The 1,153,433-nt window shown below is 47.6% G+C and overlaps 2 protein-coding genes and 1 pseudogene across 5 annotated transcripts in view; all 3 read left to right on the forward strand.

The window, feature by feature from the left end:
• The first annotated feature begins 26,901 nt into the window (after positions 1-26,901).
• On the forward strand, positions 26,902-535,614 carry PNISR (PNN interacting serine and arginine rich protein). Of its 4 annotated transcripts, none has more exons than XM_069606402.1 (13): positions 26,902-27,018; positions 306,916-307,017; positions 327,199-327,237; positions 336,924-337,106; positions 358,849-359,069; positions 382,637-382,829; positions 422,506-422,696; positions 423,395-423,532; positions 477,760-477,859; positions 478,496-478,549; positions 501,662-501,829; positions 533,967-535,083; positions 535,298-535,448. In XM_069606402.1, the coding sequence occupies exons 2-13, from the start codon at positions 306,930-306,932 to the stop codon at positions 535,326-535,328; spliced, it is 2,523 nt and encodes an 840-aa protein (XP_069462503.1). In that variant the 5' UTR covers positions 26,902-27,018; positions 306,916-306,929; the 3' UTR covers positions 535,329-535,448. The 4 variants fall into 4 exon arrangements, with proteins under 4 accessions (XP_069462503.1, XP_069462505.1, XP_069462502.1 ...); XM_069606401.1 differs by lacking the exon at positions 26,902-27,018 and adding an exon at positions 274,169-274,322 and having other exon boundaries at positions 535,298-535,614; XM_069606404.1 differs by lacking the exon at positions 327,199-327,237 and having other exon boundaries at positions 26,903-27,018; positions 535,298-535,614.
• Positions 535,615-916,367: 380,753 nt separating this feature from the next.
• On the forward strand, positions 916,368-917,603 carry LOC138453496 (Y-box-binding protein 1 pseudogene; annotated as a pseudogene).
• Positions 917,604-948,299: 30,696 nt separating this feature from the next.
• COQ3 (coenzyme Q3, methyltransferase) overlaps positions 948,300-1,153,433 on the forward strand; it is a 307,137-nt gene continuing 102,003 nt past the window's right edge. The window contains exons 1-3 of the mRNA XM_069606406.1: positions 948,300-948,616; positions 1,009,899-1,010,022; positions 1,080,243-1,080,395. Of these exons, the coding sequence (XP_069462507.1) occupies positions 948,445-948,616; positions 1,009,899-1,010,022; positions 1,080,243-1,080,395 (449 nt within the window). The 5' untranslated portion in view covers positions 948,300-948,444. The remainder of the gene's footprint in view (positions 948,617-1,009,898; positions 1,010,023-1,080,242; positions 1,080,396-1,153,433) is intronic.

Raw genomic sequence — 1,153,433 nt, forward strand, 5'->3', positions numbered from 1 at the left:
GCATAAAAGTAAGGTAATAAGTGAGAGAGATGAGACAGAAGTGAGCAGGCCACGACACTGAAAACTAGGGAGATTTTTAACTTGGTGAGGAGTCACACTCATGGGAGTCTCTGGCCCCCTGCCAAAGGGTAAAGGCTAAGAGCCAGAGGGTTCGCCATAATCCTGAAAAGGATCTCTGAGTCTGACACCTGGGCCCAGCACAAATTACCCCAAACAGCAGGTGATATGCTGACAGCATTGTCTACACACAACGTGCAATATCCTGACATCTGCAAAAGTAAAGCCATCTAAAGCTACTGCCAGGAAAGAATTACAGGCCACTTAGAACCCCAGAGTGTCAAGGTGAATCTGTTTCCAGCCAAGGAGCCTGCACCAAAGAGAAAGTGGGGAGGTCTGTGCTCCTAGGGAGGACTTTACTTTGTACTGTTGTGTTTAATCCTTGTTTGATCACCTTAGGAAGCCTAAACCCTTAGCTTGCAATTCTTATAATAAAGAGTCTTGAACATTACTTTCTGGTCTCAAATTGTCTGTTGATACCTCAAATGTGACAGGGCCCAATCTCTAAATGAGGCGAGTCCCAACTTTGGGAGACCCTGATATTGTATTGCTACTTTACATATTTGTTCAGTGTAGGAATATAATATTCTGTGTTGTACTGTTTTCTTTTGTTGTACCTCCAATTGACAAATCCTTCTGATGTTTCTGATGTATACAGAGGGATCGTCATGCATTTGTTTTATCTCACCCCCACCGTTTAGTATCAGCAATAGGTAAACAAAATTTTACTAACATTTTACTGATGAAGAGAGCAGATACTGGACGCTATCATTTTTTCCTAGAAAACAAGTTAATAAAACCAAATGGTACTGTGTAACAATGTGATGATTTGTGAAGGCTTAGAACGAGAAGCTCCCATTTAATAACAACATGGCTGTGACAAAGTCCCCTGCTTGTTGATCATGGCAGGGGGCAGTACCGGTCACCCAAGCAAGACACTGGGCCAGGGAATGTGATTGAGCACAAAGTGCAAATATCTTCTCCAGCACCAAATAACCATTGGAAGATAACACACACAGGCCGGGGTGTCTTGAGAGATAAGGAGAATCTGTAGGTTTTTTTATCCACTACCAGCTAAAACTAGTGCTGTCCCTTGATGGAATACTGTCCTTACAACTAAACCCGCAATAACCTGTTGTTGTAACCCTGGTGCACTCTATCCGGGAAACCCCCTTACTCTATATTTCAAAGCAATTGAAATGATCAGCTCAATACACTCACACAAAAACTTTGGAATTCTGATTTTGTTTTTTACTGCACAAAATACACCTTTAAGTTAAAAAAACAAGATTAAAAAAATAACATTCATTGTACATCAATTTCTAACACACAAAGGATTTCTCAATTTAGAATACAACTCTCTGTCACCACTATCTTACACAGTGTTTTTTTATATAAATACAATGGAACGTATTGGATTTTTGTGACCCATGTATATATATCCACCACTCTATAGCAGGACACTGTGGTCATTGTTCTTTGACACAATTTCAGTGCCTGCCGCCTTTCTGATACCAAAGTATCCTTCAGAGGCTAAATCACTGTCTGTTTCAATGTCGTGTTACTAATGACAATGTTACAATGTCCTACATAACAATCCTTACATTTCCTCATTCACATTAGAAAATACAATTAATCATTTGATTCCTAATTCTGTGCATCTCACTAACCTCTAATTCATGTCCACATCACTTAATTTCCTTTTTTACCTAAAAACAAATAGATAATGGAATCATTCCATGTAATTCCTTTGTGTCTACAGCAGCGTGCAACTATGTAGCCTAAAACGCATTTTACCAGACTATCACGTCCGTCAGGAACTGTTCTATGTGTTCTAGTGCCCACGAGACAGCGCCCTGCAACCACGGCGACCTGTATAAACAAAGCTGAGCCGTCAGTGCAGTCCCGACCGTGCGTAGCCTGGTGTTAAAGTAATGAGCCGAAAGTTGCTGGTATAGGTATAATCACTGCTCTGTGATGTGTAATGCACACGGACAACGGGGCATCAGACCAGTAAACCGGTCGGTTGCCCCACATCCGCAATAAGACGCGGATGCTGACCTGGTAACAGCCCATAAGGAAAGGGGCAGCTGCACCTCGCGCGTGGTGGCCATCTTAGTCTACTTTGGATGAATACTCGTTCCAGTAATGGACACTCCATCCTTCTCTCTCAAGTGCCTCCGTTGACCATAAAACTTTACTCCACACATAGCCAGGTCACAATCATGGCCCATATCTCGCTCTGTTAAATAATTCCAGCCTCGGGATTATTGCATACCAAAACCCCAGGTTTTACTCTAAGTGCCTCTCACCATGAAATACAGACATTACAATTACTCAGGTATTGTATCTTGCAATGTTTGTTGTTGTAGCCCACACGGGCTAAGGGGCATCGAGTTCTCAGACTGATATAACCTTTTCACGCGTCAACCGAATTACGCGCCTGCTACCACAGCAACATTCCGTTGCTAGTGGTGCTGCTGCTCTTCGCGCCAAGCAGCCGTTTCGGCAATGCTTTCATCATTCATCTGTGCATCCAGAACACAAATGGGTTCTGTCTCCAGTGTCTCACTGTGCCCCATTGCCTACTGCTTCGGTAAGGGAGTCTCTAACTGGACAAATATGTCAATCAATCAGTTGTAGCCACATGAGACATAATTCCCCAGAATCCAGCATTCTGCCTATTGTTGTAACCATCCTATTCCTTCTTACAGTTACCGTATGAAAGATACATGTGTCCACACATTCTAGATCGCATATGAAATCAAAGGAAACAAAGCGAGTACCCAATTCTTCAGACCTCCTAGCATACAGAGCTGTTCACAATATATCTGGCTTGTGTAACAAATGGGCAAAGTAATTATTTCTTATTCATCACATCCTTGTACATCTAATGACATATCATCCTCCTGCCAGAGTCTGTTCACAATCTAAAATCAGTAATGTATAACCAGTTGACATCAAGTTTACACTATAGATCCCTGGTTCACTGGTCTCCTAGCTAATACATTTTAGACAGAATTACAAGAAAAATGAACAGAGTTGATCCCCTTGGGAGCTAGAGATTCTAACCTCTCAATCCATGCTATTTCTCTTTGTAGAAGTAATCTCTGTAAATGTTCCCCTCTCTTGGGGACAATCACCCTTTCCAAAATCACACATTTCAGTTGTGCAATGTTATGTTTAGCCTCTAGTAAATGAAGAGCCACAGGAGACTTCTGATTTTGTAGCTTAATGTTAGACTTGTGCTCAGTCCAACGGGTCTTGGCTTTACGTGTTGTAATCCCTATGTAATAAAGGCTGCCTCTGTCATGAACTTCAGATCACGCCCCTTTTGGACCTCCTGGTCCTTGTCTCAACGGGGCTTACATTCCGTACTACTTCCAACATGGCTGTCCAGAGCTGAAGCCCTTGCTCGCTCCATGCGCTGAACGCGGCTTGATCTATTTATAGACCACGCCTTCCGCGACTCCGCGCGTCTCAATGCTATTGCAGAGTAGCCCCAGACGTGTGTTCGTAGCTCGCAGTATTGTTTCCTTTGTCCCAGTGCTATTACCCTCTCCTGACCCTTTCCCCCTTCCTGGTTCCGAGCATTTCTAGCCTTTCCAGACTCCCGGATTCCTGGACTCCGCGCTCCCGGAACTAAACGCAACCTGGAACCTGACGAGACTCGAGCAGCACTGTTCAAGACCAGGAGCGTTCGCAAGAAGGCAGCGATCGAAGACTCCGGCAAACTCCGGACCCAGGTGAGAAGGGGGGAACTCCTTGACAGTTTGAGACGCCACCCGATCGAACCTAAAAACGAGATGGAAGCCGCCGTGCAAGACTTAATGCGAGGCATGCAAGAATTATCAACCCAGGTTCAAAATCTTAAGGCGGAAAACGCTGCGCTCAAACAATTGGTTTTATTCCGGGATTCTGCTACAAAGGAGGGTGCCCTGTTGGGCGGTATTGTTGACAAGTATGATGGTTCGGCAAAAACACTTCGCGGATTCCTGGATTCATGCCTGGTCCACTTTACCTTTAAACCCTATTATTTCTCGACTCCTAGGGCTAAGGTGGGTTTCATCATATCCCACCTTTCTGGCAACGCCTTAACTTGGGCAACACCCCTTGTTAACTCCGGCGATGCCCTCCTTGACGACTATGATGGGTTCATACAGGCCCTTAAAGGCATGTTTGACCGTCCAGAGCAGGTCTATACTGCCCAAGAACGCTTGCTGGACTTTCAACAGGGCTCCCAAGATATGCTCACTTATGTGACCAGATTTAAACAATTGGCTAAGGAAGCAGACTGGTCCTCTGAGGCTAGTTTTACCCTGTTCAGGAGAGGCCTGAACGATGAGATCAAGGATGAACTGGCCAGGGTGGCCAGACCAAATTCATTCCAAGCACTAATGGACCTGGCCTTGCAAATAGACTTTCGCATACAGGAAAGGAAGGCTGAAAGGAAGAAATCCAAGGGAAACCCACCCAAGACGTCCTTTGAGAGCACAGCCAGAACGGACGCAAACTCAAGTCCAGCCCCAGAACCTGAACCCATGCAAATTGGAGCCTTTCGTGGACGAAAATCACCTCAAGAAAGATTGAGAAGGATCCATACGGGTTTGTGTATGTATTGTGCTTCTGTCAAACATTTGGTATGGGAATGTCCTCTGGCACCTGTCAGGGTACAGGCATTGGGGTTGTGTAGTAAGGACCCAGGAGTGGGTTACAGACATGTCTCACAAATAAATACCCACAAGAAACACATACGAGAACAAATTCAGCCTTACAGAAGGCTTTTGTGCCCCCTCTGCAGGAAAAAGAACCTGCAAACTACACTACCCAGAAGGCCCTGGGCCAGGAACTACAAATCCCCACCCACGTTGGGTGGAGCACGCTCGCGCATGCGCACGCGCGCGCAACAGCACGGGGCTTGTGCTTACACACCCGAGCGAAGAGGACGTGTATTCCGGAGCTCCGAGGAAGGGGACACATGCGAGGGGCCACACCCCAGCCAACCTTCACCCGGGCCCCTCACACACCTGAGATAAGTACCGCAGGCGCAGGGGAGCTTAGGCACATGCTGGGAAAGACGCGCCTTCTACAGCAAAGCCGCGTTCAGAAGGCGATCATCAAGGAACCTCCCACGCGAACCGGGGCATATGCAAGGGGGTGCCGCCCGTACTTTTGAGTCCCCCTGCTCTACAAAGATAAGTGCAGCACGCAGTAGCGTTCCAATTCATACCTAGAGACCCCGCAAAGGGGCATCCAGAGGCGCAGTGACCTCGCGAGCAGTGCATATCATTACCATGTATAATTAGCCATGTGCGCCATCTAGGAAAACTGCAACTTGGAAAGCGGCGTGACTTGTACTGAAGTCGCACTGCGCCACGTGCGGCTAGCAGCATGTTTCAAATTCAGTCTACGTGTGTTTGTTAACACGTGGAGTAGTACTTACTGCGGAGCCACGTGCGGCTTTAATCCGCATAACAGGGCTAAACCCATTACAAGGGGCATGCAAATTAATACGTTACAAGCCAGAGACGAGTGGGTTTGCATGGGGAAATGTCATTAACCCACTGGTTGCACCATGTTGTGTGTGTGAAGAAACACCCACAAGGTAATAACGCAAAAACTCTCTTTGCAGCATTTAACTGCTCCGGATACCGGACCTGAGAGTGCGCAGGCAGGAGGCCAGCACTCGAACCCAGAGATAAGTCTCTTTTTGCTCTCTTTGCCTCATTGATGACAGACTGTAATATGGGCATGTAATTCGTATGCTGGTTTGGTGTGCATGTTTATTTGTTAGTATTGTATTTATCCATATTACCCTTCCTGTCCACCTTCCCTCTCCTCATCCTCTTCCCGGTTACCCTGAAAACCAGTTCCTGTCCAACCAATGATTCCCTAACCCTCTTTCCCCGCCGGGGTCTTGGAGGTCTGTGTAAGCTGTGACTTGCAGGCGCCCAGACCGCGGAGGGGGTGGTTGGTTCGTACCACTCCTGCGTTTGAAGGCTGGAGCCGTGACAGCACCTCCTCGGTGTTTGGGAAACGCCAGCTCCCGATCTTAAATGGAGCAGAGATTCGGGAGAAAGATGTTTGCTCCACATCAATTCCATCCTTGAACTCTCCTGGACAAAACAGTTTGGTGATACTACAGGCCTTCCTGTCGCCCTCCAAAGACAAGACCTATCCCATTCTGGCCTTGGTGGACTGCGGAGCTATGGGAATTTTCATTGATCAAGACTGGGTTGTTAGTCATCATGTTCCGTACGAGACACGAAACACCATGCAGCCGGTGGAAGCAATTGACGGAAGACCCCTCTCTTCAGGGCCCATAAGCCTGCAGACTAAAGAGATCCACCTTTCCATAAACCATCATCAAGAGCGGATTACATTCGACATCATTAAGTCAGCCCATTACCCCATGGTTTTGGGAATGCCCTGGTTACAGAAGCACAATCCGTATATCAATTGGACAGCAGGATCATTATTCCTGGGCTCAGAGTTCTGTATGTCCCACTGCCTATCCCAGGACCCCTCCTCGGTAACTTCTAAAGAACCACCAAGAAACACCACTCATGGTTTCCAATATCATATTCCAGAGGCATATCAGGGATATGCTGATGTATTTTCTACTGCCATAGTCCAAGCCTTACCCCCTCGCAGGCCCGAAGACTGTGCCATAGATACGGATCCCTCAGCTGTAATTCCCTTCGGCAGAATGTTCATTCTTTCCGATCCTGAGAAAAAGGCCCTTCGGGAATACCTAGACACTAATCTTGAAAACGGCACCATAAGTCCCTCGAAATCTCCAGCGGGTGCTTCGTTGTTCTTCGTTCCCAAGAAGGATACCAAGGAACTCAGACCTTGCCTCGACTATAGAGGCTTAAATCAATGCACCCTCAAGGATCGGTACCCACTACCCCTGTTCTCGGATATCCTGGAAGCTGTGAGAGGAGCCGTAATATTCACCAAATTGGATCTCAGGGGTGCCTACCATTTGATCCGTATCCGGGAACGAGACGAGTGGAAGACCGCCTTTAGAACACCCTTTGGCCACTACGAGTACCTGGTCATGCTCTTTGGATTAGCCAATGCCCCAGCAGTATTCCAACATTTTATGGATAGGGTGTTCTCTGATATGTTGTTTCTCTTCGTCATTGTCTATCTGGACAACATATTGATTTTTTCCAAAGACCCTCTGAAGCATGAAGGACATGCTAAGGCAGTTCTACAAAGACACCGGGAACATCACCTCTTAGCCGAGCCTGAGAAATGTTTGTTTCACGTTACCTCTGTGCACTATCTGGGATTTATCCTTAGTCCAGAGGGGATTGGCATGGACCCTTCAAAAGTAAAGGCCAGTTTCGCCTGGCCTACTCCCACGTCCGTGAAACAAATCCAGTCCTTCCTAGGACTATCCAATTTCTACCGAAAGTTCATAGCCACCTTTTCCGAGATTGTACAACCCATAGTGGCTCTGCTAAAGAAGGACACCCCATTTGTCTGGTCAACATTACAAGAAACTGCATTCCAGCGTTTGAAGACCGAGTTCACACAAGCTCCCATTTTGGCTCAGCCCGATACAAGTCAACCTTTTTTAGTGGAAACGGATGCCTCTAATTACGCTATAGGAGCAGTGTTGAAGCAGAAGATGGAGGACGATTTGGAACACCCCGTTGCTTATCTTTCAAGAACCTTAACTCCTAGTGAAACACACTACTCCGTCCTGGAAAAGGAACTCTTAGCCATTCGCCAAGTCTTCACTGAATGGCGACACCTACTTCTGGGAGCCAGACATCCTGTCCAAGTCCGTACTGATCATCGAAACCTTCAGATTCTACAGTCTCTGGAGTGCAGGAACAGTCGTCAGGCACGTTGGGCCTACCTTTTTGCCCAGTATCAGTTCCACATTACCCATGTCCCTGGATCACAGAACCTGATTGCTGACGCCTTGTCTCGCCGTCCTGACTACGAGACCACTGAAGATAAGCATTTCCTAAAATGTTCTCTCCCACGATCTTCATAGCTCAAGCAGTTGATCTCCTGGAAGAAGACCGATCGCAAACTCAATCCTCGGAAATATGGAAGGACATCGCAACACGAAATTACTGGAAATTAAGAGCCAAGGAAGGCTACTTATTCAAGGACAATGCACTACTCATTCCTACACGGAAGTTACAGCAAAAAATAATAAACCTTTGTCATGACACACTCCATTCCGGGCACCGAGGTATCACCAACACCCTCCGTCTTATACAGAGACAGTTCTGGTGGCCTAAAATGAAGTCTGACATACAGCAATACATCCAGGCTTGTATAACCTGTGCCCAAAATAAACATGATAACAAAAGACCGGTGGGTCTTCTTCTGCAGCCCACTCGACCCTCTAAACCATGGGAAATCATCGCTACAGACTTCATAGTGGAGTTACCACCTTCCCGAGGATATGCTACCATCATGGTCACCATAGATTTGTTTACCCATATGGCCCATTTTACGCCACTGATGAAACTACCCTCCTCTTCAGAGCTAGCTGGAATATTTCTGGAACACATATTCCGACTACATGGGCTTCCTTCCAAGATCATATCTGACCGGGGTCCCCAATACATTTCACAATTCTGGAAACACCTCTGTCGGGTACTAGGAATCCAATGTGCCCTCTCTTCAGGATATCACCCCCAAACCAACGGAGCCACAGAACGTGCAAATCAGACCCTGGAACAATATCTCCGATGTTTTGCCACCAAGGTCCAGGATGACTGGTCTCTCCTGATACCCGTTGCGGAATTCGCTTACAACAACTCCGAACACTCAGCGCTACAAACCAGCCCCTTATATTGTAGCCAGGGGTTCCATCCATCGGTCTTACCCTCGGTTCTTCCTTACCCTACACCAGTACCTACTGTTGACTCCTGGATCGAAACACTTATCAACATCCAACGGGAGGCTAAAGAACACTTAGAGAAAGCCAGATTACAGACCAAAAGGTATGCGGATTCCAAGAGAAGACCAGGTCCTTTCTATACGGTCGGTGACCGAGTGTGGTTGTCATCAAAACTACTCCCCCGATACTTGCGACCAAACAAGCTGGCTCCCCGCTACTATGGTCCATTTCCCATCAAGGAGATTATCAATCCTGTCTCATATCGAATCAAGCTACCTGACTCCTGGAAAATAATTCATCCAGTTTTTCACACATCCCTATTGAAGCCCTACATCCAATCCTCTCGAAAATCCAGTAGACCTCCTCCTCTACTGGTTGACAACCAACTGGCATATGAGGTGTCCCAGATTTGTGACTCCAGGTATAAGCGGGGCCATCTTCAATACCTAGTGGAGTGGAAAGGATATCCTCCTAGAGAAAGGACCTGGGAACCTGTTTCAAATATCAAGGCTCCTCGGTTGCTCAGAAGATTTGGCCTAATACACCCGGGCAAACCTGGAGGGAAAGGCCTTCGGAGGAGGCATGCTGTCATGAACTTCAGATCATGCCCCTTTTGGACCTCCTGGTCCTTGTCTCAACGGGGCTTACATTCCGTACTACTTCCAACATGGCCGTCCAGAGCTGAAGCCCTTGCTCGCTCCATGCGCTGAACGCGGCGTGATCTATTTATAGACCACGCCTTCCGCGGCTCCACGCGTCTCAATGCTATTGCAAAGTAGCCCCAGACGTGTGTTCATAGCTCGCGGTATTGTTTCCTTTGTCCCAGTGCTATTACCCGCTCCTGACCCTTTCCCCCTTCCTGGTTCTGAGCATTTCTAGCCTTTCCAGACTCCCGGATTCCTGGACTCCGCGCTCCCGGAACTAAACGCATCCTGGAAGCAGACGAGACTCGAGCAGCGCTGTTCAAGACCAGGAGCGTTCGCAAGAAGGCAGCAATCGAAGACACCAGCAAACTCCGGACCCAGGTGAGAAGGGGGGAACTCCTTGACAGCCTCTGCATTTTAAGCCAGAGACCACGTTGGACGAGTCACGAGTACTTGAGGGCCACAGGTAGATTTCCTTACCTGAATAGGGGTGCAGGATGGAGTTGATATTGACACAATACTGACAATTGTGGCACAGTTGTATTCCCGTATGGTTAATATTTGTTAAGTCTGATTGTTTGTATTCTGCCTGAACCAGCAAACACCTCAATGCTGAGCTTTTTTTGTAGGCAAAAATTGGTGGAGCCGAAAATAGCTTTTCCAAAGTGGAATCTAACTTCAGAATGTTCCTGTTTTTTAGTACAATCTACTTAATCTTGCGACTGCGCAGAGTAAATTGTGCCGTAAACCAGTGAGGGATTAGCCTTGGTAGAATTAGATGTCCCGTGCTTTTTTAAAAGTATCTTTTACAATTTTCTTAGGGTAGCCCTTTTGTAGCAGTTGTGTTTTTAAGGATCCTGCCTGAGTTTTATAGTCGCCCAGCTGTGAGCACATCCGCCTGTATCTCAGGAATTGGCCGAACTGCCAATTGTTCCACAGGGCTCTAGGGTGGTAGCTTGTGTATGCAAGCAGCGAGTTTGATTCTGTAGGTTTTTATGTAGAATTTGGATTTCAGACCCTCATCCAACACCATGATATTTAAATCCAGGAAGTGTATCTTTCTTCTACTGGCTTCCAAACTGAAATTTGGATGGGGGTTGCGTTCATTCAGCCAGTTGTTGAAATTGCCCAACTCTTGCTCTATGCCCTCAAATATCATAATGATATAGTCTATGTAATGTCTCCAGATGATGATCTGTCGATGAAAAGGATTCATCTCAGGATATATATGTGTGTGTTCGACTTGATACACATATATATAGGCCAAGCTAGGAGCGAAAGTGGCACCCATGGCGGGCCCTGAGATTTGCTCAAATGTATTTTTGTTGTAAAGTAAGAAGTTCTTGGTGAGTGCTATTTCTGACAGTTGAACTATGGGCACTAGGTGGTGTACTGTGCACATAACATTTTATATAATTGGATTTGTAGATGCACCTAGCCTATACTTTTAACACATTACAGTGTTGGTTATTAAAGTATTTTATACAATTCCTCTCTGAAATGTTCTGACCATGTCATTACGGACCACATCAGCACAGACTGTGGGGAAATAAGGTGCTTTTTAAACAGCATATACTAGTTATAGTTTAGTTGAGGGACAGCACTCTCTCCTTTCCTTTTAGAAAGGTGGCACACCACCATTGGCCTAAGGACAGTATTCCCTCCATAGGGACAGTTGTGTGCTTCCATCAAGAGACAGCACTAGTTTTAGCTGATAGTGGATTAAAACCTAAAGATTCTCCTTTTCTCTCCAGGCACCCCATGTGTGTTGTCTTCCCTCATCGACCATAGGGATCATTCTAACCTTCCCCTGTGCCCCATGAAGTAAAACCAATGGAAAAAGTAGGCGGGCACCTTCAAGGGAACCGACTAACGCTAGTTCAGTGGTACCCGGAAGCGCTGGTATGCTCTGCCCCCCTCATGTGGGTGCATAAACCACTCTTAAATATGCAAAGGGAGGGCGATGACCTAGGCCGAGGCACCCTGGAGGCAGTCAACCAGACCGAGGGCCCACTTCTGAACTGGAAGCCACCAACAGAGGAGGGACCTTCCAGCAACCAGTTAAAAAGGAAGAGGGAGTTAGGAACTCCAAGATGGCATGCGCTGGTCTAGAGTCTGCAGTCCAGCAGACACTGGAGACCCACCTTGGCCCACAGAACTATAACTCCCAAGTTCCTTCACCCCAAAGAGAGCTTGCTCGCAGGGACTACGGCCCTATATATATCCTAGGGCTCAGTTTGTGTGTGAGTTACGAAGGAGGAGGTCAGTGTTTAGATCTGATGACTGGAGTTTGGAGCAGAGTGGATAGCAAGGAGAGAGATGTTTGAAGCAAGACCAAGGAGTGGAGCAGCATAGAGTGGGAGACAGCTCTGGAGAAGTTCGGAGAATTTAAGAAGCCAGCTTGCACTACTGTGGAGGGAGTGGGGGTAAAATCAAGACAGGTGATTCTGGGCCATACTTTGACTTATGACAGCAGGATAGATCTTTGCGCGAAACAAGCAGTGATTCCCCACGCTCCGCCGACCATTGCCTGACAAGCATGGCGCCAATCAAGCACGACGCCAATCAAGCATAAGCACTTTAAAACTTTGGTTGATTATCATAATACCCTTGGTGAAGAAATGCTGTGGGCCAATTTGATGACAGGGAACAACATTACACAATTAGTCTTGTACTGAATGTTACTGGAGATATTTAAGGTAGTGAAAGTCCAGATTTAACTCTATTTTGTGCTAACATGAACTATAATGAATTTTACAATATTTTCTAAATTACAAATTTGATGAGTTTTTAGGATTAATGTAATGCTGTATACAATTGTATTAGATTTTTATTATGGATTTAGTGTGTGAAATGTCATGGAATATGTGAAATGGTTTAACCTTGCAAACCAAATGGTAGGGGGTGCTGTTGTGCAGCCAACGGATGTAGACGTGAGCCTCTGGTGCTCTGCTGGGGCTGCCATTATCCTGCTGGTAAAATCCTGACAAAACAGAGGAATCCTGCACTTCTCCGCAGAAAGTGGTGGTAGAGGGTTCACGCTACATCCTGCTCTTTCTTTTAGCACAATCGGTGCCGGGAAGACCCAACCAGACACAGCTCAAGGGAAAGTGAGGTACGGGCGCCATATTGCCAAAGGGTCAGCCGGCCGGGAAGCTCATCAGGCCCTAGGACGGAGGTGAGGCAGTGTGGCGAGACGAGTGAGGAGGGGCTATGACCGTGCAGGGGGCCAAGATGGTGAGAAGGATCGCCTGTGAGCCCCTGATGAGAAAAAGGGTGAACGGGTTGGTAGCGGTGCTGTGACGAGAAGTGCAGCAGTGATGGGCTCTGTAGGAAGCCAGCTGGTGCGGAGAGACAGACCTGCCAGCCCTGCGCAAGCTGTGGGGATATCTTGAAACACCCCCCGAGTGTCGGTGAGGGCAGCAAACTGGGAGAGGTGGCTGTGAGGTCTGCTGTACCGGAGAGGCAGGCAGTCCGGTGTGACAGACGTGGGAAGCTGGGGAGATGGTGAAGGATCAGAGTGGCAAGTGGAGCAGAGGAGGCGGGAATGGAGGCCTGTGTATGCTGGGAAATAGGGGGAGAGCATTGTGCAGTAACTGTGACTTTAACCTTATAGTGGAAGGCGCACTATATGATTGCACTGACCCTGCGTCTCATGTGATATGGAGATGTGGGTGCTTGGTTTGCCTGAAACCACCAGTGCCTTCCAGTACGGAGTGGGTGTCTTCCTTGGGTGGCGCAGGCACTGACCTTCCTGGTGGAAGAGCGGGGGAGGGGCGGCAAGACTGCTCAGCAGCTAATCAAGACCACCAGGAAGAGGTGGCCAGGCACAATCCAGCAGACAGGCGCACCTTCCAAAGGGGATAGAGGCCAGGACAGAGGCTTACAATCCTGTGCGGTGCTTGGGGGAGAAGATTCACAGAAGCTTTTCCTGGATACTAGCAAAAAACACGCAGCACTACCAGCAGACCTGCGGACGAGACTACCGGCAACAACAGATTTTCAGAGGTGATTTCTATACACACGCTATGGCAATAGACAAACCCCAGAAGGCAGGCCTCCAGAACAAAATGGACCGGTACACAGTAAGTTGCCCCCCACCAGCTACAACGCAGGTCCCGGTGGCATCCAATTCGAGGACAGCAGAGTGTGCCTCCCAGATCTCACTCACCGACATAATCAGCGCCATCAGAGAATCCAGATCCTCCGTAGCAGCAGAAATTGACGGCCCCTCGCCTAGGGTGTCCTTCATGCGGCAGGACTTCTGAAAACTGTCTTCGTGAATGGGAGAGGCGGAGTAGCGCATTTCGGATTCAGAGGACGCACTCAAGCGCAAGGAGAAGCAACTAGTGTCCATCTCCCAAAAGCTTATCGTCCTGGAGAGCAGAGCAAAGGATAGTGAAGGGCGATCACTGCGTAATAACCTCTGTATTCTTGGGCTCTGTAACTCATGGTGGCAACAGTAAAGACATACACAAGCGGTCACAGTTCAAGGGTGTTTATTAAACTGTATAATGGGTGAGAAGAATGCCTAATCTAACCTAAATCTAAGATGGGAGCAAGCTACGACCATCAAATAATAATAAGGCCGTCCTAGTAAAATGGGAATGTGCAATCTCCAGCACAACCTTTCAGTGGCTATTGGGTATTACCAACTGTGTTTTTACTAAGCCTTCCGTAGATGTCTCTCTTCTATAAAGTAATCCTTGTTTTAGGAAGAAAAAGGGGCTTCCGCTTTCTAAGCCTTCTCCTTCTGGAATAGCATGTAGAAAAGCTTCAGCGAGAGCTGGAACATTTTGCTGGGCGAAGGCTAGGTCGCGATAGATGGTAGGCTCTTCTCCCTTCCTTTCTTCGATCTTAAAAGGTTTATCAGCTTCTCCAAAGCCTAAGGTATCTCTGCCTTAACTGTTTCACTTCTTTCTTTAAACTGAGAAAATAGAGCCCTTTCCAAAATTCCTTAAGCAATTTGATCTCCACAACGTACTTCAAAAGGGATCCCACCATAATTCTGTAAGAGAACTTTTACATCTCCCTGGAAGTCAGGATCGAAGATGCCTGCTAATACGTCTATCCCAAACTTCCACTCTAGGCCAGATTTTGGATCCAATCTTATATAGTACCCCGGAGGGGGTATCAAGACCAAATCTATAGGAATCATTCCTCATTTCTGAGGGGGAATAATAGCTTCCCTACTGCTACAGATGTCAAAACCTATTGATTCCTTGATGGCAATGGAAGGGTTACAAGCGCTCTAGGTTTTTTAAAATCGTAGGCTTTCCCCAATTAGTTTCAATTGAGTCACATCCCACTTCTTACACCATATGTAAGGAACTCATGGTGGTAACAGTAAAGACAGACACAAGTGATCACAGTTCAAGGGTGTTTATTAAACTGTATAATGTGTGAGAAAAACGCCTAATTTAACCTAAATCTAAGATGGGAGCAAGCTACGACCATCAAATATTAATAAGGCAGTCTGTCATGTCCAATCACTCACCTACTACTGTTCCTTGTTCTCCCACACATTCACCTGCTACTGTCCCCTGTTCCCACATGCACTCCCAACGGCAGCGGCAGCAGCACAGTCGGAGGGGTTTCCCGGCTGGTGGACCAGTGTCTTTGCACCCCTTTCCACAGTGGCGGTTGCCATGGCGACTCCTTCACGCTCCGCGGCGAAACAAGGCCGTATGGAAACCCATGCCCGGAAGACGCCTGCAACACCAATACCGGTCTGCGTTGCGTTCCACGTGACACGCAGCTGCGGTCACGTGACTGCGTCACATGACCACGCTCGTATTTGAAAAAGGGCGAGCAAATGCGGAAACATTGCTTCACAGCTTCTTCACGGAGAACTGCTTGGCGTTTTGGTTACTCTTGTTATTCTCATACTACCTCGATCACTGAACGTTTGCTTGGACTGTCTTTTGGATTTTCCCTACTTGGATTTTGGCGCGCTCTCTGATTACCTGGATTTTTGACCACTGGCTTGGATACTGGACTTGGTACTTGGATTTCCCTGTCTCCAGTTCTGACTTTTTGGCTCCTGACCTCAGATTGTGTTTTGGTTTCATCACGGATTACTTTCTTGTTCCCTACCGAACTCAGGTGTCTCCCGGAGTGCCTTCAGAACACCTCAACCTGCTGCTGCTGTCAGCGATACTACCTGCCAGGCCTACAGCTTCCCATCTGCCCACTATAAGTAAGCTGCTGCTGCATTGTCACTACTGTCCCTACCATTGTTGCCAATTATCACTGCTTAACATAACCCTTCATTGCCTTACAGTGGTCAGGGGGTTCTTCTGGCGTTCCCGGTTCCATGCTGACGACACTCTACACCTGTGGCCTCAAAGATTGCGAGTAGTGTTTTTGCTCTTACTCGTGTGGTACTTGGGGACGGAGGTATTATTTATCTACACGACCATCAAGTCAAGACACAGTCCTAGTGGCGTCTTGTCAAATAAAAAGGGCCTATACTAAAAAACCTATTGCCAATCCTTACAACTAAGTTACAAAATGGTGTGGGATAATGTTCTCAAGAAAAGAAAGAAGTGTTCACCAAATGATAGGTCAGGGTGATATGTCTGGGTTCTCCCTTCCCCACGTTTTTAGCATGGGACAAGGTGGGACTTTTGAGCACAGCACACACCTGGGCATCGCCAGCACAAGGTTATAGTTCCTTGCAATGATACTAGGATCTTCTGGGGCCAAGTCTCTTTTCATGCTAAAAGTCTCTTGCCTTAGAAGGCCTGGTGGACCATGAACAATAAACAAAAAAGTATCTACAATAAATCTTCACGTTGAGCGATTTCTCTTCACCCTTGGTTCTCTTTCAACCGTGCTCCAATCCTCCTTGCAAGGTGGGCCTCCCTCGGTCAGTTTCACTACGGCCTTTTGCTCAGAATATTTCACTTGTTGTAGTCACGAGTCTCAATGTCTTTTTAAACAGTCTTTCACTGTGGACATCCCTTCACCCCGTTTTGCAGGCATCCCTCATCCAGGTTCCCATTTGCCAGCTACACAGTTCACTTTACTTTACACAATGTGGGATTTACTTTGCTTTTCTTTCCTCTTGGTTACGGGTCAAAGACTTTCGATTGTACAAGGGGTTTTACTCGACCCTTGCATGACCACTTTGATCTCTTGCATCAGCTCTCCTAGGGCCTCTTGGGATCTGTAGTTTTGACCAGCGGGCACCGGTCAGAGGCATTCGAATGAGCGCCCATGTGGTGCTGGACCACTCTGCAGCTGGTCTCTCCCTGGATGGTTTCATATTTGCAACCTTCATTCAACACAGTTCCGTTTACTATCAGTTATCCCTCCGACTCACCGGCTGTGATGAACCACTTGGTATTTCTTGTCTCTGGAGTCGAGGGCGTTACCACGGTAGCAAGCATCTCTCCCTGACTTGGTTATCAGCATAGGAGGGTGCTGTACACCACTGGCATCTATTACACCACACGCTAGCTGTTGTTCCCGGCCTTAAAATCAACTTTCACCGAGGCTTCGCAGGTCTGGGTCGAAAAGGGAATAGGAATGGAATAGCTGTTTCGTCGTGCGGTCTGCTTTGCTCAGAGTGTGCTCTCCTGCTCCACCTATTATCCCTGTAGGGAATGGAAAGGGCCGTCCGGTGTGTGTGGTTATTGTCAATTGCCTGACTCTTAGAAAGTGTGTCGGAAAAGGGGGGTAGAATTTCTAAGTATTTTATGGGGTAGGATGGGGAAAAGGTGTTATAAGGAAGGGGGTACCGAGTCTTACCTGTCGGTGTCCCAATTCCACTCCCAGAGGACCCCCCATCCAGGTGATCCTCCCGCACTGGTCCACCCCCAGGAACTGGATCCAATATGGTCCTGGCCACCTGATTGACAGATCCCCAGGCACATGCGGGCGAGACACCTTCAGATTTCTCACAGCTCCCAGAGAAGGAAGAGTGGCCCTGCATGGAACATATATTTTTTTTTTTGGCAATCCTGATGGCACCAAAAAACTCTCTAATTTCTTCTCCATAGAAAGAGCCTACCGAATCCCGACGGGTCGCCCTGTTCCCAGAGCACCTCTGGGCACAATAATCTCACGACTCATAAATTATAAAGACAGGACAACCTATTACACATGGCAAGGGCGACAGGCCCGATCACTTACAACGGCAACCAGATAGGGTTTTTTCCAGACTATACACAGGAAGTACAAAAATACTGACAATTCTTTGACTTTATTAAAAGGAAACAGATCTCTCTGGGCATTAAATACGCCCTCTTCTTTCCCGCGCTGCTCAAAGTGTACCATGGTGGGGCCGTCCAACTTTTTCATACTCCTAAAGAAGGATGGGATTGGCTGGAAATGCAAGTTGAGTCCTTACTGGTGCCTAAAACACCCAGGGGGATTGGCCACCAGGGGGCGCAGAAGATGTGAAGCCTCTACGTCTTACTCCCCACTTACGGGATTAAAAGCTGGTGGAGCCCCCCCAGAAAGGCAGCGTGTGAGGACATAACCCCCGCAGCCCCATGGGGTGCCTGAAGCTGTGAAGCATCCCCAGTCCATCCTGTGTCTCCCCAGACCCCAGGAAATGGGAGAAACCCCCGTCTGCAGTGGCAGCAGCACTTAGTGAATCCATGAGCTGTCCCAGAGCTCCAGAATTACAAGGCAGGATACTGCAAGCCAGAGGCCCGTGGGCCTTGGGGACCTCTGGGTCACTGGAAGGCCCTGGGGGTGAGAGCACGCTCCCATTGTGGCCTGCACACGTAATAGTGGAACATCTGCGCCAGAAGTGGGAAGTGCCGTTGACCCCCACCAGCGAGGGCAGAAGGGAGACCGAGCGCCACGCTGCTTTGGAGACCATCTGCGATTGGTGGCTGGACCGCCATTCTCCGCCCGGACACGGAGGTTCACAGAGGCGTCCACCGTGGACTGTGCCCCCCAGGCCTCAGCGTGATTGATACAGCGGCCGGGTCGCAGGACTCCGCCTGGGGCCGTGCCCCCCCATGTGACCAGCAGTAAGGACTCCAACATCAAGTGCAGCTGCAGACCCTGGACGGATGGAGCGTAACCGAGGCCTGTCCTGGGGACCCTGGGGCCACAGCGAGAGGCAGCGGGAACAGCCACCAACCTGGGGTCAGGAGGGCGGAGACTTCAATACTTCTACTCAGTGCCACAAGCATCCCACTGAGGACCTTCCTTCTTCGTTTCTGGAATACTGTATATATTGGTAGCATTTCCTAGTGTACAATAGTTAAGTGCCAACCGACACCCCTCACCTGCTACCGAAACAGCAAATCTTCTCTTTATTACTCACGTAATCTCCTGCTAGACTAGATCTGAATTCAGGAGTGCCAGCCTTTAATGAATCCAAATACGAACCTGCTGGTTGGCGCAATGCCCTGAGAGCATTGGACTCAGCTGGAACCCCATGGTCCCTCAGCATGCTTTCTTGCTGATGTTCTCAGACAGCTAGGGTGGCAGTCGGAGACCCCAAGGCTTTTAGTGACCCATTGTCGACCTGTAGCAGCCCCCTGTGGGGTCAGTAGGGAGAACCCCCGACACCCTAGCTGCAACCCAATTGCCAACAATAACTTGCATACTGAATGACCCCCTTGGATTAACCTCTACCTGGGGCACGGCCACTGCTCTGTGACTCCGCCCCCCCAAGCGAAGGCCCCCCGCACTCCCGGAAAGTGGTGAGGAGCACGAAGGGAAGGCCCCAACGGTGTGCTACTGCAGTGATAAATGCAGGATGGGGCCTGTGGACCCTCGACCCCCCCAACCTCCCCGAGTTCTATTAACCCGGCGCTCCATTTTGAACACCAAGTTCTTGACCCTCCCGGCAACTACCCATGAGCTGGGCAACCGCCCTCCAAAAATACCAGCATGACCAGAGCCCCTCCCCGTCTTAACCAACCATGCCGTCCACATACGCAGCAGACTCAGAGGAGGCCCAGTCCATGAGCAAAGGCATGGCGGCGCTTCTTGAAGAAATTAGGGGCTTTAGGGTCGACATTGGCAAGAGACTGGACGGGCTGGACAAAAAAGTGGACGGTATGGATGAAAATATTCAAGATCTAGAAGCCAACCGAACCTCTGTTGACCTTTTGGAAACCCAAATTGACATGAGGCTTTCAGAGTTGTAGAGGAGGGAGGAGAAATGTGCATTAAAGATGGACGATTTCGAAAATTGCGAACGCTGCAAAAACCTAAGGTTTTTTGGCTTTACGGAGCGTGAAGGGGAGACCCAGGATGGACGATTTCGAAAATTGCGAACGCTGCAAAAACCTAGGGTTTTTTGGCTTTACGGAGCCTGAAGGGGAGACCCAGAGTGACATCATCAAAGCCATAAAGGCGGTGGTCAGAAAGCTATTCAATGAAGGATACACCAACTAATCTACCATAGACAGACAGTACCCACAGAGCTGGGGGGGGTGGGCAAGATCAATTCTGGCGAGATTCCATTACTTCACTGAGAAGTCGAAGATTCTGAAAATGACAAGGAAAAGGGACGTGATAGAGTGGTAGAACTCACGAAGAGCTGTGTACCAGAATCTCTCGGCCTTCACCCTGTCGAGGAGGAGGTTCTGCGGCCCCTTAACAAAGTGGCTTGGTGCTAAGGGAGTGCGTTACAGATGGGGATTCCCTTTTCCCCTCGCCTTTGAATATGAGGGATACAAATATAACCTCATTACAAAAGATGATATACAGAGAGTGACCCAGGAACTGCTGGGCGATGCCGCCCCCTCCACATCATCAGAGCTTCGAGGGAAAGAGTTATGTTATGTTATGTTATTTTGCATTTATATAGCGCCTTATATACCATTGGTATGGTCTGAAGGCGCTGGTAGGTTGAACGCCCTTGGGAACCGAAGTTCAGGTTAGTAGAGAGAGTAAGGAGAGTCAACGGCACGTGTGCGCACCGGGTATGTGTGCAGCTGGTGCGGTATTCGTGAAATAGCTGCTTCTTATCGGTAGGTGTGGTAGTTGAGATCAGGGGTATGTGTTCGTTCTGGCAGGATTTATCCAGACCGACTGTGGCTGCGTTAGGCCTGAGGAGAATGCCTGGCTGGGGGGTGTGTAACCAGCAGTGTTTACTTAGAATAATGGGGAGTGAGCGGGAGATGTTAGTATGAGAACAGTTATACCGAATGGTGTCATAGTATCTCTGTGTTCTAGTTGAGTGGTGGTGTAGAGAAGAGAGGTGTGATATGATGGGTTACATGCTCTTTCAAACGTTCCCTGCATTCCAGACCATACTATGTACGTTGCGCAGTTCTATGCGCTCCAGTCCGTTCTATGTACTTTTATTCATTCCATGCTTCCCCGTCTGTGCTACACACTCCGGTCTGCTCGATGCACTCATGCATTCCAGACCGCCCTGCTCGCTCAAGTCCGCCCTGCGCGCTCCAGTCTGCCCCACGCATACAGTCCTGTCTGCCCCTGTATTTCGTATTCACCCACCCTACGCAGTCGCCCGCTCCCCGCATTCACCCGCTCCCGGCACTCATCCGTTCCCGGCACTCATCCGCTCCCCGCACTCACCAGCTCCCGGCACTCACCAGCTCCCCGCACCCATCCGCTCCCCTGCACTAATCTGTTCCCTCACTCATCAGCTCTCCTCACTTCTCCGCTCTATGCACTCATCCGCTCTATGTACTCATCTGCTCAATGCACTCATGCTTTCCACGCATTAAACTCATGGATTATTTCCAGACACTTTTTAGTAGGACTCAGAGGGCACCTATTTCGGGACCCTTGTGGTAGTTTACGGTGGGTGTGCTTCCTGGTTTATCGCATCAGGCAAGCCGAGCATAGTCAATTCTGTGCCTCCGGAGGGCAGTGTTTGGTTCTTATTTCTAGGTCAGCCGATTGACTTGGAAGACCTTGATTGATGATCAATTGCTTGATTGATGGCAGGGCAAAATTAGATCAAGTGTTTAAGAAAATGGCCCCAGAGATCAACAGTGGCATTAGCGCGGCCCACATTCACAGGGTTACACTTCAACATCACAAGCCATGATGAACGTTGAAAAATAAAAAGCGACTGAGCATTTATAGGCTGGATTGTGAAAAGTTGAGTGAATCCCAGAAGGCGAACATATTTGTGGATAGATGCAGTGTTCGGGGCCATAGGAAGTTCAAGAAATTAAGTCTGGCATTGCCGCTGCACCCTGAGGGGTGAGGCTGAAAGCTTGACGATCCACTGAGGGGGACAACTCACCTACACATCCTGGGAGGTTTCAGAGCCCCCATTTGGAGATAATTGTACTTGCTGGGATGCAGCGGATCACACATCCGCTAAAGGAGCTAAGGGATACTCCAGGCCCTTGCCTGCGACTCGGGTGGGGGAGTGCCAACATGGTGTGTTGTCTGGTTATTGTTGGTGGGATCTTCTGTGGGTGAGTGACCCCTTGGGGGGTGGGGAACAATTGAATGCTTCATCCAAAACCGGGCCGATTGGAGGGGAGCTCAGAAAAGTTACTGTGCTTCATACAGGCCCTAGGGGGTGGGGAATGGTGGCCTGGCCTAGCGACGCAGTTAATGTCGTAAGTTGTCCAGGTGCCGGGGGAGGGGGTAAGTCGAAGGGGTTGTTGTTCATTAGGGGGGAATTCAACTTTAGCAAGCTACCTAGAACCAGGTCCACACACAGGGCGGTTGTACTGCAAACAGAAAGCCGCACCCCCCCGATACATTAAGAACACTGGCATTGGGCTCCATAAATGTCAGAGGCTTAAACTCCCCGCTCAAGAGGTCCCCGACGATTCGGGAATTCAACCAACTACAACTTGACTTCATGTTCCTGCAGGAGACGCACTGGCAAAGGGGGAGGGAACCGTCATTGAAGGCCAGGTCAATTGGGGAGGCATACTATGGATCCGGGCCAAAGAAAAAAAAAGGAGTTGCCCTACTAGCCTATAGTAAGTTACACTTCACACTGAAGGCGCAGTTAAAGGACCCAGGGGGCCGCTTTGTGATGGTAAAGGGAGATATTAGAGGCTACTTGCTCACAGGGGTTTCCATTTACTGCCCTAACGAAGTCCTGGACCAGTACTGGGAGTCAATTAGAACCAAGATTCAAATTTTTGCTGAGGGCTCACTAATAGGAGGTGATTTCAACATGGCCCTCCACCCTAACCAAGCACAATGGAGGACCTGTGCCCGGTTCCAGAAGGTGAATGAGGAGTTGGGAGTTGCAGATAGCCACTGCAGGACCCAGGGCTGCAACCCTTTATTTACATATTACTCAAAGGTGCATGACACCTCAAGAATAGATTATTTCCTTGTAGAACCCCCTTGCTAGGACGTATTAGCAAGATAGCTGTGGAGGTAATCCTGTGGTCACATCATGATTTGGTGAGGGTCCGAATGGAAATGCCCCACTGGGAACAGCATAACCAGTGGACCCATATGCAGGCAGAGCGGTAACATGACCTGGGTGACAATGCGTCCCATGCTTTTCCCCACCAGGTAGTACACAGAGTACTCTTTTGGTTTGGGTCCCCATGCAGGGACCACAAACTGTTTCTGTTTTCTGCTGCAAAGATATATAGGACCCATGGGCTGTCCCCTGGGTGGTCCTTCTGTGTGGTGGGGGCTGTGGGCCAGCCCCTGGCCGGCTGATGCCGACAGCGAACTGCACCGTGTGGTGCCTCAGCTTCCTCCCCTGCCTAATTCCTGTCATGGGGGCCCTTGTGTGTGTGTCTTGCCTTCCTGGTGGGAGGAGGGCAAGGGTTGATTAAACCCTCGCCCTTCCCCCTGTGTTTCCAGGTTCAGCGACTGTGCGTCGCCTTTGTAGTTTGGTGGGGGAGAGGAGGAGCCCTCTCCCCCGCCCAGCTGCCATGGGGCAAAGGTTACCAGGCCTCGCCTGGTGTCTGCGGCGTTGCCCATAACTCTAGGTGGTCAAGCAATTATCAGCTCTTGCTGGATAAAGAGTTGGCCCTAGCGCTCCGGAAAGCAATTAGAGAATTCTTTGAAATTAATGACAAGGGTGAAGTGGGGACCGCGGGGTATGGGAAGCATTTAAGGCCACGGCGAGGGAAATATTGATAGGAATGGGGTCAAGGAGGAAAAACGGGGGCGAGAGGAGAACCACCTTCGGGGAAAAATTGAGTCCATTCAGCCAGGGTGAAAGTTAAAAACCCAAACGTTCCCAGGAAAATGTGCGAAATTGCAGGCATATAGAGTGAAGCTAAAAGCCCTATTAGTTGGCCAAACTGAGAGAAAACTGTCATTTTTTAAACAAAAATATACGGAAAAAGGGGACAAGGCAGACAGACTATTGGCATGGAGGTTGAGAGAGCAGAGAAAGAGCAGGAGGGTGGACGTGATCCGCTCAGGAGGAGGTGACAAACTCATTGAAAACCCAGAAATAGCTGAGGAGTTTCCAGCAATTTATCAAATGCTTTACACTTCAGAATATAACGGTGATCGGTCAGACGTGGACCGGTTCTTAGACTCCCTCCCGGTCCTGTGTCTTCCAGTGGATAAGGCAGAGCTCTTGGAGGCCACCATAACTGCCCAGGAAGTGATAGATACGATTTCGGACAGGAAGGATGGTTTTACGGTATCGTTATTCAAACTTTGCTGGTTCACGGAGACCAGGTGGGATTTATCCAGGGTTGCCAGGGAGCAGACAATATTAGAAAATCCATAAACTTAATGCACAAGGTAAATCGTAGGGGACTAGAAGCACATCTGGTGTCCATCGACCCAGAGAAGACCTTTTACTGTGTCGAGTGGCCCTACATGGGTAAAGTCTTGCAGAAGATGGGGCTCAGTACTAATTTCAGGCAGTGAATATCAGCACTGTACAATGGCTCCACAGCAAAAGTGGCTGTTAGTGGGATGGTTTCCTCCCCCCTCCAGCTCTCCAAAAGGACAGAGCAGGGCTGCCCCATCGCCCCCTGCTATACGCCCTGGCCATGGAGCCCCTGGCAATCGCTATTAAGGAAAACCAGGGAATAACGGGAATTCATTGTGGAGAGGTGAACTATGAGCTCTCCCTATTTGCCGACGATGTTCTCTGTTACTTGACATGCCTATCAGCTTCTCTCCCCGAACTCATAAGTCAGATACAGCATTTTGGTAGGCTCTCATGCCTTAAAAATCTCCCTAAATCAAGTGTAATGTCTATGGGAGCAGACGACTCAGCAACCAGGGGCAGAAAGACAATATGCGGAATGAGAGTGAAGGGCTCGTCCCCATACCTGGGCATGCACCACCCTAGAGATCTTACAAGACTGGTAGGAGTTCACTATACCCCCATCCTAGAGGCTATGAGCTCAGATCTCCAGCGCTGTGCCCCCCTCACTCTCTCTTTGTTCAGGCAAATGGTGTCAGTGAAGATGAATATTCTTCCCGCAACTGCACGGAGCTTGAACAATATAAAGCCCATGCATCAGTATTACAGCTGAAACTACGGAATAGAGGGTATCCAAAAAAGCTGGTCAATAACACAAGAAAAAGAGTCCAGTACATACCACGCGAAACCCTCCTGACACCCAGAGTACTGAACTCGGACATAGAACAACAGATGACCTGTGTGACTACTTTTTGTCCCAATACTACCCGTCTATAAGCAACCATCAAAAAATTCTGTCCTCTGATACAGTTGAGCCTGTCTGATGAACCGTTTCCACGGATGGCACTGAAACGGGGTAAATACCTTAAAGACATACTCACCCATGCCAGACTTAATAAAAAGTCACAAAGATCGGAACTCTGGAGTATGCGAGAAATCGTGGGACACCACCCATGTGGGCATGTAACGTATGTAAATTAACTAAGAAAACCACGTCCTTCAAGATTGGGGAGCAAGAATGGAAAATAAAACACTTTTCCAACTGTAAAACCGCTAACATGATCTACGTAATTGAATGCCCATGCGAGATGCGATATGTAGGTCAGACAAAAAGACAAGTGAACAAACGGATAGGCGAACATAGGTCACGCATCCGTTGCAGGGTCCATACAGCACCCCTAGTCACACACTACTTAGAACATCAGCATGGAGTGGATGATATGAAGTGGTGGGTTGTGGACACCGTCCTCAACAACACCAACACTACCAATGCCCTCAACCACAAGGAATCTTGGTGGATTTTGAAATTGAAATCTACCACCCAGGGCCTCAATGAAGCTATGCCCATCACCTTCAGCTGAGCCCCTTTAGACCACTATCTTTGGATCCCATCCTTGGAGCCCTCTCTCGCTTCACCCCAGTGCTCCACCAGTTGACTCAGTATGACACATACCCCTCCAGCAGCAACAGCACTCGCTAGGGGTCTACCCAGGCTTAAGCAACAGGCATTGCACTATGTCCGTCCTCGGACTGTTCCATGTATTATTTTTCCAATAGCTAACCAACCAACTGTACAAAACCATTGAGAGTTTTCCCACTATGGAATTTACATGGAATGAATAACTTTGTCTCACAACCATTAATTGCTTGAAATTATGTATGTGTATATGCCTCTCTCTCCCTCTCCCTCCCTCCCCCTTTTTTTGCTACGCATACAGCTTCATGATGATTGCAATCTGCACAAACATATGTATCCTCCAACTTAGTCCACAATCTATGTGTAAACAAGGCAACCAGATCTACTGGGTATAAAACATATTTGCTGTTGCTCTCTAGCGTTCTCTAATAAGTGACAAATTGTGGTCTGTTGGGCAAAACTCCATGATATATGGTATCTTGTGGAATGATTTTTGCAACATCCTTTCGCAGTGTGGAAATTGCACTTCATTACCTTTCCATGGTGTGCTTTAGTTCCATACATAGCACACCAGGCTCCCAGAATTATGTGCACCGATATTCCGACGGGCATATCATCCCCACAGCACATACCATATACCATTCCACTCCTTGATAGGATTCTACCCATGTTTACTTTAATGTTTGACCGGCGTGCAATGCTGCAACTTTTCTTCCATTTCGGCACGTACTTTCGGCCGACATTTTACGCGTCCGAGCACATCCCATGACAACCAACTAAACGCGCATCTATGCGCATGCGCCTACACGCCAACACTTTCCCCTTGCAAATGTGCTCCTGAATATAATACACAGCTTCCCATCGAACTCCGCGTCGGCTGCACAGTAGCAGCGGCCGGATACATGGAATGCTGTCAGCATCGCCCTCGCAGTGCTGATTAAATCGACACCGGCACTCTCTTCACACAGGTAAATTGATGGCTCCCCTTCTCTTTCCCTATCGGCGTGAGTCACGCTTTCTACTATGTACAGTATCAGCCCTGAGGGCCCCTTGATTTCGCCCCCAACAGACTCTTTTATATATCTTTTTGTACAGCTGGATGACCTGCTTCCACACTCTAATGTGCCAACTGCTATGCCGCTCCTTCCAACTTAACACAGTGGAGCTCTTACATTTTTCCGAGTTCACTGCAGCCGATCCCACAAGCTACGCATTTTTGTCCTGAACCTACTCACAAGATCAGGTATTTCTTCACGTCTTTGTTTTTGCACATGTTGACATCATAAGCCCTCCATTCAGCTTCTCCTTGAATTCTTCTTTTCGACAGAATATATCCAATTTACAAGCACTGTTCAATACATGTATCGGTTTCCTATCAGACATATGTACTAAGCACAGCCTCGTCTACCAGACTCCTGCCGCCAGGCTGCCTTACCTCTGCGCCATTGGAAGACAGCCATTTCCACTTACTTCCTTATGTCCAGGTCAGTTACTGGCCAGCACAAGCATCAAGTCAGTGTATGTTTTCTACACTTTCCACCCCAAGGGGGGTTTTAATTTGTTTTTAATACATGCTAGCATCACAGTTTTTTGCCACAACACCATAGTGTTTTTTTACACTGTTTACGTCCTCACTTGATTCCTCCATTTAGGGAGACCCGGTCAAGGCCCTTGAAGAAGGCTGTTTACGCCGAAACGTCACGGGACACCACACCACCTGGGCAAGCCATCCCTGTCCCCACACACCATCTGATCTACATCTAGACGTAGACAAAAGACTTGGTTACCTCCCAAATATCCAGCACACCTTGGAAACAACTACTAGGATGTATTTGTGAAGCCTAGCTTCAGTCACTATTTACTTTTTCACTCTCTAAGTGTTATGTGATCACAATTGTTGGATAATTGCCTTGTACTTATGTATATACATTGGCAAACCTATGATCATGTGTGAATAATTCAAATTGGATCCTTTGTCTGCTTTTCTGTTCTCTTGTTTTTCAATATGTCTGCTAAATATTAGGCAGGTGTTGTTAAAAAAAAACATTAAATATCATGGAAACTAAACCCATGTCGTTTTGACATCAGCTAAATAAACAAGCTAATAGTCACTATTGACACTCTCTGTAGTTCGTATTTTTGTTAAACATAAATATACAGTTTCTTTGATACTTGGCATGTTAAAAGAAAAAATCTTTGCAGTAAATGTAAACGCAGAGGAGTATTTATTTGTATTTATGTGGCAGGACGCCACCTCCATGTTCGAATATTCTTCCCCGGCTCCTTTATTTACCTCCCTTCCCACGCCCCTCCCTGAAACCTTTTTTGAAAAACTCCACTCCTTGGTGACTCAGTTCATATGGAAAGGCAAGAGGTCTAGAATCAAACACGCCACATTGATGCTCCCCAGAGATTTTGGGGAAATCATTCCCTCTGATTTCAGACTATATTATAAAGCAGTCCAGCTCTGAGTCATGTTGGCGCATTTGCAGGATGACATGGGCACCTATTGGATTTACATCGAGGACATCCACACTCCCCCCAAAAAAATCAGGGACTTCTTGTGGACCTGTGCCAATATCACCTCACATCAGAATCCATCCCACTCTATTAGTACAAGGCAAACTTGCACATCTCTACCTGGCCTTCGCCCCTGAGTTCGTTGTGGGGTCCACCGCTCGACCTGGTGAACAAGGACTTCTGAAACACGCAGCAGTGGTCGGACAGGGGACTGGAAAGGGTAGCCCAATCGTTCACGGGTAACTGCTTCATCGACTATGAGGTCCTATCTGAAGCCCTGGGAACGGATAACTTGAATGTCCTTGAATATCTACGCCTGAAGGGTATCCTTACAGACCCCAAATGGTATGCTAACACCTCCCGCGATCTCACACCCCTGGAGAAAATCCTGTGCGACTCCACAAGGAAGGGGACCCTCTCTAGAATTTATAAGGTTTTGGTCACAGCTGACCTGGAAGGGAGACAGAACTTCAGGCAAGTGTGAGAGGCCAGGGTAGGGGAGGAGATAACAGATGATAGCTGGGGGAAAATCTATAAATTAATGTTCGCTGGTGGCCTATATACGTCACCGATGGAGCACAATTTTAAAATCCTTCATTCCTGGTACCTCCCCCCGGTAAGATTGTCCAAAATGTTTGTGGGATCCTCCCCCATTCTGCCCAAGGGAGTTTGGGCAGAGGGGAACGTGGTTCCACAAGTGTTGGGAATGTCCGTGTTCAGGTATACTGGACGGAAGTGCTAAGTTGGATCAAACACATGGCTGACGTGGCCCCGGCCTTGAGCACTCTCCAGATATTGCTAGGCGTCCCGCCCACTGATTCTGAATCCTCCAGGTGCCCAAAAATTGTTGAATCCATGTTGAGAGCTGGTAAATTGGCCCTAGCCCAGAAGTGCAAGACAGGGTTGCCCCATCTAAGAATGATTTGCATACTAAACTGTGGGATGTATTCACATATGAGAAGTTGTCTGCTATGGTAAATGACAATGGAAAGTTTCTTGTTTGAATGGAGCCCCTTTTTGTTGACTGTGGGAGGTGAACATTTTAACCTCTAAGCCTGACGCCACTATTGGTTTGGACTCTCCATTGGCCTCCCTGATTGAATAGGTCAGCCGAACTGTACAAGTGTAACATGCAGAACCTGTAATGCCAGAAAAATAACTAAACGTTTGGTCTCATTCGCTAGTTTTAACATCCCAAGGGATGGACAGTCACGTTAGCTCATGTTAGGGGCGAGGGTTTTAATCAAGGAGGTAGGGAGAACATTCTTTGTTAATGTTGTCACTATTTGGTTGAAGCTGATGATCTTGTCTATCGGAAAACTCAATAAAAATCAAAGTAAAAAAAAACTTTAAAAAACAGGGAACGGTCGGCCCGTGAAATTATCGAGAATCTTCACCAGCCTTGTTCGACTAGCAGGGCTCTGAGCGGGTTGCAGGCAATGACAATACCCAATATGTGGCAGGCAATGAATGAGAGGTAAAAGGAGGCAGACTCCTCCCTGTCGGCGCACCGGACCTCAATGTACTGACTGTTTCCACATTGAAAGCTCCAGTAGATATATAAACTGGGGATGGCGAGCTCCGGACTGGGGCTTGAGGCTCACACTGTTTGCCACAATGGTAGTCCCAATCATAGTTGAATTGGTTGTCTCATGTATGGTTGAGAGGGGTTTCGGGTGACAGGTGCTTCATGTTGGGGGGGAAGTACAGGTAGGTGGGAGGCTGGAAGTTCTCTTGGTTGGGTTGTTTGTTTCACCTGTGATGCTATAGATGTCTACGGTGGGTTATCGTAGGGCCAGTTATCTTCTCCCACGGGGGTATGTGGATAGCAAAGGGTCCGCTAAGTTTACTCCTTGCACGACTACTGATGCATGTTCTCAGGGGTGATGGTGCATGAAGGGGCGGTCTCTTTCTTAACATGGAACGTGAATGGTCTGTGTTCTGGTATCAAACGGAGGCTGGTACTGCAGCTTCTTAATAGGCATTCACCAGACTCTTCTCTTCTAATGGAAATGTACCTGGCGGGTACAGAGTGCAACTTCTTTAGATGAACCAACTATAAGGTGACCTTTCATTCTGGGTTCTCCAAGGGAGCACGGGGTACCTTGCTTTTCATTCACAAGAGCATCCCCATCGCAGTTAGGGAAATTCAGCCATATCTGCATGGACAGTTTGTTTTAGTGAGGCGGGAGATATGGGGGACACTTTGGGGTATTGTAACTGTTTATGCACCCCCAACACTTGAGCGTCTGAATGACCTATAGGCGCTGATGGTACATGTCCAAGCGGATACTTGGGTTGTTGGGGTTGGGGGGGGGGTATTTCAATGAGGCTATGGATGTGGCCTGGATCACACTCACATTGGTAATAGGAATCCGGCTGTGCCCACTAAGCTGCACTCTTTCACTATGGGGGATGGCTTGCTAGACAGATGGAGATCACTCCACACCTCTGAACAGGGATACTCGTTTTACTCTGTGGCGAATGCCTCTATGTCAAGGATAGATTACCTTTTCATTCGGGGTGATGCAAGTCATAGGCTCCTCTCAGCGACATTTCCAGCTAGGGGGATCTCGGACCACTCACCGCTCCTTGTAGAGCTCAAGAATGGCACCAGAGAGCTGCAGCGATACAGCGTTTAAATACATACTATCTGGGCTTCCCCAAATAATAGGTCTATTGCAAGCAACAACAGAGTACTTTGCTATCAATGAAATGCCAGTGGATAGCCCCGTCACCCTGTGGGAGGGGCTACAAAACTGTCCTCCGGGGAGAGGCGCTCTCATTTGTATCAGCGAAAAGGAAACAACAGACATTAGTGGTAAAGGAGGCCAAACAGGCATCTATTGCTTCTGTAGAAGACTTCCTTGCATCAGGGTCCCAGGTTTCTAAGGAGAGGTTAACCACCCAAGAAACACTTCGGAATGTAGCTCTAGACAACGCTAGGCAGGCACATTGGGCAGTGCGCAGTTAGATCCATGAATTTAGGGATAAAGGAGGTAAGATTATAGTGTGGTTGGAGAGGAGAGATAAGGCCAATGGGTATGTGTGTTCCCTACAGGCTGTTAATGGAGAGGTTCTGACGGAGGACAAGGACATAGCAGGTGCTTTTGATGGGTACCATGAATCCTTATACTCCGCCCCACAGGGACCACCCTTGGAAGAGGAGATGTAGGCGTTCAAATCAATAACCCTTCCATGACTCACAGAGCAGCAGAAACTGGGGCTGGAAACAGAGATTACTGAAGAGGAGATTGCTGCAGTGGTGTCTCAACTCCAGTCAGGGAAAGCCACGGGACCCAATGTGTTTCCCATAGAGGTTTGGAAGCGGCTAGGGGACTTGGTTATTGGGCCGCTTCACTGCCTATATACATAAAGTAAGGAGGAGGGATGCCTCCGCCCAGATCCTCTGAAAGTGAGCATTGTAGTTCTTCCTAAGCCATGGTAAACCACTGGATCAGTTTGCCTGTTATAGGTCAATCTCTCCTATAAATGGGGAGACCAAGATCTTGGCAATGAGGTTGGCCAATCGGGTAATTGACGCTCTAATACATCCAGACCAGTGCGGCTTCATGCCTGCCAGATCCACACGCATAAATCTCGGGAGGGTACATTTTGCTATAAATCAAACCAGTATAACACTGAGTCCACTTGCACTACTTGCAGTGGATTTTGCGAAGTCCTTTGATTCCGTTTGGTGGGATACCCTATGGGCTATCATGGAGTGCATGGGGTTTGGGGACACATACCCAAGCTGGGTACACCTTTATAATTCCCTGGTAGCTGAAGTGAGGGCCAATGGGAAGTCCTTCCAAATGTTTCCACTGAGACGGGGGACGAGTCAGAGCTGCCGCCTCTCTCTGTTATTGTTTAGACTGCCCATAGAACCACTGGTGATAAAACTTAGAGAGGAACCTGACTGGCTGGGCTTTACGTGGCCCCGGGGTGGAGAGGACAGGGTGTCATTATACGCAGTTGACTTACTGATCTACATGGGCAATTCTTCAGACTCCTGTCTTGTGGTAACCTGTATATTATATGAGTACCCGAGGTTTAGTGGGCTCAAAATCAACTGGTAGAAGTCAGTCTTCTTCCCATTACAGGGGGTCGATGAGGCGATACCCCGAGACTGCCCTTAATCAATTTCTGATGAAGGCTTTGTATATCTGGGCGTACAAGTGGGTCTTTCCCCCGCGGATTTCCTTCAGACAAATCTAAACCGGTCTTAGATTAGTTTGTGCAACATGTGGTGCACTGGTGATCGCTCCCGCTATCTTTATTAGGCAAGGCGGCACTCTTCAAGATGCTAACGCTCCCTAAATTTCTATATATGATGCAAAATGCCCCACTCCCTATTCCCAAAATGGTGTTTGGAAGGATCAATGCAGCTCTCCGGGAGCTGTTGTGGGGGAGGGGTTAGGGGAACAACCACAAATAGCTCTGGCAATGCTGCAGTGGTCAGTGTGGGAGGTAGGGCTAGGACTACTGTGAGAAACCCGAGGGTGTACTCACATATACTCCCCTTGGATCCTCTGCTCAAGTGGCCAGGGAAAAGCCATCTCTCTTGGATCCTGACCCTGGGGGTGGAGAAGTGAGGGAGGATCACCTGGGGGGAGGGTCCTTGGGGATTGAGACTGAGACATCGTCAGGTGAGACTCAGTGTTACGCATTTCCTCCCTTTCATGAAGAATCCTCTATCCCAACGGCAGTTATGGGGTATTGTTACCCAGGCCCCATTAATAAAAAAAATGACAGGAGGTATCACCAGTCCAGAAGCATCAGAAAGAGGGTGAAAAGTAAAAGGATTAAGGGTAACACAGGCGAGACATCGTTTCCCCCTTTCCCTACAGAAGACCAACCTAACCCTCCCCCAGGCTTTATGGGTTATTATAAAACCTCTCCCCTCATTTCCCCACATTCAACTTTTGATAGTACTGGGACGAGGAAGAGTTGTGAGAAACCAGAAGGTGTCTCACCCACTAGTTCCCGGGGATCTGTCATCCAGGTAGCCAGGACACGGCCATCGCTTTTTGATCCAGTTCCTGGGGTGGACCGGTGCGGGAGGATCACCTGGGTGAGGGGTCTTCTGGGAGTGGGACACCCGATGGTGAGATGCGGTATCCCCCTCCCTGTAACACCTTTACTCCACCCTACCCGGTAGGATATTTAGGAACTCTAACCCCCCACCCCTTTTATAACACACACACTTTCTCACGAACAGCCCACTATAAGGAAAAACAAACAAACACCCGCGCCGTGTACCTGAAATGTCCCATTACTATGGTCAGGCGAGGTCAGGCAATTATCGACAATCACTCACACCTGACTTCCATTACACTTCCCCACACGGAGAAAAGGCGAAGCACGGGAGCACACTCTAAGTGAGGCAAAGCACACGAGGAAACAGCAGTTTCGAGACGGCAGCTGAACAAGAGGAAAAAGACAGCAAACCCGAAGGGGATCGCAAGGAGGGAAATTCCCTTGACCATTACTTTCCAGAGACCTCGAGAATATAAAGCATAAGACCAGTAAACCAGGCTGAAGAATCCTGCATTGTGTGTCAGAGATACCCAGGGCCCTCCCGCTTCAGTAATCAAGGCAGGGAGAATCAGCAGCCGCTGTGGTACTGTCCTTGGCTCCAAGAACAAAGCAGCCCCAGTGAGGTCAACACAGCCAGTGAGTTGGGGAGACGGATACAAGACCGGTCTGTGTTGAAACCAAGGTTGCAAGAAGCAACATTGCATTGCGACTGTTGGAACGAACATTGTTAAAACGCGTGTGATAAGAGACGCGAGTGTTGTTAAACTGCTGATGAGGGATTGAACTTTAAAGCAAGCTACAATACCTTTGACAGAGGTGTCCGGCACCGCGTGGGTGCTCAGTTGAAGGTCTCTGTAAAGTATCCAGTTGAGAAGAAATAATCATAGATAAATTTGATCCGAGCCCGGCAGAGGGAGACCAATTGAAAGAGAACCAGTAAAAATTAATCAAAATGGCCCTGTGACGGGTCAAGCAGAATCCCACGCACAGTTGAAAGTCTTCGATTTTTATGAAATAGAGAACGTTTGGAAAAGTATGTGAATTTGGTCCGAGCCTGGCAGAGGGAATACAATCTAAGGTTCTGTGTTTAAGTGGGTCTGAGCCCGGCGGAGGGGGGTCCGGGGTGAACAAAAAATCACCCTAGAATGTATACATCTGAAATTCCTTTGGAAAAGGAAGTTTGAAGTTTGTCGTGTTGCATCAGGCCTTCTGAAATAAGAAACTTTAAATGGCAAAGAGACTTTGGCTTGGAAGTCCCTGATGTTATAGTTTTGAACTGCATCCTCGTGCTAGAGAAAACAGAGATTGTGCTAAGCCCTAGGGTGCTGCCTTGTCCTGTGCTGAAAACGTGGGGAAGGGAAGGCACTAATCCTTCTGTAAGTATTGGCAATAGGTTTATTAGTATGGGCCCTTTTATTTTGACAAGACACCACTAGGACTGCGTTATTATTATTTGATGGTCGTAGCTTGCTCCCATCTTTAGATTTAGGATTAGATAGGTGTTTTTCAAACCCAATTGAAGTTCAATAAACACGTTTGAACTGTGATCACTTGTGTCTGTCTTACTGTTTGATACTTTGTCTGCCTTACATATGGTGTCAGGGTGGGATGCGACTCAATTGAGACAAATGGGGGGACCCTAAAATTCCAGAAACGTAGCCATAGATCCTGAGATCCCTCTATCGCCTGAAATAATCCATAGGCTTTGATATCTGTAGCAGCAGAGAAGCTTCTATCCCTCCAGGGGAGAGGAATGAGTCACACAGGCTTAGTCTTGATACCCCCTCCTTGGTGTTATATAAGATTGGCTCCAAAAATCGACCTGGCCTGGAGGTTTGGTCTGAATGGCCTAGCGGGTGTCATAGATCCCGACTTCCGGGGAGACATAAAGGTTCTCCTACAGAAACATGGCAAAATTCCATTTGAAGTATATTGTGGGGACAAAAGACATGTGAAATATGTCAGAAAACCAGTATGCACATTCCCTTGTCTGCCCCTCTGAACCTTTTACCAATAATAGAAGTCCCTTTCTCCCGGATTGGGATGGATATCATTGGGCTGTTGGAAACCTCTAGACTGAGTTACAAATATGTTCTCGTAATCATTGATTACACTATCCGATACCCAGATGCATTGCCCATGTGGAACAACATAACACAACAGATTTTAAAACATCTGTTGCCATATTTTTCCAGGTTTGGTTTTCCCAAGGAAATTCTAACAGATCATGGATCCAATCTTATGGGCAAACTCATGGGTGAAGTCAAAGAATTGCTCCATATTGCCACCTTAAGAGTCTCAGTTTACCATCCTCAAATGGACGGATGACCAGAAAGATTTAACAAAACACTTAAGTTGATCCTAAGAAAGTTGGTAGACAAGGACGGGAAGGACTGGGATCGCATGATTCCCTGGGCCCTATTTGCAGTAATCAAGACCCCTCAGGCGTCCACTGGATTCTCTACCTTCGAACTATAATATGGTAGAGAACCAAGAGATGACCTAGACATGCTCTGGGAGACCTAGGAAGAATGAGAAGAGGCACCTATTCCCTTCTCACAAACAGCTACCAGATTGCAAGAGCATGTGAAACTTGTTTGAAATCTAGTCTATACTCGCATGGAAAAAGCCCAGGCACAACAAAAGTCCACCTACGACAAAAAGGTAAACTTAAGATCTTTTTCAATAAGACAGCAGGTATTAGTCCTCTTACCTACCTCTGAAAATAAACTTGTCTCAAAGTGACATGGGCCATATGAAATATTACAGCAAACAGGGACCTGTACCTATAAACTAGCCCAACCTGACCGGAAACAAAAGATCCACCTCTACCATGTAAATCTCTTAAAAGAGTGGAGAGAAAATCCATTAGCAGCCACTGCCACGATACTGTCTTGTTTGGTACCAGAGGAAATAGATCATTTTTAATTAATTCCCCAAGAGTTATCTAGTCAACAACAAGAAGACTTTAAAGATTTAGTCACAATATTCCCCGATGTATTCTGTGAGAAACCAGGGTGAGTGCAAGGCACTTATTATATCAGAACTCCAAAGGGAAAAGTGGTCCATTTGAAACCATATAGACTCCCTGAAGCCTGTAGACAGATAGTGGTTGAGGAAGTGAACAAAATGCTAAGGGCAAATATTATCGAACCTTCTTCAAGCCCATGGTCCTCCCCTATAGTCTTGGTCACAAAGCCTGATGATTCCTGGAGGTTTCGCATAGACTTCCGTCAGGTCAAAGCCATCTCTGACTTTGATGCCTATCCCATGCCACGCATTGACAAATTGATTGAAAAACTCGGAAATTCCACCTTCCTATCAACCCTAGATTTAACCAAGGGGCACTGGGAGGTCCCAGTACATGGACCTGAAAAGGAAAAGACAGCTTTCTCGACGTCCCTGGGACTATTCCAGTTCAAAGTCCTCCCTTTTGGTTTACACAGGGTCCCCGCCACTTTCCAACAGCTTATGGACAGAATATCAATGGCCTACTCTGATTTCTGTGGGGCTTATATTGATGACATAGTCATTTATACTAAGACTTGGGAAGACCATCTTTTCCATCTCTTTGCTATTATGAGAGCCCTCAGAGAAGCCGGCTTAACTGCCAATCCATCCAAATGTAAGCTGGCTCAATCAGCCGTGAAATAACTCAGCTTCTTTGTAGGCAATAGCAGTGTCCAGCCTCAACGAGAAAAAGTGAAAGCCGGCCTAGATACCCCACGCCTAAAACCAAGAGAGACCTCAGAGCATTCTTAGGGTTAATTGGTTATTAGGGTAGGTTTATCCCTAATTTCTCAAACAGAACAGCTACGTTGACAGACAAATTAAAGAACGCCAAACCTCAGAAGATTCTTTAGACTGACGAGGACAATGTATGTTACAACAGCTTAAAACAAACCCGTGCCAGAACCCGATCCTAAAGGTAGTAGATTTTTCGAGGGAGTTCGTGTTGCAAACTGATGCCTCTCTTACAGGGTTAGGAGCCGTTTTGTCTCAAGTTTGTGATGGATTAGAACACCTTTTCCTATTCACCAGTCGAAAACTCTTCCCACATGAAAATAAATACTCTGTGATAGAATTAGAGGGCCTTGCCATCAAATGGGACATCACCCATCTAAGATAATATCTCCTAGGAAGTAGGTTCACACTCGTCACTGATCATTCTCCACTAGTGTGGATAAGCCAACGAAAGGACTCTAACCCTCGCGTCATCCAATGGTTCCTAGACCTGCAACCCTACTGTTTCTCTGTGGAGAACAGCAAAAAGGTAAAGCCAGGGGAACGTCGATTTCCTTTCCCGGTTTCCCTGTGAAACAGATGCAGCTACATCGCATAGTGGAAGGGCATGTGTGCAGACAATGCATGTGTATGCAGCAGGCGCCGGGCCGGGCAGCATATTTGTCAAGGCTCAGGCCCGGCAGTGAAACACTGCGTTCCAAGCAGCATTCCGTTCGTTGCTGGAACGGAGCAGCAGCACGGCAGGAGTCCGTTCAACGCTGGAACATCTTTCTGTTGAGGAGCCGGCAAGCCCTCCCAGGCCTCAGTTAAGTGCTTCGTGAACGCATATGATGCAATAGTGTTTTCTCTTTTGTTGGGTGCGGTACGCACCGTTTGGAAATCATTTATGAACTATCTCTCGCAACAGTGTATCCACGTGCAGTTCAAAACGCACGTTGTTTTTGCAACAAGCCTCATAAACTAATGTTAGAGATACTGCTGTTAGCGCAGAACGCTAACACTCAGAGTGTGAGGGCAGCAATCAGATTCCATAACGTGATGTAGTGCTGTATTTGTTTGTGGCTACTCGCTTAGGGCATTTCATGTTTTGTACTAAGTCATTTATGTTCAGAACCAACTTCTAATTCAAACCATGTTGGGTGACACAGTAGGAGAAGTTGAGTTACCTTTGGGGCATTCATAATTGTGGAGTATGTTATTTGTTCGTATTCTCGTCCTCATGTGTATGTTTGTCATAGTGATCCATGGCTTTCATTCATGCTTCCTGTGCTTATGTGTGTGGCTTACTCAGAGAATGTATATATGAATAAATGAAGTCTGTATTCCAATTAAGAAGGGTACTGACTACTTAGAATTCTAGGTTTTGAAACAAGTTCATGCTGTATGGCCAGGTTAGGTTGTTTTCCCAGTGTTCCCCAGTCCTATCAAAAATCTAGTCTCCTAATCCTTTTCCCGGTTACCCTAAACACCCCCTACCTATCTACAACCTCTCCCCCCTTTTGGCTGCCTCGAGGTGCCTGTGTATATCTAAATCAGGAGCCCGTGCCAACCAAGGTGGGCGGGGTCAACTGCATTTGGCTTCTGTGGCTAGGAAGAAGTTGTGTGATACTCCAGGAGTGTGACATAATCATCAACCCCCAAATTGGGATAATTAGGCCATCCAAGCAAGATAGAGTCCCCTCCTCCTTTAACAGAGGTGTTAAAAGCCTTACAGGATATTCAGGCAGAATTGATTCAGTCTCGACAGGAGAGTAATACGTTTAAGATGCAAGTTAGTGGGTAAATTGCTCAAGGAACGCCACTGCATGGGGAGGCGGCGATTAAATCATGTGCAGGGCCATCTAGTCGGTCTAGTACTCTGGTGGTGCAACAACCTTTGGGTGTTCAATTGGCAGCCCCTGAGTGGTTTGCAGGGAATCTGAGGAAGTTTTCTATTTTTTTGACACAATGCTAGTTACATTTTCTATGCAAACCTAACACTTTTGAATTCGCCCAGGCCTGGACAGCCTTTATTACTTCTTATTTGACTGGGGATGCTGCAGCATGGGCAATTGGGAATGGTTTTCAGTAGAATTTGCACGATTGTATGACAGGCGAAATGTGTCCTTGGCTCAGGATAAGGAGTTACTAGCATTGAGACAGGGTACTAAGAATTTAGTAACTTATGTGATGCAATTTAACCATTTGGTGGTGGAAACGGTGTGGCCAGAACCCAAGCAAAACTGTTTTATTTTATCAAGGATTAAAGGATGAGCTTAAAGATGCGATAGCTCATGTGGAACCCCAGCCAGAGTCATGTAGTGCCTTAATGGATTTAGCCCTGAGATTGGACCATAGATTGGGGGAGCGTAGGGGTGAGAAAAGGAGAAAAGATGGAATACCTTTTGTACGCTTAGATAGGAGCAGGGAAGGTGGAGGTTGTTCAGGTGGGGAGCAGGGAGAACCCATGCAGATACCGGGGACCTTTGATAGTGGAGGAAAAGGAGAAAAGGAAGTCCAATAACCTGTGCTTGTATTGTGGACACGCAGGGTATTACATCAGGAACTGTCCCAATCTTCCCGCTCAAAATGGGGGATAGAGAAAGGTGGAGGCGGGAAAAGAAGTGGCTTGGTAAGTAGGGGAACGATTATACTGAGCCAGCAGGACAAAGAGTTCCCTTCAGTAGTGGTTAATACCATGCAGATTAAGGCCTCCCACATATATCTATTGGTGTCCTTGATTTTTGCAAATAGTAAGGAATTGGTATCCTCAATGGTGGATTCTGGGGCCACAGGAGGAGGTAATCGCATTTGATTTGATTGTGGCTCCTTAATTTGGTGTGATTTTCAGAATGCCCTGGTTAGTAGCCCATAATCCTCGCATAGACTGGCGCGGAAGAACTTTGACTATTGAGAATGAGCAGTGTGCCTCTCATTTGACGGATACAGGGGGGCCCAACTGCCTTTTTGGTTGAAAAAGTTAATCAACAGATTCAGATTGGGGCAGTAGGTACCCCCTTGCCTGTAATGTATCAAGAATTTGCAGGTGTCTTTGACAAAGGGAGGGCACGTTAAGCACTTGAATCGACTATAGAGCACTAAATAGGGTAACCATTAAGAACCTGTTTCGATTATCTTTAATTTCTGTATTGCTAGACCAGGTCAAGATGGCCAAGATATATACAAAGTTGGATTTGAGGGGCGCGTACCGTCTCATCAGGGGGAAGGAGGGTGATGAGTGGAAGACTGCTTTCAGGACAAAGTTTGGCTTATTTTAATATTTGGTGATGCCTTTTGGTTTATGCAACGCTTTTGCCGCCTTTCATTATTTTATGCAGGAGGTGTTGTGGGAATATTTGGATTTGTTTTTGACTGTGTACATAGATGATATTTTGATTTTTTTCTGAATATATGGAACAGCATGTACAGCATGTCAGAGCAGTCTTGACTAGATTACAGGAGTATCATTTATTTGCTAAATTGGAGAAATGTGAATTTCATGTCACCAGAGTGGAATTTCTTTTTCTTTTTTTTTTTTTTACACCAGCAGGACGAATTATAGATGATACGAAAGTGCAGGTGGTGACCAAGTGGCCAGCACCCCAGTGTGTGAAGGACATTCAATCATTTCTGGGCTTTGCCAATTTTTATCGAAGGTTTATCCACAATTTGTCTGCAATTATCACACCCATTACTCGATTGATAAAGAAAGCTAACAAGTTTCAGTGGGATCAGGAGGCAGAGGATGCCTTTGAGAGATTAAAGGCTGCATTCACGGAAGCCCCAATCCTTTGTCACCCCAATTTGGAGAAACAGTTCCAGGTGGAGATGGATGCCTCTAATCTGGCCGTAGGGGCAATTCTGTTACAGGCAGATGGGGAAGGTATTCTATATCCAATGGCCTATTTGTCTCGCAAAATTGACAACATATGAACAGAATTATGCTATCGTGGATAAAGAGCTGCTGGCCATTAGGGAGGCTTTTCGGGAATGGCGTCATTACATCATGGGGGCATGACATCCAGTTTTGGTCATCACTGATCATAAGAATTTCCAATATTTAAGATCAGCCTGCACCTTGAGTTCTCAGCAATTGAGACCGGCCCAATTCTTTGAAGAGTTTGTTTTGTGGTAACATACAGGCTGGGTCGGAGCAATGGCAAGGCTGGTGCACTGTCCAGACAAGAGAATCAGGGAGGGCAGTGTCAGGTGGAAATAAGTATAATTCCGGTGGAGAAGCTTGTGGGTGCAGTAACGCAGGTGGTGCTTGAGGAAGTATGTCAGAATTGTCCTAAGGATGAGTGGACTGAGTGGGTACAGAAAGGAAAAGCCAGAGTCATACAAAAGGGTCTGCCTTATCATGAGGGGAAGTTGTTCCTCCCTAATGAGTCAGTGAGGAAAAAGGCTCTGTTCTGGTGCCATATTTCTCCCATGGCGGGGTATGGTGGTGTTAGAAAGACACAAGACATAGTGCAACGATACGTTTGGTGGGAGGGGTGTTCCTCCCAGGTACAGGAATATGGGACATGGTGTGAAGTTGTTTACAATCCAAGGCAGATCATTTAAAGAAGGCAGGATTGTTGCAGCCATTAGCTACCCCTACGGAACCTTGGGCATGTGTGTCCATGGACTTTGTAACAGAGTTGTCCCGAGATGAAAATTGTGACACAGTCTTGGTGGTAGTGGACTACCTAACTAAACAGGCCCATTTCATACCATGTGAGGGAATTATAAGCGCCGGTATACTGCCGGATTTAGTTTTGCAGCACATACTGAGACTGCATGGTTTACCAAGAACAATAGTGTCTGATCGAGGGTCCCAATTCACCTCTCAGTTTTGGCATGCTTTCTGTAAATTGCTCGGAATCTCTTGTGCACTATCCACTAGTTACCATCTGAAAACAGGCGGTCAAACTGAAAGAGTAAATCAGACCATGGAGCAATACTTGAGATTTTTTCTGGCCGAAGGGAAGTGCCCGTGGGTTCAGTCTCTTTGGTTGGCAGAGTTTTGTTACAATAATGCCAAACATGACTCATTGGGAATGTCTCCTCATTTCAGTTTGCATGGTTAGGATTGTCAAATGCTACCCGAGGAGGTGCCTAGGTTCAATAAAATACCGGCAGTGACTGAACGCACGCAAGAGATTCTCGAGATACAAGAGCAGGCACGCCAGGAAGATAGCTCAGGGGCAACGTGCTCACCTTGGAAGCAAGACGACACGAAGCAACACAGGTTCGATCCCCTGGTCCGCGCTTATAAACCTCTGGGTATTAAGCACGTTATAAATAACCTATCATATAAATCATATTAAAATCTGAATAAGGCCAAGGGGCATTATAAGAAACAAGCAGATCGAAAGAGACTATGTCATCCTAAACATGTGGTGGGTGATTGAGTTTGGTTGTCCACGCAGCATATTAAGTTGTTTGGGTCTCGCAAATTCTTGCCCCGCCTCATAGGGCCTTATTGTTTGGTAAAATGTGTTCCTGATACGGCAGTACGATTACGATTGCCTTTTCATATGAGGATTCATCCAGTGTTCCACGTTTCTTTGGTTAAACCCAAAGCTCCTGGTGTGGTGACAAGAAAGGCTCCGGGAGTGATGAAGGACGGGCAAGAGAATTTGAAGTGCAGCAGATTTTGGACTCCAGGTGTCGAGGTGTAAGACTGTGGTATCTCATCTCACGGGTGGGGTGTGGTCCTGAGGATGACTCTTGGGAGACAGCTGAGGAAGTACATGCAGACCGTTTGGTAAGACTATTTCATCTGTCCCATCCGGGAAGGGCTGTTGGGCTTGAAATGCAGCTCTAAGAAGATGTTTGGTGCGAAATCAGGCCAAAAACTACGATCCTTTGGGTGGCAGTTGGTCCGGAGCAAGGCAGGTGTGTCAAGTTGGCTATTTAAGATCTCCCTCAGACCGTGCTACCTGTTGGTGATTGTTGATATGGCAGGCACGGGCCGGAAGGGAGCAGATGCGCAGACAATGCGTGTGTATGCAGCAGGACCCGGGCCAGGCAGTGAATTTGTCAAGACTCTGGCCTGGCGGTGAAAGGCTGCGTTCCAAGCAGCATTCCGTTCCCCACTGGAACGGAGCAGCAGCACGGCAGGAGTCAGTTCAATGCTGGAACATCTTTGCCTAGGGAGGTGCCGGCGAGCCCCCACCCCCCCCGGCCTCAGTTAAGTGCTTTGTGAACGCATATGATACAATAGTGTGTTCTCTTTTGTTGGGTGCGGTACGCACCGTTTGGAAATCATTTATGAACTATCTCTCGCAACAGTGTATCCACATGCAGTTCAAAACGGGCATTGTTTTTGCAACAAGAATCACAAACTAATCTTAGAGATACCGCTGTTACCGCGGAACGCTAACACTCAGAGTGTGAGGGCAGTAATCAGATTCCATAACTTGATGTAATGCTGTGTTTGTTTGTGGCTACTCGCTTAGCGCATTTCATGTTTTTTACTAAGTCATTTATGTTCAGAACCAACTTATAATTCAAACCATGTTGGGTGACACAGTAAGAGAAGTTGAGTCACCTTTGGGGCATTCATAATTGTGGAGTATTTTGTTTGTTCGTATCCTCGTCCTCATGTGTATGTTTGTCATAGTGATCCATGGCTTTCATTCATGCTTCCTGTGCTTATTTTTGTTGCTTACTCATAGAATATATATGAATACATGAAGGAGTCTGTATTCCAATTAAGAAGGGTACTGACTACTTAGAATTCTAGGTTTTGAAACAAGTTCATGCTGTATGGTCAGGTTAGGTTGTTTTCCCTGTGTTGCCCAGTCCTATTCAAAATCAAGTCTCCTAAACTGTTTCCTGGTTACGCTAAACACCCTCTACCTATCTGCAACCCCTCCCTAATCCTCTTCCCCCCCTTTGGCTGCCTCGAGGTGCCTGTGTATATCTAAATCAGGAGCCTGTGCCAACCAAGGTGGGAGGAGTCAATTGCATTTGGCTTCCACGGCTAGAAAGGAGTTGTATGATACTCCAGGGGTGTGACAGCTTTCCCCTTCTCTGTAACACCTTTACCCCATCCTACCCCGTAGGATATTTAGGAACTCTAACTCTCCCCCCCTCCCCTTTTACAACACAAACACTTTCTCACGGACAGCTCGCTATAAGGGAAAACAGACTAACATCAGAGCCGTGTACCTGACATGTCCCAATACTATGGTCAGGCGAGGTCAAGCAATTATCGACAATCACTCACACCTGACTCACATTACACTTCCCCACATGGATAAAAGGAAAAGCACAAGAGCACACTCTGAGCGAGGCAAAGCACACAAGGAAACAGCAGTTTCGAGACGGCAGCTGAACAAGTGGGAAAAGACTGCAAACCCGAAGGGAATGACAAGGAGGGATTCTCTTTACCTTTTCGACAAGGAACCATTACTTTCCAGAGACCTCGAGAATAGAAAGCGTAAGACCAGGAAACCAGGCTAAAGAATACTGAATTATGTGTCGGAGATACCCAGGGCCCTCCCACGTCAGTAATCAAGGCGGGGAGAATCACCAGCCTCTGTGGTACCGTCCTTGGCTCCAAGAACAAAGCAGCATCAGGGAAGTCAACACAGCCGGTGAGTTGGGGAGACTGATACCAGACCGGTCTGTGTTGAAACCAAAGTTGCAAGAAGCAACATTGTCATTGTACGGCGAGCACTGGAATGAACATTGTTAAATGTGTGGGATAAGAGACGTGAGCGAAGTTAACTGCTGATGAGTGATTGAACTTTAAAGCAAGCTACAATACCTTTGATGGAGTGGTCCGGCACCGCGTTGGTGCTCAATCGAAGGTCTCTGTAAGGTATCCAGCTGAGAAGTAATAACTGTAGATACATTTGGTCCAAGCCTGACGGAGGGAGACTAATTGAAAGAGAACAAATAAATATGAATCGAAGTGGTCCTGCGACGGGTCAAGCAGAATCCTGCACACAGTCGAAATCTTCAATTTTGATGAAATAGAGAAAGTTTGAAAAGGTATGTGAATTTGGTACGAGCCGGGCAGAAGGAGACCATTCTAAGATTTTGTGTTAAAGTGGGTCTGAGTCTGGCGGGTGGGGACCCGGGGTGAACAGAAAATCACCTGAGAATTTGTACACGTGAAATCCCTTTGGAAAAGGAACTTTGATGTTCGTCGTGTTGCATCATGCCCTCTGAAATAAGAGACTTTAAATGGCTAAGAGACTTTGGCACAGAAGGCGCTGATGTTGACGTTTTGAACTGCATCCTCGTACTAGAGGAACCAGAGACTGTGCTAAGCCAGAGTGTGCCGCCTTGTCCCGTGCTGAAAACGTGGGGAAGGGAAGACAACGGCTTGAATATCCCGACATATCATTTCTTGAACACTTTTCTTTTGCATAAACATTGTTTCCCATACTATTTGTATTTAGAAGTAAAGATTGGCAATATGTTTATTAGTATAGGCCCTTTTATTTTTACAAGACACCAATAGGACTGCATTATTATTATTTGATGGTCGTAGCTTGCTCCCATCTTTAGATTTAGGATTAGATTGGTGTTTTTCAAACCCAATTGAAGTTCAATAAACACCCTTGAACTGTGATCCCTTGGGTCTGTCTTACTGTTTGATACCATGCCTTCCTTACAGAGGCGACTAAGAGTAATGAACACTGAACCTTCCTTTCACCACTTTAGTACTGGGACGAAGCAGATGCCTGCAGTTACTTGCAAGGTCATGGATGTACCCTTAATCACAGTCAGGCAGATCTAATTGGGAATCCACACCTGCAACCTATCAAGTCGGTGCAGGTGTATACAGGGAGACCAGTGCAACAAGCAGAGAGAGCAACAGCGAAACCAACAGAGCACCTGTGTCATGAGAAGGTAGCTGTGGTGGAATCTGTGAAGGAGCCAGGATGCTGGCCGATATACCAGAGAGCTTGTGGAGCCCAAGGAAAGTGGCCCGTACAATTGCCACAGGTGTGGGAGCCTCCAGAGTGGAATGTGAGCAGCCGGAGATACGAGCGAGAAAGGAGAGTGAGGACGCCACTCATGTCCTTTCAGGAACACTGGAAATGCTGGCATGCAGAAGATATCACCCGGCATGGAGCGGGGCTTGCGGAGAAGCAGAAAGCAGCGTTAGCCGTGGGAAAGGAACACCAAGGACCGGCGTGTCTCAAAGGAAGACACCCATAAGCTTTAGTGCTCCTAGCGGACTGCATGGAGGTAAATTGAATACAAAACAATACTTTGCATATTGAATACCGAACTGAATACAAACTTGAATTTACGCGGAACTATGCATAGTGAATGCCGAACCAAATACAAACTTGAATTTCTGCAGAACTATGCAAATTGAACACCGACCCAAACACAAACTTGAAATTAAGTTGAATTATACATATTGCGTACCAAACTGAATAAAAATCATTAACTAAGTGGGATTACGCATATTGAATATAAAATTGAACAAAATCTTGAAATTAAGAATTCTGAACAATAAAATGGAATAAAACTTTATGGGCAAAGCAAGTAACTGATGAAAGCTAAACCAGGAAAGTGCCCAAGTGAAAGTAACCTACGGAAAAAAGCGCAAGTGTGAAAGAGTGTAACCAAGGTGAGGCATGAATTGGACCACCTGAAAATGAACTTTATGAACAAATGCAGTGCAGCAAGGCCAAAGACTGGCAAGAGATGTGTGACATGTGGTGGCTAACTCGGAGAAGCCATAGGAGTATAAGCCTGGACATAAGACCAAGAGGTCAGCAAAGAGGAGCTAAGTGAGTGTGACTCTAAACACAGGGGCAAGTATAGAAGAACCTGTGTGGGCTATGGAGCCTAGGGATCCTGATTGCGTGACCTGTGATGGGTGTACTGTGTGGTCTGACAACTGCGCATAGACCAGTGAGCCTTAAATTGTGAAAACTAAAGACATTGGGACACAAACCAAGAGTGGTGTTGAACCTTTTTGAAAAGACTATAACAAATACCCGTTGCTACATTAAAGTCTTTGGGAAGGGAACCCTGAGACTTGAGGAGCTGCAAGTGCTGTCTTGAGGGCGGTGCCTCAAGACCTATTTCTTTGATGCTGTGTTGCTTGGAACTTGGGGAAGGGAACTCAGAGGACTGTGCAGAACTGTGTTGCCATGAACTGGAGAAAGGTAATCTTGCAACTTTAGTGGAACTGTTTTGAACTTGGGTAAGGGGAGCTGAAGAAGAGGCTAGAGCTGAAAGAAGAAGTTAAGCTAGAAGAAGCAGCTAGAGCTGGAAGACGCTCAGAACTTTGTGTTGATCACTATTTATTTAGTTATTAACATCCCTACAAGTTGATTAGTTTTGAGGGCAAAAATAGATTTTGGACACACAGACTTTTAAATTGAACTTTTTAACTCAAACTTTCCTTAGTTTTGTTCAGGTAGGGAAATCCCACCTGGGCACGTTTAGGCCTTCTACCATCCTGACATTTACTTTAATAAATGAGATTGTTTTGAACTTTGAATCCGTTGTCTGTGTCTTGCTTTATGATGCATTCACACTACCCAATCTCCAGCTGTATTATTGGACCGCACAGTTCGGTGTGGTAAATGATTGGCTGCATGGATACCCTAGACTACCCCATATAAACATTGAGCAGGAAGGGATGGTGGGGACGTCGCCAATTCAAGGGCTCTATGGGGGGAGGAAGGGGCAGGTAACTCTCCCGGAAGTTATACAGCATACCCAGCAGGTGTGGTTTGAAGCACATAAACACATGGGATGGGGGGGTAGGCCGACCCTGGTCCAGCCTCGCTGGAATAACGTGAACCTGCCGGAGATACTAAAGGTGTGAGGCGCGTCAGGGTTTGGGATGACCGTGGGATCCTCACCCTGGCAGACGTGCTGCAGGATGGGCAACTCCTCCCCTTCGAGAATCTGCAAGAGGTATTCAATCTACCAGGTAGCGAGAGGTTTTTGCCTTGGAGGAAATTCAAAGTAGTTCCCCCCTGGAGGCTAATATCCCCTGTGAGCGCATTGTCACCAAAGTAACCTCAACCCTGTACCAAGTATTAAAGACATTTGGGACCAAATAACTGATTGGGTTGAAGGAAAGATGGGAAAGCGATGTGGGCCCAATGGAGCCAGAAGAATGGGTGGAGGCGCTAATGTTCCCACGAGAGATAGAGATAGGAATATCAGCCAGGCTCCTGCTTATACAATACAAAATATTACACTGTGTTTATTATTCACAAACAGCCATGGCAAAATGGGGAATAATAGCGAATGATGACTGTTTACGGTGTGGACGGACAGATGTACCTTTTTCCATTTGCTCTGGGAGTGTAAGGTGATACAGGTCTTGGAAAAAATGCATTGATAAAGTAACAGCGGTACTGGGTTCTGAGGTGCCCAAGGATCCACAATTGACACTATTTGGCATATGGGGGTATATTGGGGACGCTGGATTCAACAAATATGAGAAAGTGTTTATTGGACTCGCAAAGCAGATTATTGCTGCGCTGTGGGGGTCAGCTGACCATCCCTGCATCAGTCGCTGGACTGCCAAAATAGACAGGTGTATCTCCATGGAGAAACAGACCCACAATGCACAGGGTTGCCCTGAGAAATTCCAAAAAGTATGGGGGAGGTGGGTGGGAGAGGGTTGAACAGGTCATTTACTCCCTGTATTTTACACTTTGTTTATATGGGCCACCCTATGTCATCCTGGTTGATGCACTATACAGAATGTATGTCATGGGACAATGTCCAACTGAGCCCTGGTATTTGTCGGTGTTATTGGTGTTTTTTCCGCTCCAAAATAAAAAAGGTTTTCCTGAAAAAACCAAATTGCAAATAAAATTTTATTTTATAAAACATCGGTCTGTCGGGGCATGGCCAAGATGACGGAGAGGTAGGGCGCGTGCCTCTGACCCTCTCAGTCCACCAGCCTATATCTGGATAACTCCTTACTGCTTAGACATCGGCAAAAACCATCTGTAGTCACAGTTATGATCATGGAGCGGGTAGAGCGCTATGAGAACTGGCAGTGAGGGGCATGACCGAAGCACGGGGCTGTGTGCCGTTGCCCGCCAGAGCTGGCCTCAGGCGGCTTTAATCCGATGGTGGCAGCACTCACACACAGGTGCTGGGAGAGGCGCGTGGAGCAGGTGTGGGGAGGCCAGCGAGGTAGGGATAGCCCCCCCGGCTGCTTTGGATACCGGAGGGGAGGCAGGGACCCGGTTCCACAGGTGGTGACACAGGGCTGAGCCTGCAATGGCCCACAGCACAGCCGAGCAGCAGACAGGAGACTGGGGAAGGGAAATGGAGCCCCGTCCACTGCAGCAGCCAAGCACAGACTCGCCTCCTGGAGAAGGGGCGACCCAGGGAGGTTCACACTGGTCTCCCTGGACCCACTGCATCGTTGACAGCACCGATGGCAGTCATGGAGAGGCTGGAGGCCCTTTGAGGCCATATAATACTAAGTAGGTGGAGGCTGGTCGCTGGGCCAGGGTCTCGGTTGTCCCCCTGCTGGGGATAGCTGCTCACTTTGTTCTGCTGACCCAAACTTTCCAGAAGAATCCCACACACGGTGGCAGCAGTCTGGAGTGACTTGACGGCCCCCTAAGGCAGGTGGGGGCCCCCTAAGGCCCTCTGAAGCCACAGATTAAGCAGGAAACAGATAATAAGTTCTGGGCTGGACTCTCTTCTGTCCTCCTCTATGGGGGAGCCCAGCATGGTACCCTACTGACCAGTCCACCATTGAAGGGATCCCAGCCAAGGCAACAGCAGCACCCCCGGCATTGGGTGATGCTGAGATGACCTACCCCTAGTGGTGGTGGTTAGAGAATGAGGGTCCTTGTATGAGCCGGAGGGGGCCACAGATTGTGGGCAGGTACTGTGGGGCAAACGGCAGGCTGACCAACCCTGCTCAATGGTGACGCGCTAGTGGTAGACCTTGGCCCAGAGAAGATTTCCATGGAATTGACACCAGGGATGCCTAAAGAGGTCAGAAAGAAACCTGTCAGAAATGCCTAGCAGTGAGAAAATGTATCCATGAGCTAACCCTCATCCCCTGCAAACTGCGCACCCCCCTTCCAGGGGCAGAGGTGATTCCTCACCTATCATCAGAGCCTGCATTGGAAGTGGGGGGGGATGCGCATGTCAGCCAAGAAGAATACGCCGCAAGATATCCAGCAATAATTGATGAAGAAACCAACGCAGAGGGAAACATGGAGGGTGGACCATCAGACCCGAAAGCACAGCAGCTCATGCCAGACTTCTAAACCCATGCACTAGATGTCCTTAAGAAGGATATAAGGACATAAAGGACATTCCGAGATAACAGACCTCCGTAAAGAGATGGTGCCTCCACTAAGGAACTAAGGAAAGAGATTGGGGTGCTTGGACGAGAGTGAATCAAAGAGAGCGGTTGACTGCGGACCTGGCATCCGAGCTCAAAGAGGTGCGGGGCTCCCTATCTGCGCTCAAGGAGGCATTGTAAGTGCGAGGACTTGGAAAATATGGCGAGGAGGGAGAAACTACGCATCAAATATCTCAAGGAAGGGGTTGAAGGCAACGATATCGAGAGATGTGTCTGGCAACTCGCCAGCAGCTCCATCCTGAAATCGCCCAGGCTGCATTTAAGATAGACAGAGCCACAGGATCGGCCCAAAGAGAGACTCCCTGGATCGCTCCCCAGGGATGCAGTGGTAAAGTTTCATGATTACAAAGCTAAGGAAGCAATCTTGGGGGAGGGGAGGCGAGAAGGGTTAATAAAATTCATTTTAGAGACTATACTATTCTGATATTCCAGGATGTGTCCCAGAACACCCTCTAGTGACAGCAGAGGCTGAAACCTTTTACAGAGGAACTCTGGCAATGGGAAACATGGTACAGGTGGACATATATGATATATATAATATATGATATGGCATTTATAACGCGCCTATACACAAGTGTTTCAAGGCGTGACGAGGCATGGGGGGGACAAATGGAGGACAGACAACGATCCTACTAGGCCAGGTGTCATTCAGATTGCGCAAGTGCATGGGAAGGGGGGAAAGGAAAAGTGCGCAGGGGGAAGGGAGAGGGGAAAGTGCAATACATGGGAAAGTAGAATAAATAAGATAAATAAAACGGCCAGCTAATGGCAAGTGCAAGGAAGTGCAGACATAAGTGCTGGTAGGGGGACTGTAGGGACACAGAAAAACAGGTCACCAGGTGCAGGGGTAGCCAAGGAGGCAGTGCAGGTGAGCAATTGACGGGGCCTGGGCCAGAGATCAGAAAAGGTGGCCAGGTAACCAGTACAGTTTCAGCCAGGAGGTCAGCAGAGGAGAGGAGGAGAGAAAGCAGAAGCAAAGAGGAACGTTTTGAGGTGGTTCCGGAACCGGAGAATGTTCTCCTCGAGTTTCAAGGAGGCAGGAAGGCTATCCCAGAGAGAGGCCCCTGCTGAAGAGAGTGATCTGCCACCAACTCGTTGCTTGGAGAAGCGACTGACCCTAAGGGAGTTGGAGGCGGATGAGCGAAGAGCTCGAGAGGGAAGATATTTAGGAAGAGAGAGTTGAAGGTATTTCGGCCCCAGACCCCAGAAGGCCTTGTGTACAATGCAGAGGGTTTTGAACTTAATCCTCGCAGCCACTGGGAGCCAGTGCAGAGATTTCAGTCCTGGAGAGATACGATCCCTGGGCTTGAGGCCAAGGACAAGTCTCGCAGTCCTATTCTGGATAAGTTGCAGAGGGCGAAGAGTGGAGGCAGGCAGATTTAGATAGAGGCTGTTACAATAGTCCAGCTTAGAGAGGACCAGGGCTCTGGAGACAGTGAGCTTCTGTGGGAAGGAGAGGAAAGGAAGAATACCTCTAAGGAGATGCAGCTGGTAGTGTGACTTCTTAGAGACGTCAGTGATGTGAGGGGAGAAGGAGAGTGCAGAGTCGCAGATGACCCTGAGGTTTTTTGCCTTGCAGGTGGTAGTAGGAGGAGGGCCAAGAGAGGCCGGCCAGAGAGCTGCACGGAAGGAGGGAGTGGGTGTGCCGATGAGTAGAATTTCGGTCTTACTGGCATTAAGGCAGAGGTTGTTGGCGGCACACCAGACAATCAGAGATGACGGAAGGAGAGGAGGAGGAGGAGGCCGAGGGTAGCCTGAAAATGAGCTGGGTATCATCCGCATAGCACTGGAAGTTGGGACAGAGAGCGACGATGCGGTGTGCAAGCAGTGCCAGGTATTGGTTGAACAGCCAGGGAGATAGGTTAGATCCCTGGGGGACACCACAGGTAGAGAAAAAGATGTCGGAGAAGAAGGATCCAAGTTGGACCTGGAAGGGTCGGTTGGAGAGGAAAGAAGTCAGCCACGCCAGAGCCTGACCAGTGATACCCAGGTTATCGCGGAGACGGTTGAGCAGGATGGCATGGTTGACAGTGTCAAAGGCAGAAGAGAGATCAAGCAAGATAAGAACGCACAGGGTGTTAGAGTCAAGGTTGGTGAGCAGGTCTTCACGGATGTTCAGGAGAGCAGTTTCCGTGCTTCTGGCAGCTCTGAAGCCAGACTGATGGTCATGAAGACAACCAACAGATTCAGTGTGGAGATTGATCTGGGAAATGGCCAGTTTCTCCAGGAGCTTGCCCAGGAAGGGAGTGATGGAGATTGGGCGATAGCCGGACAGGAGGGGTCGGCAGAGGGTTTCTTAAGAAGAGGGTGCACAAGGAAGTGCTTCAGGGGGGAGGGGAAGACTCCAGTGGTGATGGAGTGATTGCAGAAATCAGCCGGGGCAGGAGCCAGGGAGTCGATGTGGTCCTTGATAGTTTTGGAGGAATAGGGGTGGACCTGTTTCGACAAGACTTTCATAGATCGGACTTGTCTAGAAACCTCGTCTGCAGAGAAAAGGGGAAAGGCAAAAACGGAGGGAGGAGGGGTGGCTGCAGAAGGGCCAAAGGAAGAGCAGGGAATAGCAGAAAGGAGGCGAGAGGGGGAGAGTGAGGACAGGATGTCCCGAGTTTTAGAAATGAAGTGAGAAGCCAGTGCCGTGCAGAGGGCCTGGGAAGGGACAGGGGAGGTAGAGACTACGGCAGGATTGGCCAGTTCCTTGCAGATTTCAAAGAGTTCGGCCGAGTTGTTAGATGCCGCAGAGCCGAGGGCTTGGATGTGAGCTCTCTTCTTGGTGAGGACACATACCCTTTCGGCTGCAATTTAAACTAGAGGACAGAGTTCACACAGTGTTCTAAGCCGATTACGGAGCAAAGCTGTTAAACCTTCAATTAACCGAGCAGGGCCGGCCGGCGTGAGGGCCGCCCGGGCGTAGGAGCCCAATCCCGGGAGAATGGAACACAGTCCAGCAGGGAAGGAAAATATCTGACAAGGGTCAGCTACGCTGATACTCTACCACTTTACCTTGAGGGATTAGAGGATCAACTGGTTAACCTGCGGGGGGTCAGCTGGAGAGACATCCTGCCTGGTGGGCCCCGTGCTTACCTGGGGTATCTATTGAAATGTTAAAATGTGTTTTGCTAATATGGGCCCTTGTGATTGGGTTAAACAATTTTCCAGGGCACTGCTGATGCAATGGACAATCAAAATGTTGTCTACTAGTGTTACAAGGGTCGGGGGAAGGGGGCAGGGAAGGAACTATACCTTCCCCTCTGAGATTTTGCCTGAGTGGAAGCACACAGAGGGACATACGGCGGGTAGGGTGTGTACTTTTGGGGGTGCTCTTAGGGAAGTTGACTGACAAGACTGGGGGGGGTTGATCGCGTTTGGGGAGTCTACCTGGGAGGTAGACATGCAGCAGGGTAACATACCGGCAGACACAAAAGGGGGGGGCTGATAATGGAGTGGACTGAGCCACAAGGACATGCACCATGATGATAAACGTGGGCACCTTGAATGTTTGGGGCCTTAATGCCCCGATTAAACGGGCACAACTCTTCAGAGCTCTAGCACCTCCAGATGCGCATAGTTGCACTTCAGGAAACGCACCTATTGGCTAGGGACCAATTCAGAACCTGCAACAGGCTCTAGCCCCACCAGTTCCATCCTTCAGCAGAAAAGGAGTGAGCCAGGGTTACAACAATGATATACAAAGATCTGGAGTTCGGTCGCATTAAGACTAAGAGAGGGACGGATGCGAGGACGGTTATGGTAGTGGGCAAAATCTATGGGAAACTGGTGGCTATAGCGGCCTTCTATGCCCCAAATACCACTCAGGAGTCATTTATGCTGCAAGTTATGGACTTACTGGAGGAGTTTGGTCAGGGTGAAATGTTACTGCAGGGAGATATGAACATGGCCATGGACAGGGGCCTTGATAGGTCTACGCAAGCGATGTAACCGTCGACAGGCATGGCCTTGCGCAAACTGAAGGAGCGCCTTCAGGAACTGAACATGATAGATGTATGCTGCAATAGGAACCCAGCATTAAGGGCATTGTGAGAAACCAGAAGGTGTCTCACATGCTGATCCCTGGGGATTTGTCATCCAGGTGGCCAGGACACGGCCACCGCTGTTGGATCCAGTTCCTGTGAGTCAACTAGTGCAGGAGGATCACCTGGGTGAGGGATCCTCAGGGAGTATGATGGGGGCACCCGATGGTGAAACGCAGTTTCCCCTTTCCTTTATGACCTTCACCCCATCCTACTATACAGGATTTACTGACTCCCCCCCCCCCCCACGCCGCCGCCGCCCTCCCTTTTCCCCTCAAACACTGGGACAAGGAGGAGAGGGATTGGGAGGATAAAGATTACTGATGAACAACATGCTCAGATAGAAGAAAAACTCCTTATTGACAACAGACTGTCCAAGTAATGAGGCCAGGCAAAGTCAGACCTCCCTTTACAACTATGCACACCTGAACATAATTGCCTCTCCCAGGAAGTATAAAAGGTGGAAACCAAAAGGCACTTTTTGAGAGAGTCGCAGATGCTGGAAGGTGCCAGGAAGCAGGAGAAAGACCAATAAAGACCAAGCAAGCTGCAAGACCCTGGGAGATCTGGAGGGGGAGAAAATTGCCCAACCACTGGCCCTGTTACCTGAGAGGAGACTACAGTGTGGAGAGGGAAATCTATACCTCAAGAAGGCAAGACCAGGGGCAGATTGGGTTGCCTGGCGGTACCCACAGCAGAACTCCTCCCCTGTGCCAGGCAGGCAAACCCAGGTCTCAGAGGGGCAGGAGTTGAGACCCTGACCTTATTTGAACATCCCCTTTTGGCTCCTTAAGCTCCCAAGATCATGGAATGCTGTTTTGGGGAGCTGTGAAGTGGGAGCAAAATTAACACACTGCATTCTGGGATTGGGAGTCCAAAAAACATATTTTAAAAAAAACTGTGTATTTGAGAGGAGGCTCGAGCCCGGCAGAGAGAAGTCTTCTATGTGAAGTATAAATCTCGAGGAGAGGGGTCCGAACCCGATGGAGGGAGACCCTAAGAGCAAGACAAAATGAACGAGGAAGCAGCAATTCCAAGATGGCAGTTTAAACCGAGGAGAAAGGCGCGAGATCGGAGAGGACGACAAGGAGGAAATTGCCCTTGCCCTTTTCAACTCAAAACCGCGACTTTCAAGAAGCCTCACGGAAAAGAAACATAAGACCGGTGATTGCAGCTGATGAACAGTGTAGCGTGTGTCAAAGGTACACAGGGCAGTCCCACTTTGATAGCCAAGGCGGGGAGAAGAGATTGCTATTGTGGTACTGTCCTTGACTCCGACAGCAAAGTAACACCAACGAGTTCAGCACAGACGGAGAGTTGGAGAATCTGATACCAGACCGGACTGTGTTATGCTTAAGGTTGCAAGTGGCAACATTGTATGAAGAAAGAGAACTTGAATACAATTGAACCTTGTGAAACCAAGGTAGGTGTCAGATACAGAGTGGTCCGGCGCTGCGTGGGTGCTCACTTGAAGGTCTCCGTTTGATGCGACCCCCTGCCCCCTTCTGAGCGGGGAAGAATTGTTGACCTGTGAAATCGAAGTGGTACTGCAGCAGGTTACGTTGAATACTGTGCACACTTGTAAGTCTTCAATTGTCTGTAAATTGGTCTGAACCCGTCTGAGGGGGACTAATTGTAGAAAAGGGGTCTGAGTCCGCAAGAGGGGGATCCTGGGTGAACAGTAACGCACCCGAGAAGATTGTTGTGGCAAATGTGAACCCGACTGAGGGATGCCTAAAAATTGAAGTTGGTCTGAACCCGACTGAGGGAGGCTAATGGTGAAAGTAGGAACATAGGCCAGCTGAGGGGGATCCAGGTTGAAGAGTAAATCGCCCAACGTGAATATTGAGAAAGGAATGTTTTCTTTGTTGTTTGTGGTACATCAGGTCCTCTGAGGCCAAAGACGTTGCACAAAAGAGACTTAGGCACAGAAGGCCCCGATGTTGGTGAAAGAAACTCTGACCTTGTGCCAGAGTAGCCCAGGAGTGTGCTGTGCATGAGTGACATGCCTTGTCCCGTGCTCAAAACGTGGGGAAGGGAGGCCCACGGCATAACATCCTGATTTATCATTTTATGAACACTTCTTTCTTTTTGTGAACATTATCCCACACTATTTTGTAACATAGCGGTAAGGATTGGCAATAGATTTCTTTAGTATAGGCCCTTTTTATTTGACTAGACTCCACTAGGACTGTATTATTATTATTTGATGATAGTAGCTCGCTCCCATCTTAGATTCAGGTTTAGATAGGCGTTTTTCACACCCCTGATAAAGTTCAATAAACACCCTTGAACTGTGATCGCTTGTGTCTGTCTTACTTTGATACCATGTCTTCCTTACAGCATATACACACACTTCGCACGTTCACCTCTCAGCGGCAAAAATAAACTACATCTTCCTGTCAGCTGAGCTAGCCAGCTGACTCTCTCGGCCGAGATCGAAAGAATGACAATGGCAGATCATAGCGCTGTAGTAGTGGGGATTAGAGACTGGATGGAGAGACGTCCAAGATCTCAGTGGAGGCTACCTCCGGAGTTCATGAGGGACCCAGTGTGCCTCCAGAGGCTGAAGGATACAATAAGGAGCTATCTTAGTACTAACGCTCAAGCTGACCCCTCCTACGGAACCCGCTGGGATGCTCTTAAAGCAGTGGCCAGGGGGAATATAATCTCTAGTACAGCAGCACTGAAATGGCTATGTTGGCAAGTAGAAAGGCGGCTACTGCAGGAGGTGAGAGAAAAAGAAAAGGAATACAGTAAGTTCCCCACAAGGAAGGCCCTTAGAGAGACCACAACAATAAATAATCCGCTAAAACTGCTTAGAACTAGGAGGGCAGAACGTGCCCTGCAGTGTCTCTGGCAGTGCTACTTTGAGCAGGGGAATGTCCCAGGGAGGCTCCTGGCCCAGCTCCTTAGGCAGCAGAGTGGCTCCTCCTTTATCGCAACCCTTGGGGACGCCCAGAATAGAGAGTGGGGGGGAAGAGTCAAGCAAAAAGGGATCTCTTTTACATATTTTACAGCTCGCTCTACTCCTCTGACGAGCCAGACACTCAGGAGCCGAGGACATACCTGGAAGGGGTGCAGTTGCTGCAGCAATCCCCTGCAGATAGGGACAACCTGGAGGCGCCCATTGGCCCACGAGAAGTTCTCAAAACAATCCAATCCCTAAAGGCTAACAAGTCCCAGGGCCCAATGGGTTTACCGCCCAATTCTACAAAGGCGTGGTGTAAATTCTGGCAAAACCCCTGGCCGATGTCTTTAACGCTATAAGGGAAGGGGGAGCCATACCATTATCCAAGACAGAGGTGAAGGTAGTACTTATACCTAAGCCGGGGAAAGACCATAAATAGTGCTCGTCATATAGACTGATAGCCCTTCTGAATCTAGAATAGGAACATCTTGCGAAAATTATAACAGGGCGGTTGCAGAAACTAATGCCATCCTTAATACATCCGGACCATTCAGGTTTTATTTGGGGAAGGAGTACTACAGCCAACATAAGGAGATTACTTCACCTGGTTGACAAGTCTAGCAGAAATCAAGCTCACTGTCAGGAATCTAGCTGGGGAACACAGGGCAAAGGCTATATCTCACAGTATGCTCTGTAGATTAGGGGAGATTCCCGAGGCAATGCTAGCATATAACAGAAACCGGGTGCTTACCAAGCTGAGCTGAGTTGAAACAGGTATTCACTGGAACTGCAGAGGCATAAACTGGCTGTAAGCAAAGAGACAGAGAGAAAGCAAAGACAAGCAAATATACTGGGCAACACGGATTGATCAGAATAAAGTGGGTACTGGAATATGATAAGGGGTCTCTAGGGATTAGGGAAAGCCCTTGGGATCTGTACCAGCAGATTACTCTTAACAGTGGTCATACAGCAGCGTCATGAGTTAGGCATGCCGAAGAGACTGTTGCACTCAGTATAAGGGTAAAACTGGAGACCATATACTGAGGCTACTAAGACTTCAACGGACTAGGCGAAGGCAACAGAAGTCTTTACCTTATCTGATCTAAACGAAGACCAACTCAGGGATCACATTGTAAATGGATTCAAAGCGGAGCCACAACAGTGGACCAAGATGTAATACAGGTAGAAAGCAGCATTGAAATAAATAACCAGGTGCTGGACAGGATAGAGACTCAGGTAAGATAGGTTGCTGCCAACACAGCGAATATGAGGGATTCGGGAAACTCAGAGTACATAAGAACAGGCACTAGAACTTTGGACTGTAGTTGGGTAATTTTGCAGGCAAGGAACAAACAGGAAAACGTCAAAAGGCTGGGATTGCAGAGAGAAATAAAGGCAAGCTAGGCAAAAACCAGACAAGTCTGTGAAGCAGAAATGCTTACAGAAAACGGTGTTTACAGAAAGGCAGAAAAGATATCAGAAAGAACTGAGTGTTTTTTAACAGCAAAACAAGTCAAGGTTTCAGAAGTCAAAGGCTGGAAATAAAGGAAAGGTTCAAAAACAGGCAGACTGGAAAGGGTGCTGCAAAGCAGCAACAGCAAGCCGATTCAAAAGCCAAAATCGGGAAATTCAGAAAAGGTTTGAATATTGGTCACAGGAGTACACACTCTCAGTGGAAGCAGTTCAAAGTGAGCTTATAAAGGCCCACCCAGCCAACAGCCTAACAGGGTGGAGCTGATTGCAGTCTCAGGCAGCTGCGTCAATTAAACCCAGCCCAGGCCTCAGTAGCCTGCAGCAGTGGTTTGTAGTTAAGGGTTCTCCAGCTCTCTGCAGCATAGCTTGCACTAGCTTGGAGCAGGTGAATGCAATCAGGGCCTCTCCAGCTCTTAGTATGATATGATATGATCTGGCATTTATAACGCGCCTATACACAAGTGTTTCAAGGCGCGACGAGGCAAGGGAGGGGGAACAAAGGGAAGACAGACGATGATCCTACTAGGCCAGGTGACATTCAGATCGTGCATGTGAATGGGAAGGGGAAGGGGAAAAGTGCGGGGGGCAAGGGAGAAGGGGGGGGAAGTGCAGTACAAGGGATAGTACAATAAATAAGATAAATAAAAATGGCCCGCAGGTGGCAGTGTATGGTAAGTGCAGAACATAAGTGCTGGTAGGGGGGCTGTAAGGATACAGAAAAACAGACCCCAAGTGCAGGGGTTGCCATGGAGGCAGTGCAGGTGGGCAACTGGCGTGCCTGGGCCCAAGATTAGAAGGGGGCCAGGTATCCAGTGCAGTAACTGTCAGGGGAATCGGCAGGGGAGAGGGGGAGTGAAAGCAGAAGAAAAGAGGAAGGTTTTGAGGTGCTTCCGGAACCGTAGATGGTTCTCCTTAAATTTCAGGGAGGAAGGAAGGCTGTTCCAGAGGGAGGCCCCTGCCGAAGAGAGAGATCTACCACCAACTCGTTGCTTGGAGAAGCGACTGACCCTGAGGGAGTTAGAGCAGGAAGAGCGGAGAGGTTGAGAAGATAGATATTTAGGAAAAGAGAGTTGAAGGTATTTCGGCCCCAGGCCCCAGAAGGCCTTGTGGACAATGCAGAGGGTTTTGAACTTAATCCTCGCAGCCACTGGGAGCCAGTGCAGAGATTTCAGTCCTGGAGAGATACGATCCCTGGGCTTGAGGCCGAGGACAAGTCTAGCAGTCCTGTTCTGGATAAGTTGCAGAGGGCGGAGAGTAGAGGCAGGCAGATTTAGATAGAGGCTGTTACAATAGTCCAGCTTGGAGAGAACCAGGGCTCTGGAGACAGTGAGCTTCTGGGGGAAGGAGAGGAAGGGAAGAATACCTCTGAGGAGGTGCAGCTGGTAACGTGACTTTTTAGAGACATCAGAGATGTGAGGAGAGAAGGAGAGTGCGGAATCGAAGATGACCCTGAGGTTTTTAGCCATTCAGGTGGGAGCGGGAAGAGGGCCAAGAGAGGCCGGCCAGAGAGCTGCAGGGAGTGGGTGTGCCGATGAGCAGAATCTCAGTCTTACTGGCATTAAGGCAGAGGTCATTGGCGGCACACCACTCCTGGATGGCAGACAGACAGTCAGAGATGAGGGAAGGAGAGGCGGAGGCCGAGGGTAGCCTGAAAATGAGCTGAGTATCATCCGCATAGCACTGAAAGTTGGGGCAGAGAGCGGCAATGCGGTGGGCAAGGAGTGCCAGGTATTGGTTGAACAACCAGGGAGAGAGGTTAGATCCCTGGGGGACACACAGGTAGAGACAAAGATATCGGAGAGGAAAGACCCAAGTTGGACCTGGGAGGGTCAGTCAAAGAGGAAGGAAGTCAGCCACGCCAGAGCCGGACCAGTAATACCGAGGTTATCACGTAGACGGTTGAGCAGGATGACATGGTTAACAGTGTCAAAGGCAGTGGAGAGATCAAGTAATATGAGAACACAAGGGGTGTTAGAGTCAAGGTTGGAGAGCAGGTCTTCACGGATGTTCAGGAGAGCAGTTTCCGTGCTTCTGGCAGCTCTGAAGCCAGACTGATGGTCATGAAGACAACCAACAGATTCAGTGTGGAGATTGATCTGGGAAATGGCCAGTTTCTCCAGGAGCTTGCCCAGGAACGGGGTGATGGAGATTGGGCGATAGTTAGCCGGGCAGGAGGGGTCAGCAGAGGGTTTCTTAAGAAGAGGGTGCACAAGGGAGTAGCTTGCTGCAAACAAATGTACTTAGTATGCCTCCTCCAGCCCTCTACCTTTTGGATAGCATACATGTACCAGAATGCATCTGCTGGTTTAACCCAAAACCCGGAATGGAACGTGAAATTAGATTGGTCCAAAACTGCAGCGTTAAAACAAGTAAATGAATGCAGAGCCAGTTTGCAGGTTTAACTTCGCAAGTATACCATAAACAGAGCCTCTGAATGTACGCATGTAGCGGTACTGGGTGTCAGTTGGTTCGGATCATTACACTCACTCCCTCTTGTTGGAACTAAATGCTGAGAAAGCATTTGACAGGGTGGAGTGGGGCTTTTTGGGACAAGTGCTTGATAGGTTTAACATAGGCCCCAGAATGCACCACATGAAACTTGCCAATTATGTCAACCCTATACCTTAGGACTCTATGGGAATGGGGATCAACATTTTACCGGCGCCTGACTTACCGGACCACCAGGGTTGTGATGCCCCAGTGTTTCCGGCAAGTCAGGCGGCGGTAAATTACGGGTCCGGCGGATACCTGCCGGTTTTACCAACTCGTTGCTTTTTCAAAGGAGGCCCTCCAGTTTGTTCCAATTTGCGTGCCATAGAAAGGGCTTAGCTTCCAGTCCATAAAGTAGGACTGGGATTGTTTTTGCTGTATAGAATCTAATTAAAGGTAGTATGGAAAACCTACAATACTTAGAACTAAGTTTTTTGATTTGGGGTACTATTTGAGCAACGTTCTCCATGCCTTCCAAGTCAACTTTATACTTAGCAGGAGAGGCATAAATCTTGTAACCCAAATACACTAATTTGTCTACTTGTGGGATGATTTTCCCATCCAAGGCCAAGTTTACAAAGCCAATTTTCTTAAGAGGATGTTTAAAGACGAGGACTTTGGATTTCAGAGGATTAATTGAGAGGCCGTTTAGTCTTGCATAGTCTCCCAACTTGGTTAGTAGATGTTGCAATCCTATCGCCGACCTATCCAAGAGCACTATATCGTCTGCGTAGGCCAGCCAGTGAATCCTCCTTCCACTTAGCACTGATATGATATGGCATTTATAACACGCCTATAGACAAGTGTTTCAAGGCGCGATGAGTCCAGGGAGGGGAACAAAGGGAGGACAGACAGCGATCCTACTAGGCCAGGTGTCATTCAGATCGCGCAAGTGCATGGCAAGGGGAGGGAGGAGAAGTTCAGGGGGTGGGGGAGAGGACAGTGCAGTACATGGGGTAGGAGGAAAACAAAATAAACAACAAGTAAAGTACAGCCAGCAGGTGGCAAGTGCAGGGGTAAGTGCAGAGATCAGGTGTCAAGTGCTGGTAAAGGGACTGTAGGGATACAGGAAACAGTCCCCAGGTGCGGGGGTTGCCGCGAAGGCAGTGCAGGAGTGCGACTGGCGGGGGAGGGGACCTAGGCCCGAGATCAGAGGGTGACCAGGAACCAGTGAGATTTCAGTGTCAGCAAGGGAGAGGAGGAGAAAAAGCAGAAGCAAAGAGAAAGGTTTTGAGGTGCTTCCGGAACGGCAGATGATTCTCCTCAAGTCTCAGGGAGGCTGGGAGGCTGTTCCAGAAGGAGGCCCCAGCTAAAGAAAGAGGACTGGCCAACGCTGACAATTTCAGAAAATCGCCCAGATCTGACATGAACAGATTAAAGAACAATGGGCCGCCCAAACAGCCGTACTCTTTTGGTTGTGTTCTTATGCAGATCAATGAGCATAGCCAATAGTGATTTGGAAATCCCCCAACTGCATAGTTTCCGCCAGAGTAGGGATCTGTGTACTTGATTGAAAGCTTTAGATAGGTCTACCCATGCCCCATAAAGGGTGATTTCACTTTTCTCCTTAGAATTTTTCGCTTACTAGATTTAGTATTAATCCATTAAGGCTGGTAGAGAGTCCCCGTCTAAAACCTGTTTGGTGACAGGATCAAATCTGCCTTGCTTCCACCCGCTGTGATAGTTCTCTCAGAAGTATTTTCATAAAAACGTTACTGTCAATATCGAGGAGGGCGATCGGACGGTAGTTTGCCGAACTTAGCCGATCGCCCCCCTTGAAAAATGGGTTAACCAGTGCAGTTTTCCAGGATGGTGGAAACAAGCGATTGTCCAAATTTTCTCGAAATAGGCAGTTTAGTATCATGGCCCAGAGTTTTGGATCATTTCTCAGGACCTGGTAGGTGAGGCCCTTTATACCTGCAGTTTTAGATGTTGATGATTTTAATATTATTTCAAATATATCTTGCTCACGGGGTATCCTCAACCAAACTGTCGTCTGAAGCTCCGGGACCCTTAAAGTTCTTTGAGAGATATTCTACCCATTTTGCTTCTGGGACCAGGCTACAGAGAGAGCTGTTTGTGCCCGATTCTAGTTGACCAACCACTGCTCAGAAGTTCCTAGAGTTATTCTCTTAATAGATGTAACATGTGTTCACCATCTTGCTGTAATCGACTATGCCTTTGGTTTTTACACCAATTCCTATAGTACAACTTTGCTTTTTTTACTTTATGGTAAGGCATCATTGGGTCGCTATGCGTCTTTTTTAGTGTACACAATCTATATCTAAGCTTCCTTTTTTTTCTCTTGGTCTCTTCATGTTAATTATGAAGATGTTGTTGCTTAGGGTTAGCACCTAGAATGCTCGGAGGGTGTATTGACCATATACATTTTCCAAACTTTTCTGGGTGACATTTAGCCTCCCAAGTCACATTCTGTAGTTCTCCTGGTTTCTTATTTAAAATGTTCCCACCTTGTTTATACTTGGTCACTCGTAGCTTCCCTTTGTTCCCCTCTAGTTCTTGATCACTTATAACTAATGGGAGACCACGCATATCTGGGAAAGACAGCTCCAATCTCGAGTGGTCACTCCCCCCCTCATGCCTTATGTCTAGGGTGGAGCGGCACCACGAGAGACCTGTCGACACAAAGATATAATCCAAAACGGAGAGTGAGTTCCCCCGATGCCCGGATGCTGGGGTTTTGTCACCCTTTTGTCCTCCCCCTTCAACATCTCCAGATCCCACGAGGCCAGAAACTCTAACCAGATTTGCCCTTTTTTAGAGATTTTTCTCACCAATAGGGGAGGCTTACGGCTGCCATGACTAACGCATTCTGCATTTCGGTCACTCGCAAGGAGAAGATTTGTTTCCCCATGCTCTATCTTAACCCTTGTTAGCAAAGATCCCAGTTTGGTTAGAAATTGCTGGAGTTCTGAACTGGTAGGGTTCCAATAAAGATTGACCATTATCATTTCAGGGCGTAGCATATCTAAATTTAGTTCTGTTTTACAGGCTTGAATGCCTAAAGCGTTATTACAGATTTGATTGACAGATTTTACAATACTTTTTTTAATGGCCATCAATAGGCCTCCAGAGGGTCTGCCTTTTGCTTTATGTAGTGCCCGAAGACTTAAGATGGTAAAGCCCTCCATTTCAATGGGATTTACTAGCCACGTCTCCTGAAATAGCAATACATCATTATAATCAAATAATTCTTCTTTCAGTTTTTCTTTTTTAAATAAACCTGGGCCCTGCGTGTTCCAGCTCAACAGCTTAAAGCCATTCTGCCTAAAGATGATTCACTCCCACTCAAAGTGTTTCAAAAACTTGGGAGATGATTTCCGGGATCTTAAGCAATAAACTTTCATTTGAGTTTGCACCCAAATATAATCTTGAGTCAGACTTATGGGTCTCTTCGGAATTATCCTCTCTTGCTTTTCTCTCTCTCCACCATATTCGTGTCCTTGCGGGTACCCTTTGTCACATCCTGTTCCATTGTACGAAGTACTTTCAGGTCGGGCCGGCCTAATTCTTTTGTGTTGTTAAATATTGCTAGCTGGGCCTTTCTTGATTTTAAACCAATTTCCACGAAATAAGGATCTTTTTTTGCCGGGAATTTAACATACTCTGTCTTCTGAGGAAAGTAAATATAGGTTTGGGGACTTTCTGAGGTACGACAATATCACTGGTCTAAAACTGCCACACTCCTAACAGAGGCTGTACGCTCCGGCGCTCTTCCCTGCTCGCACTAGCCCCCCCGCCTCACTTCACTCAAACACTCGCTTTTTTGTGCCGGCTTGCCGCATAAGTTATGCGTAAGCAGTTACATTTCTCGGCAGTTCTTGTTACCTTGTAATGCGGCCAGACAGATGTCCTCCCGGATGGTTGAAGAGTCATTGCGGGGTACGCTGATCTCAAAGAGCACAAAGAACACGAAGACAGGAAGACTCTGCACCCGACTCCGCAATTTAGAAACATTTACAAACTCTTTACTCCTTTTTTTACAAAAATCTGTTTTTCAATTAAATAGACCTACCCTAGCCATGGCCATTGAGACTGCGCAAAACCATGCGGATGCAGCTAAATACTTCCAACCAACTCATAGATGGGAAGATCATAGACCCATCCATCGCTCTCCACCCCAAGATATAGATAAACAAGGAGGGGCATATAGAGCCAAGGATTGGATGCTTTGAGAAAGAGTAGAGATCAAGAAACCTGATCCAAGATATAAAGATGAAAGCAGAAGGGAGGAAGTAAAAGGAAGCAAACCACCCCCATTGGTCTGTTTTTCCTGTAGATAAACCGGACATCTAGCTACACACTGTCCAAAGAATGTAAAAGACGAATATATGGAAATAGGCTGCTTGAAGGGTTAAGAGTGGGAAGAAGACAATGAAGAGCTAGAGACCTTTAGCATCTACTTATGTCAAACCCCTACCGAGTTCACCTATGAAAAGGCTTGTGTGAATGGGAAACATGTCCAGGCTTTAATCGACTCAGGGAGTAAGCAGACCGCTACACGGGCTGATTTAGTTACTCAACAAGACTTAAACCATGCAGCCCTCATCCGAGTAACTTGTGTACATGGAGACAACAAAATCTATCCTAAGATACCAGTACACACAGAAATCCGTGGCAAGACTTGTGAAATACCATATGCCATCATTCCAGAACTCCCTGAGGAAATTATTCGGTGCAAGACTTCCCCATCTTCTCTACTCTGTTACAGGAAATTGCACCCCCCCTTCGGAGACTTTTTGCCCCAAAGAGCTTGGCAGGAAAGTCACGATTCACAAAATTCTCCAGTATGGGATTGGGAAAACTCAGAACCCATGAAACCCAAGACAGCCTTCAAAACCCAATTTGTAGGTTATTGTAGAGAGGCCGATAAGAATCCCTTCACCTCCACCCAATAAAATCGATCAGTGAAATATTCAAGAGTGCCTGGACATCTCGCAACCCTGTTCTTTGGCCAGCTTTAACAGGAAATCTAACCAAAAACTAGGTATATCCACCAGGCACAGGGGAAGGATGTGTGAGAAACCTGAAGGTGTCTCCCTGGATAGTCCCCAGTGATCTGTCATCCAGGTGGCCAGGACACGGCCGTTGCTATTGGATCCAGTTCTTGGGGTGGACTAGTGAGGGAGGATCACCTGGATGAGGGGTCCTTCGGGAGTGGGAGTGGCACAGGCACACTGACAGGTGAGACGCGGTATCCCCCTTCTTTAAACACCTTTTCCCCATCCAACCACATAGGATATTCCAAAACATGCCCCCCCCGCCCTTCCCCGACACAAACACTTTTGCACAACACAGAAGACAACGGACTAACACCAGAGCTGTTTACCCAACATGGCCCAATACAAGGGTCAGGCAAAGTCAGGCAATTGACCGGAATCACACACACCTGAAGGCCCTTTCCCTTCCCCACAGGTATAAAAGGTGGAGCAAGAGAGCAGAGTATGAGCAAGGCAGACCGCACGAGGAAACAGCTATCCAGACCCAGCAGTTTAAGAGAAGGAGAAAGGCGGCGGGAACCGAGAAAGTGACAAGGAGTGGATCGACCTTGCCCTTTCCGTCCCAGACCCACGAAGCCTTTGCGAGAGGAAACATAAAACTGCAAACAATATCCGGAGTGTGTTGCCACAGATGTCAGCAGTATCCGGAGCGTGCCTACGCCGTTAAGCCAGAGCAAGAGCGACTTCTGCTTCCATGGTACTGGCCTTGACTCCAGACAGACTTTTAAGTTGAGCTCTTATTTTTTTTTATAAATTTGATTTTATTAAGTTTTACAAATGTGAGTCATGCAACAACAAAAGAGTAAACCAATACACATCTTAGAATAATAGCACAAACCCATGAAACTCCTTGTATTGCGTGTCTGTCGAGCAGACCCGATCTTCATACATAGGGTTCGAGTGTAAACATGACTTCCCCTCTGCCCCTGTGGCCCACCCCCCTCCCTCTCCGTGGTCAAGCAGCACTTAGGTCAGTTCTTGCAGCATTCATCGTGTGATGATCAGTGTTAGTATGTATTGTCGGGATCTCCTTAATCATGAAAGTACATATTGGTGGGGGCGGACTCTGTTTTATTTAGGTCTCGTCTCGCTTTTCCGTTCCTGGAGTAGTAAGTTTATTGCAAAGGGGTCCATTGGGTAGGTATATGCTCTTGTATTCCATCCACAGGGCTTCGATCTGAGACGACCTTTCGTGGAGTGACGCTGTAATGTGTTCCATTATGCAAATATTAGTGGAAACGTTGATCCATTCGCCTTTCGTAGGAATTATGGGGGCTTTCCATCTCATTACCAACGTTGCTCTTGCCGCTAATAGCAGTTGTGGGGCTATATGCTTTATTTTGACCCAGTCATCCTCATCCTTCTCAAGGCCAAACAGTATGAGGTAGGGGTTAGCTGTTCTGGTAATACCGTCGACCTCCTTAATCCAGCCCAAGACTTCGGACCAGAAGACTTTTATTCAGGGGCATCCCCACCACATGTGCCAGTAGTCTGCTTTCTCCCCACATCCCCGCCAACATTCTGGCCTGGCTGTTTGGAACAATTTGGACAGCCTTACTGGGTCGTATTGCCATCTATGCAGTAATTTGATTGCATGGAGCTTGTATTGGTTTGAGATAGATATGTGTGGCTGCTTGGCATATGGTGTCCCATAGATCCGGTGTGATCTGTTCAGCGAAATCTTTTTCCCATCTAACTTTCAGTGCGTCTGTGTTCACTCCCTCTCCTCCTATCAGTGCTCTATACATATCAGATATTAGGCCCTTCATTTCAGTTCTTGAGTCCAATATTTTCTCAAAGGGGGGTGAGGTCTCATTAATTTGGGCTTCCACACAGGTCTCGTCAAAACTCCTTTAATTTGTATGTATTGAAAGGTGGATATTGGTCATATTCCGAGGGCTTCCGTTAATTCTGGGAGTGGGATAAAGGAGTCTTTTCTTTGTAGTTGCCCAACTCTTTCCAATCCAGCCTTGTACCATGCCTGGAATCGACCTACGTTTGGGATGTGATCGTTGATTCCGGGGGACCATAAATGGCTTAAGGGAGCTGGCCAGGTGGTAATGTTTTGCATGTTCTTACCATGTGTCCAGATGTCCCAGATGGAGTTTAATATGGGATGATCTTTGAGTTTTCTACAAATTCTTTTCTTGGGAGCCCATAGCCCTTCAGAAACTGTAGCTGGTGCGAAATAATGATTGGCCATATTAACCCAATGAATGTTTGTATGATCATGTAGATGTGGGATTAGTACTCTGAGTTGGGATGCTTCGTAGTATTTTTGTAGGTTAGGGAGTCCGACCCCCCCCCTCTTGTCTTTTGGGAGTGTTAAGATCTTATATGGGATCCTCGCTTTCTTCCTTTGCCATAGAAATTGGAGCATGGCCCTTTTGGTCTCAATAAAGAAACTGTTCGGGATCTTGATGGGTAACACATTTGGAAGGGGTATAGGAACCGAGGAAGGGATACCATCTTTATTGCATTAAGTCGACCCAGCCAGGATATTGTAAGCTTATCCCATCTTGTCAGATCTGACCGGAACTGATTTAGTAGGGAGGGAAAGTTAGCTTTGTATAGGTCGCTCAGATTTTTCGTGATTTGTATCCCCAGGTACTGTAGTTTTGCGTGTTCAATTTTAAGACCCAGTGGGGAGAATTTAGTGGCGTTTTCGTCTTCTGGGCCCTGAAGGGGAAAGAGTGTCGACTTGGTTTTGTTTATTTTAAACCCTGATAGTCTACCATATTCTTCCAACAGACAGAGAGCTCGAGGGATGGAAGAAAGGGGGTTGGTAATGTGGAGGAGGATATCATCTGCATAGAGGGCAATTTTGTATTCCGTCGACCCTAATCGGATACCCTCTAGCATAGGGTCGGCTCTCATCGTTATCGCCAGGGGCTCTAGTGAGAGTGCAAAGAGAATTGCCGAAAGGGGACACCCCTGTCTGGTCCCACCCTGTAAATTGAACCACCTAGAATATTCACCATTCACAAATATTGAGGCTTTAGGGTCCGAGTATACTGCATGTATTGCCTTCCTAAACCTAGTGCCCATTCCCACTTTACATAATACTGCTTTTAGGAATCCCCATTCCACCCTGTCAAAGGCTTTTTCTGTGTCAATGGAGAGTAGGACCGGGTCATTATCCAGGGTCTGGGACGTATGGATAAGGTGTAAGGTTTTGCGCATTGTGTCGGCCCCCTGTCTCCCGAGTATGAACCCAACTTGATCAGGGTGTATGAGTTGCGGGATTAGTGATTCCAACCTTGCAGCCAGGACTCTGGTATAGATTTTTGCATCACGGTTGAGCAGGGAGATGGGGCGGTACGAGGCACATTTTGTGGGATCCCTCCCTGCCTTGGGGATCACTGTAATCAATGCTCTGGTAAAGGAGTCTGGGGGTTTCCCCGTGTCCATTATTTCATTGAAAAGGGTTGTTAAGAAGGGAGACAGTGTTGCAATGAAGGTTTTAGAAAATCCGGCTGTATAGCTGTCTTCTCCTGGTGATTTGCCTACAGTTAGTCTCTACATAGCAGCTTGGACTTCCGATTCTGTAATAGGGGATTCCAACAGTTCGGCATCTAGGTGTGGTATGCGGGGGACATTTATTGAGGACAGGTTGGCTTCCGTATCTGTTTGTTCGGTGTTCACTTCAGAGGAGTATAGTGCCTCGTAAAAGTTGGCAAAGCATTCTGGGATAGTGGTGTGAGCGTGCGATGTTGGGGAGGTATCCTCAGAGATTTCTAATACGCTTCGTTCAGCTCTCTGCTCTCGAAGCCTGGCAGCAAGAAGCGCATCTGCCTTATCCCCCTTTTCATAAAATTTTTGTTTGAAAAATGTTCATTTGCGCACAACCTGTTCGTGTTCTTATAGTTTCAGTTTGTTTCTTTTCTCTCTAGCCCTACTCATTTTTGTGGGGTCTAATTCTGCATCTGGCTTGGTATCGCTATCCAATTGGTGGATTTCAGTTTGTAGCCTCTGTTCAATAAGCTAACGCTCCCTCTTCTTTAATGAGCCTTCTCTTATTAGAATCCCCCTCCAGGTGGCCTTTCCCGCCTCCCAAATGGTCTGTTTGGACACCTCACCATTGTCATTTGTTTCGAAGAATTGGGAGATTTCCGTCTCCATTTCGGCTCTAAAAACAGCGTCTTTCCAGAGGCTCTCATTACAGCGCCATTTCCCACCCTTGGTCGGCAGATTCGCCCACTGAATGTCCGGGAGGACCATGTCGTGGTCAGACCATGTGATCAGGGTTATGTCTGCTACTGATACGACCTCGGCGAGCTCTCTGGATAGATATATGTAATCGATTCGGGTATACGTATTGTGTGGGGCTGAATAGAAGGTGTAGCCTTGTCCTTCGGGATGATGAGCCCTCCATGCGTCTATCATGTTATACATTTCCATCATTCGTGCCAGCTCAGTTAGCTCAGGTCTGTTCTGGTGACTCGTGTTGGGATTCCCAGGTTTTCGGTCTTTGGCCCGGTTCGCCCATTGATTAAAGTCTCTGCCTAAAATAATGTGCCTGGTGGCTTCTAATAATAGCTTAGGGATCGTTCTGGAGAGGAATCTCGATTGACCCTTGTTCGGCGAATACAGGGTCGCAATTGTTACATTCACCTTACCTATTTGCACATTTACTAGCAGAGCTCATCCTTCTACATCGTACCATGTTTTGGTAGGAGTAAATTCTATGCCTTTTCTGATAAGGACTCCCACCCCTCCTTTTCCAAGTGGGCCAGAGCCCCAGAATTCGGTCCCAACTCGTTTTCCAAGGATCCGTCGCTCTTCTCCTTTTATATATTTCGTTTCCTGCAGAAAGAGGATATCTATTTAGCTCTATGGAATTCTCTGGCCACAAGGGACCGTTTCATTGGCGAATTGAGTCCTTTTACATTGAGTGTCCCAACTCTCAAGGAGACAGTTTTCCTTGTGTTAATGTTTGTTGTCATTGCTCTTTCTCATGGGAAATAGTCTCTTCGTGTCTAAACGATAATGCTTTTTACTCATCAGTTGCTCGCTGCTTTGACTGTTTTGGTGCACTATGTTTGCTGCCTTGACCTTACTCAGCCCGTTGGCCTTCCCCTCGCCCTACCCCCACCCCCTCCCCAATCCTAATTGAAGGCATCCGATCGAACCCGGTATGTTGCTCCAGGTCGGCATCGGACCACTTTCGGGGGCCGTTACTTCACGCCCCTTGACCAAATAAGTCATTTTTGTCCAGAGTGAGCCCCTCCGTGATTCCCCCCATAATTTTCTTCATTAGAGTCAGGGAAATGTGCATGTGCTCGTATCTCCTCATTACACCATTTACATATTTAATTGGAACTGTCTTACCAGTATCGCTTGGATTCAGTTATCCGCCTCTAGAGAGAAATTGCCTCTCTGGAATTTTCGTGACCCCTTTACTTTCTTTCTCCGGGGGCCTTGGATTCGCCATTCTCCTCCTTCTGTGTGTCTCTTCGCAGCCAGCCTCTTCTCCCTGAGTTCCTAGGAGGTCGGATATGCATGTCTGTATTTCTTTTTCAGATCTCAGCCTGAATCTGGTTCCCTCATATTCAAATGAGAGCGAGAAGGGGTAGCTCCATCTGTATCGAACATTCTTTTCTTTAAGTTTCTTTGTGAGCGGACCACACATTTTCCTGAGAGCGAGGGTCAGGGAGGAAAGGTCTTGGTAAATTGAGATTTGTGCTCCCCCTAGCGTAATCGTGCCACTCCTCCTGGCTTTTTCAAGAATTCTAGCTTTGTCCCTGATGCAGTGAAATCGGGCAAGAACCGATCGTGGTCCACCCGCGGAACCACCCGCCCTGTGTATTCGTTCCGTTATTGTTTCATCCACTTCATCGTCCGCTGTGAGAAGTTTAATAATGTTGTGGAGTGTTTCCTTGAGGTCAACCTCCGTTTCCCCCTCTTTCTCAGGAATTCCAAAGATACGTATATTGTTCCTCCTTTCTCTATTTTCCAAATCATCCAATTTGAGTCTGAACTCATCTTCTCTTCGTTCCAGGTCCGTCATTCTCTGATCGAGTTGCGTCTCTAGCGTGTCGATTGAGGCCTTTGAGGCCTCCAGGCTGTCGATTCTTTGGGTGATTCTATCTATTTTGCCGCCTATATTGGTTCCCAGATTCTTGATCTCCCCCAATAAGGCTGCTATATCTCCTTTCGTGGCTGCAGCAAGGTCATTTCCCGTGGTACTGCTGTTAGCCATTGTGGATTCAGGGGTCGTTAGTGAGATGGGGGTGTAGGTGAAAGAAGCTAGCTTGTGTTTAATATTCATACAGTTCTCCGTTGGAGGTGTCAGATAGGCACTGTGTGAGTCGTGGCACCCGGTACCGTGTACACTTCACTCTCGCATAGCGGTGCAGGCCGGACCTGAGTGTTGCTATGACCGTGAAGGGTACGGTCCGTATATAGGACTGGACACTCCTGCTAAACCGTGTCCTTTATATAGGAGTATGTGCTTTGTCCTTTCCTCATTTGAGAGGCTTTTGGGTGCTGGCATGCACAAGCGTGTTGTGACAGCGTATTAGGAAGGCTTCACGCGTGCACTATTGGGGAAGTCCAGGGTGTCGTGTTACCATGGTGGTCCGGTTGCCTGTGGCTACTATTGACTTCCCATTGCGAACGAGGCCAACTGTGGCTGACTAGGGTTATTGTGCGGGTCCTCGCTTTCCCTGGTGGCGCCTCTTTACAGTTGGAAGGGAGCGGGTGTATGTCCACCGTAGTGTTATTAAGATCGCTGCGTATACTTTGGCGAGAGGATACTCAGATTAGTTTGAGGAAGGGAGGGCATATAATGCTGCTGGGTGGTGTTACCCGGTGGTTACGGGGTTAAGGCTCTCAGCCCCCTCTGTTGGGGAGGCGGAGTCTGATGAGGGAGGAATGGGAGAAAGGGGTTCTGGGGAATGCGTGCGAGGCGCGACAGTTACTACGTTGTAGAAAAGGAATAAAGACGTTCCTATGCTCCCTCCGTGTGTGCATCCTTCATTAGGCCTATATCCATAGGTAACATTTGGCAACGAGGATTTCTCCCACACACCGGAGTCCTCCTCCAGTGGCAATCCGCCACATCCACGCTCGTGCTGTGGGAGACACAGCGAGCCGCCACCTCCTCCTACTCCTCCTCCTCCTCCTCCAGCGCGTAACACGGCAATCTGCCGGATTCGCTCAGGCGGTCGCTGACCCGCTGAGCCTCCTCACCTCGCACAGGCACGCCTGCTCCTGCTCCGGCCGACGCTAATTTGCTGCGACGACAACGCGGGGAGTGTGCAGCAGTCCCCATAAAGCCGCCGGGCTCCATTGAAGACACGCGTGCCGGCGATCCCGCCCAGGCCCTCCCTCCTGGACCACAGGCCTTCGCCACGGAAGCCCACCTCACTGGAGCAGAGGCCCTACAGGTTCATCCCTGCCATCGGACACCCAGGTGAGCGTGTGGGTGCACGTGGACACGCTTGAAGCCCAGTGCCCTCGCCCCACTTGCTGCAGACCCCCACCCTTCAGGCACCATGAGCAACCCGCACTCCAACCCTGGTTCCAACCCAGGATCTCCTCAACCGCCGCGGGCGGCAAAATCAATACAGTTACGGTTGCCCCCGCCATTCATCATGACGCCTCAAGCCACCAAAGGCCCCAGGTGGACCGACTGGATGGATGACTTTCAACACTTCGTGAGGGGATCCGGTGACGGTGACTCCCCCAACATAAGAGACATCTTCCTTAACCTCGTAGGGGGGGGGAAATAAAGACTGTAGTGAAAACGATTCCGGCAGCTGACCAAAACACCTTCCCCAACCTGATTGCTGCCTTAGACAAACTGCTAATCATCAAGGTCAATCGTGACTACGAAAGATATTTATTCAACCAATGCACCCAGTTGCCACAGGAGACTGTTGACGAGTTCATAACGCGTCTAAGGGTGAAGGGAGCAAACTGCCAGTTTGACGCGTTCTCGCTAGAGGAAGCCATAAGGCTGAGGGTGATCGAGGATTGCCTCTCCCCCGCACTCAAGAAGCAGCTATTAAAAAAGCCACTCACCATCCCCGAAGTGAGTGAACTTGCTCGTATTCATGAGAGGGTGGATGCGCAAGCATCATCCATGGGACACTCCGGCAATCCTGAACAAGACACAAGTGAACTCATAGCTACCATACAACCGTCTCGCCAAGGCGACAGGGGACCACAGCCGTACAGAGCACCAGCGACTCCCGGCCCACGCCAACAAAGACAGTGCTACCGCCGCGGCATGTCGTTCCCCCACTCGGGGTCATGCCCGGCCCTATCCCAACGATGCACAAATTGTGGGAGAGAGGGACACTTTCACTCCGTTTGCAGAGAGGGCGTACCATTTCCCCCGCGACCCCAAGCGGCCGCCAGGATGCCTTTCCGGCCACTGCCTCAGCAGTACAATCAACCAAGACCTTACCAACAAGGGCAGGGGTAGAGGCGCTACTTCAGGGCAATCGATGAATACCAATCATCAGGATATCTACCACAGTACGACCAGGCAGAACAGACCAGGTATTTCACCAATGAATATGATAACCCTCCAATGGACTACAGGCCTGAGACACTTTACCAGGATGATCAGGCGACGGCCTACTATGCACCGTATGATCAATATGACCAGGACGAGTTCGTCAACCTCATACTTGACAACAAAGAAGCTAGGGAGGCCCCGAAAATCCCGATCAAAATGGGGAATTGCCAATTTCAGTTCATGGTCGACTCAGGCGCTACTGTGAACATTATGGGTGAGCAGGACTATGACAGGATACCACACCCGCCGCAGCTTGACCCATCCCACTCGAGAATTTTTCAATGGGGGGGGGCTGCCACCCCGTTACAGACAGTGGGACAGTTTGCTCAATGCTTCCTCCTAAATGGGCGGCAAGTGAACACAACCATTCACGTCATCCGGTCGCTCGCCAGGAGCAGATGTCTGCTCAGCTACCACACGGCATCGCGCCTAGGATTGATTGAGATTCACGTGAAGGCTGGTGACACGATCACCGCAACCTCGACCAACCTGGACCCGAGGAACACCACCGGGACAATAGCATTCCACCAGCCTCAGACTCTCTTCTCACAGGACGACATTGCAAGAAGATTCCCCAAGCTGTGCACGGGACTAGGGAAACTCAACGGCCCCCCCATCAAACTGCACATCGACCCTCAGGTGCGACCAGTGCCACAACACCCCAGAAGAGTCGGGTTCCACCTTCAGGAGGCAGTATCAGAGGCGCTCCAACAACTGCTCTCCGATGGCATCATAGAACCGGCGACGGGGCCGACTCCATGGGTTTCCCCCCTCGTGGTGGTACCCAAAGAAGGGGGAAAGATTCGGTTGTGTGTGGACATGAGGGTGGCAAACACAGCGATACAACGGGAGAGACACCCGGGACCATGTATTGAGGACATGATTGTGCAGTTAAACAGCGCCCAGATGTTCTCCAAGCTAGACCTGATCCAAGGCTACCATCAGCTGGAGCTCCATCCCGACTCCAGAGCCATCACGACATTTGCAATGCACAATGGACTCTTCAGGTACGGGAGACTAAATTTTGGAATTTCGTCCGCCGCGGAGATCTTCCAGGAAGCGATACGTCAAATAATCAGACCTATAAAGGGAGCTCTGAATTATAGCGACAATATACTCGTCTTTGGATCATCCAAGGAGGCCCACGACACAGCACTGCACGACACCTGTGAAGCCCTTCAAAAGGCAGGTCTCACACTCAATATCACCAAATGCCCTTTCAGTAAAACGAAGCTCAAATTTTTCGGACATATCTTCTCCAGGGAAGGCATGATGCCTGATCCTGATAAGGTTGACACGATTACCAACCTCAGCAAACCCCTACAGGTCGCGGACGTCCGCTCTTTTCTCGGCATGGCGGGTTACTGTGCGAGGTACATACCCCACTACGCCTCCCTTACGGACCCTTTGAGAAAGTTGCTGCAGAAGGAGTCATCCTTCGAATGGACCCCGGCATGTCAACAAGCCTTCACCAACATCAAGCAGGCCCTCACGGAAGCCCACCGCCTAGCATACTTCAACACATCGTGGCACACCGAGGTGGTGGTGGATGCCAGCCCGGTCGGCCTCGGAGCCATCTTGGCACAAACCAGTGGTGCGGACGTCAACCCCAGACATGTGGTCGCCTATGCAAGCAGGGCGCTGTCAACGCCCGAGCTAGCCTATTCCCAGCCGAGAAGGAGAGCTTGGCGGCTGTCTGGCCGTGTGAACATTTTCACAACTTCATCGGGAAGAGGTTCACTCTGATCACCGATCACCAGGCACTTCTATCCCTATTTGGCAACCCGCATACCAAGATGCCACCGAGGATCGAACGGTGGGGCATCCGCCTCCAAGAATACGACTGACATTGTACACCGCCGTGGAGGTGACCTCAATCCCTCTGACTATTTGTCACGACACCCTGTTGGAGCCCCGCTCGCCCGGAAGGGCGATGTTGCCTATGTACAATATGTGGCATCCCACTCATTGCCACCAGCGTTATCCCTTGAAAGGGTCGCCGCCGCCCCAACGACAGCCCTGGCTATCAGCCTAACTACAACCAGCAAATGGAAGGATCATCAAAGAGCAATGTTAGCCCATCCAGGAGTGAACAAACAGGAGATTGAGCGGCTAGCTAGGGTGCAGAGTGAACTTGCCGTGAAAGACAACAACATTCTACTAAGGGGATGCAGGATTGTCATTCCCGCCACGCTTAGAAGCGAGGTGGTCAGCACCGCCCATGAAGGCCACAGAGGGGCTGAAAATACGTAGAAGCAGCTGAGGTGCCATGTGTGGTTCTCCTTCCTGGATGCCGCCGTCGATGAGTGGGTAAGGAACTGCCATGCCTGTCAGTGTACAGCCCCTGCCGAATGTCCGCCCCCACTACAACACACTCAGATACCTGACCGCCCCTGGGAACGAATAGCCAAGGATTTCTATGGGCCTACAGAAGCAGGTGATTACCTCCTACTTTTTATAGATGAATATTCGAGATTTCCTATAGTCAAAGTAGTTACCAACACAGCGTTTCCCAAGGTAGCAGCGGCGATAGAGGAAGTATTCAGCGAGTGGGGGATCCCCAAATGTGTCAAGTCTGATAATGAACCACCGTTCTGTGGGCACGAGTTTGGAACACTGGCGGAGCACCTGGGTTTCAGACACATGAAGATATCTCCTCGCCACCCACAAGCGAACGGAATGGCAGAGCGCTTCATGGCGTCGATTAAGAAGACAATACAGAGAGCCCGGCTTGAAGCAGTCAACACACATCAAGCATTATGTCGCCTCTTAAGAGACTACAGGAACACTCCCCATGAGGCTACAAACAAGACACCTGCCGAGCTCATGTTCCGCTACGAGGTGCGGACCCGCATTCTGCGCAACTCGTCAAGTGCAGAGCCGGTTGACGGGGACCTGCTCCAAAGGGATGCCGAGGCAAAAGAGAACGCGAGGCGCCGTACTGATGCGCGGCGCAGAGCGGTGACACAAGAATTCCACATAGGAGATTAAGTCCTAGTCCAACAGCCAATAACCAGGAAGACAGATCCGCGGTTTGCCCCAAGTCCCATGAGGGTAATCGCAGTGAAAGGCACGATGGTGACAGCTGAAGATCAGAACAGAGCTGTCACACGGAACTGTCAACAATTCAGACATTATGTTAAGAGAGAAGGCACAGAAATACCACAGAGATCTGTTTCCCCAGAACCACGATTGCAGCGGGACGACCTGTGGACCCCCACGCAGGGAGATCCTGGAGGGACGAGTCAGAGAGTGGAAACTCAAGATGTTCCAGAGCCCGTTGCTCAAGGTGAGAGGCCACGACGAATCATCAGGAAACCGATGAGACTTGTTGAAGAGTGTTAAGTTGATGTTTGGACATATTGTTCGGGGGTAGTGTTACCCGGTGGTTACAGGGTTAAGGCTCTCAGCCCCCTCCGTTGGGGAGGCGGAGTCTGATGAGGGAGGAATGGGAGAAAGGGGTTCTGGGGAATGCGCGCGAGGCGCGACAGTTACTACGTTGTAGAAAAGGAATAAAGACGTTCCTATGCTCCCTCCGTGTGTGCGTCCTTCATTAGGCCTATATCCATAGGTAACAGGTGGCGTGAATGGTACTCAGGGGTACAAGGAGGTATGCCCAGGAGAGGTGCTAGTATTTCGTAATTATCTCACCTCTATGTGCTACTGATGCCGGAGCTTCCGAATTGCAATGCGGCCTTTAGGTAGGTTGGGTGTCTCTCCGTGAGTTACACGTGCGTTCTTCTAACTCCGCCATTGTACCGCGTCCCCGCCCGGGGGAGCGGTGAACATGGATGCGTGGGTCGGAGGGGCCGCGTTCACCTCCGATTGCTTGCCTTCGGGTGACTCAGGGGTTTTCTGTTGACTTTTCTTGCGGGCTCAGGAGTCTGCACTGAGGTGGGCGCCGGGCGGGGAGTGCTGATTATGTGCTTATTATGCTTCGCTGCCCTCGGCGTGGGTGGGCCTCCGGAGGGGCGGTGGAGGGTCCGTCGGGAGTGCAGGAGACCCAGGTGAGTGGATGGCGAGCTGTGCAGGGAAGCCGTCCCTCGGATGGTTCTGGTGCCGTCGCACGTCGGGTCACGTTTTGAAATGCACTTTCAGAGGGGCTTGCGCGTATGAGGTAGGCCGTGCGGGTCAGGCGGCGGGCCTGCCTGGCGGGCCGCCCGTCCGGGGGAACTCCGCTCGGAGTATCCTCTGATTCCGCTCTGTCGGAAGTTTTACTTCCTGCGATCTGCGGCCCAAACTCAGGGCTATACCTCTTTACAGTCCTGCGATCGGGTGGTGTGTCCTTTCCCCCAGCGTGGGAGATTGTTGCGCTTCGGGATCTGCGCGAAGGCCTGGACGCCTTCCTCGGCACGGGTGATGACGTGCTAGTACTTTAGGTTTTGCCGAGGCTCGAGGGGCTTCACTTCCCTCTTCGTTTTTCAGGGTTGTGGAAGGCCGATTTCCTCTGGAATTCTCCCCAGGGGTTGGGGCGATGTTCCCACAGCAGGGTTCCGTCTTAGTTTCATGGGGGGGTACCAAAAAATGGGGGCTCATTCCATCTTTTGGGGTGCTGGGTACGGAGCTCCCAGAGAGAGCATGCTAGTCTCTGCGCCCCCTGGTGGCGGTCCCTCTAAGTTGAGCTCTTTGACTCAAACTTTCCTTTGTTTCGTTCAGTTAGGGAAAACCCACCTTAGTATAGGGCAAGTTAGACATTTAAGTTAATAAATATCTTTTGTTTGAACTTTGAATCTGCTGTCTGTGTCTTGCTTCATGAACCCTTCACAAACCATACCCCTTGACACATGTGTGGGCGCTCACTACCCATTTGCTGTGCCTGCCATGTGTCAAACCATTTCCCATGTCCATTCTGTGCAGCTATGCTGGTGGATGCATGCAATTGGGGAGGTAACATGCACATGTATATGCAGTTGTACTTACTGCCATCACCTTAGGTCCCTGCTCCGGCCTTAGTGCTTCCTGTGCCCTCGATGCCCTCCATGGTTATATGTGATTTTTTTTCGCTCCCAAAACCTCTAAACTCTCCTCTGAGGGCTTAAGGCGAAAGAGGTACTCCGGGCCTCCTCAGGTGGCTGCGCACTCCCTCCTGTGCTTGGTTATGAGGCCACGGACCTTTGCCTTAAGGTCATCCCACTTCTTCCTGCAGTCCCTGTTGGTGTGAGGGACAGTACCGACAGCCGAGACCCTTGCCACAACTTCAGCCCATATGGCACTCTTGTGCTGGGCACTAGTCCTCCTCTTCCTGCTCCCGAAAAGTTCTTCAGCATGTTCGACTACTGTATCCACAAATGCTGTTAGCTCCACATCAGAGAACTTGGGCTTTTTGAGCTGGGGATCTGGGGCCTTGGAACATTTCTCCTGTGACATGGTTCTGATGCACTTCTGGGCCTGGATAGCAGCAGGAATAGTGGGATTCAGGATGGATTGTGTTTTTAAAATGGCCGCTGCAGGCCTTCCTGTTCCAGCGGCAATGCTATTTCCAGCACCAGTAATATCGGCAACCCCCTCAATGTGCTGGTATTACCGGCAGGCCTGGTGCCAGTATCAGTATTACCAGGACTTATCTGCCGGTGATTCCAGCACTTTGTTGTTGTCGCCGGTAATACTGGCACGGCGGCATTTTCGCTGTTTTACCGGCCTATTCGGAATGAGCTCCACTGTCCTCTGAATCTCTTATCTCCCCCTCATCGGCACAGGAAAAGGATCCTGAGATAAATTAGACTTTGGAGGATAGCTCAGGGGCAACCTGTGCTCGCCTTGGAAGCAAGACGACATGGAGCAACACAGGTTCGATCCCTGGGTCCGCGCTTAGAAACCTCTGGGTATTAAGCGCGTTATAAATAACCTATCATATCATAGCAACAGAAAAAAACAAGGGTTTTTAACATCTATTTTATATCCCGAAAATACAAAAGTTCCAACTTTGAGAGAAAAAAAACAATCTGTATTCCTGTCTAAGCTGGTGGGACCACAAAAACAAGTTGAGACGCCATATTTATATGCAGGAAGCTAAAAAAACGAAACCACTTATAAGGTCCCCGCCAAGTTACAGCAAAAAAGGTTTGGGTTCTGCTAGATACTGGGAGTATGGGATGTGCTGTTCACACAAGACTATTATCCTTGGCCTGGGAAAAGACCAATACATTGTATTCATGGTGATGTTCAGGATAACTCCTTTACTCCGATCGTGATGACCATTTTGGGAGAAACCTTACATATAGAGCTGTTAATTACAACCCCCTTGAAGATATAATTCTGGGTAGCAATGTCCAACAAGTCCATCAGTGATTGCGATTACCCACATGGAGGCTAAAACTAACCTCCTATCTTTGAATAAAGAAATAAAGACACAACCTACAACAATAAGGTCAAAAGTAGAAACAGCTTTCCCTGTGGAAGTGATAGCAGATGCCGACTCTTCAACCTGTGGTGAACATCTAAACCAGGATATCATCTCAAGAGCTCCCTATTCTCCCATATCTTCGGGGAAGCATCTATCAGTTATTCAGAAGGGGTGTGAGAAACCTTACAATATTCTCCCACTTACTCCTTTTGGATCCTGACCTTCAGGGTGGACAAGCAAGGGAGGATCACCTGAGTGGAGGGTCACAGGGGATTGGGAGGAGAGTACCCAAGTGCGAGAAATGGTATTCCCCTTTTTCCCATTACACACCAACCCACTCTCCCTCAGCCCTAATGGGATATGTTCAATCACACCCCATCTCCCCCTCCCCATTTCTTACAAGTACTGGGACGAGGAAGAGGCGAAAATAATGAAGATTACCCATAGCAACAACATAGGGATACAAAGTGAGGCCTACCATCTAAAACCTTTGAATTGACCCACTAATAGTTCAGGCAGGGTCAGGCACGTTTCCCCAACTGTGCACACCTGACTCCCATTAACTGTCACCTGCAGTATATAAAGGGTGATTATGTCAGGATCATTGAGCGAGCTGGGGTTGCTTGATGGAACAAGGAGGCCAAGGAGCAGAAGGCATCAAGGAGAGGATACCGGATGAACCAGTGTAGCGTGGGACGCCGAGACGCTAGTCCGATGTGTGTGAAGGGCTGCAGCATGGCGAAGGAGCCGTGTGTCGAGGGCCCAGAGCCGGACCGAAGGCAGCCTATCAGCCTTGGTTAGGTCAGTGCTCATTCCCGTAGGACGTGTGCAGATCCCACAGGTGTCTGAGGGGCAGGTGGTGAGACCCTGACTCGACCCAAACCTATTTGAACTTACTTGACCTGTTCGCCGGCGCCACGCTACTGTGAATGTGTTAAGCGAAGCAGAGAGTGAAACTCAGTAGCGTGCGGCTGGCCGGAGCAGGAGCGCTGTGGAAAAAAGAGCCTGATGAAGCAAAAGTGGGAAGAAAGCAAAGTGAAAAAAGGTAACGGCAAAGTGAAGCAAGCGGAAAGAGAAAGAAAGCGGAATGTTAGAAATGGTGCGCTAGAGGCACGGATGGAAAAAAAGACAGAGCAAGTGCTCTGGTTGCACAAAACCAGCTAAGGGGGGGTGTGCGAGTGACCCGAAAAGGAGGAGAGGGGCCAAGCGACCCAAACAGAGAGAGGCAGTTACAAGACAGTCAAAAGGAAAATCGATCGTTATGAGAGGGTGAAGGCAAGCCGAAACTGAGAAAGGGGTGCAACACGACCCAAAGGAAACATAGAGGATGAAAGAGAGCACGGCGAGGAAAAAAAAGTACAAGAGAGCACGGTGAAAAGCAAAGAGAAGTGTGCAAGAGGCACTGAAAGGTGAAAAGAAGGTACAATGGTGCACAGCAGGAAAATAAGGTGTGGAGGGCACACAACAAAGAAGAAAACAAAAGAGTGAAAGAGGCACCAAAGAGGAGAAGGTGCCAGAGAATAAGGAGAGGGATTAGAGGTCAGAGTGGTCGCTTCTGGGAGGAGCAAAAAACCTGACGTTCTCAAAAGTCTCTGATACTACCCCATGAAAGAACTGTACAGTGAAAGGTACATCCTGACAAGAGGAACATTTTGTTTGTTGGAAACCAGATGGCCCTAGGGCTTGGGGAAGGGAACCCTAAGAGGCCCACTAAAGAAATTGCTGAACTTTATGAAAAGTGACCTAGAATTGTGGATGGGAACCCTGAGAGCCCTAACAGGAACTGTGTCTTTTTGTTTGGAACTGGAAAGATCGGAGCTTGGGGAAGGGAACCCCAAGAGACCCAGAGATCTTGTGAACTTTATAGGTTTGTTGCAAGAGCCTTACGTGGAAGGTTCCAAGGGCAACCCTTTTCAGTTGAGCTATTTTGAACTGGCAGAATCACACCTATTGGTAAGACTACTTGAAACCAGCCGTGGTTTACATTTTCTTTTGAATCACCATTTTTCCTTTATGAAGATCCCCTATCACATTTGGTTTAAGAGTGAGGGCAGGCATAGGTTTGGACACGGACGAACTTTGGTTTTGGGCCTACGGACATTGACGGCCCTTAGAAACATCAGTTTAGGGAACAACCCCCTTAGAGTTAGGGCCAGAAAGGCATTACACCAACCCAAAAAGTTTGATAGTAAAGGTTTTCAAACTGTTACTTTTGAGTCTGTGTCTCTCTTGTTACCATGCCTGTCTCACAGGGCCCATTTGGAATTGGGGCATAAGTAGTGACTCAAACAAAGAAGGGAAAGCCAATCCTGCAAGGGAAAGGGTATGTGATGAATCGCAGCATTTCGTCACTTCTCCCAAGGGAGGAGCCTTTTCCTGTGAGGCTAGGAAGGAGAGCCTGTTACGCGATACCCTCCATAGGGGGAGAGGCAAGAAGGACCTCACTGTGAGAAACTCCCTTCTTGGGGACAAGGCTCACGTTTCAATGAGGAACTCCTTGCCCAATTCACTCAACAACCAAAGTTAGTGAACCCTTCTGGAAAAGAACAGAAACTAATTGCTATGCATTTGTTACTGCAGTATCCAATCTGAGAAGAAATACCTGCCCCAGGTACTGTGGCAAAGAAAACCAGTGGAACAATAACGAATAATAGTCCAATACAAAAAGACTACAAAGTTACACAGGGGAGGCCCCAGCACTGCGTCATAAGGGTTGGAGGAAGAGACTCCAACGAGAGAGAAACCCGGGAAGTTCAAAGCTGCTCTGGCAGCAAGGTGAGAGGAGAGGAAGAGACGGTGCGGTTTCCTAAACAGGTAGGAAAACTGGATACTGAGGTGCCCGAAACACACCAGGAAACAGCAAAGCTCTGGAGTGCAGAGCCAACGTGTGCAGGTCTCTGGGAAGAGACATCCAGACCTGATGACTGAGGAGAGAGTACTGGGAAACGCTTCCCAGACAGCAAAACCACACACAAAGTGGAGGATGTCAGGGGAAGAGACAGCTGAAGTTGAATCACTCGCCTGAGGGCATTGCTAATGGGACCATAGTAGTAGCATATTTTTGTCTGTCAGTTTGTTGGAGAGGCACAGCAGAAGTCCTAATGATGTTTAAAAACTGGGCTCAATTTATGTGATCCACATTTGACATTCACTATGACCTATGACCCACATTCGGTTGTGTTCCAAGATTTAACTCTTTAAAAATGAGATGGGCCAGATTGACACTAGTCTGTAACGAAATTCGACAGACAAAAATATGCTACTACATTATAGTAGCTTTCATCCCCTGTCCCTTAAGGATAATCTTCCTTATGGGCAATTCTTCAGATTAAAAGAAATTGTTCCAACAATGAAGACTTTGAAACACACTGTGATGATTTGGCTTGTAGATTAAAATTGCACAGCTACCCTAAAAAAGTGAGAAAAAGATGCCGGGAAACAAACGAAAAATACGAACAGGGAAACTCGCCTTAGCAAATGTAACAGGGAAGCACAAGACAAAATTACATGCATCATGACGTATAGTCCGAATAGCAATGCTCTCAGGAGAGTGATTCTCAAAAAGTGCCATATTTTGAAAACAAAGGACTTTAATCCGAATAAACAGAGATTTGCGTTTAAGAAATATAAAAGCCTCAAACAATCACTTATGCACACCTACAAGCATTTACCTGCAAGCACTACGTCCATCACCGAGATGTGGGCGATGGCACCTGTCATTGGACATCATCAATGTGGAAACTGCTCAGTCTGCTCTTTAACACACAATATGAAGAGCATTGAATTGTATGACTTACATTGGGAATTCAAAGAATTTACTAAGTGCAAAACTTCATGGGCCATATATGGCATTACATGTCCATGAGACTTGATCTATACTGGAAACACAAAAAGAGAAGTCATGCAAAGGATATGTGAACACAGGTCCTGCATTAAGAACTGCGTGGCAGACAAATATCTAGTTGAACACTTTACATGTAAAAATCATAAGCACACTGATCTACTGTGGTTTATCATCCAAACAGTAAAATCCCACCCAAGAGGTAGTCATCGAGATAAACATCTTTGACAAACAGAACAAAAATGGATACATAGGTTAGACAGCGTGCGCCGTGGCCTTAATACAAGTATTGAGTGGGCATTATTTCTTTAATCCACCACTTCAGCAGTGAGAGAAATAATACATCATGCAGGTAATGGTGCTTAACCTGTTTGTAAACATCTAGTGAGGTCGGTTTTTCGCTCCTAAGCACCTGCCCGCCAAAATGTACTGCATCTTCACCAACAATATCACTTTGCCATGATGATCTAGATGTATTGTAACTCTCCAATATTCCTGAGCATAGGCACAGCAGATTTTAGCCCTACACTGTTTTTAAATTGACACAAAATAATGGTTGTGTTTCATGATAAGTGAGTTTTTACTATATTGAGTCACCAGATGTCTTGCGTGTTAGATCAGCTAATTTATCTTAAACATTTATGGCATAGTCAAAAATATTAGAAAATGTTTTAAGTTCACCGATTTACCATTGGAAGGTAACATGGTTGGTACCACCAATACTTAAGACAGAGGAGTGCTGCACAGGGATGACTCCTTTCGTAGATGGCTTACTGTGGACATATCCAAATCCAGTATTTATCTGGATCAACATGCGCAGTACGTAATATAGCCGCATCTGTCAGCATCAATGAAACCAGTGCCTCTAACTGTGCCGGCGAGGCAAGTAGTCTTGCACCGCCGGCTTTTTGAAGTTGATGAACTAAGATGACCTGGTGAGTAGAGCTGCCCCGCCGTGTGCACTGAGATAATGTTGTGCATGATTAGCTTGCGCAACCATTGTGGGTTTGAATTGTATTATGCAAACCAGTTATTGTTGTATGGTGGTCCCGTGGTCGGAAACTCCCCATGTGACGTGAGCCCCCCGGCATACAGATGACTCTGGAGACAATGTATCTCGTCCGGGCTCCACGCATGCTCCCTCCCGAGCGCATGTGAGCAGCCCCTTTTATTCACAGCCGCACGCAACAGAGTTACATCACTCTGCCACGTGCGCAACTTAAAGGGACACCACACTCCTCCTTTTTCATAACAAACAATAACAGTTTAACAGCACCCACCACCCACCACCCACTCACAACATGTGGCAATCAACTTAACACACCCCTCAATAGCATGCACGTATCATAGTTTAGTTCATACGTAATTGACACCTTTCCTTGGGGATGTCGATTCCTTACAATCACCTCATCCCGTGGGGCCAACTGGTGCTGCCAAAACCCCTTCTCATGCTCTCACCCTCATTCCAGCACCGCCCCTCTTCTTCCACCTGAGCATCGTCAATTACAGCAGCTCCCGGTCACTTGCATCGGGCAGCAGCAACCCAGAGTTGGTGAATCTTAACTCATCCCAGACCCTCCACAGTTGCTTCAATGTCATCCGAGCTTCCTGGGTCCTTTTGCCCAGACTTTCCAGCACTGATTTCCACTCCCCCTTCGATCACGAAGCATTCAGCACTCTCAGACGCCCTTTCGAGCTCCTCGATGGTCATCAAGTTCAGGGGAAGGAAACTCCATGACAAGCTGCACATCCTCTTCGGCCTCTTCAGTGCTACATCACCCTCTTCTCCACGGGTCTTGGGATGACGCGACAAATAGTCTGACCCTGCCACGATCAGCAGTAGAGGCTTGTGATCTGTTACGACTGTCACTGGCCCCCCAGCACATAGAGTCGAAAATGCTGGCACACCCACAGTACCGCCAGGGCCTTGCTCTCAATCTGGCAATACCTCTGCTCGCTGTCCGACAGAGCGCGACTGACATATGTAATGGGCTGTCCATCTGCATAAGGACTGCTCCCAGACCAAATGGGCTGGCGTCCACCACCACTTCCAATGAGAGAGCATGGTCAAAAAACGCCATGATGTCTTCCGCGGTGAAGGCCCCTTTCACATCCTCGAAAGGCTGCTTGCTCGAGAGGGCCCCATTGCCAGGTTGAGTTCTTCCTCCTCAGGCTCCTCAGTAGCTCCAACCTTGTGGCGAGGTTCTTGATGAAACGGCCACAGTAGGTGACCATCCCTAGGAAGCTATGAACCTCTGTTATGTTCTCTGGGGGCCTGGCTTCCATGATGTCTTTGACCTTGCAGGGATCCGGGGACACCCCCCCACTTCTTTGAACACTGATCCGAAGAACTCAGTGCTCGTCCGAAGGAACACCCACTTTTCTCGATGTAGCATCAAACCCAGAGCCTGGATGCATTCTAGAGTTCTCACCAGCTGTGTCTTGTGCTCCACTTCAGATTTGGTGAATACCAGGGTATTATCACTGATGTTCAGGATGCCGCTCAGGTCTGCCAGGGCCCCTCGTATCAGGTTCTGAAAAACTTCAGTGGCCGACGACACACAGAAGCTGAGGAGCTTGTATCAATACAGCCCCTGGTGTGTTGTGAACGTCGTGATATATCGAGATTCTGGATGTAACATGACCTGGTGGTACCCCGCCCGCAGGTCCAGCTTCGAGAAGAATCTTGCACCATGTAGCCCGCCGTGATGTCGTGAATAATCGGGGTAAGGTGCTCTCACGCTTGATGGCCTTGTTGGGGAGTCGCATGTCGACGCAAATCCTAACAGAGTCTGGTTGTTTGGGCTTGCGACCAATCACAATGAGAGAGACCCATGGCGTCTGGCCTTCCACATTTTTGATGATGTCCAGGTTTACGAGGTTCTCCAACTCCTTGTCCACTAGGTCCTGTAGATGAAAAGGGACCCTTTGGTGCTTGAGGGCCACCGGCTGAATGGACTCATCGATATGTAGCTTTATGGGCTCGACCACTATCTGCCCAATCCCTGTGAACAGCTCTCCAAACCTCTAAAGGACTGCCTGCACATCCTCCACATACACGCTGTAGGCAAAATTGACGATGCCTAGCGCTACAGCCGCGGCACAGCTCAGAAGGGTGTTGGTGCTCATGTCCGTCATGAAGAAACGTGCCTTGATAGACGTGTTTCCATGCTCGACCTACGATACAAATACCCCTACCAGTGGGATGGGCCTGTCGCTCCCGAATGAAAATATCAGCACCTTCGGACGTTGAAGGGTTGGGGGTTCTCTCAGTGACTTGTAGTGTATCCTTGCCATGACATTGACAGAGGCACTTGTGTCTACCAACACTGGAATTGGCGACCCATCCACCTGTACGATGCACTTCGGCTGCCTCCTGGCCCTTGCCTTCTGGACACTCACACTTGAGATGAAGAAAATGTTTTCATCATCCTCCTCTTCCTTCAGGTCCAGGGCGTTCCCGTCCTCCTCCTGATCCACCAGTGTCACGAAAGGGAAACACAAACTGAGCTCACTTTAGGTGTCTTGAGTGCCTTGATAATAAGACATGTCAACATAAATTGTGGCGTTATATGTTGAAAGTATGCAATATATCCACATGTATTTGTGGTGAATTGTTCTATTATCCATTCCTTACAGAATAGAGCTACTCACAATTTCGAGCATCTTTTCCCATCTGCTTCGAACCTACACCAAGTGAAGCGGAGGTCAGTAGGTTGTTGAGCTTTATGAATTGTAATTATTCAACAAAGTTACAACTAGCAGTTGCAATATATCGCATTTATTGTTTATTTGCAGGATCTTAAAAAAAATGAAGCAATTCTTATTTTGAGAAGCAAAATCGGTTATGACATTAATCAAAATGGTTATTTGCCCGGATACCTTTAATTACAGATTAGTATGGATGTGTTATGAGGCTAGCGTTAGACCTAAATTCACTCAAGGTTCCCGAAGCCTGAATATAGTGTTTGTAGTGTTAACCTTTTAGGTGTCTGTGAACTGGTGAGGGGTAGTGATTGTAGTAAACCCTGTGTTTAAATGTATTCTGTCCTGATGAAGGCCCGCTAAAAACTCTCAGAGGAACGTTGTCGGATGGCCGTATCCTTGTGGAGGACCAAAACACATTAGGCCTCATAACGAGGTTGGCGGTAACCCGCCGGTACCACCGGTGGGTTGCCGCCACCCCCGTAACACTGAATCCGGTGCCTGACATCCCTATAGTCCTATAGGACTCCATGGGAGCAGGGAGACGGAAGCACCGGCACTGTTGCTAACGGTGCCGGTGCTTCTGTGACAAATCTGCCGACTGGGGCCGCTGCACCGGCTTTCGGGCGCAGCGGCCCGGCATGCAGACTCGTAGTGTTGTGGTCCGGAGACAAGGGTGCCGGTGGTGCCCATTGTGCCGACCTGTAATGGCCTGCATTGTCTGGTCTACATCCCTTTTTTCTGAAATAATCTGGTAGCCCATTTTTGTATAACTGTTGTTGATTTGTTAACCTGTTATAATTGGAAAAATCCAACATTTAGCATTCTGTGCTTGACTTGAGATGAAATTTGAGGCCTGCTGTGTCTCTGAAATGATAAACTAAGTAGTAGTTAGCTTTATAGAATAGTAGGTTTTTGCACTTTATTAGCACTTTATACTAACCCCATGTTTACACGATTTGCACATTTTGCAATGTGTTGCACTGCTGCTATATTTGCACTTTGTGATTTATATCAGTATGTATATGGGTTGATTTTATCCATTGTCAAACATTTTAGATAATCAGGCTTAGGTGTGATGCAGTTATAATTGTGTATGCATCAGTCCACATGTCCCTGAATATATGGTGTAAGAAGGTAGGGGTTGCTTGCACCACGTGTGCTTTTCTTATGTATGTCCTCCCCCTTTAAGTGCTGGAGGCACCCTGTGAACAAAAACAAAAAATGTGGGGACGATCCGATTTGTAAGAACACTGCAATTATTGCAAATACATCAGTTTACAGGTAAAAAATACATGACATCACATTTTTAAAAGATACAAAAAAGTTTAAAACAGATAAATATAATTCATTGCCATCATTACATTTCTAATTAATTCAACAATGAGCTACCATTCAATAAAACCCAAACATTTAAAACACCATAATACTCTTATGTTCAATTTGACCTGTCTACCAGAATAACATTTTTGCTAGTGTAAATTGTCTTCTATTTCATAATTACCTAGGTATTCCCCCAAAACAAAACTCTGAACCTCTGAGAGTCTAACACACTCTACCAATAGGTGTCTCAATGTCTCTTTCATTGTATCATATATACAAAAATGACAGCATGGGTCGGGATGGTCAGTTACCTTATTGATGTTCCAAGTGTCACCCGTCAAAATAAGGTGGAAGCGAAATCTCATTAATCTTGCATTTGGAAATGTTTCCAAATATCTCAGTAACTGACCCCGTTTCTTATGTTCCCTTGCCAGGACATGATGTAGGATATATTATTTGCTTTGTGCTTTTTCCCCTGTACGTGTTCCCCCTGAGCCACTACATCTTGGCCATTTGCCTTCTGTGTGGGGGTCAGTAATGCGAGGCAGACAACTACCTGTCTGCCTCGCATTACTGACCCCCACACAGAAGGCAAATGGCCAAGATGTAGTGGCTCAGGGGGAACACGTACAGGGGAAAAAGCACAAAGCAAATGCCACTTTCCCAGTGTTGGACAGTATATTGATGACAGAAAAAAGCAAAGAAAACCTAACTAAACCTACTTAGTCTACGTTCTAAGGGGAAAGACTCCTAGTATACACAAATCTAGCCCTCACACTAAACAACAAAACATTCAAAGTAAATCATAAACAACATAAATAAATGATTACCAAATAACCAGTGACTTGAATAACCTTCACCTGTCCTGGGTAGATCCCTTTCCCAGGAATGTCCAAAGTCAATCCCTCCAAGTGTTCACAAAGAAAAGTAAAGTCTTGAAGAAAATCTTGTAAGTTCCAAAGAAACAAATGTTCACCCAAATAAAAATCCACTGGTAACAGTTATTTATACGTTTGTTAAAAAGTTCCCCTTTCAATTCCAGCAACAACAAAAAAACCGCACCAGTGGTAATCCTAGATGACTTCCTTCCAGGATGGACTTGATACAGTTCAAAGACAAAAGTATCACTTCCACTTCAACAACTGTCTGTACGTTTGTAACTTCTTCAGCGTCTTTATTATAACTTGTCAGGATGCTTCTTCTTAGAGTGTTGCTTTCCTCTCGACAACCCCTTTCTACTACTGTCACTGTGGAGGCAGACTCCTTTGTCCCACAGTGTACTACTGCTTCAACCACCTTCAATACAACGTTCTCTGATAATAATATAGACAAACACAGTTCTGTTAGCTCTGCTTCAACTTTGTACTTTATTACTGTTAGGCAACTTAAAGACAATACTCTTCGACCTCAAGAGGTAGGAAAGACACTCTTCTTTCCTATGTTTTAAGAAAAGGGCAGCCTCTTTGCCTCTTCTGTCTCTTACTGCTACCAATATAATCTGCCTTTGCTTCCAATCTGCTTCTCTCTCAGCTTCAACAGTCTCAGCATTACAGATTGTTGATTGGATCTTTCTACAATAACCTATCTCCTTTCCTCAGCTTTATGCACATCTTCTTGGTTCCAGTAGCTACCCCAGAGCTGTAATGCCACTGTTCCAGCTTTGGATAACCTTGTCACCCTTCTATCAGAGCACACTGGACATTTAACAACGTTAACTTCAAAATGTAGGTGGTTAGATTTTGAATAGGGCTGGTTTCACAGTAGAACGGATTTCCCTGCTGGCTTGGGTAATGCTTGTTCTTCTGTTTACTTCAGCAATTTCTACAATGACAAAATACTTGTTCTGGATGTTACAAGATTCAGGTTTCACAAGAGAAACAGATTTAGGTACACACGAACACTCTTTGTTGGCGATTATTTACTTGAAAGTACTGCAAGGACTTGCGTTCCCTTTCATTCATATGGAGTGATACTTTGACTCAGGTCAGGAATCACAATTATCCATATGCAACCTCTCTTTGATGTAATCGTTCTTGTAACAGTACGTGAAAGCCAGATTCAGCCTTCCGAGTGATTGAGAACAGCATTCTCCCTCTTAATTGGAGGCACACAACCACACTTGTAAAGTTATGTAGTCCAACAATGGAAAATAGAAAGCTTTTCGTTTACATAAGTAGTCTAACTTGCATTCAATGTGCGTGTGATACATTTCCTTTGTTGTTAAGACTTTTCAAGGGGACCTTTACCAGCAATGACTTTTCAATGAATTGGAAAACAGAGCTTCACTCACCGGCTCCAGAAACACTGCGGTTGCGGGCGGCTTCCACTTCCTGACTTTTATTTCTGCTACAACTACTTCAGGCACTATTGGGACCCACAGCCCTCTGCAGCATGAGTGTCCTTGGTCCGGCCTCGACCACAGGGAGTCTCCTTCACTCCTCTGTCCCTCTGCTTGCTTCTACACACCGGCCTCGGGTTGCAACAAGATTTCCGCTCTGCGGTCACAGCTACTAGGCGCTCCTGGGAAGACCTTTAACTTCAGCACGTCTCTGTCAGTGCACTCAAGGCCAGACAGGTTTTGTGAACACAGCACCAACTCAGAACCTGCAGGTGAAATCTGCAATTCCGGGCATCCCTTAAGTGATCACAATTCCTCATGAACTGCCAGCCTCGTGCTCTTCTCCTTCCTTCAGCAGCCTTTTATGCCTCTCTGGTGGGGTAATTGACTTAATGGTAATTGGCTGACCCTGGCAAAGGCTATTAGACCTACTTGCCTGTCCTCGTCCTTTACTTCTACATGCCTGCTCAGCCCTCTTCTTCGTCTCAGTCCCTGTGGGATTCTGGGACATGTAGTTCATTTTAAGGAAATTAGATTTGTCCACTTATTTTACACTTTAAGGGTGGTTTTAACTCCCTTAGTATTATTAGAAGAGGATTGTGGGGTTTAATCTTATTAGGGACAGATGGTATAGAAAAGGCTATATTTCCGTCTCTCCTTTTGGTGTAGCTTTGGCATTGAGAAAGATGTTTATTTTTAGGGATACAAAAGACCTTTTCTTCTGATATAATAGGTTGCAGTGTTACAACCTTGGAGTTTACCATGTCAGTATTACGAGGAGGTTGAGATATTTTAAAGTGACAATAAGTCAGAACCTCCTCTGACATGGTGGTGAGAGTATCCCTCTGCGAGGAAAAATACTGTGTCCCATCCCACGGGATCTCCCCACTATCCTGGACCTTGTCTCCACCCAGGTGAGCCTTCCGCAGTACACCACCCCCAGGATTGGGATCAGGAAGCATCTGCCCTCTCTTGGCCACCTGGGAGGAGACTTTAAGAGGGTTTTGGTGAAGGATCTGCACGATTCCTCACACTTAACTTCTCTTTATTTCTTTGCTCTGTGCTTATTATCTTCACTTTTTCCCCCCTGAGCCCCTCCGTCTTGGACAGCTGCCTTCCTTCTCTTTATTTATTTGCTCCATGCTTATTCTCTGCACTTTTTCCCCTCTCCTCCGCTCCCCGTACCTGGGATTCCCTCCCCAGAACCTCCCCTGTGCTTTTTCCACCCTCCTTCCGCCACCCCTGACCCCGATTGGTGGCTTTCCATCAGGAAGTTGTTTGCTTCTGAGAGGCCCCCAGGGCAGCCTTGCCCGGGCAGCCAGTAAGCTAAGGGCCAGAGGCAAAGAGCATCTCCCTACTGAGCAGCTCCACTCTGTTTTTGTTCGTGTTCGCCTGGGACGCCTGACGCAAACAACCTACAGCAACTGATAAGGTAAGTGTGGTGTGGGTCGGGAGTACAGCCATTACTGCACTCCAGTAAAACCCCACCACTCATATTAACTAATTATCTTATACCTACTTGCGCCTAGCCTAATTAGTAACTGGTTTTTCATTGCACTGCCAAAATTGAACCTAAGTGGTCTTTCGTTATACTGTTGAAGTTAACTGAGCTTTGAATCCAGCCCACTGCTGTGAATTTGAATCTGGGTGAACTTCCCACTGCTGTGAATTCTAAATCTAGGTGCATTTTCCCACTACTCTATGTTTTGGTTCTTGGTGCATTTTCCCACTGCTGTATACTTAAATGTGGATGTTTTGGTTCTTGGTGCATTTTCCCACTGCTGTATACTTAAATGTGGGTGCATTTCTCATTGCTGTGAGTTTTGGGTCTGGGTAAATTCTTCCACTGCTGTATGTTTAACTTTTGGGTGTATTTCGCACTGCTGTTAATTTTGAATGTGGGTGCATTTTCCCACTGCTGTGTGTTTGGGTCTGGGTGCATTTTCCCACTACTATGAATTGTTGTGGTGATTAGCTGTTTGGAGCTGCTTTCTCTGCACCTCGTTCTTTCCCCACTCCAGCTGTACCTGTTACGCTCACCTGGTTCCCACAGGGGTGTCGATCGGACCCGGACAGCTGCGGTCTCCACCAACGTGATGCGTAGTGAAGAATTGACAGTCTGGACTGGCCAGCCTAATCTTGTCTGCTGGACTCGTAGAAGTATTCTCCTGCAAGTGGAGAAAGGGATTTAGCCACCCGTGGACTTTAGTGATGCCCCCCCCCCTCCCCAACGGTTCTCGTTCTTCCCACTAATCACCTCCGATATCCCCTTTTGGTAACCTCACCTTATGTTTTTAAATGAGGATCTCTCCATCCTGCATGGCATGCAGGGGCGCGTAGATACCAGTTACTTCACTGGGTTGAAGGTACTGGAGGAGTTCCGGAGGAATATTGACTCCAGTGTCTATAAAGTTCAAAGAGTTCGATATGTCCGATGTTCACTCTTGTTCCATTCCCTCGTTAGGTTGCAGAATATTGCCTGGAGGCAGCTGATGGCGTTCAGGTAAGAGTCTGTATTACCAAACACTGTCCGGTAAAATGTTGCATGAGTTTAACTTGCTGTTTTCTCTCCCTTTATAGGTGCGGCATAGGAAGATGTGGCGAATTAAAGAATAATACCTCTGGTGGTAAAGCAGGTAAGCCTATGGTGGCAAAGAGATTGTCTTTGTCGGTGTTTTCTCGGCTCACCTTGTTATTCCTTTTGTTTTCCCCCCATGTGCTGGATTTCGACGAAGAAAATGATGGAGGCAGCGCCGAGTCGAAAGATGCGGTGGACTGGTGAGTATAACGCGGCGCTGCTGCTGGCGAAGCGACGCGTGCTGAAATAATGTCCTTTCCAGGCTCGGAGATGTGCTGGGTCCGGAATCAGGTAAGGAATCAAATAATGTCCGTGATCTAACCTCTTCTCCTTTCTTTTCCTTTTGTCTAGGAGCTCCGGATTCGAGGCAGGCGTGGCAGAAGACTGGATGCTGACTTGCAGACACAGTGAGCGTCACACTGCTGGATGCAGAATAACGCGAAGCATGGGCTGCTGTTCGGGGATGGTTTAAATAGCCTGCAAAGTAGTCCCAGGTAAGAAGTTCCCCAGAACCACACCCGAGTGAAAAATAGTCCCTGTAATAAAATAGTCCCATCCAGGCCTCACGTTGGCTTGGACTCATTTGCAGCATGGTTTGCATAAGGTAAGTAAAGTCTATGGGGGTCATTCCGAGGTTGGAGGTAAGGAATTACCGGCACCGGTAAGGGTTCCGATGCCGGTAATCCCTTACCTCTGTATTTCGAGGTCCCTTTGCGGGTCCTTCCTTATCTCCTGCTTTTAGCAGGAGTAAAGTACGGGACCCGCAAAGGTACTTCGGTGGTAATTACGGTACCGTAATTTACGGTGCCGTAATTACCTCCTTCCCCATTCCCATTGAGCCCTATGGGGCAGAAATGGGAATGGGGAAGGGCAAAAGGTGAATGGGGAATTACCGGTCCCTCCAACCCTGGAATGGACCGGTAATTACTCCATTCACCATGCCGGATTTGGGACGGTTTCAGAGGCAATCATGGAGCTAATTACTCCATGGTTAGCTCCAAACCCGGAATGAGGCCCTATGAGCCTGGCGCCTAAGGCGCCTGGACTGAATCCAAACAGAGTATCTGGATGCCTGCTCCCAGGGCTGATGGACTCGATCCGGATGCCCGGGGGTAGGCATCATGACAGCACCCGCCTCTTTCTTTCCTCCAGCCTCCCACCCTTCACCCGCTGATTGGCCTGTGAAGGCCCCCCTCATGTCCTGCAACACCTTTTCTACAACACTCCTACGGCAGCCTTGCCCTGGGCAGCCGGCGGAGGGCCTAAGGCAGAGGGCAGATCCCTGGGTCAGATCCCAACGACAATTTGCCCTGTTTCACCCGGGATGCCAGACACATACCTCCTACAGTGACAGACAACCTCCTACAGTGACAGACAAGGTAAGTGTGGTGTGGACGGGGAGTACAGCCATTACTGTACTCCATTAAAGTCCCACTATTCTTATTACGAGATATTATACATCTACTCACATTTAGCATGATTGTATTAGCCTAATATTGCTTTAGCCTGATCGCGTAAGTTAGCCTAATATTGCTTTTAGGGAGCAAAGAGGGAGGGTGATGAACTAGGTAATCACCTGCGCTGGGACTGTGGTAGTAGGATAGGATTTGAGTCGTGATGTCTGCTGTAGGTGCCATGCTACGGACCTCACCCAAAGGACCCCAAAAGGGTAAACTGCGTAAAGAAAAAAACAGAGGCAACTCTGCACACGTGGCAGACTTTGTGGATTGTGACAGTGATTTATTGGCCAGTTGATGCTGGAGTATTCTACAGTTTCAAGAGAGAGAATGTGTTCTTCCGGGGACCAGTAGGGTGGTCAGTTTTCGTGGCAGATTATAGGAATGAAGAAGGCATGGTATCGAGCAGTAGACACAGACAGAATGAATACAAGTTTCAAAAACTTTTATTTATGAATTTGATTGGGATGGTAGAATTCCTAACTGGCACTAACTCTAAAATGGGAGTAATCTCGACCTTTAAACAATAACAAATATGTCCAAATCAGTCTGGTCAAAACAAAAAGGCCTATACTAAGAAAGCCTAACCCTGCCCTCCTTCTCAAGATAACAAATATGTTGAAGGAATACAAAAAGTTAAATAGTGTGGCAAAAAGAAATGTCAGAATGGCTCCAGTACCAACTCCCTTCACCAGGTTCAACCCCATGGGGTTTAGAGAGTCTCTTAACAAACAAAGGATAGGTGGATGGCACAGTTCTATCAGTCTTGCACACTTTGGCTTACTGGTACAGTTCAACAGTTCAATCTTTGTCTTTCAACATCTGGTAGTTCAATCACTTGTTTAGGCTTCACCACCTTGCCATCAATACTCAGTTCATATGCTTTCAATTTCTCACAGTTCTGCATGGGCTTCCCTCTGCCGGGCTCGAGCCTGTCTTGTTTCACTTTATCACACAATTTCTTACAGTTCTGTACAGGCTTCCCTATGATGGGCTCTAGCCTGTCATGCTCTTTGTGGGGATTCCCTTCCCCACGTTTTATCCAATATATATTTCACTGTTGAAGGCTTATGAAACTGCAAGGAATTTTCATAGACCTCTGCATGACCACTTTGACCTCTCTTTCAATGTTCCTTCATTTCACAATCTTCACTTGCAGTACCAATGCCTCTTGGTACTGCAAGAGACATTGGTAACCGATTGTGAACGTTAGCCTGCGCCGGACCCACACAGAATTGTGAATATTAGCAAGTGCCACACTTAGAACTTTGAATATTAGCACTTGCCACATTTAGATAGCATTGTGAACATGGGTCCGCGTCGGACCCAAATAGAATTGCGAATGATAGCAAGTACTACACTTAGATAGAATTGTGAACATTACCCTGCGTCGCATCTAGATAGGATTGTAAATTGTTAGCAAGTACCACACTTAGATAGAATTACAAATGTTAGCAACTACAACACTTGGATAGAATTGTGTATGTTAGCAAATGCTACACTTAGATAGAATTGTGAACATTGTGAATACTGGCCTGCGTCGCATCTAGACAGGATTGTGAATGTTGGCCAGTGCCACATCTACATATAATTGCATATGCTAGCCATGCCACATCTAGATTGCATTGGGACTATTACCAACCCCACATTTAGATAGAATTGTAAATGCTGAATTACTTTGCATCTAGATGGGATTTGAAGGTGGGCCAGTCCCACATTTGGATATAATTGTGAATATTGGCGTGCGTTATATATGGACATGCTTGTGCATGTTGGCCAGTGCCGGATCTAGATAGAAACACTGGGATATTCAAGCACCTCATCTAGAAATAACCTGGATCTTTAGCACATATCATTCGTAGATAGCGAGGCCAATAACCAACCAACTAACAATTGCACCCCTCTGCATAAACCTCTCAAATTCTAACCAAACACAACCACAAGCCTAAAGCACAACAAACAGAATAAACTTCACTACACTGCAACAACAAAACAAACCACACATAGCTTTGCACAATAGCACACAACGGCTACCGACCGGAAAGCACCCCCAAGCTCAGCGAACAGTGTTAACCGAACTGAAGCTGCCAAAAACACATCACTGCTGTCTTGCACTTTTCCCGCTTGTCCCCACTAACTCACCGCCCCTCAACCCCCTTTCCTTTTCAGATCCGCCAGAGCGCCAGGGGACCACTCCGTTGGTGACAGTGCGCGGTACAAATATCCTTTTGACATTAACATTAACATTGTAGTTCCTTTTCTTTTTTTTACTTTATAACATAGTGCAGAATACATTCCATGGATTCGCGCATCTTAGTGTTCCGATTATCACATCTTCCAAAGGTTATATTTTTTATATTCACCAGCATATCTCAATCAACATATTTTCATACATTTACATTCTTCATGTTCGTCATTGATCTGGTCTTTGTTTACTTAAATATTCACGGAAAGGCTTACAAATGTCCTTGGGTCTACAACTTGATGGAATCAATGCAACATAGGCCTCCTCACAATCATTGACATACGTAATTTTCCTTACCCAGATACCGACGTCTGGAGCAGTTCCAGACTTCCATCTCTGCAATATACATTTCTTGGCTACAAGGCAAACAAGGTTGAAAAGGCGTCTCAGTTTAGTAGTAATTTTCTCAATATCGCTAAAAAGGTATTTTGGAAGGGACAGAATAGGGGGAATCCGCATGCATTTCTGCAGAATGTTAGCAACCTCTTGCTAGAATCGGCCGTCTTGAGGGCAGAACCAGTACATGTGAAGTGCGTCAGCGGCTACTGCGCTACACTTGGTACAGCCGCTGTTCGCCGTAGGTGCGAACCTAGCAATTTTTGCAGGGGTGTAGTGTAATCTATTGAGTATTTTGAATTGGATAAGCCTGTGTCGGACGTTAAGGGATACCTCTTTAGTCAGGCGACACCAGCGGGACCAGTGCATGTCATCGACCGGAGTGCCCTATCAGTTTCCCATCTCTCGCTAACCCTCTGGGGCTGATTCATTACTTCCTGAAATTTTTTATATAATCTAGAGATCAGCCCTCTGGGACTCTCGCCTGTTGCCACCATGCCGAGTACCCTACACTCTTCAGGTTCTTTTGGAAATGACGGCCACCGCCCCCTGAATGTCGCTCCTATTCTATAGTATTGTAGTGCTTTAATGGAACCAGTGCCCAATTTTGCAGCGAAATCCGCATATGTGACAAAGGAGCCCTCGGGGAATAGGTCATGCAGTGTTAATGTGTCCTCAGGGTCCCACCCCCTCTGTATTGCTTTATCGTATGTAGGGGAGAGTTCCACAATGGGATCGCCCCCACGTAAGGCTCGGTAACGTTCAATCTTTTAAATATTCTGGTCCAGGCATTTACGGTCGTGCGGGGTGGGTCGAACGTGCAGGTGTCGGCATGGTGATTTGTTATGACAATTGTGCGTATGCTAGCCGGGGAGGCACTGTATTCTTCCAAGCCTGTATGTAGCGGGCGATCCTGCGGGGAGTACCAATGCCCGGCGTATTGTGCCTGAGCGAGTTTGTAGTATAATTCAAAATCTGGGACCTGTAGTCCCCATTGTTCGTATGGTCTGGCCATGGCCTCCCAGTTCATCCGTGGCGTACCAGTACCCCATGCGAACCGCACTGACAATAAACACAGTTTATCAAAGAATGTGCGTTCCGGCCAAGCAAGTATTTTAGAGAAGTAATATAATAGCTTAAGTACCACTATCATTTTTAACAGGGATAGTCTACCGTATAATGAAATAGGAAGCCTTGTCCATAGGTTTAGTTTATCATTCAGTGTTAGCATATATTTTTTGTGGTTTTCATTCAATAGAGAACGATGTTGACGTGTGACTACCACGGCCAAATATTTTATTTTCTCCTGGACCCAACGGAGTCCCGCCACATCTGGAGGGGGAGAGTTAGCCTCGTTCAAAGGAAGCATTTCAGATTTCGACTCGTTAACATGGTATGCCAAGTAATGAGCGAATTTACGGACCTCAGCAAGGATTGGGATGAGGTTTGTGGCAGGGTTTCTAATATATATCAACGAGTCGTCGGCATATAATGATATGATGTGGGTTGGACCCGTCATACGTATGTATATGCCTGAGGCGCATGATACACGCAAATGGTTCTATGGAAAGTGCGAACAGCAACAAGGATAGTGGGCACCCCGTCTAGTGACGCGACCGAGCAGAAACATAGTGGAAAGTGAGCTCCTGGTTCGGACTCTAGCAGCTGGGGAAGCATAAAGTAAACAAACGCATTGTATGTAGAATTCTCCCAACCCCATAATACTGCCATGACACTGAATCAAAAGCCTTCTCTGCATCTAGTGAGGCTGCCATCGCCTGAGCTTTTGGGTTGAGTTGGGAGATGATGCCGAACAGTCGACGTAAGTTAAATGCTGTCGACCGCCCAGGGAGAAACCCTGATTGGTCAGAATGTACTAGCTTAGACATGCGTGGAAGGAGTCTAGATGCCAGGAGCTTAGCGAAAATCTTTGTGTCCGAGTTTATTAGGGGTAGTGACCTATATGAGCCCATCTCGGCAGCAGGTCTGTTGGGTTTCCACAGTACTGTAATCACTGCCCCCGAGAGGTAAGGGATTCCTGCCAGTGTGGAGCGCATCTTCCCATATGCGCAGTAATTTCAGGGCAAGAGTGGCACCCTTTTCTTTATATAGCTTGCACCCAGGCCGTTGGGAACCGGGGCTTTGCCAGACGGAAGCGATTTTATGGCTTTGAGAATCTTGTCAGTGGTTAGTGGCTGGTTGATGACCAGACGGGTCTCCTCTGAGAGCTTTGTAAGTGGTATCTCATCTAGGTATGATTCAAGCTCAGTAGGCGTGCAGTTGTCAGAATTGGAGTATAGGGCTTCGTAGAATATGTGAAGTTCGTTGTTCACTGCGACAGGGGTATTCAGAGTAGCGCCAGTAGGACTAAGGATTCCTGAGACGTGTTGCCCCTCCGTTTTCACTCCTGACCCTGTTCGCCAATTGGCGCCCCGGTCTATCTACCTCGCCATATTTCCTTGCTCATACAGGGTAATAGAGCAGCTGGACCTCCTTGTTGGCGAGCTCTCTGAATCTTAACAGATTCCCTTTAATGCAACCTAGCAGAGCACGATCCTGTGTGATGCCGTAGTCTATTTCCAGCTTTCTACGGTCATCTTCTACTCTGTTCAATTCAAGTCTGGTCTCCCTCAGTGCCCCGGATGTCATGGAGATGACCTCCCCCCTGACCCATACCTTAAATTCCTCCCAGACTGTACTGTGCTGCTGCACTGACCCATCATTTCTCTGATAAAACTCCTCGGCCCCTCTGTGCAGCGTCTCAAGAAAGACTGGGTCAGCCAGGCAAGTGGAGGGCATACACCAGAGCGGGCGTGTACTAGCATATTCCCCCCATTTATGTGTGATAGTAATGGGGGAATGATCTGAGATCAATCGGGGAAGTATTTTTCACTCCTCTACTCGTGGCATGAATATGGTTGGTATTAACCAGCAGTCTATTCTTGAGTGTGCATCGAGAACTGTAAAGTAGAATGTGTATTTGAGTGATGTGGCGTTGCGGGCACGCCATGCGTGCGTCTATCAGGCCTAGATGTTTGGTCACATTTAGTAGCATCCGGCCCGCATTACTCAAGTCCTGTTGTATGGTTTTGGACCTATCCATATCACAATCTAATATTAGGCTGAAGTCTCCCCCCAGATGACTTGCGAGTGGGGGTTCCTGAGTAGGATATCTAATATTTGGCCGTAGAACTGAGGGTCATCTATGTTAGGGCTGTAAGTGTTTACCAATGCCGTATTTACACCAGCCAAATCTCCCCACAGAATTATGTAACTGCCCTGTGGGTTGATGCTGTGCTTGGTCTCTTGAAATAATATGGAATTGTGTATTAATGTCATACACCCCCCCGTGCCTGTGACGAGTATGCAGTGTAGCAGCGCTGTGGGCCCCACGCCTTGGCGAATGAGTCATTTATGGACCCCATGGCGTGCGTCTCTTGTAGCACCACCACTGTAGAGGCCTGTCTATTCAAGTATGCAGCGACTTTACGTGCCTTGATGGGGTGATTGAGGCCACAGATGTTCCATGACATAAACGTAATATCTGTGCCTAACATGTTGGAAGTATGAACAATTGCGGCCCGGTCGCTGTCGGGGGGAGTCCCGGCAGGTGACCATGTTATGAACTCCAGGAGCAGTCTGCACGGTTTTTTCAACATAAACTCTCTAACTTTGAACAGGGAACCCACAGGGTCCAACCATTTGCAGTTGTTATTACCCTCGCCCCTGCACCCCTCCCACATCATCACCCCCAACTTGACGATGAAACCCAAATTACATTGTAACATTTCGAACTCTCTTGGGGTGCGCTGTGTGCAGTTTGTGGAACTGTTCAGATGGCCGCCTCCCTGCCACCAGCCTCCAGATGCGATTTACCTGTGCCCATACTCATTTCACCATGTGGGCTCGCTCAGTAAGGAGGTGTCAATCATTGTCCATGATGTTTGGGTCCCCGCTGCCCACGGGGGAGTTGGCCCTGCCCCCCGCTCCACGGTTTCTTCTTGGCAGTGGAATAGAGATCCTAGCTTCGATGTACGCTGTTGCTTCCTCAGGATCCTTGAAAAAGTGGGAGCTTCTGCCATGCTGTAAGCGCAGCTTTGCTGGGTAAAGTAGGGCATATTGAACTTGCCGGATTCGAAGCAGCTTCTTGACTGTGTCAAAAGATTTACGTTTGGACAGTACATTTGCGGCAAAGTCAGGATATATGTGTATGTCTGCAGATTCATATCCTAGTGCCCCTTTTTCTCTCGCCATACAGAGAAGTAGGTCCCGGTCTCGGTAGTTCAGTAGTTTAGCTAGGGTGGTACGAGGGGGCCCCGGCTTTGGGGAAAGGGGCCAAGACCCGGTGCGCTCTTTCAACTAAGAAATGTTGTGAGACTCTGGAGGAGTCGAATAAAGTTTTCAACAGGTTCTCAACAAACTGTTCCATCGAGCCCTTGCAGGCTGCCTCCGGGATCCCAACTATCCGGATATTGTTCTGGTGAGAACGAGATTCTAGGTCGTCCCATTTGTTCACTCTGCTGAATTTCTGCTGTAAATGTGCAATGTCTCAATCGTGCTTTGCAATTTTATCTTCCGATTCACTCACTCTTGTTTTGACTTCCGTTATTCAAGCCCCCTCCTTCTTGAGCTTACACTTCAATGAACCAATGGTGGAGACAATGTCATCTAATTTTACGTTCACGGCCATGAAGCCGCTTTGCATCGCGGCGAGCAAGTGATCATCTCTGGTGGTGTTAGAGTCGGTGGGCTACTCTTCCACAGTCGGGGACGCAGGAGGGCTTGGGCACCTGCACGATGCGCTAGTGAATGTATCCATAGGGCCTTTCTTTTTAGGTCCGGACCCCTTTGTCGTGCTTGCTCTCTGTGGGTATTCACTCCGTAGCCAGCTGGGGAGAAGTGGTAGATGGCCTCCCCGAGTGCGACTATGTGTCACCCTTGTGAAGTTTCGTATTGAAGGAGCTTTACAATATAACATCAGTGGAAGGGAAACCTAGATGTAGCCAAGGCCGCCCAGTGGCTCAAGGATTCGGACTGTTCAGTTAATGTGCCCGGGGCGTGATGTCTGCTGCAATATTGGATGTTCACACTGCACAATGCTGCCCACCAGCGATCGGTCGCCCAAATGTGCAAAAGGCGTCTTGGTGGGAAGCCTAGATTCAGAGGACTCTAATGTTCACTTTAAGTTTGTTCGGAGCATGTAGCTTGTAGTGATATTAAACAGACTTTTAATGTTGCCCAGCAGGATTGCTGATCTTCTCGCTCCAGTTCAAAGGTCCAATAGGTGAGCGCTGCTCCAAGGGAGGCTATTAAGGTGTTTTGCGCTCTGCGGACTGAGCAGCAGGCCGGGCGGGGGGGACAAAACGCATGCATGCCCCCTCTCTCGGGCGCAGCATCTGCGGTCTCGGTGTCGACCCCATACCGTGCCAGCTCGGTGCCCCATGCCCCTATTGTCCGGGGTGCGGGTGCTGGTAGGTGCACCTCTGACCAGAGGCTCTAGTCCAGTGCAGTATCAGTGTGTGTCTTAATACAGTATTGCGGTCGCATGCTCCCTGTGCAGGTTCCCGGAGCAGTCCGCACGGCCAATGCTGCCCTCGGCCCTGTCAGAAGGTACCTTTGTTACTGGCTTGTGCACACTTATGCTGTTGATTGCCCGTGCCGCACACCCTTGTCACTGTCCAGTGTTCGCATGCAGGATACTTCCTGGTGTATGTTTAGCACAGTACGATTGCCAGGGTAGATTTGGTAAATGGTCAGGGGGTCGATCTGTGAGCCTTGACCCAGCAAGCCACGGCAGCACTGGGGACCCTGGAATGTCTACTTTATGGTATATGGGAAAGCTGAGCAGTCCCCCTAGTCCGAAGGGTGTTTTGCACTAAAGCAGAGATCCACAAGATCAGTTCGGAGTATGTGTTCTGTGTGTGTCACAGATCGAGCTCCACACCGATCACCAGTCAAGTGTTACTCCCACTCACTGCACCAAGAAGCCTGATCAGGGGCCACCCACCTAGGCAGATAAGACGGTACCTCAGGGGTTTACTTGGTTATGGATCGGCTGTGATAGGCTGCAGGAGTTCAGATGTGTCGTTCAGGCAGGGTGTATTTGTTTCGTCATCTCTAGACTGAGGCTCTCCCACAGGCCGCAGGCCTCTGTATGCGTCTCGCCACCACCCAGCCGCGGCCACCACTCTTCGGGGAGCACTGGGGTGGAGTGGCGAAAGTCTCAAGCCTGGTTGAGGAGGGAATACTACGCCGGACGGTCCGCCCATCCCACCAGCAGCAACCTAACCGCACAGCAGGGCAGCGAGCATCAAGTTCCCGCACCCCACAGCCAGGCGCCCCAGACACTGCAGCACTCCCTCAAGGTCGGACATCAAGATAGCGCCGCCTGTCCGGGGGCACGGAAGCCCTGGTGCCCGATGAGGGCCGCTGGTGCCGCGTTGTGGAGGGCAGTGGCTGGGGTAGGGTCACCAATGATGTTGTTCCAGAGTTTTGGCTGAAGGTCGGCCGCCGCCGGTCCAGTTACTTCCCCAGCTCTGATGGGTTCAGTAATGTGCACCGGGGAGCAGACCTTCCCTCCAGGATATATGGAGCTCGGCCAGCCACGTCAACTCCGCCGCCGTTGCGGATCGCAAAGTTTAGACAGGCGCGTGTTTCGGCAGGATCCACAGCCGTGCCCAGACGCCAGGCAGGTCGCCGCGCTGTGCGCAATGCCTACTTCCCCCGCTCCATGCCACAGACTGGCCACGGGCCCAGCTGAAGTCTCTGAGGGTCGCCGCTCTGCAACCTTGGTCTGGTTTAGCATGTGATTTGGACCACCGATACTTTAGTTCCTCCCCAGCGCTCTGGTGTAAGCAGTGCAATCAGGCAATAACGGATTATTACTACTTTCAGATTTTGCAAGGCTGTAGCTCCTCGTGTAAGCGGCCATCTTGTTTAGCTGCTCGACAGCGCCCCCTCATTAACATAGTAGTTCTTATTATCTTTCACTTGCCTTCTTGGCCTTTTCCAAAGTTCTCATATGTTACTTTTGCCCTCTTGACATATTTCACAATTTATAGATTTCATAATGTTCCTCTTATTCAACTTTCTTTCCTTTGATCTCTCCTTGTAATATCTTTCCACAAAGTTCATAACATTTCACAGAGACTTTTGAATGTGTGACTTCCTCTTGCCAGACCACTCTGCTACTTTGTATCCTTTTCTTGTTACAATTGTTCTCTTCATTCACATTTTATCGGCACAAGCGCAACCTTCAACTTTCAAATCACAGTCACTTTCCCTTTAACAACAGCCAGACTTTTGTGTTAAATTAATTTCTTTCATCTTTCTTTCGCAGCTCAAGGCCGTTATTAACGCCTCCTCTGCTCCTCCCCAACTCCGCCGTTGACCCATGAGAGTCGCAGGCCATTTCCTGTCAACTGGAAGGTTTCTTTCCTCTGCTCGCTCGGCTATGCTTTTTGAACACTCACGGCTTCCCGAAAGCTTGGAAATCTTGCCTGGCTTTCTCTCGATCGTCTGCACTGTTGATCAGCCCGTTGGCCTTCCAACTCCCACAGCCTGGTTCGCCTCAGCCTCGGAAGATCTGTTCCTTCTCATACCCAGCCTTGCTCAAAGTGTGCCTGTGTGCGCCGCCTTTTATTTTCACAGGGAGTCTTTGTAAGTGGCAGGTGTACATTATTAGAGCTACGTGCCTGACTCTTCCTGGCCTCATTACAGGGAAGGGCCAAAGCAAGTCAGGGGAGGTAATCCGTCTGACCTCATTCCTCATCTTTTGTCAAAACAAAGTGGGGAGGAATTATGAGAGTTGTAGTTTCCCATAAAATAACCAGGGACAGGGGTTAGATGGGTTGTGGAAAAAGTGTTTCTCCCCCACTCCACGAGGACCCCCGTCGGAATCCAAAAGCGATGGCCCTTCCCTGGCCAATGGAGTACTGGATCCCTGGGGACTAGGCTGTGCAACACCCTCTGGTTTTTCACATAGGTCATGCTGTCTTGGGTAGTTTAGTACAATTTCTCTGGGGTGCTGCATGTGCAGTGGTTGAGGACAGTGTAGCACGTCAGTTCCTAGATTATCCAGGCAATTTGAGAGCCGTACATTTGGTGTGTGGACGTGTCGGATCAGATGTGCTGCACTGTCCTCCAACGGAAGAACAAAGTCTCTCGGTGGACGCCCCAGGCCACCTCATTTCCCTTGAAAAAGAACCTTCATTTAGTTGAAACATGCCATGGCTGTTTTTTCCTAAAATGCGGCCAATGCGTTTCAATAGTTGCAAAACTGCACCACTTCAAACTTGCAGGCTTATTTAGGTTTTGTACGATCAGACCGTACAAAACGACCGAAAAATGTATAGTGAGCGGGGGTTACGGGGGAAACCCCTGCAGCCCCCCTAGTCTGTGTGTGTTCGCATGAGAAAGGTGCAAACATTTGGTAGTTTGCACCTTTCTCATGCGAACATTCCGGCTGCAGCAAAATCAGCCGCGGCTGGATCACTTAGAATCCTTATTTAGCCTATTTGTAGAACAAAATTGAAACTGTGGCATACTCCAGCATCAACTGGCCAATAAATAACTGTCACAATCCACCAAGTCCGCCATGTGTGCAGAGTTGCCTCTGGTTATTTCTTTACTTAATATTGCTTTTAGCCTGATTGCATAAGTTAGCCTAATACTGCTTTTTACCTGATTGTTTACGTTAGCCTAATATTGCTTTTATCCTCATTATGTATATGTTAGCCTAATATTGCTCTTAGCCTAATTGGGTGAGCTAGCTTAATATTGTTCTTAGTCTGACCATAGCCAGAACCCTCATCCTGTCGAAACTCGACTATTGCAATGTTCTGCTAGCTGGCACCTTGACCACTAGCATTACAAAACTCCAAGTTACACAAAACAATGCCCTCCGAGCTACCTTAAACATCCCCAGAAGAGAGCATATCTATGAAACAAGACGTAACTCATGTTGGATGCCGGTCCAGGACAGAATTTGATTCAAAACACTGGCAATCACCCATAAATGTCTAATCAACACTGCACCCAAATATCTGACCAATCTGCTTACCCCTACACAAACCACTAAGCCTACTCGTGCTACATCAGCTCACCTTCTCACTGTGCCCAAATTTAAAAGAACTAAACAAGGGGGTCGCAGCTTCCCAGTAGTTGCTGCAAAAAGCTGGAACGCTCTCCCTCTAGCCATCAGATCTGATCCTTCTCACTCCTCATCCTGCAGAAAACTCAAAACATTTCTCTTCTCATCGAATATGTAGTACTCGCACCTCTCCTGCTACCACCTCTTTGGTAAATGTATACCTAGCCTTTCTAACTGTACCGAGCATCGAACTCTGAGAACCTCCATATTGTAAATTGTAAATTGCATACTCAACCTGTATATATTGTAAACTCTGTAAAGACGCACCTGTTATTGAATGCTTGTACTGCATGTTTCCTGTGGTAACACCTGCAAATATTTCTTACCCTGTATTTCCAGTGCCCAGATACCTACGGGTTAGGAGCATTTTATGAATGCCAAATAAATAAATAAATAAAATTGTGCAAGCTAGCCTAATTATTTTATTTAGTCAGAATGAGTAGGTTCATTTCGCTCACATTATATGTTTTGAATCCAGGTACATTTCACCCGCAGTCTCTGTTTTAATCTAGGGTTTTTTTTCGCTCACAGTGTATGTCTAGATCTAGATGCGATAAGGGGGGTAGGGAAGGACATTGCATTTAAAAGACTGCACATATAGGCTAACACGCATGTTGCACCCGTAACAAACGGTCTAAGTTACAAAATGCACTGCACTTGAATATCTAAGATTAGCACTTGTTTGGCACTTAGAAGAGACTGGTAGGACATGTAATGTTAGCCCACCTTTACACTCAAGATCTACACTGGTAACTGTGATGAATCTGATGGACTCATCATGGATTCCTCGCCAGTGGCCTCTTCCCATGTGGCCAGGGTAAAGCAGCCTTACCTGATACTGATCCTGGGGGCAGCTTTATGAGAGAGGATCATATGGTAGGAGACAACTACCAAGGAGATGTCATGACTTAATTGTACGAGATGTGGTATCTCCCCCTTTCCCATGAGGAAGACCCTCTAATAGCCAAGAAGTTTTTCCATGAAGAAGACCATCTAATACCCAAGACTTTAATGGCATTGTCAGCTGCTTGCTCCCCCTTATAGAGGAAGTAATGAAACCTCTTCTTCATATTTTTCTGGTCAAACACCCACCTATGACATGGACAAAGCACCATGTGTCCAATGCCACCTGAGGACTTCAACTCTCAGAATCACCAAAGTACTGAAACAAGGAGGATGAAGGTGTTTGTACAAGGTAACAAGAGCTTGAAGCGCAACATGCAGTCTAGTTGATTTTCCAAATCACCTGTGTGCGGGACATTTAATGATGGAAACCGCATTTCTGAGTGTGGCAGGGCAGGAGAAGATGTTGGCTCCTATACAGAGGCTCAGGAACGCGAGGAACACATACCGGTGTGGCGGAGCACAGAAGGCTGCCGAGACAGAAGGGGAAACACTGTGTGAGAGAACAAATTGCCATGGAGATGCTGGGAGCCACGAGAGAGGTCCTGGGCGCTCAGCAGCTCGAAAGAGGCAGCATTCTCCATTCTGGGTCTTGAAGGGAAGCAGGTGTGTGGCCGCGGAGCCACTGAAAAAGCCGGAAGGACGTCTACACACTCACGGGTGAAAGAGTGACGCCACAAAAGCGTGAACAGGACCAGAGATGCTGGAGAGAACCGGAGAGTGTACCCGAAGACAGTGGTGGGCCCAGGTGTACCGGCCAACTGTGCCAACAACACTTTTAATTGTATACCCTTATTAAAACTACGAGATCATTTTCCGAATGCAGAAAAGGCAAAGTACAATCCGCAATGAGCTATGGATACATGAGATGCAAGTGTGGGGCAAAGCTTGAACAAATCTTACCGCAAACATATATTTATTTGCATTTTTAAAGTGCCCACACAGCCCTGGGGCATTGAGGCGCTGTTACAGGAATATGGGCCTCATTATAACCCTGGCGGTAGCCGTGCCTGTAAAACAGGCACGCTGCCGCCGGAGTTGATTTTTTCTGGAACCCGACAATGAGGAATTACTGGGCAATTCCGACATTTCCGGACCCGGTAATTCCTGAATTGACGGGTGCCGGTGCCTGTCAGTCCCCATTGGAGCCCCACAGGGCTCAATGGGAATGGGGACATTAGATGCACCGACACCATCACGGTGCCGGTGCATCCGACATGCTGCGGGTGCCGCTCTGCCCGCCAGGCCAGACCTGGCGAGCTGGCAGGCGCCTGCGAGCACAGCTCGTAGTATAGCGGTCCGGGAACTACGGTACCGGCACCGTAGTTCCCGGACCGCCATGCTTATAATGAGGCCCTATGTCTTAGTTGCGTATTTATAACATGCTTAATACCCAGAGGTTTCTAAGCGCGGACCCGGGGATCGAACCTGTGTTGCTTCATGATGTCTTGTTTCCCAAGGCAAGCACGTTGCAGCTGAGCTATCCTCCTGGGACATATATGTCAAGCCAAGAGCAATATATACAGTGGTGGTGATTCGGAAGGATCTGTGAATCACATGAGAAGTCCTGGCAAGGAAAAGACACAAGGCTAATAGAAATGCATGAGAAGTCTTGGCAAGGGAAGGAAAACAGGCAATTGAATCACATAAGAAGTCTTGGTGATGGGCGTAGCCGGCTAAGATGTGAGCAAGACGTGTGTAGCTCCAGGCTCCCATATGGATCCGACAATCCGATAAAGATAAGCATCTTTGGCATCTGAAGAGATTAAATTGTTGTTGCAACCAGATCTCGATATTACGGAGAGCCTGAGAAAGCATTCCAAGTTTGTTCGGAAGCTGAGTGAAGGCTGGTGGTTGAGGAAAGAAGACACAGAGACGGAACTCGAAAATCCAAAATGGCGGGTGCAATGCAGGGGGAGCGAAGAGAGGCTGTGGGACCTACGGAGGAAGAGTGGTGAAAAGAGCTAGCCTGCTGCGGACCCCGGATGAAGTGGTGAAGCAGCGGAATGGCAGGCGATAAGTGCGACTCAAGCAACTGGAGCCTGAGTCGGGAGGGGAAGAGGAGGAAGGAGACACAGGGGCTGACACTGAGGCGCCATCTAATTGGAAAGCTGGGACGTGCAGTTACATTGAGCAGCGATTGCGAGGCCCTGTGCTTTGTGCAGATCATCAGCCGGAACAGTTGCTTGGGGTGGATGGTAGGCTCCTCAACTTGGAATACGGGCATCAGAGGTCTCTCCCTGGCTCCCCCAGACACTGCGAACACCGGGGGGAACTCAGTGGATATCTGGGCCCCCCCTCCTTTTTCCCATCAGAACGGTTTTGGATACAGGTGACTAAAAGGGAGCCTGCAGCACGACGACTCCCTGGTTTCCCAAGACTGCAACAGCCGGTGAGGGTAGCCAGGGCATTGACAGTACGGCGATCTGGGCCTGAACAAGATAGTGGACGCCAAGGGACAGGAACGGGCAGGAGAGGTACGAACTGGGAAAACCTGCAAAAAAGGATGCTAAAATGTACATCCCAGGGAAGGACAAATAGCAAACAAGAGAGACTGCTATAAATCAGTGGTAGGGTGTAGTGCAACAGAAGCACCACAAAGAGGCCGGAACAGATAATACAGAAGACACGAGCCTGGTGAGTGCATTAGTGAACTTCTGCCAGAAGTGGGTAAGAAGAAAACCACAGCAAAGCCCAGGCAAATAACAATTGAGACGTTTGCCAAAAAACAAGATCCAGGAGAAGACTGAGATCAGAATGCCAGGAACCTCAGACAGAGGGGCAGATGACAGAATTCTTGAGGCAATTATGGCCCTAAGGACATCAATGGAGTCTTGTATAGAAGAAGTAAAATGCAATGTGGGTCTGTTGAGGCAAGATCTGCAGAACCTGGCAAGCAGAGTGGGGGAGACAGAGGGGAGAGTGGAGGAAAAATTGATCACCACGAAGGAATTGCAAGTTACGGTTCGAGAACAGACAACAAAGGTGCAGATGCTGCCAGGTTGGGCAGAGGATGCAGGAGGGAGAGCGAGAAGAAGCAATATTCAAATTCTAGGTCTACCCGAGACAGAGGAAGGCAGGGACCCCACGACCTTCACTGAGAATACGCTGCTCCAGGAAATCGCCCCGGAACACTGTCACAGGGGTTCACGGTGGAGAGAGCTCACATCGAACTGACGAAAAGACCCCGCCCCATGGAGCACCACCCCGCCTGATGATAATAGCTAAGATACTGAATTTCAGAGATAGAGAGAGGATACTTGCCTTCTCCACAGAAGGGTGTGTGATCCGAAGAGGATCGGCGGCACTGGCTATCCACCCAGACTATAATCTGCATGACCTAATGAGGAGAGGCCTGTTTGTTCCGACGAAAGACAGGTTGTGACAGCAAGGCATCAAATATATGCTCCTGTATGCAGCAAAATTGAAAGTAATACACAACGGGAAGACTCTCTTCTTTGATGCGCCCAAAGAGGTAAATGCGTGGATGAACGCTAACCACATGAAACCTATGGGAGAGAAGAAAAATAACACTTGACACCATGCCAGAAGGAGGAAGGTTGTAGTGTGATTAACACCCTGGATGCAGTGTTACTAGAGAATGCATTGGTTATGGGACTGGAGTGAACAGACTGCTTACGAAACTGGGTGTTCGGTTGAGCCCAGATCATTGAGAAGCAAAGGGACAGAATAACTGACCCGCAAGTACTGTTTTTCTTTTTTGACGGTTTATTCCCTCTTCCTGTTTTTCGGGAATCAGTAGATACTGCAAAGTATCGAGCCGTCTAGTTTGAAAGCCGGATTAAACTAAATGATGGTCACACCTCTATAGAAGGGTTCTGATGGGTGGTAAATTAAAGTTCAAAGTTGTATGTTAAAGTTGAAGCGCAGCTTGGGAACATTTCATAACAACAGACTGGAGTTCACATTGATAAAGATAAGATTGGGCAGGGGAGCCTCAGGGCACATACAAAGGACTGAGGGAGGAGAGGTGGATAAAGGACAGCCTAGATGGCAGAAGTGTCGAAAATTATGTCGTGGAATATCCGGGGGCTGAATGGATATGTGAAGAGGATTAGGGTGGCGTCCTACTAGACGTAAGGGTATTCAGATTGTGTTCTTGCAAGAAACGCATCTCACTGCGAGTAAGCAGGGTCAGATCCTATGTAAGTGGGGAGGGAAGGGGTTTGGATCAGCATACTCTAGCTATGTGAGGGGAGTGCTCGTATGGGTAGTCCCGACAGTACCCTTCTGGATGGTGGAAAAGCACACGGAAACAGAAGGGAGGATGGTTCTAGTACATGGTCTTTTAGATAAGAGAGAGAGGTTTGCTTGATAAACACATATGCCCCTAACCATGATGCATCTACCTTCTTTCACATCCTGTATTCAAGATTAGTCCCCTACCGAGGAATGACACGGTTATGGGGAGGTGATTTTAATTGTCCTCTAAATCCAAAGCTAGATAGGTCAGACTGTAGGCTGGTAGCTTCATCCCATCCGGCGAAAGTCCTGTAGACCATGTTGGAGGAGTTGCAGCTGCAGTAGATATGGCGATGGCTGATGGGACTTAGACGAGAGAACTCATGTTATACACATGTTCATAAGGCTTATACACGCATTGATTATTTCTTTACAGGGGAGGACCAGATAAGGGATTTTGTGGGCACCTCGTATGAGGGTAGGTCACTATCGGACCATTCTCATATGACCATAGAATGGGCAATGAGCAACAGGCCAGCCCTGATACCCAAGTGGTGACTGCGGGTAGAGACCCTGCGAGATGGCCCTTTGCAAGAAGGAATAGCAGAATTAATAAAAGAATATTTCAATATTATTGAAGGAAGTGTGGAGATGAAAAAGGGACATTATTGGAGGCCTTCAAAGGGGGGATCCAGAGGGAGTTGGAAAGGAACCTGGCAGATGCTAAGGGGGAAATTAAGGTAAAGGAAGGGACGCAACTAAGGGAAGGGGATAAGGAGGGCATGCTGATTATACTTTCACAGAAATGTTTAGAACACTGGGAGAGACTGGGAAGGTACAACTTTGCACGATATTCCGAAAAAAGCTGCATGGGCAAGGGGACAAGACAGGTAGACTGGTTGTGTAGGATCTAAAATAGCAGAGAGGGGATCACTGAAATAGAGGACGAGTGCAGAGAATTATGGAGATCATAGAGAGAAATTAATGAGACCTTTAAGAGATTCTATCAGGAACTCTACAGTGAAGTGGAAGAGATTAGCTTGCCAACCTTGAGTGCAGAAAAGGTGGAGGAACTGGATGCACTACTCATAATAGATGAGATAAGGGCAGTGATAGCCACATTGCCCACAGGCAAGACACCAGGAGGGCACGGCCTATAAAGAATGCTTAGACGATGTGGCCTGAGACTACTCCAGACTTTCGAAGAGGCATATGAGAGGGGTAGATTACCTGTTAGCATGGAGGAATCCATCATTATTCCAATCCTGAACCCGGGGAAAGAGGGGAAACACTGCAAATCATATTGCCCAATATCGTTGATTAATCAAAATAGTAAAATACATCAATTTTGGCAGGGAGATTGAAGATGGTGATTGGAGCGTTGATACATACTGATCAGACGGGATATGTTCCAGGGAGGGCGACATCTGAGAATGTATGTAGGCTGCATGCAGTAATAGACGCAACGCAGGAGTGGTCAAAGAGATGCACAATAGTGGCCCTGGATGCAATAAAGGCATTTGATTTGGTTAGATGCAAGTGCCTGTTTGCCTCTTTGGAAAAATTTGGAATAGGTGTATGTTTCATGAGGTGGCTTAGGGTGCTTTACTCCAGCCCGCTGGCAAGAGTCAAGATGGGTAGAGACATGTCAGAACAATTCCCAATATACATGGGCACTAAACAAGAGTGTCAGCTGTCCCCCATGTTATATGTATTGGCCCTAGAACCACTGGCAGAGTTTCTGAGTGTGGATTTTAAGGAAGCGGGACTCTTGGTGGATGGAGTACATCATGTGGTCTCAATATATACAGATGAAATGTTGTTATATACGCGCAATCCAGAAAACAACCTGGGCCCCTATCTGGAGGTGTTTGACCATTTTGCAAAGCTGTCGGGGATTGCAATCAGTGGGACGAAATCTTGTATATTTCCGTTGCCAGGAGAGAGGAGGGTATATTAATCATGTCTTCCTATCCTAGGGCAGTGAAAAGAATTTGGTGGCCCCTATTTTTTGTTGTCGGGGACGGCCTTCCTTAGGGGAGGAAACATGTTTAGTTTAGTTTATTATTTGTAGTCCGCTCCAGACCCGAGGGTATTCAGGCGCATGGCAGAAGGATATTCAAAGCTTGGTTACAACATGAAAAAAAACATTTGTGTGCAAGTGCCGATTGGTTACATGTTGGCATGATCAGGTTGCGATATAGGCAGGTACATTGTGGCATGCATACATTTACAAGGTGGTTAGTAGGTGCGGTTGGTGCCTGCAGTGTGGATGGGTTGTTGTTGCGGGCAGAGTCAGCGGGTATGTGCCAAGATGTCGGCATCTTTGAGCCAACTAGTGATGCTCTGGCAGGAACTTGTGATAAGTTTGATCGATTCTTAGAGGGGATGGTAGCGAGTTCCATAGGAGTGCTGCCTTGACCTGGAAGCTGCTGCCTCCGATTTTGGCACGTTTGTATCTGGGGACCCAGAGGTAGTTGGTGTTGGCGAGTCTGGTGATTCTTGTAGTAGGCTTCAAGGTGAATCTGTCGCAAAGGTAGCGGGGTGCTGCGTTGTTCCAGCATTTGTGGGTGAGGGATGCAGTTTTTAATTTAATTTTATCGTGGGTGGAGAGCCAGTTGTTGGCTCTTCTTGTATTGAAAATAAGTTCCCTCTTAGGGATACCTAAGGCTGCTCTCAATGCGTTATTTTGTAGGAGTTGGATTTTTTTGATGGTTTGTTTATTGGCTCCTATGTATAGAGCGTTACAGTAGTCCAGCCTGGATAAGATGAGGGCTCTGGCGAGGGTGATGCAGCTGTCCTGTGACAGGAAAGCCTTGCCAGCTCTAATCAACTTGCATGTATATGCCGTGGCCGAGGCCAAGTCATTGACCTGCTTGTTGAAGGAAAGAGTAGAGTCCAGGTAGAAACCCAGAGTTTTAACCTCTTTGGCGACAGTAATAATGTTATTGTCTATGTTAAATGCTGAGTATTCGGGACTGAGTTTTTTGTGGGTCGAGGGAGTGCCCAGGATGATGATCTCTGTTTTGTCATCATTCAGGCATAGACCGTGGGTGGCCATCCATGCCTGGATGATGAGGTATATCCTGTTCACCAAGGCCAAATCCTTGTCGTAATCACCGGTAAGCGGTAGGAGAATCTGTGTGTCATCTGCATAGTTAGTGTAGGTGACACCCAGAAGGTCCAGATTATCGAAAAGGGGCTTGGTAAAGATATTGTAGAGGGTGGGTGAGACGCAAGATCCCATGGGCACTCCGCAAGTTATGGGGATAGGGTTGGCTGCTGCCGTAGGAGAGAAGACTCTCATAGTCCTGTTGGCTAGGAAGGATTGTATCCATGCTATGGCTTCTTTGGAGAAGTGAGCTGCCGAGTTCAGGTGGCTGCATAGGACTCTGTGGTAGACCAGGTCGAAGGCAGCTGATAAATCTAGGAGTAGAAGGAGGGCTGATTTCCCGTCATCCCGGAGTTCATCAATCTGTGACTTAAGGTCTAGGAGGGCTGTTTCTGCCCCGTGTTGGGGTCGGAAGCCAGATTGCCAGGTTCCTAGTAAAGAGTTGGTTTCTAAGTATTTTTGTATCTGGGAGTATGCCATTTTATCTAAGATCTTTAGGAGAAAAGGCACTGTGGTAATCGGGCGGTAATTGGTGGGTATTAGTGGGTCTAGGGTCTGCTTTTTAAGTAGAGGAAGCACCCATGATTCTTTGAGGTTGGATAGGATGGTATTGGTGGAGAAGGATAAATTGATGAGTTCCGTGATAAAGGTGGCTAGATCTCTGGCTGCATCCTTTAGAAGTTGAGCGGGGCATAGGTCGCCTTGGCAGTTGGTGGGCTTGAGAGATAGTATAGTATTTTCTGTTTCTTGTATGGTGACTTTGGAGAACTTAAATCGGGGGTGATTGATGAGGTTACTTGGTTGCTCTGAATTGATGCTAGTGGGTTTGTTGCCAGAGTAACTTTTTTCTTGGCAATTTTTGTTTGAAGGGTAGTGACTTTATTGGCTAGAGCCTGCTGAATGTTGGAACACCAGAGTTGGTCTTTAATACAGTTGTCTAGCACAGGGATGGGTGCTTCTAGCTCTTTGAGGATGACGAAGAGTTCTTTCGTGCTAGAGTTGGCTTGGGCAATTCTGGAGTTGTAGGTTTCGCGTTTAGCTAGGATGATTTCTTTTTTGTATAGGGCTGTGATGGAGCTCAGGTTGGCTTTGTTTTCGTCAGAGGGTTGTGCTCGCCAGGATGTCTCGCAGTGCCTTTTTTGTTTGCGCAATGATTTTAGGTATGGGGTATACCATGAATTGAGATGGGCTTTGGGTTTGCTTTGTCTAAGTTTGAGTGGTGCGATGGAGTCTAGCGATGTGGTCATGATGTGGTTGAATTCCTTAACCATAGCTTCGGGGTCCAGGTTTTCCGGAATGTCATTGAGTGTGGGGAGGATGAGGGGTAGCAGTTTGTCAAAGGTGATTTTTTTTTGTTCTGGGTAGGGATGGACGGCGCTAGAGGTGCGGAAGCCGAGGTGGGTTTGGTGGTGGTTAGGGTAAATGTTATGAGGTGGTGATCTGTCCAAATCTGAGGGATTATGGAGGCTATCGTGGTGTTGCAGTTGTGGTCTGCTACCCAGTGCAGGGTTCTGCCTTTGTTGTGTGAGGGGAAGAGCACTCTTTGGGTGAATCCTTGTGCCGCTAGGATACTAGCCACATGCGTGTATGTCTTTGGTGTCGTTGTAACCTAAATTCAGGTCGCCTAGTAGTAGGGCTTGAGAGGAGTTTTTTAGGTTATAAAATGTATAAAGAGAACATGAAAGACAGTGACCCCATTCTCAAAAATGACTTATTTTCAGTTAGTGCACCATCTAAGACGTATACTCTTCAACAGAGAGATATCAGAAGAAGGCTAGTCATTAGGAATGACTCAATACCAAATCAAATAGCATGTAAATAATAGAAATTGTATTCCAAAAACAATTCTAAAAAACATAATGGAATTACTAAATTTCAGATGTTGTATTATAAAAAGTACCCGATTTTATTCAGTTCTAAAAGAGTGGGGTTAGTACGTGAACATATGTTTCTCAAATTTTAACAGGAGCTACATTAAAAAAAATGTATCTGTTATCAGTTTGTTGTACATATTAAAGTTCCGTAATCACAGGGCCTCATTACACGGATGACGGTAAGGATTTACCGGTACCGGTAAATCCTTGCCGCCTTACTACGAGGTCCCTTTGCGGGTTGGGGGATTTAACGCCTGCTTTTTGCAGGCGTTAAAAACCAACCCGCAAAGGGACCCAGGGAGCTAATTACGGTACCGCAATTTGCGGTACCGTAATTAGCGCCTTCCCCATTCCCATTGAGCCCTATCGGGCAAAAATGGGGAAGGGCAATGGTGGAAGGGGGAATTACCGCCCCGCCAACCTTGGAATGGGGCGGTAATTCCCCTTTCCGCCAAGGCGGTGCCGGTATTTTACCAGCATGAACCATGGCACTAATAGCGCCATGGTTCTCCGCCATCCGTGTAATGAAGCCCACAGTTTGGGTGGTTGCAGAGATGCACAGTTTTAGTCTCTGTCATATAAGCTAGAATGCCTGTAGCATATCTGATGGTCGACATATGTTTTGGCTTAATGCATTCAATAGGGCACCATCTCTAGTGCTTTTTTCTGCAGTTGTAGACGTCTTCAGGACGATAGCACTGATTCTCTGGTGTTATATTCCATAACAATACCCCTTCTTTGTGCAATTTTTATTAAAGCCCACTGAAAAACAAAACAAAAAGCATTTCAGAACAATGCCACAAAAGAAAAAAGTGGTTTGGTAGAGAGTCATATTAATGCACTGGAAATGATGGGCACTAACCTTTTGTGTTTTTTAGCTAGTCGAGTCGGAATAGATTTCCTTGAGAGTTTCAAGGTTTTAGCAATTTTTTTTTGTGGATTGGAGGCATTTTGTTTTGCCTGTAATATTAAATGGGTGCCGGTCAGTTGTACCCCAACAATGTCATGTTCAGAGGATGACAAAAATAGCTTTTTTAATTTTAGTTTTAAAAGTCGCCATAATGACCTGTCTACTTGATAGGGTGATTTCGTTTGCTCTTCATAAGTAATAATCTAATCAAAAGACTGCTAATTAGTGTCTTTTAACAACGCCGATATGTGCGTGTATCTGCAGCGAAATTGGGAGCAAAGAAAGACAGACCAAACCCACATGTTACTCACAGGTAGTGTTTCTCATTGTTCAAGTAGTTTTGCAATTTGTTCAGTCTAGCAATGTTTGAAAGGATATGGATTTACATACTTGTTTTCTTCTAGTTGTCACTTCGGTTGTGTTTGGTCATAAAGCTTTGCAGTGTAATTATCTGCTTAATTTCTTAATTGACATGCGCGCGGTTTCACCAACTTTTTGCAAAGCGATGCACTGCAGGATTAGTTGTATTTGCTGTTCCCAAGCGCGGCACAAAAATGGTTCTACAAAGTAAGAGAGTGCTTTTCTACCGGTTCGGCAATTGTATTTAGGATCAAAGCTGGTCTTATCGTCATGTCAAGATCAATAAAGTACTTACTGTTTCAGATGTTGTACAATTCGCGGCGTCTACGGAAAGTTAGGAACGCTCTTGCCTGTTTGTTTCACTTCGATGTGAGGTCAGCGTCATGTGCTGATATAAAGCATGTGATGTGTCCTGGTGTTTCGACGTAAAAAACTCACTCCTTTTCACTAATGTGGAACCGCAGGCTTTCCAAAAGAGCAACCATCGTCTATAGTATATTGAAGTATTTTAACTGGCATGATGAGCTCATGCATATGATGCCTCAGTTTCGGAAATGAGGCATCTACATATGCCCTTCAGAGGGGAGGGATAGCTAAATATAAATGGACCCCAGAAGCATGCTTGCTGGGTATGTCTACACGCCCTGAAAAAACTAAACCTGAGAGCAGACTGATAGATCTTGCATGGGTACTTGAAAAAAGGAGGATTGCCATGGTCGGGTATAGAAGGGTGTTGGAGTGGCTTCAGACGTTGGTCCATGGCTGAAGCCATGGTGTGGTTTAATGATGTTCACAGTGGGAGGGGTGAGAACCTCAAGAATGTGGCGGCCTGGATGATAAACCCCCCTAGCTTCCCACTGTCAAGAGGAAGATGGTAGAAGAGAGAGATTGGGAGCTACAAACAACCATGATGCTGAGAAGTTAGACTGTGATATGAAGAAAATGAAGCATTAGTGAACCTTTGCAAAGTACAAGCTGTGTTTGCCGTTGTTAATTTGTTGGGTTGGTTATGGGAGGGCAGCGGGTGGGGGGTGGAGAGATTCATCTGAATGTACGATATGACACAAAGACTAATATTGTAATGTGTAATGTAATGCAATATGTGAGATGATAAAAATATAATTACAAGAAATAGTAGTAGTCTTGGCAGGTACCAGGCAAGTGAAAACCACAAGTGAAGTCCTGACAGGAGAGTACACCAGGCAGTTGGAATTGCATTAAGAGACCTGGCAGAAGAGTACACCAGGCAGTTGGAATTGCATTAAGAGTCGTGGCAGTGGCATATACCAGGCAATTTGCAAAGTTTCCAGAAATACTAAAGAAAGACAGTGGGCCTCATTCCGAGTTTGCCGGTATCCTGGCATATACCATGAGGGGATTTGCCGTCATTACCACCACCGGATATGCCGGTGGCGGTAATGACAGCTTTTATTGTGGGTAGGGCACCTGGCTAATCTCCAGCTTTTAGCTGGAGGTAACCTAGGTGTCCCAATGGCAAACCCGTAATGGGCGGTCCGGTAAAGTGCCGGTATCCACAAATACCAGCACTTTTTTACCTGACTTGGAATAAGGCCCATTGTTTCCTAAACAAAGGAGACATTTGTGTTAAAGATAAAGTGTTACAGAATGTGTTGCCTAAACAGGGAACCTTGTGAATCAAGGAGAGACACAAAGGAACTGCTAGTAAAAGAGACAGTTGTCATCCTAATTAAAGGAATGGTTCGTTCAAAATTTTTTATTGCCCCTACGGGTCGGCCATGTGTTTTTAAGCCTAAGTCGCTCGATTTTAGAAAAACTTCCTATGGACCTTACCCGAGTTTTCGTCCATTAAACGCACGCGAAAACAGGCACCAGGGAGCTGCCATTTTGTGATAATCCTATCATTTCCCCCATCGCCCTGGCTGACCTGCTTTTGCGGCACTAAATCATATCCCCCGCCCTGAGACTCATCAGCAGACGCGTACCGCCCATTTCACAACGCCAAAGCACGTCTCGTGTCAACATTCGCTGCGCTTCAGCTAATGACGTGTTGCCATGGAAATGGCAGGACGCCTCTTTCCTCAATAAGTATAAACAGACTGTTGCACAACACACAGCAGCAGATTTTCGATTCCATTCCTCTCTCTGTGTTACTTTGAATATTCTGTGACTCGTTTCTGTGCTCTGGTCAGCTACCTTCGTTGCTTGTAGCCCGTGTGAACAGATACCAGTACCACCGCTATCAATTATTTTAGTTTGTGCAACACACAATGGATACATTAATGCCCTACATGTACGAGCCCGAGTATACCGAGGAGGAACTACTGGAAAGGGAAACATGTGAAAACGATGGGGCTTCAGACAGCAGTTGGCAGGACAAATCAACGGATGAAGACACTGGACCTAGTCGCATGGACAGTGTTTCCACCTGGTGCACATGCAATCGGTGCGAGCTAATGCCGACCAAGGAGGAGAACTGCTGCTGCTGTGAAAACTCGGGATGCGTGGCCTACATTTCGGAAGGCGAGCCACTACCGCGATGCATCACTGAGCTGCCAGACTTCAGGGCAGCCTGCCTCACACGGTCCGTGTTGAGGATAATGATGGTGCTTATGCACGAACTTCGCGCAACTGTTCGTCCTCGTAATCCGAGTAACGAGTAAGTATACTCTGCTTGTCACGCCACTCCTATTTCATGGTCTTCTACTATATCCAAAATTACATCTACATATCATTTTAATGCATGCAAGTCGTTCAATAGTGTGCAGTGTCTAGATAGCATTTGTCCGAGCAGAATGCCATTAGTTACAAAAATTGTCATTGACAACAAACGTTTATTAAACTTATCTTGGTCATTTAGAAACAGTTTGTTTCATTCCTTTTCACAGGTGGTACAGGCTGGTGGCCTATTGTTCCTTTACATGATGGCTTCACAGGAGGCTTGGACACCGCGTTCGAAGAGTGATACCCGCCTGTGCCGTTCGTGCCATAAGAGAAACGTTCCCGAGTGACAGCGGTCAGTACAGGGGATTTTCTCTTGCTGTGCTGCAACCTGAACTGTACAATGTGTAAAGTTTTGTATTTTTGTGCCATCAAAAAAAGAAACAAAATAAAACACCACATATATTTTAACAACGGTTGTTTCGATTTTTTAAATCAATCAAGTGTGTCTCCATTCAAGGATGGACGTCAGACACCTGTGCTCGGAATGGGTGAAGTTCAGGTCGCTGTGAAGCGGGGTGGTCACTATCTAAGCTAACATAATATATTATCAATAATGCATGCACTAAATAACACTTGTTCAAAATCTTTCAGTCGGTTATGTCTCTATAAAAGTCACACATATATCAATACTATCAATTAACATTGGATTATACAGGCCTTAGGTCAAGGGTCTTGACCACTATAATACACTGTTTGAAGTGTGGGTCTGTGCTCACAAGAATCTCCGATATGTGGCATTTGTTATTGATAGGCAACAATATACTGCAGTAGGGGTCTAATGTTAGTTGAGGATCTGCTAGGTGGCCATCATGGCGGTCTGGCACAAGAAGAGAATACCTTGCAGGGACACAGGGTCAGAATGGCAGTAACTTTCCACTGGCGAGGGTGCGTGGGCAAGGACACGTTTGTGGAGATGAACGAGCCATGTGCTTGGTTCAGGCCAGTTCACATGCAGGACCGTGATCTCAGAGAGTGATGTGTTACATTTATTAGCTGTTGCAAATACCTCTGGAGTTTTCCAGTCAGAGTGGGAACGAGACTGTGGGCCATGTGCTCTGCGCGCTGTACTATCGCAGTGAAGCCTGGTCACCAAAATGGAGCGGAAAGGGGCACAAAAATGGATGCCCCGTGTCCTGCTCAGTGTTCCCATGTACGCGAATGTCATGCAAAGTTAACATCACATAAGGGCAAGGGACGGGCGCAAACGGCCAAGGTGCCAAACAGCATGTACACTTCAAAAGGTATCCTACACCCAGGGGCCATTGCTCACATGGCCTCCTCAGACCCCATGTCTCCAGGCAGGCCTCCCCTGAGGCAGTCCTCCCCCTGCAATCCACATAAGTGTGTCTCCATTCAGCAGTCTTCCTGTGCCTTATCTGCACGCCCCAGGCCCATCCATCCCACCCCCTCTATCAAAGGCGGTTCGCACCCGGGGATGAGCGCTGGCATGGGGGGCTGTGACGGGCGCAAACGGCCAAGGTGCCAAACAGCATGTACACTTCAAAAGGTATCCCACGCCCAGGGGCCATCGCTCACATGGCCTCAGACCCTGTGTCTCCAGGCAGGCCTCCCCTGAAGCAGGCCGCCCCCCTGCAATAAACATAATACCACGACATACACACGTCATTCATTCACAAACACACCCCTGTTTCTAATACTTTATAAACCACTTGATATGTCTCATGAGAACATCTTTGTGCTTTGCAAGTCAACTCCTGAACCTTCTACCTGAGAAGCACTGAGATCTGTGCTAATCTGCTCGTCGCCGTGCTATCTGTGACCGCTTCGAGCAAACTCATCAGTGTGCGACCTGTGGCCATCTATCTGTTCTCCTGCAACATACTGCTCGGCCTGCTGAATCCAACTGTTTGTTGGTCAAGGTAAGGCCATGTATCCTAGTCATATTTCGGTCATTTTTACATTTCAATCTATTTGCTATTACAGTACCCAATAGAGCTATGGTCATTGGTCTCATTGCTATTGACTTGAGTTTCAATTGTTATGCTATCAATAGATCTATTTATTTTCATCTGTGTCAATTGTCATCGAATTGCATCCTTCGGTGCTCCAGTCTATAATGTAAGCATGGTTCCTTTTCGTGCAAGACAAAACAGAAATGTCTGTAACTTATGCAAATACTAAGCCGCACATGATGAACTAGTATAGTTCCGGCGACCAAAACAAACCTTGCATTGAGCATGGTATGGTTCATTTACTTTTTTATGACATTTTTATTCATCAAAGTTTTATAATAATCTTGATATTTACTTTTCAGAATTTTCAACAATGCCTGCCTGTTCGATTAGCGGTTGCCCTTCGAAGACCCATGCTAAATCTGAAGGCACTACAATGCATGTATTCCCGAAAACTGTTGATCGAATAAGAGAATGGGTCAGACATTGCGGATATCCACTGGATGAGCTGGAAAGTAGAGTCCAACAAGTCTTTGAGGACAAGAGGGGTGATCGATACCGCATCTGCAGCCGGCACTTTCCCTCGAACATGTACATCACATCTTGGGTAACAAAGAAGAACAAACGGCGGTCGACACGAAAATTGCTCGCAAACGCTATTCCCACTCTATTCATCCACAATCCGCCACTGGTGAGTCAAGTGTCCGTTTTTAGCTTTAGGCCTTGCGGTAGTGTGTAGGTAGCCGAATGGATTCATTGATATTTTAGGTGTAGTTTCCAAATTGTAATACTTTCGACATTGATATGAGTGTATAGCTTTTTGAATAATGACATTTATCAATATATTATTTTTAGATTTCATAACCCACAAACAAAATCTATATATGGGTACAGGGAACTGTGCTATATTGCGCATTACTCAAGTATTCTGTCTCCTTACATGGCAATTTTAAATATTGGCATTTCATTATCAAACAATAATTTACCTTTACAACTTCTTGACTATCCCTTGAATCTGAAGCAAGAACATTCTACTTCCGTCACGTGCTCGCAGTTATCAACCACTTCTAGCGCGTATCAGGTAATCATAATTGGCTATTCCGCTACAGACTTGTTTTATGCATGTCAAGTAATAGTTTGTATGTATCGTGTGATTATTTTACCAATTGTTTGGTTAGTGCTTTCCAATTGATATACACCTTAGTTGTCGTCCCCTGGTGTTTGTTTTCAGTTATAATTAGTGTTATCCATACTAATGCAAGTACTGTCTTTCAGGGAGATGCTGAAGCGTCCACCACATTGACAACAGCCCTAGATGTTCTTCAGCTGCCCGAGGTATGGATACTGACAGCTCAACTGACCGTGATCATCAGGACTGGAACACTTGTCGTTTGATTGTTCTACACCATGTTTCATTTGTGGTTAGCCGTTGATATGTACCTGTGCGGTCGAACCCAAGCGTGTGTTGTGTTTTCAATATTGTAATCCTTACTAATGCAAATACTATGTTTTAGGCAGTTGTTGAATCGTCAACCCACGCGCTTGATGCGGAGCCTGACATTCAAGGAATACGAATACGGATACGAATCGGCGAAACAGCTTTCGGAAGTGCGTACCACATTGATAACAGCCCTAGATATTCTTCAGCAGCATGAGGTATGGATACTGACAGCTCCATCGAGCGTGATCATATAACGTGATTCCATTTGCTATACTTTCTTCCCTATTAACGCAAGTACTGTGTTTCAGGGAGACGACGGAGCTTCCACTACAATCACAAGATCCCATTTAGATGATGCAGATGTAAAGAAATCGGAGAAATAAGTCAATTAAATCTGATCATTTTTAAATATTCCTTGATTCTTTTAGACAATGCAACATTTGTGGTTATCTCTTTATATGTACCTGTGCCGTCGACCCCAAGTGTGTGTTATGTTTACGATATTGAAAACCATACTAACACAAGAACTGTGTTTCAGGGAGTTGCTGATGCCTCCTCTTCAATACAATCATTCGTGGCAGTCCATGTAGAGCCAGAGGTACGGATACTGACATCTCCATCGAACTAGGTCATCAGAGCTTGAATACTTGTCGTTTGATTGTTCCACACAATGTTTAGATCGTGTTTGGCTATTGAGATGTACATGTGTGTTCGTCCTCACGTGCGTTTTACGCTAACAATATTTTGATACACAGTAATGAAAATACTATGTTTCAGGGAAGTCGATGGAGCCTCATTCCGTGCTGTCTATGCGGATACAGAAAATATAGTCGTTGCAGCGCAAGAGGAAGGGGAGACATGCGGATACGTATCGGAGCAACAGCGTGCAGATGTTGAAGGTCGAGTCAAAAAAGTTGCAAAGAAAAGAAACAAAAATAAGGTTAGTTACAAACAGTTCATAACTTTAGACATTTTTTTGTTCTGGGGACTATTTTATGTTTTTTTCCAGTCAATTGTACTATACTTTATCTTGTGTTTAAACTGAACATCCCTTTTCCAATCTGTACTCTAGTTACCCGTGGGTCTACGAACTATACATACACAGACAGTGAAGCGAATGAGAGATGTTGCTTGGCAGACCATTTACACTATGGAGGAACTATTAATTCAGACGCGGCATGTTGAGACTCGGGATGCCCATGTCCAATGGCCAGAACGTGAAATGAATGTGTCCGGAGAATCCAGCAAAGTTGTCTTGGACCATTGCTACAGTACGACCGCACCGCCGCAACAACATGATACTGGATGTATTGAAGATAGCTCTGAAGTAGTCGCAGATCAATTCACACAATCTACACCGGCCAAAAAATTGCCACCAAAAAAGCTGTCGACATTGTTGTGTTCTCCCATCAATGTTGAGGTAGCAGATGTTGAAATGACAGAGAATGAACCAGCAGCAGCATTCACCGACGCATCAGAACTTCATAGCAGCGATATTTCTTTCAAATGTGGTGATATGTCCTCAACGTCACAGGCCGAAACAACTTTGACGCCGGATGACAGTCTAATGAAAGACGGCAAATACATAGTATTCGACAGTTGTTTGATGGATATTATAAGTATGCTGAACTGTGGGCATTCCGTCAGAGGGAAAGTATGTGGGAAGCCATTGATTCATGTGACTCGTCAAAAACAAGGCAGTTACGTCACAATACATGCCGCCTGTAGATTACATCATACGTTCTCATGGTCTGCACAACCGATGCTGGGGAAACTGCCAGCAGGCAATCTACTGTGTGCAGCTGCATCACTTTTTAGTGGCTCCAGTTTTAGAAAGTTAGAGTCTTTCTTTCAGTTTGTGGGACTCCATTTCATTTCAAAATGCAGTACTACAAATACCAACATGATTATCTGTTTCCGGCCATTAGTGATGCTTGGAAAATTGAACAATTGTCTCTAGCAAGTACATTTGAAGGCAAACGATTCAGGCTAGCTGGCGATGGACAGTGCGACAGCCCTAGATTTTCTGCCAAGTACTGCACCTACCACTTTCAGGACATGGATAGTAAGAAAATTGTGAGTTCGGTGGTCGTGCAGGTAACACAATGTACATCCTCGGTGGCCATGGAGAAACTAGGATTTATAAAATCAGTGGAATATCTACAATCGAGGGGAATGCACATCGACCTCATAGCCACGGACGGACACGTTGCAATTGCCAAGACAATGAGGGAGCAGTTTGCACATATTAAACATCAATTTGACGTATGGCATCTTGCTAAATCAATCAATAAGAAAATCTCGGCTGCAGGTTAAAAAAAAGGTTTGGAAAGTATTTCAGAGTGGTCCCAGTCTATCAGCAACCATCTTTGGTGGAGCTCCAAAACTTGTGAAGGGTCAGTGGAAATACTACTTGAAAAATGGCGGTCACTGATGCACCACTGTACCAACGTGCACCGCTGGTCAGAAAACCTACATTTCCACCAATGTGAACATGGCCCTTTATCCCCAGTGGAGGCACGGAAGAAGAAGTGGTTGAATCCATCTTCACCGACACACAAAGCCATTGAGAAGATTGTTTTCGATAAAACTCTATCAAGAGATTTGAGGGGACTGACAGAATTCTGTCACACAGGAGGTTTGGAGGTGTTCCACAATATGTGCCTAAAGTACAGGCCAAAGCGCTTGCATTTCAGCATACAGTGCATGAGACATAGGACTCTACTTGCCGTCTTGGCCCATAACGAGAATCTCGGCCGTGAACAATCTAGGACTAAGGGTAATGTAAGGATGCCTCGCTACACTAAGGCCTTTTCAAAAAGAAGTAAGCAATGGGTGATCAAACCAGTCTATGAGGAAATGGAGTTCGACTTTGTCAAAAGCCTTATTGTTGCTGGATTAGAGAAGCACAGATATGGAATTTTGAACGTTTCTGTGCAGGGCACTGATCCATTGCCACCCAACATTGCCACTATGCCATGTCCACTCAAAGGAGAGCTGGTTGTGAAGTACAAATCCCGGTTTAAATAATTGTAATATGATTGTCTTTTTGTAAATACATCTTATTGTACAGTGTGCATACAAAGTACGCTAACCCTAACCCCTACCTTCACCATCCTGGGTGCCGAACTACCTGGGTGTCATCTTTGAATTCTCTCTCTATTCACCTCATATTGCTGACCATGTCTATATGTGTATGAATATATTTTTGTTGATGTAACTAATTTTCGCAATCTCTTATAAATGCTGGGCACTGTTAACCGAAGGGAGGCTTGCGTATTGCAAATAATAAAACAAACAAACAATAAATCTCACTTTCAACTCAACTCCTCGGGTACTTTATACTTTCCCTGACCTTCCCGAAAAAATTAAAAGTCCCAATAGTTATGGTTCTTTGGGGCTTCAAAGCTCGCAGACAACGAGGACAAAATTGGGGCCTTAGAATGCGCCAAGCGAGCCGTTGCAGATGGGAGAGAAGCCAGTTCGCATTTGCACATTGAGGCGCACTACATAGATGGATTTGAAACTTCAAGTTCTCACAGATGGCTTTACTACGGGATGTTGCAAAGAAAGAATGTATGCTCATTTCTAGTGAAGGTCAGCGGCTTTGATTTTCAGCTTGCGCCCTGAAGAGGCCCACAACTCGCACTGGCAGTATAAGGTTCTATTGTTTTTTGACCTTGAGAGACAGGGACCATGCAGAAAGAACTTCATTTGAAGGGGGGGTAAGGGGATGCAATAACATAAGAGACGATAAGGCAGAAAATTCTTAAACTAGACCGAGTTTCATGTTAGTTCAGTATACGAAAAATCGTTGTCAAGAGCACATTGGGATTTATGGACTGCATTACGCAGAGACACAATGGAAATTGCAAATATAATGTAAGTAACTCTTTAGACGCTTTTATACCGGAATTAATGAATGGATGCATGAATAAATGAATGAATGAAGAGCTTTGAAAAGGTTTGTGGGATTGTCCTTGTAGCTGGCACATGGGCATGCAGGTCCACATTCCACACGCATGTAGACAAAAAATCGTTTCTCATTGTGTACTAACCTCGATTTATTTAGTTCGTTTTTGCATTGATTTTAGAGCCGAACATACTCCATTGCACTATCCTTGAAAGCAAATAGTTTCAGCTCAGCCGTAATAAATAAAATGAATAATATTAATAAAGATCGGCTGGCGAGACTAATTATAAATTTTATGTTTTCAAAATTTCCTTCCCTTTTGCCCCTGCCACCAGTTTCATACACCGGCAGATGGTTTCTTCAGCCACCAGCTGCAGCTTAATGTAAACCACTGCACCATTCTGATGATGTTATGGGACGATCGCCAAGGGCCCATATGCCCTTACGCGGTACTAGCGGCTAGAAGCAACATATCAACCTTTACGCTGGCCTAGTGCCTACTTGATGGAACAGCCTTGCGGTTCAACGTGCGACAAAAGTGCTTCTTTGAGCGAAAACCAACACCCTGTGTACCCTAAAGGAACAGCGCGTGACTCACGATAAAATTTTACTGATTTGCGGATAGAGATAAAAGAAAATAAATGACTTTCGGAGTTCATATGGCAATTGCAGAATATTCTATAGACATTTAATGTCAAATAAATGTACTTTACCAAATTTACTGTGTTGCTGTTTGATTTTAAAGTACAGTTTCATATTCCGAATTGTGGCGCGCTGTGTTGTGAGTTGATCTGTGTTGGTTTCCAGGTTCTGTGTGAAGTCGCGTAGAAGACGACTGGGTGCGTTTGCAGCACAGTAACGTCACGGAGAGAGGCGGGGAATATTAATGTTTTGATAATGTCAGGCTCAGGGGCGGGGGATATGATTTAGTGCCGCAAAAGCAGGTCAGCCAGGGCGATGGGGGAAATGATAGGATTATCACAAAATGGCAGCTCCCTGGTGCCTGTTTTCGCGTGCGTTTAATGGACGAAAACTCGGGTAAGGTCCATAGGAAATTTTTCTAAAATCGAGCGACTTAGGCTTAGAAACACATGGCCGACCCGTAGGGGCAATACAAAATTTTGACCGAATCATTCCTTTAAGAATCCAGGGAGAGGGGGGGTCCACCCTCTGGATCCACGGATTTCCACTTTGGAGAACATTTTCAGTAGAGCTATTGTTATTTCCAGTTGTGAACACTTTTTATGCGGATATCAAGTTGAAGACATTTCCTTACACATTTCATTGTTTTGTTTGTAGGGTGAGGGTCACGATAGGACATTTTGGACACAGGACGGCTTTTCAGTTAAACAGATCCTTAGTTTCTGGTTTAGGTAGGGACATTCCTCTTTAGAATAGGGTGAGAGAGGCATTTTCCCCTCCCATTATCATTTAATAAATGCCTTTGCATTAAAATATGACACCCTTGTGTCCGGCTTTCATTTCTGACCCCTCACATACACTTCATCGCACCTGTTGTTCCTAATTCAGCATTTGTATCCTGATCCTACATTTAGTCGAAGACGGCTAGCCGCGCTTATAAAAACTGTTTCAGTAAGACCTTTACGGTAGCCTGTTTGACGCTTTCAGAATCCTATAACCTTGATCCCATGGTATCCTGCTTGCACTTAGAAGACTTTAGGGCAGCCTACCAATAGTGCCACGAAGAGTCTACGAATGGTAGCTGGCTTTTTGTCCCCACAAATTATCTAATGATACAGCAACATCAAAGATAAACTCCATCGGAGCTCCAGGTACGTATAAATGCACTACTTTTGTGGGCATCTGCCAGAGGCACGGCTATCCGTCCACACACATTAGAATTGGGAAGGCATCAGGAAGTAGACAGAGACAATAGAGTAAAGTTTGGGCTATAAACCTTTCTTAAAATCACGATGAGGTGAGGATAACGCCTACCTTACCCTATGCTAAGGTGGGATTTCCCTACCTAAATAGAACTAAGGATATTCTGTGTGAGGAAGTCCAAAGTAAATGTCTATCTGTGTCCAAAACCTATACTTGCCCTCTTATCTATTTGTTCAAACTGTGTAGGGATATCAGCTTCAAATGAATAAGTGTTCAAACAAAAGTTAAGAGCTTCTTCCAGCTCTTGGTCAGAAAGGGGCTCTCCCTTCCCCAGGATTCCAAATAGGTCAATATCAATCAAAAGAGGATCCCTTCCCCAAGCTTTCAAGTCTTTCACTGTTTTCACAACAACACAATTCTTCAGGATTCTTCACAGATTTCAGGCTCTTGGCTCTTTCATCAAAGTCATAAAGTTCAACTCTTTAAGTTCACAATGCACAGGCTTTTCTGCATATTCAACCATACACTTATAGTTGATTCAAATGGCTTCTCCTGAGTAGTGTATTTGTTCTAGGCGCAATTTTCAGACCACGCGGTCCACCCATTGTAGATCACGCAAACGACACACCTGATTGGCTTCCTTTTCACAGTTGCACCACCACTGCTTCAGCTCAACAGTGGTATCAGACTTATATTCTGCCAGTCTTTTCCAACATTTGTCTTGCCAGTATTCACTTGTTGAAGTATCACAACCTTTTCACAGCCAATGCTTGCTTTTTCTCAACTTCAACACTTCACAATTCATCATATTCATTACAATGGTTGCTTTCTTCAGTTTATCTTATTCACAGTTCCTTTGTATCAGGGAATGTTTTCCTCTGCTTTCCACGCATGTGGAATGCACTCATTATCACTTTCCTTTTGTTCTGTATTCCAAATGCTTTTCATTTGTCTCCAAAACAAAGTAATGGCAAATTCCCAGCTCACTCTCCTGCTGGGAATTTGCACCCTGCTCACAGGTTTCTCATTCACTTTCAACTGTACTGCTTTTCTGGCACTTCAGCTGCCTTTTCAATTACTTTACAGTTCACTATTCTTAAACTGCTCTTTCATAAAGTTCATAAACCTTCACAACATTATATGCATCCAGCGTGTGTGTTTTTCCTTTCTGAAGCGGCAATCACATTGCATCTGCTTCTGCTCGCTCACTCACAAGCGTGCCAACCTTTCTTCTGTACGCGGCACGTACCACACAGGAGTCACACAGCCTCACTCTGGATGCTGTCTTCGGGTACCCTTCTCCACTCTGGTCAGTTCTTTGTGGCTGCTGCTCCCAGTTCGGCAGGCCCCTCTTCTTGGGTCTCCGACACCTCAGGCTGTTGGAGAGGGAGTCTCCATGACTCCTAGAGGTTGGCAGCCTGTCCTGCTACCGGAGACCTTCCGACAATGTCAGCCGCAGTCTGCTTCTGCTGCAACGACTCTGATGCACCACAGTGCTTCGGATATGCGTCTCCCTGCTTCTTCCTCCAGCCTCTTCATCTGCAAGAATTCCACAGGAGTTCCCGTTTTCTCTATTGGCCTCACCTGAGCGGGCCATTTATACCGCCCCTTTGGCTTCAGGTGCAGGCCATTAATGTTGATTACACAACAGTCTAGATACTCGTCATCCCTCTTCCTCGTCCCAGTACCAGAGTGGTGTTTGTGTGTGTTCCTGTGTGGTCTCTTCCTGTGTGGTTTCGTCCTCGTCTCAGTACTATAATGGTGTATATTGGGAGATGGTTTTCTAACACAATAGGGAAGGGATTGGAAATAGCCCATAAAAGCCTGGGGGACATCTGATTCCTGATGAAAGGGAAATGGGACCCTGTGTCTCGCCCAAGGGCGCTTCATTCCAAATCCCCAGGTGATCCTCCCTAGCATATCCACCCCCATGTCCAGAATCGAAAAGCAATGGCCCTACCCTAGCCACCTGGGGGGAGGATAGTTTGGGGGAAGAGGCGAGGACACCCTCAGATTCCTCACAGAATGCAGCTACGACCTACAATGAAATTCATTCTAGCTGGTGTGAGGGGTCAGAAATGCTAGACGGACACAAAGTGGTAGCTTTCTGTTATCCGCCGACATGCTTGGCGATTACTTCCGCGTTGGCGGCTCCACTGCGGAAGACGGAACAGATAGTTCCATTACGTTTCTTCCAACATCTGTTACGGGTCTAGTGGTTTCCAAAATGGCGACCGCTGGGAGGTACTTAGCCATCACACTCCCAGCGGTCGTCGCGTTGCAACCCCTTGCTTGGTTTCTGAGCTCTCTTTGGGTATAGACGCTAGTGCTCTTACTTCGCGGCCTTCCTCAGCCGTATCTTTCTCTTCGGTTCGCTGCGCGAGCGTTTCCGATTCTTTCTCTCTCAGTTCTGCTGCCGGCCCCGGTGTGCAGTCAAAATGTCGAATCAATAATTTCGAATGCATTAAATTCGCAAAATAAAATGTTGCAAAAAAAAATGTTGAATATTTCTTTTTTTATTTGATATTTCTTTTGGGGGGTTTAGATAGTAAAATAAGGGTTATTTAAAAAAACAGGGGGTTGGGGGGTTGAACCCCCCCCTTAAAAAAAAAAAAGAATAATATATTCGACATTTTTTTTTCGACATTATTGATTCGACAATAATGCATTCGAAATTATTGATTTCGAAAATATGACTATAAACCGGATACCACAATAGTCTTCCGATGGAATACCTTTGTGAGCACAGCAAATGTCTTTTGTTATACAACAGTTTGTCAGGATGATACAGTTAACAGTTTCATTCAACAACACCTTTTTGCCCCAACCACACTTCTTCAAAACAACTCTTACTTTCCTTGTATACTTGCCTGCCAGGACTAACTACAACTAATCCCTTTCTGGTTTACTCACCTGCCAGGAAGAAAAACTCCTACAACTACAATTTGTCTTTGTTAGTAGCAATGCGGGTTACAGGTTTCCCCAAGTTAACATCTTATAAAATGAAAATGTCGCCCTTGTTGCCTCTTTTCGGTATTCAAAATGATCTATTACTGCAAAATGTTCTGCTCTGAGCGCCCCAGGTTACCTTTTCTTTCAGGCCAACTCACTGGCCTCATTCGGCGTCTCCTCGTCACTGCTTGCTGATGCGGTGGACCTCCTGCGGTCTGACCATACCTCTGACAGCTCCCGCGTAGCTTCAGCTGTCTGCATGGCTCTTCTCTTGAGCTCCTCCGGCTTCATTGGGTCACCGCGTCCTCCCGCACATCAGACCAACTCACGTCGGGTCGGAAGCACTTCTCCCACATGGCTCTGCTTCTCTCCCCATTGCTGTCCTTAACTCTGCTGTGGGTACTCTACAAAACCACATGCCTTCTCTTCCTGCATCAGCTTCTGCTGGTGCTCTTCCTTCTGCTTCAACCACTTTTCAGCCATAGGCGACCTTCCCAACTTCATCGGCCACTTTCCTGACTGCTTCTGCCTCTGCCACTCCTTGTCTCAGCTGTGTCTCATTTCCAAATTTAAATGTCCTGCTCAGGTGCCCTGACATACAACAACTAAACTGCACATTCTTTTCAATAGCACCTCTGATCCTTATTCATTCCTTTTCCCTCTTCCTTGTGCCAGTACCACAGGCATTTTGGATCCTGAAGTCCATAGTGGTTTTTATTCTTTCACATTCATTTAGTTCTGATTGCTTTGTAAACTGAGCGTTATCAGAGTTAGGAGATGTTATTTAAATTGTTTGTGATTTAACATTGGGTAAAGGACATCTAAGACAGGATCATGATAATTGGCGGATGTAACATTTAATTCATGAACTTTCAAGATACAAACCTTATTCCGTCTGGATGACTTTTCATAGAATGTTTTCTGGATTGTTTCATGGGAGGGACTTGTGCAGTGATAGCATGCCATTAGGTATTTGGGAATTATATGGTCCTTATGCTCATAAGAAGAAGAATACTGCGTCCGTCCCAAAGGAGTCACCACTTCCCCTTGACAGCCATCCCCTTCCATGTGATCCTCCCTCATAATGCCACCCCCCGTGTTAGGATCAGGTAGCGGCTGCCTTCTTTTTTTTTTTTTTTATTATTATTTGTTTATGGTTTGTTTAACCTTTACAAAAATCACATTCTAATATGAGTTACAATTTAAAATATCTACAAATCCTTTGCAATCCCGTTAAATCTAACCTAAAATCGAAAATATCATACATACATTTAACATTTCAGCAGGATAATAAAGCAGCCGGATATTACCACAGTATCAAAAATCCAAAGTAGTGACAGTACCAGACAATACATACATTACACCAACAGATCATTTTTCCCGGCTAATTCCCGTTCAATGATAACAAGGAAGTTTGTTAAACAGATAATAAGTGTTATACTTCTTCCCCCCATGCATCGTTGCCAAAGCGATTCCCTACTCATGCTCGTCTCAGTATAGAGGTGGGTGGTAAAGCATCGTTTTCGCTCCAGTTCGAAGCACCTGCAATATACAGTAAGGTGCTTCAATGATTCAACTATATCCGGTAATTGGCAGAATCTACATAATCCTCTCAATGCATTATTTTTGTACTTTTGCCAGAACATAATCTTTTCATTAGTAAGCATCTGATTCAGGCGAAATCTTAAGTAGATCCTTCTTACAATATTGCATGGAAACGCGATCTGATACCTTGGGCGAGATCCCCATTGTCTTATAAATTTCGCATATTCAGTGTAAGTTTGGTACTCCTGAATCTTTTCTGTCAACAGACACCAGTGGTATCTGCAGTATTTAGTCTTACATGATGGTAACCCCAATACCAATTCCTCATGTGAAATCATAGCATCTGAAAGGAATTGTTCCATCCTATTCTTAAATATCAAGATCGACCGAGGATGCCCCTTCTCAGTCATTATTGCAAGCTCTTCATACAATGAATTCTTAGGAGGAGCCAGCATTTTCCCATAGTTGGTCAGCATTCGCCAATGCCATTTAACTGATAGTGGTAGAATTCCCAACTCATAGCAAACAATAGCATTTGGTATGGACATTGCAAGACCCAGAACCTTTTTTAACATTTTCCCCTGGATAGTATCCACAATATCATCCATCTTGTAAAAACAAGGATCCAAAGCATATAACAAGATTGGTTCGATCTTTTGTTGGTAAAAGGTAAGCATTGGTATCATTGAAAATTTCCCAAGGCGATTGTACACCAATTTAAGCTGTGCAGTCAACGATTGGGCTTTTTTGGTTAAAACTAACTTCCAGTTCTCACAGGAATTACTGCATGCCAGATGATAACCCAAATAACGCATGGATGGAGCCCTCGGAATCGCAGAGCAGTCAATCGACCATGTAAAATTTTTAATTTTTTGACGTCCTTCATTAAATGTAATAATAAAGGATTTCTCCGTATTAATCGTTAAATTATGTTTACATGCAAAGGTATGAAAAAGGTTCAATTTAGTCTGTAATCCATAGGGGGTCCTATCGAAAAACAGTAAATCATCCGCAAAACTTAGCCAATTCAATGCAATAATACCCAATTTTGCAGGAAAAATCACTGCCTCTTGCCATTGATCGTCTAAATCCAATAAGTAGAGGTTAAACAGGACTGCTGCAAGATTGCAGCCTTGTTTCAGTCCTATCTCAGTCCGAATGGGTTCGGTGAGCACACCAGCCTTGGTGAGTCGAATGCGATATGTTGTATGGTGGTGCAGAGCCGCTATGATTGAAACTAACTGTGATGAGAAACCAAATTTAATCAATTTATTTCAAAGTAGCTCTCTGATTACTGAATCAAACGCAGCAGTAAGATCCAGGCCCGCAATGTAAACACAACCCGCCTTGTCCATTTTGGTTTGCTGGTACAAATGGGCAATAATAGTTGCGTTGAGCTGGCAGCCCATGAATCGTCGAAAGCCAGTTTGGAATTTGGATAGTAAGTTCGACTGATTAATATATTGGTTAATGGCTTGTAGTAGGAGATTAGTAAAGATCTTAGCTGAGGCATCCATAAGAGCAATCGGCCTGAAGTTCCCAGGGTCGGTCATAGGCCCCTTTTTATAAATTGGCACAATGATCGCAGAGCACCAGGAGGCGGGGATGTGCCCAAGATAATAAATAGCGTCAAATTTGATTTTTAATAATGCCGCCCACATTTCCGGATTAAGCTTGATAAGACATGGCGGAATGCCATCTGGTCCTGGAGCTCGCGACCCCTTAGATTTTGTAATGGCCAGGTGTATTTGCTCATTAGACCATGGACAACCCTGGAAAATGGGATGAAATGACGATCTCTCCTCTAATATAAATTGACTAGGCATAGCAAATTTTACTCTGATATGATTTACCCAGGAAACAGCGGAGATAGCTGATTCCTCAATCTGCTCGGCTGTGCCAAACAGGGTGCGCATAGTCACCCATAGATTCCTAGCGTTTTTAGAAATTAAGACAGCCATGAGATTCTGATTCTTAATATTGAACAGCTCATATTTCAGCCGTTTGATTTGGGATTTATAGTATTTGTTAATCTCCGCCTTAGTCTCCGCGTAATCACAGTCAAACTGTTTGCACAAACCTAATTTTCTGATTCGATACCGTTTTTCTTTCCTTAGATCAACAATTCTTTGACTATATTGGTATAGGTGTTTGGGTGGATTCCTGCACTCAGACGCTGCCTTCAAGTTAGATATATGCACCGCTATTCTAATGGAATTCTGGACCTCTTGCCACACACACATAACACCTTTACTCTCAACACTCACTTTAATCAACGGGTCCTCTAGAATTGCAGCACTAAAAGATTGACATTTTCTAGAGGTCCACTTGATTGATAACCCGGCCCGATCATGGGCAATGGCCCTTAAGTTGGGCTCCACATCAAGACATAATGTTTCCAACTTCAAATTAGTTTTCAGGGCTAAATGATCCCCTTTAAAAAGATTAACAATCAAAATTGGATCAACTAGATGTAACCATCCTGTGGAAACAAAGAAATAGTCAATCATTGAAGTATAAAGACCTCGTGCCCATGTATGATGATGAGGTCCTGCCTTGAACGGAATCAACTGGATGTCCCAAAGCATAACAAACTCCACCCACCTTACACCATTCACATATGATTTCTTTCTAGAGTCCGATTTACAATGAGTATCTGCCGTATGATCATCTATACAAGTGGCATTAAAGTCACCCCCTATAATCACGTTCAAGTTTGCTTTGGTCCTAATGATCTCTTCAAAAAGTGAATTTATGCGATCTGTTAGGGTTTCAAAGGAAGTCACCATCTGATTCCAATACAAATTAATAACAATAAAATCTTGAAATTGGGATTCCGTGCTTGACATTTCCACAACCAGTAAAGCCTCATCAGCCCACAGCAGGTGGGAAATGACTTTCAGCTTTTTATCAATCAGGATCGCCAGACCCCCAGATGGACGTCCTAGTTGCCCCCTTGATGCCGGTTGATAATGAGAGTCAAACCCTTCCAGAGCTACCTCACCCATAATCATAGTTTCTTGGACCAAACAGATCCCTGGACGAGAATCACAATCAAGTGCACTATTCCACGCCCTTAGATTAGAGCTCCCACACGAGTTCCATGACAACAGGGACAAACCACACTCATCCTCCTATTTTTTACCCATCTCTATTGACGGTTTAGGAGAAGTTGATGGCCCCTTCCCCATCATCCCCGATATTGAGGCGGCAAGATTCATAAATTGCTTCAATACCTCTTCACTAATCTGCGGTATCGATCCATCCACACTCAAGGTCTTTGGTTGCTCTGGGATAGTTGCAATGTAAATTTCTGCAGATTCCTCAGAATTAAATAGACATGGAAATAGCCCAAGTAATTGTAGGTCCTCCCTTTGTGCCCAAATTAATCGTGCAATGATGTGAGAGTGATAACCACAAATCATCCTCGTGGGGTTATTATGGGACAGTCGAACCCATTCAATATCATTGCTTCTGATAGTGCGTAAAGCTGGGATCGCTTGAAAAGCCTTCAGCATAGCTGATCTATTCAGACTTATTCTGGCAGAGGGTGGTTGCTTAGTTTCCCAACCCATAATGGGTGGCATATCTGCGGTTAGGGAAATAATCTTATCAGACAGAGCCTGTTCATATACATCGGGGAAAGTTGTATTCTCTATCAATTCTCTTTCTGAGGGCAATCTGTCTCTAGCCCTGCATTTATTGCTGTTACCTGATGAAGAATCACAGCTACCATTCTCATCATTCCCAGTAATTGCTTTCAGCACAGCTCCTTTTTCCTGTGCGTTTGCTAGCAACTCCTGATGTTGATCATGAGTAGATAATTTACCCTCCTGCTTTGTTTCTCCACTTAACAGTGACTCAGTGGGTTTAGTTGGTATTTTAGTCAACTCCCTTGATTTTTTCAGGGGTTTCTTAGAGACTGCTTCCTTAATTTTCTTCGATGCCTTTTTCATGTAAAGCGCAGGGAAGAAACTAAGGAGCTCAGTTTGCTTATGGTTAGAGAAAGACACCTCCTCTATCCGATCAGGGGGATCTAGGTCATTGGGCATTATTCGTTTCTCCTTCCCATTACAGTTCTCAGCCATACTCTGGTTGTTTTCAATATTCAATAACGCCCTAGACTCAGAATCAAGTTGCAATAGATCTATCTTTTCCTCGTCCATAGATGTTTCTTTTATCTTAATCTTAAACGAGTCAAGAACAGAGTTTGTAGCAAGGAGATTGGTAGACTTCTTTAGGTTTTTTGCTTGTTTCATTTTACGTTTTGAAGCTCTCAATAACAATCTCTTCTGCTTTCTTGTAAGTACCGGTTCATGGCATAAGACTTCAGCCTTCTCTCCCTCTAAGACATGATGGGCATTCTGTTCATCGTCTTCGAGATCAATTAAATTGGTCAAGGCTGACGGACTATCCAAAGACTCTACTCTTAAGGAGTTGGACCGCGGTCCTATGGAATCATCCATCATTACCGTCGGACCATAAAGACCATTTACTGGTTGCTGAGTAGAATTTATCTTTTGGATCGTGGTCAGAATCTGTTTGATGGCCCCGGCATTGGCCGTTCCTAACTCTAACAGCTGATTCAGGGCAGGATTAACAGCCTCATTACTCTTTCTTACATCAGAGGCCATAACTTCAGCAAAGGTGGGAACTGGTTGAAGCCCTATTCTTATATCAGGCAATGTTTGTGAGGCTTTAGTACATACCGTCAGCGCATTACCCACTTTTAATGCACTATTTGAGTCGCCTATGGTTTGTGACTCTTTTGAACTCATTTTAGGGACATCCCCTTGTTTGCCCTTAGTCAGGGCCGCCACCGCCTCACAGGCAAACAAGAGCCCCTCAATTCTATTGATTTTGGCCGATAAGTCAAAAATAACATCATGCGTATGCATCAATTGCGCATGAGTGTATTCATGTCCTTTATCAAGCAAGTTAAGAATTCTGGATAGCACTGGGAACTCTACCCCTATATCTGATATCTCCATTAGGTTGCGTTCCGCTTCCACTTCTAGTTGAGATAAGCTCGTTTTAGGGTCGTCATGATGTAACGACCCTGCTATGTCACCTACTAATACATTGGTAATTGAATGTCTACCAGGAGAACTAGTATCTTGATTAAGGACCTCCTTATCATTTTCTAAATTTGCTGAGAAATCATCGAAGCAGGCATGTACCAAGGCTTGCGTCCCAGGAACATAGCCTGGATCCGCGTGAACATGTACATCTTCCATGCAGTAATTGTGGGCTTTGACCGGGGTTGATGGGCCTCTTGAAAAGCGCATTCGTTTATCCAAAAGTGCCTCGATAGCGGGGGCAATGATAGACACGTCAGTGAATCTCGGTTTAGTTGGTTTTATCCCCATTGTGGCTAACAAGATCTTTTTGGGCGGAAGCCCCAGGCCCTCACTCAGCCCCTCATTCTCATTATCATGATTCATTTCAGTTAGCTTATAAGTATCTGATAGACGGGGGACATTCGGCGCAGGAATTAAAGGCAAAATGACCCCCTCTTTCATTAAAAGCAATGTTTTTTCTCCGCCATCCTGGGGTACATGCTCACCCACATATCTCAACACTTCTTCACATTTAGATGTTCCTACCTCATTTGAGCAATTTAATTCCTCATCATCTACAATGGGGGTCCCAGACATGTTTGAGTGGTTACCCACTGATTGATTTAGATCCTTGCTCTTCTCACCACGTAACTTCCTCCCACTACGCAGCCCATTCACCATTGTCACAGCGTCTAATTATGGTAAACCAATCCCGCCCAGCCGCCACCCGCGAGCAGTGAACAGTAAACAGTACTTTGAGTACTTTACACGGTGCGCGCGCGAGTGCGCGAGCACAAGGCTTTAAGTAGGAAGTGAGGCGGGCGTGAGTCACACTCGAGGGAGGGGCCCGGGGAGGAGACCTAAGTGAAAGAAAAAGAAAAGCAAGAAACAACTTTCAGTAATCCCAGAAACTCTTTGTTACGCTGCACCAATGGCGCACTTTGCCTACGTAGCGCTAGACGCTACACACGCAACGCTAGACGCCCACGCTAGACACTTGTCACAATAGGCAGTCCAGCTCATTAGACACTTGTCACAATAGGCAGTCCAGCTCGTTAGAGCATTACAGTCACCTTGATTTCGCAGGAAGCCAGGCAACCTTAGGGTTGCAGTTTAAGACGTCCTCCAGGCGTTACTTGTGCAGCCACACTCCCAGCAGCTCCAAGAAAAGGAAAGAAAAAAAAAAGAAAATAAAAAGTTCCGTTTGAAATCGAAATGGTAGCAGGGGCAGCAGGCAGCAGACCAGCACGGCAAGCCAGTAAACAGTACTTTGAGTACTTTACACGGTGAAGCTTAAGGCTTCACTGCACTGCAAAAAGTACAGGTCAGATTGAAAAATAAAAGCAAAAAGTTTGGGGGGTTCCATAAAGATGGAAGGAAAGATGCAGTAAAGAGAAATCTTTCCTAGCACACGCCCCCCCACCCCCCAGACTAAGGGCAGTGGGAACTAATCCACCCCTGGATGGGTCCTCTGTTCCAGTCGGTTATCCCTGTTGGCCATCCCATCAAAATTGCTACATTTGGGATCTGGCCTATGCTCAACTGTGAAGTTCAAGGCCTACAGACTCATGAACCACCTGTCTAAGTGTAATCTCTGATTCCCATTGTGTGACCTCATTGTGGAACCCTTACAAGCTCACCCCCTCTGAAGAACTTGGCCTATGCATCCTGTCACTGCTACATAAACTGGTTTGGCTACTGGTCGGCCTTCTCTCATTGCCCTGAGACTGTAGTGATAACGTAGAGTGTCTGTGGGAAATGTGACTCCCCTAGGTCGAAATATAATTGGAGCACAGGGATCAAGTGGAAGCCATTCACTTTTTCATGAACTAGAAAGAGTCCCTCCAGAGATTTTAATTTGCCACGTTTTCACCGACCAACCAAGGGGTGCCTTCCATTCCAACCCCAGCAATTGAGGAAGATAAATGTCCACAAGGAAGGGTATAGCAGCACTGCTGGAAAAAATCAGGAGCATTTGCTCAGATATCAGCCAAAGACTGGACGGCCTTGACAAAAAAATAGAAAACATAGATGATAGACTTAAGGGCTGTCAGCTAACCAAACATCCCTCGATATTCTGGAAAACGCAAATGGACATGAGACTTTTGGAACTGGAAAGAAGGGAAGAGGTAATCGGCTTTAAAAATGATGACTTTGAGAATCATGAACATCGTAACAACTAGATTCTTTGGATTCCCGGAAAAAGAGGGGGAACCTAAGGCAGACATTATCAGAGCAATCAACTAAGTCATCAAGAAGATTTTTAACAAAGGCAACACCACCTAGCCAACTATTAATAGAGACCACTGAGCTGGAGGCGGAGCGCAGGGTCCATGCTCATTACTGGACAGATTTAATAATTACTCTGAAAAAGTAAAAATTCTTGACAAGGCCAGGAGAGTGGGCCCAGGGGAGTGGGGCACTGCCCAGCGTGCCGTCTTTGAATACCTCTCCTTGTTTATGTTGTCACAATGTAGACTATGTGGCCTCCTGACCAAATGGCTCAATACCAAGGGGGTGAGATATAGATGGAGGTTCCCCATTTCGTTGGCATTTGAACATGAAGGGTGTAAATATAAACCTATCACGGAGGAAGACACTCAAAATGTTTCTGGTGAACTACTAGGAGAAGATGGCTCAAGACACCAAGGCTTGCCTACAGGCGCAGTGGATAAGGAGATACCGAGGAACAAGGGACCAAAAGATAGACGCCGAGTCCCAGGCTACCGTAAATTTAAGAAGTTGAACACCCCGCAGCCAGTGAACTTGTGACTTGGTGATCCTGCACGACCAGTGTTCTAAATACTTGAAACTTGAATATCGAAATGATTGGCATGGTGTAATATCTTACAGGATATAGTACGTTTGATAGCAGAACAATACCCCAGCAGGGTGTATGAAGTAGTGGGAGAAGAAGAAGAATTCACATGCTGCTCTCTTGAGTTGCCGCTGATAGGGGGCCCTGCTACAGTTATTGTGTGGTTTTCAGCAGTATTTTTGCTGGGGGGCTGGTGGACTTTGCGGTTCCTTAGGGGGGGGCATGGGTCTCAGGGTGGAGATTTAGTTCGAGCGAGAGCCCGCTTGACCGGTAGTAACTTGTGGTCCAGTTCTAAAGTGATTCTGATATCATCACGGGGCTGGATGCTGATGATGGGGGGTGGTGTTCAAAACAACCTTAGGGTGGGTTGGAAGTAGTTAAACAGTTATTAAGCACAATGTGGTCATTTGACAATGGGAGAACAAGATGAAGAAAGGCAAATTGATGGGCTCTAATGTGAATCTGAAGAGGGTTCAAAATTGAGGGGAGCTGGGAGCTATTTAGCTCCTGCTTGTAACCTAGAAGAGCCTGGTTACCTTGACAACAACAGCTACCGGGAGCTACTTTTGGCTCCCCGGGCCAACAGATGCCAAACAAATATGCCTATGTTAATTTACCTCTGTGCATTTTGGACTAGAAATAAACATTAGGAAACATCTATACCATCTAAACATCTATACCCCATTTAAAGCATAAAGCATAAGGGGACGTAAATAATGGAGAAAAAAATTCCATCTTTTGTGGAAGTTAGATTTGAGGAACGCTATGTACTAGCTCCTTGTTCCCCAGTTGTAGATCCTAGTCACTGGTTAATGCTGGATACCGAGGAGCTGCTTTTATCTCCTGCTTATCCAATCTTAATTCTGAACCCTGCTGAATAATGGAGGAGTGATATTGATGCTCAGGAGTAGCCCAGGTTATTGACTCAGGCTCTTTCCTGAAGGTAGGCTCCCTGAGTGTGCAAGTATTAAACTCCCCATATAAAAGATCTTTAACGTTATAAGAGTTTAATCGATTGAAATTGGCCTTGCTGTCCCTACAAGTGACTCGTTGGATTAAAGGCATAGATCCATCCTTGAAAGTGAGAAACGTAGACGCAGTTTACCAAGCATCAGACTCATCCAAGAAAAAGGTGGTAGCAATTGTGGTTGTGTGAGAAACCAGAAGGTGTCTCACCCGCTAGTCCCCAGGGATATGTCATCCAGGTGGCCAGGACACGGCCATCGCTTTTGGATCCAGTTCCTGGGGGTGGACCAGTGTGGGAGGATCACCTGGATGAGGGGTCTTCGGGGAGTGGGACACTGGGTGGTGAGATGCTGTATCTCCTTCCCTGTAACACCGTTTCCCCATCCTACCAGGTAGGATACTTAGGAACTCCGCCTCCCCCCCACCCCACTTTCCTGACACAAACACTTTCTCACAGACAGTTCACTGTGAGAGAAAACAGACTAACACCTGAGCCGTATACCTGACATGTCCCAACGCAAGGGTCAGGCAGACTCAGGCAATTACTAATAATTACAAACACCTGACTTCCATCACACTTCCCCACATGGATAAAAGGTGGAGCATGAAAGCACATTCTGAAAAAGGCAAAACACATGTGGAAGCAGCAGTTCCGAGATGGCAGTTTAATACGAGGAGAAAGACGGCAAGACCAGAAAAGGTTGCAAGGAGGGAATTGCCCATAGCCTTTTCAGAGGAAACCACTACTTTCACAAGCCCTCGAGAATAAGAAACATAAGACCCAGAATTAAAGCTGAAGAAAGGTGCGTTGCGTATCGGAGGTACCCGGGACTCTCCCACGTCAATAGCCAAGGCAGAGAGGAGTGATTGCCGCTGTGGTACTGCCCTTGGCTCCTACAACAAAGCAGCACCAGTAAAGTCAGCACAGCCGTTGAGTCGGGGAGACTGATAGCAAGCCGGTCTGTGTTAGAACCAACATTGCAAGCAGCAACTTTGTATGAAGCAATCTGAAGAAACAGTGTGTGAAGCCTATGTGATGAGCGATGCAAATATAATTGAACATCCAAGGAGTGACAGAACTTTTGAAGCTAAGATAGATACCATATACAGAGTGATCCGGTACCACGTGGTACCCATTCGAAGGTCTCTGTTAGGTTTCCAACTGTGAGATGAAATGAGAACTGTGAAATCGAAGTGGTACTGCAACAGATCAAGCTAAATCCTGTGCACATTTGAAAGTCTTTGTTAGCTGATACGAACTGCAATTGGTCCGAGCCCGGCTGAGGGAGACTGGTTGTGTAAGAGGTAGGATCTGAGCTCGGCTGAGGGGGATCTGGGGTGAACCATGAGTCACTCGAGAAAGTATATTCTTTGAATATTGGAGCAGGGGATCTGAACCTGGAAGAGGGGGATCCAAAGTAACAATTGTGGTATAAAAGGGATCTGAGCCCATCTGAGGGGGATCCAGGATGAAGAGTGAATCGCCTAACTTGACTGCTTGTAAGAGAAAGGAACTTTTCATTTGATTTGGTACATCAGGCCCTCTGCATCAAGAGACTTTGATAACTTAAGAGACTTGGGCACAGGAGACCCTGATGCTGGTAATGGAACTGTGTCCTCGTGCCAAAGAAGCCCGAGAGTGTGCTATGCTCGAGTGTACCGCCTTGTCCCGTGCTGAAAAGTGGGGAAGGGAGGCCAACGGCCTGAACATCCTGACATATAATTTTTATGAACACTTTTTTCTTTTTCATGAACATTATACTACACTATTTGTATTTAGCGGTAAGAATTGGCCATAGGTATTTTTAGTATAGGGCCTTTTATTTTGACGAGACTCCACTAGGAATGCATTATTATTATCTGGTGGTCTTAGCTTGCTCCCATGTGTAGATTTAGGATTAGATAGGCATTTATCACACTCATAAACACACTTGAACTATGGTCACTTGTGTCTGTCTTACTATTTATGTCATACCTTCCTTACAGGTTGCTAGCAAGCTGGGCTTGGTGGTAGAAAGTGAATTTAAGGACCCAGAGGGATGCTTCATCTTTCTGAAAGGGGCGGTGAAAGGGAATAAACTCAGGGTGGGATCAGTCTGTTGTTCTATTGAAGGCCAAATTCCATTTTGATAATCAGTAAAGGGGAAGCTCCAACTCTTTTCTGATGGCCCCCTTCTTTTGGCGGGAGACTTCAACATGGTCCTCAACCGATGAAAGAGAGAAAGAAATTGACTGACTTGACTGCATCATAGATGAGGGTGTCGCAAATTCCGGCGGTTTAAAGAAATAAAATAAGAATTGGGGGTAGAGCACTCCTAGTCCAGGTGGGGGAGGGTGACCTACCCTTCACGTACTACTCACAGGTTCATGGCTCCTATTCGAGGATAAATCATATTTTTATAGATGCCAGTTTGAAAAGATATGTTACTGAATCAACCACGGCATCGATACCATGGAAGGACCATGACCTATTTAGAATCCATATAAGATTGGGTGAGGGAGGTCTGCAAGGGAAGATGGAAGTGTAACGACTTCCTATTGAAGGATAAAGAGATTGCCCTCGGATTGCTGTCTAGTATGAAAGAATATTTCCATATTAATGACAATGGGGAGGTGGGGGGTCCCAGGTGTGTGGGAGGGGTTCAAAGCCACGATTAGAGGTGGACTTATAAGCATAGGCTCCCAGAAAAAGGGAGAACGTGATAAACGGGAAGCAGACCTGAGGGAGAGAATTGAGGCCCTGTGACCAGGGGGGGAAGGCTAATAAATATTTATTTATTTTTTATTTATTTGCATTTATAAAGCGCACTGGCACCCATGGGCATCGAGGCGCTGTTACAAGAGAGTAACTTAGTTACAGGTTACGACATTGCTACTGGTTACATGAGACGTAGCAGGTTTGGAGCAGGTTACATGGGTGGCATAGTATATACATGACAAAGTTACTTGGATAGGACGCAGTGTTACATGCAGGACAATTCAACACATTTAGAGCACTATGGGTAGATACTGGGAGATTTTGGATGAACAGTTGTGTTTCGATTTCTTTATGGAAGGCTAGGTGGGATGAGATCCTTCTGAGGTTGGTGGAAGGGAGTTTCATTGGGTTGAAGCGATGAAGGGGAAGATGGAGCCTCCCGCCCGTGCTTTTGTGACCTTAGGCACTGAGATTAGGTTGGTGTATGGGGTTCTAATTGGTATTTCTGTGAGTGGTCTGGTGAATCTCTGAGACAGGTATTGGGGTGCTGCGTGGTGGATGCATTTATGGGTGAGGGACAGTGTTTTCAACATGCCGCGTTCTTTGACGCGTAGCCAATGGGCTTGTTTCCTGGCAGCTGAGATGTGTTGCCTTCTTGGGATACCAATGGCAGCCCGGAGTGCATTATTTTGGACAATTTGTAACTTTTCAATGTTCTTTGTGGAGGTTTCGACCAGGAGGGCTTTGCAGTCATCGAGTGGGCCCCCAATTATAGCTCTGACTATAGTCAGGCAGTTTTGCTTTGTAAGGAAAGGTCTAGCTGCGGTGAGGAGTTTGGAGTGGTAGGTCGCTGACAAAGCAATGGCGATATTTGCCTTCTTATAGAGAGGGTGGAGTCTAGGTAGACTCCCAGGGAGACTGGCTGTAAAAACTCTATATATATGTTGTCTATGGTAAAGACATTGTATTGGTTGTCAAGTTTTTTTTAGCGTTTCTGCTGACCCGATTAGAAGTAGTTCCATCTTGTCTCCATTTAGACAGACTCAGTTCTGTGCCATCAACGTTTGGAATGTGGAGTAGACAGCGTTTAGGGTTTTGGAGTCGGTCTCGTAGTCACCCGAAAGTGCTAGAAGGACCTGAGTATTATCAGCATAGTTTGTATATGTGATGCCTAGCGAGTCGAGGATGCTGAACAGTGGTCTGGCAAAAATGTTATACAAGGTCGGCGAGATGCACGAGCCCTGGGGGACACCACATAGGATGGTGCTAGGGTGTGCGCTGGCTAGGTCTGAGAAGACTCTCATGGCTCTACCTTGGGGGAATGAGGTGATCCATGCTGTAGCGTTGGGCGAGAAGTGTGCGGACTTTGAGAGGTGGTGGCAAAGGGTTTTGTGGTCGACGAGATCAAAGGCCACCGAGAGGTCAAGGAGGAGTAGTAGGGCTGGTTTGCCAGAGTCTCTAATATTGGCCATTTGGTTCTTGACATCTAGTAAGGCTGTTTCGGTTCTGTGACCTGGGCGAAAGCCAGACTGGCGGAGACTGGGGAGGTTGTTGGCTTCAAGGAACTGTTGAACTTGCAGGTAGGCTTCTTTGTCTAGAATCTTTAGGCGAAAGGGAACAGTGTTGATGGGCCTGTAGTTGCGCAGTGGGGTCTAGTGTGGGTTTCTTTAAGAGAGGGCGGATCCAGGCTTCCTTCGGGGAGGCTGGGACAAGCGCAGTTGAAAAGGAGGCGTTAATAAAGGCAGTGAGGAAGGATGCAAGGGTGGAGGCGCATTCTTTAATGAGAGTAGCTGGGAAAATGTCACCTTTGCAGTTTGATGGAATTCATGAGTACCATGACTTCCTGTTTGGTGACTTCTTCAAAGGAGAAAAGGGGTGAGTTTTCAGAAATGTCAATAGGGATGTGAGGCGCTTGGTGGTTGAGTGACTGTTGGTTAGCTTGGATTTTGCTGTGTAACATGCCAAGTTTGCTGAGCATGGCATCTTGGATGCTGTTGCACCAGGTTTCATCTTTTGTGATGGGTTGTTGTGGGGGGGGGGTAGGTGTTTTTAGCTCCCTGAAAATGGAGAAGATCTCCTTTGTGTTGGAGTTAGCTGAGTCTATCCTGTTATTGAATGATGTGGCTTTGGCTTTGATGATGGCTAGTTTGTAATATGTAAATATGTCTCTGGCAGTGTCTGAAAACTCTATTGATTCAACAGACGGAGAAGAAACTGATGTTTCTTAAACAGAAATATCACGAAAAATGGGATAGGGCTAACAAGATATTGGCCTGGAATTGAGGGAGGGACAGAGGCATAAAATCATGGCAGCTATACATCCTGAGTGTGAAGTGACAGATCACATGGATGTTAAAATAGGGGAAGAATTTACAAAGTATTATGAATACTTGTATACAGTGGAATATGAGGGGGACGGTTCTCATATTCAACATTTCCTAGACCGTTTACCCATCCTGGCCATTTCATAAGAGACTGCAGCCACCCTAAAGACCCCAGTGTCTGTTGAGATAATCCAAACTATACAACATATGAAAGGGGGAACCTCCCTCAGTGATGATGGCTTCACATTCTAGTTTTATGAATCATACCGTTCCACCGTGATACCATTTTTGCCAAAAATGATTATTGCCGTTCTTTTGGGAGGGGTACTCCTGGACTCCATGCTAGGTGCCATAATTGTGGTTCCCAAGGAGGGTAAAGACCCTACCGAATGCACCTCATACAGACCAATCTCCTTGCGCAACACAGATGTGAAAATCTTGGTGAAACTGATGGGGAACAGACATGACCGAGTATTGCAGACCCTTATTCACGGGGATCAGGTTGGTTTTATCAGAGGTCGCCAAGAGTCCCATAATGTATGAAAGACAATTGATCTAATCCATCAGACTGAGGAACAAGAATTAGATGCATGTCTGGTTTCTATTGACTCTGAAAAGGCATTTGACCGGGTGGAATGGGCATACATGGGAAAGGTATTACAGAAAATGGGTTTTGGGCATAACTTGCGGCAGTGGATCACATCCCTTTACAGAGCCCCAACAGCCAGGGTACTGGTGAATGAGATATTATCAGCCCCCTTTCCTCTTACAAGAGGGATGAGGCAGGGATGTCCCTTCTCCCCACTATTGTACGCACTGACTATGGAGCCACTGGCGATCTCCATACTATAAAACCCAGGGATCAGAGGTATCCAATGTGGGGAGGTGAGCTTTAAATTATCCTTGTTTGCGGATCGGATGACATACTGAGTTACCTGGAAGGTGTCCACCATTCCCTCGCTAAGCTTCTGACACAGATAGACTCCTTTGGCTTCTTTTCTGGCCTTAAGATTAATGTAGCAAATTCCAGTCATGCCACTTTGTCTTACTGGATCTAGCATATAGAACCGAAAGACAATCAGGGGTATGAGGTTGAAAAGTAAGCGATCACCTACCTGTGAATTCGACTTCAAAAACAATTGCAGACTCTGGCAGACACCAATTTTGTCCCTATTTTAGAAGCAATAAGATCGGATCTCAAATGTTGGGAACTCCTAATACTCTTGTGGAATGGTAGAATGACTTTGGTGAAGATCATTGTTCTGGTGCGTCTGTTGTACCTGTTTTCAGCTTTCCCGACAAAGCTTCCAGAGTCCTTCTTTACAAATCGAAATGCTATGGTTGCTAAATTCATCTGGCAGGGTAAGAGACTAGGGTTAAGTGGACAACCTTGACACTGCCGAGAGACCATGGGAGATTTGGCTTCTGTGAGGGGTCAGAAATGAGAGCCGGACACACAGGTATGGTATTCTCACAGACCTTTTATTAAAAAGATGTGGGTTGGAAAACACTTCGGTAGCCCTATTCTAAAGAGGACTTTCCCTACCTAGAAAACTAAAACTAAGGATCTTTATGTGTCAAATAGTGTGATGAATCCTGCTGAGTCATCACTGTTTACCTAGTGATGATCTCCTCTCACATAGCCAGAGGAAGGCAGCCGCTACCTGACCATGGGGGTGTTATTATGAGGGAGGATCCTGTGGGAGGGGATGACTATCGGGAGGAAGTGATGACTCCACTAAAATAAACACAGTATTCCTCCCCCCGAAACTATAACCTGTAAAATACTGATGGCTTATTGTAAATCTGCACGAATTACCTTTACATATAATGCTCTCTCCTCATTTCTGACAATCTTAATTTGAACAAAGATCCAAAGTAATACAGCTTTACAAATTCTAAAACCCCTGTGGACAGCAACTCCCATAAAACCTATAGTACAGGAATTGATGTGGAGCAGAAAACACACCAAGCTAAATGTACAGACTAGTTGTTGTAATACCAATCAGCTGTGCGTGACATTTAAAAATGGTGTGCCTTATTCGAATGGGAAGGAGAAGAAGAGAGATGCAGGGGGGGCGTGGCCAGGCAGCCATGGAATAGGCTGTGTTTCCTAGGAGCTCCGTGATCCGGCATACTGATCCTAAATGAAGCGTGCATCAAACAGCTCATTGATGCCTGGAAACAACACGGATTGCGTGTGAATACATTGGGCAGAGGAGGAGCAAGACAGAGCCCTGTCAGCGGTGTGAACGTGGCGCTCTAGACACTTTGTATCCTGCGCCCGGCCAAGAAACGAATTCCCAGGATGGCGGCTTGAGGACAAAGGACAGCCAGCCCCTGCGAACGGCAGTGACAACTGTGCGAGATGAACAGCAGTCCTTGAAAGGACCGCGCAATACGAAGTGGAGCCTTGATGTCCCCGGGTGCTCAAAGCCGCGGATACATTTGTTGCACTCTTAAGTGCAACTGAAAACACGAGCGCAGCGGTGGGCGTGCCTGGTGGAGGCATCGAGCACTGAATGCGAGCCGATACATTGTGTCCGCGGGTAGCGCTGATGCTGTGAGCGGCTGGGAGCCCTTAGCCGCCACACAGCATAAGGCAGCGCTGAACACGGGCCCGCGAGCTCTAAGCCCTCCGAATAACTGTTGGAAAGACCTGCTATTGCAGTGGCCATATGGAGAGGAGCAGGACGCTTCGAACGCCGGAGACCTACAGAGAACTTGACTGGGGACTGCTACAGGGTCATTTGGAAGTGCGCCAGCAGTCTGCAAACAAACTTAAGGAAATGGATTTGTGGGTCCCCCTCCCCGAGGGAAGGTGACCCAATATAACTACCAACACTGAACACATGCAGACAAGATGGTAGGCGGGAAACTGTCACAGCTGATATCTGCATAGCCTTGAGGACCGGGTGAGGTAACCAGGCGCAACAGAGCAGTGCCACCGGCTTATGAGCATACTGACAAGGACACACGAAGTGGGTCACAACAAAAGGAAGATGGCGGCCAGGCTGGAGTAGTATACCTGAAGGTACAGGACCGCGGGAGGGCGCAGCGCAGTGGAAGCCCTGGATAGAGCTAAATTGGAATCCCCACTACCTGGGTGAGAGAGTGGGCACACAGAGGAAGACGTCGCCTGCCCATATGAGACTGCTCAAACATCATTGCTTGTCACTTCTCCCGCAAGACGACCCATGAGGCACGAAATGGCGGCTGGCCCCAAAGAGTATCGCTAAACACTGAGGCTGGAAGAACCCACACATGGACCCCGGTAGTGCGTGGGGTCCTGGAAAGTTGCATTGCAGGAGCATTAGAAGGCGACTGCAATATGGCGCAAAAGGGACTCAAGAGTAGAGTGAAGCAGTCGACCCTGGATATATTTACCAAAGCGCAGCAACCCACCACCCCCCCAGCGCAGTCTGGGATGAAAGTGCAAGAGACTGAGGGTGCGGCAGGAGACCGCCAACAGATACTGGAGGCTATCACAGAACTGAAATCCTGTTGGGGAGTGGCGATGGCCGAGCTCAGAGAAGCGCTGGAAAGGAAGATAGACGCAGTGGGAATAGATGTTAACCTACTGTGGCAAGATATGAGAGCGCTGTCAGACCGTACTAGTAGACAGGAAAGTGGCGTCAAAAAAAATGAGGACCTTTGTTCCACGAATGCAAAAGAGGTCCACATGCTGAAACAACAAGTGGCCAATTTGGAGAATCGGGCGGAAGAAGCTGAAGGGCGGGCTCGGCGAAGCAACATACGGGTGGTGGGCCTTCCGGAAGGGGAAGAAGGTGCAGACCCCACGGACTGTGTCGAGAACATGCTGCTTCAGGCAGTGGGAGCTGGTAAACTTTCCCAGGGATTTGCGGTAGAGCGAGCACATCTGGCCCAGACGAGGAGACCACAGCCAGGGGCGCCGCCTAGAGCTATCATTGCGAACATCTTGAACTATAGAGACCGCGAAAAGATCTTGGAATATTTCCGAAAAAGGTGGTACTGTAACAAGAGCATCAGCAACGATCGCGGCCTACCCGGACTACACAATGCTGGTGCAAAGGCAGCGTTACAGCTACGTGGCAGTCAAAAGAAGATTGCGCACTGCAGGGATGAAGTACATGTTACTCTACCCGGCCAAGCTTAAAGTCTTGCACAAAGGTAAAGCCCACTTTTTTGAGACCCCGGAAGAAGCGGTGTGCTGGCTAGATTCGCAGGGATGTCCAGAGCCGGAAAGGGACCAGGACCGAAGCAGAGAAGATAAGTGAGCCGGTGACACGGGGGCAGAGGGAAGAGGGAGCGACACTGCATAAGGGTAAGGGGGCGGAGGTGTCAGCATAAACTGAATGGTAACCGAGCAGAAGCCCCCTGCCATATATGCTCGCCAACGGACACTGGACTGGATTATAGTGTGGTTTCCTTAAGATTGTGATGCATAGCGCCGCGGTATATAGACATATCGGAGCCATAGGATACTTGTGCTTTACCCCCATTAGCAGAAGTAGTAGGTGCGCCGATAGGGCAACATCTCCCCATAGGGTCCTAAGTACGGGCAGTGCCAGAAAAGGGCTAGATGTGGGGGAGCCTGAGATACAGGGATGGAGCTGGGCAACAGTTGGGAGGGGAGCGCAGTGGTTTGAAGTTGGGGAGGGTGTTGTTGGGGAAGGGTTGGGAGGAGGGAGGGGAGGGAGGCGGGGAGTTGGGTGTGTATATAGTTATGGGGAGTTTAAGTCCAAATGTGAGCCTACATAGAAGAGCTAGATGGATGTATCTGTATTGCGCGGGTGGGAGGGATCGGCTGGAGGTAAAGGAGAGGAGCATTAACGAGCCATGGGAGACCTTAAGATAATTACGTGGAATGTCAGGGGACTTAACAGCTATTTGAAAAGGAATAAGGTCATGCTGTATCTGAGAAGGCAAAAGATAGATATTGCACTGTTGCAGGAGACGCATCTGACGTGGGAGTAGATGGAGTTGGTAGGGAAGAAATGGAAAGGGATTGTAGTGGGCTCGTCATACTCTGCTTATGCTAGAGGGGTACTTGTCTGGGTGGCGCCGCACGTCCCGTTCCAGCCATTGCAAGAAGTGGTGGAGGCGGATGGGAGAATGGTCATATTGAAGGGGCTGGTGCAGGGGCGTTGCTAGGGGGGGGCTAAGGGGGCTATAGCCCCTGATCTTTTGGTTGTAGCCCCGGATAGAATCTCAGGAGCTACAGCCAAAAGACTAGCTAGCCCCCAGTCCCAACAGTTCCGACATCAGCTTAGCCCCGGGTCTTTAACAGACCTAGCAACTCCCCTGGGCTGGTGGAAAATAAAGAGGTATGCATTGTAAATCTGTATGCCCCCAATCAAAACACGGCGGTATACTTCAAAACTCTGTGTACCAACCTTAGTATGTGTGTGGGTAGTGCGATGATCTGGGGTGGGGATTTCAATTGTGTAATGAACCCCAAGATAGACAGATCTGATGGTAGGATTGATAGGCCCGCCCCAGCGGCTAAAGCATTGCAGACGCTGCTAGATGATTTTGGCTTAGTAGATGTGTGGAGAACAAAATATCATCAGGGGAAGCAATATTCGCACTACTCAGCCCCGCAGCAGCTGCATACAAGACTTGATTATGTCTTTGCCACGCCAGATGTAATGACAGAGATTATTCAGATAGAATATAAGGCGACGGTCCTCTCGGATCACGCGCTCCTGGTCCTCGGGTGGCAATATTGCCCCCCGAGGGCACGAATCCCCACGTGGCGCCTCCGAGCAGAAGCGCTCAAAGATCCAGTCTTTAGAGAAGATATAAGAGATGAGATTACTAATTACTTCGAGGTGAATACTGGTAGCGTTGACTTAGGCGGGTACATTGTGGGAAGCCTTTAAAGTAGTGATGCGGGGGGTTGCCGCAGCTAAGTCAAAGGGCCTACAGGGCGGGGTCCTGGCTGACCTACAAAAAGCAGAGGAAGAACTAGAGAGAGCTTTAAAAAGTGGAAGCGTGGACATGGAGCTAGTACTTAAGCTACAGCAGCAGTGCGCGGAACACTGGGAAAGGCTCTGCAACCTTAATTATAAAAAGTATATAGAGTGACAGCATGTAGGAGGGGATCAAACGGGACGGCTCTTAGCGTGGCTTTATAAGAGCGAGACCCCCAGGCCCCGGATTAGAACGATAACTAGAGAAGATGGTGGGGTAGCAGACACCCGAGAAGGAGTTAACAAGGAGTTTGCGGATTACCACAGGGTGCTATATGGGGACAAGGAGGGAGGCAGCCAAGAGGAGATAACCGAAACACTAGAAGATATAGGACTGCCCAAGATAAGTAAAGAAGAAAGAGAGGAGCTTTATGCACCAATTACTTTGGAGGAATTGGAAGAAGTGGTGAGGCAGTTGCCTACCAGTAAGACTCCAGGGGCAGATGGGTTCCCTAGTGAATTCTATAAAGTATATAGAGAGGAAGTGCTCCCCCCAATGCTGGAAATGCTTAATGAAGCATTTGAGGTGGGGCGGTTGCCGGAGTCGCTCAGAGAAGCGATCATAATACCGCTCCCCAAGCCCAACAAGCCGGGACATAGCTGTGGTTCTTATAGACCTTTGTCGATGCTGAACCAGGACAGCAAAATATTGACGGCTGTCCTGGCAAACAGATTGCGAAGAGTAATTAGCAAGTTAATACACCCAGACCAAACGAGCTATGTCCCGAATAGGAACATAACTCACAACCATAGGCGACTCCACCGGGTGGTCGAATGGAGCGATAGGACGGAAGGCAAAATGGCGATTGTGTCGTTAGACGCAGTAAAAGCTTTCGACTCGGTCAAGTGGCCATGGTTGTTGGCGGCCCTGGGAGGGTACGGAATGGGGCCTGGTTACATCAGATGGGCGAAGATGCTATACAGTGAGCCACTAGCCAGAGTTCGAACAGGATCAGTGATATCTGAGAGATGGCAACTTAGCAGAGGCACCCGGCAGGGGTTCTCTTGGTCCCCGATGCTTTATATTCTAGCCCTGGAGCCCCTAGCGATATACCTCAGGCAACAATATGACACGATGGGTATTGAGGTAGGAGGGGAACGACACCTAATATCCTTATATGCGGACGATTTGTTACTATACCTGAAATATCCGGAAGAAAATCTCCAGTATATCCTGGAAGTGATGGAGAGGTATGCGAGGCTGTCTGGGCTAGCGGTGAATCCTCAGAAATCCAGCATATTCCCGCTAGGTTGCTATAAGGGAACCCCTGTGGAAAGGTTACCGGTGCTGCAAATACCATGGGCGGTTGGTTCTTTCTGTTACCTTGGAATAGACGTGTACCACACGGCAGAAGAGGAACATAGGCACAACACCGAGATTGAGAAAATCGGGAAATGCATGAAGTTTTGGGAGCGTAAAGCAGAACCAAAGGCAGACACACACGAGCGGGCAATGCTGAAGGAGGAAGGTGCTTCTTACCGGAAAGGAGAGAGACCGAGAGCAACATAATGGATGCAGACGAGAGACCGCTGAGGAGCCAGCAGCAATGGAGAGGCGTGTACCACACGGCAGAAGAGGAGCTTAGGCACAACACCGAGATAGCCATTGAGGAAATCGGGAAATGCATGAAGTTTTGGGAGAAGTTGCCCCTAGCAATGATGGGACGAGGGGCAATGCTTAAGATGGTGGTCTTACCTAGGCTTCTACATTATTTTAGCAATATTCCACATACCCAAGAAATCTTTTGCTAAACTGAACAGTATGTGTAGGGACTTCCTCTGGCACGGTACCCGGAACAGAGTGGCGCTATGGAAGTTGCAGAATTGCTATGAGAAGGGGGGATCAAACTGCCTAATTTTGAGGTTTATTATGTGGCGAGTCAACTACAATATGTGGCTAAGGTGAACTAAGGTTGTTCGGACAGGATAGTGCCCTGTTTTACTTAAGAGAAATTATCTGGCTGCCCGAGTCAGAAATGAATGAACGCCCTGGAATGATGAGGCTTGGGTGGAAAATGTGGCGTTGAGCATGCCGGATGATGGAGGAGCCATTCCCATGCTCCCCGCAGGTACCCCTGGTTGCATTGGCAGGGGGAGATAAACAGCTGAGGATGATTATCAGGACCTACTGGCAATCAGTGGGGCTGGTAACGTTAGGGGACATTTGGCAAGAGGGGACCATTAGGGATTTTGAAGGACTTGGAGAAGAGGCGGGGTTACATACAGGCCAATATGTTACGTATCATAGGATGGTGCAGAAAATTCGGAAAACGTGGCCTGAAACAGTATTGGCAGAAGAACCAGATGCTATCATGGGGGCAATATGACATATCGGAAGGGGGACAGTGATGTATGAGATGGTGATGACTAAGGTCGGAAAAGAGTTGACACAATTGAGAATAGACTGGGAAGCGGAGGTAGGAGCCCCGATAGAGGATGGGATGTGGGAACGCGCCTTGGGATACCACAAGGTGGTGTCAAGAAATGCTAGACTAAAACAAATACAGCTATATAAAACGCATAGAGCATATATGACTCCTCTGAGGATATCTAAGTTTGAAAACGCTGGGCGACAGGCGTGTCCCAAATGCAATAAGGAAAATGCTGACATGACACACATGTTCTGGTCATGCCCAGTAATTGAACGTTTCTGGGGTGAAGTGGCACAAAAACTAGCGGAGAAAGGGGTCACGCTCATTATAGACACGGCTTTGGCCTGCTTGCTGGGAGGGTTCCCCAGATCACGGAAACTTAAACATGTTGGGAAACTTAAAGATTTGGCATATGTGCTCGCAAAGCGAAGGATTGCTATGGGATGGAAGATGTGTCACAAGCCACGGGTGGAGGTATGGTGGAAGGAGTTGCAGAAATGGGCGGAGGCTGAAACGATGGTATGGCAAGAGGCGAGTAGCATGAGGGGGGAGGAAGAAGTGGGTACCCTGATGGCGTGGAAATCACTAATAGCAGAACTGTTTGGAGCAATATTGCATCCAACAGAATCCGAGGGAAGCGAGATCCTGCCACATGCAGCAGATACGGAATGTGAAGAACAAGTGGGCTCATAAAGGGGGGTGGGTTTGGGCAAGCAGTGTTCAAGACTAATTGGTGAACAATGGAACTGTTGTAAATTTCACTGCGCGTTTGGTTTGTATTGTTGTTTGGTTTGAATAAAAATTAATAAAATATATTTTTTTTTAAAAAGAAGAGAGATGCAGAGAGAGCACAGCGTAAAGCAGAACCAAAGGCAGACACACACGAGCGGGCAATGCTGAAGGAGGAAGGTGCTTCCTACCGGAAAGGAGAGAGACCGGGAGCAACATAATGGATGCCGACAAGAGACCGCTGAGGAGCCAGCAGCAATGGAGAGGCTGTCAGGGATGCGGTCAAGTTGAGGAGCAGCAATTCACTGGCGAGTGAAGAAGCTGGCGCGAGAACCACAGATCTTCAGAGCGGGGAGCTTTTTCTCACAGCATGGACTGCGCCACAGCTAGAAGCCATGGGTCAGAAACGCCAGAAAACACTGGTGAGTCTGCCCAAGAGTACCGGGAATCCCGGGGCGTACCGACAAAGACTGCATTTACCCAAGTCTCCATACATGAGATGTGGATATGGGGAAAGCTGGAGTAAATGTTGGCATGAGCAAATTAACTTTAATGACGCAAATTAATCTTCACATATGAGAAGTCGATATGAAGAAGGTTGGAACAAGTATTACCAGAAGCCAATGACCATTAATAATGAAGTTAACAAACAAAGCTTGAACAAATCTCCATGTATGAGATGCCCATATGGGGAGGTTGGAACACGTAATACCTGGAGCCAATCGAGTATAAACAGTGAAGAAGTACATCTGTTTTATACTTAAAGAGAAATAGACTGAAAAAAATAAAGTTGTAAGAAGACCTGGTGAAAGAGGTACATCAGGAAGTGATTAACACAAAAGAGGACTAACACAACTGAGCAACTCTATCTTGCAACATCTCTCACATGTACTCACAAAGTAGAAGAGGACTTGATGGCCTGGGCAATTTTGAAAGAGCCACAAGGAAAGTGAGATTGTCTAAGTAATACTGCCTAGTTGTACTAATACTAGGCTTTGCTTGTGTGCCGCTTATCTAATAGTAGATGGAAAATGAAATGGAAAAATGATCAAACAATTCTTATACCATTCGAGATACTTCTGGGGAGCCTCTTCTTTTCGTCACTCCCTCTGTCATACAATATTAAAACTGGGAGAAAAGGGGCAATTATAACCTTGTTCTGTTGTCTATTTATGGTATCATATAACTTTAATAACCTATAGACAGCATAAACAACTCTCTGTACCCTATAGGAAAATCTAATAAGATATTCTAAAAGCATATTTTATTGACTAGGACACCTATGTTGTGTGTTCTGTGAAGACGAAAGAGCATCTACTCTCAGGTAAATACCAGGATCAGAACACACTCGGCTGCATCTAGAGTAGAGCAAAACTGTCTAATCAGGTAGCTGATTTACCCTGGTCACAGTTTTTTCATCTACCGGTTTCAGTGGTGTATAGTAATTGGATCCACGCTCTTCAGGAGTGGTATACTCACTGCCATCCGGAGTGTTCTGGAAAAGTCTAAATACGTTTTGTTGCACCTTCCTCAACTGCCGTATGTGAATAGAAGTGCCGTGACCCTGTAACAGACCAAGAAAAAGGGGGGTGCAGGGTCACATATACGTTGCAAGACTAAATATATTAGGTGTATCTTTATCTAACAGTTCCTTTGTGTTTTCACTGGACTTACACAGTTCTTGTAAATTCCATAACAGTTTCACTTTACATCTTCTTGTAACTTAGGCGGATTGCCTAATGTACTCCACTGGCAGGAATCCTTCTATGGTATTTTCAGGTCCCCTGGTATACAGGTTTGCACATCAGAGCCAGAAACAAAATACCACTAAAACAAACGAATTGCGAGGGTCTACCACCCCTGGTTCAACAACCACAACCAAAGGACCCCCAAGATAAATAACAAAACCACATAGGAGTCAGAAAGGAAAGAGCAATAAACAAACCGAACCACAAACATCTTTCAACCGAGGTCTCAACTATCCACAACCTCACCAACTATAAGCACCAAATAACCACAAACAGCCAAGACTAAACCCAAAGGACCAGGAAACACACAAATCTAAAGAGGACGCCCACTAAAAGGAATACAACCCACAACCCAAACACCATGACTCGCCACAAGAAAGACAAAGAAGCCAGAACATACTAGAAATAATAAGAAAACCCAAACCACTCGGTAAGGTGCCGACCAGCATGATCCAACAACTCCGGAAACAGGGATAGAAAACAGCCCAGACGGCCGGAGGAGACATACAAAGAACAGAGCAAAGAAAGACTACATCACTCGCTACCTCTCCACATATGACTGCGTGTTAAGCAAAAATGGACCAGCAACAACGCACCGATAGGCAATAATAGGCCTTACATACTAAAACTACGATGCAAGTCCGTCTGAGCCAGCAAGGCCACCTGTCAAATATAATCCATACGGAACGTGGGGTAAAGCAAGACTGCCCCCTGGCCCCAGCACTATTTATTGCTTTCATCGGTGACTTCCAAGAGACTGAAAAAAAAAATCGCTCATTCCCCCCAAGTGTGGGTCTGTCAAAGGTGTCTAGATTATGGTACGCAGATGACTTGATCCTGATGGATCAGACCAAAGTAGGTTGCCAAAGTCAACTAGCAAATCTATCTGCTTACATGAAAGATAACAACTTGGAAATTAACATGCAGAAAACTAAAATCCTTCTATTCACAAAATCGACAGTCGAACGCAAAAAAATCTCGCCAACTCGGTTTCTGGAAAAAATCAAACTGGAAGTGGTGAAAGAATACAAATATCTGGGGGTGTGGATTGATAATTCCTTGAAAGAAAACACCATAAAGAAGGCACTGTGGGATAAAACACGAAATCTGACAGCGCAATTGAAAGCTGTGGATAAAAAATTTGGAAACTTTTCATGGACGCCAGCACTTCAATTTTACAAATCCAAAATAGTCCCTGCGTTGGTATATGGAATGAGTGCGAACCTCACCGTTCCACAAGATCTGTGGCTAAAGCTGGAAGGCTTTGTGTGGAAGGCGGTGCTGGGCCTGCCAAAGTCAGCACCTATGGCGGCGATTCGACGGGACCTAGGTCTTATGTCTCTTGCATCAATAGTCGAGCAAGGTACGCTACAACTCTTCAGAAAAATTATTTTGCCAGACTCTCTCCCGATTTTCCAGGCTGTAGGAGAAGAAATTGAAAGAGGGAAGTGTAAACCTCTAAATGACTGGGTTAAGAAATTCAAAAATAAACTGGGAGACATAGCCTGTACGGAAGAACTCCTCATTTCAAACCCAGGCAGAGTGAAGGAAAAAATAGAGCAGCAAGATTGGATCTCGACTAATGAAAAAATTATGTCATACAAACTTCTCAAGGATCTCACGCCGGGACACAACAAACTAAAAACACCATTGAGATATGTTGAAAAATTCCATGAGAAAGAATTAAGAAGAACATTCATGAGAGCTTGCTTAAATACCTTACATACAAGAGAAATCCTGGCTCTGAGATCACAATCTACCATAGATTCATGTCAGCTATGTGAAAATGCGGACTAGCCTGAAACTGTGAGACACCTACTGACGTCCTGTCCTGAAATGTCTAAAGAAAGAGAGGCGTACTTGGCACCGCTATTATCTTATCCATCAGCAGTAAGTGAAGAAACGGGTTGGCGTCGGCTAATTGCTGGTGCCTCAGCCAGATGGTCGAGGGCTGCAGCTAAACTTTTGGATATTGCTTTGAAACGAGCCAACCTCTAATGTCAAATGTTTATTCTCGAATATTTGCCGTAAAACGGATATGGATCAATCTGACGATAAGATTGTGCAAATGACTTGTGAAAGAAAAATTCAGCCGTTAGTGGTGCCTAGAGTACTCTCGCATGAATTTGTTATTGAAATGACAAAAGTCTTTTGTAAAAATCTTTTATTGATTAAATACAAAATAAAAAAAATAAAGATAGGCAATAATTATTACAAATACAGACACCAGCAGGGCACCAAACGCAACATGACCACCAATAAACTATTCCAACCCCGTCTACACCGTGGACAATACTCCAACCGTAATCAGGGACAAGCTGGAATCCATGACCCTCTGCACGCCCTACGTCACTAAAGACTGGAACAACGGATGGATAGCTACACAATTCACCACCCGGAACGAACCAAAACCAACCAACCCCGCCATAAACCTCATCACTCTACTCGACGAAGAGACTGATCACCGAAGAACCACACCGCCCAATATGTTCAACCAGGAAAAATCCAGCAGCAACGGAAACCCAACTGACAACACACCGGATCAAACAAACAATACAAACAACAACCAGAAAGGAAAATCAAACAAACTTCACTGCAGCCTTCTCAACATTAGATCCATGGCAAAACACTCAATAGAAATACATGACATTCTAAGGGAAGGAGTCACAGACGTGCTCTTTCTTACAGAAACCTGGTTATCAGACAACTATAAAGCCATTGCGAACAAATCGATACCGGCAATTATAAATTAATACACGCCAACAGAGAAAACCGAAGAGGATGCGGAATCGCAATCATATACAAAGGGTATTACCCAAATTGTTTGTTTACAATTGTTCGAATGAACAATTGACCGAATTTAAAAGGTCACAATTGACCTTTTCACAATTGACCGTATATATATATATATATATATAATTTCTGAGGCTTGTGGAATCTGCTTAGATCACATGCTGTGCATAGGCCGACATCTAGTGGAAGCTGCGGAGTATTACAGTTTGTTTTTCGAAACTCGAAAATGGGCGTCGACACAGGGCGTGCCAGTAATACTATCCCTAGTGTGACGTCCACTGTACCCAAGATCCCTCACGCGTCTAGGATCCTCAGATTGTTTTTTACCGCCATACTGGTCGGAAGCATCTTGCGGAGTCCCCTGGCCTTAGCCATACTTTTGCTAAAATTTAAAAATATTAATCTATTGACATCCTTCCCCACCCCAACGTCGAACTTCGACACTCGACGCCGGCTGGAGAAGAAATCGACCGTCGGCTGCTGCACGACGGATTTGGGCCTCGGAAGGCCGCTGGCCTCGGCCCGGGCCTGGTAGGCCGCTGGCCTCGGCCCTGCAATTAGGGAGAGTGGGGGGTGGTTCATACTCTACACTCTTGGTATATAGGTACACCTTATACATTTCCTACACTTAACAGCCCGCTGCCTCAAGGTGCGTATGGAGGGTACCCCTTTTCAATTCTGCCCCAAGTGCAACCGCAAATACCCTTGGGTCGACAGGCACGCCACGTGCAATCTCTGCTTGCCGAGGGACCACCCCGAAGCGAACTGCAGAGCGTGTAGTAGGTTTAAACCTAAGACACTTAAGGACCGTTCGACGAAGCGTTGGGCCCACCACGCCAGGCAGGCAGCCATGGCAGCGGAGGGCGCCTTCAGCGATGGCAGCGACGCCGTACTTTCGGACGGCGAGGGCATTACGGCGTCGAAAGACAGCCGAGCGCAGGTCCCCGACCTCGGAAGGTCGTCCGGCAGGGCGGCTATGGGGAAGACCCCCGGCGACGCAAGCGCTTCACATACTACACACACTAAACACACTAAGTCCAACCGAGACTCGACGACGTCGAGTTCTCAGAAAGAGGCACAGACAGAACGGTCCGATTCGGTGTCCTCTGGGCACTCTCGATCAAGATCGCCGCATGACTCCAGGCAATCATCTACTCTTGCCAAGAGTGCCTCGCTCCCTAGGCTAACAGAAGTTCGATCGTCGGAAGACGAAGACGACTTCCACCCCCAGGCCGCGCACCAGGAGGCAGAGCCCGCAATTAAAGACGGCGGGGCCCCACGCTCGAAGGACAGGGACACCTCTCCCGATCCTCGACGCCAGGCGTCGAAAAACTCCGGAGCCACTAAGGGACAGGGAAAACATTTTTCTACGCACGGGGAGGGGGGAAAACAGCAGAAGAAACTACCTGGACATTCTTCTACACCTGTGAAACACTCCACCCCCCCTAAACAGACAGACAAGCCCAGGTCTGCTGATAGGTCCACAAACAGCAAAGCTACTCAAGATAAATCCCATAGACTTGCTGAGAGAGTCATTCCCAGTTCCAAAAAATGGTCCAGTGAAGACATAGATAGGGTCATGTCAAGAATGTCTTCTTTGGCTGATTTTTATGATAAAAATCCAGAACATTTCCTCTCGTATGATCCACAAGGGGCCACTCCCTCAGGCTCTACTGATCCTATCCCCCTGAGTAAGAAAGCCCGGTTTGAAACCCCGATGAGGTCTGAACCCTTCGAGGTACAACCTTACGCAACACCATACTCACAGTACCAAGGAGAGGCTTCCTTTTTTGGAGACCAAGAATTTGGTATGATAGAAGAGCAAACCGGGACGGGCTACTATGGGGATGATGAGGACCAGGAAGAAGAGGAGGATGACCCGGAAACATACAGAGTAGATTCCCCGGTAGAGAACGAAGCCCCGGTTACCGACTCCCCGGTCGATAACCAGCCCCTCCTAAATGAGGTTCTCGCTCGCACAGCAGAACATTTCCACATTGACACCCACGGTGTACAGGAGGAAAGGGACTTCGCAGAAGAGTTAGTGGGCGAAAGGAGGCCAGTTGCCCAGACCATCCCTATCCTTAAATCCATTCAGCGGAGAATAGATCCGTCCCTGGTGAACCCAAACCTCACCAGAGCAGTCAATCCCAGGGTTGAAAAACTTTTCAGGGCAGCTCAGTCTGACCCTCTCTATATAAGAGGACATCTGAAGCCAGACTCCCTAGTTGTTACCAACACTCGTAAGAGGGCTGGAACACCCTTGTCTTCGTCAGAAGCTCCTCCCGACAAGGAGAGCAAAAAACTATACGGTTTCGGCAGGAAGGTAGCCTCAACGTCCGCCTATCAAGCAAGGATTGCTAACTCCACCACCCTGTTGGCCAGCTACAACTGCCATCAGTGGGAAGAAGTCGCGGCTCTCATAGCCTCTGCTCCTGAACCGTTAAAGGGCCAATTAGCTCGGATTTCCGCAGAGGGTAGAGCCGTGTCTGGTTGCATTTTGAAAGCAACCTTCGACGCCGCGGATAACGCAGGCAGATTGATAGAAGAAGGTACTGTTATCAAGAGACATGCGTGGTTACGGCAGTCTGGTTTTAAGGCAGAAACTCAGGCATCATTGTTAGACAAACCGGTGGAAGCCGATCTGTTGTTCGGTAAGGCGGTCAAAGACGCACTGAAAAATGCCAAGGACGAATACGAGACACTCAAATCCCTTGGCCAGTTAACCAATAAACCCCCTAACCAGAGAGGGAATAGTAATTTTTGTCGCCAACGCAGCCAAAATTCCCAGAGGGGATCTAACTATTCCCAGGGGCAGGGTACACAGTGGAACAACAACCAACAGTCTACCCAGGGTTACAGCAGAGGTAATAGGAGAGGTCGTGGTAAAGGCAGAGGCAGCCCCAGCAAGGGAGGCGGCACGCCTCCACCAAAGCAGTGACGCTCAGTTCAGGGTCCCTTCTCACGCAACCCCAGAAGGGGGACGCATTTCAAACTTCACCCAGGCTTGGGAAGGGATCACATCAGACAGATGGGTGCTGTCAACAGTATCCACGGGAAATTGTATAGAGCTACTGCAGCGTCCCCGGAACCATCCTCCACGACAAAGAGTACACTCCTTAGAACATCAGAAGATTCTCCTCGAGGAGATCGCCATTCTTTTACAAAAGGACGCGATAGAACTCGTCCCGGGACACCAGGTAAACAAGGGTATTTATTCAACTTACTTCCTTGTGCCAAAGAAAGACTTGACAATGCGCCCAGTATTGGATTTACGGCCTGCCAACAAGTATGTCACGCCCCAAAAATTTCGTATGACCACACTACAAGAGGTAATCCCCCTACTAAAAAAGGGGGATTACATGTCAACCTTGGATATGAAAGATGCTTATTTTCATATTTCCATGTTCCCAGCGCACAGAAAGTACTTGCGCTTCAAGGTGGACAGTCGGCACTACCAATTCAAGGTACTGCCGTTCGGGATAGCTTCAGCAGCAAGGGTATTCACCAAGGTACTGGCGGTAGCGGCTGCACACCTACGCAGGGAGGCAATCCCAGTGTACCCTTATCTGGACGACTGGCTCATAACGGGGGAAACCCCAGGAATTTGCAGGACAAACATTCAAAGGACTACCGACCTCCTCCACGAGTTAGGCTTCTCAATCAACGAGAAAAAGTCAAGCCTGGTGCCAAGCACCTCAAAACAATTCCTAGGAGCAATCCTGGATACCCAGGAGGGGTTGACCTTTCCTTCAGAAGAAAGAATTCGGAATATACTACTGCAAATTCCGCATTATCAGTCCCGTCAACAAATAACGGTACGCAAAGCAATGCGTTTACTGGGCATGATGGCGTCATGCATTTATCTGGTCCCCCACGCGCGCCTGCGCATGCGTCCCATGCAGGAATGGTTGGCGAAACAGTGGTCTCAGGCAAGTGGTCAGTGGGACGATCTAGTGGTCGTTTCGCCAACACTGGTACAAAGCCTTCACTGGTGGACAAGAGAAAATCTCGCACAGGGGAAACCCTTTTACGATCCCGAAGTACAGGCAGTAGTCACTACAGATGCATGTCTGACGGGGTGGGGAGCTCACCATCTCCACCACACAGCTCAGGGTCTCTGGTCTCACTCAGTGGCCAAGAACCACATCAACCTGCTAGAGCTTCTGGCAGTATTCAGAGCACTTCAGGCGTTCGAGCCCCACCTACTAAACCTGTCAGTGCAAATCTGGACGGACAGCACTACAGCCATGTTCTACCTGAACAAGCAAGGAGGGACTCGCTCGCCAAATCTGTCCAAGCTTGCCCAGAAAATCTGGATATGGGCACTCAGACGGAACATCTTCCTGTCATCACAACATGTTCCAGGGGAGCTCAATTCCCTAGCGGATGCTCTGAGCAGAGACTCCCTCCCAGAGGAACACGAATGGGTTCTTCACAGAGAGGTCGTAGAAGATCTCTTCTCTCAGTGGGGTTTCCCCACTATAGACTTATTCGCCACAAGCGAAAACAGACAATGCCCAGGATTTGCATCCAGGTTCCCCCAACCAGACTCCCAGGGGAACGCCCTGTGGATGAACTGGTCAGGGATGTTTGCGTACGCTTTTCCACCAATTCCTCTCATCAGGAAAGTGGTGAACAAGATGAACAGGGAATCGATGACGCTCGTCCTAGTTGCTCCCATGTGGGCAAGACAACCATGGTTCCCACACCTACGCAGGATGGCGGTGTGCGAGCCCATCAAACTTCCAGCCTGGTACAACCTACTGTCCCAGCACCAAGGTCAAACAGTGCACCAGCAACCCAACTCAATGAACCTGGCAGCATGGCTCCTGAGGTCATAGAGTTTGGACACCTCAATTTGCCACAGAGGTGTATGGACATCCTAAAGGAATCTAGGAAACCAAACACAAGGCACTGTTACTTTGACAAGTGGAAGAGGTTCGTTATCTGGTGCCAGAGTAGACAAATCAACCCAGTTGATTGCACTCCTTCCACTATTGTTACATACATGCTCCACCTGCTAGATGCAGGATTGCTTTTTAACTCACTGAAAGTACACCTGGCAGCCCTCTCGGCTTACACCACTTCCCATAGCAAGGTGTCGTGGTGGAAAGTACCAGTAGTTAAAGCCTTCATGGAAGGAGTAAAGAGACTTCACCATCCTATTTCAAACCCACCGTCAGGGTGGGACCTTAATGTGGTGCTAGCCAAGCTCACGGGGCCCCCTTTCGAACCCATGCATAAAAGCAGTCTCAAACACCTGACTTATAAAACGGCCTTCTTAGTAGCTATTACTTCTATAAGAAGGGTCAGTGAAATTCAGGCTCTGTCACTGCAGGATCCCTTCTTTACTATCCATAAAGACAAACTGGTTTTACGCACACACCCTAGGTTCTCACCTAAATTTATATCAAAATTCCATGTAAACCAGTCCATCGAGCTTCCGGCTTTCTTCCAGAACCCGCAAAGCTCGGCTGAGGTGAAACTACACACCCTAGATGTGCTTAGGGCGGTCCTCTACTATGTAAATAAAACAAGACCGCTAAGGAAAACAGATCAACTGTTTGTCTCCGTAGCTACAGGCAGAGAGGGGAATCGCGTCTCTAAAGGTGCCATCTCGAAGTGGATTATTAACTGTATCCAGATGTGTTACTCACTCTCTGAAAAGACTCTGCCTTTTACGCCAAGGGCCCACTCTACTAGAGGCATTGGGGCCACTCTGGCTTTCATTGCAAATGTTCCCCTTGACACCATTTGCAAAGCAGCTACTTGGAGCTCTATTCACACTTTTACTCAGCATTACTGCATTGACACCCATTCCAAGGCAGATACACAAGTGGGACAAGCGGTTCTAAGACACTTATTTGCTCATGACCCTTCTCACATCCCACCTCCTTCTTCTGGTACTGCTCGCTAATCTATGCACAGCATGTGATCTAAGCAGATTCCACAAGCCTCAGAAGGGATACATTACTCACCCTAATCGTATTTCTGATGCTTGTATCTGCTTAGATTCACATGCGACCCACCCTTCCTCCCCTCCGAGAGAAGGCGCATGATTGCTTGTAGTCTTACCTTTCTGTCTATCTGCTTGGATTATCTGTACTCACGCTACTCCTCATGCTACCTCATGTCAGAAAAAATACAATCTGAGGATCCTAGACGCGTGAGGGATCTTGGGTACAGTGGACGTCACACTAGGGATAGTATTACTGGCACGCCCTGTGTCGACGCCCATTTTCGAGTTTCGAAAAACAAACTGTAATACTCCGCAGCTTCCACTAGATGTCGGCCTATGCACAGCATGTGAATCTAAGCAGATACAAGCATCAGAAATACGATTACGGTGAGTAATGTATCCTATATTTATATATATATATATATATATATATATATATATATATATATATATATGGGTTTTGGGGGTTTGGCGTTGGGTGGGGGGTTGTGGGGTTTTCCCCCCACATATGTTACAATTGACCTTCACAATTCCGTCAATTGTGAAAAGGTCAATTGTAGTTCGAACAGTTGTAAAACGAACAATTCGTATACAACCTATACAAAGAACACATCCACGCATCTCAACCAATGCAGAAGACTGTGAATCCCTCCGCATCAAGAGAGAACTCAACAACCAAACCAACAGAGTATTCTTCCTGATGTACAGATCACCTTCTTAGAACTCCAACTTTGCAATGAAACTAGCTGACACGGCTGCCATTTTATCAACCCACCCCGACAACCTAGTCATACTGGGAGACTTCAACATCTGGTTCGAAAAAGAAAACGAGCCTACAGTAAACTCACTCTGCAGAACTCCTGGAAACTTTGCATTTCAAGCAAATAGTAAATGGATCGACCCACGATGTCGGACACACCATGGATGCAATTTTCTGCAGGGAAGGACTATGCACATCCATGCGACCTACACCAATGTTATGGAGCGACCACGACTTAATACCATTCTAGATCACATCCCAAACCCGTCTACCGGCCGGAAAGAGCATACTCCATACCAGCAAGAAATGTAATTGGAAGAACCTATAGTTAAAGGCCTTAATAAACATTCTAGCCTCAACCCTCCTAAGCAAAAAAAAAACCTCCAAAACAACCATAGACAGAGCCGAATACACACTCAACAATTGGATCACTAAGGCCCTTGAGAAACTGGCACCAGCTAAAACATTCAAAGCAACATCAAAAAAAGTGCCAGCAAAATGGTTCACACAAGAACTGAAAGAACTAAAAAAAAAAAACAACTGCAAAATGGAAAAGAAATGGAGAGAACAACAAACCCGATGAGACAAAATAAAATACCAGACAATTTAAACTATACTAATCAACAGTCCTCAAAGCGAAAAAGTCTTATTATGCCACAAGAATAGAATCGGCAAACAATCCACAGAAAGAACTTTTCAAATTCATCAGAGATAAAAAAACTGTCTTCCTGCAAGAATGCCTTCATCCCGACACAAGCACTTTGTGACATCACCAACCACCTGAGATCAAAAATAGACACAAAACCAGAGACCATCAACCTAGCCCGAGCAAATACAACCATGACGGCCGGACCACAGACATCGGGCAAAATACAGATTACAGCAAAACCCACCTGCCTAGAACCAATCACAGAAGAAACCTTCGCCACACTGATCAAGTACATCAACCTTGCAGGATCCCCAAGGAACCCCTGTCCCCCTGACATCTTCAAAGGAATCCTCAACCACAGAACCCCGGTGACACATTTCCGGAACATAATGAATCTATCACTCAAAAGAGGAATAGTACCATCCTCCTTCAAATCAGCATACATTAAACCACTGATAAAAAGGGAATAATAAAGCGTAGAAGACAAGAGGTACTACAGATCGATATCCAACCTGCCCTACTTAGCAAAGATCCTTGAGAACCAGGTGTACAAAATCCTTCTTAAATACGTTGAAACAAACAAAATACTCGACCGGACGATGCCTAATCAGCCCTCATGCTATTGGACATATCAGTGGCATTTCACACAATCAGCCACGCAACACTAATACAGGAATCCACACTAAAACGGCTTACCTGATTCCTAACAAACTGACCCGAAAGAACCTACCTACCACCATTCACGCAAACACCAGAGTCCTGCAGAGTCCCACTGGAATCCCAATCAGCTATGGATGCTGAGATGCAAGAGTGGGGCAAAGCTTGAACAAATCTTACTGCAGACATTTATAACACGCCAAAAGCAATATATACAGTGGTGGTGATTCGGAAGAAATGTGATTCACATGAGAAGTCCTGGCAAGAAAAAGACACCAGGCAAATTGAAACACATGAGAAGCCATGGCAATGGAAGGAAACCAGGCAATTGAATCACATAAGAAGTCTTGGCAGGGGAGTATAACAGGCAAGTGAAAACCACAAGTGAAGTCCTGACAGGAGACTATATGAGGCAGTTGGCATTGCATAAAGGCTCCTGGCAGGAAAGTACACCAGGGAGTTGGAATTGAATAAAGAGTCCTGGCAGGGGAGCATTTCAGGCAGTTTACAAAGTTTCCCGAAATACTAAAGAAAGACAGTATTTTCTAAACAAAGGAAAAATGTGTGTTAAAGAAAGTGTGTTACAGAATGTGTTGCCTAAACAGGAACCTTGTGAATCAAGAAGAGACACAAAGGAACTGTTAGTAAAAGAGACAATTGTCATCCTACTTAAGAATCCAGGGGAAGGTGTCCACCCTCTGGATCCAAGGGCTTCCACCTTGGAGAACATTTTCGGTGGAGCTATTGTTATTTTCAGTTGTGAACACTTTTTATGTCATTATCAAGTTGAAGATATTTCCTCACACATTGTATTGTTTTGTTTGTAGTGTGAGGGTCAGGATAGGACGTTTTGGACACAGTGTGTGGTTTTAGGTATGAAACTTTCTCTTTGGAATAGGGTCAAAGAGGCATTTTCCCATCCCATTATCATTTAATAAATGCCTTTGAATGTAAATATGACAATCGCGCGTCCGGCTTTCATTTCTGACCCCTCACATAACCTTCATCGCACTTATAGATCCCAATTCAGCATTGGTATCTTGATCCTGCAGTTAGTAGATGACTGATAGCAGCGCTTATAAGAACTTATAAGAACTGGGAAGATAGTTTCAGTAAGACTTTTAAGGTAGCCTGTCTGACGCTTTCAGAATCCTATATCCTTGATCCCATGGTAGCCTGCTTGCACTTAGAAGACTTAAGGGCAGCCTATCAATAGTGCCACAAAGAGTCTAGGAATGGTAGCTGGCTTTTTGTCCCAACAACTGATCTAATGACACAGCAACTTCAAAGATAAGCTCCATCAGAGCTCCAGATACGTATAAATGCACCACTTCGGTGGACATCAGCCACAGATACGGCTATCCATCCACGCACATTAGAATTGTGAAGGCATCAGGAAGTAGAAACAGACAGCAGAGTAAAGTTTGGGATTTCAACTTGTATTAAAATCACAAGGAGGTGGGGCTAAGGCCTACCTTGCCCTATGCTAAGGAAAGTCTGTGTAAGGAAGTCCAAAGTAAAAGTCCGTCTGTCTCCAAAATCTATACTTGCCCTCTTATCTATTTGTTCAAACTGTGTAGGGATGTCAGCTTCAAATGAATAAGTGTTCAAACAAATGTTCAGAGCTTCTTCCACCTCTTGGTTGGAAAGGGGCTCTCCATTGACCAGGATTCCAAATACTTCAATATCAATCAAAAGTGGTTCCCTTCCCCAAGTTTTGAAGTCTTTCACTGTTTTCACAACAACACAATTCCTCTGGATTCTTCCCAGCAGCTTTCAGGCTCTTGGCTCTTTCTTCAAAATCATAAAGTTAAACTTTTAAGTTTACAATGCACAGGCGTTTCTGTGCATTCAACCATAGACGTATAGATGATTCAAGTGGCTTCTCCTGAGTGGGGTGTATTTGGTCTAGGTGCAATTGTCCGACCACACGGTCCACCCATTACAAGTCATGCAACCAAGACACCTGATTGGCTTCCTTTTCACAGTTGTACCACCACTGCTTCAGCTCAACAGTGGTATCAGACTTTTATTCAGGCAGTCTTTTCCAACAATTGTCTTGCCACTATTCACTTGTTGAAGTGTTGCAACCTTTTCAGTTTTGCCCCAATGTGTACAATTCCTCTTTTTCTTATAGCTTTAGCCAATGCTTGCTTTTTCTCAACTTCAACACTTCAGAGTTCATCATATTCATTGCAAATGCTTGCTTTCTTCAGTTTATCTGATTCACGGTTCCTATGAATCAGGAAATGTTTTCCTGTGCTTTCCACGCATGTAGCATGCACTCATTATCACTTCCCTTTGGTTCGGTATTCAAAATGCTTTTCATTCGTCTCCAAAACAACGTAATGGCAAATTCCCAGTTCACTCTCCTGCTGGGAATGTGCACTCTGCTTACAGGTTTCTCATTCACTTTCAACTGTATTGCTTTTGTGGCCCTTCCGCAGCCTTTTCAATTTCTTTGCAGTTCAGTATTCTTAAACCGCTCTTTTCATAAAGTTCACCAACCTTCACAACATCGTCTCAATCCAGCATCTGTGTTTTACCTTTCCGAAGCGGCAATCACATTGCATCTGCTTCCTCTCTCTCACTCGCTAGCGTTCTGAACTTTCGCACGCGGTTTGCGCCACTGCGTCCCGGAGTCACAGCCTCACTTGACTCACTGGGTACGCTGTCTTCGGGTGCCCTTCTCTGCTCTGGTCGGTTCTTCGTGGCTGCTGCTCCTAGTTCGGCAGGCCCCTCTTCTCGGGTCTCCGACACCTCAGGCTGTTGGAGAGGGAGTCCCCGTAATTCCTGGTGGTCGGCAACCTGCCCCTGCCAGCAGAGACTTTCCAACAATGCCAGCCGCAGTCTGCTTCTGCTGCAACAACTCTGCAGCACCACAGCGCTTCGGACACTCGACTCCCTGCTTCTTCCTCAGGGCGCTTCGTTGGCAAGGATTCCACTGGAATTTCCATTCTCTCTATTAGCCTCACCTTAGTGGGCCATTTATACCGCCCCTTTGGCTTCAGGTGGAGGCCATTCATGTTGATTACACAACAGTCTTGGTACTCGGCAACCCTCTTCCTCGTCCCAGACCAAAGTGGTGTTTGCGTGTGTTCCTGTGTGGACTCTTCCTCGTCTCAGTACTATATTGGTGTTTATTGAGAGATGATTTTCTAACACAATAGGGAAGGGATTGGAAGTACCCCATAAAAGCCTGGGGGACATCTGATTCTTGATGAAATGGAAATGGGGGACCCCCGTGTCTCACTCAAGGGTGCCTCACCCCCAGTCCCCAGGTGATCCTCCCTCGCATATACACCCCCAGGGTCAGGATCCAAAAGCAATGGCCTTTCTCTAGCCACCTCAGGGGAGGTTATTTTGGGGAAAGAAGTGAGGGCGCCTTTAGATTGCTCACAGAATGCAGCTATGACCTGTGATGAAATTCGGTCTAGTTGGTGGTTAGAAATGCTAGACGGACACTAAGTGGTAGCTTTCTCAATATTTGCCATTTTGCTAAAATAACAAGGGGTGAGAAAAACGTATCTGTCCCTTTTCCTACCTAGTAAAATAAAACTAAAGAAAGATAACCTAGTATCCAAATGTATCAGACCCTCACACTAATACACACAACTAAATTGTACAAGGAAGATATATCTGATTTCAGTTCAACAAAACAGTGCAAACGTTCAAACTTATTCCCTCAATGTACCCCTTGTCCCCAGGGTTTGGTTCCCTTCCCCTGGATCAATTCAGGAAGTCATTTGCAAAGAGTTTGATTCAACACATTTCTATTCATTTCAACACAAAATTACTGTTAAAAATGTCCTTCCACTTGGCAAACTAAATTTCTCTTTCACAAAACACTTGTTCAAAATCAAAGTAGCTGTTTCCTCCACGCAGTGTTCTTCCCAGAATGTAAAACAGATATAAGGATACCACAATATTTTCCCAATGGAATACCTTTGTCAGCACAGCAAATGTATTTTGTTATACAACAGTTTGTCAGGATGATAAAGCTAACAGTTTCTTTCAACAACACCTTTTTGCCAAAACCCCACTTCTTCAAAACAACTGTTTCTTGCCTGGTATACTCACCTGCCTGGACTAACTACAACTGATCGTTTTCCTGGTTTGGGGAGCAGTGCTGCTGGAAATAAATGCAGAGGTGGTGGTGTGCCCTTATGCTCCATTGTGTATGGTGACAGCAGTGTTCCTGGGCACAAATACATTATGTAGAGTCCCTGATTGGCTGTTCCCTTCTTCCTAGCCTGGTGTAACGTCGTGCACAACACTGTGCTTGTTTCTTTCTTGCTGAATTTCAGGTGACTGCAATTTGCAGGGAGACCCTCCTGAGCCTCCATTTTCTTTACTAAAATTGGTCCTGTTTGAGCTCCCAGCCCCCAGTGTACCGCATCCCTCGAGCCCCACTACCCGGCATCCATTTCCTTGTAATGCTTCCCTCCCGCCTCATAGCCCGCCCACCATCCACGATTGGATATTCCCTTCTCCTCAGCCTGGTGTAACATTGTGCTCAGCACCATGCTCGTTTCTTTGTCGCTGAATTTCAGGTGAGCGCAATTTACAGGGAGACCTTCCTGAGTCTCAATTTTTTAACTAAAAGTGGTCCGGTTTGAGTCCCTAGCCCCCAGTGTACCGCATCCCTCGAGCTCTCCTCCATGGCATCCATTTCCTCGTAACGCTTCCCTCCCGCCTCCCAGATCGCCCACCATCCCTGATTGGCTATTCGCTTCTCCCCAGCCTGGTGTAACGTTGTGCACAACACTATTGTCACGATGCCTGCCCCCAGACATCCGGAACAGGTCCATCTGTCCAGGGAACAGGCACCCAAGAAGACGCAGGGATTCCCAAAACCCTGCCTATGGGCAATATGGGTTCAGTCCTGGCGCCGTAGACGCCAGGCTCATATTGGCAACTTTAAACTATGCAGGTCATCTTGCAAATAACTCATGTAGAGGCCATCATGAGGCCATGAAGGGACTACTTTCCTTTAGGAACTATTTTGCTGCTTGAGTGTGGTACTGGAACTTCTTACCTGGGAACTACTTTTTTGATGCTATTTAAACCACGCCCGAAGAGCAGCACACGCTTCGCGTTATTCTTCATTTTAGCAGCGTAACGCTCACCGTGTATGCAGTCCAGCTTCCAGTCTACAGCCACACCCGTCTTGTGTCCGGAGCCGATCCTAGAAAAAAGGAAAGAAGAAGAGAAGGTTAGAACAAGGAGATTTCCATTTGGTCATCATCTTTTCCTGGAGCAGCCGCACCTGTGGATAAAGGAAAAAGACATTAAAATAAACCGCGTTGCATAGTGTTAGGAAAGATTTCGTAATTGTAGGGAATTTTCCTTCCATGTGGCAACCCCTAAACTTTTTGCTATTGTTTTTAACCTTGTTCTTGACTTTGCCAGAGAAGTACAGCCTTCTGCCGCACTTCTCTGGGCTTTCGCTCCTTTTCTTACGGGGAAACTGATATGCCCTTAAGACAGTCAGTACCGGGGAACGTGGTTTCCCGTAGTTTCTTTAATCGTGTCGCCATTTTAGTGCAACACGACACAAGAGGGCACTGTAAGCTAAGTTACAGCTCTCTTGGGTCTCTAGCCTTCTACAGGCCCTAGATACTCTTTTAGGATGGTATTTGATCGGTGCAAGTCATTCAGGGACTCGAATGGTGGCAGCGATCGTTTTGTTTATTTTGAGCTCCTTTTGGCGTTCTGAGCACGTTTTTGCCCTGAACCCAAAATGGTGGCCTGGCTCTCCAAAATGGCCAGACCACAAGGCTCCTTTGTCTTGTCCACTGACCGTCTTGCTCCCTTCACCTTCCCCAGGTCAGACGACCCGGGGCCTTCCTTATTTGGGCATGTACTTTCCCGCGAAACGTGGTTGCTTTCGCGGGCTTCTACATGTCGTTTGTGTGCCTCCAGGGTGTGGGCTGGGATGTCTGGTCCCAATACACATCCTGGGTGCCAGAGAGTCTGGGGTGGTGTGAATGCCTGGGACCACCGTGGTCCGTGATTGGTCCACGTATGGTATGTGTTTTGATGAGCGGATCTCCCATTGGCTCCCCTCCGTTTTGGCGCGAAGGGAACCGTGGATAAGAGGGAGCTGGAAACACCACTGCCATGTCGATCTCCTGAGTTCTCACGAACGAAGGAATACAGGAGCCAAGTATCCTGCAACCAAGAGGCTGGACCGAGGAATCGCTGGTGACCCGCTGAAGGGATCCTCCTTTGCACTGCTGTCGTCCTGTGAAACCCTTTCCTCCTTGGATCGAACCAGAAGGCCTGTACTGGTGCTTCGACCTTTGGAATAGCAGGAACAGCTATTCCCGGCGACTTCATCCTCTCCTGCCAAGTAAGCCTTCGGAAGTGTCTCTGGGCCATCCAGTTGACTGACCAGCTTACAAGGGAGTCCTGCTCTGTAACTGCCGCCAGGTTGTGTTGTATTTCGAGTCCTTGTCACTCTCCCACGCTTCGTACGCTTGGCGTCCCCAGGTCTGAAGGGAGGAGTGTACATTTGGCTTGAATACACACGGCCGCTCCGTTGTCCTGCTGCGGCAACAAAACTGTGCTGGTTTCGTCGATTGGGACGTCTTTTTGCTCTACACGACTACGAGGCGTTCCCTGCTCTTCTGAACCTGCCAGCTGCTGAAACAAACGTGGAGAAGCCTGGGTCTGCTTGCTTCGGGGACCGGTGAGTAGTTTAGCTAGGATCTGGTCGCCCTCCTGCAGTATCCCATTGCTTTTCCCTGCTGTGTAAAAACAGCACCCTTTTGGCCGTACTCGCGCTCTGCTTCTGCCCGCTGTGGAGGCTGCGCTTGAGTTGCGGAACCTGTTCTCCTTCTGCTGTGCACTAACCCGAACTGCCTGACTTCCTCCGAAGAGCTTCCCCTTTTGCCCGTTGGCACCGGCGTGGCAGGTACTTTGAGCACAAGGCTCCACTCTTCGCAGGGCTCGGACTTCCATCTAGTTAGGTGCCTCTAAAGGCGAACTGAGTCTAAAGCGTTATCGCACTGCCTGTTTTCCTTCCCTGGCAGGTGGACTACATATTTCGTGCTTTAAACGCTTGCGACTGTGTATTTGTATATATATTGTGTTGATTTGGTATGTGTTGGCTTAATACTGTGTTATTGTGATTTTCTCGCTACGGTCGTTGTTTTAAAGGCCTTAAAATAAATGTGTTTATATTTTTGATATAACAACTGTTTGGAGTAGTTTGTCAGCGCTCTTGCTTTGTGTGCTCACTGCGGGCTTTCAGTCACCCTCACCCCTCTTGAGACCTAGTCTTGACCGCCGCGATCGCTACCTTGATTGGTCTGGCTTGTCCAGAGGTTACCCTGTTCCAAGTAATTAGGTTGGCCTTCTGAACTTCTGCGCCACCAGGACAGAGTTCAGAAATCCGTCTTAACAAATTGGTGTACAGCGGTGGGATACGACTGAAGGTATCCAGTGTTGCGCTCGAACTAAGGCATTTCAGGTTATTCCAAACAGTGCACGTAGTGAATTGTTGTAATATAACTTTAAAAAGGCCATAGTCCTATCAAACAGTATGGAAGCAAATACGTTGTTAACTTTAAATGCTTCCAAATCAGAAACGCTGAAAAAGATGTGTGCGGAGAGAGGTGTTTCCTCTCAAGGCACAAAATTGGAAATGATCCAGAGAATCGTGGCGTGGCAAGAAGCGCAGCTTGATGCTATAACTTCCGAGGACAGTGCAGAAGGTGGTGGGGCTGCTCTCACTGGCAGAACCGACGGTTCTGCCGCTGCACTGATCCATCGCGACCACGAGGACAGGGAGGATGCAATGTCTAATGTTTCCTCTGCCAGTGCTGATGGGGAGGCTATGCTTGAATTCAAGAAGCAAGAGCTGCGGTTTAGGCAGCAGGAGCTTGAATTCAGCATAGCCAAACTAAAAATCGAACAGGCAGAAAAACAGAAAGACAGGGATCACCAGTTGGAACTGGCCAAGCTTCAGGTTGCAAATGGATCCAAGGGTCCTAGACATGGGTCTGGGGCTTCCTCTCATCCACGGTTTCCAAAAGATCTGCTCAGTGTGTATGAAGAGAGGAATGACATTATGGACTGGCTGAATGCGTTTGAGTATGCATGCGAGGTCCAGGAAGTTGACAATGCTGATAAGATTGCGTGGTTGCTCAGTAGACTGCCCCATTCTGGCTGTAGTGCCATTATGGAAATGCCGAAGGCTGAGCGAGCTGATTTCGCAATGTTAAAGCAGACTCTCATTTTAAAGTTTGGGAAGACTCCGGCCCAATATTTAAAGCGTTTTCGAGAGTATAAGAAAAAGGAAGGTGGTACTTGGGTATCTTATGTCGCTGAATCTTTGAAAAACTTAACTGGCTGGGTTGAAGGTTATAAGGTTTCTACCTTCGAAGGCATGATAAATCTTGTCATGCTGGAACATATTTTTGCTTCTTCTTCCCCGGAGCTTAAGCAGCATTTGGCCGATTCGAAGGAGATAGATCCTAAGAAGCTGGCCATTGCAGCAGACTTATGGGTGTCACATCGAGTGTCCCATAAGGACAAAACTCATCCTGGTAAGCAGGAGGAAGGGAAAAAGTCCAAAGATATGGAGGGTGGGGAATCTGCTAAATCTTCTTCCCATAAGGGCCACAAAAAGAAAAACAAGGGTAAGACACAAGAGAACTCACAGGGTAGTGGAGATCAGCCTCCGAAACAGAACTTTGGTTACAATAAGCCTCCCTACGTAAACAGACCCACTGGGGCTTGTTTTTCTTGTGGAGCAACTGACCATGTGAAGGGGGATCCCCGTTGTAAGGTTAGACCTTTGGGGGTCCACTCCGCTAATCTGGCCTTCTCCTCCTACGAGGAAGAAGAGATTACAGGAGCATCCTTCTCCTCAGACTCGTTTCCCAGCGGGATAGAGGCTGAGGTAGTTTTAGTGTCCCTGGGTTCCTGGGAGCCTAAAGTCGCTGTGGCTTATGCTAGGATTCCGGATAATACCAAGCACTACTTTAAAGACAGTGTGCTGATCAATGGAGTGGATACTCCAGCTCTTAGGGATAGTGGGTGCAGTCGAACTGTAGTGGATTCTACCTTGGTAGACTCAGAGGAAGTTGCCAGAGCTACTCTGATGCCCACTAAGTTGGCTGACGGCCCCCTCCGTATGTTTCCCGTGATCCCTGTTAATCTAACTTTAAATGGTACAGCAGTCAGGATTCCAGTGAGCATTCAGAGAAACGTCCCGGGAAAGGTCTTATTAGGTAATGATCTCAGAGCTTTAGGGCTCGTAGGGGACACTGCCGAAAGACCCTACACACGGTCTCAAGCACGGGCAGCATTGGCCAAGTCCAATACGCCGCCCCAGCCGAAGGGGCAACCCAAGGCGAAAGGAGTCTACAAGTCAAGACGGGGGAAAGAGAATATTCCCCCGAGCTCGCCTACCACTGCGGTGGAGGAAGTTGGTCAATCGCCCGAGCCTGACGAGGAGGTGGCGATGCCTGAAGTATTCGACCCCAACGATCATCCTGAACTAAAAGACTTGTTAGTTGAAGGAGGTCCTGATAGGGACGAATTCAGTAAAGGCCAACGTGAGTGCCCATCTCTGGAAGGCCTAAGGAGACAGGCCTGCTCCCAGCTTGAGGGTGAACCTCCTGGGATGCATAGGATTTACCAGGAAGGTGGACTCCTGTATAGTGAGCCCACAGAGTCTACAGAAGGAGACCATAGGAGGTTGGTGGTTCCCCTTGCTGTTAGGCCCTTCCTCCTGCAGTTGGCGCATGAAGTTCGCCTTGCTGGTCACCTTGGTATGAAGAGGACCAAGCAAAGGTTATCCATGCACTTCTACTGGCCCAAGATGGGGGTGCAAGTAGAAAGTCACTGCAGGAGTTGTGCCGCCTGCCAGTTGTCTGGTAAGGTTGGCGCGACAATCCAAGCTCCGTTGGTACCGCTCCCAGTTGTGGGGGTACCATTTGAAAGGGTAGGGATCGACATGGTTGGTCCCCTTGACCCGCAAACATCCTCAGGCAATAGGTTTATCCTGGTGCTGGTCGACCATGCAACCCGGTATCCTGAGGCCGTCCCATTTACAACTGTAACTGCCAAGCCAGTTGCAGAAGCTTTACTCGGCATGTTTACTAGGGTTGGCTTCCCTAAAGAAGTTGTGTCGGATCATGGCAGCAACTTTATGTCGAAGTATAGGCAGTCTATGTGGAAAGAATGTGGGGTCACCTACAGGTTCTCTTCTGCATACCGCCCCCAGACCGATGGTCTGGGGGGGCGTTTCAACAGGACGTTAAAGAGCATGATTGGGGCTCTGGAGGAGCCTCAGAGAAGAAAATGGGATCTTCTTGCTTCATGCTTACTGTTTGCCTACAGAGAGGTACCACAGGAGGGTGTTGGCTTCAGCCCCTTCGAACTTCTGTTCGGTCATCCCGTACGGGGACCCTTAGCCATCGTCAAAGAGGGATGGGAGATGCCCACTACCCCTGTTACTACCAATGTAGTTGATTATGTGCTAGGGCTCAGAAAACGGATGGTACTTCTGATGGGCTTGGCCAGTGATAAATTGAAGGCAGGGCAAGCGCTGGTGAAACATTGGTACGACCAGAAAGCTTCCCTCATCAACTTTACACTTGGTCAGCAAGTCCTGATCATGAATCTCATAAGGCCTCGAGCTTTACAGGACAAATGGTCAGGCCCTTACCCAGTGGTGGAGCCCCTGGGTGAGGTTAACTATTCAGTGGACCTTGGAAGGCCTGGACAGGCTCCAAAAGTGCTTCCCGTGAATAGGCTGAAGGCTTTCGGCCCAAGCGTCGAAATCGCAGCACTGCTACTGGCTTCAGATGTTGGGGAAGAGGAGTCTGAACCTCTCCCCGACCTGTTCCCAAGCAGTCCTTCAGTTAGCTCTTTTGAGGGTGTCCGAGTGGCCCCTCACCAAAATGGACAAGGCTCAGTGGTTTACCTTGGACATGAAGTAGTTGGAGGGAGGAGACAGCCTCTACTCAGTCAGGTACAAGCAGTACAAGACTGGCCTACCCCCACTACGCAAACCCAAGTGAGAGCCTTCTTAGGACTCACGGGTTATTACCGCAATTTTGTAGCAGACTATGGCACCATAGCTGCTCCTCTGACTGCCCTCACAACTCCGAAGAAACCCAAGAAGGTAACTTGGACCGACGAGTGTGAGAAGGCCTTCAATGGCTTAAAAGACTCCTTGTGCCAGGCCCCTGTGCTCAGGGCCCCTGATTATCAAAGACCTTTTATCGTGCAGACGGATGCCTCTGACACTGGGATAGGAGCTGTACTATCACAAGTAGATGAGAAGGGTAAGGAACACCCTATCGGTTTCATTAGTCGCCAGCTTAAGGACAGAGAGCTCAGATGGTCCACGGTAGAGAAAGAATGTTTCTCTGTTGTGTGGGCCCTAAGGAAGCTGAGGCCCTACCTCTATGGGACCCACTTCACTGTGCAGACTGACCATAAGCCGTTAAAGTGGCTAATGAACATGAAGGGGGAGAATCCAAAGTTGCTTAGGTGGTCCATAAGTCTTCAAGGCTTCGACTTCACTATTGAGCATAGACCAGGTGTCCAACATAGCAATGCTGATGGGTTGTCCAGAATGTTTAACCGACCTGAACAAGAGACTCATCCAGGGGTGGATTAGTTCCCCCTGTCCATAGTCTGGGAGGGGCGAGTGTTAGGAAAGATTTCGTAATTGTAGGGAATTTTCCTTCCATGTGGCAACCCCTAAACTTTTTGCTATTGTTTTTAACCTTGTTCTTGACTTTGCCAGAGAAGTACAGCCTTCTGCCGCACTTCTCTGGGCTTTCGCTCCTTTTCTTACGGGGAAACTGATATGCCCTTAAGACAGTCAGTACCGGGGAACGTGGTTTCCCGTAGTTTCTTTAATCGTGTCGCCATTTTAGTGCAACACGACACAAGAGGGCACTGTAAGCTAAGTTACAGCTCTCTTGGGTCTCTAGCCTTCTACAGGCCCTAGATACTCTTTTAGGATGGTATTTGATCGGTGCAAGTCATTCAGGGACTCGAATGGTGGCAGCGATCGTTTTGTTTATTTTGAGCTCCTTTTGGCGTTCTGAGCACGTTTTTGCCCTGAACCCAAAATGGTGGCCTGGCTCTCCAAAATGGCCAGACCACGAGGCTCCTTTGTCTTGTCCACTGACCGTCTTGCTCCCTTCACCTTCCCCAGGTCAGACGACCCGGGGCCTTCCTTATTTGGGCATGTACTTTCCCGCGAAACGTGGTTGCTTTCGCGGGCTTCTACATGTCGTTTGTGTGCCTCCAGGGTGTGGGCTGGGATGTCTGGTCCCAATACACATCCTGGGTGCCAGAGAGTCTGGGGTGGTGTGAATGCCTGGGACCACCGTGGTCCGTGATTGGTCCACGTATGGTATGTGTTTTGATGAGCGGATCTCCCATTGGCTCCCCTCCGTTTTGGCGCGAAGGGAACCGTGGATAAGAGGGAGCTGGAAACACCACTGCCATGTCGATCTCCTGAGTTCTCACGAACGAAGGAATACAGGAGCCAAGTATCCTGCAACCAAGAGGCTGGACCGAGGAATCGCTGGTGACCCGCTGAAGGAATCCTCCTTTGCACTGCTGTCGTCCTGTGAAACCCTTTCCTCCTTGGATCGAACCAGAAGGCCTGTACTGGTGCTTCGACCTTTGGAATAGCAGGAACAGCTATTCCCGGCGACTTCATCCTCTCCTGCCAAGTAAGCCTTCGGAAGTGTCTCTGGGCCATCCAGTTGACTGACCAGCTTACAAGGGAGTCCTGCTCTGTAACTGCCGCCAGGTTGTGTTGTATTTCGAGTCCTTGTCACTCTCCCACGCTTCGTACGCTTGGCGTCCCCAGGTCTGAAGGGAGGAGTGTACATTTGGCTTGAATACACACGGCCGCTCCGTTGTCCTGCTGCGGCAACAAAACTGTGCTGGTTTCGTCGATTGGGACGTCTTTTTGCTCTACACGACTACGAGGCGTTCCCTGCTCTTCTGAACCTGCCAGCTGCTGAAACAAACGTGGAGAAGCCTGGGTCTGCTTGCTTCGGGGACCGGTGAGTAGTTTAGCTAGGATCTGGTCGCCCTCCTGCAGTATCCCATTGCTTTTCCCTGCTGTGTAAAAACAGCACCCTTTTGGCCGTACTCGCGCTCTGCTTCTGCCCGCTGTGGAGGCTGCGCTTGAGTTGCGGAACCTGTTCTCCTTCTGCTGTGCACTAACCCGAACTGCCTGACTTCCTCCGAAGAGCTTCCCCTTTTGCCCGTTGGCACCGGCGTGGCAGGTACTTTGAGCACAAGGCTCCACTCTTCGCAGGGCTCGGACTTCCATCTAGTTAGGTGCCTCTAAAGGCGAACTGAGTCTAAAGCGTTATCGCACTGCCTGTTTTCCTTCCCTGGCAGGTGGACTACATATTTCGTGCTTTAAACGCTTGCGACTGTGTATTTGTATATATATTGTGTTGATTTGGTATGTGTTGGCTTAATACTGTGTTATTGTGATTTTCTCGCTACGGTCGTTGTTTTAAAGGCCTTAAAATAAATGTGTTTATATTTTTGATATAACAACTGTTTGGAGTAGTTTGTCAGCGCTCTTGCTTTGTGTGCTCACTGCGGGCTTTCAGTCACCCTCACCCCTCTTGAGACCTAGTCTTGACCGCCGCGATCGCTACCTTGATTGGTCTGGCTTGTCCAGAGGTTACCCTGTTCCAAGTAATTAGGTTGGCCTTCTGAACTTCTGCGCCACCAGGACAGAGTTCAGAAATCCGTCTTAACACATTGCCAGCTGCAGCGCCGCGCCATACTCGCCTGTCTTCGGAGCATCTCCACGACCCGGCGCAGCACCCGTTGAATTGCCGCCCGAAACATCAGCATCTGAAAAGACAAGAACAAACAAAAGGTGAGCGGGGTTCCGCCAAAGACATTCTTTTACTTACCGCAAGATACTTACTCGGAATTTTACCGCTCGAGGCAGCGCTGGTCACCATCCTACGTGAGACATTTTTGACAAGGCGCCGCCCCTGCAAAGAAGATAGAGAACTATTGATTAATTACATTTGGAACAATATTACTAGCAACACTGCTTGGTACAAACTGACTCTTACCTAAGCGCTACCTTCATCCATCGAGGCGAACTCACTCCTTCGATCACGCTGCAAGGGAAAAGGTATGAAAGGAGCAAGAGTGAATTAACAGACATTTGAACTCTAAAAGAACTATACATTCAGTTTACACAATACTTATCTCGGAGTCATTGTTGTCTGGAACTCTGCCAAATACCTTCGGATCATTGAAGTAACTGAACTTCTACGCGCCCCTGCACTCCACGCAGGATGGAGAGTTCATCCTTCCAAACAATAAGGTGAGACTTTATGAAGGGGAATACTGGAGGTTTTCAGGGAAAATAGTGTTAGTGTAACCTCTCTACCACGGTAGGCTAATCCCCTTTACTGGAAAATATTCCTGCGGGTCAGGCAGATGAAACTGAGTGGGCAAGTGCAGTCGATCATCACTTCGCTACGAGTCACACTGGTGGAGACCGCAGCAGTCCAGCTTCGTTCCACGCCCCTGTGGAATCCAGGTGAGCGTAACAGAACGCGAATCCTTACTACAAATCTCCACCCGGGTATTATGGACACCTCAGAGACTGACCAATTAGCCCAACTACTGGGAGAACTAAGGGCTGAAGTGCATTCCGCCCGTCAAGAGACTAATGCTCTCAGGAGAGAACTGATTGTGGCAAAATAACGTACGGATGATCTCGCCAGGCAATTACTTCAAGCTCAAGCTGGGCACACACCTTTACCTGAACTCGGGGGAGCTTCTGCCCAAGCTCAATCAAGTATCCAGTGCAAGTAATTTTACCAGGGACAGTTCCTTTAGCACCGCCAGAACGCTTTGCGGGGGACCCAAAAAGGTTCGCCGTGTTTATGAATCAGTGCGCCTGCATTTTTTATGTAGACCTGGAGCCTTTCCGAATGATCAAGCAAAGGTAGTCTTTGTACTATCGTATCTCAGCGGCAGTGCAGCCGATTGATATATTCCACTAGTCAACCAGGATGACCCTCTTCTTCCGGATTTTCAGGGTTTTCAACTAAGCATGGAAAGACTATTTGCCCGACATTCCCAAGGCCAAGCTTTGGATAACAAACTTTTGTCCTTGCGTCAGGGTAACCAGGATCTGCTGACCTACATCGCAACCTTCAATAGGTTGGTGGTAGAAACCGGATGGCCAGAGGTCAAGCGGATTACGCTATTTCATCGTGGGCTACGAGGTGAACTAAAAGACGTTTTGGCACAAGTAGTGAACCCACCTCAAGATTGTGCTGAATACATAGAGCTGGTTGTCCAGTTGTGTCACAGACTTCAGAATCGGAAGGCTGATCGGGCTAGATTCGAGAATCGAGTATTGGTAAGACCTAAGGACAACGTCACCCCCAAAGGAACTGATGTATCTGAACCCATGCAAATTGGGGGGGTTAAAGGACCTTTGACTCAAAAAGAAAGGGACAAGAGGCGGCAGTTATAATTTTATTTATTTATTTATTTATTTGGATTTGTAGAGCGCACATCTGCCCGAGGGCATCGTGGCGCTAAGAATTCTTACTTGTTACAGGCATACAAGGTGAGTATACAGATATACAGATTAGCATAGACGCGTTTTTTTTATACATTTGCTGTTATTTCCATAATTACAGTGGTGAGAATACAGGTGAGGCGGGGTTAGTGGAACAGCGTGGTTTTGAGTAGTCTACGGAAGGCATGGTATGATTTTTCGCTTCTTAAGGCGGTGGGGAGTGCGTTCCAATTTTTGGGTGCTAGGTGTTGGAAGCTGGACCCTCCGGCTTTGCTTCTTTTGAAAGTGGGTACATATGTTTGGTTGGTCAGGTGTGACCTGGTAGGTCTAGAGGAGGTATGGAGGGTGATCCTTTCAGAAAGATAGGGTGGGGCATTAGCAGAGAGGCATCTGTGTGTGATGGCCATGGATTTAAATAGTATGCGTTCTTTTATAGGTAGCCAATGTGCTTCTTTTCTGGCTTGGGAGATGTGCTCCCTTTTTGGAATGCTTAGGGCTGCTCTTAGAGCATTGTTTTGTGTGACTTGCATTTTTCTAATGTTTTGTGCAGATGTGCCCAGGAAGAGGGCGTTGCAGTAGTCCAATTTGGTACCTACTGTGGCTCTGGCTACATTCAGGCAGTTTTTAGGGGATAGGAAGGGTTTAACGGCGTTGATTATCTTAGTGGTTAATGCAGCAGAGGAGGCTACGGCATTGACTTGCCGTGTCATGGAGAGAGTGGAGTCGAGGTATACTCCTAGCGTTTTTACCGCAGTGGAGACTGTGATGGTGCAGTTATCGACGTTAAAGGATTTGTATAGAGGCGGGAGTTTATTTAGTGTTTCTTTGGTGCCAACTAGTAGGATCTCTGTTTTGTCCCCGTTAAGGCAGAGTCCGTTGGCTGCCATCCAGGTTTGAATGGCTGTGTATATTTTAGTTAGTGCTGCGGCGTCTTGTTCATATAAGCCAGTAAGGGGGAGCAGGACTTGGGTGTCGTCAGCATAGTTGGTGTAAGCTATGTGGTGATGGTCGAGGTCATTGAACAGAGGGAGGGTGAAAATGTTGTATAGGGTGGGTGCAGTGCAGGATCCTTGTGGGACGCCACAGTGGATGGTGGTTGGGGTAGCGTTTGCAGATTCAGAAAAGACTTTCATAAGTCGACCCTCTAGGAAGGATTTGACCCAGGAGACGGCTTCCGGCGAGAAGTGAGCTTCATTTTTAAGTTGTGTGCCTAGAATGTCATGATTGACCAAGTCGAAGGCAGCAGATAGGTCTAATAGTAGGAGGAGAGCCGGTTTGCCTTTGTCCATGATGTCATTAAGTTGAATTTTAAGGTCTAGAAGGGCAGATTCGGTCCCATGCCCCGGGCGGAAGCCCGATTGCCTTTTGCCTAAGATGTGGTTTTCTTCAAGGTAGTGCTGTATTTGTGAGTAGGCGACTTTGTCGAGGATCTTGAGCAGGAAGGGAACTGTTGTAATGGGTCTATAGTTGTTGGCGTTTTCTGGATCTAGAGTGGGTTTCTTGAGAAGGGGGCGCACCCAGGCTTCTTTTAGGCTGGTTGGGACTGAGTTAGAGTTGAAGGATGCATTAATGAAGGATTTGAGGAATGGTGCTAGTGTCTCAACACAGTCTTTGACTAGTTTGGCGGGGCAAGCGTCGCCTTTGCAGTTGGAGGGTTTGATTCTGTTAACGATATCGATTACCTCTTTTTCTGAGACTTCTCTAAATTTAAAGGGTGTGATGTGACTTATCTTTTTGTTCTCAATCACTGTTTCCTTAGGGGATGCAGCTAAGATTTGCTGAGTGAGATTTTTGTGATGGTTTAGGATTTTGGCTTGGAGGAGTTCGATTTTTTTTAGAAGGGCGGTTTGTATGGTGTTACACCAGGCTTGGTCCTTGACAATCTCTTGTGACTAAGTGGCCGGTGTGGAGAGTTCCTTGAAGATGGCGAAGAGCTCTTTGGATTCTGAGGTGGCGTTGGAGATTCTTTCATTATATGATGCAGATTTGGCTGCTATGATGCTTTTTTTGTATTGGGTGGCCAGTGATTTGTAGGACGATAGTGAGGAGGCATTGGGTGCTTTTTGCCATACGTTGAGGGCTTTGCGTTTTTTAGTTCGTAGTTCTTTTAGTTCTGTTGAGAACCACGTATTGGAGTGTTTGGAGTTTTTGGATTTTTTCTTTTGTAGGGGGGCGATGATGTCAATGGCAGTGCTAATGGTGGTTTTGTAGATATCTGCCAGTGCAGCTGGGTCAGATGAGGCAGGGAGGTTGTTCGTGAGAGGAGCTAGGTAGGGTGTGATGCTTTCTTTGGTGAGGTTCTTGGCGCTCCTGGCCATGGCTGGGGGTGCAGGTGAGAGTTTTGTTACCAAGTTGATAGGTAGGGGGATGAAGAAGTGAATGAGAAAGTGGTCTGACCATGGCGTGGGCGTGGTGGAGCTGATGTCGATGCCGCAGTTGTGGTCAACTACCCAGTCAAGAGTGCGCCCTTTACTGTGGGTAGGTTGGAGAACTCTTTGTACAAAGCCCATTTCTTGGAGAGCTTGTGCTAGCTTAGTGGATGGTTTATCTTTCTGGTCGTGGAGCCCCAAGTTGAGGTCTCCTAGGAGAATGGTTTTTGTAGTGGTTTTAAGGTTTTCACCTAGCAGGTGTGTGAGGTTGTCTTGGAAATCCAGTAAAGGGCCTGGTGGGCGATATACTAGATTGAGAGTGATGGTGGTGTTGTGCGATCTTGGCAGATAGAGAGTCAATGTTATCCCCTAGTTTGGAGGGAGTTTGTCTTAATTCAAGGTGGTCTTTGACTATGAGTGCCACTCCTCCACCTGTAGATAATGTTCTGTCCTGTCTGAGGATGGAGTATCCTGGTGGAATGGCTAGTGAGATGGCTGGGCCGGCGGCGTTGTGTAGCCAGGTTTCGGTGATGGCAAGAATGTCGAGGTCAAGGTTGGTGAGAAGGTCATAGATTTCGGTGGCGTGGGCGGGGAGGGATCTGGCATTAATTAATGCACACTGTAGGTCTGGGCGAGGTGTGGGAGTGGTATTAGGCTTTTTGGCTACCTTCTTGGGAGTGGACAGTTTCTTGTGTTCAGGGGATATTTTGTTTTTAGTTTTGCTTAGAGAGGTTTGCTGTGAGTGTCTGGAGCGGAGACCTAACTTTTGATTTCTAGAGTTTGTGGTTCTGGGGTGCGTTGAGGGTTGGTTGGGTTTGTGTACTGTAGGTTTGGTGAAAAAAGATGGGAGGAAGGGCGTAGGGGCGATGAGTGCGGATGGTGGGGGTGTGGTATTGGCCATGATGGGTGAGCATAGGGTAGTAGTCATCTGTAGGTGCAGTTAGTTAAGGCACAGTGTGGAGGTCAGGTAGCAGAGGTTTGGGCCCTGTTTACTAACAGTGTGGGGCACAAGCACAATGCAGCAATTCCCTAACAGTGTGGGGCACAGGAGTTAGGCACATAGCAGCAATTCACTAGCAGTGTGGGGCACAGGCACAATGCGACAATTCACTAGCAGTGTGGGGCACAGGCACAATGCGACAATTCACTAGCAGTGTGGGGCACAGGCACAATGCGACAATTCACTAGCAGTGTGGGGCACAGGCACAATGCGACAATTCACTAGCAGTGTGGGGCACAGGAGTTAGGCATAATGCAGCAATTCACTAATATTCCTGGGCAGCGGCTAGGAGTGGGACCTGAACGAGACTCACGCTAAGGAGCTGCGTACATTTTAATGCGCATATGTAAGCTCTATAGAGCAGCTTAGAATGGCATAGTGTTACTTACAGCTGCTTTTGTCCATAATTGTGTTTGTATTGTGGAACCTCGGGGCATTTTTTACTGGACTGCCCAGTGAAACCACCCAAGTATGTGGTAGGAGTCGCCGACAAAATCAATATGGAATCAGAGCCGGGAAACGACCATGCCTGACAAGCGTAGAGGTCCGCTTGCCGAGCATGAAGAAGGACACTCAGACCTCGCACCTAATTATACCAATGGTCCTTATAGATCAAAGGCAACCATCTTGTATGCATGCAGTGAGAGCATACATAGATAGCGGAGCCATAGGAAACTACATGGATCGAGAATTGGCTACAAGGATGAACCTGCCTCTTTGCAGAAAACCCACAACTGATGTAATCACCACAGTCGATAGGACCGAAATAGCTTCCGGTCCAGTAACTCATTCAACTATGGCGATGACACTGTTGGGTCAAGATGGGCATCGAGAGAGCATTGTGTTTCACTTGTTTCACTTAATCAAAGCGCCACAGTTCCAAATAATTCTGGGAATGCTATGGTTGGAAACTCATAATCCTTGTATTGACTGGCGAGAAAAGAGAGTGACCTTCTCGAATTGTGCACACACTTGTTACCCTGAAAGAACTTTGATCAAAAGACTGGCTATGGTCACAAATCCGTTAACTCAGTTACCCCAGGAATACCAGGAATTTCAGGATGTTTTCCAGAAAGACCAAGCAAACACGTTACCACCCCACAGATCATATGATTGCCAGATCGACCTCCTACCCGGCGCTCAAATTCCATGCAGCAGAATCTACGCCCTCACTGAACCCGAAAATCTTCATTTACGGCAATATTTGGATCAATATCTCGCTAATGGCTTCATTCGCCCGTCCAAGTCTCCGGCAGCATCGTCTTTATTCTTCGTCCCTAAAAAGGAAGGTGACCTTAGGACTTCTATTGACTATTGCGCATTAAACCAAATAACGGTAAAAAACCGATACCCGTTGCCCCTGATCCCAGAACTACTGGACCAAGTAAAGGATGCTCGTATCTACACTAAGTTGGACCTCCGAGGGGCATATCATCTGGTACGAGTGAAAAAAGGCGACGAATGGAAGACTGCCTTCCGTACCAAATATGGTTTGTTCGAATACCAGGTGATGCCTTTCGGGCTTTGCAACGCACCGGCAGCCTTCCAGTATTTTATGAACAATGTCCTTCGCGAACTCATAGAATTCTGTGTTTTTGTATACATAGACAACATCTTAGTATACTCTTCATCTGAATCAGACCATGTGAAGCACGTTCGTGCTGTACTAGAAAAACTACGCCAGCATAAATTATATGCGAAATTGGAAAAGTGCGTTTTTCATACTTCGGAAGTTGAATTCTTTGGATTTATCCTGACACCAAATGGAGTTCGAATGGATTCACGAAAGGTGGATGCAATCCTCAAGTGGCCCTCACCTACCTCGATTAAAGGGGTACAGAGTATGCTTGGATTTGCGAACTTTTACCGCAGATTCATTCCTGATTTTTCACATCTTGTACACCCCATCACGGCTCTTTTGCGGAAAAATAAACTCTTCCAGTGGACAGAAGAAGCTGAAAAGGCCTTCCAAGACCTAAAACAGAAATTTTCTTCAGCTCCTATTTTAAAGCACCCACGTCCAGAACTTCCGTACGTGGTTGAAACTGATGCATCCAGCTTAGCCCTGGGAGCTGTCCTTTCCCAAAAGGATCCTGAAACTGGTCAACTTCACCCGGTGGCGTTCTGGTCACGGAAATTTTCAGCACCAGAGTTAAACTATGCAGTTACCGACAAGGAACCACTGGCCATCAAGTCGGCGTTCAGATCCTGGCGGCATTATCTTCTCGGAGCTCGACACACCATCACCATAATCACGGATAACAGGAACTTACAATATTTAAAGACACCCAAGGCTGAATCGTCATGCCAACTTAGATGGGCCTTATTCTTTGCGGAATATGATTTCGTGATTACTTACCGACGAGGTTGTCAAAATGGCAAAGCAGATGCCTTATCTCGTATTGGAATGGGAGAAGCATATTCAAATCCAGAACCAGTACCCATAATTTCGGAGACAATTATTCTTGGTATAACCACTCTACAGACTCTGGACGACATCCATAAAAAGATTCAACAGCTTTTCGACCCTGCAGCCTTACAAAGCTGGTTGAACAAAGGCAAAGATTATTCAGTCACCGATCACCTACCATACTATCAAGGACGTCTTTACCTACCAAATAAAGAATTACAAGAACATGTTATCTCTAATTACCATGAGTCTTTGATAGAAGTGCATCCTGGGATCGCTAAAACCGAGGCCAAGATCAAAAGACAATTCTGGTGGCCTACTTGGCGGAAAGACATTAAGTCATTTGTACTGTCTTGCAGTATTTGCGCCCAAAATAAGACCCAGAAAAGGAAACCAACAGGCCTATTACAACCTTTGGACATTCCGCCTACACCTTGGCATACCTTATTCCTTGACTTTATTACTGACCTTCCCCCATGTAATGGGTATAACGCCATCCTAGTTATAGTGGATCTTTTTTCCAAAATGGCTCATTTCATTCCATTAAAGGGTCTACCTTCAGCCTCAACCTTGGCCAAGGAATTTCTAGAACATATCGTCCGAATACATGGATTCCCCTCCGTATTGGTTTCCGACCGGGGAAGTCAGTTCATTTCTCAGTTTTGGAGGAAATGCTGTCAATTGGCCCAAATCAACGTTAGACTATCAACCAGCCACCATCCTCAAACTGATGGTCAAACTGAGAGGACCAATCAGACACTAGAGCAATACCTACGGTGCATGTTACACCAAACCGAAGGCAATTGGAAAGACATTTTGTGGATATCCGAATATGCATACAACAACTCATTGCACTCAGGAACAGGACAAAGCCCATTTTATACTATATATGGGAGACATCCTCGAACCTCTGAACTCGATTCGCCCCAACACTTAGAGATGCCCGCCGTGAACCATCTACACGCCACTTTTACACAAGCTTTTAAAAAGGCAACTGAACATCTGAAACAGGCTAAAGATACAAGAAAACCGCAGATCAACATAGAAGCGAAGCTCCGAAATATCAGATAGGAGACCAAGGGCCTCATTACACGGACGGCGGTGGACTAAGGTGCTATTAGCACCTTGGTCCATGCCGGTAAAATACCGGCACCGCCTTGGTGGAAAGGGGAATTACCGCCCTATTCCAAGGTTGGTGGGGCGGTAATTCCCCCTTCCCCCATTCCCATTTTTGCCCCATAGGGCATAATGGGAATGGGGAAGGTGCTAATTACGGCACCGCAAATTGCGGTACCGTAATTAGCTCCCTGGTCCCTTTCGGGTTGGTTTTTAACGCCTGCAAAAAGCAGGCGTTAAATTCTCCAACCCGCAAAGGGACCTCGTAGTAAGGCGGTAAGGGTTTACCGGTACCAGTAAAATACCAGTACCGGTAAACCCTTACCGCCTACCATGTAATGAGGCCCCAAGTTTGGCTAGCTTCAAGACACATACCTTTAAAGGGGACTCAAACCTTTAACACCAAGTATTTGGGACCTTACACTATTAAAGCCATTATTAATCCTGTGGCCGTCAAATTGGAGTTACCATCAAATATGTGAATTCACCCAGTCTTTCATGTTTCACTTCTAAAGCCAGTACAACCAGGGACAAGGCTAAGTAAACCACCTAACCCTATCCTAATAGACGGGGAACCAGAATTTGAAGTAAAGAATATTTTGGACTCAAAAATAGTCAAATCAAGACTTTTTTATCTGGTTGACTGGAAAGGTTATGTTCCACAATAAAGGTCATGGGAACCAAGTGACAATATTCATGCACCTCGATTGGTGAAAAGGTTCCACCAGAATTTCCCAGACAAACCGGGACCAGTGAGGAGAACAGCCTTAGGAGGGGCCTTGGGGGGGGAGTGCTGTCACAATGCCTGCCCCCAGACATCCGGAACAGGTCCATCTGTCCAGGGAACAGGCACCCAAGAAGACACAGGAATTCCAAAAACGTCACCTAGGGGCTATATGGGTTCAGTCCTGGCGCCGAAGATGCCAGGCTCATATTGCCAACTTTAAACTATGCAGGTCATCCTGCAAAGAACTCATGTACTCACCTGTCTTCGCAGCACCCGTTGAATCGCCGCCCGAAACATCAGCATCTGAAAAGACAAGAACAAACAAAAGGTGAGTGGGGTTCCACCAAAGACATTCTTTTACTTACCGCAAGATACTTAATCGGAATTTCACCGCTTGAGGCAGCGCTGGTCACCATCCTACGTGAGACATTTTCGGCAAGGCGCCGCACCTGCAAAGAAGATAGAGAACTATTGGTTAATTACATTTGGAACAATATTACTAGCAACAGTGCTTGGTACAAACTGATTCTTACCTAAGCGCTACCTTCATCCATTGGGGCAAACTCACTCCTTCGATCACACTGCAAGGGAAAAGGTATGAAAGGAGCAAGAGTGAATTAACAGACATTTGAACTCTAAAAGAACTATACATTCGGTTTACACAATACTTACCTCGGAGTCATTGTTGTCTGGAACTCTGTCAAATACCTTCGGATCAGTGAAGTAACTGAACTTCTACGCGCCCCTGCACTCCACGCAGGATGGAGAGTTCATCCTTCCAAACAATAAGGTGAGACTTTATGAAGGGGAATACTGGAAGTTTTCAGGGAAAATAGTGTTAGTGTAACCTCTCTACCACGGGTGGCTAATCCCCTTTACTGCTTTTAGGAAAATATTCCTGCGGGCCAGGCAGACGAAACTGAGTGGGCAAGTGCAGTCGATCATCACTTCGCTACGAGTCACACTGGTGGAGACCGCAGCAGTCCAGCTTCGTTCGACGCCCCTGTGGAATCCAGGTGAGCGTAACAGCTGTGCTCGTTTCTTTCTCGCTGAATTACAGGTGAGCTCAATTTGCAAGGAAACCCTCCTGAGCCTCCATTTATTAAACTAAAATGTGTCCTGTGTGAGCCCCCAGTGCACTGCATCCCTCAAGCCCCCTCCCCGGCATCCATTTCCTTGTAACTGTTAGCGATTTTGTCAGAGGGCTATTCCATAATTTAGTGGTATTTTAGTACAGTGGTAAAATGTGGTTATGGTGATGCCCTATATGATGTGACAAAACCCCCCCTCTAATACCTGTATTCTACTTAGGGTCAACTCCAAACGCAAGATAGCAGGCTTTGTACATTCAGGAACCTGAGGTGCTAACTGTCTCTCCAGTCACTTATCTACGAGACTGGACTACTGTCTTGGACAGATTTGTTTAAAGGACACTTTCCATCATGAAAGATTCACTATCACACATGCATAATACGCTTATAAACTTACTTGCTAAAATTGCCAAACTTTACCTCCTGTTATACCACCCGTGGTAAATTGAGTTACCTCTTTTAACACACTGGGGCTCTTTCCTGTGTTTTCATGACCCCTTTGTCATTGAGTGCACTTAGAGACAGAAAACGCAACCCCACTGATTCAGTTTTAAAATGCTTTTCTTTTATATGCACAATTGTTTGAAAACATGTTATGCAGTAGAAATGTTAATACAAAATATCACCTCTACATTAGATTACATGACCAGCCTGTGTTCATAACAAAACATTCACATTTCATAATTTACCCAGACCTTGGGTCTCAAAGCAATTGGCAGAATACCCAGTCTAAGAGAAGAAACAAAAACAAAACAGCACGACAGCCTGCCAACTTTCTTTTTTTTTAATGTTTGGGATTTCAGCGTTTATCAATTTCAACTGCTAAAAATAAAATCACTTATTCGTACATACTCACTTTGACAGATACTCACTTCCCTAGCCGTTATCAAGGGAGACCCCTCTCTGAAGTGGATTATCAGCATACAGAGTGTCAGGAATTCCTCAGAGCTCTGCCACCCATGCAGGACAGCTCAAGGCCCCAGTTTCATGGAAAGACTTGCACTGCAAGATTCTGCTCTCTGCCTGCCCCTCTGTCAGCTGCACTCCCGTTTGTTACACTCACCTGGTCTCTGCGGGGATGTCTGATGCTGCTGGTCCTTTTCGGGTGGTGGGTGATCTTCCCCTGGTCCACTGGTTGGAAAAGCCCGGAAGATGCTTTGTGAGGGTTACTCCTATGGTAGACTGGGAGATGGTGATGAGTTGAGAGCTGCCCTGGGTTGTACTACACTGTCAACTTCTTTGACCTGAATCCTCGGAACGTCCCTTTTCCCCTCCTCCTCTTGTGTCTCCTCCTCACCTGAGGTATCGGTGTCTTCTTCCTCCAGCGGGCTGAGGGAACGGCGGGCTCTGTAGTCCTTCTCTTTTTTTGTTTGCAGCTTGGTCTCGCACGGGAAGAAGCCACAGTAAAGGCTGTTGTAAAGCACTACCTTGTGACCCCTTTCCCGGGACGGACCAAAAGCGGGGAAAAAGTCAGCTGCGGCAGAAAAAACCCTGTGGGTAGAAGGACCCGGAAGGACCTCCAGTGGAACTTGGGCTCGAGGTGGATCTTAACCAATGAGTAGGTAACAACTCACTCTGGGAAGGGAAGGTGGTAAGAATTGGAGCAAGTAAATGAGTAACTGGAACAGGTAAGAGACAGGAAAACTAGCGTCGAGGTAAGAGAAAGGCGGAGGAGACTGGAGAGAGGTAGGGAGGAAGAAACGAAGGGCACCGAACGGACCGAAGTACGAACGATGAAGGCAGAAAGAAGAGGAAGAATGAGACAGAGCGCGGAAAGCAGCCAAGCACACGGGCTAAGCGAAAAGTTAGAGCGAAGCGCAACAGCGGCAGCACGGGAAACAGCTGACCGTAGTGGTTGCAACGCAAAGAGTCTTATGGGGGCGTGGCTTAAATAGCGCTAAATGCTTCCATGCAGTGAAAGACTAGACCGCTGGATGCACGTAAATCCTGGACATGATGGGAATCAGGAAGAGTGTAAACAAGCACGGGGCTACAGGTGCCAACTCTGAAGACGGCGTATGACAGTATGCCCCCTTCCTAGACCCAAACCCCCCAACTTGCCTGGATTTGCTCTATGGAACTTCCTAAGAAGGACAGGGGCATGTAAGTGCGTGACTGGCTCTCACGAATCCTCTGCATGGGAAAACCCCTTCCAATGGACCAGGTACTCTAATTGACCCTTGTGGTATCGGGAAGCCCTTAATTGCAAAACTTCATATTCAGGCTTGCGGTCTTGAAGGGTTGGTAGGGAAAAAGTACGAGTATTCCGAGACTGATCTGCACTTCTTAAAAGAGAGGCAAGAAAAACAGGATGCACTCGTTTAAGAGCAGATGGTAGTTTTAGACTGATTAACCTTGCCAGTGATAGCATAACGCCCAATGGACCGCGGTGAGAGTTTAGATGGGTGAGACCACTGTGGAAGATATTACAACACCTTTGAGCCCACTTTCCAATCCGGAACATCCTGCCGGTGCTTATCAGCCTGTCGCTTATAGGATCTGAGGCTTTCCATTAAGTTGGTTTTTGCCTTTTCTTGGGTGTCTTTGAGATGAGATAACACCTCTTCCACCTTGGAAATGGAAGGCGGCATAGGAACAAGAGGAATGATGAACCGGGGATGATACCCGTAGGTGCAGTAGAACGGGGACATACCGCTGGCTGAATGGCTAGCGTTGTTATATGCAAACTCCGCTGTGGGTAATAAGTCTACCCAATTGTCCTGTTCCAAATTGGGGTAGCTCCGTAGATACTGTTCTAGAGTGGCATTCAGTCGTTCAGTCTGCCCATTGGTTTGGGGGTGGTAGCCAGATGACAAAGCCTGTTCGATTCCCAGAGCTGTGCAAAGAGACTTCCAAAACTTGGTAACGTATTGGCTACCACGATCTGAGACAATCTTGTCTGGGAGCCCATGTAGTCTAAAGATGTCCTTGATGAACACTAGTGCCCTGCCATCTGCAGTGGGGAAACCTGGAAGTGAGGAAAAATTAGCCATTTTTGTAAGAGAGTCCATGGATACCATAATACAGGAACACCCATTGGATAAAGGTAGATCGACAATGAAATCCGTAGTGATATGGCTCCAGGGACGGTCTGGTATGGCATCTTGTTGCATTCTGAGGAGGTGATAGGCACTACGTAAATCCAGCTTGGTAAATATAGAGGCATTCTGGACGGCTTCTAGGATGTCAGGGATGAGTGCCATGGGATACCGGTCCTTCTCAGTTACCTTATTGAGCCCTCTATAGTCAATGCATGGTCGAAGGTCGGTTGGGTCTCGTTTCGGTATAAAGAACAGAGGAGCCCCTGCAGGGGATTTTGAGGGCCTAATGAGGCCATTGTGTAGGTTCTCATCGAGGTATTTACGTAGCGCCTCCTTTTCCATCTTAGACAATGCAAACATTCTAGCAAAGGGTACCAAGGCGTCTGGTACCAGATCTATGCCGCAATCTTCTGGTCTATGAGGAGGTAGTTCCAAAGGAGAATCTTCAGCAAAAACTGCACTGTATTCTTCTAACACCTGGGTAATGGAATGGACACCAATAGTTGTGACAAGAGCACTGGGGATGGTTCTTGCAATTTGGTAGGACGATCCCTGGAAACAGTTGGTATGACAATAGCTCGAATTGAAACTCAAACAGTTGGTCTTCCAGTCAACACTAGGATTGTGTTGACGTAACCAGGTGATTCCTAATATCAGAGGAAAGTGTGCAGCACGGATGGTGTCAAAGGTGATGACCTCTGAATGTTGATGTATGGTGAGTGGTAATGGTTCGGTGGTTTGAAGAATAGGCCCAGAACTCAAAGGCTTTCTGTCCACGCCCTCTACCTTTTGGCCATACGTGCGGTCAATACGCGTGGCTCCAACCTTGTCCACCCAGAGAGTGTCTGAAAAATTTCCTGCGGCTCCGCAGTCAAGCAAAGCCAGAGTCTCCACTTGATTGCCGTTCACAGTGACCTTGACTGTCAGAACCATGAGGCGTGAATCCTCTGAAGTGTTCGAGGAATCAATGGACATCGACACATAGGGACTACCAGATGGCCCTCGATATCCCGTCCCTTCTAGGATTGAGGGTTGTCATTTTCCGACGGCTTGTTGAGCAACTCAGTGCAAGTACGTACAGAATGTTTATCAATAGGCGCATAGTCCTTGTTCTCTTCTTCTCTTCCTTTCCTCAGGAGTCAGGGAACGGCGAGTGGCTTCGATCTGCATGGGTTCCTCAAACCGCTTGACCGTTGGTGAGGGAGGAGAAGGGGTCTGTGAAAAAGGGGAACATGTCTTACGTTTCTCGTGGCGTCTCTCCTGCATTCTAAACTCCATTTGGAGTGCGGCAGTCATCAGTTCTGGTAAGGAAGCAGGTCGTGGGAAGTGTGCCAACTCATCTATTAGTTCTTCTCGGAGCCCCCGGCGGAACAAAATGTATTGAGATTGTTCGGACCATCCGGTCTCCGTGGCTAATCTCTTGAATGAAGAGATGTATGTCAGCACGTCAGACTGCCCTTGTCTGATATCCAGCAAATCCTCTCCTGCTGCCATAGTTAGTTCGGGTCTCTCAAAAGTGCGCTTCAAAAGATCTACAAATGCGCCGTAGTTATGGAATACAGGATCTGGCTGTGTAACCAAAGGGGTGGCCCAAGCGAGGGCACTGCCAGACATGTTTGAGATAAGAAACCCCACTTTTGCGTGATCCGAGGCATATGTGCGGGCTCTGAACGTAAAACATACCCTGCAGGCATCTAAGAATTCTTTAAGCTTCTTGGGTGACCCGTCATATTTGCCTGAGGACAGTGTCATTGGGGGTAGATCAGTAGAAGGTGGTTCACAAGCTGATAACATCTGTTTCAGTAGGTTGTTCTCAGCTTTCATGTTTTGCATTTCCAGTGAGAGGTTCTGAACTGCAGCTACTAACTCCTGTACTTGTTCCGGAGTAGCCATTGTTGGGGGGTGGCGTTGCAAACTGTCAACTTCCTTGACCTGAATCCTCGGAACGTCCCTTTTCCCCTCCTCCTCTTGTGTCTCCTCCTCACCTGAGGTATCGGTCTCTTCTTCCTCCAGCGGGCTGAGGGAACGGCGGGCTCTGTAGTCCTTCTCTTTTTTTGTTTGCAGCTTGGGTCTCGCACGGGAAGAAGCCACAGTGAAGGCTGTTGTAAAGCACTACCTTGTGACCTCTTTCCCGGGAGGGACCAAAAGCGGGGAAAAAGCCAGCCGTGGCAGAAAAAACCCCGTGGATGGAAGGACCCGGCAGGACCTCCAGTGGAACTTGGGCTCGAGGCGGATCCAAACCAATGAGTAGGTAACAACTCACTCCGGGAAGGCAAGGTGGTAAGAATTGGAGCAAGTAAATGAGTAACTGGAACAGGTAAGAGACAGGAAAACTAGCGTGGAGAAAAGGGAAGGAGACTGGAGAGAGGTAGGGAGGAAGAAACGAAGGGCACTGAACGGACCGAAGTATGAACGATGAAGGCAGAAAGAGGAGGAAGAATGAGAGAGAGCGCGGAAAGCGGCCAAGCACACGGGCTAAGCGAAATGTTAGTGCGAAGCGCAACAGCGGCAGCACGGGAAACAGCTGACCGTAGTGGTTGCAACACAGAGTGTTATGGGGGCGTGGCTTAAATAGCGCTACATGCATCCACGCAGTGAAAGACTAGACCGCTGGATGCACGTAAATCCTGGACGTGATGGGAATCAGGAAGAGTGTAAACAAGCACGGGGCCACAGGCGCCAACTCTGAAGACAGCGCATGACATACACCCCCTCCCGTCCCTTCCATTTCGTACCCCTTGTGAGTGCCTGTGTCGGGTGGCTCACCTGGTAGTTTGGAATGCTGGACTCTCCGTCCTGCTGTTCGTGCAGGGGCGCAGTTCTTCTTTGGGCCAGTTACTTCACTGATCCCTGATGGGGACTAACCCAGACCTGCTGTGGTGTAGTCCTGCCAGTTGCTGCTCTCTCCCCTTTCCGCTTGTTAATTGTCTCTGCCCTTTCGATGCTCTCCTTATCTTTCTGCTTATTGTTTGTTCTGTAGAATCCGTGTTTATTCCGTGTTGTTCATTCCCATATTCATGGTCCTTGTCTAACATTTTTTCTTTCTCTCCTCAGGTGTTGATGTGGCACGGATTCGAGGGAAGGCAAGCAGGAGCAGCCCGCGGTAGCAGAGGCGGAGCCGCGAGTTCCAGAAGTGAAGCCGCGGTGCACAGGAGGGAGCCGCGGTATGCAGAGTGGATCAAGACACAGGTATGTAGAGTTTGAAATGTGACCACGAGAAACTGAGCTGCAGCGCCTGATTTAAAGTTGCTAACCTTTCTCCCTTCTTCTCTTACAGCAATCGCAGTGAGGCTTTGGACTCAAGAGGGTGAGTTCCTGCTTTCGCCGCTGCTGCTGCAGGTGGAGTCAGCTGTAGGTCCGTGAAGGTGAGTGTTACTGGAGACAGGATCGCAGTGAGCGTCACATTGCCGAAGCAAAGTAACGCAAAGCACGGATCAGTATGAGGGTGGGGTTTATATAGCCCGGGACTGTTTAGCCACGCCCCCAAGCAGTCTGGCTGGGCACGCCCTGGCACACCTAGTGCCAGATGCACGTGCAGAGTGGGCCTGGAACGTTCTCCATGGTTTAGTCTTTCTCATGAGGCTGGCGCCCTAAAGGCGCCAGGACAACACCCACCTGGCTCCATGTTATGTCCCACAAGGGATTTGAGAGGGCCCCAAGGAGCCCCCCATACGGGGGCGGATGGGCAATTGTGCCCCTGACTGAGCGGCCATGACAGCACTCCCCCTCAAGGCCCCTCTCAAGGGTGCTCCTTCTGGTCCAGATTTGGTTGGATGGTCGCAGTGGAACCGCTTGATCATCCGTGGAGCATGGATGTGGTTGCTAGGTTCCCAGGTTCTGTCTTGAGGCCCGTATCCTTTCCAGTCCACAAGGTAAAATAATTTGGTCCAGACATGTTTGGAACCCAGGATGTTTTTGACCTCGAATTCTGGTTCATCATTTACGACCACTGGACTTGGTGGTATATTGATCCGTGTGCCGGGTTGTACGGGTTTCAGAAGGGAAACATGAAACACGGGTGGATCCGCATGTTGGATGGCAGGTCCAATTTCATGGCTACAGGGTTGACCACAGTTTTTATGGTGTATGGGCCTAGATACCTTGGGTAGAGTGTTCAGGATCCTTTCATAGGGACATATTTGGATGCCAACCATACCGCGTCCCCACCTTATATGTAGGTGCCTCCTTTCGGTGTTGGTCAACAAATTTCTTTTGCCTGTCTTTGGCTTTCCCAAGGTGCTCCGTGGCTTCTTTGAGAATCCGAGTGATGGTAGTGTGAAGAGTAGCTACCGCTGGCATCTCTAATGCCTCTAGTGGATCAAAGACTGATGTGCGAGGGTGTCGTCCATACACCACGTAGAAGGGACTCTGTCTGGTGCTGGTATGGATGGAGTTATTTGCATATTCAGCTAACCATAAGACATCTTTCCAGGTGTCTTCGGTTTGGTGCAGCATGCATCTCAAGTATTGCTCTAGTGTTTGATTTGTTTGTTCCGTTTGCCTGTCAGTTTGGGGAGGGTGGCTTGTGGATAGTCGTAGGTCGATTTTTGCGAGTTCGCAACTCCTTCTCCAAAATATGGAGATAAACTGGCTCCCTCGATCCGATACCAGGGCTGATGGGAATCTGTGTAGTCGGATGATTTGTTCCAGAAATACCTTAGCCAGGGTGGAGGCAGTCGGAAGCCCCTTCAGTGGGATAAAATGAGCCATCTTTGAGAACAGGTCTACTACCAATAGAATGGTATTGTATCCTCTACAAGGGGGAAGATCTGTAATAAAGTCCAATGATAGTGTGTGCCAAGGTGTAGGTGGCACCGCTAAAGGATGTAAGAGACCCTCTGGTTTTTGTTTTTGGGATTTGTTCTTTGCACAAACCCCACAGGTTGCGATAAACCGGATGACGTCTTTTCGCCAAGTTGGCCACCAATATCCCTTTTTAATCTTTGCTTGGGTCTTAGATATGCCTGGATGTCCTTCCACAAGGGAGTTGTGGTAACTGGTGATTACCTGGATCTGCAGATCCTTGTTTGGGATGTAGAGGTGCTGTTGGTAATAGGGTAGTCCATCAGCAAAGGTATAAAGCTTTCCTTTTGCTATCCATTCCTGCTGTGCCTTCTTGCTCATACAACCTCAAAGTTTGGTTTTTAGGTCGTCCAAGGTTGCGAGTACTGTAAGAGTACCGAAAATCTTTTCCTCTGGGATGATAGCCAATGGATCCTGTGTAGCATATGCCGCGTCTTCCTCTCCTATGCGAGACAAGGCATCGGCCTTGCCATTGCGCACTCCCGGTCTGTACGTGATCACGTAATCGTATTCGGCGAAGAAGAGCACCCACCTGAGTTGACGGGTGGATTGCGCTTTGGCTGTTTTCAAGTACTGTAGGTTGCGATGATCCGTTATCACGGTGACCGTATGTCAGGCTCCTAGGAGGTAGTGCCTCCAGGCTTTGACTGCTGCCTTGATCGCCAACAGTTCTTTATCCGTGATCGCGTAGTTCATTTCAGGTGGGGTGAACTTGTGCGACCAGGACGCTACTGTGTGTAATTGCCCTGTGTCGGGGTTCCGTTGAGAAAGGACTGCTCCCATTGCAACGTTGGAAGCATCGGTTTCGACCACATATGGGAGGTATGGCTGAGGGTGTTGCAGAATTGGTGCCATGGTGAATTCCTTTTTTAGTTTCTGAAAGGCTTCCTCCGCTTCTGCGGACCAGCTGAATGGCTTGTTTTTTCATAATAATGAGGTGATTGGATGGACGATTTGGGAGAACCGTGGGATGAAACGGCAGTAGAAGTTAGCGAATCTAAGCACGCTCTGGACCCCTTTTATGGATGTTGGTGAGGGCTAGTTGAGGATGGCGTCTATCTTGCGTGTGTCGAACTCCATGTGGGGTGAGGATAAAGCCTAAGAACTCAACCTCTGTTACATGGAGAAAAAGAAAATTCCAGTTTGGCATACAACCTGTGCTGCCGAAGTTTTTCCAAAACGGCACGAACATGGGTAACATAATCCTTTTCATTGGCCGAGTATATCAAGATATCGTCAATATATACCAGGGTGCAGACATCCAGTAATTCCCGAAGCACATCATTCATAAAGAACTGAAACACCACTGGGGCGTTAAAAAGCCCAAAGGCATGACCTGGTATTCGAAGAGGCCATACTTCGTACAAAAGGCGGTCTTCCATTCGTCCCCTTTTTTAACCCTTACTAGTGGTAAGCCCCCCTCAGGTCCAGTTTTGTGTAAATCTTTGCATCCTTAACCTGGTCTAGGAGTTCCGGGATGAGTGGTAAAGGGTATCAATTTTTTACAGTTATCTGGTTGAGTGAGCAATAGTCGATGCAAGTCCTCAGATCCCCCTCCTTCTTGGGTACGAAGAAGAGGGGTGAGGCCGCGGGTGACTTGGATGGACGAATAAAGCCATTTGCCAGGTACTGGTCAAGGTATGTCCGCAAATGGAGGTTCTCTTGCTCAGTCAGGGCATAAATCCGACTGCAGGGGATCTGGGCTCTGGATATGAGATCTATTTGGCAGGCATAGGGGCTATGTGGGGGCAGAGTATTAGCCTGTTCCTTCTGGAAGACGTCTAGGTAGTCCATGTATTCCGGCAGCAGTGAAACTGTTAGACCCAACATGGTCCCTTCCTTCAGTGCTGATCTTCTCTGTTCTCCAGCAAAGGATACCATGTTGTAGCAGGTTTCAGCACAGTCCTTGAGAAGGTCAGAACTCTAGTACGCCAGTCAATTCGAGGATTGTGGGCTTCTAGCCAGGGCATCCCCAAGATCATTTGGAACTGTGGGGCCCCGATGAGATCAAAGGTAATGTCTTTCCGGTGGCCATCCTGACACAGAAGCAGGACCTTATCGGTGTAATGTGTTACTGGACCTGAAGATAGCTGTGAGCCATCAGCTGTCATGATGTTTTCCGATGCCAGCTTCTGACCGAAGGGAAGGCCAATACTGCTTGCCAGGTCATGATCGATGTAATTACCAACAGCTCCACTATCTATGTATGCTTTCAGGGAATGCAGTTTAGACAGTTGTTTGTAATTGCTCAAGATCACCGGAATGACCAGGTGTGAGGTCTGTAGTGGTTCCTTCTCTTGGCTCGACAAGCGGACCCCTACGTTTTCCGACTCAGGTCCTGTTTCTTCCCTGTCTGTGGCCCAAACGGTCTTCCTAGGTGGTTTCACTGGAAATTCACAGAGGTAATGGCCCGCCTTGCCACAATACAAGCAGAGTTGCTGCTGTCTTCTTTTCTCCCTCTCTGCCTTGGTGAGTGGGTTTCACAAACCCCTTATCTGCATGGGTTCAGAGTAGTCGGGCTGCTTGGTTGGTGCCTCCCGGGGCCAAACATAGACTGGTTATCCTTCGGACTGTGCTCGGTCAATCTTCCTATCTTGCAGTCTGTGATGCAACTGCACGGCCAAATCGATGTACTCTGCACATCCTTCTGGTGGGTTTACAATCTGGGCTAACATGTCTTTTAATTCCCCTCGCAAGCCCCGATAAAACAGTGTTGTCCTTTTCTCCTCGGGCCAATTGGTCTCGGCCACCAATCTGTTGAAGACAGCTAAATATGTTAGGAGATCCTGGTTGCCCTGCCGGAGGGAGAACAGTTCGTTGTCTAGGGCCTGCCCTCGGGTGTGACGGGCAAATAACTTCTCCAGTTCATGCTGAAATCCCCCAAAGTCCCGAAGCAGTGGGTCGTCCCGATTCACTAACAGTATAGAGCAATCAGCAGCACTACCACCCAGGTAAGAGAGCACGAACGCCACCCTTAATTGGTTGTTAGGGAATGCCCCTGGTCTACACAGAAAGTGCAAGCGGCATTAGTTCATGAATACAGCTCATTTGTTGGGATCACCAGTGTAGCGTTCGGGTGGTGCTAGCGGGACGGCCCCTGGCAGGACCCCCTGTACTGGTGTAGGTTGTGAGGCCGAAGTGGGCAGAGCCGTTCCGGGTAGTGGGGGCTGGCCGGCATGGGTCTGGAGTACTTGTCTAGCTAGATCGTTGGTGCGCTCCCTGTTCACGATCAACTCTCTCCTCAGGGCATTGGTTTCTTGTCAGGCGGCGTGCACCTCGGTCTGTAACTCCCCCAGCAATTGGGCTAACTGATCCGTGTCTGAGGTTTCCATAACGTCCAGGCAGAGGTTCATAGGAGGCTTCGCGTTCTATTATGCTCACCTGGTCTCTGCGGGGACGTCTGACGCTGCTGGTACTTTTCGGGTGGTGGGCGATCTTCCCCTGGTCCACTGGTTGGAATAGCTCAGAACAGGCTTTGTGAGGGTTACTCCTATGTAGACCGGGAGATGGTGAGGAGTTGAGAGCTGCCCTGGGTTGTACGACACCCCCTCCCGTCCCTTCCAGTTCGTTCCCCTTGTGAGTGCATATACTGGGTGGCTCACCTGGTAGTTTGGAATGCTGGACTCTCCGTCCTGCTGTTCTTGCAGGGGCGGAGTTCTTCTTTGGGCCAGTTAATTCACTGATCCTTGATGGGGACTAACCCAGACCTGCTGTGGTGTAGTCCTGGCAGTTTCTGCTCTTTCCCCTTTCCGCTTGTTAATTGTCTCTGCCCTTTCAATGCTCTCCTTATCTTTCTGCTTATTGTTCGTTCTGTATGTTCCGTGTTGTTTGTCTTATTCCGTGTTGTTCGTTCTGTGTGATCCGTGTTGTTCATTCTGTGTGTTCCGTATTGTTTTGTCTTATTCCGTGTTGTTCGTTCTGTGTGATCCATGTTGTTAGTTCTGTAGGATCCGTGTTTATTCCGTGTTGTTCGTTTCCATATTCATGGTCCTTGTCTAACGTTGTTTCTTTCTCTCCTCAGGTGTTGATGGAGCTCGGATTCGAGGGAAGGCAAGCAGGAGCGGCCCGCGATAGCAGAGGTGGATCTGCAAGTTCCAGAAGTGAAGCCGTGGTGCACAGGATGGTGCCGCGGTATGCAGAGTGGATCAAGACGCAGGCATTTAGAGTTTGAAACGCACCCGCGAGCAACTGAGCTGCAATGCGTGACATCAAGTTGCTAACCTTTCTCCCTTCTTCTCTTACAGCGATCACAGTGAGGCATTGGACTCGAGGGGTTAAGTTCTGTGAGGTTCCTAGTTTTGCCACTTCTGCAGGTGGAGTCAGCTGCAGGTCCATGAAGGTGAGTGTTACTGGAGACAAGATCGCAGTGAGCGTCACTTTGCCGCAGCAAAGTAACGCAAAGCATGGATCAGTATGAGGGCAGGGTTTATATAGCCCTGGGCTGTTTAGCCACGCCCCCAAGCAGTCTGGCTGGGCACGCCTTGCCACACCTAGTGCCAGATGCACATGCAGAGTGGGCCTGGAAAGTTCCCCATGGTCTTTCCCATGAGCCTGGTGTTAGAAAACGGTCCCAGATTCGCGTCCCTCCCGTTACCCTATCCTCTCGCAGGCAGCAGCAGGTACGCTTACCCGGTAGAATACAGAGGGGAGCAGTGTTTTGTCCACGAGCCAACTTGGGCAGACGCGCTCGTCTGAAACCACCTTGCCCACGCTTTGTTTGGAAGTTGCCATGGCGATTACGGCAATGGGCGCATCATGTCCCACGTGATTCCTTACGTAGCGAATCACGTGATCGGGGTATTGCCGGAAGTCCGGTATTTAACTCCTCCTCGCCCTCCAGTCAGCGCTTCTGATTGTGTTTTGACAGCAGCGTTTGTTTTTTCTCTTGGATTTACCGGTACCTTGAACTCGGATTGTTTCTCTTGGATTTTGCGCCTGGATAGCCCTTGTATTGTTGTTTTCTTGGATATTTTTGACCTTGGATCGTTCTTGGATTGCCTTGCTTTGTGATTTTGTGAGTTTTTTCTTGATTCTGGACTTTGGTGGGTTCAAGACCGCTCACTACCTGATACTTCTGCCTGTTTCTCCATCATTCCTGGGGCTCTACTCTACTGTTGTCCTAGTCCTCTTCTATACTGTTTTTCTGCTCCTCATCTACTAACCTCTGTTTGGCTCAACTTAGGTCTTAGGCGTCCTCGTCGGGCACAGGTTTGGGTGCTGGACTAGAGACTGCCTTGCCACCTTAGGCGTCCTGTGCCGGCGTGCACAGGGTTTAGGTGCTGGACTAGAGACTGCCTTGGCACCTTAGGCGTCCTTGTGCCGTCGGGGTAGGTGTATGGTTCATTGGAGCCACTTATCACCAAACTGAACTAACCAGTAACAAGAAACCGTTTGTTTGGAACGATAACGCTCAACAAGCATTTGAGGCTTTGAAATCAACCTTCACCTCTGCTCCTGTTTTGTTACATCCTAACATCCAACATCCTTTTTATGTTGAAGCAGATGCCTCTGACTTAGCTGTAGGAGCGGTTCTCTCCCAGCCTTGTCCCGATTCAGGCGATCTTCATCCAGTCGCCTATCATTCACGAAAGTTAACACCTTATGAACAAAATGATACTATCACAGAACGAGAATTGCTGGCGATTCGAGAAGCATTTACGGTGTGGTGGCATCACCTCTTGGGCACTGACATTCCAGTTCAAGTATATACGGACCACAGAAACCTGTTGGCCTTACAATCACTGACTTGTACCACTGCCAGGCACACCCGTTGGCATGAGTTCTTTTCTATGTATAACTTTACTTTGACTTACCGCCCCGGGGCTTTGCATTCTAAAGCTGACGCCTTATCCAGAATCCATGGAGGTTCTATTTCTCGTATACAGGATGGGTCTCTGATGCTGCCTACACAAGTGGTTTGTGGTTGCGTATTACAGCCCACTTTGAAGACGACTCTCCAAGCCTGGGTAGCAAGGGAACCAGCGGAAATAGCAGAAATCAACATGGACATTGGGCACGGCCTGCCTTACGTCCAAGGTCGTGTTTATATGCCCGATCACGACTCTCGTTATGCAGCTATTGCCTTATGTCATGACGCTCCCATCGCAGCTCACCCTGGTTCGCAGAAAACTCTAGAGCTCCTCAAACGTTGGTGCTGGTGGCCATCAATGCAGCGAGACGTCTCGCAATACATATCGACCTGCGCAATTTGTGCCCAGTGCAAATCCTCCTCGGCTAAACCAATGGGACTACTACAACCATTACCGGTGCCAGTTAGACCATGGGCAATGATTTCGATGGATTTCGTAGTAGAGCTACCATTGGTCGAAGGATTTGATGCTGTCTGGGTGGTGGTGGACAGTTTTTCCAAAATGTCCTTGTTTGTTTCTTGCCAGGGTCTGCCCTCTGTTTCTAAGCTTGCCGAAATGTTCTTGCAACACGTATTTCGTTTTTTGGGCTACCTGAAATTGTGATTTCTGACAGAGGCTCCCAATTTACGTCACGTTTCTGGAGGCACCTCATGTCCTCGTTGGGGGTGGATGATCGATGTTCCTAGACCTTCCATCCACAAACGGGTGGCCAAACTGAGCGTGTTAACGCTACTATGGAACAATACCTCAGATGCCTCCTTCCCCAGCATCAAGAGTCTTGGTTAACAGTTCTCCCTATGGCGGAATTTGCATATAACAATTCTAGCCACTCTTCTACAGGAACGTCCCCTTTTTTGCTTTATATGGTCAACACCCTCGCACTCTGCCTTTGGACTTGGTGCTTCCCGCAGATTGCCCGGCTGTGCATTCATGTATCAAGGAGCTGTCTGCGGTTCATGCAAGCGTTTTGGAACATCTAGTACAGGCTCAGAAGCAAGCCAAATTATACGCAGATCGTAACCGTCGACTCTCACCTGATTACGTTCCGGGCATGCGGGTCTGGCTCTCTATGAAGAATCTACGCATCCCGGGACGTCGGTGTCTGCTGCCACGTTTTGTTGGCCCTTATGTTATCAAAGAAGTCTTGAATCCTTTGGTGGTCAAGTTGGAGTTACCCCGCTCTTGGAGGATACATCCTGTGTTCCACGTATCCATGGTTAAACCTTGTGTCGACCAGATTAGAATTACTGCTCCACCTTCCCCGGTGCTTGTCCAGGGTGTGGAGGAGTACGAAGTCAACCAATACTTGATTCTAAAGTCTCTCGTGGGGTGAGATATTTTTTGGTGGATTGGAAGGGTTACGGGCCCAAGGAACGTACTTGGGAACCTGAGCGTAATATACATGCCCCCTTGTTGGTTTCACAGTTTTTGGCCTCTCGGAGCTTAGGGGGACCTTTGGGGGAGGATATTGTTAGAAAACGGTCCCAGATTCGCGTCCCTCCCGTTACCCTATCCTCTCGCAGGCAGCAGCAGGTACGCTTACCCGGTAGAATACGGAGGGGAGCAGTGTTTTGTCTACGAGCCAACTTGGGCAGGCGCGTTCGTCTGAAACCACCTTGCCGACGCTTTGTTTGGAAGTTGCCATGGCGATTACGGCAATGGGCGCATCATGTCCCACGTGATTCCTTACGTAGCGAATCACGTGATCGGGGTATTGCCGGAAGTCCGGTATTTAACTCCTCCTCGCCCTCCAGTCAGCGATTCTGATCGTGTTTTGACAGCAGCGTTTGTTTTTTCTCTTGGATTTATCGGTACCTTGATCTCGGATTGTTTCTTTTGGGTTTTGCGCCTGGATAGCCCTTGTATTGTTGTTTTCTTGGATATTTTTGACCTCGGATCGTTCTTGGATTGCCTTGCTTTGTGATTTTGTGAGTTTTTTTCTTGATTCTGGACTTGGGTGGGGTTCAAGACCGCTCACTACCTGATACTTCTGCCTGTTTCTCCATCATTCCTGGGGCTCTACTCTACTGTTGTCCTATTCCTCTCCTATACTGTTTTTCTGCTCCTCATCTACTAACCTCTGTCTGGCTCAACTTAGGTCTTAGGCGTCCTCGTGCCGGCGCGCACAGGTTTGGGTGCTGGACTAGAGGCTGCCTTGGCACCTTAGGCGTCCTCGTGCCGGCGGGCACAGGGTTTAGGTGCTGGACTAGAGACTGCCCTGGCACCTTAGGCGTCCTCGTGCCGTCGGGGTAGGTGCATGGTGCATTGGAGCCACTTATCACCAAACTGGACTCCGTTTACAAGAGGCGACAAGGACAAGTACTCACCTGGGGGTCTATCATTTACCGGACACACTGGTAAGAACTCTTCCCTTCCTTTGCCATTTTTTCTCTGTACCTTTTGTTATCTGCTATGCTAAATACCTTTTTTGTGGTCTACAGAACCCATCATTCCTGAGGATCAAATTGTACGGAACTTCTGTTGTTAATGTTACGTTCTTCTGCAGGTTAGTGTTCTGGATTATGTGAGGTATCACTAGAGGTTCCTATAATAGTTGGTAATTAGTGGTATTTCTTCTACAGTCATCAGGAGTTGCCCAGATCTCCTCGTTTTCGTGCAGCTGTCGCGGTTCCAGCGAGGTCACAACATCTTTCGACCAATTGGTTTCTCAGTCTGTCCTTTCATACCCTTGAGAATCACATTGGTAGAAAGAATTCTTTACTTCACGACGCGTTCAACAAGAGGCAATCTATTAAAGGATTCTGACACCTGGCGCCCCAGAGGCGCCAGGACAACACCCAGCTGGCTCCATGTTGTGTCCCACAAGGGATTTGGGAGTGCCCCAAAGAGCCCCCCATATGGGGGCGGATGGGCAATTGTGCCCCTGACTGAGTCGCCATGACACATTCTCCTCAGAGCCACATTTACCCCCACCTCTTCTCTGACTCCTGAATTTATCTGCTAGCCCTGTTACTCTAACTGAAACCTGCCTTTTTTTCTGACGTATACACATCATCCGAGCTGGTTTCTCAGGAAGCATACTTTAGGAAATGATTTGTAACAAACACTTCCTCTGTTACAATGGGTTTTTTCACTAGAGCACATATTTCCTCCACAGTTTGTGCAACGAAATCACAGCCAGCAAACTGCCTGCACATTATAATTCTACTGTAAAACAGCACATTACTTTATGACATTTCATCTGAAGCATTTTGCACTGCTTTGTTAAGGGTAAATCGTTTGTTGATGGGAAAGTGTTAGTTGGGCAAATATATGCATACAGTGCAAACTGGACAGATGGCCTATTCACCATAAAATAGATCATTTTAAAACGTGCTTAATGTGCATTTCCATTTGCTGTCTGTATTTTGCATTCAGTTTACTGCCTCCTCTGAATATAATGTTATGTCCCACTTACTGCCTTCATATATATCTCTAAACATCTCCATTATGTCTTCCTACTTCTCCCTCCTTTTACTCATGCTGGAAATCGCCTGAGATAACACTGCAGGAGAAACAAATCAGCCTATAAAAAATACCAGTTAAAAAAAAAATATATGCATACTCCCACTTGAAGTGTCCATATTAGCATATATATTAAACTACAGGTGTCACTAATTATGTACATACTCCAGCTTCATGGAACAATCCACATTTCTACCCATATATCCATTAAGGATGTTTCAACACACCAATAAATAGTACGTATAGGGAAAAGATGTTTTTTAAATCTCATCTTTTATCAACAGTCTGATTTCCATTTTGGTGGAGCACAGCACTGCAATATGCTCCATAAGCAAAACAAGGAAAATAAAGTGAAGATTAATAAAAACAAAGTGAAGATTATGGGCCTCATTATGACCCTGCCGGTCCGGAAACAACAGCGGTGGTAAATCCGCTGCCACCGTTGTTTCCGGTCCGGGTGATTTTGACTTCTGCAGGCGGGAGGTTGTCACTCCCGCCAGGTCTGACCTGGTGGGAGTAACGCCACCCACCTGCAGGTCGGAAATGGAAACACCGGCTCCGTCATAGAAGGAACCAGTGTTTCCATTGTCCCCATCCCCATGGAGTCCTATGGAACTCCATGGGAATGGGGATTTACGGAATTCTGCCTCCAGAATTACCGGGTCACCGGGGTTGTAATACCCCAGTGATTCCGGCAATCACAGAGGCGGAATGGTCCAGCGGCAGCCTGCCAGATTTTCTGGCACGGCTACCGCCGGACTCGTAATGAGGCCCTATGTCTATTAGTCTTTGCACTACCAATGCACATCATATCGTCATTGGCAAAAATGCTATAGTCTGGCACTCCATGGAATCTCCACCAAAAACGTCATCTTTATGGCATCTCAGGGTCCTTATCTTCACCCCCTTCTCTCGGTCCGGGGGCCTCTGATCGTGTGGCATCCTCCAAGGGTCCAGCGATCCAAGGATCCAGCCCTGCCGGGGCAAGGAATTAGTCATCTAAAGTAAAAAGAAACAAAACAAATTACGTACCTAGCCCAACACATTTTTTATCCCTCTTCTGCTGCAATGTCTGACAATAAAATTGGATTATTGTTATTATTCTGGTGAATGTCTGGATACTGGTCTGTCACACCGGAACACTGGAAAATAAATCCATCATTATACAAAACTAACATCCCACATCATGCAACCAAAATAATTTCAAAAATACATGCCCACCCATTATATTTCTTCATCTCAAAACCCTTTATTTCCCATTATATTCATTGAAAAGCAGGTGTGTTTACCTTGATTCCCCTGTTAGCTCAATTTTTACTGCATTTATTATTTTCATTCAACTAGTCTCAATCTGTTCCAGCCTTCTCACCTCATGTTTTGGGTGGAAAGGCTTGATCTGCTTTACATGGACAAACTGTTCCATTGTCACTTCACCCTCCTTTTTAACTATTCTGTACACTACAGGGGACACCTTGTCTGATTCTTTATGGACCTTGCCACGCCTCAAGAAACGTAGAGTTTTTATGCTTATTTTTTCCAAAATGGAACTTATATACCTACCTGGTATTCCCTAATAGATGTCTTCCTATCATAATATGTTTTTGCACTACCAGAAGCCCTCTCTAGATTCTGCTGCACAAATGAAAATGCGCGTTGTAAATGCTTCCTCAACTCTTCCACATATTCGTGAATTGTGGAGGCATTTACAAGTGTTTGCTCATGAGTTCTATACAATAAGTGTTGTGGCAACACCATCTTTCTCCCTGTCAGTATTTCATGAGGACTAAGGTTTGTTGATTTAGCGGGGGTCAATCTAATGGCCATCAATGCTAAAGGCAACCGAAGATCCCAACTAGAACCTGCCTAAGCAACACATTTCTTTAATATGTATATTATAGACCTATTGTTCCTTTCCATCTCTGAAGAAGACTGATATGAGATGTGCAGTTTCCTTTTCACACCCAATATTTGCCAAACTTTAGTCATCAAGGCACTAGTGAAATGACTTCCCCGGTCCGATTCTATCCTTTGGGGTAACCCAAATCTTGAAAAGATATGATTTCCCTGTAATGTGGCTGCTGTTTGCGCACTGCAATCTGGTGCGGGAATGCATTCCACCCACTTGCACATTAGACAAACCACCGTTAATAAATATTTATTTCCCCATGCTGATCTTTTTATAGGCCCGACATAGTCGATTTGCAAATCAGACCATTGAAGGGTCACACCTTTTTTAGTTAATGGAGCTCTATGCATAGGTGAAGCAGGCTGAAATTGTGTACATACTAGACATCCTCTGGTGTATAGTTCAACATCTTGGGAAATATGTGGCCAATAGGCGTAATCTTTTAAAATGTCCAAAATGTTTTGGGAACCCCTGTGTCCTACAGTTATTGCATCATGTGCATGATGTAACATCAGTCCCCGAAATGACAGAGGTACCACCCACTGGATTTGACCTGTTACAGATTCTCTAATCATTAAACCGTCTTGTAACCTAATTCTCTTTCTGTTCTTCAGTGGTACTCTCAATTCTTCCTTTCTTTTACAATCATTTTCAGACAAAGGATTGTGTTCTGCATCTACCATGTGATTATAAAATAGGCCTAAAATTGGGTCGTCTTTTTGCGATTTGATCCGGTCCTCATCTGGGGTATCATAACTCCATTGCACTACCGGCTGTTGGAGATTTGGAGCGTGTGATCGCATCTACCTATATTTAGCCAAGCAGGTGTACAATGGGAAACAAATCTCCCATTACAGCTCCAATTTGGGCTAATTGATCTGCTTTATCATTCCCCTCCTTGTCCTCTCCTGGCGTCTTTAAATGGCCTCTGATTTTTCTCCAGTGTATTATTGGATCATTTTCTGACACTAGTTTGTCTATGGCCTGGATAATTTTCCCCATGTTTAAGAGGCTTTTGTTATATGTGAGCATACCTTTTGCCTTCCAACCAGGTAAATATTCCACAAAACTATTTCGCGCATAATCAGAGTCAGCCACTAAAACTATCTCTGAGTTTATTTTCAACTGCGTGTAACGCTCACCTGGTATCCACGGGGACGTCACTCAGCCTGTTCTGACCTCTTACAACCTCGAACCCTTCCCTGGAGTCTACTCGACTGGAGACTGGGCCTGAAACACAGGATTGGCAGAGTTTAACTCCCTATTGTCTCTGTGTGCTTGAACCCCTTCTTCCCCGGGGTCCAACCCCTCCCTTTGATCCACAGCTCACCTTGTTTTCTTGGAAAGTGTGCTCTCCGTCCTGCTTTCAGTGCAGGGGCACATTGATTGATGCGGGCTCGTTGCTGCCTAGTTACTTCACTGGCAAGAGTCTGACAGGTAAGTATAATGAGTCTTTTGAACAGTTCTCTAACTTCGTTCCTTTCCTTCCTTAGATGATGGCCGGCGTCCGGGGATGGCGACGTGCTGCTGAGATGAGTAGCGCTGAAGGTGAGTGAGAGCGCGATGCGCTATGTGACCCTTTCGTATTTGTATTGAACTGAGTTCTTTTCTGTGTCTTTTAGGTGCAGCAACGTTTTCAGCGGGGATGCCGGTTATGAAGAAGAAATGCAGTGAGTAAGCACGGTATGCAGCGCCTCTAGATGTTTCCACGCTAACCTGGAGTGTCTTTTCCCCCTTGCAGATGGATGAGAAGTTCCAGAGACAGAGTTCCCCCAGAGCGGCTGGGATTCAGGTAAGCGTTTGAAGCTCGTACAGTCTTTAAAAAATAAGCGAAGATTTGCTCTGAATGCTTACTAATGGCTTTTTTCTGTTCTTTTCCCTTTTCCTTAGGAAGCGGCGTTCCGGGATGGGAATGACACCGCCGAAGATGCCCGCACAACAGAAGGAGCGATGAATGATGGGCAAAAGCGCCGCAAGGTAAGGCTGTGCCTAACGGTGTTCTTGTTCTTGCAGGAGCTGAGCGCAGAAGAAAGATGCAGGCCTACTGGAGACCGATCCGAGCATGGTGAGTGTCACGCTGCAGGTGCAGAAAACACAAAGCATGTTTTTCAGCCTGGGCGTGGCTTAAATAGTCTCTGGGTATCCCAGGTGTCTCTGGACTGAACCACACCCAAAAGACTAGACTGCACATGCAGTTCTGGGAACCGAACTATGTGGGGGCATCCATCTTGTCCCCATCAATGCACTACAAGTCCAATCCCCAATGTTATCCTATGGGAGTGAGTGAGTCTGGTGCCACAAGCACCAAGTCTGACTCCAAGTGGGTCTTTGGAGGGATGGAGAGGCCCTTGAGGGCCATGTAGGTGATCGTGGCCTGGCTCCAGCCTGACATCTTGGAGGGCTGGGGACATGAGGGGCAGGAATCATGACAGCACTCCCCCTCCAAAGCCCCTCTCAAGGTGCTTCTTCTGTCTGGTCCTGATTTGTTTGGATGTTTTTGATGAAAACGTCTAAGCAAGCGAGGTGCATGGATGTACTCACAAGGCTCCCATGTCCTGTCTTGTGGACCATACCCCTTCCACTCTACTAGGTAGTATAATTTGGATCTGACGTACTTTGAATCCAGGATGTCCTTCACTTCAAATTCTGGCTCCCCGGCGACTACTACTGGCTGCGGTGGCGTTGCTAACCGGGTCCCAGGTTGAACAGGTTTAAGGAGAGACACGTGGAACACAGGATTAATCTGCATGTTTGATGGCAAAGCTAGTCTGACCGCCACAGGATTTATCACGGAGGTGACGGTGAATGGACCCAGGTATTTTGGACGGAAAGTTTGGGTTCCTTTAATGGACACGTGTTTAGATGCCAGCCAGACTTTGTCTCCCACTTGGTAGTTGGGGGCCTTTGCTCGGTGTTGATCAGCAAACTTCTTTTGGCGATTCTTAGCTTGAAGTAGGTGTTCAGCTGCCCTTTTAAAGGTTTGAGAAATGGTCATGTGCAAGGTTTTGACTGCTGCCATTTTCAGGGTTGTAGGAACGTCCAACTCAGAAGTATGCGGCTGCCTGCCATACATGGTATAAAAGGGTGTCTGCCCAGTGCTGGTGTGTAGGGAATTATTATAAGCATATTCAGCTATCCATAATAGGTTGAACCAGCTTCCTTCAGCTTGGTGTAACATGCAACGCAGATACTGCTCGAGCGTCTGATTTGTCCTCTCAGTTTGACCATCCGTTTGGGGATGGTGACTGTTGGATAGCCGGATGTCGATCTGGGCCATAGAGCAGCATTTTCTCCAGAAGTTAGATACGAATTGAGTACCTCGGTCTGAGACCAAAACTGAAGGAAACCCATGGAGCCGTATGATGCCTTCAAGAAATACCTTCACCACAGTGGAAGCATTTGGCAGCCCCTTAAGAGGAATGAAATGTGCCATTTTTGAAAATAGGTCCACGACCACAAGAATAGTGTTAAACCCTTGACTGGGTGGTAAGTCAGTAATAAAATCGAGGGACAACGTGTGCCAGGGTGCTGGTGGGATTTCCAATGGTTGTAATAGCCCAGCCGGTTTCTGCTTGGATGACTTGTTTTGAGCACACACTCCACAAGATAGGATGAATTGGATAATGTCTTTACGCCACGTGGGCCACCAATAATTTCGTTTTACCTTGGCTAGGGTTTTAGCAATTCCTGGGTGGCCCTCGATCAAGGAATCATGATAACCGTACATGACTTGTTCTCGTAGTTCTTGGTTTGGTAAGAATAAACGATTCCTGAAGTCGGGCAACTGATCTTTTATCATGTAATGTTCTCCTTGTGCACTCCATGCTTGTAATTGCTCTGGACTCATCGGGTTTTGGATTTCTTCATGTAATTCTTTCTGAGTTATGGTTGCTGTGATTCCTAGGAGCTTGTCACTCGGGATGATTGCTATTCGGTCAGGGGTCTGATACCCTTGCTCTTCCACCCCCATACGGGAAAGGGCATCGGCCTTCCCATTTTTCACCCCTGGTCGAAATGTAATCATGTAGTCATATTCAGCAAAATAAAGAGCCCAACGTAGTTGTCGTGAGGATTGGGCCTTTGCCGTTTTTAGGTACTGGAGGTTCCGGTGGTCAGTTATTACGGTGATTGTGTGTCTGGCGCCGAAGAGGTAGTGCCACCATGCCTTAAAGGCTGACTTAATGGCCAGGAGTTCTTTGTCTGTGATAGTGTAATTGAGTTCAGGGGGTGTGAATTTACACGACCAGAAGGCAACAGGGTGTAACTGGCCCGTTTCGGGGTCCTTTTGTGAGAGGATGGCTCCCATAGCCATGCTTGAGGCGTCCGTTTCCACCAGGTATGGGAGATCAGGGCGAGGGTGCCGTAAGATTGGGGCAGATGTGAATCTTGCTTTGAGTTCTTGGAAAGCTTCCTCAGCTTCTGTTGTCCAGTGGAACTTTTTGTTGTTTTTCCTTAGCAATGACGTGATGGGATGCATGATTTGTGAAAATCCTGGGATGAACCGGCGGTAGAAGTCTGCAAAACCCAGCATACTTTGAACCCCCTTGAATGAATTTGGGGATGGCCTTTTCAGGATAGCATCTACCTTGTGTACATCCATTCGGATTCCAATCGGGATGAGAATAAACCCCAGGAATTCCACCTCGGAGATGTGGAATGAGCACTTTTCGAGCCTGGCGTAGAGCTGGTGTTGACGGAGTTTCTCCAATATGGATCGGACGTGTTTAACGTGGTCCTGCTTTGATGCGGAATATACTAGAATATCGTCGATGTACACTAGAGCACAGACATCAATCAATTCCCGTAGGACATCGTTCATGAAGTATTGAAATGCTGCAGGCGCGTTGCAAAGGCCAAAGGGCATTACTTGATATTTGTACAAGCCGTATTTGGTGCAAAAAGCGGTTTTCCATTCGTCCCCCTGTTTTACGCGAACAAGGTGATATGCCCCCCTCAGGTCTAGTTTTGTGTAGATTTGGGCATCTTTGACTTGATCAAGCAATTCAGGGATCAGTGACAGGGGGTAGCGGTTTTTTACAGTAATCTGGTTCAGTGCGCGATAGTCGATGCACGTTCTCAAGTCCCCCTCCTTTTTCGGTACAAAGAATAGAGGACTGGTTGCTGGAGACGTCGAGGGACGGATGAACCCGTTGGCCAGATATTGGTCAAGATAGGCCTTCAGGTGCCGGTTTTCTGGTTCCGTGAGTGCGTAAATTCGCCCACAAGGGATTTGTGCACTGGGTATCAGGTCGATTTGGCAATCGTATGGTCTATGCGGTGGCAGGGTATTAGCCTGTTCTTTCTGAAAGACATCTTGAAAGTCCTGGTATTCACTTGGTAGGGTGCCGATTGCCACAGTCGCAAGCGCGGAGGTTCTGGTGTCTATTGGTTGTTTCTCTTGGTGATAACGTGTGGGCGCAAGTCTCGGGAAAGGCCAATTCTTTCGCTCGCCAATCGATTCGAGGATTGTGAGCTACCAACCATGGCATTCCCAAAATCAACCGGAACTGTGGTGCCTTAATGAGGTCGAAAACGATAGATTCTTGGTGTCCATCCTGGCACAGAAGGGTTGAATCTGCAGTGTATTGGGATACTGGACCAGAAGCTATTTCCGTGCCGTCGACAGTGGTAACGGTGTCGGTGGTTGATTTAGGGCGTAATGGAAGCCCCATCTTTGCCGCAAGATCCTGGTCGATGTAATTCCCAACGGCTCCACTGTCAATGTACGCTCTTACTGCGTGCATCCGAGATGGTTGTTGGTGATTGATCAAGACCACAGATAGTGCAAAATGGGAGGTCTGTAGTTCACTTTCTTCGCTCGACAAGTGGACCCCTACACTTGCTGGGCTCGGGAGGTTTCCGATTCCTTGATGGTATCTTCCTTGTCCGTGGCCCCTACCGTCCTCCTCGGTGGCTTCACAGGGCACTCTTTAAGGAAATGACCTGACCTTCCACAGTACAGACATAACTGCTGCTGTCTCCTTTTATCCCTTTCCGCTTTAGTCAAGGGGGATCTGACCCCCCCGATTTGCATTGGTTCTCCTGAACCTTCCGTTGCGCAGGCAATATTGTCCTTTGAACGCACATACATAGGGCGAGGGTCCGGTCTGGTTCGATCTGCTCTTCGGTCCTGCGACCTATGATCCAGTTGAACAACAATGTCAATGAATTCTGGGCAGTCTTTCGGGGGTTCACCACTTGTGCGAGAACATCCTTGAGCTCCCCCCGCAACCTCCAATGAAATAACGTGGTTCTCTTCTCCACTGGCCATTCAGCTTCAACTACGAGTATATTGAACGTGGCTGTGTATGTTAATAGGTCTTGATTCCCTTGGCGTAGGGACAGAAATTCGTTGTCTAATGCCTGTCCATGAGTACAACGGGCGAACAGCTTTTCCATCTCCTGCTGAAAGCCCCTGAAGTCCTGCAGCAAAGGATCGTCTTGGGCCACAAAGGGTACAGGCCAGTCCGCGGCGCTACCACTCAGGTAGGATAGAACCAAAGCGACCCGTGATTGGTCATTCGGAAAGGCCCCTGGTCTACAAAGGAAGTGCAGGCGGCACTGGTTCATGAACGTTGCAAACCTCTTGGTATCCCCCGTAAATTGCTCGGGCGGGGCCAAGGGAACTGCCCCAGGAAGGATTATCTGAACGGGATTGGCTGATAGTGCTGGCATCAAGGGCATGCTTCCCGGCAATGGTGCATGCCCTGCTTGTGACTGGAGAAGTTGCCTGCTTAAATCATCAGTGCATTCTTTGGCTACTATCAGCTCTCTCCTCAGGGTGTTGGTCTCCTGCCTGGCTGCATGTACTTTAGAACGTAGCTGCCCCAACATGTGGGCTAACTGGTCGGTTTCTGACGTTTCCATAACGCCCAGGTGGATTTTGATGTGAGTCTTTGTGTTCTGTAACGCTCACCTGGTATCCACGGGGACATCACTCAGCCTGTTCTGACCTCTTACAACCTCAAACCCTTCCCTGCAGTCTACTCGACTGGAGACTGGGCCTGAAACACAGGATTGGCAGAGTTTAACTCCCTATTGTCTCTGTGTGCTTGAACCCCTTCTGTCCCTGGGTCCAACCCCTCCCTTTGATCCACAGCTCACCTTGTTTTCTTGGAAAGTGTGCTCTCCGTCCTGCTTTCAGCGCAGGGGCCTGTTGATTGATGCGGGCTCGTTGCTGCCTAGTTACTTCACTGGCAAGAGTCCGACAGGTAAGTATAATGAGTCTTTTGAACAGTTCTTTAACTTCGTTCCTTTCCTTCCTTAGATGATGGACGGCGTCCAGGGATGGCGACGTGCTGCTGAGATGAGTAGCGCTGAAGGTGAGTGAGAGCGCGATGCAATCCTTTCGTATTTGTATTGAACTGAGTTCTTTTTCTGTGTCTTTTAGGTGCAGCAACGTTTTCAGCGGGGATGCCGGTTATGAAGAAGAAATGCGGTGAGTAAGCGCGGTATGCAGCGCCTCTAGATGTTTCCACGCTAAACTGGAGTGTCTTTTCCCTCTTGCAGATGGATGAGAAGTTCCGGAGACAGAGTTCCCCCAGAGCGGCTGGGATTCAGGTAAGCGTTTGAAGCTCGTACAGTCTTTAAAAAATAAGCAAAGATTTGCTGAATGCTTACTAATGCCTTTTTTCTGTTCTTTTCCCTTTTCCTTAGGAAGCGGCGTGTTGGGATGGGAATGACACCGCCAAAGATGCCCGCAGAACAGAAGGAGCGATGAATGATGGGCAGAAGCTCCGCAAGGTAAGGCTGTTCCTAACGGTGTTCTTGTTCTTGTAGGAGCTGGGCGCAGAAGAAAGATGCAGGCCTACTGGAGACCGATCCGAACACAGTGAGTGTCACGCTACAGGTGCAGAAAACACAAAGCATGTTTCTCAGCCTGGGCGTGGCTTAAATAGTCTCTGGGTATCCCAGGTGTCTCTGGGCTGAACCACACCCAAAAGACTAGACTGCACATGCAGTTCTGGGAACCGAAATATGTGGGGGCATCCATCTTGTCCCCATCAATGCACTACAAGTCCAATCCCCAATGTTATCCTATGGGAGTGAGTGAGCCTGGTGCCGCAAGCGCCAAGTCTGACTCCAAGTGGGTCTTTGGAGGGATGGAGAGGCCCTAGAAGGCCATGTAGGTGATCGTGGCTTGGCTCCAGACTGACATCTTGGAGGGCTGGGGACATGAGGGGCAGGAATTATGACACTGCGGTAGCAACTGCCTTGTAAATGGTGACTAACTCTGCTACTTGACTACTCCTAGATCTAATTCTCATGCTCACTCTTGGGAGGGGGATGTCACATTTAAACCAGATATTTCCTATTCCTGCCACAAGCTGTTTTTCTGCATTATTTTCCACATGATATGCACACCCATCTACATACACTGTTGTTAAACCCCTACACCCATCTTCATTGACTGCTTTGTGGGGAGATTGTTCAAATTCATTCAAATTGGACTCTCTGCTTCATCAGGTGTACATTCAGCTGCACAATCATGCAGGTCTGCCAGCTCTTGGGCAATTGGCTCCTCTTATTTTGTCCATATTTTTCTTCCACAGGGAACCCCTGTAATGCCAACGTCCAGGACGTAATTCTGGACTGTGTCAAATTACCCAACCTAATTGTTTTACTTTGCAGAAACTGTAGGGGTTGGTGATTTGTTTCAATAATTACTTTTTCCCCTTGAATGATGGGACGGAAATGCTGCAATGCCCAAACAATGGTTAGGAGCGCTTTCTCACATTCACTGAAATTAGTCTCAATCTGAGATAATGCCGTGCTCGCATAAGCAATAGTTTTGTGATTTAAATCATGCCTCTGAGATAATACAGCTGAGTGTCATGAACTCACCTGTGAGGCATGGTAGTAACAAGAATCCTTACGCCTTTAGAACGGCAGCCAAACCTTTCTATACTAAATGGAGACTGTTCTCCAAGCTTCCTGCCAAACGATATTGAAATCTGAGTTGGTTCACATGATCAGTCACGTGTCTAGGGCACGTATTTAGGTCCTTTCCTCAGAACACTCTGTGCTTCTGATTGAAGTTTTTCCTCACGGACCGTTCGGTTACTCCCGAACTGCTTTCCTTCATCTTCCCGGAGTATTTTGCTACAGCCATTTCGGACGCTTCATTCCGGCGGCTTTCATCAGCCTTTTCGGATGCTTCATTCCGGCGGCTTTCATCTGCTACTCCACCATTTCCATACAGCTTCGTTCCTGCCGTCCACGTCAGTTTACATCTGAATTCCTCGTGTTCGCTTTTCACACGCGAAGGATTCTACCGGCGGCGTGCATTTACAGAGCACATTCATTGATGAGGCGGCTTCCCCGCCGGCCACATCTTTTTCCCTGTCAGCGGCTTTCTACGCGGGACGATTCCAGCTTCCCTCCTTGAACTACCAGCTGCAGAGCATTCTACGCGGCGGTCTTGCCAGAGGCTGTTCCAACCGCGGAGGCTGTTTATGTTTATTAAAGGTATGAGACTTTGTCATCACTAATTTCCTTAGAGAACCCTCCAACTTACTTCCGGAAGTACGGAAGTGCTATTTTTTGCTCCATTGGGTGAAACTGCCTTACAACCCAGTGGGATTATTTGAGGTCCTATTTTAAAGTGTTTTCATCATTGCAGAAATATTAGTTTGGACTCATTAAGTCATCAAGGATGATTAATGTACTGCACTTAAGTGAGAACCTACCAGCATACCATATTGGAGAATTAAGGATTATGTTTGTGCATTGAACAATGAATGCTATCCAGACTGCACCACCCCGACTCTAGTTCCACCCTCGTTCCGTTCAGGATTAGCTGCCTTCTAACCTTCCCTTCCTTGTCGTTGTTTTCTTTAATTTGGAATTATCTGGAGCATCATGGTTCTTCATCCTCAAGTCATCTTAATCAATTAAGGTTGGTGCAGAACTTAGTGGCAAATTAGGATATCCCAGTGGAAGTGCTGTTATTTACCGATTGTTTTCTTGTAACAGATTGGAGGCTATGCATAATTATTCGGCCAAGTTCATTTCCGGATTTAAACACCAAGGCGGCATTTGTGTTGTCCTAGTTGGGTGGCACAGCGGCAGCATGGGCCAACCGTTTGCTAGAAAATAACAGTCCATTGTTATATGACTGTGATGCTTTGTTAGAAGCAATGAGTAAGGTATTCGACATGCGATATGCCCCTCAATCTAATGATTTGGAGTTATTGAACCTTCAACAGGGGACTCAATCTTTATTGTCCTATCTGGCCAGATTCAATCAGTTAACTGCCAAAAAAAGTTGGCCTGAGGAGAAGAAGGCAGCTGTTTTTTTACAAAGGGCTGTCGGAGGATCTTAAAGACGCCCTATCCGCTGTACCGGTGGTACCTGCGGGGTTTTACGGAATTTCTTGATCTCATTCTACAAAAAGACGCTCACAGAAATGCTCGTAAGGGAGAAAAAAAGCAATTTTTGCCCTCAATGCCACGGTCTGATCCTCCAGTTGTGGCTCCCAGTGACCCAGAGCCCATGCAGATAGGGGCCATATGGGGGCGTTTCAAATGCTGAAAGTGAGAACAGATGAAAGAACAATCTCTGCATGTATTGTGGTTCTTGTTAAGACGGATTTCTGAACTCTGTCCTGGCGGCGCAGAAGTTCAGAAGGCCAACCTAATTACTTGGAACAGGGTAACCTCTGGACAAGCCAGACCAATCAGGGTAGCGATCGCGGCGGTCAAGACTAGGTCTCAAGAGGGGTGCGGGTGACTGCAAGCCCGCAATGAGCACACAAAGCAAGGACACTTACAAACTACTCCAAACAGGTGTTATATTAAAAATATATACACATTTATTCCAAGGCCTTTAAAACAATGACCGTAGCGAGAAATCACAATACAACTCTAGTAAACCAACACATACCAAACCAATACAATATATATACAAATACAAACAAGTCTCAAGCGTTAGATGCATGAAATGTGTAGTCCACCTAGAAGGGAAGGAAAACAGGCAGTGCGAAATAATGCTTAGACCCAGTCCGCCTTCAGAGGCACCTAACTAAAAGGAAGTCCGAGCCCTACGAAGAGTGGAGCCTTGTGCTCAAAAGTACCTGCACACGCTGGTGCCAACGGGCAAAAAGGGAAGTCTCTTTGAGGGAATCAGGCAGTTCAGGTTAATGCACAAATGAAGAAGAACAGAGTTCCGCGACTCAAGCGCAGCCTCCACTGTGGGCAGAAGCAGAGCGCGAGTACGGAAAGGCGTGCTGTTTTGACACAGCGGGAAAAAGCTATGGGCTCCTGCAGGAGGGTGACCAGTTCCTAGCTATGCTACTCACCGGTCCCCGATGCAAGCAGACCCAGGCTTCTACGCGTCAGTTTCAGTCGCTGGCAGGTTCAGGAGAGCAGGGGACGTCTCGTCGTCGTGTAGATTCTGCAGCAGCAGAGTTGAGTAAAAGATGTCCCAAACGAAGTGAACCCGCACAGTTTGTTACCACAGCAGGGCAACGGAGCGGCCGTGTGTATCTCAGCCAAATGTACAATACTCACTTCAGACCTGGGAACGCCAAGTGTACGAATCGTGTGAGAGTGACAAGGACTAGAAATACTACACAACCTGGCGGCGGTTACAGAGCAAGTCTCCTGGGTAGGCTGGTCAGTCTGCTGGATGGCCCAGAGACACTTCCGAAGGCTTACGTGCAGGAGATGGTGAAGATGCCGAGAATAGCTGTTCCCGCTATTCCAAGGGTCGAAGTACCAGTACAGGCCTTCTGGTTCGATCAGAGGTAAAAAGGGTTTCACAAGGCGACAGCAGTGCAGAGGAGCAGTCCTTCAGCGGGTCACCAGCGATTCCTCGGTTCAGCCTTGTGGTTGCAGGATACTTGGCTACTGTATTCCTTCGTTCGTGAGAACTCAGGAGATCGACCTGGTAGTGGCGTTTCCAGCCCCCTCTTATCCACGGTTCCCTTCGCGCCAAAACGGAGGGGACCCAATGGGAGATCCGCTCATCAACACTCACACCGTACGTGGACCTATCACGGACCACGGTGGTCCCAGGCATTCACACCACCCTAGACTCTCTGGCACCCAGGATGTGTATTGGGACCAGACATCCCAGCCCACATCCTGGAGGCACACACAAGGCCTGTAGAAGCCTGCGAAAGCAACTGTGTTTCGCGGGAAAGTACATGCCCAAATAAGGAAGGCCCTGGGTCGGCTCGACCTGGGGAAGGTGAAGGGAGCAAGACGGTCAGCGGACAGGACAAAGGAGCCTCGTGGTCTGGCCATTTTGGGAGCCAGGCCACCATTTTGGGCTAAGGACCAGAAATGTGCTTAAAACGCCAAAAGGAGCTCAAAACGCAAGAATCGATCGCTGCCACCATTCCCGTCCGTGATTCACTTGCACCGATCAGTTACAATCCAAAAAGAGTATCTAGGGCCTGTAGAAGGCTAGAGACCCAAGAGAGCAGTAACTTAGCTTACAGTGCCCTCTTGTGTCATGTTGCACGAAAGCCGCAACATGATAAAGAAACAACGGAAAACAGCGTTTCCCGGTACTGACTTTCTTAAGGGCATGTCAGTTTCCCCGTAAGAATGGAGCGAAAGCCCAGAGCAGTGCGGCAGACTGGCAAAGTCTAGATCATGGTGAAAACAACAGCAAAAAGTTTAGGGGTTGCCACATGGAAGGAAAATTACCCACAATTACGAAATCTTTCCTAACACTCGCCCTTCCCAGACTATGGACAGGGGGAATAATCCACCCCTGGATGAGTCTCTTGTTCAGGTCGGTTAAACATTCTGGACAACCCATCAGCATTGCTATGTTGGACACCTGGCCTATGCTCAATAGTGAAGTCGAAGCCTTGTAGACTTATGGACCACCTAAGCAACTTTGGATTCTCCCCCTTCATGTTCATTAGCCACTTTAAGGGCTTATGGTCAGTTTGCACAGTGAAGTGGGTCCCATAGAGGTAGGGCCTCAGCTTCCGTAGGGCCCACACAACAGAGAAACATTCTTTCTCCACTGTGGACCATCTGAGCTCTCTGTCCTTAAGCTGGCGACTAATAAAACCAATAGGGTGTTCCTTAGCCTTCTCATCTACTTGCGATAGTTCAGCTCCTATCCCAGTGTCAGAGGCGTCCATCTGCACAATAAAAGGTCTTTGATAGTTAGGGGCCCTGAGGACAGGGGCCTGGCACAAGGAGTCTTTTAAGCCGTTGAAGGCCTTCTCACACTTGTCGGTCCAAGTTACCTTCTTGGGTTTCTTCGGAGTGGTGAGGGCAGTCAGAGGGGCAGCTATGGTGTCATAGTCTGCCACAAAGTTTCGGTAATACCCTGTGAGTCCTAAGAAGGCTCTCACTTGGGTCTGTGTAGTGGGGGTAGGCCAGTCTTGTACTGCTTGTACTTTACTGGGAAGAGGCTGTATCCTCCCTCCACCTACTTCATGTCCAAGGTAAACCACGGAGCCTTGTCCAATCTGGCATTTACTAGCCTTTATGGTCAAGTGTGCTTTCTGAAGAGCCTGGAGCACATTTCACATGGTCTTCCCAGGTGGCACTGAAAACTGCTATATCGTCCAGATATGCAAGACAGAATTCGTCCAACCCATTCAAAACATGATTCACAAGCCTCTGGAAAGTGGCAGGTGCATTTTTCTACCCGAACGGCATTACCCTGAATTGGTAAAGGCCGTCTGGAGTAGAAAACGCTGTCTTCTCCTTGGCATGTTCTGCTAAAGCTATTTGCCAATAGCCAGCAGTGAGGTCAAACATGCTGAGGTACTTGGAGGCACCCAAAGTATCCACCAGCTCATCTGTTTGAGGCAAGGGGTGTGCATCTGTCTTGGTGACAGCATTCAGAGCCCTGTAATCCACGCAGAACCTCAATTCAGAAGTGCCTGCCTTTGGAACCAAAACCACAGGGCTGGACCAAGGACTACTAGAGGGTTCAATCACCCCAAGGTCTAACATCTTGTTGACCTCAGTCTTAATATAAAACCGTACTTTGTCTGACATCCTGTATCCCCTACTTTTGGTAGGTACACTGTCTCCTGTGTCTATGTTATGTTTGCACCAAGGTGTCAAACCAGGCGACTGTGAAAACAGGGGGGAAAACTGCCTAAGCAAACTTTTCACCTCAGTCTGCTGATCAGAAGTCAGGTGAGGGGCCACTCGGACACCCTCAAAGGAGCTATCTGAAGGACCGCTTTGGAACAGGTCGGGGAGAGGTTCAGACTCCTCTTCCTCAACATCTGAAGCCAGTAGCAGTGCTGCGATTTCGACTCTTGGGACAAAAGCCTTCAGCCTATTTACGTGAAACACTTTTGGAGCCTGTCCAGGCCTTCCAAGGTCCACTAAATAGTTAACCTCACCCAGGGGCTCCACCACTGTGTAAGGGCCTGACCATTTGTCCTGTAAAGCTCGAGGCCGTATAGGATTCATGATCAGGACTTGCTGACCAGGTGTAAAGTTGATGAGGGAAGCTTTCTGGTCGTACCAATGTTTCACCAGCGCTTGTCCTGCCTTCAATTTATCACTAGCCAAGCCCATCCGATGTACCATCCGTTTTCTGAGCCCCAGCACATAATCTACTACGTTGGTAGTAACAGGGGGAGTGGGCATCTCCCATCCCTCTTTGACTATGGCTAAGGGTCCCCGTACAGGATGACCGAACAGAAGTTCGAAGGGGCTGAAGTCAACACCCTCCTGTGGTACCTCTCGGTAGGCAAACAGTAAGCATGGTAAAAGAAGATCCCATTTTCTTCTCTGAGGTTCTTCCAGAGCCCCAATCATGCTCTTAAACGTTCTGTTGAAACGTTCCACCAGACCATTGGTCTGGGGGTGGTATACGGAAGAGAACTTGTAGTTGACCCCACATTCTTTCCACATAGCCTGCATATACTTCGACATAAAGTTGCTGCCACGATCCGACACAACTTCTTTAGGGAAGCCAACCCTAGTAAATATGCCAAGTAACGCTTTTGCAACTGACTTGGCAGTTACAGTTTTCAATGGGATGGCCTCAGGATATCTGGTTGCATGGTCGACCAGCACCAGGATAAACCTATTGCCTGAGGATGTTTGCGGGTCAAGGGGACCAACAATGTCGATTCCTACCCTTTCGAATGGTATTCCCACAACTGGGAGTGGTACCAATGGAGCTTGGATTGTCGAGCCAACCTTACCAGATAACTGGCAGGAGGCACAACTCCTGCAGTGACTTTCTACTTGCACCCCCATCTTGGGCCAGTAGAAGCGCATGGATAACCTTTGCTTGGTCCTCTTAATACCAAGGTGACCAGCAAGGGGCACTTCATGCACCAACTGCAGGAGGAAGGGCCTAACAGCAAGGGGAACCACCAACCTCCTATGGTCTCCTTCTGTAGACTCTATGGGCTCACTATACAGGAGTCCACCTTCCCAATAAATCCTATGCGTCCCAGGAGGTTCACCCTCAAGCTGGGAGCAGGCCTGTCTCCTTAGGCCTTCCAGAGATGGGCACTCACGTTGGCCTTTACTGAATTCGTCCCTATCAGGACCACCTTCTACTAACAAGTCTTTTAGTTCAGGATGGTCGTTGGGGTCAAATACTTCAGGCATCGCCACCTCCTCGTCAGGCCCGGGCGATTGACTAACTTCCTCCACCGCAGTGGTAGGCGAGCTCGGGGGAATATTTTCTTTCCCTCGACTTGACTTGTTTACTCCTTTCGCCTTGGGTTTCCCCTTCGGCTGGTCTTGGCCAATGCTGCCCGTGCTTGAGACCATGTGTAGGGTCTTTCGGCAGTGTCTCCTACGAGCCCTAAAGCTCTGAGATCATTACCTAACAAGACCTTTCCTGGGACGTTTCTCTGAATGCTCACTGGAATCCTGACTGCTGTACCCTTTAAAGTAAGATTTACAGGTATTACTGGGAACATACGGAGTGGGCCGTCAGTCAACTTAGTGGGCATCAGAGTAGCTCTGGCAACTTCCTCTGAGTCTACCAAGGTAGAATCCACTACAGTTCGACTGCACCCACTATCCCTAAGAGCTGGAGTATCTACTCCATTGATCAGCACACTGTCTTTAAAGTATTGCTTGGTATTATCTGGAATCCTAGCATAAGCCTCTGCGACTTTAGGCTCCCAGGAACCCAGGGAAACTAAAACTACCTCAGCTTTTATCCCGCTGGGAAATGAGTCTGAGGAGAAGGATGCTCCTGTAATCTCTTCTTCCTCGTAGGAGGAGAAGGCCAGATTAGCGGAGTGGACCCCCAAAGGTTTAACCTTACACCGGGGATCCCCTTCACGTGGTCAGTTGCTCCACAAGCAAAACAAGATCCATTGGGTCTGTTTACATAGGGAGGCTTATTGTAACCAGAGTTCTGTTTCGGAGGCTGACCTCCACTACCCTGTGAGTTCTCTTGTGTCTTACCCTTATTTTTCTTTTTGTGGCCCTTTTGAGAAGAAGATTTATCAGATTCTCCACCCTCCTTATCTTTGGACTTTTTCCCTTCCTCCTGCTTACCAGGATGAGTTTTGTCCTTATGGGACACTCGATGTGACACCCATAAGTCTGCTGCAATGGCCAGCTTCTTAGGATCGATCTCCTTCGAATCGGCCGAATGCTGCTTAAGCTCCGGGGAAGAAGATGCAAAAATGTGTTCCAGCATGACAAGATTTATCATGCCTTCAAAGGTAGAAACCTTATAACCTTTGACCCAGCCAGTTAAGTTTTTTAAGGATTCGGTTACATAAGATACCCAAGTACCACCTTCTTTTTTCTTGTACTCTCCGAATCGTTTTAATTATTGGGCCGGAGTCTTTCCAAACTTTAAAATGAGAGTTTGCTTTAACATTGCAAAATCAGCTCGCTCAGCCTTCGACATTTCCATAATGGCACTACAGCCAGAATGGGGCAGTCTGCTGAGTAACCAGGCAATCTTATCAGCATTGTCAACTTCTTGAACTTCACATGCATACTCAAACGTATTCAGCCAGTCCAAAATGTCATTCCTTTCCTCATACACACTGAGCAGATCTTTCGGAAACCGTGGATGAGAGGAGGCCCCAGACCCATGTCCAGGACCCTTGGACCCATTTGCAACCTGAAGCTCGGCCAGTTCCAACTGGTGATCCCTGTCTTTCTGTTTTTCTGCCTGTTCGATTTTTAGTTTGGCTATGCTGAATTCAAGCTCCTTCTGCCTAAACCGCAGCTCTTGCTTCTTGAATTCAAGCATAGCCTCCCCATCAGCACTGGCAGAGGAAACATTAGACATCTCATCCTCCCTGTCCTCGTGGTCGCGGTGGATCAGTGCAGCGGCAGAACCGTTGGTTCTACCAGTGAGAGCAGCCCCACCTCCTTCCGCAGTGTCCTCAGAAGTTATAGCGTCAAGCTGTGCTTCTTGCCACGCCACGATTCTTTGGATCATATCCAATTTCGTGCCTTGAGAGGAAACACCCCTCTCCGCACACATCTTTTTCAATGTTTCTGATTTGGAAGCATTTAAAGTTAACAAGGTATTTGTTTCCATACTGTTAGATAGGACTATGGCCTTTTTAAAGTTATACTATAACAATTCACTACGTGTCCTGGTAGGAATAACTTGAAATGCCTTAGTTCGTGTGCAACACTGGATACCTTCAGTCGTATCCCACCGCTGTACACCAATTTGTTAAGACGGATTTCTGAACTCTGTCCTGGCGGTGCAGAAGTTCAGAAGGCCAACCTAATTACTTGGAACAGGGTAACCTCTGGACAAGCCAGACCAATCGGGGTAGCGATCGCGGCGGTCAAGACTAGGTCTCAAGAGGGGTGAGGGTGACTGAAAGCTTGCAATGAGCACACAAAGCAAGGACACTTACAAACTACTCCAAACAGGTGTTATATTAAAAATATATACACATTTATTCCAAGGCCTTTAAAACAATGACCGTAGCGAGAAATCACAATACAACTCTAGTAAACCAACACATACCAAACCAATACAATATATATAAAAATACAAACAAGTCTCAAGCGTTAGATGCACGAAATGTGTAGTCCACCTAGAAGGGAAGGAAAACAGGCAGTGCGAAATAATGCTTAGACCCAGTCCGCCTTCAGAGGCACCTAACTAAAAGGAAGTCCGAGCCCTACGAAGAGTGGAGCCTTGTGCTCAAAAGTACCTGCACACGCTGGTGCCAACGGGCAGAAAGGGAAGTCTCTTCGATGGAATCAGGCAGTTCAGGTTAGTGCACAAATGAAGAAGAACAGAGTTCCGCGACTCAAGCGCAGCCTCCACTGTGGGCAGAAGCAGAGCGCGAGTACGGAAAGGCGTGCTGTTTTGACACAGCGGGAAAAAGCTATGGGCTCCTGCAGGAGGGCGACCAGTTCCTAGCTATGCTACTCACCGGTCCCCGATGCAAGCAGACCCAGGCTTCTACGCGTCAGTTTCAGTCGCTGGCAGGTTCAGGAGAGCAGGGGACGTCTCGTCGTCGTGTAGATTCTGCAGCAGCAGAGTTGAGTAAAAGATGTCCCAAACGAAGTGAACCCGCACAGTTTGTTACCACAGCAGGGCAACGGAGCGGCCGTGTGTATCTCAGCCAAATGTACACTACTCACTTCAGACCTGGGAACGCCAAGTGTACGAATCGTGTGAGAGTGACAAGGACTAGAAATACTACACAACCTGGCGGCGGTTACAGAGCAAGACTCCTGGGTAGGCTGGTCAGTCTGCTGGATGGCCCAGAGACACTTCCGAAGGCTTACGTGCAGGAGATGGTGAAGATGCCGAGAATAGCTGTTCCCGCTATTCCAAGGGTCGAAGTACCAGTACAGGCCTTCTGGTTCGATTAGAGGTAAAAAGGGTTTCACAAGGCAACAGCAGTGCAGAGGAGCAGTCCTTCAGCGGGTCACCAGCGATTCCTCGGTTCAGCCTCGTGGTTGCAGGGTACTTGGCTCCTGTATTCCTTTGTTCGTGAGGACTCAGGAGATCGACCTGGTAGTGGCGTTTCCAGCCCCCTCTTATCCACGGTTCCCTTCGCGCCAAAACGGAGGGGACCCAATGGGAGATCCGCTCATCAACACTCACACCATACGTGGACCTATCACGGACCACGGTGGTCCCAGGCATTTACACCACCCTAGACTCTCTGGCACCCAGGATGTGTATTGGGACCAGACATCCCAGCCCACATCCTGGAGGCACACACAAGGCCTGTAGAGGCCCGCGAAAGCATCTGTGTTTCGCGGGAAAGTACATGCCTAAATAAGGAAGGCCCCGGGTCGGCTCGACCTGGGGAAGGTGAAGGGAGCAAGACGGACAGGACAAAGGAGCCTCGTGGTCTGGCCATTTTGGGAGCCAGGCCACCATTTTGGGCTAAGCGCCAGAAACGCGCTTAAAACGCCAAAAGGAGCTCAAAACACAAGAAACGTTCGCTGCCACCATTCCCGTCCGTGATTCATTTGCACCGATCAGTTAGAATCCAAAAAGAGTATCTAGGGCCTGTAGAAGGCTAGAGACCCAAGAGAGCAGTAACTTAGCTTACAGTGCCCTCTTGTGTCATGTTGCACGAAAGCCGCAACATGATAAAGAAACTACGGAAAACAGCGTTTCCCGGTACTGACTGTCTTAAGGGCATGTCAGTTTCCCCGTAAGAATGGAGCGAAAGCCCAGAGGAGTGCGGCAGAAGGCTGCACTTCTCTGGCAAAGTCTAGATCATGGTGAAAACAACAGCAAAAAGTTTAGGGGTTGCCACATGGAAGGAGAATTACCCACAATTACGAAATCTTTCCTAACAGTTCTGCAGATTATTTATTGGTCGCATGCCCAAAGAAACCAAATCGGCGTCCGGGAAACGCCAAGACTCGGCCTCAGTAGGGGTCCCTGTACCGAATTTTAAAATGGACTCCAGTAAGACTGCTCCCATTGCAATCACAGTGGTAAGATACAAACTCAGGCAATGATTGATTCGGGGGCTACTAACAATTATATTGATCAGTCTTTTCTGAAACATGCTGCCATACCTACAGTGACTAAGATGGTACCTGAAACCGTTAACACCTTTGACGGGTCTATTCTTATTTCTGGGTAGGTTACTAAAGAAACCATTCCCATTGAGGTGATTCAATGCAATGGACACACTGAGGAAGTAGTATTCGATGTCATTGCAGCACCTCAGTATAAACTAATTCTTGGTATCACTTGGTTGAGCCTCCATAATCCCTACATTGATTGGAAGACAGGTCAAATACAGTACCCTTCCTCATATTGCAATGAGCATTGCTTCAAAGACAAGGAATTGGTCAGAGATTCGTCTGTTGCTTCCCTATTAGACACAGCGTTCACTGTCGGAGCAGTGTCTTCACCTGATATTCAAGTTCCACAAGAGTACCACACCTTTTGTGATGTCTTTGACAAGGGCAGGGCTGAACATCTACCACCCCATCGTCCTTACGACTGTCCAATAGAATTGCTTCCAGGTTCTAAGGTTCCAACAGGAAGAGTTTATTCTTTAACTCAGAAGGAAGATGCAGTTCTCAAGGAATACAGCGACAAGGCACTCAAGATGGGTTTCATTCGTCCATCACAGTCACCTGCAGCCTCTCCATTGTTTTTTGTCCCGAAAAAAGAGGGAGATCTTAGACCTTGTATTGACTACAGAGCCATCAACGAGATAACTGTAAAAAATCAATATCCATTACCATTAATCAATGTCTTGTTAGACCAATTGGGCTAATCGGTCATTTTCACAAAGCTAGATCTCCGAGCGGCATACAATCTGGTACGCATTCGTGAGGGTGACGAATGGAAAACTGCTTTCAAAACTCGATATGGACTCTATGAGTATCTTGTTATGCCATTCGGACTATGCAATGCCCCCGCTACTTTTCAGTTTTTTATGAATGATATTTTTAGAGATATTCTAGATCAGTTTGTGGTCATCTATTTAGATGATATCCTCATTTACTCTTCATCACTCCAAGAACATATATGTCATGTCACTCAAGTGTTAAGCAGGCTGTCATGACCCGGCGAAATTGCCCCTTCTGGACCTCATGGTCATTGTCACGAAGGGCTTGTACTCCTTGTTCCTCCCAATATGGCCGTACCAAGCTCCGTGCTACGCAGTAGCTTTCACGTCGTAACACGTATTATAAATTGGTCACGCCCTTGCGGGTCCGCGCGTCTCAACGCTATCTTCGATAGTGACCCGACATGTGTTTGCACTCTACATTTGCTTCCTTGATCCTCATCTTCCTTCCTTGCCTTTTTTCCTGTTCCTGGACTTCCCCCCTACATTGCTTGTTTATCGCTAATCCTGGACACCCTGGAACCACGAACTTCCCGGAACTCTGAACGCGCTCTGCAACCTGACGAGGCTCGGGCGAGCCTTTTCAAGACCTGAACCACCCACAGGAAGAGTCCTGCGGCCGAACAAGGGAAATCCCAATCACAGGTGAGACGGGGGGAGATTTACGACAGTTTGAGACGCCAAACGATCAATACGGATTCTACCATGGAGAATGCTATTCAGGACCTGATGCGCGGAATGCAAGAACTTTCCACAGAGATGCAGAACATAAAAGCCGAGAATGCGGCGCTAAGACAGCTCGTCTTGTCACGCGACTCCGCGAACAAGGACAGCGTATTATTGGGAGGAGTGGTTGATAAATACGACGGTTCAACAAAGACCTTACGTGGATTCCTGGATTCTTGTTTGGTACATTTTACCTTCAAGCCCTACTATTTCACAACTCCTAGGGCTATGGTTGGCTTCATAATATCGCATCTTTCCAGTAATGCCCTTACATGGGCCACTCCATTACTCAATTCAGGGGATGCTCTCCTGGATGATTATGAAGGGTTCATCGCGGAATTCAAGACCATGTTCGAATGACCAGAGCTGGTTCACAGTGCTCAAGAACAGCTCCTTGACTTCCAACAAGGATCCCAAGACATGTTCACCTATGTTACCAGATTCAAACAGCTAGCCAAAGAGGCGGACTGGCCCCTGGAAGCCAGTTTTACTTTGTTTCGCAGAGGTCTAAATGAAGAGATTAAGGACGAGCTAGCCAGGGTGGCACGTCCTAGTTCATTCCAGGCCCTCCTGGACTTGTCTATGCAAATAGACTTTAGAATCCAAGAAAGAAAGGCCGAAAAGAAAAAGAATAAAGTATCAATTCAAAGATACTCCCTAGAGAATACTACAAGGACAGAATCTGCCAAGAGTCCGAGCACTGATTCTGAACCCATGCAACTTGGAGCCTTTCGTGGACCAATTTCCCCGCAGGAAAGGTTAAGAAGAATACACACAGGCTTATGCATGTATTGTGCCTCGGATAAACATCTAGTTAAGGTATGTCCTCTGGCTTCTCCCCGACGCTCGGGAAATGCCAGCTCCTGATCCTAAATGGAGCAAGGTTTCGGGAGAGCGATGTTTGCTCCACATCAATTTCATCCTTGAACTCTCCTGGACAAAACAAATTGGTGATATTACAGGCCTTTTTATCGCCATCCAAAGACAAGGTCTACCCCATACTGGCCTTGGTGGATTGCGGAGCAATGGGAGTCTTCATTGATCAAGATTGGGTCAGAAGTCATAACATTCCGTATGAAGCAAGAAGTTTTTCACAGCCAGTGGAAGTGATTGATGGAAGACCTCTTTCCTCAGGACCCATAAGTCTGCAAACAAGGGAGATCCATCTTTCCATAAATCATCATCAAGAAAGAATTGTGTTTGACATTATAAAATCAGCCCATTACCCTTTGGTTTTGGGCATGCCCTGGTTACAAAGGCACAATCCATATATCAACTGGACGGCCGGATCCTTATTCCTGGGCTCGGAGTTCTGTATGAACCATTGTTTAAACCTGGATACCTCATTCACAGCCCCTAAAAGTCCACCGAGGTGTCCAGAGACACCACTCATGGTTTGCAATATTGTACAAGTTCCAGAGATCTATCAGGGGTATGCTGATGTATTCTCTACTGCCATCGTTCAAGCCTTACCTCCACATAGACCCGAAGACTGTGCCATAGATACTGAACCCTCAGCAGTGATTCCCTTTGGCAGGATGTTTATCCTTTCAGAACCAGAAAAAAGAGCCTTCCGGGAATACCTAGACACTAATCTTGAGAATGGCACCATAAGACCTTCAAAATCACCAGCTGGTGCTTCATTGTTCTTCGTTCCAAAAAAGGATACCAAAGAGCTCAGACCTTGCCTGCACTATCGGGGCCTAAATCAACACACCCTGAAAGACAGATACCCACTACCCCTGATCTCGGATATCCTTGAAGCTGTGAGAGGTGCAGTGATATTCACGAAACTGGATCTCCGAGGTGCTTACCATTTGATCCGTATCCGGGAAGGAGACGAATGGAAAACAGCCTTTAGAACACCCTTTGGTCACTTTGAATACCTAGTCATGCCCTTTGGTCTGACTAATGCTCCCGCAGTCTTCCAGCATTTAATGGATAGGGTGTTCTCTGACATGTTATTTCTCAATGTTATCGTCTACCTGGATGACATATTGATCTTCTCAAAGGATTCCTTGAAACATGAAGAACATGTAAAGGCAGTACTTCAACGTCTCTGTGAAAATCAACGCTTAGCCAAACCAGAAAAATGTTTGTTTCATGCTACATCAGTTCACTATCTGGGGTTTGTCCTTAGTTCAGAAGGAATTAGTATGGATCCTTCAAAGGTGAAGGCCATACTGGCTTGGCCCGCCCCAACATCTGTAAACCAAATACAGTCCTTCCTGGGGCTTGCCAATTTCTACCGGAAATTCATTCCCAACTTTTCCGAGATTGTTCAACCCATTGTTAATCTCCTGAAGAAAGACGTTCCATTCAACTGGTCTATACCACAAGACAAGGCATTCCAACGCTTGAAAAAAGAATTCACTCAGGTCCTTATCCTGGCCCAACCTGACATAAATCGTCCTTTTCTAGTGGAAACAGATGCCTCCAATTACGCCATAGGAGCAGTTTTAAAACAAGAATCCGATGATAAGTTGGAACATCCCATTGCTTACCTTTCACGGACCCTGACTACCAGTGAGACTCACTACTCAGTACTGGAGAAGGAGTTATTGGCCATTCGTCATGCCTTCACTGAATGGAGACATCTACTCCTGGGTGCTAAATATCCAGTTCAAGTCCGTACTGATCATCGAAATCTTTAGGTCCTACAATCCATGGAGTGCAGGAACAGTAGACAAGCTCGATGGGCCTACTTCTTTGCTCAATATCAATTTCAAATCTCACATGTTCCTGGACCGCAAAACATGATTGCCGATGCCCTTTCTCGGCGTCCCGACTACGTTCCCTTGGAGGATAAGATCTATCCTAAAATGTTTCCACCTACAATCTTTGTAGCTCAAGCGATCAATCTCCTGGAAGAAATCAGAGTACAGACTCAATCATCTGAACTCTGGAAGGATGTATCCGAGAAAAATCCCTGGCGTTTGACAATCAAGGAAAGATATTTATTCAAGAACAATTCAGTGGTCATTCCGACAAAAGAACTTCAACACAAGGTAATGAATCTATGCCATGATACTCTTCACTCCGGCCATCGAGGGGTAACCAACACCTTCTGTCTTATACAAAGACAGTTCTGGTGGCCAGGGATGAAGTCCAGTCTAGTTCAATACATCAAGACCTGTGCAATTTGTAGTCAGAACAAATACGATAATCAGAGGCTGGCGGGTCTGCTTCTACAACCTACGTTGCCAACCAGACCCTGGGAAGTTATTGCCACTGACTTCATTGTTGAATTACCACCTTCCCGAGGATATACAACCATCATGGTAACCATTTACTTGTTCACTCATCTAGCTCATTTTACACCATTGTATAAACTACCAACTTCCTCAGAACTTGCTGGAATTTTCCTGGAACATATTTTTCGTCTTCATGGCCTCCCTTCCAAGATTATTTCGGATCGGGGACCTCCATATATTTCACAATTCTGGAAACATCTCTGTCGTGTTCTAGGAATCCAACGTGCCCTTTCTTCAGGCTATCATCTACAAACCAATGGGGCAACGGAACGAGTAAATCAAACCCTGGAACAATATCTTCGTTGTTTTGCCACCAAGGGTCAAGACGATTGGTCTCTCCTTATACCTTTAGCCGAATTCTCCTACAATAACTCAGATCATTCAGCTCTCAAGATCAGCCCTTTCTATTGCAGACAAGGTTATCATCCGTCTGTTTTACCATCAGTTCTTCCAGAATCTACTCCAGTACCTACCCTTGACTCTTGGATTCAGACGCTGATCGACTTACAAAGAGAGGCTAAGGATCAGTTAGAACAGGTCCAGACTCGAACCAAAAGATATGCTGACTCTAAGAGAAGACCATCACCTTCCTATTCAGTTGGCGTTGAAGTCTGGCTAGCCTCGAAACTGTTACCTCGACATCTACGACCAAACAAATTGGCCCCTCGCTATTATGGTCCATTTTCTATAAAGGAGATCATCAATCCTGTCTCCTTCCGACTTAAGCTCCCAGATTCCTGGAAGAAGATACATCCAGTCTTCCATGCTTCCCTGTTGAAACCCTACGTTAGTTCTACTCGAAAACCCTTCAAACCCACACCTGTCGTCGTGGACGACCAGTTGGAATATGAGGTGTCCAGGATATGTGATTCCAGGTATAGAAGGGGTCGATTACAATATCTGGTCGAGTGGAAAGGCTACCCCCCTAGCGGGAGAACATGGGAACCAGTTTCTAATTTAAAGACCCCTCGTTTGCTCAGAAGATTCCATCTTATTCACCCAGGCAAGCCTGGAGGAACCAGTCTTCGGAGGGGGCATGCTGTCATGACCCGGCGAAATTGCCCCTTCTGGACCTCATGGTCATTGTCACAAAGGGCTTGTACTCCTTGTTCCTCCCAACATGGCCGTACCAAGCTCCATGCTACGCACTAGCTTTCACGTCGTAGCACGTACTATAAATTGGTCACGCCCTTGCGGGTCCGCGCGTCTCAACGCTATCTTCGATAGTGACCCGACGTGTGTTTTCTCTCTACATTTGCTTCCTTGATCCTCATCTTCCTTCCTTGCCTTTTTTCCTGTTCCTGGACTTCCCCCCCCTACATTGCTTGTTTATTGCTAATCCTGGACACCCTGGAACCACGAACTTCCCGGAACTCTGAACGCGCTCTGCAACCTGACGAGGCTCGGGCGAGCCTATTCAAGACCCGAACCACCCACAGGAAGAGTCCTGCGGCCGAACAAGGGAGATCCCGATCACAGGTGAGACGGGGGGAGATTTACGACACAGACTACAAGAGCACAAATTGTTTGTGAAGGCTGAAAAGTGCGTATTTTATACTCATGAGGTAGAATTCTTAGGTTATGATATTACCAGTACAGGAGTACGTATGAGTAATTCTAAGGTTAAGGCCATTTTGAACTGGCCGACACCCAACAATACGAAAGCTTTGCAGTCCTTTTTAGGATTCGCCAATTTTTACCGGCGCTTTATCAAGTCCTTCTCACAGACAGTGGCGCCGTTAACAGTCCTTACCAGTTCAAAAATGTCTTTTGTCTGGAACAAAGAAGCACAGAGGTCATTTGAAACTTTGAAGGAGGCCTTTACCACTGCGCCTGTTTTACAACATCCTGATATCGATCTACCATTTTTTGTAGTGGCGGACGCTTCTAATATTGCAGTAGGGGCCATCCTTTCTCAAATCTGTCCAGACAGTAATGAAGAGAACCCTGTGGCTTTTTTCTCACGCAACCTTAATCCATATGAACGCAATTATACAGTGACCGAACGAGAACTCCTAGCGATCAAAGACTCATTACAAGAATGGCGCCATCATCTTTTAGGAGCCAAACATCCAGTGACGATATATTCGGATCATCAGAACCTTCAAGCCTTCAAGACAATGAAATGTCTAACTGCACGTCAAGCCAGATGGCATGCGTTCTTTTCTCAGTTTGATTTCCAGATTACCTACCATCCTTCACGTGAAGTAATCAAAGCGGATGCATTGTCACATTTGGGAACTGACAAAGTCAGAACAGAACCCCATCCAAATCATGTTGTTTGTACCTGTTCTGCCCAGTCTTCATTAAAACATGATTTACAGGAGTGGGTATTGCATCACCCGCAGGAAGTACAAGCACAGAATTTGGATGTCCAAAAGGGTCTCCCGTTTATGCAAGGGCTCTTGTATCTTCCTACTGAAGACATTTGTTCCAGAGCCATACGTTGGGGACATGATTCAGTTATGGCGGCTCATCCCGGGCAAAAGAAGACTGTTGGCCTACTGAAAAGATGGTGTTGGTGGCCTACCATGTCCAGAGACGTGATCGACTATGTCAATTCATGTTCCGTATGGGTTCAGTGTAAGAATCGGCCTGGCAAACCCGTGGGGTTGATGCAAAAACTACCCGTACCTCATAAACCATGGTATATGATTTCTATGGATTTCGTGGTTGAGTTACCACTAGAACATGGTTTTAACACCATATGGGTTGTAGTGGATTACTTTACCAAACGTGCCCTGTTCATACCATGTAAGGGCCTACCAACTGCTGCGGTACTTGCAGATCTATTTTTACGATATGTTTTTAGCTTTTTCGGACTACCATCTATCATCATTACTGACAGAGGCTCTCAGTTTTCTTCACATTTATGGAAAGCGCTTACTTCTGCTCTGCTAATTGATGACAGAATGTCTAGCTCTTTCCATCCTCAAACGGATGGACAAACCGAAAGAATTAATAATACCATGGAACAGTATTTACGATGTCTGTGTTTACAGCATCAGTCCGATTGGTTGTCTATGTTACCAGCAGTGGAGTTTGCATACAACAATTCACTTCATTCGTCTATTGGTACCACTCTGTTTTTTACTCTTTATGGACACATCCCAGGACCATTCCATTGGATCTTGACCTGACGTCGAATAATCCAGCATCAAAATGCACTCTGAGAGATTTAAAATCCTTGCATACAAGAGTCCAACAACAATTGGTCCGTTCTCAACGTACTACCAAATGTTACGCTGATGCTAAGAGATCATCTGCACCCGTACATCAGGTTGGGATGAAAGTATGGTTATCTGCAAAAAATTTGAAGATACCTGGAAAGAAGAAACTCCTTCCACTGTTCATTGGTCCGTTTGTCATTAACAGAATTTTCAATACTGTAGCAGTTGGTCTGGAGCTACCTACTCGATGGAGAGTATATATCATATTTCATGTTTCTTTGATCAAACCATGTGATACTAAAACTAGCTTGCCTGTTAGACCTTTAGCTGTAAAGGTTAGAGGTTCCGATGAATACGAGGTGAAATCGATCATGGACATGAGAATGCGTCAGGGCAAACCTTACTATTTGATTGACTGGAAGGGTTATGGCCCTGAAGACCGGACATGGGAACCGCTGGACAACATTCATGCTCCATGGTTACTCCGTAGGTTCCATGCAAAAAGGGGTGTGGAGATGCCTTTGGGGGATGGTACTGTCATGCACTCACCTGTGAGGCATGGTAGTAGCAAGAATCCTTACGCCTTTAGAACGGCAGCCAAACCTTTCTATACTAAATGGAGACTGTTCTCCAAGCTTCCTGCCAAATGATATTGAAATCTGAGTTGGTTCACATGATCAGTCGCGTGTCTAGGGCACGTATTTAGGTCCTTTCCTCAGAACGCTCTGTGCTTCTGATTGAAGTTTTTCCTCGCGGACCGTTCGGTTACTCCCGAACTGCTTTCCTTCATCTTCCCGGAGTATTTTGCTACAACCATTTTGGATGCTTCATTCCGGCGGCTTTCATCAGCCATTTTGGATGCTTCATTCCGGCGGCTTTCATCTGCTACTCCACCATTTCCATACGTCGGCTTTCCTGCCGGCCACGTCAGTTTACATCTGAATTCCTCGTGTTCGCTTTTTACACGCGAAGGATTCTACCGGCGGCGTGCATTTACAGAGCACGTTCATTGATGAGGCGGCTTCCCTGCCGGCCACATCGTTTTTCCCTGTCGGCGGCTTTCTATGCAGGATGATTCCAGCTTCCCTCCTTCAACTACCAGCTACAGAGCATTCTACGCGGCGGTCTTGCCAGAGGCTGTTCCAAACGCGGAGGCTGTTTATGTTTATTAAAGGTATGAGACTTTGTCATCACTAATTTCCTTATAGAACCCTCCAACTTACTTCCGGAAGTACGGAAGTGCTATTTTTTGCCCCATTGGATGAAACTGCCTTACAACCCAGTGCAATTTTTTGAGTTCCAATTTTATACTGTTTTCATCATTGGAGAAATATTAGTTTGGACTCATTCAGTCTTCTAGGGTGATTAATGTACTGCACTTAAGTGAGAACCTACCAGCATACCATATTGGAGAATTAAGGATTATGTTTGTGCATTGAACAATGAACGCTATCCAGACTGCACCATCCCGACTCTAGTTCGGCCCTCGTTCCGTTCGAGATTAGCTGCCTACTAACCTTCCCTTCCTTGTCGTTGTTTTCTTTAATTTGGAATTATCTGGAGCATCACGGTTCTTCATCCTCAAGTTATCTAATCAATTAAGGTTAGTTGAGAACTTAGTGGCAAATTAGAATATCCCAGTGAAAGTGCTGTTATTTACCGATTGTTTTCTTGTAACAGATTGGAGGCTGTGCATAATTATTCATCCTTTCAATTTGTTCTTCACTCTGGCTGTATATTACTTCAGGCAGTGAGGGGAATCAGTGGAAAGGATTCTTTCTTGAGGATTCTTCACTGAAGGTTGAGAAGAAAGATCCTTAACATACACGTATCCTTTTGTGGTTGTAGTTACCAGTGAAATATTGGGTGGCATGTCACTGAGATGCACTGATCAGTAAATCCTATTTCTACAATGAAATCCTGGTTCTTTATGGGATATGCCTTCATGAGGCATTCTTTCAACCTGGCCACCGCTTCACCCTGCTCCTTTTCCCACTTCAGGGGTACACTCTGCTTCAATAATTTGGTTAAAGGTTGAGTAATCTCTGCATAATTCTCAATACATTTTCTGTTATATCCAGTCATCCCTAATAAACTCTTTAATCCGTTCAGATTATTAGGATCTTTCAGCTTCTGTATTGCCTCCACCTTTTTCTTTTGTGGATTCAACCCATTCTCAGTCACCTCATGACCCAAGAAATTCACTTTCTTTTTACACCATTGTGCTTTCTGCAAAGATACTTTGGTTCCTGCCTTCTGTAACTGGCCAAGCACATGTCTAATCTCATTAAAATTACTTTTCAGATTCTCATTTTTAATTAGCACATCATCTACATAACTATTGTCCCCCTCTCTACAGCATATGGGAGCGCCTTCCTCAAAAATATTTCCGAAATCACTCCCACTATTGATGTACCCGAAAGGTGTTCAGGACCATGCATATTGGGATTTATCAAATGAAAATGCAAACAAATGTTGTATATCTTCAACCAGTAGCACACGCCAGTATCCAGCTTTAAAATCCAATGTTGTAAATACCTTTGACCCGTGTACCACAATGTTGTAAATACCTTTGACCCGTGTACCTGTGCGAGGCCTTGATCAATAAAGGGAAGTGGCCACCTGGAAACGGGCACTCTCTTGTTTAGCTCTCGTAGATCTGCACACAAACGCCATTGGCCATTAGGTTTTAGCTCGCCCAAAATGGGAGTATTTGATGTGCTCTTAATGGCCTAATAATCCCCCTAGGCTCTAGATTCTTAATTATCTCAGCTAATGATTCCAAACATGCCATGGGCAACCGATATTGACGCACAAATTCTGGTTCCCTACCATGTCCCTCCAGTAATGTGGCGACATGCAGATCGGTAAGGCCGCAATCATATGCGTCTTTGGCAAAAAACCTCCTTATACTCCATAAATATTTTTCTCCACTGTTCTCTGTCCTCTTCATTTTTGTACATGCATCTGTTCCTCTACCATTTTTGAAAATTCAGGGAAATCCTCCAATGGAGGAACCTCTGTGCTCTCCTCTAACCATTTGGCTGTATCTCTTTGGAGAGTAGACACATTTAAATATTTTGGAATCTTGATTTCCATTTCAACATGCTGCTTTTCTGTCTTATTTTCATTTAAATCAAATAATATACAATTATCTTGGCGACAGCACACTGTCTCACTTGATTCATGAGGATAGGCAGACTAAATTTTAAATATTCCTTTAGGTTGGGAATCCAAAGACTCTGGCAACTCACCCTGCACATTCACATATCTCTCAGGTATATTCCCAATCACTGCATTATTGAAATCTGTAGTATAGTGAGATTTTTGTATTGCCATTCCTAACGATGAATTCTCTTCTAAATGAATATCCTGGCACCCCTTGTTGTCCACCAGGATCTTAATGGGTCCATCCCCAATCTCTACAAGTGATGTATAGTCACATTGTAGCCCTTGCTGCCTCATGGATTCATTTAGGCACACAAATGCATCAGAATCCCTAATCTGCTGTCACTTTCTGTGTTTTAGCGTTAGGGTAACGTGCCTGGTGAATGCAGGAATGGTAACATCCTTCCTCACCTGTAATTCAATCGCATATGGTACCATCTGTGCACAATGTTAAGACTGTCTCCTGTCTTCAAATTCAGGTGCAGGTCCCCCCAATCTGGACCACACTTTGTGATTAAGGAAGTCCAGCATCATACACATTCTGTGCATAATGTCATTTCGCCAAATAAAATGTATTCTGTGCCCCACTTACTATCCACATGTTGTGACAGATAGTTTTGGGACCAATGGTGATTTTTAACATGCATCTTCCTATAACTCTATTCCCTGAGTTTGGATCATCCAACCCAAAAATGTGTTGGTTTTTTATTCTGAATTTTGGGATCTCCTCCCTGTCAGTTATTCGCTGGAGTATTTTCTTATTAATGAAACTTCTTTCCTGTTCCAGTGCTAAAGTGGTTTCTATCATTTCAGAATGACCATTTACATGGATAGGGATCCATGGCTGCCCATCTCCCATTTGTGTTTCAGAAAGAGTTGAAATGTGTTTCTCTGTGTTCATCTGTGGAGTGACAGGTGGCTTGCATTTTTCTCCTTTTAAGAAAAATTTTAATGTGTTTTCATCTATTTCTGTTTGCCATTTTTTCTTGGGGTCCAAATAAATCTCTAGAGACTGCTTCTCTTCTTCATCTTACATTTCACCCTGACACATTAGTATGACAGTGACACTAGGTACACAGCCATTCTGAAGATACACTTCCACTGCATCATCTGATTTAGCCACTGAGTGGCATTTTTTTACGCCGCTGTTTTGTGACCTCACCTTCTTAGGCCTCAATGGCTTTTTGGCCAGGGACCATAAAACCCCACTTACCCCATCAATGAGGGGCGACAACCTCTTCAGGTAATCTGTTCCCATCAGAAACAGGATTTCACTGAGAGATGTGATCAACACTTCTGTCTCATCCTGGGTTTCCCTATCTTTATGTCAACCTCAATGACACCTTCGATAGGTATCTTCTCACAATTAAAATTGTGCATGGGGCCTTAATTTTGTCTTTGTGGGGATCTCTCTTCATTGATACTTTTCACCAATTCTTTGGACATGATCGTGGCCTGTGCACCTGTATCAATCATTGCAAATGCATTGTATTTCTCTTCCACAGTGATAGGAGCATAATACCTGTCCTCAACTCCTTCCAAAACAAACAAAAAGTGAGAATTTTTGCTGATTTCAGGACTCGCATTCTTCATTCCCTTTTCACTTTTTGACAAACACCTGGGCAAGTGAAATGATATTTTTCCCTCCATTTTGTCCCTTTTAATTTGGGAATATGTCTATTTTTCCATCTTCAGAACCCATTTGGAGTGTAGCCACCGTCCGCCTCTCTGATCTCCAACCATCAGTGTTTACACTGCAGTTTTTTTACTGAACATTTTCACAGAAATCACGTGGTAGTCTGTCATTTTCTAGCTCAGAACACCTATTTACATTTTGCATGCTATCTGTCTTTTAGGTCTCTTGAAATATGGGTGGCTCAAAATACTCCTCAGCTGACTGGCCTACACCCTCCTTTTGAGCACCCATCTTTTCTGTCTGGATTTCACCAGTATTCTAACTATAAAGGGAAGATATTTTAACAACTAATCCTACTTCGCCATCTTATGTTTTATTGTCACATAAGATATCCTTTTAAAATGTGTCTCTTTGTTCTTTAGGTTTTAATTCATTTTCTCCTTTTTGTCTTTCATCTGCAACTCTAAATTAAACCACACTCCCTTTTTATGTTTGTGAGTACCACTTGCTTCACTTTCATTGGTGGTATTTTCATTTTTGAGTCAGCAAGCAATTCAGGACTGTTACACAAAACTGGTTCATGGGATTCTGCACTTTTGTCATCACAGGGGCTATTACATAGTCACTTGTCAGAACACACAAGATCACTCCTCTGACATTCTGCACCTTCACTTGGCTGCTGTTTTTGGACTGCACACAGTGTTCCTATTTGCTCAGACAACATTTTGACCTCACCTCAAGGCATTGAAATCTGTACATTTCCCTGGATTCCTCCCTTTGCGACCTATGCCGGTATCGGTTAAATTCACCCGGATTAGGTCTATTTTGCTATCTCTCAGGAGATTGATTTCTATTTGAGTTATTTCTGAATTCTTGGTTCATAGAAGGTGGAGAACGTAGTGTGACCATCCTTTGGCTGTGGTCGACTGGTGGTGGTGACTGATTATAATGGCGCGGGACATAATTAATGTTTTGTCTTTCATTTGGTGGGAACTGTCCCCTATGCAGATTTCCATTTTCAGTGAACCTATCCACATACCGTGGCCTTTCTTGATGGCCATATACCATGGTATAAGGGTCAAACCTTCTCTGTGTCCCCAGTGTCTGGTAGGGGCCATTGTTCCTTTGATTTTGACTTTGATTGGTATTCATGCCTGACATATCGGGCTGGTATCCTACTGTAGGTCTGTCACCCAAATATCTAAGCCTAATGTAGTTTTCCCTATTGCTTTGGTCATGTGATTGGAACATAGGTGTTTGGGGTGGGGTCGTCTGTGGTGGCGCGTCCTTCTGGTCAGGTGTCATATTGTTCTCTGCCTGATTTTGGGCTGATTCAAGTGGTATCTTTGCAGATTTTATCTCCATTACCGTTGGTGTGGAATCTTTAGATTTTGATTTTGTCTCTCTATTACTATTGATTACCTCATATAATTTAGTCCCCTGTTCAACAATCCACTCTAAGGATTTTTCTCTGTCAAATTCGCGAATTAACTGTGATATAATGTCTTTTTTGAAGACCATAAAATTATGCAGTCTTAAATTCTACAGAATTAGGATTAAAAGACACATCAAAACAGGAAAATGTTCTTTTTAAATCTTGGCGAAATCGGCAAGGTGACATATCTGCCTTGCTGTCATTGTATACGCTGCTTTCTTGGCGTCTTGCATCGATTGGTAAGTTGAGAAATTATTTGTTTTTCGTATTTATACATTTTTATATGGTGCTTTATAACAAAGCGCTTTACATTACAACAACAAAATTACAATCGAAGCATGAATATCAAACTAGAATCAAACAATCAATAACATTATGCACAACAATTAGCTGAGGACAAGGAATGAGAGAAATGGAGGAAAGTAAGAATGGAGTGAAATGAGGGTCAGGAAGGAGGAGATAGAACGGATATGGAGAGGTAGGGCGTTCCAATGTAGGGGGGGCGAGGAGCTGAAAGGAACGGAAGAGGGTATGGGCACAGGGTGGTGGAGGAATAGGTCATCAGAATGGAGAGGACGAGAGGGAGTATAGAAAGAGAGGAGGGTGGAGAGGTAGGGAGGGGCAAGGTTGTGAAGAGATTTAAAAACAAGGCAGAGAAAGTTGAACTTAAGTTGGGAATGAAATGGAAGCCAGCCAAGAGAAGAGAGCGAAGAGGAGATGGAATCAAGAGGGGAGAGAAAGCAAAGAGTATGGATAGCAGAGTGATAGAGGGATTTGAGGGGAGCAAGATAAGAGACAGGGAGGCCGAAGAGGAGAGCAGAACAGTAGAATAGACGGGAAAAGATGAGGGATAAGATTAAGAGTTTGGTAGCGTGGAAGGTGAGGGAAGATCGGATTTTACGAATATGAAGAGTTGATAGCGGCAGGCTCGTGAGGTTAGAGAAATGTGGAGAGTAAATGAGAGGTTAGAGTCGAAGTAGAGGCCAACGTTACGAGCAAAGGATGAGAAGGAAAGATTTGTCATGACCCCTATCCCTGACCCCCTCAGTTGCAACAGCCCCCTGGCAGCAGTGAGGCTACAGCCCCACAGAGCGACTCCAAGGGTCTGTCCGCGCTCGGTGGCCTCACCATCTCTTGAGTGCTCCACAACCTGCAAAGTAAAGGACAGCATTAACAGCGGGTTCTAACATGGTGCTACGCTAATCTGCAAGGGTGACGGAGAAACAAGCAAAACACCATTAATCACTTACCTGCATACCCAGTCACCGAACTAACTGCATTCCGGATCATCAGCGCGTTGCCTCCTGTGTGAAGGAGAGAAAGGAGTACAAGTTAGCATCTGGCTCAGGTTGTGCAGTGCTGCGCTTAGCACTAAGCTACTTTCCTTAACCATCCGGCGCTGCGGCTCCGCAACAGCAACAATCCCAAAGAGAAAGAGACATTAAGAGCAAAAGGAACACCGAAAAGCACAGGGAATGAAAGAAGACAGGAGAGGGAACAAAGACTGTAAGCACATTGAACAAGTCGTTGTCACAGCCGGACTGGACCCGACACAAGGGCACAGGATCAGTGAAGCAACTAGGCCCTCAGAACGCCCACAACTAACTTGCGCCCCTGCACTGAGACGCAGGACGGAGAGCTTAACGCACAAGAAAATAAGGTGAGGCATAACCCAAGGGGAGGGGACTTGGTAAGTGGGAGGTGGGAACCCCCATCACAGGCTCAGTAACTAAACCCCCATTCTCCTGTCATAGGACCTGTCCACCAGCCAGCATACAAACAAGCAGAAAGGGATCCAGGACAGCGCACAGCCTCCCATCCAGTATCGTGTGGCGTCCCTGTGGATATCAGGTGAGCGTAACGGAACACGAAGCCTACTTAAAACATCCACCTGGGTGTCATGGAAACATCTGAGACTGATCAACTAGCCCAGTTATTGGGGGAATTTACGAGCTGAAGTACACTCCGCCCGGCAAGAAACCAACGCTCTTAGAAGGGAGTTGATAGTCGCCAAGGAACGTACCAATGATTTAGCTAGGCAACTACTCCAAGCACAGGCCGGTCAAGCTCCATTGCCAGGAACTGTTCTGTCGGTTTCTGCCACATCTGACAATCCTGTGCAAGTGGTCCTCCCCGGGGCGGTTCCTTTGGCCTCACCAGAGCGTTTCACTGGGCACCCAAAGAGATATGCAATGTTCATGAACCAGTGCCGCCTCCATTTCTTCTGCAGACCCGGAGCCTTTCCGAATGATCAGTCACGGGTTGCCTTTGTTTTGTCATATCTGAGTGGCAGTGCCGCAGATTGGTCTGTACCGCTGGTGAAACAGGATGATCCACTCTTGCAAGATTTTGGAGGGTTCCAACGGGAAATGGAAAAGCTGTTTGCCCGACACAAGCTCTGGATAACGAACTTCTGTCACTTCGCCAGGGCAGCCAAGATTTATTGACGTATATCACCACCTTTAACAGACTCATAGTTGAAACTGAGTGGCCGGAGGAGAAAAGATCCACGTTATTCCATCGAGGGTTACGGGGGGAATTGAAAGACATCCTAGCCCAGGTGGTAAACCCACCAAGAGACTGTGCTGAATTCATCCACCTCGTTGTGCAGCTCGACTACAGGCTGCAAGATCGAAAGACAGATCGGGCCAGAACAGATAATCATACTGTGTATGTACGTCCCAAGGAGTATATTCCACGGGCTTCAGTAAACACTTCAGAACCCATGCAAATCGGGGGGGGTACGCAGTCCATTGACTAAGGCCAAAAGAGACAAAAGAAGGCAACAACAATTATGCCTGTACTGTGGGGAAGTCTGGTCATTTCCTTAGGGAATGCCCAGTAAAGCCTCCTAGAAGAATGGTCGGTGCTACTCAAAAGGAAGGCGGAGAACATGAGTCAGAAAACTTCCAGGCCCAGTAAGCATAGAGGCCAGTTTGTCGAGCGAAACGGAAGAGCCACAGACCTCGCACGTTGCCCTGCCTGTGATTTTGATCCATCTCGGATGCATGCCGTGGAGGCTTATATAGCCAGCGGAACCATTGGTAACTACATAGACCAAGGCCTGGCTACAAGAATAGGCCTCTGTCAGAAAACGACAACTGAGAAGGTTACCACAGTCGACGGCACAGAGATAGCTTTGGGTCCAGTAACTCAACGCAAAGCGGAATTAATCCTTCTGTGCGAGGATGGACATCGGGAACCCATAGCCTTTAACCTTATCAAGGCCCCTCAGTTCCGGGTGATTTTGGGGATGCCGTGGTTGGTGGCTCACAATCCTAGCACCGACAGGCGTGCAAAGAAATTGACTTTCTCCAATGACTGTACTCATGCCTGCTACCAAGTAGAAGTGCCAATATCTGATCCATTAACGCCAGCTCAAGGTAAAGAGGCAGTGGTTCTAGGTGTAACGAGTATGCTACCAAGTGAATACCAAGACTTCCAAGATGTTTTCCAGAAGGAGCAGGCTAATACCTTACCCCCTCACTGGCCATATGACTGTCAGATCGACCTTGTACCCGAAGCGCAAATTCCGTGTAGTCGCATTTCCACACTCACAGAACCTGAAAACATCCATCTGAAATCATACCTGGACCAATATCTGGCAAACGGGTTGATCCGCCCGTCTACATCCCCGGCCGCGTCACCCTTATTCTTCGTAGCCAAGAAGGAGCGGGACTTGAGAACGTGCATCTAATACCGCACACTAAATCAAGTAACAGTAAAAAACCGCTATCCTCTATCCCTGATCTCGGAACTGCTGGACCAAGTCAAAGATGCCCAAATTTACATCAAATTGGACCTCAGGGGAGCATACCATCTCATACGGGTAAAGAAAGGAGACAAATGGAAGACCGCCTTTCGTGCCAAATATGGGCTGTACGAATATCAGGTGATGCCCTTCGGGCTTTGCAACACTCCCGCCGCATTCCAGTACTTCATGAACGATGTACTGTGAGAGTTGATCGATGTATGTGCCTTAGTGTACATTGACGACATCTTGGTGTATTCCTCTTCCAAACAAGATCATGTTGGGCACGTACTCTCCGTCCTTGCAAAACTCTGTCAGCACCAGCTATACGCCAGACTTGAGAAATGCTCCTTCCATGTCACTGAAGTCGATTTCTTGGGTTTCATCCTCACTCCCAGAGGCGTCCGGATGGCAAGGTAGATGCCATTCTTAATTGGCTGTCCCCGTCTTCAGTGAAAAGTGTCCAGAGTATGCTCCGCTTTGCAAACTTTTACCGCCGTTTCATTCCGGGCTTCTCACAGATTGTACACCCGATCACTTCTTTGTTACGAAAGAAAAACAAGCATTTCCAATGGACTGAAGAGGCAGAAAAGGCCTTTCAAGAACTTAAGAGGAGGTTTACCTCAGCCACAGTTTTACAACACCCTCGCCCAGACTTCCCATATAAAGTAGAAACAGACGCCTCCAGCATGGCAATGGGGGCAGTTCTTTCCCAAAGAGATCCCGGAACTGGCCAATTACATCCTGTGGCCTTTTGGTTGCGTAAGTTTTCCACACCTGGACTTAATTACGCAATAACGGACAAAGAACTCCTAGCGATTAAGGCAGCCTTTAAGGCTTGGCGACATTACCTCTTGGGCGCCAGACATACCATTACTGTAATCACCGATCATCGGAACCTTCAATACCTTAAGTCGGCAAAAGCTCAATCATCTCGCCAACTCAGGTGGGCTTTATTTTTTGCGGAGTATGATTACATAATCACCTATCGACCCGAAGTTCAGAATGGTAAGGCAGACGCCTTATCTCGCATGGGAGTTGATGAAAATGTTTACTCCAGACCCTGTGGCCGTCATTCCGGGTGACATACTACTTGGTCTCACCGCCACATTGTCTCTGGACGAACTTCATGAGGAAATTCAGCTTCTAATGAACATTGAGGCATTACAGGATTGGGCCGCTCAAGGTGAACATTGCACAATCAAGGATCAACTCCCGTATTCCTGGGGACGTTTATATCTACCAAATAAGGCATTACAAGAACAAGTCATCTCAGGTTATCACGACACTGAGATGGAAGGACACCCTGGGATTGCCAAAACTTTAGCCAAGGTGAAGAGATATTATTGGTGGCCAACCTGGCGAAAGGACATCATACAGTTTATTCTATCATGTGGCATTTGTGCACAGAATAAATCCCTAAAGCAAAGACCTCCGGGCCTTCTTCAGCTCTTGGAGGTTCCACCTGCACCTTGACGCACACTCTCCCTCGATTTCATCACAGACCTACCTCCCTGCCAAGGATTCAACACTATTTTAGTGGTAGTGGACCTCTTTTGAAAAATGGCTCATTTCATACCACTTAAGGTTCTACCAAATGCATCCAGCCTGGCGAAGGTATTCTTGGAACAAATCATGCGACTACACAGATTTCCCTCCGTCCTGATTTCAGACCGAGGCAGTCCGGTTATGTCTAATTTCTGGAAGAAGAGTTGTGCAATGGCCCAAATTGATATCCGTCAATCCACCAGTCACCATCCACAAACTGATGGTCAAACAGAGCGGACGAACCAGACATTAGAGCAATACCTAAGGTGCATGTTACATCAGGTTGAAGAAGGTTGGAAGGATGTGCTATGGATAGCCGAATATGCCTACGACAATTTGTTACACTCCAGTACAGGACAGAGTCCGTTCTATACCATGTATGGAAGAAATCCACGTACTTCGGAGTTGGACGTCCCTACAACTTTGGAAATGCCAGCAGTAAAAACTTTACATACAACTATCACTCAGACTTTCAAGATGGTGGCAGAACACTTAATTCAAGCCAAAGAAAGACAGAAAAGGTTTGCTGACCAACGCCGACGAAGAGCCCCAACCTCCAAGTTGGAGATGAAGTCTGGTTAGCGTCTCGACACGTGCCCATAAGAGGATCTCGAATATTTTATCCCAGGTACCTAGGACCTTATACCATCAAGGCTATCATAAGCCCTGTGGCGGTAAAACTAGCTTTACCATCAAACATGCTGATCAATCCTGTGTTCCACGTCTCACTTCTAAAGCCTGTTCAACTGGGAACCCGGATTAAGGCACCACCAAAGCCGGTATTGGTTAATGGAGAGCCTGAATTCGAAGTTAAAGACATCCTAGACTCAAAACAAGTACAAGTTATATTATTTAGTGGACTGGAAAGGGTACGGCCCTCAGGACATGACATGGGAGCCCAGCGAGCATCTCCATGCACCACGCCTGGTTAAATGTTTTCATCGAATCATCCAACCAAACCTGGGCCAGTCGGAAGGGATACCGTGAGCGGGGCCTGGGGGGGGAGTGCTGTCATGACCCCTATCCCTGACCCCCTCAGTTGCAACAGCCCCCTGGCAGCAATGAGGCTACAGCCCCACAGAGCGACTCCAAGGGTCTTAAAAAAAAACAGCAACAGCAGACATGGAGATAGTCCTGACGCCTTTGGCGCCAAGCTCATATCAAGAATAAGGCAAGTCCAATTTGGGCCTTAATCCAACATGGAGGTCCTTCCTGCAGCTCAGTTCCATGAACTGAAGCATGCAGACTAGTGTTTTGGGTGTGGTCGAATCTTCAGGTGTGGCTGGCTATATAAGCCACACCCGAACTGGAATTCACACTTCGCGTTATTCTGCACTCCTGCAGCTTAACACTCACCATGTCCAGCTGCAGCTCCTCTCCTTCTCCCGGCAGCTTGCATCTGCAGCATCAACCTGGATTCCACCGGCAACCTGCAAGAACAAGAACAGCATTACTAAGAAACACTTACCTGTGAGTAGCAGCTCCAACATCCATCCGTGCATCTGTCCACGCTCGGTGGCTCACCCATCTCCGGAACGCTCCACAACCTGCAAGAACAAGAACAGCATTTCAAAGGGACAATTACCTGTGAGTAACAGCTCCTGCATCCCTCTGCGCTCGGTGGCTTTGCCATCTCCGGAGTGCTCTGCAACCTGCAAAGTAAAGGACAGCATTAACAGCGGGTTCTAACATCGCGCTACACTAATCTGCAAGGATGACAGAGAAACAAGCAAAACACTAATCACTTACCTGCATACCCGGTCATCGAACTAACTGCATTCCGGATCATCAGCGCGCTGCGTCCTGTGTGAAGGAGAGAAAGAAATAGAGTTTAGCATCTGGCTCATGTTGGGCAGCGCTGCGCTTAGCGCTAAGCTACTTACCTTAACCATCCAGCGCTGCGGCTCCGCAACAGCAACAATCCATGTGGAAGACAGAAAGAGACATTAAGAGCAAAAGGAACACCGAAAAGCACAGGGAACAAAACAAGACAGGAGAGGAAATTAAGACTGTAAGACTCACCTGAGCACATTGAACAAGTCGGTGTCACAGCCGGACTGGACCCGACACAAGGGCACAGAACCAGTGAAGCACCTAGGCCCTCAGAACGCCCACAACTAACTCAGGCACAACAAAATAAGGTGAGGTATAACCCAAGGGGAAGTGACTTGGTCAGTGGGAGGTGGAAACCCCCATCACAGGGTCAGTATCTAAACCCTCATTCTCCTGTCATAGGACCTGTCCACCAGCCAACATACAAACAAGCAAAAAGGGGTCCAGGACAGCACACAGCTTCCCATCCAGTATCATGTGGCATTCCCGTGGATATCAGGTGAGCGTAACAAGATTGGAGGGTGGAAAGAGGATAGAAGGGGGGAGAGGGAGGAGGAAGTGTGTTGGCAGGGAAGAATAAGACTTCGGTCTTATCAGTGTTGAGGGAGAGAAAGTGGGAAGACATCCAGTTTTTGATAGCTGTGAGACAAGAGGAGAGTTTGAGGTGGATGTCAGGAGTGAAGGAAGAGACGGAGAGGTAAAGTTGAGTATCATCAGCATAGAAGTGGTGAGAGATATCGAAGGAAGAGATAATAGGGGCAAAAAAGGGAGGTGTAGTGTGAGAAGAGGAAAGGGCCCAGCACAGAACCTTGGGGAACTCTGAAGCCAAGGGAGTAAGTAGGGGAGAAACAGCCGCCCCAAGAGACAGTAAAAGAGTGATTAGAAAGGTAAGAGGAGAGCCAATTGAGAACAGAGCCTCTAAGACCGAAAGAGGAGAGAGTATTCGGGAGTAAGGGGTGATCGACAGTGTCAAAGGCAGCAGAAAGGTCAAGAAGAATAAGAATGGAGGATTGCTTAGAGTAGCGTGCAGTGAGAAGGGAGTTGAGAACAGAGGTAAGAGCAGATGCGGTGGAATGTTTAGGACGGAAACCGGATTGAGTAGAGGGGAGCAGAGAGAGGTTGGAAACAAAGGCCAAGAGTTGAGAGTAAGCAAGGCGTTCAAGAAGCTTAGAAAGGCGTGGTAGAAGAGAGATGGGACGAAAGTTGGTTGCAAGGAGGGGGTTAGCAGTGGGCTTTTTCAGTATAGGGATGATAGTAACATGTTTAAAGGTACATGATGTCTAACCTCTTTTTCAAAGTCTGCCCATGACAGGTTTTCTTGTTCATTAAGGCCTCTAATGATACTAGCAGTTGCAGAATCAAGTGTTAGGGAACAGTACTGAAAATACTTTCACCTAGGTATTTGAAGAGCTTTAAATATATCATGCGCTGTTTCTAAGTGGTCTTCTTTACAACAATCGCCTCCATTTTTGAACGGTTTAATCAAAGTTTTGATGGATTTCATTATTTTGATGGGGCGCAATATTCGGGAGTGCATTATTCTGTCGCTCATTCATTTTCTCAGGGGAACAGGTTTGATGGTAACCACCAGCGAATGAGTCAAACCCCCGAAATGTGCTAAAATCAGGCCCAGCCACAGATATAGCCATTGGTACATTGTTCCCTTGTGCAGAGTTGGGACTAATCTCAACTCCGTTAAATGGGATATCTTGTTGTTTTCCAAATCCTTGCACCTTTTATGAAGTCGGTCTGCCTCTTGGCAAACTTTAGAGTTCTCCACACTAATCGTATTAATCATGGTTTGCATTTCATTTATTTGCATTTGGCACTGATTAAACTCTCTATCCTTCTTTTCATTTTCCTCTAGCTTTTTGACCATTTCTTGTTCAATGGCATGAAATTCGTTTTCTCTCTCCATGTTGTCCTTTTGAAGCATTTGCATATATAATATGGTGTCATCCTTGTCTTGGCTAGTTGCATCTACGACCCCTTTTAATTGTATAAGTTCATGTTCACTCTCCTCAAACTGCCTCTTCTTCTGAGACAGCCGTTTGTCCAACTCACTATATTTAGACTGCATCTTTGTGTTAGACAGCTCTAATTGCAATTTTAGACACTTTACCTGCTCATTTGCCTCATCCAAATTGATATGTAGTTTAATAATTACTTCAGAATCATTCTCCTGCAGTCGTAAAGACCGATTTAAAAGAAACCAAAGCTTCGCACATAACCTTATTATGCAATCTCTCTCTGCATTATTGTCTGAAGCTCTGAAAAGTCTTAATAGGCAGACCTGTACGATACTGCCCTCTTCAAAAATGTTGTGTTATGACTCCTTTTGCACCTCCCCACATATGCGATCTCGCCATAAAATGGCATTTTCAGATGACCACACCTCATGGGCAAATAGCTTTGCCTCTAGGTAGTTCACCAGCTCAGAAAAATGTGCTTCATTTTGGGACGTAATGACACTGCGCGCAGCGCCACACTATCACCTCACAGAATGGGTTCACTTTTAAGTGCACCAAATGGCTGTGCTGGACACACTTGCCACGCCCAGTAACTGCTTTGAATGTTGTTCCCACAGGCCAATGCACCAAATTATGTTAGAGATTTTGTCAGAGGGCCATTCCATAATTGAGTGGTATTTTAGTACAGTGGTAAAATGTGGTTGTGGGGATGCCCTATATGATGTGACAACGCCCCCCTCTAATACCTGTATTCTACTTAAGGGTAACTCTAAATGCAAGATAGCGGGCTTTGTACATTCAGGAACCCAAGGTACTGTATTGCTCGCCCAGAGTGCACGGACAGTCATTAATCACCAATGCAATTGCAGAGCCAATACTTTAAACGCAGGTAGACGACGCAATGACTTACAACCATACGCACGCTTAGAAAATAATGAGCACTTATACGGCTATTTATTCAAAGCTTGGAAGCAACAAGTGTTAACACAGAAATAAATCACAGAAAAGACAGAGAATTCAAAAGAAAATACATCACCGTGGGTGTAACTGAATCCCTCATCTCGCCGGAAGCGGCTGGAAGACTCCGATAACAGCCAGGCAGAGAGCACAACAGATCACAGGTATGCCGGACGGAAGCGTCCCTCCGACTGAGGTCTTTGTACTTGTCCCGTCTAACCGTTGAGGAGTTCTGCATATATGCACTCCTCAAAAAGGGGTGGTAATTTCTCGAACCTTCTGGCAAATGCACTTGCGCATTGATGGGCAACCGTTGGTTGCCAGCTGGGTCAACCGACAGTAACCTCGAGGAGCAAAGCGCTTCCCTCCTCTAAGAACAAGCACCACGGAAAACAGTCCCATAACTTATAACAAGACATAACAAAGCCAGCTTCCCCAGCAGAATGTCCTTGACTGCATACCAGGTTTGGAAAGCATGTTTTCTTCAGCAAAGTAAATTCAGCTCTCAGCAAAATGAGTACAGCTTTTCACTGCGGCATGAAGTAAATATCCATTATGGCTCTAAGTGCTCCCAGAATACACTGCGCACCAGCGTCATGTTTTAGCTCAAGCATAACAGGTGCTAACTGTCTCTCCAGTCACTTATCTACAAGACTGGACTACTGTCTTGGACAGATTTGTTTAAAGGTACTTTTCATTATGAAAGATTCACCATCACACATGCATCATACGCTTATAAACGTACTTGCGAAAATTCTCAAACTTTACCTCCTGTTATACCACCCGTGGTAAATTGAGTTACCTCTTTTAACACTCTGGGGCTCTTCCCTTTGTTTTCACGCCCTCTTTGTCATTGAGTGCACTTAGACACAGAAAACGCAACTCCACTGATTCAGTTTTAAAATGCTTTTCTTTTATAAGCACAATTGTTTGAAACATGTTATGCGGTAGAAACGTTAATACAAAATATCACCTCTACATTAGATTACATGATCAGCCTGTGTTCATAAGAAAACATCCGCATTTCATAAATAACTCAGTTATTCGTACATACTCCTCACTTTGACAGATACTCACTTCCTGCGCTGTCATCATGGGAGACCCCTCTCTGAAGTGGAAGTGGATTATCAGCATACAGGGTGTCGTGAATTCCGCAGAGCTCCTCCACCAACGCAGGGCAGCTCAAGGCCCCAGCTTCATGGAAAGTCTTGCACTGCACGATTCTGCTCTCTGCCTGCCCTTCTGTCAGCTGCATTCCTGTTCTCCTCAGAGCCACATCTGCCCCCACCTCTTCTCTGACACCTGAATTTATCCGCTAGCCCTGTCACTCTAACTGAAACCTGCCAGGTTTTTTTGATGTATACACATCATCCGAGCCGGTTTCTCTGGAAGTATACTTTAGGAAACACTTCCTCTGTTACAACGGGGTTTTTCACCAGAGCACATATTTCCTCCACAGTTTGTGCAGCGAACTCACAGGCAGCCAACTGCCTGCACGCTACTGTAAAACAGCACATTACTTTTTGCCATTTCATCTGAAGCATTTTGCACTGCTTTGTTAAGCGTATATCATTAATTAATGGGAAAGCGTTTGTTGGGTTAATATATGCATACAGTGTAAACTGGACAGATGGCCTATTCACCATAAAAAAGATCATTTTAAAATGTGCCTAATGTGCATTTCCATTTGCTGTCTGTATTTTGCATTCAGTTTACTGCCTCCTCTGAATATAATGTCATGCCCCACTTACTGCCTTCATATATATCCCTGCACAACTCAATTATCTCTTCCTAAATAACACTTCCCTCCTGCCTCCCAGCCCGCCCACCATCCCAGATTGCCTGCATAGGTGCTTTAACCCACCTTGCCAGGGCAGCCCTCTGCCTGTGCAGCCCCTGCAGCCAAGGGCCGCTCCTACAGAGGCAGCTCGAAACTCTGTCAGCAGGGGAAGCCAGTAGCCAGCCATTTACCAGCAGCGACAAACAAGATAAGAGTGGCCAGGGTGGGGAGTAGAGCAATCACTCTTCTCTGGAAGCCCTGCCACACAACAAACCTACATACATTTGCTAGTACTATGATTCTTATCTTGTGTGTCTCTAGGAAAGTACTGTGATTATTAGCTTGTGCCTTCCAGGATAGTACTGTGATTATTAGCTTGTGCCTTCCAGGATAGTACTATGATTATTAGCTTGTGCCTTCTAGGATATTACTGTGATTATTAGCGTGTGCCTTCTAGGATAGTACTGTGATTATTAGACATAGGGATTAACTATGGACAGTACATATGCTAGTGACACTGTTCTATCTATGTATACTCACTAGATATGTTTCAAACGGAACAGTCAGGGATTCTGGTCAGGTCAGACTGCTGGGCACATCGGATTTGGCAGCGTCAAGGCTATCTGGACACTGCACGGCACAACTGGACTGGATCTGAACTGCAATGGCTCTGGTCACAGCTCGGCACAACTGGATTAGATCTTTTGGTTCTGATGATAATTCCTTTAGCAGGCAAGCAGTACTGCACTGCCCGGCTGTATATATTTTGATGCTCCCCTTTGGTGGTGGGATTCTGGTTCTGGAATTTAAGGTCTAGCTGAGAATGGTTCAGCTATATAATGAGCCTTTCTGCTTTACCAAGTTTCTGGAGTCTGGAGCAAGGAAGATGGATGGTTCTGCTCCAGGGTGCTCTGCCAGCAATCGGTTAGTGGGTGAATCTGTGTGTTTTTGGAGTGCTCAGCTGTCTTGATTTATGCTTATGATCAAGTGTGTGTGCTGGTTTATCCTAAATTCACCCCTTTGCCAGGGATTGGTCAGGGCCTCCTCTCTTCCTTGATAGGAGGAGAAGAACATGGTGTCACCATGATGATGTGGGTTTATGAGTCCTAGAGTACACCCCTAGCCTCTTGAACACAAATCTACTTTTGGTACAATACATATTTCCACATGTGCAAGCTCTATAACAACCATATATACAGATTACATATTTTGTGTAGCAGATACTCCTTAAATCCCTGTCGCTGTAAGATCTTGTGTCTGCTTTTACAGAATTTTGCCCTTTTTATCCAGAACACAATGTCCAATTTAGGAGCAAATTTTTACACGTGCGCATTGAACATGGGCATGATTGTATGAAGTTTCATGCTTCTATCAAAAATACATTTTGTGTAATATCACATTTTCTGCTGTTTCTTCCTAGAACATGTCACAGAGGTCTGGCGCCTTTTAAAATGTGCAGCCAATATTTACATTAACAATGCTGTTATTTTTGTGTTTTTTACAATTTTACACAGTAAGTTATCAGTCTTTTTAAAATGTGTCTTTGGTCCTTGTTAATCAACAAATGGTTGTTTGTCCCCGCCTCCTCATGTCTCCCTGCAGTTCAGAAGCAATCTCCTCCCAGTTCCTCCTGGGTCCAGGCCATTTTACGACCCTTCAAACTTGGCAGTTCCGGTAGCTGGAGGATGTCCATTGTCTCCTTCCCCTTGCAGCCCAAATTCTCCTCCCACCCTGTAATCATCACTTAGGTGTGATTTCGTGGTGGAGTGAAGCAGAAGGGAGAGGCCTGGCCTTTGTGGGGGAAGCTGTTATACTGGTTTGGTTACTTTTAGTCAGGTTTAAATTCAATGTCATTCTGTTGCATTTTTTTTTCTTTGCTTAAAACAAACTTGGTATTTCAAAACAAGCAGCTAGAACACTTATTCCAGATTCTAAATGCAGGCTTCTGACAGCAGTCATTCAGGCGGGCAAGGGTACTGCACCCAGATTTTGACAGATTCCACAGACTGGCAACTTTTGCTGTGGATGTTTTTATGACAAATTCAGCTTTCCAGGACATTGTAATTTCACAATGATTTCTTGAACTAAGTGAATTGTAGCACCCAGCAAGAATATTGGATGTTTGAGGGGGTTTTATACCGGCATTCTGCAACAAAGAAAAAGGATTTAAAAGCAAGATTTTGGATTTATTTCAGCAAAACACTGCTTTGCCCTCTGTGCTCCATTTTCACTAGTTATAAAGCCCAGTGACATGTTTCAGGAGTGAGATCTCTGTTCCACCACTGACAACATGCATGGTAGATTTGGCAGCCATCTTTTCGTGTTGCAAAGCGCGATTTTCAAAGGTTTGGGCGAGCACAAGGGTTTGCGGTCATTTTGATATTCTGGCAACATCAGAACACAGGGATGCCGCATGGCAGAGCAAAAGTGGGTCAAGACATCCCACAGATAGCACTGTGTTAATTAGATTGTGCCGTCTAGGATAGTACTATGATTATTTGCTTGTGCCTTCTAGGATAGTACTGTGACTATTAGCTTGTGCCTTCTAGGATAGTACTGTGAATATTAAACTTGTCCACACCCATGAAGATTACCACATACTAACCTGAATCACTTCTAGAAAGCACCACATCAGAATAGCACTGTGATTATTAACTTGTGCCTTTCTAGGATAGTACTGTGATTCTTAGCCTGTGTCTCTCTAGGAAAGTACCATGATTATTTGCTTGTGCCTTCTGAGATAGTACTGTGATTATTAGCTTGTGCTTTCTAGGATAGTACTATGATTACTAGTTTGTGCCTCTCTGGGGTAGTACTGTGATTATTGGCCTACGCAGCAGCCGTACAGATTTCTGGATATTAATTTGAATCACATCTAGAAAACACCACAATAAGAATAGTACTGGAATGACTACCCTGTGTCTCTCGAGGATAGCACAGTGATTAGCACCAGATTAGGGACAGCCATTGAAATACTCTAGCAATATAACCCTAATAGACATCCCCAACCGGACAGCCTCAAACTCGAGACAGCAAATGAATCACCCTAGCGATATAACCCGACTAGACCACCCCCAACAGACAGAGCCCAAGCTTGTATCGGACAACCCCCCACACCCAATCCAACACCACAAGCCAGCTGGACCAAAAGCACAAAGACGACTCTGCAACAACAAACCGAACAAAACCAACCAGAAAATCACATGACACTGTACGATCATAACAAAACGATCCAAAAATAAAGCACTGCACGAGGGCTACCGCCCCAGCAACCGTAACCTCAACCCCAAGGAAACACAAACCAAACACTTTAGCAAGAGCACAAATGCCAAATAACTCAAAATGCCCCGAAAATTAATTGGACCAAAGGAAAGAAAAAACCCAACTGAACACCACCGAAGACTCACAACTGCAGAACACACTCTCACAGACAGGACCGATAACAGAACCAGCGCCGAGAAAAGAGAGAAATCTCTATACCTAACACCATACCTCGCACACAACCACTTACCAGAACAAGCCGACCCAACGTACAAATCAAGACTGACCAACAACCAAACACAACCACGCAGAAGAACGGACAAACCTAGTGGTAACGAGAACATAATTGATGCCCTAACCCCTTACATCACCAAAACAAGAGGACCCTCCCCCAACAGCTAAATAATTAGAAGAAGAACCTGATGAAAACAAAAACTCAAGACTGAACTTAGAAGAGCTTTTCGATGACACAGACACAACTGTACCAACACCTCAACTAGAGATCGACTTGGAAGGAAACCTAAACACCAGCCTGAAGACAAAACCGACAATAAAGCACAAACCAAACTGTACCTTAAAACTCCACTGCAACTTAATAAACGCAAGATCCATGTCAAAACACTCAACAGAGAACTTCGACCTTCTCTGCAAAAATGGTATCGACATACTATTCATCACAGAAACAGGGCTGGATGACAACTGCAAAATCACACTCCAAAGCTGCCTCCCCTCCAACTTCAAATGCCTTCAGTAAAACAGAAAAAAAATTTACAAGGAAGAGGCCTTGGAATAGCCTTAAAAGATCACCTGAAAGTAAAAACAGCCAAACCTCTAAACATCGTGAACTGCAAATCCATGATCATACACCTATTGGCAAATCCAAAAACAAACATTAAATTCCTACTGGTTTACAGACCACCAACATACGATGCAACCTTTGTTGACAACTTCATAGAAGCAACCACCAACATAGCCATTCAACACGAGCATCTGATAATCCTGGGGGACTTCAACATTTGGTTCGAAGAAAAACAAACCAACACTCAAAACTCACTAATCTGGCAGCTAACAACCATGAAACTACAACAGCTGGTCAAAGGGTCAACACACTCGGCAGGACACACACTTGACGCAATCTTCACCAAGAAAAAACGTATCACCACTAAACCACTGATATAGATACTTTGGAGCGACCATCTCATCATTCCATTCGTGATCACACTACCAACCAAAGTCAGCATCCAGCCCCTCAAACTTCCAACCACCACAAAAAGAAACTGGCAAACCGTCAAAGCAAGCAACCTAATAGAACAACTGGAGATGACCAAACCTTCAACAGCAGAACTGGAGAAGGCAGACCTAGACGGGAAAGTAGTGCTACTCCACAAATGGATTGCTGATGCAATCGAAAACACATTTACCCCCTCAAGAAAAAGAGTGATGGCAAACTGGTTCACCCCACTACTAAGCACCATGAAAAAGAACAAGAAGAAGCTGGAATTAGAATGGAGGAAAGAATACGACCAAGATAAGAAAACCCAGTTCCAGAGTCAAATCCGATCATATAGGAAAAAAATTCTAAAAGGCATTATGATGACAGAATCACCAATGCCACCAACACACAAAAAGAAATGTTCAACATCACAAACGAAATGAGAAACCCGCCAGGTTGCAACAACACTCCAATACCCTCACAGAAACTATGCAACAACTTGGCAGACCATTTTAAAAACAAAATCTATGACATCCGACAAATCAAACAAAACAGACCCACCAACCCCAACACTCAACCAACCCGACCTGAAGAGGAGCCACAGCATAAACTCCAAAACTTCCCAGAAATATCAGTAGAGACATTCATCAAGGTGCTAAAACACAACAAGAAAGCAGGATCACCCATGGATCCTTGCACCCCTGACATCTACAAATCAATCATCGCACAAGAAACGCCATCAGAATATTACAGAAACGCCTTGAATCTGTCGCTATCAACAGGGACTGGAACACGATCCTTCAAATCAGCATACATTAAACCACTTCTACAAAACACAAGTAGCAATGTGGAAGACCTCTCCAACTACAGACCGATTTCAAACATTCCCTACCCGACAAAACTCCTAGCAACATATGTATACAAACTAACCCAAGAACACATATAAAAACACCAGTTGCTAGACCAAGCACAAATCGACTTCAGACCCGCAAGAGGAACAGAATCGGCACTACTATCCAACTGGGACGACCTAAAAACAAACACAGGCTCCAACACAACCTCTGCTCTGATTCTGCTCGACCTCTCGGCAGCTTTCGACACAGTAAGCCATGGCACACTAATCAAAAGATTAGAAGATATAGGTATAACGGACATGGCATTTCTCTAGATTAAATCATTCCTAGCAGACAGAACAGAAACCGTATGGATAAAACCCTTCAAATCTACCACACGAGTTAACAACTGTGGAGTACCACAAGGATCCTCACTATCACCATTATACTTCAACATCTACCAGACTCAGTTAATCAGGATTTTCAAAAAATACACTACGTGCTACAACTACGCAGACGACACTCAAATCATCCACAAAATCAAGATACACAAGCCGACCACTCAACCCTAGTAGAATGTCTAAAAGAAATCTAGGACTGGATGAACACCAACAACTTAAATATCAACCCAGGAAAGACAGAAATCATGATTATATCCAAAAGCCAAGAGACCAACACCTACATTTCCTGGCCGACTGAACGGGGAACTGCGCCCACACAATCTAATGTAGTAAAAAACCTGAGAGTCCTAATGGACAACGCTCTAAAATTAGAACCACAAGTAAACGCGATAATTAAGAAATGCGTCTTCCTGCTTCACTCAACAAGAAGAATCCTACCTTTCCTGTCCTTCACCCACAAAACACTGACAATGGTCGCCCTCATCATGCCAAGAATCGACTACGCAAACAACCTCTACCTCGGGTTGCCGGAACACCTCCTGAAGAAATTACAACACATACAAAATGCAGCAGCTAGGATCCTCCTCAAATTATCCAGAAGAGACCACATCATTCCAGCGCTAGAAATGCTACATTGGCTTCCAATCAAACATTGTATCACGTTCAAACCAACGTGCATAACACACAGGGCAATAAGCGGACAGGGAGTAGAATTCCTACAAAAGAAAATAACAATTTAAAAGCCAACGAGACTCCTCAGATCAAGCAATAAAATCTGCCTGCAACCAAAACCATACGCCAGGAAAAAACTACGGGGCTCCTCTTTCTCCCCCCCAGCAGCAAAAAACTGGAACAAACTCCTGAAAGAAATAAGATACACCAAAGGCCACCTAAAATTTTGAAAACTTCTAAAAACCTGGCTCTTCAACACATCAGAACCAAACTGATACAACTGAAACAATCGAACAGACTGACAGAATATATGATGGCACAGACAACACCTAGGACCGACTAAGGGGAACTCCTACAAGAACAAGAGAGACGATGGTAGGTGAAACAGAACGCGAGCGACAACCCTATGAGGACAGAACCATAGCAAACATGCCTAACACTACCAACAACCTTACCCACTCAGAAAGGGCGTAGGGTACGGGCGTAGTTCGCAAGTAAATAGATCCGAAAGGACTAGGCTGCAGCAACTACAAACTGGTATAAAAAGGGGTGGCCAAATACAAAGATGGAAACACAAATAGAAGCTGACTTAGAATAATGACAGAGAGATGAGACAGCCTTATTACGCTGAAACTTTATCACCAAAAGAAAGACAACCTTCTCTAAATCATGAAGGAGACACAATAGGAGTGTGCATTTCTCCTAACAACAATGCTACTAACCAACCCCAAAAACTACTAAAAACCTCAACACTCCTCACACACCCTTACCAAACACAACCACACCTCTTAAAACTGCATCAACCTGCATGCACTTCACCATACCGCAACAACACACCACCCAGACCCCCACACAACAGCACATGACGGACTCAGAACTGAATACTACACCAATATGCTTGGCGAACAGTGTTAACCAAACTGAAGCTGCCAACAGTACTTCACAGCTCTGTTGCTCTTCTCCAAACTGTGTCCTTAACACGCCTAACCTACCCCCTTCTGTTTCAGATCCGCCAGGGGCACACTTCGGTGGTGATTGTGCGCGGTACAAATATCCTTTTAACATTAACATAGAGTGATCCCATCCAGTACCGCATAGTGCACTCAGAAGAAATTTCACCAGCGTTTTTAATGAAGAGTCACGTGGGTGTAGGTGTGCTCATGTGGTGCACAGAGAAAGCTTTGCTTCTGGCTATTCAAAGACATGAACATAATGGTATGCTTGTTTTGTGTGTGTGCATAAACGGGGTGGCTGGCCCCTGTGTTGAATTTGGAATGTGCTGGGCTACCAACGGCACAAAGATAAGATATTGTCCCTGGACACTCCTGCTTTCCAAGGTGTAATGTTTGTGTTCCTCAGAGTAGGGGGTGTTGGGATGGGGGAAGTTTGGTTTTGCTGATCTGACATTTTGGGTTTCTACTCTTGATCCCAGATTGCTCTCTAGTGCACGTTTTGTTTGACAGTTCTCATCCTGCTGGCAGTCCAGGGTTGGGTGCTGGTGAGCTTCCCATGTTGTCTACTCTTCTTAATTATAAATGCCACATTTAATCCCGAACTGCTGTTCGCCCTTAGATGGTGTATTGCTTTTTTTGTGCTTTTTCCATAAAGTGCAGATGCTGCTACTTTCTTGCTGGGAGTGTCAGCTGGATTATGCGCTGTAGCCATTAAACCGATGTTTAACACTTCCATCACACCCAAGTTGTGGAATGTTGTTAAACATGACAGTATTGCACACAGGAACGGGCGACCGACATATCTGTTTGTACTGGCCTCGCACACATCCTAGGTTAAATACATGATGATCCCTAGCTCTTAATATTATTGTAAAAAAGATTATGCAACTGGCCTTCATGTGTGCATATAATTCACACTTTTTGTCAATTCGGTGCCCTTTGTGCTGCACTCCCTCATCGACCCACTCACTACCTCCACTCTCGTTACCTCACCAAACCCACCCCTGTTAGGAAAGATTTCATATGTGTATGTAATTTGCCCTCCATGTGTCAACCCCCAAACTTTTTGCTGCTGTTTGAACATACCTGACTGTTTTTGCCAGAGAAGCACAGCCTTCAGCTGCACTCCTCTGGGCTTTTGCTCACTCCTTATCTTACTATACAGTACACTTGGGTCTCTAGCCATTTCCCAAGGCCCTAGATACTCTCGCTGGACTTTTTATGAACTGTGCAGATGGGTCATGGACAGGACTGGTGGCAGCTATCGTTTCGCATTATTTTTAACCCTTTCCTGCCATGTTAACCGCGTTTGGCATGAATAGGTGGCCTAGCTCCAAAATGACCATGCCACAAGGTTCTTTGTCCTGTCCTTTGGCCACCTTGCCCCTTCAACTTCCCCAGGTCAAGTCGACCCGAGCCAGTCCTTATTTGATCATGCATTTTCCCAAAATCCCAAATGCTTTTGCAGGCTTCTGCATGCCTTGTGTGTGTGCCTCCAGGATGTGGGCTGGGATGTCTGGCCCCAATACACATCCTGGGTGCAGAGAGTCTGGAGTATCCTGAATGCCTGAGACCACCGTGGTCTGTGATTGGTCCACGTATGGAGTGAGTGTTTGTGAGCAGATCTTCCATTCGGTCCTCTCTGTTTTAGCGCAAAGGCATCTTTGGATAAGAGGAGGCTGGAAACACCACTACCATGTCTATCTCCTGAGTTCTCACTGAACAAAGGATAGGATCCAAGTATCCTGCAACTACGAAGCTGAGTCGAGGAACCGCTGGTGACCTGCTGGAAGGTTTGGCACCCTGCACCCGCTGTCGTCCCGTAGGACCCCTCTGCATCTGGTCGTCCAAGAAGGTCTGTGAAGACGCTTCGACCCATTGGAATAGTGGGACCAACTATTCTCGGATCCTTCACCAAAGCCTGCAAGTAAGCCTTCTCGGAAGTGTCCCTGGGCCAACCAGTGGGCTGACCAGCTTACGCAGGACCTTTGCTCTGTCTCCTTTGTCGTTTCGAGGAGGCCCTCATAACTTGGTATACTGCTAGCTCTGTGTCCACGGCACCTCACACCGAATTTCATACACTTGGCATTCCCAGGTCTGAAGTGAGATGAGTGCGCCCGGATTGCAGGAAATGTGGTTACCGTGTTGCCCTGCTGCGGCAACGTCCTTTGCAAGTCTGCTGCATTTGTGACCCTCATGCCATTGAGGCCGGCTGCAGTGAAACTGGGGCGATTCATCGACCCGGAGCAGAGAAATCATCTCTGTCCCGTTTGGGAATCCTTGCTGGAACTCAGGAACTAAACGGTGCCGGGAAGTCCCTTTTTGCCGCCATCGTACCTGCAACCGAATTGGACTAATCTGCCGAAGTTTGGGTCTCCTTGCCTCAGGGACCAGTGAGTAATCATTACCCCAACCGGTGGCCCCTAGCACGAGAGCTCAACTATACACACGAGTGGCCCCAGGGGGCCGCTCCCCTGTCCACTGCTATTGCGAAATAGCGACTCCATCCCGTACTCTTGAACTGCCTGTGCCTTCAAGTGGAGGTCCTTCTTGAATGGTGGGAACTTATTCTTCATTGCCTTATCCACCTTCCTGAGCTGTTAGAGACCCCTAAAGAGACCCTGTTTTGTTCATTGGAACAACTGCGTGCATTGGCACACATGTACTATTGAGCACAAGGCTCCACTCTTCTTAGGGCTTGGACTGCCTCTTAGTTAGGTGAATAACTGATGTGGAACTGGGTCTAAAGATTAACTGCACCGCCTGTTTTCGTCCCCTCTAGGCTGTCAACATATTTCGTGCAGTCCTCTCTTTTGACCCTCCTGGTCTTGTATATATATTGTATTGAGTGTGATGTATTGGTTTACTTAGTGTTACTGTGATCCTTTGCTATAGTCTGTGTTAAAAAGGCCTTGTAATAAATGTGCCTATATTTTTAATATAACACCTGTCTGGAGTAATTTGTATGTGTCCTTGCTCTGTGTGCTCATTGAGGTCCTTCAGTCACCCTCACCCCTCCTGAGACTTAGTCTTGACCGCCTGACATAGCTACCCTGATTGGTCTGGCTTGTCCAGAGGTTACCCTGTTCCAAGAAACTAGGTTGGCCTTCTGAACCTCTGCCCTTCCTGAACAGAGTTCAGAAATCCTTCTTAACAACCCCACCCAATTTCCTCCACTCTTTACCCCACCCAACTCTCTACAACCCACTCACCCACCTCACTGCCACTCTCTATCCCCTCATCCTTCCTCTCACACACTTGCTTTATTTCTTACCCTCCCAATCTTAAATCTTTCTCACTCATATTTCCTCTTCATCAATAGCACTCATAATCATTTCCTCACTTGCACTATTCTCATTCTCTTGTACACATGCATCCCTTATCCCATCCTCCTTTGAAACAGCACCGTCTACTTTCACCCTGGTGCCTATACATGCAAATAACATCAGTAAAGGCCAAAACTATTGGATTTGCCAATGCTTGTCGATGATGTAATTGGTTCAACTTTTTTATGTTATGTGATGTTATGTTATTTTGCATTTATATAGCGCCTTATATACCATTGGTAAGGTCTGAAGGCGCTGGTAGGTTGAACGCCCTTGGGAACCGAAGTTCAGATCAGTAGAGAGAGTAGAGGGAGTCAGAAGGTCTGTGTGAGCACCGGGTATGTGTGCAGCTTGTGCGGTATTCGTGTAATAGCTGCTTCTTAGCGGTAGGTGTGATGGTTGAGAGATCAGGAGTATTTATTCGTTCTGGCAGGATTTATCCAGACCGGATGTGTCTGCATTAGGCCTGAGGAGAACGCCTGGCTGGGGGGGGGAGTGGGGTGTAACCAGCAGTGTTTACTTAGAGTGATGTGGAGTGAGCGGCGGATGTTGGTATGAGAACAGTTATACCGAATGGTGTCATAGTATCTCTGTGTTCTAGTTGAGTGGTGATGTAAAGGAGAGAGTAAGCGTGGTGGTGTGATATGATGGGTTATTTGCTCTTTCAAACGTTCTCTGCATTCCAAACCATACTATATACATCACGCAATTCTATGCGCTCCAGTCCGTTCCATGCACTCCTATCCACTCCATGCACCCAGTCTGCTCCATACACTCCGGTCCACTCCACGCACTCATGCATTCCAGCCTGCCCCACGTGCTCCAGTCCGCCCTGCGTACTCCAGTCTGCCCTACGCATGCATTCTTGTCTGCTCCACGCATGTACTCTTGTCTGTCCCACGCATGCACTCCTGTCTGCCCCACGCATGCACTCCTGTTTGTCCCACGCATGCACTCCTGTTTGTCCCATGCTCTACGCATTCAGCACTTCTACGTACTCATCTATTCTACGCACTCATCAGTACTGGGTGCAATCTGTGCTCGTTCGTTCTATGTACTCGTCCGCTCTACGCAACACGTCTGTTCGCTCCAGGCACTCATCCGCTTTATGCCCTCACACGTACTATGCATTCACCCCCTCTACGCACTCACCCCCTCTACGCACTCACCCCCTCTACGCACTCACCCCCTCTACGCACTCACCCCCTCTACGCACTCACCCCCTCTACGCACTCACCCCGTCTACGCAGTCGTCTCCTCTACGCACTCGTCCGCTCTACACACTCATCCGCTCTATACACTCATCCGCTCTATACATTCGCCCGGTCAGTACATTCATCTGCTCTGGCGATCTACACACTCTCTGCACTTCCGTATTCATCCGCTACCCACACTCATGCGCTCTACTTGCTTCTCCTGCGGATACCTGCAGATACGACCTGGAGCTGTCACATGCTGTACATACTCATCCGCTCCACATATTCATCTGTTCTACACACTCATCCGGTTTATGCTCATCCGTTCTGCACATTCACTGCTGTGTTCTACTCGCTTCTCTGTATTTACACACTCATACGCGCTACTGGCTCGTCCGCTCTACACACCCAGCCGCTCTACACACTCATCCGCTCAACATGTTCATCCATTCTATATACTCATCCGATCTACTTATTCATTCGCTTTCCACACTCATTCGAACTATATAGTTATCTGTTCTTCCACTCATGCATTCTTCCACTCAGCACATTCATCTGTTCCATCTGCTTCATCCATTCTAACTATTTTATCCACACCATTCACTTCGTTCACTCCTCATGCATTCTGTCCATTTCAACAGTTTAACTCTTTACTGTTTCCGTATGATTTACTCTTATTAACCATTTCACTGCTTTGATCTACTTTATTCGTTTAATTCTGTTTGTCCTACTAGTTTATATTAGGGGTTATTAGCTGTCAATTTCTCGCATCAGGTAGTTTGTTGGATTGGTGTCATTGAGTTGCTGTTAGTCTGTTTGGGTTAGTTTGGTACTGGTTGGTTTTAGGGGAAGAGACAGGTTTTCAGCAGTTTGCGGAAAGATGTTAAATCCTCAGTTAGGCGGATGTGGGGTGGGAGTGAGTTCCATAGCGTGGGGGCCAGGGCTGAGAATGATGATCTGCCTAACCTGACTGAGTTTGTCTTCGGTATGACTAGGAGCCCGACTGAGCTTGATCTTAGGGTACGTGGGGGGTGATAGGGTTTTAACTTGTCTTGAAGATATTGAGGTCCGGTTTTATGCAGTGCTCGATGGGAGATGCATAAGGTTTTGAAAGTCACCCTTTGGTGACATTTTGTAATGTCATCATAACCCTATTTTGAAAACTTAATCCTACCTCTTGTTGGGTGGAACAAGATGGAGCTGCGCTCTGGCAATACTTCTCTCGCCAGAATGCTGTTCCGTGGAGGCCCACCACATTCCCCAGCACTGCATTGAAGTGACAGAACATGTGGGTAGATCGTGTGTGTGTGGCTAGTGTTCCAACTATGATGACTGTAAATCCACGTGATACCTGGTGCTGCACATCTCATCTGAAAGCTTATCCGTTATGGGCAGCAATAAAAAAAAGGTTCAGTGCTCCGCTTTTGACTTGTCTAATATATTGTGAAAGTTGGGAAAACAGTGATCAGGTCACCGTTACCCTACACCCTTTCGGGGGTAGATGAATAGCCACGTATGACAAGTCTTAGAACAGTTTAAATGTTAGCTCCACAGTTTAAACGTTAGTTCATATGGGCCCGAGACGGCACCAGCAAAAAATCCAAAACACTGTGCCACTAAGCTCCTCATAACCACTAGTCCTGCAGCTCGCGCTGCTCTCGTCTCCGGAAACGAATCACTGGCACTGTGACGTCGCTTGTCCTTTGCTTCCACTTCCGGTAGAGGCCGCGGAGCGCTCACTGGCGCCATATTGCCTACTTGGAGTAGAACAGACGAAGCGGTGTGGACTTTGGGCGGCTCAACGGGAGCGGTGAGTGTCTTCACCCCTCTACGAAAGTGCGCCGTATAGCGGGAGCTCAACGTGGGTGGCGGGATGAGTAGGCAGATGCCGGTCAAATCCTGTGCTCGTGATCCGCTCAAGAGAGAAGTGCGGAGTCCCGGTCATGGTACTGGTAACCGCCATCGCGAGCCCCCGTTACAGAACTCATAACTAGTGGGGGGAGGGGGTTAGCAGCGTCCCAGAAACGATCCACCTCTGGACAAATGTAAACACGGCGCCGCTGGGGGCAGCCCCTGGTTCACGAATCAAGTGCCCTGCCCACTTCCCGCGCCAGCACGCGCCTTGATAGAGTGCCTTTGATTGGGGCGGAGGAAACTATAGTACCTTGAATAGGGACGGCGAGTATTGGGTTGGAGAGCCAATAATTCTGTGCTTCCTTGCAGGGGGTACTTATGGTTGCGGTGATACTTGTAGAAAATTGTAGCGTGACCTGATTCCAATCGACGAGCAACACCTGACTTTCAATAGTGCTGTTGGAGGACCCTGTGCTGTCATAGCTGGGGGTACTCAGTACTGTGATCCACTTGGAATGTGGGCGGTGATTAGAATGTAGCGGTTACATTTCCGTCTAAATGTTGACAAACAATTGCTTTTATCCAAATCATTATTTTGCCATCCTGCACGTAAGGCAGGCTTATTATTATTGTTGCAAGCACTTCTGTGCATCATACTTTGCCAAGGTGTTCTCTTGGCGCAGCCAAGGTGGCGGAAGCCCATGTTGGAAAGTTGTTGGGAGAAGATGTTTGAGAGCTGTACCGAGGCAAGACGCAGCATTGTGTTCTTTGATTCTGTAACTCATTTAATGTTTTGTAATTTCCGGTGTTTTCGTGTCCTTGCCTAAGCGGATTTTGTGAGTCTCATACATACAGGGGCAGCCTGTACTTTTGGTATCACCCTCCTGGATACGTGTTAAGTCTTTATAGGCTTCACTTTCACAAAAGGAGGTTTGCAACATTTGATCCTGAGTTCAGGGGAGAATAGTACGTGGCTTCCACAGCTACCTCTTTGTTACAGAGGAGGCCTTTGACTGTATAGAGTTGTTCCTACCTGACAGAGACCATGGAGAAAATGTACGTTGAGGGAAAATTCCTGGGCTGCAGACTTTTTTCTTTTCATAACACCAGTGGCGTCATTCTTTACAAACTGTCTGGGCTTGCAACCTTTTGATCAGCAAAACGTGTGCATGAAAAGTGCCCTTTGTCATCGTTGTTCGTCCTGGCAATCAAGCCGTGTGGATTCGACAAGATACTGATATGCGATTTATGTAGATTTTGTAAAGCAGAAAATGTAAAGGAAACTTTGAAGCATTTAATTACACCTTGCCTTGTATTGATGCCAAAAAGACTATTTATTTCCATAGATATATGTGGATGTATTTTCGTTAAGTGATAATGAGTCAATGTGGCAACTGTTTATCTGGGAGAACTGCGATTGCCATTGTAGTAACAAACTTCCTAGACAAATTCCCCCCCCCCCCCCCCCCCCCCCATGTGTAGGATTTTTTTTAAGATTGCACTTTTAGCTCTTTTGTTTAGGGAGTAATGGGGACATCACAGTGTTGACTAGATTTAATTGTTTTGTATTGAAATGGAAGGCTGTCATTTTTTTAAAGAAGTTTTTATCTTAATTCTTTTTACTAGTATGTTCTTAAAGTTTTATGCTGTGATTTTGTTAATGTTTTAATGAACACTCATTATTTTTTCTATGTAATAATGGATTAAAATGTCAACGGTTATTTATATCCAAATGACACAATACAAAAAAATTATTTATGGCAAAGCGGAGCAGAAACTTTGTATGTGTACAATCCTACTTTTCATCCGTCCTCTGATTGAATAAAGCAGGAACTTTGGTGTGCTCAGCAGTATACTAAAAGTGAGTCTTTTAGTTACACAATGCATGTAACTAAGGCTGATAGCAGAGTCAGTAAAATGCGACCACAAGATCTATGTCTTAGCCATGAGGGTTACTGTTGGACTTTTCCTCTGTTACTGGCTGGTTGGTTTCCATAGGAATGCCTAGAATTAGAATCTTGTAGTCTGCATGCGTTGGTTCTGTTTGGGATTCCTTGGCTTTTGAAGGTTTAGCTTGAATTGGCGGCATAAGATAACCAACCATCCTTTAGGGATTGTAATGTGCTGTGTGGTTTATTTATTTTTTTCTTTGCTTTTTTTTGTTGTTGCAGTGGCTGTGTATGTCTGTGTAGCGAGTTTCTCTTTTGGGCTTGGTTCTCTTAGATATAAAAAGTTTGTTGTGGCCCCAACACCACAAGATTCATTTTAACATTTTAAAAGTTAAGAAAGCAAAAAAAAAACAGTTTTCGGCCTACTCCCATTCATTTCCCCATAGAGCAAAAGTCCAGATTTCTGTGCAGCGCACAGCAAAGCCACTGGCTGGAATTGGACCAGGTTATGAAATGACTTGGGCACGAAGCATTGACTCGATTTCCATGACAGGTCTGGTGTTATTCTGTCCAGTAGTTGGTCAAATATTTGATGGAGAAAGGGGTGCCCCTTCTCCCATAATTATAGCTATATCCCCCATGGTGCTTTGCAGCAGAGGGGCTTTTCAGAAAAGAAAAATTCATGTTTTATTTTCTTTTTCTCAATGTGAGGGATAACCAGGGTTATGACGGCTATAGCTGAAAACTGGAAAAAATGCCATTTTGAGGAGGAAATGACATCGGGCTGGAGGTGGGGAAGGGGGGAAGAAGACAGCATGAGAAATTCGGGCAGAAAGGGGACGGGGATCAAGTTCAGAGCTCGAATGTTTTCGATTAACTAGGGGTTATACTGGGGGGGGGGATAACCGCGATTATAGTAGATGGCGGTATTGGGAATGAAAGTGTATTGCACAAAAATAACGGATATCCAGGGTAAATTGGTTCCATGTGATAATGTCGCCAGGTATGTAACCTTTTTTTTCCTCACCCCTAAAATTATTTCCCATATATCCTAGAAGGGGTATACTTTTTATATTATAACTCCCATTGGAGAATATTTGTGGAAAGTGTTTTTAATCGGGGTGAATTTTTATTGCCACCTAGCAGCCATTTCCCAGGCGACTTTATCACTGGACGCCGGTTATTTGTAGTACATTACTAATATAACTACGGTTATGGGAAAGACATTTAAAAAAAAATGGTAAATTCTTCAAAAAGTGGATTTTTACAGCTACAGTGAGGTGGGAGGTAATGGGTGTGGCTGAAGGATATGGGTACTGAGTTACTTTTAAGGGTTCGGATGGTGCAATATGTAAAGTGGACACGGCCGAACATGGCTAGTGGGCCCCTACGAAAACTATTAGGGCAACATGTCGATAGGATGGGTGCAATATGGAAAGTGGTCATGGGTGAAGGCCATGGCTAGTGAGTAAGAAAGATAGGTAGTGCTTTAAAATATACAATGGGTACAGGCCCTGGCTAGCCGGCCCAAAAGACATGTATAGTGGCCACCTAGTCGGTCCGAAAGAAGCACATTGGTAGAACGTGTACTGGATGTGGCCAAAGGGCGTGGCTAGTGACCCACAAAAAAAACAATGGTATAACAAAGTTCTTGAAATTTACTTAAAAAACCCTTATTTAAGGTGCATGTAAGCGCAGAATTAATGCAAAAAAAACCTTGGAATTCAGCAGACGTGGGAAGTCATGACCAGCTAAATTCCGCACATTCCTTTTGCAAAGCCCATGAGCACATACATATAAGAGAAGGAATTCACAATGACATACAAAATGGCATCGTTGAGGACATCAACAGGAGCACGCTGATTACATTAGCTGAATTTCAAGGGGTTTGTTGCATCAAATTTACTTAACAATTTTTTTTTTACTGTGTGTGTGTATGTATATGTATATATGTGTGTGTGTATATATATATATTTTCCTGATGGTTGGGCTACAGTTTGTGCCAAATGGTAGATCCTATTGTGTGTTTTGGTAAAGTGGTATGTGGTGGTATTTTTGACGTTTGGTTGCATGAGTGCCAGTGCAATGACAAATTTGTGCTTTTTATGGTTCTACTTGTGTCATTTGTGTTGTGCAGGAAGAGAACATTAATCTGGTGGTTGATGTGTACTGACTTTCCTACCTACTTCACTTACCTTTTTATAGTGTAACTCATAATGACTCGCCTGCCTGTCGTCATTCTCCTGAAGATTGGATAGAACATTTTGGTGATACTTTGCCCATCATAGGGAATTTCAGTGTAAGCACAATTGCTGCCTCCCCATGTACAGAAAAATACTTGTTGTGTTGGGGTGTAAGGCACTGTCCATTTGGATAGCGGGTGGGATAAAACTACATTTGGCCCATTAAGTCACCTCAAAATAGCATCTTTTCGGGAGGAAGGATAGCTCATGGGCAACGCGTTTGTCTTGGAAGCAAGACAACGCAGCGCAGCACAGGTTTGAATCCCGATTCCCGCTCTTGGAAACCACTTGCTGCTATCAAGCGTGTTACAAATGAATACCAAAAAAAACAAGGTCTTGTCCGATGGGGTCCTCCTTAGCTTTATATGCAGACTTGAATACACAGAACAAGGAGGAATCTGTGAAATAAGATCCCCCCCCCCCCCCAAAACGCAGGAGGCTGATGCTAATGGTATGTTTAAATTTACCCAACCCCCAATAAATGAAGACAGTGTGCATGAGGAAGCACAAAGTGTGCCTGCAAAATTGGAGTCGAAGATTTGTTGCTGTTTCAGTGTTTTGCATCCATTTTTGTATATAATTATTTGTAATTGTCAGGTTTTTATATATAGTTGGTTTGAATATGTTAAAGCTGCTTTTTTATTTTGGGTTTATTCTATGTGGCAGATAAAAGGTTAATGTAGAAATATGATTAAATATTGATTAATACTGACATCATAAACTTTACAGATCACTTCACTTGAGCTTTGAAGGTAACCACCTAAGAATTCCTTTGGCATGTAGTGGCAAATAGTGCATTTTAAAGCGCATGGGGCCAGTTACATTAGTGAAAATGTGTTTGGGTATGTCCCTGAGGGATGTGGAGCCTCTTCTTTTTTTTTTTCTCTGCCCAAAAGGGATTTAACACAAAACTTAGTGGCAACATTGGTCAAAACCTTGAGCATTTGACGACCACTTCATACAGGGGTGTGGTGGTGTGAACTAGATATTTGTATTAATTAATTGTTTAAACATATTAACAGTAACTTAATTGGATTTGAATATAGGGCAATATAATTATGAAAAATGTGGCAGGCATTTCTCATCTGCCCATTATCCGGGTGCCAGATGAACAGAGTATCAAACGGTGACAATTTTTCCAGTATGACACTAAGCAATAATATAGGTGACACTTAAAGTAATATTTCCGTTCAATATAATGCATGGTGGCTTCAAACACAAACCGAACCTGTACACAACACAGTGCACGCAAATTTAATAAAGGAAGGTTGGGTATGCATGCCACTTACTAGTCCATAATGCTCCAGCTCACTGTACAAAGGACCAGAATATGACAGTGTTTTCCAGGACACAAACATGGGAACATGGTTCATCAATTGTGAGTTGTGCAAAATACCGGACGATGACAGGGTTTAAACAATTATACAGCTATAATATGTAAGGACATTTACAGAAAAATTATTTACATGGTGTCAACAAACTCAAATCTTGCATCCACAAAAATAAGCCAACGTTCTTGTACTCTCCAGGACTCTCTCCTGGCTATAATGTTGCTGAGGTCTCATCCCTTCAGCGCCTCCTTCTATGCCTCCACAACATGGCCCAGAGCAACTGGCGAGCAACAGTTTAGGGTGATATGAGCAACATGTTGCTCCCGAGCTACACTTTGGGGATCGCTGCTCCTCATCCTCCATGGTGGCGTCCCAAGTCCTTACCAATGAGGACAAGCTTCTTGACGCCATTGGGGAAGACATATTTTCCAATTCGGCCCTTCAGCTGTGACAGGCTAATACCGAGGTCATCCTGGCGGCTGCACTCCTGAAACTCGGCTGGAAGGAGCTTGCCGAGTTTCAGGAGTATATTCCTCCTGACAGGTTCAAAGTTTAAGGGCGGCTTATCCAATGCAAAGTTCTGGCTTAGGACCTGCGAGAGGCTGCAGCCCATCATGTTGACACTTTCGCTCGGGGCCTTATGGTTGGAGTAGACATCTCCCGCCAAGCGTGGCTGTATGCTTCAAATTTCTTAAAGGATGTTAAGAACAAAGTACTTTATCTTCCCATTGTAGGTTAGGAACTATTCCACTCCTCCACTGATGAGGAACTCGCCAAAACTAAGGCGAGCACGCAAACTGCTAAGACATTGTCGGTCCTTGCCAAAAACTCTGCTAAGACAACTTATACTCGGAGGTCGGGGTCTCAAACGAGGTCCTTCCCTGGTTTCAGAGGGTTCCAGGACCGCCAGGCATAGGCCCCCATGTTGGTGGGCCTCACCGCAAGCAGTAAAGGCAAGGTGGCTGGTTTTTCTCTGTCAACAGCCTCCTCTTCAGGAGACCGACCATACCTATGGTAATAGGGCACAGTATAAGACAATATAACATAACTCTTCTCCAACTTGCAGAAATCCTGGGGTCTACTATTCCTTCCTCTGCATTCCTCCCCACCCCACTTTAGTATTGTGAAACACTCTTGTGAAGCATGTGTGAAATAATGCTGTTAGGAGAGCACCTGCAAGGTCATGTCCTGATTTCCGTAAGGGCATTTCCTTCACAGCCCACTCTGGGAGGGTGGGGGGCGTAGGGGACGCTTGGTGTGTAAAGCATTTTACTATCACTAATTCCTTGTGCATCATTATTGATTTGAGTAGGGCATTAACATACTGTACTTTTTTTTGTATTACTTATTTTTTTATAGTGTACGGCTATCTAACCTTTTTCCACTGCATCCCATAATTATACCTCTTTGATATTCTGCTTCAAGGAAACCCGTTCAGCCATCTGTGCCAAAAACAGAACTGGGAGGTGCAGGCTTTCACTTACTACATGTGCCATACACCCTGCATGTCCTCATTTTAGTTCCTGGCTGTTTTCTCAAGCAAATTTCTTTCCACGCAATATTCCGAATCGGAATTTGGTAATGGGCTTCTGATAAATATTGACATAGTCCATTAAGTGCTGCTGTAGTTAAAAGGCAGTCAAGGGGGGAGGGGGGTAGGGGTGTCAGGCTCACCTGGTCTCCACGGGGGTGTGCTCGTGTGCGAAGGATGATGTCTGCACTGGTGTTCTGCTTAATGAGGGCCTGCTTGCGTCTTCCCTTCTGTCTTGCCTCGGGAGATGTTCGTCTGCAAGTTGAAACAAGATATTAGCCAACTGTGTGGAGCTGGTTTTGGTTTTCACCTCCTTCCGTGTTATCCTTCTCTTTCCCTGGCTCACCTTGTCTATTATATGGGTGAGCTCTCCGTCCTGCACACACTCTGGCAGGGGCGCGGTTACTCTGTAGTTCCAGGATCGAGTTACTTCACTGATCCGATGGAGGTTGCTGAAGTGGATGGACTGGAGTAAGCAGGTAAGTCTCTATTCCAATAACTCCTTGAAATAGCTGCCTTAAGTCCTTGCATGCAAGATATCTAATGTTCGTTTTTTTTGTCTTTCAGTTGCGGCACAAAAAGCGGTTTTCGGATGATGGATGACTCCTGACAATGATGTGCAGGATTCTTGCCGGTAAGTAGAGCGCTGTGCGAGATGCGCTAATAGTTCGCTTTATTTTAGCCTTCTTGTTGTGTGCGACTAACCTGCTTTTCTTTTCAGTTCGGCAGGTGCAGCGCTTTTCCAGGAAGAAGATGGAAGGTCCGATTGACGGTGTCGAGATGCAGCGCGATGCAGAATGATGGCGAACTGCTCGCTGAGGTTCCTGGAGGAGGCAGAGTCAGGTGCGTCGCTACCCGAGAGGGTACCTTCTGTTCTGATCTTCTACAGATGCGGCGGCCCTTGGATAAGCGTAAAGGCGAGGTCCGGATGTTCTTCAATGCGTGAATAACTCTTGTTCTTCGATTTTCACAGTTGCCGATGGATAGACTCTGGACGGGCGTGGCAGAAAGAAAGCAAGAACTGACACGGTGAGTGTTACGCTGCAGGAGTGCAGATTAACGCGAAGCGTGTTCAGTTTGCAAGGTGCGGTTTAAATAGCCTTGCACGTAGTTCCAGGAAAATAGTCCCCTTCAGCGTATCCTGTCTCTCTGGTAAAGTAGTCCCAAGCCACCCCCTGTACCGAATTGCTCAGCATCTCAGAGACAAATAAATGGACCATGTTTTTAACACTTAGCATGAGCCTGGCGCCAGGACTGAGCCCAGGTGAGCCTAGCTGGGGCCTGGGAAGTCCCAAAGGAAGCCAGAATCTGGGCTGGGCTTGCGGGTTTCAGGGTTTTGGGGGCATGCACCATGACGGGGGGGGTGTTTCCCCATTGATCTGTCAATAGTGAGGCTGGGTCCAACACTGCACATGTAGTGACGGTCAGATAAGAATCATTTTTATTAAATTCAACTAATTTAGTGAGTCTGGTTGTTAACAAATGTCTTTGCTTTGAGCAGCAGTGCATTCACGGCATACTATATCGCACTACTACAGTGAAACATGGTCCCAGCACTGTTCTCAAAACCTTGCATGGCCATTGCCACTACTGTTCACAGGCAGAGTGGCAATCATGCTGAAACGGGATCTAATGCAAACATGTATTTGTTTTGTATTTGGTTATTAATATAGCACTCTTTCCCCATTTGTATGGCCTCAATGTGCTTTTTCCACGTTGTTACAGCCTTGCTGCCCGTACTCGATATGTCAAGGAAAGTTCTAGAGGTTTAGGTTAGGAGATGCATGTGCATTTTTGCCGGTCTAGGACTTTGGTAGCTTGCTAGGCTTAACTAAGCAGCCCGACTGGTCCAAGCACGAGGGAGCTGTTGGAGGTTGCGATAGAGAGCTATTGTTGAGAGATTCGATGTATGGCCGGTTATACCAAATTTATTTTCGTTGGTAGTCGCTGTATGCTAGTGGCAGAGGTGTTGAGGTACGTCTGGTGTTTCAGTGTGGACCGTTATTTGCCGCTAGACCGGAAAGCATAGCCTTGGCTGCATTCTATGGTGCATGGCCATGCCTGCTGCCTGTGTCCACAGATGTGGTGTAGGTATACGTACCAATGGTCTTCAGGGTTTATACGTACCGTGGTCTTCGGAGTTGTTCGGCTGATGCAATTCCCCGTTCAGAGCAGACAATGTGGTCTCGTCATTCATGGTCTCTCTAGTGAAAAGGGTCATAGAATGCGCAGAGCGTGGGTGGGATGTGCCTTAGTGAGGGGTGTGGCTACCCTGGACTATGTCTCATTATTCATTGTCTCTCTTGTGGAAGGATCTAATGAGCAGTGGGCGTGGTGACATGGTTGCAGGTGTGCCACAGCAAAGGCGGCTGGCATACCTGGTGTACTTGTCCGGTGGGAGAGTTTTTGTGCATGGCGAGATAGTGTCAGGTGTGCCACTGCGAAAGCTGCCGGCCCCTGTGTTGTAATTGGTGCAGGAGTGTTGTTTCAGTGGTGTAGTCTCAGGGTACCATGTATCGGGGGAGTATTGGGAAGAGCCAGGATTTAAGGGGTTTCCTGTATTTCAGGTGGTTTTCAGTGTTGCTAATGTTTAGCAGTAGGAAGTTCAAGATGATTGGCGCTTGGATGAGGAGGAGCTGCCCAGCCTTGCAGAGCTGTGGGGTGGGTCATTGGGCAAAATGCTGTGCGAGATCTGAAGTTCCAGGGGGTGGGGGGATTTGGATTTTGTCTCGGAGGGATTCCGGTCTGGTGTTGTGGACTGCGCGGTGGGTGATGCTAGTTTGTTTAAATGGTTTTGGGAGCTATCAATAGTATCTCCATTTTGTCGCCATTCAAGCAAAGGCCATGAACGGCCATCCATGCCTATATAACTTGGTAAATTTCGCTCAAAAGTTTAGAGTCGGTATCATAAGAGCCTGAGAGGGGTATGAGTATTTGGGTGTCATCTGCATAGTTAGTGTAGGTGACACCCAAACTGTCAAGGTGGTCAATCATTGCTCCTGGAAAGACTTTAAGATTGGATGTTGAGCTCTGGATTTTTGAACCGTTTCAATCTGGTTTTGTGAAAGAAGTGGGCACAATCCTAAAGTTATTCTTACTAAATGTTTTGAAGACTCAAGCCATTGTGAATAGAGGGAAGATGTACCTTGTGGTTATTGATCTGCCGCAGGCTTTTGACTCAGTCGAAAGCGTCCTATGTGGGGAAAAAGCATCAATGGGGTTGTCCACTGGATCTGGTGCAAGCAATTCAAGGCTTGTTCTCGGATACATCCTTGAGGATCAGGTTGGATTGGGCAGGACTTTTATTGCTATCTATAGAGACCACGTTGGATTTGACTGGGATGTCCATTGGCTCCTGCCCTATTCAACCTGTTTATTTTGGATGTTGACGACACTGAGTGGGGCAGATGACATCGTCCTCCTTGACCAAACACCAATAGGGCTGCAACGGAAAACTAAATGCTCTCTGTACATATGTGGATGTCAACAAGCTGAGAATAATCGTGGCGAAAACGCAAGTTTTTATATTACACTCTGTAGTAGGGAGGCGTGCAAAGACCAGAACCTGTTACCTAGATGGGGAGCCACTGTTAAGTGGAGACGTTTCTATATCTAGGCATGCTGTTTAACTCTAACATAAATGAAACATCTAGGGTGGCACAATTGAGGGCTAAAGTTAAAAGCCTGGCAGCGCAGGGTGTCAAAGTTCAGATGATTTACACTGTCTGCATACTGGCAAATGGAGCAGAACATCTATTTGCCACATCTCGCTCCTGGTGGCCAATTTTGGAGGCTCACTTCCGGAGGAAAGTTCAGGTAATAAGACGTGAACTAGGCCTCATTTCTGTAGCGGCTCTCGTAATATGGAAAACACTCTCACTCTGTCGGAAATGCAGAACAGAGAGCGCTGTAAGAGGCTTCCAGCAAAAAGAGCCGTGTTCATTCATAGCGAATCCACCTTAGAAGAGTGGAGAGTAGCATGTGGTCAAATCATAGTTGACCTGGACACAACTGAGGAGCTGTTATTCTTAAACCCAGTGGCAAACCAGATAAAATTGTGGAGGGGAAGAATTACGGGGGAACAAAAATTGCAGTTCAGGTTATATCATACACCCTTACTTGAATGTCGACCTTACAACGTTCTACCTAGAATTCTCCTGTAGCTTTTACTGATTTCAATTCCTGTGGTTCTGCTTTAATATATATCCCACTAAAGAAATCGTAATATCTAGGAAGCAGTAGAAAGGCGAGGACTTATGCAGATTTTGTAAAATAAAATCATTGGTATTAAAGAAACATTGCAGCACCTGGTTCTGGATTGCAAGGGCTTGAACAATAAAAAAGAATGTCACATGAAGATTTTTTGAGGAACTGGTCACTATTATAACCAATGAATGGCAGACGATCCTTGTGTGGCGAGAAGTTGTCAATGATCCTCTGCTTGATTAGGTTCCTTGAAAATGTTTTCTCAGCCGTAGAACCCGATAACGTTTTACTAAAATCGGAAGCATTGATGGCGAAAGGGATCGGGCACATCTTCCATTTTAGAATTGGCATCTCGGTCATGAATTCACGTGTTGTTAGGAACATGGAAAAATGTGTTATATGATTTCAAACGTCCATTGTGCGGAAACATTCTTATTTAGTTTTAAGTGGTAATTATGATGTTTAGGTTCTGAAATGATTTTTCTCATGATTCCTTTCAATTTCAACTCTTCATTACGTGGGGGCAGGCAGGAATCTCGCTTTACACAGGCATTTAAGTCACTGTAATGTCAATAGAGTTTGCCACATGCAGCCAGGTTAGCCAATGTCACAATCGTGAGTAAGTTGATAGTAAATGTGCACCATCGACCAAATAACCTGTACTCGACAATGATTTCACCAGTGCATGTCCCCTGCCCACAGAGCAAAAAGTCAGTGCCTCTTATATAGAAAAAAGAGGTGTCAGTGTGTTAATCGAGACCCCATGCCCATGTATTGAATATCGATTCAGAGGATAAAAAAAGCTAGGTAAAAGACCCCATTGGTGAAGGCGCGGCCCTGTAGCCTCATGCCAGAAAAAATACAACCCGCTAGGGGTAAAAGGCCAAGAGATTTCTTGGAAGGATAACCAGTTTTAATTGCACAAAAATAATGATGCAAGCAAAGAACTCAGCTGCTCGAAGAACATCCTGCCAAAAATGTGTACAAGCAGAAGCTTATAAGGCAGCACATTGTCATCACATTATAGTAGAAACCAGTGTGGCTGGTTGGTGATACCCTATACATGGGCCTTCTCCATAGAGGATGTCAGGCTGCGATTGGTCCCAGCCAAGGTCATGCTCCTCGTAGGTTGCTATTGCAGCGTTACTATTGCAAGATAATGCTACTCTATCATTATGGCATGCACCTAGGGAAACTCTGAGACTGGCACAGGGGGAGGAACACTATCAGGTTGACCCACACATTCTTTGCTCGGTTCATATTGCACTCTCCACACCAAATGCTCCGCCCTCGCTTTGGACTATAATGGATTCCTCTCTGTACCTCGTATTACAAAGTGTGTCGTCATGGGATAAGCTTAAATGGTCATGTTTGTTCAGATCTTTTATGACCACTGGTTTTATGGTTGGTGATCTGAAGTCGCTTACTATCGCAGAATTCAGGGGTCTTGGACTGGGTCAGCTGTGAGTGTCATTACTACTGGTGGGCTGGTGGGGGTTGGAGGTCTGCTGGTGGCCTGGCTGTGAAGAATGTGCAAAGCGAGGAGCCTGGTGCGGTCTCGTGGCCTTGCAGAGTGCATTTCTTTTCGGGATAACAAGTTTTTGAACTATTAAGGAACAAAGGGAAGCTTCTATGGGAATTAGCAGTGCAGGTACTTCTACCATCAGCGCTTGGGCCGGTTCAGGTTTCTCCATCGAGCCTACATTTACCGCGTGGCCATGCAGGACTGAGTGTCTACCATAACTACGAAATGGCATCTCTTTCAATGCGTGCACTAAGTCTATACATCTGGAATTCATGCAATATTGTGTTCGTGCAGGGTTTCTTAGCGCGGCCCTCTTCTCCCCCCCCCCTCCTCCCACTTGGAACATCACACGTCTGTCTATGGGACTTGCCTCACTCTAAAACACATGGGGGGGAAAGGTGGGACTCGCCTCACTTTAAAGCACCTAGGGTGGTGAGAAAGGTAATTTCTTAACCACCATTGGTTGCAAGAAAGTAATGTACCTCAAAAGTGAAAACAAAATATTTCCACTTAACGTGCCTGTCAAAATAAAATGAAACCATAGTCCAGTAAACCTCATATGTGATCCAGAGACCTTGTCTGTGGAAAACACTTCAACAGAATATGCCTTCACGGTATCCGTTAGTCAGGTACTCTACCCCCTTATTGAAGTAACAGGTCTCCAAATAGCCCAACAACTGTAGTAAATCAAAGTAAAGCACACAATGTATTGGAGACTAGAAGGTCACCTATACCGAATTAGGCAAATATTTTCTAGGAATGCTTACCCTAAAGTATTCCCACTGGATAGCTGTGCTATTAATTCAGGATCTGTACGTACAAACGAAAATTCAGAAATCACTGGTCCAAAAGCCTCAGGTGCTTCACTGCCAATGCGCAAACACCACAACAAACACTAAATGATAAGAAAAACTTAAGTGCCTTAAACCACATTCTCAATGCTCACACAGAGCAAAAGCATATTGATGCTTCCTCTCTCTATAGCGCTCATCAAGAACATCCTTTCACCTTATTATGAAAGTTGGCACGCTGCTTCTGGCTGTTGTACACTACAATAACTCGGGGAGTGGATCCCACAGCGCATCCCGTGTGGGTAAACCTATAAGAGGGACAATCAAACCACATAACTATCAATGAAAGCTGAAACCTTGTGGCCGTGTTAACCTAACCGGATATATCATTAAGACTGATGTACGTGACTACTGTTTCTTAGAGTCTAAACCGGTTTTGCGAACTATATCCATGGGAGCTCTTGGATATTTGGGGTATAATTCAGGCCCATACTGCCCCGGGTCAACTCCCAAAAATCACAAGTACGAGTGTAGGGGGGGGGGGGTGAATAATGTAGTGTTTTGTCTCAAAAGAAGTGGAACCTCGGTAGACAATAACTTAATAAATAATGGGCTGCAGGGTTGCAATATTATAATAGTGTTAATCTGTATGTAAAGCCACAAGTGTGCCACATGTAACGAAAACGAGCTGAGTGAGACAATTCAAGTTGATGTAAACATTAGTATAGAGAAAAATAATTAAAAAAAGTAATTGAAGCAAAATGAAATAATGAGTACAGATTGTGACATTAGTGAATCAACCAAATAAACATGGTGTAATCTATATTATAACTTCAACTCGACCACAGCTACTCGACAAATAGCTATATATTGATGCTTGCTTATTTACATAAAGACAAAATGTATACATTCTAAATGACAATCGAGACTCATTCAGAGTCGTCCATATGATATAAATGCTGATATAAATAGATGGTTCACAAATATCATACAGAATTCATCTTCACCAATGCCTTACATGGAATTGGACAATAATCTGACTTGCAAGAGTCATGTACCCAATAGCTATACAAAATTCACAGATAACATACAGTAATACTTTTTTACTGAAGTGTCATATCACAGATCTGTACCTCGTATATGCATAGCTGGCACTGTGAAGTCCTGTTAAACACAGAACAATTTCTACATCAAAACGTGTCAACACTGGATAACTAGGGTCACGTACAGTCACATCCCAACTGATATCTGAAAAGTGAATTGATGTTATGGAATGTCAAACATACGAATCCATATTTATTACCCCTTATGACCCAGAATTAAAAAAAAAAAAAATGGTGGAGGCTAAAGTCCTCATTCAAACCTTTAGGATGTAGTGTATCTAACAGATGTATCCAATACATATCTCGTTTAAGTAGACAAGAGGACCTATACCTCCTCCACCCCCAATTAGAAATGTTGTCTACTTTGAGGATCATGAATCTGATTTGGGAAATGTTGTGGTGTTTCTCCTGGAAATGTCTTCCAACAGGTGATCTTATGTTATTGGTACCGATGTTGTGACTTATTTTCAAGACCACATTCTTGGCAGTGCTTGATGTTTGGCCAACATGGAGTAGGCCACAGGGACATTTAATACCGTAAATTACCCCAGTAGAGGAGCAAGTATCAACATCTGAGGGCACTTTCTTGGCCAGTGTAAGGATGTGAAATCACCCTGCCTTTAATGATATTGTTGCAATTGCTGCATGATAGGCATGGACATGTGCCTTTGCTACATGCATATAGTCCTCTCGGTGTCCATGTGCGACTCTTCGCTTACAAGCCTGTCCCTCAAATCCCTGCCACATTTGAGCCTATCATCGGTGGCTTAGGGACCAATCTCATTAATTGAGGGTCAAAATGTAAACATTGCCAATGCCTCTAAATAATGTGGGAGATATGTGCACTATGTCTTGAGTTTGGAAATGTAAAGTAACAGGATTTCCTCACTTTTTGTTGTATTTCAATAGGGAGTCCCTTTCCACCAAGCAAGTAAGCTCTCTGTATCGCCTCTTGACAGGACCTCTTCTGGATAACCTCTAACTCTAAATCTCTCTTCAAGGGTTACACATTCTTTATGGAATGTTTCAGGGTCAGAGATGATGCTCTCTCCAACCTTAGAGTTGGCTGTATGGGAGACTATTTGGGTGAGAACTTGTGAAGTGTAACACAATATTCACATCATCGGGTTTATGGTACATGTTGGTGATCCCTTGTCCTTCTGTTATTTGGAGTTGAACATCCAAAAAGTGGGTTTATCCAGGGTAAATGTAACACTAGGGATACATCATGACAAACGCGCTTCCCCTGAGCTATCCTCCCAGCCCTACTCTGTATGTGCTTACATTCCTAGCTCACAGACTGACTTAACAAACTCGGAAGGGAAGCATAATTTTTCTAATGCTGTCCACAAAGCACCAGTTGCCTGGGTCACATCACTTTCTGGAATCCAATAGCAAATCCGGCATGGGTATACCCACATTTTCTGCATATGTAGACTCTATTAGAAAAGGAGTGCCTACTGACATTGTATTATGATCAGACCGACTTTAGGTCGGCAACTAAGTATTTTGGCACATTTTAGTTGGCGATAAGAACTAAAAAAACCTTTTATCACTGCCAGCTTGTGGGAAGAAAAGAATGAGAGTTAACAAGTTTCCCCAGGGGTATTGCCAGTTAGTGGAATATTGAAAGTTATATAAAGAGTACTGCTCCCTTTTTTTTTAAAAAAAATATATATTTTTGCCTATCTGTTTGCAAAGACTTCTGTATTTCCCTGCAACCACTGCCCTTTTTAGAATGTCCAAGATCGGATATGAAATTTTTCGCCTACTGACCCATCCATTTCAAATCGGAGAATCAAAAGCACCACTGGACCTAATATCCAAAAGTCACTAAGAATCAACTTTTTGTAGTTTTCTGTCTAGAGCAGTGGCCTTCAAACCTCTTTCCCCCCCACCCCCATACCTCAGCAAGCAAATTTTCAGCAGGCTGGGCTTCCCCTCCCCCCGAAGTGCCAACAACTCTATGGACCCTCCCACCCTCTACAAAAACAACCCCAGGGACCCCTCCACCCACTCCCAAAACTGTTCTAAGGCCTTCTCCTTACCTTGTGCAATCGCGGCCCTGTTTCGTACCGTTCCACAGACTGAAATCACTGGGATGAAACCCCCTGGAAGCTCGCTTTCTGGAAAGTGACAGTGCATGCTTCCAGGGTAAAGTCCTGAGTTGGCCACGCCTAGTGACCATACGACTTCTTTGATAACAATGAAGATTGCCCATGCTAACTGCACTTGTCAGTCTTGATTCTATTAAAGACAAGGAGGCGAGCATTATGCTTATCTTTCGTTATTGCCACCAATCCAGCATTTCAAATTTAAAACATTTAAACAACAATTTTTCTGTTTGAGGTAGCAAAAAAAAAGACATTTTCAGTTTTAAAGGTTTACTATCCGTCTCTAAGGCTCTATCTTGCCTAAAACTGCAGAGCCCATGAGCCTCTACACTCTTGGTAGTCATGGCTATTTACTCTCCACCTATCCGGTGCCTGCTTCCCCTATAAGAGTCACCAGTCCCAGGTCCATTCCTCTTTCTTGACTGCTGAACGACCAAAATCCAATTCTTTAACAACCAATGTCCAACATCCACTGGAAGGTAACGCTCCTTCTCGGCATCAAAGTGCTTCGGTCCAACAGGACAACTTGCTCTGCTCCGGCATGCCGCTTCTGCTGCATTCAAGCTGGCTTCTGCTCATCTCCTATGAGAGAGAAAATAACGTGAGCGGGCGGGAATGCGACTCCTCGTCACAAGGCAAATATACTCATTAAATACAGCAAGCCTATTAGTTCTATCGCATTCAGTTGGGTGGGATATAATGCTCGCCTCCTTGTCTTTAATAGAATCAAGACTGACCAGTGCAGTTAGCATGGGCAATATTCGTTTTATGACAAGACGGAGGCGAGCATTATGCTTCTTCAAAGCTCGCCACCACTCTGTTGGTCGGCTCTGACATCGGTTTAAAGTAGAACATTTTAAACGTGGATTCAGAGGACCAGTCGGCTGCTTTCATTATATCTTGCAGAGACACCCCAGCCGAGAAAGCTCTAGCCACTGCGCCCTGTACAGAGTGCGCTCCAAACAAGGTCAAGTCTATGCCTGCCTATTGCATCCCTTCTCTCACCCATCTGGCTATTGTCGCTGAAGCTATTGCGTGATAGGGTTTTCTACGCGCAATTAGCAGCTGAGTAACGGCTGGCAGCCTCACAAGTGCTGTCGCTGCTTCGTAATCCTCAATGCACTGCGCCACACAGTTTACTGTTGTTCGGGAAGTACAGGTATGAAATTACTCTCGAATCGGTCTTAGTCCTTTGTACTATTGTGAAACCTACTCCATCTGGGTACAATATTTTCCTATCTAGCTCCAGGGCTTTTACATCTGAAACCCTCCAGAGCAGCATTTCGAGCTTGCCCGAGAGCTGTGAACGTGAGAGGTCTACGTTCTCCGGCTGTCTTAAAAATAACGGAAGGACGTCGCAGACGTCCCATAAACTGGTGTACTTGGGTTCGGGAGGCCTCCTCAACTTGATCCCTCTAAGCAGCCTGTGAACTGCTGGGTGCTCCCCTACTGGATGACTCTCTACCTTGTCATGGCCTGCGGACCTATATACTCCTAGTGTTCTGTACGCGCATCCCTCTTGGAACTTGGCCGCTAGGAAGTTAAGAACATGTATTACAGGTGCCAGAACATGATCCAACTGCTGGTCCGCGCACCAATACGCCCAGGACTCCCATGCTGAACTATAGCTCCTGATTGTGGAAGGTGCCCAGGAGTCCTTGATGCAGTCTGCAGCGATCTGCGAAATTCCCGGCAGTTCCCATCTCTTCCCGGAATCCTGCAAGCCAGCAGTCGCAGTGTGCCTGCCTCCACTACGGGGTGAGCTTGCCCGGAAAGGTTGCTGAGGAGGCCCGGGTGATGCGGGAGTACTCTTGGAAAATCTGAGGAAAGTTCCATCGCTACTGGAAACCAGAGCTGGGATTTCCAGAGCGGGACCACTAACACCAATTCTGCCAGGTCCCTGCGGGCCTTCGCTAAAACTCTCATGATCATGAAAAATGGCGGGAATGCGTAGTGAACCGCTCCCGCCCAGGGCTGGAGAAACGCGTCTGTGCCCGCTGCACCCGGGTCTATCCTCAAGCTGAAATATTTGGGCGTCTGTGCGTTCAGCCTGGATGCAGAAAAGATCTGTATCTATGGGACCCCACATTTCTTGCAGCCTGAGAAACCTCTGAGGAAGCAGCTTCCAATCGCTGGAATCTATTAGATACTGTGAGTTCTAGTCTGCAACGTTGTTCTGTGTTCCTGGAAGATACTCCGCTGCTACTGCTATCGCTATCTGATATAGAAGGCAATAGTGCCAGAAATCCTTCGCAAGCTCCGCTAGCATCTTTTGACTTGGTCCCGCCGAGCTTGTTGATACAACGAACTGCTGAGATGTTGCGTATCTTCAGCAATATGCAGCACCTGACTCTGCCCTTGGTGAAAGCTTTTTCTGCAAAGGACCCTGCTAGCAACTGGAGACAGTTTATGTGAAGACGTAACTCGTCTTCGGACCATTTGCCACCTGTTTCTGCCTGTTTGCACCTGGCTCCCCAGACTGACCTGCTTGCGTCGGACTCTCTGGAGCGTCTCCGAAAATGACTCGGCCGATCCAGGCCTCCATATTTTGCAGCCACCAAAGTAGTTTCAACGTCGCTTTGTCGTCTAGCTCGATCAGCTGGTGGTATCTTAGCCCCCCTTGCAAATGTCTTATTTTTAGCCTTTGAAGAGCTCTGTAATGGAGGGGGCCTTGGAATATGGCTTGAATGGAGGCTGCTAGAAGCCCCACTATCCTGCCTAGATTCCGAAGAGAGATAACTTTCTTCGCTAGCACAGCCCTGAGCTCCTTCTTGATTGCCCCCACTTTGAGTGGGGAGCTCCAAAGTCACCTTCACTGTGTCTTTTATGTACCCCAGGAATTCGAGACTCTGCACTGGTTGCGGTTGCGATTTGTCTAGGTTCACCAAGAATCCTAGCGAGGACAACAGGGAAAAGATCCAGCGAACTTCTCTGGCTAAGGATGCCTTGTCCACTTGTAAGACTAGGATGTCGTCTAGGTATATTAAGGTCCGTATTCCCCTCTCTCATGACTGCGGCTGATGGAGGCTTGAACTTGGTGAAGGCCCAGAGCGCTGAGGCGAGCCCGAAAGGTAGGCTCTTGAAGTGCCACACCTCTCCGTTCCAGCGGAAGCGCAAGAATCTGTGATGAGCTTCCGCTATCGGAATTGTCATAGGCGTCCTTGAGGTCTAGACGAGCTAGCCAGTCTCCTAAGCGTAGCAGGTCTCTGAGGAGGTGGATACCCTCCATCTTGAAGTGATAGTACCTTAGCCACTCATTCAGGCCTTTCAGGTTGATGAGGCGCCAAACTTTCTCTTTTCTGTGTACAAGAAACATATTGCTGATACATCCCGGGCCTGATTGAGTCTTGCGCTCTATTGCAGCCTTTTGTAGCTTTCCTAATTCGCTCTGGAGCAGCGCCGCTTCTAGCGTCGCCATCTGAATCACTTGCGGCTCTTGGATAGGGTCGCCTAGGAAATCTATGCGCAGCCCTTCTACTGCGTGGTGCACCCATGCGTCGCTGAATAAGGTATACCATGCGCTCAGAAATGGAAGGGTTCTGCCTCCTACTTGACAGACTGATGTACTCGGCACCGGGGTGCCGGTATGCTCCTCTGTCTGCGGCCTCTCGGGAATCTCTCCCTGGAAGGGAAGAAGGCATCTTGCTGCCTCCCTTCCCAGTATTGTGCACGATGGTGCTGGGGTCTGCAATGTGAGGCGAAGCGACCGGACGACCGACCCCTCTGGCGCCCGGTCCCTGAAAAAACACAACCTGGGAAGATCCTCCGTATAGAACTCTGCTTTCTCAAGGGCAGAGTAGGTACATTTATTTGGCGAATGCTTCTCCGAAAAGCAAACCTTTTAGCACCTTGCCCGGCCTCATATGACGCCAAATAGATTAATTACAAGTCGATCTTCAAGAGAACTCCTCTCCGATGCGAGGGCGCAGTTGGCATTACCCAACAAGCAAACCGTGTGCTGTGCCCAGTTGGCCAGGGTGGTGGGGTCTAATGGGGGCCCAGTATCTTTGGCCATCTCTGCAAGGTCCATGATTTTAGCTAAAGGACCGGCTAAGTCGAGAACTTTGTCTTGGCATCCCCTCCATGCTCTGTCTACCCCTTTTCGAATGTCTCTGGAGGATTTGGTCACAAAGGTGACCATCTTAGGGTCCAAGTCTGGGGTATCCGTCAATTTTCAGGTAGTTCTGGGCAGGGGCATTCTGCTCTCATGCGCGAACGCACTTCCTTATCCAAGTGCTTCCTCAAGTGCTGCGTCATGTAGAGCGCCACTCTGGGCGACGGCACCCATTCTGTTGACTTGGGATGCCGAATGGCATCGGGATCAAACATATCGTTCGTACCTTCATCTTCCTCAAGGGTCGGAGTGTGAGACGTTGGGTGCTCGGGGAGGTCCTCCTCTTCCCCTCTCTCATCATCGGGCGAGTAGCCCTCATCAATGTCCCCCGAATTGTTCACCCCTGGGGTAGGGGGGTCTGATCTGGTGTTCAGATGAATTCTCCAGAAAGGCCTTTTTTAGATGAGTGACAGGGTCGTCTGTCTCTTGGCTGTCGGAGTCGACCTTCCTCTCCTTGCTTGGGGCGGGGGGGGGAGCAAAGAGTCTCTGCTCTTCCGAGCTGTACGCCCCTTTTCAACCACCTCCTGGGGGTGTCCTGCCGACGTACCTTCTCCTGGGCTCAGAGCCCTCTTTTTTTTTTTTTTTTTTTCTTTTTTTTCTGGAGGATCTTGGATCTTTATCTAGCATCCATGCTTCCAACATGTCTAACCTGCTCGCAAGTGCTGAACGCCTTAAATCCCCCAAAACCTTCTTAAAACTGAGCGAGAGCTCTGTTTCCTGCTGGGAGGGTTCCAACTCCCATTCTTCTTCACTGTACTCTGGTGTGGTGGAGTGATCCTCCCTATATAGAGCCATTTTCCCTTGGGTTAGCAAAGCTAACAATTGTCAGCTGACTGGCCCTCTAATATAAAGCAGCTGTGCTCTGTGGCTGCAGGCCTTCAATAAGTAGCAATTCTGGTGATGAATGAATGTCTATAAGCAGCCGTTGAAATGCGCTGCGTGTTCGGTATGACCAGCTGTTAAGATTAGCTGCAGCTGAGCTCGTGATCTGCTCAATCCGGCAAGCTTGTGTTATTATTTATTTTTTTTTTTTTTACAATCTCTTGCACTGCCCGAGCAACGCACTACTCGTCTCTCTTACTGAGACTGGCGCGTAGCACGGAAGGGCCTGGGGTACGCCGGGGAAGGCTGGTCATGCTCCGGCTCCCTTGGGTCCTAAAGCGCGTTGCCTGTGCGACACGCTGTGGCGCGGGGCCGGGTGCCTACTGCCAGCGTGTGCGCTCGCAGCTCTGGCCCCGCCTCCAGAGAACTGAACGGACACTTGAGGAATGAGGGCGGCGTCGCTGCCTCACGGTAAGAAAATACACATGTTGCTGTTAATATTAAAATATATTATGTAAAGATGTCAATATCCATATTGTAACGCTGCCTTATTACTAATACTCAATCAAAATACATGCGCTGCGCGACGCATAATAAATTACAATCCGAAAGCAATGAAGAGAAACACTTAACTGACTGGCAACAAAAAGAAAGAGGAATGGACCTGGGACTGGTGACTCTTATAGGGGAAGCAGGCACCGGATAGGTGTAGAGTAAATAGCCATGGACTACCAAGAGTGTAGAGGCTCATGGGATCTGCAGTTTTAGGCAGGATAGAGCCTTGGAGACTATTAGTAAACCTTTAAAACTGAAAGTCTTCTTTTTTTGCTACCTCAAACAGAAATTGTTGTTTAAATGTTTGAAATGCTTGATTGGGGTCAATAAAGAAAGATCAGCATAATGCTCGCCTCCGTCTTGTCATAGAATATTACTATCAGATGCAAGTGTCTTAAGAGCCTGTCTTTCATTCCAACTGAAATTGGCTTTGTGGTTGTTAACTGTGTGTTGTGCTTGTATTATCAAGCAATGTATGAATGTCATTGGTTACTGCTTGGTGAAAGGTGTCAATAATGCTATCACTGGATGTCTGAGGCATGAATTTGGATTTAGGTTTGAGTTCAACTAATGACAAGTTACTCTGCGGAATCTGTAACTCGGAGTATATTGCCTCTCGTCTATTGGTACACTGTCGTCCAGAGATGCAAGTAGTTTGGTATCTTCCATGTCAGAAATGGAGAATAAACTGGTGGGTGGTGGTTGACCTTTGATTGAATATATTGTAATTTGTGTAGTGAAGAATGTTTTGAGTAGGTTTACGAACAAACTTGATGGAAATCGATATAATCTGTGCTGTTAGTGCCCTATTCGAAAAGTTGACACCTACATTCGGTGTAGTTATGTCTGTACAAGTCTCCTTGCACTTGAGCTGGTCAGTCTGTCGGTGGTCCCTTGGCCTCCGCTTGTGCCGGCCCTCCTCTCCCTGACATGGGACTTTGTGTTATAGTATTTTGTACTAGAGGATCTTGGAATCTGACGTGTCTGGTATTGTTTCTTTGGGTGGCCGTTTTGTATCGCCAGATTTGTTGTAAAAAAAAAACTTCTTTTATTTTATTGGTGCCACTGTCAGTTGATTCGAGTGGGGCATTGGGATTGGTTTCATCTTCTGATCTGCATCAGAACTCCCTGGTGTAGGATCCAAGATTGCACTTTCACAACACTGACAGAGCACTCAACTGTTGTACAAAACAGCTATCAAGTTCATAGAATTACGGAAAGCAACCACCAATAAACGTGGGGGTAATCAACTCTTATCCTGCGGGAGATGGAATCTAGACTAATATGCTTTCCCTGAGTAACCCTCAAGAGTAAATTACAATCTATCCATGGATTAACGCGAGACCTAACATGGAGCTGTAGTGAGTAATATACTGTGCACTGTTTTTCCATACATTCCCATTTACTTCTCTGCAGGGATTTATATCAAACACAGCCACAGTGCAATGACTATATGACTGCCTATGCTCTTCCACGGCTAAATTGTAAGTCTTCGGCGATCGTATACATGTACTAATAACTTGCAATACTAAATAAATATTTTCCTATTCCTAACCCACATGCATATTGCTATTGCAGTCGAATGACCTGATTGGCTGTATCTGATTTGACCACGACCTAGTGCAATACAGGACTTGGCAGCCGCAATAATTAGGTTACTGCTCGGAGACTACCTATCTTTTACTTCTCACCCATATCTAGTAAGATTTCTACAGTCTAATCTACTTTGCTCCAATTTTAATGTTCTTAGGCTGCTACCAAGATCCTACCTTGGTGAGTACATTTGTTGTTCTCCTGCATAACTGGCTAGCAAATACCCAACACACATTTTTTTTGCTCACACATTCATGACTTTTCAGTCACAGAATGGAGGGGATTATTCGTAACTCCCCTCTGACTTCTCACCCTTTGGTGTATTTATTAATTATGGGATTTCTTTGGTCGCTTCTCCCTCCACACCTTTTATATATACATTTATATGCAATTATTTTGCTTTGACAATAACCTATGTTCCATATGGGCGGTAATCGGGTACTTTTCCATGCACTTTTCACCCTAGCATGAAATCAGCAGATAATGCCCTTGCTAGCATTAAGTTTGATCATGATTATTCCGACTAATTATTTTTTACTTGTCCTCTTGTGATCGCTCTCCCCGCTCCCCTTACTCCGCATAGGATATGTACTTTTGATTTGCTTTCCTTTCGAACCAACAACTATTATTTGATATTTTTTACTGTTCTTCTGTGCATTGTGATCAGCCTTAAGAAAGACACCGTTTGTCGAAACACGTGTAGGCTGAAATGGAAGATTTCTGTGACATAGACAAATTAAATTAAAGTTTATCAAGCTCATTTGAATATTTGTGTTGATTACAATTGACTAACAATTTTAAGTGTGCCGTAGCACTCACTAATTTTCAGGCTAGCGCAATTAACTGGAGCAAAACCTTTTTGTACATGTTTTGTGCTTTAGTTTTTATAAGCTCATTAGCGCACTGTCACAGTGTCTATTAAAGTTAATAGGCACTCTAGCTTAGCAAGAGCCCAAGGGCTACAACTTCGGTTCCTCCGGGACACATGCGATTTGAAACTCCAGAATGGCACTATCAAAGGCGATAAGCCACCAAATTACACATGGTCAAATGGCCTTAATAGAACCACTATGGACTATATTCTGCTCTCATGCCTTATTCTCTGGCTTTGGCTTCTTTGAGGTTGTAGATAATGTGTGTAGTGAGCACTCTCAATTGATCTTCTGTTTAAAAGGGGCCATATATCCTTCCCAGTGATACATCTAGCAGCCCCAAAAGTCAGACCTAGAGCTTATGCTATTCTATGGTGCCTGAATATAGCTTTGCACTTCAACACCAAGGTCTCCCAGGAATTGTTAGGTGGTGCCTCCTCCCTAATGTCTCCCCAGTCCTTTGGTACTAACATACAGGTTCTTCTCCGAGGGCTAACCTCTGCAAAAAGTCTAAATGGGTCCTCGAAGTATTGTCCTGGGTCATAAACATTGCTCCTCCCCCAACCAATCCCGTGACCCAAACCACTAGGACAAACACTGGCACCCTCTAACGTGGTCATAAACCTTGGATGCGAGTTGGACTCAGATTTATCCCTCACCCAACACACCACCGGCGTATCCAAAACCTGCTTCTTTTACCTACGGATCCGTTTTACCCAACCTCGCCTATCCCCACCGTTTCTCAGACATCAACGGCATCATCCTGTCCTGCCTAGACTACGCAAACTGCCTCTACCTAGGAGCCCGGCATCTCAACTAAGTAAACTCCCAAGAAAAACGAGGCTGCACGTCTGCTTATTAATCTGCCCGCCAGAGAACACATCAACCCTTTCCTGAGAGTCCTCCACTGGCTCCCTATTGCTCGACACACCACCTTTTTAAAGACATGTGTATCACCCACCGCTCAGTCCACACCGGCCCGGAATTCCTCTGAGACCGAATTGTCCCCCACCGACCTTCCAGGAACCTCCATATCTCTTTTTATTTTATTGTGCACATAGTTTGTTTAAACTTTTTACCACATTTGAAAACGTACAAAAAGGAAAAGAAAAAAAGAATAAAAGAAAAGACAAGCAAATAGAGCGCAAGCAGCATGAACAGTATTAAAAAAATGTACAATCCATTGATAAAACAATGAGATAGTTAGTGCTTATCATACTCAAATAAAATACTGGATCGGGCAACACCAGACTGAAGAAAAAATGGGAGATCAGATAGCAGGGATAGGAGGGCAACTCCACTTTTCTCATTGTCGCTTATTGGTCACGTTCATTAAACTCATCTAGACCTTCACTGTCATTCAAACAGTAGTAGGTGCTATTTCTTCACTGTTTGTTCTCAACTTAGATCTCAGTCTGTCTTTCAGATGTTCGCTTTCAGATGTTCCAAGAAGAAAACTAGGGCAAATGAGTTTATCATTGCCCTCATGCATTCTTAGCCACCAATCTTCAGCGGTCCTTGTAGGGTATTTACCAATTGCAGCCCCCATATATCGTGTTCGTTCATCTCAGATTGGGGCAAAATAGCAGCAAATGTTTTAGAGACTCTGCCGTTTCTTTACAAAATCTACATATTTCATTGTTATCTTGTCGGTCTTTCTTTCTGTATTCATTATCTTTTGTTTTAAATGCATTTAATCTAAACTTTGTAAAGATATTATCTCTTACATGGAAACCTAATCATATATTTCGGTAAAGCATTTAGTTTTCTTGCTTCAGTAGGGGAGTTCTTCATACGTTCCTGCAGTTTTCTTAGCTGTTGCGTCTCGATCCAATCGTTCTCAAAGTTTCCTTTTAACTGCATACTGGTTTTGCATTAAAGTTTCTTGATCTGTATTCAAGCTTGTTAGTAGATCCTTGCAGTTTCGTTTCCATTTTTCGAGGAGATCGTTTCCATTTTTCGAGGAGATCATCTTTGTCAGTTTTAGAACGATACTTTAAGCTCCTAAATTGAGGACGGGAGTATTTATCTTCTATCTTTCTGTATAGATTCAAGGTATTCCATATCACTATTGCGTTCTTGGAGGTTAAGCTCATCTCAAACCTCATACATCCTGTGGGGAAACCTTTAGGTAATTGGAGAATTCTTCTCCATATGGTGTTTGCATTTCAGCCACAGCTTAAAGGAGCAGCCAAATAAGGTTTTGGCACCATACGTAAGGGCTGGAACAACTTTATTCCTATAAAATTGTACAACCAGTCTTAGGGAATACTTTGCATATTTAATATAGATCCTGACCGCCTGGGATGTTAGCTGTTTACATTTCGACACCATCCTTCGAGCTATTGGTTCATCATTGATGTTTGAATTCATTGTAATTCCCAGATATCTTCAGATCTTGCACAGCATTTCGCCTAGTGATCACACCGCACCGCTCCACAAGGCTTGGCGCTTCCTCCTTCTCTGTCCAAACGCCAATCATCTGGAATTCCCTTTGCTTACACATCTGCAACACTGAAAACTACCTGAAATGCAGGAAGGCCCTTAAAACCAGGCTTTCCCCCCAATATTCTCCTAATCCATTGCACCCCGAGAATACACAACTAATAATCTCCCCTGCACCAATCCCAACACAGGGGCCGGCAGCTCTCGCAGCGGTTTCACCCGATACACCACCACCAATTGCTCAACGACACTGCCAGCCGACAAGTTCTCTAGGTAAGCCAGCAGCTTTCGCTGTGGCACACCTGCTACATTCTCTCTGTGACAGCCATCCACATGAGACCACAAACAATGCAATAAGTAGCCCAGGGTAGCACACGCCCATCACTAAAGAATCACTGCGATTGTTAACCTGCATCGCTCACTCCTCAGGGAATTCTCAATACTAGCCATCTCCCACTACAAATGTAGTCCCAAATGTAGAAATAACAAACCTTTGATGACCGTTAATTACGGCAACCGACTGTACTATATGCTGAAACCTACGGCCTTGTTCAGCCTGGGCCCCTATCCCACCATAAATGATTCCGAATCTAGGTGCAGCCTCCTTCTTTATTATGTGATTAACTGCATTTGAAACCTTGGCCTCGCTCCCACTATACAGGATTCTCAAATGTAGATGTAGCCCCCATCCTTTTACTTATGCTGAAACCCGCTACATTGTGAAACCTTGGCGTATTGGCATAGGACTCCCAATTCTACACCTGGACAAATATTGCAGCAGCCGAACAATTCCGCAGCTTACGATACGTATATCTCACACCACTAGTGTGGACACCGGCTGCAGGCACGGCCAACCATCCATGCACGATAGTATATGGCTATGCACATCCGGTCTAGCATCACACATAGCCGTCCAGACTGAAACGCATGACGTATCTAAACACTACTGCCACTAGCATACAGCGACTACCACCCGAAAGGAACCCTGGTATAGTTGGCCTCACATAGATTGCTATTGTTGAGAGAGTCTATCTCAAACCCTCAACCGCACCACCCACGTGTCTGAACTCTCTTGAGGCTGCTTAGTTCGAACCTTGCCAGCCACCCAAGTCTTAGAATAGCAACATGCGCACATGGATCTCCTAAGCTACGGTCACCAAGGGCGTTCCGATCGAGGGGAAAAAAGCGCGTTCGGCCACACAAGTGGGGAAAGGGTGCTATATAAATAACCAACTACAGTACAACACAATACAATAAAATAATGGTGAGTGGGTAGAAGGAACAACTAAGAAGAGGGATTAGGAAAGCAAGGCTGTTGGGCGATATTGGAAATTCAATCACAAGGCGACCTAAAGCAAGTTTATAGAAATTAGTTTGATTGTTTATTTGTATAGCGCCTAATGCACAGTGCGCTTCAAAGCGCTTCAAGGAGGGAGGGAACATGGGAAAATACAGTTACATTCTTAATGGTCCTTGAAACAATACAGAATGGGAAAATAACTATCAAATCATAACAGATGGTACAAGTGCATGGAAACATCAAGGGGGAGGCAAGGAAGGAAAAAGGAGAACAATACTAGCAGTAGCATTACTATGCCTGACGACACTTGTTGTAGTGCAAGAGTGACAGGAGGGGGAGGAGGCGGTAGGGAAGAAGGGAGGAGGAGAGGTACAAAACAATTGACTATCTTAATGGGTCAGCGACTGATCAAGGTAGTGCTGGGGAGGGAGAGGGAGAAGGAGACAAGGAGAAAAGGTGGGGACAGACAAGCTCTTAACAGAGGACAGTGAAAAGAGTAAATGCTAAGTTAAGGAAACAGTGAGAGAGGGCAAGGGAGGGCACGATGGCTATAGAAGGCAGGCTCTATAATTAAAATGGCTAAAGGCAATTTGTGTAGTGCCTAACTTGCACAAGACAAGGGAGGGAGAGGAAGAAGGGGAGGGGAAGAGGCTGCAAAAGGAAGGCGACTACAAATACTATGCCTGACGGCAATTGGGGTAGTGCCAGAGATTTACAGAAAGGAGGGCAGGGAGGAGATTTACAGAAGGGGGGGGCACGGATGCAAAGCAGTAGAGGGGAGAGGGAATCTTGAGGAGGGCAGGGGGGAAAGGTGGGAGGTGGACATTGAGAACAAAAGGGGGGCATGTGGTGAGGAGTGGTCAGTGAAGACGGGGGGGTGGAGAGGAGGGCGCCCCGGGGGATTTAGTCAGAAAGGGGAGGGGTAAAACAGGGATTCGGGGGCAGGAGGGGGTACACAGGCACACTCGGGGGGGGGGGGGGGGGGGCAGAGGTCACACAGGCAACTCGGGGGGCAAGAGGGGGCACACAGGCAACTCGGGGGCAAGAGGGGGCACTCTCGGGGACAAGGGGGGTACACCAGCACACTTGGGGGGGTAAGGGGGCTACGCCAGCACACTTGGGGGGTAAAGGGGGTACACAGGCACACTCGGTAAGGGCGGTACACAGGCACACTCAGGGGCACAGGCACTCGGGGGCAAGGGGAGGTACACGGGCACACTCGGGGGCAAGGGGGGTACACATGCACACTCGGGGGCAAGAGGGGGGGTGGCATACTCACGGAGCGGCACTGCGGTGTACCGTGGTAGACCGGGCCTTCGTTGTGGGCCTTAGGTGGTGAGGCCAACTCCCGCCTCCCGGTTGTTGCCATTGGTTTAAGGGCCGAAGGCAACCAGTGGGAGAGGGGGGCGGGAGCTGGCACAGAAGAAACGGGAAGCAATGGCCAAACAATAGCACACAGAGCAAGGAACAGCCATCTTGGAAGGCCTTGCCACATGTTGAAATTAGGCAGTACAAAGCAAGAATTAAATGAAATGCTAGGTTAAAAACGCACGAAGCGCAGCATGATGGTAACGGCAGTCAAGGAAAAACAAGCACGATCGTATCGTGTTAATTGCAGCCAAGATTGCAGTCGCTCGCCTCAGTGAGCACAAGTCTGAAAACAATGTCCCATTTTCCTTACCCCACAGCGGTGCGCATCTTGTAGTTTGTCCGGCGCAAGGTAGAGGTTGCTGAGGGGCAGAGGGGAAGGCTCCATCACAGAGGGAGGTGAGAGCAGGAAAGGCTAGATACATGTATTGATGGGCTAGACGCATGTATTGTTCCAAAGAGATGCAGAGCACATGTTTGCACTTGTTAATAGAGATTCCTTACACTCACACTTTGAACATGGTCCCCTCTTATTAATTAACAAACTACCTTGCACTTGCAGCCCATTTCAGGCTGTCGTTGGGAGACCTATTTTAGCAATCTGAATGCTGCTCAGCCTTTAGCGGCTACCAGCTCAGTGGAGGGCAGTGCGACGCTTAACATGACACAATCTTGAGAGATGCTGGAAATAGATACTGAGGGCATTTTGGTAACCATCTTCTAACACACCGGGGCCGGATGGCCTCTAAGTCTGCTCCTCAATTGTGGACAGCGGTTCTTTTATTGCTATTTCAAAAAATCCTGGCTACTCGGTGTTTCCCTAGACCTGGAAGGAGGCGGTAGTTGTGATCTTCAAGAAGGGAGATAGGTCGGAACCTGCGAAGTGCCGCTCTATCTCCCTCCTTGATGCCTCCTACAGAATCTCATGTTTTATATTGTGTGCCTTTGAATGTTGGGTTGAGGATTCTGGTAGATTTTATTCTAAACCAGTTGGGCTTCCGCAAGGGCATAGGCACTTCTCTGAATTGCTTGTTGATAAAGCTTTTGTCAAACCAGGCAGTACAGACCAAATTTACTTTATACTGACATTCCTAGACTAGACATTATAAAAGCTTTTGATTGTGTAGATCGTTCTAGGCTGTGGCAGATGAGGGAATGGCACTGTCTGGATAACATTTTAGAAAACCTACATGCAGACAATAGACGTAAAGTTCAGGGGGATGCTTTTCGGGCTGGATCCTTGTCGAGCGGGGATTACGGCAGGGATGTGCATTAGTCCCTTTTTAATTTAATCTTTATATTCTTGGTATAGGGGCAGCGCTAGAACGTATGGTGGTTAATCCCCCCCTCCCTGACCCCCTGCAGACTGGGCACCTTGAAGCTGCAATATTTTTTATATGCGGACAACCTCGTCGTTATGGATTGTACCGCAATGGTCCTCCAAAGGTTGCTAAATACTGTGGTTGATTACTTCGGGGATTTGGGCTTCGACACACATGTGCCCAAGTCAAAGATCCTCGTTTTGAATCGACGTAGGATTCTTTCGGGTAGGTCCGATTTTGTGTCGTACATAAATAGAACCAGATTGTAGGAGGTTTCTGAATTTCAGTGTATTGGGGTTCTGTTAAAAGCAAAAAGGTCTTTCGGACTGGCGAATCGGGCTCTTAAGCTCGAAGCAATTGCGGCAGTGACCCAATTAAGAGTATTGGATCGGAAATTTGGGTGCTTCTCCCTGCTAACTGTTGTGAAAATGTATAACCAAATTTTAGTTCCAAAGCTGATTTATTGGGCAGAGATACAAGAATAGGGTTTGTCCTGGCCAAGGCTTGAGTCGTTCATCTGAAAGCGAGTGCCGGCACTCCGCATGGGTACTCCAATTGCAGCCCCGTGACACATTTTGGGACTTGATCCGCTGGAATTACTTGTTAATTGGTAAGAAGTATCTTGTTCCCTCCAGCTTTTTCCCTTTTTGGGCAGCTTAATGCTCTTTAAACGGGGCGATTGCACCCCCTGAATGTTTGTATCAAAGGTGTTATATATCCTGGAGGTAAATGGGATACTGTTGGAGGATTTGGAGTATAGATCATCCAGGATTAAGAAGAAATTACTTAAATGCTTGGATTGCAAATAGACGATGCCTTGAGGCTTACAAAATCTGTGCTCTTTTCTCTTTGGGTATCTAACCATATTATCGAATACTGAAATGTATGGGAAGATATCCATCTAAACAATCAAGGGAATTTTGGCTACGTGTAAAATTAAACTTGTTAACTAATGATGTCCTAGGTGCAAGGAACAGACTGCTGAAGGAACAACGGGCGTGTCGTCTATGTAGGAAATGTAAAGAAACCATAAAGCATACAACTATTGAATGTCCAGCATTTGTTAAACAGCGGAGTGAAATGTTTGACTTGTATTTTAAAACCAGACCACTGTTTACATGGGTAATGTTGTGGTGGTATTTTCTTCTAGTGCCAAATGATCAATTGGTTAGAACTATGATGAATTTTGAAAAGTATAGTAATTGACTCAGAGCTTTTTTTAATGTGATGAAGTTACTAGGAATTGGTATGTGATTTTTAAAAAATATATATTTTTTTTAGATCTTTTATTCCCTCTCATTTATGTATAAATTGACTTGTTTCTTTTTAATTCTGTTTTATGTGTGTAAAGTTTCACTTCTTGAAGCTAGATAACACAATAACAAATTGAATGAAAGTTAATTATAGTCCTCTTTTTGAGACTAGGCTTTGGACCGATCATGTGGGATCAAAGTGGGCAGCCTTGGCAGCAATGGCCTTTAAACCAGCAACAGTGGATGCAGACCTTCCAGCACCAACAGGACCCGAGTAAGTATACGACAAGCCTTGTTGGTGACAATGGAACTGTTTTTGGATTTGGAGAACTTGGCATTGCTGTCCTAAGCGTCCATGTTGAAGCAAATGTACTATGTATAATTCCGATACTGAATGTTTTCTGTTTATATTGCTTTAAAGCTTGCCTTTTGCCCAGGATCTTGAGAATGTACAGCAAATAGGATGGGGTAAATGGGAAGGATGGATCTAGATTAAAGTCTGTTCTCTTGTCTCAAAGTACAACTCTTCTCTCTGGTAAGGGCTAACGCTCCATGTGGTTTTCTATCAAAAGGTCTGCTTACTCTGGTAATTTTTGTCCACCTAAGTAAAACCTTTGATGCAAGTGCACATTAAGTTTAAAGCTGGAATTCTTCTTGCCACTTAATGGTGAAGTTTAAATCCCAAATCTATAATCAGAACGCTGGCAAACATGCCTTGGAAACGACAGGGAATGTAGTCTATTAGCCTTTTGGGCCCAAAGCATTGATGGAGCCCTAACGGGCAGACTTTGTTCAATTGCTTGTGGATGGGACACAACTGTGTAATTTGGGCTTCGTTGATCCTTTGAAGGCTGGGTTGGGCTGATTATTATATGTTTGGTTCAAAACTAATTTATCAAAAAATATTAACAAACTGCACCTCACATGCAATGATTGTCCACACAGCCACCACCCTTCTATCTGGAAATGTGCAAATCATGTGAAGGTAAGGAAGATGAAGGAAAAGGTTAATTCTAACTTAAATTTTGCATCACTACACCAGTCTTGGATTCAAATACTATGAATTGTTTATGGGTAGCATCTGTTTGGAACGGCGTTCAACAAAAAACACTTACAGTATCATCCTGCTATCTGTTGGTTGTACTTTGAATAGTCAGGTAAGATATTTATATTAAACATGGTGAACATCGACCCAAAATCTGTCTATAATTGTAACCAGTCATGACCTGGAGTAGAACTGAATATTGGGGGGGGGGGGGGGTGGGTGGGTGTGTGTGTGTGTGTGTGTGTGTGTGTGTGTGTGTTGTCTTAAAACAGCAATGCCTTTTATAAGTGCCTATGGTACACTGGGAGGGATTGCATCCTTTGATGTGAAATGATGTTCCACTGGGAACCCTAGGATTCTAAAAGCGCATTTCTTTTTTCCTCATTTAGAGGTCACCGCACACTTTGAGCCAATCATTTATTGACACCAAGAATACCAAAGTACACCCAAGGGGTTAGGACTTGTTTTAAGAGGGTTTTTCAGAATCACTGTGCTTGAGGATTCTGAGAGTTGAATCTAAAGGTGTAACCAGTTTCACAGTAAAGTCTTTGACCAAACCCTCAATGGTGAAGTGGCTGAGCAGTGTAGCTTGTATTAGGAGGAAGGCTTCTGTGAAGTGCAGTTAACAAGAACAGTCTGCTAATGGACAGAGGTCCACATAGAAAAGTACCTAAATATATATATTGCACATAAGCAAGCATTCAGTTCAACGCACTACTAAGTGTGAGGTTATTGTGAGTAAGACTCTCACACAGAGGTATACCTTTTGCTATACACCTTTATTAAAAGAAATGGGTTGGAGAAAAGCCCATCTTTCCCTAACTCTAGGTGTTCCCCTGCCTCAACAAAAGGAACTCAGTTCCCTGTCAAGATGTTCACAATGAGTCTTCCGTCCTATGTCCGAAACTGTTAGGAAATATTTCTTTACAGCACCTTTCCCTCCATTTTTATGTACCCCAAACTGTTTGCTTTTATTTTTGAATCTGATCTATTTTTCCTGTTTAGTTTCAGCTTTCACTCTGCTGGCTTTTGCTAATTTGGCATGGGGAAACTGACATTTACTCCAGGCTGTCCATTGGGAAACATTGTTGCATTGTCATCCCTTTTCGTAACTTTTTAGCATTGTGCAATGCATCTTACAATGCAGTACAATGGGATACACTTTTTGTTTTACCGTAGAGTAACACTCAGGATTGTGGGTTACTGTAGGTGTTCGTAAGGTACAAGCTGGTGGCAGCAGTTGCTTTTTTGCTATTTTTTGGTGCATTCTTACTTTAGCCTTTACCGCCTTTGGCTACCTACTGTGTCTAGTGTCCAGACATGGGCCTGCCACAGGGTTTTTCGTTTGTACCCTGGCCATCTTGTATTTAACCCTTCTTGTTGACTTATGGGGACTTCAGTGCTGAGAAAGCACAGGCATTTCGTGTGCTACTGCAGGGCAATGTGTGTTTGATGCCAGGAAGTGGGTTGGAAATGTCTGCATCCAATCCACTTACTGGTTGCAGTGTGTCTAAATGGTATGCATGAGTTATGCCACCGGTGGTCCTGATGGATGGACCACTGCTGGGGTGTGTGTGTGACAGATTTTTGATTGGCTAGTGGGAATTTCGTCTCTTACCTTACAAAACTGGCTTAGAGATCTACCTGGCCTCAGACAAACTCCTTGAGTGGGCAGTGCAATGAACCTGGGTGTGTTTGAGGGTGGCCGGTCCTTTGGGTGAACCTAAGGTCCCTTGTGCGCATCCTTACCAGCCGGTTTATGATTGAACGACCGGATGCCTCTTCCGCACAATGTTTTGTTGCCCGCGGGGGCGGCTCCCTTGATTTATGTGGATACGTCGGTGGAGGGGCTGGTGTGGCACCCTTCTCCGTTACATCCCTGGAAATGTCCACCTCATGAGGCTTCCTCAGGTTCCGAAACAATCTCCTGAAGACGCCTTTTTCGGTAAATTTCAACCGCTTAGTCGCACCGACCCCCATGAGGGAATATTTCAAAGGGCTTTTCAAGGAGATATGTCCACCTGCGCCTCCGGCTCCACCTGTTCCTCCGGTGGTTCCGCCGGCGCCTCCTTTGCCCGTGGTGCCTCCCCCTGCTCTTCCGCCTTTGCCACCGTTGTCCCCAGTGGACAAGGCAGTGCCTGACACGGCTCAGCAGGATCCTGACCTGTCAGATGACCCTCAAGGCGATCAGGACAACGAGGACCTTCCCCGCTCTATCAGAGCTTTCCATGACTGGGTGCTGGACATGATGAGTTTTAGATGTTCCGGTGCCCGAGGCACCCGCTCCGCAGGAGGGCGTGCTTTCTGGGGCGTTCACCTTGTCTCCCTTGGAGCGTACCGGCCTGTTCCTGCAGAAGGACGTTCTGGCCGAGGTCCGAAGAGTTTGGGAAAAGCCACACTCGGGACTTTTTGTCAATAAAAAGATTGACGCAAGGTACAGGCTGCATTCTTCAGAAGAAGTGGTCTTGTCTGCCTCCCTCCTCCACAGTAGTGGCTGCGGCTACGTTGCAATCCAGACCTGCAGCATCCTCTTCTGCGACGGCTACTCTGGTCTTGGGAAAGGAGGACAAGCTCCTGGACTACCTAGGGAGGAACATCTTTGCCAATTCAGCCTTGCAGCTCAGGCCGGCCAATGCAGAATTGATTTTGGCGGGAGATAACATGCGGATGTGGAAAGGTCTGTCGGAGTTTGAGGAGCACATTCCGGTCGAGAAGTTGGAAGATTTCCGAGGTGGCCTTTCCGATGCCAGGGTCTTGGCCCAGGATCTCCCGGAGGCTGCGGCTCATCGCGTAGACACCTCGGCTCGGGGCCTGATGCTTGGGGTTGATACCTCGCGGCAAGCGTGGCTGCATGCCACTAAGTTTTCGAAGGAAGTGCAAGACAAGGTACTGGACCTTCCATTCGATGGTAAGGAGCTTTTTCACTTTTCTACTGATGCAGAGCTCACCAAAACCAAGGATAGCACTCAGACGGCTAAATCATTGTCTGTTCTGGTTAAAGCTCCTTTCAAATCCCAGAGACCGTTGTCGCAAAGTCGACCTTCCTCTGGTTTTAGGTGCTTCCTCGACCGCAAATCTCGGAGAGTGGATACTCCTGCAGGGAATAACCGCCGTAGACAACAGCGTACGCGGTTTTTCTCCCGCTCCTCAGCCTCCTCGTCAGGTTCAGGTGGCACCGCCACCGATCAGCCTGCCAAATGAGGGTTTTCCGCGCTCGCACGAGACCCCGGTGGGAGGACGCATTGCGTCTCATTGGGAGGCTTGGCAGACCATCACAGAAGACAGATGGGTCTTGTCAGTCGCTAAAGCGGGCTTCCGCTTGCCTTTACCCCATACCCCACCCCTCAACCCTCCTATTCAGCTGTCGGGCTCACCCTCCCTCAAGGCCGAGGTTCAGAAACTTCTGCACCTCAGAGCTGTGGAACCCGTTCCCCTTGGGGAGCGAGGGGAGGGCTTTTACTCCCGGCTGTTTACGGTGCCCAAACCCAACCAGGCTGGCCTGCGCACCATCCTAGACCTTTCCCAGTTCAATCTTTTCCTACCCCAGGAGAAGTTCAAGATGATCACGCCCGGCCAGATTCGCTCCTCTTTCAGATGGGCGATTGGCTCAGCGTGGTGGATCTTCAGGATGCGTACATGCATATCCTGATTTGGAATCCACACAGGAGATGCCTCTGCTTCTCTTTGTGAGAGGAGCACTTCCAGTTTCGGGTGCTTCCTTTTGGCCTCAGCTCGGCGCCGCGTGTCTTCACGAAGATGATGCCGGTGATTGCGGCCTATCTTCGTCTCCAGGGTATCTATGTGTATCCCTATTTGGACGACTGGCTCTTACGCAGCCCTTGTCCGTTAGCAGCAGCGGGCAACCTCCAGTCTCTCCTTCAGCTCCTGTTCTTGGGCTGTCGGTGTACTGGCGGAAATCCTCCATGACGGTCTCACAGGACCCGACTTTCCTGGGTTTTCGTTGGAACACGATCGACTGCCGAGTGTATCTGACCGGGGACAGAATGGCGGATCAGTTGGCCACGTGTCAGATGTTTGCGCAGTCGGAGAGCATGTCGGTCTGGTGGTTCCAGAGGCTTCTGGGCATCATGGCTTCGTGTGTACTGGCTCTTCGGAGTTCTTGGCGGCAGGCTGTGGACCCGGATTCCAAGCGGATAATGATTCCGGATTCCATGAGAGTGGACCTGGACTGGTGGTCATTTCTCAGCAACCTGTCAGTGGGTGCAGGGTTTCAGGACCCAGCCCCCATGGTGACGATCACAACTGACTCCTCCCTTTTGGGGTGGGGTGCGACGTTAGATCTTCAGGTCTTGGACCTCTGGTCGCCTCAGGACAAGCTCCTGCACATAAATCATTTGGAGCTTCTGGCGATCTTTCTGGTGCTCAAGGCGTTCAGACCGCTCATTGTCAACAAGGTGGTCCGCATAAGAACGGACAATGTATTACATAAACAAGCAAGGGGGAACAAAGTCTCCCCCTCTCGTGGACCTGTCCATCCAGATTTGGGAGTGAGCCGTGCTTCATGGGGTCTGGCTGCTTGCAGTGCTCAACCCGGGCCAGCTGAATGTCACAGCGGATGCCCTCAGCCGGCGGACAGTGGTCAGCTACGAGTGGGAGTTGAAGGCGGAGATCCTCTAATGGATTCTTCTTGCGTTGGGACACACCGGAGATGGACCTCTTCGCCACGCCGATTAAACAAGAAGCTTCCTCAGTACGCCTCCAGAGGGGGGCTGGGAGCCTCCTCTCTGGGGGATGCTCTCGAGATTCCATGGCACAACACGAGAGCTTAAGCCTTCCCGCCTCTGCCCCTAGTTCATCTAGCAATTTGGAAGTTGAACTCTGTGAACTGTTCTCTTCTACTGATAGCCCCGTGGTGGCTGGCCAGGTTTTGGTTCTCAGAACTTCCAACACCTGTCGGTGTGTCCGCCGCTCAGGTTACCAGTAACTCCCGATCTTCTTCACCAAGGGGAACAACCGATGTGGCACCCCTCCCCACAATCGCTCAACTTGGCAGCATGGTGCCTGAGTTCAAGTCTTTAGAGCATTTGAGTTTGTCTGCGGATAACATGCGCATTATCCAGCCAGCCAGGAAACCCTCGACCAGATCTCAATACAAGAGTAAATGGCTCAGGTTCCGTCATTGGTGTTTGGAGAAAGAGTTGGATCCGAGGGTGGCAACTATTGACACAGTGCTGTCCTTCGTATCCTCCCTAGCAAAGTCGGGGGTTCATGTTCTGTCTTGCAGGACTTATCTCTCATCGGTTTCCGCTTACCTTTCTACAGACCTGTGTTCTTATTCTCTAACCCGGTGGTGAAGAGACATTTTGCTGGCTTGACACGCCTCTACCCTCCGGTTCGTACTCCGCACCCGCCTTGGGACCTAAATGTAGTCCTGACGGCGCTGTGCCATAAACCCTTTGAGCCAATGGCTATGGTTGACCTCAAGTACGTGTCCTGGAAAGTGTCCTTTCTGGTCGCCGTAATGTCGGCGAGGAGAGTGAGTGAACTCCAGGCATTGTCGGTGGAGCATCCTTTCTTGGTCTTTCACAAGGACAAGGTAGTCCTTCGGACAAACCCGGCTTTCCTACCGAAGGTAGTGACCGAATTCCATCTGAATCAGTCAATCTCCCTTCTGGTCTTTTTTCCGAACCCTGCCTCGGAGGCTGAAAGGTTTCTACACTGTCTGGACATCCGAAGAGCTCTTAAGTTCTACCTGGACAGGACTTCCGAGCTTCGGAGTTCTTCTCAACTTTTTGTGACCTTCGGTAACCCTCAGGGCAGGCTGGCGTCTAAGGCATCTATTTCCAGATGGATTGCCGCCTGTATCACAGTCTTTCACCGTCCAAAAGCTGAAACCTCCTAAAGGTATCCATGCACACCTGGTGCGGGGCAAGGCAGCTGCGGTTGCTTTTCAGAAATATGTTCCCTGGGAGTCCATCGCTAAAGCAGCTACTTGGGCCTCCCCATCTGCTTTCTGTAAGCATTACTGCCTCGATATGAGCTCTAGAGCTGACGCTCAGTTTGATCAGGCTGTGCAAAAGCACCTGTTTCAGTAAGGGGTATTTCCATCCAACCATAGTTCCTGTAAGGAGTGCTTGGGAATCTCCCACAAGTATGGAGGAAAGGGGACGGGACATAGGAGTATTACCAGGTTACTCACCGAAGTGACCACCTTACTCCTAGTCCATAGTCCTTTCCTCCATACGCCCGCCCGCCGTCCCCTCTAATAAGGTTCCTCTGTTATTGCTCATGGGTCTTGGACCCTGCGATAGAAAAGGACTGATGGGTGATGCGCGGGGCGGAGCCAAGGTGGACGGGGTTACGGCCGCGTGCCGGGCCCCGTGCAGGAAAGGGAGGAGGGACACATTTTTGAAAAAAAATGTGGATGCTTTTTACAAAGTGCTCCGGTCCCGTCCCACAGGACGGAGAGATGTCCCACAAGTATGGAGGAAAGGGGACTATGGACTAGGAGTAGGGTGGTCACTATGGTGAGTAACCTGGTAAATTTTTAAACCAGATTACAGCAAGGCTCTACCAACAGTGAGGGGGTAGCTCTCGCCATTCCTTTTGGGGGCAATCCTTCCCATGTCCCCCCACCCATAATCGGTACGGAACAGGGAATGCGCCATGGTCCTCCGTACAAGGGGCATCTGCCACAGGTCAATATCCGTAAAGAGGCCAGCGCTGTGGCAAAAGGAAGGGGTAGAAATTCCACCCCAAGTGACCCCCTGGCCTCGGCTCAAAAATGACTCGCCAGTCCGGGTACCTTGGTCGGGGGACGAATAACATAATTCCTTCATGCATGGGAGGGAATCGCCACAGACCAGTGGGTGCTCAAGACAGTCGCCCACGGTTACTTCATTGAGTTCAGCCGGCCACCTCGATATCGACCACCAACATCCAGACGCCTATCGCCAGAACACCTGAAGATCCTGCTACAAGAGGTGGAGATCCTTCAAGAAAAGGGTGCAATAGAAATCGTCCCCATTCTACAGGTAAACAAGGGTATTTATTCAGTGTACTTCCTTGTACTGAAAAAGGATCTCGCCATGCTTACTGTTAGACTTGCGCCCAGCAAACATGTTTGCCATGCCTCAAAAGTTCTGAATGACCATATTACAGGAGGCAATCCCTCTGCTAACACAGGTGGATTACATGGCAACATTGGACATGGAAGATGCATACTTTGTATTTCAGTGCTGCCAGCGCACAGAAAGTGCCTAAGGTTAATGATGTAAGACAAGCACTATAAATTCAGGGTCCTTCCCTTCGGCATCGCCTCAGCCCCAAGGGTTTTCACGAAGGTACTTCCATTAGTAGTGGCACACCTGCGCAGGCAGTCCATTCCAGTATATCCTTACCTCGACACTTGGCTAATAACTGGGAATTCGTACGGAGCATGCCTATCAAACACCTAGAAGACAGTAGAGCTCCTATTCACTCTGGGATTCTCGATCAACGAGAAAGTCCATCCTAGACTCCAACCAAGTCGAGCAATTTCTGGGGGCTCCAATTCGGACCAAAGACTGGCTCGTCTTTCCCTCCAACGAGAGGCTTCAGAATGTTGTTCCAGATCCCACACTATGTAGCCAATCGCAAGGTGACTGTGTGCAGAGCCATGCGACTGTTAGGAATGATAGCCTGCTGCATGCATCTAGTCCCACACGCGCATCTACTCATGTGACCCATGCAAGAGTGGCTCTCTAGCCAATGGTGTCAGGTCAGCAGGCAGCGGGACGATCTAGTGGTTGTCTCGGCAGCCCTCGTTCAGTCCCTGCAGTGGTGGTCAAGGGAGACCCTCTTGCAGGGGAATAACATTCCCCATCCTCACATTAGAAGCCACTCTCACCACGTCACATCTCTGACTGGGGGGGGGCGCCTCACCTCCTTCACCAGACAGCGCAAGACGTGTGGTCCCCAGCGTTGGCAAGCAACTACATAAACCTGTTGGAACTGCTAGCAGTATTAAAGGCCCTGAAGGCATTCCAAACAGACCTCCAGGGGAAGACGGTCCTAGTCTTCACGGACACTACCTCGGCCATGTACTACCTGAACAAACGGGGGCACGCACTCTCCCATGCTATCCAAACTGTCCCAGAACATTTGGAAGTGGGCTCTCAAACACAAGATGTTCCTCCTGTCGCAACACTTACCAGGGGTACTCGATCTACTGGCAGACGTGCTCAGCAGAGACTTCCCACTATCCATAGAGTATGAATGGCAGCTGCACGAAGACATTCTATTCAACGTCTTCGCAGACTGGGGCCTCCCAGAGATTGACTTGTTCGCAACTCTGAAGAATGCGCAATGCCCAGATTATACCTCCAGGTACACGAAGAACCGCTCCGAGAGGGAATGGTCTCTGGATAACATGGTCGGGGAAATTTGTCTACGCTTTACCCGCCCACCCCCCGCCCCCACCCCGACTTCTTTACTCAACAAGATAGTGCACCAGGAACCAGTCGTGATGATTCTGGTGGCCCTGATGTGGCCCGACAACCCTGGTTCTCTCACTTCATGGCAATGCCAGTCGCTCCGGTGAAGAAACTGCCATGCCTGTACAACATGCTGTCGTAAGATTGGGGAGAGACACTGCATCCATGCCCACAAACTCTCAATCTAGCAGTCTGGCTCCTGAGGTCATAGTGTTCGGACACCTCCACCTCCCTCAGAGATGCATGGACATACTTAGGGAAGCACAAAAACCCAACACAAGACATTGCTACTCCAATAAATGGAAACGCTTCGTCATCTGATGCAATACCAAGATCATCAACCTGACTGATTCATCTTCCACAGATGATTGTCCTGTACCTGACTCATCTACTAGACTCGGGGTTAGTTTTCTACTCTCTAAAAGTACACTTAGCTGCACTTTCAGCCTACACCACATAGAAGAAGGTTTCATGGTGGAAAATACCAGCAATCGAGGCCTTTATGGAGGGGGTTAAAAGACTTCACCCCCCTATTTCCAAACCAGCTCCTGGATGGCACCTGAATGTTGTATTAACTAGACTAATGGGACCTCCTTTCTTAACCTATGCTTAATGCTAGCCTTAAAGCACTCACTTACAAAACCGCCCTTCCTGGTCGCAGTTACATCAATGATATGATGTTTTATTTATATCGCGCTCATACACAAGTGTTTCATAGTGCGACCAAGCAAAGGGAGCGGAACAGGGGAGAACAGACACGTGGCAAGTGCATGATTAATCAGAGTATATCTGATAAGTGTAGAGGAAGGGGGGGGCTGTATGGGTACGGAAACAGATCCCAGTGCCAGGTGTAGCCCGGAGGCAGTTCAGAAGGGAGACTGGGTGCGCAGGTACCTGGGCCCGAAGGACAGAGGGTGGCCAGGTGCACGATGCCGAGCGAGAGAAACAGATTAGCAGGGGAGAAGAGGGGCAAAGAAGAAGCGAAGAGTAAGGTCTTGAGGTGCTTTCGGAACCGGAGATGGTTCTCCTAAAGTTTCAGGGTGGTCGGGTGGCTGTTCCAAAGGGAGGCCCCAGCCGAAGACTGAGATCTGCCCCCAGCAACACCCGACCCTGAGGGAATTTGACGTAGAGGAGTGAAGGGCTTGAGAAGGTAGGTATTTACGGAGGGATAGTTGAAGGTATTTCTGTCCCAGGCCCCAGAAAGCATTGTGGACAATGCAGAGGGTTTTACATTTTAATCCTTGCATCCACAGGGAGCCAATGAAGGGATTTCAGAGCTGGAGAGATACGATCCGAGGGCTTGAGGCTGAGGACAAGTCTCGCAGTCCTGTTCTGGATTAGTTGTAAAGGGCGGAAGGTGGAGACAGGTAGATTTAGAAAGAGGTTGTTCCAATAGTCCAACCTGGAGAGAACCAGAGCTTGGCAGACTGAGCTTCTGGGGGAAGGAGAGGAAAGGCAGAGTACCTCTAAGGAGGTGCAATAAGAAGTTTGACATGTTAGAGATGCCAGGTATGTGTGGAGTCAAAGATGACCCCGAGATTCTTAGCCTCACAAGTATGGGTAGGCGGAGGGCCAAGGGAGGGTGGCCAGAGAGTGAGGGGAAAGGATGATGGTGTCCCAATGAGGAGGAAATCAGTTTTATTGGCATGAAGACAAAGATCGTTGGCAGCACACCAATTTTGAATGGCGGATAGGCAATCCGAGATGAGGGAAGGCGAGGAGGTGGCTGAAGGAAGCCTGAAAATTAGTTGTCATCAGCATAGTACTGAAAATTTGAGCAGAAAATGGAAGTGCAGTAGGCGAGAGTTGCCAGGTATTGGTTGAAAAGCTAGGGTGAGAGGTTAGACCCCTGGGGAACACCACAGGTAGAGAAGGAGATGGTGGATAGGAAGGACTCGAGTGTTACCTGGGAGGGTCGATCAGAAAGGAAAGGGGTCAGCCAGGCCAGAGCCTGATCAGTGATACCCAGGTTGTCATTGAGATTGAGCAGGATGGTATGGTTGACCGTGTCGAAAGCAGAGGAGCGATCAAGAAGGATGAGGATAGAGCGAATGTTAGAGTCAAGGTTAGAGAGCAGGTCTTCACGTATGTTCAGGAGAGCAGTTTTCGTGCTTCTGGCAGCTCTGAATCCAGATTGGTGGTCATGGAGAGAGCCAACAGAGTCAGAAAGAAGGTTAAGCTGGGACATGGCCAATTTTTCCAGCAGCTTCCCCAAAAAGGGAGTCATGGAAATTGGGCGGTGGTTAGCCGGACAAGAGGGGAGCAGCTGTGGGTTTCTTGGGGAGGGGATGTACAAGGGAGTGCTTGAAGGGGGGGGGGGGGAGGGAAAGATCCAGAGGCAAAGGAATAGTTGCAGAAATCGGCCAGGGCCGGAGCGAGGGTATCGATGTGGTCCTTGATGGTTTTAGAGGAACTTGGGTTGACCTGTTTTGATGAGTCTTTCATAGATCAAACTTGTCTAGCAATCTCATCCGGGGAGAAAAGAGGAAATGAGGAGAAAAAGGAGGATGGGGGGGTGGCTGAATGAGGGTCAGCAAGCCGGGAGGGTGAGGAGGCGAGGTGGAGGAGAGGGTGGATAAGATGTCTTTGGAATGAAAGTGAGAGGCTTGGGCATTGCAAAGAGGGGGGCGTGGAGACTGCAGCAGGGTTGGCCAGCTCCTTGCAGATTTTAGAGTTCGGCCAAGTTGTTAGATGCCTCAGAGACGCGGGCTTGAATGTGAGCTCTCTTCTTGGAGTGGACAGAGAGACGGTATTGGCTTTGGAGCAGGCGGCAAGCCAGTTTGTCAGAGGATGAGCAGGAAGCCCTCCATTTCCTCTCAGCCGCCCTACACTTTCATTTGAGTGTAGATGGGTCCGTCGTACCAGGAATTACACTTGGCTTTGGACTTCAAACGGATCCTCATGACAGGGGCAAGAACATCAAGAGTAGAAGAGATAGAGTAGTAGAGCAGGGACAGGGCTGTGTCCGGGTCTGGAGGGGGGAGGAGATAGACAGATGGGAGGAGAGGAGGCAATGATCACTCCAGGATAGAGGGGTGGAGAGGGGGAGGCCAGAGGAGATAAAGACATCAAGTGTGTGACCAGCAGAGTGAGTCGGGCCAGAGGGGAGGATAGAGAGGGAAAGTGAGTTGCAGAGGTCTCGAAAGAGCGCAGATGAAGAACAGGGAGAATCCAGATGGATGTTGAGATCACCAAGGAGGAGGAGTTTGGTGGTTGAGGCCAGGAGGGAGGAGGCAAGGTCTGCCCATTCGGAGAGAAAAGAAGTAATTTGCCGACGGTGCCGGTTGAGAGTTGTAACGGTGAGAGAGCCTGCAGACAAGGCATTCAAAATACGAGTGTCTGAATGGGGATGATAGAGGCAGGAATCCACTCGGGGAAGATCAGGACTACTCCCCCTCCAGGCCAGTTGGATCTGGGGGCGGAGAGGATCTTGTAGCGGTCAGGGATGAGTGTGTCAAAACTCATGACGGAGCTAGCCGTGAACCACGTCTCGGTAAGACCGAGGACGTTAAGGACAAGTTCTTCTAGGAGGTGACAGATGTCAGAAGAGTGTTTGACAGCAGAACGAGAGTTGAGAGTGGCAAGATGTAGAAGGTTGCCAGCCTTAAAAACCTTCCAGGGAGGGGTACAAATTAGGGGTACGCCCTGCGGAGGTGAGGAGGGAGCTTGGGATGAGGTAGAGGGAGAGGAGGCCAAGGTAGCTAAGTTAGGAGACTAAGGGACAGCTGCAGAAGTGAGGAAGTTGATGAGGCGGGGAAACCGTCTATCAAAGAGGAGATTTGCCTGAGGGCCTTGCACCACGACTGTGCCATTCAGGTAGACATTAATGTTGACTCTGGAGGAGTCAAAGAAATCCATGAGGACTGCCCAGCGGGTGCCACCATTAATGGGAGAGGAGGAGGAGGAGGTAGGGCAAAGCACTGAGGTCATATGCAGGGTCCAAAGATCAGGCGAAGGAACAAAAAAGAGAATGTCAGTGAGGGTTTGTCTGGCAGAGGCACTGGAATAAGTATCAGCGATGGGGAGGCCAGGGTTGGAAGCCAAGATCTCCTTTTTGAATTTTTTTCTTACCAGACTTGGTGAGAAGGGAAGGATAGTTAATAGAGAAGCAGTTGGAGTAATTAGGAGACGCAGATACCGCCATGAGCAAGTAGAGAGGATGGCAGTGTGAAGAATATGCAAGAAAAGCGGTAAGGAAAAGTCACTGGGCTAGCAGGTTACAGTTGAGGTCACAAAAGTAATGTGAAAAATCACTCCCAAATTGCAGTTACAAAAACACACCCAGATTTGACTATCATAGGCTATGCTGAGGCAACATCGGTGAAGGAAACGAGGCATGAGTTGGAGGCAGATGCTAGGACGTTGGCAATTAGAGAGCAAACAGGTAGACAAGTTAGAGCAAGCAGAGAGAGGAGTGAAGATCGAGAGAAAAAGAAGAGGTAGGCAGAGGAGGGCAACTATACCATGGAGAGGGAAGAGCAAGAGACTAGGTAGTCCAGGTTCACGGCTGAGTGATCTGACAGCATCCCGGAGGGTCAGGTTGTGGTAGTAACTTCATGGTAGCAGACAGGGGCCTTAGAAGTGGGCATTGGAAGAACAGGCTGGCTTGCGCCTCCCGGTCAGCCCTGATTGGAAGTTTAAATGCAGGGGAAGCCTGTGCCAGGAGGTAGGGGCAGCAAGGCTTACCTAGAATGAGGGCGTCCATGCAGGAAACTCTGGACACAGCTGTTCAAATTGTCTTTCAGCCATTTCTCCGTGGATTGTAAACTGCATCACACTGTGCTACGCACTTGCCAAGAGATCTGCCCTTGAAGCCTAGCGCGCACTCTACTCTGGACACTGGGGCTTCCATAGCATTCATTGCAAATGTTCCTCTTGAGTCCATTTATAAAGCAGCAACCTGGAGTTTTGTTTTTTTGTACACACCTTTACACAACATTACTGCCTAGATACACACTCTAGGGCTGATTCTCAGGTGGGACAAGTGGTGCGAAAACATCTTTGCTACTGTTCCTTCACACATTCCACCACAATCTCTGGGTACAACTCGCTAGTCTATGCACAGCATGTGATTCTAAGCAGATTAACGAGCATCAGAAGACCTGTATTACTTACCGTAATTGCATTTCTGATGATTGTATCTGCTTGGATTTGCATGTGGAAACACACTCGGGGAAACCGATTGGTTATTCTTTATAGTTTATTCTGAAGTGTTATGTTAATATGTTTTTAACACACACGAACACTTCGTGGGGTCCACTTTTTAGCGTGGGAACTTTTAGTTATTCATGTGCCATTTAATGGGTGGACTCAGATTATCCTTTCTTCTAGAGTAGCCCTCATAACATGCGGACTGCTATCCTTCGGAGTGGGGTGCGCAGATCTTCTGCCCATAAAGAAGTGAGGGCGGAGATTAGTGTCTGGGTAGGACTTGGGGCCACATTTCAAAGAGGAACTATTTCGTAGGTCATGGGACCTTTTTTCTTTTATTGACCTTCGTGCGAAGTGTGTGGACCCCAAGTGATGGATCACTCTTGTGATTGCTGAATAAAAAAGGGGTTATTTCGGCCCAACCGTTATCACCTCCTTTCAGGTGGTCTTGTTTTGTTATATTTTTGTTTTTTCTGGCTTTTCTTGAGGTTGTTGTTCAGGGTTGCCTTTATAATATATTCTACTTCGTCCTTTGCCACTTGGATCGGTTTTTTAGTACAGGAGTCCGTGGTATAACGTTTTTTCTTGGGGAGAAACTTCTTAAATAACACAATATGTTGCTTGGTCTTTTTCTTCAGAGGGGTATCCCGATTGGTTTCCTGGGATATCCTTGGTTTTAAAAAGAGGTCAACCGGTTTCGATGATTATTATTTCTCATCTTCAGGACCGTGGATTTTGGCCTGTCTTGGTAAGATCAGGAAAAGGATGAGGTCAGAGGAGCCGTCATCCCATCTACCTGAGGAAAGAAAAGAAAAACAGAATAGTTTGAGCACTCCCACGTCATTGGGCCCCTTTGTCCTGGGACCTTTTTTAAGACGTCTAGCGTGTAACTTGCCTGTTTTTTGACAAGTTCATCTGCGGTTTCAGCCCTTCCATCACTATCGGGTATGAGATGTGTAGTTAAAACAACACTCTGTTCTCCTCCTCTTCCCCATCTGCATAGAGATCTACGTCAGCCAGGTCAGTCAATGTTAATGCGTGGTCGCTACAGAGTACTGTACGCCATTCCATGTCCTACACCTCTTTCCTGCATGAGATCACCATGTCTTTTTGTGTGCACCTCCTCTAGATACAGCAGTGCCCGTGTGCCTGGGGTATTGTACTTGTGCCATGAGGGCCTGAACAGAAATTCTGGAGGTAGTCTAAATGTCTTTCACTTTATCCCTGGCAGCCAACCGAATAGTATCTGGACCCCGTGTAGGAACACCTATGGGTGCAGGGATTGTCCTCGTAATGTATAGTGGGCATGTAAGATGGATGCCACTGTTGCCGGATACATACCAGGAGTGGAACACACCATAGCCTTTTCTGCCCTCCCCTTCCTGCCTGGAAGCTTCCATTGGTTACCCAAGTCGGATGCTTCCCAGGGCCAATCTGTCCTAGGCAATATTTTGCTGTGTGGTTACCATGGTCATTGTTCTCTGGGTCTTTCATTCGGTAAGTCAGATGTCCTACTGCGTTTTTAGGAGTGTTCCTAGATGTCACCCATCTTTGGGCAGTCTTTTAATCGTCTCTCTTCCATTACAGTTGCACCATTATCCCCCTACTTCTCCCCTCCCCTAACCCCCTGTAATCTGACTGTGGTTTGTGGGATAGTCTGTTCTTCCATTTGGCACCTGCAAATGAAAAACTTTTCTGTTCTCATTTGGGTAGCCAGTACCTTCCTCCTATTCCAGGCATTGTGCAATGAGCTACTGGTTTTTCTTGAACCTTCACAGAGAGAGTAGAGAAAGAGACCTGGTCAGAACAGAGGTCAATGGGTATTTGTGCCAGAGAAGGTGCCCCCGATATGTATATACTTCATGCATGCCGAACACAGGGATCTACCGCAGCAACCCCATTTTTACATGCATGTTTGGGACTAATATGTTATTTTTATACATCTGTGAAAACTAATTGCTTCACCATCTGTCTGAACTGTCCCTGCACACTGATCTCCTAGGTCCAAGCCTTGTTACTCGTCATATGCAATACAGAGCTTGAGTATACCAAATGTGAAAAAGCCTGCTCATGTGCTATCGAAACCCCTGCATCAGTATTGGTTCTGAAAATCCCTCCTAACGAGGAGCAGCCACTTTGAGTATATGGCACTCAAAAAGCCATTAAGGGGGAGGGGAGGTGAAAGGGGAGAGAGGTGGATGAGTCCACTGGGGAATAAAGGTAAAGAAAAAGGTCACAGCTACCAATCTGTTCAATAGACATCAGAATTGTAACTGGGATGTTACTTAAAGAAAAGCTAAACGGCACAGTGTCCATATAGCACTCCACTTAAGGTGACTTGTGCTACACTGTAAAAATGAAGATGAAAAACAAAAGGTGACATTCTCTGCACTGGTAGTCATAGGGACTTCACAATGCACCCCAATCAAAATGAGTGAAGTATGCGAGTGATGCAAAAGGGCCTCGCTCACCCCAAAGGTCAGCTAGTACCCACTTCTGAGGCTACTGCTTGGATTCAATCCTTCTTGGACAAACTATAAGGGTCTTCTCTAATGCATGAGCCGATCCTGAACCTATGACATGTGGAGTTCCATAGGTGTCGTGCGTCTCGCCCACGATGTATAATATTTTTACCAAGCCCCTTTTCGACAACCTTGATAATCTGGGTGTCACCTTCACGAACTATGCAGATGACACCCAGATTCTCATACCCATCACTGGTAATCGTACCGAGACCACCCTACTCAACAAGATCTACCATATTATCCAAGCTTGGATGGCCCCTGTCTTAACGATAAGACAGATCTCCTGCTTATTGGTTCCACTTCCAAACTAAACAATCTGAGTAATAAATTCAAATCATTTAATATTGATGGCAACTACATCATAGTATCTAATGAGTTAAAGACCTTGGGCTTCTACCTTGGCTCAGTGCTAAACCTAAAACAAGTCAATTCATGTAAACAATTTCGCTCAACGTCCAGCTGTACCACCTTGCCTAGAACACTAATTCTGTCCAAACCAGACTATTGTAATGCCTTATACTTATGGTCTAGTAAACACAATAGGAACAAACTGTACATTTTGCAAAATAACGCACTAAACACTGCGTTAAACATCCTGAAAACACAGCACTTCTCAGCTGCCAGACGGAACGCAAAATTGCTTTCAATCAATGACAGAATTAATTTCAATTTGAAGGCATTAACCCTTACTCACAAATGTCTCCACAATTCGGCCCGCAAATATGTTGCTGACATTTTTGCTAAAAAATACCTCCAAACGCCCTACCAGAACAATACACTCTCACTGCCTTAAGGTTCCTAGATTTAGACTTCAAAAATCAGGAGGCAGTAGTTTTCCTGTATTCGCCGCCAAACTATGGAACTCCATACCAGTATCCTTAAGATCGGAACCAAAGTTTCATAAAATGCACCAAATCATGGCTCTTTTCACATGTTGTATACTCTCATCCTTCCAGAACTTGTCTAGACGTTCCCATTATGTGGTAAATATATGTAAATATATGTGCTGTGCGTTTTATCGCAATCATTTACCATGCTCATTGGCAATTGTTACTTCACATCACAACTAAAACATTGATGAACGAAGAAACAGTCCCTGATCCACACCAAGCAATCTACAGAAAAACCGTAAGGAAAAATCCCAGGACTAACCGAGAGACAGCTGTAATAGGACCAAAGACAGAACACATAGCAAGACGAAGACAAACACCAGGACAACATATCAGTAGGACCCTAAACTATAGCCATTCCCAGCAGACCTAATCACAGCAGACAGCTAGGGAATAGGAAACCCCGTACCATTGGATCCAGTCCAGAGGGTGAGAAACAGACTAAGCACCCACTTTACACAATGCTTATCAAGATACAGCTGGAAGCACAATGCGCCATCACACACAAACTAGAACTAAACAATAGCCCTAAGGAAGTCACCTAATGGAAACCAAAGAATTAACTGAAAGATAGTCATGATAGGAGGAAACTGACGACGGAATACACAGGCTGACCAAGATGGATGCACTAGGATGCCTCATCCAACATCATTCTGACCATGAACTATTCAAAGTTTGAACTGACCAGTGTCACATTAGATAACGAGAGAATAGATAGCACCAACCTAGTTTAGCACCCGAAGAAATAGTTCAGACACACCTACCACCCCATACATGACTCAATATGATACAGCTGGATGCGCGCAGCCCCACCACAGTGAGACGGCCCAAAAGGAACCAGCAACAACCCCACCCACAGGGATACAGCTCAAACTGAACCAGAAGTACCTAAACCAGGATACAGATCCCACTAACCCAACCCTCAATTTTCTGCATACCCAACCCACACAAAACTCACACAACCGTTTCTCTCCCAGCAATCCGCACGCACTTTACCATACTGCATCAACAACACATAGACAGCACCTACAGCACACAAGGCCTCACCCGATCCGATAATTGCCTCAAAGCCCAGCACTCGGTGTATAACGAGCTGAAGCTTCCAACAGTACACCGGTATTACCCAAATTGATAGTTTACAATTGTTCGAATGAACAATTGACCGAATTTAAAGGGTCACAATTGACCTTTTCACAATTGAATATATATATATATGGGTTGCGGGGGGTTTCCCCCCGCATATGTTACAATTGACCTTCACAATTCGGTCAATTGTGAAAAGGTAAATTGTCATTCGAACAGTTGTAATACGAACAATTCGTATACAACCAGTACACCACCTCTCCCCTCCTCCCGACTAACCCTACCCGCCCTCCTCCTGTTTACAGATCTGCCAGAGAGCCTGGGGACTAATTCCGTTGGTGATGGTGCACTATATAAGTACCTTTAACATAACATATTAATCTATTGTGCTACCACTACTTGCGTATATCACTGTATTATTGTGTATTTTTAGTTGACTGTTTTAATTTGTATTGTGCTACCTTTTTATATTTGTAACCATCTAACTGCGCCCAGATACCTCGGGGTTCGGCACACCATATAAATAAACAAGCGGGCTGGGGTACTCCATTGATATATGTTCTGCAGTCTACTGGAAGGTCTCCAATACAGAACCTCTGTTTTTTGGCAAACTAAACATTTTTCCACCCTTAGTCAAACTACCATAATACTGGGTTGGGAATGGAGGAGTTTGGTGAGGGTCTTTTCCATGGTTTCAGCTTCATTTTGTGGCAACAAATGTTTTAGGATTTGCTCTTTGCCTTCACCAATTGGCCAATATGAAATAAGTTAAGTCATGAAAAAGCGAAAAGCCAGGACTATTTCAAGGTGTCACACGTGACATGGGACCCTTTGGAAGCCATACATTTTCTCCAGAAATGTTTACTGTTCTTGAAATGCCAGCGGAAAGAAAATCTCAAGGTGGCAACGAGCCATGTAGTTTTGTGCAGTTTCATATGTCAAATGGAGTTGTTCGATTCCAGGTGTGCTCATGTCCACTAGGCCTACATTTGCTTACAAAATGTTTAAAAAATCTTACAAAATGACTCTGGATTTCAGCCACTGGATGACAGGATTTTAAAATCATGTTACTTGGAACACATTCACTCTGTAAAAACACATTTACTCGGAGGGGACTTGATGAACGTGCTTTCACTGTTTTAACTAATCGGCCGTCCCTCGCTGGCAGCGGGCCATTTAAAAAAAATTAGTTGTTTTAACCGTTGCCTAAAATTCAATTCAAACAACCAATACATTGTTATGACTGCAACCCAGGTGAATAGTGCATACATTTCTGTCATGTGGTGATTATTTTGGTATCCTGACGCTGTGGTTTTCTATTGACAGGTGAGCTTGCAGTATTGGAGTATGCCGAGGAGATGGGAAGTATGTGTGTTAGTTTTTGGATTGTCATTGGTTGGAAGCTCTATTTTCCTTGTTTGATTCTCATGGCTGCTGGTTTTGTGTTCACCAGGTATTTTGCGTACATGGGATTTTCAAGTGCGGACCAAATAATTTCTTCATGGTCCTATTGTAATCAAGGTCTATACCTAGTTTGGCTATCCATAATTGTCTTGCTTATACCAAACTTACCTTTTTGAGCAGTAATGAGTGCAGAATTGTAGTGATTGTAGTGATTGTTGGAGTCTTGATGGCTAAGGTGTTTCTGCCATTAAAATTCAAGCTAACCTCTGCCGTTTGACTTTGAATTTATGAGTTCCTGTCGTTAACTCAAGCTGTACCTTTTTTGTTAACCTTTTATTTATTGGCAAAAACATAGCAGAGTACATGAAATACATGCTGTACACTTTGCATCGTTACAGAATTATGAACAGGATTATGAATGTAACCTCTTGGGTACATCTGTTGGTCATAGTAAAGGCACATTTATACAGATGCAGAGGCAACAATAGATGGATGGTAAAGTGTACCTTCAATTTTACGCCCCCCACTTGATTGGCCGCCAGGTATGACAAATTCGGACCAGATGTTCTTAGGGCGGGATGGTGGAGGCACTAGGTTTAAGAATTCCTCCACACGTGTTTGAGTCCAGGTGAGTGCTGTGAGCCACATTTTAGTGTTAGGTGGGGACGTTTGTTTCTCACACTAGAGTATGCATCTCTTGGCAACAATACAGCTTATATTTACAAATGGCAAAAAATGTTTGCTCATAGTTTTATCCCATATTCCAAAAAGTACACCAAGTGGGGCACATTCAACAGGTCCCAATTATTATGTCAGTAAGCATTTGCAAGACCCTGTCCCAAAGGTCCGGAAGGCGGGTGCATGACCAAAACGTGTAGATGATCAGCCTCAGTGGAGTGGCATCTGGGGCATTTATGGAGCATGTTCTGGGCAAAATGATTAATCCTCTGGGGAGTATAATACAATCTATTCAGCAGTTTGTATTGTATACAACGGAACCTGAAATTGAGAGAAACCGTACGTGTGCAAACACATAGATCTCCACTGTGCAGCCGACGAGTCTATGCCTGGATCAGCCTCTCATTTAGCACACACCTGTGCCGTCACGTCCGGACATTTCTGCAGCAGCAACTTATACAGAGATGACCTAATCCATGTGCGTCCTACTCGTTGGCAATGTACTGTAACTCTGAATTTCCAAGGGTTCGATGGGGAAACATGGCCATCAGCATCGAATGGATGCACAGAGTCTATAGTATTGCAGCATTTCAAGGCCAGAATCCGAGTGAACCCCCTGCCATGTTTGTGGTGTTATGCACCTCCCTTCAGGGAACATGCCCGCCAGTGTTTTATAGTCTAGCCCCTTCCAATGGATTAGTATTGCCGGGTCATGTGTGGCTTCTAGGCCCGGGAATCTCCACATGGGAAAAGAGCTTGAGTTAGGATCCGGTACAGTGTCTGCTGGCAACAGCCTGTGCCAGACGTGTAACGTGGTGGCAATCGGGTCAAATGGGCAATCACCTCTGTAGGTGCGGTTCAGTATGAGAGATCGGATTCCCCGACTGCCAGTTGCTCAAGTTTAACATGTGGTGGTCGATGGACATCACCATACCAAAACGAAGCATACTGGACCTGTGCTGCTGTCCAGTATAGCTCAAGGTCAGGGGCTGTAAAGCCTCCTCTCTCATACGGAAGAGACATATCTGCCTATTCTTTCCGCACGGCTCCCGCATGCCACAGGAATTGTGCACAATGACTATGTAATGACGCAAAATAATCCTTCCCGGGCCAGATAGGAACATTTGCGAATATATACAGTAGTTTTGGAACGAACACCATCTTTATCCAGGATAGTCTACCCGCCATGGTGATTGGTAATGATTGCCATCTAGTTAACTTGTTTACAACATGGGTTTCCATAGCTACATAATCATCTGCTAATAACGATGCCTTCGTCCCAGAAACCTACATCCCTAAATATCTGAATCCCTCTGGGGACCAACGAAGCAGAAATTCACTCGTCTGCCTTCTGGTATTTTCTGTGAGCAGGAATATTTCGGATTTGCTATAATTGTAAACCCGCAGAAGCCCCACATTTGAATTCTCTCAGTATAGGACCAAGGTTCACCTGAGGCTCTCTGACGTACAGCAGAACTTCGTCTGCTTTTAATATCATCTCTGGCTGGTCTTTCAGTCGGATGCCTCGATGGATGTGGTGAGCTCTAATCATATCAGCCATAGGTTCAATAACCAATGCAAAGCGGAGTGGGGAAAACGGGAACCCCTGTCGCGTGCCACTACCCAAGGCAAATGATGATCTGTGAGTTGCCAATTCACTGGCTGTATGGCAAGTGTGTAGCAACTTAATATAATCTGTTCATTTCGGGATTGAATCCCATCCTTCCCAAGACCTCCCACATGTATTGCCACAAAACCATGTCAGCGGCCTTCTGGGGGTCCAATGTGAGTGCCACCGGTTTAGAATCGATCCTGGCCATTAAAGAGTCTCTTGATATTCAAGGATGTCGATCTACTGGGAACAAAGCCCCCTTGATCGTCATGTGTTATATAGGGCATAAGCGGTATAAGCCTATTTGCCGGAACCTTTGCGAAGATTTTAGTGTCTATAGTCATAGGGGACAATGGTCTGTAGGATCCACAGTCATTGCTCGGTTTCCCGGGCTTCAGGAGGACTGTTATAGTGACATCTGTCAGAGTGGCAGTAAGGGTGGAGTTATGGAGTGATTTCATTCATTTTTCGTCCAGTGGGTGAGTTTTTATCGGAAGGTTCTCTGCCCCCTTCTAAACTGGCTGTTATAAAGGCCCCCTCTTTGCCTAAGGATATTCGACAAAGAAAAGGAACTATGGCTAGGATTTTGGACCCAGACTTGGAGTTTTGTTTTGGATTCCAGAAACGTGATTATTACCAATGTTGCCAAGCTGAGTCATCCGGAATCCAGGGAATCTTTGAAGAATAACATTTTAGCCTGGCTCAATAAAAAAAATGGCGTCCGATTGTGTTAGAACCAAGGACTAAAAAGTCTTGCGCAAAATTACGCTTGACAATTGGTGCTCCATTGATAACAGAGTGTATCATTATAGGCTGTGGGTTTAGCAATCTCCCTACGTTCCTGAACAGAGTTGTAAAATTACAGGACTTATCCTCACCTACTAAATTAAGAATTGGGGAGGGGGGATGAAGGGATGGGGCGGGGTGAAGCCCGTCGGGTCCTGGAGCTTTACCTTTCGGGATTTCTGATATTACCTTCGCTATTTCTTCCAGTGAGATCGGATTCTCAAGCTCCTCCCTAGTCTGCGAGCTCCGGCATGAAATGGGAATCCCCTCTAAAAGGGATTGTACAGCGTTTACATAATGCGGTTGCTCCGCCGCATATAGGGTGCCATATAAGCTAGAGAATACATTTAGGATGATCTGGTCAGGCCACTGGGGGGGAATCCCTTCCCGTGTAGGATGCAGTCTACTTGCACATGTCCACACTCCGATTTGACTAACCTAGCTAGCGTTCTACCCACCCTTTCGCCCTCGCTGTTTCTTTTAGCTGCCTGGGCATGTGAAGCATTGTATTTCCTTAAGTGCGTGTGCTTCAAAGAGCTCCAACTCGGTTTGGATATTTTTCAGTATTTTGGGGCTAGGTGAGGTTAAGTATTCCTGTTGTAGGTGCTTGAGCTTATCTTCAGAGCAGTGAAGGTCTCACCTTATTGCTTTTAGTATACCTGCTTCCCTGGATATGGACATGCCCCGTATGTATACCTTGAAGGCTTCCCATGTTACCCCCGCAGAGGTGGCACCCAGTTTATTGCAATCAAAGTATGTGTCAATATCTGAGTGATCTCAGCTTTGTACACAATATCCAGGCGTGCCTGAGACTTAACTCGCCAGGGGTTTCTGGGTGCAGGAGATGATCGCAGAGCCAATGTTAATATCAGAAGCTGTAACTTTTAAAATAGTTTGTGGAAATATTATTTTCTGTCATGTTGGCTTTGATTTGCCCCGTCTCTTCTCTTGCCAAATCTGTACCCTCTATCCCAAGGGGCAAACAATGTAGGTAGCAAGCTACTTGCCAGCCATAAATAAAGTGACTTGCCACCTCAATTCTATTCATACACACAGGACATTTCTTTCTCACCAATAGTCCAATATCCATAGCCAAGGGGTAGTGTTGAGTGCAAATGCACCCTGCTCTATCCAATTCCCTTTTTAAGCTATTCCAGGCATGTCTGTGCTTTGACACTACTGCGGCAAGCTTTATATTTTAGTGTTTAAAACAACGGACCTAGCTCGAGCGCTGTACAGAGTGTTGGTAGCCGGCATTTGTGCTGGCATCTTTTAACAGTAGCGCACTACTGTGATGTCTGTGCGTCGGTATGTGTGTCCATTGGAATTAGACCTTGGTCAGGTGTTGCTGAAAGAACCAGTTGAGTGAAATTGGAGAATTGTGGGGCTATTCCGAGTTGACACCGGGATCGAATTTGTGAGGGTGGGTTCATGACGAGAGAAGGATTTGTTTGTGGGTCCTCTTTGTGGACAAGTTGTGATTTAAGCTGGTTGGTCGATTGTACTGCGTGAGGAGCGTGTGCCACCAAATATGTGGAGCTTAGCTGCCAGATATGCTGGTGTGGCACTCGTGACTGCTTTGTAGATGGCACATGCAGTCTTGAACAGTATCCTGGCTTGGAGTGGAAGCCAATGTATTTCATGTAGGATGTGGGTAATTTGGTCAAATTTCAGTGCTCCCATAATAAGACGTGCTGCAGCCTGGTGGCCTGCTTTTAGAGGAGCCAAAGGAGCAGCTGCGAGCCCTGTGAGGAGAGAATTTCCCCATCGATGTGCAAGACCACAAAGGCCATTACTATGGTCCGGAGGTCCTGCAGCGGGATGAAAGGTTAGATTTTTGAAAGACAAGAGATTTTGAACCAGGCTATTTGAGCCTTCTTGGCTGTGTGTTTCTGAAAGGACAAATTGCCGTCACTGTTGAAGCCTAAGGATTCAGAGTTGTGGGTCAAATCCTGCTAGGCGCATATCCTTGAGCCATTGTTGGGCAAGTTGTTTTTTAGCGGGCGGACTGATTAGGACAAATTCAGACTTAAACTGGTTTATTTTGAGGTAGGCCATCGACATTCAGGACTGGGTGATGGCTAGGCAATCACAGAGATGAAATATGTCCTGCACACTGTTTTCTCTCGTGTACAACCGAGTATCGTCTGCGTATTGGTGGATGGCTATATTTGAATCTTTGAGGAGAGTGCCCAGAGGCTCCATTTTAAAGGTTTAAAGAATTGGTGAGAGGATGAAGCCTTTGGGGACTGTGCAGGAGACCTGGAGTCGGTTGGAATGTAACGGGTTAATATGGACAGCCTGGTGTCTGCCTGAGGGGTAGGAGATAAACCAATTCAGGACATTGCCAGAGAATCCCATCCTTTCAACAAGGAGGGAGAGAAGTATGCAGTGGTATAGTGTCTAATGCAGCCGCGAGGTCAAGGACGACGACGAGGCGGCAAGAGTCGCCCTTCTTGTCTTTGATTTGGAGAACATCATCCACCACATGGATGGGGGCTGTCTGGATGCTACACTTTGGGCTGAACCCTGTCTGATGGTCATTTAGGCGGTGCAGTTGTTCGATTCTGGTGAGTAGTTGTGTAGCAACTTTTTCAAAGATTTTGCCAATAAACGGGAGGTTCGTAATGGGCCTGTAGTTGGCCAGGTCGTCTGGATCTTGGGTTGGTTTTTTCAAAAGACACAAGACCAGTCTTGAGGGTGTCCCGAAATGATCCTTCTGTGGGGGACACATTGATTACGTTGAGGAGCGCACTGAGTATCGTCTGCCTTTTGGTAGATGGCTATTTTAGGATCTTTGAGGAGAGTTCCCAGAGGCTCCATGTAAAGGTTAAAAGGATTGGTGAGAGGATCACCGGAGACCTAGAGTCAATTGTTTAATGATGGAGGCCGGAATTATATTGTCGGAATAAGAAGTAGGTTTGAGGGAGTCCATCATTTATAGATCTGGGGGAAAAGGGGAGGATTCGAGTTATAAAAGGACAGCGAGCGTCCAGGGGATGCTAATGCTGTGAGAGGTTGATTCGATAGCCTCTCGATTTAGTGTTTTGTTTTCTTTTCTTTTTTTTTTTCAATAAAAGTGTTCATTCTCTTGCATTTTTCCTCCTGAGTTGCTGAGTCGGGTGAGGGTTTGGTACAATGCTTTACTACTTCAAAGAGGGCTTTGCTGCTGTTGGAGGCTGCTGCAGTGGTGGTGGAGTAATAGTAGGCAGATTTGGCCTCTGTAATCCAAATGCTTCAGTTTCCGGGCAGAGATTTGAGGTTGGTGAGGTCTCCAGAGTTATCGTTTTTGCACCACTGTTTCTTTAGGGCTTTGAGCGTTTGGAGGCTAGCTTGGGGATGTACCATGCGATGGATGGTTTGGTTTCAACCCGGCTAGATTTTAGGGAGGCATGAGTTTCCAGCATTTTCTTAGCAGAGTTGCTGAATAATTCCAGGAGGCCCTAAGCATTCCCTGTGCCATACAACCCAATATACACTGAGTCGGCTGCTAATGTGATTCTGCTCATGCATAAAGGGAGGTGTTTAACTACAAGAAAGCATAATGCCTGGATTGATAAGGCTATGGTGGTAGCGATTAAGTCTGGAAGACTAGGAAGAAACCCAGTGTGGACGATTGGCTAGTAGAATTACAGATCTTGTCTAAATATGAAAAAATTCCTTTGAAAGACAAAGGTGGAAAAGATCACTATGGGGTCCGTTTAATGCATTTATTTTTTATTTTATTGGTTCGAAAATAAATCATTAGAACCTTTACAATTCTTGATCAAACACAATTAATCATTCACAGAAATTGAGAAAATGAACCAAAATAAAAAAAGTTTAATAGCCTTTTACACATAATAGCTTCAATAAAATGAATCCATTCTCCCCACTTCTCAAAATCGCAGTGGAGCAATTACTCCCATTTTCATATGTCCAAGGGTGATGGACCGACCATATAGCACCCCCCCCCCCTTGCTGTGCTGATAAACACTTCCCTTCAGATCTAATTTAGCATGTTCAGTTTTTCCAATATTTCTACCACCGTGTCAGTTAGCTGTACTTCGTGGCCTGCAATCATTCCTTGCCTTTATGAGTAAGGGAGAAGAGAGGGGGAAAGGTTTATTTTTTGTTGTTGTGTGTTTTGTTTAATGTGATGTATGTGTGAAGTATTGTATTTTGTCTCTTCTCTTTTTCACATGGGATTTGTAATGAGTTGTTATTTTAAGTTGTAAGATTTGGTATGGTTAAGGACTTAAATGGTATTGTAGTTATAATGGTATAGGCTATTCCTGTTTTTGAGACTGTTACTGAAACCTGTGTGATGGAAATGTATTTTGATGAAAAACCTAATCCATATATTAAAAAAGAAAAACATTGTGGTGTGATTGGAGGGCTGGTCAGGCCAGCCGGTGAGTGAATGTGAATACATCGAAGTCCCTGAGTGTTCCTCAATTCTTCTGGTTTTATGACATAAATTGCTGGATTTGTCATGAAGATAGGATGCTGAATCTGTAGGACCAAGTCATATCGGCTGGGCTTCGTCTTGTCAACTTCAGTTGCTTCCTTTGGATGCTGGATGATGTTCTTGGGCTGATGTTACTCTATTTGTATTTATTTGTACCGTGCCCATGGGCAAAGAGGTGCACACAACACAAACGGGCATTAAATCAAAGGCAACAAAGGGAACACGCCACAGGAACAACATATAAAAGACTGAATTAGACCAGAGGAAAAAAAGATTCCAGGCATTCCAGATGTCGGTCCAAATAATGTAATGGGATCATCGGCAAGGGGGTCATTGTCCTCCTGGTCGTCCTTACTGGATGGGCTGGGTGACCCATGCTGGGATGGTTTGAGATGTTTTTCCACAATCTTTGTTATCCTCCTGGTACTAGCGCATCAAGTAGGAAGCTTCCGTTTGTCCAGAGGGGTGGTGGGACACCTGTATCTAGCCTCTCCTCCGTTTGCTCCTGCCTGAGCTGTCTTTGGTCGTCTCCACTCTTGGCTTTATGCTGGCTGCCCAGTTTTACTCTTTGATCTGTCCCAATCTATGCCTTCATGGTGCCTTCTGTCGTTGCTTCAGCTTGCGTTTGTAAAGCTGATAGACGGCAGTCCACAATGCAAGTCTTAATTATCGGAATATCATTCATTGGTCAGCAAGCCATTTGCAAGCTTCCTTTAGTTCAGAAGACACAAAGCGCCTAATCACTTGCCGTGATGATTCCCATTCCGAAAAGAAAGCTGACCTTGTATGAGGATCCACATTGCTTTGAAAAGACAGCCTGTGGTGTGTGAATGGAGAAATTGGAATGTTGGTATTTTGTGGGCACAAATGCTTAATCTGGCTAATGAGCAGCCTGCAACGGAAGCCCACCAGATACTTGCCTCCAGAACGCACCCTCCAATGATGCCCATACCGGAGCATTGAACAGAGGGACCACAAAACTGAGCCCAAACGGCCACCCACCTTCCTAAAAGCCTCCACCTCGTTTTATTGAGTGCAGATTGCATGAAATTACTTATCGATTGCTGCTGTCTGCCCCTTCATGCGGCTCGGAGCTGCCTCCAACTAAATACTTCCCCTTGATCCATTTTAACTTCAGTCAACCTGTCTGACCTTCGCTCCATCGCCAGATCTACAAGGATGCTTGCCTTTTTGGGATTCAACCCCCCCCCCCCCACAACCCGCCTGTTTCCTTGGGTCAGTGATCGAAGTGAGTGGGAACGGTCGGGAGCGGTGTTCCACTACTTTGATTTTTTTTTCTGTTTACCATTCCTCTTTTTACGACCATATTCGCGATTCTATATAGAGGATTTATCCATTCATGTCCCTGTGCAAGTAAAAGTTGTATTGGGACCCTTAGTTACTAGTCACTTGGACGATTGCAATGCCCCAGCCGCAACACCTTGCCACATGTTGCACTATGCTGGCGCCTGCCCTCTCCCCTTCTGTGACCACGGTTCCACTACTTTGTTTGGTGCACTTCTACCACTGGCGTGCTTGGGATTCAACGTGCCTTCCCTTGACTATGCCCACTTCTGTGCAAGGAAGAACCCTATGCTGTGTGCACATGTTTATCCAACTGTGCTATCCTGATGCCTCTTCCCATCTCCCTTCTTTCTCTCATGATGGCCCTAGTCCTTAGTTCACCTGTCCTGGAACCTCCTTACTTTTGTTGGAGCTTTTCCTTGGTTGGATTGCTGTTCACACACCACACACGCAGCAGAGGTCTGGGTAAAGTTCCAACAATGTAATGTTGCAAGCCCTGGAAAACTTTACCTGCATTGCACTACCAGTACCATGGCCAGTCTCAGCAGCTGCAGGCGCCTAAATCTTGCGCTTGTCTTATACCGGCATCTTTCAGAGACCTACTTGTCCAGCAGACAAAATAATTAACTAAAAACCTGATGTATAGCAATATGGCAGAGCGATAGGATTTCCTCAGACTTGCGACAAGTAATGTATTTTAAAGTTTCCACTTAGCTTTGCTTTTCTTGATCATATGTAAAGACTCCTCTGTGGTTGATAGAATCTTAGTTACATGCTTCTATTTTTTATCTACTGCTTCTATTTTTATTAATATAGGTCAAATTGATTGGGCTGCTTTAGCCCAGGCATGGATTGCCCAGCGGGAAGCAACTGGCACTGATACAGTGGGCCAGCAATCTGTGGTCCCGAATGGACAAGATGTTTCATCAATAGAAGTTAACCCAAATAACCATGGCAACTTCCAGTCTGACCCACATTTCAACAGAATGTGGCAACCAGGTTTGTTATTGCATTTTACCTACTTGAGCATTTTTTTTTCTTGTTTTCCGTCAGTGCTTCTGTGGTGATCCAAATGTATGCAAGTACCAGTAGACTGAACTCAGATTGACGAATATTAGGGTAGACGTGTACCCGAAAGTCTGCAAGTTGCATCTGATGAGTTTCGAGCAATGTGTTTTATGTCCAGTGCATAATGTCATGGCAGTAGAAATGAGGAATCCATATTCTCCTCTTGGCACTATCGACATATAAGGCCTCATTACGAGTATTTCGGTGTGGGGAAAAAGTGCCAGTAATGCAATTACTGCCAATTTTCCTGGTCCGCCATACGAGTTTGGCCCTGAAGTGTGGATAAATCCTCCCACTTTCAGCCGAAAAATCTGCGGAATTATGGTGGCAGTAATTCCACAGAAATCCCAAATGGAGTCCCATGGACTCCAAATTAATGGGGACTAACACCGTCACCACCACTTGTAATCCGGTGTTAAATCTGCCGATTAAGTGGCGGTAACAGTAATTCTGTTGGGCTGTATTGCGGCAGATTACTGCCCAACCTGTAATGATGCCCATAGTCTTTAAGTGCTGCTCCTCTTTTGGCAAAGCTAAATCCAGGAAGGCAATACAATAAATAGCAAGCCAATGTGGTCATTAGCAGGAGCCTTCCTTTTCATTATTTCTGCCTGTCAAGGACTTCCAGACTCACTCTACTCATCAGATGTCAACTGTGTCCTCCTCACCTGGGACTCTTGTTGTGTCACACTTTAAACGTGAGATATTAGGGGTTGGTTAAGTGAGTATGGGTAGGTGGAAGTGGTACTCTGGAGCCCATGCTATTAAGAGTACTAGGACGAGAGCTGTGAGATTCCTGGACGTTGTACTTGGGGATGTGGGGGTTGGAGAGAATCTTGGTGATAGCCCACACTGGGAGCATTCCCTGATGAGTGACTCCATGTCTACAGGGGACGAACAAGTAACTCCCTGTATTTGTTAGCAATCCGCCTAATGCCTTTATGCACATATCAATGAGGAGAGAACGAAGGACTGAGGTTAAATGGACACAGATGCAGATGGAACAACCCTTTCATATTGGGCAGAGTGTAAGAATATCTGCCTTTTTAAAGCGGAAAAGGTTGGGAGATTGTTAGGAAAGATTTCTCTTTAGAACACCTTTACCTCTATTTCTATGGACCCTCAAACCTTTTGCTTTTATTTTTTAATTTGACCTGAACATTTTACTGTACAGTGAAGCCTTCAGCTTCACTACACTGGCTTTTGCTCATTTGTCGTGGGGAAACTGACCTGTCCTTCAGGCTTTAAGTACTCTGAAACATTGTTTCCCTTAGTCTTGTTACATTGTTGCCACTTGTGTTAACTTTCTATCATTTTACAATGCATCTTAAAACTGGGTATACTTGTTGTTTTGCCCTAGACTAACGCTCAGAGGCTTTCTGGTTACTTTGTTGCCTGAGGGGACATACTGGTGACTTTGCTATTTAATGTTATTTAGCCGTACCGCATTTACCGCGTTTGGCTACATACTGTGGCTAGTGTCCAAACATGGCCATGCCGCCCCGTTTTTCATTTTGTTCCTAGGCCACCTCGTCACCAACCCTTGACCTGTGAGGACAGGAAAATCATTATATGGACTTTCAGTGCTTGTGTAAACAGAGGCTTTTTGCGGGCTATTGCAGGGCCATGTGCGTTTGCTGCCAGGAAGTGGGTTGGGAACATCTGGTCCCAATCCACAAACTGGTTTCAGTGTCTGAATGGTGTGCATGAGCTGTGCCATCAGTGGTCCTGATTGGACCACCACCACCACTGCTGTGGTGTGTGTGGGCCAAATCTTTGGTTGGCTAGTGGGAGTTTCGGCTCTTAACTGGCTTTTGGATAAGCGGACTCCTGCACCCTTTTCAGAGAGATCCTGGAAGAAACCTGAAGGAGACAAGTATCCTGTCCAGCTGCAAGATATGTGAGCAGACCATGGATCCGTTGGAAGAGCCATGTCTTGTAGGTGATCTTCAGAAGTCCTGCGAAGGAGCTTTGACCCTTGGAGTGGAGGAAACATCCATTCTCAACATCCGCTCGGAGTCCTGCGAAGAAGAGCCCTCAGAAGTGCCCTTCAATCAACCAGTGGCTGCCCAGCTCAGAGTTTCTGCTACCGTGCTGTAGACCTCGCTGTTCGCATTGAGGCCTGGAACTTTGAGGATCGACAGCTTGTGCTACAGGGCTCATCTCTGCCAAATGTCGTGGTTCCAGCATCAAGGGGACATGAGATGGAAGTCTTGCCGCAACAGGTGTCCCCCTGCTTCACTGTGCATTGATGTCAGTCGTCCAAAAACCACTTTCCTGCATCCACTCCAGTGCTGGGAGGGGCACTGCATCTAGTTCTTGTGCATTCTCCATCTTGAAAACCTTGCACCAGCATTTGTCGCTGACTGGGGTAGTGCTCGAACCTGCAACCCATGGGTATCGAGGACCGGAGCTGAAGGTGGGAAACGCAACCTTGGACCCTCTTCAGAAGACATGCTAAGTCCTAAGAAGAATTTGAGTACAGGGGGTGAGTTGTAACAGTACTTAACTGAACCCCTATCTCCCAATTAAGTTTGGTAACTTTTAGAAACTTTACAGTTTGGCTTTGCCATTTCTTGTAGGCGCAAGCATTCCGAAAATGGGGGGACACTTTTATTCACTAGAACAACTTGTCCTCTACCCCTTGGATCTTCACTGGACCCAAGAAGCCCTCCACTAACTTTTTCCTGTCTCTCAAAACTGTGTGGAACTTGGTGAACATTTGGGCACAAGGCCCTATACATCGTTAATGTTGTACCTCTGTGGACCTCTAGTGCTGCATACTAATACTTGCCTTCCTTTGTAGGTGCTTGTTATGTATTTTGCCCTATGCCAGTGATTGTATATATGTATATTTTATTTATTCGTGTGATATTACGTTAGTACTCATTTTTCATAGTGGTATATGGCCATAAATAAATGAGCAGCAGTGCAGAAATGCAGTTTGCATGTCGAAAGGGGAGAGCTTTGGCAGTCCAATGGGCGCCTTGTGGGCTATACTCTCACTATGACTCATGGAACTTAACCTGTGAGCCAATGGAGACTGGGGTTCCCCCTGCATCCTGAGAGATGTAGCAGAGCAGCACTATGGAGAGGTATGCATGGTGCCTTTGAACAAGTTGGAGTTGTGAATGATTTCAAGATCGCTTTCAGCCCTTTAGTGTTCACGGCAATATGCACAGCAAGAAGAAGAATCCCATAGGATATAAACAATATTGAAACATTTTTCATATACGGAGTTGAGGTGGCAAGAAAGGTAGAACCATGCAGACTGGGCCAAGAAAAGTGAGAATGATAGTAAGGGTAAAGCAAGAGAGACTGAAGAGGCTGAGCTGCATGCAAGGTGTCTAGAGAGAGTAGCAAGCATCCTCCAGGAGGACTGTTGGAGAAGGGCTGGAACAGGCCTAGTTTGTAGACCCTGGTCTCCTTTTGCCTCCTAAATGTTGCACCTATCCAGTGTGAAGGACACTATAAGCCTTATGAGAATAGAGGATGATAATATTTGACTGTGGAAAGGGCAATTTCTCCAGCATGGGGTCTGGCATGGATTCACATGCTCATGAATATTCCCCGTCGTCAGGCTGGGAATCCTCGGTAAAGAAAAATCAGTATCAGTTTCGTTTCTGATCTGTCTTTCGTAGTAGTAACCAATCGCTGATCTCTGCGTCATACTGACCACAGCCAATGACTGCCATCTCCCTAAGACCCGCCTCTGGCAGCCATCTTCAGATTTTTACCGCACGTTCAAGTGTTGGGATCCTCGTGCTATTGCTCTCAAGCTGTAGTGCTTTTTTCACACTTTTTCTTAGGAAAGTTTTCTCTTTTTCGTTTAAAAGAGCCTCAAGCTCCACCGTTTCTTTATCCGATCAACAGGGACCCGTGTCGGATTCTTCTACGCCCCTCAAGGGTGAAGATTTCGTCGAGCCACGCTTTTGGAGGACTCCAGAAGTTTCTCAGGCCCATCTCGATCATGGCCCAGGAGAAGGGAAGCTCGACACCCGGAAAGCTGTTCAGGGTCTGCCCTGGATGCCAGCTTCAGAATGTCTTTGAGGACGAACACTCCCTTTGCCTCTACTGCCTGCATGAGGACAAGACGCACGTGGAGAAGGACTGTGCGTTTTGCGGCAATATGTCGGAGCGGACCATGAAGGACTGCCATCTGCGTCTCGCCAACTGGCTGGAAGGGAAGAGCCCGTCAGGCGAGAAGAAAAAGAAGTACGAGCGGTCTTCTAAGACCTTTTGAGGGCGCCCCGGCGACAGGTCCAACAGAAGGCCAAGCACCGCGAGTCCGCTGGCACCGGGAGCGCCGAACGGTCGGACTCTACGGGCGCCAGGCAGGGCGCATCCTCCTCGGCGACATCAACCACGAGCCAACGCTCTGGCTCGGGTAAGAGGCAGTCCGAGCACCCGGTGAAGCTCCTGGAAAGACCCCGGTCGAGCTCGAAGGCCCCATCGGAGGGGGAGCGAGGCAGTGACCCTCCCCCCAAGGAGAAGGTGGTGAAAGCCTTGATCCACCCGGCCAAGGCCTCTATCGAGACAGTCACGGCAGCCCTGGCTCAGCCTGTGGAGGCTACACCAGTGGTGGCGACCTCGGGGCCCAGAGTCTCCCTGCCACCGTGGAGGGAGTCCTCTTTCATGCCCATCGACAGGACCCCCTTGAAACCTCCGACGGAGAAGAAAAAGGGGGGGGCAGGAGGTCGTCGTGGATTCGGCCTCAACCTCTGAGGAGGAGCTGATCGAAGTCTTAGGCCACGCGTTGGCGTGGAAGAAGACCAGCCCGTCGGGACGGATCCTGACGTAGGGGACGACGGAAATGTCGAGGGTGCCGACGGGGCTCCTGACCGCCCGTCGGAATCCCCTCAACCAGTGCCGCAAGACAACTCGGCGGCCATTTTGTTGGCTATACAGTCCTTATGCTCGGAGATAAGGATGAGATTGCCGTTACCACCAACGGAGGAACCGCTCCCTTCTGGGAGCCCTCCTCTTAAGAGAAGAAGGATTCATCATCCACCTCCTTTTCAGCCATCGCGCCCTGCTCAACCCTCCTCCCCGGCCACGACCCGTGGGGATGATACGGGGACTGACATGGCCGCGACGGGTACATATGACGAGGTTTACGACGAGAATCTCCCATCGTCACCTCCTCCCCAGGCTTCCCCGCCCGCGAGATTGGATCGTTTCACGCCATGATCGCCAGGGCATCCGAGCTTTTCCAGCTCTGCCCGGAAGAGAAGAAAAAGGAAGGTTTCCTTTATCAACGGCGCGAGACCAAGAGGAAGACGGTCCTCGCTGTACCTCTACTGGACGATATCTGGGATGAGGGCCTCGCCCTCCTCAAGAACCCATCCACGACGCCTGCGAGAAGGGATCGGTACGAGAAGAAGTACCGGGTCCCGGACGCGGCCCCCTTGTGCCTTCGGGCACAGCCGATCCCGGACTCGGTCGTCTCCGCGGCGGCCAGGAAGAAAGCGGGGGGGGCCTCGGCCTCTACGTCAACCTCCCCGCCGAATGGCGAGGGAAAGAAATTGGACGCAATGGGACGCAGAGTCATCTCATCGGCGACGATGAAGGCTGCCAACGCCTTGGCTATCGTAGCCCGCTACGACAGGGAGTTGTGGTACAAAATCGCCCCCCTGCTGGACTTCTTACCAGACAAGAGGGCGGAGGCCCTAGAGATCCTGCAGGAAGGAGAAGTGGCGTCAGATCACGCCATCACGATAGCGACGGACATCGCTGACACTGGATTTCGCCAGTTGGGCAACGGTGTGTGCCTTAGGCGGCGTGGATGGCTCAAGGCAACTAACTTCCGTCAGGACGTGCAGACCAGAGTCTTGGACATGCCGTTCGACGGTAGCAACCTGTTTGGGAAAACAGTGGACGATTCCCTACAAGCCATCAAGACGGAGACGGCCCGGGCTCTTGGTGTTCTCCAGCAACGACGGCCGCCCTTTCGGAGCTGCGGAGGCAAGCAGGGTGCCTCCAAAGGTCCCGGCGGCGGATTTTCCACCTATCGTCAAGCGGCCCGTTCGTCGTCGCAGGAAGCCTACAGGGGACGAGGCAAGTCGGGTGGACCCCGCCGGCGTCGCCAGGGAGGACAAGGCGGCAAAGCCTCGTTGAAGCAGGACTGAACCGGCCGTGGGGTCGGGCCCCCACCGAAGCACCCCGGTGGAAGGCCGGCTGGCGAGCTTCGTCAGTGTGTGGGAGTCCATCTCCACCGACCGTTGGGTGCTGGACGCCCTGGCCCAGGGTCACGTGCTCGAGTTTGTAAAGAAGTGCCCGCGCGTCCCCCCCCCCCCCCAGCCAGGAAGGAATATCATGTCCCTCAACTTCTCTTGGAGGTAAAGGCGATGCTCAAAAAAGGCGCCATCGAGCTCGTCCCAAAGAGGCTTCGGGGCTCCGGAGTTTACTCAAGATACTTCCTCGTGAAGAATATGGCGTCCCATCCTGGACCTACGACGACTGAAAAAATTCATCAATGCACAGAAGTTCCGGATGGTCACCCTCCAGCACGTCCTGGGTCAACTGGAGGGGGGCGATTTCCTGTCGTCGTTGGATTTGGAGGATGCCTACTTCCATATCCCCCTCCTAAAGGGACACAAAGTTTCTCAGATTCGTGGTACAAGGGCCGGATTGAGGTCAGCACCCAGGGTGTTCACCAAGTGCCTTGCACCGGTGGCGGCGCGGCTGCGCCTGGAGGGGATCCACGTCTACCCCTACCTGGACGACTGGCTCATCCGTGCAAAGACAAAGGAGCTCGCCGCGGAGCACACGGCAAGGACCGTCCAACTACTCACAGACCTGGGATTCTCCATAAACTATGCCAAGTCCCACCTGGTGCCCGCGCAAGACGCACTGTTTCTGGGAGCGAAGCTCGACACAGTGTCGCTTCTGGCCTCTCCGTCGGAGGAAAGGATGAGGGCCATCTTGGGCAAGGTGCAGCGGATGCTGGTTGCGGACGCGGCCAGGGTGAGGTCCATCAAGTCCCTCCTTGGAATGATGTCTTCTTGCATTTATCTCATCCGTTTGTGCAGGCTTCGGATGCGCCCGTTACAGGAGTTCCTGGACGCTCGCTGGATCCAGACGACGGGCAGCTTCGAGGACAGGATCAAACTCGACGAGAGCTTCCGACGAGCGATCCGGTGGTGGGGCACCCGCGCGCATCTGACGGCGGGCATGGACTTCCAGACCCCGGGCCACCAGAAGACAGTGACCACGGATGCCTCCCTGGAAGGGTGGGGAGCGCACACCAAAAACCTGCACGTGAGGGGTCTTTGGCTGCCGGCGGAGAAGTCCCTCCATATCAATGTCCTTGAACTCCGTGCAGTGTTTTGGGCCCTCAAGTCCTTTCTTCCGTCCCTCAAGGGCAAGGTGGCGAGGGTCTTCACCGACACCACCACCATGTTCTAAATCAGGAAGCAGGCGGTACCAGATCCCCAGCCCTGTCCAAGGAGGCGCAGGATCTGTGGCATTGGGCCGTCGCCCAAGGGATGTTTCTGGTGCCGTTTCATCTGGCAGGAATAAAAAACACCATCACCGACTCGCTCAGCAGAGAGCTGCGCTCGTGCCACGAGTGGGAACTACGACAGGATCTAGTGGACCGCCTCTTCCGACAGTGGGGCACACCCCAGATCGATCTGTTCGCGACGGCGACGAACTCCAGTGCCAGAGGTTCGCCAGCAGGTTTCCCCAGCCGAGGAGCATGGGCGATGCTTTCTCGTTCCCCTGGGAGGGCCTGTTCCTATATGCGTTCCCTCCATTGCCGCTGCTGATCCAGCTCAAGAGGTCACGGTGCAGGATGATCCTCGTCGCACCTTCGTGGCCGAGGCAGATATGGTTCCCGGACCTTCTGGACTTGTCAGCGTCCCAGTCAGTCAAACTACCAGTGGACGCGGATCTTCTCTCCAGGGAAGGAGGTGCCATCCTCATCACGACCCGGCCTGGCTCCTGCAGCGTTAGAGTTTGGAGGTTACGACCTACCGGCCGACTGCAGAGAGGTTCTTGCAAAGGCCAGGGCGTCCTCCACTCTTAAATGCTACGGACACAAATGGAAGAGGTTCTCTGTCTGGTGCCACGCACAGAAGATTAACCCTCTACGGATTACAGCTCCTCGTACTGCTGTACCTACTGACGCTGGCCAAGGCTGGACTGGCGCACGCTTCCATCAAGATTCATCTTGCTGCTATCTCCCGATACACCAGAACCACGGGACGGACGTCTTTGTGGTCTCGTCTGGTGAAAGAATTCATGAAGGGACTGTTCAGATCGTTCCCGCCGGTGAAGGCCCCAGCCCCGGCGTGGGAGCTCAACTTGGTGCTGACCAAGCTCATGGGACCTCCGTTCGAGCCTCTGCACTCAGCTCCGTTGAAGTTCTTATCGTGGAAAACAGCGTTTCTTGTGGCCATCACCTCTGCACGACGGGTGGGAGAGATCCAGGCCCTTTCCTGCAAGCCCCCGTACTTGACTCTTCGCGACACGAGGGTAGTGCTCAGGACGCACCCCTCATTCATGCCCAAGGTGCCGTCGGACTTCCACCTCAACGAACCCTTGGTGTTGCCGGTTTTCTTCCCGTCGCCTTTGTCACCGGCTGAAAGGACTTTGCACCCGTGGATGTGGCTAGAGCGCTGAAGTTCTACGTGGAGCGCACAAAGAGTTTTCGGAAGACTGTGCAACTTTTTGTGAACTTTGGACCTGTCAATCAGGGGAAGGCTCTCTCGAAGGCTTCCATTTCCAGATGGCTCCCCGGCTGTATCGTGTACTGTCATCGGTTGGCAAACCGACCGCTGCCTGGCCGTCCGAGAGCCCATTCCACCAGAGCAATCGCAGCTACCACGGCGTTCCTATCTGGTGTGCCCTTGCTAGACATCTGCAGGGCTGCTACGTGGAGGTCGACGCACACCTTCACTAAATTCTACTGCGTCGATCGGGATTCCAGGGAGGAGTCCAGGCTCGGCCAAGTAGTGCTGCGCAACCTGTTCGCCTAAGGTGAGCCTGGTGAGGAGGTAAGAATTGCTTAATGTTGAGTTTTGGATGTAATGCTTAATGTTGAGCCTTTGCCACCTCCCGTGGTTGTGCATGTGTGTACTGCTATGTATTCTTTTATTCATGAACATGTGAATCCATGCCAGACCCCATGCTGGAGAAGGAACAAGTTACTTACCTGTAACTGTTGTTCTCCAGCATGGGTCTGGCATGGATTCACATGCGAACCCTCCCGCCTACCCCTCTGCGGCTCTTCACTCGGTCATACTGCCACTTCACGTGCTACCAAATCTGAAGATGGCTGCCAGAGGCGGGGCTTAGGTAGAGGGCAGTCATTGGCTGTGGTCAGTATGACGCAGAGATCAGTGATTGGTTACTACTACGAAAGACAGATCAGAAACAAAACTGATACTGATTTTTCTTTACCGAGGATTCCCAGCCTGACGACGGGGAATATTCATGAGCATGTGAATCCATGCCAGACCCATGCTGGAGAACAACAGTTACAGGTAAGTAACTTGTTCCATATTCCTTAATTGAGAGAGAAGTTGGAGTGGGAGGTCGGGGGGGGGGGGTAAAGAATCCTATACAGCGGGAGAACGTGAGTGGACCTACTGGTGAAGAGACTATAACCAGTATGAGGAAGCAGTGTGCAAGACTATCGGTCTTACTATCGGAGAACCTGTAGCCAACAGTGGTTGGACACCTAGATTGCTGGGATTCTGATTTATCTTACAGCCTTGAGAGAGGGGGTGCTCTAGTATCTAGATTCCTATTGTGATACTGTTTAATTAACCAAGTCCCAAGAGTGTCGTCCTTGTTTTTTCATGTAAAACTCTCACCCCGCTAGTGTTGATCTAAGCCCTTCCTGTATGTAGACAAGAAGTGTGGTGCATACTAATCAGTGAGATTGCAAGAGACTAAAGAACTTTAGGGAGATGGTTATTGCTACTTTATTAAAGAACCCAATGGAGACTAATATCCCTCCTAAATTAGGATCCATGACAAAGCAGTTTGTCCCATTATGTCCCTCTCTTAGAACATTATCCTCAGTGTAACATAGGTTGTGGTAAACCCCTTCACCTTGATTGAAATTGAACCTCAACTAGTTCTTAAAGTCAGTTTGTACTTTTATCTGACCTGCCACTTGGTCTGTTAATCCACCACGCAACCTTTTTTCTGTTGTACATACATTTTATATACAGTTGGTTTGAACCCTCAATTTCTATTGGCTGCCTTACTTTTACATGGTTGTCAAGGTTTGGATATAGCTACACAAACAGATTGTATAGGGAAAATATCTTCCTTTGGAGAAGGGAATTTGACACTGTCAGACGTGCATGGTATCAAGGGATGAGACAGACACAATATAGTTCAAAAACCTTTATTTTACTGGGCAGGATGGTGTAACGCCTAATTTGTCCTAACTCTAAGAAGGTAATGTTCCCTTCCTAAAAAACAAAGGAAAGTCTGAGTCTGTCAATCCCAAAACAAAATACTGTCTGTCATAACCTATGCGTGCCCTCACTTCTATAAACTAACAGTGTGTAGGAAACGTCAAAATTAAGCAAGTGTTCAAAAAAGCAAAATAACTTTTCACTGGAGCTTCTTCTACAGCTCCCTTCTCCAAGTTCAAGACACTCGGGATCACGATGTTCCACAGGTTTCTCACAATTCACTTGTTATAAAGTCACAGTACCTTAATTCACAAACGTTCCTTGGGCTATTCCAAGTTTCCTTCTCCTAACTGAAGAGCCTTTTGAATCCCAGGCTGCTCATGCTTCCTTTGCCCATGTTCAGTGTCCCTTTTTGGGGACAACCTTTTTAACAAAAAGTTAAACTGATTATTTTAGGGGTTCCTTCCCCATTTTCCATATTCTTCCAATTTGCCACAAAGTTCAACAATTCTTGTATATAGTTTCAAAGTTTAATATTCTGTTAGGGCTCTGCTGATCTGGGTGCAGTTGTCAGACCGCACAGTCCACCCATTACAGGCCGCGCAATCAGGTGCATGAGCTTGTCATTGCTCTTCATTTGCAAGTTCATATTAATGTAACGCTGCTTTCTTCTATTTCCCTCTACTTTACTTTTAAATATTTCCTTTTTTGGGTTTTGCTCGCACTTCTTCTAGTGAAGCTCCCCTCTTTTCCAGCACGCCTTTGCTCTCGCGTCGCCTCTTCACACAGCTCCCCTTTTTTACTTCTCTTCTTACATACTGAGGCAGACATTCGAGAACGTATCTCTTTTGATGCACGATCACTTGGTAAAATTGTAACTTGCAGGATTCCATTATCTCATTGTTTGCTATCTTTACATTTACTGTAGACATTCAGAAATGGGTATTTCTTTACCCGTGTTTGATCCGTAACAAAGTATTTCATAAACCAGGTTCCCTTTGATGAAACTCACCGGCTGTGATTTCCAGGCGTTCTGCAAGCTTACCGATCAACAGTTTCTTCTGAGGTCAGGTTCTCACCGCCTGCCCCTCAGACACTTCTGGGCTCTCCTTTCTGCCCAGGGGAACGAGCACTTTAGAATAAAAGGGATCAGCACTTCTTTTGGGCTCCATTCTTTGGACTTCTCCGACTTCATGGTGACATGGCTCCCTCGCCATGTTTCCTCTTACTGCATCTGGCTGACAACAGGCTGCAGGTGAGTGTGTTCAACTTCTAGTGCCTGACGCTTCCTTTTCTCATTGGTGGGACTTAATCACTGAGTGTATTGTTGTGCCTCTTTAGTACTCTTGTTCGTCCCAGTATAGAGTAGTGTTTCACATTGGCAGTGTGTATTACTCTTGGCTCCCTCTTCCTTGTCTCAGTCTTTGGACTTAAAATACCCCACGTTCTCCCCTGCTCATCCAGAACTAGCAAGGACCACATAGACACCCTTGCTGCAGCTTTGGCTGCTTTCTGCAATCGCTCCTTTGTCACTGGAACTTCCCCTCCCTCCTTAAGCACTCTCTTGTGCACCCCCTTCTAAAGAAGCCCTCTGCCAATCCTTCATCTCTAGCTAACGAGCGCCGATCTTCATCACTCGTTTCCTGGGTAAACACTTGGAAAAGCTGGCTATCTCCCAGCTTAATCTACATTCCAAATCTGTTGGTTGCCTCCATGACCACCAGTGTGGCTTTAGAGCTGCCAGAAGCACGGAAACTGCTCTCCTGAACACCCTTGAAGACTTGCTCTCCAATCCTGACACTAATCTCCCTTCGGTCCTCATTCTACTTGATCGATAATCTGCTTTTGACAGTCAACCATGCCATCCTGCTCATTCGTCTCGTCTCTGGGACAACCTTGGCATTACTGATTAGGCCCTGGCTGACCTCCTTTCTCACCGACCGGCCCTCTCGGGTCCAACTGTGGTCTTTCCTTTGGTCTAGCTCTCTACTTGTGGTGTTTCCCCAGGGGTCTAACCTCTCTCCCTGGCTCTTCAACCACTACCTGGCACCTCTTGCCCACTGCATCGCTACGTACTCTTACGCTTCGTCCCCTTTCCTCCATACTGTATGGGCGCCCCTTCCTAGGGACGGGAGACGGAACCCTTTTCACCAGAAAAACCTTCTTCCCCTTTAAATTTAGAGGCGTGCGGGGGTGCAGCCCTGGGAGCATGTGCTACCCTGACTCTGGCCCACCCGCCCGCCCGCGCCACTCTTCCATCTCCTTTTCCATGTTTACGGGAGCAGGCTGATTTTACCAGCGCTCCTAAATTTGGCCCTGCCATGTAGTTCCACATGCTCTTCCGCAGATTCTTCCCTTATCTTTTTGTCTGTCATCTAGGTTCTTGGTCCTCTGGCGTCACGCTCCTCCCTGGCACATGTTGACTTCAGCGGGTTTCAGCAGGTGCCCAGCTTGCGAGGGACTCTTTCCCAAGTCTGACCCCCACGCTCTTTGTCTCCGCTGCCTTGGCCAAGACCACGGCTGGGAAGGTGCGCCGCGTGCGACTCCCTCACTCCACGCACACTGAAGAACAGGCTAGCTAGGTGGAAGGAGCTCTTAGAAGCGTTGCTTCCGGAGGACTTTAAGTTTGTCAAGCAAGGCCCAAGGGAGGGCTGTTATTTTCCATCGCACCCCGTAAGGGCGACTCCTTCCTGAGGAACCTCTCGGGTTCTGTTACCAGTACACGCACTGGGGCTGACGTAGCTACCAGCTTTACAGCCGAGGGGTCTTCGGATCCTACCGGTATCAGTGCTGAGGGGCCGCAAGGTTCTTCTACCGGGCCTACACCCGGGGGGCTATGCCCTAGTACCGGCTCCATGGCCGAGGGGGCGCCTTCACGCAGCACTGCTGGCAACAATGCCGAGGGCAGTTCGCCTTCCAGGCCTGGACCTAAGGTGCGTGATAGGCCTCCTTTTCCAACAGCAAGAGTCTTGGGCGAGGCTGTGCCCAGAGTACCAGGCACCACGACTTTGGCACAAAGCCCGACAATATGGCCACACGTCCGATGCCGCTCCGAGGAACAGAGCAGGCGGGTGAACGAGTTACAAGGTGGGACTGGTGTCAACCAGGTATGTGGCCTACAGTATATCCATCAGTGGCGCAGGGCAGGTTCCCCCTGCAACCCAGACAGTGTGCGCTCCGGCCCCAGCAGCCCCCAGCCACTGCGTCCATATCTCCTTCTGCCTCCGAAGACAGGTTCTACGAAAAGTTCTTAGGGCCAATGCATACCCCTCCCCCTGCCCTGAGGGATGCAGTCAGGGGCTTGAAGAACCTGCCATGCTGGCAGCCGCTAACTGGAGTGTGTGGCGGGAAATAGCAGAATTCCTTCCGGAACTTCCAGTGCAGAGCCAGGCACGCTTCAAGGCGGGTCTCAGAGAGAATCCAGGCTGGTAGTGCAGGACATCATGGAGTCCAGGGTGGCCACATCTATACCTGCCATCTGCCGGGCCATCTGCATCGCCACGGATATGAGATGGACGACCTGGCTTCGGGCTACGAAGTCCAGGATCGCGTATTGGACCTTCCTTTCGAGGGTAGTGACCTCTTCCACCGACGAGGAATTGGTTAAGAAGAACAGCTCGCAAACCGTGAAGTCTTTATCCTTACGAAGGCCACGCCCAAGGCGTACACCCAGTCGCATCAACGCTCCGCTAAGGGGCGGGTGTTGGGAGGGTTCCGGGTCATTCTGCCCCCAGCCAATGACTTCCCTCTCCCTAAGACCCTCCTCTCGCAGCCATCTTCAGATTTTTATTGCATGCTCAAGTGTTGGCAGTCCTCGTGTTTTGCTCTGTGAGCTTTTATACATTTTCGTGCTATTTTCAAAGTTCTATTTTTGGTATATTGAGCATGTGTGCTCTTTCGCTCCTTTGACCGGCAAGCAGAGATCTTTGTCAGCGTCTTTCAACGCCCCTCAATGGCAAGTATCGTCGAAGATTCCAGATGCCCTTGGGGCCTACACCGCATGCAGGACCATGTCTGAGAAGGAGGGCGGCGCCCTCAAGCTCTGCTCCAGCTGCGGATTGTGAAACGTGTTTGTAATGGACAAAAACCTCCAGTGCCTCTTTCTCCATCCGCACTACAGGGAAGCGGATTGTGAAATCTGCCTTGGTTTTTCCAAGTGAACCGTCAAGGATCGTCACAGAAGGTTGGCAGCGTGGATCAACACCAATGCCTCTACCCTGTGCGGCAAGCAAGGGCATGCCTCACCCAGGATTGGCCGGTCCGAGGAGTGGGCTTCTTAGTCCTTTGAGGGTGCTCTATCCATGGGGGGCCCAAGAAAAGATCAAGCACTGCGAGTCCATTCTCGTCGGGGTCGCCACGCAAGCGGGTCTTGCGACGGATAGGGTGCCCTCATGTTCACTGTCTGTCTCCATCTCCAGTCATCGCTCCATCTCCTCCTCTAAGAGGAAATCTGCTAACCCAGGGACGCTACAGGAGAAGCCGGAGAAGAACAAGATGCAAGGAAAGGTGTCCGACCTGCCCCTGAAGGGCCAGGCAAAGTCATCCTCGACAATAGAGCTGGTGGCGGCCGCCCTCTTGAAGGCGAAAGGGGCTGACCCGGTCCAGGAGGCCCCGGCGGTGCCCAGAGTATAGCTGCCCCCGAGTTGGGCAGCCTCGGCCAAGCCGGTGGAGAAAACGCCGGAGAAGAGCATGCCATCTCTAAGCCAGAGACCGAACCCTCAGGATGCGAAAAAGAGGGGGGTGGGATTCGGGGGAGAGGATAGGAGATCTCAATATTTCTTCCTTGGATGAGGAGGACATGGTGTCCGTTCACATGGTTCTTGAGGACCTGGGGAATGCCAACGGCGGATGGCGGAAATGCTGATGAGGGCCCTGGGCCCAGCAAGCCTACTCCCCCAACACCTCAGAGGGATGTATTGCTGGACATCATTTCGACCCTCCACAACCTGGCGACACTGGGCCAGCCCTTGGCGAAGAAGAGAAGGCACCCTACACCGCTGCTTCAACCTCCGCACATGCCCCCCCCATTCCCCACCCTCTAGGATTACGGGGACGGCACAGTGAGTATGGACACAGAGGACGGCTGCGTTTCTCCGCCGCCAAGGGTCTCCCCTCCGGACAAAATGGTGTTGTTCCATGCCATGGTGGATAGAGCATCTGAGCTCTTCAGCTGACATCAGAGGAGACCAAGAAGGAAGATTTCCTTCACAAACTGCGAGAGGCCAACAGCAAGGCCATTCTGGTGGTGCCTGTCCTGCACAACATTTGGGACGAATGCCTGGCGTTGATGAGAAATCCAGCCTCAGCCCCGGCAAAGTGGGATAGGCTGGAGAAAAAGTACCGGATGCCGGAATCCGCACCCAAGTGCCTACGTTCGCAGCATTCTCCGGACTCTGTGGTCTCGGCGGCCGCAAGAAAGAAGTAATATAATCCCTCGTCTTCAGGGACTGGGGGTGAGGTGGCATCGGACCATGCCATCACTCTGGCCCTGGACATCGCAGACACTGGGTTCCGACAGATGGGTAACGGTGTCTGTCTCTGTTGTTGTGGCTGGCTGAAAGCCACCACCTTCCGTCAGGAGGTCCAGACAAGTGTGCTGGACATGCCTTTTGACGTAGATAACCTGTTTGGGAAGGCTGTCGACTATGGCCTGCAACGATTCAAGACCGACACGGAGACGGCCCGTGCCCACGCTGCAGCAACATGTCAGGCTGAGAGGTCCTGTATCCGCGGAAGCTGCTGAACCCCCGACAATCCCCCTGAGATGTATTTCCCAGAACTAGTTTTCAATACAGCTCTGTAAACTACACCCCAAAGGGAAAGGGGGAATGGGACAACAAAACAACACCAGGCAGACTGCGTCAAGGCTAATCAGTGCTGAACCTGCAGAGGATAGAGAATAACATATACACTTCCTTAATTCACTTACTTAACCTTATGAATGGGAAGTCATTAATCCTTAACTAATAATTGAGAATCCTACCTGGTTCTTCTCTTGGAATTTCTTAGAGAAGCGGATAAGAAGCTGAAAATCTCTCTTACTTGCGATACTAGAAATTCCCAGCAACTTCTTACATTAGGCAAAACTGGAAGTCTTAGTTCTTTGTCTTTTTTCCAACATGCACTGGTAGTTCAATTAGATTGTCTTTAAAATGTTCTTTCTTGTCATTTCAAAACTTTTCAAACTATTTATAATTATCTTGAGTCTTTGAATCCTTGAAGAAAGAGGAAACACATGCTAACTGCACACGCAGGTTAGTTCCATTAAAATTATCGATGAACTTCACGTAGAAATCTTCCTGGTTGAAGAACACGCGCAAACGGATGAAGACGCGCGATCAAAATAATCCACACGCGCAAAAAATCCACACGCGCAATAATTCCCACGCGCAATAGTCCACACGCGCAATAATGTTCTCCTGCGAGACACGCGAAATAAGAGCACCCGCGCTATTGAGTTCAAACGCAACGAAGTGATTCTCACGCGCACAATCACTCGCGATGGAAAAAACACACGCGCACTCTCATGGCACGCGACGAACAGATTCTCGCGCTTTGTACCCCCGCGCTAAAAATCACACGCGCTTTGTGTTTCACACGCGCTTTGTACACCCGCGCTAAAAATCACACGCGCTTTGTATTTCACACGCGCTTTGTATTTCACACGCGCTTTGTACACTCACGCTAAAAATCACACGCGCTTTGTATTTCACACGCGCTTTGAATTTCACACGCGCTTTGTAGTTCTCACGCAGCGTATAGCTTTTCGCGCAAGGATCACCCGCGCAATAAAACACACGCGCGTTTAAAATGGCACGAGACCAACCTCTACTCGCGCTCGGAATACACACGCTAGAAAGCACGCGCTCACTTGAATACGCACGCGACAGTCAAAATCTCGCGCTAAGGAACACCACACTGGAAACACAAGCGCACTCCGATAGTTCAATAGTTTTAGTAGACACACTACTTTTAACGAATTTTCAAGGAGACTGTTATTGAGATGAACAGATTTACAGTAGAAATAAAGTCACTTATCTCCTGAGCGAATTCACAAAGATTTCCTGCTTTTCCTATCTTCAAAACGAATTCCTGCCAGCTGAAGACTTCTCCTGAACCCCCAAGAAAGTAGCCGCTCAACTGCTGAGATCTGAAGGATAAAATCCACCAGGCCTAATACTAAAGCAGGAGCAGCCACTGAACACGTCCTCTCAGATGGGGTTTTGATGATGAAAGGCACAGAGTGACAGTTTAGAATGTTCATTGTTGTTCAGCATTGTCTTCCAGCCAATCAGAGCTGTCACTGTGAGGCTCCATCTTGCCTTGGGTCAGAACCAGGATTCTGAATCAACAAGTTAAGGCCTAACCAACTATAATGGAAAACTTCCCACCCACACAAAGCTAATCTGAAAAGGATAATAATAAAAAGGAAACTTGAATAAGAGAAGGAAACCTGACACAACATCATCCTTCCTTTCATGCCTCAGGAGGGAAATACGGCAGATCTTCGAAGGGCTTCGGCAGGGAATCCTCTTTGTACCGCCAGCCCTCTCGTTCCACGACCCAGGTGGTGTACAGGGGCCGTTCCAAAGCTTTCAGTGGAGGTGGCCAACGTTGTCGTCGCTCCCAAGGCGGTACCCAAGCCCCAAAGCAATATTGAACCGGCCAGGATGTCGGGGGCCCCACCCATGCACCCTGGTTGGAGGCCGGCCGGCGGGCTTTGTCAGCGAGTGGGAAAAGATCTCCACCGACCGATCAGTGCTGGACGCTCTTGCCCACGGGCACACTCTGCACATCCCTCAGCTCCTGCAGGAAGTACGGGCCATGATAGAAAGCGGCTCCGGTGCTCCGGAGTATACTCCAGCTACTTCTTGGTAAAGACGATCAGTGGCTGGAGTCCCATTCTAGACCTGCAGCACTTCAACAAATGCCTCAAGTCCCAGAAAATCAGGATGGTCGCGTTACAGCACGTGCTCAGCCAACTGGAGGAAGGGGACTTCTGACGTCGCTGGATCTGTAGGACTCTTACTTCCATGTCCCCGTTCATGGAAAACATTGGAAATCCCTGTGCTTTGTAGTGCAGGGAAAGCACCATCAATTCAAGGCCCTCCCCTTTGGGCTGAAGTTGGAACCCAGGGTGTTTTACAAAGTGCCTGGGACCGGTGGTGGGCCATCTGCGTCTACAGGGGAGACACGTGTACCCGTACCTCTACGACTGGCTCATCCGGGCCAGGTCAAGGGAGCGGGCTGTCGAACACACGGAGAGGACCGTCCGGCTGCTGATGGATCTGGGGTTCTCCTTCAACTATCCAAAGTCCTGCTTGATACCACCGTATAATGCACTGTTCCTGGGGACCAGACTCAAAACGGTCTCCTGCCTGGTGGCTCCCTCGGATGAGCGGATGGCAGTCCCGCTAGGCAAGGTGTAACGGCTGTTGACACTGAAGACCACCAAGTTGCTGCTCTGCATGTCGTTGTGAATTTACCTCATCCGACTCAGCAGGTTGGGGATGCGACCTCTTCAGGAATTCCTGGACGCTCTGTGGATTCAGGTGTCTCGAAGCTATGCAGACCAAGATTTCTCTCGATGTGGAGTTCCCTCAAGGAATAAGATGGTGGGGCGTGTGCTTCAACATCTCGGGGTGGGGGGGGGGCACGGTTTTCCAGGAGACGGTCACCACAGACGTTTCCCTGGAGGGCTGGGGAGTCCACACCGGACGTCTCCACGCCAGAGGCATGTGGCTGCTGGAGGAGAGGGATCTCCACATCAATGTCCTGGAGCTGCGGGCAGTGTTCCTTCCGTCCCTCAAGGACAAGGTGGTGAGGGTCTTCACGGACAATACCACCACAATGTTCTACATCATGAAGCAGGGGGGAACCAGATCCCCAGCACTCTCCAGAGGCGCAGGATTTGTGGCACTGGGCCATCGCCCAGGAAACGTTCCTCATTCCTTTCTCCCTGTCGGGAGGGGTGGGGGGTGTCAAGAGCACCATTGCCGACTCCCTCAGCAGGGAGCTGCGCTCTTGCCACGAGTGGGAGCTTCGACAGGATCAAGTGGACTGCCTCTTCCTCAAATGGGGCAGACCCCAGATCGATCTGTTTGTGACGGCGACAAATTCCAAATGCCAGAAAATGGCCAGCAGGTTCCACCAGCCGAGGAGCATTGGGGATGCGTTTTCCTTCTCGTGGGAAGGCATGTTCCTGTACGTGTTCCCTCGGTTCCCACTCCTGCTGCGGGTCATCAATCAATCAATCAACTCAAAACTGTGGCGGTGCAGGATGATCCTCGCCACCACAGCGTGGCCGCGGCAGATTGGGTATCCAGATCAACGTCACCTCAAGTCAAGCTCCCAGTGGTTGCGGATCAACTTCACCAGAGAAAGAGGCTGAATGTGAAGGCTTGGCTACTGCAGCTTAGTTCAGAGGGTACAAGTTGCCAGGGGACTGCGTGGAGGTCCTTGCCAGGGCCAGAGCGCCGTCAACTCTTCAGTGCTACGGGCACAAGTGGAAGCGTTTCGCTACATGGTGCCGGTCGCAGAAGATCAACCCTTTGAGATTCACGGCTCGCAGATTCTTCCGTACGTGTTGTCATTGGCCAAGGCGGGGCTGGTGCACGCCTCGATCAAGGTGCATCTGGCGGCTGTCTCCCACTACACCAGGTTTCCAGGACGGTCTTCTCTTTGGTCCCACCGTCTCGTCAAGGAGTTCCTCGAAGGACTTTATCGATAGGTCCTCACGGTGAAGGCGTCTGCCCCGGCATGGGAACTCAACGTGGTACTGACGAGGCTCCTGGGGGGCCCCCTTCGAGCCTATGCATCAGGCCCCTCTCGTTTCTCTTGTGGAAAACTGCTTTCCTCGTGGCCATCACCTCTGCCAGGAGGGTAGGAGAGATCCAGGCGCTATCCTGCAAATAGCCTGATCTTACTTTTAACGACAAAAGGGTGGTGCTGTGGACGCACCCCTTCTCCATGGCAAAGCTTCCATCGGGATTCCACCTCAACGAGCCTATGGTGTTGCCTGTGTTCTTTCAGAAACCTTTGTCGCCGGCTGAAATGGCTTTGTACTTGCTGGATGTGGCTCGTGCTCTGAAGATATGTGGCACGCACAAAGAGTTTCTAGAAGACGTCTCAACTATTTGTTAACTTTGGTCCTGTGAACCATGGGAAGGCCTTGTCCAAAGCTTCCATCTCCAGGTGGTTCTCCCGGCTGTATCACACATTGTCATCGGTTGGTAAACCGACCGCTGCCCGGCAGTCCGAGAGCCCAGTCCACCAGAGCGATTGCTATGACGGTGTTCCTGTCTAATATGCCCCTGCTGGACATCTGCTGGGCTGCTGCGTGGAGGTCCACGCACTCCTTGACAAGATTCTACCCTGTCGACAGGGATTCCAGGGAGGAGTCCAGGGTCGGTCAAGCAGTGCTACGCAACCTGTTCGCTTGAAGGGGAACCTGTAAGAGTAATTGCTTCTGTTGAGTCTTGCCACCTTCTGTGGCTGTGTAATGTTGTACCGCTATGTATTCTTTATTCATGAGCATGTGAATCCATACCGAACCGTATGCTGGAGAAGGAACAAGTTACTTACCTGTAACTATTGTTCTCCAGCATGGGTCTGGCATAGATTTACATGCAAACCCTCCCTCCTGCCCCTCTGTGGATCTTCTTGGTCATACTGCCACTTTACATGCTACCAAATCTCAAGATGGCTGCCAGAGGAGGGGCTTAGGGAGATGGCAGTCATTGGCTGGGGGCAGTATGACCCAGAGCTCAGTGATTGGTTTAGAGGAAAAAGACAGTTTGTAAGTGAAACTTTTTTTTTCTTTTACCAAGGATTCCCGGCCTGACATCTGGAAATATTCATGAGCATGTGAATCCATGCTAGACCCATGCTGGAGAACAATAGTTACAGGTAATTAACTTGTTAATTATTTTTTACAATACATAGTGTTTCAGTGTTTCCTTGGACCATTTGTATTACAATTTCATTTGTACTGATTCTACAGCCCTCTCTGCCTCCTAAAATGAGCCTGGCTGCTCGGTCTACGCAACCCTGAACTAAAGTGGTACAGCCTTATACTAAGACTGGAGTCTTGTACTGCCTCAGTTGAATGGTTTTACTAAGCCCTTAGTTGGACTTCAGAAAAACTTTCCCAGATTTATGCTTTGATTTTGTCAGGTGTGCTGTTACTGTTCACTGCTGACTTGATTCATGTCTTATATGTTACAAGACTGTCATTTGACAGTGCAAAGTGGTAGTGCATTCGTTGTCATTTTCATTTATGTCTTTACTTTGAGCAGAATGGGAAATGCATCACCAACCACCTCATCCTCCTGAACAGCAATGGATACCTCCTGTCCCTGGGCCAATGGACCTTGTACCGCCATCTGAAGACAGTAACAGCCAGGACAGTGGTGAATTTACTTCTGACAATAGGCACATGTTTAATCAGAACAACCATAGCTTTGGAGGACCCCCTGATAACTTTGGAATGCCTCCGGTGAACCAGTTTGATTACCAGGTGAAGCCCATTTCTTCTTTGAGTTTTATTCTGCGTACGCACGCACGCACACCTTCCTTTTGATTAATTGTGCATGCCTTTCACATTGCATTGAGTGTAAATCTAATTTCTTTTTTGCATACAAGTATTCAGTCATTAAGTCAAGTGGGCCCAAACATTTTATTTATTGTGCATTTGTTAGGCGCCTTTAAAACAGAATTGTGTTTCAATGCACCACAAGGCTAAATGGGGAGACTCCACCCTCTCCTTCTCTCCTCACATCTCTGATGTCTCATAAGAAGTCAAACTATCAGCTGCACCTCCTCAGGTTTTCTTCCTTTTCTCACTTTTCCCCTGAAGCTCACTGTCTCCAGAGCTCTGGTCCTTTCTAGGGTGGGCTATTGCAACAGACAATTTCTAAATCTTTCTGCCCCTACTCTCCGATGTTTACAACTTATCCAGAACAGGACTGCAAGACTGGTCCTTGGCCTCAAACCCAGGGATCATATCTCAACAGCTCTGAAATCTCTTCACTGGCTCACCGTGGCTGTAAGGATCAAGTTCAAGACACTCTGCTTCGTCCACAATGCTTTCTGGGGCCTGGGAACGCTCTAGCTCCAACTTTCTCTTCCAAAACAACATCTTCCTTCTCGAGCTCTCCGCTCATCCTCCTCCAACTCTGAGGGTCAGACGCTTCTCCAAGCAGAGAGTTGAGGGCAGATCCATCTCCTCGGCTCGGTCTTCCTTGTGGAACAGCCTCCCTGCCTCTCTCAAACTTGAGCGGAAGCAACTCAAGGCCTTCCTTTTCGCTTCTGCTGTCTCTTCCTCTCCCCTGCTGATGCACCTGACTGCTCAGCGCACTGGTCACCCTCTGAACTCTGGCCTAGGCTCATGCATGTCCATTTGCCCTCGCACTGCCTCCGGGCTCCCCAGCACTTAAGGGTCTGTATCTGCAACCCTACAGTCCCTTCTCTCTGCACTTAAGAAGTTTCAGGAACTTGCAGAGGTTGAGGCAAAATTGTATGCATTACCCTTGGGGTGCACTACAATAACCTGGACCTCCTGGCAATAGTGACCCAACCTTTGGTAGAAGTCTGAACTACACAGGATGGTAATGTGGTCGAGCAGCCAGGCTTATCTCAAGAGGGCTCAGTGTGAGCACTAAGGTTGTGACACAGAGTTTCACAATATAGTTACCCAAATAAACACTTGCACTCAAGGTTTCTTGATAAAACAATTATTAATTTATTTCACAGTCATTTGTATAAGCCTTCCTCAGAAAGGGAGCAAAACACGTAATACTTAAATATACTTCAAAACACTCTAAATTTTTCTAAATCAGCTGACACCCATTGGGGATGGCACACGCACTTCCTACACACTCAGGTGACAAATAGCTAGGACACTGTTGACATTGATTTATCACTGGTACATTTAGAGCAATACTGTGTTAAGTGAAATAGATGGAATAGAGGAATAAAACAAAGGTTAACAAATAACTCATGAACGGGCAAGTACTTTTAAACACCTTCCAAAGCACACAGTCAGAGGTAAAGAGGAGTCTCTCAGGGAGTCGATGTTAATTGCACAATGTCCAGGGGTGCTGAATATTTTCTTTGCAGGTAGGTAAAAGGTCTTGCACAATGTTTGTAGAAGTGTTTGTAGAAAATGGAACACTTGAAGGGCCACGCGCTGAGAAGCTTGTGAAGGGCAAAGCTTTAGCAACTCTGCAAGGTAACAAAGACAGGTCTCAACTGAGATCAAGTAAGGCTACACAACAAGAGGTAATCTCTCTTAGACTTTACAGTACCTCTGGTTAGAAGAAATGGTTCCAGCTGGCTTCTGTTCATGTTCAGCCCTGCAGATCTGGCTGTTCCTGCACCTCAGTTGTGGGGACAAGAGGGGGGACGTCTGGGGACTCCTGCTCTGCAATGGGGCCATCAGCAGCAGCAATGGGCAAACTTCAATTCAGCGGTTCTTCTGTGTTTCAGCTCCTCGCGTCTGACAGCACATAGCAACACTGGGGTTCTCGGATACCACTTGAGACTTTCCTTACTTCTGGGGTCCAGCACTCTTGAGGTGGCTCAGGCTTAGTCCGTCCAGCAACAGGGAAGTCAGGAGTATGTTCCTGGTGATCGGGTCTGACTTAGCAACGCACACAATCTGGTGTTCCTCTCCCTGGCTCTTCGGTTTCAGCAGCAATTGCAGTGGAAATGCAACCAGCTTTTAGAGGATCTCCAAGTGGCTTAATTTGGAGTTGATTGGTCCCACCAACTCGAGGGGAGAAGTCGTCCTTGCAGGGCTTCTCCAGTCGAGGTGAATTCGGAGCTTCAGCACAGCTTCCACGGGCAAACCAACGGTCCAGGAGTTGCAGCAGGCGTCTCTTCCAAGTTCTTCTTCAGATGTCTTAGTCCAGTGGTCGACTCTGCCTTCCATGCCAAAAAGCCTCGCCTCTTATGTAGGTTTCTCCCATTCATTCCAGCCTAGCTGTCAATCACACCGCAGGGTGGCTGTCCTTGCCAGAAAAGCCAGCCGGCCAATCACCTTTTGGGTGCATTCCTGTAACCAAGGGGCTTAAGCACAGTGTCATGATCTCTGCTTCCAAAAGGTCATGGTTTTCCCAACTCCCTTGGAAGCAGATCCATAACCCAGGTTCCGAGTGCCAACCAGTCCCAATTGGGACCTTTTGGACCCGATCCTGGCGCCAGTGGCACCAGGCTCATAAATATGCCCAGTCCCAGCGCTGGAAGCGCCGGGCTCATAATGCTTGGGTGGACTTACCTGCAGCAGACCATGCTGCTTACTTGCCTGCCAGTTGAGCCTCTGATCCTCTTCTGTTTGGAACTACTTTTCCTGTTGGGTGGGGCAGGAGCCACTCCCTAGATTCACAACACTGGAACTCTTCTGGAAAGCAGGAACTCTTTTCTTACCTAGGCGTGGCTGTGGAAGGAGACACCTAAGCACTACAGGAGGCTATTTAAACCACACCCGATGGATGAATCTTGCTTTGCGTTATTCTGCATCCTCTGCAGCAGAACGCTCATCGTGTCTTCTGCATCTGATCCTGGGCCTAAGGAAAAAGGCTTACCATCCTGAATCCAGTCTTCAGCAACACCTATAAAGACAAGAAAGAACAGGTTAGCATTACGGTCTTCAGTGACAGCTCTTCACTTACCTGGTCCATCGGCTGTCACCAACGCCTCGCGCTGCATTCCGGCATCTGAAAGACAAAGGCTTACCTACTCTTCGCACGCTCCGGAGGCCTTCGGCGCTGCATCCCGCATCTGAAAGACAAAACAAGGTGCGTTTAAAGACATTGGGGAACTTTAATACTCACGTGCCATTACTCCTTTCCACATCTAACCCAGTGGGTATTCCGGCACCCTGCAGCCGCTCCGAACTTGTACCTGCAAAATAAAAAGACAGTTAGAGCGCATCGTGAAGCAGGCAACAAGCGCTTACTTACGTGCTTCCAGGCGCTTCTATTCATCACACGGGCTCCATCTTCAACTCACTTCAGCCCGTCATCCGCCATCGCCGGAACCCTGCAAAACAAGAGACATCATTACTAAAGACTTTAAAGACATTAGAATTACTCGAAACTTACCGTTCGTGCAGTAAACGACGGACAGCAGTCCTCTGAAGTCAAGAGGCCTGCTCCCCTTATCCAGTGAAGAAACTGGTTACAGCACCCTGCCCCGAGGCAGATGGAGAGCACAGCGTTTACTTACCTAAGGTGAGAGCGTTAACCTTTGGGGTTCTACAGGAGAAGAGAAAGGGAAGAAGAGAGAGACATTCAATAACCCAGTTCCTTAATCCCATATTTTCTATCTGCAGACATCTTACCCTTCGAGTCAGACATACAGTGCACAGAGGTCCAGCCCAAAGAGCCAGCCGTGTGTTACACATCACCTTTGAAGATACGGTATACGCCCAGTCAAGACCGGCGCCTCTACGGGAATCAGGTGAGCGTTACAGACGGGGAGTTTCGGGCACCTCCCTCACTTCCTGCCCCTGCCAGACATACTGGTGCCAGAGGCGGGCTTCACTCGTGAATCCCGCCAAAGACGAAACAAAGATACCAAACCTGGTTTGGCGTGCAGAGTAAATCTCAAGAAGAACCGTTCCAACAGAAAATTGCGAAAAAAGACTGGGGCCATTTTGACGAAATGCGCACCCCTGGGTGTCTTACCGTGGCGGCGAACGCAGCCCACGGTAAAAACACAAAATGGTAGTAAAAGCAAACCACTGCCACCAACCATTAATTGTAGAAAGGGTAACCTACAAATGTTACATTAGAAACTAGACAAAGTGGATGCGTAGTAACCCCTGCAGCACCCTATTGTAAGATATTGTGTGCTGGGTCTAGAAAGTTACAAATTGTAAGCGAAGTCAATTTCACTTCACTGCTCTTGGAAACAGTAGTTTCACCAAGAAAAGGTATTGAAACCTTTGGGAAATCCAAGGGACTTCCCTCTGCCACTGCACTGAAGGTGCTGTGTGACACAATGTAAAGATGATGCCTATGGAGTTTGTCAGACTACAAAGTTAAAGAAGACAGAAATTCAATTTTAAAATTCCTAAAGTCCATCAAAAGAGCTGGGGGTCTCTAAGGTAGAAGGTAATGACACATTTCTGAGAATTCTCCCTAACAGATGTCCCTCTCAAATCTGAGAGGCGCAGTGAGGCTGTACCAAAGGGAGGCACCAGCCAAGGAGAGGGACCTGCCCCACCACTCTCTGCTTGGAGATGCGTTTGACAATCAAAGAGCTGGAATTGGGGTAGCATAGGGCTCTAGCTGGGGAGTATTTAGGGAGGGAGAGTTGGAGATAGCATAGTCCTAGGCCCCAGAAAGCCTTGTGTGTGATGCAGTGTCTTGAATTTGATCCTTGCACCAGTGGACCTATTTTTTGAGCTGCAAATCTATGGTTGTGCAGTTACACCTTGGAGCATATCTCAATCGCCGAATGGAATTACCTTAATAAATTACCTCAGACCCAAATAACCGGACAGACCCAAAGAACCGGACAGACTCAAAGAAAATGGCAAAGTACTACTTTGTCAGCTCAAATAAAGTAGGGAAATCTGATGACCATATGAAGTGTAGCTCACTCGCTCTCTAAGTTTTGATTACACAAAGGCTTTATACTTCAGTGTACGTCAGCTATGATGTCACCCTACGTGGCAAACAGTAAAACCTATTGAGGGGAGGGATTGGTTAGGGGGAACATATATACCTATAGTATGTATAAGTGTTAGTACATCATTGGCTACCCCATATCTGGTATGCGCGCCTCAAACTACCTCCAAATATGTGTAATACTATTTATAGAAAAATAAGTGGATGGGTTTCTGCAGCATTATTTCTGAGGCTTGGTAATCTTCTTAGATTCACATGCTATGCATATAGTCCAACATCTAGTAGTAATTGCAGAGTATTGCATCTTTCTTTTGAAGATGATCGAAAGGGGACTTCGACATGGACGTGACTGTAACACTATTCCTAACGTGACCTGTAGTGGATCCAAAATCCCCTCATGCGTCGAGGTCCCTCATATTGGGTTTTTTCCGCCCAACTAGTTGGCTGCCTTATGCGGAGCTTGCAAGAGTTGATATTGCTCACTACTTACTTCTTTGTCCCACAAACAATGGTCATCTAGTCTACGCTACTTCTTTTTGACGACTACTTCGTGGACCCCTACACCGAAGACATCCACCACCGCTCAGCGACTAGTGCATTGATCTCCTGTCGACCGCGTGGCCTCGACACTCCGGCCAGGCCCTTACAGTAGGGAGAGTGGGGCCCAAGGTTAATTCTTTTTGAGAATGCTTCTCCTTTTCCCTTCTGTTTCCCTCTTTGGTCTGCCTGCCTTCTTCCTCTGCAATGGAGAGGACGCCATTTAAATTTTATCTGTCGTGTAACAAGGATGCCCATCGCAAATGCAATGGGTGTTTACTTCGTGATCACGAAAAGCGATCTTGTAAGTCCTGCAAACTCTTTTGTTCCAAGACGTTGAAGGATAGGCGGACAAAGCAGTGGCCGTCTTACGCAATGCAGGCTGAAAGTTATCAGCCCCCCCCACCCCCCTGTCCGTTGGCGCAGTTGCTTCGAGTGACGAGGAGTCCAGTGGCAGCCATGGCTCCGACTTGGAAGCCAGACATTTCAGCGGAACCCTCTGGTTCCCTGGTGCCCGTCTCTGGGCCCGGCAGACAGGCCACTGGTACTGTTATGGGGAGTTCACACCCCAGCGACAAGGGCACAGACGCACCACCCAAAGGTAAACACACAACCCATAAGGCCTCCTCGATGGAAACGTTGAAGCGCCAAACGCCAACAGGCCCGCTGAAAACTTTGCTGGTGTCTGCCGAACCTCGCGGCCCTGTGCCATCCCTGCAACCGTCTTCTCTGCATGCGACTGGGCATTCTACTCATAAGGGCATTCCCACAAAAAAAGCAGTGCTGACACGCCGTCCAATGGCGCTTCAGCACCTAAGGTTTCGGCGGAGTCTGCAACCACAATAGCACCTACAGGCACATCGAAAACCAGCATTCAGCTGCCAAAATTACACGAGATTCTTGCAACTATTATTTCGGCAGCAGAACAGCCCAGAAGCACCCCCTCATCGGGAGGAGTACTCTAAAGGCCTCCAGCCTCTTTCTATGGCTTTATCTGGTAAATCACCCCCCTGCTGAACAGCTTTTCTCTCTTCCAGACCCTTCTGCGTCATCCCTGTAGACTAGACAGAGGTTTGAAAACAATATGGCCAAGATGTCACAATTCACAGACTTCTCAGAGAAATACATTACTCCGAAGAGACCCAAGGAGGACCCCTGCCCCATTCACCCAAAGCTGCAGAAGCTTCCAACTCAGTTACAAACTCGTCAGGAGGAGGCATTTGAGTATTCTGAACCACATGAAACATATGGGATGTTCCTTTTGGTCATGACACAGCGGACTAGTGCCCAGACTGTGGGAACAAGATCAACCGTCAGATCAAGGGCCTTGGCTCTCTTCCACTCCTAACCCAGACATTATTTGTCTAGACCCGCCTTCTTCACCTCAACAGTGGCAGTCATTGTCAATAGATGACCAGATGGTTTTTAATGCCATCCTAAAGAGAGCCACAGATCACTTTCAGATAGCCACACAGGAGGCTGTCCAGGACTCTGACTTCGTTGAGGAAGTTTTCAAAGAAAGACCTCCCACCAGTCAGGCTATTCCTCTGCTGAACTCCATAAAGAAACGCCTTCCTTATTGTCTCCTTCACTCACAAGGGCGGTCAACCCTCGGGTAGAGAAACTGTTTCGCCCCTCTCCATTTGACCCAATGTGTATTACAGGTCATTTCTCTGGTTGTTAAAACCACAAGAAAAAGGGCAGGGATGCCACTCTCCACGGTTGATTCTTCCCCGGATAAGGACTACAAAAAAAACTCTATGCCCTTGGCAAACGTATCACCACATCTGCGGCCTATTCCACCAGGATCGCGAATAATACGACACTTCTCGCTAGTTACAGCGACGTTCAATGGGGCCCTGATCCCACTTGATCACGCCTGCTGGTGGTAGTCACTGTTGCCCCATAATATCTTAAACATACTAGACGCTGCTGAAACTGCATGACGCACAAGGGACTCTCCTCAAGAGACACGCCTGACTAAAAAAATTCAGGCTTCAAGCCGGAGACTTGAGTCTCCCTGATAAATAAACCCATAGAAGAGGCAAACTTATTTGGTAAGGCTGTCTATGACGCCTTGGAGACAGCTAAAAAAGAACACGAGATGCTGAAATCGCTTAACCAGATTACAGCCAAGCCTTTCCAGCAGGTTCAAACTCTTGTTGTTCCTTTCGAGGTCAGTCCTTCTCCCTATCTGCCCATGGGCAATATGGTGCTGGAGGCACACCATGGTCCTCCGACAAGGCTCCTCTGGCAACAGCCAGTATCCGCAAGGGTACATGCAGAAACTCCACCCCTAGCGGCTCCCCGGCCACCACATCAAAATGACTTTGCCAGTCCTGGCCCCCTCCCAATCCTCCTCGGCCGGGGGACGGTTGTCGTCATTCATTCACACATGGGAGGGGATTACGTCAGACTAGTGGGTGCTCAAGGCGGTCACCCACGGTTATGGCATAGAGTTCCACCAGCCACCTCGATATCGCCCACCAAAGAACAGACTCAGATCACCATCACACCTGCAAATCCTGCTGGAAGAGGTGCAGATGCTTCTGGAAAAAGGCGCCGTAGAAGTATTGTATTTTGTTATTTACATAGCTTTCTTTCCCCACTTGTGTGGCCTCAATGCGCTTTTTGCTTGGTTGAATGCCCTTGGTGTGACCGTAGTCAATGTGGTTAGAGATTCTAGGGGAATAGCTTTGATGCGTGTGTGCATGTTTTCCATTCTAAGATTTGGGTGGGTGGCTGGCAAGGCTCGACTAAGGAGCCCAGTAGAGGTCAGACATGTGGGTGGGTGCTCTTGAGGTTAGAGATGGATTGCTGTTGTTGAGAGTGTCTATTTGAGGCCTGCAATACCGGGTGGTGGTCGCTGTATGCTAGTGGCAGAGATGTTGTGGTACGTCGGGAGTTTCAGTCTGGACGGCTGTGTGTGAAACTAGGCCGAATCTGCCATAGACTTGTTCTATCGTGCATGGATGTTTGGTCGTGCCTGCGGCCTGTGTCCACGCTAGTGGGGTGAGCAATACGTACTGTACGCTGCGAGAACTGCTCATTTGTCCGGGTCTTGAATTGAGTCCTGTTGCGATGGGCCTAGGTTGCCTATTGAAGCTGGTATCGTATGATAAGCAGACTAAACACAGCTAACTAACAATGCAATTTGTGTACAAGACTGAACACAACTAGAATTGAGTCTTGTGTAGTGGGAGAGAGGCCTACACCTGACAAAGCAAATTGAGTACAATACAAGTCCCCATTCACTAGGTAAACTAGGGTATTTATTCAGTGTACTTCCTTGTATCCAAAAAGGATCTCACCATGCGCCCTCTGTTAGACCTGCAGCCAGTGAATAGATATGTCAAAGCACAAAAATGTTGAATTACATTTCAGGAAGTAATCCCACTGCTAGTGCAGGGGGATTGCATAGCCACATTGGATATGAAAGATGCATACTTTCATATTTCAATGTTGCCAGTGCACAGAAAGTACCTAAGGTTTATGATGGAGGACACGCACTATCAGTTCAAGGTTCTTCCCTTCGGCATCGCCTCAGCTCCACGGGTGTTCACAAAGGTACTGGCGGTAGTAGCTGTTCACCTGTGCACGAAGTCCATCCCAGTCTACCCTTACCTCGACGACTGGCTAATAACAGGGGATTTGTACGGAACATGCCTAACAAATACCCAGAAGACGGTAGATCTCCTTCAACCTGCAGTTCTCGATCAACTAGAAAAAGTCCAGCCTACACACCAGCCAAGTCAAATAATTTCTTGGGGCTCTAATTTGGACCAAAGACGACCTAGTCTTTCCCTCCAACGAGAGTGTTCAAAACATGATGTTCCAGATCCCTCAATATGTAGCCAGCCAGTCACGAGGTGACCATATGCAAAGCCATGAGACTGTTAGGGATGATGGCCTCCTGAATCTACCTAGTTCCACATGCACGTCTGCGCATGCGCCCTATGCAAGAGTGGCTCTCGAGCCAATGGTGTCAGGCCAGCGGACAATGGGACGATATAGTGGTTGTCTTGGCAGCCCTCGTTCAGTCTCTGCAGTGGTGCCGCCCCCACCACCCCCCCACCACCCAACCGACCCCCCCACCCCCCCCCCCCCCCGTAGAAGCCACTGTCACCACGGACTCATCTCTGACAGGGTGGGGGGGGGGGCTCACCTTTTATCAGGCCGAGCAGAGTGTGTGGTCCCAGCGGAATCAGCCTCCACACGCGCACGTACTCAGAAGAGACTTCCCACTACCCGTAGAGTACGAGTGGCGATCACACGAGGACATTGTTCTCAATGTCTTCGCAGACTGGGGCTTCCCAGAGATGGACTTGTTCGCAACTCTGGAGAACGCACAATGCCCAGATTACGGCTCCAGGTACCCTCAGAACACAGCTCCAAGGGCAATGGGCTCTGGATTACATGGTCGGGGAAATGCGTCTACGCTCCCCCCCCCCACCCTCCCGCTCAACAGGATAGTGCACGAGATGCGCCAGTTAGGATGATTCCGGTCGCCCCGATGTGGGTCCACCAGCCTTGGCTCTCCCATATTATGGCAATGTCAGTCTCCCCTTCAAGGAAGCTGCCATGCCCTTAAAACATGCTGTCGCAAGACAAGGGGGGAGACCCTACATCAAACTCTCAATTTAGCAGCCTGGCTCTTGAGGTCATAGAGTTCGGGCACCTCCCTCAGAGATGTATGGACATACTTCGGTTAGCACGGAAACCTAACACCAGACATTGCTAGTCCAGCAAATGGAAATGCTTTGTCATCTGTTGTAATGGCAAAAGCATCAATCCTTTTGAATGCACACCAACACACATTGTCCTGTACGTAACTCACCTGCTAGATTCAGGCGTTCTAAGCAGATTAACAAGCAGAAGACCTTCATTACTCACTGTAATAGCATTTCTGATGATTGTATCTGCTTAGATTCACATGCACCCACCCTTCCTCCCCTCATGGAGTAGATGGAACATGGACATCTTGCACCTTCTCTCTTCTGTACTCACGCAGACTATAAGGCTCCCTCACGGCAGAAAAAACACAATCGGAGATGATTTTGGGTACATTGCACGTCACTTTAGAGATAGTGTTAGTCACGCCCATGTCGACATCCCCTTTCAATCTTCGAAAGAAAGATGCAATACTCCACGATTACCACTAGATGTCAGACTATATGCATAGCATGTGAATCTAAGCAGATACAATCATCATAAATGCTTTTATGGTGAGTAATGCATGTCATAAATGCCGCTTCATGGCCACTCATGATTGGTTGGCATGCTCTCCCAACCTTGGAACTTCGACTCACTAGCAGGATGTGAACCGAATGAAACCCAGGTGCAGAGAACGTTGGACCACTGCTCACTTTGGTCAATTAGCCTACCATCTCGCATCAGTTGGACCATGAGCCAAAGCTTTTCCTTTATAGTTGAACTTGCTAACTATTTACTTCTCTGGGATTTTTAAGCAAGTCCGGGTACACCACTATCGTCGCCTGAAGCTTAATGAATAGACCTTGTTTTCAAGTCTTGTACCACATGTCCGTAGACCATACATTTGTCAATTTCAACCTGTTATTTACTTCTATTTGTTTTGATTATGGTGGGTGCTATTGCTCCTCTTGGCCTCTCTAGACTGGTTTTCTTCGTCTTACATGTGCTTTCTTCACCCTTGATTGTCCAATACTTGGCACTTGCAAATGTTTTCGCTTCTGCTTAATCTAAGAGAAATGTGCTCTTTGTTCATAGCTTATCCTGTTTAACTCTGTTTGTGCTTTACAATTATGTCTTGCTGTATCATCCGTGTTCTCAGCAAAACAGGTATTCTTTGTTTCTTGCATGAAGCTGTTTTCTGCAGCTTTTCTGGTCTGCGCCCCTCATTTGTGTCTGCGGTAGTTTTAACACTCTGACGTCCATCTTTACATCATGGCCGCTTTTCTCACATTCTAGTTTCTACTGCAGCAAGCTTCTGTTTATCTCCTCTACCTTTCCTTTCTGCTTATGTACGTTCACTACCTGTCTGGTTACTTTTCTTTGTGTATATGTTTTTTGTCTGCATACATGTTTTTCCTATCACTCCAGTTACATTATCATTCTTTAAGTAGTCGCATATCGTTTCAGTACGTCATAATACCTTCTCTCCATGACGTCACTTTGCTCTGGTTTGACTTTCATTTACAGCTCTTCTATGCCCAATGGTGTATGCCGACATCCTTCCACCAAATCAGTGCAATGGTACATTTTGATACGGTTTTCTGAGTGCATAACCGCTCTCATACCTTCGGTGCGGTATTGGGATGATATCTGGTGTCATGCACAGAGTCTTCCTACTTTGCTTCCAGTATGACGGAGGTGAGGGGACGGGCACTAGAGAGGACCTCATCTGCTCCTCTACAGGGTCCCTGGGCTTGAGGCCAAGGAAGTCTTGCAACCCTATTCTGTATTAGCTGAAGGGGCGTAGTGAGGATAGGGGGAGGTTGAGGAAGAGGCTGTTATAGTAGTCCAGCTTAGAGAGGACCAGAGACATTTAAGGAAAGAAAGGTTCCGAGGAGGTAAAGCTGGAAGAGGGCCTTCTCTTTGTTTTTTTATGAATTTGTTTATTAAAAAAGATTCACGTCTCACTCAAACCAACTGTACAGCAGTTGGTACAAATATACAATACATATTACTGCCTCAGTCATATTACAAGGCATTAAACTGGGTACAAAGCCTTAACATTGTTCATGTTCCCCTAGTCCTCTGTAGCTGGTTCTGGACACTGTGCCAGGAGGTAAGACACATTAAGCCGGATGGATCAATGTGGATTAGTTCCGAAACAAACTGGAGCAACCTATCTGCCAAGATTTTAGCATAGATTTTAGTATCTAAATTAAGAAGAAAAATCGGGCGGTATGAAGCACAGTGTAGGGGGGTGGGTCCTTACCATCCTTAGCAATAGAATTTCCACAGCCTCTCGCATTGAGGGGGGGGCAACTCCCCAACGACACTTCCTCCTCCCACATGCTCGCTATATATTTGGCAACCTCCAGTCCCAGCCCTTATAAAACTGTGCAGCTATACCGTCAGACCATGGCACCCTAGCCGCGGGGAGTGCACGTGATGCTGCCAGGATATCTTCCACCGTAATCGGCTTAGCTAGCACCTGATCAGCATCCGGGCCCAACTTTGGCAATGCCGCCTGTTGGGTAAGAATTGATGTAGCAAAACTGTGTGAGACTACACACGCATTATCTGCTTGGTATAAGCAACCCACCTTTTGGTATAGGCCTGTACTACACAAGTTTGTAGTGTGACTGAGCAGCCAGGCTCATCTCAAGAGGGGTAAATGTGAGCTGTAGCAATGAAATTTGCAAATATAAGTAACCAAGTAACACTTACACTCAAGGTTTTAGTTATAAATATTTATTTAACATCAGTTTTTAAGTAAGCATTCTTTAAAAAGGGGTAATATATGTAACAAATATACTTTAAAATACTTTTTCAGAATCAACACAAAGCTAGTAGATACTCTTTAGAGATGCTGTTTATACACTTCCTACACCCTTAGGTGACTTCACTAACTAGGACAGTAATGGCATTTATATATCACTAGCACACTTTGTAGATTCTGAGGTTTGCAGAAAGGAAAGGTTAAGGGAAGGAAAAAGGTTAAACAGGTTCTCGGAGCATGTGACTACTTACATCGTCCAGTGAAGTCTCGATAAAAACCTTTCCCAGCAATAATAGTTGGAAACCAAGTTCTCACTTATGAGGGACAGAAAGTATGAAAGTCAAATGGGACTAGAAGAGTCTGCAGGGAGCCAGGACAGCCAAAGTCAATTGGAGCAGTCTATGGAGCTGAGGCACTTCTTAGATAGCAAAGTCTTCACCAAAGTTAGAGTTTGTTGAAGAAAAATCGCTGTAGGGTCACAAGCTGTTACACTTATGAAGGGCAGAGCTGAAATCCACTCTAGCAAGGTAGTTACTACAAGTCTCAACTGAGAAGAGCAAAGCTAAAGACACTGAGGTAACTACCCCAAGTCGGAACGGTACCTTTGGCTAGAAGAAGAGTGGTCCAGCTGGCTTCCGTCTGGTTGCAGCAATGCAGATTCTGGGTTCCTGGGCTTCGGTCGTGGGGACAGGAGGGAGGACGTCTGGGGGGTGCTACATGCTTTTTTCAGATCAGCAGCACTTTGCGGTTTCAGTGCTCGGTAAACAGCACCACTGCAGATCTTGGATACAGGTTGGGCTTCCTTCTCTCCTTGAGTCCTGCACTCTGATGATGGTACTCGAGCTTTGGTCGTCCTGCTTCTGGAGGGTCCTGGGAAGACTCCTGGAGCTTCTGGCCGGGTCACAGACGTTGCACTCGACTACAGATTTCTCGACCCCTGGCACTCTGTTCCTGCAGCAGCAAAGCTGTCCAGTCAGTCGGGGAATATGGTCCAGTGGAGTTCGTCTCAGGGTTAGTTAGTCCCTGTTAGGGAGAATTCTCAGAAATGTGCTAATTCCCACCACTGTAGAGACCCAGAGCAACTTTTCTGGATTTTGAGGACTTGATTTTTTACCTGGAGAGAGTGAGACGCTTTTTCTTCCCACCCTCATGTATCTTAATGTGATTTCTGAACTTTGTTTTTCTTTTGGTTATGGAGTCTGACAAACTCCATAGGCATCTTTTACATTGTCACACAGCACTTTCAGTGTAGTGGCACAGAGAAGTCTTTCAGATTTCCCAAGGTTTAAATACTCTCTCTGGCATAAACTACTTTTTCTCAGAGCAGTAAAGTGAAATTGACTTTACTTACATTAGTAACTTTCTAGACCCATCACACACTCTTAAAATGGGGTGCTGGAGGGGTTACCTAGTATCCCCTTTGTCTAGCTTCTCATGTAACATTTGTATGTTGCCCTTTCCTCGATGAATGGCTGGTGGCAGTGGTTTACTTTTAAATACCGTGGTGTGCATTTACCGCGGGCTGCGTTCGCAGCTGCAGTAAAGCACCCAAGGGTGCCTTTTTTTATCAAGATGGCATTGGCCACACTTGGACGGAATTATGACTGGTAGCATAGCCCTCACTTAGATGGAATTGTGAATGATAGCATGGGCCACACTTGGATGGAATTGTGAATGATAGCATGGGCCACACTTGGATGGAATTGTGAATGATAGCATGGGCCACACGCAGACGAAATTGTGAATGATGGCACATGCCTCATCCTAGATTAGAATTATAAACTACGGCATGTGCAAAACCTAGATGGAATTGTGAAAGATAACCTGTCCCACACTTGGATGGAATTGTAAATGGTAGCATGTGCCACACTTAGATTGACCTACGATTGGTAGCATACCCCTCACTTGGATAGAATTATAAAGGATATGTGCAACACGTAGATGGAATTGTGAATGATAAAATGTCCTACTCCTAGGTGGAATTGCGAATGATGGCATATCCCTCACTTGGATAGAATTCTAAATGATAACATGTGCAACACTTAGATGGACTTAGAAATGATAATATGTGCCTCACCTAGAGTGAACTATGATTGGTATCATACCCCTTAGTTGGTATTATAAATGATAGCATGTGCCCCATCTAGATTTATGATTGGTAGCATCCCTCTCACTTAGCTAGAATTGTGAATGACAACATATCCCGTGCTGGAATTGGTAGAATGAATAAAGTGAATAGGTGGAATAGATGACATAGATAACATAAATGGAATGGATTGAGTAGACGAAGCAGAAAAATGGACAGAGTGGACTTAAAGAATGGGGCAGAGTGGAACCTGCTGAAATTCACCCCACGTGTTATATCACTGTGCACCTCCTCCCTTGTTGCCATATATCTGTATCCCCTTATATATGTGTATCCGCATATATACCTATACTGACCCTTTCACTTTAGATCTACATGTTGCTATGTAAGTCCCCACACTCCTGTTCACGTGCCTGGTCTCAGTCTCTTTACAGATTACCACCATATCATACCACTACTCGCCATCATTCAACCAGAACACAGCCATTCCCCTGAAAATTCGGCCTAGCTGTCCACATACGAACATGACCCCATGAACACCTCATCACCCTAATAAAACGCAGCTAGCTGAGCACATTCCGGCCAGCTGCTCACATAGGCGTTCATCAGGCCTAACGCAGCCAGAACCCAGTCTGGTTGTCCACCCATCAGACTGCACACATCCAACTGATATCTTCAGCACCACACCTATCGCTAGGAAGCAGCTATCATCCGACAACCACACCAGCTGCACACACATCCGGTGCACCCACGCACCTTACGAAACCATAGCTCTACTGACCTGAACTACGGTTCCCGAGAGCGTTCAACCTACCAGTGCTTTGAGGTCATACCAATGATATGTAAGGCATTATATAAATGCCAGGTAACATAACATAACAAAATGGCCCTGGTCTTTTTTCGCCATTTCTTTGTGGAAAGTTCCTTCTTGAGATTTACTCTGCGCATCAAACTCGGTTTGGTCCCTTTGTTCGCTTTGCCTTTGGTGGGTTTCACGAGTGAAGCCGCCTCTGGCTCCAGGGTGCCTGGGGTGGGCAGAAAGTGAGGGAGGTGCCCGAAAATCCCTGTGCTTAGTCTCCTAAGAGGCCTAGATGCACTCGGTAGTGATTGGCCGGCTGACTGCCCGGCAAGAACAGCCACCCTGCTGGGTGACTGACAGCTGGGCTGGAATGAATGGGAGAGAACTGAATAAAAGACTGGGCTTTTGGCTTGGAAGGCAGAGTCGACCGCTGGACGAAGGAACAGAAGAAGAACTTGAAGACGACGCCTGCTGCAACTCCAGGACCGTTGGTTCGCCCGGTGAAGCCCTGCTGCTGTGCTGAAACTCCAAATTCCTATCAACGGAGAAGCCCCTGCAAGGATGACTTCTCACTTTGAGTTGGTGGGACCAATCGACTCCAAAGTAAGCCACCTGGACATTCTCTCAGAGCTGGTTGACTTTACACAGAGTTGCTGGTGGAAACCGAAACGCCAGGGAGAGGAACACCAGATTGTGTGTTGCTTTTAAGCTGGCCAAGAGCTCCAGGAAGATCCTATGGACTCCCAGGAAGCAGGACTGACCGAGCCTGAGCCCCCTGAACAGAGTGCGGGACCCCAGAAGCAAGGAAAGCCCATCTCGACAGCCAGGAACCACTGTGTTGCTATTTGCGGTAGACGCGAGGAGCTGAAACACCGAACAGTCACTTGTTGAAGATTGCCGGTTGCGAGCGGTGACCGTCCCATTGCAGTGCTTGTCCCCACGACTGAGGCCCAGGAACAGTGAAATTTGCAGAGCTGTTCAGAAACAGAAGTCATCTGCTGCGCTTTTTCTTCAATACAAAGGTACTGCCTCTTGCTGTAGAGTTGCTTGCATCATCTTCTACTCACAAGTCTAACCGCTTGATTAATTCTTCTTTTTCTTCAAAGACTTCTAAAACATTGGGCAAAGACTTTTCTTAACTGCAAAGAAGGACTTTAGCTCAGATAGACTTTTGCCCATTGACTTTGGCTTAGCCTGTTCTATTGAATGACTCTTATTTGGGGGATCTGGAAGTATTTGCCTGCTTAAGAATATGTGTGGTCTCTTGTATGTTCTAATAACCTTTTCCTTTGACTTGCTCTTAAATGACTGTAAATGCAACAGTGATATATTAATGTCCCCAGCACCCTAGTTATTGAAGTCACCCAAGGGTGTAGGTTGTGTCTGCGCCATCCCAAAAGGGTACTTAATGATTTAGACGTATTAAGAGTGTGTATTTTGTGAAGTATATTTGAGTGTTACTGTTAATTGCTCCCTTCTGAAGAAGGCTTATTGTAACTGACTGATAAATAAATTAATACTTGTTTATTCAAGAAACTGTGTAAGAGTTTTTGAATACTTGTCACTGTGAATATCTGTGTAACTCCTCTACAGCTCACATTGACCCCTCTTGAGATGAGCCTGGCTGCTCAACACGCTACCAACACTGTAGTACAAGCTTATACCAAAGGTTGGGTTTCCCATTACCTGGAGCCGGGGTTGTTGTAGTGTTCCCAAAGGGTACTGCATACAATGGTGCCTAACAGTCCTTCTAACCCAAGGGAAGAAGTCGTCCTTCCGGGGCTTCTCTTGTCGATCAGAAAAAGGTGTTTCTGCACAGCAACAGGGCTTCATCGGGCAATTTTAAGGTCCAGAAGGATGCAGCAAGCTTCGTTCGCGGTTTCTTCTTCGTCTGTTGTTCCCAGTGGTTGACTCTGCCTTCAGTCCCAAAACCCCCACCTTTTAAGCATGTTTCTCCCATTCATGCACAGCCTAGCTGTCACTCAAACAGAAGGATGGCTGTCATGAAAGGACAGCCAGCCAGCCAATCAGGACTGTGTGCATTCAGGCATTCCTAAAGACAAAGGACAGGGGAGTTTCGGGAACCTCCCTCACTTCCTGCCCTTCCAGACACATTGGAACAAGAGGTGGGTTTCAGTACTGATGCCCGCCAAAGGCAAGAAGAACAAAAGGCTCAAACCTGGCTTGGCGCGCAGACTAAAACCCAAGAAAGACCTCACAAACTGAAAATGGTGAAAAAAGACCAGGTCATTTGACAAAATGGTCATCCATGGGTGCTATACTGCAGCTGAGGATTCAGTCTGCAGTAGAAAAGCACAATGGTAGGAAAATTAAACCACTCCCATCAACCATTTAAAGTTGTGAGGGTAACATAAAAAATGTTACATGAGTAGGTAGGATAAAGGGCTACTGGGTAAGATGGTGTGTGCTGGACTTATAAAGAGAAAAGGTAAGTAAAGTCAATTTCACTTTACTATACTTGGGAACAGTTGTTCACACAAGAAAAGGTACTTAAACTTTAAGAGAAATCTAAAGGATTTTTCTGTGACACTGCACTGAAGGTGCTGTGTGTCACCATACAAAAAGTAGATGCATATGGAGTTTGTCAGACTCCAAAAACAAAGGAAACACATAATCCAAATCTGGTCAAAACACATGAGAGGTTGAGAAAAAAAGCTCACTCACGGGTTCAAATTTAAAAAGTCTAGATCTAGCAAAAGAGCTCGGGTTCTCTAAGGTTGAAGGGAATTAGCACATAAACGAGAATTCTCCCTAACGCCCCCCAAGTTTGAATGTTACAAGGCTGTTTGTTTGGCGGCTTTCTGCATAAGTCTGACCCTGGAAGCTGAATAGGTAGTCCACCACTGAAACCGAAGAGGAAGATGAATTTGCAGCTGTAACGATTTCCAGCGACCGGAGAGCCTGCTGTTACCTGAGCCTGCTGTGGCCCTTCCTTCCAATCGACCTGGGGACTCCAAAAATGATTACCCCGAACCAGAGAGCCTGGTGAGACCCACTAGACTCGAGGACCTGCATTTTGAGCCCTCTCACGCCGTGCTGCGACCTTGCGGGGCTGCAATACCTTAATACCCCGGGACCTCGAGCCATTGTGCGATGCGCAGTCTACCGAATCTCTAAAACTTAGTGGGCATCCTGCTGGATCTCCAGAGGCACGATTGCAGTACAAAAAGTGCAAGGTCCAGCACTCTGGTGGGGGCAAACAACGAGAATCCGACCAGTGATATTCTGTGGTCTGTGCTCCTGAAAAAGGCGCCAAATCCACAGAGCCGCATCCAGCCGCAAGGAAAACTTGCCTAGAGCCTTCCCCGTGATCCTTGCTGCAAAAGTCCTTCCAGTGTCCGGTCTTCTAAATTAAGGAAGTCAACGACCCAAGTTTTTGGCTACAGACCCTGAAGTTCTCCTGCTGCATAATCGTCTTCTGTGCTGAGGTACTGTTTACTTACCTTAAGTCGCTTGTGTTTCCTATGTAGTTTTGGGGTGTTTTCTGTGATTGGGAGGCTTCTTGTCTAGTTCACCCAGTCCCTCTGCTGGCATCCTCCTAGGGTGTCTTCCGTGAAGCCGCTAGACCAGGGGTGCACAACTGATTTTGACAGAGGGCCGAAAGGACCTTACATGATGGCTATAGTGGGCCGAAAAGTAAATGTGGGTGGGGCGGTAGGCACGGCATGGCGTGACAGGAGGCTTTTTAAACCCCCAATTTTTATTACACATGGAAAAAGAATATGTACACTATGCCCCAACCCTCAACCAAACACTATGGCCCATGGCCCCCACCCCTCAACCAAACACTATGCCCCATGGCCCCCACTCCTCAACCAAGCACTATGCCCCATGGCCCCCACTCCTCAACCAAGCACTATGCCCCATGGCTCCCACTCCTCAACCAAGCACTATACCCAATGGCCCCCGCACCAAACACTATGCCCCATAACCCACCCCTCCAACCAAACACTATGCCCCATGGCTCCCACCCCTCAACACTGTGTCCCATGACACCCACCCCTCAACACTGTGTCCCATGACACCCACCCCTCAACCAAACACTATGCCCCATGGCTTCCACCCCTCAACCAAACACTATGCCCCATGGCATCCACCCTTCAACACTATGCCCCATGACACCCACCCTTCAACACTATGCCCCATGACACCCACCCTTCAACACTATGCCCCATGACACCCACCCCTCAACACTATGCCCCACGGCACCCACTCCTCAACCAAACACTATGACCTATGGCCCCTACCCCCAACCAAACACTGTCCCATGGCTCCTACCCCCAACCAAACACTGTCCCATGGCCCGCACCCCTCAACCAAACACTGCCCCATGGCTCCCACACCTCAACACTATGCCCATGGCCCCTACCCCCAACCAAGCACTATGCCCCATGGCCCCCACCCCTCAACCAAACGCTATGCCCCATGGCCCCCAACCAAATACTATGCCTCATGCAACCAAGCATGCACTTTGCATACATATCCATACAAACCCCCACTCCAACCCCTGCATACAGACTAACGAGCATACACCATGCACCCATACAAACCTGAGCCCCCCAACTCGGCATAAAAACTCACAAGCATACACCAATACACCATGCACCCATACAAACTCGAGCCCCCCAACTCGGCATACAAACTCACAAGCATATACCATACCATGCACCCATACAAACCCGAGCCCCCCAACTCGGCATACAAACTCACAAGCATACACCAATACACTATGCACCCATACAAACCCGAGCCCCCCAACTAGCATACAAACTCACAAGCATACACCAATATACCATGCACCCATACAAACCCGAACACCCACCCCGCATCTCAACATACACACAAACCTGCAGGCGGGACAGACCCGACACACAAACAAGCAAACCGTGCACCCCCCAACCCCTCCTGTACTTACCGGACATGCTGGAAGGCAGGCTAGCTGGAATGCTGGCAAGGTCTCTGGCACTACGGCAGGCGTGGGCGTGGCAAGGCTGAAATGCCTTCTGGCATCAAGCCTTACTGGCCACGCCAGCCGTAGAGCTGGCCCTCCATTGGTGCAACACACACGCACTACGTGGCTTGTAGGAGCCACGTGGTGCGTGTGCCCTGAGCCAATGAGGGCCAGTGTTTTGTCCGGCCCGGAAGAGTTACAAAGACTTTCCTAATGGAGGGCGGCCGATGCTGCTTGCGGGCTGGCTTCCATTAGGAAAGTCTTTGTTCCTCGCGGGCCAGCCAAAACTGCATGGCGGGCCGCAACTGGCCTGCGGGCCCCAAGTTGTGCACCCGTGCCCTAGACCCTCAACTAACTCTTAAGTAAAGTACTTACTTGTTGCAACAGTCTTCCTTAGGAACTCTGACTTTTGCTACTTAAGAACCTATCCTTACCTGCCTGTTGGGCACTAGACCCTTTCTACCACTGAGAATACTTATGCTCCAAGAATAAGGGAAAGACTTCAAAGGATTGGGCATTTTGTCTAGAAAAGAGAATACGTGTTTAAAAATAACTTACTTGCAAAAGAAGTTTATTGGTAACTGTGAGCGTGAACAGTTACAAAAGTTATTACTTACCTTAGAAATGTTCTGCCATTCTGAAAAGTATATGTAACATCTTTCTTTCCTTAGAACCTGTTTCGCCATTCTAATAGAACGTAGATGTAGGTTTATTTTACTCACCTGCAATGGCTGAGCTGGTTGGCTTGGCTGGTTCCAGGCCTCAACTTGGAATGCTGACGTCGGCAGCATGGTCGCCCAAACTCAGAACTGGTCAGCCACAGGGGGGGGGGGGGGGGGGGGGGGGGGGGGGCGGTCCCGGGCACTTCCGAAGGCTCTTCTTTGCAGGTTACCGAGCAGACATCCGGAATGGATGTTCCCTCCACTCCACGGGTAGCAGCGCCCTCGCAGGACTGCTGAAGATGGACAGCAAGACTGGGCTCTTCCAGGACAGCAGCAGAAGTTTGTCAGCCTCCTTCAGACTGGTCTCTGGTTTCCTCACAGGTCTCACAGCTGAATAGGAGTCTTGGCTCCTTAAGGTTTCTTCAGTATCTCCCTAGATTGGGTGCAGGGGTCCTCCTCTTGTCCCAAAAGCCAGGTAAGAGCAGAAACTCCCACTAGCCAATAGTAGAACTAGCCCCAAACACATCCCAGCAGTGGTCCAATCAGGACCATTGGCGGGAACACTCATGCATAACACTCAGACACACTGAAACCTGTGTGTGGATTGCGACCAGACAGTCCCAGCCCACATCCTGCTAGTAAATGCACATAGCCCTCAAGTAGCCTGCTAAAAGCCTCTGCTTTCCAGGGCACAGGAACTCCCTATAAGGATTTTCCTGGCCTCACTGGCCAGGAAGAAGGCTAAAAGACAAGATGGCCAAAGGACAAGCGAAAAACCTTGTGGCTTGACCAAGTGTGGTCACTAGCCACAGATAACCAAACGCGGTAAGGCTAAAACGAAAAACGCCAACAAATGGTAAAGAGTCACTGCTGCCAGCAGTTTGTCCATTTAGCACACCTAGAGTAACCAAAAATCCTCTGAGTGTAAGTCTATGGTAAAAACAAAAGTGTACCCTTTTGTACTGTATTGTAAGATGCATTGTACAATGATTTAAAAGTTACCACAAGTGATAACCAGTTACTAAAAGTAGTAACTAAGTAACAAGACTAAGGGAAACCATTTTGTCCAGCCTGACGGACATGTCAGTTTCCCCATAACAGATGGGCAAAAGACAGTGTTGGTGATGCTTAAGGCTTCACTGTGCAAAGTACAGGTCCGGATCAAAAATAAAAGCAAAACGTTTGGGGGGGGGTCCATAGAAATGGAAGGAAAGGCACAGTAAAGAGAAATCTTTCCTAAGAGTGCCTCATTCTAATCTCCTGTTTTGTTTTCTTTTTTATTGGACCCTCAGTCTTTCAAGGCTCTAACGGGCTCCTTTCGCCCTCTCTGCCCCCATCTGGTCCCACTTTATCTCTTGCTTGCTCTCATTTTCCATTCTCAATGGTCAGTGTGGTGCCAGTCTGGTTGAAACTGATAATAAAAAGCAGTAAACTGCAAAAGCCAAAACTATTGGTTTTGCCTATGCTTGTTTTTTAATTTTTTTGTTGGATGGTTCGCTATAGAAGCATTAGTAAATAAGCAAAGAGCTTTTGAAGTGCAGTATGTTGATGAAATGGCCCTAACCATTAAAACAGTCTGCGCAACAAGTAGCCTCTTAACTTTTTGCCAAGGCTAAAGGAGAGGACTGTACTATGAGCTCTGGATGACGTGTGTTCAAGTTGCCGCCATGCATGTAAACGTAACACATTTTTGGCACTAAAAACATAATCTGTTACTTTTGCTGCCATCAGAGACCAATATTACTGTAGGCTTCTTTTCCTTGATTTTTTAACATTGTGTTACAGAGCACTAGTAAGTATGACTTATGAAGGTGTATGAAATATTGCAGTGTGTGTGTTGTATCCAATAAAAAATTTGTGAAATTGTAGTAAACCAATTGTTGTAGTAAAGAGCACAGACATTCTGCTTTGCTGTTCCAGGTGTGTTTGCATAAAGTTAATGTAATTCCTTCTTTACTTTTAGCATGGAGCTTCATTTGGTCCTCCCCATGGTGGCTTTCATCCTCCCTACTGGCAACCAGGACCTCCAGTACCACCAGCACCTCCAGTCACTCCAGCACCTCCACAGAACCGAAGGGAACGGACCTCCTTCAGAGATCGCCAACGATCACCTGTTCCAGTACCTGTAAAGCCATCAGAGCCTCCTCCACAAATTGGTAAAACTTTTTAAAATGGCGTTTTCTGCTGTTTTTTGCATGGCATCGATAAAATTAGTTGGGTAGAAATTCCCCTTTTTGCCACTTTGGTGAGTGCTGTAATCTTTTGGCTGTTTTTTTTTCTGTTAAACCTTAATATTTTTCCCAGTTAATCCCATCCAGCTCTCACTTGGGACGCAACCCTTTAATGTTCTTGCGTGAATCAGTGTGGCCCCTGAGCTGGAGGCTACTGCAAAAGATGTCCCTTTGTCTCACCAGGCAAGTAACCTCGCCCCACAATGTGCCCAGTTTGTGGTGGATGGTAGTTAAACTTTGTGGCTGTACTTTGTGTGGCTATTTTACCACACATAGAACCTATTGTTCTCCCACTGAGTCTAAAAATGGAGGATCCAGTGTTTTTACATCAAATGTACCTGGTTGCTATTAGAAATGTTTTTTTTCTTTTTGAATCTTGCTTCGATGGAGCCCACATTGCGTCTGCCTTTTGTCTCAATCCTAGCTTTGGAGTGAGGGCCCTTTTGCAGCACTCATTTGGTCCAATGATTTTGTTTGGGGGTGTATTGGTCAGTGTCTATAGTCATTGGTGCATGGAATGTCTCATTTTATTTTTCACAAGAGCAGAAAGAAGCAGGAAAACTCTATACCCTGGCCCAGAGTATTATTGTACCATACAACTCCGGAAAAAATGTCCAGAGAGCAAAACTGAGTTGCTTACAAAAATGTATACATTTGTATTTACTGTGATACAAAAAATATACAAGATAATCAATTAATGACACAATATTTTGAAGAACATTACATTACATGACACGGCAGCATAGGTAAACATCACACATGGCTAAAAATAGTCCATTTATCAAAACCACTCAAAGTGCAGCATTCAAACCATTCATCATTCATAGTGACATTCATCCAAACAACCGGTTTCGACGTAGAATGTATACTGCACAACGTCTTCATCAGGAGATATGGGGCGAAAAACTCATGTGCAGAGCCAATCGAATGCACGTTGGAAGAGAAGGGTCCCTAAGCTGGAAAATGCCCTTGAATGAGGCAGCTATTGCATAGTCACTGTGACTGTTTTGTTCCGTGCGAGTGGGCTGCCCAATTTATTACAGCGGCACCTTTCGCTCATGCACTGATTACCAAATTACTTGGCAATTTTCGGCCCTTATGACTGCCTCTGCTGCATCTACTATCTATGAGGCAATTCTATCAAACACACCATTGTAGGGTGTTACTGCGAGCAGCTCTTCTCCATTTGCAGCTATGCAATAGCTGCTGGCTCATTCAAGGGCATTTTCCAGCTCAGTGACCCTTCTCTTCCAACGTGCATTCGATTGGCTCTGCACATGAGTTTTTCGCCCCATATCTCCTGATGAAGACATTGTGCAATATACATTCTACGTCGAAACCGGTTGAGGTTTTTCCCCAGGGATATGATCTATACAATACTTTTCCCCTAATAAAAGACCTCCGACAAGAGTGCGAGTTGTTTCCTTTAGACAATCTTTAATCTTCCATATCCTAAGTCATCCACTTTTGGGACTCTGGATACGACCCCTTCTGACGTCCCTATGACGCAGGATTCTGGGCTTAAACTGTGATGCTCCTCGTCTCACAGTCCTTAATTGCTTGACGTTCCTTATCGCCAGTCAATTACTTAATAACTTGACGCTCATCGTCTCAAGTTTATTACCCCAACCCCTGTTACTCTTCTAAACTACTATATTACACTTTAAACCATTGATTATCCAAAATAACATTTTCTAATGACCCCCAAAATAATTAATGGAACATTTTCTCTAAAGACCCCCCAATCCATAGGTTCCAAAATGCCCTGTGCCCTTTTGTGAGTTCTGGATGCCCCCTCCTAGCAGTGATGTGTGGGTACACTGCAGATTCCCCCCCCCCACCCCCCCAAATCCTTACCCGGGGGTTCCTCTCCCATCCCTTCCAGCACATATCTAATGTCTGGGTCCGTGACCCTGGAGAGAAGGTGTCCAGTCAGTCTTCATCTCAGAGTCCCATCTGAAAGTGCCTTGTGTAGAGATGGGCTCAGTTCCCTTTCTCTGGGCCTCATGCTCTTCTGGATCAGGGAAGGCATGCTGGAAACCAAGCACAGACTCAGGCAAGATTTAGAAAAAACTTCTGTTTATTCTTCACAGCAAACCAGGATACAGCAGACAGCATACATCAAGAACTCCCAACAGTTATCAAATTAGCTCTGGATTCGGCCCCCTTATATACTGTTTCATAGCCGGTATAATTGAATAAATAATACACAAACGATTGTTATTTGTCTTTATAATTAAAGACAAACCCTCTACCCTTGCAGGGTTGGCTGAATTGCATTCACCAGGTACCCATGTCATAACAAAACAAAACCATTCTAGATACAACTGCCTCCAGTGAACTTTCCATGAACTGTTTATGAAAAAATTATTCAATTACATCATCATGACTTTGTGAAATTCAACCATTTTTATTTCTAGAAACCATCTTAGGATCTGCCTGACTGTCTTATTCTGAATGCCTTGGTATTACAAAATGGTTGCCCGATCTATTTTTGATCAGGGCTTAGCTCCTGTTCAGTTTCAAGCCTAGAATATTGGTAATTATGATAAATGTATGCTACTTAACATGCCCTTCGCAGCACAAGGCATTCTGACCCTAAAAATGTATATTGCCCTATAATGTGCTTGTTTTGGCCTTCCAGGCACTACAATTCTGGTTTTCGCAATTCCAGAGTCATTGATCAACCTGACAAGTTATGTTGTGTGAGAGGGGTGGAGTCTACCTGCTATACATTCAGTTTGAGGGGGGTGGAGGTCTACCCACCGTACAGCGTTATTTTGGATGACCTGGAGTCTTGTCAGTTCCCCTTTGCCAACGCCCTGAAGAAGGCTGGAGCAGTAATCGATACAAGGCCCAATAATCGCCCTCGCGATCGCTGCACAGTTGGGTCTACTGAGGAATGGCCTAGTTTGGGTCAACAATTTCAAGTAGTAGCCTATACTAGATACCAGGTCACTGATATGTGCTTTCATAGAAAGTTCCTGATCCAGTACCCACCCGCAGGGTCTTCACTTTGTCATCGCAGGCTGCAAAATTAACAGTCAACAAAGGCCTGATATTCACCTCCCAGTTTCCTTGTCTGGCCAGCAGTCCCTGTAGTCATCAACTCGGTGGTCTTGGCGTTTAGTGCTAGCCCATTCTCCTTTATCCAGGATTCAATGAGACCAAACACATGGTTAACAGATGGTATTTTTGGCTTCGTCGCCCGTAAGACGGCTCAGACAGTGTCATCAGCGTAGTTAGCGTACAGGGTGTCCTCCCTATCTAGCATGTTTAAAAGGGGGAGTAGTAAAGATGTTAAGCAGAGTGGGGGTGATACACGCCCCCTGTGGCACACTGCGTGTCACAAGAACTCTCAGCTTGGCCTTGTTACAAAATACTTTAACCCTCCGACCCGAAAGGAAGATTTGACCCATTTTGCCGCGTTGGGTCAGAAAAACGCGGTGTCCCGGAGTCACTATCAATATGTCGTGGTCCACTACTTTAAAGGCGGATGACCGGTCTAATAACATGAGCATAACTGTGCTACCTTCCTCAAATGACTGTAGGATATTAGATTTGAGATCCAGGAGGGTGTTTTCGGTGCCATGTGATTTTTCAGAAGCCTGACTGTTTATGGCCACGAAGGTTATGCGCTTCCAGAAAGCCCTCAATCTGAATATGCCACCTTATCCAGAATTTTGATCAGAAAAGGGATGTTTGTAATCGGGCGATCATTCTCTGGTAAAGCCGGGTCAAGCGATGGCTTCTTCAGAAGCAGGGAGATCCATGCCTGTTTGATAACCCTAGGTACATCACCCTTTTGAAAGGAGCATTTGACAAACGTGGTTATTATAGGCAGTAAATGAGGTGCACAGGCTTTAACCGTCACAGCTGGGCAGATATCCCCCCCCCCCCTACAGATAGTAGGCTTGAGACATGTTAGAATGGCTGCCATTTCAGTTTGTTAATCCCTTAAAGGAGAAGGGATTGTACAATATGTGGGCGGAGATCACCTGGCATAAGGTCTTGCACAGAGTCTAAGACAGTGTAGTTGATGGAGGTATTTGCTCTGATCTTGTCAGTTTTCCCCTCATTGCCTCCTGAATACTGGTACACCAGCTAGTATCTTTTACAACGTCTGTTGTGATGGGCCATGGCGTCTCAAGTTCCTTAAGGAGCCTAAAACATTCCTTGGTATTAGATGGTGCTTTGGAGATTCTATTGTCATATAGATGCCTTTTTGGCTTGTGCATAGCAATTTAGTACTGTTTAGCAGCGTTAGAATAGTCTAATTTATTGACAGTAGATGACTCATGCTTCCAATGTTGGTAGGCTTTTTTCTTGAAGCAACTCAGTTTGTGGATCTCCTTGGATATTGGTTTTAGAGAGGCACCTTTTTTCAGGTGCCAGCTCGTTTGTTGCCTTGGTCAGCATATTGCCATAGGTTTCGGCCAGTTCATTGGCTCTAGTGAGGTCTGGTAGTTAAAGTATAGGGGAGATGAATGGTTCTAGGGCAGTAGATGTGAGCCTACGGATGTTCCTACATTTAACCCAGATCCCGAGCTCCTTGTTGCTTCTACACTTAAGTGTGGGCAGGACAAAATGGGCAAAAAAGTGATTGGACCAAGGGCAGGGGGCTGTGTTGACATTGCGTGTCGCCACCCAGTCAAGTGTCCTGCCCTTATTATGAGTAACTGATTGACTGCATTGGGTTTTACCCATTGGATAGAATGTGGTGCTGGTGTGTTGGGCCATTTTATCCATGGGGTCCCCAAATCCTAGGTTCAAATCTCCCAGTAAGATTAGTTTAGTCACTGGTTTAAAAAGGGGAGAAGGGCATCGCTCAAATGCGTCAAGAAGTCTGGCATCTTATTGGGTGGCGATAGATAAGAGCAATATTAATGGTAGTGTTAGCATCTGTCGTGAGTTATGCCTGGAGAATCTCACACTCTGGTAAAGTAACATTAGAGATTTGCGTAAGCTGGACAGATAATATATAGATTATGGGCGCGCTACCTCCTACTCCCTGTAGGCGATCATCCTGCATGATCTTATAGCTGGGGGTATAGCCAGGCTAATGGCAGGACCGGAGGCTGGGTGGAACCATGTCTCAGTGATTGCACAGAGATCAATGTTGAAATCTGTAATTGAATAGGCCACTTTAGTGTTAAGTTTTGCTAGGGATCGAGTATTAAGAAGCAGACATGTTAGCGGCTTATCTCTCGGCTGGATGTCTTGTGCCTCACTATCTCCAGGGTGCAGGACTGGGGTAGTATTGTCGGCAGGGCTGGTTACACATGCCTTTGCTCCCGGTATACCCACTGCAATAGTATCACAAGGGTTTAGTTGATATGACTCCTTAGGCATTATAATGTTGCAATCCTGGTCAGTGGGGTACATTCAGGAGGCAAAAAAGGTGTGGCACGCGCAAACGCAGGCAGAGCCTAGTAGGTTAAGAGTCTGATGAACACACCTACCGTGGGTAGCCACAGAGGGGGGTGGGCAGGTTTGATCCAGGACAGACGAATGCGTAGCAGGACGGCAGGTAAGCTGTTATCTCCTGACACTCTCGGGACACAAAATGGCACTAACCGGCCTCTGCATACGCGCCAGCGCTGATCCGCCGGCGGTATGAAAAGGACCGTGCTTGATGGGATTTGTAGTTTGATTGAACTACAATAAGAGGGAAAGCAGCCAGGTAGATTAACTTCCCTGCCAAAATAAGCGCCTCTGAAAATGCTTGTACTGAGGTACAGGTTACAAAGAACACACACGCTAGCCTAATAGCAGTCTTTACTGCTTGGAAAGAGCTGACAGATCTAAGCAATGCTAAAAATCAAAGCATGCACGTTTGGTCCATTCAGTCAGCAGCACCAAACGTAAAGCACTCACACGCATGCAAGATGCATGGGCATTGGAAACAGTTGCACAGGGTTACTGCCTTCCCTTTGTAAAAAAGCCTGTCATCCACCGGGGAACAGCTCTTTCAATATTCCAGATCTGCTCCTTATGCAGGAAATATTAACCCTGGTAGAGAAAGGTGCTATAGAGCCAGCACCTGTAGCGGAGAGTAACAAGGGTTGGTACTCCCGTACTTTCTAATTCCAAAAAAGGACAAAGGATTGACTCATCTTGGACTTGGACTTGTATCATTGGACCTCCCGGATGCTTACTTTCATTTGCCAATCCATCACAAGCATGGACAGTACCTGAGGTTCGCCTTTGGCGGTTCTCGTTATCAGTTTCGAGTTCTGCCATTTAGGCTGACCTCCACCCCAAGGGTTTTCACCAAGTTAATGGCGATGGTGACAGCGAGTCTCGGGAGAGGTGGGGATTCTAGTCTACCCCCTACCTGGACAATTGGCTGATCAGGGCCAGTTTTCCTGAGCAGGCCCTGAAACATCTCCGTTCCACCTGTCGCTCCCTTCACAGAATGAGCTTCTCCCTCAACTTCAAGAGATCTCACATGATTCCGTCTCATTGCAGCAGCCCTGGATGCATCCCTGGGAAAAGCCTTGCCACCAGAGTTGAGTGCTCCAGGCATTCTGCAGATGGTCATCAAATTCCAGAGAGCTCAACATCTCCCAACCTTCGACTTTCTAAGGTTGTTCGTCCTCGTGGCATCCTGGATTTCTCTTGTGCCAGAGGCTCACCTGAGAATGAGATCTCTCCAATGGGCTCTCAGGACTCAGTGGTCCCAATTCTCAGAAAGGATGTCGGAACTCCTACAGATTCTGAGCAGTCTCTCACAGGACCTTCGGTGGTGGGGCTGCCAGGAGAACATTCTAAAAGGAGAACCTTTTTGGCACCCATGGCCAGAGATGTGAGTAGTGACGGACGCATCACTCAAGTGGTGGCGAGCCCACACCAACGATCTGACGATCTTCGCTCGTTGGTCTCCATCAGAGTCCAAACTACACATCAACCTTTTAGAGCTGAGGGCAATTAGACTAGCGCTGAAGGCCTTTCTACCCTCTGTATGGGGAAAGAATGTCCTGTTAATGATGAACACCACAGTGACCATGTACTACTTCAACAAAAGAGGTGGTGTAGGGTCACTACCACTATGCAGAGAGGCAATGCAGCTCTGGTACTGGGCAATCTGAGAAAGAATTTCCCTCCTAGCCAGAGTGGAGAATACGGCAGCGGACGCTCTGAGCAGGCAGAGCAGTCTCATACGGTGGGAACGTGCTCGGGAAGTCCTTCAAGAGATCTTCACCCTTTGGGGAACCCATCAAGTGGATTTGTTTGCGATGAGTGTCAACTGGAAGTGCAAACTGTTCTGCTCCAGGGAATTTCCCCCAAGAGGAGCTCTAGGAGACTGGTTCGTGGTGGACTGGGAATTTCCACTACTGCACGCATTTCTTCCAGTCCCAGTCATTCCTCACGTCATCGGGAGCTTGAGAAAGTTTGCGAAATCCATGATTCTAATTTCTCCGGTTTGGGCCAGGAGGACATGGTACCCGGACCTTCTGGACATGTCCATCTGCCCTCTGATACGCCTTCCACAAAGAGAGGACCTTCTCTTGCGAGAGGAGGGTCTGGTTCTCCATCCAGATATCAAGGCACTTTGCCTTCACGCATGGTGTCTGAGAGGCTGAGTTACAAGGATTGGGACCTCCCGGTTGACATGGAGATTTTGTTTTCGGCCACGCCAGCAACTAAGTCTCTGTACCGGGGGCCGTTGGAAAAAGTTCTGCAGCTGGTGTAGAGATAAGAATGTTGATCCATGTAATACATGTAATACACCTATGGTGTTAACCTTTTTGTTACACCTAGCTAATCTGGGGCTCCAGACTGGTACTTTTTAAAGCTTTTTCAGCATGGGGTCTGGCATGGATTCACGTGCTCATGAATATTCCCCCTTTCTCCTATAAACCAATCACTGAGCTCTGGGTCATACTGCCCCCAGCCTATCACTGCCCTCTCCCTAAGCCCCTCCTCTGGCAGCCATCTTCAGATTTTTATCGCACGTTCAAGTGTTGGGAGTCCTCGTGTTTTGCTCTTGGAGCTTTCTGCGTTTTTCACTTTTATTTTGTTAGCAAAACCCTATTTTTGTTCATTCGAGCCTGTGTGCTCCATCTATTCATCCGATTTTAACAGGGTTCTGTTTTTCGGCATCTTTCATCGCCACTCAAGGGTAAAATCGTTGCGTGCTTTCTTGGAAGTTTCCAGAAGACCATCGGGCCTACACATCGTCTGATGGTGTCTGAGGAGAAGGACAGGGCTTCCCTCTTCATGCTCTGCACCAGCTGCGGTTTGCGGAATGTTTTCACAGATGACAAACATTCCCAGTGCCTGTATTGTCTACACCCGACGCACAAGGAAGAAGATTGCGAGATCTGCTGTGGCTTCTCCAAGCGCACGATGAAGGATCGACACGTTTGGCTGGCGACCTGGCTCAAAGCCAGGCCTCTACCCTGCGGGGTCCACAGGGGCATGCTTGATCCGGATCAAGCCACCCAGAGTGTGCTTCAAGTCCTTTGAGGGCGCTCCATTCGTGGGGGCCCAAGACGAAGCCAAGCACTGCAAGTCTGCTTCTGTCGGGGTCGCGTGCAAGTGGGTCCCGCGACAGTCAGAGGGGCATTCATCGTCTCCATCAGCCTCAATCTCCAGCCACTACTCCAGCTCTTCGATAAAGAGAAAATTAGCTATCCTGGGGAAGTTGTGGGAGAAACCGGAAAAGGCCAAGCAGGACATGTTGCCTGATGTGCCCGTGAAGACCCAGCTGAGGCTGGCCCGGCCCAGGGTACCCCTACAGCGGCCAGGTTGGTTCTTCCTCCCAGGTGGGAGGCTTCAGCCAAGCCTGTGGAAAAGACTCTGGAGAAGAGGATGCCAGACCTTGTCCCGAGACCAACTCCCCCACCCCTCCAGGAGCCAAAGAAAGGAGGGGGTGGGGGCGGCGGAGAGGAACTCCAGGGCACTGACATTTCGTCCTACGAGGAGATGAGTTTACGTCCCAGAGGATGGTGGTGACTACGACCATGAGAACGTTGAGGAGATGCCCGCCGGAGGCGGCGACTACGAGGACGATGACATGGGCGCTGGGCCCAGCGGCCCTATTCCCCAGATACCTCCTAGAGACCTGTTGCAGGATAGTTTCTCGACCCTCCACATGCTGGTGTCAGAGATTCAGAAGAGGATGCCGACGGCGACCCTGTTGACCCTGTTGACACTGGTGCAACCACAGTCGAAGAAAAGGAGGAGACACCCTATGCTTCCATTCCAACTGTCGCTGCCCTCAACCTCTAGGGGTATGGTGACGGACACGGCGACGACGAACACTGATGACTACGGCGGAATGTCCCCGCCACAAAGGGCTTCTCTGCTGGACTAAGTGGGATCCTTCCACTCCATCATCGCCTGTGCATCAGAACTCTTCCAGTTAATCCCAGAAGAGGAGGGGGGCTTTCTGTACCAGCACCAGGAAGCGAAAAGGAAGACCATTCTGTCAGTACCGCTCCTGGATGACGTCTCGGATGAGGGGCTGATGCTGTTGAGGAACCCTGCTACAGCCCCAGCGAAGAGGGACCGACTTGAAAAGAAATACTGGGTGCCTGAGTCAGCGCCCAAGTGTCTGAGGTCTCAGCCGTCGCCAGACTCTGTGATCTCGGCGGCTGCTCGGAAAAAGTTGTCAAACTGGTCTTCATCTGCACCCACCGACTCAGCTGCAACAACGGTCAAGGCGGCCAACGCTTTAGCAATTGTGGCCAGATATATGACCGGGAGCTTTGGTACAAGATGGCTCCACTCCTGGATTTCCTCCCCGATGACAAACGGGTGGAGGCAATGGAGATCCTTCAGGAAGGCGAGGTGGCGCAGGACCACGCCATCACCGTGGCCCTGAACATCAGACACAGGGTTCCGCCAGATGGGAAACAGGGTTTACATTTGTCTTCGTTGCTGGCTCAAGGCCACAAACTTTAGGCAAGAGGTCAGTTTGGAGACAATCTTGTCGGCAAGGCCGTCGATGACTCTCTCCAGACCATCAAGGCCGACACGCAGACGGCCCATGCCCTGGACACTACAACAGCACCGTCCGTCCTTTTGTTCCTCAGGAGGGAAGACGAGCACGTCTTCAAGGAGTTTTGGCAGGGGCTTGTCCTCTTGCCACCAACCCTCCTGTTACACGACCCAGGAAGCCAACAGGGGTCACGCCAAGACCTTCGGAGGTGGCAGTCATCGTCAAGGTTCCCAGGGCGGCGCGCCAGCCTCCAAGCAGGAGTGAACCGGCGAAGACGTTTGGTCCCCACCCCTGCACCCTGGTGGGAGGCTGGCTGGTGAACTTCGTCAGCGTATGGGAGACCATCTCCACCGACCGATGGGTGCTGGACGCTCTCGCCCACGGACACACATTGGAGTTTTTAACGGAAGTGTCCGCAAATACCACCTGTGGCCCTACAGGAACAACGCATTCCTCAGCTGCTGCTGGAGGTTCGGGCCATGTTAAATAAGGGGCGAATAGAGCTGGTTTCCGAAGCGACTCCGGGGCTCTGGAGTTTAATCGAGATACTTTCTCGTAAGAATGAAGACCGGCGGCTGGAGGCCCATTCTTGATCTTCGATGACTCAACAAGTACGTAACGTCCCAGAAGTTCATTATGGTCACGCTTCAGGAGGGGCGTCTTTTTCGTCGTTGGATCCAGAGGATGCGTACTTCCATGTCCCCATCCACGAAAAGCATTGCAAGTTCCTGCGCTTTGTCGTACAAGGGACGCATTACCAGTTCAAGGCTCTCCCCTTCGGATTTAAGTCGGCACCCAAAGTCTTCACAAAGTGCCCGGCTCCGGTGGCGGCCCATTTGTGACTACAGGGGATTCATGTGTACCCTTACCTTGACGACTGGCTCATCCTGGCCAAGTCAAGGAACATCGCCGCTGATCTCACGGCGAGAACAGTTGGGTTCTCAGTGAACTGCTTGATTCCGTCACAGGACACTCTGTTCCGGTGTCCTGCTTGGCGGCGCCATCGGAGGAGAGGATAGTGGCCATCTTGGGCAATGTGTAACGGCTGTTAGCACTGAAGATCGCCACGGTGAGGACCATGAAGTTGCTGCTCGGCATGATGTCCTGTATATCTGTGATTCAGCTCTGCAGGTTGCGGATGCAACCGCTCCAGGAATTCCTGGATGCCCACTGTGTCCGGAAGCTTCCAGGACAGAATAGTGCTAAACGAGGGGTTCCGTCAAGAGTTAAGGTGGTGGGGCGTGCGCTCCAACATAGCCGGAGGCACAGACTTCCAGAGTCCCGCCCCCTCACCCCCCGTACCAGGAGACTGCCACCACGGACGCTTCCCTGGAGGGCTGGGGAGCCCACACTGGACGTTTCTATGCCAGAGGCCTCTGGCTGCCGGAGGAGAAAGGGCTCCACATCAACGTCCTGGAGCTGTGGTCTGTGTTTTGGGCACTCGGGTCATTTCTTCCGTCCCTCAAGGGCAAAGTGGTGAGGGTCTTCACAGACAATACCACCATCATGTTTTACATCTGGAAGCAGGTCTGCACCAGATCCCCAGCGCTCTCAAGATAGGCGCAGGACTTGTGGCACTGGGCCGTCGCCCATGGGATGTTTCTCATTCTCCAACATGGGGTCTGGTATGGATTCACATGCTCATGAATATTCCCCGTCAGGCTGGGAATCCTTGGTAAAGAAAAAATCAGTTTGGTTGTTAGGAGAAAGACGGTTCACAAATTAATCACTGGTTTCATGCTGACCCCTGCCAATGACTGCCCTCTACCTAAGCCCCTCCTCTGGCAGCCATCTTCAGATTTTTACCGCACGTTCAAGTGTTGGGAGCCCCGGTGCTATAGTTCTTGAGCTTTTACTGCGTTTTTTGCGATTTTTCTAAGAGTTCTATTTTTCCGGTCAATCGAGTCTCAAGCTACCATCGTCTGATTAACTGGGACTGGTTTTCGGATTCTTCAGCGCCCCTCAAGGGCGATTTCTCGTCGGGTTTCTTCTTGGAGGATTCCAGAAGCCTCTTCAAGGCCTACCCCACGTGGACATGGCAGAGGAGAAGGAAGACTCAGCGCTTCGGTTCAGGATTTTTCCAGGATGTAGCCTGCGGAACATCTACTTGGACGATGGACATTCAGTGTGCCTCTACTGCCTGCATTCGACCATTTGCACGTCGAGGATGACTGTATGTTTTGCCAGGGGATGGTCCCCCGCACCATGAAGGATCGGCCCAGGCGTCTCACTGAGTGGCTGCAGGCCAAGGCCCCTGCTATGGCAGCATGCTTCCCCCAGCCACAAGAAGAAATCTGAGCGGTCTTCTAAGGCATTTGAGAGGCACCCCAGCGACAGGGGCCCAAAAGAAAGCCAAGCACCGGGAGCGCTATTGCGGCGGGCTCCCCGGCAGCCAGGGCGGGCATAGCATCCCCGGCACCTTCGACCACGAGCCAACGCTCCGGTTCGGCAAAGAGGAAGTTGGTCCCCCGGTAAGCTTCTGGAGAAGCCCCGGATGGGCTTGTTGGACAAGGCTAAAGGGGAGTGGGGCATTGACCCTCCTCCCAAGGTGAAGGACCCTAGCTCGACCAAGATCGTGCAGGCCCTGATTCACCCGGCAAAGCTGTCCATTGAAGGCGTAGTGGTGGCGTCCCTAGCGAAGGCCGCAGATGCGGTTTTGCACGGTACGGCCCCCCCGACGAGAGTTTCCCTGCCTGCCAGGAGGGAATCGTTGTTCCAACCAATAGAGAAGGCACCGGCGAAGGGGATGCCCGTCATCTCCCCAAAACAGTCTCCCCTCGTCGAACAGAAGGGGGTAGGGGGGGGGGCGGTTGTCCTGCAGGGCATGGACAACTACTCTGAGGAGAAGCTTTCTACTTTCCAGACCATTTTGGAGAAGAGATTCTTCGAGGCCAAGGTCTATGGGAGGGACCCCGACGAGGGAGACTAGAGTGGTGACGAGACCGACGAGGAGGAGCAGGCTGTGGAGGAGTTGGAGAACCCTACACCGCTGCCACCGTCGCTCCCGCCTCCGTCACCTCAGCAACCACCACAACCCCCAGCGGACATTTCGGTGGACATTCTCCAGGCACTCCACACCTTGTGTTTGGAGATTCGTATGAGGATGCCCCTTCTGCCTATGGAGGATCCCGCGGCGCCAGAAGATCCCGCAGCACCGGGGCCATCAGGTGTGCCCCCTACCAAGAAGAGTAGTGTACCCTCCACCGCCTTTTCACCTTTCACCCCCCCCCCCCCATCCACCGAGGTAGAATACGGACACAGCGATGACTGGCACGGACGACGGCGGCGGGTTAGGAGACCTCCCCGCCCGAAGAGATAGTCTCGTTCCATGCCATGATCTCTAGGGCCTCGGACCCGTTTCAGTTGACGCCTGAGGAAACGGAGGGGTTCCTGTACCAACGCCGCGAGGCAAAGAGTAAGACCATGCTGTTGATTGCTCTGTTGGCGACATTTGGGACGAGGGGCTGTCCCTTATGAAGAACCCGTCATCGGCCCCGGTGAAGAGGGACCGGTACGAAAAGAAATACAGGGTGCCGGACTCTGCACCCAAGTGTTTAAGGTCCCAGCCTTTCCCGGATTCGGTAGTCTTGGCGGCGGGAAGGAAGAAATCCTCTGGGTGGCTTTCGTCAACGACCTCCTCTCTCCCGGACAGCGAGGCTAAGAAGTTGGACGCCATGGGATGACAAGTCATCACTCCGACAGCGACGACCATCAAAGCGGTCAACAGGGGCCACAGCAAGTCCGGAGGAGGTCTCCGTCGTTGTCAAGGTCACTAAGGCGGCGGCGCCTCCACGGCGAAGCAAAATTGAACCGGCTGTGATGTCGGGGGCCCCCACCCGCGCACCCCAGTGAGGGGCCGGCTGGCGATCTTCGTCAGCATGTGGAAGTTCATCTCAACCGACCGTTGGGTGCTGGACGCTCTGGCCCACGGACACACTCTGGAATTCCAACAAAAGTGTCCTTGCATACCACCCGTGGCGAGGCAGGAAAACCATGTCCCTCAGATTTTGCTGGCGGTGCGGGCCATGCTGAAGAAGGGTGCGATAGAGCTCGTCCCAAAGAGGCTCCCGGGCTGCGTAGTGTACTCTCGGTACTTCATCGTCAAGAAGAAGACGGGCTGTTGGCTGCCCATCCTGGATCTCTGCCGTCTGAACAAGTACATCAGATCCCAGAAGTTTCGGATGGTCACCCTTCAGCACGTGCTGGGACAGCTGGAAGAAGGGGATTTCCTGTCATTGCTGGACTGGGAGGATGCCTACTTTCACATCCCCATTTACAAGGGATAGCGCAAGCTTCTGCGCTTCATGGTTCCAGGGCAACACTATTGGTCCAAGGACCTTCCCTTCGGATTGAATTTGGTGCCAAGGGTTTTCACCAAGTGCCTGGCACCAGTGGTGGCGCAGCTGCGTCTACGAGGGATCCACGTTTACCCCTACCTGGACGACTGACTCATCCGAGGGAGATCGCTGTCGCGCACACGTTGGAAACCGTCCAGCTGCTGTCGGAGCTGCGGTTCTCGGTGAACTATGCGAAGTCTTGCTTGGTGCCATCGGAAGACGCACTGTTTCTGGGGTCTCGGCTCGACAGTGTCATGCCTGGCGTTCCCTTTGGAGGAGAGGATAGCAGCCATCCTAGACAATGTGCAATGGCTGACGCTGAAGATCGCAAGGGTGAGGTTCATCAAGTCCCTTCTCGGTATGATGTTGTCATGCATATACCTCGTTTGACTGTGCAGGCTGCGGATGCGGCAAGAGTTCCTCGACGCATGCTGGATCCAGGTATCGAGAAGCTTCGAGGACAAGATCTCTCTGAGAATTTCTGTCTAGCAATGAGGTGGTGGGGTGTCCGTGCGCATCTGTTGGTGGGCTCGGACTTCCAGACCCCACCTCCATGCAAGAGGCCTGTGGCTACCGGAGAATTAGTTGCATATCAACATACTGGAGCCGGAGCAGTGTTTTGGGGCCTCAAGTCTTTTCTTCCGTGCCTCAAGGGCAAGGTGATACGGGTCTTCACGGACAACACCACAATGTTCTACAACTGGAAGCAGGGGGCACCAGATCCTCGGCACTCTACAGAGAGGCGCAGGACCTATGGCACTGGGCCATTGCCCAGGGGATGTTCCTCGTCCCGTTTCATCTGGCAGGAGTGAAGAACATCGCCGATTCCCTCAGCAGGGAGATGCGCTCGTGCCACGAGTGGGAGCTTTGGCAGGACCCAGTGGATCTTCTGTTCCAACGATGGGGCAATCCCCACATCTATCTGTTTGTGACGGCGACGAACACCAAGTGCCGGAGGTTCGCCAGCAGGTTTCCCCAGCCTGGGAGCATGGGGGACGCAATCTTTCTCCTGGGATGGCCTGTTTCTCTATGCGTACCCCCGTTGCTTCTGCAACTCATCAATCAACTCAGATGGCCCGGTGCAGGATGATCCTCATCGCACCTGCGTGGCCGAGACGGATATGGTACCCGGACCTTCTGGACTTGTCAGCGTCCCCTCCAGTCAAGCTTCCGGTGGCCGCTGATCTTCTCGCCAGAGAAGGAGGTGCGATCCTGTATCACAACTCAGGGTCGCTGGACTGGCTCCTGCAGCACTAGAGTTTGGAGGATATGAGATCCCGGCGGACTGCAAGGAGGTACTTGCCAAGGCCAGGGCTTCGTCTACACTGAAATGCTATGGACATAAGTGGAAGAGGTTCACTGTCTTGTGCCGTGCACAGAAGATAGACCCTCTGCGCATTACGGCTCCTCAGGTGCTGCCGTATTTGCTATCGCTGGCCAAAGCAGGACTGGTGCATACTTCCATCAAGATTCATCTGGCAGCTATCTCCCGCTAGACCAGAACTCCGGGACGGTCGTCGCTGTGGTCACACCGCCTGGTCCAGGAGTTCATCAAAGGGCTTTGCCGTTGGTTCCCGCCGGTGAAGGCTCCGGCCCTGGCGTGGGAACTCAATGTGGTACTGACTAGGCTCATGGGTCCACCGTTCGAGCCTATGCATTCAGCACCACTGAAATTCTTATCGTGGAAGACAGCGTTTCTTGTGGCCATCACCTCTGCACGACGAGTGGGAGAGATCCAGGCCCTTGCTTGTAAACCTCCGTACTTAGCATTTCACGAGACAAGGGTAGTGCTACGGACGCATCCATCCTTCATTCCCTAGGTGCCGGCGGACTTCCATCTCAACAAGCCCTTGGTGTTACCTGTTTTCTTCCTCTTGCCTTCGCCACCGGCTCAGAGGACTTTGCACTTGCTGGATGTGGCTAGAGCGCTGAAGTTCTACGTGGACCGCACGAAGTGTATTTGGAAGACATCACAGCTGTTTGTGACCATTGGCCCTGTGAACCAAGGGAAGGCCCTCTCCAAGGCTTCCATTTCCAGGTGGCTCTCCGGCTGCATCACGCATTGTCACCGGTTGGCAAACCGACTGTTGCTTGGCCATCCGAGAGCCCACTCGACCAGAGCGATCGCTGCAACTACGGTGTTCCTGTCTGGTGTGGCCCTGCTGGACGTCAGCAGGGCTGCTATGTGGAGGTCGACGCACACCTTCACGAGATTCTACTGCGTCGACCGGGATTCCAGGGAGCAGTCCAGAGCCGGCCAAGCAATGCTGCGCAACCTCGCTTGAAGGTGAGCCTAGTGAGGAGGTAAGAGATGCTTAATGTTGAGATGTTGAAATGCTTAATGTTGAGCCTTGCCACCTCCCGTGGTTGTGCATGTGTGTACTGCTATGTATTCTTTATTCATGAGCATGGGAATCCATGCCAGACCCCATGCTGGAGAAGGAACAAATTACTTACCTGTAACTGTTCTCCAGCATGGGTCTGGCATGGATTCTCATGCAAACCCTCCCGCCTTCCCCTCTGCGGCTCATTGGTCCTGCTCCCACTTAACGTGCTACCAAATCTGAAGATGGCTACCAGAGGACAGTCATTGGCTGGAGCAGTATGACCCAGAGACCAGTGAGTGGTTGTTAGGGGAAAGACCGTTCAGAAATTAAACTGATTTTTTTCTTTACTGAGGATTCCCAGCCTGCCAGGGAATATTCATGAGCATGTGAATCCATGCTGAAGAACAACAGTTACAGGTAAGTTACTTGTTCTTTCCTTTTCACCTGGCGGGAGTAAAGAACACAGTCGCCAACATTCTCAGCAGCGTGCTGCGTCCTTGCCACGAGTGGGAGCTTCGGCAGGATCAAGTGGACAACCTCTTCCTCAGGTGGAGCAGACCCCAGATCGATCTGTTTGCAACGGCGACGAACATCGAGTGCCAGAGGTTCGCCAGCAGGTTTCACCCAGCCGGGGAGCATTGGGGATGTATTTGCCTTCCCGTGGGAAGGTATGTTCCTGTACGTGTTCCCTCCGCTGCCTCTACTACCAAGAGTCATCCGTGAACTCAGCCGGTGCAAGATGATCCTTGTCACGCCAGCGTGGCCGAGGCAAATTTGCTACCCGGACCTTCTCAGCATGTCGTTGTCACCTCCAGTCAAGCTACTTCTGGTTGTGGATCTGCTCGCCAGGGAAAGAGGCGCTATCCTGCACGACGACCCAGGATCTCTGAACCTGAAGGCCTGGCTTCTGCAGCATTAGAATTGGTGGGTACGAGCTGCCAGCAGACTGTAGGGAGGTCCTTGCCAGGGGGTCGTTGACACTTAAGTGCTACGGGCACAAATGGAAGCGTTTTGTGACTTGGTGCCGGTCGCAGAAGATTAACCCTCTGAGGGTCACGGCGCCCCAAGTCCCCCCGTACTTGTCTGTTAGGGAGAATTCTCAGAAATGTGATAATTTCTTTCTACCTTAAAGACCCCCCAGCACTTTTTCACCACTCGCTCATGTATTTATTTTCTTTAATTTGAACCCTGTTTCTTTTGATTTTGGAGTCTGACAAACTCCATAGGCATCATCTTTTTACATTGTCACGCAGCACGTTCAGTGCAGTGGCACAAGGAAGTCTTTCAGATTTCCCAAAGGTTTAAATACCTTCTCTTGGATTACTACTGTTTCCAAGAGCAGTGAAGTGAAATTGACTTTACTTACATTGTAACTTTCTAGACCCAGCACACACTATCCTACAATAGGGTGCTAGAGGGGTTACTTAGTACCCTTGGTCTAGTTTCTCATGTAACATATTTGTTACCGTTTCTACAATTAATGGCTGGTGGCAGTAGTTTACTTTTTCCTACCATTGTGTGTTTTTACCGCGGCTGCAATTGCAGCCCCAGTAAAGCACCCGTTGGGGCTCATTTAGTCAAAATGGCCCCGGCATTTTTTTTTCTCGCCATTTCTTGTTGGAAACTTCCTTCTTGAGATTTACTATGTGCACCAAACCAGGTTTGGTCCCTTTGTTTATTTTGTCTTTGGCAGGATTCACTGCTGAAGCCCGCCTCTGGCTCCAGCGTGTCTGGCAGGGCAGAAAGTAAGGGAGGTGCCCGAAACTCTGTGCTTAATCTCCTAGGTGACGGGAATGCACCCTAAGGTGATTGGCTGACTGGCTGTCCTTCGAGGACAGCCACCCTGCTGTGTGATTGAAACCTAGGCTGCGAATGAATGGGAGAAACCTGCATAAAAGGCTAAGTCTTTTGCTTTGAAGGCAGAGTCGACCACTGGACAAAAGAATCCGAAGAAGAACTTTGAAGAGATGCATGCCTGCTACAACTCCTGGACCGTTGGTTTGCTCCGTGAAGCCATGCTGCAGTGCTGAAGCTCTGAATTTGCCTCGACTAGAGAAGTCCTGCAAGGACGACTTCTCCCCTTAGGTTGGTGGGCTTAATCCAACCCCAAAGCTAACTTGTGTAGACCTCCTCTTTGGAGCTGGCTGTACTTCCATTGCTGCAGGAACTGATTGCCTGGGAGAGGAACACCAGATTAGAGTTTCTCATGTTTAAGTCGAATCCGAGCTCCAGGAAGATCCTCCAGACTCCCATGAAGCAGGACTGACCGAGCCTGAGCCACCTCAAGAGTGCTGGACCCCAGATGTGAGGAAAGTCCTTAAGGTATCAGCGAACCGCGGTGGTGCTATTCGCGAGAAGCTGAAACCGCAAAGTGCTGCTGATCTGAAGTTTGCCCATTGCTGCCGCCGATCTTCAAACCATAGTGCAGGAGTCCCCAGACGTCCTTCCTCTTGTCCCCACGACTGAGTCCCAAGAACAGGATCTGCCATACTACAACTGGAAAAGAAGCCAGCTGGAACCAATTTCTTCAGACCTAAGGTACTATAACTTAAGGGGTACTTGCCTCTTGTTGTGTGGGCTTACTAGCTCTTATTTTAGACTTGTGGCCCAACAGTCATTTCATTTTCTACAAAGATTTTCAAAACATTGTGCAAGACTTTTTACTTACCTTCAGTGTTTCAGCTCCCCTAGACTTTGTTCAAGTGACATTAACTGTCTTGGCTCCCCGAAAGACACTTCTAACCTCTGACTTTGTGTTTTAATCCATGCATCCAAAAAATCACACATTCCATAACTTGTTTTGCTGGGAAAGGGTCAATTTACTTTGCATTGGGGAGCGGGGAGGGGGAGGTTCAAAAGTACTTAGCTGCTTAAGAATATTTGTTAACCATTGTTTTCTCCCTCTAACCTTTCCCTTTGACACCCAGCTCAGTATTGTTCTAAATGTACCAGTGATTTATCAATGTCCACAGTGTCCTATTTATTTTAGTCACCCCAGGGTGTAGGAAATGTCTGTGTGCCATCCCAAATGGGTATCTGCTGATTTAGTGAAACTGGGAGTGTGTATTAATTGAAGTATATTTGTAGTGTTACATATTTGCTCCCTTCTAAAGAAGACTTATTCAACTGACTGTTAAATAAATTAATAATTGTTTAATCAAGACTCCTTGAGTGTAAGTGTTTATTTGGATACTTGTCACTGTGAATCTGTTATAACCCTATAGCTCACATTGACCCCTCTTGAGATGAGCCTGGCTGCTCAGTCACTCTACCAACTTGTGTGGTACATGCTTATACCATAGGTTGGGTTAACTGTTAATCGAACAGACACATTTTTGCCCAACTTTCGGAGTACTTGTGTGAACACGCAATGGCAAAGCCATACTTTAAAACTTCTAAGATGGAGATAGGGGTGCAGGTAAGTATTGCTAAGCCCCACCCCCTCCCCATATACTCCGATTCCTCGTAGGACTTGGCAGGTTTGCTGCAGAGGGTCCAAGGTCACTTTTCCTGCCACCAGCTTCAGCCCTAGATCCCCAGGGGCTGCAGGTTCGAGCACTCCTATGAGTGGCGACTAATGCTGGTGCAAGGTCTTCCATTTGAGAAATGCAAAAGAACTCTATGCAGGTCCACTCTTGGGACAGGACTGTGGATGCAGGTAACCAGTTTTGGACGACAGCCACCGATGCACGGAGACGCAAAGGGATTCACTTGCTGCAGTTATCCTTAGCCTCCTATCTCGGGTCCCCTTGATGCTAGGACCACAACATTTTGCTGGGAAGAGACCCCAAGTTCCACGCCACTCGGAAAGGCGATGTCTGCAGCACGGTAGCCCAAACTAGGAGCTGGTCAGCCACTGGGTGGTCCAGGGGCACTTGCAAAGACTTTGTAAGACTCCGAGCTGATGTCGAGAATGGGTGTTCCCTCCACTCCAAGGGTTGCAGCTCCTTTGCAGGACTGCTGGAGATCTTCCACTAGATGCAGCTCTACCAGGACAGGAGCAGTGGTCCAGTAAGGACCACTGGCGGCAAAACTCATGCATACCACTGACACAATGAAACCAGTTTGTGGATTGGGACCAGACAATCCCAACCCACATCCTGGCAGCCAACTACCATAGCCCTCCAGTTGCCTGGCAACAGCCTATGCTTTCCCGGGCACTGGACGTCTATTTAAGGATTTTCCTGGCGTCATACGCTAGGATGAAGGGTTAACGACAAGATGGCCAATGGATAAGCGAAAAATCATGTGGCCCGGCCATGCTTGACACTAGCCACAGTTAGTAGCCAAACGCATTAAGGCTAAAACGAAATACACCAAAAATTAACTGCTTTTACCAGCTTGTCCCTTGAGCACACCTAGAGTAACCAATAATCCTCAGTGTTAGTCGAGGGCAAATCAAAAAAGTGTACCCCATTTTACTGCCTTGTGCAATGATACTTTACAGATGATATTCACCCGCCAAACAATGCTACCATCAGAACAAACACAGTAAGAGAAAAATCATTATATCTTACACCTTCCCTCGCATTAACCAGAGTCGCGATACCTCAACGGCACCAATACCTTGAGACCGCTTCAATGAAGAAGCAGCCTTTGGTGATCTTCATCCAATCAACGTCAATACAGAAACACCCTTACTGAACAATTATAAACCAAAACAAGGAACAACTAATAAACAAAACTGCACCCAAAAGATCCACTGCAATTTAATCAACGCTAGGTTGAGGTCCAAACATGCCACCGAAATATACGACCTACTATGTGACGGGGTATCAACGTCCTAGTTATAACTGAAACATGGCTAGACTACAATTATAAGATCACCCTCAACAACTGCCTGCCTGATGACTTCAAATGCGTCTAAGCTAACAGAAAAACCAAAAGAGGGGTTGGGGGACTGGCAATCATCCACAAGGAACACCTGGCTGTCAAACTGGAAGACCCATTAAACATCGATACATGTAAATACTTAATCCTACGCCTATCAGTAAACCCCAAAAACAAACCTGAAATTCATAATGATATACAGATCGCCAACATACGATGAACCTTCGTGGATGCCTTCACGGAAGCTATCCCAACCCTAGCCATCGAGCACAATCATCTGATCGTTCATGGCGATTTTAATATCTGGTTCGATGAAGAAACCACAACCACACAAAAATCTCAAACCAGCCAACTAGCAGCAGTGAATCTACAACTAGTCAAAGGAGCAACCCTCTAGGATGGGAACACACTTGATGCAATTTTCGCCAATAAAAAACTCATTACCACAGTACCCGCAATCCAAATACTCGGGAGCTACCACCTCATCATCCCCTTCGTAATCACACTAGCTGTCCCAACAAACAAGCGACGAGACAAACTACCGATCACCATGAAAAGGAATTGGAGAATCATAAAAAACTCCAGTCTAACTGAACTCCTGGAACTCGGCAAACCACAAGCCATAATCATGGAAGAAGCCTACCTAGACAAAAAACGTAGCTCTACTCCACAACTGGATCACATCGATTGACAAAATCGCCAAAGAAAACCCTTTCACCCCTTCACGTAAAAGAGCAACGGCAAAATGGTGCACCCCACTACTCGGTGCCATGAAAAAAAAGAAACCAACCTAGAACTAGAATGGAGAACCCCAAATGACAAGGGAACTAAATTTAAACTTCAACATATCCGTGCCTACAAAAAGGAAATGCAAAAAGGAAAAATTACGACAACTGAATCCTCACAGCACCAAACACCCAAAAAGGACTTTTCAAAAACATAAATGAAATAAAAAATCCACCAGGCTGCAACAACATGCCAATACCATTGATGAAACTGTGCAGTGACCTAGCGGACCACTTCAAAAACAAAATCACAACCATCCTACAAGCCATACAAAATGGACCGTGTGATCGGACTAGGGATCCCGCCGACACTTACGAGGAACGCCTGAACAAACTAGGAAACTTCCCTGAAATATCAGTGGAGACTTTCGTCAAACTGGTAAATCAAAGCAACAAAACAGGTTCACTGAGGATCCTTGCCCACCGGACTTGTACAAATCAATCCTCACACAAGGAACCCCCATGGAATACCACGAGATTGAAAGGTTCAGGACATTCCTAACAGGGAAAGTACCACAATCCTTCAAATCCGCATACATCAGACCGCTACTCAAAGACACAGCTGGAAATATAGAGGACCTCTCAAACTACAAACCCATCGCCAACATCCTGTACACAGCTAAATTGCTCAAAGTACATTTACAAAACAACTCAAGAATTCATAGAAGCGCACTGCCTACTAGACCAGGCACAAGTTGGTTTCAGATCAATGAGAGGAACAGAATCAGCTCTCCTCTCAATATGGGATGACCTAAAAGCAAACGCAGACTCTAGACAACAGTACAGCCTTGATACTTCTAGACCTCTCTGCGGCATTCGACACAGTTAATCACAACATCTTTATCACGGCATCCTCATCATGAGACTTAAAAGGATTGGGAATAACAGACACCACCCTACTGTAGATCAAATCCTTCCTAACAAACTATCCAACTATACAAACTAGACAAATTACACCTACATCACCCAACAAGAATGCTCAGGTCAAGCAACGGCATTCGCCTGGAACCAAAACCCTACAACAAGAGAAAATTCAGAGAATCCTCTTTCTCACCTCGCACCAAAAATGTGGAACGACTTACCGAAGTAAATGCGCAACTCATGGAACCACCTACTATTCAGGAAACTGCTCACATTGTGGTTATTCACTGCATAACTAGAAGAACGTCCACATGGGCACACACATACCTGGCAACCACGATGAGTGATGACACTGATCCCGGACCCCAACAATAACCTACAAACAATCTAAGGAAGACCTTCTACGACGTATCAAACTACAAACTGAGAGTAATCCATTACAGGACAACATTAATGAGCAAAAACATAGTTGGACAAAGACCGAAGGTCAAGGACGATCCATCAATAGTACCCTGGCCCAAATCACGCCCAAGCCCAGCAGACCACTGTCAATATAGACGGCAAGGGAACAGAGGGCGGCCAATCCACAGCACCACACCAGAGGGGGTAGACTACACATAACCGGCCCCACCAACCTAAGATCCATACAACACAACCAGGAATGCGCCGTGTCATCTAACCTAATGGTTAGATGGCCAAGAAATGTAACCAGCTACTAAGCGTACCCACAGGAATGCTATTTAATTAGAATAAGATTGGCTAGAACCAGGAAATACAACCCATTAACCCAACTTCAAATCTCTGCATACCTAATTCACCCGAAAACCCACACAACCATTTCTTGCCAGCAAATCGCACACACTTCACCACACCGCAACAACAACAAACACATAAACCGCATCAACAGCACACAAGGTCTCTCTCCGATACTTGCACTAAAGCTCAGCGCACGGTGGAAACTGAACTGAAGCCGTCAACGGCGCACCACTTCTCTCTCTCCTACTCCCTCTTCACCCGACTAACCTAACCCCCCCCACCCCCCCACCCTCTCGTTACAGATCAGCCCGAGCGCCTGGGGACCAACTCTCGTGGCTGTCTGATCCCTAATGCTGCAAAAACCTAGGTTATCTTTCCTGCCTCTAATATTTAATCTTCTGTCTCACCTTCTTTTATATCTTTTCCTCCAGCTCAGTAACCCATTTCATTAGTGGCTTGTAACTTGGGTCTTTTCTTTGACTCCGATCTCTCTTTTGGCCATCATATCATTATCTGTTCGTTCATGTCAATTCCTTCTATATAACATTCGCAAATCTTGTTCTTTTATGACATTTAATGCCATTTAATGCCACAGAGTTATTGGTGTCTGCCCTAATTTTTTCACAGCTTTTTAATTGTTCTGCACTTTTTGGACTTCCTTAAAATCCATCTTCAATGCTTCTATCCGTACTCTGTCTGCATGCGCCTTGTGACTCTATTTCTGTTTATCTTGCTAAATTTGGGTGGCTTTCTTTATATCACCATCTAAAATGTAACTTTTTATGCTTAGTTTTTAAAGCTCTTCATGGTCTTGCTTCTTGTTGGGGAGAATTCTCAGAAATGTGCTAAATCCTCTCTACCTTAGAGACCCCCAGCAACTTTGCTGGATTTTGAGGACTTTGATTTTGAACCTGCAGAGGGTGAGACCCTTTTTCCCATTCTCTCGTATTGTAATGTGATTTTGGTTGTGGAGTCTGATCAACTCCATAGGCATCATCTTTTACATTGTCACACAGCACCTTCAGTGCAGTGGCACAGGGAAGGCTTTCAGATTTCCCCAAGGTTTAGATACCTTCTCTTCGATAAACTGTTCCCAAGAGCAGTAAAGTGAAATTGACTTTACTTACATTTGTAAGTCTAGACCTATCTTACAATAGAGTGCTGGAGGGGTTACTTAGTATCCCCTTTGTCTAGCTTCTCATGTACCATTTTTGTTAACCTTTCCTCAATGAATGGCTGGTGGCAGTGGTTTACTTTTAACTACCGTGGTGTGCTTTTACCGCGGGCTGCGTTCGCAGCTGCAGTAAAGCACCCAAGGGTGCCATTTTTGTCAAGATGGCACCTGTTGTCTTTTTTCACTATTTCTTTGTGGAAAGGTCCTTCTTGAGATTACTCTGCACGCCAAACCAGGGTTGGTCCCATTGTTCATTTTGCTTTGGCAGGATTCACGAGTGAAGCCCGCCTCTGGCTCCAGGGTGTCTGGCGAGGGCAGGAAGCGAGGGAGGTGCCCGAAACTCCCTGTGCTTATTCTCCTAGAAGACAGGAATGCCCTCTTAGCTGGCTGGATGGCTTGGTGACTGACATCTAGACTGGAATGAATGGGAGAAACCTGCATAAAAGGCTAGGCTTTTTGGCTTGGAAGGCAGAGTCGACCACTGGATGAAGGAATCCGATGAAGAACATGGAAGAGACGCCTGCTGTAACTCCTCGACTATTGGTTTGCCTGTTGAAGCCCTGCTGCTGTGCTGAAGCTCCGAATTCGTCTCGACTAGAGAAGCCATGCAAGGATGACTTCTCCCCTTGAGTTGGTGGGACCACTCCACTCCAAACTAAGCCACCTGGACATCCTCCCGAAGCTGGTTGAATTTCCACTGCAGTCGCTGCTGGAACCAAATAGCCAGGGAGAGGAACACCAGATTTTAAGCTGGCCAAGAGCTCCAGGAAGATCCTCCGGACTCCCAGGAAGCAGGACTGACGAAGCCTGAGCCACCTGAACAGAGTGCTGGACCCCCAGATGCAAGGAAAGCCCATCTCGAAATAGCCAGGAACCACACTGTTGCTATTTGTGGTAGACACAAGGAGCGGAAACACTGAAGTGCTGGTTGCCGTGGTGACCGTCCCATTGCAGTGCAGGAGTCCCCAGAAGTCCTCCCTCTTGTCCCCATGACTGAGGCCCAGGAACACCAGTATCTGCAGAGCTGCACAGGAACAAAAGCCACCTGCTGCACCTTTCTTCAACCTAAAGGTACTGTAAAGTCTTGTTGTATAACCTTGCTTGTCCTCGTTGGAGACTTGTCTTGGTTGCGCTTGTAGAGTTGCTAACAGCTTCTTTACCTCACAAGCCTAATCAGCTTGTGGCCCTACTTTGATTTCTTCTTATTCTACAAAGACCTCTAAAACATTCTGCAAGACTTTTACTTAACTGCAAGAAGTGCTTCAGTTCACCTTGACTTTTGCTAACTTAACATTGGCTGGCCTGGCTCCCTGAATGACTCTTCTCTCCTCTGCTTATGTGTTTTGCCTTCCTTCTAGGAAAGAGTTAACTGACTTTGCATTGTTCTTTTTTGTTTTAAAGTACTTACCTGATTTAAGAATAATTGTGTGAACACTTCGTCTTATTCTGAAACCTCTTTTCTTTGACACTCCTCTCAATAATATTCTAAATGCAACACTGATCTATTAATGTCCCCAGCACCTTAACTATTGAAGTCACCTAAGGGTGTAGGTAGGGTCTGTGGGCCATCCCAAATGGGTATTTGCTGATTTAGAAAACTAATGTCTATTTTGAAGTAGATTTTTGTGTTGCTTTATATTGATCCCTTCTGAAGAAGGCTTACTCTGACTGTTATATTAATGATTTTTTAATCAAGAAACCTTGTGCGGAAGAGTTTATTTGAATACTTGTCACTGTGAATCTCTGTGTAACCCCCTACAGCTCACATTGACCCCTCTTCAGATACGCCTGGCTGCTCAACACGCTACCAACCTGTGTAGTACAGACTTATACTAAAGGTTGGGTTCCTATTGCCAGGAGGTCAGAGATGTTGTATTGCACCCAAAGGGTACTGCATACAATCTTGCCTAACACTCCTCCTTTTTCTTTGCTTGTTTCTTATCTTCCTTCTCGTTCACTTCCTTCAGCGTCTCATTTCCTTCTTATAGTTCCATGTCCTCCTTGTGCTCAATCTCGTTTCTGTTCCTTTTCTCTTTTAGCACCTCTAAATTGGAATTTGCTCCCACTTTCTCTTTGCTCTATCTCTGTCTATTCATCTTTTCGGGTCGCTCTAAGAGCCTCTCTTCTATCTGATTAACAAAGGTATTTGCAATTGTTGTACTACTTTTTGTTTTAAGCATTCTTTGTACCGTTTTTACTCCTATGTTCAGTGCTTTGGCTTAAAGCGCTATAAAAAACTATGATCTGTTATTTATAACGCACTTAATACCCAAAGGTTTCTAAGCGCGGACCCGGGAATCGAACTGTGTTGCTCCGTGTTGTCTTGCTTCAAGGCGAGCACAAATGCCAATAAATAAAATACAAAAAAAGTTCCCAAAAGTAATAAAGTAACAAGACTAATGGTAACAATGTTTCCCAGTACTGACAGCCCCGAAGGACCGGTTAGTTTACCCATGACAAATGAGCAGAAGCCAGTGTAGTAACGTTTAAGGCTTCAGTGCCCTGCAAAAAGAGCAGATCAGATACAAAAATAAAAACAAAAAGGTTGTCAGTCCATAGAAATGGAAGGAAAGGTGCTGTAAACAGGAGAAATCTTCCTAATGCACACAAAAAGAATGCAGAAATTACAAAAATGTTTGATATCTATCCAGTGTCAGCTGCTTTGGAAATGTTTTCTCAGTAGAGGGCGCTGTGCTTTGTCGACTGTACCCCGCGACGGTCTATGTCTGCGAGAATGACGCCACTGACTATGTATAGCACGCACTGCGCCTATTACTACAGTTCTGTTTTTCCGCTGCGCATTTCACTTCGGATCGGTTGTTTGACTTTGTTTCAACAATTAATTTTTAGATGTGGAGTCGAAAAGGTCTATTACAGACCCACACCGCATTTGTCTCTGGTGCCTGGGAATCGAGCACAAGATGGAAGACTGCAGTTCCTGTCAGTACATGGCAGGAAAGGCGCTGAAGTAGAGTAAGGGGAAACTTGCTGTAGATAGGCCCCCTTCCAAGTCTCTGTCGAGGAGGTCCTCTGATTAAAAAAAATTATTTACAAAAAAACTTGAGTGGTGAATTGCCACCTCCTGAAGCGCTCTAGGTCCAGAATTCAATCGCACCACGCTTGGTCTTTTCCCTCTCAGAAGAAGCCAAGAAGAGTCATCATAGATCGAGCTCTATGTCCTCCGACGTCTCGCCCGAACGCAGTGTCATCTGTTCAGGTAAGTTGGCTACTAAATTTGAGTGGGAGGATTTATCCTTCTGAATGTTAAAAGTATCTGATAAGGCAGCTTTAACTGCCCCTTTGAGAGAGATGAAGAATAGCTCTGATGCCGTTGAGACTCTTAAGGCAGAGAAGGTGTCTCTGAAGCTTTCTGGTTGTGTGCCCTCGAGCCCGGGAACAAAACAGTAGACCCCTCGAAGACTCAAAGCCTAGAGATAATGAGAGGCCTAAACATCCTTCAACTTCCTCAGGTTGAGTCTCAGGTTTTTCGAATGTCCAACTAAGGGCTTCATAAAACCATATCTGAGGCAATACAGGCACTTCACTCTTAGTATAAGGCTGTACCACCTGAGAACATTTGGTAGCGTAGACAGAGCAGCCTGACTTATTTTAGGAGAGGAGAGAGGGCTGTAGGAAGGTACAAATGGTCCAAAAAAACAAACACTATGCATTGTAAAATTAATTAGATTAATTATACAATTAATATAAATAAATGTAGGCAAAGAAATCTTTGGCAAGATAAGTAGTGTTGCATATTATATAAAAACAATCATCAAAAACCAATTCAATACTTAAGGTATGCAAACCAAAATATAACCTTAATTAGAATAGCATTCAGCAAGTCAAGTGTTAGGTCAGTGTTCCTAAAGTCCAATTGGTATTGGACTCTACAAAAAGGCCCCGACTTCTAATATAGACCTGTACTACCCAATGTTGGTAGAGTGGCAGAGCAGTCAGGCTTATCTTAGGAGGAGGAATGTGAGCTGGAAATCACTATGAAATCAGAACATGCATAGACCCAAAAAATTGTGATTTATTTTATATATACACAAGGCAGTTATAAACTAAAGGAATAGTTTATAAACTAGCAACACCAAAAGTACATTTAGAATAATGAGGAAGAATAAAGCAGGCGAGTGCATTGTTATATACTTTTCTTATCCACACAGAGTGACTTCAGTTCAAGTCAGTAAAAGTACTTATTTTAAATTAACTCTCCATTATTCAAGTTTAGGCAAGTTCAAGATGGTAAAAAGCAACCAACTCAGGTATTTTTAGAGGGAAACCAGCAATGCCCAATTTAATAGGAATGTGACAGTTCTGATAAATCATTCTAAGCACAAGTAACAAGTTAGTTGGCCTTTGTAAAGGGGCTTAGGCGAAGCCTTCCTGGAGGGGCACAGGATGTTTGGCCTGGGCGACTGAAAATGGATGAACACCGAAACAGTAGAAACAGTGCTCTAAAAGCAAAGTAGTGACACAAATGGCGTCAGTTAAGATTACCAACAGCCCCACAATATATTGAGAGTGAAGAAGCTGATGCAGCTGGACGCCTTCTGGATGCATCGCCTCAAACTCTGTCTCCTAGTACATGGTCGTTGTTGGGGTGAATTTTCATTTCTATGCTATTTTCCTCTGACTTTAGAGACCCCCAGCTCTTTTGCTGGATTTATGACTTTTTAATTTTAGCTCATGAGTGAGTGGGTCCTTTTTTCTTACTCTCTCATGTTTTTCCCTGATTAGGATTTCATGTTTTCACTGTTTTCGCAGTCTGACTAACTCCATAGGCATCTGTTTTTTGTATAGTGACACACAGCACCTTCAGTGCACTGTCACTGATAAGTCCTTTTGTTTTCTCTTAAGGTTTCAATACCTTTTCTTGGGTGAACTGCCATTCCTAAGAATAGTAAGGTGAAATTGATATTACTTAGCTTTTTCCAGGTCCAGCACACACACCACCTTATGTGGAGTGATGGGCGGGGATTACTTAGTAGCCCCTTATCCTACTTTCTCTAACATTTTTTGTTACCCTCACTACTTTAAACGGCATGGTGGGAGTGGTTTAATATTTACTACCAGTGTGCTAATATACCGCAGTCTGAACCCTCCGCTGCAGTACAGCACGCATGGGTGTGCATTTTGTCAAAATGGTCTGTCTTCTTTTTTTGCCCTTTTTTTTTTTTGTGAGGTCGGTCTTGGCTTTTACTCTGTATGTTGACAGAGTTGAGCCCTTTGTGTGTTTTGCCTTTGGCGGGCTTCAGCCTTGAAGGCCGCCCCTGGCTCCAGTGCGTTTGGAAGGGCAGGAAGTGGGAGAGGTTCCCGACTCCCCTGTCCTTTGACTCTAGGAGTGCCTGAACAAAACCAGTCCTGATTGGTCGGCCGGCTGTCCTGGAAGGACAGCCACTCTTCTGTGTGATTGACAGCCTAGGCTGTGAATGAATGGGAAACTTGCTTAAAAGGCAAGGGTTTTGGGACTAGAGGCAGAGTCGACCACTGGAAGAAACATCCGATGAAGAAACCGCGAAGAGAAGCCTGCTGCAACCTCCTGGACCTTGAATTGCCCGTTGAAGCCCTGCTGCTTTGATGAGCACCTTTTTCACCTAGACATGGAAACTCCGGACGGAATGACTTCTCTCCTTGGGTTAGTGGGACCAACTAACCCCGAGACTAACTCCACTTTGGTGCAATCCCCGACTTGCTGTGCCTCTCCTTGCTGCAGAAGCCCAATGCCAGGGGTCAAGTGCCCATAACCGAGTGCAACGTCTGCCGCGGAACAAATCCGGCCAAAAGCTACAGGAGCCTCCTAAGGACACTCCAGAAGCAGGAAATCCCGATCCATAGTCCCCTCACCACAGTCCAGGACAGAGGGAGAAAGGAAAGCACAAATGGAAAAATTTGATCTGCTTCAGTGCTGTTTGTGAGGCGCTGAAACAGCGAAGTGCCACTGAATCGAAGAGAGCCCGTAACTGCTGACTTTCTTCCTGCGTACTACTGCAGGAACCCTCCAGATGTCCTCCCTCTTGTCACCACGACTGAGGCTCAGGAACCAGGGCCTGCTTGACATCTAGATGGACCACTTTTCTTCAAACCAGAGGTACTTTTTTTCGGGCTTGGGGTACTTACCTTATCGCCTTAAGTCGTGCAGTCTCACTTGAGAATTGCACGTGCTTAACCTTCTGATTTGATTTCAACTCCCCTTTGCACAGGCTTAACAGCTTGTGTGCCTTCAGTGATTTTCTTTGAACTATCTAACTTTGTGAAAGACTTTATCCAAGAAGTGCATCAGAACTATAGACTTTGTCCAATTGACTTTGGCTCTCCTGGCCCCCTAAAGGCACCTTTTTGAATCAATTGACTTTGGCATTGCTTGTCCCTCATAGGTTGTAATTTGTTGAACTAACATTCACTGCTGGGAAAGGTTTACCTAGACTGCATTGCATAATTCCAACTGTCTTATACGAAAGTATGTTCTAACCTTTCTATTTTCCTTTAACCCTTCCTTCCTGAAACGAGTCTAAAAAGTAGATTGGTGTTGTATATAAATGCAATAGTATCCTAGTTATTGAAGTCACTTGAGGGTGTAGAAGAAATGTATTCGCATATCCAAAGAGTATTCACCAACTTGGACTGTAAAGTTATTCTAAAGTTTGCTTGACTGTTAAAACAATTGCCTTTTTAAAGCATGCTTAATTAAAACTTGATGTATAAATAAAGGCTCGCAAGAGGTTTATATTGCTTACTTTGTCCCGTGACCTACCGTCGTCTAGTCTCCCGATTACTCTTGCAACAACTGCCTCGTGGGCTTCCTGCCACCAAAGTCATCCACAACTGCTCGATTACACTTGACCACGTGGCCTCGGCCCGCCTGCAAGCTCTTTCGACCCAAAATGTTGAAGGACAGGCGGACTAAACGATGGGCTGCCTACGCATTCCCCGTTGTCGCCGTCACTTTGGACGGCGAGGAATCCATTGGCAGTCATGGCTCCGAATCGGAAGCCATAGACCTTCCAGTGGAACCTTCAGGTTGCCAGATAACCGGGCCGACAGACAGGCCACCAGTTCTGTTATGGGGAATTTACACCCGGCGACAGGGGCACACACGCATCAGACTCCTAAACGCACAACCCCTAAGGCCTCCTCGATTGATACGTCGAAGAAGCACGAAATGCCAACAGGGCCGTTGAAGACTTCTACTGCAACCGCCTTCGCGGCTTTTGACTGGGCTTTTCTCTAGTAAGGGCGTTCATCACAAAAAAAGTTCTGGTCGGTGACACACCTTTCAAAGGCGCGCAAGCACCTAAGGCTTCGGTGGAATCGTCGACCTCGACGGGGCCTACAGGCACGTCGTGGCCTTCCATTCATCCGCCAAAAATACACGAAAGACTTGCAGCTATTATTTCAGCAGCTACAGAATATAAGGGTGCCCCCTCTCGTCAAGGAGTACTCTGAAGCCCCCCAGGCCTCTCTCAAAGGCCTTATCCAGACCCTTCTGCATCTTCCCTATGTACTAGGGAGCGATGTAAAATTATATGGAGACAATGGCCCAATTTATTGACTTCTCAGATAAATATATCACTCCCAAAAGACCTTCGTAAGAGGACTCCTGCACCATTCCACAAAAATTGCAAACATTTCCCGTCTCTACACAAAGCCACCTAGAGGATATCTTGGATGTCTCAGAGCAGGAGGTTTCTATGAGGACACTAATTTGTTTGCTGACGACACAGCTGACCAAGACGAAGACTGGGATCAGGATCAGTCTGGGATCAGGGCCCTTGGCTGTCGCCATCACACACCCCTGACCCAGACATCATTTGTCTAGATCCTCCATCTTCGCCTCCACAAAGGGAGTAGTCACCTGTGGATGATCAGATGGCGTTCAACGCCATTTTAAAGAGTGTCCTATCTATTTGCTTTCGCAACACATGCGGCAGAGCCCCTGACTCTATTGAGGATATCCTTAAGGAAAAACCTCCAACTAGTCGGGCCATACCCTTACTTAATTCCATAAAGAAGCGCCTAGCTCCTTCTTTATCAGCATCCCTCAAACAGGCGGTCAAACTCTGGTTGCAAAATGATTCCGCCAGTCTCCTGCTGACCTACTGTACATACAGGGACATGCCACACCAGACTTGCTTGTGGTTACAACCACGGTGAAGAGGGCGGGGGTTCCACTGTGCACGGCGGAAGCCCCTCCAGATAAGGACTGTAAAAAAACATTATGCCCTCTGGAAACTAATAACTGCCTCCACAGCCTTTTCAACTAGGATCGATAACGCAACTCTCCTAGCAAGCTATAATGACGTCCAATAGGACCTAGTCCAGGATGGCCTTCAAGAGGTCCCAGAGCTCACCCTATCACGCCTGCTGCCGGTCTGAGGCCAGACAGGTGACCCACAATATACAAAAAATACTCTGGACACTGCTGAGACTGCTGGACGCACTCTAGCCTAGGGGACTTTACTCAAGAGACACGCCTGGCTGAAGAATTCAGGTTTTTAACCAGAAACCTAGCCCTCTCTGATTAATACACTGGTCGAAGAATCCAACCTTTTCGGGAAAGCTGTTGACACCCTGGAAACTGCCAAGAAGGAACACAACGCTGAAATCGCTCAGCCAGATCACAGCCAAGCCCTTCTACCAACGTGAAGGCTCTAACTCCCGCAGTTCCTTTCATGGACAGTCCTGTTCTCGGTCTCCCCATGCACAATATGGCTCAGGAAGTACCCCCTGGTCCTCCGGCCAAGGTTTTTCCTGGTAAGTCAGTACCAACAAAGAAGTCCTCGGAGGCAAGGGTAGAGGCATGAACTCTACTCCTAGAGGCTTCCCGGCCTCCACCTCAAAGTGGCTCTTCGGTTCCCAAGCAATCCTCCCCGGTCGCTGGTAATTTGTCATTCATTCACGCCTGGGAGGGGCTCACATCAGACCAGTGGGTGTTAAAGACTGTCACCCATGGCTACTGCATAGTTTCATCGGCTACCTTGATACCACCCACCGAAGACCAGACGCCTATCACCAGAACCGTCATGCATCCTGCTGCAAGAGGTTCAGATCCGTCTGAAAAAGGGCGACATAGAAGTCGTCCCCATTCAGAAATAAAACAAACCAGGTAAACAAGGGTATTCAGTGTTCTTCCTTGTACCCAAAAAGGATCTCAATTATGCGCCCTGTTAGACCTGTTCCCAGCGAACAAGGAATGGCAACGCTGCAGGAAATAATCCCACTGCTGCTGCAAGGGGATTACATGGCCACATTTCATATGAAAGATGCATGCTTTCATATTTCAATGGTGCCAGCGCACAGAAAGTACATCAGGTTCATGATAGAGCACACACACTATCCTTTCAGGGTTCTCCCCTTCAGCATTGCCTTCCCTCCATTGGTGTTCACAAAAGTACTGGCGGTAGTAGCTGCTCACCTGCGCAGACTGTCCATCCCAGTCTATCCTAACCTCGACGACTGGCTCATAACGGGATTCGTACGGAACATGCCAAACAAATAACCAGAAGATGTTAGAGCTCCTCTTCAGGCTAGGGTTCTCGATCAACAAGAAAAAGTCCAGTCTAAATCCCAGGCAAGTCAAACTATTTCTGGGGGCTCTAATTCGGAACAAAGATGGCCTCGTCTTTCCCTCCAACGAAAGGCTTCAAAACATGCTGTTTCAGATCCCTCACTATGTAGCCAGTCACAAGGTAACGTACGCAAAGCCATGCTATTGTTGGGGATTATGGCCTCCTGCATTACCTAGTTCCACACGCTCCCCTGCGCATGCGCCCCATGCAAGAGTGGCTCTCGAAACAATGGTGTTAGGCCAGCGGGCAGTGGGACGATCTAGTGGTTGTCTCAGTACACCCTCTGCCGTGGTGGTCAAGGGAAAACCTTCTGCAGGTGAAAACCTTCACCACCCCTGCAGTAGAAGCCACTCTTGCCACAACGCATCTGACTGGTTGGGGTGGGGGCTCACCTCCTTCATCAGACGGTGCACAGCGTGTGGTCCCAAGCAGTAGCATCCAATCACAAATTTATTGGAACTGCTAGCAGTGTTGAAGGCCCTGCAGGCCTTCCCAACACACCTTCAGGGGAAGACCATGCCAGTCCTCACGGACAGTACTACGGCCATGTATTACGTAAACAAGTGGCCACTCACTCTCTAGGGCTGTCCAAACTGTCCCAGAACATATGGAAGTGGGCTCTAAAACACAAGGTGTTTCTAATCTCACAAAATGTTCCTGGAGAACTGGCGAATGTGCTCAGCAGAGACTTCCCTCTACCCGTAGAGCACGCGTGGCACAAGAGGACATTGTACTCAATGTCTTCACAGAATGGGGATTACCAGAGATCGACTTGTTCGCCACTCTGGAGAACGCCCAATGCCCAGATTACGCCTCCAGATAGCCTCATAACCGCTTCAAGGGACACGGTCTCTGGATAACATGGTCAGAGAAATTTGTCTACTCCCCAATCCGTGCCCATACAACATGCTGTGTGAAGACCAGGGGGAAACCCTACATCCATGCCCTCAAACTCTCAATTTAGCCGCCTGGCTCCTGAGGTCATAGAGTTCGGCCACCTCCAACTCCCTCAAAGATGTATGGTCATACTCAGAGAAGCACGGAAACCTAACACCAGGCATTGCTACTCCAGTAAATGTAAGTGCTTCGTCATCTGGTGTAATGTCAAAGACATCAATCCTATTGAATGCTAAACATATTGTCCTGTACCTAACCCACCTGTTAGATTCAGGCCTGGTTTTCAATTCTCTAAAGGTTCACTTAGCTGTGCTTTTGGCATACACCACATCCCAGAGCAAGGTTTAGTGGTGGAAAATTCCAGTAATTAAAGCATTTATGGAACGGGTAAAGAGGCTTCATCCCCCTATTTCCAACCCAGCTCCCGGGTGGAACCTGAATGTTCTTACCAGACTAATGGGGCCTCCCTTTGAATGAATCCACAAAGCTAGCCTTAAAGCACACACCTGTCCTGGGATGATAGCTAAGCGGCAACGTGCTCGCCTTGGAAACAAGACACGAAGCAACACAGGTTCGATCCCCGGGTCTGTGCTTAGAAACCTCCAGATATTAAGCGCATTATAAATACGCAACTAAGAGACCTATTCCTGTAACAGTGGCTCGATGCCGCTGGGCTGTGTGAGCGCTTTAAAAATGCAAATAAATAAAATAAATACAAGACCACCTTCCTAGTGGCGATCACCTCTACAAGGAGAGTTGGTGAACTGCAGGCCTTTTCAGTTCTGGACCCATTCGTTACGATTCACGAAGAAAGAAAAGGTGGTTTTGCGCAGACACACGCACGCTTTGTGCCTACATTTATCTCAGTTCTATGTAAACCAATCCATAGAACTACCCACCTTTTTCTAAAACTCCACTAATGTGGTGGAAAGAAGCCTCCGCACAGCAGAGAGCAGTTATGTATTATCTGGAAAAGACAAAGCCACTAAAGAAAACAAACCAGTTCTTCGTTTCAGTGGCAGCTGGTAGAGAAGGGGACCCAGTCTCTAAATCTGCAATCTCAAAGTGGATCGTAAACTGCATCACACTGTGTTACACTCTTGGCAAGACAGATTTACTTTTCACGCCTACAGCACGCTCTACACGGGGCACAGGGGCAACCATAGCATTCATTGCAAATGTTCCTCTTGAGTCCATTTTGCAAAGCAGCAACCTGGAGTTCTGTACACATCTTTACACAACACTAATGCCTAGATACACACACTAGGTCTGATTCACAGGTGGGACAAGCAGTGCTAAGACATCTTTGCTACTGTTTTTCACACTTCCCACCACCATCTCTGGGTACTGCTAACTAGTCTATGCACAGCATGTGATTCTAAGCAGATTCACAAGCATCAGAAGACATGCATTACTCACTGTAATAGCATTTCTGATGATTGGATCTGCTTACATTCACATCCGCCCATCCTTTCTCCCCTCGTGGAGTAGAAGAAACATAGACCTCTTACACCTTTCTCTTTTGTACTCGCTCACGCTGACTATAGGGCTCCCTCACGGCAGAAAAAACACAACCAGAAGGACCTCCACGTGTGAGGGATTTTGGGTACACTACCCGTCACGTTGGGGATAGTGTTAGTCACGCCCATGTTGAAGTCCCCTTTCGATGTTCGAAAGAAAGATGCAATACTCTGCGATTACCACTAGATGTCGGACTATATGCACATCATGTGAATCTAAGCAGATACAATCATCAGAAATGCTATTACGGTGAGTAATGCAGGTCATTTATAACTGAAACTTTGAGAGTGTAAGTGTTAGCTGGTTACTTGTATTGACTGATTTCATCTGTACATCTCTTGCGATTGGCTTGGCTGCTCAGTCACACTACCAACTTGTGTAATACAGACCTATAACAAAAGGTGGGCTACTTAATACCAAGCGGATAAGTCTTGTGTAGCCTCGCACAGTGTGACTACACCACTTCTTACCGAACACCTTCCCATGGCCAGATGAGAGGAGACTTTAGGCTGTGTATCAGTGATGACTCTGCAGGACTCCTCACGTTGCTCAAAGGTCTTTGTACTCTACTTACAGCCCTTCTCTCTTAAAAGATAAGCCTGGCTGCTCAGCCAAAGCTATCAAACATTTTGGGTAGTTCAAGCCTACACTAGGAGTTGGAGCCCTGTACACTAAAAGGAGAGTCTTCTATAGTCCTACCATAGGTGGACTTTAGAGTAAAACTCCCTAACAATGGGACTTTCTGAAGTTGGCTCAAGTTGTTGCAGGCTTAAAAGGATGCCCACAAAGTTTGAGGCAAAGCCGCGTGCCAGAGTCTCCAGTCTTGCAGGACCACACACCAAGTATTGGGAGTTTGCAGACTCTGGTGGGGGTCATAGCTCATCAGGGGATGGCACAAATTGTAGTATGTCTCGAGACTGGTTAGGCACACCTGTCTATAGGTGTAGGTCGTTTTCTTCCAATCTTCCCTGTTGATTGGAGTGAAGAGGTCAAGACGGCAGCAACGACTCAACAGGCTCCAGAGGTCGTTGGAAGTGCTGGCTATGTCCTTCTTGGTGGTCCTCTTCGGGTACTTCTGTTCCAGGGGTCGACTAAGACCTCAGAATTTATCCAGGAACACTGGCTGAGTCCAATCATGTCCCATGCACCATTCAGACTTGGAGATGGCTGTCCACGGGGACAGCCGGCCTCTGTCTGAACTGGTTTCAGCCAGGCACACTGCAGAGAAGAGGCTGGGGAGTTTCGGTTGACCTCCCCACACTTGTCCTGCCATGCACTCATAGACCCTTTCCAGGCTTTCCAAGTGAAGCCAGGTGAAGATAAAGGGACAGGAGGACCCTCTCCCACCTAGCATGGTAGGAGGAGGATTGGAAAGGACAAGTCCTCTTGTTCAGGGCGTACAAAAGTAAGGCCTCTATTTTGAGTATGGGGTACCAAATGTACCTTAATTGGAGCTGTGATTAGAGCCTCCAGGGAAAAGAACAAGTTGTGCAAAAGGTACACTGCCACCACCCTGAACAGATGGACTTGTCACAGTAACAAAAAGGTACCGGAGAGGTGAGAAAAGGGACACTGTATCCTTTCAGCATCCCACATGAGGTGGTGTGTGCTGATCACGCAAAAATAAAACCTTGGGAGGATGAAAAGTATTGCCCTGCCCTGGAAAAAACTGCAAGCATTAAGTCAGAGGAAAAAAAAGAAACCATGAAAGAAGCTTTAGGGGTTTCTCGCAACACTGTACAGATGGTGCAGTTTTGGTAAAAAGCAGATGCATACAAGTTGGAGGAACGCATGACTCCAAAAAGAAACCCCAAGAAGGGGCAAAAACGGTTCCCAATATCAGAGTAAAAGACGAGGTGAGTGGTGGGGAAAAGGTTCCAACTCGCCCAGAAGAATTGGCAAAACAATCCTAGTGTCCAGCAACAAGTGCTGGGGGACTTGGCAAGGAGTGGGGATTTCACACCGAGAAATGTACCCTAACAATCAGTATTTTCTCAATACCATCCTGTGCTTTTGGGACTTCACTTTTGTCAAGACCTGAGACTTGTGCACACATTTGTAGATCCTGCAGGACAGGAACCTAATGGCATTAAAGTCCTCTAGCCACTTTGCACTAAATCTGCCCTATAGCCTTTCTGTAACCCGAATGTTTAAAGAATAACAAATAGATTTGTTGCATTCGAGTTAGCCATTCATACTAGTAATAGGCTTATTTGCTTGGTTAGCGCTCGTATTTGCATTAGAGTCCTCCACACCCATCCCCTCCACTCCCGTGGCTAAATACAGAGTAACACACAATTGCTATTCACTGCAGTTCCAAGAATTCGTTTTAAAGCAATTTTTTTTAAATCATCAAAGATTACAAAAAAGCATTTCTCTGCTTATACTTGCACTGTTATCTGCTTTTTTCTTTTTTTTTTTAAGACCAGCTGTGCGACGAATTTACCCAATATTATTGGTACATGGTTTTGTGTCAAAGTGGTTGGGGTTTTTAAGATGCGGTTAAAGTCACAATGGGGTTAATAGGACAAACTCTGAAAAATGCCCTGTGTATGTTAGCAATTCTGTAAGTTTATTGTTGTGGTGCTGTAGATGCCTTGAAACGCAGGACCCTGCCTGCCTGGATTCGGGAGGGTTTGGAAAAGATGGAACGGGAAAAACAGAAAAAGTTAGAGAAACAAAGACTCGAACTGCAACGCTTTCAGATGTCAAAAAAGCAAAAGAGTCCTTCGGAAGACACTGAAGTGGGGGATGGCTCACTTGTACCTCAGAAAAGCAAATTTGTAAGTAAAAACGCAAATTCCTATTATAGGATTTTATGTAAGTTCATTTTTTTTGTGGCAATGTTCTATATCAGACCTTGACGTTTAGTTTTCTCAAAGATCAGCGTTTATGCACACCTGCATCCAAGTTAAAATAGCTGTGGCAATACATTAAAGATTTTTACAGATTATGCTTGCATCTGTTTATGGCACACATGAATAGTGCAGTTTTTGTTAATCGCTCTGCACCGTTTAGCTTATATATTCAACACCTGCCCATTATATGGCGGTGCTTAGGAAGCTATACATTTGCTGTGAATTTGTAGAAGCGTAACATTCTGACAAGAACTCTGAATTTTTACTGAACTTATACATTCACACCTTAAAATGTTTTTTTACCTACATGCCTGAAGCACACATCAAATACTATTAAATTTGGTTTTTATCGGGTTTTCATTCACATGGTCCATAAACAGTTAATTTTCAATGGGTTTTGTGGTACCCATGGATTAGTATTTTAATTTCTATAACTTTTCTTTGCAACAATGTGTGGAGTTGTGCATAAAGTCCGGAAAGGGACTATTTGCGATGGACTGATTTTCATTCAGTCAAAATGGCATAATGCAATTGCGTGCATTCATATCGCAAAAGCATAGCCTGTTTTCCTGAGCACACCTTCACAGCGGAGTGTTGTTTATGCACTGTTATGATTTTTTTAGGATAGTGATGAGGAAGATGAGGAGGAAAATCCAGAGCAGCCTGTAAGTAGTGGCAAAGTAAGCAGAAGTCCTTCTCCACCCCCTCCGGAGGAGCCAAGTGAACCAGAAGTAACAGAAGAGGAAAAGGAATATCAGCTGGTATGGTAGTTCTTTTTATTGTTGAGCTAGTAAGTGTGTGTGTGTACGTACGTACAATGCCTAGAAGCTGATCTTTGCTGCTGCCACATTCCTCAGACGTTTGGAACGTTTGGCTATAGTGGCAGTTTGTTTCATCAGAACATGGTGCATGTAGCCATAGCCATGGTCTCACAAATTTCCCAGGAAAGATTTAATGGCAGAATCGTACTGTTGTCAGGCTTGTATATACTTGGTCAAACTAAGCCAAGTTCCTTATTGGAAAAAGAGAACTTTATTTTATGTTGGTTAACAATAATTCTAAATTGTTTATCCAGTGTAGCGAGAGTGTTAAAATGATTTTGCGTGAACACAGGCTATGTTTAGAAATGTTTTAAAGTTGAGATAAATTAGCCAGAGTGGCCAATAAGAGCATTTCTAGCTTTCAGTATCTTCAAAATAGCATTTGAGTTCTTACCTCCAGAGGTCTGTCCAGCATATATTCAAGAAGCAGAACACCTACAAACGACTTCAAATACCAATGTAACAGATGGGGAGTCTTATTGGCGCCCAAGGGCTTAGTATCCGCTAGATCATTGGGCACGCAATGTGTTTTTGAAGTACATGTCCGACGTTTGAGAGTTGCGGGTGCGACATTTTGGGAAGGCTCCAGAGATGTATCTCAAGTTGATCTCTTGTTGTTTCCCATGTTAATCCTCTGTACCCTTGGCTCTTGCTAGATTCCAGTTTAAGATGCCTTTTCAGAATTGTTAGGACTAATTTTCTATACTCTGGCCTGGTGGACATTTGGATAGAAGGCCAACCTAGTACTGTGACAGGGACAACTCTGGGAGCTGTAGCCAAACCAGTCTCAGTAGCAAGGCGAGTGGTCTAGACTGTGTATCAAGAGGTGCTGAGTTTGTAAGTGGTCCACAATGAGCATAAACAGTGAAACAATCAAGGAACACACTTCGATAAACGGGTATAAAAATACTTCGAGGGGATTGGGTCCTCCGACGTATTCCATATCTATGACATGTAATCACCACAGCTGTGCTGCTTCGGAAACTTTTTCGGCGTCCTGCGTCGATGACGTCGATGCGCCGCCGTCGAGGACCTCCTCCGACGTCCGACGTCATCCGATGTGATAAGTAGGACGCACGACGCCAGTAGCCTCAGTTCCGTTTTTTCCGCGAACGTGTTGCTTCGTGTTTCTCGCTTCTAGCCTCGACTCATTGGAGTTCTGTTCTTTCTGGTTCTTCGAACCTGTTCGTTTGTGAATATTCCTTCGACGATGTCTTCCACTTCGTCTTCAACCCCGCGTCCGGGCTTCAAGAAGTGTGGGGAGTGTGGGTCCAAGATGTCGGTGACTGACTCGCACGATGCCTGCCTCTGGTGCCTCGGGGAGGCCCACGACACGGATGACTGTGTCGACTGCCTGTCGCTCACGTCCAAGGCCTTACGCGAACGTAAGAAGAAATTGTCGGTAGGTCGGGTGTCCAAGCCCCGGAAGTCGAAGTCGGCGGGGCTTTCGACGGATGATTCGAGGGGTGACTCTCCGCGTCATCGTCGGAAGTCTCGTCGGTCTTCTTCTAGGAGTCGGTCTCGCCACTCCTCAGCCTCTTCGAGGCATTCTCGGAAGCGCCGACACCGGTCGCCTTCCAGGTCCTCTTCAGAGGACTCTGCCCGGCACGTCGGTTACCCCGCCAGCCGTGCGACGCCGGAGGAATGGGCTTCCTTCGGGAAGAAGATGTTGGCGATTCTTGAGTCGCAGGGTACTCTACCGTCCGCGCCCCCGAGTGGGGTCGGCCGTGTGAGGTCGAGAGCCACCGCTCGCAAGAGTGGTCGGCGCGAGTCACGGGAGAGGTCCCGTTCGGACAAGGAGGCTCGTTCTCGCCGTACCCGTTCCAGGTCCCGGTCCTCGACGCGATCGAGACCGTGTGCACCTGTGATGTCTTCGAGGAAGACATCGACGTCTGAGGCGTTGAGGGCGTCGACAGGCTTTCTCGAGGCTCCGGCTCCGAGGAAGTCGACGAAGCCGTCGACGGTCAGGTCGTCGAGGGACACGCTCGGGGCTCCGGCTTCGAGGGCTGTGTCGACGCCGCCGATACTGGAGGCGCTGCATCTGACGTCGACGCCGATTTCCTCAACGTCGACGCCGATTTCCTCGACGTCGACGCCGATCCTCTCGGCGCAGTTGCCGGTTTTCTCGGCGTCGACGCCGATTCGCTCGACGCCATCGACGCCTTTCGTGTCGGAGGTGCCCCGTGTCTCGGGTGTTCCCCCTAGGAAGGCTCTGGCTAAGAGCAGGCACTCTCGGGTGCCTTTCCACCACTTGGATTGTATTTCAGAGGCGGATGAGGATTCGGATGGCCTGGTTCCTAGTCAGGTGCCAGATGACATTGTCTCGGGCCATAGTCAATTTGACGATTTGAGGCAGTCGCTGCATGATGCCAGTGGACTGGACACCTCTCCGGAGGTGGAATTTGGTCGGCCTGAGCCTGGCTCCCATGCCGATTCCTCATACCGGCGCCTTATGGCTAGGGTGTCTGAGTATTTGGGATGGTCTGCTCCCCCAGGGGAGTTTGTGCAGGATGATCTGACGGACATCCTTGATGTTGGTCCCCCATCTGACCCGGTACTGCCGTTCCATATGGCTTTACAGCGTAGGGTGGCGGCGGCTTGGACTGCTCCGGAGAGTCTCCCGGCTGTGGGCAGATCCTTGTCGCGAAAATTCCGTCCAGCCAGTGGCGACCCCTGCTACTTGACCAGGCACCCCACTCCGGAAAGTTTGGTGGTGCAGGCGGCCACGGCCCCGGCGAAGCAGGCGTCGTACCCTACCATCCCTCCTGATAGGGACGACAAACGTTTTGATGGCTGGGCGAAGAAGGTGTTTTCTTCTGGTGGTATGGCGCTTCAGGCGGCCAACTCCATTTGTGCCTTGTCGCGTTTCACGCACACTCTGTGGAACTGTGTTGCGTTAGCGGCTGAACATATTCCCGAAGGGGTCGAACGGGATGGTTTCCTTGCTATGATCCAGGATGGTAAGGATGCCATGTGTGAGTCCGTTCAGTCGGGTTTGGACTTAGCTGAATGCGTCAGTAGGTCCATGGCGGCGAGCACCGTGATACGCAGGTTTGCGTGGTTGCGGAAGTCGGGGTTTGCTCCTGATGTGCAGTCCCGGCTCCTCAACATGCCCTTTGATGGTGAACATCTTTTTGGCAGCAAGGCTGACGAGAGCCTTGAGAGGTTGCAGTCCTCAAAAGCTGCAGCGAAGTCGTTGGGCGCTGCAGTTCGCCAACCTCCGCCTTTTCGTCCTAGGGGACAGCAGTGGAGGGGTGGCTCCTTTCGCTATTACTCGTCCTTTGGTAAAGCAAGAGGAGCTGGCAGTCAAAGGGGCCAACGCAGGGGTACCAGAGGTGGACGACAGGGTACCCGTGGTGCCAAGGCCGCTCGGGCAGTTGCCTCTTTGCCCTCAGGTAACGCCGCAGCCGCTCCTACTCAGTCATGAGGCCATGTCCCATGGTTCGCCGGTTGGGGGAAGGCTGGCGCAGCATCTTGTAGAGTGGCGTGCCATTACTTCGGATGTGTGGGTTCTGGAGATCATAACCCACGGCTACTGTCTTCCCTTTCGGCACAGGCCTCGCGACAATCCACCGGGGAACCTCTCTTTGAAGTGTCCGGATCCGCTCCTTGCGCAGGAAATTCAAGCCCTGCTGGAGAAAGGCGCCATAGAACTGGTGCCTGTAGCGGAGAGGAACAAGGGATGGTATTCCCCTTATCTTTTGGTTTCGAAGAAAGACGGGGGATTGAGACCCATCATGGACTTGCGCGGTTTGAACAAACTCCTCAGGAAGGACAAGTTCAAGATGGTTACTCTCTCTCAAGTCCTCCAGGCCCTTCAGCTTCAGGACTGGTTGGTGTCACTCGTCCTCAAGGATGCTTACTTCCATGTGCCGATCCATCCCAAGCACAAGAAGTACCTGAGGTTCGCGGTTGGCGACTCGCACTTTCAGTTTCGGGTCCTGCCGTTCGGTTTGACCTCCGCCCCGAGGGTTTTCACCAAGCTCATGGTGGTGGTGGCAGCGCATCTCAGGCAAGGGGGGATTCACGTCTACCCCTACCTGGACGATTGGTTGATCAGGGGGAGCTCTCCCGAGCAAGTCCTGGATCATCTGTCCGTCGCCTGCCGCTCCCTTCACAGGCTGGGCTTCTCCCTCAATTTAAAGAAGTCCCATTTGACGCCAACACAGAGGCTCCAGTACATCGGAGCAGTGCTCGACACTTCCCTGGGGCAGTGTTTTCCTCCCCAGGTGAGGGCTCATCACATTCAGCAGATGGTGCACAAGTTTCAGCATGCCCAGACGCTCCCGGCATTCGAGTTCTTGAGGTTGCTCGGCCTCATGGCATCCTGCATTCTTCTGGTGCCAGAGGCTCGCCTGCGGATGAGATCTTTGCAGTGGGCACTCAAGACGCAATGGTCGCAGTCCTCCGGCAGGATGTCGGACCCGGTTCAGGTGCCGCCCTCGGTCGCCCGGGACCTTCTGTGGTGGGCCGTCGAAGGCAACTTGATGAAGGGGGCTCCATTTTGGCTACCCTGGCCGGAGGTGACGATCGTGTCGGATGCATCCCTCACGGGATGGGGAGCTCATGCCAACGGGCTGACAGTCAGCGGTCGTTGGTCTCCGTCGGAGTCCAGTCTCCATATCAATCTGTTGGAGCTGAGGGCCGTCAGGCTAGCCCTGAAGGCTTTTCTGCCGACTGTGCGAGGAAAGACTGTCCTGATCATGACGGACAACACTGTGGCCATGCACTACCTCAACAAAAAGGGGGGGGCAGGGTCACTTCCTCTGTGCAGGGAGGCGATGCAGCTCGAGTTCTGGGCCATCCGGCAGGAAGTTTCGATCTCGGCAGTTCATCTGGCCGGAGACGAAAACGTGACGGCGGACGCTCTGAGCAGGCAGAGCGCGATCTCTCACGAGTGGGAGTTGGCTCAGGGGATTCTCCTGGAGATCTTCGCCCTTTGGGGGACCCCTCAAGTGGATCTCTTCGCCTCCAGTGTCAACCGGAAGTGCGGGAGGTTCTGCTCGCGGGAATTTCCTCCAAGAGGAGCCTTAGGAGACGCGTTCGTGGTGGATTGGTCGTTCCCGCTGCTGTACGCGTTTCCTCCGGTCCCCGTCATCCCGCAAGTGCTGCGGAGGTTACGGAAGTTCGGTTCCCGGATGATCCTCATTGCTCCGGCGTGGGCTCGGAGGACGTGGTACCCGGACCTTCTCGACTTGTCCATCTGCCCTCCACGTCGTCTTCCCTACCGAGACGATCTGCTCTCACGGGAGGGGGGTCAGGTTCTCCATCCAGAGGTCGGATCCCTCAACCTTCACGCTTGGCTTCTGAAAGGTTGAGGTATAAGGATTGGGACCTCCCTGAGGACGTGATGGAGGTGTTGCTTTCGGCCCGAAGGCCCGCAGCTAAGTCTCTGTACCGTTGCCGTTGGCGTAAGTTCTGCGACTGGTGCAGAGTTCAGAATGTGGATCCTTTTGCATGTGACATCCCCATGGTTCTGTCCTTTTTGCTTTCTTTGGCCCACAGGGGCTTGCAAGTGGGTACCATTAAAGGTTACCTGGCGGCGCTGTCCATCTTTAAGCGCTCATCTGAAGAATGTTCTTACTTTAAAATCCCTTTGATTTCACAGTTTCTAAAAGGGCTCACTAATGTGTTCCCTCCGTCGCCTTTCCTGGTGCCCGGTTGGGATTTAAACCTTGTTCTTAGGTTTCTTATGGGTGCTCCGTTTGAGCCTTTACATTCTTGCCCTTTGAGGCTGTTGTCTTTGAAAACTGTGTTTTTAGTTGCGGTTACTTCCGCTCGCAGAGAGTGAGTTACAGGCACTTTCTGTTAAGCCACCCTTCACTGTATTTCACAAGGACAGGGTTGTCCTTCGAGTTCGTCCTTCTTTTCTTCCAAAGGTAGTGACGGAATTTCATTTGGCCCAGAAGATTGTTCTTCCGGCATTCTATCCTCCTCCGCATCCTGGTAAGGAAGAGGAGAGGCTCCATAGGCTTGATCCTAGGAGAGCTTTGAGCTTTTATGTTTCTCGCATGTCCCGGGTCAGAGTGGACGATCAACTCTTTATTGGTTACGCTGGTAAGCGCTTGGGGCAAGCTGTGACGAAACAGACTTTGTCGCGCTGGATTATTTTGGCCATCTCGGAGTGTTACCGCTTGGCGGGTAAGGACCCACCGGCTGGCTTGCGGGCCCATTCTACCAGGGGCGTGGCTGCATCTACTGCCCTGCAGAGGGGTGTTCCTATTCGCAACATCTGTGATGCTGCCACCTGGGCTTCAGTACATACATTTGTACGGCATTATTCCCTCGATTCCATCAGAGGGCAGGATCTGGCCTTTGGCAAGGCGGTCCTTTGCTCTGCTATTTGATTGGCTATTCTAAATTTTGTTTCTAAATTCTTTCCCTCCTCCTTGATTTGGTACTGCTTTGGGAGTCTGTCATAGATATGGAATACGTCGGAGGACCCAATCCCCTCGAAGAACAAGTTACTTTCTTACCTGGTAACGTTCTTTCGATGGGAGGGTCCGACGACGTATTCCATATCGCTCCCACCCTGCCTTCCCCGCTGCAGAATTTCTGTTGCGATTGCAGCTTACGTTCCGCAAGGCTTTGTGTCGGACTGGCAGTTGACTAATGTCACACGTTCTGGGGGAAAAAACTACAACTGAGGCTACTGGCGTTGTGCGTCCTACTTATCACATCGGATGACGTCGGACGTCGGAGGAGGTCCTCGACGGCGGCGCATCGACGTCATCGACGCAGGACGCAGACGCCGAAAAAGTTTCCGAAGCAGCACAGCTGTGGTGATTACATGTCATAGATATGGAATACGTCGTCGGACCCTCCCATCGAAAGAACGTTACCAGGTAAGAAAGTAACTTGTTCTTCTTTACTTATCGGTCAAATAACACAGTAAAAAGATTACTGCTAACAGGTAATAATATCACAGAACCCTTATAATGGATACATATACATGATGATGCCCACAAAGTTTCAGCGAGATTCGCAGTTCACAATGGTTCAAGGTCTCAGGGTATTGAGGTATTGCAGCCCCACAAGGTCAAAGCACGACGTGGGATTACTCAAAATACAGGTCCTCTTGAGTCTAGTGGGTTTAACCAGGCTCTGGGTCAGTGTCGTTTTCGGAGTCACCAAGTCGATTGGGAGGAAGGGCTACAGCAGGCTCCGGTCACAGGATTCCTGTCGAAGATAAAAATCACACAAAGGAATTTCCCATCCTGGGGGTCAGGAGAAGGAACAAGAAAGGACAAGGAACGCTAAAATTGAGGAAAAAGAAGATGGGCCATTTTGGTAAAATGAGCACCCATGGGTGCCATTACCGGACATGTGGAAACAGCCCACTTTAAAGGTGCACTGAATTAATAAAAAGGTTCATTGCCACCAGCCATTAAGAGCAAGTTTGTCCTTGTAACAAATGTTATATTTAAAATGAGAAGGGGGATACTCAGTATCTCCTCAGCACTCCACATAAGGTGGGGGGTGCTGGTCTCTCCTAATAAAACGTAAAAGGGATCAAAAGAGTCAAACATCCTGTGAGTGGAAAAAGGGTCTCACTCAGTGGTGCAAGGAAAAATCCACCATTAAAAGCAAGAAGTTCTGGGGTTTACACAGGTGTTAGGCAAGATGGTGTGAAGTAGCTTTTGGGTGCACTACAGCAACCTTGACCCCCTGGCACTAGGAACCCAACCTTTGTTATAAGTCTGTACTACACAGGTTGGTAGTGTGGCTTGGCAGCCATGCTCATCTCAAGAGGGGTCAATGTGAGCAGTAATGTTTTTACACAGAGGGTTACAGTGACAAGTATTCAAATACACTCTTATATACTCAAGGTTTCTTGATTAAACCAGTATTAATTTAACAGTCTGATGAGCCTTCTTCAGAAGGGAGCAATAGAACAGTAACACAGAAATTCACTCCAAAATACACACTTAGTTTCTCTAAATCAGCAAGTACCCATTTGAGATGGCACACAGATTATTCCTACACTCTGAGATGACTTAAATAACTAGGACACTGGGCATTAATATATCAATAGTACATTTAGAGCAATACTGAGTGTGGTGTCAAAGAAAAGGCTTTAAGAATAAAACAAAGGTTACACAAATATTCTGAAGCAGGTAAGTACTTTTTAACCCTCCAATGCAAAGTAAATTGGCCCTTTCCCAGAGGAAAGGTAAAGCACAAAGTCAGACGGAAGAAGAGTCTTTCAGGAAGCCAGGCCAGCCAATGTTAAGTTGGCAAAAAGTCTAGGTGAGCTGATACACTTCTTGTAGGTAAGTAAAAGTTTTGCACAGTGTTTTAGAAGTCTTTGTTACAAAAGTCGAATCAATGTAGGGTCACAAGCTGGGAGGCTTGCGAGGGGCAAAGCTGTAAGCAACTCTGCAAAGGCAACCAAGACAAGTCTCAACTGAGAACAAGTAAGGCTACACAACAAGAGGAAAGTCCCCTTAGTTTTACAGTACGTTTGGTTAGAGGAAATGGTTACTGCTGGCTTCTGTTCCTGTGCAGCTTTGCAGATCCTGTTGTTCCTGTACATCAGTCGTGGGGACAAGAGGCAGGACTTCTGGGGACTCCTGCACTGCAATGGTACGGTCAGCAGCAGCAAAGGGCAAACTTATATTCAGCTGTACTTTGCGGTTTCAGCTCTGCACGTCTCAGCAAATGGCACCACCAGACTCTTGGCTGTTGAGGTGGGCTTTCCTTGCATCTGGGGTCCAGCACTCTGTTGAGGTGGCTCAGGCTCCGTCAGTCCTGCTTCCTGGGAGTCCGGAGGATCTTCCTGGAGCTCTTGGCCAACTTAATAGTGATGAACTTGGTTTAGTGTTCCTCTCCCTGGCACTTAGGTTCCAGCAGCAGTAGCAGCAGCAGTGGAAGTACAGCCAGCTCCGAGAGGATGTCCAAACAAGTTCACTTTGGGATTGATTGGTCCCACCAACCCAAGGCGAGAAGTCGTTCTTGCAGGGCTTCTCTAGTCAAGGCGAATCCGGAGCTTCAGCACAGCAGCAGGGCTTCACCGGGCAAACCAACGGTCCAGGAGTTGCAGCAGGAATCTCTTCTAAGTTCTTCTTCGGATTCCTTCGTCCAGTGGTTGACTCTGCTTTCCAAGCCAAAAGCCTAGCCTTTTATGCAGGTTTCTCCCATTCATTCCAGCCTAGCTGTCAATCGCACAGCAGGGTGGCTGTCCTTCAAGGACAGTCAGCCGGCCAATCACCTCAGAGTGCATTCCTGTCTCCTAGGAGATTAAGCACAGGGAGTTTCGGGCACCTCCCTCACGTCCTGCCCCTGCCAGACACACTGGCGTCAGAGGCGGGCTTCAGCAGTGAAACCCTCCAAAGACAAAACAAAGGGACCAAACCTGGTCTGGCGCGTAGAGTAATTCTCGAGGGACCTTTCCAGCAAATGGCGAAAAGACAAAATGGGCACCCATGGGTGCTTTACCAAGGCTGCAATTGCAGCCCGTGGTAAAAACACACAATGGTAGTAAAAAGTAAACCACTGCCACCAGCCATTAATTGTAAAAAGGGTAACATATAAAAATGTTACATGAGAAAGTAGATAATGGGAATACTAAGTAACCCCTCCCAACACCCTATGTTAAGATGGTGTGTGCTGGGTCTAGAAAGTTACAAAACGGAAGTAAAGTCAATTACGAAGGGATTGTGTCCTCCGACGTATTCCTTATCTATGATATTTGTATCTGCAGCTTGCTGGCCTCGGAAAAAATGTTTTCCCAGTAGAGGGCGCTGTGCGTCGACGTCCGTCGAGTAGGTGTTCCTCGACAGCCACCGTATCGACGCCGACGTCGTCATGCCTATAACTGGGCACGCGCAGCGTCCGTTGCTCAGTTCCGTTTTTTCGCGCTTCGTGTGCCTCGGAATACCGTTGCTCAGTTTGTCAGTCGAAATATATTCATAGTTCCTCGAGAAAACCGGCTCGTACTCGATGGCTTCCTCCTCCGACCCGACGACTCCTCAGTCTGGTTTCAAAAAATGCCGAGACTGTGGGAAGAAAATGTCGTTGACGGATCCTCACAGGATCTGTTTGTGTTGTCTGGGAATCGAACACCAGTGTTCGGAGTGTGAGGAATGCCTATCCATGACGGCGAAAGCCTTGAAGGAGCGTAAGGGGAAGCTCGAGAGAGGTAAGTCAGTTTTAACTTCCTCGAAAGTTTCCGCGGTAGAGTCGAGACATTAGTCTCCTCACCGTCGAAAGCATTCTCGGTCTAGGTCTCGAAGTGGCTCCCACCACTCGTCGAGGTCTAGACACTCGAAAAAGAGACGTAGAAGATCTCCGTCGTCGTCTTCTAGTACCCCTGAAAGAGTACATTGCCCCACAAAACACAGCTCTCAGGCTGAGTGGGAGGAATTCAGAAAAAAGATGCTAAGCGTCTTCGAGAAGGCGGCCTCGACCCCCTCGAAGTCAGCTGAGGGTGAGACCCCGGGTGAAAAGCCCAAAAAATCTAAACGCTGCGAGTCGAAGCACCCGGCGAAAGAGTCGACCCGAAAGCGCCATGAGCCATCGGGAAGTAAAGCATCTTCGACGCCATCGTCGAAAGCCCCTTCGAAGCATAGATCGGCGCCATCGACGCCGTTATCGAAGAGTTCTTCGACGCATCCATCGATTGAGTCGACACCGGCGTCGACGCGGATAAAAGAAAAAACCATGGCTACTCCAGAGCCAACGGTTAGGCCAAGAGCCTCCGACACGACGCCGAGAGCGTCGTCGACATCCTCGAGCAGGGTTCCAATCCTTTAGAGTTCTACGGGGACTCTTCCAGTTTTCTCGACGCCTTTGACGGCGCCTTCGAGGATTTTTACATCGGTGTCGACGACATCGACCTTTTCAAGGCCAGTGATGATGGCTCCTTCTGCTTTAGAAATGAGTTTTGTCCCTTTTCACTCAGAACACCCCCCTTTAACCTCAATTTATGAGGAAAGGGAAGACTCAGATCAAGAAAGGCCTTTTGACCTGCAGAGGACCACATCACCTGAACCAGAGACTTTTGACCCTGAGGAAAGAAGGTTGAAAGACCTTCAGGATGTATTAAAGGAAGCAAGTGGTTTAGACACTTCCCCTGAAGTGGAATCTGTCAAATTAGACCCAGGGGAACATGCTGAAACCCCTTATAGAACCCTAATGTCAAGAACAATAGAATTCATGGGTTGGTCTGCACCTTCACCTGTTTTTCAGCAGGATGACCTCACTGACATTTTGGATAAAGGTCCACAGGAGGATCCTGTGGTTCCATTTCACTCTGCCTTACAGAGAAAGATTTTAACTAACTGGGAAACTCCTGAAGTTATCCCTGCGGTTAACAAGAAGTTGTCAGCGAAATATAGGGTATCTGCTTCTGACCCTGAATACCTATCTAAACACCCTACTCCAGAGAATCTGGTGGTCCAGGCTGCAACTTCATCAGGCAGTACATCTGCATACCCCACTGCTCCACAGGATAGGGATGATAAAAAATATGATGCCATGGCTAAGAAAGTCTTCTCGGCCTGTAGCATGGCTTTAAAATCTATTAATGCGACTTGTACGCTCGCTAGGTTCAGCCACAGTCTTCGGGAGTGTGCTTCATCAGCGGCTGACTGCCTCCAGGAAGAAGAAAGGGACGCATTTTTAAATAACATCAGAGATGGTAAAGATGCAATGTGTGAGTCCCTTCAAACTGGCATTGATTCTGCTGACAGTATCAGCAGGGCCATGGCGGCAAGTACCACAATCCGCAGGCATGCGTGGTTGAGAAAGTCCGGCTTTGCTTCTGACGTACAGGCCAGACTTTTAAATATGCCCTTTGACGGCTCTTCCCTGTTTGGTAAAAAGGCGGATGACAGTTTGGAAAAACTGCAAACATCTAAAGCAGCAGCCAAGTCACTAGGAGCTGCAATCTGCCAAACTAAATTTCGATCCTCTTGGAGAGGAAGGTCCTTTTGCTATTATTCCTCATATGGAAGAGGCAGAGGACAGCCGGCTCAAAGAGGCCAAGGAAAATGTACCCGTGGTGGACGGGGTAGAGGAAAGAAAGCCGCATCAGCAGGAGCCGCTTTACCTTCAGCAACTGCGTCAGCCGCTCCCAAACCACTCTGAGGTCTCCCATCACAAGACACCTGTAGGGGGTAGGTTAACTCACCATCTGACGGAATGGCAGGCTATTACGTCAGATGCTTGGGCATTGGAGACAGTTGCCCAAGGTTACTGCCTGCCTTTTCTACGCATCCCTCAGAGCCATCCACCGGGGAACAGCTCTCTGAAAGTGCCGGATCTGCTCCTCTTGCAGGAAATTGTAGACCTGCTAGAGAAAGGTGCCATAGAACCGGTACCTGTAGCGGACAGGAACAAGGGCTGGTACTCCCCCTTACTTTCTCATACCAAAGAAAGACGGAGGACTGAGACCCATCCTGGACTTACGAGAATTGAACAAGTTCCTCAGGAAGGACAAGTTCAAGATGGTAACTCTCTCTCAGATCCTTCAGGCCCTCCAGCTTCAGGTCTGGTTGGTATCTCTGGACCTTCAGGATGCTTATTTCCATGTGCCAATCCATCCCAAGCACAGGAAGTACCTGAGGTTCGCAATTGGCAACTCTCATTATCAATTTCGAGTTCTGCCATTTGGGCTGACCTCCGCCCCGAGGGTCTTCACCAAGCTAATGTCGGTAGTGGCTGCAAGTCTAAGGAGGGAAGGTATTCACGTCTACCCCTACCTGGACGATTGGTTGATCAGAGCAGTTTCTTCGGAACAAGCTTGGATCCAACTAGATTATGTCTGCCACTTCCTTCACAAGCTGGGCTTCTCCCTCAATTTAAAGAAGTCACAGATGATACCATCACAGAGACTCCAGTTCATTGGAGCAGTCCTGGACACGTCCCTGGGAAAAGCCTCGCCACCAGAGGTGAGGGCTCAAGATATTCTGCAGATGGTCACCAGGTTTCAAAATGCCCAACGTCTCCCAGCCTACGACTTTTTGAGGTTGCTAGGGATCATGGCATCCTGCATATCCCTTGTGCCAGAGGCTCGCCTGAGAATGAGATCCCTTCAGTGGGCACTGAGGACTCAGTGGTCACAATTCTCAGGGAGGATCACAGATTTCCTTCGGATTCCGGACAAGGTAGCCCACGACCTTCAATGGTGGGCCTATCCAGAGAACATCTTGAAAGGAGAACTGTTTTGGCAACCATGGCCGGAGAGAACAGTAGTCACAGGCGCCTCACTCACGGGGTGGGGAGCCCATGCCAACGACTTGACCATCAGCGGTCGTTGGTCTCCATCGGAGTCCAGACTACACATCAACCTGTTGGAGCTGAGAGCCATCAGACTGGCACCGAAGGCTTTTCTGCCGTCTGTACGGGGGAGAAACGTCCTGATAATGACGGACAATACAGTGGCCATGCACTACCTCAACAAAAGAGGAGGCGTAGGGTCACTGCCACTGTGCAGAGGCGCGATGCAGCTCTGGTTTTGGAAAATTCAGGAAGGAATCCCTCTATCTGCAGTTCGCCTAGCCGGCGAGAAGAACTTGACAGCGGACGCTCTGAGCAGGCAGAGCACAGTCTCCCACGAGTGGGAGATGGCTCAGGAAGTCCTTCAAGAGATCTTCGCCCTTTGGGGAACCCCTCAAGTGGATCTGTTCGCCACCAGTATCAACAGGAAGTGCGACAGATTTTGCTCAAGGGAATTTCCCCTAAGAGGAGCTCTAGGAGACGCGTTCGTAGTGGACTGGGAGTTCCCACTTCTGTAAGAGTTTCCTCCGGTCCCTGTCATTCCTCAAATGATCAGGAGGTTGAGAAGGTTTCGGAAGACCATGATCCTAATTGCCCCGGATTGGGCCAGGAGAACGTGGTACCCGGACCTTCTGGACATGTCCATCCACCCTCCAATTCGTCTACCGTACAGAGAGGATCTTCTCTCGCAGAAGGGAGTTCAGGTTCTCCATCCAGCCATCAAGACCCTCAACCTTCACGCTTGGTATCTGAAAGGTTGAGGTACAAGGATTGGGACCTTCCAGATGACGTCATGGAGGTGTTGCTTTCGGCCAGAAGGCCAGCAACTAAAACTCTATACCGCTGCCGTTGGAATAAATTTTGCAGCTGGTGCAGAGAAAAGAATATCGAACCCTTTTCATGTGTTACACCTGCAGTGTTATCCTTCTTACTTTATTTGGCAAATTCAGGCCTTCAAGTTGGCACTATTAAGGGCTATCTCGCAGCGCTATCGATCTTTAAGCGCACTGCAGAGGAGCCTTCATTTTTCAAAATTCCATTGGTAATACAATACCTGAAAGGTCTAACTAATGTTTACCCTCCAAGACCATTCCAAGTTCCCTTATGGGACTTAAATCTAGTTTTAAACTTCCTAAAGGGTGCTCCATTTGAACCACGCCACTCTTGTTCATTGAAGTTTCTCACCCTCAAAACTGTTTTATTGGTAGCATTAACATCTGCTAGAAGGGTTAGCGAGATACAAGCCCTATCTTGTAAACCTCCTCATACAATTTTTCACAAGGACAAAGTCGTTCTACAGGTGAAGCCTAACTTCCTCCCAAAGGTAGTTTCTGAATTTCACATTACTCAGAAGATTACTTTACCTTCATTCTATCCTCCTCCCCATCCGGGGAAAGAAGAAGAGAGACAACACAGGCTGGACCCTAAGCGAGCCTTGAGTTTTTATATCAGTAGACTTGCTAAAATTAGACAAGCAGATCAACTCTTTGTAGGTTACGCAGGACATAAGTTGGGATTACCAATAACCAAACAAACCATCTCCAGATGGATTATTTTAGCCATTCCGGAATGCTACAAACTGGCAGGGAAAGAGCCCCCTCAAAATCTAAGGGCTCATTCGACCAGGGGTATCGCAGCCTCCTCAGCTCTTCAAAGAGGGGTACCAATTCGAGACATATGTGCGGCTGCCACATGGTCGTCCGCACATACCTTTACCAAATTTTATAGCCTGGATTCCTCCTCTAGTCAAGAGACTAGATTTGGCAAAGCTGTGTTACACTCTGTTCATTCTTAAAGAGTAATATGGCATCTCTTACTCCCGCCTCCAATCACATACCACTGCTATGGGAGTCTATCATAGATAAGGAATACGTCGGAGGACACAATCCCTTCGAAGAACAAGTTACTCCTTACCTGGTAACATTCTTTCGATGGGATGTTCCTCCGACGTATTCCTTATCGCCTCTCCCATCCATCCCCGCAGTAACATTTCCCTTGTGGTTGAAGCTTACGCTCCTTCAAGGTTAATAACCATTCATGCAATAACTACCTTACTCTACAAAACGGAATTGAGCAACGGACGCTGCGCGTGGCCATTTATAGGCATGACGACGTCGGCGTCGATACGGTGGCTGTCGAGGAACACCTACGCGCCGGACGTCGACGCACAGCGCACTCTACTGGGAAAAAAAATTTCCGAGGCCAGCAAGCTGGAGATACAAATATCGTAGATAAGGAATATGTCGGAGGACCATCCCATCGAAAGAACGTTACCAGGTAAGGAGTAACTTGTTCTTCAATTTACTGCTCTCAGAAACAGTATTTTATCCAAGAGAAGGTATTTAAACCTTTTGGAAATTTGGAAGACTTCCCGGGCACTGCACTGAAGGTGCTCTGTACCACAATGTAAAGATGATGCATATGGAGTTTGTCAGACTCCACAACCAAAAAAACTGAGTTCAAATCACAGAAAATGACATGAGTGGGGGAAAAAAGGGTCTCACTCTCTCCAGTTAAAAGGTCCTTAAATCTAGCAATAATCTGGGTGTCTCTAAGGTAGAAAAGAAATCGGCACATTTCTGAGAATTCTCCCTCAGGTCAGGAAAATGTATCATGACTAAGAAAATCAAACCTAACGGGGGACCCCAAGGCGATTGGAAGGAAGGGTAACGGGCTCCGGTTACACAGCAGGCTCTCCAGTCACTGGAAATAGCTATGGCCGTCGTTTCTTCATCTTGCGCTTCGGTTTCAGCTGTAGTGGTCGACTTGTCAGCAACTTCCGGGTTCGAAGTGTTAATCACGAACTACAGCACATCTTATGCAATCACTCCCTGCAGTTTAAAGAAAGGTGCGGTCTGGCTGTCCGTTGAAGACAGCCAGGCCCCACTGGGAGTTTGTTCCTTTCAGGCAAGGTGAAAGACGAAGGAGTGCAGAGTTTTGGAGTCCTCCCTCGCTTCCTGCCTTTCCAGACACACTGGCACCTGGGTCGGAGACCTGCTGAAGACAAAACCACCACCGAGGTCTCATTTCCACTGTGAATGGCAGTGTAAGACCTCAGAAATAGCAAGCACACAAGAAATGGTGAAAAAAGGAACCCACCATTTTAGAAATATGGTGGCCCTTCTGTGTACTAAAGAGGTTGAATTAACAGCCTGGGAGTAATAAAGACTACAAGTCATAAAGGTAAAACCACTGCCACCAGCCATTCATGTAAAACTCCCAATTGCAACAAACGATTACCAGGTAAGTAAGGGGATACATTGTTTTGCCTCAGCAGTCTACATAAGGTGCGGTGTGGGCTGACTCACTATATAGAATTTAAAGGGGGGATGACAATCCCTCTTTACTACTTGGAAACTGTAGTACATGAAAGAGAAATTAACAGGGGAGTCCATAGGGGCCACCCAACCTAAGCCCAAAGGTTGTAGGAAACTATAACTTCAACTAACACTATGGAGGGACATAAAAAGTCACAAAAGATTAGGTGAGAGGTTGAAAAAGATTCCCCTTCACCTAGGGACAAGGTAACATAGTTATCTAGTCAAAGCAAAATGTTGTGGCCTTGACGCAGGTCAGGAAGATCTATCATTGATATGAAAATATTACCCAACACTGGGGAGCCCCCTGGGCTTCCCTTTTTATTTTCGCATATTTTCCTTGTGAGAACTAGTTCCGAAGCGTAGAGGGATACTTTTTACTCCTACATCTATTATTGTGAGACCAGCACACCCCACCTTATGTGGATTGCTGAGGGGCTACTCTCTCCCCTTTCTCGCTTCTCCTGTAACATTTCCGTTATAGTGACATGCATACCTTGATTGGCTAGTGGCAGTAGATGTGTACTACCGCTTTTGTGTAGTTTTTACTCGCAGACTGTGTTCACAGCCGCGGTTATGCGCAGAAGGGTCACCATTGACCCAAAATCGTGACTGTGTATTCTTTTTTTTCGCTATTTCTTGTGTTTGTTGTTAGGCAAGATTGTATGTAGTAACACTGTGGGAGACCACACCAGCCTTGTCTTCTTGGTAATAGGTAACCCACCTATTGGTATAGGTGTGTACTACACAAGTTGGTAGTCTGTGCAGCCAGACTTACCTCAAGAGGGGTAAATGTGAGCTGTAGAGATGGAACACCGAGATTCACAATTACAAGTATTCAAATAACACTGATACTCAAGGTTTTCTAGTAAAATAATTGTTTATTTAAAGGTCTGTTTTAAATAGCCTTCTTTAGAAAGGGCAATATGAAACAATAAAAATACACTTCGCGACACTTCTCAGACTTCAGATAAACATGTCGATACACTTTGGATGATGCATGCACGCACACACCTTTTTAGTCTTAATGGAATACTGAGGTTGTGGAAAAAGAAAAAGTCTCATACCATGTGAATACTTTCCTATCTTTTCCAATGAAGTCTAGGTTAGACCTTTCCCAGCAGTTCAGGTTAAACTTATGCACCACTTATGAGGGACAGTTAAAACCAAAGTCATTGGCTCGAAAGAGTCTTCAGGGAGCCAGGACAGCCAAAGTCAATTTGAACAATGTCTGTGGAGCTGAGGCACTTCTTAAGATAGCACAAAAGTCTTGCACAATGTTATTAGAGAGTTTGTAGAAAAAAGAATCACTGTAGGGCCACACGCTGTTAGGTTTGTGAAGAGCAAAGCTGCAAGCAACTCTGCAGAAAAAGCATCTATTGTAAGTCTCCAGTGAGAACAAGCTACAGACCAAAAAGTTAAGTACCCCTTTGCTCAAGACAGTACCTTCTGTTCCTGTTACAGTCCAGTAGATCCTGTGTTCCTGGGCCTCAGTCGTGGGGACAAGAGGGAAGACGTCTGGGGATTCCTGCGCTGCGTTTTGAAGGTTGGCGGCAGCTACGGGCTCTTTACAATTCAGTGGTACTTCGCGGTTTCAGCTGCAGGTTAATACCACCGCCGCGTATCTGGGACACTTGATGGTCTCTGCTTGCTTCAGGAGGGTCCTCTGGATCTTCCTGCAGCTCTGGTCCGGCTTAAAGACGTTGCACTAGATTCTGGTTTTCCTGAACCCTGGCACTCTGTTCCAGCAACTGCGAAGAAGTACAGCCAGCAGGGAGCGGTTTTTCAGCCAAGTTCGTCTTGTGGTCAGTTGGTCCCACCAACACAAGGGAAGAAGTCGTCCGTTCCGGGCTATGCGAAATTGGAGCTTTCAGCACTGCAGCAGGGCTTCATCGGCACTTCAAGGGTCCAGGAGGTTACAGCAAGCTTCTCTTCCAGTTTTTGTCGAATGTTTCTTCCAGTGGTCGACTCTGCTTTCTTTTCAAGAGACTTCACCCTTTATGCAGGTTTCTCCCATTCAAACACAGCCTAGCTGTCACTCACACAGCGGGGTAGCTGTCCTGAAAGGCCAGCCCTCCAGCCAATCAGCATTGGATGCATTCAGGTAACCAAGAAGTCTAAGGACGCAGTTTCGGGCACCTAACTCACTTCCTGCCCTGCCAGACACACTGGAGCCAGGGGCAGGTTTCGGCACTGAAGCCCGCCAAAGGCAAAATGAACAAAAGGGTTAAACCTGGTTGGGCGCGCAAAGTAAAACCCAAGAAAGACCTCAGAATCAAAAAATGGCGAAAAATGACGCTCGTGCCCTTTTTGACAAAATGGGCACAGATGCGGGCAATATTGCTGCTGAGGATTCAGCCTGCGGTAAAAACGCACAATGGTAGGAAAATTAAACCACGGCCACCAGCCATGAAAAGTCATGAGGGTAACATAAAAAATGTTACTTGAGTAAGTAGACAAAGTCACAAACACGCAACACCCACTCCAACTTAATAGTCTAATCTATCGAGACCGCAATACATCCCCTAGACAACACCTAAATACCCAGGCACCACCCTTGGAGTCCACACGGACTAACATAAAAGGAGCGCTAATCAATGCCCGCTCCTTGGTGGCCCAAACAACTGAAATAGCCAACCTCCTCTTCGTGGAAAACCTAGATTTCCTTGCCATCACCGAATCTTGGCTGCAGCCAGCAGCCGGCCTAGCGATCATGCTAGCCATCCCTAAGGACTACTCTTCTTAGAAAAGACTGCGCTACCTCCGGAGGCGGAGGCCTGGCCATAATTGCTAAAGCAAGTTTAGTTCGGAGAATCACTCCCCCACTAACTGTAAACTCCTGTGAATCCCTCGCTGCCAAGCTGTCCATCTCCGATAGCCAGACCATATCTATTTGCCTCATATACAGACCCCCAGGCCCTCTAGGCTCCTTTGAAGATCTCACAAATATCCTCTCGGACAACCTTAAAAACTCGTCCCGTTGCCTTCTCTTAGGAGGCATTAACCTTGGCTTCAAAGACCCTTCAGATCTCAACGCTACACAGATCAACGACTCCCTTGAGGAATTAGGTTTCGCCCAAAAGGTTTTGGGTGCCACCCATACCAAAGGTAGAACCCTTGACTGTATAGCAGAGTATAACTGCTAGACCTCCATTACCTCCTTAACACCACTGCCCCGACATCATCTGATCTCCTCCTCCCTAGAGGTGACAGCCCCTACACAAACTGACTGTATGGCTCCCGCCATTCCCACTAGAAACAAAAAGAAATTACCGCTGACAAACTCATACCCCTGATTATACCCGCCCTCAACTCTCTTCCCGCCTTCACTGACCTTTCCATCTTAGTAGAAGAGTACAATAAAGTAATGCTTTCTGCCCTAGATACTATAGCACAATTGAAAGTCAGAAAGAGCAAACAGCAAAAACATGTGAACGCATGGCTCTCTCCCCATCTGAAAGCAATCAAACTGGAGAAACGCAAATGTGGAAAATCTGGCGATTGGAGCCCTCTGACACAAATAAAAACAACCTTAGCAAACTGGCCTCACTCTACAAAAAAGAGATCATCTTGGCCAAACAAGAATCCTATAACCAGCGCATCACTCAAGCCAATTCCAATACCAAGGAATTGTTCACTATCCTCAAAGAAACGCATATCCAAGCCCCTGATACCTGCCTCAAAGATAAAAATTGGTGTACTAGTATTCAGAATGCCCTATCCAGCAAAATATCGACTCTCCAAGCCAAGATAGATCAATAATAAAAAAGAAACCATCCTTCACACACCCAACCCTAACACTATCTCCACACCAGCACCCTCGACCACCCTGCCCACCTCCTCCCACACTATACCCAAACACCAATTCCACTTCAAGAAAGTTTCCATCCTTGAAGTTGAAAGTCATCCTTACCCTCAAACCATCCAACTGCCAAGGTGACCCGTACCCAGCACAAATCATAAAAGATGCTGCACGTGACCTCTCCCCATTTATCACCAAACTCATAAATGCTTCATTCACAACATCTATGCCACTATCTAAGCTTGGATGGCAATCAATGGCCTCTGTCTTAACAGGGAGAAGACTGAAATTCTCATCCTGGGCCAGACAAACACATTATTGAAACTAAGCCCCCAATACAACAACTTCAACATGGATAGCTCAACCATCTCCGTATCATCCTCTGTCAAGACTCTAGGTGTTCATATTGATGCAAATCTATCGATGAACAAACAAGTCAGCACCATAGCCTCTGCATCAGCATACAGCACCAAACTCATCAATGTCATTAAACCCTACTTATCCACCCCCAACCGCTTGGCCATAGCTAGAGAACTATAGGAGCCAAACTATTATTGCAACGCCCTCCTAGCTGGCACCTCTGCCAAAAACATTCACAGACTGCAAACCACACAAAACAATGCCCTCAGAGCTGCCATGAGCATCCCTAGAAGAGATCATATATCCCACGCCAGACGTGAAGCCCGGTGGCTCCAGGTCAAAGACCGTATTACTCTGAAAATCCTCACCATCACTCACAGATGCATCAACAAAACCACTCCAGCATACCTAACTGAAGTAATATCAAGGACCACATCCACTCGCCCCACCAGAGCTCAGTACACCAACCAGCTACACATACCACGCATAAAGAGAGCCACAGCGGGAGGTCTATGCTTCTCCTATATTGCACCAAAACTCTGGAACTCACTCCCTGCCACCCTTAGAGCTGAAACTTCCATCTGTCTTCTGCAACAACCTCAAGGCCACTCTCCTCAACTAGCAAGTGGAGGACTGCCTCCTCCACTTCTGCCATGTATATTGTAATATAACACAAATGTAATATAACTATTGTAACCTGTATTTCTGATGTTTGTTAATCTGCTTAGAATCACATGCTGTGCATAGGTCCGACATCCAGTGGTCACTGCGGAGTATTGCATTTTGTTTTTCGTAGTCGAAAAGGGGACGTCGACAAGGCGTGTCTGTAACACTATCCCTATAGTGACGTGCATTGTACCCACAATCCCTCACGCGTCGAGGTCCCTCTGTTTGTATTTTTCTGCCCTGAGGGAGCCTTCTAGACGTGAGTGAGTACAGAAAAGAGAGAATATATAAAAAAGGTGTCTATGTTCCTTCCATCCGAGCGGGGAGGAAGGGTGGGCGCATGTGAATCTAAGCAGATACAACCATCAGAAATGCTTTTACGGTAAGTAATGCATTGTCTTCTGATGTTTGTTAATCTGCTTAGAATCACATGCTGTGCATAGACTAGCGAGCAGTACCCGGAGTTGGCGGTGGGTTATGAGAAGGAACAGTAGAGAAAAGATGTCTTAATACTGCCTGTCCCACCTGGGAGTCAGATCTAGAGTGTGTATCTAGACAGTAGTGTTTTGTAAAGGTGTGCACAGAACTCCAGGTAGCCGCTTTGCAGATGGACTCAAGGGGAACATTTGCAATGAATGCTATGGAAGCCCCAGTGCCTCGAGTGGAATGTGCTCTTGGCTTGAAGGGTAGTTCTCTCTTAGCAAGAGTGTAACGGAGTGATGCATAGAACAATCCATCTAGATATAGTGGACTTTGAAACTGCATCTCCTTCTCTTCCTGCTGCCACAGAGACAAAGAACTGATTAGTCTTTCTCAGTGGTCTGGTTCTTTCCATGTAGAACATGACTGCTCTGCGTACATCTAGTGTATGCAGACTTTTTTCTCCCAAGCTGGAAGGGTTTTGAAAGAACGTTGGTAGTTCTATAGACTGGTTTACATGAAATTTTGAGATGAATTTTGGTGCAAACCTTGGGTGTGTGCGTAGAACCACTTTATCTTTGTGAACTGTTACGAAGGGGTCTAGTACAGAAAGAGCCTGTAGTTCACTTACTCTCCTAATGGAGGTGATAGCTATTAGGAAAGCAGTCTTAAGAGTGAGGTCTTTAAGAGTTGCTTTGTGCATGGGTTCGAAAGGGGGGCCCATGAGTCTAGAAAGTACCACATTTAAGTCCCATCCGGGAGCTGGGTTAGCTATTGGAGGGTGTATTCTTTTTACCCCTTCCATGAAGGCTTTGATAACTGGTATCTTCCACCACGACACTTTAGGTTGGGAAGTGGTGTATGCAGAAAGTGCCATTAGGTGGACTTTAATAGAATTGAACACTAGACCTGAATCCAGTAAATGGGTCAAGTATAGGACAATGTCAGTAGGAGAGCAGTCAATTGGGTTGATGCTCCTATTTGTACACCAGATGACAAATCTTTTCCATTTGCTAGCATAGCAGTGGCGAGTATTTGGTTTTCTGGCTTCCCTGAGGATGTCCATACATCTCTGAGGGAGTTGTAAATGGCCAAATTCTACGATCTCAGGAGCCAGGCTGCTAAGTTCATGGTCTGAGGGCATGGGTGCAGTGTCTTGCCCTTGTCTTGTGACAGCATGTCGTATGGGCAGGGAAGTTTCACTGGGGGAGATAGGGACATCTCCATCAAGTGAGCGAACCAAGGTTGCCGGGCCCACATTGGGGCCACTAGTATCATGGTAACCTGCTCCTGGTGCATCTTGTGCACCACTTTGTTGAGAAGGGGAGTCGGGGGAAAGGCGTAAACAAATTTCCCTGACCATTGAATCGACAGACCGTTCCCCTTGGATTGGTTCTGGGGGTACCTGGAGGCGTAACTTTGGCATTGTGAGTTTTCCATAGTTGCGAACAGGTCTATTTCCGGAAAACCCCATTGCGTGAAGACGTCTAAGACGATGTTTTCGTGCAATTGCCATTCGTACTCTTCGGGCAGTGGGAAGTCTCTGCTGAGCTTGTCTGCTAGCAGATTGAGTTCCCCTGGTACATGTTGCGATAGTAGAAACATGTTGTGTCTGAGAGCCCACTTCCATATATTGTGGGACAGTTTGGACAGTCCTGGAGAGTGAGTGCCCCCTTGTTTGTTGAGGTAGTACATGGCTGTGGTGCTGTCTGTGAGGACCATCACTGTCTTTCCTTGCAGGTGTTTCTGAAAGGCTTTCAGTGCCTTGAACACTGCTAGAAGTTCCAGCAGGTTTATATGTTTGGATGCTAAGCTCGGAGTCCACGCTCCGTGAGCAGTCTGATGGGATAGGTGAGCCCCCCATCCTGTGAGGGATGCGTCTGTGGTTAGAGTGGCTTCTACTGCGGGTGTGGCAAAAGTCTTCCCTATTAGCAGGTTTTCTTTTGTCCACCACCTCAGCGAAAGTACTAAGGCCTGCGAGACCACCACTAGATCGTCCCATTGTCCGCTGGCCTGACACCACTGGCTGTTGAGCCACTCCTGCATTGGGCGCATGCGCAGACGCGCGTGAGGTACCAAATAAATACATGACGCCATCATCCCTAGCAAGCGCATAGCTTTGCGTACCGTCACCTCCCGACCTGTTACATAATGGGGGATCTGAAACAGCATGTTTTGGACCCTCTCGTTGGAGGGGAAGACGAGGCCGTCCTTTGTTTGAATTAGAGCCCCTAAAAATTGTTTGGTTTGGCTGGGTTCTAAGCTGGACTTCTTTTCGTTGATAGCCCAGTTGGTACAAAAGGTTTACGGTCTTTTGGGTATTGGAGAAGCATGTTTCCTAAGAATCCCCGGTTATGAGCCAGTCGTCGAGGTAAGGGTATATTGGGATGGATAGCCTTCGCAGGTGGGCCGCTGCTACTGCCAGTACTTTTGTGAATACTCTTGGAGCAGAAGCTATCCCGAAGGGTAGTACTCTGAATTGGTAGTGTTTGTTCTCTATCTTGAACCTGAGGTATTTTCTGTGTGCTGGCAACATTAAAATATGAAAGTATGCATCTTTCATGTGATAACAGTGGGATTACTTCCTGCAAGGTCACCATACGGAACTTCTGTGGTTTGACAAAGTTGTTTGCTGGGCGCAGATCTAATACAGGGCGCATGGTTAAGTCCTTTTTGGGTACAAGGAAGTACACTGAATAAATACCTTCTGTTACCTGAGATAGGGGGACAGGTTCTATTGCTTCTTTTTTCAGCAGTTCTTTTACTTCTTGTAAAAGAATGGTGAGGTGCTCCGGTGATCTGCGTTGGTTTCGTGGGGGTTTGTACTTCGGGTAACCGTTGAATTCTATGCAGTATCCGTGGGTTATGGTTGATAATACCCATCGGTCTGACGATATTCCCTCCCATGCTGATGGGAACGATGTTAGGTGGCCCCCGACCGGTGATGCATGGGAGGGGACCCGAATCTTCGGGTCATTTGCTGGTATTGGGCGTGGAACCTCGGGCTGGAGCCACGACCTCTTCCTCTGCCACGCCGTTGGCCTCTTTGACTGAACTGGGTGTTACCCTGGTTAGAGGGCCAGTTGGTAGCAGAGTAACATTGTTGTTGGTTTTGCTGCTGTCTTTGGCCACGAAAGGAGCGTCTATTACCATGGCCTCGCCTGTTAGGGGGTCTAGATATTTGATCAAGAGTCTTGATGGTATCAAACTCTTTCTTAGCATGTTCTAGTGCCTCATCAACTGCCTTCCCAAACAGATGCGTCTGTTCTATGGGTTTATTTATGAGGGAGGCTTGGGTTTCGGGTTTAAAACCTGAATTGCGTAGCCAAACGTGTCGTTTGAGAAGTATTCCCTGAACCAGGGATCGGCCAGCAGTTTCAGCGGCATCTAGGGAGTTCTTAACGATGCCCTGGTTTACAAGTGTTCCCTCTGATATTACAGTTAGCAGACGTGACCGCAGGGGTTCAGGTGCGTCCTCTGCCTCGCTGCGCAGCTTGCTCCACTGTGCATCTGCGTAGCTAGCTAATAGGGAGTTATTAGCAATTCTAGTAGAGAAGGCGGCGGAGGTCGTGATTCTCTTCCCAAGTGCGTACAGCTTCTTGCCTTCTTTGTCAGGTGGTGCTTCACTAGTGGATAGTGGTACCCCTGCTCTTTTCCTTGTGTTGGTAACTACAAGGGAGTCCGGAATAGAGTGTCCTCTGATGTATAAAGTGTCAGAGGATGAAGGGCTGAAGAGCTTTTCTATTCTAGGGTTGACCCCTCTTACTAAAGCTGGATTAGAAAGAGAAGGAGAAATTCTTCTCTTAATAGAAGCCAGGAGTGGAATAGACTGGCTAACAGGGGCTTTTTCTTTAATAACTCTTTCTACAAAGTCTATGTCTGGAAGAGCTTCCCCTGTGTCAAGCTCAAAATGCGCTGCTGCCTTGCGCAATAGTGCATTGAGGGAAGGTTGGTCATCTATGGGAGAGGAGTTCCCAATATGTGAATCCTTGAGAGGAGAAGGGTGAAAGGCATCAGGGTCTGAGTGCACTGATGGGGATTGCCACGGCTGCACTGACGGGGATTGCCAGGGCTGCGATGTAGCTGTATCCTCTTCGAAATTAGTGTAAGGATCTTCTTCGAACCCCTCTTCCTCAAGTTCTTCTTCTTGCCCACCCAAACACTCCTCATCTTCCTGAAGGTATTGCTCCTCCTCAGTGAGGTCATATACATCTGTGGAAGGGGGAACCAGCCTAGGAATCTTGACTCTAGGGTCATCCTGGGGCCATTCTCTTTGTCTTTTGTGAGTGGGTGGGTCTTGGTTTCGTAGAAACCTTTCCATTTTCTCCATGCAAGAATGGAGTCTTTCAAGGGTCTCATGGGGTACCCCTGAATAGTCTAGAGGGGGGAAATCTGTGTTTTCACCTTCGAACCGCTTCGAACGCTCCCACAACGTCGACGAGAGGTTACCGTCTCCTTCTGAAAAGCCTTCCGGTAGTTCAGAAGCGTCCTTAGATGAAAGGGGCAGTTCTTGGCTACCTTTGTGCTTTTTCGTCGCGGTATTCGACGTTTGTTTCGTCGTCCGCGCACTTTTGTCTTCGGAGACAATTCTCGCTAGGCTCTCGACAACGAGTTTGTCAGTCGAGGGCTCTGGTGTCGACGTTGTGTGCGTTGCGCGTTGTACCTCGACGGCCGCTCTATGGAGCGTTACGTCGGATGTTTTTAGGGTAGCGCCCGTGTTAGATGAAAGCCCAATCGCTGGTCGCGGCTGCGTTTGCGGGTGGGGCTTGAGACCTTTACGGTCTGCGGTAGACGCCGGAGTGCCCTGCGTCCCCTTCGGCGCTGATGGATCCTTCGTTCTCGACGAAGAAGAGCCGTGGGTTGTATGTTTAGCCTTATGGGGTTTATGTGCGTCCTTGTCGCCGGGGTGTTCATCCCCATAAGCAGGGCGTGAGCCAAGCCCGTCGGGGCCGGGGACGGACGTCGAGGAGCGGGAACGCTCCTTCTGGGGGTTCATGACTTCCGTAACGGACGTCGAGTTATCGCCCTCCTCGTCACTTTCAGTAACAGCGGCAGCGGTGAGGAAACTGACTTCGACATCGCGTAGTCCGCCCACCTTTTAACTTTTCGTTCCTTAAGGGTTCTAGGTTTCAAGAGCTTGCAGGCTGCGCAGCTGTCCTCTTTGTGATCGAGGGGCAAGCAACGATTACAGAGCTTGTGCTTATCCTTCCAAGTAGATTTGCCCCTGCAGCGTGGGCAGAACTTAAAAGGTGTCCTCTCCATAGCTGAGGCAATAATAGCTGGCGATAACAACCCCAAGGGAAAGAAAGGGGAGAAAGAAAGACATTCTCAAAGAGAAGATAAAAGTTCGAACCCCCACTCTCCCTACTGTATGTTGGCCGTCGAGGCCAGGCCACGTGTTCGGCAGCGCCGAAGGATCTCCTCCGCTCTTCCTCTCCGTCGAAAATCTGTTCGGCGGAGAAACAGCTTCACAGCTAACGTCGAGGGGAGGGATCGTTAATAATATATTAAGTATGACAAAGGACCGAGGTCCGTGGCAAGTATTAGCAATGTCTCTCTAGGAGCTCCGCGAAAGGCGACCAGAAACTGGGCGGAAAAAAACAATCTGAGGGACCTCGACGCGTGAGGGATTGTGGGTACATACAACCATCAGAAATGCTTTTACGGTAAGTAATGCATTGTCATATATTTCTGATGTTTGTTAATCTGCTTAGAATCACATGCTGTGCATAGGTCCGACATCCAGTGGTCACTGCGGAGTATTGCATTTTGTACATTCTCCACGGTCACTATTCCCCAAAACCTGAAACAGTCATGGGTCCTCCCCGTCCTCACTTGACCCCTCCATACCTACCAATTATCGCCCCACACCACTGTTCCATTCGTGCTCAAAATTTTAGACGAGGTGGCGTACCTCCAGATCCAACATTATCTTGAATGTAACCACCTCCTAGGAGCGCGCCAGTCGGGTTTTAGACCACAACATGGAACGGAAACTGCGCTTATTGACCTGAAAGCACAAATAGATGCCTTGAGAGATAATGGTAAAACAGCATTACTATTGCTACTCGATCTCTGCGGCTTTCGACTTGGTCGACCATAAGACTCTTTGTAACCACCTAGACTCTGCTGTCCACTTTTCACAAGAAGCTATAGGATGGATTCAATCCTTCCTTGATAATGGAACAATGCAGGTCTTTTCACCATTAGCAGTTGTTGACCCCATACCCATCACTTGCGGTGTGCCCCAGGCCTCATGCGTTTCTCCTACTCTGTACAACATCTTCACTAAGCCCCTTTTTGATGATCTAGATGGCCTGGGTATCACCTACACTAACTATGCGGATGATATACAGATCCTCATCCCGTTGACGGGAAATTACAAGGATTTGGCCTTTGTGAATAGAGTGTACCTCATCATCCAGGCATGGATGGCCTCCCATGGTCTATGCCTGAATGATGACAAAACGGAACTCCTCATTCTCGGCACCCCAGTCAACCTCCTCAAACTAGGCCAGATCTACTCGAACTTCAAAATTGACAATAACATCATCACAGTAGCCAAGGAAGTCAAAACCCTTGGATTTTATCTAGACTGTACTTTAAATTAAAAAAAAAACAAGTCAACTCTATGGCCTCAGCCACAGCTTACACCTGCAAGCTAATTGGAGCAGCTAAGCCTTTTCTCTAACCCAAAAATTGCATCAGCATAGCAAGGGCCATTGTCTTATCCAAACTGGATTATTGTAATGCTTTATATGTGGGGAGTAATAACTACATCACCAATAAGATCCAGATTCTTCAAAATAATGCCCTGAGAGCAGCTTTAAGCATCCCTAAGAAATCCCACATATCCGATACTAGAAGAGCTAACAAATGGCTTTCAACGAAAGATAAAATTCTTCTGAAAACAGCTTCCCTGACGCACAAATGCCTACACCTTGCTACCCCACAATACCTCATTGCCAGATTCTCCAGACAATCATCCAATCGTCCCTCCAGAACAGCTAATGCCAACCTCCTACTAGTGCCTAGATTTAACTGGAACAAACTGGCGGTAAAAGTTTTCCGGTCAAAGCTGCCCAATACTGGAACGCTCTTCCCCCTACTCTTAGAGAAGACCAACCTTATCTTCGCTTCAGATCCAACCTTATTAACTGGATTAAGGAAAATGACATTTAACCCCTCATTAATCTTAGATTGATCGATGCGCCCCGCCAGCATACACTGTATATATTTGCTAATTTTGTTGTAATTTGCCTTACTTGTACTTATTTTATGCTACTTTTTTCAGCAATGTAACCTAAGCTGAACAGCCCTCTTTTGCCTTCTGCGCCCTAATACCCTCTTGTCTGGCGCGCATTATAAATATTAAAACAAACAAACAAAGGGGCTACTAAGTAGCCCCCCAACACTCCACATAAGATGGTGTGTGCTGGCTCTACAGAGAAACGCTAAGTAAAGTCAATTTCAACTTACTAGTCTTAGAAACAGTTTATCCAAGAGAAGGTATTTAAACCTTATGAGAAATCCAAAGTACTTCTCTGTGACACCGCACTGAAGGTGCTGTGTCACCATACAAAAGTGGATGCCTATGGAGTTTGTCCGACTCCAAAAACAAAGGGGATCCAGAATCCAAATCAGATCAAAAATACATGAGCGACTGAGAAAAAGGTCTCACTCGCTCCAGGATAAAAAATAAGTCTTACAAAGTCCAGCAAAAGAGCTTGGGTTCTCTAAGGTTGAAGGGAATTAGTACAGAAATGAGAATTTTCCATAACACTTGTTCTTTCTTGGCCCTTCTTTTGACATGCTGGATGGGGGAGTTCCTGGTTTGACTTTTCTCTTTGGGGGGGGGGGGGTGTTTTGTGAAGTTTGCTGAGGCTCCTGAGTGTATATGAAGACAGGAAACGAGGGAGGAACCAAACTCTGTCTGAAGTCCTTTGTCTTCAGGCATGCCTGCCTGGAACCAGGTCCAACTGGAAGGCTGACTGTCCTGAAAGGACTGCAACCTCTCAAAGTTTGAATGTAGCCATGAGTGCTGATTGGCTGGGTTCCTGGATAAATGGCTTGGATTCTGAGGCTGAAAACAAGTCAACCACTGGAGCCGAGTCCGATGAGGAAATCGGACTCCTGTAGCTACTTCCAGTGACTGGCGATGCTCGCTGAGAGACCGTTGCTGTGCTGACCCTTTCTTCCATATGACGAAAGTGCCCTGAAGAGTGTGGCTCCGCACCTTGGACTAGTGCGACCAATCGGTCTTAAGAAGACCTGCATTTTGAGCCATCCCATGACAAGCTGTGACCTTCACGGGGTACAAACTGCCAATACCCTGGGACTTTCCGAAGATCGAATCCTCCTGAAACTTTGATCGACTCCTTCCAGACCTCCAGAGGCAAGATTCCACTGCTGAAGTGCTAATTTGTGTGTTTAAGAGTTCACCTATACACGTTTGTCCAATTAGAATGCCTGTGAGCCTACAGGGAGACTTATCTGAAGTCCCTAGCCCTTTTCCAACCAAATGTTACTTGCTACAGAACTTTTGAACTTTATACAGTTTGTGCTTCACCTGTTTGCCCTCCAGTCCGACTATGAGAAACTCATAACTAGATGGGTTTGGACTTCCAAAGAGTTAGGCCTCTGCAAAATAATTACAGGTATTTACCTGCTTTATGTTGGTTTTGTTTCATCTAATTTTAACTGAAACATATATTCTGAAAGTTATTACAAAAGTGTTACTTACCTTCGAATTGCATACTGCCATTCTAAAAGTATTGCAAAGTGGTTTACTTAATGTGAACAATGAATTAGTTTTTTTAACTTGTGTATTTTGTGCTATAGTGGCTATCTTTCTGAAGAATGAATTACCTTTTGTGTATATATAAAATAAATATTTGTTTTTATATAACTTAGTGTGTCAGTATCTCTTGGCTTGTGTGTATACTCTTAAGCTTTTTATACTGCCTTGTTAGGACAGATTTTCTGAAGTCCACCTTTTAAGGACTTTAGAAAAACTTAGCTAACAGGATAGTCTTATAAAGTCCAATTGGGATTGGACTCGATAAGACTTATCCCTTGCTTTCAGGGCCCTGACTTCTAATCTGGGCCTGTACTTTCCAAGGTTGGCAGAGCAGCCAGGCTTTGCTTAGGAGGAGGAATGTGACCTGTAAATCGGTACACAAAAAAATCGGAGCATACATTGACCCAAAGAAAAGCACACCGTTATACCAAAAATATTTATTTCATATATAAACAAGGCAGTTGGAAACGAAATACTCTTTCCGCTAGCAACATCAAACATACATCAGGGTAACAAGTAGAAATAAAGCAGGCAAGTAAATTATGTAGCTTTCCTACTTGGATCTCGTTCGAGGCAGGCACACCAGAAATCAAAGAACAGCAGAGTTGCGGAGTCCTCCCCAGTTTCATGTCCTCAGACACACTAAAGTCTTGGTGGGCTTTTGTTAGGCAAGATTGTATGCAGTACCCTTTGGGTGCACTACAACAACCCTGACGACCTGGCAATAGGGTCCCAACCCTTGGTGGAAGTCTGAACTACACAGGTTGGTAATGTGGTAGAGCAGCCAGGCTTATCTCGAAAGGGGTCAATGTGAGCAGTAACTTTGTGACAGAGTTTCACAGTACAGTTATCCAAATAAACACTGATACTTGAGGTTTCTTGATAAAACAATTATTAATGTATTTCACAGTCAGTTATATAAGCCTTCCTTAGAAAGGGAGCAAAACATGTAACACTTAAATATACTTCAAAACACACTCTTAGTTTCTCTAAATCAGATGATACCCATTGGGGATGGCACACGGACACTTCCAAAACCCTCAGGTGAGTTAAATAGCTAGGACACTGTGGACATTGATTTATCACTGATACATTTAGAGCAATACTGAGTTTGGTTTAAAAGATAAGAATAGAGGAATAAAACAAAGGTTCCAATAATTCAGAAACAGTTAAACCTTCCAATGCAGAGTAAATTAACCCTTTCTTGTGGAAAGAGAAAGCACAGAGTCCGAGGTAATAAGAGTCACTCAGGGAGCCAGGACCGTCCATGTTAATTGCACAATGTCAAGGGGAGCTGAAGATCTTCTTTGCAGGTAGGTAACAAAAGTCTTGCACAATTTTTGTAAAAATGGTTGCAGAAAATAGAACACTTAAAGGGCCACAAGCTGGGAGACTTGTGAGGGGCAAAGCTTTAGCAACTCTGCAAGGTAACCAAGACAGGTCTCAACTGAGAGCAAGCAAGGCTACACAACAAGAGGTAAGTTCTTAGACTTTACAGTACATCTGGTTAGAAGAAATGGTTCCAGCTGGCTTCTGTTCCTGTACAGCTCTGCAGATCCTGTTGTTCCTGAGCCTCAGTCGCGGGGACAAGAGGGAGGACGTCTGGGGACTGATCAGCGGCGGCAATGGGCATTTATAAAAACACACCACTATGCTTGAAGGTACACAGACCAAAGCATAAGACCTTATTTAGAATACCTAACTGTAGTTGAAGTGAAACCAATGGTTATTTTTAGATTACTTTCCGTGATGCAAGGGTAGTATGGGTTATTCTAGGGGAGTTGGACATTGGGGTGTGATAAACCATTACTTACTTTTGAGCTCAGTGGAACAGTCTAAGATCAGTAAGAACATTTTACACTAATTGAGGATTGCACCATGCATACCAAGGTCAGCTACACCTAAAGAATACTTTTCAAGAATGACACACAGCTATTCCAGGCAGGTAAAACCTATATATACTTTTCAGAATGACAGAACATCGCCAAGGTAGGTGATAACTCTACCTATACATTTACAAGTGGCAGAACACTTTCAATTTAAGTAAGAACTTTTGTAACTGTTCACTCTCGGAGCTACAGTTACCAACTTTTTTTTTTTACAAGTAAACTTTTCAACACTTATTTTACTTTTCAAGGCAGACCCCTTATACGGTATCCAGCCCTTCCCAGTGCTATGACATGAGTTCTCTGAGGCAGAAGAGGGACCCTAGTTGCAAGTATAACCACGGTAGGCAGGGCGAGATAGGGCTCAGGTGCAGGCAAAGTCGGAGTTCCTGAGGAAGACTGCTCAAACAAGTATTCCACTTTCATATTTAGTTGAGGGTCAAGGGACTTTTGAGAAGACGCCCTAAGAGGATTCCAGCAGTGGGCCTGGGTGAACTGGACCAGAGGGCTCCCAATCACGAGAAACACCCCAAAGCTACACAGGAATCGCAAGAGACTTAAGGTAAGTAATACCCAAGCCAACACAGTACCTCAGCACAGAATATTTTGCAGCAGGGGGACTTCAAGATCTGCAACCAAACACCCAGGTACTGAATTCCTTATCGTGAAGACAGAAGACAGGACCCTGCATGGGCTTTTTCAGCAGAGATCAACAGGGAAGGCTCCAGGCAAGAGTTTCTTCGCAGCTGGATGTAGCTCTGTGGAGTTTGGTGTCCTTTTCAGGAGCCAGGAGAAGACGTAATATCGCTGGTCAGATTCTCGTCGTTTGCAAGGTCCAGCACACCTCTGGAGGTCCAGCAGGATGCCCACAAAGTTTCAGCAAGATTCAGAATTTGGAAGACTGCACCGTACAATGACTCGAGGTCCCAGTATTGGGTATTGCAGCCCTGCAAGGTCGCAGCACGACGTGGGATGGCTCAAAATGCACGTCTTCGAGTTTAGTGGGTCTCATCAGGCTCTGGGTCATCATTTTTTGGAGTCCCCAGGTTGATTGGAAGGAAGGGTAATACTCAGGTTACACAGCAGGCTCTCTGGTTGCTGGAAATAGTGTCAGCCGCGATTTCTTCATCATACTCTTTGGATTTGGTTCCAGTGGTCGACTATCTATCCAGCTTCTAGAATTGGATTTTTATGCAGGAACCCAGCCTATCAAACAGCCATGTGACATTTTCAAACTTGAGAGGGGGTGTAGGAGGGGCGGTTGGCAGTCCTTTCAGGACATCCAGCCTGCCAGGCTGGAAGACAAAGGGGTGCCAAGTTTTGGACTTCTCCCTCGCTTCCTGACTTCACAGACCATCTGGAGCCTGGGCGGGCTTGACCGATGTCTCCCACCGAAGATCAAGTTAACACACAAAATTCCCCCGCCCTGGAGGTCGGGGGGAATGAACAAGAAAGGATAAGGAACACTAAAATGGCGAATAAAGACAGCAGGGGGGCCATTTAAGTAAAATGAGCACCCATGGGTGCCTTAACCGGGGCTGTGGAAACAGCCTGCGGTAAAGGTGCACCAAATTAATAAAAATGTTCACTGCCACCAGATATTAAAAGTACGTTTCTCCTTGTAACATAAATGTTACATTTAGAACGAGAAATTGGACACCCAGTACCTCCCCACCACTCGACATAAGGTTGGGGGTGCTCGTCTCACCTAATAAAATCTAAAAGGGATCCAAAGATCCTTTCTACCCTTGGGAACTGTAGTTCGAAGGGATTGTGTCCTCCGACGTATTCCTTATCTTAGATCATTCGTCTCCAGCTTGCTGGCCTCGGAAATTTTTTCTCTGAGGGCGCTGCGCGTCGACGTCCCCCGAGTTGGTGTCCCTCGACAGCCACTGTATCAGCGCCGACGTCACCATGCCCATAAATAGCCACGCGCGGCGTCCGTTACTCAGTTCAGTTTCTCTGCGCTTTGTGGGGCCTCGGAATATCGTTGCTCAGTTCAGTCAGATAATCCTCTTATATTCCCTCGATAAAACCAACTCATACTCGATGGCTTCCTCATCCGAACCGACGACTCTGCGGTCCGGCTTCAAAAAATGTCGAGACTGCGGAAAGAAAACTTCGATAACGGATCCTCACAGGCTCTGTTTGTGGTGCTTGGGAGTCGAGCACCATTGTTCGGAGTGAGAGGACTGCATGTCCATGACGGCGAAAGCCTTGAAGGAGCGCAAGGGGAAGCTCGAGAGAGGTAAGTCAGTCAAAACCTCCTCGAAGGTTTCTTCGGTCGAGGCATTCGTCTCCTCGCTGTCGAAAGCATTCCCATTCTAGGTCTCGAAGTAGCTCCCACCACTCGTCGAGATCTAGACACTCAAACAAGAGACGTCGGAGATCCCCTTCCTCGTCATCTTCTGTTTCCCCAGAAAGGGTCTCCTGCCCCACAAAACACAGGTCTCAGGCTGAGTAGGAGGAATTCAGGAAAAAGATGCTAAGCGTCTTCGAGAAAGTGGCCTTGACCCCCTCGAAGACAGATTGAGGGTGATACCCTGGGTGAAAAACCCCAAAAATCGTAACGCAGCGAGTCGTTGCACCCGGCGAAAGAGTCCACCCGAGAGCGCCACGGGCCATCGGGTAGGAAGGCACCATCTTCGCCGTCGTCGAAGATCCCTTCGACTCATGGATCGGCGCCATCGACGCCGTTGTCGAAGGGTTCTTCGACGCATCGGTCGATCGAATCGACGCCATTGTCGACGCCGATAAAAGAAAAAACCATGGCTACTTCACAGCCAACGGTTATACCCAGAGCCTCCAGCACGACGCTGAGAACGTCGTCGACCTCCTCAAGTAGGATCCCGATCCTCTCTAGTTCCTCGAGGCCTCTTCCAGTTTTCTCGACGCCTTTCTCCGCGTCTTCGAAGCCTTTTACATCGACGTCGACGACATCGACGTTTTCTCGACCAATAATGACACATTTGGCTCCTTCTGCTTTAAAAATGGGTTTTACAAGATTTCCGAGGTCAGAGTACCCCAGATTATCTTCAATCTATGAAGAAGGGGAGTATTCTGACCAAGAAAGACCCTTCGGGCTGCAGAGGACCACACCACCTGTTTCAGAGGATTTTACCTCTGGGGAAAGAAGGTTGAAAGACCTACAGGAATCCCTACATGAGCCAAGTGGATTGGACTCTTCCCCAGAAGTGGAATTTGTCAAACCAGACCCTGGGGAACATGCCGAAACCCCCTATGGCAAGAATTATTGAATTAATGAGTTGGTCTGCGCCTTCACCTGTTTTTCAACAGGATGACCTTACAGACCTACTAGATAAAGGTCCACAGAGGATCCTGTGGTCCCTTTCCATACAGCTTTACAAAGGAAAATTTCATCAAATTGGGAAACTCCTGAGGTTATCCCTGCAGTCAATAAAAAATTCAGCCAATTATAGGGTTGCTGCGGCTGACCCTGAATATTTATCAAAACGCCCGACTCCAGAGAGCCTGGTGGTTCAAGCGGCAACTTCATCAAGAAGAAGATCCGCTTATCCTACTGTTCCACAGGACAAGGATGACAAAAGGTACGATTCTATGGCAAAAAAAGTATTTTCTGCTTGTAGTATGGCGTTGAAATCTATCAACGCCACTTGTACATTCGCCAGTTTCAGTCACACACTCTGGGAGTGTGCTTCATCAGAGGCTGACTGCATACCGTAAGGAGATGAAAGGGAAGCCTTCCTTAACATCATTAAAGATGGCAAAGATGCCATGTGCGAATCTCTTCAAACTGGCTTCGATTCCGCTGACAGTATCAGCAGGGCATGGCGGCAAGTACTACAATCTGCAGGCATGCGTGGTTACGAAAGTCTGGCTTTGCTCCAGATGTACAGGCCAGACTTTTCAATATGCCCTTTGACGGCTCTTCTTTATTCAGTAAAAAGGCTGATGACCGTCTGGAAAAGTTGCAAACATCTAAAGCAGCAGCAAAATCTTTAGGAGCTGCAATCCGCCAAACTCCTTTTCGCCCTTCAGGAACCTCTGGGAGAGGAAAGTCCTTTCGCTATTATTCCGCATTCGGGAAAGGCAGAGGACAGCTGGCTCAAAGAGGCCAAAGGAGATCCACCTGAGGTGGACGGGTCAAAAGTACTAAGGCCGCAGCAGCAGCAGGAGGTGCCTCTTTACCCTCGACATCTGGATCAGCCGCCCCCAAACCACTCTGAGGTCTTTCCACACAAAACACCTGTAGGGGGCAGGTTAACTCACCATCTGACGGAATGGCAGGCTATTACGTCAGATGCTTGGGCATTGGAGACAGTTGCCCAAGGTTACTGCCTACCCTTTCTACGCATCCCTCAGAGCCATCCACCGGGCACAGCTCTCTAAAAGTCCCAGATCCGCTCTAACAGGAAATTGTAGACCTGCTAGAGAAAGGTGCCATAGAACCGGTACCTGTAGCGGACAGGAACAAGGGCCCCTACTTTCTCATACCGAAGAAGGACGGAGGACTGAGACCTATCTTGTTCAATTCTCATAAGTCCAAGTTCCTCAGGAAGGACAAGTTCAAGATGGTGTCGGGGTCTGGCTTGACTGAATTCCACAGCAGCTGATGCTGGCCCCACAGACCCTCACCAGGAGTTCACCTCTGAACCCTAAAGTAAAAGCTGAGCTGAAAACCCCAAGAAAGGGAAAGGGGAATTTGGATAAAATAACAACGGAGACACTGCAGCCCTGCAACCTTCTGGTAGGCTCTGGTATCTGTAGTAAACAAATACACTTGGTTACTTATACATTAGTGTAAACCTTTTTCTCTAAATTATTTACCTCTTATACCTCTGTTTAAGACTTGGAGGCTAATTATCTTTATGGAATATCTTGTAAGCTGTTGTAATGTTTTAGTGCATATTGTCACTAGCCATTCCAGTCTCTTTAATATCCTTAAGAAAAATGACTCTTGAAAATACCTTACAACCTTAGATATTCTTCTTTAACTTTAAAGTTCATTTAACTCCAGTAAGTTCGAATTTTCAAATACTCTTGAGAAATGCAGTCTTTCTTGAAGTATTAAATTCTCTTTGTGTGAAAATTGCATTAAGTAGAAACTCATAAACTTTCTTGAATGCTTCTGCGTGTGAATCTTTTCTTTGTTAAACATATGAATATATAGTTACTTTCTTGAATAACTTATTCACACTCAGCAACCATGCGATTAACATGCAAAATCACAAGACGTGAGAAATTGTCTTTGCGCTAAAAAATGACACACGCACCTTATAAATACACTCGCACGTGAAACACGCGCACCTTAACAAATACATGCACGCGTTAACAAATTCACGTGTACGTGAAACACACGCTCGCACTGAAAAACTATGCGCGCTAGTTCCAATGGACCCGCGCTCTATCGGCAACTGAACTTGCGCTATTACTTGCAACGTCTCTCACGTGAAAATAGTTCACACACCAAAAACAACTCGCGCTCAATGAAAATGGACTCTTGCTCTATCGCAATCCAAAACGCGCTCTCATATGTAACGTCACTCACGTGAAAAATGTACACGCGCTAAAAATTACCCGCGCTCAGTTAATATGGACTCGCGTTCTATCGCAATCCAACACGCGCTCTCATACGCACGCGCTCCCAACGACGTTGCTGAAGACACGAAGACTCGCGCGCACGTAAACCGTCTTGAAACAGTTTTCACGCTATTAACAACTTTAAAACTTGCGCGCACAGTCTTTTCAATTATTTTCCATATTTTATATAAACTGTCAACGGTTTCTCTTCTTATAGTAAACTTTAAACTTCTAAACTCTTAGTTTCTGATATAAAATAGAAGTTCACTTAGAATCTTTAAGCTTTTAAAAGGAACAATCCCACCTGATGTCTTCTTGATCATTCTGCCTCAGCAACGATTTTCTCACTTCTTTGGTAAATCTTCTGAACTCTGAAAAGCCTTGCTTTAGAATCTTGCTCACCTCCCAAGAATCCAACCCATTATCCTATCCACCAATCAGACAACCCACATACTATTGTTCCTTAAACCAATCAGGTTAAGTTTCTTTCTCTCCATCTTGACTTGGGCAACCACAATGTTAATTCTATGTACATACTCTTCCTGATTAATACTCAGCCAGCCCTGACAGATGGTAACTCTCTCTTAGATCCTTCAGGCCCTCCAGATCCAGGATCTCTGGACCTCCAGGATGCTTATTTCCATGTGCCAATCCATCTCAAACACAGGAAATACCTGAGGTTCGCAATTGGCGGCTCTCATTATCAATTTCGAGTTCTGCCTTTTGGGCTGACAACCGCCCCGAAGGTCTTCCCCAAGCTAATGTTGGTAGTGGCTGCAAGTCTAAGGAGGGAAGGGATCCACGTCTACCCCTACCTGGACGATTGGCTGATCAGAGCTGTATCTTTGGAACAGCTCAGATCCAGCTAGATTGTCTGCCACTTCCTTCACAAACTGGGCTTCTCCCTCAATTTAAAGAAGTCACATATGATACCATCACAGAGACTCCAGTTCATCGGAGCGGTCCTGGAAAAAGCCTTGCCACCAGAGGTGAGGGCTCAAGATATTTTGCAGATGGCCAACAAGTTTCAAAATGCCCATCATCTCCCAGCCTTGGACTTTTTGAGATTGCTAGGCCTCATGGCATCCTGCATCTTCCTTGTGCCAGAGGCTCGCCTGAGAATGAGATCTCTCCAGTGGGTTCTGTCAAGATTCTGAAGTAATAGGATCCTGCAGGAGTGAAGCTGGCCCACCTAGCCCCCAAAGCCTGCCTGCTCAACAATCCTCATATAATAAAACTATTGGCCAGGCAAACCCAAGGGGAAAGGGGAATGGATAACAAAACAAAGACAAGAACTCCCACTGCAGGTACTTCAGACTGTCTTCCCTGGAAGGGTTTTTTGGATCAGTGGTGTTCCTAAAAGAAAACACAGCCTTAAGTAAAATAGTTTTAAAATTATGTATTGACTATTCTATATTACTATAATATGTCTCTAGTTACCTGTTGCCTAAGCTTGCATAGCCCTTAGGCTGCTTCAGTAAGAAATGTTGCTGCTTTTGATGCGGTATATGAAGTTTCTCTTTCTTTTCTCTCTACATACAGCTTATCACTCTCTTGGATAACTTCCTGATGAAGTTCTAATATTCCGCTGCCAGTACTGGATTTTCGAAAATGTATTCTCTTAAAAATTCTCCTTCAACAAAAGGCTTTAGTACAAAAAACTCTTGTTCATAACATTACTGACTAGCCTTGAATCCAAAAGCAATTTGTCCAAACGAAAGTCTTTTCTTAGAGTCCGTTACGAAGTGCGACACAGAGGAAAAGAAAATAATTCATCTCAAAATGGCCGCGACGTACACGCAACGTCGTAGGGTCCTTTTCTCTAACCGCGCGCATAGAATTAAATATACGCTCCGGCTCTGAACGATAGCGTGAAACAATTACAAAGGTTAAAATAAGGTTAATCAAGATTAGACACGCAGCGAAAAACGATCCGCACGCCTAGTTACTATTAGTTGGTCTTTAAAAATCTAATTAAAAATAAAATGTAATGTCTTGAATCTTCAACTACTCCGGTTTGACCAAATATAATAAAATTACTTGACTTAAAAAATACCATGAATGAACTTGTAAAGTCTTAAGTTTAAATGTCTTTTGAGCAACATCCAATAACTTTCTACATTTAACAACAGAATTGCACTTAGCTTAGTTCTTGTTCTTCAATTGGTTCCTCTGTTCAACAAACTGGTTCAACTGGAAGACTCTGATGGTTGATTTCAGCAACTTCTTTCTTGACTGAGATTACTAAGGTAGAAATTGAACTAAAATAAAAATTCTACACCTAGTGAAAGTATACTATAGTTTTATTTTAACTGGAGCTAAAAAATGTACGACCTACTCTAATGAATACTTTAATGAAAGGCAGTTTAGATTTGTAAGGAACATTCTAAGTGACATCACAATACTGCCTGCTGCAAACTAAACCAATCACTATTGGGATAGTGTTCCTCCATCTTGGCTTGGGGACATGTCATCTTTCTAATGAAAGTTAGTTAAGGAACCCGAAAAAAAAAAATGAACTTAACTAAAACAGAAAATGTTCTAGTTTCAAAACAGAATGTATTTAATATTTTAGCCACCTGAAATAGTGTTTGCAATATCCTATTCTCCTAGGAACCTTGCTAATGTGAGGTACAGAATGTGAAAACCTGACAGGCACTAAGAACCCAGTGGTCACAATACTCAGGAAGAATGACAGATTTCCTCTGATTCCGGACAAGGTAGCCCACGACCTTCAATGGTGGGCCTATCCAGAGAACATCTTGAAAGGAGAACTGTTTTGGCAACCATGGCCGGAGATAACAGTAGTCACAGACGCCTCACTCACGGGGTGGGGAGCCCATGCCAACGACTTGACCATCAGCGGTCGTTGGTCTCCATCGGAGTCCAGACTACACATCAACCTGTTAGAGCTGAGAGCGATCAGACTAGAGCGGAAAGCTTTCCTGCCATCAGTACAGGGGAGAAATGTCCTGATAATGACGGACAACACGGTGGCCATGCACTACCTCAACAAAAGAGGAGGCGTAGGGTCACTGCCACTGTGCAGAGAGGCAATGCAGCTCTGGTTTTGGGCAATTCAGGAAGGAATCTCTCTATCGGCAGTTCACCTAGCCGGAGAGAAGAACTTGACAGCGGACGCTCTGAGCAGGCAGAGCACAGTCTCCCACGAGTGGGAGCTAGCTCAGGAAGTCCTTCAAGAGATCTTCGCCCTTTGGGGAACCCCTCGGGTGGATCTGTTCGCCACCAGTACCAACAGGAAGTGCGCTCTGTTCTGTTCAAGGGAATTTCCCCCCGAGAGGAGCTCTAGGGGACGCGTTCGTAGTGGACTGGGAGTTTCCACTCCTTTACGCGTTTCCACCAGTCCCTGTTATTCCTCAAATGATCAGGAGGTTGGGAAGATTCCGGAAAACCATGATCCTAATTGCCCCAGACTGGGCCAGGAGAATGTGGTACCCGGACCTTCTGGATATGTCCATCTGCCCTCCAATCCGTCTTCCACTCAAAGAGAATCTTCTCTCGCAGAAGGGAGGTCAGGTTCTCCATCCAGACATAAGAACCCTCAACCTTCACGCTTGGCTTCTGAAAGGTTGAGGTACAAGGATTGGGACCTCCCTGATGTCATGGAGGTGTTGCTTTTGGCCAGAAGGCCAGCAACAAAGTCTTTATACCGCTGCCGTTGGAACAAATTTTGCAGCTGGTGTAGAGAGAACAATATCAACCCTTTTTCATGCGGTACACCAACGGTGTTATCGTTTCTTCTCTACTTGGCAAACTCAGGCCTTCAAGTTGGCACTGTAAAAGGCTATCTCGCGGCTCTATCAATCTTCAAGCGCACTGCGGAGGAACCATTGTATTTCAAACTACCCTTAGTAATTCAATTTCTCAAGGGATTAACTAATGTCTGTACTCCAAGACCATTCCAAGTTCCCTTATGGGACTTAAATTTAGTCTTAAATTTCTTAATGGGTACTCCCTTGGAACCACTCCACTCTTGTTCGCTGAAATTTCTCACTCTTAAAACTGTCCTATTAGTAGCACTAACATCTGCTAGGAGGGTGAGCGAATTACAAGCTCTATCTTGTAAACCCCTCTCCCCCCAATACTATTTTCCATAAGGACAAAGTTGTCCTACAGGTGAAGCCTAATTTCCTCCCAAAGGTGGTTTCTGAATTTCACATCACTCAGAAAATTACCGTACCTTCGTTCTACCCTCCTCCCCATCCGGGGAAAGAGGAAGAAAGGCTACATAGGCTGGACCCAAGGCGAGCTCGAAGCTTTTACATCAGCAGACTGGCTAGGATTAGGCAAGCAGACCAACTGTTTGTAGGCTACTCGGGTCACAAGTTGGGACTACCCATAACAAAACAGACTATTTCCAGGTGGATTATTTTGGCCATTCTGGAATGTTACAAACTGGCAGGGAAAGAGCCCCCTCTGAATCTTAGGGCTCATTCAACCAGGGGTATCGCAGCCTCTTCGGCCCTCCAAAGAGGGGTACCAGTCCGAGACATATGTGCGGCTGCCACATGGCCGTCCGCACATACATTCACAAGATTTTACCACCTGGATTCCTCCACTAGTCAAGAGACCAGATTTGGCAAAGCCGTATTACATTTGGTCCATTCCTAAAAGGGATGCATGACATTCTTACTCCCACCTCCAATTACATGACACTGCTATGGGAGTCTATCTAAGTTGAGGAATACGTTGGAGGACACAATCCCTTCGAAGAACAAGTTACTTCTTACCTGGTAACGTTCTTTCGATGGGATGTTCCTCAGATGTATTCCTTATCGCCCCCTCAATCCATCCCCTCAGTAATACTTCCCTTGTGGTTGCAGCTCACGCTCCTTCAAGGTCAATAGCCAATTCATGCAAGACTTATCTTATGCTACAAAACGGAACTGAGCAACGGACGCCGCACGTGGCTATTTCTCCAGCATGGGGTCTGGCATGGATTCACATGCTCATGAATATTCCCCGTCGTCAGGCTGGGAATCCTAAGTAACTTGTTCCTTATGGGCATGGTGACGTCGGCGCTGATACGGTGACTGTCGAGGGACCCCAACTCGGCAGATGTCGACGCGCAGCGCCCTCTACAGAGAAAAAATTTCCGAGGCCAGCAAGCTGGAGACAAATTATCTAAGATAAGGAATACGTCGGAGGAGCATCCCATCGAAAGAACGTTACCAGGTAAGAAGTAACTTGTTCTTTTCCGGGATGGGGTCTGGCATGGATTTGCATGCTCATGAATATTCCCCATAGTCGGGCCGGGAATCCTCTGTAAAAGGACAAAGTTTCACTTTCTCCTATAAACCAATCACTGAGCTCTGGGTCATACTGATAAGGAAAATTCTAATTTCTGTGTTGATTCCCTTCAACCTTAGAGACCTCCAGCTCTTCTGCTGGACTCCAGGACTAATTTTTAATCCTGGAGAGAGAGAGCCCTTTTTCTCACTCATGTATTTTGTTTGATTTGAACTCTGTGCTTCTATGATTTGCGAGTCTGACAAACTCCATAGGCATCACCTTTTGTATTGTGACACACAGCACCTTCAGTGCAGTGTCAGATGAGCCCTTTGGATCTCTCAAGGTTTAAATACCTTCTCTTGGATAAACTACTGTTTCCAAGAGTACTAAAGTCAAATTGACTTTACTTACCTTTTTTCTCGTTGAAGACCCAACACACACCATGTTATGTGGAGTGCTGGGGGGGTTACTTAGTAGCCGCTTTGTCTACTTTCTCATGTAACATTTTTATGTTGCCTTCACTAAAATTAATGGCTGGTGGCAGTGGTTTAATTGTCCTACCCTTGTGCATTTTTTACCGCAGGCTGAATCCTCAGCTGCAGTAATGCACCCATGGGTGCCCATTTTGTCACAAAATGTCTCTGGTCTTCTTTTGTCGCCATTTCTTGCTTGTGAGGTCCTTATTGTGTTTTACTGTGCGTGCCAAACCAGCTTTGGTCCCTTTGTTCGTTTTGTCTTTGGCGGGGTTCATTGGTGAAGCCCGCCTCTGGCTCCAGCGTGTCTGGCAGGTTCCCGAAACTCCCTGTGCTTAGTCTCCTTGGTTACAGGAATGCATCCAAAGGTGATTGGCTGGCTGGCTGTCCTTGGAGGACAGCCACCCCGCTTTGTGAGTGACAACTAGGCTGCGAATGAATGGGAGAAACCTGCATAAAAGGCAAGGTCTCGTGGACAGAAGGCAGAGTGGACCACTGGACGAAGGAACCGAAGAAAAAAACTGAAAGAGATGCTTGATGCACCCTCCTGGACTGTTGGTTTGCCCAGTGAAGTCCTGCTGCAGTGCTGAAGCTCCAAATTAATTGACTAGAGAAGCCCGGAAAGGACGTCTTCTCCCCTTGGGTTGGTGGGATCAATCAACCGCAAGACGAACTTGCCTGGAACCCCTCTCTGCTGGCTGTACTTCCTTGCTGCTGCTGGAACGGAGTGCCAGGGGTCAGAAATACAGACACCAGAAACGAGTGCATCGTCTTTAAGCCACACTCGAGCTCCTAGAAGATCTTACGGACTCCCTCGAAGCAGGACACCCCAAGCCTGAACCACCTCAACAGAGTGCTGGACCCCAGAAGCAAGAGGAGCTGACAAGGTGTCCAAGAACCATACAGAGGTTACTTGTATTGCTGGGAAAGGTGTAACCTTTATTTCATTCTACTCTTGTGTTCTTTGATTATGGAGTTTTAAGACGACTCCATAGGCATCTTTTCATGTGTTATGCAGCACCTTCAGTGCAGTAACACAAGGATGTCTTTTTAGACTTCCTAAAGGTTTAAATACCTTCTCTGTGATAAACTACTGTTTCCCAGAGAATGTATGGTTAAATTGACTTTACTAGTCTAAATTCCTAGAACCAGCAGACATTATCTTCCTGTAGAGTGCTGGGGGGTTACCTAGTATCCCCTATGTCTAGAAACTCATGTAGCAGTTGAAGGCATGCGTCCCCAGCCAGCACGATCCTCCCTGCAATGAGAGACAATGAAGGACTCTCCCAAATCGGGAATAAAGCCAGGACAGAGTGCGGGTGAGCTTAAATGGGAGTTTATCGATTAGAATAGGGCATGCAAAGAACTCTGCAAAACTCCGAGAGCGCTCTGTCTGACAATAGCAAAGACAGGCGTATATATTTACAAAAAACGTCATAAGAACCTACACACTATAGGGGGCACAAGTTCAATGGGATTGGGTGGCGACGACTAGCTATAGGTGCTGCTGCGATGTGGTTGGCTTTGGCTGGAAGACGTCACTGGTCAGCCTCGCGGGTTGGGCTGGGCCTGGCAGGTTGGCTGGGTTCATCCGGGCGGTGTTGTTGTGCCATCGTGGCCAGTGTCAGAGATGAATGTCCTTTCCTGACTTGTTTGCCCTGGGCCATGCACACCGCAGTCATTCAGTCATTGCAATATTATCTTCTTTAGTAAATCTTCCAATAGGTTATTCTACAGGTTAACGCAACACAGGAGGAATGCACCTTGTGGGGGTCTGGAGGTAATATGTCAGGACATGGTTACCAGTGTCCTGTTGACCGGGGCTATAGGTCGAGGGGCTAAGCTTCAGGGCCTGGGACGGGCGGTACAAGTCTTTCTGCCTTGTTAGAAGTTGTTATGGATGTTCCGCCGTGTGTTGTCAAAGTGTTGGGTGTCCTGATTGCACAGGGCCATAAGTCTAAGATGATCCGGTGGGCTATGGGGTTTACGAGGGGGCGCCTTTAGAAGTGTGTGTTCAGGCAGAGGTTTACTGCTGTGCTGTAAATAATGCAGGTGGCGGGCCATGGCCTTGGGTGCTGCAGAGGGGGCTCCAAATCTTTGAAGCGGCTCCAGTCTGGTTGGGGGAGGCGGAGTAGCGCAGCGCGGGCCTCTGCTCTCATGTCTTGGCAGCCTTCGCATGGTGGGAGGGGGAACGGCCTTGCATGCATTTCACAAAGGTATCTCCCTCGTGTGTTGCCGATTTTAGGTAAAAACATCACAAACATTTGAACACTATAATACTTATTCAAATCATTCTGAAACATGCATTTAAAATTTGCTGGATGTGTTTCGATTATACCCAGTCTGAGCACCTTATCCATACACTATGTTTTAACTACAGTATTTAGTTATAAGCATATACATTTGCAGTGAGTGAGGTAGTTTTAGGGTTGGTGGAGTACATAGAAAGTAACCCACCACAGTACGTGGCGGAGGGGGCACATGAGGGGCCTAGACATACACGTGTGACGAGTGCATTCTCGCACACTCTTCACATGTGTCATGGGTATGGTTACATTCGTTTTCTTGTGTACTCTAGCAGCATCAGTTCAGTTGTGGTGCGAGACCGCGGGGCGTGGGGCTTTCAGTGATACTTATGAAGAATAATCCCCCGGGAATGCTTCTAACATTTGCACACCCCTCCAGTGGTGTGGGTCCTTCACGGCTGGTGTCATGTACGATAATTACACAATTTCACAGATTTCTTTAGTAAGAATGGTTGTATGGAGAGGATACATATGTTAAAAGTGGTTTCTTACATTCATATTTGGGTACCTGTCTGCTTTCAGCAGATGACCATTCTACAGATCTTCCCATCGCCCAGGCCTTGCTGACCGGGTCATTGTGGGAGCATTGATACACTGCGGAAGGTGAACTGTTACAATGTTAATGTATTACGCTAGATCATGCCCGTCTTGTTCGTGGGAACGGGCTTGCAGCGGATCTACCATGGTGCTGCGGAGACAGGGAGGACTGAAACTATCTGAAGGAGGGAGCCGCGCTGCAGCGCGCTGAGCTCACACCATCTTTAGCAGACAGAAAATGGTTTCTGAGGCCTAGCTAAATTTAATACGTGCGGGCAATGTCTTCAGCAGGTGAGCCATCCACCACCTGGGCCCTGGTGGTAGGAGGGAACGCCCGATGAGCCATGGCCCTCACCTGGGGTGGAGCTGTAGGCAAAGGGGGGGGGTCTTTTGGACCACTCCTCCCCTACACAGTCAAATGCTACCCTTTCCTATCAAAATGGCTGGTGGCGGTGGTTTTACAACAAACTACTATGTTTATTCCCGACTGCGAACACAGCTAGCTAAAAATCAAAGCCCCTTTGTTTAAACGGGTCCCGGTCTTTTTTTTCGCCATTTCTTTTTGGAAAGGTCCTTCTAGAGTTTGTCTCTGCACCCCAAACCAGGATTGGTCCCTTTGTTTCTATGCTTTTGGCGGGCTTCAGGACTGAAGACCACCTCTGGCGCCGGAGTGTCTGAGGTGGGCAGGAATTGAGGCAGGTGCCCGAAACTCCCTGTGCTTGGTCTCCTAGGAGACTCAAATGCACTCTGGCGTGATAGGCTGACTGTCCGGCAATGACAGCCACCCTGCTGGGTCAGTGGAGGCTAGGCTGGAATGAAAGGGAGAAAACGGTTAGGCGAGTCTCTTGGACTGGAAAGCAGAGTTGACCACTGGAACGAACTGAAGACTAGCTGTAATAGGATGGCTGCTGCAACTCCTGGACCGTTGGTTTGCCCAGAGAAGCCCTGCTGTAGGTCCGAATTGCTAAGTTCATCTCGACAGAGAAGCTCCTTCAAGGACGACTTCTTCCTTTGAGTTGGTGGGACCAATCAACTCGGAAGCCACTTGGATACCATTCTCGGAGCTGGTTAGAATTTACCAAGGGGAAGGACACCAGCTTTTGTGCTTGACGACAGCTACTCGAACCGAAGATCTTCCATTTTGCCAGCTTGATTGACCAGTCACCATGCAATGCAGGATTCCCCCGAAGTCCTCCCTCTTGTCCCACAACTGAGGCTCAGGAACAGTGAGATCTGCAAGAGCTGCCAGGAACCAACGTCTTCAGCTGCATCTTTTTTTTTTCATACTAAGGTACTGTGCCAACCTGATTGAGAGAACTTGCCTCTCGCTGTGAAAGTTCATGAAACTTTCCCAACTTGCAGGCCTAATCCGCTTGTGACCCAACATTTAATTTTTTTCGTAAAAACTACTTCTGAGAACATTGGCAAAGACTTTACCGTTTACTACAAGAACTGCTTTTTCCTATCCAAAACACTAGTCCATTGACTTTGGCCTAGGCCTGTTGAACTGAATCGAGTCCTCTAGTGAACTGAAACTATTTTCACTGCCTAAGAACGTTTTTGTGATCTATTCTATTAACATGTGCCTTTTTATTCGCATTCAAAGTAACTGAAATACCCTTTTGCTCCTATTTCAGGGGAGCCTAATTTACTCAGACGTATTGGTTTGGTATTGAAGTGCATTTGTGTGTAATAATAAGTTGACTCCTCGTTTGTTTTCTGAATGACTGTGTAATAAATTAATACCTGTTTTACCAAGAAACCTTGAGTGTAAGTGTCTGCTTGAACCATTGTGATTGTAAAACCTCTGTGTAACCTCTTGTGCTGCTCACATACCCTCTTGAGATAAGCCTGGCTGCTCAGTTCGCTAGCACAAACTGTGTAGTGCAGACTTAAACAAAGGTTGGTTTTGCTTACACCTGTAGTCCTAATTGTATGTGGTGGTCCTAGAGGGTACTGCATGCAATGCTGCCTAACACCCCGGCGTGGCCGAGGCAGATTGGTATCTGTATCTTATGTCGGCGTTCCCCCCCCCCCCACCCCCTCCCCCCAAAATAAGCTGCCAGTGGTTGCGGATCTGCTCGCCAGAAAAGGAGGCACAATACTACATCACGATCCAGGATCGCTGAACCTGATGGCTTGGCTCCTGCAGCCTCAGAGTTCAGAGGGTACAAGCTGCTGGAGGACTGCAGGGAGGTCCTTGCCAGGGCCAGAGTGTCGACTCTTCAGTGCTACGGACTGTTTCGATCGTTCCCATCCGTGAAGGTCCCTGTCCCGACGTCGGAACTCAACGTGGTGCTGACGAGGCTCAGGGAGGCTCCCTTTGAGCCTATGCATCAGGACCCTCTCAAGTTCCTTTCGTGGAAGACTTTTTTTTTTTTTTTGTGGCCATCACCTCTGCTGGGAGGGTAGGTGAGATCCAGACCATTGCCTGCAAACAGCCTTATTTGACTTATCTGACTTTGCACAACACGAGGTTGGTGCTGCGGACGCACCCTTCTTTCATGCCAAAGGTTCTGTCGGAATTCCACCTCAAAGCCTTTGGTGTTGCCTGTGTTTTTTCCAAAACCTTTGTCGCCGGCTGAAAGGACTTTGCACTCGCTGGATGTGGCTTGTGCACTCAAGTTCTATGTGGCGCGCACAAAGAGTTTCCGCAAGACATCTCAACTATTAGTGAACTTTGGTTCTGTGAACCAGGGGAAGGCCTTGTCCAAGGCTTCCATCTCCAGGTGGCTCCCCGGCTGTATCACGCACTGTCACCGGTTGGCAAACTGGCCGCTGCCCGGCCGTCTAAGAGCCCATTCCACCAGAGCGATCGCTGTGACGACAGCGTTTGTCTGGTGTGCACCTGCTGGACATCTGCACGGCTGCTATGTCCACACACACACCTTCACAAGATTCTACTGCGTCGACGGGGATTTCACAGAGGAGTTCAGGGTCGGCCAAGCAGTGCTACGCAACCTGTTCGCTTGAAGGTGAGCCTGTTCCGGAGGTAAGGGTGATTGCTTCTGTTGAGCCTTGCCACCTCCAGTGGTTGTGTAATGTTGTACTGCTATGAATTCTTTATTCATGAGCATGTGAATCCATGCCAGACCCCGTTCTGGAGAATGAACAAGTTACTTACCTGTAACCATTGTTCTCCAGCATGGGTCTGGCATGGATTCACATGCAAACCCTCCCATCTGCCCCTCTGTGGCTCTTCTTGGTCATACTGCTATTTTACATGCTACCAAATCTGAAGATGGCTGCCAGAGGAGCGGCTTGGGGAGAAGTCAGTCATTGGCTGGGGGCAGTATGACCCAGAGTTTAGTGAATGTTTAATAGCAGAAAGACAGTTTGTAAGTGAAAATGAAACTGTTTTTTCTTTTACCGAGGATTCCCGACCCGACGACAGGGAATATTCATGAGCATGTGAATCCATGCCAGACCCATGCTGGAGAACAATAGTTACAGGCAAGTAACTTGTTCTTTCTCCTACACCCTGAACTGACTTCAATAACCAGGATAGTATTGCATTTATATATAATACCAATATACGATTTAGACTTTGGGTTTCAGAAAGGAAGGGTTAAAGGAAAAATAGAAGGTTAGAACATACTTTCTTATAAGAGTAAGACCGTTTGAATCCTCCAATGAAATCTAGGTAATCCTTTCCCAGCACGTGTTCAACAAATTACCACCTATGAGTGACAAGCAATGCCAAAGTCCATGGATTCAGAAAGGTGCCTTTTGTGAGCCAGGACAGCAAGTCAATTGGACAAAGTCTATAGTTTTGATGCACTTCTTAGATAGTCTTTCACAAAAACAGGTTGTTCAAAGAAAATCACTGAAGGCACACAAGCTGTTAAACCTGTGCAAAGGGGAGTTGAAATAAACTCAGTTAAGCAACTGCATTTCTCAAGTGAGAAAGCATGATTTAAGGCAAGAAGGTAAGTAACCAAGCCCAAAAAGTTCCTCTAGTTTGAAGAAAGTGGTCCAGCTGGATTCAGTCTTGCTACAGTCAAGCAGACCTTGGTTCCTAAGCCTCAGTCGTGGGGACAAGAGGGAGGACGTCTGGATGGCTCTTGCAGCAGTACTCGGGGAAACTACTTGGTCGCTACAGGTTTCCTTCGATCCGGAGGTTCTTCGGTGTGTCAGCGCCTCGCAAACGTCACGGATACACAACGAATATCTCCGGTTGGACTTTGCTTGCTCCCTCGGTCCTGGACTCTGGTGAAGGGAATCTGGATCCGGATTTCCTGCTTCTGGAGTGTCCTTAGGAGGCTCCTGGAGCTTTTGGCTGATTTGTTCCGCAGACGACGTTGCACTCTGTTATGGACACTCAACCACAGCAAGTCGGGGGTTGCGCCAAAGTGCAGTTCGTCAGACTAGTTGGTCCCACCAGCCCAAGGGGAGAAGAAGTTGTTCCATCCAGAGCTTCTCTGTTGAGGTGATAAACGAGGTCAGCAGAGCAGTAGGGCTTCACTGGGAAATTCAAGGTCAAAGAGGTTACAGCAGGCTTCTCTTCACAATTTCATCTTCAGATGTTTCAGTGGTCGACTTTGCCTCTAGTCCCAGAACCCTTGCCTTTTAAGCAAGTTTCCCATTCATGCACAGCCTAGGCTGTCAATCGCACAGTAGCGTGGCTGTCCTTTTAGGACAAATATACTTGAAAAATACACACTCTTAGTTATCTAAATCAGTAAATACCCATATTGCATCACACAGGCACTGCCTACACCCTCAGGTGACTTCAATAGCTAGGGTGCTGTTGGCATTAATATATCATTGTTGCATTTAGAATATTCTTAGGCGTAGTGTCTAGAGAGAAGAGAGTTCAGAATAAAACAAGTATTCACACAGTTATTCTGAAGCAGATAAGTACTTTCAATACACCCCCCATCCCCCAATGCAAAGTCAGTTAACACTTTCCTGAAAGGAAGGCAAAACAGATAAGCAAAAGGGAGAAGTCTTTCAGGGAGCCTAGGACAGCCAGTGTTAAGTTAGCAAAAGTCAAGGTGAACTGAAGCACTTCCTGTAGGTAAGTAGAAAGTCTTTTCCAATGTCAAAAAAAAGTCTTTGTAGACTAGAAGCAATCAAAGTAGGGCCACACCCTGATTAGGCTTGTGAGGTAAAGAAGCTGGCAGCAACTCTACACATGCAACCAAGCAAGTCTCCAACGAGGACAAGTGGCTACACAACAAGAGGTAAAGTTCTCTTAGACTTTACAGTACCTTTAGGTTGAAGAAAAAGTGCAGCAGATGACTTCTGTTCCTGTGCAGCTCTGCAGATCTCGCTGTTCCTGGGCCTCAGTCATGGGGACAAGAGGGAGTACTTCTGGGACTCCTGCACTGCAATGGGACGGTCACCACTCGCAACCGGCAAACTTCAAGCAAGTGGCTGTTCATTGTTTCAGCTCCTCGCGTCTACCGCAAATAGCAACACTATGGTTCCTGGCTGTCGAGTTGGGCTTTCCTTGCTTCTGGTGTCCCGCACTCTGTTGAGGGGGCTCAGGCTTGGTCAGTCCTGCTACCTGGGAGTCCGGAGGATCTTCCTGGAGCTCTTGGCCAGCTTAAAAGCAACACACATGAACTGGTGTTCCTGTCCCTGGCTATCCGGTTCCAGCAGCGACTGCAGTGGATACTCGACCAGCGTTGAGAGGATTTCCAGGTGGCTTACTTTGGAGTTGATTGGTCCCACCAACTCAAAGGGAGAAGTCCTTGCAGGAGCTTCTCTGATAGGAATTTGGAGTTTCAGAACAGCAGCAGGGCTTCACCGGGCAAACCAACGGTCCAGGAGTTGCAGCAGGCCCCCTCTCCAAGTTCTTCTTCGGATTCCTTCGTCCAGTGGTTGACTCTGCCTTCCAAGCCAAAAAGCCTCGTCTTTTATGCAGCTTGCTCCATTCATTCCAGCCTAGCTGTTGCCGGACAGCCAGCCGGCCAATCACCTTAGTGTATTCCTGTCTCCTAGGAGACTAAGCAAAGGGAGTTTTGGGCTCCTTCCTCGCTTCCTGCTGGAGCCAGAGGCGGGTTTCACTCCCGCCAAAGACAAAACGAACAAAGGGACCAAACCTGGTTTGGCGCGCAGAGTAAATCTCAGGCAGGACCTTTCCACAAAGAAATGGCGAAAAAAGACCGGGGCCATTCTGACAAAAATGGCACCCATGGGAAATCCCATAATGGTAGTAAAACGTAAACCACTGCCACCAGCCATTCGGTGAGGAAAGGGTAAAACATTTTATTACATGAGAAGCTAGACAAAGGAGATACTAAGTAACCCCTCCAGCCCCCTATTGTAAGATAGCGTGTGCTGTGTCCATAAAGTTACAAATGTAAGTGAAGTCAAGTTTCACTTTACTGCTCTGGGAAACAGTATTTTATCCCAGAGAAGTTATTTAAACCTTCGGGAAATCTGAAAGACTTCCCTGTGTCACTGCACTGAAGGTGCAGAGTCCCCAACCAAAAGAAAAAAACACAGAAAACACATAGAATTTAAAAGTTCAAAGTGCCAAAATTCAGCAAAAGAAGTGGGGGGGTCTCTAAGGTGGGAGGAATTTTAGCACTAAGCTGAAAATACTCCCTAACATGGACAAAATGGACACCCATGGGTGCTGTACTACAGCTGAGGGTCCAGCCTGCGGTAAAAAAGCACACTGGTAGTAAAAATTAAACCACTTACACCAGTCATTTAAAGTAGTGAGGGTAACAAAAAATGTTAAATGAGAAAATAGGATAAGGCTACTAGGTAGCCCCCCAGCACTCCACTTTAAGATGGTGTGTGCTGGACCTACAAAGTAAAATCAATTTCACCTTACGATTCTTGGGAACAGTAGTTCACCCAAGAAAAGGTATTTAAACCTTAAGAGAAATCAAAGGGACTTCTCAGTGACACTCACCCAGGGTGCTGTCGCTATGCGAAAAGCAGATGCCCATGGAGTTTGTCAGACTCCAAAAACAGTGAAAACATAAAATCCTAGTCGGGGTTGCAGACCTCTGACGTAGATTAATCCAGTGTACTACATCCAGTGCTCAGCCACTTTCTGGTTTTGGCAGTCTTTCTGTACTTCAAATATGCAGAACTTCAAAAACCAGTTCTGCATGCATGTTTAGAAGCAGTGTACTGCAATTAATTTATATACCAATTTACAGGTTATCTTTCCGGAAAGACACCACAGTTTACTATCTTGCTTGGTTTCAATAGCTTAACTGAAGATCTTGAATATTGTTTGGAAACATTGTAAAGACTGGATTTAGCTCTGCCCTGTTTTTTACTCATGTTTTTTATCAGTGATACAAGACTTTGTCATGAATTAACTGTATTCTATGCTGCACTCTAGTGTTCCTTGTCTATAAGTGGGGTGAGTTTTTGCCCTTCCTTGTCTTCCTTTTGGCAAGGCTTGGCTTATCACCCTCCTGCTACCTTCCTTGCAAAAATTAAGCTGTCACCAACTTTTGGCAGTTGGTGTAGCTCTGTTCATGCTAAATCTCTTAAACTGTGGCTAATTTGTACTGTCTGGAAACAAAGTTACCATGAAAATTGAATTTGTGTTCTAAAAACACATTGTATTTGAACTTCTTTTCTTTAGATGTTGTTCACAAAAATGGTGCTAACAGAAATTCTTTTAGATGTCACAAATGAGGAGATTTATACTGTAGCTAAAGAGGCCCACCGTAAAGCAACAAAAGGTATGCTTTTCTTCACTTTTGTCCAAGCTATTTAGCTATGCATGACATTTCTTTACACGCACTAACATATCGCATCCACAAAAGAATATATTGTTTCCAACATAATAATTTATTGTCGATTGGTCTACAATGTATTTTAGTCTGCATAATACGTTCACTAAAATGCCATGTGGTGTTTTCTGCTCATTTCCCTTGATTGTTCTAATTTATGGAATCTCTCGAGAGAGATGCTGGGTACATTTTATTTATGAAATGGTTCAAAGGAACTATAGCTTGCTTTTAGAAGTGTTGCTATGTTGTTGGCTTAATGGGGTTACTATTTTTAAAGTACTTTCCTATTTTAAAAAGAAAATAGCTTTGTTTTCCACTTGCAAAACCTAAATATTTTTTTATATTAAAATGAAATGTATTGAAGTAGATATGTTTTCAATAGCAAAATATCAACCAACATTTAATTGGTCACTAACATTTTGTCAAGTAACTGTTTTTCTTGAATGTTATGTTTTCTAATATTTCTTCTCTCCCCCAAAGATAGCAGCGGTAGTACTAGATTTAAACATGCCATAGTGTCTCATGCCTGTGAAATCGTGGCTATTTGTGTTAACATGTTGTTCCTGTTGTTGATGTGATACAAAGCTCCTGCAAGGCAGCTGGCACAGTCCAGTGCACTGGCTTCCCTAACTGGACTCGGTAAGTAGATTCTATGTATTGACATGGGTCTAGAGGGTTAAATTAATCATTTCTCGTGGTTAAGCCACACATTTTGTGCATTCACAATTTGTTTTGTCGAAGTGTCCGTGATCCAAGTCTGGAAAAAAATACTATTGTAACTGCACAAATCTTTTTTCCTGAATTTCAACTTTTAATCTTCATGACCTCTGTGATCTAGCAGTTGCAAAAGTCAGAAAGCAATGCTTTTTGACCACTTTAGTATATATAAAATTACCTATTCTGTCTGGGGCAGAAGTGCCTACAAATACACATTTCCCACCATTGGACTTGCATGGAAATAGTTTGAAATGTGCTCTAATGGGCCACAACTGGTCCCCTGTTTTTTTTAATGTACATTCATCCTTCATACTTATTCAGACAAGAAAGTTCACTCACCTACTTGGAGTAATTCTCAGATGCTGCGCTTTTTATTTGGATCGGATGTCACTCTGCCATGCATTTTCCTCTGATGCGTGTTTGAGTTAAATCTGCTCTGCAAATTAACATGCCGGATTAGCATTTATGTAATGGAGAAATCTATTTTTCTAGAGCTGCCTAAGTGGAACCAAACTGGGTTGGATTTCATTACAAAATGCTGACCTATGTTTGAAAAGACTTTAGTTTTAGAAATAAATTGTTGATTTAGTCTTGGTGTGCCGTTTTCTCCCAAGGAAAGAAAACATCTTGTGTGATGTGCTTGGTATACTTAGCAAATTTAGTCATTAGTTAATGTCCCAAACATTTGATAGGTGAAGCTGTTCCCTGAAGCTCATATCTTAACAAGTTGCAAAGCAGTTTTACCAGTGATTAGCCAAAGAAAGCAAAACAAAGTCTTTTTGAACCATAGCTAATTTATTTTTGAAGAAAAGCATACAAGTCCCACAAATCGCAAAATCAAAGCAATGCCTTAACCAGCACTTTCTAATAAGTTCTAGCACAGCAAAGGAGCAACACAAGACCATTTTTCTTTCAACTGTGATATTCCCAAAAACACACTTTGCCTCTTGATTATGGCATTTACCTTCTTCCAATCATAATTATAACCCAGGTGTTTTCTGCAACCGAAAACGTGTTTGCCTAATCTCCAACATAAATTGTAGTCAACCTGTGCAGAGTTGATTAAGTTGTTAACCTCTTAGATTGTGAGTACAATGTACCAATCTTGTCAGAGCACTCTAGTTTTCCTTTTGCTTGGAATTCTTGATCTTGTAGTTTGCCTAAATTGCAAATGAAGAAGAAGCCACAAACTCTCAAAATCCAAAGGGGGAAATGAATGAATGACTGGCTGGTCTTTTCACGCATGGGTACAGGAAGCTTGAGCCGTGGTGGGATGTGTGTGTATGTGGCTACACACACCAGACACACTCACCTTGTGATGATTTGCGGTTAGTGGTTCCAAGTGGGCAGCTCATTAGTGAGTTAAAGTCACTAAGTAGTCAAATGGTAGTCTCGACCTTTTAACCCGCCCAATCGTTCATCACTAACAATAATGGGAAAACCTTCTCTTGTTTGTCTGTTTGGGGTTCAAGAACTATCTTGCCATCTAGATAAACATTTTATGATGGCATATTTGAAATGTTTACTTGGCTGAATGTGTAGAAATGATTTTAGCAGAAATCCTGCGTTGCTTGAAGGGAATCTCCTTTCTACTTTACATTTCTAAGGTCTGGAGTACAGGAAGGGGTGCCCCCTACAATGGTAGGAACTGGGGAGCATAACTGATGGAGGTGTTCCTACCAGTGGTTGATTCAAAAATGTTGTAGTTTCTTTATACAAATTCAATTTGTTAATATTGGCATCTTGTTCAAAGAACTTGAGATTATTAGGTGAAATGTTATTTGTCTTGATTCAATCAAGTATTTTAATTAGTTTCAGCATTAGTCTCAATTCTATAAGCATAGTTTCTGCACAATATTGTAACATGATTCAACACATGCTTGCATACCAACAGTGCTACAAACATGCTAGAGCAGAAGGCTGGTGTGATTTTTAACATAGCGCATACATTATTTCAAAGAACAACGTAAACGGAGTGACAGAACGGATCTATAAAATCACAGAATTTAGTTAGAGACTAGTCAAGGTTCGACGCAGAGTGGCTGTGTTTCAGTGTAGATTAACTGCCTTTGTCGGGACAAGACTCCCTGGTGGACAGAAAGAATACAAATATCTAAGTTTGAGGCTTGTGGAATCTGCTTAGATCACATGCTGTGCATAGGCCGACATCTAGTGGAAGCTGCAGAGTAGTCGTTTTTTTCAAAACTCGAAAAGGGGCATCGAACTAGGGCGTGCCAGTAATACTATCCCTAGTGTGACGTCCACTGTACCCATGATCCCTCACGCGTGTAGGACCCTCAGATTGTTTTTTTCCGCCATACTATTATAAACAAATGCATCCACAATTCGGCCACTATTCTAAAACTCACCAAATTTTACCCACATTCAAAGGAATGTTCTACAGTAGGTATAGTCCTCAGCATGGGATCTTTACACAATGTCTCTTACTAGGCCATTTTCTGCAAAATATAACCCAACTATAAGGCATGTAAGGCCAGTAGTCAGTCCCTGCATTCTAAGGCAGGAGAATGGATCAAAACAAGAGGAAAAAGAAAAATCAAAGGAACCAGCAATGTGATATTTATTTATAGATTTGGTCACCATCTGAACATTCCTGACTGTCTTGCCCACATACTCTATCTTCCATGCAGCATTCCCCATTACCAGAGGTATGTCACATCCCTGTTTCCTCTTGCTGTTTCTTTTTCCTCTCGTTTTGATCTATTCTCCTGCCTCCTAGATTGTGTCACTTAGAATGCCAGGACTGACTCCTGGCCCGACTTGCTTTGTATTAGGGTTATATTTTGCAGAAAATGGCCTAGTAAGCGACAATTGTGTACAGATCCCATGCGGAGGACTATACCTACTGTAGACCGTTCCTTTGGATGTGAGAAAGATTTGGTGAGTTTTGGAACAGTGGCCGAATTACGTTTTTGTTTATTTACTTCTAATGCGCACCAAACCCATAGGTAACAGGGCGCAGCAGTAAGATAATGCAAGGTTTAGAGTTACGAATTTGTGCAGGTTACAATATAGTGCACAGAAACATAAAATAACAGAATAAATTACACATAGCATTGCAGACAATGTAGCATTGTTCAACTAGAAATCTAGGATTACTGGTAGTGTACCGTAGAGGTAGAAGGGGCAAGAGGGCAGAGGCAGGGAGGATGATGGGGAGGCTAGGGGTCATTAGAGATTATGTGTTAAAGTTCTTTCTAAGGTGTAGGTAGGGTTTGTCTACTCTCAAATTTTGTGGCAGTGATTTCCAGAGTTTAGCAACCTTCACGGGAAAGCTGTTGCCACCAATCGTTATGAGCCTGTATCTAGGTACTACAAGGCAATTGGCGTTGCCACCTTTGGTTGGTCTAGTCGATGTTCTTCTATGTATTTTATCCGAGAGGTAGCTAGGGGCAACGTTGTTTAAGGCTTTATGGGTCAATGAGAATATTTTTAGCTGTATTTTGTTTTCAGTGGAGAGCCATTTATGTTGGCGTCTAATGGAAGAGAAATGTACTCTTTTATTTATGCCAAGCACCGCTCTTAAGGCATTATTTTGTAAGGTTTGTAGCCTCTGGATGGTAATTTTGTTAGCGCCGCTGTAAAGGGCATTACAGTAATCAATTCTGGAGAGTATTAAGGCTCAAACCAGGATCATGCAACTGTCCTTACAGAAGCATGGCTTACCAGCTCTTATCAGCTTACAAGTGTAGGCAGTGGTTGAAGCCAGAGATTTTACTTGTTTGTCAAAGGACATAGTGGAGTCCAGGCAGAAGCCAAGGGTTTTACTCCCTTGGATACATTGATGTTTCCATCGATACTGAATGAGAAATATTCCTGGCCTAGTTTGTTAATGTTGGCATGCGTGCCCCAGATTATCAACTCTCTTATCATTCAGGCATAGGCGATGGGTGGCCATCCATGCCTGGATGATAAGATGTACCCTATTGACCAACTCCATGTCCTTGCTATGATCCCCAGAAAGCGGGAGGAGGCTCTGTGTATCTGCTTAGTTGGTAAAGGCGATACCCAGAAGGTCCAGATCATCAAACAAAGGCTTCGTGAAAATGTTGTATATAGTTGTGGAGACACATGAGCCCTGAGGAACACCTCGCAGGATAGGGGTGGAGGTCTGCTGCTGCCGACGGGGAGAATACTCTCATGGTTCTCTCACTCTGGAATTATTCTATCCATCTGATAGCCTCGGTGGAAAAGTGAGCTGCAGAGTCCAGGTATCTGCAAAGGACCTTATGATCCACAAGATCAAATGCAGCTGAGAGATCAAGTAGGAGCAGAAGTGCTGTCTTCCCTTTCTCTCGGCTCATCATTTTGGGTTTTTAAATCAATTAAGGCAGTTTCCGTCCCGTGGACAGAAGCCAGATTGTCTAGCTCCTAGGAGCTTATGCAGTTCAAGGTATTTTTGAATCTGGATGTATGCAGCTTTATCCAGTATTTTCAGTAGGAATGGTACCGTGGTAATGGGGCGGTAATTAGTGGGGATGAGAGGATCTAGTGTCTGCTTCTTAAGGAGTGGGAGCAACCAGGAATGTTTTAAATTGGCAGGAATAGTACCTGATGCAAAGGAAGCATTGATCAATTTGGAGATGAATGATGATAGGTCTCTGGCAGCGTCTTTTATTAACTGTGCAGGGTAGGTATCGCCTTTGCAGTTGGAGGGTTTAAGCGAAAGGATGATTTTTTCTACCTCTAAAGTAGAAGTTTTGGTAAAGTGAAATTTGTTAATTTGGGCCGTAGGTGAGTCACTAGGCGGCAGGGTATTGGACAGGTACTGTAGGTTCAGCATGCCTTTCTTTTGCTGTATTTTATTTTGGAGCGTATTTATTTTATTTGCTAATGCATATTGGATATCTGCACACCAGGACTTACCTTGGTACATGTATCAGGTGTGGCTATTGGTGACTCTAGTTCTTTCAGTATGGAGAAAAGTTCCTTCATGGTAGAGTTAAATTGGGCAATGCGTTCATCATAGGAATTCCGTTTTGCCAGGCAGACTTCATTTTTGTAGTGCAGGGAGTTGGCGGTTAATTTTACTTTGTTTTTGTCAGATGCGCATAGTCTCCAAGTAGTTTCACATTTTCCTTTCAAGAGGCGGAAGTCTTTTAATTGTGGCGTGAACCATTTATTCAGATGGGCTTTGTTCTGAGTTTAAGAGGGGCGATTTTATCCATTGTGGTAAGCATGTTTTTATTGTATTCATGGACTAGAGTGCTAGGGTCTAGATTTTCTGGCAGTGCATTTAGAATTTGGAGGATAGCAGGGATTACTTTATCCGCTGTGATGCTCTTTTTGTTTCTAGTTAAGCATGGTGGCGCTATTAGCGGGGCCGTAGGAGGGGGGTCTGGTGGTTAATAGGTTGAAGGACACAAGTGAGTGGTCTGTCCAAGGTTGAGGTGAAATGGAGCTGTACAGTTATAATCAGCTATCCAATCTAATGTTATCCCCTTCATATGGGTAGGTTTGACTTTTTGAGACAAACCTAGCGCATTAATGGTATTAGCTATATCCGTGGTGTGTTTGTCCGCTGGATCATTAAAGCCTATATTAAAATCCCCTAGTAGGAGTAATTGTGAAGTCGGTTTGAGGTTGTTGGTAAGTATACTATGCAGGTCCTCCTCAAAGGTCCCAAGAGGACAATGTATATTAGATGAATAGTAAGTGATTGTGAGTTGTATATCTGGAGTTTAGCAGAAGGGATTTCACAGGATTGCAAGGTTTGAGTAGGGGCTAGTCTAAGGGAAAGGCTCATTTTGGATATAATGGCGATTCCACCGCCTTGGGAGCCATCTCGGTCTTGTCTAGATATTGGTTATCCGTCTGGCATAGCTAGCATAAGCGATGGTCCTGCAGCATTATGAAGCCAAGTGTCAGTTATTGCAAGGAAATCCAGATTACCTTCTGTGATTAGGTCGGCTATGTCAAGGGCATGGGCAACAAGTGATCTCGCATTGAGAAGTGCTCCTTTAAGGGAGAGTACCTCAATTTCAACTTTAACCTGGACAGGAATGGATATGTCTGTATAAGTGGGCTTGGACATATGTCTTTTAGTTTGGAAGGCGTTTGTATTAGAGACAGATGGTGAAGGTGGCAGGTTGGTGTGCTTAGGTTTTATGCAATGCTGGCTGGTTGTTTTCAAATGTGTTGGTGGTAGGGATCTGTGGTATGATATGGAGGAAGCAATGCAAGAGGCCGGTGTTTCCAGGCCATAGAGAAAAGTAGTTTCTGATGTTTGTTAATCTGCTTAGAATCACATGCTGTGCATAGTCCGACATCCAGTGGTCACTGCGGAGTATTGCATTTTGTTTTTCGTAGTCGAAAAGGGGACGTCGACAAGGCGTGTCTGTAACACTATCCCTATAGTGACGTGCGGTGTCCCCACAATCCCGCACGCGTCGAGGTCTCTCAGATTGTTTTTTTCCGCCCAGATATTGGTCGCCTTTACGCGGAGCTCCTCGAGAGACATTGCATTCATTTACTCGACCTTTGGTCATTATTTATTAATATAGATTTACATAAGATCCCTCCCTCGACGTAGCTGCGAAGCCTTTTCCCCGCCGAGTAAGAACTTCGACGGCGGGGACGAGACAGAGGAGATCCTTTGGCACTGCCAAACACGTGGCCTGGCCTCAGCAGCCATAAGACAGTAGGGAGAGTGGGGTCGTGGGACATTTCTTGTTTCTCTCTGAGAATGCCTTTCCTTTTCCCCTCCCTTTCCCCTCAGGGTTGTTATCACAGTGAAAGATTTCCTCAGCTATGGAGAGGACACACTTTAGGTTTTGCCCGCGTTGCAAGGGCACGTTTACCTGGGAAGACAAGCATAAACGGTGTAACCGTTGCTTGCCCCTCGACCACAAGGAAGACGGCTGCGCGGCTTGTCAGCTTCTTAAGCCTAAGACTTGAAAGGACCGCAAGGTTAAAAGGTGGGCGGCCTACGCCATGTCGAGGTCCGATTCCTCACCCGCCGCTGCCGATAGTGACGAGGAATGTGATAACCCGACATCCGTTACGGAAGTCGTAGACCTCTCTAAGGAGTGCTCGCGCTCCTCGTCGTCTGACCCCGACAAGTTCGGCTCACGCCCTGCTTATGGGTATGAACACCCCGGCGACACTGACGCACACAAAAAACACTCCCATAAACACATAACCCACGGCTCTTCTTCGTCGAAGACACCAGTCGCGCCAACGGAGACGCAGGTTCCACCGGCGTCCTCCTCAGACCGTAAGTCTTAAGCCCCCCTCGCAAACGCAGACGTGACCAGCGACTGGGCTTCCCCCAGATAAGGGCGCTACCCCCAAACCGCCAGACGAAGCGCTCCGTCAGAGAGCACCTGTCGCCATAGAACGCGCGACGCCCGTAACGTCAATACCAGAGCCCTCCACAGACATATTAGTCGTCGAGAGCCTGGTGAGGATCGTTTCCGCCGATAGCCAGAAGCGGACGGCGAAAGATGCGCCGAATACCGCTCAGAAGGCTAGAGAAACGCAGAAAAGGCCTGAAGGAAGGCAGGAACTGCCCCCTTCATCTAAAGGGACTCCTAGCCTACCAGAAGGCTTTTCAGACGGCAACCTTTCTTCGACGTTATGGGAGAGGTCAAAGCGTTTTCAGGCCAAAGACCCTCCTCCAGTTCTGTATGGAGAAGATGGAGAGGTTTATGGAGACCCAAAACCTACCACCACCCAAGGGGGCAAGAGAGGGACCTCAGATGGACCCCAGGGCTAAATTCCCTAGGCTGTTTAATCCCCTCCCAAGTGGATATGAATTTATATGACCTCACTGAAGAGGACCCCCACTTTCAGGAGGAAGACGAATTTTTAGGCAACGAAGAGGAACAAAACCTAGAGGAAGAAGGTTTTGAAGAAAATCCAGATATAGGTGGGCGAGGGGCCTTGGAGAAGACCCAGAGGAAGGTGCTTCACAGCCCTGTCAGTCCCCATCAGCTTTTTTTCGGACCCTGATGTACTAAACCTGTCCCCTCCCGAGGTCTCACCTAATAGGAACACGTCACCTATTGACGATCAACCTACATTTAATGCACTACTACGCAAGGCAGCAGCGCATTTCGAAATAGACACTGGGGAGATTTCTCCTGACATTGACTTTGTGGAGAAGGTAATCAAGGAGAAACCCCCTGTCAGCCAAACCATTCCCTTCCTCGCCTCAGTAAGGAGACGAATTATTCCTTCACTATCTACACCCGCGTTGGTCAGAGGGGTCAACCCGAGGATAGAAAAATTATTCAGTCCCTCCCCTTCAGACCAGTTGTACGTCAGGGGCCACTCTGTACCAGACTCCCTAGTGGTGACAAATATAAGGAAAAGAGCAGGGGTCCCGCTGTCTACCAGCGAAGCACCACCAGATAAGGAGGGCAAAACATTATATGCCCAGGGGAAGAGGATCATAACCTCCGCTGCTTTTTCCGCAAGGATTGCAAACCACAATTCCTTGCTAGCAAGTTACGCAGACGCACAATGGAGCAAGCTACGTAAGGACGCCGAGGAGGTACCAGAACCCCTACGTACACGCCTTCTGTCCACGATTACTGAAGGGACCCTAGTCAACCAAAGCATCGTGAAAAACACTCTGGATACTGCAGAAACGGCTGGCCGTTCCCTTGTCCAAGGAATACTCCTCAAACGCCATGTCTGGCTGCGTAATTCAGGGTTTAAACCTGAAACACAAGCATCTCTAATTAACAAGCCTATAGAAGATGCCAACCTCTTAGGAAAGGCGGTTGATGAGGCACTAGAAACGGCAAAGAAAGAGTTTGACACCATCAAAACCCTAGACCAGATTTCTAGGCCTCCTAACAAACGTGGCTATGGCAATAGGCGCTTTATTCGAGGCCAACGCCAGCAATAAAATCAGCAGCAGCAATACTCTGCAAACAACAACTGGTCCTCTAACCAAGGCACCAGTGGACAATGCAACCAGAGAGGACAACGCCGTGTCAAAGGGAGAGGTCGGGGTTCTACCCCTAGAGGTTCCCAAGCCACCAACACCAAATGACTCGAAGATCCGGGTCCCCTCCCATGCTTCGCCGGTCGGGGGCCGGTTAACATCCTTTCTTCCAGCATGGGAGGGAATAACTTCAGACCACTGGGTACTATCAACCATAGCACGCGGCTACTGTATAGAATTCAACAGTTCCCCAACGTACAGACCCCCAAGTGGAGGACGCATGACACCAGAACACCTCGCCATCCTTCTACAAGAAGTGGACCAGCTACTGGAAAAAGGAGCTATGGAGGTCGTGCCTCTATCGCAGGTAACGGAAGGTATTTATTCAGTGTACTTCCTTGTACCCAAAAAGGACTTAACCATGCGCCCTGTATTAGATCTGCGCCCAGCGAACAAATTTGTCAAACCTCAAAAGTTTCGTATGGTGACCTTACAGGAAGTGATCCCCCCCCCCTGCTATCACAAGGAGATCACATGACAACACTGGACATGAAAGATGCATACTTTCATATTTTAATGTTGCCAGCGCACAGAAAATCCCGCCGGTTAATGATAGAGGGCAAACGCTACCAGTTCAAAGTGCTACCCTTCGGGATAGCATCAGCACCGAGGGTATTCACGAAAGTACTGGCAGTGGCAGCGGCCCACCTGCGCAGGTTGTCCATCCCAGTATACCCTTACCTCGACGATTGGCTCATAACAGGGGATTCTTACGAAACATGCTTCTCAAATACCCAAAAGACTGTAGACCTTTTGTTCCAACTGGGCTTCTCCATCAACGAGAAGAAGTCCAGCCAATTCCTAGGGGCTCTAATTCGAACAAAGGACGGCCTCGTCTTCCCCTCCAATGAGAGGGTCCAAAACATGCGGTTTCAGATCCCTTAATATGAAGCAGATTGAGAGGTGACGGTACGCAAAGCAATGCGATTGCTAGGAATGATGGCGTCATGTATTTATTTGGTACCCCATGCGCGCCTGCGCCCAATGCAAGAGTGGCTCAACAGCCAATGATGTCAGGCCAGCGGACAATGGGACGATCTAGTGGTGGTCTCGCAGGCCTTGGTTCTCTCGCTACGGTGGTGGTCGAAGGGAAACCATTCACCACCCCCGCAGTGGAAGCCACTCTAACCACAGACGCATCCCTCACAGGATGGGGGGCTCACCTATCCCATCAGACTGCTCACGGAGTTTGGACTCAGAGCGTAGCTTCCAAGCACATAAACTTACTGGAGCTACTTGCTGTGTTCAAGGCACTAAAAGCCTTCCAGGCACACCTACAAGTGAAGACGGTGATGGTCCTCACGGACAGCACCACAGCCATGTACTACCTCAACAAACAAGGGGGCACTCGCTCTCCGGGACTGCCCAAGCTGTCCCAGAACATCTGGAAGTGGGCTCTCAAACACATGATGATCCTACTGTCACAACATGTACCAGGGGAACTCAATCTGCTAGTAGACGAACTAAGCAGAGACTTCCCTCTGCCCTCAGTAAGAATGGCGTTTACACGAAGACATTGTCTTCGACGTTTTCACCCAATGGGGATTCCCAGAAATAGACCTGTTCGCAACCCTGGAGAACTCGCAATGCCTAGATTACGCCTCCAGGTACCCCCAGAACCAATCCAAGGGGAACAGTCTATCGATTCCATGGTCAGGGAAATTTGTTTACGCTTCCCCCCCCCCCCCCCCCCGACTCCTCAAGAAGATTGTGCACAAGATGCACCAGGAACAAGTTACCATGATACTAGTGGCCCCTATGTGGGCCCGGCAGCCATGGTTCGCTCACCTGATGGAGATGTCTCTATCTCCTCCAGTGAAACTTCCCTGCCCATACAACATGCTGTCACAGGACAAGGGCAGGACGCTGCATCCATGCCCTCAGACCATGAACTTAGCAGCCTGGCTCCTGAGATAATAGAATTTGGACATTTACAACTCCCGCAGAGATGTTTGGACATCCTCAGGGAGGCTAGAAAGCCTAACACTCGTCACTGTTATTCTAGCAAATGGAAGAGATTTGTCATCTGGTGTAGAGGAAGAAACATCAACCCTGTTGACTGCTCTCCCACACATTGTTCTGTACCTGACCCATTTACTGGACTCAGGTCTAGTATTCAATTCGATTAAAGTCCACCTAGCGGCACTTTCTGCATACACCACTTCCCAACATAAAGTGTCATGGTGGAAAGTCAAAGTTATTAAAGCCTTTATGGAGGGGGTAAAGAGAATACACCCTCCGATAGCAAACCCAGCTCCCGGCTGGGACCTAAATGTAGTACTTACCAGGCTCATGGGCTCACCATTTGAACCCATGCACAAGGCAACTCTTAAAGACCTCACTCTTCAGACCGCCTTCCTAATAGCTATCACCTCCATTAGGAGAGTAAGTGAACTACAGGCTCTTTCTGTTCTAGACCCCTTTGTAATGGTTCACAAAGATAAGGTGGTTCTACGCACACACCCAAGGTTTGCACCGAAATTCATCTCGAAATTCCATGTCAACCAGTCTATAGAACTACCAACGTTCTTTCAAAACCCTTCAAATTTGGGAGAAAAAAGCCTGCATACACTTGATGTGCGCAGAGCTGTCATGTTTTATATGGAAAGAACTAGACCACTGAGAAAAACTAATCAGTTCTTTGTCTCGGTGGCAGCAGGAAGAGAAGGCGATGCAGTCTCAAAGTCCACTATATCTAGATGGATTGTTCAATGCATCACTCTTACACTCTTGCTAAGAGAGAACTACCCTTCAAGCCAAGAGCACACTCTACTCGAGGCACTGGGGCATCCATAGCATTCATTGCAAATGTTCCCCTTGAGTCCATTTGCAAAGCGGCAACCTGGAGTTCTGTACACACCTTTACAAAACACTACTGTCTAGATGCCCACTCTAGATCTGATTCCCAGGTGGGACAAGCAGTATTAAGACATCTTTTCTCTACTGTTCCTTCTCACAACCCACCTCCAACTCCGGGTACTGCTTGCTAGTCTATGGACAGCATGTGATTCTAAGCAGATTAACAAACATCAGAAGACAATGCATTACTTACCGTAAAAGCATTTCTGATGGTTGTATCTGCTTAGATTCACATGCGCCCTCCCTTCCTCCCCGCTCGGATGGAAGGAACATAGACATCTTTTTATATCTCTCTCTTCTGTACTCACTCACGTCTAGAAGGCTCCCTCAGGGCAGAAAAAATACAAACAGAGGGACCTCGATGCGTGAGGGATTGTGGGTACAATGCACGTCACTATAGGGATAGTGTTACAGACACGCCTTGTCGACGTCCCCTTTTCGACTACGAAAAACAAAATGCAATACTCTGCAGTGACCACTGGATGTCGGACTATGCACAGCATGTGAATCTAAGCAGATACAACTATCAGAAATGCTTTTATGGTAATATTGCATTGTCATAGCCAATATACAGTGCGGGTAGGGCACATAGACACGAATCAAAGCTAGGAACACTAGTTAACCAGTATGCAATACAGGTAGGGCACATGGGACCAAGTCAGATCTAGGAACCATAGTTTGGCAAGTATGCAATGCAGGTAGGGCACATGGGGCCAAATCAAAGTTGGGATCAATGGATTGGTCTAACATATCAGTTGGACATTGAAGCATACAAGAGACAGGCGTAAAATCAGCACACATACAGGCAGTGAACATATGATCTTTACACAGGCATGGGTACATGAGCATAGTGTATGTTCAGTTATAGTACGTTGCTCAATTGTGATGATTCGCAATAAGGGGGGGCTGACTGATTAATAGACTGGTATATATAGGCAGTCAGCTGATCATAACAGTTAATGTACAGAGTGCATGTAACCACAGTACAATAGAACAACCAGGTAAAATGGTGCAGTACCAGTGTGGGTAAATTCTACTCATTTGGTTAATGAGCTGGTAAGTGTACACAGCAAGTGTACATACAGCAAAATACATATAAGTGCGCGCAATCAGGGCATATTAGATTGAAGCAGTGTAGAGATAGCAATGCAGTTTGGTACTTAGATGGGTAGTTAACAAGTCAAGTTGTTGCTGGGCTGCAGACAAATGGTAGGTTTGAGCAGTGCACGGAGCACAAGTTATACAGGTGGGGTGATCACAGTTGAGTATATAAAGACAGTTCAGAGTAGGATAATATGGCTAGAGCGGGCTCTCGGTTAGCGCGGATCATGTATAACACGTGAGCGGGACACAGTAGCAGACTCGCAATAGTAATGCAGTGGCTGACGAGTGCACAATCAGAATAGTCAGTTTGTGCGGTGTGGATTACCAGTAAAGGCAAGAGTGAACGGCTGGACTTGTGTCTGTAGGGAGTTACCTTGGTGTTGTGGCACAAATGCTGGTCCAATTTATGCAGTGGTTTTGGCTAACGGCGTAGACATCTGATGACAGGCTGCGGACGGGTGATGGTCTTGTCTCCCCGGATCTTGCTGACGTGGGCTTATGGATGCATATGTTTATTTTGGGTGCTACTCTTGTACACTAGATACTAGTCTAGTATACTTAAATGTTTGTTTTCTTGATCTGTCCACCAGGGAGTCCTGTCCTGACGAAGGCGGTTAATCTATTTACTCTGAAACACAGCCACTCTGCGTCGACCCTGGACTACTCGCGAACTTAATTCTGCAATTTCTTAAGATGCGTTGTCACCTTGTATGTGGTGGTGGTGTTCTTTGATATTGGGGAGAATTTTCATTTTAGTGTCTAATTCCTCTCTCCTTAGAAGCCCCCAGCACTTTTGCTGGACTTTGGGACTTTTAACCTTTGAGAGTGTGAGCCCTTTTTCTGGCTCACCCAGGTGTTTTGGTTTGATTTGAACACTGTTTCTTTTGGTTTTGGAGTCCAACAAACTGCATAGGCATCCACCTTTTTACATTTTGACACTTCAGTGCAGTGGCACAGGGAAATTCCCCAAAGGTTTAAATACCTTCTCTTGGATGAACTACTGTTTCCAAGAGCAGTTAAGTGAAATTGACATTACTTACAATTGTAACTTTCTAGACCTAGCACACACTATCATTGGTATCCCCTTTGTCTAGTTTCTCATGTAACATTTTTTATATTACCCTTTCACAATTAATGGCTGGTGGCAATGGTTTACTTTTTCCTACCATTGTGTTTCTACCGTGGGCTTCAATTGCAGCTGCGGTAAAGCATCAATGGGTGCCCATTTTGTCAAAATGGCCCGTTCTTCTTTTTTCACCATTTCTTGTTGGAAAGGTCCTTTTTGAGATTTACTCTGTGCGCCAAACCAGGTTTTGTGCCATTGTACATTTTGCCTTTGGCGGGGTTCACTATTGAAGTCCGCCTCTGGCTCCAGCGTGTTTGGCAGGGCAGGAAGTGAGGGAGGTGCCCGAAACGCCATGTGCTTAATCCCCGTTGGTTACAGGAATGCACCCACAGGTTATTGGCTGGCTGTCCTTTGAGGACAGCCACCTTGCTGTGAGTGGCAGCTAGGCTGCGAATGAATGGGAGAAACCTGCATAAAAGGCGAGGTCTTTTGCTTGGAAGGCAGAGTCGACCACTGGACGAAGGAATCCGAAGAACTTGGAAGAGACGCTTGCTGCAACTCCTGAACCATTGGTTTGCCTGGTGAAGCCCTGCGACAGTGCTGAAGCTCCGAATTCGCCTCGATTAGAGAAGCCCTGCCAAGGACAACTTCTCCCTTTGGGTTGGTTGGACCATTCAATCCCAAAACAAACTCATCTGGACATCCTCTCGGAGCTAGCTGTAGTTGCATTGCTGCTGCAGGAACCGAATGCCAGGGAGAGGAACACCAGAATCGAGAGCATCGTTTTTAAGTCGGACCCGAGCTCCAGGAAGATCTCCGTATTCCCTCAAAGCAGGACTAACCAAGCCTGAGCCACCTCAACACAGTGCTGAACCCTAGAAGCTAGGAAAGCCCATAAGAGATCAGAGAACTGCGTTGGTTCTATTCGCGAGAAGCTGAAACCGCCAAGTGCTGCTGATCTGAAGTTGCCCTTTGCTGCCACCGACCTTTTGAATCATAGTGCAGGAGTCCCCAGACGTCCTCCCTCTTTTCCCCACGACGAGAATCTGCCATACTACAACAGGAACCAAAGCCAGCTGGAACCTATTTCTTCAGACCTAAGATACTGTAAACTATGGGGTACTTGACTCTTGTTGCGTAGCATTGCTAGCTTTCAGTTGAGGCTTGTCTTTGTTGCCTCTGCAGAGTTGCTTGCAGCTTTGCCCCTCACAAGCCTTCCAGCTTGTGGTCCAATAGTGATTTCATTTTCAACAAAAACTCTATAACATTGTGCAAGACGTTTTTCTTACCTTCAAGAAGACCTTCAGCTCCTCTAGACTGAACTCAATTGACATTGGCTGTCCTGGCTCCCTGATGGACTCTATCCTCTGACTTTGTGCTTTGATCTGTCCCTCCAAAAAGTCACACATTCCTTGTGTAGCTGGGAATGGGTTAATCAACATTGCATTGGGTGGTTTAAAAGTGTTTACCTGTTTGAGAAACTTGTTAACGATTGTTTTCACCCTTAACCTTTGCCACTAAGCTCAGTATTGCTCTAAATGTGCCTGTGTTCTTGTCCAGTGGCCTACCTCAGAGTGTAGGCAGTGTCTGTGTGCCGTCCCAAATGGGGATCTACTGATGTAGTGAAACTGAGTGTGTATGTATTGAAGTATATTTTTGTTGGGGTGTGGCTAAACGGCCATGGATTGAGGCGTGCTTTTGGAGGGCTCCTGCTGATCCGACAACGATCCTTAAGTAAAACGGTGTTTTAAGCTGGCTGTGCGTCGCACATTTGAATCCACTGCTGCATGAAAGTGAGCGGAAGGCAGCGGTGAGGAATCTGCCGTGATAGACGTGCATGCGTCTTACGACCAGGAGAAGTTGACGAGATAATGAAAACAAGATGGTGCCCATGTGAGAACAAAGGAGACGGCTCATCACCGGGGCACAGCGGGTCCCGAGTGATAAGATACCACCTATTGCAGTCGGGACCTAAGTGCCGGAATATGAATTGAATCACGTTTGAAACAATGTTGCAAAAGTTGGCGGTCTGCCGAGGGAGAGCAGCTGCGCAGGCAAGTGCCGGTTCAGGAAGATACATAGTAGCCCGATAGTGTGGGTGGGTCATGGGTCCCGAGATCGTAAGAACTGAAGCAATGACATTTTGCCGCATAGGAGTGAAGCAGATCACTGCACACTGACGGCGGACCCTGAGCGAAACAAACACCACTGGGACGCGGCCTCTGTGGTGCCGCCCCGTCATTCGTAAAGGAAAGGAAGCTCGCGAAACCTTGCGGTTAAATCAAAGGGCCGTTGGAGGACACACGTTCGGCTATAATGCACAGTCTATGATGACAATGGGCTCATGAGAAACTGATTGTAAGGATATAAATAAGCTGCTGGGACAGGGCTCTGCGCTCGGGAGCCCAGAGCAGCCTGTATTGCCACATGGGACAACAGAGCTCGCCCCAAGGACTGATCGGGGGGGCTCACTGGCACCTACGACACGGGTGGCCTATAAAACGTGCATAACAGTTGGCAGGAAGCTGGGGCACCTTCGAGGTCCCAGGAGGACACATGCAGGACTTGCAAAACACTGAATGTGCTCTGTAGGCCCTGGATGGTAGCCCAGGGGCCCGGATCTACTGGAGCAGGAGCTTTAGGCTCGAGAGGTCCAACGCATACTAATACGGGGGAGGTCATAGTCCACCCCTGCAGTAAACAAGCAGCTTCAAGACCTCCCCTGCGTGACCTGCCCAGATCCGGAGGCCAGTGGCAGTCTAAACCCACTAGAGCTGGTAGACACGAGTGGTGGGGCCCGTCCACACGTTTCTGTCACGACGCAATATCAAGTGTACCTCCTGAGAGCGAAGAGTAAGCAACCCACGCTGTATGTATACGCCAGAACATCACCGGCCCCGGAGGGAGCCAGAAGTAAGGACAAAACCCCTGTTGGGAGCGCAGTCGCCATAGGAACGAACCAGGAGATCCTTGCTGCCATAGCCGACCTAAAAGTGGCCTGGGAGACCAACCTGGGACTGGCTATGACCGAATTGAAGGCAGCACTAGAGCTCAAAGTTGGGGCAGTAAAGGAGGAAGTGAATCTCCTCCGGCAAGACGTCGGGTCACTGGCAGAATGCACAGAGAACCTAGAGAAAGAGGTGGCCCCAAACACAGCGGAAAGCAACGCATAAATTGGACCTCCACACCCTAGTGCAACGCGTGGGCAACCTAGAAAGTAGAGCGGAGGAGGCAGAGGGACGTGCCCGGAGGAACAACATCCGCATTGTTGGTCTGCCGGAGGGATCTGAGGGACCCAACCCTATGGAGTTTATTGAATCGATGCTGCTGCAGGAGATTACTGGAGGAGTATTGTCCCAGGGGTTTGCGGTGGAAAGGGCCCTAAAGAGGAAACTGCCGCCAGGAACCCCCCCCTAGGCCGGTGATCGCCAAGATCCTGAACTATCGCGATCAAGAAAGGATCCTTGAACATTTCCGGAAGGGTGGAACAATACAGAAGGGAACAGCAAACATAACGGCATACCCAGATTACACCCTGTTGGTACAACATAGTCGTATGAACTTTGGGACCGTGAAGAGGAGATTGCGTGAAACAGGCTACAAGGACATGCTGCTCTACCCAGGCAGGCTGAAGGTGTTTCCCAAAAATAGAACCTTGTTTTTCGAGTCTCCAGAAGAAGCCATGGGATGGCTCGACACGCAAAGCTGCCCCCCAGGAGTCGGGAGTCCCGACGGGAGATGAAGGAGGAGGAGATAAGTAACTGGGTCTGCAGTACCGAGGGGCACCACTGTATAAGACAATGGGACTTGATTATAGCGTAAAATGTAGCTCATGGGCGCACATGGTCAGCGAAATAAGTGGATATGATCCGTGAGCACTGAGACTTTTAACATGAGCACGGGAGCCTCGCAGAGCTAGCGCTCATAACCCCACAAAAAGAAACTTGGTTAGCTCACCGTTAGCCCGGTGACACCCTGTCGGGTACCTGCCCTCGGCATTCCAAGGCGGGAACAAACGCGGGGGTGCCTGAGATCCAGGGATGGAGCTGGGCATTTGTTGGAGCTGGGAGGGATGGGGAGAGGTAAGGGGCGGTGTGTGGGGGTTTGTTGTTGGGAAAGGGGTGGGGGGATTTGTTGAGGAATGGGAGGGGGGTGAGCCAAACGTAATATCAGGGGCGGAAGCAGGATCTAGAAGAGGTGGAGGGATGCCAAATGAATGGCGTCGGATAGTCTCAAAATGGTGACCTGGAATGTGAGGGGCCTCAATAGTTATGTAAAGCGCAATAAAGTAATGATGTATTTGAAAAGAATGAGGATTGATATAGCACTGCTACCGGAAACCCACCTCACTAAGGAAAAACTGGAGGTAGTCAAGAAGAAATGGAGAGGGAGCACCACGGGAGCCACATTCAGCTTATGCAAGGGGAGTCATTATATGGGTAGCGCTGCACGTATCCTTTCAGTTGACTCGGTCCACGGTAGACCCGGAAGGTAGAATGGTTGTAGTGCAAGAGATGCTGGAAAACCGAGAAGTGAACATTATAAATGTATATGCCCCTAACCAAGAAACAGCGGCTTACTTTTGGACCCTGTACAGTAAAATCAGCCCCCTGATGGGTGACACAATCCTATGGGGAGGGGATTTCAATTGCACTTTGAACCCAAAAATGTACAGATCAGACGGTAAGCTAGACAAACCCACCCGGCTGCTAAGGCATTACAAGCCCTGCTGACAGATTTTAAGCTTGAAGATGTCTGGAGGCGGTTGCACCCGGCAGACAGGCAGTTCTCGCATTATGCCGCGCCGCATGGCTTGCACACGAGGCTTGATTATGTGTTCGCTCCCACAGAGATAGTAGGAGAAATGGTGGGTGCGGAATACAAGGCTAGGGTGCTTTCGGACCATTCCCCCTTGGTCCTAGAGTGGCAACACCAACCCCATAGGGTGCGGATTCCGACGTGGAGACTCAGAGCTGAGTCCCTGCAGGATTCCGGGAGGACCTGAGGGAGGCGATCACAGAGTACTTTGACATTAACGCAGGCAGCGTGAAATCAGTAGGAACAGTGTGGGAGTCTTTTAAGGTGGTAGTGCGGGGTGTAGCCATATCAAAATCCAGAGGGCTCCAAGAAGGCATATTACAGGAATTGCAGGAAACCGAACGGGAGTTGGAGGACATGATGCGTAAGGGTGGCGCCTCTTGAGAAGATGGGGAAAGGATGAGGTTGCTGCAACAAACCAGCAGTGAGCTCTTGGATAGATTGTGTAAGCTGAATTACAAGAAATATGTGGAAAGGCAGCATGCGGGAAGAGACAAGCCGGGTAGATTGCTGGCCTGGCTATATAAAAATGAAACGCCACGACCCGTGATTAGAGAAGTGAGGGATGAGGAGGGCCAGATTTGGGATACTCGAGAAGCGATAAATGATGAGTTCCACAGATACTATAAATGTCTATATGAGGACACGGGGGGGAAAGTAGGGATCGGGAGATCCAGGAAACACTAGAAGACATAGGACTGCCCTCTTTAGATGACTTGGAATGGGCGGACCTGGATGCCCCAATTACCCTAGATGAACTAGAGACAGTGGTCCAGCACCTACCCACATGCAAAGCTCCGGGGTCTGATGGGCTCCCCTGTGAATTTTATAAAACGTATAGACAAAAGTTGCTTCCACCGCTACTGGCCATGTTCAACGAGGTTTACGAACGTGGGGGGCTGCCAGAGTCCCTACGAGAAGCGGTGATCATCCCACTCTTGAAGCTGGGTAAGCCAAGCACAGAATGTGGGTCCTACAGGCCCCCATCAATGCTTAATCAGGACAGTAAAATCCTTACAGCTGTGCTGGCTAACAGGCTTAAACGAGTCATAGGTAAGCTGATACACCCTGAACAAACTGGCTAGTTACCTGGTAGAAACATAACGGACAACCTCAGAAGATTGCACCATATTATTGACCAATCAGAGAGGACCCTGGCGAGCTGGCAATTGTTTCATTAGATGCGGTCAAAGCTTTTGATTCAGTGAGGTTGCTGGCGACCCTGAAAGAATATGGGATGGGGCCAGGGTAACTGAGATGGGTCAAGATGCTATATAGCTCCCCAATCGCAAGGGTCAAGACGGGTGCCATCATCTCAGAAAGGTGGCAACTTAGCAGGGGTACCAGACAGGGATGCCCCTGGTTGCCCATGTTGTATATTTTAGCGCTAGAGCCCCTAGCAGTGTGCCTTAGACAACAATACGGGGAGGTAGGGATCTGCACCGCAGGAGGTGCACACCTTATATCACTGTATGCCGATGATATGCTTTTGTATCTGCGCTTCCCGGGGGAGAACCTGCAGTATGTCTTGGAGGTGATGGAACGTTATGCCACCCTCTCGGGCATAGCACTGAATCCTAGGAAGTCCAGTGTGTTCCCCCTGGGGAGGTAAAGGGGTACCCCATTGGAAAAACTGCCTGTTTTGCCGATACCTTGGCGAACTGAGACGTTCCGATACCTAGGCATTGATATCTACCACACCTCAGAGGCATATCACAAACATAATACGGAGAAGGCAGTTGAGGGTGTTGGAGCTAGCATGGGGTTTTGGTCCAGATTGCCCCTGGCCATGATGGGGAGGGCGGCTTTGCTTAAAATGGTGGTCCTGCCCAGATTGTTACATTTTTTTTTGTAAACATCCCGTATATGATCCCCAAACGCTTCTTCACCAGTCTTCATAGCCTGTGCAGAGGTTTCATTTGGCACAGTTCCAGAAACAGGGTGGCTCTCTGGAAATTACAAAACTCGTGTGATGGGGGTGGTATAAACCTGACTGAACTTTGAGCTATAACTTTGAGCTATATTACATGGCAGGACAGCTCCAATACGTGGCTAGATGGCTGTCCGATGAGGAAACGGCTGAAGCTAGGTTGCTGCGAAAGAACCCTGCCCCATATTGCCTTAGAGGGATAGTGTGGTTGCCTAAATCGAAGGTGCAGGGAATGGCGAGGCTGTTGGTGCTTGGCTGGGAGGTGTGGCGAAGGGCATGGCAGACGAGGGGAGACCCAGCCCCGTTCTCCCTGCAGGTGTCGCTAGTGGCCTTATGTGGGGAAGATTCCCAGCTGATCAAGGGGATTCGCAGATACTGGGAACTGGTTTGCCTGGCTACCCTGGGAGACATATGGCAGGAGGGGAGGGCACTGGATTTCAGAGATTGATGGAGGACACCGGGGTGCATAAAGGCCAGCACTTTACTTATATTAGAATCACCAAACGAGTGAGAGAAAGATGGCCTGAGGCGGTGCTTGTGGAACAGCCTGATGCTACCATAGAGACGATATATGACGTCTCGGAAGGTGGACACGAAGTATCTCGTATATATGAGTTATTGGGAACTAGGACGCGGAGAGAGTTGCTCCAGCTGAGGCGAGATTGGGAGGAGGAGGTGGGTGAACCCATGACGGATGGACAATGGGAGAGGGCCCAAAGGTATCATAAGAAGGTGTCCCGAAACGCGAGACTTAAGCAGATCCAACTGTATGTCACTCATAGAGCATATTTTACCCCCGGCAAAATAGCCAGGTTTGGGGGCCTGGAGACTCAAAAATGCCGGAGGAGGGGGAGGGGGAAGGGGAGGGGGAAGGGGAAGGGGAAGGGGAGGGGGAGGAGGAGGAGGAGGAGGAGGAGGAGGAGGAGGAGGAGGAGGAGGAGGCTGGGCTGTTGCACATGTTATGGGCTTGCCCGGAGGTGGGTAGGTTCTGGACAGAACTGAAAACACGATTGGCAGACAGAGGGGTCAAGCTGGATGTGGAGTCGGCTTGGGCATGCATGCTTGGGGGCTTTACCAGACTGCGCAACCTGAGGCACGTTAGCAAGATGAAAGACCTGGCTTACATCCTGGCCAAACAGAGAATTGCAATGTGATGGAAAGCGGGCCACCGACCCAGAATCGAACTGTGGTGGGCAGACCTTTTAAAGTGGGCAGAAGCAGAAACGGCTGCCTGGTATCAAGCAGTCACTGGGGGGCGGGGGAGGCGGTGGGTCCCCCTAATAGCATGGAGGCAGCTGGTGGCCTCAATGGGGGGTCCCTCCCAGGCTGACCACAGTGACGATGACATGGAAGTAATGATAGCAGCAGACACGCCCGAGGATGTACTGTTGGATGACATGAATATTAAGGCTCAAGTTAATGGGGAGGGAGGGGGGAGGACAGAAGAGTGCATTCTGCAATGTAATGTTTGAAGTTTAACTATAAACGTCCTGTTTGTTTGTAATGTTTGGAGTGTTTATAAAATAATAAAATTGTTTTTAAAAAAAAGTATATTTTTGTTAGATCTTTTCTCCCTTCTAACAAAAGCTTATTCAAACTGACTGTTAAATTAAAAAAACAAATGTTTAATCAATAAACCTTGACTGTAAGTGTTTATTTGGATACTTGTCACTGTGTATCTGTTATAACCCTACAGCTCACATTGACCCCTCTTGAGATAATCCTGGCTGCTCAGTCACTCTACCAACTTGTGTAGTACATGCTTATACCAAAGGTTGGGTTAACTATTGCCAAGAGGACAAGGCTGGTGCAGTCTCCCACAGGGTCCTGCATACAATCTTGCCTAATATTTGAAATAATGTATGCACTGTTACTTGCACCAGTCTTCTGCTATAGCACATTTGTAATACTGTTGGTATGCAACAAGCATGTGTTGAATCATGTTAAATATTGTGCAGAAACTATGCACAATAAGAATTGAGGATAATGCTCAAACTAATTAAAATGCTCGATTGAATCAAGACAAATAACATTTCACCTAATAATCTCGTTCTTTGAACAAGATGCTAATATTAACTAATTGAATTTGTATAAAGAAATTACAAAATGTTTTTGAATTAACCACTTGTAGGGAACTGTATCATCTTTCCATTTCTACGACTGCTTTTGAATGAGTTTAATGGTTTGTAAATGTAAACAAATAATATTTCTTGAGCTCCTTAAGTGTGTTCGACTAGGGCTTATTGTTACCTTGTGATAGACTGGGCTTTATGCACGCAGGTGGACTGGGTGATTATGACTCAGCTGAGAGTGAAGAGGAAAGAAGCGAAAGAGCCTCTGAATCATCTGATACGGATGATGAGCAACTGCGATACAGAATCCGGCAGAAACAGGAAGCTTTCAGGAGAAAAGAGAGGGATCAGTATTTACTGGAAAAACAGATGGAAGGTAAATATGCTGAACAATTGCTTGAATTTCTTTACATAGCGTTCCTGGGGCTTCAATCACTTTTATTTGATTATTCCAATAAAAATAACCAAACCATTCTCAAAAACAAATGATACCATTCCGGAAGTTACAAACAACTCTTAATCCATACTATATTACATGTAATGTTTACTATTAACTCGTATCCCCATAAGACTTTTGTTCCACTCGTACACTGTCTTTGAACTCTTGTATAGTTGGTTAGGGATTGATATGCCAAAGCATTAGAAGCCTTGAAAAGTGTTACTAGAAAGTGAATTACTGCTATAGTATTGAATAACCCTCCTTTCCTTCCTACATAATGTATCTGAGTGACTTTAGTAAATTAATGAAACTGTAATTTCTCTGTAACAAATGTGGGCGCGCAGCACTACAAGTAATACGGTAGAACTGTCATTACTGTAATTTTTTATAACGATTGTAAGCGCGAGCAACTAATATTGAAGCAGTTGCCTTTAAAACGTATTGTCGATTTCTGATGGTTGTGAATCTGCTTAGAATTGCATGCTGTGCATAAAGTCTGACATCTAGTGGTCGCAGGGTATTGCATTTTTTTCGAAGATTGAAATGGGACGTCAACATTGGCGTGACTAACACTTTCCCTAGCGTGACGTGTAGTGTACGTGTTATGATTTTAACGTTGGCGCTAAATCTACCTCACTTGTGAGAATCCCCAACTTTTTGCTGGACTGGTAGATTATTTTTCCCTATACACTCAGTGAGTGGGAACCTTTTTCCACATTCACAGATCATTTTACTCTTTTTATGGGTGTTTTTAAGACTACCCATAGTGTCCTTTTTAATTGTATTCCTTTTGACAACTTTTGGTATATACCTTTTTTATTGTTACAGGGTTGTCCCTTGGGCTTCCCTTTTTACTTTCTCTGGCTAAACTTGAGAAGTACAGTTCCCAAGGGTAGACGGGATATTTGTATCCCTTCTACATAGGCAAAAGCCAGCTCACCCCACCTTTTGTGACGTAACTGGGGAATACAATGTAATCCCCTTTATTATTTGCTTGGTAACATTTTGTTGCAATTGTGAGTTTTCCATGAATGGCTGGAAGTGGTTTTACTGTAGTCACTTTTTAGTCTTACCTCTAGCAGGCTGTTAAATCAGCCTCAGTAATGCACAGACGGGACACAATTTTTCTAAAATGGTGGGCTCCTTTTTTTTGCCATTTCTTGTTTGCTTGTAATTTCTGAGGTCTTCCCCTATGATTCTAGGTGGGAACGACCTCGGTGGGAGTTTGGTCTTTGGCGGGAATCCTTTGTATTCCCTGCCAGGGCTCCATAGTGTCTGAGAAGGCAGGAACCCCTGGGAGGAGTCCAGAATTTATCAGCTGTTTCGGCTCCTTTCAGGCAAGGTGATATTCTGAATGGGGGTATGGGTGGGGGGGGGGTAGCTGCACTGATTGGATAGCCAGACCGCCCCTTTCTGTAAAATGCGGGGACAGATTGCAGAAGTTGTGCTGTAGTTCCTGTTAAATACTGCAAATCTGGAAGCTTCTGACAAGTCGATGTTAGGAAAGATTTCTCTTACAGCACCTTGCCTTCCATTTTAATGGACCCCCAAACATTTTTCTTTTTGTTCCTGGCCTGTAATTTTTGAAAGTGCGCTGAAGCTTTAGGCTTCACTACACTGTCTTTTGCTCATCTGTTATGGGGAAACTGACATGTCCTTCAGGCTGTCAGTACTGGGAAACCTTGTTCCCTTAGTCTTGTTACTTAGTTACTCCTTTTAGTAACTTATCACTTGTGGTAACGTTTTATAATTGTACAATGTGGTACAATGCGGTACACTTTTTTTTGTGTGCTAAATGGACAAGCTGGTGAAAGCAGTGACTTTTTACCATTTATTGGTGCTTTTTGTTTTAGCCTTACTGCGTTTAACGCATTTGGATACTAACTGTGGCTAGTGACCAAACCTGGCTGTGCCACAAGGTTTATCGCTGTCCTTTGGCCATCTTGTCTTTTAGCCTTTTACCTGGCCTGTGTGGCCACGGAAATACTTATGTGGACTTCGAGTGTCAGGGAAAGCATAGGCTTTTGGCGGCTACTGGAGGGCTATGTGTGTTTGTTGGCAGAATGTGGGCTGGGACTGTCTGGTCCCAATCCACAAACTGGTTTCAGTGTGTCAGAGTGTTGGGCAGGAGCGTTGCCGCCAGTGGTCCTGATGGACCACTGCTGGGGTGTATGTGTGGGACTAGTTCTGCTATTGGGTAGTTGGAGTTTCTGCTCTTGCCTGGCTTTTGGGATAAGAAGAGGACCCCTGTACCCACTCTAGAGAGATCCTGGAGAAACCTGAAGGAGTTAAGACTCATGTCCAGCTGTGAGACCCATGAGGCGACGGGAGACCCGTCTGGAGGAGGCCTGGTGACCAACTTCTGCTGCTGTCCTGGAAGAGCTTGTTGGGTAAGAATTGGTGCAGTCCAACTGGTGAGGACTACACAAGACTTATCTGCTTGGTATTGGGTAACCCCCCCCCCCCTTTTAAGATTGGCCTGTGCTACACAAGTTGGTGGTGTGACTGAGCAGCAAGGCTTACCTTAAAAGGGTTAATGTGAGCTGTAGATCTAAAATCAGTAGGTACAAGTAGCCAAGCAACACTTAAAGTTATATATAAATATTTATTTAATATATACACAACGTTTAAATAAGCATTCTTTAAAAAGCTTCATCTACTAGCAACATTCCGTCAAATTTTGGATTCAGTTTGTAAAAGACTTCTTCTCCAGCATGGGGTCTGCATGGATTCACATGCTCATGAATATTTCCTGTTGTCAGGCTGGACCCCTGGGTAAAAGAAAAGTTTCACTTTCAAACTGTCTTTCTCCTATAAACCAGTCACTGAGCTCGGGGTCATACTGCCCCCAGCCAATGACTGCCCTCTCCCTAAGCCCCTCCTCTGGCAGCCATCTTAAGATTTTTACTGCACGTTCAAGTGCTGGGAGTCCTCGTGTTTTGCTCCGAGAGTTTTTCTGAGTTGTTTGTGCTTTTTCCTTAAATGCAAATTTTTATCAAATGGAGCCCGTCCGCTCTTTAGTTTCTTCGACGGCAAGCATGGATCCGTTTGTCAGCGTCTTTCATCGCCCCTCAAGGCCAAGAATTGTCAATTTCATCGAATATTCCAGAAGGCCATCGGGCCTACACCGCACGCGGGACAATGTCAGAGGAGGATGACGGAGGTTCTCTTGAAGCTCTGCTCCAGCTGCGGATTAAGGAATGTTTGTGTGAAGGACAAACACTCGCAGTGCCTCTGTCTCCATCCGGATCACAAAGAAGCAGAAATATGGCTGGGATTCATCAAACGCACAGTCAAGGATTGGCACAATAGATTGGCGGCGTGGCTCAACGCCAAGGCCCCTGCCCTGTATGGCAAGCAGGGGCATGCCTCACCCAGGACTGGCCGGTCTGAGGAGTGGCTTCTTAGACCTTTGAGGGCGCCCCATCCGTGGGGGGTCTGTTAGGCAGAATTGCATGCAGTACCCTCTGGGACCACTGCACACAATTGGGACTACAGGTGTAAGCCAAACCAACCTTTGGTTTAAGTCTGTACCACACATTTTTTGGTAGCGAGCTGAGCTGCCAGGCTTATCTCAAGAGTGAATGTGAGCAGTAAAAGTTATTACCCAGAGGTCTTTCAATCACAGTGGTTCAAGTAGACACTTATACTCAAGGCTTCTTGGTAAAACTCTTATTAATTTATTACACAGTCATTTAGAAAACATTTCACTAGAAGGAGGCAACTTAATATTATATACCAATACACTTCAATACAAAACTCAAAGATTATGAGACAGTTTGAGCTCCCCTGAAATAAAGTGAGCAAAAAGGCATAATGCACGTAGAATAGATCACATATACTTGTTAGACAGTGCAAATAGTTTCAGTTCACCAGAAGAATTCAATTCATGTCAATAGGCCAGGCCAAAGTCAATGGGCTAGTGCTCTGGATAGGAAAGAGCAGTCCTGGTATCAAACGGTAAAGTCTTTGCAAAAGTTCTCAGTAGTGGTTTAGGCAAAAAAAAAAAAATCATTTGTTGGGTCACAAGCTGATTAGGCCAGCAAGTTGGGAAGGTTTCACAAACTTTCACCACGAGAGTGGCGTTCTCTCAATCGGGTTGGCACAGTACTACCTTAGTATGAAGAAACAAATGCAGCTGAAGTCGTTGGTTACTGGCAGTTCCTGCAGATCTTGCTGTTCCTGAGCCTCAGTCGTGGGGACAAGAGTGAGGACGTCAGGGGACTCTTGAACTGCACGGGATTGTCGGAAAAAGCAAACAAAATGGAGTCACTTGAGTTCGAGTTGCTGTAGATTAAAGCACACAAGCTGGTGTGCCTCTCCCTGGTTAATCCTAACCAGCCTTGAGAATGGTATCCAGGTGGCTTACGAGTTGATTGGTCCCACCAACTCAAAGGGAGAAGTCATACTTGAAGGGGCTTCTCTGTCGAGATTAATTTGGCAATATGGACCTGGAGCAGTGCTTCACTGGGCAAACCAACGGTCTAGGAGTTGCAGCAGCCGTCCTCTTCCAGCTCGTCTTCAATTCTTTCGTTCCAGTAGTTGACTCTGCTTTCCAGTCCAAGAGACTCACCTAACAGTTTTCTCCTTTTCATTCCAGCCTAGCCTCCACTGACCCAGCAGGTTGGCTGTCCTTGCCGGACAGTCAGCCAGCCAGTCACGCCAGAGTGCATTTGGGTCTCCTAGGAGGCGAAGCACATGCCGTTTCGGGCACCTCCCTCACTTCCTGCCCAAGAGGCGGTCTTCAGTCCTGAAGCCCGCCAAAGGCATAGAAACAAAGGGACCAAACCTAGTTTGGCGCGCAGAGACAAACACCAGAAGGACCTTTCCAAAAAAGAGATGGCGAAAAAAGAAGACCGGGACATGTTTAAACAAAGGGGCTTAATGCGCCATCTTGAAAAACATGGCTCCCGCGATTTTTAGCTACTGGTGTTCGCGGTCGGGAAAAATCATGGTAGTTCGTTGTAAAACCACTGCCACCAGCCCTTTCGATAGAAAAGGGTATTGTGTGACTGCTACATGAGTTTCTAGACACAGGGGATACTAGGTCACCCCTCCAGCATAGGAAGATAGTGTGTTCTGGGTCTAGGAATTTAAAAAGAAGTCAATTTAACTTGACATTCTCTGGAAAACAGTAGTTTATCCCAGAGAAGGTATTTAAACCTTGGGGCAGCCTAAAGACTTCTCTGTGTCACTGCACTGAGGGTGCTGTATGACACAAATAAAAATGATGCCTATGGAGTTGGTTAAAACTCCATAACTAAAGAAAATAAATACAGAAAACGAACCAAATTTAAGTACAGAGTCCCAAAGTTTAGCAAAAGAGCTGTGGGTCTGTAAGGTAGAGAGGAATTAGTACATTTTGAGAATTCTCCCTAACAAAGACTTTATTTGAATACCTGTAACTGTGAATCTTTGTAACTCCACTACAGCTCACATTTCCCCTCTTGAGATGAGCCTGGCTGCTCAACACGCTACCAACCTGTGTAGTTCAGATTTATACCAAAGGTTTGATCCCTATTGCCAGGAAGTCGAGGTTATTCTAGTGCACCCAAAGGGTACTGCATACAATCTTGCCTAATACCAAGCAGATACGTCTTGTGTAGTCTCACGCAGTGTGACTGCATCAATTCTTACCTAACGGCATCAAACACGGTGACAGAGGCAGACATTAATCCCTCTACTATGCCAATCTTTAATCTTGCCGACTTGGAGCTCTCTTAAGGCCAAATTTCCAAATTATAGAAAGGCCTCTTATTTGTACCATCGCAACAAACCGATTGGTTCACATTGCAAATGCAGATTCCTAACAGTCCGACTAAAGGTTTCTTTTTTTTTTTAATGAAGACTTTCCCGATATTGAAAAAGAACTAGATCCGGGCCTACATGTGCCCTCTACCTTTTCACCTCAGGAAAACCAAATTCCACAGGACATTACATTTGAGAAATGTGAGCTAAAAGACCTACATGCTTTGGAATATTTTATTTTTCAAAAACATAACCTCTCTAAAGAGGAAAACACAGTTCTCAGAGGTTTATCCAAGAACTCTGATATAAGTGTTGGGGAGAATTCTCATTTCTGTGCTAATTCACTTCACCTTAGAGACCCCCAGCTCTTTTGCTGGACTTAAGGTCTTTTAATTTTTATCCTGGAGTGAGTGATACATATTTTCCTCAATCCCTAATGTATTATTGATTTGTATTCTGTGCTTTCTTTGTATTTGGAGTCTGACAAACTCCATAGGCATCTACTTTTTATATGGGTACACACAGCACCTTCAGTGCAGTGTCACAGAGAAATCCTTTAGATTTCGCTTAAGGTTTAAATACCTTTTCTTGTGAGAACTGTTCACAGGAATAGTAAAGTGAAATTGACTTTACTTACCTTTTCTCTTTGTAGATCCAGCACACACCATCTTGTGTGTAGTACTGCAGGGTTACTGAGTAGCCCCTTTTTCTACTTACTCATGTAAAAATGTTTGTAACCCTCACTACTTTAAATGGCTGAGTGGCAGTGGTTTAATTTTCCTACAATTGTGCTTTTCTACCGCAGGCCTACAGTGTAGCACCCATGGGTGACCATTTTATCAAAATGGCCACATGTTTTTTTTTCACCATTTCTTGCTTATGCAGTCTTTCTTGTGTTTTACCCTGCGCGCCAAACCAGGTTTGTTAGGGAGAATTCTCAGAAATGTGCTAATTTCCTTCTACCTTAGAGACCACAAACTATTTTGCTGGACTTTATATGACTTTTAATCTTTATCCTGGTGAGAGCGAGACCTTTTTCCCACTCATGTATTTTTCTTTGATTTGAACCCTGTGTTTCTTTTGCTTTTGGAGTCTGACAAACCCATAGGCATCATCTTTTTACATTGTGACACAAAGCACCATAAATGCAGTGTCACAGAGAAGTCCTTTAGATTTCTCAAAGGTTTCCAAGAGTAGTAAAGTAAAATGGACTTTGTAGATCCAGAACACACTATCTTACATAGAGTGCTGGAAGGGTTATTTAGTAGCCCCTTTGTCTACTTACTCATATAACATTTTTTAATGTTACCCTTTCTACAATTAATGCCTGGTGGCAGTGGTTTACCTTTTCCTACCATTGTGTTTACTGCGGGCTGCAATTGCAGCTGAGGTAAGGCATCCATGGGTGCCCATTTTGTCAAACTGGCCCGGTCTTCTTTTTTCACCATTTCTTGTTGGAAAGGTCCTTCTTGAGATTTATTCTGTGCGCCAAACCAGGTTTTGTCCCTTTGTTCATTTTGCATTTGCCGGGGTTCACTATTGAAGCCCGCCTCTGGCTCCAGCAACGGGCAGGAAGCGAGGGAGGTTCCCGAAACTCCCTGTGCTCAGTCTCCTTGGTTACTAGAATGCACCCAAAGTTGATTGGCCGGCTGGTGGTGCTTGGGGTACAGCCACCCTGCTGTGTGAGTGACGGCTAGGCTGCAAATGAATGGGAGAAACTTGTATAAAAGGTGAGGCCTTTTGCAAGGAAGGCAGTCAACCACTCGACGAAGGAACTGAAGAAAAAAACTGAAGAAGCTTGCTGTAACCTCCTGGGCCGTTGGTTTGCCAGGTGAAGCCCTGCAAGGACAACTTCTCCCCTTGGGTTGGTGGGACCAGTCAGCCCCAAGACTAACTCGACTGCAATCTCTCTGCTGGCTGTACTTGTTTGCTGCTGCAGGAACCGAGTGCCAGGGGACAGGAAAGCCAGAATCAAGTGCATCGTTTTTAAGCTGGACCGAAGCTCCAGGAAGATCCTCCAGACTCCCTTGATGCAGGAATAACCAACCAAACCTGAGCCACCTCAAGAGTACTGGACCCAGGAAGCAAGGAAAGTCCACAAGGTGTTCCCAAAAACTGCAGAGGTGCTATTTGCGAGTAGGTGAAACCGCAAAGTGCCACTGATCAGAACTGTGCCCATTGCTGCCACTGACCTTCAAACCATAGTGCAGGAGTCCCCAGATGTCCTCCCTCTTGTCCCCATGACTGAGGCCCAGGAACAACAGAGGCCAGCAGGAACCTGTTGTTCAGACTCTAGGTACTGTGAACTAAGGGGTACTTACCTCTTGTTGGTTGTGTATCTTGCTAGCTCTCAGTTGAGACCTGCATTTGCTGCTTATTGCAGAGTTGCTTGCAGCTTTGCCCTTCACAGGCCTCCCAGCTTGTGGCCCAACAGTAATTTCTTTTTCAACAAACACTCTTTAACATTGTGCAAAACATTTGTGATAATTGTCAAGAAGTGCCTGAGCTCTTCTAGACTTTGCTCAATTGACATTGGCTGTCCTGGATCCCTGAAGACTCTTCTTACCCTCTGATTTTGTGTTGATCTGTCCCTCCAAAAAGTCACACATATCTTACTTGTATAGCTGGGAAAGGGTTAATCATATTGCAGTGGGGAATTGAAAAGTGCTTACCTGTTTGAGAAACTTGTTAACCTTTTATTTTCCTTCCCTAACTTTTTCCTTTTGCCACAAAACCTCAGTATTGCTTTAAATGTACAAGCGATACATTAATGTCTGCAGTGTCCTAACTATTGAAGTCACCTCAGGGTGTTGGAAGTGTCAGTGTGCCATCCCAAAAGGGTATCTACCTATTTACTGAAACTAAGTGCATTTGTGAAGTAAGTGTTACATATTTGTCCCTTCTAAAGAAGTCTTATTTTAAAACTGACTTTTAAATTAATAAATAATTATTTTATCAAGAAACCTTGAGTATAAGTGTTATTTGAATACATGTCACTGTGAAACTGTTACAACCCTACAGCTCACATTGACCCCTCTTGAGAATAAGCCTTGCTGCTCTACCAACCTGTGTAGTACAGGCCTATACCAAAGGTTGGGTTAACTATTGCCAAGAGGACAAGGCTGTTGTAGTCTCCCACAGTTACTACATCCAATCTTGCCTAACAAAGTTTAACACTTTTTGTTTGTTTTTCCTTTGGTGAACTTCAGTGCTGAAACCCGCCTCTGGCTCCAGTATGTCTGGCAGGGCAGGAAGTGAGACTCCCTGTCCTAAGTCTCCTTGGTAACCTGAATGCACCCAGCCTTCATTGGCTGGCTGTCCTTGCAGGACCGCCTCCCTCCTGTGTGAGTGACAGCTAAGCTGTGCATGAATGGGAGACACCTGCATAACAGGCGAGGCTTCTTGAGCTGAAGATAAATCACTGGACGAAACATCTGACGAAGGAATCGTGGAGCGAAGCTTGCTGCATCCTCCTGGACTGTTGAACTGCCCGGGGAAGCCCTGCTGCTGTGTTGAAACTGCTTTTCCGAATCGACTAGAGAAGCTCAAGAGAGGACTTCCCTTGTTTTAGTGGGACCAACTAACCCCAATGTTCTACACTACATGCTTTACCTACTAGACTCCGGCCTAGTATTTAATTCCATAAAGGTGCATCTGACGACCCTGTCTGCTAACAGCACTTCACAGAACAAGGTGCCCTGGTGGAAAGTCCCTGTCATTAAGGCATTCATGGAAGTAGTAAAGAGGCTATACCTCCCAATTTCCAACCTTCCACCAGGTTGTGATCTCAATGTTGTGCTCTCCAAGCTCGTGGGTCCACCCTTTGCGCTTGTCCCTATAGCCCCCCCCCCCCCCCCCCCCCCCCCACCAGCACTTATGTCTGCACTCACCCTGCACTTGCCACCTGCTGGCCGGTCTTTTATTTATCTTGTTGTTCTATTATCCCATGCACTGCACTTTTCTTCCCCCCCCCCCCCCCTTCCTTTGCACTTGCGCGATCTGATTGACACTTGGCCTGGTAAGATCGTTGTCTGTCTTCACTCTGTTCCCCCTCCCATGCCTCGCTACGCCTTGAAACACTTGTGTATAGGCGCGTTCTAAATGCCACATCCTATCATATGCACAAGGCCAGCCTAAAACATCTTACTTACAAGACTGCTTTCCTAGTAGCTATCACTTCCATAAGACGAGTCCGTAAGCTACCTGCTTTGTCCTTACAAGACCCCTTTTTCATAATACAGAAGGACAAGGTTGTCCTCCGAATGCATCCTAGGTTCTCACCTAAGGTAATTTCAAACTTCCATGTAAACTAATCCATAGAACTTCATACCTTCTTTCAAAATCCATCAAACTCAGTAGAAAGAAGCCTCCATACACTTGGTGTATGGCGGGCAGTCTTGTATGAGGAAAACAAAAGCACTAAGGAATACAGACCAACTCTTTGTTTCCATGGCGCGTGGTAGAGATGGTGATCACATATGAAAGAACGCCATCTCCAGATGGATAGTCAAGTGCATACAACCCTAACCAAGAAAGCCTTACCTTTCACTCCAAGTGCATATTCTACCAGAGGTACAGGAGCTACCTTAGCTTTCGTTGCCAAAGTCCCTCTAGACGCCATCTGCAAAGCTGCTACATGGAGTTCCATCCATATATGTGTGTGTACACACACACACACACACCACCCCCGTTCCTAAAACATCTTTGCCGCTGTACCTTCTAACTTCCCTCTTCCTTCTCCAGATGCTACTCACTAATCTATGCAGAGAATGTGATCTAAGCAGATCCACAAGCTCCATAAGGGATGCATTACTCACCGTAATCTTATTTCTGGTGCTTGTATCCGCTTAGATTCACATGCGCCCACCCTTCCTCCCCAACTGGAGTAGAAGACGCATGGATGTTTTCTGGGTTATCACAGTTTCTGCTTTCACATCTGTATTCATGCTACACTTCATGTAACCTCATGTCAGAAACAATCTGAGGGACCTTGACACGTGAAGGACCATGGGTACAGTACACGTCACACTAGGCATAGTATTGTTAAACACCCCCTGTCGACGTTCGTTTTCGAGTTTTGAAAACAAATCTTGTACTATGCGACTTCCACTAGATGTCGGACTATGCAGCCATGTGAATCTAAGCAGGTAGAAGCACCAGAAATCTGGCTACGGTGAGTAATGTATCCCATCTACTTTATGTTAGACTGGCAAAACAGTTTCTGAGGAAAGAAAGAGGTTACATGATACTTTTCTGAATGGCAGCACATTTCTAAGGTAAGTAATAACTTTTGTAACTTTTCACTCTGAGTTAGTTACCAACCAACTTCTTCTGCAAATAACTTTTAAACACCTATTCTCTTTTCTAGGCAAAAGGCCCAAACCTTAGAATTCTTTACCTTGTTATTGGAGCATAAGTATTCTCAGTGGCAGAAGGGGGGGGGGGGTCACTAGGGCCCAGTGTCCGAACAGGCGGGTCAGGATAGGTTCTTAAGTAGCAAAAGTCAGAGTTACTAAGGAAGACTGTTAGAACAAGTAAGTACTTTACTTAAGAGTTAGAGGTCCAGGGGCTTCACAGAAAACTCCAGCAGTGGGCCTGGGTGAACTGGACGAGAGGCCTCCCAATCACAGAAAACACCTCAAAACTACACAGGAATCACAAGAGACTTGAGGTATGTAAATACCTTAAATAAGTCAGCACAGTACCTCAGCACAGAAGAAGAGTTTGAAGCAGATGGACTTCAGGATCTGCAGCCAAAAACCCAGGTGCTGAATTCCTTATCGTGAAGACAGAAAACAGGACCCTGGAAAGGCTTTTTCAGCAGGCATCAAGAGGGGATGCTCCAGGCAGAGTAACTTCATGACCGGCTGCGGCTCTGTGGATTTTTGCACCCTTTTCGAGGGCCAGGATAAGACTGAAAATCGCTAGTCTGATTCTCTTCATTTGCAAGACCCAGCACTCTCAGGGGAATTTCAGACTCAATTCATGTCTCTGGAGGTCCACAGGATGCCCATAAAGTTTCAGCAACATTCAGAATTCGGAAGACCGTGCATCGCACAATGGCTCGAGGTATTTGGGTATTGCAGCCCCGCAAGGTTGCAGCATGACGTGGGATGGCTCAAAATGCAGATCTTTGTGGTTGAATCTAGTGAGTCTCACCAGACTCTGGGTCGGGGTCGTCGTTTTCAGAGTCCCCAGGTCACTTGGAAGGAAGGGTAACAGCAGGCTCTGGTTACACTGCAGGCTCTCTGGTCTCTGGAAATCGTCTCAGCCTAGAAAACCACAAAGAGCCGCTAAATCGAGGGAAATCCATTGCTGCAAAGTCCCCCTCTCGAGTGATTCCCCACGAGCCCTCCAGACGTCCTCCCTTTCGTCACCACCACCAAGGACTAGGAACAAGAGTCTGCAGGAAGGTCGGAGCACGATGTGGGTGTGTTGGGGAGAATTCTCAGAAATGTGCCAATTCCCTCCATCTTAGAGACCCCAAGCAACTTTGCTGGATTTTGAGGACTTGATTTCTTTTACCTGGAGAGAGTGAGACCCTTTTTCCCCACACACTCATGTCCTGTTATTTTGTACTCTTTCTTGTGGTTGTGGAGTCTGATAAACTCCATAGGCATCATCTTTTACATTGTGTCACACAGCAACTTCAGTGCAGTGACCCAGGGGAGTCTTTCTGATTTCCCAAAGGTTTAAATACCTTCTCTGGGATAAACTGTTTCCCAGGCAGTAAAGTGAAATTGACTTTTTACTTACGTTTGTAACTTTCTAGACCCAGCACACACTGTCTTACAATAGGGTGCTGGAGGGGTTACTTTGTATCCCCTTTGTCTAGCTTCTCTTGTAACATTTTTATGTTCCGCTTTCATCACTGAATGGCTGGTGGCAGTGGTTTACGTTTTTACTACCATTGTGGGATTTCAGTGCGGGCTGCGTTCGCAGGCACGGTAAAGCACCCATGGGTGCCATTTTTTTTTTTTTTGGTCAAAATGGCCCCGGTCTTTTTCGTCCTTTCCTTGTGGAAAGGTCCTCCTTGAGATTTACTCTGCGCGCCAAATCAGGTTTGGTCCCTTTGTTCATTTAGTCTTTGGCGGGCTTCACGAGTGAAACCCACCGCTGGCTCTAGGGTGTCTGGCGGGGGCAGGAAGTGAGGGAGGTACCCGAAACTCCCTGTGCCTAGTCTTTTCTTGGAGACCCAAATGCACTCTGGCGTGATTGATTGACTGTCTGGCAAGGACAGCCACCCTGCCGTGTGAGTCACAGCTAGGCTGCAATGAAAGGGAGAAAACTGTTTAAAAGGCGAGTCTTGTGGACTGGAAGGCAGAGTCGACCAGTGGAACGAAAGAACCGAAGACCAGCTGAAAGAGGACGGCTGCTGCAACCACTGGCCCGGTGAAGCCCTGCTGCAGGCCCGAATTTCCAAACTCGACAGAGAAGCTCCTTCATGAACGGCTTCTTCCTTTGAGTTGATGGGATCAATCAACTCATAAGACACCTGGATACCATTCTCAAGGCTGGTTAGGTTTAACCAGGGATGGGGACACCAGTTTGTGTTCTTGAATCTACAGATACTGGAACTGAAGGGACTCAATTTTATTTGCTTTCTTCAACGATCCCGTGCAGTGCAGGAGTCCCCCCGACATCCTCCCTCTTGTCCCCAAGACTGAGGTTTAGGAACAGCGAGATCTGCAGGAACTGCCAGGAACCCCGACTTCAGCAACATTTGTTTTCTTCATACAAAGGTACTGTGCCAACCCGATTGAGAGAACGCCACGCTCACAGAGAAAGTCCATGAAACTTTCCCAACTTGCAGGCCTAATCAGCTTGTGACCCCACAAATTATTCTTTTTCACCTAAACTACTTCTGAGAACTTTTGCAAAGACTTTACCGTTTGATACCAGAACTGCTCTTTCCTATTCAGAACACTAGCCCATTGACTTTGGCTTGGCCTATTGACTTGAATTGAACTATTCTGGTGAACTGAAACTATTTGCATTGCCTAGAAAGTATATGATATGATATGATCGTTTATTTATGTAGCGCCTATACACAATGTGTTTCAAAGCGCTTCAAGGCAAGGGAGGGAACAAGGGAAAATACAACCACATTCTTACAGGCCATGAACAGTAAGGATGTGAAATTAACTATCGTACTCGGCCTAATGACATTTCAGATAGTGCAAGAGCTAAGACATAGATAAGGAAGGGAGGGGGAGAATGGGAAGGAAATGGAAACACAGGCGACTACCGTACTAGGCCTGATGACATTTCTGGTAGAGCCGGAGAAAAACAAAAGGTGAGGGAGAGGGGTGAAGAAAGGGAGGGGAGGAACAAAACAAGCGACCATCATACTAGGCCTGACGACATTTCAGATAGTGCTGGTGGGGAGGAAAAAAACAGTAATGGGAGGATGGAGGAAACAGACGAGGTTGCTATCATATTAGGTCCAGGGACAATTCTGATAAAGTGCATAGAAGAAAGTAAGGGGAGGAGATAGGAAAAGGGAGATATATAATCTATTCTACTTACTTTTGTCCTTTTGCTCACTGCTAAGTTACTGAACTGCCATTTGGCTCCTTTTTCAAGGGAGCTCAAACTGTCTCAAAAATTTGAGTTTTGTATTGAAGTGCATTGGTTTATAATATTAAGTTGTCTTCTCTAGTGAAATGTTTTATAAATGATTGTGTAAATAAATTAAGAAGTGTTATACCAAAAAACCTTGAGTATAAGTGTCTACTTGAACCACCGTGATTGAAAGTCCTTTGTGTAACTACTTATACTGCTCACATTCAGTCTTGAGATACGCCTGGCTGCTCAGCTCGCTACCAACAAACTGTGGTACAGACTTATATACCAAAGGTTGGTCTTGCTTACACCTGTAGTCCTAATTGTGTGTGGTGGTCGCAGAGGGTACTGCATGCAATTCAGCCTAACAGTCAATGTGAGCTGTAAGATTTTAACACAAGCTTCCAAAGTGACAGTTATTCAAATAAACACTTGGACTCCATGTTTCTTGATTAAACAATTATTAATTTAACAGTCAGTTGTATAAGCCTTCTTTAGAAGGGGCAAACCATGTAACACTTAAAATATACTTCAAAACAGACTCTTAGTTTCTCTAAATCAGATGATACCCATTGGGGAAGGAACACAGATATTCCCTACACCTCCGGGTGACTTTAATAGTTAGGACACTGTGGACATTAATTCATCAGTGTTACATTTAGAGCAATACTGAGTTTGGTGCAAAAGATTAAATATGGGAATAAAACAAAAGTTAACATTTCATAAACTGGTAAGTACTTTTGAACCCTCCCAATGCAAAGTAAAGTAACGCTTTACTGGGGGAAAGGCAGAGGTCCGAGGTAAGAAGAGTCTCTGTGGGAGCCAGGACAGTCCATGTTTGTTGAGCAAAGTCTAGTGGAGCTGAAGATCTTCTTGCAGGTAAGTAAAAGTCTTGCACAATGTTTTATAAAGGTTTGTAGAAATGAAATCACTGAAGGGCCACAAACTGTTTAGGCTTGTGAGGGGCAAAGCTGCAAGCAACTCTGCAAAAGGGCAACCAAGACAAGGCTCAACTGAGAACTAGCAAGGTGTCATCGGGGCCAAGAACCCAAACATTGAAGGGCCACATACACAGGGGGCCTGGATGGACACAGTCCTGGAGCCAGGCTCATGAATAACAGGAAGCAAGAACATTATTTGGGACAAGAGTGCTTTTATTATGGACATAGCACCTCATTTCGGGTGCAAAGTGCATTTAACATGGGAACTTCCATTCACTAAAGCAGCCCCTCGTGTACTCTTGGGTGTGACTGCTGCTATTGGGTTGCCTTGCACGTGCTGACTCTCTAGGAGTGGCAGGCAAGCCAGGCCTAGTGGGTGTGCCCACGATAGCGGCTATATAAGCTGCTCTGATCCCCGAGGCAGATTCTTGGCGTTATTCTGCACTTCCATGCAGCGTAACGCTCACCGCCGCTTGGGATCAGACTTACCTTTGGAAATCCCGCTTTCTGCCATCATACTTACCTGGGGAAACCTGCTCTCACAGAGCGAGTCTTCGTTGATCCTGGCATTCATCTTCCAATCTTCCGGAACGCTAAAATCTTCATCTTGGCACCGCAGCACAACACGCAGCGTCCGCGACATCACCTGCAACGAAAAACAAAAGACAAGGTTAGACACTTAAAAGACATTCAGTTTAATTTCACGCTACCACGGAACCTCGTGCTTTTCCTTCCTTAAACCATCACTTACCTGCTGTCGAACATTGCACATTTAGCCATCTTCCACCCGCCGCGCCCCACGGCTACTTTTGGGCCGCATTTCCACCTATTGGAAGCAAAACAGAAGAGAAACACTATTCAGGAATAAACAATATTGGGAGCAATAATCCAAAGACATTAAAATGAGAAGAGACAAAGAGAAAACAGAAACAGAAAGGGAAAGAGATGAGACACTACCAACCAGGAAAAGCATAGTCTCAGCTGGACTGGACTATTACTTACCGGGGATTAGTGAAGTAACTAGGACCCATCGACAAGCGCCCCTTTCAGAAGTAGCAGGACGACGGAGAGCTGATCAATAATTAATAGGTGAGCTTTATGGGCTGGTAACAGACACCGCACCTTGAGGAGAAGAGTTTGAGGGGTACAATAGTCGCAGATCAGCTCACTCACGTTCTCTCATATCTACGCAGGGGCAGTGTCACCAATTGCTGCTGTTCACAGCTTATCTGCAGAGGAAGAGGTCTGACAGGGGTGATCTAATTCCTGGGAGGGCTGCAACTGTGTCCCAACACCTCCGCAGAGAGCGTAACACAAGGCTACACAACAAGAAGTAAGTCCCCTTCATTTTACAGTGCCTTTGGTTTGAAGAAAACTGGATCCAGCTGGCTTCTGTTCCTGTGTTGGTCTGCAGATCCTGTGTTCCTGTGTTCCTGGGCCTCAGTCGTGGGGACAAGAAGAGGGATATCTTGGGACTCCTGCACTACGAATGGAAAGTCAGCGGCAGCAATGGGCAAACTTTAGATTTAGATCAGCGGCACTTCGTGGTTTCAGCTCCCTGCATCTCTTGCAAATGGCACCACCGCGGTTCTAGGATGCCTTGTTGGACTTTCCTCGCATCTGGGGTCCAGCACTCTATTGTGGTGGCTCAGACTCGGTAAGTCCTTCATGGGACCACACACCCCCACCGACCCACCCAAGGAGAGAATTCTTCCTTGCAGGGCTTCTCTAGTCGAGGCAAATTTGGAGCTTCAGCACCACAGCAGAGCTTCACCGGGCAAACCAAAGGTCCAGGAGTTGCAGCAGCACACACTATTTTACAATAGGGTGCTGGAGAGGTTACTTAATATCCCCTGTTTAGTTTCTCATGTAACATTTTTATTTTACCCTTTCTACAATTAATGGCTGGTGGCAATTGCTGCCCCAGTAAAGCACCCATGGCTGCCCATTTTATCAAAATGGCCCGGTCTTATTTTTTCACCATTTCTTGCTGGAAACATTTACTCTGCGATCCAACCCAGGTTTGGTCCCTTTGTTCGTTTCGTCTTTGGCGGGATTCACGAGTGAAGCCCGCCTCTGGCTCCAGTGTATCTGACAGGGGCAGGAAGTGACGGTGGTGCCTGAAACTCCTTATGCGTAATCTCCTAGGTGATAGGAATGCACTCTTAGATGATTGATCGGCTGGCTGTCTTTGGAGGACAGCCACCCTGCTGTGTGAGTGACGGCTAGGCTGCGAATGAATGGGAGAAACCTGCATGAAGGCAAGGTCTTTTGCTTGGAGGGCAGTCGACCACTGGAATGAAGGCATCCGAAGAAGAACAATGTAAGTGAAGTCAATTTCACTTCACTGCTCTTGGAAACCGTACATTTTGGGAAATCTGAAAGACTTCCCTGTGTCACTGCAATGAAGGTGCTGTGTGACACAATGTAAAAAGATGATGCCTATGGAGTTTGTCAGTCTCCAAAATCAATAGAAACACAGTAAGCAAAAGGGCTCTCTCACTCCAAGGTAAAATCAAAAAAAGTCCAGCAAAAGAACTGGGGGTCTCTAAGGAGGGAGGAATTGAACACTAAAATTAGATTACCCCTAACAGTAACACTTAAATATGCCTCATTCAAAATACACACTCGGTTGCAATAGTAATAATCAGTAGATGCCCCTTTGGGATGGCACGCAGACACTTCTTACACCCTGAGGTGACTTCAATAGTTAGGACTCTGTGGACATTGATATATCACTGGTACATTTAGAGCAATACTGAGTTTGGTGTCACAAAGGAAAAAGTTAGGGAAGGAAACAATGGTTAACAAGTTTCTCAAACAGGTAAGCACTTTTGAACCCCCATCCGCCCCCACCCCCCCACCCAATGCAATGTAGATTAAACCTTTCCCAGCTATAGAATTAAAGAATGCATGACTTTTTGGACGGATAGATTAAACGCAAAGTCGGAGGTTAGAAGAGTCTTCAGGGAGCCAGGACCGCCAATGTCAATTGAGCAAAGTCCAGGGGAGCTGAGGCACTTCTGGGAGATGAGTTAAAAAGTCTTAAGCAATGTTAGAATTTTTGTAGAAAAAGAAATCGCTGTTTTGGGCCACAAGCTGGGAGGCTTTTGAAAGGCAAAGCTGCAAGCAACTCTGCAAAAGGCAGCAAATGTCAACTGGGAGCAAGCAAGGTACACAACAAGAGGGAAGTACCCCTTAGTTCACAATACCTTAGGTCTGAAGATATTTATTCCAGCTGGCTTCTGTTCCTGTTGTAGTATGGCAGATCCTGTTGTTCCTGGGCCTCTTGTCATGGGGACAAGATGGAGGACGTCTGGGGACTCCTGCACTACGATTCGAAGGTCTGCGGCAGCAATGCACAAAGTTCAGGTCAGCTGCACTTCGCGGTTTCAGCTACTTGCAAATAGCACCACCACGGTTCTCGGATACCTTTTGGACTTTCTTCGCTTCTGGGGTCCAGCACTCTGTTGAGGTGGCACAGACTTGCTTAGTCCTGCTTCGAGGGAGTCTAGAGGATCTTCCTGGAGCTCTGGTCCGGCTTAAAAACGATGCACTCTATTCTGGTGTTCCTGTCCCCTGGCACTCAATTCCTGCAGCAGCAATGGAAGTACAGCCAGCAGAGAGGATTTCCATTTGAGTTCGTCTTGGCGGCGATTTATCCCACCAGCCCAAGGGGAGAAGTCTTTTGCCGAGCTTCTCTAGTTGAGGCGAATTTCGGAGCTTCAGCACTGCAGCAGGGCCTCACCGGGCAAACCAACGGTCCAGGAGTTGCAGCAAGCTTCTCTTCCAAGGTCTTCTTTGGATTTCTTCATCCAGTGGTCGACTCTGCATTCCAAGCAAAAGAACTTGCATTTTATGCAAGTTTCTCCCATTCATTCTAGTAACCAAGGAGACCAAGCACAGTGAGTTTTGGGAACCTCCCTCGCTTCCTGCCCTGTCAGACAAGTTGGAGCCAGATACAGGTTCAGCAGTTAACCCTGCCAAAGACAAAATGAACAAAGGGATAATACCTGGTGTGGCACGTAGAGTAAATCTCAAGGGGGACCTTTCCAACAAGAAATGGCGAAAAAAGACTAGGGCCATTTTGACAAAATGGGCACCCATGGGTGCTTTACTGTAGCTGCAATTGCAGCCCGCGATAAAAACACATAATGGTAGGAAAAAGTAAACCACTGCCACCAGCCATTATTTGTAGAAAGGGAAGCATAAAAATGTTACCTGAGAAAGTAGACAAAGGGGATACTAAGTAACCCCTCCAGTGCCCTATGTAAGATAGTGTGTGCTGGTAGTTAAAAAAGGTAAGTAAAGTCAATTTCACTTTGCTGCTCTTGGAAACAGTAGTTTATCCAAACGAAGGTATTTAAACCTTTGAGAAATCCAAAGGACTTCTCTGTGACACTGCACTGAAGGTGCTGCGTGTAAGCATGTATGTAAAAAGATGCCTATGGAGTTTGTCAGACTCCAAAACCAAAGGAAACACAGAATCCAAACCAGATCAAAACACCTGTGTGAGGGAGAAAAGGGGCTCACTCACTAAAAGGTTAATATTAAAATTTCCCAAAGTCCAGCAAAAGAGCTGGGTGTCTCTAAGGAGGGAGGAATTAAACACTAAAATGAAAATTCTCCCTAACAATACCCAAACCAGCACAGTACCTCAGCATAGAAGATGATTTTGCAGCAGGATGACTCCAGGATCTGCAGCCAAAAACCTGGCTTTTGCATTCCTTCATTAAGAAGACAGAAGACAGGACACTGGAAGGACTTTTGCAGCAAGGATCACGAGGAAGGGTCTAGGCCATGGGGTTCTGTGGATTTGGTGCCTTTTTCTGCAGCAGAGAAGTCTGAATATTGCTGGTCGGATTCTCGTCATTGGCAAGGTACAGCACTCTGGTGAGGGGACTTTTCGGACTGGAATGGTGCCTCTGGATATCCAGCAGGATACCCACAAAGTTTCAACGAGATTCGGAAGAGACTGCACCGCGCAATAGCTCGCGGTACCAGGGTATTGGGGTATTACAGCCACGCAAGGTCGCAGCACGGCGTGGGGATGGCTCAAAATGCAGGTCTTCTTGAGTCTGGTGGGTCTCACAAGGCTCTGGGTTGTCGTTTTCAGAGTCCTCAGGTCAATTGGAAGGAAAGGCTACATCAGGCTCTCCGGTCGCTGGAAATGGTTTCAGCTGCAAAATCTTAATCTTCGGTTTTGGTTCCAGGAGTAGACTACCTCTTCAGCTTCCAGGTTGGGACCTTTATGCAGGAACCCAGCCACTCTCAACAGCCTTGCAGCATTCCAACTTGGGGGGGGTTGAGGGGATTGCCTATCCTTTCCAGACAGCCAGCCTCCCAGTTTGTACTGGAATCTCGGACTGGAAGACAAAGGGCTACAGAGTTGTGGATGCTTCCCTTGCTTCCTGCCTTCACAGGCACTCTGGAGCCTGGGCGGGGAGTCCACAGGACTCCCGCCAAAGATAAAAACCACACAGCGGAATTTCCCGCCCTGGATGTCGGGGGATGTGTTGGGGAGAATTCTCAATTCTGTGCTACTTCCCTTCAACCTTAGAGTCCCCCAGCTCTTGCAGGACTTTAGGACTTTTCATTTTTATCTTGGAGTGAGACCTTTTTCTCACTCTCATGTATTTTTGATCTGATTTGGATTGTGTATTCTTTGTTTTTGCGGTCTGACAAACTCCATAGGCATCTACCTTTGTTTGGTGACACACAGCACCTTCAGTGCAGTTTCACAGAGAAGTCCTTTGGATTTCTCTTAATGTTTAAATAGCTTCTCTTGGATGAACTCCTGTTCCCAAGAGTAGTAAAGTGAAAATTAATTTACTTACCTTTTCTCTCTGTAGACCATCACACACCTTTTCTCTCTGTAGACCCATCACACACCATCTTATGTGGAATGCTGGTGGTTACTTAGTAGCCCCTTTGTCTACTTACTCATGTAACATTTTTTATGTTACCCTTACAACTTTTAATGGCTGATGGCAGTGGTTTAATTTTCCGTTGGGTAAGATTGTGTGCAGTACCCTTTGGGAGACTACAGCAACTTTGTCCTCGTGGCAATAGGTAACCCAACCTTTTGGAATAAGTCTGTACTACACGGGTTGGTAGTGTGGCTGAGCAGCCGGGCTTATCTCAAGAGGGGTCAATGTGAGCAGTTGAGTTTTTACACAGTGATTCACTTTGACAAGTATTCAAATAAACTCTTACACTCAAGGTTTCTTGATTAAACAATTATTAATGTATTTAACTGTCTGTTATATAAGCCTTCTTCAGAAGGGAGCAAAACATGTAACACCTCAAAATACACTTCAAAACACACTCTTAGTTTAATCAGATGATATCCATTGGGGATGGCACGCAGACACTTCCTACACCCTCAGATGACTTAAATAGCTAGGACACTGTGGACATTGATTTATCACTGGTACATTTAGAGCAATACTGAGTTTGGTGCAAAGGTTAGATATGGGAATAAAACATAGGTTAACAATTCATAAACTGGTAAGTACTTTTTAAAACCTTTCAATGCAACGTAAATGAACCCTTTCCTGCGGGGGGATGGGGGGAGGCAAAAGCACATGGTCCGAGGTAAGAAGAGTCTCTCGGGGAGCCAAGACAGCCAATGTTAATTGAGCAAAGTTTAGGGGAGCTGAAGATCTAATTTGCAGGTAAGTAAAAGTCTTGCACAATGTGTTTAGAAAAGTTTGTAGAAATAAGATTACTTGAAGGGCCACAAGATGGGAGGCTTGTGAGGGGCAAAGCTGCAAGCAACTCTGCAATGGCACCAAGACGAGGCTCAACTGAGAACAAGTAAGGCTACATAACGAGATAAGTCCTCTTAACTTTACTGTACCTTTGGTTAGAAGAAATGGTTCCAGCTGGCTTCTGTTCCTGTCTAGCTCTGCAGATACCGTTGTTCCTGGGCCTCAGTCGTGGGGACAAGAGGGAGGACGTCTGGGGACTCCTGCACTACAACTTGAAGGTCAGCGGCAGCAATGGGCAAACTTCAATTCAGCGGCACTTCGCGGTGTCAGCTCCCTGTGTCTTAGCAAATGGCACCACTGCAGACTCTTAGCTTTTGAGGTGGGCTTTCCTTGCATCTGGGATCCAGCACTCTGTTGCGGTGGCTCAGGCTCAGTCAGTCCCGCTTCCTGGGAGTCGGAGGATCTTCCTGGAGCTCTTGGCCAACTTAAAAGCAACACACAATATCCGGTGTTCTCCAGCACGGGGTCTGGCATGGATTCACATGCTCATGAATATTCCCCGTCGTCAGGCTGCGAATCCTCGGTAAAGAAAAATCAGTATCAGTTTCGTTTCTGATCTGTCTTTCGTAGTAGTAACCAATCACTGATCTCTGCGTCATACTGACCACAGCCAATGACTGCCATCTCCCTAAGACCCGCCTCTGGCAGCCATCTTCAGATTTTTACCGTACGTTCAAGTGTTGGGATCCTCGTGCTATTGCTCTCAAGCTTTAGTGCTTTTTTCGCGCTTTTTCTGAGGAACATTTTCTCTTTTTCGGTCAAAAGAGCCTCAAGCTCCGTTTCTTTATCCGATCAACAGGGACCCGTATCGGATTCTTCTACACCCCTCAAGGGTGAAGATTTCGTCGGGCCACGCTTTTGGAGGACTCCAGAAGTTTCTCAGGCCCATCTCGATCATGGCCCAGGAGAAGGGAAGCTCGACACCCGGAAAGCTGTTCAGGGTCTGCCCTGGATGCCAGCTTCAGAATGTCTTTAAGGAGGACGAACACTAGCTCTGCCTCTACTGCCAGCATGAGGACAAGACGCACGTGGAGAAGGACTGTGCGTTTTGCGGCAATATGTCGGAGCGGACCCTGAAGGACCGTCATCTGCGTCTCGCCAACTGGCTGGAAGGGAAGAGCCCGTCAGGCGAGACGAAGAAGAAGTCGGAGCGGTCTTCTAAGACCTTTTGAGGGTGCCCCGGCGACGGGGGTCCAACAGAAGGCCAAGCACCGCGAGTCCGCTGGCACCGGGAGCGCCGAACGGTTGGGCTCTACGGGCGCAAGGCAGGGCGCATCCTCCCCCGCGCCATCAACCACGAGCCAACGCTCTGGCTCGGGTTAGAGGAAGGCCGAGCACCCGGCGAAGCTCCTGGAGAGACCCCGGTCGAGCTCGAAGGCCCCATCGGAGGGGGAGCAAGGCAGTGACCCTCCCCCCAAGGAGAAGGCGGTGAGCGCACCTAAGGTGGTGAAAGCCTTAATCCATCCGGCCAAGGCCTCTATCGAGACAGTCGCGGCGGCCCTGGCTCAGCCTGTGGAGGCTACACCAGTGGTGGTGACCTCGGGGGCCCAGAGTCTCCCTGCCACCGCGGAGGGAGTCCTCTTTCATGCCCATCGGCAGGACCCCCCGTGAAACCTCTGACGGAGAAGAAAAAGGGGGAGCAGGAGGTCGTCGTGGATTCGGCCTCAACCTCTGAGGAGGAGCTGATCGAAGTCTTAAGCCACGGCGTTGGCGTGGAAGACCAGCCCGTCGGGAGGGACCCCGACGTAGGAGACGATGAGAACGTCGAGGGTGCCGACGGGGCTCCGGACCGCCCGTCGGACTCCCCTCGACCAGTGCCGCAAGACAACTCGGCGGCCATTTTGTTGGCTATACAGTCCATATGCTCGGAGATAAGGACGAGATTGCCGTTACCACCAACGGAGGAACCTCTCCTGACGGGGGACCCGGAGCCAGGCCCTTCTGGGAGCCCTCCTCCTAAGAGAAGAAGGATTCATCCTCCACCTCCTTTTCAACCATCGCGCCCTGCTCAGCCCTCCTCCCCGTCCACGACCCGTGGCGATGATACGGGGACTGACACGGCCGCGACGGGCACAGACGACGAGGTTTACGACGAAGATCTCCCGTCGTCACCTCCTCCCCGGGCTTCTCCGCCCGACGAGATTGGATCGTTTCATGCCATGATCGCCAGGGCATCCGAGCTTTTCCAGCTCTGCCCGGAAGAGAAGAAAAAGGAAGGTTTCCTTTATCAACGGCGCGAGACCAAGAGGAAGACGGTCCTCGCTGTATCTCTACTGGACGATATCTGGGATGAGGGTCTCGCCCTCCTCAAGAACCCATCCACAACGCCTGCGAGAAGGGACCGGTACGAGAAGAGGTACCGGGTCCCGGACGCGGCCCCCTTGTGCCTTCGGGCACAGCCGACCCCTGACTCGGTCGTCTCCGCGGCAGCCAGGAAGAAAGCAGGGGGGGGCCTCGGCCTCTACGTCAACCTCCCCGCCGGACGGCGAGGGAAAGAAATTGGACACGATGGGACGCAGAGTCATCTCATCGGCAGCGACGACGATTAAGGCTGCCAACGCCTTGGCTATCGTAGCCCGCTACGACAGGGAGTTGTGGTACAAAATCGCCCCCCTGCTGGACTTCTTACCAGACGACAAGAGGGCGGAGGCCCTAGAGATCTTGCAGGAAGGAGAAGTGGCGTCGGACCACGCCATTACCATAGCGACGGACATCGCTGACACTGGATTTCGCCAGTTGGGCAACGGCGTGTGCCTTAGACGGCGTGGATGGCTCAAGGCAACTGACTTCCGTCAGGACGTGCAGACCAGAGTCTTGGACATGCCGTTCGACGGGAACAACCGGTTTGGGAAAACAGTGGAGGATTCCCTACAAGCCATCAAGACGGACACAGAGACGGCCCGGGCTCTTGGTGTTCTCCAGCAACGACGGCCGCCCTTTCGGAGCGGCGGAGGCAAGCAGGGTGCCTCCAAAGGTTCCGGCGGGGGATTTTCCACCTATCGTCAAGCGGCCCGTTCGTCGTCGCAAGAAGCCTACAGGGGACGAGGCAAGTCAGGCGGACCCCGCCGTCGTCGCCAAGGAGGGCAAGGCGGCAAAGCCTCGTCGAAGCAGGACTGAACCGGCCGTGGGGTCGGGGCCCCACCAAAGCACCCCGGTGGGAGGCCGGCTGGCGAACTTCGCTGGCCCAGGGTCACGCGCTCGAGCTTCTAAAGAAGTGCCCGCGCGTCTCCCCCCTTCTCCCCCCCCCGTGGCCTTGAAGGAACATCCCGTCCCTCAACTTCTCTTGGAGGTAAAGGCGATGCTCAAGAAAGGCGCCATCGAGCTCGTCCCAAAGAGGCTTCGGGGCTCTGGAGTTTACTCAAGATACTTCCTCGTGAAGAAGACGGGAGGATGGCGTCCCATCCTGGACCTACGACTGAACAAATTCATCAAGGCACAGAAGTTCCGGATGGTCACCCTCCAGCACGTTCTGGGTCAACTGGAGGAGGTCGATTTCCTGTCGTCATTGGATTTGGAGGATGCTTACTTCCATATCCCCATCCTAAAGGGACACCGAAAGTTTCTCAGATTCGTGGTCCAAGGGCGTCACTACCCGTTCAGAGCCCTTCCCTTCGGATTGAGGTCGGCACCCAGGGTGTTCACCAAGTGCCTTGCACCGTGGCGGCGCGGCTGCGCCTGGAGGGGATCCACGTCTACCCCTACCTGGACGACTGGCTCATCGCGGAGCACACGGCGAGGACCGTCCAACTACTCACAGACCTGGGATTCTCCATAAACTACGCCAAGTCCCACATGGTGCCCGCGCAAGACCCACTGTTTCTGGGAGCGAAACTCGACACAGTGGCGCTTCTGGCCTCTCCGTCGGAGGAAAGGACGAGGGCCATCTTGGGCAAGGTGCAGCGGATGCTGGTTGCAGACGCGGCCAGGGTGAGGTCCATCAAATCCCTCCTCGGAATGATGTCTTCTTGCATTTATCTCATCCGCATGTGCAGGCTTCGGATGCGCCCGTTGCAGGAGTTCCTGGACGCTCGCTGGATCCAGACGACGGGCAGCTTCGAGGACAGGATCACACTCGACGAGAGCTTCTGACGAGCGATCCGGTGGTGGGGCACCCGCGCGCATCTGACGGCGGGCATGGACTTCCAGACCCCGGGCCACCAGAAGACAGTGACCACAGATGCCTCCCTGGAAGGGTGGGGAACGCACACCGAAAATCTGCACGCGAGAGCCCTTTGGCTGCCGACGGAGAAGTCCCTCCATATCAATGTCCTGGAAATCCGGGCAGTGTTTTGGGCCCTCAGGTCCTTTCTTCCGTCCCTCAAGGGCAAGGTGGTGAGGATCTTCACCGACAACACCACCACCATGTTCTACATCAGGAAGCAGGGCGGTACCAGATCCCCAGCCCTGTCCAAGGAGGCTCAGGATCTGTGGCATTGGGCCGTCGCCCAAGGGATGTTTCTGGTGCCGTTTAATCTGGCAGGGATAAAAAAAACACCATTGCCGACTTGCTCAGCAGAGAGCTGCGCTCATGCCACGAGTGGGAACTACGACCGGATCTAGTGGACCGCCTCTTCCGACGGTGGGGCACATCCCAGATCGATCGGTTCGCGATGGCGACGAACTCCAAGTGCCGGAGGTTCGCCAGCAGGTTTCCCCAGCCGAGGAGCATGGGCGATGCTTTCTCGTTCCCCTGGGAGGGCCTGTTCCTATATGCGTTCCCTCCATTGCCGCTGCTGATCCGGCTCATCAACCAGCTCAAGAGGTCACGGTGCAGGATGATCCTCGTCGCACCTGCATGGCCGAGGCAGATATGGTTCCCGTACCTTCTGGACTTGTCAGCGTCCCCGTCAATCAAGCTTCCAGTGGACGCGGATCTTCTCTCCAGGGAAGGAGGCGCCATCCTCCATCACGACCCGAAGTCGCTGAACTTGCAGGCCTGGCTCCTGCAGCGTTAGAGTTTGGAGGATACGACATACCGGCCGACTGCAGAGAGGTTCTTGCAAAGGCCAGGGCGTCCTCAACTCTTAAATGCTACGGACACAAATGGAAGAGGTTCTCTGTCTGGTGCCACGCACAGAAGATTAACCCTCTACGGATTACGGCTCCTCAAGTACTGCCGTACCTGCTGACGCTGGCCAAGGCTGGACTGGCGCACGCTTCCATCAAGATTCATCTTGCTGCGATCTCCCGATACACCAGAACCACGGGACGGACGTCTTTGTGGTCTCATCGTCTGGTGAAAGAATTCATGAAGGGACTGTTTAGATCGTTCCCGCCGGTGAAGGCCCCGGCCCCGGCGTGGGAGCTCAACGTGGTGCTGACCAAGCTCATGGGACCTCCGTTCGAGCCTCTGCACTCGGCTCAGTTGAAGTTCTTGTCGTGGAAAACTGTGTTTCTTGTGGCCATCACCTCCGCACGACGGGTGGGAGAGATCCAGGCCCTTTCCTGCAAGCCCCCGTACTTGACTTTTCACGACACGAGGGTAGTGCTCAGGACGCACCCCTCCTTCATGCCCAAGGTGCCGTCGGACTTCCACCTCAACGAACCCTTGGTGTTGCCTGTTTTCTTCCCGTCACCTTCGTCGCCGGCTGAAAGGACTTTGCACTCGCTGGATGTGGCTAGAGCGCTGAAGTTCTACGTGGACCGCACAAAGAGTTTTCGGAAGACGTCACAACTTTTTGTGAACTTTGGACCTGTCAATCAGGGGAAGGCTCTCTCGAAGGCTTCCATTTCCAGATGGCTCTCCGGCTGTATCATGTACTGTCATCGGTTGGCAAACCGACCGCTGCCTGGCCGTCAGAGAGCCCATTCCACCAGAGCGATCGCAGCTACCACGGCGTTCCTATCTGGTGTGCCCTTGCTGGACATCTGCAGGGCTGCTAGGTGGAGGTCGACGCACACCTTCACTAAATTCTACTGCGTTGATCGGGATTCCAGGGAGGAGTCCAGGCTCGGCCAAGCAGTGCTGCGCAACCTGTTCGCCTAAGGTGAGCCTGGTGAGGAGGTAAGAATTGCTTAATGTTGAGTTTTGGATGTAATGCTTAATGTTGAGCCTTTGCCACCTCCCGTGGTTGTGCATGTGTGTACTGCTATGTATTCTTTTATTCATGAGCATGTGAATCCATGCCAGACCCCATGCTGGACAAGGAACAACCTACCAGCGCCTTCAGACCATACCAATGGTATATAAGGCGCTATATAAGTGCAAAATAACAATAACAATAACTTACCTGTAACTGTTGTTCTCCAGCATGGGTCTGGCATGGATTCACATGCGAACCCTCCCGCCTACCCCTCTGCGGCTCTTCACTTGGTCCTACTGCCACTTCACGTGCTACCAAATCTGAAGATGGCTGCCAGAGGCGGGGCTTAGGGAGATGGCAGTCATTGGCTGTGGTCAGTATGACGCAGAAATCAGTGATTGGTTACTACTACGAAAGACAGATCAGAAACGAAACTGATACTGATTTTTCTTTACTGAGGATTCCCAGCCTGACGACGGGGAATATTCATGAGCATGTGAATCCATGCCAGACCCATGCTGGAGAACAACAGTTACAGATAAGTAACTTGTTCCTTCCTCTCCCTGGCTCTTCGGTTCTAGCAGCAACTGCAGTGGAAATACAACCAGCTTTGAGAGGATCTCCAGGTGGCTTGCTTTGGAGTTGATTGGTCCTACCAACTCAAGGGGAGAAGTCGTCCTTGCAGGGTTTCTCTAATCGAGACGAATTTGGAGCTTCAACAGAAGGGCTTCACCAATGGTCCGGGAGTTGCAGCAGACGTCTTTTCCAAGTTCTTCTTCGAATACCTTCGTCGAGCGATCGACTCTGCCCACCAAACCAAAAATTCTTGCCTTTTATGCATGTTTCTCCCCTAGCTGTCAGTCACCCAGCAGGGTGGATGTCCTTGCTGGACAGCCAACCAGCCAATCATTCCAGCCAGGAGTGCATTTCTGTCTCCAAGGAGACTAAGCATAGGGAGTTTCGGGCACATCCCTCGCTTCCTGCCCCCGCCAGACACCCTGGAGCCAGAGTCGGGCTTCACTCGCAAATCCCACCAAAGACAAAACGAACAAAGGCACCAAACCTGGTTTGGCGTGCAGAGTAAATCTCAAGAAGGACCTTTCTGCACAGAAACAGCGAAAAAAGACCGGGCCATTTTGACAGAAATGACCCCCTTGGGTGCTTTACTGAAGCTGCGAACGCAGCCCACGGTAAACGCACACCACAGTAGTTAAAAGTAAACCACTGCCACCAGCCATTCATCGAGGAAAGGGTAGCATAATAATGTTACATGAGAAGCTAGACAAAGAGGATACTAAGTAACCCCTCCAGCACCCTATTGTAAAATAGTGTGTGCTGGGTCTAGAAAGTTACAAATGTAAGTAAAGTCAATTTCACTTGACTGCTCTTGGAAACAGTAGTTTATCCAATAGAAGGTATCTAAACCTTGGGGAAATCTGAAAGACTTTGTGTCACACAGCACCTTCAGTGCAGTGGCACAGGAATGTAAAAGATGCCTATGGAGTTTCAGACTCCACAACCAAAAGAAAGAGTTCAAATCACATTAAAATACATGAGAGAGTGGGAAAAGGGGTCTCCCTTAGGTTAAAAATTCAAGTCCTCAAAATCCAGCCAAGTTGCTGGGGGTATCTAAGGTAGAGAGGAATTAGCACATTTCTGAGAATCCTCCCTAACAGGGTACTTGCCTCTTTTGTCTGTAGCTTGCATTATTTCACTGGAGACTTGCAGTAGCTGCTTTTTGCAGATTTGATCTCAGCTGTCTTTCACAAGCCTAAACGCTTGTGGCCCAACAGTGATTTAATTACAAACTCTCTAAAATCAAGACTCTGTGCTATCTAAAGAAGTGACCCAGATCTGTAGACTTTGTCCAAATTGACTTTGGCTGTCCTGGCTCCCTGCAGACTCTTCTGACCCATTAACTTTGATTCTATCTATCCCTCTAGGTGGTAAATAAGTAAACTTGTGTTGCTCGGAAAGATCTAATCTAGACTTTGTTGGGATGTTGAAAAGTATTCACATGCTCGGAGAACCTGTTAACCCTTTTTCTTCCCTAACCTTTCCCACCACCTCAGAATTTTATCAAGTACAGAAAGTGATATATAAATGCCTTAACTGCCTAGCAATTGAAGTCGCCCAAGGGTGTAGGAAGTGTATGGCCAGCATCTCTAAAGAGTATCTACTTGCTTGTCTTAAATCTGAGGAAGTGTTTTGAAGTGTATTTTCCCAAGAAGTGCACATTGGCTGTTCTAAAGAAGGCTTATTTAAAACTGACTGTTACACTAAAGGTTTTCTAGTAAAATAATTATTTAAGTGTTATTTGGATACTTGCAACTGTGAATCTGTGTTGCATCGCTACAGCTCACATTTACCCCTCTTGAGATAAGTCTGGCTGCTCAGTTACTCTACTAACATTTGTAGTACAGACCTATACCAATAGGTGGGTTACCTATTACCAAGTGGATAAGGCTGTTGTACTCTCCCACAGGGTTACTGCATCCAATCTTGCCTAACAGGAAGGAACAAGAAAGGACACAAAAATAAAATGGTGAAAAAACAAGACCGGGGCGATTTTGGTAGAATGAGCACCCATGGGTGCCATTACCGGGGCTGTGCAAAGAGCCCGCGCTAAAGGTGCACCAAATTCATAAAAAAGGTTCACCGCCGCCAGCCATTAAAGGTAACTTTGTCCTTGTACCATAAATGTTGCATTTAAAATGAGAAAGGGGATACTCTGTATCTCACACAGCATTCAACATAAGGTGGGGTGCTGGTCTCACCTAATAAAATGTTGAACGGATCTAAAGATCCTTTCTACCTTTGGGAACTGTAGTTATCACAAGGTTTATTCATTTGTTTTTCCATTTGTATAGCACGTCTAACCCATAGGGTTAGCCAGAGAGGGTTAAAAGGGGGATCCCCTAGGGCAACCCCGCAACAATAGGCACTTATTGCCAAAAGGTTGTCAAAGAAGATAACTTTTAAAAGACACTATGGAGAGTCTTAAAAATGAGACCCATAAAAAGAGTAAACGATTCTGTGAGTGTGGGAAAAGGTTTCCACACAGCCATAAGGACAAATAATCCACCAGTAAAAGTAAAAGGTTCTGGGGTTGACACAGGTCAGGCAGATGCATCATTGCTATGAAAATCTTACCTTACAAGTGCACTATAGAAAGCTAGTTTTATAAGTCTGCCATGCATGTTTCACCACATTCAGTGGTGGGCTAAAACTAAGCATTATCTGGTGATGTTTTTCCCCACAGATATCAAATGTGTAGTATAGGTATGTTTTGTTTGGAATTTGGGGTTCATTAGGTTTTGGTCTCCTCACAAGCTTATTTTTTTTAATGTATTTATTGTGCATTTGTATGGCACTTTTACATCAAGTAAATTGTGTTTCTAAGCGCCAACAGGGCAACGTGGAGGGAACATGGGAATTAAAGGCAAATATAACAACGAAATAGAAAGCCGGTCCTACTAGGCCTTGTGCGCATTCAAAGCATGCAAGTGCAGAGAGAGAAGGGATGTTGTTGACGGTTTCCTTTTAATGCTTGTTTGCATTAAACTATTTATACCTAATCACACAAGTATGAGACTTGTATTATTTTTTTTTTTTATGATAGCTACTGGGTCTCGTATGTAGCTCCCTATAATAGCAAAATTCTGAAACGCTCAACAAGTACTTAATGTGCCTTCTCCACTAATCCCATTTTAAACTTGCTTGTTCAGCTGAGCAATTCTCTTGCTGTAAACCCAGAACCTTCACATTAGTTTAATGTACCTTTGCTTGTCATTTTAAGACTTCTTAAAATAGACTTGATTTCTTGCTGTACATGATTTTCCTGTAAACTATCTTGCTGAAAAGTCATTTGTCATTCAATGCCTTCAAGACAGTAATAAACCATTGTAAGCACTGCTGCACATAATTTTGAGCTTTGAGTTTCTCTAAATGTTTTCTAGCGTAGCCTTAGAACTCACGCTTAGAGTTGGTGACCTGATGTTTTTTTTTCTTCTTTTTTTTTCAGAGGAAAGGAAACAAAAAGAAAAATTTGAAAGGGAGATGAATGAGCCCATTACTGAGCATGATAGCACTGCAGAGCTACAGGAAGGGGGAGAGGGAGAGGGAGAGGGAGTGGAAGAGGAGATAGAAATGGATAATGAAATTGAAGGATCTGAGGGGGGATTAATGCAGTTTTCTGATGGTAAAAAAGACATAAGAGAGGATATGGTATTTAGAAGCAAGTCGAGAAGCTCTAGCAGCAGCAGTAGCAAGAGTGTTTCCAGCAGCAGCAGCAGTAGTAGTAGTAGTAGCGTATCCAGTTCTTCCTATGCGTCTCTTTCAGTAAGCAGCCGCAGTTCTTCTCGCTCTTCATCTCCTAAGCGGAAGAAGAGACATAGTCGTGCAAGATCCCCACAACGGAAACGTAGGCGTAGCAGGAGCTGGAGCTATTCTAGTAGGTCTAGAAAGGGGAGGAGCAAAAGCAAGGAAAAGTTAACTGAGAGAAGGAGATCTAGCACAAATAGGAGCTTGGAGGGGGAGAAACGTAGACCACAAAGTCCTCCTCGTGAAAGAAAAAGTAAAGAAAAACGTAGAAGTCGTTCCAGAGATAGACAAACTAGCCGCAGTAGGAGCAAGGATAGACGTAGGAGTGATGACCTTTATAGGGGCGAAGACTTTTATGGAAGTTCAAGCAGGCACAAACATAAGGGTGGGAGTATAGACCAAGAAAGTAAATCTGAAAGAAACTGGAGCTTAGAGAAAGATAGGAAAAGAAAGGACAAAGAGAGAGAGCAGGATAAAAAAAGAGAAAAGCACTCCAGAGAGGAAAAAGATAGAAAGAGTGGCTTTCATGATGAGAGGTTAAAGAGAAAAAGAGAGATGGAAAGATATTACACTCGCAGCGAGTCTTCTTCCTCTAAAGTGTCACGTCAGGACTCTAGACGTGAGAGTAAGAAAGGTATAAGCAAAGATCAGAGAAAACCTTCAGGATCTGAATTTAGTGGAAGTAGTAGTTCTGAGTCACCTGAAATTAGCAGAGAACGAAAGACAAAGAAATCCAAACACCGGTCTCAGTCTGTGGAAAAATCTCAAAGGTCTGGTAAGAAGGCAAGCCGCAAACGCAAGTCTAAGTCGAGATCAAGGTAGTACACTTTTTAAGTATTTTATTAGAATATTCTAATTTGTGTCAAATTGTAGTGTTAAATTGTAGAAACAGTTTCCATTTGACTGTGTTGTCTGAAAATGTTCTGTAATCTCTGTAAAATGTTTGTATTTAATTGCTTTTGTAAAAAGTATATTTTTATTTGTAGCTCTCGCGCCATTGATATTGATCGTTCTTTTCTTTTAATTTTTCAGATCAACAACCCCTCCCCGCCGTAAACGTTGAATGATGAAGGATCTTTGCCATCATATTATTTAAAAAAATTCCATGAGTTTTAAAGGCTGGCCTCATTATAGAGGCACGTTACTGCTATGTAGGTGAACTAAGATACTTTTTTTATTTGTAAATAGGTGTTTCCGCAAATGCTGCTCCAAATTAATTAAATGCAAAATAAGACCTTGTATAACACCTTTCAAAAATCGTAGTGCTTAAAATTGGAAGTCTATTCTCTTTAAGCTGTACTGTTGAATGTCCTTTGGTGTTAATAAAACTTACGTTCATTCTATGTTAACCCTGTACATTTAATTTTAAAAGGAGCAGCATTTTTATTAAAATAAATATTGCAATTGTTCAAATTGTTCAAATTAGTTCCTGTGGACTTTATATATTTGTTTCCACTTTTATGTATAGAACAATATCTGATATTGTATGTTATGTTCTCTAACAAGTTTAGTCGTTGCTGGAAGAATTTGATAAATACTTATGATATACATGGACTTTTAGGTTTATCTGAAGTCCTATTGCAAAGGGTTCAAGTAGACTAGGTTTACTGTGCGCACAGGGTTTCCATCAAGTTTCTCCAAACGCTAAATGCCAGAGCAGTCTGTCTTTACTCCTGGGAGGGTACTGGACTATGTCTGTCTCCTACAAGCACACACCAAAAGGACTGACACCCTATATACTGAAAGTTTTTTTTTTTTACTTGCACCCGCGGGAGAGTGCCTGACCAATCAGGTGGATGGAAACACTGGCAAAATCAACCGGCCTGGGTGCCCCCCGCCCAAAATTCCAATTCCTCCAGTTCTCCAGCATGGGGTCTGGCATGGATTCACATCCTCATGAATATTTCCTGTCATCCGGCACGATTCCTGGCCTGACGGGGAATATCCCTAAGCATTTGCATCCATGCCAGACCCATGCTGGAGAACAATAGTTACAAGTAAGTAACTTGTTCTTTCATTTCCCCACACCATCTCTTCCTGGACCCCACTGCATCCTACAACCCACCCACCTTGTGTTTTGAGGATTTAGGTTGAGCTCAACGTGTTCGCTCCATTAAAGGGGCGGGGATGTGTGCAAATAGTGATTGATTACCCCTGCATTCAGTTGTGGACAGTGCCAGTAATGGTCCGGAACCATTCCTAAGTCCTGACCAAGGCTGGCGGTTACCAGGTCTGTCGTCCCACCACCTCGCCCAAATGCGTCTAACATAACCATAGTACTGTAATAAGAAACGCACGTTTATGTGAAGTACTTTAGAGGGTACTGTTTAAATAGTCAATTGTGAATTTGATACAGAAGTGCATGTAAAATGGGGGGTGTTTACTACTTGCCAGTTTAGTGCTTTTAGAAACTACAGAATCACAAGAGGAACGCAGTCCTTGAACTGGAGCAGAGTAATTGCTCCAGAAAACCCCAGCCACTCTACCATACCTCTCCATAAAGTACACTGCCATAAACCTACACTATGCACACTTACAAAGACTAATGACCCCCGACCTGAATCTACTCATGGCTGGACTGTAAATGTTGTTTTGCATTGCTTACGAACATACTTCCCAATGTTAGCATGTGCCACATTTAGATGGAATTCTTAACTCTAGCCTACTTTGCATCTAGATATAAATTGAATGTTAGCATGTGCCACACTAGCATGTAATAGTGATCATTAGCCTGCCTCACATCTAGATAGGATATTGAAGATTAGCAAGTGCCAAACCCAGATGGAATAATGAATGATAGCAAGCATCACACCTAGACTTAACTGCAAGGACAGCAATGTCAATTAACCGATCCACTAACAATTTCACCCCTCTTCATATACCTCTCAAACTCTAACCAAACACAACCACAAGCCTACAACACAACAATGCGCACAAACGTCACTACACTGCAACAACAAAACAAACCACACATAGCCTCGCACAACAGCATACGATGACTACCGACCGTAAAACACCCCAAGCCCAGTCAACGGACCCACCAGGCTGAGGCTGCCAACAGCACATCACTGCTCTCTTGCACTTTTCCAGCTTATTCCCACTAACTCCCCCCCCCCCCTTCTCCCCCACCCCTTCCCTTTTTCAGAGCCGCCATGGGACCACTCCGGTGGTGATAGTGCACGGTACAAATATTCTTTAACATTAACAATAGTGAAACGCATATTCAAGGAACAGTATTGCCCTATAACTACATTCAGGATAACATTAAAGTTATACCAGGTGAGTAAGACCTTTTGGTGTAATATACAATTACATTTGCTTTAAAGATCAGTGGAGCACAAACGAAGGCAAGCATTAACTCTCACTTAATTTAGGATGGCATACAGCTATTCAAGATAAGTAAAACCCTAATCAGACTTATTCTAGACGTGCTATATAGCAGGTCAGGGGCAGCAAGACCCAGTTGGTAAACATATACACTAATATTCTGAAAGAAATAGTTAAATGATGCCAACAGCATTACTTTTGGGAAAGAGGCATAACCAATTCACAAGCGAGTAAAATAACCTTGCATATACTTTTCAGAATAGCAGATCACATTCAAGGTAAGCAAGAAGTTTGGAACTGCTCACTCTGAGGGGGAGTTACTGTTAGGACAGTTTCTCTAAAGTCCAACTAAGGGCTTGGTAAAACCATTCAACTGAGACAGTACAAGACTCCACTTTTAGTATAAGGCTGTACCACCTGAGTATATTGTAGCATAGGCACAGTAGCCAGGCTTACAGGGGGCTGTAGAATCAGTACATAGACGTTTCAATACCAATGGTCCAAAGAAACGCAAACACTATGTATTGTAAAAAATAAATAATTTATTTAAATACAAATAGGCCCAGATAAATCTTTGGGGAAATAAGTACAATCACATTATATATAACCACAATTATAAAAACACAACACTGTGTTTGAAGGCGCAGAGACCAACGCATATAACTTTATTTGGAACACTTAACAGTAGTTCTAGGAAAGTCAAAACCAATAGTTACTTTTGGATGATAGGTAGTAGACCGTAACAGTTGTACCGTGACACTCAGTTAGAATTCACATAGTAAGTCAACTGGACCATATACTTTTCAGAATAGTGGAACACTTATTCCAGGAACAGTATAAACCTAGAATGCTGATTAGGGATAACACTGTTATTCTAGGGGGGAGGTGGACCTTGGGGTGTAATCTTCAATTATGTTGCTGTTCAGTTAAAAAACTAAGGGAAGCAATAAGTTAACTTATTTTTGGATGGCACACAGCTATGCAATTTAAGTACAACCTCAATATAGTTTTGTAAGGAGCCACCAGCAACCTAAAAGGGAAGTATGACCTAGGCAGAGTGTTGGGGAGAATTCTATGAATGTGCTAATTCCCTCTACCTTAGAGACCCCCAGCAACTTTGCTAGATTTTGAGGACTTGATTGTTTTAACCTGGAGAGATTGAGACCCTTTTTCCCACTCTCGTGTTTTAATGTGATTTTGTACACTGTTTTTTTTGGTTGTGGAGTCTGACCAACTCCATAGGCATCATCTTTTACATTGTGTCACACAGCACCTTCAGTGCAGTGACACAGGTATGTTTTTCAGATTTCCCAAAGGTTTGAATACATTCTCTGGGATAAACTACTGTAGGCAGCCACAGTAAAGCACCCATGGGTGACATTTTTGTCAAAATGGCCCGGTCTTCTTTTTGCCATTTCTTTGTCGAAAGGTCTTCTTGAGATTTACTCTGCGTGCCAAACCAGGTTTGGTCCCTTTGTTCATTTTGCCTTTGGTGGGATTCACGAGTGAAGTCAGCCTCTGGCTTCAGGTTGTCTGGCGGGGGCAGGAAGTGAGGGAGGTGCCCAAAACTCCCTGTGTCTAGTCTCCTAGGAAACAGAAATGGACTCTTAGGTGATTGGCCGGCTGGCTGTCCGGCAAGGACAGCCACCCTGCTGGTTGAGTGGCAGCTAGGCTGGAATGAATGGGAGAGGACTGTATAAAAGGAGAGTCTCTTGGCTTGGAAGGCAGAGTCGACCACTGGAACGAAAGAACCGAAGACTAGCTTGAAGAGGATGGCTGCTGCAACTCCTGGACCGTTGGTTTGCCCTGTGAAGCCCTGCTGCAGGTCCTAATCGCCAAGTTCATCTTGACAGAGAAGCCCTGCAAGGACGACTTCTCCCTTTGAGTTGGTGGGACCAATCAACTCGACCCGTAAGCCACCTGGATACCATTCTCGGAGCTGGTTGTATTTTCCCAGGAGTGCTGCAGGAAACCGAATAACCAGGGAGAGGGACACCAGTTTGTGTGCTTTACTACAGCTACCAGAATCGAAGATTTGCCAGTTGTCAGCTTTGCTACCAGTCCCAGTGCAGTGCAGGAGTCCCCCAACGTCCTCCCTCTTGTCCCCACGACTGAGGTTGAGGAATGGCGAGATCTGCAGGAACTGCCAGGAACAGGAGTCTTCAGCTGCATCTTTTTCTTCATTGTAAGGTACTGTGAAAACCCGACCGAGAGAACTTGCCTCTCAATGCGAAAGTGTTTGAATTTTTGGCAACTTGCAGGCATAGTCAGCTTGTGACCCAACATATGAATCTTTCTTTTACAAACTACTTCTGAGAACTTTGGCAAAGAGTTTTCCGTTTCACTACCAGAACTGCTTTGTCCTATACAAGACATTAGCCCTTTGACTTTGGCCTAACCTATTGCATTGAATTGGCACCTCTGGTGACATCGAACTATTTGCACTGTCTAAGAGTAACTGTAATATTCGTTTTATTAACCTATGCCTTTTTGCTCCTATTTCAAAGTACACTCAATGCCATTTTGCTCCTCCTTCAAAGTAGTTTAAATGCCTCAGACCCGTATCGTGTAAAGTACTGAAGTATATTTTTATGTGATATAGATTGCCTCCTTCTAGTGAATGTTTTCTAACGGACTTTGAAATAAATTAAGTGTTTTACCAAAAAACCTTGAGTATAAATCTATTTGAATACTTGTGATTGTAGACCTCTGTATAGCATCATTACAGCTCACAACCCCCTCTTGAGATAAGATAAGCCTGGCTGCTCAGCAACGCTACCAAAACTGGGTAGTACAGACTTATACCAAAGGTTGGTTTTGTAGTTTTGTAGTCCTGTAGTCCTAGTTGTGTGTAGTGGTCTCAACGGGTACTGCATACAAACTTTGCTTAACAGGTGGGACCAATCGACTCCAAAGTAAGCCACCTGGACATCCTCTCCAAGCTGGTTGTGTATCCACTGCTGTCACTGCTGGAACCGGATAGCCAGGGAGAGGAACCCCAGTTTGTGTGCTTTGCTTTTACGCTGGCCAAGAGCTCCAGGAAGATCCTCCAGACTCCCAGGTAGCAGGACTGACCGAGCCTGAGCCCCCTCAACAGTGCGGTACCTCAGATGCAAGGAAAGCCCATCTCAACAGCCAGGAACCGCAGTGTTGCTATTTGCGATAGACGGGAGGAGCTGAAACACCAAAGTGCCACTTGGTTGAAGATTGCTGGTTGTGAGCGGTGACTGTCTCATTGCAGGAGTCCCCGTACGTTCTCCCTCGACTGAGGCCCAGGAACATCGAGATCTGCAGAGCTGCACGGGAACAGAAGTCATCTGCTGCACTTTTTCTTCAACCCAAAAGTACTGTAAAGTCTAAGAGAACTTGCCTCTTGCTGTGCAGCCACTTGTCCTCTTTGGAGACTTGCTTGGTTGAATGTGTAGAGTTGCTTGCAGCTTCTTTACTTCACAGGCCTAATCAGCTTGTGGCCCTACTTTGATTTTCTTCTATTCTACCAAGACTTTTTAAGCATTCAAAAAGATTTCCTACTTACCGGCAAGAAGTGCTTCAGGTCACCTTGACTTTGGCTAACTTAACATTAGCTGGCCTGGCTCCCTGAATGACTTCTCTCTTCTGCTTATGTGTTTTGCCTTCCTTCCAGGAAAGTGTTAACTGACTTTGCATTGGGGGGTTGTTTTGAAAGTACGTACCTACTTAAGAAGAACTGTGTGAATACTTGTTTTACTCTGAACTCTCTTCTCTTTAACACTACTGCCAAGAATATTCTAAATGCAACAATGATATATTGATGCCAACAGCACCCTAGCAATTGAAGTCAACTGAAGGTGTAGGTAGTTCAGGCCTGTGTTTCATCCCAAATGGGTATCTGCTAATTTAGATAACTGAGTGTGTATTCTTGGAGTGTATTTGAGTGTTGCTTTAAATTGGTCCTTCTGAAGAAGACTTATTCTAACTGACTGATACATACATTGTTTAATCAAGAAATCTTCTGTGTAAGAGTTTATTTGAATACTTGTCACTGTGAATCTCTGTAACTCCCCTAGAGCTCACATTGACCCATCTTGAGATTAGCCTGGCTGCTCCACATGCTACCAACCTGTGTAGTGCAGACTTATACCAAAGGTTGGGTTTCTATTGCCATGCGATCAGGGTTGTTGTAGTGCATCCAAAGGGTAATGCATACAATCTTGCCTAAAAGACTTATTGGCAAGTCAGGGGAAGCAAGACCCAATTGGGGCCACTCATACAATTATTCTAATGGGAATAATAAAGTGAAACCAGCAGCATTACTTTTGGGAAGACAAGAACCTAAGTCACAGGTGAGTAAGTTAATTTATCATCTTTCCCCTAGAAGGGCGATGCAATTTCTAAGGAAAGTGTTGGGTAAGAATTAGTGCAACAATAAAATATGCTTCAAAAATACACTTTCAGTTAAGGAAGTAGATACCCTTTTGGGTTGACACATAGGCACCTCGTACACCCTCAGGTGACTTCAATAGCTAGAACATTGATACATCACTTTGATTCTTGATGCAAGGAGTTATGGCAAAAAGGAAAGGGGTTGGGGAAGGAAACACCGGTTGACAAGTTCTCCTGATCAGGTAAGCACTTGCACCTTCCCCCAATGAAACATAAGTTAACCCTTTCCCAGCAATACAAGTAACTGATGTATGACTTTTTGAGGGACAGATAAACGCAAAGTTAAAAGGTCAGAGCAGTCTGCAGGGAGCCAGGACAGCCTATATCAATTGAGCAAAGTCTAGGGGAGCTGAGGCACTTCTGAAAGATAGCACAAAACTCTTGCACAATGTTTAAAAGAGTTTGTTGCTAAGTATCACTGTACCCCTGGCACTCGATTCCAGCAGCAGCGTGGAAATGAAGCCAGCAAAGAGAGGGGTTCCAGGCAAGTTCGTTTTGAGGTTGATTACTCCCACCAACCCAAGGGGAGAAGTCGTTCTTTCTGGGCTTATCTAGTAGATTACCGGGCAAACCAACAGTCCAGGAGCGTAGAGCAAGCTTCTCTTCCAGTTACTTCTTCCGTTCCTTCGTCCAGTGGTCAACTCTGCCTTCCTTGCAAAAGACCTTGCCTTTTATACAAGTTTCTCCCATTCATTTGCAGCCTAGCTGCCACTCACGCAGCAGGGTGGCTGTCCTCCAAGGACAGCCAGCCAGCCAATAACCTCTGGGTGCATTCCTGTAGCCAAGGAGATTAAGCACAGGGAGTTTCGGGAACCTCCCTCGATTCCTGCCCTGCCAGAAACGCTGGAGCCCGAGGCGGGCTTCAGCAGTGAACCCTAACAAAGACTAAACGAACAAGGGGACCAAACCTGGTCTGGCGCGCAGAGTAAAACTCAAAGGACCTCACAAGCATGAAATGGCGAAAAAAGAAGACTGGGCCATTTTGACAAAATGGGCACCCATGGGTGCAAACTGCAGCTCAGGATTCAGCCTGCGGTAAATACATGCATTGGTAGTAAAAAGTAAACCGCTGCCACCAGCCATTAATTGTAGTGAGGGTAACATTAAAATATTACATGAGAAAGTAGACAAAGGGGATACTAAGGAACGCCTCCAGCACACCACATAAGATGGTGTGTGCTGGGTTTGCAAAGAGAAAAAGGTAAGTAAAGTCAATTTCACTTTACTACTCTTGGAAACAGTAGTTTATCCCAGAGAAAGTATTTAAACCTTAAGATAAATCCAAAGGACTTCTCTGTGACACTACACTGAAGGTGCTGTGTGTCACAATACAAAGGTGAGGCCTATGGAGTTTTTCAGACTCAAGTCATAGAGAAACAGAGTTCAAATCAAAAGTACATGAGCGAGTGAGAAAAAGGGCTCACTCTTAAGTCCTAGAGTCCATCGAAAGAGCTGGTGGTCTCTAAGGTTGAAGGGAATTAACACTGAAATAAGATTTCTCCGCAACACCCACCTTTTAATATAGGCCTGTACTACACAAGTTGGTAGTGTGACTGAGCAGCTAGTCTCATCTTAAGAGGGTTTATGTGAGCTGTACAATGAAATCAGTAAATACAGGTATCCAAGTAAACTCTTACACACTTAGTTATTTAATACATTATGTACTCGTATGTCCCGCCCCCTTTCCTCCATACTGAATGGGTGTCCCTTCCAAGTGACGGCAGACAACCTTTTTCACCAGAAAAAAAACCTTCCCCTTTAACTTTAGAGGCGCGCGGGGGTGCGGCCCAGGGAGCATGCGCTGCCCTGACTCTGCCTTCTGGTGTCACACCTCAGTCCCCTTTTCCACGTAGACGGGAACGGGCCGAATTCACCAGCACTCCTGAGTTTGGCTTCTGCCATGTGATGCCACGCGCTGATAATTCTACTGTCTTTTTTGTCTTGTTTATTATTCAGGTACTCGGTCCTCAGGCGTCACGCTCCTCCCCAGGGCATGCCGACTTCTACAGGTGTCCATCCTGCAACAGGCTCTTCTCAGACGCCCTCTGCCTATGCTGCCTTGGTCCTGACCACGGTTGGCAATCTTGTTCGGCGTGTGACTCGCTGTCCTCGAAGGTGCTGAAGAACAGACTAGCCAGGTGGAGGGAGCTCTTCCAGGGGTCGCCTCCAGAGGATCTCAAGAACTTTGTGAAACATTGAACCAGGCCCAAGGTAGGGCCGATATTCTCCATCGCACCCCGCAAGGGAGACGCCTTCCCATGGACTCTCCCGCGCGTGAGAGACCGGTCAGGTCCTTCTACCAGCACGTGCACCGAAGCTGCTTCAGCTACCGGCCTTCGGGTCGAGGGATCCTCGGATACTCCAGGTCGCAGTGTTGAGGGACCAGAAGGTTCTTTTACCGGGTCCCCACCCGAGGGGCTCTGCCCTTTTACTAGCACCATGGCCGAGGGGTAACACCCTAATACCGGCAATACGTCTGAGGGGGTGCCGAAACGCAGCTCTATCGACCCCTTGGTCAAGGGTGTCACACCTACCTGGCCTAGGCCCGAGGAGCAGGGTAGGCCTCGTGATCCTCACGCCAAGAGTCTTGGAGGAGGCTGGGCCCAGCGGGCCGAGCAACACGTCGCAGGCACGTGGCAGGCAGCTCGATAAAATGGCCGCCGCACCAGAAAGAGGCACCCGTCCGACACCATTCCAGGAATTCGACGAAGAATGAGTGTCAAGGTGGGACTGGCCTCAACCAGGTACGTGGCCTACAGTCTACCCCTCATTTGCACAGGGCAGCTTTCCTTTGCGTCCATCTGGACAGGGTCCGCAGCGGCTCCAGAAGCTCCCTGCTACCCCGTCGGCACCCCTTGCCACCTCTTTGGCCAGTGAGAAGGTGCTCTTCGAGAAGTTCCTCCGCCTCATTAAGTCACCTCCGATGGGGGTTATCATCAAAGAGGCCATCAGGGAAGTCCTTCCCGCAATGCTAATGGCACCACAGATGCCTCTGCCAACACCCCAGGCCCTGGCGCAGCCACATCCTCCGGCTCCCCAGCCGAATTAACCAGCCTCCGGCCTACGGGCCTGGTACTCCAGCCTCCGGTGCCAACTACTACTCCTCCTCCAGATCCGCAGGATACGGATGAGGAGGATCCAGACGTGCCATCCTCAGCCAGGGCCTTCAACGAACATCTTGCTGGTCTGGCGGAGTACCTGGGCCTCCCCCAACCTGAGGTCGAGCAGCCGGCAGAGGGGGTTCTGGCTGAAGTCCTCACGCAATGCCCCTCTGCCAAATCGGGGATTCCTATGCAGACCGATGTAGTCTCCCTGGCCAAGAAGGGCTAGCTCAAACCCCACTTGGCCCAGCCGGTCAATCGACGCCTGGACGCCAAGTACAGGCAGGTGGAGGGGGATACACTCTTGCTTTCGGCCCATCCGCCGCCACACTCTTCGTGATCACTGCAGCATCTGTATACTCCAATCCCCAGTCGTCCTCGGCCTCTTCCTCTGCGGCGCTGCTAGGCAAGGAGAAGATGACCTCGGGGGCGTATGGCAAGAAACTCTATTCCAACGCCTCTTTACATCTACGTCAAGCCAACGCTGATGCCATGCTGGCAGCCGCCGAACCAAAGGTTATGGCAGGAAATTGCGGACTTCCTCCCGGAACCCCCCACCCAGAGCCAATCGCGCTTTAAGGCGGGCCTAGCTGAAGCCAAGCTGGTGGCGCATGAACTCATGGAATATACAGTGGCTCATATTTATACCTTGGCCCGTGCCATCTTTATTGCCACGGACATGAGAACAGCCTGGCTCCGGGCAAAAAAATTCAACCCAGCTGTCCAGGAACGCATACTAGATCTACTGTTCGAGGAGGGAGGGGGGAACTCTTCCACTCCTCTACAGACTAAGAGCTGGACAAGAAGATAAACGGCTCACAAACAGCTAAGTCTTTATTCATCCTTACAAAGACCACGCCCAAATCGTACACCCAATTTCAGCAGCGCTCAGAGGGTCGTACATATGGAGGGTTCTGTGGCTACCAGGAGCGCACATCCAGGCAGCTGGACCACTTGCCATCTCAAAGCCAGCGCAGGCAACAAAAAGGGGGGGGGGGGCTTTTTCCAGTCACACCTCCTCAGCGACGGCCTCAGAGGGAAAGAAAGCATGACATGCCCCTTCAGGTCCACGTGTCTCCGGTGGGGGTGGGGGCAGGCTTACTCTCCATGCACATTTCTGGTGCCAGGATTTCACGGACCCCTGGATCATATCTGTATTATCCACGGGCTACCACCTTCCTATCCCAACCTCTCCTCCCCTCCCGCAGGTTGGGACAGCAACTCTTTTGGCAGAGATCTGGTCGCTCGTAGAGAGCCAGGCAGTGGAGGAAGTCCCAGCCTCCCAGCAAGGCTTTGACTTTTACTCCAGGATTTTCGCCATTCAGAAGAACCAGGCGGACCTGAGAGTTGTGTTGAACCTTTCCACCCTCAACCTCTCCTTACCCCTGCAAAAATTCAAGATGGTTACACCAGCTTTTATAGCGGAGACATTGGACATGGGAGACTGGATGTGCTCCCTGGATCTGAAGGACGTGTACCTACACACCCCAATTTGGCAGCCCCATCGTTCTTTCCTAGGGTTCAGGATCAGGGGCTACCATTTTCAATACAAGGTCATTCCTTTTGGCCTGCCCTCGGCCCCCAGGGTCTTTACCAGACTCATGAATGCGGTGGTGGTGGTCCTCAGAGCGCAGGGTCTCCACATCTACCCACACCTCGATGACTGGCTCATCAGGGCTACATCTCCGGAAGCGGTTCACCACTCTTTCCATGCCCTTATGAACACACTGCACGATCTGGGCTTCTCGCTCAATCTCAAGAAGTCACAGCTGCAGCCTATGCAGACTGACATTCCTTGGCCTCATCTGGGACACGTGCTCCGAGAACGTCTTCTCGTTGGAGGACAAAATCTCGGCCATCAACAGGGCCTCCGCTCGCTTCCTCAGCAGACAGGTGACCTTGGCGTGGTGGTACCAACACCTCCTGGGTCTACTGGCAGTGGTCCCATTAGCCATGTCGCACACAAGACTAAGGATGAGGAGGATTCAGCTGCACTTCGCAGCCTCATGGAACCAGGATTGGGGCTCTAAATCCGAGATGATTATTCCTCCATCTCTCCACCCGGACCTGACTTGGTGGTCCAGAGACTGCAACCTGAGGATGGGCAAGTCCTTTCGGCCGCCCACTCCGCAGGCCAGCATCACCACGGATTCCTTGCTCGAGGGCTGGGGAGCCACCCTCTCGGTCCACGGCACCTGGAATAGACAGGAGCAGGAATACCAAATCAATTGGCTAGAGCTGAACGCCATCTGTCTGGTGCTCAGGGCATTCCTACTACTTCTCAAGGGCAAGGTTGTCCTCATCCAGATGGACAACTCGACCAGCATGTACTATGTCAACAAGCAGGGAGGCACCAGATCCCCTCCTCTGTGCAGACTGGGGATCAGCATGTGGGAGTGGGCCCTGGAAAACAATATTTACCTCAGGGCAGTCCACCTCCCGGGGGGAATCCAACCTGGAAGCGGACAGTCTCAGCAGGTTGGGAGTGGACAATAACGAGTGGCAGCTAAACAACCTCGTTATTCAAGAGATCTTCAACAGGTGGGGTCACCCCCACGTGGATTTCTTTGTCACCTGGCACAAGAAGTGTCCCCAGTTCGCATCCTGGCAAGGTCGGGGACCTGGCCCTCTGGGCGACACATTTCACCTCCAGGGGACCGGCATGAAAGCCTACGCCTTTCCGCCCACTCCCCTGTTCCACAGGGTAATTTGCATGGAGTCTCGCAGACTCCTCATAGTAATGGCTCCATGGTGGCCGGCCAGGCCATGGTTTTCAGAGCTACTCAGCCTCCCAGAGGTGCCCCTGATTCACCTCCCGACAGGCCCAGCAAATCTTCTGTCACAGCAGGGGGGCAGAGTCATCCACCCTGCGCCAGGCAAACTAGCTCTCGCAGCGTGGTACTTGAGCAGGTAGTGCTTCGGCACCTTAGCCTCTCACAGGCCAATCTGGAGATCATAGAAGGCACCAGGAGCAAAGCTACCAGGGCCCAGTACAAAAGCAAATGGACCAGATTCTGCCACTGGCCAGACTCCAAGGGAATCGACCCATTGGCGTGCACTTTGGACGACGTGTTCTCCCTTTCGGCACATCTCGCTTCATCAGGCGTGCAGGTGGACACCTGCTGCACATACCTTGCAGCCATTGGGGCTTACAAGAATTCGGAGGAGGGCATTTTCTCCTCCTCCAACCCTATTGTCAAGAAACATCTGACTGGTCTTGCTAGGCTCTACCCGCCCGTCAAGAGACTGCACCCGGTGTCTTGGGCGCACCTGTGCACAAATCTTTCGAGCCAATGGCGTCCGTGGTCATCAGGCTGGTCACCATCAAGACGGCCTTACTAGTCGGCCTTACCTCGGCTCGTAGAGTCCGCGAGATCCAGGCGCTGGTCGCCTCTGAGCCATATACCACCTTTCATACAACAAGGTTGTCCTGCGGGCGCACCCAGCATTTCTGCCCAAGGTTCCGTCTGCTTTCCACTTGAACAAGGAAATAGTCCTTCCTAAGTTTTTTCACAATCCCATGGACGAAGCACAGAGAGTGCTGCACTGCCTGGATGTCAGGCGTGCCCTGAAATTCTACTTGGATAGGACCAAGGGCTTCCGCAAATCCGAAGCCCAGTTTGTCACTTTCGGAGGCTCAAGACCAGGGTATCAGACCTCTAAGGCTCTAAGAAGCGTACGAGGGGCAACACAAGCCGCTCCCGGCCAACATGCATGCCCACGCAGTCGGGGCCAAGGCAACGGGCATCGCATTCCAGAGCCATGTCCCTTGGCAAGTCATAAGCAGGGCGGCCACTTGGGCCTCTCCCTCGGCTTTCTGCAAACATTACTGTTTGGATGCAAGATCTAGATCTGATGCGGCTTTCGGGCAGGCGTTTCTCAGGAACTCATTTGCTTAAGGGGGGTCTCCTCTCCACCCTGGGGCTACAATCGTTTGTAATCGCCCATACAGTATGGAGGAAAGGGGACGGGACGTAAGAGTTATTAGAGGTTACTCACCGTAGTGACTAACATACTCTTAGTCCATAGTCCCCTTTCCTCCATACGTCCCACCAACCTTCCCCCTAATAATACTGGTGTCATTAGGCAATGTTAAATCTATTGTCGACGCATCAATGGGGACTGAGGTGTGGCGGCGGAGTCGGCAGCACAGGCTCCCTGGGCCGCACCACTGTGCACCTCTAAATTTAGAGAGAAAGGTTTTTTTTCTGGTGAAAAAGGTTCCATCTCCCATCCCTTGTAAAGGACGCCCATACACTATGGAGGAAAGGGTACTATGGACTAAGTGTACGTTAGTCACTACGGTGAGTAACTTTATTTATACACAGATATTTAAAGAATTCTCTAAAAAGCAATAATTAGTTATAACATTAATGCCAAGTTAGGATTCAATTAAAAAAGTGAACAATAGAGCAGGTGAGTAATTCATCCATATGTTACACATGTTCCAGCACCCAGAGGTGACTTCATTTGAGGTCAGTAGAACAATTATTTTGTATCACCTTTGTAATATTGAGTTAAGGAGGGAAAGCTTAGGGTTAGATCACAACAGACTGATATTATATTAAAATAAAAAAAAAACAATTAGACTGCCTGTATCCCTTTGGGAGAATCTATTATCCCAGCATTAAACGTGTTCAACATTTTAAAACCTGTAAGAAAACACACTGCCAAAGCCAATAGGTTCATAATGAGGCCTTCAGGGAGCCAGGACAGCCAAAGTCATTGGGCAAAGTCAAAGTTCTGATGCTCTTCTTAGAAAAACTTTCTTAAACAGTTGCTGTTCAAAAAGAAATCCCAGCAACTCAAGAGGAGTCTCCTTTAGACAGCACAAGCTGAAAGGCCAGTGCAAGTCAGTTGAGGTCAACTCAGAGTAGGGTTAAATAGCACTCCCAAAGGCTCGTTTGCACCCCAAATGGCAAAATGATATTCTGCCCCTAGCCCCACAGTACCTTTTGAACTGAAGGTGTTCCAGCTGGATGCCTTCTGGGAACAATGCAGCAGCTCCTGGTCCTTGGTCGTGGTGATGAAAGGGAGGACATGACATCTTTGTGGTTTTGGCAACTTTTTCTCAGCGCCAAAGAAGAATGAAAAGCTCTGGTTAGAAATTCCTTGATCCCTCCGCCCTGGACTCTGGTCAGGGGACTCTAGACGGAAGCAGATTTCTTGCTTCTGTAGGGTCCTCTGCATTGTTAGTTAAGAATTTGTGCAGTTAGGCAAGATTGTACGCTGTACCCTGTGGGAGACTGCACAAGCCTTGTCCTCTTGGCAGTAGTTAACACAACCTTTGGTATAAGTCTGTACTACACAAGTTGGTATAGTGACTGAGCAGCCAGGGTCAATTTCAGCTGTAGGGTTGCAACATAGTTTCACAGTGACAAGTATTCAAATAAACACTTCCACTCAAGGTTTCTTGATTAAACAATTATTAATGTAACAGTTCAATAAGCCTTCTTCAGAAGGAGCAAAAACATCTAACACTTAAATATACTTCAAAATACACACTGTTTCAATAAATCAGTAGATACCCTTTTGGGATGGCACACACTCTTCGTACACTCTCAGGCGACTTTGTCACTTGAGCAAAAGTCTTGAGGAGCTGAAGCACTTCTTGAAGGTAAGTAAAAAGTCTTGCACAATGTTATAGAGAGTTTGTAGAAAATGAAATCTTGTTGGGCCACACACTGGGACGCTTGTGAGAGGCAGAGCTACAAGCAACTTTACAAAAGGCAGTACATGCAAGCCTCAACTGAGAGCAAGCAAACTACACAGCAAGAGGTTTACTTTATTTTGAAGTATTTTTATTGGCATTTATATAAATGCAGATCTGTATGCATTTCGTCAATGTTGTTCTTATGCAAATAATGTCTTTTAGTTAACAATATTATAACAACAAACAAAACAAAAGGAACAAAACGAACTCCTTTACTTGTGAGGCATCGTGTAATTGTAGACATCATTTATCTTACACAGGTGTGTGGGTTTCAACGTGTGACAAGTATTTCCCATCCTAGGGGTGGTCATCGGAGGAGCACCAAGCAGGTGCAGTGGTCATCAATGATGAATTGCATTAAGTCAAGTGTGAGTTCATGAGGGTTTATCATCAGACAAGTGGAACATGTCCCAGACCAGTGTTTTCCAGGACTCCCAAGTATCACTCGTATTCATCTCAGACATGGCAACCCTGCACCCCAAGCCCCAGTTTCTGCCTCCGCCCAGCGCTCAAACTCTTTGTGCCAACGTACGTATTGCGGGCCTCCAGCTGACTTTCAAGCCATTGCAATGGTTCTTTTAGCCAATATGCAGGCCATGTCCATAAACTTGACCACATGTTTAAATGTACAGTTTCTTGGGTATGCATCTAATAAGCATTCTTTCGGGGTCCAATCATATCTTACTATTCCCACTTTCCTGCAGGCCTGTTCTATCCGTGTCCAGAGCCGCCTTACCTGCACACATCCCCAAAACATGTCTGAGCCCAACCTCCCCCATTCCACACCAGGGGCATAGTGGGCACGTGTTATTGAATTTGGCCATCCTATGTGGTTGTCATGTAGGTACGATATAGGACATTCAACTGAATCACCCGGAACCGGGGGTTCCTTGACACTTCTTGCGGGGGGGGGTACACCAGTATTCTCTCCCACTCTTTCGCTTCTATCTATTTCTCTTTCAGCATTGTGCTATTGGGGTTAGGTCTGTCCACCAGCAGTTCCTTCAGAGTGAACAGTAGTGTCAGCTGAGGGTTCGCTGCTGGCTCTTCAGGCCACTTTTCCCATTTCCCTTTAGCCACCCTCCGAGCTCTCTGGTACCACAGAAATTGTCCCTTAGGCAGTCCTTCCTTTTCCTGCAGAGAGTCGTCAAATTCCCTGAAGGTACCCTCCTCATACACAGCCCCCCCCAAGTGTAGATACCTCACCTTTCCCAGTGCCTCACCACAGCTACGTCCGTTTTGTCTTTACAGACATCCGCAGCTATTGGAGTCTCGGGTGAATAGGGGGGCCCAGGTTTTAGCAAAGACCTAGCTCTGAACCATACTCTTTCCCAGTGTTACAACCATGGGGATGTTTCCCAGGCAGCCCAACGGTACCCACAATGTTTCTTTCAGGCGTGCAGGGACTACCAACTGCTGCAGCAATTCTGATTCCGATGTGGCATTATCTGAGAGCCATTTGGTTACAAAGCAAGTTGTGCTGCAAGATATTTTTTTTCAAAATCCGGCAGTTGCATTCACCCCCACCCCCCCTTCCCCCCTGTAGGGTAGGCATAGCGTGGTGAGTGACAATTTATGTCGAGCCACACCCCACAGAAACTCTCAGTATCACTTCTAGCATGCCGAAGAAGGAGGCTTTAATATAGTGGTGGATGTTATGGATATTATACAGGAATCTTGGCAAAACTATCATTTTGGTGATGGCCAACCTACCCATCAGTGACAAGTTATCTGGACCAGAAAACCATAGATTTCCTTAAGCCCTTCACCACAGCTACAGTGTTGCTCTTATGCATTTGCTCCGGTGTGTGCAGTATGTTTACCCCTTGATACCTGAATGTTTCCAGCTGACACTGGAGACACATTTTCGGCAGTTCTTCTACACTCCTTCCCCGCAGGCCCGCCAGCGGAAATATGCAAGATTTCTTCATGCTGAAACAGATCCCAGACACCCTGGCATAGTTATCTAGCATGTCTATTACTGAGACATTGTGGTGTGGGTTATTTAAGTACAGTAATGCATCGTCTGCGTATAGCGATACTATATGGTGGACCGCACCCCCAAATGCCCGCCGCCAGAAACTGCTTACGCAGATAAATTGCTATCTGCTCTAGCCCCAGTACTTGCAGCATGGGTGACAGTGGGCACCCCTGCCTAGTGCCCCTTTGTATGTCCCAGACCGATGACGCTACTCTCCCAGATTTGACCCTAGCGACTGGTGCGGTGTAAAGAGTATATTTACCCACTTAATAAATTGTTCACCAAGCCCAAATTCACCCAGTACTGCGAACAGCCACTCCCAGTAAACTGAATCGTACACCTTTATTGCATCCAGTGATACTATTGATTATTGCTCCTGTGTGTCTGTCGTTTGTGCTAGGACATGCTGTAAGCGGCGCAGATTTATGGCACTGTTACGGGCTGGAATAAAGCCATTTTGGTCCCTGTGTACCAGGTCCCTGGTGACCCTGGAAAGCCTCTTGGCTAGTATGGTCATCAGTATTTTGACATCCTAATTTGACATCGCTAGTGGTCGGTATGAGTCGCATTCGTTAGTTGCTTTCCCTGTTTTGCGTATCGTGTTTCTCTCATGCTCTTTGGCAGCACGCCTTTGTTATATGCCTCCTTAAACACTTCAAGCAGGACTGGGGTTAGCACTGGCTCCTAAGTTTTATGGAACTCTGGGGGGAGCCCATCACTCCCGGGGGTCTTACTAGTAGCCAGTGATCTGAGAGCCTCGCCTATATCCTCGGCTGCTATATCTTGCTCTAGCACCTCAAATTGAGATTTACCCATTCTAGGCAGTCCTATTTCTTCTAGTGTGCCCTGAATGTCCTCTTGGGGGACAAGTTTATCATGGCTATACAGATGGGAATAGAATTCCGCAATAGATTGATTGTTGTGACTTGTGCAATGTTCCTGTCACATCTTTAAGTTCCGTCGTTGTGTCGTGGGTGTTCGCTCTTGCATAACCATGACAAGTCTGCTTGGCCTGTCCCCCTCTGTGAGCGCTCTGGCAGTTTTCACAGTAAAATAAAAATTTGATAATCTCCCCCATGCCTCTTGGCTGTTGCGTCTGGCCGCCATTGGGATTGCTTCCTCTCCTGGACTACCCAGTGTGCCCATTTGCATTTGCTTAATGTCCTCCTCCCACTTCTCGCGGTCCATCCTCAGCGTTTTCCTGATAACACCTGCACTGGCAATAACCACCCCCCCTCACCACTACCTTCATTGCCTCCTACACTGTGCTCCAGTCCTGTACACTACCCATGTTTGTGTTCATTTTTTCCTCTAGTTTGCACTTGAGGTCAGTTCTGAAGGCTTGGTCCGTCGGGGCATCTGTAGGCATACGCCACAACAGTATAGGGGGGGTCTAGGGCCCAGCATCTTCCATTCAAGCAGTAGCCGTGAATGGTCCGAGACCGATCTGCCCAGGTATTGCACCGATTACACCTGTGCCGTGTGAGTCCTACCCATAAATAAGTAGTCAATTCTGGTATACAAGCCGTGGGGAGAAGAGAAATAGGAGTAACCTCTAGCATCAGGATGTAGTTCCCGCCACATGTCCTCCAAGTCTTGGCACCTTATCAGTGCATTCAGTGCTGCAGTAGCGCCTGGTGCACTGCGGGACTGGACCTGTCTAAATCCAAGTCCCTCGCACAGTTAAAATCACAACCCCTCTCCCCACCCCCACCCCTACCCCTAGATGAAAAAGCATTCCTGGTACGGGGTTATCTTATCTCATAACATGTGGAGGTGTGCAGGGATTAAATGTTTGGGAAAATAAGAGTTAACTATACACACTTCGATTTGATCTATAAATCCCCTGAGTATCAGGTACCTCCTTTCTGTGTCAGCCTCCATCTGCAGTAGTCGGAAGGGCACATTAGCATTTATCCAAGTGAAGACGCCGCGAGCATACTTGGAATACGCCACGCCATACCCCTGCCAACACACCCCCCCCCCCCAGTGTTCCTTCACTCTGTGCATAGCACCCGTTGTGAAGTGAGTTTCCTGTAGTAGTGAGATGGACACTTTTTTTTCCTAGTAAGAAATTATTTCACACAATTTCTGCATAAGTTTTGCCCATTCCGCATATATGTTCCACGTTAATACTTTAATATGAGCTGCAATGGTAGTTCAATGTTGACAACCTGGCCCACCTCTTCATCCCGCCTCCCCCACAGTACGGACCAAACTCCCACAACCCTCCTTCTAGATGCCGTTGGCTACACCTTACATTCCTTGTCAGATGACCAGTCTACACCCCTCTCTCGCCTGTACAAGTGAAGAGCACATAACATTCCAAACCACCAGAACTAAACAACTGCGCCCAGCTGCTGCACCTCCCTTGCAGCACTCAGGCACCCCCACACCGCTTTTTCCCGTCTGGGCCTTCGTGTGCCGGTTGCAAACGGTGACCGTCCCATTGCAGTGCAGGAGTCCCCAGAAGTCCTCCCTCTTGTCCCCACGAATGAGACCCTGGAGCAGTGAGATCTGCAGAGCTGCACAGAAACAGAAGTAATCTGTTGCACTTTTTATTCAACCTAAAGGCACTGTAAAGTCTAAGAACTTACCTCTTGTTGTGTAGTCACTTGTCCTCTTTGGAGACTTGCTTGGTTGCATGTGTAGAGTTGCAGCCAGCTTCTTTACTTCACAAGCCTAACCGGCTTGTGGCCCTACTTTGATTTTCTTCTATTCTACCAAGACTTTTTAGACATTGGAAAATTCTTTCTACTTACCAGCAAGAATTAATTAATTGCAAGATTATTGAATCATCAGTCTGGGTAGTAGGCCTGTCACACCTACTAACCTGGGAAATGTGGAAAATGGTATTGGGGATGATAATTCAGAGTCTAACTCTAATGTCTTAGAGGAGTCAGAGGTGGGAGAGGGGTCTCGGGGAGAGAGTCCCTCTTTGCCTCAACCGGCCCTTTTTCCTTAACCTTTAGCCACTGGGACCCCCTAAGGCTCATCACTGAGTCCAGAATGTGTCTCTCTTGAGAAAATGAGACTTGAATTCAAAAGAATAAAAATCTAAGCTGAAACCAAACATCCAGACATCAAACTCATGGAAATGCAAAATGCTCTTGAAATTAAGAAATTGTCTCTTGAAAATGTTTCTATACCAGAGTATTCTAGTTCTTCCAGTCCAAAGAGACCTTGCATGCCTAAAGAAGCAGTGCGTATCTATGATGTGAAACTTGATATTTTGGATTGGCTGGGTGCTTTTGAGTACAACTATGGGATACAGGGTTTCACAGGGAATACGTTGATTCCTTGGCTTTTGTCTAGGCTCCCCCAGGTTGCAACTGATGCTGTAATGGAGATTAGGGGAGCTTGAAAGATTGGAATATGAAAATGTGAAGCTTGCTTTGATAGCTAGATTTGGGAAAACTCCTTCCCAGTACCTTAAGAGGTTGAGGACCCTCAAAAAGACTGATGCTACCCCTTGGGCTACCTGGGTGTGTGAAGGTTTGAAAAACTAATATGGTTGGGTTAAGGGTTACAGAGTGAACTCCTTTGAAGGAATGAGAAATCTATTTGTATTTAAGTCTATTTTTGATGCCTGCTCTCCTGAGCTGAAACAGCACTTGGCTGACTCAAGAGATTGATCGCAAGAAGCTAGCAAAAGCTGCTGACTTGTGGGTTGCCAACAAGGCCACTCAAGGCTTCGGGGGCCATTCACAAAAAGAATGAGGGAAAGCAATACAAGAAATATGACAAAGAGAATTCTAAAACCTCCCATCCAAAAGAGGGCCACAAACATAAGAAGGGTAAATACCATGGGAAACCAGGTCAGTCTAGTGAAACCTCTGGTGCCAAACCAGACGGATGTCAGCAGAAACCCCCATTCCAGAAAACATTTGGTAAATGTTATGCTTGTGCGTATACTGACCATGTAAAAGGGGATCCCAGATGCAAGGGTAAACCTTCAGGGGTCCACATTGCCTCCTTAGCCTTCCTCCCTGAGAGAGAAGTTCATATGGCAAGTGGAAACGTTCATCTATTGGCTGAAAACCCCATTGGAGTCTCAGCCAGGGTTTCTTTAGTGCCCCTGGGTCTGTGGGAACAACAGAATTTAGATGTGTATAATTCTATACCAGATAACACAAACAAATACTACAAGGACAGTGTACTTGTGAATGGTCAGGAAACCCCTGCCATTAGAGACACTGGGGCCAGCATTACAGTAGTGGATGAAACCTTTTTCAAATCCGAGGATGTTGCTAAGGCACCCAAAGGCCCCACTGAACGTGCTGGAGGCCCTATCCAGATGGTTCCAATACTACCAACTCTCATCTAGTGCAACAATATGACTGTAAGAATACCGATTGTGTACAAAGTGAGATGCCTGGGAGAGTCCTGCTGGGGAATGACTTCAAAACTCTTGGAATTGTATATCAAGCACCCCCAGGCCTCCCAGTAAAAGGAAGCAGGAACAAACTAGGAAGGCCAGAGAGCTCACCTTAAATGGCTCTCAGTGGGTTGTTACAGAGGAACCTTTAACACCCAGTCCACAGGAAGAGCAAACTTCTGATTCCAAGAAGAAAGAGACAAAGGGGAAACTCAAGGTCTCAGGAAACCAGAACGGTAGCACTCTTGTGCACCAAACCAGGACATCCCTGAGAGGACTGTCAATCAGAAGATGGTGAGTCGGCTACTGATGACGTAGCCAGAAGACCTACCCCCTGTTCCATCATGAGCTGCAGACTTTGCTTGCAGAAGGTGGCCCCTGTAGGGCAGACTTCAGCAGAGGTCAGAGTGTCCTACTCTTGAAGGTCTTCACCAACAGGCAGCTTCCCAGCTGGACGGGCAAGGGCCAGGGAAGCATAGGTTGTACTGGGAAGCTGGCCTCTTCTATAGTGAACCTATTGAGTCTACCCCAGGGGACTACAGAAGACTTGTAGTGCCTCAGGTGGTGAGACCCCAGTTTCTACAGTTAGCCCACGAGATTCCTATAACTGGTCACTTAAGTTTTAAGAAAACCAAGGAGAGGAATGGCCCAAGATGGAGTCTGAAGTAGATAGGTTCTGTAGAAGCTGTCAAACTTGTCAGACTTCTGGCAAGAGTGGAGTCAAGAACGTGGCACCTTTTGGTGCCTCTCCCAGTGGTGGGAGTCCCTTTTGAGAGGTAGGAATCGACATTGTTGGTCCCTTAGACCCTCCCACGTCTTCAGGCAACTGATTTATATTGGTTGTGGTAGACCATGCTACCAGGTATCCTGAGCCTGAAGCAATACCTATGAGGATTGTTACTGCTCAGGCAGTGGCTAAGGCCCTACTTGGTATTGTTTACCAGAGTAGGTTTTCCTACGGAGGTTATCTCAGGCAGGGGGACCAATTTCGTGTCCCACTACATACAGGCCATGTGGAAAAACTGTGGAGTGACCTACAAGTTCTCAACAGCCTACCATCCCCAAACCAATGGGTTGGTGGAGAGGTTTAATCGAACTAGCTAGTTCTAGTTATGGTACCTGTTAGGCAAGATTGTATGCAGTACCATTTGGGTGCACTACAACAACAGTAACCACCTGGCAATAGAAACCCAACCTTTTGTATAAGTCTGCACTACACAGGTTGGTAGCGTGTGGAGCAGCCAGGCTGATCTCAAGAGGGGTCAATGTGAGCTGTAGGGGAGTTAGAGATTCACAGTGACGAGTATTCAAATAAACACTTACATACAAGGTTTCTTGAGTAAAGAATTAATGTATTTATCAGTCATTTTAGATTAAACCTTCAGAAGGGAGCAATATAAAACACCACACACATATACTTAAAAAATACACTCTTAGTTATCTAAATCAGCAAATACCCATTTGGGATGACACACAGGCACTACCTACACCATCAGGTGACTTCAATAGCTAGGGTGCAGTTGGCATTAATATATTACTGTTGCATTTAGAATATTCTTGGGAGTAGTGTTTAAAGAGAAGAGAGTTCAGAATAAAACAAGTATTCACACAGTTATTCTCAAGCAGTTAAGTACTTTCAATACAACCTGCCAATGCAAAGTCAGTTAACCCTTTACTGGAAGGAAGGCAAAACGCATGAGTCATTCAGGTAGCCAGGCCAGCCAATGTTAAGTTAGCAAAAGTCAAGGTGAACTGAATCACTTCTTGCAGGTAAGTAGGAAGTCTTTTCCAATGTTTAAAAAGTCTTGGTAGAATGGAGGAAATCAAAGTAGGGCCACAAGCTGATTAGGCTTGTGAAGTAAAGAAGCTGCGAGCAAGCAAGATCCCCACGAGGACAATTGGCTATACAAAAAGAGGTAAATTCTCTTAGACTTTACAGTACCTTTAGGTTGAAGAAAAAGTGCATCAGATTTCTGTTCCTGTGCAGCTCTGCAGATCTCGCTGTTCCTGGGCCTCAGTCGTGGGGACAAGAGGGAGGACTTCAGGGGACTCTTGCACTGCAATGGGACAGTCACAGCTCGCAACTGGCAAACTTCAAACAAGTGGCTGTTTGGTGTTTCAGCTCCTCGCATCTACCGCAAATAGCAACACTGCAGTTCCTGGCTGTTAAGATGGTCTTTCCTTGCATCTGGGTTCCCACACTCTGTTGAGGGTCAGTCCTGCTTCCTGGGAGTCTGGAGGATCTTTGTGGGGCTCTTGGCCAGCTGAAAAGCAATGCACACAAACTGGTGTTCCTCTCCCTTGCTATCCGTTTTCAGCAGCGACTGCAGTGGCAACTCAATCAGCTTTGAGAGGATGTCCAGGTGGCTTACTTTGGAGTTGATTTGGTCCCACCAACTCAAAGGGAGAAGTCGTCCTTGCAGGGGCTTCTTTGTCTATACGAATTTGGAGTTTCAGCACAGCAGCAGGGCTTCACCCGGCAAACCAATGGTCCAGGAGTTGCAGCAGAAGTCCTCTTCAAGTTCCTCTTCGGATTCCTTCGTCCAGTGGTCGACTCTGCCTTCCAAGCCAAAAAGCTTTGCCTTTTATGCTGCTTGCTCCTATTCATTTCAGCCCAGCTGTCAATCACCCAGCAGGGTGGCTGTCCTTGCTGGACAGCCAGCCGGCCAATCACCTAAGAGTGCATTCCTGTTTCCTAGGAGACTAAGCAGAGGAGCCAGACACCCTGGAGCCAGAGGCGGGATTCACTCGTGAATCCCGCCAAAGGCAAAATGAACAAAGGGACCAAACCTGGCTTGGCACGCAGAATAAAGGACCTTTCCACAAAGAAATGGTGAAAAAAGACGACCGGGCCATTTTGACAAAAATGGCACCCATGGGTGCTTTACCATGGCTGTGAACGCAGCCCGCTGTAAAATCCCATAATGGTAGTAAAAAGTACCATTGCCACCGGCCATTCAGTGAGGAAAGGGTCACACAAAAATGTTAAATAAGCTAGATAAAGGGGATACTAAGTAACCCCTCCAGCACCCTATTTTAAGATGGCGTGTGCTGGATCTAGAAGTACGCAATGTCACTTTACTGCTGTCGGAAACAGTAGTTTATCCAGACATGGTATTTAAACCTTTTAGGAAATCTGAAAGACTTCCCTGTGTCACTGCACTGAAGGTGCTGTGACACAAAATGTAAAAGATGATGCATATGGAGTTTGTCAGACTCCACAACCACAAGAAACAGAGTATAGAATCACATAAAAATACATGAGTGGGAAAAAGCGTCTCACTCTCTCCAGGTTAATAAATTAAAGTCCTCAAAATCCAGCAAAGTTGCTGGGGGTCTCTAAGGTAGAGGGAATTGGCATATTTCTGAGAATTTACCTAACAAGTGATCTTCGACTTGACGCCTAATCTCCGTATCGTAGCTCTCGAAGCCTTTTAGGAGGATGTCCTCCTGGTGGCAGTGCACTATATTTTTAATTCGTTTAGATGTATGGAACACTGCACACTTGCCTAAGCAAGCTCGGTCGTATAGATGAACAAATTTCAAGTCCACGGATGCTATGGTGTTTAGAGCGGGCACGGAGAGAGTAGGTTCAAGATTTTGGCCCTGTTAAGGGGGTATTTCTCTCCTGATCAAAGATTGACTTGCAAATTATAGGGTTCTGTGGTCACCTCTCAACTATATTTGGTCTGCACTCCCGCTCTTTTGACCTTCTCTTCTAACTTGATGATGGGATGGAGTCTGCTTGTACATCCTCATCCCTGTTGGACCTTGGGGCGTGGGCCTGCTTATTAGGTCGCTTTGCTGTCCTGTGTGTTTCCTTCCAAATTATATAGAGGTAGAGTGGTTGTAGGCTCTCATCATGCTCTGATCGTGAGACCCTTGTTTGGGCATATTCCTCCCTATTTAGTTTTTCACTTATTGACTGGTCTCCTTCTCAAAATGCAAGTTTCCCAGGGGTATCCCTTGAAATAGTCCATGATTGAACTGCTATTTGATCAGTCTGCGCCCTTGGGTGAGATTTCTTCCTGTTTTTCGGTCCCCTCTGCCCATTTTTTTGTTAGATTCAAGCCTTTGGCTGGCTAGTTTTCTGTGCTTGTAGAAGTTTGTGCAAGAATGTTCTTGATACTTTGTTAGTTTGTCTAGATGGACCCTTTTGATTTTTAGACCGCCCCCCCCCATTTGTCATTTGTATTTGTGCCCTTCTTAACTACTAGGCCGCCTGTGAGTAAGTGCCACAACTGTGCAGTGCAGCTGCCCTCCTTTTCTTTGTCCCTCTCATCTATCCTCTGCCAATGAGATGGCACTCGCTATCTCTCCAATCTTTTGTAACTGCTACACTATTACATATCCTCACTCTCATGAAATCCTGATGGAAAAAAGCACAAAAAAGACATCCTGGGTGCAAATCCTGGCCTTCCCATCGCAGATACCTATGTAAGTGCATCCTCCAGAGAGATCTTCACCGATATATATTTTATTCGTATTGCGTTCATACACAAGTGTTTCAGAGCTTGGCAGGGCAAGGGAGGGGAAACGAGGGAGAACAAAACAACGATCTTACTAGGCCCAGTGACATTGAGAACGCGCAAGTGCAGGGGAGAGGGAAGTGGGAAAGTGCAAGAGGGAGGGGAAAAATGGCAAGTGCTAAGCAAGGGATTAAAACAGTAACTGGTAGTGCAGCCGGCAGGGTGGCAAGTGCAGGGTTTAACAAGCAGACAAGGGGTGTCTGATAAATGTAGATAAGGGAACTGTAGGGTTACAGATGCAGACCCAAGTGCAGGGGTTGCCAGGAGGCAGTGCGGGTGAGTGGATGGGTCGGCAGGGATCTGGGCCCGAAGTTGGAGGGAAACCAGGTGTAGGGTATCAAAGCAGACAGATCAGCAAGGGAGAGGAAGAGCGAAGGTAAAGGCAAAGAGGAAGGTCTTGATGTGCTTCTGGAACCGGAGATGGTTCTCCAAGTTTTAGAGTGGCAGGGAGGCTGTTGCAGTTGGAGGCCCCATCCGAGGAAAGAGATCTACCCCCAACTCTTTGCTTGGAGAAGCAACTGACCCTGAGGGAGCTTGAGGTGGAGGAGTGAAGAGCTCGCGTGGGAAGGAATTTACGGAGGGTGAGTTGAAGGTATTTTGGACCTAGGCCCCAGACAGCCTAGTGGTCAATGCAAAGGGTCTTGCAATTAATCCTTGCAGCCACTAGGAGCCAATGAAGAGATGTCAGGGCTGGAGAGATACAATCCCAGGGCTTGAGGCCAACGACAAGTCTCGCAGTCCTGTTCTGGATGAGTTCCGGAGAGTAGAAAGAGGCTGTTGCAATAGTCAACCTGGAGAGAACCATAGCTCAAGAGACGGTAAGCTTCTGGGGGAAGGAGAGGAAAGGAAGAATACCTCTGAGGAGGTGCAGTTGGTAGTTTGACTTCTTGGAAACATCAAAGATGTGCAGAGAAAAGGAGAGTGCAGTCGAAGATGATCCCGAGGTTCTTAGACTCGCAGGTGGGAGCAGGAAGAGGGCCAAGGGAGGCCGGCCAGAGAGTGATATCCTCTTCTCTGTCCCCTCTCCAGACCTATGGACTTACCATTTCCTCTCTACCCATTAATAATGGCACCAAGTGTGAAGTCCTCTTGGTGTGCTTCTTCTCATTACGCTTGTTAGGCAAGATTGAATGTAGTAACCATGTGGGAGACTACACCAGCCTTGTCCTCTTGTCAATAGGAAACCCAACCTTTGGTATAGGCCTGTACTACACAAGTTGGTAGAGTGAGGCTTATCTCCAGAGGGGTTAATGTGAGCTGTAGGGATGCAACATCGAGATTCATAGTGATAAGTATACAAATAATACTTTTCTGATGCTTTTTAATCTGCTTAGAATCACATGCTGTGCATATGGTCCGACATCCAGTGGTAACCGCAGATTATTGCATCTTGTCTTAAGGGGGCGTCGGCATAGGTGTGTCTGTATCCCTATCGTGACCGAGGTTCCTTAGATTGTTTTTTTTTCTGCCCAGATAACTGGTCACCCTATTGCGGAGCTCTTCATAAGAGACATTGTTAATCCTTGTTTACTGCCATTGTCGGTTATTCCCCCTAAAGTCACTTTGATGGTGTTCAGATACTACGACTAAGACTGCGGGAACTTTCGGCGGCGATGGACATCAAAGCCTAAGATCCGGCGGCAGAGCCATCCACGTGGCCGGGCCCTCTGGCTGGCCTACACAGTCGGGAGAGTGGGGTTGGGGTGGTCATATCTTCCACTATGTCTCTCCTCATTCCCCCTCTTTACCCTCTAGGTCTGGTCATCACCTTCATTACATTTTGCTATGGAAAGGACACCATTTAAGTTTTGCCCCTCTTGCAGGGTCAGATACCCGTGGAAGGACGAGCACGATAAGTGCAATAACTGCCTTCCCTCTTGACCACGATGAAGCGCGGTGCGCGGCCTGTAGACTCCTTCAATCTAAAACACTTAAGGAGCGCTGTATTAAGCAGTGGGCCACCTACGGCATGTCGCAGGCTGGATCTTCTTCCCCCACCGTCGCACCCGCCGAAAGTGATGGGGGCACTAGTGATGGCCAAGCATCTGTATCGGATGCCATCAACCTTACGACGGACACCTCTAGGTCCGCCATGCCCGTCCCCGACCCCACTAGACCTGATGCGAGTCTCGCTAAGGGGACAACACCCGGCGACGGGGTACAGAAAAGCCACACTAAACACACAACCCCAGCCCCGGTTTCTATTCTGCTGAAACGGGTGAAAGCGCCAACAGGACCGCTGAAAATGTTAGCGTGATCCGCTGATTTTGAAGATCAAAAGCCTTCCTCGCAGCAGCGTCTTGCGACTGGGCCTTCAAAAATTATGGGCGCTACCTCAAAAACACATTTGGCCGTCGAAGCACGGTGCCGTAATTATCGCCTTTCCCCATTCCCATTATGCCCTATGGGGCAAGAATGGGGAAGGGACCATTGGTGAATGGGGAATTACCACCCCACTCACCTTGGAATGGGGCGGTAATTCCGCCATCCACCATGGCGGAATTGCAACCTTAGCGGCATGGACCATGGTGCTAATAGCACCAAGGTCCTCCGCCAAGGTTGTAATGAGGCCCATTGACTAGTAAAGTCAATCGGGACTTTACATGCCTTACATGACAGTAGTCAGTCCCAGGGTATGGAGTCTATGTTTGGGGGTCGCTACGACACCCCTGTGGTACAGCACGAGGGTGCTGTGTACCACACATGTTAAAAAGATGATTCCTATGAGGGTGAGAAAAAATCCCATAGACCATAAGCACACAAGATAGCCTAAAACATACACTAGCAATCTGTCTAAGATGGGGGGAAAAGGGTCTCACTCTTAGCAGGAGGAAAAAAATAAACCCTTCAAATCCAGCAAAGCTGCTGGGGGACTCCACAGGTAAGGGAAATTAGCCTTAGAAGAGAATTCTCCCTAACACCAAGTCGAGCCGTTTCTGGGCGCTCTTATTCAGACAGAAGACTATCTCGTCTTCCCCTCCAACAAGAGGGTTCAAAACATGCTGTTTCAAATCTCTCCGTATGTAGCCGGTCGCGAGGTGACGTATGCAAGGCCATGCGACTGTTGGGTATGATGGCGGCCAGCATTTACTTGGATCCTCATTTGCGTTTGCGCCCCATGCAAGAGTGGCTAAACAGCCAATGGTGTCAGTCCAGTGGAATATGGGATAATGTAGTGGTCGTCTCGGTAGCCCTCATTTTCACTCTGCGGTGGTGGTTGAGGGAAAACCTCTTGAAGGGGAAAACCTTCACCACCCCCGCAGTAGAAGCCACTCTCACGACGGACGCATCCCTCACGAGGAGGAGGGCTCACCACCTTCAACAGACGGCGCACAGGGTTTGGCCCCCAGCGATAGCTTTCAACCACATAAACCTGTTGGAGCTGCTAGCGGTGTTCAAAGCACTGAAGGCCTTTCAGACGCAGTTACAGGGAAAGACAGTACTGGTCCTCACGGACAGCACTACAGCAATGTACTACCTGAACAAGCAAGGGGGCACTCATTCTCCAGGGCTGTCCAGACTATCTCAGAACATTTAGAAGTGGGCTCTCAAGCACAAGATGTTTCTATTGTCTCAAAATGTTCCAGGGGAACTCAATCTTCTGGCAGACATGCTCATCCGAGACTTCCCACTGCCTTTAGAGTACAAATGGCAACTACACAAAGAGTTCGTCTCCCAATGTTTTCGTAGAATTGGGATTCCCAGAGATCAACTTGTTGTCAACTCTGGAAAACTCGCAATGATTACGCCTCTAGGTACCCTCAGAACCAATCCAAGGGGAACGGTCTAGGGATAACGTGGTCAGGGAGATTTTGTTTACGCTTGTCCCCAACTCCCCTACTCAAGAAGATTGTGCACAAGATGCACCAGGAACCAGTTAGCATGATTTTGGTGGCCCCATTATGGGCACGCCAGCCCTGGTTCTCCCATCTGATGGAAATGTCTTTCCTTAAATGAAACTGCCTTGCCCATATAACATGTTGTCTCAGGACAGGGGGGAAACCTCAACTTAGTGGCCTGGCTCCTGAAATCGGACATCTCCAGCTTCCTCAGAGATGCATGGATATACTTGGAGAAGCAAGGAAACCTAACACCAGACTTTGCTACTCCAATAAATGGAAACGCTTTGTCACATGGTGTAACCCCAAGGGCACCAGTCCCATTGAATGTTCTCCTACACATATTGTGTTATACCTGACTCACCTGCTGGGCTCCGGTCTAGTATTCAATTCCATGAAGGTCCACTTAGCTGCACTTTCAGCCTACGCTCCATCCCAGCAGAAAGTGTCATGGTGGAAGATCCCAGTAATTAAAGCTTTTATGGAAGGGGTTAAGAGAACGTATCCTCCCATTTCCAAACCGGCTCCTGGATGGGACCTAAATGTGGTATTAACCAGACTTATGAGGTCTCCCTTTGAACCTACTATGCACAAAGCAAGCCTTAAAGCACTCACTTACACGACTGCCTTCCTAGTTGCAGTCACTTCTATTTGAAGAGTGGTGAACTACAGGCCCTCTCTATTCTAGACCCTTTTGTCACAAGTCAGAGATAGGGTGGTTCTGCGCACTCACCCGAGGTTTGCACCTAAATTAATTTCAAAGTTCCATGTGAACCAGTCTAAAGAACTGCCTACATTCTTCCAGAACGTTACCAACATGGCAGAAAGAAGCCTACACACACACACTGGATTTGCGCAGGCCAGTTATGTACTATCTGTAAAGAATTAAACCACTAAGGAAAACGAACCAGTTTTTCGTTTCAGTGGCAGATGGTAGAGAAGGGGACCCTGTCTCTGAATCAGCCATCTCTAAATGGATTGTCAACTGCATCACACTGCACCACTCTTGCCAAGAGAGAACTGCCCTTCAAGGCTAGAGCCCACTCTACTCGGGGCACGGGGGCTTCCATAGCATTCATTGTAAATGTTCCCCTTGAGTCCATTTGCAAAGCGGCAACCTGGAGTTCTGTACACACCTTTAGAAAACAATATTGCCTAGATACTCATTCTAGATATGATTCCCAGGTGGGACAAGCTAAGACATCTTTTCACTACTGTTCCTTCTCACATCCCACCTCCAACTCCGGGTACTGCTCGCTAGTCTGTGCACAGCATGTGATTCTAAGTAGATTCACAAGCATCAGAAGACATGCATTACTCACCATAATAGCATTTCTGATGATTGTATCTGCTTAGATTCATATGCGCCCACCCTTCCTGCCCGCTCGGGTGGAAGGAACATAGACGTCTTACTACTTCTCTTTCTGTACTCGCTCACGATAGTCATGAGGCTGCCGCACGGCAGAAAACATTCAATCGGAGGGACCTTGATGCGTGAGGCTTTCTGGGTACACTACACGGCACGTTAGGGATGGTGTTACAGACACGCCTATGCCGATGTCCCCTTTCGATCCTTCAAAGACGAGATGCAATACTCTGCGGTTATCACTAGATGTCGGACTATATGCACAGCATGTGAATCTAAGCAGATACAATCATCAGAAAGGCTATTACGGTGAGTAATGCATGTCATATATTGCTCCCTTCTGAAGAAGGCTTATAAAACTGACTGTGAAATAAATTAATCCTTGTTTTATCAAGAAACCTTGTGTGTTTATTTGAATAACTTCTACTGTGAAACTCTTTGACAACATTACTGCTCACATTGACCCCTCTTGAGATAAGCCTGGCTGCTCAGCAACACTTCCAACCTGTCGTTCAGACTTATACCAAAGGTTGGATCCCTATTGCCAGGAGGTCAAGGTTATTGTAGTGCACCCAAAGGGTACTGCATACAATCTTGCCTAACAGGCAGGGTCCTTGGGATCTTCCTGGAGCTCTGGTCCGCTTAAAGACGATGCACTCGACTCTGGAGTTTCTGACACCTGGCACTCGGTTCCAGCAGTAACAAGGAAGTACAGCCAGCAGGGAGAGGGGTTCCAGGCAAGTTCGTCTTGAGGTTGATACCCAAGGGGAGAAGTCGTCCTTTCCAGGCTTCTCTAGTCGCTTTAAAAATGTGGAGCTGCAGCACGGTTTCATCAGCAAACCAACGGTCCAGGAGAGGGTGCAGCAAGCAGAAGCTACTTCAGTTTCTTCTTCGCTTCCTTCATCCAGTGGTCGATTCTGCCTTTGTCCCAAAAGACCTCACCTTTTATGCAAGTTTCTCCCATTCATGCGCAGTCTAGCTGTCACTCACACTGTAGGGAGGCTGTCCTCCAGGGACAGCCAGCTAATCACCTTTGGGTGCATTCCTGTAACCAAGGAGACTTGGCACAGCGGGTTTCTGGAACCTCCCTCGCTTCCTGCCCTGCCAGACACACGAGCCAGAGGCAGGCTTCAGCAGTGAACCCCCCCAAGACAAAACGCACAAAGGGACCAAACCTGGTTAGGCGCGCAGAGAGAATCTCAAAAAGGACCTCACAGGCTAGAAATGGCAAAAAAAGACCAGGGCCAGTTTGACCAAATTAGCACCCTTGGGTGCAATACTGGGACTGCAATTGCAGCCCGCGGTAAAAACATGCATTGGTAGTAAGAAGTAAACCACTACCACCAGCCATTAATTGTTGAAATGGTAACATAAAAATGTTACATGAGAAACTAGACAAAATGGATATTAAGTAACCCATCCAGTACCCTATGGTAAGATAGTGTGTGCTGGGTCTAGAAAGTTACAAAATGTATGTTAAGTCAATTTCACTTCGCTGCTCTTGGAAACAGTAGTTTTACCAAGAGAAGGTATTTAAACCTCTGGGAAATCTGAGACTTCCCTGTGGCACTGCACTGAAGGTTCTGTGTCACAATGTAAAGATGACGACTATAGAGTTTATCAGACTCCAAAGTCAAAAGAAACAGTGTTCAGATCAAAGAAAGATACATGAGAGAGTGGGAAAAAGGTCTCGCTCTCTCCAGGTAAGAAATTTAAAAGTCCTAAAGTCCAGCAAAAGTGCTGTGGGTCTCTAAGGTTGAAGGGAATTAGCACATTTTTGAGAATCCTCCCTAATAGTCTACAAAGAGAAAAAGGTAAATAAAGTCAATTTCACTTTGCTACTCTTGGAAACAGTAGTTTATCCAAGAGACGGTATATAAACCTTAAGAGAAATCCAAAAGATTTCTCTGCGACACTGCACTAAAGCTGCTGTCACAATACAAAAAGGTGATGCCTATGGAGTTTGCCAGACTCCAAGATCATAGAAACACAGAATTCAAATCAAACTAAAGTACATGAGAGAGTAAGAAAAAGGGCTCGCTCTTAAATCCTATAGTCCAGCAAAAGAGCTGGGTGTCTCTAAGGTTGAATGGAATTAACACAGAAATGAGAATTCTCCCTAACAACGCGGCATCATCAATGTGTACCACACTGGCACTATCCTGGTGCAGGGTCCTCGGGCCAACGTCCTTCTCTTTGACTGGGTCCTGCTATCCCAGATTAACTTTCTTCATTCTCCTCCCTCTCCCCCTACTTCCCCTTCTGTCCCCACCCTCTGACTGAAATACCACGCTCCTGTACTCCACCTCAGAAAACTTTCAAAGGCAGGGACCGTCTTCACCTGACGACTCTTAATGCCCACTTGGCCAACAAACACTCTGCCGACATCTGCCTCCTTGACGTTTTTGCCCTTACTGAGACATGGCTCAATGCCAGCTCAGTCACCGCTTTTGACTCCTTCCTACCTGATGGCTTTAAGATCATTTCCAAGCCACAACCTCACCATGCTGGCGGTGGGGTTGCCTTAATCTGCCCTGAGTGGGTTCCTTCTTCCATCTTACCCACTCAGCTGTACTCTTCCTTTGAGAGCCTGGTATGCAAGTTGGTCATCTCTCCCTCCTCCACCCTGCCCATTGCTACCATTTACCGGCCTCCTGGCACTACCTCCCGTTCCTCTCTGAATGGGCTGATTTCTGTTCCTCCTTACTTTCAACCTCCTCCAACCTGCTCCTCCTGGGCGACTTTCAATTGTACTCCCCTGGCACAGCATCCACTCTTCATTGACCTCTGCACCTCTCTATCCCTCTCTATTCTCCCTTCTGGTCCAACCCACTATGCTGGACACACTTTGGACGCCCTCATCCACTCCAACCTCCCTCTCTCATCTTCCCTCGTCACCGGTCTCTTGGTCAGACCAATCTCTTTGCTCCTCCCACCTGGGTCCATATGGTCTTATGCCCCCCCCCCCTCCAAAACCCCTGCCAACCTATTTCACAAACATCTGCCTGATGAAAGGAGTGTCGGCTGCTGCCTTCACTTCCACTTTTACCCCGCCCTTGCCCCTCAACTCGCTCTACCACCGACACTGCTTTCAGCAACTTCCACTTGTCCATCACCAACACCCTTGACATTCTTGCCCCAGTCATGAGGATCTGCTTGAAACCTATCTAAGTGCAACACCTGGTACAACTCCAGACTTGCAGCCCTGAAACGAAAGTGCAGAGCTGCGGAATGGAAGTGGCAAACCTCAGGCTCACCCCCTGACAAACGGGCCTGCTCCAAAGGCAATACAGACTCTATCTGTGCCAAGAAAAGAGCCCACTTTCAAGCCCGGGTTTGGGGCATTCAACAACATGGATGAACTTTTCAAAATCTGCAGGGAACTAGCCAACCCTTCCGCAGTATTCTCCTCCACTATTCCTTCTCAGGTCCTCTACAACGCACTCGCCACTCACTTGACCACCAAAACTCAGGACATCCTGAACACCCTTTTTACTCTCTCCCAACCCATTCCTCACCCCCTTGCCTCCCTTGGCCACCCCTCCTTCTCTTCCTTCACCCCTTGTCTCACCTGGTGAAGTCACCAGAGTTGTCCGCTCCACGAAGGTCTCTTCCAAACAGGTTTGCCCTTGCTCATCCAGAACCCTCAATGACAACATTGGCTCTCTTGCCCCTGCACTCGCTGATCTCTGTAACCACTCCTTTGCTACTGGTTCTTTCCCCTCCTCCCTCAAGCACTCCCTTATGCGCCCCCCTCCTTAAACCATCAACAGACCCTACCTGTCCAGCTAACTACTGCCCTATCTCCATTACCCCCTTCCTGGGGAACCTGCTGGAGAAGTAGGCCCTGTTTCAACTCAACTCTCAAACTGAACTTGTTGGCTGTCTCCACAACCATCAATCTGGATTCTGAGCATCCAGAGGCATGGAAACTGCTGTTCTGAACACCATGAAGAACTGCTTGCATCACCGGATTGCAACTCCCTAGCAGTCCTCCTCCTCCTCCTTCTTGACCTCTCGTCTGCATTTGACACTGTCAACCACTCCATCCTCATACAAAGGCTCCACGACACCCTTGGTATCTCGGAGTGCGCACTGAACTGGTGTCTGGCCAGTTTTTCTGAAGTCCAACTAAGGGCTTAGTAAAACCATTCAACTGAGGCAGTACAAGACTCCACTCTTAGTATAAGGCTGTACCACCTGAGTTCAGGGTATCATAGACAGATCAGCCAGGCTAATTTTAGGAGGGAGAGAGGGCTGTAGAATCGGTACAAATGAAATTGTAATGCAAATGGTCCAAAGAAACACTGAAACACTATGTATTGTAAAAAATAAATGGTTTATTTAAATACATGTCGGTCCAGATAAATATTGGGGGAAATAAATACTATCACATTATATATAACCACAATTATAAAAACACAAAACTATGCTGGAAGGTACACAGACCAAAGCATATAACCTAATTTGGAACATCTAACGGGAGTTCTAGGGATGTCAAACCAATGGTTACCTTTTAGATTACTTTCAGTAATATAGGGGTAGTAGACCCTAGCCGTTGTACTGTGACTCTCAGCAAGAAAGCACTTAGTAAACCAACTGGACAATATATTCTTTGTGAATAGTGGAACACTTATTGTAGGAACAGTAAAACACCTAGAACTCTATTTCAGGATAGCAGTTATTCCAGGGGAGTTGGGCCTTTGGGTGTAATATTCAATTAGTTGCTTTTCAGTTCAGACTAAGGGAAGCAATAACTCCAACTTATTTTCGGACAACAGTTATACTCCAGGTAAGTAAAACCTATACACTTTTTACTTTTTCTGAGTGCGTGCAAGATTGTACCATAAGACCAGTTGCCGCCATAACCTGCTAATACTGCATCCACTGTTAGATGCCACAATCCGCGTTATATTACGGTATTTTATGCAAGCTGCTTTGCTAAACCCTTCTGTTGCCACAACTTTAAATACTACACTCCACGCCTGCTTATCATATGCAAGCCTGTAACTACGAGGCTGTTACCGCTGTATCCCAGCTACCTTCGTACCCAGCTGGACTGTATTTTATGAGGCAAGGTGCCACTGCTAGATCTAAATCACAGCAGCATATGTGAGACTGCTTCCATTGTCGCCACAACCATGATATTGCTTTCTATGCCCGCCCAAAATATGTGAGTTTGCACTTATAGAGGCCATTACATCCATATCTTGATTGTCATTGTATCCCCGCCAAACTGTATTTTATGAGGCCTATTGCCACTGTCTGCCCTATTTTACGGTAGTATTGGCTAGACTGCATCTCTTGTCGCCGCGATCTTAAATGCTACACCTTATGCCAGACTGCATCTACGAGGCCAATTACCTCTGCAACCCTAAATATCACATATGGTGAACTGCACTCTGAAAGCCTACTACTGGCACCTTCCATACTAATACGGTATCCTGTGATTGACTGCATACCGATGCAATTCACTGTTATCACTCTTTAGAACTGAATCTTGTATTAGCATCCCACTATCTATAGTACCTATAAACTTGCATACTGTGAAATGTGCCAGAACAAAGCATAGACCTAATCCTATCACCTAATTGGAGCCCTTTTCTGTCGACCTAGAACTGTCGTTAACATTGCTACGCCTCAAGCTTTAATGCTTTCCCTTGCTAACTGCTTGTCATAGTTTTATTCCTACCATTGTCTCTAATCTGGTTGCCTTAGGCACCTTACTAATACTAGGCCTCTTAGTTAGATTGATGACAACCACCCTTAAGCCTGACTTGATGGGTATCACCAACTCTGCCATGACCCTCAATGTATCGCCTACCTATTTAACCTACAGTCTAGCACCAAGTAACTTGAACTTCTCCCAGATCTCAATTTACCTTATCAGGCCCAGCGACGCAGCCTTCAGAAACGCAAAGCTCCGGTCTATATTAGCCAAATTATTTGAACCCCTCACCAGATCCTCCATAAACCGTGAACCTGAGAGAAATAAATCACCACACTCCCAAATTACTATCAAAAACAAATTTACCCCTAACCCGGTACATCCTTGAACTATGCTTAGCCCACCTAAGAAATCGCCCAAACAGACCAAACCCTCCTGTGCCTCCACACCGCCTTCAGATGTGTTGACAAGCCTTGCACCCTCACTACTTAGACAATCCCACTCCAGATCTTACAGGAGCACTAATAAATGCCAGATCTTTAGTTGCGCATCCTACAGCGATATCTGACCTGATTCTGGCTGAAAATTACGATTTCCTAGCCATCACCGAATCCTGGCTGCATGATGCAGCAGGCCCTGCCATTATGTTAGCAGTTCCGACGGATATACCCTCCTGAGAGCTGACAGATGTAAGGTGCGAGGAGGAGGCATTGCCCTCATCGCTAAAACCAGCCTGTCCATGAGAGTAGCCCCGCCCCGTCTCCACATGTTATATCCTGTGAGGCCCTCACAGCTAAATTGCCCATCGCTAATTCACAAACTCTCACCATCCTTCTAATATATAGGTCATTCGAGGAAGACCTCTCTTCTATTCTCTCGGACAACCTAAAAAATACATCACAAGTCCTACTCAAGATAAACATGCCAAAAGTATTGCCTATATTTTGTCAGAATCCGGACTGACCCAGAGAGTTAACCTACCCACGCATGACAAAGGAAGAATTCTGGACTGGGTGGCGGGTCATAACTGTAATGTCACCATTACCACCATCACCCCCACAAGCCTGGACAGACTACCACCTACTGTCATTCAAACTTGTCGCCACAAAGTCGATGCTTAAAAACGTGATCACTGCTCCTCCAACCCTAACCAGGAATAAAAAGAATATCACAGCGGATACACTTATTCCTCTAATTCTTCCAACACTCTACTCTCTACCGGACAGCATGGATCCCAATATGCTAGTCGCGGAGTACAATAAAATTATGACAGCCTCACTTGACTCCATTGCCCCCCTTAAAATAAGACATAGCAAACCTAAACCCATCTTAACTTCCGGTTTACCCTACACCTGAAAACCTTACGCCTGGAGAAAAGATGATGTGAAACTACGTGGAGACTACTCCTGGAAAATAGAACCAACCTTAACATATCTCTTAACAAAAAAGAAATATGTCTGCCGAAACGCGAATCATACAATAACTGCATCTCACAAGCCAAATCCAATATGAAGGAACTATTCGTACTTCTCAAAGAATTAAAAACACTCATCCCGGTTCAAGACTCATGTACGAAAGATCAAACATGGTGCACCAATATTCAGTCTACTCTAGCCAACAAAGTTACTACCCTACAAGACACAATTACTACCAAAAAAAGCCTCTCTACCTACATTGACCCTACCTGTACACACCCCAGCATCCCCACACATACCCTTAACCCGCTTCAGCTTCTCCAAAGTCTCCATTATTGAGACTGAAAAATGTATGCTGTCACTTAAACCCTTGAACCATCAGGGCGACCAATGTCCAGCCCAACTCACTAAGGACGCAGCAAGGGACCTGGCACCCTTCATATCAAAGCTTATCAACGCCTCATTCACTTCTGGCTCTATTTCAAGTAATCTCAAAGAATCCTGGGTACTCCCCCTCTTGAACAGACAGACACTAGACCCATCCATCCCAACCAAATACCGACCCATCACTAAAGTGCCCTTTCTCCTTAAAATAATAGATAAGGTCACATATTTACAAATCCAGAAATACCTAGAACACAACCACTTATTAGGATTCGCCAATCATGGTTTCGGTCCACAATACGGAACAGAAACTGCTCTAATTGACCTCAAGGCTCAAATAGATGAACTTAGAGATAAAGGGAAATCACCCCTACTTCTCCTCCTAGATCTCTTAGCTACATTTGACTTTGTGGATCACAAGGTCTTATGAAGCCACTTGAACTCAGCTTCGCATTTCTCCAAGGAAGGCATAATCTGGATTGAATCATTTCTAAGCAACAGGACCATGAGTCTTCTTACCTTCAGCTGCTGCAGACCCTATACCCATTACTTGTGGAGTGCCCCAGGGATCCTGTGTTTCACCTACCCTTTATAATATATTCACCAAGCCCCTTTTCGATGATCTGGGCCATCTTGGTATCGCCTACACGAACTATGCAAGTGATACCCTGATTTTCTTACCACTTTCCGGGGATTACGATAAGGATTTGGCCTTGGTGAACAGGGTCTACCTCATCAGAGCAGGAAAAGCATTTTTATCTAAAGACAGCTGCATTATCCTTGCCAGAGCCCTCATCCTGTCAAATTGGACTACTATAACTCTTTGCATTGGCTCCAATAAGTACATCACCAAGAGAATTCAAACTCTCAAAAATAATGCCCTCAGAGCTGCCAGGGTATTACAAGGAGCGATCACATCTCTGAGATCAGGCAAGAAAATAATTGGCTTTCCAAACTGCCTCACTCAATTACAAATGTCTGAACAATGCTGCCCTCTTTACCTCAGTGAGAGATTTTGCAGAAAATCCTCCATTAGACCCCCAAGAACAGCTAACTCTAACTGCCTCACTGTCCCAAGAGCTAAGCTAGCCAAGGTTGGGGATGTAGCTTTCTCGTAAAAGCTGCTTAGCTTTGGAACTCTTTGCCACCACCTTTCCGAACTGATCAACCATATACGCATTTCAGACAGACTTAACTGGTTGAAAGCCTATGACGAGTAAGGCCTGATTCCTGCTTGTAATATAGTAACCTCTGACTGCTTAGTTTTCTCTTCAGTTATTATGTAATTGTATTCTTTCATGAGATGATATAACTGTATGACTTTATTTCCCTGTACTGATTCTGTGTAACTCTGCCTTTGTAACTCAAGCTGCGAATCATATCATAACCTCTGCACCCCGATACCTTTGGTTCCGGTGCACAATATAAATGAATAAACAAACAGGAACTTTCTGCAACTTAACGGCAGGTATAACCCTAAAACGGTTTTTGTGTATGTCTACAATAGACGAGGGAAAGCAAAACCCAGTGTTGCACATTATGAATGACTCAGTTATTCTAGGTAGGTAAAACCTAATGCAGACTTATTCTGGGCAGGCTATCAGCAAGTCAGGGGAAGCAGGACTCAGTTGGGGGGCACGCCTACATTTATCCTAACAGGAATAGTGAAGTGAAACCAACAGCATTACTTTTGGGAAGAGGCACAACCAAATCACAGGTAAGTAATATAACTTTACTTTGAATGATTGTGACCTCCCACGTATTCCTCATCTTAGATATATCCTTACCTTCAGCTTTGCTGCTTTGGAAATTTTTTCTCTCTCCACCAGAGGGCGCTCCACTCGAGGCTGCAGCGTCGATGTCCTTTGGCGGCATCTGTCCAGCGCTGTCGTCATCCGGTGTATAAATGCCTCGAGTGCACCCGTTGGCCTCAGTCCCGTTTTTCCGTTAGCTTCACTTCAGATCGTTATAAAACGGCGCTTTAGTTTGTGCAATAATGTCGTCTTCATCGAACCCTTCCATACCGAAAACTGGATTCAAGAAATGCCAGAAATGTGGGAGAAAGATGTCACTGACTGATCCCATCGGAATTGCCTCTGGTGCCTCGGTTCCTACCACCGTATAGATGACTGCGGTTCTCGTCAGTCGATGACCCATAAGGTCTTAAAAGAACGAAGAGGTAAACTGGCGGTGGGGGAGGAATCCTCGAAGTTTTCTTCAGAAGGGAGAAAAGACTCAGCTGAGTCTTTAGTAAAACAGCATACACAATCTAGGTCGAGGAGCAGATCCAGGAAGACCTCTTCGTCCTCTAAAAAGGCGAAGAAAAGACGACACCGGTCTCCCTCTTCCTCGACGTCATCTGAGGAAGTCATATCATGTCCATTGAGACATGACTCCCCTAGAAAATGGGAAGCTTTCAGAGCATCTATGTTAAAGATGTTTGAGAACGCGGCCCAGACCCCCTCAAAGTCTAACGAAGAACATGCCCCTGCTCACAAAAAAAGTGACCGGGGAAGATCTAAAACAAGAAAATTCGACAAATTGTTGGCGTCGTCCGGGGACTCTTCCCAGACACCTCAAAGAAAAAGCCTACCGGTGCATAAATCGGAGGTAGAAGTCAAGAAAATGGCATCAGACTCTCATGCGTCATCAAAGTCCTCATCGAAAACGTCCTCGAAGCCTCTATCGAAGGCGGTCAAGCAAAAGGCATCGATGACTCAACCTAAAAAGGTTACGTCGAGTGTACAACCAACAGTATCGAAGGCTCCTTTGATGGTCTCGACAAGTCCTTTGACAGGATCGACGATTTCCTTCGAAGGCATCGAAAACTACCTCGACAATATTGAAGGTTGTAGCTACAACATTGACGCTTTTGTCAATGCCAATGTTAAAACCTATACCACCTGAAAAGATATTTCACCCAGAGAGGAGACATGATTTTTTTTAGGACCATGTCATCCATATATGAAGGAGAGTCATCAGCAGAGGAAGAGGTTTCACCTGCTGGTGTTGGTACAAGACAAGTCCCTGAGGAGTTAGTTGACCCTCAATCTAAGATACAAGACCTATGAGTGCTTGCAGTCAGCAAGTGGTTTGGATACTTCTCTAGAATATGAATTTAAAAAAACTGACCCAGCAGAACATGCTGATTCAGGGTATAGGAAATTGATGAGTAGAGTTACTGAATTCATGGGATGGGGGTAGAAATTCACCTGTCTATCAAGATGATGACATGACTGACATCCTTTCGGGAGGACCTCAGCAAGACCCCATACTTCCCTTTCATGTAGCGTTACAAAGGAGGGTTAATAACTGCACAGGAAAATTCCGAAACTATTCCAGCACTAAATAAAAAAAGTGTCAAAATATAGACCCTGTAATTCGGTACCCAGAATACTTAAGTAAGCACCCATCTCCAGAAAGTCTGGTAGTTCAAGCAGCTAGCTCTACTAGAAAGGCTGCATACCCTACAATGCCCCCTGATAGGGATGATAAAAAGGTTGATGCATGGTCCAGAAAGATTTTTAAGTCGGTGAGCATGGCTTTAAAATCCACAAATGTAACTTGTACCCTTGCAAGATCTACATATACCCTGTGGGACTGCATGTCAGCGGCAGCTGAACACATCCCAGAAGGTGAGGAACATGATGGGTTCCTACCCATAGTAAGGGATGGAAAGGAGGCTTCGGGGGAATGCCTTCAATCAGGTTTGGACACAGCTGACTGTATCAGTAGGTCCATGGCATCTAGCACGGTGCTACGCAGATTTGCGTGGCTAAGAAAGACAGGTTTTGCACCTGGATGTGCAATCCATGCTTCTTAATATGCCACTTTACGGCTCAAGGTTGTTTGGCAGCAAGGCGGATGAAAGTTTGGAGAAGCTGCAGATCTCCAAAGCGGTGTCAAAATCACTAAGTGCCGCTATAAGACAACCTCAACAACGCACCTACACAGGCTCATCTTCCTGGAGGGGTTGTCCCTTTCTATTTTATTCCTCATTTGGAAAGGGAAGGGGACAGGCCAGTCAGAGAGGTCAAAGAAAATGTTGTCAGGGGTGAGGGAAAGGTGCTAGATCTGCCCCAGCAGCAGCATCTGTCCGTTCAGCCACTGCGACAGCTGCCACAAACCACTCTGAGGTTTTGACGAACGAGACCCCAGTGGGAGGCAGGATCTCACAGCATCTGAAAGAATGGCAGGGCATTACTTCAGATGCTTGGGCACTGGAAACAGTATACCAAGGTTACTGCCTTCCTTTTCAAAAGAAACCTCTGAATCACCCACCAGGATACAACTGTCAAACATCCAGATCTGCTCCTGTTGCAGGAAGTTTTAACCCTGCTACAGAAAGGTGCAATAGAACATGTACCTGTAGCGGAGAGGAACAAGGGTTGGTATTCCCCCCATATTTCCTTTTTCCAAAGAAAGACGGAGGATTGAGACCCATCTTGGACTTGAGCAGCTTGAACAAGTTCCTCAGGAAGGACAAGTTCAAGTTGGTCACACTTTCTCAGATCCTTCAGGCTCTCTAACTCCAGGACTGGTTGGTATCATTGGACCTTCAGGATGCTTACTTTCATGTGCCAATCCATCTCAAGCACAGAAAGTACCTGAGGTTTGCGATTGGCAATTCTCACTATCAGTTTCGAGTTCTACCATTCGGGTTGACCTCCGCCCCAAGAGTTTTCACCAAGTTGATGGCGCTAGTGGCAGCGAGCCTCGGGAGAGGGGGGGGGATTCATGTCTACCCCTTTCTGGACGATTGGATGATCAGGTCACGTTCTCCAGAACAAGCCCAGGATCATCTGTCCAAGACTTGCCACTTTCCTCACAACCTAGGGTTTTCCCTGAATTTAAAAAAGTCAAACATGATAACATCACAGAAGCTCCAGTTTATCGGAGCAGTCCTGGATACTTCTTCGGGCAAAGCCTCGCCTCCCGAGGAGAGAACTCGCCACATTCTGCAGATGGTAATCAAATTCCAGAATGCCAAGTATCTACCGACCTTTGATTTTCTCAGGTTGCTCCGTCTCATGGCATCCCGCATTTTTCTGGTGCCAGAAACCAGATTGAGGATGAGATCCCTTCAATGGGCTCTCAGGACTCAATGGTCTCAATTTTCAATTTTCAGGGGAAAGTCAGATCTATTGCAAGTTCCAGCCAAAGTAGCACAGGATCTGCAATGATGGGCTTGCAGAGAACATCTCCTCAGGGGAGAATCATTTTGGCAACCATGGGCGGAGATAACAGTAGTAATGGACGCCTCACTCACGGGGTGGGGAGCTCGCACCAACGAGTTGACAATCAGCGGTCGTTGGTCTCCATCGGAGTCCAAACTACATATCAACCTATTAGAGCTGAGGGCAATCAGACTAGCACTGAAAGCCTTCCTGCCCTCTGTATGGGAAAAGAATGTCCTGATAATGACAGACAACACGGTGGCCATGTACTAACTCATCAAGAGAGGAGTAGGGTCACTGCCACTGTGCATAGAAACAATGCAGCTCTGGTTCTGGGCAATACAAGAAGGGATCTCTGTCTGCAGTTTATCTAGCCGCAGAGCAAAACACAGCCTTGGACGCTCTGAGCAGGCAGAGGAGTCTCCCACGAGTGGGCGCTAGCTCAGGAAGTCCTTCAACAGATATTCGCTCTTTGGGGAACACCTCCAGTGGATCTGTTGGCGACCGGTGCCAACCGGAAGTGCAAACTGTTCTGCTCAAAGGAATTTCCCTCGAGAGGAGCTCTAGGGGACGCGTTCATGGTGGAATGGGTGTTTCCAATTCTGTATGCGTTCCCTCCAGTCCCTGTGATCGCTCAAGTAATCAGGAGGTTGAGAAAGTTCAGGAAAACCATGATTCTAATTGCCCCGGATTGGGCCAGGAGAACGTGGTACCCGGACCTTTTGGACATGTCCATCTGCCCTCCAATACGTCTTCCAAAAAGAGAGGATCTTCTCTCGCAAGAGGAAGATCACGTTCTCCATCTAGAGGTCAACGCACTCCACCTTCACGCACAGCTTCTGAGAGGTTGAGATACAAGGGTTGGGACCTTTCGGATGACGTAATGGAGATTTTGCTTTCGGCTAGAAGGCCAGCAACCAAATCTCTGTATCGGTGTCATTGGAACAAGTTCAGTAACTGGTGCAGAGAAAAGAATGTGGACCTGTTTCAATGTAATAATCCCACAATATTTTCTCTTCGAAGGGTTTGTGTTCTCTGGCGTATTCCTTATCTTAGATATCGCTTTCCAGCTTTGCTGGCCTCGGAAATTTTTTCTCTCTAGAGGGCGCTGCGCGTCGACGTCCGCCGAGTCGATGTCCCTCGACAGCCGCCGTATCGATGTCGACGTCATCCTGCCTATAAAGGCCGCGTGCACCGTCCGTTGCTCAGTTCCGTTTTTCTGCGCTTACTCAGTGCCTCGGAATATCGTTGCTCAGTTTCGTAGAGATATTATTCCATTTTCCTCGAGATATTCGAGCCATACTCGATGGCTTCCTCGTCTGAACCGACGACCCCTCTGTCCGGCTTTAAAAAATGCCGAGACTGTGGAAAAAAGATGTCGCTGACGGACCCTCACAGGGTCTGTCTGTGGTGTTTGGGAGCTGAACACCATTGTTCGGAGTGCGAGGACTGTATGTCCATGACAGCTAAGGCCCTGAAGGAGCGTAGGGGGAAGCTGGAAAAAGGTAAGACTTCTAAAGCTGCTTCTTCCTCGACGAAGTCGAGACATTAGTCTCCTCGTCACCATTCGCGCTCCAGGTCTCGAAGCGGGTCCCATCACTCCTTGAGATCGAAGCACTCGAAAAGGAGACTCCGAAGATCCCCTTCTTCGTTCTCTTCCTCTGTTTCACCTAAGAGAATCCCTTGCCCCACGAAACATAGTTCCCGGGCTGAATGGGAGTAATTCCGAAAAAATATGATGAGTGTCTTCGAGAAAGCGGCCTCGACCCCCTCGAAGACTGCCGAGAGCGATGCTCTGGTCGAAAGACCCGAAGGTCCAAAACGCCGCGAGTCGCAGCACCCGGCGAAGGAAGCTTCTCGAGCGCGTCACGAACCCTCGAGTAAAGCAAAGACCTCGAATCCTTCTTCGAAGGTTCCGTCGATGCCGTCGACGAAGGTTCCGTCAACGCCGAGGTCGGTGTCTTCGACACCGTTGTCGAAGGGACCTTCGACACACGGGTCTGTCGACTCGACGCCATCCTCAACACCGGCGTCGACGCCAAGGAAAGTCACGGTTGCGCCGCACCCAGTGGCTATTCCCAGGTCTTCGATGACAATGTCGTCGAGATTGTCGATATCCTCAAGCAGAATTCCGATTCTATCGAGGACCTCGAGGCCTCCACCTTTGTTTTCGACGCCACGTTCGAAGCCTTCGGCGTCGACGACATCGACGTTTTCGAGGCAGATTACGACAAGTTTGGCACCCTCTGCCTTGGAGATGGGTTTCACACCCTTTGTGAGTTCAGACCACTTGAGAACAATGTCCTCAATTATGGAAGAGGGAGAACTGTCTGACCAAGAAGAGACATTTGAGTTGCAGGGATCTGCAACCCCAGTTCAAGAGGAGTTATCCTCAGAGGAACGCAGATTAAAGGAACTCCATGATTCCTTACATGAGGCAAGTGGTTTAGACACTTCCCCAGAGGTGGAGTTCGCTAGGCCAGACCCGGGGGAGCATGCTGAAACCCCTTATAGAGCCTTAATGGCCAGGATTACAGAATTTATGGGGTGGTCAACACCTTCACAGGCTTTCCAACAGGATGACCTCACGGATATTCTTGATAAAGGTCCACAGGAGGATCCTGTAGTACCTTTTTATAAAGCTCTTCAAAGAAAAATGACGACGAACTGGGAAACCCCAGATGTCGTCCCGGCAGTAAATAAAAAAACTGTCTGCCAAATACAGGGTATCTTCTGCAGACAAGGAGTTTTTGTCCAAAGACCCATCCCCAGAAAATCTGGTGGTACAGGCAGCATCTTCTACTGACATCAAGACTGCTTACCCTACCGTCCCACAGGACAGGGACGATAAAAAAATACGATGCTATGGCTAAGAAAGTCTTTTCGGCATGTAGCATGGCGTTAAAATCTATTAATGCTACTTGTACCTTTGCTAGATTTAGCCATACACTTTGGGAGTGTGCTTCTACAGCGGCTGACTGCATCCCGGAGGGAGAAGAAAGGGAGATGTTCCTAAATATCATAAAGGACGGTAAAGACGCTATGTGCGAATCCCTCCAGACGGGCATTGATTCGGCTGACAGTACCAGCAGAGCAATGGCGGCAAGTACAACAACCAGGAGATTTGCTTGGTTGAGAAAGTCTGGTTTTGCCCCAGATGTGCAAGCCAGGCTCTTGAACATGCCATTTGATGGCTCTTCTTTGTTTGGGAAAAAGGCGGATGACAGTTTAGAAAAACTGCAAACATCAAAGGCAGCATCAAAATCCCTAGGCGCTGCAATCCGTCAGACATCTCTTCGTACCATAGGAACCCCTGCTAGAGGCAAGTCCTTTCGCTTCTACTCCGCATTCGGAAGAGGTAGTGGACGAACGGCTCAAAGGGGACAAAGAACTACCCGAGGTGGACGGGGTAGATATTCAAAAGCCGCAGCAACAGCAGGTGCCTCTTTACCATCTGCATCTGCATCAGCCGCCCCAAAACCACTCTGAGGACTTCCCTCACAAGACACCTGTAGGAGGCAGGTTAACTCAACATGTGGCGGAATGGCAGGCTATCACGTCAGATGCTTGGGCATTGGAGACAGTTGCACAAGGTTACTGCCTGCCTCTCCTACGCATACCTCAGAGTCATCCACCGGGGATCAGCTCTCAAAAAGCTCCAGATCCGCTCCTCTTGCAGGAAATTTTAGACCTGCTAGAGAAAGGTGCCATAGAAACGGTACCTGTAGCGGAGAGGAACAAGGGCTGGTACTCCCCTTACTTTCTCATACCAAAGAAAGACGGAGGACTGAGACCCATCTTGAACAAATTCCTCAGGAAAGACAAATTCAAGATGGTAACTCTCTCTCAGATCCTTCAGGCCCTTCAGTTCCAGGACTAGTTGGTATCACTGGACCTTCAGGACGCTTATTTCCATGTGCCAATCCATCTCAAACACAGGAAATACCTGAGGTTCGCAATTGGCAACTCTCATTATCAATTTCGAGTGCTGCCATTTGGGCTGACCTCCGCCCCGAGGGTCTTCACAAAGTTAATGTCGGTAGTGGCTGCAAGTCTAAGGAGGGAAGGGATTCACGTCTACCCCTACCTGGACGATTGGTTGATCAGAGCTGTATCTTCGGAACAAGCTCAGATCCAGCTAGATCATGTTTGCCACTCCCTTCACAGACTGGGCTTCTCCCTCAATTTAAAGAAGTCACAAATGATACCATCACAGAGACTCCAGGTCATCGGAGCGATCTTGGACACTTCCCTGGGAAAAGCCTCGCCACCAGAGGTGAGGGCTCAAGATATTCTACAGATGGTCACCAAGTTTCAAAATGCCCAACGTCTCCCAGCCTTCGACTTTTTGAGGTTGCTAGGCCTCATGTTATCCTGCATTTTCCTAGTGCCAGAGGCTCGCCTGAGAATGAGATCTCTCCAGTGGGCACTGAGAACTCGGTGGTCACAATTCTCAGGGAGAATGACAGATCTTCTTCAGGTCCCGACAGGGTGGCTCGAGACCTTGAGTGGTGGGCCTGTCAGGAGAACATTCTGAAAGGAGAGCAGTTTTGGCAACCTTGGCCGGAGATAACAGTAGTCACGGATGCCTCACTCACGGGGTGGGGAGCCCACGCCAACGACTTGACCATCAGCGGTCGTTAGTCTCCATCGGAGTCCAGACTACATATCAACCTGTTAGAGCTGAGGGCCATCAGACTTGCGCTGAAGGCTTTTCTGCCATCTGTACAAGGAAAGAATGTCCTGATTATGACGGACAACACAGTGGACATGCATTACCTCAACAAAAGAGTAGGCGTAGGATCACTACCACTGTGCAGAGAGGCGATGCAGCTCTGGTTTTGGGCAATCCAAGAAGGAATCTCTCTATCGGCAGTTCACCTAGCCGGAGAGAAGAACTTGACAGCGGACGCTCTGAGCAGGCAGAGCACAGTCTCCCACGAGTGGGAACTAGCTCAGGAAGTCCTTCAAGAGATCTTCGCCCTTTGGGGAACCCCTCAGGTGGATCTGTTCGCCACCAGTGTCAACAGGAAGTGCAATCTGTTCTGTTCAAGGGAATTTCCCCCGAGACGAGCTCTGGGAGACGCGTTCATAGTGGACTGGGAGTTTCCACTCCTGTACGCGTTTCCACCGGTCCCTGTCATTCCTCAAATGATCAGGAGGTTGAGAAGATTCCGGAAAACCATGATCCTAATTGCCCGGGATTGGGCCAGGAGAACGTGGTACCCGGACCTTCTAGACTTGTCCATCTGCCCTCCAATTCGACTTCCACTCAGAGAGAATCTGCTCTCACAGAAGGGAGGTCAGGTTCTCCATCCAGACATCAAAACCCTCAACCTTCACGCTTGGCTTCTGAAAGGCTGAGGTACAAGGATTGGGACCTCCCTGATGACGTTATGGAGGTGTTGCTTTCGGCAAGAAGGCCAGCAACAAAATCTTTATACCGCTGCCGTTGGAACATATTTTGCAGCTGGTGTAGGGAAAAGAATATCGATCCCTTTTCATGTGGTACACCAATGGTTTTGTCCTTCCTACTTTATTTAGCGAACTTAGGCCTTCAAGTTGGCACCATCAAGGGCTATCTCGCAGCGCTATCCATCTTTAAGCGCACTGCGGAAGAACCATCCTATTTCAAGTTACCCTTGGTAATACAGTTTCTAAAGGGGTTAACTAACGTTTATCCCCCAAGACCATTCCAGGTTCCCCTATGGGATTTAAATTTAGTCCTAACTTTCCTGATGGGCACACCTTTCGAACCACTCCACTCTTGTTCGTTAAGATTTCTTACCCTTAAGACTGTTTTATTAGTAGCACTTACATCTGCTAGAAGGGTGAGCGAGTTACAAGCTCTTTCTTGTAAACCCCCTCATACAATCTTTCACAAAGACAAAGTTGTTCTGCAAGTGAAGCCTAATTTCCTCCCAAAGGTGGTTTCTGAATTTCATATCACACAGAAGATTACCCTTCCATCTTTCTATCCTCCTCCCCATCCGGGGAAAGAGGAAGAGAGGTTACACAGGCTGGACCCAAGAAGGGCTTTAAGTTTTTACATTAGTAGACTGGCTAGGATAAGACAAGTAGACCAGCTGTTTGTAGGCTACGCAGGTCACAAGCTGGGGCTACCGATAACTAAGCAGACCATTTCCAGATGGATTATTTTAGCCATTTTGGAATGTTATAAACTGGCAGGAAAAGAACCCCCTCAAAATCTTAGGGCTCATTTGACCAGAGGTATCGCAGCTTCATCGGCCCTCAAAAGAGGAGTGCCGGTTCGAGACATTTGTGCGGCTGCCACATGGTCGTCCGTCCATACCTTTACACGGTTTTACAACTTGGATTCCTCTGGAAGGGCAGTATTGCACTCTATTCATCAATAAGAGGAAGCATGAAGTCAGTACTCCCACCTCCAATAACAGAATACTGCTATGGGAGCCTATCTAAGATAAGGAATACGTCGGAGGACACAATCCCTTCAAAGAACAAGTTACTTCTTACCTTGTAACGTTCTTTCGATGGGATGTTCCTCCGACGTATTCCTTATCAACCCTCCCATCCATCCCCGCAGTACTACTTCCCTTGTTGTTGCAGCTTACGCTCCTTCAGGGTGATTAGTTGAGTCCAGAAAGAATTGTGGGCTACAAAACGGAACTGAGCAACGGACGGTGCACGCGGCCTTTATAGGCAGGATGACGTCGACATCGATACGGCGGCTGTCGAGGGACATCGACTCGGCGGACGTCGACGCGCAACGCCCTCTAGAGAGAAAGAATTTCCGAGGCCAGCAAAGCTGGAAAGAGATATCTAAGATAAGGAATACGTCGGAGGAACATCCCATCGAAAGAACGTTACAAGGTAAGAAGTAACTTGTTCTTCTGTTACACTTGGCTAATCTGGGGCTCCAGGTTGGTACAATAAAAGGATATTTATCAGCGTTATCCATTTTTAAGCGCTCCTCAGAGGAAGAATCTTACTTTAAGATACCCTTTTAATAACTCAATTCTTAAAAGGGCTAAATAATGTGTTTCCTCCAATACCTTTTCAAGTTCCTTTGTGGGATTTAAACTTGGTACTTAAGTTAATCACATGCATTCCATTTGAGCCTTTACATTCTTGTCCATTAAGGCTCCTTACTTTAAAAACAATACGTCTTGTGGCAATGACATCAGCCCGCAGAGTAAGTGAGTTGCAGGTGCTTTCTAGCGGTCCTCCTCACACCATCTTTTATAAAGATGAAGTAGTCCTTAGAGTAAAACCCTCTTTCTTGCCAAAAATGGTTGCAGATTTTCACCTGTCACAAAAAATAACACTGCCTACTTTCTACCCTCCTCACGCAAGTAAGGAAGAGGAACGGCTACATAGATTAGATCCTAGAAGAGCTCTTAGCTTTAGTTCAAGATTGGCAAAACTACGTCGGTGTGATCAACTTTTTGTGGGATACACTGGCCGCAAATTAGGACTAGCTGTAACTAAGCAAACATTATCTAGATGTATAATTTGAACCTCCAGATGGGCTGAGGGCTCATTCAACAAGGGGCATGGCGACTTCAACAGCACTTCATAGGGGAGTCCCTGTGCAAGATATTTGAGCAGCAGCCACATGGTCATCCATGCATACTTTTATAAAACATTATGCTCTAGATTCGAATCCTTCTCAAGGAGGTCTGTTCGCTAAATCTGTACTTCATTCTGTACATGACTAGAACATTTCTGTACTCCCACCTCCAATACAAAACTGCTTTGGGAGTCTAAGATGAGGAATACGTGGGAGGACACAATCCATTCGAAGAACAAGTTACTTACCAACTGTAACGTTCTTTCGATTGGATGTTCCTCCCACGTATTCCTCATCTACCCTCCCAGCCGACCCCACAATACAGTTTGTGATTTACACTCTAAATTCTTTTAAGGCTTGGGTCAAAAGAGGCACGCCTTTAACTACAATCCATTGGCTATAATATACGAAAAAAGAGAACTGAGGCCAACGGGCGCGCTCGAGGCATTTATACAGCGGATGATGACTGCACTCAAAGGATGCCGCCGAGGGACATCGACGCCACAGCCTCAAGTGGAGCGCCCTCTGGTGGAGAGAGAAAACATATCCGAAGCAGCAAAGCTGAAGGTAAGGATATATCTAAGATGAGGAATACGTGGGAGGAACACCCAATCGAAAGAACGTTACAGTTGGTAAGTAACTTGTTCATCTACTTTCTGTTAGGATGATGAAACTGTTTCCAAGGAAAAAAAGATGTTCCATATACTTTTCAGAATGGCAGAACATTTCTAACGTAAGTAATAACTTTACATACATGTTGGGGAGAATTTTTATTTAGAATGGATTGTGTCCTCCCACGTTTTCCTCATCTTAGATATATTCGTAGCTTCAGCTTTGCTGCTTCGGAATATTTTTTCCACCAGGCTGCGCGGTGCTTGAGGTCGAGGGCTGCCGTTGAGCGTCAATGTCATCCGCAGTATAAAGGGCTCAAGCCGCGCCCGTTGGCTTCAGTTCTGTTTTTCCAACAAAGCTTTCGCTTTATGTGTACGAAAACTGCGCTTCAGTCTTTTGACAATGTCTTCTTCATCCCCCAAAACTGGCTTTAAAAAGTGGCAGAAATGTGGGAAGAAAATGTCTATTAATGACCCCCCCCCCCCCCCCCATCGAGTTTGCCTCTGGTGCTTGGGTCCGGACCATCGAGTTGACGAATGTGGTTCCTGTCACGCCATGACCAACAAAGCTCTCAAGGAATGAAGAGGTAAATTGGCGGTGGGGGAGGAATCCTCGAAGTCCTCTTCGAGGAAAAAGAACGACTCCGTTGAGCCTAGTGGAAAATCCTGACGTAAATCGAAGAAATCTAGGTCGAGGAGTCAGTCTCAAATCTTCGTCTTCTGCTTCGAAGATGAGGCATCACCGATCTCCCTCTTCTCCAGCATGGGGTCTGGCATGGATTCACATGCTCATGAATATTCCCCGTCGTCAGGCTGGGAATCCTCGGTAAAGAAAAAATCAGTATCAGTTTTGTTTCTGATCTGTCTTTTGTAGAAGTAACCAATCACTGATCTCTGCGTCATACTGACCACAGCCAATGACTGCCCTCTACCTAAGCCCCGCCTCTGGCAGCCATCTTCAGATTTGGTAGCACGTGAAGAGGCAGTATGACCAATTGAAGAGCCGCAGAGGGGTAGGCGGGAGGGTTCGCATGTGAATCCATGCCAGACCCATGCTGGAGAACAACAGTTACAGGTAAGTAACTTGTTCCTTCTCCAGCATGGGGTCTGGCATGGATTCACATGCTCATGAATATAAGAATAAATAGCAGTACACACATGCACAACCACGGGGGGTGGCAAAAGGCTCAACATTAAGCAATACAAAAAACTCAACATTAAGCATCTCTTACCTCCTCACCAGGCTCACCTTAAGCGAACAGGTTGCGCAGCACTGCTTGGCCGACCCTGGACTCCTCCCTGGAATCCCGATCGACGCAGTAGAATCTCGTGAAGGTGTGCGTCGACCTCCACGTAGCAGCCCTGCAGATGTCCACACAGGGGCACACCAGATAAGAACGCCGTAGTAGCAGCGATCTCTCTGGTCGAATGGGCTCTCGGACGGCCTGGCAGCGGTCGGTTAGCCAACCGGTGGCAGTGCATGATGCAGCCGGAGAGCCATCTGGAAATAGAAGACTTCGAGAGAGCCTTCCCTTGATTCACAGGTCCGAAGTTCACGAACAGCTGTGATGTCCTCCGGAAACTCTTCGTGCGGTCCACGTAGAACTTCAGCGCTCTAGCCACATCCAGCGAGTGCAAAGTCCTCTCGGCCGGCGACGAAGGAGACAGGAAGAAAACAGGTAACACCAAGGGCTCGTTAAGATGGAAGTCCGACGGCACCTTGGGCATAAAGGAGGGGTGCGTCCTAAGCACCACCCTCGAGGCATGGAAAGTCAAGTACGGTGCTTTGCAGGATAGGGCTTGGATCTCTCCCACTCGTCGTGCGGAGGTAATGGCCACCAGGAATGCAGTCTTCCACGACACAAACTTCATCGGTGCGGAGTGCATCGGCTCGAATGGGGGCCCCATGAGCCTGGTCAGCACCACGTTAAGTTCCCACGCCGGGGCCTTCACCGGCGGGAACGACCGGAACAGTCCTTTCATAAACTTTTACCAGTCGATGGGACCACAGAGACGTCCGTCCTGTGGTTCTGGTATATCTGCAGATCGCCGCCAGATGAATCTTAATGGAGACATGGGCTAGCCCAGCCTTTGCCAGCGATAGCAGGTACGGCAGCACTTGAGGGGCCGTAATCCGTAGGGGGTTGATCTTCTGTGCTCGGCACCAGATAGAGAACCCCTTCCACTTATGACCGTAGCATTTGAGAGTCGAGGACGCCATGGCCTTTGCAAGAACCTCTCTGCAATCGGCCGGTATATCGTAGCCTCCAAACTCTAGTGCTGCAGGAGCCAAGCCTGCAGGTTCAGCGACGCCAGGTCGTGGTGAAAGATGGCGCCTCCTTCTCTGGAGAGAAGGTCCGCGTCCGCCGACAGCTTGATGGGAGGGGACGTTGACAAGTCCAGAAGGTCCGGGAACCAGATCTGCTTCGGCCACGCCGGTGCGACGAGGATCATCCTGCACCGGGACCTCTTGAGCTGGCTGATGAGTCGAAGCAGCAACGGAGGGAACGCATACAGGTATAGGCTGTCCCAGAGGAACGAGAACGCATCGCCCATGCTTCTCGGCTGGGGAAACCTGGTGGCGAACCTCTTGCACTTCGAGTTTGTCGCTGTTGCGAACAGGTCGATTTGGGGTTTGCCCCATCGTCGGAAGAGTTGATCCACCTGATCCTGGCGCAGTTCCCACTCGTGACACGCGCGCAGCTCCCTGCTGAGCGAGTCGGCGATGGTGTTGCTTTCTCCTGCCAGGTGGAAGGGAACCAGGAACATCCCCTGGGCGACCGCCCAGTGCCACAGATCCTGTGCCTCCTTGGATAGGGCTGGGGATCTGGTGCCTCCCTGCTTCCGTATGTAAAACATTGTTGTGGTGTTGTCCGTGAAGATCCGCACCATCTTGCCCTTGAGCGACGGGAGGAACGATTTGAGAGCCCAGAACACGGCTCGGAGTTCCAGGACATTGATGTGCAGGAGCCTCTCCTCCGGGAGCCAGAGGCCTCTTGCGTGGAGATCTCCGGTGTGGGCGCCCCAACCTTCCAGGGAGGCGTCCGTCATCACCGTCTCCTGGTACGCTGGCGTCTGAAAGTCCTTGCCCGCCGTGAGGTGCGCTCGAACGCCCCACCACTGAATCGCCCGCCGGAACACCTCGTTGAGGGGGACCCTGTCTTCGAAGGTGCCCGTCGCCTGCATCCAACGGGCGTCGAGAAATTCTTGAAGAGGGCGCATCCGTAGTCTGCAGAGGCGCACCAGGTAGATGCAAGAGGACATCATCCCCAGGAGGGACTTGATGGACCTCACCCTGGCCACGTCCGTGGCTAGCAGACTGCACTTTGACTAGAATGGTCTTCGTCCGTTCTTCCGACGGGGCCGCCAGGCGCCTCACTGTATCGAGCTTCGCTCCCAGAAACGGGGCCACCTGCGATGGTACAAGGTGGGACTTTGGGTAGTTTATGGCGAATCCCAGGTCTGTGAGTAGCTGGACGGTCCTCGCTGTGTGTTCGACGGCGAGTTCCCTCGTCCTTGAGCGGATGAGCCAGTCGTCCAGGTAGGGGTAGACGTGAATCCCCTGCAGGCGCAGCCACGCCGCCACTGGTGCTAGGCACTTGGTAAAGACCCTGGGGGCCGACTTCAATCCGAACGGCAGTGCTCTGAACTGGTAGTGGCGTCCCTGGACAACGAACCTGAGGAACTTTCGGTGACTTGAGGATGGGAACGTGGAAGTATGCATCCTCCAGGTCCAACGACGATAGAAAGTCACCTTCCTCCAGCTGTACCAGTACGTGCTGGAGGGTGACCATCCTGAACTTTTGTGATCTGATGTATTTGTTCAAACGACAAAGGTCCAGGATGGGGCGCTAGCCGCCCGTCTTCTTCCTGACGAAGTACCTTGAGTACGCCCCGGAGCCTCTTCGGGACAAGCTCAATGGCGCCTTTCCTGAGCATCGCCCGTACTTCCAACAGCAGTTGCGGGACGTGATTTTCCTTCCTGGCCACAGGCGGAACGTGAGGGCACTTCTTCAGGAATTCGATAGTGTCCTCTTGCCAAGGTATCCAGCACCCAACCGTCGGTGGAGATGGACTTTCACACGCCAATGAAATTCGTCAGCCGGCCTCCCACCGGTGTGCTTCAGTGGGGGCCCGAAACCACGGCCGGTTCAGTCCTGCTTGGAGGTGGTGGCCTTGCCGCCCTGGCCACCTTGCCGACGGCGGCGAGGCGCTCCCTGCTTGCCGCGACCCCTGTAGCCCTCCTGAGACGAGGAGCGTGCCGCCTGGCGGTAGGACGACGAGCCACCGCTGGATCCCTTGGAGGCACCCTGTCTGCCTCCGGAGCTCCGAAAGGGCCGTCGTTGCTGAAGGGCTCCTAGGGGCGCGGGCCGTCTCGGTGTCCGTTTTTATGGCTTGGAGGGATTCGTCCACCGCCTTCCCGAACAAGTTGCTGCCGTCGAACGGCATGTCCAACACCCTGGTCTGGACCTCCTGACGGAAGTCGGTCGCCCGGAGCCAACCCTGTCGTCGTAGGCAAACACCGTTGCCCAGCTGGCGGAACCCGGTATCGGCAATATCGGTTGCCACCGTTATGGCGTGGTCCGACGCCACCTCTCCCTCTTGCAGTATTTCCAGGGCCTCGGACCTCTTGTCGTCCGGCAGGAAGTCCAATATGGGGGCCAGCTTAAACCAGAGCTCCCTGTCGTAACGGGCCACGATTGCCAGGGCGTTGGCCGCTTTGATCGTCGCCGCCGACGAAATGACCCGCCGCCCCATGGCGTCCAACTTCTTTCCTTCGACGTCGAGGCTCCTGACCCCGCCGCTTTCTTCTTCGCCGCCGCTGAGACGACCGAGTCTGGCGTTGGCTGGGCCCTGAGGCACGGGGGAGCGGTTTCGGGGACCCGGTACTTCTCGTACCGGTCCGTTTGGCTGGTGCCATGGAGGGGTTTTTGAGAACAGACAGGCCCTCCTCCCAGATGTCATCGATTAGATTACCGCGATGACAGTCTTCCTCTTGGCCTCCCGGCGCTGATAGAGGAAACCTTCCTTTTTCTGCTCCTCCGGGCCGAGCTGGAACAATTCGGACGCCCTGGCGATCATGGCGTGGAATGAGCCAATCTCGTCGGGCGGCGAGGCCCGTGCAACGGGAGACCCGTTCCGTCGTCGCCGTCGCCCTTAGAACCCGTCGTCTAGCCCAACGCACCGTCATCTCCCGACTCGTGGGAGGATGAGGAGGGAACTGTAGGCCTTGCGGGGGCGAGCGGAGTAGAGGGTTGGGTCCTCCGTTGTTTGTTCTGAGGACTTCCCGACGGGCCAGGTTGCGGGTCCTCCGGCCTGGGCCGTGGGAATCTCGTCCTTATCTCAGAGCATAAGGACTGGATCGCAGACAAAATGGCCGCCGAGCCATCCTGGGGCCTATGTTCCAGCTGGGGCCTATGTTCCGGCTGCGCCGGAAGGGAAGGCTGCTCTTCCTCACCATCGGCGTCTTCCTCGGTTATCTCCCGAGGATCTTCCTTACGGATCGAACCTTCTCGAATTGGACTTCGAGGTTCCTCACGGCCTCGATCAGTTCCTCCTCCGAGGCTGACTCCGAGCTCGAGGAGGCTACCGTGCCCCCCCTCGCTTCTTCCATCATGTCAACCATGCCATCCTGCTCAACTGTCTCCGTGATAACCTGGGTATCACTGGTCAGGCTCTGGCATGGCTGACTTCTTTCCTTTCCGGTCGACCCTCCCAGGTCCAAATGGGCTCCTTCCTCTCTGACATCTTTTTCTCCACTTGTGGTGTCCCCCAGGGTTCCAACCTCTCTCCCTGGCTTTTCAACCAGTATCTGGCACTCCTTGCCCACCGCATCGCCGCTCTCTGCCCCTACTTCCAGTGCTATGCAGACGATACCCAGCTCATTTTCAGGCTACCCTCGGCCTCCTCCTCTCCTTCCCTCATCTCCGACTGTCTGTCTGCTATCCAGGAATGGTGTGCCGCCAATGACCTCTGCCTCAACGCCAGTAAGACTGAGATTCTACTCATCGGCACACCCACTCCCTCCTTCCCTGCAGCTCTCTGGCCGGCCTCCCTTGGCCCCCTTCCTGCCCCTACCTGTATGGCTAAAAACCTCGGGGTCATCTTCGACTCCACACTCTCCTTCTCTCCTCATATATCTGACGTCTCTAAGAAGTCACACTACCAGCTGCACCTCCTCAGAGGTATTCTTCCCTTCCTCTCCTTCCCCCAGAAGCTCACTGTCTCCCGAGCCCTGGTTCTCTCAAGGCTGGACTACTGTAACAGCCTCTATCTTAATCTGCCTGCCTCCACTCTCCGCCCTCTGCAACTTATCCAGAACAGAACTGCGAGACTTGTCCTTGGCCTCAAGCCCAGGGACCGTATCTCTCCAGGACTGAAATCTCTTCACTGGCTCCCAGTGGCTGCGAGGATTAAGTTCAAAACCCTCTGCATTGTCCACAAGGCCTTCTGGGGCCTGCGACCTAAATACCTTCAACTCTCTCTTCCTAAATATCTTCCTTCACGAGCCCTTCGCTCATCCGTCTCCAACTCCCTCATGGTCAGCCGCTTCTCGAAGCAACGAGCTGGGGTAGATCTCTCTCCGCAGCAGGGGCCTCCCTCTGGAACAGCCTTCCTGCCTCCCTGAAACTTGAGGAGAACCATCTCCGGTTCCGGAAGCACCTCAAAACCTTCCTCTTCGCTTCTGCCTTCTCTCTCCCTCTCCCCTGCTAAACCTGCTTAACTCCCCACTGAATTCAGCACTAAACCTGCATCTGGGCCACTCTCAGCAACCTCGGTCCAGGGCCCAGCCACTCTCCACTTGCACTGCCTCCCTGGCTCCCCCTGCACTGTGGGACTGTCACTGTATCCCTACAGCCCCCTTCCCAGCACTTACCTCACACTTGCCACCAGCGGGCCCTATATATTTATTATTTATTATTTTTTACGCTATTTACCTTGTACTGCACTTCCCCCCCCCACCTCCTCCCCCTGCACTTCCTCCTTTTCCCCCTTACCTCCGCACCTGCGCGATCTGAATGACACCTGGCCTATTAGGATCGTTTCTGTCTTCCCCTTGTTTCCCTCCCTCCCTGCCTCGTCGCGCCTTGAAACACTTGTGTATAGGCGCGTTACAAATACCATATCATATCATATCATATCGGCCACGAAGATGGGCTGAAAAGAGGATTCCCTCCTTGGCGGCAGGGAAACTCTAGTCCCGGAGGCAGTCTCCGCTGGAGGGGTCTCTGCCGGCTTGGCCAGAGTCGCCGCGATCGCCTCGATAGAGGCTTTTGCCTGCTGGGTAGGGGCCTTCACCACCTTAGGTGCGTCCCGGGCCTTCTCCTTCGGGGGAGGGGCGACGCCTCGCTCCCCCTCTTCCGAGATCGGACGGGGCTTCTCCCGAAGCTTACCCGGGGTCTCGGACTTCCTCTTCCCCGAACCGGAGCGCTGGCTCGTGGTTGACGGTGCCGGGGAAGGTGCGCCCTGCCTGGTGACCGAAGAGCCCGACCTTTCGGCGCTCCCGGAGCCAGCGGACTCGTGGCGCTTGGCCTGGTGTTGGGCCCCCATCGCCGGGGCGCCCGCACAGGACTTAGAAGCCCGCTCGGACCCTTTCTTCTTCTTCTCACCCGTTGAGCCCTTCTCCAACCAGCTGGCGAGACGGGATCGACGGTCCCTCATGGTCCGCTCCGACAAGTTCTTGCAGAACTGGCAGTCCTTCTCTACATGAGTCTTGTCCCCATGAAGACAGTAGAGGCATCGGGAATGTTCGTCTTCCTTAAACACATTCTGCAGCCCGCATCCAGGGCAGCTGCGAAACAGCTTGGCGACGAACTTGCATCCTGGGCCATCTCGAAGTAGGCCGCAAATCTTCTGAAATCCTCCAAGAAGTTGATTCGACGAAATCTTCACCCTTTAGGGGCGTAGGAAAATCCCGCAACGGGTAGCCGTTAACGGGAGTAGAAACGGTGGAGCTTGAGGCTCGATTAACCGAAAAAATGTGAAAATTCACCTGAAAAAGCGCGAAACACGCAGTAAAAGCTCGAGAGCTAAGCACGAGGACTCCCAACACTTGAACGTGCGGTAAAAATCTGAAGATGGCTGCCAGAGGCGGGGCTTAGGTAGAGGGCAGTCATTGGCTGTGGTCAGTATGACGCAGAGATCAGTGATCGGTTACTACTACGAAAGACAGATCAGAAACTGATACTGATTTTTTCTTTACCGAGGATTCCCAGCCTGACGACGGGGAATATTCATGAGCATGTGAATCCATGCCAGACCCATGCTGGAGAACAACAGTTACAGGTAAGTAACTTGTTCCTTCGTCGTCGCCCCGATATAGGGGTTATCAAATGTCCATCTAAACACTATTCCCCTAGGAAATGGGAGGCCTTCAGAGCCTCGATGATGCAAACCTTTGAGAACGCGGCCCAGACCCCCTCGAAGAGATTGCGCAAAGACCATGCCCCGGCTCATTAGAAGAATCCAGCGAACTAATAGATCCTCACTCCAAAATGGCTGACCTCTATGAATGTCTGCAAACAGCTAGTGGCCTAGACCTGTCTCCTGAATTGGAATTTGATAAACCCAACCTTGCTGACCATGCAGACTCTGGATATAGATGTTCTATGAATAGGCTGGTAAAATTCATGGGGTGAAATAGAAATTCCCCCGTTTAAGAGCAAGACATGAGACATTTTCAGTGGAGGTCCTCAAAAGGATCCTTTCCTTCCTTTTCACACTGCCCTTCTGAAGAAGGTTATGGCCACACAGGAAACCCCAGATTCTGGGTCAGCGGTAAATACAAAAATTTGCAGGAAAATATAGGCCCTCTCTGACCCTGAATACTTAACTAAACATCCTATGCCTGAGAGCTTAGTAGTCCAGATAGCCACATCCACTAGACAATCGGCATACCCTTCAATTCCCCCAGACCGGGATGATAAGAGAATTGATGCCTGGTCCTGCAAGATTTTCTCTTTGGTCAGCATGGCCTTAAAATTAGCAAATGTGACTTGTACCCTTGCAAGATTCACATACACCCTGTGGGATTGTATTACTGCAGCGGCTGAACACATTCCTGAGGGTGGAGAGGGAGGGTTTCCTTGCGATTGTAAAAGATGGAAAGGAGGCTATGGGGGAAATGCCTTCAATCAGGACTAGACACTGCTGATAGCAGGTCCATGGCATCTAGCACAGTGTTACGCAGGTTTGCGTGGCTGAGTAAGTCTGGCTTCGCACCGGATGTGCAGGTCAGACTACTCTGTCTTTTGACGGCTTGAGGTTGTTCGGCGGCAAGGCGGATGAAAGTTTGGAGAAGCTGCAGACCTCTAAGGCAGCGGTTAAGACTCTTAGCGCCTCCATACAACAACCTCACCAACACTCCTACTCAAGCTCATCTTCCTGGGGAGCTCGTCCTTTTCGATTCTACTCCTCATTTGGAAGAGGAAGAGGGCAGGCTTGTCAGAGGACAGCAAAGAAGATTTCCTCGTGGTGGAAGAGGAAAGAGTGCTAGAACAGCCCCAGCAGCTGCAACTGTCCCCTGAGGTGCTGCTGCAGCTGCCGCAAAGCCACTCTGAGGCCTTGACCCGCAAGGCACTGGTGGGAGGCAGGATCTCTCAGCATCTGAACGAATAGCGGGGCATTACTTCAGATGCTTTGGCACTGGAGACAATAGCCCAGGGTTACTGACTTCCCTTTCACCAAAGGCCTCGGCACCATCCACCGGGAGCCAACTCTGCCAAAATTCCAGACCCGCTCCGTGTGCAGGAGTATTTTAATCCTGCTAGAGAAAGGTGCCATAGAACCGGTACCTGTAGCGGAGAGGAACAAGGGTTGGTACTCTCCTTACTTTCTCATCCCAAAGAAGGACGGAGGATTGAGACCCATCTTGGACTGAAGACACTTGAACAAGTTCCTAAGGAAGGACAAGTTCAAGATGGTAACCCTTTCTCAGATCCTTCAGGCTTTCCAACTCCAAGACTGGTTGGTATCATTGGACCTTCAGGATGCTTACTTTCATGTGCCGATCCATCTCAAGCACAGGAAGTACCTGAGGTTTACGGTTGGCAGTTCTCACTATCAGTTTTGAGTTCTGCCATGTGGGCTGACCTCCGCCCGGGGGTTTTCACCAAGCTGATGGCTCTAGTGGCAGCCAGTCTGAGGAGAGGGGGGGGGTTCACGTCTACCCTTACCTGGACGACTGGTTAATCAGGGCGAGTTCACCCGAACGGGCCCAGGAACATTTGACCATGAACTGCCATTTCTTACACAGGCTGCACTTCTCCCTCAATTACAAGAAGTCCAATATGATACCATTTCAAAGACTCCAATTCATCTGAGCAGTCCTGGGTTCTTCCTTGGGCAAAGCCCCTCCTCCCCAGGTGTGAGCTCATCACATTCTGCAGATGGTAACAAAGTTCCAGAATGCCCAGCATCTGCTGGCCTTCAATTTTCTGAGGTTGCTCGGCCTCATGGCATCCTGCATTTTTCTGGTGCCAGAGGCCAGATTGAGAATGAGATCCCTTCAGTGGGCCCTCGGGACTCAATGGTCCCAATTTTCCGGGAATATGTCAGATCTTATGCAAGTCCCGGCCAGAGTGGCTCAAGATCTCCTATGGTGGGTTTGCAAGGACAATATTCTCAAGGGAGAATCTTTTTGGCAACCGTTGCCGGAGATAACAGTGGTGACGGATGCTTCACTCACAGGCTCATACCAACGATCTGACAATCAGCGGTCGTTGGTCTCCATCAGAGTCAAAACTACACATCAACCTTTTGGAGCTCAGGGCAATCAGACTAGCGCTGAAGGCCTTTCTGCCCTCTGTACGGGGAAAGAATGTCTCTTTCGGCAATTCAGCTAGCTGGAGAGAAAAACATGTCGGCAGACGCTCTGAGCAGGCAGATCAAAATCTCCCACGAGTGGGAACTAGCTCATGAAGTCCTTCAAGAGATCTTCACCCTTTGGGGAACCCCTCAAGTTTGTTTGTTTGTGACCGAGAACAATCGGAAGTGCCATCAGTACTGCTTAATGGAATCTCCTCCAAGAAGAGCACTAGGGGACACGTTCGTAGTGGACTGGGAATTTCCACTTCTGTACGCGTTTCCTCCAGTCCCTGGGATTCCTCGCGTAATCGGGAGGTTGATAAAGTTCAGGGAAACCATGATCCTAATTGTCCCGGACTGGGCCAGGAGGACGTGGTACCCCGACCTTCTGGATATGTCCATCTGCTCTCCAATACGTCTTCCACAAAAAGAGGATCTCCTCTCGCAAGAGGAGTGTTGGGTTCTCCATCCAGAGGTCAAGACACTCAGCCTTCACACATGGTTTCTGAGAGGCTGAGATATAAGAATTGGGATCCCGGATGACGTTATGGAGGCCAGCAACAAAATCCTTGTACCGGTGTCGTTGGAAAAAGTTCAGTAACTGGTACAAGGACAAGAATGTGGACCCATTCTCATGTAATACACCTATGGTACTTTCTTTCCTTTTACACTTGGCCAATCTGGGGCTTCAGGTTGGCATAATAAAAAGATACCTAGCAGCGCTGTCTATTTTTAAGCGCTCAGAAGAAGTGTCTTACTTCAAGATGCCTTTGCTTGTACAGTTCCTGAAAGGTCTCACTAATGTGTACCCTCCTGTCCCTTTTCAGTTACCCGCGAGGGATTTAAATGTTGTTTTAAAGTTCCTTACATGCATTCCTTTTGAGCCCTTGCACTCTTGTCCACTAAGGCTCCTTACTTTAAATACAGTTCTTCTATTGACAATTACATCAGCCCGCAGGGTGAGTGAGTTGCAGGCTCACTTGTAAGCCTCTTCACACCATCTTTCATAAGGACAAGGTTATTCTTAGTCAAACCCTAGTTTTTGCCTGAAATAGTTTGACTTTCACCTGTCGCAAAATATCACTCTGCCTTCTTTTTATTCTCCTCCTCATGCAAGTAAGGAGGAAGGAGGACTATACAGACGGGACCCCAAATGGGCTCTGTTTTTATATCGCTAGACTTTTAGTTGGCTATACTGGTCATAAATTGGGCCTAGCAGTAACGAAACCAACATTATCCAGTTGGATAATTGCCAAATGCTATAGATTAGCTGGAAAAGAGCCTCCAGATGGACTAGGGGCATGGCAACTTCGACGGCTCTCCAGAGGGGTGTCCCGGTGCAAGATATTTGTGCAGCAGCCACTTGGTCGTCTATACACACTTTTGTGAAACACTATGCTCTAGATTTCACCTCATCAAAAGGAGGCCTATTTGCTAAGGCCGTCCTTCATACAGTCCATGATTAGTATTAACTAGTACTCCCTCCTCCAAATGTATACTACTTTGGGAGTCTATCTAAGATGAGGAATACATGGGAGGACACAATCCATTTGAAGAAAAAGTTGCTTACCAACTGTAACGTTCTTTCGATTGGATGGTCCTCCCAAGTATTCCTCATCGACCCTCCCAGCCTACCCCGCCGTACAGTTTACGTCAATTGCACTCCGAATTCCTTGAGAGCTTGAGGTCTAGAAACGCTTGGTCAACTACTCAGCTGTGTATATCGAAAAAACAGAATTGAAGCCAACGGGCACGGCTCGAACCCTTTGTACTGCAGATGATGTCGACGCTCAAGGAATACGTGGAAGAAACATCTAATAGAAAGAACGTTCGCAAGTAACTTGTTAGTAAGCAAGTAAGTAACTTGTTATGTGCTAATTTCCCCCCACCTTAGAGCCCCCCAGCACTTTTTGCTGGATTTAGGACTTTTTAATTTTAACTCCTGAGTGAGTGGGACCTTTTTCTCACCCTCATGTTTTTCCCTGATTTGGATTTTGAGTTTCACAGTTTTTGGACTCTGACAAACTCCATAGGCATCTGCTTTTTGTATGACACACATCACCTTCAGTTCAGTGTCACTGAGAAGTCCTTTGGATTTCTCTTAAGGTTTGAATACGTTTTTCTTGGGTGAACTACTGTTCCCAAGAATAGTAAGGTGAAATTGATCTTACCTTCCTCGTTGTAGGTCCAGCACACTCCATTTTATGTGGAGTGCTGGGGCGTGGGAGGGTTACTTAGTAACCCCTTATCCTCCTTTCTCATGTAACATTTCCTGTTACCCTCACTACTTAAAATGGCTGGTGGCAGTGGTTTAATTTTTACTACCATTGTGCTTTTCTACCTCAAACTGAACCCTCAGTTGCAGTACAGCACCCATTGTTGTTCATTTCGTGAAAATGGCCCCTGTCGTCTTTTTTCGCCATTTCCTATTTGTGATGTCTTTCTTGTCTTTTACTCTGTGTTGAGACAAATGTGAGCCCTTTGTGTGTTTGGTCTTTGGCGGGCTTCAGCCCTGAAACCCGCTCCTGGCTCCAGTGTGTCTGGAAGGGCAGGGACTGAGGGTGGTTCCCGAACCTCCCCTGTCCTTTGTCTCTAGAAGTGCCTAAACAAAACCTGTCCTGATTGTCCAGCTGGTTGTCCTAAAAGGACAGCCACCCTGCTGTGTGATTGACAGCCTAGGCTCTGCATGAATGGGGAAAACGTTCTTAAAGAGTGGGGGATTTGGTAGTCGGTCAACCACTGGAAGAAACATCTGAAGCAGAAATTGTGAAGAGAAGCCCACTGCAACCTCCTGGACCTCAGAAGTACCGGTTCTGCTGTGCTGACCTCCTTTTTCAAATCGACAGAGAAGCTCCGAAAGGGACGACTTATTCCCTTGGGTTAGTTGGACCAACTAACCCAGAGACAAAATCCACTTTGACGCAATCCCTGACTTGCTGTGCCTCTCTGTTGCTGCAGAAGCCGAATTCCAGGGGTCGAGTGTCCATAACCGAGTGCAACGTCTCCAGCAGAACAAATCCGGCCAAAAGCTCCAGGAGCCTTCTAAGGACACTCCAGAAGCAGGAAATCCCGATCCAGAGTCCAGAAGCGAGCGTACAAGCAAAGTCCAACCGAAGATTTGTTCTGCATCGGTGCTTTTTGCAAAGCGCTGAAACCGCAAAGTGCCGCTGAATCGTAGAGTGCCCGTAGCTGCCGAGTACTGCCGCAGGAGCCCTCCAGTCATCCTCCCTCTTGTCCCTGTGACTGAAGCTCAGGAACCAGGGTATGCATAGCTGTAGCAAGAAATCCAGCTGAACCACTTTTCTTCTAACCAGAGGTACTATTTGTGATTGGGAGTACTTACCTTCTCGCCTTAAATCATGCTGTCTGACCTGAGATTTGCACTTGCTTAACTTACATAGGCCTGTGCAAAGGTAGTTGGAATCAACTAACACAGCTTGTGTGTCTTCAGTGACTTTGTGAAAGAATTTATCCGAGAAGAGCATCAGATCTATACACTTAATCCAAATGACTCTAGCTGCCCTGGTTCCATAAAGGCACTCTTCTGAAGCCATTGACTTTTGCATTGCTTGTACCTCCATAGGTTTTAACTTGTTTAATACTGTTACTGCTGGGAAAGGCTTACCTAGATTTCATTGGAGGTTTCAGTTGTCCTCACATTTTAAAAAAAACGGGTCTAACCTTCCTATTTTTCCTTTTAACCCTTCCTTCCTGAAACTCAGAATCTGAAAAGTACATAGTTGTGGTATATTAATGCATCCTTGTTATTGAAGTCCTTTCAGGGTGTAGGAGAAATGTATTGGCATATCCAAAGACTATTCACCAACTTTGACTGTTGAAAAGTAATCCAAAAGTTTGCTTGACATTTACCAAAAATTGCCTTTTTAAGCATGCTTTATTAAAACCGATGGTAAATAAATGAATAACTATTTTATAACTGAAACCTTGAAGTGTTACTTGTATTGACGGATTTCATTCATGCAGCTCTACAGTTCACATTCACCCCTCTTGAGATAGGTCGGGCTGCTCAGTCACAATACCAACCTGTGTAGTACAGACCTATACCAACAGGTGGGTTACCAAGCAGATCAGTCTTATGTAGTCTCACACAGTGTGACTGCACCAATTCTTACCGAACATACACTTTTCAGAATGGCAGAACATTTCTAAGGTAAGTAATAACATTTCTAACTGTTCACTCTCAGAGTTGGTTACCAACCAACTTCTTTTGCAAGTAAGTAACTTTCAAACACTTATTCTGTTTTCTAGGCAAAAGGCACAATCCTTGGAAGTCTTTCCCTCTCAGTGGCAGAAGGGGGGTCACTAGGGTCTAGTCTCCAACAGGCAGGTCAGGATAGGTTCTTAAGTAACACATGTCATGGCTCCTAAGGAAGACTGTTGGAAAAAGTAAGTACTTTACGCTAGAGTTATTTGAGGGTCAAGGGGCTTCACCGAAGACACACTAAGAGGATTTATGCACTGGACTAGAGGACTCCCAATCACAGAAAACACTGCAAAACTACACGGGAATCACAAGAGACTTAAGGTTAGATTTTGCTGCAGGAGGACTCCAGGATCTGCAGTCAAAAACCTGGTTGTTGAATTCCTTCATCCAGAAGACAGGACCTTTGAAGGACTTTTGCAGCAAGGATCATGGGGAATGCTCGGCGCATTTTTTGTTCTCAAGGCTGGATGCTGCTCTGTGGATTTGGTGCATTTTTCAGGAGCACAGAAGAAGTCAAAATATCACTGGTCCGATTTTCGTTGTTTGCGCGGTCCAGCACTCTGGTCAGGTGACTTTTCAAACCCAGATCGTGCCTCTAGAGATCCAGCAGGATGCCCATGAATTTCCAGCGAGATTCTGAGTTCGGAAGACGGTGCACCGCACAATGGCCCAAAGTCACATGGTGTTTGGGTATTGCAGCCCCGCAACGTCGCAGCACAGCATGTGATTGCTCAAAATGCAGGTCTTCTTGATTCTAGTGGGTCTCACCTGGCTCTGGGTCGGGCCGTTGTTTCCAGAGGCCCCAGGTCCATTGGAAGGAAGGACTACAGCAGGCCATGGTTACATAGCAGCCTCTCCGGTCGCTGGAAATTGTCTCAGCCGCAAATTCTTCATCTTCCATTGTTTTTTGTTCCAGTGGTCAACTACCTCTTCCGATTATAGGACCAGACTTTTTATGAAGGAACCCATCCAATCAAACAGCTTTGCAACATACAAACTTGGGGGGGGGGGGGGGTTGGCAATCCTTTCATGACACCCAGTCTCCTTGTTTGAACTGGAATCTCGCAGTCCAGCTGGAAGACAAAGGGCTGCAGAGTTTTGGACTCCTCCCTCGCTTCCTTCCTTAACAGACACACTGGAGCCTGGACGGGGAGTCCACAGGGCTTAGGCCGAAGATAAAAATCACACAAAGGAATTTCCCACCCTGGATGTCAGGAGAAGGAACAAGAAAGGACAAATGCTAAAATGGTGAAAAAAGCAGCACAGGGGCATTTTGGTAAAATGAGCACACATGGGGTGCCTTTACCGGGGCTGTGCAAATAGCCCACGGTAAAGGTGCACCAAATTAATACAAAGGTTCACTGTCACCAGCCATTAAAGGTAGGTTTGTCCTTCTAACATAACTTTTACATTTAAAATGAGTAAGGGGATACTGTGTATCCCCCCCAGCACTCCACCTAAGGTGGGGGGGGTGCTGGTCTCACCTAATACGATTCACAGATCCTTTCTACCCTTGGGAACTGTAGTTCTCGCAAGGTTAGCACGAGAAAATTAAAGGGGGGGGGGGCCCTAAAGGAAACCCAGCCACAATAGGCACTTATTGCCAAAAAGTTGGCAGAGGATAACTTTTAAAAGACATTATGGAGAGTCTTTAAATTTACACCCATAAAACGAGTACATGATTCTGTGAGTGTGGTAAAAGGTTCCCATTCACAGAGGTATAAGAATCCACCATTAAAAGCAACATTTTCTGGGGTTGACACAGGTAAGACTTTCATAGTAATGATAAATCTTCCTGACCTAACTGGCTGGCCTCCTCACCGCTCCTCCCAGTTCATCCTGGGCCCCTTCTCCTCTACTACTTCCTTCTCCACCTGTGGTGTCCCCCAGGACTCTATCCTCTCGCCTTGGTTCTTTAACATTTACCTTACTCAGCTGGCACTCCTCATCTCATCCTTCTCCAACTTCCAATGTTATGCTGACAACTCTCACCTTTTCTTCAAACTCGCCCCTTGGATCATTCCCGACTGCCTTTGTGCCATCTAGGCCTGGTGCACTTCCAATGATCTTTGCCTCAATTCCAGCAAAACAGATATTTTTCCCATTGGGACCTCTACTCCCGAATTCTTCACTCTGTCCTTCCTCCATGGGCTCTCCCCCTGATCACACTTCTGAAGCTAGAAACCTTGGAGTCATCTTTGACTCCTCTCTCCCCTTCCTCCCTCACACTCAGGACATTGTCAAGAGGTCACACTTTCAGCTCTTCCTTCTCACCTTCCCCCAGAATCTCAATGTTACCTGAGCCCTTGTTCTCTAGGCTTGACTATTGCAATACCCTCCTCCTAAATCTACCTTCTTCCAATCTGCGACCCCTCCAGCTAATCCAGAATAGGGCAGCAAGACTAATCCTTGGCCTCAAGCCCAGGGACTGCATCTCTCCTGCCCTAAAAGTCTTCAGTGGCTCCTGGTTGCTTTACGGATTAAATTCAAATCCCTCTATCATCCACAAGGCTATCTGGGGCTGGGACCACACTATCTGCAACTCTCTTACTAAATATTCCCCCTCTAGAACTCTGCGCTCCCCTGGCACCAACTCTGTTTGTAAAAACTTTCACTAAACAGAGGGCAGGAGGTAGATCGCTTTCCTCAGCTGGCTCCCTTCTTTGGAACCGCCTCCCTCTTCGTCTTGAGACAGACTTTCTTAAATTCCTGAAACTCCGCAAGACTTTCCTCTTCCCCCCCCCCCCCCCCCCCCCAAATCTTCTATGCTAATCTCACAGTTGCTTGATTGGTGTTCAGGGCCCTTATGCATCCTCGGGCCCTGACCTCCCACACCGAATCGCCCCCAGCTTCTGGCTATCCTCAACACCATGGAGGCTTGCACTTAACTTTCATTGCACTTCACCTGTTGTTCACCCAACCCATTTCCCCTCCCTTCTGCACTTGCGCGTTCTGAACACTCACAAGGCATAGTAGCTTTGTCCTCTCTCCCCCCACTATGCATTTAATATTTTGTATGTATTTTAATTTTCATGTCCCCTCCCTGTTGCCCTCTAGGCACTTTGAAACAGTATTTACTTCCTGTATGTGCGCCTAACAAGCAAACAAATAAAAGCACGGGCTACCGAAGGACTGATCATGTAAGAACTTAAAGGAAGAGGTCAGCAAAATGCTTGATCTTGTATTTTTTTTTTTTTACCATAGTCCAGTTGTACTAGTTCCAAAGGCAGGAACCTGATGACCTGAAACAATGGTCATGCCCATTTTAAAAAAAAAAAAAAAAAAGTAGGACTAGCTAAAGATAACCCACTTAACTATCGGCCGATCTGGAACACACCTTGTCTGCTAACATTTTTAGATAAGGTTGATTACGGCCAAATCTCTGGGCATTTAAATCTACACCGATCCTGAATTACCATCAACCGGGGTTCAGACGAGGTGTTGGAACCGAAACTTCAGTTCTGGAACTTAAATCCAATCTGCTGGTGCGCATTAATAAAGGATCACTTTCCCTGCTTGTATCGCTCAATCAATCTGCAGCGTTCAACCTTGTCGACCACTCAATATTGATGTCCAGACTTTCCGAGGTTGCAAACTTTTCCGCTCTATTTCTATCATGGATCGCATAATTTCTTAAGAACAGGGTCAGTAGAGTTTGTTCTGAAATAGAGGCCTTACCTATTCTAGTCCTTTTTGGAGTACCGCAGGGTGCCAGTACCTCACCATGTCTCTATAATATTTTTATGACCTTTTTTTTCTCGAAGCTAGAGGTAGAGAGCATAATGTTCAGTAACTAAGCAGACGACACACAATGCATCGTCCCACACTCTGGCGTCTACTCACAGGATGAACTGGAACTGAACAGATTATTTGATATAATCAAAATTGGATGCTTAATAATAATCTAGCGCTCAACAAAGTAAAACTGAGCTAATGATCGTGGGCAGCTCTGCTGCCATAGAAAAGTTGGAGAGAAGTTACTGCTCATTTAGGCTAGGAGCTGACCTCGTTGCCCCAGTTCCAAAGCTAAAGATTCTGAGTGTTCCATGGGTCCTCATGTCCGTAGCATTGTTATAGCCGCAGCATATAATCTCAAATTGCTCCATCTCAGCCACAGGCTAGTGCTGAGACCATTGCTAGAGCTATCATCGGTGCAAAAATGTATTACTGTGGAAGCTTATTGGCTGGCATTAGCACTTATGACATGCGTAGACTCCAGATTATGCCGAACGGAGCAGTGAGAGCAGTTCTGGGCCTTGCAAATAGAGATCATGTAACAAGCGCAAGGCGTTTGCTGCATTGGTTGCCAATAGAAGCATGTGTTACAGAATTTTCGCAATTACCTTCAAGTGCAGATTGGAGAGAATGCCGGCATACTTCCATTACAGACAAAGCTAACGGTGGACAGCTAAGATCCAGTGGGCAGAATTTACTCTCCCTCCTAAGAAGTAGAACCCCAAAAGCCCAGAAGGGAGCATTCCATCTTGTAGCCCCCAAATTCTGGAACAGTCTGCCAAAAGATCGAAAATTCCAGAATTCCTTAACGGTTTTCAAGAAAGAGCTGAAAGCCCACCTCTTTGTTTAATTGCCTTTCCTACTTCCTAACCCTTACTGGCACCTCTTTTCACACTCATGTGATCATTGTTATTTGTTAATGTGTCTAACTGTCCAGCGCCTTCATGCCTCAGGGTCCACAGCGCGCTATATAAATGCAGTAAAGATGTAACACAAAACACACAATACTTCTACAACTGTAAAACCTAACCCCTAAGCAACTACTACACATATATATTTCAATACCCTAACCTAATCTCACCCATACAGATCATTAAAAGGCCCCCATCGTTCCAAATACTCTCCCTCACAGTTTTGTTTTACTGATTGCATTTTTTCAAAGCCTAACAGTGTTTGCATATCCAATAACCAATTCTCTGAGGCTTTTTTCTTGTCTTCCATACTTAGCTTAGTTGCCATCAGTAAAGCTTTATAAATCCAACTTGAAGAATTGCATGCCTTCTCATATCTCACCTCAGTGGATAGAAGAATCACTGCCGTCGAGGTTCGTGGAAAAGAGATATTCTCAGTTGCATCAATTCTGTCTAGTACATGCCTCCAGAAATCTGTCACTCTTAGATTCCCAAAGCATGTGCAGTGATGTTCCCCTCAGCTGCTGACTGCCCCAACACAGATCATTATCTATGAAACCCGTCACACTTATCCACTCTGGAGTCCAATATAAATGGCCTAAAACCTGTTCATGAATATAACGCAATTTCAGATCCAGCTTAGCTTTCACCGCCACCTTCTAGATACCCTCCCATACTTTCACCGAAACATCCCTTCCCAAATCTGTAGCCTAGGCCAGTCGTAATTTCTCCCATGACTCTTTCATGTGATTATCTATTAGCATTAACTTGACACCATACGGGGCACATTATCGAACAGTTCACAAATTTCAGGCTTTTCTATCATTGGCACATTTAGCATCTGCTGCCTTTCAACCATCAATTTTTCTAAAGCCCTATATACCCTATTACCCAATCCATATTGCCCCACTAGCTCTGCAAAGGAGATCATGTTCTCATTCCTCCAAACATCTTCACTTTTTAGAATACCTTTGTTGGCCCAACTTCTCCAATTTAGCATTTTGTTATCTAATTGTAACCCTGGATTCTGAGGCTTGTTTATCTGCTTAGAATCACATGCCGTGCATATAGTCCGACATCCAGTGGTAACGGCAAAGTATTGCATCTTTCGTGGATCGAAAGGGGATGTCGATTTGGGCGTATCTGTAACACTATCCCTAACGTGACGTGTAGTGTACCCGAGACCTCGCACGTGTCGAGGTCCCTAAGATTTTCTACCGACCAGCCAACTGGTTGCCTTAATGCGAGCACTTCATAAAACATTGCGTTATATTCTCGACCTTCAGTCGTTTTTTCTTATTGTCGCTCCTCTCGACGGCTGATTCCTGTGCCACCACCAAAGACTGCTGACTATGGCTGTTGAACCGGTCGGCGCTGCTGACCACGTGGCCGGGCCTTCTGGCCGGCCTTTACATTAGGGAGAGTGGGGTCAGGGTGATCATATTCTTTTAAAGAATGCCTTTTCCCATCTTTATTCCCTTGGGTTTGTCGTTGCTATCACAATACTGCACTATGGACAGGACTCATTTAGATTTTGTCCTTCTTGTAAGGCAAAATATCAGTGGAAAAACAAGCACCGTCGGTGCAATAATTGTCTTCCCCCTCGATCACAACGCGGCGTCCTGTGCGGCATTTAAGCTCCTCCGTCCCAAAACTGTTAAGGAGTGGCGTTTGAAGCTGTGTGCGGCCTACGGTATGTCGCAGGCCGAGAGTAATTCCCCGCCACCACAGACGCTGAGTGACTAAGAGGTTAGTGATAACCAAGCTTCCACTTCGGAAGCCATTGACCCAACGGCGGAGCGTTCAGCGTCCGGCCCCAATAGGCACGACGTGAGTCCTGCTATGGGGACTGGACATGCCGGTGACAGGGACTCACCCGATCCCCACACAAAGCACACAACCCACGGTTCTGCTTCGGCGGTCCAGACGAAGCGCTCCAAAGCGCCAACGGGCACGTCAAATATTTCGGCGTTGTCTGCTGATCTTGATGATCGCAGCCCTCCCGGCGACAGCGGCATGCGTTTGGGCAATCCAAGAGTAAGGGCGCAAGCACCAAAGACACGCAGCCGTCGAGACGCATCAGAAGAAGGCACTGAAGCTGCTTAAGGCCCCAGTTGCGCCGAAAACCACAGCACAACCACCGGCTCGATCTACACACCTCCCTGTAACACATGTAACCCTGAGCATCAGCGATAGTATCGCGAGGATCGCTTCGGCGGTGAAACTTAAAGTCAAAAGATATGTCGAAATAGATGGGGCGGCCTGAAGACACTTCACAACGCCTGGAGCCTCGAAAAAGAGTACTCCGAGAGCCCTTTATATTTATCCAAGACTTTAGGACAAAAATCTCAATGTTCTAGAGAGGAACATTTCCATATTTACACACAAAAGGCTGCCGGATTTGGATTTTGTAGAAGACCTACTAAAGGAAAAGCCTCCTGCCAGTCAGGCTGTTCCATTACTGAACTCTATCGAGACATCTGGCTCCTTTATTGTTAACACCAGCTCAGACCAGAGTGGTTAACCCCAGAGTAGAGAAGTTGTTTCGCCCTTCGCCTACCGACCCCCTTTACGTTAGGGGGCATGCCACTATGGATTCCCTGGTAGTTATGACAAGGAGAAAGAGGGCGGGTGTCCCCCCGTCTACAGGTGAGGCACCACCTGATAAAGATGCAAAAAGGTATATGCACTAGGAAAAAGGGGTTAGGATTGCTGCTGCATTCTTCACCCGAATAGCCAACATCACCACTCTGTTGGCCAACTATTCAGATGTACAGTGCAACCTGCTGCAAGGGGGGCCTTCATGAGGTCCCTGAACCAGTGCAGACTCAGCTGCTCGCGATTGTATCGGAAGGCAAGCAAGTGAACCACAACATTGTTAAAAACACTTTGGATGCTGCTGAAACAGCTGGAAGGACCTTGGCCCAGGTTCCCCACTAAAACGGTACGCCTGGTTGAGGAACTCCGGTTTTAAGCCTGAAACCCAAGCAGCCTTAATAAACACGCCTGCCTGTTGAGGAGACCAACTTGTTCGGCAAGGCCGTGGATGAAGCACTTGAAGCAGCCAAAAATGAACATGAGACTCAAGACCGTAAACCAGATTACCCAAAGGCCTTCACAACAGAGAGGGAGCGGCTCTCGTTCCATTCTGGGCCAATCTCGTTCCCCTCAAAACCAGTATGGTTCAGGAAACAACTGGTCAGGACAAGGATCTAACACCACCATCATTTATCCACCTAGAGGACAACGCAATGGAAAGGGCAGGGGCCGGATTTCCACCCCAGAGACTCCCCGGGATCAGGTAAGAAATGACCCTCGGATCCGGGTCCCCTCCCATGCCTCCCTGGTCAGGGGATGTCTAACATCATTCCTTCATGCATGCGAGGGGATAACAGACGAGTGGGTGCTCAAGACCGTCACCCACGGATACTGCATAGAGTTTTGCCGACCACCTCAAGACGCCTGACGCCGTAACACCTACGCATCCTGCTTCAAGAGGTTGAGATCCTGCCGGAAAAGGGTGCCATAAGTCGTCCATCTTCTACAGGTAAACTGCAGTATTTATTCAATATACTTCCTTTTACCCAAAAAGGATCCCACCATGCGTCCTGTGCCAGACTTGCGAACACATTTGTCAAACCTCAAAAGTTTTGTATGGTCATGTTGCAAGAGATCATTTCTCTGCTGACGCAGGGGGATTACATGGCAACATTGGATATGAAGATGTATACTTTCATATTTTAATGTTGCCGGCGCACAGAAAATACCTAAGGTTCATGATGGAGGACATGCACTGTCAGTTCAAAGTACTCCCCTTTGGCATTGCCTCAGCACCAAGGATGTTTACAAAGGTACTGGCAGTGGCAGTGACGCACCTGTGCAGGGACTCTGCCTCAGTTTACCCTTACCTTAATGACTGGCTTATAACAGGGGGTTCCTACAGAACATGCCTGTCCAACACTCAGAGACGATAGACCTCTTATTCAACCTAGGATTCTCCATCAACAAGAAGAAATCCAGCCTATACCCTGTCAAGTCGAGCAGTTTGTAGGGGCTCTAATTCGGACAGAAGACGGCCTAGTCTTCCCCTCCAACGAGCGGGTTCAAAACAAGCGGTTTCAGATCCCTCAGTATGTAGTCGGTTGAGACGTGACGGTACGCAAAGCCATGCGACTGTTATGAATGATTGCGTCCTGCGTTTACTTACTTCCTCACGCACATCTACGCATGCATCCCATGCAAGAGTGGCTCAACAGCCAGTGGTGTCACACCAGCGGACAATGGGACAATCTAGTGGTTGTCTCGCCAGCCCTCGTTCTCTCGCTGCAGTGGTGGTCGAGGGAAAACCTCTTAAAGGGAAAAGCCTTCACCAACCCTGCAGTAGAAGCCACTCTCACGATGGACGCATCTCTCACGGGGTGGGGGGCTCACCTGCTTCAGCAGACGGTGCACAACGTGTGATCCCCAGAAGTAGCATCCAACCACATAAGTCTGTTGGAGCCGTATTCAAAGCACTGAAAGCCTTTCAGACACCGCTGCAAGGGAAGACAGTCCTGATCCTCACAGACAGCACCACAGCCATGTACTACCTGAACAAGCAAGGGGGCACACACTCTGCAGGGCTATTCGAGCTGTCCCAGAACATTTGGAAATGGGATCTCAAATACAGGATGTTCCTGTTGTCCCAACACATTTCAGGGGAACTCGATCTTCTGGCAGGTGTGCTCAGCAGAAATTTCCCACTGCCCGATTGGTGACTACACGAAGACATCGTCTCCAACTTTTGCGCACAATGGGGCTTCCCCCGAGATCGACTTGTTCACAACTCTGAAGAACGCTCAATGCCAAGATTATACCTCCAGGTACCCTCAGAACCGATCTAAGGGGAACGGTCACTGGATAACATGGTCAGGGAAATTTGTTTATGCCCCCCCTTCCCCCCCAACCCCCCGAATCACCTAATCAACAAGATGGTGCACAAGATGCACCAGGAACCAGTCACCATGATATCAGCTGCTGATTGGCTGATCTCAAGCATAAGATTCAATCAGAATTCGCCGCTAGGTGAAGCCAGCCTTGGCAACAAAGGCCTGCAACTAAGGCTGCACCCCTGTCCGAGCCGGGAGAGCCACCCTAAGCCTATGCATTATCACTCAACCTACTCGCATCGTGCTAATCTACAATCCTGTGTCCCATCATGCATGCCCGCATCGCTCGGAACTTGCGGTAAGACATCGCCTACTCGCCTGGGTAACTATCGCGCCAGATTTTCAAATAACCATTTTAGTGACTGCCCAGCCCTCAGCGGTTACCCTAAGCACCTCCCCCAGCTAGTACCACGCGTTCTTATCTCTCTGCACCTCACGCAAATAATGCTTTTCCCACCTAGCATGACACTTCACCTCTGCTAACTTTATGCCACAATGATCTGTTATAGTCGCATTGCCTATGTTGTTGTCTAACTACTAGCGTAACACCCACTGTTCCTCTCAACCTTGTCTATCCCGCATGGTATAATTGTTACCTATTATGTGCTGCAACTGCGGTCACCTTACGCACCTGCTTATGTACTCTAATTGTCTACAAACTGTATATTCTGCCTAATGAGTACCTGATTGCTCTGTGTATTCTGTTCAGTCTGCCCATATGGGAGCACTGTGTCCCTCTGCCTCTAATTATTCCGCTCATACTTAGCAGACCTCATATGACGGCCAGAGTAGAATATCCAATCCACTGGCTTGCCCCTTTAGAACTCAAGTCTACTTATTAACTGTTTGCACCTGTGTTTCCTATCATTATAACTACTTAGTCGCTTATGTGCCCCACTGTGCTGCCCCCAATCTACTGAGTATCATTAGCGTGTGAAGGATTCCAATCGACGTCCCACACCGGACAAGGACCTTCACCCTCAGCCTTGGATGTAGCGCGCAACTAGAATGCTTTTTTTTTTTAATTTCAACGAATTCAAATTGAGCCGATACCCGACCTGTCTCACGTCCCCTTTTACAAATACCCCAGGTCACAATGGACCATGAACCAGGCCGGTGGGTGGTAACACAATATTTATTTTAATTTCAAAGAAAATCACACAGTTTTTATATATGGGGCAGCAATCACCAATGGGGTGATAATCACAATGAAAACCACTGAAATACACTTGGTGTAACCTTCTACAAGAACATGTCCAAAGCACAAATGAATAGGAGCACTTTTTGAATTAGAATAGATAGTACCCAAGTTAAGGTTTTCCCCCTGCAGTATTCCCTCAACCCACAATGGCTCGAATTCAGAGTGGATAGAAAGAAGCAGCAGGAAGTCGGGGATATGAGGCAATGGCCTAAAATGACATTCGGATTTTAACAAATAATTAATTATGTGTGTAATTAGTGATGTACATATGTTTTAGCACAGTCTCAGGGATGTCATATCACTAGCAACTATAGGGTAAAATATCACACAAGGCATACAGTTCACAAAGCAGGTTGAATTGAAAACAGTGCAGTCAAATCACACATGGAAAAGTTGAATTGTTTTCTAGTTTACAGTTTTAAATGTCAAAAACAGCTTTTCAGAAAAACGGGTGAAATACACTGAATTGGAATGCAGTTTCTTTGGCTCGGGGATAGATGCACATCATAGGGACAATATGGAAGTGAAAGGAGGGCTATAGCTAAAGAACTGGATGAGATTTACAAGATAAAAGGAGGGTTGGTTTTGGTAAAATAAAGCTGTTCAAGATAGGAAATTGGTTTGGAAAGAAAAAGGATGTTTTATTTAAAGTAGATTATTCAGACTAAATTGTTAAAGAAAGATACAGTACTATCCCGGGTTAATTTGCAATTTAACCCTTTCACCCCACGTTCAGATCTATGTGGGGATTAATTTAGATTATTCCAAATATTGCTAAGGAGTTACAAGATGAGGTTAATTAAAGAATTGCGCTAACACTAGAAAAACAAGGACAGGGTGCACAGAGAATTGGAACAGTTTAGACAAGTTATCAGGGTATGGATAGGATTACTTAGACTATAGGGCAAAGACAAAGGGGTCAAGATGGGGTATGCTATGTGTTATTATGAGATGGGAAATACTCACAATCAGCCCTTGAGTTTGGAATTTGGGACAGCCAACCGGGTTCTGGGCTCAAAAGGTTCTGCTCACCGGATAGCGGTCTCCTGGCAAAAAAGACAGCTGAGCAAAGGTCTGGTCACGGCACAGCAACACCTCAGATGGATGGAGTGGGTAAGCAGGGCAGGCAGGCGGCACTGGAGAATCCCAAAGCGGGCTCAGCCACCTTTCTCCCTGAAGTTAGTGGGATTTTGTTATTGGGTTTTAGTGCTGAAGGGTGCTTCTGCCTGGGTAGGAAGGCCTGGGTCAACTATCGCTTTTCTGGCAGTAGGGTCTGGAATCTTGCAGATTGACTGTGGAATATCTGGATACGCAGGCACTGGAAAATTCAGAAGTGTGTGTCCTGGAGTTCTGTCAGGCTCCTTATGTATAAGGCATGGTGACATCCTAGAATTATATGGTGGGGCCATCTTAGGCCGGCCATGCCTCTAACAACTGGATTGGCCAGGGGTGATTGTTACTGCCTTGCTGTCAGTTGGTCGGATTTTTTAGAGACATGACATCAGCTTTATGATGTGGCTTTACAATACCTAGGATCATCTCAGTTACGTTAGCTAATATCCAGTTTTGACATAAATGGCAAATTTTTACAGTTGTGGCATCTTAACAAATTACATAGGCAGATTACATATTTTATGCAGAGCATGGCAGTCCCACCCTCATGTTTGTAGGACTTTTTCGAAGGGATTGTGTCCTCCGACGTATTCCACATCTTTGACAGTAATGACCACAGCTGTGCTGCTTCGGAAAACTTTAGGCGTCCTGCGTCGATGACGTTGATACGCTGTCCCTCGAGGGATTCTGTCGATGGTTGACGTCACCGGATGTTATATCTAGGATGCACAATGCCCATAGCCTCAGTTCCCTTTTTGTCCGCGAACATGTTTGCTTCGGAATCTCGGCGCGCCTCGGTTCTTCTAACTTGATTCATGATGTCTTCGTCTTCTTCTACCCCGAAGTCAGGCTTCAAAAAGTGTTGGGACTGCGGTTCCAAAATGTCCATTACGGACCCGCACAACGTTTGCCTCTGGTGCCTCGGTGAAAGCCACGCCACCGACGATTACAATGACTGCCAGTCCCGGACTTCGAAGGCCTTGCGGGAGCGGAAGGAGAAGTTTTCGGTAAGTAGGGTTTTTAAAACCCGTAAATCGAAATCTACTGGTCTTACGACCGACGATTCGAGGGGCGACTCTCCGCGTCGCCGCAAGTCCAGGGAGTCTCGCCATTCCTCTGCCTCTTTGAGGCATTCACGGAAGCGCCGTCACCGGTCGCCTTCCTCGTCGGAGGACTCCGCCAGACGGCAGGTAACTTGTCCCACTAAACACTCGTCTCCAGCCGAATGGGATGCATTCATTCAGCCAGCAGATGATGGCGATTTTCTAATCGCAAGGCACCGTTTCGTCTGCGCCTTCGAGAGAAGCTGGCAAAGAACGAGCTAGAGCCAGCACTCGTACGCCTTCAGGCTCGGGTTGTCATCGCGATCATCGGGAGCCATCGAGGTCCCTTATCGGACAAGGGTGATCGCCATAGCCATGCCAGGTCCCCAATGCCGTCGGAGCCTGAGAGGCCTACTAAGAAGGCATCGTCGGCGCCATGTCCGTCGAGGGAATCTTGAGGCTCTGGCTTTGAAGGAGTCATTGGCGCCGCGGCCGTCGAAGGACACGCTCTGGACGCCCTCGACGCCTTTTGAGGAGAATTTACCAGAGATACCTAAGGGCTGTGGAAGCTCAGAGAAAGGCTTTCAGCAAGTCTGTGGCCTGTTTTTGAGCGCTACTGTGTTCCTCCTCCCAGCGTGGATTTGTTCCAACCCTTGGAGTATTTCAGAGGTGGAGGAAGGGTCTGATGAGGAGGGGATTGTGCCTCCTGAGGTTCCTGATGACGTGTTGTATAGTCATAGCCAACTGAATACCTTATCAAGACCACTGGCATCATGTAAGGCTTGACTAACTCTCCGAAGGTTGTGTTTGGCAGACCTGAGCCTGGTACATATGCAGACTCCTTGTATAGGCGCCTCATGTTGAGGGTGACTGAGTATTTGGGGTGGTCCGCTCCATCTGCTGAATTTCTTCAGGATGATCTGACAGACATACTGGATCAAGGTCCACCCACTGACCCGGTGTTGCCATTTCATATGGCGTTGCAAAGAAGGGTGGTGGCGGCTTGGACTGCTCCGGAGAGTCTCCCGACAGTGAATAAGTAGCTTCCGAAAAAATATCGCCTAGCCAGTGGTGACCCCTGCTACTTGTCAACACACCTTACTCTGGAGAGTTAGGTGGTGCAGGCAGTTACAGCTCCAGCAAAGCAGGCTGCGTACCCTACTATCCCTCCGGATAGGGACAACAAGTGCTTTGATGGTTGGGCGAAGAAGGTATTTTCTTCTGGGGGTATGGCTTTAAAGGCAGCCAACTGCGTTTGTGCCCTGGCGAGATTCACTCACACTCTGTGGAATTGTGTATCATTAGCGGCTGAGCATATTCCCAGAGGGGAGGAACAGGATGGTTTTCTAGCCCTTGTGCAAGACCGCAAGGATGCCATGTGTGAATCTGTTTGGTCGGGTCTGGACATGGCAGACTGTGTCAGCCGGTCCATGGCCGCGAGCACCGTGATACGCAGGTTTGCGTGGTTGCGGAAGTCTGGGTTTGCTCCGGATGTGCAATCCCGGCTTCTCAACATGCCCTTTGATGGTGTCCATCTTTTTGGCAGCAAGGCTGACGAGAGCCTTGAGGGGTTGCAGACCTCCAAAGCTGCAGCGAAGTGTTTGAGCGCTGCAGTACTACAACCTCCGCCTTTTCGTCCTAGCAGCAGTGATGGAGGGGCGGTTCCTTTCAGTACTACTCTTCCTTTGGTAGATCGAGAGGAGCTGCCAGTGGAAAGGGCCACTGTAGGAGTACCAGAGGTGGAAAGCAATGTACTCGAGGTGCCAAAGCCGCTCAGGCAGTTGCCTCTTTGCCGTCAGGCACTGCTGCGTCCGCTCAGTCATGAGGCTATGTCCCATGGTTCGCTGGTTGGGGACAGACTGGCACAGCATCTTGGAGAATGGCGCGCCATTACTTCAGATGTGTGGGTTCTGGAGATCATAACCCATGGCTACTGTCTCCCCTTTCGTCAGAGGCCTCCCGACAATCCACCGGGAAGCTCTCTTTGAAGCACCCAGATCCACTCCTTGCGCAGGAAATCTTATCCCTGCTGGAGAAAGGTGCCATAGAACTGGTGCCTGTAGCGGAGAGGAACAAGGGATGGTATTCCCCTTATTTTTTAATTCGAAAAAAGACGGGTGGATTGAGACCCATCATGGACTTGCGTGGGCTGAACAAGCTCTTCAGGAAGGACAAGTTCAAGATGGTACCTTTTTCTCAAGTCCTCCAGGCCCTTCAAATACAAGATGGGTTGGTGTCTCTAGACCTCAAGACCTCAAGGATGCTTACTTTCATGTGCCGATTCATCCAAAGCACAGGAAGTACCTGAGGTTCGCGGTTGGCAACTCACATTTTCAGTTTCGGGTCCTGCCGTTTGGATTGACCTCCGCCCCTAGGGTCTTCACCAAGCTAATGGTGGTGGTGGTGGCAGCGTATCTCAGGAAAGGCGAGGATTCACGTCTACCCCTACCTGGATGATTGGTTGATCAGGGCGCGATCTCCCGTGCAAGCCCTAGATCATCTATCCGTCACCTGCCGCTCCCCTCACAAGCTGGGCTTCTCCCTCCAATTTAAAGAAGCCCCATTTGACGCCTACCCAACGGCTCCAGTACATTGGAGCAGTGCTCGACACATCCCTGGGGCAATGTTCGCCTCCCGAGGTGAGGGCTCATCACATTCTGCAGATGGTGGACAAATTTCAACGTGCCCAGAGTCTCCCAGCGTTCGAGTTCTTGAGGTTGCTCGGCCTCAGGGCATCCTGCATTTTCCTGTTGCCAGAGGCCAGGCTGCGGATGAGATCTCTGCAGTGGGCTCTCAAGATGCAGTGGTCACAGTTCTCCAGCAGGATGTCAGATCCCGTTCAGATTCCACCCTCGGTCGCACAGCATCTTCTGTGGTGGGCCGTCGAAGGCAATCTGATGAAGGGTGCTCCATTTTGGCAACCGTGGCTGGAGGTGACTATCGTGACGGATGCATCCCTCACGGGTTGGATAGCTCATGCCAACAAGTTGACGGCCAGCGGCCGTTGGTCTCTGTCGGAGTCCAGACTCCAGATCAATCTCAGAGCTGCGGGCTGTCAGGCTAGCCCTGAAGGCTTTTCTGCCATCTGTGCGGGGGAAGAATGTCCTGATTCTGACGGACAATACAGTGGCCATGCACTACCTCAACAAAAAGGGCAGGGAAGGGTCACTCCCGTTGTGCAGGGAGGCGATGCAGCTCTGGTTCTGGGGCATTCAGCAGGACATTTCGATCTCGGCAGTTCATCTGGCCGGAGACAAACGTGGCGGCGCACGCTCTGAGCATGCAGAACACGGTCTCTCACGAGTGGGAGCCGGCTCAGGAAGTTCTGTTGGAGATCTTCGCCCTCTGGGGAACCCCGCAAGTGGATCTCTTTGCCACCAGTGTCACCGGAAGTGCGAAAGATTCTGCTTGCGGGAATTTCCTCCAAGAGGAGCCTTAGGGGACGCGTTCATAGTGGAGTGGTCCTTCCCACTGCTGTACGCGTTTCCTCCAGTCCCTGTCATTCCGCAGGTGTTGCAGAGGTTACGGAGGTTCGGGTTCCCAGATGATCCTCATTGCTCCGGCATGGGCCAGGAGAGCGTGGTAGCCGGACCTTCTCGACATGTCCATCTGCCCTCCACGTCGTCTTCCCTACCGAGAAGATCTGCTCTCACTGGAGCGAGGTCGGGTTCTCCATCCAGAGGTCAAGTCCCTCAGCCTTCACGCTTGGTATCTGAAAGGTTAAGGTACAAGGATTGGGACCTCCCCGAGGACTCTGTACCTTTGCCGTTGGAGAAAGTTATGCGACTGGTGCATAGTACAGAATGTGGATCCTTTCCAATGTTCCATTCCTTTCGTTTTGTCTTTTTTGCTTTCTTTAGCCCACAAAGGCCTGCAAGTGAGTACCATTAAGGTTTACCTGGCGGCGCTGTCCATAATTAAGCGCTCGTCTGAGGAATGTTCTTATTTTAAAATCCCTTTTGATATCTCAGTTTCTAAAAGGGCTAACTAATTTGTTTTCACTGTTGCCTTTCCAGGTGCCGGGTTGGGATTTGAATTTGGTTTTAAAGTTCCTAATGGGAGCTATGTTTGAGCCCTTACATTCTTGTCTATTGCGACTGTTGTCCTTTAAAACTGTATATTTAGTTGCAGTTACTTCCGCATGCATAGTGAGTGAGTTGCAGGCACTTTCTGCCAAACCACCCTTCACTGTGTTCCATAAGGACAGGGTTGTCCTTGGGGTGCGGCCTTCCTTTCTTCCGAAGGTTTTGTTGGAATTCCATCTAAGCCAGAAGGTAATTCTTCCGGCAGCCTATCCTCCACCACATCCTGGTAAGGAAGAGGAGAGGCTCCATAGGTTGGACCATAGGAGAGCTTTGAGTTTCTCTCTCTCACGGATGTACCGGGTCAGAGTGGACGATCAGCTCTTTATTGGTTATGCTGGAAGGCGTTTAGGTCAGGCTGTTTCCAAGCAGACCTTATCTAGATGGATCATTCTGACGATCTGAGTGTTACCGTTTGGTGGGAAAGGACCCTCCAGTAGGCTTACGGGCTCATTCTACTAGGGGTATGGCTGCCTCCACTGCCCTACAGAGGGGTGTTCCGATTTGCAATATTTGCGAAGCAGCCACATGGGCCTCTGTCCATAATTTTGTGAAACATTATTCCTTGGACTCTATCCATGGGCAGGATTTGGCCTTTGGTAAGGCAGTCCTCTATTCTGCAATTTGATTGGGCATTCTAAATTGTTGCAATTGTAAATTCTTTTCCCACCTCCATACGTTGGTACTGCCTTCGGAGTCTGTCAAAGATGTGGAATACATCGGAGGACACAATCCCTTCGAAGAACAAGTTACTTATCTTACCTGGTAATGTTCTTTCGATGGGATGTTCCTCCGACGTATTCCACATCGTACCCTCCCTATCTGCCCCTCTACAGAATTTCTTATGCGATTGCAGTTTACGTTTCTGCAAGGCTTTCTGTAGTCATACTGGCAGGAGATTGGTGCCACACGTTCTGGGGGAAAAAACTACAACTGAGGCTACGTGCATCCTAGATATAACATCCGGTGACTTCTACCATAGACTGAGGCCCTCGAGGGACAGCGTATCGACGTCATCGACGGACGCCTACGCCGAAAAGGTTTTCCGAAGCAGCACAGCTATGGTCATTACTGTCAAAGATGTGGAATACGTCAGAGGAACATCCCTTCGAAAGAACGTTACCAGGTAAGATAAGCAACTTGTTCTTCTGTTTCGCCCGTCTAATAGTTTTTCGCGATTTATAGTGAGAAATATTTGACCTAAAATTCAATAAATTTATACATGGGTATAGATTATCATAAGGCATGCAAGTATTGAATTTCACAGTGGCATCATGTACACTTTCCTCAAACTGTCCAATTCTCTCCCTTGTCTATTCCCAATATGGCAGTGAAGGCTACCACGTATTAAATTAAAAACCACAAAATTACGTTTAAACTGTCAACTTTTTACATTCCTGCGAAGTCCTGTTGCAAAGATAAGTCTTAAAAGTTTATTAATAAAATAGTCTTTACAGCCAAAATGATCAGCATTGTTCACCATATATGGGCATGGTTCCAACACTGCTCTTGAGTTGGCTTTGAAGCTCCCAGTAGAAGTTGTGGGGACGTGTGATTTCCTGTTTCACATGTCCGTGTCCCAGAATCTCTATTGTAAGAGGTCTCCGCCCAGACAAAAGTCTGATGAGCCTGTGATATGCGGCATTCTGGCCCATTCAAAGTTTTCCAAGGTAGCAATTGACATGCATTTGTCCTAGAATCTATTGTGGCTCCTTCTTTCGGGGGTTAGGCCACTCCAGAGGTCAGCCAAATGTCCCTTGAGCCATGTCAGAAACCTGTTTGGCTAGTTTTCAGAAGGCAGCCCATGTCTTTATTTCTTATTATATTTTGTTTTAAATCAAAAGCAAGCCTGTTGAATAAAACATCCCATATGTTTCCCAGCTAAAAAAAAACCTTTACAGTGCTTAAGCCAAAACTGGTCCTTCTTCCAACATTACACTTTTAAAACCGGCATTTTTCCTTATTTGCAAAAGCGCATTTTAACACATGGCGAAGTCTACTGGGCTGACCATTTCAAAAGTCTTTCTCTCTGAATTTCCCACATTGTTTTGCAGCCCTAGTCAGTTTCATTTATACAACAATGACACAGGTTCATTGAAAATGACATAGGTTATAGGTTAATGTGGCATGTGCCACACTTAGAATTGAGAACATTAGCCTGCCTCATATCTAGATAATTATTAAGGTTAGCGAGTGCCAAACTTAGACGGAATTATGTAGATCAGCAAGTACTACACTTGGACAGAACTGTGAATTTTAGCATGTTAAATGTCATATAACCCACTAACCAATGGAAGCTCAAACTCTCTGCATACTTATCTTACTAAAAAAAAACTCGCGCAACCATCTCTTGCACAACAAGCTGCACGCACTTCACCACAGTGCAACACATAAGCCGCATCAACAGCACATGCGGACTGACACCGATCCAATACTCGCACCAAAGCTCAGCACCCTGTGTCTACAGAGTTGAAGTTGCCAACAGTACACTACTCCTCTCACTATCCTACTCCCTCTTCACCTTTCTAACCCATCCCACCATCTCGTTTACAGATCCGCCACAGCGCCTGGGGACCAATTCCGTTGGGGACGGTGCACTACATAAGTACCTTTAACATAACATTGGCACAGAGAGCCAGAGTCTCTTTTGCAGCATTGATATTTGACATTTTGTAACTCAAAAGTCAAACGTTTTCCTGTGCGACTAAAAATAAAGCTTCTTTTGATTTCTCAGATTTGGCTGACACAGCCTGTCATACAGGGATATGTTCTATTTTGCTTGAGCACAATCTGGATATGGGTGTGCATGGGAGGGCCTCATTGATGAAAGCAGTGTGATGTTGAACAGATGGAAATAGCATCAGGGCGCCATCATTATAAAGGCCAAATATTTCCTTTTTCAAGGGGAATGTGGATCAAGCAGCAAAGCAGTGCTGCTTCTCAATTTTCTTCTGGGTGCATATAAGAATCATACTGGCAGGCGTTCTCAGTGTGCCCCCTTGTTCCAATCTGCCCAATAGGTGCTTGGCAAGATGGTGCAGCCATCATTTTGGTAGCTGTAAAACGCAGTTTTGATGCGTGCTAATGGTGCTCCAAGGAGCCAGTGCAGCCATTTTGCTGTTAACTGCTGAAGTGCAGCTGGATGATGTGAGGAAGTACTGCTGAGTGGGTAAGTATATCCCACAAGTGCCATCCACTGTGTTGAACTGCTTTTCTCACGCTGTGCTAAAAATTGTGTCTATTCGCACTGTGCCCCATTGTGTTGCGCCCAACTACACAATATGAATAGCACCATCCACTGGGTTGAACTGCTTCTCTCTCTGTGCAAAAAACAGCTTTATTCGCACTGTGCCCCACCCACACCTACTAATGTATCCTCTCCCGACATACAGACCAGCCTACTCGCGCGCAGACAAAGCAGCTTACACCTTACACCACTTTCCTACGGCATCTTCTCCTCTCACTATCACTTTTCACAGCCACTCTCCTGACATAATCGTGCCCACCAACACACACACACACACACCTCTCCCCTCTATCTCGCCGTCATCCGATGAGTCCAGCCAAGGCTGCCCTCCCTAGTTTTCCCCACTGCCCACCTAGGTGCTCAAACCCTCCTACTCGCCAGGCTTTCCGTGCTCGGGGCACACACACCAAGCCCCATCTGCACCACAGCCTTCCCCAACCCCACCGACAGAAGAAATCTGACTATGCTCCCAGACTCATTCCACATCTCCTTGCATCCTCACTCCCAAGTACCTGCAAATCCAACAGGCACCAGCTCTCCAGCCATTCCCTCAGGTTCTCCTCTCCCAGCGCTCATGCACTCGCACACCACCCAGCACCAAACTCACTCTCCCCAGTTCCTCCGCAGCTACCCCCCGTTGCTGCCTGATGAGCTCCCCCCACCCCAGTTCCTCCCACAAAAAGATCAGTCCCGACCTGGCCCTCAAATGTGCCCTCTTCAATGCTTGCTCTCTCACCGCCCTCAAGATCAACAACCTCATCACCACCCTAGATCTTGACCTTCTCGTCATCCCTAAAACCTGGCTCCACAAAGCATCAGACCCAGCCATCTTTCTAGCCCTCCCCCAGGGATACTCCATCCTCCGACAGGACCGCAAGCTATCCAAAGGCGGAGGTGTTACTCTAATTTCCAAAGAGGCTCTCTCCATTAAACTATGCAATCAACCCTTGGAAAGTAACGCTTTGCCAAACTGTTCATATCCCCCCCCAGTCCTCCATTAACAAACTTGTCACTTAAAGACCGCCTGGTTTCCATAACCCCAAGGACAAAGCAGCCTCAGCCCTAAGCCTCAGCCCTAGCTAGGGAACTCTCTGACCTAGTGTTCTCCCAGACCCTACGCATTGTAAAGGCTGCACCCTTGACTGGATTGCAGACCACAACTGTTCATCCACCATCACCACCATCTCAACTTACCCGTGGACGGATCATAATTGTATCCAATTCACTGTTCCCACTAAACCCACACCCAAAATACTCTTATGCTCCTCTAGCCATGGTCAGAAGTTCCAAAAATATAACTGAACACAAACTCCTCCCGTTCTTGGACGTCCCGGAACTCCAACCGCCTTTCGTAAACAACCTCGCTGACATCTACTCCTACTCTCTCACCGAAGCCATTGATGCTATAGCCCCTTTGGAAGACAAAAAAGAAAAATAATCCATGCATACCAACTCTTGGTCCACGGAAGAGCGATTAGCCCTCCACTCCAGCAAACGCCTTGCACTAGCCAAGTGGCAGTCCAAGCTTAATTAATCCACTCTAGAAGAATTTAAAGGACTCATTGCTATACAAAAAAGCTATATTCAATGCTTAATCTGGATCCTACAATCTACAGATCACCATTGCCAACTCTAAATCCAAGGAAATGTTCTCCATTTTCAAAGATCTCATCACCCCTTCCACCACTCCTAATGACATCATTAAAGACGAAGCTTGGTGCTCCAGCATACAGGCAACCCTCCTAAACAAAATCAAACTCCTCCAAGATAAAATTTAATCGCAACGCAAAGCACTACCCAAGCCAGTCCAGCAGCTTGTGCACATCACCCCCGCTCATAATCCTTTCGCCCCTCTCTTCTCCTTCAGAGACATAACAGAATCAGAAGAATCCGAAGTCTCAGATCTCCAGCACCTCAAACCCTCCACATGTAAAGGAGACATTTGCCCTCCATCCATCATCAAAGACTGCGCTGAGCCCGATCATCATGGCTTTCATCAATGCCTCCTTCGCCACAGGAACTGTAGCACACAGCGTAAAAGAAGTGTGGGTCCGCCCCCTCATTAAAAAAAAAAAACACCCAGGCCTTTGGGATTCCAAGATGGCCACCGGGGTGAGGAGTCGCATTTGAGCTGCGTTCCGCCCGGGCCGCCAGATAATTTAGCACTATAAAGAAGCAGAAGTGGCGTTAAAAGGTGATCGCCCACGCCGCCACCACGGACCCTCCCCAGGGACGTTGGCACCCACCCGGACCGCCGCTAGCGGATAAACGGGAGCAGACAAAAACTGCGGGCGGCCCCTCCCCCACAACAGAAAAATGAAGGCGCGAGGAAGAGAAGTGGAGTGGCCGAGGAGAAGTTGAGGCCGTGGTTGGCGCAGGGTCCCGCACGTTCCTTTGATGAGTTAAATCACATGAGGACTCTCAAAGAGAGGGCGACGCGCCCACCCACCACCAACAGCCACTCACGAGGGAAGATATGCAGACTTGGTTCCAGGACCTGCAAGAAAAATTCATGTCCACAGTGCAGGAACAATTTGCTACATTGAAAAACGACATGAAGCAGGCGGTGCAGGACTTGAAAATAGACATGGCCAAACTAGAGGAGAGAACGGATATAATTGAGAAATCAATCCAGCAGGTTGAGGAAGATGCGCTACAGGTTAGTGAAACTCAAGAACACCTCGTGAGACTTACCCACAACCTGGAAATACAATGTGAAGATATAGAAAACCGTTCCAGACGGTCCAACATACGCATCAAAAACATGGTGGAGTCCGTTCTTGATAAAGACCTGAAATTGGCAGTGAAGGAAGTCTTTAGAGATGTCCTGGGTGCGCAGGAGGCAGAGGAAATGGGGATTGACAGAGTCCATAGGGTAGGATCAAAAAGGACAGGAGCACCTGGAGAAAGACCAAGGGATGTCCTGGCGGCTCTCTTCGTACCCACAGAAAGAGCAGATTTTGAGGAGGACACGAGAAATGGAGCATATCAGAATGAATGGACAAGATATAGTTATATCAGGACCTAGCTCTGGTGACCCTGCAAAAAAGAAGAGCTATGGCCCCTTTGGTCAAGGCGTTGGTGGCAAAACAAATCCGCTACAAGTGGACCTTCCCTTTTGGGCCGACATTCACCTGGGAAGGGAAGCAGAGAAGGGTTACCACATGGGGAAAAATGCCTCAGCATGATGGGACTACAGGAAGAGGAAGTGGAGTCGGAGGAAACTAACTCAAGGGGAGATCAATTGAGAAAGCAGAGAGGCTGGGAAACGGTCAAATGGAGAAGGATGAATGTAGGAAGGGAGGACCGCAGGAAACAGCAATGATGGAATCGACATGTAAAGAACTGTAATGGTCAGTATAGTACACAATGCCAACACACGGCTCCCGAATAGGGGGAGCGGAGAGATAAGATTAGCCACTTACTACATGGACATGGCGGGCTGGGTGGAACCCACCGGCTTGGAATCTGGTAAGAGAACGGAAATGTGGGGTTTAGGATTCCCTACAAAATCTACCCCCAAGGGTAAGATGGGCAGGGTGCGATGGGCGCCACACCCTAGCGACAATAGGTACCCTTGCCCAACTCGGGGGCAAGTTGTTTGGTTAAAAGTTTTTGTTGGGGGGGGGGGGGGACTGTTAATGGGGAGGGGAGGGAGCGTGAGGGGCTGGAAGCATCCATACCGGGCAATCAAGGGGACTCAAAGTTATGCTTGAACATGTAAAAAAATGGGGAAGATTTGTATTTTAAGCTATAACATCAGGGGCATGAACCATCCAGTGAAACTGGAGAAGCAGCTTAAAAGAGAGAGGGCAGATATTTTACTACTCGAAGAAACCCATATCAGGTCGAGGGATAAACAGAAAACACGCAGTAGAGGGTATAAAATCTGGGCTCAAGCAACCTCAACAGACAAAAAAGCGGGAGTGCTGATAGCAAGGAGGGGAGGCCAACCTGGTGGATTCTTATGCGGATAAAGAGGGGATATTTGCGTTTGCTAATGCAGAGTTTAATGGTTACCGCATTACCCTTGCCTCGATGTATGCACCAAATCAGGGACAAGATGGCTTCCTTAGAGATGCATTGGGGGAAACTAGAAGACTTTGCGAGGGGGGTGGTGATGATACTGGGAGGCGATCTCAACTTGGCATCCAGTACTTGACAGAAGCGCAGGTAACGCTCAGGGGCAGAGGGCCCCATCAAACCGCCTCAGACAACAGCTGGACCACATGGCCCTTAATGACGTGTGGAGGGAACTGAAGGGGGAACAAAAGGGGTATACATACTTTTCGCACGTTCACAAGACTGTCAAGAATAGACTATTTCTGGGCACCTGTGGGCCTGGTGGGAAAGATACAAGGGATAGAACTGGGAGCGATAGCGCTCTCAGACCATGCACCGCTATGGCTCGACCTAAACCTACCGGGGAAAACAAACTGTCTGTGGAGGTGGAGATTACCACTGGACGTAATCTAAGACCTGATAACAGGTGTAGCCATAAAAGAAATTATAGAAGAATATTTTGCACAAAATGATACCGGGGTGGTCTCCTTGGGTACAATCTGGGATGCTTTCAAAGCAGTCATGCAAGGGAAGATCATAGCACTGAAGATTACGAAGGAAAAACGGAACTGGAAAAGTCTATAGCAGAGTTGCACTAGAAAATCCTGACTCACTCCACTAAGGCTTTAAAGAAAGCGCTGAAACACACACACAGAGCAAACTAGAGCTGCTGCGCACAAAAGAAGCAGAAAGGAACTTACTCTACCTGAGGCAGAGATTTTACATAAAAGCAAACAAAGCCGACAGACTCCTAGCGAGACAACTCCGCTCAAAGCAGAAAGAAACAACGATTAAGGCCATACGAAACACTAAAGGGGAATTGCAGACGCGCACACAAGAGATGGGAGAGTCCTTTAGAGAACACTATCAAAAACTCTACACCTCGGACCTCCCAGACGTAGAAGCACAGGACACACATTTAAAAGCCCTCCCCATCCCACGTATATCAGAAGAAGATAGACAAGCCCTCGAAAATCCAATCAGGGAAGAGAAAGTTAGAAAAGCAATAATAGATCTCCCGGTAAACAAAGCACCTGGCCCAGATGGCTTCTCAGCCCCCTTTTATAAAAAGTATGCAAATCAGATAACCCCAGTTCTCACTAGGCTCCTAAACTCATTCAAAGATAGCGCCAATGTGACTCCCACAATGAATGAGGCGAAGGTGTTGGTCTTCCATAAGGCAGGGAAAGATCCGACACTCCCCGAGCATATAGGCCAATTTCCCTGATCAATTTGGACGCAAAAATATATACAAAGATCCTGGTAGCAAGGCTGTCCCCGCTCCTCCCGAAGCTAATTAACTTAGATCAATCGGGCTTTATCCCGGGAAGACAAACCCACGACAATCTTAGAAGGCTCATCCACTTAGTGGAAAAAATAGGCATAACACACACCCCAGCGCTATTACTCTCAGTGGACGCCGAGAAGGCGTTTGACCGGGTAGAATGGTCAATGCTATTTAGAGTCCTAACCTGCATGGGATTTGGGGAACAATTTATTGCTAGGATCAGGGCGAACTATAACTCAACATCCAGCAGGGTGGCCATCAATGGGGAGGTCACAGACAGGATACTGGTATCTACGGGTACGAAACAGGGCTATCTGCTCTCTCCACTGTTGTACGCTATCTTTTTGGAACCCTTTCTAATAAAAATAAGGGAGGCTACTCACATTAAGGGGATTGAAATGGCAGGGTCTCAGCATAAAATAATAGCGTACGCAGACGATATGCTGATAACGTTGGAAGATCCGGAGTCATCTCTGCCGGCAGTGGTAAGGGAATTAGGTGAGTTTGGGACCCTTTCAGGACTAAAAATTAATAGGAAAAAGTCAGAAATCCTAATCCTGGCAGGGGATAGGGGAAAGATATAAAGGGAAGCTAGCTCACTGACTCTTAAAATTGGAGGGAAAGGCATAACATACCTGGGAATAAGAATAACCCAAAAGATAGAGCAACTATATGGGGATAATTACCCGCAACTCCTAACAGTCATATGTGGAGATCTAGAAAGATGGAGTCCACTGCTAATCTCCTGGTGAGGCAGAATACAATCGGTCAAGATGACCATTCTCCCAAAGATTCTATACTACGTTCAGGCTCTCCCGGTGGGCGTCCCCCACTTCTTCTTTAAAACGCTATCGAAGGCTATTTCCTCTTTTATTTGGAGGGGGAAGACCCCGAGAATTGCTACGGCTACCCTTACAGCACCAATCAGGGAGGGGGCGGTTGGCGCTCCCCCACTTCAAGAAGTATTATCAGGTGGTGCAACTAAGGGTTCTGCGGGAATGGCTGGGGGTTGACCCACAGCCGATCTGGGCGAGGCAAGGACGCCATTGGTGGAGCTACTCTGGAAACAGAAACAACATAGACACCCTAATCTAGGCATAAGCGAAATAATGAGGACCACATTGGAGGCATGGGACTCCCAAACACGGACAGGCATAATGACCACGGCGCTAGGCCCCTTCACACCCATTTGCCGAAAACCCCAATTCCCACCAGGTATGGAACATGGGGCGTATGAAAAGTGGGAAGAGGAGGGAATAACGAAAATAGAGGAAATGTTTATAGACCATGAAATCAGGTCACTCGACGCATGCTACTGGAGTGCATCACGCTCCCGACAAGATGAATACAGATATGAGCAACTCAAACACTGGTTGAAACTCCCGGATATTACCAAAGCGGCAACGAGGAACCTCACTCCATTTGAGACCTATATCATCTCCCACACGGGGGCGAAAAAGTGGGTATCGACACTTTATTCTTTCATAAAGTGATTGTATATGATTAGGTGGGGCAGAACGTTGGGGGAGGAACCTACTAATACCCAATGGGAGGACCTATGGAAACTAATCCTCAAGATGACACGCTCCGCACACGCAAGAGAAATGTGGATCAAAATAGTTGTTTAATGGCACTACACTCCAGAAAGACTGCAAACTATGTTCCCCAAAACGTCAAACAAATGCTGGAGAGGTTGTGAGGAGGTGGGATCATGGAGGCACATATGGTGGGATTGTAAAGGGATAAAACCATTCTGGGAAGAAGTTAAGGGAGAGATGGGAAAGATGTTTCCGGATGTGTCGTTGATGGGAGAAGGGGTTTGGTTGTGCGGCATAAGAGACCAAACAGCAAAAAAATTCAAAAAGCCACAGTGGCTAGGCTTCATGGGACTCTTCATAGCAGCTTGGTCTACCATAGCCCAGAACTGGTAAAATAAAGACACCCCACTGACTTTCACATGGTTACAAAAGGTGTGGGCCCTACTAACGATGGAAAAAGTCACCCACACAATTCAGGGCACGAGAGACAAGTTTGCAAAGGAATGGGAGGGGATCCTTGAATATCTTCAGTCGGACTTTATGGAACAATGGTGTCCACATAACATTAAAATTTCAGAAATCTTCAATGCATAAAAGCTCCCCGGAAGTTGGACTTAAGTGCCCGGAGGGGGCGGGGGGTTGTTTGTTTTTGTGGTTGTATCAGCATGAAAAATCAATAAACACATGTTTAAATAAATAAATAAAAAAAACACCCTTGATCCCTCGTGCCCCAACAATTACCGCCCCATCACCATTGTCCCTTTCCTCCTTAAGATCTTCTAAGATCAGAGATAAACCAGCCCACTGCCAGATCCAACACTACCTCGAATCCAACGCCATCATAGATAAAAAAGCAATCGGCTTTCTGCAAAGGCCATGGTACAGAAACCGCCCTCCTGGACCTTAAAAACCAAATCACTTATATAATGGACAATGGCAAACCAGCCCTCCTATAACTCTTGGATCTCTCGGCTTCGTTTGATCTTGTTGATCATAACATCCTTACCTCCCACCTCTCCAATTCGGCTCACTTCTTCCTCTTCTTGGATAACATCCTTTCTAGAAGGCCGAGCCATGAAGGTATACTCTGACAAGGCTAACGTGGCTCCAACCACCACCCATTGGAGTCCCCCAGGGATCCTGCAGTGCGCCTACCCGTTACAACTTGTTTACAAAGCCACTCCACGAACTATGCCAACAATACGAAAGTACTCCTCCCTCTCACTGGATCCTACGACCTAGATGCAGCAGCTCTCCTGCAAATTTACGCAACCATCCAAACCTGGATGGCAGCCTATGGACTGTTCCTAAATGGCGATAAAACAGAGATCATCCTCCTAGGCCCTAAAGAATTACTGCGTAAGCTCGACCAAAAATATAGCAACTTTACCATCGACAACACCATCATCCCTGTCTCCTCCTCTGTAAAGACCCTTGGCGTCTACCTAGACTCCACCCTCTCGATGACTCGTCAGGTTAGTGCCATTGCCTCCGCCCATACCACCAAACTAATAAATGCCATAAAACCTTTCCTAACGAGTCAAAACCGCCTATCCATCGCCGGAGCCACTATTGGAGCTAAATTGGATTATTGCAATGCTCTCCTTGCAGGCACCTCGGCCAAAAATCTAAACGGGCTCCAAATAGTCCATAACAACGCGTTTAGAGCGGTCCTCAGCATCCCCAAAAGAGACCACGTCACACAGGCTAGACGGGCTGCCCACTGGCTCCCAGTGAAGGAGAGGATCAATTTTAAAACCCTCACCTTAACCCACAAATGCCTCAGCCTCACAGCCCCACCCTATCTATCTAAAACTATCACCAGGGATACCTCCTCTCGTCCTAGAAGAAGTCAATACGCCAACGAATTGTGCATACCTCCAATCAAAAGAGCAAATGCAGATGGTATTGGTTTTCCACACTTAGCTCCCAAACTTTGGAATGCCCTACCCAATGCGCTCAGAGCCGAAACCTCCCTCACAGCCTTCCGCAAAACATTCAAAACTACACTGTTCAACTAACTTCCCCCTCTTCCCTGCCTTCCCTTATTCTTCCTAGGTCTCTGTCCTTCTGCCATTATTTGTCATGTGTTAGGGAAGGTTTGGATGCAGTACCCTTTAGGAACACTACAAACAATTATGACTACAGGTATAGGCAACCCAACCTTTGGTATAAGCTTGTACTACAGTTTTGGTAGCATGTTGAGCAGCCAGGCTTATCTCAAGAGGGGAAATTTGAGATGTAGTGGAGTTACTCAAAGATTCAGAGTTTCAGGTTTTCAAATAAACTCTTACACTCAAGGTTTCTTGCATAAACAATAATGTATTTATCTGTCAGTTATAAAGCCACCTTCAGAAGGGAGCAATAGAATAGTAACACACAAATATACTTAAATACTGTAAACTTTGAGTTTCTGAATCAGACAAGGCCCTTTTGGGATGGCCCACAGACAAAACATACACCCACAGGTGACTTCAGGAAAAGGGTGCTGGGGACATTAATACCTTACTGTTGGTATTCAGAATACCCTTTAAAAGTTGGTAAAACGACAAGGTTATTAGAACACAAGAGACCACAAATCTTCTTAAGCAGTGCAGATACTTGTTGAGTTCACTAGAAGAGCCATTCAATTCAATAGGCTAAGCCAAAGTCAATAGGCAAAGGTCTTCAATAGGATAAAGCACTTTTTGCACAAGTTCTTAGGAGTCTTTGAAGAAAAGAAGAATCGATTGTAGGGCCACAAGCTGATTATACTTGTGAGTTGTGGAAGTTACAAGCACTTCATGGTAAAAAAGAGAAGATGCAGCTGATGCCTTCTGTTCCTGTGCAGCTCTGCAGATCTCACTGTTCCTGGGCCTCAGTCGTGGGGACAAGAGGGAGGACGTCAGGGGACTCATGCACTACACCAGTACTGTCAAAACTGGCAAACTTTACTTTCTGTGGCTGTTTTGTGTTTCAGCTCCTTGCGGTACATCAAATAGCAATAAGCGTGGTTCCTTGCTGTCAAGGTGGACTTTCCTCACATCGGAGGTCCTGCACTCGACTGAGGGGGACAGGCTTGGTCAGTCCTGCTTCGTGGGAGACCGGAGGATCATCCAAAAGCTTTACGCCAGTTTACAAGCAACGCACACAATCTGGTGTCCCTCTCCCTGGCTCTACTGTTTCCTGCAGCAACTCTGAGGAAATTCAACTAGCTCTGAGATGCGTATCCAGGTGGCTTACTTGGGAGTTGATTGGTCCCACCAACTCAAAGGGAGAACTCGTCCTTGCAGGGCTTCTCTGTCGATGCGAACTTGGCAAGTAGTCACTGCAGCAGGGTTTCACCAGGCAAACCAACGGTCCAGGAGTTGCAGCAGGCGACCTCTTCAAGCTCTTTTTCGGTTTCTTCGTCCAGTGGTTGACTCTGCCTTCCAAGCCAAAAGACTCTCCTTTTATTCAGTTCTCTCCAATTCATTCCAGCCTAGCTGTCACTCACCCAGCAGGGTGGCTGTCCTTGCTGGACAGTCAGCCAGCCAATCGCCACAGAGTGCATTTGGGTCTCCTAGGGGACTAAGCAGAGGGAGTTTGTGGAGGATATCCTCAAAGAAAAGCCCCCCTCCAGCCAAGCCATACCTCTTCTGAATTCAATTAAGATGAGATTGGCTCCTTCCTTGATCACACCAGCCCAGACTAGGGCTGTAAATCCAAGGGTGGAAAAATTATTTTGCTCATCGCCTACTGACCATACATACATAAGGGCCATGCCACACCTGATTCACTAGTGGTTACCACCACCTGAAAACGGGTGGGGGTACCCCTTGCTACGGGAGAGGCACCTACCCGATAAGGAGTCGAAAAAGACTGTGTACGCCTTGGGAAAACGAATCACAACAGCAGCTGCCTTTTCCACGTGCATAGCAAACACTACGTTGCTTGGCAGTTATGCTGATGTGCAGTGTAATCTACTGTAGGAAGGTCTCCAGGAGGTGCTTGAGCCTGCTAGAACCAAATTACTTGCTATTGTGACCGAGGGCAGGCAGGTCAACCAGGACGTACTGAAAAACACTCTGGATGCTGTAGACGGCAGGAAGATCAATAGCTCAAGGCACCCTGCTCAAATGGCATGCTTGGCTCAGGAACTCTGGTTTCAAGCCGGAAACCCAAGTAGCTCTTATTAATAGGCCTGTTGAGGAGACAGATGCCCTCGAGACTGCCAAAAAGGAGCATGAGACTCTTAAGTCCCTTCAGCAAATCACCCAAAATCACCCCCCCCCCCCCTCCTCCCAAGAGGGGAAGCGGTTCCCGCAGGTCCTTTCGGGGCCAATCCCGTTGCACACAAAACCTGTATAATATGGGAAATACCTTGAACTCCGGACAGGCATCCAGCACCCGGCCTACTATCCACCCAGGGAACAGTGGCGCAGGAAAGGCAAAGACCCCAACTCCAGGGGAGCCACAGCCTCTGGTCAGAAATGACCTACGGATCCAGGTGGTCTCCCATATCACCCCGATCAGGGGGCGCTTAACATCTTTTCTTTCGGCACGGGAGGGGATAACGTCAGACCATTGGGTTGTCAAGATGGTCGCCCACAGGTACTGTATGAAATTCGCCTGACCACCACAATTCAGACCGCCCAAAGCATGACGCCGGACCATCTGCGAATCCTGATACAAGAGGTGGAAGCATTTCTGGAAAAGGACGCCATAGAAGCCGTGTCTATTCTTCAGGTAAACAAGGGTATTTATTCAGTGTACTTCCTTGTACCCCAAAAAGGTCCTCACCATGCGCCCTGTGCTAGACTTGTGCCCAGCAAACAAATTTGTCAAACCTCAAAAGTTTCGTAGGGTAACTCTGCAGGAAGTAATCCCACTGTTGAAACAGGACTATTACATGGTGACACTGGACATGAAAGATGCATACTTTCATATTTCAATGTTGCCCAGTGCACAGAAAATATCTAAGGTTCATGATAGAGGACAGGCACTATCGATTCAAAGTACTCCCCAGCGCCAAGGGTGTTTAGAAAGTTTCTAGCAGTAGCGGCAGCACACCTGAGCATACTATCCTTCCCGGTTTACCCTTACCTCGACGACTGACTCCTAACAGAGGACTCTTACGAAACATGCCTATTGAACACTCAGAAGACAATAGACCTCTTGTTCAGTCTGGAATTCTCCATCAACGAGAAGGAATCCAGCTTAGACCCCAGTCAAGTCAAACAGTTTCTGGGGCTCTAATTCAGACCAAAGACTGCCTTGTCTTCCTCCTCCAACGAGAGGGTTCAGAACATGCTGTTTCAGATCCCTCAATATGTAGCCAGTCGGGAAGTGATGGTACGCAAGGCCATGCGACTGCTAGGAATGATGGCGTCATGCATTTATTTAGTTCCTCACGTGCGGCTGCCCATGCGTCCCATGCAATAGTGACTCAACAGCCAGTGGTGTCAGGCCAACGCACAATGGGAAGATGTAATAGTTGTCTCACCACCCCTCGTTCTCTCCCTGCAGTGGTGGTCGAGGGAAAACCTCTTGAAGGGGAAGACCTTCACCACCCCTGCAGTAGAAGCCACTCTCACGACAGACACATCTCTCACGGGGTGGGGGCTCATCTGCTACAACAGACAGCGCATAGAATGTGGTCCCCACAAGTAGCGTCCATCCACATAAACCTGTTAGAGCTATTGGCAGTATTCAAAGCACTGAAGGCCTTTCAGACACAGCTACATGGGAAGACAGTTCTGATCTTGACAGACGGCACCACAGCCATGGATTACCCGAACAAACAGGGAGGCACACACTCTCCATGGCTATCCAAGCTGTCCCAGAACATTTGGATGTGGGCTCTCAGACACAAGATGTTCCTGCTGTCCCAACACGTTCCCTGGGAACTCAGCCTTCTGGCGGACGTGCTCAGCAGAGATCTCCCACTACCCATAGAGTACGAATGGTGTCTACACGAAGACATTGTCTCCAACGTCTTCGCAGAATGGGGCTTCCCAGAGATAGACTTGTTCACAACTCAGGAGAACGCCCAATGCCAAGACTACGCCCACAGGCATCCCCAGAACCGCTCTATGGGGAACAGGCTCTGGATAACATAGTCAGGGAAATTTGTTTACGCTTCCCCCCCGTCGTCGTCCTTACTCGACAAGATAGTGCACAAGATGCACCAGGAACCAGTCACAATGATATTGGTGGCTCCCGTATGGGCCCGCCAACCCTGGTTCTCTCATCTGATGGAGATGTCCCTCTCCCCTCCTATGAAGTTGCCCTGCTCATACAACATGTTGTCTCAGTACAGAGGGGAAACACTACACCCATGCCCACAAACTCTGAACTTGGCGGCCTGGCTCCTGAGGTCCTAGAGTTCGGACACCTTCAAATCCCTCAGAGATGCATGGACATACTTGGAGAAGCTAGGAAACCTAACACCCGGTATTACTATTCCAGTAAGTGGAAACGCTTTGTCATCTGGTGCAATACCAAGGGCATCAACCCTATTGACTGCTCTCCTACCCACATTGTGTTGTACCTGACCCACTTGTTAAGACTCAGGACTGGTTTTTAATTCCTTAAAAGTTCATCTAGCTGCTCTCTCAGCCTACACTACGTCACAACAGAAGGTGTCGTGGTGGACAATACCCGTTATTAAGGCCTTTATGAAAGGGGTTAAGAGAATGAATCCCCCTGTTTCTAACCCAGCTCGCGGATGGGATCTAAATGTGGTATTGACCAGACTCATGGGGTCTCCCTTTGAACCAATGCATAAAGCAAGTCTAAAAGACCTTACTTGTAAGATGGCCTTCCAAGTGGCTATCACTTCTATTAGAAGAGTTAGCGAACTACAGGCCCTTTCAGTTCTAGACCCTTTTGTTACAGTCCATAGGGATAAGGTGGTTCTGCGCACTCATCCTCGGTTTGCACCTAAATTCATTTCGAAGTTCCATGTGAACCAATCAATTGAACTACCCACTTTCTTCCAGAATCCCACTAGCATGGCCGAAAAAAGCCTACACACACACACACACTAGATGTGCCAGAGCAGTCATGTTTTAACTGGAAAGAACGAAACCACTGAGGAAGACCAACCAGTTTTTTGTTTCAGTGGCAGCTGGTAGAGAGGGGGATCCTGTCTCGAGGTGGATTGTCAAATGCATCACTTTGTTATACTCTTGCTAAGAGAGAACTGCCCTTCAAGCCTAGAGCACGCTCTACTCGGAGCACTGGGGCTTCCATAGCATTCATTGTAAATGTTCACCTCGAGTCCATTTGCAAAGCGGCAACCTGGAGTTCTGTACACACCTTTACAAAACACTATTGCCTAGACATTCATTCTAGATCTGATTCTCAGGTGGGAAAAGCAGTATTAAGACACCTTTTCATTACTGTTCCTTCTCACAACCCACCTCCAACTCCGGGTCCTGCTCGCTAATCTATGCACAGCATGTGATTCTAAGCAGATTAACAAGCATCAGAAGACATGCATTACTCACCGTAATAGCATTTCTGATGATTGTATCTGCTTAGATTCACATGCGCCCACCCTGCCTCCCCGCTCGGATGGAAGAAACATAGACGTCTTACTACTTTCTCTCTTTTATGTACTCACTTACAATAGCCTGGGCTCCCTTATGGCAGAACAAATACAATCGGAGGGACCTCGGCGCATGAGGGATTTTGGGTAAACTACACGTCACAATAGGGATAGTGTTACAGACACGCCTTTGCTGACGTCCCCTTTTGGTCCCGAAAAATCAGATGCAATACTCTGCGGTTATCACTGGATGTCGGACCATATGCACAGCATGTGAATCTAAGCAGATACAACCATCAGAAATGCTATTACGGTGAGCAATACATGTCCTCCCATTTAATCCGGACCGAGCCAGCATGCCACATGAAGCTGTCAATCGCTGCCTTCCAAAGAATATTGCTCCCGGTCACAGCGGTATGTTAAAAAATGGTATATAGTTTTGGGAGGCTGATCATCTTCAGGAGTAACACTCGTCCCACTATTGTGAGTGCAAGTTTCTCCCAAGCATGCTGTTTGGCTGTTAATTGGGTAGATCTGTGCCATTATTGCAGGTGTATAGCGAGGTCTTGTGTCATGTTACAATTACCCCTAAGTATTTCCAGTGGAGACCATACGATCTGCTGGGGCGTTGGTTGCATCAGTAAGTGGGAATATCTCAGATTTGGCATAGTTTACGTGTAGTCCAGATAGGGCTCCGAAAGTTAGAACCTCTTGCATAATCTACGGCGTGTGCCAAAGCAGAGTGCTTTACGAAGTAAGCGATTTTATGTCCACCACATGTTCTTTAACTTTAACCATACCATCAAAGATGGCCGACCGATCGCCCATCTAAGAAATCGACACCCACAGGGGCCTAACGCCACAGTGATTGGCTCCAGCATCCCTTAAAAACAGCCAATGATAAAGCCGGCAGGCGAAAAGCCAGCCCCCTCGCAAAGGCCCCATCGCTAATGTCTTGTCGGAGCGCCACACGACCATTTGATTCCTCACCGCCCACACTGTACTACAACACCCATCTGATACAACGAGAACATACGTCGGATGGGACCACACCACAAGTGAAACTAGGTCCATGGTGTAGGGCCTTACTGTTGCACCACCTCCTCTTTTGCCTTACCACCCCCAGTCGCCTACTGTCGCCAGAGCCCTCCCCAGCTCCGCCTCACCTACGTTGAAATCAAACTCAGGCGACCTTGGCGCCAGTTTGTTAGTCAATCGACCATTCGGAGGCATGGCTGCACCTCACCATCTTCTGGTCCACCTTACCTGAACAGTGCACACTCCCCACCACACACACGCACACACTACTGGTCACCAAAAACCTTGTACAAAAAACCAACCCCTGCAGGCAAGCAGCAGTACACTACATAAATGCTTTACCCACACTACATATCTGGACAATTTAGCTAAGATGCTACATCTGTGAATCAGGTACCAGTTGCTCCAAACCCCTAGGACACAAACCAAACCCAGCCCCGCTGATATGCTGTTCATGCCTACTAAGTGCAATTGAAATCCAGGTGTGCGTTTGGCTCTCCATGCCCATCTCATTGTGTAACAAATCTAGATGTGCTCTTGTACTCATCAATTGCAATCTAACTTGGATGTGTTCATATGTTGTTTCATGCCTACCGTTTGCATATCAAAGTTAAAGTTGCCCCTATTGTCCTATCACTGTAAATCAAAGTCTAATGAGGTCTTATGGCCCTCATGGCCATTGACATCAAATCAAGGCAGGCTCCACCTGCAGTGGACCTCACAGGCATAGCCAAGTATAATCACTACTCGGCAGATGGACTTTAGCAGGCAACACCAATTTTGGTAAACCTAGACCATGATGCAATTAGGGGGGGCTCTACAACTGCCTTCCTGACCAAACACACCTGACGAAAATACCACGCCGCATGCAAATGGCGCCTGTGCTTCGCAGCTCACGTGACATCCCACCATTACACCTCCTTCCTAAGACGCGACCCTCCCCCCCCCCTGCATATGGACCCGCAAACCACACCCATGACCATTACTGAACTGAAAATACTGGACCTCAGAGTCCAGAAATGAACCCCTAGCTCCCAGCTATGCTGCTCACAAGGCACCATGCTCCTTCGAACACAGAAACAAATGCCTAGCCTCCCGCCATATCCGAACCACAAAAGCCACAACGGAAAAGAAAAAGATAACAAAACCAATAACCAACCCCTTGGACAACAGGCAAACAGCTACTGTAACTAACATTAAGGGTGCCCTTATCAACGCCAGACCCCAACTGGCACATGCTCTGGACATTGCTGACCTCATCACCACCAACGACCTTCACATCCTGGCAATCACAGAAACATGGATCTGCTCAGCAGCAGGACCCAACGTCACCCTGGGCATCCCTGAAGGATACACTATCCTTAGGAAAGATGGAACAGTGTCCAAAGGAGGTGGAGTGGTGCTTATTGCCAAAAACAATCTCCAGCTGAGAGCAACCACCAATCAAACCTTTCCATCAGGAGAACTGATCTCGTTCAAACTCTCACTCTCTGCCACATCTATCCTCACTATTCACCTTATCTACAGCCCTGTGGCATCCTTTGAGGAAGACCTAGCAACTCTCCCCAGGCCCTGGCGCAGCCGGCTCCCCAGCCATTTCCACAGGGGGCTCCATTGCAGCCTCTGCCGCCTCCTCAGCCTCCGGCCGCGGGCTCTATACCCCAGCCTCCAGCGCCATCTACTCCTCCACAGGATCCTCCAGACCAGAGGAGGATCCAGACACGCCATCCTCAGCCAGGGCCTTCCACAAACATCTTGCTGGTCGGGCAGAGTACCTAGGTCTCCCCGAGGCCGAGCAGCTGGCAGAGGGCGTTCTGGCTGAAGTCCTCACGCGACGCCCCTCTGCCAAATCGGGGATTCCTATGCAGACCGATGTAGTCTCCCTGGCCAAGAAGGGCTGGCTCAAACTCCACTCGGCCCAACCAGTCAATCGGCACCTGGCTGCCAAGTACAGGCAGGTGGAGGGAGGATACTCTTGCTTTTCGGCCCATCCTCTGCCACACTCTTCGGTGATCGCTGCGCCATCACTATACTCCAAGCCCCAGTCCTCGGCCTCTTCCTCTGCGGCGCTGTTAGGCAAGGAGATCTTCTTGGAGGCATATGGCAAGGAACTCTATTCCAACGCCTCTTTGCATCTACGTCAAGCCAATGCCGGTGCCATGATGGCTGCCGCCAAACAGTGATTATTGTGGGAAATTGCGGACTTCCTCCTGGAACTCCCCACCCAGAGCCAATCACGGTTTAAGGCGGGGCTAGCTGAAGCCAAGCTGGTGGCGCATGACCTCATGGAATCCGCAGTGGCTCATATTGATACCTCAGGCCGTGCCATCTGTCTTGCCATGGACATGAGAAGAACAGCCTAGCTCCAGGGACCAAAATTAAACCCAGATGGCCAGGAGCGCATACTAGATCTACCGTTCGAGGGAGGGACCTCTTCCACTCCTGTACGGACGAGGAGCTGGACAAGAAGAAAAACTTCTAACAAATGGAAGTCTTTATCCATCCTTACAAAGAACCCAGCAAGGCTTTGGCTTTAACTCCAGTATTTTCACCATTCAGAAGAAAAACCAGGTGGGCCTGAGAGTTGTGCTGGACCTCTCCACCCTCAACCTCTCCTTAGCCCTGCAAAAATTAAAGATGGTTATGCCAGCTTTCATAGCGGAGACATTGGACAAGGGAGACTGGATGTGCTCCCTGGATCTGAAGGACGCATACCTACACGTCCTGATTTGGCAGCCCCATCGTTCTTTCCACGGTTCAGGATCATGGGCTACCATTTTCGATACAAGGTCCTTACTTTTGGCCTCAACTCGGCCCCCCGGGTCTTTACCAGACTCATGAATGCCGTGGCGGCTCTCCTCAGAGCGCAGGGCTTCAACATCTACCCATACCTCGACCACTGGCTCGTCGGGTCTACATCTCAGGAAGCGGCACCACTCTTCCCATGCCCTTATGAACACACTGCATGATTTGGGCTTCTCTCTCAATCTCAAGAAGTCACAGCTCTAGCCTACGCAGACTGACATACTGGGCCTCATCTGGGACACGTGCTCCGAGAAGGTCTTCCCATCGGAGGACAAAATCTTGATGGCTGAGACAAAATCTCAACCATCAAGAGGACCAATGCCCACTTTCTCAGCAGAGAAGTGACATCGGCATGGTGGTACCAACATCTCCTGAGTCTACTGGCAGCAGTCCTATTAGCTGTGCCACAGACTAAGGATGCGGAGGATTTAGCTGCACTTTGCGGCCTCATGGAATCGGGGGCGGGCTTCTCAGTCCGAGATCATCAACGTTCCTCCATCTCTCTACCCGGACCTAACATGGTGGTCCAGGGACTAAAACCTAGGGACGGGGCAACCTCTTTCGGCTGCCCTCCCTGTAGACCACCACCACGCGTGAGGGCTGGGGCGCCACCCTGCACTATCTCTTCGTCCACGGCACCTGGACTCGACAGGAGCAGGAATACCACATCAATTGATTGGAGCTGAACGCCATCGGTCTAGCCCTCAGAGCATTCCTACCACTTCTCAGGGGCAAGGTTGTCCTCATCCAGACAGACAACTCGACCAGCATGTACTACGTCTACAAGCAGGGAGGCACCGGATCCCCTCCCCTGTGCAGACTGGCGATCAGCATGTGGGAGTGGGCCCTGGAAAATGACATTTACCTCACGGCAGTCAATCTCCCGGGGTAATCCAAACTGGAAGTGGACAGGCTCAGCAGGCTGGGAGCAGACAATTACGAATGGCAGCTAAACAACCTCTTTATTCTGGAGATCTTGAACAGGTGGGGGTCACCCCCACGTGGATCTCTATGCCACCTGGCACAACCAGAAGTTTCCCCAGTTCACATCCTGGCAAGGCCAGGGCCCGGCTCTCTGGGCGACTCATTTCACCTCCAGTGGACCGGCATGAAAGCCTACGCCTTTCCGCCCACTCCCCTGATCCACAGAGTAATTTGCAAAATCAAAGAGTCTCGCCGACTCCTTCATTCTAATAGCTCCATGGTGGCCGGCCAGTCCATGGTTTTCGGAGCTACTCAGCCTCTCTGAGGTGCCCGCGATTCACCTCCCAACGGGCCCAGCCCATCATCTGGCACAGCAAGGGGGCAGAGTCATCCACCCTGTGCCAGAAACGAACCCTCACAGCGTGGTACCAGAGCAGGTAACGCTTCGGCACCTTAGCCTCTGACAGGCCAATCTGGAGATCATACCAGGCGCCAGGAGCAAAGCTAGCAAGGCCCAAGACAAAAGCAAATGGACCAGATTCTTTCACTGGGCAGACTCCAAGGGAATCGACCCCTTGGCATACACTTTGGACGACGTGCTCTCCTTTTCGGTGCACCGCGCTCATTCAGGCGTGCAGGTGGACACCTGCCGCACATACCTTGCAGCCATTGGGGCTTACAAGAACTCGTAGGAGGGCATTTTCTTCTCCTCCAGCCCTATCGTCAAGAAACATCTGACGGGTCTCGCTAGGCTCTACCCGCCCGTCAAGAGACTACACCCCGTGTGGGACCTTAACATAGTCTTGGGCGCACTGGCGCACAAACCATTCGATCCAATGGCGTCCATGGACATCAGGCTGGTCACCATCAAGACGGCCTTACTAGTCGGCCTTACCTCGGCTCGTAGAGTCCGCGAGATCCAGGCGCTGGTCGCCTCTGAGCCATATACCACCGTTCACAAGGACAAGGTAGTCCTGCGTACGCACACGGCATTTCTGCCCAAGGTTCTGTCTGTTTTCCACTTGAACGAGAAAATAGTCCTTCCTATGTTTTTACAACCAGGCTATCAGGCCTCTAAGGCTTCCATATGTCTGCCATCAAAGAAGCGCTTCCGGCCAACATGCATGCCCACGCAGTCAGGGCCAAGGCAACGGCCATCTCATTCCAGCACCATGTCCCTTGGCAAGTCATAAGCGGGGAGGCCACTTGGGCCTCTCCCTCGGCTTTCTGCAAGCATTACTGTTTGGATGCTGGCTCTAGATCTGATGCGGCCTTCGGACAGGCGGTTCTCAGGAACCTATTTGCTTAAGGAGGGTCTCCTCTCCACCCTGGGGCTACAATCTGTTATAATCGCCCATACAGTATGGAGGAAAGAGGACTATGGACTAAGAGTACGTTAGTCACTATGCTGAGTAACTTTTAATTTCTTGACCAGTGCCATAAAATGGATTAAATACTTCCTGACAGACTACAGCATGATTTTTCTCCTTCACTGCCGCATCCTTCCCTGTCCCAGTTACATGTGGAGTCCCCAAGGATCCTGTGTCTCTCCAACACTATACAATGTGTTCTCCACGCCTCTCTTCAACAAACTGGGCGTCACATACACCAACTATGCTGATGACACCCAAATACTCCTACCCATCACAGGAAACTTCGACACTGACTCCATATTACTGAACAAAATGTACCTGACCATCCAAACTTAGATGGCACAACATGAGCTCTGTCTGAATGATGAAAAAACCAAACTACTCATCATTGGAAGCCACTCTCGGCTAAACACACTACCTTTATCCTTCAACATTGACGGTAACATCATCACAGTGGCTTAGGAGGAAAAACCCTTGGAGTCTATCTGGACTCATCACTGTCACTTACAAGACAAGTCCACACTACTGCTTCAGCAGCAGCAGCCAACACCTCCAAACTGATCATTGCTAGTAGACCCTTCCTAACGACAGACAATTGCATCACCCTGACCAGAGCACTCCTATCAAGAATCGACCACTGGAACTCCCTTGTTGCAGGCTCAAACAGCCGAAACATCAGTAAGTTACAAATAATTCAAAACAATGCAATCAGAGCCACCCTCAACATCCCCAAAAAGGACCATTTCGAATGGATTGTCCTCCAATGTATTCCACATCTCTGACATGTAATGTCCACAGCTGTGCTACTTCGGAATTTTTTCGGCACAGGGCGTCCTGCTTCGATGGCGTTGTCGATGTCCCTCGAACCTCCGTTGAGGGCGACGTCACCGGATGTTATAAATAGGACGCACGATGCCCGTGGCCTCAGTTCTGTTTTTTTCCGCAAACGTGTTTGTTTCGAGAACTCGGTGCACCTCGTGTATTCTTCGTGAATGTCTTCATCTACCCCTCTGACTCCGCGGTCTGGCTTTAAGACTTGCTGGCACTGTAAGTCTAAGATGTCGATTACGGACCTGCACCGCATTTGTTTGTGGTGTCAGGGCAAGAGTCATGACACCGACGACCGTTTGAAATGCTAGTTGCTGACTGCTAAGGCCTTGCGGGAGCGTTGCGGGAAGTTACAGGTAGGTCAGGGTACTAAACCCAGTAAGTCCTGAAAATCTGTGAAAGGGATGTCCACCAACGATTCGAGCGGTGACTATACTCGTCGGAAGTAGTCCTGCTGCGCCACTCGTCTTCCTCGTCTAGGCACTCCCAGAAGCGGCGTCACCGGTCGCCTTCACCGTCCGATGATGGCGCCGCAAGGAAAGTGGCTTGTCCCACTAAGTCCTCGACTCCGGAGCAATGGGAGGCCTTCAGGGAGCCAGATGCTGGCAATTTTCCAATCCCAGGGCACAGTCCGGTCCACGCTTTTGGAAGAAGCTGTCACGGAACGGTCTAAGTCCGATGCTTGCGCCCTCGGGCCCGCGTCTTCGGTGCGATACTCATCAGGAACCGTCGCGGTTCAAGGTTCAGGTTGATCACCAGAGACGTGCTAGATCCAGGTCTCGGTCTTCGTCCCTGGCAAAACCGCAGAAATCTGATAAGGGCTTGAGATCTGCGTCATCTCTGTCGGCGCCGTGTCCGTTGGATACGGAGGTTGATGCTTTGCCTTCACACAAGCCCTCGGCGCCGTTGTCGGTGCCGAAGCAGTCAGCGCCCTCGACGCCTTTGGGCCGGAATTTGCCAATGGAGACTACTGTGGATCCTCCAAGGAAGGCTAAATCCAAGTCTATGAAGCCTGTTAAGGAATCCAGACCAACTTCTGTCCCTAGACAGGAGTTCTTTCTTCCTCTAGATATCATCTATGAGGAGAGGTCAGGTTTGGAATTTGACCCCCTGTTGAGCCTGATGTGCCTCCTGTCTTTTCTAGGGACAGTCAGTTGGAAGAGTTTGTCAATCACTCTATGATGCCAGTGGCTTAGACACATCTCCTGAGGTGGAGTTTGGCAGGCCTGAACCTGGGGCTCATGCTGAGTCCTTGTATAGGAGACTGATGGCTAGGGTTACTGAGTATCTTGGTTGGTCTAGTCCTCCGGATGCATTTGTTCCGGATGTCTTGATGGTTATTTTGGATCAAGGTCCGTCCACTGATCCGGTGTTGCCTTTTCATTTGACTTTGCAAAAAACGGTGGCGGCTGCTTGGCAGACCCTGGAGTCTCTTCCGGTGGTTAACAAGTCATTAACTAAAAAATACTGCCCTTCCAATAGCGACCCCAGCTACCTATCTACTCACCCCTGTCCCGAGAGTTTGGTGGTTCAGGCGACTACGGCCACCTCGAGGCAGGCGGCGTACCCTACCATCCCTCCCGATAGGGACGACAAGTGCTTGGTTGGGCACGCAAGTTGTTTTCTGCGGGGAGTATGGTGCTAAAGTCAGCGAACTCCACACTCTGTGGAATTGCTTCTCTCTAGCGGCTGAGCATATTCCCCAGGGGAAGAAAGGGATGGGTTACTTGATCTCGTGCAGGATGGCAAGGATGCCATGTGTGAATCCCTTCAGTCTTGGTTGGACACAGCTGACAGTGTTAGCCGGTCCAGGGCTGCGAGCACAGTTATACGCAGGTTTGCGTGGTTGCGGACGTCAGATTTTGCTCCAGATATACAGGCTCGTCTACTGAACATGCCCTTTGATGGCTCATTTGTTTGGCAGCAATGCTTACGAGAGCCTTGAGAGGTTGCAGACCTCCAAAGCTGCTGCTAAATCTTTGAGTGCCGCAGTACGTCGACCTCCGCCTTTTCCTCCTATGGGACAACAGTGGAGGGGAGGTTCCTTTCGTTACTACTACTCTTTTGATAGGATGAGAGGAGCTGGCAATCAAAGTGGTCAACGAAGAAGTACCCGTGGTGGTCGGGGGAAATGGAGGTGCCAAAGCCGCTTAAGCAGCAGGCTCTGCCTTCAGGTGCTGCAACAGACACTCCAAAACAACAGAGTCCATGTTCCATTGTTTGCCGGTTGGGTGCAGACTGTCTCAGTATCTCGAAGAATGGCGTGCTATTACTTCAGATGCATGAGTTCGGGAGACAATAGCCCACGGCTACTGCCTGCCCTTCCTAAAGTGGCACCCGCTCCTTGTGCAGGAAATCTTAACCCTGCTGGAGAAAGGCGCTATAGAACTAGTACCTGTAGCGGAGGTTTTTTTATTCAGTCCCCCGTCTTTCTTTGGAGACCCATCTTGGACTTGTGTTGGTTGAACAAGTTCCTCCGAAAGGACAAGTTAAAGAGGGTTACTCTTTCTCAGGTCCTTCAGGCCCTTCGACTTCAAGATTGGTTGGGGTCTCTGGACCTGCAGGATGCTTACTTTCATGTGCCCATTCATCCAAAGTACCTGAGGTTTGCGGCTGGCCGCTCACACTTTGTTTCGGGCCCTGCCATTCGGATTGACCTCTCCCCTGAGGGTCTTCACCAAGCTAATGGTGGCACTGTATCTCAGGCAGGGGGGGGGGATTCATGTCTACCCCTACCTGGACGACTGGCTTATCCGAGCACGTTCTCCCGAGCAAGCTCTGGATCATCAGTCTCACCTGCCGCTCCCTCCACAAGCTGGGCTTCTCCCTGAATTTCAAAGTCGCATCTGACTCAACAGCTCTAGTACATCGGGCTATGTTAGACACGTCCTTGGGGAAACTGTTCGCCTCCCAAGGTGAGGGCTCATCACATTGTACATATAGTGGACAAATTTCAACATAGGGAAGGGAAGGGAATTGGCGACCTTGGCCGGAGGTGGCGGTGGTGACGAATGCTTCCCTCACAGGATGGGGAGCTCATGCTGATGATCTGACCGCCAGCGGTTGTTGGTTTCCATCAGAGTCCAAACTCCACATCAGCCTGTTGGAGCTGAGAGCCATCAGGCTGGCCCTGAAGGCTTTTCTGCCATCTGTGCAGGGGAAGAGTGTCCTGATCATGATGGACAACACAGTGGCCATGCTTTACCTCAAAAAAAAAAAGGGGGGGGGGGGGCCGGTTAGGGTCACTCCCGTTGTGCAGAGAGGCAATGCAGCTCTGGTTCTGGGCAATCCAGCAAGGAATTTCACTCACAGCAGTTCATCTGACCGGAGAGGAGAATCTGGTGGCGGACGCTCTGAGCAGGCAGAGCACGATCTCTCACGAGTGGGAGTTGGCTCAGGAAGTCCTTCAGGAGATCTTCGCCCTTTGGGGAACCTCACAGGTGGATCTGTTCGCGACCAGTGCCAACCAGAAGTGCAAGAGATTCTGCTCAAGGGAATTTCCTCTGAGAGGAGCATTGGGGGGCGTATTCATCGTGGATTGTGGCAATTCCCACTTCTGTACGCGTTTCCTCCGGTCCCCGTCATTCCTCATGTACTAAGGAAGTTCTCCAGCATGGGGTCTGGCATGGATTCACATGCTCATGAATATTCCCCGTCGTCAGGCCGGGAATCCTCGGTATAGAAAAAATCAGTATCAGTTTCGTTTCTGATCTGTCTTTCTCAGTAGTAACCAATCACTGGTCTCTGGGTCATACTGCCCCCAGCCAATGACTGCCCTCTCCCTAAGCCCCGCCCCTGGCAACCGTCCTCAGATTTTTACTGCACGTTCAAGTGTTGGGAGTCCTCCTGCTTAGCTCTCGAGCTTTTGCTGCATTTTCACGCTTTTTTCAGGAGATTTTCTCATTTTCTTCAGTTAAAAGAGCCTCAAGCTCCACCGTTTCTACTTCTGATCAACGGGGATCCGTTTCTGAGTTTTCTACGCCCCTGAAGGGTGAAGATTTCATCGAGTTACGCTTTTGGAGGATTCCAGAAGTTGCGAGGCCTACACTGGACATGGCCCAGGAGAAAGGGAGCTCGACGCCCAGGAAGCTTTTCAGGACGTGCCCTGGATGCCAGCTTTAGAACGTTTTCAAGGAGGACGAGCATTCGTTATGCCTCTACTGTCTCCATGAGGACAAGACGCACAAGGAAAAGGACTGCACGTTTTGTGGAAACATGTCGGAGCGGACCATGAAGGATCGCCACCTCTGTCTCGCCAACTGGCTGCAAGGTAAGAGCCCGCCAGGCGAGAAGAAGAAGAAGTCCGAGCGGTCTTCTAAGTCCTGTGAGGGTGCCCCGGCGACGGGGGCCCAGCAAAAGGCTAAGTACCGCGAGTCCACGGGCACCGGGAGCGCCGAACGGTCAGGCTCCTCGGCTGCCAGGCAGGGCGCACCCTCCCCGGCGCCATCGACCACGAGCCAACGCTCTGGCTCGCGTAAGAGGAAGTCCGAGAACCCTCGAAGACTCTGGCAGAGGGGGAGCGAGGCTCGGACCCTCCCAAGAAGGTGAAGGCCCCAGGCGTACAGAAGGTAACGTTGGCCGTGATTCACCCTGCTAGGACCTCGATTGAGGATGTCGCCGCGGCCCTGGCTCAGCCTGTGGAGGCTACACCAGTGGAGGCGCCTCAGGTACCCGAGTCTCCCTGCCACCACAGAGGGAGTCGTCTTTCAGGCCCATCGAGAAGACCCCCACGAAGTCCTCATTGGAAAAAGGGGGGGGGAGGGTGGTGGTGGCAGTCGTGGATACGGACACGACCTCTGAAGAAGAGCTCATCCAAGTCGTGGAGGAGACCCAGCCCATCGGGAGGGATCCCGACGAGGGCGACGATGAGGGCGAAGGTGATGCAGACGAGGCTCCTCGAGCCCTCACGCCTGTCGTTTCCGGCGCCGCAGGACACCTCGGCAGCCATTTTGTCAGCCATCCGGTCCACTACCCACGGGGATGATACAGGCATGGACACGACTACGACGGGTACGGATGAAGACTGAGGCGATGACGGGACGTGCCCCCCGTCTCCCCCTGCCCGGGCGCCCCCGCCCGATGAGATTGGATCCTTCCATGCAATGATCTCCAGGGCATCCGAGCTCTTCCAGCTCTGCCCCGAGGAAAAGGAGGGGTTCCTCTACCAGCGGCGCAAGGCTAAAAGGAAGACGGTCCTCGCCGTACCGCTTCTAGATGATATCTGGGATGAGGGGCTCGCCCTCCTCAAGAACCCTGCCACGGCTCCTGCGAAGAGGGGCTGGTACGAGAAGTAGTACCGGGTCCCCGACGCTGCCCCCTTGTGCCTTAGGGCGCAACCAACCCGGACTCTATTGTTTCGGCAGCGGCCAAGAAGAAAGCGGAGGGGGCATCGGCCTCGGCTTCATCCTCCCCTCCGGACGGTGAGGGTAGGAAACTGGATGCGATGGGACGACAGGTCATCTCATCTGCAGCGACGACCATCAAGACGGCCAACGCCCTGGCCATCGTAGCCCGCTACGACAGGGAGTTGTGGTTCAAGATCGCCCCACTGTTGGACTTCCTTCCGGATGCCAAGAGAGCCGAGGCCCTGGAAATCTTGCAGGAAGGTGAGATTGCCTCAGACCACGCCATTACGGTGGCCACGGACATCGCCGACACCGGTTTCCGTCAATTGGGCAAAGGCGTTTGCCTGAGATGACAAGGATGGCTCAGGGCGACGGATTTCCGCCAAGACGTTCAGACCAAGGTTTTGGACAAGCCCTTCAATGGGAACAACCTTTTTGGCAAGTCGGTTGATGAATCCCTTCAGGCGATCAAGACGGACACGGAGACGGCCCGTGCACTGGGGGTCCTCCAACAACGACGGCCGTCCTTTCGGAGTTCCGGAGGTAGACAGGGTGCCTCCAAGGGAGCCGGCAGCAGCGCCTCTACTTACCGTCAAGCAGCAAGGTCTTCGTCGCAGGAGGCCTATAGGGGACGCGGCAAGTCAGGTGGATCCCGCCGTCGTCGCCAAGGTGGTCAAGGAGGCAAAGCGGCCTCCAAGCAGGATTGAACCGTCCGTCGGGTCGGGCCCCCGCCGAAGCACCCCGGTGGGAGGCCGGCTGACGAAGTTTGTCGGCGTGTGGGAGTCCATCTCCACCGACCGTTGGGTGCTGGACGCCCTGGCCCTGGGGCACGCCCTCGAGTTCCAGAAGAGGTGCCCCCGCATTCCTCCCGTGGCCAGGAAGGAAAATCACGTCCCTCAACTGCTGTTGGAAGTACGGGCGATGCTCAGGAAAGGTGCCATCGAGCTCGTCCCCAAGAGGCTTGGGGCTCCGGAGTTTACTCAAGATACTTCCTTCTAAGGAAAAAGACAGGAGGATGGCGTCCCATCCTGGGCCTGCGATGACTAAACAAATGCATCAAGGCACAGAAGTTCCGGATGGTCACCCTCCAGCACGTGCTGGGACAACTGGAGGAGGGCGACTTCCTGTCGTCGTCGGACTTGGAGGATGTGTACTTCCACATCCCCATTCTAAAGAGACACCGAAAGTTCCTCAGGTTCGTGGTCCAAGGGCGCCACTACCAGTTCAAGGCCCTCCCGTTCGGATTAAAATCGGTGCCCAGGGTGTTCACCAAGTGCCTAGCACTGGTGGCGGCGCGGCTTTGCCTGCAGGGGATCCACGTCTACCCCGACCTGGACGACTGGCTCATACGGGCAAGGACAAGGGAGCTCGCCGTGGAACACACTGCGAAGACCGTCCAGCTGCTCACGGACCTGGGGTTCTCCATCAACTTTCCAAAATCCCACCTGGTCCCGTCGCAAGTCGCCCTGTTTCTGGTAGCACAGCTCGACACAGTGGTGCGGTGGGCCTCACCGTCGGAGGAAAGGATAAGGACCATCCTAGGAAAGGTGCAACGTCTACTGGCCACGGATGTGGCCAGAGTGAGGTCTATCAAGTCCCTCCTCGGAATGATGTCCTCCTGCATTTATCTGGTGCCCCATTGCAGACTTCGGATGCAGCCCTTACAAGAATTCCTCGACGCCCGCTGGATCCAGACGACCGGCAGCTTCGAGGACAGGATCTCGCTCGACGAACCGTTCCGCCAGGCGATACGATGGTGGGGTGTCCGCGCTCATCTGAGGGCGGGAACAGGCCTCCTAGCCCCGGCCCGCCAGGTGACGGTGACGACGGATGCCTCCCTGGAAGGTTGGGGAGCTCACACCGGGAGCCACCGCGCGAGAGAGGCCTTTGGTGCTCGGAGGAGAAGACTCTCCACATCAACATCTTGGAGCTCCGCGCAGTGTTCTGGGCCTTCAGGTCCTTCCTTCCGTCCCTCAAGGGCAAGGTGGTGAGGATCTTCACCGACAACACCACCACGATGTTTTACATTCGGAAGCAGGGCGGAACCAGATCCCCTGCCCTGTCCAAGGAAGCCCAGGATCTATGGCATTGGACCATCGCACAAGGGATGTTTCTGGTACCCTTTCATCTGGCAGGGATAAAAAACACCATCGCCGACTCACTCAGCAGGGAGCTGCGCTCGTGCCACGAGTGGGAACTGCGCCAGGATCAAGTGGACCGACTCTTCCGACGATGGGGCGAACCCCAGATAGATCTTTTCGCGACGGCGGCGAACTCAAAGTGCCAGAGGTTCGCCAGCAGGTTTCCCCAACCGAGAAGCATGGGCGATGCTTTCTCGTTCCCCTGGGACGGCCTGTTCCTTTATGCATTCCCGCCGTTGCCGTTGCTACTCCGGCTCGTCAACCAGCTCAAGAGGTCCCGGTGCAGGATGATCCTCGTCGCACCGGCGTGGCCGAGGCAGATCTGGTTCCCGGACCTTCTGGACTTGTTAGCGTCCACACCAGTCAAGCTACCAAGGGACGCGGATCTTCTCTCCAGAGAAGGAGGCGCCATTCTCCACCACGAACCAGAGTCGCTGAACTTGCAGGCCTGGCTCCTGCAGCGCTAGAGTTTGGAGGATACGACATCCCGGCCGATTGCAGAGAGGTTCTTGCAAAGGCCAGGGATTCCTCAACTCTCAAGTGCTACGGACACAAATGGAAGAGGTTCTCTATCTGGTGCCGGGCACAGAAGATTAACCCTCTGCGGATTACGGCCCCTCAAGTATTGCCGTACCTACTGTCCTTGGCCAAGGCGGGCCTATCTCACGCTTCCATCAAGGTACATCTGGCTGCCGTCTCACGTTCCACCAGAACTACAGGTCGGGCGTCCTTGTGGTCTCATCGTCTGGTGAAGGAATTTATTAAAGGACTGTTCCGATCATTCCCGCCGGTGAAGGCCCATGCCCCGGCGTGGGAGCTCAACGTGGTACTAACTAGGCTCATGGGGGGTCCCATTCGAACCTATGCATTCAGTGCCGTTGAAGTTTGTCGTGGAGGACAGCATTCCTCGTGGCCATCACCTCTGCACGACGAGTGGGAGAGATCCAGGCCCTGTCTTGCAAGTCTCCATACTTGACTTTCCACAACACGAGGGTGGTGCTAAGGACGCACCCCTCCTTCATGCCCAAGGTGCCGTCGGACTTCCACCTCAACGAGCCCTTGGTATTGCCAGTTTTCTTCCCGTCGCCTTCGTTGCCGGCTGAGAGGACTCTGCACTCGCTAGACGTAGCTAGAGCGCTGAAGTTCTACGTGGACCGCACGAAGAGTTTCCGGAAGACATCACAGCTGTTTGTGAACTTTGGACCTGTGAATCAAGGGAAGGCTCTCTCGGTCTTCCATTTCCAGATGGCTCTCTGGCTGCATCATGCACTGTCACCGGTTGGCAAACCGACCGCTGCCCGGCCGTCCTAGAGCCCATTCGACCAGAGCAATGCTGCTACTACGGCGTTCCTGTCTGGTGTGCCCCTGCTCAACATCTGCAGGGCTGCTACGTGGAGGTCGACGCACACCTTCACGAGATTCTTCTGCGTCGACCGGGATTCCAGGGAGGAGTCCAGAGTCGGCCAGGCAGTGCTGGGCAACCTGTTCGCTTAAGGTGAGCCTGGTGAGGAAGTAAGAGTTGCTTAATGTTGAGTTGTTGTATTGCTTGATATTGAGCCTTGTGCCACCTCCCGTGGTTGTGCATGTGTATACTGCTATGTATTCTTATATTCATGAGCATGTGAATCCATGCCAGACCCCATGCTGGAGAAGGAGCAAGTTACTTACCTGTAACTGTTGTTCTCCAGCATGGGTCTGGCATGGATTCACATGCAAACCCTCCCGCCTACCCCTCTGTGGCTCTTCACTTGGTCATACTGCCACTTCACGTGCTACCAAATCTGAGGATGGCTGCCAGGGGCGGGGCTTAGGGAGAGGGCAGTCATTGGCTGGGGGCAGTATGACCCAGAGACCAGTGATTGGTTACTACTGAGAAAGACAGATCAGAAATGAAACTGATACTGATTTTTTCTATACCGAGGATTCCCGGCCTGACGACGGGGAATATTCATGAGCATGTGAATCCATGTCAGACCCATGCTGGAGAACAACAGTTACAGGTAAGTAACTTTGTTCCTTGCAGAGGTTTGCATCCCACATGATCCTCATTGGGCCAGGAGAGTATGGTTGCCGGACCTTCTAGAGATGTCCATCTGTCCTGCATGCAATCTTCCCTGCGCGAGAGGGGGGGGGGGGGGTGTTGGGGGTTCTCTCTCCAGAGGGCAAGACCCTCAACCTTCACGCTTGGTTGTTAAAAGGTTGAGATATAAGGATTGGGACCTCCCGGATGACGTGTTGGAGGTGTTGCTTTCGGCCAGGCTGCTGGCAACCAAATCCCTGTACCGTTGGCGTAAGTTATGCGACTGAAAAGGATCGACATTTTGTCCACTGCACCAGTGTTCCATTCCCATGGTTCTGTCTTTCTTGCTTTTTTTGGCCCACAGGGGTCTTCAAGTAGGTACCATTAAAGGTTACCTGGCGGCGCTGTCAATCTTCAAGCGCTCGTCTGAGGAATGTTCTTATTTTAAGATTCCTTTTGATTTCCCAATTTCTTAAAGCGTTCACTAATGTGTTCCCACTGTCCCCGTTTCAGGTGCCCGTTTGGGATTTGAATTTGGTCTTGAAATTCCTGATGGGTGCCCCGTTTGATCCTTTGCACGCTTGTCCTTTGAGACTGTTGTCTTTCAAGATGTTTTGCTTGGTTGTGGTTACCTCCGCTCGCAGAGTGAGTGAATTGCAGGCACTTTCATCTAAGCCACCTTTTACTGTGTTCCACAAGGATAGGGTTGTACTGAGGGTATGTTCGTCCTTTCTACCTAAGGTAGTGTGTGAATTTCATTTAAGCCAGAAAGTGGTGCTTCTTGCTTTCTATCCTCCTCATCCTGGTAAGGAAGAAGAGTGACTTAATAGGTTGGACCCTAGGAGAGCTCTGACCTGAATTATCCTCACCATTACTGAATGTTACCGATTGGTGGGCAAGGACCCTCCTGAGGGTTTGCGGGCTCACTCCACTGGGGGCGGGGCAACTTCCACTGCCCTGCAGCGGGGAGTTCCTATTAGGAATATTTGTGATGCAGCTAGATGGGCTCCTATACACACCTTTGTCAAACATTACTCCCTGGATACGCTCCATGGTCAAGATATGGCCTTTGGTAAAGCGGCCCTTTGTCCTGCCATCTGATTGGGTATTCTAAATTCTTCTCCCTCCTCCATTTTCTGGTACTGCTTTGGGAGTCTTTCAAAGATGTGGAATACGTTGGAGGACATAATCCATTCGAAGAACAAGTTAGTTACCAACTGGTAACCTTCTTTCGACTGGATGTTCCTCCAATGTATTCCACATCGCCCTCCCGGCCTGCCCCTCTGTTAGAATTTCCTATGCTATTGCAGCTTGCGCTCCCTCAAGTCTATGTGCTGTCAAGCAGGCATTGTATACGAGCAGGTCTCACGTTATGGAGGAAAAAACCTAAACTGAGGCTACAGGCGCTGTGCGTCCTATTTATAACATCCGGTGACGGCACTCTCGACGGAGGCCTTCGAGGGACATGGACCCGACGCCATCGATGCAGGACGCCCTCTGCCGACGAAATTTCCAAAGTAGCACAGCTGTGGACATTACATGTCGGAGATGTGGAATACGTTGGAGGAACATCCAGTCGAAAGAACGTTAACAGTTGGTAAGTAACTTGTTCATCTCCTCAGCCAGCGTAACAGCCACTGGTTATCACTACGTGATCGTATCAAATTCAAAGTTCTCTCACTAACACACACATGCCTCTCCAACAGTACCCCCGATCTAGCTTGGTAACCAAATCGCTAGACCCACCGATCAGCCTACTCACACCTCATCACCATCCCCAGATTTAACCTGCAAAAGGCTGGAGGCTGCAGTTTACCAGGTATCGTGGCCAAACATTGGAATTACATGCTGGTAGCTCTTAGAGCAGACTTATCTCTCTGGTCCTTCCTCAAAGGCCTTAAAACCTGGCTCTTTGCTCAAGATGGCTAAAGCTTTTCCAACCTGCACCCGCTTAACCTTGCATCCACCACCACATAAGTAATTGCTGTAATATATGTAAGTAATGTAACTGCCTATGGTAACCTGTAGCACCTGCTTACCTGACATCCACTGCAACTTACATAATTGCTGTTATATGCAAGTAATGCAATTGTCTATGGTAACCTGTAAGTAACTGAACTTTTGATACGTTTGTAATCTATCACCACAGCAAACAACCATTGTAACGAACCGCTTAAACCAGCGCCTAGATGCCCCCGGACTTGGTACGCTATACAAATGACTAAATAATAGGTGCCAGGTGTCTCACTGGATCACGTATAAATAATAGGGTGTAATTCACGTACAGTGATTTCTGGATTTTCTGTCAGCCGGATCCCCCTCTGCGTGCCTACAGCAGATTGCGTCCGCAAGTGGCTCCATCACCATGGCGAATAATAGGGGTGATAGGGGGCAGCCTTGCCGAGTACCGCGGCTTATGTCAATGGGGCTGAGAGAGACCGGTTTACTTTAACTCTGGCAGTGGGCATTGTGTATAGCAGTTTCGCCCCTGGGCCCAAAGTTGCATTTTTCTAGTACCGCCCACATGAACTGCGAGGATACTGAGTCGAATGCCTTTTGTACATCCTGGGCAGCGGCAACTGCCTGTGCTTCTGGATCGATCAGTGACAAAACGTTAAAAAGGTGTCTCGGGTTGAGTGCCGTGGAACGGCCAGGGACAAAGCCAGATTGATCTGGGTGAATAATATATCCCATGTAGGGGGCCAGTTGTAGTGGTACTTTAGCAGAATTTAACAGAGTTTATAAGTGAGGGAAGACAGCAGGAGCCACATTGCTCGGGGAGGTTTATTTGGTTTTTTTTAAGCAAAAACAAACGCAGACCAAATAAAGCAGAAATGATCTGTCTAGTCCCAAGCAGAAAACAAATACACAGATAAATGTATGTTAGTTCCAAAATACAATGCACATAGTGAAAATATAATTCTGAAACTCTTTATCTGACCAAGACTTGTTAAATGTCATCTAGTTTATTGAAAGATGAATCTATAGTCAAAACATTGGCTGAGAACATCTAAAAACCTTTTTGCAAATGCTGAAATTGCAGAATGTGCAGGTACGCTTATAACAACTTAGAATGTTTCAAAGATGAACAAGACGGGGGGGGGAGCTCGGGAGGCTGAGCAAGATGGCCATGGGTTGATGAGGCTCCGGCAGAGACGGAATTAACCGTTGAAGTAAATCACTTCACAACTCGCCTATGTCCTGAACTACAAAATACTGCAACCAGGAGAAGATCACTCAGGTGAAGTATGGAGATTCTGCATAAACGGAGACCAGCGATTGTCCCGAGTCATGGCCTGATTCTGAAATATCCCCTGACCTCTATCACACTGACACTGCTTGCCATCTGAGGTGACACGTGCCGGTACTCTGAAGAACCACCCCTCTCACCTGGAAACTAAAGGTGTCACACAGATGTGGTGTGCCGCTGCCTGGCCTCGTAGAGTTCCCCACCAGCTGCTAGACCAACACCACTCTGCGACTGTGGGGAGCGGTAGCCTGCCTCCAGAAAGTCTCTTGCCTGACATCAAACAGATGCTGCCTCCACATTATCAGAGGTATACGGCAGATTGTGGCCAAACCCAATGCTGACACCCTGGGGGGTGGCTCCTGGAAACGACACCAGGTCCTGTGAGATCTGGGAGAGTGCAGATCAACTGACAGCTGGTGTGCAGGAAATGCAAGCTCCAGACACGAAGGAGACGACACAGCAGACTGGCTTGTCTACACGCATGCTGCCGTGGACCCTGATAAGCTGACTACCATGACCCCCGGGCGCTATTCGGATCGCAGATAGGTCTTGAATGAGGAAATAAGGATTATCCAGATCTGTCCAGATTCCGAAAATGTAAGCGGTGAGTGTTAATGGACTTAACTGAAGGGGGGGCATATAGATTGCACTAGGAGCTCATACTGCCATCAAAATGGAATCTGGGGTGCTCTCCCTCCCCCGCAGACATAACCCGCAGATCAAGCTCCCTGGTGACATATCTTCCTAGGTGTGCCACCCTATTAAGATATGGAGAAACGACAAGCCCTCCTGATCACCTACTACCCTCCCGGGGATAAGGGTTAACCGCTTACACGACACAGCGAGGGCTGGATGGGTCATTCTCGACGCACATATGTACTAAACAGCAAACCCCCAACCCCCACTGTGAACATGGGGGACAAATAGCAATCCAAAAATAACTGTGGGGACATGTTAGTTTGACCCAGCCCAATGCCTGGAGCACACTCCTGGCGACAATCCAGTACTCTACCACGACGATCCAACAGGAATAGACCAGATCTGGATGCCCAAACACAACTCAAAACCATTTTGGCCGAGATGAGGATAATCGGTCAATGAACCCAGAAAATTAATGTGACTGTCCAAGATATTAAGCGTGACCTCCAAGATGTCTAGACCTGCTTAATTGCACAAGCAGAGCGAACGACTGATAATGAACAACGCATCAGTGCATACAAGACCATCGTGTCACAACAGCAATGGTTTTGGATGGGTCAAGTGCAAAAATTAGGTGAGAGAATTGAGGACCAGGAAAACGGATCTCGCCAGAATAATCTCCACCTGGTCGGTCTCCCGGAAAACGTTGAAGGATCGGACCTGGAATTCCCAATGCACATAGACATGCACATGACTATGTAATCGATTGAGTACATCGAGCCCCTATTGAAACACTTGTGTATAGGAGCATTACAAATGCCATATCATATCATATTCCCAAACTGGCAGCAAGAGATTGCCTGCGCATAATTCGGCGAGGACACAGACACAATTGTACCACCACCACCACAACCTACATGGAAGAAAACCAAAACACCAGTTGGAAGACAACACCCATAATAAAGCACACACCAAATTATACCATAAAAATCCACTGCAAACTAATCAACACAAGATCAATGTCAAAACCCTCAACGGAGATCTTCGACCTTCTGTGCGGTATCGACATCCTATTCATCACAGAAACATGGCTGGACGAGAGCTACAAAATCACACGCCAAAGCCGCCTCCCCATCAACTTCAAATGCCTACAGTTAAACAGAAAAGGAAAAAAAAGGAGGCAGCCTTGTAATAGTATTCAAAGAACACCTAAACATTGAGGACCTGCAAATCCATGGTCATATACTTATCAGCGAACCCAAAAACAAACATTACTTTTATACTGGTCTACAGACAACCTACATACGATGAAACCTTTGTTGATGACTTCATAGAAGCCATCACCAACATAGCCATCAAACATGAACATCTGATAATCCTGGGGGACTTGAACTTATGGTTTGAAGAAAAACACAGCAGCTAACAAAGTTCACAAATCCCACAACTAGCAACCATGAAACTCCAACAACTGGTCAAAGGAGCAACACACACGGCAGAGCACACACTTGACGCAATTTTCGCCAACAAACAACTTATCACCACTGCATCGCTGATACAGATACTTTGGAGTAACCATCTCATCCCATTTGTGATCACACTACCAACCAGCCCCTCAAACTCTCACCCACCACAAAAAGAAACTGGAAAGCCATCAGTGAGCAACCTAATAGAACAACTGGAGCTGACAAAACTATCCGCAACCGAACTGGAGCAGGCAGACCTAGACAGAAAAACAGACCTAATACATAAATGGATTGCTGATACAATCGAAAGCATCTCCCTGGAAAAACTGTTTGCCGGTGCTCTTTTTCTTGAGGGGGTAAAGTGGTTTACCCCACTACTAAGCACCATGAAAAAGAACAAGAAGAATTTGGAACTAAAATGGAGGAAAGAATATGACCATGGTAAGAAAACTCAGTTCCAGAGACAAATCCGACCGCACAAGAAATTCAAAAGGCAAAGAAAAGGCACTATGACAACAGAATCACCAAGGCCACCAACACACAAAAAGAAATGTTAAACATCATAAACTAAATGGGAAACCCCCCAGGTTGTGTCAACACTCTACCTTCACAGAAACTATGCAACAACCTAGCAGACCATTTAAAAAATAAAGCATCCGACAAATCATACAAAACAGACTGACCAATCCTAACACACAACCAACCGGATCTGACCAATCCTAACCCACAACCAACCGGATCCAACGAGGAGCCAGACACAAATGCCAAAACAGTGTGCAAATATCAGTGGAGACATTTGTCAAGCTGGTAAAACGCAGCAAGAAAGCAGGCTCGTCCATGGATCCCTTCCCCCTGCCCCCCCGCCCACCACGACGACATCTACAAATCAGTCCTCACACAAGGAACGGCATCAGAATATTACAGAAACATTGATTCTATCACTTGTGACAGGGACCGTGTCACAGTCCTTCAAATCATTGTATATTAAACCACTGCTTAAGAACACAAGTGATGATGTGGAAGACCTCCAACTACAGACTTATTTTAAACATCCCCTACCCAGCTAAACTCCAAGAAACCTACGTATACAAACTAACCCAAGAGCACGTATAAAAACACCAGTTGGACAAGCACAAGTCTCTGCTTCAGACCAGCGAGAGGAACAGAATCAGCACTCCTATCCATCTGGGATGACCTAAAGACAAATACCGACTCAAACGCAACCTGCGCCCTGATTCTGCTTGACCTCTCTGCCGCATTTGACACAGTAAGCCATGACACCCTCATCAAGAGATTAGAAGATATAGGTATAACGGACTTGGCACTACTCTGGATAAAGTCATTCCTAGCAAACAGAACCGAGACTGTCTGGATAAAGCCCTTCAAGTACGATCCATGAGTTAAGGACTGCGGAGTACCACAAGGATCCTCACTATCACCCCTAGACTTCAACATCTACCAGACTCCGCTAATCAAGATCTTCAAGAAATACAATCTTATGTGCTGCAACTACGCAGACGACAGTCAACATCATCTATAAAATCGAAGATGCACAAGAAGAACACTCTAGGAGAATGTCTCAAAGAAATCTGCGACTGGATCAACGCGAACAGCCTAAAAATCAACCCCGGAAAGACAGAAATAATGATTATATCCAAAAACCAAGAGAGCAACACCTACATACTGTGGCCGATAGAATTGGGAACGGTGCCCACACCATCAAACGTAGTCAAAAACCTGGAAGTTCTAATGGACAAGGCAACAACATTAGGACCACAAGTAAACGCAATAATTAAGAAATGCTTCTTCCTCCTTTTCTCAACAAAAAGAATGCTACCATTCCTGTCCTTCACCCACAAAACACTGACAATCGTCGCCCTCGTCATGTCAAGAATAGACTATGCCAACAGCCTCTACCTCAGAATGCCGGAACAACTGCTGAAGAAACTACAACACATCCAAACCACGGCAGCAAGACTCCTCCTCAAACTATCTAGAAGAGACCACATCACACCAGCGCTAAAAATGGCACAGGGAAATCAGCGGCCAGTGAGCAGAATTCCTACAAAAGAAAATGGCCATCTACAAGCCGACGAGACTCCTTAGCAATAAAATCCGCCTGGAACCAAAGCCAAACCCCAGGAAAAAACTTGGGGGCTGCTCTTTCTCCCACCTGGCGGCAAACACCTGGAACATCCTCCTGAAAGAATTAAGAAACAACATTATAGACCAACTAAAATTCTGAAAACCTCTAAAAACCTGGCTTTACAAGACATCGGTAAAAGATGCAAACAACTGAAACAATAAAACTGAACATGCAAAGAGAACCAGTTGACAGAACCCATGACGGTACAGATAACGCCTAGAACAGACAGAGAGGGGCACCACCCGCGAGAACTAAAGAGACAATGCAAGGTGGAACCGAATGCGAGCAACAATCCAATCAGGACACAACAGTAGCTAACAAGGCTGACGCAAACAACAGGCACAACTATCAACCTTACCCACTATCAAGCATCCCCCTGACAGACATGACTACACGAACCATGTGTAAACCCCAACCCAATGCAATTGTGCTTCCACACTATACAACTACTACCTCACTCTCAAAAGACTCTTCAAACCAACCACCCCACATAAGCTAACCTGCCAGCCGAAATGAGACCACTAGCACCACACTAAGAAACCCACACTCAAGCTCGTAAGTAGAAGACGGGATGCAGTAGACTGACATACACAAAACCCTAGCAGTATTCCTGGAGATGTACGGACTTCCTAAACGACTAACCCAATACACACAGCAAATCATCTGAGAAATAGCTATGGTGATTCACTTGCGTCATTCCAGACATGCTAGTAAGGACTGAACTGTACTGCGTCTCACACAGGGCTACGGGTATGGGCATAGATCACAACTAGATATATCCACAGGGACTAGTTTGCATCGGGCACAAACTGGGATGTAGGGGTGGGCCTGAGTATCAACCAAGATAGAGTTATAAAGATTAGCGCAACATATGGACAGAGAGATGAGACCGCCTTGTCATGCTGAAACTAGATCACTGTAAGGAAGAAATCTGTCTAAATCTCGAAAGACACACAAAATGCGTGCGTTTCTCCAGACAAGAATGCTAATAACCAACCCTATTACCTCACCGCTTCATACACCTCTCAAACCCTAGTTAAACACGACGATACCTCTTAAACCACAGCAACCCGCACGCACTTCACTACTCCAACAACAAACCCACCACACAGAGCCTTACACAACAGCACACAACGGACTCCGACCGGATACCACACCCAAAAGCTCAGCGAACAGTGTTAACTGAATTGAAGCTGCCAACAGCACATCACAGCTCCCTTGCTCTTTCTCCAAAACTTTGTCCTACTAATGCACCCTAACTTACCACCTTTCTTTCAGATAGGGTGGTGAATTACCTTAAATTCCTGGTAATATGGACAAACAATGGCACTCATTTGATGACCCCGAAACAGCATGATGTTTCTTGCAACAACAAGACTTGGTGACAACAGACTTTGAACGGACTGCTACAGGGACCAGGTGAATGGAAACCCCCTGTTGTGCCCCCCCCCCCCCGAATACTATGACAGACCTGGCTTCAGATCTGCCTGTACACATAGTCCATATCACCATGGAAAACCTCTATCTCAACGGAACCTCTTTACATTTGTAAGGGACATCTTGGTAGAATCTAGGTCCCACCCCACAGATGGGAGACTGAAAACTGAATATTCAACGCTGGATATTGAATATTACAAATATTTATATACCTCATATGCTCCTTATAGTGATAAGTGAAGGGTATCATACCATTGCAATTCTCGTGACCTGCGTCTGGCAGTTGCCCTGGCAGGTAAATCTTTTCATGGATGAATCCATGGAACCACCACAATATGTGGGGAAGGGCACAGCCTTTTGGTCCGCACCTGCAAACCCCTTATATGGGCTCATTGGCCAAGTGTTGGGAAAGTGCTGTATTGTTGGCCTTCCCAATGTTTATGTTTATGGTTATATTTGCGTGGATTCTGATTTGAATGTTCGATGTGGGGGGGGGGGGGATTATAGTTAATGATGTGCCCAACCACCACAAACCCAACAAAGCAACTGCCCTGTGTGGACCTCCTATGGCCCTTTGGCAGGACTTACTGCATTAGCGTAAAATGACTCAGATCACGTTGATAGCTCTTAAAATCCAGGGGCTGGGACACCCAATAAAGCATAGACGAATGTTGAACTATGTGAGGGATCTTCAAGGGGACATATTCTTGCAGGAAGCTCGCCTAAACAAAACTGAATCAAAAAAATTAGAACGTGGGTGGGAATTGCAGCCCATTCCCCATGCCAAGGAAAAAGATGGGCAGGGTCTCAATTTTGATACATAAACGAGTCATGTTCCAAATCCAAAACATCATTAGCGATGGAGAGGGAAGATATGTTCTTATCCAAGGTCAGGTCTATCAACACCCTATCACATCACTGAATATCTATGCCCCTACGACCAACACCCCATCGTTTTTTACACATACATTTACAGCATGTGCACACTATATGGGGAACCTGACCATCGTGGGCGGGGATGTGAATGTAGCTCTTGACTCCACTAAGGCTCGCCAGAGCACCATGCTTGCCTCTCCCACCAACCTGAGAAAATGTGTGGCTCTTCAGACGCTAATGAATGACCTACGCGTGAAGGACACATGGCAGCACATACATGGAAACTACCAGGACTATACATTCTACTCTCACCGATACCATAGTTACTCTCGAATAGACTATATGATGATCCCCGCGAACATGCTACACATGGCCAGGGACTGTGTGATCCTCCCCACTGCCCTCGCAAACCATGTCCCTGTACTCCTGCATCTAGCGCTTCCAGATACAGTACGCAGAACCCCGACCTGGCGCCTCCACCTACGCACGCTCAAATACCTGGATCTTATCGCACATCTACAGGAGGATATTTACATCTTCTGGGAGTCAAATCTCACTAAGGGATATTCTCCTTACAAGTGCTGGGATGCTTTCAAGGTCTTTCTTAGAGGCCAATGCATATCACGCTGGTCTTATCAACTTAAGACCTGGGGAAAGAAAGAAGCTCAACTGAAGGCTGAAAGACAACCTAAACCGAGCCAAGATGGACAACTCCAATCCCAGCTTCATAGACCGATAGTGGAGATTAAACAACTCTCCACCACAGAAATCCTTCACAAGCTGGTCACAGGCATACTGCTTGAAGAGTTATTGACCTTTGCATATGATGGTGTTGGCATTCAAGCAGAGGCTGGCTACGCAAATGATTACCTCCATTAGGGATGCCTGTGGACATCTATTGGTCGGAGACGATCATATCAACGCTCGATTTGCAGAATACTATCAAGATCTGTATACAGCTTCCGGCTCTTATTCAACCCAGAACATGACGGAATTTCTTGACTCTGTGACTCTACCCCAGATACCCATTGCTCAGATGGACGATCTCAGTGCCCCCATTGCAGCCTTAGAAATATTGCACACAATCTTCTTGCTTTCTTTAGGGAAGGTGTCGGGACTGAGCGGGATCCCCATCGATTTTTATAAAAGGATGGGCAACACAATAGCACCCAAACTGGAGTCAGTGTTTGAGGAAGCAAAAGACCAAGGGCATTTACTGCAGTCAATGCTATCAGCGAATTTAGATGTTTTCCATAAAGTAGGCTGTGATCCAGAAGACTGTAGCTCGTACCGACCGATATCGCTGATCATTTCTGACGGCAGGATATTAGCGAAATGCCTGGCGCAGCGAATAGAAGAGCTCCTTCCATATCTGATCCATAAAGACCAAATGGTTGTATTCACAATAGGCATTCCAGCGATAATGTACGTAGACTACTACATGTCTTGGCGGGTGATAGAGACCCGGAAGATGTGATTCTCACGGTTGACGCAGAGAAATCGTTTGATAAAGTACAATGGGAGTGCCTGTATCTTGCCCTGTCCAGATATGGCTTCCCCCCGCATCTCGTACGGCTGAAGAAGTTGCTGTATACCGGCCCTAAGGCCTCAGTTGTCACTAATGGTGTTGGCCTTCCCCCCCCGCTCCCCATTTAATCTCCAGTTTGGAATGCGTCAGTGGTGTCCATTATCGCCTCTTTTGTATGTGCTCTCCAAGGAACCAACCGCTATCAAACTACGCACCAACCCTGGGTGGACGGGCATCCACCAGGGTATGGAAGAACATCGTGTTTCCCTATACGTGGATGACCTGCTCTTATATATAAGCAATGGTCCTAAATCCCTCCCATACATGCAAACCTTATTGCAGGAATTTGGCCCAATGGCGGGCTATAGAGTAAATTGGGGGTAAATCCGAGGTCCTACCTCTAAGGCAAGATATCCTTTGGGATCCGGGAGGGATAGCCCCTTTCACACTCCAAACGCATCACATCAAATATCTGGTGATTATTTTTAGTGCTTCCCTCAGCGAACTTTGAGATTTCAAATACCCACAGGTTTTAGATAAGATTCGCTCAGATCTGGGAAGATGGGGTAGCTTATCTCTCTCTTTGACTGGTATGATCAACGCCCTGAAGATGAACTTAGTACCAAAACTGGTGTACTTCGCTATGATGCTGCCTGTCAGTCCGTCGCCTAAAATGCTCAAGGAACTGGATAAGGCTATCGCCAAATGTATATGGAGAGGGAAAAAAGCGTGCCTCTTTCTCTGTACTACAAGCAGCTAGGGCGAATGGGCAGTACCATCATTAAAAGCCTAGTACCAGGCAGCGCCGGTCTGCTGAGTGAAACGCTGACTGGATACACGTGATACCACCAACTGGAGGACCATGGAACTGGCCCTGATGATCCCATGGTCCCCTGTAGAAATTATGGCCACCCCTCTGACCACAACTCAAACTACACCCAATTTTAGGACTGACAATTAGGCAATGGCACTGGATGCGGTTCACACAGGGAGTGTCGATATAGAAGGTGCCATCGTGGTCCAGCATTCAGGTGGTGTTGTCGTCATATGGGCTTAAACAGAAAGTACACCCTAGTCAAGATATAGAATGGGCAAATAAACGGATTATGGACATCAGTGAGGTGGAGATCTTGCTACAGTTCCAAGCAGCATGCCACATACTGGGTCTGGAGCAGGATGACTGGCTCTGTTATCACACAACACAGGCCACAATCCTCAAACCTACATCAGAGGGAAATCTCAAAGCTCACCCCACCCCATGTGAGCTAGAAATTGAACAACCTTACTACCTTCCCATATATTGGCGAGAGAATGGGCAGAAGACCTCGGGATTTCGATTGACATCGCAGATATATATCATTATTTTACTGCTATCCCAACAGTTTCCCTGAATCTTAAAAATAGGGAAATTCAATTTAAAATAATACAACACATGTACTATACCCCAGCACAGCTCTTTAGAATGGGTTTGTCCCCATGGTGTCCTGTTGAATAGGCTGTGATAGAATAGGCACTATGGGACATATGTTGTGGTTGTGCCTGGCTCTCGCCATTTTGGCACATAGTACACCAGCAGTTCTCAGACATAGACAGGGTTGACATTACACGTACCTCCGACACTATGCTATTTGGTGTGGATAGAAATGAATGGCATGGAGACGCACTGATGCTCAGACTCATAGGACTGATGCTCTTTACAGAATGCAAACTGTTGGTTATACGCTGGAAGACAAGCGCCCCTCCCACCACTGAAGTATGGGGTGCACGTCGCTCTAAAACATGCCTATTAGAACGTGCCCCTTTCAAACAGCAACCATCGGTAGAAGCTGCAAAGGGGGAGCAGTATTGGGAACTATTAGAACCATATATATATATATGAGTGATCTTTTTTTTGTTTTGTTTTTCTTTCCTTTTTTTTTGTTGATGACCTTGTATTAGTTGGCGGGAGGGAGCAACATGGATGGAAGGTGGGATCAGAGAGAGATGTTTCACTATCAGTGGGACCCTAGTGTATGAAACTAAATAAGGGTGGGAACACTGGACCTTAATGTCTTGACGTGTGAGCAGCTTGGTGTGTCTTGCAATATACATGTCTCGTAGTATGCACGCATATGACTATTGTGAAAGGCCCCGGAAACCTGTAGACCCCTGCCAAAAAGGGGAGTACCACCGTTTGGATCCGATCCCGAGAGATAATGTGAAGAAATGTGTTCATTGTAACATGTTGAGTGATTTGTGATATAATGCTTACTGATATCAGTGGGGCCCGAGCATATCTTGGGAGGGCGTGGGGGGGGGGCAGGTTTAAAGTTTAGCCACAGTTCTGATTGTGGAGGCTTTGAAATTTGTTAAAACTTGTGAAGTCTGGAAAACTTAGTTTGCCCTGTTATTGCAAAATTCTACAAGATTCATGTATGTCTGTATGCAGCTTTAAAATAAAACATTTTACAAAAAAAGATGAACAGGACAAAGCAGTTCACATTGATTGTTTCATAATTGTAACACGTATGCAGTATATGTAGTGAAGTATACATGTATATATGCTGGAGAGCACATTCGGACTGCTGAGAATAAGAAAATATCTGAGAGCAACTTAAATTACAGGGTGAGTGACACCTTTTGGTACCACATTGGAAACAAGAACATGCAAATAACATCATGAAAAATATTAGATTTGGTGGTATTGGCAAGGTGCAGCCTCATCCACAAAGACGATATAATGAAAATATCATGTGCCGACAAGAAGAATATTGTTTTTGATCAATCATACATGGACTCAGCAAAGACTAACTGAATTCATTTTTATCATAAATATGTATAAAATGTTAAAACAAATATTTAACTGGTTAACAACTGTTCAAAGCGATAACAAAATTACAGGGTATTTCGATGTGCCTATATGACAAGAACATACTAACAAGAGATTGTGAGCTAATTGACACTGAAACATATGCATTGGGATGTCCATTAATGTACATCAGACAAGGGGACAAGGAAATGTACTGTAACAAGAAACTAGAGTGAAAACAATGAAAATATTTGTTCACTTGATTCGTGGTAACAAAAAAAGTTAAAAAGGAGAATTCAGGTTGGTGGTGTAGCATAACGGAAGGCTTGAAATACTGCATCATTAACATTTGAAAATGTGAGGGTTGGGTATTGATTTCCGGCATGAAATATGGTGAATACATGTTTTCTCAAGAATTCTTTTGTTTTATTAAACGTTGACAAGAACCCACTGAAATTTGAGCTGGAGCACTTTGGGTGCACTTCATTGAGTACAACGATGTTGCTCATAAAGTTAGTAGATCTTGTAATTAATGTTTGATATTTAGGAAGATGCATTGATCACATTGGAATCAATGGCCCAATCAAAGAATAGAGGAGGTCGCTGGTCACGTGATCAGACCCTGCTACTTAATTGCTCTACCCACTATCACGTTTTGCACCTTACAGGCAGCTACTTAAGGATTCCAGGCAGACTGCATTGAGGAGGCTGCTGGCCACGTGAGAAGGCCCTGTTGGCTGCTCCATCTATCACCTATGTAACCAGTCATCCTTGGGCATCCTCAGCAAGGAGCGGACGAAGATCAGGACTTCACCTGTTTGTGCTTGTTTGGGCCTACTACTTGCCAAAAGACACCATGTGTTTCTGCCCCCCCAAAGCCTATCCCCACGCTTTCTATTGTTCAAAAGGCCAAGCATCCATGGCAGACTCAGCAGGCTACCCTAGCGATCGCCATCAATGTCGCCTTTGTCCCCATCCTCATCAGTGCTCATTCAGCAATCAAACATGCCTGAGATCGCTGGAGCGATTGGCTGTGCGCCATCATCCCCTCTCCCAGAAAAGGCGTGTTTGAATCACTTACCTGCTGGTTCCCTTTATCTCACAAAGAATCCATCACCTTCATACCACCTCACAGGAGTGACTTCTATTGATGACATCTCCAACTTACTCTCCTGTGCCAAAGTAGCGCACACAGTCTTTTTCTGAGATTTTAGCGTTCCTGAGTCTCACTGACAACCACACTCTAAACATGCTTTTTGCGCTGGGTGGATTCATGTACCGTAAGCCAATTGTTCTTTCCCCATCCACAACAAAGTCAATGCTCTAGACTTAGGGCCTCATCACGACTTCGGCGGTAACCCTTAAATCTGGCGGTAGCGCTATTACCGCTGGATTTAAGGGTCTGCCGAATCAGGGCTTCGGCGGATTTCAACCCAGCTCTGAGCTGGTGTGAAATCGGTGAAAATTCGCGCTCATACCGCCAGCGGGAAATCCGCCGGCGGTATGAGTGTGAAAATTCCCCATTGAGCCCAATGGGGAATGAGGCATTCCCGAATGGGCTCAATGGGGAATGGGGACTTCCAAGTCCGACGAACTCGATCCCGCGCTATTAGCGCCGGGGTCTATGGCGGTCGCGCTAATAGCCCCCACGCTAATAGCGCCGACCATACCGCCGAAGTCGTGATGAGGCCCCTAGTCTTTACATCATCCTTCTCATCACCTGTGCAGACCCTATCCCATTCAAGACTGGTCTGACCATGCTGTCATCCCACTGTCCATCACCCACTCTTCTCGCACCCCAGAAAGGTTGCGTTAACCACAACCCCCCCACCCCCACTCAGAGCCGATGATTCAAAAACCTTCCTGGTCAATGAGCTAGAAGCACACTGCAGATTTCTCCAACAAAGGGAATGCCTTGGTCCTCTACCCCTCTAAAAACCACTGGATTAAGACCAAACAATCTGCCCCTTGGTACAGTCCAGAGCTTGCTTCTAACGAATGCTCAATCAGAGACCTATAGAAATGATGGTCTGAAAACCGTAACCTTGGAAATTTCACCAACCTCAAAATCTCTGCACCAACCATAGTATCATGATTACTGTGGCCAAAGCTGCTTACTACTCCACCACCATCTATCTCAGTAGCCTCTAACAGGAGCAAAGCCCTCTTTGAAGTGGTAAAGCATTGTTGCAAACCCTCACCTGACCCCAAGGTGCCAGCAACTCAGGAAATATGTGATGGAATTAGGTTTTATGGGATTTTACCGTTCCACAAATATCAATAATAAAATAATAGTGGTGAAATAACAGAGGGATATTTTCCCAAGTGTCCCTATAAATACAATGGAGAAGGAAATGACAAAGCAAAATAAAGAAATACTGCTGTCAGTAGCACGTAAGAAACCAGAATCATGTTTTACAATGCTAATATTCTTCAGAAGACATCCGTTTGCAAAAGGAATCCAAATTAGAAATTCATAAGAACTAAGCAGAATTAAAAGCTCTGTCACAAGGGGAATACGCAAATGGAACTGTATTTAAACTAATATGCAAAAAAATGCATTTCACATTGCAGAATATTGTGTTTCACTTAAAATATAAAAACGTGTCCATTAATAGTCATAACAAATTCAGCAAACACAATTGATAAGGAATAAAATATTAAACGCAAACTTCAAGTTGTAAATTTTGGTCCATGTGTTGCACTGTTTTTAAAAGTTAGGTTTTTTCCTGATTTCCAAGTAGAAATCCACCAATCCAAGACCCATATCCTTAAAAATGGATCCAAAATCCCAAATAAATGGGCATCCAGATTCCCAAAAGTAATCCATCAATCCAAACAAAGTATCCAATGAAAGCATTCCAAAATACAATAAAATAACATCCTTAAATATGATAAAATCCAAGTTCCAACATGTAATCCAATGATCCAAATGCAGTGTGGTGAAAAAACATTTCCAAAACCAGAGAATCTGAGGAAAAAACCTCTGATAACGTGAAATAATCCAAGTTTCCAAAAGTTATCCTGGGAACAAAACAAAGTATCCAGAGAAGCATTTCTTAAGTCTAAGGAATCCAAGGAAGAAACAATCAAAAATTGTGTAAAGTTTCAAGATGTGATCCAGCTATCCAAAAACAGTGTCCTGAAAAAGCATTCCAAAGGATCCAAGAAAAAAAAATCAAAGATAAAAATTCCAAAACATCCCTTAAAAGAATATTCTTGGGAACCAAAGAATCCCTGAAAAAAGCCATCCGAAATAGTGTCAAAAATCAAGTTCCACCAAAAAATCCAAGGCCTTGAGGAACTCATCTGGAACATTCTCTGGAAACACTGACAATTGAAAATGGGAGGTGCAGGAAACTGGAATGAAAACAAGAGTGAAAGCCTCCAGTGGATGAAAAGGGAACTACACTAAGTAAAACTTGCGAAACGGCCTGTAGTGGTTGAAAATGGGAACTATAGTAATCACATAATTGTAAGAACTTTAAAATATAGGACATTTAAATTACCAATACCCATATCCATATCCGATTAGATTGTCCATGAAATTATTTTGAGAAATACTATTTTGTTGAATATTCACCACTGATTATTCATCTTTATTTTTTCTGGCAATATTATCGCTGGTTACCATGGAATAAACTATTTTATTGAAAAAATAGACAAAATCCGACATCATCAAATCAATCTCCCATAGCATTAGTCCCCTCCTTACTCGAGCACACGCTGCCCTGCTAGACTGAATTCTATACTCTCTCCCCTAGACCTCCTAAAAATGTTTTCTTTTATTGGGTATTAATAATGAGCCTATAATGCAAAAAGTGTTTCAAGGCGCAACAAAAAAAGGGTGGGGGGTCAGGGATGGATGGAGGAAAAACCGAAACAGTCCTAGGCCTTGTGTCATTCAGTTTGTGCAAGTGCAGTAACACGAAGTGTGGGGGAGAGGGGAGAGAGAAGTGCCTGTCAGGGTGGAAAAGGGCCCATGAGTTAGGCGAGTGCCTAGGGGAGGCCAGGTGGACATGTGCCAGGCGAATGCAGAGGGAAAGAAGGTCCACATGCTAGGTTCAAGGGACCGGTCTGGAAGGGTTCAATGGGGGTGCAGGCTAGTGCAGGGGGACAGACCCTATAAGGGAAAATGCATGTTAGGGGAGCGATGAGGGGGCCAAGTCCAGTGGTAGACTGGTTGAGGAAGGCCTGGTGCCCTGTAAGAATCAGAAGGAACCAGGCAACCAGTCAAAAAGAGGCAGAGGAGGGGACATTAATGGGGGCGTGGAAGTGGGAAGGAGGGTCTTGAGAAGCTTCCAGAACTTAAGGAGATATGGCTCAAGTCTGAGAGGGGCATGGAGGCCATTCCACCAGTGGAGGAGAGAGTTCACAAATGGATCGCTGATGCAATTGAAAAGGTCACCCCAGACAAACCATTCACCCCATCAAAAAAAAGGGCAATGGCAAAATTGTTCACCAAACTACTAAGCACCGTGAAAAAGGACAACAAGAAGATGGAGCTGAAATGGAGGAAAGAATACAACCCAGACAAAAAATACTGTTCCAGAAACAAATCCGAGCATACAAGGAAATACAAAAGGCGAAGAGAAGGCATTATGATGACAGAATCACCAATGCGACAAACACACACAAAAAGAAATGTTCAACATCATTTAAAAAAATGAAAAACCCACCAGGCTGTGGCAATACCCCAGCCCCCTCAGAGAAACTTTTGCAACGACCTGGCAGACCACTTCAAGAACAAAATCAACGACATCCGACAAATCATACAAAACAGACCAACCAACCATAACATTCAACCAACCGGAATTAACGCAGAACCACAGCACAAACTGCAAAACCTTCCAGTAATATCAGCAGAGGCTTTTGTGTTGCTGGTGAAACACCGCAAGAAAGCAGGGTCACCCATGGATACCTGCCCACCAGACATCTGCAAATCGATCCTCGCACATGGAACGCCATCAGAATATTACAGAAATCTCCTAAATCTCTCAATAGCAATAGGAACTGTACCAAGAACCTTCAAATTAGCATATATCAAATCACTTTTTAAAAAACACAAGTGGCGACGTAGAAGACCTCTCCAACTACAGGACGATCTCAAACATTCCCTACCCAGCAAAACTCCTGGAAACCTACGTATACAAATTAACCCAAGAACAAGTAGGAAAAACACCATCTGCTAGACCAAGCACAAGTCGGTTTCAGACCCGCAAGAGAAACAGAAACAGCACTACTATCCATCTGGGACGACCTAAAAACAAACGCGGACTCCGACACAACCTCAGCCCTGATTCTGCTCGACCTCTCCGCAGCCTTCGACACAGTTAGGCATGACACCCTAACCAAAAGACTAGAAGACATAGGCATAACGGACATGGCACTACTCTGGATTAAATCATTCCTAGCAGACAGAAAAGAAATCCTATGGATAAAGCCCTTCAAATCCACCCCACAAGTTAACAAGTGTGGAGTACCACAAGGGTCCTCACTATCACCACTGTACTTCAACATCTACCCAAACTCCAGTAACCAGAATCTTCAAAAAAAATAAAAATGACGTGCTACAACTACGCAGATGACACTCAAATCATCTACAAAATCGAAGACACTCAAGCCGATCACTCAACCCTAATCAAGTGTCTAAAAGATGTCTTTAACTGGATGAACGCCAGCAACTTGAAAATCAATCCAGGAAAGATAGAAATCATGATGACATCCAGAAACCAAGAGACCACCACCTATATTCCCTGGCCAACGGAAATGGGAACCGCACCAACACCATCTAAGGTAGTAAAAAATCTGGGAGTCCTGATGGACAACACCCTAATTTTAGAACCACAAATAAATGCAATAATCAAGAAATGCTACTTCCTCCTCACACGGCAAGAAGAATCTTACACATCCAGAACCGAATAAAGAAACATACTACAACAAGAGAGACGACGCTAAGTCGAATAAGACACAAGCGACACCCATGAGGACAGAAATCGGCATCCCTAGCCAATTTTCAGCGAACAACCTCACCCGCTCCATAATTGCTACTAGATATCATACTTGTATAGAGTTGTGTGAACGTTAGCACTTGCCACACTCAAACTAAGTTGTGGATATTGGCATGGGCATTGACCGAAGGGAGTTGTGCATGAAGGCAGATGCAGCCCCTGGACATAATTGCAAACATTGGCATTTTGACACGTTCCAAAGGGGCTGGGAGCGGTAGCGTGTATGAGCAACTGAATAAGATGATGAATGCTGACCAGCCGCCACATATGGAGGGAAAAACCCTCGCTGACCAATGGCGCACACCAACTAGATTGGGAATGATCTCTGGGCCAGATTTGAAGGGAAGCATAAACGCCTGCCGGCTCCGCATACAAACAGGTGTCGCGTAGGCGGCCGGTGCCCAATTTGGGCAAGGTTATGAATGTGAGTGAATGCCATGTGGGAAAGGGACTGTGAATGTCGCCCCAGATCTGGACGGAGACGTGGAGATTCTCACGCATCCTACCTCAAGAGCATACGGAAGTTTAGCGCCCCGCTTCCAGACACCAATGCCAATTAACCAATCCACTAACAATTTCACCCCTCTGCATACACCGCTCAAACTCTAACCAAACACAACCACAAGCCTACAACAACAATCCGCACAAATTTCACTACACTGCAACAACAAAACGAACCACGCATAGACCCGCACAACAGCACACGACGGCTTCTGACCGTAAAACACCCCAAGCCCAGCCAACGGACTTCCAGGCTGAGGCCGCCAACAGCACATCACTGCTCTCTTGCACTTTTCCAGCTTATTCCCACTAACTTAACCCTCCACCCCTCCCTTTTTTCAGAGCGCCAGGTGACTACTCCGGTGGTGATAGTGTGCGGTGCAAATATCCTTTAACATTAACACTCTGCTTGGAAAAGCATCTGATCTGCAGAGAGATGGAGCTAGAAGACCGAAGGGCTCTTATTTATTTATTGCATTTATAGCAGCGCACTAAAACCTCAGGTATCTAGGCGCTAGTTATAGAAAGTGTGAAGTGACAGTTGATAAAGTGCTAGACCATTCATAATGGTTACAATACACAGGTGGAACTTGAAATCATACTTTGGCAGAGCCATGCCTCATGTTACAGGGGCTACATCAGGTGTACGGGTAAGTAAAGCATCAAGAACAGGTAGGTGCACAATCTGGCAAAGCCATTCCTCATTGTATTGGGGGGGCAACTTCAGGAGTACAGGTACATATGTAACACAAGGATGGAGTGGGCACACGATCAGGCAAAGTCATGACCCATCCAATACATAGATTAAGAAGTAACAGAAGTAGCCGTATGAATAGTGAGCAGGCATAGTAAAGAAGGTCAAGCACATTAGGTGGGAGTTGTGAAGGAAGGGTGTAATTAACCATGCAAGCTGCAACCGAGAAGTGAGGGGATGCACCAGCCATACACGTTTTGAATGAGGTGAGGTAGTAAATAACACAGGGAGTTGGAAGTATAGATTCAGGTAGCAAATTTGAGAAAGCAGCAGATTTATGGAGATCAATCTATAAATGGCTTGCATGCAGGTGAGGTCGCACCAGCAGGGCTGGGCTGCGTTAGCTGAGGCTGCCTTGGGCAAGAAGAGTCTGTTAATGATATATGATGTGGCATTTATAATGCACCTGTACACAAGTGTTTCTAGGCACGACAAGACAATGAGGGAGAAACAATAACGATCTTACTAGGCCTTGTCATTCAGATTGTGCAAGTGCGGGGAAGGGGAAAGGTTCCAGGGGCTAGGGGAACAAGGAGGTGCAGTCAACTCAAGTGCAGCCAGCGGGTGGCTCATAAGTGCAGAGAGAAGGGACTGTAGGGCTGCAGATACAGGCCCTTAAGTGCTGGAGAGCCCGGAGGCAGTGCAATGCCAAATGCACATGCAGGAGCCTGGGCTAAAGGTCAGAGGGTGACCAGTGCGCGGAGCAGATGGATGCATCAGCAGGGTAGAGAAAGCAGAAGCGAAAAGGAAGGTCTTGAGTTGCTTCCGGAACCAGAGGTGGTTCTGCTCAAGTTTGCTAGCGAGAGGGAGGCCCCTAAATAGGAGATAGATCTGACCCCAACTCTCTGCTTGGAGAAGCGTCTGACCCTCAGAGGGTTGGAGGTGGATGAGCAGAGAGCTCGACAAAGAAGATGTTTTGGAAGAGAAAGTTGAAGGTAGATCGGCCCCTTAAAGCATTGTGGACGAGGCAGAGTTCCTTGCAGCGACGGGGAGCCAGTGAAGAGATTTCAGAGCTGGAGAGATATGATCCCTGGGCTTGAGGCCAAGGACCAGTCTTGCAGTCCTGTTCTGGATAAGTTGTAAAGGTTGAAGAGTAGAGGCAGGAAGATGTAGAAAGAGGCTGTTGCAATAGTCCAGCCTAGAGATGACCAGAGCTCTGGAGACAATGAGCTTCTGTTGGAAAGTGAGAAAATGAAGAATACCTCTGAGGAGATGCAGCTGATAGTTTGGCTTCTTAGAGACGTCCAAGATGTGAGGAGATGGTGGAGTCTAAGATGACCACTCTGAAAACCGCAGGAAAACCCCACACCCTGGACTAGGGTATTAATGTAACACAGTATACTGAACAAATTTATCCAGAGGTTGTTTCTTAGTTTCAAAGGTATCAAAAATGTATTTATTAAGATACATCATTTACAAAAAAGAATTAATCATTAATTAATGCACACATATGAAATTACATTACCATTGCAGGAGAGCATAAGACACCAGATAATAAAATCCTAACATCACCATCATTCATCAACAATCACACCATCATTTGCAACACAAATCAATCAGCCTCATTCACTCACAGTAAAAACTTTTGAACTAAAACATTTAGTACAATTCATAAGTGGTAGCATTTCATAAATTAGCCCCACAGAGTCTTTAATATTTCATTTTATCCACATGTAATGTGTAGCAGCACAATCATTAACCAGAGAATGTGCTCTATTCCACGGAGTGGGTATGTTCAACAATAAATGATAAATTCCATCCCCGGATGTTCTTCTCTACCGGTTTCGACATTTTATGAAGTGATTGAAATAACGTCTTCATCAGGAGAAATAATTGATAATATACCACTGTAAAAAACCAAGACAAACCAATTATATAAAGGAATCTACTACCTATACTGGATGGCTTAAGCTACCAATATGCAATTGTTTATATCACCAGTTAAAGTTTAAAATACACAACAAACACCATGTAGTGGCAACTCCCAAAGTGTCCCTGTTGTTCCAAAGTGTCTGAAACAAAAGTATGTGAAGCCTTAAACCAATTCAAACCACTGTGTCTCAGATGGAATTACACCACCACCACGTGAGGAATCAAAAACACCAAAGGCCCAATACAGAAGTCTAGGGACCAGACTGACCTGGCTCCCAATGTCATATGCTCCAAAGGATCAAGGACCACAAAATGTGGCTCAGAGACAATCCACCAAATTCCAAAAATCTGAAATGACATGTTAATATCTTGAATTGAGGAGTCATGGTTTAAGGGATATCTAAGAGCAATAAAGGAACCCAATATGCTCGGGCATAAGTGACCCGCCACTCACCTTGAAGATGAGCTTGAATTATTCCAGTATTTGGACAACTGTGGCCGGTATCAATGTTAACTCGGCACGGGTGGTTAAGGTTTCAATCAAGTCTGTCCAGAAAAGGGGAACAAGAAACCAGGACGGGAGGTTGGTGAACTCAATGTGATGGAAACAGATCATTTTTAGTTTCACTCGAAAAATTCCAGAAATTCTAAACAGCTCTTGAGTCGTTATGTTCACTTTAGAATAGGCTAAATTTAACAAATATAATTATTGATTCCTAAAACGGACAAGCCTCACGTTGTGCCATTATATTATGCAGAGGCCCACTCCGAATAAGCCCACAATAAAGAGCGAGCGCCGCCAGGATCGTCCAATTGAAGTCAGAAAAAAGGGCTCGCATTCCCAAAGAAACAACATGGTGCGTGAATACAAATACACGCATTACCGCTTAGTTGAAATAAAAAAAACAGCTTGCGTTCCCAAAACAAACAACATTCACGGTGCGTTAATTGCAAAAGCACGCATTACCACTTAGACCGTGCAAGTAAGTGAGGTCCTAAGAGCTCATGCTGTTCATTATGGGGTTGGGTTATATCAGCGAATGTACTTACAATCGAAGCCTACTGGAGGCAGCCGTCCATGCTGGCAAAGAACCTGTTCGGATCCTAGTCTGCCGTTAAATCGGCATTCACCCGCTGGGTCGACACCACAAAGTTTTCCGGGTTCTATTGCGGTGGGCCAGGTATATTTAAACATTAAATGCGTGAAGTGAAGTGAGGTTCCCTCGGTGATCATGTGATCGCCGGGGAAGCCCATCACATGATTCCGAACCATGCACTTCTTAAAGGGGCCAAAAGGAGTGTACCCCCGTAATTCAAAAGAGCTTTAAGAGTAGGATACACAACTGAAAAGGAGTAGGATACACAATTGAAAAGGAGGATCCACTTATTCACCAAAACTAATGCTGTGTATTTTTAAAACACATACAAAAAAGTTTTAGATAATTGTTAATCAATTGGTGCAGAGCCACTAAAGAATTGCAATTATAACTCAACAACCATAGAGTTTTTTTCTTCTCGCCTCTCATAATGTGTTCAATAAACAGATGTTATAACATAGAGAAACATAATATGGTATCAACGTGAATTAAACTCCCAAGGTTCCACTGTATTAAGTCCTTTATCCAGTGTTTTAAGATTAAAAATCCACAGTTGTTCTTTGTATGACAACTTGTTCTTAGTCTGAATCAGTCCACTCGTGACAATTTTCTCGATACAGAACCATGTGAGATCTTCTACATTATGGCCTGCCTCTACAAAATGAAGAACCATGGGGGCATTGAGGTTGCGGGTTCGAATTTTTGAACTATGTTCGTTGATACGAACATGTACCTCTCTTGAGGTTTTTCCTATATAAAATTTATTGCAAGGGCACTGGACCGCATATACCACATTTATGCTTTTACACGTGGTAAAGGTCCTTAAGTCCCATGTCTTTCCTTCTCCCACAAATGTGGTCATTTTTCTTGAATATTTACAAGCTGTACATGAAGTACAAGGATAGTGACCCACCACTGGGTTCAAGTTAATGTCTCGAATGGAGTGACATTTTGTTGGAAGTCGGTTAGCGCGGGTTAGTTTTTGTCTTAAGTTTTTCCCTTTCTTAAAGGCAAAGAGTGGTTTCGGTAATTTCATACCAGTTGAGTTGAGGATTCTCCAGTTTTTTAAAATAATGCCTTTAATCGCCTGACTATGCTGGCCAAAAGTGGAGACACACACCAGTTGTTCTTGGTCTGACTTCTTAGTTTTAGGACTTAGAAGTGCCTCACGATTTGTATATCGTACTCGCTTTCTGGATTGTCTAACCTATTTCCTGGGGTATCCTCGTTCAATGAGCCTAGTTTCCAAAACCTCTGCATGTTTGTTGAAATTGGCTATATTTGAACAGTTACGTCGAAGTCGTAAGAACATGCCATGTGGAAGATTCTGTAGTAGACCTTTGGGATGTTGGCTAGTAAATTGTAGTGTGGTATTTCTTTCCGTTGGTTTTCTAAATAACTCCAGTTGTATATGGCCCGATTAATTGTAAATAGAGAGATCTAAAAACGAGATCCTCGTAGTGGAGAATTCAAAAGTGAAGTGTAAGTCATCATCCATTTGATTTAGCCAATTCACAAATTGGAGAAGTGTGTCCGCATTACCTTCCCAAATTAATAAGATATCATCAATATCTCTTCGATATAGCTTAATTTTTTGGAAAAATGAATTGCTAGCATGTAACACTTTCTTTTCTTCAATTAGGGCCATAAAAATGATAGCCAAGTTGGAAGCAAATGTACAGCCCATTGCAGTTCCCTTGCTCTGCACAAAAAAGGCTTCTTTAAATTTAAAGAAGCTATTTGCCAGGACCAATTCTGCAGCCTGACACAAGAATTGAGTTGGCACATTATGTGGTAGTGGGCGCCTGTTCAACATAATTCGTAGGCTGTTGACTGCTTTATCCTGTGAGATGTTAGTGTAGAGTGCTTCAATATCAAGGGTGACAAGAATTTGTTTGGTGGAATCAAATATCGACCCTTCAAATAAATTGATAACGTCCCTAGAATCCAATAGGAATGTTGGTGTTGCCATGGCCAGGGGCTTAATGAAAAAATCAATGTATTTTGACAAGGGCTTTAAAATCGAGCCACAGCCGGACACAATAGGGCGTCCCGGGGGTTGAGTGATATTTTTATGACTTCTAGGGATTATATAGAACAGAGGAATCCGTTCATCAGAATGGTTAATATATTCAAACTCTTTTGTGGAAAGCTAGCCATCCCATTGGGCTTTTTCACTGAGAGCCAATATTTTTTCTTTTATTGCCAATGCAGGGTCTCCATTGATTCTCAAATAGTGGCCTGGAATAGCCAACAACCTTTGTACTTCTTGGTCATATACATTGGCATCCCAAATCACGATGCCACCACCTTTATCAGCCGCTTTAATCAATATAGATGGATCATTGGACAAAGTATCTATGGCCTGAAACTCGGCTAAGGTTAGGGTCACCATTGTTCCTTGCAAATTGAATGGATTTTTCAAGTTCTTTAAGAACAATTTTTTCAAATGACACCACTTCTACTGGGACCTCTGATGCGTGGGAGTAAAAGAAGATGGTTTAGCCAATCCTGATAGGTTTTGCTCCATTGGACCATCTTTATCTACAAAGTAAGCCTTCAGTCTGATTTTCCTCAAAAAATCTTTAACCTCACTTGTAAGGGTCATTGCACTTGAGTCTAAGAGGACACCAAGGTTCTTAGCCTCACAGGAAGAGGACCAGGTAGGAGAGGAAAGGAGGCAGCGGGTGTCCCAATGAGGAGGATCTCTGTGTTAATGGCATTAAGGTAGAGATCATTGGCGTCACACCATTCCTGAATTGCAGCCAGACAATCTGTTATAAGAGAAGAAGCAAGGGTGGCTGAGGGGATCCTGAAAAAGAACGGAGTGTCATTTGCATAACATTGAAAAATAGAGCAGAAAGTAGCAATGCGGAGGGCAAGAGGTGCCAGGTAGTGGTTGAAGAGCCAGGGAGAGATCACACTGGCAGTGCAAAATGTCTTTTGCAAAATAGTTGTGGGAGCAGCTGCAGTGTAGCAAACAGTGGATGGGTATGACGAACATCTGATCGGAGCATTATAGTCATGACAGAATTTGAATAGAATTTGAATGTTAGATGGAGGGGGGCATCGACCAGATAGCAAATGCATAAGTGAGAAGCAGAGTCACGCAGATTGTTAGATTCCAGGAGGCGAAGAGGTTTCACTCTTCTAACCTTCAGAGGCAGGTGTGATGACAGGCTCATCACGGGTGTAGAAGTAATGAATGAGTATTCCAGCAGGATCATGGTTGGACTGTTCTTTGTTTGGCATGGGGACTTCGCAGGTGGTTGCAGTGTAGTGGGGCATGCCGGCCACGCATAGACTGGCAAAGACGAGACCATGAAGCCTTATAGCCGTGCCTTTGGGCAGGGCCGGCTCCGGGGAGACATTTCATTAGTGCAAGGCAATGGCCAATCAGGTCGCAGGTCTTGGGCAGGCCCTCCTGTGATGCGAAGGAGGCTGTTTTCGGATGCAGGCTCCACAGCAGCCATCTTATCAGAGGTTCTCGTGTTCTCCAGGGCTGCAGCCATCATGAATCCACATGCTGGGACATCGATGGCAGGGGTCCCAGCAGTGCTCGCAGATGAATAACAGGCAAAGACAGGAACATGAAGCTCTAGCAGACTTGAAGCCCTAGCAGGGAGGTATTTAGGGAGACTTGGATGTAGCGGGGGCCCAAAAAGTCTGTGGATGATGCAGAGGGTCTTGAACTTGATCCTGGCAGCAACTGGGAGCCAGTGGAGGGATTCTAGGGCTGGAGAGATGCGGTCATTGGGCTTGATGTTAAGGATAAGTCTTGCAGCCCTATTCTGGATTAGTTGAAGGGGGCGAAGGGAGGAATTGGGCAGATTGAGGAAGAAGCTGTTGCAGTAGTCTGTATTGACTCGCTGTCATGCAGCGGATTAGATTTAAGGCCTTGTGCATTGTGCACAGAGCTCTACATGGGCAGGGGGCTGAGTACCTGCAATCTAAATTCACCCACTATTTCCGTGCCCGCTACCTTTGCTCTGCTGATGCAGGCTTTTTGGGCATCCCGAGGTTTCGCAGATCTCGTATTGGAGGCCGTGCTTTTTCGGTCGTTGCCGCTCAAATGTGGAACGACCTACCTAGGACAGTCAAGAATGTGTCAAATCATCTACAGTTTAGGAGAATACTCAAAACCACTCTAGTTTAGTTCCTTGGCTGTCCCCGTTGACTAAATCTCCAGTCTCTGCCCTCTCTAGCACCAAGATGCCTTTGGGTGAACGTGCGCTGTATAAGTTACCTTAACATAACTAAAGTAGTCCAGGTTGGAGAGGACCAGCGCTCTGGAAACACTGAGGTTCTGGGGCAAGGTGAGGAAAGGGAGAATGCATCTGACGAGGTGTAGCTGAAAGTGGGCCTTCTTGGCAAGGTACGTGATGAGAGGATTGGAAGATGACACCAAGGATTTTTGCCTCACAGCAGGGTGAGCGAAGGGGCCCATGGAGGGCAGCCAGAGGGAAGGAGGAGTGGAGGGAAGCTCGAAGGATAGCTGTGTGCCATCCACATAATACTGGAAGTTAGGAGAGAAGGCAGAGATCAAATGAGCTAGAGAGGCAAGGTAGATGTTGAAGAGCCACGGCAAGAGGATAGAGCCCTGAGGGACACCACAGGTGGAGAGTGTGATGGATGAGAGAAAAGGGCCCAGTTTAACCTGGGATGGTCGGTCAGAGAGGAGTGCAGTTTCCGTGCCTCTGGCTGCTCTGAAGCCAGACTGGTTGTTGTGGAGACAACCAACAGATTCAGTGTGGTGGATAAGCTGGGAGAGGGACAGCTTCTCCCAGAAAGAGGGTAATGGAAATAGGGCGGTAGTTAGCCGGAAAGGAGAGATCAGCAGAAGGCTTTTTGAAGAGTAGCTGCAAGGCGCCAGTGGCAAAGGAGTGATTGCAGAAATCAGTCATGGCTGGAGCAAGGGAGGCAATGTTGTCCTTAATAGTTCTGGAGGAGCAGGGGAGCGCCTGTTTGTATTCGACTTTCATAGAGCAGACTTGTCTAAAGGCCTCATCAGGTGATATGGGTGAGAAAGAGGAGAGTAGGAGGGAAGGGTGGCCTGGGAGTGAGGAAGAAGGGAGTGGTGTAGAGGGGAGAGAGGACAGGATGTCTTGCGTTTTAGTAATGAACTGAGAGGCTAGTGCAATGCAGAGGGTCAGGAAAGGCAGAGGAGAAATGGAGACTGCAGTAGGATTGGTGAATTCCTTGCAGATTCTGAACAGTTCAGTCATATTGTTAGTGACCCCAGAGATGCTGGCTTGCATATAGGCCTTCTTCGATCGGATGGATAGTCTGTATTGCCTTTGGAGCAGGCAGCAGGCCATTCTTTTAGAGGATGTATTCGAAGCCTGCCACTTCTGCTCAGCAGCTCTGCACTTGCCTTTCAGAGAGGAGTCATACCAGGTGCTGCGCTTGGAGGCAGGCTTCATGCGGCTCCTCATGACTGGGGCAAGGAAGTCCAGAGAGTTGAAGGTTGGTAAGGCCTGTCAGTGGGAGGGGGAATGAAGGTGGCAGCAACTGACACTTGTTTCTTTGTTTGACGCAGAAGGAGATGCAGCGCGGGTGTGGCCTTAGCCGGGAGACCCAGGAGGTCCAGGTGAGAGGACAGGAGAGCATGGTCACATCAGGAGAGAGGTGTGTAGTAAGAGGGTTGGAGATGGGGATATTTGCTGAGATGAGAGCATCCAAGGTGCGTCCGGCTAAGTGCATCAGACCGGAGAGAAGAATGGAGAGTGACATAGGTTGCGGAAGAGTCCAGAGGCCGCATCAGGGGTGTCGAGCTAATATTGAAGTCTCAGAGGAGGAGAAGCTTGGAGGTCAAGGCCAGGAGAGAAGAGGTAAGGTCAGACCACACAGAGGAATAGGGGGATCGACTGGAGCAGGAGGCCTATAAGTGGTGGCAAGAGTCAGCAAGCGGATAGGAGAGACACCAAGCTTGCAGACGAGACATTCGAAGGGCAGGGACCCATTCTGGAAAGATGAGGGCCACTCCACCCCCTGAACAATTAGGCCTGGGCTTAGAGAGAATCTTGTAGCCCTGCGGGAGGAGCATGTCAAAAGTTGTGACAGAGCTGGCCTTGAACCACGTCTCGGTAAGAGCGAGGACGTCGAGGTCTTCAAGGAGGTGGCAGATGTCAGAGGAGTGTTTAACTGCAGAGCGAGAGTTGAAGGTAGCTGAGCTGGTTGTCCCTTTTGAAGGTCTTCTGAGGAGAGGTACAGGGATGTGGTACACCATTTGGTGGTGGCAGAATGAGGCATGGCAGGAGAAGGGAGGAAGTTGATGAGGGACAGAAGACTCCTATCAAGATGGAGGAGGATGGGCTGAGAGCCCTGGACCATGACAGTGCCATTCGGGTAGACATTAATGACGGCCCTAAAGAATGGGAAATATGTCAAGAGTACTTCCCAACGGGTGCCACCATTAATTGGTGAGGGAGAGAAAAAGGAGAGAACTGAGACCATATGGGGAATCCAAAGGTCCAAAGAGGGAACGACAAAGAGAATGTCAGTGACAGTCTGCCAGGAAGAAGTGATGACATAGGTGTCAGTGATGGGCAGACCTGGATTGGAGACCAGATCCTTCTTGAACTTTTTCCTTCCAAACTTCGAAAGAAGGATAGGATAGGTGATAGAGTAGCAGTTAGAGAAGATAGGAGGAATTGAAAGCACCATGGAGGGAAGGAGAGGGAACAAGTGCAGTGCACAACACCAAACTTCGACACAACAGTAATGGAACCAACTAGATTCCGGATAAGGGGAAACATACTATGTTTTAGCATACAGCAGAAAAAGCAAAAAAACTCAGATTCGACTTTCCTAGATAGAGGGAAAAAAGCCTAAATTTTGAACACACAACAAATGTAAAATACCCAGATTCGACTTTACTAGATAGAGGGAAAAATGCCTTAATTTGGAACACACAGCAAATGCAAAACGCCCAGATTCAACCCCTAATTTTCAAACAAACAGCACATACAAAACACCCAGATTCGACGCCTAAATTTCAACCGCACAGCAAATGCACAACACTCAGATTTGACTTTACTAAATAGAGCGGAGAACCCCAATACGGCTACGACAATTCACCTAAATGCCAGATAGAGATAACATAGAACTGGGCGATGTGCAGCAGACTGCAAGCTTTGCTAATCGGAGTAATAAGAGAGGAGGGACAGTTAAATAGGGAGCAGCAATGGCTGTTACCCCTGCCTGCATCTTTCTTACCTTGTCAGTAGCTGCTGGTTGACGGCTGAGCTGCATGCTCCACCGGTGAACACTGGCCAACACAATCTGGAGGTGCTACTGCAGGAGATGCCCTTTGCCTCGGGTCCCTTAGCCAAGGGTGCTGCATGCGTAGTGGGGCTGCCTTGGGTGGAGGACCTAAAAGGAGATCCTCAGGCCCAATCAGAGCGCAGATGGAAGGACCCAGGGGCGGGCACGGGGAACAGGAAGTAAATCTGGTCCTGGAATGGGCTTGAGGCGAAGGCGCCAAGGTGTGCAGAATGTAAAATCACCAACAAGGCAAAAGCAAGTTCCCAAATTACATATACTCATACGTCCCATCCCCTTTCCCCCATCCTTGTGGGGCAACCCTCAAAATGGAGACGGCACCGGAACCTTTGGCAGCAGAAAATTCAGCTTCCCCTTTGAATTTGGTATAGTGCGCGGCCTCGGGCGTGGGAACGCCCTGTCGTCCGACGCCTCACCTCAGTCCCTTTTTCCACATGGACGGTGAAGAGACTTTTTAGCTTTCCGATTGCTCCTCATTTATTTTTTTCAATTCTTATTTGACTTCCCTTTTGGTCCCTGTCCAGCCCTGGCACATGTCGACCACAGGAGGTTCACGAGGTGTGCCTCATGCGACAGTTCATTCCCGGCCTCGGCCCCCCATGCACTCTGTCTTGAGTGTTTGGGGCCCGACCACTGCTGGGACTCATGTTCGGCCTGCAGCGGTCACAGGGCATTGAAGAATCGATTGTCGCGGTGGAGGGAGATCTTCCACACTTCTTCGCCCCACCTTAAGGACTTAGTCTCCAGGATCTCTCGTCAAGACAATTTAGGCCCTCTGTTCAGCACGGCTCCACAGTGTGGGGCTCCTCGGATTCAGGTTATGGCAGGCCCAAGGCGTCTAACGGCACCGGCTCCCAAGCCAAGAGGTCCGGGGGCACTTCCAGGCTGTCCGGAGATAGACCTGAGGCCTTCCAGGCTACCGGCTCCCAAGCCGAGGGACTCAGAGGCTCTACAACGCTGTCCTAAGAAGGACAATCAGGCCCGTCCTCTTCTACCCAAGGGGGTAAGGGAATGTTGAGTGCCACCTCAAAGAGTCTATCCTCAGCTAGATCCAGCACGGCTACCGACACAGTTGCAGAGGGCTCCCAGCCTACCGGAGCTTGCTCCGATGTCGTGAATCGGGCAATTTCGACTGCTAGGTGGCTGAGGGGTCAGCACCTACCAGAGGAATCTCTGAGGTCAACACTTCTGCTTCGGGTGCAAGACCCAAGCTGTATCCTCTCATGTCTGAGGACTCGCTTGGTCTTTGCGCCATCCCGCCCAGGGCTTGGTGCAGGGCTTCAAAATGGCAGAGCATCACGTGGCTGAGTCTGCCAGGCAGGTGGCCATCTTGAATCTAGCTCAAGGCCCACCAGTGCTTTCGCCCATCGAATGGGCTTTGCAGGATGATCCCAGCCCCCTTCCCTCTGGAAGAGGCAGCGGATCCTATGGTGCAGGTTTTTGGTCCCCTCAGGGCTACATCTACCCATCACAGCCGTACAGCTACAAGCACCATGTGCCTCAGCTTTTGACCAGCTTCGGAGGCCCAGTTCCTCAGAGGGCTGGGCCCCTAGGGATCAGACGGCTTGTGGGTACTGCTTTTTCACCCGCTTCCTCCTCCTTATGCGTTCCCTTTAGATGAAGGGGTTCATGAAGGACATTGCGAAGGAGATCATCCCGCAGGTGGCACCGCCTCGTCCCCCTCTGGGTACTCCACTCATTCCTCCTGCACTCCTGGTGCCGGCCCCTCCACCGGTTCAGGCCCCACTGGTTGTTCTGACCCCCCCCCACCACCTCCTGTACCACCAACACCTTGCCCTTTACTGCGGTTGGGCCTGTCTGCGGCTCCGGACCTGGGGGGTTGGGGAGGACTCCGCCTGCATCTGTGTCCTAGGGCCCGAATTTCCCTTGGTCTGTGAAAAGCGGGGGGCGATGAGTCCTCGGTATCCATCAAGGACATTCATGACTGCCTGCAGGGCCTGGAGGAGTTCTAGTGGGTCCTTCTGCCTGAGCAAGCCCCCCAGGAGTCACGAGTGCTAGCAAAGGTCTTGGGCAAACACACCACGTTCCGGTCTGGCATTCCCCTACAGAAGGATGTCCTGCACGTGGCGAGGAGGGTCTGGGAGAAACCCAGGGCCAAAGCCCAGATGAACAAGAAATTGGACAGCAGGTTTAGGCTGATGGACGGGGAGCCAATCTTCCTGGCCTCCAACCCGCAACCCTATTCCTCTGTGGTGGCTGTGGCCTTGTTGCATTATAAACCAGCGTCTTTGTCGTCTTCCTCCACGGGAGCCGCCTCCAGTTGCCTCTCCGTCCTTGGGAAATCGCTATTGCCCCATCTCGGGGCTGCATCTGCGGCAGGCCAACGCGGATGCCCTCTTGGCTGTGGCGGAAGGAGCTTGGGAATTTCTGCCTGACCTCCCTTTGGACAAGCATCCGGTCTGGCGGATGCCCGGGCCATTGTGCAAGCCCTCATGGAATCTTCGGTCACCCACATCAATACATCAAGCAGAGGGATGTGCCTTGGGGTTGAGATGAGGACGGCGTGGATGCACGCCACAAAGTTTTCATTTGATGTTCATGAGCGAATCCTTGATCTGCCCTTTTAGGGCGTTGACCTTTTTCATTCGTCCACTGATGACGAGTTAACAAAGAAGAAAACCTCCACTCAAACTGCCAAGTCTTTGGCCATCCTGACAAAATCAAGTCAGACATCCTTCCCTCAATACCAGGGTAGGACCGAGTTCAAACCCTGCGCTTTCTCTGGCTTCAAGGGGGTTCAGAGACTCCGGTACACTGAGGCCTGACAGGTCACCCAGCAACAACAGAAGGAAGCAGCATAGGACTTTGCACTGGTTTTCCCGCTCCCCCCTCCTCTGCTGCCAAGAAGCAGTGACATCAAGGTTGGGGAACACAGCTCACCTGGGAGGGGGGCGGGGTGATGTTTGGCTCTGTTCTACGACACCTGGAAGCGTCTTTTCAGCAACCTGCGGATCCTATTTGTAGTCTCCACAGTCTTCAGTCTTCCTTTGCCTCTACCATCCTCTCTTCGTCTTCATCAGATCCGGTCCTGGCTCTTTTACAAGAGGTCCTTTCGCTCTTGAAGATTCAGGGGATAGAACCGGTTCCTCTTGTAGGCAGGGGCTTCGGTTACTATTCCAGGATTTTGGCAGTAGCCAAGAACAACCAGGCCGGCATGAGGGTGGTCCTGGACCTGTCATTTCTAAACCAGTCTTTACTGCTGGAACGCTTCAAGATGATTTCTCCCGCGCACATAGCCGAGTCTCTATGTGCGGGGGACTGGGTGTGTTCCCTGGACCTAAAGGATATGTACCTTCATGCACCCATATATCAACCGCATCAGAGGTTTCTGCAGTTCACGGTTATGTCGTACCACTTCCATAAAGTGATGCCCTTCGGCCTGAATTCAGCCCCTCGTGTCCTCACGAAATTTATGAATGCAGTGGCGGGCCTTCTCTGCTTGGAGGGCCATCATCTATACCCTTATCTGGACAGCTGGTTGGTGAGGACAGTCACCCGAAGTGGTGGTGCTCTCCTGCCAGAGATTGCCGGATACCCTTCATTAGCTGGAGTTTTCCCTCAACCAGAGGAAATCACAGTTATGCCCGTCTCATGAACTGGTCTTCCTAGGGGCACATTGGAACACTACAGTTCAGCAGGTGTTCCCCACACCCAAGAGGCTTATGTCCCTCCGCAGGACAGTTGGACACTTTCTGGCCAACTCCACCACCTCGGCATGGTGGTTCCAGCACATGCTGGGCCTGATGGCCTCCTCCGTGATGACTGTACAGCACGCCCGTCTCAAGATGTGGCGCCTCCAGCTCCACCTGGCAGCCAGTTGGGATCAGGAGACGGGGTCTCGGTCATACAGGATCCCAATACCACCACTCCTGCCCCATCTTCAGCGGTGGCTGATGGATGGCAGTGTTTCAGTGGCATCCCCCTTTACCCGACTAGAGCCTACCCTGGTGGTGATGACAGACTCCTCTCTTTCGGGCTGGTGGGCTACTCTGGAGGGCTTTGTAATTAATGGAGCATCGTCCAGGTCGAAAGCCCTCCTACATATCAATCTACTCGGGCTCAGGGCACTGGGCCTGGCCCTCAAGGTGTTTTTTCCCCTATCAGGAACAAGTCGGTTCTGGTCAGGACAGAATATTCTACTACAATGTTTTACCTGAACAAGCAGGGTAGCACCTGTTTCCCCCTCCTTTCCTTTCGATCTGGAAATGGGCCAATACAGAGAGGATTTGTATTTCGGCAGCCCACCTACCGGGGGACAGCAATGCCGAAGCGGATCAGCTGAGTCGCTTGGGGTTCAACACCTACTAATTGGAGTTGCATAACAACTCCTTGTTGCCCCTGTTCCTGCCTTGGATTTGTTCTCATCTCCCCCTGAATGCCAAGTGCCCCTGGTTTGCCTCATGGGCAAGTCAGGGGTCACTGGGAGACGCATTCCCGATCTGTTGGCACAGCCTCAGCTGTTATGCGTTTCCTCCCACCCCTCTGCTCCAACAGACCCTCGGCAAGTTCCCAGCCTCCGTGGGCTGCAGCCTCATTCTGGTTGCCCCCCTAGTGGCCTTTGAGACTCTGGTTTTCGGATCTGCTGCAGTTGGGCTCCCAGGGTCCCGTCCATCTTCCGATCAACAGCAGGAGTCTCCTGACACAGCAGGGCTGGGCAGTGGAACATCCTGACCCGGACAAACTGGCCCTGGCGGCCTGGTTCCTGATCAGCTGAGGCTTCAGCATGCTCAATTTTCAAATGACAACTGGTACATAATTCAGGAGGCCCTCGACTTGGTCCCAGTAAAATACTAAATGGACTAGGTGCATGTGTTTTCAGCAGCCAACCCGGTGGTTAAGGCCTACCTTAAGGGGTTGTCTAGTGTTTTTCTTCTGGTGCATAGGCCACATCCGGACTGGGACCTCAATGTGGTTCTTGCAGCTTTGTAATGCAAGTCTTCTCCAGCATGGGGTCTGGCATGGATTCACATGCTCATGAATATTCCCCGTCGTCAGGCTGGGAATCCTCGGTAAAGAAAAAATCAGTTTCGTTTCTGATCTGTCTTTCTTAGTAGTAACCAATCACTGGTCTCTGGGTCATACTGCCCCCAGCCAATGACTGCCCTCTCCCTAAGCCCCTCCCCCGGCAGCCATCCTCAGATTTTACTGCACGTTCAAGTGTTGGGAGTCCTCGTGCTACAGCTCTCGAGCTTTTATTGCGTTTTCATGCTTTTTTCAAAGAGATTTTGGGCCTCATTACGAGTCTGGCGGTAACCGCGGGGGTAAAACCGCCTGGTTACCGCCGGACTCGTATTACCATTCCGCCTCCGTGATTCCCGGAATTACCGGGGCATTACAACCCCGGTTTTCCGGGAATCACGGAGGCGGAATGGTGTTAATCCCCATTCCCATTGAGTCCTTTGGGACTCAATGGGAATGGGGATCATGGAAAGACCGGCAGCATCTCGTAATGCTGCCGGTGTTTCCTCGTCCGCCTGCAGGCGGACGGTGTTAAACCCGCCAGGTCAGACCTGGGGGAACATCACCTCCCGACTGCAGGAGTTGTGATCGCCCGGCATGGAAACAACGGTGGCAGCGGGTTTACCACCACCGTTGTTTCCATACCGGGCGATTTGTAATGACGCCCTTTGTCATTTTTCGGTTAAATCGAGCCTCAAGCTCCACCGTTCTACTTCCGATCAATGGGGACCCGTTTCGGAATTTTCTACGCCCCAGAATTTCCAGAAGATCTGAGGCCTACCATGGACATGGCCGAGGACAAGGGAAGCTCGACGCCCGGATCCAAGCTGTTCAGGAACTGCCCTGGATGCGGGTTACAGAATGTTTTCAAGGAGGACGAGCATTCGAGATGTCTCTACTGCCTTCATAAGGACAAGACGCACGTGGAGAAGGACTGTGCGTTCTGCAAGAACCTATCGGAACGGACCATGAGGGATCGTTGTTCCCGCCTCGCCAGCTGGCTGGAGAAGGGCCCAGCAGGTGAGAAGAAGAAAAGGTCTGAGCGGTCTTCTAAGTCCTGTGAGGGCGCCCAACAGAAGGCTAAGCACTGCGAGTCCACGGGCACCGGAAGCGCCGAACGGTCGGGCTCTTCGGCTGCCAGGCAGGGCGTGCCTTCCCCGGCACCATCAACCACGAGTCAACGCTCTGGTTCGGGGAAGTGGAAATCCGAGAACCCGGGTAAGCTTCTGGCGAGGCCCCAGTCGATCTCGAAGGATTCGGCCGAGGGGGAGCGAGGCAGTGACCCTCCCCCCAAGGTGATGGACTCAAGCGCGCCAAAGGTGGTGAAGGCCTTGATTCACCCAGCCAAGGCCTCTATCGAGGGAGTCGCGGTAGACCTGGCAAAATCTAGGGAGGCTACACCAGTGGAGGCGATCTCGGGCCCAGAGTTTCCCTGCCACCGCGGAGGGAATCCTCTTTCCAGCCCATCGACAAGACCCCCGTGAAGACCCCGGTGGAAAAAGACGGGGGGCGGTGGCCCTTACAGACACGGATTCAGCCTCTGAGGAGGAGCTGGTGGAAACCGTGAAGAACCACAATGAGAGGTTCGAGAAGGTACGATCCCACGGGAGGGGCAGCCATCCCTCCCGTCGCAGCCATTGCCCGAGCCTCAGGACAACTCGGCGGCCATTTTGATGGCAGTCCAAACCTTATGCACGGAGATAAGGACGAGATTACCATGAACCCCGGCGAACGATCCAGAACCGGGCCCGTCGGGAAGCCCTCCGGACAAGCGGAGGAGAGTTCATCCCTCCCCGCCCTTCATGCCCCCACGACCCGTAGAGCCCTCATCCCCCTCACCGGACCCCAGGGATGACACGGCGATGGATACGACGACGGGGACGGATGACGACGGTGGTGACGACGGGACGGACCTTCCATCACGACTCCCTCAGGCTTCCCCGCCCGACGAAATTGGCTCCTTTCACGCCATGATCGCCAGGGCATCCGAGCTCTTCCAGCTCTGCCCCGAGGAACAGAAGGAGGTTTTCCTCTAGCAACGGTGAGAGGTCAAGAGAAAGAGGGTCCTCGCGGTACCGTTACTCGACGATATCTGGGACGAGGGACTTGCGATCCTGAAGATCCCGTCCACGACGCCTGGCAAGAGGGACAGGTACGAGAAGAAGTACCGGGTCCACGACGCCGCCCTTTGTGCCTCAGGGCTCAACCTACGCTGGATTCGGTCATCTCAGCGGCGGGCAAGAAGAAGGCGGCAGGGGCGACAGCCTCAGGCTCTACTTACCCACCTGACGGCGAGGGTAAGAAATTGGATGCCATGGGGCGACGGGTCATCTCATCCGCCGCAATGACAATTAAGGCGGCCAACGCCTTAGCGATTGTGGCCCGTTACGACAGGGAGCTATGGTACAAGATAGCCCCCCTACTGGACTTCCTACCAGAGGACAAGAGGGCGGAGGCCCTGGAGATTCTGCAGGAAGGTGAGGTGGTGTCGGACCACGCCATAACGGTGGCAACGGACATTGCTGACACCGGATTTCACCAGTTAGGCAACAGTGTTTGCCTTCGACGACAAGGCTGGCTCAAGGCGACAGACTTCCGTCAGGACGTGCAGACCAGGGTTCTGGACATGCCGTTCGACGGCAACAACCTGTTTGGGAAAACAGTGGATGAGTCGCTGCAAGCCATCAAGGCCGACACAGAGACCGCCCGAGCCCTCGGAGTCCTTCAGCAACGACGGCCCTTTCGGAGCGCCAGAGGCAGACAGGGGGCCTTCAAGGGATCAGGCGGTGGCTACTCTATGTACCGCCAGGCGGCCCGCTCCTCATCCCAGGAGGCTTACAGAGGTCGCAGCAAGCAAGGAGGATTGTGGCATCGTCGCCAAGGAGGCCAAGGCGGCAAGACTGCCTCCAAGCAAGATTGAACCGGCCGTAGCGTCGGGCTCCCACCGAAGCACCCCGGTGGGAGGCCGGCTGGCGAAGTTCGTCAGCATGTGGGAGTCCATCTCCACCGACCGTTGGGTGCTGGATGCCCTGGCCCACGGACACACTCTCGAATTCCAAAAGAAGTGTCCCTGCATTCCTCCCGTGGCCAGGAAGGAAAATCACGTCCCTCATCTGATGTTGGAGGTAAAGGCGATGCTCAAGAAAGGTACCATCGAGCTCATCCCCAAGAGGCTCCGGGGCTCCGGAGTATACTCAAGATACTTCCTCGTCAGAAAGAAGACAGGCGGTTGGCGCCCCATCATGGACCTACGTTGGTTGAACAAATACATCAAGGCACACAAGTTCAGGATGGTCACTCTCCAGCACGTGCTGGGACAGCTGGAGGAGGGCAACTTCCTATCGTCGTTGGACTTGGAGGATGCTTACTTCCACATCCCCATCCTAAAAGGACACCAAAAGATCCTCAGATTCGTAGTCCAAGGACGCCACTACCAATTCAGAGCTCTGCCATTCGGATTGAAGGCGGCACCCAGGGTGTTCACCAAGTGCCTAGCACCAGTGGCGGCGTGGCTGCGCCTGCAGGGGATCCACATCTACCCCTACCTGGACGACTGGCTCATCCGTGCAAGGACAAGAGAACTCGCCGTCGAGCACACGGCGAAGACCGTCCGCTTACTCACGGAGCTGGGTTTCTCCATCAACTACCCGAAATCCCATTTGGTTCCATCGCAGGGGCACTGTTTCCTGGAGCGAAGCTCGATAGAGTGGAACGATTGGTGTCTCCTTTGGAGGAAAGGACGAAGGCCATCTTAGGCAGGGTGCAGCGCCTGCTAGCCACGGACGTGGCCAGGGTGAGATCCATCAAGTCCCTTCTCGGAATGATGTTCTCATGCATCTATCTAGTGCGCCTGTGCAGGCTACGGATGCGTCCTCTACAGGAGTTCCTCGACGCACGCTGGATGCAAGCGGCGGGCAGCTTCGAAGACAAGATCCCGCTCAACAATGTTTTCCGTCAGGCGATTCAGTGGTGGGCCCACCCGTGCACACCTCACGGCAGGCACGTACTTCCAGACCCCGGCACATCAGGAGACGGTGACGACGGACGCCTCCCTGGAGGGATTGGGTGGACACTCCAGAGATCTCCACGCAAGAGGCCTTTGGCTCCCGGAGGAGAGGTCTCTCCACATCAACATCTTGGAGCTCTGTGCCGTGTTCTGGGCACTCAAATCGTTCCCCCGTCCCTCAAGATATGGTTGTGAGGCTCTTCACTGACAACACCACCACGATGTTCTACATCCGGAAACAGGGAGGCACCAGATCCCCAGCCCTATCCAAGGAGGCCTAGGATCTGTGGCACTGGGCCATCGCCGAGGGGATGTTTCTGGTTCCCTTCCATCTGGCAGGAATAAAAAACACCATCGCCGACTCACTCAGCAGGGAGCTGCGCTCATGCCACGAGTGGGAACTATGCCAGGATCAAGTGGATCGGCTCTTCCAACGATGGGGCAAACCCCAGATCGACCTGTTCACGATGGTGACGAACTCCAAGTGCCAGCGGTTCACCAGCAGGTTTCCCCAGCCGAGCATGGGCAATGCTTTATTGTTCCCCTGGGACGACCTGTTCCTGTATGTGTTTCCTCCGTTGCCGCTGCTGCTTCGACTCATCGGCCAGCTCAAGAGGTCCCAGTGCAGGATGATCCTCGTTGCACCGGCGTGGCTGAGACAGATCTGGTTCCCGGACCTTCTGGACCTCTCAGCGTCCCCACCAGTCAAGCTGTCGATGGACACAGATCTTCTCTCCAGAGAGGGAGGCGCCATTCTTCATCACGACCCAGAGTCGCTGAACTTGCAGGCCTGGCTCCTGCAGCACTAGAGTTTGGAGGGTACGATATCCCGGCTGACTGCAGAGAGGTTCTTGCAAAGGCCAGGGCGTCCTCAACTCTCAAGTGCTACGGACATAAGTGGAAGAGGTTCTCTGTCTGGTGCCGTGCACAGAAGATCAACCGTCAACGGATTACGGCGCCTCAAGTGCTACCATACCTACTGTCGCTGGCCAAAGCTGGACTAGCTCACGCTTCCATCAAGATACATCTGGCAGCGATCCCCGATACACCAGAACTGCAGGACGGCCGTCCTTGTGGTCTCATCGGCTGGTGAAAGAATTTATGAAGGGACTGTTCTGATCGTTCCCGCCGGTGAAGGCTCCAGCCCCGGCGTGGGAGCTCAACGTGGTGCTGACCAGGCTCATGGGGCCACCATTCGAGCCTTTGCATTCGGCTCCGTTGAAGTTCCTGTCGTGGAAGACAGCGTTCCTTGTGGCCATCACCTCCGCACGACGTGTGGAAGAGATTCAGGCCCTATCCTGCAAGCCTCCATACTTGACTTTTCACGATACGAGGGTCGTGCTGAGGATGCACCCCTCTTTCATGCCCAATGTGCCGTCGGACTTCCATCTTAATGAGCCCTTGGTGTTGCCAGTTTTCTTTCCATCGCCTTTGTCGCCGGCCGAGAGGACTTTGCACTCACTGGATGTAGCTAGAGCGCTTAATTTCTACGTGGACCGAACGAAGAGTTTTCGGAAGACATCACAGCTGTTTGTGAACTTTGGACCTGTGAACCAAGGGAAGCCTCTCTCGAAGGCTTCCATTTCCAGATGGCTGTCCGGCTGCATCATGCACTGTCATCGGTTGGCCAACCGATCGTTGCCCGGCCGTCCGAGAGTCCATCGACCAGAGCGATCGCTGCTACTATGGCGTTCTTGTCTGGTGTGCCCCTGCTGGACATCTGCAGCGCTGCTACGTGGAGGTCGACGCACACCGTCACGAGATTCTACTGCGTCGACCGGGATTCCAGGGAGGAGTCCAGAGTCGGCCAAGCAGTGCTGCGCAACCTGTTCACCTTAAGGTGGGCCTGGTGAGGAGGTAAGAGTTGCTTAATGTTGAGTTTATGTAATGCTTAATGTTGAGCCTTTTGCCACCTCCCATGGTTGCGCATGTGTGTACTGCTATGTATTCTTATATTCATGAGCATGTGAATCCATGCCAGACCCCATGCTGGAGAAGGAACAAGTTACTTACCTGTAATTGTTGTTCTCCAGCATGGGACTGGCATGGATTCACATGCGAACACTCCCTCCTTCCCCTCTGCGGATCTTCACTTGGTCATACTGCCACTTTACGTGCTACCAAATCTGAGGATGGCTGCCGGGGAGGGGTTTAGGGGGAGGGATGTCATTGGCTGGGGGCAGTATGACCCAGAGACCAGTGATTGGTTACTACTAAGAAAGACAGATCAGAAACGAAACTGATACTGATTTTTTCTTTACTGAGGATTCCCAGCCTGACGACAGGGAATATTCATGAGCATGTGAATCCATGCCAGACCCAAGCTGGAGAACAACAGTTACAGGTAAGTAACTTGTTCCTTTCGAGCCGATGGCCTCTGTGGACATCCGCTTGGTGACGCTAAAAACTGTTTTATTGGTGGCTCTCACATTTGCGCGCAGGGTTAGTGAGCTGCAGGCATTGTCGTCGTGCGAGCCCTTCACCACATTTCACAACAACAAGGGCATTTTGCTTACTCGCCCAAAGTGGTCTCTCCATTCCATCTGAATCAAGAGATCTGTCTGCCGGTGTTCTTCCCGAACCCGCAGTCTGAGGCAGAAAGGGTCCTACATTCCCTGGACCTCAAGAGGGTTCTCAAGTTGTATCGCACTCGGATGAAATCCTTGAGAAAGTCTAAGGCATTGTTTGTGAGTTTTGGGGCTCCTCTCCCGGCTCTGAGGCTTCCATCGCCCGTTGGATGGTTCAGGCCATTTCGGTGGCATATACGGCAGTGGCGTTTCAGAAACCTGCTTCTTCGGATTTCATCATCAAGGCGGCTACTTGGGCCACTCCGTCAGCCTTCTGTAGGCACTATTCACTGGACACTAGCTCCAGGCGCGATGCAGAGTTTCGTCAGGCGGTTCTGAAGAACCTTCGCGCTTTATCCTATATATGAGGCCGGTTGTCACAGCTCAATGTTGGAATCCCCCACAAGGATGGAGGAAAGGAACGGGACGTATGAGTAATTAAAGTCACTCACCGTAGTGACTAGAGTACTCATAGTCCATTGTTCCCTTTCCTCCATACGTCCCACCCACCTTCCCCCGCCTGTATTCCAAGGGCTAATATGTACTAGGAGTAGTCAGGTATCTAAGTGTCAAATGTGTTCAAAGGGGACTGGGTTGAGGCGCCGGAGAGCGGGGCCTCGGCGGGGCATTCCCACGCCCAAAGGCGCGCCCCTGCACGTTATACTAAATTTAAAGGGGAAGCTCAATTTTTCACTGCCAAAGGTTCTGGTACTGTCCCCATTTTGGGGGACGCCCCACAAGGATGGAGGAAACGGGACTATGGACTATGAGTACTCTAGTCACTAAGGTGAGTAACTTCAATTTAAGGCCCAGGGACCCCCCAGGATGCAAGCAGCAAATTGGCTGCAGCAAAGAATACCGAGGGCTAGACCCTCTGAAAGGAAATAAGGCCTGGGCCCAATCAGAGTGCAGATGGGAGGAACCCGGTGCAGCCACGGGAGAAAAGGAAGTAAACCAGGCCCTGGAATGGGCTTGAGGCAGAGGTGCGCAGAATGTAACGACAACAGCAAAGCAAAAAACAAGTTCCCAAATTACATTTTAAGGCCCATGGAAATCTTACCCCCAGAATGCAAGCAGCAAAGTGGCTCCAGCGAAAATATGCGGGCATGGGGTACAGGAAGTAAAGCAGGCACTGGAACGGGCTCGAGGCGCAGGTGCTGTGGTGCACAGAATGTATACAGCATGTTCCCAAATTACATATTAAGGCCTCCCTCAAACCTACTTCCGACTCTGACGATAACATCCCAGCCTCCATCATTATACAATTGATGGTCCGGCGTTCAACATGCTCCTCAGCATCATAGGGTCATTCTCATCGGCCTATTACAAACTTCCCGTTTATTGGCAAAATCTTGGAAAAGGTAGTAGCTAAACAACTACTCGACACAATCGTACAACTACACCTCCTAATTGACTATCAGCCTGGGTTCCATCCCAAATGTAGCATAGAGACAGCCATTATCCAAGTGGTGGATGATGCCTTCCAAATCATGGATAAGGGCAACTCGTGCCTCTGGGTCGTCCTTGACTTCTCGGCTGCATTTGACACAGTCGACCAACACATCCTCCTCGCCGACAGGATGGGATTCTCTGGAACTGACCTGAATCCCAGTCCCCCAAGGCTCCATCCTCTCACCGATTCTTGTTAACCTTTACATAGAGACTTAGGGTACACTCCTTAAAGATCCTGATACAGCCATCCACCAACACACAGATGATTTTTGTTCATGAGGGTGAAAAGTCTGCAGGACATCAGTCGTCTCTGTGATTACTTAGCCATCATCCAGTCCTAGATGTCGATGCGCTACTTTAAACCTAACCCATCCAAGACCAAATTCATCCTTATTGCCCCCCCCCAAACAACTTATCCAAAAATGGCTCTATGATATGCATTTAGAAGTATTTGACTCACAACTTTTCAGCAAAATCCTTAGGCTTCACCATTGACAGAAGTCTTTCCTTCCAGAAACACATAGCCAGGAAAGCCCAAACGACTTGACTCCAAATGTCGATCCTTCACAAAATCAAACTCTTCATCCCTCCGCAGTGATTCTGGACCATGGTGCAGGCCCTTGTGGTCTTGCACATCGATGGGGAAAATGTGCTTCTGATAGGGTTCCCAGCCGCACATTTGCCTGCCCAAAAAGCAATCCACCACACTGCAGCATGTCTTATCACAGGTATGCAGAAATGTGACCAAATCACACCCATCCTACGTGAACTACACTGGCTTCTTCTCAAGGCCATCATACTGTTCAAGATTGCATGTATCATCTGCAAAGTAGTCACGACTAGCAGAACAGCATACCTGGTGGCTAAGCTTCACATATGTGGTGGCACATGCTCCTCTGGCAGCAAATTAACCAACCGGCTTAAATCACAACTAGTTTGCAAATCAAGCACCCGCAAACAATCCTTCTTTTGTCATGCCCACACCCCCCCCCCCCCTCTGGACGATCCCGGTATCGGCTCGGAATGCCACCCAAATTCTCCAATTATGCAAATCTCTCAAAACACAGCTTTCAGCTTTTTCAACAACACCTTACCAATGATTAATCCCAGTGGACACACAGACTGACACATAGACCCACAACTCAAAGTACTGCTCTCCTGTTAAAAGAGGCCAGCGCAAACTTTGGCTACCCAGAACCTGTACAGTGCTCTGCTGCACTCGTGCTAGGTCTGCACTTTAAACAATCAAATCAAATAGTGACACAGAAGATTATCAAGTCACTAGTGTTGTGGAATTTACAGAACATTTTGAGAAGTTACTCATTTGCGTGGCCCTCGACCAAAGAGAGCATAGCAATAGATGCCTCTGTTACAGTGTGGGGAGCACACTTTGGGTCAGTCAAGGTCGAGGGCAAGTGAACTGCTCGAGGAGTGCAGTCATTCACAATGCACTGGAACTCAAGAGGTTTAAAAACAGATACAAGGGAAAAGTGTACTCACCCCACCACTGCAATGTTTGACATTAACAAGCTGGATGTCACACATTCTCGAGCATTATTCCAAACGGCATAACTGATTTGGCTCTGGTGCATACAGCACAACCTATGTATTCAAACACAGCATATTCTATGGGTAGACATCTGCCTGGCATACATACTCATCAGACAGATTCTGCTAGAATTTGAGTGGGAACTGGACACATATTAACTCAATCAAATGTTCAAACCATGGGATACTCCAAACAGTACAAACGGAAAATGCCATAAGCTTGAATCCTTGTCCTCAGTACCAGAATTGTTGGGAAATGCACTGTCGGTGACATGGTCAGGGATATCTGTTTAAGCTTTTCCCCTGGCACCACTAATGCACAAGGTAGTGCAAAAGTTGCAGCACAAAATCATGACTCTGATTTTGATAGGACCGACATGGGTGAGACAGGTGTGGTATCTGAGTGCGAAAAAACAGACTAAAATGATGTAATAAGACACCACGACGGTCCATCTTCATAATTTAGATTTGTGAGGACAAGGAAGACGTACTCCTGAAAAGATTGTGGGGTTCTTGGTAAGCATGTACAGATTGTTTAAACAGAGAATCTGTTCTTATTAGAATATACAGAATAATTATAATGATATTATAAACCCTAGTAACAATAATGGAGCTGAACATAAAAAAACATTGTTTTATGTGTCATACACAGAATGCATAGACCACACCAAAAAAGAAACAAAAGTAAAAGGGGAAAGAAAAATATCTGCAAAGAGAAGGTAATAATTGAATATTAACATATTAGTATTCAGAATACTGTAATAATTTGGGATCTGTATTTCCTTCAAATTATGAATAAAATTCTATTGTTTGGGGGTTATTTGCAGAGTAGACTTAGCAGTGGCGATGAAGAGATATGTCACTTATTCTTGACAGCTCAAGACATTACCTTTTGTACATTTTTCTTAAACCGGAAAAGGAGAGTTCTCCTGATGAATGTTCCATACTATGTTGTTGAAGAACAGAAACATGTCATGTAGATCTGAAATTCTGCCCATTACAGAGTGATATGTAATGGTTAATAAAATCATATAACAGATCATGTTAAATGATAGGGAAGTGTTGAATGACAATTTGCTGTAAAATCTAGGATAAAAGGAAAAAAGACAGGGTTTTGCACCAGTCTAGAATAAAGTTTCATGTGTGTATTGAGCATCACAATATGTGTAGAGAGAAGTAATGTCTAGTGTTGGTAGATGTAGAAATATGTATTGACAAAGTATTTTTATATGAAATGTATTGAATTGGTATTGATTATATGTATGAGTTGGTGTAAAAACAGTAAATGTAAAAATATATTGTTGTACTTCATTGATATTGAATAGATTCATGAAAAGGTTTTATGCTTCAGTTGCTCATTTAGAAGTCGGGTCAGCAGATTCCTAATGTTGAGGCTTAACCCCTGATATAATTTAAATATAAGTGGTATCTGTATCTGCATCGTGTGGTGGTAGTGTCACCAATGAAACTAGAGCTAGTTTACAATCTGCTCAACTGGCAGAGCACACACCCAAATCCAGGCACTGAATTTAGCAGCCTGGCTCCTGAAGTTATAGAGTGTAGTCCTCTGTAGCTGCTGCAAAGGTGCATGGACATCCTTAAGAATGCACGCAAACCCAATACAAGAAAATACTACTGTAACCTGTGTAAGAGGTTTGTCACCTGGTGTAATAAACACACAATCAATTCCATTCAATGTACAGCATCAGACGTAGTCAGCTGCCTGCTCACCATAGGAGGCTTGGTGGATGCATGTCATTCTAAACAAATACTATCTCCAATGTTCAGATGCTGAAGAAACACTGCTGGGGATATCAGCATCTGTCATGGTCATGAAGTCAGGGGCACAGGCATGCAGGGGTCGCATGCACAGGAGACTTGGGTGGACACTGTCTTGGCGCCTTTGGCTCCAGTCTCATAAACAAAAGTAAACAAGAACATCCATTTAACACCAAAAAGCTTTTATTATGGACATAGCACTTCAGATGCATTAACCTTGAACATTCCATCCATTAAGCAGGATGCATTAGCCTTGAGCATTCCATTCATTAAGCAGCCCCAAGTGTATTCTTGGGTGTGGCTGCTAATGGATTGCCTTCGCACGTGCTCACTCTCTAGGAGTGGCAGGGTGTGGCTGGTAAGCCGGCCCTAATGGGCGTGCCCACGATCTCGGCTATATAAGCTGCCCCGATCCTCAAGACAGACGCTTTGCGTTATTCTGCACTTGCAAGCAGCGCAACGCTCACCGTCGCCTGAGGTTAGACTTACCTTTGAAGACCCTGCTTCCTGGACATCCTGCTTCCTGCCAGCATACTTACCAACTGGGGGAAGCTGTTCTTACCTGCACATCTCTTCGGCGAACCAACTATTCATCTTTACACTTTCCGGAACGCCGAAATCTTCATCTTGGCACCGCAGCACGACACGCTCCATCGTCAACAGCAGCTCCTGCAAGGAAAAACAGATGACAAGGTTAAACATCGAAAAAACTGTCCGTTCAAGGTTGCACTTCACCATACTTTGCGCTTTTCCTTAAACCATCACTTACCTGTTGTCAAACATTGCGGTAGCATCCATCTTCCATCCGGCCGCGTCTCGCGTCTCACAACTGCATTGAGGCTGCATTTCCATCTACAGGAAGAAAACAGAAGAGAGACATTATTGCGGGCATAAATAGGAGCAACATATAAAGACATGAAACAGAACTAACAGCATCACAAGAGCTCAAGAAAGACTTACCAATCATAAGGAGAAGCATAGTCGCAGCTGCACTGGGCTAATCCTTATCAGGGATCATTGAAGGAACTAGATCCCATTCGACGCGCCCCTGCCACAAGTAGCAGGACGGAGAGCTTATCTTCCATAATTCACAGGTGAGCTTTATGGCCCGGCATATGCTCAAAGAAACCGTACTTTGGGGTGAAGGGTTCGAGAGGTACAACTATCACAGATTGGCGCACTCAGACACTCTTATCTCCACGCAGGAGCAGTATCATCACGTACCACCGCTCACAGCTTTTCTACTGAGGGAGAGCCCTGAAGGGAGTGATTCAAGTTCAGGGAGGGCTGCAACCGTGCCCCAACGCCTCCGCAGAGACCAGGTGAGCGTAACAGCATCAAAGCAACGCCACATAAACCAGTGCAAATGTTGACACCCAGCTATGGCATGGAAAAATCTAGCACATTAGGCACATGCCAATCCCAGAGATAAGAAGATCTGCCTTCCAGGGGGGCGTGGCTAACCGCCATGTAAAGAAGACGTGTCTCTGGTGTGCTCCGTATGATGTGTCAACTATAAGCTGTTCTTTAAGGCTCTAAGGAACCTCCAAACCCTGCGAACCACAATACCTACTACGGACGCCAACTAGAAGCTCCACAATCCTTTTTTCACGTCAGAGAGTGCCTGCAAGTCCCTTAACACCGCCCGCTAAGAATTGTCAGAACGGAGGCCAAAATGGCGGCTCCCGCGCACTGATCCCCTCAGAGGGGCTGGAGCACTTGGACGTCGCCGGGGCTCTCGCCCAGTGATTGCGGAGCAGACCGGAGATTGGCAGATCCACATAGGTGCCTGAGAGATCGAGAGGATCTGCCTTGTCCGGTGGCAGGAGTGGTGTGCCCCGAGGTCCTGTTCCGCGTGGGACCCGTCGGGCCGGGCGCGCTGCTGTGAGGAGGAGCGGCGGCGGCACTGCGCCCTGCCTGCTGCGGGCGGGCCGCTGGGGCACAGGCGCGCCTGGAGGCTGAGGGTGGCGAGTGTCGGCCCCGCCCAGAGGCGTGAAGAAGATCGTGGGGAGGACCTGAGGCGAGCCAGCGCCGAAGAGGTGAGCGGGGGGGGGACTAGATAAGAAGCCTGCACACTAGACCGGGCACAGGCGACCCGAGGCCGGGTACCGCCCAACCCCCCCCTGCGCCACATTCAACCACTGGATCTGGGGGAAGCGGATCGCCCGGCTGAAGCAGGAGAAAGAAGCGCTACTCGCGCAACTTTATTAACCCCACGGCCCTTGGAGGGGAGGCTGGCGTGAGGGGTCATGAGCACCGGCACGAAGCGCCAAGACCCAAATAGGCCCCAGCGGTGTCGCGGGTCACCCCTCCGAGGAGGCCCCCGGATCCTCCACCGGCCAGATGAGCAGAGGGAGGTGATGGGCGACACGGAAAAGTGAAGACAGCGGGCAGCTGAGTGCAGAGGGCCCACTGGACTTGACACTGCATACCTAAGCCTCTCCATACCTGTGAAAAGGCCATAAACAGCAACCTCCCTCATATCCTACTCCTCGAAACCGACAAAAAGACTTGCACTCTTCTCTTCCTCATCGCATTGGATAACACTGGTGCAGGGAGATGTCGTTTGTAAACAGCATAGGAATTGCATCCCGGCCTGCACGATATACCCTTAGTACGCAACACAATTTGCACACGAAACAGTGAGTGGTAGAAGCAAGCTCTCCAGTTACGATTGTTGGTAAACAATACGAATAAGCTGCCCCAGACCAACCCACCTAGCTACCCAGGTCCTAAGCAGGCAATTGAGTGTGAGGTGCTTGAGACCCTTGTGTCCTCAATGCAAGCACCCTGCAGCGTCTTGCTGGGTTCGGAACACCATCTCACCCCAACATATTGAAACTACAACCAGAACTGTAACGGTGGGCACGTGATACTGTGCCGGCCCGCACGCTCTCAGCCTCCAAACACGCTATTTGCACCTGTGTCGATGGGGTGCCAACATCTTTCAAGATGTCAGTGAAGGGAGCAAGGTCCAAGCAGCGCCAAACCACCATAGACACCTTCACGGCCGGTGGGCCCACAGGCCTTGCATGCTCAAATGCAAAAACTACAGAGGCTGTCATGATGCCTACTCCCGGGAAGCCAGTTCAGGGCCAGCGTCCCGAAAAGCAGACATCATGTCCCCAGGGAGGGACCCAGCAACCCCTTATAGGGGCTCTTTGGACATTGTCCTAGCGCCTTTGGCGCCAGGCTCATAGAAGGCATCAGTCCTGGCACCATAGGCGCCAGGCTCATTATGGGAGTGCTTGGATGGACTTACCTGATGCAGACCATGCTGCCGGATCTAGACCTCCTTGAGGTCTGAAAGGGACTATTTTACCTATGGGATTATTTTACCACTCGGGCGTGGCTGAGGAAGAATACTTACCTGGAACTACTTTGGGGGGCTATTTAAACCACGCCCAGACAGCAGCTCACGCTTCGCGTTGTTCTGCATCTAGCAGCTGGACGCTCACCGTGTCTGCTCCTGCATCCTGGCTCCAGCCACGCCCACCTGCAACCTGGAACACCTGAAAAGGAAGGAAAGGAGAGAAAGGTGAATAATTGAACTTTACCTACCTCCATCCGGAGTCCGGAACCATCACTCCGACGATCCTGAGAAAAGACATTATTTTTAGAAGCGCATCGCATCGCTCGCTGCAGCGCCGCGTTCCACTCACCTTCACGAGGCGCCCTCGGGCTCTTCAGCCAGCATTGGCACCATCCGTCGTCTTTCAGCGCCTAAGGAGAAAAAGAGACAAAACAAAGGTGAGCGAAGGAACAGATTGAGGAAGGCCTGATTCTTCCACCTTAAGACTTACCTGATTTTTGTTGGGACAATCTTTCCACACCTCGGGTCGGCGCTGCTTCTTTGGCACTGCCGAACCCCGGCCCCTAAGGGGAAAAAGAGACAAAACAAAGGTGAGCGAAGGAACAGATCGAGGAAGGCCTAATTCTTCCACCTTAAGACTTACCTGATTATTGTTGGGACAATCTTTCCTCAAATAACCCCGTGCAAATTAATCTACCTGGAAATATGCCACTGGCCCGACCGGAACGTTTTGCCGGGGACCCCAAAAGGTTCGCTGTATTCATGAATCAATGCCGATTGCACTTCCTCTGCAGACCTGGGGCCTTCCCTAACGACCAAACCAAGGTCGCTTTTGTACTATCATATCTCAGCGGCTGTGCTGCGGATTGGTCAGTTCCACTGGTTACTCAAGATGACCCAATTCTTCTGAACTTTCAAGCCTTCCAGACAAGCATGGAAAGACTTTTTGCGCGGCATTCTCAGGGAGAGGCCCTGGACAACGAGCTTCTATCCCTACAACAGGGTAACCAGGACCTCTTAGCCTATATCGCGACCTTCAATAGGTTAATTGTGGAGACTGGATGGCCGGAGGATAAAAGAATCACTTTATTCCATCGAGGTCTACGTGGAGAACTTAAGGATGTCCTGGCCCAGGTCGTAAATCCACCCCAAGACTGCTCTGAATATATAGACTTGGTGGTCCAATTAGATCACAGGTTTCAAAACAGAAAGGCAGATCGGTCCAAGTTTGAGACCCGGGTTTTGGTCAAAACCCATGTTAACCCCAAGGGTGCCGATGTTACTGAACCTATGCAAATTGGAGGGGTTAAAGGACCTTTAACTCAAAAAGAGCGTGAACGAAGACGGCAAATGCAATTATGCCTTTATTGTGGGGCTTCTGGACACTTTTTACGAGATTGCCCTATAAAACCGTCTAAGAAGGCTGTAGGAGTCGCTGATAAGAACCTGATGGAATCTGAGTCGGGAAACGACCACACCCGACAAGCGTAGGGGTCCGCTTGCCGAGCTTAAAAACGAACTCTCTGACCTCGCATTTCATCATGCCAATGGTCCTCGTAAATCCGAAGCAGCCTGGGCGGTTACATGCCATTAAGGCATACATCGATAGTGGGGCTATAGGAAACCATGTGGATCGTGAATTGGCTTCCAGGATCAACCTCCCTCTTTGCCCTAAAACCAGTAAGGATGTCATCACCACAGTGGATGGAACCGAAATTGCCTCTGGGCCGGTAACTCACTCCACTACTGAAGTGACGTTGTTGGGTCAAGACGGACATCGGGAGGCAATTGTGTTTGATGTAATCAAGGCTCTGCAATTTCAAGTAATTCTAGGAATCCCTTGGTTGGAAACACATAATCCTCGAATTGACTGGCGAGCAAAGAGGATAACCTTTCCAGATTGTGCACAAACCTGTTATCCAAGAAATCCAAATATTGGCCTAGCTACAGTAACCCCTGTCATTTTGCAAATACCACCAGAATACCAAGAATTTCAAGACATCTTCCAAAAGGAACAGGCCAACACTCTACCGCCTCACAGGTCGTACGATTGCCAGATCAATCTATTGCCCGGTGCACAACCCCCTTGCAGCAGGATCTATGCCCTTACCGAACCCGAGAATCTTCATTTACGACAATATCTAGATCAGTACCTAGCCAATGGTTTTATTCGCCCGTCTAAGTCTCCTGCATCCTCGGCTTTATTCTTTGTGCCTAAAAAAGAAGGCGACCTCAGAACTTGTATTGACTACCGCGCATTGAACCAGATAACTGTTAAAAACCGATACCCTTTGCCTCTGATCCCTGAACTCCTTCACCAGGTGAAGGATGCCTGCATATACACCAAGTTAGTTCTCCGGGGGGCCTACCATCTGGTGCGAATAAAGGAAGGCGATGAATGGAAAACTGCCTTCCGCACCAAATATGGGCTATTCGAGTACCAGGTGATGCCTTTCGGATTGTGCAATGCACCAGCTGCCTTCCAATACTTCATGAAAGATGTCTTTCGGGAACTCATCGACGTTTGTGTTGTCGTATATATCGATGACATTCTTGTGTACTCCTCTTCGGAATCTGATCATAGAAAACATGTCAGGGCAGTTCTCGAGAAATTGCGCCCACACAAACTATTTGCTAAACTTGAAAAATGTGTTTTCCATGCCACGGAAGTCGAGTTTCTTGGTTTCATCCTGACACCTAAAGGAGTCCGCATGGACTCACGAAAAGTGAATGCTATCCTCAAATGGCCATCGCCTAGCTCCGTGAAAGGTGTTCAAAGCATGCTTGGCTTTGCCAATTTTTATCGCAGGTTTATCCCAGAATTTTCTCGTGTTGTTCAACCCATCACTGCGCTCTTAAGGAAAAATAAACGTTTCGAATGGTCTGAAGAAGCCGAGCAGGCCTTTCAGGAACTAAAAGCTAAATTTACCTCTGCACCTGTATTGAAGCACCCGTGCCCAGATCTCCCTTATGTCGTCGAAACTGACGCATCCAGCCCAGCCATGGGAGCTGTCCTGTCTCAAAGAGATCCCGAAACTAACCAACTGCATCCCGTTGCATTTTGGTCCAGAAAATTCTCGGCACCCGAGGTTAACTACACAATCACTGACAAAGAACTGTTAGCCATTAAATCCGCCTTTAAAGCCTGGCGGCATTATCTACTTGGCGCTAGACATACCATCACGGTGATCACCGACCACCGGAACTTACAGTATTTAAAGACCGCCAAGGCTCAGTCATCTCGACAGCTCTGTTGGGCTTTGTTTTTTGCGGAATTCGATTTTGTAATCACCTACCGTCCTGGCTGTAAGAATGGCAAAGCGGACGCTCTATCCCGAATAGGAATGGGAGAAACTGATACTAACTCAGAACCTGTACCGATAATTCCCGAACAGAGAATTTTGGGCATGACTTCTCTACAAACGCTTGAAGACATTCAAGCTAGAGTTAAACAACTCCTGGATCCTACAGACTTACAGGATTGGGTACAAAAGGGATCTGACTTTACTATAAATAATGATTTACCTTATTTCAAGGGCGCTTATTTCTGCCACACAAGGAATTACAAGAGCTCGTTATTTCTCGTTATCATGATACACTAATAGAGGGGCACCCCGGTATTGCCAAGACGGAAGAAAAGGTGAAACGACAATTCTGGTGGCCTTCTTGGCGAAAAGATGTTAAATCATTTGTGATGTCCTGTGGTGTTTGCGCCCAAAATAAAGGCCAAAAGAAAAGACCAGCCGGTCTCCTTCAACCTTTAGACATTCCGCCAGCACCTTGGCACACCCTGTCATTGGATTTTATTACAGACTTACCTCCTTGTTCAGGATATAACACTATTCTTGTTATTGTGGATTTATTTTCCAAAATGGCCCACTTCATTCCATTGAAAGGTTTACCTTCAGCTTCAGTTCTAGCCAAAGAATTCCTTGAAAATATTGTTTGTTTACATGGATTACCGTCTGTACTAATCTCAGACCGGGGAAGCCAATTCATTTCCCACTTTTGGCGTAGATGTTGTCAATTGGCACAAATCGATGTAAGATTATCGACTAGTCACCACCCTCAGACCGATGGTCAAACAGAGAGCCTTACTCCATTAGCCTTACTCCATTACGGCCATAATCAATCCAACGGCCGTTAAACTTGATTTACCAGCTAACATGCAAATTCACCCTGTTTTTCATGTGTCACTTTTGAAACCAGTGCAACCTGGAACCAGACTAATCAAGCCTCCAGAACCCATTCAAATAGATGGAGAACCTGAATTCGAGGTGAAGAACATTTTAGATTCAAAGATGTTAAGGTCAAAACTTTTCTATCTAATCGATTGGAAGGGATACGGGCCTCAGGAGAGGTCGAGGGAACCCAGTGACCATGTACATGCACCTCGATTAATTAAGAAATTCCACCGGATCTTCCCAAACAAACCAAAACCCCCGGAGCGAACAATCTTGGGAGGGGCCTTGGGAGAGAGTGTTGTCATGATGCCTACTCCCTGGAAGCCAGTTCAGGACCAGCGTCCCCGAAAGCAGACATCATGTCCCCAGGGAGGGACCCAGCAACCCCTTATAGGGGCTCTTTGGACATTGTCCTGGCGCCTTTGGCGCCAGGCTCATAGAAGGCATCAGTCCTGGCACCATAGGCACCAGGCTCTTTATGGGAGTGCTTGGATGGACTTACCTGATGCAGACCATGCTGCCGGATCCAGACCTCCTTGAGGTCTGAAAGGGACTATTTTACCTATGGGACTATTTTACCACTCGGGCATGGCTGAGGAAGAATACTTACCTGGAACTACTTTGGGGGGCTATTTAAACCACGCCCAGACAGCCGCTCACGCTTCGCGTTGTTCTGCATCTAGCAGCTGGATGCTCACCGTGTCTGCTCCTGCATCCTGGCTCCAGCCACGCCCGCCTGCAACCTGGAACACCTGAAAAGGAAGGAAAGGAGAGAAAGGTGAATAATTGAACTTTACCTACCTCCATCCGGAGTCCGGAACCATCACTCCGACGATCCTGAGAAAAGACATTATTTTTAGAAGCGCATCGCATCGCTCGCTGCAGCGCCGCGTTCCACTCACCTTCACGAGGCGCCCTCGGGCTCTTTAGCCAGCATTGGCATCATCCGTCGTCTTTCAGCGCCTAAGGAGAAAAAGAGACAAAACAAAGGTGAGCGAAGGAACAGATTGAGGAAGGCCTGATTCTTCCACCTTAAGACTTACCTGATTTTTGTTGGGACATTCTTTCCACACCTCGGGTCGGCGCCGCTTCTTTGCACTGCCGAACCCCGGCCCCTAAGGGGAAAAAGAGACAAAACAAAGGTGAGCGAAGGAACAGATCGAGGAAGGCCTGATTCTTCCACCTTAAGACTTACCTGATTATTGTTGGGACAATCTTTCCTCACCTCGGGTCGGCGCCGCTTCTTTGGCACTTCCGTACCCCGGCCCCTAAGGGGAAAAAGACACACGCATTAGTGGGTGAAAGCAAGAACCATCCATCAAAAAGACTCACCAGTGTTACCTTCGGCGAATCCATTCCTCTAGGCGGATTCTTCATCCTACATCTGAAATAGAGAAAAGGACAACGGACAATTAAGGCTTGAACTTTTGCAACTGAATACTTACGGCCTCATATCGGAAAAGTCAAGCGGAGTTGAATACTCACCAAACCCGAGATCCAGTGAAGTAACTGGAAATCAACGCGCCCCTGCATTGGAAGCAGGATGGTGAGCTCATCCTTTCAAACTCTAAGGTGAGACTCTACGGGGAATCGCGGAGGGGGTTCGAGGAGTGTGAGAGGGGGAAGGGGTGGAATCCGACACATTATCCAGCAGACAGTTAATCCCCTTTTCCATCTACAGAAGGATTCTTCTACGGGCCAGACAGGCGAGGTTTGGGGGTCCGGTCCAGTCCGTCTTCCGAGTCCTGCGCATCACCTTAGAAGAGGTCATAGCATTCCAGAACAGATCGGCGCCTCCGTGGGAATCAGGTGAGCGTTACAGAAGCACAACTTGACCCCACTGAAACGGTAGCTGAACCCAGCAATACCCAGATCCTCGAGGCCATTAAGTTGTTCCAAGCAACAATGGAAAACAAAATTGATGCCGTGGCCACAGACCTGGGCCTCCTGCGTCAGGACATCCGCTCCTTAGCCAGCAGAACTGAAGCACTGGAAACCCAGGTCAGAGAAAATACAGAAGCCAAAACCCAACTCCTACAAGATGTGGATGTACTTCAACAAAGAGTCAAGAATTTGGAGGATAGAGCCGAGGAGGCAGAGGGGCGGGCTCGCCGGAAGAATATTCGACTCCTGGGTCTGCCGGAGGGTATTGAGGGAACTGACCCCACGAATTATGTTGACAACCTCCTGCTGCATGAAATAGGTGCGGAAAAGCTTTCGCAAGGCTTCACTATCGAGAGAGCCCATAGGTCTCCTGCAAAGAAACCGCCGCCGGGCACCCCGCACAGGCAAATGATAGCGAAGGTACTCAATAACAGGGATCGAGAGGTCATTTTGGCCTTTTCGCGATCAGGTGGTCAGATTCAAAGAAACTCTGCAAAAATTGCCATCTATCCAGATTACACCTTCCAGGTCCAAATGAAAAGGGCACAGTTCATACACACAAAAGCCTGACTGAAAGCAGCAGGATTGCGCTACATGCTTCTGTACCCTTCGAGATTGAAGGTAATACATAACAACAAGGCCCACCTGTTCGACACACCGGCACAGGCCCGGGACTGGATGGATGGGCAGCAGATCCCAGACATCGAGGATAAGAAGTGGAGGCCACGCTGAGCCCATCTCCACGGGGCACAGGAGAGTCCTTCCATTTGCAATAGCCCATCAGCAGAATGACTGCACCTAGGCACAGCTGGAATTATCTTCTACAGCGAGACACCGGAGGCAAATGTCCTTCTACCCCCAGAAGTTTCTTTCAGGGTATATATACCCACCCGTAGGGCACCTGAAGACCAATGTGTGGTCAAACGGAGCGGAAACGGGACTGTCATAATGAGGGAAACCTCGCTGGACCTGTTCTAAGTTTGGGGAGTTTACAGTTATTGGGGGGAGGTAAATGGGGTGTTGGCACCAAAGTTGGGATCCAGAACTGTGAAATACCAAGACCACAGGGAAATTTCACATATAACACTTCACCAGCAAGACCTCAATTTTATGCCAGAAATGATCGTCAGACCGCTAGATACCCATGGCTGATAGGATAAAGGTTATGGCGTGGAACGTCAGAGGCATGAATCATTCACGCATATCTGAAAAGGTACAAGGCTGGGATTGCCATGCTCCAAGAAACGCATCTAACTGCGAAAAAACTGGAAGCATTAGCCAAGACATGGCAGGGCACCCTGATAGGATCCTCTTACTCCTCCTATGCCAGAGGGGTTTTGATTTGGATTGATCCGACCATCCCCTTCAGGCTAATAAGCACCAAAACAGATGATGAGGGTAGGATGGCGCTTGTGCATGGCACTATTGAGGGTAGAGAGTTATGTCTAATCAGCACCTATGCACCCAATCATGACGCAACAGTCTTTTTCCACTCCCTATATTCACGACTCAGCCCTTACAGAGACAACACTATGATTTGGGGGGGGGCGACCACAACTGCACCCTTGACCCCCTAAAGGATAGATCAGATAACAAACATACTCGCCCATCCCCCCCTGCCAAAATATTATCTAAACTAACACATCAGCTGCTACTCCGGGATTTGTGGAGGGAACAATACCCAGAACAATGTGAATATTCCTTTTACTCCCCACCTCACGCTGTTCACACTAGGCTGGACTACATTTTTGCAAGTCAAGAGCAACAAGCCATGTTTGGCGACGCACATTACCTGCAGCTATCAGTGGTGCCCAAAGATCCGTCATAGCTTCATTAGAAAGCTCTGAGAGAGAGCTGGGGGAACTGGAGAGCAGGGCTGACTCAACCCCAGAACACCTGCAAAAAATAACTGAACTAAGACAAACCTGTTTAACACACTGGGAATCCCTGGGGAAATTGAGTTATGCGAGGCACACCGAAAGAGCCCATGCCCTGTGAGACAAACCAGGGAAACTCTTAGCCTGGCTTTATAAGAGGGAGACTCCCCGGACGCCCATTTGCCACATACTCAAATCAGATGGCACCACCGCACATATCCAAAAAGAAATCAACTCAGTCTTCTCTGAGTTTCATCGCAACCTCTATTCCAAGACCCCGCCCCCTACTGACACCGAGATCGAGGATGTCCTGGATATCATTGAGCTGCCCAAATTAGACTCACAGATGGCGGAGGCCCTAGACGAGCCTATCACTTCCAACGAAGTAATGGTAATCATTAGATCCCTACCATCCGGAAAATCTCCAGGCACGTATGGCCTCCCCGGAGAGTTTTATAAGTCATATGAGGAGACCCTGGCCCCACTACTGGCCCAAGTGTTTAACGAAGCCTATGAACGCGGCACCCTCCCTGACTCCATGAGGGAAGCCGTAATCATCCCCCTACTCAAGCCTGGAAAGGACGGAACAGACTGCAGCTCATACAGGCCTCTCTCTATGTTAAACATAGATAGCAAGAGTCTAACTGCCCTGCTAGCGAATAGACTGCGTAGAGTAATCCCGTCATATATAGCACGGAACAAAGGCCTCAGAAATACGCAGTCGCATCACTAGACGCTACCAAGGCCTTTGATTCGGTGCGGTGGGAGTGGCTATACGCCACCATGGTTAAAATGGGGATAGGACCAGCTTTTTTGAAATGGACCCAATTGGTTTACACCAATCCAACCGCCATGGTGCGCACGAATAAGACATATTCCAACAAGTGGTCCCTCCATAGAGGCACCCGTCAGGATGCCCAATGTTCCCCATGTTATATATCATTGCCACTGAAGCCGTGGCTGCTTACCTTAGACAGGATTACGGAGATGGGGGCATTGAGATAGACGGGGTGACCCACCTCGCCTCCATGTATGCCGACGACACACAATACAAGTACCTACACAATCCTGAACATCTCCTGCCCTACATCCTAGAGACCCTAGACGGATTCCACAGATATATGGGTATCCAGATCAACAAGGACAAGTCTTGTCTCTACCCTCTTGCTGCACTATATAACAATGAATTCAGATCCCTGCCCTCCTTAGATCTCCAATGGCAGGTGACTTCCTTTAGATACCTGGGAATCACTATACATCGAAATCCACATACAGAACACATCCTCAATACGGTTAGAGCTCAAGACACCCTCGAGATATCTATCGAATTTTGGGGTAAACTCCCGCTCTCGGTGGCCGCAAGGGCGGGTCTCCTCAAGATGGTGGCCCTCCCCCGCCTACTACACAATTTCACCAATGTCCCTTTCAATATCCCCTCTCATTCTTTATAGACATAAATAAACTCTGTAGGAGATTCCTGTGGCAGGGGGGCAGGCACAGGGTGGCGTTGGAGACACTTCAAAGACCCTACGAGAGGGGAGGAATGAAAGTTCCCAACTTCGAACTATACTACCTTGCAAGTCAACTGAGGCATGTGATGCGATGGATGGCCGACGAGATTACAACAGACACCCGACTCCTCCACCAGCTCTACCTCGACTGTTACTCAGGGACCTACTTTGGGTCAACGAGGGTGTTCTACGAAACTGTCCATACCTGGCCAGGTTTGGGACCCAGCTTTGGAAACGGGCCTGCAGAACAGTGGGATCAGCAGATCCGTATTCCCCACAAATCCCCATAGCAGCAATCATGGCGAAAAGCTCATGGGGACAATTGGAAATGCGTACCCAGTGGGAACCCTATAGTGTGGCTATGCTAGGAGACCTGGTTCAGGAACAGGAGATTTTAACATTCACCGAACTCAGCGAGGCCACAGGGCTACCTGCTGGACAGTTTTTGCTCCACAGGGCAGTGGTACAGGCTATGCTGAACAGATGGCCCGGGGCTGCTAACCTGGCAACGGAGCATGAGATCATAGAAACAATGTTAGACACTGCTGAAGGAGGCCACAAAACCTCACGACTCTATGAAGCCTTGATGCAAGGTATGACCAGAAACTAACTCAAATGCAGAGGGGAGTGGGAAAATGAACTGGGCCTTGAATTCGAAGATAAAGAATGGGAGGAGATAACCCACTATCACAAAAAAATCTCCAGAAATGCCCGCTTACAACTTATCCAACTGCACATCACCAATAGAGCTTACCTCACACCAGAAGCCATATCGAGGTTCAAGGGTGCAGAAACCCAGGAATGCCCCAAATGCAACAAGCCCAGGGCGGGAATGCCCCATGTGTTCTGGGGCTGTCCAGTGATACAGGATTTCTGGGCACAAGTAAAGGAAAGAGTGGCAAACGCGGATATTGAAGTGGAAGTGCATTAGCCGGTGGCCTGTATTTTGAGCAGATACAAGCGCAGCAGAAAAAACAAGCCTCTAAACAGACTCAAGGACCTAATATATATAACAGCGAAAAGACCCATAGCTATTGGATGGAAAAGCCCCAGAAGCTTGAGTGAGGCACAATGGTGGGGGGACCCTAGGAGGTGGAAAACCGCCGAGACTGGAGCATGGGAAACCGCAATTCATGAACAGAGGCTAGACACCAGCGAAGAACTACACCGTTGGGTAGCGCTAACAGTACCATTGCTCCATCCCAAAGCGTCAGATGGTACCTCAGATGGAACTGATAGCCCTGGCTCGAAAGCTGGCACGAAAAGGACTGATGGATTGACTGTGGTCTTGGGGGAGGGAGGGGAGAGAGGGAAGGGAAGGAGATTAGATGTGTGATTATGAACGTTGCATTGATAATGACAGTGGTTTGTTTAAATGGTTAAAATCCAATAAAGAACATTTTTTTTTAAAAAGTTAAAAAAAAGAAGATCTGCCTTCCAAAAACACAAGCCCAGGATCTTCCAAAAACACAATTTCTGGGCATTATTAGTACATTTTCTAGCACCCACAGAGCCAACCAGTAACAGACTCTTTATAGGAGAGGTAGGAAGAAGAAAAAAAAGATGAGTACTTTGAAGATATTGAGCATAGAGGCATTTATGAATGACTTGGCAGGGGGACAATGTCAACCGACTTTTGATGGAAAGGGAGCAAAGGGAGACTAAGTAAAAACAATGTCCCCAAGATAGAAGCGGACAGCCACCTGAAACAACGAGATGTATAGATGTAGCCACAGCAGATGAGGCTCAGTCAGACATCTATGACACTGCGGGGCAAGACCCAGATGATGATGACCCTCCAGACTTCACAGTGGAAACACCTGTAAAAATAGAACCACTTGTCTATGATTCTCCCACAGAAGCAATGTATGTATGTTGCATTTCTCCAAAGAACTGTGTTGACTTTAAATACAAATATCCAGCAGACCCATGAGGAAAGGGATTTTATTGAAGACAGTGTGATGAATCCTGTGGAGTCGTCACTGATTCCCCGCCAAGGATCTCCTCCCATGTGGCCAGGGGACGGCAACCGCTATCTGATCCTGACCCAGGGGGGCGGTACTATGAGGGAGGTTCATGTGGGCGGAGACCCCATCAGTAGAGACATAGTATTCTTCCCTTCATAGAGAAGACCTCATAATTTCTAAGTTCTTGATGGCTTTTTGTCACTGCACAAATCCCTCCCGCTATGAAACACAGAAACCCCTTCCTGAAAATCACTCTAGGCAAAATATCATTCATACCTCATACACACATCTACCATCTCTTGTCTAATGTTCACTTTGGGAATCCTAGAAATTCTATGGACTGCAACTCCCATAAAGCTTCAAATACTGAGATGAGGAGAAAGGAGTTAATGCAGAGTGAAAGAAACACAAAGTTTAACGTGCAGACTAGTCATTTTGATGAAGCACGAGTGCGCTGGACATTTAAAAATTGTGTCCGCACTGTGAGACAGGCATCGTATCAAGAGAGACACATACTCAAAGGTGTTGGTTTCAAAACCTTTATTTACTGAGGTTCCTGGGTTGGTGTAATGCTTAACTGGCCCTAACTCTAAAGGAATGCTTTCCTTAACTGATGTTTCTAAAGGCCGTCAATGTCTAATAGTCCAAAATAAAGATATGTCTGTGTCTAAGCCTATGCTTGCCCTCACTCTTTACAAAAATGTGATAGGAAGTCTTAAAAAATGAAAAAACAGTGGTTCAACAGAAAATAGTAAACCAAGGTTGGTTTCAGGTGGTCTTCTCAGCAGGTGTAGTTTGGTCAATGTCACAAAAAAGAGTTCAATCAAAAAGGGATGTTCGCAAGAATTTCTCCAAAGAGCCCTTGCAATATTCTCATATACTTTCAGTGTATTTTGGTTCTTGGGGTTCCCTTCCCCAAGCTTCAATCCTTTCAACACTGCAAAACAATAAGCCTCCAACTTGGCTAGGCCTCTCAGGGTTCCCTTCCCAAGCTCAGGCCCCTTTCAACTTGTCCAACACAAATTCAGTTTTCTCAGGATGTACTTTGCTTTTCCTTCAATATCATTAAAAAAATAGGTATTCCAATGTGTTAGGCCTCTCAGGGTTCCCTTCCCCAAGCTTAGGCCCCTTTTTGGTTTCAAACACAAGTTCAGCTTGTCAGGATGTACCTTTCCTTTTTCATACAGTTCTTTTACACACACTTCACTTGTGGGGTCAACCAGAGACTTTCAAAACCGCTTTGTTCTTTGCTCCTCCTAGGCGTAACCACTCTCTGTAACCCCTCTCTTTATTCCTTGCTCTGCTTCTTAAACCTTTCACCTTCCGGTGCTTCCTGCACCCCTTCTTGTTCTCCCTTTCTTCTCCTTTGTGCACACTTGCACATTCCCTTTTCTGTTCCTTGCATTTCACTGTGCACTCTTGCAACTTCCTTTGCTTTCTTTTTTTTTTTAACTATTTATTATTTTTAAAAACAACAACCAACAACAATAACCATAGACAAACAAAACATAAACATCACTCTGGCACTTTCAGCATGAGCCCACTTCCTCCTTGTCCTCATAGAGCGGTTTGCAGTTATTTTGTCCTGGTCCGCTTCCATCCTTTGCTCAGGTCTTCCAACCGGCGTGTGCCTGTCTACTTCTTAGTGTTCGTCTCCACTCCGGGGGTTATCTCTATTGTTCTCTGCCCCTCGTCCAAATAGGTCTTGCATCAGGGAGTTACATGCCAATATCTTTTGCCCACTTTCCCCTTCTCCACTTTGTGCCGCCCTTGTCCATACCACCGTTTCTGCCAGAGCCCATCTCTGAAGGTCCGACCACCATGAGCCTATAGTTGGGCCCTCCCTCGAGTTCCACACCATCGCTATCTGCCGCTTGGCCAGTATGCACACCAAGGCCTTCATTTTTGCCAGATGCGTCCTTTGTCTGCGCCCTCTTGGAAAGAGGCCCAGTAGGTACCATTCGGGGTTCCCTGCTTGCATTTGGATGCTGCCTCCTGCCACTCTTTCCTTGATTCCCTCCCAAAAGGTCCGTATCACTGGACAGGACCAAAACATATGCAACATGTGGGCCTCTTCATTGGAATAGCGGGGGCAATTTCGAGGCAGATTCCTCATAGTCATCCTTTTGGGCGTCTGGTATGCCCTGTGTGTAAGGTACAGTTGCACTTGTCTAATCCTTGCGTTCCTGGACTCTTTCTTCGGATATCTCAGTACTCTGGCCCACTCCTGCTCGCTAAAGGGCCTTTGAAGCTCCCTTTCCCAATGTTCTCTCACCTGTAGTACTTGCACATTGCTGGGTTGTAGCAGCTGTTCGTATATCCTGGAGGTCGTGTGCCCACCTTCCGAGATGTCGTACCATCTGTCCAACCCTCCCTCCTTATTCTCTTCCTCTGGCCATTCCGCCCATCTCTTTTTGAGCTTTGTTATCATTCTGTTATGTAGGAGAAATTGTCCTCCCTGGATGTCATGGTCCTCCACAATGTTACGGAATTCCGCCCATCTTCCCTCTTTCCTCAGGTCGCCTCCCTGTGCTACACCCTTGGCCTCCCACTGGGATCGATAAGTTGCTAGGTTCCCCGTGTCTGGGCCTGCAAATCCCGCCAGGGCGATTTGCGTTGAGCTGGGATCTTTCGTCCCTTGGAGTTTCCACGCTCTGCCCCAAAGGGTGATTGCAAGTCTGACCATGTTTGGTAGCGTCCTAACCAATGATTTTTCAATCCACAGCAGCTCCCTCAGGTAGTACTGTTTCAACGCCGGCTGGAAAAGTATTGTGTCTATCGTTGTTTCTTCCCCCAGCCATTTGACCACAAATTGTAGCAGCCCTGCCAGGTAGTATTTTTCAAAGCCCAGCAGCCAAATGCCTCCCACCTCGTAGTCCCTCTGCAGAGTCGTCATAGCTATCTTGCACCCCCCTCCCACAGGAACTTCTGTGCCAATGTGTTCAATTTTGTGAAGAAGAGCCTGGGTATGTCATATGGGATGTTTGTGAAATAATATAATATAACATATGTGGCAATACCACCATCTTCAAGAGTGCCGCCCTTCCCATCATCCCCAGCGAAAGTATCCCCCAAAACTCCATAGCCCTCTGTGTCTTGTCCAGGGCTGTCTGCGTGTTGAATTTGTGTGTGTCGGCCATGTTATGATGAATGTCTACCCCCAGATATCGGAAGGAGTATGGTGCACACTGAAGGCCCAGGTCTGAAAGTTGGTCCGCTGGGACCTGTCTCAACCCCGCCAGGTGAAACAATGAGGACTTTTCTTTGTTAATAGCTATTCCCGAGAACCTAGTGTACGCGCAAACTGCTTCTAGCAGGCAGGGCAGATTTTCCCGCGGGTTATCGACAAACAGGAGCATGTCGTCCGCATACAACGAAATTTGCACCACCCCATCCATGTCTATTCCCGTATCCCCATATTCAGCACTAAGGTACGCCGCTAGTGGTTCTAAAGCCAGTATATACAACATGGGCGAGAGTGGGCAGCTCTGCTTGGTACCTCTGAATATCCTCCTGAAACGTGCCTTCCAGTTTTAACTCAGGCTCTAGGATCCTTATACAAAAGCCTAATCCATTTAAGGAACCCCTCTCCTATCCCAATGTGGGCGAGGACACTCAGCAGCCATCCCCAGTTCACAGAGTCGAAGGCTTTAACGCTATGGCGCATTCGTCCTGTCTAGAATTAGTCTGGGTTAGTACGTGGTGGAGCCTTCGAAGTGTTCCTCCGAGTGGATCAGCGTGGGTATCACCCGTTTTAGCCTGTTAGCAAGGACTGCCGTGAGGATTTTTATGTCTAGATTGATGAGGGAGATCGGCCTATAGGAGGCGCACTCCAGCTGCGATTTTGTAACGCTCACCTGATTCTCGCAGAGGCGCCGGTCTTGACTGGGCGACTACCGTATCTTCAAAGGTGATGTGTAGCACCCGGTTGGCTCTTTGGGCTGGACCTCTGTGCACTGTATGCCTGACTTCAAGAGTAAGATGTCTGCAGACGGAAAATATGGGATTAATGAACTGGGGTTATTGGGGTGTCCCTATCTTTTCCCTTTTTTGCTCTCCTGTAGACCCCCAAAGGTTAACGCTCTCACCTTAGGTAAGTGAATGCCGAGCTCTCCATCTGCCTCGGGGCAGGGTGCTGTAACCAGTTTCTTCACTGGATCGGTAGCGCAGGCCTCTTGACTTCAGAGGACTGCTGTCCGTCGTTTACTGCACGAACGGTAAGTTTCGAGTAATTCTATTGTCTTTAAAGTCTTTAGCAATGATGTCTCTTGTTTTGCAGGTTCCGGCGATGGCGGATGACGGGCTGAAGTGAGTTGAAGATGGAGTCCGTATGATGAATAGAAGCGCTTGGAAGCACGTAAGTAAGCGCTTGTTGCCTGCTTCAAGATGCGCTCTAACTGTCTTTTATTTTGCAGGTACGAGTTCGGAGCGGCTGCAGGGTGCCGGAATACCCACTGGGGTTGATGTGGAAAGGAGTAATGGCACGTGAGTATCAAAGTTCCCCAATGTCTTTAAACGCACCTTGTTTTGTCTTTCAGATGCAGGATGCAGCGCCGAAGGCCTCCGGAGCGTGCGAAGAGTCGGTAAGCTTTTGTCTTTCAGATGCCGGAATGCAGTGTGAAGACCTCCGGAGCGCACGAAGAGTAGGTAAGCCTTTGTCTTTCAGATGCCGGAATGCTAACCTGTTCTTTCTTGTCTTTATAGGTGTTGCTGAAGACTGGATTCAGGATGGTAAGCCTTTTTCCTTAGGCCCAGGATCCGATGCAGAAGACACGATGAGCGTTCTGCTGCAGAGGATGCAGAATAACGCAAAGCAAGATTCATCCACCGGGTGTGGTTTAAATAGCCTCCTGTAGTGCTTAGTAGTCTTCTTCCATAGCCACGCCTAGGTAAGAAAAGAGTTCCTGCTTTCCAGAAGAGTTCCAGTGTTCTGAATCTAGGGAGTGGCTCCTGCCCCACCCAACAGGAAAAGTAGTTCCAAACAGAAGAGGATCAGAGGCTCAGCTGGCAGGCAAGTAAGCAGCATGGTCTGCTGCAGGTAAGTCCACCCAAGCATCATGAGCCCGGCGCTTCCAGCGCTGGGACTGGGCACATTTATGAGCCTGGTGCCACTGGCGCCAGGACTGGGTCCAAAAGGTCCCAATTGGGACTGGTTGGCCCTCGGAACCTGGGTTATGGATCTGCTTCCAAGGGAGTTGGGAAAACCCTGACCTTTTGGAAGCAGAGATCATGACAGTACCTCCCCTCAAGGCCCCTCCCAAACCGGGCTTCTCCGGGGGTTTTGGCTTGTCAGGAAATGTTCGGTGAAATCTTTTGATTAGGCGAGGAGCGTGGATATATTCAGCAGGTTCCCAGGATCTCTCTTGGGGGCCGTAGCCTTTCCAGTCAATTAGGTAAAATAGTTTAGATTTGGAGATCTTGGAGTCCAGAATGCTTTTGACTTCAAACTCGAGTTCTCCATCCACTAGGATGGGTTTTGGAGATTTAGTTAGTCGGGTTTGAGGTTGCACGGGTTTTAATAGAGAGACGTGGAAGACCGGATGTATCTTCATGTGAGGGGGCAAGTCCAACTTGACCGCTACTGGGTTTATTATGGTAGTGATGGAATAGGGACCAAGGTATCTTGGGTTGAATGTGCGTGGCCCTTTTAGAGGTAGATATTTGGTGGATAACCAGACTTGGTCCCCTACTTGATATTGAGGGGCTTCCTTCCGATGTTGATCTGCTCCTTTCTTGTATTGTTCTTTAGCCCTTTGAAGGTGAGAAACAGCTTCCTTAAAGGCTTGGGTGATTGTAGAATGCAGGTAGTCTACTGCTGGTGTTTCAAGATCTTGGAGGGGATCCAACTCCGAGGTTCGAGGGTGACTGCCGTACAAAAGAAAAAACGGTGTTTTCCCAGTTCCCGAATGGACAGAGTTATTGTAGGCATATTCGGCTATCCAAAGGATGTCTTTCCAAGTTTTTTCAGTTTGTTGCAGCATGCAGCGTAAATACTGTTCCAGAGTTTGATTGGTGCTCTCGGTTTGTCCGTCGGTCTGAGGGTGGTGACTGGTTGATAGTCTCACATCAATTTGAGCCGACCGACAGCAACTTCGCCAAAAATGAGAAATAAATTGACTACCTCGATCCGAAATTAGAACCGAAGGAAAACCGTGTAGTCGGACGATGTTTTCGAGAAATTCTCGGGCCAGAGTTGCTGCTGTTGGCAAGCCTTTGAGCGGAATGAAATGCGCCATCTTGGAGAATAAGTCCACGATTACTAGAATCGTATTGTATCCGGAGCATGGAGGTAGATCGGTGATGAAGTCCATGGAAAGCGTATGCCAAGGGCGAGGTGGGATGTCAATAGGGCGTAAGAGGCCTGCTGGTCTTTCCTTTTGACTCTTGTTTTGGGCGCATACTCCACAAGACATTATAAAGTCTCTAATATCTTTTTTCCAAGACGGCCACCAGAAGTAGCGCTTGATCTTTTCTGAGGTCTTGGCCATACCGGGATGACCTTCCATTAAAGAATCGTGATAACAGGAGATTACTTTTTTCTGTAAATCTGTGCTGGGTAGGTATAATCGTTCTTGGAAATACAATAAGTTGTCCTTTACTGCAAAGTCCTTTCCCTGCAGATGCCAATTCTGTATGTCTGCTGGAGTTACAAGTTGCCTGGCTTTATCCTTAACTTCCTCTATGGATTCTGTGGCGATTACACCCAGAATTCTTTGTTCGGGAATGATTGGTACAGGTTTAGGGTTGATCAAGTGTTCTTCCACTCCCATCCGAGAAAGGGCATCAGCTTTACCGTTCTTTGTACCAGGTCGATAGGTAATTATGAAGTCAAACTCGGCAAAGAATAATGCCCAACGGAGTTGTCTAGAGGATTGGGCTTTTGCGGTTTTCAAATATTGCAGGTTTCGGTGATCCGTAATCACAGTAACGGTGTGTCGGGCCCCCAGCAGATAATGCCGCCAAGCCTTAAAGGCAGACTTGATAGCCAGAAGTTCCTTGTCAGTAATCGTGTAATTGATTTCAGGAGGCGAGAATTTGCGGGACCAAAATGCCACGGGATGCAACTGATTGGTTACCGGGTCCTTTTGTGATAGAACTGCCCCCATGGCAAGGCTTGAAGCATCAGTTTCCACGATGTAGGGGAGTTCGGGGCGAGGGTGTTTTAAGATTGGTGCAGAGATAAATTTAGTCTTCAAATCCTGGAAGGCTTGTTCCGCCTCGGTAGACCATTCAAAACGTTTGTTTTTCTTTAACAAGGCAGTGATGGGCTGGACTATTCGAGAGAATTCGGGGATAAACCTGCGGTAAAAGTTAGCGAAGCCTAACATGCTTTGCACACCTTTTACGGAGGATGGTGATGGCCATTTGAGAACTGCATCGACCTTCTTTGAATCCATACGTACTCCGCCAGGTGATAATATGAATCCCAAGAATTCAACTTCAGTCACGTTGAAAACACATTTTTCCAATTTAGCGAAAAGTTTGTGTTGACGCAATCTTTCGAGGACCATTTTCACGTGTTTCCGATGTTCAGATTCCGATGAAGAATAAACGAGGATGTCGTCAATGTAAACAACAACACACACATCTATGAGCTCTCTGAGGACATCGTTCATAAAATATTGAAAGGCGGCCGGGGCATTGCAAAGTCCGAAGGGCATGACCTGATATTCAAATAGCCCATACTTGGTGCGGAAGGCAGTCTTCCATTCATCGCCCTCTTTTACTCGTACCAAGTGGTAAGCTCCTCTAAGATCCAGCTTTGTATATATGCATGCTTTTCTGACTTGGTCCAGGAGTTCAGGGATCAAAGGTAACGGATATCTATTCTTAACAGTGATCTGGTTCAGGGAGCGATAATCGATACAAGTTCTAAGGTCTCCTTCCTTTTTTGGAACGAAGAACAAAGCTGAAGAAGCAGGGGACTTGGAAGGACGAATTAACCCATTCGCCAGGTATTGATCCAGGTATTGTCGAAGGTGAAGGTTCTCAGGCTCGGTGAGGGCATAAATTCTACTACAAGGAGGAGTAGATCCAGGTATCAGGTCTATCTGGCAGTCATAAGACCTATGAGGAGGTAGAGTGTTAGCCTGATCCTTCCGGAAAACATCTTGGTATTCAAGGTATTCGGGAGGTAACTGGGGAGTCTCTGAAGAAATTGCTGCCAGTGCAACACCAGGTGGAGGGTGACAAGTAGAGACACATTCTGGAAACTGGACCGTTCTTGCTCGCCAATCGATCAGAGGATTGTGTTTCTCTAACCAAGGTATTCCTAGAATAATCTGAAACTGAGGGGCCTTGATCACATCGAACACGATCTTCTCATGGTGTCCATCTTGACTTACTAGCGTCACCTCTTGAGTGGTATGCGTTACTGGCCCGGAGGCTATCTCCGTACCATCCACTGTAGTAATGACGTCCTTTACAGCCTTGGGACAAAGAGTTAGATTCATCCTCAAAACCATTTCATGATCCACATAATTGCCGATGGCACCGCTGTCGACGTAAGCTTCAATTGCATGTAATCGATCCGGATTATCAGGGCTAATGAGGACCATAGGTATCACGAAATGCGAGGTCACGGAACTGGTTTTCACGCTCGGCAAGAGGACCTCTATTCTTGTCGGGCGAGGTCGTTTCCCTGCTCAGAGTTTGTAACTTTGGTAACTGCAGCTCCTACTGCCTCCTTGGCAGGTTTCACCGGACAGTCTCGAAGAAAGTGCCCTGAGTTTCCGCAATATAGGCATAATTGCAACTGTTTTCTCCTTTCCCGCTCCTTTTGTGTTAGAGGACCTTTCAGACCCCCGATTTGCATGGGTTCCCCGGAGTCTACTCCTTTGGAAGGAGTTGGCGGTTTGGAAAATACTCGAGCATCAAACTTGGAACGGTCGGCCTTCCTGTTCTGCAGTCTATGATCTATTTGAACGACCAAGTCTATATAATCCGAACAGTCTTGTGGGGGATTCACTACTTGGGCTAAAACGTCTTTGAGCTCTCCACGTAGACCTCTGTAAAACAGCGTAATCCTTTTGTCCTCAGGCCATTGAGTTTCCACTATTAGTCTATTGAAAGATGCAATATAAGCCAAAAGGTCTTGATTACCCTGTCGCAACGAAAGAAGCTCATTGTCCAAGGCAGGCCCCTGTGAATGTCTTGCGAACAGTTTTTCCATACTAAGCTGAAAGGCTTGAAAATCATGGAGAACCGGATCATCTTGATTAACTAGAGGGATCGACCAGTCTGCCGCATTGCCACTAAGGTACGAAAGTACAAAAGCTACTTTAGCTTGATCAGTTGGAAAGGCTGCTGGCCGGCATAAGAAGTGCAACCGGCACTGATTGATAAATACTGCAAACCTCTTTGGGTCACCAGAAAATCGTTCGGGCGGAGCCAGAGGTACATTCCCAGGTATGGTTGATATGCACTTGATTCATAAAGAATTTTGACGGAAGATTTGCCCCTGATGCGGGTAACGGGGTTTGTCCGGCTTGTGACTGTAGCAATTGTCTAGCAAGACCGTCTGTTCTCTCCTTGGAAATAATTAGTTCCCTTCTTAGAGCATTCGTTTCCTGACGAGCTGCATGCACTTCTGCCCTTAGTTCCCCAAGTAACCGGGCTAGATGGTCAGTATCCGAGGTTTCCATAGCGCCTGGGCGAGAGTTTTGCGGTAGTCTTTGCGTTCTGTAACGCTCACCTGATTCTCGCAGAGGCGCCGGTCTTGACTGGGCGACTACCGTATCTTCAAAGGTGATGTGTAGCACCCGGTTGGCTCTTTGGGCTGGACCTCTGTGCACTGTATGCCTGACTTCAAGAGTAAGATGTCTGCAGACAGAAAATATGGGATTAATGAACTGGGGTTATTGGGGTGTCCCTATCTTTTCCCTTTTTTGCTCTCCTGTAGACCCCCAAAGGTTAACGCTCTCACCTTAGGTAAGTGAATGCCGAGCTCTCCATCTGCCTCGGGGCAGGGTGCTGTAACCAGTTTCTTCACTGGATCGGTAGCGCAGGCCTCTTGACTTCAGAGGACTGCTGTCCGTCGTTTACTGCACGAACGGTAAGTTTCGAGTAATTCTATTGTCTTTAAAGTCTTTAGCAATGATGTCTCTTGTTTTGCAGGTTCCGGCGATGGCGGATGACGGGCTGAAGTGAGTTGAAGATGGAGTCCGTATGATGAATAGAAGCGCTTGGAAGCACGTAAGTAAGCGCTTGTTGCCTGCTTCACGATGCGCTCTAACTGTCTTTTATTTTGCAGGTACGAGTTCGGAGCGGCTGCAGGGTGCCGGAATACCCACTGGGGTTGATGTGGAAAGGAGTAATGGCACGTGAGTATCAAAGTTCCCCAATGTCTTTAAACGCACCTTGTTTTGTCTTTCAGATGCAGGATGCAGCGCCGAAGGCCTCCGGAGCGTGCGAAGAGTCGGTAAGCTTTTGTCTTTCAGATGCCGGAATGCAGTGTGAAGACCTCCGGAGCGCACGAAGAGTAGGTAAGCCTTTGTCTTTCAGATGCCGGAATGCTAACCTGTTCTTTCTTGTCTTTATAGGTGTTGCTGAAGACTGGATTCAGGATGGTAAGCCTTTTTCCTTAGGCCCAGGATCCGATGCAGAAGACACGATGAGCGTTCTGCTGCAGAGGATGCAGAATAACGCAAAGCAAGATTCATCCACCGGGTGTGGTTTAAATAGCCTCCTGTAGTGCTTAGGTGTCTCCTTCCACAGCCACGCCTAGGTAAGAAAAGAGTTCCTGCTTTCCAGAAGAGTTCCAGTGTTCTGAATCTAGGGAGTGGCTCCTGCCCCACCCAACAGGAAAAGTAGTTCCAAACAGAAGAGGATCAGAGGCTCAGCTGGCAGGCAAGTAAGCAGCATGGTCTGCTGCAGGTAAGTCCACCCAAGCATCATGAGCCCCGCGCTTCCAGCGCTGGGACTGGGCACATTTATGAGCCTGGTGCCACTGGCGCCAGGACTGGGTCCAAAAGGTCCCAATTGGGACTGGTTGGCCCTCGGAACCTGGGTTATGGATCTGCTTCCAAGGGAGTTGGGAAAACCCTGACCTTTTGGAAGCAGAGATCATGACAGATTTCCCAGGTTTTAGGATCGATATAATCACTGATTCCGACATGCTGCCTGATAGCCGTCCCTCCTCATATGCCTCCCGATACGTATCAAGCAATCTCGATGCTATAATGTCCTTAGACGTCTTATAAAATTCACCCGGGAGCCCATCGGGTCATGGGGATTTGCCTGAATGGAGTTTTGTGATTATCGACTCTATTTCCTCTACTGTAAGGGGTTCGTCTAGTGACTGGGCCTGCTCTCCTGTTAGTTTCGGCAATCTTATCTCTGCCAAAGCATCTGCTATATCTCCCGGGTCCACCTCAGGGTTAGGGGGCATACAGACGCTCATAAAAGCTTGAAAATATGTAATTAATGCCCTGCTGGTCTCCGACCTCTCTGCCAGTACCATTGTGTATTGCATTGATTGGATCTTTTTTACTTTCCTGTCTAGTAAGCCAGGCCAAATGCCTGCCCGGTTTATCCCCTTCTGCATGCAGCCTCTGTGTATATTTCCCATGATGCAGTCTTCCCAGTTTCTCCCAAACTTCCACATATCTCAGTCTTAACGCTGTTAGTTCTCTAGGTTCCTCCCCCTCAATCCCTGCCTGGTGTTCCCCTTCTATTTTTTTTCCAGCTTGCCAAGCTCCGCCAGGACCTCCCCTCTCAGTCCCTGTGTCTTCCCTATTGCCGCCCCTCCTTACTGCCCCTTTGAATGCGTCCCACAGCGTGCCATTACCCTCCACACTTTCCTCATTGTGGTCAAAATACTCCTCTTTCACATCATGCAGGTGTTCCTCGAATTCGCCCTCCTTCAATGCTTCCACCCTCAGCCTCCATGTTGGTATCGGAGCCTTTCTATGGGTGTGCGCCCATGCTGCTAATATTGGTGTGTGGTCAGAGAGTGTACGTGGTTTGATATGTATCTCTGTAAACTCTTTCAGAGATTCCATGCCCGTAAATATATAATCTATGCATGTGAATATCCCATGGGGTGCACTGTAATGTGTGTACCCCCTCCCCTCGCAGTGTACCTTCCTCCAGACGTCCACCAGTTGTAATCGGGTCAGGATAGATTGTAGCACCTTGGCTGGGGGTGCTGGCCTCCTGTGTTTGTTGTCTGACCTATCCAGGAGTGGGTTTAATGTGCAGATGAAATTGCCCGCCCAGATAAATGTTGTGTCTCTGTACTGGGCCAGTCTAGGCGCATGTTTCTTAAAGCATTCCTTTGCATCGTGGTTCGGTGCATACATATTTATGAAGCATACTTATTTATTCTTCAGTATTCCATGCACCAGTACCAGTCTTCCTTCGGTGTCGCATTGTTTTATTAGCTGGAATGGTACCCCTGAGGGCACCCATATCAGTACCCCCCCCGCATAGTTTGAGTATGTGGAGCTATAAATCTGGCCTCCCCATTTCTTGTCCACTTTGGTCTGCTTCTCCCTTGTTAAGTGAGTTTCTTGCAACATTGCTACCTTAACCTTCATTCTATTCAACCAGGCATATACTCTGAGTTTCTTTACATAGGCATTGAGCCCCCTAAAATTCCAAGTTGCGATTGTTATCTCATCCGAGCTCATAGTCACTGTGCTTCTTCCGGCTTCTTCGTCCCATAGCCTTCTGTGCACCCACTGCTCCTATTCCCCTTTTCGTTACCCCGACGTGGGGTGCCCCACCCACATGCCGACCAGTCTTCATCCCCTTTGCTCTGATGTGCTCCTGTTCCACAGATGTGTCTGCTACCTGGGGTGTCTCTTCGAGCCTTGGCCCGTCGTTCCTCATTATTTCCGCCACCTTCCACTCTTCTTACATAGTTCGTATTTATGCTGCTTCCCCTACTGTCGGTGCCATCTACCAGCCAACCACTCTACTAACTATAACTATCAAACCAAAGCCCAGCCTCCCACCTCCTGCTCCGCTGCTTCTCTTGCTCCTCCTGCCGAAGCAGGACCGGCCCGCTGCAGTGTGATGCCCTGAAACTGACATCTCAAAGTTGTGATAACACTTTGGGGTTGTGTGTCCTGTCGACCTCTGCAGCAGCAGGTCCCATCGCTCCTCTTTAATTCCTTTTGGCTTGCTTAGTTTCATTCTGCCGAACTATCTCTGCTTATGCTGGGTCCCCCTCTTCACTGCCGGGGTGGATTCCCTTAACTGTTGGCATTCCTGGATCTCTGCTGAGGGATGCCTTGTTGGTCCATCCATGTGTGTGCCTCCTCTGTTGTCTCAATGAAGCACGTCCTTTCCTGGTGTATCACTTTAAGTTTAGCTGGATAGAGCAGCATAGAGCGGACGCCTGCTGTCCTGAGGCGTTCCTTGGTAGGGCAGAACCACGCTCTCTGCTTCTGGACCATGACTGTATAATCTGGTTATATGGTAACTCTGCAAGCGTGCTTGGTGATCACCCCTGCCCCCTCTTGAGAATGTCAATATTTTCTCCCTGTCTTTAAAGCTCATGATCCTGGCGATCATTGATCTCGGGGGGCTCCAGGTGGGGGCTTCCTAGTCTGGGCTCTGTGTGCTCTCTCCACCACAAAACCTTGGGACAGCGCCCCCCCGCCCCAATCTCCTAAAGCAGCAGATTCTCCACATACCCCATGAGGTCCCTACCTTCTTTGCCCTCCGGTAGTGCTACTATGCAGATGTTATTCCTTCGTGCCCTTCCTTCCGCATCTTCTGCCTTGCATACTAGGATCTTGACTCTCTGCATCACCTCCAACATTTGCGTCTGTGTGTCTGCGACATTGGTGGTGTTTTGCTGCACCTGCTGTTCTGTTGTCACCCGATCCGTCAGGTTTCGTGCATCCTGTCGAAAGAAGCCCACATCCACCATAACTGTGTCAAGCTTATTCTCCAAGCACACCTTCATGGCACCTATTGTGTCCAGGGATGCCTTCAAAGTGGCAATTGCATCCAGTGTTGGACCCTCGCCAGTGCTTCCGTCAGTGCTGCATTGGTTGTGCAGCGCTCGTTGTAGCCGTCTCTGAGCTTGACTGGGGCCGTTGCCTATTGTTCGGCCTCCTGGTGAAGGAGTCTATACTGGTCTGGTCTGTTTACCCTTTACGTTGTTTGCTCTGTTTGGCATTATCCTCTGTGAGGGCTCTTCGGTCCCCTGTAATCTATTGTGCTTCTCCCATACTCTCCCCACCCCCTTGTAGGGGGTACGCTGGTACCCCGGTGCCGCTGGACTGGACTTCTGCTTTGCGCCTTATTCCAGGTGTGTATCCATCTCCATGTCTGATCCGGTCTCAGTCTGTTCTCTTGTGGCCCCTGGGTGAGTGTTCTTGGGCCTGCGGACTGTGGTCTTCGTAAAACCACTTGCCTTGCTGTAAGGGACCAATGCTCTCCTGCAGCTGCTAGTTGGCTGTCTGTTCGGTTATGTGAACTACCGGGCTCCTCACTCTTTTCTGGGCTGCCGTGTGTCTTTCTAGACCATATTATGCTAGTAGCTGGTGTCATGGCCGTTTTATGCTAGTAGCTGGTGTCATGGTACTTCGGTTACACAGCCTGGGCTTCCCCTCAGGCCCTCCTTCAAGTGTTTACGATAATGCTATGACCAGATCACCTTGTTAGCCTTCCCCTCTGGCCCAGAGACCCCTTCACCTCCTCCGCACTCTCTCTCTCTCTGGAAAGCTATTTAATATGCATGGACTGCTGAATGTCCTTTTATTTATTTATTTGCCTTTATTTATTTATTTTTTTGTTATTTTGTTTTTGTTTTCCCAGAGCGTTCAGCTGCTAACTTTGGGGTTTAGTGTTCCGTGAACCCTCAGTTATGTCCATTGCAGGGTAGCCCTCACCGTCCCCATCGATGCCATCGAACATTTTCCAAGGCCTCACAGCTGCCAGCCGGTTCCCTGGGCGAATGGAGTGTGCGGTCCCACGTGCGAGGCGTGCGCGCCTTGATAGGATGTATTTAAATGTTCTTTATTCCCCACACCATGCACTGTAGACCTGCAGTAAAGGGGGTCTTCATCTGCCCCGGCTTGTATGGCTGCACCTCAGTTGCTATCTGCGGGTATGAGTGCACATAGTGGTTGCCTCAGTCCGTCTAGGTCCCGCTGGTGCTCACAGATCTTTGTTCATTCTGGTGCCATATGCATGTGTGCCCCATCAGTGTTTCCTTCAGCCTCCTCCCACCCTGCAATGACTGTGTCTTCTTCCTTCTCCGGTGCAATATTAATCTTTGTAATCTGCCGCTGCGTCCTGCTGCCCTGGGCTTCTAGGCCCTTTTAGTCTCTGTTTAAATGTGTTGGCACTAGTCCCACTACCACGCCGGGAAATCACGGTGCCGTAGGGGGAGCCGCCCTGGTGACCCCCCAGTGCAGGCTGCCAGTTTCTACCTTGTACGGGCCTTTCGATCTTGTGTCCGCAGGGCACCCCCCAGGCTCCCGCACTGCTCTCTAGGGCTCTCCACGTTCTTCCGGACCACGCCTCCAGGCCTCCACTTCCCAGCAATGCTGTGTTCCCAGGGGGTCTGGGCGTCCGACACCCCGGATCTCGTCGCTGCACCTGGTGATTGCTGGACTTCTTCTTTGTTCCGGTAGTGCGCTGCTCCCAGCTGCTCCCAGCTGTCGGACTCGCTTTTCTGCCCTGGATCTGCCATGCTTGGTGCCACCTTGTTGTAGGAGAGGCTGTCTGTCCGTGTTGCGACCGAAAGTCTGTGGCCGCGTCCCCTCTGGTCTTCACGGGCAGTCGAGTTGCCTGTGCTGGTGCGGGCTCTGCTCCAGGCGGACCTCCGGTTGTCACTATGGCCTCTGCATCTCATCCGTGGCACACCCCAGGGTTACGGCACCGGTCCTCATGCTCCGATGGAGTGCTCTTGGCCTGGGCCGCCTCGGTGTTCCAGGGCTCCTGACGCCCTTCTCCTCCGCTCCTTCGTCTCCACCCCTTCTCGCTGCCTCGGTCCCCAAGGACTCCCAGCGCCACCAGTATTCCGGACTGCCTTCTCTCTCTGGGGTGGCTCCACGCTCCTCTGGTGCTGCCCTCTTCAGCTAGCTTGGCCGGGTGTGTCCGCCATCTTGCGAAGTGCCTCGCCGTCTCGCATCATGGGGATAAGTTCAGTTGCGCACTGCGGTTTCTCTTAAAAGTTTGTCCAGGTGCTCCGCAGACCTTCCGACGTCTCCCCTTGTCGTTGCTGCTGCTTTAGACTGTGTTTGTAGCCATTTTCGCCATTTCTTATGCAGGATCTCTACTGAGATCTTGGAATCAGCGTCCTACTGCATGGCTAACAAGCCACGCCCCGGTCCTTCCTTTGCTTTCTTATTGTGCCTCTTGCACACCTCACATACTTTCTTTTCCTTTAACGTGCACCCTTGAACCTGTTTGTTTCTTTCTCATGCTTCCTGCACACTCGACACACTGTCTTCTCTTTACCATGCATGCTTTGCGGTCTTTTAAAGTCTTTATTCCACTTTCCTTCTTTGCACTCTTCAAATGCATTTATTTTACTTTTCTTCTGTACCGCTAGCACAACTTCCTTCTTTCTCTTCCGTGCCACTAGCGCAACTTCCTTTCCTTCGTACACTTTATCTCACTTCACTTTTTAAAACTGTGTTTTTCTCCCGCTCTGCTTCAGTCAAACGCACGCTCCCGAGTTTCTGTCACTCACCAGCGGTCCCTCTGGATACACAGGGTTGAGGTCAGAGTCTCACCACCTGCCTTCAGACCCGCTTGGGAACGGCACACGTCCCAAGGGAACAAGCATTTTACTGAACGCCACCAGCAGGATACAGGCTGCCATACTCCAGCTCCTTGGAGGCACAGCTCCCTAGCCATGCTGCAGCCACTCAGAAATACTGGGCCAGCATCTCAGCACATCGTTCTCCTCCAGGCTTCAACTCCTGCTGCTCTCTGCTCCTTGGCTTCTCTGGTTCGGAGAGAATCCCCAACTCCCTCTCTTCCTTGTGAAAAACCACACCCTTTTGTAATTGAAAAAACAGTCAAGTGGAGTCCGGTGTGAGTGGTCATTATTATATGCCGGACTCTATTAGTGGGACAACTTCAGTTGTTTCTATAGTAGGTTCCCCTACTTACCCATGTTCTTACTATGGTAATCTTCACTTTGCTTAGTTGCCTCCTCCTCATCTCATTATTTGTTGGAAATGGGGAGGGAGAGATGGTGGGAGATTGAAAACACCCCATGAAGGCTGAGGGTGAGTGGATTGGGTTATTGTTGGGAATGGGGTAATACCATGTCTCACCTTTGGGTATCCTCCTCCCAATCCCTCGTGACCCTCTACTCAGGTGATCCTCCATCGCTTGTCCACCCCCAGGGTCAGGATCCAAAAGGGATGGCCCTTCCCTTGCTACCTGAATGGAAGATCCCGAGGCAGTTGGTGGGAGAATACCATCAGGTTTCTCACAGCACTCAAAAGGGGAGCAGAGGCAGAGAGGAAGACAGAAATGGAGAAGGAAATAGTACGAGAGAGGACCGTGCTGGAGAAGGCAGACATTTCCAGACAGCAGCTCGCAATTACATACCAGCGTGGCGCGAAGCCAGGAGAGACGCAGCAGGCACTGTGGGAGGACCGGTGGAGTACCGGCAGCAAAGCTACCAGAGACACTGTCGTACTGAGAAGCAGCAGTCTTGCCCGCAGGTGCACACAGAGCTTCCTGAAGTGCTGGAGGAAGGTCTGCAGTGCGAGGAAGGCCATCCCACAGAGGATGCTTCATCGCAGCAACGTGCCCTGGATCTGGAAGCCTACAAGACACTGGTGAGTCTGCCCAGAACCCTTGGTACCCCAGGGCGTACCGACAGGCATGTATCAAATACAAATATTTGAATTCCGACCAAGAAAAGTGCAAAGACAGAACTTGAACAAGTCCCCATGTATGAGATGTCAATGTGGGAAAAGTTGGAGCAAGTAGTACCTCACGCCAATGAAGAGGAAGCACAGTGAAATAATACAACTGTGCTATATTGAAGGGCAGTGAAACCGAGGAGAAGTCGTGGTGATAGGAGCACATCAGGCAGTCAGCATTTGGGAAGAAATACCTGGCAGGGAAGCATAATAGAGGATCTGCAAGACCCAAGAGAGGGATTCCTGGCACGGGAGTATACCAGGCAATCCACTCAAAGTATAGGGAAGTATAAGACATTGTGACAAGATACCTGACAGGGGAGTATACCAGGGGATCTAAAAAGTTGATGAAAGGCAGCCCTGGCAATCGGAACACCAGGCACTTTGAAGATAATTAAGGACTTTACAATTGTAGGAAGATACCTGGCAGGAGAGTATACCAGGTGGATCTAAGAATCTACTAAAGTATTCCTGTCAGAGGAGTATACCAGCAGGTCCACTAAAGTCACAGAAAGAAACTTGCTTACTTTTGCAAAACACATGGTAGAAAAGTATACCAGAGACTCTAGGAAAGCAGGCATTTGAAGATGTGAAGTTGAACAAAGACCTTGTTTTCATGTTGGGACCAACATACCTGGCAGAGGGGTATATCCAGAGGCCTGAAGAGCTCACAGGAGGATTCCTGATGGACAAGTGCATCAGGTGATTCACCAAGATACCTAAAGAGAATCTTATATGGAACATCTTATTTGAACACGATCCTTTTTGTGAACTCAATGCAAAGAAAATATAAAAAGAGCTAAATGGTATGGGACATATTGTTTGCACAGGAACTTGCTAATCCTGGTATAAAGCACCAAAGGAACTGTTATTTGAAAGAGGCACTTTTGCCATCCTTGAGAAACATTTGTTTGAAGGAGCCACGTTTTCTACCCTTAAGAAACTTGTTTGAAAGAGACACTTTTGCCATCCTTGAGAAACTGTTGTTTGGCAGAGATACCTGAAATATCCACGGGAAGGGAACCTCCCTTTGGATCCAAGGGTTTTCACCTTGGAAAAAACTGTTTCTGTTGGATTTATCTGCTTGCTTTAATTGTGAACACATCTTGTCAAACATAAGTCAGAGACATTTCCTTGCACCTTTAGTTGTTCATTTTTAGGGTGAGGGTCAGATTAGTATGTTTTGGACACAAGGACAGTTTATATGTTTTGACGGCCTGACACAGACTGATCCTTAGTTTTATTTTAACAAAACATGTCTGATAATGAAAATATTACAACTTTGTGTCCGCCTCTCATTTCTGACCCCTCACGACACATTAGAGGAGAAATGCCCCCTTGCCCACCAAGTATCTCCTATGCTATCAGTGCAATGAAGGTTATAGCCATCCATGAAGGCACAATTCTCATGCATGTCGGTAAATATGATAGAGAAAAAATGCAAGCCATCGCCTAAAACGTTACTGCTAGTGAAAGGCTTGCTTATCGCAGACTCACTTGTCATAACCACAGCTCTGAGGAATTGATAGACACCTAGTTCTACCAGTATGCTCCTCCAGGCAAGTAAAATAATATTTCATAAAGCTACAAGGATGGTGACTTCACCTCCTATAATGTTTGCATCTCTAATGCCACTGCACTTATGGCCAAGTATAAACAATCTTTGCGGAACGCTGTGCAACTTCTTTAAGATATTCCCAAAACCACCCATGCAAAGGCACAAACAATAATTAAAGCAGAACAATTTGCCTCCAATGCAGTCATAAAGAGTGCTTTAGACGGGAAAGAGACTGCTGCCATGCTTAAGCAATTTTCCTGGATCCGTTTAACAGGCTCAGATGTGATACACAGGCTACCCTCATCAACAAGCCTCTTGATCTGAGCACCTTTTTGACAAAGAGGTGTAGAAAACACTTAAGAGGGCTGACAAGGGACACTTGTTAGAATGTGTCTATCCATGGAGAAGACTAAGCACCTCAAGAAGGGATTATAGACATATCCAATCCATTCCTATAATTTCGGGGGCTTGCAATCCTTATTTGTAAAAAAGCACCTGTGAAAGTTCTGAAAGAGATAAAGATGGAAGGATAGCTGCATTATTGGTGGAATTTCAAGGGGAAATTATGATTCTGTGCAATATGTTAAAAGGTAATGTTAAAGGTATTTGTACCGCGCACCGTCACCAACAGAGTTGGTCCCCAGGCGCTCTGGCGGATCTGCAAATGAGAAGGTTGGATGGGTTAGTAGGTGAAGCGGGAGTAGGATAGTGAGAGGAGTGGTGTTCTGTTGGCACCTTGAACTCGGTATACACCAGGTGCTGAGCTTCGGTGGGAGTATTGGATCGATGTCAGTCCTCATGTGCTGTTGGTGTTGCTTATCTATGTTCCATCTGTTGATGATGGCTCCTTTTTCAGACCAGATTCTCAAGTGATTCAGGTTTTAAATTCTCCAAACATTCTACTGGGGGGCGACTTTAATACAGTCTTGGACCCCATTTTAGATAGGAGTATGTATAGACAGGATGGGGAAATTGATAATCATCGCTTATCTCTCCAGGCTCTCATTGAGGAACACAATTTGAAAGATAATTGGAGAATGGAACACCCAGGTGTGAGGGAATACAGCTTCTTTTCAGGTGCACATGAAACTTATGCTAGACTGGATATACTGCTCACTGGTGGGAAAATAACTGAGAACTATCTACCGTATAGTAATGGAAATATTTTGATAGCTGATCATGCACCGGTCACCATGCATCTGAAACCGAAATTTGCTTTGTCTAAGTCATTTACATGGAAAATGAACACATCCATTTTGTATGATGAAGAAATTCTTGAAAAATCTTTCTGAAGCAAATCACTTCATAGAAGAGAACTGCTTGGGTGAAATGAGTTCAAACACCATTTGGGAGGCAATTAAATGCACCATGCGAGGGGTTTTACTTGGCTTATCCAGCGGGAAATTGAAAAAGAATGAGAAAACTAGACTGGAATTAAATTTAAAAATCCAAGATATCTCGAGAGACTTCATGCTGAACCAAACAAATATTGTAAAATTAAAAGAATTACAAATACTGAAAAAGGAAATTAGTAGTATCCTCTTTGAGAGGGCAGAGTGTACTTTATATCACTCACGGTGCACTTACTTTGAAAGGGGTGAGAAATGTGACAGGTGACTAGCGTATAGGCTGAGGAAAAGGAACTCTGACAGGGCAATGACTTCAATTTTGGATTCTAACGGCTTGATCACATTTGATCCTTAACAGATTAACGGCATTTTTAAACAGTATTATATGGATTCATACTGCAATGAATCAGGCATATCTGGTATTGGGAAAGACTTTTTTATAGAACCTGAATATTCCCAGGATTTCTGATACGGGATCATTTATTCCTTGAAAAGGAACTGACGGTCGATGATCTGAGGAACGCGATTCACAAACTGAACATAGGTAGGTCTCCGGGTCCAGATGGTCTTCCGGTCGAATTTCATAGAATTCTTCCGGAACCTGCCCTTGAGTTATTAAAAGATATGTTTGGTTCTTCACGGAGGGACGATCTACTACCTAAAACTACTAGCCACACAACAATCTCTGTGTTTCTTAAAAAAGGCAAAGATGGCAACCTACCTTCAAGCTATGGCCCCATTGGCCTAATTAACACTAATTAACACTGATAACAATGTTAGGTCCTGGCCATGAGACTTGAAAAATTACTTCCATCGCTCATCCATGATAATCAGTCTGGATTATAAAGAACAGACGGACCTCGAGCAATATTTGCAGGTTGATTCAAACAGTATATCAGACCCGGAATTCTGATGAAGATATTGCGGTTCTTTCTCGTGACGCCGAAAAGCCTTTCGACCGCGTAAACTGGGAATACTTCTACTCTGTTTTGCGCAAGATGAATATGAGCGAGAATTATATCTCTTGGGTCACATTGTTGTATGCAAACCCGATGGCGGATGTCAAAACAAACGGTTTAAGATCAGAATTCTTCCAATTAGAGAGGGGTACCAGACAGGGTTGCCCTCTTTCGCCTCTCTTATTCGTTATCAGGATTGAGCCATTGGCTATTGCGCTCAGGTGTGAACCTGGACTGAGTGGGGTGAGTTGTTGGGGAATTGAGCAAAAGGTATGGTACTACACAGATGAACTGCTGCTAGTCCTGAAGGACTTGGGAAAATCTTTGCCCACTTTGAGGCAACTTCTAACCAAATTTAACGAAGTTTCTGAGTATAAAATAAACTGGATAAAATCTGAAATTATGCCTTTGACTTATATGTGTAATAAATCTTTGGTCATATCCCTGGGTTTCAGATGGTGTGATAAAAGAATACACTATTTGGGCATCTGCTTGACCCCTTTGGCTGATTTCATGGTGAATGGGAACTTAAAGGAAGTTTGTAAGGACTTCAAAATGGACTTGGAGAGATGGACATTATTAAACCTATCACTATGGGGAAACGTTAATGCCCTTAAGATGACCTCGGCTCCAAAGGTGAATTACGTTCTTGGCATGTTGCCTCTGAAGATCAGCCTGCACTATTGGAAGGATGTGGACAGATTAATGCAGGACTTTATTTGGGATCGCAAGCCTCCCAAACTGAAACTTTGGAAACTCCAATTACCTGTAGATAGGGGTGGGCTTGGGGTCGCTAATTTTCGTGCATATCACTTGGCGTTCTCTGTCCAGTCATTTGTTGTATTCTTTTTATCGAATGCGGATTATAGGCGTTTGAAAAGGGCTGTTGGGGAGGCTGATTGGGCTAATGACTTGGACCTTTTTGTGGCTAAACCTAAATAGGGAGAAGGGGGACTGGCTAGCAGAATCTACAAGTGGATAGTTGCAAATTACAAGTGAAACGACAATTTGCGGGAGGAATGGGGTAGAAGATTAGACTGCAATATTTCCTCTGAGGACTGGCAGAGTATGTTAAAGAATGTAATGCTTTTCTCACTTAATCATGGGGAGAGATCCAGGCAGATTAAGATTCTAAATAGAGTTTACTGGAGCCCTGAACGTTTGAAGACGCAAGGTCTTTCAGCTTCTGATGAGTGTTGGAGCTGTGTGCATCAGGTTGGTACCCTAGAACATATGCTATTGAACTGTAATAGAGTTTGTGATTTCTCGATGGATGTGTGTGCGATTTGTGTGAGCGTGCTCGGTGACACCATTGATTTTGATTTTAAAACAATGATCCTAGGTGGGGATGAGTTGTTGGATGCACTGACTATTTCACAAAAAAATTGCTTTTTAGAGGTGCTATGGTTGGCAAAAGATTGATCCTACGTGGGTGGAAATCCAAAGTTGCTCCGTCGATTGATGAATGGGTTGACGAAATGAATAAACTTGCAGATATAGAAAAGACAATTTTTAGGATGGGCAGGAGAATGAACCTTTATGATAAAATCTGGGGTAAGTCTTCGGATTTGTACTAGACTCATTACGTGTTTTGTTTTTACTTTTCTTTTTGTGGGTGGGGGGGTCGGGGTTCCCAAAATTGTATATGTTTTACTGTGCTTGTATATAGTTTTGTATATAGTTTTGATGCCGTACTTTTTTTATATTTATTTGCTTCATTGTTGTTGATCTTATATTTGAAATGTACATTTCTTGTGCAAAATGTAAATAAAAGATTTAAAAAAATAAAATAAAATAAAAAAGAAGGGATTATAGACCGCCACAGTTTCAGGGGTCATAATAGCTCTACGAGGGCATTCATTTCATCCCACGATGATGGGGACAGACCAATGTTCCAAAAGGGGCTAACATATCAAGGCCGATATGGGCAAATTCACAAAATCTGAGGTTAGCTTTATAGACACCTATTGCATAGGTGTAGCAGCACCTAGACCATGACTTTTTAAAACAGGCTCCCTCCCATGTTTTCCCAGTGGAGGGGGGGGGGCAATATCACTGTATGCCCACGCATGGGAGGGTAGAACCCACAACAAGTGGGTCTTAGAGACCAACAGAAGAGAATATTGTGTAGATTTTTGCATGCAACCACACAGCATCCTGCACAGAAAAATAAAAGCCTCATTAGAACATCATCAGCTATTGGAAGAAGAGGTGGGAGCGCTGTTTCCAAAAGAGGCATCATGCTGGTCCTTCCACATGAATGGAACATAGGGGTCCACTCAGTCTACTTCCTCGTTCCCAAAAAAGATCTCACAATGTTATCAGTGCTTGACCTCAGGCCAAGCAACCAGTTTGTCAAAGTACAGAAATTTCAGTCGAGAACACTACAAGAGGTAATTGCATTACTATTCTAGGGTTATTGCATGGGTGCTGTGGACATGAAAGATACATACTTTCCTATTCCCATCTTCCACAAAAACCACAAATGTTTAAAACTCAAGGTCGACAACAGCCATTATTAGCTCACTGTTCTACCTTTTGAGATAACATTAACGGCACATTTATTCACAAAGGTACTAACTATGATGTCCAAAAATGTAAGCTGAAAGGGCATACACATCTACTTCTACCTGGACAACCAGCTCATAACAGTGCTACCAGCAGACACAGGAGACCAAAACTGTACTCCATCAGTTGGGATTCTCAATAAACATCCCAAAATCACGTCTTGTGCCATCCCAAGTGAAAATGTTTCTAGGAGCGGAAAACAACATCTTGGGCCTCATTACGAGTATGGAGGTAGCCATGGTGCTATTAGCGCCATGGCTGCCTCCATTCCGGGCTCCAAAACCGGGCTCCTTCAATGGGGAATTACCGGGCCATTCCAACATTGGAGGACCCGGTAATTCCTCCTTGAAGGAACCATTCCCCATTTCCATTTGAGCCCCCATAGGGCTCAATGGGAATGGGGAGGGAGGTAATAATGGGCACATTACAAATGGCCCGTTACTAGCTCCCTCGTCCCCTCGCGGGATCCGGAAAGGACGTCTGGTTTTACCAGACGTCAGTTCCGGGTCCCCCAAAGGGAACCTCGTAATAGGCGCTCCCGTAATGAAGGGTGCCGGTCCCGTACCGGCACCCTTCATTATGGAAGCGCCAGGGTCGTAATGAGGCCCCTTGTTTGCGATGGCCTACCCATTCAATGAAAGGGTTCATGCTTTCCGGGCAACTGTTTCTCTTTATCAGCTAAGCTTCAAATGCACTGTGAGGAAAATGAAGACATGGTTGAGTATGGTGGCTATGTCTGTCTCCTTAATGCTACATGCATGACTACACAGGTAACCACTACAACAGCGGCTCAGCACAAGTTGGTCACAAGCCACCGGTAGCTACAAGCATCTAGTGGTAGTTGCAAAAGAACCTATTAATACGACATAACAGCCTTGTTATCGAAATAACCTTTCTGAAACTCCTGGTTCAAATGACTAATATGACGGATTTCTCCCTAACAAATTGGGAGCACAGCTCTGCACACTGCAGTCATAAGGGAATTGGACCCCAGAGAACGCTCTATTACACAGCAACATACTAGAACGCATAAAAGTCCACAGAGCACTTCTAAACTCTGATCCGGAGCAAAAGTGTTCTCATCAAAACAGACAACATCAAAGAAATGTTTTTGTCATAAACAGAGGTCCCAGGTGAACTGAGTCCTTTTCCCCATGGGCCATCCAGAGAGACTCAAAGCACTCCCTGGCCAGCAAATGAGGCAAAAGGTGAGACAATAACAGCTGCACAGCGCACTCTGCAACTGCAAACAAATGGTACAAGGATCAGTTACCAAAATAACAGAACCAACAACCTGAGCCCACCTGTGATGCAAAATGACATACCCGATGTGGGAGTAGGTTGGTGAAGATGGGAAGGGTGAGTCCTAAATCGGAGCCTCGGCAAGTCCACCAAGTTCCATATGGAACAAGGAAAGCCAATGTTCAGAAACACCAAACGAGCAGGGCAATCCAAAAGAAGTCCAGAGTCCCACATCCAGGGAAATCCAAACAAACCAGAGATCAAGCGTTCCGAGCAGTTCAACACAATCCAGGGGTATATGCAAAAGCAATCGTAACCCAATCAAGGTCTCAAAATCCAGAAAGCAGGAGGAAACCGGAAACACAGAAAGCAGACACCAGAAGAAGCTGAGAAGCATGAAAAGCCTGTTGCGGGTCCCTTATGCAGCTAAGACTGATACAGGAACACCTGACTCTGATTAATTGTACCAACATGGGCACAACAGCTGTACTATCCCCGCCTACTACAAATAGTGGTGGAACCTCTTCAGTCTACACTGTTCTGGTGTATACTTTTCTTATTCTCATTTAAAATGGTCATTTATACATCATATATAGTTTTGACAAAACAGAGTAATTGTGATGTCATGAAATTCTAAAGAGAATGTTTTGCTTCACTGTATGTTCTATTGGGGTCAGTTGGAGCCTGCCTCGAAAGGGGGTGCCTGCTGTCTGCGTGTATTGACTTATTAAAGAACCTATGAACTTGTTTCCTGTCTGGACTTCAAACTTAACATTGGCGACGAGGATTGCTGATAACTCACCGTGGAATTCTGTGTCTCCCGTGTGGTGGCGCCGCCCGCACCCCGGCTCTCCATCCCTAGAAGACGGCAGGCAGGAGGCAGACGTAGGGAGGTGAGCACCAATCGCTGTTGCTTGGTCTAGCGCCGCCGCTAGTCGCTGTTCGCTTAACTTTGGCGCCGCTGTGAATATAAATCTCTGGAAAGGGGCTCAGAGCCGCCGGAGAGCCTGCGCGAGCCATTCCCTTCGCGAGCCCCCAGCGCGGACGCCAGCGCGAGGTTCCTTGCAGCGTTGTGCTGCATTTGAGCTCCGGCGGAGACCGTGGCATTAAGGAGGCCAGCGCGAGCCACAGCGCGAGCTCCCGAGCGAGCTTCCCCTTCCAGCGCGCACCTCTAGACACGCGCTGTAGAGGGCGCGTGGACCTCCAGGAACCCCGGTCCTCCCATTGTGACGTCGGTTGCTCAGCAACAGATCTTCCACGCCTCGGAGTGTAGGAAAGAACGCAGAACTTGATCTGCCAGTCTGACCAAGCCCCGGATCTTCCATTGTGACACAGATACTGCCTAGCAACAGTATCTTCCCACCCTGGGAGCACTTGATATTCATGCAGTAAGACAGGAGCCCATTATGACAAGACAAGGTGGCACAATATGTTAATAGAAGCGTGTAACATTTAAAAGAAAAACATTTTTTTTTCGCTTCTCTGTTGCTCATTGGCATACTAGGAAAATTATCAACAGTTCCATTTTGGTGTGCCCTGCTGCAGCTGCAAAATATGGCTACTTCCATTCCACCGCCTGTCCCCTTCCTGAGTGAACCGGGACGACCTCCAATTGCTTGGGATAGGTGGAGAGACATGTTTGAGAACTACCTGGTGGCCATGGGCGGGGAGAGATTTCCCTCTGCACGTAAGAGAGCCTTACTCCTTCACAACCTTGGCATAGAAGGACGCAGGATTTATGATGGACTCTCTAGGCATCGTGCTCCAGATGCTGATGACATGGATGAGTACATGTTTGCTCTTAACCAACTTCGTGATCACTTTGAACCAAAGAAGAATGTTAGTTTTGAGAGACACAAATTCTTCCAGAGGGTCCAAGAGAAGTCGGAATCTGTGGAATCATACATTGCTTGCCTCAGATCCCTGAGTTATACTTGCGAGTTTGAACATTTAACTGATTCTCTAATCAGAGATGAGCTTGTTAGATGCACTAACAATGTGAGAGTCCAGGAGAAACTTCTTGCAAAAGATATGAAATTGGATGAGGCTGTGGAATTAGCCAGAAGCATCGAGCAAACATCTGAGTATGTTAAAGAACTTAGGATTGACAAACCAAATCTTCCATCGGCCTCTGTATGTGTTGTTAATCAAAAGAAAAAAATGGGTTTTTCCACAGTGAAGAGAGGAAGTGGCAATACGAAGAATATGTGTTCTCGTTGCGGCAGTTCAAGACATGGTGTGAATTATCCTTCATGCCCCGCCAAATATGCAGAATGCTTCAAGTGCAAGAATAAAGGGCATTTTGCTAACGTCTGCAAGGGTAATGCTATCAATAGTATAGAGTTCAAGCCAATGGACAATGGTGAAGATGGCATTGGAAAGGGGTACAACATTCATGCAGTATCGTGTACACAAGAATTCACACCAAGGCACATTTTTGAAATTTCAGAGATGTCTGGGATGACCAAAGGTCCTGTGGATAAGTTTCAAGTTGATGGTATTGAGCTTGTAATGAAAGTAGATACTTGTTCCCCTTGGACCATCATATCTCAAGACACGTTGATAAACAGTTTGGGGAAGAGCAATGCTGTTGTTCGCCCTACCAATGTCAGGGTGTGTGGATATGCAGATTCTGATATAAAAATCCTGGGTGAATTTCTTGCTAAAATAACTTATAAGGAAAGGGACTGCCAGGCCATTCTCCTTGGGCGCAAAAAGGGACATCTCTGTTAGGCTGGGAGGAGCAGAAGAAGTTGGGTTTAAGGGTACAGGCTAGTGCACCAGATCCTGTCACCATTGCCGAGGTGGGAGATTCCTGGACCAGGGAATTTCCACAAGTGTTTTCTGAGAGTCTAGGAAGGTTGAAAGAGTTTGAGCATCACATTAAGCTTAAGATCAATGCCCAACCTGTGGTACACAAGGTACGTCAAGTACCACTGAAAATGAGGGCACAACTGAAGGAGGAGCTTAATAGTTTGGTTGACAAAGGGGTGATTGAGCCAGTTGTAGCTACTGAATGGTTGTCTCCAATTGTTCTGGTTACCAAGGCTAATGGTAATATAAGGTTGTGGGTCGACCTACGCAGTCTCAATAAGAACATAGTGGTGGAGAGGCACCTGTTACCAAATATTTCAGAAGTTTTGTCCACACTAGGAGAACCTAGGTTATTTTCCATCATTGATCTCTCTGCTGCCTATCATCAGGTTCCGCTGTCTAAAGAGTGCCAACATCTGACTGCATTAATTACTCCTGAAGGTGTTTTCATGCATAACCGAATGCCCTTTGGTTTGGCATCTGCGGCATCGGTATTTCAGAGAGTAATGGAGACAGTACTCAAAGGTCTTGAAAAGGTAACGGTGTTCCAAGATGACATTCTCATTTTTGCCACGGATGGTCCTGAACATGATAGGATACTTAGATCAGTGTTGGTCAGGCTCAGGGATGCGGGTCTGACGGTACAAAGGGAGAAATGCAAGATTGCTGTCACGGAAGTGGACTACTTGGGGCATAAGATCTCCTGCAATGGTATTTCTCCCAGGAAGTCACTAGTTGATAGCATTGTGGGTGCTCCCCAACCCCTGGATAAAGAACAGTTACGCTCGTTCATGGGGTTGGCGGAGTACTATCACAAGTTTGTCGATGGGTTTTCTACCATGTCGTCTCCTTTGAGAGATCTATTGAAAAAGGACACCAAATATGTGTGGTCGGAAGAATGTCAAACTGCCTTCAGTAAGATTAAAGATAGTATTGTGAAAGCACCTTCATTAGGAGGGTTTGTTTCTGGTAGGCGAACTGTGCTGGCTGTAGACGCAAGCACATTAGGGCTTGGTGCCGCTCTTTTTCAGTATGATGGTAACATTGAACACATTATAGCTTTTGCCTCCCGACCACTGAGGGGTGCAGAAAGCAATTATTCCGTGGTGGAGAGAGAGGCCCTAGCTGTGTCATGGGCAGTGTCTCATTTCAAATTTTTTCTATGGGGCCAGTCGTTTGTTGTAAAAACAGATCATAAACCGCTGGTCCAGTTATTGGGCAGTGCAGAGTGGGCTAAAGGTTCACCCAGAATATCTCGGTGGATGATTGACTTGCTGGCATATGATTTTAGAATGGTGTACATACCTGGAGGAGAAAATGTGGTAGCTGATTGTCTTTCTAGACTGCCTGCACAGAATGAGAGCCTTAAGGATGTGAGTGATGAGTGTACTGTGGGCATTTGCAAACTTGTACACAATGCTATAAGCAAAGAGGAATGGGAATCCGCCGATGCTAATGATGAGGTCCTGGGGCAAGTCAAGTTGTGGACCAAAACAGGTTGGCCCAGGAAAGACCTCATTGAGAAGAAATGTGATTATTTTTATTGCATTAAAGAGGAGTTGAGCATATCAGAGAATGGATCTCAACTCAGAAAAGGTATGAAGATTGTACCTCCCTGTGATATCAGGCCCAGATTAGTGGACATAGCTCACCAAGGCCATTTAGGTATGGGGGTACCAAAAGACATATCAGACAATCCTTTTGGTGGCCAGGGATTGATGGTCAGGTAGAGAGGTGTGTAAGGAGTTGTAAAGAATGTGAGAGAAGTGACAAAAGCAAGATGGTTAAAGAAGCCCCCTTAAGACCTGTCAGTGTTCCGGGAGAGCCATGGAGAAAATTAGCAGTGGATTTAATAGGGCCTATACAGGAACTGGGAGAGGATTTTAAATATTTTATTGTCCTGGTGGATTATCACTCTAAATGATAATCTAAAAGAGTGGAAAGCCATTAGAGACGCAACCACTTCACAATTGATTCATTTTTTTGAGGAGGTGTTCTACAGGGAGGGATTCCCCTCAGAGCTTGTTTCGGATAATGGAATACAATTCTGTTCGGATAGAATGGTGGAGTCCCTCAATAGGTTTGGTATTAAACACTACAGGACAGCACTTTACCAGCCTAGAGCGAATGGTCTTGTTGAGAGAGCCAACAGATTCCTAAAGGGAGGATTACAATTAGCCATGGCTTCTGGTCTAAGGTGGCAGACAGTTCTCAGGGAGATGGTATGGAACTACTGCGTGACTCCACACTCTGTCACCGGCATTTCACCCTTCATATCTCTCAAGGGAAGACAACCCGGTACAAAGTTATGTCCGGGCTGGTTGGACTTAGCAAAGAGTGTACATGTAAACAGGGAAAAGATCATGGATCTCATCAGAGAGGCCCAAGATGAGTACAAAGGGAGGTTTGATACAAAAAGGGGTGTCAAGGTGATACCATGGTCAGTGGGGGACTGGGTTTATGTAAAAAATCCCAGGGTTTCTCCCAAGTGTATTGAGAGTAAATTCATTGGACCCAAGAAGATTGCTGTGATCAGGGGGAATGTTGTTATCATGGAGGGCGGAGAATGTTGGTCAATGGCCAAACTGGTTAAGTGCAATAAGCTTGACGATGATGTCGGTGAGGGAGAGAGAGAAGAGCAGGTTTCGGGTGAGCATGGAAAGGATGAACATAGGTTTGAACCAATTGAACCGAATGTGAGGACAGCGTTCAGTCACAACAGCAGTTTGAATGCAAACAGAGTAAAAAAAAAAACTGTCAGGTTGAATGATTATTACCTAGGTTAAATTGCCACAAATTGAAGGGAAGAGATGTGTTCTGGTGTATACTTTTCTTATTCTCATTTAAAATGGTCATTTATACATCATATGTAGTTTTGACAAAACAGAGTAATTGTGATGTCATGAAATTCTAATGAGAATGTTTTGCTTCATTGTATGTTCTATTGCGATCAGTTGGAGCCTGCCTCGAAAGGGGGTGCCTGCTGTCTGCGTGTATTGACTTATTAACGAACTTATGAACTTGTTTCCTGTCTGGACTTCAAACTTAACATACACCCAATCTGCTCACATAGAAACAGCAGATAAAACATTCAAATCCACAAACTATGAACTTGGCAGCTTGGCTCCTACAGTCATAGAGCTTGCTCATTCAATGCTATTACCTAGATGCATTGACATACTTACGGAGGCACGAAAGCCAAACACATGCACATGTTACTTTGACAAGTGAAAACATTTAATGACGTAGTGTACTAACAAATCCTTTAGCCCAGTAGAGGCCACAGATGTAGTTAACTATTTACTATATCTTTTGATCACGGCCTGCTGTGTAACTCACTAAATGTACACATGGCAGCTTTAGCTGCCTGCACTGAAATATTTAATGCGTGGTGTAAAACATATTCTCCCTCCATTTGCTAACCCTGCTCCTAAATTTGATCTCAACACAGTCCTACACAGAGGAATGCTTTCACCATTTGAACCTAACCATGAATGTTCACTTCAACACCAAACATACACAGTTACATCAATAGAAACAGAGTGCAAACTGCAAGCTTTGTCAATAGACAATCATACGCAAGAACAAGGCACCTTTCTATCCTAAATAAATACCCACATTCTAATCAATTTAACTCACAGCTTTCTTCCAAAGGCCCCAGTCAAGGGCAGAAAAGGTTGTAAATACATTAGCTGTATGACATGCTGTAATGTTCTATATGGACAGAACAAAGGCAATACAGAAACCAGGCTTGTTTTTTCATTCTTAGGGCAGGATGGAGTCATGCTACTAAAGCTAGCATTGTGAGATGGATTGCGATGAATCTGATGATGTCATCACTCAATTCCCTGAGTTAACCTCTCCCCATTTGACGAGGGAGCAGCAGCCGCTAACTGATCCTAACCCTGGGGCGGTTATATGAGGGAGAACCACCTGGGGGAGGTGACTCTCGGGGGGATAGGATGACATCATTGGAGGAAACCACATACCCCCCTTCCCTTTTAGGGATGTTTCCTCTATTTCCCACACTTTAATGGCATATCACCATACTCCTCTCCAACTCCCTAATAGATCTACTTTGATTTACTCTCAAAATCCCACTAGGGACTACTGAGACGAGGAAGAGGTCAGGAGCAGTAAGGATTACTCCTATTGAAGCTGAGTATCCATTTCCTCAATGCGATTCAAGAGGAAGAACCACAACCACTGACACAAGAAAGAACAACAGAGTAATGATGATTACTAGGACTGGCATCTAATGCAACGGTCCAGTTGTTGGAAAAGGAATAACTGAACCGGGAACTTTAAAAACAAGTCTGCCAAGCTGAGATGGAGAGGAGAGAGCTGGAGATGCCAGTCTGACAGACAGCCCATAGCAAAGCCGAGTGCCACGCTGAAAGAAGGTACGCTGCAGCAGATGGCGGGGAACCCGACATCAGGAAGGTGAGAAACAGGTGCCAGCAGTTCACCCCGAGAAAGTAGAGAACGGAGGGAATTGTGCACCGAAGAAGGAAGCACGGTAGTAGGACTACACCTATTGGGACGCACACTGAGCCAAATACAAGAAGCCGACGTTAACGAAGCAACGCCAAAGGCAACCGGTAAGTCTAGGGAAAGTAAAAGGTTTACTGGGTTGCCGGCATACAGAAGCCATCTGAAAACGCTACAGAGAGAAACTTATGAGGCACGCCAGAGACTGTCGTAGAAACAGAATCACATAAGGGGTATACCGGATGGTCTAACAAGCTATGCCGCTTCATACAAACACAGCAAGAAAGCAAGTTGGAAGCCATTAAACAAATAAAAGCATTTGCCAATCAAGTTATGAATGGGCTATTAGAATCCTAACTGAGAAAGTCAAGTTAATGTTTTGTGTAAACAAATTCCTGGTGGAAAGGTATACCAGGTGAAGTCAAGTTAATATGTTGTGTAACAACGTCCTGCAAGAGAGTATACCAGGTGAAGTCAAGTTCATATTTTTATGTTGTCTAACACAGTCCTGGCAGAAAGGTATGCCAGGTGAAGTAAATATGTTGTCTAAATAAGTCCTGGCCGGAGAGTATACCAGGTGAAGGCAAGTTAATGTGTTGTGTAACTAAGTCCTGGTAAAAGATTATACTAGGCCAAGTCAAGTTAATGTGTTGTGTAATAAAGTCGTGGTAGGAGAGAATACCAGGTGAAGTTAAAGTATTATGTAACAAAGTCCTGGCAGGAGAGTATACTAGGTGGAGATAAGTGTGTATGCAAATTTAGGTGTATCTCAAGGAAGTTTCATGACCTTGAGGATTATGAACTGTAAAAGAAGGATCTCAAGAAAGACACTATCATTATTTTTTTTATTTATTTTTTTTTAAAATTTTATTTGATTTATATTTCAGGTGAACCTGTAATTTTATCAAAGGAAGTCTTGAGAATTTGAGAAAGACACTATCATTATAATTGTGAACTGTGATCTAAGAACAGGAAGGAAAGCAAATGTCCTTAATAAGAAGTATTCTTTAAGGGTTGGATGTGAAGAGAAGATTAGGGGAAGAAAGTGAGTACCCTGAAGAAAGTGAATATTCTGTCCATGTGAAAACCTTTGCTGGATTTGAACTTTTTTGTTGAACTTTGGTTTTTTTAACACTTTACGAAAAACAAGAGACAGTGGGCCTCATTACGAGAATGGAGGTAATGAAAATAGGAAGGCGAAATGGTATTACCGGCATCGTTAACGGGTCCGGGCCATTACGACCCAACAACCCGCCAATACCACCACCGCCCGTACCGTGCCCCCTCAAACCGGCTTGCGCGCGTACATGCGCCCCTTCGCGGAGGAAATACCGGGATGCCGGTAATAGGAGGACATCACAAGTTACGCAGGCATGCACTTACCGGCATCCCGAAGGCAGTTAATAGGGCCTGCACGACGGCGGCCATACAGGCATCGCGGACCACCCATAAATAGCAACCTGAAGTGAAGGCAACTGCCACAGGTGCACACAATCACCACAGGTGGAGTCAGTGGAGCCTGTCCCAGTATAAAAGGAGTACACCCACACACCACATCCCTTCCCACACCAAAATGATACCACTAGCTGTTGCAATCATGGGGCTGGAGGAAATGTCTGTACTGCTACAACTACAGCAACAACAGCAACTACAGCCACAACAACAGGCAGCACAGAGGAGACGCAGGAGGAGAAGGAGGGTGAGACAGGCCCAGCAATTACCACCAGTGCAGCCAGTAGTACCTCGTAGGCAGCCACCAATCCCTTGCATCAGACCCAGTCCATTCAATCTAACCCCTGAGCAAATCCACACCCTGTACCGGTTGGAACGGGACACCATCACCATCATTGTGGACATGATACATGACAACATCGTCAGCCTCATTGAAATACGCACTGCCATTCGCCCCCGCTACTAAATGTGGTATATGTGCTCCACTTCCTGGCCACAGGCACCTACAAGCACACAGTGGGCCAGCTGCATGGTATATCACAACCACTCTTTTCACGCATGCTGACCCAAGTGCTGGATGCCCTCCTGAAGCACGCTAGCACCCACATATCCCTACCATGGACTGCTGCCCAGGAGATTGCCGACACCAAAGTAGGCTTCCATGCACTGGCAGGCATGCCCAATCACGTCGGTGCCCTCGACTGCACCCATGTCGGATTGGTAGTCCCTCATGCCATAGAGGCGGTGTACCGCAATCACAAGCAATACCACTCCAACAATGTGCAGATTGTATGTGACTCCAGCAAGATCATCACAAATTGTTGTGCCCGATATCCCAGATCGACACATGATGCCAGGGTGCTGCGTAACTCCACGCTACCCTGTCACATGGAGCGACATGCAGGACGACGTGCCTGGCTGCTTGGCGAGTTGCCTGACTGGCCCATGGCAGTACATCGGGGTTGGGATGTGGGGGGATGCATACTCCACCTGGGTGGGAATGGGCGGTGAGTGGACAATGCACTCGGAGCTAAACACTTCTGACCTGAACCTCCCAACCCGAACATGAAACATCACTGCCACACATTGGACCAATGTTGTACATCAATGACAACATGTAAGATGCACAACCAGGCCACCATGGGTATGTCAAGCGATGCATCTCTAAACATTATTACAACTGTGCCAATGTCGCTAGTGTGATTAGGCACAGAGTAGCTTACACTGCAATTATGGGAGGCAAGACATCGTTCCGCATCCACAGTACATCCGCATCAGCATGCAAGTTAACACCCTGCATCATCTGTACAACGCCATCCAGACTAGCAGACCATATTGCAGTAAACAATGCATCCAAATAATCTTTGTGCATACATCCTGGGACATGTTCATGTCAACAGCAAATAGCTGCGACCATGGCTGTGAATCCTGAAGGTGGCAGCTCAGAATGACTCACACAGACCTCTTTGTACTCCCATGCAGGTGATGGAAGATATCCCCTGAAGCCGTGGCTACTTACCCCTGTGCGGAACCCGCGTAACAGGCATGAAGAGGAGTATAATCAGGTTCATACTCGTACCCGTGTCGTGATTGAGCAGAACTTTGGCCTGTTGAAGGCGCGGTTCCGTTGCCTAAGCAGGTCTGGTGGAGCACTCCTTTATAGGCCTGAGAAGGTGGCAAAGATCACCATGACCTGTGTCATGCTGCACAATATGTGCATCCAGAGAAATGTACCACTGCCACCTGACATTGATATGCATGCACCGGGTGAGGATGATGAGGATGAAGATGGAGGAGAAGCAGCACCCCTGCCAGTACGTGATGCACAAGATGGCCGTGCTGTATGCCAATCACTGATTGACGAATACTTCTGAACCACATGGATGTTGATGGATATGTGCCAGTGCTACACTGAGCACTGGGTCCATGTGGACATGCACATAGGGTATGTGGGGAGTTGGGCACTGTGCACTGTCATGAATAAAATTAATACACACAAAATGAACAATGTCCAGGCATTAAATGATTTTTTACACAACGGGTGTATTAATGAAAACTACAGAAAAGTGCCTCACCCCTCCACCACTCACATGCCCTCCCCCTACCCCCAAAACACCAAAACTCCCCATTCCCCCAATGAACTCCCCATTCCCCCAATGAACTCCTCATTCCCCCAATATACTCCCCATTCCCCCAATGAACTCCCCATTCCCCCAATGAACACCCCCTTATTCCCCTATACACCACCGACACCACCTCCCCCACTCCCATTGTTGTCTCACACTATTTGCGTGACTTCTTTGTGTCCGGGGGCATCATTTCGGACTGCCTCGCACTCCACCTTGTCAGTAGCACAGGGCTGGAGGGTGCAGAGGATGTGGGTGTGGAGGATGTGGTGGATGCCGTAGGGATTGGAACAGCTGGCGCAGGTTGTTGTTGCTGCATGTGTTGCAGTATGCTGGTCAGGACCTGCATGACTTCCCCCCAACTGTCATGGATCATTGCAGCACAGGCATTGATTGCAGCAGTGTTCCCTGCAATGGCCTGACGGATCTCCTGCCTTGTCTCCTCCCCGTCAGCCACATAATGGTGCACTATGTCAATCATGCTCTCCTACCTTGCCTCCACCCTGGACAGCCGTGCCTCCAAGTCAGTGAGAGCTGACTTGGAGGCACGGCTGGTTGATGGTGCTGCGGCAGGGCGTGGCATTGGAGGGCTGGCCTCTAGGGTGGTACTGAGTTCGGGGCTGTGCAGCAGAACTGCAGACGGGGGGCTTGGGGTGTGCCACATGGATTGCGCCTTCCTGGTCCACGTACTCTTTCGCTCCGATGTCAAAGTCACTCAGTGGGGCTGTGGCTGCTGCCTCACCCACTGAACTAGTTGCAGCAGAATGGGTGCCACTGGCCTTCCCTTCCACTGTTGTTGGCAGCCCTGTGCTTGCAGTCTGATCCGCAGCTGTGTGACCCTCATGTGCCGGTATGGCCTGTGCACTCGCCCTTGATTGTACTGTGGGCTGCGATGCTGGCCCGGAGGTGGTTTTGCCAGTGCCAGGTGGTTTGGCCCGGGACGTGGATGGCCTTGTGGCTGGGTCTTCACTGCCATCTTCTCCATCGGTACCTGGGGGGGAAGAAGAGATGCAGGGCATCAGTGATGGTGTTACATGCAAGATGCATGAGATGGTGCTGTGGAGTTTTTCATTTCTCATGCATTTATATCTTACAGGTGTGTCACACAGGGTAGTTTGAAGGGGGGGCATTTTGGCATTAGCCGTGACGTCTCGATTCGGCAATGCTGCATGCCAGGTGGCATGCCGTTGTATTGGGATTTGTGTGATGTATGACATGGGAATGGTCCCTGTGGGTTGGCTGTATGTTGGTAATGGGATTGGCACTCAGCATGCGTTTCAGTGTGGCAGGGTTTGGGCCTCCATTTGGACATGGATATGTTAATGTGTGTGGAATGGGACATGCATTGCGTTGCCTAGGCTCTATTCCACATCACTTGTGCTACGTCATGGTTTGCCCTACTGGGGTTTGCATGGTCACTCACCTCCATCACCAGATGTTGCGGCACCTGTCTCCATCTCCCCGAAGCCCTCGAACGACTCCATCTGGATGGTGGCGCTGCATGTCTCCTCCCAGTGCATGAGTTTGACCGGGGAGTGGGCACCCCCGCCAGTGGCCATGGCCTCCCAACGATTGCTGGCCAGGATGTTGCAGACCCTGAGGCGGAGGCCATTCCACCTTTTCTTGCAGTCTTTGACTGTCCGTGTGGTGGTGCCGACTGCAGACACCTTGCGGGCTACCTCCTCCCATATCTCCTTCTTCCTCTGCTGTGCCTCCCTTTTGAGGTTATGGGTGTTGATCTCATCAGCATGGGCAGCAAGTGTGTCTGCCAACATGTTCAATTCCTCATCTGAGAAACGCTTCTTGTGCAGGCGGGGGTTGGTTTTTCAGGTTGTCTTAGGCATGTTCTTTTCAATGGCCCTGGTCTCTCCTATGCAACACTGCTGGTTTGGGAGGATTGCAATGGATTGTGTTTTTAAAGGTGGCCGCCGGCATTTTTCCCGTTCCGATGCAATGACTTTACTTGCAGGTCCAGTATTACGAGCACAGTATTTACATGGTGTTATTACCGGGTCGATATTAAGAGGTGCCTCCTGGGCGGAGGCGGTATCGGCGGGTCCCGTAATGCCGCTATCGGGGGGTTGGAGGGCCTTTAGCGGCATGGCGGTATGGCCATTAACGGCATGGGGGTTCGCGCGTGCTCGCGCACTCGTAATCAGCCTCTATTAGCGCGCCAAACGAGCACGGACCCGCTACTTCCTCCATGCCGGTAATGACCCCGTTTTTAGCGCACTTCTCGTAATGAGGCCCAGTATATTTTCACCTTATAGTTGCTTTAGAGTGTGAGGACCAGGGTAGGATTACGAACCGTGAAGGCATCATAACGTAAGACACAGAAAACAGACTTAAAGTTCAGAATAAAAGACTTTATTAAATTAAATGTCAGGATGGTAGAAGACCTAACTTGTTCCATGCTGAGGTAGGATTTCCCTACCTGCATGAAAATAAGGAATTTCTGATTCAAAGAGTTCAACATAAAAGTCTGTCTATCCAAAACCTATACTTGCCCTCACAATTAAAGCTAACAATGTGCAGGAATGTCAATAATAAAAGAAATAGCTTTTAAATCAAGTTCTGATCATCTTCCATCTCCTAGCTTTCTTTCAACTCCCCCTTCCCAAGTGTAAGAAAGTTCCACAAAAAGTCTCAAAATTACCTTTCTCCAGTTCAAGGCAATGCCGCTCCAAACAATCCTCGGCGTTCACTTCCCCAAGTTCCAAGCAACACAGTTCAAAATCAAAAGATCTTGAGGCTCTGTTCTCAAGACAACACGTTTGGTTTCTCAAGTCTCAGGGTTCCCTTTTCGAAGACTTTATCTTCACCACTGATACTTGCTTTAGTCTTTTCAAAAGGATTCAGATAACTCAAGGTCCACTTGACCCTCCTTCTGGTTTGCTTCACCAGTTCACTTACACTGCCTTTATTGGTTTGTTTCATAATGTCTTTGGTTTTGAGCATTCAGAGCTCACTGGTCTAGGCACAGTTGTCAGACCACACGGTCCACCCGTCACAGGTCACCCAACCAGGATCCATGGGCTCTTCAGCCCCCACAGGTTCTTTGGCACTTGCTCCTGTGCACCAAATCACCTTCCTGTAACGCTCACCTGATTCCCGTAGAGGCGCCGGTCTTGACTGGGCGTATACCGTATCTTCAAAGGTGATGTGTAACACACGGCTGGCTCTTTGGGCTGGACCTCTGTGCACTGTATGTCTGACTTGAAGGGTAAGATGTCTGCAGATAGAAAATATGGGATTAAGGAACTGGGTTATTGAATGTCTCTCTCTTCTTCCCTTTCTCTTCTCCTGTAGAACCCCAAAGGTTAACGCTCTCACCTTAGGTAAGTGAACGCTGTGCTCTCCATCTGCCTCGGGGCAGGGTGCTGTAACCAGTTTCTTCACTGGATAAGGGGAGCAGGCCTCTTGACTTCAGAGGACTGCTGTCCGTCGTTTACTGCACGAACGGTAAGTTTCGAGTAATTCTAATGTCTTTAAAGTCTTTAGTAATGATGTCTCTTGTTTTGCAGGGTTCCGGCGATGGCGGATGACGGGCTGAAGTGAGTTGAAGATGGAGCCCGTGTGATGAATAGAAGCGCCTGGAAGCATGTAAGTAAGCGCTTGTTGCCTGCTTCACGATGCGCTCTAACTGTCTTTTTATTTTGCAGGTAAAAGTTCGGAGCGGCTGCAGGGTGCCGGAATACCCACTGGGTTAGATGTGGAAAGGAGTAATGGCACGTGAGTATTAAAGTTCCCCAATGTCTTTAAACGCACCTTGTTTTGTCTTTCAGATGCGGGATGCAGCGCCGAAGGCCTCCGGAGCGTGCAAAGAGTTGGTAAGCTTTTGTCTTTCAGATGCCGGAATGCAGTGTGAAGACCTCCGGAGCGCACGAAGAGTAGGTAAGCCTTTGTCTTTCAGATGCCGGAATGCAGCGCCAGGCGTTGGTGACAGCCGATGGACCAGGTAAGTGAAGAGCTGTCACTGAAGACCGTAATGCTAACCTGTTCTTTCTTGTCTTTATAGGTGTTGCTAAAGAATGGATTCAGGATGGTAAGCCTTTTTCCTTAGGCCCAGGATCAGATGCAGAAGACACGATGAGCGTTCTGCTGCAGAGGATGCAGAATAACGCAAAGCAAGATTCATCCATCGGGTGTGGTTTAAATAGCCTCCTGTAGTGCTTAGGTCTCTCCTTCCACAGCCACGCCTAAGAAAAGAGTTCCTGCTTTCCAGAAGAGTTCCAGTGTTCTGAATCTAGGGAGTGGCTCCTGCCCCACCCAACAGGAAAAGTAGTTCCAAACAGAAGAGGATCAGAGGCTCAACTGGCAGGCAAGTAAGCAGCATGGTCTGCTGCAGGTAAGTCCACCCAAGCATTATGAGCCCGGCGCTTCCAGCGCTGGGACTGGGCATATTTATGAGCCTGGTGCCACTGGCGCCAGGACTGGGTCCAAAAGGTCCCAATTGGGACTGGTTGGCACTCGGAACCTGGGTTATGGATCTGCTTCCAAGGGAGTTGGGAAAACCCTGACCTTTTGGAAGCAGAGATCATGACACTTCCCTTAGTTTCACTTTATTGGCCTCTTGGCTTTATGTGTTGTATTACACTCCTCTGGCTTCCCTTTATCAGCCTCATGGATCTGCCATCATGCGCCACATACCTCTTGCCAGTCTTTGGCCTTGCCATACTGCAGTTACTCATAAAAGTTCCCTTTGAGGTTATTCTGTTCTTCTCCCACCTTTTATGCTGTTCTCTCACACTGGCACCATTTTCTGTCATTCACTTTCACATGGGCACTTGGGCGGTTCTCAGTTATCTGCTTTGCCCATACGTTTTTATTCCATTTAATATTCAAAGTGTTTAATTTCAAGGTGTCAATCAATTTGTTGTTCAGTATATTCAGTAGTCAATATGCATTCATGTTGCTTAATTTTTAAGTTTCCATTCAGTTCGGGATTCAATGTGCATTTTGTTTTGCTTAATTTAAAATCTCCATTCAGCTCGGCATTCACATGGGCACTTGGGCGGTTCTCAGTTATCTGCTTTGCCCATACGTTTTTATTCCATTTAATATTCAAAGTGTTTAATTTCAAGGTGTCAATCAATTTGTTGTTCAGTATATTCAGTAGTCAGTATGCATTCATGTTGCTTAATTTTTAAGTTTCCATTCAGTTCGGGATTCAATGTGCATTTTGTTTTGCTTAATTTAAAATCTCCATTCAGCTCGGCATTCGATATGTGTTTGTATTACTTCATTTAAAGTTTCCATTCAGTTCGGCATTTAATATGTTTATTTTGGTTAACTTTCCATTTAGTTTCGGTATTCAATATGCATCTGTGTTACTTAACGTCATGGACCTTTACTTTATGTGAGTCTAATAGAAGTGCCACGGTCTTCAGGTGTCTCCTCTCTGTGGCTGCCGCTGCTTCCTCTGCACTTCTGAAGCCGGGAAGTCCACCGCTATAAGCCCTGCTCGTCTGCCAGGTGCTTCCCTCTGCACACCGGCAATCTGAATGGTGCTTCACAGACGTGGACGGCGTCCTTTCTTCTCCTGGCTTTCCTGCAGCTCCAGCTGCTCATTTAGTATCAGAGCGGCTCCCAGACTTGCAGAAATGACATGGCCTGCTCTTTCTGGGTCCCGCAAGCTCTCTGGGATATATGCAGATGGCCTGGCTCCTTCTACAGTCCCACCGCAGCTGCCTCCTTTTTCTAAGGTTCCCCTGCTGGTCTCTCCCCCACATGCCTCCCTATTGCTCCCCTTGGTATTCTCGGTCTCAGGTTGCAGGTGTGCTCTCTCAATTGGGGCTGCCTGCCTTTGATTAAGGGGACATGCCTGACTCTTGCAAGACTTTGCAGGCATCTTCTTCTTCCCAGTACTATGGGGATGAAATGAGGTATGATATGATATTTTATTTATATTGCGCTCGTACACAAGTGTTTCAGCCCCCACAGTAGTGTTCACTACTCATAGTCGCCTCTTCCTCATCCCAGTACTGTCAAGTGTCATTTGTGGGGCATTGGGGGGAACAGTTTTATAGTAACCCATAAAGGTTGGGGGAGGGTTAGGTTGGTCCTCAACAGGAAAAAGGGATACCATGTCTCACCCGTGTGCACCCCAATCCCCAAGGTACTTCCACCCAGGTGATCCTCCCTCACTTCTCCACCCGAGGGTCAGGCTCCAAGAGCGATGACCTTTCCCTGGCCACTTGAACAGAGGATCCTAGGGGAGTAGGAGTGAGAATACCCTCAGGTTTCTCACATACCCTTCCCCAATGCGGGTTGGACCAGGTTGCTTCATAGGGGAACCAGGAGAGGAAGTCTACATTACCTTGCTCTCTGCCCTTGCAGTGTTCAACTGCAAAGCAATACAGCTAAAGGTCCAAGAACCACTGCATTACCCAGCGGTTGGATTCTTTCCTCTTACTGATCCAAAATAGAGGAGAGTGGTCTGTTATTAGACAAAATCTGCGACCCAGAAGATAATACTTTAGATTAATAACTGACCATTAGATTACCAAGGACTCTAATTCAATGACTGAATAGTTTTTCTCCCTGGGAAAGAGCTTTCTGCTGATGTATAGAATTGGGTGGTCAAAACCATCATAGTTTTGTGACAGAACGGCTCTTAGTCCCATCAAGGAAGCATCCGTCTGGAAGATGAATTCTTTGGAGAAATCTGCCACTCTTAAAATGGGGCTTTGGCATAGGGCTTGTTTCAAGGTTGTATAACAGATTTCATCCTCTTCTTACCATCTGATATTTAGGTGCTCTGCATTTTTCAATTTGTCGGTCAGTCTGGATGTTTTTCTAGAGAAATTTTGAATAAATCTGCGGTAATATCTGATTAGTCCCAAAAAGGCTCTTAGATCTTTCTTAGTTTTTGATGGGGATGTATCAAGGACAGCTCTCACTTTCTCTTGTTGTCATTGGACAGTACCGTTGCCTACAAAGAACCCTAAATATTTTACCGCAGATAGGGTTAGCATGCATATTTTGGGATAGTGGTTAGCCCTGCTTTTCTTAAGACTCTCATGTTTGTGTAGAGGTGGTGTAAATGATCTTTCCATGTCTTGCTATGTATCACAATGTCATCTATATAGGCTCTGCAAAATTCCAAGTATGGTTGTAAGATCCTATCCATAAGTCTCTGGAACGTTGCAGGAGCACCATGTAGCCCAAAAGGTAGTACTTTAAAATAAAACAGTCCTATGGGAGTAGCAACAGCATTTTTTTCTTGATCAGGTCCATGCAAAGGAACATACCAATACCCTTTTGTGCGATTGAGCGGCGTTGAAAGATAGACAGCATTGGCCATCTTGGCGCTTGACAGCAGCACCAAGCTGGCCGCTCTTATGTGAGCTCCCTCGGACCTGCCGTAGATCTGTTTAAAATCCTGTCCTTCTGAGGCTGATTAGCCCAGAAAATCCTTGGGTCTATTGCTGGAGGTGCCTGGCAGCAGTTACCGGACTGCCTTGGGAGCGAGCAGGCCTGGTTGGCGGTGATTGTTGTGGGACGCTGCTGGGGCCTGCAGGAGCAGAGGCAATGGAGCCCGAGTAGTGTGCTGCGTAGGATTGGCGCATCATCGCTCCCGCCGAGGCTGGGGGCTGGGAAGTCGGAGCCCATGGCTCTGAGTGGTAGAAGGCGGATACAGAAGCTTCCTCCTTCCAAAATGCCCCCAAAAGCAGGCATAACATGGGTGGGTGTGGCGCTGCTCGAGTGATACAGTGGGGAGCCCGGCAGGAAGCATGCCGTGTCTCCAGCTGCAGCAAGCAGAGAAACTGGTCAGCGGGTTCCTGTGCCCTGGTGCAGACCAAGGTGGAGCAGAACAGCATGTGCTAGCACTGCAGAGCTCACTTTCCGTGGTCTTGGCACTTGCGCTTCTGTGTGCTGCAGCCCGTGCTATGCTGCGGTCACTGGTATCATGACCACTGTGAGGGGGCACAAGTTGTGCCACAAGCAGGCTCCCACCAGAACCCTGAGGGCCCTAAAACCACTGCAAAAGGGCTCCCAGAGCCAGTCCTGCAAAAGGGCTGTTCAAACTAGGTCCCATATATGTACATGGGCCTTTAAATCCAACATGGAAGCACCCACACAGTCTAGTTCTAAGAACCAAGCCATGCGGTCGATGTGGCAGGCCTGGAACTACTTTCCCTGGTACTACTTTACCTGGGCTATATAAACCACACCCTGACTGCAGAACCCTGACTGCAGAACACGCTTCGAGTTATTCTGCAACCCGCAGCATGACGCTCACCGTGTCCAGCTCCTAGTCTTCCTGTAATCCTGCAAGAACAACAATAATATTATTCTGTCTTACCTGAGAAAACACCATCCAGCACTCAACATCTCAACTGGCCTGAAATCTGTGGAAACCGAGAGAAAAAGAAACATCACTCACCTGTGAGTACTAACTTAAGGACTTCCAGGGAACCGCTACCACAGCTGCTGTTCGAACATTGCGACCTGCAATAACGAGAAAGGGAAAAACAATATTAGAACGTGCGCTTTCAAAACATCGAATTCCATCAGTCTTACCTGAATTCCATTGTGCTATGACACGCTTCCATCCGGAGCACCACAGCAACATCTGCAAAGGAAAAGAGACATATTCAGGTTCGCTTTCAATATTAAACAACCGCGCAGTGATGTACTTACCTTAACGGATTCCGGGGACCTCTTTTTCATCGCGCTCTCATCCCCTCGCAGCACCACAGCGGCCTGTGAGGAGAAGAAGAAGAAAACACAGGTTAGCTTTAAAAGACAATAAAGGCACTGCGCTTCGCGCTTTCTCTTACCTAGAAAACGTGCCTCTCCATCCGGCATGCCAGCATCAAGACCTTCGCACCTGAAAAGAAGGAGATAAAGACATTAACAAATTCCCACCATAAACAGAACCAAGACTTACAATTAACAAACCTACCTGCCTACCAGCAGATTCGGGGTCACAGCAGACCTGGGCCCAAGGAAGGCGAACTGCACCAGTGAAGCAACTCGTGCAGCTCGCCAACAAACGTCAAGCGCCCCTGCATAAGAAACGCAGGACGGATAGCTCACCCTACAAATAACTAAGGTGAGAAAAGAACCCAGTGGGAAGAGAATCGGTCAGAGGGAGGTGGGAGATTCACCCATTAGAGACAGTTATCACAAATCCTCCCTTCTGTAATTGCAGATTCATTATTCAGCACTGGGCAACTACGCATCCAGGGTTCCAGATCTCAGAGCCTTCCAGACGCCCCCCGGGATATCAGGTGAGCGTAACAACTGGTGAGTTGTTGCAGTGGGACGCATAGTAGGAGGAGAGCACACCTGGCATATGAGACCGGGAAGAGCCGCTGTCGTTATCCTGCAGAGTGGGGAGCTGCAGGACAGCTGGTTGGAGACACCAGAGCTTGTCCCTGGTGCAGCAGAGTGAACCTGGGAGAGGCAGCAAGTGCCCACACACAACTAATGCAGCACTGAATCCTGGCGCTGTACAAGTGTGTTCCCACCTTCAGCTAAGTGACTACTTGTGTCAGGCAGTGTGGAGGGGGTCTGATAGAGCAATTGCAGAGTGTTGGAAGCCTCACACTGCTTCCTACATCAATCTGGTATCCTCCTGATGTGGTGAGGGCATGCAGCTTGGAAAGGAATGGTGTTCAGCTGCATAATATCAAAAGGCACATATACAGTAGGGGGAAATTGAGCCTGAGTGACTCTGCACTGGCCGATCTGTGCAAAGTGCCACCCAATTATTGGATCCTGTGCCAATGCATTGTGCTGTGCAACCCTGAGCGGATCTGGAAGTACAGAAAGACCACTACTACAGAGGAATTAGGCCTTGGATTGGGAGTCTGCAGGCAATCTCAGAGTGCAGGAGATTGCTCCCACAATGAGTACTAAACACTGCAGGGAGTCTGCTGAGTGATATACGTTCCCGGCACTGTCCTGGTGTGATCCGAGATTGCAAAGTTACTGGGCCAAAATGGGGAAGCATGAGAAAATGCAGTCCAAGCTCCCATATGATACCCCATCACATTCAAAGGCTGCAACCCGGGGAGCACATGAGGCAGAGGATGCGGCTGAACTAAGGGTGGAGCCCTCGCCAGACAGAAATTAAATGCATCCTGATCCAGCTGCAGAGTAGCATCTCCTCCCTGGACAACAAGATGGATATGATCACCTGTAAGGTTGACCATATGCAGGTACGGCTTAAAAGGCATGGTGAGAGGTTGGATGAGGCAGAGCAGCATCTATCAATGGCAGAGGACGAGTCCTCTGCAACATCTAGGGAGGTGGTCCAGCTGTGGAAGGTGGTCAAGGAGCTACAGGAAAAGCAGGATGATCTGGATTCCAAGTCCCGCCAAAATAATCTTTGGAGAATTGGGGTCCCTGAGGTGGCGGATAGAGCACCCATGGAACAATGATGGAGGCACTGCTGAGGGAAGCGCTTGGAGTGTCTGGATTCTCTTCAGCCTTCGTGGTCGAGAGAGCCCATCAATTCAGGGAGGATGCCCCTCGGTGCTGGGCGCACCGCCCAGGCCCGTCATCGACAGGCTCCTTAATTACCATGACAGGGACGACGCATTACGATGATCAAGAGAACTGGGCTCCCTCAACTACCACAGTGACCAGATCCGGCTTTTCCCTAGTTTCTCAAATAAGGTACAGGTGTCACAGAAGAATTTTCTGGCAGTAAAGAAAAGACTCAGAGATAAAGGATTTAAATGCGCTATGTTGTTCCCAGCGCGCCTGCGGGTTGAACACATTGGTAAAGTCGTTCTTTCAGACCCCAGAGGAGGTGAGTGACTTCCTTGATGTCAACGAAAATGGAGCTGGTTCCGTAGGGGGCAGGAATGGTTGGGGGGGGGCATCACCAAGAGCCCTGAAGTAACACTATGGTTCCACAGTGGCTTCTCAGCCCTATTGTTCTGTACTATGGTTTCGAGGTATAATCAGCTATTAGAGTCTTTACCTGAACCAGAAGCTATGGCAGGTTGGGGTGGCTAAGCCTCGATAGGCTCCCATGTTTTGGCTAAGGGTTGTACAATGGGAGGGGCAGGGTCAATACTGGCAAGTTGGAGATGTCGGTGGGGTGGGGGAGGTTGGGGTTGGGGAGGTTCTGTTGGTATGTTGGGTGGGGTTGGGTTGGTTTTGTCAGCACACACACATATGGCCCCTTGCTACCTCACTGGGTTAAGTAGTATGAAGGCCTTTGTTGCTAAAGGTAAGGGCGGAGGGAGTTGCAGTGGGCTTGGAATGGAGGACATTGTTCATTACTACAGGTTGAGTATGCGATGGCTCGATCAACGCACCAGCGGAGGCACATTCAGTTCTTGCCCCATCAGGGTTTGCAATCTTTCCAAGAGGGGGGATGGTTGATAAGGTAGTACCCAAACTGATAGTTTCCAATTGATCGTATGGTAAATCAGGCCGGATTCGGACAGTACCATTTGATCGTTTGGAAACGATCTGATTGGGTAATCACTACCAAACATGAGGAGCCGGGCTTGCGGGCGTGGCCCCTGCTCCCCATGTTTGGTAGTGATGGCCTTTGGGAGCAGCAGGGGTGTCCCCCGCTTCCGGAGGTTTGGAGGCGAGGGGATGGGAAAAAAGAAAAAAGAAAAGCGCACCCTGTGGCGTCGGGTCCACGGTCAATTCGGCCACGAACAATTGTGCCATGGCCAAATCATATACATCCATTGATAAGGGGATTACTTGCATGACATGGAACGTCAGAGGGCTGAACTGCCCTTCAAAGGCAAGAAGGGTCCTGCTGTACATGCAGAGGCACCGGGTGGATATCGCTCTCCTTCAGGAGACGCATCTCTTCCCCACTAGTGAGCCTGTCTTCGCCAAATCCTGGGGCTGCCACAGGTTCTTTTCATCGTATTCTAGGTACTCTTGTGCGGTGTGCACACTCATCAGGGGTACGGTGGGGTTTCGCCGCACGGAGGTGGGGAGAGGCACTGAAGGGAGGGCCCTGGTTCTCACTTGACTAATACAAGGGAGGGTTTTCACCTTTGTGAACTACTACGGGCCAAATACGTAGCCAACCAAGACCTGTAGTTCTTTGAAGAACACCTGAGGAAGCACCCAGAAAATATGGTATGCTGGGGGGGAGACTTTAACAATGTTATGTGCAACTCTCTGGATAGGTTGGGGGTACACAACAGTGGGGAATCTAAGGCTACAGGCAAGCTGCAGGAGATTTGCGCCAATGATAACCTGGTGGATATATGGAGGGCTCGACATGGCACAGAATTGGGATACACATTCAGGTCCTCCGTACATGGCTCGGCCTCAAGGCTTGACTTCTTTCTTGCCTCCGCCAATGGGTAGGGTGGTTCTCGGAATGTAATATCCTAGCACATACACTTTCTGACCATGCCCCAGTAGTGGCAGATTTCCTCATCCCGGGAAGGTGGCAAGGGGTTAGGAGATGGCACTTTAAGAATGATAGCCTTCGAGACACAGTGTTCCGCGAGGAGGTGTAGGAGGGCGTGCTCTGGTTCTTTCAAGAGAATGAAGGATCAGTGTCTTCTTCCACGCTGTGGGAGGCCTTCACATGCATGCTAAGAGGTTTGTGCATTGCTAAGGAAGAAGGAATTCTTAGACCTTTTAGAGCAGAGTTCACTGCTAGTGAGACTCGTCTGTGGGACTTAGAATCAGAAGCTGGGTTCCTTACTGATGACTAGATTTTGGTCATAATTGGGTGTGTTTAGAGAGACAGCTGAATGTGAAGTGAAAGTTCTTCATAGATCCATGTAGGTGAAGAGATTTGGGGAGGGGCAGAGGCCTGGGGCTTCACTGGTTAGTTTAATTAAAGCTGTAAATTCTAGGTCACACATCGCCAGGGTCGCTGATCAAGCTGGGAGGCATTAGCAGACAGACGATGGGATCATGGCAGCGTTTGTTGACTTTTATAGAGCTTTGTACTCCTCTGGGACTACCACACCCCAGGGCATCCTTAATGAGTATTTGGATCAGGTTGGTTTATATTGGTTGAAGCATGAAGAGAGGGAATGGTCGGGAGGCCGTTAGCGGAACAGGAGATCCGTGCGGCAATCAAGTCGCTAGCCACTGGGAAGGCTGCTGGTCCGGATGGACTTACAGCGGACTTTTACGAATCCTGTGCAGACATATTGACCCCCTCATATGCTCTGTATGGATCAGCAGACAATGCAGGATGGCGAGCTGCCAAATTCAATACGCGAGCCAGTGGTTGCCCTTCTCTTAAAGCCGGGGAAGGCTGCAGAACACTGTCGTCCTACCACCCGATCTCACTAATACATTTGGACAATACTGGCTAGGGTGTTGGCCAATACACTTACCCCGATAATGCCTGGATGCATACTGGCCGATCAGGCGGGCCTTATTCCTAGGCAGTCTCCATCCTATGTGCTCTGTAGACTCATTGGTCTTCTTTCCGTTCTGGACCACCAGGCCTCAGTAGTCGCTGTCCTTCTCGACGCCGAGAAGGCACTTTACTCGATTGAGTGGCCTTCCTCCTCTCTGTGCTGAGGCGTATGGAGATGGGAGAGGATTTTATACAGATGATTTCCTTGCTGTATAAGGGCCCAGTCGCGCACCTCAGGGTGAACGGTAGGCTGTCTGCTGCTGTTGAGATGGAAAGAGGTACTCTGCAGGGGTGCCCATTGACCCCCTTGCTCTTTGCGCTCGCGGTGGAGCCACTAGCGGAAATGGTTCAGACTAAGCACTTAGACAAGGGTGTTCAACTGTTTACATATAGATTGGTGATTTTGCTTTATGCCAACGATTTATTAGTCTTCATTAAAGACCCTACTACGAACCTTGCACCCGTCATGAGGGATGTTCTGCTCTTTGGTCACTTCTCAGGCCTTAATATCAATCCCATGAATACAAAAAAGGTAGCAGGCACCCCTCCCTAGAAAGAACATGGCATGATAACCTGTTCTGTGATTTTGAGAGTCTGCAGCCATCGCTTTTTGATCACTGTACTTTTCACAAAGGAGGAATATCCATTTGCATATCAGTCTTTGTCCCGCCCACCAGGGCAGTCCAGCACCAAAATGCCAGGCAAACCTCCTTTGAACAAGAGTACCAACAGCAATCCCAGACACGTGTTTCAGCCTTGTTGGGCCTCACTAGTGAGGTGGAACTGTGCCTCTATGAGCACAGTGAGCAAGGGGTCCATGTCTGGGTTCCCCCAGGTAACATAGGGTGACCAACCCCAAGTTCCTTGCAAAAATACAAAAAAGGTAGCAGGCACTCCTCTCTAGGTCACCCTAAGTTACCTGGGGGAACCCAAATGTGGATCCCTTGCTCACTGTGCTCAGAGAGGCCCAGCCCCATGTCATTGATGAGGCCCAACAAAACTGAAAGGAACTTGGGGTTGGTTACCCTAAATTACCTGGGCCTGGGGGAACTGTGAGAAACCTGAAGGTGTCTACCTAGCTAGTCACCAGGGATCTGCCATCCAGGTGGCCAGGACACGGCCATCGCTATTGGATCCAGTTCCTGGGGGTGGACCAGTGAGGGAGGATAACCTGAATGGGGGGTCCTTGGGGAGTGGGAGTGGGACACCTATGGGCGAGATGCGGTATCCCCCTCCTTTCAACACCTTTTCCACATCCTACCACTCAGGCTATTCCAAAACACTGCCTCCCCTTTACCGACACAAACAATTTCACACAACACAGAAGACATTGGACTAACACCAGAGCCGTTTACCTGACATGTCCCAATACAAGGGCAGGCAAAGTCAGGCAATTGACCAGAATCACACACACCTGACGGCCCTTTCCCTTGCCCACAGGGATAAAAGGTGGAGTACCAGAGTACAAGACCAGCAAGGCAGACCGCACGATGTGAGAGCTAACTCAGCACGGCAGTTCAAGAGGAGGCGAAAGACGGCGAATACCGAGAGGGTGTCAAGGAGAGAAGTCACCTTGCCCTTTACGATCACGGCCTGTGAAACCTCCGCAGATGGAAACATAAGACCGCGAATAATAGCCAGCGTGTGTTGCAGCAAATGTCTACAGTACGCGAGACCCTCCTCCATTGATAATCAAGCCGGGGAAGGACGCTGGTCTCAGTGGTACTAACCTTGACTCCAAGGATAAAGAAAGGCAAGCAGTTCATCACAGCCGGTGAGTCGAGGGGAGAATCAATAAGAAACTGAACTGTGTTGATCGAAAAGTAGCCAATGGCTAATTTGAACTTGGAAACACTTACAGATATGATTGGGGAAAGAGGGGGAAAACCAGCAACAGAGAAGTCCGGCACCACGTGGGTGCTCAGGCAGGAAATTCTGGGCGATTACCCGATGGTAGAAACTACCGGAACCAGAAGCCCTTGGGAAGAGGCGAAGAGAGGTTAAAGTGGTCATACAGGGGTCTTGTAAAATCCTCTGTACCGATGAAAGTCTTTGACCTACAGATGATTGAGAAGCAAAGGGAAATTAATCCCACTTGGTGAAATGAGCGCATGAACAGTGTGTTCTAAAGGTTGGTGAGAGTGAACCCGGAAGAGGGAAGCCGACAATCAGGAACGAAGACTGAAGTACTGTTTAAAAAGACATTAAGACTCGTGAATTTAACAAGTATCGGAAGACCAGGGGAAGTGAATTGTCCCCCTTGTCAAGTGGGTCATAGCCCGAACGAGGGAGATCCTGGGGTGAAAAGCTATCACCCAAATTTCATTAAGAAAGGAACTGTTCAATTGATTGGTTGAGTGCAATACGTGAAGGGTTGGCACCCGGAGGCGGGGGACCGAGGGGTGAAGTCATCACCCAACGTGAACTGGCGAAAATAACTTTTTGGTTGTAATTGTTTGTTGGATACATCAGGCCTCGAAGGTAAGAGACTTTTGAATGCAAGAGAATTTACCATCAAAGAACCTGATAACTGGGATGAAAGTGTTGGCCCGTGCTGAGAAAGCTCAAGGGTGGCTGTGCTCCAAGGTCACACCTTGTCCCGTGCTGAAAAATTGGGGAAGGGAGACCCCTGGCAATCACATCCTGAATTATTATTTGGAACACTTATTTTCTTTATTGAAACCTTATCCCACACTCTTTCTATAATTAGTTGTAAGGAATTAGCAATAGGTTTTTCTTAGTGTAGGCCCTTTTATTTTGATACGATGTTAGGAAGAATTCTCATAAATGTGCTAATTCCCTTCACCTAAGAGACCCCCAGCAACTTTGCTGGATTTTGAGGACTTGATGTTTTTTACCTGGAGAGAGTGTGAGCCTTTTTTCCCACTCTCTCATGTATTTTGAATGTGTTTTACTCTTGTGTTCCTTTGGTTATGGAGTTTTTAGACAAACTACATAGGCATCATCTTTTCATGTGTGTCACACAGCACCTTCAGTGCAGTGACACAAGGAAGCTTTTTAGGCTGTCCCAAGGTTTAAATACCTTCTCTGGGATAAACTACTGTTTCCCAGAGAAAGTAAAGTGAAATTGACTTTACATGTCTTTTCAAATTATTCCTAGACCCAGCACACCCTATCTTACAATAGAGTGCTGGAGGGGTTGACTATTATCCCCTCGGTCTAGAAACTCATGTAGCAGTCAAATGCTACCCTTTCCTCTCAAAATGTCTGGTGGCAGTGGTTTTACAACAAACTACCATGATTTTTCCCGACCGCGAAAACCGGTAGCGTTAAATCGCGGGAGCCATGTTTTTCAAGATGGCATCCGAGCCCCCTTTGTTTAAACAGGGCCCGGTCTTCTTTTTTCGCCATTTCTTTTTGGAAAGGTCCTTCTAGAGTTTGTTTCTGCGCGCCAAACCAGGTTTGGTCCCTTTGTTCCTACGCCTTTGGCTGGCTTCAGGATTGAAGACCGCCTCTGGCGCCCTAGTATCTGGGGTGGGTAGGAAGTGAGAGAGGTGCCCGAAACTCCCTGTGCTTAGTCTCCTAGGAGACCCAAATGCACTCTGGTGTGATTGGCTGGCTGACTGTCCTGCATGGACAGCCACCCTGCTGGGTGAGTGCCAGCTAGGCTGGAATGAATGGGAGAGAACTGTATAAAAGGCAAGTCTTTTGTATTAGAAGGCAGAGTCGACCAGTGGAACGAAAGAACCGAAGACGAGCTCGAAGAGGACGGCTGCTGCAACTCCTGGACCGTTGGTTTTCCCGGTGAAGCCCTGCTGCAGGTCTGAATTGCCAAGTTCATCTCGACAGAGAAGCCCTGCAAGGACGACTTCTCCCTTTGAGTTGGTGGGACCAATTAACTCGACCCGTAAGCCACCTGGATACCATTCTCAGAGCTGGTTGTATTTTCCTCAGAGTGCTGCAGGAAACCGAATAACCAGGGAGAGGGACACCAGTTTGTGTACTTTACTACAGCTACCAGAATTGAAGATTTGCAAGTTGCCAGCTTTGCGACCAGTCCCACTGCAGTGCAGGAGTCCCCCAATGCCCTCCCTCCTGTCACCACGACTGAGGATCAGGAACAGCGAGATCTGCAGGAACTGCCAGGAACAGAGTTCAACTGCATCTTTTTCTTCATTGTAAAGTACTGCGAAAACCCGACCGAGAGAATTTACCTCTCACTCTGAAAATGCTTGTAACTTCTGCTACTTGCAGGCCTAGTCAGCTTGTGACTCTTTACGAACTACTTCTGAGAACTTTGGCAAAGACTTTTCCGTTTAACTACCAGAACTGCTTTATCCTTTACAAGACTTTAGCCCATTGATTTTGGCCTACTCTATTGCATTGAATTGGTTCTTCTGGTGAACTCAAACTATTTGCACTGTCAAAGAGTAACTGTACTATTCGTTTTATTGACCAATGCCTTTTTGCTCCTACTTCAAAGTACTCTGAATGCCATTTTGCTCCTCCTTCAAAGTAGTTTAAATGCCTCAGACCCATACCGTGTAAAGTATTGAAGTATATTTTTGTGTAATATAGATTGCCTCCTTCTAGTGAAGGTTTTATAACTGACTGTGAAATAAATGAATAAGTGTTTTACCAAGAAACCTCGAGTATAAGTGTCTATTTGAATACTTGTGATTGTAGACCTCTGTGTAACATCATTACAGCTCACATTCCCCTCATGAGATAAGCCTGGCTACTCAGCAACTCTACCAAAGCTGTGTAGTACAGACTTATACCAAAGGTTGGTTTTGCTTACACCTGTAGTCCTAGTTGTGTGTAGTGGTCCCAAGGGGTACTGCATACAAACATTGCCTAACACACAACGCCACTAGGACTGCCTTATTTTTTATTTGATGGTCGAAGCTTGCTCCCATCTTAGATTTAGGATTAGGTTATGCGTTTTTCCATGTGTCTGTCTTTACTGTTGCCACCATGAGTTCCTTACATATGGTGTCAGAAGTGGGATGCGACTCAATTGAAACTAATTGGGGAACCCTACAATTTCAAAAACTTAAAGAGCCTCTAAGCCTTCCATCGCCACCAGGGAATCAATAGGGTTTGATGTATTTAGCAGTAGGGAAGCTACTAGGACCCCTGGGGAAAGGAATGATTCCTACAGACTTGGTTTTGATACCCCCTCCGGGTTGTTACATTCGATTAGCTCCAAAATCTGGCCTAGCGTGGAAGTTCGCAATAGACGACTTAGCAGGTGTTATTGATTCCGACTTTAGGGGTGATGTGAAGGTTCTCTTACAAAATCATGACGAAATCCCTTTTGAGGGACGTCAGTGAGATCAAATTGCTCTGGGGACTTTGGAAAGAGCTCTTTATTTATTATTATTTATTTGCATTTATAAAGCGCACAAACAGCCAGGAGGCATTGTGGCACTGTTACATGGAATTGGCTTAGTTACAGGTGGGTTTACATACTTTTGTACATAGTGGATAGCGATATGCTACACAGGGTTACATAGTGTATTGTATCTCGTGACATTGCCTATTACATATAGCTATTTTGGCATGAGTGCACATTTTGACTTAGCATGGAGACGCTGCAGGCTTTGCTGGGGGTGTTTAAGCAAATAGCTAAGTTTTGATGGCTTTGTAAAAGGTCATGTATGAGGGTTCAGATTTGAGGGAGAGCGGCAGGGAGTTCCATTGCCTAGCATCAATGAAGGGGAGGCTTACACCGCCCCCTCTGGCCTGCTTCACTTTAGGTACTAACGGCTGGTTGGTGTAGGGTGTTCTTGTATGTCTGGAGGAGAGGGGTATGTTTACTCTCTGCGAATGGTAGTGTGGGGCTGTGTGGTAGATGCACTTGTGGATTAGGGCAAGTGTTTTAAAGAGGACACGTTCACAGACGGGTAGCCTGCAGGCTTGTCGTCTGGCTGAGATGTGTTCCCATTTAGGGATGCCTAAGGCAGTGGGCAGGGCGTTGTTTTGATGAATTGAAGTTTGTCAAGGTTTTTTGCCGATGTGCCCGCGAAGAGGACATTGCAGTAGTCCAATCTGGACCCGATTAAGGCTCTTGCAATAGTTAGGCAATTTCCAGAGCTGAGGAATGGCCTGGCTGCATTAAGAAGTGTTGTGTAGTAGGCTGCAGAGGATGCAATGGCGCTGACTTGCCTGGACATGGATAGGTTGGCATCTACGTGGACCCCAAGTGTTTTTACAGCTTTGGATAGTGGTGTTGTCAATATTAAAGGATGCGTATCGGTTGTCAAGTTTTTTCAGAGTGTCGGTGGGACCAAGCCTAGTAGTTCTGTCTTTTCCCTGTTGAGGCATTGCCACTTTTCCGATATCCAGGTGTGGATGGTGGAGTAGGTGGCGTTCAGGGTCTTGGCATCAGCCTCATAGTCGCCAGACAGAGGGAGGAGAACTTGTGTATCGTCTGCGTAGTTGGTGTACATAATGCCGAGAGAATCAAGTATGTTGAATAGTGGTCTGGTGAATATGTTATAGAGCGTAGGGGATATGCAGGAGCCCTGTGGTACTCCACATTGGATGATGGCTAGTTTTGCAGACGCTTGGACAGAGAATGCTCTCATGGCTCTGCCTTGGAGGAAGGAGGAGATCCAGGCGATAGCGTTGGGGGAGAAGTGTGCTGAGAAGGAGAGGTGCTGACAGAGTAGCTTGTGGTCAATCAGATCAAATCCGGCCGAGAGGTCTAGGAGGAGGAGTAGGGTGGGTTTGCCTGTGTCTCTAATGTTATCCATCTGTTTTTTTAGGTCGAGCCGAGCCGTTTCAGTCCCGTGGCCGGGGCGGAATCCAGATTGTCGGGTGCCAAGAATGTTGTTTGATTCAAGGAAGTGTTGAACTTGTAGGTAGGCTGCTTTGGCCAGGATTGTTAGTAGGAAGGGGACTGTGGTTATGGGTCTGTAATTGTTTGGGGTTGAAAGGTCGAGTGAAGTTTTTTTAGGAGGGGGCGTACCCAAGCTTCCTTGAGGCTGGATGGCACGGATCCTGAAGTAAAGGAGGCATTTATGAATGCAGTGAGGAATGGTGCAAGCGTGTCTGCACTCTTTGATGAGTGTGGCAGGGCAAATATCACCTTTGCACTTGAAAGGTTTGATGTTCTTCATGAGGGTGATGACTTCCATTTCGTTGACTTCTTCAAAAGAGAAGAGTGGTATGCCATGGGCCCTGTGTTTAGAGATGGGCGTGTGAGAATGTTTAGGTGGTTTTTGGTTGGTCTGTATTTTGTTGTGGAGGTGGTCTAGGTCTAGCTTGTTAAGCATGCTGATTGTATGTCAGAGCACCAGGCTTCATCTTTGGTCATGGCCTGGTGGAGGGGAGAGCAGCAGTTTCCAGCTCCCTGAAGATGGTGAACATTTCATTAGAGTCAGATTTGGCATTAGCAATTCTTGTGTTAAATGAAGTGGGTTTGGCGTGGATGATTGCTTTTTTATAATCCTTCGAGAGTTTATTAAACTCAAGTTTGGCTGAATCCAGGTGATTGGATTGCCAGGTGGACAGAGCTGCCCATTTCTTAGAGTGGAGGTCTAGAAGCTCCAGGGAGAACCATGCATTAGAGTGTTTTGTAGGCTTTACTTTCCGGGCGACCAGCGGGGCGATGGCCTCCACTGTGTGTTTTAGAGTAGTGTTGAAGGTCTGAACCAATGTGTTCGGGTCGTTTGAGAAAGGGGGCCTAAGAGCTTAAGAGCTGGGACTAATAGATGTGGTACGAGTCTCTCTTTGGTGAGTAGACGTGAGCTTCTGACAAGGGATGAAGGGAGAGGCACAGCAGGAAATTTCTGATACTTGGAGGGGGCTGGGGGGAAATGGTCAACTGGATAAAATGGTGGTCGGTCCATGGGAGGGGTGTGTTAGCACTCACGACTGGTGGGCAGTTGTGGTGTGCTAGCCAGTCTAGGGTACGGCCTTTGATGTGTGTGGGGTCAGCGATGGCGTGTTTGAAACCTAGGGTTTCCAGAGCCTTTGAGAGGGATTTAGCAGAAGTGTCTTTAGGATTGTTGAGCCCTAAATTAAGGTCACCTGCCAGGATGACCATGGTGGAGGTCTTCAGGTTGTTAGAGAGGAGGTGAGTGAGGTCGCTCTTTTTCCTCTGTTTAAAGAAAGTGAACCAGATAAAACAGAAAAAGGTAACTCAGGCTTTGGGGAAGCTGATGAATCAATTAACATCAAAGAAAGGAAGGGAGAGGAACACACCATCTATACCGACCTAGTCTTTGCTCAACAAAATGATCCAGTTCTCGCTAAAGTGTTTCTACAAGCAATTCTGGCTTAGAGAAGGGTAGTCCCTTTTTCTGTCTAAAACAAGGATTGCTTTACAGAACAGCAACCTCCCCAGAAGGTAAAAAAGAATTGCTTATACCCAAAAGCCATCAAAAGGTTGTGCTAGAAATCGCACATTCCCATCGTACCGGGGGGCTTTTAGGACAATCTAAAACCCAGGCACATATTGGGGGATGTTTTACTGCCCAGGTATCCAGGCCAATGTAAAAACTTTCATCCAGACATGCGAAATATGTCAAAAGACCAGTACGCACATCCTATCACCTGCCCCTCTGAACCAATTGCTGATTATAGAAATCCCCTTTTCAAGAATTGGTATGGACATTATTGGACCACATGAAATCTCCAGATTAGGCAATAAATATGTCCTTATGATCTTGGATTATGCAACCCGATATCCCAAGGCATTCCCAATGTGAAATAATACCACCCAGCAGATCCTTTAACATCTTCTACCGTATTTCTCCAGGGTCGGCTTTCCCAAGGAAATACTAATGGACCAGGGTTCGACTTTTATGAGTAAGCAAATGGCCGAAGATCCAGAAGCTTGTAAGCAGATAGTGGTCGAGGGAGTCAACAAAATATTGAAAGCTAACATTATTGAGCCCTCCTTAAGTCCATGGTCCTCTCCTATTGTGCTGGTCACTAAACCTGACCGTTCCTGGAGATTCTGTATTGACTTGCATCAATTTAATGCCATATTGGATTTCAATGCTTATCCCATGCCACGCATCGACGGCCTAATTGATAAACTCGGAGCACCCACCTTTCTATCAACTCTAGATTTAACCAAGGGGTACTGTCAAGTTCCCATATATGGAACAGATAAGGATAAGACCGCGTTTTCAACGCCACTTGGATTATTCAAATTTAAAGTCCTACCTTATGGTCTACACGGTGCGCCAGCCACTTTGCAACGCCTCATGGATCAAATCCTACAACCCTATTCTGATTTCTGTCTGGCTTATATTGACAATATCATCATTTATAGTAAGACTTGGGAGGATCATCTCTTCCATCTTTATACCATCATGAAAGTCCTCAGGAATGCTGGCCTAACTGCTAATCCAGCTAAGTGCAGATTGACCCAATAAGCCGTAAAATATCTTGGCTTCTTCGCAGGGAATAGGAATCTACAACCACAACATGAAAAGGTAAAAGCCGTCTTAGATAAACCAACTCCCAAGACCAAAAGATATCTTAGAGCTTTTCTCGAGTTAATAGGATACTAATGAAGGTTTGTCCCCAACCTTTTGGACAAAACAGCCCGACTGACAGATAAACCTAAGAATGCGAAACACCTTGAAGCAGACGCTGTGTCAGAACCCAATCTTAAAGGTAGTCAACCTATCTAAGGAGTTTGTCTAAGGAGTTTGTCTTATTGACAGATGCCTCCCTTACAGGGTTAGGAGCCGTCCTGTCCCAGGTTTACGATGGATTGGAACATCCCATATTATTCAACAGTCACAAACTGTACCCACGTTAAAAAATTACTCTGTGTTGGAACTGGAGGCCCTGGTCATCAAGTGGGCCATTATACATCTGAGGTATTACCTATTGGGAAGAAAGTTCACACTTGTTACAGACCACTCACCCCTAGTTTGGATAAGCCAATGCAAAGACTCCAACCCTAGGGTAATGCAATCGGTTCTAGACCTACAACCCTATTGTTTCACTGTGGAACACAGAAAAGGAAAAGACCAGGGAAATGTAGACATTCTTTCTTGGTTCCCCTGCGAAACAAATGTGGCTACATCGCAGGTGGAAGGGTATGTGAGAAACCTGAAAGTGTCTCCCTGCCTAGTCCCCGGGGATCTGCCATCCAGGTGGCTAGGACATGGCTATCACTATTGGATCCAGTTCCATGGGGTGGACCAGTGAGGGACGATCACCTGGATGGAGGGTTCTTGGGGAATGGGAGTGGGACAGGGACACCGACGGGTGAGATACAGTATCCCCCTCCTTTCAACACCATTTCCCCATCCTACCATGTAGGATATTCACAAAACAATGTCCCGCCCCCTTTCCGACACAAACACTTTCACACAACATGGAAGACAATGGACTAATACCAGAGCCGTTTACCTGACATGTCCCAATACAAGGGTCAGGCAAAGTCAGGCAATTGACCAGAATCACACACACCTGATGGCCCTTTCCCTTCCCCACCGGGATAATAGGTGGAGCACCCGAGCACAAGACGAGCGAGGTAGACTGCACGATGTGAGAGCTAACTCAGCATGGCAGTTAAAGCGGAGGCAAAAGACAGTGAATACCGAGCGGATGACAAGGAGAGAAGTAACCTTGCCCGTTGCGATCAAGGCATGTGAAACCTCTGCAGATGGAAACATAAGACCACGAACAAAAGCCAGAGTGTGTTGCAGCAGATGTCTACGGTACGCAAGACCCTCCTCCACTGATAACCAAGCCTGGAAAGGATGCTGGTATCGGTGGTACCAACCTTGACTCCAAGGATAAAGAAAGGCAAGCAGTTCATCACAGCCAGTGAGTCGAGGGGAGACTCGATAAGAAACAGAACAGTGTTGATAAAAAGTAGCCAACGGCTAATTTGAACTTTGTAAGACTTACAGATATGATTGAGGAAAGGGGGAAAACCAGCAACAGAGAAATCCGGCACCACGTGGGTGCTCAGGCAGGAAACTCTTGGCGATTACCCGATGGCAGAAACTACCTGAACCAGAAGCCCTTGAAAAGAGACTAAGAGGTTAAAGTGGTCATACAGGGTTCCTCTGTACCATTGAAAGTCTTTGACCTACAGATGATTGAAAAGCACAGGGAAATGAATCCCGCCTGGTGAAATGAGCGCATGAATAGTGTGTTGAAAAAGTTGGCGAGAGTAAACGCGGACGAGGGAAGACGACAATCAGGAACAAAGCCTGAAGTACTGTTTAAAAAGACATTAAGACTCTTGAATGTAACAGGTATTGGAAGACCAGGGGAAGTGAATTGTCCGCCTTTTCAAGTGGGTCCGAGCCCGGTCAAGAGAGATCCAGCCAAGCTATCACCCAAAGTTCATTAAGAAAGGAATTGTTCAATTGATTGGTTGAGTGCGATACGTGAAGGGTGGGTGCCCGGAAGAGGGGGACCCAGGGGTAAAGCCATCACCCAACATGAACTGGGAAGAGGAACTTTTTGGTTTTAATTGTTTGTTGGATACATCAGGCCTCGAAGGCAAGAGACTTTTTAATGCAAAGAGACTTTACCATCGAAGAACCTGATAACTGGGACGGAACTGTCAGCTCGTGCTGAGAAAGCTCGAGAGTGTGCTGTGCTCCAAGGTCGTCCTTGTCCTGTGCTGAAAACGTGGGGAAGGGAGACCCCTGGCAATCACATCCTGACTTATTATTTGGAATACTTCTTTTCTTTATTGAAACCCTATCCCACACTCTTTGTATAATTAGTTGTAAGGGATTGGCAATAGGTTTTTCTTAGGATAGGCCGTTTTATTCTGGCACAACACCACCAGGACTGCATTATTTTTCATTTGATGGTCGACGCTTGCTGCCATCTTAGATTTAGGTTTAGGTTGGATGTTTTTCCACCCTGCATTTATGGTTTAATAAACACCCTTGAACTGTGATCACTTATTTCTATCTTTACTGTTGCCACCATGAGTTCCTCACAGTACCCAGACATGGACCCCTTGCTCACTGTGCTCAGAGAGGCAAAGCTCCACCTCACTGATGAGGTCCAACAAGGCTGAAACATGTGTCTGGGGTTGCTGTTGGTTCTCTTGTTCAAATGAGGTTTGCCTGGCATTTCGGTGCTGGGCGGCCCTTGTGGGAGGGGCAAAGACTGATATGCAAATGGCTATTCCTCCTTTGTGAAAATTACAGTAAGCAAAAAGTGATGGCTGCGGAGTTTCCAAGTGGGAAAAAAAACAGAACAGGTTATCATGCCATGTTCTTTCTAGAAAGGGGTTCCTGCTTCCTTTTTTGTATCAATCCCACGAAGTTGGCGCTATTCCCCATGACCAATGGGACTGTGAGGTTCCAGGATGATTTCGATTTTCAGTGGCATCCCGATCATACTCGATATCCTGGGGTAACAGTGGCCAAATCGTTTGATCTACTTTACCAGGAGAACTACAGGGCGAAGCTGACGCACACAGAGTCACTTCTGGGGAGATGGATGAATCTGCCTCTGTTCCTTTTCAGCCGCATCTCGCAAATCAAAATGGTAATATTACCCAGATGCCTGTATACATTTCTTAATGTGCCCATACTGGTCCTCGCACAAATGTTTTAAATTACTGAAATCTGTTTTAACGACTTTCATATGGCAGGGGAAGCAGGCTCTAGTCATTGGGACAAATTGACTGCCCCCTTGGAGAGTGGGGGACTATCTCTTCCTGATCTGGAAGCCTATTGGACCGCAGCGCAGGCATCCTCCTTGCCTCGCTGGTTTGATCTGAAACCCAACTGGGCTCATGAGCAAATCGAGAGGGCAATTGTTAGTCCATCCCTCTTGAGGGGTGTGGTTCTCACCACCCCCCAGCAGATCCCCAAGGCGCGTAACATGGTTGAACTGACATGCAGTGCCTGAAAGCGTATAGCGGGCAAGTCAAGGGAGGAGTTACTTCAATCCTCAATCCTTCCTATTAAGTATGTGCCGGGGATAGCTTTCACAGGGGAGAAAGTCTTCGTACAAAGCATGGACAGGTTGGGGTTTGTGTGTTGGCGGGATCTCTTTCCAAATGGGAAGTTTCTGATGCTGGAAGAATTTAAATCCAAGGGGGCGGTATCAGCGCTAGACATCTTTATCTATTTCAGGCTGCAAGTCGGATTGAAGGATGAATTTCCTGACTTCCCTCAGGAGCCCCATGTAGCTCTGGTACTGCACGGGTTGATTAGCACTGGGACGCAGTCTTAGCTGATCTCTAGGCTACACTCCACCATAATTGATAAGTCTGCCGGGTGGGCTGTAGACTTCCGGTCTAAATGGGAGGAAAAACTGGGGGCTTCCCTTTCACAAGAGGTCTGGAGTTACAGCTGTATGCAGACGCGAAAGGTGGCAATCAATAGCAATTTTAAGTTAATACATTTTAAATTCTTGCACCAGTTTTACTTGACCCTGGTTGATATCCATAAGTTCTTCCCGGAGTCATGTAGGCGTTGTGGGGCCTCTCCCGCTGACTTCTTACATCTGGCCTGGAGTTGCCCCTGACTATATTCCTTAGGGTACGAGTCTTTGAACTGGTCGAGGGGATTGCTGGGGTGAGGCTTTCCCCGTCTCCTGCTGTAGCATTGTTGGGTCATACGCAAGAGCTCCCTAAACCTATCAGAAAGCTGTTGGGTCTGTTGTTACTGCTGGCCAAATAGAGGGTGGCTATGGTGTAGGGGTGGGCCGCCCACCTGTCTATGACCAGTGGAAGGCGGATATCGTGCGCTGTCATGAACTGGAGACGACTATGACATGATGGTGCACCCGGCCTCGACGCCTAAGGACATCTGGGGACCATATGTTGCATATTTACTGTCAAACAGCAACAACATGTCGGGGGGAGAGGGGTCTAATTGTTAATTAGTTTTCTTTTTTTATATTACTTCTGGAAATGGCTTGCTTAGCCTCTTTTTGGTTGTATTATTTCGGCTCGTTTGGTGGGTTGAGGAGTTTTGGTGGGTTGTGGGGCAGGTGAGTTCTCAATTGCTTTTTTTGTTATGTGCTATAAAAAGGAAAACAATAAAAACAGTTAAAAAAAAAAAGAAAGGTGGACAGCACTACCCAGCTGATCTATCAGGTTGTTGATACGGGTCATTGGGTAAGCGTCAAAGGGAGAGATGGCATTTAGTTCATGAAAATCTATACACAGTCTCCAACTTCCATCAGGTTTTGCCACCAACACAATGGGGAGGACCAAGGGCTGTTAGAAGGTTTGATGATGTTAGCCTCTAGCATGGTTTTACCTTCCTGAATGATGTTCTCTTTTCTAGTCTCAGGTAACCAATATGGTTTACCTACGGGAGTGCTGATTTGATGATAAATACCCTTTACTCTCCCAGGCTCCACTCGAAAAACATCCGTAAACTGCCTTATGAGCTCCTATAAATCTTGTTTCTGATTGTTGTCAAGGTCAGGTGAAATAAAAACTTAATTTACTGTGTCTTCTCGCAAAAGACACGATAAGATGATTGCCTGGGATTCAGAAGGATTTGCTTTCCATTCCTTCAATAAGTTTATGTGATAGACCTGTGTTTTAAGACAGGGGTCTGGTTGAGAGATCTTATAATTACATGTACCCATTTGCTCTATTACTTCATATGGTCCATGCTCATATGAGCTCATATAAATCTTGTTTCTGATTGTTGTCAAGGTCAGGTGAAATTAAAACTTTAATTACTGTGTCTTCTGGCAAAAGACAAGATAAGATGATTGCCTGGGATTCTGAAGGATTTGCTTTCCATTCCTTCAATAAGTTTATCTGATAGACCTGTGTTTTAAGACAGGGGTCTGGTTGAGAGATCTTATAATTACATGTACCAATTTGCTCTATTACTTCATATGGTCCATGCCACTTGGACACTAGTTTATTCTCTGAAATAGGCAATAAGACATGTACCTTTTGACCTATAGAAAAGGATCTGAGAGAATGTTTTTATCATAGGAAGTCTTTTGTGGTTCTTGTACCTTAATCATGTGAGTCTGTACCAAAGATCTTACAGCTGTCATATGTTCCTTCTATTAGAAGTTTGGTAGAGTAGAATTGGGGCCTATTCTCTATCCTCCCAGGTTTCTCTTAACATATCAGGACATCCTTTGCTTTTTTCCCATAAAGGAGCTCAAATGGGGAGAATCCTGTTGAGGCCTGAGGGATTTTCGGGACTACAAACGAGGCCCAGGGTATCATTTGATCCCAGTTTTTACCATCCTGTTCAACTAACTTGCGGAGTATGGCTTTAAGGGTTTTATTAAATCTTTCCACCAAGCCATCTGTCTGAGGATGGTACACCAATGTTCTAAGAGTGTTGATGTGTAACAGTTCTTTGACTTCCCCCATAAACTTGCTCATGAAAGTAGAGCCCTGGTCAGTCAAGATCTCCCTTGGAAACCCCACTCAGGAGAAGAAAGTGGGTTGGCTCTTAAGTGGGAAGCCTCTGGATAATAATAATCTACAATAACTAGAATGTATTTGTTCCCTAGTATAGATGTTTCCAGGGGTTTGACAATATCTATACCAATCCAGGAAAATGGGACCTCAATTATCGGTAATGGATTTAGTGGGGCTGCCGGTGGTATGTGTTTGCTAGTTTTCCTTGCAAACCATGCATGCTTGAACAACGGTTTTAATGTCAGCGTGAATTCCGAGTCAATAGAACTTGTTTGTTATATGTACTTGAGTTTCGGTTTGCCCAAAATGGCCTCCCGTCAGATGTGAATAGGCTACCTCTAGGACTATTTGCTTGTGACTTTTAGGGACCACCAACTGGGTTTTTACCATGCCCTCTTAAGTGGAATTTCCGCTGTAAAGAAGCCCATGTTTCAGAAAGAAAAAAGGTCCTCCTTTCTCACGACCCTCTGGCTCTGATACAACTTGCAAAAATGCTTCAGCTAACAAGGCATCTTTTCTTTGGGCAAAGGCTAAGTCAGGAAGTGTCTCTGGCTCTTCCTCTTTGGCTTTTCTCAGTTCAGGGTTGGTTTTGAGGATCATCCGGTGTCTCATCAACCTCCCCAAAGCCTCGAGTTCCCCTATCTGTGCTTTCCTTCCCGGACTCTTCCTTAAGTCTAGGGAACAATGCTTTCTCAAGCAGCCGTGCACAATTTCATCCACTTAATGAATTTGGAATGGGTCCTTCCTGTGATTTTGTAGCAATACCGTGACATCACCTCTAACTTCTGGGTCTATTACTCCTGCTAATGCATCAATTCCAAATCGCCATCCCAGCCCCGATTTGGGTGATAGTCTCATGTATGTTTCAGGGGGTGGTATTGGTATCAACTTAGTGGATATCAGTCTTCTTTAACCTGGAGGGATTGTCTCATCCCTACTACTACAGATATCAAACCTGATAGAGCCCTTAGTGACTACTGAGGGGTCTGATGCCCTGACACTTAGCTTTTCAAATGTTAAGGTCCCCCAACTTGTTTCAGTTGAGCTGCATCCCACCCCTGACACCATTTGTGAAGGCATTATGAAGTAAGACACAGACAACAGACTTAAAGTTCAAAATACAATTCTTTATTAAATTAAATGTCAGGATGGTAGAAGGCCTAACTTGCCCTATGCTAAGGTGGGATTTCCCTACCTGAATGAAACTGAGGAAAGTCTGAGTCAAAGAGTTCAACTCTGTCTGTATCTAAAACCTCACAACTAAAGCTAAACAATGTGCAGGGATGTCAATAGTAAAAAAAATAGTGTTTAACTTAAGTTCTGAGCTTCTTCCAGCTTTCCTTCAGCTCCCCTTCCCCAAGTGTGAGAAAGCTCCACAAAGTCTCAAGATTACCTTTCTCCAGTTCAAGGCAACACAGTTTCAAACAATCCTCAGGTTCCCTTATCGAAGTTCCAAGCAACAGAGTTCAAAGTCAAAAGATCTTGAGGCTTTGTTCTCAAGACAACACATGTGGTTTCTCAAGTCTAGGGGTTCCCTCCCCCAAGACTTTATCTTCACCACTGATACTTGCTTCTGTCTTTTCAAAAAGTTCACCTGAACCTCCTTCTGGTTTACTTCACCAGTTCACTTATAGTGCTTTTAATGGTTTGTTTCACAATGTCTTTGGTTTTCAGCATTCAGGGCTTACTAGTGTAGGTGCAGTTGTCAGAGCACACAGTCCACCCATCACAGGTCATGCAACCAGGATCCCTGGGCTCTTTAGCCCCCACAGGTTCTTTGGCGCTGGCTCCTGTGCACCAAATGACCTTCACTTAGTTTCACTTTATTGGCCTCTTGGCTGTATGTGCTGTATTGCACTCCTCTGGCTTCCGTCTTTCACCCTCATGGCTCTGCCATCACGTATCACACACCTCTTGCCAGTCTTTGGTCTTGCCACACTGCAGTTACTCATAAAAGTTCACTTTGGGGGATATTCTGTTCTTCTCCCACCTTTTATGGTGTTGTCTCACACTGGCGCCCTTTTCTGTCATTCACTTTCACATGGGTGGTTCTCAGTTATCTCCTTTGCCCATAAGGTTTTATTCCATTTAATATTTAAAGTGTTTAATTTCAAGGTTTCAATCAATTTGTTGTAGAATATATTCAGCTCTCATGTTGCATAATTTTTAAGTTTCCATTGAGTTTGGGATTCAATATGCATTCTGGTTTGCTTAATTTAAAGTCTCCATTCAGTTCGGCATCCAATACGTGTTTGTTTTACTTCATTTAAAGGGTCCATTCAGTTTGGCATTTAATATGTGTTTATTTTGTTTAACTTGAATTTTCCATTTGGTTCAGTATTCAATATGCATCTGCTACTTATATCACAGAGCGTTACTTAATTCCGGTCAAATAGGAATGCCTTGGTGTTCAAGCGCCCTCCCGACATTCACCAGCTTCAAGCGTCTCCTCTCGGCGGGTTTCACTGCTTCCTCTGCACTTCTGAAGCCAGGAAGTCCACCACTACGAACCCAGCTCATCTGCCTGTTGCTTCCCTCTGCACACTGGCAATCTGAATGCTGCTTCAGAGACGTGGACGGCGTCCATTCTTCTCCTGGCTTTCCTGCAGTTCCTGCTGCTCGTTCAGTATCACAGAGGCGCCCAGTCTTGCTGCAATGACACAGCTTGCTTTTTCTGGGTCCTGCAAGCCCTCTAGAATATTTGCCGGCGTCCTGGCTCCTTCTACAGTCCCACCATGGCTGCCTCCTTTTTCTTGACACTGACAGACTCAATCATTTTTGGTTGAGGTAGGAAAATCCTTCCTAGATTAGCAAAAGTGAGGCATTTTCCACCCCCCATTTGTTTTAATAAAAGTCTGTAGCCACAAACATGTCTCCTCTGTGTCTGTGTCTCATTCCTGGCTCCTCACAGGTATGCATTAAAAAATGCTGTTCGTTAGCACAAACAACGAACTGCAACTCCCACGGCTAATTCGACCAGAGGAAAATGAGCTACTCTAGCTTTTCTGGGCAACATACCCCTAGATGGCATTTGCAAGGCCACAGCAAATTTACAAAATACTACAGTCAAGTTACTCTCTAGTGGGTTGGGTAGTGCAGAACCTGTTTTCAGTGGTACCACCTTCATACCCACCACAGGTAAAAGGTACTGCTCGTTTATTCATGAATAGCATTTGAATCTAACCAGATTCACAAGCCCTACAAGACAAACATTACTTACCCAGTAATAGCCTTTCTGGTGCTTTTATCTGTTTGGAGTCACATGTGCCCGCTGAACCTCCATACTGTTAGGAACATAGAAATCTGGTGCTTTATTTGACTATATTTCTATTTGCTGAATTTATAGGGCATTTTTGCCAACATGCTTTACTTAATTAGACATCGGTACTATATGAGTCATGGTACAATTTACAAAAGGCAATACAATTGCAATAAATAAGATACGTTTTTAGGCGTGAGCTATATAGACAAAGGCAACATATTCCAGTGCTTGAGGGCAAAGAGAGCAAATGAGCGAAAGTGAGAGTGGGCACAGGGAGTTTTAGGAACAGTGAGAAGAAATTGAGATTGAGACTACACTGAACAAGAGGGACTGTAAAATTAAGTATATGAAGGAGCAAGACCATGGCTACCTTTGAAGATAATACAGAGAAAGTGAAAAAGAAGACTAGAATCAAAGGAAAGCCACGAAGTAGAAAGTCCAGAAGCAGAAATTGAGGTACAAGAAAAAGACTAAAATAGAACACATACAGCAGAATTAAAGGTGGAGTGAAGAGGAGTGAGTTGGCAAGCTGGAAATATAACTAGAAGGCAGAGTTGGCAAAAGATCAGAGAATAGATGAGGATCTTTGCAGCATGAAAAGAAAGATAGTGTTAAAAGGTCAGTACCCTGACCTTGGCAAGAGGGGATGGGAACCCCTTTCAGCTTGGGGTGGGAGGCCTACCAGGAAGGAATGCAGAGCCAGTTCTACCCCAGATGAGGACAGTAGTAGTGGAAAGTGTCCCAATTCCTTACCCCCTGAAGTGCCTGTTTATTTCTGAGCAGTAACCACTCCCATCACTGCATACCCCTTGAACAAAATGCTCGTCAGGCTTTTTCTTTTTTTAGACCGAGCGTTAATCACCCACCAAACTGGGAGAACCAACAGAGTGACAGCAGCCTACCAACACCCTGTACTAACCACACCACAATGCTGGAGTTCTGAAGCAACATTCGGGGAGAGAGACAGCAGAGGGAGAGCCCCAGAGCTCACGTGGTCGGGTACTATGCCCCACAATGCATCACAGTGCTGGTGCATGGTGCAATGGATTTCTGTAAGACCCCTAGACCACTGGGGACACCAACAAGAGACACAGACACAAACCGCAAAGGGGTCTTCACTTACTTTGGGGGGAGCCATTCACAGGCCCCCTATCATGAACTAGATGATACTCAGGCCACCATTACTATTTTGCAGCAGACCGTGTGTAGATAAGGGGCAGGGCTTAGCCGGGTATTTAACCTATTTACTGTTTGTAACACCTCCCGGGCAGGGGAAGACAGGACCAAATTGGCCAGGGAATGTGATCCAATGAAGGTGGAGGGGGAGCATAAAGAGGGTAACAGGAAGTTGTGGATTGTTTGGGTGAGGTAAGAGGAGGAGAAGGTGGTATCAGTTCAAGAGATCAGCCGGAGGCAGTACAGTGTAATGGAGCACGGATGCTGTTTTTGGAAAAGGTGAGGTATTGGGTGGTGAGAGCAAGTAGTACTGTTTGGTGAGTGTGCATGCATGAGTAGCGAGTGTGATTGTTAACAGGAATACAGGGGTGAGTGGGAAGTGATTGTGAGAGTGGAAGAGGGTGTCTGAGAAGTAGGTGGTGAGAAGGAGTAAAAGTGTGGAGGAGGGAGTAGTTGTATGGAAGAGGGAATAGTAGTATGGAGGAGAGAGTAGTAGCATTGAGGAGGGGGTAGTAGGGTGGAGAAGAAAGCAATAGAATGGAGCAAGGAGTAGTAGTTTGGAGAAGGGAGTAAAAACACATAAGGCTGGAGGTGGGAAATAGTTGGAGTGGAAGGCATTGGAGAGACATATGATGTAGAATAGCAAAGGGTGGCATTTATGAGAGGTGAGTAGTATAATTGTAATCATACTTTTATAATGCGATTAATACCGAAGATCGGTTTCTAATCGTGAGACAGGGATTCAAACCTATGTTGCTATGCGTTGTCTTGCTTCCAAGACAAACACGTTGCCCCTGAGCTATCCCCCCGGCCTCCCCAGTAGACAGTATGATAAGCAGAGCATTACGTGGTTGTGACAGGAAGAAGATTGTGTCGGGCAGAGTGTCTGAAAGGCACAATCCCATCTCCCTGTAGACAATTAACCACTGGATAGTATAGGGTCAGGCTAGGAAGTCCCTGAGGGAAGTTAGTTAGATAAGGTATTTGGCCTTTAGGTGTTCACCCTTAGCACAAGTCAGATCTTAAATAGATGGGGTCAATATTTGGTATCTGCTAACCTGGGGTTAGGGATCCCTAGGTTAGGGACGAGGTGTTTTTATGGATGAGCGAGAGACTGAGATGGCACTAGGGCCCTGGAAAAGGTTAATAAAACCCTTGAACAGTCTCTGAGCCTCAGAGTATTAATTGCACCATCTATCAAAGTAGCGACAAGCTTTCAGCTACTATAAAGATAGAAAGGACAACAAAAAGCAGTGTTGGCAATGTGAGCGCCAAAAACGCACAGAAGCGAAAATAAAACCAAGATTATAATGCATTAAAAATAAACACATAACTTACATTTCCAGAGTCACAATGTTAAGCTCTCAATTTTCACGAAAAACAAACAATCAAAAGGACGCTGCCACCGAGGGGCACTATGGGTGCCTGCATACACAGGGTAGGCATACCATGATAGGAACACCCAGGTTGACGCCTACTTTTACTTTGTCAATAAACAACTTGTAATAATATGGAACTACCACTAGATGGCAGAACATGCTTACCATTTGAAGCACCAGAGAGAGCGCTTTTGAATCTGTTTTGATTCACATTTTACCCATAGTTTGCCATCTGGTGATTGGTCCAGAGTATTACAATTTGTTTACTGAAAAGTAAAAGATGGGCATCCACAGGGGCGTTCCTGTCACACTATCCCTATACTACATGAACAGGTACTCACAAAGTTGACCCCCCTCAGATGACTGAATTAGGTTTTGCCACAAACAACACAAGCTTGTCCCGAAAATCAGCATAGGTGCAGCTCATATGAGCATGACACATATTCTTTTTTAGATTTATGGTCTCAACCTCTGGTGTCAAGGGCACACCTGGAAAACAATCAATTTAAATGTTGCCGAATGTGCAAAAGAAAGTTCAGATGGTTTGACAACCATAAAGTGCCCATGTTGAGGAAACAATGCAAGACGTATAAGCAATTGAAGCCAAAATCTCCAAAGAGTCTGTGGTGAACTAGAAGAAGCACTCGGGCTAAGATGTGGCATGCTTAAGGGTGTTTATTTAAATCATTTTAAAAAAACACATGTCTCGCTCTACTGCTATGAGGGAAATTCCCTATCTAACAAACTAAAACTAATGGTGCTCGTCAAATTTCCAAAAGAAATAGTCCTTAGTCCAAACCCTACTTAAAGGGGAAGTGCACTCAAAAATGTTATTGTCCCAAAAGATGGGCCATAATCAAAAATATATATAAAACATATTTTTAAAGAAAGTTCCTATTTATAATTTTGAGAAAATGAGGCTCAAAGTTTTGACATGGGGGTATCCATTTGGTGATATGAAGCAGCCTCCTCTGTTTATCTTAAGCTCTGCTCTGGTGGCAATAATAAAGCAGCAAAAGCCCCCTATTGGGAGATTTTGCCTACTGCTGCCAGATAGCAGGGCTTAACACGAAGGAAGAAAGGAGGCTGCCACAGTATTCGCCTTCACTTTTATTTTACGTTTTCTGTGCTCTCCAAACCCAGAGATGCACAGAAAACGTAAAATGAAAGGCAGAGCAACTATAAATATTCCGCGGGCTGCCGGCAGAGTTTTCTTAATTGCTGCAACTTTCTTTTCTAGTTTCCCAAGCATGGGAAACTGAAAACTGAAGTCGCAGCAATTATGAATACTCTGCCGGATGCCGGCGAAGTATTCATAATTGCTTTGACTTTCGCTAGAAAAAGGAGCGACAATTATAAATACAACATAGTTGTATTTATGATTGCCTTGGTTTTCTTTTTAAATTTCCCGGGCTCCCCACTAGAAAGGGGCATTTGCCCCCAGGGAGGACTACAATGGATGCCCCCCCATCCATTTGGGGTGGGGGGAGAGGACCACTAGAAACGTGTGGGCAGGCCCCCCAAAGGATGGGGCCTGCAGGTGAGGGCCCCCCTGGGGGCAGATGGGTGCCCATCTGCCTATAGGGAAGGGCAACAAAAGAAATACAAACATAGAAAAATGGTTTGTTTTGGTGGAGTGCCCTCCCCCCCACTAGATCACCAGGTGAATTGTATATCAAAAGGTGGGTGGCCCTGTCCCCCCACCCCAAGTGGATGGGGGGCACCTCATGTAGCCCTCCCTGGGGGCCGATTTCTGGCCCTAGGAAGGGGCATCTGACCCCAGGGAGGGCTGCATGAGATGCCCCCCATCCATTTGGGGTGGGGGGGAGAGGACCACCACAAAAGGTGGGACAGCCCCCCCAAAGGCTGGGGCAGTAGGTTTAGGGCACCCTGGGGGCAGATGGGGACACTAATATGACCATCTGCCCCAAGGAAAGTTGGGTAAACAAAAATAAATTAGAAAATGTTTGGGCGCAGTTGAGGGGGGCTGAGGGGCACCCTAAACCACCAGGGAAAATTGTAAAGGAAAGTGGGGTGGACCTCTCCCCTCCCAACCAAAATGGAGGGGGGTATCTCATGCAGCCCCCTCTGGTTGCAGATATCTGCTCCAAGGAAGGGGCATCTGACCCGAGGGAGGGCTTCATGAGATGCCCCCCCATCCATTTGGGGTGGGGAGGAGAGGGCCACCACAAAATGTGGGACAGGCGCCCAATGGATGGGGCAGTAGGTTTAAGGCACCCTGGGGGCAGATGGGAACACGAATGTGCCCATCTGCCCCGAGGAAAGTTGGGTAAACAAAACAAAACATTCAAAATATTTGGGTGCAGTTGAAGGGGGTTGAGGGGCACTCTAAACCACCAGGGAAAATGGTAAAGGAAAGGGGGTGGCTCTCTCCCCCCCACCGAAAATAGAAGGGGAGCATCTCATGCAGCCCTCCCTGGGGGCAGATATCTGCTCCTAGGAAGGGGCATCCGACCCCAGGGAGGGCTGCATGAGATCCCCCATCCATTTGGGGTGGGGGGGAGAGGGCCTCCAGAAAACATGGGACAGGCCCCCCAATGGATGGGGCAGTAGGTTGTGGTTGAGGGGTTGGGGGCGCACTAGACCACCAGATGAATTTCCAAAGAAATGGAGGTGGCCCTCCCCCCCACTCCGAGTGGATGGGGGTCACCTCATGTAGCCCTCCCTGGGGAAGATTTCTGGCCCTTGGAAGGGGCATCTGACCCCAGGGAGGGTGGCATGAGTTGCCTCTCCATCCATTTGGGGTGGGGGAGAGGGCCACCACAAAACGTGGAACAGGCCCCCCAATGGATGGGGCAGTAGGGTTAGGGCACCCTGGGGGCAGACGAGCACACAGATGTGTCCATCTGCCCCAAGGGAAGTTGGTTAAACAAAAACAAATTGAAAACATTTGGGTGCATTTTAGGGGGTGGGGGCTGAGGGGCACCCGAAACCACCAGGGAAAATTGTAAAGGAAAGGGGTGTGGCTCTCACCACCCCACCCTAAGTGGATGGGGGAGCACCTCATTTGGGGGCAAATGGGTTTTTACTGGGGGGGGTGAGGTTCAGTAGACCACCAGTGATGGCTTGAAAGGGGGGCCATGATCGGAGAATAGTAGTAATGATGTCATTTTGCTGGGGTGACTGTAGGTAACAAATGTTTTTTGTTTCGTTTACAGCTTTTTCTATGCGAGCAGCTGCAACATTATGTGAGTACTGTTTTTTATTATTCTACGGTTAGGGCCTACTGTCAGTGGGGTGGGTGAGACTGGGGCTGGATTGTTGGTGGTGTGGGCGGGAGTGGGCTGTCTGGGGAGATAGTTTGGTGGGCTGGGACACAATTGCAGGGGTAGGCCACAAATTGCCCCCCATGGCAGCAGAACATTGGTGTTTCCCTGGGAGTGGATGTCTCCCATGTGGGTTGACGGCCCGCAAGCTCAGGCTGCACCTCTGGCTGTGCTATGTTACAGATGTCACCTCCGGGTAGGAATGGGGATCCTGCCGGGGCTCCCTGGGACTGCCGCTGCACTTGGGGATGGCCAACCCACATGGGAGACTGGTGCCCAAGGCCAGGTACGTGATCCCAAACCATCCTGGTATTCTGACTGGCCCACGTTACAGATTCTCTCTCCGGGAAAGAACGGGGAATGTCCCGTGCCTCCCGGGACCCACCGCTGGACTTGTGGACATCCAACCCACACTGGGAGTCAGCCACCCAAGGCCAGGGATATGACCCGCTACTGCCCTGGAGTTCTGGCTGGGTTGCATTACAGCTTCTCCGCTCTGGGAAAGGACGGGGACCCTGCTGAGGCTCCCTGGGACTGCCGCTGCATTGGGGATGGTCAACCCACATGGGGGACAGCCACCCAAGGCCAGGGACATTACCCCCAACTTTCCTGGAGCTCTGGCTGGCCTGCGATACAGAATTTCCCTTGGGGGAGGGAAGGGGGCCCTGCCGGGGCTCCCTGAAGCTGCCACTGTGCTTGGGGACGGTGCACCCAGATGGTAAATGGATGTCTAAGGATGGGGACATCACTTCCAACCGTCCTGGAGTTCTGGCTGTGCTGCGTTACTGCTTTTCCCTTCGGGGAGGTATTGGCACACTGCCGGGACTCCCTGGTGGGGAAAAGCTGTAACACAGGCCAGCAACATCTCCAGGACGGTTGGAGGTGATGTCCCTGGCCTTGCACATCCATTTACCATGTGGGTGTACCGTCCCCAAGCACAGCAGTAGTCCCAGGGAGCCTCGGCAGGGTTCCCGTCCTTTCCCAGAGTGGAGAAGCTGTAACGCAACCCAGCCAGAGCTCCAGGGTGGTAGGGGATCATATATCTGGCCTTGGGCGGCTGACTGCCATGTGGGTTGAACATCCTCCAGTCCAGCAGCGTGTTTCGGTGGGTGAGCAGAGGGCAATGTGAGAAAATAGTGTTTTTTTGGTCACATTTCTGACTTTGCCAGGGGTTCTGGGTAATACATTCTGGCCCGATTTGCGCAAGTCAGACCTCTGTGGATTCCCACGGGTGTCTTCTTTTCATAAATGCATGGGGTTCCCTGTTTTCCTTGGTGGCTTCCACACCCTAGGCCCAAATATGTAGGTTGTCCGCATGAGCAAAATTCCTGAAAATCTGCTCTGCTGAAAGGCTTGGGGTTACTCCGTGTTTTAGCCCTTTCCCTTTGCACCCAGGTAGGTAGACCCACACATGTGAGGTACTGTTTCTGTCGGGACACCTGTGGGAACGCGGGAAGGTAGGCCATGCGGTGTTGGCGGCATGTTTCAGTGGGTGAGCTGCTTATCTCAATCTGTGTTTCACTGATCTCAAAAGCACATGTAATTGCTCCCCTGGCTCCCCGGCTCGAATGAAACGAAAGCCACTGCAATCATAAATACAGCGCAGCGCGGAGCTCAGGAGACATAAAAAGAAAACCACAGCAATCATAAATACAACAACGTTGTATTTATAATTGCCTGGAATTAAAAAAAACACAAATAAGCACTTACTAGCAGTACACGGCAGGAGGGATCCTGACTGCATTCTCTGCTCTCCGGTTGTAATAAGCAAAAGCTACCAGTAGGTGGCTTTTGCTTCATTATTGCCGCGAGAGCAGACCTTAACACAAGCACAGGAGGCTCATTAATTTTACAAAATGGATGGTTCCTAGTGCTTAACATTTTTGACTTTGAGCCCCATTTGCTCAAAATGTTACATAGGAACTTTCTTTAAAAATATGTTTTGTACATATTTTTGATTATGGCCCATCTTTTGGGACAATGACATTTTTGAGTGCACTTCCCCTTTAATATCTGGCCCTATCACTTAGGAAAACGTAACAAAAATATGAGCCAGAGCAATAGCCTCTATCCTTGGGTTTTGCTCTGCCCAACCACTGGGATCTCTTTCCAAAGAGATGGTTTTAAAAGTTCTTCAATTTATCACAATGCAGTCTTTTAGCCTTTCTGCAGGCTTTATATACTTCTGCCTTAATACAATGCCACCACTTCTGACTTGGTATTTGAAAATGTTCCTTTGATCATGTGAACCCTCCAGGTCCTCTCTGTTCCAAGTCTTTCTTGTACGTTTTTTTTATTTCCAGGCCTCCTCAAAGCCCTTTTGTCCTCATATAGGTCTTCTTCAGCTTTCGTTGGGCGTCTGTCCGTTCGGCTTTTCCTGGCGCCCATAACCCATTTTGCTTCCCCAATTTGGGATACAGCTGTTCGGCCTTCTCAGCATCGTTATCTTTTTGGGAGCATTTGCATCCATTACTATGCCCTGCTTGGCAGCTGATGCACTTCTCATGCAGAGATAACATAACAGGTCCCAGGCACACCACGGGTTCCATGTTTTTGCACCACCAGACAAAAAACGGTCTCTTCACCGTTTCCTCCTCTTGACTTTGGCTTTATTGCTGTCCAGGACTCCAGCCTTCCTGTGTCTTGCTAGCGATCAGCTTGCTCCCGACGCTACCTTCGGCTGTGCGGTTTAGAGTGGCTCTGCTCCTCCAGGATGTCTTTCCGTCAGAGGATCGCCTCTGCATAGGATTCCCTCCTCCGCATTCAAAGTTACTTGAGATTTTATGCACATCATGACAACCAAAAGGGGTTCATCTTTCTTCTTTGACTGTGGTGTTCGGACGAGATTCAGCATTACCTGCAGCCAAAGAGATTGAAAAAATGTCACTATTTCATGGATTGAAAACAGAAGTAGCAACAGTCTTTCCAATTCCCATATAAGCAGACAATGTATTTCAGACCAGGAGTTCCTTACTGGAATGGGAGTCCTTGTCTCTGAGAGGGGAGTCATTCCCAGTGCAGTCCCACTTGCCCAAACCCCTAGAGAGGATCTTGCTTAGCGGGCTCACCTCTGTAGCCTCAAAGGGGGTGGCTCCACACTCCTCACTGAAACCTCCATCCAAGGAGCGAGGAACGCAATATTGGAAAAAAAGACATCACTGAAAATGTATCCATTGGACTACAAAAATAGGATTGTTCTCTAGGGAACAGCTTCCGACTTGCATACAAGACAGGGTGCTCCATTCCATCATGCTCTTGTGACAACACAGCTCCCAACCCAACCTTAGAGGCATCGGTCTGAAGATAAATTCCTGATTGTAGTCAGGCATCTTCAAAATAGGTTCTTGGCATAGGATTTGTTTTAAACCTTTGTACATTATTTCATCGTCTTTGCCCCAGACAAGCTTTTGTATATGAGAGTTCTTGAATTTGTCTGTAAGATTGGTGGCCAAGGTGGAATAATTGGGTATAAAATGCTTATAATAGCCTGTCAATCCTAAAAAAAAGCTTGATGGGCTCTCTTAGTTTTAGGCACAGGTGTTTGTTGTACCACTTTGACTTTTTCAGCCTGGGCTAGATGGCATTTCACCAGGTTTGCTGTTAAACCTGCTCTTCAGAGGGCTTGTGCGATCACATAGATGTGGTGCATGTGTACGGGTCAGGTCTTACTATAATTATAATTGTTCTTTTATAGCACGCTTGATACCAGCGAGTGGTTTCTAAGAACGGGATCGGAATTCAAACCTGTATTGCGCTGCGTTGTCTTGCTTCCAAGACAAACACGTTTCCGCTGAGCTATTCTTCCTCCCCACTATGTATAAGACTGGCATCCAAATAGGCCCCAGAGAATCTAGAGTAAGGGCTTAAGACCATATCCATTAACCTCTGGAATGTTCCAGGAGCCTCATGCAACCCAAAGGAAAGTACTTTAAACTAAAAATGACCCTGTGGGGGTTGGGGGGAATGCAGGCTTCTCCCTATCAGTGGCGTTTGGGGGTATCTGCCAGTATCTTTTTGTTAAATCCAGAGTGGATATATATTTAGATGACCCTAACTTCTCAATGAACTTTTTGATGCGTGGCATGGGTTTTTTTTATAGAACGTGGATATGTTGTTTAATTTCTTGAAATCTATACAAAACCTCCACATCTTGTCAGGTTTTGCTACCAAAACATTGGGGAACGACCACAGGTTCTCCGAGGGCTCAATGATATTGGCCTTGAACATTTTGTGGAGTTTCATTTTTATAATTTTTGTCCTTGATTCTGGTATTCAGTAAGGTTTTAAGTTTACCGTTGGCACGGCTGGTGTTCGTATGGAGTAGAAGAAATTCTGCACTCTGCATGGTTGATGTGAGAAAATCACTGGAAGTGGTGTAAGAAATCATGAAGATCTTCTTGTTGGGAGAGTGGTATATGTATGATATATTTGAGTTTTCCATCAACTATCTGGTTGGGCCACTACTTAATTCAAGGACCTTTTCTCTCAAGAATTTTATAGGGGCCGTACCATTTTTAGATCATTTTGTTCTCTTATGAGGGAAGGAGAACTAGGACAGGGTAGTCCCCCAAAGGAGAAAGATCGGGCTACCGCTTGTCTATCATGTAGGGACTTTTGATGTCCCTATGCCCTACCTAACTGATGTTTTACAATTTTCATAACAGTGGCCATATGGAAGTTTAGCTTCTCGCTGTCTGGGTAATGGGTAGAGTGGCCTCTTCTCTATCTTCCCAGGTATCCTTTAGCATATCCAGTATGTCTTGAGGTTCTTGCCCATATAAAAACTCAAATGGGGAATACCCTTAGGACGCCTGAGGTGTTTCTTTAACTGCAAAGAGGGCCAATGAAATCATGTCATCCCAATTTTTACCATCGGCCTCTACCAGCTTGTGTAGTATTCTTTTTAAAGTTTGATTAAACCTCTCCACGAGTCCATCTATCTGTGGATGGGTTCCATGTCATTTCATCACGGGATGTTTTTGTGTGGGCTTTTTTACTGCTGATTTTTTTATGAAAAACTCATCAAATGTTTTTATTTGTTATTTTTGGGGGGCTCCCACCATCCCCCTTAATTTTTTATATATTCCTGGAAACCCACACCCAATATATATATTTTTATAACCCCCTCAAAAAAATCCAATGAGTTTTTTTACCAAAAAAATCAAGGTAAAAAAATCCACGAAAAAACATCCTGCGATGAAAGGACGTTGTACCCTGTGGATGATACATAGCGCTACGTAGGGTTTTAATATGCAGTATTTCTTTTACATCTTGCATGAGTTTGGACATAAAAGTGGTACCTTAATCCGTCAGGATTTCTTTTGGGAATCTGACTTGTGAAAGAAAGGGAAGTAGGTGTTTAAGGAATTGTTGACTAGTATTATTCCTAAGAATCATAGTCAAGTAGCATAGTCAACAATCATGAGTATGAATTTATATCCCAACTTAGATGTTTCTAGTGGGCCCACTATGTCCATCGCTATTTGGGAAAAGGGCACTTTGATGGTGGGAAGTGGTCGTAATGGAGTCTGGGGAACTGGAGTGGGTTGCAATCTTTTGGCAAATCTCGCAGGTAGATACATAGTTCTTCACATCTACAAACACTCCGGGACAGTATAAACAAGGTATTATGTGGCTTTGAGTTGTCCCTATCCCCTGATTGGTTGGCTGTTAAATGGAAATGGGCCAGCTCGAACACTCTCCTCTAATAACTATGGGGATCACCAGTTGTGTTCGGTGAAGGCCATCTTTCCCCACATCTCCTTGATAAAATAACCCTTTCTGTATAAAGAAGAAGAGACCAGCTTGTCTATACCCTTGTTCTTCAAAGGCTACCCTCCAACGGCCTCGATTAGATTAGAGCTGGGTTGTTCATTTGGACGAAGGCAAGATTGGGTAATGGGGCGATGTCCTCAACCTCTCTTACACCTTGTGCTTCTCTAACAAGATCGGTTTCTCCAAGTCTTATCAACCCTCGCTCTGTTTCTAGTACGGGGTCTACCTCTTGCCCTAACCCCTAGGGAGGGTCTAGTGGAGCGGGCTCACCTTCCTAGCCTCACAGTGGGGAGAAGGGATAAATACCTGTGATTCATCACAAAACCCAAATTTGATTCCCTGGTGGTAACAATCGCAAGGAAAACATCCAGCACACTCGCATCCACAACTAAGGCATCCACAGAGCAGGAGAGCAAGATGATTTATACCATGTACAAAACAATAGTTTCCAATGCAGAATACAATATCTGCATAGCAAACAACTGCACTTATTTAGTAGAAATGACCGTACAAAGTGGGACACAATGCAATTTCTCATTAAGTTTATTTCTTATTAGTTCTGTGGTAAGGCGATTGTCCTAGAGGTGTAACTAACCTCTTATACATCAATAAATGTTGCCTGGGTGCAATAGAAACTGAAGGTAGACAAACTTCAAGCATAGGAGCCATAAAAAGATATTATTTTTTTTTATTGTATATGGTTTACAAAAAGAAACCTTTAAAAATACATTAAGTAACAAACATGTCAATATATTAAAAAGATACTTAGAGACCCAATTATCCCTTTTTAAAAATGAGAAACAAAACAAATCATTTAAATAAAAGAATTCAGTGCAAGTTAAAATATGAAATGATTTTTCAGTTTCCCTTTACATAACATCAGTCTTAAAGAAATAGCAGAGATTACAACAGTTTCATAAAACAGATTATCAGGCAGTTAAATCAAAGGGCAGGCGCATACAAATCTAAAAATTTGATAAATCCAGCCACAGCAAGACCATCTTCAATATTAGAAATGGCAAGACAACGAGACCATATGAGATTTTCTGCCCCTAAAATACCCAGGGTATTGAATCTTCCTAGATAAAGATCCCTTGGACCTTTCAAAGCAGTACAATCTAGAAAAAGATGTCGAGTAGATTCAATTACCCCAGGAGTATGACAAAACCGACATAGAAGATCTGAATCACTAATCTCCTTCCTTCTATGAAGAACTTCCCTGGTGGGGAGGAGATTCCATCTAAGCTTAAGTAGAAGTGAGCGATAATGACGGTTAGGGAATTGAGCCAATATAAAAGACAGGCAACCTCTCTCCTTATGGTCAAATTGTAAATCATTAAGAGAAGGATAGACATGCAATTTTTCAAGCGTGTGACTCCAATCAGCACTGAAAAGGGATTCCTTGACTTTATTGGGATTTGTTAACAGGGTATCCCTCTCTGTGGAGAGGTCTGATAGCGTCCTATCACAGAGGTCACGGAAACTAGAAAGATATGGATTACGGTCTGAAGATCCGTTTACAAAGAGAGTTTTACCCACATCAACATATAGGGTGTCCTGTTTGGGAGAGAGCCAGGCAGAGAAAAGGGTTAAGACTCTCCAGAGAATTCTAACTCGCAGAGAGACCAAGCCCAATTCGTATCTTATAGCTACTATTGGGACACTATTAGGTCATTTCAAAATTTTCCTCCAATAAATACCCTCAAGTGTATCCCAAAAGGTCAAAAGGGCTAGATAGTGCAGTTCCACTCCATAGATTAGTTTTGGGGTCACCTTACCCTTAAAGAAATTGACAAAAGGCTTAAATGAGAACATACCATACATATTATCAAGCTTAATCGATTGGGAAATAAGCGGGAGCATTTTATGTCTGAGTGAACGTCTTAATTCAATGGCTGATGGCTGAGCCAGAATAAGGAATCCCAAGTAGACAATTTTATGTGCTCTGATTATTTTTTCCCCGCCAATTTTCCAGATTTTTTTGTTCCCCTCTCTCCCCCTTGAGAAGACCATAGTACGAGTTTTACACGGGTTGATTTTTAAACCATTAAGGGTGGCATTTTCTTCAAATTTGCATATGAGCCTCTGAAGGCCGACTTTAGTATGGTCAAAAAGAAGAAAATCGTCGGCATATGCCAACCATGAGAGCCTAAGATCCCCCAATTTAGCATTGATCATGCCTGAATTTCCAAGAAATTCCTCAACATCAGCAAGATAGAGGATAAAAAGGCATGGGACTAAAGAACAGCCCTGTCTAACCCCGATACGAGTCCTAATCCTTCTGGAAAGAGTTCCTTCAAGATCTATCCTAATATGGACCTCTGAATTCTCATACATTGCCATTATTAGGGATAAGAGCAATGTTCCCTCTAATTATTTTTCTCTATGTGCGAAAGCAGTTGGCTGTTGTGCGCACACTATTTTCCATGTGCGCAACGCACTAATGAGATAAGCCACTTTGTGAGCTACCATCGCAGGAGAGTTTGGAAAGAAATTTCCTCTTCTCAGCCACTGCAATTCTTTGAAAAATCTAACACTTTTACCAAACACATAGTCTAAAATTAAATGTCATATGTGATTATACAGAAAACTCAACCAGTCCTAGACTTCAATATCTGCCACAGCACCTTGCAAACGTACTACTGTGCAGAGAAAATGTCGGCCTCATTACGAGTTTGGCGGTAAGTGGTAAAGTTGCAGTGGAGTTACCACCAAATTAAGATTTCGGGCCTGGAGTGGAAGATTTGCCTCCAGGAAAATCCTGGAGGTAAATCCTCCAACTCAATGCCGAAATCGTCGGAATTTCCACTGTGGTAATATGGCAAAAAAACTAATTGGGTCCAATGGACTCAATATGAATGGAGAATTACATCGCCACCACCAGTTGTAATCTGGCGGAAATTCCTCCGGACCAAGTGGCGGTAACAGTAACTTGTTTGGGCGGTATTCTGGTGGATTTACGCCAGGATAACGCCCCAAGTCGTAATGAGGCCCTATATGTTTTATTCCACTGGAAAATCACTCAATTTTATTACAAAACACAAATGTCTTAGTTGTGTTCCCAGAGATCTTGCGCAAACAATATCTATTCTTAAAGACTTTTTTCTTTGTATTTTGATTTTTCAAAAAAATTAAATTTTATTCTTGATGCGATGAACTCATGGTCAGCCGACACGCGTTTCGACGCAATGGGTCTTTATCAAGGGTGGTGTGTTATTGTTCATTGACTGTTAGGTAGGTTGGCTCTTGGTGGTGGGTTGTGGTAGGTGGGTTCCACTCCTTGAATATGCTGGCTTGTTAGCCTGTTACTACTGAAAACTAAGTCCCTGGCATTTGTGGCCCTCAAATATCCCTTGTCATAATTGATGTGGCTGTCAAGAACGTCAGACAGAATACATTTGACAATGGATTAATGGCAATTAAAAGCAATGTGTCAAAAACATGCTGAAAAGAGTTCAAGTGCCACTTTAATGAAGTAATTCAAGGGCCAGGAAAACATGCTTCTAATAATTTTTGTAAGGATAATTGCATCAGAATAACTGCACCTTAGAGTATGATGATACAAAATTCCTGTGCCTCTGCTTACTATACACATTACGTTCTCCAGTGGGTAGTGATAACACCAGCCTTAGAGCTAAGAGACACATGCACCATGCATGTTTACTCCCTAAAAATAGGAAAATGTGCCTAACAAAAATGAGAAACAATGAACATATGATTGCTTCATCCCACAAAGCTCCACTGCTATTCTTTTCGAATTAGTGACCAGCAGAGCAGTGGGATAGGAAGGAACAAACTTTAATATTAATGCCCAATCTCAAAACAAATTTATGGGGAAGGAACATCTTTTAATATGCAGAAAGTATCCCTATTGGCAAAGCTAATAACATTTTACTCCCTGACAAATCATTTGACTCCAAGCAGGGAGCAAAATCTGACTAGAGCCCTGCTGGTATCCCAAACATAGGCAGTGAAATGACAGGGCACATAATAAACTGTATAGTTTTTCCCACCCTTCTGCACCACAGCCTAGATAAAAATTAAAACAAGAGCCTTACTGAGGGTTATTATATAGCCTTGTTGAAGAAAATCACATATATGCCTATGCCGTTTAATTTAATAGCCTCAATTCATCAGAGATTCAACTGATTGAGTGCCTTCTTCTGTAACCATGGATCCCTTTTCTGTAATTCTTTGTTATCAGTTAAATAAGATCCAGGGGGATGTTAGAGACCATACACACAGAACACATGGTTATATTGAAAAGCCCTCAGCAGCTGAGCATAGAAAGAAAAAGAAGGTGCTGTTGTCTAGATGGGTACTAGAAGTTCTTATCCTTTAGCAGACACGCAACACATTTCCTTCAGTGTACTGCCGAAATGTCTGCCTTGGTTTTTTAAATGTGCTGCTTTGTTAATCACCAGCAAGGAGTGATGCTGCCACCCATACCCTTCCCAGGCCCCTGTGCTTACCTCCCATATTAGTTGATAGAGCACTGTAAAAAGTGAGGGATTGTAGCAGTAAACACTCACTGGGATATTTGCAGACCAACAATACTTTGCAAGCAAGGCATATTTAAATGCCTCAACATATGATGTGCATTTTAAGAATTTCATGACTCTGCATGTGCACAATTCTTTTGCAGTGCATACAAGATTGTTTGCAATATACTCCACGCTTATATCATCATTGTGTAGGATTACACAAGTTCTCAGTGAAGCTGTTTTCATATAGAAGCGAGTACCATATAACGTGTGAAGGTCTATGGCCAAAGGAACTCTGAACACTTGGAAACAATGCATATAGTGTGAAAAGCAATCTCCTGTCTGGATACCCGGTGTCATGATACTACGGACAAATAATCACAGGCATAGTCCATACCCATTATCCCTTGTAGGCTAAGTAAATGATATTGCAATGTTGCTCTCTACTTATAGGGTAATGTTAGTAATGCTAAAGTAGATTCCTCTGTTCATGGAGCCATTTTCTCATATTAGTTTTAAACTCTTGCATTGTATTTTGCGGTTAGGGATTTTAGGTGCATAGTAGTGTAATGCAAATTAGCAGAGTAGCAAAACTAGTTGCTTATTTTAAGAAAAAGAACATTTCAGGTAATTGCTGTGGCTTGTGCCTTATTAAATCTTTTTGAATAGGTGAGAATTATCTGTGTGCACTGCCAAAAGTCTTCTGAGCGGCACCCAGAAGGAAGCTGGGCAAGCGCACATGCGCACAGCTTAGAGGGAACATTGGATAAGAGACCTGGGGGAATCCCCCACTTTGACAACTTTCCCCAGAGTCTTGACCTAATTACCAGGTTAAAAGCATTTGACAAATCAATTGAGGCAACATACAGAGAAGCAGCATATTTTCCCCAGGTTGAGGTTTGGAGGGGAGATAGGATAAAACCATTGAGATTGGTAGAATGGCCAGCGCTGAACCCTGTTTGTTGCTTCGGGAGAATATGGTTTTCCTTAATCCAGACAGTCAGATGGGAGAGAAGCATAGAGGCAAAGAGTTTACAGTCCGCATCAATAAGAGAGATTGGTCTGTAATTTTTGACCAAAGTTCGTTGGCCTCTCTTAAAGATGGGGACAATATGTGCCGTCTGTCAACTGGTTGGAACATTGCCAGAGACAACAATATCTTGGAATTACAAACATAAAAGTTTTGCCCAAATTTCCGGTTCCGCTTTAAAGGTATTACTTGTTAAACCATTGGGCCCAGGGGCCCTTGAAGTGTTAGCTCTGGCATTGAGACCAAGTATTATCTCATAATCAATGAGAGGGACCCAAGGAACAGTTAAATCATTCTACCCTGTTGTATAAGGTTCTAGCCCCTCTCTCCCTGTGCCATAGAGTTCAGTATAGTGCTCTACCCACTGATCCTCAGGAATGGCATTCAACTGGTCAGCCACCATCACATCATCTTGGCTAGAGAAAATGGCCCAGAAAGCCCTAAGATCTCTCTTAACAAGTACTCTAAGCATAGACTCCGCATCATTTTGTAGCAGGCTAGATTTCCTAGATTTGCAATAATTTTTATATTTTTGGCGGATTGTTTTAATTTTGGCTTTTTTATAATCCCAGTCAATGTTGAGTACTTGGACCTCTCTAATAAGTTTCCTAGTAAGCGCCTTTTCATAGGCCAACTCCTGATCAAACCTATGAGAGTGGGATTTTTTAGGGAAACCTTTCCTAAGAGAACCCGAGATACTACCATGGAGAGCACCAAGAAAACTGTCAAAGTTTAAAGTGTTAAACACTGCCAATTTCCACAAACGAGAAGTATAGTCAAACGAGGAAATCAATTTACAATTAAGAAGATTAATATTAGCAGGTGACCAACGTATCCCTGTCCCTTGTCCCACTGATCTAAGATGACAAGAGCCCCCAGTGGGCAATAACTTCATGGGGAAGGGAGAGGGAAAAGTAACTACCAACGACCCATGGTCACTCCATGGGTTAAAAGAAACCTCAACCTTAGGCAAGAGAGAAGACAAGGAGTGGTCTACAAAGACATAGGGCCTCATTACACGGTAGGCGGTAACCATGGCGCTACTAGCGCCATGGTTACCGCTGGTATGTTACTGTGTCCGCTTTGGTGGATGGCGGAATTACCGCCCTACTCCAAGGTGAGCGGGGGCGGTAATTCCCCATTCACCAAGGCACTTCCCCATTCCCATTTTTTCCCCCATAGGGCATAATGGGAATGGGGAAGGCGCTAATTACGGTACTGCAAATTGCGGTACTGTAATTAGCTCCAAGGTCCCTTTGCGGCACCATACTTTAATGGCTGGTAAAACCAGCCGTTAAGGTCGGGTCCCGGAAAGGGAACTCGTAGTAAGGCGGTAAGGGTTTACCAGTACCGGTGCCCTTACCGGTACCCGTAAACCCTTACCGCCTACCGTGTAATGAGGCCCATAGTCTATAGTAGACACTGAAAGAACTATATGCTAAGTGGGACGTGATGGAAGAGTAGCATCCTAGTAACCATTAAGGCAAGTTAGCCCAACCGAGTCCAGGGCTAATTTCCAAAGTTTACCCCAATCAAATTTCTGTCCTCGCCGATTATCGTCTTCCCCAATCAAGGCCAGATCATCATATTTGGCCTTGGATGAAATGGAACAGTCAGAGTTAAGATCTCCAGCCAAGATCAACTTCCCCCTGGGATTTAAAGATCTCCATGTAAGTACTAGATCTGTTAAACCTTCCAAAAACGACTCAAGTACAGCAATCCCCTTATGCCAATATACATTAATAAGAAGAATATTAACCAGGCCATCAAGGGAAGTGACATCCAAAGCCAGAATACCAAAAGGCGTATCCGCAACAACCTTGCTCCTAAAGCCAAAAGAGGCTCTGGTTCCAATAAGAAGGCCCCCAGAGGCCCTCCCTCCTGAACTGGATTTAGCACTTTGGGAATGAATAACAAATCCATCAACAACGGGTGGGGAGAACAGCCAGGTTTCTTGTAAGAAGAAACAGTGCGAAGCCCTAATCATACGTACTGTATCAGTATTAGTAAAAAGATTAATACTTCCCCTAGAATTCCAGGAGAGAAAAATGAACTTATTCAGGGCCGGAGCATGTATAGGTGTAACAGGGCACTTAGAGGAAAGATCATTTCCACAAACCAGAGGTAACCTGAGCCTAGCTTCTAGCGTTTCCATTGAATCTGGACATAAATTGCCTCTGCTGATATTGCGGAATTCTTTCTGCATGGTACACCATTGTAAGGTTTCCCCTATACTCTTCGCCCCCTCCATATTTACCAGGCGGATGATTAGTGTGTAATAAATTTACTTCAAAACCAAGCTGCATTAAACCATCCCTTTGGGCCATTATTAGTTCTAAAACCAGTCTAGATTTCAGAACAATATTGCTCAAACCTACGCGTCTCTTAATGGGAAAGAAAATCCTCTCCATATCATAACAAGAAATGAGTGAAAGAGAGGGAAGTTGATGGAAAATGTTTAGAATATTTCCACGATTGAGATAGATAGGCATATCCTTACCCCAAAGGCTAGTAAGCTGCAAAATATCAAGAGAATCTTAAGCCTCCACTGGATGAGGTAAAGAGTCAGTTATACGTTTAGTAAACTGACTTAACGAATCAGCTTCCAGATCAGTGCCCCTAGCACCCCTTAATATAGACCTATTTTGAGAGGCATATGGTCCCAACGGAAATCTTTCAGGCAAATGAGAAATATTCTCATTTTGAGAGAATTCAGGGCTGGTGGAGGAGGTTTGATGGCCATTGATTAAACCTCCATTTGGCACCTTAGACTGAGTTAAGTTAAGGGAATTAGGAACATAGAGGCCCTCCGCTGGTCTAAATCCAGTAACACTCGCCCCCGTTGTAGACTCTCTATTGGTCAGATGACTGTCAGAGTGACAGGAAGGAAGGCTATCTATACTGGAAGAAAAGGTATTCGGGGCCCCATCCTTGGGCAAGCACATAGCTGGAATGGGAACCCCCCCAGTAGATGAGTTTGTAGTAAATAACTCCTGAAATAGTTGTTTTACCATGTTGAGGTTGACCAAATTCGCTGATAACGGCGTAATAATAGGCTCAGGATCGGTAGGAACTAATGTAGATGGAACATTGCAAGGAGTAGTTAGGGAAATTGCATCAGAAACAGGTTCTGTCTGCTTACATACAGATTGGGGATCCAATATAACTGGAGCGGTATTTTTTATAGGCTCTGGTTGAGTTAGAACTGTTTTTGGGAGACAGGTAACAGAAGTTTCCTCGATCTGCCCAGTAGAGGCAACCTCCACCCCAGGAATATTCTCCCCTAGTATAGGACTAAGTACCAAAAGATCAGGCTGACTGGGTATAGCCGTAACAGACGATAATGAGGTTATTCCAGCAGAAGCAGTAGCTACAATAGGAGTAGCGGTCACAGGTACTGCTAATTCCACCGGATTCGTAATCCGCTTAGAAGGGGAGGGAATTGTTGCACAGACAGGGGCACTTGCCAAAAAAAGATTTTTAAAAAATTGATTAGTTTAGGAATTTATTTGTTTCATATTCTTCTGATTTTTTGTTTTCTTTATTTGTTGATTATGCTTTTTTTTTAACTGCATGAGCAAAGCCCTTTGACTGAGCCGAAGCCTTAGTGAGGTCGATAATGTCAGCCAGTTTTTCCACGGTAAAGTCAGGTTTAGAATCTAATAATGAAACAATATTATTTCCCTTAACTAACTCAGCCATTACTTGAATGGTAGGTCCTGAGGATAGACCCTTAGGAAGTGGGCTTAAAGATTTAGGGATCGACCCCTCTCGGGCTTTCTCTACTAGTAGTTTGGTAATTACTTTTGTGGAAGTAATAGCGGGATCTACATCAGGGATATAACCCGCTTGTGTAGCCTCAGCCTTCATAGGGGAGAACATGAGGAGTTGATGAGAGATCCCCCTGTCCAAACCATGAGAGGAAGTTCCTGGGACCCTATTAATGGGGTCCCCTGGCAGAGTAGCCGTTTGAACACTTAAGGGTATCTTAACCGAAGGTACTTCCGTGGTCGGATGAGTAGAGAGAACAGAGTCTGAAGACTGTTTTGTTATTAAGGGATGTTCTTCCTTAATAATTTTAACCAATTCTTCAAATCTATCCAGATCTTCCAGCCTGTTATAGATTTCAGAGAGTAAGAGAGAGTGTGATCTGACCTCTGACCATAACTAATAACCATATTCAATGCAGATAAAGTGGGTTGAGTTAATTTTATTCTGTCATCTGCCTCTTTAAGGGTGTGGTGCATAACAGACTGGCTAGCATGATCCTTTTGTAAATCTAGAAGTAAACCCCTTTCTCGAAGCCAATTTTGCTTCTCAGTATACTCATCAATAAAATCAGTGAGTTCCGAAGGAGAGCCCCCATAGGAGGCATCACAGGTTTGCTGAGTAACATTATTTACATTAATGCAGTTAGGATCCAAATGACTCTCTGCTATTGCCTTATCTGCACACTCTATGATACTAAAATCATCAATATCATTGTCTCCAGGGTCTTCAGTGTCCAGCTTCTTTACTACATCCACCAGATGTGTATGATCCAAAGTGGCCACCGATGAGACTGAGAGCGGAGGTTTGATAAGGGTACTAGTAGCTGTCCTTTTTCCAAAAAAATTAGAATGTCTTTTTCCCTTGGATATGTTTACTCTGAGAACCAGTGTGAGATTTTATTTTAGGGGAATTAATCAAAGGTCCTGTAAGAGGAGTTTTAAAAAATATGGGTTTCACTATGGGAATGTTGGCAATGCCCACAGGTGTAGCAGAGAGAGTAACATGAATAGAGGAAGTATGGTTAACCTCCTTACCAGAGGAAAATGCCACAGTTGATATGTTAATACCAGAAGTACCACAGTTCCTATCAGCCTCTGCTGGAGGCAATTGTTGCACAGAAGACTCTTTAGAAGGAGCAGAAGATTCATTAGCATTCATAACAGAATCATCCGACATTGAGGCAGGTAAAGGCAGCCTAGGTTGGAGTGGAACGGGGGTTTGGTGCACAGAATTCACTGTGCTAACATTAGGGTGATCAGTGTGTATCTTTGCCCTAACTAGGCTGCCCCCTTCCTCCAAATTTGAAGCTATAGATCCTCCTGTGCATCTATTGAAATATCTTGATTTCCAGTGAAGATGCAGCTATTATTGGCTAGAGTGCGTGGAGTAATACCCATCAGGTTAAATAAATCAGTCCTTTCTTGCGAATGAATTTGGGCATGAGCCATACATTTTTTGGAAACACAATCTTCCAAAGTATCTACTATTGTATGTTGTGACTTGCACAAAGAAATAGAGATGGGTTTTCCTGATGGAATACCATCCATTGAGGAAGGAGAAAGAGCCAACACTACGGGGGGAATAGAACCCAGAGAGGCCTCCAAAGCTACCTGGCTCCTAAATCCCTTACATGTCATTCAAACCGGTGTAGGTCACAGAGGGACTAAGGCAATAAAAACCGTGGGGATAAACAGTTAAAGATTTTTTTTTAACAATGTATAAAATGCACTGAATACAAAGATTAGCAAAAACACATGAAATTGCACACAAAAAAACAAAAAAAAATAGTTTAAAACACTATGGTAAAATACAATGAATATGGATCTCCTTCAAAAATAGGGATAAACATCTGAACTGAGTATAGCAGCAAATATATCAATTGATAGATCTGTTTAAAAGGTCAGTCAATAAAAGAGAACCATTAGGCAGCACAGATCTTAAGAAGCTCCCAGTAATAGGGTAAGGAACGCCCGACAGCTCGAGGAGCTGCCAGAGTCCGACTCTCCCCCCTTACCCTAATTACTATTGAGTATTAAGTAGATGAAGGAGCGTAAGACCTTAAACTGGTGTACTCACAAGCCCGTTGTACAAGGACAAGACACAAACAAACAGCAAAACAGCGTCTCCAGCCCTTACTGTCTCCAGGGCTTAACGCCACAAGGGTGGTTGGGCCGGCAATAAATGCTGAGAAAAAGTCACGTGATTAGACACGTGACCGCAACGAGGTCCGCCTCTTACAGGAAGCAGAGTTAATCCAGCAAGAGCTCAGCTCGCAGTGCTGTTCCTGGATAGTATGCTGCAGGCAGTGGCAAGCGTTCGCAGAACAGAGCGGTCCTTCAAAGCAAACAAAACACCCCGCTTGGGCCGGCAATAAATGCTGAGAAAAAGTCACGTGATTAGACACGTGACTGCAACGAGGTCCGCCTCTTACAGGAAGCAGAGTTAATCAAGCAAGAGCTCAGCTCGCAGTGCTGTTCCTGGATAGAATGCTGCAGGCAGTGGCAAGCGTTCCCAGAACAGAGCGGTCCTTCAAAGCCAACAAAACATCATGACTGAAGAGTACCGTTTTTTCGGCCTAAGACACAGGCACTATCAATGTATTGGCCACTAGAGAGAGAAAACCTTTTTGGAAAAAGGGTAATGCGCCCAATTCACTAAGCTCTCAGTGGTGCACAGGCTGAGCAGTTAGGCGTAGACTCAGTGGAGGTAGGCTTGGTGTGAAGAACAGTTAACAAGAGCAAAGCCTGTTAAGGGACAGGGATCCAGATAGGTAAGTACAAAAATAAATACTATTTGTTATCACAAGGAAGAAGTAAAATCAACACACTACTGGGAAAAGTAAAATCACTATTAAACATATGTACACCACAGTTTGGTAACATTAAATTGGTTACCTATGTCCATCCCTACCGTTATTCTAGTTCTACCTGTAACAGACTGGTGAACATATTAACCCGGTGTCTTCAAAACTGTCCCTGTAACAAGGTCCCAGTTAGTCTTCAGCTATGGAGGGGCAGAATACCAGACCCCAGATAACCAGAAAGAGGACTACTCATCCAGATTCCACCACTTTAAGCCCATAAGGAGCAGCTTCTAAGGTGGATGTTGGTGTGACCCAGGAGTGGGTCGGCAGGTCCACTTGAGCAGCGCAGGCAGACTTTGGGTTCCAGTAGGCCATTACTCATGGTGAGAGATGGCAGCAGCAGGGTACTGAGGTCCCAGAACAGCTATGAGGATGCCAGTCAAGTTTCCAACGTTGAGGCAGGAAGGGGCCCATTCAAAGCTGCAGTCAAGTTCCAGTCAGGTGTAGGTTAAATGTAAAATTGGCGATGACTCTGACCTTGAAACAACAATGGTTGCAGAACAGGATTTCAGAATAGTTAGTCCCACCAGTCCAAAAGAGGAAGACACCCAGTGCAAGTCTTCTCAGTTGAAGACAGAGGTCCAAAACGTGATTGTTGGTTTGGCCAATGCTGGTCTCAGCAAAAGTCCTCCAACAGGTCTTTTAGCTTCAGGTGATTGTGGTTGACAAGCTCGAATGGCTCGAAGTCATCTCCTTTTATCCAAATTTTGAACTGAGGACTGCCCCAACCCACCGATGAAAGGGTACCTGCAATGGTCAAACAGATAAAGGCTGTTCAATCATGGACAGCCTGCCATCTCACATTCTGCCCATTAACATGGCATACCATGGCTGAAGTGTGAATTGCCACCAGGACCAGGTAGTCCTTAAAACCAGTTTCAGCCAGTTCACCCACACAAAGCACTGACCGTGATCCAAAGCTAGACTACTACGAAGGTGCACGCCGTTATATGGCAATTTCCAACCTGAGAAGGAAGATGGCGCAAAGAACAGATCTTGAATCATGAGGAAGAGTCATTTTGAGTATATGGTTCTAGAAAAGGCATTATCACTGTAAGAAATAAAAGTGTGCATATATTTGCACCATGAAAAAGATGAACAATGGTTTGTTGCCATTAGCCTGTTCAGTACACGTCACAAAAATAAATGGTAATTAACTTAATGAAAATTAAAAGGTACTCAAAGTGCCGCTGCAGTACTAAGGGAGACACATTCCCTGCAGTGGTAGCCCCAGGAACTAGGAAAATACTTGTAGTATTCAACCAGGTGTCAACATCACTGATTCATACCTCAGGAAGAACTAGGCTATCCCTGATGTGAAAATCTGCCCATAGATTGCAGTGACACAAGCCGTTCCTGCCCATCCTAGCGGGCGTATCGTCGAATCCTCCACCAAGGATAGAGCGCTGGATGCTAGCATTCATCGAGTACGGGGTCAAGCTTGTCTACAGACCGGGGACTAATAATCCGGCGGACTACCTCTCCCGCCACCCTAATCACGAGCGGGCGGAAGGCCCAAGTGAAGTGTTAGATTGCCAAGAGTTGGTGTGCCACGTGGTAGAGTGCGCGATGCCCATGGCTCTATCCAGGGTAGCCGTGGCCGAGGAGACGTCGATGGATGAAGTGTTTCAGTTTGTCAAGGCGGCGGTGAGAAGTGGTGACTTGAAGGAGATGCTCCAAAACAACTCCAGGAGGGAACCGAGGGCTCAGAACGACCTTGAGGCCCTCTGGAAGGTGAGGGACGAACTTTCGATATCGGAAGATGGACTACTGCTGCGGGGAAGGCAAATAGTCATTCCACAAGCCCTGAGGAACCGCGTCCTGGAACTGGCCCATACAGGGCACCAGGGTATCGCCAAGACAAAGACGCGGCTCAGACCCAAGGTATGGTTCCCCGATCTGGAAAGTCTGGTGGAATTGTTTGTGAAGAGGTGTTTGCAATGCCAAGCAGCGAGTCCGATTGAGAGGGCTCCACCCATCAGTTCCATGGAATGGAGTGAGAAGCCGTGGGACACCGTCCATGTTGACTTTGGATCAACGGGAAGGGGTATGTACTTTCTGGCGGTGGTCGACCAATGGTCGAGGAACCCGGAGGTGGAAGTGGTTGAATCGACAGCGGCTGAACACACCACCAGGGCGTTCGACAGAATGTTTGCCACGCATGGGTTCCCCGAAATGTTGTGCTCGGACAATGGACCCCCGTTCACGGCTAACCAGTTTGCGCAGTACTTGAAAGAAAAAGGCATCCAACACCGGAAGGTCTCGCCCCTCTGGCCTCGGGCCAATGGTGAAGCTGAGAGAATGATGCGGACCCTTAACAAAGTGTTCAGAATATCTGCCAACGGAGGGAATGATCTACGGCAGAAATTGGTTGCAATTCCTAGGGGAATACTGAGCCGCGCACCACCAGTCCACGGGGGTCGCCCCAGCCGAAGCGCTGTTTGGATGCTGCCCGAGAGGGTTGTTACTGGAGGGCCGAGAACCTGAGGTTATTGACAACGAGAAAGTCCGGGAGGAGCAAGCGGCACGCAACATGAAGGAAAGTGCGAGGAGAGGTTTGCAAGATAAGGAGATGGCCGTAGGTGATTCCGTGTTAGTGCGGAACCGTCAACCGGAAGGGATGCTGGCACTACCATATGAACCCCAGCCGTTGACCGTTACCCACGTGAAGGGGACCATGGTCACCGCGGCCAACAAGCGAGGGACCATCACCCGCAACCAATCTTTTTTTAAGAAGGTGGACGTTCCCGGTGAGGAGGCAGCCCCCGACGAGGGATCCCTATCGGAAGCGGGGGCGGAGAGCCACGGAACGGATGCCCCACCGGAAGGGCTGCCGCGGGTGGAGTGCCCAGGAGCGATCCCCCAGAACAGTCCCCGATATCCGGTGCGACATAATCGCCGGCCGCCGGCTCAGCTCAAGGACTACGTCCTAGACTCAGGAGACTGAGCTGGCGTCTTAGTCAGGTCAGCGACAGGTACATTTATCGTTTTCCATGTTGGACTATTGTTTTTGATGTAAGTTTGTTTTAATTAAAGAAAAAAAGGGATGTGACGTTGTCAGTGTACACGACGCATGCGCGAGCCTCGTTTTGGGTTGCGCATGCGCGTTTTGAATAAAGAACGTCCGTGCGGCAGTTGCCGCCGGGACCTTGGAAAGCATGGTCGCATGTGTCATGTCTCAGTGCTTGTAGGCGTGTGCGTGTTTAGTACAGGGCGGCCCGAGGCACCGGCTCGCCCATCACAAAGCATGCACACTGCTTGGTGATAGCTGTGGCCATGCCCGATCCTCCCCATTGGAGGAAATGCCAGAGGTCGCAAGAGATTAACAGAGGTCCCTGGCCAATCAGCTACCCCTAAATGACGTTCCTGAATGAGCGGAACCGGGATTGGGCAAAATGGGGACGAGGGACTGATAGCAAGAACTGGGATTGAGAACGAAGGGAACATAGAAGGAGACCAAGGATGAGAGATAAGTAGGAGCAAGACCTTGGAGGGATTTGAACACCAATCAAAGAAAATTGAATTAGAGTCGGGAGGAAAAAGTCAGCCAACCAAGCGAAGACAGCGATTGTGAAATAGAGTCACAAGGGATAACTGGCAGAGAAGACATATAGACGTGTTAAAAAGGGATTTAAGTGGAGCCAAACGGGAAAGAGGAAGACCAAAAAGGAGTAGAAGAACAGTAAAAGAGGCGAGAAATAATTAGAGATCAGATCAGGAGTTTGGCGGCGCCAAAGGTCAGAAAAAAGCGGGCTTTACGAATATTAAAGAGATGGAAGCGACAAGACCGACAGATAGTAGAAATGTGGAGTGAAAAGGAAAAGTCTGTATCAAAGTAAAGACTGGGATTGCAAGCAGTACTTGAGAGAGGTAAAGAAGAAGGGGGAAGAGACAGAGAAGGGAGGGGAGGGGAAGGGTGCGGGAATAGTGGTGGCAAGGATGAAAAGAACTTCAGTTTTTGAGCAGTTTAGAACAGGAAAGTGGGCTGACATCCAAGATTTGATGGCAAGTAGACAGGAAGATAAGTTATTGTGAATAGCGGGAGTAAAGGAAAGAAAAGAGAGAAAAAGTTGCATGTCATCAGCATAGAAGTGGTGGGAAATCCCAAAGGACGAGGTAATAGCAGCAAGAGGAGAAGTATAGCAGGAAAACGTAAGGGGCCAAGAACCGAGCCTTGAGGGACACCATGAAGAAGGGGAAATGCTTGAGAAGAGGTACCAGCCCAGGAGACAGAATACATATGGTTAGAAAGATAGGAACTAAACCAAGCAAGAACAGAGTCATCAAACCCAAAAGAAGCCAGAGAAGCCAAGAGGAGAGTGTGATAAACAGTGCTGAAAGCTGTAGACAGATCTAGACATAAGAGAAGACAGGAATGCTTAGTGAAACATGCAGAGGTCAGGGAATTACACACAGAGAGAAGGACAGTCTCAGTTGAGTGGGAGGGATGAAAGCCAGATTGGAGCAAAGGAAGGGTAGAGTTGTCATTGACAAAGGTAGAAACCTGGGTGTAGATGAGCCGCTCAAGGAGTTTCCAGAGATAGGCAAGAAAGATCGATGTGACGAGAGAGGTGTTGAGGAGAGTGCTAAGATAGGAAACAAGAGAAGGATAGGCTTTGGGAATTAGAGAAGATGGAATGGGATCAGAAGGTGAACCAGTGGGATGGGAACGTGTCAAAAGTAAAGAGTTCTCTAATTTGGTAATAGGGAGAAAGAGGAGATTAGGGAGGTAGGAGGGAGTGGAAACAATGGCTGCACGAAGGGAAGCAAATTTGGTAGAAAGATACATTGCCAAGTCGGCAGCAGTGAGAGTAGAGTGTAGAGAATGATCAGGAGTAGGCAGTGTAAGGAAGCGAGAAAGAGATTGGAAAAGACGCTGCCTGGGGTGTGCAGATTTGGCATGCAGAAAATCAGAGTAATAATTGCACTTAGTTGTAAGAAGGGCCTCATCATATTATTATTATTATTTATGTGCTTATAGAGCGCCGAAAGCCCGTAGGCATCAGGTCGCATCCACACAGAACATACAAAGAAAGGACAGATGGTGGCAGCAATAATTTACGGAGAATTTACTGTGCTCTACATGGACTCATTTGAACAGATAGATTTTTAGGTGTTTCCTGGTGGTTTTTAGTACTTGTTTTCAAGGCGGAGAGAGAGGGGTAACTTATTCCAATGTTGTTCTGCCTGCACTGGGAATGCTCTGCCCAAGCCCGTTGCTTGACTAAACAGGGGCACTTTTAACCTGTCTTGCATTTCAGATCTAAGTGACTTAGTCGGAATATATCTCGAAAACTATTTCTTGAGATATGTTGGAGCAGAGCCATACAGGCACCTATGCACTATGGTCAGGGATTTAAGTAAAATCCTATCTTCTATCCTCAGCCAGCGCAGTGCTTTCCTTCCTTCAGATACAGGCTCTCTTTTCTTAATCCCTTTGATGATACGTACGGCATTGTTTTCCATGACCTGGTATCTCTCTATCCCCTTCTTGGTAGCCCTGAGCAACAGCGCGTTGCCATAATCCAGGCGGGACAGGATGATAACCCTGGCAATTGTAGCTGTATTCTCCTCATTTAGAAACGGTCGAATGGCTCTCAGTAGGTGAAGGCAGTACGCATTATTTTTATGTAGGAAGTTAACCTGTGCCTCAGCCCCCACGGATGCCTCCACCATCATCCCGAGGGTTTTAACCTGAGCCATTAATCGGATACGTGTATCTTTGATGTCAAAGGCTTTGTATTCTGCACCTAACTTAGCTCCAGCTTGATGCGTGCCAAATATCAACTAGGTTTTTCTACTATTCAGGCACATCCAATTGTGCTCCATCCATTTGTCTATAATGCTGTAAATTGCTGAAATGTTAGCACGGTCTGTGTAATAGTTTCCATCCCGCTCGAGCAGCCAACGCTATCCAGAAGATCACACAGGCATCTCATATATAAATTGAATAATAGGGGAGACAAACTCGCTCCCTGTGGGCCCCAAAGTTAATGTGAGCAGCCTTAGAGAATTTCACCCCCCCCCAATGTACTTTTGCTTTACGGTCGGTCAAAAATGATATCAACCATGCCAAAGTGGTTGCACAGCATCCCGCCATTTTGTCCAAAGTCTTTAGCAATAGTTAATGGTCAACCAGATCAAAAGCAGCGCTTAAATCTAAGAGCATTTGAAGCCCCGCCTTGCCCCTGTCAAGAATATTGAGAATGCATTTCTGCAAGTCTAGCATGGCAGGCTCCGTGTTGTGTACCGCACGGAAGCCTGATTGCTGCTCGTGTAGGATATCATAGGCTTCGATGTGTTTTTGAAGTTGGGTTGTAGCTATCTTATCCAGGATTTTTAGGATGAAATTGGAATTTGTGATCGGATGCAGATTGACATGCTCCTGAGGATCCAGATCGGGCTTCTTAACCAGAGGCATTATGGTTACCTCCTTAATACTATTAGGTACCATGCCCTCTTGGAATGAGGCATTTACAATTCTTGTCAATAGTGGGGAGAACAATTCCTTGTTGTCCAGTATAACTTTGGGTGGTATTATGTTTTCTGAACATGAAGTAGGTTTCACGTTTGCCAGTACTTTGACCATCTCATCTTCTGAGACCGGATGAAAGTTAAAACTTGCCGATTATCTCTCTCTAGATTTGGCAGCGGGGGGGGGTAAAGTATCCAGGTTTGAAGATTTTCTGATCGAGATAATGGTATCTCTAGCTTTCTGTATTTTAGCAGAGAAAGCCCTTTGCACTACTTCACATTCCTCCTCCATTGGAACATAACAGGGGGATAAGTGCCTTAGGTTTTTCTATATTTTTAAGAATATTAAAAAGTTTACTTGTGGCGTTCGGCACAGCTGCTATCAATTCGTTATATTAGTTGGACTTAGCTTCTCTAATACTCTTTCTGTATTTCATATTGATGCATTTCCAGAGATCGTTATTAGCTAATGAGGGGTTCTTTAGCCACTTCCTTTCCAGGCATCTGTTTTCTAAATTCAATTTACTAAGCTCACCATAAAACCATTTGCGATGATTATCAGTCATCCTGACCAATTTGGGTTTGGGTGGTGCGAACTGTTCCACCAATTCTCCGATATACAATGTGAATTGCTGGAGCATTTTTTCACAGGAATCCTCATCCCAGAAATTGTCTATAAGCTTTTTTAGGCAAGGTTCCAGTTGGTCCGGCCCTACATTTTTTAAATTACAGATTTTAACCTTTTCATGAGGATTGTTAATTTGTTGTAGATGATTATTCAAATGAACCTCAAAGGTGACCGAGAAATGGTTTGACCAAATACAAGGCTGGGTTACCACTTTCTGAGCATTCATGTTCTGCGTTATAATCCAGTCTAACTGGTTTCGGTTGGCAGGGGTTGGCTTATTATTTATCACTGGGAAATCCAAGTTATTCATAGTTTGTTCTAGCAGGATGGCTTCCTTATCCAGAGGATTCCCACTGCACCTGTTAAAATCGTAGAGAAAGTGATAGGATGAAAAAGAGAAAGAATCAGACTCAGAATGGGACTTGCACCAGCGACGTTTGAGGGGGTTTGCAAGAGAAAGAAACAGGATAAACGGTATCAAGCGACAAGGAAAGGGAGGAAGAAAGAGAAGTTGCAGCATCATCAGCCGAGAGGGCAGAGAATGTGGAGTGAGAGGGAAGAGTAGAAATGCAGGATTAGATAAATAGAGGGGTATTAAAAGCATGTTGATTGCGACGGAAATAGGTGGATGCCTCCGAATCAGCTAATGGAGGTGAAGTAGATGGAGGAACAATAGAGAAAGAGAGAAGAAGATGATCAGAAGAGTAGATTGGCAGGACAGAGACAGGAGAGCACAATACTGAAGAGACAAATAGTGTCCAGACTGGACCACGATGCATGGGAAGGGGGAGTGGGAAGAGCAGAGAGGTGGTAAGATTCAAGCATAGCAAGAGGTGCAAGCGAGAAATGGGTAGAGGAGAGATGAAGATTGAAATCGCCCAGGAGTATGAGCAGGGCGGAAGAAGGTAGAACAGCGGAGAGTAAAACATTGCTATCCTCACAGAAATAGCAGCCGAGCCGGGAGGGCGATAAACCAGCAAGAAGGTAAGGGAATAAGGTTTTACAAAGGTGGTTAAAGAATATTCAAATAAGGGAAAGGTGGGACAGAGGGTGAAGGAGAGGTAACAAAAGATGACGAATAGAGAATGCATGTGCCACCTCCACGCACAGCAGGACGGGGAGTTTGCACAAAGGCAGTAGCAGATGTTGAAAGAAAAGCAGGAATTGAGGTTTTGGAAGGAGAGAGACAACTTTCAGTAATATAATGAAGATTTAGACGAAGAAAAATATCAAGAAATGAGTGGAATTTTCTTTACATAGTGAACGTGATTCCAAAGGACGAGATTAATAGAAGTGGAGTAGGGGAAATGAGGACGATAGGTAAGGTTATTTAAATTTCAGGTAGATGAACAAAAAGTAGAGAAGTGAGATGTGCAGTGAGTAGGAATGGGAAAGACAGCATCAGCCACGATAAGAAGAGAAGGAAAAACAGTTTGCAGGAGTATAAATGTAGCCAGTGCAAAGATGGAACAAGCTCTGATACACGTCACTGGACGGGCTGAGTGCTCAGCGTTCAAGCCAGGGAGTCAAAGTGGCCCCACAGATGAAAAGGATGTGGCTGCCAAATTGATTTAAGAGCCAGGAGTCGCCATAGGGGTTTACCCAGGCAAGATTTTTATGGAGGCAGGGACGATGTCATGCCAAAAGGGAGGACAAAGCCAAAGTATGTGGAAGTGGAGGTCCGGAGAGCAGGTGATCAGCCATTGTGCCAGGGGAACTGCAGAGTGCAGAATCGGTAAGATGGAACACGTTGTCCAGCTCCATCCCTGGGGCATAGGTGTAAAAAGCAGCCAGATGCCACTACCGTCGCTGTCCCAGCCCAGATGCTGTCTCTGCTGTGATAGCAGCGTAGAGACCTGTCCTAGCTATGCTGTGGATATCAGCCAAGTGTGATGTTGAGAGGGCAGAGAGCAATGAAAAGGCAAGAAGGGGGCATGGGCAAGGCCCGTAGTAGCGGGTAGTTGGTACTGAGAGCAAATCTCGGGGATCAGATGGCCAGCACACACACTGGGTGAGGGAGGTGCCGCAAGATCGGTTGAGCAGCACCCACAGCCTATGTCCATGGAGCCAATGGTGCAGTAGATAGCCTGCCACAGATGGAGGAGTAGCGAAGTAACTCGTCCTGACTTCGCCGTGAGCTGTGACCAGGTGTGAAGATGGGAGCGCAGGGGCCGGGTCCAGGAGATCAGAAGATGAATATGAGGGCAGAAGGCAGTGGGTAGAGGCTGGGACGTGGACTGGGAGTGGACAGCCCTCGCAGTGGGCGGGAGGCCAGCGCAGAGTGAGGTACTTACACTGTGGAACACCGTTGTATACACATGGCAACAAAGGCACAATGGCAGACAGGTGTCCGTAATGGTCCTGGAGCCACCCTCACCCCTGCAGTGTTACTGCAGGGATACTGTGCAGCCCAAACAAAATGAGAGAAGCAGGTGGTGAGGCAAAAAGGCGTCTCACACCCCAATCTTAGTCAGGGCTTAGACAAAAACAGATATGCTGGGGAACAGCCTTCAAGTCAATGGAGAAAATTGGCAACAAGAGAAACGTTCCTAACAACCATCACGGTCAATATCGGAGCAGCCACAAAACAGAGACTACACACATCATGTGCCCTCCCATCCCCCCAGTAGGGAGAATAATTCACTATTGTGCCCATGAACAGGAGCCAATTACTACAGACCAGTGGGTACTGGATATAGTAAGGTGCAGTTACTACATTGAGTTCCTGATTTCCTAATACAACATACTGTCACGGAAATTTCACATTCCGCAGGAGTACCTTCAACTTCTCAATGCAGAACTCAAAGCACTCCTGCCAAAGGAACCCATAGACTAGATGTCCTTACAAGAACAAAACAATGCGATGTATTCAACCTGTTTCTTTGCTCCAAAGAAAGGCAAGAAACTGCAGTTAATTCTAGAACTAAGACTGGCAAATCAAACACATTTTCAGAAACACTGGCTCAGAATGACAACATTGCCGGAACCAATGAGACTTCCTGGTAATGTTGGACATGAAAGATGCATACTTTCATAGTTCCATGATTCCAAAACACAGGAGATACCTTCAGTTCAAGTTAGGTTCAAGTTCTATGTTTTGGTATAAGATCTGCAACACATTTTTTTTTAAGTGCTTAAAGTTTAATTAAACATTGCACTGTAAAATCTAGACACATTTGATTACAGCAATGCACACAAAAACATTAATTAAAACTTCAATTAAAATAACATTACATTATTTGTCATAGCACATCATCTTTACATTTTCTTTAAAATATTTCATGCATTACAATCACTTATTGGGTGTGGGTAGTCAGTGCAATAAAGTGGCTTAGACGTCCATAGGGGTACCATCACAGTGGCTATTTTCTAATCCCAGGAGCAGCTCTTTCGCGACATGCACTGCAGCCCCGGCCGTCACCACCGAGATCCTGCTACAGAATTTATCTGTGAGGAGCTGGTCTGGGTTGGAGACTCAGCTTTGATATGCTGTACAATAGTAGTCTCCCAAATCCGGGCACTCTAATAATAAATGTCTGCTGGTCTCAACCACTGGTCTACACCGGCGACATGTTCTACACTCTATTGGCGTGCCAGCCCGTGCACCATGGTACTTGTTGGTGGGCAATATATTAAAACGCATGTACATGGTGAATCGTCTAATAAAGGGAGAGCATGGCTTTAAAAGATACTGTCGGGGACTTCCTACAGGGAAGCCAGATTTGGCATATTCAACATATAGTTTTTTGCTACTCAAGCTTTCCAAATTTGTCCGAAATAATTGGCAGAGGTAAATGGGACAGTATTCATCTGGATGAGATGGTAGACCAATGTCTTTTAAATGCGCCTGCGTCATTTCCTCCAGATAGACAGAGCAGATTTTGTGGGCTAGCCTCAATACCCGAAGCTATCAGGTTTAGGAGAGAGTTGTTTTCAATCTGTACTCATTTGTGCTTGATCAGAAGGTTACTGCGCCAAAGCAGCCAGACCTCCCTGATCAAAGTCACGCCCAGTTCGCATCTAAGTGCCTCCACCAGCACGGCCTTCGGAACCCCCAAGATGGAATGCAGGAGTTTCCCCTCCAGTCTGTCTAGCCACTTAAAGATCTTTGATGGCAAAGCTGCAATGCCATATGTCACTGCAGGAATACCACTGGCTTTAGATATTTCAAGGAAGCCCTCAACACTGTAGCTACCCTTCCTTAAAATGAACAAACTCATTGCTGACCATTTCCTAAGAACTTTTTGCATGATATGTGCTTCACAGAAGGTTAGATTGGGGTGGCGGTATGGGTACCCCCAAATAAATACAAGTCCCCACCACTTCCAACGATTCCTTCCCAATCCGCCATCTTGAAACTAGGCGTGCTTCTTCCTTGCGCGCCCATAACCATAAATGATCAGCATGTTGTTATTAGTCACGTAAGCAAGTAATGCATCTAGCGAACGCTCAAGGCCAATGGGCGTGTGGTCCAACAGGAGAGTATCATTAGCGTAGGCTAACAGGGTACGTGCTCGCCAGCAATATGAGATGAAAAATTGCGGCAAGCACATATGCCCTGGTCCATATCTAATACATACAAATTAAAAAGAAGGGGTGCTACAACGCACCCCTGTTTGAGTCCTCTATTCGTGGGAATGGCAGTAGTTATCGGTCCTACCTAGTCTGTTCTGACAACCACTGAAGTACCAGTGTAGAGACTCTATGAAATTCAATAATAGGGGGTCAAAACCTCATTTGAAAAGTGTTGCCCAAAGTAAAGACCTGCAACACATGTATTCACATATGTGTGTAGGATCCTGGGAAGGAGGCATTGGGATTCGATAGGAAGAAGGGCACATAGTGGAAGATTTGGTCCTGATGGAAATGGGAAACAATTTAGGTAGTCTAGAGCATTGCCAGTTAATTCAGTGTCATATGAAACAAAGCACCATTCCATAATGGCTGCTGGGAATGACTAGAGGGAAGAAAATAGAAGTAGGACTACTAACACTTACAGGTAAGAACTACCTTTAAAAAGGCAAGCACAAGTAAGAGATGATTGCTTTGCAACGTGTTATGGCAACTCGACTTCGTTTGCAACATTCCAGGTTCTTCTGATCCATCCCTTTCTTGGGGCTGTGTGTGTCCTTGTCGAAGTGCTTCCAGATTCGTCTTTTGGCTCCTTTCTTCACCCGAATCAGATTTCCCCAATGCGTCTGTCTCTTTCTCTGTCCACACATCCTCCAGACTCGCTCTTGTCCTGCTGCAACTTTTTCAGCCTGACTTTTCTGCTCCCAGCAGCGCTTTTGTTTCTGCGCTGCACAGTCCTTGTGTATCCCGATTGTCGATGACCACCCTTGATAGTTGTCTCTTATTATTCATGCCCCTATCATTAGGAAGCCTTCTCTTGAATTACAGTTTTTCCCTGGACAGAGTGGGGAGCCGTCCTGCAGAATTCAGGGAACATGGACATATCAGGAAGTACAATTACTCAACAACGTCTTGGAGCTTATGGAAATACGACTAGCCTTTTGCAGATTTCACACATAAGTACAAGCCCAACATGTCCTCATACAACCAATATTAAAACATAAATATCCTATATCTACAAATACGAAGAGACCACTCCTCGATGCTATCCCAAGTAGCACAACTCATTTGCCCCTTGCCAGCGAAACATGTGCCAAGGATAGGCAACAGTCTAGCAGACAACCTTAGCAGCCAGGTTCTACAGGAAGACTACTGCTAACCGATCACAAGTACAGCCACATATTCACATGCTAGGGAACACCAGACAAGCATATACCCATAAAGAGGGTCCCTGGCAACGCCCTTTGTATTGTATGGTCAGGAATATTCTCATATGCTCCTCTCCCAGCCCTTCTAATCCATTGTGGTACATAAACTGCAACACAAAAGCTGCGTACTCATCCTAATCTCACCAAAATGGAATCCACATCTACTGCGTGAGGCATTGAACCACCGCTAAAATAAATTCCACTTTCAAACCTGCTTACACAACAGCGCCAACCAAAAGCACACCAAAATCCACACAGGAAGAATTTGGTGACTTGGCACCTGAAGTTCTAGCATCTGGCCATTTACAATTACCTCAAGGATGTATGAACATCCTAAAGGAGTCAAGAAAAACAAACACAAAAACTTGCTAATTAAATAAACAGAAAAGATGGGTGATTTGGTGCAAAAGGCACACAATCAATTAACTACAATACACTGAGTCAGATGTTGTCAAATACTTTACCTTCTAGACAGTGGCCTCTTCTACAGCGCTCCGAAGGTCCATGTGGCTGTATTAGCTGCATATACCATTTTGCAACTAAGTTAACATGCTGGAAGGTTGCATTAGTGAAAGCATCTGTGAAAGTGGTAAAAATAATGTTAGTGTTCATCCCAGCATCAATCTGCAAGCTTAGCACTGTATTACGCAGGATTACGGTACCACCTCACAAAAGACTTGGCGCAGGCACCTCAGTTACAAGGGAGTCTTCTTAATTGTGATTGACCTCAATCCGAGGAATACATTAGCTACAAGTACTGTGAGTAGATAAACTTTTCATAGTCATACACAAAGACAAAGTGCTCTTCTGCACTCATCCACCATTCTTTTTCCACATTCATCTCAAAATTCCATGTAAACCAATCCATCCAATTACTTGTGTTTTTCCAGAGGCCACTTAAAAAATCATAGAGAAGTTTACAAACACTAGATGTTTGATGAGATAGAACACAAGCCATTTGGAAAACAAACCGGTTTTACGTTTTTTACGGATTGGGACAAGAGGGATGCCCCCTAAGCAAAGTAAGTATTGCAAGATGGATAATACAATGTGTCCAAGAGTGTCCTGCACACCATGTACGACACACTAGACCAAGACTCACAAGGGTAACGCTTGCATTCCAAACTATTGCTCCTCTGGCCACAGTCTGTGAAGCTGGAACAGGGAGTTCAGTACACAAAACACTACTGTATAGATATGCATACAAGAGCATACTCACTAGTCGGCCAAGCTGTGGTATGATATTTATTTGCAACTGTCCAGTGGTCTTGTAACACTATGCCCATACTTCGTCTATAGCTACCCACAATGCTCCAACTCTATGCCCCTCGGATTGTTTTTTCCACCAGAGTAGAAGCATAGAAGAAAACAGCACGGAAGGCCTGGCCTAGCCAATGAGGGGAGCCAGCCGGAGGCCAAGGGAGGCCCAGGATAGGCATCCAGCAGCTGAACATCAAAAGCTACTAAGTACCAGGTTCATTACCAATGTACATTGGCAAAAGCTAGAAAACACACTCTAGAACACTAACTTACACACAGGTAAGTATACAGTTTTACCCCCAGATAACATACTTTTTTTTTAAAAATAAGAATGTACAGGTGGGTAAAGGTTTTGAGTACTTATCTGGATTTCACTGCATTCAAAGTACCATGAAATCCTTCCACTGATTATCAAACTGTTAAGGCAGTTTTTGTACAACCCATTGGTGAGGATTGTAAAACCACTAACCTTAAGGCGGGGTAGTACACCCAACCCAAAAAGGCACGCCAAACCTCTAGTATGGTAGCTGGTATGACAGAGGATTCAGGCTTAACTCTAGGCAGGGGAAGAAGGCTGACACAAAGGTACAGTTAGTCCATGGAATTACACACTAGTATACTGAAAAACGCAGACCCTTATTACGTTACGCAGATATATCTCTATTTGTTCAATAACTACTTTAAATAGGCATAACAAATAGTAAAATACAGAGTGTATTGTGATGAATCAAGGGAATTTGTCACTTTTCCCCTAGGGGGAGTCCCCCCCCCCCCGTGAGGCTAGGGTGGTGAGCCTGCTCCCTCGAGGCAGGTGGGACCTCACTGGGAGAGACTCCTGCTTTGGGGACAAGGACTCTCGTTCCTGTGAGGAGCTCCCTAGGTCATGCCCCATGTTGGCTTACATGGGAATATCAGATGCACAGAACAGTATACAATCCATAGGCTTGGTTGAAGAGAAAACTAAAATATACTGTTACTAACAAGAAAGAGGATCTATCCTTTTAAAATGAAATCTCCATTAAACTGGAATGAGGAGACTGGAAGAGGAGGACATGCCAAAGTGAGGCGAGGCAGCGAGACACGTGTGCAAGCAGGGGGGCCCCCTGGCTGCGTAACACCTCAGAGAGGAGGTGTCACTGAGAGCTGCGTTCCCGCGACTTTGGAAACTGCTCTCTGACTGCAGTGTCCACACAGAGGGAGAAATCGAGGAGCAGACGGTGGTGGTGTCACCATGGCGACTTCATGGTGGGCAGGGCACCCACAAAACAACGCAGAAACCACTACCATGCGAAAGCAGCAAATCGTATGGATACCTGCAGCATTGCCAGTTCGCAAGAAGAGAGAGCATGGAGAGCGGGATACCGGAGAAGATGGGAACATTGAGAAAACAAGCCACCAAAGAGACCATGTGCCACGCGAGGCCCCAAAGATGTTCCCCCACAGAATCCAAGGTAAGAGGGAAAACCAGGAGGCCCCTGGGGAATCAGAATGGAATAGCAGGAACTCCTCGCAGTAGAATTGACGAGAACATCACATTGAAGTGGATGAAGTGGAACTATAATAATGAGAAAGAGTAAATCACGATAAATGCTGTTAGAGATATCAGTCAGACTGAGATCCAAATACCCTGGGAAGAGAGGAGAGTACTATGTACGCTAAGAGGCAGAGACTGTAAACCAGAAGTTGAATCCTACGAAGGGAGGGCAAGAAAGGCCCACAAGAGTAAAGGTATGCCAAACAAATCACCCCAGGCAAGGGGAACACGTAACTATAAACAATAAATCACCACAAAGGCTGGAAGAGACACCAGTCGGACTGAGGCAGAAATACCCTGGGAAGAGGGGAAACTACTACATATTTTAAGGGGTAGAGACTGTAAACCAGAAGAGGAATCCTATGAAGAGATGACAAGAGAGGTCCACAAGAGTAAAAGATAATCCAACCAAAATATCCCAGGAAAGAGGGGGAACCTTAACTATCAAGAAAGCATATCACAGTTAAGGAAGTATATGCTACCAAACTACAAAAGGCACTTCATTGTGGAGGAAAAGTTAAGAGAAAGGGACAAAAGAGATTTCTGGAAAACAAGAAACCCCACAGCGCTTGTGAAAGAGTTACAAGACATTATACAGAGGGGCGACAAGAGACTATTTGAAATGAACCTACAATAGGAAGCTTGAAGCCAAGGAGACATTCTTGAGAGAAAAGACAATCAGGAAAAGGAAGACATTCTCCTGACGGCCAAGCACCTTAGTTATTTATATAGGCAAGGAACCCCCACAGAGCAATAGGGAAAGTTAGGCCTTTGCTTGTCATTTAATAAACATGCAAATAGAAATGTCAATACCATGTCCGTGTCTTTCTTCTGGCCCTCAACAGTATGTATAAAACAGTAAATTGTGATAAGAGACACAAACCCCTCCTATATTATAGTGGTAGGCACATTACGTATAGAGACATGGTGTGAGAAAAATAGGGCACCAAACATAAGCAGTGTCCCTAGAAATGGTTACAGCAGGGCCTTAAGTGGGCCAGGGCTCAGCCCCAGCAACCTCCAAATATGGACCTTGAGCCCCGGGGCTCTGCGTGGCTCTCCAAACTGATTTTCCCGACGAGCTCTCTCTGTTGCAGTAATATAAATACAAAACTGAGTGAAAATAGTGCTCTTCGCAGTAGATGTGCCTATCAGTCATTTTTATAATTATAACATCAGTTAAATACATTTTGAATTAGTTTGTTTTCAAACTGTTAAAGTATTGGCATTGTAATGATGTTAATTAGAACATACAAATCATAGATGGCTTTCAAAGGATCTATGGGATTGCATGGTGAAGTGACTAATTTGGATTTGAAGTTCTATTTGATATATGAATATATTTATTTAGGTCAATATTTCTAAGCACATTTACTATATTTAATATGCATTGGGAAGTAGAATGTACACTCTTTCACTACATGAATGAAATTGATCTGTTAGGTCACTCTTAATTACATAGGCCCCACCTCTTTTAAAGGCTTTAGGATTTGAGGGTGTGCTAGATGTTTTTTTAGGCCCTACTCCTAGAAATGTGCAGCTTGGCCCACTAGAAAGGCCCTCGATTTCTTATTTAAATTAAACTACTGATTTACAGTGTAATAAGGCATTCACATCAGGGCTCAAGTCGAGGGACAACGCAGGTGGAGGGGTCTGCCCACTTTTTCTCTGTGTGTTTAAGACATTTTTAAAATGAATAAGCTGCACCATGTTTCAAACCCTTGACCGGAATCGAACCCTGGACTCGTGCTTCTGAAAAGAGACACTTAACCACAGGGCCAAGGCAATCGTTAAAGTAAAGCTTCAAAATGTGTTCTATTGAAATCTTTCTATACCGACGTGTTTTGTTACAGGTTCTCAGATTTAAAAGATGTTTGTGCATTTTATACTTAAGCAGCAATTTAATATGAAAATCGGTTCACTTGGCAAATGCTTTTTTGTTGTGTTGGTTTTTTCAATTGTGAAAAACAAGCCCGGATGAAATGTGCATAGATATCTCACGTTGACTTCCCATGAGGTCACTTCCCAATGCTCGCCAGAGTCCTCCCACTTTTTAGTTTGGGCTATTAGATGTCGCTTGCGACACCTATACGCCTAAACTATTGCAATACAGCACAGATAGGGAGGAATGGCATATGAGGAGGGACACACAGTCTATATGTGTTTGGTTATGAATCCACCCATTGGCTGACCATGGCCATGCTAATTCCTGTGGTCATTCCCACTAATTCCTGCATCTCCCTGCCCAGAGCTCCTCCTCAAGGGAACTCTTTGAGCTTGCCTTAATCAAAATTTACCATCAGATTCTGCATTCAAAGTGCCTGGCAGGTTTTTTCAAAGCAGTCTTCTGAAAGCTAATTACTTAAATGGGGTTGTAAACACGCTGCTGGTGTAATACAAATGTCCTACCAGACCTGTCTTCAGCCACACGATTTATAAGCACTCTGTGTGTCCTTCACTGAAGTCATGTTAAAAAGCTCAAACTAACCAGAGCTGGACAAGCATCAGCTGTATAGAATGTATGCTCAGCTTCTATTGTCCCAATCACCATTTTTCGGGCCATTCTTACACGTTGTTCATTCAGGAGGGTGGGGGTTGGGCATCCAAAAATGATGGCTGGGGGCCCTCTTACTTACAGCTGTGAAAACCTGCCTGTATTTGTTCATAATAAAAAGCCATTGGTTTGGTGTAATATTAGGATTTAAAATGCAAACGGCCAGTTGAAAAATGGTTAAACAAATTTCTGGAACACAAGTAGTTTCAGTTGTTGAGATTTTTTTCAAATTTCAGGAGCATGTATCTGATCACAAAATCCATGTGTCATAAGGAACGGGAAGAGTGAATTCAGTGTCAGTGCAACAACCTAGCCAAAGGACTTCTGTTAGCGGAGGAAGCTGTGGGGTGCATAGATTATAATAGGAGAATATGTCTCCCACTGCAAATTGAATGAGTGATTTCCTTGGTTTCAGCTTTAAGGTTGAATAGCTTGATGAGTTCCAGTGCTGAACTTTATTAATTTCCCAGCATGTTAAATACCCTACTCCAATGAGCTAAAAGAAGGGTGAAATATGTCTGTCGTTATTGAACAGTTTTTTGTAAAGGTCTGTCTTTGGTCAACAGTGCACAAATTAAAGTGCACCAGCGTTCAATTTGTAAGGACTAATGTTTCTTAAGGGCAAATGGGCATACCTTCTGCTCCACCCTGTGGCCTAATCCTGTGGCAAACCTTAGATGTAACAATAGCGAGGACGGTAAAACCACAGATTATCACAGCACAGGTTTACTGGCCTCTGCATAGCAAAACAAAGAAAGGCAACCAGCAGGGAAGCTTTAACCCCCAAATGATGGCTAAAGGAAAGCTATTAAGCTTTCTTTTCAAATTAGAAGGGGGGGCGGTCATAAAGAGTAGCGTCCCAGTCTAACTGAATAGCTTGAAAGGCCCTGACACCAGGCCCAATTCTGAATCATCTTATTATCCCATTGTATAATATTCAGACTCTGATTTCCAGAGTCTGGCAATTCATGATGCATAGGCCCAGAATCCCTAGGCTTCCTCTGGGTCAGAGTCATGCCCCATTATCACCATGTGAGTAACCACACCAGGCTGCATGCTTGGTGACAGAGCTTAACTGGTTTCTATAAGTAATTCTAGTTTTTGGAGTACAGCAGTGGCTGTTGCTGATGCAGTGGAGTCTCTAGGAAGGGCCTGTGTGGACCTCTTCCATACAGCTTGCCCTGACCCCCTTTACGCTTCCCTGCACTGAGCAACAGGAGGCCTAGCACTGGGGACGTTTAGCACACAGAAACTGTATTTATTACAGATTCTAGTCAGGTGAAATGTGGATGGGTATTCCCTTCAACGTGGACCTGGGGAACGTTTAGGATCAAGAAACCAAAGGAAGTGGTCACACGGAGCTATCGACAATTCAACTGTAAATACAATCGACTCTGATAGGTAGAGGAACGGGCAAGCTCGGTCAGTAGTAGTAATATATACACATATATTATTGGTATAATAAAGGTATAAAATGTATACAAACACCTGAAGGTTTGGAACAGACAATGCAGAGAATGGGGAGACTAGCACACACACTCCATTCAAATTTAAATGTAAATCCTCCTTTATGCTTACTCTTCAAATGGTCTCCGATGAGACTGCGATCTTTGAGAGGGCACTATTAAGGGACTTCAATTCCATTTACGATTCCCTGGATGGTGCCAAACATGGGCCGAGTTATAACTTCACCAAAAGGTAGTGGGAATGTCCCTGTAAATTGAAAGAAGACCAGTCTATCGTAATCAAACAAGCAAATAAAGGGGGAGGAGTGGTGGTCCTTGGTGCAGATAAATATGATGAAGAAATAATGAGGCAACTCAATAACCCAGAATTCTATTGTAAATTGAGGGGAGAGCCTACTGAAAGTATAAGCAGTGAAAGAATTAAAATTTCAGTACGTGCTCGCGGCGCTGGAGCCATAAATGAAAAGGAGTTCTCATTTTTGACAGCCAAAGGCACTAGGACTCCGCTAATATACATACTGCCACAAATACATAAAAATCTTTTGAATCCTCCAGGTCGACCGATCATCTCTCTTTGCAGCTCCATCTTAGAACCGATCGGACAATTCCTCGACTTTTTCCTCAAACCTTTGGCTGCCGATTCAGATACATATTTGTCTGATACCACCGATGCAATCATACATTTATAGGGGTTACCATTCAATTCAGAGACAGATATGTTGATCACGCTGGATGTGGAATCTCTTTATTCCAACATACCCCAACTAGAGTCACTTAATACTATGAAAGTATTCCTCAACCTTAGACCAGGTTTTCATCAAATTCCGAGCAAATTCTTGGTATAATTGTTAGATGTAGCTCTAACTAAGAATTATTTCCCCTCAAAGACAGCGTTTTACTTGCAGATTAAAGGAACGGCTATGGGGGCAGCTTATTCTCCCAATTATACCACCTTATACATGTGGAAATTCGAGAAAATATTTATCCTTGATGATACCAAACCGTTTAGGCCTGCGATCAGACTGTATAAACAATGCATAGACGATATTATCATCGTATGGGACATGACAATAGGCAAGTACACTGAATTTCTTCCATGGATCAACACATTGAATACCAATCAACTTGAGGGAGTTATATGTGCATGATCAGCTGTCTTATGTAAATAGTTGAAAACTGGGTCTCCAGTGCACACAGAGCTTTTTTTGTTAAATCGCGCTTAGACTAAAATGACCTAAAGATGTGACTCAGCATCATTACGGCTTGGGAGAAGGACCTGCGACGTGCGGTCTATAGACTGCAGGCAAGCTGCACAGCATGCATTAGTGAGAGAAACAAACAGGCGTTGCTCCTGAGGCGTCATGACATTTTATGAATGAACACAAGATTGTGCTTGTTTCGAAACATACTGTGTGGCACAACTAAGGATTTAGTGCATTCAAGTGAAAAAGAAAGTAAGTGAGAATCTTTTGAAGAAAATGACATACATTTTTGAGAGTCTAAAGAAACAAGAGTATTGAAAGATCTCTACATACTCAAAGGAGATCAGAGTGAGAGATAGTCTGAGAAAATATAACATGTTTTTAAAAGGTTAATGACAAAGAAACTGAGTAGGACAAGCAGAAGCCAATTGAACTGAGAACTCTAGCAAAGCAATAATAATAAGAACACAGCAAGAGAGCAGAGTCAGAACTACAAATATCTACTACCTCTAGTAGAGGTAACAGAACTACCTCAATCTAAGGATGGAGGTAGTCAGGTAATGGTAGGAAGAAGGGAAGTACATTTAAGGGAGTTATTAGTGAGGTTAAGATGTCTAACCATTAGATGTATTTATTGCAAGTTTCCTGAAAACGGAGAGATTCTGGAATTCGAGGCTATCGGAGGAGACCTGAGCTTTTGTTATTTTATCCATTTCCCCTTTCCCCTCGGCTTGGTCAGCTCAGTAGTTGTAAAAAAAAGACTGCTGGGAGGGACCAGACCAAGGGATATGGCAGACTCGTGTGTGCTCCTGCAGGATTCATCGTTGGGACCTGAGACCAAAAGACTGTTTTTTTGGGGCCAGTTTTAGGTGGCCTACAAAAATAGAAAAAAAGAAATTTCTTTGCGTTCCACCCCTCACCCTCCCTTGCCCCATTTGCTAATAAATGGGGGGTTTCACCCTCCAAATCCCCCTCCCTTAGCCCCCACTGCCACCCTCCCGTGCCAAGACTCCCCCCATTACACACACAAAAACAAGCACGCATGTACACCTAACATATACAGACACAAACACACACATGAACTTACCCGTTCTCCCTTGTTGCCGCTTCCGGGTCCTGGCATGCCTGTCAGCCCCTGCGCGCACTCGCGTGCTTCGCATGAGCTAACAGTTGGATTTAGAAACACTGTTCTCTGTGGTCACAAAGCAGTCTTTCTAAATGTTTTTTTATTTCAATTTTTAAAAAAAGTTCTTTTGACCTGGAACACAGTTTGTAGATGTTGCTTGGTTATATGCCCACCCATTGACTAGTCTTGCTAATACCTATGGCCATTCCCACGCAGTTCCTGCCGCAGCCCAAAACACCTCCTCATGGTAACTGTTTGATCTTGCTTCAATGAAGTCTTGCCATCAAACTTTGCACTTGAAGTGCCTGCCAATGTTTTTTCAAAGACATCTTCTGAGAGTTAATGGCTTAGTAGGGCATGTTAATGTGCTACTGGTGTAATAAAAATGTCATCACTGGGTCTGCCTTCAACTACTCGATTTATAAGCACAATGCGTGCGCATCAATGAAGTCCTGTTAAAAACAAACATTGGCAAAACAACAGTTTCAGCTTGTGTATATATTAAATGCCCTGGTACTTTCACCATGTTGCACCTGCTACCATCAATGACCAGTTAATACCACTATGCAGTGCCTGGCTAGTGCCTGTCCTAAGCCTACCCAAAAGCACAAATGTTGGCATTGCCAATTCTTGTTTTTTTAAGACAAGAGCCCTAACATGAACAGAAGTAAAATATAAAATGCACTCAAAATCACAGATGGAGGGGTGGACTTGACATAATGGTTGCTCTCTAATGGAGCTCCTGTACTGGAGTCCAATACATTAATGTTTTCCTGCAGTTGTAATCTGTACAGCCTGCTGATCTCAATGTACACAGAGGTCTGGAGACCCTTTCACATCCCCATGTAGAGAAAAGCCTTGGGCCCCTTCTCAGGCTCCAGCACGCTGCAGCACTGAAATGAGGGACACTTAGCCAAGAGAACTGGAAGCTTTCTTTATCCTTTACTTTCTCTTTCTGCCAAAAATGCAGCAAATCCCTTTGCGCATGTGCAAGCCCCATTGGCTGTGTTCGGCATGATGAGGCTTCTCGACACACCAGGTTAACTGTGTCCATGCCGGACACACTATCTCCCCAAAACAAACTCCCACTGCTCACAGTTGGCCTCACAGTTCCTCAATTAGTCTCACAGGCCTTGTAATGCACCACCTAGGTCTTGCCGACATCTCCCCAGGCTGCCCGTTCTCTGTCACCGCCACATCCTCATTCTTAGACATTTCTCAACGATCTTCCTCGACACTCTCCTCATCCTCGAGCTCCTTCTCTCCCTTTCAGTAGAGCCTGAATTGGGACACATTTTGTGTGATCATCCTACCCGGGGATCGGGCTGTCACCATAGATCCCTTGATTTGTGTGATGACTAAATGACCAGGATGAAATCTTAACTCTGACTTCTGTTCTTGCTTTCAACATACGAGAACGTTGTCCCCAGGTTGCAGTGTTGACAACTTTGCTCCCTGCTTTTCATCAGCATATCTTTTCATCTCGGATTTCCTAGTCGCGTCCTCGGCCTGTAGCGCTGTGAGGTCGGTTTCCTGGAGCTCTTCTCTGTGGGGCAATCTCGTTTTTCATCTTTCTTTGAAACACCAACTCTGATGGGCATCTTCCTGTTGTTCCATGTGATGACCTCCGGTAATTCCTGAGCATGCTGCACACCAGTTGGTTTTATACAACATCTGACTCAGCTCGTTTTGTTGCAACACAATCTTTAAGCTCCCCATACATTTCTCAATCATTCCGTTGGCTTGCTGCCACAGGACGTGATTTCTCAGTGGCGTATGCCCATGTGGCTCATGAATCGAGCAAAGTCCAGACTGCTAAATGGAGGCCCATTGCCTGACTTCAGCGTTACAGGAACAGCCTACACCGAGAATATAATGTCCAACTCTGGGATGACAGTGCTTACTGATGTAGATGAGATCATCTGTACAAGAGGGAACTGAGAGAATTCGTCAATTATCACCATCCAGTACTTTCCATCACCAAATGGTCCAAAAAAGTCAACCACAACACGGATCCATGGAGCTTCCGGGAGTTCCGACATTCTGAGTGATTCTGGATTTCTCTGCTTTGACGTGCACTGACATAGTGGCATTTTCTTATGGTGTTTTCTACTATTGAGTCGATTCCTGAGAACCCTCGTGTGCCAGGTCCACTACTTGCTGTCGTAGGTCCGTAGATATAACATTCCGCCAGCCGCTCATCACACGCCCTTCCACCGTAACTGACAGCTCATCTTTCACCTGTCTGAAAGCTTGCATTTCTTGCTTCAAGGTTCCCAAGCGTGTATCCTACCTCACTGTCTCTCCACCTTCGCGATGTGATAAGCTCCTTCACCTTCTGCAGTATCTTATCACTCATGGTATGGTCTCTCACCATGCTCATCGTACGTGGCTTTGGGGGTCCTTGCTGAGCGAGGAAGTTTATGTATTCCTCTACCATGGACAGGTCACAATCTTGTTTCACAAGCGGATGCTGGGACATGAAATGCGCCGGATTGTATTCCTTTCCTGGGTTATGAATGACGGTGAAGTTGAAGTCTTGCCCCCACCTTTCAATCCTAGGAGACATTTTACTCTGAGGGTTCCTGTAAATCGTGACTAATGCCTGGCGATCAGTCACTACTGTGAATGGTTTTCCTAATAGGAACATCTGAAAATACTTGCACGCCCAAACGACTGCCAGCCCCCTTTTTTTTCGGCTGCAAGTACTTTCTTTCGACATCTGTCAGACGTTTAGACGCATAAAATACCATGGCCCTTAGACTGTCTCTGCCGGGCTTGTGCTGTGCCGGGATGGCTCCCAAACCTACTGGGCTTGCGTCCATCATCAGTTCAGTACACTTATCCGGGTCGAAATAGCCCATGCACTCGGCAGATCCAATGTCTTTCTTGATCTGTGTGAGCACCTTTTTGCAGGATTGGTCCCACTGAAACTCGTTCCCTTGCTTGGTGAGTTCTCTTAACAGTGCGCTAATTGTAGCAAAGTCTTTCAGGTATCTGCTGCAATAGCTGGCCATTTCCAGAAATGACCTTACATCACTCAAATCTTGCAGGGGCGAAATGTTTTCAATCGCAGTTACTTTCCCCGGATCAGGGCTCATCCCCTCTTGTGAAAACACATGTCTGAAAAACGTGAGTTTTTTTTGTGAAATGCACACTTATCTGCATTTAACATTAGCCGCACCTGAGAGAGAGCGAGGCACACCTGATGCAATGCCTGATCATGTTGTTCAAGATGGACTCCGAAAACCAAAATATCGTCACTGTAGTTGAAACAATTCTGTATCTACCGAGTTACCCTCCTAATGCTCTTCTGGACAATTTCAATAGCCGACGATATCCCAAAGCTTAACCGCTTATACCGAAACAAACCTTCGTGGGTTGCAAAAGGGGTTATGTAGCGTGATTGTTCGTCTAGCTGTATTTGGTGGTACCCTTTGTATGGATCATGTTTTGTGAATACCTTGGCTCCGTTTAGCATGCTAATCATGTCATCCAGATGCATGCCAGGGTGTCTCTCTCGTTGAATTGCTTTGTCAGTATGGCGCATGTCTACACACAGGCAAATCTTTTCGAATAATCCTTGCTTGGGTACTGCCACCGCGTGCGAGACCCATGTGGTGGGACCACAGGCAGGTTCTATTATGTCCTCCCTTAACAGACACTAAATCTCTTTCTCTACTTGTGGTTGCAGGTGAATGGGTATGCGCTGGGGGTGTTGCGCCACTTGAGGTGTTGATCCGTCGATGTGAAGGGTGACTGGGTCTCCCTTCAAGCACCCAATTCCTTTGAATAGTTCTGGAAATCGTTGCATCAATGAGACTCCATGCTGCATTGTGTACATTACGGCAGGAATCTTGATTTCAAGGGCCGTGGGTCAGCATAGCAAATTGTTTCCCAGCACTTCTCCTTGAAGAACATGCAACTCTGCCATGGCCTGTTTCCCTTTGTAGTTCAGTTGCATCAAGAACTTTCCATGTTCCCGAATGGGCCCTCGGGTGGCCCACTGTAATACCTTCAATTCTGACGGTTTCAATTCTGGCGGATGTGCCATCTTGCGAAATTCCAATATGCACATGATATTCAGTGTGGCTCCTGTGTCGATGATAAACTTGGCAGGGTGTTACCCCACTTAAATGTTGATATCTTCACTCCGGTCTAGTCCCACCAGGACCGCCTCCTTGTGCCTTGTTCGGTGGCGCATTGCAAACTCTCGCCATATCATTTTCCCGCCCGGAGTTGGTGCACTTATGTCCACAAGCAGGGCATTGTGGTCCTTCCTACTATTGAAAAGGCAGACCACACCTGTAGCACTTTCCGGTGGTACCATACCTTCTTGATGGGGAGTTCCCACTGTTGTTACTTATCCTGCTTTGACGGATGTAATACACTTGCTCTTTCACCTGTCCCTTGCTGGTCTCCATCTGTGTAGCTTGTGAGCCTGCTTTTGCTTCCTTCCATACCATTTGTAGAATGGTGGCAAGGGGAAACGGTTCCTGGAGTAATTTCTTCCTAAAGGTTGACGATAAACACCCATCGATGATCCTTAACCTGATGGCCTCATCATTCGAGAATTTATGAAAGTCACAATGAGCCACCAACTTGCGCAATCCAGTCGCAAATACATGCATGGAGCTACCAGTCATTTGACAGGCTGTGTTGAAGGTGTGTCTTTCATGGTCTTTGTTGCACTGAGGGTCGAAGTATGTACATAAAGCCTCCTTGAGGCCCTTATTTATCTTGACTTCTTCAGGTGGGAACGTAGGGATGAGATCTTCAACTTCATCACCAACCAGGTTGATAAGTAATCTCCTTTTCATCATTGGCTGCCCTGTAGTTCTCAAATCTCTGTAGCCATCTCTCCCATCTCTATCCCAGGGCGTTTTGATCACCCATATCAAAAGGGCATGGTCGACACTGGCCCTTCATCATCAGATGCCTCACTTGTTCGCCTCTGACTATCTCGCTCTTCATTTGGAGACAGGTAACTCTCAGTTGTGCACGTTTGTTGAAAAAAAACAGGGTGCTCACCAAATGCTGTATTTCTTTCCTTTTTTTCTGTACTGCAAGCTCCTGGGCTGTGGCCAGTGCCATGTGGCTCTTTGTTTCTGGAGTGGCTGGCTTTCTTGTTCAGGCCTCTTAAACAATAAAAAGAACAGGGGATCCACATGTCTAACACTTTCAGCATTGACCCTAAGTAAGAAAGAATAGGAATACCAAATAATGTGTCTTTCTGGAATTCCATACAATAATTGCTAGACTCATTAAAGGTTTATTTCAGTCACACTTTAGGGGGTGAGTCATTGATTTGGTCTGCTCTTAAACACATCAAACCTCAGCCATCCTTCTGAGGTCGATAAATGAATACCAACACAAGTTGGGTGATATTGTATGTATATTTTTTCTATATAAAGCGCTTAAGCATAAGTGCTATATAATAACACATAATTAGCATTTGGCCATAGATGTCTGCTTGCATTCACAGTAATTTGGTAATATGGGCAAATACACACTCATCTTAACGATACATTTGGCGATCCATTATTGCATGAAATTAATATTACACTATAGTGATATCGTAACCATATTTTTCGTAGTGTACTTAAGAGCAATGCTATGTGATGCCACTTCCTATTTTGTTAAGGGGTGAAATGTCATGTGATGTCACTTTTGCTACCCCTGGCATTTTGGTGAAATGACATCCCTGCAAAGCAGTAGCTTACCCAGGCATACCAGCGTGAGGTTTGCCTTGTTCCGCGGTGGTGCCGGCACAAGCAAAAAGGCGGCATCATTTAATTGCAAGAACACAGAGTGCTAGACTGGGAAATCCGACTGCAGCTGCGTAGGAGAAGGGGGACGATCAAACAAGGAAAAGAAGGAAGCAGCACTCAAGAAAACTCAACAGCAGTACAGACCAGACGCCGCGCTGGAAAGGAACAAAACCAAGCATCTGGACAATAGAGGTAAAAAAACTGCTGCCGCGAGGGACGAGCAGCAGAGAAAACAACACAGCGTGAAGCCGAGCACTGTCAGTAACTGCAAGTGCACCGCCTGTGGCGTTGCCCCGTAAGGGCTGCGCACGCGGCGGCGTGGTGTTGCACGTCGCCGCGTGCAGCGTTAATAAACAGGGCGTTCCCGGAAGCCGCAGAGCGACCGGGGAGCCCGAAGCCGACAGACGTGTGTGTGTGTGAGCTCTGTCGGGTTGGGGGCTCACGGGCACGCATCGGGGGGCCAAGGACAAACCCCCAACAGTGGCGACGAGTGGTGACGGATGCCCGGGCCCGGCGGTGAAAGGCTTCCGGAATTTTTCTTACGATCGGAACGTTCACGGACGTTTCGTTTCACGCCGTGGCTGCGGACCGCACACGCGGCTGGCGTCCATTTTGAACACGAGGCCGCAGAACTTCTCGGAGCTCCGGTTCGGGATGAGGAGGTGATCCGGGTCTAATTTTTGGATTTCATGGTTGCTGAGTGCATGACCTGCACGCCCATACCTGATTTGTGTGTTTTCATCATATTTTGGGACTGTTACGTCGAGTGAAAGCCAGGATAAGGACTACTATGGCAGGGCCTGCTTAGTCCAGTCCACCCACATGGCTTAATTTTTGGGACCTCTACATTGCGGTGCATTGCTGCAAGGTGGCAGCAAGGCACTTCCTCGCCCCCTTCATCATCAGGACACTTTTCTTGATCCTCTTCATCATCACGAGGTGGTGGTGGTTGGTGCTCCATCTTCCATTGGTCCTCTTCATCATCACAAGGTGGTGGCCGGTGGTGTTTTTTTTTTATGTGTATGACTCTTGGCTGGTGCTCAAGGAAGGGGACACACGTCACCGTCTTCTCCGCTCTACAATTCAAGACCCGTGCTGTGCTTGGCATGGGGGTGCATCCATCTGCATGGTGATGGTGGGAATCTGAGTTGCGGCCCCAGGACTTGTGGTGGGGGTGCCTGTGCGCTCAGTCCCATGTCCGACAGCGACCAGGACGATGACACCGCGGATCCTGTGGAAGACTCTCAGGACAAAGATCAGGCGGCCCAGCCTGCAGCACCGCAACCGCTGCCACCGGGGAATCAGGCGCCTGCACCACAGGCACCACTAGGGGCGCAGCCTGCCGCTCCACAAGGGGCTCCCATCATGGCTCAAGCGAGAGCCCAGGCCGCCCTACAACCGATACCAGAATTTGATCCCACGGGCCCCCCGTCTAGCCTGGGGCCCCGATGGAAGAGGTGGGTGGCCCGCCTGGACATGTACTTTAGGGCTGCTCGGGTGGACGATGATGACAGCATGGTGGCCACCATGCTGTACTCGGCGGGAGCCGCGGTTCAGGAGATCTTCGAGTCGCTGACTCCGGTTGACCAGACCTATGGTGAGGCCAAAGCGGCTCTCCTTGCACACTTCCTTCCACTCTTCAACGTGGACTTCGAGAGATTTGTAATGCTGTCGGCCAAACAAAAGGATGATGAGACCCTGGACACTTTTTACGGCCGCCTGCGCCGCCTTTCCCAAGGGTGTGCGTTGGGGGATGCGGATGATATGATACGAACAATGCTGATCCAAGCATGCTCCTCCGGCAAACTGAGGAGACAGGTCCTCAGAGAGCCGGGAATCACTCTGCCCCGCATACTGGAACTGGGTCGATGTCACCAAGTGGCCGAGGCACGGGCAAACAAAATGGAGGCGGGATCACGCTCGATCAAGGCGAAGAGGTGTGCGCTGTGTGGCGGGGCGGCAGAGGAACAAGAAGGACTGGTGGAGCCTCCCGTGACAGAGCAGGAAGATCGGGGGAGTCGTGTCAGAAGTGTGGCTATGACCTCCCCCACCCAACAGAGTGCCCAGCCGCAGGAAGAACATGTGGCCGATGTGGACTGCCGGATCACTTCTCAAGAGTGTGTAAGTCGGCTCTACCTGTCATGGTACCGAGAGGTCCTGCCCGAATCTGGACTCCGCGCCAAACCCAGCCGTCCAACGTGGCCCAGGTAGATCAAGCGGAAGAGGAGACTCAGGCAGAGGAGGCTGAAGAAGAGGAGGAGGAGAACATTTTCTTCGTCTCAAGCATGGGGGTCCTGAAAGGCAAAAGCAGGAGGCAGCCAAGGTGCGTGGTGGAGGTGAACCGCTCGCCTGTTCCCGTGTTGGTGGACACAGGGGCATCTGTCAACGTAATGGCGAGGGGACATTATGACGCTCTGGACCCGCTATCAAACCTGGCTGTGCCAAGAGCTCGCATATTCGCCTTCGGTGGACTCGAGCCCATACCGCTGGACGGGGCCTTCGTAGCGAAGGTGGAACATGAAGGCTCGACGATCAGGGCTCGATTCTACGTGACCCCTATAAGCAACAACACCCTGCTGAGCTGTGCGGCTGCAGAGGCACTCGGGATAGTGAGTTTTGCGTACTCAGTATACCTGGAAGATATCAATGATCTACTTGACAAGTACGCAGCCCTGTTCAACGGCATTGGGAGAATGACCGGTGATCCAGTCCGGCTCCACATTGATGACTCAGTACAACCCATTGCTTTGAAACACCGGAGAGTTCCTTTTCATCTGAGGGAGCAGGTCGACAAGGAGCTGGATAACCTGGTGGCCTTGGACATCATCGAGAAAGTGGAAGGCCCAACACCATGGGTGTCCCCCATCGTCGTGGCCAGAAAACCAAAGCAGCCGGACTCAGTTCGGATCTGTGTGGATATGAGGCTGCCCAACAAGGCCATCAAAAGGGAGCGACACCTGACCCCGACCATTGACGACATAATCGCTGAGGTACAAGGGGCCAGATTCTTCTCCAAGCTCGACCTCAGAGCAGGGTATCATCAAGTTGTCCTCCATCCGGAGTCCCGGTATATTACAACATTCACCACTCACCGGGGACTCTACAGGTACAAGAGGTTAAGCTTTTGGGTGTCATCGGCTGCGGAAGTGTTTCAGAACATTATCCGAGGTGCCCTTGCTGATCTTGAAGGGGTACTCAACATCAGTGATGACATTTTGGTGTTTGCCACCACGGAGGTGATCCACCTGAAACGCGTGGCCAAGACCTTCGAGAGACTGCAGTCACTGGGCCTCACCCTCCATAGGGACAAGTGCGAATTCCTGCGCCCCTCCATAGAATTCTTTGGGTTTGTGTTTAAGGAGGGAGGAGTGTCTCCCGACCCGCGGAAAGTTCAGGACATAAAGAGTGCACAGCCCCCGGAATCGGTGTCGGAGGTGAGAAGCTTTCTGGGCATGGTGACCTACTGTGGTCGGTTCATCCAAAACCTGGCCTCAAGGTCTGAGCCGCTCAGAGCTCTTACCAAGAAAGAGACTGCCTGGCACTGGGGTCCACTGGAGCAGTCGGCGTTCGAGGACATCAAGAGCGCCTTAACCACGGAGGATACCATGGCGTTTTTCGACCCAGCGCTACCCTCGGAGATCGTGGTCGACGCCAGTCCGTTTGGCCTGGGGGCGGTCCTGACCCAAGTGGACCGGGATGGAAACCTCCGTCCCGTAGCATACGCCAGCAAGGCGCTCTCGGAAACGGAACAGCGGTACTCCCAGATCGAGCGGGAAGCCCTGGCGGTCCTGTGGGGATGCAGACATTTTCGCCTCTACGTGCTGGGGCGCCTGGTGACTGTGGTGACTGATCATAAACCCCTGCTCCCGATCCTGGCGGGCTCGTCATCAAAGCCCCCGGCCAGAATTGAGAGATGGATGCTCGCATTGCTTGAGTACGGGGTCACGCTGGTTTACCGGCCAGGCGCCCACAATGCGGCGGACTTCCTCTCCCGGCATCCCGGAGTGCGTGGGGGAGTGGTGGGAGACACCTGCGCAGAAGAGGCGGACGACCATGTCCGGATGGTAGTGGAAGGAGCAACACCAAATGCGCTGCCCCTGTCGGAGCTGGAGGCTGCAGCGGCTGAGGATGGGTGCTTACAGATACTGAAGCAGTCGATGCAAAGCAGATCCTGGAAGTTTGTCTTGGAGGCTCTCGCCGGGTGGACCCATGAGGCGAAGACCGCCCTTGAACAGCTGTGGAAGGTGAAAGATGAGCTGTCTTTCTCGGCGTCGGGGCTCCTGCTCCGGGGGGATCGCATAGTGGTCCCCCACTCCAAAGTAGGTGATGTGATCGCCCTGGCCCATCATGGCCATCAGGGTGCTGCCAAGACGAAGGCGAGGCTGCGGATGAAGGTCTGGTTCCCGGAGCTGGAGAAAAGGGTCGATGACTTTGTGGCAGCCTGTGTATGGTGTCAGGCAGCCTCCCCGGTGCAGAGGGAACCGGCGATCGAAGCAATGCCTCGAGGGACCAGGCCCTGGGAGGTAGTGCATGCGGACTTTGGGTCCACGTCCGTGGGCACCCACTTTCTGGCCATAGTCGATGAGTACTCCCGGTACCCGAGGTGGAGTTCGTGGAATCAGTGGCATTCGAGCATGTGGTAGTCGGCGTGGAAAAGATCTTTGCAACCCACGGATTTCCCCTGACGCTATGCTCGGACAACGGGTCGTCATTCCAAAGCGAGCGGTTCTCAGAGTTTCTAGCCAGTTGTGGAGTTCAACATCGGAAGATATCCCCGCTGTGGCCTCGAGCCAACGGCGATGCAGAAAGGCTGATGCGAACGCTGAACAAGACATTTCGGATTGCGCAAGGACAAGGCCAGCCCCTCCAACGGGCATTGTATCAATTCCTGAGAGTGTATCGCACCACCCCACATGCATCCACTGGTGTCGCCCCGGCGGAAGTGTTATTCCGGCGATGCCCCCGGGGTCTACTGCCGGAGGTACAGGAGAGAGAACCCAGGGTGATCAACGACCAGCAGGTTGAGGCCGACCGACTGGCCAGGATCCGCCAAGAGAACTTGCGCCGGGGTCTTCGGCCCCAGCGGCTGGAACCTGGGGATGAGGTGCTTATCCGGAACCGACATCCTCACGGAAAGCTGTCCCTCCCTTACGAACCAGCGCCCCTGGATGTGGTCGCCGTGAAGGGGTCGATGGTGACGGCCTCCGATGGGCGAACGGCTGTCACCCGAAACGTCAGCTTCTTCAAGAAGCTGGGAGACTCGAGAACTGAACCCCCTCTGGACCCGGGTGTCGCTGAGATCCCTGATGATGATGGGCCCCCTCTCGGTGCCCCGGCCTCTCCGAGTAGGGAGGCTGTTGCTGATGGACTGCCGGTGCCGGAGGTGAGCGGGAGGTACCCCCAGAGGGCTGGGCGAGGGAAACCCGCTTACCTCAGTGAGTATGTGTTGGGACCGTTGGAGGTTCATCCGGAGGGAAGGGACCCGGGTGGCTGACATTAAAGGGGCCTGGGCTCAGGATGGGCAAGTTGTTTGCTGTGTGATATGGTGTGTTTAACTAATGTTGTAATTGTGTGTCCTCCTGAAAAAGGAGGAGTGTGGCGTTGCCCAGTAAGGGCTGCGCACGCGGCGGCGTGACGTTGCACGTCGCTGCGCGCAGCGTTAATAAACGGGGCGTTCCCGGAAGCCGCAGAGCGACCGGGGAGCCCGAAGCCGACAGACGTGTGTGTGTGAGCTCTGTCGGGTTGGGGGCTCACGGGCACGCATCGGGGGGCCAAGGACAAACCCCCAACACCGCCCAGCAGGATCCAGAAGAGGGAGCCCAGCCAGGGTTACCGTGGAAATGCAAACTTCGCAATTGTCAAAAGAAGCTAGTTCCGCACATAAATTTTAAGGACCATGTGGCACAACGGTAGTGCATCTGACTCCAGATCAGAAGACTGTGGGCCTCATTACGAGTTTGGAGGAGGCTGCCTCCAAACCGGGCTCCTTTACCGGGTTCCTGCAATGAGGAATAACCGGGTTATTCCGACATAAGAGGACTCGGTAATTCCTCCTTGCAGGAACCATTCCCCATTCCCATTGGAGCCCCCATAGGGCTCAATGGGAATGGGGAGGGAGGTAATAACGGGCAGATTACATCTTGCCGGTTATTACCTCCCTCTTCCCCTCGCGGGACCCGGAAAGGACGCCTGGTTTTAGCAGGCATCTGATCCAGGTCCCGCAAAGGGAAGCTCATAATCGGCGCTCTCGTAATGAAGGGGGCCGGTCCCGTACCGGCCCCCTTCATTACGGGAGCGCCACCCTTATAATGAGGCCCAGTGTGTTCAAATTACGTCTAGGGTCATAATTTCGTCAAAAGTAAGTCAATACAAAGAACACATTGGTAAGCAGAGTTTGCAAACTAGCATTGCCGACAAAAGGGCGGGCAAAATCATAAGCTGCAGGAAAACCTTGTCAGTTACACAGGTATGGAGCAGTTATTGTTTTCACAGCACTGTGCACGCAGTGCAAGAAGAAGGTCTCCTGAACTGAAGAAAGCAGCTGAATTAAGCTGCAGAACACACCAGGCAAATAAGCTATAGAAGGCAGTTTTGACAGACATTAGAGGCTAGCAGGAGAAAAGGGTGGCCAGCATACCAAGAAAAAGAAACATGGCTGAAAAAATAATGAGAAGTATGGAAAAGCGAGGAAACAGGCTTATGGAATGGGCAGCGGCAGCAGAAAAAATACACGGCTGGGCATGGGTCCGCAAGAGACTAGACGATGACACAGATGAGGAAGAGGACATAGTGGAGCTGGACAGGACGGAGCCATCAAAGAAAAAGGCCAAATAAGAAGTAAAACCAACCGCAGCATAGGAAGCAGACGTAGAAGGGCAGAACAAGAAAAGCAAAGGTAAAAAAGATACAGATATGAATGCATTGATGGATAATTTTGCAAGCAAATACATGGCGCAACAAGAATTAATAGTAAATGCTAAGTTTGATCAACTAGAAAAGATGATGACAGAGCTGGGGGAAAAACGAGTAATGGACATAGGGCAGCATGCAAAAAATGTGACAAATGACAACGAGGCATTTAAGAGCTTGGGAAGGGGAGCACAACAACTCCCGAGAGAGCTCAGACGTGGCATCCATAAATAGGGTCACAACAACAGCACCCCCGTCAGAGGACCAGGGCGCTACAACAATTAGCACCAATATTGAGCCTGTTAACATTGCACTCCTGGACGGGAGCACTGGAATCACACAGTCATTAATACCAGCTATTATTAAAGAACTAGAGAAAGAAATACAGAACCGTTTCAAGATCATTAGCATGGAATATTGACCAGGTAGCTAAAGAGAAAATATGGAAATATTCTCACTTTTGGAGGCGGAGCAGAAAGGCTAAGATGTATTCAGGGATCCAAAAAAGAAAGTAGAAAAGAACATAGCTAGAAAATCACAGGTGGTGCAGAATCTATGACAACTGGTCAGAAGCTTTCTACATCAAGGCAATAGTAATGCTGGAACAATTCCCAAATGAGGGCAGAGCGCTGTTCGCATACCAGGATACAAGCAGGCAGGTAAGGGAAACCTTTGAGGGGGAGGCATGGCTCCCTTATGATGATCAGTTCAGGAGGGCCATGGCAACACGCCCAGAGATAGAATGGGATGAGGTACAGGCAAGCATATACATTCCCGAAGTGTTAAAAACTAAAACACCATGCTGCACAGAAAAAAGCAAAGTGCAGGCAAAGAACCCACAGAGCAACAGTGGGAAATGTACAGACCCAGAGCACAAGAATAAGGGCGAGAAAGCTCTTTCGTAAAAAAATCAGCCATGGGTGGCTAGGTCAAATACCCACAGCCAGAACACAAACAAGCCATATAATACCAGTAAAAGCAATGTTACATGTTGGAAGTTGGAAAAAGAGTTCTGCTTGTGGGAGAAGGTGTGCAGATATAAACACGCATGCACCAAATGCAGGGGTGAACATAGCAGCAATGGATGTACTAGACTACCCACTAAGACCACAAAGAGAGAGGACCCATGAAATCTGCATAAGTACAGGGGGAACAGGCAGTAGAAACTTAGAATACCAAGGCGAAAGGGACAAAGTGACCATAGCCGCAGAAAATGTAACACCTGGTAAAACACCCATTAAAATAAAGAATTTTATGAGCCTATTAGAAACCAACCCGGACAAGGAAATAAGACTTTCAATAAAAGAAGGGTTTATGGAATGATTTATTATCCCCTTTGAAGGCTAACGGTCTAGATTGATAAAACCCCACACTAGTAAAGAAGAAAATACAAAAGGAATTGGAGCTAGGAAGAATTGGAGGGCCATGGATGGGATACAACGCCTTTCAGCGAGTACATATGCTCATCACTGGGATTGGTACCCAAAAAAGAGTCAAGGCATTATAGATGAATACACCACCTGTCATACCCTAGGGCAAGTCAGTGAATGAAGGGATACCTAACACAGAAACAGTGGTAACGTACACACACCTCCAGGAGGCTCTCAGGATAGTTAGAAATTGTAGCAAAAAAGCACTAATGGCAAAACTAGACATAGGGCCTCATTACACGGTAGGCGGTAGCCACGGCGCTATTAGCACCATGGCTACCACCTTACCGCCTTCAAGGTCCGGGTTCCTGGAATAACTACTTACCGGTCTATTCTGACCTTTGCGGGACCGGTAAGTCCCCATTCCGGGAACCATTCCACATTCCCATTTGAGCCCCCATAGGGCTCAATGGGATGGAGATGGAGCAAATAACGGTACCGCAAATTGCGGTACCGTTATTAGCTCTGGGATCCCTTAGCGGGTCCCGTCCTTAACGCCTGGTAAAACCAGGCGTTAGGGAAGGGACCAGCTAAAGGACCTCGTAGTAGGGCGGTGTGGGATTACCAGCACCGGTGCCCTTACCGGTGCCGGTAATCCCCTACTGCCTACTGTGTAATGAGGCCCATAGAATCTGCTTTTAGACACCTGTCCATCTCAGGTCACAGCCCTGGCTGCGTTTCACATCTGAGAACAAATTCTACACAGACAAGTGCTTACCCATGGGGTGAGCAATATCATGTGCTTTATTCAGACAATTCAGTTCTTTCTTCCAATGGACTTTTCTGAAAGAAAAACTAGGGGCACACGTGGTGCACTACCTGGATGATTTCCTTTTAATAGGACAACCAGGAACAAACGAATGCGAACAGTCACTAGAAAGAATGATAAAGATGGCAGAGCACTGGGGAATCCCCCTAGCAAAAGAAAAGACATCCAGCCCTGCCACAAACATAATCTTCCTGGGGATTGAAATAGATACAGCCGCAGTGAAATGCAGGATTCCAGTAAGTAAGAGGGATGAGTTACTCAAAAGCATCAGATTACTTAGGAGAATAAACAAAGTGACGGTTAAGGAAATACAATCCTGAGCAGGGCAGCCAGAGTAATCCCACAGGGAAGGTCTTTTTGAGGAGTTTGGATATGAATATCAGAGGGTGCTCAAAACTACACCTGCACATAAGGTTAGAGGAAAAAGTGAAGAAAGATTTATCAATATGGGAAGAGTTTCTGAATCAATTTAACGGAAAAATAGTATGGTGCACGCCATTTAAGACCAGCAGAAACATAACGTAACAAAACAAAACATAACACTGCTGGAAATCATACCAATCTGGCTGGCACTGCATGTATGGGCCAACCTGCTGGCAAACACAGAACTGATGGCATGGTCAGACAATATGGACGTAGTAGGGATCATAAACAGGAAATCAACTACATGCCTTTCGGTCCTACAAATTCTTAGGGCTATGACCATTATAATGCTGAACAAAAATGTTGAGCTAAGAGCTAATCAGATAGCTGGCAAGGACAATAAGATTGCAGGGGGACATGGCTTGAGCAGCCATGGAGTAGGACGTGCTTCCCGTGTAGCTCCGGAGGATCCGACAGATGATCCGTGAAAACTACCTTTGAAAGTGCGCCATTGGTTCCAGAATTGATCACACACGCACGGGAATGTATGCTCTGCTCGTTGTATAAAGATAGAGAGAATCGTAAGCGGGAGTCTGGAGGAATTGCTCGACGAATGACGGCGGCTGTTCGTCCCATTGTCACACAAGAGGGCCGACAACAAAGGAAACGTAACTAGGGCACCCGAAGAGGACGAATAGAGGCGGCGGCCACGGGGAAAGAACGACAATGGCGAGGTGAAGACGGAACAAAACCCCTGGGGGCTGTGGGCCTTGGGTCGTAAAGGCTTGGGTGCTGGCCCGGACGGCAGGGGCCTGAGGGGAGCGAAGGTGTGAAAATGCAGGCCGGTACAACGACAAGCACGAGAAGCACTCGCTCGGCATTGATGAGCAACTAGCAGCGGTGACAGGAGGTGGATGTCGTGACTGCCTGGAGATCACCACAACAGTCGGTAAAGAGCAGAAATTACAGTTGGGGAGACTCTCGGATGTTGAATCGTAATAGGGAGACCCAATGAAGGCCGGAAAATGGCGGCGCGAGGGGCTGTGGGTAAGAATAAGAACAAACAACCCACAATGGATATTTTTGCGAAAACACAGCAGTCTCCTGCGGCCATCGGAACCAAAGGCCCGATGGCACAGGCTGAGGGCGCCACAGCGGCTGATAATCATCAGATTTTAGAAGCCGTTACGGAGCTGAAGGAATCTTGGGGGGTTGCGATGCTGGACCTACGCACTTCCCTGGAGGCTAAAATTGAAGCAGTGGGCATCGAAGTCTCCCTGCTGAGACAAGATGTCAGGGGGCTGGCGGAACACACAAGCAGCCTGGAGGGTGCAGTGAAATCTAGCACGGACACCAGCCCCAACAATGCAAAGGAGATCCATGTCCTTAAGCAACAGGTGGCCAACTTGGAGTCTCGAGCAGAAGAAGCAGAAGGGAGAGCGAGGAGAAACAATATTTGCGTGGTGGGTTTGCCGGAAGGTGAGGAGGGCCAGGACCCGACTGATTACATTGAGAACTTACTCCTACAAGGAATCGGGGCCGGTACACTCTCACAGGGATTTGTGGTGGAGCGCACACATAGAGCCCTTATGAGGAAGCCGAGACCAGGGGCCCCTCCACGAGCGATAATCGCCAAAATACTGAACTATAAAGACCGTGAGAAAATACTGGAGTATTTTCGGAAAGGCGGAACAATTGAGAGGACCTCGAGCACTATCACGGCATACCCGGATTATACTATGCTGGTCCAAAGGCAGCGGTACAGCTATGTAACCATCAAAAGGAGGCTGCGGGCGGCTGGGATAAAATATATGCTGCTGTACCCTGCAAAATTGAAGGTCGTGCATAAGAGCAAAATGCATTTTTTTGACACTCCGGAAGAAGCAACAACATGGCTGGATCTGCAGGGCTGCCCGGATCAAGACACGGAAGAGACACTAGATGGACGTGATAAGTGACTCAGATACGGTATGCATATTGTTATGGCGGCGAGCGAACATCCCAAGGGCGCCTAGGCGAAGGCTAAGAACGATGGCCCTTTCTGTAGGAGGCTGATATTCGATAACATGTTGCTGATTGTGAGAGACTTCATGGACTGGAATATAGTGGCGATTACACATATTCAAACTGTTTGGCAATATGTAGTTATTCGATGTGCTATTGGAGCGGCAGGGCGGAAGCACCCTACCCCCTGAATTATACATGTAGTTGTAGTAGGTTGGCCACTAGGGCGGCCTCACCCTGCGGAGCTTCGAGTACAGGCGAAAGCCGGAAAGAGCTAGATGCCGGGGAGCCTGAGATCCAGGGATGGAGCTGGGCAACAGTTGGGGGGGGGGTGTTGGGCAAGGGATGGGAGGCGGGGGGGAGAGGGAGCAGGAAGTTTGGTGTGTTTTGGGTTAAAGGGGATTTAGAATGGGATGCGAGCCTATATAGATTGGATTGCAACTCAAAGTTAAACTGCACCTGGAGGGGAGGGAATGGGATCATACCAGGCCCTGGGGGACCTTAAAATACTCACATGGAATGTGCGGGGGCTTAATAGCTATTTAAAAAGGAACAAGGTTATGCTGTATTTGTGCAGGCAGAAAAAAGATATTGCATTGCTGCAAGAAACCCACCTTACACGTGAGAGGATGGACATGATTGCGGGAAAGTGGAAGGGGGTGTTGGTGGACTCATCGTACTCGGCCTACGCAAGAAGAGTACTTATATGGGTGGCGCCACATGTCCTGTTTCAGCGGTTGCAAGTGGTGGCTGAGACAAACGGGAGGATGGTTATGCTGAGGGGATTGGTAGAGAACAGGGAGATATGTATTGTTAACACGTACGCCCCGAACCAGAACACAGCGGCGTACATTAGGACACTGAGTGCGAACCTGAGCGGGTGTGTGGGAAGCGCGATGATCTGGGGAGGGGACTTCAACTGCGTATTGAACCCGAGGGTGGATAGATCGGACGGGAAATTGGATAGACCGGCCCCTGCAGCCAGGGTGCTACAGACACTGCTTGATGACTTTGGGTTGGAAGATGCATGGAGAGTGTGGCACCCTGGGGAAAGGCAATATTCGCATTATTCTGCCCCACAGCAGTTATCAACAAGGCTGGACTATGTCTTCGCATCACCTGAAATGATAGCGGAGATTGCACACATAGAGTATAGGGCCAGGGTCCTCTCGGACCACTCACCCCTGATTCTTGCGTGGCAATACTGCCCCCCGAGGGCGAGGATCCCGACATGGTGCCTACGAGCAGAGGTGTTGCGAGACCCCTTCTTTAGAGAGGATTTGCGGGAGGAGATAGTAAACTATTTTGAAACCAATACTGGGAGTGTGGACTCGGCGGGGACACTATGGGAGGCCTTTAAAGTTGTCATGAGGGGGGCGGCCATGGCGAAATCCAAGGGCTTACAGGGTGGGGTTTCGGCTGAACTGAGGGAGACGGAAGCAAAATTGGAAGAGCCCTTAAAAGCCGGTGACGATTCAGCGGAGAAGCTAGATTTGATACTTAAGCTACAGCAAAAATGTGCAGAATACTGGGAGAGGTTGTGTAACCTTAATTATAAAAAGTACATAGAGAGACAGCATGCGGGAGGTGATAAACCGGGGAGACTCTTGGTGTGGTTATATAAGAGTGAGACCCCTAGAGCCACAATTAGAACTATAGAGAGGGAAGATGGCAGCGTAGAGGACACCCAGGAGGGAGTTAATCAAGCGTTTGTGGATTATTATAAAGTGTTATACGGGGAAGATGGGGAAAGTAGCCGTGTAATGATAGAGGAAACGCTTGATGATATGGGGCTGCCCAAGATAAGCGTGGAAGAAAGAGAGGAATTGGACACCCTGATTACCCTGGAAGAACTGGGGGAGGTGGTGAGGCAGTTGCCTACTAGTAAGACCCCAGGGACAGATGGGCTCCCAAGTGCATTTTATAAGGTATATATAGAAGAGGTCCTTCCCCCGCTGCTAGAAATGATAAACGAATCGTTCGAGACGGGCCGCTTACCAGAGTCACTGAGAGAAGCTGTAACCTAAACCTAATAAACCTGGGCGTAGCTGTGGTTCCTTTAGACCTGTGTCAATGCTGAACCAAGACGGCAAGATATTAACTGCTGTCTTGGCGAATAGACTGAAGAGGGTCATTAGCACGTTAATACATCTGGATCAAACCGGCTATGTCCCCCATAGAAACATCACCAATAATTATAGGCGACTCCAGAGGATCATTGAGTTTGGCAGAGGAAGTGATGAGGAAATGGCAATCGTGTCCTTGGATGCGATCAAGGCCTTTGACTCCGTCAAGTGGCCGTGGCTGCTGGCGGCCCTGAAACACTACGGGTTAGGGCCTGGCTATGTAAGGTGGGCGAAGATTTTGTATAGCGAACTGCTGGCTAGAGTTAAGACAGGATCTGTGATATCAGAGAGGTGGCAGCTTAGTAGGGGTACTAGACAAGGATGCCTGTGGTCTCCTATGCTCTATATACTGGCCCTGGAACCTCTTGCGATCTATCTGAGGCAACAATATGACACCATAGGCATCGAGGTGAACGGGGAGCGGCATTTGATCTCCCTATATGCAGACGACATGCTGCTGTATGTGCGGTTTCCAGAGGAAAACCTCCAGTACATTTTGGAAGTGCTCGGGAGATACGCTGTGCTATCCGGCATAGCGGTGAACCCCCAGAAGTCTAGCGTGTTCGTGTTGAGGGGGTATATAGGGGTACCAGCGGAGAGGTTACCAGTTTTACAGGTACCGTGGGCGGTTAGTACTTTTCGGTACCGGGGGATAGACATATATCACACCGTTGAGGAGGAGCATAGGTGTAATACAGAAGTGGCAATCCAAAACATTGAGAAATGCATGCGGTTTTGGGCAAAGCTGCCTTTGGCGATGATGGGGTGGGGAGCGATGCTAAAGATGGTGGTCCTGCCGAGGCTCCTACATTACTTCGGGAATATACCGTACCTGATTCCTAAAGGGTTCTTCACCAAACTGAATAGCATGTGTAGGACTTTCTGTGGCAGGGCATGCGAAACAGAGTGGCGTTATGGAAGCTCCACAACTTCCATGACAAAGGGAGAATAAAACTGCCCAATTATGAGGCGTACTATGTGGCGAGCCAGTTGCAGCATGTTGCCAAATGGCTCTCTGATGAAGAGACCTCTGAACTTAGGCTGTTTGGGCGTGATTATGCACCTTTTTATTTGAAAGAAGTTATGTGGGCACCCAGGGAGGAAATGGTGGGGCACCCTAAAATGATGCTACTAGGGTGGAAGGTGTGGCGCAGGGCATGTCAAATGATGGGGGACCCGTCCCCATGCTCACCACAGATACCATTGGTTGTATTGACAGAGGCAGACGCTCAGCTGCGACTGATACTCCGGACCCACTGGGAACCGGCTGGGGTGGCAACAATGGGGGATATTTGGCAGGGGGGCTCTAGTGTTACTTTTGAGGGGCTGCGGGAAGAAGCTGGGTTGCACGAAGGTCAGTACATTACGTATCACAGAGTGGTACAGAGGATTAAGAGAACATGGCCTGAAACTGTGCTGGAGGAAGAATTGGACGCCACCATAGACGTGATATATGATATAGCTGAGGGGGGTCATGAGATTTCCAGACTGTATGAGATGTTGATGTCTAAAGTGGGGAAAGAGGTCACGCAGTTGAGACTGGACTGGGAAACGGAGGTTGGGGCTCAAATGGGAGATGGGATGTGGGAACAGGTGCAAGGGTATCTTAAGAAGGTGTCTAGAAACGCGAGGCTAAAACAGATACAGCTGTACATAACACACAGGGCTTATATGACGTCTTGGAGGATATCGAGGTTCGAAAAATGCAGGTCGGCAAGCATTTCCGAAGTGTGACGAAGAGAACGCGGGCATGGTGCATATGTTCTGGTCATGCCCCATCATAGAGAGGTTCTGGAGGGGAGTAAAAGAGAAACTGGAAGGAAGAGGGGTCAAGATAGTAGTGGATACGGTGTGGGCCTGTCTGCTGGGGGTGTTCCCCAGACCAAAGAAGCTCAGGCATGTAAGCAAACTAAGGGACCTGGCTTATGTGCTTGCAAAAAGAAAGATTGCCATGGGATTGAAGTCATGCCATGTGCCGAAGATAGAGATGTGGTGGAAAGACTTGCACAAATGGGCAGAAGCCGAAACCATGGCATGGCAAGAAGCGTGTAGCAATCGGGAGGAGGAGGAGAATGAGTCCCTGATGGCCTGGAAATCACTGATAGCCGGACTGTTTGGGTCATTACTGAGCCTGTAGAGGTGGAGACCGAACCACAGGATGTGGAAACTGAAGGTTTAACGCAATAGACTCGCAAGGGGGGTGGGGTAGAGGGAGTAGTGGTTAGGAATTAAGAAAAAGTGTAATGAAACTGTTGGAACATGCACTGTTTGTTTGGTTTTTATTGTTTGTTTGTAAAATTTAATAAAAACTTTAAAAAAAATAAAAATAAAAAAAAGGATAATAACATTGCAGATGCATTGTCTCGCCTGCAGTGGGATACATTTTGCAAAATGAAGCCAGAGGCAGACAGCAGGAGGACGGAAGTACAGAGAAGGCTGGGAAATATTAACAAAGAATCGAAGAATGCACCTGCGTCAATGCCGGACGGCTGTGACCAATGTGAGATAGCATCAGAATCAAGCACCTCAGTTACGGGTGCAAACAGAAGCAAATCTCCTGATGGTTACACAGACTCTGCTTTACGGTTACTGTTAGGGCCCGCCAAGAAAGCCTTGGCAGCAAACACGGTGAAACAATATAGCAAGTGTCTGGAAACGGTACTGAAAATTACAAAGATGGAACATGTAGAGCGTATAACAACAAAAGAGATAAATAGTTTTCTAGTATGGGTATACAAGCAGAAATGAAAAATGAATGGGCAAAGAGGCACCTAACAGCAGTAACCTATTTTGTAAAAATACAAGGGGGATCAGATCCAACACGCAGTGCATTGATTAACCAATGCACTGAACTGTTTAAAACAGCATTTGCCATGGCATACTTTGAGGCATTTAGAGTAAGCAAACTCATTGCAGCAAGCACTAAAGCGAGCGGTGCGTTAGGCATGTTGGAGGTCCAAGTAAAAGGGGACTACATCGCAATAGATGTACATGCATCAGTTTGCATCACGAACCAGTACCTCAGGCACCGGCCACACATTGGGGTGTGTTTTTGTTACATGTTGATGCGCAGGGCACTCAGTCATTTTCAATTCCAGGCAATCCTCAAGCAGGTTGGGACAGCAGGGAATATGGGACCCAATCGTTCAGAATAGGTGCAGCAACATTAGCAACATTGGCATGGCAAGGAGGTCTTGGGGTTGAAAAAGTGAAGCAAATTGGGGGTTGGAAGTCTGAATGTTATAAAAGATATGTGAGGCCGGAACTAATGTAAACATGATTTTCCCCAACAGAACGAGACAACCCACTCAAATTGGCATGGATCATAGGACATTCGTTCATTTTGAGGACAGGGAGATGGTCTGAGGAAACAAAATAAAAGCCAGCCGTTAGGAATACCATTACATCATGGTGGCGGTACAGGGGCATGAAATTGGATGAGATTCACGTCAAAATGGCAGACCTTGTAGCCTACAGGGACCCACCAGAATTCCTAATTATACACCTAGGAGGCAGCTACTTGGTAGAACAAGGCAGAAAGAAGTTGCTATCAGACATATGCACATCCTTGGCAGGAATAGCATACAACTGGAAGGAGACCGACATTTTGTATTCAGCCATGCTACCCAGAACAACATGGCAAGGGGCTATTTCATACAAAGCAATAGACATTTTCCGGGAAGAAACTAAACAGGGGAATAGAAAAATTCTGCACCAGTTCATCCGGCACACCACAATTTCACTAGCAGACCCGAAATTGTTCTACACAGATGGGGTTCACCTGTCCATTAAGGGAATAGACAATTTCCATACTGAGGTCATTAATACAAGAGGATGCAAGTAGCGCCGTAACTTTTGGGGGAACCTGGATGGCCGAAAACCCATACAGGTGTGGCGGCATGGGCCAAGTAGATGCCTCTGGTCCCGGGTGCCAAAAAGATAACAGTGTTTTTCATTGTGTTTTTTGGTTAAATAAATGTACCCACATGTGTTGTATGATGATATGTGTGCAATAAAGACCACAGCCTTTTATTGCCAACCACAAGACAATGCCTCAGGTCATCATTGACAACACTAACCAGGGTAAGAGGTCAGCCGGCTCTGGGCTCCACGGATTATTGAAAATGCCTCCCCACACCTCTCAATTGGACTTGGGTAGTGTAACCAGCAGGGTAGTGTAACCAGCAGGAGTGCTTCTGCCTCGAGCACAGTGTCTCATAAATCGCTAAGATACCATGCAGTCCTCGATCTAGAAGCACAACTCCACAAGATTCTACTCTAAATTAAATGTTAAATACGCTAGTGCAAGAGACTCATGTCACAGCACAAGATATATTTAAGGAGATCAATGGCCCTCATTACGACCCTGGCGGAAAGTGACTGACCGTACCGCGACAGCGTAAATAGCGTTTCCGCCATTGCACGAAGGAGCAAAGAGCGGTCCATTCCGACCCATCGGGCACGAGCACCACGCCATGGCGGAAGTGCAAAGTCCGCGATGGCGCAAATGGCCCCAAAACGGCCCACACCGCCGCCGTACGTCGCCCTAGGTGCAATACCGCCACCCATCACAGCGGACACCGCAGAGTGCGCCTACCGGAAAGTACGGTGACCGGAAATATACGGAAACGGAAGCAAAAACATGGGCCCGGAACGGGAAACAACCCGCCGTACACCTATAAAACCACTAAAACCACACTACCACTAAAAACACAACCCTGAGACACACCCCAACCCGTCATCCACCCTAGCGAAACCAAGTAAAATGGGAAAAGCAGCGAAGAAAGCGTGCGACCGCAAGCGGCAGGTCCACTTCTCCCGCGAGGAACTCACCGTGCTAACAGAGACCCTCCAGGAGAATGGTGCCGTCGTCTACTCCACGCAAATGACCAGGACGGCACTTGCGAACAAGAAGGCCATATGGGCTCTGGTAGCACAGCGGGTAAGCGCGGTGGGGACCGCACCCCGCACACCACAACAATGCCGAAAGCGGTGGGACGACCTGCGGATACGCGTCCGCAGCATACTCTCTGCCAACCGCAACATTGCCACAGCCACCGGGGGAGGTCCTGAATCACCCATCAAGTTGACCCCCCGGGAAGAAATCTGTGCCTCCACCATCGGAATGGAGAGCATTGAGGGAGTCGGAGGGATGGAGAAAGGAGTGCAGACATCAGAAGAATCAGGTAGGTGGGCCAGATAAAATAATGCTAAAACCACAATGTCCAATCATGTGAAGTACCATGTGTCCACATAGTGCAACAGGAACACATGTCCAGGAGAACGTCCACACCCATCGCCCTCATAGCGCACCTTAAAACCACAATAAATACATAAATAATTAAAAACCCCTAAAACACCCACCACACGTCCAGCAGGCACACCCTAACTGCAGGCTGCCAAACAACTGCACCCTCACCCCACACACAAATGAAAGCACCACTAAGGCCCCGACCCAAATCACCCTCATGTACCACCCCAATGCATGTGATACAATGCCATTCCAATACCCACAGACCCATTAATAACCCTCGCCCTCCTTTACTCCACCACAGGGTCCGATCCAAACGACGAGCATCAGGACACCCCTACCAGCACACCTGCAAAGAGGGCCAAGACCAACGGCCAAAGACCCTCCACCTCAGCTGCACGCATCAAGACACGGCAGCAGCACAAATCAGGTGGCAGCACAGAGGAGGGAACATCAACAGGCACCCCAGCAGCCAGCATGCCCACTACACCACCACCACAGGTCCCCCCAACGGATGCCACAGAAGGCACTGGCTCTGGTGGCAGCAGCACCATAGGTGACACCCCAATGATGGCAGCATGCTCCGACACGGAAGACGGAGATGTCGAAGTCAGATCCATCCATGACCTGTCCCAATCCCCCTGTCTGTCCCATCCCGTACAACATGAGAATACCACGCAGGGGCACCCACAAGACGACGACTGGCCATCCCCCCCAAGCCCTGTGGCAAGGCAACATGAGGTCAACAGCCCCTCTGTGACCCCCCCGCAAATGGCCATGGCCCAGCAGAGGCAACAGTCCCTCGACAAGTTAATCGGGCAACAGCAGCAACTGGCCACGCTCCTCAAGGACCATGCCGATGAATGTGGGGGCACTAAGGCAGACATAGAAACAGCAACTGAGACACTTAGGGCAGAAATGGAGAGAAGTACAGAGACACTAAGGGCACAAATGGAGAGAAGCACCGAGAGCCTGAGGGGGGAACTGCATGCGACGTCCAAAGACGTATGTGCCGAACTTGCCGCAGTGCGCCGTGTGCTCACTGAGCTCTCACAAACCCTTAGGGACATGCATGGACGTGAGCAGGCAGAGACATCATCCGTTGCAAGTTCCGTCCAGGGCAGCCCCCAACGTAGATCTGGGAGGAACCTGCGCTCCACAGGCAGGGGTGCCCCTGATACCCGCAGAGGGGGCTTGCACTAGCGACAGCCCACTGACAATGAGCATCTTCGGACACTGGTGTTCGGGGGGGAGGTAGGAGGGTGGAGGGGGTGTGTTGGGCTCACTTGGGTGGCGGGTCGATAGGGTGTTCACCATGATATCACATATGCCACAAACAAGTGCACGATCAACCAATGAGATGTGTCGACGATGATCATTATGTACTAGGCCATCCTAGGCGTATAGTCCATATTGTGCATGTACCAGACACACACAGTGCCACGAGTCCTGTGTCCATGTATCAGCCACCAGGCGTGAGTGCTAGAAGCATGCATCAATGACATGCTGACGAATGTCACGGCCCTCCGGCGCCTCGCAGACTCCTTGAGGTGCTGCCACATCCCCACCCTCATCATGACCATCATCAGGTGCTTGCAGTTCTGCGTCTGGGGGCATGGGCACATTTCTACGTACGCACATGTTGTGGAGCATGACACATGCCATCACCATCTTTGCAACCTTCTCATGGCGGTACAGGAGTGCCCCGCCAGACCTGCTGAGGCAGCGGAAACGACCCTTCAGTAGGCCGAATGCCTGTTCAATGACTACACGGGTACGTGAGTGGGCATGGTTGTAGTCCTCCTCATGCTGGTCACGTGGGTTCCGGACTGGTGTGAGGAGCCATCTCTTCAGTGGATACCCAGCATCACCTGTATGTGGACGATAAACGTATGATGTGGGATGCCATTGCTACGTACGCACCCCCCCCCCCCTTCCTGCCAGGTCATTGCCGCATCACATACCCCACATCATCATGCATGAAAAGAGACTCACCGAGTAGCCAGGATCTGTTCCCTGCGTGTCGCTCCATGTAGCGTGGTATAGCAGAGTTCCTCAAGACCATAGAATCATGGGTTGATCCAGGGAATCTGGCACAACAATGTGTAATGATCCTGTTGGAGTCACACACCATCTGTGCATTCAGGGAATGATATTGTTTTCGGTTGCGGTACTGGGCCTCCATGGCATGTGGGACGACCAATTCCACATGGGTGCAGTCGATGGCACCAATGCAACCCGGTATGCCGGCAAGTGCATGGAATCCCACTTTGGTGTTGGTAATGTCCTGCTCCGAGCGTGGTAGAGAGATGTAGTCGTCTGCGTGCTTCAGGAGGGCATCGAGCACTTGCAATGGTGTCCGTGAGAACAGTGGCTGTGATATGCCATGCAACTGTCCGACTGTGTGCTGGTAGGTGCCTGTGGCCAGGAAGTGGAGTACAGACACCACCTTCAGTAGGGGTGGGATGGCGGTTGGCCTGTCTATCATGCTGACAAGGTCAGCCTGTGTCATGTCCACTATTGCGGCTATGGTGTTCCGGTCCAAACGGTAGAGGGCGTGGATCTGCTCATCAGTGAGGTTGAACGGATGTGCTCGGAGGCGTGGGATTGCGGGCTGCCTGCGTGGTGGTAGTGGCTGTGCTGGCGGCCCTTGCGGGCCCTGCCTTGGCCTCCTCCTCCTCCTGCGTTTCCTCCGTGCGGCCGGTTGTAGTTGGTGTTCGTCTTCTTCTTGGAGTTGGAGTACTTGCAGTGCTATCAGGTCCCCCAGGGCCAACATCGCGAGTCCTGCCGGTAGCATTTCGGAGTGGGTGTGGTTGTGGGAGGAGACTGGGTGTGCACTTTATGTGTTTTCAGGCTGTATGGCCTCCACCTGTGGTGATTCATTCCACCTGTGCAAGCTGCTCTCCCCTTTGGCCGAGCACGTCCCGCACACAACGCTGCTAATCGTGGAACGGCATCTTGCTATTGCAATCATGTATTTGTACCCGATGGCCGTGTGACATTTGTTGATATGTACATTCGGCTATGGTCCCATTGTTTTACATACAATCTTTGCAGTCGCGAACAGACTTGTGATGGGTCAGTGGAACGTAGTACTCGAGTAACGGTGGGCCCTCATGCATCACTGTACAGGGTTGCAACGACGGGCGGGGCGTCCCATTAGTGGGTGATGGCAGTTGACATTTTCACACACAGCTGCACTAGCTGGATTAATTTGTGATTTCAAACGGCCACAGATGCCTTTTCGTACGTGAATGTGGCTCTGTGTACCATGATGGGACAGGGCGTCACACAAGTAGTAGCTGGTCATTCCTTGCGGATGCAGCCCACAATGGTGATATGTGTTTTGGAGTTCATGGACTGATGGCTGTATGGGCTTGGTGCTTTAGTTGTGCATTGAATTTCTATTCTGATATGGCCCGTGTAGCGTTCTTCTTTGCGAGTGATGTGGCATATTCCTATTTGGGGAGCGATGTTTTGTGAGGAGATCTGCATTGGGTTCCGGTTTCGGAGTATGGTCGCGTGGTACTGTGCTGGGCGCGTTTGCCTACGGAGCCCAGTGAGGTCAGGGATGGGGGATGCCAATATGACTGTTTGGATGTTGTCATGCTCAGGGGCGGGGGATTGGGTTTTGTGTAACAGACGACGGTCAGCCAGGTGGACTGGTGGAATGTTGTGAGTTTCGTGATATTGCTGGTCACAGGTGCCTGTGTTTGCGTGCGTTTTGGGGGGGGAATGTGGTCATGTCCATTGGAATGGCTTCTGTATTCGTGCCATCTGTGCCCTGCAGCTCCCATTGGCCCCTCTTGTGGATCTTTTGTTCGTTGGCATGCATGGGTGACTTGTACATTTCACTGGTAGCATTGTGACTTCATTGCACCTACGAGGAGTTGTGCTTTGTGGGCAGGGAGCGGTGTACAGGCACTCAGTGGGGCCGTTTACGGTTGATTCGCGATGCCGTACTTCTCACCATGGCGGAATGGTGCTTTCCGCCATGCTTGATGGCGTTAGGTGCATGTCCGCTAGGGTCGGAATTCGCGTACCCTTGCGCCATGGTGGTATTTACGGTTTGGCATGGCGCGCGCGCGCGTACTTGGTGCAGTTAGCGTTGGCGTTCACTACGGTGTCGCTAATGACTTCGTACTTTGCGGTGGCGGGTCATAGTCGCACCGAGCGCTATTCGATGGCGGTATTGCATCTCCGCCATCGTTTTCCGATTTCCGCCAGGGTCGTAATGAGGCCCAATGAAATAAATGGGTGCCTGGATTTTCAATTAGAGTGGTTAGCTGATGATGAATAGCAAAATAGCGTAGTCAAAGACAATTATGGAACCATGGCCGCAGAATAAGATTTGGTAATAAGAGATGCAGCATCTAAACACTAAGGTTGATGATCAGAAAAGTAGACTGCGTAGAAGCAATACACGTTATATGCAACCTGAAGGATACGCAAGGGCCAGATCTGACTGGATTTATTCACAACATGTGATCCTCAGATTTACAACACTCCGTAGTACATCATTGAGTGCTCACATCGCTCCAACATTCAGAAACAGCATAAGCAGAGAGGACCACTGGTAATAACTGTCCAGTTCCCTAACTTCCAACCAGAGGCGTTGCTGCTGGGGGCTTCAGGGGGCTATATCCCAGGGTATTTCCGTTGTAGGCCTGGATAGAAGCTCAGGGGCTACAACCAAAAGGCTAGTTAGCCCTGAGTCCCAACAGTCACAACATTAGCGTAGCCCTGGAACTTTTCAAGACCTAGCAACACCCCTGCTTCCAACGAAAATGTCTGTTATGAAAACCTTCCATCAACATGGGGAAATCATAAAAGATGGTGCAGTGATATTCATGCTTAATGACTCCCATGTGGAAGTTTCCACTAAACAGAGGCATTCAATCCAATATTTGAAGGTTTGAAGGGGTCCTCCTTTCGCTTTTACCTTACATTCTCAGAAATCTCCAAAGTTGGATAAGACAATCAGCAAGCGCTGGCTGCAGCAGAGAATTACATGTTTAGGGGACCTGTTTGTGAATGGGGTGTTATTCAGTAGGCAGGATATTGTGGTTAGGCTGGGGCGGGTCCCGATTCTAAAATGTAAGTACATGCGTATTAGGCCAACTCTGAATTCGAAATGAGAAGGTGCGGGGTATACAATGTAGATATGGGCGCTCTGGCTGTTGGTAATTGGGTGTGGAGACTACCCTCATAATGTGATAGACAGCTGCAGATAATGGCACTGCTAAGCTAACGTGGTTATTCAACCAATATTAGCATATGGAGCTGCTTTTATTCATTAGATCTAGCCCTCTAGCGAAACCTATAAATAATGATTGCATATGATGTTTAATATACTGTTGTTAATAATTTCTGTTTTCTGTATTCTGTAAGTATGTATGACCAATTCCAAAACTGTCTGTAACCTGGCTGTGATACCCCAGGGACTGGGCGTGTAACAAATAAATAAAATAAATTAAAACCCCTGCCTGGCGTAGTGCATACAGAAAACCTGTGGGTGTGCAAATATCAATGCGCTTATCCAAACATACATTCTCCAAATAAGAAAAATGTCATGTAATGAGACAATAACAGTTCTACTGTTTAATCACAGTGACAGCATTAGTGCATACTTTTTATCTTTTTGCCAACACGTGTTTCAACCGTTGAGGTCTTTTTCAAGGCAAAGACATGAACAAAAACATCTGATTTGACAAACCATTGAATCATACGAAAGTAATAAACAGAGACATTAAATCATGTTATGTTAATTGAATCCCAATCACGTGAACCAAACAGTGATTAAGGTGATCATACCCCACCATCAGGGTACATCATAATCAGTAATTCAATATCATAAATGAAATGTTGTTTGTTACAATCCATGCATAGGAGTTGATTAACACAATGGATCCATGACCTAAATGGAAGTGAAAGTGGGAAAAGAGAGAAGAGACAAAAAATGAAAAACAATTGATTATTAGAATGAAGTGCATTGTGTTCATGTTGCAACACTAAACCACAAGTCTCCACGATTGGTACCCATACTATATCATTCTTGGATATACCAATGTGATGTACACACCAGTAATACCCAATATTTACTTTTTACCAAAGGTCCATAAGCATTTCGAACAGCTGCCAGAGGTGCGCCCAATAATGAGTGGGTTAGGATGGGCAACCGAGGGACTTTCCATGTACATTGACAAAGCCATCAAAGGACTTGTTGCATCGCTTGCTTCTTATTTGAGAGACTCCACACAAACTTTGTGCATCTTCCAAGAGCTTGGTAATGTTAGATGTCAAAGCTTTATACACCTCGATAGAGAATCGTTTGGTGATCCAAACACTAGACTTTGTATATCGCAATTTCTCAGCTTCGCACAGCAAAAATGATTAAAGCCTTCCTACATTTCACTTTAGATCACAATTAATTTCTCTTCAATGGGGGTTACTACATTCAGAAAAACGGGGTTGCAATGGGAGCAAAGTATGCCACATCTCCAGCCAATTTATTTATGGGTTACTATGAAACCAACTATGTTTACAATAACCATGAATACTGTGGAGAGATTATACTATGGAAAAGATATATAGATGACGTCCTGTTGATTTGGAATGGCAGCAGGGCCAATTTTGACAAATTTGTAGAGTATCTAAACAACAATACCTTTGGTTTGAAATGTATGGGGAGTGTTGATTCCTGCACCATACATTTCCTAAATCTCAAAATCCGACGTTTTTGTTCATGTCTTTGCCTTGAAAAAGACTGCAACAGTCGTAACACGTGTTGGCAAAAAGATAAAAAGAATGCACGAATGCTGTCTGTGTGATTAAACAGTAGAACTGTTATTGTCTCATTACATGACATTTTTCTTATCTGGAGCATGTATGTTTGGATAAGCGCATTGATATTGGCACACCCACAGATTTTCTGAATTCTAAATGGCCTGAGGTCCGAGTTGAGCCGGCTGCACATAGATGCACAGACTTCATGTTCCATACGAAATTGTGCAAGAAATGTATAACAAATGACTACATTCTAGTCCAAGCTGAGGAGTGTGTTGCCAAGTCCATGCTGTGGGACAGATGGGCGAGTAGTATAGATGTAGACATAGACAATGAAATGTGGCGTAGAGCCTGCATGCTTACTAAGGATGTCTCCTTCAACTCCAAGTTTAGGCTGGTAGCTTTAGGTTCCTTCATAGGCTTTTCTACAAACCTGCACCGTTGAAGGTTTCACAGAAACACTGTGGCCCTCATTACGACCCTTGCGGAATACGAAAAACGATGGCGGAAATGTGATACCGCCATCGAATACCGCCCGTTGCGATCATGACCCGTCACCGTAAAGTACGATGCGATTAGGGACACCGTAGTGAACGCCAACGCTAACTGCACCAAGTACGCGCACGCGCGCCGTGCAAAACCGCAATATCCGCCATGGCGCAACGGTACGCGAATGCTGACCCCAGCGGACATTCACCTAACGCCATCAAGCATGGCGGAAAGTACCATTCCGCCATGGCGAGAACTACGGCATCGCGAACCAACCGTAATGGCCCTACTGAGTGCCTGTACTCCACTCCCTGGCCACATTGCACAACTCCTCGTAGGCGCAATGCAGTCACACCATGCAACCAGTGAAATGTACAAGTCACCCATGCATGCCAACGAACCAATGCATGCAGGGGCCCCAAGTGCCCTGTGAGTGGCCATCCACAATTGGCAACACACCATTGCCGTACTGATGCAGCACAGGCATCTGAAGGTGCAAGTACACCAAAATGAACTGAAAATGCCATGACACAAAACAACAACAGTCCCCCATCGCTTGCCACCAGTGTAAACCAACAGTCAAAGCAGTAACCTGAGGGAGACTGCACCAGCCCTGTACACATGCCAGTAGTCAAACCAACCATCAGCATAAGCACGTACCACACAACTGTACCCAGAAGCCGGAACCCAATGCAGAACACCTCACAACACATCGCGCCACAAATCGGAATATGCCACATTACTAGCAAAGAATAACGCTACACGGTTAATATCTGAATATAAATTTAATGCACATCAAAATCACCAAGCCCATACAGCCATTTGAGCATAAACTCACAAATGATCAGCATTACTGTGGGCTGCATCCGCAATAAATGACCAGCTTCCCCATGTGTGACGCCCTGTACCTTCATGGCACACAGGGGCTACATCCACGTCCAAAAAGGCAACATGGAAGCGCCTAGGACCGCAGGCCCGTCCCATGAAGTAGGCACTAGTCCAGCTGGAAGCTAGGTATGCTGCACCTAGCCACTAGTACTGCGTAAGGGCATGTGGGCCATTGGCGATCGTCCCATAAGATCGTAATGGTGCTCCACTGATTAACTCGAAGCTGCAGGTGTCGACTGTAGAAGCCATCTGCAGGAGTGGCGTACAGATGGCAGCGGCAGAAGGGGAGGAGATACCTGTCACCCAAATGAAAAAAAAGATAGTATGGGCATCCGAACTTCATATGTATTACTCACTACATTCAACACACCAAACCTACAACCATATGCATGCTAGCCCACTCATAAGGATCAATTGCACCCAAAAATCACTTGCGAATCATAACGACACAAATCGAGGTGAATACACTATTTCAAACGAGTGTCTGTGTGCATGCGCCTGTCAGAACAGGATCCATCAGATGGGATCATCAACGTGCATAGACACAAGTGATTGAAGGCGCGTCGAGACAGGGAGGGTTCAACAAGGGCAGACAGACGATGGTCCCACTATGGCAGCCTTGCATCACATAGCGCAGGGGAAGGGGATAGATTCCAAATAGCCATGTACATGGCAGATTCCCAATTAAATCCTCTTTCCATGCATCCATTCATCATTCCCTCAACCCGTAATGAAAACGCCTGAATATTCACTCACATAACATTCGACATTTCCATTGAGTCTGTGCGTAATGCAGCCTTCAAAATCCACTGTGCTCCTGCCCGGATTCCTTGTGTAGTGAAGTCACATGTATTTGGGAACGTCCTGCCTTATCGTCCACTACGCTATAGCGCATCCCATTCAAATCACATCAATCATTGCATTCCCGTCATGGGCCCTGTCCCAAGGACATTCAACAATAGAACGTTACATTTCCAGTCAGACCTGTGGGCGTCTCCACGCCGCTAGTTGAAAAACGAAAGCGCTGTCCTTCGAATTCCTAATTTGCAACATCACGTTGAAAAGGCATCTGTGAACGCTTGTATTTACAAATACATCTATGCAGTGCGGCTGTGTGTGAAAATGGTAACTGGCCTCAGTCACTGATGGGACTCCCCGCCCGTCGGTGAACGTCGGTACAGTGCTGCATGAGGGTCCACCGTTGATCGAGCACTACATTCCACTGACCCTTCACAAGTCTGCTCGCGAATGCAAATATCGTATGTGCAACAATGGGACCATAGCAGAATTAACATATAAACCAATATTCCACAGCCTTCGGGATTAAGAACATGAATGCAAATGCAAGATGCCATGCGTCGAATTGCAGCGTCGTGTGCGGGACGTGCTCGCACGAAAGGCATTGCAGCTGACACAGGTGGAATGAATCACCAAAGGTGAAGGCTATACAGCCTGAAAACACATAAATTGCATACCCAAACCCCTCCCACAACCACACCCACTCCAGAATGCTACCGGCAGGACTAGCGATGTTGGCCCTGGGGGACCTGATAGCACTGCAAGTACTCCAACTTCAAGAAGAAGACGAACGCCAACTACTACAACAACCGGCCGCACAGAGGAGACGCAGGAGGAGGAGGAGGAGGAGGGCAAGGCATGGCCAGCAAGCCCCACCAGCACAGCCACTACCACCACGCAGGCAGCCCGCAATCCCACGCCTCCGAGCTAATCCGTTCAACCTCACAGCTGAGCAGATCCACACCCTCTACCGTTTGGACCGGGACACCATAACCGCCATTGTCGACATGACACACGCTGACCTTGTCAGCATGATAGATAGCCCAACCGCCATCCCACCCCTACTGAAGGTGGTGTGTGTACTCCACTTCCTGGCCACAGGCACCTACCAGCACACAGTCGGACAGTTGCATGGCATTTCACAGCCCCTATTCTCACGGACACTATTCCAAGTGCTTGATGCCCTCCTGAAGACTCAGACGACTACATCACTTTACCACGCTCGGAGCAGGAGCTTACAAACACAAAAGTGGGATTCCATGCACTTGGCGGCATACCGGGTTGCATTGGTGCCATCGACTGCACCCATGTGGAATTGGTTGTCCCACATGCCATGGAGGCCCAGTACCGCAACCGGAAACAATATCATTCTATCAATGTAAAAATGGTGTGTGACTCCAACAGGATCTTTACACATTGTTCTGCCCGATTTCCAGGATCAACACATGATTCCATGGTCTTGCGGAACTCTAGAATACCACGCTACATGGAGCGACACGCAGGGCGCCGTTCCTGGCTACTCGGTGAGTCTCATTTAATGCATGAGTATGTGGGGTAGGTGATGCTTGAATGACCTGGCAGGAAGGGGGGGGGTGCGTACGTAGCAATGACATTCCACAAACATCCTTTCTTGTCCACATACAGGTGATTGCGGGTATCCACTGAAGAGATGGCTCCTTACACCAATCCGGAACCCACAGGACCAGCATGAGGAGGACTACAACCATGCCCACTCACGTACCCGTGTGGTCATAGAACAGGCATTCGGCCTACTGAAGGCTCGTTTCTGCTGCCTCAGCAGGTCTGGCGGGGCACTCCTGTACCGCCATGAGAAGGTGGCAAAGATGGTCATGGCATGTGTCATGCTACACAACATGTGCGTACGTAGGAATGTGGCCATACCCCCCGACGCAGAACTGCTAGCACCTGAAGATGGTCATGATGAGGGTGGGGATGTGGAAGCACCTCAAGGGGTCCGCGAGGCACAGGAGGCCCGTGAATTACGTCAGAATCTCATAGATGCATGCTTCTAGCACTCACGCCTGGTGGCTGTTACATGGACACGGGACTTGTGGCACTGTGTGTGTCTGGAACATGCACAATGTGGACTGTACGCCAAGATAGGCCTCGTACACAGAGATCAATGTCCACACATCTCATTGGATGAATATGAAGAATTGTATTGCAGATGTGAAATGACATTACACACCCAATCGAACCGCCACCCAAAGAAGCACAACACACCCCCTCCACCCTCCTACCCCCCCCAACACCAGTGTCCAATGACGCTCATTGTCAGTGGGCAGACGCTATTGCAAGCCCCCTCTCCGGGTATCAGGGGCACCCCTGCCTGTGGAGCGCCGGTTCCTCCCAGATCTACGTTGGGGGCTGCCCTGGACGGAACTTGCAACGGATGATGTCTCTGCCTGCTCACGTCCATGCATGTCCCTAAGGGTTTGTGAGAGCTCAGTGAGCACACGGCGCACAGCGGCAAGTTCACCACATACGTCTTTGGACGTCGCATGCAGTTCCCCCCTCAGGCTCTCGGTGCTTCTCTCCATTTGTCCCCTCAGGCTCTCGGTACTTCTCTCCATTTGTGCCCTTAGTGTCTCTGTACTACGCTCCATTTCTGCCCTAAGTGTCTCAGTAGATGTTTCAATGGCTGCCTTAGAACCCCCACATTCATCAGCATGCTCCTTGAGGAGCGTGGAGATTTGCTGCTGTTGCACTATCATCTGCTCGAGGGACTGTTGCCTCTGCTGGGCCATGCCCATTTGCGGTGGTGTCACAGAGGGGCTGGACGCCTCATGTTGCCTTGCAACAGGCCTTGTGGGGGTTGGCCAGTCGTCGTCTTGTGGGTGCCCCTGCGTGGTTTCCTCATGGTGTACGGGATGATACAAACAGGGGGATTGAGACAGGTCATGGATGTGTCCTACTTCGGCAGCACCGTTTTCTGTGTCGGAGCATGCTGGCATGTATGCAGTGTCACCTGTGGTGCTGCTGCCACCAGAAGCAGTGCCTTCTGTGGCATCCATTGGGGGGACCTGTGGTGCTGCTGTTGTGGACATGCTGGCTGCTGGGGTGCCTGTTGATGTCCCCTCCAGTGTGCTGCCACTCGATTTGTGCTGCTGCCGTGTCTTGATCCGTGCAGCTGAGGTGGAGGGTCTTTGGCCGTTGGTCTTGGCCCTCTTTGCAGGTGTGCTGGTAGGGGTGTCCTGAAGCTCGTCGTTGGAATCGGACCCTGTGGTGGAGTAAAGGAGGGCGATCGTTATTCATGGGTCTGTGGTAATTGTAATGGCAATTGTATCACATGCATTGGGGTGGTACCTGGGGGTGATTTGGGTCAGGGCCTTGGAGGTGGTCTCATTTTTGTGTGCATTGGGGATGCAGTTATTTTGCAGTCTGCAGTTAGGGTGTGCATGCTGCACATGTAGAGTGTGTTTTTTGGATTTTTAAATATTTATTTATTTAATCTGACTTTTAAGGGGCGCTGTCATGGCAATGTATGTGGTCGTTCTCCTGGACATGTGTTTCTAGTGCACTATGGGGACACATGGTACTTCACATGGTTGGTAATTGTGGATTTGGCATAGTTTCATTTGTGCCACCTACCTGATTCTTCTGATGTCTGCACTCCTTTCTCCATCCCTCCGACTCCCTCTATGCTCTCCATTCCAATGGTGGAGGCACAGATTTCTTCCCAGGGGGTCAACTTGATGGGTGATTCCGATCCTCCCCCGGTAGCTGTGGCAATGTTCCGGTTGGCAGAGAGTATGCTCCGGACGCGTATCCGTAGGTCGTCCCATCGCTTTCTGCATTGCTGTGGGTTGCGGGGTGCGGTCCCCACCGCACTTACCCGCTGTGCCACCAGCGCCCATATGGCCTTCTTGTTCGCAAGTGCCGTCCTGGTCATTTGCGTCGAGAAGACGACGGCAGCGTTCTCCTGGAGGGTCTCTGTGAGCACGGTGAGTTCCTCGTGGGAGAAGTGGACCTGCTGCTTGCGGTCGCACGCTTTTTTAGCAACTTTTCCCATATTTATTTTTTTAACTGGGGTGGCTAACGGGTTGGGATGTGTCTCAGGGTCGGATTTTTAATGGTTGTGTTGGGATTCTGATTTTATGGGTGTGCGGCGTGCTGTTTCCCGTTCCGGCCCCATGTTTTTACTTCCGTTTCCGTATATTTACGGTGACCGTATTTTGCGCTGACCGCTCATTACGGTGACCGCTAAGATGGGTGGCGGAATTGCACCTAGGGCGACGTACGACGGCGGTAAGGGGCGTTTTGGGGTCATTTCCGCCATCGCGGACTTTGCACTTCCGCCATGGCGTAATGCTCGTGCCCGATGGGTCAGAATTAGCCGCACTTTCCTCCATCGTGCAGTGGCGGAAACGCTATTTACGCTATGGCGGTCATGTCAGTTGATTTCCGCCAGGGTCGTAATGAGGGCCTGTGCCTATTTGCCTGAGATGCAGGTCCCCGGATGCTGATCACTTACATATGCTTCTGATGTGCCCTTGCTTACTGTCATATTGGACTGATATATATGCAGAACTTTCATTAATTTTTGGGGTTAGTGTCCCTGTGGATTCCTTTTGGTCATTACTGGGTCACTATGATAAAATGACGAGGATGCAGAATAAGTTTCTCCATATTGCATTTCTGTGGACGAACAGAGAGATATTATTAAGGTAGAATCAGTGTGCTTCCCGGACTTTAAGAACTGGTTGGCAGTAATGACCTCAGCTAATGACATTTCTCTTCAGCCAGCAGTGAGCCAACCTAGGGACACATGGGCATATTTCCATGCCTACCTACTTCGGTGCACATGTGTCCAGGAGGAAGGTGGTGTTCCCTCTGGGGAATTGTGATTGCTAAAACCTACATGTTTTATGTTATGTCTATGGACCTCATCACGAGTTGGGCGGTAAGCGGATGCTATTAGCGCTAATAGCTCCGTATTGCAGCATTGCGAGTACACGCACCCGACTCCGGCGGTAATGCTATTTGCGCCCCTGCGGAAATAGCGCCGAAAAAAGGGATACTGCCGAAAATCCCAGTGCAAATAGCATTATCGTCTGTGGCCGGCGCTATTAGCCCTGTGGAAAATGCATCACTTCTGGAATGGGAAGCACTTTGGCAGCCATTTTGAAAATCACTATCCATCAAATATCTCCACTTCCTGTAGCCATCCGGTGCTGCAAACCAGACAGAATATCCCAGGGGAGGGTCAGAGGCAAGGGTGCCCAGAAAACCAAAGTTCAGCGAGGGGGAGCTGCTGGTGCTTGCTGATGAGGTGGTTGCACATCATGATGAACTGTATGGGCCCAGGCAACACAAAACATCAGCACAGCGCAGGACAGCGATCTGGCATTCAATCACCAAAGAAGGTGACAGCAGTGGCCAGTGTCCCCCATGATGGGGAAGGCTGCTGTAAGTGCTGGAAAAACTGAGGGTCAGGGTGCGCGGACTGCCGTCCCATCACCGACAGGAGAGCATGGCTACCAGAGGAGGAAATGTGGAGCCACTAGTCCTCACCGCATGGGAGAAGAAGTGCTGCACGGTTTTGGAGATGGAGGGCAACGAGGGAATTGGAGGTGCGGAGGCGGGTGCCAGCAGCCAGGAGGCAGGAGGCGAGTCAACCCCTCCGAGTACATGTGCATGCATCAAAGACAGCCTAGCACAAGATGCCCCCATGGACAGACCCAGGAGCCAGGCATGGTAACAGGGTGCAGTGAGTGGGTGCCACATCAGCCACCTACCACAGCAGCCATGTGCCAGTGCACCAAGGCCACCCCTGTGAGTCAGAGCAGTGGGGAGGGGAGCCAAGGGACCCATCCAAGTGCCATGCACTACACACCCATGCTGGCAGCACAGCAGTGCCCCGTAGGGACCTGCCAGTGCAATGTAGCAAGCCACCCCTCCCATTTGAGTGTCACCCGTGTAGGGGACGTGGGTGCATGGGGACCAGAAGCATGCTAGACAACAGCTGCCCAGCACAGACCCCTTGCCCCACCAGACACAGGCCAAAGACCAACTGGCCATGTGACAGACACCCATATCCGCATCCATCCCCAACATTGTGAACCCACATGTAAACACCCCTGACCAACCATGCCCATCAGCCAATTGCCCGGGGTCCTACTCAGCACCATGTAATGAATGTCTTGCACACCAAAACACGCGAGGGAAGGAAACCTGACAACATCTTCTATGTCCCCTACAAGCACACAAGCAACGCCAGAGGCATCCGAGGATGGCAAAGTGGCAGGCCCATCTGTGAGTGGGACATCCCGGCACTCAGAACCCGCCAGTACCACCACCACCACCCCGCAAAGCGGCAGACAGGCCACGCAAAGGTGTTTGTCCCACCATGACACACTGCAGCACAGCAGGACCAGGCCTACACCCCCCTTCCACAGCCCACCAGAAGCACAGCAATGGCAGCTGCACCCACACCCGCAACTGTGGGCCTCGCCACAGAGGCCATGCCACCTAGCGGAGTGACCGTGGAAACACAGGGAGACAGCAGCCCGGTCACAGCACATGCGGAAGTCCCACCAACCACTGGGCGCAGTCTCCGCCAGCAGACCTCCACTACACCTAAGAGCCCACCCGCTGGCAACAGTGCAGAGAGACCCCTGAGAGCCCACCACGCCGGCAACAGTATGCATACACCTGAGCCGGGCAACGACACACCATCATATGGCTCGCCTGTCAACAGCCCACGCCGACAGCGCAGCCCCTCTCCACCACAGCCTTCAGCAACACTCAGCATGCTGCTGCAGTGGCTGGGGGGCATGGAGCAGAGACAGAGGGAGGTGGAGGCCATTGGGCACACCAACTCAGGACACCTGTAGGCGATACGTGACAGTATCCAAGGGGCCACATGCAGGATTGTGCGGGACAACTCAACAACTGCCAGTACGGCTGCACTGAGGGCATTTGGCCAGAGACTCATGGAGATGATGGAAGGCATCTCTGCATTTGCATAGGCCATCTGCCAAAGCAATGAGTTGGTACACCAACAGCTACTGGGGACTACCTCCATCCCTTCAAGTTCAAAGACACCAACAGGGGACTCCCAGCAGAGCACACCACGGGATCAGTCCCTGCCATCTCCAGATCACTGGGTGCTGGGAGAGAGGGGAAGAGGCCACAGACATAGTAAATGATGTGACACCAATTGCCCTGAGTGTTCATGCAGTGGGAGAGGGGTTAGTGTGATGGGGAGTTGGTGGTGGGAGGGGGGATAGTGTGCTGGGGAAGTGGTGGTGGGAGGGGGCGTGGGGATAGTGTGCTGGGGAGTTGGTGGAGGGAGGGTGTAGGGTGATAGTGTGCTGGGGAGTTGGTGGTGGTAGGGAGAGGGGGATAATGTGCTGCAGAGTTGCAGGAAGGAGGGGTAGGAGGGATAGTTAGTGCACAGTATTACATTAAAACTGTTGAACTTGCTCTTTCAAGATGGCCGCCGGCTTAGAGTGACCGCGCTGACCGAGCTCCCTGTACCCCGAAGGCAAAGAGGTGCCCACCACCCCGCCAGTGGGATATATCACACTAAAAGTGCCCCCTGTGCGAGTAACTGGGGGAGCTGGAGGTGGCGAGTGCCGGTGAGCCATCATCAGAAGCTCGAGGAGAGGGGTTGCCGGTGCTCGAGACTCCCTGAACCCGATCCTCGGGAGAGAAGCGGACTGCCAGAACCCGATCCCTGTAGCAGAGGAGGGGCTGTCGGAGCGGACCCCTCCCCGGTGGGAGACTTGCGGGGGGCTACCCCTGAGGAAGGGCAAGCCCAGTGGGGTCAGCTTCGGCTGAGGAGCACGAACGCGGGAGCCGCGGAGAGGCCGCGGAGGAGCTGGAGCTGCGTCATTGCGCTGTCCCTGGCTGGGGCCTCGAGGGACAGCAGAGCGGATCACACGGGCCGGCCCTACTGGCGAGGGGGCTATCGGTCCCACGCGCTGCTCCCTGCAGGGCCTCGGGGGACTCCAACGGGACTTTGGTGGAGTGGGGGCCCGGGTCCAGCCCCCAGCCGCCCGGGAACGAACTGTCTCCAGTTCAGACATCACCGGAGAGGGGAAAGAAGAATCCGGCAGAGGGCGGTGAGTGAGGCCATTTGCGGCTCCCCCGGGGGAGGAGGTGAAAATCTGGAGGCCACTGTCACGCCAGGGAGAGAGTCGACCTCGGGGTGGTCTGGCGGGCCCGAGTGCTGGACTGGCTCTTCAGGGGGAGAGCCCCTCAGAATTCAAGCAGTAAGCTGCGTAGAGGCACACGGGCACTTGGAATACTGGAAGCAGGCAGTTTGTTTTTGACCACCTAAGAGGCCAGACCTGGAGTGGAAGGACTCGGGCAGTGGACCCGGGAGGCAGTGGAGTCTAGAAGGTTGCCCCAGCGGGAAAAGGAACCGCGGGAAAACGAGAGGCCCAGCCCCTACGGTGGGGGCCTTCCTTAAGCGCATCCTGGGACAGGGGCCAAGGAGACAGAAGAGAGGGTGCAGGGGGCCATGACTACAAAAGCCAAGGGTAAAGGTGGATGAGCCCCCCAGAATACGAGCGATATGTCCAGCGCCCTCTGTTCTTTATGGGCCCCGCAGGACACTGAAGCAGGAACGAAAAATGACCAAGAAGGGGCAACGGTCCCCACTCCATCGGAGGCTGAGCGGGCATCTGCTTTGATGTCAAAACAGGACTTCTTGGGCGAGATACACAACTTGAAGACCAACCTCGCTAGAACGTTCCAGGACCAATTTCAGCTCATGAGAGCGGATTTGAATGAGGCTCTAGGAGAGATCCGGCAAGAAATGAGACAGTTGGGTGAAAGAACCGATTTGCTGGAGAAAGGCCTACAGGATTGTAACGCTCATCTGGCTCCCACGGAGGCGCTGGTCTGGTCTGGGTTGCTGTGGCCTCTTCAAGCGTGATGCGCAGAATTCGGACCACCGATTGAACAGGACCCCCAAATCTTGCTTGTCTGGCCCGTAGGAATATCCTTCTGCAGATGAGAAAGGGGATTAACTGTCTGCTGAATAGTGTGCTTGCTCCCCCCTTTCCCCCTTCGTTCTTCTCTGACTTCCTCCAAAACCCCCGGTTTAAGCTCACCTTATGGTTTGGAAGGATGAACTCTCCATCCTGCTTCTGGTGCAGGGGCGCGCGTTCGTCCAGTTACTTCACTGGTTTTCAGAATGGCGCTGGCAAATCCACTTGACTTTTCTGAGCGACACGCCGTAAGTATGAAGATGCAAAAGTTCAAGTGTGAGCCTCCTTTTATGTTGTTTTTTCCTAACCTGTGATCTGTCCTTTATTTCAGGTGCAGAACGAAGGCGATGCATTGAGGGGTTAAATTGCCGGTGGTAAAATCAGGTGAGTTAGTGCTGAGGGCAACCTCTCTAAATGTCTTTATAATTCCCCAGTAATGTCTTTTGTCCTTTCCCCATAGGGGCCGGGGTGCGGTACCTGCCAAAGATGCGGCGCCAACCCGAGATGTGGAATGGTTCACCAAGAAAAGCCGGTAAGTAATATGGCTGAAAATTCGGCTTTCCTCTTGTGTTCCCTTGCTCACCTTTTGTCTCTTCTTCTCTCCCCTAGGTGCAGGGATGTGGCGACCGGTGCTGAGAGCCGCGATGGAGCCGGGCGGCGTCTCGGGAACAGGTGAGTGAAGCGCGGCGCTGCAGCGAGCAACGCAGTGCTTTTAAATGGAAGTCTTCCTTCAGGAATGCTGGCGTGAAGATTCCGGATGCAGGTAAGAAGGTTGAATAAGTTCTTGGTTTTCACCTTTCTCTTCTCTTCTTTCCTTACAGGTGTTCCAGGTTCGAGGTGGGCGTGGCTGGAGTCCAGGTGCAGGAGCTGACACGGTGAGCGTTCAGCTGCTGGGATGCAGAACAACGCGAAGCACGTGTGGCTGTCCAGGTGTGGCTTAAATAGCCTTGGAAGAAGTTCCAGGTGAGTATTCTTCCACAGCCCCACCCAAGTAACAAAATAGTTCCTTCAGAAAAATAGTCCCTCCTAAGCCTCATTTGGCTTAGTTCTTCATGCAGCATGGTCTGCATCAGGTGAGTATGCAGCATGGTCTGCTTCAGGTAAGTGCACCAAACACTTCCCCTTATGAGCCTGGTGCCTATGGCGCCAGGACTGATGTCCAACATGAGCCTGCCGCCAACGGCGCCAGGACAGAGTCCAAAGAGCCCCTATAAAGGGCCGCTGGGCTTTTACCCCGGGGCATGCTGCCTGCTCCCGGGGGTGCTGGGCCTGGCCTGGTGCTCCGGGGGTAGGCATCATGACAGCACTCCCCCCAAGGCCCCTCCCAAGGTCGTTCCCTCAGGAGGTTTCAGTTTGTTCGGGAAATTCCGATGGAACCTTTTTACTAGCCGAGGTGCATGTACGTGGTCGCTGGGTTCCCAAGATCTTTCCTGAGGCCCGTACCCCTTCCAATCAATTAGATAGAAAAGTTTTGATTTCGAGATCTTAGAGTCCAAAATGTTCTTCACCTCGAATTCAGGCTCCCCATCTATCTGGATTGGTTCTGGTGGCTTTATTAATCTGGTTCCTGGTTGCACTGGTTTCAAAAGCGACACATGAAAAACAGGGTGAATCCGCATGTTAGCTGGTGGATCTAGCTTGACTGCCACTGGGTTAATTATAGCTTTGATCGAGTAAGGGCCTAAATACCTTGGATTAAAAGTCTGAGGTCCCTTGAGCGATAAGTGTTTGGTAGCCAACCATACTTGATCCCCTATTTGGTATGGAGGCGCCTCCTTTCGATGCAGATCCGCATTCTTTTTGTATTTCCCTTTCGCATGTTGTAAGTGTGCAGTAGCATCCTTGAAGGCTTGAGTAATCGTAGAATGCAAATGGTCCACTGCGGGCCTTTCGAGGCTCAAAGGTGAGTCCAAGTCTGAAGTACGAGGGTGATGTCCATATAGTGTATAAAAGGGGCTCTGACCAGTTCCAGAGTGTATCGAGTTATTGTATGCATATTCAGCCACCCATAAAATATCCTTCCAATTACCCTCCGATTGGTGCAACATACATCGTAGATATTGTTCAAGGGTCTGGTTCGTTCTCTTCGTCTGACCATCGGTCTGTGGGTGGTGGCTGGTTCAGAGTCTTACGTCGATTTGTGCCAGTTGACAACACTTTTTCCAAAAATGAGAAATAAACTGGCTTCCCCGATCGGAGACTAGTATGGACGGGAATCCATGCAGACGGATGATATTTTCGAGGAATTCCTTGGCAAGAACAAAAGCTGAAGGTAATCCTTTCAACGGAATAAAATGGGCCATCTTGGAAAATAAATCCACCACAACCAGAATAGTATTGTATCCATTACAAGAGGGCAGGTCTGTGATAAAATCTAGTGACAAGGTGTGCCAAGGTGCTGGTGGAATGTCTAAGGGTTGAAGAAGCCCGGCGGGTTTTGTTTTTTTACCTTTGTTTTGGGCGCAAATTCCACAGGACATCACGAAAGATTTAATATCCTTTCGCCAGGACGGCCACCAGAATTGTCGTTTAATTTTTTCCTCTGTTTTGGCAATGCCAGGATGTCCTTCCATCAGAGTATCGTGATGACGGGAAATAACCAGTTCTTGCAATTCCTTTTCTGGCAAAAATAAACGCCCTTGGAAGTAAGGTAAGCCATTGTTGATTGAAAAGTCAGACCCCCTTTTGATCCAATCCTGCAAGGCTGAAGAGTCCAGGAATAGTTTTACCCGTGCTTGAATGTCTTCAAGGGCTTGTAAAGTGGTTATCCCCAAGATTCTTTGTTCGGGAATTATCGGCACAGGTTCTGAGTTTGTGTCCATTTCTCCCATTCCAATTCGAGATAGCGCGTCCGCTTTGCCATTCTTACAGCCGGGACGGTAAGTGATTACAAAATTGAACTCAGCAAAGAACAAAGCCCATCGGAGCTGTCGTGAAGACTGAGCCTTGGCAGTTTTTAAATATTGTAAATTTCGGTGATCAGTGATCACGGTGATGGTATGCCTGGCACCAAGAAGATAATGCCGCCAAGCCTTAAAGGCGGACTTAATGGCTAATAATTCCTTATCAGTGATTGCATAATTTATCTCCGGCGGCGAAAACTTTCTGGACCAAAATGCTACGGGGTGCAGTTGGTTGGTTTCGGGATCTCTCTGAGACAGGACAGCTCCCATGGCTAAGCTGGATGCGTCGGTTTCGACTATATAAGGGAGATCAGGACGCGGGTGTTTCAAAATAGGTGCGGACGTAAATTTAGCTTTTAATTCCTGAAAGGCCTGTTCAGCTTCCTCGGTCCATTCAAAACGTTTATTCTTCCGCAAGAGTGCAGTGATGGGTTGCACCACCCGTGAAAATTCCGGGATAAACCTGCGATAAAAATTGGCAAAACCAAGCATGCTTTGGACACCTTTCACCGAACTAGGTGATGGCCATTTGAGGATGGCATCCACTTTCCGTGAGTCCATACGGACCCCTTTTGGTGTCAGGATGAATCCAAGAAACTCAACCTCGGTGGTATGGAAAACGCATTTTTCCAGTTTTGCAAACAGTTTGTGCTGGCGCAATTTCTCAAGGACGGCCCTGACATGTTGTCTGTGATCTGATTCCAAAGAGGAGTACACCAGAATGTCATCGATATACACGACAACACAGACATCGATGAGTTCCTGAAGGACATTGTTCATGAAGAATTGGAAGGCAGCAGGCGCGTTGCACAACCCGAAGGGCATCACCTGGTATTCGAATAGTCCATATTTTGTACAGAAGGCCGTTTTCCATTTGTCGCCTTCTTTTACTCGTACCAGATGATAAGCCCCCCGGAGATCCAACTTGGTGTATATGCAAGCGTCCTTCACCTGGTCAAGGAGTTCAGGGATCAAAGGCAGAGGGTAACGATTTTTAACAGTTATCTGGTTCAATGCGCGGTAATCGATACAAGTTCTAAGGTCGCCTTCTTTTTTTGGCACGAAGAACAAAGCCGAGGATGCCGGAGACTTTGACGGGCGAATGAAACCATTGGCTAGGTATTGATCTAAATATTGTCTCAAATGCAGATTCTCCGGCTCAGTAAGGGCATAAATCCTGCTACAAGGGGGTTGTGCACCGGGCACCAGATCGATTTGGCAATCGTACGATCTGTGAGGAGGTAACGTGTTGGCCTGTTCCTTTTGGAAGACGTCCTGAAAGTCTTGATATTCCGGAGGTAGTTGCATGGAGACAGAGGTTACTGATGCTAGACTGATCTTCAGATTTTCTGGGTAGCAGGTTCGTGCATACACCGGAAAGGTTATTCTCTTTGATCGCCAATCAATTCGAGGATTATGTGTCTCTAACCAAGGGATTCCGAGAATAACCTGAAACTGTGGAGCCTTGATTACATCAAACACAACTGCCTCCCGATGGCCGTCCGGACCTACAAGTGTCACCTCAGCTGTGAAATGTGTTACCGGTCCCGAGGCAATTTCGGTACCATCAACTGTGGTGATGACATCTTTGCTGGTTTTAGGACGCAGAGGAAGGTTAATCCTGAAGACCAATTCACGATCCACGTAGTTTCCTATAGCCCCACTATCGATGTATGCCTTTATTGCATGCAACCACTTAGGCTGTTCCGGATCTACGAGGACCATTGGCACAATGAAATGCGAGGTCTGAGAGTTCGTTTTCAAGCTCGGCAAGCGGACCCCTACGCTTGTTGGGCGGGATCGTTTCCCGATACAGAGGTTTCATGGATTTTATCAGCGGCTCCTACCACCTTCCTGGGCGGCCTTGCCGGGCAATCTCGTAGAAAGTGTCCAGAGGAACCACAATAAAGACGTAAGTGCATCTGCCGTCTTCTTTCTGGTTCCTTTTGAGTTAAAGGTCCTTTAACTCCTCCGATTTGCATTGGCTCAGAGGCTTCAGCCCCCTTGAGGTTAGCGTGGGTCTTGACTAACACCCGGGTCTCAAACTTGGACCGATCTGCTTTTCTGTTTTGCAGTCTGTGATCCAATTGGACCACTAAGTCTATATATTCTGAGCATTCTTGGGGCGGATTTACAACTTGGGCCAGGACATCTTTAAGTTCTCCGCGTAGACCTCGATAAAATAACGTGATTCTTTTATCCTCTGGCCACCCAGTTTCCACAATGAGTCTATTAAAGGTTGCAATGTAGGAAAGGAGGTCTTGATTGCCCTGTCGCAGAGATAGAAGTTCGTCATCTAGAGCCTGCCCCTGGGAGTGACAAGCAAATAACCTTTCCATGCTTGCTTGAAATCCTTGAAAATCACGAAGAATCGGGTCATCTTGAGTTACCAGTGGAACTGACCAATCGGCAGCACTGCCGCTGAGATATGACAATACAAAGGCTACCTTGGTCTGGTCATTAGGGAAGGCCCCAGGTCTGCACAGGAAATGCAAACGACACTGATTCATGAATACGGCGAATCATTTGGGGTCCCCAGCAAAGCGTTCGGGTGGGGCCAGAGGCATGTGTCCAGGTAGATTAATCTGCACCGGGTTACTGGAAAGCACAGGAGCGGGGTTCCCTCCGGAACCGGGTAAAGGAGTTTGTCCAGCTTGACCTTGCAAAAGCTGTCTAGCCAGGTCATCAGCTCTTTCCTTTGTTACAATCACTTCCCTCCTGAGAGCATTAGTTTCTTGATGAGCGGCGTGAACTTCGGCCCGTAATTCCCCCAGTAGTTGGGCCAACTGGTCAGTCTCAGAAGTTTCCATAGCGCCTGGGTGGGAATTCGTAGGAAGGCTTCGCGTTCTGTAACGCTCACCTGGCTCCTACGGAGGTGCTGGTCTGGTCTGGGTTGCTGTGGCCTCTTCAAGCGTGATGCGCAGAATTCGGACCACCGATTGAGCAGGACCCCCAAATCTTGCTTGTCTGGCCCGTAGAAATATCCTTCTGCAGATAGAGAAAGGGGATTAACTGTCTGCTGAATAGTGTGCTTGCTCCCCCCTTTCCCCCTTCGTTCTTCTCTGACTTCCTCCAAAACCCCCGGTTTAAGCTCACCTTATGGTTTGGAAGGATGAACTCTCCATCCTGCTTCTGGTGCAGGGGCGCGCGTTCGTCCAGTTACTTCACTGGTTTTCAGAATGGCGCTGGCAAATCCACTTGACTTTTCTGAGCGATACGCCGTAAGTATGAAGATGCAAAAGTTCAAGTGTGAGCCTCCTTTTATGTTGTTTTTTCCTAACCTGTGATCTGTCCTTTATTTCAGGTGCAGAACGAAGGCGATGCGTTGAGGGGTTAAATTGCCGGTGGTAGAATTAGGTGAGTTAGTGCTGAGGGCAACCCCTCTAAATGTCTTTATAATTCCCCAGTAATGTCTTTTGTCCTTTCCCCATAGGGGCCGGGGTGCGGTACCTGCCAAAGATGCGGCGCCAACCCGAGATGTGGAATGGTTTACCAAGAAAAGCCGGTAAGTAATATGGCTGAAAATTCGGCTTTCCTCTTGTGTTCCCTTGCTCACCTTTTGTCTCTTCTTCTCTCCCCTAGGTGCAGGGATGTGGCGACCGGTGCTGAGAGCCGCGATGGAGCCGGGCGGCGTCTAGGGAACAGGTGAGTGAAGCGCGGCGCTGCAGCGAGCAACGCGGTGCTTTTAAATGGAAGTCTTCCTTCAGGAATGCTGGCGTGAAGATTCCGGATGCAGGTAAGAAGGTTGAATAAGTTCTTGGTTTTCACCTTTCTCTTCTCTTCTTTCCTTACAGGTGTTCCAGGTTCGAGGTGGGCGTGGCTGGAGTCCAGGTGCAGGAGCTGACACGGTGAGCGTTCAGCTGCTGGGATGCAGAACAACGCGAAGCACGTGTGGCTGTCCAGGCACCGCTTAAATAGCCTTGGAAGAAGTTCCAGGTGAGTATTCTTCCACAGCCCCACCCAAGTAACAAAATAGTTCCTTCAGAAAAATAGTCCCTCCTAAGCCTCATTTGGCTTGGTTCTTCATGCAGCATGGTCTGCATCAGGTGAGTTAGCAGCATGGTCTGCTTCAGGTAAGTGCACCAAACACTTCCCCTTATGAGCCTAGTGCCTATGGCGCCAGGACTGATGTCCAACATGAGGCTGGCGCCAACGGCACCAGGACAGAGTCCAAAGAGCCCCTATAAAGGGCCGCTGGGCTTTTACCCGGGGGCGTGATGCCTGCTCCCGGGGGTGCTGGGCCTGGCCTGGTGCTCCGGGGGTAGGCATCATGACAAGGATGTTGATAAAGATGCTACCGCCAATAGTGAAGCTATCGAAAGACTAGATGTCGCCACTCGGAATCTGGAGGCACAGGTCGAAGATTTGGAAAATAGGTCTCGTAGGATTAATATCAGGGTGAAGCTGTTGCCGGAATCGGTTACAGATAAGGACCTAAAAGGAGTGATCCAGGCTATCTTTGCGGACATTCTGGGTATGGACTCCCCGGAACAGGTCGAGCTGGACCGGGTCCACAGGGTGGGGAGGGCTCATGAAAGGAGCAGCGCCAAGGCCAAGGGATGTGGTGGCGGCCTTTGCCAGGTACGCTCAGAAAGAGGCAGTCCTTCGGAAAGCGCGCCAGAGAGAACCGATAACATGCTAGGGCCGGCAGATAGCGCTTTATCAGGGTTTGGCGAGCAGCACATTAGTAAAAAGGAAACTGATGGGGCCCGTCCTGAAGGTACTCAGTGATAAAGGCATTAGATACAATTGGACCTTTCCGTTCGGCCTTGTGTTTGAATGGGAGGGAATGTTAAAGCGCATTACAACGGTACAGGAAAGAGCCGATCTTCTGCAAGTCGACCTGGAGGGTATCCCCGACCGGGGCTCCCCTCATGCAAACGACTCAAGGCCTAGGTTGAGGCCTTGGGAATGGTCTACAATGGGGGGAAAAAAAAGAAAAAGGCCTCAGAAGGGAGCTCCGTTACGTCTCTCAAGGATGACCGGGGAAGTGGAGTTGGGCGCGCAGGGGGGTCCTGAATGCCAGGCGTGATAGGGGTGGTGGGCCTCGTATGGCTTCAATGGAAAGGGAGGGAGGGAGAGGCGATTAGTGGTGATCAGACCATCTTGGGACGAATAAGGGCAGACTTGTCCGTGGGGGTTGGGGAGGGGATGGAGGGGGCAGGTGGGAGGGGATGGACTCACCCTAAGTTGGGGTTGCAGGGTGGGGAGGGAGGTGGAGAGGGAACCACAGCGCTCATTGAGAAGGGACGAGCCTGGCAGAATGACAGGGCAGTGATGAGGAGGGGAGAAGGAGAGGGCAGTCTCCTGTGCCCACTGCGGGAGAAGTGGGGAGGAGTGCTGACGGGCGTTTTCCGGGTAAGGTGAGTGTTGAGCGGAGGAAGAGGCCAGAGACCTCTTTGGGGCCTTCAGGTGGCTAACACATAACGTGAGGGGGCTGAACTCCCCCCATAAACGGAAAAAACGGGAGCAATTTACTAGATCACATAAGCCAGATGTGCTGGCACTGCAGGAGACCCACCTGCGCCGACAGGACCAGGGCCGCCTGCGTTTGAAAGGCTTCCCGCAATTATTGTTTGCATCAGGCCCAACAAAAAAAGGGGGGGTAGCCCTGGCCTTCGGGAGAGGGATTAACTTTAGACCCCAGGACATCCTTAGGGACAGGGACGGGAGGTATATTATGGTTAGGGGGGAGATACAAGGCATGTGTTATACCATCGCTTCAGTGTACGGCCCCAATGCAGGTCAGGATCAGTTCCTGCGGGAAACTCTGAGTACCCTGGAGGACTTTGCGAGACGGCAAGTGATATTGATGGGAGACTTCAACCTTGCTTGGGATAGAGGGCAGGACAGATCACGGCGGGAGAATGTAGGAGGTGGCGCGGTGGCGTCTCCCCAATTAAAGGAGAGATGGGAGGAGGCCGGGTTAAGAGATGTTTGGCGAGCTCTCAGGGGGGAAGAGGAGGGGTTTACCTTCCTGTCTGACGTCCACAAAACCCAATCACGTATTGATTACATTTGGGTATCTGCCAGCTTGTTGGGAAAAGTGGAGGCCGTGGAGGTGGGCCCATTGGGGATAGCTGACCACAAGGTAGTGCTGATGACCATGCATCTCGGGAGGCGGCGGCCGGGGGTCTGGAGTTGGAAGTTTCCGGGGGAACTCTTGAGGGATCACATGTTGAGGGAGGAGATCGGGGGGAAGGATCCAGGATTTCTTTGTGAGAAACAATGGCTCGGATACCAGTCAGAGTACGAGGTGGGACGCCTTCAAGGCGACCTTAAGGGGGGAGCTCATCGCTATGAAGGCAGAGAGAAACAGGCAGTTGAGGGGGTTGGAGTCTCAATTGGAAAGCGAGGTCAAGGCGGCAAGAGGACGGGTACAAGAGAACCCCACGAGAAAGACCTATAGGGAGTATAGGCTGGTGGAGGGACAGTTGGGGATCCTAAAGACTAAAAAAGCGGAAGACGCTATGTTGAGGGTGCGGCAAGGATTCTACGCCAAGGGTAATAAAGCAGGCTCCCTTTTGGCCCGCCTTCTGAGGGGGCAGAAGGAGCAGAAGGTTATATCGGCAATCAAAGATGTCGAAGGTAGGAGGCTTACGAGGGCTGAGGAGATATGGGAGAGGATAGTGGAGTTTTATGAGGCGTTGTACTCTTCGCAGGCCCCGCACCCTCAGCCGCAGAAAGAGTTCCTGGAGAACATGCTCCTCCCACGCCTATCTGAGGAGGAGGGTGAAGAGCTGGGCCGTGCCATTTCCGAGGACAAGGTGCGGTCCGTTATCGCGTCTCTTCCGCTCAATAAGGCCCCCGGGCCCGATGGCTTCCCGACCTCCTTCTATAAAACGTATTCTCACCAGCTGGTTCCGCATTTAACAGAACTATTCAACACGTTTCGCGGTGAAGGCGGGATCACCCCTACAATGGAGGAGTCCAAAATCTCCCTTATCCATAAAGTGGGGAAAGACCCGGAGGACTGCGCCTCCTACCGCCCGATCGCTCTTATCAACACTGAGGCAAACATTTTCACTAAGATATTAGCGAGGCGCCTGGAAAGGCATTTGCCTTCCCTTATCCACCAGGACCAGGCAGGATTTGCGCTGGGAAGGCAAACTTCCGATAACATCAGGAGGGTGGGGAGGTGTCTGGGCTGCGTGTCAACCTACAGAAGTCCAAACTAATGAACCTGTCTTTGGGGGAGGGGGAAGCGGAAGAGACGAGGGCGCTCTCACCGTTTAAGTGGAGTCCGACTGGGCTTTGTTATTTGGGGGTCAGGATAACGCCCTCGCTATCGGGCTGGGTTGGGGCAAACTATGAGCCCATATTAGGGGCAATCAAAAAGGATTTGAGGAAATGGGGGGGCCCGGTAGATTTCCTGGTTGGGGAGGGGGGCGGTTCTAAAAATGGTTACTCTTCCCCGTCTATTATATTTGTTTCAGGCTATTCCCTTACCGGTCCCAGAATCCTTCTTTAAAAAACTAGATCGGGCGATCAAGGACTTTGTCTGGGAGGGCAAGAGGCCACGCCTGTCCAAACACTTACTAACTGCCTCTAGAGGGAGGGGGGCTGGCTTTCCCCGATTTTCTCCGCTATTAAGAGGCCGCACAGCTCAGAGTGATCAGGGAATGGTTCTCGGCGGAATATCTCAAACACTGGGTAAAAATGGGCAGAGCTGTTGCTCGGCGCCATTTGGGAGAAGTGTTGTGGCTCCCACAGAGATTGAGACCACCCCACCTTTACTTAAGCGCAATCACGAAGGGAGTGGTGGATAACTGGGATAGGGCAGTGGTTAGGAGAGGAATCACTACCCTCCCCTCTCCGTTTACCCCGATCTTTAAAAATGGTGACTTTACCCCAGGACTAGAGGAAGGGGCGTTTTGGAAATGGGAGACTGGGGGTTGTAGCACCCTGAGGGACATGTTCAGCGGGACAGGAGTTAAAACGTTTGAGGAATGTAAGTGGGAATTCGGGATAGGAGAGCAGGAGAGACACCAACATTTCCAGATCAGGCACTGGGTAATGTCTGCAGAGGTAAGAAAGCCTGCGACCCGGGATTTGACTCAATTTGAAAGATTCCTTTTTACTCACGATGGACCTAAGGGGTTAATATCCGACCTCTATAAGCAGCTAGAGCTTATCGGCTCGCACCCTTCCTGGGCGTATATGAGGGCCCACTCCCAGTATCTGGGGAAGGGCGACCGCTATGATCTCCGGGAGATACTTTTGGGTAGGAGTGATCAGGGGGAAGTGGGGGGGAGGCAAGGTCATCCCAATGCGAGAGTGATCTCTACTTTGGCGGCGATGGCTCTCATCGCTCAGAGGTGGAAGTCTCCCTCGATCCTGACAGAACAAGATTGGCTGAGGAAAATGTTGGACATTGTCTCGATGGAATGGGCTACGTATGCAGTCAACAACAAGTTGGAGAACTTCTCAGCGGAGTGGGGAGAGACGCTGGCCTTTTTGAGAGGGGAATTTAGGGAACAATGGTGCCCTCAAAGACTCAAGCTGCTGGATATATATGCTTAAGGGGTGGGAAAAGTACTGACGGGGGGGGAGGTCCCGAGGAGGCTGTGGAGTGGGAGGGGAGGGGGTTGTTTGTGTTGGTTTACAGTTCATTTATATGTATTACGGTGAAAATAATAAAAAGAAGTTAAAACATTTTTCTTTTTAAAACTGTTGAACTTCATCAATGCGAGGACATTCCTGATTGTGTTTGAGTGCAGTTTATTCACAGTGGTGGAAGTGGCTTGAGCCACAGTACTGTTCTAGAAATAATTGTCTATTAGTTCCTGCCGGGCCAGTCTGGGATTAGCTGCTCTGGCTCCTGCCTCATGCAGATCATCTGCGTCTTCCTCTGGGTGTGGCACATTCCTCCTCTTTTGTGAACTTTGTCAGGGACGTACATTAGTGGTCTGCCAGTACGATCAAGGCGATCTAGGCACCAGAATCATGCCTTGAGGAGTCAAAAGGTGCGCTTAAGACACACACACGTCCGGCTGTGGGCATGGTTGTAGGCGATCTCGTGCGCTATATGTGGGTCACGCACAGGGGTCATCAGCCACGCCAGCTGCGGATATCCAGAGACACCTGCATGGGGTGATGCACACACATTGGTCACTGCGTCATACTTGGGGTGTCTCACACAGTATCGGGACAATGGTCATTGTGTGAATGCATGTGTGCATCCCACCCATGCCATGTGTATGTGTGATGTCTGTGCAGCCTTTGTCAATGGTGTCATGCATTCCTTTGCCTGCACACACACCCTGTAGCGTTGTCGCGGTTGTTGAGTGGTGTGTCCCCGTGGCTGTCTTGTGGCTGTGTGCTGCTCTCGTGCATGGGGCATGCTGGGTTGCCTGGTGTCCTACCCTACTCTTCTAAGGGCAGTGGCTCGCCATTCCCAGGTGGCTGCACATGGGCACATGGTTGTGGCAGTGGCTGGCCTGCTTTTGGGTGCTGCAGTGTGGTTCTTCACTGTGCCTCCTTCCTGATGCATTGTGGTATATGTGGTCATGCGCGCTGTTGTAATTGCTGCAGTATGTGCACGTCAGCATGTGTATGCTCCCTTGGTAATCCCCTGGTGCTGACTAGGTGCTGCTAGTGCATTTACTTGTCATGCCATGCTTTGTGTCAGTGTTAACATTTCCCCGCCCCAATGTAGGTCAGGTGCTTCACTGTCCATATGTGTCAGCGATTGTACTCACCCTCTAACCACGCCAGTTGTCCTCTGTGTATCCTGCCAATGTGCTGTTGCGTAAGACCACGGAGTCATGGGTGGATCCTGGATAGCTGGCACAGAAGTGGGTGATAATGAGGTCAGGGTCACAGGTCGCCTGCACATTGAGAGAGTGGTAGTGCCTCCAGTTCCTGTATACAGCCTCATGGGCCTCAGTGCTGCCAACGCCACATGGGCGCAGTCAATGGCTGCAATGACATTAGGCAGTTGGGAGGTGGCATAAAACCTTGCCTTCATGTGGTTGACCTAGGCCGGGGTGGTGAGCAGTGCAATATGGTGGTTCACATGCCGCAGGAGGCCATCCAGCACCTCGGCCAGGACTACACAGAATGTGGGCTGTGCCATCCCGTGCATCATGGCCACAGAGTTCTGGAAGGTGCCTGTTCCCAGCAAATGCAGGTCTGCCACCAGCTTGACCAGGGGGGGCACAGCTGTCCGGATGTTGATCCTGCTCCCTACGTCTTCCTGGATTGTGACCAGCAGGTCTGTGTTAGGTTGTGGGTTGGGGTTATAAATAACCACTCAGGAGCCTTGTTAGGTTTAGGTATCTTTAGTAAGTCCACAGGAACACAGGTAAGTACATTAGGTATAATACAGGACAAGTTCATAGGTTAGAAGCACCCACCGGTCCCCCTGTGCCAAGCTCAAGTTTCCAACTGGCAATGAAGGAACACAGGCACTCACATCCAAACATTCCAACCAGAACACTCCATACCAAACATTCCAGACTCAGGCACACATACATACAGGGAATAGCCACATAGTCAGGATAGGTAAAACACAACACATCTCCCCCCATACATAAACATGCAATCAAAGGAAGAAACAGAAGGAACAGTGTTACTAACATGTAAGTATATAAAAACGATCCTTCTAAACATCCATCCAACAACTGCTCCTAGCATAAAGCTATCCCCTACCAAGTCCTTAGAGTACCTGCCAATTAGCTAACACACTTCCAAAACAATAACTAGAACCATAACAGGCCTTTTATGGAACTCACTACAAGGGGACCAGCCCGCAATCTCATACACAACCATTACCACCTACATCACAACAATAACCCTGCATCATCATTCACCGACAACAAATTGTGCTAACACAATCTACAGGGTTAAGCCCCACTATCTGCCTAAAGCGTACTCATCTCCACTCCACTGTGGGTGTCCTCAAACACCCTCTAAAGAAACCAAATGCTCGCAAATGAGCACAATACCATTTCCTCCACTCCACCACTCCAGGCGCATGCCTGAGCTAATAAATGCTCGCCATTTAGCATCCCATTCTCAGCATAGAGCAACCAATAACCTCCACTCCACCACTCCAGGCACCATGCCTGAGCTAATAAATGCTCACCATTGAGCATCCCATGCTCACCATAGAGCAACCAATAACCTCCACTCCACCACTCCAGGCACCATGCCTGAGCTAATAAATGCTCACATTTGAGCATTCCATGCTCACCATTGAGCAACCAATACTCACACTCACAACCGCCCCGGGCACCATGCCTGAGCTACTACATGCTCACCATTGAGCAACACATTCTCACAACTGTCCTTAGATCACTGCCCAGAGACATTCCCTCAAACACACCAGTCAGGAAAATTGAGCATTTAATATGATAAACAAGGGTTAAGCACCACACTTGAGTCCAATAATAAAGCTTACAAAGTCCTTATGGTTGTTTTCCTGTGGAAGAATAATGGGTTAATACAGTGCAAAACATAAACACAACTCACATTAGGTTTTGAATTTCAGTACATAGCTTTTGAATTTCAGTACATAGCTTTTGAATTTCAGTACATAGCCAAGACATCAGAACTTCCCAAAGACGCACCCATTCGCGACCTCTTTAGGCGCCTCAACACCGGGAACTACATCCCCAAACACAATATGCCCTTAGAATGCCATATAGCATAATAACCAACACCACAACTGCCACAATATACATTTGAAGTCAACACATCTTCTCACTGCAAGATCTGTAATGTTGAAATCATTTGTCATTGAACCACCAATAGCAAGCATAACAATAAAGAAATCATGACATTTTTTTTTTTATAATGGCCTTTGCATTACAGATATAAATTCCATGAGCTCGAGACATGCTGCTTTCAACCAAATAAAAATAACAGGCCATGTACAATAGTAATGTCAATGCAACTAGATGAAAAAACAAATCCGCCGTATCCTGCGATATAAACGTTAGCACAGTACCTCATGTCTCCGATGGCTTAATATGCATTAAGTGCAGAAAAAAAACAAACTCGTTAGCTGCTGGCCATCCGATCCTGCAAAATAAACGTTAGCACAGTACCTCATGTCACCGATGGCCTAATATGCATTAAGTGCAGAAAAAAAAAACTCCTCTGCTTTGGCAGCTAACACAGCTGATCCACTTGTAAACTCGCACAATCTCCCTTTCCTTTTCTTTTTTTTTTTTTACTGGTGCCATAAAACGAGCACTTTGATCCAAATGTTGTTTCTACTCCATAGAACTGTAATACACTCTGGACAGCATCTAGCTTTTGTTGCCGTCCTTTTCCTCGATGAATCATCCATGCTACACAGAAGAACAGATGCAGCAGACCCGGAAGTAAAACACGTTACTAGCACGTTGAAAGGTGCGCTTTTCAAAACTCCCATGAGTTTCTTGTTACGAAATGCTCTGTGTTGTGATCACTCGGAACGCTGGAATACACATTCTGTGTTCGCAATGGTCACCAATCCCTCCAGCCACTGAGTGACGTCACCAGAACAAAAATGAGTGGAGCCACGAACGGAGCTCTCCAGGCCAACCGTCACACACAGGACTGATGCTCAACTTGAAGAGTCACAGCATTAAAATGCCAGCGCTGCTGCACCTCAGCTAACTATCATGACGGTAATCGTTTCAGGGCACAGTTCATATGTTTGGTGTCTGCAGGAGCGCTAACAAAGCTGCTAATACGAGGTGCAAATATATCTTCCTTATCTAGTTACCCAGCCCCTTTAGCACGCTGTAAATGATGATTAACTACAGTTCCAAAACCATCACAGCCGTGCAGCGCAGCCCCTGGCAGAACTGATGAGCCTGCCTCTTTTCAAGCAGGTAACTGGGCGCGCTTACCTTAGGGGCTGGGGGGGACGGTGGATGCCTCTGTGGTAATTGTTTCTCTCTGATGGGCAACCTCCTTGCCACTTTCTGCTTCCTGGTAACAGTCCTTGTTTGTACTGCTCCTTTCCATGTTCCTTTTCTGTTCCCGCTCCCTTCAGTGTCCAAACATCCTCGTCGCCAATGTTATGTTGTGTGTTGGGGTTATAAATAACCACTCAGGAGCCTTGTTAGGTTTAGGTATCTTTAGTAAGTCCACAGGAACACAGGTAAGTACATTAGGTATAATACAGGACAAGTTCATAGGTTAGAAGCACCCACCGGTCCCCCTGTGCCAAGCTCAAGTTTCCAACTGGCAATGAAGGAACACAGGCACTCACATCCAAACATTCCAACCAGAACACTCCATACCAAACATTCCAGACTCAGGCACACGTACATACAGGGAATAGCCACATAGTCAGGATAGGTAACACACAACAGTCTGTGATGGTCTCCCTGTTCAGGCAGTACAAGGTGACCAACTGGGTGTCGGTGAGGGCCCAGGGTGATGGCCTGACCCTGGGGATGGGTGCTTGCCTTGCTTGGCCAGTTCTCCTCCTCCTCATCCTATCCCCCCCACCCCTGTGCTCCCTGTGCATTGGCCTGGTTGTCCTGCATCTCAAATTCCAGGTGCAGCATGAGCAGCTGCCTGTCCCAGCTCGCAGCGATAATGGCAGTATGATGTTGGAAACATAGGGTTGTGCCTTTTGTAGCCCTCTGGTGTGCATTGTGTGCACCTGCGGCTTCATTTCTGGCACCTGTGTTCATTTACCTCCAGCTGGAGGCTGGAGGTAAATCACAGCTGTATTACGCCGGTTTTCAGCGCTAATACCGCCATACATGGACTTGGGATACAACTGTAATTGCGCTTTGTATTGTCGGCGTTATTAGCGCCAGCTGTAATAGCACCGCCTGTAATAGCGCCGATTCATTTTGTGGCCAGCGGTATTTGCACTGACTCCTGATCCGGCAGAGCGGTATTGGTGGCGCTAATTCCATTACCGCTGGATTTAAGGGCTACCACCCAACTCGTGATGGGGCCCTCTGCCTACACTGTTGCTTATATTACATGTAATCTATGTATTAGACAGACTGCACAGACTCCTGTAAACATACTCTTGACATTTGCTTTGCCATGTGAGTTATTTATTCTCTTATTTGATCCTTTCTGTAGAGGTGCATTGTGGGAGAGATGGAACTGCAGCTCATCATTTCCTGGTTAAAGCACATACTCAATTCTGGAAAGTAGGTGGAACATCCCTTAGTACTCACTGTACATGATCAATTTGTTGTTTATGTAAATGTCAGCGTTAACACTTATCACGTTTAATATTCAGGGGCTAGTGTGAAGAAGCCCCTCAATGCTCGCACCAGATCAAATACAACCCACTAGGGAAAAAGGCACCTCTTGCAAAGAGAACAAGGTTTATTCTCATAAAAAGTACGCAATAGCGAAGAACTCTGCTGCCACGGAGCGCTCTAATGAAATCAACATGGGCAATAGCTTATAAAGGATAAAAGCGTCACAACTGAGGTACACCACATAGGTTACAAATCCACATAGCTGGTTGGTACGACCCTATACACAGGTGGCCTGCTCCATAGGGGATGCCAGGTCATTGGTCCCAGCTTCTCCTGTACGTCTTCTTCCATGTGGGGTTCTTCTTAGCACATAATCGGGTGCACAGCTCCTAATTGCCAATTAGAAGCACAAATCAGAGCATGCCGTATCTGTGGCCTAATGTGCACCTGGTACTGCAGACATGGGCGCACAGGAAACTTTGGAAGTCACACTATTTTACAATCCCCAGCTCGAACCCAAACGCATCAGCGCCATTCCAGTTCTTACCACCCCAGGCTTAGAATTGTTACTTTGCCACCCTGGCACTTCGCAGCACAATTCAAAAGGGCCTAAGGTAGTCTGCTATGATTTTTCTGATAGATTGGTGATATAACAGCTTTATGGTCGGTGGTCTGGGACTGACTTGAACTCAGGAATGTTGGGGCCTTGGACAGGGGCATCTGGACACTATAACTTGGGGTTTGGGATGGGGGAAGTCAGAGACAATGAGAGGTTTATGAATCCCTATGGATGGCGGCACATTAATGAACTGTCATGTTAGCCTCTCTTGATCCTTATTCTCTATTTTCTCCCTTTACAATCTCTCTGCTTCCGAATATGGCACCATTCCTTCCTTGGGCACCCGTGCTTTACACACAGGACGTAAACCTTCCCCTACTTGCGCATACTGTTCTCGGGTACATGTTATATATATATATATATATATATATATATATATATATATTTACACCCCATCCCCTGATAGGTCACCCTAGGGTTCTACATAATTCTCAGGGTCTGGTGGGGGAGTTGTGATGGTGCCAAGGAGTTGCTCTAATCTGACCATGTAGGGTTTGTCAGGGTCATCTGTTTGTGCTGCACTGTCTTTTGTAGATCTTCCCTTGGTTATCAAAGATTTGGGCGCAAAACGAATCTGGGATAAGAGAAGGGGCTCTGCATCCATTCCAGGTCAATTACCTGAAGTTCACACTGAACTTTAGAAGGAGACAAGTATCCTTAACGAAAGAGCAGACTCGAGGAACCGCCAGAGACGTGGTAGGTAGGTTAGGCACCTTGACCCCGCTGTTATCCCATCGGACCTCTGCTTTTGCATCGTACCAAGAAGGCCTGCAAGGGCGCTTTGACCCTTTGGAGTAGTGGGAACAACAACTCTCGGCACCTCCAGCTTACCCTCGCAAAGAGCCTCTTCACAAGTGTTCCTGGGCCATCCAGTGAACTGACCAGCTCGAACCCGGGGTACCCCACAGGAACACTGCCATCCCAAGTTGAGATTCAAGACTTTGGGAATCACTTGTTTGGGGTCCTGGGCCCTCTCCCACCAAAATACGTTGTACTAGCTCCTCTGGATCGCGATTTATGAGAGTGCGCCACGCCGCAAACATTTGCAGTCACTGTGTCGCCCCGCTGTGGCGACTGTCGCTGTAAGTGCCTGCAAACCTGCCCCACTGTGTCCTGAGACGTGCTGCACCAGAACTATCCTTCTCCTTTCTTCGAGAGCTGAGAACAGGCTACTGTCCTGCCACGGACGATCGTCCAGTCCCGTAGCCGCTGAGAGCCGGAGCATCCTGTAACTGCAAGGGTGAAACCTACTAGCAAAGTGGACTAAACTGGCAAAGTTTGGTTTGGACTGTGTCGAGGGTCGGTGATACTTTCATCACTTACCGGTGGCCCCCCATCTGTTTTTACGCACGAGAATCCCTTAAAAGATACTCACCTTGGCTGGGCTAGCCTGCGCTCCCCAGATATTCCAGAACTCCGAAAGTCGCTCTATCTTCAAGGGTAAACCCTCCTCAAGGATTAGGGATTTATTCTTCATCACCTCAACCCCCTTCCTGAACAGCTACAGCTCCCTGAAGAGAACCCGATTTTCACTTTACGCACAACCGCGTGTTGTTAACACACTGCTGTACTTTGAGCATAAGGCTCCTCACTTCTTAAGGCTGGACTGCATAAGCTAGGGATTGACTACGAAGAGCTGCTTAATGCGATATCTGTGTTGAACTTACCCCTTTCTGTTGCAGGTTGTGGTTATTTTCTCCCCTTTCATCAGCATTAGGCTAAACACATTTTGTATATATATATTTTGTACATATTTTTTTTTGTTCATTGTGCATTTGGTTAAACAATTACAACCTTAAGCACACAATCATTTGTCAGCAATAAAAAGGTATAAAATGCAGCTGATTCATTTGACCTTAATAAAACCAACTTTCATATAAAAACATTAAGAAAGAGAATCAATTATTATAATATACTGTTCTCTAACTAATATACATGTCCGATTTCTGTGTAAATTAATCATAGCAAGTAATGTTTCAAACAATAAAACTACTATCTATCTTGTTTTGTGCCTTTTTCCACATGCAATGCTCTGCATTAGTTATCACCAGAGAGGTAGCCCCTGTGAGTGTGCTCCACAATTGATCTCTCTTCTCTGTGGGCCTCATTACGAGTGCGGCGGTAAGGGGTTAACGGCGCCGGTAAGGATGCGGTGCCGTTAACGCCTTACCCCCGAATTACGAGGTCCTTTAGCGGATCCCGCTAAGGACGGATGGTTTTACCAGCCACCCTTAGCGGGAGCCGCTAAGGGACCAGGGAGCTAATAACGGGGCTGTTATTAACGGGCCTGTTATTAGCTCCCTCCCCATTCCCATTGAGCCCTATGGGGGCTCGAATGGGGATTGGTATTTTGAATGGGGACTTACCGGGTCCTCCAAGGTTGGAATGACCCGGTAAGTCCCCATTCAAGGAACCCGAACACGAGTTTGGAGGCAGCCATGGCGCTAACAGCACCATGGCTAGCTCCAAACTTGTAATGACCCCCTATGTCTTGCACAAATGAATTTTAGCCCTTGTAATATTTCTCAATCAGGTTAGGACACTGTGTTAGTATGTGTCTGGATGATTCTACCTTTGTCTTACATAGCATGCACAATCTCATATCACTAGGCACTCCGCTCCAGTGACCTGTGTATTCATATGTTGGAAGTATATCAAAGCACAGATAGCTCACACATCTACGTAATTCTTTGCTACAGATCTTGGTTATGTAAGTACAGGGTTTGGTGTATGAGAAGCTCTGTCTACTATACTCGCCCGATCTTTTTTTCCTGCTGAGCTCTGTAATGGAACTTGCCCTGTGCCAGGCTTGTGTTTTGGTTCTCAGCTTGGTATAAACTTCAGGGCCAATTTTGCTTACAGTCAGGGCGGAGCTGGCATCAATCTCTAAATTGATATTAACAAAGTGATTGTGTGCCCATTTCCTTAAAGCCCTCAGGAATAAATTGGGACTTGGGGCATGTAGTCTTCCCGCAAAAAGTCCAACAAGTGTCAGTCCATTATTAGGGGCAGTAATCAGAGCTATATATAATCTGCTGCGTTTTACGCACCGATTGGCTCTTAGTGACTGCACACCCAATTCTAAGCAGATAGCCTCCACTGGGACTGACCTAGGGACTCCCAATATCATTCTAAGCATCTTCTCTTCCAGTTTTTCCAACCATACTACATGATGTTCAGCAAGGAGTTCCAGGCAGTATGTCAGCCCCGAGATTATGCTGGTGGTGGATACAGTGAGTAGCCCTTCAGTGTTGTTCCCACCATATGTGGCTAAATATCTTTTAATATCCTCCCATTTCCACATGACTTTCCCTTGAATATGATCCCTGTAAGCCGTTTGGGTGGGGGTGGGGACTGTGTTTATGGGGAAGCCCAAGTATGTGTATTTCTCAACTACTTCTAATCTGGTGTCGTCCAACTTCCAGGCAAAAGTTGTTTTCCTTCTATTTCTCTGCCCCAGTATGATTACCTTGGTCTTACTTGCATTTATGGAAAGGTTATTGGTGGTGGCATAGCTTTGTAGAGCGTCAATGAGCCGCTGAAGCCCAATCTGCGTACTATCCATGAGGACTGTGTCGTCTGCATACATCAGTCACGGTGCAGGCATATTCCCAGTTCTAGGTGGAAAATTGTGGGTCGCCCTCAAGGCTTCATCCAGGACAGAGACGTAGAGGTTATATAATAGTGGTGCCAAGCCACAGCCCTTCTTGAGTCTGATGTTTACTTTAAGTTCAGCTGAGGTGTCTCCCTCTTGATTTAATCGAATGGACACACTAGTGTCCTGATAAAAGCCTTGATAAACCTTAGCAACGAGGGGTCAAAACCCCAGTTTCTTAATTTCTTGTCTCTTGGCCAGCCATGCCTCCTCGATAGTGTGCCCAGACTTTCCCATTATCGTTGGTGTGCAATAGTTTTAGCATAACTTTTCAGTTTGCACTCTGTAGGGAATTCTTATTCTGGCGTATCCAATTTTTATATTTTAGTGGTAAGCAAAATCATGATGGCTTTCTACTTTATGTCTGTTCAATTTCGGTTTCTATTTATTGGTCTCTGTGTAGCAGTTTTTTTCTATCAAAGATGGCCACATCAAATGGGCCTCTTGCAGGGCGATTCTTAGGCATTGTCCTGCACTGGGGTTTCTCTGAGGCCCATAATAGCATCATGATTTTGTCCATATCCAGGCCAAAATAAGCCAATAGATTAGCCATCCACTCTTGTCCCAACAACCTATCTGTCTTTAATCTAGCTATATTAGCTTTAGACCATAACAGTCTGTTACCATGGCAATTTACACAGATTCCCCGGCAATCACGTTTTATCCTGGGTTTACCCTTGTTATAAGTCCAGCTCAAAAGTTTATGATCACTGGGTTTGTCTGAGGCATATGTAATTACACTGCATGGGTGCCAGAGTCCATGACTTATAAACACACAGTCCAGTTAAGAGTGAGTTTTCCCATTAGTCCAAGTTGCTTGTACTGGGGCACCCCCTATCCCCTTAGTGTTAAGACAAATTAAGTCCTGAGTTTCCAAACAATTGCCCCAACCTGCTGTTTTATGGCCTTTCATTTTATTTTGTCTAACTGCATACAACTCATGGACAATCTGTTCCTCATGAAGTGGTTCACATTCAATGGTCTCTTTAAAGTCCCCTGCCACTATGGCGTGACCGTCAGGGTGCGATTCAAACAAGTGATACAGGATAGTATTGATTTTCTTCCTCAGTGCCTGTGTGAACTCCATCCCGGGTGGGTGATATATGTTTATAAAAGGTATTCCTATATTCTCACACTCAGGGTCATGTATACTGATTGACTGTATATAGCAAGATGCAATACCTGTAAGGAAAGGGGTTAGTGTACATGCAGATCTCGCACAAATAGCTAGTCCTCCCTTGGAACACCCCCTCGAGCCGCCTATGGTAGGCATGCACAATACATTATAGACATCAATGACAAACCTGTCCAGCAACCAAGTTTCTTGCAACAAGAAAACTTCACTGGACAATGACAAAGATAGGCCAACGGGGTTAGTCAGAAAAGAGTTGAAACCATGGGTGTTCCACAAGATCCATTTGGCGCTCTTAGTAGTGGCCGTAGTGGGGGGTCACAGCAACATTTCTGGAATGCATTTGTCGATGACCTTGCGTGTGTCCACCTTGGGCTTTGTCATTAGCAGAATGACCAATAAGATGGCCCTTTAATTTGCTTGACTATTTTTGAATTTAGTTGATTGGCCGCTGATGTAATGATCCGACCTTATTTCATCATTACCTGCATAGGTGTACTGCTTCCTACATACAGTTAACAGAAAGCCAATTTTTTTAAGAGCTTTATGGTATGTGTTCAAAAGGGATGTCACAGCTGAAGATACAAGTTCTATTACAACCCATTTTGTTGGGCTATCCATTTTGGGAAGTTCCAGATGCGCAATGTCTTCCCTTTGGATATTTCCAAGTGCCGGAATATTGTGAAATAAATTCATGACAAAGCCATGGTTAATAAAAGGGCTCTGTACACTTGGGTTCATTTCCTCTATTTTATCCATTTGCCCAGGGGGAGGTTTGCATAAGCATTCCGGTTCATCTGAGGCCTGTCCTCTACGACTCCTATCTGTGAATAAATGTCACAATCAATTGTTGGCCTTGTATAGTCCACCTGGTGTGTTGCACACCCTTTATGATTTGCTATAGTTTGTGAAATGTCAGATGGGTGCATGTTAAGCATGTTATTCGTTGGCACACTATTAGATGTTTCTACAGGGGGTTAGATGCAGGTATCTTCTCAGGTCGATTTATGTGGCTCAGGGTCATGTAATTCACGCCCTCTTGTTCCAGCAGCGTGTTTGTTTCAGATGTTGTTTGTCCAGCTCCTAGGTTTTGGTCTGGGCAGTGAGGGAGCATGTCATGTTTAGCAGGCACGTTTGACATGAATATTTGTGGCTCCAGTGTAGTTTATTTTGCTGGGCTTGCAGCCATCTGTCAAGGGCACCATGCAATTGCATCCCCATCCTCATGGATAGAACTAATCCTTGTGAGACCTGGTTTTGCACTCAATACTTTGATTAGTGAGTTGCTAGGTGCCTTTGTAGTTATTTTTACTGGGCTATTAACTTGCAGCCATCTGTCGCGGGGACCACATGGTTGTTCTTCTCTATGTGGGACTTCCTCTTGCGCTGAGATGTTCCTTGTAGGGCCTATTGTCACGCTCTTGGCATTATTTACCGGATTGCTTAATGTCCTTGTGCCACTAGTGAGCGCAGATTTTGTTGGGTTTTTGGAGACCACTAGTTGGTTGGTTAGAGGTTCAGAGGATTTCTTTATACTGGGTCACATCTTCCGTTTTTTTTAAATCAAGTTTATTAACATTTTAGTCATATAACATAAAACATCATTGAAATCTTCAATAACACCTCCACTGCGAAATCTCCTGCCCTTACCAATGCCATGCGTTTCCAATCAAAAGTTCACTTCCGAATTTGGACAGTTCATAATTATTCTCATCCTGAGTCCGGATTAAATCTCATGGCACCTCTGAACGCAAAGGATACCTTTCCCATTTGGAGTCTCCCATTGAGAATGGCCCCAATTGGCTCAGTCTCTCGCCTTGAAAAGCTCCTCTCTGCGTTTCCACACCTACCTCTAGTACTCAACCATTCTGGTCCGGCCACCAACATTTCTCAAAAAAGGGGAGCCAGGCTGCCTCAATGTTAACCCTGGATTCCATCAAAAGGTTGGTGAGGTCGTCCATGTCATAAATGGCTCGGACCTTCGTCACCCATTCGTTCTCAACAGGTATGCATGGGGTTTTCCACTGTTGGGCCAGGCGGCACCTTGCTGCCACAAGCATGGTTTGAAGCACGTGACCCTCGTCCTCTCCACCTCCTCACCGATCCTCACTCAGAATAGGAGGAGCCATGGGGAGAGGTCCCTCAGAATCCCATCCACACCCTTAATCCAAGAGAGGACCTCCTCCCAAAACCCCCTCACTCTAGGGCAGCTCCACCATATGTGTACGTAATCTCCCACCTCCTGGCAGCATTTCCAGCAGTGTGGGTCGTGACCTCCTTTCATTTGCGCTACCATCACTGGAGAGTAGTGCCACCTCTGGAGGGCCTGATGTCTACACTGAGGAGACCTGGTAGACTGATGGGCCCCTCTACACATTCAGAGCCACAACTCATCTCCAATAGCCATACCTAGGCCTTGTCCCCATTTGGTTCTTGAGGCTGGGTGTTCTCTCGGAGCTGCCAACAATATTCATTTGTATAATCATGCTATCCGCCCTTTGGACCCTGGCTGTGTTATCAGGAAAATATCAAAGTCTGTTAGGTCCCTCCTAAGATTCATCCCCACCTCTCCTCTGTCAAGGCCCCTTTTAGCTGCAGGAAGTGAAAGGGCGATGATAGCCCTCGCATGGCCACGGCCTCCTCCAAATTGCCCAGGGACATGAAAGCGTCCCCCAGCCACAGTTGATCCGCCCTACAGAGCCCCGCCTCATACCATACCTGAAATGACTGTGGTTCGTCTATCCCATCTCAGAGTGAGGGGGTCCAAATACAGCTAAGAGGAGACGGGCAAGATGTGAGCCACCTGTTATGCCCCCCTTCCTTCCAAAGCGACCACAGACCTCTAAGACCGGGTGCTGCAGGATTCTACTGGGAATGCTCGTCCTAGGGACCCACAGCCACTCACTCAGCGTCATTGGAGCCAACACCTCGTTGTCCATTGCAACCCACTGTTTTCCTGAGTCGGGGGCAAAGTGGTACACTAGAACGCGCAACTGGGTTGCTTTGTAATAAACGGCCAGGTCCGGGTATCCCACTCCCCCCTCATCCTTGGGTCGGGTTAGTGTGTCATAAGCTATTCTGTGTTTCTTTCCTGCCCAGAGGAACCACAGCAAGACACGCTTCACCTCGAGCAGGAAAAATCTTGGAACAGTTACTTGGAGCATCTGGAGCAGAAATAGAAATTTGGGTAGTATCACCATCTTAATCAAGTTAAGTGTCGCCATCCAGGATAGTCCCAAGCCCCCCTCCTCTCCAGGTCACACTTCACTGCTGCCCATAGGGGAAGGAAATTCGCTGAGAAAAGATCTCCCAAGGCACTTGTCAACTGGACCCCTAGATACCGAAACTTCTCTGTCTGAACCTTGAAGGGGAGCCCAGCTATGTAATCCCTCTCCCTTTCCCAGAGGTTCCCGATTGGGAATGCCACAAATTTACCCAGGTTGACCTTAAATCCATAGACCTTCTCATACTCTTCCAGGCTCTTTAGGACATGAGGGACAGAGTGTGACGAGTCCGAGACGTAGAGCAATGCATTGTCTGCACAAAGGCTCAGTTTACAACACATCCCTTCCATCTCTACCCCTCTGATCTCCCTATCATTCCTAACCGAGACCGCCCATGGTTCCATCACCAACGCATAGATAGAGGGACAAAGAGCATACCTGTCGTGTGCCCCGTTGTAAAGGAAAAAGCCCTGATTCCATCCCGTTGACCGTGACTCTAGCCATGGGTTCCGAGTACAGGGCCGCCAACCATCCCCTCCATCTTGACCCATTCCCAGAGACGTGAGGACCTCTTCCATGAATACCCAGCTCACCCGGTTGAACTCCTTTTCACCATCAAGGGACAGGAAAAGTGCTCCTTTGTCTCGCATAAACCAGGAGCTCATGATGTGTAGGGTCTTACGCATACTGTCCGCTCTCTGCCTGTTCAGGACAAAGCCCACCTGATCCGGGTGAATCAGACGGGGGAGGCATGATTCCAGACGCATCGCCATGATTCTGGCAAAGATCTTTGCATCCACATTAAGGAGAGATATAGGCCTGTATGAGGCGCATTCCACCGGGTGCTTCCCTTCTTTCAGTATTACACCTATCAAAGTCTGTAGGAAGGTCGGGGGGATCGTATTCCCTCCCACAATTGAGTTATACAGTTTGGCCAGGTGTTTAGCCAGTAAGGATTGGTGTTGCTTGTAAATATCAACTGTGAAGCAGTCGTCCCCTGGGGCCTTCCCAACTCGGAGTCCCTTGATGGCTTCAAGGATTTCCTCTCCAGTTACCTCCTCCTCTAAGGCCTCTCTTTCCGACCGTTTGAGTTTGGGGAGGTCGCATTTGGCCATGTAGTGCCGAATATCCTCCACTGCCTCATTAGCTGGCCTAGAGTACATGTCCCTCTAGTAGTTCGCAAAGCATTCCAATATACTCTTCCCTCCTCTGGAGATTCGTCCACCCTCTACCCAGATACCAGCAACCTTCCTTTCGACTCTACAGCCCCTAGCCCTTCATGCCAAGAAGGTTCCCACAACATCCCCCTTCTCATAGTATTTCTGGTGAGTGTACCTCATCTTTTTGAGTACTTCCCCAATTAGGACCATGTGTGATTCTTGCCTTTTCTCTCTCATAGTACTAAGCAAGGTCCCTCTGTCGACACCCCTCCAGTTGAGTTGCGTGCGCAATGCCTTCAACTCCTCATGTATCCTTTTCTCAATTAACGCCATTTCCCTCTACTTACGGGCCCCTTCTACTATTAGTAAGCCCCGGAACATGGCTTTGGCGGCCTCCCACACCATTGCCATAGCTGTCACCCCAGTGTCGTTTGCCTCAAAATATGCCCTCATCTCCTTATCCATGAATTACCAAAACACTGGATCCCTCAACAATGTGTCATTGCATCTCCACCTGTAGGTTCGATGCTGCTCAGGTAGCCGCCAAGCCACCGATACCAATTTGTGGTCTGACCATGTAATAGTGTCCACACTTGGGGTACCCACCTCATCCTCCTGCTCCCTCAGAACCAGTAGGAAGTCAATCCTCGTGTGTGACTGATGGGGGGGGTGAGAAAAAGGTATAGCCTCTGGCTGTCGGGTTGGCCCTACGCCAAACATCTACCCAACAATGATCCTGCAGGAGGTCCCTGAATGACAAATTGTCCCCCGAGGGGTTCCTAGATTCCTGAGACTTTGTTGACAACCAGTCGAGCCGGGGGTCCAATACCAAGTTAAAAATCTCCCCCAAGGATCAGCGCCCCTTCTGCCCATTCGTCCATTAAACACCTGCCGCAGGAATCCCAATTGTCCAAAGTTAGGGGCATAGAGGGTGGCAAGCGTGACTCGCGTTCCTTTCCTGGTACCTTTTATAGCCAGAAATCTCCCTCCAAAACCCCTCCTGGTTTCCACTCCCTCCAGAACGAATGACTTTCCCAATAGTATCCCCACCCCTTCCCTCCTAGAGGCTTTATGAGAGGCCCAGAAATTCGCAGCAATCTCTCTTCCTTTGATTGGTGATTCCGCCCCCCTCCGATAGTCTGGCTGATTCATGGAATTATTTGCGCCGAAAACGGGGATTTGTGCGCCATTCTGCCCGCAAATCCCCATTTGTTAAACAGGGATTTGCAGGCAGAATGGCGACCAAATCCCTGTTTTTCGGCGCAAAAAATTCCATGAATCAGCCCCACTGTGTCTCCTGCAGAAAGAAGACCTGCAGCTTCCGTTTGCGGAGCATGTTACTAGTGAGGGACCCCTTATTCTGTGAATTTAGGCCCTTCACGTTCAGAGTACCAACTAGTACATCAGCCATAACCCTTCATAACCCTTCTTTCTACATATCTGCTGTGTCCAACTAGGCCTGAAGGCCTCCTTACATATGGCTAGCATAGCATGCACCTCCACTGCCCCCTCTTCCTACTCCCTCTTTACCCCCTCAGCCTCCCCTACTCTCCCCACCCACCCAGTCCCCAAACTGAGGCGTCCGCCTCCATCTCTTAATCATACCGGAGATGATTGACGAACCAACAGGGTTTCTCTCTCCACCCTGAGCCTGCTGTTTAATAACTCCAACACACTGAACACCTTAAGCTGAGAACTGGCCAAAGGGGGCGTGGGGTATTTGGCAACCTCAATGTGTAGTATATCTCATGCCCCCCTTCCTTCATGATCTCCTGCTGCTCCCCTGGCTATGTGTAATTTCCCTACAGGACAGCAACCACGTGTTACATCCTCCAAGAGCATAGACACAATAAACAAACACAGCAACATCAACTCGGGCTGCCGTCCTCCTTCCAACCGCAACCCAGGGAGGCAACAAGAAACAATCAAACACTCAATTCCCTCCCAACAGTTCTATCCTCAAGGGGCCCCTTGTATCTCAGGGCCCTACAGCATGTGCGTCAAAAGACAACTTAAGACCCCAACTCATCCCCTCTTGAGGTTTCTCCCCTCGATGGAGGAGTGTTCAGCTTCTGTAACTTAGAACCCCTCTGCCGAAGGGGCGCCACAGGAGCCGATCGGTTCCTCCGTAATTCTTTGGATCTCTTCATCCACCACAAGGTGCCACCTCTCCCCTCCCAGTTCAAACTCCAATGAAAACGGCTACCCCCGGTACCTCACACCCTTCTCCTGCAACCATTTGGTAAGGGCTCCGCACTTCCTCCGTCGGAGCAATGTATAGGCGGAGAGGTCCTGGAAGATTGACATTGAAGTATCTCCATAGTTTATCACCTTGATCCGTTTTGCTCTATCAAGGACCCTCATTCTGTCGCCATAGTAGTGCATACGAGCAAGGACTGTCCACGGGCCACTGGCCCCTCTGCCCGCTCTGTGAACTCTATCACAAGCTTGTCACCATCTTCTGTGCCAAGAGCCAATCTGAATATGTCTTGCACCTTGCCTTCCAAGCCTTCCAGAGTCTCCCCCTCCGCTTCAACCAGCCCAAAAATCCTGAGGTTATTCTGCCTCTCCCAGTTTTCAATGTCATCTACCTTAAGGCGGAGTTCCTCTTTGCGCTGTTCTACCTCCATGACGCTGGCTTCCATTTGTGTTTCCAGAAGGCCCATGGACATCTGGTTCCCCTCAACCTTCTCCACTCTGCCCTCCAATGTGGTCACTTTGGCTGAGAGGTCAGCAATCCTGGCCCCCATGTCTGTCCTCATCCCTCTGATCTCCAAATAATCTGTATATTTGACTTGATCGAGGACATCCATCCAGTTGTCCTTGGCACGAAACTAGAATTGGGCCAGGGACTCTCTCCGGCTCACATATGGTCTAGTCACACACTTGCTCTGCTCTTTGGGGGTCCAAGATATGAACTCGCCGGTCCGCCTGCTCAACCGCGAACTCCAGGTCACAAGCGTGCGATGCATGAAGCCTCACTGCAACTCCGGGTGGACGGGGACCTATGAGGCCGGGGTGGTACGACTGTGTGGAAGGGGGCGTTCTCCGACCATCTCCAGTGCATGAGGGAGCACCTGGGCAAACTCTTCAATGTTCAGGTGTGGTGGTCCCCCTCGTCTTCTGGCCACCATACAGCGGAAAAGGGACAGAGCCAGGCCCCCAGATACCGAGATCGTAGCAGGGTCTTCCTCTAGGCCCTTAGGGGTTCAGCCGGTCTCCTCATTCCCACCCGCGCTCCAGACGCCCCCTCAAAAGGTGCACGGGGACCCCACTAGGGTGTGGTCCTGTGCAGTACCTGTGTCAACTACCAGCCTCCTCTCCTGCCTATACTGGAGTGTTTTTTGGGGGGTTATGTCAAGGCCCCTTTAATCGCTTCCGCAGTGGGGCCCCGCCTTGCAAATATGGATGGTCTTTGGAAGGTGTAGGACATGATATGGGGACGTCAAGCGCCCTATAGGTCTCTCACTGTGTGTCTGCCTTCTGCTTTTGGTCTCTTGCAGTGCACGCCACTTGTCGCACTTAGTGGAGTCCCACCAAGCGTGGAGAGTTTCTGTATCCAGACCTCAGACCCTAGGGTGACCCCTCCAACTCACAGTCCTCCGTGGGTGTGTCCAGTCAGTTGTGAAGGGGCCTAGCCCTGCAAGCCCCAGAGTATCTCAGCAACGGCTGTGCTCCTCCTGCTTGCCGGCTCTCGCAGGTGCAGGGGGACAGCGGCGGAGCTCCCGCTCTATCCCTCAGCTGCTACTCCTGTGTGGGACCTCTTCACGGCCCCCGGAGCTTGCCTCGGTAGTCGCCGCTCTGCTGTCTCTCCACCCGTGGCGGCACCGGCCCCTCTTGCCCCCTCACCTGGTGCCGTCACCGTCAACTGTTGCTTTCTCGATCCAGGCCGGGAGCGGGCGCTCTCCCGCTATGGCCTGTGGTATCAGCGCCACATTGGTGGGGCCGCCTCTCCACCACTGTCCCCCGGGTAACGGGGCCTCGTTGGGCACCTCGGGACGTGGAGGCACTCCTGTCTCCTTGCGGGAGTACTGCTTCTGCCACCGGCTAGATGTCTTCAGCTCCTCCCAGTCTTGCATGCCCGGCACCTTCACTTCGCCTCCCGCGATGAGCAGAGCTCAGCGTGGGGGGAGGGGTGCCAGCCAGCACCTAGCTGATTTCTGTGGCGCTGGTGGCGTCTCAGGTCGTTGGAGTTCGATCCTACGCTTGGCACAAAGTTCCGATACTGAAAAATCCCAGGTTGGAGGCAGGTTCGTACCTGCTCAGCTCAATGTCACCTCTTAATACTCAGGGTTAGGACGGAGCTCGAAGCTCAGGTAGCCATCTTGCCTGCGCCCTTTCGCCTCCTAATTATATTACATGCCGGATTTGTGTTGTCATTATGTATCGTCATTGTGTCCATATTATTGACAATGGTAAATTACATGTTTTGCAAGGCAGTTGAGCAGACTTCTCTGATAATCGCTGGATTGTCTACCTTTTGCTTCGTGGGTGTGATATTTTCATCCGCTGGGCACGTGCGGATGCACGAGGCAGAGGTAGGGCCCCGGGCCGATGCTTGCGCTGATACGCGATGCGCGGGGGCGGCGCAGGACACAAGACGTGACCACTTTCTTGGTTGCTTAAACCCGGACTAGCGTAACCCCGCCAGTTCCGGTGATACCTTTATTTCTACTCCTCGCGCACTGTGTCACGTGACTCTGTCCGTCCGGACACGTGACACCACAGTGGGTATGAGTTGTGTTACAAGGTCGATGATAGGTGGCACAGTAGGGAGAGCCGGACTCACCTCAATGTTTGGCAGTGTAAGTACTGGGTCCATCTGTGGTTTCACTGTCAAACTGCGATTACCCTCATGTAAATGTATGATCGCGACCTCCACTTTGCTCAGTGTTATTACAGAGGAAAAAAAGCGCCTCTAAAGAGGAGAGAGCAGCATTCAATGTAGGTGGGGGGATTTTGCTCCCTCATCGAGCTCCATGGAGTGGAAAAGCCTGATGAGGCGGTTTCACTATCAGAGTCCTCCTCGGCTTCATCACTGAATAGAGATCCGTTCCAGCTTGAATAAGACAATATTTGCTGCAGGTCCAGGGTATTGGATAACTGGGAGTCAACATTATTATTTAAAAGGGTGGACGAGTTGGAGATTGTTCTTCCTTGTCCCAATGAATTCCTTCTAAAATTCATACAACCATTTAATAGGGAATGGTTATTATCAATACCAGGGGATAGATATGGATCTTCCTCCATTGGTACAAAGGCCATTGGCCCTCATTACAAGTCAGGCGGTGGACCATGGTGCTATTAGCACCATGGTCCATGCCGGATTCCGCCATGGTGGATGGCGGAATTACCGCCCCATTCCAAGGTGAGTGGGGCGGTAATTCCCCATTCATCATTTGCCCTTCCCCATCCCCATTTTTGCCCCATAGGGCATAACGGGGATGGGGAAGGCGCTAATTACGGCACCGTAAATTACGGTGCCGTAATTAGCACCAAGGTCGCTTAGCGCCTTGGACTTTAACGCCTGCAAAAAGCAGGCGTTAAAGTGTGAATCAGGCGTTAAGGGTTAACGGCGCCGACGGCGCCGTTAAACCCTTAACGCCTGACTTGTAATGAGGGCCATTGTCTTCATGCCAGACGTTAAAATCGGCTGCGATGGTCTGCCCATAGTCACGTTGACAGTATTCTATGGTGTGTCAGGGTGTTCTATCATTTTTGTTAACAGAGCATTTAAAGTTACTTTGGCGGAATCAGTATCAGTTGCCGTATATATTAGGGGGGCTTCTGTTAATGGGCTTCATCATCGTTTCCCCACATGTGTCACTGTGCTGCGCAAGGTTGGTTTCATATAAATGAAAAGGCTCCCCTTTCGCTAGCTGTTAATCATTTTTACTTACCCAATCTTCTCGTGGTTATGGGATGGCAGAGTCGCGCCTAACCTCGGCCAACCCCGGTCAACCACGGTTCACCACTCCTCGTTCACTCTCTGTGCCGCGCTCCGTGCAGTGAATTGTCATGATGCATACCCCCGGGCATCCAGACCACGTCCATCAGCCCCGGGAGCAGGCATCATGTCGCCTTGAGAAAACCCAGCGACCCCTGCTAGGGGCTGTCTGGGTTCAGTCATGGCGCCTATGGCGCCAGGCTCATATGGGACTTCAGTCCTGGCGCCTATGGCGCCAGGCTCATAGGTGCACACTTACCTGATGCAGACCATGCTGCAAGAAGATCCAAGCCCATGTGAGGCCTGGAAGGGACTACTTTACCTAAGGGACTATTTTGTTACTCAGGTGTGGTCGGGGAGGAATACCTACCTGGGACTACTTTGGGGCTATTTAAACCACGCCCGAAGAGCAGCACACGCTTCCCGTTATTCTGCATCCAGCAGCGTAACGTTCACCGTGCCAGAAGCAGCATCCAGCCTTCTGCCACGCCCGCCTCGAACCTGGAGCACCTAGAAAGAAGGAAAGAAGCAAAGGTTAGAACAAGAGTATTACCTGATTTCTTACCTGATTCCGGATTCATCGCATCTTCAAACCAGAGGAAAGACTTTGTTTTAAACGCGTTGCATTGCCAGCAGCATACTCACTGTTCCACGCAGCTTCTCTTCGATCTGGCGCTGTCTCCATCTTTACATCGCTGAATCCCGGCACCTAAGGTGGACAAGAAACAACAAGGTGAGCAGAGAGAACAGACAGAGACAATCTCTTTAGCCGCCATATGCTTACCTGATTTGACTGCCAGAGGTATAATTCATTAGCACGCCACATCTTCTTATGCCGCACCTGTAAGATAAGGAGAAAGCAGCAAGTTTAACCCTTGGCATTATTTACCGGACAGTGTTGGGTAACACAGACTTTTACCGGAGCGCTTTCAGCTGTCAATCTTCTTATTGGGTCAAAGCTACAAGATAAAAGAGGAATTGGACAAGATTGAATTCCAGACATTTTGAACTCTTATGAACTATATACTTACGGCTCTTCGCCAGGACCTTTTGGAGTCAGGATTCGTCTACAACTCTTCCAATATCTTCAGGCCAGTAAAGTAACTGGTCATCAACGCGCCCCTGTGTGCTTCGCAGGGTGGAGGGCTCATTCATCAAGAATATAAGGTGAGATTTCTGAGAGGGCGCTTCAGAGGTGATTAGTGGGGAGGACAGTGGGGGCGCTATCACTTGAATCCACAAGTGGCTAAATCCATCTCTCCACTTGTAGGAGAATATTTCTACGGGTCAAGCAGACAAGATTAGGAGGGCAGATCCAATCAGTCATCGCTGCACTATGCATCACGTGGGTGGAGGCCGCAGCAGTTCGGGTCCGACCGACGTCCCTGTGGGAGCCAGGTGAGCGTAACAGAACGCAAAGCCTATCTACAAATCCCCACCCGGGGGTTATGGAAACCTCAGAAACTGACCAACTGGCCCAACTATTGGGGGAACTTAGGGCGGAAGTGCACTCCGCTCGCTAAGAGACTAATGCACTCAGAAGAGAACTAATTGTATCGAAGGAGCGCACAGATGATCTCGCTAGACAACTGCTGCAAAATCAAGCTGGACAAGCACCCCTACCTGGTTCCGGGGGGAACCCAGCTCCTGTGTTATCGAGTAACCCTGTGCAAATAAACCTACCAGGAAATATTCCATTAGCTCCACCCGAACGCTTTGCCGGAGATCCCAAAAGGTTCGCCGTGTTTATGAACCAATGCCGCTTGCACTTTTTATGCAGACCAGGAGCCTTCCCAAACGATCAAGCCAAGGTAGCCTTTGTATTATCATATCTCAGTGGCAGTGCAGCTGATTGGTCAATTCCACTAGTTACTCAGGATGACCCAATTCTTTGGGATTTTCAGGGCTTTCAAACGAGCATGGAAAGACTATTTGCCAGGCACTCCCAAGGACAGGCCCTGGATAACAAACTTTTGTCCCTACGACCGATATAGGTTAGCAGATCCAGGCTAACCAGGATCTGCTAACCTATATCGCAACCTTTAATAGATTGATAGTAGAAACCGGATGGCCTGAGGAAAAACGAATTACATTGTTTCATCGTGGACTTCGGGGAGAACTTGAAGACGTCTTGGCTCAAGTTGTGAACCCACCTCAGGATTGCGCAGAGTTTATAGACTTAGTGGTCCAGCTGCATCATCGACTCCAGAATAGCAAGGCTGATCGAGCTAAGTTCGAAAATCGGGTATTGGTTAAATCCAACGTTGCACCCAAAGGAACAGATGCATCAGAACCTATGCAAATTGGGGAGGTCAAAGGACCCTTAACTCAAAAGGAAAGGGAAAGAAGAAGACAGATGCAATTGTGTCTGTACTGGGGAACCTCAGGACATTTTCTACGGGATTGCCCTATAAAACCACCCAAGGTGGTAGGAGTTGCTGATTAAAGCCCAAAAGAGCCTGATTCGGAAAACGACCATGTCCGACAAGCGTAGAGGACCTCGCATCTGATCATACCAATGGTCCTAATTGATCCTAGACAACCCTCACGTATGCACGCAGTAAGGACATACATTGATAGCGGGGCCATAGGGAACTATATGGACCACGAATTGGCTTCAAGGATGAATCTCCCTCTTTGCAAAAAGACCACTTCGGATGTCATCACCACAGTCGATGGAACTGAAATTGCCTCTGGGCCTATCTATGTGCACGTTGGGTGATAACTCTTCACCTTTGGATCCCCCTCTTCTGGGCTCAAATTCTTCTTCTGCAATGTTAGCCTAGGGCTTTTTGCTACCAGTAGTTTCAACAAAAAGGGGACCGGTCAGAGTCTTTCGAATGAGCGCCGACGTGGCGCCGGACCACTCTGCACCTGGTCTCCCCCTGGGTTTTCAAAACAGTTCTGTAACCCACCAAGTCTTTGCTCCTAGATTCACAATACGTCACCACTTGCAACCTTCTCTCAATCACAGTTCCTTTTACTATCGGTTCTCCCTCCAACTCACCGGCTGTGATGCACCGCTTGGTATTTCTTGTCTCTGGAGTCAAGGGCAGTACCACGGTAGCAAGCGTTCCTCCCTGACTTGGTTATCAGTGTCGGAGGGTTCCATGCACCTCTGTCACCTGGTATGCCACACGCTGGCTGTTGTTCCTGACCTTGTAATTCCTTTCTCGGAGGCTTCACGGTCTGGGTCGAAAAGGACAAAGGCACATCCCTCCTGGCCATCCTTTCGGTTATCGCTGCCTTTATGCTCCTCTTGAACTGCTGTCCTGGAACAGCTGCCTCGTTAAACGGTCTGCCTTGCTGGAAGTGTGCTTTAGTGCTCTGCCTTTCATCCCTGTGGGGAAGGGAACGGGCCGTCAGGTGTGCGTAGTTATTGTCAATTGCCTGACTCTGCCTGAACCTTGTGTTGGGACATGTCAGGTAAACGGCTTGGGTGTTATTCCGTTTTCTGTCACGGTGTAGGAAAGTGTTTGTGTTGGAAAAGGGTGGGGGTAGAACTTCTGCATATCTTGCTGGGTAGGATGGGGAAAAGGTGTCATGAGGAATTATATTCTTCGCTCTAGGGGGATAGGTACATTCGAAAAGGTGAGATTTGTGAAATGAATAGGGGAGATGGTGTTTGAATAAGGCAGACTGGGAATTCAGGCAATAATAATCAGAGGGACAGGAAGGAGACTGACTGGGAGCATTCGGGTAGGACACAGGAAAACAGGGATTCTGGGAGATGTAGTTTCCGAGTGCAACAGGGTTTGGATTCGTATGGGGATTTACCATATACAGAGGGGTCATTGGAGATAGGCAAGAGAGATTCATTGGGTGGAAGGGAGGCAAACGTGGTACAACCTATAAAAGCCTCCTCACCTTCTTCTCAGGTATAGCACTGCGCCTCACCTGGGGTATTCCCACGAGCACAACCCCGGGTTCCCGTACCCAGGTGCTCCTCTCTCGCTCGTCCACCCCAAGGGTTGGCATCTGAGAGCGTCAGTCCTTCCCTGGCCACCTGTGATGCTGGAAATGCATTGGAGGAATAGGGCCTCCATGTCCTTGTCCTGTAGTCCTTTTATCATGTGTGTTCTGTGTTATTATATGCCCAGGAGTTGATGTGGCACTCCTGGCAGCGCAGCTCTTCCTCTTTTTGGTTTGGTGTACAGACCCATGGGATACCCTTATGGCACCCGTGGGTGTGGGTACAACCCTGTACCCCTAGTGTATGTTTCTGGGCACCTGTGTGTGGCCCACAGAGCAGGGTATGGGCTGGTGGCAGCTCCATGGTGACTTTAACAGGTGCTCTGAGTATTCTCCATTTTGGGATATCCAGGCCCTGCCATTGGAATCAATTGATTCCTGAGACAAGATGGCTCCTGTGGCCTCTTGCTTTCTATTGCCTGTTACCTTGTTTTCCCAAAGTCCTGGGAAGCCCTGACACTGTCCCTTCCCCCCTGACTGGCTGTTGGGTGGAAATTCCATATAGGGTATTGTGGGGAAGTCTAGGCCAGACTGGGTGGAGCCTTCCCAGTGACTGTATGTTGTGGGTACGCCCTTGGTGGTGGGACCTGGGTGAATGGAGTGTGTGAACAATATGAACTTCATGTTATGGGTGTCTGGTTTCTGGTATGTAACACAATGATTGAGACACCCCTGCCCGAAACTGGTATGAATGTAGTGTGGGTTGCTGAATGGCTGGGTACTTGTCCCAATACACATTCCTTGTTGTGAGTGTCTGGAGGGAGGAGAATGGCCTGAATGTACTGTGAGCCTGATTGGCTGCCTGCCTGCATGAATGCCCTTCTGAATTATTGGTTGCCTGAGTGTGACCCAGTAGAATGAATGAGAGACCAAACAGTATATCTGGGGACCTCTCACTGATGGAAATCGTTCAGAAGCTGAAGTTGATACTTGATGCTTAACCTTGAAGCCCACTGGAAGAAGAAGAATTGCTGGTGCTGTCCTTCACCAATCTGAAAGTTGCTGTGCCTTCAAGGAACTGATCCAAGAGAGGACCTGGCTAGGAGACCTCTTCCCGAGCTATGAGGGACCATTGTGCACCAGCTAACCTTCGCTGAAGCGCCCTGGAAGTCAGTCCTCGAAAGGCTGCCGACCGGAGATGGGGACCGCCACGGAATCACGAAGCGAAGCGCCAGGACATTAAAGTCCATCACTGTCGACGACGATCATCGTCGACCGGAGACGCAACGCTACCCTGCCTAAGAACACTTTCAACGAAGGACACTCACGCCTGCACCATCGACCGCTTTGTCCCGCCGGAGAAAGTCGTGGCAGCCGACGTGCCGAGGAGCCTCTGCCGATGGGTTTCCCGCCACCTGAAGACCGCAGTGACGTCGACGACTCGACTCCCTTGCTGGGCCAAAGTTCTTCAGTAACTCTTTGCGGCAACAAACTATCATCGTCGAGGTGCACTGCACGCCTCATCTTCGCAGGACGTTGACGACCGATCGTGGACGAGCACGGCCAGGACCAAAGCTGCTACCCCGACACCGTTGTTCCCCTTTTCTTTGTGGGATCTCGGCAATCCTTGACTGCTGCCTTAAAGGGGGTCACTCAAGAAGGATCCGTCGATGACCCCAATGGCGAACTCTGCTAAACCAGGTACATTTGAGCGGTAGAACTTTTATAGAAGGAGATAAGAATCTAAAATCAATATATGGACTAGGCTTGTGTTATATCTTTATTTACAGGTTGCCCAGGTGGGGGGATCCTCATGCAGAACTGTGCCTAGTGGCAGGGGCCCAGTATTCTGCCTATTGTTTTAACCATCCTGCTTTCCTCCTATGTCTATTGGTGGTTCACTTTATCAACTGATTTGTATGACATTTGAACTGAGTATATTTGATGAATTTTAATGGAATCAAAGAGTAAGGGCCTCATCACGAGTCTGGCGGTAATCCTTAAATGCGGTGGTAGCGCTATTACTGCTGCATTTAAGGGTCCGCCAGATCATGGCTTTGCGGATTTCCCCCCAGCTGTGAGCTGGGGGGAAATCCGCTGCAAAATTGCCGATTTTCGGCACGATTACCGCCGTCGGGAAATCCGCCAGCGGTAATAGCGCGACTTTTATCCATTGGGGTCAATGGGGAATGAGGAATTCCCGAATGGGCCCAATGGGGAATGGGCAATAACCCTTCCGCCAAACCCGTGATCCGGCGCTAATAGCGCCCGGGGGTTTGGCGATAGGGCTATTAGCACCGGCGCTAATAGCGCCGGCGTTACCACCCAACTCGTGATGAGGACCTAAGTGTAGTACCACATAGAAACTGTATATATTTAATATTCTAGATCAACCAGAGCACAAAGTGTGTTATTGTGATTGTGTACATAACTTGAGCCTATTTATTTAAACAACTGTGTTTTCACTAACATAGTGGATGGACATTCCTTTGTGGGTGCTTGGGGACTACCCAATAGAGAATCTTGGCTGGGGTGCTCTGTGCCTCTACCCTGCCATATAGAGCAGGAGTACAGATACCCCTCCCCAGTCTTTACTCAACCTAAATAAGGGATTCTTGGGGCTTACTTGGCAGAATACCATCAGGTTTCTCACAGGGGACTTAAGAGAGGGTCCCTGAATGCCCCCCCCCATAAACATGATGGCCCGAAGAGTCAGAAACGCACAAAGTCACTTACTTTTCGGCCAGGCCCCAGGAGGACCAGTGACTGACACATATGCAGAAAGATATTCTCTCAGCCAGCCATTCAAACCTTATCCAGCGAATGTCTTTATGGATACAGGTGCTTCAACATTGGTCATAGACCCAAATGCCTTGATGGATGACGTTGACTAAATGCAGATAAACCACTGTGCTGACGTCATTAGTGACACTATGACATAGCCACGTTAGTCATGAAGCACACTCGCAACCATACACAATGTTACACAAACACACACTCGTATACACGAAGAACATGCTTACACAGTTCTGTAGAATAGAGGACAGATACATATACATACAGTGAAACACTTTTATTATTTTTCTCATTACCTAAGTGCAGAAACGCTGAACGTAATGCAACAAAGAGATGCAGAGCAAGCTTGCAGATGCTTATGGCAACTAACCCTATGGAACTACAGGATCACATAAGGAGCCTGACAGGACCAAATATAACTAACCTTTAAGAAACATAGCACAATACAGATGTGTAGAAATCATAGCATAAGTATACCGAGGAACACATAAGGCCACAAGCCGCAGGACGAGAGTAGAGGGAAAGCACAACCAGGCTGCAAAGAGCAGGAAGGCCACGGCTCACAGCCAAGGCCAGAGACAAGCAGCACATTCCAAACCTAAGACGACAAGGGTCCATCTGTACAAAAAACAAATAAATACTCATAAATTGTGTTAAGATGGATTTCTTAACTCTGACCTGCTGGGCAGAAGTTTAGGAGGCCACCCTCGGTTTTTTGTGAAACAGAGGAACCTTCTGGACAAACCAGACTGATCTAGTTATCTTGGCAGGCGGTCAAGACTAAGGGCTTCCATACCGGATTCCAGTACCGGGTTCCTTCAATGAGGATTTACCGGGCTATTCCAACCATGGTGGACCCGGTAAGTCTCATTGGAAAAACCCATCCCCATTCCCATTTGAGCCCCGTTATTAACGGGCCCGTTATTAGCTCCCTCCCCATTATTAACGGGCCCGTTATTAGCTCCCTGGTCCCCTCGCAGGACCCGCTAGGAACATCTGGTTTTACAAGGCGTTCTTACCGGGTCCCGCAAGGGAACCTCATAATAGGGCGTGCCGTAATGAAGGGTGCCAGTCCCGTACCGGCACCCTCCATTACGGGAGCTCCATGGCCGTAACCACAAATTACTCTTGGACAAGTGTATATGAAAAATATCTATACATTTATTGCCGGCCAGACGAATAGACACAAGTAAACTTTAGTTATATCAAAACAGTTATCATACAAAATACTAAATAACATATATCGATTACGTTTCCTAATGTGACACAGCAGTAAAACACTTCCACAACCTGTTAAGAGAGGGTTGAGTTAACCACTAGGAGCATTAGATAATTCTTGAGAGTTGTTCCCTAACTTTCGAGTCCAGCCCTAAGAACAGGAGAGCCGTGTGCTCAACAGTACAGTTGTGCGTAAAAACGCACGATCGCGTAGGCCGAACAAAATACAGGTCTACTTGCGAGGGCTGTAGCCAGTCAGGAAGGGGCTTGAGCCAATAAAGAATTGGTTCCCGATATTCAAGTAGGATCTGCCCTTGGTGGCAGAGCGGTTTTCAAAAGGTGAGAATAGCTAGGGAGCGCAGGCTAACCCAGCCAAGATCGAATACCTTTTAAGGGATATTTGTGCATAAAGGTGATCGGTTGTGCCAGTGGGCCACCAGTAAGTGAAGCAAGTACACACTGATCCTCAGCACAGTCCGGACTAAACTTTGCCAGAGATTTATTATCTGTTGCTGTAGTTTTTGTGTTGGGATGACCGAGGCATTGTCTTTGAACAAGTATCCATTTTTGGTTTTCAGTTTCCACTGGTTCTTGTCCGAGATATCTTTCCAGAGTTCCGAGGATTGAGTCTGAATGCGGACTTCATCAAGCAGGCTGGTCGCCTGGGCTACAATTATTGTGTGGGGAAACATCTTGGGAAATGTTCCGGACACCGAGACAAGGCGTCAGCAATTACGTTTTGTGTTCCCAGAACATGGTGAATGTGGAACTGGTATTGGGCAAAGAAGAACGCCCAACGGGCCTGACGGCTGTTTCTGCATTCCAGGGCCTGTAACACTTGGAGATTTCGATGGTCCGTCCGGACTTGGACAGGATGTTTAGCTCCTAGAAGTAAATGACGCCACTCGTTGAAGGCTTGACGGATGACTAGAAGTTCCTTTTCTAAGACTGAGTAATGAGTTTCACTGGAGGTCAATGTCCGTGAAAGATAGGCAATAGGATGTTCTAGCCCGTCATCGAGTTCCTGTTTCAGAACTGCTCCGATGGCATAGTTAGAGGCATCTGTTTCCACTAGGAATGGTCGATTTATATCAGGTTGAACCAGGATGGGGGCTTGTGCAAATTCTGTTTTCAGGCGTTGGAAGGCCTTCTCCTGGGCTGGGGTCCAATGATAGGGAGTATCTTTCTTCAACAAGGAGATGATCGGCTGAACAATCTCTCAGGAAAGATTGGATCTGTTTTACGGAGGTCGGAGTTGGCCAGGATAGTATGGCCTTAACCTTGGATTGATCCATGCCTATGCCATCTGGGCTAAGGACGAATCCTAGATAGTGAACAGTGGAAACATGAAAAAGGCATTTCTCGGATTTTGCTAGACGCTTGTGTTCACGTAGCCGTTGTAACACTGATTTAACATGTTCTTCATGCTTGAGAGGATCCTTAGATAATATCAAAATATCACCCAAGTAGACGATGACGAAAAGAAATAGCATATCCGAAAACACCCGGTCCATAAAGCGTTGGAAGATTGCCGGAGCATTAGAGAGTCCAAAGGGCATGACCAAGTATTCGTAATGACCAAAGGGTGTTCTGAAGGCTGTCTTCCATTCGTCACCTTCTCTAATACGAATCAAGTGATAAGCACCCCTGAGATCCAATTTGGTGAATATTACGGCTCCTCTTACGGCTTCCAGGATATCTGAAATCAAGGTTAATGGATAACGACCCTTAAGGGTGCACTGATTAAGACCTCGATAATCAAGACAAGGTCAGACTTCCTTGGTGTCTTTTTTAGGAACAAAAAATAATGAGGCTCTAGCCGGAGACTTGGATGGGCGTATGGTGCCGTTTTTAGGTTAGTATCTAGGTATTCACGAAGGGCCTTTTTCTCTAGTTCAGACAGGATAAACATCCTTCCAAAGGGAATCACGGCTGAAGGTTCGGTTTCAATAGCACAGTCCTCAGGCCTATGGGGTGGTAGGGCTTGGACAATAGCAGAAGAGAACACATCGGCGTATTCCTGATAGGTTTTAGGAACCTGGATGATGTTGGAGACCATAAGGGAATCTTGCTGAGTTGTCGAACGTTCTTCTGATGTTGTCGGTGAAGGATCCTGGAACAGACAATGGGACATGCAAAATTCGGAACCTAGGAACAGGGAACCAGCTGTCCAATTGATGTATGGGTTGTGTCGCGGTGTGCGCGATGCTGTCCGGTGTGTAATGCGCGATGCGCGGCGCTGTTTCACCTTTTATATTGCTAACCTGTGTCTTTTGTCTCCTTGCAGGTTGTGATGTTCCTCGCTGAGTGCCGTAATGTTCCAGCAATGATACTGACCAGGAGATGAGCGGACGCCAGGGAGCCCGAAGGCAGCAGCCACCGCCGGCCTGATACCATCAACCCCGGGGAAGGAATCAAGTCACCACCGCGAACCGCAGCATGACTAGCGAGGCTGACACCCAGCATCAGCCCGAGGCCGCTGACAGCAAGCCCGGCCTAGCCCCGGCGGTCCCCACGGGGGACAAGAAGGTCATCGCAACAAAGGTTCTGGGGACAGTTAAATGCTTTAATGTACGAAATGGGTACGGTTTCATCAACAGGAATGACACTAAGGAAGACGTGTTTGTACATCAGACTGCCATCAAGAAGAATAACCCCAGGAAGTACCTGCGCAGTGTAGGGGATGGAGAGATTGTGGAGTTTGATGTAGTGGAAGGAGAAAAGGGTGCAGAAGCAGCTAATGTCACAGGCCCTGGAGGAGTTCCAGTTCAAGGCAGCAAATATGCAGCAGATCGTAATCATTACAGACGCTATCCCCGCCACCGGGGTCCTCCTCGCAATTACCAACAAAATTATGAGAACACCGAGAGTGGAGAAAAAAGTGAAGGAACTGAGAGTGCATCTGAAGAAGGCAACCCTCAACAACAGCGCCCTTTTCGTAGGCGGCGTTACCCACCTTACTACATGCGAAGGCCATATGGGCGTCGACCACAATATGCTCATCCTTTACAGGGGGAATTACTAGAGGATATCGATAACCAGAGTGCGGGAGAACAAGGCAGACCAGTGAGACAAAATATGTTCAGGGGTTATAGACACGATTCTGCAGGGGCCCTCCTCGTCAAAGACCATCTCGAGAGGACATAAATGAAGAAGATAAGGAAAACCAGGGGGATGCTACCCAGAGTCAGCAACCACCTCAACGTCGGTATCGTTGTAACTTCAACTACAGACGCAGACGGCCAGAAAACCCTAAACCACAAGATGGCAAAGAGACCAAAACAGCCGACCCTCCAGCTGAGAACACGTCTGCTCCCGAGGCTGAGCCGGGCGGTGCTGAGTAAATAACGGCTTACCATCTCAACCATCAACCGGTTTAGTCATCAAAAAGAATGAAATTCCAGCAATAAGAAATGAACAAAGAATTCGAAACTGAAGACCTTAAGTGCTTGCTTTATACAATTGACCAGATAACTAGAACTGTCTGCATTATGTATGCAACATGAATTTTTTTATTATTTCTACTTAAGGTCTTTTGGGAATGACAAACATGTTTTTAGAAGCCTATTTTTTCTCAATAAACCTTTTTTAAAGGTTTTTAAAATTGTTTTGTATCTGGTCAAACTGAGATTTTTAACAACCTTATTTTTAATTTGGGGGGGCGTGGCTTGGCGGCCATGCAAGCGTGAGCTAGTCTTGGAGAGCTCCCACTAGATTCGGCAAGAGATCCTGGAAAAGGCCGTAAGCAGAAGAAAAATGATCGAACAAAAGCTGGGAAAAGGCACTGGAAAGCCCAGAGAACACTCGGGAGAAAGTCCGGAGAAAATCGGAGTCTGGGGAGACAGAAACGGAGAGTGCGAGATAGGCGTCACCGCCACGCAAAATGGCGGGCGCGCCTCGCTGAAACGGCCGCTCGCCCCTGAGAAGGAAACAAGCGAAGAAAGAAGGAAGAAGGGGCACGAGGGCGCTGACGGCGGACAATCAGCCTAGTGAAGGCCATCGAGTCGCCGTGGAAAGGTGGCGGGCTGGTCGCTGCGGGAGGTGGACCAACCGCTGCAGGGGGGAGAAGGCCGAGAGACATGCTGTCGCACTGCGCCAGGGCAGGCAAGCAGAGGCGCGGACGCCCACAGTTGCAGACGGCGAGCGCCGATCCGCAGCACAGACCGCAGCCGAGGCAGCGACGGCGGAGCTCACGGGGACCTGGCGGGCGGCCGATAGTGAGCAGGAGTGGCTGTGCCTGAGCGGAGGCTGACGGCGGGGACGCGGAGGGATCCAGCTAAGCGAGAGGAAGTCCCGAGGCCAGAAGGCGAAGGAGGTAAACAGAGCGTTCGACCCGGGACAGGGGGCCGATCTGGAGACCGTTGGACACATGTGAAGGGGCTCCCTTAAAGAGGTACCCAGGCCTTCAGCAGGCGCAATGGATGGTGATACGACGGGGACACATCCCCGCATGCAGCCAGCTTCCCCCCCAAAACACCGGAGCAGACGGAGGTCAACGGCAGGGCCACTGAAGAGAAGGCCAGAAAGGTTAGTCGAGTACCCAACCCCAGGCCCACTCCGGGGATCATAGGACATACGTGGGAGGATACAGCCCACTCAAAACAGCGTATAGGCTGTTAACAAAGACCCCCCAAAAGGGCCGCGAATCACGTAACTGGCTTGCAACACAGCGGGGGAGGCGGCCCCGAGGACAGCTAGCCTCCTTCCACACACACCAGCACAGAAGAAATAGCCAGGGAAACGAGAAGAAAGACAACAATCGTTTCTCCGGTGCGGCCATGTGAGACAGCAGAGCTGCACAGGTGCGGCTACCGGGCAATACCGGGGGGAGAAGGGGTGAGGCCACCTATCAGAGGACGGCACAAGGGAGAGGCCGCAGGAAGGACCCCAGCCCAACACAGTAACAATAAGCCAACACTACGAAGTTGAAGCAAAGACTTGCACGAGCAGGACCCACATACTGGCACAAGGCAACTGAAACCAACATGCCGGATAAACAAAAAGGCAGGGGAAGGCAGACGGTCATGGAGTCATTTGCCCGCAAAAATGAAGACCAGCAGCCCGAGGCAGCTGAAATAGACACGGCAACGCCATACGTTACGCAGGGAGAGATCAAACAGGTGGAGGGCAGCATTCTGGAGGCCCCAGAAGCACTGAAGACATTGATAGAAGGCAAGCTAGATGCAGTAATCGTGGACGTGGGGCTCCTTCGGCAGGACACGAGAAACCTGGCAGAGAGAGTGACAACGGTGGAACAACAAGTACAAAGCAATAGAGCGAACATGACCACCTACCGATCGCAAATGTCAGAGGCGCTGGAACGGATCAGCACACTAGAACGTAGAGCCGAGGACGTGGAAGGCAGGGCTAGACGCAACAATGTACGCATAGTGGGGCTGCCGGAGGGGGAGGAAGGCAGAGATCCCACGGACTACACAGAGAACTTACTGATTCAAGCGGTGGGAGCCGGGACTCTGTCCCAGGGTTTCGTGGTAGAAAGGGCACACAGAGCATTAACTAAGAAACCACGCCCGGGGGCACCACCGAGGCCTATGATCGCGAAGATCATGAACTTTAAAGACAGGGAAAAAATCCTGGCGTTCTCGAGAGAAGGTGGAGTCATAACCCGGAATGGAGCCAGGATAACCATCTACCCAGACTACACGGCACTCGTGCAAAGACAGAGGGCTCAGTTCTGGCCGACCAAAGAACGCCTCCGGGCTGCGGGTGTGAAGTTCATGCTATTATACCCGGCTAAGCTTAAAGTGCTGCACAACGGGAGGACACAGATCTTTGAGACCTCAACTGATGCCCAACTGTGGATGGAGCAACAAGGGATCCCACAGCCGGAGGGGGGGAACGGACGGAACAGAGAGGCACCCCGACGTGGCAGAGAGGGAGATTGAGAACAGCATGCACGACCGAGACCGGGCGAGACAGAATCTGAGAAACACTGCAGTGGGCCGCCGGTTGCCACACCACCTCGTCGCAACAAATTAAAAAAGGGAAAGAAAACACAGAAATACACCCAGCGGAAATGTGAAAGAGCAGGATAATTAACAGTTCAAGAGTTCAAAGGGCTAAATTAGTGAGTTATATTGGGAGCACAAGACTTCTGGAACTGGACCACCAAGACCCACAGTAGGAACCCCAAGAAGAGACAATGTTTGCAGTGTCAGTTCTAAGGCACTACGCCGCGACAAGTACGCCTGTGGAAACCTGGAGAGCGGTGGGGCCCGAGCAGGGGGAGGGAGGCTGGGCGTTTGTTGTTATTGTTTTTAGTAATTTGGAGGCTAAGTTTGCGGGGAGAAGGCACGAGGAAAAGAGGACATAACGGACAACGAGGTCATGGCGGAAGCACAGAAGATGGATTTATGGGACAGCGCCCGGGCGCTGGGGGCCGGCGGAGCGCACTGAAGGGAAACGCTGATATAAAACTGAAACCAAGGGAATCAACTATACCCTGGGAAAACGCGGGAGAAGGAGGACATGCAAATCATTTAAAGTGCTACAGGAGAGAGGCGGGACATCGATCCCCGAAAGAGGCACACCAGGAGGACATAAAAGTGAGCGGGCCCATGGGACGGAGCGGGCCACTAGCGTCTACCCCCACAAGAACCAAGATGACCTAAATATCGTCACATGGAATGTTAGAGGGCTAAATGCATATGTCAAGAGGCTAAGGGTCTACACCTGGTTAAATAAAGCGAGAGCCCACATTACAATGCTGCAAGAGACGCATCTGACAGCTAGGAAAACAAACCAAGGTGGCCAAGAAATGGGGAGGCCAGATGTACAGCTCAACATACTACAACTACGCAAGGGGGGTGATGACCTGGATCGCTCCGGGCACCCCATTCCAGCTCATCAACCAGGAAAAGGATGCTGAGGGCAGGGTCCTGATCATCCACGGAATGTTGGAAAACCGGGAGGTGTGCCTGGTGAACACCTACGCCCCCAATCATGATGCGACAACTTTCTTTAAGTCACTCATACCCCGGCTGGCCCCGTACAGGAACGCTATGATTATCTGGGCCGGAGACCATAATTGTACATTGGACCCCCGACTGGATAGGTCAGACGACAAGCATAAACGAGCAGTGCCACCAGCACGAACGTTACGGAAGATACTGGACCAGCTCGAACTGGAAGACATCTGGGGGAAGGTACATGAGGGGGAAAGGGGATACACACATTACAGTGCTCCGCATGGGACATTCACCCGGATAGATTACCTTTTCACGGGTAGAGAAACACTGGGTGAATTCACTGAGGCACATATACACGCACGAACCCTGTCCGACCATGCCCCCCTGAGAGTCACATGGGCACACACACAGAGGGGAGCCCCCATACCCACATGGAAACTAAGGGTAGAAGCACTGCTGGATGGGGAATTCCAGGAACATATCCAAAGCACGATAGAAGACTACTTTGAGCATAACTCAGGTAGCGTGGACAGCACGGTGACGATCTGGGAGGCCCTTAAGGTGGTGGTCAGAGGTGCGGCGATGGGGAAGATGGGAGGACTCAGACGGGAAACCCTAGCACAACTGGACGAGTTAGAAAGGAAGATTGAGAGGGCTGAGAAACGGGTGGGGGAGAATGGAGGAGAACAGGACAATCTTACCACCCTGCGGCAACAATGCACGGTGACTTGGGAAAGACTGGGGCGCCTAGACTATGGGAAGTATATACAGAAGCTGCACTCAGAGGGAGATAAGCCCAGCAGACTCCTGGCCTGGCTAACCAAACAGGAGACCAAGCGGGAACCGATTAACGCAATTCAGAATAGCCAAGGGGAGGTGATAAGGTCCCAGGAGGGTATAAATGCGGTATTCTCGCAATTCTACGAGAAACTGTACACTAAAGTCCAAGAAGCAGAGGAGGGGGGCCTGGAGGACGCTTTCGCGGAAATCAGGCTCCCACAATTAACCGAGGAGCAGGCCCAAATGCTGGACGCTCCCCTTACCGTAGAGGAACTGGCAGAAGTGATCGCCCAACTGCCGACAGGGAAGTCCCCGGGGCCAGACGGGCTACCGGGGGAATTCTGTAAAAAGTATAGAGACAGTTTGGCCCCCAGACTGCTAGAAACATTGGAGGAGGCATACGAGACGGGGAGGCTCCCGAATAGCATGTCAGAATCCATTATAGTACCAATACTTAAACCAGGGAAGCCACCCCTCGAGTGCGGGTCTTATAGACCAATTTCCCCGATAAACCAGGACTCTAAGATCCTGACAGCGGCGCTAGCTAACCGGCTCAAAAGAGTGATAACCACGCTGGTCCACACAGACCAGACAGGGTATGTACCAGAACGAAACACGACATGGAACCTCCGGAGACTCCATTACGTCATTGATAGGACTAACCAAGCAGAAGGGGAGTGCGCAGTAGCTTCACTAGATGCGATCAAAGCATTTGATTCGGTGAGCTGGGACTGGCTTCTGGGAGCGCTCGCTCATTTTGGGATAGGACAGGGGTTCCTTCGTTGGATAAAGCTACTCTACAAAGATCCGAGAGCAAGGGTCAAGACAGGTAGGCTTGCCTCCGGGGAATGGAGCATAGAGCGAGGTACGAAACAGGGGTGCCCGCTGTCTCCAATGTTATACATTTTAGCCCTGGAACCATTTGCGGCCTTCCTAAGAATGGATGACAAAGACACGGGCATAGTGATAGACGGGGAGACACACGAGATATCGATATACGCAGACGACATACTGCTCTACGTCCAGAACCCACGCACCCACCTGCAAGATTTACTTGAGGCACTGGGAGGGTTCGGTAGGCTATCAGGAATTACTGTTAACAGGGAGAAATCCTCACTGTTCCCCCTGGCTGGCCTGCGAACAGTTCCACCAGACCAGTTGCCGCACCTGGGCCTCACATGGACCCCGACCACCTTCAGATACCTGGGGGTAGACATTTACCATGATACCACGGACACACATATAGCCAACACGCAGACAGCCCTGGACAAGATTGAGAACGCCATGCAGTTCTGGAAGACCCTACCATTGGGGATGATAGGCCGAGCAGCCTTACTGAAGATGACGGTCCTACCCCGGCTCCTATATTATTTTACCAACATCCCTTACAATATCCCAAGGGCTTTCTTTAGACGCCTGCATACCATGGTGAGAACCTTCCTGTGGGGAGGGGGGAGAAACAGGGTAGCACTGAATACACTACAAAGGGGCTACGAGTGGGGGGGCATCAAACTCCCGGACTTCGAGCATTATTACCTAGCGGCACAACTCCAATTCGTGGTGCGATGGCTGGGGGAGGAAACCTCCATAGACGCATTACTTTTTCGGCCAGCACTCCGGCAATACTACTTGAGAGAACTCCTGTGGATAACTGCTGCCCAGGCTAAAGCCCTTCCCAATATGGCCCGGCTGGGCTGGACGCTATGGAAAAGAGCCTGGAAGAATCAAGGCACGCAAGACCCCTGCTCGAGACAAATCCCCTTGGCGGGTCTGATAGACACTCGAATAACAAGCGTGGCCACGTATAGGGCACACTGGGAGGACAAGGGAGTAGCCCAAATAGGGGACTTGTGGCAAGATGCACAGTGGGTCCGATTTCAGTCCCTGGTGGAGGAACAGGACGTACACAAAGGCCAATTCATCCTGCACAACAGCTTAGTACAAGCAATAAAGAAGAGATGGGAAACCATGCCAGAGGCAGAGGCAGATGACACTGGGGGTGAGCTAGACGCCTGGTATGATATTTCTGAAGGAGGACATACTGTGTCCAGGCTCTACGAACAACTATTAGGTACCACTAACAAAAGGACACTGAACGCGCGAGCAAAGTGGGAAGAGGAGCTCCAGCAGCCCTTCCAGGACGAAGAATGGAATAGAACCCTCCAGTATACAAAAAAGGTTTCTAGGAACGCCAGGTTTAGGCAGCTGCAAATCTATATTGTGCACAGAGCATACCTAACTCCCAAAAGAATGACGAAGATGGGAAATGGACAAGCTCTCAGCTGCCCACGCTGTCGGGAAGAACAAGCAGACATGGTGCACATGTTCTGGTCGTGCCCAAAAATAACAGACTTCTGGAATACAGTAAGGGACAAGGCGAGGACAGCGGGAATCCATATGCAAGCTTGGTCACCTAGGTCTTACATACTGGGCCTATTCCCGAGGGGAGACAGGCAGATGACACATGTGGCAAAGATGAAAGACCTGATGACAATACTGGCGAAGCGCCGCATAGCAATGGCATGGAACACGAGTGAAGGACCCTCGACAGAGGGCTGGTGGGCAGATCTACAAAAGTGGGCAATAGCTGAAACGACAGTCTGGACGAGAGCTACGCAGAGGGGAGAAGGCAACAGCGGGGCCCGAATACTGGCGTGGAACACCCTGGTGCAAGACCTGTTCAGAGACGGAGAGGAAGACAACATGAGTGACTCAGGCGGCTCGGAAAGGGGGCAAGCTGACTCGCCCGCGCCCGGGAGCGAAACATAGACCAGAGGAATACATCAATTGGGAACGAGGAGGCCTGGCCGTGGCCGGAACGAACGATGGATAAGATAGACCCAACCCCAAGGTGTCAGAATACGTGTTTATGGACAAGGAGGAGCCACTCCCAAGAGAGGGAAGGGGGTGGCCGGGGAAGATGGTCCCTCTGTTATGAACTTAACAACTTTTGGTGAGTGGTCCATGGCGATAATGGGCCACGGACATAAGACAGCTGCCTTCAAGGGGAGGGAGGGTGGGGGGTTGGGGGGAGTTGGGAAATGCATTTTTTCTTTGTCGTAAAACCAATAAAAAGAAGTTAAAAAAAAAAACTTAGTTTTAATTTGTACGCAATTTTCACCCACTTTTTTTAACATCAACCAATTGCAAGCATCTGTTATTAAAGGTCTTAAAGTAAAAAACATTTTTTAAAAAAAGATACTGACCAGGAGATGACTACCCAGGTAAGAATTGTGTGGCTTTCTTCATTCGGGAGGAAACGTGAGTAAACGCTTACTAATGCTGTCTTTCTTTCTCCTCTTTCCAGGTTATGGTATTCCAGGATGCATGCGGTGGCGGATGATGGAGTTCGTACCTTCAGGTGAGTGGAACTGAAGTCGCCGATGGATTGAAGACAGTATACAGTTCCAGGTAAGTTTCGTAGTGTTCTTTCTCTCTCTGCAGGTCCTTGGTTTCAGGTAAGCTGGCATCAAAGAACTGGACATGGTGAGTGTTACGCTGCCCACAGCAGAATAACGCAAATTATGTTCTGCTGTTTGGGTGTGGTTTAAATAGTCTCAGATAAGGTAGTCCAGGTAAAATAGTCGCAGGCCTGCCACACCCAAAGTAGTCTAGGTAAAGTAGTCCCAGGCCTGCCACACCCAAAAGACTAGACTGCATAGCTCAGTTCCTTGTAACTGATCTATGTGTGTGTCTCCATGTTGGCTGAACCCCCCCCCAAGTTAAATAGTCCCAAGTAAATAGTCCCATTCTAATGTTGGTCTTCATGATGGTTATGAGCCTGGCGCCAAAGTCGCCAGGACTCACTCCAAGAGGGTCTAGGATGAGGCTTTAAGGCCTTTGACCTGGCCCTAACTGGAAGGCTGACTTGCCAGTGAGGGCCAGAGGCAAAGGTCATGACACGTGATGCACAATCAATAAATAAAGTTTAAAAAAAGAAAAGTTACCAAGAAATGGCAACATAGTCAAAGACTAAGGGAAACATAGTTTCCCAGTACTGATAGTCTGAAGGACACGTGATGCGGCCGAGTTAGCCAATGGGTATCCACCCGCGGTGGGAAGAAGAACAGTTCTCAGCACTACAAATATGAAGTGAAACATGAGCAAGTTAACAACGTTGCAACAGAGAGAGCACTCTCACAGGCAAAAGAGGTAATGCTAACAGATACATTGGGAACACAGTCTGTCCCATCACCCTGCATAGATGCACAGAGCACTGAGAACAGAGCTGGGTCCCAGGCCTTGGGAGACCAATTACAGCCAATCAGGGGACAGAAATCCAGGGGTGGATGGCAGAGGGAAGGGCCAGTGGTAATCCTGCGACCCTGCAACAATGTAATAGATAGTTTCTTGGGGAAGGGGCAGGCAGCCACTTGACATGCAAGGACCAATCCATTAGGATCTATAGGGGCAATCCATAGTGTATACCACTCCAATCACCCAACCAAGAAATGGGATAGGTTTTTCGGGAAGGGCCGATGTTGTGATGACATACTGCAACAAAAGGGGTTGACACGGGTTTGGGAACAGTGATTCTGGAGAATTTTTAATGTCCTGTATGATCCCTGTTGGTTCTTTGTAATAAACGACAGTTTAACTTGCCCTTGGCTGTCATGGTCATCGGGCAAAGGACACAGACCTTACAGGGTCACACACACAGGGGGCCCGGATGGACGGCGCCAGGCTCATAACGAATAATAAACAAGACATTCATTTGGGTCAAAAAATACCTTTATTATGGACATAGCACTTCATTTTGGGTGCACAATGTATTTAACATTGGAACTTTCCTCTTTAAAGCAGCCCCACGTGCATACTTGGGTGGGGCTACTTGCTGTTGGGTTGCCTGACACATGCTGAGTCACTAGGAGTGACAGGGTGTGGCAGGCAAGTCAAGCCTAGTGGGCGTGCCCACGAGCACAGCTATATAAGCTGCTCTGATCCCTGAGGCAGACGCTTTGCGTTATTCTGCATTTACACGCAGCGTAACGCTCACTGCCACATGGGATTCCACTTACCTTTAGAAGTACAGTCATCTGCCTCCATACTTACCACCTGGGGGATCCTATTCTCACCTGTGCGCGTCTTCGTGGTCATCTCTGCACATCTTCTTCTTGGCACCGTGGCTCACCTTCATCTTCCGGAGCGCAGGTATCGTCATTTGGGCATCGCGGCTCACCTTCAAACATCTCCCGGAGTGCAGGCATCATCATCTGGCACTGCGGCTCCTCTTTCATTCTTCAGAGACGCTGGAATCTTCATCCTGATACCGCAGCACAATGCGCTCCACCCGCGACCGCAGCACCTGCAAATAAAATGAAAGGCAAGGTTAGACAGTTAACAGACATTAAGTTTAAGGTTGCGCTACCATCAAACCTCCCACTTTCCCTTAAACCATCACTTACCAGTTGTCGGACATTGCGGTTTCATCCATCTTCATCTCGGCTGCATTCCGCGTCTCCACAGCTGCTGTTGGGCCGCAATTCCACCTATCTGGAAGAAAGCAGAAGAGAAAACATTATTCAGGAATTAACAACATTGAGAGCAACCATACCAAGACAGAAAACAGAAAGAGGAAAAGACAAGAGACATTAAGAGACACCTACCACCAACTAGGAGGAGCATAGTCGCAGCTGGACTGGGCTATACCTATCAGGGATCAGTGAAGTAACTAGATCCCATCCACAAGCACCCCTGCCAGAAGTAGCAGGATGGAGAGCTCACCCTCCATACTTACCAGGTGAGCCTTATGGGTCGGTACGTACCCACAGAAATCGCACCTTCGGTCGAAGGGTTTGGGAGGTACAGCAGTCACCAATCAGCGCACTCACGTTTTCTCATATCCACGCAGGAGCAGTGCCACCAACTGTCGTTGGCTGCAGCTAGTCCGCAGGGGGAGAAACCTGAAGGGGGTGATCTAACCACTGGGAGGGCTGCAACCATGCTCCAATGCCTGCGCAGAGACCACGTGAGCCTAACAGAATGCAAAGCCTCTACAACTCTCTGCCTGGGCATTATGGAAACTTCAGAGACAGATCTGTTGGCCCAACTACTGGAGGAATTACAGGCTGAAGTACATGCTTCAAGACAGGAGACCAGTGCATTAAGGAGAGTTCTTATTTTAACTCGAGAAAGAACTGATGAATTGGCAAGACAGATGCTACAGGCACAAGCAGGACAGGTTCCTTTGCCTGGCATAGCCCACACTTCTCTGCCACAGAAATCAACATCGGTTCAGGTGGTTCTTCCAGGGGCAGTGCCTCTAGCCCCGCCCAAACGCTTCAACGGCAATCCAAACAAGTTTGCCATATTCATGAACCAATGTTGCTTGCATTTCTTATGCAGACCAGGAGCCTTTCCTAATGATCAAGCCAAAGTTGCATTCGTACTCTCATACCAAGGAGGCAACGCGGCGGACTGGTCAATACCGTTAGTAACCCAAGATGATCCTTTGCTCCAGAACTTTGGGGATTTCGAACATGAGATGGAGAAATTGTTTGCCCGACATACACAATGACAAGCTCTGGACAATGAGTTATTGTCACTCAGACAGGGGAATCAAGATCTATTAACCTACATTGCAACCTTCAACAGCCTCGTAGCCCAAACCAACTGGCCAGAGGAGAGAAGAACTATGCTCTTTTATCGAGGGTTACGTGGGGAACTTAAGGATGTGTTGGCTCAAGTTGTGAGCCCACCGGAGGGGTGTGTGAACTACATAGACCTAACCGTGCAACTCGATCATAGGTTGCAGAATAGGAAACTGGACCAAGCCAGAGCAGAAGGAAGGACAGGGTTTGTGCGATCCTGCGAGACCCACACTAAACCATATGGACAATCGGAACCAATGCAAATCGGTGGGTTACAGAGCCCTCTGACCAAGGCGGAAAGAGAAAAAAGAAGACAGCAACAACTCTGCTTAGATTGTGGTAAAGCAGGTAATTTCTGCCGCGATTGTCCGGTGAAACCTCCCAAGAAAATGGTTGGGGTAACGGACAAAAACAACAAGGAAGAAGAAGTACAGAACTCGGGAAACTCCAATACCCAGCAAGTGTAGGGGTCCACTTGTTAAGTGAGAAAAATGAATGCGTACAGACCTCACACCTAGTTCTTCCGGTACTTTTGGTGAATCACAAGCAGCCATCAAAGACAGATGCCTTGGAGGCATAAATTGACAGTGGGGCAGGTTGAAACTAGATTGACCAAGATCTGGCAATCCGAATAGGCCTTCCTCTTCAACAAAAGCAGAAATCGGAAAATGTCACTGCAGTGGATGATCTCAGTTATCATCCGGCCTGGTGACACAGTACACAGAGAAAGTCAAGCTTCTGTTGCAGGACGGGCCTCAAGAGGACATTACCTTTGATCTCATCGTTGCTCCTCAGTTCCAGATGATATTGGGAATACCTTGGCTGGAGACCCATAACCCTAGGATCGAAAGGTGAAAGCAAGTTCTGACCTTTTCTCAAGACTGTGCCGACACCTGTTACAACAAAGACGTCATCAACCCGAAACCCAAGAAAGGTATCGTGCTGGGCCTCACAGGCTCTTTACCACCTGAATATCTAGATTACCAGGATGTCTTCCAAAAAGAACAAGCCAACGTTTTGCCCCCGCATAGACTCTACGATTGCCAAATTGACCTCTTGCCCGGAGCCCAAATTCCCTGCAGCCGGATTTACTCTCTAACTGAGCAAGAAAACCAACATCTTAAAACCTACCTGAACCAGTATCTGGCAAACGGCTTTATCTGCCCATAAAAGTCCCCTGCTTCCTCGCCCATCTTCTTCATGCCTAAGAAGGAGGGGGACTTAAGGACCTGATTGACTACAGAGCGATCAATCAGATCATAGTAAAGAACCAATACCCCTTACCACTCATACCAGAGCTCCTGGATCAGCTGAAACACGCTCAGATTTATACAAAGTTGGATTTGCGAGGGGCCTACCATCTTGTGAGAGTCAAAAAGGAGACGAGTGGAAGACGGCTTTTCGCACGAAGTATGACCTCTTTGAATACCAGGTCATGCCTTTTGGGTTATGTAACGCCCCTGCAGCGTTCCAATTCTTTATGAATGACGTGCTCCGTGAGTTATTGGACGTTTGCACACTTGTCTACATAGATGACATTCTCATCTACTCAAATTCCTTGGAAGAACTTGTCGGTCATGTCCAAGCAGTCTTAGAGAAATATCAACAACACCAGTTGTATGTCAAACTGGAAAAATGTTTTTTCCATGTGACCGAAGTCGAGTTTCTCAGTTTTATGCTCACTCCACAGGGTGTACATATGGACACACGGAAGGTGGACGCAATACTCCAATGGCCCTCACCAACATCCATGAAAGGAGTACAAAGTGTGCTCAGCTTCACTAATTTCTATCGCCGATTTATACCTGGGTTCTCACAAATTGTTCACCCAATCACTTCCTTGCTGAGGAAGAACAAGAAATTCCATTGGTCCACAGCAGCTGAAGAAGCCTTTCAGAAGCTGAAACTCGCATTTACCACATCACCAGTTCTTCGACACCCTCGACCAGGCATACCATACGTGGTTAAAACAGATGCTTCAAACATATATGTAGGAGCGGTATTGTCCCAAAGGGACCTGGAAAGATGACAGTTAACTTCCGTCGCATTCTGGTCCCGCAAATTTTCTGCCCCCGAATTGAACTACGCGATCACGGATAAAGAACTATTGGCGATCAAGGCAGCATTCAAGGCATGGAGACACTATCTTCTTGGGGCAAGACATACAGTCACCGTTATGACAGACCACCTTAACTTACAATACTTGAAGACTGCCATGGCACAATCCTCGCGCCAACTTCGTTGGGCGCTCTTTTTCCCAGAATATGACTTTATTATCACCTATAGACCTGGAGAACCGAATGGGAAAGCTGACGCACTATCACGTATGAGTGTAGAAAAAGAGGCCTTTACAACTTCCGATCCCATGTCCATCATTCCCGAAGAACGAATCCAAATCACAATAGCTGCTACCACGTGTATAGATGACCTAAAAACCAGTTTGCAATTCCAGATGGATCAGACAACACGACAGGAATGGCTTTTGAAGGGAGATCGGTATACCATCGAAAACAATCTACCATATTTTCAAGAACGGTTCTATATTCCGGACGAGAAACTACAAACTCAAATCATCATAAAGTATCATGATTCACTAGTGGAAGGACATCCCGGAATAGCCAAGACGCAGGCTAAGATAAAGCAAAACTACTGCTGAGCCACTTGGAGAAAAGATATTGGCCAATTTGTTGCAACCTGTGGTGTCTGCGCACAACACAAATCTCAGAAGCAAAACTCTGCTGGTTTACTACATCCCTTGAAGGTACCGCCAGCACCTTGGCATACACTATCAATGGACACAGATCTTCTTCCCTGCAAGGGTTACAACACCATCTTAGTTGTTGTGGATTTATTTTCTAAAATGGCCCATTTCATCCCTCTGAAAGGACTTCCAACTGCATCGACTCTCGCTACTGTGTTCTTAGAACAAATTGTCCGGTTACATAGATGTCCATCAATATTGGTATTGGATCGTGGGACTCAATTTGTTTCTGCCTTTTGGAGAAGTTGTTGCACAATCGCCATTCGACCTCCGATTGTCCACTAGCCATCACCCTCAAACTGATGGACAAACCGAACAAACTAAACAGACGTTAGAGCAGTATTTAAGGTGTATGCTACAGCACTCCGAAGACTCCTGGAAAAACATACCCTGGGTAGCCGAGTATGCATACAACAACTCGGTTCACACAAGTACTGGGCAAGCCCCATTCTATACTCTACACGGAAGACATCCACGAACATCAGTGTTTCATCCACCCGATACTTTGGAAATGCCAGCAATAAAAACCTTGAATAAAACCATCACTCAGGTTCTTGAGGAAGCAAGGGGACACTTGACTAAGGCCAAAGAAAGACAAAAATGGTTTGCTGATCGGCACCGAAAAGAAGCTCCCGATTACCAGATTGGGGATAAAGTCTGGTTAGCATCCAGACACATACCATTGAAAGAACCACGGGCCTTCCGCCCCGGGTATTTGGGTCCCTATACTATCAAAGCAATAATCAACCCTGCCGCCATGAAATTGGAGTTACCATCTCACATGAAGATTCACCCAGTATTTCATGTCTCTCTCCTCAAACCAATGAAACCGGATACACGGATTAGTCCTCCACCAGAGCCAGAATTACTAGATGGGGAAACAGAGTATGAAGTTAAGTCCATCTTGAACTCCAAGTTAGTTCGGTCCAAATTGTATTACCTTATAGACTGGAAAGGTTACGGAACTCTAGACCAAACATGGGAACCCAGCGAACACGTCCATGCTCCACCTTTAATTGTCATGAACCATCAAACTCGCCCCTTCTGGGCCTCCTGGTCCCTGACACGTCGGGCCTTACACTCCATAATACTACCAACATGGTGGCAAGATCAGAACGCTGCTCACAAGTCTTCACGTTCTACGCAGCGTCCTCTATAAAGAAGCCACACCTCTGCGGCCCCGCGTGTCTCAACGCTGCTACTAGCTGTGATCGGATGTGTGCTCCGAACCTTCTCTAGTGCTACTTGCTATCCCCAGGCCCCTGGATTCCCTTCTCCCAACTTCTTCCCTCTTTCCTAACTTCCCGGAATCCCTGCGTCGTTTCCGCTTGCCCCCCAACTCCTTCTTGAATAATCCCGGAGTTTCCCGTGATCCTGGACATCGAAGCTGAACGTAATCTGGAAGGGCGGCCGAGCGGGCTTATTTAAGTCCCGAACCATACGAAAGAAGACTCCACCTAAAGAGGACACCAGGCAACATAGACAGGTGATAAGGGGGGAAACCCTTGACAGATTGAGACGCCACCTGACCGAAGTCGATACAGACATGGAGGCGGCCATCCAGGATCTTATGCGTGACATGTAAGAACTATCGACCGAAGTACAGAACTTGAAAGCGGAGAACGCCGCGCTGAAACAATTGGTACTTTCACGTGACTCTGCCTTAAAGGACAGCATGCTATTGGGCGGCATTGTTGACAAATATGACGGCAGTGAAAAAACCCACCGAGGATTCCTGGATTCTTGTTTTGTCCACTTTACCTTTAAACCTTATTATTTTTCCACCCCCAGGGCTAAAGTGGGCTTTATTATTTCTCAACTCTCCGGGAATGCCTTAGCCTGGGCCACACCGGAGATTCTCTTTTGGATGATTATGATGGATTCATTCAAGCACTTAAGACTATGTTTGACCGCCCAGAACAGGTCTTTAGTGCTCAAGAGCGTTTACTCGATTTCCAGCAAGGCTCTCAGGACATGCTCACCTACGTAACTCGATTCAAGCAATTGGCTAAAGAAGCGGGTTGGCCTTCTGAAGCTTGCTTCACCCTCTTTCGAAGAGGGCTAAATGAGGATGTTAAGGATGAATTAGCCAGGGTAGCACGTCCTAGTTCTTACCAGGCACTTATGGATCTTGCTCTACAGATTGATTTCCGCATCCAGGAAAGAAGGGCAGAGAAAAGGAAGACCAAGTCAACCATCCAAAATAATCCTCTTGTGAGCCCTTCAAAATCCGAAGATTCTCCTGTTCCTACAAATGAACCCGAACCCATGCAGCTAGGGGCCTTCCGTGGACCCATATCCCCCCAAGAAAGGCTGAGAAGGATCCATACTAGCTTATGCATGTACTGTGCCTCGGACAAGCATTTAGTCAGAGAATGCCCCTTAGCCCCTCCACGGAAGCTCGGGTAATGCCAGCTCCCGATCCTTGATGGAGGTCAGTTTCGGGAGAGAGATGCAGGCTCCACATCTATACCATCCTTGAACTCTCCTGGACAAAACTCCCTGGTAGTTTTACAGGCTTTTCTATCGTCATCCAAGAAGGAATCCTACCCCATTCTGGCACAAGTGGCCTGTGGGGCCATGGGAATATTCATAGATCAGGAATGGGTCCTTAAACATCATATTTCTTACGAATCCCGGAACGTCCTGCAACCTGTAGAAGCAATTGATGGAAGACCCCTTTCTTCTGGACCCATAACCCTTCAGACTAAGGAAATTGAGCTTGCTATAAACCATCACCGAGAAAGGATAAAGTTTGACATCATAAAATCTGCCCATTACCCAATGGTATTGGGAATGCCCTGGCTACAAAAACACAACCCATACATCAATTGGACAGCTGGTTCCCTGTTCCTAGGTTCCGAATTTTCCATGTCCCATTGTCTGTTCCAGGATCCTTCACCGACAACATCAGAAGAACGTTCGACAACTCAGCAAGATTCCCTTATGGTCTCCAACATCATCCAGGTTCCTAAAACCTACCAGGAATACGCTGATGTGTTCTCTTCTGCTATTGTCCAATCCTTACCACCCCATAGGCCTGAGGACTGTGCTATTGAAACCGAACCTTCAGCCGTGATTCCCTTTGGAAGGATGTTTATCCTGTCTGAACCAGAGAAAAAGGCCCTTCGTGAATACCTAGATACTAACCTAAAACGGCACCATACGCCCATCCAAGTCTCCGGCTAGAGCCTCGTTATTTTTTGTTCCTAAAAAAGACACCAAGGAACTCAGACCTTGTCTTGATTATCGAGGTCTTAATCAGTGCACCCTTAAGGATCGTTATCCATTACCCTTGATTTCAGATATCCTGGAAGCCGTAAGAGGAGCCGTAATATTCACCAAATTGGATCTCAGGGGTGCTTATCACTTGATTCGTATTAGAGAAGGTGACGAATGGAAGACAGTCTTCAGAACACTCTTTGGTCATTACGAATACTTGGTCATGCCCTTTGGACTCTCTAATGCTCCGGCAATCTTCCAACGCTTTATGGACCGGGTGTTTTCGGATATGCTATTTCTTTTCGTCATCGTCTACTTGGGCGATATTTTGATATTCTCTAAGGATCCTCTCAAGCATGAAGAACATGTTAAATCAGTGTTACAACGGCTACGTGAACACAAGCGTCTAGCAAAACCCGAGAAATGCCTTTTTCATGTTTCCACTGTTCACTATCTAGGATTCGTCCTTAGCCCAGATGGCATAGGCATGGATCAATCCAAGGTTAAGGCCATACTATCCTGGCCAACTCCGACCTCAGTAAAACAGATCCAATCTTTCCTGGGTTTGGCCAATTTCTATCGGAAGTTTATACCATCTTTCTCTGAGATTGTTCAACCGATCATCTCATTGTTGAAGAAAGATACTCCCTATCATTGGACCCCAGCCCAGGAGAAGGCCTTCCAACGCCTGAAAACAGAATTTACACAAGCCCCCATCCTGGTTCAACCTGATATAAATCGACCATTCCTAGTGGAAACAGATGCCTCTAACTATGCCATCGGAGCAGTTCTGAAACAGGAACTCGATGACGGGCTAGAACATCCTATTGCCTATCTTTCACGGACATTGACCTCCAGTGAAACTCATTACTCAGTCTTAGAAAAGGAACTTCTAGTCATCCGTCAAGCCTTCACCGAGTGGCGTCATTTACTTCTAGGAGCTAAACATCCTGTCCAGGTCCGGACGGACCATCGAAATCTCCAAGTGTTACAGGCCCTGGAATGCAGAAACAGCCGTCAGGCCCGTTGGGCGTTCTTCTTTGCCCAATACCAGTTCCACATTCACCATGTTCTGGGAACACAAAACGTAATTGCTGACGCCTTGTCTCGGCGTCCTGAACATTTCCTAAGATGTTTCCCCACACAATAATTGTAGCCCAGGCGACCAGCCTGCTTGATGAAGTCTGCATTCAGACTCAATCCTCGGAACTCTGGAAAGATATCTCGGACAAGAACCAGTGGAAACTGAAAACCAAAAATGGATACTTGTTCAAAGACAATGCCTCGGTCATCCCAACACAAAAACTACAGCAACAGATAATAAATCTCTGGCACTATACTCTTTACTCCGGGCATCGTGGTATTACCATTACCCTCCGATTAATACAAAGGCAATTTTGGTGGCCTGGAGTGAAAGCTGATTTACAAAGGTATATCCAGGCATGCTCTGTCTGTAAAAAACAAACATGACAACAAGAGACCAGAGGGTCTATTGCAGCAACCTCCACTTCCAACAAGGCCTTGGGAATTCATAGCAACAGACTTCATTGTGGAATTACCACCTTCCAGGGGATACACAACCATCATGGTCACCATTGATTTGTTCACCCATGTGGCCCATTTTACACCTCTGTTTAAACTGCCATCCTCGTCAGAACTTGCTGGAATTTTCCTGGAACACATATTCCGACTGCATGGACTTCCTTCCAAGACATTTCAGACAGAGGGCCCCAATACATTTCTCAGTTCTGGAAACATTTTTGCCAAATACTAGGAATCCAACGCGCTCTTTCCTCAGGATATCATCCCCAAACCAACAGAGCCACAGAGCGTGTAAACCAAACCTTGGAACAATACCTCCGTTGCTTCGCTACCAAGGTCCAGGACGATTGGTCCCTTTTAATACCAGTGGCTGAATTCGCCTATAATAATTCGGACCACTCTGCTATTAAGACCAGTCCTTTTTTCTGTAGCCAAGGATTCCACCCTTCGGTTCTACCTTCCATCCTTTCTCATCCTACACCAGTTCCAACAGTCGATTCCTCGATTGAAATGCTCATTAATGTTCAAAAAGAAGCCAAAGAACAATTAGAAAAGGCCAGGACCCAGACCAAACTGTATGCGGACTCCAAACGAAGACCAAGCCCCTCCTACACAATAGGGGATACTGTTGGGCTGTCCTCGAAACTGCTACCATGGCATTTGCGACCAAATAAATTGGCTCCTCTATATTATGGGCCATTCCTTATAAAGGAAGTTATCAACCCAGTGGCCTACCGACTCAAGCTTCCAGACTCCTGGAAGAAAATCCATCCAGTCTTTCACACGTCCTTAATGAAGCCATTTGTTCAGACTTCTCAAACTAACCTTCGGCCCAAACCAGTACTCATCAATGACCAACTGGAGTATGAGGTATCCAGGATTTGCGATTCTAGATATAGACGTGGCAAACTCCAGTACCTGGTGGAATGGAAAGGATATCCCCCCAGTGAACGCACTTGGGAACCTATCTCAAATCTAAATACCCCCAGGTTACTTAGAAGGTTCCATCTCATACACCCGGGCAAACCCGGTGGAACGAGTTCCCGGAGGAGGCATGCTGTCATGAACCATCGAACTCGCCCCTTCTGGACCTCCTGGTCCCTGACACGTCGGGCCTTACACTCCATGATACTACCAACATCGCGGCAAGGTCAGAATGCTGCTCGCCAGTCTTCACGTTCTACGCAGCGTCCTCTATAAAGAAGCCACACCCCCGCGGCCCCGCGCGTCTCAACGCTGCTACTAGCTGTGATCGGACGTGTGCTCCGAACCTTCTCTAGTGCTACTTGCTATCCCCTGGCCTCTGTATTCCCTTCTCCCGACTTCTTCCCTCTTTCCTAACTTCCCAGAATCCCTGCGTCGCTTCCGCTTGCCCCCCAACTCCTTCTTGAATAATCCCGGAGTTTCCCGTGATCCTGGACATCGAAGCTGAACGTAATCTGGAAGCCGAGGACGGCCGAGCGGGCTTATTTAAGTCCCGAACCATGCGAAAGAAGACTCCACCTAAAGAGGACACCAGGCAACATAGACAGGTGAGAACTGGGGAAACCCTTGACATTAATCAAGCAATTCCATCGCGATAATCCCATCAAGCCAGGACCAGAAGGAAGACCACCCTTGAGAGGGGCCTTGAGGGGGAGTGCTGTCATGGTCATCGGGCCAAGGGCACAGACCTTACAGGGTCACACACACAGGGGCCCGGATGGACACAGTCCTCATAAGGAATAATAAACAAGACATTAATTTGGGTCAAAAAATACCTTTATTATGGACATAGCACTTCATTTTGGGTGCACCATGTATTTAACATTGGAACTTTCCTCTTTAAAGCAGCCCCACATGCATACTTGGGTGGGGCTACTTGCTGTTGGGTTGCCTGACATTTGCTGACTCACTAGGAGTAGCAGGGTGTGGCAGGCAAGCCAGCCTAGTGGGCGTGCCCACAACCACAGCTATATAAGATGCTCTGATCCCTGAGGCAGATGCTTCGCGTTATTCTGCATTTACACGCAGCGTACCGCTCACTGCCTCCTGGGATTCCACTTACCTTTAGAAGTCCAGTCATCTGCCTCCATACTTACTACCTGGGGGATCCTGCTCTCACCTGTGCGCGTCTTCGTGGTCATTTCTGCACATCTTCTTCTTGGCACCGCTGCTCACCTTCATCTTCCAGAGCGCAGGCATCGTTATTTGGGCATTGCGGCTCACCTTCAAACATCTCCCGGAGCGCAGGCATCATCATCTGGCACCGCGGCTCATCTTCCATTCTTCAGGGATGCTGGAATCTTCATCCTGATACTGCAGCACGACGCGCTCCACCCACGACCGCAGCACCTGCAAATAAAACGAAAGGCAAGGTTAGACACTTAACATACATTACGTTTAAGGTCACGCTACCATCAAACCTCGCGCTTTACCTTAAACCATCACTTACCAGTTGTCGGACGTTGCGGTTTCATCCATCTTCATCTCGGCTGCATTCCGCGTCTCCACAGCTGCTGTTGGGCCGCAATTGCACCTATCTGGAAGAAAGCAGAAGAGAAAACATTATTCAGGAATTAACAACATTGAGAGCAACAATACCATGACAGAAAACAGAAAGAGGAAAAGACGAGACATTAAGAGACACTTACCACCAATCAGGAGGAGCATAGTCTCAGCCGGACTTGACTATACCTATCAGGGATCAGTGAAGTAACTAGTTCCCATCCACAAGCGTCCCTGCCAGAAGTAGCGTCCTCCTATATGTATGGAGGCTCATCCTCCATACTTACCAGGTGAGCCTTATGGGCCAGTACGTGCCCACAGAAATCGCACCTTGTGTCGAAGGGTTTGGGAGGTACAGCAGTCACCAATCAGCGCACTCATGTTTTCTCATATCCACGCAGGAGCAGTGCCACCAATTGTCGCCGCCCACAGCTAGTCCGCAGGGGGAGAAACCTGAAGGGGGTGATCTAACCACTGCGAGGGCTGTAACCATGCCCCAACGCCTCTGCAGAGACCAGGTAAGTGTAACATTGGCTGAGTCCTCTGTTTGTTCCGCGGGCATGGTTGTTGGGCTCTGGCAGCTGAATGGGTAAGCTTGTATTAACCCCCAGACCTCTGCCATACCAGACCACACCAACAACCTTCTGTACTGTCATCTGAGGGACAAGCTGAGATCTGGTTTTCCTACCATTCCATGATCTTTTGGATCATCTCAGCTTTTGTCCCAGAGGCTGATAAGCCTCTTTCTGCACAGATCTTCCCTAGCGTTTCTGATTCGGAAGCACTCAAAGTTATGTTTGCAATTGCTTCAATGTTATAAGTGAGGCAGGTGGCTTACAGTTAAATTTAAACTGAGGTCACTGGGTCTCATTACGAGTTTGGAGGTATTTCAGAGGTAAATCCTATGAAATACCACAAAATGGATTTACAGTTACCACCACTTGTTCAGGCGGAATTTCCACCTGATTACAAGTGGTGGTAGCGGTGTAAATCCCCATTTATTTTGGGTAAATTGGACCCAATGTTTTTTTTTTTTGCAGAATTATTGCTGTGAAATTACAGCCGCGGTAATACCACCAATTCTGCCGGTTTTTTGCCGTTGAGTGACAAGATTTACCTCCTGGGTTTTGCTGGAGGTAAATCATCCACTCAAAGCCAAAACTCATAATTTGGCATAGTGGTAAAATTGGAGGTAACTCAGTTACCGCCAATTTTACCACTTACTGCCATACTCGTAATGAGGCCCACTGTGTTTTCGGTGTAAGTATAACCTGGGTGTTTCACCAGTGCGCAACACTCTTATCTCACTGCTGTACACCAATTTGTTAAGATGGATTTCTAAACTCTGACCTGGTGGGAAGAGGTTTAGGAGGCCACCCTTGCTTAGTGGAACAGGGGAACCTTCTGAACAAACCAGACCAATCTACGGTAGCTTGGCAGGCGGTCAAGACTAAGGGCCTCATCACGAGTTGGGCTGTAGCCCTTAAATGCGGTGGTAACGGTATTACCGCCGCATTTAAGGGCTGGCCCTATCACGAGTTGGGTGCTAAATCGGCTGTTTTACCTCCAGCTTTTTTCTGGAGATGAAAATCCCTGTTTTCGGCTGTATTACAGTCGGCTGTATTAGCCCGCAGTATTAGCACCGAAAATTCCCCATTGGATCCAATGGACCCATTCAGGAATGGGGATTTACCGTTAAGGCCCAACACGTGATCCGGTGGTAATACCACCGGACCGGTCGGTGCTAGGGCTATTACAGTCAGCGGTATTACAGCCGGTAATACAGCTCAACTCGTGATGAGGCCCTAAGTCTCAGGATGGGTGAGAGTGATCGGAAGCCCACAATGAGCACACACAGTACAACTCCACAAAATACTCTTAGACAGATGTATATCAAAAATACATTTATTATAGGCCTTTGTAACAAAACAGGATTAAACCGCAGTCTCAAGAAAACAGTTGCCACACATTCACTATATAACATATAGCACGGAGAGTGGACGAGCCTGGGGGAAGGCAAAGGGACAAAATGGCCAAAGCACAGAACAAAATACTTTGTGGCATGGGCATTTTCGGCACTGGCCACAGTCTTGCGGTAAACGCGATATGGTCCATAAAAACAAAGTAAAAATATTTTAAAAGTAAACTGCTGCCACCTGTTGGGCACACTTGTACAAACACCAAAAAAATCCTTACAGGGGGGCTAGGGCAAAAAAAAACAAAGTACCCCTATGCGCGGTACTGTAAGGTAATTCATCTGAGGGACAAGCTGAGATCTGGTTTTCCTACCATTCCATGATCTTTTGGATCATCTCAGCTTTTGTCCCAGAGGCTGATAAGCCTCTTTCTGCACAGATCTTCCCTAGCGTTTCTGATTCGGAAGCACTCAAAGTTATGTTTGCAATTGCTTCAATGTTATAAGTGAGGCAGGTGGCTTACAGTTAAATTTAAACTGAGGTCACTGGGTCTCATTACGAGTTTGGAGGTATTTCAGAGGTAAATCCTATGAAATACCACAAAATGGATTTACAGTTACCACCACTTGTTCAGGCGGAATTTCCACCTGATTACAAGTGGTGGTAGCGGTGTAAATCCCCATTTATTTTGGGTAAATTGGACCCAATGTTTTTTTTTTTGCAGAATTATTGCTGTGAAATTACAGCCGCGGTAATACCACCAATTCTGCCGATTAAACCGCAGTCTCAAGAAAACAGTTGCCACACATTCACTATATAACATATGTACATGCACGGAGAGTGGACGAGCCTGGGGGAAGGCAAAGGGACAAAATGGCCAAAGCACAGAACAAAATACTTTGTGGCATGGGCACAAAAAAAATCCTTACAGGGGGGCTAGGGCAAAAAAAAACAAAGTACCCTATGCGCGGTACTGTAAGGTAATTGGCACATAGATAAAAAGTTACCAAGAAATGGCAACATAGTCGAAGACTAAGGGAAATATAGTTTCCCCATAACAAATGAGCGAAAGCCCAGAGGAGTGCAGCTGAAGGCTGTGCTTCACTGGAAAAAAGTCAGTTTAGGTAAACCAAACAAAAGCTAAAAGTTTGGGGGTTCATAAATGGGGGGAAAATTGTACCCAAGGGAAATCTTTCCTAATATAAGGCTTGGGGACTTTTTGGATTGCTGTAATCCGATCTTGAATCAGATGTCTTTCCCCAGCTGAAATCTCATGACCCAGGTATTGCACACGGGGCAGACACAACTGTAACTTGTCTTTAGATGCCAGGTGACCCTTTTCAGCCAGCACTGTTAACAGAATGAGAGAGTTTCCCTCACATTCTTCCAGGGAGCAGGAGGCTAGGAGCAGATGGTCTACGTACTGCACCAACGTCGACCCTCCTGGGAACTAAACTGAGTCAAGATCTTTCTTTAAAACTGCGATGTTGCCAAACTAAAAGGTATCTGCCGGGGAGGTATTCGTAGACAGGCTCAGCAAAGTTACATGTCTGCACTATTCTTTTCAGAATGGAGCATTATGAAAGTGGGTCTGATTCGCAGACCTTTTTTTCAGAGACATATTTACATATTTACTGCTGGCTTTTATATTAATAATCAAAAAAGCTTAGGCTAGTCTGCCTTCACCATTTACATTATGTCACAATGGCATTAGCTGCCCAGTCAGTGGCCCAATGTCATCAGTGGCACCTTGAGCAAGTCCTGGCTTTAAAATGTGCATGCCATGCATACATGCTAACATTATCCGTTCCATTCAGGAGACATTAGTCCAGACCATACATGCCAACCCTCCTGATTTAGGTGGGGGACTGTTAAGTTATGAGGCGGACGCGACTCTTAGTTACATATTTATTATTCAAGTAAAAGACCGCAAGACACAGCAGGCGCCCTCCTGAGAGGCTGGCTCCAACTGCCCTTTGGTAACAAAAGAAAACATCTCATACATTCTAAATAGAACAAACACATACCTACAATCCAAACGGAATGAGGTTACATCATAAGATCAATACATAGTGTAATGTTAACCTACAGTAAATGTGACTCTTTGCACAGTATTAAGAAACCCATTCCAACACATCTCCTTCCTTTAGTAACAAGATTTAACCCACATAATAATCATTTAACTTGGTTGGTCTGTTCCTGACTCTGCTTGCTTTCAGACCACTATCACTGTTACTATTTCGGTCACACTCAGCATTCACTGCCTTATCTGCATGTGGCCCAAACACTGAAGCCTCTTCTGTCTCATGAGACCACTCCTGGTCCCGCTCTTCACTACCTTCAGCAGAAACCTTGTTACTTTTGGCTAGTCTAGACATTGCCCAACATTCACCACCCTCCATAATAACAACATTTCCCCTTATAACTGCAATTCTTTTGGGACCAATGAATTTACTAGTGATGCATTTAGGAGATACTCTTGGATTTTTGATGTAAACCCAGTCCCCAACAGACCAACTCACTCCTCGAACAGACTTCTTGTTATCAAAACGAACTTTGTACTCATTCTGAGTCTCCCTAACTAGATCCATAATTTTTTTTCTGTCAATATTCACACTCCTCGCTAGATTCAACCAACCCGGACATAGTTTTGTCCCTGGGTGTCTACCCTTGAGAGATGAGAAAGGTGAAACACCAGTGTGGAGACACACAGTAACTCCAGACCATTTCTCTAAGAACTGTCCGCCACTTCAATCCCGAAGCCATGGCCAACTGCAGACCACCTTTAAGAAACCTATTCATTCTTTCCACTAAGCCATTCGCTCTGGGTTGGTACAACGCTGTTCTGTAATGTTTGATACCATATCTATTAAAAAATTCCACCATTCTGTCCGAACAAAATTGTACCCCATTGTCTGAGACGAGCTCCGAGGGAAACCCCTCTCTGTAAAACACTTCCTCAAAGAAAGTGATCATTTGAGAAGTGGTTGCCTCCCTTATAGGTTTCCACTCGACCCATTTTGAGTGATAGTCTACAAGCAAAATGATATATTTAAAATCTTCACCCAACTCCTGAATGGGTCCCATCAAATCCACTGCTAACTTCCTCCAAGGCTCTGCTGGGACACTAACCGGCCTTAAGGTGTATCTCTAACAATTTTAGTTTTATCACTCTTTTCACATTCCTTACATTTCCTGACAACTCTTTCCACTTCACTATCTATTCCTGGCCACCAAAACGATTGTCTTATGTGTCTTTTGGTGCCCCCCCATCCCAAGGTGACCCTGGTGAGCTATTTCTACAAGTTTGGATCTAACTCCAGAGGGAGGTATGATCCTCATCCCCTTCCTAAGTTGAGACCCATTCTCCGACAAATTCAATTCCTCCTTGATATTGTAGAACGCATCAAATTTCCTCTCCACCAGATCTTTTCTAGGCCAACCTGTTTTGACCCACTCTTTCACTTGGCCTAAAATTTCATCAAGATTGTCAGCAGACACCCATTCTTCTTCACTTATTGCATTCTGCACCATTTCACAAATACTGACAGAAGACTCCTCCTTCACATTATTGAAATCTTTGGTCTGGATAGGTAGTCTGGACAGGCAGTCAGCAATGACATTCTCATCCCCAGGAACATACACCATCCTGAAATCATATGCCAACAAATCAATCATCCACCGGGATATCCTGGGCGAACCCTTAGTCCAGTCGGCACTGCCCAACAACTGAACCAACGGTTTGTGATCAGTTTTTACAAGAAATGATTGGCCCCACAGGAAAAATTTAAAATGACTTACTGCCCACGAAACAGCTAACGCTTCTCTCTCAACTACTGAGTAGTTGTTTTCCGCCCCCCTTAGTGGCCGGGAGGCAAAAGCTATAACATGTTCAATGCTCCCTTCATACTGAAACAGGGCGGCTCCAAGCCCTAACATGCTCGCATCTACAGCGAGCACAGTCTTCCTTCCAGATATAAACCCCCCCAAGGAAGGAGCTTTAACTATGCCCTCTTTAATTTTACCAAAGGCTTTCTGGCATTCATCCGACCACACATATCTGGAGCCCGTCTTCAATAAATCTCTCAAAGGAGACGATATATTAGAGAACCCATCAACAAATTTGTGATAATATTCCGCCAACCCCATGAAAGAACGTAATTGTTCCTTATCATGGGGCTGTGGAGAATTCACAATGCTGTCCACCAAAGACTTTCTAGGAGAGATACCATTGCAAGAAATTCTGTGTCCCAAATAATCAACCTCTGTCATGGCAATTCTGCATTTTTCTCTTTGTACCGTTAACCCAGCATCCTTAAGTCTAATCAAAACAGATCTTAACACATTGTCATGTTCAACATCATTCTTGGCAAAAATGAGAATGTCATCTTGAAACACAGTCACGTTGCTAAGCCCTTTGAGAACTGTTTCCATCACTCTTTGAAAAACGGATGCCGCTGAGGCCAAACCAAAGGGCATACGCTTATACATAAAAACACCTTCTGGAGTAATAAATGCTGTTAATTGTTGACATTCCTCAGACAACGGCACCTGATGGTACGCAGAAGACAGATCTATAATGGAAAATAGTTTAGGCTCTCCTAGAGTGGACAGAATTTCCGAAATGTTAGGCAAGGGATGTCTTTCAACCACAATGTTCTTGTTCAAACTGCGTAAGTCTACACACAACCTCATTTTACCATTTGCCTTGGTAACTAGAACGATGGGGGACAACCATTCCGTAGCTACTACTGGTTCAATAACCCCTTTTTCCATCAGACTGTCAAGTTCTTCCTTGAGTTGCGCCCTCATCTTCAATGGAACTTGACGAACTTTATGCACGACAGGTTGAGCATTATTTCTCAATCTAATGTGATGCTCAAAATCTTTAAGTTTGCCAAGGCCCTCAGTAAACACTTCAGGAAATTCCTTGGTCCAGCAATCTCCCACTTCAGCAATTGAAACTGGAACAGGTGCACTGGCTTGTACTATTATCCCCAATTTCTTCTGTTCCTCCCAACCCAGTAAGGAGGCTCCCTTCTCTGCCACAAGGAACGTGGCTTGACAGATTCTTCCCTTGTAGCACACTTCCGAAGAGATTTGGCCGACAATATTTATGTCAGAGTTGGCATATCCACACACTCTAATACTGGTAGGAAGAATAGCGGCATCATCCTTTTTGAGGACATTTCTCAAAGTGTCTCTGGATATGATGGACCAAGGTGAGCAAGAGTCTACCTTCATTGAAAGTTCAACACCACCAATTCGGAATGTGTCGACAGGGCCTTTAGAATTATTGGCCACCTCCAATATCTGGAACACATGTTTAGGGGTCATCTCTTGAATGGCAGAAGTTTGATGAACATAGTATCCTGTCTTACTGTCAAACTCCTCACTATTCTCCATTTTGGGTTCCACACAGTTGATTGATTTATTTTTGCAAACATTTGCAAAATGACCCTTGCCTTTACATTTGAAGCAGTCTGCATTCTTGGCCGGGCACGAGGGAAAATTCATTCCATGTTTGAGGCTGCCACAACGAGAACACATCCCTTTCACATTCCAAGCTCCTCTCTTCATTGTGGAGTAATTACCCCTCTTCTTTTGATCCACCACACACACCGAGGATTGATCAGCATTTGATTTGTCAATCTTGAGTTCCTTCAAGTACTCAGAGGTTTGTTCAATACTTCTCTCCATTTCAATCGCCTCTTGAAGGACCATATCTTTTGCCAGTAGCTTCTCCTGAATTCTAGGATTGTTTGTGCATCTGACCAGCTGGTCTCTGATGAGCGAATCAGCTAATTGCTCGAACTCGCACCTATAACTTAATGATCTGAGACAAGCAACATATGATTCAACATTTTCTGATTTCTCCTGAACTCTCTGAAAGAACTTGTGTCTCTCAAAACTGACGTTCTTCTTAGGCTCAAAGTGGTCTCTAAGTTGCTTAAGGGCAAAGGAGTACTCATCCATATCCCCAGCTCCCAGGTCACGATTTCTAGGAAGTCCATCATAAATCCTGCGCCCTTCGGTGCCTAGATTATGAAGAAGGAGAGCTTTCTTTCGTGCAGCAGGAAATCTGTCTCCACCCATGGCCACCAAGTAATTCTCAAATATATCTTTCCACCGATCCCATGGGATGACAGGACGGCCTGGTTCGCTGACAAAAGGAAGAGGAGGTGGTATAGAGGTCATATTTATTCAGGAGAGAGGGACACTAATTTCCCAAGTAAAATCCGGGAGCTGAAATGTGTGTGGTTGACAGTGGTGCTGGTGCTTGGCAAACAAGATAAGCAGCCTGGTAATTGTAATTCCCTTGAAAAGGCTTGATATGTTTTACTAATGCAGAGTGTCACAAGGGAGATCCGGAGCGCACAATGCCGAGTCCCAGTCAATGCCAGCACTCCGTCAGGCGTGACGCAACAATAGACAGCTGGGGAGTTGATACGCCGAGCAGTGGGCGTGTACAGGAGCATGCAAGAACAGCGAGCCCTTTTTCCGGCTCTGGCGAGACGCGCGTAGCGTCAGCGCGAGCCTCCGTGAACGAGGAAGTCTCGAGCCTCGTAGCGGTGACGTTGCGATGTCCCTCACCCACGTTAAATGGAAAATCGAGGGAAATGCGGGCACAGTACTCACTCCGACCTTCTCCGGTGAGCCGCTCCCTCCGCCTGCCTCTCGCCTGCCGTGTCGAAGGAAGGGAAGCGTCAAAAGGCTGAAGCTAGCCTAAGGAAACATAGGAGCGATCCGAACACGCGCGGGTCTTCAGTATACTTTGGCCTCGTCGCCAATGTTAAGTTATGAGGCGGACGCGACTCTTAGTTACATATTTATTATTCAAGTAAAAGACCGCAAGACACAGCAGGCGCCCTCCTGAGAGGCTGGCTCCAACTGCCCTTTGGTAACAAAAGAAAACATCTCATACATTCTAAATAGAACAAACACATACCTACAATCCAAACGGAATGAGGTTACATCATAAGATCAATACATAGTGTAATGTTAACCTACAGTAAATGTGACTCTTTGCACAGTATTAAGAAACCCATTCCAACAGGGACCCACGATTTTTCTGTGAAAAATATTTATGTTTTTTATGTTCTCCCGCCTAAAATAAGTCTTTGTGCAATGCATTCCTATTGCATACATGCCAACATTCTGACGCACCTGGGAGGGAGATTTTGTCAGGGAAATCGGGAGATGTAAATTTCCCAATAGGAATACATTGGAACTAGACTGATTATAGGTGGGAAAATGTGAAAAATAGCTATATTTTTCACTGAAAAGTCGGGAGTCTCCCGCCTAAATCGGGAGGGTTGGCATGTACATAGCTCTCAACTCACACGCTTTTGGCAGGTGTCACCCGCCTTGTAAAGGGCTGACTCACCCACCAAGCCTCCTGCACGCCCTTTCATTCCAATGGGCGTCTCACCCGCCAAAAACAAAATAGGGTGATTTCACCCGCCTTTGCAACACAAATGGTTGAGAGCTATCTATGCATGTATGCTATTGCAACATTTTTGTCTCCCGATTTTTCAGACAAAACCTCCCTCCCAGGTGCGTCAGTATGGTGGCATGTATGCCAGACCTAGTTTTAACTTTCCATTGTGGGGCTTGTAGTTCTAGGTTTATAATGGGACCATAGCCCTTCAAGTCCCAGAATACAAAGTTTAAACTAGGACTGGACTAGTGTTTCCCAAATGGAATTCATAATGTTGGCATGTATGATGCTGGGACTTGCAGGCTCATTCTTAGAATAGGAAAAACGAAACACTGGTCTCAGCAAACAATGGGAAAAGCCTGGACTGGCTTGCCACTTGCCACATGATCAGCTCTGTAGATTGCTACAAAAAAGAGGCAGACAAAACATGTTCCAATGTAAATTAAACTTCGACAGATCGTGAAAGGTGAAGTTGTTTTATAAAAATGCTTCTTCCAGCTCGGTGGTAATAAATACTCGCTTCGACAATACATCTAGTAATGGTTAGACGGAAACAAGCCCAATAAAACATGGCTGCCATGTTTATGGAGAAGACGTTGACAGGCCTGTGGGTCCCATGCAATTGTAGTCCGTCTTTTCTGTTGCTGTTCTCCTGTCTGTTCTTTCCTATTGACGTGAATCCAGTTTTTGTTTTTTAGTAAGGGAAAAGAACGTAGTGGACCCAGAGTGTAACTACTTTAGGTGACGTCACACAGCAGGATATGTATACACCATTGAATCGCCTGGGACTTCTGAACAGAGGAATAGTGCTGGGCGCAGGTAGAAAGGGTGGCGTTAGCTGCAAGAGTCTGATCGGGATAGCCGCATCCAATTACAGCTCAGTAGCCTCTACCAGACCAGACAATTACGGTGACCAAGGTTACAATAACCCAGGTAAGGTGATGAAAAACACCAGGACACGTACGTAAAGCTCGTAGTACATCAGTCATGTTAAATCGTCCGCACGATGCATCCCCAGTGCGTTTAGGTCGAGGGATATAGTGTGATCGTAACAAATGTTACATGCTGTTAAAGTGATTACTGTGGTAATAATGAACAGGTGCTTGCCCCCTCCGTTTTTTTCATGCATTTTTATGGCCATTTGGAAAAGTTTAACTCCAACTTGCAAGTCCTGGAATGCCAAGAAACTAGACTGTACAAACCTTTTTGAGTGGAATATGGAATGGTGGGTATATGCCCGCCTTGCTAAGAGGCTGTTTTGCAAAGCCTCCAACACATGGGCATCTCCAAAATGGGTACTCTCGAAATGTTGTGGGGTTACAGGAGATGGGTGCAACCGCTGACACTTTTTCGAAATTGCGCAAAAGTGTTAGCAATCATTCACTTTACAGTCAACTTTAAAACAAGCGCTCATAGTGTGTGTACCAGATTTAAGGTAAAGCGCTCCATGGGCAAGACTGGCAGAGGGCCCTGCTAAGGTGGGATGTGGAGGCGTAGTTTAGGGCTGTCACAAGTGCGACAATTATGACCTTTAGGGACAAATGTTTTTAAGTTTTGTTTTTTAACTATTAGAGGTAAGGGTGTAAATCTGGCTGATTAATAGATTGATGGCATGACAAGGTTTTGTTGATATAACGTGAAATGCCAGGAATTCTCTGTTCAAGTCGGAAATCCGCTTTCCCCGTCTAAAATCATATGTTCTCTCCTGTACCAATCCCAACATCTTCTGCTGACCTCCTCCCACTGCTTTCTGTTCTCTTTGCTTAAGCCCCCTACTTCTTTCCCCTTTCCTTCGCTACTCTAGTCACCTCTTTCACTTTCCATCCACTCTTTCCTTCCCTGTGAGAAGAACTGTCTTTGCCACTGCATGAAAAAGAAAAAAAAACGATACACTGCTAAGAGCTGAATAACATTTGTACGATTAGAATAACAGATTTGTAACTTTTTTATATGCATAATGGAGCTTTAAAAAAACAGTACAAATCTGGCACAGAAGAGAACGAAAAGAATTATGGAAACCTCAATCTACCAATCTTCCCTTCCCATCTATTCTCCCCTTTCTATTTCATATCTATTCACCCCTCACCTCCCATTCGCCTTGCATCTTCTCCCCTTCGTTCCTGATTACCACCACACCCACACAGTGCACAAACTCCCATCATGTTATCTTGGCTTGACTGGGAAGAATACAGATTTTCAACACATTCGTTACAGAAAGTCATGATTCTATTAAAGACTCTGAGGCGAAAGATTATAGTCCGCTCTTTACTTCTCGAGCAGCCAACCAATTAAATCACATAAACCAAACTTTCAATGAACTACAATATCCATGATCATGAAGTTTGCGTTCTATTGGTTTAATGGTAACATGTGATCTCAAAAGTCCGATCACGTTTCACAGTCCAATATAAACATCCCCATCATCCTCGTAAAAGGTCGATAACTGAACTTGCGTCCCAACCGGTAAACGCCTTCATTCTCTTATCCCCATCGATCATTCTTCAAGTGCCCCCCCGGCTTCGATTCCTTGCCTGTTAAAACATAGTATAACAACAATGACGTAACCATTCCAGGATGGATGGGCAATCGCTAACATTACAACAGACATATGCACTGATGCAAACATTACACGATTAACAACATAACTACAGTCATGTTTCAACTATGCAATTTGAAAGGGTGGACTAATCCTTCGCCTCCGAGTCTTTCTGTAACCAATGTGTTGAACATCTGTATTCTATGTCAAGACTCAGAGGCTTGGATTATGCCTGTTTAAAGCTTACTTACTACGAACGTAGCCATCTGATCTATTGGCTTAAAATAAAAGTTTTTAAAAGTTGACTGATTCGACCAATCTGCCGCCTTAAAGATATCTTGCAGGCGTGCTCCCATCTTAAAAGCTGTGGATGCCATCGCTCCCCTGGTCGAGTGAGCGTCAAACTGTTCCACATCAATGCCCACTTGATCCATACTCCATTTGTATCAATCTAGCAAGTGTAGCTGATGCTTCTGCCCTAAAAGGCTTCCTCAGCGCTATCGAAAGCTGGGATTCTCCCGGGGGACTCAAGTGTTCTGCCATGGCCTCGTAAGCCTTCAAGCACCTGATAGGGCATAATTTAGGAGTCTCTGGAAAGGCTGCATAATCTACAGTCCTGATACCTGTCTTTGTCCTTTTTCCTATTTAAAATGTGACCCCTTTTCTATCCACCTCCAGTGCTTTGACTTCCGAAACCCTCTTGCATGAAATAAGGCACAGAAGAGTGGTCAGTTTCGCCCAAAGAGCTTTTCTGGATAATTCTACGTTATCTGCCCAAGCCTCAACCATCTTTAGCACAATGCTCACGTCCCACAGCCGTGAATATTTTTCGGTGTCGGGTGAGGGATCTCATGCAGTTAACTCCCTTCAATAATCTACAAATCAAGGGATGCGCCCCCCACCCATGGGTTTACCCTGAACATATTTGTGTGCGGCCGAGATCGCCGACATATGTGTTAATGGTTCTGTACACTTTGGTCTGCACTGCTTGATTAGCTAGGGAGTTCACAACATGGATTACATCTATTACATGAGCGGGATGAATTTCTCTCTCCATACACCAACTACTCCACTTGCGCCATGCAACCCTGTAAGCCTTCCCAGTCCGTGGGGCCCAGGATTCTCTGATAAATTCCTGAGCTTCTCCGAAAGGCCTGGCTTGACCCAGGATCTCCTGAAATTGTCCAGGCTATCAGGCTCAACTTCCTGTCTGGACGAGTGGGTGACACTCCCCTGCCGGGTCCAGTACTATGTCCTGTCTGAACGGCAGTAGGATGGGGGTGTCGTAAGACATTTCCAGTAGGTCTGGGAACCAAGCCTGACCTCTCCAATCTGGTGTCTCTCTATCTCCTGACCTGAGCCAGCATCTGTGCACCCGGTAGGTGCTCTGCTGTTACGCTGACTTTCCTCTGAAGGCATAGATGCCAGAAGTCATTGGCTAGTTCTGCTAGCATCTTGGATATTGCTCCTCCCACCCCCAGTCGGTTGATGTACCTGACCCGCTAATAGTTCAAGACAGTTGATGTGGAGGGCTAGCTCCTCTTACGACCACCTTCCTCTGGTAGACATCTCGCTGCAGCGGGCTCCCCAGCCCCATCGGCTGGCGTCAGACTTTATCACAAGGTCTGGGGAGGAGCCAAGTATCGCCCTGCCATTCCAAGCCTCCATGTTGTGGTACCGCCACTCTAATTCTGTCCTTGCTTCCTGCAAAATTGGGACTTCCTGCTCGTAAGACAGTCCCTTTCTGTCTGATATGTTCTATCTTAAGTCGTTGTAATGCTCGGTAATGGAGCTGTCCTGGGAATATGACTTGAATCGAGGATGAGTCATCCTACCAGCCTCGCCATCCCCCTCAAGGAAATGCTCTCCTTTGTCATCATGCTCTTTATGTCTCTTTTGCTGAGTTCACTTTCTCTAACGGTAAGATGAGTGTTCCCTGTACCGTTTCCAGAATGAACCCCAGAAATTCCATTCCGACGGGACTAGCTCCAACCTTTCCCCGTTTATCAAGAAACCTAGTTGCTGTAACAAGTCAGTCGCAATCTTGACTTATTCTGAGATTGGTTCCCTGTCCTGGCAAATGCTGCATATATCGTCCAGGTAGATGATCAGCCTGACACCCTGCCCTCTTTGGTGTCCCACTACAGGCTTCATCACTTTGCTAAAACACTATGGGACTGAGGCCAGTCCGAATGGGAGACAGCTGAATTCCCATTTCTGGTCCCTTCAGAGGAACTGCTGTAGCTGATTCTGACTCTGGTGTATAGGCACCGTCGGGGTACACATCTGAGATCTATCTGAGCCAGCCAATCCCCTTACTGTAGTATGTCCCTCAGTAGGTGAATTCCCTCCATCTTGAAGTGTCTATACATCAATAATGAATTCAGTTCTCTGAGGTTGATCACTGGCCTGAACTTGCATCTCCCCTTCACTAAAAACATGTTGCTTACGAAACCTCGCTGGTTTCCGCTGGATGGCCTTTTTTAGTCTCAGCTGTTCTATCTTGCTGTCTAGCAATGCCTCGTCCTCTCTGCTGAATTTGATTGGCCTTGGAGGGAACCCTTGGCCTGGTTCCTGCCAGAATTCCAAGCGAAAACCCTGAACTGTCTGTAAGACCCAGGAATCTGAGGATAATGCTAACCATCTTTGCGTATGCAATGCCACTTTTTCACCCCCCACCGGAGGGATCTCTGCATTTAGCGACCCTGCTCGCGCCCCTTCTCACCTGTATTGTTTTGTTGCTGTTGTCTGCTGCTGCCTCTCGGGCCTTTGCCCCTACCCCTACTCCTACCCCTACCCCTTCCCCTCGGTGGGAAGAAGGGGTTTGCTCGCTGGTCTTCTTGTTTTCTCCAGTGAACTGTGTCCGGAGGCCCTGTAGTCGGGGTACTGACTGGCCGAGTGACATTTGCCTCTGCCAGCCCTTGTCGATCTTTTTCCGGGAGGCCTGTGCTTTATCCAGTGTGGCTGGCGTATATGCTGAGAAACTTTGCCATGTCCTTGATTAACGTCTCACCAAATAGTTTGCCCTTGGTTGCAGCCACTGTTTCTGATGGCACCAATTCTCCCAACTTAGCGTCTATCTTCATGAGAATGGACCACCTCCTCTCCGTTGCAATGGAGCTATTTGCATTGCCCAGCAGGCATATTGCCCTTTGGGCCCAGCCTAAGAGGACTTCGGGATCGATCGCCTCTTTTCTCTGTTTGGCTTCTTCTGCCAGTTGCCATATTCTTTTGATGGGCCCCACCACATCTAGGAGTTTGTCTTGGCACGATCAATACCTTTTTTGATGTCCTTGTCGTACCTGCCCATGAAGGTCCGCATGCGGTCATCGATTTCGGGTGTCTCGGCTACCCAATCTGGAACTCTGGGCCTGGGGCATTCCGCCCTTATTTTACTCCTGGCTTCCTTACTCAGGGGGGGCCTGAGTCTTCTTTTTAGATAGGCCGTAATGTATTCCCGTGGGTCCCACTCCCATGACCTCGGGTGCACCAGAAAGCTACGAGGTCCTCCATAATGCCCCTGCCTTCACGCGAGGGGCCCCTACCAACACTCATAACCTTCTGTACGGCTTGGCTCATTCTGATGCCACTCACATGTGGGCCCTCTGAGTCCTCTTCTGAGTACTCCCCACTCCTGCTCATGTCTGTGCTGGATTTTTCACCTTGAAAATGCAGTTTGCTTGGGTTGCCCCTGTCAATCTGCTCTCAACTGTAGCTAGGCCGGTATTTTATTGCTCACCAGTCTTACTTGGGGCTGTACCCGTCAATACCAGGAGCTGATCGAGTGCTTGGGCCTCCTAGCTGCTTTCTTGCAGCTTTTGTCAGTTTATTCCTGGGACTGTGCCCACCTGCGCTTCGTCTGCAGCCCGTAATTCTCTTTATCTTGGCTGCGTTGCGCCTTTGCCAGCAGCAGATGGCATATCATCTTGCCGGCCCGAGTCCTGTACTCGAATAATCTTATTTGTTTGTGCCGGTATGACTTTTCAGTGCTCCCGGGAGCTGCTAGCTGCCTGCCTTCTCACACGGAAGTCTCGCCGTGGCACCGGAACCTCCAGCGGTCCCATCGCACCCGGCATACACTTCCACTTTCTAACGCCGGAGCCCACTTCGCCCAGTCGCGTTCGCTATCTGCAGATCCGTTCCGCCAAGCCCTGATTGCGCTGTGCGCCCCTCACTCAACTCGCTCACGCTCTAATCCCTACACACGTATTCTATAGTCACCACATATAAATAAATTATAAGCAATATAAACGATAACAGATTGTACTTATCTCAGCTGCTCAAGCAGCAAAGAAAGAGGAAGTTACGAGGATGAAGGAGATGTTTTTATTGGACTGTCAAACGTGATTGGACTGTTGATATCATATGTTACCATTAAACCAATGGAACACAAACTTCAAAGTTACTTCATGATCATGGAGATTGTAGTTAATTGACAGTTTGGTTCATGTGACTTAATTGGTTGGCTGCTCGAGGAGTAAAGAGTTGAGTTGAGCATAATCCAAGCCTCCGAGTCTTGACATAAAGTTAAGGATGGTGCCTCCTTTCCACTGTGAGGCCAGAGCAGCAACCTTCAACCCTTGCTCCATCTCAGTTTCAGCATGCTCCAATAGTCCTCCCTGAACACAGAGGCTATTCCAACTTGTTGTGAAAGACATGAACCCCCTTCCCCTTACCCCCCAAGAATACTGCAGCATGGAATGAGACATTTTGTGGCTTAAAAAAAGACATTTGCAGGACATTAATTTATTTTTTGCAACATTTTGAAACACCTTTTGAATTGAGTTGTGGGTGCAAGGAAGTAATATTATACAGACAAAGCTAGCTGGTGCAACAGCAATTGGAAGTGTAACCACTTTGTATGCTAAGTATGAATGTTAACTATTATATATGGAGCAACACTAGTAAACCATGTGACAGAGTGACTACTGCTCTGCAGGAGTACAGGGATGAGTAGTAAATAAAACTCCTCCTTAGTTGTTCCATTCTGGGAGTACACCTTGCATCGGGACCTCCTTCCCTTGTGGGATGGAGGCAACCATGGCATCCTGGCGCTGCAGAAACGCCATTCCCCAGCTTTCCAGATGCCTGTACATGTCTCCACGCTGTACACAGAGGCAACCAATGCCTCAGTGAGCTCGAGCTGGGCAACATGGTTGCAGAATTTAAAGTATATACTCGTGCGGTGTGCCGCTTCTCAACTGGCGTGTTTGTTAGGTCTGATTTTTCATTTTATGCCAATTGACAGTCTGCTGGAGCCTTGGCTCCTTGGTGCAGTCTGTTTTTTCGTGCTGGTTGCTCCGTGGGCTCCTCCTCCTACTCACCTGCAGGGCACTTTACAAAACTGCTTCATCCCACAAAGAGGACCGCCAAGTGACAATCTGCAGTCCACGTGAGGCCAGGCTGGGATGGACTGGCTTCCGGGTAAACAAACGGGCTTGTTTGGTGGCATGGTAAGGTACCTGAAAACCCACTTTGAGCTCTAGAATGAATTTGAGTATAGAAAACAGTGTTGCTGTTTAATTTGCGTGAAGAGCCTTTTTAATTTAATTCCTCTGCTGTGTACCTCTTATTGGCAGAGACTGTGGGGAAAACTTTCTTTCAATCTGCCTTACGTTTGGCTCGACTGCTGCACCTTTGCCCTTTGAACATGGACTGCATTCCGACAGGTGCTAGCGTGTTCTATTGCTCGAAGTTGCGGGGGCTCCCTGTCCGTTTTGCTTGTACCTAAGTATAGCAAAGTGTCAGGCGCTTCTATATTTATTACAGCCCACATCTGTTTGGACTAACGCTTGGGCTCCACTGCTAGTGCTTTTAAATATAGTACACCTTGTCAATAATGGCGTATTTGTTGTACTCAGGAATGCTTTGCCAAAGATTGTGCCCCCAAGAAGCCGCCAATTCTGTAATTACAGAAATAAAGAGGAACTCCTTGGTTAATGGCATCCTAAAGGAAACACCTTCCACTTTGAAACTGGATACTACGCTGGTCAGAATTAAACCATGGGACAGTAAGGTTCTGCCCCAAACCTTTGCGTAAGTCATTGCAGAGCCATCACGAAATTAGGAATTTGGTCCATCTGTAAGGAAATCGCTAAATTCCTCTGTGAATTTAGGTATGTACCATTCAGAGGCCTCTGCTTTGACATCTGCAGAGGTATTGTGCTTGCTGCTGGGCCATATTGATTTGGAGGATCTTATGAATTATCCCCATAAAGACCTTATTGCGGTTGTATCCATGTTGGTTCCAATTATCTCCCAGGAGTTGGCTAAGCGGGTTCGGCTGTCTCTGGGCCCAGAGAGGGGCTAGTCCCCGACATGGGATAAACAAGAGAATGTGTGTCTTTTTAGAACCCCAGTGGCCTTCATCACCAAGACCTGAAAATTGAGGCAACTATCGGGCCCTTTGAACCTGGGCTTTCAATTTGATTTACCACCAGTAGCCCATGGGTATCAGGAGGCCACATCCATAAAACAGTGCAATCAAAGTGTACAAGCTGTTTTTTCACCGGCTGAAGAGATCATATCTGCTGTCTCTCTCTCTCTCTCTTTTTTTAAAAAATGTATTTTTATTAGCATTTCTTATATAGTATAAAAATGGCACATTCACTCCCCCTTCCCAACCTCCCCACCCCTGGTCAATTTGCCAAATAGCCACATCTCTAGTGACAAGTGTACTACCATCAACTATGTACCAACACTTGGCCCAGCAATGCCCAGTTTGCAGAGTTTCTGCGGACAATATATTACATTATAGTCCTTGTGCAAAAAGTTGAGTACCTCTTTCCATTCCTTGGTGAAAGCGGTGTGGTCCCCCTGTATTGAGTACGTCAACCATTCCATCGCTATAAAGTTCCATACTTTGATAAACTATTCCGTACTGTGAGGGTTGTTCTTTTGTTTTCCATTTTTGAGGGATTGCTAGCATTGCCGCCAGTTGCAGTATTATATAGCTTTCGGTTTAGTTTCTTTATACCACGTGCCGAACCCTGGGGTAACTGGGCGCCAGAGACTTAAAGCAAGTTACAACAAGTTGTAGTCATTTTCAGAGTTATACACAACAATAATAAGTGCAGGTGACTGGGTTACATGATGGTCGAAGGACAGACACAGGAAAAAAAATGCAGTACAGTAGTGAGACAGTGGTTAGTCAGGCACTTGAGCAATTCTTGTTAGCAAGCCAGGACTTAGTTTTGGCTCTAGAGGTCCAGAAGGATGATTCTGATCTAATGTTCACGAGTATAGCGTTCTATTGTTTGGCTGCTAGGACCGGGAAGCTAGAAACGGCAGTTTATTTTTTTTTGTTTTAAATTATTTTTGGATGAATTTGGGGATGGAGGGGTAGTGAGAATACATTGTTCTGGTTGATCTGGCCAGTATGCGTTTGTTAAATTTATCTGCCAAATACATGGGGGCGTCATTTGTGAATGATGACGAGTGATCTGAGGTGATTGTCTCGTACTGGAAGCCATTGGGCGTCTTGTCTAAAGCCGGAGATGTGGGAGTGCCACGGGATACTCTAAGTCGCTCTAAGGGCATTATTCTGCAGCACCTGAAGTTTGTTCAGGTTGCACTCCTAGGTGCCAAAGAAGAGGGTGTTGCAGTAGTCTATTTATGAGAGCACTAGCGCCCTAGCTAGGGTAATGCAACTAATGGGCGAGAGGAATGCTTTGCAGGCATTGATGAGCTTATTTGAGGAGGCTATGGCATTGACTTGTTTTTGAGAGCGAGTGTGGAATCCAGATAAACCCCAAGCGTTTTGATTTCTTTGGCCACTTTAATTAAGTTACCATCTATGTTGATAAAGGCGTAAGTTTGTTTAGATGTGGTTGATAACTGATAAGAAGAAGCTCCATTTTCTCATCGTCAAGGCATAAACCGTGTTCAGCCATCCATGCCTGGATCTCCAGGTAGTGGTTGTTAATCCGTTTGGAGTCCTCTTCGTAACTTCCTGATAGAGTGATGAGAACCTGGGTATCGTCAGCTTAGTTTGTGTATCTGACACCCAGGTTATCGAGGCGGTTGAAACAAAGCTTTGTGAAGATATTGTATAAGGTTGGCGATACACACGAACTGTAGGGGACACCACAGTGGATAGGGATGGGGTGGGCTGAAGCCCTCGGTGAGAAGACCTGGGTAGTTCGGTTGGCTAGGAAGGATTGGACCCAGGCGGTTGCCTCGCTAGAGAATGCAGCTGATGCCGCCAGATGTTCTGTGAGGATCTGGTGGTGAACGAGGTCGAAGGCTGCCGAGAACAGCAGGAGTATGGCCAGTTTTCCCTTGTCCTTTGCCTAGTCCATCTGAATTTTTAAGTCCAGAAGGGCTGTTTTAGTTCTGTGCCTTGGCCTTAAGCTAGATTGTCTGAGGCCCAGAAGGTTGTTCTCTTCCAAATGCTTCTGGATTTGCAGATAGGCCACTCTGTGTAAGATCTTTAAGATGTAGGGAACAGTAGTGATTGGCCTATAATTAGTGAGGTTGTTACGTTCTAGGTTTGTTTTTTTTAGGAGGAGCATAACCCAAGCCTCCTTGAGGCAGTTGGGAACTGAGCTCGTTTTGAAGGAAGAGTTTATTAAGGCTGTTATGAAGGGGGCCAGCTCGTTGGTACCTTCCTGAATGATGCTAGCTGGGCAGAGATCCCCTTGGCATCTGGAAGACTTGAGGCTTTTGATGATGCTTTCTACTTCTTTGGCTGAGACAAGGGCGAAAGAGAAGGGGGTGCAGGTCAGAGTTTTATGTGTAGGGGGTGGAGGTGAGTTTGCTTTTTTGGCTAAGCTGATCTTTCTTTTTTCTTACCCATTGCAAATAAATAAGGGCAGATATGTGGCAGTTTATTGACAACCATATGGTTGGGTTATTATAATTGGCTTTGATCATTTCTATGAATTTTGGTGCAAATCCCACCTTAATTAAAGTTAAATCCCACCATAAAAAGAGAAATGATCATTCCACATGGTCAAAAGCCTTTTCTGCGTCGATAGAAATCAGCACTGCTGGGATCCGTTTCTTTTATGCTTTCTCCAAAATATGGTGCACTCTTTAAATATTATCATGGGTGTGCCTATGTTTTATGAAGCCTGTTTGGTCTCGGTGAATAATGGGGGGGCATAAAATCCACTAAACAGTTAGCCAGCACCTTGGTAAAAGTTTTAGCATTTATATTAATTAAGGCTTTTGGGCGATACAACCCGCAATTAGTTAAATCTTTACCAGGTTTTGGGAAGAGAATTTTTTTCACCTCATCCATTGAAGGGGAAATTTGGCCTGTGTCTGTGAAAGAGTTATATAATTTGGTCAATGTAGGGGCTAGTAAATTGCTAAATGTTTTGTAGAACCTAGCCGGGAAGCCGTCTGGACTTGGTGATTTGTTCAAGGGAAGATCCTGGATAACCCGGAGTACCTCATCCTGAGTTATAGGTGCTTCCAATAACTGACTTGTCTGTCAGCGTTGGTTGTGGAAGGGTAACAAACTCTAAATATTCTTTTTGCGAATGTGTAGCTGAAGCTTCTGATTTATACAAGTCAGAATAGGAGTGAAATTGATGGATAATATTAGTATTTTCAGAGATGAGCTCCCCTCAGGCACTTTAATCTGTTGAATAATCCTAGATGCTGCTCTCTGGCGAAGCTTGTATGCTAATATATGGTCAATTTTGTTGGCTTTTATATAATATTTTTGTTTTTAAAAAAATGAGGGCTTTCTCTGCTTTTTTAGTTGTATGAAGATTTAATTTACCTGCCACGGTCCTAAACTCCTTCTGAATCAACGGACCCGAATTCGTCTCCATTTTCGTTAAAAGGTGTGCTAATTCCCCCTCTAGTTCTAGTTCTAAAGCTATTCTCTGCTTGCCCCTGTTGGCCTCCGCTGCTATGAGAAACCCTCTCAGTGTAGCCTTAAAGGCATCCCAGATGGTATTCATTGAAATCTCACCCTCCCAGTTTAGCACAAAGAATTCCCTTATTTGCCGAGCCGTATCTTCCTTAAAATCCAGGTCTTGTAATAACGCTAACAGGAATCACCATGACCATAGTTTAGTTGTCGCTTTTGGAATTTTAAGATCTACCGTAATTGGGGAATGATCTGAAAGGGTAATTGTGTGGGTCATAATTTCTGTGATTTAGACCGCAGCGTGAAGTGGAAATCCATGCATAATCTATCTGGCTGAATGATCGTTGTACGTGGGAATAGAATGTGTATCCCTTTTCTTCCCCCTTCAAGGTAAGCCAAGTGTCTACTATGGATAGATCTACAAATTTCTTTTTCAAGGCTACCGATGGGGAAGGTGTGGCATATCGTGTGATGTCGCCTGTAGAATAGTCCGGTATTGTCGTAAGCAAAGTTTATCCCTGTCCGCCTTCTGGATGTGAGTTTCTTGGACCGCCACCAAGTCCGGTTGGTGACGCCTCGAAGGTCTCAACTTTCCTTTGCTTCTGCAGGGTATTAAGGCCCCTCACATTCCAAGACAAGCATTTGAATTGTAATCTGTTAGTTCTACACCTTGACCTTGATACATCCGGACATATGTCTGTCACAACATCAAAAGGATTTATCTGCAAAATGCGCAGCCCCCCCTCCCTTATTGACTTCTTAACATCTCTACTGATTTTAACAATCCCCCCTCCCCACCCTCTTCTCTTCCCTTTAATAGTTTTTTGGTGTGAGGCACAGTACCTATTGTATCCCGTGGGGGCCAACTCCCCGGCTGCGACTCACCCTTCATCACAGGGCTGTATGCGGAGACTCGTAACTCCCCATCTGTTATGAGTCCATGATGTCGCAGTCTGTCCAATCTGCTTGTCGTTTTCTTTGGCCAAGTTTGTTCCTAAAAAGTTGTCGAGAACAGTGACCTCAGTGGGTTACAAAGTGCCAGTCTTCTTTTTGTGGGCCTCTGTGATTCCTCTGTTGCTGATTCATGGAAGACCATTCTCCTGCCTTACGTGCCATCTGTTGCTCCGATGTGGCCCGAGCCCCTTCTGGTAGATCTGCTTGAGTGTCCTCCTCGATGTGTAGTAGCGCCATACCTGATTCCCTTGATGTGATCCTTTGTTGTCTGCCATCTAAGTTAAAGATTAAACCAAAGGGAAAGGTCTATCTGTACCTAATTCCACGTTTCTGAAGAGTCTTTACCACAGCGTACATGGCCCTGCATTTTTGGATGGTCAACCTGGTCAGGTCATGGTACAGCTGAATCTCTGTCCCATCATGCGTGATCGTAGCTGCAGTTATCACCTCCCTTAGCATTTGTTCTTTTTGTGGGTAAAGTGCCGGGGCGGGTACTTTTTGGTTTCCCTCTCTCCTTTTTGTCTCCTCACAGGCATGTACCCAACATTGGCACCTCCAGTACAGCAATGCTGGATAAGTAAAATGTGTTTTCTCTTCTAATCACGGTCCTGATGAAGATGGCTAACCTCTCTAATGCCATTGAAACCGGTCGACCCTCGAGGTCTTGAGGGTTCTCATGAACTGCTTTGATATCTCCCATTACATCTGAGAGATACTGTTTGGACTAATCAGATTGCACACTCACACATATGGATTGAGCTTTTTTATAAGAGCCATTTTAGCTTTTTTCTTTCTTTTTAGCGGACATTCCAATTTTACTTGTTGCATTCCTGTAACTAAGACCCATGGGTACTATTAAAGCTTGCCCTGAGTTTGGAATACAACTAGTTTACCTGTCTTCAGGTTGCCATTACTTAGAGCTGGCTGTGACTGAATCTAATACGTAGTTCTGTCCTCCTGTCCCTTGTTGCATCAGCCAGTTGGAAATGTTCGGAATGTATGATACTGTGTTTTGACTAGGTATATGCCACCATCGTAGAAGGTTAGGGACAGCTCTCTTCTCTATCACTTTTAGATTGGCGTTGCACCATATGCCACCTAGGGTGAGGCACCACCGATAGGGTCAGGGTGTCCTTCCCCAGGGCTAGCTTGTAGCTTGGCTGTCTCCCCTCCTTCCAGACTGTGTGTTCATGTAAGATTATTTAATTCACTGTAACTTTGAATAACCTCTCTCCTATTGAACCATTGTTTTTGTGCTAACGTATCGTATCCAGTTAACGGTTAAGGACGACAACAGCTTGCCCATGTCCTCTTGCTTCCACGAATTTACCTGTTTGTTTGAAAACTTACTCTGGGATCTGCCTGCTTTTACCAGGTGCAAAATCGAGGTAGCTATAATAGGAACCATTGGTTTTCCACCAATAGGAACATGCGTGCTGGCAGAAACCAAGTGGATTTGGCAGGAGAACACATTAAGTCCGCTCTGGACTCCAGTTCTGCTTGCCAAATTCTGTCAGTAAATGTTTTTAGTCACTTTTTATGCTCTGCAGGAATTTGAATCTAACCCCTATGATTGTAGCTTTAGTTTGTCCCTTCTTAATGGATGCCTTTGCGTTCCGTCATGCAGAATGAGAACCTATAAAAAATATTATACAGACTGGAGGAGCAGAAGGAGTACGCGGACGCTGAGAGGTCATCATTATTCAAAAGAAAAAGGTCTAACTTTTCCTATTGCTATGGGGTGTTACTTGCCTACTTTACTAAGTAAGGTGCTTGTCAGTCAGGGAATGTCAAAAGAGCTCTGTCCACTATCTACATCTAACCTAACTGACCCTACCACTAACTAAGTTCAGGAGAATTACTACCTTCTGCTGATGGCTGTGTTTTTATCACAGGGGTTTTTCTGAATTGAGTTGCCCTCTATAGACCATACATAGTCTCTTGTTGTGTTCTGGATTAGCTTCTGCAGTTCTTTTTGGGGACTGATCATTTCTCTTTCTTCTTTCCTCTTTCTTAGGGTTTATCTTGGTTGTGTTCAGGTTCGTTCTCTCTCTTATAGGGCTCCAGACCCTCCTGTATTTAGTTAGAAAATACCCAAACTGATCAAATTTGTTTGTTCAAATGAAACTTTAGACCTAATTCTTGCTGTACTATTTTACTGTTTTTCCAAATTGCTAGTAATTGTTAAAAAATTGAAAATGATTCTTTCTTCTGCTCTGCATGTTGTATACCATTTCCTTTACATTCGAATACACAAATTGCTCGCAATTGTAAAAATAGAAATTATTCTTTCATCTCCACTGCATTTTGCATCCCATTTCCTTTACATTCTAATACTTTTTCTTACTTTCTCGCCACTTCCCACACACTGTTTTCTTTCCTTTTCATATTTTAACTTTCTCCTACCCATCTGCCTCTTTCTTACCCCTTCGTCGCAATCTGAGAAACTTTTCTTTTACATTCTAAAATGTGTTTTATTGTTAATTCATTCTTTCATTCATCTGTTTTCTCTAAATTCACTTACATTCTGTTCTTCGTTACTTTTTTTGTTTTCCTTGCGTAACGCGTCAGCTGAGTGCCTTTTTTAATTTTTTTCTCCCCGTTACGAATTTACCAAAACATTTTCTGTTAAATAAGTGTAAGGCAGTTATTTGACATCTTCAATAAAAATGACAGTGTACTTGCATGTCACTTCCTGATGTCCAGCTCTTTCAAGATTTTGCCTGTATTTTCAACGTCCCGCTGCTCCTTTACTTCTGTGTAACTGAAGTACGTTTTCTTTCTTCATCTGTCCTTGGTGTTTGCACTAATTCTTAAATTGGCAAATTAATCCCACTAATATGATTTACTATGTGTTTATATATTAGAATTAACAAAACTTATTTCAGCAAAATTAATTACGGTAATTTCATCTGGGATAATTTCCCTTACGAACAAACAACCCAAATCCTTTTGTTCTCTTGGGAATTAGGGTTATTCAATTCCCAATGTTAGTTCCCCCTCTCCCCAAGATACTCTTTCATGAATGGGACTTGTCCTTGTGACCTCACAAATCCTTATTTCCCAAACATCTGTTATTTTCTCCTCCTTATTTTCAGGATGTAGGTTGACCTTCCCTTTTTCCTAGGGTATTAAGATTCCAGGTCTATCTTTCTTCCCCTCTTTGGTTTTCATGTTTCTCTTTATCTCGTTTCTGATTCATCGCCTTGATTTCAGTTCCTTTCCATTAATACTGGGGCGAGTTTCGCTCAACTTCCCTTTTGCCTTTTTTGGTACTCTCATTCCTCGTATTACCGTCTATATCCAGGGTTAACGTATTTGGTACCTGTGAGGCGTTGGATTCTCACTCTGTGCTTCCACAGCAGTTCATTCTCCGAGGTGTCTGTTTCAGGTGTGTCCCGTTCTCACCCTCCTCATATTGCCAGTGCCAGGACACTGGTCAGGAGTGACTTTCTCCCTCAGCTAGTTTCGGTGTTGTTGTACTGGCAGGTTGCCCACCACAATTACTGAGTGGTCATGCCACCACCAAACTCTGTTCTTCTTCCTTGGAGTTCCTCCTTGCTCGGACACTGATCTCCCAGAGGTTCTCGCTCCGTGCTGGAGCTGCTCTGGATTATGCGGGCTTCGCATACTGCTATCGCTCCACCTCCTTCCACCCTGTTACACACAGGGGTCTTCACCTGCACCTCTCATGGCGCTCTGCTCTCTCATGGCGTTGTGCTCTCTCATGCTGTTTCTCCACCAGGTCATCCCTTTTCAGTCTCCTCGGCACAGTCCATTGGAGACCCGAATTTAAAGGTACCGCATCAGTTTCTTGTTGATCATATAAGTTCACTTTACCCTCATGAAACTGGTAACTATTTGGTGTATTAGATAAGTCCATATAAACCATCACGTGGAGGGCCTGCGAGTTCCTCACGGGAACGGGAGTCCTTGTCCCCAAATGGGGCGCCTCTTCCTGTGAGGCCCCACTTCCTTCGACCCTTGGGGAGGGTTTTGCGTAGCGGGCTCACCTCCCTAGCATCACAAGGGGAGCTTCTCACTTGTCTCCACCTCTTTAGTCTGACGAGTATAAGTGTTCCAATAATGAAGCTCTCTTTTCTCCACTTCTTTGGTTAGGTTTTACTGGGACGAGTATGGAAGTACCAGTAATGATTCTCGCTTCTCTCCACCTCTTTGGTCTTACTGCGACGAGTATGATGGTACCAGTAATGATTCTCTTGGTTCTTTCCTTATTGGTACGAGAATCTGGATTCAAATAATAATACTTGGTGTTCTCCGTTATTTTGTTGTTACTGAGATGAGTGTTCTCATATGCATTCCCACCCTTCTTGGGGAACATTAACTTTAGGTCCTCATTGAGATGAGTAGGATTCTTACACTCCTTATATTCGTATCCCTCCCGGGTTGGGGTCAGAGGGGGTATCTCTGTCTCCCCTCCCAGCCCCCCACCCTCATGCCTCGGACAAGGCAGTGGTCTTGGTGCTGTTGCTGGACCTAGCAGGGAACAAAACCCCAAATTAAATTGACGATAGCAACAGTGGTCACACTATTCCACAGTGGCTCTCGTGAACGAACCAGTGTACAAACCTCTGGATCATTGTTGCGAGTCCGCGGCTGGTGAGCGTTTCCTCTGCGCTGCGTAATGGTTCCCATGCGTTTCAGCATTTACCAGCTTTACACTATATGAATGGCTGAACAAAGCGGCTACGAGCCGATGTTAACCTACGCTTACGCATACATCTGTGTACATGCGTACCCAGGATTAACGGGGTCGCCAACCTGTTCAGGGGTCTTACGCCAGTATTGACAAGGTGGGTTGAAGTATCCCGAGATCCATCCTTAATATCACTGACGTAGATGTATTGATATGAAGACTGTCCTGAAGAAAGTGGGTACATTTATTTAAATACCACTGAAACTGGTAGACCAAGAACTAAAAGGAATCCTATGTCCTTGCCTTCATACCTAGCAGGCACCTTCCCTTAAGGCGTCCCCCGAAGTGTGATCAAGCCCTTTTTGCGTCTTCAACAGTTTCATGACAGAAACATTAGCGTGAACAGTCTTAATGGTCATACAAACACCTTGGGTTATTATAGAACCTGTTTTACTAAATCGATAACCTTGAATATATTTTATAAACATCAATACACATTAGATCAGACCTACAGTTTATTAAAATTGTATTTTTACCACGAGTAGACTGCCCTAGTATGTGTTTTCTATTCCTGTTTTTAACACTGCCTGTCACGTCCGGCATTGTGTTTGTTACGCAGTGTGTTCGACGTTTTCTCCCAACAGGAGACTGCCCCAGCTTGAAAACCCTATTTGCTTTCAGTTGTATACTAGAATTTTGGTAAATTTCCATTCCATATCCTGTCTGCTTTTAGATAAGCGGCACACCAGCGCAACCTAGCACAAGAGGGAAATCAGGTAGTTGTAGATAGAACTTCATCCCATCCTCTTTGTATGCACTCTGAAAACTGGGGCGGTATTCCGCACTGGTTCGCTCACAAGGCCACTGTGGAATAGTGTGACTACTGTTGCTATTGTCAATTTAATTTGGGGGTTTTGTTCCCTTATTGTGTTATAATACTGTTGCTGGGACTAAACCTGCATAACTAGAGGCACCCTACTGTGTGTTTGTTGCTGGACCTAGCAGTCCACCGCCTCTCAGTCATGCCACCACCTAGGACTTGGTAACTCGCCTGAGGTTTCCTTCCCTCAGCTTCTCTCACTTCAGGCCTCTCTGGCATAGCCTTTGCATGCCAGTTTTCTTCTACGCTTGAATGCTTCACACCCCGGTCTCACTCAGCTCTCCTCGCACAGCTGATTCGACTCCTTCATTTATGACTCATTGCTGGGTGTTTCCCAGCGGAGCGTCAAACGCACGATCTTCTTATCAGGATTGCCCAAATATTCCTTATGTTGACTTAATGTTTCTACAACGCAGTAACAAACATTAGCTTGTACTTCATATCTTCTTTGGGTAGGAGCTAGTAGTGGTGAGTTGGGGGTGAGCAATTTAGGGAGTTCCTCCTCGAAATAGGAGTCTTTGTCCCCAAGGGGTGGGGAGAGAAATGGGCAGTCTCTCCCGGTGATGTCCCACTTGCTTCTAGCCCTAGGGAGGGTATCCCCTAGCTGACTTGCCTCACAGGGAAAGGCTGAAAATTAAGAAAGCCTTCAGAATCGGTTACATATGATCATGGCAGATCCAGGGACACATGGCAGCATTTGTAGTCCCATGGCTAGATTGTACTTGCACTCTCTGATCTTCCATCTCCACAGACATTGGAAACTGGAGTCATGAGAAGCTCGGATTCCGATTTCTTTGAATTTACGAGTCCATGTGCAGTGGTGGTTATTAGAGAAGCCAGTGGCCTGCGCTGGGCGTCGACTCTGGACTAGCAACATTAGGAGAAATGGGGTCTGTTCGATGTGGGCCATTCTTCCAATTCGTAAGAGATGGTGGCAATTTCCTCAGGTCTTTGCTCCCTGGATCAAGGATTTAGCAGTAGTACGAAGATCAGATGGCAGAACTACAAGGGATGGACAAGGTTCAAGCCCTTGGGTTGGTTAGCACACGGAATGGGGCGAAGGGCAGAACTCAGTCTTCTGTCAGTCAATGCATAATATATCGGGGATGGACAATCAGAGGACGCATTGCACGAGTAGAGTACTTAATTACTCATCTTGGGAACTGTGGCAGAGTTATTACGGATAGCTTGCTCAAGTTCAGCTCCCTGAGAAATAGTTGCCTCACTGCAGAATGATCAACCTTCAATTGTTTTTTTTCTCCAGATTCCCATCTCAGTGAGCATGGGCGGGAATCAATGCCTTGCAATGGTCTATCTTGAGGGGCTTCTTTATGCATTTCTGCCCCTATCCAGAGTGATTGCAAAAATGATGGCGTCAGCTGCAGAGGCCCTCATAGGCACAATGTGGCTGAGGATGTTATTGTTTCCTCTACTGGTGTAATTAGCAATATAAATGATACTTTAGCTTGTGCTCATTCCTTGCCCTCTAAAAATCCTACCACTAGCACAGAGACTGCGAATTCCATAGTGGGTGTGTGGAAATTGAGAGGCAGCATCTTTAAAAGTGAGGATTAACCTCCCAGCAGGCCATACTAATTTAGAATTCTCGGAGATTGGCAACCTTAAGGTTATACGATGGGCATTGGAAGCATTTTTCACGTTGGTGTGAAAAGAATGCATGTCAAGCCCTCCAGTGTCAAATTCCAGTTAAAATCATTGGTTCATACATGAGGGTTTCAATATGAGGCTAGCAATTTCCACTTTAAGGGCTCAGTGGGTAGCCATTGGTTCCTTCATGGAACTCTCATGTTTAAAGATGCTGTGGGAGTGGTTGCCAGGTTGCTCAAAGGCAATGGTCTACAGCCTTTTGGAGACTGATTTATAGTGTAGAACAGTCCCAAGCAAGTACGCAAATTAATGTTGTTGCCGATATCTGGGTTGCCCATTTTGAAACTATATATGATAAAATATTTGCAACGTGTGACGATATGCCTCCAACTCTTGACCTACGGGAGAAGATGGACTATAGGTTGTTTGACTACAGAACTGTTCTCAAAACTATTAAGAAGATCAGTCCATCAAGCGCATAGGGCCTAACAAGTTATTTAACTTCTTGTTTAAAGGAAATCCCGTGGCAAATGCTCTATCAAATCTGTTTAAGGATGTGGTTATCTCTGGATCCTTCCCTGCTTCCTGGTCATTCTCATGTTGGGCCTATCTACAAAAGGGGAGATCACACTTCCACTGAATTACAGGCCCATTGCTATTTTAAATGCGAACAGCAAGGTATTTTCTTGTATCTTGCTGTCCCACCTGGAGGCTTGGGCCTGGGAGTCCGGCAGGCTCCAGAAGTGGCAGACGGGGTTTCAGTCGAAATTTGTGCACCTCATTAAATGGGGCAGTGGTCAACATTGCTCAACAGCTTGTCTGGGGTGGGAAATACAAAACTTTATATGTTTCCTCAAAAGACTTGTCCTCTGCGTTTGACATGGTAGATCGAACATTACTATGGTCCAAGCTAAAACTATGGAATATTCCTGGTGAACTACTACGCTTAATAATTGGTCTTTCTTTACTTGACTTCCAAAATCCATGTCCGATAGAACCATCTGGGTGCTCTTGCACAGCAAATCCCAACCTTTCAGGGTGTCGGGCAGGGTGTCTATTAGCTGCCTGCCTGTACAACTTGTATGTGTCAGACATTGGGGAACGCTTAAAAATCGCTTCCATTATAACACTAAAGACTTAAAAGTTTAAACCATTTTGGCTGTCCTATGCCAATAATGTTCTGCTTTTCGAGTGCACTGCTGTTGGTCTACCTACAAAGAATGCTAAATGCCTTTACAAATTATGACAACTCATGCTTTGGCAGTTAATCCAGCAAAGTCTAAAATCACGTGCTGTGCTAAGGGTCGGTCGGAAAATAGATGAGAAAGCAATTGGAAAGGTGGACTCATTGATTTATCTAGGGTTTTTTCTAGTCGCCAAACCTGGCCATGCCAGCTTGCTAGAATGGTTGAGGACAAGGGCCTAAAGCCTAGCTAACCAATTGGTGAAAGTGGACCAAAGATTGTGTAGATACACAATGAAGCCTACACTAAGATACTATGAATGTAAAATTGTGCCAAAGATACTATACAGACTTGATATTTACCCTAGAGTAGCGCTGGAATATTTACCCACTCTGGAGGCCTTGATTTGGCAGAAAGCCCTACGGCGCCCGAACTCCACACCTATTGATGCAATTAGGCATTGTATCACTGCATGCACAAGCTGTGTGGAAAATTCTATCACTTGTAAGGAAAGTCTTGTTTCTGTCTGCCACCTCACTATTTACAGATTTGAATATACTGCTGGAGTCGAATTAGAGTGTCTGGCTAGAGACGTATATTCTTAGTATTTCCCATCTGATAGAATTGGGCAGCTTGATTTATGAACTAAGAGACTACCCAATGCATATTAAGAAACTTTTGTTTGAGTCAGACTGGATATTAACAATTGAAAAATGTCACTCCTATTCATCACTTAGTCACCTCTCAGGAGAACACAAGAAGTTGGGAATTTTGGCACCTTTTCTCTATACATGTCCAGCCAAATTAACCAGACCTAGTTTCTCAAGATTTCATCTTAACTTGTGCAACACTAAACAAATTCTTTCTAGATATGGGATTTTAAAAGCTAGTGAAGTAGAATGTCATTTGTGTGGTAATTCAATGGAAATGTGAGACTTTGTAAGACATATCAATTTATTTTGGGGAGACTGTTTGGCCAAGTTGTATGGTAAGACATACCACCCCTAGTGTCCTGGCTGTTACTAATTTCTGGCTGTTAATAATTTCATCAATTCATTACATTTAGAGACTGTAGCCTGAGGATGATACTTTATAATGTTAATTGCCATATATCAATTGACCTAGCTGATCGATGTTGTAAGGAAGGCATGGTATCAAAGTAAAACAGACACAAGTGACCACAGTTCAAGGTTGTTTATTGAACTTTATCAAGGGTGTGATAAAGGCCTATCTATCTAAGATAGAAGCAAGCTACGAACATCAAAATGTAATAATAATGCAGTCCTAGTGGAGTCTCGTCAAAATAAAGGGCCTATATCAAAAAAACCTATTGCTAAATCCTTACTGCTGAATTACAAATAGTGTGGGGGTACTGTTAATGAAAAAAGAATGGTGCTCACAAAATGATGTTCAGGCCGTTGGCCTCCGTTCCCCGCGTTTTCAGCACTGGACAGGGCAGTTCACTCGAGCATAGCACACTCTTGGGCTTCTTCAGCACAAAGACACAGTCCCTTTACAAGTATCAGGGCCTTCTATGCCCAAGTCTCCTAAGTTATCAAAAGTCTTTTGCTTCAGAGGGCCTGATGTATCAACCAAACGAAATGTTCCTTTCAAAGAATTTGCATAGGGTGATTCACTCTCACCCTGGATTCCCCCTCAGCCAGGCTCGGATCCCTTTTGTGCTACAAGCTTTTCTTGGGTGACTCACGGTTCACCCCAGATCCCCTTCAGTCTGGCTCAGATCCTCCCTTCACAATTAGTCTCCCTCAGCCGGGTTTGGACCAATTACAGTTCGTATTGGCAATCGAAGACCTTTGAATGTGCACACGGTTTGGCTTGATCCATTGCAGGACCACTTTGATTTCACAATTTTACACTCTCAGTTGGATGCCTAACAGAGTCCTTCGAACGAGCGCCCATGTGGCGCCGGCCCACTCTGTATATGGCATCTATCTTGGTTTCAAAAGTTCAATCACTTCTTAGATATTCAATTATTTTCGCGTCGCTCATCACATATGCTTTATACTGTTCTTTGCAGATTTCGTCATACAATGTTGCCGCTTGCAACCTTGGTTCTAACACCGACTGGTCTGCGATCAGTCTCCCAGACTCACTGGCGGTGCTGACTTTATTGGATCGGCTTTGTTGCAGGAGCCAAGGACAGTACCATGGTGGCAATTCCTCCTCCCTGCCTCGGCTATCGATGCGGGAGAGCCCTGTGTACCTTCAACACACAGTGCACCTTTCTGCAGCTTTAAATCCCGGTCTCCTGTTTCCTATTATCGAGGGCTGGTGAAAGTAGCAGTTTTCTTCCTCTGAAAAGGCCAAGGGCAATTTCCTTCTTGCAACCCTTTCTAGTCTTGCTGCCTTGCTCCTCGTGTTAAACCGCCATCTAGGAACTGCTGCTTCCTCGTGTGTTTTGCTTTGCTCAGAGTGTGCGTTCGTGCTCCGCCTTTTATCTCTCTATGGAAGTCAGGTGTGTGTAATTATCGGTAATTGCCTGACCCTTGTGTTGGGACATGTCAGGTATACGGCTCTGGTGTTAGTGCGTTGTCGCTCACAATGAGCTGTCCGTGAAAACAGTGTTTGTGTCGGGAAAGGTAGGTGGATTGAGCTTCTAGGTATCCTACCAGGTAGGATGGGGAAAACGTGTTACAGGGAAGGGGATACCGTGTCTCACCCTTCGGTCTCCCACTTCCACTCCCTGAAGACCCCTCACCCAGGTGATCCTCCCATACTGGTCCACCCACAGGAACTGGATCCAAAAGCGATGGCCATGTCCTGGCCACCTGGATGACAGATCATTGGGGACTGGCGGATGAGACACCTTCAGGTTTCTCACAATGTGATGATGTATGAAATTTTGAGGGAATTTTTTTATTTTTATTTTCTTTTTACATGCATACGTTTCACTAGTGTATGAATCAAAGATATGTATTGGAAACGTTCGATCAATTTAGGGGGATAATGTTTTAAAATGTATATGAAGTGTTGGTCGTTCCTATTTAGCTTGTTGAAATAAGGAATATGTGATCATATAATGTACTGTGATTTTAGTCCTACTGTTTTGAATGAAATATTTTACGTGATTGGTAATTGTGAAGGTGTTTATTTTTTCTTATGTGTTTGAAGCTTATATGTTAAAGGTTGTTTTCAACCATATAACATTAAAAACAAAAATGGTCTACTGAGGGGTACATCCGTGGGAGCTGCCGTTAATGCGAAGGATGTTGCAGGACCAGCCCTACGAACCTGTAGAATCCATTGACATAAAATGCAAACAGCATTGCTAGTAGCAATCAGAGGCTCACAAGTTGGGGGAAATCGGGACTTTCTTATGCTCAGCTTCCTTCCTTAGTTAGGAAGACACTCTGATTCTTTTTTGGCATCCTAAGTCCCTGTTGATGTCCATATTCAATAAGGCTCAAGACATTGTTCTGCAAATATTTTCTCAGAACCATGCCCCGCAGGAAGAACCTTGGCACAAGTTGGATCTCAAGCAGTCTGTGTTGACTTACTTGGACAAAATGGCTTCTACACTGTGCTCAAATTATTTGTGATGTTAAGTGGTGAGAGGTGAGTGGGGTAAAGGGCTTCTGTTCCTACTATAATTAGATGGGTTAGGCAGATAATCTCTTTGGCATATGAATTTGCATGTGTGCCCATCCCAGTTTTTGTCCAGCAAAGATCAACTAGGTGGATGGCAGCGTCATGGGCAGAAGCACAATGTTTTCCAGTTCAGGAAATGGGTGGCGCTGCATCATGGGCTTTCTTTAACTTCACATTACATAGTTTGAGTTGCACACTGAAGAAACAAACTTGTTTGGCAATGTTGTATTAGTATTGCCAGGCAGGGACAAGGGTGATCCTGCTGCATGATCGTTATAAAATGGTGACTCGATGTGCAAAGAGAACTTCTAGTGGTCTGTGTCGATTTGGCATAGCTCAATTCATCTAATCTTTGGTACTCCTTGCATGTAAGTACGGGGGCAAGGAAAAGGAACACTGAGTTATGTCTCAGTTACGAACCAGTAATCTTCATTCCTCTTAGTTGCACTCTTTCTCGTCACCGTACTTATGAACTATCTCTTCCCACAATCCGGGAGGGATGAAATAACCCATGGGTGGTAAATTAATGGAAGCATCATGTGACACTGGTTGTAGTGTGCTCTCACTGTAGACGACGGGACACAGATGGGTTTACGGAAAAAGAATCCCTGTAACAGATGTTGGTGCCTCTCGTGTTTGTACTGTGACAAGTGAAGGCAACTCCCTTTTTACGCACACGCCAGAATAAAGACAAACCCCTAGGGAAACAGGCCAGGACATAGTGTTGCAAGGATAACAAGGTTTAATTGTACAGAATACCAATATCAGCAAAGGACTCTGCTGCCCAAGAGCGCTCTAACCTGTCCTGATACAAACAAAGGCTTAAAAGCACAGATAACGTCATTACATACAGTACTAACTGGTGCCACTGATTGGTGGCACCCTACACATGGGCCTGCTCCATAGGGATGCCAGGCTACAATTGGTTGGTTCTTTCCCATCGATCAGGATCCACATGGGTCAGCTGCGCCCAGCCTTGCGATGCAGGTCGGGGCACACATACACTACATTGTTTCTTACTAAACGTGCTAAGCCTGATTACTATATCACTGTGGCATGCACCTGGGTGGCACGGGAAATGGTGCCAGGGGGAAGGGAGGATAAAATACAGTCATGCTGACCCACACATTGAGGGCTTCGTTGATACTGCAGTTCCCGCTCTCATGGTCTCCACACAGGGTTTTGATCTTTAATTTATCCCTTCCTGTACCTCGTCTTACAAGAGATGTGCTTTCATGCTTGAAGAAATACATCCACACATGCTTGGATCTTCTGCAGACCCTTGATTTGTGTTTGTACAGGGGGGGTCATTTGCTTATTGGGGAAGGCAAAGGTGTTGTAGTCGGGTCAGTGGTGTGGGACTGGCTCCGGACTGGCTGGGTGGGGGTTAGAGGCCTACAGGCATTCCTTTGGAAGATACTAAATTTTCGCAACACTGGAGGGACGGGGGGGGGGGGAAATTAACTTCTGTGGGAACGGGGCTCTGCAGATCCATTCTGCTTTAATGGAATTGGGCCTAGTGAGCTGGGTTTATGAACCGCGCAACTATGCACGCTCCTACTGTTTGGGCCTAATCCAGAATGTGTGCTATGTGTTTTCTAGTGGCCAGCATCTTTGTAGGCGCTACAGTGCCTCTATGTGGTGCCTAATAGTGCGAAATACTCCCCCCTTGCATACTACATCACCTCCTATGGTGTTCACCTTACCTGAAAGCATCTAGGGGAGTGGGATAGGCTCATTTCCATTCTAAGCCAAGGAAGAGTAAGACTAGGAGTAATTAAGATTAGAAGAGCGGATGAATGCCTGAGTGAAACGCTGGAGACCCCAGCGTATCACTCAACAACGGGAGAACCACTGTTCTGCAACCGCCAGAGCCCATCCAGCTATAGACCAATCTCCTTGTTAGACGTGCCAGGAAAGATGTATTGCCGTATTTTATTGAGAGAACTAAATGTTTGGTCAAAACAAAAAAATACAATCTTATAGGTCCCTTTCAAGCCGGGTTTATAACTGGCATAGGTACTAGTCCAAATATTTTGATTCTCAACGCAATGAAGTCTGAATCTGCTGCTCGGAAACAATCGCTTTATTTAGCATTTATCGATTTCAGAGCGGCGTTTGACTCCATCGATCGTAATCTGTTATTCATCAAACTACGAGCTCATCACTGTCCTCCATCTCTGCTTGCACTTATTATGCTTTTTCACTCCGATACATCTATGCAAGTGCGCTTAACACTTTAAGGCAGACTATCTTCTTTGATTTCTAAAAGAGGCCTTAAACAAGGCTGTACTTTGGCTGCCTTCTTGTTTAATTTTTTTATCCTTAATTTGGGAACAATCTTCGCTGACATTATGGGTGACCCACCGAGGTTGAGCATGCAAAAAATAAATTGCTTTATGCATATGATCTGGTGTTGCTTTCACAAACGCCAGTTGGTCTGAATAATATGCAGCCTCTGCTCAAAAATGTTCATGCCAATTAACACATAACCAAGCCAAACAACCTCATTTAATCACATTCTGCCATGCTATATTGTCCACAGTTAAGCAGTTTCTTTCCTGTTTCCACATTGATTGCCCCTAGAGCATTGCTGCCAGTTTAACACTGGGCCCAGAAAATATGCTGCCTTTCCATGTTCCCAGAAAACAGTCCTACCTGTTTCAACAGTTCCTTGCTATCGTTACCCCAGTGAATCTCACTGTCATGTTTTTGTCACATTGCCCGTATAAAATGACCGTGGCAGTTTCACATGGCTCTTGGATAGTTTAAAAATACCATTGTCAATTTTCCTAAAGAACATGGTCATGAAAATTTTTAAAATGCTGTGCAAGTCCTGTCACTGTTCAGCGCATTGTCCTGCTAGTTTCTACATTGCCCCAGAAAGTTAACTTGTCAATTTTACATTTAATTTACAAAATGAGCATGCCAGCTTCCACAGTGCAATGCCAGCCTTTATTCCTATGTAAGCAGGCTGTCCTGCTACTTCCTACATTGTGTTGTAGGTCAGAAGGAGGCAGACCAGGTTCTGGCATTTTAATAGTAATTTATTTAAGCAATAGAACCCGAGGAGGGGGAGAGGGCATTACTGGTTGGCTAATGGCTCCGGGGCGTTAGTTAGAAGCCCGTGCGGTAATGACCTCCCCACCCCCGGCACCCTCTCTGAGGGTTCTATTGCTAGTAGTATCCCGGCACGTCGTAGCATTTTTTTTCTCGAGTTGTAAAACAGCACGCAAACTGTTTGGCAATCGAGGGGGCAAGGGGAAAGTAAAAATAAATGGCCGCCAGGGATTGGGGAGAAGGGACTACATGTAATCCTTTCTCCCTTTTCATGGCGGTCAGGGAAGAAAAGAACATGGTGGGACTTGCGCTCCCAACAGAGCACAGCAGGTAAGTCTTTCCTGGCCAGGTACCGACCCGGCGAGGGCCAATCAGATTGATTGTTACAATCTGATTGACACTTGCCGGGCACTAATAACACATATAAAGAAAAGGCCTTCCTAACTCTATGGGTTGCCTACCTAACTAAAGTGCTCGTCGTCAATAGCAAAGTTCACTGTCCTCCGTCATGAAGCTAATATGTTCGGTCCTTCTCCTGGATAGGAGTCCAGGATAATGACTGGCTTCTCCTGGACAGGCTTCCCCAGCCTCAATAGATTATCTTCAAATAATTCTTGGCTATTTCTTGTACTAACCTATTTAGTTTACGAAGGGGGCTTTTCCACCCTTTTGGTGCCCTGGTCCTATGGTTTAACAAACTTCCTGTTGATGCTATTTCAGATCTTAGCTCCTGTTGATTTACAGTCTCTTTTGAGAGCTCAGCCCGCCTTTGTAGTTCAGTCAATGTACTGAGACGAGTCTGAGTAGTCGGAGTGTTCCTCACTCTTTGGTATATACTACCCTCTATTGGGACAAGTATGAGTAACTTCAGTATCCATATCCCAGTATATACATTTCTATAGCTGTCATCAAAATGTTCATTGCTAGTAGAAGCACAAGTGCACAATATTTATAAGTGTTTGGTAGAAGCAAAGGGTTATCTACTTCATGTAACTGTAGGCTTAGAAGGTGAAGGATCAGTCAGAGTTGGATAGGGAAGGGAGTTTAGTGGCTGCCACTGGTGTCTGGGCCAAGGGAGAGGGTGGCTGGTGTGGTAAGAAGTAAGGTTGATGGCTGCCACTAGTGTTTGGGTTCAGGGGCAGGAGTAATGGGTGGGATATGGGGGCGGTTGATGCAGGCACTAAGGGAGTGCTGAGTCGGGACTGGAAGGCCTCCAGGAATTCCACCGGGTTTGTTCTGAAGAATTTGTTAATTTTATTCTTACACAGCTGGGTGTGGTCACCCTTGTACCTTGCATGCACAAAGGAGAGGATGGCGGTTCTCAGAATAGGATGTCCACATTGTTGACCACTGAATCAAAGTTTACTTACATCGCTGCTAATAATGCTCATTAGGGGCCACTTGTTTGAACAGAATGGAGGCCATATAGCGTGGGCATTGCATATCGCTATTAATCACTTGCTCATTCCCCTGCTAAATGTTTTTCAGCGTGTAATCTGGGAATGGACTAGTACTTTTATCTGAGTCATAGGGACGGAGCAAGGGCCCCATGGCATGCAGGTGCCAGGGTTTCCCAGCTGACACTAAGCTTAAAGCCCAGGCTCATTATTTGTTGCCGGAAAGGCTCTAGCAGTCTTACTGGACCAAGCGCGATGGTCCGCGAGTAATGGCAGCCTTTGTTTCCATTTCAATCCCTAGATGTGGATTGATCCGGAACAAGCCTTCCTTGATTATTTATTTAAACAATGCGCGCGTCTTTCAATTATAGCAATATTGTTTCGCAACGGCGGTTCGTTGCGGTTTTTGTTCCATGGCCCTGCCAAGCGCTGGAGGAAGATTCAGTTCACGGACACAGAATCATACCGTGACTGCTGCTCGCGACCCGATCCTCTTCACGGACAAGAGGCATTTAGTCTTGTTTCCTTTCAGGAGCCTATGGCACTCTGCGTGACTTTAAAACACAGGGGCAAGACTCTTATTCATTGAGTCATCCACGGAACAAGTGCACATCTTTCCTATCCCTGCCCTTGCAACCCCAAACTGAAAGTGGCTTGACACAACACTGTGACTGCAGTGTTGTGTAGTCGCCCAGCAGCAGCGGATTGATTATTAGTGGGTTTCATTGGGGAGGGTACATTTAATACTGCCCAATAGTAATGATCCTTTTTGTCTACCCCTTACTGCAGCTCTTCAGCAATATACATGCTCGCCTGCCTTTCCTCAGCACTCCAGATTCACACCACACCTAGGCAATGATTCGAAGGGTGCTCAGATGTTTTAGTCGGGGCTCCCTTCCTTTCTAAGGTCATCGAACAGTAAAAAGGGGTTCAAGTCAGTGGTTCCAAAGGAGCCGGTGGAACATGCTTGGGTGTCAGTGAGAAGGCATGGACAGGAAAGGGTGGTGTGGTGAAGGCATGGACTGTGAGGATGGGTGCGGGTAACGAGCAGGTACGCCTTACAAGGGTGAATGTGGTTGAGGAGAAAGCATGGAATTGAAAGGTGGGGTTTCAAACAGAATTTCCTCTGCAGTCTCTATTTCAAAGTGGGAGCAGGCACCGCCCATCTTGCTCTCTACAAGCATGTCCAAATTCAAATGGCCACACACTCTGGGCACGATTTTTCAAAAGCCTTCTGTGTAATTCCACTTCTGAGAACACCCTCCACATACAGGATGGAAACGTGGGCAGGAAAGTTGCAGCTTTGACCCTTTCAGCAGTTTGAGCGGGTGGCCATCACCCATTCTTTAGTTTAGTCGAGTGCCTCCTTCTCTGCCACCTTTCGACCTTTGGACCTTCTTGGGGAACCTATAAGGAAAAGCTTATGTGCTCAAATTTGTAGGCACATAATGACATTCTTGCTATTGTAGCAGAAGACAGCATGGGATTAATCGCTTCAGCCCAGGAGTTTACCTGAATTAAGATTTGTTGCAATGCCTCATGTATTGCCTGACCTGCTGCCAGATGCTCGCTTGTTTCCCTAGCTCCTGTTTCTGCTCCCATGCCTCTTATCCTTCAATTTCCTACCCAGTGTTGATATACAATTCTATGCCTTTGAAGCTTCTTGGATCACTGTCCTTGCTAGAGAAATGTTTCCAAATTCTACACGTCTTTCATTATACATGCTCAGCAGCGCTGAACCTGCTTCGGAGGGCTTTACTGCTTCAGGATTTTCCGACCGGTTGGTCATATTCTTGGGTTGTCTCTTGTCTCCCTACATTATTCTGTTTATTTGGTAGGAGAGTGGCTGCTATAAGAGTTAGACCTTACCTCTGCCTTTCTTGGTGGACTTGCAGAAGTCTGGCAAGGTCGTTTCTCGAGGAAGTTGACCGCGTGGACTTAAGCTGATATTTTTTTTGCGTTAATCATTCAGTCCCTGCATGGTGAAAAAGGCTCTGGTTTAGGAATTTTAGGCAGTAGGTATTATACTGGTGCAATCAGTGTTGCCCAGTATATAGGTATGTGTTCTTCTTGCATATTCTTCTTTGATGTGATGGTAACTTGTATCAGCCAGTCCTGAAAGAGATCTAGCGAAGAGCTCTGCTGCTAGAGCTAAAAGCAGAGGTGAAAGGGGGCACCCCTGTTTTTCCCCTCTACCTAACAAAATCTCAGGCAAACATCCATTCACCAATATCTTTGCTGTGGGGCGTTAATTGTAGACAGCAAATCTGATCCCATCGCCCGGAGTACCGAAAAGACGAACGGCTAGTCCATGCAGTCAAACGCCTTCTCTGTGTCTAATAAAACTTCAACCGCAGTTATGTCTGGTTTAATTAAATGTAACAACCCGAAAAAACATGCCAAAATGTAGGATGTGGGCCTACATGGGATGTGACCCGATTGATCTGGTTTTACCCACCTAGTCCTATATGGTTGTACCATGTTTGCTAACAATTATGCTTAAGTGTTATTGTCTGAATTGAGTAGTCATATTGGGCGATACGAAGAGCACTAATTGACTTCTTTACCCGGTTAAGGAGAGTTAATGATTTGTTCATGGTCTTGTGAACATTGATTATACCCACCCCCCACCCTGCCACTCGGAGGGTGGGGGAGAAGCAGGGGGGGGACAAGACTTGGATTGTGATGATGCCATAAAAGCATGCAATGAAAGCGATCATAAATGAAGGTGAACAACCATATGGGAGGAGTTTTGGAATATATTTAAATACCTGAACTGTCACTCTTTATATACACACACCGAGTGTTTATTTTTCTGTAAAAAATCCTTGTGGACAATATATAGGGAAATCCCCGTTTGATGGGCTTGAGGCAGTTATTTTCCAGAGGGCTCTCTAGAGGAACATGCACAGTGGGAATGGTGATACAGCGCTTTTAGGAGCCCTTGGGTAACTGGGTAGTACACCTGGCTGTCATTTTCTGATTTTGTTGTTGTATACTGGTTAGGACATTGGAACCTTATTCTTGTCCGGAAGTGCGTTGGGGGCAGCGGCCCTACGTCCCTCACCTGAGGAGGTGGACGCCTGATATCATCAGACCAAGGCGACCGACCCGGAAGTAGAGGATCACGTGATGACGAGAGATGGGATCGAAACGAAAGACAGACTATGGGAATATACAAGAATGGCTATTACGTTTTGGGCCAAGAGTGGTCAAACAGAAGTGATGTATATTGTACGGGCCCAGGCCGTTGAGAGATATAAGGTGAAGGTGAGTTGGGTAAATTTGGGCAGTGTGCTAATGGAGTGCTGCCTAGCAAACCAGTGATAAAGGGTGCCATGCTTTGTCCATTTCCAGTAAGACTACAGAGTCCTTTTTTGTTTTTTTCGTTGATAGATGGGGCCCACGACTCAAACCGGTCGTGCAACACTGCAGGCCGACCGATCACAAGGGCCTCCATCCAGACATCCCATGAGCCCTCAAAATGATAAGTAGAGACCTACTTGCAAACCTTCATAGGGGATTTCCTCAGGAGGATATTGGGGCTGGTGAGAGTGCATGCAGGGCTGCACAGCACTGGGAACCAAGGGTCCCTTTTGGGACCAGGTAATGAACAACATGGGATGTTTTTAGGGGTTATGCTGAAATGGGATGGAGATTTTGGGCTCGGTATATAGCATTGGTAGTAGTGCTTGCTTGTTTTGTAACTGATTCTTTTAGTTCTGTCTCTTTTATCCAGAGATTAACCAAGTAAAATACTTCTGGTCGGGACTGAGCCTGGTGCAATGCCCAGATTATGGTCACAGTGACGGGTCATCGAAAGGGTAAAGCCTAGAATTAAATTGGGACAGGAGGATGATTGTACGTTGAGTCTCTGTCTGTCAGGACCACTGCGCAGGGTCTCTTGTTGTTAAACCTAAGCCCCTCCCCTCTCTGAACCGCAAAGGAGTAGCATCAAAGAACGTAAAGAACAGGGGCACCTCAGTAACTGGGCAAGTGAATGCAGATTTAACTAGAGAAAGGAAAATGGGCAAACAGCAATCAAAACAGACGGAGGAACCACCAAGCGGTCGCCTGCCCATTATGTTTAGGCAGTTTAACTGTTTGTCTTGTGATTGTTTGGACTCATGGCAATATTTACTCGATATGGCAGATTTACTCAGTTTCTGATTGAGTGAATATTTAACCTGGAGAAACTTGGAGCCCTTAGAACGGCTGTGGAAGCGTAAGGTACTAAGATACCAGCAGTACAGTGAGGCGCATTTGCAAAGTGGCTGGAAACGGCCACAGCTAGCAGAAATGATGGGAAAATTAGAGTACTGAGGGAGATAAATAATCGACTGAAGGGACAAATAAAGATTTTGAGAGGTAGCGGAGGAATGGTAGGGGCTCGAATGTGCCCCCAGATAGTTGAGAAGGAGGGGGCGATGGATGCAGACAAGGCAGAGGATGATCGAGAGGATCGGGGTAGTGAGACGCTAGAAGAGATACTTGAATTTATCACTAATATGAGACCACTTACAGGACCAAGACCAGAAGAGGCACAACAGGCGGCAACAGGGGCTGAGCGGGTTGGGTTCTGCCGAGGCACAGGCATCCAGAGGGCCACCACCCTGGTATGCCCCCTCGGGGATAAGAGGAGGTACAATATATGGAATGGTTTCACACCCATTTTAAGCTCCCTCCAGGCAAGTTCTATCTGGTTATGTGGATGGCGAGCAACAGTAGGGTGTGGTTATGGTCCACGTACCCTGGACCTCAAGAGTCCTTAGGACATTGGCAAACTTGCTCCCCCACCAATAGAAGGGAAGAGCCCCAACTATTTGTGGATCAACTGCAAACAGTAATGCAGTGTCATAACAAGTCATGGGCTGACATGAATTAACTTATAAGGATTGTGCTGCCGCCAGAGGTGAGGCAGCAATTAGTGGAAAGGGTGACCTAGACAGCCGCCAACACGGGCACCGGGAAAGCCTTGGTGCAGGGATGGAAAGGATAGTAATGGCAGTTGCGGAGATGTGCCCCAGAAAAACTGATTGGACAAAAAGGTCAAACTGTAAGCAGATTAAGGGCGACTCTCGCAGTGATTATTTGGCTAGACTGAAGGGGGTTTTCATGCAGCACTCTGGTATTACAAAGCAGAGGAGACAGCCCAGGAGGCTATAGCTAACTCCATTGGTTCGATCTACCTCAGCCTGAATAGATACAGCTTAAGAATGTGTGTAAAGGCTGGCAGGCCAAGCCGATTGTGGAGATGGTTGCGGTGGCAAATGATTGCGCTGCTTTCAAGGAGCAGAAAAAGGAAACGTTTGTGGACAATCTCATGACATTGCAGAAGCAGTCTCTCCAGGGACAGCTCCAGGGAACGGCACACTACACAGGGAATCTGGCCCAACATGGGGCCGACATATATGTAGATGCAGAGGTGGTGGCCCGGTAGGTCTGCCGGTATATCGAACTCTGCAGGGAGCATATATATGGGGCAGCCGCAGCAACCGAGCAATGGGGACAGTTCGATCAATAGCCGGCGTGGGGAGAACAGGGTCAGTATTTACAGGGAAATTGGAATGACCAGCAGGCCCCTAGAGCCACGGCACTGAACCCTTTGATTTGTAATTATTGTAAACAGGAGGACCATTCGAAAGAATGTGTGCCCATTTAGACCAGACGTCGCAGCCACAAGGTAATACTATTCCCAAAAAATGTTCAGATGCTAAACAATTTTCGTCCTCTGAGACCCACGAGGGTTGGGTGGAGATTTGAATGGATTCGGACAACCAGAAGGGGAAGGGACTCTGGAAGCAATAATGATCCCAGTTGACCAGTAGGGTCCTTATGTGCAGTGCCATGTGCAGGGGGCACCAGTGCCGTGCTTGGTGGACACCGGGCCATGCTGGGTGGACACCGGGGCAAATAGATCTGTTTTGTGAAAGAACACTTGTCCTCCTTTCCTATATTAGGAGAGAACGTGAGCGCGGTAGGCATATCAAATACCTCTGATGTACACCTGTTGACGGAACCCCATACTGTCACTTTGGGGCCTGTTACTGATCAGCATGCTTTTCTTTTAAGTCCCACATCACAGGTACATTTGCTGGGTAGAGATTTGCTGTGCAAAATAAGGTGCACTGTCCATTGCACCCTAGATGGGGTGTTTCCGAGTGTACCCTCAGATAATGCAATAGCAGTGCTGGCTACATTGAGGGGGGAAAAAACAGGAGGAAGAGTAATTGTCCGGAGACATACCTGAGTTAACTGATTCTATACCAGTGTTTGTGGGATACCTAGGATAATGAGGTGGGATATACACAAACTGCTGAACCAATGAAGATAAAAGTAGATCTGTTTCAAAGGTTACCCCGCTCAACCCAGTACCACTTGAAGCCTGAGGCAGGTATCACCCCAGTCATTGAATCGGTGCTGAGTCAGGGAAGTATTGTCCCTAAACGTAGTATATGCAGTATTCCTATTTTTCCTGTGAAGAAGCCAGGGAATGTGATTTATCATTTTGTTCTGGACTTACGAAATTTCAATGCTGCTGTGATACCTTCCTTTCCTGTGGTGTGAACCCAGCCACCATATTGGCCTGTATTCCATCAAAGGCCACGCATTGCATAGTGGTCGATTTGTGTTCAGCTTTTTTCTCTGTTCCTGTAACGCTTACCTCTGGTGCCCTATAGGAGTGCCTGGTCCGGACTGTTCCAAAGCGTTGCCCCCATGGAATAACTCTGCTAAGATGAATATCCCAGCCACTCCTTTCCCCACCGGTTCCCCGGGGGACAGTGAGGTTAGGAGGGACCCGTATTAACTTGGAGCCTCTGGTAGCTGTGCTAGGTGGTCTGGTTGAAGGCCTAAAGGTAAGTAAGTAAGTAAGTACAGGTATTCAGTAGTGTTCCTTTTTGCTTTCTCCCCCCACCTCCCTTTTACCCCACTAGGTAGGCTGGCGGCACGCTGATGTTGGTGCTCACCGTATTAAAATGAAGAAGGCAGGCCGTAGATATCTGGTAAGCATCTGACTCCAGTTACTTCACTGAAGGTAGTGGTCCAGGCCGGCTGCGATGCACTGGAGGCTGGAGGTATGAAGGTGAATCTTTGAAGAATGCTGCTCTGGAGCTTTAGCCGCTTTGGGTGCGATGCACAGCTTATTTTGTACTGTTTTCTCCTTCCAAATGATGCAATGCGTTTCAATTAGTCTTTTTCTCTCCCAGGTGCGGAATCAACAGAATGTCTCTGCAGGAATTGCTGAGGTGCGCAAGAGAAGCTGCAGTTGAACTCTGGCTCAGGTGGAGTTGTGCTAAACAGGGAACGTGGGTGGGGAATTAGCTAGTAATTGCAGTCTCTTACTGTTGTCTTTCTCTGATTTCTTGTTTTCAGGAGCTGTAGCTGCTGTGGACTTCGATCGGAGAACAAAAACTCGAAACTGAACTCTTACGATGACTGAACTTATCGGGTTGTGTAGCTACGGGTCGACGTCGATCCACGACTGTGTCAGGACAGGAGCGTGCAGTCGAATCCTTGAAATCGTGCCTCCGGTCTTCAGGCGAGTATACTGCAAACCAGTCCGGGCGTTCACCGCATGTGGATGAACTTGAGCGGTAAGCATTACACTGCTTTCGCAGGTAGCAGATGAAACGCTAAGCACAGGGTGTGGCCCGGGGCATGGTTTTATAGCCTTGGGCCGCACACTGTCAACACTAGACCACCAGGGAGGTCAGATCTTTGTATCTGCCAGGAGCCATCTCAGATTCCATAGTGGGTCCTTTCTTGGCAGCCATGTTGGTGTGGGTTAATGCCATTCTCATCGAACGCCTATACCAGCCAGCCAGCCACCATACAAGTCCACCTTCTCCCTACATTGCCATGGTGGGAGGGGGAGAGGGGGGAGTACTCCTGGTCCTACCACCCATGCCTTGTGCCCTTACTGGAATCATGATAGTTCCGATGCATAAGGATAGTCAGTACTTGTTCGAATTTTCACATAGAGAGGATCCAATACATATGGACCCGTTTGCCTCAGGGGTATACAGAGTCTTCTACCCTAACCCCCACCCTCTTTTCACAACAGCTAAAGAAAGATCAAGATGATCTGAAATTGCATGGGAAGTCAGTGTTGATACAATACGCTGATGATTTGATAATTGGCTCGCCATCATATGAGGCTTGGGTCCTGCTAACAGCATTGGCAGAGAAAGGGCATACGGCTTTGAAGAAGCTTCAGTTGTGCGCCCCCAGGGTACATGACATTATGGTGATGTCGGCTGATATCTGCACCTGCCAAAGCCCCATACTATAACCCAAATGCAAGTTTTCCTAGGGGCAGTCTGTTACTGCTGGCAATGGATCACAGGATTTGTAGACATAGTTAAACCACTTCAGTTTTATGACTTATTGAACACTGTCGAGCCATTGCAGTGGATGCCAACAGCAGAAGAGGCTTTTACAAAGATTAAACGGCTATTAACCGAAGCCTCCACATTGGACTGACCTGATTTATAAAAAAAGGTTTACCTCGTACCATCACGAGAAAAAGGGGTTTGCCCAGGCTGTCCTCACGCAGAAGCATGGTATCCATCATGGAGCCGTAGCCTATTACAGCAAAGAGTTGGACCCAGTTGTGGCAGGAATGCTGCCCTGTTTACTATCAGTTGCTGCTGCTGCCCTGGCAGTGGAACAAAGTGAGCATATTGTTTTGGGTTCACCGTTTGGAGGCACTGTTCCACATACAGTGGTGTCATTGTTGTTAAAAACGAAGACGCATGTCTATTTTGAAAACTAGCAAATATGAGAGGCTCTTACTGAACTCTTCCAACATTACTTTGACTAAATGCTCCATTCTGAATCCGGCATCCTTGTGGCCTACTCCACAGCAGAGAGAGCCACACGATTCCACCTTGCATAACTGTGTGTCAGTGACGGTCTGATAACGCCCGTACAGATCTCTTCGATGTACCAATGCCCGACCCATATCTCAAGTACTTTGTGGACGGGTGGTGTTTTTAGAAATGAGAATGAGCAGTTGGTTGCAGGGCATGCGGTATGTGCCTCTCGGGAGGTGTTGGAGAGTGGCAAACTGCCCCAGGTGACAAAGTTAGGGCCCCTTACACGAGCCTGCCGATTGGTGGCCCAGCAGTCTGTTAATGTTTTACTGATTCACTATACGCATTTGGTGTAACCCACGACTTTGGTCAGCTGTGGAGGTAGATAGGCTTCATTTCCTGGTACGTTTTAGCTCTTTTAGATGCCATAATGCTACCTTGGCAGATTGCTATTGTCAAGTGGGCCACTCCTTATGATCCTTTAAGCTGTGGGAATGATTTTGCTGAGTTAACTGATAAATTGGCTGCCACGTTATGGGGCAGTGATGTGTATGTTATATATGTTTGTGCAGCGCACATACGCCTGAGGGCATCTTGGCACTAAGCAGCAGAGGTGAGTCAGTAGTGAGGAGAGGTGGGAACCTAGAACAAAAGAGTTTTCAGAAGACACCGAAAAGCAAGATGGTCAGCAGTAGCTTGGAGAGCCCATGGTAAGTCATTCCATTCCCTTGCAGCTGCCACAGAGAAGACACAACCACCAATCCGCGACAGTCGGACACGGGGGACGCACAGCAGAAGGGCAGACTGTGAGCGCAGGGGTCGAGCAGGAACATAATGAGAAATAGATATTCCGCCCCCAGTTTGTAGAAGGCCCATGTGTAGGTTTTACCAGTTCAGAGTGTGAGAGGTGACTCTGCATAAAACATCAGACATTGCGCGTATGGAAGAAAATTAACAGTTTAATGAAAAGGATAATTGGATTAGCAAGGGTTGCCGGTTGCGTGAGGGCTCTGGCAAGATGGGCAGGGTCAGTTAGTGGTTCTCCAAAGACACTGGTGTCAAACCTTGTCAGGATGTATCGTGGACAGGCTCATGTTGGTGCGGATGGAATGCCAATGTTGGTGGAATCTGTCTGCATAATATTGTGGGGAAAAGTGCTGATTAGACGAGGGGCACATCCTCCCCCTTATGGGCCATTTGTGGGTTTACAGATTTTATCCAACTGCCGAAGTCTAATCTGTGGCAATACCTGCTAGTGGTAGCGTAGGTGTTTTCAGTTTTGCTGGAATCCTGCCCCTGTAGAAAAGCTGATGCAGTGACATCTGCAAAAATATTGCTTCAGTAATTTTTACCCAGGTTTGGAATACCTGTATGTATCTACAGTGATCAGTGAACACACTTTGTCACTGACATCATTAAAACACTGCTATCCACATATAAAATCCAGCACAATTGCCCTCACCACCCCCAGTCAGCAGGGGCAATAGAAAGACGAAATGAAGTCTTGAAGAATAATTGGGCCAAACTGTGTCAGGAGACCAGATTGAAGTGGCCAGAAGCCCTCCCACTGGTTCTATTTAGTATGAGAAGTCCTTCTAATAAGTAATCTGGCTTGAGTCCTTATGCACCCCCTGCCACTGCACTGCCCTTGCGGGCCCTTTCCTTGGCAGCGCTGCATCCCACCTTTGGGAGTCGCCTGCACTAGCACTTAGCCTGAGGTTCTCCTCCTTGGCTTCCCTTAGCACATCCCTCCCAGGCCTTTTACCAGCACCTGCCCACTCCTCTTCCCCCCCGCACCCTATACCTGCCCCATCTCCTGCAGTTCTCTTCACTGCACTTGCACAGCCGCATGTCACAAGTCCTAGTAGGACCATGTCTGTATTTGACCTATTGATATTTCTTCACCTGTTCCCTTCCCATTTAGCCTTGTGTCGCTTTGAAACACAATTCAGCTATATAAGTGCCTAACAAATGCTCAATAAAATAAATAAATGAAATTCTTTATGAAGACCTATGAGATTGCCTATAGCACCACCAGTGAAAACTGTACCAGATAATTTGCAATTACCAGATGATCGATTGTTGGAATATGTCAAAACATTAATGTCTTCTGTCGGTCTCATTCACAATCCGGGTCAAGCTGCTCTGCCACTGGAACCAGATTCTCCAGGTCATTCCTTACAGCCCAGTGACGGGGTCCTGAAAAAGGATCATCAAAGAAAGACATCTCTAACCCCCATCTGGAATGGGCCTTTCCAAGTACTACTCGCCTCAAACTCATCTGTAAAGGTTCAGGGGCATCCAACATGGGTGCATAGTGCAAGCGAGTCCCTGCAATGGGCGGTAGCCCCTACAGTGTAGTTACTGATTTACTGCTTTGCCGATCTGTGCTGGTTGCGCTAATGTAGTTATAGGATAACGTGACAATATTGTGCAAACCAGGTGCCTTCCTGTTTGTTGCTCTTTTTCACCACTTAGAAAGCCCTGCCCACCTGGTGCCTTCCTGTTTGCTGCTCCTTTTTCCTACTCAAGGAGCCCTCCAGTCTCTTTTCCTTTGCAGATAGGGAGCAGGTGCAAGTGGATCTTGGTCACCTGTCCTAAGCCCCGCCCACCTGGTGCCTTCCTGTTTGCTGCTCTTTTTCACCACTTAGCAAGCCCCGCCCACCTGGTGCCTTCCTGTTTGCTGCTCTTTTTCACCACTTAGCAAGCCCCGCCCACCTGGTGCCTTCCTGTTTGATGCTCTTTTTCACCACTTAGCAAGCCCCGCCCACCTGGTGCCTTCCTGTTTGATGCTCTTTTTCACCACTTAGCAAGCACCACCCACCTTCTTAGCCCTGCCTCTTCCTTCCTGCTCATAACTATTAGATCAAGGGCGTCTCTCGCCCGGGCGTCCTAAGTGAAGGGCAGACGAAGAAAAGGGGAATTCCTGTTTGGACCTGTTCGGACCTGTTCGGACCAGGAGGACCCAGGGCCCGACCCCCCTTCTAAGACAGCAGGTAGTCCTGCACCAACATGTGTTACTCCCTCTGTCCCCCCGTGATGTTCCCTTGTGCCCCCCCATTCTCGCACACAGGTGTTGCCTGTTTTGCTTGATTCTTCTACCCTCCTCCCCCCTCACCCCACACAAGCCTACTTCTGCAGGAGTCTGTCCTGATACATTCTGGTTTCACCATCACGGTCTTGTGGACAATGCTGGATTTGACTTTTATGGACTTCATTCATTCATGGTTAGTCACCCTTTCTCAACTCTCATGCTGAATTTCTTTTGCATCTTGTACTCATGGTGGCCCTGAATCATGCTGTTCCCATCTTCATCTTGTATCCTGGCTTGCAACATTATGTGTTACTACTGACTTCTGCAATTGTATTCACTCTCCCCTCTTTTGACTGCTAACTCTCTGTTCTCTCCTCCTTTCCCTTCTCCTTTTTCCTATCTCCTCCCCTTACTTTCTTCTATGCACTTACTCTATCAGAATTGTCCCTGGACCTAGTATGATAGCAACCTCGTCTGTCTCCTCCTCCCTCCCCTTACTGTTTTTTTTCCTCCCCAACCCCCCTCCAGCACTATCTGAAATGTCGTCAGGCCTAATATGATAGTCGCTTATTTTGTTCCTCCCCTACCTTTCTGCACCCCTCTCCCACACCTCTTGTTTTTTTTCCGGCTCTACCGGAAATGTCGTCAGGCCTAGTACGGTAGTCGCCTGTCTGTTTCCATTTCCTTCCCACTCTCCCCTCCCTTCCTTATCTATGTTTTAGCTCTTGCACTATCTGAAATGTCGTCAGGCTGAGTACGATAGTTAATGTCACATCCTTACTGTTCATGGCCTGTAAGAATGTCATAGTTTTTTCCCTTGTTCCCTCCCTTGCCTTGAAGCGCTTTGAAACACATAGTTTATTTATATAGCGCCTATACACAATCATATCATATCAAACTATATTATCTGTGTAAAACGTTGCTAATGTTGTGACATCGGCTGATGTCTGGGCTGGCTGTGGTATAAGAAACATTGGATAGTGCATTGGCAAGGAGAAACCTGTGATCTAAATGGTTCATGGAAATGTGGGTTGGACCTTTGGTTGGGATGCCGTGGCTAGTCGAATGTCCAGTGGGGGTAGTGCCATCTGCCTGTGAGGCTCTACTGAACTGGATGAGTGATGAAGATTATTTGAAAGTTCTGAACTCTGAATTGGAAGAGCCCACAGTAAAACCCATCCTAGCCTTGGAGATGGAGAAACAAGTGCAACTACTAACCTACCTACTACTGTAACCGACAGGCCGACTGTATTGTATTGAGCCTTCAGTATTACTGTCACTCTGTTCATTTTAGTAGGAGAAACAAAATTCTTTCTAAACTCATATATTGGTATATACAGTGGACAGGAACCACAGTGGTAACAACATGAAGAGAACTTGGTAGCCCCAGATTTGGTCAACTGGCCCATGGCTATGTACAGAGTAGTGGCGCCAGTGCAATGTGAATTGGAGGATCTCGGTGCAGTTGTAGGTAATCGGAAGGAACTAACAATAGTGGATGAGAAATAGTGCACCGCTATTTGGGGGTAAAATATGACTTGACAATTAATTCTAGCAGGTTGTGATTGATGTAAAAATGTGGGGTGCATACCCCATGGAAAATGCCTCTGCACGTCATACGCAGTCGCCACGAGAAAGTGAATAGAGTGTGAGATACCGACAAGGAGGCGAAGTACGAGAGACCGAGACCAAGAGGAGAACCCGAGCGAAGGCCAAGCCTGAAGGGATCTCCCTCAAACACAGAGGTAACGGGAAGAAAGGGGATACCGGGAGGCCGCTCGGGATAATTACAGAACAATAGCAACTCGTCCCAGAGAAATTGACAAACTACCAAAATCCGAGCCATTTAAGTGGAACTGTATTAATGTAATCACGAGGATAACAAATAAGGCCCAAACAGATGTTATTGAGGAGTGGGCACTGTGACATATCTTATGATTTCGTCCCTTCTCCTGGAGGGGGAGCTCCTTCCCATGAGGCAAGGCTGCTGCACGATAGTCCCCCTGGGGCTGGTACTCAGCGGTTGGATCTGATGGGGAGCGATTCTCCCTCTGAGATACAGTGAGGGCATCATGAGAGAATGCGGTCCTCACAACCTACTCCCACCTCTCCTTAACCTCCCCACTCCCCATCCATGTTACTGTATTGTTACACAGCCATTCCTGTAACAAGTAATGAGACGTGGAAGAGCAGGGTTGACCTACAGAAAGTCTTAACTTGAAATACTGTGACAAGGGAGAGACGCAGAACCCTAGAGAATCTTTTGTAAAGTCACACTTGGCATACTAGACAAAGTAATAGCCAGAATATAAAGAAAGAAGGGCTAGCAGTCGAAGCAGAACCTCCCTTGAGGCACTGCAAGGAACCTGCAGGTCCCGCTGTCCAGAGGAGAATGGACGCAGCGTGGGACACTAAACCGGCAGTCCAGGCGTTCGTGTCCGGTTTGCCATTGGGGAGGCATACACTGAAGAAGAGAAGACTGAGAGACCAGTGAGAGGTGCCGGCAAACCACGTGCCGTGAAAAAGGTATGCCGGGTGCACCGGAGAGAATACTGCTGAGCCGCGGCACATGAACAGGAGAAGGTGACTGTAAAGCCGCCAAAGACAGCCAAGGACCCCGAGAACGGCAGGGAAGCACCTGAGGATGCTGAGAAGGGACCAGGGATGCCAAGTTCTTGGAGGGGTATAATAGGCATTCTCTGAAAAGGATACGAGACCCTACCATACAAGTCCTTACCTGGCAGGATAGTGAACCGGCTAAACTAAGAAAGACCTATCAAGACTGCCGGGTCTGGGACCCGCAATGAGAGTCAGAGGAGCTCCTCCTTGGTGCTTCATGCTCGTGGCTGCACCGGGCAGGTTAGTGAACCCAGTCTGCCCAAACAAGTTTTCTGGAGAACCATGGTCTGGGACCCAAAAGCGTGAGAAAGGTCAGGGGAAGGGAGTCATTCCCTCTTGCATTGCGAACTGCATTATGAAGCCTGAACAAGGTGAATACACCTTACTTTGATTATTTATTTAAACTGAACAAATAGCTAATCTTGCTCTCCAACCACCATCCCGTGTGGGGTGATCAGCCCTAGTAAGAGCTGTTGTGCCACTTATCTAGGGTTGAGGGATAGACGAGAGAGGCTATCCCTAAGTGGATTTAGACCGGTGTTTCAGCGATGCAAAAATATTGTTAGTGTACTAAAATCTGTAGAAGCTGGGACAAAGAGTACAGGCAGGCGTATAACCCAATTTATTTCTCACTACTTATCTGCTCCCATGTAAGGTTTTAAAACGAGAGTAATTTCACTAGGATGTCTAATTGGTAAGTAGACATTCCGTTTATCTATGGATGGTTGACCAGTTGCAGTGGGATGTTAATTCCTTCTCTCCCACTTTCTTCTATATCCAAAAACGCATTTGGAATTTGCGTGCTACGAGTCAAAACAAAGGTTCACGAAATCAACCTTCTGCACCTTCACCCTCGTTAGATACCACTTAGATGGTGATCACTCCTTGAGGGTTTGGTGTAAAGTCCCTCAGTTACAGGTGACAGATTTGCCGATTTTGCAGGTTAGTCCTGTTCATAAAGGGTGATGGGGACGACTGTCTCTATGTAGGTTGCTGTGTTACTATGCAGAAATATTTACTTTATGTGGAAAGCTGGTCAATTTCATTGATGCACACAGCAAAACGTCTTTGCGAAAAGGACTAAACTGCATAATCTTTGCTGCCAGTCCCCAAAGCTCCCTGTTTGCGCATTGAGCTCTAAACCTAGTGTGGATGGAACCCATTTGGAATTACATTATGCTTTGCTGACCATTCTGCTCTGTGCTCTGCCTGTGACATCTAACTGCTCTTGTGCAGCCTTGCTCCAATTTCTGCAGCCCTGTGTTGGAGGTTCAGTCACACACCACATGCTGAGAGTATCTTTTCTTCCTTTCCTTTCCTTTACTTAGTGCTGTGTCCCTGCAACCGATAGCCAGTATTTCCTGTGCAAATATCCCTCAGCATCTGCTTATTGTGATTTGTGCCAGCTGTTTACATATGCAGTGTCCCCTTAGTCATTGTAATTGGTTATTTATAACACGCTTAATACCCAGAGGTTTCTAAGCGTGGACCTGGGTATCGAACCTGTGTTGCTCTGCATCTTCTTGCCTCCAAGACAAGCGCGTTGCCCCTCCGCTATCCTCCCAAGCTATATTCCCTGCACTGCTCTCTCTGGTGTTTATAGTCTCAAGCTTTATCCTGTATCATGAGACTGATTTCCTTGCTTCTGTTTGTTCTTTTTCCCCTTAGTTCCAGTCCTGAGTCTTATGCCCCTGCTTTCTATAGCTTAAATGTTTCCAGTCCAGTTGTATAGTTTGCTTCAGTCACTTATATTCAGTCACTTATATTCAGTCCCAGATTGTCAGTTAACCTGGCCACGGTTACTTCGTTCTAGTCCCTTACTCTAGCCTCTTGCTACAGATATCTTGTTCTAGTACCTGGCTACAGTTTTCTGCATTCTTAGTTTGTGTGCTCCTTTTCTGAATTATTTCCCTTTTGGGTTCTGTGTCGGGTATAAATGTACTATAGTGTCCTGACCGGCATTCCTTGTGCAATGATTTGGTCCTATATCCTTGAGGCACTGTTTGCACCTTTTCTTTCGTCTTGCCTTCCCTATATTCTATAGTGTATTTTATGTAACAGTGTGTTGATTGCTGTTCCCACAGAAGGCATCCATCGTAAGTGCCATCTGCACCCACATAGGCTTTTCTTGAGTACGTACACCTTTTTATGCCTCCTAGTCCAGACACGGAAACTGCTCTTGCTGCCCCTCTTACATGGGTTTGCAGGGTGAGTGTCTGTTAGAGTAACTTTCACGGGGTATTGATCTTCCCTTTTGTGGATAGTCTCAAGTTGGACCTGTTTACACCTCTAATGGGATACGGCATTGTTTGTTCCAGTACATGGTTCCCACCCCTTGTTGAACAAACCTCCTTTTCCTTCTGTTTCATTGTTCTTATTTAGTTTATGTTCTTACTTCTTATCCCCCCCCTGCTGTGTGCAATTGCCGGTCTCTTAACATCATCTTAGCATTTCCCAAACCTTCTTAGGGTGCTGCTATGCACCTCCTGACACTCGTAATTCTATTTCTGCACACTTGTGCGATACAGTTCTACTGATCTGTGACCACCTGGACAAGAGAAGCTCTAACTCTGCACAACCCACAAACAAACTGACCTCTAGCAAAGCATCAATAATGTCACTAGGAGCTTTCCAATCCTTCTCAATAAAAGAGTTTGTGAGCACAGTCCATGCAAGCAACCCAGCAGATCGCTTGAGGATCAATTCCCTCCAAGCCATAACCCAGCACCCCAGACTTATCCATCTCTTCCAATAATTTTTCAGCTCATCAGTAGAACAAGGTGTCCTCTCCATTTACCTTGCACTCCTACAACACCACAACTAACTCCAATTACCCAGCGAGCTGATGCCCAGACATCAACACATCATTTACCACAAAAATCCTCATAAAATGTATCCATGAACAACTTCAAGTCTTCGTGCAAACCAACACCATCTTGCACAAATCAAAACACGGATACAGACCTATGAAGGGAACATAATCCACCTTCTCTTTGGCGATGGGGACACTATGACGCAACACCGATGCATCGCTCAAAGGACACTTATCTTTCTGGACATTTCTGTGACCTTTAACACTATCTGCACAAAATCCTGCTAAAATCCATGCTAAGTTGGATCACATCTTGGCCCCTTGAGGCCACAACCCTGCAAGACCCCTTGTGGAATACCCCAAGGATCAGCTTTTCTCCACTACTTTCAACATCTACTTTGTGCCCTCCTGGAAATTGACCCCTCAGCCCTCACATGCTTTAAATACAGACATTGTTCATATCATCTACTAACTCACCCACACTTCAGTCGCAGTGCAGCTGTGTCTACAAGATTGACCCGTGGATAATAACAAATAGATGAAAACAAAAGCCATCTAAAATGGAATTTTAGATTTGCAGCACTACAAAAACAACCTCACATTGATCCAATCTGCCCACAGCAGACTGCAACAATCAAAACCCTAGGACTCCTCATGGGTAGCGCCCTCACCCTTGAACCCCAAGTTAATGCCATTTTAGGAAGTGCTTCTTCTAACTCTGAAATATTCCTGTGCGTTACTTGCCTATCCCATACAAAACTATGGCGGTCATCCCTCTCATACTCTCTAGGCTTGATGATTACACCAAAAGTCTCTAGCAGGGCCTCCTGGTTTATTTGCTTAATTGCTTTTGAAGTGCCCAATACGGTAGGTAGACAACTACAGAGATGGAATAACATCATCCTGGCTCTCTGAACACTCAGTTGGGTCCTAGTCAAATTCAGGGTTCAATTTAAAATCCTCTATCACCCTCCATGCCTCCTGTGACATGGGCCCTGATTCTACCAATGAGAAATTCATGCTCTACAATTTAATTAGAAAGTTTTGCTCCATGAACATGGCTTGAGTAGCTGTGCCATGCTTTAACTGAAACATCAAGAAGTCTCCTCCTTCTCATTCCTGCGAACCATACTGTGGAACCTAGGTGTGCTGGGAAAGATCTTGCTCTTCAGAAATCCATCAAAATCTGTCGGTTCATGAGATGCCAACAGACAAACAAAGACTGGAGCAATCTGAGCTTTCAACTGATAGCAGCCACCCCAGGCTGGGAGCTAAAGACCCAATGGAAGAAGTACAGGCCACTCTCGGACGAGGACAACTCTGAATTTAACAACATAATGGCAGTCACAAACCTGGTCCCTGTCATGGATTTGACATCCGCACCGTGGGTGTGCTGCGTGTTAGGCAGAAACCTGTGCAGTTCCCTCTGGGACCACTGCAAAAGATTTAAGACTACATGTGTTTGGCAGTAAACCCACTTGGTAGCAGTCTGTACCACACAGATTCACTTGGTAGCTGTGGCTGAGCAGTCCGACTTCTCTCAAGAAGAGTTAGGCAGTATACAGAGTATTCACAATAGGTCAAGAGAACACAGTAGAACAAGTGAACACTGACCAGAGCTTGGTGTAAAAGAGAAATAATTATTTATTTAAAACCACATCTAGAAAAACACACAGGCACTAATAATAAGCAATTCCGAAACACGGTCACTAAAAGATATACACTCCCTTAAAAGAATATTCGACAAGTCTTAAGTAAAGCCCTACTAATTTTCTGACAGCGGTGAGCGCTTAACGCAGATGGCACTCTAATAATTCGTTTTAACAGGGAGAGAAAAGCAGAGAATAAATTTAAACAGGTCCCAACACTTTTACAAGAACACAACAAGAGAGGAAGGCAAAGTAAAACCGTGAAGTTAGAGTTCAATAGGTTGGATCCACTTTGAGAGGATCAAACAATATGTGTCCAAGGTCACACGGTTGCAGTGCACAAAAGTCTTGAAAAGGTTCAAAAAGGAGTTGGACCACAGAAAGGGACCAGTTAGGAGGTCAAGGCGGCCAGCCCAGTCCAGAAGGTTAAGGGGTTATTATTACCTTGTAGCAATCTTTAGAAAGGGAGGCCTGGCGGACACGGTACCTTAAAGTGGTGAGAATACCCCAGCGGGGGCAGTTGTTCCTGGCAGCGGATGCAAGTCGGTGCTTCGTCCGGGGGAAGAGAGGATCTCGTCGGGGAGGAAGACAGGAGTCCGTTGCACTGCCAGGGAAGAAACCAGCCGCAGAGTTCTCAGGTAAAAGGAGCAGTCCTTTTATTCGCGGTCCAGTGGTAAGTGGCTATCCGGTTGTCGGGGTGCTTGGCACGGGCAATTCGACCACAAGCCGGTCTGGGGTGCGAAGAGAAGAAGGTAAACTGGTTGTGCCCACCAGTCAGGGGAAGAAGCCTCTCCAGCCGGGAGATCTTTGTCGTCGGGAAGTTGTGAGTCGGTTCCGCAGAGCTACACCGGTGGTGTCGTCGTGGTAGGTCGGCTCAGCTTCTCCCTCGTCGGATTCTCAGGTCCTGTGGCGACTTCTGAAGTTCCAGTCCCCAAAGCCCTGCTTTTATGCAGCACACCCACATTCACTCAGCCTAGCTGTCAATCAAACATGCTAAGTGGTGAGCCGGCCGGCTCACCACTTGGGCCAATCACACAAGAGTGCGACTTGAGTTACCAAGGTAACTCAGTCCAGGGTGCCTAAACCCCCTCCCATACCCCCTGTGGTACCCAGACAGAGTGGCACCACTTTTGGAGGCTTCTGTGGAGAAGCCCGCCAAAAAGTGGAACAAAGGGCTCGACTTGGGTTGGAGTCACAGAAGAGAACACAAACGCCATTTTAGAATCGAGTCCTGGCAAAAAATACCAACCGGCGAATTAATATTAAATAAATAAACCGGTGGTATGTTCGAGGCTATGAGAATTAAATGATTAAAGTTGGTAGCCTCGAACCATGGGAAAATCCCATAGGGATATATTTGCGGTCGAATATAAAAAGTAGTATCCACTGCCACCAGCCAAAACTCGATCAGGGGGGGACGGAGACGTGCCCCCTCGACTAACAGACCCCAGGGCAATCGAATTGCCCCGACCAGTACGTCCACAATATGATGGTTTGTACTGGTTTCTGTTCATAATTTGGGACTAGTAAAGCCAATGGTGACTTTTACATGCCCTGGGAGACAGTAGTCGGTCCCAGGGTATGGAGTCTATGGTGGGGTGTCACTATGACACCCCTGTGTCACTGCACGGAGGGTGCTGTGAAACACACATAGTAAAAACACATGAGACCCTATGGAGTAAAGGACCCCATAGCCCATAAAACACATTAACAGTCAAAGGAACACCATAAATCATGTCCAAGAGTGGGAGAAAAAGAGTCTCACTCTTGGCAGGAGGAAAAAAACAAACTCCAGAAATCCAGCAAAGCTGCTGGGGGACTCACTAGGTTAGGAAATTCAGCCTAAAGAGAGAATTCTCCCTAACACTGCGCCTGTGTGTTTTTTTTTTTTTGTTTGGTGAACTTTTTAAATGAAATTGATGGTAGATCGACCTCCGGAAAAGGTGTGGGGCTAATCCGCAGACATTTTCTGTGCTCACCGTGCGACATACGCATCGACCTGTGTAGTCTGGGTGGACACAGCTTACAGGCACAGTCCCCCCTGTCCTCTTTAGTTGGGATTTGACAGGAGTAGTACACAATGCATCTCCACAAGGGGGAGGACCAAACCTTCCCCCTGCCATGGCCAGCCTGATTTAATAACAAAGGCTCCATGGATCAACCCTGTTCTTTTGTTGGGCTATGCAGCTCGTGGCAATGTTTAACATACAAATGGAATGTACTTTAAACAGGCCCACATGGGGCCCGGCTGCAGAGGTTAACAAAAGAGACCGGAAACTCCAACGTTTCATATGCAACTTTGCCAACCTGAAGCCAGCTCCAGCCCTCTGTATCAATTGACAGTGAGCCGTCACGTCTGGGACTCCTTGTTTACAGTAGTTCACCCTGCATGGGGACCCCATTCATAAGGTACAAGGATGTGTTTGCGGGAGCCAGAGAGTCTGGTCTCTCCACAGCCTCGAGGGAGACCCGCTGCTTTAATCAAGAACCACGTAGAGATCCCTTAACCAGAAAGAGATGGGTGGGACTTAGTATCACATGCTTTCACCCCTTTACTTTTCCTGTTGCAAAGCCCTCTGGTTATGACCTCCTGCATACAGGAGATTGTTCGTAGAGACCACAGGATTGGTTCATTAATGTAGGCTTAGCCTAGACCAATCACTGTGGTCCATTTGGCGGCTTTAAAAGAAGGCTGAGCCCCTCTCTTGTTGATCTGAAGACTTTGCAAGGTGTAGCAAGTAGAACTCCTCATTTGACCCTGGCAGGCCAGGATTTCCAAAGAGGGAAGCAAGAACCCTCCCCTAAACATCACCCAGGGAGCAGAAGGTAGATGCCGAATCCAGAGGACCCTCCAGCCTCTCCAGAACCGCTACCCAGATGGCACACAGCTTTCTAAGTGGGAAGTGCCAGAAGGTGTCTGAACCCGAAAGAAAGGAGAAGGCCGCTGCCTGCAACACGCTCCTCAGCTTTGGGACGTCCGCTTTAAAGGATGGCACACACCCATTGAAGAAGCTGGCAGAAGTGCCTCGATGAGCATCTAGCGACATCCGCCTTAAAGGAGATCATTTCGAGCCAGTCGAGTTCATCGAGCTGCAACCGACTGCAACGCTGACCATTGTCAAGCCTCATTCATTTAAAGACATCGAGCTGCCTCGACCAGTACTTCAGAACCACCGAACAGCACGGAGACAGATTTGTGACCCTGAGCCTCTGTGTAGGCCAGCCTGCAGCTGTTAGTCGAGCTTAGCTCGCCGAACCCTCTTGCGGCCCGATACCTGCAGCTGACTCCCGTCTTGAACTGTCACAGAAGCTGCAAAGCACCCTGAAACCAACACGACCCTGTCGAGCACAAAGAACCCCTACAGCACAAGGTACATTTTGGTTCTGTCCCCATGGTCCTTCTCTGAAGGCCCCTGGAGAAATTTCAAGACCCATTGCTTCCTTTGTGCTGAAGCCAAGTATACTTGAACTGTTGCGATTTACCATACCGACTACCCTCCTGTCAGTATCCAGAGTGCATCTCTTTTCCTTCTTTGAAACTGTCTGTCCTCTGCATACCTTTACAGGGTGGGTTGTATTTCGTAGTGCTGCTAGAACTGTCGGTTGTGAAAATAATAAAGTGGATATTTTTATACAATCTTATCTGGACAGTACCTTTTTATCATTGGGTAATAATTGTATTTTTGCTATGTTGCAACTATCCAACGATCCATGACCTTTCGGAGAGGAGCCAACCGTTGCGTCCATGTTACCAAAATTGGACAAGGAGTTTTATAATTTGCTTGTGTTTCCAATCTGTTCGGATCCCTTCTGGTATAATAGAGGTGTGGGCTTATTAATGGTTTAGTAACCGATATTCATCCCTGGACCACTGGTGCCCCAGAAGTTAATTTGGCACTTCCCAAAGACCGACTAGATCACTAAACTCACTTTTAGGGAGAATTTTCAGTTTAGTGCTAAATTCCTCCCACCTTAGAGACCCCAAGCTCTTTTGCTGAACTTTGGGACTTTGTATTTTAATTTGATGTGTTCTTTGTGTTTCTTTTGACTTTGGAGTCTGACAAACTCCATAGGCATCATCTTTACATTGTGTCACACAGCACCTTCAGTGCAGTGGCACAGGGAAGACTCTTGGATTTCCCAAAGGTTTAAATACCTCTCTTGGTGAAACTACTGTTTCCAAGAGCAGTGAAGGGAAATTGACTTTACTTACAATTTGTAACTTTCTAGACCCAGCACACTATCTTACTATAGGGTGCTGGAGGGGTTACTTATATCCTCTTTCTCATGTAACATTTTTATGTTACCCTTTCTACAATTAATGGCTGGTGGCAGTGGTTTACCTTTTACTACCATTGTGTGTTTTTACCGCGGGCTGCGTTCGCAGCCACGGTAAGGCACCCATGGGTGCGTATTTCATCCAAATGGCCCTGGTCTTCTTCTTTTTTTGCCATGTTCTGTTGGAAATGTCCTCCTTGAGATTTACTCTGCGTGCCAAACCAGGTTTGGTCTCTTAGTTCATTTTGTATTCGGTGGGATTCACGAGTGAAGCCCGCCTCTGGATCCAGTATGTTTGGCAGGGGCAGGAAGTGAGGGAGGTGCCCGAAACTCTGTTCTTAATCCCCTTGGTTACAGGAATGCACCCAAAGGTGATTGGCCGGCTGGCTGCCCGGCAAGGACAGCCGCCACCCTGCTGTGTGATTGACAGCTAGGCTGTAATTAATGGCAGAGACCTGCATAAAAGGCGAGGCTTTTTGGTTTGGAAGGCAGTCGACCACTGGACGAAGGAATCCGAAGAAGAACTTGGAAGAGAAACCTGCTGCAACTCCTGGACCATTGGTTTGCCCGGTGAAGCCCTGCTGCTGTGCTGAAGCTCCAAATTCACCTCGACTAGAGAAACCCTGCAAGGACGACTTCTGCCTTTGATTTGGTGGGACCAGTCAACTCCAAAGTAAGCCCGTCTGGACATCCTCTCGAAGCTGGTTGTATTTCCACTGCAGATTCTTCTGGAACCGAAGAGCCAGGCAGAGGAACACCAGATTGTGTGTGTGTGTGTGTGTTGCTTTTACGTCGGACCCAAGCGCTAGGAAGACCCTGCGGACATCCCTGATGCAGGACTGACCAAGCCTGAGCCACCACAACAGAGTGCTGGAGCCCTGCAGCAAGGAAAGTCTGAAGTGGTATCCGAGAACCGCAGTATTGCTATTTGCTGTCAGACGCATGCAGCTGAAACACTGAAGGACCGCTGAATTGAAGTTTGCCCATTGCTGTCGCTGACCGTCCCATTGCAGAGCAGGAGTCCCCAGGCATCCTCCCTCTTGTCCCCATGACTGAGGCTCAGGAACAACAGGGTCTGCAGAGCTGTACAGGAACAGAAGCCAGCTGGAACCATTTCTTCTAACCAGAGTTACTGTAAAGTCTTAAGAGAACTTGCGTCGTCGTCTTTTATTTTTTTTTTGGGTTTGGCTGAATGATTCAACCTTTCAAATTTTCAATCATTTTACATACAAAATTTCATTGTTCATATCATCGTTATTGATAATAAAATGCATATAAAAATGGTATCCAGTCATTGCATTGAATGCCAAAAGCATTAAAAAAAATGCATCGAAAAAAAAAAATTGAATGCATTTTTATCAAAGGCAAAGGTTTTATTTTAATTATAATGGGTTTTAAGGGGTAAAAATATGGGGGTTGGGAACCCCCATAGAAGAAAAAAAAATGCATTCAATGGTTTTGTTTCGTTGCTTTTTGTTTTAGCTAATAAGGCATTTGATGCTTTGGCATTCGATGCAATCACTATAAACCATAAAAATACATATAAAATGTTAAAATATGTTACAGACAAGCCTGAAAGCCATCAAAAAGAGCTTTGTTTAGTCACTAGAGCCATTTGGGATGACAGATATAGCATAAGCATTCAGCATGCCCTAATTCGTTAAACATACCGGGATTTCTTACTGTATAACGCAGCTAGCTCAGATTTATTTCTCGTGGTAAAACTGCATTGACAAACTGAACAAGTGCAATATGTATTGCAGTTCTTGCACTAGTTAGTAAGAAGCCCCATAGATCGTCTTCAGGATAAGAACACAATAATTGACACAAATTATTGTTTTTGTCGGATAGTATTCAATGCAGGGCAAACAATCACTAAATGTGACAGTCTTAGTTTCATTCTGATCATTGCAAAAGCGACATGCAGTTTGATTTTTGGTGATCATTCCCCTTCTTGCTAAAATCTGCCTTGTGATACAGATTCAATCGTATTCTCATAATTTGTGTTCTAATAAACATTGAAGGACATTTGACTAAATGGCTCTCCGTAGTGCAATAGCTTTTATGTTGGAATAGTGTCATGTTGAAATCTATATATTTTTTACACTGTGCCCGAGTGCTTATCCAGTTAAAACAATATAAAGAAAATGTAGCCTTTGTTGGATTCATTAACGAAAGAACGAAAGTTCAATTGAAATACCTGCATCGAACAGAGCACCATGCACGCAGTTGGACCAAGTTTTAGGAAACCTATCAGTTGCGGTTAGAACATACTGAGCCACTATACCCAAAATGTTTGGAGCCGTAGATCGTATTAGACATTTCCTGTACAGGCTGCACATTTTCCAAATAACTTGGCTATAGATGGAAATCGTACCTAATTCGTAACGTAATAGTGGTAAGGGCGTGCACCTTGGAAGTCCCAACACTGATTTCCAGAACTTACCCTCTAGGGACAATTGTGTCCAATCCATATGTGACAATCGGAACAACCTTCTGTTGAAAGAAAGTCAAAATATGAGACGGTGTGAATTTGCCATATTTGTGTAGTAGTATCTTAGCTTGAGTTGTTTAACAATCTAATTTTGGCATCCAATAATGCTGTATGCATGGAGTCACTAGTAGTTCCAGTAAATGGTATTCCCAAGTACTTATAATATGGTACTACTGAAAGTCTCTAATTTTGCAAGGACCATACGTGATTTCAGATTTTAATCTTCTGTTTTCTCTGGCAGATTACAATTTGTGTTTTATCAACGTTAATAGTCAAGTTATTTTCATGGACATAATCATCCAATTTGTTCAGGAGATTTTTAAGTCCCTTGGGTGTTTGAGGATGATCTTTTGATGACCTAATTTGTGAGCATCGGCAATGATGGCCTCAAAAGTTGTTCCTATGTCGTAACAGAAATAAGTTTAACAAAGTAGATGCCAATATGCACCCTTGTCTTGGCCCTCTTTCGGTCAGAATACTGGCAGATAGTATTCCATCCAAGGTAAGTCTAACTTGGATAGTAGTGCTAGTATGGAGTTTTTTAATTATGGTAAGCAGCGATGACGGACACTCATATCGGTGCAATTTCGCAAAGAGCAACTGCCGATCTACCGAGTCAAAGGCTATGCGAAAATGCCATGTATAGTGTTTGATTTTGATCTAAGTATTTGGATTTGAGCATGTTGAGGGTCAACATATTTGGTGATGTGCCAATCCCACTAACAAAACCAGATTGAAAATGATCTTTTTTTATGCTCTTGAAGTGACCAGGCATTAAGTTTCTGCAGTATGATGAGGCTGTAGATTTTCCCTGGGGCATCTAACAATGCAATCGGTCGATAGCTTTCCAGCATAGGGCAGTCGCCTCTTTTGTAAATTGGGATGATTATGGAGTGTGTCCAAGAGTGTGAATGCATTGAGAGTAATTAATGTGTTGATTAAATATGATATAAAATATCAGACCAGATTTCAGGATGTTGTTTGAAAACTTTATTTGAAAGACCGTCGGGGACCGGTGCTTTAGACTGACTTATATCATTGATATAATGGAGTATGTCTGCTCTCTCTATCTCAAGGTAGAAAGGGCCTTCTACTTCAGTTTCTGTCTCCACTGTTGTGGCTGGTTTCGCATATATATTCTTGAAATGATCTATCCAACCCAGCTCAGGGACACTGTACCTGTGACATAGTTTGTGGAGTTGCTAAAGCCCGATTGAGTGTTTGCCAAATTTGTGCAGTGTTTTTGTCACGTATTACAGTCCACATTTGTTCCTCATCTCTTTGAAAGAGTGTTGCTCGATGTGATCGAAATCAGTTTTACATGCAGTTTTTGCTGTATTTAAGGCAATAATTCTCATATTGACTGGAAGCTTAAGGGCCTCACGTTTTTGTAAACAAAACTGTGTTTTCTTGTTTTTGACTTGTACATCAAATACGTGCTTTCTTGATGTTTGGCTTCTTGGATTTAACTTATTTACCGTAAATCTTTGCATAATGTCATAATATGGTATGTCCCACAACAGCTCTCTATTGGAAGAGTTAACAAAGAGAAAAGTCGGAGTGTGAGCAAACTGGGCTAAAGTTTTATCTGTCCACCTGACACGATTTAATCGAGTGTTTACAATTCGAGACCCTCCCGACAATGACTTCCTATGAGCTATAGGATGAGAGTATACAACCCATTGCGTAGTGAGCATTCGATGTTCACTGTTTACTACTGGACGTATACGAAAAGAAGTTATTTTGGGAAGTAATTTAACGTCCACGTAGATAGTCAATTATAGCTTCTGAAAAGCCCCGTGTCCACGTGTAACAAGGCGGGTTGTCCTCGGGAAAGGCTCCATTGAGCATACATAGTGCATAGGAATTCATTAAATGTTCCCGTTGTGTAAGCTTGCCTTTTTCATGAACATGATCACGTTCAAAACAATGCAAATTGAGATCTCACACCAAGATAAGTATGGGAGATTTCATGGACTAATGCAATATACTCCAACATAAACTTTGGGTCATCAATGCCCTTTGGGTTCCAGTATAAATTAATCCGAGCATACAGAACGGAGTTGACAGAAACAATGGTAATCTGGGAGTAGGGATTTGGGGCGTATGAAAAGATTATAGATGACCCTGAACTGATTTTTGTACTAGTAAGAAGACCAGACCTAGGCAGACCCTTCTCGCCTTTTAAGGCCGGCGTTGTTTCTTGTAATCGGACCAGATCAAAATTCCCCAATTTAGATTCCTTGTTAAGTAGATGACGATGGCCATATGTATTCCAAGATACAATTGAGATGATTTTGTCCATGCTCTGTTGCTCTAGTTATCTTCTGGACCCACAATCGCAAACACATTTCAAAGCAAGTTGGACATTTCAATTTGTTAACAGCCTAGAAGACATTTTCACCCGAGTCCCACCGCCCTGATAAGCATCAGCTGCCCGAGAAGGGCCCACTATGATTAGGAAGCCCATGGCAAATAACTGGTCTTTGGCTTCCCAAATGATGTTACGCATGACTCGTGATCGCAACCACGGACAGTGCTCAGCATTGTATCGTTAACAAACTCAACTTGCTCAAGAGCTGATGTACGTATGTCCTCCTGTTCGGTGATATCCAAGAATAGCTCTAGGACACTATGTCGATTTAAGACATACTGGGGGAAAGGAGCTTGCCGACATCCAAGAATCAAAGCACTAGCATTTATGTCACAAGTGACAGTGCTCAGTTGTTGTTTTAAAGGCAGTTTGGCTTTTTGTAAGTTTGCATCTAAAGAAAGCTGTTTCTTAGTTTGATTTTTGTGGACAAGAGACTGCAACATTCGTGCAATCTCTGCCCCATTTCCTGTAGCCTGATCTTCTGTTGCTCTTACAGGGCAGTTATGTCCAGCAGGCTCCCTAGTGAGTTGTTTGGAGTTACCTGGGATATTAGTATCAGCGAGGCACTGCTTATAGGAGTCTACAGGTATGAGAGCACAGGGTTACATGTCTGGGTCAAGTAAAGGAGCTCCTATTTTGGGTAAAGTTGTAAACTGGCCATGTAAGCATCTACCTCCTTCCTAATTGCTTGTCGTCTAGTCACCCTTGCTGCTTGCTCATCTTTATTAATATCAGCATCTGATGCTAAAGCTCGAGCAGCGGTAGAAATGATAGGTGTTATGGAGGGAATCGTATTTTGATGCTTTTGGACTGCATCTACAAGAGCGTCCAAAGGGGCATATGGTATCAGGTTAGCCTCGGTACTATGCGCTATGACTGATTGCAATTTACGTGTTTGACTCAATAACTTATATTTTTTAGTTACGGGCATAGAGGCCATTTGTGTGTTCTTAACTGGGGTTTTTAGAGCTTTAATACACTTTTTAGTAGCCACCGCCGTGGTAACTTTGCAGGTTTTTATGTTCTTAGTCTTTTTACTTTTTGGAAGAACTATTGCGTCGTTCTTTCCCGATTTGGAAAAAATAGTATATGCTTTTGACCCTGTCGTTTTGGGTGCTACATTCTTTTGCGGAGCGACAGCCCCATCTTTACTTATATTTTCTTCAGTAATAATTCCAGTAATGTGAGGCAAAGATGGAATAATTTCAGCGCAAGCTAAATTAGTGTTTGAGCGCTCTTGTAAATTAGGTATCCTCAAGGGAGAAGTGGCTGTGTCTACACAAAGCAGGCGTGGACTTGTTAAGATTTGTTCCACACAGGGATCGTCTCTTTTAGTGAACTGATTTTCATGTTTGGATTTCCGTGCTATAATCGAGGCTATTTGGGTACTTTGAATATTAATTTTGTCATTCAATGTTTACTATTGTGATCATAGTTGTGTTCATGGCCTCTAAAGTCAATCCCACCACTTTACTCACACCCTCGGCAATGGGCTGACCTTCAATTGCTTTGCCTTTCCGCGGTGTGGGAGCAAGAAAGGAGGAGTCTGTTTGACTTGGCCGGACTGACATCGGAAAACATTTTCAGGGAAAAGGATAACTTCACGGATAGTGCTTGTATTGAATAGTCAGTCTTCATAGAGTCTAAGCCGATGACGGCCACGTCAGAGCAAGGATTTGGATTAATACCGATCTTGCCTGTCAGCAAAGCTGCCATTGTGTCACCTCTAAGTACCGCACTATCTGACAAGGAGACATTAATTACAGTATATTGAGCAGAATTATTCTCTGTGTCAGAAGCAGGTCTAACAACACATGAACCCGTGTTATGGGGTTCCAACAAGTTCTTCATAGAAAGATTCTTTGCAATAAAGTCAGAACAGAAAAAAACTTATGTCGGAGGCATTAATATCCTTTGATTGTTGAACCGCTGACTTTTTTATAACGGAGCGCAAGTTCGGCATGGAGCAAGCTTTAAGAGTGGGAGCGCCATCAGAGAGTTCCATTTGTTTTCTCTTTGAGCCAGAGTCCAAACCACACTCGAGGCAGGGTGGAGGCATTTTTGTGCGCAGCGTGTATAGATTTCGTTGCATGATGTACAATAGGAAAGTTAATGCTAACACAACACTTCAGAGCTTCTTCCTGTGTAAATTTGGTACAAAGGATATTAGCAGCTTACCCAAAAGGGATTGAGATAAAAATCATAGTAATGTGGGGCACCGGCGCCGCGGCAAAGCAGTGCTTCACCGGTGCTTCCACTTGGGGTGCGCGCGCTGGTGCGCATGCAGATCCCTTTTTCATGCGTCACTGTAAATGTGGGCGGGGCTTCGGTCCAAAGCAGACTAACTTCGGTTCAAACGAAAACACAAATATAAGTACAATCGGCACTTATAGGGTTCATATGAATATGCTTGTTGAAAAAAAAGTTCAAATACCACAAAATACAATCCAATGGAAGTAGAAGGAAGCAGGAGTCCAATAGATGCCAGAAGAGAGTCCGGTGCTTGGTGCGCGCGTGCAGACCCCTTTTTCACACGTCGCTGTCCAAATGGGCGGGGCTTTGGTACAAAGCAGTCACAAAATACAATCCAATGGAAGTAGAAGGAAGCAGTAGATGCCAGAATAGAGTCCGGTGCAAAGCTGTGCTTCACTGGTGCTTCCACTTGGTGCGCCTGCTTGGTGTACTTGCCTCTTGTTGTGTAGCCTTACTTGCTCTCAGTTGAGACCTGTCTTGGTTACCTTGCAGAGTTGCTAAAGCTTTGCCCTTCACAAGCCTCCTAGCTTGTGGCCCTTCAAGTGTTCTTTCAACAAGCATTTCTACAAACATTGTGCAAGACGTTTTACCTACCTGCAAAGAAGATCTTCAGCTCCACTTGACATTGTGCAATTAACATTGGCTGTCGTGTCTCCCTGAGAGACTCTTTACCTCTGACTTTGTGCTTTAGAAGGTGTTTAAAAGTACTTGCCTGTTTAGGAGTTAATTGTTAACCTTTGTTTTATTCCTCTATTCTATCTTTTTCACCTAACTCAGTATTGCTCTAAATGTACCAGTGACAAATCAATGTCCACAGTGTCCTAGCTATTCAAGTCACCTGATGGTGTATGAAGTGTCTGCATGCCATCGCCAATGGGTGTCATCTGATTTAGAGAAACTAAGAGTTTGTTTTGAAGTATTTTTAAGTGTTACATGGTTTGCTCCCTTACTGAAGAAGGCTTATATAACTGACTGTAAAATAAATTAATAATTGTTTTATCAAGAAACCTTGAGTGTAAATGTTTATTTGGATAACTGTATTGTGAAACTCTGTCACATTACTGCTCACATTGACCCCTCTTAAGATCAGCCTGGCTGCTCGACCACACTACCAACCTGTGTAGTTCAGACTTATACCAAAGGTTGGGTCCCTATTGCCAGGTGGTCAAGGTTATTGTAGCGCACCCAACGGGTACTGCATACAATCTTGCCTAACACTCACAAACCAGGGCAAAATAGAAACGGACATTTTCGTGTCTTTCTCGCTGACACTTGCAATATGCCTGCACACAGCAGACAAATCAAAATCACTTGGAAGAACAAGGTCCGTCTGCCCAACTCTGATATAAGACACTAAAACCACCCCGCAATCATCAAAAATGTAACTCAGAACATTATGAACACCTCAACACAACTAATAATAACACAACATAATCTCTGCCATGAGTTCAAGAGCAGGCAAGAACTGGGACAGCTCGGGCAAGCCGTAAGCTTCTAATAGGACTCCTTAAGTGTACCAAACCACCTGTCCCTTCCCCAACTAACTAACTCCCCTCTCAAGCTACCAGCATGTGACCATCTTGCACAAGGCAAATGTATGCTTAGCATGTGATTTTAGAAAATATTCCATTCCCGGATTTATATGACCATTCTTGTGTGTGGTCAGCTCATCTTTGTCCCTTGGAGCCATGCCAGTCTACCTGGTTTGGCTCTAGGTCACTTCTACTCATGCATTCTGGCTCCCCAACCTTCAGTCTGAGTTTTAGTGATCAATGGGATCTCTGGGCATGTCACTACTTGGATGTAGTAACTTGGAGAGTAGTTGTGTTTCTTATTACAAATCAGTTGTGACATCACAACTAATATTTATTATAGATTTGTAAATTAGGTTTCGGAACATTGTCCTCCAGCTGGCAAGACTTAGTAAATTTACACAGACTAAGATGGAAGCTGTAAATTAGATTATGACCAGAGATCAGTTTTAAAGTTTGATAAAGTGCAAGATGTACCGTTTTTAATTTCTCGTGGGCTAAAATAAAATGGGTAGTTGATGCAGCTGCTGAGAATTGTGTAAGTGGGAGAGGTGAATAAACAACGAAACTGGGCAATGCTGTTGTAAAACTCTGACCTCTGTCCTTCTATGACGCTCTTAATTGACTTCTTGTTTGTTTATAGCATGCTGTCATTCTGAAAAGTTACTCTCAAGCTACTGTGGTTTGAAAGAAGGTTGTAAGCAAGGCAGAATTTTGAAATCTCACAACTCAATCTTTTTGCAACTGTCTCGACGAAGGAACATTCGGTGAGTTATTTTTTTGTGTGAAAGCCTTTGCTTTAAAAGAAATAATGACGTTGTGGTTAAATAAGCTTTTCATTATTTAACAGGAAATAATGCTGTTTACTAATCTCATTCCTTGACAAACTACTCTATACACACACCCTAGAAACACTTGTGCACAGTAGCGTTATAAATGCCATATCGTATCTTATCATACCCTCTTGGTTGACCAGGGAGTTCTTGGGGTTCATGTGTTGTCTGGTGGGAAACTGATCCTTGCCGTTGCAGCCGTGGGATCATTTAGTCAGTAACGCTGCATGCTGCTTACTATACTGGAAGTTTTTTGGCCCGACCCAAGCCATGGATTGTCAAGAGTGGCAGGCCATTATCATACCGTTATTGCCCGCTACGAATGGCATTAATTCCATTAGAACCCCACCTCAACATCCAACGCACTAAGGGCCCTTTTCAAAGCTGGAAATGGGCATTGCAGAGCATTTACCCTTCATTTCACAAAAAAGCTGCAAGTAAGATGGCAAGCATGGAATAGGGTTCTAATATTTGCTTAATGACTCTGCACCCTTGTCACAATCTTTTTCCAACAAGATGATGGGTAATGTCTGGTCGGCCTAGCTTAATACTTTGTAATAGCTATTTGTTTATTCAGTCCTCATATTAGTTACATTAGTTATGAAATCAACTCTTGGTGTGCAAGCTTGCTATCAGAAAATAGCGTAATGATTTCATCTAGATAGTTTTAGTCAGACTGGTAACAATAGCTAGTTCTCCAGCATTGGATCTTTCATAGATTCAGATGCTTGAATATTCCCCGTCAGACTGGGAATCCTCGGTGATAAATTAAATAATAATTTTTTTTTTTAAATATCTATATATATATACCTACACTGCCACCTAGCAGTGCATGTACATAGCCCATTATAGCCTATGAGCCACTTCATTGTGTAGTCCCTCCACCTCACTTTGGTCCTTTATGGCCCCAGCCAATGAGGTGGCAGGGCTTAAGCTCCGCCCCCGGCAGCCATCTTCAGATTTTTCACCGCAGTCTATCAGACACAGGGAATCCTCAAGCTCTCTGAGCTTTTCCAAATTCTTTCTACTTTTGTGTGGAATATATTTGTAAAATATATTCCATCTTGTTCCCCTTCCTAGGGGCTTTCTTTCCAATTAACCTTGGTGGCAAAACTTGTTGTTTTCCTCTCAAAATCGTCGACTGAACTTCTCTTCAGAAATGGAGGCACCTCAGGCTGTCAGGAAGCCTTCCCTGTTCAGGGACTGCACGAGGTGCAAGAAGAAATTGGTTTACTACAAGGACCCCCACGAGCATTGCATTTATTGTCTGTACCCACATGACATTAAAAAATGCGAGATTTGTAAAACTTTTTCCACCAAGACCCTTCATGACAGGCATAGAAGACTCCTTTCATACCTGGAATCCAGGGATCAATCTTCGGACGAAGAGTCTGTCAGAACAGCTCCTGTCCAATCCAGCACTCCATCTGAGAGGCAAACTTCAAAGAGAAGGGCCTCTTCAGTGGAAAGGAGTTCCTCTCCCAAATCCAAAAAGAGGAAGCTGGAATTGATACCCTTTCTGCCTCCAGTTGAACTTTCAAGCCAGAAAAAGTCAGCAAAATCTGCCTCCAGAGGTAAGGAGGAGTTTGCAAAAAATGGGGGGGGGGGGGCAGTCGTCGGCGGGTAAACCGCCCACGAATGAAGGGAAAGGTAAAGGCCTGTCATCGGCCATACCGTCGACGAAACCAGCATCGACGACGACAACGCTTAAGACATCGTCGACAGTTAGATCATCGTCATCGGACGTGTCGACCACGAAGCAATCGTCGACGAGCAAGAAACACCACTCGTCCACGAAGCATTCATCCATGACACAGTCGTCCACGGAGCACACTCCACATTCGTCAACGAAGCCCTCGTCGACGGGAAAATGTCAGTCGTCGACGAATCCCTCGTCGACGGGAAAATCTCATTCGACAGCGAAGCCCTCGTCGACGGGAAAATCTCAGTCGTCGACGAGAATAACACCATCCATAACGCCTTCAGAGGCACCGCAAATTTCGGCAGTTACAGAGGAATTACTGCCTCTTACTCTGGAAGCTCCTGTCATTACAAGCAATATCATTGAGAAGAATACTGTAACTGAACCTCTGGTGCAGCAATTTTCACCTTTGGGGCACATGGCAGAACTTCCGGATATAATTCTTCAGGAAGAATTCTCTGATGCAGAAGTGGCGGAAGAGTCCAGCGGTCCCTTACCGAAACAATACAGCCCTCCTTGGCACCCGTCCACGGGAGAATCCGAATATCCTCATGACCCGGTGCTCATGTTATCCGTGCAGAGGATTGTAGAAGAATTTTACAAACGGCAAAGGGAGAAGCAAGTTCCGATTAATCCCATTCCTAGAGAGTCATCCCCGATTCCAGGCACATCGGGTTGCTCTCCTTACAGGAGTAAACCGCAAAAACGGATGAGATCACCTGCTCGAAGACCGAGGAGCAGCACCCACAGTGCTTCACCTACAAGAGTCCCGTCACCACAGTCATCGCACAGACCGCGATCTCCGGACGTAGATCCCACCATGGTACCGTCCACCATCTCGGTATCAGACTGGCAGGAGGATCCTTTTGGTGAATTTTCGGAACCAGAAGAAGGAGAAATAACTCAGGAGCCAGACGCACACAGTGATTGGGATGACTACGTCGTCGAGAAGCCCAGGAGGAGAGACTCGCCGGGCAAGGCCTCACCACCGGATGATCTCGTTTCTTTCCACACCATAATAGGTAAAGCCGCAGAACTGTTTAAAATTCAGGTTTCTTCGGAGGAAAGGCAATCAGTGCTCTATGAGCACAGGGACAAACGAAGGAGGACAGTGACCACAATTCCCCTCCTCAATACCATCTGGGATTCCGGATCCAAGATCCTATCTACGCCCTTATCGACTCCGGCGTTGGTGTCCAGGCCAGAAAAGAAATATAAAGCTCCGGATTCGGCACCGCTTTGTTTAAGGGGTCATACGAAACCGGACTCAGTTATTACAGTGGCGGCCAGAAAGAAACTCGCCAACCCCTCCTCACCTTTGTCGGCACCACCGGATAAGGACGGACGCAAATTGGAAGCCATGGGCAGGAAAGTTTCATCTTCTGCATCACTTACAATCAGAGCGGGTAATGCACTGGCCATGACCGCACGATTCGATCGCGAGCTTTGGCTCCGCATGTCTAACTTGGCGAAACAATTACCACCGGAGCTCCAGGAGGAGGCAAAATCCATTATCGCGGATGGTGAAGCAACATCGGATCACATGATCGACGCGGCAGTTGATGTGGCCGAATCAGGCTTCAGGCAGATGGCGCACGGTACAGTGCTCAGAAGGCAGGCCTGGATGAAGGCTACTAACTTTAGACCTGAAGTTCAGGCGCAGATTCTGGACATGCCATTTGACGGTCAAGATCTCTTTGGGAAAAAGATAGACGACCATTTGAAAGCAATCAAGACAGACACTGACACAGCCAGAGCCATCAGTTCTTTAAAGGACAAAAGTAAGGACCATCGGTCTTTTCGGCCCTTTAGAGGTTCATCTTCCAAATTCAGGGGATATAGTCGTTCCTCCTCCTATGGTCAGAAAGCACAAGGCGGCACGTACCAAGGCAATAAATATCAGTCATCCAACAGATAGGCCCGTAGAGGCAGACGTGGCTCCGCCCAAGGGAAGTCGCAAGGCAAGCAGAACTGACGACCAATCTCCCCCCCCCCCCCTTCGCCACGCCCCGGTGGGGGGAAGGGTGAGCCAGTTTTTCCAACGCTGGCGGTCAATTACGTCGGACAAATGGGTGTTACAGGTGATCAGAAAGGGTCACACCTTGGAATTTCTGGACCAACCTCCTTCCCTGCCTCCAACTCCCCGCAGAGTGCATATGCTAAGGCAGGTCATGTCCGAAGTGCAAAAACTGCTCCAGAAGGCAGCAGTAGAGCCAGTACCCTATTCTCAGAGGGGAAAAGGTTTCTACTCCCGATTTTTCCTCGTCAGAAAGAAAAACGGTCAATGGAGGCCCATCTTGGACCTGAGGGCTCTCAACAAGTTCATCAAGCGCATAACTTTCAAGATGGTAGCTCTACAAGGGGTGCTACCTTGGTTAAACAAGCACGACTTCTTGGCCACTTTAGACTTGGAGGATGCATACTTCCACATTCCGATCCATCCAGCACACAGGCAGTTCCTCAGGTTCACAGTGGGAGGGCTCCACTTTCAGTTTCAAGTGCTTCCGTTCGGTCTAAAATCGGTGCCAAGAGTTTTCACGAAGTGCCTGGCACCGGTAGCGGCAAGTCTCAGGAGAGCAGGAACGGACGTTTTTCCATACCTGGACGATTGGCTGATAAAGGCAAGTTCAGCTGCAAAGGCTCGTTCGGCAGTGTCGAGGACGGTCAACCTTCTAAAAGAGTTAGGTTTCTCCATCAACCAGACGAAGTCCTGCCTCATTCCCAGCAAGGTAGCTCTCTTCCTGGGAGCCGAGCTCGACTCCAGCATTCCCAGAGTGAGACCATCCACAGAGAGAATAGCAGCGATTCTACGCTCAACCTCGAACTTCCTACAGAAAGAGACAACATCTGTACGCTCTTACAAATCCCTATTGGGCATGATGTCATCATGCATATTCCTCATACCGAACTGCAGGCTTCGCATGAGGCCGATTCAGGAAGCTCTGGACCACCAATGGAAACAAGCTTTCGGATGCTGGGAAGACATTGTCCAGATTCCATCGACGTTGCACAAGGCCCTTCGATGGTGGAACGTTCCGAGGAATCTTCTACAGGGAATGCCGTTTCAAGCACCGACATCGACCCTCCTGCTGCGGACGGACGCTTCCTTATCAGGCTGGGGCGCTCATCTTGCGGACCTCCAAACCAAGGGATCTTGGTCGGCACAAGAGTCCCAGCTCCACATCAACGTGTTGGAGCTCAGGGCCGTAAGGTTGGCGCTGAAAGCCTTCCTACCGGTTATAGCTGGTCAAGTTCTTACGGTCCAGACAGACAACACGACCTCCATGCACTATACAAACAAGCAGGGAGGCACGAGGTCTCAGATTCTGTCGCAAGAAGCCCAACAGCTATGGGCATGGGCCTTGCGCTACGGGATACAGATCAGGGCAGAGCACCTTCCAGGAGTAGACAATGTCCTAGCGGACAGATTAAGCAGAGAATACACAGCGTCACACGAGTGGGAGTTGGACGACAGAGAAACCCGACGGATATTTGCCTTATGGGGCCTTCCGCATGATCGACCTTTTCGCCACCAGGAACAACAAAAAATGCAAGAGATTTGCGTCAAGATACCCCGAGCACCAATCGCTGGGAGACGCGTTCTCAGTGGATTGGTTGGGGAAGCTCCTCTACGCCTTCCCACCCATTCCCCTCATGTCGAGGGTACTTCACAGGGTGAAAGAACAGGATTGTTCCTTGATTCTTATTGCACCCGATTGGGCACGGCAAGTCTGGTACCCGACGCTGAGACATCTATCCTGCAAAACCCCGATTCGTCTCAAATCACATCAATATCTACTGACACAACAGAACCGCAAGGTCCTCCACCACGACCCGAGGAGCCTGTCCCTCAAAGCATGGTTCCTGAGCAGCGTAAACTAATGCACCTAAAGTTACCATCAGAATGCTGGGATATCATCAGGGCCGCTAGAGCCCCGTCCACGCACCTCACCTACACCAGAAAATGGACCAGGTTTTCCAAATGGTGCGAGACCTCTGCGATCGATCCCCTCACGGCCTCGGTTGATCAAATTCTGCCTTACTTGTTGCACCTGGCTAAATCAGGGCTCTCACTGTCCTCTATCAAGGTCCATCTGTCAGCCATAGCGGCCTACACAGTAACCGCGGAGACGCAAGCCTTACTCTCCTTACCAGCGATCAAGATCTTCCTGAAAGGGCTGATGCGTACTTATCCGCCTACACCTACACCAGTTCCGGACTGGAGCCTCAACACCGTCTTAACAGCCCTCATGCAACCTCCCTTCGAGCCCATACATAGATGCGATATGAAATTCTTGTCCTGGAAGACATCCTTCCTGGTAGCCATCACATCGGCCAGAAGGATCAGTGAGTTGCAAGCTTTGTCTTCGGAACCTCCATTTACCTTGTTCCAGAAGGACCGCGTCATCCCAAGGCCTCACCCGAAGTTCCTCCCCAAGGTACTTTCCGAGATGTTGTTCACTGAGCGCATTGTTTTACCAACCTTCTTCCAGAATCACGCTTCGGAAGCGGAAAGGACATTACACTCTCTAGACGTTTCTAGGGTGTTGAAGTTTTACTTGCAAAGAACCAAGGAGTTCCGCTCCTCAAACCGGCTATTCATTTCCTTCTCTGGCCGTACCAAGGGCCAACATATATCCAAACAAAGCCTGGCACGCTGGGTATCGTCCTGCATCACCCACTGTCATCAGTTGAAAGGCGACCCTTTAACTAGACCGCCGTCTGCGCACTCCACCAGAGGAAGGGCGGCGTCAACAGCATTTCACGCAGGGGTGGCCTTGAAAGACATATGCAGAGCTGCCACGTGGAGCACTCTACATACTTTCGCGAAACACTACTGCCTGACTGAAGATACCAACAAAGAAACTGCAGTTGGACAGGCAGTGCTCCGCCATCTCTTTGTATAAGGTAGGACCAGCCTCCTTTCCCACCTTTCCCGAAGTATGTAACCGTGGGGTTGCTGCATGGTAAAGGTTTGATCAGAAATATGTTTTTCTGTAATTATGCATATCTGTTTATAATGGTGGCATGTTTTAACTGCTTGGTATTCTATTCAAGCATCTGAATCTATGAAAGATCCAATGCTGGAGAAGTCTTAGTTACTTACCTGTAACTGTATTTCTCCAGCATTGGTATCTTTCATAGATTCACATGCTTGAATATTCCCCGTCGTCAGACTGGGAATCCTCGGTGATAAATTAAATAATAATAATAATACATTTTTTTTTTTAAATATATACCTAGCAGTGCATGTACATAGCCCATTATAGCCTATGAGCCACTTCATTGTGTAGTCCCTCCACCTCACTTTGGTCCTTTATGGCCCCAGCCAATGAGGTGGCAGGGCTTAAGCTCCGCCCCCGGCAGCCATCTTCAGATTTTGAACCGTAGAGATTACAGTATGATGGATGCTGAGCATAGGAGCAGCCTCTCAGGGGAGGCGGGCGGGCGCATGTGAATCTATGAAAGATACCAATGCTGGAGAAATACAGACTTCCTTGGCCGATGCTCAGAGCTCTCAAATAGATCCATAGCAGGCCAGTGTAGCCTATTTTTTCATTACATTGTGGGATTTGTAGTTTTTACATTTTATAAAAAAAATGAAGGCCTGTATGCCCAGAATGTGATTGGGAAAAACAGCACTACATAGGCTACGACCGCTTGATATGGTTCTAGTTGGGAGCTGTGTGAATCCCCCAAACAATTGAGAATGTTGTATTTTGCAATTGCAACAGATTGACTACTTCGATTGGCAGCAACATCAAATTTGTACTTAAATTATACAGTTGTTGCTCTAGTGGATTTCAGTTTCTCACAATGGACTGTAAAACAATACATTCAGTCATCTATATGCAGATTCCCTATGCCACGCATGACTAACCTATCCAGTTCTAGAGTTTGATTTGCATTCTGCGACTTGTAGTTCGGGAAATTCAAAACTACAAGGACTGCGTAATGTATTCATTACATGTTTCTCATTATCCGCCTCTTCATAGTAGGAACGCGCGGCTCGGGCCAGGTACCCATTCCCTCCACTGAACCCTCTTAAAACAATGGCCCGCCTCCTTGCCAACGCGAAAACCGCTCTCGAGTCATGCCATGTCTCATTGGTGCAGGAAACCCTCTCGGGTGTTCATGCCACACTATCGGAGGTCTCCCCTGCTCTAAGTAGACCAACCACGTGCGCAGATATCACTGCACCCACATATGGTCGGACTGACATTACCTTTTATGACACCAAATGCTCATATACGACCATATGCAGGGCTGGCCCCCCTTTGTCACTACCGGCTGCTAACTTTTTACTGCCTTATCAAATACTGCCAGTCATGCACTGCCTTTATCTAATACTGCAAAACCTGCATTGTCTATGCCCGATATGGCCAATACTACTTCATTGTATGCTTGTATCCCTACACCAGATGTTATCACTACCCTGCCTCTGGCTGACTATGCCTCCGAGGCCATTGTAAAGAGGCACATGTCACCACATGCCTTTTAGGACTGCAAGGCCTGCTACTGTACGTCAGGCTTCACTGTATGCCCCACCTATTATACATGTTGCCAATAACTTAGTGCCTACGACACACTTTGCTAATTGTGCCTTGGGTATGCATCTACCACCACCACCACCACCACCACCACCACCTTGCCTGTTCCAACTACTACGCATCACACTTGGTTCCTTCACCGTCCCAGGTTACTCTTGCTGTTACACAGACTCCGAACACAGTCCGTAAGGCCCCACCTAGTACTTCTTTTGGTTGTGCCCTCATCAATGCCCGTTCTCTCCCAACCCATGCCTTGGACGTTCATGACCTAATCACCAGCTGGAACCTTGATCTTTTGATAGTTAATGAAACCTGGCTTTAAATCGTCCTGCCCAGCCCTGGCCCTGCCCCTCGCCATCCCATCAGGTTACACTATATTTAGGCAAGATCGCCCCCTCCAGAAAGGTGGAGGGGTGGCTGTCTTGGCCAAAGAGACCATCCACATCAGAAGCGTGGAAGGGGAACTAGGATACAATAGTGATTATCTTCTCAAAGTTAACACCCCCCTCAACTGTACCTTTGCCCGCTATGTTGTCTAGCGACCACCAGGGCCAGTCACTGACTTCCAACAGGCCCTCATCTACGCCATTACAGATAACCTAAAAAAAGACCACCAGATCGATCCTCCTGAGAGATCTCAGCCGAGGCCTGAACGATCTTAACGACTCCCAAGCGGCCTCCATCAACAAAGCTCTATTTACCCTGGGGTTCACACAGGCTATTACCGAGCCTACTCGCATTAAAGGACGCACCCTTGACTGGGTTGCCCACCACAACTGCCACCTTATGGTCACAAACATCTCTCCTATTCCTTGGTCTGATCACCATGCCATTCGATTTGATCTTGACTTTACAAAAGGGTCCTCTATGCCAGGGTCCTCTCGTCCTGGCTCTTACCAGAAGTTTGCATCCGCTTACTAGGGAAAAACACGCACCCTACCTCTTGGCTAAATCTAAATCCAGGACCAAAGACATTTTTGCCATCTTCAGAGAGCTGGAAACACTCTTCTCTTTCTTAGCCACCAAATTTCTAACCTCAACTGCAGCACCCCAGGAGTCCCCCCCCCACCCCCTCGCCCCACCCCCACCCTCCCTTCGCGTTCAAGGAAATGACCTAACAGGAAATCACCACTCTCCTTAAATCCATCATACACTCCAACTGCAAAGGGGATGCTTGCCCGGCTCAACTTATCAAAGATTGTGACCCCACCCTTGCACCTTTCTTTACAGCCTTTATCAATGCTTCCTTCAACACTGGCCATGTCCCTGTGGGCCTCAAGGAAGCATGGATTCACCCTCTCCTTAAAAAAAAACCTGCACTTGACCTGACTGCCCCAGAAAATTACAGACCCATCACCACTGTCCCCTTTTTATTAAAAATCCTCGACAAGGCAGCCTATCTGAAAATCCAAAAATTCCTCGAGGTAAACAACCTTCCCGGCCTCAGACAGTCAGGCTTTCGCCCTGGACACAGGACTGAAACGCCTCTCTTCGACCTTAAAAACCAAATGGACGATCTTCGAGACGCCGGCAAACCGGCCCTCCTTCTGCTCCTTCTGCTCCTTCTGCTCCTTGATCTTTCTGCAGCTTTTGACCACAATACTCTCTGCCATCATCTCTCCTCCGCTGCCAACTTCTCCACCAAGTGATAGCCTGGATCACCTCATTTCTCCAGGGTAGGGTTATGAAAGTCTTCTCTGACTCAGCCGGCGCCCACCCTTAAGTGCAGAGTCCGCAGGGCTCCTGCATATCACCAACCCTCTATAACTTGTTCATGAGGCCACTGTTCTACATTCTGGACGCGCTGGACATCTGATATACTATACTATACTATACTCTGAGTCAGACATGAAAACCCTCAACCCCATCTACTCCACCATCCAAACCTGGATGGCAGAAAACTGGTTATGCCTTAACGGGGATAAAACCAAACTTCTGATAATTGGTTTGCCTGCTTCCCTAAAATAATTGGACAATCAATCCAACTCCTTCATGATTGACAACATGCCAATCCCTGTATCTCATGTTGTCAAGACCTTGGGTGTCTATTTAGATGCCAACCTCTCAATGAGCAGGCAGGTCAATGCCATCGCATCTACAGCAGCCTACCACTCCAAACTGCTCAACGCAGCCAGACCATTGCTGTAGGAATAGAATTGCTTCACTATAGTGAGAGCAATCATTGGGTCTTGACTGGATTATTGCAATGCCCTCTTTGTAGGGACGTCAGCTAAAAACATGAACAAACTCCAAACTGTCCAAATAATGCCCTCAGAGCTGCCATCGGCATCTCCAAGCGGCACCATATTTCGGAGACAAGGAAGTGGGTACACTGGCGGCCCATCAAAAAGTGGATCATCTTTAAAACTCTTGCGCTGACGCACACATCCTTCCACAACAGGGCCCCCATCTCCCTGTCGCAAAGAATAGCCAAACCTATTACAACCAGACCCACAAGAACGGCTTACAACAACGGAATCGCCACTCCTGAGACCAAGAGGGTCCGCGCTGGAGGCTCCAGTTTCCCCGTCATGGCCGCAACAAACTGGAACACTCTACCACCTCACATTAGAGGTATTGAATCGCATATTGCCTTTAGGAAGGCGATTAAAACTATGCTGTTTGTATAGCCCTTTGATCCCATTGGTGCTACTTGTGCTGCATGTTTTTCAACTCTCTATGTGATGTAACCTTCATTACCACTGTACTTTCACCAAATCTGTAACCACCTATATATGCATCCTACAAAAATGTTTTGCACTGGTATGCCACACGCTCCCTGTAACCATGAGCCAAGTATCCTCCTGTAACTAAGACACTCTATTGAAACAGCGCCTCGATGCACTTGGGCTGTTAGTGCGCTTTACAAATCTAAAAAAATGAAATAAATAAGCTGGGAAAACTGGAGAACACTGTACATGAATTTACATTTTATGTCCTTAAAATCCCAAGTAACGGTATTTCCGGTGATCTGCCTATAACTTACAATCACCCAGTCGCCAAAATAAAACCCAGCATGTGTTGGGCTTAGTGCTACCAATTTTACCAGTGTGTACCCTTCAAAAGTAGGTCTTTGATCTCAAATATTTATTGTGGCCTCGGAACGGAAACAGTCCTGACCCTTAAGTCTCCTGACGGGCCTCTACAGACTTGCCGCTTGGTGCCGCCAAGTGACTGTATTCCCAGAAGGCGTCTTATAAATTCACATAAAATAAAAAGTAGTAAAACAAAAAATACAGGTGTGCCCATATATAAAAAAAATGGTAATAATGCAGAAAGAAGTGGCTAGGAATGTACCTGTACCAACTAACTACAAGTTACAAAATTATCATTAACAAAAATATTTCCATTCATGTATGCCCAGAAGATAAAATTGCTCTTCTGAATTGCACTGGGCAGTGAAAGTGTCTATAAACTGACACATGTATTGGTTTTTAATTTGTGGGACTATCTCCTGTTTTCGTCAGGGGTCTGCCGCTCCATCTCCGCAGGTAGCTCAAGTAATTCACAGCTGGGGTTTGAGGAGGAAGGAATAACCAGCATTGGCACTGCCGTAGTTGTATTATCTGGCCATTGATGGTGGCTGCAAAATGGTGCCAGTACCTGGGCATCTAGCAGCAGTTCCTGGCAAGTGCCTGATACTTATACCCAAACCAAAGCTGTTGGCTTTGCCAATGATTGTTTTTAACGGGCCTTACGTGAAGGACAGGCATAGTGCTTATAAATCGAGTGGCTGGAAGCAAGCATGGGTAAGGCATTTTTATTACACCAGTAGCATGTAAACTCTAAGTCATTAACTCTTTGAAGAATGCTTTGAAAACCACTGTCAGGCACGTTAAGCACAAGGTTTGATGGTAAGGCTTGATTAAATCGAACTCAGAGTCCCCAGGAGGTGGTGTTTTGGGTGCGGAGGGATGTGATAGAGATGTGAACCTCACTACTCTTCTGACGCCTGCATCCACGATAGCTAAAACACCCAAGCTTGGGGACCTCTCCGCAATGCTGCAGCCTGCCGACAAGAACAGACACAGCAAGGTGGCATAGATCCATGGAGCTGATCAGCTTCTGTCTATGCTTTTGCAGTTGTCTACCAAGTCAGTTTTGCAAGAAAAATTACCGGAATTCCAAAAGAAATCCACAAAAGCATGGAGGAACTTTCCCAAAAGAACTTGGCACTGGATAAAGCGTCTCAAAGCTGAGCAGTGGGTTTCTAAGGTGGAGGACACACTCTGTGAATAGTCCTACGAGGTGAGTCAGTGCTGTAACAGATTAGAGGCGAGCTGCGATGCTCTGGAAGATGAGCAAGAGGATGGAGAGAATCGCTCCTGCAGAAATAATATCCGGATCTGTGGCATGTCCTTAGCAGTGCTGGACGACTAACTTCCTGATTTCGTGGCAGACCTCTTCCAATTCATTTTGGACCTGTCTGAGGACTGCACAGTCGAACTGGACAGGACTCGCTGCACAAGGACCCAAACTTCATCCCAGGACAGGCCTACGGACGTATTGTCTCATGTGCACTTCTTTAAACTAAAGGAAAGCATAATGACTGTGGCCAGACCCTTGACCATTTCCTTCGCAATATGTCACTCTCCTTATAGTAGGATCTGGCCTCCACGACTTTGGCGAAGCGGAGGGCGCTCTGACCACTGAATGGTTATGCAGTAAGGAGGATACCTACAGGTGGGGCTTTCCTCCTGTGCTCCATTTCACTTACCAAGGGAAGCGATGGGCTGTGTGGAAGCTAAAAGAAGCATAGGGCATGCTGAATGCTGAGGAGGTGGGTGGCGGGGGTTCCAAGGTGGAGAGGTTGAGTCCAAGTTCCAGGCCGGAGGCTTCACAAAAATGGATGGAGGTGAGCAGGAGGTAGGTAAAGGCCAGGTCAGGAAGTCTTGAGCAGGTCTGCAGTTAGTATGGCTGTGTTGAAGGTGCTGTTAAGGGGATTCTCCCTTTCATGGGTGGGTTCACCTAGCCAGAGGCAAAGGATGAGGTGTGTGGGTTTGGGTTCTTGTGGAGTGGAACGTGCGGTACGGTTTGATTGAGAGTGGTTATGTTGCTTTCCAAGTCGGACTCCCCTTTGGGATTCTAGATGACTGACTCGTTTGAGCGCTTTTAATGGTTGGGTGGGATGGGTGGGGATGGTTGTGCGTGCAAGCGTGCCTGCGTGGTGGAAGCAGGTCTGGGCTTCTAATTTTAAGGGGAGGGGCTGGCGGCAAGGCATTCTTACTGGCCACCAAGGGTAAATCGAACAGGAGTGCTATTACATAATTAGATTGGCATACTTAAGGCGCTTTGAAACAGTATTTTACTTGCTGTATAAGCGTCTAACAAGCAAACAAAAAAGAAATAGTTTGGTGAAGCCAGTCTGGCTATACGTTACTGGTATGAAGGTAAATCCAGCATGGTGAGTGTGATAACCTTGCTAGAATGACCTTCATTGGTGCAGCCAGTATGGATCAAATATTTACTGCTGCATGCCATTTTTACTGGGCATCAAGAGTTAAGAAAACATAAGTGTTATTAGATGGCTAGACGTGTGTGTGTGTGTGTGTGTGTGTGTGTGTGTGTGTGTGTCATATCTCTGAGGTCTGTGGAATCTGCTTAGATCACATGCTATGCATATGCCAATATCTAGTGGAAGCTGCAGAGTATTACAGTTTGTGTTTTCGAAACTCGAAAAGGGACGCCGACAGGGCGTGCCAGTAATACTATCCCTACTGTGACGTCCACTGTACCCATGGTCCTTCATGCGTCGAGGTACCTCAGATTGTTTTTTTCCACCATTGCGAGCGGTCGCCTCTCGCGGAGTTCAATTTCCACTGACTCCGTTTGCTTATGCTAAGTTTAAATATAGTTACTCTTTCTGTCCTTTATTCTTCTGACATCATTCTTCGACGCGGTAGAAGATTCAAGACAACGCTGTCGGACGACGTCCAGTTCCAACGGACCCTTTCAGCCTTGGAAGGCCCACAGGGCCTAGGCGCATACAGTAGGGAGAATGGGGGGCGGTCATTGAACAATGTATTTTCCCACCCTTTCCCTTTATCGCCCGGCTGCCTTTCCCAAACATGGATAAGATACCCTTTAAATTCTGCCTCGCATGTAACAAAAAGTTTCCGTGGATTGACAAACACGGAGTGTGCAACCTGTATTTGAACCATGACCACGACGAAGAGCACTGTTGAGCGTTCAAGCTCTTTAAACCGAAGAGCCTTCAAGATCGCAGAACAAAATGCTGGGCCCATCACTCCATGCAGGTCGATGCCGCCATGGACGTGGAGGTAGCCTCCAGTGATGGCAGCGTTGCCGTCTTCTCGGATGGCGAGGACGAAGGGGAAGATTCAATTTCCTAAGTGCAAGCCCCCGACCCTAGTAGACAGGCCGGCGGCCCTGTTGTGGGGATGACACCCGGCGGCAAGAGCACTTCCTCTTCCCACACTAAGCAGACACCCCGCGGCGATGAGTCGGCACCGCTGACCGTGTCCCAGATTCGGTGTCTAGGGGGAGATCAGTAGATTCCCTGTCCTCTGTGCACTCGAAATCCCGGTCGCCTCATGACAGGCCCCATAAAACAAAGGATGCCGCCCATAAAACTTCTTCGACCGAACGTCAACAGACGAGGCAGAGGTCCCTTCCAATGCCGAAACTCGACATATTGCGTCAGAACCAGCTGGGAAGTCCAAAAACACAGGATTATCTCACCTGGTGAAGAAACCTGTCCCAGAAGGACTGTTTAAGCCTTCTAATTCCAAAATATCTTCAAAAGCTCTGATCATAGAGACAAATTTTACAAGAACAAAGACAAGGTTCATGGGGACAAGTCTACCCCTTCAAAAGTAATTGTAACTGTCCCAAAGAAAGGAGAAGAAAAAGAGGGTTCCTTAAGTGAGGCCTTAAAGAATAAAGACCTGCCCACTCCTACATCCCAAGGCCCTGCCATACTGTACCCGGGGTCATCCCCAGCTCGGCCCTATGGTGAGCAGAGGACATAAATGGAGCGATATCCAGAATGACTTTTTTTTGCACATTTCTTTGAAAAACAATAGAACATTTTCAAATCACACCTCCTACTGCTCAGGCTTCGAGCTCTCAGCTCCTGTCCTCCACTTCCCAGCCACTGTCTTCATCCCAGCCAACAACAAAAAGGTCTTGCACCTCTGCTGACCTTTATGGCATCCATACAGACACTGAAGGGTATCATGAGGAATATCAATACCATGATGTTGATAATAATGATGGTGATGATGAAGCAGAAGTGTATACTATGTCTTCTCCAATTCAACAAGATTCCCCAGTCCCTGATTCTCCTGTTGATAATCAGCCCTTATTCAATAACTTATTAATCAAAGCAGCTGAGCACTTCAGGATTCAAACACAGGAGACTCAGCAAGGCAAATATTTTGTCTAAGATATCCTGGGAGACAAAAAAGCTGCTACCCAGTTTATCCCCATCCTGAAGTCAGTACAGAGAAGAATCCAACCTTCACTGCCCAATCAAACCAGAGCAGTAAACCCGCAGATAGAAAAACTATTCCGCCCGGCGCCATCTGATCCTTTTATATATTATGGGACTGCTTAAGCCGGATTCGCTGGTTGTCACAACAACGCGAAAGAGGGCAAGTACACCACTAGCCTCTTCAGAAGCTCCCCCAGACAAGGACAGCAAGAAGCTTTATACCATGGGGAGAAAAGTTGTAACCTTAGCAGCGTTTCAGGCTAGGCTCACCAACAACTCCACGCTGTTGGCCAGCTATGACTGCCGTAAATGGGACGAGATTACGGCTCTTGTCGACTCTGCTCCTGAGCCTTTAAAGTCTAGACTTGCTCTAATAGCAGCAGAAGGCAAAGCCACTGCCAGAAGCTTACTGAAGAACAACCTCGACGCTGCAGATAACGTGGCCGTATTATTGCGGAGGGAACCATTCTCAAGCGTCACGCTTGGCTTCGCCAATCAGGCTTCAAGCTTGAGACCCAGGCAGTGTTCCTCAACATGCCTGTGGAACCTACCGTACTATTCGGCAAAGTGGTGGAAGCCGCTCTGAAATCGGTCAAAGAGGAATATGATACCCTCAAATCCCTTGGGCAACTTACCAATAAACAACCTGGATAAAGGGGAGGAAACAATTTTCACGGTTCTCGCGGCCAAAGTTCCCAACAAGGCTCTGGATACTGACAAAATCAAAATTCATCATAGAACAACCAAGGTCAAGCATCCCAGGGTTATCCTAGAGGCCAGCGCAGATCCTGCTGCTGGGGGAGGCCCTCCACTTCTCGAGGTGGAGGAACACCTCCCAAACAATGACAGCCTGCTACAGGTACCGTCCCATGCCTCTCCAGTAGGGGGATGGATTTCAAACTTCATCCACGCATGGGAGGGAATAACCACAGACAAGTGGGTGTTATCTACAGTAGTGGGAGGTTGTGTGGAGCTCCTAGAAAAACAATCGAACCACCCCCCCGCGCCAACAAAAAACATCAAGAGAAGAACAACTCGTCTTGATAGAAGTCAATGCGCTGCTCCTCAAGGACGCCATCGAGATTGTGCCGTCCACCGAGGGTATTTATTCAGCATACTTCCTTGTGCCAAAAAAAAAGATCTAACCATGAGCCCAGTATTAGACTTGCGCCCTGCAAACACTTATGTAAAGCCACAAAAGTTCTGCATGAGAACGCTACAAGAGGTAATTTCCTTGCTAAAACGGGGGGATTACATGGCAACATTGGATATGAAAGATGCCTATTTTCATATTTCAATGCCCCGAGCGTACAGAAAATTCTTGCGGTTCAAAGTAGCGAACCAGCACTACCAATTCAAGGTCCTACCCTTCGGAATAGCTTCAGCCCCAAGGGTATTCACCAAGGTACTGGTGGTCGTGGCCGCGCACCTGCACAGGGAGGCAATTGCAGTGTACCCCTACCTGGACGACTGGCTGATCACCGGAGAAACATTGCATCTTTGCAAACAAAACACGCAAAGAACCATAAATCTTCTTTCAATTGGGCTTCTCGATAAATGAGAAATAGTCAAGTCTTGTACCAAACACAACAAAACAGTTCCTAGCAGCTGTATTAGAAACAAGAACAGGCTTAGCTTTTCTAGCCATGGAAAGAGTGCAGAACATGCTCCTGCAAATACCCCAGTATCAAGCCGGTCTCCAGATAAGCGTACGTAAAGCAATGCGTTTGCTAGGCATGATGGCATCGTGCATATATCTAGTCCCACATCCATGTCTGCGCATGAGACCAATGCAGGAGTGGTTGGCGAACAGTGGTCTCAGGTCAGTGGGTCGATCTAGTGGTCGTTTCGCCAACACTAGTTCAAAACCTACGCTGGTGGTCAAGAGAAAATCTGTTAAAGGGATAACCCTTCCACAATCCGGAAGCACAAGCAATTGTCACAACAGACACGTCACTCTCCGGGTGGGGAGCTCATTACCTTCACAACACAGCACATGGTCTGTGGACTTGCATCACGGCACAGAAACACATCAACCTGCTGGAACTACTAGCAGTATTCAAAGCACTTCAAGCATTTGAAGCGCAACTGATGAACCAGAGGGTTCAAATTCTAACGGACAGCACAACTGCGATGTTCTACATACACACACAGGGGGGCACACACTCTCCAAGTCCAAGTTGGCGGATAAAATATGGAAATGGGCACTCAGACGAGGGAGATCTCTATCCTCCCAACACGTTCCAGGGGTACTCAACAATCTAGCAGACTCTCTGAGCAGCTATCCCCTACCAGAGGAAACTAGACTCAAGCGTCGTAGACCACATCTTCTCTCAGTGGGGTTTCCCCACAATAGACTTGTTCGCTAAAGGAGAAAACAAGCAATGTCCAGACTTTGCGTCCAGGTTCCCCCAGCCAGACTCCAAGGGGAACGCCCTATGGATGAACTGGTCAGGGAGATGTGCTTACTCTTCCCCTCCACCCCCCGACTCCATTAATGAGCAGGATAGCGAACAAGATGAACGGATGACGCTCATTCTAGTTGCTCCCATGTGGGCGAGACAACCATGGTATCCACAGCTGCGCAAACTGGCGATGTGCGATTCCCATCAAACTCCTGTGGCGAACCAACCTGTTTACCCAACACAGGGGAACAACAGTGCACCCATAACCACACTCCGTGAACTTGGCAGCATGGCTCCTGAAGTCAGAGTTCGGTCACCTTAATCTACCCCAACGGTGTATGGATATCCTCAAGGAGGCACGAAAACCAAACACTAGACACTTTTATTTCTACAAGTGGAGAAGATTTGTAATTTGGTGCCAGTCAAAACAAATAAACCCCATAGAATGTACTCCTTCACACATTTTTTATTATATGCTCCACTTTTTAGATTCGGGGTTAGTATTCAACTCTATAAAGGTCCACCTGGCGGCTTTATCAGCCTATACCACCTCGCAAAGTAAAGTCTTATGTTGGAAAATCCCAGTCATGAAGGCATTTATGGAGGGAGTAAAGAGACTCCACCCTCCAATTTCAAACCCACCGCCAGGATGGGATCTCAATTTAGTACTAGCAAAGCTCATGGGGGGCCCCCATTCGAGCCTATGCACAAGTCAAGTCTGAAACACCTGATGTACAAGACTGCCTTCTTAGTGGATATTAATTCCATAAGAAGGGTTAGTGAATTGCAAGCATCGTCAGTGCAGGACCCTTTCTTTATCATACACAAAGATAAATCGGTTTTACGTACTCATCCAAGGGTCTCCCCTAAGTTTATTTCTAAATTCCACGTGAACCAATCAATTGTGCTTCCGTCTTGTTTTCAGAATCCAACTATCTCGGCTGAGGTAAAACTCCACACACTGGAAGTGAGGAGGGCGGTCCTTTACTACATAAACAAGACCAGACCGCTTACGAAAACAGATCAACTGTTTGTCTCTGTAGCACCAGGCAGAGAAGGAGATCGCATTTCCAATAATGCCATCTTCAGATTGATAGTCGGATGCATACAATTATGCTATTCATTATCAAACAAGACACTGCCTTTTACACCAAGCGCTCACTCCACACGGAGCACAGGAGCTACTCTGGCTTTTATCGCAAATGTCCTCTTAGACAGCATTTGCAAAGCAGCTACATGGAGCTCAATACACGCTTTCACTCGGCACTACTGCATTGACACCCATTCCAAAGCAGATACACAGGTGGGACAAGCGGATCCAAAACCTCTATTTGCCGCTGCTCCTTCTCATGACCCACCACCTTCTCCTAACACTGCTTGCTAATCTATGCATAGTATGTGATCTAAGCAGATTACACAAGCCTCAGAAGGGATACATTACTCACCGTAATCGTATTTCTGATGTTTGTATTGGTTTAAATTCACATGCGCCCACCCTTCCTCCCCTGAGAGAAGGTGCATAGATGTTATATGAGCTTTCTGTTATCTATCTGCTTGGATACACCTGTACTCTCGCTACACTTCATGCAACCTCATGTCAGAACAAAACAATACATTGTTCAATGACCGCCCCCCACTCTCCCTACTGGATGGGCCTAGGCCCTGTGGGCCTTCCAAGGCTGAAAGTGTCCGTCGGAACTTAACGTCATCCGACGGCGTTGTCTTGTCCTTTGTCTTGAAGCTTCTACCGCGTCGAAGAACAATGTCGGAAGAATAAAGGACAGAAAGAGTAACTATATTTAAACTTTGCATAAGCAAATGGCGTCAGCCGAAATTGAACTCCGCGAGATGCGACCGCTCACGATGGCGGAAAAAAACGATCTGAAGGACCATGAGTTCAGTGGATGTCGCACAAGGGATAGTATTACTGGCATGCCCGTCCCTTTTCGAGTTTCGAAAACAGCAACTGTAATACTCTGCAGCTTCCACTAGATGTCGGCCTATGCATAGCATGTGAATCTAAGCAGATACAAGCATCAGAAATACGATTACGGTGAGTAATGTATCATGTATATGTTACACAGCCCGTGGTAGCGGCCGTGTAGTTCTGGTTAAGTTGCTAAACTTATAGGAAGAGCACTTTTACGGCAGCTTATAACTTTGCTCCCTCTGGAGGAATCCTCACCAAACTTTGCAAAAAAAGTATATGGCCCGCTCTGAAGTTGGGTGAGGTTTCGTGCAGGGGGGGCAAAGTTATAGGGGGTCCTAATTATTTTTTTTTTCCATAGACTGAATGGGTAAAAACTTTGCGCAAGGCTACAGGTGGAACGGCTGGATGGATTTTCACGAAATTGGTGGCAGGAGGGGGCTTGGGTCAGCAAGCCTGCTTTTGTGTTTTCGGTGGAAATCCAACCTGTAGTTTTTGTTGCAAAGAACTGAAATGTACGTACGATGTGATGTCATCCAGCATTGGACGCGGCCGAGGTTTGGCTAGAGGGAAGCTGTGCAGGAGTGAGAAGTGCTTCATGTGATGTATCTCATTATAAGAAGACGGTGGTATGCCAGCGCTATACGTGCATGCTCCGCCAATGCGCGATACCTCAACAGGCAACAATCTTATGTGGTCATTGCAGGCAGCCTTCGTTATGGCATGCGAGCTGCAGCAGGGATGTCTTTCTGTGATGAGTGGTGGCAGGCACATTTGCAGAAGGGGAGTGCATTCCACAAAACATGAGGTTTTAAATCTAGCGTGTACTATGGTGTGCTGTGTGAGGTAAGTCCTTAGCCCCTTCGATGCATGGCTGCAGCGCTAGCACAGAAAGTAGGTGCCACATTGTTGCTTATTGTGTGTGGATTGGCTGCAGTGCAAACAATGTTGGTTGCATGGGTGTGGTGATTGGTAGAACAACCTACAGTTGTCGGTGTATGGGTGGAGATGGTGCGGTGACCAGTCGTGCAGTGTGTCCACTGGGTGCACTAACGGAATAGTGTACATATGGAAGAGGTCACGGTGCAACTGGATCTTATATGTGCTTGCGTAGTGTGCATTGCGCAGATTAGTAAGTGTTGCAGTGCACTACGCACCATTGGTTCTTTGCACGTACTAGAGTGTTGGGAGCAGGCCCAATGTTGTGAAGTTTGTCTTGTTTGGTTGGCATGCTTACAATGCTTTGTGATTGGAAGTGGGTAGCGGTGCCAAACACAGCAATATGTTTCTGCATTACGGTAAGTGGAACACGTGTCCTTGCCTCCCTGCTTTATGGTGCGGCGGCTGGGTGGAAGTGCTGGTGCGTATGTTGCCTTTGTGATTTCTGGCACATGCCTACATGGTCACCTGCATGGCTCTGTTATGTCGTGGTGAGTGTGGCAAAGGCTTAGACTGTTGGGTGCATGGCCGAAGGCCGCAGGCCGTAGGCCATGCACCCAACAGCCTAGGGCTTCATCACAGCCACCACAACATAATGCAGCGATCCAGTTGTCACTCTGCATGCATTTGAAGTTGGTGAGTAGCACACAATGGTTGCGGAGGACATTGTGCACCTGGTAGAACAACAGAAGTGAGCTGCTATGCGTACATTAGCATATGGTGTTCATCATTTCCCCTGTTGCAAAATAGGGAGCCACATGTCACATTTGCATTTGCTATGGTTAGGCCCTTATAAGACCCTTGCTTGAGGAACTGTTTTACATATTGCGCCATGAAAGAAGTCATCCGCATCAGAAAGTTTCAATATGCACAATGTACAGAGCCACTCGCATACCGTTCAGCACAGCCAATGCAACATCATGGAGCCATGCATGCAAAGATGTGGCTGGGGTGAAAGTTGGCAGGCGCAATTGCAGATGGGGAGTGCATTACACATGACATGAGAGGACTAAAACATGGGTTATGCTAGGGTGTGCTGTGTGTGGTGAGGCCCTAGCGGTCAGTGATGGTAGAGCAATGGCAGAAGGGGAGTACAATGAAGACCACATGAAACTTGAAACGTACACTGCAGTACAGCGTGTTGCGTGTGCTAAGCCTGTAGCCCCTTCGATGAATGGGTGGCCACCTTGCACCGCCAAATATATGCCCTGGGTTGAAGTAGGTTTCACATTGTTGCCTTCGGTGTGCGGTTTGTGATCATTGCATAAAATGTTGCTTTCATGGTTGTGGGGATTGGTTGCAATTCTTACACTGTGTAGTACATGCCTGGACCTGATGGAGTGTCGACTCCTCTAGTGTGTCCTGTGGGTGCAGTGGTGAAGTAGTGGATGATTGGAAGTGGCTAGGGGTGACCTGCATGTACCTGGCCACTTGTTCACCTGCATGACTCTGTTATGTTGTGCTGGGTGTGGCCAAGGCCTACACTGTTGGGTGTATGACAAAAGGCTGCAGGCCAGGCACCGAAGAGCCTAGGTCTGCACCATAGCACGCCACCATCACGCAGTCAACTGCTTTTTTGCAGAAGCGCCTGACACTGAGGGAGTTGGAGGCGGATGAGGGAAGAGCTCGCGCACGCAGATCTATACGGAGTAGAGTTGAAGGTATTGATGTCCCAGGGCCCAGAAGGCCTTCTGCATAATGCAGAGCCTTCTCACTTTATTCCTCACCGCCACTGGGAGCTATTGGCGATATTTCAGTGCAGGAGAGATACCATCCTAAGTCGCGCACTCCTCTTCTGTATGCGTTCCAGAGGGCAGATTTAAAAAGAGCCTGTTGCAATAGTGCAGCCTAGACAGAAGTACAGCTGTGCAGACATTGATCTTTTGGACAGTTGCTTTGGCTTGGTACAAAACATTCATGCTGCGATAGGTGGCATTTTTTTACGATTTATGTAGGAGGTGGGTTAGTGGGGAAAACATTTCGTAGCATTGTCGGAAGGAAAGCAGAGTTCCTTTTTCGATATTACACTGTATGATATGGGTAAATGAGAACGTTGCAAGCACAGATCACTGAAGTGCCACTTCATGGTAGGGGATAGGGGAAAAAACCAGTATGCTTTTAAAGAACGTAATGGCCGCTATGTGGCAGATACTGTTCGCAGAGGCACTTATAACACAGTCATACACGTAGTGCAGAAAAAGTTTCCGTACCTCCATTTTGTGGTGATGGGTGCGCAAGTGGATGAATGTGAATGCACAAATCTTGCAATCTTTTACTGAACTTTCTACTGGTCATGCTGTCCAGTGACAGCACACTAGCAGGCTGAATTTGTAACGGTACCTATGAAGTGTTGTGCAGAACTGACAGTGTTAGATGGTAACGTCTTGGATGGCATTGGTGGAATCGTGTGTGCCCATTTACCCGTACCCAATTAGGTCGTGCTGGACAAAAGGTGGTGGAAAGGGAAGAAGGACTGCTCCTGCTTTACTGGGGTGCGGCCCTTGCGGTACTTTGGGCACCGCACGTGCCACAATCTGCGCTTCTTAACTTGCTGGCCAATCGACATGGGACTTTTGGGATTATCCAATCAGGTACTGTGGGTGTGGTTCACAGGAAGGGGCGGTCAAACTGCTGTACATTATACTCTGCGTAGTGAGGCTGGATGACATGGTGAAATGCATTATGTTGCCTATAGGTGATGGCTTTGTACTAGATCTGCACAAGTATGCCCTGGAAAGAGACTTTGACGGCAATTTCGGGTTGGAAGGAGTGGTCGCATTGTGGAACGATGTCTACGACCTCGGTTTCGCCGACATGCATGCACTTTGCAAAGACCTGGCCACGTTGGCTAGAGCCGATGTTATCGTCATCCACTACGGTGGCATGCACATGGGTTACGTGTCTTGTTGAGGCTTGTTCCTTCGACTGAAGAGGTTGCTAAATATAGTTAAGAGGCTTTTTCCCACTGCCAAGGTGCTTTTTTCTCATCCATAACACCACAAAGAGTATGGGACCTTGCTCCTTGAAGTTGTTCCGAGCCAGAGGCAGGAAAGTTTCTCATCAACAGAAGCATATATACTTTTGTGTCCGCTGCTGGGATGTTCTCCTGAAACAATTGCCTCATTAGTTGTGAAAAAGCAGAATTTTTCCAAGAAAATGGCATTTCTTTGTCGCCCATTGGTAGTGCTGTTTTGTTTACCCGTCTGCAAGATGCGGTGAAAGGTTACTGTAACAATGTCCGCACAAGAAAACACAAAATCAAATGAAAAGTGAAAAAAAGGTGTTCTCTAGAGCATCTAAAAAAGAAAAAGAAAAAGGCTCTTTTCAGTGCTGCCCCTTACAACAAACGCCCACCCCTACCCTGGTTGCAAGTTATTCCCCCACGCCCGCATGCAGAACGAAAGCCACATCTGGGGATTTTCAGGATGGCGGCCATGGAAATGGGACTGTGGAGACACAGGGATTGCGCAACAACGTTTCTGGGCGTGGTGTGTACGCAGAGGACTGTTGTACAGAACTGATACTGTTACATGGAGAGCTCTTCAATGTCATTGGTGGAAGCGTGTGGACATTTTTAATAGTATGCAATGACGGAATGCTGCAAAGAAGGAATGTTTCTGCTTCGTTGGGACACGACCCTCGCCGTCCTTGGGGAAACGCACGTGCGCATACTCCCCTTTGCCGCTCGCTACCCATGAGATTGGGACAATGGGGACTATCGCAACTGCGGGTGTGGGTCACAGCAAGGCCCGTTCATAATTTTCTCCATTACTATGCGTACTCAGCCGAACTGACATGGTTGCTATTGGTTGCAGACGCACTGTAGCACAGCAGATTTGGTGCACCATTACTTACAGGGCAAACCTATATGGCCTGCTACTCTGTTCTGAAAAGCTGCAAACAGATTGCACAGCAAGGGGTGTGCCCTTTTGTAGGGTTGCTGTGGACAACTTTCACCCGGAAAGCAGGCCTACGTTGTTCCAAAACATACATACATACATGTGCAACGGTACTTTGTGGTGTGTTTGTAAGCGTGTACTTTCTGAAAAACACTCTGTACATTGCTCAACCCTGCACTTTGCAGCTGTTCGAGGGGCCGGCTCCAGGCCCGAAATAAGGGCCCACGCACAACGTGGGTGCAGCCGCATGGTGACGTTGCCACTGTTCTCCTTTGGGACGGCTGTCCGCTGGACGCGTTTTGGGCAGAATACGTTGTGCGCACGTGCATGGCTGTCCTATGCACACCATTGCCTCTTCTCTACTGACAAAAAGTGTGCCACACATGCGTCGACCATTTTGGGAGACGCTGGCTATTTTATAGGGTACAGCAGTTCGGATGTTTATCTGTATAGCTACCTGTAGGACATGGGTGGATGCCCCGACCTAATTAATGTTCCTTCGCATACGCTGCACAGTGGCGATGTTACCAGGACACAGAGGAACATATGCGTGTACTTGCACTATGCACAAACGTCTGCTCCCACACACATTGATGGGTGGTGGACAACATGCGAACATGCGGAGCCTGCTGGTGGCGTACGGATGCCTCCATTGTCATTGGGGATAGGCCGGATAGCTGCGGTGTCCGTAGGACACCTACCTTTTTCTTAATTGCAATCATTGCAACGAGGACTGTGCACCGCTGAGTCAGAACACCATTTCAGTTAAAAAAAGAATACCACGCAAACACTCAGCCACATTCTCATTATTACCGTTTACTTGTACACCTGCATACACCCCATTTGTAAAGGAAAAGGGAAGGTGTAGCAGAAGTGGATACTTATTGTGGGGAAATGGGGATTTGCACAACTTGGTTGTGAGGGGAGGAAGAGATTGATGTATTACCGTAACATCTCCCATGGAACAGTTTTTCAGGGAATGGCAGGCTCCGACGTGGGGAAGGACCACGCGTGCAGGTGTGCCAGTGCTGTTTCATTTTGTCCAAAATATATCCTTGTACGCAACCTTTAAAGCGGCACAATTGTTCACCAATTTTTCCACTTTGAATTCCACGCTGTCCATTTCCCTATGCACAGAGTTTCTTTCCTTTCCTATGCCCGTATGCTATTGTGGAAGGGTTGCCGCTTGTACTGCCTTGCTTTTTCTTTCCAATATGTTCTCTTACAGAAAAGAGAATGTGTTTGGTGTATATGCAGCAATATATATTACATAATTTACGGTTCACAGCACTGTGCGTACCAATGGGGTTCCTATAGAAAGTCATTGCGTCATGAGGGAAATTTTCATCCTGCCACTCTAAGGTGCTTGCCGTTGCTGCGTTACAAAAAGGCACATTATGCTTCTGTACTATTGCATACTGCAGCACGTGTGCAATTATTAGACAAAGATTGGGGTCCTTACTACATTGTAGTGACGTTCAGGTCTTGGCACTTTCCTGTCGTTACTCTGGCCGTTCGTTCTTCGCTCCCCTTTACAGTAGCAGTGCGGTAAGATTGGTGAAGGCAGACGTCACTTCTGTTGTTGATGCATTCCGTTATGGTGCACTCCCTATGCCTTTGTCCTGTTTGCTTCATAAGTACACAATATGCAAACCTTCTTTTATGTTCCCTGGCAATTCTTGCACATGGGGCTGTTTGTCTATGTTCTTTGCGTTTGGTGATTGGTACTACAATGTAAGAGAGCCCCTGCCTTCCTCAGCAGGTTGGATGCCACGCAAACTCTGCGAACAGACTCATAGTCTGCGACTGCTGTCTGCATTAACATGGTGCCAGCAGTCGCACTATGTTGCACAGTTCTCCTTTACAAACTAAGAGTATCCTGCTAAAAAACAATGAAATTCACTGACAAAAACCTTTGTTAAAGGTACATTCTGGTTAAGTTGCACTAGTAAAAACCTATGGAATTCAGTGGACAAATGTTGTGACAGGGACGTTATGGTTACAGGTAAAACCGAAAAACCCCAGAAATTAACCAGTTATGGTAAGCTAAGCAACCATAACTCGCGCTAACCCTGTGCACTGCAAGGACTAACACCAATGACATCAAAGATGACATAACAAATGTCATTCATGACCTGACTGATGACATCACATGTGTATATAGTTTTCATAAACAGCCTCCACAAAGGATCGTCATTATAATGTTGGCAGAAAACTATCAGAAATCATTTGAAGAACTATCATGAGATACATGTTCTTTAAGGAATGCATTGCTATAAACACCATTGCATGGCAGAGTTCTTTCCAGTACATGAGCCCAGTCAAGTTGAAACGTAGCAATTGGCTACAGCATGCATCATACAGGTGCAGTAATCAAAATCTTGGGATGTTGGATCGTACAATGATTTCTTTCGTTTGAGAGCTTTCTGCCGTGTGACACATGCAATAAGTAGCTACAAATGCCTCTTACTATATTACTGTACTACTATACACAACACATAAAGAGCCCACAACGTATATAAATATTAGTATACATAGACAAAGTAAACAAAAAAGTAGGAGTACCACCAGAAAGTGTTCATACCCTCACCGCTTATGTTCATGCACTGAACTGATTGCTGTGTTTCAGGCTTGCTTCTTCCCCTATGTATATGTATCTTATGATGTGACTCAACCCTAAGGAAAGTAGTGTTGGAACATATGAGAAGGGTAAGGTCAACAAATATTGCACCTTTCCGAATTTTAGTTCCTGACTCCCAATGAAGAAAAGCACCCGGTGTACATATGTCACAGAACAAAAAGAGGGAGCCACACATGTGATGTCATCAGTCATGTCATGAATGACATTTGTGATGTCATCTTTGATGTCATGGGTGTTAGTCCTTGCAGTGCACAGGGGTTGTGCGAGTTATGGTTGCTTACCATAACTGGCGAATTTCTGGGGTTTTTCGGTTTTATCTGTAACCACAACGTCCCTGCAACAAGGGTTGTCCATTGAAATGCGTAGGTTTTTATTAGTGCTACTTGACCATAACATCCCTTTTAACAACGTTTTTTTGTCAGTGTATAAATATATATTTGGCTTACTGCCATATACAATCGACTGCAAGCTGTGCAGCTTTTCACCCATGGTTTGCCCTATGTCACAGAAGTTACTTTTGAAACTTTTCATGTGATGGAAACGCCACCCCTTGGTTGGTACAGGATCTCTCGCTGTGCTCAGTCGCTCATGCATATTTGAGGCATACCTTTATGCCCTTCGTGTTAAAAAATTCAACAGACACCACTGAGCCTTGGGGATGAATGCTGCGAGTTGCAGATTCTCAGAATTAAATGTCCCCATTATCTCAAATCTCACCGTAAAACACTCCCAATAGTTTTTTGTTTATTTTTTTCATTTGTATAGCATGTACAAGCCCTGAGGCATCTGGGTGCCGAGAATAAGCCTGGTAACAGCCCAGGGACAAGAGGGTATATGCACAGGTGATACAGGTACAAGTAGGTTATAGGAGCACAGTGTTGGTTTTAAGAGCTTTTCGGAACGCCCAGTAGGATTGCTTTGCTCTTAGCGCTTGTGGGAGAGTGTTCCATGGCTTGACTGCAATGACTGGGAAATACTTAGGTTGAGAAGGTTTGTGGGTGTGGGGAGTCCTCGTAGGTCTGGTCAGGTGGATCATCGTAATTTTTTGTGATGGGTAAGGCGGGTCAGTCTTGGAGATACACCTGTGAGTAATGGTAAGAGTCTTGAAGGCAATTATTTTCCTGATTGGGAGCCAGTGTGCGGCTTTGTGGGCAGCGGTGGTGTTCTGTTTTGGGGATGTTTAGGGCAGCTCGTAGTGTGTTATTTTGGATAATCTGGAGTTTTTTTAAGTTGTGAGCTGAGGTTCCAGCAAATGGAACATTATAGTATTCATATCTCATGCCAGTTACTGCTCGGGGGATGGTTGGGCAGCTTTCTGTGGAAAGGCCTGGTCTAGCAGCGTTGAACAGTTTGGATGAGTAGGCTGCTGAGGAGGCTATGGCATTTACTTTCCGGTTTAGTGATAGTGTTACGTCCAGGTAAACTCCTAGGGTCTTGACCACAGGAGAGATTTTGATCAGGGAGCCATCAATGTTGAAGGCTGCAAAGTACACTTTTATAGTACATGTACCCTCAGTGTTCGAATTATAATGCATTATCTGTTCTATGATGAACGCATTGGTACCTGGAAAACCTGTAACTGGTCAATCCGGCAACATGCAGCCAGATATGTACCAGAATGGAGAGAGGAAAATCACTCCTCGGCTGCAAGAGGGCAATATGCCAGAAGGAGTGAGCCCAGTTCGAAGCAGTCACGTAAGTGACCTATCCCCTTACTCTGAGTGAACCTATCCCAAAAGAGGGGGCGAGACTGAGGATACCCTGAGAGAGGGGAAGGAGAGTCAAAAGAATGAAAAGGAAGATGCCCCACCAGAGGGAAACGAGAGTCCCCAGAAGAGGGGGAAAGAGTGAAGACACCCTGGAATAGAGATGAAAGAGCGAAACAAGATTGATGTGAAAGAGTGTGTGAAACCCTGGACAGAAGCTCTCCGGAGTGGGCTAAACGAGTGAAAACGACACTCCCTGAGAAAGAGAAACTGAAATACCTCGAGTAAGATTTTATTTGGAACTACATTTGAAACATTTTGCCATTACAGTGGCACCTTTTTCTCTTTTACCTGAAAAACCTTATATCCAGAGGAGAGAACCTGGAACAGAAACGGCAGTCGAGCATCTTTTTAGTGGTTAAACCCTTTAGTTTGTGTTAGTTTTTCTATAAATGTAGTAATCTAGTATAGGATTTGAGTGTCATGATGCCTACCCCCGGGAATCCAGACCAGGTCCAGCAACCCCGGAAGCAGGCATCAAGTTATTTTGGGCAAGCCCAAAAACCCCTGCTAGGGGCTGTTTGTGTGCGGTCCTGGCGCCTATGGCGCCAGGCTCATATGGAGAGTCGTATGGAGAGCCAAATGAAGCTTGGAAGGGACTATTTTACCTAGGGACTATTTTTTACTCGGGCGGGGCTGGGGAGGAATACGAACTGTGTTGGAAATACAAATCCTTACCAGAATATTACCGGTTGCCACAAGGAACTCTTCACTAGGGTCAAGCAGCAATCTGCAAGGAATCGGACAAGAGTGAAAGTCAGGCATTTGAACTCTTACGAACTACATACTTTTCAGAGTCAATATTGTTCTGGAACTCACCAATTCCTTCGAGCCAGTGAAGCAACTGGTTATCAACGCGCCCCTGCGCTCAATGCAGGATGGAGAGCTCATCTTTTCAAACCATCAGGTGAGACTATAAGAGGGGACATCAATGGTGATCCGTGGGGAGAACAGCAGGGGGTGGGGGGATTTACACTCAACTCCACGGGTGGTTAATTCCCTTTCTCCATTTGCAGAAGAATATTCCTACGGGCCAAGCAAACAAAGCTAGGTGGGCCAGTCCAGTCCGTCATCTCGGCCCTACGCGTCACATTGGTGGAGACCGCAGCTGTTCAGTTCAGATCGACGCCTCTGTGGGAGCCAGGTGAGCGTAACAGAACACGAAGCCTACCCACAAATTCCCACCCGGGCGTTATGGATACCTCAGAGACTGACCAATTGGCCCAATTACTAGGGGAATTGAGGGCTGAAGTGCATTCCGCCCGTCAAGAAACCAATGCTCTTAGGAGAGATCTGATTTTGTCAAAGGAGCGAACTGATGACCTTGCTAGGCAACTATTTGAAAGCCAGGCTGGACAAGCACCCCTACCTGGTTTCGGGGGAAATCCAGCTCCTGTGTTATCGGGTAACCCTGTGCAAATAAACCTACCAGGAAATATTCCATTAGCTCCACCCGAACGCTTTGCCGGAGATCCCAAAAGGTTTGCCGTGTTTATGAACCAATGCCGTTTGCACTTTTTATGCAGACCTGGAGCCTTTCCAAACGATCAAGCCAAGGTAGCCTTTGTATTGTCATATGTCGGCGGCAGTGAAGCTGATTGGTCAATTCCACTAGTTACTCAGGATGACCCAATTCTTCAGGATTTTTAGGGCTTTCAAACGAGCATGGAAAGACTATTTGCCCGGCACTCCCAAGGACAGGCCCTGGATAACGAACTTTTGTGCCTACGACAGGGTAACCAGGACCTTCTATCCTACATTGCAACCTTTAATATGTTGATAGTGGAAACTGGATGCCCGGAGGTAAAACGAATCACGTTATTTCATCGAGGGCTTCGAGGAGAACTCGAGGATGTTTTGGCTCAAGTCGTGAACCCACCTCAAGACTGCGCTGAATATATTGACTTAGTGGTCCAGTTAGATCACAGACTTCAGAACAGAAAGGCTGATCAAGCCAAGTTTGAGAATCGAGTGTTGGTCAAAACCCATGCTAACCCCAAAGGAGCAGATGCTTCAGAACCCATGCAAATCGGAGGGGTTAAAGGACCCTTAAGCCAGAAGGAAAGAGAAAGGAGACGTCAAATGCAATTGTGTCTATATTGTGGCACTTCTGGGCATTTTCTACGGGATTGCCCTGTAAAATCACCCAAGAAGGTGGTAGGAGCTGCTGATAAAAGCTATATGGAGTCAGACTCGGGAAACGACCACGCCCGACAAGCGTAGAGGTCCGCTTGCTGAGCTTGAAGAAGGATACTCGGACCTCGCATTTCATCATACCAATGGTCCTCGTAGATCCAGGGCAGCCATCGCGTATGCACGCAGTAAGGGCATACATTGATAGCGGGGCCATAGGAAACTATGTGGACTATGAATTGGCTTCCAGGATGAATTTACCTCTCTGCCGAAAAACCACCAAGTCGATGGAACTGAAATTGCCTCTGGGCCTGTAACTCATTCCACCGCAGAGATGACACTATTGGGTCAGGATGGACATCGAGAGACTATTGTGTTTGATCTAATCAAAGCCCCATAGTTCCAAATAATACTGGGGATACCTTGGTTGGAATCACTTATTCCTTGTATTGATTGGCGAGAGAAGAGAATAACCTTCCCGGATTGTGCACAAACCTGTTACCCAAAGAAAAATCAGAACGCAGGCCTTGCCACAGTAACCACAGCAGTCATGCAACTACCTCCAGAATACCAAGAATTCCAGGATGTCTTCCAAAAAGAACAGGCAAACACCTTACCTCCTCACAGATCGTACTATTGTCAAATCGATCTCGTACCTGGTGCACAACCCACTTGTAGCAGGATTTATGCCCTTACGGAACCTGAGAACCTTCACCTACGACAATACTTAGAGCAGTACCTTGCCAATGGCTTTATTCGCCCATCCAAGTCCCCTGCATCTTCAGCTTTGTTCTTCATGGCCAAAAAGGAAGGTGACCTCAGAACGTGCATAGACTACCGCGCATTGAACCAGATAACTGTTAAGATACCCATTGCCTCTGATCCCTGAACTATTAGACCAAGTGAAGGACGCTTGTATATACACTAAATTAGATCTCTGGGGGGGCATACCATCTGGTACGTGTAAAAGAAGGCGACGAATGGAAGACTGCTTTTCGCACTAAGTATGGGTTATTCGAATACCAGGTGATGCCTTTTGGGTTGTTCAATGCACCAGGAGCCTTCCAATACTTCATGAACGATGTCCTTTGTGAACTCATTGACGTTTGTGTTGTCATATATATCGATGATATTCTAGTATACTCCTCTTCAGAATCTGACCATGTGAAGCACGTCCGAGCAGTCCTTGAGAAATTGCGCCAGCACAAACTATGTGCAAAACTATACATGCGTTTTTCATGCCACAGAAGTTGAATTCCTTGGGTTTATCCTGACCCCAAAGGGAGTCCGAATGGACTCACGAAAGGTCGACGCAATCCTTAAGTGGCCATCACCAAGTTCAGTTAAAGGAGTACAAAGCATGCTCCGCTTTGCCAATTTCTACCACAGATTCATCCCAGATTTTTCACATGTCGTACATCCCATCACAGCACTCTTGCGAAAAAATAACGCTTTATGTGGACTGAAGAAGCTGAAAATGCCTTCCAAGAGCTGAAAGCGACATTCATGTCTGCACCTGTATTAAAGCACCCGTGCCCTGACCTTCCATACATAGTGGAAACTGATGCATCCAGTCTAGCCATGGGAGCTGTCCTGTCTCAAAAGGACCCTGAAACTGGCCAGCTTCACCCAGTAGCATTTTGGTCCAGAAAGTTCTCGGCACCCGAGTTAAACTATGCGGTTACCGACAAGGAGTTATTAGCCATTAAATCCGCCTTCAAGGCTTGGCGGCACTATCTTCTCGGTGCCAGGCATACCATTACTGTGATCACCGATCACCGGAACTTACAGTATTTAAAAACAGCCAAGGCCCAATCATCACGTCAACTCCGATGGGCATTGTTCTTTGCCGAGTTCGATTTTGTGATAACCTATCGACCAGGTTGTAAGAATGGTAAAGCAGACGCCTTATCCCGAATAGGGAGGCAGAAGTGAACCCAGAACCAGTACCTATAATTTCTGAACAAAAGATTCTTGGCATGACTACTCTACAGACACTAGAGGACATTCAGGTAAAGATCCAGCAACTCTTTGATTCTACAGCCCTGCAGGACTGGGTAAAGAAAGGCCTGGACTACTCTGTCACCAATGATCTGCCTTACTACCAAGGGCGGCTATTTCTGCCACACAAGGAACTACAAGAGCTAGTCATTTCCCGTTATCATGATACCCTAATGGAGGGGCACCCAGGTATTGCAAAAACTGAAGCTAAAATTAAAAGACAATTCTGGTGGCCCACCTGGCGAAAGGATATTAAATCATTTGTGATGTCTTGTGGCATTTGCGCCCAAAACAAAAGTCAAAAGAAAAAACCAGCTGGACTCTTACAACCTTTAGACATTCCGCCTACACCATGGCACACCTTATCCTTAGACTTTATTACTGATCTACGTCCTTGTAATGGATTTAACACCATTCTAGTTATTGTGGATCTTTTTTCCAAGATGGCCCACTTTATTCCTTTAAAAGGATTACCTTCAGCCTCAATCCTGGCCAAAGAATTCCTCGAAAACATTGTTCGCATACATGGATTTCCGTCCCTGTTGGTCTCTGACCGGGGCAGTCAATTCATTTCACATTTTTGGAAGAAATGTTGTCAAATGGCGCAAATCGACGTGAGGTTATCGACCAGTCACCACCCCCAGACCGATGGTCAAACGGAGAGGATCAACCAGACTCTTGAACAATACCTGCGTTGTATGTTACATAAAACTGAGAAGTAATTGGAAGGACATTCTTTGGATCGCAGAATATGCATACAATAATTCAGTACATTCTGGAACTGGACAAAGCCCCTTTTTATACCCTATATGGGCACCATCCTCGAACCTCAGACCTTGACTCGCCACAACACTTAGAAATTCCCGCAGTGGACCATCTACACACTACGATTACACAAGCTTTTAAGGAGGCAACTGCACATTTAAAACAAGCGAAGGAGAAATATAAGAAAGATGCTGATCGGCATAGAAGTGATACTCCACAATACCAGATAGGGGATCAAGTATGGTTGGCCACAAAACACATGCCTCTCAAGGGAACGCTGACCTTTAACCCTAGAAATTTGGGACCTTACTCTATTAAGGCCATTATAAACCCAGTGGCCGTCAAGTTGGACTTAACTGCTAATATGCGAATTCACCCCGTCTTTCATGTGTCACTTTTGAAGCCAGTGCAACCAGGGACAAGACTAACCAAGCCACCAGACCCCATCCTTCTAGACGGGGAACCCGAATTTGAGGTTAAAAACATCCTGGACTCCAAGATGGTGAAGTCAAAACTTTTTTATTTAATTGACTGGAAAGGTTACGGACCACAGGAAAGGTCTTGGGAACCTAGTGTCCATGTGCATGCACCTCGATTGGTGAAAAGATTCCACCGAAATTTCCCAGACAAACCAAAACCACGGAGAAGAATGACTTTAGGAGGGGCCTTGGGGGCAGAGTGCTGTCATGCCTACCCCCGGGAAGCCAGACCAGGTCCAGCAACCCCGGAAGCAGGCATCAAGTTATTTTGGGCAAGCCCAAAAACCCCTACTAGGGGCTGTTTGGGGTTGTAGGACAAATGATCGAATCTAAATGGTCGACAGGACAAATGGTCGACACCAAAAAGTCGACAGGTCAAATGATCACATTTTTTTATTTTTTTTTATTTTTTGGGGGGGTCCCCCAACCCCCTTTTTTTGCTTAAAACCACTTGTTTTCCATAAACGAAAACCTAAAAAAAATATATAACTAAAAGAAAAATTCGATCATTTGTCCTGTCGACCAAATTGTGTCGACCTTTTGACTGTCGACCCTTTGTCTGTCGACCATTTGACTAGACACCGCTGTTTGGGTGCGGTCCTGGCGCCTATGGTGCCAGGCTCATATGGAGCGTCAATCCTGGCGCCATAGGCGCCAGGCTCATAGAGTAGAACTTTTCTGATGCAGACCATGCTGCAAGCTTACCTGATGCAGACCATGCTGCAAGAGCTCCAAGCCAAATGAGGCTTGGAAGGGACTATTTTACCTAGGGACTATTTTTTACTCGGGCGGGGCTGGGGAGGAATACTTACCTGGGACTACTTTGGTAGGCTATTTAAACCACGCCCGAAGAGCAGCACATGCTTAGTGTTATTTTGCATCCAGCAGCGTAAAGCTCACCGTGCCTGCAAGTCTGCATCCAGTCTTCTGCCACGCCCGCCTCGAGTTTGGAGCTCCTAGAAAAAGGGAGAAAGAAGGAGAAAAGGTTAGAACAAGAGCAATACCTTTTGATCCTTTCCTGAATTCCCGATCCATCGCGCCTTCGAGCTGGAAGAAAGAAGTTATTTTATGCGCGCCGCCTTGCCTGCTGCAGCGCCGCGCTGAACTCACCGGCCTTCGCAGCATCTTCACATTCCACCGCATCCTCCTGCATGTTCCCGCCGCATTCCGGCACCTAAGGAGTAGACAAGAACAGCAAGGTGAGCCAAGGGAATACACAGAGGAATATTAGTAACCCCCCCATAGACTTACCTGATTTTACCACTGGGGAGTACTATTCCTCTTCACGGGTCGGCGCAGCTTCCACTGCATCTTCGCCGAACTACGGCCCCTAAGGGGAAACAAAAGGACAGCAAGGTGAAACAAAGGGACTATCGAGGGGAACCCTCCTCACCACATTAGACTTACCTGATTTTACCGCCGGAGGTATTATTCCCCGAGACTTCATACTTTCTCTCAGTGCCTGAATAAGGGAGAAAGCAACAGGTTACATTTTGACATTATTTATCGAACTGTGTTGTAAATACAAATCCTTACCAGAATATTACCGGTTGCCACGAGGAACTCTTCACTAGGGTCAAGCAGCAATCTGCAAGAAATCGGACAAGAGTGAAAGTCAGGCATTTGAACTCTTACGAACTACATACTTTTCGGAGTCAATATTGTTCTGGAACTCACCAATTCCTTCGAGCCAGTGAAGCAACTGTTTATCAACGCGCCCCTGCGCTCAATGCGGGATGGAGAGCTCATCTTTTCAAACCATCCGGTGAGACTATAAGAGGGTACATTAAAGGTGATCCGTGGGGAGAACAGCAGGGGGTGGGGGGATTTACACTCAACTCCACGGGTGGTTAATTCCATTTCTCTATTTGCAGAAGAATATTCCTACGGGCCAAGCAAACAAAGCTAGGTGGGCCAGTCCAGTCCGTCATCTCGGACCTACGCGTCACATTGGTGGAGACCGCAGCTGTCCAGTTCAGATCGACGCCTCTGTGGGAGCCAGGTGAGCGTAACATTGAGCTAGGGACTTTGTTTTGAATTCATCCTGAAAAGAATATCCTTTGCTTGAACTTTTGAGTTTTAGAATCAGGACTATAGGCCACTCCCAAGGGCGAGATGCCTACATTTCTTGAAGAATTGTGAGCCTTTCGTTCAATTTGTGAACCAGAATTATAATTCTGGAATACACATGATATGTCTTTTAAGTTGTTGTAATCTTCTATGACATATACTAATGGGATGATGACCACCAGTGCTGTGTAGTTCAGAGTGTTCAGATAATTGTTTTGCTTTTCTTTTCCTTGAAATGTGATGTAACAGATTTGCAGTATTCATGATTTCTGTTAGAATATGATGGGCAAAGATGATGGTATAGTAATTGTTTTGAGATTTTGTTTCCAATGTATGCATCTTTGGAATGCAATTCAATACAATTTGAATGATAAAACAAAAATGAACAGGGAAGGTTGCTCTTATAATTTCTTTTCATTATTTTAGTTTATTTTCTTTGAAACTGGCCAAGAGTTGAGACTAACTGTAAAATTATATACCACTTCATCAATATGATGTCCCAGTGTCTGAGTCCTACTTATGGTACTCCACAGCCCTTGGATAATTAGCCACTTTGATAACTTGCCACAGCAATATTTGGCCACTTTGATAAAGTACTACTGTGATCTTTGACCATTTTGATAATCTCGCACTTTCGTAAACCACTGCGATATTCTGTAAACTATGCCATTTGGATGAACTTGCCATTGTGATTTTGGACCACTTTCATTTTTGACCACTGGGAAAATTTTACGATGGGGCAGTTTTGCCATTGCAATAGTTTTGCCCTTGAAACACCTTGTCACTGGGACATTTTCCCATCTAGAAAATCTGCCAACAAAATATCCGGATAACAAAAACAGACGAGCAACAGACACCTAGAGCCCAACAAAAAGACATGCAGCCCACCTGCACCAGATCCCTCTGGCAGCCAACCACACCGAAATGCCTCGATCACAGAAAGCCAGCCCGAAAAGAATTGCCCATAATGGCAACAGCACCAGTGAAGAAAGCTAAAAACGCAACAGACTTCTTGGAACCTTAATACTCTAGGAAATGTTGTACAAATCTTCTTCAAAGAGCAGCGGCCTTTTTTTGCTACGTCTCCAAAATCGCTGATTCGCAATACCCATCCACCTACAAACACCCACAACCAGCCAACCAAAGAAATCCTAACCACACAGGGCGAGAAGAAGCAAGCACCAATGATGGACTAACTAAAGATCATAGAACTAGAAAAGAACCAACCCCCTTGATCAACACATCCTTCGTCACTAGGTACTAGCAAGACAGTGGGCCTCATTACGAGGATGGTCCGTAACACTGAATCTGCCTCCTGATAACCCGGTGCCATATTCATTCATTTGATTGGTCACCAAGCAAGACCCGTCCCATGGAACCAGAACGAGAATAGCGGTAACTTGCCAGTAGCACCGTTGGTTTGCCACCATCCTTCTAATGAGGCCCATTGTCTTTCGAGTACATTGGTGATGAAGGGTGTATTAAAGTGGGTTGGTTCTTTTTTAGTTCTATGATCTTTATTTAACTGGAGCTCCTTAATGAAGAACTGGGAGCAACTGTGGTTGACAAAGTTAATCACTGTATCAAAAGGCAGAAGGAACCAATGTCCAATCGTTCTACTGACACAACCCCCAAAAGACAGACAAACCCGAGAAAACAAATAGATTCACTGCAATCTGGTCAATGTCAAAGCATAGCACAGAGAAACATGAGCACCGCATCAAAGAGGGAACGGGCATGGATTTCCTCACAAAAACCTGGCTAATCGTAGTTGCACAAATCCCTTCCGAACAAACTTCAAAATCAAGCAGGTCAACAGTGAAGGAAAAAGAGGAGGTGGCCTAGCTGTAGCATACCAAGATTACCTAAGAGACACAACGCCACCAGTGTTAAAGATCCAAGAGTGTGAATCACTCTGCCTTCACCTAGCTCTGACCATCAAACCAATCTATCCTCTGTACTCCTCTACAGATACTCAAATAAAACCCGAACTTCGCAGAGAAATTTGTTGATGCCATTAACCGCATCGCACTAGAACACGACCACCTGATCCTACTAGGAGACTTAAGCATCTTGTATGAAGAGGAGAATAACAACTCTACCCAATCACTGACCTCACAACTGTCCATCCTGCACCTACAACAAACAGTAAAGGGGCACTGAGGCTGCCAAACACACTTTGAATGCAATCTTCTGCAAATAACAAACAATTACATCCCAATACACATTGTTTGGAGCGAACCTCTTTTTGATACCTTTTCTGATTCACGCTCGAAAGTGAGCACACGCCATCCACTTAAATCTAACTAAAGTTAAGAAAATTAAGTGGAAATCCTTCAACACTATAGACATCCATAAAACCATCAAACATTCTCCTGGACACAGTTCCATAAGAATAAAGAACCGCAACGCTCCAGAAAATGGATCACAGAAGCTCTGGTTGCTGTACCACTGAAAAAACTCTATGCCCCCTACCAAATGAAAATTACTGCCAAATGGTTTACGCCACCCCTCAGAGCCCTGAAGAAAACAAACCAGAAACTTGTACAAGCTCTGAGGAAACAATACAACCAACAGACCAAGACACATACCAAAAACAGATATGGCTCTATAAAGCAGAAATACTAATAGCAAAAAAAGTTGCACTGTGCATCTGAAAAGCAAGCGATGCACAGAAAGATGTTCAAAAACCAACATCTTGCAATAATGTCCTGACTCCCTTGCAGAAACTTTCTGACCTTGCAAATAACTTTAAAAACAGTCAAAAACATTCAACAAGTCATCAACACTATGCCCAAGGACATAAGCAACAATATCACTCCTGACCCAATCAATCTCGACAGAAGACTTCACTAAAGTAGTGAAAGAAAGCAACAAAGCCTGTTTGCCAGTAGACCCTTGCCCACCAGATCTCTACAAGAACATCCTCCACAAGAGACACATGCAGAATACTTCTACAACCCCATGAACCATCTGTGGGAAACAGGAACTATACCTAAGAGTTTCAAAGATGCCTATATTAAACAACTTCTCAAAGATCCCTCCGGAAACACAGACAATATCCAACTACCAGCCTATATCAAACATCCATTACCCATCCAAACTGCTGGAAACCTATGTATAAAGGCAAATTCTGACATGTGGAAACTAACCACTGATTGGACCAGGCACATGTTAGCTTCAGGCCTATAGGAGGAACTGAATCCCCACAATTCTCTATTTGGGATGACTTAAAAAGGAATTCTTGGCTGAAACATCACTTCGAATGGATTGTGTCCTCCCACGTATTCCTCATCTTGTGATAATTCATTTTGCCAGCTTCGCTCCATCAGAAAAAAGTTTTTGGCAGAGGGCGCTGTGCTCGAGGTCGTGGTGTTGAATGTCCCTCGACGGGCTCCGTACCGTGTCGACTTCACCGATGGTATAAATGGCTCGAGCTTCGCCCGTTGGCTTCAGTTCCGTTTTTCCGATTGCTTCACTCTCGTGAACGGCGCGCTTCGAGATTTTCTGTCAAGAAAATGTCTTCATCGACTGCGTCGACTCCCAAGACTGGGTTTAAGAAGTGTAATGACTGGATCGAAGATGTCCATCACCGATCCTCACCGTATCTGTTTGTGGTGTCTGGGCTCAGACCATCGAACCGGCGACTGAGGCTCCTGTCAGTCTATGACGGAGAAGGCCCTCCGTGAGAGGAAAAGTAAGTTAGCGGTGGGGCGGGAGGCGTTGAAGGGCTCTTCGAAAGCCTTACCTAAAAAACATAAATAATCGTCCGACTCTAAGGAATCGGAACGCCATAAAAAGCACTCGAAGAGATCCCGATCTCGTAGCAGGTCGAGACGATCTTCTTCGTCTTCCTCTAAAAAGCTCAAAAGGAGACGTAGATCTCTGTCGTCATCGTCTGATTCGTCGACAGAATTGGTTCGATAACTGACCAGATCGGATTCCCCTTCAAAGTGGGAGAGCTTTAGAAAAAGAATGTTGCAGGTCTTTGAGAATGCGGCCTTGACCCCCTCGAAGAAACCTCAGAAAAGCGAGACCCCGGTTGCTCCTTTGGACGACACAGGGAAGTCAGGAACTACAACGGTTAAGCCTAGTAGTACCCATAGATCTCGAGTCGACAAGTCGTCGAGAGATCCTCGAGGATAGAGTGCCTCTCCGCTCCCTCATAAGAAACAAAAATTGTCGAAGTCTGGTGCAACTTCATCGGCGCCGACTGCTCCGATGACGAAGCCTAGTTTATCTTCGACGCCTTTGTCGAAGGCTTCGTCGAGTGTGTCGAAGGTTCCTTTGACTCCCTCGAAGAAAACACAAATTCCTTCGACAAATGATGAGGAAGAAGAGAGAAGGTTTACATCTTTACCAAGATCGGACTTCTTTAAGTCCATGTCTTCAATTTTTGAGGAATCTGGTTCAGATGATGAGGTCACTCCTTCTGGAGTAAAATGTGGAACTAGACAAGTTCTAGAGCAACTGATAAATCCTGACACAAAAATGAGAGATCTATCTGAAACCCTGCATTCTGCTAGTGGTGTGGACACATCACCCGAATTGGAGTTTACTGCACCTGATCCTGCAGAACATGCAGACTCGGGGTATAGGAATTTGATGAATGGGGTGATTGAGTATATGGGTTGGGGAAGAGCCTCCCCTACGTTTGAACAAGACAATATGACAGATATTCTAGTCCGAGGACCCCGGAAAGATCCAGTTCTCACCTTTCATAGGGCATTAAAAAGAACAGTTGAGAAAAACTGGGAAAAACGTGATAGCATTGCTGCAGTAGACAGCAATCTCCCAAAAAATTACAGAACTTCCACTTCAGACCCAGAATACCTGAGTAGACACCCTACTCCAGAAAGCTTGGTTATTCAGGCAGCTACTACATCCAGGCAGACATCATACCCAACCATACCTCCGGACAGGAAGGATAAAAAGGTTGATGCCTGGGCTCGTAAAGTTTTTACGTCGGGTAGCATGGCCTTGAAATCTACCAATGTAACCTGTACCCTGGCCAGGTTCACACATACCCTGTGGGAATGCATTTCGGCGGCGGCTGAGCATATTCCGGAAGGTGGGGAAAGGGAAGGCTTCCTGAATATAGTCAATGACGGTAAGGAGGCAATGGGGGAATGCCTCCAGTCTGGACTCGATACTGCTGATAGTATTAGCAGGTCCATGGCATCAAGCACAGTGCTTTGCTGATTTGCGTGGTTCAGAAAGTCGGAGTTTGCACCAGATGTACAGACCAGGCTTCTCAACATGCCCTTTGATGGCTCGAGGCTGTTTGGTAGTAAGGCTGATGAGAGCCTCGAAAAACTACAGACCTCGAAAGCGGCAGCAAAGTCCCTTAGTGCCTCCAAGCGACAGCCTCAGAAACCCTATTCGGGCTCATCTTCCTGGAGGGGTCGTCCTTTTCGATACTACTCCTCTGTTGGTAGAGGAAGAGGACAGGCTTTTCAAAGGGGCAGAAGAAATGTCACTCGTGGTGGACGAGCAAAGACTACAAAGCCATCTTCAGGAACAGCATCTATGCCCTCAGCCCCTCCTGCAGCCGCCTCCAAATCACTCTGAGGTCTTATCATCCAAAACACCTGTGGGAGGCAGAATCTCTCAGCATTTGGAAGAATGGTGGGGCATTACTTCAGATGCGTGGGCACTGGAGACAGTAGCTCAAGGTTACTGCCTGCCCTTCATAAAAAGACCCTAGGATCATCCACCAGGAGCCAGCTCTACCAAAATTACAGATCCGCTCCTTTGGCAGGAAATTATAACCCTGCTAGAGAAAGGTGCAATAGAACAGGTACCTGTAGTGGAGAGGAACAAAGGCTGGTACTCTCCCTATTTCCTTATCCCCAAAAAGGACGGAGGATTGAGACCCATCTTGGACTTGAGAAAATTAAACAAATTCCTGAGGAAGGACAAGTTCGACAAGTTCAAGATGGTAACCCTTTCTCAGATCCTTCAAGCTCTCCATCTCCAAGACTGGTTGGTATCATTGGACCTTCAGGATTCTTATTTTCATGTGACAATCCATCCCAAGCACAGAAAATACCTGAGGTTTGCAGTTGGCGGTTCTCACTATCAGTTTTGAGTTCTGCCATTCGGGCTGACCTCCGCCCGAGGGTTTGCACCAAACTGATGGCGGTAGTGGCAGCGAGTCTCAGGAGAGGGGGGGATTCACGTATACCCCTATGGATGACTGGCTAATCGGAGCACGTTCTCCAGAACAAGCTCAGGAACACCTGTCGATCACCTGCCACTTCCTCCACAACCTGGGCTTCTCCCTCAATTTCAACAAGTCCCACATGGTACCATCCCAACAACTCCAATTTATTGGAGCAGTCTTGGACACTTCCTCGGGGAAAGCCTCGCCGCCCGTGGTGAGAGCTCTCCACATTCAGCAGATGGTAACAAAATTCCCAAAAAGCCCAGCATCTACCGGCCTTCGATTTCCTGAGGTTGCTCGGCCTCATGGCATCCTGCATTTTTCTGGTGCCAGAGGCCAGATTGAGAATGAGATCCCTCCAATGGGCCCTCAGAACTCAGTGGTCCCAATTCTCAGGGAATATGTCGGATCTTCTGCAAGTCCCGAGAGCAGTTGCTCAGGATCTATCATGGTGGGCTTGCAACGACAACATCCTCAAGGGAGAATCTTTTTGGCAACCATGGCTGGAAATAACAGTAGTGACGGATGCCTCACTCACGGGTGGGGAGCACACACCAACGATCTGACAATCAGCGGACGCTGGTCTCCATTGGAGTCCAGTCTACACATCAACCTTTTGGAGCTGAGGGAAATCAGACTAGCTCTGAAGGCCTTCCTGCCCTCCGTACAAAGAAAGAATGTCCTGATAATGACAGACAACACAGTGGTCATGTACTACCTCAACAAAAGAGGAGGCGTAGGATCTCTACCTCTGTGCAGAGAGGCGATGCAGCTCTGGTTCTGGGCAATACAAGAAGGAATCTCTCTATCGGCAGTTCACCTAGCCGGAGAGCAGAACACGGGTGCAGACGCTCTTAGCAGGCAGAGCACAGTCTCCCACGAGTGTGAGTTAGTTCAAGAAGTCCTTCTAGAGATCTTCGCCCTTTGGGGAACCCCTCAAGTGGATCTGTTCGCAACCTCGGTAAACCGGAAGTGTGATCAGTATTGCTCAAGGGAATTTCCTCCGAGAGGAGCTCTAGGAGACGCATTCGTAGTGGATTGGGATGTTCCCCTGCTGTACAAGTTTCCTCCAGTCCCTGTGATTCCTCAAGTAATCAGGAGGTTGAGAAAGTTCAGGAAAACCATGATCCTAATTACCCTGGATTGGGCCAGGAGGACGTGGTACCCGGACCTTCTGGACATGTCTATCTGCCCTCCAATACGTCTTCCACAAAGAGAGGATCTTCTCTCGCAAGAGGAAGGTCGTGTTCTCCATCCAGAGTTCAACACACTCACCCTTCATGCATGGTTTCTGACAGGTTGAGATACAAGGATTGGGATCTTCTGGATGACGTAATGGAGATTTTGCTTTCGGCCAGGAGGCCAGCAGCAAAATCTTTGTACCGGTGTCGTTGGAATAAATTCAGTAACTGATGCAAGGATATAAATGTGGACCCTTTTCAATGTGGCACACCAATGGTGCTTTCTTTCCATCTAGCCAATCTGGGGCTCCATATCGGAACAATCAAAGGATACCTTCCTGCGCTGTCCATTTTGAAGCGCTCCTCGGAAGAGGTCTCTTACTTTAAAATACCATTAATAATACAGTTCTTAAAAGGACTTACAAATGTATATCCACCAATACCATTTCATGTTCCAACCTGGGATTTGAATTTGATTCCTAACATGTATAACATTTGAGCCTCTGCACTCATGTCCATTGAGGCTTTTAACGCTAAAAACTGTCCTCCTTGTGGCATTAAAATCAGCCCGCAGGGTTAGTGAACTACAGGCTCTCTCATGTAAACCTCCATACACCAGTTTTTATAAAGACAAAGTGATTCTGAAAGTAAAACCATCTTTCTTACCGAAAGTAGTTTCCGACTTCCATTTGTCGCAGAAAATTGTTTTACCAACATTCTATCCTCCTCCTCGTTTGGTAAAAGAAGAGGAGAGGTTACATAGGCTGGACCCCAAGAGGGCTATCAGTTTTTACATTTCAAGAATGTCAAAATTACGTCAAGACGACCAACTTTTTGTGGGATACACTGGTCGTAAATTGGGGTTAGCGGTGACAAAACAAACCATATCCTGCTGGATTATTCTAGCTATATTGGAATGCTACAGATTAGCAGGAAAAGACCCACCGGAGGGGTTACGTGCTCACTCCACAAGGGGGATGGCTACTTCTGCGGCTTTGAAGAGGGGAGTCCCTGCAAAAGATATTTGCTCAGCTGCAACATGGGCATCAATGCATACCTTCATCAAACATTCCTGCTTAGATGCCTCATCCTCAAATGAGGGACTTTTTGCCAGAGCAGTACTTCACTCTGTACATGAAAACAAAAACTAGCACTCCCACCTCCAAATTGGTCACTGCTATGGGAATCTATCACTAGATGAGGAATACGTGGGAGGACACAATCCATTCGAAGAACAAGTTACTTACCAACTGTAACGTTCTTTCGACTGGATGTTCCTCCCACGTATTCCCTCCCAGCCTACCCCGCAGTATAGTTTACATTTTCTTACAATTTCCTCTCACGATGGGCCTATCAGTCACAGCATACGCCTAGATGTTCCACAGGTATTTCCTCGGAAAAACATAACTGAAGCCAACGGGCGCGGCTCGAGCCTTTTATACCATCTGTGACGTCGACACGGTACGGAGCCCGCCGAGGTACATTTGACGCCACGACCTCGAGCACATCACCCTCTGCTGAATTTTTTTTTTTCCGATGCAGCAAAGCTGGCGAAACTAATTATCACAAGATGAGGAACACGTGGGAGGAACATCCAGTCGAAAGAACGTTACAGTTGGTAAGTAACTTGTTCTTCTGCCCCGATACCTTTTAGCGGTTGAGTCAACCATGAACCCTCATCAAATGAATACAAGAAGCGGGGGATAAGCAGCGCTGCACTACAGTGGACAAAATCCCTTCTAACAGAACGGAAACCACCTGGCTACCATCCTTCAGCTAAACATCTCTTCTCTTCTCCCCGCCCTCCCTCTTCTGCCCCATCTTCCCCTTTTCCCCCTTCCCACCCTCCCCCCTCTTGTCCCCCTCTACTCCTCTTTTCCCCCTTCTTTCTCACCCTCCTTCTCCCCCCTCTCCTTTCCCCCTCTTCTTTCCCGCTCTCTAAAACATTTACATGGCCCTAGTCATGAAACATAAAGGGACATGGACTCGCATGCTACAACTATGCAGATGATATTTAAATCATTTACAAAATCGATACCAGTGAGGACATAGACCGAACCTTTGTCAACTGCCTCTCACAAATCAGTGCATGGATGAGCAACGGCCTCAGACGTCCGCGTTCGTCTGCTGCTGCTTGTGGTGCACGGGGGTGGGGGAGGTGTTTGAATGCATTCCGCTTGTGTTGAGCAGTACTCGGCCAGCCCTCCATCATGACTGCCTTCTTCACAGACACCGGAGTGAATGTTTCAACATCTACTTCACTGCTCTGATCGGGTACAGCTACTTTCCTGTAGCCCAAACAGGTCAAACTGGAAGGTGATGGCCTGCCCACCTCCCAAGGCCCTCTATGTGCCTGTCCGGGCCTGGAGGGTGCTGAGGGCCCCCCCTCTTAATTCTGTACCTCGCATGCACACCACGACAAATTATTTCTGGACTCCTGATTCCCTGGCACCCCTTCATCGCTACTGTGAGTAGGCTTCTCACCTCATACGAATTCTTGACTATACCCCAGTAGCCATTTTCATTGTTATGCTGCTGTGTGTCTCTGCTAAAAAAGAAAAATTGGAATTTAGGTGTTTTAACATCTTTTGGCATTTTTGGTTTTGCATTCCTTGTGTGTATGCTTCCCGACACCCTCCCCCGCCCCTCCCACCCACCTCCTCTAAACTTGGGCTCAAGCACTTACACTATGCACAAAGATAGTCTCATTGTTCTCTTCGTCTTTACCCTACCCCCCTCCGGCCCTCCCTCTTCTTTCTTTATGTAAAAGATCATGCATCGTCGAAACGACCGTCGGGCACGTACAACAATTATGTTCATATGTTGTAATCGGTTCTGTATTTGGTTCAATGTTGTACCTCTAACGCATTGCACTTTCTGAATGTCCCCATGCCTATTATGAATGTAATTTACTCTCCCTCCCAGCAATGGAATGCTTTGACACGCTTTGTTTAAGTGTATAGGCGCTATATAAATGACCAATAAATATGCTTAAAGTAACTGGGTCTTGGTTCGGGATTTCCGTGTCATGTGATCCAAGCAGATTGGCCTACCAGTGAAAGAGGTACCGAACATTGTTAACCACTGCACAATGGGTTTTAGGTTACTCAACAAACAGGCGCAACAATAATTCTACCCTATATCCTGTTATGAGGATCACTCCTTTGTCCCCCACTAAACCTGCTAAAACTCTACACACTCCTGCAAATAGACCACAAACGCACATTGAACAACTATGCCACCCACACAAGGCAACCACAACTCCACGCACTCTCATTGACACCGAACAGCAAATCTCCACACCTCCAATAGCTCACACAAGCGCAACACGGTCCCTGCACACCTACACCACAGGCACACAAAGCCTCCCATGCAGGCTCAATCACCCGCTCGCCTGCCGACCCATACCAACTAGAAGTAAACCCACACACCCTGACCGTTTTTTCTGCACTGACACTACCAACACAACAGCAAAACCACTTATGTGCTCACCCTCTCCCCCCACTAACAAGCACACCCATTTTTCTTTTTTTCATATCCACCTGAGCTCCTGCAGACCTGCAAATGACAGTATTGCACGGTATAACTCCTGTTAACATAACCTGTATGTTCACTGTTTAAGGGTGCACAAGGCAGAGACTGACACACAGGTGGCATGGTGATTGCTATAGGCGTTTATTAGTCAAGAAAATAAAGAGAACACCTAACTTTCCCTAACTCTAAGAGCGGTTTCCCTGTCTCAACTAAAACACTAAGGGATTTGTCAGAATGTCTGTGTAAATCAATACTCCACCATCCTGTGTCAACACTACTTATGTCGTTTACACTTCACACTAAACTAGAAATGGAGAACAATGACTCCCTTCTTCTGGGGTTAGAAGTTCTCTTCGAGGTGTTGGCTTCTTCTTAGGGGAAATGACTCCCTTCCTTGGGTCAAAAATGTCCTGCAACACAAAAGACAAAGTTCAAGCACTTTTCCTTGGCAGACCTGGCTATCTTAGAACACTGTGTATCTGGAAGTCTTTACAACCTTGGGCTGCAAGGAGAATGACTGACTCCCTTCTACAGGTATCTTGGATTAATAGTTTGATACAACCAGGGGGAATGACTCTCTTTCCCCATCACCTCTCTTTTACTTTGTTGTCGCAGTTCAGCACTTTCAGTCTTTCAGTTTGAGGGTCGCAGACCCAGGCGTCCCTGTCTCCAGTCCAGACTTGGGCAGACTTGTTTCACTCTCCTGCTAGGTGCTGCCATGAGGAAGATGATTTGTATCTCTTTTCTCTTGCGGGTGCCGGTCCGAGCCCCGTATTGCTTTACTGCATTGATTTTGCTCACCTGATTCACTTCCCTGCCAGGTATTGCCATGAAGAAGAGGACTTGTATGGATCTTCTTTTGTGCATTCAGGTCTCAGACCCGAGTTTCTCTACTGCTTTGATTTGCCAAACCTGGTTCACATTCCTGCCAGGTACTGCCACAAAGATGACTTGTAGGGATCTTCTTTTGTGGGTGCGCATTCCAGTCCCAAGTTTCTCTATTTGTTCTGTTTTTGGAACTGGCAAAGCTTTCTTCTCCCCCAGGGGCTACCTCCTCACCCCTGCTCTGTAGGTTAAGAGTCTCCCACGACTCTGCTGTGCCCCCACCAACCGCCCCGGCAACCGCTGTACCTTTTTGGGGTCGTAGCTGGTGTTCTCCGGTCAGTCTCAGGCTCCTCTGCTTTCTGCCTTGGGTCTCTTGTGCCTTCACCCGTTCTTCCTTGTGCTGTTGCGGCTCTGGTTCCTAACAGAATTTGCGTCTTCATTCGACCACGCAGTCCCACAGCGTTGCATGCGTAGACTTCTGCTTCTCCTTCTTTCTGGTTGGTCTGACCATGGTAGACCGGGTAGCTAAGTTTTTGCCTCCCTGCTAGCGCCTCGGTCAGCAGCCTCTTCTGTTCTCCATGCCGGATGGTTCCTGTGCTCGCAGTTCCTCCAGGGAGAGCTTGACAGCCCGCTTGACAATATGGTAAGTCCTTCTTTCGTTTCCATCGTGAGTGGACATAAAAAGCTACAATGTTCATTCAAGTTTTTGCCATTACTCTTCCTTGCTCCGCACCTCCTCCTCGTCTGACTTCTTGTCAAATAGGTCTCCCTTTGGTAGTCCTTGCTCTTCCTCATCTCAGTACTTGTAAGGATGTTTTAAGACTTGTAGACTTGCATGGAATTATGGTTAGGGAATTGGGCTTTTGGGGATAAGAAGGTGTGCAGGGTGTGGCTGAAGGGTGGGCATACTGCGTTCCACCGAGATGTTGGTCCCCTGTCCTCAGAGGGGAAGTCTCTTCACATGAGATTCTTCTGCTGACTACCACCCCCCAGACTATTGGGTAGCAACCCCACTTACTTGGCCTCATGGGAAGGTGCTCCCCCTCTGGGAGAAGTGACCTCTCAGAATTCCTCACAACTGGAGTGCTAACGAGGAGGTCAGTAAACCACCCCCTGGTGCTGAGAAAACAGGGATGCTTAAACAACCGGTATTGAAACGACTGAAATATTTCAAAATTAATGGGATCATTCAGAAATGGAAGGAAAGTCTGCCACCTGATCCTCCTGGGAAGTACCTTCCGAAGACGAAAGACGTAACAGCAGGACAATGAACTGTCAGCCCTATTTAGTGACCGTTTTTTTAATCTTATAAGGAAGCACCACTATATGTATGATGTGTGTGGGCCCTTGTAAATGCCACTCTCCATTGCGAGAACACGTAATGAACAAACTGGACCAAGCGGGTAGTTGTGGAAGGGCTGTTCCAAATAGGCGTGTGAGGGGGCAGGTGAGTACCTTCAAATACATTTCAGAATCCTATTTCCAGGTGAGAAAGCAGGCATAGAACAGGAGGTGGAGTAAACCTATTCCAATGTTGAAGTGAGCAATACAGAACAGCTAATGCTCCAGTGTACCTACACCAACGGGTTGGCAAATATAGAGACATGTTAGTAACAACTGCTCACAGTAAACATTGATAACTATTGGTAAAGCCCAAGACTCGAATACCTTCCTGTAATGACACCAGTGTCATTGCACCTTTTATGAAAAGACCTGCACAAGAAAAGGTATACAACTACGTGATCCTGAGGTATTGATGTATGCTGTCTGCTCGAAGGGGTCATATGGGAAAAGGATGCTAGGCAGAAGAAGAAAAACGAATTGATTCACCACAGTGGAAGGAGCAGCTTCTTGGCTCAGTTTCCATAAATGAGGACACAAAAAAAACAGCAGGGTAGGAAAATATCTTTAACACGAAATGCACCTTAACATTGTTTTAGGGTGGACACCCTTTTATTTACTGGAGTTTAACGAGCAGCTTCCTGGTACCCTTCTTTAGGGCACAAAATAACTAGTAGAATATTTTCATTTTCACGTGAGTGACCAAAGCCTCCACTGTGGGAACGCGTCTTATTTTCTGCATGTTACCAAATGTTATGCAAAAATGTGCATAAGACATCTGCTTGCATTAAAAAACCCAAGCATGGTGTATTGAAGGTTAGTTAGTATGAGGACCGCAATGGCTTTTAAAACCTAACGGAGTTTGTCGCACACGATTTACCATTTGCCAGCTGCAAGGAAGACAATGTAACCATTACAATAAATAAATGTGTTCATGCGGAAATGCATGCTGTTCGTTAAGAGCAGACAGCAATCTACCGTGCTGGGCGAAGCGGCTATGCTGGGTATGACTTTATAAAGAAATAGATGTGTGAACTCAAAATATGTAAATACATACACCGTGCCGCTTTAGGAACAGACAGTAATTCACTGAACAGTGCATTGCACACAGGAACTGTGGATTCACAATTTAAGGTAGCTTTCTCTTAAAAATCCGAGCAGGGGCAATATTCAAGCATCATACTGGCTGCTTATTGCAGAGCGGGTGAGGGAAGACCAAGTGAGCAGCTGTCAGTCTCACTTTGTGGCCAAATTTGGAATATGCTTGAATTGACTAGTCCATGTGTCTGATGGATTATCCTATTTTATTCTATAAGTGGACTCTCTTTTTTTATTGTCAAATTCTATTCCAGTTATTTATGGACGTGAATTTAAATGCAATTTTGTTCTAGAAAATGCATAGTTCCAACAGTTAAAAAGGGGTTTGAAACAATCTAAATAACTATCACTCAATAGTTTTATAGGATTCTACAAGCAAAACATTTGCGTCTTTGATCTTCGAGGAATTGGAATAGTGGCCCATAGACTTTAAGCGACTATTGAAGCTTCAAACAAGATTTAGGTGAGGAATTGTTTGCTCTCTAAACGGTCTTATTGTCAAACTATTACAATCCCTGGTGTGAAAGAAAGGGAATGCACCCCTTATACCTGGCTTGTGTAGATTTAAGCTTTGCATTTGATTAAATGAACCGGGTTCGCCTGTGGAGAAGTTATGCAAATGGGTAACCCTGGACGTCTTCAACCCCGTAGGAACAGAAAAATATATGTGCGTATTAACGCCATAGGCGCTTAACAGAAATTGATATATTTGTAGGCTTGAAGCAGCTACGGGCTTTGCTGGCCCAGATTAGAAAGGTGCACTCAAAGTATTGTGCCTTCTCAACTACACCATTGCTCAAATTCTATAAGTGGAAATTATTCCATTGCTGATTTGTGGTTTGGAGGTAATTAATTCTCCTAATCAGAAAGTGCTAGATATAGTAGAGGGCAAAATATGGAAGGACATCCTAAATATACCTCCTTCCTTAACAGTTATTCTTATTCAATTAGGTCTGGGCCTACAGTCGGTTTATTCAAGTCTTTGCCTCCAGAAATTGATGCTATTTCGAAGATACTTGCCCTGGAAAAAAAATACACTAACATATGAAGATATTCATCAACTAGTTTTAAATGGTTTGTCACCACCCTTGGACAGTTATATAATTGAATGTTCCCAATATTTGAATGCAATTGGAACCAATCATGATATTTTATTAAGTGGTTCTAACAAGGTAAGTTAACACAAAGAGGGAAGGGCATACCACCCATGTATTTAAAAATGAGGGGCCTATATAATGCTCCTGAGTGATTTGCTGTGCTAAATTGGTCTCCCCAAGGAGAAGGACAAAGTAAGCTGGTTACCACCTGTCAACGTCTGAACAGAAACAATTCCTCAAATAAGTATTTATACATATTTGTACAGCAATGAATGTTGACAAGAGGAAAAGGATACAGAGGAGACGGAGACGTTTCTATCTGGCCCTACCTACCGCTTTACCTAGGCAGCGCTGGTGAGCCGTGTATCTAAAAGTGGATAGAATAAGGACGGACAAAGAAATACTTAAATTTGCTTTGTTGTCTTAATCAAAATTGTTTGAACTGTAGATGTTTGTTATCTAGTCTCTCGATAGTCCTATTGTAACTATTATGGTTTGTAAGACTCTCGACAGGTGAGGCCCAAAGGAGGGCTGGTGTTGATGATGTAACCATGAGCTTAGGCACGTGACAAACTAAAAACAGGATAGAGACCCCCAAAGGTATTTTGGCAATGATTGCTTTATTAGCCTATACTGTGACTGAGTGTACCATAGTAAAAAAGGAGGAAAATGCCCTCTTGATAGAACAATTTAAAAAGGAAGTGTTATGAAGAGACTGCACCTAAGGGCAGGTCTGTTTTTTAGAAGATCTTGCTGGTGCTGAAGAACAAGAACTGCAGTGGAAATCTGTCCACTGTCTACCCGTGTTGCAACTGGTTTCAGTGTGCTTATTCATTTATGCCACCTTCTTCAGGACTGTCTATCTAGATTGCGATTATCATCTGCATATGTACCGTGCCTATGCTACTTGGGCTTCTTTGGAATTCTTCCAAGAACTAATTATATGGAAGGATCTCACCACAGTACTGGATGGAAGGAGATGTTCAGATTGACCATTTAAAGTATGTGATTCACATGCATATTGTCATGGAGGTGAAATACGGGCGATGTATATCTCCCGTATATGCAAGACGAGTCGTGTTGTTCGCAACCGTACGCATTGGATCAGCTTTTGAAAGGTAAAGCAGAAAATGTGTCTGTCATTGGTGTTATCAATATGAAAACATGGGTAGATATTCATTGTATAAACCATCTGTAAACCTAGTGAGAATTTGAGGGCTTACCCCATTATCTCTATTCATTTCCAGATAAATATAGGGCTCTACTCATGTGATTCCGGTTTAACATATTGTATACTGTGATGAATCGCGGGATTCAGTCACTGCTTCCCAGGAGGGAGTCTTGCCTTATGAGGCTAGGGAGGTGAGCCCACTACGCGATACCCTCCCATGGGGTAGAGGCAAGCGGGACATCACTGGGGGAAACCCCTGCCCAGCAGGCCTTGGGGACAAGGACTCCGGTTCTGCAGGGGAACTTCCTAAGTTACTGACTCTTGGACCATCAATAAAATGTCACAGTAACAAACAGTGGCTTGATCACTTTGGCCCTTGTGAACTCTGGATAAGAACCAAGATTCAACCTGAAGAAATGTATTGTAATAATTCTGTGAAGAAGAGTGAGCGAGTGATGGCGAGCGCTCAACTGAAATAAAATGAGGACTATAGTCCTCCGCTGGGAGGGCTTTGCCATGGGTCATAAGAAGAAGCCTGGGAGTTTCAAACCAGTGGTGTTGTGGAAGCCGATCTGGAAGTCCTGCTTGCTGAGGAGACAACCAGCTGGAGTGTGAGGGAAGCACAGAGTGCTGGAAGCAGGAGAGAACAGGGGGCGGAAACCCCAAAGAAGAGAGCCAGTTGTGAGTGGTGGCGTGACCCAGAGTGGTGGACTGTGCTGTCTGTTAACTAAGCCTAGACCGCTATGACTTTGGCACTGCAGAGAAGATGCTTAGAGAATCGCAGAGAAGGCAGAAGCTGTCCTGACAACAAGAGGAGAAATCCCTGTCCTGCAATTGGGCCCGGTGATGCCAAACCCCAGCAGAGAAGGTAACTGGGACAGTAGGAGACCCAGGAGGGAGCACGACTATAACGAGTACCCGAATCGTACGCGTCCCAGTAAAATATAAGATGTAAGAAAGTAAAGTACAGATCAATACTGGCACGATCACATGCATCACAGTAATGGAGCCAAATGTAGTTCAGAAGTTACTCCCTACTGTCACAATTATACTCATCCCAGTAATCTTGACATGAGAAGGTCAAGTGTGGATCATCACTGGCAGAATCCTGTTTGTATCAGTACGAGTAGCACGTTTGATTAATGGCATGACAAAGCTCAGGAGAGTGCTACAAACTAATATACAACCATTCGCCCACGCATCCTACTCGTCCCAGTGAGAGAGTGAAAAGTCAAGAGACTGAATCATTACTGGGTCATCCTATTAGTCCCAGTAACACAACGCGGGACCTGGAGGGTGAGATTTATTACTGGGTTCGTAGTACATATCCCCAGGAGAGAGCAAGAGACTGAGTCATTCAAATAAACAAGAGACCAGTAATTACCTAGAGAATCATATCCGTCCCTGTGAGGGACCAAATAACCAGAGGAAGACTGGGAACGGGAACAGTAAGATTGGTTCTATTTCTCAGAAGATAAAGTTGTTACTAGAGAAAGAGAGATTTTCAAAGACCTTGGAGATAGGTGAAGTGGCAGAAACCCAAAGGTAAGAGAGGGCGGAAAAACATCACAGAACCAGGGACAAGGGGAGCCAGGGAGTTGGAAAAGTCAGTTAAGTGAACTGAATGACTTAATGCAACGGTAAGCCAAGAACTATCTTGAAGATTCTTTATTAAGCCAGAGGAAGCCATTCCTCGAGGTGGGACTCATTCTGCTGGGCTTTAGTTGCTTTCTTAGTGGTAGGGTCTTCATAGTTTAGTTTTGGACTGAGGACAGACTTTACTTTTGAGTATCGAACATTGACGACGAGCACCCTAGTTTTTGTTAGGAAGGCAAATACACAGATTATGGACAGTGAGGCCTTTTACTTATTATTTAAATAAAGGATCAGTAAAAATTACAGGATCGGGTCTGCGTCTTCCTTCTGACCCTCCACAATACCGTGGATACAATGGCCTGTTCAGGGGGTTGAGGGGTAGCCAAAGAAGATGGTCAAGAGATCTAATGCATATGAAACATGGCTACAGCTACTTTCGGGCTGTGAAAAAGACATATACGTATGGACGTAGGATATTTGGAAAATGTATGTCAGCTTCGATAACAGACAATCCTAGGGTGTTTTGCATAGCCTTCTTGTGAGGAATTTTCTTCACAATTCAAAATGTGCACTCTAATTTCTCTTTTTATACCATTGTAGTTTAGCTTGGTTTGCATTTCATGGATTGCCATGGTTGTTAATTTGTGCAAGGTTTTAGTAAACTAATACCCAATAAATAAAAATAAAAATGAAAATGTAACTCATGACCCCTGAAAAGGGAAGAATGCATTGGACTGTGTTTCGAAGAGTGGAGTCTATAATGTTCCATTTCCATACTCGTTTGTTTAGCTTGTGAGGACATGCAGTCACCTGTCCCCTTTTTACTCTAGTTGTGGGTTGCAGCCCACCGCGTATCGAGATAGGCGGGGTTACCGCCGAAGTTAATTTCGGGGTTGACGTTTAAAGAAAGTATTAGTACATGCTCCTCCGTCTTATTGAAATATAGGGTTTATTTGACATCTTTTGTAAATCTGCATTGGCAGATTTAGCACTGGCAACAAGGATGGGATAAACCCTGCTGTGCACTATGCATGCATAGTAGTAACATCATAGGCATGTGGCGGCATGGGCGCATCAAGGGACACAAGCAAAGGCACAGTAGTAACATCATGGGCGCATCAAGGGACACCGGCAGAGGCATAGTAGTAACATCATAGGCATGTGGCAGCATGGGTATATCAAGGGGCACAGGCAAAGGCACAGTAGTATCATAGGCATGTGGAGGCTTTGGGCGCATCAAGGGACACGGGCAACGGCATAGTAATAACATCAGAGGCATATGCGGACATGTGAGGAGCATATGACACAGGCACTAGCACATGTGGAGCATTGGTCGAGTGCAAGCAGAGATTAGCAGAGGTCTGGGTACCGGAGCCAATGTTATAGACAGAATGCACGTGACTATCATGGTTAACAGGCAGGGTCATAGAGTCTATGTTGGGTTGTGTCAAAATACAGTGTTGATAGCCTGGCTGCGGAAGGTTAGACGTGGCCAACTGTATTGAGTCCTCAATAGGTACCCAGGTAGGTTGAGGCAAGATGGGTGATTTTTACAGAGATTTGACGTGACGCTAATTCATGAGCGCTCCCAGCTGAGCAAACCGAAGTATCCCAGGAGGCATTTGACATCAGTGGTTTGGAGCAAATACACAATGTGGATTGCTACTCGACGGCTGTTGGTGTGGCAGAAGGCGGAGACACAGACAAATCAAGGCAACCAACTTGAGGACATGATGCATGTTCCTCGGAGGTAAGGAGGAGAGGGACTGGTGTCAGTGACGGTGGGGGTCGCATTGGCATCTTGTGAGTGGGCATCCAGATTAGTGGCAGCCTGACTATGGGGTGTTGGGGGCCGCCTGCCATGGCCATCCGGCAGGCGCCCCTGGGTGCGGTTTCCTCGCAGCACCACACAGGCCCAGTGCCTGTGGGAGTTTGGGGCCTGCCATGGACATCGGGCAGGCCCCTTGGCACTATGGGACACCAGCGCCATCGGGGTGGGGCACAGCCTGCCAGGCTCCTGACCATGCGGACCTCTGCCACCGTCCTGGCACGAGGGTCTCATGGCAACAGGGCCTGCAGGCCTGTGCCGCCCCGTGTAGGCCTCCGGCCTACATCAGTAAATGAGACACGGACTCAGACCAACCTCTTATGGAGTCTGCAGACGTTCTGTCTCACGTGCCTGCAGGAGCTCCTTTTATTAACAAGGGCCATGACAGTCATGGCCCATCTTAAAGGGGCAATACACGTGGGAGGGACACATCCCCTTAAAGGGGCAATGCACGTATGAGGGTCACCCACAACACTCCTCCTTTTTCATAACAAACGACAAACGTGACTAAAACATACATGCGTCCCACCTATTACAGAACGACAAACTGCCTCTCAAGTCAAACCTTGCGGGACGCCCACATACTACAATACATCATTGACACATACTTAGCTAACTCAAAATCGTTACCGACATAACACATGCAAAACCAATTCTACACATGCTCCGCGGGTTACAGTCACGGTGGATGAGCTGCCGGTGGAATGTAGGCAGTTCTCCCACAGTTTACAAAACCCTTTATTAACCTGGGGTTCGGAGAGGCAACCACTGAAACAAAACACCCCGGTTGGCAGCTGGCACTACACGCACACCTAGCAACTGCGGGATCACAGCTTCATGCTGATTTTCTTTACGGAGACCACCTCAGGCATGTATTTACTAACCAGGTTCACCGCATCAAAATACACAATATTTCTGAGTCCACTTTAAGCACTTGCAGGACTGTGGGATGCCAGTTCGTCTTCCATCAACGTCAGTTCTGGAGTCACCTCCCAAGTCCAGGTCCCTTGATGACACAGTTCACCACCGGCAAAGCCGCACCTGACAGGCGGTGTCAGGGGCCACATCGGCCTAAACCCTTGATGTTATGGGCAGTCCGTGCAGGAGTTACTTCCCCAAATTCGAATCCCTCTTGGTCCAGTTCACAGTTGTCAAAGCCGCACCTGGTCGCTGCCAGGGGCCACATTGGCTAGTCCCGTGATGTTATGGGCAGGGCAGCGAGACGCAGGTCGCAGGGCGTCCTGGCTGCTCCATGCACTGTAGATGGGGATGGTGCCATAGATCATGCACGAGGTGACAGGACATCGTTCACCCCCCTCTTCACGATGTTCCCCAGCCAGGAGTGTCTTTCCTCCAGTGGCGCAGGAGGGCGCACGAAAGCTCATGCTGAGATGCAACCCACGCCCTTGTCCAGTGAACCACTTCCCCGCGGCGGGTGCCAGGGCCACCCGTGTTCGTTAGTTAGACCTCGGTTGTTGGTGGACCCCAGGGGAAGGGCAAGTAAGTACCTCCCCGAAACCCACGTTGGCCTGTACTCCCGACCGGATGGCAGGCTGGGGAACGTTCGTGTCAGGCGACCAGTATGTCATCTATGGCAAGCAGTCTAGGCCACTGGTAAGGCAGGCCAGGTGGCGTGTGGGACAGGGTGTGCTACTTTCCTGATAGCACTGCTCCAGGGGATTATATTCACGTATTGATGTGGTGCTGTGCGATTGTTCACTTTTCTGCAATGAGCACTGAACGGGCATGCTGGGCGTGGTGCTTACCATCCATCAGTCGGTACTGTTTTGCGCATTGGGAAGGCTGAGGCGTTGAGTTATTCTCTGATGTCTTTATTTCCACCATTTTGTTTGCTTTCTCACCAGGTGTTCGAGGGAGATACGAGCACGGTCAGAGTCAACGCACACACTGTCGCCTCCAATGGCCAGCCGACAGCCGGCCCTCACGTGGTGGCTCATGACAACCTCCAACTACATCGTCGTGAACCCACTACCCGACTGCAGGAATGTACGGGCAGGTGAATGCTGTTTCTTCACTGCCGGAGTGTACCGGTTACCAGACAATGCACCCGCATGTTTGGGTAGAGAGCACCCTCTCTGTTCTCCACCGCATGATGTGGCAACCAGTGCATGCTCACGTATGTTGTGGGCAGCTCTGCCACACCTTCTGTTGTCCGGAAACCGCGACACCAGACCCCTGGGTACAGCGTTGTCCTCTGTCACCACCACAGCCCGGGCTCATCAAAGGCTATTTGCCTTCAGCCCTTACTGGGGTCATCATCCCTTTCACAGGGTATCCCTGACACAGCCGATCCACTGATCCTGAGTATTACGCTGGTTTCAGGCCAGTCCCACTGTGTCCCGAGGCATTGTGATCAAACGTGAGATATGGAGCACTTTATCACTTTTCTTCGTTGCTCCGACACAGAGCCTGGTGACTGCACCATCTGCAGGGCTCCAGCAGCCGGCCCAGAGAGGCTGCCGACATCTGGTGCCTCCGCCCCCCAGGCAGGCTGGGCAGTCACCTCCCCTGGCCTGCCCACAGACACGCAGCATCCCTCTCCCCGGGTGGAGAGTTCTTTATTAATTTGCGGCAGCACCGCCACTACTTCCTTCCCTGGGGGCCAGCGGGTCTTCTATCCGCCCCTCCAGTTAGCCCGGGCAGCAAGTGAGCCCGAACGCGTTCTCCCTTTCCCGGCGGCAGGTGCCGCAGGATTTGCAGGTCGGCTACCTCCCTGGTCACACGAGCACCTACCTTGCAGAGGGCCGTGGCCAGGGAGGGTCGCCGGCAAGGGCTCCTCTCTTCTGGCGGCAGAAGCCTCTCAGTCACTTTCCTCTGCCGGCAGCATCGGCTGCCCGATATTTTCAACCCAGGGCAGCCTGAGGCGTTTTCTCCAGGGGGAGGTCCCGTATCCTTTCTTGGGGCAGCGGGCGCTCCAGTTCCTTTTGGGTGACGCAGCCTATCTCTTCGCAGCAGATGCCGCTCAGCAAATCTCCATTGGGGTGGGGGCGGCCAACAATTCTCTACTTTGTTGCGGGCATGCTTCTGGTGGGAGAACATTCAGGAGGTGCGATTCCTTACCACCCTCCGTGGCCGCGGCGGCTCATCTCGTCCCCTTAGGGGCACAGCACCCTTTCCTGCTGCAGGGTGTCGGCATGCTTGCCCCCAGCCGCACGAGCACCCTCTTCAGAGGGCCGTGGCTAAGGCGGAGACATGCCGAGCGCATCACCTCCCTGCAGCGATGGCCTGCCGCTCCTCCTCCTTGCGGCTGCGGCCACGTTGACCTTCTCTCTGGTGTCAGAAGATGCTGCAACCGAGAGGGGTTGGGCGGGGAGGGCTGCGAGTGAGACAAAATACCCCGGCCGCACGAGCACCCTCCTCAGAGGGCCGCGGCCGGGAAGCCAACTGGCATTATTCCCGCATTGGGTACTCGTTGCGTGGCGATGTATGCCACATGCTGCTGCTTTGATGCGGCTCCTGCTCCCTCGTGTGCGGCGATGGATGCCGCACGCTGCCTTCCTCGTCTCTTTGCGGCGGAACGCCACCAGGTGTGTACCCCACCGCTTACACTTGTGTTACTGATCTGCTCCAGGGTGGGGCACACCAGCACTCACCACTGGATAGCCCAGTCTTGCGGGGCCAGCGCCGTTCTCCTCATTGCAGGAATTTATTTTATTTTTTTGTCGCAGCAGGCCCAGACTCTTGATGGGCTGCCGCTGGCAAAAGTTCCCTTTTTTTGCAATTATTATTATTTATTTTTTTTAACAAAAATTGCCGCCCCTCCCCTTCCGCGGTGGATGTCGCTTCACGTCTTCTTCGCAGGGGGGGGCGCACCTCAATTCCCATCGCGGGCTCCGACACCCGTTCTTCTTGTTGTGGCTGGGGGAGCGCTTGCGCGGTCGATGCCGCTTTTCCATTTTATTTATTTATTTTTTTCTGCGGCCGAGGCCGCTTCCAAGTTTCCACTGCGGCTGGTGCTGCGTGCACCGAGCCGCCCCATGTTGTGCTCACCCTCCTACCCACGCGGCAGATGCCGCCCTCAACCGGGGGTGGAGCAGCAGCTCCTCGATGTGGCGGCCGACGCCGCGGGGCCATCCCGCTCCACACGGTGTGGGGGCGCAGATCCACACACCCCTCCATACAGCTGAAACCGCTCACCGCCTCGCCCAGGCGAGCGGGGGAGGGACAGCTCCTCACCACGCTACGGGCACGCAGGGCCCTTACACCCTCGTCGCTATTGTTGGGGGCCGCCTGCCAAGGTCATCCGGCAGGTGCCCCTGGGTGCTGTTTCCTCGCAGCACCACACAGGCCCAGTGCCTGTGGGAGTTTGGGGCCTGCCATGGACATCGGGCAGGCCCCTTGGCACTATGGGACACCAGCGCCATCGGGGTGGGGGCACAGACTGCCAGGCTCCTGACCATGTGGACCTCTGCCACCGTCCTGGCACGAGGGTCCCATGGCAACAGGGCCTGCAGGCCTGTGCCGCCCCGTTTAGGCCTCCGGCCTACATCAGTAAATGAGACACAGACTCAGACCAACCTCTTATGGAGTCTGCAGCCGTTCTGTCTCACGTGCCTGCAGGAGCTCCTTTTATTAACAAGGGCCATGACAGAGTCATGGCCCATCTTAAAGGGGCAATACACGTGGGAGGGACACATCCCCTTAAAGGGGCAATGCACGTAGGAGGGTCACCCACAACATGGGGGTGGTGAGAGGGGTGCGTACCTCTGTCTCCTAACCGCTTGTTTCGGTAGAAGGAGTTTGGTGAATAGGAGAGGGCCGGGGCCGGGTAGGTGCACGAGCAGAGTCACGTGTTTCTTACCCGAAAGAGCGGGGGAGATTGGATATGGGGCACAACTACTGCATCAACGATATGGGTTTCCAATGGGATGGCAATGAGGCTTGAAATGGGAGATTTACCTTGCGAGGCAGAGCGGGTGACGCCATCCGGCACCGTCGAGCAGCGTAGAGTGGGAGAAAGGCCTTTCCCCCCGATTTCGCCTGCCGGCCTCCTCAACCTCCATTTAGGCAGGAGGGGAGGAGCTGGCAGGCTGAGGGAGCCCATCGGCCTCCGGGCCAGCAGCGGTGATTTTCGCAGGCATGTTCCCGGGCCCTGGCTTGTTGTCAGTGGTTACTTGGGCAACCAACACGGCCATTTCACGGCCTTGGCTTTCCTTCTTCCACTTGGGCAGCGATGTGGATTGGAGAAGTAGTGGATGTCTGGATCTGTTCTCTGAGGTCCGTGAGGAGAGATCTTCGTGTAGATGCATACTTTCTCGCAGCGGAGCTGCAGAGAGGGAGAAAGGCCTTTTCCCCCGGCGTTACTGTGATTGGCTATTACAGGGTACGGACCAGCTCATTAAGTCACTGCATTGCATGTTCTCTCTGAAATCGGTTTCACTTCAATTACAAAATATTAAGTGTGTTTTTTTCATGCTGCTGTACGGGTAGACAAAGTTAGGACCTAGGGAAGCCTACATTCTTGACATAAAATGAAGTACCTGCAAGAATGGGAAGGAGCTCCTGTACAAGGGACCTTCACCAGTGCCTCTGTGCAACAAGCTTCCTGTACCAGCCCCTGTGGCCCTTTAGATTGATGGTATCACCCAGAGCCGAAATGAAATGAAGTGCCCTGAAGGAGGAGTAATTGTCAGGCAGAAGTAGCACAGATTTCCGGGCCTCTACTACTCTGCACATTACAAGCTGGAGCTAGCTGCATTACGCCAGGTGCAGAAGGAAGCTTCCCAAATTGCGTCAGCCTTCACATCTGCTGGTCTGAAGCAGCACTCAGCTGGCCCCAGGGCAGTACAGTATACAGAGGCAGGCATTGTGGACAATATGCAAATCTGTGACTGCTTTCATCTTTATTTTTCGTTTGTTGGGGGCCTAATTGTTTTATTGTGCTTTTCATTTTTAATGTTCGACAGACTGCCGCTGTCTTGTAGGTAGAATTGCTCTCATGCTATATTCAAACAGCTTTAATCACTTTAAGTATTTGTTTATTCACTAGTGAACTGCACCTATTCCTGATTGGGGGATAGTTTTATACATGTTTGCTGAGGTCTTCACTATTTGTAGGTGCAGATTTTATATAATTATTTATCACCCACACCTGTTTTTTTTTTTTTTTTTTTTTTAAACATCTTTATTGGGTTTTAACAATTAAAACAATTAAAACGAACAGTAGTCATAATCAATGAGGCATTTTCAATTATGCATCAAGTTTCTGTCCCTCCCCTCCCACCCTCCCCACCCCCCCCCCAAGACCACGGACATTCCACCCACTCTTAGTGCCAGCTTCTGGGCCAGGACTACACGTTCTGTCTGAGGCATTATCTGGCATCCTGGGATTAAGTAGCGGTACTGTTAGCGCTACCCAGCGCTGTAGTTCACCGCTAGAGTCCAGCCTCTGTTCATGGATTGCAGTTTCCCATGCTCCAGTCTCGGCAGTTATCCATCTCTTAAGATCCCCCCACCACTGTGCTTCGCTTAGGCCTCTGGGGCTCTTCCATCCCATGGCTATACGTCTCTTCGCTGTTATATATATCAGGTCTTTGAGTTTGTTTAGGGGCTTGTTTTTAGTGCTGCGCTTGTAACTGCCCAAAATACAGGCCGTTGGCCTATGAACTTCCAATTCGATGTCTGCGCCAGCCACTCTTTCCTTTATTTGTGCCCAGAAATCCTGTATCACAGAACAACCCCAGAACATGTGGGTCATTCCAACATTGGGTTCGTTGCATTTGGGGCACACCTGTGTTCCCGCGCCTCTGAATTTCGATATGACTTCTGGTGTGAGATAGGCTCTATTGAGGATGTACAGCTGGATAAGTTGTAAGCGGGCATTCCTGGAGATTTTCTTGTGATAGTGGGATATCTGCAACCATTCTTTATCTTCGAATTCGAGGCCTAGTTCGCCTTCCCACTTAGCTCTACTCTTGAGTTCACCTCTGGTCGCGCCTTGCATCAAGGCTTCGTAAAGTCTTGAAGTTTCATGGCCTCCCTCGGCTGTATCTAACATTGTTTCAATAGTCTCCTGTTCAATTGAGAGGTTGGTGGCCTCAGGCCATCTGTTCTTAATGGTTTGTACTACTGCTCTGTGGAGCAAAAACTGACCGGGGGGTAGCCCAGTGGCCTCGCTAAGTTCATTGAACGTTAAGATCTCTTGTTCTAGAACCATGTCCCCTAATGTAGCCACGCTGTAGGGTTCCCACTGGGCACGCACTTCCACCTGTCCCCATGCGCGCTTGGCCATGATTGCTGCTATGGGGATTTGCGGGGAGTATGGGTCTGCCGCCCCCACTGTTTTGCAGGCCCGTTTCCAGAGCTGGATCCCAAGCTTGGCCAAGAAAGGGCAGTGCCGTGTTGCACCCTCTTCGACCCAAAGTAGGTCCCTGAGTAGTAGTCGAGGCAAGGCGGGTTGGAGGAGTCGGGTGTCTGTGGTAGCCTCATCAGCCATCCACCGCATCACATGTCTTAACTGGCTCGCAAGATAGTACCATTCAAAGTTGGGGACTTTCAGTCCTCCCCTCTCATAGGGTCTTTGAAGTGTTTCTAGCGCCACTCTATGCCTACCCCCCTGCCAGAGGAATCTCCTACAGAGTTTGTGTATGTGTCTAAAAAAGGAGGAGGGGATGTTGAAAGGGACATTGGTAAAATTGTGTAAGAGGCGGGGGAGTGCCACCATTTTGAGGAGGCCTGCACGTCCGGCCACGGAGAGTGGGAGTCTGCCCCAAAAATCCATAGATTTTTCCAAGGTGTCTTTAGCCCTAACCGTGTTGAGGATGTGTTCTGTGTATGGATTCCGATGTATAGTGATGCCAAGGTATCGGAAGGAGGACACTTGCCAATGGAGATCTAAGGGGGGCAGGGACCCAAACCCCTCGTTATATAGGGCTGCGAGAGGGTAGAGGCAAGACTTGTCCCTGTTGATCTGTATCCCCGTACATTTGTGAAATCCGTCCAAGGTTTCGAGGATGTAGGGTAGGAGATGTTCTGGGTTGTGTAGGAACAACAGCGTGTCGTCTGCATACATGGAGACGAGGTGGGTCACACCATCTATCTCGATGCCCCCATCCCCGTATTCCTGTCTAAGGTAGGCAGCCACGGGTTCGGTAGCAATAATATATAACATGGGGGAAAGGGGGCATCCCTGGCGGGTACCTCTATGGAGGGACCATTTGTCAGAATAAATCTTATTTGTGCGCACCCTAGCGGTTGGGTTAGTGTAAACCAATTGGGTCCATTTAAAAAAAACTGGTCCTATTCCCATTTTTACCATGGTGGCGTAAAGCCATTCCCACTGCACTGAATCAAAGGCTTTGGTAGCGTCAAGTGATGCGACTGCATATTTCTGGGGCCTATGTTCTGTGCTGTAAATCACGTGGTGTAACCTGCGCAGATTTTCTGTGATGGAACGCCCCGGCACGTAACCCGTTTGGTCGCAGTGAATCAGTAGGGGGATTACTCTGCGCAGTCTATTTGCTAACAGGGCAGTTAAAATCTTGCTGTCTACATTTAACATAGAGAGCGGCCTGTAAGAGCCACAGTCAGACCCGTCCTTCCCAGGCTTAAGTAGGGGGATGATAACGGCCTCTCTCATAGAATCAGGGAGGGTGCCACGTTCGTAGGCTTCATTAAACACTAGGGCCAGCAGAGGAGCCAGAGTTTCCTCGTATGCCTTGTAGAATTCCCCGGGAAGGCCGTCTGTGCCTGGGGTTTTCCCGGATGGTAGGGATCTAATGGTAACCCTCACTTCATCAGGAGTGATGGGTTCGTCTAGGGCTTCTGAGGACTGTGCGTCTAATTTTGGCAGCTCGATGGTGTCCAGGACATCCTCAATTTCAGTGCCAGTAGGGGGCGAATTATTAGAATAAAGGTTACGATAAAACTCAGAGAAAACTGCGTTGATTTCATTTTGGGCATGTGCGGTAGTTCCATCTGGTTTGAGTATGTGACAGATTGGTGTCCGGGGGATCTCCCTCTTATAAAGCCAAGCTAGAAGTTTCCCAGGTTTATCTCCCAGGGCATGGGTTCTTTCAATGTGCTTGGCGTAACTCAATTTCCCCAGGGATTCCCAGTGTGTTAGGCAGGTTTGCTTCAACTCGGTTAACCTACGCTGGTGTTCGGGGGATGAGTCGGCCCTGTTCTCCAGTTCCCCCAGCTGTCTCTCAGATTGTTCTAGAGAAGTTATGATGGATCTTTGGGCCCCCCCTATGGATGCAATCATCTCTCCCCTCATGACCACCTTATACGCTTCCCACGCCGTGCCCACGTGTTTCACGCTGTTCAAGTTTCTCAGCCAAAAGTCCTCAGTGCAATCTTTCATGCGCTCGTGGAAGACTACGTCTAGCAGGGCTTCAGCCCTAAGTCTCCAAGTTGGCAAGGGGGGCCTAGGTGGGAACACCTCCCAAGTGGCGACCAGTGGGGAGTGGTCAGACAGCACTCTGGGAAGGTAGTGTGCCTCGTTAAACATGGCTTGCTGTTCTTGGCTTACAAAAAGATAATCCAGCCTGGTGTGGACGGAGTGAGGTGGGGAGTAGAAGGAATATTCCCGTTGTACGGGGTGGAGCTCCCTCCACAAGTCTTGGAGAAGCAGCTGGTGTGCTAGCTTGGATAGTATTTTGGCCGGAGGGGATGGGCGAGTATGCTTGGAATCTGACCTATCCAATAGGGGGTTAAGGGTGCAGTTGTGGTCGCCCCCCCAGATCATAATGGCGTCCCTATAAGGGCTGAGTCGTGGACATAGGGAGTGGAAAAAAACTGTTGCATCATGATTGGGTGCATAGGTGCTAATCAAGCATAACTCCTTACCCTCAATGGTGCCATGCACGAGGGCCATCCTGCCCTCCTCATCTGTTTTGGTGCCTATCAGCCTGAAGGGGATGGTCGGGTTAATCCAAATCAAAACCCCCCTTGCATAGGAGGAGTAAGAGGATCCTATCAGGAGTCCCCGCCATACCTTTGCTAATGCGTCCAGTTTTGTCGGGGTTAGGTGCGTCTCCTGGAGCATAGCAATCCCAATCTTGCACCTTCTAAGGTGTGCGTGGATGCGGCGCTGTTTAACAAAGTTATTCATGCCTCTGACGTTCCACGTCATAATCTTTATCGCGTCAGCCATGGGAGTGAAGCTTGTTTGGTGGTCGCACCTGTGGGCATATGAGGACTTCCTAGTGTCTCGTTGCGTGCAAGGTTTCTCCGTGGTCTTGGTGTTTCCCGGCTAACTATAACTCCCCAAAACTTAACAACGAGATAAACAATGGACTTAAAACTTCCCATTAACAAAACTGGTCTAGCGGGGTTGCCCCCATTCTGACTACCCCGTTTCCGCACCATCCGACCTTGGGTCTTTTGGTGCCCTACGGGCGGGTTAAATACCCAAACTAACTCGGTGGGGGAGAGGTGAGTCTGCTTCAAATGGTGTCACTAGGCAAGCAGTTAGTGTCCAGTGTAGCTCCAATTAATTCTATGTTGCCGCATTCAAATCGTGGTGCAATGTTCCACTGTAAGATTGCCTGGGGGATGTATGCGTGGCACATCGGGCTACAGCCGTGGTCTGCGCTGCTTAACTTCAACGTCGGGGATCTGTTCTCTATCCATCCATTCACTAGCTTCAGCAGGTGTCTCGAATAGGAGGGCTTTATTGTTATGCAGGATTTTCAACCTCGCTGGGTACAGGAGCATGTACCGCAGGCCGGCACTCTTCAGCCTAGCTTTAGTATGAATGAACTGGGCTCTACTCATTTGGACCTGGAGGGTATAATCGGGGTAAATGGCAATTCTTGCTGAGTTCCTTAGGATGCAGCCTCCCGATCTTGAAAAAGCCAGAATCGTCTCTCTGTCTCTATATTTGAGGACCTTGGCAATTATTGGCCTGGGAGGGTTGCCTGGGGGCGGCCGTTTGGTGAGGGATCGATGAGCTCTTTCAATGGTAAATCCCTGCGAAAGTTTCCCGGCTCCGATTTCTTGGAGTAGGAGGTCCTCGACATAGTTCGTGGGGTCGTTCCCCTCGATGCCCTCGGGCAAGCCTATAATTCTGATATTGTTTCGGCGCGCGCCCTTCTGCCTCATCAGCCCTGTCCTCCAGGTTTTTAATCTTTTGCGCTAGGATGTCTGCCTCCTTTAGGAGCTGAGTCTTAGTTTCAGTGTTCTCGCGCACTTGGGTTTCCAGTGCATCAGTTCTACTGGCTATGGAGCGTACGTCCTGCCGTAGTAGGTTCAGATCTATAGCAACAGCGTCTATCTTGCTCTCCATTGTCTTTTGTAACGTTATGATGGCCTCCAGGAGCTGCGAGTTCGCTGGTTCAGGGGGGTCGGCTCCCTGTGCCTCCGTGGTGATGGTGGAGGCATTGGGCCTAGCAGCTGCATAGGTCTCCATGGTGGTTTGTTTATTTTTACTTCTCGCCCCCTTGGTGGTCATTCCCCCGGAGACAGGCGGGGCCGCAAACTTACTTTCCGATTAGCCTGGTGGGGACCACGGGGGGTGCAGCCTAGGAGCGGTGCCAGCGGGGCGCGCCGCGCTCGGTCTTCCAGCTCGAGTGAGTTTTGCTCTTCTTCTGCGGTGTACCTAGGGTAGAGCCCAGGGTAGCAATGGCTTCTGCGAGCCCCCAGCCCCCAACCGTGTATCAGGTGAGTGGGGAGCGTAGGGGTGGAACCCTCAGGCGGGCAAGTCCGGGCGCCCTTCCCGCAAGGGCAGTAGAGTTCAAGGGGGCTGGGGGGGTGCTGCAATGAAGCTCAGCTGTGCTTGGATCCGCCTGAGGGGGGTCCTGGGGTCCGCTTGAGGTGGTCTCGGTGGTGCCCAGCCAACAATGAGGGACGTTGCCCACAGTCCCGCCGCCCAATTGTGCTTCTTCCCCCTCTTGTAATGTATGTGGGGGGCGACAAAGGCTCTAATTTGCGCCCCCTGTCAATGTCCGGTGAGTTGGGAGCGCCGTGGAGGGTCCTCCAGGCCGGGAAGATTAGGTGTCCCTTCAGCGGGGTCGCAGCGTTCCAGAGGGGCCCGGTGGGCCGACAGTGAAGAGACTCTGTCGTGCCCAGGGCCACGGTGGCCGGGCACAGCCGTTAATGCCGGGCACCGCAGGAACGGAGAAGGATGATCCTGAGCAGGGAGAGCGGGGGGGGGGGCCACCTGGGCGAGGCGCGGAGCAGCGGCGTAGTCTATGCCCCCACCCTCCAACTCCTCACCTCACTCTCGCGGGGCGCCCGGTGCTCCGGAGCAGGTGTGCCGCCGCGGCTCGTCCCCCCGATGCACCCGCTCCTCACCGCCCCGCGGGCTGCCGCGATGCAGGTCTGCGCGGGCCACCGAGTCTGGTCTGCCGCTCCTTCTTCTCAGCAGCGACCGCGAGCAGCCCTCGACCACAAGGCAGGATCCTCGCCGCGCAGAGCGCTCCGCTGTATCCGCGTTGCCGGCTTAGCTACTTGGAAGGCGGCGATCTCGCCAAGCGGGCACCGCCCGTGATCACTGGTGCGAGGCGCGGCGGTGAAGGTAATTCCGTGGTGGGCGCCATTTTCTCTGTCCCGTCATCTCTCCTCGCTCGGCGTGCTGTCGCAGAGGGGACCCGCAGGTGCTCCAAAGTTCGGCCGGAGGTGCCCCAGGCAATCTACTGCGTGCTCAGGGATTTTCAATAGTTTACAAGAGGAAAAGCTACTAGTTTACGGCAAAATCAAAGGCACATCGAAGGAGCTGCCTGAGGACACGTCTGTTCTACATGGCAGTTAGCCACGCCCCCCACCCACACCTGTTTACCTCTTGAAAAGAGGTGTTTACCTATTCTTAGTGTCTTCACTTTATACTGTGAACGTTTCCCATAATATACCCTGAAAAGGGGGTTGTGATGGTGTTCAGTCATAATATCGAGAAAAAAAATGTCGAAAGACAATAATTTCGAAAAAATAATGTCGGAAAAAAAATCGAATTCTTTATTTTTTTATTTATATATATTTTTTGGCGTTTCGTGAGTAAAAAAAAGTAAAAACAAAAAAGAAATAAAAAACGTAGTGAAAAAGAAATTCGATTTTTTTTCGACATTATTTTTTCGAAATTTTGACTTTTGACATTTTTGTATTCGATATTATCACTATAAACTGATCACTACCGATGGGTTGTGTTCTGTCATCTGTTTTAAAACTGTTTGTTTATGAATTTCTTTTATATCACTGTGTTTAACGCAAAAGTGTGCTGTCATTAATGAGAAGACCCTGGATAGTTATACCACCATCCAACCAACGTCGAACCACTTTACCATTCAATGCACAAGGCTCTTGCTTGGCCTTTGGAGTTATCATATCGATTTGGCCCACTTACCCACTAAAGACCATTCTCCTGTCACCCTTAAACTGGGCGTTTTCTTACTGTCTGCCCTTTGGCAGACTATCCCCTCCCTCATCTTACAGAGTCCATAGTGCACGTGCCCAAAGCTTACCCCTTAGAACACTACCACACCAGGTATCCAGTTGGCGTTACACGTTATTTCTCAGGATGAGACAAGCTTATTGAATGAAATCCCCCAGTGCATATATGCCTATTGTATGCATTTCGTGAAATATTGGCAGTGTTTTAGACCCATTGTGGCCCTTTTTTCTTTTAGGTTTTCTCTTCCACGATCGTACACCACTGCTCAAACAACTGTGGATCCACATGAATTAAAAAAATTCCAGGCTTGGGCCCTACGCTGGTGGGACGAAGAGGGCGTGTATTCCGTTCTTCATTCTATGAATGACCTCAGAGTGCCATTTATTAGGTAGGCCTTGAAAATACCTCCGTTTTATATTTCTTTTATCTTCATTTGTTGGCAGCATAAGTATTGCTTTCCTGGTGTCCCATATCGCTCGTTTTACTCTTTGCAATTATGTTGAAGCCTCATTGTTTTGTGTCAACCATGTTACTGCAGCCAAATGTTTAAAATGTATGTCATGAATTCCAATTTCCTTTTAATGAGAATGGGCTATGGTTGCCCTTCATTTAGTTTTTCTTTTTTCTGAGAATTGCTTTGTGCCTTTATGTTAAAAAAAAAAGAGGATTTTACCATTGGTAGCCAATTTCACACCCTCCCCCTTTTGCACCCCCACCACCTTTTTTCATTTTTATGCTCCTTCTAGGCATAAACCCAACATTTTGTTTCTCAGTGGTGGGGTAGAAATGGTGGGATTCTCAATAGAATTTTGAATCAGTGATTTTGCAGGAGTATCATTTGTACAGGGATGGAGCAATGGTGTATTGGCATTTACTGAACATTCAGCTGCACGTTTGCAGAATGTGTGCACCATGTAGTTGCACACTGACTAGGTTATTATACACAATGTTTAAAAAAAAAAAAAACACTATGCTGAAGCTATCTGGTCCATTCCGCATTCCTTGTTGCTCTGGTTTATTCTAAAATGTGCACTTTTATTTGCAAGCTTCATTTTAATGCTTCTAATGGGCATTATAGCATGCATCTCGTTTTAGTGTGGGGTTAAAGTGATTTTTGTTTTCTATCTTATTCGAGAGGGTGTGCGACAGTCAACTTTCAGATGTTTTGTAAGTGGCCTCCAGCATACACATTTCTTTCCCACGCAGCCGTGTATTGGATCTCAATCGAACATAGAATTGCCTTCACAATGCTGATATCACTTTATGCCAGATTCCTCTGAGATGCTGATAAATAAGCTTTTTTTTCCACCTTCTGTTTACAGTATCTCCTGGCCTGTAATTTCTCTGACAAAATCAGAATCTTGACCCCATCCCAAGAGCCTTAGATAAGTCTGGAGACCCACAAATCTGGCCATCCAAGGCCTTTGGGCCAGTGCTGGGAGCTACCTGGAGTAGGTTCTGCGTGGGATCTCCAGAATCCCCCTCCACATACCAGTGGAGTCCCCCTACCTATGTTCAAGATGGAAGCACTCTTACATCATAGCCCTCTTTGTAACTTGCGTTACGTCTCCTTTAATGAAATGGGCCTATTGTTCACTCACTGTCAGGAGTGAATGTGAGCCACTGTAGCCAGACTCCTTGAGGGATAATGTCTTTTGTGCACTGAGCCATTACCCACAGCCAACTCACCACCTGAACCCCATAGGTGTTCATCATCAGAGGCCTGCAGGTCGGCAAAAGAACCTCTGTTCAGTAGGTGAGAGGGAATCTGGGAAATTTGGTGACATGACCATCATCAGATGCAGGGCCACCTATGTAGGGCGGGACATCTGCCTGGTTTCAAAATGGCTGACAGCTTTTAAACACTTGGGCCTGCAAACTGGATGTTTAGGTGAACCACGAGTATTTAAATAAGAAAAACAATTAGAGACTAATAGATGAACCAATAGGCATTCACTAAATCCAGGCACACAGAAATCGATAAACGGATAAGGGAAATCGGTCTGAAAAGGCCTATGCTAGCAGCATCTGCGAGGAGTTAGGAGAACAAGCTGAATGGTGGGGAAGAGGGATGAATTGCAGAGGTGTGCGCAGGGGTCCTAGAAGAGCTGAGGATGCCAGGAAAGCTAACAGACCTGCAATAGCCGAGAGCGCCGGGTGAGCCAAGACAGTTGAATGACCCTAGAGAACTTGGAGGCATGAGAAGATTGAGAGTTTAGGGAGAAGAGCACCTTGGGGTGGGGGTCTCTGAACCACTGAAAAGACCAAAGACGTGAGGACCACAGAAAAAAGGAAACTAAAAGTGACCCATGTGGAGAGAACCTAGCCTGGGAGGGCGACCAAGCAAAAGGTTCAGAATATCTGCTGAGAAATACATGCCCAAGACTGTGTTGTGTCAAGAAGCGGATGGGAGGTTAAAGCCTAAGAATGTGTTTAGGTACCAAGAAGTGTTTGGTGCTACACGCCGGAGACGGCAAGATTTGTACATGGTGCTATAATCTTGGCTCATATTTGAGATTAGACAGAGAATCAAAGAGAGACCAATACCCACAAAACTTATTTTTATTATTTTCACAAGTTAAACCGGTTACATATAATCAACATTTCCCCTCAAACAACCCCCTTCCCCCACCCCTGCCCGCCCCCTTCCGGAAGAGCTCTCAAGTAACAATAGTTCTCGGGGTCGTTTATGAGGCGAATATGTCCGTAATTCTGATGTTATGTGGGCACCATTGTTCCATATAGTCTGATTGTAGGTATTCTACTACACCCCCCCCATTCCTTTGTGAAGGTGTCTTGTGTTCCTTGAAGCTTATGCATGATTTTTTCCATGGTCATTTGCGACCAGACCTTTTGTAGCCATGTGTAGATTAGCGGTGGATCTGGTTTCTTCCAGTTCTGTGCTATTGTGGCCCAAGCCGCTGTAACCAGGCCCATAAAACTTCTCCATTGCGCTCTGGTGTATTTGTTGGGATGCAGCCCTTTCAGTCCGCAGAGCCACACTCTCTCCTCAATTTGATCTGCCTCTGGGAATATCTTTTTCATTTCTGAAATCACTTCAATCCAAAAGCCTTTGACTCTTGGGCAGTCCCACCAGATGTGTTTCCATGTGCCAGAGTCTGTGCAGCCTCTCCAGCAGCTGTTTGACGTTTGTGGATACATTTTGCTGAGCCTCTCTGGCGTGTAGTGCCATTGTGTGATTATTTTAATCCACATTTCCCTAGTCTGGGCTGCGCGTGTTAATTTGGGGACGTCCGCCCATAACGACCGCCACTGTTGGGTCGTGATATCTTCACCCAGTGTTCGTTCCCATTTTTTCATGTACGCCCATTTTAGATCCCTTTCCTGTGTGTTTATGAAGTTGTATAGGCCTGATACCAGCTTCCTGTCCCCTGAGTTGGTGAGAAGGTATTTTTCAAAGGTCGTCAGTTCCCTAGTCGCCGCCTGGGTTATCTCAGGCGTTTTTAACCAGTGTCGGAGCTGTTCATATTTGTATTTGTCCGCGTTTGTGAGATTCCATAATGTTTTGCATTCAGCGAATTATCTCACTTCATTGTCCAGGAACATTTCCCCTATTTTCCTGCAGCCCGCTTCCTCCCAGTGTTCGAAAACACTATTGTCAAGTCCCGCTGGGCACTGTGGGTTCCTGCAATTAGGGGTAAACTGGGCAGTTGCCGTGGTTATGCTTCCTTTCCGCGTCTGCTCATCTCATGCATTCAATGTGGCTTTCATGATCTCGCTAATGCGTACGTTCGGGTGTCTGTCGTGTTTAGGTTTCCATAAGAGATCCTCTAGTGGAGTTCTTGCGACCGCCCTATCCTGTGTCACCCAGATCGTGCACTGGTTATCCCCTAGCCATTCTTTCAGGATCCATAGTTGCGCCACATGGTAGTAGTTAAAGTATGGGAGTGCTAATCCCCCCTTCTCTGATGTGAGACATGAGGACTGATCTAGCAACTCTTGGGGGCTTCCCATTCCAGATGAACGCTGAGATTGATTTTGCCAGTGTTTTGAAGAATGGATTCGGGATTGTTATCAGGAGGGCCTGAAAATAATACAGTATTTTAGGAAGAGTGCTCATTTTCACCGATTGGATTCTTCCCCCACCAAGAGATATTCAGCGGTGACCATCTTTCTAGGTCTCTTTTTAAACTAGTTAGTAGTGGGGGGTAATTCTTTTTATATAGGGCGTCCAATTTATGCGTGATTGTTCTACCCAGGTATTTAATACCATCCTCCGCTATTTTTATGCCAGTGTGCCTTGCTTCCCTGTCCAATGTTTCTCTACTCCCGGCTAAATGTAGGATTTCTGAATTTTTTTTTTTTTTTTTTGTTTATTTTTAAACCTGAGATGTCCCCAAATGATTCTAGCATCTGTATAACGCAGGGTAAGGAGTGTGTTTGGTCCTCCAGTGCTAAAAGCATATCATCTGCATAGGCTATCACCTTGTGTTGAGTGCCCGCCATTTCTATACCTTTTAATTTGGTTTGTCTCCCTTATTTTAATTAATAGTGGTTCCAAGAAAAGTGCATAGAGGGGAGAGCGGGCATCCCTGTTTCGTTCCCCTTGTGATCTTAACCCTCTCCGAGATTTCCCCATTTACTGCTATCCTGATCGATTCAGAGGTATAGTTGGCTTTGACCATGTCGATATAATGCTTCCCAAATCCCATGTTTTCCAAGGTTTTAAAGAGGAAGGACCATTCTACCCTGTCAAAAGCCTTTTCGGCATCTAATGATAATGGCACTGCTGGGGTGCGGGAAAAGTTTTTTTTTTCTATTAAGTTTATTAGCCTCCTTAGGTTATCGTGGGTCTGCCTCCCCAATATAAATCCTGACTGATCCGGGTTTATTAAGGAGGGGAGCAGCGGGGAGAGTCTAGCTGCCATGATTTTAGTATATATCTTTGAATCTAGATTTATTAATGCTATGGGTCTGTATGAGCCAGGAAGGGAGGGGTCTTTCCCTTGTTTATGAAATACTAAAACCTTAGCCTCGTCCATGGATGGAGTTACATTCCCACTGTCTTTGAATGAATTTAGTAGTCTGGTAAGGATTGAGGTAAGGTGTCCTCGTATTTTTTATAGAATGAGGCTGTAAAGCAATCCGGGCCAGGTGCTTTGTTGAGCGGGAGATGTTTTGTAACCCTCTTTACTTCACTTTCCGCTATCTGAGCATCCAGTGCCGTTCTGGCTTCTTCTGAGATTTTTGGGATAGGGATTGACTCCAGGAATCTTTCCTGGTGCACCACATCTGGGTGCTCTGTAGCAGAAAGATTCTGGTAGAATGCCCTAAATGTCTCTCCAATATCTTTGGTGCGCGTTAGCGTATCTCCTTAAATGTTTTTAATGTTCTGGATGGTCATAGTCTTTTGCTTCGCCGAGAGTTGTCTTGCTAGATATCGATCCGCCTTGTTGGCCTTGATGTAGTTTCTCTGCTTGAGGTAGAGGAGAGATCTCTCTGCCTTTTTGTTACGAAGGAGTTCAAGTTGCCCTTGCGTGTGTTTCAATGCCCTTTTTAGGGTTCTGGAGGGGACGGGGGTTGACACAAGCGCCTCATGTAATTCCGATACTTTCTTTTCCAGTTCTCGTTCCCATTGCTGACTTTGTTTGTCCCTTGACACCTTCAGAGCGATCATGTGGCCCCTGATTACTGCCTTGAATGCTTCCCACACCGTGCCCAAGGGAGTGTCTCATGTGTTGTTATGCTCGAAGAATTCGGAGATTTTATCTCTGATGGTCTCTCCCAACACTGGGTCTGACAATGGCTCCTGCGGGAGCCTCCATCGCCATAGGCCCCCCTCTTTCCCTGGGATCGTTAGTTCCAGCCAGAGTGGGCCGTGGTCTGACAGAGATATGGGACCAAGCTCTATCCCATGAACCTTACCCAGAATCCCTACCGAAACCCAGAAATAATCTATCCTCGACATCGTGTTATGCACGTGCGAGTGATAAGTGTATCCCTTGCTTTGGCCTTTATGTTCCCTCCATGGATCACATAGTGCCATACATTCCATCTTTTTTTTGAGGTGTTCTGATGGGGCGCCCTGGTGGTGGGGTTCACCCGCACTTCTATCTATCTGGGGGCACCAGGCCATATTAAAATCACCCCCTATTATTATCTTGCCTTTCGCATATCCCTCGAACCTCCCCATAGTGTCCCTCAGAAAGCCATCCTGGCCTGTGTTCGGTGCATATACGGATGCCAAAGTTAACAGGGTATTGTGCAATTTAATATTGGTGAATGCATATCTTCCTTCCTTGTCCGTCTGCTTGTCTATCTGCATTGCTACCAATCCCCCCTTTGTCGCTATCATCACCCCAGCCCGTTTCTCTATTGCGTTTGATTGTGCAAGTATATTGTAGCCCCTTAGGCATATTTTCCCCCTATCCTTTGCTGTGATGTGGGTTTCTTGGAGCAGGAGCACATCCGCCTTTTCCTTCCATATCATATTCTCCACCTTTTTCCTTTTCACCGGCAAGTTCAAGCCCCTAACATTCAGAGTTCAGATTCTTCCCCATTTCAACCGGCCCCAGTGGTCTACCGTGTTTGCCCGGGTTTCATGGCCCCTGTACTCTTCTGGATAATCGCTACCCCCCACCCACCACCGCACCCAACTACCCAACCGACCACCAACTATTTACCATAATCCAACTTTGCTCCCGAGGAGGGCCAGGGTAACTATTATAGCTCTGGCATTTCGCCTATCGCTCCCTGCCCTCTGTAGACTCGAGGCTAACTTTGCCGGGGGTCCTAAACCCCGCACCTTCCTCAGGCCTTGATGTGAGACGCTCCTGATCTGCACCGGGCCAGTTGAGTCCAATGAAACCGATTCCCTTCATTGGGAACCGCACTGAATGCCTTAGATGAGAATGGAGCCCCCTCCAAACGTTGCCAGGTTGGGAGTTCTATTCTCATGTGGATGGCTTATAGTTTCTTCTCCCATTCCATTTCTTTTTCTGCCGGACCGTTTCCCATCACCTTGGCCTCTTTTGTTGATCCCCTTTAGTCTTTTCGGCCCCAGTCGGTGTCTCCTCCGGCTGGATGTCCATCATGTGTAGCCCCTCTTCCCAGATGGTCACCCTCCTTTGCTTTCCTTCCCAGTCGAACAACAGACCAAAGGGGAATGTCCATTTGTACTTTATTTCTTTCGCAACCAGTTCCCTTATCAGTGGGGCCATTTCTCTTCTCTTTAGGAGTGTTACTGCGGACAGGTCCTGATAGAGCTGGATGTCCACCCCATTCATCCTAATATGTTCTCGCTGCCTCGATCTCCGTAGAATGAGTTCTTTTTGCGGATACGAGGATATAGCGTCCTGTGCGCTTTGGGCCCACTCTGTGGATGCGGTCTATCCCGGTCTATCCCGATCTCTCCCGATGTCTCCCGCTTCTTGTGTGCAATAATGTCCCTGAAGACTTCTTGCACCGCTCTCTTAGGTCCTTGTCAAGGACTGATTCTGGCATATTATTAATGCGAATGTTCGATCTGCGGGACCTATTTTATAGGTCTTCGCATTGGATTTCCAGGTTGTGGGTTAAATGCACTAAGTTTTCTTGTGTTTCGCTATACTGTAGGGCCTCATCTTCTACATTTTGCACTATCTTTTCCAGGTTATCTGTCCTTTCTTCCAGGTTGGCGATGTCTAGTTTTACCTCCTGGATTGCCTGTTTCATGTCGCTTTTGATTGCAGCGAATTGGTCCTGAATCGTCGACATGAGTTTGTCCTGTAGTTCAACCAACCAGGAGTGCATATCGTCTTTAGACGGGGGTTGGGAGCCGGAAGGGTTGTGACTGTAGTCTGTCGTGTGGGTTATAGTCATCCTGCGATCTCCCTCTGGTAGTCACTGGGGTATCTGGTGCCCACATCTGTAATAAACTGGAGTCTTGTTTAGCCGACTGTTGGTTCTGTTAGGCCCCCCCCCCCCCCTCCCTATCGCTTTGGACATTGGCCTCTCTTTGTAGCTTTGCCCCCTGTTTCCCCAGAGGCTTCCTCGTTCTTTCGGAGTGGCTGCGCTGCGCTCCCTACAGTGGTGCTTCTGGAGATCTCCTTCTGTGCCTTGGAGAAAATCTGTTTAGTAACCTCCAAGTAGGGAGATGCCCGGGGGTATTGGTCCCAGTCACTCGCTTGTTCTTTCCCCTTGGGCGGGGCCCCTGATGTAGGAGATTCTCAGGCGTTCACAGAAGGAAGGGCCCCTATGACATTACCCTCCTCTCCACAGCACAAAGGCCCCATTCAAATCTTTCTGCAATGCACTGTGTGAGTATGGGGTGGGGGCTACTTTTGTTTGCACCGGTAGAGCCCTTTCCTCTGATGCCCGACCTCTTTGCTGTTAATACAGGGCCTTTGGGTGGGGGGGGAGCAAGGGAGCTCCTCACCTGTGTGGCCGCTGAAATCCCCCGCTTCGTGGCCCCAGTGTATGCTCGGATCTTTCGCCTTCTCTTTCCGCGCTGTCTTTTGGTGCCAGGGGCTGCCTGTTCCGTCCCCTGGGGCCGCCTGCGTCTTATTCGCACATCTGGGCTCTGCCGCGCCTGAGTCCCCGGCTCGATGCTCCCGCCGTCTCCTCACTCGCCTTCCCCGGAGCAAGCTCCGCTGATCCTTGTGGGGGAAGGGGGGAGGGGCAGTGTGTCGGCGTCTGGCCGCAGCTCCTCTCCTGCTCGCGATGGCCCCAACTCGTCGCCGCTGCCCCGGTGAGGCGCTGGCTGGATTACTCTGACCCGTCCACGGTGCCCCGAAGCACGGCAGCCGGAGCCCTGGGCCTCGCTAGAGGAGTCGTAGTCGCAATGGGGGAGGGGCGCTCCGCTCCCGCTGTGTCGCGGCAGTTCTGATCTCGGGGTGGGGGGGGGCTGCTTCCCGGACACGTCCGGTGTCCCGGGGAGTGGATGGCTGCTCGATGGCATAGCGGGAGCCCTCAGGTTCGGTGCTTAGTAGCGTGCTACTGGTAGGCCCGGCCGGAGCGAGATTCGCGCGCGTCTCCCTGCGCCGGCGGCCATCTTGGAAGTCCGTGCAATATTAGTTTAACCATGTCCTCCACCGTTTGGTTAGATAGTTCTGAGAAGTAAACACCCTTTTACTCTAGAACTAAACTCCTAGAATGTATAGGTGTTTATTTATTCGAATAAATATTCGTAGCAGACAAGCCTCCAGCGTCCATGTATATCTTGTCAACCCTCCCCTTTCAAGCCATACTGCCAGAACCGGTGGATTACATGGCACTTCCACAACATATGTATTATTTCCGCGTTGCCCATGACACATCTGGGACAATTCACCTCCCTCAAGCCCGGAAATCGTGATGTAAAATGTGGCGTCAGTAGGCCCTATGCAGCACATAGAGCTGCATCAGCTTTAACCGTGCATTTCTTGAGATCTTCTTCGGGTATCTTAATGCCTTAGCCCATTCCGATTCCATGAACTCTATGCCCATATCCAACTCCCACTTTCCCCCCCACTCAGGTCCTGGTTTGAAATAATATCCAGTAGCCCCTGATGGAATCTGGATATCCTGTGCCCTCCCTCAGAAGCAACAAATAGGAGCTCAAGTACCTTATGTTCCTCCGGTGGAGTCGATACATCCTGCCATCTACTCTTCATCTCATGTATTATCCTAGAATACATTAGGAACTGACCCCTACTCACACCACACCCCTCTTCAATCTCTCGGAATTTCAGGAGTCCATCCGATGAGAACCGACCTCCCACCATCCCCAGTCGTTTGCTTTCCCAGCCACATGATGTAGGTAACCTGCTAAATAATATAGTTCAAAATGGGGGAGTCGCACCATGCCAGCCTCATAGTCTCTGTGTAAAGAATCTAGTGCTACTCGGCGACTCCCCGATCCCCCATGTAAAACCTCTTACCACTGTATTAAGCTCCCTGAAGAAGGACATCAGTATGAAGTATGAGACATTCATAAAGTGATAAAGCAGACGGGAAAGGGCCACCATTTTCAGAAGTGCTATTCTGCCCATCACCGAGAGGGGCAGTTTCACCCAGAACTTGATCAAATTCACCAACCAATTTCTTGCCTTCAGCGCATTGTCCTGGTGAGTCGTTTTTTTTCCTCATGATATATGTTCACTCCTAGGTATCTAAACATTCTCGTCTTCCACTGCAGCCCAAAGATCGGAAGCTGTGATTCTGCTACCCCGTCCATCCTGCTAGTGGGAATATACATGACTTTGCTCTACTTATTGCTATCCCTGACAATGTTGCGAAATTATCAAGGACTTCTAGGTAGGATACTAGGTTACCTTCCGCACTGCGCATATGTAGTAACATGTTGTCTATGTACAGCAAGACCAGGTGCAAGGCATAAATTAGTTTTCAAAAATTGATTAGCAGAGTTTGCTAATTAACATTTTTTTGATTAGCAAACCTACCCATTTGATTAGCAGTTTTGTACAAATATTGTTAACATCATCAGAAGTTATTTGTACCCAAGACATTAAATGAGCAACAATACAGCAGTTTTGTATACCGCTGAAATAAGACATTGGTTAGAGGAGTCGGGCCTTGCAAATTCTTTCAAATTCAGCTAGACCTTCAGGTTGTGTAATTTAGTTTCCCTATTCAACCTAAGAGAAATGCATTAGGCCCATAGCAATGGAGGACAACACATTTAAAATGCGTTTAGTGTACAATGGTGCATGTCACTACAAACCCGCTTTGTTTGGTAGACTGTGCCACACAGAGGTCAGCCATGCACAGTGAAGTTTGACATTTACTGCAAACAAAGTAAATGTTACATAAACGTTTCCAACATCTCTTGCAAATGCTATTGGCCCATCATAAAATGTAAACGACTATGCAAGTGGGCAAACAGACTTTGCGAGCCACAGCTGAGTGTCTATAAAACGTAAAAGGTTAGCTGCATGAATGGACACAAATAAATAGATATGTTAAAAAGGCTCTGACAACAGTTTGACAGCTGTCTCATGCAGGTGGTAAGATATAATGCAGTCATAATCCTAAAGCAAAGCTCTGGAGGCTAATTGCAGTGTTTGGTATTGAATAGATCATATTGGATGGAACTATTGACCACTACTTTGCATAAGCATCTAGTTTGCTTTGTTTATTCATTATGTAGGAGGCAAGAAAGAGATTTAGCGGAGTGGATTGCATAGCAGGCAGAGAACTGGGCAAACTAGATGGAATATTGTAGTTTGTGGTCATCTCAATTTCAGGGTAGCTGGTATAAAGCAATTGGGTGATCATACAGAATGTCAAGGAGTATGGGTTCGCGCATGGGTTGAGCACCAGTTGCAAGATGTATGCAACCTGCAGGTTACAGAACTAGGTTTGCCATCAGAAGCATGTGATCATGTACATTTTCAAAAGTGTTCATTCGTAAATATGATGCATCTGCCCCAACAAAATAAAATATAGTTGACACCATGAAATTTCGATATACTAACCTACATTTTACTGTAAAGCATGGAAATGATGCAGTGTTTTACACTATCCATGCTCAAATCATGCATTATGTAACAACCTATATGGAATGGAATTGCATGACTGTCTTGCAAATATAAATTTGACACATACTGGTCTTTTTCAGACCGCATATAAAAAGCTTAATAAAAGTAGCATCCCGATTATTTCTGGTTTGCAATTATTCGAAACCGAAAAATAAATTCTTGCCTAGCACTCCCACACATGCCTTTGCACGAAGAGTGGGGGAGATGATTACTGCTGCACTTTCTCTCCCATTATGGCTTGAAGTGAACAGAGAAAAGAGGGGGAAGAGAGCACAGAGGGCAAGAGAGGAATGCAAGACGAGGTATGCTTTAATTGAAGAGGGCAACTTAAATAGCTATCTTTGCTACACAAGTGTCCATTTGATAAGCAAACTGACAGAATTGCATAGCAAATTGCTATGCAACACCGCTGATTTTATGCCTTGAGGTGAGGTGGACCATTCACTAAGAGTCCCATATCCTTAAATTCCCTCCTCAGAAACATTGCTAATTGCTCCCTGGCCAAAATTTATAGCATAGGGGACAGTAGACATCCCTGGTTGGTGCCTCTTTGAATGGGGAACTGTTCCGATCCATATTTCCCTGTTTATACCCTTCCTTGCGGGTTAATAATAAAGGATTCTGATCGACCTCATGAACCCCATGCCCACTCCATGTTTTCCAGGGAGGCGAACAGCCACTCCCATTTGACTGAGTCAGAGGCTTTGATTGCGTCCAAAGCCACCACAGCACACCCCTCTGTCCAGTCCTGTTTTGCGTCTATTATAGCATGCAACTTCCATAAATTCCCAGATGTCGATTTACCCGGAACATATCCCGTTTGGTCTGGGTGGATCAGCGTATCAATCACCTTATTCAGTCTCCCTGCCAGTACCGCTGTGAGCTTCTTGCCATCCTGGTTAATCAGTGATATCGGGCGGTATGATTCACAATGTCTGACCTCTTTCCCTGGCTTTAGGATTAGGATTATAATAGATTCTTCCACATTGCAGGGCATTCTACCCGGTATGCATTGATTATAACGAATTAAAAATAACTAACAGCAATATGATATAAACCTTTATAACGAAAAAACGATGACACATTTAAAAAAAAAAAAAATATATATATATATATATATATATGTGACGGTGTGGGTAAGGGTTTAAAACTGGTGGGGAGGGGGTTGGGATGGGATTAGTAATGAATCATAAAACTGGTTGGGGGGGCCCGAATACCAAAGTGGTGTTCGTTATTCATTGGTTAGTTATAATCGCATGTAACCAGTCTACCCATCTCCTATGCCTCCTCAAAGGTCTCTAGCAGCCTTGGGCCATCTCATCTATTAATTCCTTATACAAATCAGCCGGTAGACAGTCTCCCCTGGCGTCTGTCCCGTAGGGAGTGCAACGATCACCGCGCGCACCTCTTCTATTGTAAGCAGTACCCCCCAGATGTTCCACCTGTTCTTCACTCAGTGTGTGCAAGCCTATGTCCGGTAGGGTTTCCACTTCCTTATATAATTCCTGATAAAATCTCCTGAAGGCTTCATTGATTTCTTACTGTGACCTCCATAGTTCTCCACACTCATCCTCAATTTAAATGATTCCCTCCCTGCTGTCCACTCCCTTACACAACCACGCTGCCTAAGCTAGATAAGTATACTTTGTCTTCCTATCCTTCGGGCATATCTTCTCTCCCATTCTAATTTTCCCTTCAATGCTCTCCAGACCTCTCTCCAACTCTCTGTATCCCTGCCTATGCTATGGCGGCTCCCCGATCACAACTTTAAAGCCCTACCATAAAATCTCACTGTCATTTACACTGCCCTTGTTGATGCTTCATTAGTACTCTATTTGTTGCGCCATACCCTCCCGGAAGGGCCTGTTGCGTAGGGCCTCAACTCGTAGTCTCCATGTGGGTATCGGGTCCAGCTTGCTACTTAGTACCCACTCTTTAGTCAAGGGTGAATGGTCTGATAAGGCCCGGCCTTCAAAGGAGGCCCCCACAAATTCCCCCAGCTAGTCCACCCCTATAAAGAAGTTGTACACTTGAATAGTAGGAACATTCCCTCTGAGGCCCCATTAGCCAACGACAGACCTCTTGCAGTTACAGCTCCTCCAAAAGTGTTCTTGCAACCTTTGCCTGCGGGGATGGGGCCTTATGCCTGCAATCTGATCTGTCCAGCTCTGGGTCCAGAGTACAATTAAAATCCTCCCACCCCCCAAAATCCAAGTCATCCCTCTGTAGGGGTCCAACTGTGCATATAGAGAGCGGAAGAAGATGGACGCATTGTGATTAGTAGCGTATGTGTTTCAGGCAAACTTCCTTCCTGTCCAGGAAACATGCACTATTCTCCTTTCAGTGCCTGTGCTGACGCCCACCTTTTGGTAGGGCGCTGTCGGGGCAACCCATAAGAGTACTCCTCTTGCAAAGTCTGATTAAACTGATCCAAACCCTTTCCCACCCCATTTTTGTAGGTTCCTGGCATACCTTTCTGCTGTACATTCCAGAATGAGATCTTTAGTGTTTCTGCCATCTGAGCCATTCTTATCGTCCTCCCTCCCCGGTAGTCGGTCCAAAATTATCTGTCTCCATCCACTCTGTGAACTCCCTCTCTCTGATCTTATAGACACCTAAGCCATGCTTTTACCAAAAAAACAACTTTGAACCATAATTTACCACCCATCACAACTTTCCTATTGAGGTGTCCTCACTATTTGGTCTAACCCAGTAAGAAACCTGGTGGCCTGATACCTACTAGTATCTGCACATTCTGCCAAGGAGGAGAAGTAATTGCTCAAATTAAGGGACCCCACGTGCAGGCCAGCTCTCTTGTCTGATTAATCTCCAGTAGTCTCGGTCTTAAGGGAATAGAAATGTTGTCAAACATTATGTCTCTCCAGTCCCATAACTGGCTCAATCTCTGGTAACTCTGAGCCTAAAACTCCTCTTAATATCATGTCAATTGTTATTATTCTTCGCCTCATTTGGTTTGCGTCCATCCATGCATTGACGTCTTCAGGGGTGTCGAAAAAGAGGCTTCCCTGTATGGATAACTTTCAGCTTTGCTGGATATAAAAGCATGTATTTGATACCCTGTTGTCTCAATCTTTCCTTTGTCGGAACAAACTGGCCCCATCTCCTCTGAACTTGCAGGGTATAGTCTGGATATATTACCAGCTTGGCTGAACCTCTCAGAATCTCGCCTCTCTCTCTAGAGAAGGCAAGAATCTTTTCCTTGTCCTTGAAGTTCAATATTTTAGCAATGATCGGCCGTGGTGGTGCCACGGGGGCGGTCTTCTCATCTATGCTCTATGCGCTCTCTCCACCGTAAAATCATGTGCAGGTTTCCCTGGTCCAATTTCTTGGAGCAGCAGGTTTTCAACAAATGTAGTGGGATCTCTGCCCTTTTCCTCTTCTGGCAGTCCAGGATCCATATGTTGCTTCTCTGCGCTGTCCGCTGTGTGTCCTCGGCACGGTCCTGCAACATCCGCACTTCCATTGTCGATTCCTGGACTATCCCCTGTAGATCTTTCGTAGTCGGCGACAGGTCTTCCACCTTTCCCTCCGTTTCGCCCACTCTACTGGCTAAGATCCGAAGGTCTTGCCACAGGAGGCTCACATCATATCTCACTTCATCTATGCCGCATTCCATGGCACTTCTCGGGGAAACGCTATAGGTTCTAGTATTTTAGCATCTGCTCCATCTGTCGAGGGTCCCTGGCTCTCAGCCCTTGACTTCTTGACTGTCTCTGTAGGATCCTGCCTCCCCTTTCCTGGCAAACGCGTCCATTTTCGTTTGCTTTGCCGGGCTTTTCCCCTTATTTCTCTCCGACATAGGTCACTTGTGTTTTCACCAGATTTGTGCTCTCTGTGATTTCTTGTCTGGGGCACTATGTCGGTAGTCCTTTGGATGTCTCGGCAGCACTGTATTTATCTGGGCTCCCCGCCTTTGGTCTGATTTTTCTCTGCCTTGTTCCAGGCACACTTGTCCCCAGTCAGTCTTGCCCCTCTTTACGCTGCACTGCCCTGTCCAGGATCAACCTGCTGCCCTGCAGGGCACCGGCTTCCCACCTCAAGCTGGCAGTCACATCAGCCCCTGAGATGGGTCTCAGTCATTACTGTCTCATCTCCTGCACCCCCAACTCCTAAGCTGGACTTGTGGAGGTTGGGGGTAAGCTCTCCTTAATAGCCCAGGGAGTCCGGGTTCCACTAAGGCTCTCTTCTTTGATTTGTCTTGGAGGGGGTCAGGGCTGCCCAATTCCCTGTCTGGCGTCAGCCCGAGCCTGCGGGGAGACAGCGTACCACGTCCTGCGTGACTCGCTGCAGCACTGCCACCTACTTGTCAGCATCGATGCCCAGGCCTGTGTCTTTTTTGCCGCAAGCTGCACTCTTCCCGGTCCAGCTCCAGCAATCTATGGTGGGGGGAAGCCCACTATGTCCCTCAATCCTTCTCCCAGGTGGATGCTTGTTCCGAGCCAGTGCCGTACTAATTTCCTCGGCGGTGTCTTCGTGGTGGGGTCTCCCCATCATTCCTTAGGGCCTCAGTATGGCGCCTGCCATCTTGGTTTTGGCTAGCCCCTCTGTATCTTCTCTTTCGGGCCTTTCTGACTTCCCACTACACTTTTCCTTTTTGGAAAGCCTGCTCTCTTTCCGTGATGCCTAACTTTTAACTTCTGCAATGAATTAACTCTGTTAGACGCCCAAGTGGCATATGGATAGCAGATTCGTATGGGAGCGCTGAGCGAAGCACGTCCTGCTCGCATCCCTGCTGGCCATGCCCCCTATTCCTTTCTTTAACACTTACCCATACCATTACTGTATTACCCCAGCCTTACATAAACCCTATCCTAACATTTACCCTGACGCTCTACCCTGAACTCCAACATAAAAAGCCCTTCAACGACCACCCTGAGCCTAACGCTTACCCTAATTCTAACCAAAATCTATATCCTAAACCTAACCCCTATCCTAACACTAAATCAGGCAATCTTAAGCCCACTAAACACATCTTAAATGTAACACTTAAAGGGGAAGTTTGCTCAGAAATATTATTGTCCCAATCGATTTTGTATTTTTTTAAAACATTTTTTATTTTTTTTAAACATACTGTAATCGGTCTTAAAAAAAATTCCTATGCATCTTAACTTAGTTTTCCTCACATTTACACATGCAAAAACAACGGGTTGGGCACCACCATATTGTGCTAATCTTATCCATTGATACATTGCCCTAATTCAAGTGCCCGCACGGCAAGAATATAGATCGCCTACCCATCAAAATGACATCACTTGTCCAAACCATATGCTCCACCTATTTTGATGACGTTGGTAGCCAGCGTAGTCAAACGTACCTTGTTATCACCCATGCCATAACATTACCTAACGCAGAACCAGGAAGATAAACGCACACATCCTCTCCCACCACGAAACGTTTCTTTCTTTTCACAAATAAGAGAAGAAAACATTTATTTTTAAGGAATCATCTACAATGTAACAAGTGCTTTTATTTCTCACATAATGCTCAAAATAGAAGATTATGTCCAAGAAAATTATAACGTTAGCCAGTAGACGCTAGCGAACTTTGTATGCTTCTAATGAAATAATGATTGTGTTCAGTGATCGATTAATCCGCGTCTCATTTCTTCTATTTTTTTTTTGTGTCCTGTTACTTCGCTGATGTTTCTTGAACCAACCTGCTGTTCATTTAGTCAGAAGATAAGGAGTCGTTTGACTTTCAAAAGCAATGGCAACACATCAGCTTGTTTTCACGTCATAAACACCGACAGGTTTCTCCTTGTTGCTGCTGTCGCTAAAGGACAGATTGGTCCTTGGCAATCGTCCCACATAATGGTAAGCAAAGAAGCCCCGTTGATGATTATCGTCCAATTTTGAATGAAGAATCCATCAGATGGTATAGGCCAAAATGACTGCACTGAAAGTTCTAACCTATACAAAAAGGTCGTAAATGCATGCCATCAAAGGTTCGAACACCAAAAGTATAATGAGTGGGGGTTGCGGGGGACACCCCCGCAGCACACCCGAGAAAAAAAGAAAAAAAACGGGGCTGGGGGGTGTCTCCCGGAACACCCTGCTCACTATACTACACAGTATAGTGAGCGGGGCTTGCGGGGGGAAACCCCTGCAGCTGCTCCAAAAAAAAAAAGAAAAAAGGATCCTGCGGCGCCGGTTCCCGATCCCGGAAGTGAAAGGGAACTGGCGCTGCAGGGACACAGCACATCTTGAAAGGTAAGTAGGGTGTCCGTGTGGGTTTGTATGGGTTTTAAATGTGTGTTCGCATGGGAAATGTACAAACCGTTTGTGCTGCGTACATTTCTCATGCAAACGTTCTGTCGCAGACTTTTGCGCGATGGAAAAATCACGCAGATTCCATCAGACGGGAGCTGGAAACTATGGCATGCACAGAACTGTTCAATGTAGCTATGTTAATGACAGAATAAAATAATATATTTCAGTATCTGTTTTATAATCCAATACACATTAAAATATGTTGGTTAAGAAGTTACATTAAAATTCAGAACCAAAAATGAAAACAATGAGCAACACCCACACCACACGGAATGATCACAGATGTTCAAGACGGGGGAGTAGGTCACGACATGCAGGGAAGTGCACGGACGTAGTCTTACCACCCAATGGGTGGGAGACCCAGGTGCACCAGTTTCCCATAGCGGCCCCTACTGTGAATCTAAATATATTATACTAGGAAACACAATGAGATCACAAAGACACAGAAATGGATATTCAAATGAATACATGTTTATTGTGCATGGCAGCAGTGGAAGTCAAGGCCCCATCACCCAGCACTAGCAATGGAAGCTCCAGCAAATGAGCAATCAGCATCCTCTAGAAATGAGAGCTTCAGCAATACCAGCCCTCCCAGCACAACCTCGTACTGAGAGCTCACCAGCCCCCTCACTCTGCCTAGATCGCCACTGAACAGAAATCCACTTTTCTAGATAGTGGCATATTGGCATTGACGCACATTACATGCATAGAAAGCAGTCCATGGCAAAATGCTGCCTACGTGCATACATTTCAACATAGCATGCACTGTACTGGAACACAATGACCTGTTCTTCGATAATATTCTAAGAAAGGCAAAGCATATTGTGCTAACATTCGTTCTCTCGCACGAGACAGAAGCACTCTGCAGAACGAAAACATCAGTCAAGGCTATTTTTGCAGCTAAAGGATAGCTGGCAGTCTGCCAACAGACAAGTTGTTATGCAAACATCTCTACACTGTTTTCAGCTGCAAGAAAACATCTCCTTTTATGCTTGCCGAAAGCCAAATTCATAATAGACAAAAACAGACCACATTTCTAGCGCTTGGAAACAAGAATGTGCGCTATACAAAATAACAAATATATCTAATTATATCTTTCTGCATGGCTCTCAGCAAATGTTAATCCATGATGGCTCAGAACAAACTATATTGCTAAACAGCGTTTACATTCATGCAAGAATGGATTAGCTCATGCTAACCATAGAAATATGTAGATTGACAAATAGTCCTTTTTACGCGTGCTAAGCCATTCTAGGAAAGTAATACTAGGCAATAGTGTGGACTTCAGACAATGACATCAGGCAAGTAGCATGACGGGTGTTAGTCAAAACATGGATATACAAAAATAACTGAATCTAGATACTAAGGCAGTAACATGGACAGTGCAATAGTGATACTGGAACAGTAACACCATTGAAAAAGCATAGTGACACTCTATTAGTAGTGTCCTGGTGAGAGAAGGTAAACCTTTGACAATTTACCATGATAGCTGGTAAGTGTGTCAGATCTCTGGAAACATGTACATAGCGTGGAAACTAAACTAAGCAAGGACATATTGTATACATAGGCACCATCCTAGGATGATATCTACAAGCACTGAACATGGACAGAAATGTGGGTGCTATTATTCTATTAACCTGAAAACATTGCTCTAAATGATGCATAGCAATCTGTGTATGAAAGCAGGATGGATATACTGGTGCTCGTTGTGATAACAACTATCAAGCATGTGTGTGTGTACAGCGTGTGTACACAAAAAGTTAGCATAGCATAGCATGTCATGGCAGGTGGGATGGACGTGAGCAACAGTTTCTGAGATGGTATGCATTCTCTAGTACCCAAAAGACAGTTATTATCTTTCCAGTCATTAGCTGACCAAGTATAACATATTTCTCTGGCTGACCATGTCTCCTGGACCTGATCATTTCTGTGGCAAAAAGGTCCAAACCTCACTTCTGCGCAACCCAACATGGGCATATTTTCATTGTCCATTAGGAAGCTTCACTTATATAGGCTCTAGTAGTTCATCCGTGGGTGGCACTCAATTCAAGTCTTCTGTTCCCTGCCGCCCTCTGCTTTCAGGCTTCAAGCTTCTTTAGGCGGAATGGAGAGAACAAACATTGGTTTCTTTGTGAATGCCTCACAAATTGCTGCACCACTTTCCTTCTTCCAAATTCTTTCCTTGGTACAGATTGTACCGTGTCACTCTGGGCACAGAGTGATTCATGAACAATTCAGGAATATTGAGATCTCAATGGATCCTCAGGTTGCTCAAAACCAGGGGTGGTATTTTTTTTCTCAATGAAAGGCACACCAGGGAACAGATTTCTCTGTCCCTTAGCCCCTCCTCTTTTCACCCAATTTGTAATAGGTGTAGAGGCAAAGGTAATCATTTCAGATGTGCAGTGTGGATCCAGTGTCCATTTAAAAAACATCAGGGAAATACATTTCTTAAAATCAGGCGGTTTCTACGAGGCAGCACTCTGCGATTCATGCCGGCAGCTTCATGAATGTGTACTTCTCAGACAGAGCGTGTATCATGATCGGCACTCTGAGGCATCAAAGCATTCCACAGATCAGCTGTACTCGGCGACATCACTTGGCAATGATGTTCAGATGTTAGGCCAGTCTGTATGCGTAGGCCAGTCTTCCTGCATCAGATGTATCTCAAGATCCCAAAAAAAAAGTGCTGTTACAGGCATGGTATATCGTAAAACTGTTTTCAAACAAGGCAAAGCCCTTAATTCTTGCATTATACTGCATAAACGCTGCCCTTCACAATTTCATACAAGGTGAAACCTGTTCTAGTCTGTGTCCTCCCAAGCAATGCTAGGATTTGGGTGTCAGTCCATTACAATGTATCACCTGAGTCACAGAACTTTTTCCTATGGGATGTGCCATTATAAAGCGCTTCTGTGAATCGTGCCCTTTATGTGTGCTTGTTCAGGAACTGACAAAGGTGTGCCTCGCTGCTCTTTTTTTTCAGTAGTATACACACAATCATGATCGTCCTCTTTCCCATCATTTTGCTCTGGGAGAGGTAATAACTCTGACATGTTCAATAGGTTACGTCTTGTGATCCTAATGAGTGCTGTGAACAGAGCAAGTTCATAATTCGAGGTGATGTCACATGTGTCTGTAACTAACTCATCGACTGAGTGAGGCACCATGGTTAAGTCGTGACCCTTAACCATGCCTTCACTTTCTTTGCATGATGTAACTGCTGTAATTACTGCTCTAAGACATTCAGGTAGCGCATAACCAACAAGACCCAATGTAAACGAAAAATATCCCCATGGGCTATTTTTCCCACCATGTTCCTGGGTTAGCACTGCTAAAGCACATCCATCCTTTACACATGCAAACACGACAAACGTTTTGACATAATTAGAAATCCCCAAGACTGGAGCGCACCACAAAACTGTTTACAGTATGACAAAAGCATTCTGAACTTTCTCTGGAGCAAAACAAGAGGGACCCTACGTGGGCAACCTCATGTTGACCATTCTGACCTGCATTTGCAAGATCCTTCAGTAAACTAATAGTGCCCTTCTGGCATACTTCAGAGTCTACTGCAACTAGTAAAAAGGTGCAGCATTTATCTACCTGTACTCTAAGCGCTCTACTGTAAATGCTAGTACTCTGTGTATCCTTGTGGTATTCTAGCAAAGGTCAATGCATCAATCACAGAAAAGTATGCTCCTTGAGCAGAAATCGTGGTCAATTTGTCCTTTTAAATAAATAGCAAAATGGTAGGGCAAAACTTTGTCACCATTTGAAAAAACTGGCAAAATGGCACTGTTACAATTGCTGTCAGATATTTGCTCAATTTCACCTTTCCTCACCATATAGGAAGGCAATGCTAAATACTGTGAAGAAACATTTTTCTGCGAGGATACTGTTAAGTATACACCATCTGTGCTGCAATGAATCATTGCGTACAATTCTTTCAACATATTCAATCCCAATAGGTTCTCTCCATAATTGGATGTTAGCAAGTGACATTTATCTTTAAAGGGACCAACAGCAATGGGTACTGGCTGAGACACAACGTATATTTCTGGTGTACGTGCATACCCTACAGAAACTTTCTGTTGCCCCGATAGGGCAATATCTGGAACCAGTGAGCTGTCAATGGAAAATGTTTGTGACCTGGCATCTATCACAAATGAGTCTGCCCTAGGTAACCTATTTTACTGGGAGACCCCTATCTTTTCATTCTTTTGAACTGACAGGTGTATTGACTCTGGGACCATATCCCAATTGTCCAACATACCCCTCAAACTCCCCTGTATTGCTCTTAGTTCACTAAGGTACGGAGTCATTATTTTTTTATTCTGTAATCCTGTGGGTTTTTTCTCATCGCTAAAATCTTCACAACATGTGTGAATTTTTCTAACATCCGGCATCTTTTAAAAAACTATACTCCTACGTCCCGTCCCCTTTCCTCCATACTTATGGGACATCTCTCCGTCCTGTGGGACGGGACCGGAGCACTTTGTAAAAAGCATCAACATTTTTCCAAAAATGTGTCCTTCCTCTCTTTCTTGCGTGGGGCCCGGCATGTGGCCGCAACCCCGCCCACCTTGGCTCCGCCCCATGCATCGCCCATCAGTCCTTTTCTCCGCTCGTTCGGGACTGGACACATTTGCATCCTCGGAAGATTTTCTTCCCTTTTTTCCTCTCTGGCTCTCGCTAGCGATCGTTTACTAGTCTATGATGTTCAAACTAGACTTTCCTGATTGTTCATCGTGTCACTGTCGTTTCGTGAGGGCGGATCCCCATCCTCTTTGCTTAGAGTGTTTGGGTCCTAATCACTGTGGGAATCCTGTTTTTACTGCGACTCCCTTTCGGTCCGGGCACTTCAATGTCGGTTGGAGCGGTGGGAGGAGGTGTTCCGACAAACTCCTCCTGCACATTTTCAGGCGTTCATCGACGAGAAGAAAAAACGCCCGGTAAGTTCTTTACTTTTCAGAGCAGCCCGGCCGGGGGATACCTTTCCGGGTTCCTCTTGGGCCGGGAGGGGCGTTGATCGCTCTGTAACCGGGGTTTGCCCTGAGGTGCCCGTTGGGCCTAATAATTCTACCGGAGTTTTCTCCGAGGGTCTCCGTAAGGGGCCTGCGGACACCTGAGTACGCTCCGAGGCCCCTCCTGTGGGGGCTGTTTGTAGACCCGGTTCTACCGAATCGTGGGGTACTGGAGCTCGCTCTGAGGCCTCTCTGTCGGCTTTCCTCAAAAATAAGACCGGGGTGCGCCCCAAGGCCTTGGGTGGGCTTGTCGTTACCGAACGGATGTTCGAGTAGATAAGGCCGTTACCGGACCTGGGTCCAAAGTCCCTCGTTTAGAGGCTAAAGCTACCAACAGTTCTGAGAGGCACGACAAGGCCTTGTCGGTGAAGGCTGTTCCACACCGTTCCCGCTCGTGGGTGACACCAGACCTGTTGAGGGGGCAAAGAAGCAAGTTCTTTTTACCGGCAGTGCCGAGGTCCTTCCTTCGAAGGCTAATTTGGCGGTTGGTACGTCACAAAAACATTCCAGGCCTCACAGTACCGGCTCTGCTGAGGTTCCTTATGTTAAGGCTAAACTTAAGACCCCTGATCCATCGACGGGGACCCCTGCCTCACTTCCTCACGTTCCCCCTCAGATAAGGACAAAATGGCGCCCGTTCCCGCCACGACCGTGGTGGCCATTTTAGGTGCTACCCCTACAACTACGCCATCGGCCTCAGGTGTAGGTTCTGGTCCCTTGGGTGAACATAGAGTCCCTTGTGCGCATCCTTATCGGCCAGTTTACGATTGGAACGCCCGGATGCCTCTTCCGCACAATGTTTCGTTGCCTGCGGGGTCGGCACCTTTTATTTATGTGGATACGTCGGTGGAGGGGCCTATGTGGCACCCTTCCCCGTTACGTCCCTGGATTTGTCCACCTCGTGAGAGGCCTCCTCAGGTTCCGAAACAGTCCCCGGAGGACGTCTTTTTCGGTAAATTCCAAACGCTTATGCGTACCGACCCCATGAGGGAATATTTCAATGGGCTTTTCAGGGAGATATGTCCACGTGCACCTCTGGCTCCACCCGTTCCTCCGGTGGTCCCGCCGGTGCCTCCCTTGCCTACGGTCCCTTCCCCGACTCTTCTGCCTTTGCCTCCATTGTCCCCGGTGGACAAGGCAGCGCGTGACACGGCTCAGCAGGATCCTGACCTGTCAGATGACGGCCAAGGCGATCAGGACAACAAGGACCTTCCCCGCTCTATTAGAGCTTTTCATGACCGGGTACTGGACATGATGAGTTTCTTAGATGTCCCGGTGCCAGAGGCACCCGCTCCGCAGGAGGGCGTGCTTTCTGGGGCTTTCACCCTGTCTCCCTTCGAGCGTACCGGCCTGTTCTTGCAGAAGGACGTTTTGGCTGAGGTCCGCAGAGTCTGGGAAAAGCCACTCTCTGGACTTTTCGTCAATAAGAAAATTGACGCGCGATACAGGCTGCATTCTTCGGAAGAGGTGGCCCTGTCGTCTGGTCCGCCTCCCTCCTCCACAGTGGTTGCTGCGGCCACTTTGCAGTCCAGGACTGCAGCATCCTCTTCCACAACGGCTACTCACGGTTCTGGGAAAGGAGGACAAGATCCTAGACTCAGGCAGGCCAACACTGAATTGATTTTAGCGGGAGCTAACATGCGGATGTAGAAAGGTCTATCGGAGTTTGAGGAGTTTATCCCGGTCTAGAAGCTGGAAGACTTCAAGGGTTGCCTATCCGACGCCAGGGTCTTGTCCCAGGATCTCCTGGAGGCTGCGGCTCACCACGTAGACACCTCGGCTCTGTGCCTTATGCTGTGGGTTGATGCCTCACGGCAGGCATGGCGGCATGCCACTAAATTTTCAAAGGAAGTGCAGGACAAGGTGTTGGACAGTAAGGAGCTCTTTCATTCTACTACAGATGTAGAGCTCACCAAGACGAAGGATAGCACTCAGACGGTTAAGTCATTGTCCATCCTGGTTAAGGCTCCTTTCAAAACCCAGAGACCATTGTCACAAAATCGACCTTCCTCTGGCTTTAGGGGCTTCCTCGACCGCAAATCTCAGAGTGGATACCCCTGCGGGGAATAACCGCCGTAGGCGACAACGGACACGGTTTTTCTCACGCTCTTCAGCCTCCTCCTCAGGTTCAGGTGGCACCGCCACCGATAAACCTACTAAATGAGGGTTTTCCGCGCTCGCACGAGACCCCGGTGGGAGGACGCATTGCGTCTCATTGGGAGGCGTGGCAGACCATCACAGAAGACAGATGGGTCTTGTCAGTCGCTCGAGCGGGCTTCCGCTTACCTCTACCCCCTACCCCACCCCGCAACCCTCCTTTTCAGCTGTCGGGCTCGCCCTCCCTCAAAGCCGAGATTCAGAAATTTCTGGACTTCAGAGCTGTGGAACCCGTTCCCCTTGGGGAGCGAGGGGAGGGCTTCTAATCCCGGGTGTTTACGGTGCCCAAACCCAACCAGGCTGGCCTGCGCACCATCCTAGACCTTTCCCAGTTCAATCTTTTCCTACCCCAAGAGAAATTCAAGATGAGCACGCCCAGCCAGATACGCTCCTCCTTGCAGATGGGGGATTGGCTCAGCGTTGTGGATCTTCAGGACGCATACATGCATATCCTGATTTGGAGCCCACACAGGAGATATCTCCGCTTCTCTTTGGGAGAGGAGCACTTCCAGTTTCGAGTGCTCCCTTTTGGCCTCAGCTCGGCACCGCGTGTCTTCACGAAGATGATGTCGGTGATTGCGGCCTATCTTCGTCTCCAGGGTATCCATGTGTATCCGTATTTGCATGACTGGCTCTTACACAGCCCTTGTCCGCTGACAGCAACGGGCAATCTCCAATCTCTCCTTCAGCGCCTGTTCCATCTTGGGCTGTCTGTGAACTGGCGGAAATCTTCCATGACGGTTTCGCAGGACCTGATTTTCCTGGGTTTTCGCTGGAACACGATCGACTGAAGAGTGTACCTGTCCGGGGACAGAATGACGGATCTGTTAGCCACGTGTCAGATGTTTGTGCAGTCGGAGAGCATGTCGGCCTGGTGGTTTCAGAGGCTTCTGGGCCTCATGGCCTCTTGTGTGCTGGCTCTTCCTCTTGCTCGTCTCAAGATGAGATGGACCTAGATGGCCCTTTGGAGTTCCTGGCGTCAGGCTGTGGGCCCGGATTCCAAGCGAATAAAGATTCCAGGTTTCCATGAGAGTGGACCTGGACTGGTGGTCATCTCTCAGCAACATGTCCGGGGGTGCAGGGTTTCAGGACCCAAGCCCCGCGGTGACGATCACAACGGACTCCTCCCTTTTGGGGTGGGGTGCGACATTAGATCTTCTTCAGGTCTCGGATCTCTGGTCGCCTCAAGACAAGCACCTGCACATAAATCATTTGGAGCTTCTGGCGATCTTTCTGGCACTCAAGACGTTCAGACCGCTCGTTACCAACAAGGTGGTATGCATACGCACGGACAATGTGGTGTTGATGTATTACATCAACAAGCAAGGGGGAACGAAGTCTCTCCCCCTCGTGGACCTGTCTATCCAGATATGGGAGTGGGCCGTGCTTCATGGTGTCTGGCTGCTTGCAGTACACATCCCGGGCCAGCTGAATGTCACAGCAGATGCCCTCAGCCTGCAGACAGTGGTCAGCTACGAGTGGGAGTTGAAGGCGGAGGTCCTCTCATGGATTTTCTCGCGTTGGGGCACACCGGAGGTGGACCTCTTCGCTACGGCGGTAAACGAAAAGCTTCCTCAGTATGGCTCCAGAGGGGGGCTGGGAGCCTCCTCTCTGGGGGATGCTCTCGAGATTCCATGGCACAACATGAGAGCTTACGCTTTCCGGCCTCTGCCTCTAGTCCATCGGGCAATTTGGAAGCTGAAGAACTCTGTGAACTGTTCGCTTCTACTCATAGCCCTGTGGTGGCCGGCCAGGTTTTGGTTCTCAGAACTTCAACACCTGTCGGTGTATCTGCCGATCAGGTTACCAGTAACTCCCGATCTTCTTCATCAAGGGGAACAGCAGATGTGGCACCCCTCCCCACAATCGCTCAGTTTGACGGCATGGTGCCTGAGTTCAAGTCTTTAGAGCATCTTAACTTGTCTTTGGATAATATGCGTATTATCCCGGCGTATTATCCAGGCAGCCAGGAAACCCTCGACCAGATCCCAATACAGGAGTAAATGGCTCAGGTTCTGTCATTGGTGTTTGGATAAGCAATTGGATCCAAGGGTGGCCAAGATTGACACGGTACAGTCCTTCGTGTCCTCCCTAGCAGAGTCAGGTGTTCACGTTCTGTCATGCAGGACCTACCTTTCAGCGGTTTCCGCTCATCTTTCTACAGACCAATGTTCTTATTCTCTGGGTAACCCAGTGGTTAAGAGGCATTTTGCAGGATTGACACGTCTCTACCCTCCGGTTTGTAGTCTGCATCCGCCGTGGGACCTTAATGTAGTCCTGACAGCTCTGTGCCATAAACCCTTTGAACCGATGACCACGGTGGACTTCAAGTACTTATCCTGGAAGGTGTCCTTTCTGGTCGCCGTTACGTCAGCGAGGAGAGCGAGTGAGCTCCAGGCCTTGTCAGTGGAGCATCCTTTCTTGGTTTTTCACAAGGACAAGGTAGTCCTGCGGACAAACCCAGCCTTTCTACCGAAGGTGGTAACTGAATTCCATCTGAATCCGTTGATCTCTCAACCGGTCTTTTTTCCGAACCCTGCCTCAGAGGCTGAAAGGGTTCTGCACTGTCTTGATTTTAGAAGGGCTCTTAAGTTCTACCTGGACAGGACTTCTGAGCTTAGAAGTTCTTCTCAACTTTTTGTGACCTTCGGTAACCCTCAGGGTAAGCAGGCGTCTAAGGCGACTATTTCTCGGTGGATCGCCGCCTGCATCACAGAGTCTTTCACCGTCCAAGGGCTGAAACCTCCTAAGGGTGTTCATGCACACCTGGTGCAGGGCAAGGCAGCCGCTGTTGCTTTTCAGAAATGCGTCCCCTGGGAGTCCATCGCTAGGGCAGCTACTTGGGCCTCCCCATCGGCCTTTTGTAAGCATTATTGTCTCGACATGAGCTCAAGAGCTGATGCTCAGTTCGGTCAGGCTGTGCTGAAGAACCTGTCTCATTAAGGGGTTTTCCACCCACCCGTAGTTACTATAAGGAGTGCTTGGGAATCTCCCGTAAGTATGGAGGGAAGGGGACGGGACGTTGGAGTATAACCAGGTTACTCACCGTAGTGACCACCTTACTCCTAGTCCATAGTCCCCTTTCCTCCATACGCCCGCCCGCTGTCCCCTCTAATAAGGTTCCTCTGTTATTGCTAGTAGGTCTCTGACCTGGCAATAGAAAAGGACTGATGGGCGATGCGCGGGGCGGAGCCAAGGTGGGCGGGGTTGAGGCTGCGTGCCGGGCCCCACGCAAAAAAGAGAGGAAGGACAAATATTTGGAAAAATGTTGATGCTTTTTACAAAGTGCTCTGGTCCCGTCCCACAGGACGGAGAGATGTCCCATAAGTATGGAGGAAAGGGGACTGTGGACTAGGAGTAAGGTGGTCACTACGGTGAGTAACCGGGTTATTTTCTAGCCTGGCAAAATATATTCATACATTTTTCAAACAAACAAACTTGGAGCAAGCTCACCTAATATCAAAGACAGGCAACGCAATCTCCCATCAAAATCGACTCGATTTCTGTGCTCAGTGATCTTCATTCAAAAGATGCGAAAACAGCATCACGGCTGCAACGCAGTTCAAACCTTTGCCAGAGACTATCTTGGCCAACACGTGGCTCGGGAATAGCAACTGCAAAGAACTTCGTTCGACTTGGCAGCGATCCCTCTGGTCCAAACACTGTCCTCGATCATCCTTTGGAAGGGTTCATTTACGTGCGCCATTTGTGAATCTAAGAATATTATACTAGGAAACAAAATGAGATCACAAAGACACAGAAATGGATATTCAAAAGAATACATGTTTATTGTGCATGGCAGCAGTGGAAGTCGAGGCCCCAGCACTCGGCACTAGCAATGAAAGCTCCAGCAAATGAGCAATCAGCACCCTCCAGCAATGAGAGTTTCAGCAATACCAGCCTTCCCTGCACACCCTCGTACTGAGAGCTCACCAGCCCCCTCCTTCTCCCTAGCTCGCCACTGAACAGAAATGCACTGTTATACATAGTTGCATAGACGCAGATTAAATGCGTAGAAAGCAGTCCATGGCAACAGCATTTTGCCTACATTTCAACATAGCATGAACTGTACTGGAACATGATGAAATGATGTTCTATGATATTCTAAGAAAGGCAAAGCATATTGTGCTAACATTCCTTCTCTCGCACGAGACAGGACTCTTTAGAACGAAAATCATCAGTCAAGGCTATTTAGGCAGCTAAAGCATAGCTGATAGTCTGCCAACAGACAAGTTGCTATGAAAACATCTCTACACTGTGTTCAGCTGCATGAAAACATTTCCTTTCGCGCTCAGCAAAAGCCGAATTCATAATAGACAAAAACGGACAACATTTCTAGCGCTTAGAAACAAGAATGTGAGCGATACAAAATAACACATATATCTAATTACATATTTCTGCATGGCCCTCAGCAAATATTAATCCATGATAGCTCAGAAAAAATATATTGCTAAACAGAGTTTACATTCATGCAAGAATGGATTAGCTCATGCTTACCATAGAAATATGCAGAAGGATACTACCTGAAACTAAGGACAGAGATGTGGACGTTTTAGATTGAATCACAGACAGATGGCATTATAATTGAAGTGGAAAGAGTAGCAAACTAACGGATAACCTTTGGGGCCCCAGGAGCCCAAGGGCACAGGGAAACGCTTCTGCCCCCTGCCTTAAAGGTGCCCAGGGATGCGATGGTGGCTGCACATTGGGAAATGCCAAGGGGCAAAGCGGTGTAGACATCAGCCTGAACACAGTTTGTGGGTGCAAGTGTTGGAGGAGTCACCACCACAATATAGGCCACCTAACAACCCACAACTCTGCACAGAATATATGATTGCGAAAGGCACAAACCGAAAGTGCAACACTCGGGTGGTTATAGCGGGCAGTATATATATTCTTCAACATAACATAGCGTACGATGTGCATTCTTTTTGTCAAAAAGTACATTTGTCCATCACATAGTTAGTCATCAAGCGCACAGCACACATGCCCTTTTCAATCGCCCACGTATTCTGTAAAGTTACGCTTTCATAATTTTTAGGGTGTTTCATTCTCTCAATGTCAAGTAGAACAACTGCTCCGAACAACAGATCCCAGACATAGAAACTGAAGTTTCGTATGTCCACTTTCAATTTAGTCAATGTTACCATTTCTTTGTAGATATTCGACACAGTGTCCTTCAAACTGTGCATTTCAATCCAGGACAAACAACAATGCCACCCTTAACTCAGTGATCTAAGTAAGCGAGGGGTAGGCTACATTTTGGAGAAATGCCACAAAAAAAGATACAGCATAAGACCTTGCTTCTGACACGTGGTTTAGAAAACTAAGGACAGTTAAACAGCAATTTACAACATGTGCCTCAACAGGGAAGCGATGACGCAGCAGAAAATGATGTATTGTTGTTACCTCTTCAGCTGTCTCAGCGCTGTAAGAATAGAAGATCCATGACCCCTTCTCGCTTGTCCTGCACTCTTTCATGGCCTAAAGCATACCCCGGAACCTAGTATCCTACAAACCTACAAACCTTCATTACAAAGTCCCTGTTCTACCCTTGATTGGTTTTCGCTACCTACATTTCTGGCATATATTGTACACCTCTTACTATAATTCCTGCATGTCCATTCATGATCACTTGCGCACCTCTGCCCCACGTACCATCAGGCGATATTGGGTGAGATTGCGTGCTCACACTACATATGTCTCGCGTGTGTTTATTCTCATGTCAAGTAGCCACACGCACCACGAGGTAAGGTTTTTAAACAATGTGGGCCTGATTCATGGAATTTTTTGCACTGTGCAAAGTTACTTTTCACTGGTGCAAAGTCACTTTGCACTGGCAACCTACACCCTGATTCTTGGAACAGTGCAAAGTGCCTTTGTCGTGCAAAGTCACTTTGCACTACAAAACGACAATTTGCACAGCTCCACACTGATTCATGGAACAGTGTAAAGGGTATTTCTGCAGTCCAAAGTGACTTTGCACAGCAAAAAGGCATTTTGCACTGTTCCATGAATCTGTGCAAAGTGTGAATCGGGGTGTTTGTGATCAAAATGATCAATGAATCGAGCCCTGTTTACCTATTGTGTCTCTAGCCTTTTATCGCACATGAAGTGCTAATTTCTGCTAGTAGGAAATTCAATGTGGTGTATTTATCTAGCTTTTATTTTATTGAGCATTTGTAAGGCGCTTTACACAACAGAAATGTTTCACAGCGCCACAATGCTCGATGGGAACAGAACATGGGGAAATAACAATGGCAAAACAGTAATAAACTGTTGGCCTACTAGGCCTTGTAGCATTTGCAAGTGCATTGTGGAGAGGTGCTGGTGCTGGTGTTGGGGGTAGAAGGAGGAGCAGAGGGGGTAGACAAGTGCTGGAGGATGGCCCGGATGGGAAGTGCTAAGGGGAGCCAAGGAGGAGATCCTCAGCCTCAGTCCTAGTACAGGCGGCTCTCAAGGGTGGTATGTGAGTCATTAAGCAGGGGACCACAGGGCATTGAAGTGTGGTGGAGGGGTGCTGGTATTGACTGGGAGGATGGTTGTGGGATCCTGTTTCATTCATGAGCATCCGGCCACCGGTCAAAGAGGCAGTGGGGTGATTTTCGGTGAAGCGAATAAGGGATGAGGCAAAAGCGGGTCTTGTGGAGGACGAAAAAGGGTCTTGAATTCGATCGTTGCAGCCATCCTTCCAGTCACCGGGAGGAAGTGCAGAGATTTTGGGCTTGAGGGCAAGGATAAGTATTGCAGCCCTATTCTGGATTAGCTTGAGGGGGCGAAGGGAGGAAAGAGGGAGATTGAGAAAGAGGCTGTTTCTGTAGTCCAGCCTGGAGCGGACCAGAGCTCCACAGACTTTGAGCTTCTGGGGAAAGGTGAGAAAAGAAGAATGCCTATCAGTAGATGAGCTGGAAGTGGGACTTCTTGGTAGGGTCCATGATGTGTGGGGTGAGGGAGAGAGCAGAGTTGAAGATGACCCCGGGATTTTGTCCCTCACAAAATGGTTGGGGTAGAGAGCCCAAATATGGTGGGCAATGGTGTCCCGATGAGGCAATTAGGAACATAGGCCTTTGTTCGATTACAATCTGAATGTGCGCATGTGGGATGCCATCCTTTTCACCACTTTCCATGGCCATTTCAGAAAACGTTTATTCTAGGAGGAATGCACCTCCACTTCGTACAGATAAAAATAAAAAATCCCTCTTCTTTGCCATAGCCACGGATGACATTACACGTGGTTACCTATGCTTCCATGATTGGATATAGGCATCAAAGTTTAGAACAATGGGCCATGTGTCTGTACAATAATTGTCAAGTGCACAGTGTGTCTATAGCTCAGTTGTTCGTGAGTGTCCCCATAGATAAAATTACCATGAAGTGCATGACCACAGCTTCTCGTGCATTGCGTAACATGAATGGTAAATAAATGTGATCTAGTATGTACATTTGAACCAAACCAGGGCAATGGCGGGGGATGAGTTGCAAGACAAATGGTCAACGAGCTATGTGGGCTAATGCAGTTGGGCTAATAAGTACAAACATTAGCGCCCCTACCACTTCTGCCTGGTAAGATTGCTTGATTAATATCAACCAAACAACTAATGGTTACTGTTCAGCCACTCCTTGTTTGAATTGCTATGGGGAGGCCATGAGCGCAAGTGCCAGGGATTGCATGGGTTGCAGGGGGTGAGGGCCAACTATAGGGGCCCATTCTGATAGACCAGCGTGCTTCCAATCTGGTGCTACTATTAATGGACAACAAAATCCCCAAAAACTTGACTCAAGGCACATGCATTATTGAACATTAACATTGCAAGTGTTAAACCAATCTATTATTTTTTTTATCGACATAGTGTCCAAACATTGGGTAACCTATTGAAACTTGCTTGTGTAAATTGTGTGAATACAGCTACAAATCATTTAAATCTGGAAGTCAACCTCTCATCAAGTTCAAGTTTTGGAGGACAAGCCTGTTTTGTAATGTTGTGTGGTATAGTCCGGGCCGTGGAAAGAAACTCTGGAGCCATTCCATGCATATCCATGGCCAGCACAGTCAAGGACAGACCTTTCACAAATTCAAAATCCATTTCCTGGAATATTGGCTTGTCCACCCACTGTTTGCTTTGTTTTGTAAATGCCATTTCGTAGCGGTGCATCCCAAAAGTTCCTGCTTGTTCCCTCCCAATGTTCTCGTTGTGTGCAAGTACAGCCAGCCTTGGTCTGGTCTCCATACAGTACATGCGGAAATGCAATGTTTTTGGCCTGTACTTTAGGCACATTTTATGGAGCACCTCTACATCTCCAGTGTGGCACATTTCGGGGAGTCCCTTCAGGTCTCTTGAAAGCGTTTTGTCGTACACAATTTTCTCCAGTGCTGCATGAGGAGGAGAACCTGACCCCAACCACTTCTTACGCTCCTGCTCCTTAATCCAAGGTACATGTCCACAATCGTGGAAATGTAAGTTTTCTCTCGCAAGAGTGTATGTTGGAACAATGGTGCATCAATGAACGTTACTTTTCAAGTAGAATTTCTACAGATCCATCACAAGTTTTTGAGCTCCACCAAAGATGGTTGCTGATAAACAACACCCCAGATTCCGCATCAGCCTTCGCTGAAGCCAACAAAACATACAAATTAGCAATAATCACTCAAAAAGCCAATGCCTTCAACCTCCGCATTGCTAACGCGTCCTCAGATAGCAAAGAACTCTTTACCATTCTTAGAGAGCTCGAAAACCCCTGTCAAATCTTAGCACCTTCAAACGCTAGCAAAGACTGGTGCACCACCATTCAAAACGCACTCTCATCCAAAATCCTCTTACTACAAAACAAAATCGATAGTAAAAAAACACTCCTAGCTGATAAAACCCCACCCACCATATCAACGACCATCTCTAACGCCACTACTGGTCCCCCATTCCAATTCTCACCAGTGACCAACAAAGAAGTTCTCAACACTATAATGAAACTCAAAGCCTCCAACTGCAAGGAAGACCAATTCCCATCCCATCTAGTGAAACTATGCGCCCCCACTCTCACACCTATCATCACTGAATTCATTAACGCCTCCTTCCTCACAAACACAGTCCCCACCAGCATCAAAAAAGCTTGGGTGACACCACTTCTAAAAAAACCTACCCTGGACCCAACAATACCCACTAACTACCGACCTATTACAACGGTCCCATTTCTCCTAAAAATAATCGACAAAATAGCCTACTGCCAAATTCAGAACCACTTGGAACAACATCACCTACTAGGAGACCGCCAGTCAGGCTTCCGTCCCAACCATAGCACAGAGACAGCCCTCCTTGACCTAAAGATCCAAATGGATGCCACCAGAGAAGCAGGTAAACTCTGCCTCCTGATGCTCTTGGACCTCTCAGCGGCTTTCGATCTGGTCGACCACGACAAACTCTGTAACACTCTAGCAAACAACTTCAACCTAGCTCAGAACGCTACCAATTGGATTAAATCCTTCTTGGCTGACAGGACTTCCAGAGTATCCATCGGCAAAGAATCAGCAGACCCAATGCCCGTCCCTGCAGGTGTGCCACAAGGCTCCTGCCTATCCCCCACTCTGTATAACGCCTACACCAAGCTATTATTTGCAGCCTTGGATGCCCTGGGTGTCATCTATACTAACTTCGCCGATGACACCCAAATCCTCATTCCTCTCACAGGTAACCATGAACAAGACTCCCTCCTGGTTAACCAAATCTACTCACTCATCCAAAACTGGATGGCTAACAACAGCCTTTGTCTCAACGACGACAAAACCGAACTCCTCATACTAGGCTCCTCCAGCAAAATCAACACCCTTGAGCCCGCCTTTAAATCATTCACCATCGATGGAACTATAATCCCCGTTCTTAAACAAGTCAAGACCCTCGGAGTATACCTAGATGCCACACTATCCATGTCTAAACAAGTAAACACATTAGCCTCATCCACTTCCTACACCTCTAAACTCATCTCCCTCAGCCGTAAATTCCTCTCCACCAACAACTGTGTCACTCTAGCCAGAGCACTCATACTGTCTAAGCTAGACTATTGTAATATCCTATTCCTTGGCACTTCCAAAGCCAACATAGCTAAACTTCAACTTATGCAAAACAAAGCCCTCAGAGCAGCTCTAGGCATCAAAAAATCTGAACATATATCCAACACCAGAAGAGACCACCACTGGCTCCCCATACAAGCCAGAATTCTATTTAAAACCCTGAGCATCACCCACAAATGCAGGGCTAACAAAGCGCCCAAATACCTCAACAACGCAGTCATGATGAAGCCCCACACCAGACTCCTCAGGTCCAACAAAAACGCACTCCTTGAAACCCCCAGATACAAAAGAGAGAAAGCAGGGGGCAGCAGCTTCAAAACATTGGCCCCCAGACATTGGAATGCGCTACCTACCCACATTATGAATGAAACTTCATTCCCCAAATTCAAAAGCCTCTTGAAGACCTGGCTCTTCAATAAGTTCTAACTGAACCAGTGCACTAATCCTCTCCAATCAACTATTTTACTTGACTGCTTTGTATATTACTGTATATTTGATTCCTATTATGGTACATTTTTGATTGTTATACCTGTACACCACTATGTTCATTCTAAGATTGCATTTTCCATTGTCTGTAACTACGCCGTGATACCCCCGGGTCTGGGCGTATAACAAATGTAATAAATAAAATAAATAAATAAATAAATGATAGACTGAGACCACATTAAAATGTTTTCTGAACCCTATTTTTTTTACCAGCAGCTGTAATTTGTTTAGAAATTGATTTTGCAACTTTCCATACATCAAATTGATGCTGTATGTGTGGGAACTGCTCTTGCATGCCTTTGCTATTGCAACGTGCCTGTCGGTGGCTATCTGGTCTATTTGCTTTCCCGTGGATTGCAGAATTTCAATTGATTCGCCATGGCAACAGATGATGTACATTCAGACACCTGCACGATGACCAAACTGTTACGCTCACCTGGCTCCCACAGGGTCGTCTATCTGAACTGGACAGCTGCGGCCTCCACCAATGTGACGCGTAGTGCCGAGATGACGGACTGGACTGGCTCACCTAGCTTTGTTCGCTTGGCCCGTAGGAATATTCTTCTGCAAATGGAGAAAGGGAATTAACCACCCGTGGAGTTGAGCGTTAACCCTCCCCCACTCCCGCTGTTCTCCCCACTGATCACCTTTAATGTCCCCTCTTATAGTCTCACCTGATGTTTGAAAAGATGAGCTCTCCATCCTGTATTGAGCGTAGGGGCGTGTTGATAACCAGTTGCTTCACTGGCTCGAAGGAATTGGTGAGTTACAGAACAATATTGACTCCGAAAAGTATGTAGTTCATAAGAGTTCACATGTCTGACTTTCACTCTTGTCCGATTCCTTGCAGGTTGCAGCCTGACCCTAGCGAAGAGTTCCTCGGGGCAACCGGTAATATTCAGGTAAGGATTTGTATTATTCAACACAGTTCGATAAAATAATGTCAATATGTAACCTATTGCTTTCTCCCTTATTCAGGCGCTGAGAGAAAATATGAAGTCTCGGGGAATAATGCCTCCGGCGGTAAAATCAGGTAAGTCTATTATGGTGAGGAGGTTTCCCCTTGTTTGTCACTTTGTTTCACCTTGCTGTCCGTTTGTTTCCCCTTAGGGGCCGGGGTTCGGCGAGGATGCAGTGGAAGCTGCGCCGACCCGTGAAGAGAAATAGTACCCCCTGTGGTAAAATCAGGTAAGTCTATGGGGGGTAACTAATATTGCCTCTGTGTATTCCCTTGGCTCACCTTGCTGTTCTAGTCTTCCCCTTAGGTGCCGGAGTGCGGCGGGAGCATGCAGAAGGATGCGGTGGAATGTGAAGATGCTGCGAAGGCTGATGAGTTCAGTGCAGCGCTGCTGCAGGTGAGGCGATGCGCATAAAATAACTTCTTTCTTCCAGCTCGAAGGCGCGATGGATCGGGAATTCAGGTAAGGATCAAAGGCATTGCTCTTGTTCTAACCTTTTCTCCTTCTCTCCCCTTTTTCTAGGAGCTCCGGACTCGAGGCGGGCGTGGCAGAAGACTGGATGCAGACTTGCAGGCACGGTGAGCGTTACGCTGCTGGATGCAGAATAACGCGAAGCGTGTGCTGCTCTTCGGAGGTGGATTAAATAGAACCAAAGTACTCCCAGGTAAGTATTCCTCCCCAGCCCCACCGGAGTAAAAAAATATTCCCTTAGGTAAAGTAGTCCCTTCCAAGCCTCCTTTGGCTTGGAGCTCTTGCAGCATGGTCTGCATCCGGTGAGTTTGCAGCATGGTCTGCATCAGGTAAGTTTTAATCTATGAGCCTGGCGCCTGTGACGCCAGGACTGCACCCAAATAGCCCCTAGCAGGGGTTGTTGGGTTTGCTTAGTATTACTTGATGCCTGTTTCCGGGGTTGCTGGACTTGGTCTGGGTCCCCGGGGGTAGGCATCATGACACAAACTCACTATTTATTTTACTTTCTATGTCTTGAAAGTAGTAAGTGCAGTATTTAGCAGAAAATCTTACTGTTGCACTGTCTGTCGCCAGCAAGCATGACCCTTTTGCCAGCAAGTGTACCATCAGTTGATATCTGTTCGTGGTTCCAGGCCTGGCTAATAGCGGGGAACAAGAAATCCTTTTGATATTTGTAGTACTGTTTTAGAAACGAACTCCAGTCTCACAAATTGATAGAAACATGACATTTTACTAAACGCTGATCCACTGAACAGCAAAGCAGATGGAACCAAGTAAACCATGCTGACCATGAAAATGTATTATGGTTGTGGACCCAGCTGGCCTTGATTTTCAGGTTGGTGCCTTTTGACTACACGAGTAAACTTCACCAATGGCTCCACACATATACTCGTTTGTAATTTATCACATTTAATTGTTTGTATTCGACTGCTGCCTGCTTGTCACGATGCCCGCTCCCGGGGAGCCGGCTCAGGCCCTGCGTCCCCAAAAGCGGACATCAAGTCCCCAGGGAAGGTCCCAGCAACCCCTTATAGGGGCCCTTTGGACAGCATCCTGGCGCCTATGGCGCCAGGCTCATAGAAAACGTCAGTCCTGGTGCCATAGGCGCCAGGCTCATTATGAAAGTGTTTGGGTGCACTTACCTGATGCAGACCATGCTGCAGAACCCTGGCCTCCTTGAGGCCTGAAAGGAACTACTTTACCTGTGGGACTCATTTACCACCCGGGCATGGTCGGGGAAGGATACATACCTGATTGGAGGAAGGACACATTCTAGGAACTTCTTCCAAGGCTATTTAAACCACACCCGATCAGCCACACGTGCTTCGCGTTGTTCTGCATCTAGCAGCTGGACGCTCACCGTGTCTGCTCCTGCACCTTGACTTCTGCCACACCTGCCAGCATCCTGAATCACCTGCAAAGGAAGGGAACAAGAGAACAGAAGAAGGAAAAGGCCTCACCTGCTAAATCTGCATCCAAGAGACATTTCGCCGACAATCCTGAAAAGGAAGACATTTATTTTTAAAAGCACATCGCATCGATCGCTGCAGCGCCGCATTCTACTCACCTTTACAGGGCGCCTCCATGTTCAGCAGCGACCATCCGGATTCGCAGTCGCGCTCCCGCGCCTAGGGAGAAAAATACAAGAACAAAGGTGAGAGAAAGAAGGGAAAAAAGGGAAGCTAAAACTCCATGTCAAGACTTACCTGTTGGGTCATTCCCTTTTCATTTTGGGTCCGCGCCGCATCCAGGCATTTTCGGACCCCGGCCCCTAAGGGGAAAAAGACATCAGCGTTAATGAGTGAATGAAAAGACATTACCAAAACACTCATTAAAGACTTACCTGATTTCCACAAGGATTTCACCGCTCACCTCGGGTCGGTGCCTGTTCCCCGGCATTCCGTACCCCGACCCCTATGGGGAAAAAGACACTAGCATTAGAACATTAATGCATGGACACAAGGGGAACCACTTATAGAAAAACTTACCTGGAAGCCAAGCAAGTTTGGTTCTCACCCATCCGAAAATCCAGTGACGTAACTGGATACCAACGCGCCCCTGCATCAGAAGCAGGATGGAGAGCTCGTCCTTCCAGACCCTAAGGTGAGACGCTACGGGGAAGCACAGAAGGGTTTTGAGGAGGGTGAGAGGGGTAAGTGGGAGGCCGATTGCATTACCCCGCAGACAGTTAACCCCCTATTCTCACCTACAGAAAGATACTTCTGCGAGTCAGACAAGCCAGATCTGGGGCCCGGTCCAGTCCGTCTTCCGAACCCTGCGCATCACCTTAGACGAGGTCACAGCAGCGCGAACCAGGCCAGCGCCCCCGTGGGAGTCAGGTGAGCGTTACGCTGCTAGACATTATACAATGTATTTTTGCTTCTTTAAAAACCAATCGTCTGCAGTCCTGTGGTTTGCGAATGGTGATGGACAACTCCCCCAAAGTCGGAATGCTGAAGTCGAGATCATGAGCAGATTAGTTAATGAATTACAAAAATGCTTCAGTTATTTCGGGCTATGATATTTCCCCATGAATTGTAAAAACAGGGATAATTGAATGTTTCGTCGGTGGCTATTTATTTTGGAGGGTGTCTGCAAACATTTCCGATATATGTTCTGTGTCTTAAGTTTCATTTAGGTGACATTTTACAATGCAGAAATTATCCCTGGTTACTTCCCATGGCTCGCTGGTAACATTAGATTCATATTCTGGCCACTGGACATCTGCATCACGACTCTGAATCATGACTGGACCATGCTGTGCCTCAAAAAGTAGCTGCTGTTTGGTGACATCCGTTTGGCATGCGACATCCTTAATTAGTTAGTTTCTGTTGTTGTCTGAGTCTTTATGCTCCTCTTCTTCCTGGGCCTCTAACATCTTGAAATACAAACATGCTCATTTTATAGCACACATACAGAAGATAGCATTTACCAACTAAAAAGTAAGATCAGCAAAATATTCACTTAAAAACTTGTCCTAAACAAACTGGTTTGTTCTTTACCCTTGTTTTCTTTATTTTCTTTGAAACGGTGGTCTTCGATGTGCCGACCACAAGACCAAGCTGAACATTTTTCTCAATGTATAAACCCAGCAAATTTCTTTTCCACTGAAAGAAACCTATGTACATATCTACAAATGGAACCTACTTTACGTACGTTAAATATTGCAACATACTAAAAATTACAATGACAGATGTGTGGGTGAATAATATTTCAGATTGTTATGTATACCTCTGGTGTATGTGGCTCTTCTAATTCGACTGCTTCAGTGGTACATTCCTTGGACAAAACATACATTTAAAAATAATTTGTCCAGCACATTTCATTGTACAATCTTTAATCTCACAAAGTGCTTCTCGACAAAGTTGTTTTAAATAATTGTTGGTGGAAATGATAAGGTTAGTCGCTGTAAAACAATTTGAAAATTCTTAGCAAGATAACTTGGAGCATGTGATGTTTTGTAACATATGTATTATATTTTACATTTCACCTGATAACCTTCCGAGATGTCACATTGAGTTGATGTGATATCCTGCAAAACATATTGATTAAAATGTTGCCTCCCAAATGAATTTGCACTGTTATGTTTTCATTTGAATGTAGTTTGCTTTGGGTAGTAAGTTAAACGTTATCAACAAAAACGGAAAACCTTCATACATTGAAAGGTTGCATGCATTTCAGTTTCATAGTATGTTTTTGGGGAGGTTTTACTTTCATTGTTGCATGTCTATGGGCGATAAATACAGCAAGGTTGTTATTTATTTTTTGAACTTTTCTAACCGTATGTTAATTTCAAACCAAATAAAGTAGATCCACAACTAACTACGCATAGCTCATACTCCGGACCGGTTTCAAATGAGGAAGGGATTGCCGTCAAAGTTCCAGCATCCCCCTATAACATAGTAATTCTTTTAATACAGATGTAAAAGCAAAGGTAAAAAGAAAACATCAGATGCAGATGTTGGTCCATATTGAGAGTGACTCTGAAACTACACTTCTTGTCAATAACTAACAGTGTACATAATAATCTTGAAATGTTTCAATTCGAAGTAATCCACATGCATGTATCTTTCAGTCGCATATAAAGCATTGCTATAAAATAATTACTTGCTAGGTGGGTGATGTTGCTTTTCTCTACTGAATAGTGACCGATGATGAATTTGGATCCTTTATATTATGTATATAATCACTGAATAGTCAAATTGAAAAGGTACATATTATAAATTTGACCACATCCAACTCTCAAACAATTACTACGTGCATGTGGCTTGGTGAAGGTCTGTACTTGTGAGCTCTATATAAAGAAAGACGTATTAACCAACACATTTCAAAAAGGTAAGCAAAAGTGGGGATAGACAAAGTAGTCCAAAGTGAACATTTTTAAAGGTAGAGTGCTTTGAGTTGCAATCGCAACTTGTGTAATGTAACATTGATGTAAATATTCCCCAAAAAATCAAACGGTCATCGTTATCTTTTAACTACACTATTCGAGGGGATTGTGTCCTCAGACGTATTCCACATCTTTGACAGTAATTACCACAGCTGTGCTGCTTCGGAAAACTTTTTGATACGCTCCCTCGAGGGCCTCCGTCGATGGTCGACGTCACTGGATGTTATATCTAGGACGAACGACGTCCATAGCCTCAGTTCTGTTTTTTCCGCGAACGTGTTCGCTTCGGAATCTCTGCACGCTCGATTCTTCTACTTCGAAGTTGAAAGTTTGAGATCATGTCTTCTTCTACCCCGAAGTCGGGCTTCAAAAAGTGTCGGGACTGCGATTCCAAAATGTTCATCACGGACCTACACGACGACTGCCTCTGGTGCTTTGGCGAAAGCCACGCCACCGACGACTGCGATGACTGCCAGTCCCTGACTTCAAAGGCCTTGCGGGAGCAGAAGAAGTAGTTAACGGTAGCTAGGGTATCTAAAACCCATAAGCCAAATTCTGCAGGATTTTCGACCGACGACTCGAGGGGAGACTCTCCGTGTCGGCGTAAGTCCAGGGGGTCTCGGAGTGGTTCCCGCCATTCCTCTGCCTCTTCTAGGCATTATCGGAAGCGCCGTCACCGGTTGCCTTCCCCGTCCTCGTCAGAAGACTCCACCAGAAGGTGGGTAGCTTGTCCCACCAAGCATTAATAGCCGGTGCAATGGGACGCATTCCGCAAGGAGATGATGGCGATTTTTGAATAGCAGGGCACCGTTCCATCCACGCCTTCGAGAGAAGCTGACAAGGAACGAGCTGGAGCCACCGCTCGCACGCCTTCGGGGTCGGGTGGTCCGGAGCGATCTTTGGGAGCCATCGAGGTCCCGATCGGACAAGGTTGATCACCATAGCCGTGCCAGGTCCAGATCCCGGTCCTCGACGCCGTCGAGACCGTCAGAGCCTGTGAGGCCTTCTAAGAAGGCATCGATGCCGTCGGCGCCATGTCCGTCGAGGGACTCTCTCGAGGATCTGAGGAAGTCGTTGACGCCATCGGCACTGAGGCTGTTGAAGGACATGCTCGGGGCTCCGGCCTCGAAGCCGTTGTAGAAGTCGTCGGCGCCTCGGTCGACGTCGACGCCAATTCCATCGGCGCCTTTTAAGGAAAATATACCGGAGGTGCCCCGGAGGGTTGTGAAAACTGAGGAAGGCCCTCAGTAAGTCAGTGAGGCGCTGTCATGATGCCTACCCCCGGGCATCCGGATCGAGTCCATCAGCCGGGGGAGCAGGCATCCAGATACTCATTAAAACCCCTGTTTGGATTCAGTCTTGGGGCCTTAATTGCCAGGCTCATCATAGAAATCAGTCCTGGCGCCATAGGCACCAGGCTCATAGACTTTACTTACCTTATGCAGACCATGCTGCAAATGAGTCCAAGCCACCGTGAGGCCTGGATGGGACTATTTTATTACAGGGACTATTTTTCACTCGGGTGAGAAGAGGTTAGATCACAGACATTATTTGATTCCTTACCTGATTCCGGACCCAGCACATCTCCGAGCCTGGAAAGAACATTATTTCAGCACGCGTCGCTTCGCCAGCAGCAGCGCCGCGTTATACTCACCAGTCCACCGCATCTTTCGACTCGGCGCTGCCTCTATCATTTTCTTCGTCGAAACCCAGCACCTGGGGGGAAAACAAAAGGAATAACAAGGTGAGCCGAGAAAACCAACAAGGACAATCTTTGTCACCATAGGCTTACCTGCTTTACCACCGGAGGTATTATTCTTTAATTCACCGCATCTTCCTATGCCGCACCTATAAAGGGAGAGAAAAAAGCAAGTTAAACTCATGCAACTTTTACCGGACAGTGTTTGGTAATACAGACTCTTACCTGAACGCCATCAGCTGCCTCTAGGCAAAATACTTTTGGACCCAGCTGCAACTTAACGAGGCAATGGAACAAGAGTGAACCTAGGACATATTGAACTCTTTGAACTTAATAGACACTGGAGTCAATATTCCTCTGGAACTCCTCCAGTACCTTCAACCCAGTGAAGTAACTGGTATCTACGCGCCCCTGCATGCCATGCAGGATGAAGAGCTCATCATTTAAAAACATAAGGTGAGGTTACCAAAAGGGAATATCAGAGGTGATTAGTGGGGAGAACGGGGATTAGTGGGGAGAACGGGAACTGTTGGGGGGCCATCACTAAAGTCCACGGGTGGCTAAATCCCTTTCTCCACTTGCAGGAGAATACTTCTACGAGTCCAGCAGTCAAGATTAGGTGGGCCAGTATAGACTGTCATTTCTTCACTACGCATCACGTTGGTGGAGACCGCAGTTGTCCGGGTCCGATCGACGCCCCTGTGGGAACCAGGTGAGCGTAACGGGCACGTCTTTGAGCCCTTCTCTAGTCATCCCTCCAGGTTTGATTTATTCCAGCCTTAGGACTACATTTCAGAGGTGGAAGAAGGGTCGGATGAGGAGGGGGTGATGCCTCCTGAGGTTCCTGATGACTTTTTGTCTGGTCACAGCCAAATGGAAGACCTGCGTCAGTCCTTACATGACGCCAGTGGTCTGGACACCTCTCCGGAGGTTGAGTTTGGAAGGCCTGAGTCCGGTACACATGCTGAGTCCTCGTACAGGCGTCTCATGTCGAGGGTGACTAAGTACTTGGGGTGGTCTGCTCCACCTGTGGATTTTCTGCAGGATGATCTGACAGACATCCTGGACCAAGGTCCACCCACTGACCCGGTGTTGCCGTTTCATATGGCCTTACAAAGAAGGGTGGTGGTGGTGGTTTGGACTGCTCCGGAGAGTATCCTGGCAGTGAATAAGTCGCTTCCGAAAAAATACCATCCAGCCAGTGGTGACCCCTGCTACTTGTCTACGCACCCCACTCCGGAGAGTTTGGTGGTGCAGGCGGCTACAGCCCCAGCGAAGTAGGCTGCGTATCCTACCATCCCTCCTGATAGGGACGACAAGTGCTGTGATGGTTGGGCGAAGAAAGTATTTTCATCTGGGTGTATGGCTTTAAAGGCAGCCAGCTCCGTTTGCGCCTTGGCAAGATTCACTCACACTCTGTGGAATTGTGCATCTTTGGCGGCTGAACATATTCCCGAAGGGGAGGAACGGGATGGTTTTCTAGCCCTCGTTCAAGATGGCAAGGATGCCATGTCTGAATCCGTTCAGTCGGGTCTGGACGTGGCAGACTGTGTCAGTTGGTCCATGGCGGTGAGCACCGTGATGCACAGGTTTGCATGGTTGCGGAAGTCGGGGCTTGCTCCTGATGTACAGTCCCGGCTTCTCAACATGCCATTTGATGGTGTCCATCTTTTTGGCAGCAAGGCTGACGAGAGTCTTGAGAGGTTGCAGATCTCCAAAGCTGCAGCGAAGTCCTTGAGCGCTGCAGTACGTCAACATCCGCCTTTTCGTCCTAGGGGACAGCAATGGAGGGGAGGTTCCTTTCGATACTACTCTTCCTTTGGTAGATCGAGAGGAGCTGCCAGTCAAAGGGGCCAATGTAGGGGTACCAGAGGTGGAAAACAAGGTACTCGAGGTGCCAAAGCAGCTTGGGCAGTTGCCTCTTTGCCCTCAGGCACTGCCGCAGCCACGTCAGCTCAGTCATGAGGCCATGTCCCATGGTTTGCTGGTTGGGGGAAGACTGGCGGAGCATCTTGTAGAATGGCGTGCCATAACTTTAGATGTGTGGGTTCTGCTTCTTGCGCAGGAAATCCTATCCCTGCTGGAGAAAGGCGCTATAGAACTGGTGCATGTGGCGGAGAGGAACAAGGGATGGTATTCCCCCATATTTTTTGATCCCGAAAAAAGTCGGAGGATTGAGACCCATCATGGACTTGCGTGGTTTGAACAAGTTCCTCAGGAAGGACAAGTTCAAGATGGTTACTCTTTCTCAAGTCCTCCAGGCCCTTCAACTTCAGGATTGGTTGGTGTCTCTCGACCTCAAGGATGCTTTCTTTCATGTGCTGATTCATCCCAAGCACAGGAAGTACCTGAGGTTTGCGGTTGGCGACTCGCATTTTCAGTTTCGGGTCCTGCCGTTCGGATTGACCCCCGCCCGAGGGTCTTCACCAAGCTGATGGTAGTGGTGGCAGCGCATCTCGGGAAAGGGGGGATTCACGTCTACCCCTACCTGGACGATTGGTTGATCAGGGCGCACTCTCCCGAGCAAGTCCTGGATCATCTGTACGTCACCTGCCACTCCCTTCACAAGCTGGGCTTCTTCCTCAACTTAAAGAAGTCTCATGTGACACCTACCCAGCGGCTCCAGTACATCAGAGCAGTGCTCGACATGTCCCTGAGGCTGTGTTCGCCTCCCCAGGTGAGGGCTCATCACATTCTGCAGATGCTAAACAAGTTTCAACGTGGCCAGAGTCTCCCAGGGTTCGAGTTTTTGAGGTTGCTCGGCCTCATAGCATCCTGCATTTTCCTGGTGCCAGAGGCCAGGCTGCGGATGAGATCTCTGCAGTGGGCTCTCAAGATGCAGTGGTCGCAGTTCTCCGGCAGGATGTCGGATCCCGGTCAGATTCCTCCCTCGGTCGCCCAGGACCTTCTGTGGTGGGCCGTTGAAGCAAATCTATTGAAGGGGGCTCCGTTTTGCCAACCGTGGACGGAGGTGACGATTGTGACGGACGCATCCCTCACAGGGTGGGGAGCTCATGCCAACAAGTTGACTGTCAGCGGCCGTTGGTCTCCGGAGTCCAGACTCCACATCAATCTGTTAGAGCTGCGGGCTGCCAGGCTAGCCCTGAAGGCTTTTCTGCCATCTGTGCAGGGCAAGAATGTCCTGATTATGACGGACAATACAGTGGCCATGCACTACCTCAACAAAAAGGGGGTGGCAGGGTTACTCCCACTGTGCAGGGAGGCGATGCAGCTCTGATTCTGGGCCACCCAGCAGGAAAATCCGATCTCGGCAGTTCATCTGGCCGGAGACGAAAACGTGGCGGCGGATGCTCTGAGCAGGCAGAGCACGGTCTCTCACGAGTGGGAGCTGGCTCAGGAAGTTCTGTTGGAGATCTTCGCCCTTTGGGGGACCCCGCAAGTGGATCTCTTCGCAACCAGTGTCAACTGGAAGTGCAAAAGATTCTGTTCGCGGGAATTTCCTCCAAGAGGAGCCTTAGGGGACGCGTTCGTAGTGGAGTGGTCCTTCCCACTGCTGTACGCGTTCCCTCCAGTCCCCGTCATTCCGCAAGTGTTGCAGAGGTTACGGAGGTTCGGTTCCCGGATGATCCTCATTCCTCCGGCATGGGCCAGAGAGCGTGGTACCCGGACCTTCTAGACATGTCCATCTGCCCTCCACGTCGTCTTCCGTACCAAGACGATCTGCTCTCACGGGGGGGGGGTCAAGTTCTCCATCCAGAGGTCAAGTCTCTCAGCCTTCATGATTGGTTTCTGAAAGGCTGAGGTATAAGGATTGGGACCTCCATGAAGACGTGATGGAGGTGTTGCTTTTGGCAAGAAGGCCTGCAACAAAATCCCTGTACCGTTGCCGTTGGAGGAAGTTCTGTTCCATTCCTTTGGTTTTGTCTTTTTTGCTTTCTTTAGCCCCCAAGGGCCTGCAAGTAGGTACCATTATGGGGTACGTGGCGGCGCTGTCCATATTCAAGCGCTCGTCTGAGGAATGTTCTTATTTTAAGATCCCTTTGATTTCTCAGTTTCTAAAAGGGCTAACTATTGTGTTTCCTCCGTCACCTTTCCAGGTGCCGGATAGGATTTGAATTTGGTTCTAAAGTTCCTAATGGGCGCTCCGTTTGAGCCCTTAGATTCTTGCCCGCTGATACTGTTGTCCTTTAAGACTGTATTTTTGGTTGCGGATACTTCCTCACACAGAGTGAGGGAGTTGCAGGCACTCTCCGCCAAGCCACCTTTCACAGTTCCATAAGGATAGGGTTGTCCTTAGGGTTCGTCCTTCTTTTCTTACGAAGGTTGTGTCAGAATTTTATTTAAGCCAGAAGGTGGTTCTTCCGGCCTTCTATCCGCTTCCGCATCCTGGTAAGGAAGAGGAGAGGCTCCATAGGTTGGATCCTAGGAGAGCTTTGAGTTTGTCTCTCACTGATGTCCCGGGTCAGAGTGGACGATCAGCTCTTTGTTGGTTATACTGGCAGGCGTTTAGGTCAGGATCATTTTGGCAATCTCTGAATGTTACCGGTTGGCGGGTAAGGACCCTCCAGTAGGTTTACGGGCTCACTCTACTAGGGGTGTGGCTGCCTCCACGGCTCTACAGAGGGGCGTTCCGATTCGCAGTATTTGTGAAGCAGCCACGTGGGCTTCTGTCCATACCTTTGTGAGACACTATTCCCCGGATTCTATCCCTGCGCAAGATTTGGCCTTTGGTAAGGCAGTCCTATATTCTGCAATTTGATTGGGCATTCTAAATTGATGAATTTGTAAATTCTTTTCCCACCTCCATACGTTGGTACTGCTTTGGGAGTCTGTCAAAGATGTGGAATACGTTGGAGGACACAATCCCCTTGAAAAACAAGTTACTTATTTTACCTGGTAACGGTCTTTCCATGGGATGTTCCTCCGACGTATTCCACATCGTACCCTCCCAGCCTGCCCCTCTACTGAATTTCTTATGCGATTGCAGCTTACGTTTCCACAAGGTTTTCTGTAGTCATACTGGCAGGTGGTTGGTGCCACACGTTCTGGGGAAAAAACTACAACTGAGGCTACGGGCGTCGTGCATCCTAGATATAACATCCAGTGACTTCGACCGTCGACGGAAGCCCTCGAGGGAGCGTATCAACATCATCGACGCAGGATGCCTCGGCCGAAAAAGTTTTGCGAAGCAGCACAGCTGTGGTAATTACTGTCAAAGATGTGGAATACGTCGGAGAAACATCCCATCGAAGTCACGTTACCAGGTAAGATAAGTAAGTTGTTAATTCGTGAGATTGTGAGATAATTTGGAAAACATATGTATAGAGAGCACTATTTTGTATATACCAACATATATAACAAATTCTTCGTCCACTACTCTCCGGGGCCAGCTTGGGCTGACATTTAGTTGGAACTGCATTGGGAAGTAATTTGCGAAGGCATCCCGGGCAATGCTTTTTAGTGAAGTGGGATGCTTCGTATATATCATCTGACAAGTGAATGCTGCAGACGCGGAATCGATTGCCCCTCAACTCTTCCAAGACATCCTTGGCTCTGCTTTCAATCTCGGACAATGGAAATCCGCAATTTGAAAGCCATTTTCTTATTCAAACTAAATCCTTTGGGAATACATGCAGGACTGTCGGGAGTTTTGACCTGGCTCACAGAAGGGCAATCCAAAATGATACATGAATAATAAATAAAATGAGAATATGGTGTACATTGGGTCTAAAGCGATACAAACTTTCTGAGCAGTGATCTGAAACTACATAACGAAATAGTTGACCAACCCTTACTTGGATGCACAGATGAGCTGTTTGAGCAAGCTTGGTAACAAGTAGATCGATGGTGAAATATCTTGTGGATTGCAGAGATGTTCCCTAGTGAACTATCAAGGTGTTTACAAAGGCTTAGAAAGGTGGGTGCGTATGTGAACGTGTGACGTGTTTGTTGACACCCGCCAAGCCTCAATGGCAATGTTTGACATACCCACGCACCCAGCCCCCACAGGAGCGCACAGTCACAGGTGCAAACTGCCATTGATACTGGAGGGGGATGGATGGGCGTTAGGCGAGTGCAAAACGCCACCAGACATCTTTCATGATCCTCCTAGACGCTTGAACGTGTTGTTGACTTACTGTAAAATTCAAACAACTATTCATATTAACTTTTTTTAAATTTACTTTGGTAATGTAGATGGCACAAACAAACTACAAATTGTATTGTTGCGGTATGTGTAAAACTGAGGAATTTCGCGCAAATGGCTCGAGCGATACAGGTAGGTATTACGCATCGAACGCGGAATCCAAGCCTTCCATGAATCTGCCATTTAAATGTGCGATAGCCACAAGCCTGTAACACCCATGAAAGAGAAACTGAAATATTTTACTACAATGAACCAGATAACTGTACTTATTGAGTTTGAAACGCCATTTGAAGTATCGAGAAATTACAAATGTGAAAGCCCATTGAAACAAGAACAGTTTGGGACCTAAGGAAATATTGTTTTTAAGTTCAAAGTGAAAGACACATAATTGTTTGTACGTTGCATCTAATGATGAATATTAGTACGAGAAATGTATTCAAATGACAGAAAAAAACATTTATCGGTTACAATGATGTAGGAAATCGGCATCAAATGTTAGCCGTCTCCTTTGTCAAAGATGCATGCGATCTAGTGTAAACCTACTCATTACCTGGATTACGAGGGCAAACTGTTGCTCGAAATTTGTGCATAAGCACCTTCATCCGCAACACAGATCTTGTGCGGCAGGCTGCCCTGAAGTCATGCAGCTCGGTAACGCATAGCGGTGTTGTTTTTTTTTTCTGCTGTGAAGGCCAACTAGCCAGAGGTTTCTCGGCAGTAGCAGTTCTCCACCTCGGTTGTCATAACCTTGCAACCATCACAGGTAAACCAGGTGGGAACGTCTTCCATGCGACTGGGATCAGGCTCCGGTGATTGATTATCACGACTATCATACGATTTTCCACATCGTTTCCGCTTCTTTCTCTTTCAATTAATTCCTCTGAATATTCTGGCTCGTACTGGTATGGCTGTATTGTTGCCACAGTTCCTGATTATTGAATAAGTACAAAATCAAAAGTCAGAAAAATAACAATGTGTTTGTTGGTATACAAGAAATACTGTTAAAGAAGAAGAGAACACACTGCCATGTTAAAAAAACCCATAGTGCAAAGACGTGAACAATAGGCACAAACTATGAAATTGCACATTCACACACTGAAAAAATTGTTGCCACGAGGGCACTTGAACTTAGGGCAATGTATCTACGGATAAGATTAGCACAAGATGCCGGCACCCAACCCGTTGTTTTCCCATGTGTAAATGTGAGGAAAACTAAGGTAAGATGCATAGGAATTTTTTTTCATGATCGATTACAGTATGCATAAAAAACATATCTGATTGATGGGGACAATAACCTTTCTGAGAGAACTTCCCCTTTAGCAGCATGCCTTTTTGGGTACTTTTCAGCTTGCATTTTTGTGACTACTTTTTGCCTGCCGATTTTATTTATTTATTTATTTTTTCTTCACTGCAGAGGTATTTTCACAACAATTCTTTCAGACTACATTTCTGTTGGGAATATTTTCACTGGATACCAAAATAATCACCTTAACGCAAGATATTTCACCAAGTGAAGGCAGTAAAAGGCAAGCTCCAACTAAATTTAACTGATAAAGTGGAGAAAGTGCTTCTTGAGACCAAATGGCACTACTTTCAATGGGTGCAAAAATAAGGGGTTACATCTAACACATAAACTAAAGCAGCTGCATGTGTGTAACTATGAAAGGAGTATTAAAACTCCTTGGATAAATCCATATTGGCCTGTAAATAAAGGAAAAGGTAACCTTTTGAGCGATTTTAAATATTTCCTTAATGCCCAACAAGTGTCTTCTTTGATCTTGAAAAACTTGGATCTTCACAGTTTAGCAGCTCCCCCTTTTGTGTTTGGCAGTGGAGAAGTATTGTATTGAGAAAAGCTTGGCACGCAATCGTATGTTCTCTTGTGCACCTCTTGAAGGAGTATAACGTCTGTGCCCATGTCAAGCAACCCTTTTCGAAGAGACCCTCCTTCTGTAGGAGTTGAGTCTCTAATGTTTAGGGGGAACTCCTTAAGGAGGGGTAAATAAAAGGGTACTGGTTGGGTTATTTTGGATTGTGTATTCTGAAGCCAGTCTCTCACCCTCAGCACTTATATGGGGTAGTTCATGAATGTCATTGTGTCTCCAAAAGACCTCAAACCCACTTGTTAGATTGCAGAATGAAAATATAAAAAGATCAAATATAGAGAGGCAAAAAAAACCTCCATTTCCTTTAGCACGGATATACTTGGTGGAATGGAGCATGTAGATTGAGCAACACAGTTGGACCTAATCTGTTCTTCTAGCACTTTCTCACCCTCCCACGGTCAGTTATGTCTTTATCCTCCAAAAAGGACAAACCTTTTCAGTAAAATTACCACTCCCTGGGATCCTTTGACAACGTGCATGATCGATGCAGTTTAAGCAGGCTTTACTCACACATGTACATTCTGATCACTCCAAAATCTCTGGATCTCCTGTAGGAAAGGTAGATCAATATATATGTTTGTTAACATGTTGGAGCACTAACTCGCTTTAAAAAAAATATGATCTTGCAAACATTTTGCATTCTCGGATACTATAATCAGCGCTTCTCTACTCGGTAGTTTCCTATCTTTGGGGGACATCGCACTGTTCCAGCCATTCCTTCCCCAAGTCATTGGCTGCCGTTTCTCCTGATCCCGACTCTGTGCTTGTATGAATCTTTGTAAACTTAAACTTTCCCCTTCAAACTGTTTCCTCTTGAATTTCATTCAACACACTTTCATCCCAGTCATCTGTCATCCAACTTCCCCAACACATGTTATTGCTACTGCAAGCACTGTAATTAAGAGATAAAGCTGATAAAAGGAAACGTATTGGAAACCCATAAGTACCATTCAAATGAATGTCTCTTGTTCAGTCCCCTTCATGTGCAGCGGTCACCCTATTTGATGGTTGACCTCTTCCTTCACCATGCAGGCTCTGCAACGCTTCCTCTTCCCAGGCACACGCTTTAAACTAAAAAGAATGTATGCCCATTGTGTTTCGGTCCTTCTTTTTTATTTACTCCTTTGTCGAGTTGTTTTTAGACAGTGATCACCTCAACTTTCAGCTATTGTCTTTCTCTTCCCGGTGAGCACTGGAAGCTCTTAAAGCCTTTATCCTTACATTCCTCATGCCATGTTATGTAACTCGTATAGCGCGTACTCTAATTCCTATAGCCTCAAAGCTCTGTGGGATGAAGGGCCCCATGGCAGACAATAGTATGAACAAACATGTAAATAAGAAGAGTATTACATTGCGTGCAATAGTATTTAGAATGTAGGCAACTATTCAATTACTAGCAGAGATGATTAGTTAGTTTAAAGACATTATACTAGCCAAACAATATAGAGTGTTCGGGCGCAGAGAGAATTTCTAAGTCTGTGACATGTGACTGGTGTACCAAACCTTTCGTGGAATTGAGCCTTAGTGTGTGGGTTGCAGTGCTAAAGGGGGAGCAAGATATTATAAAATAGCCAATCAACCCCATGGGCAAGTGTCTACAGTTGAGGGCTCTGTTATACTTTAAATGTTATTCAGTGTGCAAGTGTTCTGCATATAGTCACATGTAAATTAAATGCATATTTGTTGGGTATGTCAAACACTTTTAATGCATGTCCACTTGTCTGTAACGTTGAGTTTATGCAGTGGAAATGTTTTATATTGCATATAGTGTTGCACTGTTGTGCAAGTTAATGCAGTAGACATGTTTATGTTGGATACAAGTGGTGTTACACAGTTGAACAAAGCATCTTAGCATTAGTAGTCTGGTGGAAGAAATGACCACACGATTCTGGTGCATTGATGAACATTTATATTAGTAAAGCAATAGCAGACACATAGCCAACAGCAACACAAGACTTCAGCGCAGGGCGGGAGGCGGTCTCATCCTGGCCAGGTCACAGCTTACAATTTTATCGCTGACGGAGAACAAACCCTCATTTTACAACCTTTTGATGCCAGCTGCACTCTGTGTTAGTATCATCAGTGAAGACAGCATAGTGTAAAACATCTCTCTAAGATGAATATACTTCCTAAAGCTTCGCACCCCATCCAAGGCAGGCGAGAGTCCTTTTAATAGGACTTCCACCAGCTAAAGCCACCTTTCAGTAGCAAAGAGAGCGAGCGGAGAACACGCTTAGTTATGCTAAAAAGGATATATGTCGGAAGCGTGAACAGTGAAGGCGAGGATTTCATGCTGGGCAAGTGCTTTTCTAACTGTGACACGTGCAACACAGGCTACCATCTCGCCTCATGCAAGCTGGAGACAGTTGGTTTAAACATGGCAAGCAGCAAACAGAATGGTGTACTAATGGTGTACAGTGACATTATAACAGGGGGGGGGTACTAAAATGAGTATGCCATGTTACTTATTTTTCCCTCCAAATTAGTAATACATAGCCATCAATAGAGAGAAAATCTACTTTAAGTACCTATGCAGGCTGAATTCATTAGACTGTGTGAAAGGCGGGGTGGATGTGGCGACACACAGTGTAAGTAGGGCAAGAAAGGCCAGATGCCTGTCTTTCTCTATGCAGTGACAGTTTGCACACTTCTGTTATGTTACTATGATTTGACAGTTGCTTTATGGCGATGGCACACTTAATTGCTTGTATAGTGTTTTATGCTAATTTAAGGCTACCTCACAGGACGGAGGGGCAGGTAGGGAACCTTTTCCAGATTGCAAGCCAACAACCGTGAACAGTGTGTCCAGAGATCAGCACTGCAAGGCTCCCAAGCCAGCCAGCCAACAACTCAAAGTGGAAAGAATTGGTGTGCAACAATAATGAATATGGTCTAAAATGGATTACCAGACAAAAGAAATGGTAGCACCTTCTACATCTGGCAATCCATTTAATGAAAATATCCAAAAGATGTATGCCAGAAATGCAATTTCATGTTTGCAACTCCCTGAAATATTAGCAAGATTGCCCATATTGTTTGACCATTTTATGGTATGAAGTTTATTTACGCCGTGTGAGAAACCGGAGGGTATTCACACTCCTTCTCCCCATGGATCCTCTGTTCAGGTGGCCAGGAGATGGCCATCCCGGTTGGATCCAGAACCTGGGGGTGGACAAGCGAGGGAGGATCACTTGGGTGGAGGGTCCTTGGGGATTGAGAGTGAGGTATCCACAGGCGAGACGTGGTAATACTCTCCCTCTCCCCCACCCCCCGTTTCTACTGATGGCCAATATACCCTTACCCCTCCCACAACCTCTGTAGGTTGTGGTAAAACCTCTTCCCTCATTTTCCCACATGTAGGATCTACTGGTACAGAGGCACAGCATTCCCCCCCGCCACCCTCCCTTTCCCAGTTGTACATCATCATACCTCCCCACTCAGCCATTATGGGGTATTTTCAGTCTCATCCCCTTCCCCCTCCCCATTTCCAACATGTACTGAGACGAGGAAGAGGCAACCAGGAGTTATAAGGGAGCCTCCTACACTCCACTATTAGCCTGTCCCGTTAATAGTCAGGCGAGGTCAGGCACTTGACAGCAATCCTACACACCCGCACTCTATTAAACACCACTTCAGGATTGACCCCGAGGGAAGGGGTCCTAAGGGTCAGGCATGTCCCATTAATCGGCCCAATGAAAGTCGGGCAAGGGAGGCCAAGTATTCACACCTGAAGCCCCTTAACAGGCCTCTGGTGTATAAAAGGTGGGGCATTCAACAGTGCAGTGTGAAGCAGTTGGGAGAGCAGAAGGGAGTCCAGCAGGGGATCCCTTCTCAGTCCCAAGCCAGATTTTGGAAGTGAAGCAGAGCGAGCTGGGAATGCCGTCTGGACCAGAGAAGCCATGGAACGGAGAGGAGCAAGAGCTGAAGGTTTGAGGAGAACAGTGTGCAGATATGCTGGCCCTGTGTGTTGTGAGGGGCTGAGGCGTGGCGAGGGAGCCGTGCCTCCAAGGAGCCGGAGTGAGGCCGCCTGCATCCTGCTATTGATGTTCAGTGGAGTTCTCCTTCCCTTGGGACCTGTGCCGGCCCAAGGGCGTTTGAGGGGCAGGTGGTGATATCCTGGAGGGACTGCCTGTTAATGCAACGCTGCCTGACGAGTTTTCGTGAAAGTCAATAAGCGATAAACTTGTGGAGCTTGTGTGTGACTGCAGCAGAGCGGGATGAAGACACCGAAGTTAAGCGGCACGGGAAAGGCAAGTGACAGATTGTGAAAAGGCATAAAGCAAGAAAGTAGAAAGTGGCACGAAAGAAAGAGAAAGCTAGAGAGAGAGAAAGCAAACAAAGTCAGAAAGAAAGCTTGAAGGCAAATGCTCCAGGGGCGCCAAAATCAGAGGAAAGTGAACTGTAGGAAATGGAAGAAAAAGAAGGGTGCAAGTTACCAGGTGAAAAGGGAAAGTAGAAGCGAGATAAAGTGAAAGCGGGGACGAACGACCCTAAGGTGAAAATGAGAAAGTGCAAGCAGCACTTGAAAGTGACCAGAAGGGGCAAGAGTGCACTACCAAAGGAAGAGAGGGTGCCAGCGGCATTGTAAAGACAAGAGAAGTGTGCAAGAGGCACGACAAGATAAAAAGATGGTGCAAGTGTGCATGATAGAAGGCATTTAGGATACACGCTGAAGTGGGAAAAGACCACTGTGAAAGAGGCTCAGAAGAGAAAAGGTGCCAGAAGAAAGGTACAGAGAGCAAGGAGAGGGGTTGCAGGTCAGAGTGGTTGCGCTTGGGATGAGCAAAGAGCCCAGCGTTCTCGAAAGTCTCTAATACTAACCCATGTCAAAACTGTACAGAAAAAGGTACATCTTGACCTGAAGAACTTTGTTAAGACGGAAGGGGCCTGAGCTTGGGTAAGAGAACTCTTGAGAGTAGTCCTAACAAGAATTGTCCAAGATACATTGGTGAAGTGTGTAAGGAGAGGCCTACACTTTGGGAAGAGAACAATGAGTGGCCTCACCAGAACTGTGTGTATTTTTTTTGTTGGAACAAGAAGAGTTCGAGCTTTGGGAAGGGAACCCCAAGAGACCCAAGGACATTGAACTTTGTTGATTTGCTGCAAGAGCCCTGCGTGGAAGGTTGCAAGGGCTCCCCTTTAATGGAACTATCTTGGACTGGCAGAACTACACCCATTGGTAAGACTATCTGAAACCAGCTGTGGTTTGTTTCCTTTTCTTTGAACCACTATTTTCTTTGAGAACTTCCTATCACATTTTGTCAGAGTGAGGGCAAGCAAGATTTAGACAGATGGATTTTGGTTTTGGACTTTTAGACATAGACGATCACTTTAGAGTTTAGGGCATTCCACCAACCCAACCAAGCTTATAAATTAAGGTTTTTGAACTGTTACCCTTTCTGTGTCTCTTGATACCATGCCTGTCTGACATCCGCCAAACCAACAGTGCACTAGCCTCCAACCGCCTAGACATGTCTGTCTGTGCAAAATGTTAAGTCACACTGTGCACGCTATCATTCGCTGAGCAGAGGTCAGCACTTTAAGCCTTCCATGTTACCAGGTTGCCATTGCACACTTGGACATGATGAAACCAAGCACAATTAACCATGCAGGATAATCCCTTCTACTTAATTCCGTAGCCCATGAATGGCCAGTTTCTGTAGACCGGAAAGCTGAAGGGAACTATGGGCACTTTTAATTGAGGGTGGGTTTTCAACCATTGTTGACAAGCCCTGCACCAGGCTTCCTCACGGTTCTTGAGGTCTGCTAGGAACTTTATGGGGATGATGATAGTGGTGTGTGAGGCAGGACTCCTCTTTGCTGAGGCTGGGCTTAATCTGCATATCCAACCTTTGCATATGGTTCTCGACCTGTGCTCCAGTTACCTAGTTCTGCCAACCGAGAGCATCATGTGTATCCTAGGTCAAAACTGGGTTGGAGGTTCTGCTTTCCACATTACATTTCACGGTCTACTGTGGACATTATGGCGCTATTTTCAATGAGTTGTGCTTCTGTTTGGGTGTTTGGGGAGTTGCCTACCTGCTAATGGGTGCTTCAAAGCACTTCGACATAGACGTTAAAGCAAAATTATATAATGAAACATCACATGTCATGAACTGGTAAATAATCCACTCAAAGTATGAGAGCATTCAATTAAATTGGGTTGTAAAATAATGTACTACAAGCTGTAAAGACTATTCGCTTGGTGGGCAACAGTTCATGATAAAGCCTGAATTCAGATCCTTTCTGCCAACGTAAGCACAGGCTTTCTTACGAAGCAACATGACATTGCAAATAAGACACAACACAACATGACCTAATATGGCATGACATAACGCAATCTATCATAACATTCTCGTATAACACAGAAGGGCATTTTGTTTCATTCAAGAGAAACCTTTCAGAATAACTCCTTCTCCAGCATGGGGTCTGGCATGGATTCACATGCTCATGAATATTCCCCGTCAGGCTGGGAATCCTCGGTAAAGAAAAATCAGTATCAGTTTCGTTTCTGATCTGTCTTTCATAGTAGTAACCAATCACTGATCTCTGCGTCATACTGACCACAGCCAATGACTGCCCTCTCCCTAAGCCCCGCCTCTGGCAGCCATCTTCAGATTTTTACCGCACGTTCAAGTGTTGGGATCCTCGTGCTATTGCTCTTGAGCGTTAGTGCTTTTTTTCGCGCTTTTTCCTAGGAACATTTTCTCTTTTTCGGTCAAAAGAGCCTCAAGCTCCACCGTTTCTTTATCCGATCAACGGGGACCCGTGTCAGATTCTTCTATGCCCCTCAAGGGTGAAGATTTCGTCGAGCCACGCTTTTGGAGGACTCCAGAAGTTTCCCAGGCCCTTCTCGAGCATGGCCCAGGAGAAGGGAAGCTCGACGCCCAGAAAGCTGTTCAGGGTCTGCCCTGGTTGCCAGCTTCAGAATGTCTTTAAGGAGGACGAACACTCCCTTTGCCTTTACTGCCTGCATGAAGACAAGATGCACGTGGAGAAGGACTGTGCGTTTTGCGGCAATATGTCGGAGCGGACCATGAAGGACCGCCATCAGCGTCTCGCCAACTGGCTGAAAGGAAAGAGCCCGTCAGGCGAGAAGAAGAAGTCCGAGCGGTCTTCTAAGACCTTTGAGGGCGCCCCGGCGACGGGGGTCCAACAGAAGGCCAAGCACCGCGAGTCCGCTGGCACCGGGAGCGCCGAAGGGTCGGGCTCTACGGGCGCCAGGCAGGGCGCGTCCTCCCCGGCTCCATAAACCACGAGCCAACGCTCTGGCTCGGGTAAGAGGAAGGCCGAGCACCCGGCGAAGCTCCTGGAGAGACCCTGGTCGTGCTCGAAGGCCCCATCGGAGGGGGAGCGAGGTGGTGACCCTCCCCCCAAGGAGAAGGCGGTGAGCGCACCTAAGGTGGTGAAAGCCTTGATCCATCCGGCCAAGGCCTCTATCGAGACAGTCGCGGCGGCCCTGGCTCAGCCTGTGGAGGCTACACCAGTGGTGGCGACCTCGGGGCCCAGAATCTCCCTGCCACCGCGGAGGGAGTCCTCTTTCATGCCCATCGACAGGACCCCCGTGAAACCTCCGACGGAGAAGAAAAAGGGGGGGCAGGAGGTCGTCGTGGATTCGGCCTCAACCTCTGAGGAGGAGCTGATCGAAGTCTTAGGCCACGGCGCTGGCGTGGAAGAAGACCATCCTGTCGGGAGGGACCCCGACGTGGGAGACGACGAGAACGTCGAGGGTGCCGACGGGGCCCTGATCGCCCGTCGGAACCCCCTCAACCAGTGCCGCAAGACAACTCGGTGGCCATTTTGTTGGCTATACAGTCCTTATGCTCGGAGATAAGGACCAGACTGCCGTTACCACCAATGGAGGAACCGCTCCCGACGGGGGACCCGGAGCCAGGCCCTTCTGGGAGCCCTCCTCTTAAGAGAAGAAGGATTCATCCTCCACCTCCTTTTCAACCATCGCGCCCTGCTCAGCCCTCCTCCCCGTCCACGACACGTGGGGATGATACGGGGACTGACACGGCCGCGACGGGTACAGACGACAAGGTTTACGACGAGGATCTCCCGTCGTCGCCTCCCACCCGGGCTTCCCCGCCCGACAAGATTGGATCGTTTCACGCCATGATCGCCAGGGCATCCGAGCTTTTCCAGCTCTGCCCGGAAGAGAAGAAGAAGGAAGGTTTCCTTTATCAACGGCGCAAGACCAAGAGGAAGACGGTCCTCGCTGTACCTCTACTGGACGATATCTGGGATGAGGGTCTCTCCCTACTCAAGAACCCATCCACAACGCCGGCTAGAAGGGATCGGTACGAGAAGAAGTACCGGGTCCCGGACGCGGCCCCCTTGTGCCTTCGGGCACAGCCGACCCCGGACTCAGTCGTCTCTGCGGCGGGCAGGAAGAAAGCGGAGGGGGGGGCGCGGCCTCTATGTCAACCTCCCCGCCGGACGGCGAGGGAAAGAAATTGGACACTATGGGACGCAGAGTCATCTCATCGGCAGCGACGACGATTAAGGCTGCCAACGCCTTGGCTATCGTAGCCCGCTAAGACAGGGAGTTGTGGTACAAACTCGCCCCCCTTCTGGACTTCCTACCAGACAACAAGAGGGCAGAGGCCCTAGAGACCTTGCAGGAAGGAGAAGTGGCGTCGGACTACGCCATTACTATAGCGACGGACATCGCTGACACTGGATTTCGCCAGTTGGGCAACGGCGTGTGCCTTGGGCGGCGTGGATGGCTCAAGGCTACTGACTTCCGTCAGGACGTGCAGACCAGAGTCTTGGACATGCCGTTCGACGGGAGCAACCTGTTTGGGAAAACAGTGGACGATTCCCTACAAGCCATCAAGGCGGACACAGAGACGGCCCGGGCTCTTGGTGTTCTCCAGCAACGACGGCCGCCCTTTCGGAGCGGCGGAGGCAAACAGGGTGCCTCCAAAGGTTCCAGCTGCGGATTTTCCACCTATCGTCAAGTGGCCCGTTCCTCGTCACAGGAAGCCTACAGGGGACGAGGCAAGTCGGGCAGACCCCGCCGTCGTCGCCAAGGAGGACAAGGCAGCAAAGCCTCGTCGAAGCAGGACTGAACCGGCCGTGGGGTCGGGCCCCCACCGAAGCACCCCGGTGGGAGGCCGGCTGGCGAGCTTCGTCAGCGTGTGGGAGTCCATCTCCACCGACCGTTGGGTGCTGGACGCCCTGGCTCAGGGTCACGCGCTCGAGTTTCTAAAGAGGTGCCCGTGCGTCCCCCCTGTGGGCAGGAAGGAACATCACGTCCCTCAACTTCTATTGGAGGTAAGGGCGATGCTCAGGAAGGGCGCCATCGAGCTCGTCCCAAAGAGGCTTCGGGGCTCCGGAGTTTACTCAAGATACTTCCTCGTGAAGAAGAAGACGGGAGGATGGCGTCCCATCCTGGACCTACGACGACTGAACAAATTCATCAAGGCACAGAAGTTCCGGATGGTCACCCTCCAACACGTCCTGGATCAACTGGAGGAGGGCGATTTCCTGTCGTCGTTGGATTTGGAGGATGCCTACTTCCATATCCCCATCCTAAAGGGACACTGAAAGTTTCTCAGGTTCGTGGTCCAAGGGCGTCACTACCAGTTCAGAGCCCTTCCCTTCGGATTGAGGTCGGCAACCAGGGTGTTCACCAAGTGCCTCGCACCGGTGGCGGCGCGGCTGCGCCTAGAGGGGATCCACGTCTACCCCTACCTGGACGACTGGCTCATCCGAGCAAAGACGAAGGAGCTCGCCGTGGAGCACACGGCAAGGACCGTCCAACTACTCACAGACCTGGGATTCTCCATAAACTACGCCAAGTCCCACCTGGTGCCCGCGCAAGATGCACTGTTTCTGGGAGCGAAGCTCGACACAGTGTCGCTTCTGGCCTCTCCGTCGGAGGAAAGGACGAGGGCCATCTTGGGCAAAGTGCAGCGGATGCTGGTTGCGGACGCGGCCAGGGTGAGGTCCATCAAGTCCCTCCTCGGAATGATGTCTTCTTGCATTTATCTCATCCGCCTGTGCAGGAGTTCCTGGATGCGCGCTGGATCCAGACGACGGGCAGCTTCGAGGAGAGGATCACACTTGACGAGAGTTTCCGACGAGCGTTCCGGTGGTGGGGCACCCGCGCGCATCTGACGGCAGGCATGGACTTCCAGACCCCCGGCCACCAGGAGACAGTGACCACGGATGCCTCCCTGGAAGGGTGGGGAGCGCACACCGAAAATCTGCACGCGAGAGGCCTTTGGCTTCCGACGGAGAAGTCCCTCCATATCAACGTCCTGGAGCTCCGTGCAGTGTTTTGGGCCCTCGGGTCCTTTCTTCCGTCCCTCAAGGGCAAGGTGGTGAGGATCTTCACCGACAACACCACCACCATGTTCTACATCAGGAAGCAGGGCAGTACCAGATCCCCAGCCCTGTCCAAGGAGGCGCAGGATCTGTGGCATTGGGCCGTCGCCCAAGGGATGTTTCTGGTGCCGTTTCATCTGGCAGGAATAAAAAACACCATCGCCGACTCGCTCAGCAGTGAGCTGCGCTCGTGCCACGAGTGGGAACTACGACAGGATCTAGTGGACCGCCTCTTCCGACGGTGGGTCACACCCCAGATCGATCTGTTCGCGACGGCGACGAACTCCAAGTGCCGGAGGTTCGCTAGCAGGTTTCCCCAGCCGAGAAGCATGGGCGATGCTTTCTCGTTCCCCTGGGAGGGCCTGTTTCTATACGCGTTCCCTCCATTGCCGTTGCTGATCCGGCTCATCAACCAGCTCAAGAGGTCACGGTGCAGGATGATCCTCGTCGCACCTGTGTGGCCGAGGCAGATATGGTTCCCGGACCTTCTGGACTTGTCAGTGTCCCCGTCAATCAAGCTGCCAGTGGACGCGGATCTTCTCTCCAGGGAAGGAGGCGCCATCCTCCATCACGACCCGAAGTCGCTGAACTTGCAGGCCTGGCTCCTGCAGCGTTAGAGTTTGGAGGCTACAACATACCGGCCGACTGCAGAGAGGTTCTTGCAAAGGTCAGGGCGTCATCAACTCTTAAATGCTATGGACACAAATGGAAGAGGTTCTCTGTCTGGTGCCACGCACAGAAGATTAACCCTCTACGGATTACGGCTCCCCAGGTACTGCCGTACCTACTGACGCTGGCCAAGGCTGGACTGGCGCACGCGTCCATCAAGATTCATCTTGCTGCGATCTCCCGATACACCAGAACCACGGGGCGGACGTCTTTGTGGTCTCATCGTCTGGTGAAAGAATTCATGAAGGGACTGTTCAGATCGTTCCCGCCGGTGAAGGCTCCAGCCCCGGCGTGGGAGCTCAACGTGGTGCTGACCAAGCTCATGGGACCTCCGTTCGAGCCTCTGCACTCGGCTCTGTTGAAGTTCTTGTCGTGGAAAACGGCGTTTCTTGTGGCCATCACCTCCGCACGACGGGTGGGAGAGATCCAGGCCCTTTCCTGCAAGCCCCCGTACTTGACTTTTCACGACACGAGGGTAGTGCTCAGGACGCACCCCTCCTTCATGCCCAAGGTGCCGTCGGACTTCCACCTCAACGAACCCTTGGTGTTGCCTGTTTTCTTCCCGTCGCCTTCGTCGCCGGCTGAAAGGACTTTGCACTCGCTGGATGTGGCTAGAGCGCTGAAGATCTACGTGGACCGCACGAAGTGTTTTCGGAAGACGTCACAACTTTTTGTGAACTTTGGACCTGTCAATCAGGGGAAGGCTCTATCGAAGGCCTCCATTTCCAGATGGCTCTCCGGCTGTATCATGTACTGTCATCGGTTGGCAAACCGACCGCTGCCTGGCCGTCCGAGAGCCCATTCCACCAGAGGGATCGCAGCTACCACGGCGTTCCTATCTGGTGTGCCCTTGCTGGACATCTGCAGGGCTGCTACGTGGACGTCGACGCACACCTTCACGAAATTCTACTGCGTCGATCGGGATTCCAGGGAGGAGTCCAGGGTCGGCCAAGCAGTGCTGCGCAACCTGTTCGCCTAAGGTGAGCCTGGTGAGGAGGTAAGAATTGCTTAATGTTGAGTTTTGGATATGCTTAATGTTGAGCCTTTGCCACCTCCCGTGGTTGTGCATGTGTGTACTGCTATGTATTCTTTTATTCATGAGCATATGAATCCATGCCAGACCCCATGCTGGAGAAGGAACAAGTTACTTACCTGTAACTGTTGTTCTCCAGCATGGGTCTGGCATGGATTCACATGCGAACCCTCCCACCTACCCCTCTGCAGCTCTTCACTTGGTCATACTGCCACTTCACGTGCTACCAAATCTGAAGATGGCTGCCAGAGGCGGGGCTTGGGGAGAGGGCAGTCATTGGCTGTGGTCAGTATGACGCAGAGATCAGTGATTGGTTACTACTACGAAAGACAGATCAGAAACGAAACTGATACTGATTTTTCTTTACCGAGGATTCCCAGCCTGACGACGGGGAATATTCATGAGCATGTGAATCCATGCCAGACCCATGCTGGAGAACAACAGTTACAGGTAAGTAACTTGTTCCTTCCCTCAAGGGGTTTGCAGAGGCAGTCAGGGTGAGCATGTTGACTTCTGTCAAGCACAAGCCACAGCGGAGAAAGCACTATGCTTCCCATCCGCTTGGCGTATTAGGTTAACCGCTTTCAGCTATTCCAACTGGCCGGGAACTCTTGCACTGCTCTGTAATAAGATCTGCGGTCACACCCCCAGCTATTGCCTTCCCTGCATTTTTGTTTTGTTTGTGCCTGTTCCTTTTCTGTTCCAAAGGCACCCATCTTCCTTTCAGTTCTACCCAGCATCTGCTTCTGTATTCTTCTCTCTTTCTTCCCCATTACCTGCTAACCCGACTACTTCTCTAGCTTCCTCTCTCCACACCTGGTCCTTATTTTCAAACTTCTGTTTTGTCCTTGGGGGTCACTCCGTTGCTGGCAATGTTGAAACTATGATTGCTGTTTCACTGCTAACATGGCGACGCGTGCACAATGAAGAGAACCAGTTAAAGAGTTGATGTGTTTGTGCCACCAAGTAGTGCATTTCCAAATCTGATACTGCTGTGCCACTACTTTTTCATGCCAAATTGAGCGCCTGCCAACCTACCTTAGCCCCTAGCACTCTAGTCTGCCCAGTCAAGAATAATCACATTAGCAAAGTGCAATGCCTGGAGAACAATCTTTTTGGGAACACTGAAATATTTAGCAACGGGAAAGAACAGCCTGGGAGGATTACCAATTTGGTTAAAGAGAGTCTTCCTATAATTGGTTGTGGCAGCTTAAGTCATTTAAAATGCTCTTCACATTTACACACCACTGCCCCAAAATTAATTACCATCAACAGATTAACAACCACACACAACTATTTGATGCTTTGCAGCTGCCACTTGAACCCTCCTATGTCCTGTTGGGGTTGGGTCACATCTGTGCTCTAGCACCTTGAAGTGTCTTGTTTGCTAGATGGAATTACCAATAAAATATCTCTGAACAAATAACCAGACAGACTCAAAGGAGATGGTAAAATACTGCTTTAAACTCAAAGATGTAAAGCAGGGCGAAATAAACACTCATCAAATCGATTTATGCAAGATCCCAGTTCCCATTGTTTCTTCCCAGTCCTGTTTGTGTTTCCCTGTGCGCCTGCTCCCTCCTTGCATACTTCCACGTACCTCAGCTGTTCTGCCTGGTTAAGTGTACCACACTCTGTGCCCCTCACTATGACGCTCTCTATCTCCCCTATCGTCTCTAACTGCTTCTCCATTTCCTATCCTTCGCCTCTCACGATGTCTGGCAGGAGGAAACTCAAGAATGACACAACTGGGCTCCAACCCAGGCCTACCTATCGCTGATACCTACATATGTGCTTCCTCCAGATAGACTCTCACTGACCTACTCTGTTGTTCTTTCTCCCCACCTATGGATTCTCCATATGGTTGCTCTGCTCTCTCCTTACTTTTCCTCACACATAAATGGGGGCACCCACTGGCAGGACGTTGTCGTCTTTTCCACCTCCAGGGTCATCACAAATGTCTATCGAAATGGTACCATCCTGGTACAAGGGCCTGAGACCTCTGTGTGCCCACGCCCAACAGGCCAGGAGGTGGATTAGTGCTGGTCTTGCCTGAGTGGATCCCTGTTTCTATCATTCCCACTCGGGTCTGTTCTTCCTTTGAATGCCTGGTCTTAACATCCATCTTGACTCTCTTCAAGACCTTTCTGCAACCTGTGCGACTCCCTTTCTCTTTCCATTCTTCCTTCTGGCCCGACGCACATCGCTGGCCACACCTTGGATGCTCTAATCTCCAGACATCCCGCTCTCTATTCCCCTGACTACCTCACTCACCTGGACCGATCACCTCTTCTCACTTGAAACTCCCTTCTCCTTGAGCACTGGCACACCCTACAGCGCCTCTTGCCTTCAAGGTTATCCGACCCATGAAAAGAGTGTCACTGGCTCCCTTTGCCGCAACCAACTCTCTCCTTCCTCCCCTGATACATCCCTCTCCAAATGTCACTGTTCCAGCTCCAACACTCTTGACATTCTTGCCCCTGTCATGAGGGTCCAACTGAAGCCTGCCAAAAAGTGCAACTCTTGGTATGACTCCGATCTAGCTGCCCTTAAATGCAAGCGCAGAGCCGCGGAATGGAAATTAAGATCTTCAGGTGCACCCTCAGACAAGCTTGCCTGCCGCCTTCTTCAAATGCAATATAGACTGTGCATGTGCTCCAAGGATAGAGTCTATATTCAAGCCTGCATCTCCGCGGTATCTTAACACTGCTGAACTTTTCAAAGTCTGCAAGGAAGTGGCCAACCCTACTGCAGCCGCATCCTCTACTGCACCCACCCAGGCCCTTTGCTCGGCCCTTGCTGCACATTTCACTGCCAAAACACATCCTGTCCTCTCTTTGGCACCCATTCCTGCACTGACATCTTTTGGACCCCCCTTGGCCGCCTCCACCCCCCCCCCCCACCCTTCTCTTCTCTTCTCCTCTCCTCTCTTGTAATACCTGATGAGGTCTCTAAGCAAGTCCGGTTTATGAAAGCCTCGCAAACAGGTGGACCCCTGCCCCGCCAAAACCATCAAGGACAATATGGACACTCTTGCTCCAGTCTTGGCCAACCTTTGCAACCTCTCCTTCGCGACGGTAGTTTTCCCCGCTTCTCTCAAGCACTCTTGTGCACCCACTGTGCAAAAAACCCTCTGCCGACCTGTCTATTCTAGCAAACTATCGCATGATCTCATCACTCCTTTCCTGGGCAAACTTCTGGAGAAGCTGGCCATCACCCAGTTAACCCTCCACACTGACTCTGTTGGTTGTTTCCATGACCATCAGCCTGACTTTAGAGCATCCAGAGGCACAGAAATTGCTCTTCTGACCACCGGTGAAGATCTGCTCTCAAATCTTGACTCGAACTCTCCTTCTGTCCTCATTTTTCTTGACCTCTCTTCTGCTTTCGATACGGTAGACCAAAAATCCTGATTTCCCGTCTCTGTGATACCCTGGGCATCGCTGATCAGGCCCTGGCGTGGCTCACCTCCTTTCTCTGACAGTCCTTCCCTGGTGGAACTTGGATCCTTTCTCTCCTCTATCACTCTCTTCTTGTCGTGTCCCCCAGGGATCTAACCTATACCCCTGGTTCTACAATATCTACCTGGTGCCCTTGGCCAACAGGATCTCTACCTTTACCTCGAACTTTGTGTTATGTGGACGACACGCAGCTCTCCTTCAGGCTACCCTCGGCCTCCTCCCCGCTCATCCCTGACTGCCTGTCCGCAATTCAGTCTTGGGTGTGCTACTAACAATCTCTGCCTAAATGCCAGTAAGACGGAGATCGTCCTCATTGGGACCCCTGCTCCCGCTTTCCCGCTTTCACTCTGGCCGGCCTCCCTTGGCCCTGGGCCCTCACCTATAATAAGGCAAAAAACCTATGGGTCATCTTCGACTCCACTCTCTCCTTCTCTTCTCACATCTCGGACAGCTCTAAAAAGTCCCATTACCAGCTGCACCTCCTCAGAGGTATTCTCCCTTTTCTTACTTCCCCCAGAGGCTTATCTCGAGAGCCCTGGTTCTCTCTAGGCTTGACTACTGCAGCAGCCTCTATCTCAAACTTCTTAGCTCTACTCTCTGTCCTCTACAACTCATCCAAAACAGAACTGCAAGACTTCTCTGGCACTGAAATTCTTCCACTGGTTCCCCATGGCTACAGGGATCAAGTTCAAGACCCTCTGCATACTCCACAAGGCTTTCTGGGGCTAGGGCCAGCACTATCTACAACAAACTCTTCCTAAATACTCTCCCTCTAGAGCCCTCCACTTGTCCTCCAACTCTTTGCGGTTGTGTGCTTTTCCTCCAAACACTTAACCCAGGGCTCTGCTGGACTCGGCACACTTGCTCCCCTCCGCCCCCACCTTTTCCTTGCACCTCCATCTGTACGCATGTATGGCCTGAATGAACTAGGACTAACAAGTTCGCACTTGCCCCCACCCTTTTTTGTCTCCTCTCAATAGCTTGGCCGTGATTGTAACACTTCATGTAGCACTAGGAGGAATGCCGTAGGACCTAGTACGCTAGTTTTTCTGTTAGATCATTTGGAAACTTCAAGGCATAAGAACTATTACTGTATGCCCTTGCTCCCTTCATACCTTGAAGCACTCCACTTGGGTATAAGTGCTGTATAAAGAAACAATGACAATGGGCCTCATCACGAGTTGGGCCATATTCCCGGCTTTAATACCGCCGACTGTAACAGCCCTAGCACCGACTGGCCCGGTGGTATTACCGATCACGGGTTAGGCCTTAACGGTAAATCCCCCTTCCTGATTGGTTCCAATGGGGAATTTTTGGTGCTAATACTGCGGGCTAATACAGCCGGCTGTAATACCACCAAAAACAGGGATTTTCACCTGCAGAAAAAAGCTGGAGGTAAAACAGCCGATTTAGCGCCAAACTCGTGATGGGGCCAGCCCTTAAATGCGGCGGTAATACCGTTACCACCACAATTAAGGGATATAGCCCAACTCGTGATGAGGCCCAATGTATTTTCAATTATACTCAGTTTATATAATGCTAGATGCGTCATCTATCCTTATATGATCCTGTCCTGATGGTTTAGGGGCAACGTGCTCGCCTTGGAAGCAAAACGACACGGAGCAACACAGGTTCGATCCCCGGGTCCACACTTGGAAACCTCTGGGTATTAAGCACGTTATAAATAACATATCATATATCATATCTATGAAGTCATCCTGCATGGCCAACTGTAAAACCTATCGAGGGGTGGGATTAGATTAGGGGAACATGTCTACATATAGAAAATATGCATGTTAATCCCTCATTGGCAGTCTCTTGTCTGTGAGACTCACCCTGAGCTACCTCTGTACATGTGGTGCAATATACTCGTCATAGAAAAGAATATGGCAGTGGAATAATACTTTGCAACATTGTATGAAAAAGTGCATGGCAGGCTTTCCTGATTGGTTGGCAACCCTAATCCAACCTTGGACATTCGGCTTGCTAACAGCACGTACATGGAAACGAAACCCAGATGCTTGGAGCTACGTCTGCTCTCCCCTTGTTTTCCCAATTAGTCTACCCTCTCCCATTGGTAGCCCTCATGCCATTGTCTTCTGTTTGAAGGCTGACCTTGCCAGTCTGCACTGTCTCGGGACATTCAAGGGAGTGTAGGCACACCATTATCTTAGCTTCAGACTTAATGAATAGCCCTTGTTTGTGAGCTCTTTGTCACAGGTTACAAGATATGATATGGCATTTATAACGTGCCTGGACACCATTGTTTCTAGATGCGAAAAGACAAGGAGGGGAAAACCAAGGGAGGAAAGAACAACGATCTTACTAGGTCTTGTCTCATTCAGATCGCGCAAGCGCAGGGAGAGGATAGGTGCAAAAGTGGGTGCGGGGTTTAGAAGTGTAAAAGGGAGGGTAGAAGAAGTGCAGGTAACGAGTGCAGCCAACGGGTGGCTAATAAGTGCAGAGGGTGGGTGGACTGTAGGGTTACAGATACAGACCACAAGTGCTGTGAGGGGCCAAGAGGCAGTGCAAGATGCAACTGGACAGGCCGGGACCTGGTCCCAAATTCAGAGGGTGACCAGGTGTGTGGAACAGACAGCTCATCGGCAGGTTAGAGGAAGAGAGAAAGCGGAATCGAAGAGGAAGGGCTTGAGTTGCTTCCGGAACCAGAGATGGTTCATCTCCAGTTTGAGAGTAGCAGGGAAGCTGTTCCAGAGGGAGGCCCCAGCCAAAGAAAGAGATCTGTCCCCAACTCTGCTTGGAAAAGCAGCTGACCCTCGGAGAGTTGGAGGTGGATGAGCGGAGAGGTCGAGAAGGGAGATACTTGGGAAGAGAAAGTTGGAGGTAGTGCGACCCAGGCCTAAGAAAGCCTTGTGGACAATGCATAGGGGTCTTCAACTTGATCCTTGCCGCCAGTGAAGAGATTTCAGAGCTGGAGAGATATGATCCCTGGGCTTGAGACCAAGGACAGGTCTTGCAGTCCTGTTTTGGATAGGTTGTAGAGGACGGAGAGAAGAGGCAGAAATGTATAGACGCACGCTTCGTGAGTCGAATGACTGAGAAGGTAGGTGGCAGTGCTGTGATTGGCTTAGCCTGGTGGGGGTAGAGCGAGAGAGATCGGAGGAAAGAAGAAAGTGGTCACTCCAGGAGAGAGGAGTGGTGAGAGGGTTGGAGAGGGGGAGGTCTGAGGAGATCAGAACATCCAGGATGTGCACTGCAGAGTGGGTTTGGCCAGAGGGAAGAATAGAGAGACAGAGGGAGTGGCAGAGGTTGCGAAAGAGTCTTGCAGAAGGACGAGAAGAATTCAGGTGGATGTTAAGGTCTCCGATGAGGAGAAGTTGAGAGGTAGAGGTGAGGAGGGAGGAGGAGAGAACCACCCACTCGGAGAGGAAGGTGGCTACCTGGCCGGGCGGCCGGTAGATAGTGGCCGCAGTGAGAGAAAGGCCACGAGAGAGGGGGCCTGCAGATCAGGCATTCAGTGGAGGAGTAGTCCTGCATAGGAATGATAGAAGCAGGGATCCACGCTGGGAAGATCAGGGCTACACCCCCACCGGAACGTTGGTTCTGGGTGCGGGGAGGATCTTGTAGCCATCAGGAAGGGAGTGTCAAAGCTTGTGACAAAGCTGGCCATGAACCACGTCTCGGTCAGACCGAGGACATCCCGATCGAGTTCTTCAAGGAGACGCAGATGTCAGAGGAGTGTTTTGACAGCTGAGCCGGAGTTGAGAGTGGCAATCTGGAGCACGTTTCCACCTTTGAAAGACTTCCGTGAAGGGGTACAGGTCAGAGGTACGCCCTGAGGAAGTGTTGGAGGTGCCCAAGGTTAGTCAGAGGAGGAGGAAGGAGGAGAAGGCAAGGTAGCCAAGGAAGAGGATGTGGGTGCCAGAGGGACGGCAGAAGGAAGAGGCAACAGGGTGGCCGGAGAACCAGCAGGGACAGCCATAGAGGTGGCTGAGGAGGAGGGAGGCAGAGGAGCCAAAGAAGGGACTGCAGGAGAAGAAAGGAAGTTGATGAGGCGCAGGAAGCATCTATCAAAAAAAGAGGTTGACATGAGTTTGTCCATTTCAGCAGTGCATTTAACACCATTGATTCAATTATGCTGGGTGCAGATGCTCTTCTTGGCCTTTAGAGACTTGCTCACTCCATCCCATATAAACTTCATGGCCTTTTAATTGTCCAATGTTTGGCATCCGTAAATGTTCTTGTTCCTCCTAATCTATGGGAAATATGTCCTTGCACGTGGTCTGCTCGTTAGACCCGCTTTGTGCTTTTCCTTCATCTCCAAATAGCATCCTTGGTTCCAAGCCATGTACTCCTCTATTTTGCAAGGGAAAACAATTTCATCATCTTTCCACTTTAAGGTCCTCGGCTTGTATTTCGAGGTAGCTGGGTTGATTGACATAAGCCATCGTCCATCTTCTTCTAATGGTCGTCCTAAACATTGAATATATACCTCTCATAAGCAAGCTTCTATGAATTGTTTCTACCTTGCGTTTCAGCGTATTTACAGTCATTGACCATTGAGTCACTTCATTGTTGTCTGTGTTTGTGAGTACTGCATCGTGGAGTACATGTTCCTCTTAGTACTTCAGTTACATCGTCATTCTTAAGTATTTTCATATAGTTTCAGCATATGTTCTTATCTCTTCTTTATGACTCTTTTGTTGTCGACAGACTTTGTTTTAGCACACATCCATTCGGTTCATGGTTGTATTAGCTCGGCAAAGTACATTCTTCTTGGTAACTTTCGTCCACTATGTCAGCTTGCAGGTACACCCTGAAGGGTTGTCTGAGTGCATGTCGTCTCTCGTCTACTCAACATGGTACAGGATAATTGCAAGGATTTAGGCATGGGTTCCCCATCATGGCTCTTCATCTGTCATCCCAATATGATGATGGCAAGAGGGTGGGGACTAGGGAAAAGACAGGTACCGCCTCCTCTACACTTTTATGAGGGTAAACATTTTTGATTTTACCACAATGAGCTCTCCACAAGGAAAAGGCCACAAACTCGGTTACATCCTCTCATGGACTTATGTTTACAGTGGAATGTCGGACAAACGCCACTGTCTTTGGTACAGAGTGAAATTACCAGAAACCGGTGATGTCCTTGTGTTTTTTTTTTCACTATTAAGGGTGGGTACAGGCTCCACCTCCAAGGCAAACGATGCGTCAAACGAAACTCTTCCTCGTTCCCCTGCCCATGAGAAATCTGGAAAACGCAACCATTGTTACAGATGCATGGGAAACATGAAAGTTGGATCAGTGAAGGGAAATATCGTCCTATTTCCATCCTCTTCCGGGCAGCAATGAAAAAAGACCATGTGACGGTGTTGAACGCCTTTTCTGTGTCCAAATGTCCTGCCTAGGAGAACTAATCGGATGTGCTCTAATGCAGTGGGGCAAAAAACGTCCAAAGGTTTTAGGCTGTGGATCTTCCTGGCATGAATCTGAAAGATCTGGTTCCACCAACGTTGGCATAAGGGGAAGAAGCCGGTTTGCAGATCACGGGGAAACATTTTATTATAAAAATTAATTTGAGATGGGCGTAGAAGGAGCATTTGTCTGAATACTTGCCATTCTTCAAAAGCAAGGTAATCGATCCCTCATCGGTAAATTCCGGCGGGCAGCTTGACTCGCCGGCATCCTCAAGCATTCCAAGAAGGTGAGGATCAAGAAGAGACCAAAAAGCCTTCAAGACATCAACCGATAGCATGTGAGGGATATGGATCAGCGAGGTATTTCCATCAACCAATTCCTCAATCATGATACTAATCTCAATCTCAGAAATGGGTTTATTGCGGGCCTCTCATTTAGCCTGTGAGGCAACCCAAATCTGTTTTTATTTGCTTCTCAATTTTCTCAATTTGGTAAATTATAAATCTTCGTAGAACAGTCAAAAATGTCATCAATGTCACTGCCCTTGAAAAAGTAAGAGCTATCCTTGATTTCGATTTTATTTGCCTTATATCTTCCCACTGATGAGCCGGGTGGGCATCCTGCTGATGCATGCCACCTACCTCCTCCCCATATCTCCAAGCCCTAGCATGCTACTCCAAAAATCTACCGGGCAATCTCCCAATGCACAAAAGCCTTCAAGTGTCTCCTGGATTTCAGCCAGTACTCATCAACCTCTTGTGCCGAAATCCATTGATTCTAATCCTTTTAATTTGACCAACAGTGTGTGTATCTCATGTCTGATTGTAAAAAGAACCACTGCTTACTGCAATATACCCAATATGGCCTGTATACACACTTTGAAGGTCTCCCGGAAATAGTTGCATTCTATGATCAAACAACTTCAAAAAGTACCATGGGTTCATGCATGCATATTCTAAAACCTACCCATATATAGATGAACTAATATAAGTAATTAAAATGCAGAACGCTACACAAATAATTGTTTAAGACCTTTTATGGTTTATTTTGATTTTTCTGATGATTACTGTGCCTACGAAATATGGATGACAAATTAAAGTTCTTTTGAAAAACAATGGGCCTCATTACGAGGTTGGAGGTAGCCTTGCCGGTAAAACCGGCAAGGCTACCTCCAAACTCGCATCCGGGTCCGGCACCCGCGAATGGGCAATTACCGGGCTATTCCGGTCCACTTTCTACCGGCCGCCCAGCCAGGTAGCCACCCGGTAATTGCCCTTTCGCTGGTGCCGGGCCCGGTACATCCCCATTCCCATTTGAGCCCGATAGGGCTCAGTGGGAATGGGGAAGGTGGTATCACCGGTACCGTTAATAACGGTACCAGTGCTACCATCATGTTGTGCTTGCGGGTGACGGTATGGCCACCAGGTCAAACCTGGTGGCTGCAAGGGCACCAGCAAGCAGAACTCTTAGTATGGCGGTACGATAGCAACGATGCCGGTAGTGATACTGGCGCCGTTGTTGCCTTACCGCCACAC

The sequence above is a fragment of the Ambystoma mexicanum genome, chromosome 4p, assembly GCF_040938575.1.
Source record: "Ambystoma mexicanum isolate Mex_15411 chromosome 4p, UKY_AmexF1_1, whole genome shotgun sequence".
In the NCBI taxonomy this organism is placed as follows: domain Eukaryota; kingdom Metazoa; phylum Chordata; class Amphibia; order Caudata; family Ambystomatidae; genus Ambystoma; species Ambystoma mexicanum.

Coding starts and splice junctions, on each gene's coding strand:
- PNISR (XM_069606402.1), top strand. CDS start 306,930: ATGTGGGATCAAAGTGGGCAGCCTTGGCAGCAATGGCCTTTAAACCAG. Junction 422,697..423,394: donor TACCTCAGAAAAGCAAATTT/GTAAGTAAAAAC, acceptor TGATTTTTTTAG/GATAGTGATGAGGAAGATGA. Junction 478,550..501,661: donor GGCTTCCCTAACTGGACTCG/GTAAGTAGATTC, acceptor TTATGCACGCAG/GTGGACTGGGTGATTATGAC.